Source organism: Callithrix jacchus, chromosome 5 (assembly GCF_049354715.1).
Source record: "Callithrix jacchus isolate 240 chromosome 5, calJac240_pri, whole genome shotgun sequence".
NCBI lineage: Eukaryota > Metazoa > Chordata > Mammalia > Primates > Cebidae > Callithrix > Callithrix jacchus.
Window position 1 is genome coordinate 122,002,220 of NC_133506.1, and position 975,175 is coordinate 122,977,394.

Genomic DNA, 975,175 nt, shown 5'->3' on the forward strand with positions numbered 1-975,175 from the left:
GCCTGGCCAACATGGTGAAACGCCATCTCTACTAAAAATACAAAATTTAACTGGGCGTGGTGCCATGCACCTGTAGTCCCAGCTACTTGGGAAGCTGAGGCAGGAGAATCACTGGAACCCAGGAGGCAGAGGTTGCAGTGAGTAGAGATTGTGCCACTGCACTCTGGCCTGGGTGACAGAGCAAGCATCTCAAAAAAAAAAAAAAAAACCCAAAGAATAATAGTGTACTTTCCTTCTAGTATCTACTCTCCCTCCTTTATGGCCTCTCTCCTGCTCTCCTCGTGCCCTGCTCCCTGAAATTGCACTCCGTAATAAATTAGTAGTACATAAGATTTTGCCTCAGGCTGTGCTCCCTGGAGAATCCAGGCTGAGACAGTTGGTACTTTCCACATGATTCTACCGCCTTTAAGTTAAGCCATCTGTACATCTCCCTGGTGATGGATAGAACACCGAGATCCCGGAGCTGTTAAACACCGAGCAGCAAATGCAGACCTGCTCCCTGCTCCTCTGTATGAGTGACGTCTCAAGAGTATAAAGGTGGGTCGGGCACAGTGGCTCATTCCTCTAATCTCAGCACTTTGGGAGGCTAAGGAGGGCAAATCGCTTGAGGCCAGGAGTTCCAGACCAGCCTGGCCAACAGGACAAAATCCTGTTTCTTCAAAAAGTACAAAAATTAGGAGGGCAGTGGTAATCACAGCTCACTGCAGCCTCAAACTCTTGGGCTCAAGGCATCCTCTGACTTCAGCCTCCCAAGTAGCTCAGATTACAGACACATGCCACCACACCTGGCTTATTTATTTATTTATTTTTTGAGACGGAGTTTCGCTCTTGTTACCCAGGCTGGAGTGCAATGGCGCAATTCGGCTCACCGCAACCTCCGCCTCCTGGGTTCAAGCAATTCTCCTGCCTCAGCCTCCCGAGTAGCTGAGACTACAGGCGTGTGCCACCATGCCCAGCTAATTTTTGTATTTTTAGTAGAGATGGGGTTTCACCATGTTGACCAGGATGGTCTCGATATCTTGACCTTGTGATCCACCCGCCTCAGCCTCCCAAAGTGCTGGGATTATAGGCGCGAGCTACCATGCCCGGCCAATTTTTTTATATTTAATAGAGATGGGGTTTCACCATGTTGGCCAGGCTGGTCTCGAACTCCTGGCCTCAAAGTGATCCACCCACCTTGGCCTCCAAAAGTGCTGGAATTATAGGTGTGAGTCACCATGCCTGGCCAACTTTTCTTTAATAAGTAGAAAAACACTCTAACAATAAAAAATATCCTATCATCATAAACCAGTAACATAGTTGTTTATTGTTAAATATTTTGTATTGTACATGATTATGTGTCCTTGAGGGCGCCCTTCCTGCAGTCCAGGAAGTAAGGATCTCATCGGTGAATGAAAGACCCTTTGTCTCAGTGCTGATTTTTCTTTGTGGCACCGAGCATCTATTTCCACCATTTACTTTTTGTGAGATGGAGTCTTGCTGTGTTGCCCAGGCTGGAGTGCAGTGGTCCAATCTCAGTTCACTGCAACCTCCACCTCCTGGGTTCAAGTGATTTCCCCGCCTCAGCCTCCTAAGTAGCTGGAATTACAGGTACCCGCTACCATACCAGGCTAATTTTTGTATTTTAAGCAGAGACAGGGTTTCACCATGCTGATAGTCTGGTCTCGAACTCCTGACCTCAGGTGATCCTCCCACCTCGGCCTCCCAAAGTGTTGGGATTACAGGCTTGAGCCGCCGTGCCTGGCCTATGTGCTAGACTTTTATGTGACTGGCAGCACAGTGGGTTTGCTTATACCGGCATCATCACGAACACGTGAGCAATGTCTGTGATATGACATATCCACGCTGTCACTAAGAGACAGGAGCTTTCCAGCCCCATTATAGTCTTAGAGGACTGCCATCTATGCGGTCTGTCATTAACAGAGCGTTCTTATGCAGTGTGTGACTGCACACATACCTGTTGAATTGATGATCAGTGTGTGGTAGAATCCAGGGTACGTTATTTCCCTTGGGTAGGCTGTGTTAAATGACTTGGGGCAGAGGATGGTTTGCAATCTTTAGAGATAAGCAGCCTTTCTGCTCATTAAGCAATACATTTCTCTGACCTTTTTTTCATTACATGTCCAATTTTTATTCTTTTGCCCAGAGAGTCAGGGTCACTAAAGAGCTTATTGATAGTGCAAAACAAAAACTCTCTGTATTTCCCCTCTGCCTCTCAAGGGCTTGGAGGGTGTCAGCGCCCTCAGGAGAGGCTCACCTTGACCCATCTCCTCCTTTGACAAATGAGATAGACACGGGGTCCAAGAGGTATAGGGACTTGTCCAGGGCCCACGGATAAACCAGTACAAAGCCCCTGGAGATGGTCATGGCAATTTCTCAGGAGGGATCTGAGACATGAAGGACGGAATGTGTGATGAGTTCATTGGTGTGGGTGGCTGGGTGCAGTGGCTCACACCTGTCATCCCAGCACTCTGGGAGGCTGAGGTGGGGGGATCACTTGAGGTCAGGAGTTCCAGACTAGCTTGGCCAATGTGGTGAAACCTCATCTCTACCAAAAATACAAAAATGTGCTGGGCATGGTAGTGTGTGCCTGTAATCCGAGCTACTTGGGAGGTTGAGGCAGGAGAATTGCTTGAGCCCGGGAGGCAGAGGTTGCAGTGAGCTGAGATTGCACCACTGCACTCCAGCCTGTCTCAAAAAAAAAAAAAAAAAGGGGGGGGGGCAGTATTCCAACAACCCTTAACTTGGGTGCTGGCTGCCTCAATGTAGGGGAAATATGTGGTTTCCTGGACACGGATCCAGCCTTCCTTATTTAATAGCTCTGTGACCCCTGGGTATGTCACTTAACCTCTCAGTACTCCAGCGTCACCATCTGTAAAATGAGGCGAGTCAGAATGATAATCCCCCTGCCCAGCGTTCTTACAAGGATTAAATGCACTCATCCATCCCAGGAAAATCTTCGGTACAGTTATCAGCCTGGACTCCTCACTAGTTTGCTAAAAGAGGCCAGGTTTGGGTGGCAAAAAGCAAATGGGCTTCTGATTGTCTGGGGTAGGGGATATTTAACCTGGCCCCACTTTTATGAAACAGGTTAAACGTTCCTCCAGTTCCTCCACGCCCCTCCCATCTTGCTTCTCTCCTCCCCTGAGGTCTCCTTTCTGTCTTCCTCAGAAATAAAGACAAAAAGGAGGAAAAGAGGGTGCTAAACCTGCCCATCAACACTTCATGTTTTTAAGGTTTTTGTTTGTTTGTTTGTTTTTTGAGACAGAGTCTTACTCTGTCGCCCAGGCTGGAGTGCAGTAGTGCTATCTCTGCTCACTGCAACCTCCACCTCCTGGGTTCAAGTGATTCTCCGGCCTCAGCCTCCCAAGTAGCTGGAACTAAAGGCATCCACTACCATGCCTGGCTAACTTTTGTATTTGTAGTAGAGACGGGGTTTCACCATGTTGGCCAGGCTGGTCTTTAACTTCTGACCTCAAATGATCCACCCAGCTTGATCCTCCCAAAGTGCTAGGATTACAGGTGTGAGCCACGGTGCCTCGCTTATTTTTAAGTTTTTTTTTTTTTTTTTTTTGAGGCTGTCTTGCTGTTCCCCAGGCTGAAGTGCAGTGGCATGATTCTTTACTCACTGCATCCTTGACTTCCTGGGCTCAAGTAATTCTCCCACCTCAGCCTCCTGAGTAGCTGGGACCACAGGTGTGCACCACCACATCTGCATAATTGTTTGTTTTGTAGAGACAGGGTTTTGCCAGGTTGCCCAGGCTGGCCTCAAGCTCCTGGGCTCAAGCACTCCCCCCACCTCAGGCTCCCAAAGTGCTGGAATTACAGGGGTGAGCCACCATGCCTGGCCCAAAAAAAGTTTTTTGTAACCTGGGCAACATAGCAAGACCCAGTCTCTACAAAATAAGCATTTTTTTTTTTTTTGAGATGGAGTTCCGCTCTTGTTACCCAGGCTGGAGTGCAATGGTGCGATCTTGGCTCACCGCAACCTCTGCCTCACTGCAACCTCCGCCTCCTGGGTTCAGGCAATTCTCCTGCCTCAGCCTCCTGAGTAGCTGGGATTACAGGCATGTGCCACCGTGCCCAGCTAATTTTTTGTATTTTTAGTAGAGACGGGGTTTCACCATGTTGACCAGGATGGTCTCGATCTCTTGACCTCGTGATCCACCCGCCTTGGCCTCCCAAAGTGCTGGGATTACAGGTGTGAGCCACCGTGCCCAGCCCCACAAAATAAGCATTTTAAAGCTAGCCAGCATGGTGGGTCATGCCTATAATCGCAGCTACTAAAGGGAATCCAGAATCACTTGAGCCCAGTGTCCAGGCTGCTGCAGCCGGGGTGACAGAGCAAGACCCTGTCTCCAAACAAAATATATACATTTATATATATATATATATATATATATATATATATATAAACAGATATTTATATATCATATATTTTAAAATGTATATTATATATTATATACATTTATATATTTTAAATATACATTATGTATTTTAAAATATGTATTTATGTAGGGCACGGTGGCTCACACCTGTAATCCCAACACTTTGGGAGGCCGAGGCGGGCGGATCACGAGGTCAGGAGATCCAGACCATCCTGGCCACCATGGTGAAATCCCATCTCTACTAAAAATACAAAATAATTAGCTGGAAGTAGTGGTGCACGCTACTCAGGAGGCCGAGGCAGGAGAATTGCTTGAACCCGAGAGGCAGAGATTGCAGTGAGCCAGGATCACACCACTGCACTACAGCCTGGGTAACAGTGCAAGACTCCGTCTCAAAAAATGTATTTATATATTTTATATATTATATATTTTTAAATATATATGTGATATATATACACTTTATTGTTTGGTTTTATTTTCAAAGAAGCTAATGGTACCCGGCTTCCTGGAGAGACCAGCATGGCCCTTCCAAGCCACTAGAGGGCGGCGCTGCTCACGGCCTCAGTCTGCGCTTTCTCTGCAGGAGCCTACCTGTGCCCTAAGGCAGGAGGGTGCCCTGACTCAGGAGGTCTTCGAGGCCCTTCCTCTCCTGGATCTTGTTCTACGAAGCGGGCCAGTGCTGCGCACGCTCTTTGATCTCTCCAAGGGTAGCAGGAAGCAGCTGCAACTCCCTTTCTGTGGTCACCGGTGGCCCAGTTGACCCAGGTGTTGCCAGCCGTTCAGGGCCCTGGGGCAGGCCCAGGAGCAGGAGCGTCAGCCCCGGGACCCCGGCCTGCAGGAGAGGGAGGGGACCAGCCCTGGGGGAATGTTCCTTTGTGACCCAGGAGGATAGGGCAATGGAAGCAGCCTACTTGGAGAACGGGGAGAAGAAGTAGAAGGACGGACGTTCCTCCCACAAGGTGGGCGCCATCTTCAAGACAAGAGCAGCCGAGGCCCGGTGCATCGCTCATGCCTGCAGTCCTAGCACTGTGGGCGGCCCAGGCGGGCGTATCTCTGGAGCCCAGAAGTTCGAGACCAGCCTGGTCAACATGGCAAGCCCTGACTCTACAATAAATATAAAAACTATCCAGGCGTGGTGGTGTGTACCTGTGGTACCAGCTACTCAGGAGGCTGAGGTGGGAGGATTGCTTGAGCCGAGGAGGTTGAGGCTGCAGTGAGCTGTGATGGTGCCACTGGACTCCAGCCTGGGTGACAAACAAGGCCAAGTGTGGTGGCTTACGCCTATAATCACAGCACTTTGGGAGTTTGAGGCAGATGGATCATAAGGTCAGGAGTTTGAGACCAGCCTGGCCAACATGGTGCAACCCCATCTCTACTAAATTACAAAAAATTAGCGGGACATGGTAGTGTGCACCTGTAGTCCCAGCTACTGAGGGAGGCTGAGGCAGGAGAATTGCTTAAACCCGGGAGGCGGAGGTTGCAGTGAGCTGAGATCACGCTACTGCATTCCAGCCTGGGCAACAGAGTGAGACTCCATCTCAAAAAAAAAAAAAAAAAAAAGAGAGAGAGAGAAGGAGACAAGGAATGGGGCTAGGGGAGTGGCTGAGTGGCCCTCTCCTGATCTCCTCCCAGGCAGGGACTTGGAGTGGGCATGCCTCATTGCCTTGAACTTCTCATGGACAGCAGGGAGCTCTGCCTCCACCTTCACAGACAGCACCCTGCCCACCCACCTGAGAGGGAGGCGGATACTGATGCAGGCTGTCCTGTGAGAGGGAGAGGTGCCTGGGGGTGGTCACAGCTGCAGCTGCAGCAAACTTCTAGCTCTCATCACCTCATCCTTCTCTCAAGCCAGGCCTCCGGCCCCTCAACCTCAGCCTTCCCAGATGTCCTCACTCTATTCTTTTGTTTTGTTTTTTTTGGGACAGAGTCTCTCTCTGTTGCCCAGGCTGGACTGAACTGTCACAGTCTGCTCACTGCAACCTTCGACTCCCAGGTTCAAGTGATCCTCGTGCCTCAGCCTCCGAGTAGCTGGGATTACAGGCGTGCACCACCACACCCAGCTCGTTTTTGTAATTTTTTTTTTTTAATTTTTTTATTTAAAAAAAATTTTTATCTTTTTAAAAATTTTTTCTTGATTCAAAACCACCATCAGAAGAATCATTTTTGTAATTTAAATACAGTTGAGGTTTCACTGCGTTGGTCAGGTTGGTCTCGAACTCTTAACCTCAGGTGAGCCACCTGCCTTGGCCTCCAAAGTGCTGGGATTACAAGATGAGCCACTGAACCCAGCCCTCACTCTATTCTTAAATATGAGTCCCTCTCCCAAAGCTCCAGGAGCACCCTCTTGGCCACATTCTAAGGCTCCATCCAGCCCACCCCACCACAAAGTGAGAATTCAGAGAAAGTGACTAAAACCAAGCCATGAAGAGAGCATGAGTCTGCTTCTGTGAGGTGCCTGTGAGACAGCCTCAGAATACCATTGACATGAGGAATATTCATTCTTTGGGAAATTAAGGGCTATAAAAATCTAATGGTATTTTTTTTTTTTTTTTTTTTTTGAGACAGAGTTTTGCTCTTGTTGCCGAGGCTGGAGTGCAATGGCATGATCTCGGCTCAGGCATACGCCAACATACCCGGAAAATGTTGTATTTTTAGTAGAGACAGGGTTTCTCCATGTTGGTCATGCTGGTCTCAAACTCCCAACCTCAGGTGATCCACCTGCCTCAGCCTCCCAAAGTGCTGGAATCATAGGTGTAAGCCGGAATTACAGGCATGAGCCACTGCGCCCAGCTCTAATGATATGTAAAACAACAAGAAAAGGGCTGGGCACGGTGGCTCACATCTGTAATCCCAGCACTTTGGGAGGCTGAGGCGTGTGGATCATCTGAGGTCAGGAGCTTGAGTGAGACCAGTCTGGCCAAAATGGTGAAACTACCTCTCTACTAAAAATACAAAATTAGCTGGGCGTGGTGGCGCATACCTGTAATCCCAGCTACTCAGGAGGCTGAGGCAGGAGAATCACCTGAACCCAGGAAGGGGAGGTTGCAGTGAGCCGAGATCAAGCCATTGCACTCCAGCCTGGGCAATAAGAGGGAAGCTCCATCAGAAAAAAATAAAATAAAAAGCCAAGAAATAGAGTCCTGTGGAATCCAGAGATGACTGCACTGCCCCTCTTTCTTGAGATGAGCTCAGCTTTTCCTTTAAGGAACATGTGAAATGTTTCCAGGGGACAGACTCTGGCTATGTCATTATCCACAGGGCAGCTGGCATTAGCCACGTGGTCCCAGCATGGCAGGGTCAGCAGTGGGGAGGGCTTTGGATGTCAGGAGCCATGAGGCCACAAAGTAGCCAGGACCCTAGGATTGTTGGCTACACTCTCAGAGGTGTCAAAAGACAGGTCAAGGCAGCTGAGAAAGTTGTGGAAAGTAAACAGAAAAGTCTTTCTGAAGATCGGGTGAGGAATACGGGGCGGGAAGCAGGGGCAAGAAGCTAGTTTTGCTCAAGGAGTTTGGACTGCATTTGCCTGGGAAAAATACCTGCTACTGTGTCTCTTGCTACATAAGCCAATAATCAGGGAATGAGGTCACTGCAGCCTGACCTTTTTTTTTTTTGAGACAGAGTCTCACTCTATCACCCAGGCTGGAATGCAATGGCGCGATCTCAGGTCACTGCAACCTCTGCAGTGAGGAGGGTTCACGTGATTCTCCTGTCTCAGCCTCCCGAGTAGCCGGGATTACAGGCGCCTGCCACCATGCCCAGCTAATTAGTTTTTGTATTTTTAGTAGGGATGGTGTTTCACCATCTTGGCCAGGCTGGTCTTGAGCTTCTGACCTCATAATCCACCCGCCTTCTCAAAGTGCTGAGATTACAGGCATGAGCCACTAGCACCCGCCCAGCCTGACCATGAAATGGAACATGGAAGGAAACTCAAAGGCAAAGAGGCGGGGGCACTGCTAGCTCTGGCCTTCCAGAACTTTCCCCTCAGCAGCAAGCATATTGCAAGGGCCAAATATTTCTGAAGAGCATTCCCCACCTGTTTTTCCACAGCCCACATCTTCCCCCATGCTGAGGGGCCACTGGGTTGGTGGAGTTCAGGGTGGTGTCCATTATTATAAGATCTATTATGGGCTGGGGGCAGTGGCTCACGCCTGTAATGCAAGCACTTTGGAGGCCAAGGCAGGCAGATCACCTGAGGTCGGGAGTTCCAGAGACCAGCCTGACCAACTAGGTGAAACCCCGTCTTTTAAAAAAAAAAGAAGAAGAAGAAGAAAAAGGTTCTATTATGATAATCAGAAAACACATCCTTTTCGCTGGGTGCCGTGGCTCACACCTGTAATCCCAGCACTTTGGGAGGCTTAGTGTAGGTGGATCACCTGAGGTCAGGAGTTTGAGACCAGCCTGGCCAACATGGTGAAACACTGTTTCTACTAAAAATGCAAAAATTAGCTGGGCATAGTGATGCATATTCTCAGCTACATGGGAGGCTGAGGTAGGAAAATTGCTTGAACCCAGGAGGCAGAGGCTGCAGTGAGCCAAAACTGTGCCACTGCACTTCAGCCTGGGCTACAGAGCAAGACTCTGTCTCAAAAACAAACAAATAAATAAATAAATAAAAGGAAAAAACCACATCCTAGCTGGAGGAAAATTTAAAAGCTGTAGAAAAATGTCAAGAAGAAATACAAAATGACCTGTTATCCAGCCACCCAGACAATATCACTGATCGTCTGGGTGTATCGTATTTCCTTCTGGCCTTGTTTTTCAAGGCATGCTTCAAAAATTTTTTTTCTTTGGAGGTAGAGTCTTGCTCTGTTGCTAGGCTGGAGTGCAGCGGAACAATCTCAGCTCACTGCAACCTCTGCCTTCTGGGTTCAAGTGATTCTCATGCCTCAGCCTCCCTTCTCAGGCATGTACCATCACACCCAGCTATTTTTTGTATTTTTAGTAGAGACGGAGTTTCACCATGTTGACCAGGATGGTCTCGATCTCCTGACCTCGTAATCCACCTATCTTAGCCTCCCAAAATGCTGGGATTACAGGCGTGGGCCACCTCGCCTTGCCAAAAAAAATTTTTTTCTTAAGTGAAACAGGGTCTTGGTATGTTGCCCAGGCTGGTCTCAAACTCCTGGGCTCAAGGGATCCTCCCTCCTTAGCCTCATGGGTAGCTGGGACTACAGGCACATACCACCATGTTGGGCAAAATAAATTTATTTATTATTATTATTATTTTTAGCCCAAAGTTTTACTGGTTTGTTGTCAAAGGCAAAATAAATTTTTTTAATCATGGGTGACATTAGATAGTAGAGCAGGGCAAGATGGCTCAAGCCTGTAATCCTAGCACTTTGGGAGGCCAAGGTGGCAGGTCACCTGAGCTCAGGAGTTCGAGACCGGCCTGGGCAACATGGTGAAACTGCCTTTCTACAAAGAATACAAAATTTAGCTGGATGTAGTGATGTGCACCTATAATCCCAGCTACTCAGGAGGCTGAGGCAGGACAATCACTTGAACCCAGAGAGGCAAAGGTTGTAGTGAGCCAAAATCCCGTCACTGTATTCCAGCCTGGGCAACAGAGTAAGACTGTCTCCAAAAAAAAACGATCGATAGATAGATGATAGAACCTTGACATTCAACATTGTATCGTAGCATTTTTTCCATGGGTGGTGGGAGGTGTCTTTGAGAACATTTGTCAGACACCAGCAGAAACCTACCAGGCAGGCAGTTTCTCTCCTTCACAGTGAGAAGGCGAAGGGTGCTGGCTCTCTGGTTGGAACGGAGCCTGGATCCCACCCCAGCCTGTTGCTCCTTCCAGGGTCAGTTGGAGCCGCTGGCCTCTCATGCCAAGCTTCCTCCCACGGGACCTCCTGAAGCATTCTGCAGCTTCAGTGTCAACAGCACTTTTGTCTGCTCCACTTGGGAGAGAGGGCTGGAGAGTCTGTTTTCTAGTGTGTCCCTGATGGATCCAGTCCAAGTTTGATGGCCCTGTGTACTTGCTCAGTTTCCCTAGATGGCTCTGCTCCAAGAACAGCTCAGAAGCCACGGAAACAAAAATCCCTGCGTCTGCAGCCAAAACGGACAGTCTATTTCCTGATACTCTGCGTGCACATGTGTGTGTGTGTGTGTGTGTGTGTGTGTGTGTGGCGAGGGGTGAGGCTCAACCTGCAATTTTATTTGTGATAGTGTGAAACAGTTCAGTACATAGCTCTGCCCTGGCTTCCCCTTGCATTCATGCAAATAGATGATCTGTTCCTCCCTAGCTGACATAGTTGTAAAGAATAAGTGACTGTGAATGATAGTTTTTGTAAAAGAATTCGACCATTAGCTGGACCAGGACTTTGTTGATAATAAAAATAACAGTGTCTTTTTTTGCTGTTGTTTGAGATGAAGTTTCATTCTGACATGCAGGCTGAAGTGCAATGGTGTGATCTTGGCTCGCTGCAACCTCCACCTCCCAGGTTCAAGCGATTCTCCTGTCTCAGCCTCTTGAGTATCTGGGATTACAGGCACCCAATACCATGCCCAGCTAATTTTTGTATTTTTAGTAGAGACAGGGTTTTGCCATGTTGGCCAGGCCGGTCTCAAACTCCTAACCTCAAGTGATCCACGTGCCTTGGCCTCCCAAAGTGCTGGGATTTTCTTTTTCTTTGAGATGGAGTTTCACTCTTGTTGCCAGGCTGGAGTGCAATGACTTGATTGGCTCACCGCAACCTCTGCTCCCAGGTTCAAGCAATTCTCTTGCCTCAGCCTCCCAAGTAGTTGGGATTACAGGCATGCACTACCATGCCTGGCTAATTTTGTATTTTTAGTAGAGACGGTTTCTCCATGTTTGTGAGGCTGGTCTTGAACTCCCGACCTCAGGTGATCTGCCTGCCTTGGCCTCCCAAAGTGCTGGGATTGCAGGTGTCAGCCACTGCGCCCAGCCCGAAAATACTGGTGTCTTAGTAGAGGTAAAGCCTCCCTAGTTTTGAGCTATATCAGAGGTAATCTGTTACTTGTAATGATTCAAGTGTGCACATTTGCAAGACTTATTTTTTTATTGTGATAAAACACACATAACAGAAAATGTACTATTTCAACCACTTTTAGGTGTACAGTTCTGTAGCACAAAATACATCCACATTGCTATGCAGGCCATCATCTTCATTCATCCACAGAACATTTTTTTTTTTTTTTTTTTGAGACGGAGTTTCTCTCTTGTTGCCCAGGCTGGTCTTCAGCTCCTGACTTCAGGTGATCTGCCCTCCTCAGCCTCACAAAGAGCTGGTATTACAGGCGTGAGCCACCGCGCCTGGCCTCACACCATTTTTTATCTTCCCCAGCAGAAACCCTGTACCCATCAAGCAATTTCCCATTCCTCCCAACTTTCAGCTCCTGTCAACTGTCATACTACTTTCTGGCAAATCTTTTTTATTTTTTTTTGAGACATTGTATCACTCTGTCACCCAGGCTGGAGTACTGTGGCACTACAACCTCCATCTCCTGGGTCCAAGTGATTCTCTTGGCTCAGCCTGCAAGACAGAGTTTTGCCATGTTGTCCAGGAACGAGGCTGGTCTTGAACTCCTGGCCTGAAGTGATCCCCAACCTCTGCCTCCATGTGAGGCCACCGCGCCCAGCCACTAATCTCTTTTTCTTTTGGAAAATATGACAAATTTTTAATAAAAACATGTTGTTTCTATTAGCATAAAGATAGCTCTCATGAACAAAACTTCTTGGGGTCTTCAATAATTTTTAAGTGCTTAAAGAGGTCTTGAGACTAGAAGTTTGGGAGCCAGTGGCTTAACCAGTAAGGATATGTATGATTTCACATAATCAGAGGTTCAAAGGCAGAGGCGTGGGTTCCGGGTTAAATGCAGCGGCTCAACCATGACACTGAAGACCGAGGTGCTTCCCAACTTCCCAACTATGCATTTGGCCACATTCAGCAAGTCAGCAGCATCCCTCTTTGCTGTCAAAAGATGGTTGAGCCGTTCCAGGCATCGCAGATAAGCACAAATCTAGCCAAGAAAGCGATTTCCTCCATGAGTGTCCTTGCACTTGGGGAACTCTTTCCCAGAAGCTCCCCTCCAGGATCCATTGGCCAAGCTCAGGCCACATACCCATACTCCAGTTGTGGCAGGGCTGAGAGGTCAGTCTCAGCTCTTTCAGCCTTTGGAAGAGGGCTCCTGGAGCAGAAAACAAGTTGGGGGTTGGGATAGGGCTGCCCCCCTGTGGATGGAACTCGGTCTGTCCGGCTGGTGTTGGGCACTTGGGGGAGAAAAGCAGGGAAAAGGTTAGGTAGGATGTGTGTCCTACGTTGATCTGGGTCCTAGGTACTTTGAGACAAAGTTCAGTCAACAGCAAGAACGAGGTCTAGCTTCTGCTGAGAGGTGTGCCCCCCCACAAAAAAAAGGCAATAATAAAAAAAAGAATGAGGTCCAGCTATTTTTACTGGATGGAAACTCAATACAAATTTGATATCCATTATCTAAATTTCCTTAAAACTCATCAAGTCATTGGGCGCGGTGGCTCACGCCTGTAATCCCAGCACTTTGGGAGACTGAGGCAGGTGGATTACCTGATGTCAGAAGTTTAAGACCATCCTGGCCAACATGGTGAAACCCCATCTCTACTAAAAATACAAAAACTATCTGCGGATAGTGGCGGACGCCTGTAATCTCAGCTACTTGGGAGGCTGAGGCAGGAGAATTGTTTGAACCAGGGAGGTGGAAGCTGCAGTGAGCTGAGATCATGCCACTGCACTCCAGCCTGGGTGACAGAGCAAGGCATCACCTAAAAAAAAGTTTTTTTTGTTTTGTTTTGTTTTTTTATATTTTATGTGATGTATTTTAATTGCTTCAGCACTGTTTTATTTTTATTTTGATTTTAGATGGAGTCTCCCTCTGTCCCCCAGGCTGGAGTGCAATGTCACCATCTCGGCTCACTGCAACCTCTACCTCCCAGGTTCAAGCGATTCTCCTGCCTCGGCCTCCTGAGTAGCTAGGATTTATAGGTGGCTGTTACCATGCCCAGCTAATTTTTGTATTTTTAGTAGAGACTGAGTTTTGCTATGTTGATCAGGCTGGTCTAGAACTCCTGACCTCAAGTAATTTGCTCTCCTTGGCGTCTCCAAGTGCTAGGATTACACAGGCATGAGCCACTGTGCCCAGCACAACCTTGTAATTAGAAGGTTATCTGATCATCCTCAATGGAGAGACAGGAAAGGGGCGATGAAAAGTGTGGGTAAGGCATTTTATAATTAAGGCACGAGTACCAGCACTTTGCATTTTTCTTCAATACAATAGACTTTAATGATTTAGAACAGTTTTAAGTTCACAGCAAAACTGAGAGGAAGGTACAGACACTTCCCATGTACCTATTGCCCCCATATAGGACAGACTCTCCCATTGTCAATATTCCCCACCAGAGTGGCACGTTTGTTACTGCCAGAGCCATTTGAACCAGAGCGAGTCCATCTTGAATAGGAGCTGGGTAAAATAAGGCTGAGACCTGCTGGCTGAGACCTACTGGCTGCCCTCCCAGGTTAAGATGTTCTTAGTCACAGGATGTGATAGGAGGTCAGCACAAGAGAGAGATCACAAAGACCTTGCTGATAAAAGGATGTGGTAAAGAAGCTGGCCGAAACCCACCAAAACCAAGATGGTGATGAAAGTGACCTCTGGTCATCCTCACTGTTCATTATGTGCTAATTATAATACATTAGCACGCTAAAAGACACTCCCACCAGTGCCATGACAGTTTACAAATGCCATGCAGTGTACCGTATCTGGTCTAAAAAGGGGAGGAAACTTCAGTTCCAGGAATTGCCCATTCCTTTCTGGGAAAACTCAAATAATCCACCCCTGGTTTAGCATACAATTAGGAAATGACCATAAATGTCGCCAGCCAGCAGCTCTGGGGCTGTTCTACCTATGGAGCAGCCATTTTTTTTTTTTTTTTGAGACAGTCTTGCTCTTTCATCCAGGCTGGAGTGCAGTGTCATGATCTCAGCTCACTGCAACCTCTCCCTCCCAGGTTTAAGCAGTTCTCCCTGCCTAAGCCTCCTGAGTAGCTGAGCTGGGATTACAGGCGCCCGCCACAACTCCCAGCTACATTTTTTTTTTTTTTTTGATACAGAGTCTCACTCTGACCCCAGTTTGGAGTGCAGTGTTGTGATTGTGGCTCACTGCAACCTCCACCTCCCAAGATCAAGCAATTCTCCTGCCTCAGCCTCCCAAGTAGCTGGGACTACAGGCACCTGCCACCACTCTCAGCTAATTTTATGTATTTTTAGTGGAGATGGGGTTTCGCCATGTAAGCCAGGATGGTCTGGAACTCCTGACCTCGTGATCTACCTGCCTTGGCCTCCCAAAGTTCTGGGGTTATAGGTGTGAGGCACCACACCTGGCCGGGCATAGCCATTCTTCATTCCTTTACTTTCATAATAAACTTCTTTTTGCTTTATTCTATGGATTGGCTTCGAATTCTTTCTCTCTCTTTCTTTTTCTTTTTCTTTTTTTTCTGAGATGGAGTCTTGCCCTGTCGCCCAGGCTGGAGTGCAGTGGCTTGATCTTGGCTCACTGCAGCCTCCACCTCCTGGGTTCAAGCCATTCTCCTGCCTCAGCCTCCTGAGTAGCTGGGGTTACAAGTGCCCACCATCATACCTGGCTAATTTTTGTATTTTTGGTAGAGGTGGTGTTTATCCATGATGGCCAGGCTAGTCTCGAACTCCTGACCTCAAGTGATCTGCCAGCCTCAGCCTTCCTGAGTGCTGGGATTATAGGCATGAGCCACCATGCCCAGCCAGCTTCTTTCTTGCGCAAGATCCAAGAACCATCTCTTGGGTGTAAATCAGGACCCCTTTCCAGAAACATTACCATCTATGGGCCTGCGCATCATCATCACCCAAAGCCCATCGTTTACATTAAGGTTCACTCTTGCTGTCCTACATTATGGGCTTGGACAAATGTAGCCTGACATGCACGGATCCGTGCTATAGTATCACACAGAGTAGTTTCACCCACCCCAGAATCCTGTGCTTCACCTATTCATCTGCACTTTACTTTTCATCTGCAAACGCCTGGGCCGGGCAGGCAGTTCCCTGGAATGGTGAATGGCAGAAGGGCGGGTAACACTGTTTTATGTGCTGTTTATGGACTTTGATTGGGCCTGGATTCTGGGGAAGAAACCATAACAAACCTAAGCCAGATGGATCACAGTTTTGCCCTTTGTATTATCATATTATCCTTTTCCCTTCAATGGTCTTTTCGTTTGTTTGTTTGGGTTTGAGGTGGAGTCTTGCTCTGTTGCCCAGGCTGGAGTGCAGTGGTGCGATCTCAGCTCACTGCAACCTCCACCTCTCGGGTTCAGGCAATTCTGCCTCAGCCTCCCAAGTAACTGGGACTTCAGGTGTGGGCCACTATGCCCAGCTAATTTTTTGTATTTTTAGTAGAAATGGGGTTTCACCATGTTAGCCAGGATGGTCTTGAACTCCTGACTTTGAGGCGGGCAGATCACTTGAGGTCAGGAGTTCCAGACCAGCTTGGCCAACATGGTGAAACCCCATCTCTACTAAAAATACAAAATTAGTCGGGCACAGTGGTGGGGCCTGTAGTCCCAGCTACCAGGAGGCTGAGGCAGGAGAATCGCTTGAACTCGGGTGGTGAAGGTTGAGTGAGCTGAGATTGTGCCACTGCGCTCTAGCCTGGGTAACAGACTGAGACTCCATCTCAAAAAAAAAAGTGATTTGAAAAATATAGTTTCATGATTTCCTTTTGTCACAATGACCTGTAGTGCTGTATCTAAATATCTGTCAGGATGTACTTTGTTTGATTTTACAAAATCTCTCAACAGGCAGTCATGGGCTTTCCCGACATGAATTCTCAGATTTCAATTTGAACTTGATGGCCAGGAAATGGGAACATCAGGGTGGTTATGGAGTTGTACATATTCCAAATGCAGCCCCGTCAAGTCTGTACAGTAAACTTGGTTATCTGACCTAACCTAGATAATAATACCTAGACTGGAAATACAGATTTGCTCTTATTGTTATTGCTGTTGTTTTGTAATTAAAGTTCTATTTAATAGAGATCTACTATTTAGGTCATACCTGGCTGACTCAATATTTAAAGAACTAGCAAATTTCACTTCCTCAGGCTCTCCCAGCCTGTTAGGCTGGGCATGGAGACATGAGTAATAATCGTAATTGTAATTAGGCTGGGTGAGCTGAATTTTCATCCTGCTCCCACCCCCCGAGGCGCCAAGAAACCTCCTGTCCATTTGGGTCTGCCAGCAACGGTTGTCAGTTGAGGTGGGATGCTCTGTCATGCAGCCTCAGGCAAGGAAAACGGGTAGGCTCACATGCTAGGCACAGAGCAGAGCAGGTTCATTTACAAGAAACAGGCTCAAAGCTGTGTTATTAGAAGGAATATGAATCTCCCATGCGGTCCAGACAGGAGAGAGTTTTGGAAGAAATTTGATCAAGGCAATGTATGTTTGATTTTTTTTTTTTTTTTTTGAGATGAAGTTTCACTCTTATTGCCCAGGCTGGAGTGCAATGGCACGATCTCGATTCACCGCAACCTCTGTCTTCCTGGTTCAAGTGATTCTTCTGCCTCAGACTCCCGAGTAGCTGGGATTACAGGCATGTGCCACCATGCCTGCTAATTTTTAGTAGAGATGGGGTTTCTCCATGTTGATCAGGCCTCCAGACCTCAGGTGATCTGCCCACCTCGTCCCCTCAAACTGCAGAGATTGCAGGTGTGAGCCACCTCGCTGGGCCACAAATGTTTGATTTTAAATACACTAGGACAAACCAGCTGCAGCTCCAAGTCAAACCTCTTCCTACCCTAAGACGTCCTACACATCACTGAAACCAGAGCGTACTCTCATCTCCCTGGGTAAGCCAGGAAGGATAGAGCTCCAGGAACCTAGCTGGCTCCTTTGTGAGAGCAGCAGTGACTGAGCCATCAACATGCTTTTGGGCCGGTGCAGTGGCTCATGCCTGTAATACCAGCACTTTGGAAGGCCGAGGTGGGCAGATCACCTGAGATCAGGAATTTGAGACCAGCTTGGCCAACATGGTAAAACCCCATCTCTACTAAAAATACAAAAATTAGCTGGGCATGGTGTCAGACACCTGTAATCCCAACTACTCAGGAAGCTGAGGCAGGAGAATCACTCAAACCCGGGAGTCGGAGGTTGCAGTGAACCAAGATCACACCATTGCACTCCAGCCTGGGCGACAAGAGTGAAACTGGTCTCAAAAAAAAAAAATGCTTTTGACACCAGAGACTTGTGAAATTTGCAAGACACAGAGAGGGACAAGGATGGGAACTGGAGCTCGATCATTTCTGTAGGGAAAGATGATCAATGGGGACGAGAATCCAAAGTCGAAGACGGCTTAAAGGCAAGAGAGAATGAATCTATTATTTGCCAGAAAATCCACGGTATGAGATACAATGCTCTAGACACTTTCTAAATTATCAAAAGAAAAAAATGGAATTGTATTCAGAATTCTAATAGATTTAGTAGATTGTACACCTAGCAAATGGCTGGGTTTTTGTTGGTTTGTGTTTGAGGTGTAAGGTTAGAGCAGTATCTTGAATATAATCTTAGATCCTTCTGCAGGCTTTGAAATTCAATGGCTCTTAACAAACTCAAGAAGTGCCCTAAAGAAGAGAACTTTGGGCTGGGTGCGGTGGTTCACACCTGTAATCCCAGCACTTTGAGAGGCTGAGGTGGGCAGATCACAAGGTCAGGAGTTCAAGACCAGCCTGATCAACATGGTGAAACCCCATCTCCACTAAAATACTAAAATTAGCTGGGCATGGTGGCACATGCCTATAATCCCAGCTACTCAAGAGGCAGGAGAATCACTTGGGAACCCAGGAGGCCAAGGTTGCAGTGAGCCACGATTGCGCCACTGCACTACAGCCTGGGTGACAGAGCAAGAGTCCATCTTGAAAAAAAAGAAAAAATAAAAAGAGGACTTTGCAGAATAAATAGGTAAACTGTCCAAATGGCTAATTTAGATTTTCCAACAGGGCTATTCCTCTTGTAAGTAGATTCTAGACACTGGAAGCTCTTAATTTCTTTTTCAAATGTAAAAAATAAAAATGTTATATTGGTGATGAGAGATGAATTAATGCCAACTCTCTCAACCTTTGAGAGACGAGTAATGCCAACTATGGGACTGATGCGGTCGGAGTACAGGGTGTGAGGCTCTGCTTTCAGCAAGGCAGCAGCTGGAAAAACTGTCCAACCTCTTCTCCTTGGCAAATAGGACCTTGGATTCTAGCCCAGGCCAGGAGCTTGGGAGTCAGGTCTGGGCTTGAAAGAGGGTATGATTGGTCAGCAGTTATGAGGCAATGGAACAGAGTGAAATTGATTCTCCAGTGAGGGTGGGTCAGGCCTGTGCTGTGGGTCATGATGCAAAGGCGAACTGGTGTTGAGTCTCGGGAAAGGCAAACAAGGAAGCAAGGAAAACTTTGAAACATCAGATCCAAAGCCAGGATTTGAAAGGGTGGGTTGGCAGTCCCAAATCAGCAAGAAGGGGGAGGCCTGAAGATTCCCTGGGGAAAATTTAAACAGAGAAGCACTTTTTTTTTTTTTTTTTCCCTTTTTTTGAGTTGGAGTCTCCCTCTGTTGCAATCTCTGCTCACTACAACCTCTGCCTCCCGGGTTCAGACGATTCTCCTGCCTCAGCCTTCTGAGTAGCTGAGACTACAGCTGTGGGCCACCATGCCTGGCTAATTTTTTGTATTTTTGTATTTTTAGGCTGGTCTCGAACCCCCTCACCTCATGATCCACCTGCCTCCACCTCCCAAAGTGCTGGGATTACAGGCAGAAACCACCATGCCAGGCAAGGCAAGAACTTTTATGGAGTGGAATGAATAGGACTATTGAGAAGTCCTCATCATCATGGGACTGCAGAAGGGAGGACCTGCTGTGGCCCTTGGAAAACCATAATGAATGCCCAAGAGAATGGGCAAATCTTCTGAGATATCATCCAGGGAAAGGGGGAGGGCAATGTTTATTTTTTTTTGGAGACAGAGTCTCACTCTGTCACCCAGCCTGGAGTGCAGTGGTGTGATGCAACATCTGCCTCCTGGGTTCAAGCGATTCTCCTGCCTCAACCTCCCAAGTAGCTGGGATTACAGGTGCATGCCTCCACACCGGCTAATTTTTTGTATTTTAATAGAGACAGAGTTTCACCATGTTGCCCAGGCTGGTCTAGAACCCCTGAGCTCAGGCAATTCACCCTCCTCAGTCTCCCAAAGTACTAGGATTACAGGTGTGAACCACTGCACCTGACTTTTTATTTTTTTATTTTCATGAACCATGTTGAAGTTGTTCTATGAAAATTTCTTTTTTTTTTTTGAGACAGAGCCTTGCTCTGTCACCCAGTATGGAGTGCAATTGTGCAATCTCAGCTTACTGCAACCTCCGCCTCCCAGATTCAATTGACTCTCCTGACTCAGTCTCCTGAGTAGGCTGGGATTACAGGTGCGTGCCACCACGTTTGGCTAATATTTGTATTTTTTAGTAGAGATGGGGTTTCACCATGTTGGCCAGGCTGGTCTCGAACTCTGGACCTCAAGTGATCTGCCCGCCTTGGCATCCCAAAGTGTTGGGATTACAGGCATGAGCCACCGTGTCCAGCCTGGCAATGTCTATTTGCATTCAAAGATACCCTTGTCCCCCCCACCCCCTGAATCCCTTCTTCCACTCAGCATCCTCCAACCCGACACCTTCCCAGGCAGGCATTGTCGTCTTCAGTTTCATTTGGTGCCTGCAGCTGTTCTCTGTGCAGTTGTTACCGGTGATAAAAGAAAAACTTCAGCTGAATTAAATTTAATGGAGTTTAATTGAGCAACGGCAATTTGCAAATTTGGTAGCCTCCAAATCACAGCAGATTCAGAGACTCTAGCACAGCCACGTGGTGGAAGAAGGTTTATAGACAAAGCAAGGGAAGTGACTGCAGAAACTGGAAGTGAGATACAGAACAGCTGGATTGGTTACACCTTGCTGTCTGCCTTATTTGAACCGAGTTTGAACACTCAGCATTATATGAATCGTTAAGTATGGCCGCAGGAATTGGCCAAGACTTAGCTATTGTTACAGGTGCATACTCCTAGGTTAGGTTTTCGATATTATCTACCTTTTTTTTTGGAGACGGGAGTCTCACTCTGTCGCCCAGGCTGGAGTGCAATGGTGCCATCTCGACTCACTGCAAACTCTGCCTTCCAGGTTCAAGCGATTCTCCTGCCTCAGCCTCCCGAGTGGCTGGGATCATAGGCATGTGCCACCATGCCCGGCTAAATCTGTATTTTCAGTAGATATGGGGTTTCTCCATCTTGGTCAGGCTAGTCTCAAACCCCGACCTCAGGTGATCCGCCCACCTTGGCCTCCCAAAGTGCTGGGATTACAGGATTTTTTTTGTGTTTTTGAGACAGTTTCACTCTTGTTGCCCAGGCTGAAGTGCAATGGCACGATCTCAGCTCACCACAACCTCTGCCTCCTGGGTTCAAGCGATTCTCCTGCATCAGCCTCCCTAGTAGCTGGGATTACAGGCACCCGCCACCCTGCCCAGCTAATTTTTTGTATTTTTAGTAGAGACAAGGTTTCATAATGCTGGCCAGGCTGGTCTTGAACTCCTAACCTCAGGCATTCCACCAGCTTCCCAAAATGCTGGGATTACAGGCATGAGTGACCATACCTGCCTCTTGCCTACCTATTAAGTTAGGTTGTAGTTCATCCACAAGGACTCAAACATAGAAGAGTCCTTCTCAGGGCATATTTAGTTTGCTTTAACACCAGAAAGGGGTCCCAAACGAGACCTCGAGAGAGGGTTCTTGGATCTTGCACAATAAAAAATTCAAGGAGAATCCATAAAGTAAAAGCAAGTTTATTAAGAAAGTAAAGGAGGCCAGGTGTGGTGGCTCACACCTATAATCCGAGCACTTTGGGAGGCTGAGGCGCGTGGATCATGAGGTCAGAAGATCGAGACCATCCTGGCTAATACGGTGAAATCTCGTGTTACTCGTCTCCACTAAAAATACACAAAAGGCCGGGCGTGGTGGCTCATGCCTGTAATCTCTTTGGGAGGCCGAGGCGGGCGGATCACCTGAGGTCAGGAGTTCAAGACCAGCCTGGCCAACATAGTGAAACCCTGTCTTTTCATAAACAACAACAACAACAAATAAATAAAAATAAAATAAAATAATAAAAATAAAAATATAAAAAATTAGCCAGGCCTGGTGGCACATGCCTGTAGTCTCAGCTACTTGGGAGGCTGAGGCAGGAGAAGTGCCTGAACCCGGAAGGCAGAGGTTGCAGTGAGCTGAGATTGCACCACTGCACTCCAGCCTGGGTGACAGAGGGAGACTCTGTCTCAAAAAAAAAAAAAAAAAAGAAAGAAAGAAAGAAAGAAAGTAAAAGAATAAACAACGGCTACTCCACAGGCAGATCAGCAACTTGGGCTGCTGGACTAAGGATACTTACAGTTGGTTCTCTTCCGTTGCAGAGTTTCGCCATGGCCCGGGGCCCCAAAAAGCACTTGAGGCCTGTTGTAGCGCCGAAGCATTGGATGCTCGACAAACTAACGGGTGTATTTGCACCTCGTCCATCGACAGGTCCTCACAGGCTGAGGGAATGTCTTCCCCTGATCATCTTCCTCAGGAACAGACTCAAATATGCGTTGACTGGAGATGAGGTAAAAAAGATATGTATGCAACGCTTCATCAGAATTGATGGCAAGGTTCGAGTGGACATCACATAACCTGTTGGATTGATGGATGTCATCAGCATCGAGAAGACAGGTGAGCATTTCCGCCTGGTCTATGACACCAAGGGCCGTTTTGCCGTTCATCGCATCAGAGTGGAAGAGGCAGAGTACAAGTTGTGCAAAGTGAGGAAGATTACTATGGGGACAAAGGGAATCCCACACCTGGTGACTCATGATGCTCGAACAATCCGCTATCCAGATCCTGTCATCAAGGCGAACGATACTGTGCAGATTGATTTAGGGACTGGCAAGATAGTCAACTTTATCAAATTTGACACAGGCAATATGTGTATGGTGATTGGTGGAGCCAACCTCGGTCGTATTGGTGTGATCACCAGCAAGGAAAGACATCCTGGTTCTTTTGATGTGGTGCATGTGAAGGATGCCCATGTTATCAGCTTTGCCACAAGGATTTCCAACATTTTTGTCATTGGCAGTGGCAATAAACCTTGGATTTCCCTGCCCAGGGGAAGAGGCATCCGACTTACTGTTGCTGAAGAGAGAGGCAAGAGACTGGCTACCAGACAGAGCAGTGGCTAAATTGCAGTAGCAGCATATCTTTTTTTTTTATTATTTTGCACAAATAAGCGGTAAATTCTTGTTTCCTAATGTATTTTTTTCCTTATTGTGGTTAATTGTTGGGTTTGAATTTTGCTCATGACTTTGGCACAAATAAACAGTGAGTTCTCTTTTTTTTTCCCCACAAAAAAAAAAAGGATACTTATAGTTATTTCTTGATTATCTGCTAAACAAGGGGTGGATTATTCACGAGTTTTCTGGGAAAGGGGTGGGCGAGTCTCAGAATTTAAGGATTTCTCCCTCTTTTAGGCCATATACGGTAACCTCCTGATGTTGCCATGGCATTTGCAAACTGTCATGCCGCTGCTGGGAGTGTCTTTTAACATGCCAAAGTGTTATAATTAGTGTATAATGAGCAGTGAGGACGACCAGTGGTCACTCCTGTCGCCATCTTGGTCTCGGTGGGATTTGGCCGGCTTCTTTACTGCAACCTGTTCTATCAGCAAGGTCTTTGTGACCTGGATCTTGTGCTGAACTCCTATCTTATTCCGTGACTAAGAATGCCTAACCTCCTGGGAATGCAGCCCAGTAGGTCTCAGCCTGGTTTTACCCAGCCCCTATCCCCGATTCAAGATGGAGCCACTCTGGTTCAAACACCTCTGACACAATGAATAATTATTGGGCAGTTTCTGTGGCTGGGTGCTCCCTGCTATTTATGACCCAGGAAGTGGAGGTTGCTTAAGCCCACAAGGGATGTGGGACAAAGGAACTAACCTTTGCCTGCTCTAGGTAATTGCTTTGCTGTTTTGCTTTTTTTTTTTTCTTTGAGATGGAGTTTTGCTCTTGTCACTCAGGCTGGAATGCCGTGGTGCGAACTCAGCTCACTTCAACCTCCGCTTCCCAGGTCAAGCAATTCTCCTGACTTAGCCTCTCCGCTAGGTGGAATTACAGGCGCCTACCACCATGCCCAGCTAATTTTTTGTAGAGATGGGGTTTCACCATGTTGGGCAGGCTTGTCTCGAATTCCTGACCTCGGGTGATCCACTTTTTTTTTTTTTTTTTTGAGACAAGGTCTCCCTCTGTCACCGGGTTGGAGTACAGTGGCACAATCTCAGGCTCAATGCAACCTCCTGGGTACAAACCATCCTCCCGCCTCAGCTTCCTAAGTAGCTGGGACTACAGGAGTGCACCACCATGCCTGGGTAGTTTTTGTATTTATTTTGTAGAGAGGGGTTTCACCATGTGGCCCAGGCTGGTCTTGAACTCTTGGGCTCAAACAATTCTCCCACCTCGACCTTCCAAAGTGCTGGGATTACAGGCATGAGCCACTGTGCCTGGCTCCTGGATGATTTTTTGCTGGCCTTTCTCTAAACCAAATACACACTGAATGCTAATTAGTGTGTAAAAGTAGCTGTTTCCTAAAGAGTTTCAGATCTGATCCAAAGCAACACCAAATGAGAAGGGGATGGTGGCTGCGGCCAGATCCTCGTCCGCTCAGTCATTTTCAGCTGGATCGCATCTATTACCTTCTTTTTAACCAAACATTTTGTAATACTCTCTCTGTTCTCCTGAAATAAAATTAACGGGAGGGAGGAGCCTGTGGGGGTGGGAGAGCATCAGGAAGAACAGTTAATGGATGCTGGGCTTAATACTCAGGTGCTGGGACGATGTGTGCAGTGAAACCATGGCACATGTTTACCTGTGAAACAAACCACACGTCCTGCACGTGTACCCCTGAACTTAAAACAAAAGTTGAAGATTAAAAAAAAAAAGAAAAAAGAAATTTGTTGGCCAGGCACGGTGGCTCACACCTATAAGCCCAGTACTTTGGGAGGCCGAGGCGAGTGGATCACAAGGTCAGGAGTTTGAAACCAGCATGACCAACATTGTGAAACCCCATCTCTACTAGAAATACAAAAATTAGCTGGGTGTGGTACGCACCTGTAATCCCAGCTACTCAGAAGTCTGAAGCAGGAAAATCACTTGAACCCGGGAGTTGGAGGTTGCAGTGAGGTGAGATTGCACTACTGCATTCCAGCCTGGGCGAAAGAGTGAGATTCTGTCTCAAAAAAAAAAAAAAAGAAAAGAAAAGAAATTAATATAGAAAATAACCCACCTATGCACTTAATTCAAAAAACAAACCTCCACAATACAAAGAAGAAATAAATGAAAGTTAATTTATATTAAAATAAATAGAATGCAAAATTTCAATATGGAAATGCTTGGGCATGACTGCACTAGAAGACATAGGAAGTACCCAGATGACTGTGCCTGGCTATGGACCAGCCTGGCCAACATGATGAAACCTCATCTCTACTAAAAATACAAAAATTAGCTGGGTGTGGTGGCAGGTGCCTGTAGTCCCAGCTACTCGGGAGACTGAGGCAGGAGAATTGCTTGAACCAAGCAGGCAGAGGCTGCAGTGAGCCGAGATCGCCCCACTGCACTCCAGCCTGAGCAACAAGAGTGAAACTATCCAAAAAAAAAAGAAGTTCTGGCTCACACCTGTAATCTCAGCTCTTTGGGAGGCCGAGGCGGGTGGATCATGAGGTCAAGAGATTGAGACCATCCTGGTCAACATGGTGAAACCCTGTCTCTACTAAAAATACAAAAAATTAGCTGGGCATGGTGGTGTGCGCCTGTAATCCCAACTACTCAGGAGGCTGAAGCAGGAGAATTGCCTGAACCCAGGAGGCAGAGGTTGTAGTAAGCCGAGATCTTGCCATTGCACTCCAGCCTGGGTAACAAGAGCGAAAGTCTGTCTCAAAAAAACAAAAACAAAAACAAAAACTTCATCTGGGCATGGTGGCTCACCCAACACTTTGGGAAGCTGAGGCAGGTGGATCGCTTGAGCTCAGGATTTTGAGACCACCCTGGGCAACATAATGAAAGCCTGTCTCCTGGGCAGAGGGGCAGCACCAGGACCAGGAGTACAAGGACCTGCTAACATCAAGGTCAAGCTGGAGGCTGAGATTGCCACCTGTTGCCGCCTGCTGGACAATGATGAGGACTTGAATCTTGGTGATGCCCTGGACAGCAGCAACTCCATGCAAACCATCCACTGCCGCTGGATAGTGGATGGCAAAGTGTTGTCTGAGACCAATGACACCAAAGTTCTGAGACATGAAGCCAGCAGAAGCAGGGGGCCCTTTGGGAGTAGGAGGCCAATAAAAGTTCAGAGGTAAAGAAACTCTGTCTCTACAAAAAATACAAAAATTAGCTGGGTGCAATGGCTCACGCCTATATAATCTCAGCACTTTTGGAGGCTGAGGAGGGAGGATCACCTGAGGTCAGGAGTTCGAGACTAGCCTGGCCAACATGGTGAAACCCTGTCTTTACTAAAAATACAAAAATTAGCTGGGCATGATGGCACACGCTTGTAATTCCAGCTGCTCGAGGGGCTGAGGGAGGAGAATCACTTGAACCTTGGAGGAAGAGGTTGCAATGAGCCAAGATTGTGTCACTACACTCCAGCCTGGGCAACAAAGCAAGACTTTGTCTCCAAAAAAATAAAATTAGCTGGCTGTGGTGGCACATGCCTACAGTCCCAGCTAGTCAGGAGGCTGAGGTGGGAGGATCACTTCAGCTTGGTAGCTACAGGTTGCGGTGAGCCATGATTGCACCGCTGCACTCCAACCTGGGTGACAGAGTGAGACCCTGTCTCACATAAATACACAAATAAAATAAAATAAGGCTGGGAGTGGTGGCTCACGCCTGTAATCCCAGCATTTTGAGAGGCTGAGGAGGGCGGATCACAAAGTCAAAAGTTCAAGATCAGCGTGGCCAATATGGTGAAACTCCGTCTCTACTAAAAATATAAAAAATTATCTTGGCACGATGGAGCACACTTATAGTCCCAGTTACTCTGGCGGTTGAGGCAGGAGAATCACTTGAACCCGGGAGGCGGAGGTTGCAGTGAGCTGAGATTGCACCACTGCACTCCAGCCTGGGCAACAGAGTGAGATTCCATCTCAAAAGACATAAAATAAAATGTGCTACAATACTCAATGCTTGTATGCAGAGTAGAGTTAGGTTCTAGACTGATATATTTAGTCAGAGTGCTCCAGAGAAATAGAACCAACAGGATATATTTAGAGAGACATAAAAGATTTGTTAGGGGAGCTGGCTCACTCAATATGCTATCTGCAAGCTGGAGAATCGGGAAAGCTGCTGGTGTCATTCAGTCCCGGTCCAAGGCCAAAGGTCTAAGAACCAGGGACCAGGAGCTACGATGTCCAAGGGCAGGAGAATGATGAATGTCCTAGTTCAAGAAAAGAGAGAATTCTCACTTCCTTGGCCTTTTTGTTTTATTCAGGGCCCTGCACATATTGGATAATGGCCCCCCTGCCCCCTGCCCCCCACCATGTTCATTGAAGCCAGATCTTCTTTTCTTGGTCTACTGAGTCAAATGTTAATCTCTTCCAGAGATACCCAGACTAATATTTTACAAGCCATCTGGGCATCCCTCAAGCCAGTCCAGTTGACACATAAAATTAACCATCACAACCAAGATCATTATAAACACCTACATGAGGCCCGGTGCCTTCTGCCGGTAATCCCTGCACTTTGGGAGGCCAAGGAAGGTGGATTACTTGCGACCAGGAGTTTGAGACCAGCCTGAGCAACATGGCGAAATCCCATCTCTACAAAAAAACACAAGAAAAAATTAGCCAGGTGTGGCGGTGTGTACCAGTGATCCCAACTACTTGTGAAGATTGCTGAGCACACCACTGCACTCCAACCTGGGCAACAGAGTGAGACCCTGTCAGCAGCAACAACAAAAAACCACAGCCATGATAGATAACTTTATTTATTTATTTTGAGACGGAGTTTCACTCTCGTTGCCCAGACCAGAGTGCAGTGGTGCGATTTTGGCTCACTGCAACCTCAACCTCCCGGGTTCAAGTGATTCTCCTGCCTCAGCCTCCCCAGAAGCTGGGATTACAGGTATGGGTCACCATGCCAGGCTATTTTTTTGTATTTTTAGTAGAGATGAGGTTTCTCCATGTTGGACAGGCTGGTCTTGAACTCCCAACCTCAGGTGATCCACCCACCTCAGCCTCCCAAAGTGCAGGGATTACAGGCTTGAGTCACCGTGCCAGGCCAATTTATTTATTTATTTCTGAAACAGAGTCTTGCTCTGTGGCCCAGGCTGGAGTGCAGTGCTGCAATCTCAGCTCACTGCAACCTTCATCTCCTGTGTTCAAGAGATTCTCCTGCCTCAGTCTCCTGAGTAGCTGAGACTACAGGTGCATGCCACCATGCCTGGCTAATTTTTGTATTTTTAGCAGAGACAGGGTTTTGCCATGTTGGCCAGGCTGGTCTCAAACTCCTGACTTCAAGTAATGCACCCACCTCAACCTCCCAAACTGTTGGGATTACAGGCATGAGCCACCACATCCGGCCTCCATGATAAAATTTTTGCCTCCATCAATATCCAATGTGGGCATTGGAAAGTCCTGTCCTACACCACATACTGCAGGATGTCTAGCATTCCTGGTTTCTGACCATTTAATAGTAGCATTCCCCATTGATTGTGAAAGCCAAAAATGTCCTTGCAGATTTCAAGACCCCCTTAGGGCATAGTATCACCTTCTTGGGAAATCCCTGGTCTAACTACGAAGCTCCCCAGCAAGGGGCAGGACCCATAGCTTGGGTCTTTGGAACCCTGTACCCTGTACAGAGGGATGTGTTGGGGTTTCTTTGTTCGCTGATTCTTCCCCTTCCTTTCTCCTGCTTTGACTCCTCTTCCTTTAACCCCCTGCCCACCAGTTACTCCTTCCCTGCTCTTTTTTCTTCTCCATAGAAATAATCAAGCCTCCGGCCAGGCAAGGTGGCTCATGCCTGTAATCCCAGAACTTTGGGTGGACAAGGTGGGCAGATCACAAGGTCAGGATTTCAAGATCAGCCTGGCCAATATGATGAAACCCCGTCTCTACTAAAAAATACAAAAATTAGCCAGGCGTGGTGGTGCGCACCTGTAGTCTCAGCCTCTCAGGAGGCTGAGGCGGGAGAGTCTCTGGAACCCAGGAGGTGGATGTTGCAGTGAGCCAAGATCATACCACTGCACTCCAGCCTGGGCAACAGAGTGAGACTCTGTTTCAAAAAAAAGAAAAGAAATAATCAAGCGTCAGTCCTTTTCATCTCCCTTTCCACTGTCCCTCTGAGCACCCTATGGTATGAATGTAAAAGCCCCACATTTGAGTAGAAAAACTTAAATTCTATCTATCTATCTATCTATCATCTATCTATCTATTTTAGAGATGGAGTCTCACTCTGTTACCCAGGCTAGAATGTAGTGGTATGATCTCAGCTCACTGCAACCTCTGTCTCCCAGGGTCAAGCAATTCTCCTGCCTTAGCCTCCTGAGTAGCTGGGATTACAGATGCCCACCACTACGCCCAGTTAATTTTTGTATTTTTAGTAGAGACAGGGTTTCACCATGTTGGTCAGGCTGGTGTCGAACTCCTGACCTCAGGTGATCTGCCCACCTTGGCCTGCCAAAGTGCTGGGTTACAGGCGTAAGCTACTATGCCCAGCCGAGAAAACTTAAATTTTATTTATTTTGGTTTTTTTAGAGACAGAGTCTTGCTCTGCCATCCAGGCTGGAGTGGAGTAGCGCAAACATAGCTCACCACAGCCTCTAAGCGATCCTCCTGACACAGCCTCCTGAGTATCTAGGATTACAAGCCTGCACCACCATAAGCTGCTAATTTTTTATTGTCATTGTTGCCCAGGCTAAAAAACTTGAATCTTAATCCTGACTTTTCCATTTATTAGCCGAGCTGGACATGTGCCTGTGGGTTAGAGCTGGTGCTTGATTGCATTGTGGTTGAGGCTTAACAGCCCCTGGCCCTGTGTCAAACTTGGAAATGTTCTAAGCTAGTTTCTAAGCCAGCTGTCTTCTCAGCTTCCTGAGAGTAAAATTTATATTCTGATAGTAGCCTCCGTCTCCAAGTATACGTGTTGCCACAAGAGGCGCAGAGTAGACCTTCAACAAACATGTGCTGCTTGACTCTTCATTTATAGGAGTGCCTTGTGTTAGGAGCTGTCACAAGCACCAGCTCTGAGATTGGCCGTGCCATGAGCCCACCTCTCTGGGATACAGAACTTAGTGCCTTTGGGAGAGCATGTCTGGAACTTTTTAAAAGGTCAGCCAGTGGAAAAATCACCCAATTTGCCTCTAAATCCAACTGCAAGATTAGCTAGGCTCCCAGTTACAACGTTATCTTTGGTTTCCATCTGCAATGTCTCTTTTACTACGGTCCTGTCTTGTTTGTTTTTTTTTTGACAGAGTTTTGCTCTTGTTGCCCAGGCTGGAGTGCAGTGGTGTGATCTCAGCTCACGGCATCACTTCAATCTCTGCCTCCCGGGTTCAAGCGATTCTCCTGCCTCAGCCTCCCGAGTAGCTGGGATTACAGGCGCTTGCCACCATGTCCGGCTAATTTTTTGTATTTTTAGTAGAGACGAGGTTTCACCATGCTGGCCAGGCTGGTCATGAACTCCTGACCTAAGGTGATCCACCTGCCTTGGCCTCCCAAAGGGCTGGGATTACAGGCATTAAGCCACCACACTGGCCAGGTCCTGGTTTTAATGTCTCTGCTGTAATCCTGCCTTTCTGGATCCTGATCCTGATACTTGCTTCTTGAACTGTTTCCCTTTTGCACCCCTGGTTTTGACTTCGGCCTATGTATGTATGATATATATGTATATATATGTGTGTATATATATATTTGGAAATGGGGTCTTGCTCTGTTGCCCAGGCTGGGTTTCACTGGTGTGATCATGGTTCACTGCAGCCTTAACCTCCCAGGTTCAAGTGATCCTCCCACCTTTCAGCCTCCCAAGTAGCTGGAACCATAGCCATATGCCACCATGTCCAGCTAATTTGTAGATACAGGGTCTCCCTGTGCTGCCCAGACTGGTCTTGAACTCCTGGCCTCAAGTAATCCTCCTGCCACAGCCTCCCAAAGTGTGGGGATTACAGTCATGAGCCACTGCACCTGGCCTATCTATGATCTTTGATCTAAAATTCCAGCTTCAGGCTGGGTGTGGGGACTCACGCATGTAATCCCAGCACTTTGGGAGGCCAAGGCGGGCAGATCACTTGAGGCCAAGAGTTCAAGACCAGCCTGGCCAACATGGCGAAACCTAGTATCTACTAAAAATTCAAAAATTAGCTGGGCGGGGTTCCGCATGCCAATAATACCTGCTACTTGGGAGTGTGAGCCAGGAGGTAGAGGTTGCAGTGAGCTGAGATCTCGCCATTGCACTTAAGCCTGGGAGACAGAGAGAGACTCTGTCTCAAAAAAAAGAAAAGGAGTACTGATACATGCTACAACATGGATGAACCTCAAAACATTAGGCAAAGTGGAAAGAAATCTCCAAAGACCACATATTGTATAATTCCATTTAGATGCAATGTCTGTAAAAGGCAAATCCATAGAGACAAAAAGTAGACTGGGGGCGCCAGGGGCTGGAGGAAGGATGGAGAGTGACTTTATATGGGCATAAAATGCCTTCCTGAAGTGATGAAATGTTCTAAAATTAGATTGTAGTGATGGTTGCACAACTCTTTATACTGAAGACCACTGAGTTGTGCACTTTAAATGGGCAAATCTTGCCAGACTTGGTGGCTCACGCCTGTAATCCCAGCACTTTGGGAGGCGGAGGTGGGCGGATCACCTAATATCAAGAGTTCAAGACCAGACCGACCAACATGGAGAAGCCCTGTCTCTACTAAAAGTACAAAGGGGGCCGAGATTGTGCCATTGCACTCCAGCCTGGGCAACAAGAGTGAAACTCTGTCTCAAAAAAAAAAAACCCAAACCAAACAAACAAAAACAACCCCTCATCTCATATAAAACTAATATATACACGCATCAATTAATATAACATGAGCTGTTGGTATATTTCATGTTTGACATGATATCAGCCAGGACTATGAGGGTCTTAGGTCAGGGTGGCTGACTCACCCAACCAACTCTTCGATTGTTTAAAGTGAGATCTTTTTTAAGGCTTCTATAGTCCTTTCGGGCAATCTTGCTCTTGCCTGTGCACTTAAGTTCCTCAGACACATCAGTAATATATAGGATTCAAGTTTTTGCCTCCCAGAAAGCAACTTATCTTTCTCAATGTATGCAAATAGCTCGATGACAAAGAAAGTGTGTCATCTTACACCATTCCACAGCAGAGCCCCAGACTCTACCATACAAGGAACCTGGTTCCAGAAATAGCCCTTACTGTGTTGTTTATTCACGTGTCCTCTGTTAAACAAGTGTGCTCCCTGATAACTCGGATATCTCGTTTACTATTTTTTTTTTTTTAAGCTTACAGCACTTGGTATTCCGTTAGCCTCATATCCAAGTACTCACCAGGCCTGACCCTACTTAACTACTGAGATCAAATGAGATCAGGCATGTTTACAGTGGTAGGCCACGGACTAATTTATTTTCAAATCTTAAGGTCTGGCACAACTCCAGACACATGCTTTGTGTTCGAAAACAAATTTCTTTCTTTTTTTTTTTTTGAGACAGAGTCTGGCTGTTGCCCAGGCTGGAGTGCAATGGCGCAATCTCAGCTCACCACAACCTCCGCCTCCTGGGTTCAAGCAATTCTCCTGCCTCAGCCTCCCAAGTAGCTGGAATTATAGGAACATGCCACCATGCCTGGCTAATTTTGTATTTTTAGGAGAGATAGGTTTCTCCATGTTGGTCAGGCTGGTCTCAAACTCCTGACCTCAGGAGATCTGCCCTCCTTAGCCTCCCAAAGTCCTGGATTACAAGCGTAAACCACCACACCCGGCTAAAAAGAGATTTCCTAATTGGTAAATTATTTTTATTCATATATTGCTCATGGAAATAAGCACCATGTGTCTGGATTTTTGTTTTCTTTCTTTTTCTTTTTTCTATACATCTCACAGGGTTTGTTTTCATGTCATTCTAAATTTCAATCTTCCATGGAAAAGAAAATAAACGTGTTATAGTATCACTATTGGCCAGTCATCATCATAATTGATTCATGCAAGAATCATCAATGAATGCTAAAAGGTTTGGGTGAAAGTTGGAGGATTACACACTTATTTACAGTCTCAAAGTGTTTCACACTTTCTTTCTTTCTTCTTTTTTTTTTGATGGATTTTTACTCTTGTCTTCCAGGCTGGAGTGCAATGGTGCAATCTGCTCACTGCAACTTCTGTCTCCTGGGTTCAAGCGATTCTCCCACTTCAGCCTCCTGAGTAGCTGGGGACAGGCACCAGGCTTTTTTTTTTTTTTTTTTTTGAGACAGAGTCTCACCCTGTTGCCCAGGCTGGAGTCCAATGGCGTGATCTCAGCTCACTACAATCTCCGCCTCCTGGGTTCAAGTGATTCTCCTGCCTCAGCCGCCCAAGTAGCTGAGATTATAGGCATGTGCCACCACGTCTAGCTAATTTTTTTGTATCTTAGTAGGGAGGGGGTTTCACCATGTTGGCCAGGCTGGTCTCGAACTTGTGATCTCATGATGCGCCTGCCTCAGTCTCCCAAAGTGCTGAAATTACAGGCATGAGCTACCTAACCTGGCTGCCAGGCTAATTTTGGTGTGTGTGTGTGTGTGTGTGTGTTTTAGATGAAGTTTCACTCTTGTTGCCTAGGCTGGAGTGCAGTGGTGTGATCTCAGCTCACCACAACCTCTGCCTCAAGGGTTCAAGCAATTCTTCTGTCTCAGCCTCCCGAGTAGCTGGGATTACAGGCATGCGCCACCACGTCCCACTAATTTCATATTTTTAACAGAGATAGGGCTTCTCCACGTTGGTCAGGCTGGTCTGGAACTCCTGACCTCAGGTGATCTGCCCGCCTTGGCCTCCCAAAGTGCTGGGATTACAGGCATGAGCCACCCAGACTAATTTTTGTATTTTTTCAGTAGACATGGGGTTGTTTCACCATGTTGGTCAGGCTGGTCTTGACTCCTAACCTCAGGTGATCCGCCTGCCTCATCCTCCCAAAGTGTTGGGATTATAGGCATGAGCCATGTATCCAGGTACATAATACTCATTTTACAAAGAGAAAATATTAACTTTGCCTGAAGGCAGCTGGTAGACAACGTCTTAACCAATGATCAAAATTAACATTCTGGGTAACAGGACACACTGACGTCACAGGTCTCCTGCTGTGATGCGATGAGAAGAGAACAGCGTTACTTCCGGCGTATTCCTGCCCCAAATGCACAAACGGAATCTAGTCCTGAGAAAAGCAACAGATGTTCCCAAACTGAGGGACCTTCTGCAGAACAACCGACTCCTCAAAAATGTCCTAAAATGCAATTAAAAAAAAAAAAAAATATATATATATATATATAAAAGTCAAGGCTGTGAAAGTCAGGGCCAGCCTGAGAAATCTTTCCAAGTTGAAGAGGACCAAAAAGACATGACCACAGAATGCAACAGGTGATTTGAAATTTTTTAAAAAGAACATGATTGAGGTAATTGGCAAAATCCGAAAGAAGTCTATAGGTTAGTGAATAGTATTGTATGAAGGTGAATTTTCTGATTTTAATCATCTTACTGTGGTTATGTTCCCACAAAATTCCTTGTTTAGTGTTTAGAGGCTGGATGTGGTGGCTCATGCCTATAAACCCAGTGCTTTGGGAGGCCAAGGCCAGAGTTTGAGAGCTCAGGAGTTCGAGACTAGCCAGGGCAACATAGTGAGAGTTCTTCTATGCAAAAAAGAACCCCAAAAAACAAAAAACAAAACTTATCTGGGCGTGGTTGCACCCGCCTGTACTCCCAGCTCTTGGGAGGCTGAGGTGGGAAAATTGCTGGAGCCCAGGAGATTGAGGCTGCAGTGAGCCATGATCATACCACTGCACTCAAGCCTGGGCAACAGAGCAAGACCCTATCTCAAGAAAAAAAAAGTGTTTGGAGGTAAAGGGGCGGTATGTCTGCAACTTACTCTCAAATGTTTCAGAAAAAAATATAGTGAGAATGATAAAGCAAATGTGATAAAAATATTAACATTTGGGGAATGTGGGTGAAGGTTGAATGGGAACTCCCTTCACTATTCTTCCAAGAACAGTACAATTATGCAAAAAATGTTACAAAATATTATAGTATCTTCTGCCTCTGGACACTAAAGCTATTATGAGGTGTTTTCTGTGGCACTAAGGGAATCTGGTCAGCCTGTGAAAACTGGTCGGAAGGGTTTTGAGTCAGTAGAATTCCCTACCCTTTATCTGTTCTCTCTCCTAGGCCCATCCTGGGCCTGATGACTTTGGGATGGGCCTAGGTGAATTAGATTTATGTGCAAGTCAACTTTATAAATTCCATATGTTAGAATGTACATCTGGCTACACATATTTAAAAAATTAATAGTGGGGAGGCCAGGCACGGTGGCTCATGCCTGTAATCCCAGCAGTTTGAGAGGCCGAGGCTGGCAGATCACAAGGTCAGGAATTCAAGACCAGCCTGGCCAACACGGTGAAACCCCGTCTCTACTAAAAATACAAAAAATTAGCCGGGCATGGTAGCAGGTGCCTGTAGTCCCAGCTACTTGGGAGGCTGAGGCAGGAGAATCGTTAGAACCCAGGAGGTGGAGGTTGCAGTGAACTGAGACTGTGCCACTGCACTCCAGCCTGGGCAACAGAGCAAGACACTGTCTCAAAAAAAGGCAGGGGGAGGGGAGGGGAGGGCCTAAAAGTGATAGGAGTTTAGTTTCTCACTCAAATAACAGAATTCACACGGTCATTCTAGGGCTAGTATGGAGTTCCCTAATCATCAGACTCAAGATGCCTCTAGTTTTCTTGTTTTTTGAGACAGAGTCGTGCTCTATAGCTGAGGCTGGAGTGCAGTGGTGTGATCTTGGCTCACTATAACCTCCACTTCCCAGGCTCAAGTGATCCTCCCACTTTGCCCCCCAGCAGCTGGCATTATAGGTGTGTGCCAACACACTTGGCTAATTTTTTGTATTAAAAACATTTTTTTTTAAGTAGAGATGGGGTTTCATCATGTTGGCCAGGCTGGGCTTGAACGCCTGGCCTCAAGTGATCTGCCCATCTCAGCCTCCCAAAGTGCTGGGATTATAGTCATGTGCCACCATGCCTGAGACCTCTAGTTTTTTGTTTTCTTTTTCGACATAGAGTTTCACTCTTCTTGGCCAGACTGGAGTGCAATGATATGATCTCTGCTCACTGCAACCTCCATCTCCCTAGTTCAAGTCATTCTCCTGCCTCAGCCTCCGGAGTAGCTGGGACTACAGGTGCGCAATACCATGCCGGCTAATTTTTGTATTTTTAGTAAAGACAGGGTTTCATCATGTTGGCCAGGCTGGTCTCAAACTCCTGACCTCAGGTGATCTATCTGCCTTGGCCTCCCAAAGTGCTGGCATTACAGGTATGAGCCACCACGCCAGGCCAACAGCTCTAGTTTTAATGCTCTGATGTGCTTAGCACACAGCCTCACAATCCAAGGTGGCTGCTCAAGCTTCAGTCTCTGCACATCCATATTCTACCCAGTAGGAAATAGGAAGGAGTAAAAAACAGTGCCCATAACGCTTTTTAAAGGACATTTTCTGGACAATGCACACAATAGTTTTGGTTGCAACTCTTTGTTTCAGAACAATTTCTCTTTTTTCTTTTGAGATGGAGTTTCACTCTTGTTGCCTAGGTTGGAGTACAATGGCCCCATCTCGGCTCACAGCAACCTCTGTCTCCCGGGTTCAAGTGATTCTCTCCTGCCTCAGCCTCCCGAGTAGCTGGGATGACAGGTATGTGCCACCATGTCCGGCTAATTCTGTATTTTTAGTAGAGACAGGGTTTCTCCATGTTGGTAAGGCTGGTCCTGAACTCCTGACCTCAGGTGATCCACCTACCTTGGCCTCCCAAAGTGCTGGGATTACAGACATGAGCCACCCTGCCCAGCCTGTTCCAGGACAATTTCTCACTGCAAGAGAGGCTGTGAATTGCAGTCCGGGCAGCCATGTTCCTTCTGAAAATCAAGGAGGGAGAGAATGGATATTGGGGTGTGCAACAAACCTGTGTACCAATGCAAGATGAGATGAATCAGTAAGAAAAATCTTGCAGTCATGACTGAAGTGACAGTATTGGGATCACCTGGTGACATAAAGGATATTAGATTTGGAGGTGGGTAGTCTAGGACATGTAAGCAGAGACAGGAGATGTTTTCAAATAGGAGAAGAAAATGGGAACAACCTTAGGATGCCCTGGAAGGTAGGAACGAAAGACAGGTGAGAGTTCTGGGTAAGAGCTGTAATTTAGTACGTGATTAAGACTTTAGATGAGCTGGGTGAGGTGGTTCACGCCCATAATCCAGGCACTTTAGGAGGCTGAGATGGGAGGATTGCTTGAGCCCAGGAGTTCAAGAATAGGCAGGGAAACATGGCAAAACCCTGTCTCTATAAAAAATACAAAAATCAACCAGGCATTCTGTAGTCCCAGCTACTTGGGAGGCTGAGGCAGGAGGATTGCTTGAGACTGGGAGGTGGAGGGTGCAGTAAGCTGCGATCACACCACTGCACCTCAGCCTGGGCAACAGAGTGAGACACTGTCTCATTTAAAAAAAAAAAAAAAGACTGTAGCTGAATAGGGAGAAAGGGAAGAGAAGGAAAACAAGGATAAGAGACAAGGAGGAAAGTGGCCAGGCGAGGTGACTCACTGCATGAGAACACACAGACACACAGAGGGGAACAGCACACACTGGAGCCTTTTGGAGGGTGAAGGATGGGAGGAAGGAGAGGATCGGGAAGAATAACTAGTGGCTGGGTGAGATGGCTCACACCTATAATCCCAGCACTTTGAGAGGCCAAGGTGGGCAGATAACCTGAGGTCAGGAGTTTGAGACTAGCCTGGCCAACATGGTAAAACCCTGTATATAATAAAAATTCAAAAATTTGCTGGGTATGATGGTGCACCCCTGCAGTCCCAGCTACTTGGGAGGCTAAGGCAGGAGAATCGCTTGAAGCTGGGAGGTGGAGGTTGCAGTGAGCTGAGGTCATGCCACTGCACTCCAGCCTGGCTGACAGAGGGAGACACTGTCTCAAAAAAAGAAAGAGATAAGGAGAAAAGAAACAGAGGACCCAAGGAGTAACAGGAGGCTCAAGTTCAGCCCTGCTCTGTCCTGCCTGACGGTGGCTTTTAGGTCCCTGAGACTGCGGCCTTTCACTTTCTAAGAATTCCATTGAGGACAGCTTTATTTTGTATAAAGAACCAGCAGCACTTCCAATCATCATTTGTCGTGTTGGAAACTCTCCTGACTTCACCTAAAGCCTTTAGATAACTAAACCAGCCAAGCGAACATGGTATAAGGGCCAGAAAAAAAAGTTAGGCTGTATTGAAAAGAAATCCAATTGTGTGCAGGTAGGAATGTTAGTAACGCCTGATAAATCAACCCATAGCTCTGCCGCTGTCTTCTGGGACACCAGAGTTGACTATTATGGGAAGGTTTATTGTTGTGGCTCTGATGAGGTCTGGTGAATACTGTGAAAGCTGGTCACAAAGCTCTGGAGTCAACAGATTTTTTAAAGGATTTCTTTATAAAACTGCCTTACATGCAATAAACAGTTGGCTCTTTTCTTGTGATGTGGATCATAACGGATATTTACCTTTGGTCAAGACTATGGAAGGTGAGGTTTGGTGAAAACAGTGAAAGCTGCTTACCAGGCTTTTGAGTCAATTGATTTTTTTTTTTTTTTTTTTTTTTTTGAGGCAGAGTTTCGCTCTTGTTACCCAGGCTGGAATGCAATGGCGCGATCTTGGCTCACCACAACCTCCACCTCCTGGGTTCAGGCAATTCTCCTGCCTCAGCCTCCTGAGTAGCTGGGATTACAGGCACGCGCCACCATGCCCAGCTAATTTTTTGTATTTTTAGTAGAGACGGGGTTTCACCATTTGACCAGGATGGTCTCGATCTCTTGACCTCGTGATCCACCTGCCTCGGCCTCCCAAAGTGCTGGGATTATAGGCTTGAGCCACCGCGCCCAGGCTTTTTTTTGGACAGAGTTTCACTTGTTGCCTAGGCTGCAGTGCAGCGGCGTGATCTCGGCTTACCACAACCTCCACCTCCTGGGTTCAAGTGATTCTCATGGCTCAGCCTCCTGAGTAGCTGGGATTACAAGCATGCACCACCATGCCCAGCTAATTTTTTATCTTTAGCAGAAACGGGGTTTTTCCATGTTGGTCAGGCTGGTCTCGAACTCCTGACCTCAGGTGATCCATCTGCCTTGGCCTCCTAAAGTGCTGGGATTATAGGTGTGAGCCACCTCACCCTGCCACTACTTTTCCTGATTCTCTCCTTCCTCCCACCCTTCACCCTCCAAAAGGCTCCAGTATGTGCTGTTCCCCTGTGTGTGTGTTCTCATATAGCTCCCACTAGTGTGTGACAACATGTGGTACTTGGTTTTCTGTTTGTGTTAGTTTGTTAAGCATAATGGCCTCTACCTCCATCCATGTCCCTGCAAAGGTTGTGATCTTGTTCTTTATCATGGCTGCATCTTTTATTTATTTATTTATTTTGAGATGGGGTCTCATTTTGTCACCTAGACTGGAGTGTAGTGGCATGATCTCGGCTCACTGCAACCTCCACCTCCAGGATTCAAGCGATTCTCATGCCTCAGCCTCTCAAGTAGCTAGGATTACAGGCGCATGCCACCACACCCAGCTAATTTTTGTATCTTTAGTAGAGACAGGGTTTCATCATGTTGGCCAGGCTGGTCTCCAACTCCTGACCTCAAGTGATCTGCCCTCCCAGAGAGCTGGGATTACATGCGTGAGCCACTGTGCCCGGCCATGTTTTTTTTTTTTAGGCTCCTTAAACTGCCTTGCATCCAGTAAACACTTGGTTACCTTCTTGTGAGAAGAATCATAAGGGATATTTTTGCCTTTTGGTCAGGCTTGTGGGGCAAAGAGATGAGTTAGGGTAAAATATGCACTTGAAGGCTCTGAGGTTTGCTCAAAGCACTTCATTTATAGTTAAAAAACAAAGTTGACATTAAAGCATCCTTGGGCTGGAAGGGACCCTTTTCTTTGGGTATAAATACTTTTTTTTCTTTTTCTTTTTTTTTTTTTTAGACAGAGTCTTGCTCTTTTGCCCAGGATGGAGTGCAGTGGCATGACCTTGGCTCACTGCAACTTCTGCTTCCGGTTTTTAAACTATTCTCATGCGTCAGCCTCCCACGTAGCTGGGATTACAGGTGCACACCACCAAACCCAGCTGATTTCTGTATTTTTTTTTTTTTTTTTTGAGATGGAGTTTCACTCTTGTTGCTCAGGTTGGAGTGCAATGGGGCGATTTCAGCTCACTGCAACCTCCGTCTCCCAGGTTTAAGCAATTCTCCTGTCTCAGCTTCCTATGTAGCTGGGATTACAGGTATGTGCCACCATGCCCAGCTAATTTCTGTATTTTTAGTAGAGACAGGGTTTCTCCATGTTGGTCAGGCTGTTCTTGAACTCCCGATCTCAGGTGATCCGCCCAAGTCTGCCTCCCAAAGTGCTGGGATTACAGGTGTGAGCCACTGTGCCTGGCCAATTTTGTATTTTTAGTAGACATGGATTTTTGCTATGTTGACTAGGCTGGTCTCAAACTCCTGACCTCAGGTGATCCACCCACCTCAGCCGCCCAAAGTATTGGGATTACAGGCATGAGCCACTTCACCCAGCCAATTTTTGTATTTTTAGTAGAGAGGTGGTTTCATGATGTTGGCCAGGCTGGTCTCAATCTCCTGACTTCAGGTGATCTGTCCACCTCAGCCTCCACATGAGCCACTGCGCCCAGCCAGGTACAGATGTTTCTAGAGCAGGCTGGAGAGACTGGAGTTTGCTTTGTTTATAGAAATCTGTTCTACCCCAATCACGAGAATTTCATGATTGTAGACACTTGCCTGTGCCAATAATTTCAAAATCTAAAACTGGTGGTGTTTTTGCAAGTTTTGCAAAATATCTTGCAAATCTGGCTCTGAGTCCCTTTGAATGGTTTAGGCTGAGACAGTAGGACTGAGGTCTGAGACCTGTAGTTACTCCCAGGACATGACTCCCTGAGCCCTCAAATGGTTCTTTAGGGTACAAACAGGAGACCGAGATATTCACTAAAGCAATGAGAATGTTCTAGTGTCTCTGAGTGTGGACCCGAGCACTGTGATCAAACAAACTGCTTGGCCTATTAAAAACACACTGAAAGCAACACATTTTTGTTTAGCAACATACGAGAGGGCAGGTTGCCAAGTACTTGGATATAATGTGGAATCCATAAAAATCCATCCTGCTCTTCGTCACTTTCTTCATACTGGATTAACCCTACAGCATCAGAAATGCCACAAAAGAATTACGTACTCTGTACTGGGAATTCTCCTTCTCAGCGACTTTTTGTAAAATTCACAAATCAGTTTTTAGTTTCAGTTTTCTCTTCTGTATGTAACTGGCCCATAGGTAGAGGGTGTGAGAAACCTCGTTGAATTTTTCTACTGAAGAGATACCTGCTGGAGACAAAGATTAAAGTTAAATAAACTAGAACAGAAAATGCCTAAGGGCTATTTTCTTCCTTCAAAGTGAAATTTGACTTGTAATTAAAACACACTTTGTTTTGTAGGAAGAAGGTCATTAGGGGATACTTTTTTTCTCTTTTTTCTTTTTTTTTTTTTGAGACGGAGTCTTGCTCTGGTTGGAGTGCAGTGGTGGGATTTCAGTTCACTGCATCCTCCGCTTCCTGGGTTCAAGCAATTCTCTTGCCTCAGCCTCCCAAATGGCTGGGACTATAGGCACGCACCAACACTATCAGCTAATTTTTGTATTTTTAGTAGAGATGGGGTTTCACCATATTGGTCAGGCTGGTCTTGAACTCCTGACTTCCTGATCCACCTGCCTCGGCCTCCCAAAGTACTGAGATTACAAGTGTGAGCCACTGCGCCCAGCCACTTTTTTTTTTTTTTAATCTGGTTCTTAGTCAAAATCTTCACCACTCACTCTTTTTCCTTCCCTCCCAACCCCCGCCCCTTGTTTTTTGAGACAGAGTCTTGCTCTTTCGCCCAGGCTACAGTGCAGTGGTACAATCTCTGCTCTTGGGTTCAAGCAAGTCTCTTGCCTCAGCCTCCTGAGTAGCTGAGATTACAGGCACGTGCCACCATGCCCGGCTAATTTTAAAAATATTTTTAGTAGAGACAGGGTTTCATCATATTGGCCAGGCTGGTCTCAAACTCATGACCTTGTGATCCACCTGCCTTGGCCTCCCAAAGTGCTGGGATTACAGGTGTGAGCCACCGCACCCGGCCTCTTCTTTCCTTTTTTTCTCTCTCCTAGTTGAAGATAAAAGGCAGGAAGAAAACAAGTGGGTATTTTAACATTCCATTTTAAAACTGTTGAAGTAATAAGAGGTAATCTTCGGTAGACTTACCCTATCCAAGTTGAGGTTTGAGAAGCCTGTGATCCCTCAATCCCTGGGAAGGCTATTCCCTATTCCACAGGCGAAGAAACTGCAGCAGAGAAAGGCTGAGGTCAGACAGGTCAGAGGATAGACTCAGGGTTCGCGCTTCCCTTCCAGGCAAGAGGACTCCCAGAACAACATACGTGGTCTCTAGCCCTGTCTTCAGAGGGCCGCCTTCTGTCTTCAGGCTGCCTTCTTTCTCTTCCGCGGTTCTTGAGGCCTTTGTTTCCTTCCTGCTCTGCTGACTCAGGACCCCAGGAAGCCTGGCTTCCTGTCATGGACTGTTCGAGGAAGGCCTGCAGGGCTGCAGAGTCAGCAGACGGTGCACCATGGGAGAGCATGAAGCGGCCAGAAGGCCAGGGCAGAGGCTGAGCCACGAAGGTGCCTGTGCACACAAACACACACACTCATTCACACACACACGCACGTTTGCACACACAGACATAAACACACACACCTTCACACACTCACATTCACATACACACTCATTCCCAAACGTCACACACATACACATGCACGTTCACACACACACGTTCACATACACTCACACACAGATGCAAACATGCACATTCACATTCATTCCTCACACACATACACATGCACGTTCACACACTCACACACATACACGTTCACATACAAATGTAAACGCACACACTCATACACATTCACATACATTCACTTACACTCACATTCACTCGCATTCACACCTACATTCACACATAATACATACACGTGCACACACAGATGTAAACACTCCACTCACTCCTACACACTCACATTCACATACCCATTCCCACACACATACACATGCACGTTCATATACACTCACACACAGATGTAAACATGCACACACACTCATCCAGATATATTCACACTTGCATTCACACCTACATTCACACCATACACGTTAACACACAGATATAAACACACTCATCCACACACACAGATGTATTTACACACTCATCCACACAAAAACACGTTCACATATACATGCAAACACTGAAACACTCAAGCTCTCTCACACATGCTCATACACTCACATGTACACACATACACACACACACACACCACATCTGACTAGGAGAGAGAAAGAAAAGTGGTAGATTGAAAGTGTACTGAGAAGCCAGAAGCAGCCACTTGGTACGTCTGGGGAGGCCAGAAACACTGCAAACTTCTTACTTCCTTTGAGAAAGGTTCCTGCTTTCATTAGGAAGAAGAAAAATATAGAGCAGCTTCTTTGTTAAACATATCCACTGTGTTTTAAATTTTTATTTTTAAAATTTAATTTTATTTTTTTGAAACGGAGTGTTGCTGTCGTCCAGGCTGGAGTACAGTGGCGCGATCTTGGCTCACTGCAACCTCTGCCACCCAAGTTCAAGCGATTTTCCTGCCTCAGCCTCTCGAGTAGCTGGGAATACAGCCGTGTGCCACCATGCCCATCTAGTTTTTGTATTTTTAGTAGAAACAGGGTTTCACCATCTTGGCCAGGCAGGTCTTGCACTCCTGACCTCAAATAATCCGCCTGCATCAGTCTCCCAGCGTGTTGGGATTACAGGCATGAGCCACCACGCCTGGCCTTCTTTTAGCCTTTTCTTATTGTGAAATATGACACACTACAGAAAAGTGTATGAAACAGAGATACCTCATTACTTTTTCACACAGCAAAGAGCCATGTCACAAAACATCAGGTCAAGTTTTGTGCATCATGAGCAACTCGGACCCTCACTCATGCTTCCCATCTCCATTTCGAGGCAACCACAGTTCTAAATTTTACGGCAGTTGTCTCCTTGCTAAGCATGTGTCTGTCAGTGCTGTAGTTATGTTTGTTTGCCTTTTTTTTTGAGATGGGGTCTCGATCTGTTGTCCGGGCTGGAGTGCAATGGAACGATCTCAGATCACTGCAGCCTCCACCTCCCAGGTTCAAGCAATTCTCTTGCATCAGCCTCCTAAGTAGCTGGAATTACAGGTGTGTGCCACCACAGCCCGCTAATTTTGGTATTTTTTAGTAGAGATGGGGTTTTGCCATGTTGGCCATGCTGGGCTTTAACCCCTGGCTTCAAGTGGTCTGACTGTCTAGGCCTCTCAAAGTGCTGGGATTACAGGCAGGAGCCACCACTCCTTGCCTGCTGTGGGGTAATTCATGGTATGAATGTGGAGGTTTGCTTATTCCACTGCTGAAGTACATCTGGGTCTGCCTCCAACTTTTGGCTATTACGATTCATACTGCTACAAACACTCATAGAATATTCTAATACAAATACTCATGTCTTTTGAGACAGAAGTTCACATAATTCCTGGAGTGAAATTGCTGGGTTATAGAGGATGTTCAACCTCAATAGATACTGGCAAACAGTTTTCCAAAGTGGTTATACCAATTTTTTTTTTTGAGACAGAGTCTCACTCAGTTGCTAAGGCTAGAGTGCAGTGGTGCAATCTCGGCTCATTGCAACCTCCGCCTCCCAGGTTCAAGCAATTCTCTAACCTCAGCCCCTCCAGTAGCTGGGATTATAGGCACACACCACCATGCCTGCCTATTTTTATTTTTTTATTTTTCAGATAGGTTTCTCCATGCTGGCCAGGCTGGTGTTGAACTCCTGAACTCAGGAGATCTGCCTGCCTCAGTCGTCCAAAGTTCTGGGATTACAGGTGAGACACCGCACATGGCCAGTTATACCAGTTTAAACTGACTCAGCTGTATTTCAGATTCCATTGCTCTACATCCTTACCACGTCTCTGTATTGTCAGCCTTTTAAATTTTAGCCCTTCTGCTGGGTTGTGCTGCTATCTCATGATTTTAATTTGTATTTGTTTGCTTATGAGTGAGGTTGAGCACTTTCCAACACCCTTATTGGTCATTTGTATACCTTTTCTGCTGAATTACCTGTTGATGGCATTTATCTGTTTTTTTTTCTTTATTGATATGTTAGAATCCTTTATATATTCCAGATCTAAGCCCTTTGTTATACGTGCTGTAAATATCCTTTTCCACTTGTGACATGAAGTTGTACTCTTTTAATAATGTTTTGTAGTGTACAGAATTTAATTTAAATGTAGTCAAATTAATTTTTTTCTTCTTTTTGATTATTGATTTTTGTGTCCTGTTTAATAATCCTTTCCTAGGTCACAAAGATATTTTAATATTATCTTCTAACTCTGTGGTACTCAATATGGTAGCCATTTGTGGCTATTTAAACAGAAATGAATTAAAATGAAACAAAAATTTAAAAATTCCTCAGTTGCCTGTATTAAAGCACATACCATCAAATACTTTCATTTGATCTTGGTTTGTACTGTTTGAGGAGCTGTATTGTTTTTTCTTACACATTTAAATCTACGATCCACCTGGAATTAATTTTTCTTTGTGGAGGTCAGGTTTCTTTCTTTCCTGTTTTTTGGAGACAAGATGTCACTCTGTTCCCCAGGTTGGAGTTCAGAGGCATGATCTCTGCTCACTGCAACCTCTGCTTCCCGCATTTAAGCAATACTTGTGCCTCAGCCTCCGCTGTAGCTGGGACCACAGGCATGCACCACTACGCCTGGCTAATTTTTTTGTATTTTTAGTAGAGATGGGGTTTCACCAAAAATTAGCTGGGCATGGTGGCATGCTCCTGTAATCTCAGCTATTTGGGAAGCTGAGGCATGAGAATCACTTGAACCTGGGAGGCAGAGGCTGCAGTGAGGCCAGACGGCACTACTGCACTCCAGCCTGGGCAGCAGAGTGAAACTCTGTCTCCAAAAAAACCAACAAAACAAACAAAACGAAACAAAACAAAAGACTTACCAGGGGTTTAATTTTATTGGGCCTCTCAAAGAATTAACTATGTTTTCATTTCTTTGCACTTTCTTTGTGCTTAATTTTCTAATTGCTCAACAAGAGGACTTTATTCTTTTTTTTTTTTTTTGAGACGGAGTTTCGCTGTTGTTACCCAGACTGGAGTGCAATGGCACGATCTTGGCTCAGGGCAACCTCCACCTTCTGGGTTCAAGCAATTCTCCTGCCTCAGCTTCCTGAGTAGCTGGGACTACAGGCGCACACCACCATGCTCAGCTAATTTTTGTATTTTTAGTAGAGACGGGGGTTTCACCTTGTTGACAAGGATGGTCTCGATCTCTTAACCTCGTGATCCACCCGCCTCAGCCTCCCAAAGTGCTGGGATTACGGGCGTGAGCCACCGCGCCCGGCCAAGAGGACTTTATTCTTATTTCAGTCTCTCTTATTTTCTAATATTGGCATTAAAAATGCTTTAATTAAAAACTTGCCATTGAAGTATGGCTTTAGCTGCATCTCAATTTTGAGGATGTAATATTTTTATGAACTTTCAGTTTAAAATACTTTGATTCCCATTGCGATTTTTCTTAAATCCATGAGTTATTTACAAGTAGATATATAGTTTTGGAACATGTAGATATTTCCTACTTAATTTTTAAAATTCTTTTTTTTTGGCTTCATTGCGTCACTGTCTGAGAATGTACTCTGAATGATTTACATCACTTGAAATTTGTTGGAACTTGCTATATTGCCTAGCATTTCATAAACATTCCATGTATACTTGAAAAGAATCTGGGATCTGCAGTTGTGAGTGCACTATTCTGTATCTGTCCATTTGGTTAAAGTTTGCTTACCCAGTTGCTCAGATCTATTGCTTACTAATTTTGTATATGCTTCTTTTAACAGTTACTGATAGACATAACTTCCACTATAATTGTAGATTTGTCTCCTTGCAATTCGGACCATTTTTTGCTTTATATATTTTGAAGCTATGTGTATCAGTGACACACAAACTTAGAACTGTCATATCTTCTTGGTGAATTGAGAATATTAACGTTATCCAGTGTCTTTCTTTATTTCTAGTAATGCTGTTTGCCTAAAGGCTACTTTATTTTGGTCAGTCTTTGAATGGTTTGTCTTTGAATTTTTTTTTTTTGAGACACACACACACAAAATGGAGTCTCGCTCTGTTGCCCTGGCTGGGGTGCAGTGGCACGATCTTGGCTCACTGCAACTTCTACCTCCCAGGTTCAAGGGATTCTCCTGCCTCAGCCTCTGAGTAGCTGGGATTACAGGTGCACACCACCACTCCTGGCTATTTTTTTTTTTTTTTTGTATTTTTAGTAGATATGGGGTTTCACCATGTTGGCCAGGCTGGTTTTGAACTCCTAATGCCAGGTGATCTGCCCACCTTGGCCTCCCAAAGTTTTGGGATTACAGGCTTGAGCCACCGAACTCAGTCTCAATTTTTTTAATTTTGTAAATTGTGGTAAAATATGTATAATAAAAAATATCCCGCTGGGTGCAGTGGCTCACGCTTTGGGAGGCCGAGGTGGTCGGATCATGATGTCAGGAGATGGAGACCATCCTGGTTAACATGGTGAAACCCCGTCTCTACTAAAAATGCAAAACATTAGCTGGGCTTGGTGGCATATGCCTGTAATCCTAGCTACTCGGTAGGCTGAGTCAGGAGAATCACTTGAACCTGGGAGGTGGAGGTTGCAGTGAGCTGAGATTGTGCCACTGCACTTTAGCCAGGGTGACAAAGCAAGACTCCGTCTCAAAAAAAAAGGAAAGAAAAGAAAATTTCCCATCTTAACATTTTTTAAGTATACATGTCAGTAAAGAACATTTGACCTGTTTTGCAACTGATCTCTGAACTCTTTTCATCTTGCAAACTTAAAACTATGCACATTAAATAACAACTTCCCACTCTCTCCTACTCCAGCCCTGGGGTATAAATTTATATAAATTTAATAATATAAATCTGTATAAATTTGACTACTAGAGCACCCTCTTATAAGTGGAGTCATAACGATATTTGTACTTTTGTATCTGCTTTATTTTACTAAGCTAACAGCCTCATTGTTCATCCATGTTGTAGCATGTGTCAGAATTTCCTTCCTTTTTAAGACTTAAGGTCAGATAATGGTGGCTCACACCTGTAATCGCAGCACTGTGGGAGGCTGAGGTGGAAGGATCCCTTAGGCCCAGGAGTTTGAGACCAACCTAGGCAACATAGGGAGACACCATCTCCACAAAAAAATTAAAAAAATTAGCTGGGTATGGTGGCACATGACCGTAGTCCCAGCTACTTAGGACATTGAAGTGGTAGGATTGCTTGAGCACAGTAGGTCGAGGCTGCAGTGAGCCTTGTTCCTGCCACTGTATTACAGCCTGCAAGACAGAGCGAGACCCTGTCTGAAAATAAAAATTAGTATTTTATTGTATGTATGTACCACATTTTATCCATTCATTCATCAGTGGGCACTGTGTTGCTTCCACCTTTTGGCTACTATGAATAATATTACGAATGTGACTGTACAAATATTTGAGATTCTGCTTTCAATTCTTTTGGGCATTTACCCAGAATTAGAACTACTGGATCATATGGTGATTCTATGTTTAATTTTTTTTGAGAAGTAGTCTCGCTTTGTTGCCCCGGCTGGAGTGCAATGACAAAATCTTGGCTCATGGCAACCTCCACCTTCCAGGTTCAAGTGATTTTCCTACCTCAGCCTCCCATGTAGCTGGGATTACAGGTGCCTGCCACCATGCCCAGCTAAATTTTTGGGTGTATTTTTAGTAGAGACGGGGTTTCACCATGTTGGCCAGGATGGTCTCAATCTCTCAACTTCGTCATCTGTCTGCCTGGGCCTCCCAAAGTGCTGGGTAATTTAGTTTTTTTTTTTTTTTTTAAGTAGACAGGGTTTCTCCATGTTGGTCAGGCTGGTCTCAAACTCCTGACCTCAGGTGATCCACTCGCCTCCCAAATTGCTGAGATTATAGGCATGAGCCACCATGCCTGGCCAAAATTTTCTTTTTTTTTTTTATTGCATTTTAGGTTTTAGGGTACATGTGAAGAACATGCAAGATTGTTGCATAGGTACACACATGGTAGTGTGATTTGCTGCCTTCCTCCCCCTCACCTATATCTGGTATTTATCCCCATGCAAAATTTTCAATCTTGTATCTTACCTCCTCGGGCACTGTAGCTTCCTCAGTAGTTGGGACTATAGGTACATACCACCACACCTGGTTAATTTTTTTAATTTTTAAATGTTTTTTTGCAGAGATGGGGTTTCTTTGTTACCCAGGCTGGAGTGCAGTGGCACAATCTTGGCTCACTGTAACCTTTGCCTCCCGGATTTTTTTTTTTTGCTGAAATTTCCAATCTTGTATCTTACCTCCTTGGGCACTGTGGCTTCCTGAGAGGTTGGGACTATAGGCACATGCCACCATACCTAGCTATTTTTTTTGTTTTTAAATTTTTTTTGTAGAGACAGGGACTCCCTGTGTTACCCAGGCTGATCTTGAATTCCTGGGCTCAAGTGATCCTCCTGCCTTGGTGTCCCAAAGTGCTGGGATTATAGGCGTGAGCAACTGTGCCTGGCCACGTTTTTACATGTTTAAAAAGTTGGGGGCAGGCTGTGGTGGCTTACGCCTGTAATCTCAGTACTTTGGGAGGCCCCCGTGGGTGAATCACTTGAGGTCAGGAGTTCAAGATCAGCCTGGCTAATAGGGTGAAACCCTGTCTCTACTAACAATACAAAAAATTAGCTGGGTGTGGTGGTGCATGCTTGTAATTCGTTACTTGGGAGGCTGAGGGAGGAGAATAGACTGAACCCAGGAGGCAGAAGTTGCAGTAAGCCGAGATTGTACCACTGCACTCTCTTTTTTCCCCAAAAAGTTGGGGGAAAAACCCCCAAAAGATAACAAAAGAGAGAGAGAAAGAGAAACAGAACATTACTGAACAGAGAATACGTATTGTTCTCAAGGCTTAAAATGTTTACTATGTGGCCCTTTACATAAAACGTTTGCTGATACTTGCTCAGTTGATCTGTTAAAAGCAAATGTCCTTAGGGCAAAAGGACTCCAAATGTCAGAATCACCTTCCTTTTCTGTCTACTCTTGGTAGCTTTTCACTCTTTTTACCCAGCTGTGTTCAAGCAGATGTCTTCAAAAATATGGTCTGTTTTGTTTCGCTGTCCTCAATGGCGGGATTAGCCTGCATTATCCCGTCCGCCATCACTTCTTTTCTATATCTCAAGTAGAAATGAAGTGGGCCTAAAAGTAGAAGATGAGGCGGGGCATGGTGGCTCACGCCTGTAATCCCAGCACTTTGGAAAGCTGAGGTGGGTGGATCACGAGGTCAGGAGTTTGAGAAGAGCCTGGTCAACATGGTGAAACCCCGACTCTACTAAAAATACAAAAAAAAAATTAGCTGGGTGTGGTGTTGGATGCCTGTAATCCCAGCTACTTGGGCGACTGAGGCAGGAGAATCGCTTGAACCTGGAAGGCAGAGGTTGCAGTGAGCTGAGATTGCTCTACTGCACTCCAGCCTGGGTGACAGAGCAAGACTCTGTCTCAGATAAAAAAAAGGGAAAAAAAAATTAAACGTAGAAGAGGAATGGTAGAGTCCAAGGATTTAACATTTTGTTTTATATATATATATATATTACATATATTTATATATATTATAATTTATATATAACATATATTTATATATAATATATTGATATATTTTGAGACAGAGTTTCACTTGTTTCCTAGCCTGAAGTGCAATGGTGTGATCTCAGCTCACTGCAACCTCTGCCTCCCAGGTTCATGTGATATTCCTGCCTCAGCCTCCCGAGTAGCTAGGATTACGGGTGCCTGCCATCACATCTGGCTAATTTTGTATTTTTAGTAGAGATGGGGTTCCCCCATGATGGTTAGGCTGGTCTCAAACTCCTGACCTCAGATGAGCCGCCTGCCTTGGCCTCCCGAAGTGCTGGAATTATAGGCGTGAGCTACTGCACCCAGCCAACATTTTGTTATATTTTTAAACCCATGTTATCTCCCCGTAGTATATTTTAAATGACTTGGAGCAGAAATCTTGGCTAAGCATTCAAAGTGTCTGAAATTAATAAGCAGTGAATTCTTGTTAGATTAAGTGGGAGGAAAAACAGACGACAGCCCATCAGAGAAAGGGAAGAAGAAGAGAGGAGTGAGGAGAACTTGCCTGGAATAGAGATGGAGGTGGTAGAAAGTGGAAGGAAGAAAAAGAAAAGGAAAGGTGAATATGGGGCAGAACAAAACTTAAAGAATGGGATTCAATTTACTATTTTTTTTTTTTGAGATGGAGTCTCACTCTGTTGTTCAGGCTAGAGTGCAGTGGCACAATCTAGGCTCACTGCAACCTCCGCCTCCCACGTTCAAGTGGTTCTCCTGCCTCAGCCTCCCGAGCAGCTGTGGTTATAGGTGCCTGCCACCATACCTGACTAAATTTTGTATTTTTGGTAGAGACGGTGTTTAGCCATGATGGCCAGGCTGATCTTGAACTCCTGACCTCAAGTGATCTGCCAGCCTCAGCCTCCCAAAGTGCTGGGATTACAGGTACAATTCTATTTATTTTTACCAAGGTCTTACAGTCAATGATTCTTAGAAGCCCAGTTTCTACTTTCACCAAAAAAAATAATCCAAAACAATTTAATCCTTTTCCTTTGTGTTCTTCCTTCCAACCATTCACTTATTTTTACAATTCATGGTAGAAAAGGGAATTCATTCATTCCTTTGTTCACTTACTCATTCAACAAATATTTATTAAGTACTTACAATATGTCAAGCTTTGTTCTAAGCACCGAGGACAGAGAACATTAATGAACACTAAATCCATTCATTCATGCCCTCACTGAGCTTCCATTCTAGTAGGCCACAGTAACTAAGGTACTGTAATTGAGGTGCTAGATGCTATGTGGATTAACATCCTAAAGATCTATTGGCCAGAAGTGGTGGCTCACGCCTCTAATCCCAGCACATTTGGAGGCTGAAGCGGGCAGATCACCTGAGGTCAGGAGCTCCAGACCAGCTTGGCCAATGTGGTGAAATTCTGTCTCTACTAATAATACAAAAATTAGTCAGGGGTGGTGGTGGGTGCCTGTAGTCCCAGCTAGCTGGGAGGCTGAGGCAGGAGAATCACTTGAACCCGGGAGGCGGAGGTTGCAGGGAGCCGAGGTTGCAGGGAGCCAAGGTTGCAGTGAGCTGAAATTGTGCCACTGCACTCTAGCCTAGGCGAAAAGAGTGAAACTGTCTATAAAAAAGGAAAAAAAGATCTATTGTCTTCTCAACTTAGAGTCCAATGCAGGTGTTTTTGGCCAAGCCAGTTTCTGAGTGTTCATTCAGAGTCCAATTTCTGCTCTCTGTCCATTGGCAAGAATCACATGGCCCAGCCAAATGCAAGGGCACATCCGGCAAATGTAGTTCCTAGCAGCAAACAGGAGTATTTGGTAATTAGCAAGCTGACTCTGTCACATGAGGAGAGACAGATAAGAAACTTAATAAACTGCATATGTTCAAAGGCATAAGTGCTTTGGAGAAAAAAAGTAAAGCATGAGAAGAAATATGGAATTTGTGTGTGTGTTGAAGAATACTGTAATTTTAAACAGAATGGTGAGAGGGACTTACTGGAGTGAGCAAAGCAGAGTGAACCATGCAGATCCTCAAAAAAGAATGCATTACAGCTGAAGCAGGGCAGAGCAGGGAGAGAGGTAGGAGATGAGGTCAGAGAGATGAGAAGAGGCCGACTGTGTAGGACTCTAGTTTTTCCTCTGAACGAGATGAATAGAAGCCAGAAGATTGTACTGAGAGGTGTGATGTGATTTGTTTTGCAGTTTATCAGGCCCAGTTACCTTGAGAAGAGACTGGATGTGGGCAAACGGGAGGAGATCACAGTGGACTGGACCAGAGTGGAAACGATGGAGGTGGTAAGAAGCGATCAGATCTGGATACATTTTAGAAGGATTTGCAGATGGATTGAAGGTGGAATTTGAGAGAAAGGAGGGATTGTAACCTGGCCAATTTTAAGGATGCGGTTGCCAGTGATGGAGCTGGGGAAGACCACGATGGAGCATTATTTGTGTGGGTAGCTGAAGAATTTAGTTCTTGGTCTGGGTGAAGTGGCTCATGCCTGTAATCCCAGCACTTTGGGAGGCCAAGGCAGGCAGATCACGAGGTCAGGAGTTCAAGACCAGCCTGACCAACATGGTGAAACCCATCTCTACTAAAAATATGAAAATTAGCTGGGTGTGTTGGTGGGCACCTGTAGTTCCAGTTACTCAGGGGGCTGAGGCAGGAGAATCACTTGAACCTGGAGGGAGAGGTTGCAGTGAGTCGAGATTGCCTGGGTGACAGAGCAAGACTTCATCTCAAAAAAAGAATTCAGTTCTTCACATGCTGACTTTGAGATGTCTAAAAGATATCCAAGTGGAGATGCCAAGATGTTGATAAGAGTCTGAAGCTCAGGACAAGGCTCTGGATTTGAGCTCTAGGTTGGGGACTCCTTCCTCAGGGTAAACATGGTATTTAAAACCTTGAGATTGAAACAAATGATCAGGTAGTATAGGTGAAGAAGAAAGACCCAAGAATTGAGCTTTGAGACTCTCCAAGCAGCAGAAAATGAAGGCATTGTGGCCAGGGTCAGTGGCTTACGCCTGTTATCCCAGCACTTTGGGAGTCTGAGGTGGGTGGATTACTTGAGGCCAGGAGTTTGAGATCAGCCTGGTCAACACGGTGAAATCCTGTCTCTACTAAAAATTCAAAAATTACCTGGGCATGGCGGTGCCAGCTACTTGGTAGGCTGAGACAGGAGAATCCCTTGAACCCAGGAAACAGAGGTTGCAGTGAGCCAAGATCGGGCTGCTGCACTCCAGCCTGGGCAACAGAGTGAGACTCGGTCTCAAAAAAAAAAAAAAAAAAAAAGGCCGGGTGTGGCGGCCCATGCCTGTTATCCCAGCACTTTGGGAGGCTGAGGTGGGTGGATCATGAAGTTAGGAGTTCGAGACCAGCCTGGCCAAGATGGTAAAACCCTGTCTCTACTAAAATTACAAAAAATTAGCTGCGCGTGGTGGTGGGTGCCTGTAATCCCAGCTACTCAGGAGGCTGAGACAGGAGAATTGCTTGAACTCAGGAGGTGGAGGTTGCAGTGAGCTGAGATCCAGCTCACTCCAGCCTGGGCAACACAGCAAGACTCCGTCTTAAAAAAAAAAAAAAGAAAGCCATGCCTAGTGGGGAGTAGAGGAGAAATAAGAAAAAATGAGGGAAGGAAGAGGGATGTGATGCAGAGGGATTAGTTGGGGCTGTGTGTGTTCATCAGATCAGAATCAGCATTGAGCCAAGTCAATGGCGGCCAAGGGACCTGTTTTCCCCACAGCACTGTTCCCATCTGCCTGCCTCTAGCTGTGTGTGGTCAGAGTGGACTGAAGAGACGTAAGGCAAGGCTCTCAGCATCTTGCTCCATGCTCTAGCACTCCCTTTCATCAACATGCGCATCCCTGAGAACAGTTTGGTCATGTACTCGACTAACAACTTGCTGAGTGTCTATGTAGGTGCCAGGCCCTGGTCTAGTCACTGAGGCAAATAAGCCAGACAGGGCCTGTGCCCTGATGGAGGCTATGCTCTAATAGGGGCGGGGCAGATGAGAAACAACTAACAGACAAACAAGAGAACTTGTAACACAGGTCAGGTGTTCAGAGTGACTTGCTCTGGCTAGGGGGATCACAAAGCTCTCTTCGAAGAGACCTAAATATGATGAAGGCGGGACCACCTCACACAGGAGCTTGTAGGCCATGGTTGAGAATTTGGGTTTTTTTTTTTTTTGAGACGCAGTCTTACTCTGTCGCCCAGGCTGGAGTGCAGTAGCATGATCTTGGCTCACTGCAACCTCCACCTTCCGGGTTCAAGCAATTCTTCTGCCTCAGTCTCCCAAGTAGCTGGGACTACAGGCTAATTTCTGCATTTTTAATAGAGACAGGGTTTCGCCATATTGGCCAGGCTGCTCTCTATTGACCTCATGATCCACCTGCCTCGGCCTCCCAAAGTGCTGGGATTACAGGTGTGAGCCACGGCGAATGGCCTGAGAATTTGGGTTCTGTATTCCAAGTGTGATGGAGAAGGCTTTGTTAGGTTTCAGCAGAGGAGTCTTGATCGGATTTACATTAATCAAAAGTCACAGGGCTGGTCAGGTGGAGGATGCACTGTAGGTACAGAGTAGGGGCTGGGAGAAGAGGTGGCAGGCCATCCCAGCTCAGGCAACAGGGGGTGTATTTGACAAGGCTGGGCTTGGATGCGCACACTGGACGCAGCCACACAAACTGAACACTTACTTGGATCAATGTCTATGCAAGGCCAAGAAAAGCTGCCTATCAAAGAAACGTGTTTGGGAGGCACAGTCCTTGTCCTCAGCTTATTTCCTGTTTACTTATATTAGGTTGGTGCAAAAGTCATTGTGACTTTTGCCATTACTTTTGCATTAACCTAATAGTAACCTCAGACTACACAGACAGGTGCCATGCAAACTGAACAACCACTGAGTCAGTGCATACCAGTGGCTAAATAAGTGCAAAGGCGGAATTGGAAAAGAAGCACCCGGGGTGCTCCCTGGAAAAAGTTGGAGCCTTCTTTAGATGGGCCAAGCATTCCATTTTTCCAGCAGGAGGGGCACCGCCTCCCCCTAGCCTAGTCCGTGCCTCTGGTGGCTACCAAAGCTGGGTGGTCTAAGAACCTGGCTCCAGGCTCCAGTTTCTCCACTCATTCTGAGCTGAGAAGCAGGTGACTCAGGGGAGGCTGCTCCCCAGCACGCAGCGTTCTTGGCTGGGAATGACTCATTACCTCGTTCCCTCCCTCGCGAGTGACCCGGGGCCAGTCCCTCAATGTGTCTACACCTCACTCTTCTCATCACACCGGGACAACTGCCTGGTGGAGTTTTTGGCTCCCCGGGGGCAGGGCTCCTGCCTGCCACTGTCCAGGTTCCTCCTGAGGCTGCTGATAGGGTCTGGAGGAGCCTAAAACCCTCAGGTAGACCCAAGGCCCAGGCCCTCCCCGTGCACCGAAAGAAGGTTTTAAAGCCGGTGCCTGTGCGTTCTTTTAAATGCAGAGCCGTTCAACAGCATTTTGCACCGAATACAATTAGCAAGCATTCCTGTTTTGGAGGGTTTTCTTTTGGACACCTCCTTGTTGTAAAAACTTGCTTGGGGAAAAAAAAAAAAAAAAAAGCAACTGGAGCAGGCCTCCAAAGACAGCAAATCAGGGACCTGAGGTTCTGGGAAGAACGCGGGCGGAGGGTGACAACGGATCTCAGTCGCAAGGGGGACCTGGGCGGCTGGACGCCGGGGCTCCAGGGTACAGGCGGCGACCGGGTCAGGGCCCAGGGCCAGTGCTCTCCTGCTCGCCCTGCGCAGCCGAAAGCTGGTGCGGTGTCGCAGGGAGAGGATGCCCTGCAGCAGGGGGAAGGCAGGCTAGGGGTGCTCGCCCGAGTCAGAGACCCCAGCCCGCGCCGAGGAGTCTCGCACTTTCCAACGCTGCAGGTCGAAGCCCGGAGACGCCGGGCGTCCCCACCTCCTGCCTCTCGAGCTGGAGCGGCGTCCGGGGTTCTCCCCCGGCCCCGTCGCCTTAGTTTGCCGCCGGACTGGGACCCGCCAGGTGGATCCGGACAGGCGCAACCTGCTCTCCGCCCGGGACCCTCCCCCGAGCCCAGGCGGCCTCCGCGCCCCGCCCCGCCCCGCCCCGGGCCCGCGCCCCCGATTACCTGCCCCGGAGTCACAGTCCACAGCCCGGATGCTCCGAGGCGGGATCCGCGGAGCCCGGAGCCACATTCCTAGGGGAGGGGTCTCCACCTAGAGGGTCGCGGATCACGTTACCCGCCGGGAGGAGGAGACCGCGGGAGGCTGAGTAAACCAGGGGTAAAAAGTTGCATTTGGCTCATTCTTTCTTTCTTTTTTTTAATCGTGCTTCGACGCTGGTGGACTCGGGGACACGCCGTCCTCCCAGTTCCCGGAGCCCGACGGCCCCGGGGCGCTTTCCCAGGGCCAGAGGCACCTCTCCGGCCGGCGGGTGCGGAGCTGGTCTACGGGGCCCTGAAGGCGACCCCTGTTGCCCGCGGGCTTCCTGGAAGCGGGGCCGCAGGAGCAGAAACGCTCACATCCACGCGCACAAATAAATCCGTGAGCTGCTCCGCGCCGCCAGCGGCAGGGAAACCGCGGGCTGATTCAATGCAGACGCGGGGCGTCTGCCCGGGCAGGAGCGCGGTGGGTCAAGAAGACCGGGCGTGGGGGCAGGGAGGCTGGGGCAGGAAAAAGAGAGAAAACCCCAAAGCCACGTTTCAAAACTGCGGGTGAATTTTCAATGCCGGCCGCCCGGGGGAGGGGTGGGGGCCGGGCTGCGGGCGCCGGGGCCGGCTCGCCACCCGGGGCAACTTTCCGGGAGGGAGGCGCGGCCGGAGGGGGCGGCGCCGGCGGCGGGAGGCGGGAGTCGGGGGCCGGGGGGAGTCACTTTAAAGGCTCTTTCTTACCCATAATGCTTTGTGGGGACGTTGACAAGTGGATCCAAGATGGCGTAGAAAGTAATGACAGGTAAGTCCTGACTTCCCCCTTCTCTGCTCCTGGGGCCGCTCCGCGAGCTCCCGGAGCTCTCCGGGGAGCTGACCCGACTACCCTCCGGTGTCCGGGTCCCGGGGCGCGGCGGCCCCGGGGCGGGCTGTGGGCCGGGGCGGCCCGCGGCGGGGCCTGGGAAGCGGGGCTCTTCGAGGCGAGGCCCGGACGCTGGGGCTGTTTACAGCTTCTTCCCTTACTCAGTCCCCGTCCCCTCCGCTGGGGGCCGCGGCGCCCTGGGCCCTGGCCGGGGAGGGTGCCTTGCACGCCGGGCCCGGGAGCCTGCGGGAGGTTTCTCCGGCCCGGGGCACTCTGGGAGGGGGACTCGAGCCTCCCTGCACGTTCCCCTCCTCTGGGTCGCGGCTGGGGGTGGGGAGCGTGCGGGCCTCCCACGCCCTGCTCGATGCCCCCCTCAGGGCTCGGACTTCTACCGGGTGGGGCGGAGGCCAGAGCTGGGGTCCTCGGGAAAAGTGGGTCAGGGGTGCGCTCCCTCCCTCCCCCGCGGAGGGCTTTTGGCCCGAGATTCACTTTCTTCCCCCCTTTCCCCGCCCCCTCCTCGGAAATGCTCTTTGGCCCACAAGCACATCAACAAAAATAAAGATAGGCTCTCTTTTCCTGGAGATTCCTTGAGAGTACTCCAGTACCCTTTTCAAGGGCTCAGAGACTGCAGTCTTACCTAGGGAACTTTGATTCCTCTCCCCCAAATTATTGGAGCCTTCTGCACCCTAGCCTTTGCTGAGAATCTTTCAGACAGGGCAGGAAGTCAGGCTCCTGTGATTCTTCTCGGATCAGGATCCTCAGGTTTTGTTTGCAGTTCAAAAATTGTCATTCCTTTTCCCTCACAACTTACACTTTTAAGGCAAATCATTAATATAATACAGTGTAACTTCAGAGACAGTGGATTCCTGGAGTGGGGGAAGGAGGGAGGAGTTGTCTGTCTTGCCTAGTTTGTTCTTAATTTTGCTCTTTCTTAAACGCATATTAATAAAATTTCCTCTCCATTGCTTTCTGGTTTTGAAAGTAAGGTCAGTCCGGGTTGAAAAAGATAACTATTATGTTTTTTAGTTTTAAGTGCATGGAATAATCTATTCTTTTATCTTACTGAAAGGAAATGTTATAAGGTCAAAGAAACACTCACTTGCAAAGCTACACACTGTACCATTTTTTAACTTTTTCCATTTCAAATTTAGATGCCCTTTCACTTAAGGCTGATAAAATGTTTGCTGCTGATAATGTCTGTTACTGGTGTTGTATAGACACATCTTTTCTATTTGCCTCAGGAATTGGATGAAGTAATTGATCACTAATGAACTACAGTGCTGGTGAGATGTGTAAGGTGAGACTGCAGTTAAAAGTTATTTCCTTTTTTTCCTTCTTTATTTTAATCAATCCGCAAGAGTAAGGCTGAAACTGAGTAATTTGGTGGGGCCATCTTTGTTTTCCAAATATATCACTCAGTCAAATGGGTCTGTGAGCAGGGCTAGATTTAGAAAGGAAAAATATGTTGAATGTACCAATCTTTTCAGTTGCTCTAACATACTCAAACATAGTGGTACTTACTGAGAGCCAAACGTTACTTGCAGCTATTCTTGATCAGTATCTTCACCAGGGGTAATTATAGTTTTCCTAATACAATTTTCTTGCATAACTTTAATTGGATGTCTTAATTTTATTTGTGTTTTGGTGTCTGTCACCTTCTGTACATTTAGTGCTGGTGATTGTGTATATGGATTTTGTATATTCATGATTTGTGGGACTCTTGTAAAGTACACCCTTTCCATTGGAAACAATTAGGCAGGTCAATCACTCCTGGTTTTATTTTCTGAAAAATTGAGTAGTATTTTGTCTCTTTAATAGTTATTTTGAAATAAAGATGATGGTGTTGAGATCTGTTTAGCTTATTAGGGATAAGACTAGTTTATCATTATGTTCTGATCACACATGGTATGTGAATTCAAAGTGCTTCATTTAATCTAATTGGTAATGCTTTGGATTTAAAGGATATTATTGATACGGTGTTAGTGAACAGTTTTCTCTGCTAGAGAGAGGAAGAGAAGTTTGCTACTTTTACATTTTTCACAAGCAGTTTTCTCAACCTAAAATATTTTACTAAGTTTTTTTCTTTTTTTTTTAGAAAAATGTAATTGTGGTCAGTTGATTAGTTACTGTAGTTCCCCCCCCCCACCACATCTGGGCTTCTGGATTTTGAAATCCTCTCACAAATTTTTCAGGTTTGTCACAACATCTGTTTAAGAAGAATAAACTGTGCTTTTTTTCTCTAGATTGAGGCATATCATTGACATTTTGCCTTAAAAAAATAAGGAAAGGAAGATGGATATAGATTGTTTTGTAAGTGCACATACCACATTTTCTTGTATTTGAAACTCAGCAGTGCTTATGTTTACTTCATATAATTTTTATTTTTGGCAGAGCAAATATAGATTTTTAAACTTATTTTCATTTTGCAGATGCAGGCATATTCCTGCCTTAGACCTCTCAATTTGAACTTTTTACCTTTTTTTTTTTTTTTTTTAAAACCTACAGATAACTGTGGAAAGGAGCTGGTGGTCTGCCTTTTGCCTATGGAGATGTTCATTTGTAGTCTAGAATGGACTGTTTAGAAGTAGGTAATCTTGTGTGGCTAATGTTGTTTGACCCGAATTGTGTCAAGACATTTTCCACAGTTCTCACATGTAGACTATGTGAAGTGTTAGTATTCATTTCAAAGTGAAGTTAGTGGTTGGCCACCAAACAACTTGTTACACAAAGTATTCTAAAATGGGAAATGCCATAGTATTGAAGGTTGTGGTGAGGTAGAAGTCTGTGTCTGAGCTGAATAAAGACATAGCTTTTTTAGTCTGTCCTTTTGGCTGGGAAGCTAGGACACTATTTTTAGGTAAGGCTGTAGTTTTTGAGAGTAAGTACCTTTGTGTCAGCTGGTAAACTTGATTATTGCATTTGTTAACAAATTTCCTTTTCTAATACCATAGATATTAAAATACATTGCCTTAAAGTTGGTATATATTTATAGACTGTCCAGTTTTCACTGGAAGAGGAGTGATGCCAAAACAACAGGAAAAGTCATTTTTACTTGCAAAGGGCCTCGTGTAATTAAAAGATCTACAGCATATTCATGAAAGGCTAAGAATAGTGCAGAGGGACCTACAAGTAAGTAGCCCAGATCTTATAAATGAATGTGTTCTCTGTTTAAGCAATAGGCTTGGCATTAATATTGAACGCAGATTAGTCTATAATTGTCTGTCAGACACCCTAAGATCCAAATACAGGCCCCATACGAGAAATAAGGACCTTTGCCTGTTGTTTCAAATGTACAGAAGATTTTGGGCCAAGTTTATCAACAATAGTTACCCAAGAGAGGGAAAGGAACTACTTAAAAAATTATAAGCAACTTTTTAGGTTTTATTTTCATTAACCTTAGGTGAATATATGTATAGATGTAAGCAGATGTAATTGGATTTTTAAGTAATATTTTGAAATGTTTCTAGAAGAAAAGTGATACAGTGGAGAGTATGCTGTACCATCTTACCATTCATTGCAGTTAATGAGTGCAGTCAGGGTTACTTCTGTAGCATTGGCTAGAAGCAGCATATACAACATGAAGGTTTATTGCTTTGAGGGTGGCTGGGATAATAGTTTTGAGTAATCCTGAATCTATTAGAAGTTAATATTCCTCTTTTTAAAAAGACCACTATAGATGTAACAGGAAGAATGTTACTTATATATACGTGTAATAACTATTTTGGTCAACTTCTAATTGTTTAAAAGAAATGGAAAGTATTTCATACCAGCAGTCATACCAACTTGTTTACTCTTATAAATTGTACTGGGTCAGTTTCTCCAAGTGAGAGCAGGAAGTTGTTTGGTAAAAGCAGATTGTATACATTCATCTTGTCTTTGAACAAAAAGAACTGATTCATCCTCAGGTTCTTCAAAGAATGCATGGCATCTTTTTTGACTGAACCATTCTGAAGTGTGAATGTTCGTGATTTTTGTCATTTCTGTGCCATATTTTAGGTGTTGTTGGAACATCTGAATTTGCCTTTTGGCTTTCTTCTGCAGAAATTCTCTTTGTTGTGATGAAAATGTCCTATAATGCGAACTTCCTGTTAGTAGGCAATATGTTTAACTAATATAGTTTAAAAAACTGTTTACTTTTATGAAAACTCCTGTATGCTTACGGTAAACAAGTCTGAGCAGTACTTAAGTTCGTAAAGTAAAAACGTTTTTAAAAAAAAAAGCCTCTGTTCTTCCTCTGTCTCTAGTCCTGCTCCCCTTAGCTGACTGTGGTAAACAGCTGGGTATCATTTAGCTTTTGGAAGACCTCTCTATTCTTGAGATATTCTGGCAGTGTGGAAGTAGAGTGAGAAGAAGTCAGAAAAGGCATGGTCATTGAACCAGAGTTTAGATGTTGTGCAGGGACTATTCTGTTCTTATTTTCTGTGATAAGTAGTAATGATAAACTCCTGTCAGTTTAAGATAACTTTAATTGAATTTTGAAACACAAAAACAGTTAATTTTTTGGTCAGGTTGGTAGTTTTGATTTGCTGATCTTTTAAAGAAATATGTGTGAATTGGACTCATGTAATGTTAGAGCTGGTGGGGGTTAATGGTGGTAATGAATTACCATCTGTTGAATTTTAGGATAAGCTGCACAGTATATTTTCTATTGGCTTTTTATAACTCATTATCTCCTTTAATTATTATAACAACTCACAAGACAGTTATTTCCACTTTACAAAGGAAGAAATTCAGGCTTAAGTGTGACTCAACTAACGTAACATCATGAGACCAGTAAAGTAGTGGAGCTGCTATTCTTTCTGGAAAGCCTGTGCTCTTCTTTCTCTAGCTAGTCTAAGTGACTTCTTTTCCAGATAAGGAAATTTAGGCCTGAAGAAATTAAATGAGTTGCTCAAGGTCACACAGCTCGGAAGTAGCAACATTAAACCAAGCTGCTATTTTTTTTAATCTTTGGAGGCTTATCTCAAGACTCTTGGTCCAATGCTGGTCATGCTACATTTTATTGAACTACTGTGGGCCAAAAGACTATGCTGGGAATATTAGATACAAATACTTTGGAACTGTTACCTTGGTGAATGGTGTTTTCTACTACATATTAAACAAACTTTCTTCTTTCTCTTTCAGAAATTATAAAGAGCTCTGATGGGCTATTTGGGTGACACCCAGTGCAGTGAACTGCAGGTGAGTAAGGTTTAGGAGAACTTTATTTAGAAAACAAGAATTTTATAATGTCTGAAAAAGATACAAAGAGACTTAATCTAGACTAAAATGGCCAGAAAGAATAAGGTAGGACAGGGTGAAGTGATACAGGGCTGTAGTGAAACAGTGGTAAGGTGAAGGCATAGATCCTAACGGAATTGGTTTCTTCTGGAACAGACTGAATGACGACAAACTCCAAAGAGACCGCCTGCTGCCTTGTCAGGTTAGTTTTAAAAGAGTGAGGGTAGGTTAATCTTCTACTTCTGTTCCCATGAGTAACTGCATAGGGGCTCAACTTGTCTGCATGCTGTTGGAACTTGAGAGTTCTTCAGTTTTGTGTCAACATTCTTGAGTGGCAATTACTTTGTGCTCTGATGAACTTGGTTAAGTACTCAATTGTTTTTCCTGTTATCTGCTGTTTCTGTAGTGTCATGAATGACTGTATAGATCTAAATACTGAGGACATATCAATAGAAACAAAAGGTTGAATGTTTTTTCCTAGTGGTTGTACTACCTCTATTCATACTATTAGTCTTTCAGATGATTTAACTTTTGCTGAAATGTCTGTTAATTAAAGACAACTTAGTCTTGAGTATTTATGATTTCACAGTAATTAATCTTCTTGGTCAGCTACAGTATCTTGGTCTTTCATTATTACACTTAGAAAATGGTAATATTACAGAAATAAATTAGAAGGCTTTTTAATACTGTGCTTGTGAAGCATCAAAGTTAAAATTATTATTTTTTTGAGATGGAGTTTCGTTCTTGTTACCCAGGTTGGAGTACAATGGCGTGATCTCACTGACTAGCACCCTCCACCTCCTGGGTTCAAGTGATTCTCCTGCCTCAGCTTCCCAAGTAGCTAGGATTACAGGCATCTGCCACCATGCCTAGCTAATTTTTGTATTTTTGCAGAGATGGGGTTTTATATGTTGGCCAGGCTGGTCTTGAACTCCTGACCTCACGTGATCCACTCCCCTCAGCCTCCCAAAGTGCTAGATTACAGGCGTGAGCCACTGCACCTGGCCTAAAATTATTTTTTAATGAATTTTCAATTCTTGTCTTTTGTGAGATATCTTCATCTCCAGAAAGCTTCAGCTCTGTTTTTCTTTTTTTGAGTTGGAGTTTCATTCTTGTCCAGACTGGAGTTCAATGGTGCTATCTTGGCTCATTACATCCTCCACCTTCTGGGTTCAAGTGATTCTCCTGCCTCAGACTCCCAAGTAGCTGGGACTATAGACATGTGCCACCACGCCTGGCTGATTTTGTATTTTTACTAGAGATGGGGTTTTACCATGTTGGTCAGGCTGGTCTCTAACTCCTGACCTCAAGTGATCCACCTGCCTCGGCCTCCCAAAGTTCTGGGATTACAGGTGTGAGCTACTGTAGCCAGCTAGCTAGCTTCAGCTCTTAATAAAATTACTTTCCATCCTCTCTTTTGCACTCTGGCTGTGTAAGACTTAAAAGAATATCTCCAGCTACTTTTTACTCATCTAGTTTAAGCTGGACTTTTTAACTTTGTGTTTTTTGTAGTTAAAAAAAAAATCTATCTACGTTTTGCTTTTAGTTGTTCTCAGGTCTCCTTGGCCCCTGGTTCTTTAATTTATCTGAGTCCATACTGCCTTTTAACTGATACAGCCCTCTGCTAAGTCAGCAAGTTGGCCTTGAGAATCCCAGAGACTTTAATGTGGCAATATTGTATGTATTTAGGGTTTACAGTGAAACTTGGGCTGACTACTTGCTGATTGTTAAAGTGATAAGTAAATTGTTAAAAGTAATAAATAAATGTTAAACTAATAAATACTTTTTTTTTAAGAGGAGTCTTGCTCTGTCACTCAGGCTGGAGTGCACTGGTGGGATTTAGGCTCACTGTAACCTCTGCCTCCTGGGTTCAAGCGATTCTCCTGCCTCAGTCTCCTGAGTAGCCAGGAGTTTGCCGTGTTGCTCAGGCTGGTCTCTAACTCCTGACTTTAGGCGATCTACCCACCTTGGCCTCTCTAAGTGCTGGGATTACAGGCATGAGCCACCATGCCCAGCCAGGTTCTTTGTTTCTTGAGTGTATGCTCGTTTTGCATGATTTGTCTCCTACTGGTTCATAGGGATGATCACAGGACCAATTGAGGCAGTTTGCTGGTCCTTGAAAAACTGGGATCTGGGTTAGCTACAGGTCATCATGACCAAGGAGAGTATGAAAATGCTCAGTCAAGGCCAAAGTGAGCCGTGGAAGGGAGGGGGGTCCTTTTGAGACTTGATAAGACTTGTGTCCTTGGTGGAGCTTTCTTACTTAATGTTGAATAAATTGATATTAAATAAATTGTTAAATGTTGGATTATTAATACAGTTGATTTTCTTTTTGGCATTTCATTTCAAAATATACATATTTTTATTCATTTTAAATTATGGTACATTATAGTTTGTTTTATTTAAAATTTATTAGATGATGAAACATTTACGTCTTATAGATTTTGTAATTTAAATTTATATATTGAAAGGCTGCAAAAATAATTTCATCAAGTGATGCTACAATTTGCCTAAGTCTTTTTATGTAACATATGTATACTGCTCTCTGGCTGGTTTTCAGTTAACACTTTAATCTACATCATTGTAGATACTGTTATATTTTTTCTAATGATATCTTTAGGATAACTTTTGGAGTGCAGTATTGTGTTAGAGGGTATGACTATTTTTATGGCTCCTCACATATATTGTCATACTGTTTTCAAAGGTGTTACACCAGTTTGCCTTCCTAACAGATATATGAATATACCGGTTTCACCATACGTAGGACAGAAACCCGTTTTTTCCTCAGAAGTATTTGTAAATTTAATAGTGTAAAATGGCACTTAAATTTCTTTGTTATATAGTGTTGAATTTAACTGTTTGAGCCTCTTTATGGTGAATTGTTTGTTGATACCTGTTGTTTTATTATGCAATTAACTATTGTGAGCTTTGAATGGTAAGGCTAGTATAACATGGTCAGTAAAAATTGTTCTTAAGAGAATATGGTGGAAATGGTAAATGATCTTGGGAATAGCGGTTGAAAGGGAACAGATGGATTATTTCAATATTCAGTTCAGCAAGTATTTAATGGGCATCTACTGTGAGTCACTTTGTATCACAGTGTCTTCTGAGTGGTTCTCAAGTAATTGTGGTGGTATGTGCTGGGTTGAAGCAGGACACTCTTGAGACTTGGCCATTTGTGGGTTCTGGCTTCTGTTGTCTCTCTGTGGCTGCTTGGATTGCTGAGAAGACCACCACTGTCTAGTCCATCTTTTTTTTAAAAAAATATTTATTTATTTTAAAGATGGGGTTTCACCATGATGGCCAGGCTGGTCTTGAACTCCTGACCTTAGGTGATCCACCCACCTTGGCCTCCCAAAGTGCTAGGATTACAGGTGTGAGCCACCGTGCCCAGCATAGGCCATCTTTAACTCATTCAGGGCATACCAATGTGCCATGGCATACCCTTTGAGAAGCTCTGTTCTGAGGGATACAGAGATAAACGAAACATCGTTCCATTGACAAGGAACTAATCAACTGTAGAGAGACTAGGGGCACCCTCAAATGAAAGGACTAACAGGAATTTAATAGGTGCCATTGAAGGGGGCTATACAAGGTACTTAGGAATTAAGTGGAGGGAGTGATACTGCCCCCTTGGGGATATGAGGGAACACTTCAACTGCAGAGGTGACATTTAAATCACACCACCAGGAAGCTGAGAAGCAATGGGAAGAGGGCATTCTGAAGGGAAGTCTGGGGGCTATGTCAGAAATGTGGATGTGATGAAATTGCATATCCAAGTTACCTGGGTCCGGGGTGCATAAAGGAACATAATATAAGGTGGGACTGCCAATAGGTCAGGACTGGGTTTTGGAGAGGTTTTTTTTTTTTTTTTTTTTTTAATATTTAACTTTTTGTTATTTTTATGTTTTATAGAGATGGGGGTCTTGCTGTGTTGCCCAGGCTATCTTGAACTCCTGGCCTGCAGCACTTGGCCTTCCAAAGTGCTGGGATTACAGGTCTAAGCCACTATGCTTGGCCTTGGAGGTTCTTAAATGTCATACTAAGGACCAGTATGATGGATTGTAGGGAAGAGAATTTAGAGGCAGAGACTTTAGTTGGGTTCATAGTAGCAGTTTAAGTGAGAGTGATGAGTGCCTGAATTGAATTGGTGTCCATGGCAGGAATTCAAGGGGTATTTTGGAGGCTGAATGGAGAGATGTGACTAATTAGATGGGGTAGGGTGGGAACAGTTAATTCTGTATCTCTTTTTTTTTTCCTGGAGTGCAGTAGCTCTATCTTGGCTCATGCAACCTCTGCCTCCCAGGTTCAAGTGATTTTTCTGCCCCAGCCTCTTGTTGCCCAGGCTTGTCTTGAACTCCTGAGCTCAAGCCATCAGCCCACCTTGGCCTCCCAAAGTTCTATTTATCTCTCTCTCTCTCTTTTTTTTTTTTGAGATGGAGTCTCTTTCTGTTGCCCAGGCTGGAGTGCTGTGGCACTGTCTTGGCTCACTGAAACCTCCACTTCCTGGGTTCTAGCAATTCTCCTGCCTCAGCCTCCTGAGTAGCTGGGATTACAGGCGCCCTCTACCACACCCGGCTAAGTTTTGTATTTTTAGTAGAGATGGGGTGCGGTTTACCAGGTTGGTTAGGCAGGCCTTGAACTCCTGAACTCAAGTGATCTGCCCGCCTTGGCCTCGCAAAGGGCTGAGATTATAGGCATCAGCCCCCTAAGTTCTATAACTCAAGTCAGAGATGAGGCTGTGGTTTTTATGGTTGGGTGGCTGGAAGAATGGGACATTAAGAAAAAAAAATAGGTAGGTCACGAGGGAGAATGGCTTTTAGCAGTTTAGAATAAAGACAAATTTGGTTTTCATTGTATTGAGTTTAAGGAGCTCATAGAAAGTTGGAATCAGAATTTAAATCCTACAAGGAACTTCAGAGATTTAATGGGGTAACAGCTAAGGAAGTTTAAGGCCCTGAAAAGTTAGAGGTATTTTGGAGGCTGAATGGAGAGATGTGACTAATTAGATGGGGTAGGGTGGGAACAGTTAATTCTGTATCTCTGCCTAGGCAGCAGTGCTCAATAGAAAGTGGAAAGCGGCATAGTTATGTTGGGGAGTGAGGACTTTATTTTTTATTATTTTATTTTTATTTTTTTGAGAAGGGATCTTGCTCTGTCACCCAAGCTAGAGTGTAGTAGCAGCTGGAGTACAGTGGCACGATCTCGGCTCATTGCAGACTCTGCCTTTCGGGTCCCACCTCAGCCTCCCGGGGTGGCTGGTATTACAGTGGCACACCACTATGCCCGGCTAATTTTTGTGTTTTTAGTATATGTGGAGTTTCACCATGTTGGCCAGACTGGTTATTTTTAAATTAAAAGTTTCTTTTTATGGACATTTTCAGACACACAAAAGTAGAAAGAAGAGTAATCAATCCCCATGTACCCACTGTTCAACTTCAACAGCTCTCAGTATTGTTTCCTCCCTCTACATCAATTACAGTGAAGCAAATGGTTAAACAAAAGTAATTTGTGACCTTAAATTTTGTGTATTAGCAAGTAAGGAGAGTCAAAAAGTTTAATAGGGTATGTTCTTAGGTCTTTGCATGGGGTCTAGAGTAAAGAGAAAGAGGATTAATTCTAGAATTCCTATGCTGCCTCAATTTTGTGTCTTTGGGCAAATTAATTTAAGTCTTCTGGGACTAACTAAGTCTTTTTGTTTTCCATGACAATGAAACTTGCTGCTTGTTAAAACTTATAAAATACATGTCTGGGCGCGGTGGCTTATGCCTGTGATCCCAGCACTTTGAGAGGCCTACGCAGGTGGATCACGAGGTCAAGAGTTTGAGACCAGCCTGGCTGACATGGTGAAACCCTGTCTATAAGAAAAATACAAAAATTAGCCGGACATGGTGGCTCGTCCCTAATTCCACCTACTCATGAGGCTATGGCAGGAGAATCACTTAAACCTGGGAGGTAGAGGTTGCAGTGAGCTGAGATCATGCCACTGCACTCTAGCCTGGGTAGCACAACAAGACTATGTATGTCTTGAAAAAAAATTGTAAAATACAGATGAATAAAAAACTGTAATGGCACCACCCAGAGATACCCACTTTTATTTTTGTCATAAACTTTTTTTTTTTTGAGATGGAATCTCACTTTGTGTCCCAGGCTGGAGTACAGTGGTGTGATCTCGGCTCACTGCAACCTCTGCCTCCTGAGTTCAAGCATTTCTCCTGCCTCAGCCTTCCTAGTAGCAAGTATATTACAGGGGCCTGCCACCACACGTGGCTAATTTTTTGTAATTTAGTAGAGACGGAGTTTCACCATGTTGGCCAGGCTGGTCTTGAACTCCTGACCTCAGGTGATACTCCCTTCCCCCCTTGGCCTCCCAAAGTGCTGGGATTACAGTCATGAGCCACCGTACCTGGCCTGTAATGAACTTTCAATTTTGGAATAATTTTAGATTTGCAGAAAAGTTAGAAGTGTAAGCCAGAGTTCCTGTAAACTCTTTACTGAGTTTCCCCCATTGTTAACGTCTTATGTTTCCATGGCATATTTGTCAAATCTAAGAAACCGTTGTTGGAACATTTCTATTAACTAATTTTTAGACCTTATTTGGATTTCACCAGTTTTCCCACTAATGTCCTTTCTCTGTTCCAGAATCTATCCAGACCTGCAATGAATGTAGCTGTTTTGTCTTCTTTGTCTTTTTTGGGCTGTGATATTCTCATGACAGTTTTGAGGAGTACTATTTAGGTAATAGAATGGCCTTCAATTTGGGCCTTACCTGATATTTTCTCCATGGTTAGACTGTTTCTTATCCTTCCTGATTTTCTTATCCAAAATATTCAATATTTACATGTTTTACAAAAATGAGATGACAGACTATATTATTTTATCATCTGTTTGTTTTTACTTATAGAATGGTATTATACCACATATATTATTTTTGTAACTTGCTTTTGTCACTTGAAATCTTCTCAGTAACCTTATTTTTAACACTGTGTAGAAAAGTCTGTTCTGAGTTTTAAAGTCTGATTTGAAAATAACAGCATTAGAACATAATCTGTTGGTAAATTGAAGATGGCTGTTAAAGGTCTGTGATAGTAGTGGTGGTAGTAGTAGTGTGATTCTGTGTCTACACAGATAATCTGGAAGGGAAAAGAAGAAATAAAAAGGATAGACAATGTTTTATAGTAATATAATTATCTTGGCAAGCAGTAACCTTTCTAGAAGTCAGCCTTTTAGTATAATTTGCTTGCTTTTTTTTTTTTTTTTTTTTGAGATGGAGTCTTGCTCTGTTGCCCAGGCTGGAGTGCAGTGGTGTGACCTTGACACTCACCAAGTCATTCTCCCTGCCTCAGCCTCCCAAGTAGCTGGGATTACAAGCAAGTGCCACCACGCCCGGCTAATTTTTGTAGTTTTAGTAGAGATACAGTTTCACCATGTTGGTAGGGCTGGTCTCGAACTCCTGATCTCGTGATCTGCCTGCCTCTGCCTCCCAAAGTGCTGGGATTACAGGCATGAGCCACACCTGGCCTGCTTGCGTATTAAGTATGGGGTTTTGTTTCTTCATATTTTTCTTGATTAATAAGCATGTTAAATGATTTGGAAGAGGCTCAAACTCTTCAAGAAATAATTTGGAATTCTTGAAACTAAGAAGGCTAGCTCCAGAATTGCTGGAAATCCTGAAAAATGGATCAGGAAAAATAATAGATAGAAAAAAAAAATCTCAATTTTAGCTGTTGATATAATTTTTAGAAAATTTAGTTAATCTTAGTCGCTAAAACAGATGGCAGAAGGCCCATCAGATATTTCTTGTATGTATTTAAAACATTTTATGCTATATTAAATTCCATTCTGGAATTTCAGAGAATTTACCTCTACGAAAGTGATTATTCAAAATAGACCATGGTTGATGATTTTAGTTTCTAGTTTTCTTCTCTGTAGGCTTAGTCTCTTCTAATGCTTCTTGCATACTCAGCAATTTTATGTTTTAGAGAAAAGTGCAAGTCTGGTTGAATATTAAGTACAGTACAGGGAATAAAACTACTTTGCAGAATATTTTGCCTGTATATACTATAGGACCATATAGATTCCAGTTTTGGATAAATGCAGATGAACTTAAAGGTAGTACAACATGCCTCTTTGGGACTTGACATGCTAATGAGAACTGAATTTGGAACAGGACAGTTCTTGGTATGCTTGGCATTTAGGTTATTTTAGGTCATCTTTGGGATATTTATTTATTGAATGGTTTTAGTAAATTGAATGTTTGCCATTGGGATAAAGATGGTATAAAATGGACTCTAATTTATAAGATAGTTGTATTGGGCAGAAAGGCGTTTTACACAATACATTTAATTCAAGATAATAGATGACTCAGAGGCCAAATAATTCTATAGGACGTAATGCTATTTTAGTTTTGGGAGGAGAGCATCTTAGAGAAATAGATCTTGAAGTGTTGGTTAAAATCTGGGTAGGATTTAGGTCCAGAGAGAGGCGAGGAAAGGATGTTCTGGGCAGAGGGATCGATGTTATCAGAGTCTCGGACGCCTGTGGACTTGGGGCCTGTGCTGGGGTTGTAGCTAGATTTTTGGTGGCCCGGATATCTGGTAATGAGTTTTGACATTATTTTATAGGCATTTCAAAGTGATTGTGCCATCTCTAAAGTAATACTTTTTCTCCCTAAGGAAGCATGACACAGCTTATCCTCACTGGCTCACCAGGGCCCTGCTGCTCAGTGGGGAAGAGGGGCCTGTTCTGATATGCTTTCTTCCTCTTCACTTGGGTTGTTTTTTTTTAAAATTCATTTACTTATTTTTGAGAGAGAGTCACGCTCTGTCACCCAGGTGGAGTGCGGTGGCTCGATGTCAGCTCACTGCAACCTCTGTCTCCTGGGTTCGAGCAATTCTCCTGCCTCAGCCTCCTGAGTACCTCGGATTAAAGGCGAATGCCACCACATCTGGCTAATTTTTGTATTTTTAGTGGAGACGGGTTTCACCGTGTTGATCAGGCTGGTCTCAAACTCCTGACCTCGAGATCCGCCCGCCTTGGCCTCCCAAAATGCTGGGATTACAGGCATGAGCCACTGCACCAGGTCCCACTTGGGTTATTTTAATAATGTATTGGCTGGATGTGGTAGCTCACGCCTGTAATCCTGGCACTTTGGGAGGCCAAGGCAGGTGGATCACCTGAGGTCAGGAGATTGCGACCAGCCTGACCAACATGGAGAAACTCTGTCTCTATTAAAAATACAAAATTAGCCAGGCATGGTGGCACATACCAGCTACTCGGGATGCTGAGGCAGGAGAATCTCATGAACCTGGGAGGTGGAGGTTGCGTCACTGCACTCCAGCCTGGGCAACAAGAGTGAAACTCCGTCTCAAAAAAAAAAAGGTGTCAATTTGGCTTTTCTTTATTTGGTCACAATAAATGTTTTTTTGGAGGGACAAAGTCTCACTCTGTCATCCTGGCTGGAGTTCAGTGTTGTGATCGCCACTGCAACCTCTGCCTCCCGGGTTCAAGTGATTCTTGTGTCTGGCTTCCCAAGTGGCTGGGTCTACGGCGCCCACCACCATGCCTGGCTAAATATTTGTATTTTTAATAGAGGTGGAGTTTTGCCATGTTGCCCAGGCTGGTCTTGAACTCCTGAGCTCAGGCAATCTGCCTGCCTGGGCCTCCCAAAGTGTATTTACTTTCTAGTTTCAGGTTAGTAATGGAATTTCTACAAGGAAAACAAAGTAGAAGAATTCATGGCAAATAACTAACTTAAAAAATGTCGATATACAATTTTTTTCTAGTAGTTCTTCTGATTTAAATTTTTGTTTTGTTATATAAAGAAACATGTATTTTATTATATTTGTCCTTTAAGTTTTATTGTTTATATAGTCTAATAAGTAAAGATATCTTGGGGTCTGATTAAGAACCAGTTATGGATGTTAGTAATTTCTGTCGAAGGAGATAATGATACTGTTTAACATAACTCATCACTCTTCTACAACCTTTCCAAATGCAGTCTGATTCATTCCACCGAAGTTAATTATGTGGTAGAGTTTTTTTCCTAAAAGGCAAATGTATAAGACAGAGATGGAGAAATCATCTTGAATTTAGATTGAAGAAATTTTAGTTTACTACTGTGACATCCTGCTATTTGATCAGTTTACTTTTGCTTAGTCGGTCTGTTAACAAAGGATTGGTCTTTGAGATCAAAGAAGACCATAACTACATTAACAAGAGATGCTAATTTGAGGAATACAACTGATTTTTAAAATACAAATATATTTCATGACTTGATTTCAAGGTAGTCTGGTGGTTCTTTTACTATCACAGACAGCGGTTTGGAGTGGAAAGATTGATTTCATTTTTCTTCCAGCATTTACTTTTGGTCCTGGACCAACCCAGCCATCTAGCTATGATGGAATTCTTCAAAAGTATTTTACATTTTGTGCCAAGTGAGCTCAATCATTGTTCCATTTGGAGAGGTTCTTTCTGAGACTCCATTCTTGCCTGTAAAACCTATATAGGCAGAAAGGGAGGTACATGGGTTTTCTGTTTATTCACAGCTCACTTATCCTTCTGTATCTCCTTTTTAGTTTTAAAAAATCATGTCAATTGAGACATTCATACTTTAAAAATAATTTTTATAATTTTATAAAAATTAGCATATAGTAAAATTAATGTTTGTTGGTATACAGTTTTACTAATTTAACACATATATAGCTTGTGCAGCCATCACCACAATCAGGATACAGGGTAGTGTCATCACCCTAAAAACTCCCTCTTGCTCTTCTTTTATAGTTGCTCCTTCCTGACCCATACCCACTGGCAACCACTGATCTGTTCTTAATTCCTATAGTTTTATCTTTTTGAGATTAAGATTTTGTAAATGGAATCATACAGTATGTAAGCTTTTGAGACTGGGGTCTTTTACATGGCATATTTTTGAGATTATTTCAAGTTATTGCATATATTGAACGCTTGTTCCTTTTTATTGCTGAGTAGTTTTACCTCACAAAGAGGTCTGTTTATCTGTTCACTCATTAAAGGACATTTGAGTTGTTTCCACTTTTCAGCAATTATGAATAGAGCTGTTATGAACATTTGTGTTCAGATCATTGTGTGAACATAGTTTTCATTTCTCTACAGTATCTGTCTGAGGGGCAATGGGGATTGTTGGGTCATATAATGTAGTGTGCATATTTGATTTTATAAGAAACTGCAGACCCTTTTTCCAGAGTGGTTGAATGATTTTATATTCCTACTAGCAGTATACGAGGGTTCCAATTAGTCTACATCACTTGGTGTTATCAATATTTTAAATTTAGCCATTCTAATAGGTATGTGTTGGTATCTAATCCTGGTTTTATGACATCAAACATCTTTTTATGTGCTTATGTGTTATCGTCATAGCCTCTTTGTGGAGTGTCTGTTGAAATCTTTTGCCCAGTTTTTATTTGGTTAGTTTTCTTATTGTTGAGTGTTGGGAGTTTTTTTTTTTCTTTCAGATGGAGTCTCACTCTGTCACCAGGCTGGAGTGCAGTGGTGTGATCTCGGCTCACTGCAACCTCCACCTCCCGGGTTCAAGTGATTGTCCTGCCTCAGCCTCCTGAGTAGCTGGGATTACAAGCATGTGCCGTCATGCCCAGCTAATTTTTGTATTTTTATAGAGATGGGGTTTCACCGTGTTGGCCAAGGTGGTCTCGATCTCTTGACCTCATGATCCGCCTGCCTTGGCCACCTGAAGTGCTGGGATTACAGGCATGAGCCACTGCGCCTGGCTGGGAGTTCTTTATATGTTTGTATCCGAATCCTTTTTCAAATATATGATTTGCACAAAATTTCTCTCAATCTCTAGTTTGTCTTTCAGTTCTTTTAACAGTATCTTTTATAGTACAAAAATGTTTATTTTTGATAAAGTTTGTTGATTATTTTGCTCTTTTGTCAGATTTTGCCAAGATGGATCAATTTTAGAACAAGTTTCTGTTTTATGAAAGTGGTAAAAAGTAACTTAGGGATGCGATACTCTCTGAAAGTTGACTTTTGTGGAAGGATGCAAATGTTACCATTTTATGGAAAGATGGTACCAATTAATGTACTACTTCGTTTTGGGACACATAAGACTTTTGCTTAACCAAGGAGATAATTGGCTTAGGGGTGTGTGTGTGTCTGTGTGTGTGTGTTTACATTTTTTAAAATAATCATTAACATTGTGGTTATTAACACCGACATACTTTTTGTAATGCAGAACTATGTTAACCCTGTTTCAGAATTAAAATGGTGATATTTTATTGTCACATTTGGTGCTTTTGGGAGTGCTGGAGTTTGAGTTTTTACTCCATTGGAATAGCATTAGAACCTTAGTTGCTTGTGGGCTCAGAATCTGTCATGGCTAAAAGGAGCTGTCTGACTGCCTGGATTTGAATCCTGCCTCTGTGGTTTATAGTATAACTGGGTAGTGACTTAACTCTGTGCTTCAGTTTCCTTATCTGTGAATGGGAATGATAATCATGATAACAATCTAATATCTACTTAATAGGGTCATTGTGCGGATTAAATTAGATTATGTACATATAATCTTTTTTTTTTTTTTTTGAGACAGAGTCTCGCTCTGTTGTGCAGGCTGGAGTGCAGTGGTGCAATCTGGGCTCACTGCAACCTCTGCCTCCAGAGTTCAAGCGATTCTCTTGCCTCAGCCTCCCGAGAACTGGGACAACAGGTGTGAGCCACAGCACCTGGCCATGTACATAAAACCTTTTCAATGTCTGGCACACAATGAACATTCAGTAGAAACGTGTTGTTGTTGTTGTTGTTATTGTTATTGAAGTAACTTTATACGTTGTTAAAACAAATGCTTTAGGCATATATATGTGTATTTTTTTAAACATAAACTCAAGATTTTATCATCTTCATAATAAAAGAAAAGATGACACTTAGAACTGGATCACTTGGCCCTTTCTCTTCTTATCTCCTCCCAGTTCAAAATGCTTGCATCTTTTAATAGCCAGCATTCTCTTAGATCTGCAGTTGGGCTCAATGCACTCAAGCCTTAGCACAATCTTCTTTGTAGTTTTAGCCTTTTTCTGGAAAATTGGCTTAGCTTGCCCACCATTGCCACTCTACTTCCTGTCATAACACTGCTTTCCCTGGGCATACAGAGAATCCTTGCCCTTCTTGTGTCACTTGGTGGGCTTGGTGCTTGCCACACTTCTTACAGAAAGTCTGGCACGTTTTAGGAATGTTCACCATGTTTGCGTAAGCACTATCGGCACGGAAAGCTAGGCTTATATTTTTAAGACACAGAAGAATCATATATCACACTAAGCCATTTGTCTCCCATGCTCACTTATTTTTTCTCTTTACACTTACTGTTGTTAGTAATAAATAACATGATCATTGTTATTAATAATCGCATATACACTGTTTTACAAGACAATTATCAGCTCATTTGGTACTGATCAGATTATCTATCTAAATTAAGACTGTCTTGGTTCCAACTGCCTGAAATATCAACCTAAACTGACTTAAGCTAGAAAAAAATTTCTTGGCTTACCAAACTTTGAAGTCCAGGCACCGCTAGCTAGAGCTGGATTCAGGGTCAGGTGATGTCATCAGGACTCAGTTTCTCCCTATGAATCAGCTGTGCTTTTTCCTGTATAGATTTCAGTTGCTGACACTGTAAGAAAAATGGCTGCAGTACATTCAACCCCCCTTGGCTTCTCAGAATTTAGATTCAGCTGGAAGGAGCATCAGTTTCTTTCCCAGAAGCCTCAGCAAGTCTCATAGTGTCTCATTGGCTCTTGTAGGGTCATGTGTCCTACCCTGAGCCAATCCCTGTGCTCAGGGCTGTGAGGCTCGGATTGGCCAGTTAGTGTCACATGCCATCCTGCATCCCTGCAGGAGTTAGCTCTTCAGGAACCACATGGTGTAAGAGTTGGGGAGAGGTGAATTCTCAAAGGGAAATTGTGGGCTTTTATTACCAGGAAAGGGAATGAGTATTTGGTGGCAAAACAACTAATGTTCATTGCATGGTATTAGTCTCTTTTTATAGGTCAGCAGCAGATCAGAGGAGTTAGTGGATTTGGGTTAGAGTCTTGGTTTCTGATTTCAGCTTTCTTGCCTGTGAAGTCACATCCCCCAAGTAAATGTTCCTTGTGTTTTATGTTCTTTTGATAAAAGTTTGGATAATTTTTAACAGGAAGAGAAAGAGTCAAGACGGATGTTGTGAACCTTAGCAATGGGTGAATGTGGTGTTCTTCCTACACTGGTGTGCTTAATGTGACTCAGCTTCAGTGACAGCGACTTCCATTACCTGGGCCACTCTGTTCCCATGGGAAAGATCCTTAGAAGACCCAACTTAGTATCTGCCCTTGGGTCTGGCTGTTATGTTCAGGAAGCAGGATCATGTACTATAGATACAGATATGTGGTGTGTATCTGGGAGCTGGTCTTGTTTAGAAGTCCTCCTAGATCTCTCACGGCATATTATCCATAGTTCGTTTTAGCATGGCCTGAGATGTTTTCTCATTTTGACTTTGACAGTTTTGCTTTTATGTTTGAGAAGCCACTTTAGCTTCTTCAGAAGGAGTGAGTATAGTAAGTCATGCTGTTTTCTGACAAACCCGAAAAAGCAACTGAACAGAGCATGCGTTGTATTGAGATCCACACTACAGCTAAGTGACCCTACTGTGATTCAGGTAGACCTTGGAAACTAGTTGTCAGGACTGATTAACAAAGGTAATTGGAGTAGCTCTCCACTTCAGAGGGAAGCATCTGGGTCATAAATTGAGTCATTTCCTCTCAAAGCTCCTGAAATTCATAGTTCTGTCCTTAATCTCTACTTACATATTAATGTTATTGAGATCTCCCTGGCTAATGTGTTTGGTGATTAATGTTGGTAGTGGCCTCTGTGATCATCCCTCATAGCCAGATTTAGGGTTCAGCTAGTCCTTATCAGTGACTTGCAGATATACTTATTTCTCCAATGGCTATTCTTTGCATGATCATTACCAGTGTATTGAGATGGAGAAAACAGGTGAAAATAATTCCTCTGTCAAGTAGGCAAAGTAATTACATAGAATAGTACTTTATTTTCTATACTGTATTGTATGTTGAGGTCAGTAAAGTGCTTTCAGCTTTATATAGGCTGGGTGTGGTGGCTCACGCCTGTTATCTCAGCACTTGGGAGGCCAAAGCAGGATGATCTCTTGAGGCCAAGAGTTTAAGACTAGGATAGACAATGTAGCAAGACCTGGTCTCTACAAAAAATAAAGAAAATTAGCCGGATGTGGTGGCATGCATCTGTAGTTCCAGCTTCTTGGGAGGCTGAGGCAGGAGGATCATTCTGGAATGTGAGTCTGCAGTGAGCTATGATTGCACCACTACATTCCAGCATGGGTTGCACAGCAAGACTCTGTCTCTTAAAAAAAAAAAAGCTTTATATAAAGCAAAAATAAGGAATTTTAGGGACATAATAATAGCTAATACTTACTGAGCACTTATGTCCCAGGCATTCCTTTAAGTACTTTATACATATTATTTCACTTAATCTTACAGTAACCCTAGGAGGTAGGTATTAGTTGTCTTCCCAGTTTAGAGGTGAGCAAGTTGAAATAATCCATGTTAAGCCACTTGCCGCAGGCCATGCAGCTGGAGAGTGGTGCAGCTGGTAAATTCTGAACATAGGTCCTCTGGTTCCCACTCTGTGCTCTGGATCACTGTGCTACACCCATTCCTAAGAAAGATTTTAGCTGGTACGTTATTAGCTTTGCTTTTCTTACTACTACTTTTTGTATTAGTTGTCTAGATGTGTCACTCTGTGGGGTTGGTGCTTGCCAACCCCACAGAGTGACACAGTACAGGAAGGGCAGGGATTCTCTGTACGTCTAGGGCTGGGAATTCTGTAGAGAAGATTTGCTAATTCTAGTGCCTCTGGTTATTGCTGTTATCTGGCAAGCAGTGTATACTTGTCTATATTAGTAGTTGTCAACTAGAGCTGATTTTGCCCTCTCCAGGCAGTTACTGGAGACATATTTGGTTGTTAAAAGTCAGGGGATGTGCTACTTACATCTTTTGGTAGGGACTAGGAGTACTGACTGCTAAATAACCTACAATGCACATAATGGCCCACAGCAAAAAATTACTGCACCCAAAATGTTAATAGCATTGATATTTTATATCTAGACTATATCATCAGATAGTAATTATTTTGTAATGCCACTCTTTGTCTAATGGGCAACATCGCTGTAGTAATACAGACATTATTTTTGACTTTGTTGAATAATTGATTTCACCCAAATCAATATATGTTTGTATGAAAGGCATACATACCAACTATGACTTAAATCCCCTTCAACTAAACTTGGAGTTACAGCCCCCCAAAGGAAAGCTGAGAGAGTTTAAAGGGAAACCAGGTAAAGACCAAGGACACAGTACTCTTTGTTTTTTTGGGGGGGGGTTATCTTAACACAGTTAGATTTCTTTTTTTATATTAAAAGTGTTAATTTAGGCTTGGTGCAGTGGCTTTCTCCTGTAATCCTAGCACTGGGAGGCTGAGGCAGGAGGATCACTTGAGCCCAGGAGTTTGAGACCAGCCTGGGTAACTTAGGGAGACCCTGTCTCTACAAATACATACATACATACAATTTAACTGGACATGGTGGTACATGCCTGTAGTCCCAGCTACTTGAGATACTGCTTTAGGAGGATCCCTTGAACCTGGCATGTCGAGGCTGCAGTAAACAGTGATTGTGCCAGTCCACTAGAGCCTGGGTAACAGAGTGAAACAGAAAAGTGTTAAAATAAAAATTCAAAGTGAGAAAAGTAGAGAATATTATATTGTACCACATGTATAAATCATCAGTATTGAACAAATGCTGACAAATACTGTCGAAGTCCTTTTTGAATACTTCTGATCTCATTCCTTAGCTATTTCTACAGTTTTGGTAGACCACAAAGTTCAAAAGCTGAAGGGGCTTCGACAGATGTCTGTCATCTTGCCTCCTGCCGCTCTCTGTCTGTGGGCTGCCCCCCCCACCCCCCATCTTGTACTGCAGTTTATTGGCCCCAGATGGCTACAGCACTGCTAGGAGGGGGCAGAGCCCATGTGTCATTATCAAAGCCAGGAATGCTGGTGGAAAACATGTAGGCTGGAGGCAGGCAGAAGAGACAAAGAAGTATGGTGAGGCCAGCTGGTTAAGGTGGAAGGTAGGGAAGTGCAGGAGAGAGAGAAAGTAGATGCAGGCACAAAAAGCAATCTGTAAGTTTGACAGAGATGGTCAGCAAAAGTGACTGTTGGGAGCAGTATTGTTAATGTCAGGTCAAAGGAGTTAGGTCTTCTCTGTCCAAGTTTTCTGCTCCTGCCATGAGTGATATAGCTGGGGAGAAACAATGTGTAAACTCCCACTATTTCTTACTTGGACTATTTTAGTGATCTCTTAACTAATGGCAGTGCTTGCCATTTCTTCCCCTATGGCAAGCCTGTGGTTTCTTCTACTTCTAACCAGTTCTTCATAGAGCTGGTAGGACTTATATTTGATAGATTCCTTCCTTATTTAAAAATATTTCATCATGCTGCATTGCCTATGGAATAAAACCCTAGCTTCTTGTCATGGCATTTGAGGTCATTCTTAACCTCTCTTACTCCTGTCATGTACCTTGAGTTTAAGCTGTGTATATTCTCCCCTTGGTGATTTCACTTGAACTCTTCTCTCTGAAAAACTCGCATTTGCTCTCCCTATCATCTGTGTGTTGAACTCCTTTTCACCTTTTCAGTCAGCTCATGCCTTTAGGCAGATGGAATAGGTCTTTTTTTGTAATTGTTCATTTGTGCTTTGCCTCTCTTGCTAGAATCTGAGTTTCCTGAAAGCAGTGATGACATGCCTCATCTTTGCATTCATTGCTGCTAGCACAGGGCCTGGCCCTTGAGAAATGTTTGTTGAATTGAATTAATGGACAGTTCAAACAGTTCCAACCAGTTTTTTAATTGGTGGTTTGAAAGAATCCTGCATGGTATAGATTTTGGTTTTCTGCAGTCATGGTCATAGAACTGTGAGACTGAAATTATGAAACTGAAATTTGGAGGTTTGGATGTAAAATGTTTCTGTCCGTTTGGTTAAAAAAGGGAATCCTTTATGGTTTGTTGTATACTTTGCAGTATTCACAGGCATGTTTCATTTATAAATTTGATATATTGTTGGTACAGTCCTGGTTTATGATTGACATTTTGCCTGAATCTTAGTGAAGACTTCATACAATATCAAAGAGAAGTATAGATTTTGTAGCATCAATAGCTGCTGCTTAGCTGTGACCTTGATCAAAAGGCTAGCTGAGAGTATTCAGATAGATAATTAAGCCAGCTGAGATAGGAATGGGCTAGAATTTATAATTAATAAGTTTTAAAAACCTTCTCTTGTTCTTTCTCTCTGTAGGATTTTTGTCCCTGAGTCATGGAAGACAGAAGAGCTGAAAAGTCATGTGAACAAGCATGTGAATCACTTAAGAGGCAGGACTATGAAATGGCCCTCAAGCACTGCACAGAGGCCCTTCTTTCTCTTGGCCAGTACTCCATGGCAGACTTCACAGGGCCTTGTCCATTGGAAATAGAACGCATCAAAATCGAGAGTCTTCTTTACAGAATTGCCTCATTTTTGCAACTGGTGAGTAAACACTGTCAATAAGCCAGTGCTGAACTATGTAAAATGGCCTTTTTCATTGAGTGGGGACTACACAAACAGCTAATTCTGGGTCAAAGAGATGTGAGTGAAGTGGCTGCTGATTGCTGAATATCTTTGATGGCAAGGTAACTATGCTTTTGAACCTTGTAAATTGTACTGCTGTAGGGCATTTTGGATTATGCACTCACTCAACAAGTATTTATTGAGTATATACTGTGTACTAGACAGTATTCTAGGTTCTTGTTATTTATATTGATAAAAGAGAAAGATACCTTTATGATACTTTTTCTAGTAGGGGAACAGAAAATAAACAATAGACATAAAAAATAAGCACCATAGATTGTTAAAAGGTAGTGACTGCATGAAAAAAGGAGAACAGGGCAGGGGACATTGGGAGTATTGGGGTTAGACATGGGGTTACAATTTTAAATAGAGTGGTCAGGACGGGCCTTATTGAGAAGGTGATAACTGGAGGCAAGCGGGTGAGCCATGTGTAAATCCGGAGGAAGAGCATTGCAGGCAATGAAACAGACCCAGCAGCAGAACATTGCCTGCTGTGCTTGAGGAGCAGCTAGGAGTTAGTGTGGCCTGAGTAGAGTGCTCTCGGTGGAGAGGTGGGAGGACTGGAGTCTGTGGGGCCTGCTGGCTTGTGGAAAGGACTTTGGGTTTTATTCTGTGTGAGTTGGAGAGCTATTGCAGGGCTTTGGGCAGAGGATCGGCGTGATCTAATTCAACAGGAATTGTTTGACTTTTGTGCGGAGAATAAACCGTAAAGGGATAAGCACTGATGCAAGGGAGAGTAGGTTGGAGACTATTAGAATAATCCAGGATGGAGTGGCTCAGATCACAGTGGTAGCAGTGGAGATAGTGAGAAGTAGGATTAGTAAGAAGTGGTATATACATTGAAAGTAGGAGCAATCAGATTTCCTCATGTATTGAGTGCAGGGAATGAGGAGGAGCAGTTGCAGTTACTTACCTCAATTCTTTTTGTCTGAACAATTGGAAGAATGGTGTTTCCTTCAACTGGGGTTAAAAGGCTACAGCTGGGGAGGAAGTTTCTGTGGGGGGAAGGTGGGAGTTCAGTTTTGGACATACCGAGTTTGAGATGTCATTCAGACACCCAGCTGAAGATGCTGAGTAAGATGTCTGATATGCACATGTGGACTTTGGGAGAGAGAGTCATTGAAGAGTGTGGGACAGAAGTGCTGAATGATGTCTTGACCCTGCGCAGAATCACCGAGGGAGTGAGCGTCATAGAGAAGAGGTGAGGACTGAGGGCCGAGTCTTGGGCTGCTATAGTGTCAAGAAGTTGAGGAGCAGAGCAGGAACCAGCAAAGCAACCTAAAGAGCAACCATGAGGAAAGGGGAAAGTGTGAGAGTAACGAGTCCTGGTAGCTGCCTGAAGGAAGGGAGTGTGTCCAAGTGAGAAGATGTTGAATGATGTCAGCAGCTGCCAATAAAGCCGTGAGATTGTGTCTGAGTGGGGACATGTGAATCCGTGTGGGTCCATGTGGATGCAGTGGAGGTCACTGGTGATCTCATGAGCGTGGCTTCCTCGGAGTAGTGGGTAAAAGTCTGCTTAAAAGAGGGCTTAGGAGAGAATTGGAGAAAGGAATTGAAATACATCAACATTGACAACTCTTGAGGAGTTTTGCCACGAAGAGACACCAAAGAAAAAAAAGAAAGGAAAAGCAAAAATAAAAGAAAAAGGAATGGTAGCTAGTCAGAGAGGTAAAGTCAAGGGAAATATTTTTTTAGATGGGAGAAATAACTGTATTTTTATATAGAAATGAGCCAATCAAAGGCAAAAAATTAATCACGTAGGACAAGTCGAAGAGGCTTGCTGGAGTGCTGTGCCTGAGTAGGCGGCTGAGTGGATCTGCACAGGCGTAGGTTGACTTCAGAAAGGAGCACGGGAGTATGTCTGCTAACAGGTAGAAGGAAGACAGAGTGTATGCTGGGAAGTGGGTAGACAGGGTGGTGACAGTCTGAAAATTTTCTTCTGTGGCTTCAGTTTTCTCAGTAAAGCTGTTGGCTGAGGAGGTGCTGGTGAGTTAGGGTTGGAGAAGGTGAGAAGTAGGGGTGGAAGTTCGCGGACTAGGAAGTATACTGCGATGTTTATTTGTAGAGTGCCCTGTAATCCTCAGAGAGCACATGTGTTAGCTTTGCTCTGTGAATATTAAGTTTACATTAATAATTAAACTTTGAAACAAAGCCAAGTTTCCCTTTGATAACATCTCTGATAAAAGCAGCTCTTTGAACTACTTAATTTTTTCTTGTATCTTTTATTTTGCAGAAAAACTATGTGCAAGCTGATGAAGATTGTAGACATGGTATGTTTAAAAATGGGACTCTTTTCAGTTATTTAATTGAGCAATGTTTAAGGTTTGATTTTTTTTTTTTTTTTTTTTTTTTCCCTGGCTAATTTCAAAAGTGATGATAGTATTTAAAAAACCCACCTTACTGTGGTGGCTAGTGACTGATTTGAATGATGACATTTCCGCTAAGCTGGGTGTACATGTGAATATTGCTCTTACTCATGAATGTTTAAGTTCTTACATTGATAATGTGTCCTTTTAAACTTTGTGTGAATAGTTCTAGTCCATAAGGGCCAAAGTTTAAGAAATGTAACTCACATTGAATAAAATGTTGAGCTTAGCTAGATACATTGAAAGGATAGGCCTGTCCCTCTGAAAATGCCTTTTCTTCTTGATCAGAAGATCTTCCTTAGAGAGGAGACGAGCTAGAATGCTTTTTAGTGATTTTTTTTTTTTTTCTCTCCCTCTCTCTCAGACAGAGTTTTGCTCTGTCTCCCAGGCTGGAGTTGGGTGGGGTGATCATGGTTCACTGTTATCCTTTACCTCTCAGGCTCAAGCAGTCCTCCTGCCTCAGCCTCCCAAGTAGTTGGGACTACAGGTGTGCGCTACCACACCCAGCTGATGTTTGTATTTTTTGTAGAAACGAGTTCACCATGTTGCCCAGACTGGTCTTTTACTTCTGGGCTTAAGGGATCTGCCCACCTTGGCCTCCCAAAGTGCTGGGATTACAGGTATGAGCCACCGAGCCTGGCCTCCTAGTTCAGGCAGGAAATTGAGATTAGTAAGATTCTTGCTCTTTGAGTACTTACCGGCATTCTTTTCTTTTGGTTGTTGCTGCTTACTAGAATGATTCTAGGAGTGTGTGGGAGAAGAGTTCATTGTACATTCTCACACACATTTGGTGGAATTGTTTGCAGGGCTCAGTGATTTGAATAATACAGTGTTTCCTTTATCCAGAATTTGGGGATAGTGGTGCTGAGGTATTTAGCATGAGTTAATTTTTTTTTTCTGCTTACCTGTTTGTTTCAACACTTTAAAAAGTATTAGACTGGGCACGCTGGCTCACGCCTGTAATCCCAGTATTTTGGGAGGCCAAGGCAGGTGGATTACTTGAGGTCAGGAGTTTGAAACCAGCCTGGCCAGCATGGCGAAACCTTGTCTCTACTAAAAATACAAAAATTAGCCAGGTGCGATGGTGTGTGCCTGTAGTTCCAGCTACTCGGGAGGCTGAGGCAGGAGAATCGCTTCAACCTGAGAGGCGGAGGCTGCAGTGAGCCAAGATTGCACCACTGCACTCCAACCTGGGTGAAAGAATGAGACTCTGTCTCAAAAAAAAAAAAAAAAAAGGATTAACTATGTTTGCTATAAACCTTACAAAACTATATTACATACTCTTGTGGCCATTGAACATAATTTAACCATTCATTAAAGATTCAGTGACGGCAGAGGTTGCGGTGAGCCAAGATCGTGCCATTGCACTCCAGTCTGGGTAACAACAGCAAAACTCTGTCTCAAAAAAACAAAACAAAACAAAAAAAGAGATTAAGTGATGTCTTTGTGAACCTCATTTCATGGAATTATGTGCTTTGGGAGTTGACTAGAAATTAAGAGATATCCAGTACAATTTTGCTTTAAAAAGAATTCCTGCTATCTATGGGAATTTTAAAATTACAATGAGCAAACAGTAGTAAGTCAAATAATACAGAGGAATATGAAGAAAATAATTTCTCTTTCCTCCATCTGAAGAAATTATTGTTATTCGTTTGCTGTATGAGAAAGGTCTTCTGTGCCTTTCTCCATAGTGACAAACACAGATGTTTATAATACAAAAAGAGGGTTTTCCTTTAAAAATTAAAGTTACAATGTGATCATCACCTAGCACCTTGCTTTCTTACATGTCAATATATCATAATATTGTTCTAAATTTATACACTGGCTCCAATTCCTACTTAATATTCCGTGGTGTGGATATGCTACTATTTATTCAACCATTCCCATATTGATGGGCTTTCAGGTGGTGCTGGTTTTCTGGTTTGTCATTATAAACCATCCTGTAATAAAATGTTATTTCTTATTGTTGCCCTTTTTTCTGTAGGATCGTCTTAAAAGTTGGATTTCTCGGTTAAGGAGTACATATACTGAACAATAATTTTAATAGACACTGTCAGATTACTTTCAGATGCACACACCCACAGTGATATTAGAGACTGCCCAGTCTCTGTAATCTGTCATTGAAACCTCTCAGTGTTGAAATTTTGCCAATCTTGTGTGTCAGAAATACTTCCTCTTTCTTCAGTTTTCATTGCCCTGAGTACTGGTGAAACTGATGCTGTCTTGTTATTTTGGAGATGTACAAACAAAAGTCTTAGAAAGTTCAATGACTTATGAAAAGTCATACAAAGATAAATGCTGAAGGAGCATATGGACAAATGGTGCATTATTCTTTTAATTGTTTTCCTTAGCATTTTAAAATTAGGTGCTATTTCACAACTTTTGAATCACTAAAATATAAATTTAACCAATGCCTAAGATAAAGTTGCTGTCGTGAAATGCGTATATTCTTGTGGTGTTGGTGGAGTATGGAATGGAATGCAGCTTGGTAATATATTCATACCCTTTGACCCACTAATCTCATTTCTGGGATACTATCCTAAGTAAATAATCCAAAAGAGAAAAAAACGTATGCAGAGTGGTGTTCCTTGCAGTGCTGTGTGTAAAAGTGAAAAATAGGTTAGCTTGCAGTAAGGAAGGATTTCATTAATTACATTCTACACATTCCTTGTTCCCCTTTATGTGATAAGAACTTGGAAAATGGTCAGTTTTTAATTAATGCGAAAGCAGTATATACAAAGTCCTTTATTTGAAATAGACATTTGGAAAGATTGGCAGTATTATACATGTATATTGGTAGTTGTAGAATTCTGCTGTTACATGTAATTTTTGTCTTTTTAACTTTTAGTAACATTACTTTTGTGTAAAATGAAATACTATGGTTAGACAGTCAGTAATAAAAAGCAAAATGAGAACCTCAGTCTCTATTATAGTATTTGGTAATGCTAAGATGCTTCTAGGGATTGCCATGGATAGCTCATATCTTAAGCAGCCCAGACTGTTGACTCTTATACAGTTGTAGTCCTTTTTTTTTTTTTTTTTTGAGACATCGTTTTGCACTGTCACCCAGGTCGGAGTGCAGTGGTACAATCTTGGCTCACTGCAACCTCCACCTACTGGGTTCAAGCGATTCTCCTGCCTCAGCCTCCTCAGTAGCTGGGATTACAGGCACCTGCCATTACGCCTGGCTAATTTTTGTATTTTTGTAGAGACAGGGGTTTTACCATGTTGGCCAGGCTGGTTTTGAACTCCTGACCTCAACTGATCCACCCGCCTTGGCCTTACAGTGTAGTTTTGATGTCTGTTCTGTTACTGTCAGGCTATCAGTTTGCTTTCCTTGCAACTCTCAACATGCCTCATGGCAGCTACTCTCCCTCTCTTCTCCATTTGCAGCTTCTGACCTATTGTGGGTTAGGAAAGTAGACTAGTAGTCTTCATCATGGAATTAAAAAACAGTCTTATCCTTTCCTTCTCCTTTCCCCCTTCTCTGTTCCCCCTTCTCCTTTCTCCATTCCCCCTTCCCTCTTTTTCATTCCCGTTCCCCTCCCTTCTTCTTTTGAGACTGAGTTTTGCTCTGTCACTTAGGCTGGAGTGCAGTGGTGCAATCTTGGCTCACTGCAGTCTTTCCCTCCCAGGCTCAAGCAATCCTCCTGCGTACGCCTCCTGAGTAACTGGGATTATAGGCTCCTACTACCATGCCCAGCTAACATTTCTATTTTTAGTAGAGATGAAGTTTCACCATGTTGGCCAGGCTGGTCTCGAACCCCTAACCTCAAGTGATCCGCCTGCCTCAGCCTCCCAAAGTATTGGGATTTACGGTATGAGCCACTGTGCCTGGCCCATTATTTCTTTCTTATTATGAAAAATATAAGACATACAGGAAAGTAGAGAAAATCGTATAATAAACATTCGTATTCTCAAAGCTATGATTGAACAACTAATGTTTTGCCGTATTTATTTTTTCAGAAATATTTAAGAATAATTAAAGACATCACGACATTTACCTCTAAATACTTCAGTATGCCTCTCTAAAAAATAAGACCAAGACTGCATAACCAAAGTATTGTTATTAACATAATAGAATTTATGTAATTCCCTAATAATTCCCTGATCTATCTGAAGTCCAGTCCATAATCAGATTTACCTGTTTTTCTGTCCTCAGTTTTTTTGAATGGCTGGTTTGTTTAAACCAGGAACTGACTTAAGGTTATAAAATTTTAAAGTTGGAATTCTGCTAGAATAAGAGTAAACAGACTCTGAGTTAGGACTCTAGGGCATCTTTTTAAGTTCCTGGGTTTCAGTTCCAAGTTCATTGTTGTATTCTGGATAGTGATGGTTGCCAAGCCAGCAACCACTGGATAAGTAAGGTACTTAAGTCACTTTTGATTATCTGAACATCAGTTGTATTTGGCATAACACAGAAACTTTCATGAAATAATGATTCTATTTTTGCCTTTGACATTGTCATTATATAGGAAACTTAAAATTTTTTACACTAAAAAAATGAATAAGGTAAATGGAGAAAGTAAAATTAAAAGAGAGTAATCTTATCGACTAAGAGTATTGTACCACTTGTAATATGTAGGTTAAACTTAATCATCATAAGCATCAATGGAAGTTTTTTATGAGGCTGTAAGATTTGTAAACCCTAGCTGAGAGTTTTGTTAATGTAAGAAATAATTGTTGCAAACGAAGGGGCTTGGGTCATCTGTTGATATTTATTATTGTGATACTTGGTCTGTGAAGTAAATGATTCAGTAATCGGCAACCCCTGTTAAAGAGGCTGACTGTTAGAAAAGGCAAATTGAAAGAAACACTCTCTCTGGGGGAAGAAGTGATATCTGTAACTCCCTTTCTTCTCAGAAGAATTTATTTGTTTATTTGGAGATGCCATGTCATGGTGTTACCTGGGCTGGAGTTCAGTGAGATTATAGCTCACTACAGCCTTGACATCTGTGCTCAAGTGATTAGCCTCCCAGTAGCTAGGACAAGGGAGTATGCACCAGTGTGCTTGATTCATTTTTGTTTTATATGTTTTTGGTAGAGATGGGGTTTTGCTTTGTTCTCCAGGCTGGTCTTGAGTGATCTAGGCTTCAAGGGACCCTTTTGCCTCATCCTCCCAAAGTGCTGGGATTATAGGTGTGAGCCTCTGCACCTGGCTCTCAGAAGAGTTTTAGCCTTCAGAAATTTTAATTAAATAGTTTCCATGGTAATTAAACATTTTTTTGAAAAAATATTTAGTGAATAGGATAATGTTATTTATTTAGAATTATCTCAGGGTTGGGCCCTCTGATACATTTTATTTAGTCAAATTGTATTATCATTCCAGTTTTACAGACGAGCAAACAGACTTTGTGATATTAAGTTACTTGTTTAAGAGTGCAGAGCTGGTCCAGAGTGGAACTGTGGTTTTGAACTGAAGTCCTTCTGATCTGAAAGGGCATGCTGCTTCTCTTTATCCTCAACTACTGCTTGTATATGTTTCAGCGTTTTGCAGACGTTTACATCTCCTTTAGCATAACAGACTTGGAAAACAGGCACAAAAAGAGCTGTATTAAATTGAGCCTCAGGATCACTTAAATAATTATAATATTAGTGTAGTGGACACAAGAATTTCAGTATTTAAGCTCCTGAGTTCTTCTATACAATGTGTGTGTTTTTTTAATTACCCAGGCTTTTAAAATAGGGATGCAGTTCAACAACATTCCTCCCTCCCTCTCTCCCTCGCTCCCTCTCTACTTCCTTCCCTTCTTCCCTTCTTCCCTCCTTCCCTCCTTTCCTCCTTCCTTCCTTTTGGGACGGAGTCTCACAGTCACCCAGGCTGGAGTACAATGGTGTGATCACAGCTCACCTCAACTTTGCCAACCTCCTGGGTCTCAGGTGATCCTCCCACCCTAGCTTCCCAAGTAGCTAGGACTACAGGCATGTGCCACCACAACCAGCAAATTTTTGTATTATTTATTTTTTTGTAGAAATAGTGTCTTGCCATGTTGTCCAGGCTGGTCTTGACCTACTGGGCTCAAGCAGTCTTCCTACCTCAGCCTCCCAAAGTGTTGGGATTATAGATGTGAGCCACTGCACCCAGCCTCAACAACATGTCTTGATTCATTGTTTGTTAGATCCAGTTATATTACCTGTTTTTTTTTTTTTAAATAATATATGTAAGTGCTTTATTTATTTTAAACTCTTTATTCTGAAATAATTATAGGTTTACAGGAAGTGGCAAAAATAGTACAGAGGGGTCCCATGTACCCTTCACCGAACATCTTACATAATTCTAGCTCCAAATCAAAACCACGAAGTTAACATTACTACAGGAGTGTGGGTATTCGATGCCATTTGATCATGTGTGGATTGATTTAACCACCAACACAATTAAGATCCAGAGCTGCTCCATCATTGTGAACATCTTGTGCTGCCTTTACAATTTTTTTTTTTAAACCTTCTGTTTTTGTTGTTTCTTTCTCAGGAAGTGTACTACTCCTTTACAGTCACACTCACCCACCCTTCCCTACTACCATTCCTAAACCTTGGCAACCACTAATCTGTTCTTCATCTCTCTAATGTTCCACTTTGAGAATGTTATAGAAATGGAATCATATAGCATATGACCTTTCCAATGGCTTTTTTCACTTACCACGATCCTCTTGAGATCCATTCATGCTGCTTGTTTTGTTTTTTTGAGATAGAGTCTTGCTCTGTCACCCAGGCTGGAGTGCAGTGGGGTGATCTCAGCTCACTGCACCCTCTGCCTCCTGGGTACAAGCAGTCAGCCTCCCAAGAAGCTAGGGCATGTGCCACCATGTCTGGCTAATTTTTGTATTTGTGGTAAGACGGGGTTTTGCCATGTTGATCAGGCTGATCTCAAACTCCTGGCCTCAGATGATCTTCATGCTTCAGCCTCCCAAAGTGCTGGGATTACAGGCTTGGCCTTTATTTTCATTTTAAATTCAGTTTCTGAAGTGTTAGTTCTGAGAGCATGATTACATCTAAGCAATGAGTCATTTTATTTAATTACTGACTAAAGGATTTAGTTTATATGGCAATGAAAAAAATTTTCAGGAAAGTTTTTGGAAAAAATACCTTGATTAGGTGAAGCTCTTCAATAAAACACTTCAGAAATAACTAAGGATTTGATAAAAGAAGTAACCTAGAACAGGCACAGTGGCTCACACCTGTAATCCCAGCACTTTGGGAGGCTGAGGCGAGTGGATCACCTGAGGTTAGGTGTTTAAGACTAGCCCAGCCAACATGGTAAAACCAGTCTCTGCTAAAAAATACTAAAATCAACCGAGTGTGACAGGTGACACGTGCCTGTAATCCCAGCTACTGGAGAGGCTGAAGTGAGAGAATTGCTTGAACTGGGGAGGCTGCAGTTGTAGTGAGCCGAAATCATGCCACTGCACTCCAGCTTGGGTGACAGAGTGAGACTCCATCTCAAAAAAAAAAAGGGCTGGACACAGTGGTTTACACCACCTGTAATCCCAGCACTTTGGGAGGCCAAAGCAGGTGGATCATCTGAGGTCAGGAGTTTGAGACCAACCTGACCAACACAGAGAAACCCTGTCTCTACTAAAAATACAAAATTAGCTGGGCGTGATGGCATATTCCTGTAATCCCAGTTACTCGAGAGGCTGAGGCAGGAGAATTGCTTGAACCTAGGAGGCGGAGATTGCAGTGAGCTGAGATTACCATTGCACTCCATCCTGGGAAACAAGAGTGAAACTTCGTCTCAAAAAAAGGAAAAGAAATAACCTAGTATGGTCATATTACTGAAGACAATAGAGAATAATCAGCATTTACGATAAGCTTGTTTTAAGATTACTTTCCTTATTGTAGGTAATTGTTTAAAAGCAAGGGGAATTGCATTTTAATTGTTAATCCTTGCCTTGTGATAGCCAGAGGCTGTCGAACCCCAACAAAGACAGATTTTGCAACAACAGTTGAATGGAATATTACTCCTTTAAGATTACTCAGTTTCTAGTCCAAAACATTCTAAGTAAGACATTTCAAGTGTTAGAAAATATCACAAAAAGTTGTGAATGAAAGGGGGTGGTGACTTGGATGCAGATATACAGCAAGCTGACAGAAGTCCTCCTTTGTACCTCCTAGTGAACAGAGAGGAACAATTCAGTTTGAGAACAGTTATATGCTCGCAGTAGAATCTTACACATAGTTGATGGGAAGGAGCTGTAACTTGTTTATAATTGTTCAAGATTAGATTGTTAATGACATCTCTTTTGGCAAGTTCAATTATTATAGCTGAGACAAGTTTAATAATACAATAGGCCATACGTTTTATTTTTCCCAAGCCTTTTCAGAATAATAAAGATAATAAGGAACTAGATTGGCAGCATTGCAGTTTAATTTTGTTATATGATACAGTAGCAGGAGAGGTTTTTATCTATAATTATTGACTATTTGTATGCCATAGTTTTTCACATGGGATCCTCCCATACATAAATCAACCTGTATGTAAGGGAAACAGGAAGAAAGTGTATCAGTACTGCTTCTTGTCTGAAAAAGAGATAGAAAAAAGGCGAACATAAATGTGATAAATATTAAGATATTCTTATAGCAATGTAATGGAAGAAACTTTGCAAAATGAAATTCAGCAAATACCTTGTAAAAACCAAAGATCTATGAAATGTGTTTTTAAAATATTATGTGATTTAATACTCTTTAAGTATGACATCATCATAAGAGGTTGAAATATTCTTAGACTTTTTCATTCCCCCAAACATTTTTCAGCTCTTGACAACTAGTTTCTTAATATCCTAGTTACTAAAAATGAACTAGGATATTTCCTCAGCAGTGCTCAGGACTGCTGTAAAATTTTTAGAAGGGGAAGGTAATATGTAGGGAACTCTTATACAGGAGGCTGCTAGATACTTTTATAATTAACGTAATTAATCTTTACCACAACCTTATGAAGTAGCTGCTGTCACCTCCATTTTATAGGGGAGGAAATAGGCTTAGCAGTCTAACTCATCCATACCTTAGTAGGAGTGTCATTTTTCTTCAGAATAATTTTTTTTTTTGAGACAGAGTTTCACTGTTGTCTGCCCAGGCTGGAGTGCAATGGTGTGATCTTGGCTCACTGCAATCTCTGCCTCCTGGGTTCAAGCGATTCTCCTGCCTCAGCCTCTTGAGTAGCTGGGATGACACGTGCCTGCTACCATGCCCGCTAATTTTTGTATTTTCAGTAGAGATGGGGTTTTAACATGTTGGCCAGGCTGGTCTGAACTCCTTATCTCAGGTGATCTGCCTGTCTCGGCTTCCCAAAATGCTGGGATTACAGGTGTCAACCACCATGCCTAGCAAGAGCATTTAACTTGTATTATCTCATTTAATCTTTAATGGCAAATTTATACATGTTTCTTTTTGCAGATGGCCACACTGAGGGTCAGATAAAGTAACTTGCCCAATGTCAGATTTGAATAGTTTTAGGAATAGTAAGATCTGAGGGAGATGAATACTTACCTTGGAACTAGACACTTCAGACGTTCTTAATGATATCTTATTGGAGTATTTCACTTAATTGAAACTATCTAGTGACTGTTGAGAAGTTGCGTGATCTGTAATATGGATGAATTGAAACAACAGGTTTGCCCAAACTAAAAATAATTGAATAAAACCCTGTTAAATACAGAAAGACTGCAACTTTCAATTTAGTAATCTGATTCAATAAAGGATATATGTAAAATATTTTTATTACAGTGTTATTTTTAATAGTTAATTGGAATTATTATCTTGCAAAGGAAGTGTTAAATTGATGTGTCTACTCGATAGAACATTATATAGCCAACAAAATGATAAATATAAGCACCCTGATCACATGGAAAATACTGAACATGCTGAGGGCAAAAAAAATACAAACTTAAGTTGGCATCAGTTACAGTCATATAAAAATTAGGTGAATATTGATCAGAATTGGCAAAAATGAATAAATGAAAACTTTGGTGAGATTATGATGAACTTTTTTGTAGAATGTTATTAGTTTTATAATGTTTGTGTAATAAATCAATATGAGAAGATATATTCATAACAAAAATATTAACAGATCCAGTGGACTTTAAATATATGGTATGTTATATTGTATTTAAAACATTTCCTTGGAAATAATTAAAATAATTTCTAAAATTTTTTTTTCAGCAAATTATTTTCTTGCAAAGGAAGCTAAAGTATGTATAAACTAATAATAGAACCTTGGACTTAGCAATGCAGAGGAGGATACAGATTGCTCTACTAGTTGAACCATTAGCAGTTGCTGTGAGAAATCATCTCAGATGACATGGCATAAAAATGAATATATTCCGTTTCATTAGAAATATGATCCTCATGATTGTATTAGGTTAAATCTGCAAACCATTGCAAACAATTTGGGTAGTATTTTCTGTGGCCACTAGACAATTGGATTCTTAGTAAATCTTGTTGGATTTGATAAAGACTAATTCTTAATTGCTTAGGAATATCTAGTTGAGATTTGCAGTTTCTATTCTTATTCATTTTAATGGCACCTGGTTTTATGCTACTGTAAAAAACGTTAGAACTTTATTCCGCTAAGTCTGTAATTTAAAAACCCTCATTCACCCAGAATTCATAGCTTGAACAGTATTTTCCCCTCAAGAGCTTTAGGATTGATTCTCCTTGTGATTTTGATCTCAACTGGTTGTAAGTTCGGTATGTTCATGGCCACAGGTTTTTTCTTGTCCTTAAATGCCTGTTTTGGACAGTACAGAAACACCACTGCTTCTCTCTAGTATTGAAGTAACTTTTTTAGGATATAAAATGCCATGCATGTGATAGATAGTGTGTTAATATTATAATCAAGAAAAATGTGTATTAAATGCCATGTGGTTAATGATGGCTACTCTTTCATGGCAGTGCTGGGAGAAGGACTGGCTAAGGGAGATGATGCCTTCCGGGCAGTGCTTTGCTGCATGCAGCTGAAAGGGAATCTTCAACTTGTATCCACCATTCTTGCCAAGTCACTGACAGGAGAGTTCCTGGTATGTTGATAAGCTCTAATTTTGAATGCCTGAAAACATATTTTTATTTGATTTCTTAGGTATATTGTGGGGAAAAAAGTGTATTTTTTTCTCTTAGTTCTTCCTATCAGAAAGCAAAATTCATGAGGATCTTGAGACAAGGTCTCAGTCTGTTGCCTAGGCTGAGTGAAGTGGTGTGATCACGGCTCGTTGCAGCGTTAACCTCCTGGGCTCCAGCAATCCTCTTGCCTCAGCCTTTTGAGTAGCTGGGACTACAGATGCGCACCACCATCCCTGCTAATTTTTGATTTTTTGTAGAAATGAGGTCTTACCATGTTGCCCAGGCTGGTCTTGAACTCCTGGGCTCAAGCGATCCTCTCTCCTTGGCCTTCCAAAATTCTGGGATTATAGGCATGCACCACCATGCTCGGCTAATTTTGTATTTGTAGTAGAGATGGGTTTCTCGGTGTTGGTCAGGCTGGTCTCAGACTCCCGACCTCAAGTGATCCACCCGCCTCAGCCTCCTAAAGTGCTGGGATTACAGATGTGAGCCACCGCACCTGGCCAGCATTTGATTTTTTTAAGTGACAGGATCTTGCTGTATTGTTGAGGCTGGAGTGCAGTGGCTAGTCATGGGGTGATCTTAGTGCACTACAGCTTTGAACTCTTCTGCTCAAGTGATCTTGTTTAAACCTCCTCAATAGCTAGGACAATAGGCCAGGCATGTGCCAACATGCTCAGCACTATATTTAATTTTTTGGCTTTTTCTGCTGAGATAGTTGAAAGGCTACTTTTTGAAACTTTGGAATTGTTAATCTATAGAAAGTGGAACAAAAGATATATGATCTTTTTTTTTTTAACCAATTGGTAACTTATGAAATCTGTTGATAATTTTCAAGAATCATAATGAAAAACAATGTTGATAATTTTCAAGAACCATAATAAAAAAAATACTTTGCTCTGCTGTGTAAATTCCCTATATTTTGCCTATTCTTCTGAATTGATATAGATGATACAATTATAGGACAGATTTGTGTTTTTACTGAAAATATTAAATAAATACATTTGGTTTGAAAAAAGAAGGTAGGAGGCTGGGCGCAGTGGCTCATGTCTGTAATCCCAGCACTTTGGGAGGCTGAGGCGGGTGAAACACTGGAGGTTAGAAGTTCGAGACCAGCCTGACCAACATGGAGAACAGTGTCTCTACTAAAAATACAAAATTAACCAGGCATGGTAGCAAATGCTTGTAATCCCAACTATTGAGGAGACTGAGGCAAGAGAATCGCTTGAACCCGGGAGGCAGAGTTGCAGTGAGCCGAGGTCACGCCATTTCACTCCAGCCTGGGCAACAAGAGTGAAACTCCGTCTCAAATTAAAAAAAAACAAACAAGAAGTTAGGAAAGTACTTGGTATATTGTTGAGTGTAATGTATTGGCCTATCTCAGGATAATTATTTTCTAAGGAATTATTGTGCAGTGAATTGTTTAATTATGTTTAAGTTGAGCAAGTATCTTTTGATTTTACCAGATTCAGAAATGAACTTAAAAGCTAAAATGTAGTAGCATAGAGAAATTATATAGCTATATAGTTCTAAATAGATAATAAAGGAATATATCTTTGTTATTAAGATAATTTTATCATTAAAGGGCTTTTCTGTATAAGTTTATTACAATTTTACCTGTTTTAGTAAAAAGTAACTTGCTTTTAAATCTCAAACTAGTAAAAAGTAATTTGCTTTTAAATGTCAAATGAAATTTAGATTTCAGAAAAGTATTTTCCTTCAATAGTTGTATTAAAGAGACATTTTTAAAGTGGTGTGAACAGCTTATATGAATCTTTCTGAATCATGGCTGAATTCACCATTTTGTACATATAAGCTTATTAGGGAAAAGGTTAAAAACAGTTACAGGTTATTTTCATTTTCATTATGCTATCTTGCTTTACAGTGGTACTGTTATTAAAATTTTCTTGACTTAATTTTACTTAATGTAAGGTGAATACAGTGGTTTTACTTACCAGGACAGGCACTCTGTATAGTTTTTCCTGTTAACCTTTTTAACTTTCCTCATAGATAGATGTGTTGCTTTGTTATTATGGTTAATGGTAGTAGTGATGAGGGTTGAGATAACATTTTTTAAAAAAATAAACTTCAGAAACAACAGAGGAATTGAGCTAAGTTGCCATAGTAAAGAACTAATATGCAAATTGTTTTTTCTTTTTTTTAATTCACCCTTTCAGAATGGGATGGTAACAAAGGATTTGACAAGACTAAAAACACTTCTGTCAGAAACAGAGGTAAGACCATTTCAGTGGATCTATTTGGAAGAGTTTGACTCAATCTGGCTAGTAAGCATTATGTATTAAAATTTGGAAAACCACTGTGGCATCAGTCAAGAAGGCAAGGCTGTGAAGGTGGCGTAGTGGGGCCTTCTCTTGTAACGCCCTGTAACCCAAAGTCTTGTCCTTGGAACACTGCTTCTTCACATGGCTCCTCTGTGTGCCAGGCTTCTGTCCTCTGCCTAGTGGACAGAACTGATGTCTTATTAGCTGTCTCTGAACAACAAATGGGAAGATGATTAGGGAATTTTAATTTTTGACTACTTCTGGCTACTAGAAAACGAAATGCCGTCATTAAAAATGAGATACCCCTCAAGCCTTACTTATTTATTATTTATTTGTTTAAGATGGGATCTCACTCTGTTACCTAGGTTGGAGTGCAGTGGCGTGATCCTGGCTCACTGCAGCTGAGACCTCCCTCAGCTCAGGTGATCCTCCCACCTCAGCCTCCTGAGGTGCACTCCACCACTTGGCTAAGTTTTTTATTTTTAATTTTTGGTAGAGATGGAGTTCTGCCATGTTGCCCAGGCTAGTCTCCTGGGCTCAAGTGATCTGTCTGCCTCTGTCTCTCAAAGCGCTGCAGTTACAGGCATAAGCCACCATGCCAGGCCTTCCTTTTGTATTTTTTAAAGCAACTGACAGAAGTCTGTGCCTTAAGAACTGTCTTTAAGGAATAGTTTAGGAGATGGAAATAATGTGTATCAGGGTAAATAGTGAACAAAAAAGTGCTCCAGTGAAGGACTTGGAGGACACATGGAAGGCCAGGGACAACAGTGGCATGTAAAAGGCCCCTAGCTTTGTAAGTCTCAAATTTCCTTTCTTCATATAGGCATATAAAAGTATTTTTATTTTTAGATGTCCTATTTAAAAAATAGCCATTTAATCAGCTTTTGTCCTAAGTGGAAGCCCACATAAAGTGATTAATTGGCTTATTTATTCAAGAATTGAGCACTTCCTATGTGCTAGGTACTATGCTCATTGCTGGGGTACAGCACTGAACATGGTTCTTGTCCTCTTGGAGATTAAAGTTTTAGGTAGGAGATAGACAACAGATAAATAAATTAAACAACTGTAGGTGTAATTCACAGAGAGGCAGGTGGTATGAGGGAAAAGAATAAACTCTTCTGCTGGAAAAATCGCTGGATTTGGTGGCTAGGGACTGAGATAGTGAAGAGCTGAGAGTTGAGAAGGTGCTTGTCTCATGGAGAGTGAGGTGGAGGGCATTTCAGACAGACAGAGGGGATTGCAGAGATCCTGGTGTCAACCTTGACCTCCTGTGGATTTCCTTTTCCATTGCAGATCTACATCCTATTGCATGTAAGGCCACAAATATCACTTGACTCTTTTTTTGTGACTATACTTTTGGAAGAAGTGACTTAAGTTTTTGTAATTTTTTCTCTATCTAACTAGAGTAGTAGTCTTTTTGGTTAGTGAACTGATATTATTAAAAGATAACCATTTAGGAAAAGCCAACAAATAATACTACGCTTATTTATTATTGCACATAACACTTTTAAAAATAGCAACAATTTGTTATTTAAAGATTGGGCTTAGCTGGTATTTAACTTGTAAATGCTAATGGATGAGAATAAAGACCTGGAACTAATGGCTGATTTATAAAAACAAAAACAAGTATTCTTTAGTGAACATTCTTTAGTAAAATTGAACATATCTGATTCGTAGATTGGATGCTGAATTTACAGTGCTAGCAGTGTAATCTTTGGCTGTTTTTCCTGAAGGTGTCAGTAAAGATTGATGATGATAAATGTAGCCTTTTAGTTTTGGAGTGTGAGCACATAAAGAGTGTTTAAAAAACAAACACAACACTTTGGAACCTAAAAGCCAGGACGGCTAAATACTTAGCCAGGCTGGGTGCCTTACTTTACCAGCTCTCTGCTGAGCATGTGCTGCTCCGCACATCCCCCTGAGACTGAGAGCTGCAGTGTCAGCACAGGCCCACGCGGGTCCTTACTGATCCTGACAGGCACTGACTGCTGAAATGCACCGCGTGGTGTTTTCTCCAAAAGTTATAGTGTTTTAGACTTTACTTTATGGCCATAACATTTTAATAATGTTTACTAAACATCTTTATTCCCACTATTTTTCTTGCATATTTGGTAAATTTATTTTGATAGGTTTTAAAAAGGAGATACTTTAACATTTTCATACTTGCAGTTAATTTTTAGCTTATCTATTTATATATGTTATGTAAATAAAATCTTTTTTTTTTTTGAGACGGAGTTTCCCTCTTGCTCACCGCAACCTCCGCCTCCTGGGTTCAAGCAATTCTCCTGCCTCAGCCTCCCGAGTAGCTGGGACTACCGGCGCGCACCACCATGCCCAGCTAATTTTTGTATTTTTAGTAGGGACGGGGTTTCACATTGTTGACCAGGATGGTTTTGATCTCTTGACCTCGTGATCCACCCACCTCGGCCTCCCAAAGTGCTGGGATTATAGATAGGCGTGAGCCACCGCGCACGGCCCAATATAAAATCATTTTTAAGGGCTAGTTTGTGACAGTGGTAGACCTTGCTTGGAGAATTTAAAGAGATCTTTTAATGGCTTCTTTTTTTTCAGCAGCATAGAATGCTTATAATATGAATAATTCCTCCTGATTTATTTGTTAGTCTGTGTATTCTTTTATGCAGCCCTTCATTTTACAAAAAATAATGGGTTGCCTTTAAAAACCCTTAGTAAGCTCTTGACTGATAATCAGAAGGCATTTTCCTGTGGAAACAGTATTACAGTGTTTAGTTCAAGCCCAACCTAAAAAGTACAATTTAATCAACCACATATAAATTATAGTGATAGTATTGTTTCATTTATACCCAGTTAGCATTCATGACATTCTTTCTATGGTACAAGATATTCCAAATTTCATCTTGGGGTACTGTTTCCTTCTTCTGATCCAGTTAAACATTTACTGAGCACCTGTGCTGTTCAAGGCTCTGGAAAGCAGAGATGTCATGAGAAGCAATCTGGCAGGTCAGTCAGAGATGCACATAGCTAATGTGCACACAGGGCAGCCTGCGATCAGTAAGGCTATCACAAAATACATGCAGGGAAAGGCAAAAACTCTGCAGGGAAATCAGGGGGACAGACATATGAGAACTGAGTTTAAAGGATAGGGATAGCCAAGTGTATTAGTCTCTTTTCACGCTGCTAATAAAGACCTACCTGAGACTGAGTAATTTATAAAAGAAAGAGGTAATGGGGACTCACAGTTCCATGTGGCAGGGGAAGCCTCACAATCATAGTGAAAGGTGAAAGGCACATTTCATGTGATGCCAGACGAGAAGAATGAGAGCCAAGTGAAAGGGGTTTCCCCTTACAAAACCATTAGATGTTATGAGACTTATTTACAACCATGAGAATGATATGGGGGAACCACTTCCATGTTTCAGTTATCTTCCACTGTGTCCCTCTCACAACAGAAGGGAATTATGGGAGCTCCAATTCAAGATGAGATTTGGATGGGGACACAGCCAAACCATATTACTAAGTAAAGACCCAGAGGTTACTTGATACAGGGCAAGATTGGCAAGCTGTCAGTTGGTTCAGGGATAAATGAGACAAGTGGTAATGAGGGCTTTACCTAGGACAGTGGTAGTGGAAGGAGAGACAGAGATAAGAGACATTCTAGACCTGCTTAGACAAGATTTGGAGAATAATTGGGCCTAGTGTGATGGCTCATGCCTGTAATCCCAGCAGTTTGGGAGGCCGAGGCAGGCAGATCATCTGAGATTGGGAGTTCAAAACCAGCCTGACCAATATGGAGAAACCCTGTCTCTACCAAAAATACAAAATGAGCCAGGCATGGTGGCGCATGCCTGTAATGCCAGCTACTCAGGAGGCTGAAACAGGAGAATCACTTGAACCTGGGAGGCAGAGTTTGCGGTGAGCAGAGATCATGCCATTGCACTCCAGCCTGGGCAACAAGAGCGAAACTCCATTTAAAAAAAAAAAAAGATTTGGAGACTATTCAGAGCAGGATAGAAGAGGGAGGAGGAGTTCTAGATGGCTTTAAAAAATTTCAGCTTGGTGGCTCTCTTTGGGTAAGAAGAATCCATTAACTTGTGATAAGGAACACTGAAAAAGGATCAACTTTGGGATAAAGTTGATGAATTTTGCTTTGGGCATATTGTATTTAAAGTGCTTAGGTAAATCATCTATCCATCCACCCACCCATTCATCCAACCATGTATCCATTTATCCACCCATTCACCCACCCATTCATCCAGCATTTACTGAGCACCCATTATGATGTACCAGATACTTTGAGAGGTGCAGGACTACAAAAAGGCAGTTACAGACTGCTGACAGCAAATCTGTATGTAGCTGATAATGATCCAGCATGTAAAGTGCTACAGAATAGTTTAGAAAAAGTGCTATGGGTGCTATGGTTGCCACTGTGTTGAAATTGGAGGTATACAGCTTAGGGTAAAGTTATAGCCCAAAGCGCAGATTGGGGATTTATCTGAGGATGTAGAGGGAGAGGATCCTTAGCCTTGGACTCTACTGTGGGGGAAGAGCTCATCTTAAAGTGAGTGAGGGACCTGGCAGGAAGTGCTCCCAGGCCCCAAAGTGGTAGCATGCCATTAGCTGCAAGAAAAAGGAACCTCTAGCCAAGCACGGTGGCTCACGCATGTAATCCTGGGACTTTGGGAGGCCGAGGCAGGTATATCAACTGAGGTCAGGAGTTCGAGGCCACATGGTGCAACTCTGTCTCTATTAAAAATGCAAAAATTAGCCACGCATGGTGGTGGGTGCCTATAATCCCGGCTACTCAGGAGACTGAGGCAGGAGAATCGCTTGAACCTGGTGGGCGGAGGTTGCAGTGAGCTGAGATTGCGCCACTTCACTCCAGCCTGTGTGACAAGAGCAAGACTCCATCTCAAAAAAAAAAGAAACAAAAAAAGGGAAAAGGAACCTCTGTAATCAGACATTTTCTGGGTGTTATGAAGAGGAGAGTAAAACGAATAAATGGATGGAAGGTGCTACCCCGTGAGGTTCAGGACTGAGGACTTAGACTTCTCTTCTGCTGCCAGCTAATTTCTGTGTAGGGGGTCTCTATCAGTTTCCTTAATGAGAGCCTCACAAATACATGTTTTCCATATTTAATTATAGTTTAACTTAGAAAAAGACAAAAAATCATTTGGAACATATTAATGTTATTAAAAATTTCTGAGTATTCCAACTTCACCTATGTTTTAGTGTTGAAAATGTTCAAATTTAGTTTAGTATCAATTGGTTATTTCTTCTTTAAAAAATGTCTTTCATTTGGAAAATTGCAGACAGCAACTAGTAACGCCCTCTCTGGATATCACGTGGAAGACTTAGATGAGGGTAAGTGCCAAACTCTGTGTAGCTTCTGGTAGCTGTGAATATGGGCTTTGCTGTTTTGTCAATTATTGGGAGAAAATTTACTGAGTACAATATAAGTGAAGATGTAGGAGAGAATATAAAATTTTAATTTTAAGAAGTAGGTATAGATGAAAGCAATTTTCTCCCTGGCACCTTTTCATAGAATAATGGAGTAATGGAGGTAGGTAGTAACTTCAGAGGTTATCTAGTTCATTTTCTTGCCTCCATGTAGGACTAAATTTAAACATCATTCTTAACAATCGGTAGAGAGAAGACTTCTCTTCTCTTTCTGTCCTACTCTAGTATAGTTATTACTTTTTGGAAGTTATGATCTGTAAGCTGAGTTGTTCCTGCCCTAATTAAAGTCTGTGATCTTCTATCCTCTCACCAGAGGAAAGGGAAAAGAGGAGCATTCATTGAGTGCCTGCTGAATGCTGTGTACTATGTGCAGTGGCTTTCACAAAACATGTACTGACTTCTTAGAATCCTTCTTCAGCTTTTTGACAGGTGATGAAACTGACATTAAGGTTTATTAGTTGCCCCAAAGACACACAGGTAGGAAGAGATGAAGCACAGCTTTAAACTCAACCTAGTTGAATATCTTTCTTTTCCTTTTCTGGGAGGCATAGTAACTTGTGAGGAAATAGAAAATGGCTGGAAGTTGCTTGAAACTTACTGCTGCTCAACCTCTAGAAAGCTCTAGCCTTTTTTTCTCATAATCCTTATTTTCCCTGGCTTATTTAGAAATTCTTATCCAAACAAATCAAAGCTCACTGTATTCAGAAGTAAGTAAATACTGTGTTTTTAGCTTAACTTTTTGAACTTTGTTTCAATTATAAAAAAGGATTACATTCTACAGTGACATGTGTTAGACAATTTCTGAGGAACATGGATGATAATGTGATAATGTGGAACTACTTCTCACTATGCAGTAGTGAAATTTGTTATGTAAGCTTTCCTTCCAGGATACAGTGATTTTTTCCATTCCTGAAGGAATTCCTGATAGACAAACTTCTTGTGCCTAAGAAATGACAAATATGCCAACCCACCTGCCTTGAGTTGGTAGGGAAGAGATGGCACTGGAAACCTGTCCACCAGGTGCTAGGACAGAGTCAGAGTCACCAGCTTGAGTTAACTAACTTCTGGGAAACTGCCTCTGCCTCTTTCTTTTTTTTTTTTTTTTTTTTGAGATGGGGTTTCACCATGTTGGCCAGGATGATCTTGATCTCCTGACCTCAGGCAGTCTGTCTCCTCGGCCTCCCAAAGTGCTGGGATTACAGGCATGAGCCACCGTGCCTGGCCGAAACTGCCTCCTGAGTGATTTCTACGTAGGTTTTATGTAGTTGATTGGTAGATTACTTTGTTGGTAGGGGCAACTATGTCATGTTCTTTTTTATATCATATGGGATGATGTATGTGGAGGGATTGTAGTGGTTTTTTTACATGTTAGAATATCAGAATTACTGGCTAGCCTCAAATGATAATACTATATCCTAATTACTCCTTAGGGTCTTGTAATGGTTGGCATTTCCGCCCACCACCTAGGGGAATCACGAGCAGCGAGGAATATACTTTGTGTAAAAGGTAATGTGAATTTTTTTTTAAACAATGACATGTCTTGTTGAAAGGACAGATAATTTTCCTTATCTAATAGGGTAAAATGGCTTATTTTCAATTTGAAACAGAAGTCTTAACGGTCATTATCATTAAATAATAAAAGTCAAAACCATATTGATGTGTCGTCTTTAATTCTAAACAACAGTGATCTCAATGCAGGTTGTTAAGACTGTTCAGTAGTCTTTTATTTTTTTCTTATTTATTTCTTTTTAGACGGAGTCTCACCCTGTTGCCCAGGCTGGAGGGCAATGGCACAATCTTGGCTCACTACAGCCTTACCTCCCAGGTTCAAGTGATTCTCCTGCCTCAGCCTCCTGAGTAGCTGGGACTACAGGCACGCACTACCATGCCTGGTTAATTTTTTGTATTTTTAGTAGAGACGGGCTTTCACCATGTTGGCCAGGCTGGTCTCAAATTCCTGACCGCGCGATCCGCCTGCCTTGACCTCCCAAAGTGCTGGGATTACAGACATGAGCCACCTTGCCCAGCCTCAGTAGTCTTTTATAATACCAGTTGTATTGTTATGGCTGAACTTAATTTCCCTACTTTTGTTTTTCTTTTTTTTTTTTTGAGACAGAGTCTTACTTTGTTGCCCAGATGGGAGTGCAGTGGCTTGATCACAGCTCACTGCAACCTCCACCTCCCGAGTAGCTGGGACTACGGGCATGCACCACCAAGCCTGGCTGATTTTTGTATTTTTTTGTAGAGTTGGGGTTTCACTTTGTTGCCCAGGCTGGTTTAGAACTCTGTAGCTCAAGTGATCCTCCCGCCTTGGCCTCCCAAAATGCTGGGATTACAGATGTGAGCCACCACACCTATCCATGGTCATTTGTTAATGTGAAATTTACTTAGATTGTATGGTGATTGAAGTTGACAGTACTTTATGTAAAAAGTAGAGCATAAAATAGATAAAGAAATGTTAAATTATTTTAATAACCTTTCTGAAAAATAGTCATGTAATTCTTACATAGAATTTATGAATAATTCATATTGAAGGGCTAACCTTTTACAATTTAATAATAATGTGGAAGGAATGATTAAAGTTACATTTAAAATGGTGAATTCTTTGGTTCTTTTTGTAAAACCTTATAACTGGTGGGATTTCTAGATATAAATTCTCACCACCTCTTTAGATTGCTTTTGATAGTGAAGGAAATTTGCTATATGGTTTTGATTATTGAATAGCCAGGAAACTAATGTGTAAGTATTGAAAATTCTAGTGGTGTTATGTTGTAAAAGAGATAGAACACCATCCTACAAAAAGGAAATATGAGAAGATTTGAAGTACAGATTAAGAATATAACACTTTCACTTTTTAGGGAAATAATTTAAAGCCAAAGATTTGCCCCATTAAGACATATTGAAAAGAAACATAAATAGATGATTTTAAATGTGTCTTCGGAAGTGTAAGAGAATTTAATAAATAGTATAATTTTAAGTTCAAGTACTTTGTTGTACCATCAGGAAAAGTTTTAAATATACTCATTTTTTAAATTTCTTACTTGGAAAATGGTCTGTAATATAATATCTCTTTTTGCTATTCATAGTTTTTATTTATGTTTGGTTATATTTCTAGTTTAATTTTTATTTTTTCTCAGAAGATCTTTTTATCAGTTTTTTAGTTATTTTTATTTAAAAACTGGCTTTGCCTATAATTTTGCAGGGTATTTAAAACTTTTTAAAAAATTAATGATCAGGGCTGGGTTTGGTGACTCAGACCTGTAATCACAGCACTTTGGGAGGCTGAGGTGGGTGGATCACTTGACGTCAGGGGTTCGAGACCAGCCTGGCCAACATGGTGAAACCCCATCTCTACTAAAAATACAAAAACTAGCCAGGCATTGTGGTGGGCACCTGTAATCCCAGCTACGCTGAAGGCTGAGGCAGGAGAATCACTAGAACCCGGGAGGCGGAGGTTGCAGTGAGCCAAAATTGCACCATGCCACTCCAGCCTGCGTGACAGAGCAAGACTCTGTCTCCCACACAAAAAAAATCAAGGTTGGGCACAGTGGCTCACACCTGTAATCCCAGCACTTTGGGAGGCTGAGGCAGGTGGATCACGAGGTCAAGAGATTGAGACCATCCTGGCCAACATGGTGAAACCCCATCTCTACTAAAAATACAAAAAATTTAGCTGGGCTTGGTGGCACACACCTGTGGTCTCAGCTACTCGGGAGGCTGAGGCAGAAGAATTGCTTGAATCCAGGAGTTGGAGATTACAGGGAGCTGAGATTGCACCACTGCACTCCAGCCTGGTGACAGAGCAAGACTCTGTCTCAAAAAAAAAAAAAAAAAAATCAAAGTATTTTGTTTTTATGTGTTTTTGATCACTGAATTATCAGTTGAATTTTCTCAGTTATAAACATTGAGAAATATTGTCTCTGTATCCTTTAAAATGAACATTTATAATTTATTCCCTTGAATTTAACATGACGAATAAATTACTGACTCTGTAATATAAAACTTTTATTCTAAATTTATTTAAAACTTCAAGTTAATATATTTTCAGTGAAATATAGGTAATAGTAATGTAGAAAAGAGTAAAATTACTATGTTTAAAGGTGAAAAGTAAAAGCCTTAAAATGGTAATTAATCATTTGTTAACTTTTTTCAGAATGAAATTCCCATATGTAGAAAATTTTCTTTAGGTTATTATCATTTTGGGAAGTGAGCAGCAGATTCACTTGATGTCAGTGTTGCTTTAAAAAAATTCTACTCTGGCTGGGCTTGGTGGCTCACGTCTGTAATCCCAGCACTTTGGGAGGCTGAGGCTGGTGGATCACGAGGTCAGGAGTTCAAGACCAGCCCGGCCAACATAGTGAAACCCCTTCACTACTAAAAATACAAAATTAGCTGGGCTTAGTGGTTGGTGTCTGTAATCCCAACTATTAGGGAGGCTGAGGCAGGAGAATTGCTTGAACCCGCGAGGCAGAGGTTGCAGTGAGCCGATATTGCACCACTGCACTCCAGCCTTGGCAACAGAGTGAGACTCCGTCTCAAAAAAAAAAAAAAAAAAAAATTCTAAGAGGAATTGTCTAATAGAGTCCTTATATGACCAAGGAAGCTACTTTTCAGTGTCTCTTTTGGAGGGCAGACATGAAAACCTATGCCTTAGGATCCCCTGATTCCAAAGAAAGTCAGTGAATATGGGGAGTTGATGTTTTGATTAACTGTTGTAAATGTTCTCTAAACCTCTTCTCCCTCATTTGTATAAGACAGTATGATAAATATGACCTTTCAGCACATGAAGTTTTGTTTTTCTTAATAAAGAAGTCAGAGGGCAAATGCTGGGAGTTTATTTTCAAATCGTTCAACAAAGTATATGATAAAACAGTCTTTCCTATTCTACTTAGATTTTTAGAGCAAGGAATCTGTAGGTATGGTGCCCAGTGTACTTCAGCACATTCCCAGGAAGAACTAGCAGAATGGCAGAAAAGATATGCTTCACGGCTGATAAAATTGAAACAGCAAAATGAGAATAAACAGCTCTCAGGCAGTTACATGGAAACCTTGATAGAAAAGTGGATGAATTCATTGTCTCCTGAGAAAGTGGTGAGGAAAATAAGCTACATTATTTTTTGTTTGTCTTAAACAATGAACTTGAGTCTTGACTTTATTATGTCTATTTTGGTTTATTTCCTTATCTTCTTTGCAAAGAACTTGATTCTGATAGAATGATGTTTTTAATAGCCATAGTAGACCCATTTGTTAAAAAGCAGAACTAAGTCATTTGCTTGGAAATTTGCCTGTACTGTATTAATTATCTTCATTCAGGCAGTTTTGAGTGCCGATCTGTGGTTGTGGTGAATTTTCTTCCCTCTCTTATTTTAGCTTTACTATATTTTGTTCTTATCAAAGTTACTGAAAATGAAGGTATAAAATACTTTGCTCTGTATACAGTTCCATCATCATCTTTACTGTTGACATTTATTTTTCCTGCTAAAGGATTTTGTTTGTACCCTTAGCAATAAAAATATAACATAAATTGCTGTCTATTTTCAGCTTAGTGAATGTATAGAAGGAGTAAAGGTAGAGCACAATCCTGACCTGTCAGTAACTGTCAGCACCAAAAAATCCCACCAGACGTGGACCTTTGCTCTCACCTGTAAGGTATGAATTTTGTGCTAGTTAAAGCATATAAATTTTGTTTAATTTTCTCAAAGTTTTTTTTGACCTTTGAATCTCTGTGTTAAAAGATGTTGAAAATATTTTAATCTAAGTACATTGTACTATATTGTACTAAAGTGTATTTCTGTATTTTGATCATTAAAAGTACAAATTTAAAAATACTTTTAAATGAGATCTTTGTAGATATTTAGGGTGCTTTTGTATTTATTTGGTAAAGAGGTATTTTACATATTAAAGTCTAAACTTGGGACATAGGATGGGGTTCATGGCTTATAATTACTTGAAAATTGTTTAATCTGGCAGTTCTAAGATCTTTAAACCATAACAACTTGTTTTTATATTTGATTTGATGAAGTCACGAATTCTGTGACAATGGATTTTTAATATGGGGCATTTTCTGCATTGCTTCCCATCTTAAATTATATTAGTCAAAGTTGAAGAATAAAGCACAGTAAAAAGTTTCTATGCATATGCTTAGCGAAAAGTTTTTGTCTTTTTTTGTGACATTTCTTCCGTTGTACTTTCTGTATCTGGAGATGAAAATTCTAAGAACAGTTAGCTTCAGACTTGAGCCCAATCCAGTGCTTTCCAAGGTAACTGCCCTCTTTTGAAGGCTTCCTACTTGAGGCTACATGAATGTAGAAGAGTATGGAAAGTTGGAGGTTGATGGTTATAGAGGGTGAAAACTTTTGCCACAATGAAAAACGAACATATTACAGGAAGAGAAGGGAGGCTATCAATGTAGCATAAATATATAACTTTAACAACTGATTAAAGTTATATATTTTTTCTTAAATGGCTTTTAAGCACAATTTGTGTTTTAAACATAGTATGTTAGAAACTTGGGGAAGTAAAAGTCCCTTATGGAAATATTTTCATTGAAGAACCCAATTACAATTGGATTTTTTTACCCCCTTGTACTCAATGAATTATTTTAACTTCCTTGTAGCCTGCAAGAATGCTGTATCGTGTAGCATTGCTTTATGATGCTCATCGTCCTCATTTTAGTATCATTGCAATATCTGCCGGAGATAGCACTACCCAGGTATCACAAGAAGTCCCAGAAAACTGTCAAGAATGGATAGGAGGAAAGATGGCCCAAAATGGATTAGATCATTATGTGTATAAAGTCGGGATAGCATTTAACACAGAAATATTTGGAACTTTTCGCCAAACCATAGTTTTCGACTTTGGATTGGAACCAGTACTGATGCAAAGAGTAATGATTGATGCAGCTTCTACAGAAGGTAATATTTAGACTTTTTTCCCCCTGATACGATGTATTAAAAAGCAACTTTCAAAAATATTTATGGCCCCTAAATATATTCCATGGATAGGAAGGGAATAATAATAATAAAGAAAAAATCCTGAATTAATTGACTCATTTACTGTGTAATGGCTTATAATGGTTCACACTGTGCCCTGATTTCTTCTTACAGCCACCAGGCACAGCTTGAGCTTTGAGGTTCCCCAAACTTGTATGAGCAGATGATCAGGCCTGCTTTGGTCTACCAATTTCATTTCACAGTAATATCTTTCAATATTAGTTTGGGTAGAATATCATTTTATGGTAATTGTGTTTATACCTACAGTGTTTATTTTCATGTCCTATTGACTAGTTAACTTTGCTGATGTTAGTACATTATTTCTAAAAGAAAAGTCTTCAGTAAAATAAGCCTTCATAAATCATTTTGTGCATCCACTAGTGTTAAAGAGGCCAAGGTGCCTTTAATAAAATCTGATCTTTGTTTTTGGGACAGGGTCCCTGGTTTCAACATGTAAGTGTGACATAAGGAATTATTTTGTACATTGTCAGTTTATTGCCTATATCTACATTTTATGCCAAGATTAAACAGGACAAAGAAAAGGCCTGTTAGCCCACATTTCCTTTGCTCTTAGTTGGATTTATAGGTGCTTTATTCTTTTTAACAAAAGCTAAATATTTATTTAACGAACACTTCAAAAAGCAGACTGTATGAAACTTAATTTTGTATTGCTTCTAACTATCCATACTGTGGAGGACGTTTTACTATGTGCCACAATGTCCCATTCATGAGAACCTAGAAGAATTGTTTTTCTCAGGAGCGAATACTAGGATTTTATTTGTTTTCACATAGTGTAAAGGTGAAGTTGGTCTGTCTTCCTCTTTACTTTAGCTACTAGTAAGGTCGAAACAATGATGGTGCCCAAATTTTACAATTAGGTGACATCTTTTATGTGTGCTAATATTACCCAGACTTCATTTAACCCTTATTTCCCACTGACTTTGATCCCTTTTATTTGTTTTTATTCTTTAGTATGAATTGTCATGTTTCCAGTACTCTTTGGAATCAGAATAAATTAATTTCCATAGCTAAATAGATATGGTACTTGATAAAACAAAAATAAATTATTTGGTTTATACCTGTTACCATAGTATTTGGCAAATTCTTTCTGCAGAGGGCCAGATAGTTAATATTTTAAGTATTGCAGGGCAGGTGTCTCTGTTGCAACTACTCAGCTCTGTCTGCTCTGTAATGAGAAAGCAGCCTCAACAATGCATAAACAAATGGGCGTGACTATATTCCAATAAAGCTTTATTTTTAAAAATAATGGCTGCATTTGACTTTGATGTTTTAGTTTGCCTACCCCTATACCAGTGAGTTGCTTTTTGAGACTACTAGGCAGCATCCTTTTCCAATCATAAAGAGATTCAAGTCATAAAGGGAGACCAGTATACATTTCCTATCCTCAAATATAACTGTAAAGGATGTTCTTGGCTTACATGTGGGCTGTATTTTAGAAGTCTGCTTGTAGATTAGTGGCTTACAACTTAGTCTCCTTTACCCATAGAAGTGTTGTCAAGAATTCTTACTAGTTGATAAAATATCTAATTAATAATATAAAATGTTAAATGTCTACAGTAAAATATAAAAGAATGATACTATTAAAACAGATGATAATAATTAGCGAAGGTGGTGATGAAGAGGAGTTGAGGGCACTTTCATAGGCTTGAGAAGAGTAAAGATACTTTAACTACTTCTGCCTCAGATGTGTGTTACTTTTCTAGTCAGAGAAGAATAGCAGTGGACAAAATTCAGAGTCAAATACAATAGGATTTGAGTTCTGATTTTCTACTTACTATCTGTGTGAGCCTGGGCAGAGTACTTAACTTTTCTGAGCTTCATGGGGAAACATCTGTAAAATAGGGGTAGTAGTATCTGTCATAGAGTATTGTGAGAACCTGAAACCTTGTAGGACATCTGGCTCGTAGTAGACATTTACTTAATAGTAGTTATTATGTTTATCATTAGCCTTGATTAGGATAATTTCTGGCTTATACACAAAAGGAAGAACTAGGAAAAGAGAAGAGTTGGGTTTTTTTTGGTTGTTTTGTTTTGTTTTTGTTTTTTAAAATGAGGACTTGGATTAGGGTACAGCCAGAGGAATTAAAAAGCAGAGATGAAGACATGAGCCCCTGAGGCCACGAGCCCCTGAGGCCACAGTGCCTGCAGATCTTGGCAACAACACAGTATTGGAGTTGAAAGCGAAATTTTCTGGGGGTGTGGTGGCTTATGCCTGTAATGCCAGCACTTTGGGAGGCCAACACGGGCAGATCATGAGGTCAAGAGATCAAGACCATCCTGGCCAACATGGTGAAACGCCATCTCTACTAAAAATACAAAAATTAGCTGGGCATGGTGGCATGTGACTGTAGTTCCAGCTACCCTAGGGGCTGAGGCAGGAGAATCCCTTGAACCCGGGAGGCAGAGGTTGCAGTGAGCTGAGATCGCACCACTGCACTCTAGCCTGGCTACAGAGTGAGACTCTGTCTCAAACAAACAAACAAACAAACAAAAAACACAAAAAAAAACATAGTTTTCCAAGATTACTAATGTTTTGAGCCTGGTAGCTGGAAGAAACAAAGTCTTCTTTCTGATGTTTCTAATATATCAGTTTGAAAATATTTTAAGTTTTACATTTCATTCAGATATGGTAGAGGGAATTTATACTGAGGAGGATATCCTCCTCTTTTTTAATAATACCATATCCTTTTTTAAGTGACTTGTTTGTAGTTTGATGTCTTTGCCTTTTTTCCTTTAAAGAAGAATTTTTCTTTAAGTAGTTATGCGATAGGAAATAACTGAAAAAACTTCATCCTTTTCTTGGACTAATTTGGGAACATTAAAATGATTTCACATAGTGAAATTTGTTTAAAGACAAAAATAATGAACAATATGAAATCTACAAAATGTATTTTATTATATACGATTTTGAAAGTTGGAGAAAGGAAAACTTAGGTCTAGGTTTAGGTAGGCTAGATGAACACTGGCTAACATTTTTTGGTCAATAGCATAATGACTTAGGCCAATTTTTAGCTCATTGATAATTTCGCCACCCTTAAAATGGATGTCATTGAATATCTTACCATTTTTGTTAAGTTCTTAAAATTTTTATTGCATGATTACATTTGTTTCAGTGTGATTATGTGGAGAGTCCTAACAGAATTGTAAAGAAATGAAAGCAGGATATAAGAGGTGTAATATTTGTTTCTTGCTTTTATCTTAGTACTGTTAGAGTTAGTGTTTTTGATTATTACAGGAGAGTCCTTGTCAGCAAAAAATATGTTTATGGGCAAACAGTTGGTTTATGTGAAATTACAATTTTATAATGTTCTGAGACAATAAAAATGTAAAATGGCAGTGTCCTATTTTGTATCTTTTCCTGGAATACTTGTATGGACAACATTCAGAGACATTGAGAGCAAGATAACTACTTTGTTAAATTGGTGACAATCTGACAGCCTGGCTAATTTGATCTCCAGCCTCAGCCAGTTCATCATTGGATCTTCCTTGGCCTGGAATTAGGAGAAAAGTGTCATTCCAGGTATAAGTTGGCCAAATGCAGTTGGGAATTGAATTAGGTCTGAGATCTGTCATATTTCCATATGATTTTGAAAATACAAATTATAATTTGTTTTTTGCATACACAAAGAAATTCAGTGATTCTGTGAAACTGGAATTTGGAAGTTACACTTTTTTTTTTTTTTTTTGTCTTTTCGTTTTTTTCCTTTTTGTGTAGAACAGGGTCTTGCTATATTGCCCAGGCAAGTCTTGAACTCCTGGGCTTAAGCTGTCCTCCGGCCTCTGCTTCCCTAAGAGCTGGGATTACAGGCGTGAGCCACAGTGCCCTGTGAAACTGGAATTTGGGAAATATACACACACACACAAATATATATATATATTTGTTTGTTTGTTTGTTTATTTATTTACAGAGTCTTGCTCTGTTGCCCAGGCTGGAGTGCAGTCACAGCTCACTGCAGCCTTGAACTCTTGGGCTCAAGTGATCTTCCCACCTCAGCTTCCTAAATAGCTGCGGCTGAGACTATGGGTGCACACCACCATGCCTGGCTAATTAAAAAATTTATTTTGTAGAGACAGGGTCTTGCTGTGTTGCTCAGGCTGGTCTCGAAGTCCTGGGCTCAAGCAATTCTTTTACCTCAGCCTCCCAGGGTGCCGAGTTGGTAGGCATGAGTCACCATGCCTGGCCAGTATGTTTCTTTTTTCTGGCGATTACTCCTCAGTGGGAAATACTTATTGCATCTTCCACTTGATTGGCTGTTTATTGTTTTTAAGCAAGTTTTTGTCCTTAAACAAATGCTGGAAACATATTTTTCTTCCTTAAAGTTATAAATATGGACTATGCTAGGCTATTAGCTCAGCATTTTCTAAATTGTGTTCCACTAAAATTAATAGTAACACCTAAGGTGTAGAATTCCGTGTACAAATAAGTTTAGAAATGCAGCATGCATTATTTCCCTCTTAGAGAATCACAGTGTAGCTCATTTAATCATTAGTGTCTGTCAAAGGGATATGCTCATGTGACTTAATTATGTTAGTGTGTTACTCATTGAAATTTAAAATCCAAGTTATATAGCAAATGCTTATATTTCTCTAGTTAATTGTTCAGTATTGAACTAAAAGTCCTATTTACTTTAGTTAATTCAAGTTTGAATTGGAGGAAAGTAAACATAGGTTTTGGGTTTCTTTCTTTCTTTCTTTTTTTAATTATGGTCACAATACCTAAAGCATCCAGACATTTTTTATTTGTAGACCATAAACAAATATTTTTTTCTCTAGTCATTTTGACAATCCTGAAAACTCTTTAGGAAATGAGTGACTTTAGCTTTCCTTTTTCTGTTTTTCTTTTTTTTCCCCCTTGTTGGGGAGATTCAGGTTCAGAAAAAGATATTATATACTAAGAATGTTTTTGGACTAAGGATATGCTTTTCAAAAATGTGTGGCAGAAGGCATCTGCAAAGGAAGGAAGCTAGTGAGTTATCCCCTTGTTTAGAAAACAAACTGCATTCTTATAGTTTACACCACAACTTGATTAATGGAAAATTTTTATTTGGCAAAATTGATTTGGAATTCTGTTTTGAATATCTGGAAGCAACTTGTTGAAAATGAACTCTTGTAGTTAAATATGGAAACTTGGTATCATGTATTTTTCTAGTCTGAGTCTAGCTGTCTATGTTAACATTAGCATTAAAATTTAGTTTATCTTAAAAAGTATTCCCAACTCAAAGTTGTTGGTAAGTTAAGAACATATTATATATCTACATATTATTAGGTGATCAGAGAAGTAATAGAAAAATAGGCTTAACAGATAGCTTGTCAATAAAAGATAAATGAAACGCAGTAAAAGCATGTAAAAAGCATGAGGTATTTCTTAATGCTCTTACTCTTCTGTTTTACCATTTTGTTAGCCTCTTTCAGAGACAGAAAATAGGGACAATTAATACGGGCAACCTAAGAGACTGCTTAGGTCACCTTAGAGATACCTTGCTTCTGTGGGGCAATTTGGGTGAAAGATAGGATATAGAAATGGATCACTGAAGCAGGAGTTTGAGATTACCGTGGGATTTTATTGTTACTTTGGGCAGTCAAGATTTTTAAAGCCACATACCAAAATATTTTCTAAGGAAGACTGTGGTATCTGATTTTAGAGTTGGGAAGCATTTCATCTCATTCTCTTAAGTCCCTGATAAACATAGCAGTTTTTCAAAAATTCCATATTTAACACCCATTTATTGCCTGCCTCTTACGTGTCAGCCCTTGTGCTGGGTACTGAGAACACTCAGTTCCCCACCTCCACCCTTATTTTCTTCTTATCTACCCTCCAGCTCCTGTTAAATGTATTTTTCAAGTCTGCTGTACTATGTACTTCAAGATGAAACAAACTCACCCTTTGGATGCTTTATTAGAATAGTAAATACATGGTTGAAATGCAAGCACTGCTATTCTCAGGGTCAGAAGGACAAGGGAAGTTGGGAAATGTATCTTTTGTCAGACTAGTTATTTCAACCTTGAATTCTGTTTTTGATAGCGGCAGCCCTTCAAAAGACTATTATCTTCAAAAGATTAGGTGTATTCTAATTATCTTTAACTTTTTCTTATGGATTTCTATTAAAATCCATTTATAGTTTTTGCCTAGCACATCTCAGAGTAACACAGTCCATAGTTCTGTAATTTCTGTCAGGTTTGCTTTGAGATTTATTATATTATAGGATTTGGTTAATAAGTCAGTGTTAAACCCTTCCTAAATGGTTTTATGAATATTGATCCTATCCTGCTCACTTCTCTCCCTCTCTCTCTTTTTTATTTTTTTGAGATGGAGTCTTGCTTTGTCACCCAGGCTGGAGTGCAGTCACGCAATGTTGGCTCACTGCAGCCTCCGCCTTCCGGGTTCAAGCGATTCTCCTGCCTCAGCCTCCTGAGTAGCTGGGACTACAGGCATGAACCACCACACCCGGCTAATTTTTTTTGTATTTTTAGTAGAGATAGGGTTTTGCCATGTCAACCAGGATGGTCTCAAACTTCTGACCCTAGGTGATCTGCCCTCCTCGGCCTCCCAAAGTGCTGTGATTACAGGTGTGAGCCACAGCGCCCTGCCACTTCTCATCTTTCCAGTGTTTTTCATTTAGCCTAATGTAGGCTGAAGAAAATCCATGCCAAGGATGCACTGGCTCAGGCTGCCCTGAGTGCTAAGGTGTTAGCAGGTACACATGTGCTATAAGGTGGAGATGACAAAGAGCCCCAGTAGGAGTCATGCCCAGTGTCCCCATAAGGGACCTACATCCTTCATGTATTTATAAGGTGACCTTTAAGCACTGTAAGTTAGGTGGGTCATTACATAGATTTAGTAAGTTTCTTTGTACAAGTAAGAGGAAAGGAGCCGGAAGTTTGACTCAAATTCAGGTGAAGGAGGGAAAGAGAAACGGGTTTTACATACTGTATCCTTAGTGGTAGTCACTGGCCACAGTTCATTTTTGACACCAAGTTGAAGACTTAGATCGGTAGTTTGTAGGCTTTTTGTTGCTGATGTGTGGATATTTTTTCAAAATTCTTTTTGCTCCCCTAGTTTTCCTTTCCCCTGCATTGTTTAAAGTCATTAAAAAAAATAAATGGAGTAAAATTTAGTATTAAGAATTGTTTTGAAATTACTGTGCTAAGTGCTGAAGACACTTAGCATTTAATTTTGAATTTTTATGGATACATAATAGTATACATTTATGAAGTATGTGTGATATTTTGATACAAGCACTTAAAGAATTTTGTAAAATAAAGGTGGAAATCAGGGTACTATATAGATAAAATGAGAAGAACAAGTACTATAATACTATTATTGCTTGTGGCACTTTTCCCCACAAGTCTGATACTGCTAACCCAGAGTAGAAAGGCTTTCTATATTTTGTTTGTATATTAGGTTATTCAAAAAGCTTTTTCAAAGGAAAGCTCTATCATTTTAGGTTTGTTCTTGTCTCAGCTACTTAAACATCAGTTAGGAATAACTAGTGACTTTTGAAAGTATATGAACATAATAGTAGTCTAGGCATTGTCTGAATTAATTTTATTAAAGTAAAATGTAAAATACAATTATAAAATATAATCTCCCCACCGCCAAAGAGCGGTTAGACATCTCCTTTAAAAACTACATACTAAATAGATTTTTTATTATTATGTAGAGTTTAGTTTTTATTTATTTTTAAAGAGCTGGTTATTTGGTATGTCAGTGTAATATTCTGTTTCTCTTTTTGGCTTTTGAACTAAGGACAAAAATTATATACCTCTACTATGTTGATAATAATTAGTACCTGATATTTAGTGATGGTATAATCTAGTTTAGGGGTGTTGGCATTTATAACATTTCAATATATTTTGTAGCTATGGTCTAATGAATAATAAGGCAGTTCTCAATTTCAGAGTGATTTTTTTTTTTTTTTTGAGATGGAGTCTTGCTCTTTCGCCCTCCTTATGCTCTTGGCTCACTGCAACCTCCATGTCTGAGGCTCAAGCAATTCTCCTGCCTCAACCTCCTTAGTAGCTGGGATTACAGGTGCCTGCCACCATGCCGGGCTAATTTTTATATTTTCAGTAGAGACAGGGTTGGCTATGCTGGTCTGGAACTCCTGATCTACTCACATGATCTACCCGCCTCAGCTTCCTAAAGTGCCAGGATGATGGGAGTGAGCCACCATGCCTGGCCATCAAAGTGATTTAGGAAGAAAATGTAGTTAGTGTACCTTAGGAAACTTATGCTTGTGAGGCTATTGCAAAAACAGGTCATCAATCTAGAGTATTTTTTTTTGTGATAGCTAATTTTATTATATATTTAAATTTTGTTTTAGAGACAGTGTCTTACTATGTTGTTCAGGCTAGTCTTGAACTGCTGACCTCAAGTGATCCTCCTGCCTTGACTTCCCAAAGTGCTCGGGTTACAGGTGGGAGCCATCGTGGGCAGCCGCAGTCCAGAGTATATTTTTAAAGTGTAAGTTTTTTTTTAAGATGGGGTTTCACTGTGTTGGTCAGGCTGGTCTTGAACTCCTGACCTCAGTGACCCGCCTGCCTTGGCATCCAAAGTGCTTGGATTACAGGCGTGAGCCACTACTAAAGTGCAAGTTTTTAATAAGCAGTCTATCTTTACATTTGATGATTATAATGGTATCTGTGTTGCCATTTTAGAAATAAAACTGGCATGTAAAAATGCCTTTTCGAGGAGCAAAGGTTCGAAATTATTAAGATTATTAGGATAAGCTGTTTGCCACTATTGAGACATTTATCTTTGTGAATGACTAGGCTCATGTTTATAATGTCTATGTAACATTTAAATGTTGCAGAATCTCTGAGAAAGACATGGTAATTATGCATTATGTTGTCATTTCAAAGATAGTTTAGGATAATTTGTACTTTGGAGACTGATCTTTGCCTAACTTTTAAATATTTCTTCATAAAATTTTAATCTGTGTTGTGAAACTGTCCTTCCAATTATGTTATGTCAAAATCTTGGTGTAATAAATCAGTCAAGTTACATTTTTTTTTCTTTTGGTTAAGTTTTCTTTTTATAGGTATACGTATGTTTCATTCAGTAGAAAAGTAATCTGCACTTCGTATAGAGTGAGCAAACCCCGTGCTTAGAGTTTATGTTACTATGGATTTCACCTTGTGCTGGTATTGTGCTACTTTTTTCCCCTGATAAGTCAGAACTTCAACAGTCATTTGTTTTGATATTGCACCCTACTTACAGTATAATTTAATGGAGGGTAACCTGGATTTTTTGGAAATGATATTTGAATGGCATTATATTGCATTTTAATAAGAACTTAGCAGTGTTTTACATTAATGTTTTCTAAAAGATTGTAGTAAGTTGACTTTCAGATACTGTAGTTTCATTGTGCTTTATCACATAAGAAAAGATTTAACCTTTTACAGTTTTTGATCTTCTCTTTTTATAATGGGATGGGTATTGGCAGCAGGAAGAGAAAGTAATTATCATCTGATAAAACCTGTGAAATGTTTATCATATCTTTTTCACACAGATCAGATTTCTCTTGACTGAAGAGTTAATTTCTAAATGTTAATCTGTATTTTAAAAATGTTAATAATTTCTGGCATGTCTTAGCCTGATAAAAAAGTTGTTTTTTTTAACATGATTTATGCTAATGTTATTTTGTTTTGTTTTGTTTCTCAAGACGGGGAAAATATTCTGTCAATGGGTATTTATATTGTTTTGTTTTTAAGAATTTCAGCTCTAGCATATACAGTTCTCATACCAGAATATGTAATGTCTTTAAGAATTCTAATGTTAAGAATTTTAATGTTATTTAAAATTTTTAATATGTTTTTTTATAAATTTTTTTGTTTGTTGGTTTCCATTTAGATCTCGAATATCTGATGCATGCGAAACAGCAACTAGTTACCACAGCTAAGCGTTGGGATTCTTCCTCTAAGACTATTATAGATTTTGAACCTAATGAAACTACTGATTTGGAGAAGAGCCTTCTTATCAGATACCAAATTCCCCTCTCTGCTGACCAGCTATTTACCCAGTCCGTTTTAGACAAGTCATTGACCAAGACCAACTATCAGTCACGGTTACATGACCTTCTTTATATTGAGGAGATAGCCCAGTATAAAGAAATCAGCAAGTAAGTTACTTTAGAAACACTGTAAAACAAAAAGTTTCCACTTTGGATGGTATTTTTAATCTTTGAAATGGAAGTGCGCGTAGGTGAAAACAGGAAATAAGTGGTTGTTAATAACTATTCCATCTTTAAATGAAATATGAGCTTATCCCTGTTATTTAATGCACAGTTCATTTCTATAAGACCTTACTAAACATCTATTAGGGGACGAGCTCTTTGCCACATGCCAGGAGTATAAATCTGCGGTTCCTGCTCTTAAGGATCTTTCAGTCAAGCACTGAATGAATATTTGTTGAACAAGGTATACAACAACTGAAAGAGACCACAAACTTGAAAAGTTGTTGTAAGAATGAGAGTATTTAGATTTTCAGGAAAACAGTTTGATAATAGAACCACTTTATAGCAGTTTGTCAATACCTTAACATATTTTACATTTTATCCATATGCCACAGGTTAAGACCAAGTGCTTAAATCAAAAGCTTATTTGAATTATTTTAGGAAAAATAATCTCAGAAAAGAAAGAGTGAGGGGAGATGCTAGTGAAATAGTTGTATTTGGTAGTAGCTTTCTATTAATACATTTTAGATTTAGAGACAAGCCTTAAAAATTGCACCACAATTATGAGGCCTGAATACATTTTTATAAGTTTTACTTTTAGATACAGCTGAGCCAGCATATTTTTCTTCTCCAGGATGCCTGATTGGTTCTTTGTCATTAGTATTATTAATAAATACTGAACACTCATTAAAAGTATATTCAGAAAAGGAAAGTAAAAACTTACAGATACTTTGGTTACCCTAGTTATAGATTAGTTATGATCTAAATTTTGAAAATACCTGATTTCAAATTAAATACATGTAAAATTTACAAAGTCAGATGGAGTATATTTTTCATTACTCTAAGACTTTAAATCCTGGCCCATTGGTGGTCTCTTAAAAGGCTTTTATCAGTTGTGTCTGTAGGCTGTTTTAATGACATTATTAGTTATTAAATAAGAAGGACAGTGGCTTGTATCATACATATTATTTATATTATCTTGGATTCTTTTTCCTTAGGAAAGAACACCATGATAAATCATAAATATTGGGATTAAATAGAATTTAAAAGCTTATCAGAATCCTGGAGACTATTTTTGAGTATCATAGCAGGAATTCAGAAAAAAAAAATTAACATTTATTTAATACTTTATTAAAGTTTATAAATCATTTCATTACTTAAGAATGTTCAAGTAAAGCTCAAAAAACTTGTGGATTATTATATTAAAAATAATCTCTTAAAAGTAGAAACTTGTCTGAATAGAAAAAAGGAGAATCCCTACAAAATTGTAGGGGTTAAATACTGATCAAGTGACTAAGGCTGGGTGTGGTGGCTCACACCTGTAATTGCAGCACTTTGGGAGGCTGAGGTGGGTGGATTGCTTGTGCTCAGGAGTTTGAGACCAGCCTGGGTAACACAGTGAGACCTCATCTCTACAAAAAGTAAAAAAATTAATCAGGTATGACATGTGCCAGCTACTCTGGGGCCTGAGGTGGGAGAATCACTTGAGCCCAGGAGGTCCAGACTTCAGTGAGCTTTGATCACATCACTGGCTTGGTGAGAGTGTGAGACCCTGTTTAAAAAAAAGAAAAACCAAATAGTTGAAAGTGCCCTCTAAGAGTACCTTGCAAGGGCTTTCATAGCCAGTCTGAGAGAGTCTTAAAAATATTAGCACTGATGGCAAACTAAGTTTGTGTGATCCTTTAAAAAAATTTTATTATAATTTTGAGACAGGGTCTGACTCTATCACTGAGGCTGAAATGCAGTGATGCAGTTTTGACTCACTGCAGCCTCAACCCCCCAGGCTTATTTGATCTTTAAAATGGAAGCCTACCTGGAGAGGCTGAGTGGCTGAGAATGCAGGTGTGCGTCACCACAGCCGGCTTCATTTTGTATTTTTTGTAGAGATGGGGTTTTTGCCTCGGGCTGATCTGGAACTCCTGGGCTCAAGTGATCCACCCACTTTGGCCTCCTGAGGTGCTGGGATTACAGGCATGAGTCACTGCACCTGGCCCAGTTTGTGTGCTCTATCTGAAGACTTGTTTGGCAATTTGTATCAAGGACTTTAAGTTTGAATCTTTTGGTGTGGAAATTCTATTTATGGGGAATCATAATGAAGAAATAATCAGAGTCAAAGAGTTCTGGACACATATCTTTTAAAGAGTAGTGAAGAATAAGTTAATTATGATATAGCTGCATGATTGAATGTTATATAACTTGAAATTATGTTCTTGAAGAATTTTTAATACAGTGATGACTCTCATAATATTAGGGAAGAAAATACACTAGTTATAACACCTTACTGCCATTCTAATTTTATATAGACGCCTACACACACACGTGTATGCATGTGTATAGAAACACTGGAAAGAGTTAAAGCAATATGTTCTGCTTGTTGGACTAACAGGTGATTTTTATATTGTAATAGTTTTTTCTACTTTTGAAATGTTCTATAATGACCATATTCTACTCTTATAACTAAGAAAATGTAAACAAGGAAATATAAAGAAAACTGGTATATGATCAGTGGCAACACTTGGTGGTCATGGTGTACAAAGGCCTTTAGGCATGAAAAGAAGAGATTGTGGTACGGCAGTGGTAAAATAGTGTGTAGTATTTTTATAGGAACTTCTGAGCTTTCTCTGTTTTTTAATCTTTAAAGTTATATCATAGTTATTGACTCAAATAGGGATATTTATAAACTGAATGTAAATCAGCAGGATCACGATTGGTGTATTCTGTCCACAACTACACAAGAGTTTTGAAGGATCGTCAAGATAGAAATATTAATTTATTGCGACCTGCCTAACATGTGACAAGTAGTTACTGTGCTAGAGAATTCTTGAATTTCTGTTGATACTCTCTCACCTACAGGTAACCCTGGATATGAAGGCTGGTAAATTAAACTTCTGAATGTGGCAGGCCTGTAAAAGTTAGTGAAGTACAGTGCAGAATTGGTATACATATAAAGAAACAGATCCTATATAAATAGAGTTCTCAAGAATGCATCTGTAAGCAAGACATGGATTGTGAAGAATTTTCAAAAGTCTGTGACAGTTTCATATGCTGCTTAAAAGAGTATTTTGTTTTCTCCTTCACTCTTTAAACTTAGTATTTATTTGCATTTAGTTGTTAATTCTTTAAGTATAAATAATGTAAGATATATTTTAACAAATTTAGGGGAGGTCTCTATGCAGCTTCTGAGCTGTGATCTAGTGCAGGGCTCGGTAACTTTTTCTGTAAAGGGCCAGATAGTAAATATTTCAGGCTTTGAGAATTTCATACAGGCCTGGTTGCATTTCTTCTTCTTCTTCCTTCTTCCTTCTTCCTCCTCCTTCTTCCTTCTTCCTCCTCCTCCTCCTCCTCCTTCCTCCTCCTCCTCCTCCTCCTCCTCCTCCTCCTCCTCCTCCTCCTCCTCCTCCTCCTCCCTTTGTAAAATCGGTTGTCAGTTAAGGGCTATACAAAAACAGTCTGAAGGTTGGCTTTGGCCTTTGGGCTGTGCTCTAGTGTATCTGACTAGACCATTTTGCTTGTTTGTTCAATCAATACCAGTCATCAGAACAAACCCAAGTCACCATTAGCATTGTGAAGAATGTTTTGTTGTGGTTTGAGACCCAATTTAAAGGTAGGAGACAGTGGTATACCTATATAAACTCATCTTTCTAAATGACTTGGATGTGTATTGACAGTAATAAGTGTGTTCTGAACACACTGAAGTTTGCCTCGTTGTGACATTGTGGTCAGATCTGCCACACAATTAGTAGGATATTTCCAAAGTCCATAGAATGTTTCAGTTTTCTGTGAACTTTGACAATTTAAGCAGAATATTTCTTCCTTTTTTTTTTTTTTTTTAACCTTGAAACAGAGTTTCACTCTTGTTGCCCAGGCTGGAGTGCAAGGGCACAATCTTGGCTCACTGCAACCTCCGCCTCCCAGGTTCAAGTTATTCTACTGCCTTAGCCTTCTGACTAACTGGGATTACAGGCGAGTGCCACCATGCCCAGCTAATTTTGTATTTTTAGTAGAGACAGGGTTTCACTGTGTTGGCCAGGCTGTTCTCAAACACCTGACCTCAGGTGATCTACCTGCCTCGGCCTCTCAAAGTGCTGGGATTACAGGCATGTGCTACTGCGCCTGGCCAAAGCAGAATATTTCTTATCACAAAAGTAGTATCAAGGAGCTTCATACTAGTTTCTTAAATTTTGATGATAGGGATTGCAGGAGACTGAGGCGGGAGAATCACTTGAATCCATGGATTTGAGGCTGCAGTGAGCTGTGATCGTACCACTGCACTCCAACCTGGGCTACAGAGCAAGATCCCATCAGATTATGCCTTTCACATGGTTATTTTAGCATTTCTTCCTAGAAAGTAGATTGAAAAATTGCTCTCAAGATTAGAAAATGGCTCTGAGGACAAAGTTTCTCTCTCATCTACCCTGTCCCCAACACGCAAGCACCCTCCATTGCGACTATAATAATCAATTGGCAGTTTCCCCAAAAGTCTGCTCTCTCATTCTCATATCTTGTTTTCCTTTAACCAAATACTTACTCTTTTTTTGAAACGGAGTTTCACTCTTGTTGCCCAGGCTGGAGTGCAATGGCCCCATCTCGGCTCACTGCAATCTCTGCCACCTGGGTTCAAGTGATTTTCCTGGTTTACTTCCCAAGTAGCTGGATTATAGGAGCCTACCACCACACCTGGTTCACAGGGCCATGAGGAACTAACAGGTTCTGTGATGGGCAAATGAAGGTTGGAAAGTAGATTGGAAAATGGCTCCCAAGATTAAAATACATTTTGGTTTGAGAGGCTGGATTTAATAATCTAGTTTTTTTTTGTTTTTTTTTTTAATTGAGATGGAGTCTTGCTCTGTCACCCAGGCTGGAGTGCAGTGGCGCGATCTCGGTTCACTGCAACCTCTGCCTCCCGGGTTTGAGTGATTCTTCTGCCTCAGCCTCCCGAATAGCCAGGACTACAATCGCCTGCCACCACACTTGGCTAAATTTTTTTGTATTTTTAGTAGAGACGGGGTTTCACCATGTTAGCCAGGATGTCTTGATCTCCTGACCTCGTGATCCTCTTGCCTTGGCCTCCCAAAGTGCTAGGATTATAGGTGTGAGCCACTGTGCCTGGCCCTCCTTTTTTTTTTCTTTTAAGGGATGATTTTTTTCAAAGCAGTACAGAAAGTACCGTTTTTTCTTAAGTTGTTTTAGTGTAAGATGTGGGTAGGTGGCAAAGATAATACCACATTTAATTTTGTTTAAGTTTTAGAAAATGCTTTTCTTTTGAGATTTGTTTTCTTTTATCCTCATGTTGATATGTGTTCAGTAATGATTCTACTTTGAAGTGAAATCTGTTTGATTTTAAGACATATGTTTTCAAAAGAAATGTACTTTAGCTGTAGCTATTGTGCCCATCAAACTGTCCATGCCTCATCAGGTCATTGTGGCTGGCTTCTCAGTGCTAACAGTTGGCATGTCAGGCCTAGTATGGGGTGCACATTTTATCATTAGGATGGTTGCTGTTTCATTTCTGTTGCTCTGCTTCAGTAAACTCAGGGATTGTTTTATTACTTTGATTTTTATTGTTCATGTACTTAGAAATCACATGAAATGAAAATCACTATATAGATTTGAAATTTTTAAAAAGTTACACTCAAGAGATAAATTGTTGCTAAGGTTGATAGAACCATGTTTCTCATTAGCATAGAAGTATCTTTTTAAGTCTATTGAATATCCAGTTGGCTATAATTCAGCCATTCCCTAAAAGGTTAGGAATTATGTGAACTTTAAGGTTGATTTTATTTTATTATTTTATTATTTCTTTTGAGATGGAGTCTTGCTCTTTTGCCCAGGCTGGAGTTGCAGCTCACTGCAACTTCTCTCTCCTGGGTTCAAGTGATTCTTCTGTCTCAGCCTCCTGAGTAGCTGGGACTGTAGGCACATACCACCACACCTGGAGAAATTTTGTATTTTTAGTAGAGATGGGGTTTTACCATATTGGCCAGGCTGGTCTCAAACTCCTGATCAAGTGATCCAAAGCCTCCCAAAGTACTGGGATTACAGGCTTGAGCCATCATGCCCAGCCTAAGGTTGATTTTAAAATGTGGCATGCAACAATGGAAAGATGGTTTTTCTTCTTAATAAGAAATATTTTTAATTGTAGGATATATTTTCTAGTTTAGGTATTTCTGAGTTATTAAATTTCAAAAAGTTCATATTTTAATATCTAAGATTACTAACATAATTTTAGTTTTAGCCTGTTACTCTTTTATACAAATTAATTGTTAGTAGCTATAACCTCTACCAGAAAGTCCATAATGTCTGCATCTTGAACCTGTGATGCATTTTCTGTGGGAAGAGTCTTAGGACTTTATTTCTTAGAAATTCTAGTGCCTCTTCCGCAAGAGATTGTTGCAGGGCACAACTAAATTCATAAAAAGATTTTCTTGTTGCTCTAAACTGTGAGATTAATTTCTGGTGCTTGCTAAATTGTGATCAAGTGTTTTGGGATGGCGATTCTCAAATAACATGAGTGAAATTTTGATATATGGCCTAAGGCCTGGGTGCAGTGGCTCACACCTGTAATCTTAGCACTTTGGGAGGCCCTGGTGAGCAGTCTTTTGAGCCCAGTAGTTTGAGACTAGTCTTGGCAACATTGTGAGACCCCATCTCTACAAAAAATACAAACATTAGCTGGGCGTGTTGGTGTGTGCCCGTGATTCCAGCTACTTGGGAGGTTGAGGTGGGAGGATCGCTTGAGCTCAGGAGGTCAAGGCTGCAGTGAGGCAAAATCATGCTACTGCGTTCTAGCCTGGGTGACAGTGAGACCCTGTCTCAGAAACCCACATAAACTATTAAAAAATGTATGTGCCTTAAGATAGTTGAGCAGTATATTACAGGATTTCAAGAATATGTTAGGGAATAATATAAAGTGGCTGAAGTGGGAATATGGTGCTTGGAAAAAAATCAGATTATTAAAAAACATAAAATTAATCCAATGAACAAAATTTATTGAATATTGAAGGTGCTATATTCTATGCTAGTCACTGCTGATTCTAAGGCCAGCAAAATATGTTTCCTTGTCCCCCAAAAGTTTGTAATCCAATAGGAGAGACAGACCCATGAATACAGGGTTATGATAAAACGTGATCAGCACTGCACTAGAGGAATGCACAAGGACCCCATGGGAGAGGCACTTTCCCACCTCAGTGGAGAGAAGGAGGGTAGTCAAGTCAAGGAGGGGCTCACATTTGCTTTCTAGAGCAGATGGAATGTAAGTTGAACTTTGAAAAACAGGTAAGATTTGTCAGGTTTAGAAGTGGGACAAGGCCAGGTGTGGTGGCTCACGCCTGTAATCCCAGCACTTTGGGAGGGTGAGGCAGGTGGATCATCTGAGGTTAGGAGTTCGAGACCAGCGTGACCAAGATGGTGAAACCCCGTCTCTACTAAAAAAAATATAAAAAATTAGCCAGGTGTGGTGGTGGGTGCCTGTAATCTCAGCTACTCGGGAGGCTGAGGCAGGAGAATTGCTTGAACCCAAGAGGCGGAGGTTGCAGTGAGCTGAGATGGGGCCATTGCACTCCAGCCTGGGCAACAAAAGAAAAACTCTGTCTCAAAGAAAAAAAGAAGGGGAAGCAGCCAGTTGTTTATTATAGTTGCAATGGAGGGTGCTTGTGTGGTGGGGACAGGGTAGATGAGAGAGAAACTCTTTCCTCAGAGCTATAGAAAGCTACTTATCAGATTTGCATTTTACCGAGATCCTCTGATGGGGATGTGGAAAACAGATTTGAGACAAGAAGTCATGTTAGAAGTTTATTATAGTAATCCAAGTTAAAAATGCTGAGATGCAGATGAATTAGGAAGGGGAGGAGCTAACAGGGCATAGTGAGTCTTTGATGGGTGAATGAAGGTTGGTGAGAGAGGCAGGGTCAAGGATGACTTGATTTTTGACTTGGATACCTGCATGGATGATAGTGCCATTCTCTAAGTTGTTAATATGTAATAATACATGGGAAGATTGGGTTGGGTCACACTGGGAGATCAGATAGTCAGTTTTGCATATACTGAGTTTAAAGGACATATAAACAGAAGTGTCCATTTGATAGTTGGATTTACAGCCCTGAGCTGGGAGATCTGGGAAAGGCTGACCTAGCAAGAACTTAGAGTAGAAGGAAGGCAGGTGGAGCTTATAGGGAGTAGTTGGTGCTTAGATGGGAGATGGGGAGCAGCTAGGAGAGGTAGGAAGAAAACTAGGAGAGTATTACCATATAGAAGTCAGTGGAAGAGGGAGTTCAAAAGAAGACGTAGACTGTATAGTGAAAAAACAGTTAAGAAAACTACATCATCTTAGCAAAGATAGGTGCTTTGTGAATCAAGAATTTCTTGCACTGTAAGTAATCTCTTCCCTCTGAGAAAGTTGTAATGACCCCTAAACTCTGCAGATTATATGGGTAGTAAAGGAAAGTAAAATTTTAACTTAATTTGAGAAAGCAGGAGTAAAGGAAGAGTTGCAATTTTTTTTTTTTTTTTAAAGACAGAGTCTCATGCTCTCACCCAGGCTGGAGTGCAGTGGTGCTATCTCAGGTCACTGCAACCTCCATCTCCTGGGTTCAAGCGATACTCCTGCCTCAGCCTCCTGAGTGGCACAGGCCCAGGTAATTTTTGTGTTTTTAGTAAAGACGGGGTTTCACTATGTTGGTCAGGCTGGTCTTGAACTCCTGACCTCAAGTGATCTTCCTGCCTTGGCTTCCCAAGGTGCTGGGATTACAGGTGTGAGCCCCTGAACCTGGACTCCTGTTCTTTTTAAAAGCATGTATTTCATTTAAAAAGCAAGAAGCAGGTGAACACAGATTCTATATAAACTGAGGAGTATTTTGTTTCATTGTCATTTCAAGACTTAAATGATTCCATGGAGCATATTCCATGGAGTACATTCCAAAGAGTCAAGCACAACTAGATAACATATTGTATTTCTTTAAATTACTATCCTACTCTTGTTTGGATCTAGTGAAGTATGCATAGAGAATGAGAGAAATATAATGTGATTTTTAGAAATTATGCATATCACTTGTAGATATTAAGCAAATTCTGCTGGAATTCATTTGCTCATCTTATAAAGCGACATTACTAAATATTAACTTCAATGTCTATTTACATATCTTTTTTTAGCCTTAAGTATTCTATTGTAAATAATTTTAAAATTACTAACAAAGCTCATAAACTATCATTACAAGCATAAATAGCTATTCAGATGTGTTAGTTTCATTACTTTTTATTTCTGTAATTATACAGAAGTATTTTTATAATTTTGTAAGTTTTAAATACACAAATGGACATTTAAAATTTTAATAGAGAGTTTGAATTAGAGTATTTAGCTTTTTAATATTGAAAGCAATACACATATTTCCATTAAATAAATTTATAATGTTTTTAAAGGGTTTTATTTTTCCCTTAAGGATTTATAAGACATTCTTGACATCATGTATACAAAAGAAGATCTGAAAATAAAACAATTCAGTAATATTACAAAATAGCATTTTCCATAAATGAATATATAAATTTTTAAACAATTTAACCTTTTCAGTCAAAATCCTAAAATTTTGCTACGGCTTAAATGTCCTCTCTGAAACTCACTTTGAAATTTAATTGCCATTGGGTTGTTTTAAGAGGTGGGACCATTAAGAGATTGTTCGGCCATGAAGCTCTGCTCTCATGAATGGATTAATGTTAGCATGAAAGTTGGGTTTATTATTTTGAGAAGAGTGAGCTTGGCCTGCTCTTTTTCTCTGGCTCTCACTTGCACTCCCTTGGCCTCCTGGTTTCCACCATGGGATGATGCTACATGAGGGCCCTCACTAGATGCCAGCCCTGTGGTCTTGGATTTTCCATTCTCCAGAATTATAAGAAATAAATCTTTGTTATTTATAAATTACCCAGTCTCAGGTATTTTGTTATAGCAACACAAAGCGGACTATGAAAATTGATACCAAGAAGTGGGGCTATTGCTATAACAGGTAACTGAAAATGTGGAAGCAGCTTTGGAACTTGGTGATAAATAGAGGCTGGAAGAATGTGGAGGAGTAGGCTAGAAAAAGCTTAGACCGCTATACATGGAGCATTAAAGAACTTTCTAGTAAAGGCTCAGAAGAGAGCTGTGGGGAAAGTCTGAAACTTCTTAGAGATTCCTTAAATGATCATAATCAGAATGTTGTGATCAGAAATATGGATAGTAAAGGCCATTCTGGTGATGGCAGAGAACTTGGCTGAATTGTGCCCAGCCCTAGGGCTTTATGGAAGTCAGAATTTAAGAGCAATAAACTACGATGATTGGCAGAAGTATCCAAGCATTTAAGGTGCTATGTGGCTTCTTTTGGCCACTTACAATAAAATGAGAGAAGAGAGAAATTATTTAAAGATGGAATTTATAATTAAAAGGGAAGCAGAATGGAAAGATTTGGAAAATTCTCAGCCTTGCCATGTAAAGAATAACAAAGCATGTTTGGGAGAGTATACTGAAGATGTGGCCAAGTGACCTTTGGATAGAAGGGTGCCAGATTCTATTCATTAAGACAATGAGAGAATGAAGGCATTTCCGACTTCTTCCTGGAGCTAGGACCCTGAGGGCAGGGTTTCCAGAGAGGTGTCTATGAGACCTGCCCCTATGGGGCTGCAGCATTTGTTCCTAGGGCTGCCTTGGGACTCTGCTCCCCACAGTACAGTGCTCCTTGGCAGTGGTCCTCAGCTGTCCTAGCCATGTATGGCTCAAGTGGGCCCAGGTGCAGCTTGAGATGCTGCTCTGAAGGGTGCAGGGGTAAGCCTGGTGGTGGCTATGTGATGCAGAGTGGGTGAGCTGTGGAGCCATGGCAGCCTCCGCATAGACTTCAAAGGATGTACTGGACAGCCTGAGGGCCCATGCGGAGACTTGTTGCAGGGGTGGAGCCACTGTGCAGAGCCTCTACTACGACAGTGCCTAGTGGAACCCTGGGAGTGGGCTAGATCCCGAGACCCTAGAACTGAAGGGTCAGCATTATGCAGCTCTGGCCTGGGAAAGCTACAGAGACAAGACTTTCAATCTGTGTGAGCTCCTGGGTAGAACTGTATTTTGGAAGCATGTAACTTGTTAACTTGTTCACAGGCACAACTGGAGAGGAATTTGAATCAGGACAAATTGTGCCTTGAGTTTTACCCATGTCTGATTTAGTTGAGACTCTGGATTTGGACTTTTGAGTTTATCCTGGAAAGAATTATAACTTTTAGGGGCTATTGGGATGGAATGAATGTATTGTGTAAGTGAGAAGGACATGGCGTTTGGAGGCTGTGGGGCAGAATACTGTGGTTTGAATGTCTCTTCCAAAACTAATGTTGAAACTTAATTGCCATTTGGACAGTTTTAAGAGGTGAGACTCTTAAGAGGTGATTAGGCCATGAGGACTCTACCCTCATGAGTGAATAATGTGATTATCATAGGAGTTGGCTCCTTACCGTGAGAGTGGGCTGTTAGAAGAGTGAATTCAGTCTTCTCTTGCCATTGCTTTTGCTCACAGTCTGGTGCCCTTCTGCCTTCCACCATGGGATGATGCTGCTTGAAGGCCTTCACCATATACCAGCCCCTTGTGCGTAGACTTTCTAGTCTCCAGAACTGTAAGAAATAAATCTCTGTTCTTTAGCTGTTACCCAGTCTCAGGTATTCTGTTCAGCAACACAAAACAGACTAAGACAAACCTAAGGAAAAGGAGAAAATGTTGCCATCACTTCTTACCATATTGTCTTACCTCTTACAGCACCATTTCAGAACAGCAAAGAACTGTTAATTAGTGTACATCTTTCTTTCACTTCATATTTCCCTTTTTTTTTAATTTGGAGTCAGAGTCTCACTGTTGCCCAGACTTGGAATGCAGTGGCACAATATTGGCTCACTGCAGCCTCCGCCTCCCATGTTCAAGCGATTCTCCTGCCTCAGCCTCCCTAGTAGCTGGGATTATAGGTGCCTGCCACCACGTCAGCTAATTTTTGTATGTTTAGTAGATACAGGGTTTCACCATGTTGGCCAGGCTAGTCTCGAACTCCCAACCTCAGGTGATCCGCCCACCTCAGCCTCCCATAGTGCTGGGATTAGAGGCATGAGCCACCACGTCCAGCTCCATATTTCTTGACTGTGAATAAGTGAATAAACTCCCATATAAGTTACATAAAGATACATAAATTAATCTTGATTAATTAATCTTGATTCTCAGTGCTGCCTTCACACACATACTCTTTCATACTCACGTGTACACATGGCAGTGTGAAGGGTATACCAACTGTTGTCTAATAAGATAGGCTTTAACTTTTCTTTCTATAATTACTGCATGAGACCTGCCTCCATATAGCCATGAATGAAAATTTATTTTAAATGTTATTTATTAACATTATTGAAAGAGATGTTTTATGGTTAGAATCTGTTGGTAAGATCTACTTGAAAAGCAATTGTTTTAAAGTCCATTGTGATTTTCAATGCGATTTGCTTCCTTCTGGTTCCAGGTGATTTTAAAGTCTTTGTCCCATCAGTGTGTTCAAACAGACTTTTATATTAATTGGTATATAAGATTTCATGTTACTTACAAAAATGACATTTAGTTTCATGTTAATACTCACATTTTTTTGGAATGTGCATATTCTTCAACACAACTTAGTATGTATCTTTATGTAACTTATATGGGAGTTTATTCACTTAAAAAAAAAGTTTTGTTGGCCAGGCACAGTAGCTTACATCTGCAATCCCAGCACTTCGGGAGGCTGAGGTGGGTGGATCACCTGAGGTTACGAGTTTGAGACCATCCTGGCCAACATGTCAAAACCCTGTCTCTGCTGAAAATACAAAAATTAGCTGGGCATGGTGGTGTGCACCTGAAATCCCAGCTGTGTGAGAGGTTGAGGCAGGAGAATTCCTTGAACCTGGGAGGCAAATGTTGCAGTGAGCCAAGATCGTGCCACTGTACTCCAGCTTGGGTGATAGAGTGAGACTTGTCTCAAAAATAAAAAATAAATAAATTTTGTTGTTTCCAGCTTGTTTCTTTTTTCTTTTACTATCTCCAGTAATGGCTATAAGCAATCCAGCTTGTATTACAGGCAAAAAGATATAGTTTTTAGCTCAATGAAGTGGAATTGATGTAATGCCTTAATTTTTGGTATGTGTATATGATTTACTTTCTTTCACTCTTCTAGTTTTTACATATTTTTGATGTAAAATATTCAAACTAGTTTTCTACTTCTGATTTAGGTTCAACCTTAAAGTGCAATTGCAGATTCTAGCAAGCTTCATGCTCACTGGCGTTTCTGGAGGTGCAAAGTATGCTCAGAATGGACAACTTTTTGGTCGCTTTAAGCTTACCGAAACACTTTCTGAAGATACTTTGGCTGGACGACTGGTGATGACCAAAGTCAATGCTGTTTATTTATTACCAGTCCCTAAACAGAAGTTAGTTCAGACCCAGGGAACCAAAGAAAAGGTTTATGAAGCTACTATTGAAGAAAAAACAAAGGAGTATATATTTTTAAGGCTATCTAGGGAATGCTGTGAAGAACTTAATCTTCGGCCTGACTGTGACACACAGGTATGTTTGAAGGTTGCAGTTTAACCATCATAGTCTGTAACCTCATTGTCAGCTTGTAGTCTTCCTCTGGTTTTGTTTTTCTTCTGCCATAAACAAAAGCAAAGCTGACTTTCGTAATGGGTTGAAAATTGGACCGGTAGTAACTCCCAGAGAAAAGTGATTCTTTTAAATTTAAGTAACATTTAAAATGTTCCAGTGTTATACAAGGTTGAGCTTTCTGATTAGAGTTTTAAATCAGCAATGGAAGAAAAGATGAAACTAAGCTACATCCTGGGACATCTCTCATCTGCAGTTGTATCTGTTCCTGTTCTCTATATCTTTATGAATTTTTAGGTGAATTATGTCTTCAGTCTGCCATATTTAACTGGAAGACAAATATTTTTTCCTGTTAAACATAAAATTTGGTGAATATTTATTTATTTATTTATTGTAAATTGGTAGCGTGCCATAGGGCTAATCATCTCTCATGACTAAATACTTCATATGTTCTGAATTTTTGCAAATGTATTTTCATGGGAATGGTAGTCAGGTAGCTTTTATCTAGAGATTAGGTAACTTATAAATACGTCAGTTTCTTAATATGTAAAATGATGTTAATAGTAGTATATATATATCATTGGTACTGTTAAATGAGATAATCCATAGTAAAGTACTTGTTATGGTGCCTGGTTATAAATGAACAAAGCAAATATTATTCATCATAATTATGATTAGACTTTAATTATACTTTAAAAGAATCACTAAACTTACTGTCTCAAATAGATTTCTCCCAAAGTATTCTAGCGAGCTGCCAGGATTGATGTTTGCTTTCATGCTGTTTTTTAAAAATTCGTTTTGTGTTTCAGGTTGAACTTCAGTTTCAATTAAATCGATTACCCCTCTGTGAAATGCACTATGCACTAGACAGGATCAAGGACAATGGGGTTTTGTTTCCAGATGTCAGTATGACTCCCACCATACCATGGAGTCCTAACAGGTACAAAAAGGCGATAGCTCATTAAAAGAGGTTATGTTAATATTAAATTGAATATCTGTATCAAATCACTCAAGCATACTTTTATAAGAAAGTTTGCCTATGCTGTTCAGGAGATGCTAGTTTAGAAAAGAGAGTAAAAGAACACTTAAAATGAAACATTTGAGGTTCATCATCTTTTTACTTTGTCTCAGAGTCTAAATGAATTCTATTGCTTTTCTCAACAGGCTTAATTTGATAGGATGCCAAGCAATTCAGGAATATTTCCAAATAGAAGTTGAGTGGCAAAATTAGGGCCTTTCTAAAGTGGTTCCAGTAGTTAATTTTAAATACTTTTTATTTATTTATTTATTTAGAGTTGAGATCTTGCTCTGTCACCCAGGCTGAAGCATAGTGGCATGATCATTGCTCCTTGAACTCCTGGGCTCAAGCAACTCTCCTGCCTCAGCCTCCAGGTAGCTAGGATTATAGACACATGCTACTGTGTCTGGCTGATTAAAAACATTTTTATAGGCAGGGGTCTGCTATCTTAGTCCAGGCTGGTCTTGAGATTCTGGCCTCAAGTGATCTTCCTGCCTTGGCTTCCCAAAGGGCTAGGATGTGATCCACTTCACCTGTTCTAATTTAAAATAATTTTTAAAGATAGAAGAGATATTTATAAATTAGCAAAATGGACAAAGTACAATAGAAGAAACTACTCTCAAGTTAATGGTTGTGTCTTGTTCTGCTTTAATTTTGTTAGGATGTAATTGAATCAGTTTTGCAAGAGAAAAATTCTTTACATGTAATTGAAGAAGGTACTTCCATTTTGTTATAAGCATGGATGACAGTGAGAGCTGTATGCCTGCATCTGTCATTTAACGTCTTCACTGGGTTTTTTCTTCTTAGCCCCTGCCAATACTCATTTTGCAACACCTTTTTAAAAAAAAAAAAAAAAAAATCTCAGTGGCTCTACACAATAGAAGTTTATTTATCACTGTGTCAATTCAGTCATGGTAGGGTGGCCCTTTCCATGACTGATGGAGCTTCTGGGATCTTCAGTAAGTGGTTTCCAGGAGCACCTTGGGTGTTGACATTCAGCTGGCCGACGGGAAGAGTGAGAGCACAGAGGGTCATGTGGGAAGCTTTTATGGGCCAGGCCTAGAAGTGGCATGTGTCACTTCCCCTCACATTCCATTTCTTCTGGTCCTAAAAACAGAATGACGAGAAATATCCTGATGACATAAAACCTCAGTCATTTCTCCCTTGTTTTGCTTACTCTTACTGTGCTGTCCCCTCTGTTCTTTTTACTGCCAAAATCATTGAGAGGGAGTAGTCTGTGTCTTTCCAGTATTCTTTCTTATTCACTCTGTAACTTCTGTTTTCCTCTTGTGTACTATCCTGAAAGTGATTGGTGATCCGCTAATTGTAAAAATCCAGTGACATCTCCTCAGTTCTCTTCTGATTCAGCTTCTCTTCATGCTTCCTTTTCTTTTCATTCTCAGAGCCAGTGCTTCTTTTAGATCTGGACTATTTCAGTAGCTTTCTAGTTGGCCTTCTCTCCAGCTGTCTGTGGCCCTGTTTTCTGGCTCATCCCAGATATTTCTCCCAGAGTTAGTTTTCTAAAATAATCATGTCATTTCGCTGCTTGTAAATCTCTGATGGCTTCTCCTTGATATGTAGCTAAAGGGTGAGCAGTGTAAGCCAAAGCGCCACTGCATGGCCTCTTTGACTGTGCTTTCCAGCAGTATCCTCTCAAATTTCTTTTACTTTTCTGTACTTGACACTCCTTTTGTCCCTCTAAATCCCCTTGTTTTAGCAATATTGAATTACTTCGAAGTTTGTTTAATTTGTCTTTTATTTATTTTCTTCCTTTCTGTTATTCTTTTTAAAAAGAATAATTGTTATTCTTTTAAAATTGTTTTTAATTGTGGCAAAATACATATAACATAAAATGTACCCTCTTAACCATTGTAAGTGTACAGTTGCATAGTGTTAAATATATTCACATTGTTGTACAATCTCCAGAATTTTTTCTCTTGCAAAACTGATACTATATACCCATCAAACAACTCCTCATTTCCCCCTGCCTGCAGCTTGCCCTCTCTTTAAATGATGTTCTCTCTCTTGTATAATCTTTGCCCAATGTTAGTTCACTGAAGATCTCTCTGTCCTTTAAGATTTGGTCCAGATCATATGCTCTCTTCTTCAAACAGGTGAACCTGACCCTTACATGTCAGTATTTTAACAATGCCTGACATGTGCTAGGCTCAGTTTTGTGCTTTTAAGCACAATTTCTCAGTTTGTCAATTTGTGTACATTTCTAGACTGTGTTTCTTGTTAGACTCTGGGCTTTGTACAGGGAGAGACCATGTCTTATTTTTCTTTGAATACCAACAGGATTTTACACATTAATCATATTTGGCATATTTGCGTTAATAAAAATTTCAAGTTTAAAGAAGAAAAGTTTCAATCGTGAGGCCATGCCAGTAAGCTTTTAGGCATTTTTACTTCATGTGCTCACTTCTGAAAATTATATTGTATATAATGTAGTATATTTAAATACCACTGACTTTTTTTTTTTTTTTTGAGACAGAGTCTTTCTCTGTTGTCCAGTCTGGAGTGCTATGGCGTGATTTCAGCTCACTGCAACCTCTGACTCCTGGGTTCAAGCAGTTCTTCTGCCTCAGCCTCCTGAGTTGCTGGGATTACAGGCATGCGCCACCATGCCCAGCTCATTTTTGTATTTTTAGTAGAGACAGGGATTCACCATGTTGGTCAGGTTGGTCTTGAACTCGTGACTTCGTGATCTGCCTACTTCTGCCTCCCAAAGTGCTAGGATTACAGGCATGAGCCACTGCGCTTAGTTTTAACTGCAAAAGTAAGCAAACTTTCAAGCAGGAAAAGACTTTTATACCACTGTAATTTACATAGCAATTAAAAGGTATTTGGGTCTAGGAATATACTGAGAAACCATTAGTTGTAATGATAACGGGCTGACGCCTGTAATCCTAGCACTTCGGGAGGCCGAAGTGGGAGGATTGCTTATGCTCAGGAGTTAGAGTCCAGCCTTAGCAACATAGTGAGACCTCATCTCTATAAATAAATAAATAAAAATAAAAATTACCTGGGTGTGATGCATATGCCTGTAGTCACAGCTAGGTGGGAGGCAGAGCTGGGAAGATTGCTTGAGCCCAGTAGTTTGAGGCTGCAGTGAGCCACTGTTGTGTCAGAAAATATTTTCTGGAATCATGTGGCATATAGATAGATAAATGAAGTTGAGAAATTGTTCTTAAGCATGTAGTCTATAAATTAATTATAACTGTACTGGGTCAGGGGAAGAAAGGACTTTGAATTAATTTAGCTCTGGGAATAAAATAAAGTTTAAAATAAAGATGGCTGCTGTAGTTTATTTACCATAAGCTTTTTCCAGTCAGCTGAGGAAGGAAGTGAAGAGCAAGAAGGGCTTCCTTTAGTTAAAAACAAAAACAAAAACAAATTATAATAAGTGAGGCTTTGTTTTTACTTTATTGGGTATAGAAACCCTTCTGAGGACTTCTTCCTCCATCTAGTTGATCAGAATTGGGTCTGTAGCAAAGGAGGCTGGGAGATGGAGCATTATAACTGGCTTGGCTCAACAGTAGAGGAAGGCCGAGAGAAGGCTGCTATGATTATGGTTTTAGGGTAACCATTCTACCTAATGCTACTACATACATTAGGTCTAGACTTAGCCACCACCTAAGGCAGTTTTCTCATTTATAGAAGATAGAAAATGGCTGGATACTGGTAGAATTATGAATAAATAAGCTGGTTAATGCTGAGGGACTCTGAAAAAAATGAGATTTAGTGAGTGGCAAATTTCAGAAAAAGAAATATTGGCATGATTATATGGTCAAAGTTTGTTTTCTAAGGTTTTATATTTTTTAAGGAGAATTTTGTTGGTTTGAGATTATATGTCATAATATAAGTTATTTTATATGTGTATTGTAGAGATGGGGGTCTCACTATGTTGCTCAGGGTGGTCTTGAACTCCTGGTCTCAAGTGACGCTCCCACCTTGGCCTCTCAAAGTGCTGGAATTATAGGCATGAGCCACCATGCCTGGCCAGGTTATAATTTCTTAAAAACTGAAAGTGTTAAGGTTTTAAAAAAATAACCAGTTTCTCATTTAAGTAAAATACAGCCTCACAGAGGGAATTTTCCTGTCTAAACTCTGTCCTCTATTTCAGGATTATTTTGCAGGCACTTTTATTTTAAATTTTCTAAGAGTTTCTTTACACACCCTTCCTATTTTGATTTACATCCCTATCATTTTTGCCATAGTTGTTGTGATGTATAGTATTTTAACTGTAGTTGTGAGAAAGAATGCTGTTGATTCTCCACTCAGTTTGATCTGTTTTAGCATCTGCTGTCCATTTAAATCTTCAAAACTTAGCCAAGTCATAGAAGGGATACTGGTAAGATAGATCTCATTACAGTCGCCAAATGTGCAACTGTGACAGGTGTTCTGTACTCTGACCAATATGATATGTGTATTACTTGTGTGTGTATGTGCAAAAATATTAAACATTTCATTCTCTTTGGCTTTTTATGGCAAACATTAACATCGTTGTAAAAATTCTACATAAGATCTTTGTAAAAATTAGTATCTCTTAACCAGGGACATAGAGGTTTGTTCTTTTCCTCTCATTTTAAACCTTACTAACAGATATTTTAAATAAGTAGAATTTGAAATTTAGATAGTTTTCCTTTTGCATTTCATTTGCTATGCAAAAAAACCTAATACTCCATTAATATCAGTAAAATGTTTTCTGATGCTTTTTTGTAACAGAGGGAAATTGCCTTTTTGAAACGTTGCCATTTCTACTTAAAGACCTGGCAGCAACTAGATTCAAAGTATGTGATTTCCTTAGATAAGTTACAAAAATATTTTTGTATGTAGAATAGGACAAGATAAAATTAATTTTGATTTACATGTTAAAACACTCTACCCTGACTTGGGTAACTTTCTAAAAAGTAGCTTTAGAATAAGCATTTGTTTTTAATAGATGCTATGCTATTTCAGTGGTTTTAATGATTCACTGAAATTCGGGATACTTGTATGTTGTGTTCTATTTATTAATGAGATGCATGTGTTTAAAATAAATTTTTATTTTCCATAGACAATGGGATGAACAGTTGGATCCTCGACTAAATGCAAAACAGAAAGAGGCTGTTCTGGCCATTACCACTCCACTTTCAATCCAGCTGCCGCCTGTGCTTATCATCGGACCCTATGGGACAGGCAAAACGTTCACTCTAGCTCAGGCTGTCAAACATATTCTGCAGCAGCAGGAGACTAGGTGAGAGGGTGGGAAGTGTGCTCATATTTCCCTGGTGTAGGGTACTACCTCTTTTTTTTGTTTTAAATACAAAATGAGGGCTAGCAACATAGTTTTCCTGTGGCTCTTAAACATGGAGAAAAGAAGAAAGGAAAAGCCATAAACCCAAACCCCAGAGCACTGAAATTTGAATTCTCTAAAAATGCTGTTTTTAAAATTGGCACTATAGACAGTTTTAAAATGGTTTTAAAATAGCCATCAGAACAAGTCTGCTATGGAATTGTGATATCTGTTAGAGTGGAAAAAGTTGGGTTTAAGTATGTGCATATATATTAGATGATAGATTAAAAATGATTTTGGGGAACTTCTTTTTTAGCTTAAAGAGTAGTGTAATTTCTTACAGGTATCACTGAATAATGTTAGGGATTACTGAGTAGGGTAAGGGAATTTATAATATTAAGATGGCCACTGCTTTTTTTTTTTTGGTATTATACTGCTTGAATAGTTTTGTGTTTTATCATTCTTTTTATTTGCACCATTTATTTCAGCAGGATTCTCATTTGCACCCATTCTAATAGTGCTGCTGATCTCTACATAAAGGATTATTTACATCCATATGTAGAAGCAGGCAATCCCCAGGCAAGACCTCTCAGGTATTTTTTTAAAGGCTTATTACGTATCTGTATCATACTTTATTATTCTTAAGAAAAGGTGTCTGTAAAGATTTTAGCAACTTTGGAAATATCAAAATCTTTAACTGTGCATTGGCATTTAGAGGTTGTGTCTTTTGAAGAAGCTGTTTAAATTACGGAAAAATGTAAAAATCTTTGACTGTTCATTTCTTAAACATTAAGAGAAAGACATCCTTTTTTAAGTTTTGTGTGTAAAGTGTTGTTTCAACCCGAGTAGATTTTGATATGCACCTCTAAAAGCTAGTATGATTAAATATAAATAAGATAATTTAAGTTAAATCTAATTCAGTTAAAATTCTAGCATATTTTGCATGGCAGATTAGTCATGCAGTGACAGTTCTTTATGAAAATAAAATTTTGGCTGTGATCATGCGGGTAATTTCATAGAAGCTACACGTGAGATAAAAATGAAATATTGAAATAAGTTCTGCAACTAAGTGTACTTGAACTGCTGTTTAACAACTTTCGCTACCGTCTGAGAGACAAAGTGTCAGAGAAAATTTCAGGTTGATATAGAAAGGTCCTTTGAGTATACATGGACATGAAATGTACTTAAATATAGGATGTGGGGGAATAAAATCCTTTTCTTCAGAAAACAATAAAGAATCATCAAATTGTTTATTAAACCATTTGCTTTCATTGTTATATGAATTAATGTTTAGTTTTGCCATTTTACAAACTAATATGTCATGCCCTAGGTTGTTTGAATACAGTTGTTTACAAATTAATTTCTAACTGCACTTTTGAATCATAAGTCACTAACTTTTTATTTCTACTTGAGCTCAAGCATGGAAAAATGAAATTATGTTATTTAATTCTTCAGTAATTATAACCAAAACTGTTTGAATGATTTAGAATTCCATTAAAAACAAAGAGGAAAAAGGTGGTGTGACCTGTTAATACAGGTTTTTATGCCATATTTTATTTTTACTTTGTAAGATTAAGAAGCAGTAATTATTTTAAGTAGATTCTAGTTGTATTGAATATGAAAATACTGCATATATACAATCACTGGCACTATAAATGAAAATGGTATTTATTGAAAGATACATTCATCAATAAATAGTTTGCTTCAGAATCTAATCTTTTTCAGCTCATAAGTGAAAGTTGAGTAGCTAGCATTTTTGCTATAGGTGTTCACTTTAATGATATAAGTTGTTTGTTTTGTTCACTTATGTTGTTGGTAGAGTGCACGTGTGTTATAGAGGAAGCCTGACCTTCTCAGTTATGGTGTACTTGGTTTGAAAATTGTGGAGTAAAGCCCCCTCAAATCTTGGTCATTGAATATTTGGGGCTGTAGAGCAGTTGCTGATGAACACTAAAGCCATCACTCACTAGCTTATATTTATTTATTTTTCAATGTAAAATTATTTTTTGGAGGTTATAATCCAACATGTGGTGCATCTAGATATGCAGAATAAGAAGGTATGTTCAGTAGGATACGCATATAGTTGAAACTTGCCCTCTAGCAGAAAATCTCACCTCTCTGTAAGTCTCAAAAGTGGTACAGCCCAAGATGGAAAAATATTTATAAAAATATTCTAATGTAAGTTTTATGTTATTTCATTTAGTAAATGTAATAAAATAAGAAAAAGCCTGACTTCCCCAAATATTTTCTTTATGAAGTCCTACATTTTCACCATAGTTTTTCTCTTTGGGAAAGGTGTTAACGTGCAACTGTATTTCCTCAGAGAATACATTGAATTAAGATTTATTAGCACTATTATTACATTAGCTCAGATTAATTTATAATTTTCCTAATAGACGACAAACATGGGAGGCATGTGAAATGGAATAGAGATTAGAATGACTCAGTGCTCTGGGAAGATTAGGTTTTTCTAATTGTCCCAGGATGCAGAGGAAAGAACACAAGAGGGCACTAGGTGTCTGTTCATGCCCATGAAGATGGGTGTCTTTAAGGAGGAAGCTGATGAAGAGTTTGCTGTTTTCCGGATGCAGTCTGGAACAGGCCCTGAAAAGGGCTGTAGTGTGAAAATAGTCAAAACATTTCATAGTGAAGACAGTAGTAAATGTGTTTAGATACACATATGATTAAAAGTTGTGAAATTTTGTTAGTTTCCAGGAGTAGAGCTGAACTTAAAATATTTGGAGATGGAGATTTTGGAAACCATTTTAGCTCATGTTTAGTTTCAGTTTTTCTTTCTTCACTAGAATTAGAAGATTTAAAATGGAATAGATGGGAAAATAGTTTCTTTTTATGTGTGGTTCTGAAGATCAGTATCTGGTTCTGGCCGAGTTATGGCTTTGCAGTTAGAGGTCATCTATGGAAGTGTGCATTTCTTGCTTCTGGGAAAATTGAAGGTAATTGTTGTTTTAGATTGATCTTGAGAGAAGCATATTTTTCTGTGATCAGGTCATTCTGATTCATAGTATGTTAACTAATAACAATTTTGGGTTTATTTGTTGCATATAAATTTACCATGTGAATAAAATTTCAGTGAATTAAAATTATATATTACCAGACTATCTCTTATTTTAAGAATTATAATTCATAGGGGATATGTGGATAGGTTTCCTTCTGGAAAAGATGTAAAATTTTTAATTGGTATTATATTTGAAACTGTCTTGTTACTGTCAATTCTCCAATTTAAAAAAATGTTATCTTTTAGACAGTGTCTAACTTAAATGGTGTACAAAATGAAAGTACAGAGAATATTTAAAAATCTTTTAAAAGTTGACAGTAGAATATTATACTTTCAAGAAAATTGGCCCAGTGATCAAGCATTGTGTTCTTATTAGCTTCAACTTGAGGTAGCTTTCCAAGGTAATTGTGAAAAAGTCAGCAGTGAAACTTAGAACTTCAATACCACCCCCCCCACCCTTTGAGGAAGAAGTAGGTACTTAGAGTTAGTTGATGACTGTATTAGGCCATTCTTACATTGCTATAAAGAAATACCTGAGACTGGGTCGTGGTTCTGCAGGCTTTATAGAAAGCATGATGCTGACATCTGCTCAGCTTTTAGGGAGGCCTCAGGAAGCTACAGTCATGGTGGAAACAAAGGGGGAGCAGGATGTCACATGGTGAAAGCAGGAGCAATTGAGAGTGAGTGTGCATATGGGAGGTGCCACACACTTTTAAATGACCAGATTTCAGAGCGAAAGCTTAATTATCACCAAGGGGATGGCCCAAGCCCTTCATGAGGGATCTGCCCCCAGGATTCAAACACCTCCCACTGAGCCCTACCTCCAACTTTGGGGATTACATTTCGACATTTTTAGTGGGAACAAATATCCACACTACATAAATGATTAATTTGAAAAACCACTTTTTTTGTTTTGTTTTTTTCCAATTTTACAATGAAATATTCATTGGAGTTCAGAGGTGAGGTCTTGGCTGGAGAGAGAATGTGTGAGTCACTAGGGTATTGGTTGTGATTGAAGCATGGGCATGGATGAGATTGTCAGGATAGTGGAGAGAGCAGGAGAGGAGGGCTGGAGAGTTTGAAGGGAAGCAGAGAAAGCTTGAGTCATGGAAGCTGAGGGGAGAGTCTGGGAGGGGTCAAGGGGGAGCAACAGTGGAACTCCATGCTGCCAAGTCAAGTAACTCGATGGACTTGGAAACCCCATGTGATTTCTTGATGTGGAAGTTGTTTATGTCCCTTGATTAGATAGAGGGTAAACCATGTTGAATGATGAGAGGAGTGAGTAGGAGGTTAGTAACTGGAGAGGACGTATAGATAATACTTCTGAGAAGTCTGGCTGTGAAAGAAGGGGAGAGGTTGGGCAGTGGTTGGGGGAATATGAGGATTTAAGTGAAGATTCTTTTTAAATGGGAGAAACTAGAGAGTTTTAATTTTAAAAAGCCACCTGTAAGTGAGAAGTTCAATTCAAATATCGTTTTTTTCCCCATAATGATTCAAATAATTGGCATTTGTTTTAGATTAGTATGTATGTTTATTTAAAAAATCACATGCGTACACTTTAAAATATAAAAGCTCATGTTGTATTTTAAAGTTGATAGCAAAAAAAAAAATTTTTTTTTTAATTAACCTAGCCACTGCTCACCCAATATTCCCAAGGGAATTTTTGACCTTTTTTAAAGCAGTTTCTTTTGATGCTTCCATTTTAAAAATCATAGCTATATATAATATATAAAAATACAGATTACATATATGAGTGTCTTAATTTGGTTTTGGATATTTGGTGACTTTCTATTATAGAAAGCTTCTTTTTTTCTTTTTCTGGAGACAAGAGTCTTGCTTTGTCGCCCAAGGTAGAGTGCAGTGGGCTGTTATTGGCGCACTGCAACCTCTGCTTCCTGGGTTCAAGCGATTTCCTGCCTCAGCCTCCTGAGTAGCTGGGATTACAGGCACATGCCACCATGCCCAGCTAATTTTTGTATTTTTAATAGAGACAGAGTTTCTCCATGTTGCCGAGGCTGGCCTCAAACTCTTGGTCTCAGGTGATCCACCTGCCTCAGCCTCCCAAAGTGTATAGTAGCTTCATTTTTCAGTGTTTTTATTATTATGATTCCGTAAATTATTTGCTGCTAACAAATAATATGCATATTTCCTTTCATATGCTTTTTTGTATTTGTTCTAGCATTAATAATACTTACTGCTTTTCATTTGCTTTATTTTTGTTGAAGGTCTAATCAGGTCTTTAAACTCTAAGTCACTCTGTTAATACCTGCTGAAACATGTTTCTTCATTGTCACAGCTCTTAGATAATTTGCCAATGCCATTTTTTCTCCTGGAAACTTCCCTTCTGGATTTCTCTTGGTCCTTCTTTCTGGTTGTTCTTTGTTATGCTGACACTTCTCTTTGCCATTATTTTGGAATTTCTTTTTTCTTCTTTTCTATATTAGATCCTATTTCCTGGATCTTAGGTCTTCCTCTTTCTTGATTTTCTGCCTTGTTTTGATGGTACACATCCTTTTGTACACACACTTGGTGCTTTCAACCCTCTGACAAAGTTCATAAGAGGTAATATTTTTTAACTCTTGCCTTCTGAAAATGCCTTTATTCTACTATCAGACTTAATAGTTCATCTGGGAGATGGGTAGAATTCTAGTTTTAAAATGTAGGTCATAACTGAATAGTTTTTTTTTAGTATTTGCTTACCAGTAAGTTGATATTTGGACAGGTAGGCCAGGATTAGAAATCATGAGGATTTTTTCATGATTAATTTCTACGCATCTAAAGATGTTTTTGTGTGAGCCCCTGCTTGCCTTTTGAATAAAATGATTATACGTAGCTTATGATATAGAGGTTGTCATTCATCTGCCAAGTCTAGATTGTCTATGTTGTATAAAATTTCTCCTTCACCAAATATCACTTTCCAGCATGGTCTTGAATTGAATGAAAAATGGAAAAAGGAACTCAATTTTAGTTCCAAGAATTTAAAACATATTTTGATGTGATCTTTAGCAAAAAATGATTATTACTTCAGACTTGTATTTTTCTTATATAATAACTTAGTATTTAAAGCTGTCTTTTAATAGCAATTTGCGAGATTTATTATTATCATAGAATTCTAATGTCTAAGAAAAACAAAAAGTTACTTAATAATATCAGACAGTAAAAAGAATTACTCTTTTACTTTTTAAAGTAAAAAAATTTTTTTTTTTTTTTTTTTTTTGAGACAGAGTCTCACTCTGTCACCCAGGCTGAAGTACAGTGGTGTGATCTCAGCTCACTGCAACCTTTACTTCCTGGGTTCAAGTGATTCTTGTGCCTCAGCCTCACAAGTAGCTGGGACTACAGGTGCACGCCACCATGCCAGGCTAATTTTTGTATTTTTACTAGAGATGGGGTTTTGCCATGTTGTCCAGGCTAGTCTCAGACTCCTGGCCTCGAGTGATCCACCTGCCTCATCCTTCCATATTGCTGGGATTACAGGCATGAGCCAATGTGCCTAACCAAAATATTAATAATTACTCTTTTAAAAATCTTTTTGCTTTGCTTCCAAAAATAATTTAAGATTGCTCTAGTAAAATGTGGAGAGGCTATAAAATCAAGAACCATTAACACAAAGTAAGACAAGAGCCTAGTAACAAATAGTGGCTTTGAGAAAAGGAAATTGTTATAAAAATTTTAGACTAACTGAAGGCATGCTAATTAAGCACCAGATTTTGCTCTTACTTTTTTGGAAGCTGAATAGAAATTATCCTTTTGTTCCATGTGATGACTTATTAAATAAAATACTTTGTACAATATATGCTTTTAGATGGAGTAAACAACAGATCTTTTAAGTAATTATTTTGATTGCCCATATTCATGATGTTACTTTTTGCATTTGTGCAGTATACATTGAATATTAACTGAGTGTTTAGAAATGCTGGTTTTAGTTTCAGCTTTGCTGTGGGTAAAGAGAAGTGGGGGGCTTCTGTTTGTTGGTGCCAGGCATTATGCTACATACTATACATTGTTATCTCATTTGATTTCCCCAAATCCTTGAGAAGTTGAATTATTATATTCATTTTGGAAATAAATGAAGCTTAGAGAGGGGGAGAAGACAGATTTAAATCCTGGGCATAAGCCCTTTGGGCTTTGGGTTTTCCTAACCAGGAAAGAGGAATAATAGTGATGAAAATAACAATCATCTGGTGATCTTTGTAATTTTACTGAAGGAGTAGAAGCCATCAGAAGAGAATATCCACATCATCCCTTTGATAGATCATCTGACTTGCATCTCCTAAGTAACTGCTTTCCCTCCCATTCTAAACTGTTCTTTTATTTTCTAGGGGCCAACCTCTCCACTTGTGAATGAGCTCTCATCTTTTCCTGGATGCACAGCTTCTTCTGTGCTGCATACTTTTTTCTTTGTACAGCATGCAAATATACTGTTGTGTCTTGTTTTAAAAAAAAAAACAACAAAAACCCACCTTCACCCCACCTGCATGTCTTGAAGCAAAACTTATCCAGACAGTTGTCTATATGTACTCCCTAGCTCTACCTCCTCTCTTCTCTTTCTTTCTTGAGCTCAGACTAATCAGATTTCCATTACTTTTACTCTAAAACCATCATACTGAGGTTCATCATATTCGTTTCCTTGTTGTTAAGTCCTGTGGTCAGTCTTCATTTTACTTAGCCTCTTAGCAGCATTTGACATAGTTACTCCTGTCTATTTCTATCTGAAACACTTTCTTCATTTTGCTTCCAATACCCTGTGCTCTCCTGAATTCTCCCCTATTTCTTTGGTCCTTCACAGTCCTCCTTACCCAGCTTCTGAATGTTGGAGTGCCCATCAGTCATTCTTCCTTCCACTAGTTCCTTTTTTATCTACTCTTATTCTTTCAAGGTTCAGTATTAACCCAATTATAGATATCTTGCCCCAGGCATTCTCCTGAACTCCATGTATTGCCTCGCTTCCTGGATATATCCACTTGGATACCTACTAAATATGCCCCAAATGAAACTCTCAATTCCTACCCCAAATCTGTCCCTCTCTTTCACCACCTTTGTAAATGCCACCACCATTTACCCAGTTTCCAAGGCATGGAATTATTCCTTCTCTTAAATTCCACTTAGAGTTCATCAGTAAATTCTGTTGGCATGACTCTCAAAATGCCTAGTGAATCTGACCATTTCCATCTCTCTACTGCTGGCCTAGTCCGAGCCACTGCTCTTGTCTGCATTCTTAACAGTAACCTCATAACTGGTCTCCTTGCTTCTACCCTCGGCTCCTGCCTCCATGCCGCCCAGTGTTGCATTGGAGCCAACTTGTATTGGTTTGTAAGAGCTAATCATGCGTATAACTTCCCAAGTTCATGTTCAGTGACATGCTGGCAGCTGGAAATCACCATGACAGGTTTACACCACAAAAATCAGCAAACACTATAAACCCAGATCCTCACCTTTCCTACTCCTGGAGCCAGTTGTTAAACATTTACCAGCACACCACTGTCCACCCCTACCATATATGTTCTGCCCAGAGAAACAGAGTAGTCCTTTACCAAAATAAGTCATGTCATTTCATTGCCCTGTTAGAACTCTCTGATGGCTTTTCATCAAACTCAGAGTAAACCCAAGGATTGCTCACAAACCCTGTGTGACCTGGCTCTGTGCTGGCTGGAGCATAGTGGCTACCTAATGAATCTTTGTTACATGGGTAGGTTAGAGATGGGTGGGCGGATGAGTAGATGGATGGATGAGTCATTTCCGTACCTTTTTAATGATCTATTGCATGAGGCCTATTAATATTTTTCTTTTGCAAATCTTGGAAGTACTTAAGACTTTCCGATAGTTCAAATTATAAATTTATTATTAAATTTCCAGAACCTCAGACAGAGGTCTGTTTAAGTGTAGGTATAAGAATATATTCTAAAATAAAATAAAAATAATTTGAATTCCTGTTATATAAGTGTGCAATTCACTGTTTTTTTGTTAGCATTAATAGTTAAAATATGAGTCAATGTATTTTTGTAAGAATAGTCTAGAAAAAGGTAATTCCAGAATGGGAATGTTTTGAACTTAAAAAACTGCAGTGCTTATAAATCTTAGGTTTATGTGCCATTCTGGTTGCAAGATTACTCTGAACACTTAAAAATAATTAGGTGTTTGTTTTGTGGTACTGCATGTACTTTCTATGTCTGTGTTTTTTTTTTGGTGGAGAGTCACAGTGGTTATGGTGGCAATTATACATTAAATTCTAATTCAATAGAGTGTTAATGGCTATCAGATTCATTTATTAATTTTCAGATATTACAGTCTTGATGTCAGTATTTTAATAACTAGATACTGTTAAGAAATTAGTAAATGTAAATTGGAAATATTATCTTCTTTTCCAGGGTATATTTCAGAAATCGCTGGGTAAAGACTGTCCACCCAGTTGTGCATCAGTACTGTTTGATCTCAAGCGCACATTCCACCTTTCAGATGCCCCAGAAAGAAGATATTCTTAAACATCGAGTAGTGGTTGTTACATTGAATACTTCCCAGTATCTCTGTCAGTTGGACCTTGAACCTGGTATGCTGACTCAAGACACAGATACGGTGTCTCACAAGTTTAGGACTTAGGAATTCAGTTTAGACTGGCGTTGGCAAACTACAGCATGTGGGCTAGATCTGGCTCACTGCCTGTTCTTGTAAATGAAGTTTTATTGGCTGGAACACAGTCATGCTCATTTATTTACCTATTTATTATCTATAGATGCTTTTGTGTTACAGTGGCAGAGTTGAGTTGTTGCAGCAGAGATTGATTATATGTATAGTCTACAAACTCTAAAATATGTACTGTTTGACTCTTTACTGAAAAAAAATTTGCCAACTCCTAGTTCAGGCATTTTAGTGACTGCTGTTTCATTTGTCTTCCAGTTGGTCAGATGATATTTATTACTGATCATGTGAAGAATACCAGTTTGGACAGTGCTGTTTTTTTTTTTTTTTTTTTTTAACATTTTTCCCAGTTTTTTGTGACAAAATACTTTTGTATTACATAGTGTAGAGATGATAATTATGATAGGTTTCATTATGGCATGATATTAAGATTATTATATTTGAGTACAGGAACTATGTAAAATCAAACTAGTGTTATATGAAGTACAGATGTAAGATGTCAAGAAGTTGTTCTGATAAATGTGGCAAAACTTAACCATCAAAACGCAGTATCAATCTGGGGCCAGGTGTCATGGCTCATGCCTGTAATCCTAGCACTTTGGGAGGCCGAGGTGGGCAGAACACTTGAGGCCAGGAGTTCAGTCAGACTGGGAAATCTAGTGAAACCCCATCTCTACAAAAAAGTAGAAAAATTAGCCGGGCCTCATGGCACGTGCCTATAGTCCCAGCTACTTGGGAGGCTGAGGTGGGAAGATTACTTGAGCCTGAGGAGGTTGAGGCTATAGTGAGCTGTGATCACAGCACTGCACTCCAGCCTGGGAGACAGTGATACCCTGTCTCAAAAAAAAAAAAAAAAAAAAAAAAATATATATATATATATATATATATATATATATACTCTCTACTCTTTGATTAGCAAACTAAACTCTTTACTTAGCAGAAAAGAAAATAACTATGGTCCTTCTGCCTTTGTTGCTGCTCTAGTGTGCTATCTTTTGTTTATGCTGTACTTTCTAGGGTTTTTTACACACATTCTATTAGATGAAGCTGCCCAGGCCATGGAGTGTGAAACCATTATGCCCCTAGCATTAGCAACTCAAAACACTCGGATTGTCTTGGCTGGTGATCACATGCAGGTAAGTGCCCTTTGAGTCGCTGTATTGAGAGTAACTTTTAATTATATTTTGATGTTTAATATTCAATTTCTAAAACAGCCTATGAAATTATGCTGTACATTGTAACTTCAGTACTTCAAATAGCTCTGTACTAATCGTGAAAAATATTGTTATTTCTGAAGAAAAATTACTATTCTGCTACTCTATTTTCTTCTTTGAATAGTCTGTCAATGTTATAATTTTCATGTTTATTTATTTGAACTTCTGTTCTTCATAGTATGAATATCTGATCCTTACTTTTCTTTGTGAGGTAAAATATAAATGATCATTCCTGTAAGGTCCTGGGGAATTGTAGTTCCCCAACTCCTGTCTGTTATTTGTTTACCTGAAGGAGTAATTTTTTTTTGATGTAATAGAAAACAGAGGGCTTAACTAAAAATTATAGCCTAAATCTCAAAGAGTATGATTTTATATATTTGAACATCTATATGTAGGAAAGAGAAATAGTTTTTCTATGAAGATATCTGTTTTACAGAGTTGCAGTTTGGGGCTCTTTCTTTCCTGCTGCAGTTAAGATTGGACCTATGTCATACTAGCTGTCAGGACATCAAGGAGAGAGTTAAATGTAGATGAAAAAAATTCTGTTTTCATTTCTTTGCCTAAAGTAGTTTAGTTTTGTTCTTTAGTAGTAAAAGGCACAACCAAGAGTGGCTCCTTATACTTCATAAGATCAAGAGGGTTGTTTGTTAATTATTAAAAGTGATTTTTTTTTTTTGTGGTGGGCTGTATATCCTACCAGTTCATCATTTTAAACAATTGATCAGTGTCAGTGAAGTAACTGTTTGACTGCTCCGGTGATGCAGTGGGTTGCGTCCCTGGAATTACTGAAGTGCTTTTATTATTATTATGTTGGGGAGCCCTTTGTCAGCTTATGTGTAGAAACTCTAGGTTAGTGTTGGTAAGCTGAGATGTTAGAAATTTTAGCCCAGTTCTTAGTAGTAGTAATTGCTCACAGAAAACTGACTGTGCTTGCTCCAGCATTTAGCATGTTGAAGTTTTGTATACAAGAAGTTTTAGCATAGTTGATTTTTTTGTAAGTAGTTTAAAAAATACTGTTTGTATATTCAGTTAAACTTTCTCTGTATGTTTGTCTGTTACAGCTCAGTCCTTTTGTTTACAGCGAGTTTGCCAGGGAGAGAAACCTTCACGTTTCATTACTTGACCGACTCTATGAGCATTACCCTGCTGAGTTCCCATGTAGGATTCTCCTGTGTGAGAACTACCGCTCCCATGAAGCTATCATCAAGTAGGTGTGAACTGCGCCCTCTGTGTCATACTTTCTGTGGTCTGGTGGGAGGGAACTCAAAACAGCGCTGTTACTAGGGACAGGTGATTCCCAACAAACTTATGGAGTGTCCCTAGTCTTGCAAATTATGTTTAATTTTATGTCTTTAAAAGAAAACTTCAGAAGTCAGAGTTGTAATTTTTCACAGAATAGGGTTATTTTGGGAAAAACTCTCAAATCATGTTCTTCCTCTACCCTCTCACAACAGTTAACACAGAAGACTTTTCTGACCAAAATACAGGGAATTCCTTCTCATCAACAAATAAGCATCATTTCTGTAGGGGACACCAGCTGGGTGTCCTCCAATTTAATTCTGACACCATCTACCCAGAAATGGTGTCTGATCCCACAGGTTGAGGGCTTAGAAGACTGCCCCTCTCTCAGCCCCCCAGCAGTCACAAGTCTGAGCCTTGGGAACTTCTAACGAACTGGCTTCAAGTTGAGGGTCCTACAACTCTCTCTTTGGGTCTTTGGGTTCACTTAATTTGCTGGAGTGGCTCACAGAATACGTGAAAACAGTTATTTACATGTACCAGTTTATTATTAAGGATATTTATTACAAAGGATACAGATGAAGGGCATGGTATGGGAGAAAGAGTGCAGAGCTGGCTTGCCCTCCCTCGGTGTGCCACCCTCCAGGAACTTCCACATGTTCAGCTCTAGAGTCTTTCTAACCCAGTTCTCTTGAGTTCTTACAGAAGCTTTGTGATGTCAGCATTCCTTCCCACAGAGTATAGGGTAGAACCCTCTCTGTAGTGTGTCTTAAGACCCACAATCACTCTGGGAGGACGAGGCAGGAGGTAAGACCCACAATCACTCCGGGAGGATGAGGCAGGAGGTTTGCTTGAGTTCAGGAGTTTGAGTCCAGCATGAGCAATATAGGGAAACCCCCTTTCTACCAAAAAAAGAAAAAAATTAGCTGGGCATGGTGGCACACACTTATGGTCCCAGCTACTTGAGAGGCTGAGGTGGGAGGATTGCTTGAACCTGAGAGGTTGAGGCTTCAGTGACCCATGATTACGCCTTAGCACTCCAGCCTGGGTGACATCACAGAGCAAGACCCTATTTTGAAAACAAAAATAAGAATAAAAAGATGGGGGAAGATTAGAGTCCTGCCTTGGGGCAATTGAAAGGAAGGCAGAAAAAGGTCAGAGAGTCTGTTTCTTGAGGCCTGACATACCCAAATTATAACATAAGAATGTAACAAGAGCTATGACTGTTATGAGCCAGGAACTGTTGATAAAAATAATAATTATATATACATGTTAACACCACAAGGACAATTCTGGACATAATAAATATATTGACAAACAGCATGATGGTTAGCTTATGTCTTTGGCTGTGTTGTTCAAGGAATCTGCTCTAAAGGAAGAAAGAATAGAAAGGAAGGGAGATAAAAACCATGAAGCTTATTCATAAGTTTTAAAAGATTTCTATTGGCTATAGTGTGCATCGATAAAGGTGTATATCTCAACAACTCAGTGGATTGTCACAACCGAATGCAGCATGTAACCCTAATCCAGATCAGGAGGCAGAACACGTCAGTGCTCCGAAAGCCCCTTTGTGCTCCTTTCCAGTCACTACCCTGACCAGAAAAAAAAGTTTTGTATAATTTAATAATATTGATGATGTCAGCCATGTGAAAACCGTTTTTAGGTTTCCCTGAAAGCAATTGGATAGATGTGATTATATCTCTCAAAATGTGATTCTTTATTGTTTTCAGTCATTTACTACAGTCACTGATGAATCAAGTACTAGATGTCTTCATCAGTAAAGTGGATTCATTTTACAGTTGAAGGCTTGACTGTCTTTCAGTTGTGTACATTGTTTCAACGTCTGTATGTCTAAGTGTTTGCATGTATTAGTACAATCATGGGTTTGAGAAATGTGTTATTAGGTGATTTTGTTGTGTGAACATCACAGAATGAATTTACATGAACCTAGATGGCATAGCCTACTACACATACAGGTTACATGGTATATATAGCCTATTGGCTCCTAGGTTGCAAACCTGTACAAAGTATGCTACTGTACTGAATACTGTAGGTAATTGTAAAACAATGGTAAGTATTTGTATATCTAAACATGGAAAAAGTATGGTAAAAATACAGTATTGGGATCTTATGGGACCATCATCACATATACTGTTGTTGACTAAATTGTCATTATGTGTTACATGATTGTATATGACCCATTTGAATAACAATATATATTAACCAAGGAAATACACTGTCTAGCAAAGTTCCTCATAAAGTCTCATCTTGTATTGAAACTGTCATCATTTCTTCCTGTTTTGGCTTCATACCTTACCAAAATCATTCCATTTAACAGTGTTATGCCAGGAGCCTATTCTTGTTATTTTTGGAGAAATTCTTGGCATTGTAAGTGTTAGATGATTGGATTAAAATTAATCATGGACATAAGGCAGTATTATTAAAATTGACTGATTTTTTTTTTTCCTTATGGGTGAAATTAATTTTGATGTAGATTTTCCCCCTTTTTGTCTTTTACTGCAGTTATACCTCTGAGCTTTTCTATGAGGGCAAACTGATGGCCAGTGGGAAGCAGCCAGCACACAAAGATTTCTACCCACTAACTTTCTTTACAGCACGAGGAGAAGATGTGCAAGAAAAAAATAGCACAGCTTTTTATAATAATGCAGAGGTACCTTAATTCTTTTTGAAAATTTTTAACATTTTCTCAGTCACATCATCTGGTTTTGTTGAGCATTTATTTAAAGTTTCGGGTTGACATTGTATTGCCTATTGACTTCATTTACATATAAATAGTATGTAAAGTTTATTCTTTCTTGTATAACATTGATTTGTTCAGATGAATCTCCTACGGGAAACAAAACCTTTGATTTACTTTTTGTCTTATGGTAAGACACAAAATACATGATTTCATTCAAAAGAAAAACCAACATTGTTCTCAATTAGATCATTATTGTTAGGTATCTCAAATAGACTCTGAGTAAGTTTTATAGTGCATATGCAAATGAGGTATCATTTTAAATGAATAAGACTTGAATTGCAGAATCCAGAGAGATCACACAGACCCAGACAGCAATGTTCCAATTCCATAATGTTCTCCAACTTACATAGTTCTCTTACAATTTCTGGCTTTTTAGGTTCAGAGAGAATGTGAGTAGTTTGAAGGGTGAGATCAGGCAGCAGACCTAAAAAAGAGCAAAGTCTTCAGGGGCTAACAAACCAGAAACCCTGGGGTTAAGTCCGTCAGGAGGGAGTGGAATTCTGGACTTAAGGAAGCCAGGAGGATGGCAGATCATTAGGGGCGTGGCTCTTGATCTCCAGTCTCCACTGCCCTTGAATTCTGTTTTAACCATATTATTTACAAAGAAATCGCTTTTATTATGTAGTAGGAATTCATTTTTTTTATTAATACATTGCTCACGGTCCTATAGTTAGAAGTCAGTACAAGAAAATCATTAGTACTCACTTGATAAAATCCTAGCCAAAAGCAAAGAAACTTGACATTTTGTTTAGTCCATGCCATTTAATTTTAGGAAAAGGTAAACTTTTTTTTCAATATTTGAAATATTGAAAATAACTTTAGAGGTCTCCTTTATTGTTTTTGCACTCAAGTTGGAAACCACTGGCCTAAAAAATTAGCCATGGTTATGGGTGGGAGGGATGACAGAAGCAGCAAGCAGGGCCTGAAATGGAGAAGTCTTGATGACCCTGCATTGACATCAGGGATCAGAGCTGAGCCTTAAGCCTTGATCCTGAGGCTGGATTGATGTTTGCCAGAGGCTCACTTTCTCAGCCTGGGTTACTTGTTCATTCATAGTGACCTGGTGTGTTTCTCAAGAAACCTATAAGCTACAGGATAAATAAGGTACAGGTTCATGGACTGTCAGTTTTATTCAAAAGTTTAAAAAAAAAAAAAAATATATATATATATATATTTATTCATATTAAAAGAACACAAAGACAACTTACCTTAAAGGTCATGTGACCTTTAAATATTAAGCCTGTAACTTTAGAGACATTTCAAGCCACCTTGACTTTCACCAGAGCATGGTTGTTCAGACAGTCTTCAACCCCATGAGTTACTGTAGTCAAAAATTTTGAGACACATTGCTCTAGGACTCTTTCTGCAAAGGGCAAAAAGTGACTCTGTTCACCTCAGCTGAATACCAGTGTAGGCATTTTGAGTATTTGAATATCACTGTAGGCATATTTGGATACTAGTATAAGTATGTTTGGACAGTAAGATGATTTTTAGAAGCTCTGGACTTTGCTTAATGGTATATAACTTAAAGGCAAAACTCAAATCTATTTTGTATTCTAGAACAAGCAGAGCAAGTGGCATTGGTTACATTCATAGGAGGGAAATGGTATCTTTTATAAAGATTCTGACTAATAGGAAGGCATTTGAAAATAATTTACATTCCACTGTTATGAAAATAAGATAGTCTTACATAGAGTTAAAATAAAAATGAGCTTAAAAAAAGGTTGGAATTAAAAGTAAAATTCAAGAACCACAAGTTGAAGGAATACTCATAGCGTTTGTGCTGTGCATAATTCTCCTTTGTTTGGGCAACATGTTTTTTATTTTACATATCTCGTGCTTTGTACATCATTTGAAATTGTGTCTTCTTTCACATGCTTAAAAATGGTAGCAGGAGACTGAGAAAGATCATTCTTTTTTTCTTGATTCTGAACTTATATCCCACAGTAATGAAATAGTTTCATTTTAATGCCAACGTGGAAAAAAAGTACAATTTAAATACTAAGCACCAAAGATATGATTTTTTTTTTTTTGAGACAGTCTCCCTCTGTCACCCAGGCTGCAGTGCCGTAGTGTGATCACTGCAGCCTTGACCTCTTGGGCTCAGGTGATCCTTTAGCCTCAGCCTCCTGAATAGCTGGGACTGTGGGTACACATTACCGCATCTAGATAATTTTTAAAAAATTTTTGTAAAGATGAGGCCTTACTGTGTTGCCCAAGCTAGTCTTGAATTCCTGGGCTAAAGTGATTCTCTCACCTTGGCTTCCTAAAATGCTGGGATTAGAGGTGTGAGTAACCACACTGGGCCAAGATACAGTTCTTAACCTTCAAAAATTCATTTGGAAGGGAGGAGCTATGGATAATAACTGTAAGATGGTGTGATCTGAGAGGTAGATAGAGTTGTACAGATATACAAAATGAATCCATTGGGCTTGGTGGGGACTGAGGCATAGAGGAGAACATGGTTTTTGCCTCATATGTTTTGAGAATCTATAGTTAATTATATTTATAATTGTTATGTCTCCCTAACAGGTTGACCTTTTTATCATTTTTAAATATCCCTCCTTGGCCGGGTATGGTGACTCACACCTGTAATCCCAGCACTTCGGAGGTGGAGGTGGATATATTGCTTGTGCTTAGAAGTGCAAGACCAGTCTAGGCAACGTGGTGAAACCCTATCTGTACAAAAAACACAAAAGAATTAGCTGGGAGTGGTGGCAGGTGCCTTTAGTACTAGCTATTCAGGAGGCTGAGGTGGGAGGATGGCTTGAGCCAGGGAGGTGGAGGTTGCAGTGAGCTGAGATTGCACCACTGCACTGCAGCCTGGGTGACAGAGCTAGACCCTGTCTCAACAAAATAAGATAAATAAATATCCCTCCTTATGTGTAGTACAATTTTTTGTTTTAAAGTTGATTTGTCTGACATTAGTATAACCATTTCAGCTTGTTTCTATGATATATCTTTTTAAAAATTATTTTACTTTCATCTTATTTACATGTTTGAATCTAAAGTGCATGTCCTGTAGACAGCATATTATTGGATCTTGACTTTTAAAAAAAGTCTGAAAATCTCTGCCTTTTTGTTTGTTTTGTTTTTGAGATAGGTTCTTGCTCTGTCACCTAGACTGGAATGCAGTGACACAATTATGGCTCACTGCAGCCTTGACCTTCCTGGGTTCAGGTGATCTTCCGACCTCAGCCTCCTGAGTAGCTGGGACTACAGATGCACACCACCATGCCCAGCTAATTTTTGTATTTTTTGTAGAGATAGGGTTTTGCCATGTTGCCCAGGCTGGTCTTGAACTCCTGGGCTCAAGTGATCCACCTCCCTCAGCCTCTGACAGTTCTGGAATTACAGGTGTGAGCCACTGCACCTAGCCATCTTTGCTGTTTGATTGGGGTTTTTAATCCATTCACATTTAATGTTATTATTAATATGGCTGGATTTACCTTAGCCTTTTTTTTCCTATGTCTCATGTAGTTTTTGATTTCCTGTGTTTCTTTTATTGCCTTCTTTTGTATTAAGTGCATATTTTCTAGTGTCACATTTTAATTCCTTTCATTATTCTTTCTTCATTTTTTTAGACAGAGTCTCACTCTGTTGCCTAGGCTGGAGTGCAGTGGTGTGTTCTTGGCTTACCGCAACCTTCGCCTCCCAGGCTCAAGTGATTCTTGTGCCTCAGCCTCCTGAGTAGCTGGGATTACAAGTGCCTGCCACCACGCCTGGCTAATTTTTATATTTTTAGTAGAGACGGGGTTTCACCATGTTGGCCAGGCTGGTCTCAAACTCCTCCTTCAAGTGATCCACCCACGTCAGTCTCTCAAAGTGCTGGGATTACAGGTGTGAGGCACCACACCTGGCCATTTCCTTTAATTATTTTTTAATTATATTTTTCGAGTTATTTTCGTAGTGATTTCTTTAGGGCTTACAATATACATCTTAATTTATCAGAATCGACTTCAAATTTATACCAACTTAATTCCAATGAGATATAGAAGTTATATTCCGACATAGCTCTATACCCCCTTCTTTTTTGTGCTTTTATAGTATATATAATATACCTATATATAGCAAACTCAATACTCTATTTTTATAATTATTACTTTATGCACTTTTTAAAAAACAATTCTGAGAGAAGGGTGACAAGTACATGTTTATGGAGTTTGCTGTATTAACCTTCTTATATATACTGATTCTTTTTGTGCTTTTGAGTTGCCATTTGGTGTCATTTTTTACCTATCATCTTTGTGCTGTTATTGTCAGATATATTACATTGTTATATGTTATAACCTGACAATACAATTATATACATATGAGTTTATGCAATTGCTTTTTAAATCAGTTAAGAGGAGAAAGGAGAAGAAATACATTATTATACTGTCCTCTATAATTACTGCCCACATAATTACCTTTACCAGTATACTTTATTTGTGTGGATTTGAATTATTGTCTGGTATCACTTGCTTTCACCCTGAAGAACTTCCTTTTAGTATTTCTGGTAAGGGGAGTCTGCAAGTAAGGAATTCTCTTAGGTTTTGTTTCACCTGGGCATGTCTTTATTTTGCCCTCATTTTTGAAAAGTAGAATATAAGATTATTGTTGAATTTTTTTCTTTTAGCAAATTGAAATATGTTTTCCCACTGCTTTCTGACCTCCATTATTTCTGGTGAGAAATCTTTTAGTCTTACTGGAATTTCTTTGTAAGCGATGAGTTGTTTGCTGTTTTCAAGTTTTATTTTTGTCTTTGATTTTAGTTTTGACTGTGGTCTGGGTGTGGATCTCCTTGTGTTTATCTTACTCAAAGTTGGTGAGCTTAATTGGTGTTCCATACTTCTTTGAGGCTCTGTTCTTTTTTCTGCATTACTTTTTGTCTCTGTTCTTCAGATTGCATAACCACTGTGTATCTTCACATTTGCTAGTTCATGCTTCTGTTGGTTCAAATCTACAGTTGACTCCTGGCAATACTTTTTCATTTCAGTTTTCACTTTTCCACTTCCTGGGGCATAAATTGCTCCATGGCGTGATCCAGGTGCCTTGGGTCTCTTGGCAGAGGCAGAATGTTGCCAGTTTGTGAGCCTTCCTTTCACCCTCTCCGAGGCAGAACTTACAGAGCAGTTGTTGGGGAAGGACATGGAACTGCTCCTCACTGTCTGTCCCAACCTGCATCTGTCCTGTGGAGCAGGAGCTCTGTGTATGCTGTATGTCTGTATGTAATTCATGCTGCCCTCAGGTGCTTCTATCCAGCTGGTGCCACTACCAAATGTGGGTCTTCTCCCAACACACACTAGGGGAGGTTGGGATCTGCTGATGTTCATTGGCTGTTGAATCTATCCAGCATATGTCTTCTGTATCAGAAAGCTGGAGAACATGGAAACTGTCAATGGGCTGCCAAGGCCATACAGAGCTATGTAGGAAAGAGGGACCGCACTGCCATCCGCTGTCCTACTCCCTATGTAGCAGGAGATGGGGGTTGGGGAACAGGCACCATCTGACTACTGCCAACTGCTTATCATAGGCCTTCTGCAGCACAAATCTGTGAAAAAATGAAATCTGCCAATGTTTACCAGCTGCCCAAAGCACCTGGAATAGGTGGGAGCTAGGGAGATGGGAATTGTCCCTTGGCTGTTGAAACAGTTTGTAAGACAGAGCTGTGGGGGAATGAGGCAGTCCCTAGCTTGTAGGCCTCTATATCTTCCACTGTTCTTAGTGAGTTTTTATAGGTTTTGTTGAATAGATAGATGCTTCTTGATTTCTTCTAATCTCTTTAGAGATTTGTCTTTAGAGACTTTGAGTGATTGTCTTTGCTAATTTTGACCGGCTTAAAAGACGTCTGTCTGGGAGAGATGTTTCCCAAAATGACTCATATCATCATTCTAAGTCTGTTTTTTGACTACACAACAGGAGGATAAAGTGCAGAATTGGTTGTATGTTGCTTAGTGGTGGGAACTCTGTTTGTGGGGTGGGAGGGGGAATCAGAGGTGTCTCCCAACTCATCTATCCTTACATCTAACCGCTGGGTAAAGATAAATTTTTCTTATTCCTTACTATAGTAGATCAGTATGTCTGCTCTGTTTCCTGATAGTGAGGATGCCATGTCTTTAATCTAGTTTGCTCTTCACATTCCTTGGGTAGTCTGTGTGTTTGATGCACTTGCTGCTGTGTCATAATAACAACAGGATGACTATAGTCCCTTCCTCTGTAGTTCGTTGAATTTGTATCTGGACATGGGAACTGCTTCCTAGTCAATAACCTTCAAGTTCTTCAAAAGATGAAAATTGTCAATTTTTATTAAATATATTTAATATTATAAATTAAAATAGATATTGTTAGTAATAAAGAAATGATGTACTAAAAGACATTTTAAAAGATGTCTCCTTCCTCTGTATGCCCCTAGACTCTTGACTAGACCCTCTATTGTGCTTGCCTTATATTTTTTATTGCAACTCTCTTTTCTAAATAAACTGTAAGCTCTTCTTAGTAAGTAGCAGGCAAGGAATATGTTTTATTAAGTTTTATATCTTCTCCACTGTGCCAAACATTGAAACTGTTTGATCGGTTCATTGAATTAAAATAGAACAGACTATCCTAAAAACCCTATCGTATGCCAATAAATGGGATCTCAAAAATTCAGTTGCATAAACTGTGGCATTGCTTTATTATTGCAAGGTTAATGAAATGGCCTGGCTGGACTTGTACCACTAGCAGGCCTTGAATTCTGAAAGTCTGTTTCTCTGATCCAAATGTGGCCTAGTCCCAAATGTGGTTTGGTGTCAGTTGATGGCTGTTAGCTGGAATGCTTGGTTATATCAGTGAAGAAGGGGACAAAGTTAGACCTTGTACTGCTGGTACTTGGTGATGTCACTGATGAGAGGAAGCTTCTTGTTGGTTGGTTTCATTGGCCTGATCTGGAGAGAGTGGACTGAGGATTACTGGGGCTATGAGGACTTGCTTTCCCTAGTATCATGGCCACTCCCTGTCTTTTTCCCATGCAGGAACTTGAGCTTGTGCCTCCCTACACAGGAACTTGGGGGCCAATAGCATTATCTCTGATTTTCTTGTTTCCACTGGTTTTATTATTGGGAAATTTTACTGTTTAAAATGTAAATGAAAAATTTACATTGTCACTCTGTTCACATCAGCAAAGCATTACTCCCATTTAGAGCTAGTTTTTTTAAATGGCATCTGCTAAAATGGGATCCTTTATAATCTGTTTCAGTGACCATATTATTTTCTCCAAACATTGGTGATAACTTTAATATGTGTGTGTGTGTTTGTTTAAAGGTGTTTGAAGTGGTGGAACGCGTAGAAGAGTTAAGAAGGAAGTGGCCAGTAGCGTGGGGGAAGTTAGATGATGGCAGTATTGGTGTGGTGACTCCATATGCTGATCAAGTGTTTAGAATACGGGCTGAACTTCGTAAAAAGAGATTGTCTGATGTTAATGTAGAAAGGGTGCTAAATGTTCAAGGTAAGTATTAATTGAAATGAATTAAGTCATTCAAATGCTGAAATCTAAAGTGTGTTCACATTGGATTTTTAATGCTCAAAATCTCTTTTCTGAAGAAGCAATTATGTGCTCACTTCATATCAAGTTCTTTAATGCCAAGTTTAGCAATTAAAGGTTGAACTCATTTACATGTTTATTAAATTTTTATATCCAAACAAAAGAAGTATTGACAAATATACCTTTTCTGTGACCATAATTGTATAAATGCCACATAGTATGTGTATGCTGTGAATTACAGTCATAATAGCATATAACACATTCTGCTGTTATACTGTATCTGAGGATGAATTTCTTCATAAAGATCTTTAAAGACTTTTATAAGTTTATAGTTAACAGCAACTCTTTTAAATTATCTTCATGTAATTAATTGCTAGAAAATTTGTGCTTTTAAATATATGAAGCAACACTAATATGTCAACTCTAAATGAAGCCTAATCCAATGTTAGGTTTTAGGATGATACCAGTAGTAAGAGTAGTACACAGCGGTCAGATCGTGGGGCAAAAAGTAGTTCCACTGTACCATGGGTTGTCCAGATTATACAGAATTTAGGTGAGCATTTCAGAAAGAACATTAGGAGCAAATTAGAAAGCACTCAGAGGAGACATAGGGTAGTGAATGGTCTAGAAACTGCCATGAGTCAGGAATGGTTGAGAAAACTAGAATTGTTTGACCTAGAGAAGAGAAGACTAAGGACTGACATCCACACTATTGAGAGTTGTCATAGGGTAAGAAAATAGATACGTTACTATATAAAGCATGTCAGAGAAAATATAATACACCTAGACTTTCTGTAGACTTCCTTATGAAAGCAGCTGTGCCTGCCCTCATTGGCCAGAGACTAGATGACTGCTTCAGCAAAGGGTCCTTGTATTGGGCAGAACCTGGGATTAGATAGTCTTTAAGGTTGGTTCCAGCAGTATCATTAAAAACATTTTTTATGGTGGTAAAAGATATATAACGTAAAATTTACCATTTTAACAATTTTTATGAACGTAAGTTCTGTGGCATTAAAGTCATTTGCATTATTGTGCAACAGTCATCACCATTCATCTCCAGAACTTTATCTTTCCAAGCTGAAACTCTCTACGCATTAAATGACCCATTCCTCCTTCTCTCCTGGCAGTTACCCTTCTATATTCTTTCTCTATGAATTTGACTATTCTAGCTACCTCATATAGATGGAATTATCTAGTATTTGTCCTTGTATGACTGGTTTCTTTCACTTAGCATAATGCCTTCAAGGTTTGTTCATGTTGTAGGATGTCTCAGAATTTCATGCCATTAGGAGGCTGAATAATCTATTGAATGTATATGCCATATACGTTAATCCATTCCTCTGTCCGGGATACTTAACTGGTGTTGCTTCCACCTTTTGGCTATTGTGAATAATGCTGCTGTAAACAAGGATATACCAGTATCTGTTTGAGTGGCTCCTTTCAGTTCTTTTGAATATGTACGTAAGCATGGAATTACTGGATCGTATGGTAATTCTATGTTTAATTTTTTGAAGAACTGCCACATTGTTTTCCACAGCAGCTGTACTATTGTACATTCTCACCAGCAGTGCATAAGGGTTTCAGTTTCGCCACATCTTCACCAGTGTTTGTTATTTGCAAATTACATTTTAAAAAATGCAATGCTTTTATTTTATCAGTGGTTCAGAATGACAATCTTAAGTCTTTTCTTAAAAATTTTCTTTGTAGGAAAGCAGTTCAGAGTTTTGTTTCTTAGCACAGTACGTACAAGACATACTTGTAAACATAAACAGACACCAATTAAAAAGAAAGAGCAACTTCTGGAAGATTCCACAGAGGACTTAGATTATGGTTTTTTATCTAACTACAAGCTTCTCAATACTGCCATCACAAGAGCACAATCCCTGGTTGCTGTGGTGGGTGATCCCATTGCTCTGTGCTCTATTGGAAGATGCAGGTAATTATGTGTTACTGATTGAGACACTAAAGGGGAAATGTGACATGATTTGTATACCTATATGTACATTCGTATGACCTTCTGGATAATTAAAATCAGGTTTTTTATAGCCTGATATCCAAAGGGAACACAAAAGCATATTACTTTGGATCTATTCATTGTATGCATAATTGTGTATTCATTGAGCCATTATCCAAGAGATATTTCCTGAGTGCCTTCTAGCTTCTAAGCACTCTTCTAGCTGCAGAAGATATATCTGTGAACAAAACAGACAAAGATCTCTGCCCTTGTGGGGCTTACATTTTATTGGTGGGGCTTTTTACTGATGAGGAGAGGAAGATTATAATAAACTAAATAGGAATATTATATAGTAGTTTACATGGTAAGTTGAATGGAAAAGAAATAAAACATTAAGGAGAATTAGGAGTGATGGGGATGGGACAGACTCGCTTGTGATTGTAAATAGCGTGGTGAGAGCAGACCTCACTGAGAAGCTGACTTTGGAAATGAGGGAGTAAGGTATGAAGCTATCTGGGGTAAAAGTGCTCGAGGAAGAAGCAACAACTAGAGCAAGGATCCTGAGCTGGTTTCATGTGTGTATATGTCTTTGACAGATATTAACTTTTGTATCCCTTAGTGCCTCACTTTCCCCCCTTCATTGTAATAATTTTTGATGAATTTCCATCTGTAGTCTTGCTCTCTTAAGGTTTCTCAATGTAGATAATTCTTTGTATCTGGTTAATCCAGAAGATCTTAACATTAAGGGGGTTAGAAGTAGTCATTACTTGTCTTTCAATAGCATCATTAGTATTCATTAGACTTTAGTTTTAAGGAACAATTTCTACTAAATATGGTTAAAATATCAACCTACAGACAAAAATCTTTATACACTTGTGACTCATACCAGTTAATCGGAATTTTAACTGTACGAAGCCAGTAATAGAAGATTTGGCCTTCTGAGTATTGAATAACTGTGTTACCATTAAAAAAAAAAGTACTTGAACAGATATTTATAATATCCTTTTGTGAAAAAGAAAGAAATACACTAGGGATTACTTAAAATTTTATAAGTATGCTAGTACCTGTCATAGGAAGTTCAGAATAGTAAAAAGCGATGTAGGTAGTCCTGAATCTGCCTTGGGTAATTATTTCTTTTTGATATGTTAGAATTAAAGTAGACAAAACTATTAGGACATGGCACTCTTTAAATCAGGTTTTTTTTCTTGCAATATAGATAATGACAGCATTTTATTATCTATTTTTGTGTTCTAGCAGGAAGAAAAATGCTATGAGAAGGGAGACTATTTGGATCTGTAAGAATAAATTCATGTATTAGAATGTAAGATTCCTCAAAAAGTTAATATCCTTTATAGAGGAAAGCTATCATCAAAGGAATCAAGTAGAGTTTTAATTTGTGAAAAGAATGTTTTTAAAAAACAAAGCTTGGAGGGTCTGTGGCTTATTTATCTATTAACAATTCTGTTGTACCATCTTTAATTTCATACTTTAAAAATATATTACCATGCATTTGTAGTCACTAATGACAAAAAAATTGGAGGGGGGAGAATGTCTTTTTGTTTGATTTTTTGAGATGGCATTTTCTTCTTGTTGCCCAGGCTGGAGTGCAATGGCACGATCTCGGCTCACTGTAACCTCTGCCTCCTGAGTTCAAGTGATTCTCCTACCTCAGCCTCCCTAGTAGCTGGACTTACAGGCATGTGCCACCATGCCTAGCTAATTTTTTTTTTTTTTGTATTTTTAGTAGAGATGGGATTTCTCCATGTTGGCCAGGCTGGTTTCGAACTCCCAACCTCAAGTGATCCGCCCGCCTCATACTCCCAAAGTGTTGGGATTACAGGAGTGAGCCACCACACCCAGCCAAGAATATCTTAATTCTAAGTTACAAATAAATAGAAGAACCAAGTATATCAAGGAGTCTACTAACTTGGCTTCTATCCTAAGAATTTACTTTAGTTACTTTACTAGTCATTGAAAGTATACTTGGTTAGAATGTTGCTTGTGGTATTTTTACCATTTTTGCTTATATTTATTATTTGGTAAGTAAGACAGCACATACAATTTGATTAGAATGTAATATATTAAAGCACATATATAGATTGGGACATGTTGAAAACAGCTAGAAACTATTAGGGGAATAAATGGATGTAAGAATAGTGTTCCGGCCAGGCACAGTGGCCCACACCTGTAATCCCAGCACTCTGGGAGGCCCACATGGGCAGATTGCTTGAGCTCAGGAGTTTGAGACCAGTCTGGGCAACATGGGAAAACATTATCCCTACAAAAATTACAAAATTTAACTGGGTATGGTGACATGTGCCTATGGTGGCAGCTACTGAGGAGGCTAAGGTGGGAGGATCATTTGAGCCCAGGAGGTCGAGGCTATAGTTATCACGCCTCTGCCCTCCAGCCTGGGTAACAGAGCAAGACCCTGTCTCAAAGAAAATTAAAAAAAGAATAGTGTTAAGCCACATTAGTTTTGGGCTCTCCTTAAAAATAACTCCAAATATATTTACCAACCTGAATATTTTTAAAGAAACCATTATACCTTTCTTATAGAGTCATATTATACTGTGAATTGCATGAGATCAGCATTTTTTGTCCACTCTCTGACAGAAATCATTATTTTCTTAGAGCAAATGGGTGAATAATTCTTCCTGACACCATGCTCTCAGAATTATCCAGGGCTAATTTTTAACTTCAAAGCTGAGTCTACTGTTGCTTGTTTCGTACTGCTCAGCTGGGAAGTGAGTGTCAGGGAATACACATTAATTGATAAGCTAAGCAGAATATTTTCAGGGAAGCAAATATATTGTGTTACGTGAAAAAAAACCGTAAATTCCATAGTTAAATGGCAGAGTTGATTATCTGCTTTATTTGTCCGGTTTAATTATGGCTATAGCCCAAGAATTGATAGTTGGGACATATGGATATTTAAGCTTTAATCTCACTAATTTAATTATATGTTAATTTAATCTCACAATACAAGTAATAAACTCAGAGGACATAACATGATTCTTGGGTCCTGGAAATAGAAGAGTGAGTTCTTCATAGTTTGAGTTCTTTAGTACTCTTCTCCTGCTTTTTTCATTGAATATTTTCACAAAAACTAATATATTCCCAAATATCAGTCAAGTTTTTAAGGAATACGTACTGTGTATATTATACCAGTTCAGAAGCCAGTCAGTTGTATATTCTTTTTTGTTATGTTTTTAAACAGATTTTTTTCTGTTAATTCGAAATGGATATAGTGAAGATCCTCCCTCTCTCTCTCTCTCTCTCGCCAAGCTAGCAAGTATTAATAGAGTGGCTGCTGTTTATTGACAGCTTTCTTTGTGCCAGGTGCTGGTTTATGTGCTTTGCACACATAAACCATCCTCCCAACATCCCTGTAATATGGGTATTTTATTTGCATTTTAAATGGGCAGCCTGATTCAGAGAGTTTCAGTTGCCCAGGGTCACATAGCTATTATGTGGTTCACTCAAACAGATGTCAGATTGACTTCAAAACCCACGTTCTTCTCTCTGGTTATGCTGCCTTTCCCAGAAATGATGGATATGCTCAGATAAATCTGCATGGAATGGCAGGAGGCTAAGAGGAGAGTGATAACATTTCCTCAAACCCAGGCGTTTGGAGGTCTTCTCTTGAGCTGAGTTTCTTCATTAGCACATTTTATTTACTCTGTGAAATATAAACATATTTCATGTATGTGTAGGGGTGTATGTATATGTGTACACACACACACACTGTGACCTAAGGGTACCAAGTGATTTTTTTAGTGTTTTATCAGTGATCCTAGAAGTAAGGTTAACAGAAAGAAAACCAAACTTTGTGTTGTTCAGGCAGTGATTAAAAATAAGATTACATCCTTTGAAATGCCTAAGATTATATTACAGCATAATACACACTTGGGTTTTTAAACCAATAGTACTAAAAAAATGGTTGGCAGGATATTATGTTAACATTTTAGGGAGGGGCTGAGAATTGATGAAGCCTTTAGATAACCATAGTGGTGAATTATTGTCCTTATTCTAACATGATCTTTCGGTTATATTCAGAAATGATTCATAATTTTATATATTGTACTTTGGTAAGATATTGGGGAGTTCAAGGGCCAACGTAAAGAGAAAAAAGGAAAAATTTTAGCTTTAAAACTAAGAATTTTTGAAGGAAAGAAGCATTTCCCTGAAAGTTTAGAGGTGAGACACAAATGTCTTTTCAATAATAAGGAATGATAATAATAGTAGGGCTGGTGCCCGCTTTGCACATGAGGAAACTGAGGTGTAAAGACAGGTTATGTAATCTGCAGGAGTTCACACAGCTACTGAATGACAGAGTCAAGATTTCAGGCTAGTTCTAGAATCCATATGCTTTACCATTTTGCTATATCAATGTGCCAAAAAAAAAAAGGAGTCAGATACAACATGCAAATTTCAGGTCACTTTTGGAACCAGTTTAACTTGATTAACTTCTATTAAGTACTTAATGTTACTTCTAAATTGATATACTTTAACTCGAAGGCTACTTCTTTGAAATCCCTGGAATCTTCTTGTAAGCAGACTGTCTCTAGCTTTTTGTGAAGTATGAGGTTGTTTGAAGATTCTGCTTAACTCAATGTTACTTCAAATTCTATTCATTGCAGTCAAGGTCAGTGAGGTGATACAGGAATAGGGTATGGAATTTTTAAAGGTAGCTTAAAAATAGAGTAAGTTCTAGCATTTTGGCTATGTAAGCTGGAAATGAAAAATGTAATAAGAAATTGATATTAAAAATTGAGCTAAAGGCTGGGTGCAGTAGCTCATGCCCATGATCTTAATACTTTGAGAGGCCAAGGGGGGAGGATTACTTGAGGCCAGGAGTTTGAAACCAGCCCTGGCATCATAGCGAGACCCCATCTCTACTAAAAAAAAATTTTTTAAATTAGCCAGGTGTGGTGGCACACACCTTTAGTCCCAGCTACTCTGAAGGCTGAGGTGGGAGGCTTTAGCCAAGGAGTTCAAGGTTACAGTGAGCTAAGACCGTGCCACTGCCCTCCTGCACTTTAGTCTGAGTGACAGAGCATGACCCTGTCTCCAAACAAAACAAAAAACTGAACTAGACAGAGTAAAAGTCAGTCCATTCTTCTTGGTGTTTTGCTTTATTTTGAAGTCCAACACAAACATGAAATGCCACTCTATGAAACTGATACTTTATCAATTAGACTAAAAAGAACTTTCTTTTGAATATAGTATGTAGTAGAATTGTATTGATAAATATTCATGCAGTTGAATATTGTGGCTGTTCTTATTAAAGGGTGGGAAAGTTGATGGATTTTAGATCCTGAGTGCTATATAAGATAGTTCTTTCTTATATTTTCTCATGTTATGATGAGAAAAAAAGCATAATTCCTCAGTGGGATTCTTAAAAATAAAGGACAGCTTTTCAGTATGCATTTCTTGGCAACACACATTTCTAGCAACTGTGTGATGTCCTGTTAGTCTTAGTCTTCTGGTCAGGAGTACGTATTTAATGTTTCATTTTTACTTTTTCTGTTGTTTAGGTCTAAAATTTTTTCTGAATTAATTTCTTTATTTTTTGTTTATTCCATTTAAATTTTTTTACATTTTCTTATTAAATTTTTTTTTTAAACAGCTTTATGGGTACAAGTGGTTTTTGGTTACGTGGATAAGTTTTATAGTAATCAAGTCTGGGCTTTTAGTGTTCCCCTCACCTGAATAGTGTAGATTGTACCCAACAGATAGTCTTTCATTCCTTACCCCCTCACACCCTCCTGCCTTCTGAATCTCCAGTATCTCGATTCATTCCTTAAACTCATCTTCAAGAAACTAGAAAAGATGGATAGAAGGCATATGTAAGAGAAGCATAGTTTGAAATTAAACTCTGCAAAGTTTTATGAATATATTAATAACCCAATTCCCATTCATGTACTAACTTTTATAATATAAACCTTTTCATTTATGCTTCTTTAAGCCAACTTGATTACCTGCTGTCCACGTGGACACAAGAATACCAACTTGGGAAGAAACCATATCACATATCTTTTATAGCATAATAAAACATTATTTGAACCTCTCTTTTAAACATAGGTATGCATATTTATAAGTCATTTAAAATGTAAAAACTTTTTATGTTGTCTTTTGTAATATGTATTTAATAATTTTAATATTTAGAAATCAATTTTCCAACCTAGGAACAACAGCATACAAATGCAACAAGTTTTGAATGTATTTTTCTCCTTTAGTACTTACTAATTTGATTATGAAATGAAAACATTAAAATTAGCATTTCAACTTCCTATATTTTTCATAATTCATTTAACACATAATAGTATAAGTTGTGCTTGTGACAATCTGTTAATTAAGAGAAAAATACGGGATAGCTGGTTATTTCTTAAGAATCCTCATAAGGATTATCTACCTTGTGGCTCAAATTTATGTACTGAGTTGGCTTTTCTCAGTCATCTAACACTGGGCTACTTTGGCCTTATAATTCAAATGCACTCACACACACACTCACACACACACACACACACACACACACACACACACAGAAAGACATACATGTGTGTATATGTGTGTGTGTGTATATATATACATGTATATGTATGTATGTATATGTATATAAATTATAATGATATTCATTATATTGAACTATATATATAGTGTATATATAGTATATATATATATACATATATATATGTAGTGAGTATGCCTAGAGTACATATTTTCTTTGAAATGAGTTGGCATCAGTTTGGAAATCTTCCGTGGGTAATAAAAAACATCATTTTGAATTAGCGTGGATAGGTGAGCATTGACTATATTACTTGCATTGATGAACCAAAATTAATGGAGAGCCTGTTTTATATGTACTATAATATAAGGTATGACTATACTTTCAAAATCAAACTTCTGGAGTTTTGTGATCTGGTAGAAAGATTGTATCTCAATCATAGTCAGATGACTGTTGGGTTTAAGGATTTGGGGTTGGGGCAGAATATGAAATTATCTTTACTTACATTCAGTGATCTCATCCATTGAATTGTAAACTTATCTTCTAATTCCTTTCTGTAGGAAATTTTGGGAACGGTTTATTGCCCTGTGTCATGAAAACAATAGCCTACATGGAATCACTTTCGAACAGATCAAGGCTCAGTTAGAGGCTTTAGAACTAAAGAAGACATACGTGTTGAATCCACTGGCACCTGAATTTATCCCCCGGGCTCTAAGACTGCAGCATTCAGGAAGTACCAACAGACAGCAGCAATCACCACCCAAGGTAAAGCCTCTGTTAATGAAATTGAAGAGGTTAAAGGGAGAAAACAGCGCAGAAGTGCCAAAGGTTTATTGGGCTGCAAGTTACTTTAAGTGTTGGAATTGAAGGTTACATTTGGCGGCAAGCGGTTTCTGCAAGGAACTTGTTTAGTTTGGACATGTAAGTGAAAATACAGTATGGTGTTTAGCCATGCTTAATGTTATAATCATTCTCAAACAATTTTTAATACCCGATAACTCCTGGTATCATTTATATAAAATAACCTTCTAATCGCCTCTACTGATAGAGTTGTTTTAGTGAGATGTGAATAAAACAAAGAAGTTTAAAAAAAGTACCACAGTTATTAAAACATGTCCTAATATTCTTTATAAGGAATAACATTATAACAATATTTATGTACCGAAAATCATTCTGAACCTTTACTGCTGACCGATTCATTTGAAGTGGTATTTGACTGAGTAAAAAAATTTGACTGACTTCTTGAAGATGACTTCAATTGATTTTGACCCATTTTTCTTGTAGAGAAGCATTCCAGTCAGAGGGAGTGAAGCAGGGGTGTCAAGGCCATTTCCACTTTTGAACTATAGTTATTTTGAACAGAGACAGCTGGCTTGTTTGCTAGGGTACCTGAAAAAAATGCTTGCAGTTACCATCTAGAAAAGAAAGTTCTGAGATTGGCATGTTTAGTATTTGTTCCAGGTGTTTTTGTTTTATATTTATAATCATCAGCATACTAAAGTTACCAATAAGAATTAAAAGAGTATGTCAGTTTTGAGCTTCCTTTAAAACATTAAAATTTTTTTTTTTTGAAAAAGGGTCTCTGTCACCCAGGCTGGAGTGCAGTAGCAATCTGCGATCACTGCAACCTCCACCTCCTGGGCTCATGCACTCTTCCTGCCTCAGCCTCCTGAGTAGCTGGGACTACAGGCAAGCGCCACCATGTCCAGCTAATTTTTTTTTTAAATGCGTTTTTTAGTAAGACGGGGTTTCACCATGTTAACCTGGCTGGTCTCAAACTCTTGACTTCAAGTGATCTGCCTGCCTTGGCTTCCCAAAATGCTGGGATTACAGGCTTGAGCCACTGCGCCTGGTCTGCTACATTATTATTTTGTGTATAAGCTACGAAACACTGTATGTTTTATATAAACTAAGTAAATTTACTGTTCTATTGCTTCTTGCTAAATCAAAATACAAAATACAGTGACTGGAGGATTGTATCCAATATTGAACCATGTAGAATACTCTATTATACTTACAGATATGCCACTATCTTTTTACTGCATAGGCCCCAATTTGGTTTTTATTTAGTATACTACACAGCACCCATAGTGCTGATATATATTGTCTGGTGTGCTTCCAGCTTTACAGTATAGGATTACCCTAGATTATGATTACTCTTTTTATTAGTTTCCTGTTGCTACTATAGTGAATAAGCACAAACATAGTAATTTAACACAACGGATTGCCTGGCAATTTTATGAGTCAGATGTCTGGATTGTCTTGGTTGATTTCTTCGCTCTGGGCTTCTCAAGGCCGACTTTCTGGGCTCTTATCCGGAAGCTCTGGAAGGAATCTCCTTCCAAGATCAGGCAGGTTGTTGGTTGAATCCAGTTCCCTGTGGTTATAGGACTAATGTCCTTGTTTCCTTGGTGACTGTCAGCTAGGAATCATTCTTAACTTCTAGAGGCTTCGTACCAGTTCTCAACTGTGTCCCCTACATCTCAGAGCCAGTAATGGTGCATTGAATCCTCCTTTCCCTGGGAATCTCTCTTACTTCCTCTTCCGCTGTGTCTCCCTTACTCCAACCATTGGGCTCACCCAGCTGATCCAGGATAATCTCCCTATTTTAAATCTGTAACTTTAATTAATATTCACAGAGTCCCATTTGCCACATAAAATATTATTCACAGGAGCCAGGGATTAGGATATGGGCCTCTTTGCAGAGGCCATTCTGCCTGCCACACTCTGACTAAATTGCTGTGTTTCCTCCACATGCTAAGCAGTTGTCCCTGCTTGTTGAGTCATTAGCAAATTAGTGATTGATCAGGAGGATAAGAAATCTAAATGGTTTGTCACCCTTTTGGAACTGCCTTATCTGCTGTCTGTCATTGGCTCTCCTTTCTTCTTTCAGTGTGTGTGCTACTGGCTGCTCTTGTCTCTTCTAATCGCTCCTGCTTCTCATCTACTTCTGCCATTTGATGTTTGCCTTTTTCCCTTTTTTTCTGTATGCTTTTCTTATCACTTCTCTATTCCTCAGAAGATTTTTCTTCATATAGCTGGTGCCAATCACTGTGAACCTTCTTTCTCTTGAGGTTAATGGACCGAGTATGATTTTTGGGGGGGGGGGGTCTTTTTCTGATTTTATGAGACTTTTTTTTTCATGACTTTCTGACTTTAGCTATCCTTCCTCACTCATAACCAATTGACCTTAAACCTTCAGTGTTCACTGCTGATCTGAATATTTGCTCTTTCTAACAGTTAGATAAGTAGCTAAGTCAAACATCATTATAATTTTGCTTTGGTCAGGAATGAATTTTTCTTCCTGCTGTAGACATAATCGTGTCTTTAGTTTTCAGATGTAATTTACAAATTTACAAGTTTTGTGTGTCTAAGGGTAAGTTGCATAATGTGCTACTTTTCCTCAGTTGGCTTGATATGTGTTATAGCCATGGGAAGAGAGGATTTTTTTTTTTAATCCAGAAATTCAGAAACCTTGTCTCTTCAAATATTGTTTCTGCCCAAATATCATCATTTTTAATGGTAGGCTAAATACACTATTATGTGAATTTGCTATTGCTTATTTAATAAATCCTTCACTGATGGGCATGTAGATTATTAACATTTATGACACACATAAACCATGCTCTCTGTGCCCAAATTCATGATTATTTCATTTGGATAAATTTCTGGAATTGCAATTACTGGGTTAACGTATGTACATTTTTGATGCTGTTGATATGTATTGCCCAATTGCTGTCTAACAATGAACTGGATTCTCTCACAAGCAAATGATGACCGGGCCCCTTTTTCTGTTTTTTGTTTTTTTGAAGTAAATGTACTTTAATATATCATGAATTATACTCAAAATATTATAAATCTCAAGCCATATTTACATTCTTTTTACTGCTCTAAAGGTTCTCATCCTCAAGAATTGAAGATTAACATTTTTCCTTTGAAAAACAACTTCTTGTGATTTGTTACAAAATGTGTAGAGAAACTGCAATTCTATTCCTGCCAAGGAATAGAATTTTAAGTCATGTTGATTGCATATTTCATTTTAATGAAAAATGTTTTTAAAAAAAGAATTTTAGATACCCTTAATTTGAAACTGAGAAAACTTTAGGCCCAGCAATATTATTTGAGATGGCTGTAATCTATGTTTAAAAAGAAAATTGGCTCAAAGAAGTCTAATGGTTATTAATTATAGACTCACAATTTTTAGATTTTAATTATTGATGTATATAATTTACATATGGTTAGGAAAATGGTTATTGTTTTCTAATATTAAACATGTTTAAATTGTCATACATTTGTGTTTTTCTTTAAAGGGGAGAGGTCTTCATCATACCCAGAATGATCACTTCCAGAATGATGGAATTGGTAAGTGGAAAATTACCCTATGAAAACTTGCTTTTCTGATGTAAGATATTTTTCCCAAATTTCATCACAAGAAAGAGGAAGGTGGGGAGATGGTTTCTCTCTCTCTCTCTCTTTCTCTCTCTCTCTCTCTCTCTCTCTCTCTGATACACACACACACACACACACACACACACACTTTGGAACCTCTCTTAATTCTTGAACACTTAGGGTTTTATCAGTGCATTGATATGTTATTTCTGAAAAGGGGGGATTTTGTAGCTATTCATGTACATACCCAGAGGTTTTGAGGAAAAACATTTAAGCCTTTTATGCAACATAAGTTTTCAGAAAATATTTATGTCCTACAAATGTCAGGTCCTAAAAGTTTCAAGATAAAACATTTACTTAAATGATTTTAATTATTGCATAGTTATGCTTTTAAAATAATAATTGCTTAACTTTCATATGGTATGTGGTTCTGTAAAATTGCAAGTCAAAACTTTATTCTGAACAGTTGTACACTTTTTTAGAAGACTGTTTACTAGGAGTGTGTGCATAGCTTACTCTCTTGGAAGACACATCCTGAGTTCCTCAGAAAACATTTAAAATTATGCTAGTTTATAAAAGGAATACTTTGTATAACTCATGTTAATTTTAGGGAGCACTATAAAATGGTTGTTTTTTTGTAATATGCTTTACTTTTCCACACTGATGATTCTTTGATGATAAGATATCTTAGGCAAACCTGGGAAATATATTTTGCTGTTGAATAATTTATTTTTTTAGATGACTATGTACAGCTATTGAGTGCATCCTTTTTCTGTTTATTTTTCAGTTCAACCCAATCCTTCTGTACTTATTGGCAATCCTATTAGAGCATATACTCCTCCACCCCCTCTTGGACCTCATCCAAATTTGGGAAAATCTCCAAGCCCTGTTCAAAGAATAGATCCTCACACTGGGACAAGTATTCTCTATGTACCTGCTGTCTATGGAGGGAATGTAGTTATGTCGGTGCCTTTACCTGTAAGTGGACATTTGAAATACTTTCTATTGAATCAAATAAAATAGAGTTCACTAAACTGGTGCTAATCCCAAATAGTATTCGACTAATGTCTTTTTTTAAAAAAACCTTTTGATGCCCATAATCTTTTTTTTTTTTTTTTTTTTTTTTGAGACAGAGTTTCGCTCTTGTTACGCAGGCTGGAGTGGAGTGCAGTGGCGCGATCTCGGCTCACTGCAGCCTCCACCTTCTGGGTTCAGGCAATTCTCCTGCCTCAGCCTCCTGAGTAGCTGGGATTACAGGCACACGCCACCATGCCCAGCTAATTTTTTGTGTTTTTAGTAGAGACGGGGTTTCACCATGTTGACCAGGATGGTCTCGATCTGATGACCTCGTGATCCACCCACCTCGGCCTCCCAAAGTGCTGGGATTACAGGCTTGAGCCACCGCACCCGGCCACCCATAATCTTTTTTTAAAGCAACTGTTAACCTCTCACTTTTAAATTTGAAATAACCAAAGAAATGTGAATTGTTGCTTACAGTTTGTTATTAGGTTGCTAGTGACTATGAAGAAGTTATATTTCGATTTAGAAACCTTTGTAATAATTTTTGTTTTGTTTTGTTTTTTTGAGATGGAGTTTTGCTCTTGTTGCCCAGGCTAGAGTGCAGTGGCACAATCTTGGCTCACTGCAGCCTCCATTCCCTGGGTTCAAGTGATTCTGCTGCCTTAGCCTCCCAAGTAGCTGGGATTGCAGGAACGCACTGCCACACCTGGCTAATGTTTTGTATTTAGTAGAGACAGGGTTTCACTGTGTTGATCAGGCTGGTCTCAAACTCCTGACCTCAGGTGATCTGCCTATCTTGGCCTCCCAAAGTGGTGGGATTACAGGTGTGAGCCACTGCACCTGGCCACCTTTGTAATCTTTTAAAATATTTTATTGAGGAAAATTGGGCAAAAGTTAACAGAGCTAATGAATTGGTCTCTTATTTTGTAAAGTGATGTTTTCATTTTATCTTTTAATTTTTATATAAGTCAAAAACTGTTCCCAAGAAATTCAATTGATTGGAGGAGGCAGAGAGGCTTGGATTAGTCTAGTTCACTGGACCTAAATTGAGCTGAGAAATTCCACATCTTATGAAATCTTCACTACTTCTTAAAAACATTACTGAATCCTTTGTAAGACTACGGATTTTTAGAGAACGTCCATCTTGTATGTAAACTCATTTTCACTTTTTTTAAAATTTTTGAATATTTTATTATTTGCTGACATGCGTATTTCCAATTCAGGAGTTTTAGCCTAGGAAATAATTTCTTTCATTTAAGGCAAGCACTGTAATTTCAGGCTGAGGTGATCATTGCCAAAGGTTTCTGGCAGCCTTGCCCACACTCTAGAATGGGAAAATGCTTAGCAGCAAACATTTCTCAGCCATATTGGTCAGGATAGTTCACAATCATGACAGCCAAGAAGAATGACTGTAAATGAGAAATATGTAATTCATGCCCACTCTCCATAGACTTAAGACTTTAGATTTTAGCAGAGTTATTTCTTCCCAGACAGCCTGGCAACATTATACATCATCTGCTTTAAATACTAAGTCCCTTAGGATTTATACTTCACTTTACTAGGTCAAAGAGCCTTCTATTGTGTAAGATTTCTGAGAGTCTGTATTTAACAGTTATAATAAAATAATAGAAGCAGTAGCTCAGATGTCACTGTATTTATTCCTTTTATGTTAATATGCAGAGATTATATATCTAGACGTACTTAAACAAGTTTTCTGTTTTTGTGTTTTAAAGTTGAGTTGAATTAAAAAGCACAGATTAGGCTGGATGCGGTGACTCAGGTGTGTAATCTTAGCACTTTGGGAGGCCGAGGCAGGTGGATCACTTGAGGTCAGGAGTTTGAAACCAACCTGGCCAACATGGTGAAACCCTGTCTCTACTAAAAATACAAAAAAATTAGCCAGCCACTAATGGTGGTGGGTGCCTGTAATCCCAGCTACTCAGGAGGCTGAGTAGCTTGAGGAGGCAGGAGAATCGCTTGAACTTGGGAGGCAGAGGTTGCAGTGAGCTGAGGTTGTGCCACTGCACTCCAGCTTGGGTGACAGGGCAAGACTCCATCTCAGGAGAAAAAAAAAAAAAGCATGGATGAAAGTAATGACGCATTTGAATTTTACCTATAATAAATGAACATTAAATGATGTATTTACTCATTTTTAGTTGAAATACCAATTTTTTAAGTACAGACTCTTTAGGCTAAGTTCTTTTTTAGCTTTCCCTCCTATTCTCCTATTCAGTCTATTAAACTATATATCACAATTACGACTTTAAAAGATAATTTTTATGGTAATCTGACATGTATATATTCATATATGTATATGGGGAAATGAATAAATAATATAAAATGATTTATTGCCTCAAGGAATAATTACCAATTTTAAGCCATCAGTTTCCTCCTAATCTGAAAAATGATCTATTTTCCATTACATACAAAAGATTCAGGGAGCCGTTTTTTAGCCTGTTAAAATACAATTGTTACTACTAGCATCAACTTTGTAGTTATTTGTTTTGGGAAAATTAACATCTGTGTGTGTGTGCGCGCGCTTTTTCCTAATCAACAGCACTCTAGCAGTTTGCCTTCCAAAATATACTTAATGCATATAATTTATTTTTTTAATAACCTAGGTACCATGGACAGGATACCAGGGTAGGTTTGCAGTTGATCCTCGAATTATTACCCATCAGGCAGCAATGGCCTATAACATGAACCTGTTACAGACACATGGACGAGGATCTCCTATTCCTTACGGCCTTGGACATCACCCACCTGTCAGCATAGGCCAGCCACAAAATCAGCATCAGGAGAAGGATCAGCATGAGCAAAATCGAAATGGTGAGTTGTACTTTGCTGTTCTCCTGTTCCTAAACTGATGACATGTAAAGTTTTGGCCACATGGCAACTTCTTTAACAGTATGATTGTTAACTTTTTCATGGATTATAGACCTTTTCGAGAGAGAATAAACTATGAATCCTCTCTCCAGAAGATAGATTATGTATACAGATACAAAATTGAGATGTAACTTCAGAGGGTCCTTTAGCTTAAACTCTACCACTTATGATTGGTGTCACTGAGTTCCTGAAAAGAATACTAAATTTGAATTATTTAGAGTACTCTAAAATGGTAGTTATTTAAAATTGAGATGGAAGGTCCTCTCCTGTTAAATGTTTTTGTTAATTTGAAATATTTTTGTGGTATACTAAGCATTAATGTTATTGTGAGATTATTGATATAAAGATTTTTTTTTTTTTTTTTTACAAATCTGCTAGAATTAGAAGGAAAAATTATCTACTGTATTTTTTTTTTCAAGTTTATTGAGGTATGGGTTATATACAGTAAAATTCACCCTTTTAAAAAGTACATTGATGAGTTTTAACAAATATGCAGAGTTGTTAACTTCCACCAAAATCAAGATACATGACATTTATATATTTTCAAAAAGTTTCCCATTGCAATCCCATCCTCTGACCCCTAGCGCTGAGCAACCACTGATCTGACTTTTGCCCCATACTCTCTAGTATGTCATATAAATGAAATTCTATAATATATAATTTTTTGTGTCCAGTTTTGTTCACTTAGCTTGATGGTTTTGATATTCACCCAGATTATATATATCATATAATGTTTGTTTGTTCCTTTTTACTGTTACTGCTCAGTTGTATGGATGTACTGCAATATGTTAATTCATTGTCAGTTAATATACATGTTAGCTGTATCTAATTTTGGGACCTTATGAATAGGGCTGCTATAAACATACGTGTGACCATATGTATTTTTTCCCTTGGGTAAACACTGAGGAGTGAGATTTCTGGGCATATTATAAATATAAAATGTAACTTTATAAGAAATTGCCATATTATTTTCAAAAGTGGCTAAACCATTTTTTATTTCTACTAGTAATGTAGGAGATTTCCAGTTGTTCCATGTTCTCATTTGCACTTAGTATCGTTAGTCTTTTTAATTTTACTTGTTAGTGGATGTCTAATCATATCTCATTCTGGTATTAATTTACATTTTTGTATGTCCCTAATAATGAGTGATGTTGAGTATCTTTTTTATTGTGCTTATTTGCCATGTGTGTATCTATTTATGTCTCTGCCCACCTTTTTATTGGGTTGTCTTAAGTTATGAGAGTTCTTTATAGATTCTGGATACTAATCTTTAATGAGATATGTATTTAGAAAATACTTTCTCCCAGTTTATGGCTTTCCTTTTTTTTTCTTTTTTTCTTCTAAAGACAGGGTCTTGCTTTGTTGCCCAATCTGACCTTAAATTCCTGGACTCAAGTGATCCTCTCACCTCAGCCTTCTGAGTATCTGGAACTACAGGCATGTGCCACTGTGTCTAGCTTTCATTTTCTTAACAGTAGCTTTCCAAGAGCAGCAACTTTTATTTTTGTTGAAGTCCATTTTATCCATTTTTTCTTTTGTGGGTCATGTTCTAGGTATTGCATCTGAAAAAGAAAATATCTAATCCAAGATCTTCTTTTATGTTTTCTTCTAGAAGTGTTATAGTTTTTAGGTCTTACGTTAGGTCTATTTTGAGTTAAATTTTGTATATAGTGTAAGAGTAAGGACTAAGATTATTGTTACTTTGTTTTGGTTTTACATATATATGTGCAGTGATTCCAGTACTATTTTTTGAAAACTCTGTCCTTCCCTCATTGAACTGCCTTGGAACCTTTGTTGAAAATCAGTTGATCCTATATATGGACTCTATACTTTTTATTGATGCATATGTTTATGTTATACCAAATATGCTGTCTTGATTATTATAGCTTTGTAAAAGTCTTTAAATTGGGGAGTGTAAATCCTCCAACTTAATTATTTTTACAAATTTTCTATTCTAGGTCTTTTGCATTTCTTTTTTTTTTTTTTTTTGTTAATCAATGAGAGCTTGTTATGTTGCTCAGGTTGGCCTTGAACTCATAGCCTCGCCTCCTCAAGCGCCAGGACAACTGGCCAGAGCCATCGCGGCTCCCTCTTTTGCATTTCTATATATCTGTATTTTAGAATCAGCTTGTCAATTCCTACAAAAAAGCCTTCTGGGATTTGGATTGGCATTGTGTTTGATTGTTAGGTTACTTTGTGAGGAATTAACATCTTAATGATACCGATTCTTCTGATCTTTGAACAGGGTATATATCTCTCCATTTTTTTTCTGTTAGGTCTTTACTTTTTTTCCAGCATTAAAAAAAGTTTTCAGGCTGAGTGTGGTGGCTCATGCCTGTAATCCCAGCATTTTGGGAGGCAGAGGTGGGGGAATCACCTGAGGTCAGGAGTTCAAGACCAGTCTTGGCCAACATAGAGGAATCCTGTCTTTACTAAAAATATAAAAATGAGCCAGGTATGGTGGCACATGCCTGTAATTCCAGCTACTGGGAGGCTGAGGCAGAAGAGTTGCTTGAACCCCGGAGATGGAGGTTGCAGTGTGCTGAGATCACGCCACTGTACTCCAGCCTGGACAACAGAGAAAGACTCTATCTCAAAAACAAACAAAGAAACAAACAAAAAAAGGGTTTTCAGTATACAGCCGTCGCACATATTTTGTTAAAGTGAAAGCTTAAGTGGTTATAAGTAATTTATAGTTTTCTTTTTCAGTAATACATTCCACAAGTTCCAGTACATTGTATTTGCAATTTCATTTAGTTCAGTATACTTCCTCATTTCTCTTGAAATTAGACCTATGGGTTTTTTAGAAAGGTATTTTAGTTGTTTATTATTGGTGATTTTCTAGAAATTTTTCTGTTATTGATTTCTACTTTAATTCCATTGTAGTAAGATAACATTTTGTATGACTTGAATGCTTTTGAATGAGATTTGTTTCACAGCCCAGAATATGGTTTATTTTTGTAAATGTTCTCTGTGTACTTGGGAAGAATAGATTGCTCTGTAAATGTTAATCAGGGGCTGGGCATGGTGGCTCATGCCTGTAATCCTAGCACTTTGGTAGGCTGAGGTAGGCAGATCACCTGAGGTCAGGAATTCAACACCACCATGGCCAACATGGTAAAACCCCATCTCTACCAAAAATACAAGATTAGCCAAGTGTAGTGGTGCACACCTGTAATCCCAGCTACTTGGAAGACCGAGGCAGAAGAATTGCTTGAACCTGGGAGGTAGAGATTGCAGTGAGCCGAGATCTGCCATTGCACTCCAGCCTGGGCAACAAGAGTGAAATTCCTACTGAAAAAACAAAAAAAAATATTAATAAGGTCAAATTGGTTGGTAGAGTTGTTCAGGTCTACTGTATTCTTGCTGATTTTCTGGCTGCTCTTTCTATCAATTACTGAGGAGGGGTATTGATATCTTGCAATCTAATTGGTATTTGTCTAATTTGCAATTTTCAGGTTTAAGTTCTATCAGTTCTTGATGAATTTTGTAGTTCTGTTATTAGATGATAAATGTTTAGGATTGTGTACTTTTGATTAATTAACTCATTTATTGTTATGAAATGACCTTCTTTGTCCCTAGAATTATACTCTAGTTTGAGATCTACTTTGTGTAATATCAGTGTAGCCACTTTAGCTTTCTTTTATCAGGTGATAGCATGGGTGTGTGTGTGTGTGTGTGTGTGTGTGTGTATGTATGTGTGTGTGTATATATATATATATATATATATATATGATAAAATAAATATGTGTGTCTATATATGTATTACCTTAAAATAAATTGTGTGTGTGTGTGTATATACATACACATACATACATATATATATATAATGCCAGTAATTCCATCTACTTGGGAGGTTGAGGCAAGAGAGTTGCTTGAACCTGGGAGATGGAGGTTGCAATGAGCTGAGATCATGCCACTGTACTCCAGCCTGGACAACAGAGCAAGACTCTGTCTAAAAAAAAAAAAAAAAAAAAAAAATGTTTTCAGTACACAGCCTTTGCACATATTTCATTAAAGTGAAAGCTTAAATGAATATAAGTAATTTATAATTTTCTTTTTCAGTAATACATTCCATATACACACACACATACATTTATTTTACCTTTTACTTTTAATCTATTTTTGTCTTTATATTTAAAGTTTATTTTAGATAATGTATAGGTGGCTCTTGATTTTTTTAATCTAATGTGACAATCTCTGCCTTTTATTTGGGGTGTTTAGACCATTTACATCTAATGTGATTGTTGATATAGTTAAGTTTGATTCTGTCATCTTGCTATTTGTTTTCAATTGTCTGTTGATGTTTTCCCCTTTCTCCTTTTTTCCACTCTCTTCTGGATTGGTAGAGTATTTTTTTAATGATTTTTTTTTAATCTCCATTGGATTATTAGAGACAACTCTTTGTTTTATTATATTGCTAGTTGCTTTAGGGTTTATAGTGTAAATCTTTAACCTGTTGCAGACTACTTTCCAATTTATATTTTACCACTTCATTTCCAGTAAAGGAAGCTTAACGTATGCTATTTTTTCTCTCCTGGTCTATATGCTATTGTTATTATCATGTATTTTACTTTTGCATATGTTATAAACCCCAAAACATTATTGTTATTTTTGTTTAAACAGCCAAGTAAAAGAGTTTTAAATTATAAAAAAAAAAATTTATGTATTTACCCATGTGTAGTAATTTTTCCTTTTTTTTTTTTTGAGATGGAGTCTTGCTTTATTGCCCAGGGTAGAGTGCAGTGTTGCAATCTCAGCCCACTGCAACCCCTGCCTCCTGGGTTCAAGCCATTTTCCTGCCTCAGCCTCCCAAGTAGCTGGGACTACAGGTGTGCACTGTCACACATGGCTAATTTTTTGTATTTTTAGTAGAGATGGGGTTTCAGCATGTTAGCCAGGATGGTCTTGATCTCCTGACCCCATCATGGCTTACCTCAGTCTCCCAAAGTGCTGGGATTACAGGAGTGAGCCACCACGCCTGGCCCTGAAGGACTTCTTTAAAACATTTCTTGTCTGGGCGTGGTGCCTCATGCCTGTAATCCTAGCACTTTGGGAGGCTGAGGTGGGCGGATTGCCTGAGATCAGGAGTTCAAGACCAGCCTGGGCAACATGGTGAAACCCTGTCTCTACTAAAATACAAAAATTAGCTGGCAAGACGGCATGTGCCTGTAGTCCCAGCTACTTGGGAGGCTGAGAAAGAAGAATTGCTTGAACCCAGGAGGTAGACGTTGCAGTGAGCCAACATTTCTTATAGTGCGGGTTTGCTGTTGATGAGTTCTTTCAGCTTTTGTATGCCTGAAAATGTCTTTATTTCACTTTCATTTTTAAAAGATATTTTCGTAGGGGACAGAATTCTTGGTTGGCAGTTTTTATCATTTCGTGCTTTAATAATGTTCTACCATTTTCTCACTTCTGTTTTTTCCAGTGAGAAATATGATGCCCTCTTTATTCTTGTTTTCTGTATATAACATGTCTTTTTCTCCCTAGTTGCTTTATAGATTTTCTTTTTATACTGGTTTTATCAGTTTGATTATGATATATGCCTTGATGTAGTTTTCTTCCTGTTTCTTGTGTTTGAGGTTTGCTGAGTTTCTCAGATCTTTGAGTTTATAGTTTTTATCAAGTTTGTAAATTTTAAACTTTTATGTCTTTTCAGATATTTTTTTCTGTCTCACCCCTACCACTCTTCTTCAGAGATTCTAATTTCCCATATATTAGAATGCTTAAATTTTGCACAGTTTATGGGTGCACCTTTTTTTTAAAAATTCTTTTTTCTCTTTATGTTTTGTTTTGGGTAGTTTCTATTCCTGTGCCTTCAAATTTGCCAGGTTTTTCTGTAGTGTCTATTCTGCTGGTAATTCCATTCATAGTATTTTTCATCTCAGACACTATAGTTTTCATTTCTTGAAGTTTAATGGTAAGGCAATTCTGGCATGATAATTTATTTTACAGTGTTGCAGTGGCATTCCTAAAAGAATGTTTTTGAACAAGAACCTAAATCAAGAATTCCTATCTCAGACACTATAGTTTTTTTTCTTTCTTTTTTGTTTTCCCCTGAGGATATACCAAGTAATGACACTATAGTTTTCGTATCTTGAAGTTTAATGGTAAGGTAATTCTGGCGTGCTAATTCATTTTACAAAGTTCCAGTGGCATTCCTAAAAGAATGTTTTTGAACAAGAACCTAAATCAAGGATTCCTTCAAGGAACTTAAACTGTCTGGTAGTTAGTTCTTTTGTAGATTAAAAGCCTTTCCTATATATGAATTGTCTATTATAACTGTGCTTTTTATAAACCTTAATTTTGCTTCCTCTACTATTTATCATCCCCTTACATTTAGTTTGATATCTATTACTTTTAAAGTCTAACTACATTCCTTTCTGAATATCTTTATTATTTTTAGATTCCTTTACTAAATTGGATTGAGACATTATTTAAATTTTCACTTAATTGCATTTATAAGTGACCAAAGCATTGAGCCTTTATAAACAGGCAAGAATGCCAAGGCCTTTAATACATCTAGTTTAAGCGAATGAGGCTGTGATTCCTGGAGACTGGGTAGTTTCCTTTGGGATTATTTGATGCTTTAAGGTTATTCCCGTATTGGGCTTTGTCTTGTCAATGAAGTTTGCTTCATTTGTAAGTTTTCTTTCTTGTAGAGAAACTATAACTCTGAAAATATAAAAACAAAACCCAAGTAGTGATGTACTGATAATAATGGATGAAAAGTGTTTAAAGTATTCTGCTTCTTTCTCTAATATTGGATAATCATTGGAAATGTCATATCCACTGGAGAAAACTTTAAAAGGATTAAAAAAATTTTTTTTTTAGGTAAAAGTGATATAAATAATTCCGGACCTGAAATTAATAAGATTCGAACACCAGAGAAAAAGCCAACAGAACCAAAACAGGTATGCTGGTTACATTTTGTGAATGCATTGTCCTAGTGGATTTAGTCTGATTGCTCATCTTGGAATCTCGGTGTTTTAAAGAAAAATACCTCCCTTTTTACACTTATCCTTTATGTTTATTGTTTCACAGGGATGTGGTGGGCCACATTGCCTGCTCTTTCTTTGTCTTCTTTGGCTGTGATGTTTCATATATCGGTATACTTTTCTCAAATTCTGTTACTCAGTGGGAAAGTTGAATTTAGAGGTTTTCTATGATAAGGTAGTAAATGAAGACAGAACTACAAGTGTGTCAATAGAAGAGTTGTTACAGTGAAGAAGAAAAACTTCCTCAGGTCCCTCATCTTGTTCTCTCATCACACCCACTAAGTCCTTAACTCTTTATCTGTCCATTCATCTACTTTCTCTGCTTCTGTGCTTATAAACCACTTAGAGAAAATCAAGTCGTTGATTGAATTAGTGCTACTGGAAGTTCTTGTTTCTAATCTGAATGGAACCCTCGGGGTAATACATATATACACACACACACACAAATATTTATTTTAAGTTGGGATTTCCCAGAGTTCTGTCCTTGTCCCACTTGTCTTTGCATTCTGTGGTTTCTTACTATAAACCAGTCCAATCCATGATTTTAGTATCTACTTCATGATATCGACTTCCAAATCTGTATCTCTCTCTAACTTCAGCCTAGCTTTAAGCAGCTATTCTCTATATTCAGTTACATATATCACATAAGCACCTCTTACTCACAGCTTCTGTATCTGGAAGGTTTCAGTACCCACAGGAGGGGCTGCTGTACAAATGAGGCAGCCGAGGGAACTGCCCTGATGGATAAGTGGGCGCTGTAGTGAAAGTACAGGTGATATGTTTTTGGGAAGTGGTGCAGAGAGAGAACCAGTGACATGTCAGGATGGTGCACCTGCACCAGTGGCACATATAGTAAGAGGCAGATTAGGATGAAACCAATCGCACGAGTCTTAGATGCTGTCAGAGCAACTTAGCCAAGATAGCTGTGTCTCTCATGTCCTTGTTTTAAAATTTCTGTTAGGATTCTTCTCTATTAGAGAACTAGGCAATCTGAAGACATGTTTTGTTTTCTCTCCCACCCTGGTGCTTTGTTTTGGAGCCCAGGAAAAATAAAAAAAGAAGTAATTCTGGCCCTTTTGACTCAGCACCTCAGTATTAAGAGGAAAATGATAGAGGAGAATCTAATTCTGATAGTAGCAGATGCAGGCTTATTCAGCCCTAACAGTCCTCTGCCTTGCTTCGGGAGCCAATTGTAGTATCATAGAGCAGCAGTCCTGATCTAAATTCTGTGACACAGACCTAGCTTCCTTTCTATGTTAAAGTCAGAAGTGATAGAGACAATTAAGATAGCAACTTATTTACAAAAAACCTGGACATCTAATCATGACCTCCCTCATGTGACCAAAGTAAGCATATCAACAGTATCGTCTGGAAAAAAGTATATCCCAGGTGAATATAATTTTAGTCAATGAAAAGATGGAGATTTATTGAGGCAATGTTTGTTTATGAAGAACCATAATCAGGTTCTGAGACATCTGAAGAGCAGGCATTGCATACTTGGGATAGAATTGTCATGCTTCTCACTTCTTTTTCTAGATGATTTATATATACTCAGTAATCTTAAGGGCTTAAAATTGGTCAAATTTAATGGGAGTCCATTTGAGCTAGGTGATTAGAGATAAGGATGCACTTGGCAAACAATCTGCATCGCAACCATTTGTTGCAACAGGTTGGTCACCAAGTGCACCCCAGCTGCAGTTCAGGAGCAAGCTACTTGTTTTGTTTTTGGGAGTGGTCAGTTCTTGTCTAATTTGAGAGCCTTGGGTTAGGCAAGTGCTCTGCAGTCCTGAGTCACTAGCTCATCAGTGAAACTTGTGAGGAGACTGATTGGCCAAACTTATTTACATCCAAAGCGGTGCATTTTACTTTTCACATTGTCATCACTTATGATGAAACTTACATTTCAGAAGGATGACAACACTCCCTAGCTTGAAAACCTTTTGTAGTTACCACAGTTTATGGAATTAAAAACAATTACTCGGTATTGAATAAGTCAGGGTCTTGTGTGATTGGGCTCTTGTAGTTTTCTCTGATGTTGAGAAGGGAAAACTAATATACACACAAGTGAAGTTATAGCTCTGCGTACACAGAACTTCCCGTGCTCTCCAAATCTGCCAGACTTTTCCTTTCTTCAACCTTTGCATAAACTGTTACCTTTACCTAGAATGTCCTTCCCTCCTTGGAATATTCCAGCTCTTTTTGTAAGATTCTACTCAAATGTCATAGCCTCTGTGAAACCTTTAATTTTCTCAGGCACTACAGTTGCATCCTCTTATTGTACCTCTAGTGAGATGTTTACATATTGTTACCTTCTACTGGACTCTAGGCCAGGGGTCAGCAACCTTTTTCTGTAAAAAGCCGGATAGTAAATCTTAGCCTTGGGGACCACATGGTCTCTATTGCAGCTGCTCTGCTCTGTCAGTGCACAAGCAGCTACAGATAATACGTAAACAGATGAGTGTGGCTGTGTTCCAAGAAAACCTTATTTACAAAATCCTGGTGAACTGGAAATGGCATTGGGGTGGGGGCATGGTATACAGACCCCTGCACGAGGCTCTTGATGGGTAGGCTGAGTCTTATTGTTGCCTGTTTAATTTTCAACACCAGGCACAGTGTACTTGGTTGGCCACAATAAATGTTTGTTAAAGCAAGAATGTCAATGTGTAATGAAAAAGTTGACAACCAAACTAGTTATATACAAAGGTGATATAGCACTTTTTCATTTCAAAGTTGTTTAAATTGAGATACATCTTTTTATTAACATGTAGATCTTCTTGAGGAAATAGATTAGATGTATAAAAACAATAAAATCAGGCTGGGCACAGTGGCTCATGCCTGTAATCCCAGCACTTTGGGAGGCCAAGGCAGGGCCAAGGCGGGGGGGGAATCACCTGAAGTCAGGAGTTCGAGACCAGCCTGGCCAACATGGCGAAACCCCATCTCAACAAAAAATACAAAAATTAGCTGAGCATGGTGGTGAGTATCTTTAATCCCAGCCACTTGGGACGCTGAGGCAGGAGAATTGCTTCAGTCCAGGAGGCAGAGATTGCAGTGAGCCGAGATGGTGCCACTGTATTCCAGCCTGGGAGACAGCAAGACTGTCTCAAAACAAAACAAAAACATAAAATCAGAAGGAAAACACATTTTAATGATTTATATCAGAAGGAAATAAATGGCCATCTTTCTAAGGAAGAAAGTGTGAAGTTAAAAATAATGCTTTGAAAGGAATTAGAATAGATATTCTAGTAAAATGGCAGTATCTTTTTTTATGACTCACATTTAATATGCTGTTTTTTCCTGTCATTTTAAATTAAAAACATTTTTCCTTTATTTGATTGTGAGAAAGTATATGATTGAGTGCCCAGCTTTCCTGCTAGAAGATATCAATGTATCATATCCTTTAGATGCGGTAGGGTTGGGGAAAGGTGGAGAGCTACTGAACTCAAATTTTCTGCAGTTTAAAAAGGCTTCTTCTTTTTTTCTAGGTTGATTTGGAATCAAATCCACAGAACAGAAGTCCTGAATCACGTCCTAGTGTTGTTTATCCCAGTACCAAATTTCCTCGCAAAGATAATCTCAACCCAAGACACATAAATCTTCCTCTTCCTGCCCCCCATGCACAGTATGCAATCCCTAATCGCCATTTTCATCCCCTTCCGCAGCTACCAAGACCACCCTTTCCAATTCCACAGCAGCACACCTTGTTAAATCAGCAGCAGAATAATTTGCCTGAACAACCAAATCAAATACCACCTCAGCCAAATCAGGTAGTCCAGCAGCAAAGTCAGTTGAATCAGCAGCCTCAGCAGCCGCCTCCTCAGCTTTCTCCTGCATATCAGGCAGGACCCAGCAATGCTTTTTTTAATAATGCAGTTGCTCATCGGCCACAGTCTCCTCCTGCAGAGGCTGTGATTCCAGAGCAGCAGCCCCCTCCCATGCTGCAAGAAGGCCACAGTCCTCTGAAAGCCATTGCACAGCCTGGCCCCATTCTTCCTTCGCATCTGAATAGCTTCATTGATGAGAATCCCCCAGGATTACCTTTGGGGGAGGCTTTAGGTAAGTTCTCCAATTATGGCCAGTTGTGAAAATTCAGAGCTTACTTACTAAAATGACATAGACTGTACAATATCAGTTTGGGTTAGGATTGAATCATTTCTTCAAATAATGCTGGCACAAAACCCCCCATTTAGTGTGATAATCAGAATCTAGTTCTAAATGCTGTATGACAGTAAGTATCCAGTGGATGTCAGCATCATCATTATGTAAGTGAGGAAGAGTTGTCATCAATTGTCACCGTAACTCTGATTTCTGGCAAATTTGGAAAACATTTACTTTCTACCGAAACCAAATTGTAGCTATTGCTTTGTCTTTGTGGAGAAAGTATGTTTGTAAAACTTTTAAAAAATAACTTGAAACCCCAAATTCATAAAAAGAAATTCACAAATATTTTTGCAGATCGTATACATGGGAGTGTGGCTCTGGAAACATTAAGGCAGCAGCAGGCACGGTTACAGCAGTGGAGTGAGCACCATGCCTTCCTCAGTCAGGGCAGTGTTCCATTCTCGCACCACCACCATCCCCACCTCCAGCATCTTCCTCAGCCCCCCCTGGGATTACATCAGCCGCCAGTGAGGGCAGACTGGAAGGTCACCAGCAGTGCCGAAGATGAAGTGGAAACCACATACTCAAGGTATTCCAGCCGACTAAAAATAGCTTCTGGAATGTGACCCCCTCACTGTTTTCTTTTTTGAATGTAGTCCTTTTAGCTTCAAGTTGGAATATTGCCTCAGAGAAATTGGATGCTGGCCTTACAGCATATGCTACAAAGTTCTCTTGATTGACTCTAAAATACAGAAAACTCATTTAGAAGTAACTCTTTTACAAATGTAGGCATGGATGATCTACTGTGGGTTGTAAATTAACTTGTTCCCTTGCTTTGTGTTTTCTTCTGCAAGAGAAACATACTGTCACTGTGAGTGGGTTTTTTTTATTTGGTAGTAATGCTTGCAGAGAATGAATAAAGACAGGAGTAAATTCGTGGTTAAAAGCTAAAAATTGTTAATTATTTTTCTGGTGGCACAGAATTCTACCTTCCCATAATTCCAGTTACATCTGAGTATTCGGTCCTGACTCTAAGCTTGTTTTTATGGCCAGTGTCACATGAATGCTATGAAGTGTTTCCAGATCCCTTCTGAATAACCATCATTGTGACCTTTTATAACTTGTAGCTGTCAAAGACATGTAGAGACAAGGACAGATGTTTTTAATGCGGTGGAACCAGAAAGAAATTAGGTAATTGAGCATATTCAATGCCTTCACCTCGGCATCTGTTGAGTGTTAGTGCTTACATCTGAGATGAATTAATGTCAGTTCTAGTTGTTAGTGTACTATGATGTTTGTTGAAAATACACATGTAGTTGACTAAGCTTTCCTTAGTGTGATGGAGCCTTTTGTTTTCTCCTCGTATTTTGTTTTCATGTAGGTTTCAAGACTTAATCAGAGAACTGTCTCATCGTGATCAAAGTGAAACACGGGAACTAGCTGAAATGCCACCACCTCAATCAAGACTTTTGCAATATAGACAAGTACAGACTAGAAGCCCACCAGCAGTCCCGTCTCCCCCATCCAGTACAGACCACAGTAGCCACTTTTCTAACTTTAATGATAACAGCAGAGACATTGAAGTAGCCAGCAACCCAGCATTTCCACAGCGCCTCCCTCCCCAGATATTCAGCTCGCCTTTCTCGTTGCCATCTGAACACCTTGCCCCCCCTCCCTTGAAATACCTGGCACCTGATGGAGCGTGGACTTTTGCTAACTTGCAACAGAATCACCTAATGGGGCCAGGTTTTCCCTATGGCCTACCTCCATTGCCTCACAGGCCACCGCAGAACCCTTTTGTACAAATACAGAATCATCAACATGCTATTGGTCAAGAGCCATTTCACCCATTGTCATCTCGAACAGTATCTTCTTCTTCGCTCCCTAGCTTAGAAGAGGTAAATGTCTTCTTACTTTCCTTTTGGGATTAGTTGATTGTGGAAAATATCAGTGTTTATTGATTTGATAATAGGAATGCACAGATCTTATTGAATTTAATAGTGTATTAAAGATCATCATTTCTTGGGAATTATTTTAATTGCCACCCTCCTATTGCTATTTCAGAGTTTGTAAAATGGGCACTATTGTTGAAACATGAAGCTCCTTGGAAGTCTTTTATTGCTGTTTAAAGAATATTGAACATCTAAGGACTCTATTTATTCAAGCAGCTTTGTCTTTTTTAATCTGAGGAAGTAGCTTTTAGTGATTCATCTTTTTACTTTAGTTTACATGCGTTAATTATAAATTTGTTAATTAGAGCTTTCCAAAGATGCTGGCTTTTCAGCCGGCACCAGTTCCAAGTGTTGTGCTCCTTCTCCTGTCGCTCAGCCTAGTACTTTGTTAGAGACACAGTGGTACTCTGATTCCCAAATAGCAGAATCTGCAGATTTTTAACATAAAAGTGATTCTGCTAAACTAAGCATTTCAAAGTAAACTCAATTTTATTTTAAAACACTTAGATATTTCTAAAGAGCATCTTTATGGACTTTTATTGATATGAAAAACTTAGTAATTCCAGGTCATAAAACTCCCGAAGCAGCACCATGTGGTGTAGTCTATAAAAATATCTAGCTGATCCCATTAAATTTGCAGTGATTAAAGATAAGCATCTGTAGCTGGTTGTAGTCATATCAGTCAGAGACATCTTAAATCAGAATGAACATTTCTAATTTTAATATATGAAAAATATTTTTTTGATACTGGCTTCATTTTGGCAGTTTCAGAATGATTTCTAAAGGCCATTAGAAATAATTGATGCACATTTTACAAGTTATCTGTAATAGATGCTAATTAAAAGTCAAGTTTCATAGGGAAAGCTGTATATCTTATTTGTAGGGTTTTAGAGGCACTCTGTTCAAATTGTCTCAGTATTCATTGATTGGCTCATTCTGTATAGCTGTCATTAAAACAGCTTAATGCAATTTTAGTCTCTTTAAGTGAGAAGCATAATAAAGATGAATTGGTATCTGCATATATGTATTGTGAGGATCTAGAATTTTTTTAAAAATTTGACACACATCCGACAGTCTTTCAGATTATAATGAACAGTAGTTTTACAACTGAGTAGTAGTATAATTTTCAGTTAAGTGATGTTTTATCTATTTATAATAAAATTTATATAATATAAAATACCATTTTAGCCATTTTAAATGGTTTTCTTAGCACCATTTTTGGAAGCATACAATTTGGTAGATTTTAGTATATTCACAATGTTTTACAGTCATCACTGCTGTCTAATTCCAGAACATTTCATCACCCATAAAAGAAACCATAACTGTTAAGCAGTTATACCCCAATTTCCCTACTGTCAGTGCCTAGCAACCACTAATCTACTTTCTGTGTCCGTGGAGACATTTCATAAAAATGGAATGATATATTATGTGGCCTTTTATATCTGGCTTTTGAAATGCAACCACACTGTAACCTAGGAGTAGAGTTCTTAGGTGATGTGGTAACTCTATGTTTAACTTTTTGAGGAACTGCAAACTGTTCTCTGTACCATTTTATATTCCCACAGCAAAGTATGAAGATTCCAATTTCTCTATATACTCGCTTTTAAAAAAAATTATAACCATCCTAATGGGTGCGTAGTAGGATCTCATTATAGTGTTTTTTTGTTTGTTTATTTGTTTTTTGAGACGGAGTCTCTCTCTGTTGCCCAGGCTGGAATACAGTGATGATGAACTTGGCTCACTGCAACCTCTGCCTTCCAGGTTCAAGCAATTCTCTTGCTTCAGCCTCCCAAGTATCTGGGACTATAGGCACCCACCACCACACCCGGCTAATATATATATATTTTTTGTATTTTTAGTAGAGATATGGTTTCACTATATTGGCCAGGCTGGTCTCGGACTCCTGACTTCATTGATCTGCCTGCGTTAGCCTCCCAAAGTGCTGGGGATTACAGGCATGAACCACCGAGCGCCCGGCCCTCACTGTAGTTTTGATTTACATTTCCCTAATTACTGATGATGTTGACATCTTTTCATGTGCTTCTTGGTCATTTGTATCTTTTTTGGACAAATGTCTATTCATATGTTTCAGCTATTTAAAAATGATTTGTTTGTTCCTTAGTTATAAGAGTTTTTAAATATATTCTGGTTCAGACTCCTAATCTCATATATGATTTGCAGTTATTTCTCTCACTCTATGGGTTGTCTTTTCACTTTCTTGATAGTGTCCTTTGATGCTGAAGTACAATTCATCTGTTTTTTCTTTGTCTGCTTATGCTTTTGGTGTCATATCTAAGAAACCATGGCCTAATCCAGGATCACAAAGATTTACTTTTACATTTCCTTCTAAGAGTTTTATAGGTTTGCCTTTTACACTTGGTTCTTAGTTCATTGGTCCATTTTGAGTTAATTTTTGTATATTGTGAGGTGGGTATCAAATTCATTCTTTTGCATGTGGCCATACAGTTTTCTCAGCACCATTTTTGGAAAGACTCTTCTTTCTCCCACTGAATAATCTTGGCAACATTGTCAAAAATTAGTTGACTGTAGATGCTGGGTTTATTTCTGGATTCTCCGTTGTATCCCATTTATCTGTGTCTGTCTTTATGCCAGTACCACACTATATTGTACACTAGTATTGTAGTAAGTTTTGGAATTGGAAGTATGAGTCCTTATATTTCATTCTTTGGGAAGATTGTTTTGGCTGTTCTGAGTTCCTTAATTTTTTATGTGAGGGTTAGCATCAGCTTGCCAATTTCTGCAAAAAAGGCCAGCTGACATTTTAAAAAAGAATTGCTTTAAATCTGTGGATGAATTTGGGGAGTATTGCCACCCTAACAATATTAAGTCTTCACATACCTGAACATGGGACATTTTTCTATTTATTCAGGTCTCTTAAAATTTCTTTCAACAGTATTTTGTAATTTTCCAAGTATAAGTCTTGCACTTCTTTTGTTCAGTTTATTCCTAAGCATTTTATTATTTTTCATGCTGCCATAAATGGAATTGTTTTCTTAAGTTCATTTTTGGATTGTTCATTGCTAGTGTTTAAAAACATGGTGGTATATTGATTGTATATCTGCAACCTTGCTGAACTCTATTAACGCTAGTAGATTTTTTTGTAGATATCTTAGGCTTTTTTATATAGAAGATAATTCATTTACAAATAAAGGTAGTTTTGTTCTTCCTTTCTAGTTTTATTCTTCCTTTCCAATCTGGATGCCTTTTATTTCTTTTTTTTGCTTAATTCTTGATTGTTTTTCTGGTTGCTGCAAGCTTCTACTTAGGTTTCTAGGTTCCTAAAAAGTGGATTATGACAGCTTTTGCCATTTTTTTTTTTTCTGTTTTTATGGAGGGATGGATGTTGGGAGTTTCTCATTCTGCCATTTTTGCTGATACCACTTTTGATTTTATTTAACCTGACAAATGAGTTCATAATATGAGGGGGAACTGTGTGCCAAAGTTTTTACAGGTTTTATGAATTTTGTACTTTACTAAATAATGCTTCATATTGAATAATCTACTTTAGTCATTGATCTTTTTAAATTGGCCTTAATTTTGGAATCAAGGTTTTCGAACCTTGGTGCTCTTAATGTCTGTCTAAATTAGTATCTGTCTAAATATCTAACATATATTTCTGTTAGAGCTGTGCGTGTGTGAATAAGTACCTTTCATTGTCAGTGGGTTCTTAAAGTTACTTTTGCAAAAGCTTTTGGTCAGTTTTATTTTGATGCATGAGATTCACAAAAGAGTGATTCACTTACAACACTGAAATACTTATTTGACAAAGATAATATTTTTAGCACATTGCAGATTTTCACATTTTCAGTGTATTAGGGTAACTTTATTCTGTTCAAAATGCTTTTGCATGAATCGTCTCACAGACAGAATGATTGATGTACTTGCTGTTTATTTCCAACCTTTTAAAATAATGTATTTAATGTTAACAACAGAGAAAAATATCTTTTTCCCTCCTACTATGGATTCTCTTATTGCCAGAAAACTTAATAGATTAGTCTGGTGGGTTGATATCTGGATGTTAGTGTAACAGTTCACTTAAATGGAGATGGTTGGTTACGTTATGTTTTACTTGTTTTTTCTTTTTATAGTAATTTTGATTTTCTTGTGACAGTGAAATACATAGCCAGCACAGAAAATGTAGAAGTTAGAGAAATTATTTATAATTTTACTATACAAAGATAGCTACTATACCATTTACTACCTACCTGTATCACCACTGAATAGGATCTTGGTCCCATTCTGTAACATTTTTTGCTACTTTAAATTTTTAGACTATTCTCATGTAAATAATTAAGGCTTAACTCCATGGATTTTCCTCCCCCACCTCAACTGCAGCAAAAGCCATGGCCCTTGGCTACTTGGCTAAGGCTGGGTGCTGTGGTCTGGCAGGACTGCCTGCATCCTTTCACACTTCAGTTCTTTTTTTTTTTTTTTGAGACGGAGTTTCGCTCTTGTTACCCAGGCTGGAGTGCAATGGCGCGATCTCGGCTCACTGCAACCTCTGCCTCCTGGGTTCAAGCAATTCTCCTGCCTCAGCCTCCTGAGCAGCTGGGATTACAGGCACGCGCCACCATGCCCAGCTAATTTTTTTTTGTATTTTTAGTAGAGACGGGGTTTCACCATGTTGACCAGGATGGTCTTGATCTCTTGACCTCGTGATCCACCCGCCTCAGCCTCAGAAAGTGCTGGATTACAGGCGTGAGCCACCGTGCTGGGCTCACACTTTGGTTCTTTATAGATGTGATGGGATGAGAAGGATAACAAAGGGAAAGTGCCATCCTTTCCTGAGCCAGGCAGTAGACCATCCCTGATTGGCACTAGATTGAAAATTGCTCCAATTTTATTTTATTTTATTTATTTTTTATTGCGTTTTAGGTTTTGGGATACATGTGCAGAACATATAAGATAGTTGCATGGCAGTGTGTTTTGCTGCCTTCCGCCCCCTCACCCACATTTGACATTTCTCCCCATGCTATCCCTCCCCAGCTTCCCCTCCACCGCTGTCCCTCCCCTATTCCCCCGAATAGACCCCAGTGTGTAGTACTCCCTTCCCTGTGTCCATGTGTTCTCATTGTTCATCACCTGCCTATGAGTGAGAACATGCAGTATTTCACTTTCTGTTCTTGTGTCAGTTTGCTGAGAATGATGTTCTCCAGATTTATCCATGTTCCTACAAAGGACATGAACTCATCATTTTTGATTGCTGCGTAATATTCCGTGGCGTTTATGTGCCACATTTTCCCAGACCAATCTATCATCGATGGGCATTTGGGTTAGTTCCAGGTCTTTGCTATTGTAAACAGGGCTGCAATGAACATTCATGTGCATGTGTCCTTATAGTAGAACGATTTACAGTCCTTTGGATATATACCCAGTAATGGGATTGCTGGGTCAAATGGAATTTCTATTTCTAGGTCCTTGAGGACTCTCCACACTGTCTTTCACAATGGTTGAACTAATTTACACTCCCACAAGCAGTGTAAAAGTGTTCCTATTTCTCCACATCCTTTCCAGCATCTCCGGATTTTTTAATGATCGCCATTCTAACTGGCGTGAGATGGTATCTCAATGTGGTTTTGATTTGCATCTCTCTAATGACCAGTGATGATGAGCATTTTTTCATATGTTTATTGGCCTCATGTATGTCTTCTTTTGTAAAGTGTCTGTTCATATCCTTTGCCCATTTTTGGATGGGCTTGTTCGTTTTTTTCTTGTAAATCTGTTTGAGTTCTTTGTAAATTCTGGATATCAGCCCTTTGTCAGATGGGTAAACTGCAAAAATTTTTTCCCGTTTTGTTGGTTGCCGATTCACTCTAGTGACTGTTTCTTTTGCTGTGCAGAAACTGTGGAGTTTGGTTAGGTCCCATTTGTCTATTTTGGCTTTTGTTGCCAATGCTTTTGGTGTTTTGGTCATGAAGTCCTTGCCTACTCCTATGTCGTGAATGGTTTTGCCTAGATTTTCTTCTAGGGTTTTTATGGTGCCAGGTCTTATGTTTAAATCTTTAATCCATCTGGAGTTAATTTTAGTGTAAGGTGTCAGGAAGGGGTCCAGTTTCTGCTTTCTGCACATGGCTAGCCAGTTTTCCCAACACCACTTATTAAACAGGAAATCCTTTCCCCATTGCTTGTTTTTGTCAGGTTTATCAAAGATTGTATGGTTGTAGATATGCTGTGTTGCCTCCGATGCCTCTGTTCTGTTCCATTGGTCTAGATCTCTGTTTTGGTACCAGTACCATGCTGTCTTGATTACTGTAGCCTTGTAGTATAGTTTGAAGTCCTGTAGTGTGATGCCTCCCGCTGTGTTCTTTTTGCTTAGAATTGACTTGGCTGTGTGGGCTCTCTTTTGGTTTCATATGAAGTTCAAAGTGGTTTTTTCCAGTTCTGTGAAGAAAGTCAATGGTAGCTTGATGGGGATAGTGTAGAGTTTGTAAATTACTTTGGGCAGTATAGCCATTTTCATGATGTTGATTCTTCCTAACCATGAACATGGAATGTTTCTCTATCTGTTTGTGTCCTCTCTTATTTCGTTGAGCAGTGGTTTGTAGTTTTCCTTGACGAGGTCCCTTAGGTTCCTCGTAAGTTGTATTCCTAGGTATTTTATTCTCTTTGTAGTAATTGTGAATGGCAGTTCGTTCTTGCTTTGGCTTTCTTTCAGTCTGTTATTGGTGTATAGGAATGCTTGTGATTTTTGCACATTGATTTTATATCCTGAGACTTTGCTGAAGTTGCTTATCAGTTTCAGGAGTTTTTGGGCTGAGACGATGGGGTCTTCTAGAGATACTATCATGTCGTCTGTGAATAGAGACACTTTGGCTTCCTCCTTTCCTATTTGAATACCCTTTATTTCTTTTTCTTGCCTGATTGCTCTGGCTAGAACTTCCAGTACTATATTGAATAGAAGTGGCGAGAGAGGGCATCCTTGTCTAGTGCCAGATTTCAAAGGGAATGCTCCCAGTTTTTGCCCATTCAGTATGATATTGGCTGTTGGTTTGTCTTTAATAGCTTTTATTATTTTGAGATACATTCCATCAATAACGAGTTTATTGAGGGTTTTTAGCATAAAGGGCTGTTGAATTTTGTCAAAGGCCTTCTCTGCGTCAATTGAGATAATCATGTGGTTTTTGTTTTTGGTTCTGTTTATGTGGTGAATTACGTTTATAGATTTGCGTATGTTGAACCAGCCTTGCATCCCCGGGATGAATCCTACTTGATCATGACGGATAAGCTTTTTGATGTGCTATTGCAATCGGCTTGCCAATATTTTATTGAAGATTTTTGCATCTATGTTCATCATGGATATTGGCCTGAAGTTTTCTTTTCTTGTTGAGTCTCTGCCGGGTTTTGGTATCAGGATGATGTTGGTCTCATAAAATCAATTGGGAAGGATTCCCTCTTTTTGGATTATTTGGAATAGTTTCAGAAGGAATGGTAACAGTTCCTCTTTGTGTGTCTGGTAGAATTCGGCTGTGAACCCATCTGGACCTGGGCTTTTTTTCGTGTGGTAGGCTCTTAATTGCTGCCTCGACTTCAGACCTTGTTACTGGTCTATTCATAGTTTCAGCTTCCTCCTGGTTTAGGCTTGGGAGGACACAGGTGTCCAGGAATTTATCCATTTCTTCCAGGTTTACTAGTTTATGTGCATAGAGTTGTTTGTAATATTCTCTGATGATGGTTTGGATTTCTGTGGAATCTGTGGTGATTTCCCCTTTATCGTTTTTTATTGTGTCTATTTGGTTGTTCTCTCTTTTCTTTTTTATCAGTCTGGCTAGTGGTCTGTCTATTTTGTTGATCTTTTCAAAAAATCAGCTCTTGGATTTATTGATTTTTGAAGGGTTTTTTGTGTCTCTATCTCCTTCAGTTCTGCTCGAATCTTAGTTATTTCTTGTCTTCTGCTAGGTTTTGAGTTTTTTTGATCTTGCTCCTCTAGCTCTTTCAATTTTGATGATAGGGTGTCAATTTTGGATCTCTCCACTATTCTCATATGGGCACTTATTGCTATATATTTTCCTCTAGATACTGCCATAAATGTGTCCCAGAGATTCTGGTATGTTGTGTCTTCGTTCTCATTGGTTTCGAAGAACTTCTTTATTTCTGCCTTCATTTCATTGTTTATCCCATCAACATTCAAGAGCCAGTTGTTCAGTTTCCATGAAGCTGTGCGGTTCTGAGTTAGTTTCTGTATTCTGAGTTCTAACTTGATTGCACTATGGTCTGAGAGACTGTTTGTTATGATTTCAGTTGTTTTGCATTTGCTGAGGAGTGCTTTACTTCCGATTATGTGGTCAATTTTTGAGTAGGTGTGATGTGGTGCTGAGAAGAATGTATTTTCTGTGGATTTGGGGTGGAGAGTTCTGTAAATGTCTATCAGGTTTGCTTGTTCCAGGTCTGAGTTCAAGCCCTGGGTATCCTTGTTAATTTTCTGTCTGGTTGACCTGTCTAATATTGACAGTGGAGTGTTAAAGTCTCCCACTATTATTGTGTGGGAGTCTAAGTCTCTTTGTAAGTCATTGAGAACTTGCCTTATATATCTGGGTGCTCCTGTATTGGGTCCATATATATTTAGGATCGTTAGCTCTTCTTGTTGTTTCAATCCTTTTACCATTATGTAAGGACCTTGTTTGTCTCTTTTGATCTTTGTTGCTTTAAAGTCTATTTTATCAGAGACGAGAATTGCAACTCCTGCTTTTTTTTGCTCTCCATTTTGCTTGGTAAATCTTCCTCCATCCCTTTATTTTGAGCCTTTGTGTATCCTTGCCTGTGAGATGGGTTTCCTGGATACAGCACACTGATGGGTTTTGGCTTTTTATCCAATTTGCCAGTCTGTGTCTTTTGATTGGTGCATTTAGTCCATTTACATTTAGGGTTAATATTGTTTTTTTTTTTTTTTTTTTTTTTTTCCGCATGCCTAATTCTTTTTTAATTTTATTTTATTTTATTTTATTTTATTTTTTTTTAGGGAAAAAGAGAAAAAGAAGGGGAAAAAAAGAAAAAGAGGAGAAAAGGAATATTACTTCATTCCTAAAATGGGTTTCAATAATGGCCGATCAATATTTTGGGTGTTTAAAGTGGTTAATGCATATTTTATGTGTTTAAAATGGAGACCTCTATTGTATTTATTTGTTCTGGCTCTGAGTTCAAATCCTGGATATCGTTATCAATTTGTTGTCTCGTTGAATCTAAATCTCACTATGTGTCTTATGTATCTGGGTGTTAAGATCTCTTATTGTTACATTAATCCTTTTACCCTTGTATCCTTATAGCTTTGAAATCTATTTTGTCAAATGTGAAAATTGCAACTCTTGCTTTTTATTTATTTATTTTTGCTCTCCATTTGGTTGATACGTTTTTTTTTTTTTTCCAACCCTTTATTTTGAGTCTATGTATATCTTTGGATATACCGTTGGATTTTGTCTGTATCTTTTGATTGGGAGATTTGGTTGATTTAACTTTAGGGTTACTGCCATTTGATATTAACTGGCTATTTTGTCCTTTTGTTGATAAAAATTCTTCTTTATGTTAATGCTCTTTACTTTTTGGTGTATTTTTAGAAAGGATCATACTGGTTGTTCCTTTCTGTGTATAATGCTTCTTTTAGAAGTTCTTGTAAAGCAGGCCTGGTGGTAATAAAATCTCTGAGTACTTGCTTGTTCCTAAAAAATTTTATTTTTCCTTCAAATGTAAAGCTTAAATTGGCAGGATATGAAATTCTGGGCTGAAAGTTTTGTTCTTTAAGTATATTGAATATTGGCCCCCACTCTCTTCTAGCTTGTAGGGTTTCCGTTGAGAGATCTGCTGTAAGCCTAATAGGCTTACCTTTATGGGTAACTTGATCTTTCTCTCTGGCTGCCCTTAATATTTTCTCCTTCGTTTCGATCTTGGTGAATCTAACGATTATGTGCCTTGGGGTTGGTCTTCTTGAGGAATATCTTTGTGGTGTTCTCTGTATTGCCTGGGGTTGAATAGTGTCCTGCTTTGCTAAATTAGGAAAATTTTCCTGGATAATGTCCTGGAGAGTATTTTCCAGCTTGACTTCATTCTCTCCATCACATTCAGGTACACCAATCAAGCGTATATTAGGTCTTTTCACATAGTCCCATATTGCTTGGAGACTTTGCTCATTCCTTTTTATCCTTTTTTCTCTATTCTTGTCTTGTCGTTTTGTTTCATTAAGTTGGTCTTCAACCTCTAATACCCTTTCTTCTGCTTGATCCATTCGGCTGTTTAAGCTTGTACATATTTCACTCAGTTCTCGTGTTGTATTTTTCAACTCCATAAGTTCATTTGTATTCCTCTCTATATTGTCTATTCAACATTTCATCGAACCTTTTTTCCAAGTTCTTAGTTTCTTTACATTGGGTTAGAACAAGTTCCTTTAACTCCCAGAAGTTTCTTATCATCCACCTTTTAAAGCCTACTTCAGATAATGGAACACAGTCCTTTTCCATCAGGGCTTGTTCCGTTACTGATGAGTCCTTTTCCATCAGGGCTTGTTCGGTTGCTGATGAGTCCTTTTCCATCAGGGCTTGTTCCGTTGCTGATGGGTTCTGATTTTGAGTATATTCGGCCTTCTTAGGCTGTTTTTTTCCCTTCATTATAGATGAACCGCCTTTCTAATTAGTTTTCTGAGTCGACGTCCGACTTACTGATTCCCAGTGCTGGGATCCGAGCCACCCACTGTGGCAGCCTAAATAGCAGCGATAAGACTGATGGTGCTCTTCTGCCCGGGAATCTCTGGTCTGGCTTCCCTCTTGAGTCCGCAACAAGCGGCTCTGACTTCCCGGAGCTCCAAACTCTGGTCAGTAGGGGAAGCAGTCCCGTTGGCTCTGCGTGAAGAGCTGCTGCGCCGAGACGCTGGCAAAACCGCTGCGGCGGCCACAAGAGTCGCGCTGGCGACCCGTGGGGCTCCTCCACTGGGAATCGGCTAATCGGTGAGTGACGAAAATTCGTCTAAAGATGTGGCGTCGTCTCGTTCTCTGAGCTTTCACTGGGAGCTACAATCCTGAGCTGTTAGTGGTCGGCCATCTTGAATCGATCAGGGTTAATATTGTTATGTGTGAATTTGGTACTGCCATTTTGATGCTAGCTGGCTGTTTTGCCCATTAGTTGATGCAGATTCTTCATTGTGTTGATGCTCCTTAGCATTTGGTATGTTTTTGGAATGGCTGGTGCTGGTTGTTCTTTCTATGTGTAGTGCCTCTTTGAGGAGCTCTTGTAAAGCAGGCCTGGTGGTGACAAAATCTCTGAGTACTTGCTTGTTCGCAAAGAATTTTATTTTTCCTTCACTTATGAAGCTCAGTTTGGCTGGATATGAAATTCTGGGTTGAAAGTTCTTTTCTTTAAGGCTGTTGAATATTGGCCCCCACTCTCTTTTGGCTTGTAGGGTTTCTGCCAAGAGATCTGCTGTGAGTCTGATGGGTTTCCCTTAGTGGGTAATCCAACCTTTCTCTCTGGCTGCCCTTAGCATTTTCTCCTTCATTTCAACCCTGGTGAATCTGACGATTATGTGCCTTGGGGTTGCTCTTCTTGCAGAGTATCTTTGTGGTGGTCTCTGTATATCCTGGACTTGGATATTGGCCTGCCTTGCTAGGTTGGGGAAATTTTCCTGGATAATATCCTGAAGAGTATTTTCCAGCTTGGATTCATTGTCTTCATCACATTCTGGTACACCTATCAAATGTAGATTAGGTCTCTTCACATAGTCCCACATTTCTTGGAGACTTTGTTCATTCCTTTTTGTGCTTTTTGTCTAATCTTGGCTTCTTGTTTTATTTCACTGAGTTGGTCTTCGACTTCTGATATGCTTTCTTCTGCTTGGTATATTCGGCTGTTGAAACTTGTGCATGCTTCGCAAAGTTCTCGTGTTGTGTTTTTCAGCTCCTTCAATTCATTCATATTCCTCTCTAAGTTGTCCATTCCTGTTATCATTTCCTCAAATTTTTTTCAAGGTTCTTAGTTTCTTTGCATTGATTTAGAACATGTTCTTTTAGCCCACAGAAGTTTCTCATTACCCACCTTCTGAAGTCTGATTCCGTTGTTTCATCACACTCATTCTCCGTCCAGCTTTGTTCCCTTGCTGGTGAGGAGTTTTGGTCCTTTATAGGAGGCGAGGTGTTCTGGTTTTGGGTGTTTTCCTCCTTTTTGCGTGGCTTTCTTCCCATCTTTGTGGATTTATCCACCTGTTGTCTGAGTAATTGCTGATTTTTCGATTGGGTCTCTGAGTGGAGGCCCAGATTGTTGATGAAGTATTTCTGTTTCTTAGTTTTCCTTCTAACAGTCTGGCCCCTCTGCTATAAGACTGCTGAGGTCCACTCCAGGCCCTGCTTCCCTGGGGTACACCTGTAGCAGCTGTGGAACAGTGAGGGATGCTACCAGTTTCTTCTTCTGCTATCTTTGTCCCAGAATGATGCCCACCAAATGTCAGTATGATCAGTTCTTTTTGAGGTGACTCTTTGGGTATACGGGGGTCAGGATGCTGCTTGAGGAGGCGGTCTGTACTTTATAGGAGCTCAAGTGCTGAGCTGTGAGCTCCGTTGTTCATTCAGGGCTGCTAGGCAAGTACGTTTAAGTTTGCTGCAGCAGAACTCATAAAACCCCTTTTTTTCCCTCAGGTGCTCTGTCTCGGGGAGTTAGGGCTTTATTTATGAGTATCCATTGCACTGTCCTGCCCAGCTAGGAGGCAGTTTAGTCACTATTTGCCTGCTGAGGCTCTGCCCTGCTGCCGTGGGCTCCACCCTGTTGCCGTGGGCTCCGCCCTGCTGCCGTGTTGGCGGAGTCTCTCTGTTATGGCGGGTTGCCTTGGCAACGGCAGGCTATGTCAGCAATGGGAGAGTACCTCAGTAGGGGTGGAATGTCTCAGTAATGGCGGACGCCCCACCCCCACCGAGCTGCACCGTCCTGGGTTCAGCTGTGCCCGCTGTGAAACTCTCAACCCTGTTTCGAATCGCCGTTTTGTTTGTCCCTGTGGGGGTGGGACCTGTTGAGCCTGATCACCTGGCTCCCTGCCTCAGAGCCCTTTTGTTTTTTTTAAGTTGAACGGTTGACTCTCTCCCAAGTGTTTCAGTTGCCTGCTGAAAGTGCACTGGGATCTGTGTGTTTTCCCGTGCAGCAACCCACTGCGCCAGCTCACAGTTCGCTTCCGGGGAATCTCCTGGCCTGGCTCACTGTCCAAGTCCCGTTTAATCAGATGAATATGCTAATCTGCCCTCCCAAATCTCAAATTGCCAGTTTAACAGGGCACCCAGACCAGTGCGTTTTGTGCGGCGTGCCGCTGTGTTGAGGCACAAGCCGAAACGGCCGCATCAGCTGTGACAGCTGTGCTGGCGTCCTGTGTCTCTCCTACACCTGGGAGTTTCCCCGTTCTGTGGGCAACAAAGATTCGTCTGGAAATGCGGCGTGAACTCACCCTCTGTGTCTTCACTGACAGCTGCAATCCTGAGTTGCTTCTATAGTGCCATCTTCCCCTGCTCCCCCGGGTTCTAAACTCTCCAATTTGATTCTAAATCCCAGCAAAGCTTGGGATTAGGGATTACGTTTTCCCCAGACATTTAGCCTATTGTCTTCCTGTCTTTTTGAAATTACTACGTTCTCACTAAGTAGATGTCACTTTCTTATCAAATCTAAATTCTTTGCAATAGCACTATATTGTACTTGCTCTGAGGGGTGGGGGTAGTGAAAAATGAAATGCAGAGAGAAACATTGACCTGTGAGCTTCCAAAGTTTCAGTTTCTAGTAATTTTGGCATGATTAAGGATTTTTCAAAGGCAAGTTTTATCTGTGTGGGATTTTTCACTTTGCATGATAATGTAATAATCTAACCTCTGAGTGAGGTTCATTTCTTCAGTACATATTGTGATCTATTTCTGGACTTTGTGTTTGTGTTTGTTGTTTTTGGTTATGTATATGTTTCTGTACTAGAATTACACTGTTCTACGTTTTGAGATTTTGTGGTGTTCTAACCCGTTTTTGTGTTTGTGTTTGTTGTTTTTGGTTATGTATATGTTTCTGTACTAGAATTACACTGTTCTACGTTTTGAGATTTTGTGGTGTTCTAACCCGTAGTGTAAAGTCTCCCGAATTATTTTTTTCCTTCTAGTTTCTATATAAGGTAGATGGGGGAAGAGGGTCATTCTGTAGTTTTTCTACTAAAAGAAATTTAGAATAACTTTATGAACTCTTTTCTTCTCCTCTGCCCCACCTCTACACACTCTTATTGGCTTTTTATTTTATTTTATTTTAATTTTTTTTTTAAAGAGACAGGGTTTCACCATGTTAGTCAGGCTGGTCTCGAACTCCAAGCTGCAGATGATTGCCTGCCTTGGCCTCCCAAAGTGCTGGGATTACAGGTGTGAGCCACTGTGCCCGGCCCTCTTGGCTTTTTATTTGAATTACATTAAACCTGTAGCTTAAATTGAGGGAAATTTTATCTTTACAAATACTTTTAAACTTCTCATTTAAGAAAGGTTACAGTCTTTAATGTTTTAATTTATTTCCTTCTTTCCTCCCTTTTTCTCTATTCTTTCTCTCTCTCTTATTTGAATGTTCGTGTTCAAAAATCTGTAGCATCTTCATTTAAATCTTGAATATTTCCGATACTCTTAAGAGTCATTTGTTTTTCTTTTCTTTTCTTTTCTTCTTTTTTTTTTTTTTAAATTAATGGGACTTTTTTTTTTTCCTGTTATACTTTTCAGTCATTTTATCTTTGGGGACAGATTCTCAAAATGATTATGTAGCAATGCTGATACTGGTGCCAAGGAAAGCTTTTGCCATTTAAGATGTGCTTCACTAGGGAGTAGCTTGATTAAAAGTGCTCATAAGGAGTAAATAGAAAATCCTTTTTCAAAGTGCCTCTGTAAAAATCTTAGAATTGGCTTATGAAGTGGCTCATTTTTGTGTTGCAGTGGCGATATTGTAATGGCTGATAAAAAGGGAATGCTAGTAAGTCACTTATTTTGATCAGCTTTCAGTGAATCGACATTTACTTACATCGTCGTAGAGATGACATACATAATTCCATGATGTGTCTGCTTTGAACTATTTCTTGTTCTATGTGTTGGCTTTTCAACAAAGACACTTTGAGCCATCTATTTATTTTCATATTTTTCTTTCAAACAACTCTAGTTTTGAAGTTAGTTGATAATTCTGATTTCAATATATTGTTGTCTAATCATCTTGCCTCCTGCAAGTCCTCTTTTATAGAGGAAAGTATTGTATAAATGTATGTTGAAGAGTATAATCTTGGTTGATTATTGCCTATTCTCGCTTTAGAAGTAGATGGTGATAGCTATGACTTGTGTTGGATAACCAGGTAGAAATATTGCTGCCTTCTCTGACCTACCTTCTCAGAGAGATCATTAATATGATCTCTCTAATAAACCATCTAATGCAAATAACAGACAGTGATCAACTAATCAATAAATTAGACCTCTATTCATGCTTAAATTATCAAAGCTAATCATTTAAATGAGGTGTTCCATTTTAATTAAAGTTTCTGGCACCATTGATAATGAGACTTAGAATTTCCAGTAGAGTATTTAGCTCTTACTTGGTGATTAGTTTTGATAGCATAATTATAAATAGGGCCCTTATTAATTAAGTTGCTGACCTTTCCCCAGTTATTTATTTATATACACACAGGTGAAATGGCTTGCTAACTCATATATTAGAGGTATATCTTATAAGACAGTGGTAAGCAAATTAGGAGTTTTTACTTAAACTAAAACTAACAGTAAAAATTTATACATGAGTTTTGTAGTTTAGTTTTTTACTTTGACTTAATGTATTGAATGGGTTTTGAAATGTTAGCATTACATTTTAATATTTGGAAAGAAATATTAGCAGAATTTGAAAATCATGGTTATATGTGTAGTACCATAATGATTTCACAGTTCAACATGAAGCATATTTATAAACACACAATTATATATGGAGTTGATACTGAACCCAGAATCTCTGTAAGAATCTCTTTGGCAGGGTGAACGAGCCTTTAAGCTATGTTAAGGAAATTATTTAAGACCCAAGGACTCTAAAATTAAACCTGAGAATCAGTCATTGATAGGGTTGCCGTCTGAAAGTAAATGAACAATCTGATTGGCTGGAGATGTATGTAGAAAGAATACTCACTTCCTGAAACAGAACTGGGCAAAAGCAATAGGAAACAAACAACAAAAAAAAAATCAAGAAATAAGAAAAGAAAATAAGATATAAGAATAGAAATAAGAATAAATAAGAAATGAGAAAAGAAAGGAAGGAAAGTTTGTTTAAACAGCCTAGGGGCCCACAAAACTAAAGTGTTGATGGCGATATAAAGGGAGTTCTCTGTCAGAAATATTTTTCTTTTGCAGGCTACAGATTTTTTCTAAAATTTTGGTTTGGTGGCCTTTGTCTTTCAACTTACTGTATAGGAAATTCCCTATGGCAGAGAAAAAAAGAGGACATTTTAAACTTGTTGCCCAGAATACATTTTATTGCAGTCAAGTTAGCGTGTTCTATAGTTTTCTGAATTTAAATCACATAAATAGGCTTGGATTTGTCATCACACTTGGAATATTTTAGCAAGTCTTATCAAATTGTTGGTGGTTGTTAAAAATGGTAGATGATGTTTGGACATTTTTGTTTTTATTTTTTGAGATGGAGTCTCACTCTGTCTGGAGTCCAGTGGTGCAATCTTGATTCACTGTCACCTCTGCCTCCTAGGTTTAAGCAATTCTCCTGTGTCCGCCTCCCAAGTAGCTGGGATAACAGGTGCCCACCACCATGCCTGGCTAGTTTTTGTATTTTTTTTTAGTAGAGACAGGGTTTTGCCACATTGGCCAGGCTGGTATTGAATTCCTGACCTCATGTGATTCGCCCGCCTCAACCTCCCAAAGGGCTGGGATTACAGGTGTGAGCCACTGTACATGGCTTTGTTTGGACATTTTAAATAAAAAGTTAAAATATATTCTCATTGGCAAAGACTTTTATTTATTTAAGACTTTAAAGTAAGTCTTGGAACTTTGGAACTAGTCAGGGCCTTAAAGATCATTTAACTCCCCCCTTTTAAAAGGAAACTGAGGCACAAAGATAATAAAGGATTTATAACTTAAGCAGTTATTAGCTGCAGGGAGTGGAGACTCCTAACAGTCCCATGCAGTTTCTGAAGCATCTTCCATGAGTAAGCTTTATTCTTGGAAAATGAGAAATGATTGCAATTACACAGAACTAGATGTGGGGGGAAAAGCAAGATTATGTTCTTGTGAACAAAGAATTAAATCTTCAGTTGTGTAAAATTTGCCTTTTCTTTTTTCTGGGTGGTGGGGATTCATTTTAGAATTCTTGATTTCTTGAAATCTATCCAGTTGCAGCTGCTAAATGTTCAACTGATCAAATGATTAATTTAGAGATCTCAAATATAAAAAATATACTTAATTTCTCCAAATTCTTTAAAACAAAAATTCTCCAGCATTATATTTTTTCTGAAAGCTGTAAAATTTATTTAGTTTTAATAATTATGAATCTTCAGAGAAAATGCAGATAGTTTTATGGGTTGAAGAGTAAACTTTTACTGTAAACTATTTTATTTCCTATCCACACCAACAATTTTCTCATTGTAAGAGCTGTTGTGCTCTATAATTGTTAACTTCACTGTTTCGTATTCAAGAAGAGTAAACAAAAGATAGATAGATTCAAGGTAGTTCCAAATGTCACAGCAGTGACCTGACATTTTTCTCTGAGTTGTAATATTGTATTCGTTCTAGTATCCCTTCTGTGACCTTGTGTGTGCTTGTAGGAAAATAATATTGCTTGGTGAGAAAATACTATTTGTAAATTATAAGTGCCCTTGCCTCTGAGATGCTTCAAATGGTATTTTTATTATTATTATTATTATTATTTAGACCCAAATTGATTTTGGTGCACTGTGTTGCAAAGTCACATTTATTTCAGTATATGGGCAAACCTTGTTTTATTGTACTTTGCTTTATTGTATTTCACAGATACTATATATTTTTTTACAAATTGAAGGTTTATGGTAATCCCGTGTTAAGTGCCATTTTTTTCCAACAGCACATGCTCACTTTGTGCCTCTGTATCACATTTTGACAATTTTCACATTATTTTAAGCTTTTTCACTATTTCTTTATCTGTTGTGATCAATGATCTTTGATGTTGCTATTGTAATTGTTCTTGAGCAATCAGTGTTATGTGTATTGTGACTGCTCCATTGACTTGCTGTTCTCCATCACTCAGTCTCCCTATTCCCTAACACACAACAGTATTGAAGTTAGGCCCGTTAACACCCCTACCATGGCCTCTATTTAAGTTAAAGGACAAATTGCATGTCTCTTGCTTGAAATAAAAAACTAGAAATGCTTAAGCTTAGTGAGAATGGCAAGTCAAAAGCTGAGATTGGCCGAAAGCTAGGCCTCTTATGCCAGTTAGCCAAGCTGGGAATGCAAAGGAAAAGTTCTTGAGGGAAATTAAAAGTGCTACTTCAGTTACTATACTGATGATAAGAAGGTAATGCAACAGCCTTATTGCTGATGTGGAGAAAGTTTGAGTGGTCTGGATAGAAGATCAAACCAGCCACAGCCACAACATTCCCTTAAGCCAAAGCCTAGTTCAGAGCAAGGCCCTCACTCTCTTCAATTCTGTGAGGGCTGAGATAGATGAAGCTGCAGAAGAAAAGTTGAAAGCTAGCAGAGGTTGGTGCATGAGGTTTAAGGAAAAAAGCAATCTTCATAACGTAAAAGTGCCAGGTAAAACAGCAAGCGCTGATACAGAAGCTACAACAGTTATCCAGAAGATCTAGCTAAGATCATCGATGAAGATGGCTACACCAAACAACAGATTTTCTTTGTAGACAAAACACCCTTTTATTGGAAGAAGATGCCTAGGACTTTATTAGGTAGAGGAGAAGAAGTCAATACCTGGCTTCAAAGCTTCCAGGAACAGGCTGACTCTTGTTAGGAACTAATGCAGCTGGTTAAGTGTCTTTAAGTTGAAGCCAGTGCTTGTTTCCCATTCCAAAAATCCTAGGGCTTTGAAGAGTGATGCTGAATCTATGCTGTCTGTGCTTGATAAATAGAACAGTAAAGCCTGGATGACAGCATATCCATTTACAGCATGGTTTACTAATGTTTTAAGCCCACTATTGAGATTTACTGCTTTGCTGAGGGGGTGGGGGACAGGGAGGATTTTTTTTAAAAAGATTCCTTTCAAAATATTACTGCTCATTGACAATGCATTTGGTCACCCAAGGATTCTGATGGAGCTGTAGAAGGAGATAAATATTGTTTTCATGCCTGCTAACACATCCATTCTGCAGCCCATGGATAAAGAAGTAACTTCAAGTCTTATTATCTTAGAAATACATTTCATAAGGCTATAGTGATTCCTCTGATGGATCTGGGCCAAGTAAATTAAAAACCTTCTGGAAAGGATTCACTATTCTAGATGCCATTAGTGTTTCTCTGGCTAAAAAATATAAGAACAAAAATACATACTGTATTGCTAAAAAATGCTTTATTGTTATGATTCTTGGGAAGAGGTCAAAATGTTAATAATAATAACAGGAATTTGGAAGAAGTTGATTCCATCACCATGGATGACTGAGGGGTTCAAGGCTTCAGTAAAGGAAGTAACTTGCAGATGTGGTGGAAATAGCAAGAGAACTAGAATTAAAAGTAGAGCCTGAAGATAGGACTAACTTGCTGTGATCTTACGATTAAACATGGATAGATGAGGAATTTCTTCCCTTTTTTTTTTTGAGAATAGTCTTACCCAGGGTGGAGTGCAGTGGTGCAATTATGACTCAACTGCAGCCTTGACCTCCTGGACCCCAGCAATCCTCCCACCTCAGCTTCCTGAGTAGCTGGGACTATAGGCACACACCACACCCGGCTAATTTTTTTGTTTTTCTGTTTTGTGTGTGCGTGTGTGTGTGTACGCACATGTGTGCATGTGCATGTGCATGTGTGTGTGTTTGTTTGGGTCTCACTATGTTATCCAGGCTTGACTTGAACTCCTGGGCTCAAGTGATCCTCTCGCCTTGGCCTCGCAAAGTTTTGGGATTACAGGCGTGAACCACTGAGCCCAGTGAAGAGTGTCTTGTGATGGATGAGCAAAGAAGTGGTTTTTTGAGATGGACTCTACTCCTGGGAAGATGTTGTGAACATTGTCGAAATCACAATAAAGGATTTAGAATATTCCATAAACTTAGTTGATAAAATACTGTCAAGGTTTAAGAAGACTGACTCCCATTTTGAAAGAAGTTCTATGAATAAAATGCCATCAGACAACTTTGCGCGCTACAAGGAAATCTTTTGGGAAAGAAAGAGTCAGCTGATGAAGGAAACTTTATTGTTACCTTATTTATAAAATTACCACAGCCATCCCAACCTTCAGCAACCACCACCCTGGTCAGCCAGCAGCCATCAACATCAAGGCAAGACCCTCCACCAACAAAAAGATTATGACTTCTCGAAAGTTCATGTAAGTGTTAGCATTTTTTAGCAATGCAGTATATGTTTTTTGTTCTTAATTTTTTTAGCCAAAGAATCACAAGCATTACATTATTTTAAAATTAGGTATATACATTAAAAAAAAATGTCTTAAGGAGACAGTGTCTCACTATGTTTCACAGGCTGGAGTGCAGTGGCTATTCATGTGTGCACTCATTGCTCACTTAAGCCTCAAACTCATGGGCTCAAGTGATCCTTCCTCTTCAGCCTCCCAAGTAGCTGGGCCAACAGGTGTGTGTCATGGTGCCTGCCTTTATACATTTTTTTAAACATATAATGCTATTGCATTCTTAATAGATTGTGGTATAGTAAATCTCCTTAAACTGATGAGCAACTTCAGCAAAGTCTCAGGATACAAAATCAATGTGTAGAAATCACAAGCATTTCTATACACCAATAACAGACTGAAAGAGAGCCAAATCAAGAACGAACTTCCATTCACCATTGCTACAAAGAGAATAAAATACCTAGGAATACAACTAACAAAGGATGTAAAGGACCTCTTCAAGGAGAACTACAAACCACTGCTCAAGGAAATACGAGAGGACACAAACAGATGGAAAAACATTCCATGCTCATGGTTAAGAATAATCAATATTGTGAAAATGGCCATACTGCCCAAAGTAATTTATAGATTCAACACTATATCCCCATCAAGCTACCTATGGCCCTCTTCACAGAACTGGAAAAAACCTTAAACTTTATATGGAACCAAAAGAGAGCCCGCATAGCCAAGACAATTCTAAGCAAAAAGAACAAAGCTAGAGGCATCATGTTACCTGACTTCACACTATACTACACGGCTACAGTAATCAAAACAGCATGGTACTGGTACCAAGACAGAGATGCAGACCAATGGAACAGAACAGAGGCCTCAGAGGCAACACCACACATCTACAACCATCTGATGTTTGACAAACCTGAGAAAAACAAGCAATGGGGAAAAGATTCCCTGTTTAATGAATGGTGGTGGGAAAACTGGCTAGCCATGTGCAGAAAGCAGAAACTGGACCCCTTCCTGACACCTTACACTAAAATTAACTCCAGATTATGATCGAAACATAAGACCTAACACCATAAAAACCCTAGAAGAAAACCCAGGCAAAACCATTCAGGACATAGGCATAGGCAAGGACTTCATGACTAAAACACCAAAAGCATTGGCAACAAAAGGCAAAATAGACAAATGGGATCTAATTAAACTCCAGAGCTTCTGCACAGCAAAGGAAACAATTAGTAGAGTGAACCGGCAACCAACAGAATAGGAAAAAATTTTTGCAATCTACTCATCTGAGAAAGAGCTAATATCCAGAATCTACAAAGAACTAAAACAGATTTATAAGAAAAAAAAAAAAACATTCAAAAGTGAGCAAAGGATATGAACAGACACTTTACAAAAGAAGACTTATATGAGGCCAAAAAACACATGAAAAAATGCTCGTTATCACTGGTCATTAGAGAAATGCAAATCAAAACCACATTGAGATACCATCTCACGCCAGTTAGAATGGTGATCATTAAAAAATCTGGAGACAACAGATGCTGGAGAGGATGTGGAAAAATAGGAACACTTTTACATTGTTGGTGGGAGTGTAAATTAGTTCAACTATTGTGGAAGACAGTGTGACGATTCCTCAAGGATCTAGAAATAGAAATTCCATTTGACCCAGCAATCCCATTACTGGGTATATATCCAGAGGATTATAAATTGTTCTATTACAAAGACACATGCACACATATGTTCATTGTGGCACTGGAACCAACCCAAATGCCCATCAATGATAGACTGGACAAGGAAAATGTGGCACATATACACCATGGAATACTATGCAGCCATAAAAAACGATGAGTTTGTGTCGTTTGTAGGGACATGGATGAATCTGGAAACCATCATTCTCAGCAAACTGACACAAGAACAGAAAATCAAACACCTCATGTTCTCATTTATTGGCAGGTGTTGAACAATGAGAGCATATGGTCACAGGGAGGGGAGCATCACACACTGGGATCTGTTGAGGGGGAATAGGGGAGGGACAACGGGGGAATGGGGAGGTTGGGGAGGGATAACATGGGGAGAAATGCCAGATATAGGTGACAGGGAGGTGGAGACAGCAAACCACATTACCATGTAGGTACCTATGCAACAATCCTGCATGTTCTGTACATGTACCCTAGAACTTACTTAAAGTGCAATAAAATATATATATTTTAAAAAATAATAATTTTTATATGAACTGGAAAAGCAAAAAGTTAATGTGATTTACATTATTGCAGTAGTTTGGAACCTGCAGTATTTCTTTTTTTTTTGAGAGTGGGTCTCCCTCTGTCACCCAGGCTGGAGTGCAGTGGTACGATCTCAGCTCACTGCAGCTTCCACCTTCCAGGCTCAAGCGATCCTCCTACCTCAGTCCCCCAAGTAACTGGGATACAGGCACATGCTGCCATGCTGAGCTAATTTTTGTATTTTTTGGTGGAGACAGGGTTTTCCTGTGTTACCCAGCTGGTCTCAAACTCTTGAACTTAAGTAATCTGCTCACTTCAGGTTCCCAAAGTGCTGGGACTACAGGCTGTTTCCAACTTTTATCTTAGGTTAGGTGGAGTATGTGTACAGGTTTGTTATATGGGTAAATGTCATGTTGTGGGAGTTTGACCTATATCTTTCTTTTAAGGGAAACAACAAAACCTAGAAATAAATGTACTAGAATTTTGGGAACTAAGATAAATTTTTGCTTCTGTCATTATGATTGAATTTTATAAGGCTAAAATGATATTAAAATTACTTTTAAAATTATATGAAAATAAAAAGTTTTTAAACTTTTAAAAATAATATAAAATAAATAGTGAAGGATGTCATAGTTATCTAGGCAAGAGGTGATTGTGGCTTGGACTGTAGGGTAGCAGTGGAAATGGTTAGAAACAAATTCAGGATCTGCTTTGCAGGTAGAACCTACAGGAATTCTTGATGTATAGGATATGATTTGAAATGAAGTAAGATTTAAAATTGAGTTCCTCAGTCCTATTAGGCTCATTTTGATTGACCGGGAGCTCTTGTGGCAAGGTGCTTCCTTATTAACCAGTACAGACACAGAACATTCCCATCGTCATAGGAAATGGGGTTTGGACAGCATTGCTTTAGAGAAGGACTCATATCTTTCAACTGTGTGAAATTGTTTATTATTATTCATTTTTCATTGATAATTTTCTAGCATTATTTTTCTCCGTGTCTCACTTTCTGAAACTGATTCTCCAAATCTTTATTTCCTGTCATAGTTTGGTACCTTTATATTTTTTCTTACTTTCAGGAAGATTTCCTTGATTTTATCTATAAACTCTTCTATTGAATTTAATATTTGAGCCCTCTGGTTTTAAACTCAAAAGAGTTCTTTTTTCTGAACTTTTCCTGTTTTTATAACATCTTGTTTTCCAAATGCAGTGCCTTTTCTGAGAACACCAATTAGAGGGTTTGTTATTGTTTTGTTTTTGATTTTTAATAAGAACTAAAACAATGTTCTAAAATATTTTAAAACATCACTATTGTTTCTTTCTGGGCCTCCTTTTTTTCTTTGAGATGGAGTCTTGTTCTTTCGTCAGGCTGGAGTGCAGTGGTGTGATCTTGGTTCACTGCAACCTCTACCTCCATGGTTCAAGCAATTCTCCTGCCTCAGCCTCCCAAGTAGCTGGGACTACAGGTGCGCCACCACACCCAACTAATTTTTGTATTTTTAGTAGAGACTGGGTTTCACCATGTTGGCCAGGCTGGTCTTGACCTCTTGACCTCATGATCCACCCCCCTCAGTCTCCCTAAGTGCTAGGATTATAGGTATGACCCAACGCGCCTGGCCTGGTCCTCCCTTTTTTCAGCTTATTTATGTAGGACCATCTTTTATACTGGAGACCTTTTTTAAAAGTCCGGTAATTTTTGATTATCTTTTTTTTTTTTTTTTTTTTGAGACAGAGTTTCGTTCTGTCGCCCAGGCTGGAGTGCAGTGGCGTGATGTCAGCTCACTGCAACCTCTGCCTCCCAGGTTCGAGCAAACCTCCTGCCTCAGTCTCCTGATTAGCTGGGAATGCAGTAGCCCACCACCACACCTGGCTAATTTTTGTATTTTTAGTAGAGACGGGGTTTTACCATATTGGCCAGGCTGGTCTCAAACTCCTGACCTCAGGTGATCCACGCACCTAGGGCTTCCAAAGTGCTGGGATTACAGGTGTGAGCCATCATGCCCAGCCGCTTAATTATTTTTCACTAACAAGCAACTTGGGAGTTTTGTGTATAACACAGGATGTATTGGTAGGCTGGTAGGCTTTTTGCTGGGGCTTTTTAGTGCTTGAATCCGTGTGGAGCCATTTGTTTCTCCTGGATTTTTGCTTGTCTGTCTTCTTATCTTTTTGTCTGTATTGTAGGTACCTGGCTGCCTGTGTCCCACTGTGGTTGTGGGGAGGAGTATAATATGAGTCCAGCTGTTGCCTGTATAGACTTTCATTTAGCTCCCCCTAATTTTATCTTTTCATCTTCCTTTCATTTTATAATAGTTGGCCATTTCTGAGGCCCAAGCCTCTGGGGAATTCTGCTAGGTGAATTGTTTCCCTTCTCGGGAAACAATTGCATTCTTCCACAGACACCATTCCCCACCCAGTCTCCATGTATTCCAAAAATCTGCCTGCTATTGATGGCCAGTCTTATGGTCTTGATTGTTGTATATCTTTTCTATTTATTTATTGTTATTTTAGTGGAGTTGGGCCAGTTGTCACCATTAACTGGGAATCATGCTTTTAAAAAATCTTTTTATAATTTATCAAGTACTTTTCAATATATTACGTCACATGAATCCACAGATGTGACTGTTGTAAGCTAGTTTATCCATCACACATTATCTGAATTGTTAATAAATTGATGGTTTTTAATCTTGTAGTGATATTCCTCTCTCCATTCTAGTTTCTTTTTCTCAAGGGAACTGTATCTGTCTACCAAACTGTAGCATATTGCTTTAAAAGAGAAAATGGTAATTGTGGGAAGAGCTAAACTGAAATAAGTTAGTAGATCCTAAATGTTCTATAATCAGGGATTTCTCCCTCAAATCTTGGGGAAATTAAATGGATTAGTTTTAAGTAAATGAAGAAAAAAACGCAGCTTATTAAATCTGATGTTATAAGAGTTTTCATAACATGGAAAGATACCTATATATGATATTTCAGTGAAAAATTACCAGGCAGTATGTAGTGTCTCATTTTAAATGATATATTTAAAGATGTACATAATATCCAGTTTCCTACTGTAGTGATGTTGTTGATCACTATGTTTCAGTGATCAGATGATGTCATTCAGATCCATTGATTTTAAACATTCCCAGCAACCTTTTAGATTTTTAGCAGCTGTTGGTGGTGGTTGCTTAGGTTTATTATTTCGTTAGAGATGACAGAATGATGATTTAAAACTTCTTTGAATTTGTTTTATATTTATTTTACAAAGGAGAACTTTTCCTTATTGAATATTTAATTACTACATAAAATACAGTCTTTATAAAAAGGGCAGGATAAATGTTTAATCCTTGCCCTTTATTAGTCAATTTTCAGAATATTGAATTGAGGCCTTAGCAGGCCTCTGGATGACCATTGAGGCTTTTTACCCCTTCCCTTTTCACTTTAATATTATTATTCAGTATCATTGTGTATTTGAGTTTTTACTTTATTGTAGTCATTATACATTTTGACACCTTGTTCCCTATCTTTGACCAGTGGAAGCTTCTTCATTAGAAATATTAGAAATGTTTTACATTGAATGAAAATGGAAATATAGTCTGTCCTAATTTGCGTGATGCAGCTCAAGCAATGTCAGTGGGAAATTTATAGCTTATATTAGAATTTAAATGTATAGCTTTTATTAGAATTTAATAAAAGCTTATATTTGAAAAGAGGTAAGATGTCAGATCAGTAATTGAAACTTTTACCCCAAGAAATTAGAAAAGGAAGAGCAAAATAAATTCAAATCAAGCAGAGGGAAGGGAATTTCAAAGATGAGAACACAATTTAATACAATTCACAACAGAAAAGCAATAAAGGAAAATCAGTGAAACCCAGTTCGTTTTTCAGAAAGATCAGTAAAATTGACATACCTTTAGCAAGATTGACAAAGACAAAAAGAGGACACAGGCTACCTATGTTAGGAAGGAGACTGGGTCACTACAGACCCAGTAGGCATTGAAAGGACGGTAATAAGGGAGCACTCCAAACAACTCTGTGCATATACATTCAACAGCATAGATAAAATGAACCACTTTCTTGGATGCCACAGACTACAAAACCTCACCAAAGATGAAATAGATGGCATATGGATAGTCTTATAACTGTTAAGAAATTGAATTTGTAATTAAAACCTTCTAAAAAAGACATCTCTAGGCCCAAATGGTTTTAGCATGGAATTCCTCCAAAAATATAAAGAAGAAAAACCACCAACTTACACAAGTTTTTCAAGAGAATAGGACAGATTTTTATTGTATACGGCCAACATTACTGTGATACCAAAACTAGATAAAGACAGTACAAAAAAGAGAAAATCACAGATCCATTTTCACGAATATCAATGTAAGCATCCTCAGCAAAACATTAGTCATTTGAATTTAGCAATACAAGGAAAGAATAATTTACTATGACCATGGGGGACTTATTCCCAGAATGCAAGGCCAGTGTGGTATTTGAAAATAAATTAATGTAACATAGCTTACTAACAACCTAAAGAGAAAAATCACACAATTGTATCAATAGACATAGAAAAAAAACTACATGCACTTGACAAAATGCACTATCCACTCATGATGAAACTCTTGGTAAACTAGAAGTGGAAAGGAACTTCTTGACCTTGTTAAAGGGCATCTATAATAATCCTGCAGCTACCATCATACTTAATGGTGAGAGACTTAATTCTTCTAAGATTAGGAACAAGGCAAGATGCTTGCTCTCTGCACTCCTCTTCAACATTCTGCCGGAAGTCTTAGCCAGTGCAATAAGGCAAGGAAATAAATGGCATAGGGACTGGGAAGGAAGAAATGAAGCTGTCTCTGTTTGCAGATGACATGATTGTCAATGTAGAAAAAGCCCAAGGAATCTCCCAAAAAACAAACAGTAAAAATCCTGTAACTAATGTGAATTTAGCAAGGTCACAGGATATAAGGTCAACACACACACAAAAAATCAATCTTATAATATAATCTTCAGTATATCTAATTTAGAAGCATTAAAAAATTTTCAAGTTTCTGTTTTGCTTTTCTGACATAAAAGATTAATTATATTTATAACAATTTGAAATTGAATTTCATATTTTATCAACACATTTATTTCTGTCAATAGCTGTTTAGAAGCTGCTATAGATAGTTTATATAGTACTTTCCCCAGAGTCTGCTGTGTGTCAACTGAGTGATTATTTTGGATTTCAGTTTGGAAGATACAAATGATATACATCTTCTATAAAGTTTAATTGAATATTGTCTCTTATTATCAGTCTTCCATTTCTTTCTGAGTTTTAGTTTTCTTCTTTTAAGCTTTGTGGTTCATATGTCTATTCATTGTAAAAAGGTTTTTTTTATAATACTGGTTTGTGTATGTTCGTTATTTAATGAAAAGCAGCTTATAAAGTTACCACCTGAAATTCATGAGAGTATATTTAGTATTCTGTATCACCAGGAGACTTAGTTATCATAACCTGCTCTTTCTGAGTCCATACCCAACGCTGGTTCTGCACTTTAGTATTCACCTATGAAAACTTTAGAATGTGATCCCCTGAAGATTGTTACTGGGCTAAACACGCAGGGGATAGTCTTGAAAAGAATGACTGCATTTCAATTTTAAGAGCTAATTGTCTTCATTACAAACCTTGATTAAAAAAAAAAGAGATACTCTGCACAAGCCATTATGATCAAGGTTTGTCTAGGCATAGAGCACCTAATGCAGTTGAGAAAGGCTGGTTATTCTACTCACTGTCTTTAATGCCTTAGAAAGAGACACTTCAAATGTGCTGATTACGTTCCTAGTTGACACTAAATTAATTTGGATGGTTAATATTCTCAAAAACAAAAATCATAATGATTTGACCATTGAAAATAATTGCCTTTAAAGCAGAGTAAAATTAAAGATGAATTGAGATTTTTTTTTTTTTTTTTTTTGAGACGGAGTTTCGCTCTTGTTACCCAGGCTGGAGTGCAATGGTGCAATCTCGGCTCACCGCTACCTCCGCCTCCTGGGTTCAGGCAATTCTTCTGCCTCAGCCTCCCGAGTAGCTGGGATTACAGGCGTGCACCACAACGCCCAGCTAATTTTTTTTGTATTTTTAGTAGAGACGGGGTTTTACCATGTTGACCAGGATGGTCTCGATCTCTTGACCTCATGATCCACCCGCCTCGGCCTCCCAAAGTGCTGGGATTACAGGCTTGAGCCACCGTGCCCGGCTGAATTGAGATATTATGCTTAGAAACAGAACTATACAATTGTATGAAAAAGAAATTAACTAGATGGCATTAGTACCTCTTACCTTCCTCCATTCAATAGCTAAGACTTTGAAAATGCAGAAACAACCTGGACACTCAAAACTTCATAGTGAGAGAATTGCTTCTCCTCCCCACTTTCCTGCCTCTTGGCTCAAGGGCAGCCAATCTAGGCCCATTTTCTTCCCTAGTTTACATCCTAGTGTTTCCATCTACTTTGACTTAATACTCTCAGTGCTTACACCCACAATTTCCACAATTAATTTGCTTGATAATGTCTGCTTGTGCTATTTTATGTTTCCAGAAGCCATCCTGCTACTGCTTTGCTAATTGGTCTCTCTGCCTTCTTTTTAATCCACCTTCCAGTTCCTGATTTCCAATTATTGCTAACAACAATGGTAAAAGAATGATTTCTGAGAGTCATAATTGACCACAGCCTGAATAGCAAATTTATTGTTTGCTATCCAAGAAAAGAAAAGAGGAAAAAGAAAGGGGCAATAAAAATCCAATCCCTTCTTTGTCTCTTTTGATTTTTGTTGGTTTAAAGTCCATTTTATCGTAGACTAGGATTGCCACCCCTGGTTTTTTTTTGCTCTCCATTTGCTTAGTAAATCTTCTTCTATCCCTTTATTTTGAGTCTCTGTGTGTCTTTGCATGTGACATGGTCTCCTGAATACAGCACACCCATGGTTCTTGGCTTTTTATCCAATTTGCCAGTCTGTTTCTTTGGATTGGGGCATTTAGTCCATTTATAATTAATATTAATATTGTTATATGTGAATTTGATCCTGCCATTTTTTTACTGGTTGGTTGTTTTGCTCTTTGGTTGACATAATTTCTTCATTGTGTCATTGGTCTTTACCATTTGGTTCTTTTTTGCAGTTGCTGGTCCTGATTTTTCTTTTCTGTATTTAGTGCTTCTTTCAGGAGCTCTTGTAGGGCAGGTCTGGTAGGAAATCAACAAGGAAATCTAGGATTTGAACGCAGATGTGGACCAAGCGAACTTAATAGGCATTTACAGAACTCTCAACCCCAAATCCACAGAATATACATTCTTCTCAGCACCACATTGCACTTGGTCTAAAATCGACCACATAATTGCAAGTAAATCACTCCTCAGCAAATGCAAAAGAACGGAAAATCATTAACATTCTCAGACCACAGTGCAAATCAAATTAGAACACAGGATTAAGAAACTAACTCAAAACTGCACAACTTCATGGAAAATGAACAACTGGATAAACAGTGAAATGAATGTTGACTGGATAAACAATGAAATGAAGGCAGAAATAAAGATGTTCTTTGAAACCAACGAGAACGAACACACAACATACCGGAATCTCTGGGGCACATTTAAAGCAGAGTCTAGAGGGAAATTCATAGCAATAAATACCCACATGAGGAGTAAGGAAAGGTCTAAAATCAACACCTTATCATCAAAATTGGAAGAGTTAGAGGAGCAAGATAAAAAAAAAACTCAAAACCCAGCAGAAGACAAGAAATAACTAAGATCACAGCAGAACTGAAGGAGATAGAGACACAAAAAAACCCTTCCAAAAAATCAACAAATCCAGGAGCTAGTTTTTTGAAAAGATCAACAAAATAGGTAGACCACTAGCCAGACTAATAAAAAAGAAAAGACAGAAGAATCAAATAGATGCAATAAAAAATGATAAAGGGGACATCACCACCAATTCCACAGAAATACAAACTACCATCAGAAATTACTACAAACAACTCTATGCACACAAACCAGTAAATCTGAAAGAAATGGATAAATTCCTGGACACTTGCACTCTCCCAAGACTAAACCAGGAAGAAGTTGAAACCCTGAATAGACCAATAACAAGGGCTGAAGTTGAGGTAGGAATTAATAGCCTACCAACTAAAAAAAGCCCAGGTCAAGAGGGGTTTATAGCCGAATTCTACCAGATGTACAAAGAGGAGCTGGTACCATTCCTTCTGAAGCTATTCCAAACAATACAAAAAGAGGGAATTCTATTTGCAGACAGCATGATTGTATATTTACAAGACCCCATCATCTCAGCCCAAAGTCTTCTGAAACTGATAAACAACTTCAGCAAAGTCTCAGGATACAAAATCAATGTGCAGAAATCACAAGCATTTCTATACACCAATAAAGACATAGACCAATGGAACAGAACAGAGGCCTTAGAGGCAACACCACACGTCTGTAGTCATCTGATCTTTGACAAACCTGAGAAAAACAAGCAATGGGGAAAGGATTCCCTGTTTAATAAATGATGTTGAGAAAACTGGCTAGCAATGGGCAGAAAGCAGAAACTGGACCCTTTCCTGACACCTTACACTAAAATTAACTCCAGATGGATTAAAGATCTAAACATAAGACCTAACACCATAAAAATCCTAGAAGAAAACCTAGGCAAAACCATTCAGGACATAGGCGTAGGCAAGGACTTCATGGTGGCAAAAGCCAAAATAGACAAATGGGATCTAATTAAACTCCACGCTTCTGTACAGCAAAGGAAACAATCATTAGAGTGAACTAGCAATCAACAGAATGGGAAAAAATTTTTGCAATTTACCCATCTGACAAAGGGCTAATATCCAGAATCTACAAAGAACTAAAACAGATTTATAAGAAACAAACCCATTCAAAAGTGGGCAAAGGATATGAACAGACCCTTTACAAAAGAAGACATATATGAAGCCAACAAACATATGGAAAAATGCTCATCATCACTGGTCATTAGAGAAATGCAGATCAAAACTACATTGAGATACCATCTCATACCAGTTAGAATGGTGATCATTAAAAAATCTGGAGACAACAGATGCTGGAGAGGATGTGGAGAAATAGGAACACTTTTACACTGTTGGTGGGAGTGCAAATTAGTTCAACCATTGTGGAAGACAGTGTGGCGATTCCTCAAGGACCTAGAAATAGAAATTCCATTTGCCAGCAATCCCATTACTGGGTATATACCCTCAGAATTATAAATTGTTCTATTATAAAGACACATGCACATGTATGTTCATTGCGGCACTGTTTACAATAGCAAAGACCTGGAACCAACCCAAATGTCCATCAACGATAGACTGGCTAAAGAAAATGTGGCACATATACACCATGGAATACTACGCAGCCATAAAAAAACAATGAGTTTGTGTCCTTCATAGGGACATGGATGAATCTGGAAACCATCATTCTCAGCAAACTGATATAAGAACAGAAAACCAAACTGCATATTCTCACTCATAGGCAGGTGTTGAACAATTAGAACACATGGACACAGGGAGGGGAGCATCACACACTGCATTCAGTTGAGGGGGCTAGAGGAGGGATAGCAGGGGGTGGAGAGGGTGGGGAGGGATAACATGGGGAGAAATACCACATACAGGTGATGGGGGGATGAAGGCAGCAAACCACCTTGCCGTGTATGTAGCTATGCAACAATCCTGCATGATCTGTACATGTACCCCAGAACCTAAAGTATAATAAAAAAATATAAAATTAAAAAAAAAAATCCAATCCCATTCTGTCATTTGAGACTGAACGTGGAATCTTATCTTTATATATTACATTAAAATAATTATATAGCAATGAACCCTTCCTGTGCACCAAGAACTGTTGTAAATGCCATGCATACTTATTTAATTCTCCCAACAATCCCAGGATGTGGGGATTATGGGTAATTCATGTTAAAAAGAAGTTAAATCAATTGCTCAACGTGACACTGCCAATAAAAGTCAGAGCTTGAAGTCTAATCCAGATGGTCTGGCCTTAGGTGGAGGCTGATACCTAACCACTGCTCTGTAGTGCCTTGCCATTAGAACTGACTATGACTATTGACCACAAGAGTCTGGCAAGAACAAATTAAACCGCACTTCGGTAACTATAAAAAAATCTTGAAATGGCTCCCACATAGATCTTGTTGAAAGAGTTAAAGGAATTTGGGTTGTGCAAATGGAGTTTAGGGAGGAGAAAATATACTGGGTAAATTAATTGGGTTTCAGACATTTACAAGATTTTTTGAATACATGAATAAGTATTTTGTATTATTTAAAGTTTGAGTGGAGTCCAGTCAGGAGGATTTATGTTGGATGGGAGGAATCAGATCTTGCCATAAGGTTTAAAGAAAAATAAATTGTGATGTTATGAAGGCCAGGGCCCAAGAGATAAGTCTAGAATAGATGATTCTGCTCAAGAAGGCCAGGACTCAATTGACTATACTTCACCCATTTAATTTTGAGCAGATTTGCTCTTTCATGCTTTTTCTTAATCTGCTGTTATCTAAAGTATCAATAGGATTTTAGAACCAAAAACAACTACTTCAGTTCCCGTATTCTATAGATAAGAAAACAGAATTGGAAATCAGACATGTATTGTCAGGACTATGCAGTGAGGAACAGAACTGAGTTTTGAGCCCAGGTGTTCCGACATTATGTCAAGAGCCTAGCCTGCCCCCTCCCCGCCTCTTTTTCTTTTTGGTTGGAAGTAGGGTGGAGGGAGGGTTTCACAGTCACAGATTATTCTGGAGAATTTCTACTTTACGTAGTGAGATTGCTATGGAGTAAAAAGAAAGGACTATGGCACAGGTGCATGGATTTATGAAATGCTCTTTTTCTTTGTGTAGTATGAGCCCAGAGGACCTGGTCGGCCCTTGTACCAAAGAAGAATCTCATCTAGCTCAGTTCAACCTTGTTCTGAAGAAGTAAGCACTCCTCAAGACAGTCTGGCTCAGTGTAAAGAGCTTCAGGACCACAGTAACCAATCTTCTTTCAACTTTTCATCCCCGGAGTCCTGGGTAAACAGCACCTCATCTACTCCCTATCAGAACATTCCGTGCAATGGATCCAGCAGGACAGCTCAGCCCAGAGAGTTGATAGGTAAGATAGAGTGGGTGGGTAAAACTAATCTCTACTCCTCAGTTCCCAGATATCTGTGGAGTTTTTCTTCTACACCCCCTACCCCCAATTTTCATTATCATCACTGAACAGTATTTAATAATGCCAATATCTCATAGGTGTGCAACTTAGGACTGTATTGATTCCATATATATATATAATTTTTTTTTTTTGAGACAGTATTTCACTCTTGTTGCCTAGGCTGGAGTACAATGGCATGGTCTCAGCTCACTGCAACCTCTATCTCCTGGGTTCAAGCTATTCTCTTGCCTCAGCCTCCTAAGTAGCGGGGATTACAGACATGCACACCCAAGCCTGGGTAATGTAGAGACCGGGTTTCACCATGTTGGCCAGGCTGGTTTCGAACTCCTGACCTCAGGTGATCTACCCGCCTTGGCTTCCCAAAGTGCTGGGATCATAGGTGAGAGCCACTGTACCAGGCCGATAATTTTAAGTCTGGAAGGTTAGTAGATCTATTCGTATATAGAAACTGATCATTTTGACCTGTGATTAAATGAAAGAAGAAATGGGGCTTAAAACATGTCTCTGAATAGATAGACTCACCTTTGCTTGGGAAAAGTTTGTTTTCTACTTTTTGGTTTTTTCCTTTAGGGGAGCGGGTGAGAGTTGCTTAGATTAATATGTTTTCAAGGATTCATTGTCAGTAAAATGTTGATAATTTGCTATATAACAGAGTCTGGCTACGAGAGAGACTAGTAAAGTCTAACATTTTGAGGAATCCTGTGTTTATTCCTTATATTCTGATAAACTGTGGAAGTCCATGGCTAAAAAGCAAAAAGGCATAGAAAGGGATAGGAATGGGTAAGACACTCTAAACTTGTACTATATGTTGGAAAGTCTAGAGTCTGCCTCTTTAGCCTTAAAGACGAATGCACTTTTATCTTTCCTCTGTTCCCTTTTTTATAGTGAATGTAAAGAAACTAATTATACTGCTTGAATTCTCTGATTCCTTCTCTTTGTATGCTGTAGACATGATCTTTGTGAACAAGTCTGAGATCTTCATGTGGTGAATTTTTGCCCAGTAGCATCAACTTTTGTATTTGGAACTAATTTTGTTCATCTTTAATATGTGAATCTGTTGTTTCCGTAACTGGCCCATTTTTGAATATGTGCCACGCAAGCATATTTTTAGAACAATAGACGTGGTAGGGCAAAAAAAAAAAAAAATTTAAAAGCTTTTGCTTTGATTTGCTGGCAAATGACATTGTCATTATAATCTTTAGACATTCTTTAGTATCTGTTATGAGTAAGCTGCTGTATTTTGCCCCGGGTTGCTTTGTCTTTTTGTTGTTGTTTTTGAGACAGGGTCTCACTTTGTCACCCAGACTGGAGTGCAGTAGTGCAGTCTCAGCTCACTGCAACCTTTGCACCCCAAGCTCAAATGATCCTCCTGCCTCAGCCTCCGAAGTAGCTGGAACTATAGGCACGTGCCACTATGCCTGGCTAATTTTGGTGTTTATTTTTGTAGAGATAGGGTTGCGCCATGTTTCCCAGGCTGGTCTCAAACTTCTGTACTCAGGCAATCTGCCCACCTCAGCTTCCCAAAGTGCTGGGATTACAGGCATGAGCCACTGTGCCTGGCTGCTTTGTCAGTTTTTGTTTGTTTTTTTGAGACGAAATCTCACTCTGTCACCCTGGCTGGAGTGCACTGGTGTGATCCTGGCTCACTGCAACCTCTGCCTTCCAGGTTCAAGCGATTCTCCTGCCTCTCAGCTTCCTGAGTAGCTGAGATTACAGGCCCCCACCACCATGTTCAGCTAATTTTTATATTTTTAATAGAGACGGGGTTTCACCATGTTGTCCAGGCTGACCTCAAGTGATCCACCTACCTTGGCCTCCCCCAGTTCTGGGATTACAGGCGTGAGCCTGCTTGGTCACTTGTAAGGTCTAGTATAGATATACTCACTCACGTTATCATATTTGAATTTCCTGGCAAACATCTACATTACAAATCAGTGATGGTAATTTGTTACTTTTTTGGTTGTTTTATTATAATTTATTTTTAAGATAACATCATTTCTGTTTCTTTTTCTTTTTTTAACCTAAGTTTTAGGATAGCTTTTGGCCAAAATCAATAAAAAGCTGACCCAAGCTGATGAGGTAGAAAGTTCCTGAGTAAATGCTCATGTCATTTATAGTATCTCTTCTGCAAATATAAAGTCATTATTTTCTTCATTGCTTGGAGACATGCTGTAGTATTTTTTAGTTGAAAGTATCACTTAGTTAAGTATTGAAAAATTAATTCAAAATCATGAGTGTCCTGAAGCACAACCTCTTATCAATTTTTTATTTTTAGAGAATTGTAGTAGTAGTAACAGATATAAAACAATTACGTGAGAAACTTCTTACTGAAGCTAGAGATTCATTTCTAGAGCTTGAAGAAAACTTTATATTATATTGATTTGAAATTTTAAAAAGATCATTGTGTTTGATATGGATATCAATTTACAGTTAAACTGTAAGCCTGAAATAGAAACCCCATCTTTGGCCTTTTTAAATGTTGAATTTCTCATTTTGGCACTGAATACACTGTAAGCTGTTAGTAAATGCTATTGAAGAAAAAAGATAATGAAACTAGATTCTGTGCAATTAAGGGGGTGACCCAGTTGCACTGCGCGGGGTGGGGATAGCTCCTCCAACACAGGTGTGTTTAGTTTCTGTTCACTTACCTAGTGACAAGACATACTTTAGCAGACCTTTTCTTTTAATGCATGAGATGAAAATTTTAGATTAGATAGAGATGTGTATTTTGAAAAATATTAGTTGTAAGACTAGTGAAATTCATAGTTTCAGAGAATGTTTTCTCTTATTGGGAATATATACATGATTAATTAAAGCAGTCTTGTATTTGTGGTTAGATAAGGACATAGGCATTAGGTTAAACTGTCTCTAAGCTATTATTTTCTAAGTATTTATTTATATAAAAGCATTTAAAACTAGGCCGGGTGCGGTGGCTCATGCCTATAATCCCAGCATTTTGGGAGGCCAACACGAGCAGATCACCTGAGGTCGGCAGCTTGAGACCAACTTGGCCAACCTGGTGAAATGCTGTCTCTACCAACAATACAAAAAATTAGCTGGGCGTGGTGATACACACCTTTAATCCCAGCTACTTGGGAGCCTGAGGTAGGAGAATCAATTTAAGCTTAGTGTGATGGGTGGGGTTTCTGTACCTATAGGAAACTGAGAAAGAACAAAAATGGAGAGATTGTTATCAGTGTCTTCTTTGCTCTCCTAGTCTTTCCCCGTCTGTTTAATTTTTCAGGACTCATCCCAGGTTTCATTTTCCCTGTGAAAATTCCCTCCTGGCTCTCTCAGAACTCCCTTAGGACCTATCAGCATTCACTGTCCCACCTCCATTGTTATTTAGCCGTGCTGTGGGTTTGTATATTATTTCCACAATCAAATACAAGTTTATGAAGGGCGGCTCTAACCAACTGCGTACTTTCATAGGTCTAGCACAGCAGTGAGTACGTTGTAAGTGCTCAATAAACATTTATTGCATTGAGATGGCACTTTAAGGTTTTGGATGGGTAAATGGGCAAATTCCAGATAAGAGAAGCAACCTGTGCAAAAGCAGGAAAAGTGAACTGATCATGACTTCCCAGCCTTTTCAATTAAATAGAAAGTCTGTGAGAAGATTCAGAATTTATTTGAAAAGAGGTAGAGGAGGAAAATAAAGGACGAAGACCTCAAAGAGCAAAGAATGCAATTTATTACAGAGCCACAGAAAACGTAAACAATACTGATACAGGAATAGAAACACAAATCAGTGGAACAGGAAGACTAGAAAGCCCAGATACCGACTTCAGTGCACAAAAGAATTTAGTAATAATAAGAGTATGATCTGAATAGACAGGATGTTATTCAGTGAATGATTAATTGTGTAACCAAGGAACAAGTAAATGAACAGTCATATCTTTACCTTATGCTGGATAACAAAATAAATTACAGATAGATAACATTTTAATTTAACAAGAAACCCTAAAAGGTTCACAAAAAGATGTAAATATGTATCTGACTTCACATAGGATCTAGTTCATGGATTTACTTAATAAAATCTGAAACATTTGTTGACAAAGTGAAAGCATTATAAATAAAATTAAAAGGGAAATCACGAAACAGGTAAAAATATTTGCAACATATGAGAAAAGAATAATATTCTTCACATGTAAAAAGTGCTTACAAAATAATAGGAAAAAACAGTAGAATAGTATGTCCACTAGAATAATGGACAAAGATAGCCTGCAAATAGGTAATAAACAGGAAAAACTGTCCATACACACCAACTATCAAGAAAATGCAGATTGTAACCACAGCAAGATCATGATGTACTTAATAAAATAGGCTAACTTTTAAACAGTAATAATCCCAGTATTCTGATAGGGTAAGGCCATGGGCAAACATGGCTGGCTGAGTACACATGGGCGGCATCTTCCCGCAGAGCGGTTTGGCCACAGTTGTCAGAAGCTTTGTACACCTAGGGATTTATCCTGAGGAAGTAACCATGAAGTACGTGAATTTGTACGGCTTGTACATCCTGCTGTACACCTAGGCATTTACCCTGAGGAAGCAGCCATGACTATTGAGAAATATTTACCTGGAGCATCTCGGTCTATAGAAGAGAAAAATTGGCGATAATGAACATTTCTAAATATGAGACATTACCTAAGTAAGTTATGAAATAATCTAAATCAAGGACTTAGGGAAAAATAAAACAACAACTTAAGACTTGTCTCTGGTATTGGGAAGTATGAATTGTCCTCAGTGAATTTGTATTATGTTTGTAATCCAGTACAATGTTATATAAATTTTTTGAAGATTGAAAAGAAAAGCAATTATCTGAAAGCAAGCTATGGTTTAGTGAGCAATAAAATTGGTTAGGAAGGATGGATTCAAATTTTAAGGGACCTTGAAAGGCAGATTATAGGAAATGTGAAATCATTTACAGCCCCCACACCCACACCTTACTCTATGTTACTCAGTATATAATACAAGGAAGGGCAGCATTTTAAACAAATGGAATCCCATGGTACTATTACTTAGCTCAGTAATAAAAGCTGTTTGGACCAGGAGTCTGGATATGCAGCTTCTTTTTGTTTAAGAGAGAACATGTGCCTGTTTACAAACTATGAGCGATTACTAGGATAAATATCAAAGTCTGCAGTTACACAAACTAGTTTTTTATTTCTCAGCAAGCCTTCAGATTTGAACGTTAGTTTTTATATGTTAGCTATTAATTACACTTCTCATCGCTGTTTTACGTGTCTATAGGATAGAGATGTTTGGTTGGATGTGTTGTGATTTCAGCATTCTGTGGCAGACGGTGTCTGTCCTTGTGGCTGTACTGCCAGAGTTCCTGGAGATCAAAGCCAGTTCTGACACAATGAGTGAATGAGGTGCATGAACATTGCTGGGCTCACCCTTAAATCACTGTCACTTTCTATGGTTTTAGCTCCACCCAAGACTGTCAAACCCTCTGAGGATCAACTGAAGTCGGAGAACCTCGAGGTGTCCAGTTCTTTCAACTACAGTGTGCTGCAGCATCTCGGCCAGTTCCCACCCCTCATGCCCAACAAGCAGATCGCGGAGTCGGCCAATAGCAGTAGCCCCCAGAGCTCTGCAGGGGGCAAGCCTGCCATGTCCTATGCCAGTGCTCTGCGGGCCCCTCCAAAGCCCAGGCCCCCTCCTGAGCAGGCCAAGAAGAGTAGCGACCCTCTGTCTCTCTTCCAGGAACTGAGCCTGGGGAGCTCATCCGGCAGCAATGGCTTTTACTCATATTTTAAATAATCACTTTTTTTTCCCTCAAGGGAGAATGTTTTAATTTCTGTTTTTATCACTAGAATAAAGGTAGTTGGACTTCATCTATAGATGCACAGTTCCCTTTGTTTTAATATTAAGTATGTTCTCACTTAATTGCTTTGCTGCTAGACTTACAACTAATTTTTTAAGTATATTCCATTATTTTGCATTTTCGATGTGTCAAAACTTTGACAGCTTTTATGTAGAATAAAAAAAAAATTTTAATTTGTGTATTGTTACATGTTTGCATCAAGCTAGCAGCCAAGAGGTTAATTGTGCAACTATAAAAAAAAAGAAAAAAAAATTTTGTCTAAAATATATTTAAAAAGAAAAAAAATTGTAAGTAGCATTTACATTTATTCAATAATATTACCATATGCTGGGTTTCTGTACCAGAAATGGCCAGTTGATGTACAAATGTATGTTATTTTTGCTTAAATTCATTTAAAATTTTTTAAAATAAAGGGGCAGCATCTTCTAAATACTTTAAGTTTTATCAGCCTTTTTTTTTTTTTTTTGTGACATGATGCTGCATTCTAAAACTTTTATAGTTTTAGACTATGTATGATGTGCTGTTGTAATCTCCATCCACCATAGGATAGAGTTAAAGGCATTCTTTGCAGGCATATTTCGTATGCCACTGTTTTTTGAAATGTGAAAAAAAACATTGGCATACTTAGTTATTTTTGGACAAGCTACACTTCAAGCTTGTTTTTAATGTTAATTTGATAGTGTGTGTGTTTTTTTTTTTAAACAAATCAAGAAGCTGAAAAATTTTTAGGATTGTTGGTGCTTAGTAGACTTGATAACTATTTTAAAAATGCGTGAATTTAGTAAAATTCTTTTTTCTCACTATGCATGTGTAAATGTTTGTAACCTGGCTTCCCTCTTCTCCAGTGGTATAAAGAATTGTGCCGCTTCAAGGTTTGGGTCTTTATTCCTCCAGTAAAAATTTTGGTACCTTATTTGCTGTTTACATTAAAATGTGACATTATATGTGGCAATTCAAATATTTTGCTAGCTGCCTTGTTTGAGGAACACCATTAAAGAAGAAATATGTTTGTCAAAAATGTATCAAAATTCAGCAAAATCTGGGGCAGAAAACTACCCCTGTTTTTCATGTCTTTCGATTCTTCTAAAATACCCCTATTGAACTTGTATACAATATAAAATTTAAATAGCCATCTTAAATATTCTACTGTCTAAAATGGTTTTGAATGAATTTTGGTAAAATCCAAAGGAGAATGTTTACCCTCTTGAAACTGAAGGTCTTGTCACACATTTAAAGCAATATATGTCCTTATCATTTTCCTGATCTAGTAATACTACTTTTATATTTCAGAGATACCTTGAAACTACAATATAAACTTAAAAAAAAATTAAGATGAGGCTGGGGAACCTTTCAAATGAATGCAGTCTTCCTGATGATCCCTTCAAAAACAGGTTTTTGAAAGACCACATTTAATAGTCTATCCCGTAATCAGAGTACATTTTTAAAACCAGGATGAAAAGTGGCAAGGATAAAGAAAAACTACTGACATTTCTTCAGTGACTGGCGTTTAGTTTATGTTGGCCAGCTACAACCCCTTTTCATCCTCAGACAGCATGGGATAAAAGAGTGCCTTTGGTTAATGGTTAGCAAGCTCCAGGATGAACACCGTGTGCCTCTTTTATTCAGCTCTACTTTTCTGCAAAGAGTGCAGTTTATTTGTGTGTGGCTTTGCATTACAGGCTGTGGGTCTCTGTGTAAGGTGGCAGACAGACCTGTAAGCTGCAGACGTGTTAATGGTTACCATAAATCACAGTTGGAAAACTGAGCCAGCAAGTTACAGCACCATGCTTTCTCTGTATGATGTCAGATCACCACATTGAGCAATGTCAGATTTTACTCCACATACTTTAGTAAGGAAGAAAAGAAAAAGTTTTGCCACGTAGCTATGTACTTTTAAGTCTATGACAAAACCCAAGATGTAGTCCGAATGAAAATTAGATCTCTTTGATTTGAGGATGTTAGGGAAAATAATTTTCTCATCAGTGATTATCCAAGCTCCCAGCCCCCAACATACAGGACTACAGTGCAAGCTAGATAAATGTTCAAAAGCATTCTTACAATATGAAGACAGAACTGTCAAGTCAGGGCTTTCAGGTAACCCCTTGTCATGAGGTAATTGCTTAATTTTCTGTTTTCTATACTTGAATCTTTAAAAAGCAGTTTTTTAATTATTTATATTTATATTTAGTTAAGGGTCATGGGGGTCACATGTGGACCCCATCACCTTATATAAATATGTTGATGGTGGAAGCTTTGGAAAAGGAAGCTATTAAGTTGTCATGACATATTTGTTCTAAGCAGTTATTTCTAAAAACTAAAAATAGTAGCTACTTACTGGCTCACCACTCTGCTGTGAGTATATGAGCGCTCCTCATACCCTTATTGTTTGCATAGCCAGTTAAGGATTCAAATGTTGCTTCCTTCTGACGCTTGTCTTAGATTCTGCATCAATTGCTTATTTTGACTTCCAACAAGCTTACTCTTCCTCAGCATTACGAATGCCATCTTTCTAACCGTGCTTTAAAGAACCTGCTCTTTACGCATAGTATCTTGTAGCATTTTGAGCAAGTCTTCTGTAAGAGTCATTGCAAGTTTCCATCAAAATGAGGCATGGCATCTGAGTACAGTTGATATTCTTTGGGTATTACTTGAGTAGTAGTAGCAAGTACCCATACATCAGATTTATGAAACATAATTTATATACTAGGTTCAACCCTTCCATATACATATATATGTACAGTATATGTATATATGTACATAAAATTTTTTTCCAGAAAACTTGATGATAGCTCTCAGATAAAACCAAGAATTACCAGCTTCCATTTTCTTCAGATTTTTTTCTAAGTGAGGTGAATTGTTCACGTCTTTTTACATCTTTGTCCTTTGTATCACTCTGAAGTTTTTTTTTTCTTTCCAGAATGTTTTGTTTCATTTTTTAATTTTAGTGCTACCTGAGATTTTCCTTTTTTTTTTTTTTTAAACTTAAAGACATTATTTTGGATGATAGAGTTTGTAAAGTAGAGCATTGATGCTGAAAAATTTCTTTTCATGATCTAAAAATATTTTGTTATGATTTGAAGAACCCCAATCCATGTAGCATGGATATTTTCTGGTGTGTTTTTAAAGGGGATTTTGGTTGTCATTTGGGCGTATGTTTTGCCAAATTGTTACAGCAGAACTTTGTTTTTGATTAATCGGTAGTTAATTATTGACCATTTAAACTAACATCACCTTAATTTTTCTTTCCTCACACAGATAGGCTTTCTATCCAGGTCATTTTTTTTTTTACACGTGAAATAACAAACTGCTTTGTGTAGATTTTTTTTTAATCATCCGTTTTTAGAGTAAGTTTAGGTTGGATGTAAACATCAACTGGTCTTTTCAGTTCAGAGAACTGCAGAATAAGTAAAATAAGCAGAATTCTCACTGAATAAGCATTACCTAATTAAACATAGCAATTTCCAAGACCTATTTGTGAAAATACTCTCCTTTTTAAGGAAGCATTGGAGTTGCTGAGAAAGCTAACTGAATTTCCTAAGTTTGGGATAATTAATATATAGTATTGTGTTGCTCTCGTGTAGTTGATTTTATGTGTTTAATATTTTTCATCTCGAGCAAAGCTGCAGACATAATAGATATATCCCTAGCCCCCTTAGCTACAGTGAGCCACCTTGGTTAAGAGTCAGAGTGTGAAGAACAATTTGAAGATAAATTTTAGTATTTTAATCATTGTTATTAAGAAAACTAGACTTACTGAAATATCATTTGAAAACAGACACCTACTGTAGCATTGTTTTATAGTGGAATTGTTTGTAAAAAGGGAATCCCAGAAACAATCTATAAAAATACAAGATTAAAACTTTAAATGTATTGAAGGATACAAATTGGTGCTTTCAATGTTATGTAGGCTAGCCATCGTTTTCCCTCCAGCTCCTCAATGGTAGTAATTTATGATTTACTAGACATTATTTCTTGCTCACCATCCCCTTAACATATTGAAAATCCTTAATTTCTACTGCCACGCTATATATTTTCCTGAATCACAAGGTAAATGTCCTAATGGATCTGTCTCTGCTCTTTGCCATCTGATCTACATTCAAACCGTCTAGAAATTAGAATAGGTAATATTCTAACTATGAATTCTTGTTCAAAGTATCACATAGTGGTGTTAATCACTTATAAAGATACCATCTTGAAAGAGTAAGTGGCATGTTAGTGTTGAAAGTGCTCATTATGATACGCGCCTCGCATTTCCCATCTGCTTGAGGCTGGACATTTATTGGCTGAGACTTTAAAGCTGCTGAATTCACCCTTGCTGCTTTCATACCTGTTTCATTAGTAATGGCAAGACCATTGTTGCAAGGAGTGAATCTCACTAAACACATTCTGCTATTACTTTAGACTCTGAGATTCAAGAGATTTAAAAACAATTTTAATGTAACATTTAATATTTTGAACTAATTGATAGTGTCTACTTTGGAGTGGACTTTAAGGAAAGAGTCACCAGAGTTTCTAAAAGTTTTTTGGAGGGAGATACCTAATAGAAGAATCTAGACTTAGAAATGTAAACTGTGGTGAAATCCCAAACCCAGTTCTGCGTGGTAGTCTAAAGCGTCTAAAACTGGAGTGTTAAGAAAACCCAGAGACATTCATATAGTTTCAGTAATCAAAGTATTAGACCAGACTTTATTTGCAATTTGTTCAACAGAGAGATTTTATTTTGATACAGATATTAAGCATAAAGCATAGTAAGTTTTATATAATTCTATGAGTTCATTAAACAATACATTTTCATTATGTTCGTGGGGAGTCTTTTTAACTGTTTCTACCTCATATATGAGGTCTCTTCTGTATTTTACTTTGCATACTAGCATGTGATTGCCTGCCTTAGAACTATGTAGAGGAGGGGAAATCATTATTACCTTTTAAGGAATTTTTGATGTTATGAAGTAAGTGTTTTCATTAATACTTTTTTAATGTTTGAGAAGTAAAGGGGAAAGGGTGGCAAATTACATAGGTCGCAATACAGAGTAGAAGTCACATAGTATTATCTATTTACAAATCTGTCCTGTTTTAAGATTTTAGAATTGTGAACAGGATGGAGCAGTGGTTCTCAAACTTCAGCCAGTATCAGAATTGCCTCGAGGTCTTGTTAAAATTCAGATAGCTGGACCTACCCCCAGCATTTCTGATTTTGGGCTGGAGCCTGATAATCTACATCTCCAACAAGTTTCCAGACGGTGCTGATGCTGCCAGCCCAGGCACCACATTTTGAAAATCACTGGTCTGATTCTCACAGTGAAAGTCTCAGAGACCTTCAGAGTCCGAACATCTTTTCAACCATGCATTGATTTTCTCAGTGTAAAAAACTGATCTCTGGAGACATTGTTATAAATCTGGTGCCATGAGTGGAACAGTCATGGAGAAAGGTCTCCATGGAGCAACAGGACCTTTGGTTTGGCTGCCACCCCTCCTCATTCTCACCCCTGCTGGGGTCTCTGCTGCTCTTCCACAGTAAGGTGAAGGAGCTCTTTGGTTTCTAGGGTGAGTTTGGTTTTGTGTACGCTGCTGCCCTGGCTTCGGTCTGGAAGCTGTGCATTTGTTTGGTGTGGTTAGAGTCTATCTTGATCCATATGCATGGAAATGAGAATCCTGGAAAGAAGCCATCAGAATGCCACGAGAATGCAACCTTGCATTGATCGAGGCACTAAGTGCAGGAGCCCCTGCCCTAAGATGGCAGTGGCACAGAGCATCGAAAACAACAGATAATCCCCAGATAATGTTTCTATTTTTGTGGTTGTTTTTTTTTGGCGGGGGAGGGGTCATGAGGGCAAAGGATTTGTTTTTCCAATTATGTGTTTCTCAGGTTAACAAAGTTATTTTGGATCCTCTGCCGTGCCAGCAGGTGTTAGAGAGAGCCTGAAGTGTTACATATGGCAGAAAATAAATGTCTCTGATTACTTTGCTACCTTTAAAAAAATCTATATGTGTTTGCAAAACAGCCTAGGGGGATCTATCACCTACACAGCATGAATTATTCGTAAGTCATAGGTGCACATGTATGAGCAAGTTATTTTTGAGAAAGAAACTGCCTATAATATAAACCTGTCAGGCCTTTGGGTATATTTTAATTTGTGTGTTGTTGCTGTTTTAATATTCACTCTGTACTGCATCTTGTGGCGGGTATTGGGCTCTGCTTCTGGTTTTTAGTTTGGCATTGAATTTACTGAGATACTAGGAAGACGAAAAAATCTATTTTTAAGGTAATAGAATACAGAATGACTTAGGTATAAAAGTACACGTGAAGACCATCATAGAATGCACAGCTTTGGAGTTCTTAAGACACAGTCTTTCTTACTGAAAAGGCTCGCTAACCTTTGGAGAGGATTGTTTCTATTTTCCGCACAATTTCCTTTATGCAGTCCCAACTTATAGGGGAGCTTTGGTTTATTTACACTTTGCTTTGCACGATAACCTTGTATGTGAAGACCTCTTTATATCTTTCAGTAGGTCAGAGGGCTCCTTGTCCTGGTTGAAGTCCCAACGTGTCAGTTACAGTTGAGAAAATGTTTCTCAGCCTCCCCCTATACAGAGGAAGGGTCCTGGATTTTCATAAATCCAGACCATACCTGCTTCCTATAAATCCATGTATATGACATTGTACTGTACCTGATTTCTGTGCCAGTCATATGACCTGATTCTTTAAACCCCATGAAGGTACTGGCTATATGTAGTAGTTGTATCCTAGGTAACTATGGTGACTAAAATACTTCTAAATTACAAAGATAATGAGTTTTGCATTTTATTAAAGGGTCCTGTTATTAGTGACACAGGATTTTTTTTTAATGCTTCATACATATAGTTCTTATCTAAACCTGTTCAGCTAACTTCAAAGATCAGTTAGTTAGCAAATTCATACTGGGTCTGTTTTGGGAAGTCTTCCTGAGGGAAGCTGAACAAAACTGAGGTGGTCAGTTTTATCTTTCAAAGTACCAGTTATATAGCCATCTAAATAAGCATAATTTATGGCAAAATTGAAACAATTATTTTTCTTTGCAGTAAATGATACCTCATCTAAGAGGCTCTAATACCTAAAGAGTTTATCCTTAAAAGTAAAAGTGAATTTGTACCATAAAATAACCCCAAAGCCACTCTCTGGGGTTTTTATTTTCTTCTTTGTCCTTTTCTTTTCCAACTTAGTTTTGGAATTACGTTAGCAACTTTGGTTCCATAAAACAAGTTTTCAACTTGGTCTACAGTTCTACAGTGTGGTCATTGTCTCAGCGAAGTTCTTTTGTTTTAAAAGATTCATGGTAACACAAAATGTATTTTACTGCTACAACTAAAATGTATTTATAATAAAATGCCTTTTTAATAATTTGGAGATTTGTTTATTATGTGTGAACTATGATTCTCTGTTTCCTTTTGCTCTTAAGATCAAAGGTCTGACTGAAGTGACACACAGCACTTTGATTTTATTCCTAATATTAAATGGTAAAATGAATGTAACTGAGAACTCAATGTGAATTTGTAAAGTTGTACCTCTGCTTTCCAGAAATTTGTGACTTGGCTTAAATCCCCAGACTTAAGCAGTAACACTCTTGAGACTTAAAAGTGTTACCTGAAAGTTTAAAGATCTCCAGTGGTCAGTGAGAAAATGAGCCCTTTTCAAATAGTCATTCAACATATACCTTATGAATTTAAAAAAATTATCATGAATTACTCTTAAGTCACTTAGTTGTTAATGTGGCCCAGAATTTATGTGAGAACTCATAAACCTAGTTTACAGCAATATATTATGTAGATATAATCATGCACTTCACAGTAATGCCTGACAAACATTAATTCAACCACCAAAAAAAAAAAAGTGCTGGTTGGGCAGAAAATTGCCTTGAGTCAAGGTCTTGTTTTTCTTGGGGGAAATAATTCTTTGCATCTGCCATGAGGTGATTTTGAGAAGCATTAGCAGGTCACAGAAGGCTTTGTGTGCCCTGGCTATTTTATTTTTAACATCCTATTAATGTGGTACCATAAATCTACTTGAATATACTGTGCTTCGAGTTTGTAAATGTTAAGTAGATGGGACAGTCAACCTTTCCTAAGGACAGTGTACTATTTGTACTCTTCTAGTGAATCCATTTTAAACCAGGTATCTTACTTTGAGTTGAATTGATTTGATATGACATTAATCTGATCTGGACTTTAGAAAGAAAAACTTCTTTCCATATCAATCAAATGGATCTGGGGGACTCCTTGAGCTGCTCTCTGCTCTAGATGAAATAACCCAAGGCCCCACTTTCACTGGGAAAATGCAGATGTGACTGTCTCAGGTGTTAGCCCTGTGCCATATTGATGCCCTATGAAGGATTTTTTCTGAGAATGGTATTAGTATGAAAGTTAGTGTGAAAAATTTAAAACAATCACTTCCTTTCATCTAAACTGCAAGCACAAAGAGTGAAAGCTGGTTAGCAGAAGCAGTGCTGACATGGAGAGCCCTGTGCACCTGACTTGGTTAAAGTGAAACATCCAGGATTCTGTGGTTAGCTCTCAACAGCCAAAGAGCACTTAGTCTGAAATTGACTGCTGCTTGAGTTACATTGTATTGTCCTAACAAATCAGTTCCCTAATCGGTGGAAATCCTCTTAAGATTTGAAGAGCCCTGTGTTGATTGCATTGCCTCACTTACACTTCATGCTACAACTGCAGCCAGTTCCCTTTCTGAAATAGATCAGATTGTCCCACTCTTACTGAAAACCCATCAGTAGCTCTCCATCACATCCTACATTCCTTAGCTAGACATCAAGACACCCAAGGCTTGTTCCGGAGCATAGTACACACCAGCCTATAGCAGATCGATCAGCATCACTTCCTGAACAAGCCCTTGCCTCTGGCCGCTGGATTTTGTTTGGAGCATGCCCTTCAGCTCTCAGACTCCCATTCCCTAGGGATACTTCAGAGTTAAGACTCAATTTCACCTCTCACACTACCCAGCTGGAATTAGCCCCTTTGTCTCTGTGCTTGCAATTAAGCTTTATGCCTCCTTTATCACCATTTTTGTATTATAGTTGGGAGTCTATGAGCTTTTGGGAAGCAGAGATCACGTCCTCAGACCTCTAAGCCACCTGCAGCAGCTCTGTGCCTGACATGGCAGGCCTTTGATGAACGCTGCTGAACTGGATCTGGGGGTTTGATGGAGAGAAGAGCTTAAAGATGCTCTCCCCTCCCTTTGACATTCTTTGCCCTCACAGTGTGGCCTTATGACAGCACTTGGCGGGAAAGTGACGGCCTGGGATGAAGGAGGAGTAAACTGTCCTGTCCGGTGATGTCTCTGCCGAGCAGTGGCAAAGCATTAGCATTCATGAATTTGAGTATTTTGTCTTGCCTGGTGTCACTGTTAGAACCCTTCACTTGACAGCTTCACCATGGTTATGTCATTTTTGATGGATGCTGCCTACTTTCACACATTCCAGTCTAGGCACATACCTGCCATGCAGCGTTCTGAGAATGTGATGAAATTCCCCCTTTGTCTGAAGCTCTGGTTGATTTGGAATCCACAGAGGAAGGTAATTAAATTGAATAAAAGATACAGCTTGCAAAGCCTATAGTATTATCACACTCTTTGCTCATTAAAACTGCTGCTCTGCAAATTGATTGGAACCTCTGTTTCAGGAAGTTGCGCTGCAATTCCTTAAGTACAAAGTGGTGCTGGCTAGGGGATCCGGAGGAGCCAGTGAAGGACTCTGAAGGTAGGCACGGCCAGGTGGACACTCAGCTCACGTGCTCTGCTCCCTTGCACACAGAGCCATGGGAGAATGGAGTTTTGGTATTGTTTGCTCCCAAATTGAACAGAAACACTGATGACAAGCTGTCTGGATGTAGGAGTGCAGTGCCTGAAAGTTTTGGAGACTTTGCAAAGGAAACTCGGAAATGTTCCAATTAGTCTTCTGAGTTTTGTTTCCTTTATAGGCAAAAGATATACACAGGAGCCTAAAAGGAAACTAAAGGGCCGGGCGCAGAGGCTCACACCTGTAATCCCAGCACTTTGGGAGGCTGAGGCGGCCAGATCACGAGGTCAAGAGATCAAGACTATCCTGGCCAACACAGTGAAACCCCACCTCTACTAAATACAAAAAGTTAACTGGGCATAGTGGCATGCACCTGTAATCTCAGCTACTCGGGAGGCTGAGACAGGTGAATCACTTGAACCCAGGAGGCGGAGGTTGTAGTGAGCAGAGATGGTGCCACTACACTCCAGCCTGGCAACAGAGCAAGACTTAGTCTCCAAAAAAAATGGGGGGAAAGTCTGGAAGTCAGAAGAGCCTGTGGCCTTGTCTTTGTGCTTGGTCCCCAAACCCACCTGCTGGTTAAGCCTTTCATCTGTTTAGAATTCAGGGATGTGCATGATTTTCCAAAGCTAAATGGAAGTGGGTGCTCTAGGTTGCTTTTCTTAGACAAAGTTTTCCACATTCAATCTTCTTAGCTTTAGAACCAGGTGTAAAGCAAGTTGTATAACCTGGGACAAAATTAACAGAAGAGTATTGAGAGATGGGTGAGTAAATAGGCTTCATCTTGATGGATCAAATCTCAGGGTGGCTGCTGAGGATCACGGGTAATTCCTGCTGGGCTGATTCGGCTAATAGAGTAGATCAACTTTTCTGGAAAAAAATAAATTGTAATCTAGTGTAATTATATTTTTAGAAATCTGGTTGTTTTTTTTTTTTTCTTACCTCTGTTGCCCAGGCTGGAGTGCAGTGGTTCGATCTTGGCTTACTGCAACTTCTGCTTCCTGGGTTCAATCAATTCTTCTGCATCAGCCTCCTGAGTAGCTGAGACTACAGGCACTTGCCCCCACACCCGGCTAATTTTTTGTGTTTTACTAGAGATGTGGGTTCACCGTGTTGCCCAGCTGGTCTCGAACTCCTGAGCTCAAGCAATGCGCCCGCCTGGGCCTCCCAAAGTGCTGGGATTACAGACAGGAGCCATGACACCCGGCCTGAAATCTCTCTGTTCTTAAATGCTGTCACTGTGTTTTAGCTCAGAAAATCATCTCATCTCAGAGATGTGCAGCTGTGGGCTCTGCTGTAGCAAATACAGCTAGCTCAGTCACATTGATCTGACTCAAGCCAAGCTCAGGGAGAAGCCACTCTGGCTGCCAACACCTGAGGTCAGAGACCTGGATTTCGAATGAGCTCTTTTGCACTCTTTTCTTGTGTCTAGAGGTCTTCTTACAGTGTGGATTCCTCCCCTCCCCTACCCTTTTTGTTTTTGAGACAGGGTGTCACTTTGTTGCCCAGGCTAGAGTTTAATGGTGCAATTATACTTCACTGCAGCCTCCGCCTCCCGGGCTCAAGCAATCTTTTCAGCTCAGCCTCCTGAGTGGCTGGGACCACAGGCGTGCACCACCAGGCCTGGCTATTTATTTATTTACTTTGGTAGATGCGGGGCCCTGCTATGTTACCCGGGCTACCTTGAACTCCTGGGCTCAAGTGATCCTCTTGCCTCAGCCTCCCAAAATGCTAGGATGACAGGTGGGAGCCACCACACCCGGCCCCGATTCTTTTTTGTCGCATAATTGCATGCGTTCCTCCTTCACATTCACTTGATGACTAGTTCCCGAGCTTATTCAATGCACTCGCATGTCCTGAGGGCACTGTGTGCTGCTGTGCAGAGGGTTTGGCAAAAGGATTGTGGGGAGGGGGTGATTCTAGCTGGTAGGACGATTCTGCAGAAAACACAGGCCTTACTGTCAAAGAATTCGTAATCAGCAAGGCGTGTGGCCCAATGAGCTCTACTACAATGAGGTTAAGTGCTAGAAATAGGAACAACGGTTTCAAAGAGGAGAGAAGCATGAATTTTGCCCTGAGGAGTTGGAGAACATCTCACCTCATAATGTCTGAGCTGGGCCCTGCAGAGTAGGTAGGTGTTCAGTAGGGTAGAGAGGGCCAGGCCACATGCCCCTTCTATGCTTCCAAGGAGCCCTCCCTGTTGATGAAAAGAGTCAAACTCTGTAAAATATTTGAAGAGATTTATTTTGAGCCAAATATGAGACACCATGGCCCATGAGACAGCTCTCAGGAGCTCCTGAGAACATGTACCCAAGGTTGTCAGGTATAGCTTGGCTTCATACATTTTAGGGAGGCATGAGCCTTATGTTAGAACCTAAATATATAAGGCAGATTGACATTTTACTTTTATACATTTATTTAGCAAATACACATTTATAACTTTCTTGTAAAAGCAATTCGTTAGGGAAATTATGTTCTGAAGAACACAAACATTTGACATGAGAATTTATGGAAGACAGAGACAGTCTGATATCTGAATCAGACATTGTGTCGGTTGGACAATATGAGCAAACACTGTGATTCATAAAAACAACAGGAGTATATTTGCTTCTGCACCATTTTATCTGAGCCAGACATGCGTGGGCCTGAATTTTTACGGAGACCGGCACATAACAAAAATCCTAACCCATGAGCCACATGCAAGTTGAAACGTATGGAGAGACATGGCTGAAGAAACTTTGTTTTAAGGTCTCCTTAGAAGAAAGTTACAGCAGCTGGGCCTGGTGGCTCACACCTGTAATCCCAGCACTTTGGGAGGCCTAGGCGGGCAGATCAAGACCAGCCTGACCAACACGGAGAAACCTCATCTCTACTAAAAATACAAAATCAGTCGGGTGTGGTGGTGCGTGCCTGTAGTCCCAGCTACATGTGAGGCTGAGGCAGAACGCAGGAGGTGGAGGTTGCAGTGAGCCGAGATCATGCCATTGCACTCCAGCCTGGGCAACAAGAGCAAAACTCTGTCTCAACAAAAAAGGATGGATCAGTGCCCTCATCAATTTCAATAGCCGATTCTGCTGATTGGCAGCCATTTTGCTCTTTATCTTACTCACAAACCCATGTTATTTCCCTTGAAGCAATGTATGGCGTTCTTTCCTTGTGTCCTTCTCCCTCCTTCCCTCCTTCCCTTTCTTCCTTTCTGTCTCTTTAGTTACCTGCTCTGGAGGATGGCCATGGATAAGTCATCCAGCCTCTGTCCACCACAATTGCTCCTGTCATGAGGGTGCCAGGAGCCCTGCGATTCTAGGCCAGGGGGGCCTCGGGTGAGGGGCAGAGCTGGGACTGCACACATTTCACAGGTTCCACTTCTGGTCTTGAGATGTCTTGAGTATCTGAAGGTGAACAGGAGCTTCTCTCAACCAGATTTCACTTGACCTCCGTCAGAGGCAAATTTCACTGCTATGCACCCTGCAGAACCACAGTTCCATGGTGTTCCTGGACTCTGCACCTCCACTGAGAGGTCAGCCTGGACTTGGGAATCTGGCTTGTGATCACTTCTCTTGGCTTCAGTCACCCACCCTGCCTGACCACTCTGGCCTCCTTGGCTCCTCATTTGTCTCGGTTCTCTGTCTGCTTCCGCTGATGCCACGCAGACCCTGGCTGTTTGTCTCCGTTTGCTCATTTCCCCTCCCCACTAAATGGAGAGGGTTATACATGGTCACCTCTCTACCTCTTAGATGCTTCTAAGTAAATGGTATCCCTTTTTTACTGACCTTGTGTGTGCATGTGTGTGCGTGCGCGCGTGTTTGAGACGGAGTTTTGTTCTGTCACCCAGGTTTGAGTGCAATGGTGTGATCTCAGCTCACTGCAACCTCTGCTTCCCAGGTTCAAGTGATTCTCCTGCCTCAGCCTCCCAAGTAGCTGGGATTACAGGCACCTGCCACCGCACTCAGCTAAATATTGTATTTTTAGTAGAGATGGGGTTTGACTGAGTTGGTAGGCTGGTCTCGAACTCCTGACCTCAAGAGATCCACCCACCTTAGCCTCCTAAAATGCTGGGATTACAGGGGTGACCCACCTCACCCGGCCCCTCATTTGTGTTTTGAAACATGTCCTTGGTCTCCCTAAGACCCTCTATTTGAAACACACCATCAATTTGCCTCTGATTGTGTCTGCTGGGCCAGGACAGGTGGGAAGTGGTTTCGATGTTTAAGTCAGTGACCTGTGAATCTGTTTTTTGAGCTCCTCGTGCCAGAGCTAGACACCCTCAGGTGTGGTCTGGCAGACAAATTCCCTGTCCTCCATGTCTCTATGTGGCCACCATGAATGCCTTGTGGGGAGACTAAACCCTCAATGACAAAAATTCTCGTCAGAAGCAAAGTCAAAAGAACAGAAAGTATCGCTGCTTGTAATGGCAATGACCTTAATTAATTTTCTCCACTGTTCAGGATCAATGCCTTGTGTGGAGATTAATTTATGGCCTCAGTGGTTGCAATGGAGTGAGACTGAGAAATGAAGGCTTGGGGAGGCCAGGAGCAGCTGCGTCCCGGCCTGAGTAACAGTCATTGGTTGATAGATATGTTCCACATCATAGGTTTATTAATACCTTGTCTCCACTTCGAACCATTTCTGAAAGTGGGGACGGTAGAAATTAGAAATGGATTTGTAAATAAAATATTTGGTCAAAATGGAAGAAGTCACACTGGGAGGTTCCGGAAATACTGCGATGACTGTGATTAAAATCTGTCTTCACCGGCACAACCAGAAAAAAAATAGAGGTACACAGAGATGCTTGAAATTTTCAATTTAAGGAGGGGCTAAGAGCCAAGCCACTGGAGCGGGTCCTACCAAGTGCTGGCCAGAGAGAAAGGGAGCCATCTCTTGGTTCTCCCAGGAACTGAGGCAGAGGCCAAGTGAGCATTGGTGAGGGCGCTCATCAGATAGGTGGGAAGCCAGCATGTTTTGCCATTACTTTCTTTTTTCTTTCCTTTTTTTTTTGAGATAGAGTCTCATTCTGTCACCCAGTCTCGAGTGCAGTGGTGCAGTCTTGGCTCACTGCAATCTCTGCCTCTCAGGTTCAAGCGATTCTCCTGCCTCAGCCTCCCAAGTAGCTGGGATTACAGGTGCCCACCACCACGCCTGGCCAACTTTTTGTTTTGCTTTGTGTTTTTAGTAGAGACAGGGTTTCACCATGTTGGCCAGGCTGGTCTTGAACTCCTGACCTCAAGTGATCCACCTGCCTCTGCCTCCCAAAGTGCTGGGATTACAGGCCTGAGCCACCTGCACCTGGCCAGTTTTTGCCTTTACTTTCAATGGTAAAAACTGCAATTATGTTTGCACCTACCTAATAGTTTTCTTTTTTTCTTTTTTTGATGCCCTGCCCAGCAAGATAGTTTCGATATTGTGTTAATTGTGGAGATTTGCATTAATTTTAATTTTAAAAAATCTCACTCAGTATATTTAAAACATCCAAAAGTAGAGACCGAAGCAGAGCGTGAACCTGTGTTGACAGCAGCAATAAGGCAACCCAGCATCCATCAGTGCACGAGTGGTTAAACAAAATATGGGAATATGTAGAGTGGGATATTGCTGAGCCTGAAAATGGATGGAAGTTCTGATACCTGGTCCAGTGTGAATGAACCTTAAAGGCATTAGCCGTCAAGGGAAATGAGCCAGTCACAAAAGGACCAATCCTCCATGATTTCACTGATCCGAGGTACCAGAGGAGTCAAAACCCCCAGAGACAGAAAGTGGAAAGGAGAGGACGTGGTTAGTGCTTGTGAGTTTCAGTTTGGGATGACGAGGAGTTCTGGAGAGGCCCAGTGGTCAGAGTGACACAACAATGTGAGTGTATTCAATGCTACTGAACTCTATGCTTCAACATGATTAAGGTGGTAATTTTACGATATGTGTATTTTACCACAGTTCTTAAAAAATCACACTGAAGTATGGATCTTGATGTCTTAGCTGCTGGTGCTGCCTTTGTTACCTTCTTTGCCTCAGGGAAGATGATGGATGTAAAAACGCTGAGAAAGCCTGGGCAACATGGCGAGGCCCCATCTCTACAAAAAATACAGAAATTAGCTGGGCATGGTGGCGCACACCTGTGGTCCCAGTTACTCGGGAGGCCCAGACAGGAGGATTGCTTGGGCCCAGGAGGTCGAGGCTGCATTAAGCTGAGATCGCACCACTGCACTCCAGCTTGGGCGGCAAGTAAGACTCTGTCTCTAAAACCAACCAACCAAACAAAACACGCTGAGAAAATGCAAGTGTGACGGAACATCAAGGTGTGCTGGATGTTAAAGTCACCCAGTTCTGGGAGGCTGAGACGGGTGGGTCACCTGAAATCAGGAGTTTGAGACCAGCCTGGCCAACATGGCAAAACCCCATCTCTATTCAAAGTAGAAAAATTAGCTGGGTGTGGTGGCGTGCGCCTGTAGTCCCAGCTACTCAGCAGGCAGAGGCAGGAGAATTACTTGAACCTAGGAGGTGGAGGTTGCAGTGAGTTGAGATGGTGTCACTGCACTCCAGCCTGGGCGACAAGAGCAGGACTCTGTCTCAAAAAAAAAAAAGTCACACAGTTCCAAGCAAGGAGTGAGGAGCAGTGGGTTTCTGAGGCCAACCACAGGCTTCAGGGCAGATGGCACTGTGGACTTTGAAGTGAGGCCTTTAGTCCCTGGCAAAGCTGACCATTGTCCCCTCTAGACATCCGTCCTGGCAGGGAGCATTTGGGTGGGGACTAAGACATTTCCCGCATCGATTTGGTTGACTCTCTTTTGTTCTGCTGTGTGGCTTCTTTCTGGGGCAGAGGCCGGGATGTGTGGCTCTCCGGCGGCCAGCCTCCAACCCTTTGGTTTGCATCACAGTTCCGGCTGTGCTGAAGTATATCTTGAAAGAGTTAAAACCCTGGGAAGCCAAATGTATTCTGTTTGGTGGGTATTCCATTCAAATATGTTTTGGGGGGACTGACACGTAGGCACCCATGGGAAAGTAGAAAATGCATGCTAAGACCAGCGCGGCGGCTCACGCCTGTCATCCCAACACTCTGGGAGGCTGAGGCGGGTGGATCACCCGAGGTCAGGGATTCAAGGCCATCCTGACCAACGTAGTGAAACCCCGTCTCTACTAAAAATACAAAAATTAGCCAGGTGTGGTGGTGGGCAGCTGTAATCCCAGTCACTCAGGAGGCTGAGGCAGGAGCATTGCTTGAACTTGGGAGGCGGAGGTTGTGGTGAGCCGAGATCACACCACTGCACTCCAGCCTGGGTGACAGAGCAAGACTCTGTCTAAAAAAAAAAAAGACAGAAAATGCACGTTAGTTGCATTCTGCTAACAGTAAAAATAGTAATAAAGCAATAATATTGGAGCCAGGCATGGTGGCTCACACCTGTAATCCCAGCTACTCTAGAGGCTGAGGCAGGAGGACCACTGGAGCCCAGAAGTTTAAGGCCAGCCTGGGCAGCATAGCAAGACTCTGATCTGTTGAAAAAAAAAAAAAAAAAAGAAAGAAAAAGAAAAGCAGGCTGGGTGTGGCAGCGCATGCCTCTAATCCCAGCACTGTGGGAGGCCGAGGCTAGTGGATTGCTTGAGCCCAGGAGTTAGAGACCAGCCTGGACAACATGTTGAAACCCTATCTCAACAAAAAATGAAAACAAATTAGCTGGGTGTGGTGGCACACGCCTGCAGTCCTGGCTACTTGGGAGGCTGAGGCAGGAGGATCACTTGAGCCCAGGAACTCAAGTCTGCAGTGAGCTGTGATTGTGCCACTGTACTCCAGCCTGGGCAATGTACTCCACGGTGAGACGCTGTCTTAAAAAAGAAAAAAAAACCCGATCATATCAACCTCCAAAATGGTTATCCATGGGAGGCAGTCATCTCTCTTCCTTCTTACTCATAAATTGTGCCCCAGCTCCCTGGCTGGCCGGGACTGTCATCTTCTGATTCTCCTTTACTGGGAGCCGTTTGTTTCCTGGCTGGATCTCTGCATCTTCGGGTGAGTCTCCTCTAACATTGCTCCTCGCCCAGCCCACACCCTTAAGGTACTGAAGGCAAGTTGAAAGAATGAACAAGTATCTTTCCCCTTAGCTTTCAGATGGGACCAGTAAGGGGTTAATACATGGGCAGATGTTTGTACAGACAGTTTTCCTCCAGAAGAGGGATAAACACACATTTTTCATACAGGGTCAATATTTTCAGCATTGAGGACAGAAGGTATCTCTGTTGAAGCTACTCAAAGCTGCTCTTGTGATGAGAGCAGCCACAGAATGGGCGTGGCTGGGTTTGAATCAAACTTTATTTACAGACATTGAGATGTGAATTTTGTATCATCTTCATGTGTCATGAGATATTTTTCTTCTTTTGATCTTTAAATTATTTTATTTTTATTTTTTGTAAAGATGGGGTCTTGCTATGTTGCCCAGGGTAGTCTTGAACTCCTGGCCTCAAACAATTCTCTTGCCTCAGCCTTCCAAAGTATCGAGATTACAGGTATGAGCCATGATGCCAGTCCCTTGATTGTTTTTTTTTTTTTTTGAGATGGAGTCTCACTCTGTCACCCAGGCTGGAGTGCAGTGGCATTATCTTGGCTCACTGCAATCTCTGCCTCCCAGGTTCAAGCAATTCTGTCTCAGCCTCCCGAGTAGCTGGGATTACAGGCACTCGCCACCATGCCCAGCTAATTTTTGTATTTTTAGTAGAGATGGGGTTTCACCATGTTGGCCAGGCTGATCTTGAACTCCTGACCTCGTGATTCACCTGCCTCAGTCTCCCAAGGTGTTGGGATTACAGGCGTGAGCCACCGAGCCAGGCCTTTTTTTTTTTTTTTAAACAATTTACAACTGTAAAAACTACTTTTTACGTGTGGGCCATACAGCAAGAGAGGGCAGGCCAGGTGTGGCCCACGGGCCATAGTTTGCCAAACCCTGCCCTAGAAGTATGAACTCCAGCAAGATCTCCAGTGTTCAAGGCAAGGATCCCAGCTGCCGCTCACATCTGAACTCCACTTTGGAAAGCTGGACAAGTATTGTGGGGTTTTGGAAGGCAGAAGAGTGCAAATCATGGCTCTCCATGTGGCCCTTAGTGTCTAACTGCTAAGCCCTGATTCCTGATGTTCTTCACAACAAAAACCTGGCATCAGAAATCAGACACGGGCTGGCTGCTTCAGCGCTGCGTCGGCACCAGGTGCGTCCATGGCAGGCTCTAGAAATAACCCCTCCTATTTTTAACACCCTTGCTTCATCAGAGGGTTTCTAGTTTCTCCCGAAAACAACCCCAGGGCCTGGAGATATGAGTTGGAATTCAGAGCCTCTAAGCCACGTGTGTGGCCCTCTTGTCCCCACAAAAGTCCTCAGCATACCCAGGTGACCTGCTTTCCCTTCTCATTTGGGGTCAGGGGGCCCCTGGGATGTGGCTGAGAATCCAAGTGATTTCAATGCGAGGCGCAAGGAAAACATGAGTTTTCTGAGAGCTTTTTATTTCTAGCCACAGTCAGATTCTACCCAGTTAAAAATGCTTCCCAGGGCTCCTGGAAGCCAAGGAGGGGACGTTCGGCTCATCAGAGAGGATGTGTTTTATCACTGAGTAGGAGAGGCTGGTCCTCATTTTATCGTGAGTAGAAAGGCTGGCTATTTACATGGAGCACCCAGAACTGGCAAACACAGGTTGTCCCTGCGACGTTCATAAAGGACAACTGGAGGCAAATAATCAGAGGCTGGTACAGTGGGGACACCTCTAAGCTCCAGGGGACACTGGGTCCCTGCAAACACCTGTCCACCTGCTGGTCCTGCCTTCCCCGACTGTGGTCAGGTTGGGACTCAGGTCCTTTTGCTCTATTCCCAGGGGCGCCTGCGGCAGCCCAGGGGAGCTCAGAGAGAGGAAGCAGCCCGTGACTGTCACGGGTTGGGGGTGGGGGTGCAAATGGGAGCAGGGTGGAGCTAAAATTATTCCGGCCTCCTCTCTGGAAGGTTCCAGGCTGAGACCCAGCTTCCTGGGGAAGAAGCCTGAGGGTCACCGGGGCTGCAGGAAGTCTAGTGCTCAGGCTCAGCATCCATGCAGGACTCCCAGGGGTTCCGGGGCATTCGAGGCAGGGAGAATAGCAGGAGGGCGACACCGCCAAGGAAGAGGAGGACAAAGGCGGCACAGGAGCAGGCGAAGGACCAGGAGTAATAGTACTCAATCCAGACGGTGTCCTCACTGTCAATCATGCGCTTCACTGACTGCCTCATGACCTCCACTGAGACGAGGATGCAGAGACCTGGGGGCAGAACCAGAGACGCTCAGGGACCAAAGGGCCCCTGCCTTGCCCCCAGCCCCACCCTAGCCTGTGTACTTGGAGGAGGCAGTGATCTTGCCTCAGGGGAAAAGCCACCTCAAGGCAGTTTCTAGCTGGGAACCTGCAGAAGGATCCATTTGTCCACCCACCACCCAATCCTGCATCCCTCAGAAGGGTGACCACATGGCCAGGTGTGGCGGCTCATGCCTGTAATCCCAGCACTTTGGGAGGCTGAGACGGGAGGATCGCTTGAGGCCAGGAGCTTGAGACCAGCCTGGGCAACATAGTGATGAGACCTCTGTCTCTATAAAAAATTAAAATAAAAAATTAGCCAAGAGTGGTGCTGCACATCTGTAGTCCCAGCTACTTGGGAGGCTGGGGTGGGAGGAACCCTTGAACCCAGGAGTTTGAGGCTGCAGTGAGCTGTGATTGCGCCACTGCACTCCAGCCTGGAGAACAGAGTGAGACTTTCTTCCTCATCCCTCAAGAAAAAGTAAGAAAGGCAACCACATTTCTTTCCTTCTTTTGTCCATCATTCTCTGGGGGGTTTCTTTGGGGCCTTGAGGGCTGTGGGGAGGAATGGACAAACCGCCCAGCTCTCTCTCCCTCTAACCCACCTGGAGTCACTGAGGGCCTGGCAGGTTTGCCCCTGGTTGGGGATGGAGCCTGCGGAATGCCCCCTACCCAAATCCCGCGGTAGGCATGAGAGTGGAGCAGAGAGTCCCCCATGACATGGTCCTCCAGCCCTGCGTTTGGGCAGGGTCCCCAGTCTACCTGCAAAGGCGTAGAACATGGACGCAGGCCGCAGCAGGTAGTCCCTCTTATTCTGGAGGGACAGGAGGACACAGAGGCTGCCTAGGATGATGAAGCCAAGGCTGAAGATGGCGATGGCGGCCGCCGAGATGCTGTACTCTGCGAACACAAGGGACATGCAGCATGCGGCCTCAGCCTGGGAGCTCTCGTCGTGGCTGGTTAGGGACAACGCCTGCACCACAGTTCCCATTTCACACGTGGGAAAGCTGACAGCCCGGGGGACCGAGTCCTGCCCTAAGGCCCACGCAGAGCCAGGCTGCCCCAGGGCTTCTTTCACCCCTGTCTTTCCAGAGCACCAGGCTGCAAGGTCCGCAACGGGGCAGGGGCGAGAGGCAGGTGGCCGGAGACCTTTCTAGAGCAGAAATTGTCCTCCGATCAACAGGGAGGAGGCAATGGGACAGTGGGGGGTCTGTCTTGGGGTTAAGGAGCAAAGGATGACAGAGTGGCTTGTCATCCAGCCTGGTGCACGTGAGGCTCTGCCAGTGTGCGTGGCAGTGTGTGAATGTGTGCATGTGTCTGTGTGGCAGTGTGTGTGTCTGTGTGTGGTTAGTGTGTCTGTATATTAGTGTATGTGCCACATGTGTGAGATCTGTCAGAATGTGTATCTGTGTATGTTAGTGTGTGCCTGTGTTGGTGTATGTGTGTGTTATATGTCTCTGTGTATGCTAGTATCTGGGTCTGTGTCAGTACGATGGTGTGTGTCACCCGGTGTGTCATGTGTGTCTGCATGTGCTCGTGTTACATGTTTCTGTGCATGGTAGTGTGTCCGTGTGTCATTACCTGTGTGTCATTGTGTCTTGTGTCATTGTGTGTGTCATTTTGTGTGTGTTATTGCCTGTGTATCACTGCATGTCATATGTAATTGTGTGTCATTATATGTGTCTCTGTATCTGTGTCTTGTGTGTGTAATCGTGTGTGTCAGTGTGTCTGTGTCTTATGTGTGTATCATTGTATGTGTGTGTCTTATGTGTGTATCATTGTGTGTCACTGTGTGTCTGTGTGTGTCTTGTATGTGTGTCATTCTGTCTTGTGTGTATGTCATTGTGTTTCTGTGTGTCACTCAATGCTTGTGTGTCATTGTGTGTGTACATGTGTGTCAGTGTGTATGTCATTGTATGTGTGTATCTGTGTGTGTGTGTATCAGTGTGTGTGAATGTGTGTCTGCCCACGCACACTGTGTGCAGCTATCTGGGTGCGGGCAGGCTCTGGTCTGTACTCCCGACAGTGGGTGTGCGCCTGAGCTCTGTTGATTTTGAAAAGCTCCCAGAGCCCACCATGGCCTCCTGCTACTCGGGGAGGGATTTCTAGGTGAGGGAGGGACTCAGACTGTCCCTGCATACCCTGTCACATTCTATCAAGAGCCACTGTGGGGCTTCTGAGCCCTCATTCCACACCTACAGCTCCCGCCACAACAGCTGCCCCTGGGTCGGAGCCCACCAGGAAGTGCTGCTTCCACAGACGCTCCCTGGCCCAGAGGAGAGGAAAGGCCAGGCTGCTTCTCATCAGGCGTGAGGAAGTCAGCGCATTCACCCCAATGACTTTCGGGCTCTGTGGTGCACGACATAGAAGTTCCCTCTTGTCACCTCTGCCCCCTTTCCACCCAGGCTCACCCTTCTGAGTGGTGAATTCGAAGATCTCCGAGCTCTCGCCGGGGTTAAAATGCCTGAAGTAGGAACAGTTCTTCTCTGCAAAGGAGGAGACAGCCTGTGAGTTGAGAGGACGGGCCCACAGCAAGGACTGAGGCCTGGCAGAGAGCGCAGCGTCATTCTGCTGGGCACGCAGGGGCTCTGGCCGGCTCCCTGCTCCCCAAATCCCTAATCTGGGCCGAAACATCTGTCTTTGACCCGTAGACAACATCTCAGTGGGTTAGTGAGGTTGCCTAGAAGGCTGGGAGGTCTTCAGGGAGCTGAGGCTGGATGAACCCGCAGGGCAGATGGCATGTGGGTTCTGCACCCCATTAGGCAGATGGGGTAACTGAGGCCCAGGTTCAAGCCATTTTTCAGGGTGTTCAGGATGTATAATCAACAAAGAACCAATCAGCAGTCTCCATTGGGGCTGACTCTGCCCCCCCAGGGGACACTGGGCAATGCCTGGGGACATGCTGGTGTTGAGAGGGGTACACCTGGCATCTGGTTGGTAGAGGCCACAGACTCTCCCGAAATCGTACCACACACAGGACAGGCCCTCCCAGCATGGAATTATCCAGGCCACAGTGTCAACAGTGCCAAGACTGAGAATGCCTGCATCAACCCCACATCTGGTATTGTGTTTCTCAGCAGAATCCAGGCATGCCCTGATTCACTGGGGGGAGCTGGGGTGCAGTGCTGTTCAGAAGCTTTCTGGGAGATTCTGATGCAGCCAGGATAGGAACCCCTGCTCCAGGCTTCTTAAAGTGCCCTGCAAAGGTCCTTTTCTGAGTGGCCATTGGATGGCCTGATGCAGATGGAAGCCTGGTGAGGGCCGAATGTGACCATCAGTGGTTTCACTGGGCCCTGGGTCTCTGTGAGACGGCCCAGATGAGACCCACCTGATCATTGTCATAAAAGCTGAGGAAGTCTGTGGGCAGTAGGAACACAAATCTGAATTTGGCAAGGGAGAAGGGAAAGGCTCAGCACAAGGACATTCATGCTGATTTAAAATACAATTTCACTTCCATTTTTCTCTTTCAGCCTCTCTCTCATAGCTAGGTATACTATAAAATCAAAGCACAGGCCAGGCGCCGTGGCTCACGCCTGTAATCTCAGCACTTTGCGAGGCCGAAGAGGGAAGATCGCTTGAGTCTAGGGGTTTGAGACCAGCCTGACCAACATGATGAAACCCCGTCTCTACTAAAAGCACAACAATTAGCCAGCTTTGGTGGCAGGTGCCTGTAATCCCAGCTACCTGGAGGCTGAGGCAGGAGAATTGCTTCAACCTGGGAGGCAGAGGTTGCAGTGAGCTGAGATCCTGTCTCTGCGCTCTAGCCTGGGTGACCAAGTGAGAGTCAGTCTAAAAAACAAAAAAAGGCACAGCCTTATTTCTTCCTAAACAGAATTTATCTTCTTTTCTTTTGATTTAGGAAGTGGATGAATGGGTTATTTTATATTATGTTTTCTTCAAAAACTAAATTAGTTTGCTTTTTATTTGTGGAGGCGCTCAAATAGAAAAACATCTCTTCCTCTAGTTTAGATGGTGTCTAGTTTGTCAATTCATTTCTTCACTTCCGGGCCTCATTTAGATGCTCACAAGGCAGTTGATGCCTAGTTCTTTCTAGAAATGCACCTGCAGTGCTACCAAGGCTTTTTTTTGGGGATGAAGGCTTTATTTAATCTGACCTAAATCATCTTGCTCCTGAAGCCTGTGGTCCCATACCATTCCCCTCCTTCCCACAAAAGTCAGGGCTGCTGCCTCTCATGAGGTTGAGGAAGGAAATGACCCCTGGAGATGGGATCTGGTTTAGCAGCAATAAACGTTCCTGGCATAAACAGCCCTCTCTGCGCTCTTCTATATTTAAATCACTTTCCTTTTGAACCGGTTACCTGGGGTGTCTGACTGCTGGTGGTGATGTCAGAATTGGTGCTCTGCTATTCTCTCTCGGCATCCGGTGCTATTTTAAAGCATGCTGCAGCCCTCTTCTATTTGTTAGATTATTAGCTATAGATCCCTTGAGTCACTGCTTCAAAATGGCCCGTGCTATGTCATAAGTCTCCATGTGTCTCCCTCTGGACAAAGAAACATTTCTGTTTCATTCTTTAGGGGCCAATTTCAGTTGTCACAATTGACTGAATTCAAGTGTATTTCACGCTCAGCTGCCTCCCCGACTGCTAGAAAGCCGTCAGTTAAAATCCTTCCCAGCGGAGGGCCTGAGATGAGGGCCATGGAGTGCCTCGCCGGGGCACAGCTGTTCACACCTGCTGGGTAGCTGAGGTGGCTCTTGCACAGGTAGCATTTGGCTTGCCGAATCCTCACCAGATAAACGCCAGGCTCCATCTGGCTGCTGGCTGCTTGGATAGAAACGATCTTAACTCAGACACAGGAGTAGGCTCCGTGTCTGCAGGAGCCAGGCTGTGAGTTTTTGAGGGGATGCTTTCTTTCAGTGGCCCAGGTACAAGGTTCCCCCTCCCTCTTTTCCATTAAGTGTCCTCAAATGGGGGTAGGGGGCTCCCAGTGGGTAGGATTCCTTCTCAGGGCCTCAAGAAGCCTAAGCATCACTTTTGAGTGGCTGAACTGGGGGCCTGAGGATGGATGGGCTGACCCTGTCCCCTCTCTTGGGCTTAGCACATGAAAAAGGCCAGTGTCTCCTGCCCTGAACCTGGGAGAAGCATCCACTCCTGGGCTATGTGGCCACCCATTGGAGACCGTAAACCCTTTCATGGTCTGTGATGGCCCCTGTAGGGGTGGGGACACATCAGACCCAGGCCTCATTCAGGACAAATCAGGCCAGGCATCTGCCCATGTCATTCAAGAGGGTGCAGGGTCCTGTTCAGATGAACAGGCCCTCCTATGAGCCCCTTCCCTTCCTGCCTTGTCCCTGGGTCCAGGTGGATACTATTTGGGAAACTGAGCATCCAGGGCAACTTAAAGAGGAAGTACATCCGAGGTGGACCCATCCTAGTCAGGGGTCAAGAGGAGAGGGACAGTGACGGTCCTGTGCAGACCCTGAGCCTTCCCGCCTCTGCCTCTGGCATGTCCCTCCCTGCCTGCCTGCCCTGGCTTTCATCACACTTGCACAAAGCTCAGGGATTGCAGCTTTGCTTCTGACTAAGTCAGCAGAGGTTCCAAAGCCAGGATGATGATCTGGGTGTTGGGAACTCTGAGGCTGTGCCATTCTCCTTTGTCTCTGCAAATGTTTTATGCTGAGGTCAATGTTGTTATTTCCATAAGACTCAGTGGTCTAAAAATATTAAATGGGGTATTTCTTAAAAATATGGTGAACTCAGCTCTCAGGCTTGACTGGGGGATGGAATAGTCTGGCTAGCCAAGTGTTCTGGTTGAGGGTGTTAGTGAATGCGCAGAGCCGTGTCTAGTGTGCCAGTTTCAAAGAATTAGAGCAGAAGCCACATTTAGCTCCAAGCTGAGCTTGAGTTAATAGGGATCTTTTGGTGATAGTTGGAACAGCTGGTAGGATTAGGGGATGCCCTGGGTTATCACTGAGAATGTATCAGTTCATGGAGACTTTAATATGTTCAAAGATACTTTGTGGATTTGTCCAGATCCAAGGGACTGGTACTCCAGGGATGCAAGGAAGCCTCTGGCTGGCATTGATGCCAGTGTGGTTTTTAGCCTTTGGGTAAAAGAAGTTCTCTCCACTCCTGACAGTGGCTTCTCTGGGCTGTGTCTCCTCCCACATCTCTGATTGAGGAATTTTATAAAATGGGCTGGAGAAATCTCCAACACCTGACCCTGGATCTTCAGAGCACTGCTCTTCTGTGGGGGAAGCTGGCTTTGGCCTAGGCCTCCGGCATGGACTCCTGTGGGTGGTGAGGGGAGCTGATGAAATTCCTGGGGTCAGTAGTATCATGCTCTTCCATGCAGTCCCAATTCCTGCACTGAGAGAAGATGGACCACTAAGAAAAATAGGGCACTAGGTGAAGTGCGCCTTGGGGCTGCCTGCCTCCTTGACCTAAAGAGACAGAGCCTGAAAGAAGCAACCCTTCACCCAGCCCAAGGGTGGGGGATGGCCTCTCTGTGGGTTCATTTGGACTTTCAGAACACATAGTGTCTCCTGACAATGGCAGAGGCCCCTACTATCCTCATTCTGGAGGCATTGTAATTGATTTTACATGTTGATTGTGTACATGGAAGTCCTTCTAAGACTCTTTGGGGGACGGTAGAAAAATTAGACAATGCTTTCCCACTGAGCCTCCAACATTCTAAGGCTAAATGGGACCTTGAGAAGTCACCACTGCGCCAGCTCCTGGCCCAGCTGCCCTCAAACAAATCAGGTCAAAAGCTGGACTCTGTGTTCGCTTGGGTCAGAGCTTTTAGGAGCTGTGTTTATATGCACAATAGAGGGTGTGGGAAGGAAGTGGAGAGAAAGGAGACTGGATTCAAGGCTTGGGTGGCGAACTTCTACTTGTTAGCTAGTTAGCCTGGAAAAGGCCATGCTCAGCCTTAGTGTTCCTACCTGCAGAATAAGAACCACCTGTAGAATGAGAACCTACTCACTGGGTTGTTGTAAAGTAGTTGATGTATTGACTGAAAAGTTGAATGTTAGGGGTAAATGTCTGAGTGTGAGTCCTGGCTGCTCTGCTCATTACCTGTGTGACCTTGGTCAGATATCTCAACCTCCCAGTGCTTCATTTTCTTGATCTGGAAGATTGGGATGATGGTAATAGTATGGACTTCATGGAGGTTTTTGTGAGGATTAGATGAGCTAATATATGTATGTCATCTCATCACCTTCTGGCCTCCATAGATTTGGGGGAAATTGGCTGTTCATCTTGTTAAAGATTCCTTGTGTGTGATGAGTTGCTTCTTTCTCTTTTTTTAAGATTCTCTGTCTCTGTCTTTTAACAGTTTGGTTATGATGGTCTAATGTGGATCCCTTAGAGTTTATTCTACCTGAAGTTCATTGAGCTTCATAAATTTGTAGAGTTTTAATGTTTTTCATCCAATCTGGGAAGCATATGGACATTATTTTTCACATACCTTTTTGCCCCATTCTCTTTCCCTCTCCTTCTGGCACTCCCTTTATGCACTTGATGGTGTCCCACAAGTGTCTGAGGCTCTCATCACTTTATTTTTTTTTCTGTCTGTTCCCCAGACTGGCTAATCTCAACTGACTTATCTTCAAGGTCACTGATTCTTTTCCTGCTCAGATATGCTATTGAGCCCCTCTAGTAAATCTTTCATTTCAGTTATTGTACTTTTCAACTCCAGAATTTTTATTTGGCTCTTTAAAAATAATTTCTGTCTCTTTATTGATAGTTTCTATTTCATGATACATCATTTTCATCTTTCTTTTGATTTTTTTTTCAAAGTTCTTTGGACATATTTACAATAGCTGATTTAAAGTCTTTGTCTAATAAGCCCAATATCTGGCTTCCTTAGGGATCTATTAATTTATCTCTGCCCCATATATGAGCCATATCGGTTTGGCTCTTTGCATGTCTTGTATTATTTATGTATATATTTATTTATTTAGAGACAGAGTCTTGCTCTGTCACCCAGACTGGAGTGCAGTGCCATGATCACAGCTCACTGTAGTCTCTGACTCCTGAGATCAAACAATTTCCTCACCTAAGCCTTGGGAATAGCTAGAATTACAGGCACATGCCACCATTTCTGGCTATTTTGTGGGGTTTTTCGTTTTTTGTTTTTTTTTTTAGTAGAGACAGGGTCTCACTATATTGCTCAGGTTGATCTCAAACCCCTGGCCTCAAGCAATCCTCTTACCTCGGCCTCCGAAAGTGCTGGGATTACAGGAGTGAGCCAGCATACCCAGCCAGTAGTTTTTAAACAATATAATGTGACAACTCTGGAAATCGGTTGTTCCCCCTTCTTGAGGATTTGTTCCTGTTGTTTGTTTAGTGACTTTTTTGAAGTCTGTGTTGTCTTCTGTGACCACTTAAATCCCTGTTCAATTACCTTAGTGACAGGTTAGAAATTTCCTAAAATGCTTATAAACAATACCTCTCCCAGTCTTTACTGAGGGGCTCTGTTCATATGACTCTCACACTCAGCTAAGCCACCCACATCTCTGCCTTAGCCTTCACTTTCTGTTTGAACAGAGCCTCAAGATAAGGCAGAGGTGAGTGCTTAGGGCCTTCTCAAGTCTTTCCCAAGCATGCACATAGCACTGTTTATGCACATGGCCTCCTAGATTCCCAGGAATATGTTGAAGCTTTTCAAAGCAACCTATGGACATCTCAGTCTCCAGTTTTTTGATTGGCCCGTTGTTTTGCCCAACAATTATCTCCTGCCTCAGGCAACCATGATGTTAAGCAATCATCTCTAATAATTGACTATTTGCCCTCATGAGCTCAGAGTCAGATCAAAAAGAAACAGCTTCTTAAGCGAGGATTTTCAGGGAATCACCAGACAGGTCAAATAATGACAATTCTCTGGGAATGGGCCTTTGATCCAACCCCATTCTCTCCCCTCCAGAGGCTAGTGGGATGATGGTTTTCACTGATTGTCGAATGTTGGTTTGCAAGGTCACTACAGAGCTGGAAAAGGGAAAAAGAATAGGGCAAGTTAAAACACCACAGAACTCACTGGTCCTGAGATTCACCCATTTTTCTTGCTGGATTGCTGCAAGACTTTGATTAATTTTCACAGTTCTCAAAAGGCTAATTCTGACAATTTCTGCCAGCACTCTCATTGCTTTTATGTAGAAGAAGATTTTTGGAGGTTCTTTCTCCATAATTTTTTTTCCCAATGTCATTAGAGGTTAATACATGTAAAGCATTTACAACAATATCTGGCACATAGGGTTACATGTACGTGCCATTATTACTGTTGTTAATTGAGAAGCCACATATGAACTCACTTCCTCCCTCTAGAGAAGAGTGGTCCCAGGGAACACAAGAAGGGCAGATAGGGAAAGAGAAAGATGTCCATTTGCACAGAAAAGAGAGGGAAAAAGGCAGGAACATACTTTGGAAGATTACTGGGGGAAAGGTAGTGCTCCGTGTCACAAGCGTGGGAGGTATGGTTCATGGCTGGTTAGGCTAAGAAGTCAAAGAGGTAGATCCTGGTCAGGCTCAAGCTCAAGCAATGCCTGTTGGCTCCAGTGACTAGCATTGGTTCCAGTGACTAGCATTGGTTCCAGTGACTGCGATTGGTCCAGTCACCTCTCACCAGCATGCTGCCCCCCTGTGATTGGTCCAGTCATCTCTCACCAGCCTGTTGGCCCCCTATGATTGGTCCACTCACCTCTAACTAGCCTGTTGGTCCCTTGTGATTGGTCCAATCGCCTCTTGCCAGCCTGTTGCCCCCTGTGATTGGTCCACTAACGTCTCCCCAGCCTGTCACCCCCTGTGATTGGTCCAGTCACCTCTCACCAGCCTGTCTCTTCCTTGTGTGGACTCTGTTCACTGCCCAGCCCTCTTCTCTGACTTTAAAAGTCAGATGGTTCCAGAGATGGGTGAACAGGACTGTAACAGCACGTCCCCATGTGTGGTCCCTGTAGAAGCTACCTCGCCCTGCCCTGCCCTGCCCCACCCAGGGGAGTAGGCTGGAGGCTGTGCCTGTTTATGGGTGTGCTTCGCAGTGGTCAAGGGACATGGGCATCCCAGCTATGCAATACCCTGCCAGCACATGCTCACACCTGTCACCCTCAAGCACTGGGACTTGGTGTTTCTACAACAGCTGGGTACTTACGAGTCTTCTGGGCACCCAGTTGGGGTAAGCAAGGGAGGGGATCTCTGGAGCAAGCAGGAGGGAAGGAAGAGGGAGCAGAGACATGGGAGGATGGGGTCTGGGCTCTCTGACCCACAAACAGACTGCAAGATCTTTGGGGACTCAGCCTTAGTGTCCTTGAAGGACAGGTTTCAAGGAACATCCAGTCTGATAAAAGACGGAATAATCCTGAAAGCCAGGTGGGACATCACACTGACATCACCCTGCTCCACTGCCACCATGGATGGGTGTCCCTCAGCCTGGGAAGGGATCTTATGTTGTTGAGAGTCAGTCCCATATTTTATAGAGGAAGAAGCTGAGGCTGAGTTGAGCTTTGTCCTCCCTGGAGAGTCATTTGGAGCGTGGTAGGCAATGGTGATGATTCCTGGCCGCCTGGTCTCCATGTAGCCCTCTTTCCTCTAAAGAAGTGCTGTATTTGCTAAGAATCCAGAGGCCTCTGCATTTGCAGAATAGAGGTTAGCCACACAAATACCAGGTACTCCTGAAAAAGAGCTTACCTTCGACATGTGGTTTGGTCACATGGTAGGAAATTGAGGAATATGCTTAAATGACAGGATGAGGAAAATGCTTTGACATGGTCTTTTAAAATGCTGATAGGGTCTGAGCTAAGAGAGGAGGCACAGAGGACTGAAGTCCTGACAAAAGTGGGGGTGGAGGCTGGGCACGGCGGCTCATGCCTAATCCCAGCACTGTGGGAGGCCGAGGTGGGCGGATTGCTTGCAGTCAGGAGTTCAAGACCAGCCTGGCCAACATGGCAAAACCCCGTCTCTACTAAAAATACAAAAGTTAGATGGGTATGGTGGCGCATGCCTGCAATCCCAGCTACTGGGGAAGCTGAGGCAGGAGACTAGCTTGATCCCAGGAGGCAGAAGTTGCAGTGAGCCGAGATTGCACCATCGTACTCCAGCACAGGGAACAGAGTGCAACTCTGTCTCAAGAAAAGGTAGGGGGCAGGCGGCTCACCCACAGCCATGTCCTGCTTCATAGACATTCAACCTGTGCAGCTGCCCTAGGCCCAGGGCCCTCAAGGGTCCATGCTTGGTTTCATGCCTCGCTGTCACTGCCTTGAAATCCTCGGTAATTTGGAGCAGGGAACCCTGCACTTTCATTCAGCACAGGACCCTGCAAATTCACCTGTCCAGTCTACTCTCCTGCCTTAAGTCCAGGAACGAACCTGCCAGCCTGATAGGTTCCACGAGTCTGAGCACACAGAGCCACTCAGCCTGTCTTGGCAGGGAGGGAGTGATCAGGTGGGGCCCAGAAGCCCCCGGGCTGGTAGAGCCACAGTCCCTTTCTTGAGCCTGCTCAGATGTCTGCTCTGGACAAAAAGCCCCAAGGTCCAGCCAGACAGAAATAGCTGGGACAAACGCCCTCGTCTTACAACCCAGCTCCGGCCACCAGCACAGCACATGCGAGTCGGATCTTCTTCCCTGGGCAGAAAGGGCTGGGCGGCTGCCCTGTTCTAGGCAGAGAAACCTGCCTTGCTTCGTGTGGGTAACTTTGTTGGGGAAAGATGGGAAAGGGCAGGAAGTGGGGATTGGGAGGGATGCTGGGTACATTACCCCCGGGCAGGGTGATGGGCCCGCACATCTTGCTGTCGTCCATGGGGATGCGCTTGGTACAGATCCGCCAGAGGCCGAAGTGGGCCGCCTCGCAGGTGGTGTTGTGGTGCTCCAGGTGGGGGCTCAGCACAGCCCAGTGGTCGGTTACCACGGCTGTTGTGGCCAGCACGATGCCCGCCAGGATGCAGAAGAGGGTCACACGGACCTTCAGCGTTTTGGTCTGGGACATGGTGGTCGCCGAGGCGTGGGTGCCCTGGGCAGGGTCCGGCGGCTGTGTCTCCTAGGGCAGGTGACAGCCGAGCTGGGGGGTGGCAGTGGCTGTCAAGCTGGGAGTGGCCACTAAGTTTAGTGTGGCCTGGCTGAGCCAGAGTGGGCTGGGCTTGGGGCTGAGGGACGCTGGACATGCTGAGCAGCTGTCCAGACGAATCAGGGGCCTGAGGGAGGCTGCTATTAATGACCGTCTCCAGGCGTGGCACCGAGGACAGCTTCTGCTCAGGTTTCAGGGGTTTCTTCCTTTGGGAGCCAGAAGTACCCTGGTAGGGGGGCAAGGAGAGAAGGCTCTGGGTGGTGGATTGAGGCCTCTGTGGAGTAGCAGCTCAAGGTGTCTGAGTTGGGAGGGGGTGGGCAGCAGGGGCTGGGGGTGGGGACCTGCCTGCTCTGGGCTGCTGGGAAAGGGCATCCCAGGGCAGGGGAGGAGACCAGAGCTGCAGGCTGCCTGGCTCTCCCGGGCTCCCACAGGGCAAGTCTGTCACCAGCAGGGCAGTGAGTAGGTCCTCATCCTGGGATCTGGGGAGACTAGGACTGTTTAGGGACATCCCAGGGAACCCGTCCAGGGCCTCTGGAGTCCACCTCTTGGGGAGTGTTTTAGCCACAAAATCCATGGCCTCCCCCAAACCGTGGGAAGATTATTGGTGTTTCCCAGGCCTGGCCTTTCCCGACTCTGACCCCTTCATGAGAACATCACTTCCTTCTCAATTCTCTTTCCATACCCGGAACTGGGTCCAGAGCAAAGCTGCATTTGGGGTCAGTGTCTGTACTGCCCACAGAGTGTCCTCCGAAACCAAGAGAGAATGGCCTGAAGAGGACAAGGAATCTCGTTGGACTTGGTCGTTCTGTTTTCAGGGTACTGTGTTTGGTTTTGCCTCTATTAACAGCAGGTGATAATGATTTTTATTTAATTTGAACACACTTATTTAATTTGCAAAATAAGGGTGTGAGTAAAAAAGAACAAATAGGTTGATTTACGGGGGATAATTAGGAGGCTCGTGAGTGCTTAGATATGGCAGAGAACACAGAAAGCCTGGAACTGAGCGCCCTCCCAGGGTCCTGTGTGCCTGGCTGCCCTGCAGGGATCCCCAAGGCTCTGGCCCCTACATCCCTCCAGGTTGTGCCAGGTTGTGCCATCTCTTCTTTCTCAGCTTACCGGGTAGCCCTTTTTGGGTCTAGCCGAGAGGCTGATGCATGACCAGGAATAGCTTCCTAAGCTGGGTGGGGCCTTGAGCTTCAAAATCCTGGCCTCAGATTGACACGGTTTACAGAGACTCTCCCCATGTGGACAGAAACGTTCCAGCCTCCAGCCTTGGAATCACAGAAAGTTCACGATGATGATAATAGTAGCAACGGCTCGTCTTCAGCGAGGGCTTCCTGTCGACTAGGCGCTCTGCTAAGCCTTCCTCCAGCATCACAGTTATTCTCCACACCAATCCACAAGGGAGCTACGACTCTTACTGCATTTCACAGATAAGGACACAGAAGCTCAGAGACATGATGCCACTTTTCCAAGATCACACAGCAGGAAAATGAGGAAGCCAGGTTTCAGAACCCAGAACCCAAAGTCTTAACCCATGGTTTGAACTGGGAAGAAGCTTCAAGATCTATTGTGACAGATTAGGAATCTGCAGCCCAGAGAGGAGATGTGGCAAGCCAGGGTGAACAGCCCCAGGGATGAGCGGAACCCTCATGTCTCCAGCCACTGGCATGTGGTTATGGCAGTTCCACCCAAACTTTCATATTTTAAAAATCAGTTTCGCGTCCAGATTACGATCTCCCGAAAACTTCTCTCCCCACTGCTCTCATCTCTGCCCGCTTCCTCCCTGCCCCCCACCTCTCTGTTCCCAGTGGGCGCTAATCCATCACAACTGACTGATGGCTGACTGGCTGTTGACACCTGCCACCGCCCCTGCCTCAGCTCGTGGAGGAGCTGCCTGTCTCCAGGTGGGTGGACTGTCTCCATGGGGAACTCCCAGGAGCTGGGACATGGCCACAGCCTCTCAGCCCTCTCACACTGCTTGTGGGGTCCCAGCTTCAGGACCCTGGTACCTGAGGACCTCAGGGGGTGCTGGACAGCTTGAGCAGAACTACTGAGTGCCAGGCACCCCAGCAAAGCAGTAGTCAGGGAGCCAAAAAAAGGTTCCAGTGTTTTAAGACAAAATATCTAGAAAGAAGCTATTTAATTTTAGCATTACAAGTAAATACAGTGTCATTTGGAGAATAAAAGTGTCTTTTGAATTTCCTGGTGTGGTGGTGGCGGGGTGGGGGGTGCCCTAAGCTCTTCCGTGCCAAGAGCCTCTGAGGCTCTTGAAAAGCAGCCTGAGGGGGCTCAGCCCATGGGGTGCACCAGCGCCAGCCATGGAGACATTGCAGGCCCATCAGAGACGCCAAGCCTTGGCAGGGGCAGCCACTGACAACCTCTGCTGCTCTTTCCCTCGGTGGGGGACAGGTTCGTGCTCCATGCAGGGGTCCAGAGTCCTCCACCCCAGTGCAGTGAAAGCATGAAAGATTGATGGCCTCTTCCTTTTGAAGTCATCTTTGTGTAAATCGCACCACGAGGCCGGCAGCTGCAGCTGCTGCAGGCAAGTCCACGTTCTCTTCCCTGTTTACTGAAAGCTCCTTCAAAGACGCCTTTTCTGCTCACAGAGGCATTGCCGGGCTGCCTGCCTGGTCCCCCAAGGGCCTGGCAGGGCCAGGAAGGGACTTCAGTAGTCACAGGCATTTGCTGGGAGTTGAGCAGGGCAACATCCATGTCCTCACCCTTTCCAGGGCAACAGGAAGGGGCGCATCTCATGGGGCAGCATGTGAGAGGGAGACCAAGCTAGCAGGTGATGGAGCCAGCCAGCCCCAAGCAAATCCCTGCACTGCTTGTCTGCAGCTGTGCAGCGTCCAGCAAGCCATTAGTGTTTCTAAACCACCCTTTGTGAAATGAGGGCCACGGTCCGGGCTGTGGAGTGGGTGGAGGGACTGGAGGAAGTGCCTTGGACCCGTTTAGCCACGGTAGGCGCCATGGGCTGAATCGTGTTTTCCCCAAGTTCATATGTTGAAGCCCTAACCCCTAGTGCGATGGTGTTTAGAGATGGGGTCTTCGGGAGGTAATTAAATGAGCTCAGAGGGCGGGATCCTTGTGATGGTAGTAGTGGCTGTATTAGTCTGTTCTCACACTGTTAATAAAGACATGCCTGAGACTGATAATTTATAAAGGAAAGAGGTTTAATGGACCCACAGTTCCACATGGCTGGAGAGGCCTCACAATCATGGCAGAAGGTGAAGAAGGAGCAAAGGGCACGTCTTACATGGCGCCAGGCAAGACAGCATGTGCAGGGAACTTCCCTTCATAAGACCATCAGATCTTGTGAAATTTATTCACTATCATAAGAACAGCAGAGGAAAGACTAACCCATTGTTCAGTTACCTCCCACTGGGTCTCTCCCAAAACATAGAATTATTACAATTCAAGGTGAGATTTCGGTGGGAACGCAGAGCCGAACCAACCCAGGGTCCTTGTAAGAGGAGACCAGAGTTCTGCCCTCATGCATTTAATAGAGTATTGAGTACTTGATTCAGCAAAGGACGTAATGGTGTTAAATCAATCACCCTGGACACCTGGCACTATAGTGTTGTGGGACATTTGGGGGGCTCCTTCCCTGTTCTGTTCTCCAGAAGTTGATACTTGCTTGCACTCCTGAGAATTTTTTTTTTTTTTGAAATTGCTTTTGTCACCCAGGCTGGAGTGCAATGGCGCGATCTCAGCTCACTGCAACTTCTGCCTCCCGGGTTCAAGCAATTCTTCTGCCTCAGCCTCCCCAGTAGCTGGGATTATAGGCATGTGCCCACACCCGGATAATTTTTGTATTTATAGTAGAGATGGGGTTTCACCATGTTGGCCAGGCTGGTCTCGAACTTTTGACCTCAAGTGATCCACCTTGGCCTCCCAAAGTGCTGTGATTACAGGTGTGAGCCACTACACCTGGCCTAAAGATTTTCATATTCCTTTTCACGAGGATCTGAATTATATCATTAATATTATTTCTTTAGGGGAAGGTCAAAATGAAAAGTGGCAATTTAAAGAAAAAGGTGAAGCAGGCCGGGCGAGGTGGCTCACAGCCCTCCTCCAACCCTCCCGCCCCCTCTTTCCCTTACAGGGACCCTGTTCCTCTATCTGGGCCCGCCCACATAATCCAGGATAATCCGAGCATTTGAGGTTCTTAATTTAATCATGCCCTCCAAGTCCTTTTTGTCATGTAAGGCCACATATTCACAGGTTCCAGGGATTAGGATGTGGACATCTCAGGGGTCACCATTCTGCCTCCCACAGGCACCAATTTACAAATCACTTGATTTTCTCTGATGTTACTATGTGGCTGAACTGCAGAGATGGAGAAAATCTGAAAGGTAAGATTGGAAGAGGGTTGGGGATCTTCTAGGAGACAAATGGTAGAAAGAGAAGAGCCCAAGGGAACTGAGGTGTTGGCAAAGGCCTCGCCATGGTCTAGACTGTTAGGATGGCCCTGAAACCAGGAAGCATTGAGACTGGGAGAAGACGGCAGGGTCAAGACCTGGAGGCTTGGCGAGGTTGCACAACAGGCGTCATGGTGCAGAGGGCGTGGAGGAATTGGGAGCATTGGAAACTGTGACCAGAGAGGAGAGTGATGGCCCTGAAGATTACATTGGGACAGTTAGGGGTAATGACAAGGTCAAGGTTGGAGATAAAGGTCAATGGAGGCGAGAGGCCTGGAGAGCTGTGCAGTCAGGGAGCCAGAGTGGTTGGCCCCGTGGACATCAATGTGCTGTGATGGTGGCAGCACTTGGGGTACAGAGTAAGGCTTTAACCAAGGTCTTTGATGAAAGTGAGGGAGTGGCCAGGAAGGAGTTGGGGAGACAATGGTGATGAGAAAGGGCTCAGGATGGTCTAGGGTCCTGGCCAAGAACCTAAGGTCTTGGCCAACAGCCAGTATCAACCACCAGACGTGAGTTAAAGGGGTACCTCCAGATGATTCCAATCCCCAGCCTTGGAGTCTTCCAGCTGAGGCCACAGGTAGTGAAGCAGAGAAAAATCATCCTGGCCCTGTCTTGTTCAAGCAGAGACAAGAGTCTTTGAGTATATTGAATGGTTGTTTAATACCACTATGTTTTGAGGTAGTTTGTTACACAGCCCTACTGACTGATACACTAGGCAGCTGGAGGGAATTCTATTTTGGGATGTAGAGAATGGCTAAATGTATGGTTGGGTGGGATGAAGCAGGCTCAGCCTTTGGCAAGGAGAGCAGTGTAAAGCTGCTGGCTGTGGCAGATTAGTCTTTTGGGGGATGAAGGAGGGGGGCTGTTTGGTGCATTGTAGCGGCATCCTCAGCTTCTGCCCAATAGATGTCAGCAGCACCCCCTTTCGAGTTATGAAAACCAAAAATATCTCCACGTATTAGTAAACTCCCCTTGGGATGCAAAATTGCCCCTACTTGAAAACCACTGGGCTAGCAATATCTCCCTTTCATGGTTATGAAAATTCTCAAAAAATTATTGTCTTCCTTCCTTCTATCCCCCTCCTTCCCTCTTGGGGGCTGATCCTTTTCTATAATGATCAAATGTATGCATTTTTCTGCCGGCATCTTGATCGTGGATATAATGATCAAGTTGAATGAGATTATTCCTCAAGTACCTGCCACTTCTGTTGAGGATGATATTCAATAATTCTGTGGTTCTTGTTTGGGTCTAGGCACAAGCTCAAGACTGTTCCTCCAACCTGGGTTGAAGGTAGTATGGACCCATGTTACAGATGGGGCATCTGAAGCAGAGAAGAGGTCAGACATCATGTTGGAGCTGAAGGAGGGGCTCGGGACACACAGGTTGATGCAGTCCCAGGCAAAGCTGTCATTTTAAAGTGGGCATGCCCAAAAGAGTTTGGTGGGGGGAGGCCAAGGAGGGAGTTAGCGAACAAAAGATAGAGATCGGGGGCTGACACTGACCAGCTCTTCCCCAAGCTGTTTTCCCCAGGACTAGACTACATTTCCCACCTTCCCTTGCTCCTAGACATGGCCACATGATTGAGTTCTGGCCAATGGTATGTGGACACAGGGTGAAATCACAACTTCCTGGTCCATTAAAATCACTCACAAGGGTCTCCACCCACAAGATCATCTATTCTCTCTTCCCTCCAACTGCCAACTGGACATTAATGCCCAGGGCAACTTAAGAAACACATGTTGAAGATGGCAGAGACTCCATGGGCCTCTGAATCTCTGGATGACTGGGTGGAGCCTAGCACACACCCCCGCACAGCTGAGTGGACTTTATAGGAGTGAGAAATGAACTTCTAGTCTAGATGCCTGGGGTTGTTGTTTATGCAGTCGGCTTATTCTAAGTAACACCAGTGCCAGGGTAAAATGGGGCTACTGGGTTGGAGGAGTGGGGACTTTCAGCAGCATTTTTTTTTTTTTTTGAGACAGGGTCTTACTCTGTTGCTTGAGCTGGAGAGCAGTGGCGGATCTCAGCTCACTGCAACCTCTGCCTCCCGGCAGAGTGATTCTTCTGCCTCAGCCTCTCAAGTAGCTGGGACTACAGGCGTGAGCTACCACACCTGGCTAATTTTTGTACTTTTAGTAGAGACAGGGTTTCACCATGTTGGCCAGGCTGAGCTCAAACTCCTGACCTCAAGTCATCCACCCACCTTGGTCTCCCAAAGTGCTGGGATTACAGGCATGAGTCGCAGTGCCCAGCTCTCAGCAGCATTTGTTTTACATTTATTTTTTATTTCAATAGGTTTTGGGGAACAGGTAGTGTTTGGTGACATGAATAAGTTCTTCAGCGGTTTCTGAGATTTTGCCACACCCATCATTTAATCAGCAGCATTTTGATTAGGGAACTAGAATAATTATTTCTGTGTCAGCTCTTGTGGCTCTCACTCTGTGTGTTAATGGAGGCAGGGTTTTATTTGAACTAAACATGTGACTACATGACCATGGGAGGCGGCACCAAGTCACTCAGTGCAGACTGGCCCAGGAGTACACCCGGGATGGCTGAGAAGCTTGTGCTGAGCCAATTACCTAGGGGCTAAGAATAAATAGGAGTTGCAGAAGTTCTGGCTCAGGGTGCGGACTCTGGGCAGGGTGGAATGACTGCTCGGAGCTTGGCAGTGGGTCAGCTGGTGAGGCGGGGTAAAGGCCTGAGCTCCCCTGGCTCCAGGGCTTGGTGGCTCAGCACATCAGTTTCCCCAGGTGCTTGTCTCAGATAAGAGGAAACAAGGTTAAGGCTGGTGTGGTGGCTCACGTCTGTAATCCCAGCACTTTGGAAGGCAGAGGTGGGTGGATCACAAGGTCAGGAGTTCGAGATCAGCCTGGCCAACATGGAGAAACCCCATCTTTTCTAAAAATACAAAATTAGCTAGGTGGGGTGGTGTGCGCCTGTAATCCCAGCTACGTATGAGGCTGAGGCAGGAGAATCACTTGAACCTGGGAGGTGGAGGTTGCAGTGAGCTGAGATCACGCCATTGCACTCCAGACTGGGCAACAAGAGCCAGACTTTGTCTCAAAAAAAAAAAAAAAAAAAAGAAGGTTAAAAGCTGGGGCAGAAGGCCGAGCACGGTGACTCACGCCTGTAATCCCAGCACTTTGGGAGGCCAAGGCGGGTGGATCACCTGAGGTTGGGAGTTTGAGACCAGCCTGATCAACATGTAGAAACCCCGTCTCTACTAAAAATACAGAATTAGCCAGGCATTGTGGCAAATGCTTGTAATCCCAGCTACTCAGGAGGCTGAGGCAGGAGAATCGCTTGAACCCAGGAGGCGGAGATTGTGGTGAGCCAAGACTGTGCCATTGCACTCCAGCACGGGCAACAGGAGTGAAACTCTGTCTTAAACAACAACAACAAAAATAAGCTAGGACAGAAAGTTCAGAAAAGCCAACAGAGGTTTCTGCAGCCCCAAGGCAGGGATATAGGGATGCTGGGCCCTCATCCTTTCCGCTCCATGCTTTTCGCTGGGACCCGGGCAGGAAAGCTTTTCATGAGACCAAAGTTCTCTTGAAGGAGGCGCAAGAGTTTGGTGTCTCTTGGTTCCAGGAGGAGCAGGGAAGCCTGTGGCTCTTAGCAAGAAAACTCAAGCTCAAAGTCCGAAGGAAAAGGCCAAGTGTAATTGGATTCAAAGGTCTCCTGGGCTGCAGCTTTGGCAGAACCAGGAGAGGGCGCTGCGTATCCCTCCTTGTGCCTCCAAGGAGGGGAAGGTCGAGGTCCAGTCTGTGCTCACTTTCGAGGGTGAAACTGGCTGGCTGCGGTGGTTGTTGGCTGGGGCCTGTGCAGTTTGTTGGCCATAGCCCAGGCTGGCGGGGTTCCCCTGGCCGCTCTCAGTTCCTTACCTTACTCCTCCCTGTGGCCTGGGACAGAGGCGGTTGGATGCCCTGCCTGGGACTGTCCAGTGACAGCGGAGGAAGCCCATTTGGCCTCTGGCCTGAGCCGCATCCTCCCTTCTGTCTTTGCCATCCATGAATCTCACATTTTAGTTCTAGGGATGCTCTACTTCTTCATCATTTCAGCATCCAGGGGTGGGGAGAGGAGGCTGGCTAGTGGCAACCTGGGGGGCAACTTTAGGGTCTTGGTGGCTGTGGCTCTGTCCAGCCGGCCTCCCAACTGCAGGACAGGCCTGGCTCTCTTGGCTGCCCAGGGGCCCACACCCCACCCAGGAGAGCCCGTGTATCTTCTGGCTCATAGGTGAAAAGCCTTGATGGCATCACCCGGAAGTCTGAAACCAGCCATTGGTACTGGGGATGTGGCCAGTGACCCAGATTGAAGCCAGAAAAACCAGCCTTGGCCAGAGTCTGGTCTCCTGGCCCCTGGCCTCCTTCTTTTCTTGTGGGGGTCCACCCCAGACCCAGGGACATATATTATCCCAAATGCCCACAAAGACTTTTGGGGGGGTTCTGCCCCCACCTCCCCATATCAAGAAGAGAACATTTTAAAAATGTTTTTATTTAATTAAAAAAAAGACAGAACTAATAACCCAAAACCAGTAGTAGGGAGTCACAGGTGCTTAACTGGCGAAACACACAGGTTAGGGGCAAGGGGGTGGGGCAGGGCGGGACGAGGGCGAGAAGGCGGGCACAGGCCACCACATCCCCCCGGGCGGGCGTCAGGTCTGAGATGCAGCGGGAGGGCCAGGAAGGGGTGGCCCAGGGCCCAGGGTCCCCGGAGACCCAGCCGGCCTCGGGGAGAAGGCTGAGAAGGCCCGGGTGTCTGAGGTGTTTTGCTCCCGGCTCGTCCCCTTCTTCCTACTCTGTCTTGGTCCCTAGAGTGGGTGCTGTATGCTCTGCCTGGGACTGGGCAAGAGGTAGGATTCATTGGAACACAGCTTTCTCCATGGAATGATAAGAAACTTCTGGGGCGGCGGGAGGGGCGGTGGCAGATGGAGGGGAAACAGAACAGCGTGGCTACCTTGCTTTTGGAAATCACAGAAGAAAGTCTTGGGTCCTTGCTGGATGGCAGGTCTGGGGAGGGCATTTCCCGCCTTCAGCCTGGTGGGACAGGGTCATGGCAGTGGAGGTGGTGGGGTGTGGGGATGGGGCTAGCCTAGAGCAGGTGCAGACCTTGAGCTCTGTTGCTTTTAGCGTCCACTGCTGTGTGCATTTGGACATGCCACCAGACGATGCCAACCCCGACGGGAGTGAGGGCTCCTGAGCATGGCACTCAGGGCCCTGACCAGCCCCATTTCAGCTCCCTGGCACATGGCACAGTCCGCTGGGGCCCCTATGGGCAGATGCATCCTTTCCTGGGGGCAAAGAAGGATGAGACAGACGATGACATCATCACCAGGCTAAACGGACCTGGGTCTGAACCCCAGGGGGCCGAGTCCACCCACGGGCTCCGTGAGCAGGTAGCTGAGGTAAGGATGGGCTCGTGACTTCCCAGCACAACAGCTACTAGGACTACAGGCGACTGTCCAGGGTGGATCAAGGAGTCTCAAAAAGTAAGAAATGATTTCTCTTTAGAAAGCACATGTTTTGTATAAAAGAGGGTTAAGTTCCATGTTCTGGAGAGTTCTTCTTCCAAGCCTGCACACGCGTCCGCGCTCTTTGCTTGCTTCAGGAGGGGGAAGAAAAAAATGGGTGGAAAAACTGGAAAACACAGAACCCACATCCTCAGCTCTGAACAAAGTGCTGAGATCTCCCCTCTGTAGGGAGGAAGAGGAACCCAGCTCGGCCCATTTATCCAAACTTCCTCCACTCCGTCCTGTTAGGTGGTGACGGAATAAATTACAATAATAGGAGTTGTGGGCGAGTTGCTGCTACTTTTTAAGATGAAGAAATGAATGTATGTTGCTCTCCCGGCATTGATTTGCAGGAAGTCAGGATTCGTAACCACCTAGGAAATGGATTTTTGTTCTCTAGGTTTTTGTTTTTGGTCACTCTTCACCCTCATGTCTCCCTTTCTTGCACAGAAGTTCAGGCTCCTGTTGCCAAATGGCAGTAAGAGTCGGGGGTGTCTGTCCACCTTTCCCCTGGGACCCACGATGCTCAGGGTACAGAGCTGCTTCTTGGGGCTGTGACAAGGGCAGAGCAAGAGGCCCCATGGCCACCTTTCTTTTCCCTGACCGATGGAACCCTCCAGACTCTGAAATCCAGTCAGTGGGTCTGTCCTGCCCATTCTGAGGTGGAAACTTCCAGAAGCAGAGAGGAGAGCCAGCAACAGCCCTGGCCTTTACCTGGGCCTCCTCCGCAGGCCAGGGGAAGCCGGCCCCGGGACAGCGCAAAGGCTGAAGCACCAGTTGGCTGCAGAGCTGTCTTCAGGATCACAGGCCACCGCCAGGGTCACGCAGAGAGGGAGAGATGGAGAGGAAGGGAGCGAGCTTCGGCGGTCTCATTTCTGGCTCAACGACACAGGAATCTCAGGTTCAGAAGCAGCTAACCAGAGCCCAGAGACCCCTTGGCATCCGGCAGAGCCTTCTGGTGACCCGGTGCCCAGGCACGGAGGGAAGGCCCTGAAATCCGGTTTTTCTGGCAAGATTCGTTTCCAAGAGGAGATAATGGCTCAATTTTGTCTTCCCGAGTTGGTCAAGGCTATGCAGCCTCAGGAAAGCTCTGGGGCTTCCTGGGAGATTTCAGAGACCCTGGGGCATCAAAACACCCTTTTTGGGGGAGGGGTACAAAGTCAGCCTTCAGCTTCTCCTGCAGCCCCGAGTCCGGTCTCCCAGCACAACCTTTGTGCGAAGCCAGCCCAGGCCACCTCTGGAGACCAGGGAGGCTGTGTTTGGCTTTAGTTCATTGTTCGTCGTCTTGAGGATCACATGCCATCCTGTGGGACAAAAAGAGCCGTCTGGGAAGAGGCCGGAGCTGAGAGAAGGGGCAGGTGGTTCACACGGGGGTCGTCCGTCGGTTCAGCATGCTGACGTGGAAACCTTCCTTCAGGTCCTGCTGGAAGAAGTCGTGAACCTGCAGGAAGCTGGCCTCCTGGTCGGGGCTGTAGCTGGCCGCGGTGGTCACCTTGAGGGGCTCCCTGGACAGCGTGTACATGGACAGCTCCCCCATGGGGATGGCCCCTGCGATCTTCAGGCCCATGGGCGACACATCCCTGGAGGGCGAGGCCTCGGTGGACCTGGAGCTGGACCTCGAGCGCCGTCGCCGGTACCTGTAGCTTGGCATCCTGGCATAAGGAGAAGAGGAAGACGCCTTAAGGAACTCCCGTTTGGTCTTAAACCTCAACTCTTTATTTTTCTCAATGTAAATGTTTACAGCCAGGACGCCCACGGTCTCAGCCACAATGAAAGACAGAGCTCCAAAGTAAAAAGACCAGCCGTAGTTATAATGGTTCTTTTTGTCTTCATCCCGCTTGTCACCCGGGTCCCCTGTGTTGCTGGAGATGTAGACGATGATGCCGATGATGTTACTGAGGCCTGAGAGAAACAGGGAGTGGGGGGCGGGGCCAGGGAGGGAGAGAGGCAGAGGTTAGACCCACAACCGGATGGGCAGGGCAGGGAACAGGTGGCCACTCCCCTCTCTGATGAGTATCTGTTTATTCTGGTTGATAATTTTTCTTTTCAGTCATTACTTTTGAATGAGTAATAGAGTACAAAGTTCAAATGAGGTATACAATAAACTCTTAGCCCCCAGTTCTCCTCTTGAAGGCAGCTACTGTTATCTTCTTTCATATGTCCTTCCAGAAAAAAATCTCTAACACACACACACACATACACACACACACACACACACACACACACACTCCTATTTTTTTTTTTGCACAATACTCTGGCTGCTTGTTTTCTCACTTAACAGTACGTCTAAGCGACGGCTCCGAATCCGGCCATGGAAAGCTGGTCCTGACTTTCTAACTACATGCGGCACCCCATATGGGGGTGACCCACCTGACCAGGCAAGATCAAGTCACCCTTCTTAAGGGCGCAATCCAGTGGCATTTGGTGATTTCACAACGCTGTGCAAGCATCCAAAGTGTTTCTGTCACCCCAACAGGAAGCCCTGTTCGGCAGCTGTTCCTCATTCTCACCAAAGTCAGCTGTCCCCTGTCAGCTAGTCAGTGGCAGAGTGAGGTCACAGTTAGTGCTGGGGCCCTGAAGGTGGTGCTGTGGATCACGAACATCCCTCTTGGCCCAGCCACACCTTCCTTTTGGGGTGACAAAAATGTTTTGGACGTTTGCACAACGTTGTGAAAGCACCAAGTGCCACTGGATTGTGCCCTTCAAGAGAGTTACTTTTATCTTGCATGAATTTCACTTCCTGAACACCAGGACTTTACAAGTCACTTGAGTGTGCCGCGAAGTTACATCTGCATTCCCCCAAGGAGGCACACTCCCCGGCAGCAGGGACCATGCAAAACAGGCACTCCCGTGTCCCCAGCCTCTAGCCCAGCACCAGCACGGGCAGGTGGGCTGGCGGCTCACCTGCGGCCACAAAGAGGATGCCGGCGCTGAGGACGATGTTGTTCTTGCGGCTGTAGATCCTGCCAGCGCCGATGCACAGGCCCCCCAGCAGAAGCAGGATGGTGCTGAGGATGGGGAAGACGCTGGATGCTCGTACAATGCCTGGCCGGGGAAGTGGGGCACAAAGCAGAAGACAGTGAGATCGGCTGCCCTTCTGGGCATGACTGCATATCTCTCCCAGGAAACTTGCAGCTCCAGGCCCTTCCCTGGGATTTGAGATTCCCATCGGGACCTAGAGACTCAAGGTGGGCCAGGGCCTGGGGCCGGCTTGGGGCCATTAGATCAGATGCAAGTGGGGGCTCGGGGCCACTGGATCACATGCAAGCAGGCCTGCACTTCACCCTGGAGTCACATCTGTCTACCTCTTGCTTAGTCTCTCCCTGGAAGTGGGCACCAGGGAGGCCACAGTAACAGCCGTGAAAGCACCAAACCGCATCACATTTCTGTGACACTGCAAAGCCAGCTAGGCCCTTGCATGAACGAGGTCTCTGTGAAGCCCCTGGAAGGCTGGGGAGCACAAGGGTCTACAAACAGGGGGCCCTGGTCAGTGGTTGAGGGCACAGACATCAGCATTAGGTGGGTCTGGGCACGGGTCCCGCTGTGACATGCTGTCTGTGCACCTTGGTCAATCACTTTCACTCTCCAAAACTCAGCTTCCCATCTGTGGCAATCTGTGGCATGAGGTTCCTCATGCACCAATGTCCTATGTAAGGTGCATAGCACTGGGCCTGGCCATTCTGTACCTTCATCATCATCATCATCATCATCATCCCCAAGGTGACAGACAAGGGTGTGGGACCTCACGACTGGCCTGAAGTCGCAGGGGCAGTGTGGCTGGGCCGAGAGGGATGCTCGTGACCCACAGTGTCCACAGAGCCACCTCTGTAGCCCTGACATCAGGGCTTTGCCACTGACTAACCTCTCTCTGCCACCGACCAGCTGACTGGGGACAGCTGACTTTGTGACAACCTCAGTGCCGTTTTATAACTTGGGGATAGTTACACCTAACTGTAGGGAGTTGAATTGTGGCCTCCCTCGAATATATCTACATCCTAACCTTTAGGACCTGTGAATTGATCTTATTTAGAAAAAGGGTCTTGGCTGGGCGCAGTGGCTCACGCCTGTAATCCCAGCACTTTGGGAGGCTGAGGCAGGCGGACCACCTGAGGTCAAGAGATCCAGATCAGCCTGCGCAATATGGTAAAACTCTGTCTATACTAAAAATACAAAAGAAATTTAGCCAGGCGTGGTGGCGCTCCCCTGTAATCCCAGCTACTCGGGAGGCTGAGGCAGGAGAATTGCTTGAACCTGGGAGGCAGAGGTTGTAGCGAGCCAAGATCGTGCCATTGCACTCCAGCCTGGGTGACAAGAGCGAGATTTTGTCTCAAAAAAAAAAAAAAAAAGAAAGAAAAAGAAAAAGAAAAAGGGTCTTGCAGATGTGACTCAGTTAAGAATCTTAAGCTGAGATCATCTGGGATGAATCTGGTGGGCCCTAGATCCAATGACGAGCATCCTTATAAGAACCTGATAGGAAGAGAAGACACAGGGAGAAGGGCTGTGAAGACAGAGGCAGAGACCTGATGGTGCTGCCATGAGCCAAGGGAAGCTGGAAGAGGAAGGGTCCTCCCCCAGAGCCTTCAGAGAAAGCAGGGTCCCCAACACCTTGATTCTGGGCTTCTGGCTTCCACACCATGACGGTGAATTTCTGTTGCAAGTCACGCAGTTTGTGATCATTTGTTACAGCGGCCCTGGGAAGTGAACATGCCCCACTGGAGGGTCACTGTGAGAAAATGTCAAGCACCCAGTAGGGGCTTAGGGTACCCCTCTATCAGCATCAGGGGTGGGAGGAAGGTCAGAGGGAGGGAAGGGAGACTTGGGAAAGGGAAGCGCAGAGCTCGGCCTTTCCCGAGCACCTGCTGTCTTCCAGCCCCTAGGCTGGGCTGCGTAGACCCTTGGTGGCCCCTGCAGGGGACAGTGAGTTGGGCCGCACTGGCAGGCGCCACCCTCCCCAGCCAGCTGAGCTGGTGTTAGGGCTGTCAGCCTCTGAAGGCAGGGTTTGTCTCCTTTTTTGTGAACGCATCAGTGTGTGCTCCTGCTTTACAGAGCGGGGATTGTCTGGGGCATTAAAGGCAGTTCTTCTCTTCGGTGCCTCCTCCTCTCTGATTCATTCTGGCAGGAGTGGGCTCTGGGATGAAGTTTCCTGTGTGTTTCTGAAATGTGCCTCTGAGCTGTGCTGGCCAGAAAAGCTGGGGTCAGTCATCCCCTTCCCCTCAGCCCCCACAATGCCCTCCCTCATTCTGCAGACAGGTCAGAGGAGTCCAAGAGAAGGAAATCCATCAGCGCTTTGGGAGGCTGAGGTGAATGGTTCACCTGAGGTCAGGAGTTCGAGACCAGACTAGTCAACATTGTGAAACCCCTTATCTCCTAAAAATAGAAACATTAGCTGGGTATAGTGGTGGGCACCTGTAGTCCCAACTACTTGGGAGGCTGAGGCATGATTACCGCTTGAACCTGCAAGGTAGAGGTTGCAATGAGCCAAGACTGGGCCACTGCACTCCAGCCTAGGCAACAGAGTGAGAATACATCTTAAATTAAAAAAAAAAAAGGCCCAGTCCAGTTGCTCTGAGATCACTGGATGCCCAGGCTTGGCTCAGTGCCATCCATCCTGCTCAGGTAAGACACACAAGCACCAATCCCTTGCCACATGGACTCATTCCTGAGCTGTGGATGTGCAATGCCAGCTGGGATTGCCAAAGACAGTGGTGAAGGCCAGGCACAGCACAGGTGGCTAAGGGGTGGAGGGATGAGTGAAGCTGAAGTCCAGCCCATGCCCTGCTGGCCATATCAAGCCCTGACAGAGGGTCTGCATCCGCCAGGAGACAAGACACTTCCTTCTAACTCACCCCCGGGCACACTGTGGACTCCCAGCAGCCCCGACACCAGCACCCCGCAGCCTGGCACAGAAGTTAGCCACCTAACTGGGAATGCAGACCTGAAGAGGGACACCAGGTCCAGGGCAAGGCGGGCAGAAACCCCTGGGACCAGCAGGGCCTGTGGACGAGAAGGCAGGCAGGCAGTGCGGGGGGTGACCCTTTCAAATCTTGGGCTGTGAATCTGCAAATCAGCAGGGACACTGTAAGAGCTCAGAGGCCTTCAGGGGGTTCTGTAACAAACAGCACAAGCCTGGCTTCTCTGTAAGGCTCCAGAATGCATGGCTGGGGCTGAGTTCCTTCCTGAATTGTCAAAGGCTGGGTGCGAGCAGCATAGCCTTGGGTCTGCAGGGTTGGTGCTCTGCACCCGCCTGAATCAGGTCTCCTGCAGGCAGCCCTACCATGGAAGCTTCTGTTGTCTTCTCCAAAACACCCATTCTCCACCAGAGGGCAGGCCCTATTTTCGTTGCTGTTGTACTCCACGAGTCTAATACAGTGATTGGCACGTAGTAGGCCCACAGTAACATTTTTTTTAAGAGATGGGGTCTTGCTCTGTCATGCAGGCTGGAGTGTGGTGGCATGATTGTGGCTCACTGCAGCCTCAACTTCTTCGTCTCGTCATCCTCCCACCTCGGCCTCCTGAGTAGCTGGGACTGGAGGCATGTGCTATCATGTCTGGCTCATTTATTTTTATTTTTTGTAGAGACAAGGTCTCACTATGTTGACCAGGCTGGAACTCCTGGCCTCAAGTGATCTTCCTGCCTTGGCTTCCTAAAGTGCTGGGATTACAGGAGTGAACCACTGCGCTTGGCCATAATAACTTGTTAAATGAATGAATAAACAAATTCTCACGAACCCTCATTTCTTGCAAACATCAGCCTCTAGGGACCTCCCTCCTGTGCTTCTACATATTTTGGGGAGCCAAAGTCTGGACAGAGACCAGAAGATGAAATATTAGAAATCAGGGTGGCACTGGAAACACATGCCAGGGGCCTGTGGTGACCATGACCTTGGCCTGTCTCTGAAAGTGGCTCAGCCCCTCTGGTTCCCAGCTCGCAGGCACCTGCACTCTGGAGATAAAAGATGATCAAAGACACATGCTGAGCTTGGTTTTAGGGCCAGATATCCCTGTTTCTGCAGCCACTGAGTAGAAATACACCTCCCTGTTGGGAAGTCAGTTCAGCCCCACCCCGCCCTGGCTTCTGCCAGCAGCTGAGACCACAGGCCCAAAAGCCGTCAAGCTGTCTCTTCCACGTGCATCTCTGCGCTTGTTAATGAACCTGGCTGCTTTCCCCACAGCGTCCGCTTAAGGAGAACATGGCCTTCCCCAATGAGCTCTAATTGCGGTCGTGCTGTCACCTTCATTTTATCTGGGAAAATCACTCTGCAGCCCTCCCCGCCTCAAGCCCTCCCCAGAGGACCTGCAACGACTCACTCGTTTTTGTTTTTTATTCCTCTTCCAGACCCTCACTCCACCGTTACCCATCCTGCCCTGAGCCCCAGGAAGCTGACTGTGTGGACTGAATCCTTGGGCTCCTGCCTCTGGCCTTTGGACAAGGGTGTCGGTGAGGGAGTTCTGCTGGGCTGCGGGTGAAGGGGCGGCATTCATTCCTTCCCGATGGCCACAGCTCCTCCGCCACAGGCAGGAGGAATCCCCCACGCCTGCCCCCTCACCTGACCAGCCTGAGGAGCGTTAGGGCTCCCAGCTGTTGCTGGCCCCGGGAGCTCGCCAGCCCTGGTGGATTTCCCTTCACCTCACCCACACATTTGTAAATGTTCTTCTGTAAACATCCTTCATTCACCCTGTTTGAGTGCAGCATCTGCTTCCTGCTGGGAGATCGGGAAGCCACGTGGGCTGACCTCGGGGCTACTGCATCTTGAGGCCAATCCAGAAAGAGACCCAAAAGCTCGGGGGCCATGACTGGGACAGAGACAGGTGAGTAAAGAACAGCCAGCGCCAATGCCCACAACCTCAGGGGAGCTCCAGTGGGAAATGGAGACGGACGGTTGGTTTCTACAACGCGTGCTTCTTTATAGTCCCAGGATTGGGCCATGGGCACATCTACCCCCAGAATTTTAAGAACCAGCTGATTGCCCTGGATTGGGCAGAGAAGGGCAGATTCTGAGTTAGGGTTGATTATCTGTTTTGCTTTTCTTTTTTTTTTTTTTGAGATGGAGTCTTGCTCTGTCGCCAGGCTGGAATGCAAGACACAATCTCGGCTCACTGCAACCTCTGCCTCCCGGTTCAAATAATTCTCCTGCCTCAGCCTCCCAAGTGGCTGGGACTACAGGTGCCCGTCATCACACCCAGCTGATTTTTGTATTTTTAGTAGAGGTGGGGTTTCGCCATATTGGCCAGGCTGGTCTGGAACTTTTGACCTCAAATGATCCACCCACCTCGGTCTCCCAAAGTGCTGGGAGATTACAGGTGTAAGCCACCATGCCCAGCCAGGGTTGACTTTCAATTGAGCCATCCCAGCTAGGCTGAGCACCAAGGGCCTCTGGAGATGGTTGTGCATGCATGCACTGTATAACTGGAGGGATATTCATACATAATTTATGGATGTGACATCCCTTGAGTTGTGCAGTGTGCAACCTGCACAACTATCTCTGGTGGCCCTGTGGGAATCTCATTTGCTTGGTTCAGTGTGGGCCCCCAGTAAGCAGACCAGAGCACAGGCAGGAGGAGGAAGAGGCGAGGGAGGAAGGACGGGAGGCAGAGCTGTGGCCAAATCATTTCACGTTCTGGGCCTGGTCGCAGCAGCCTGACACTGCCCCAGGCTCCATGGGAACCGTGTGCTGTTCTATTTCACCAGATGACTCAGAATCAAAATCTTTTCTCTTAGAAAAAAAGATCCATAAGCAGGTGCAGAGTGAACTGTGCTCTCTCTGAGGGTGCTGGTATCAATTCTCTATCAGCAAGGCTGGGCCCGAGCCCCAGGGGTGCTGCTGTGAGCTGCTCTTTGTGTGTCTTTGCTAACGTAGAGGGGAAAATGACTCTGAAACGCTGCTATCTTTCCATTTCCAGGCTCCTCCCTGGCTGCCCACGGATGAGAGCTGGACTCAGTGTGGGGGCTGGGTTTGTTATTTGGGGCTGAGCTTGTGCTGTGACTTCTGGGCTTCAGTCTGGGGACCCCACGCAGCCACTGGACCCAGGAGCTGGTGGGGTCTCCCAGGCAGCCCATGGACACAGGTGTTGCTGCAAAGACCTCAGGACCGTGCATCAGAGGCTGCCCCCAGCACCTTCCTCACCTTCTCCCCTGGGTCTCCCAGCGCCCAATGAGGCCGTCTCGGTGTGTGACTATATCTGAGTTTTCAAGACTGGAATGGAAGAGAGTGTGCAGGCCCCAGTGTGCTTGGGGTGCCACACCCCTCAGGGATGCCCACCCTGGGCAGAGCCTGTATCTTTTTTCTTTTTTGAGATGGAGTCTCTCTTTGTCACCCAGGCTGGATGGAGTGCAGTGGCGCAATCGTTGCTCACTGCAACCTCCATCTCCCGGGTTCAAGCAATTCTCTGCCTCAGCCTCCCAAGCAGCTGGGATTACGGGTGCTTGCCACCTCGCCTGGCTATTTTGTATTTTTAATAGAGATGGGGTTTCACCATCTTGGCCAGGCTGGTTTTGAACTCCTGACCTCATGATCCACCCGCCTCGGCCTCCCAAAGTGCTGGGATTATAGGTGTGAGCCACCATGCTCAGTAACAGAGCCTATATCTTTAATCTCCCTTGCCCCAGCTCCAGCTCCAGCCTACCAGTAACTCCGAAGCCTGCCACACCTAGTGCCTCTCTGCTCAGGCCTCAGTCTCCCCAGAGCACAGGCCTCTCAGCCAAATAACCCCATTGAGATACCCAGCATGTCATGGCAGTGATGAGCAAAACTCCATCCTCCAAACACTAAAGTCTGAATAAGGAAGAGAGTGAGCGGACCATCCCGAGAAAATCACCCTGTCCACACTCAGTGTCTCTCTTTCCACCAGCTGCCTTCCCCCACCCTCCCCACTCCCCACAGAAGGTAAGTGCAGGCCTCCTGACACTCACGGAGGAGGTACTCCGAGCTGTCGTGGTCGTAGTCATTGTCCTCTGGGAAGTGATTGATCCGGAAGCAGTGCCCTTTATAGATCCCTGGAAGGAACAAGAGGAAAGGAACACTGTCAGTGCTGCGTGGGTTCACTTGCCCATTTGCTCCAGACATGGCTGCTGAGTATGTGAGCCTCTGTGCAGGCCCTGGGAACAGACTGCAAACTGTGAGAATCAAGGCAGGCTCCAGTGCCCCAGCCTGGCGGAGGCACGGGAGAAACACACACAGTGACCACACAGGGAGAGATGTGCCCCAAAAGGGACCCTAGTTATGGTCCAAGGGTGGATGCGCATGAGAGTAATGGGACACAGCACGCATCACCATTGAGACAAGAGGTGCCAGGCGAGTTGCCCTGGGCAAGCAGGAGTTCGGATCCCTCTACCCAAGGGACTCTTAGATACATCTTGAAAAAACCAAAAACAAAGAATTTGTCCACTGTGATTGAGGCACAGGGGGCTTTCCAGCAGAGGAGTAAGACATGCGAAGGCAAGGGCGGCATCTGTCTGTGTCTTTCCCTCTCTTAAACCATAGCTACGGATGGGTGCAGTGGCTCACACCTGTAATCCCACCAGTTTGGGAGGCTAAGGAGGGTGGATCACTGGAGCCCAGGAGTTTGAGACCAGCCTGACCAACATGGTGAAACCTCTTTTCTACTGAAAGTACAATAATTAGCTGAATGTGGTGGGGGGCACTTGTAATCCCAGCTACTTGGGAGGCTGAGGTGGGAGGATCACTTGAGCCTGGGAGGTGGAGGTTGCAGTGAACTGAGATCACACCACTGCACTCCAGCCTGGGCAACAGAGTCAGACCCTGTCTCAAACACACTCAAAAAACCACAGTTATGGTGACTCCTTCCTGGGGCACACAGTTTGCAGATTCCACTCCCCTCACTCAATGTGATTGAAGGAAGGGAAGATGGAGGAAGAGAAACTTCCAGAAGGGCTGAGACCATCTCCTGCTTGGTTTCTTCCTCCCTGCTCTGAGAAATGGCTCTCATGGGGTCGGGGGCCGGACCCCCTAGGTAGCTTAGCAATTCAGGACAGGCCACTCCTCCCTTCAAGAATCTTCCACCCTGCTCTCCTAGTCCTCTGCCTCCCTGAAATCTGAGAATGCCCACCACAGAACTGGACATTGGTTGCCAGGGGCACAGGGTGTTGCTGCATCGTCCCCTCCGTGCCCCTTCCCCCGGCTCAGCCTTCCACTCCTGCAGCCCGGGAGTCACAAGCTCATCTTGACACCCGAGTGTCCCGTGTTGGGGCTGTTTCCTTTTCTGCAGCGGATGCAAGCCTGTTTCCCCACCCCCTGGCCTTGGTCAGTCAGGAGCACAGTCCTGGTGGCAGGGTCCAGGTGCACACCCAACTCTCAGTGCTTCCAAGCAGGAGAGGCCCCTGGTCAGCTGGGAGCACGCTGCCCTTCCACTTGGTCACCACGTTGCTGGTTACCAGCTGCCGCCCCCAAGCTCTTTCCTCCATTGGGTCCCTTCAGCTACCTCCAAGGAGCTGGGGTGCAGAGTGACCACCCAGCTTCCTGAAGGTCTCTGGGCCCCAGGCGCCAGAGGTGGGGGTGGGATGGTGGGGAGGCAGAGGGAGGGTCTCAGAGATGATGCTGGGAGTGTCCTCTGCATGGGATCCAGCATGAACGACGTAGTTATCAACCTCCCCGTTCTCATCTGGAGAATGGGCAGAGCCACAGCCATTATCTCTTGGGGCTCTTAGGAGAATTACACCATGTGGTACTTGAAAGGCACTTAGGGTGATTCTTGGCCCATGGTGGTGACTCAGAGTGTGGGGGGGTCGCTGCTGTTGGATCTAGCAATCACCCACTCACACTCCTTCATGAGTGGCTGAATCGGTGGAGAACCATGAGGGTTTGTGAGCAAGAGGGAGGAACACCAAGACAGGCTGGCCTCAGGGTGGTGGGGGCGGGGTGGGGGCTCAGAGGCCAGAGTTGGCCAGTCACACCTGCCTCCCACTCCTGGCTCTCACACAGCAGGCTCAGAATGTTCCTGGAGACCTGGAGTAGGCATTTTCCCAGCCGTGGGTGGGTGAGACCAAGCTCTTCGCCCGTCCTCCCCTCCCCGCCCCCAACACTTATTTTGGGCTACTTCATGGGTCTACGCAAAATTACCAGTCACGTATGCATGTTGGGACAAGTGACAATAAGAGGTTGAAAAAGAAAAAGGAGTCTCTCTTTCCGGATTTGCTCTGCGGCAGAAGGCTGCCAAGTCCACTCTGTGTCTTTCAGACCCTCCATGTACACACCCTTCCACGTATACACACGTGGGGTTCCGCCCATCTTTAAAAATTTACACTTGTCTTGAAATAACTGTAGAATCGCATGCCATTGTTAGAAATAATACTGGAACCATCCACGTCGCCTTTATACTCAGCTTCTCCCCATGACAACATCGTGCAAAACTAGTCCAATATCACCAGCAGGACACTGACATTGACACGGCCAGGATACAGAACACTTGTCACTGCCAGGAGCCCCCATGCTGCCCTCAAGTAGCTGCACCCATGCCCCCCTGCCCATCCCCTCCCTGCCCTGAGGCAGCCAGGAATATGTTCTCCATGTCAATAGTTTTGTCACTTTGGAGACGCTCCTACAAGCTTTGGGGACCGGCTGTTCTCACTCGGCATTACTGCCTCGGGATGCATTCGAGCTCTCGTGCGGATCGATGGTTTGCTCCGTGTCATTCCTGAGTGGAATTCTGCGTCATGGACACGGCATTGTTTGTTTCATCATTCACCCACCGAGGGACACCTGTTGTTTCCAGCGATTACTAACGAGGCGGTGGAGAAGGGCATGCGATGTCTTCGGCCCCGGGGAGCAAAAATGAGATTGTTCTCTGCCCCTAGAGCCAGGAATCTGGAATATTTCCCCTAAACATCCTCTCTAGGTCAAACACCTTCAGTCATTTCTTTTTTATGCTGGAGACCTTTCTTAAAAGTCTGGTAATCCTTCATTGTCTTTTTTTTTGAGACAGAGTTTCGCTCTGTTGCCCAGGCTGGAGTACAGTGGTGCCATCTCGGCTGACTGCAACCTCTGCCTCCCAGGTTCAAGGGATTCTCCTGCCTCAGCCTCCCAAGTAACTGGGATTACAGGCTCGAATCACCACGCCTAGATAATTTTTGTATTTTTAGTAGAGACGGGCTTTCACTATGTGGATCAGGCTGGTCTCAAACTCCTGACCTCAAGCAATCCACCCACCTTGGCCTCCCAAAGTTCTGGGATTACAGGTGTGAGCCACTGTGCCCGGCTGCCATTTCTTTACTGACGGTTTGGAGAGCCTTCATCTCCCTGGTTGCCTCCTCTGGGCTTGCTCCCAACTCTCAGTGCCTGGACACACAGCTCTACCACCAAACCCAACGTCCAGGCTGGGTCTGAGCAGCCCAAACCACCTTGGCACTTTCTCCTCCTCTTCTCTGGACCCCATGCTTCTGTTAATTTGACCGGGTATCACCGTTGATTCGGTCTCCTAGGATTTTTTCACAAAAGCTGCCTTGCCTCCCCGGAACCTGTTTTTGTGGAGTAGCATGTTTGGCACTAAGGACTTCACATTTATCCCTGTCAAATTCAATTTTGTTAGCGGTGGCCTAAGGCATTTAATAGGGAGAAAATTAATGACTGATGCAAGACATAACAGAGAAAGCCATTTTCTTTTTCTTTTCTTTTCTTTCTTTCTTTTTTTTTTTTTTGAGACAGAGTCTCGCCGTGTCCCCCAGGCTAGGGCTGAAGTGCAATGTCATGATCTCAGCTCACTTCAACCTTTGCCTCCCAGGTTCAAGTGATTCTCCTGCTTCAGCCTCCTGAGTAGCTGAGATTTTACAGGCGCCAGCCACCACGCCCAGCTAATTTTTGTATTTTTAGTAGAGATGGGGTTTCACCATGTTGGCCAGGCTGGTCTCAAACTCCTGATCTCAGGCAATCCATCTGCCTTGGCCTCCCAAAGTGCTGGGATTACAGGTGTAAGCCACCACGCCCGGCTGAGAAAGCCGTTTTCAATCCACTTCACACGTGTTCACTCTTCACAAATGGGCACTTGCTGTGCTATCTATTAAGTGATAGGTGGCTAACTGTGAGCTCCTGACTGGCTGGGCTGCTGGAATGCTGAGGTGGTGAGGTGGACACAGGGTGGCTGGGCTGTGCTCCCAGAAACACTGTGGTCTTTGCCTTCCCGAGGGCCAGGAGACCACTCTCGTGAGACTTTGTTAGCCACTCAGCCTCAGGCAAGTTACTTCATCTAGAAAACTAGGAACTGGGCCAGAGGAATTGGGCTTGAAGATTCTATGACGATTTTGTGAAGAACAGGCACAGTGGTGTGTACACACGTGCATATCCCTTCATTTGCAGATATCATGGGCCACTTTCATTACAAGTATATTTCTTTTCTTTTCTTTTCTTTTTTTTTTTTTTTTTTTGAGATGAGTCTTGCTCTGTCTCCCAGGCTGGAGTGCAATGGCACGGTCTTGGCTCACTGCAACCTCTGCCTACTGGGTTCAAGCAATTCTCCTGCCTCAGCCTGCCAAGTAGCTGGGATTACAGGTGTGCACCACCATGCCTGGCTGATTGCTGTATTTTTAGTAGAGACAGGTTTTCATCTTGTTTGCCAGGCGGGTCTCGAATTCCTGACCTCAGGTGATCCACCCGCCTCAGCCTCCCAAAGTGCTGCATTTACAGGCATGAGCCATCGTGCCCGGCCTCATTAAAAGTATATTTCTATGGGCACAGGAAACATCTGGAAAGAAATATCCCAAAATGTGTCCAGTGTTTTATTTCTGAGTGATAATGAGTGAAATAAATTTTTCTTCTTTACATTCCTCTGAGTTTTCTGACTTTTCTACAGTATCTGAAAATGAACCAATAAAAGCAAGAAAAGAGACCAGATTCTTTGATTCCGAGTGAAAACGAGATGGTGGGTCTGAAATGACAGCAGATGCACTTGGACATGGGATCTGGGAGCAAGGTGTGAACCCCAGGGGCCGGAGGGTGTGTGGGTGGCATTTCAGCCTCTCCCTCCATGACCTTTGTGAAGGTCATGCCCTGGGGTCATGTCCCCAAGTACAGTTGAATGACCAACCCCCAGGACCCAATGCGTTCCAGGGACATAGGAACGGTGGAAGAGTCCTGGCAAACGGGGTGAGCCAGTCACCCTATGAGCCACGTCAGAGACACTAAGCCTTCATATGGGCCACCTGAGGCCATTGTCATTAAGGAAATCCTGGAGAAAAGCATGTCAGAGGGCGACTGGCTAATGGCAATCATTCATGCAATCCTTTCTCATTTGCAATGCGGATTCAAAAGCATGCCCTCATTTGATCCTCACAAACATTCACCGCTGCCACAGGCACCTACTGAGAGTGTATGGTCACCCTCTGTCCGTCACGTACTCCAGCCACACGGGGCTGCCTAGACCAGCTCTGTGCAGGGGGAATCTGCTGACACCTCAATTCAGCTGCACCAATTACTTCTTGCTTTCTGCCCAAGGCACTGAGTAAGTAAGTGGCCTGCGGAAACTGCTTTGCACTCTGGCACCAGTGACTGGAAGTTTGAGGGATTACACCTGGGTGAAACCTTTGAGCAGGTGGAGGATGGGATGGGAGCTGGTGGATAAAGGTCCCCAAACGCTGTCCCTTGGTGGGCAGTTCTAAAGTCTGTTCTACACTGCTTCTGAAGGGGTGGGTCCCAGCAGGACCAAGCCAGGTGATCACCACCAGCTCAGGACGCCCTTGCACTGGCTCTCCCCTCCCCCATGCCAGGTCCTTAGGATGGCCACCTAAGATACACCCCTGCACGCCAGCCCTGAGCTCAGGCCACGGTGAAGGCCGGGTGTGCTGCATGCAACAGCCCATTTCATCTCTGCAATCATGCTCCTTTGAAGATGAAGGAAACAGGCTTAGAGATGTCGAAAGACCTGCTTCCACAAGTCTCACTGCAGAACGATTAGGCATTCTACTCTGTGCTGTAAAACTAAGCAGTTTTACATGTAGTCTTCTCTGCTACATTTGACAGAGAGGAAAGGGAGGCTCAGGGGACCCCTGGCCCCTGCACATGGCACCCTGGAATCCAGCCTCCTGACTCCTTGTCCAGTGCCCGTCTCACATCGCCTTGAAGTAGCCTTTCCAAGAATCCTCTATAGATGGGGCTGGGGCTCTACAGGTGGTGAGGCCCAGCTGATCTTTCTCCCCAAGACAGAACACGAAGCAAAACCAAATAGCCACCAGGTTAGCTTCGAGGAAACCTCTGTCAGGTGATGAAGGGCGAGTTATTAGGAGTCTCCAGGCCCCCGGGAAAGAAGGCAGCCTCGGATTGGCTGGGGCTGTTTGGAGCCAGGGAGAAGGCGGCCCAGCAGCACAAGGCCCCTTTAGGATCTAGGAGGGGACAAATGTGGATAACAAGGACAGAGAAGGAAAGACGGCAAGTAGAAGGTGATACTGAGCGGGACCCTTCCTGTTCACTCATGCGTCACTCATTCATCCTCAACAGACTTGTACTGTTTGCTCATCACTCAATCATTCACTGCTCAACAGTACTGTCATTATTTACTCATTTCATTCATTCATTCATTCCTCAACAGCATTTTACAGAGCCTATAGCACTGTTCTAGGCGCTGGGGCTGCCAGTCTGAGTAAGACAGCATCCTGGCCCTCGTGGAGACCTTATTCTGGTGGAGCAGGGCACAGGGGCTGTTGACACAAGAAGACAAAATAAATGCATATCAGCATCATTTCAAGTGGCACCATGTGCGAAGGCAGGGGCAGGGATCTGAGGTTGTTCAGCTATGGACTCTTGTCCTAAAATTGTGGTGGAACTCAAAGCTGAGGTGATGAAGGTGTGGCGTCCACTTCTGGGAACACACACCCCTGTGGGGGCTGCTCAGAACATCCCCCATCATCCCCACTGTCTCCATGCAACACTAGAAGAGGAGAGGGAAAGAAGCCCAGCCTCAGTCCAGGGGCCAGAAAGGAACACCTACGGAGGCCACACAGACCAGAGAAGGCGGGCAGGGAGAAGACCACACCTGGGCCAAGCATCCCAGCAACTTTGGTTGAATTATCTTAGGAACTGCAAAAATAATCAAACAACATTTATTGTTCTAGAGAGCTATCAACGCGAACTTTACTACCATTTAAAGTGGCCATCGCCCGGCTACTCCACATTGGAGAGATCTCCCTGGACTGCACACTGTGAAAGGGGGTAGCTGCACGTGGGTCACAACCCTGGTCCAAGGGTCAAATGGACCATGTCTGTGTCTCAGAGAGGGGCACACTGCAGGAGCTCACAGCATGCCTGTCCCCCGTCCTCCTGCCAATCATCTGCCGTCACTGCCTCTCCTCGGAGTTCTCCCAGGGCTGCTCTGAGCCTGGCCCCCTCCCACACTGCCCCATTTCCATGGGAAGGAAGGGCACAGCCTAGAAAGACTGGAGGGCTGAATGTTCCCGGGAGGATACAGACCATCCTGGAAATGACCTGGGACTTCATGGAGGAGGTGGGGAACTGAGGAATAGCAGGACTTTAGCTGGGTTGATAGGTGATGGGGGTGTGAAGGAGCTCCGTCCTCATAAGAATGACAGCAAATAGTCACTGTACTTAGTGTCTATGATGTACCAGGCACTATTTTGAACACCTGACATTTATTAACTTACTTGATCTTCATGCTAACCCTATAGGGTAGACAGGCTTACTAACACCCTTTGCTACTAAGCCCCCTAATTGGGATCTGAACCCAGGCTACCTTGGTTCAGAGTCTGTGCCTCTATACCAGGGAGGCAGAAGAACACAGAATGTTCTCAGAGCTTCAAGAAGCTCTGTGTGGCTTCAGCATGATGGGGAAGCATGTGTCCCCAACACTCCTTAGACTTAGACTCTGGGGCTGAGGGTGTTGGATGATGCTTCAGGCTGCATTAATCCTTCACTAACAGACAGAGATGCTGGAGCATGGGAGATGGCAATCCAGGGCCCCACACCACTGGGACAGTGGGTAGTCAGGAAGGGTAGCATGGGCACAAAGGCAGAGCTTGGCTGGGGCGGAAGGCTAGGATTTTTGAGAAGGGCTGATGTGTGCGTAGAAGGTACCACCATGTCTGATGCAAACAAAGGGACAGTTGGGGCAAAGGTGTGAAGGTTCCCAAGGCACAGCTGTCCTGGCGTGGTTGGGTAGCAGTGTTGTGGGGAGTGGAGGCAGAAGGAGCTGGGATGGGGGTGGGGTCTGGCATGGTGGGCAGAGGACATGGGACTTTATTGTACAGTCTCCACGGTGGGGATGCTGTAGTCTGAATATTTGTGTCCCCCAAACCCCAAAATTCATATGCCAAAGTCCTGACCCTGAAGCGATGGTGTAAGAAGATGAAGCCTTTCAGAGGTGATTAGTGGAGCCCTCATGAATGTGATTAGAGTCCTTTTAAAAGAGACTCTGGAGAGCTTGTTTGTCCCTTCTACTATGTAAGAACACAGCAAGAAGGCACCATCTCTAAACCAGGAAGCGGCCCTTGCCAGACACCAAATCTGCTGGCACCTTGATCTTGGACTTCCCAGCCTCCAGAACCATGAGAAATAAATTTCTGTTGTAAGCCACCCAATTTCTAGTATTTTGCTATATATATATATATATATATATATAAACTGTATTTTGTAGTTTGTTAGTAGCTGGAATGGATTAAGGGATGGGGTGACTTCAGGTTGGAAGGCCCTAGGAGGTACCATTCTTAAAGAAAACTGCACGGGACAGGAGCAGCAAGGACATGTAAAACCAAGAAACGCAGCCCAGCACAATGGCAAACAATGCTCTTGGGTTGGGGAGACCCTGGCTCCTGTCCTTGGACGTGTTTCAGATGAGGGACTGGAGGCCAGGATGGAAGTGACTTGGCTAAGATCATTCCAGCACAGAGAGGCAGGGTGTATTAGTTTGCTGGGGTTACTTTAACGAAGTACCACACACTGGGAGATTTCATGAAAGACATGTATTGCTTCCCAGTTCTGGAGGCTTGAAGTCCAAGATCAAGGTGCTGATAGGGTTGGTTGCTCCTGAGGGCTGTGAGGGAGAAAGCTCTTCCATAACTCGACCTTGCTTCTGGGGTTTGTTGGTGATCTCTCCAACAAACAGAAGGCATCAGCTCCATCTCTGCCTTCTGTCCACATCACGTGCTCTGTGTGTGTGTGTGTGTGTGTGTGTGTGTCCAAAGTTCCCCTTTTCATAAGGGCAGCAGTCACAGTGGATTAGGGCCCACTCTAAAGGCCTCATTTTTTTTTTCTTTTTGAGACAGAGTCTCACTCTGTCACCCAGGATGGAGTGCAGTGGCGAGATCTCAGCCCATTGCAACTTCTGCCTCCAGGGTTCAAGCGATTCTCCTGCCTTAGCTTCCGAGTAGCTGGGATTAAAGGCATGTGTCACCACACCTGGCTGTTTTGCTATTTTTAGTAGAGATGGGATTTTACCATGTTGGCCAGGCTGGTCTTGAACTCCTGACCTCAAGTGATCCACCCACCTTGGCCTCCCAAAGTGCTGGGATTACAGGCATGAGCCATCACACCTAGCCTCAACAGGGTTCATTTGAACTTGATTACCTCTGTAAAGAGCCGTCTTCAAATCAGGTTACACTCTGAGGTACTGGGGTTAGGACTTCAAAATAAGAATTTTCAGTGGGGACAGGGTGGGTGCAATTTAACCCATAACCCAGGGTTCGGAGCAGGTGCATTGGTCAGGCTGCCAGCCAGTGCTCCAAGCTGCTGCTGACAAACTCAAGGCTCCTTGATTCTCCCAGCGCTCAGCTCTTTGCCCAGCACTGGCCCCTGCTCCCCATAATTCTCCCTCAGAGGGCCCCCTTGTAATTCCTCCACTTCCATGCTGAGTGCCAAAGAAACCCCCTAATAACTGTGATTTCCTAATTGGCACACTCTGTTCTCCTACAGGCTGGCCTCTCTCCAGCTTCAGGTGAGCCAGGCTGTTGGGAAACCTCTCTGTGGGTTCCTGTAGTGAAAACTCCAGGCATGGAGAAGCAGTCTGGGCTGGGTCAGGCTTTCTCAGGGAGCCCTAGCTTTCTGGCCTGCTAGCGGCTCTCCATGAGACCCTGGTAAAACACTATGATCTTCAGTTCCTTCATCAAACTTACATTTGTTGAGTACCTGCTGTGTGCTAGATGCTGGGGACTCAGATATAGCAGAGTGTCTGCTTGCTAGAACCTGTTTCCTCTTCTTACTCTGCGCATGGCTATGCTGAATTTCCCAGCTTCCCTTGCCATTAGAGGTGGTCTGTGACCCAGTTGTCCAATGAAATGTGAGCTGAAGTGATGTAAGCCATTCCCAGACAAGGTTCAAGAGCAGTGGGGGTGCCCCTTCATCTCCACTCCCTCCGAACCTGCCATGGGATGAGAGAAGCCTGGGTCCCTGAATCACTCTGTGGAACACAGATGTCTGTTGAAAGGGCCACCGGTTTGGATGGTTACATGAACAGGAAATGAACTCCTACTATGTTTAAGGCATTATAATTTGGGCATATTTCTGTTAGCGCGATAATCAGTAATACAAGAGGAGAACAAGACAGACACAGTCTCTGCCCTTCTGAAGCTTTCTGGTTCCATAGGCATTCAGTGAAGACTAAGGCAAAGGTTTAGAAGGAATCCAGTTTCCAACAGCACATCCCTGAGGAGGCTGGCCCAGGCTGCAGAGTAGAGGACAGGGAATCACTGCTCATCCGGAAAATGCGGGAAATATTTTTACAAACTTTTGTATTTGAAGTAAGACCCAGTGAGACCCATGTTGGTCAAGGCACCTTGACAAGGCTAACTCGTGATGATATCGTGAGTGTGAGTATACGGTTTCAAGGCCTCATTCCTCGGAGATGTCTTTAGACCAGCCTCTGTTCCAATTAGAGTTAAGAGAGGGGTTAAAAATAATAAATTATTGCCATTCAGAGTCTGGAAGTTTCTTTGGGCAAATGAGGACGACTATCACTGGCACCTGCTAAAAGATTCACACACAGGCTCATTTCTTCTTTGATGGTTTAGAGTCATTGAGGTGCCTTGGGGTCCCTCTAGAATCTGGGTGTTTTTTAATTTTGAGACAGTCTTGCTCTGTTGCCCAGGCTAGAGTGCAGTGGCACGATCTCAGCTCACTGCAACCTCTGCCTCCTGGGGTCAAGTGATTCTCATGCCTCAGCCTTGAGACCAAGTCTTTCTCTGTTGCTGGTAACTGGGATTACAGGTGTCCACCACCACGAATGGCTGATTTTTGTATTTTTAGTAGAGACGGGGTTTTACCACATTGGTCAGGCTGAACTCCTGACTTCCAGTGATCCACCTGCCTTGACTTCCCAAAGTGCTGGGATTACAGGAGTGAGCCACCGCATCCAGCCTCATTTCTTCTTTGATAGCTTAGAGTCACTGAGGTGCCTCGTGGTCCCTCTAGAATCTGTTTGGGGTTTTTCTTTTGAGGTGGACCAGGTTCACCCACTCAATCCTTTGCCCATTCTTCCTTTTAATTTGGTATTTATCTACTGACACCCGGCCCTGTGGATCCTGCCTGAGAGAACTCATGACCTAGCTGGGGAGATGAGTGAACGCATTACCTAGAACAACAGAGCCAGTGACACTGTAAGAGAAGGAGCAGGCTCATGGAATTTCAAACAATAAGGGTCAAGTACTGAATGGGGTGTCTAGGAAGCTTGGGGAGGGGCTGGGGTTCACACAGAGTAAGCACTACTTGGCATATGGCGGCCCAGGTGAGGCAAAGCCCAGAGGCATGTTGGAGTGAGCTTCTGGAAGGTACCTTGCCTGGGGAGGTTACGGGGACAGCACAAAGGCTGAGTAAGCAGGTGGGGCTGCAGTCCTGGAGGGGGCTGGAAGCATCCTGTAAGGAGACTGGATTTCATGCCATCAGCCAAGGTGCCCCGTGAGCCTTCCTGAAGCTGGAAAACTCATGACTCATGCCCGGACCTCTAGACCCTCCAGGCTCTGAATGTTTGTCATTCTGTCCCCAGCCTGGCTGCTATCATTTGGCCTTGTAGGGCTTTCAGATCCCACCCTGGCCTCTTTTAGCCCCAGAGGAGCCGGCTGCCTGGACATGGCAGCCTCGGCTCACCCAAGAGGAACAAGCTCTCTCCTCATCAATACCCCTGGTGGTGGGGTGCCTTGTGAAAAGGACACATTTCAATACTGGCCTCAGGCTGCCAGAGGCTCCTGGGCAGGGAGGGTGTTGATGGGATGGTGTCAGGCCCCTTGGCCTCTGCCAGCCCCTCGCCTCTGCCAGTCACAAGGAGAGAGCCATCCTGAGGAGTGCCGGCCGTGAGCTGCACTGTTTCAGACCCAATGGAAGATAATGGTTTCCACAGTGACTCGGGCCCATTGTCCCTCTTGTTGGCTCTTGTCTGTAGAACCAGGCAGTGGGGCAGTAGCCCTGTCCCCAAGACCCCGCCTGTCTCTAGCAGTCCAGGTGAACTACAAGGTCCAAAAGGGCGTTTCCCTTCAGTGGGGCAGCCTGGAATGGGGCCAGTGGAGGATCTGGGAGAGAAGTCACCTTTGTGATCAACAGAAGGGAGACGGCACTGGACCCTGGTACAAAATCCACTCAGGGACCAAGGTCTGTCTGCAGCCCATTCTGGTTCCCTTAGGAAGCAGGATTCTTGGAGAGAATCCATTTCTCCCTCCAAACTCTCTCTGTGAACCGGGGACCTGGAGATAAAGCTAGTCGGTAAGTGGAGGCATTTCTCTGGGTCCTTTAGGCTTATATCTCTTTGGGCAGCTGTGCGGTGCTTCAGAGGGGCAGAGGTGGGGAGAGGGAGTGGGCCGTCTGCCTTGCACCACACCCATGCTGTGGCTCCGATGGTCCTCAGGGGTGTACCCCGGGGGAGCCTTCTCTTTTTCGTTTTTTTTTGAGACCAAGTCTTGCTCTGCTGCCAGGATGGAGTTCAGTGGCACAATCTCAGCTCACTGCAACCTCTGCCTCCTGGGTTCAAGCGATTCTCCTGCCTCAGCTTCCTGAGTAGCTGGGACTACAGACGCCTGCCACTACACCCAGCTAATTTTTGTATTTTTAGTAGAGACAGGGTTTCACCATGGTGGCCAGGATGGTCTTGATCTGTTGACCTTGTGATCTGCCTGCCTTGGCCTCCCAAAGTGCTGGGATTATAGGTGTGAGTCACCACGTCCCACTGGAGCCTCTTTCTCTGGAAATGAGTCCCTCACACAGAACTTCCCCTAGTGGCCCCATGACATGGCCCTGCCCCCAGCCAAGGCTACTGGGCAGACCTATGGCCCAAGCTGGACCAATCAGAGCTTCTCTTGGAAGTGTGGATTTTGTTTCAGAGACAGAGGAGACCCATGGACCCAGGGACTTCTGGGAGTTTTTAAAGGGGTGTTCTCAAGTGGTCCAGGATGCCAGCTCTGGAGGCTCCTGCCTCTTTCCTTTCTTGATCTTGACTGTGAAGCACTCCCTCCCAGGACCATCAGGACCCCTCCACACCCTTCTGATAAAGTCCTCTTTGAGGCGTGGCACGGTGGCTCACACCTGTAATCCCAGCACTTTGGGAGGCTGAAGTGGGTGGATTGCTTGAGCCTATGAGGTTGAGACCAGCTTGGGCAATATGACAAGACCTCCTCTCTCCTAAAAATACACAAATTAGCTGGGCATGCTGGTAAGCGCCTATAGTCCCAGCTAGTTGGGAAGCTGAGGTGGGAGAATCAACAGCCTGGGAAGCTGAGGCTGCAGTGAGCTTAGATCGTACCACTGCACTCCAGCTTGGGTGACAGGAGTGAGACCCTGTCTTTAAAAAAAAAAGTCCTCTTTGGGGATCAAGTCAGAGAACTTGGTTTCTGTGCTTGCAACTGGGAGAGCCCTAACCCCTAACCAACTGTACCTTCACCGGGAGAAGGAGATTCCAACCTGCTTTTCCAGGGCTCTAAAGCTCAGGCTCTACACCATGCCTTGGGGCTGGTGTGCAATGATTTCTAAGACATGAAAATAAGCATGGGTTCCCTAGAGACCACAGGGCTCCAGGGAAAGGAAGGACGCTGTATCAGGGGATGAGGATGCCGAACACCAGCCCCATGCTGCGTGGAAGCTTGTGACCTGTGTACTACAGCCTTTCGAGGTCTAGTCACCTGAAGAGCTGAGGGGGTCCTCAGAAAACACTGTTGGGCTACTCAGCCAACCTTTCAGCATCTGTGTGTCCTCCCTATGGATATGGAGACATTTACAGGCTTCACGAACTTGCCAGAAGGAAGACCATTTGTGGCCAGCAGAGAGGACTCCCCATAGATGATGGTTTCTCTTCCATTTTAGTTTTTTTTTTTTTTTTTTTTGGGAGAAAGGCAGGAAGGGAGGGAAGGAGGACGGTAGGGAGGAAGGAAGGGATGAAGGAAGGAAGGAAGAGAAGAAGGGGGGAGGGAGGGAGGGAGGGAAGGAGGGAGGGAGGGAAGGGAAGGAAGGAAATAAAGCAATGAGAGAGACATTGCCAACCTGGATCTAGAGGTTTACAAGTTGATTTCTTTTTTTGAGAGAAGGAAAGAAAGAAGAAAAAATATATATATATAATAAGTAAAGGAGAGGAAGAAAGAGGAAGAGAAAGAGGGAGAGTAAATGGAAATATTGCTTTAGTCTGAAAAAAATTGGGTATTAATAATGGCCAATCAATGTTTCATTTAAACTTATGAGTAGGTGTGATGTGGTATTGACAAGAATGTATATTTTGTGTATTTGAAGTGGGGAGCTCTATAAATATTTATTAAGTTTACTTGCTCCGGATCTGAGTTCGAGTCCTTGATATCCTTATTCATTTTCTGTCTCATTGAGTCTAAGTCTTTATGTATCTGGGTGTTAGGATCGTTAGCTCTTGTTGTTGCATTGATCCTTTTACCACTGTATCTTTGCTGCTTTAAAATCTATTTTATCTGATATGAGATTTGCAACTCCTGCTTTTTATTTATTTATTATTTATTTTTGGTCTCCATTTGGTTGGTAAATCTTTCTCCATCCCTTTACTTTGAGTCTTTGTGTATCCTTGCATGTGAAACAGGTCTGGATGTAACATGCCGTTGGGTTTTGGCTGTGTCTTTTGATTGGGGGATTTAGTCGATTTAAATTTAGGGTTACTGCTATTTGATGTTGACTGGCTGTTTCATCCATTCGTTGGTGTAAATTCTTCTTTATGTTGGTGCTCTTTACTTTTTGGTATATTTTTAGAAAGGCTAATACTGGTTGTTTCTTTCTGTGTGTAATGCTTCTTTCAGAAGCTCTTGTTAAGCAGGCCTGGTGGTAACAAAATCTCTGAGTTCTTGCTTGTTCATAAAAGATTTTATTTTTCCTTCAGTTGTGAAGTTTAGTTTGGCTGGATATGAAATTCTGGGCTGAAGGTTCTGTTCTTTGAGGATGTTGAATATTGGCCCCCACTCTCTTCTGGCTTGTAGAGTTTCTGCTGAGAGATCTGCTGTAAGTCTGATAGGCTTGCCTTTGTGGGTAACCTGACCTTTCTCTCTGGCTGCCCTTAGTATTTTCTCCTTCGTTTCAACCCTGGTGAATCTAACGATTATGTGCCTTGGGGTTGCTCTTCTTGAGGAATATCTTTGTGGTGTTCTCTGTATTACCTGGGGTTGAATATTGACCTGCTTTGCTAGTTTAGGAAAATTTTCCTGAATAATATCCTGAAGGGTATTTTCCAGCTTGGATTCATTCTCTCCGTCGCATTCAGGTACACCTATCAAATGTAAATTTGGTCTTTTCACATAGTCCCACATTTCTTGGAGGCTTTGTTCATTCCTTTTTATCCTTTTTTCTCTAATCTTTTCTTCACGTTTTATTTCATTAAGTTGGACTTTGACCTCTGATATCCCTTCTTCTGCTTGAACAATTCGAGTGTTTAAACCTGTGCATACTTCTCGGAGTTCCTGTATTGTATTCTTCAGTTCCATTAATTCACTCATACTCCTCTCTAAGTTGTCTATTCTCAATAGGATTTCATCAAACCTTTTTTCAAAGTTCCTAGTTTCTTTACGTTGGGCTACAACATGTTCTTTTAACTCACCGAAATTTGTTATTATCCATTCCTTGAAGAGTACTTCTGTCGTTGGGATGTGCTCGTTCTCCATCAAGCCTTGTTCCATTGTCGATGTGGAACTGTGATCATCTTTAGAGGGAGAGGCGGTCTGACTTTGAGTATTCTGAGCTTTTTTACGCTGGTTTCTTCCTGTCATCATAAATTTATCCTCCTGTCGTCTTTGAATTTACCAACTTTCAGATTAGGTCTCTTGAGGGGGCGTCCAGGTTGTTAGTTCCCAGGGCCAGAGCAGCAGCGTTAAAACTGATGGTGCTTTTCTTCCCAGGATTCTCCTGTCGGGCTTCCTTCTTGTGTCCGTAGTAGGCGACTCTGCCTTCCCAGGGCTCTAAACCTCGGTCAGAAGGGGAACCGGTCCCGTTTACTCAGCCGCTGCGCTGGGCTCTGGTGCTGTGCTGGGGGCCCGTGCGGGTCCTCCAAACCTGTTTGCTCTGAGAGCTGCCACGCAGAGGTGCCGGCGGAACCACTGTCCCGGCCACGAGAGTCATGCTGGCGACCCATGTGTTTCCTCCACTGGGGATCGTCTGCTCCGTGAGCGACCAGAATTTGTCTGAAAGTGTGGCATTCTCTAGTTCTCCACGCCTTCACTGAGAGCTGCAATCCTGGGGTGTTAGCAATCGGCCATCTTGGATCTCTCTCCCATTTTAGTTTTTAAAAAGGCCAGACACAGTGGCTCACACCTGTAATACCAGCACTTTGGGAGGCCAATGCAGGTGTATCACCTGAGGTCAGGGGTTTGAGATCAGCCTGGCCAACATGGTGAAACCCTGTCTCTACAAAAAATACAAAAATTAGCTGGGCATGGTGGCAGGTGAGTGTAATCCTGGCTACTTGGGAGGAAGAGGCAGGAGAATCACTTGAATCTGGGAGGTGGAGGTTGCAGCGAGCTGAGATCGTGGCACTATGCTGTAGCCTGAACAACAGAGCAAGACTCCATCTCAAAAAAAAAAAAAAAAAAAGTCAACCTCCTTGCTGGTAGTCAATGAACCAAGCCTTTGGAAGGCTTCTCCTGCATCAGAGCCACCACTGCATGAAATGCCTGCCAAGAGGACCCTGGAGACAGCTTTTGGGCTCCTCGAGGCCCTGCTCCTGCCCCTCTAACCCCTCATGCCCCTTGGTGGCAGGAGGTGGGAGTCTGGCTACACCCTATTGGCATCCCTCATCTGGCTCAGCAAGTTCTTCAAGAACCCACTGCACCAGCCTCACGCCTCCTCCAACACTTTGCTTCAGAGGATTTTCCAGGCTTCCTGCCGAGATTCATAATTGAACAGAGCCGGAGCGATTTCCTCAACCAATTGCTTGTTTTCTCTCCTAACACAGGGAAATGGGTATTCAGTTATTGTCTCTGTGATTTTTCTCCTTGCATCTACTTGATAACTGCTGCTTGGAAAAAAGCTCAATACCAAGGGTTGGGTTTTCTTCTTCTTTCTTTCTTTATTTCTTTTTTAATGAGGAACAACTATGGAGCTGTAAGGGAGGAAACGGCTCTCTGCAGATTCCAGCTTTTCCATTGGTTTGCCTCTGCAGAGCTCTCGGAAGTTATGCTCCAATAACCTGAGTTTTAATGGAAGGGGCTGGGTGAGGGAGGAAGCATCATAGTAGAGAATCATAAACTCCGAGAAGGGACCCTTGGGATCATCCACTTCACCCCATTCGCTTCTCATATTAAGAACCTGCTGCCTGGAAAGGTGAAGGGTCATTTCCATGGTGACAAGTTGATTGGTGGCACAGCCAAGCTTTGAATGTTGGTCACTTGACTTCAAGTTCAGAGCTCTTTTGCCGCCTGTCCACTACCTGCTCTAGTGCAAGGTTATCAACCAGGGGTGATTTTGCCTCCCAGGAGACATTTGACAAAGGCTGGAGACAGTTGTGATTGTCACAACTTGGGGTGGGGCAGGGCCAGGTGTTACTGGCAACTAGTGGCCAAAGATGCTGCTAAACATTCTATAATGCACAGGATGACTCCCTACCCTGTCCCATTAAATAATGATTTAGCCCCAAATGTCAATAGTGCAGTGGTTGCTAATGAATAAATGTCCTGCACAGAACTGAGTCTTTCCCTTTCCAGCCCATGGCAGACATTGCTTATCAATCACAGTACTTTTGTCCCCTGATCACATTCTGAATCCGCAACACAATGCTCCATTCAGGAGCTACTAGTTGAGATGATACCTACTGATCATCCCTTGGCTGGATAACATAGAGATGATACGTTCTCAAATCATTCTACTTGGATATGAGTTCTGGCTTTGTTACCACCTACAGCTGTATGATCTGGGGTCCTAATTCACCTCTATGTGCCTCATTTTCCCATCTGTGAAATGGGGATCACAAACAGGGATAAACTGAGGGTTATGTGGGGAATTAAACAAGTGAATGCAGTTTTATTTATTTATTTTTGAGATGGAGTTTCGCTCATCACCCAGGCTGGAGTGCAGTGGCGCAATCTCGGCTCACTGCAACCTCCACCTCCTGGGTTCAAGCAATTCTCCTGCCTCAGCCTCCTGAGTAGCTGGGATTACAGGCACGCGCCACCATGCCCAGCTAATTTTTGTGTTTTTTTAGTAGAGACGGGTTTTCACCACATTGGCCAGGATGGTCTCGATATCCTGACCTTGTGATCCGTCCACCTCGGCCTCCCAAAGTGCTGGGATTACAGGCGTGAGCCACCACGCCCGGCCAGTAATGCAGTTTTTAAATGTCACTGTGCCTGTCACATGGTTTGTGCTTAAAACATGTATGCTGATGTTATAATCGGCCCTGTTCTAATAACAAAGAGGCAGCTGGTCTCATTGTTGGAAGTCAGCAGGCCAGGTTTGTCCCCGTCAGGACTGACACAGACTCTTCCTTGTCCTCATATGCCCATAATACTGTGGCTTCTAAAATAATCAAAGCTTCTTTGACTCTTAGAAGGCCCAGCAAAGTAACCCTGTTTTACCCTGAGCCTCATGACTAATGGGCTAATAAGTGTTGGCTTTGGTTGAAAACTATATTCTCTGCAAAGCATGTGCTAAGCTTTTTCCATTTTCTCATTAAGCTTCAAAATAACTTATGAAGAGGGAGCTCCTATACACCCATTTTACAGATGACAAAGCCAAGGATCAGGGAGGGTATGTAACTTGTCCAAGGTAGCACAGCCCGAAGTAGCCAAGCCCAAATTCTCTCACCTGCTCCTGTCTGATCCTATAACTAGTGTCGTCACTGCTATGATTCCCTGCCTCCCTATTCTATTTGAGAATGGAGAGAGAGAGAGAGAGAGAAAGAGAAGATGAGAGGTGGAGAGGGCCAGTGTCTGGGAGGGCACACACCTGCCAGGTCACCTGTGCTTTCTGGCAGCCAGGCCAGGATGAGGGAGCACACATGCATTTCTGAAGGACCTCCAGGGCTGAGAACACTTCTTCCAGGGCAGCCAGATACTAAGTTCAAACCCAGTATTTAAGAACCCTCTCACTACCTCCCTGATATGGTTTGGCTGTGTCCCCACCCAAATCTCTTCCTGAGTTGTAGCTCTATAATCCCCATGTGTCATGAGCAGGACCTGGTGGGAGGTAATGGAATCACAGGGGTGGGTTTTTCACATGCTGTTCTCTTGATAGTGGATAAGTCTAATGTGATCTGTGGTTTAAAGAGGGCAGTTCCCCTCCACATGCTCTCTTGCCTGCTGCCATGTAAGACGTTCCTTTGTTTCTCCTTCACCTTCTGCTATGATTGTGAGAAGGGCAGGTGCCCCTTCTCCTGGCTCCAGGCTCCTGAAATCCCAGGCACAGATCACTTAGCCTCAGCTTCTTCCTGGAGTTTTGGAGCTAAGGCTTGAGGCTTTTGCTTGTATTAATAAGAAAAAAGTAAATAAAACATAAAATCAGCTTCCCTCCTTCCACAGGCACAGGAGAGCCCATACATGGGGCTTGGTAGGCTGGGACACAGTGAGAACAGGCTGGATGGGAAGGAGACTGAGAAAACCCTGGGAACACAGTGGAACAATTGTCATCATGAGTCAAGCAGGCCATTTATAGGGAGGATAAAAGTTAATGGGAAGCTACTATACTCCAGCTCTCCACCATTAGGCAAGAGAAATGCTGTAAATGACACAAGGAAGGAGAGGAGAGTCCCAAATACAGCGTGATTCTGCTTACAGAGAGAGCCTGGGGAAGGCCGGGTGGAAGCCAGGTGGAAGTGGGGAGCCACATTCATCACCTGATTAGGAGGGCAATCGAGGTTTGGACATCACTAATTTCATCTAAATGCTCTGGGTGGCTTCTTCATCTATTACCCACCATCCCCATGCCAGGGACGAGCTGAAAGCCAGTTGGGGAGGAGGCACAGGCTCTCTCTCTAATTTATCTAAATAAAACCCTTCCCTTGGGAGGCTGTGCACTCAGACAGCCCAGACAAAGAGCCTCATCTATTCTAATAGATCTCAGTTGCTCTGGCTTCTTGCCAGTTTATATGGTTTGACCCTGTGTCCCCACCCAAATCTCATCTCAGATTGTAATCCCCACTTGTCAATGGAGGGACCTGTAATCCCCACGTGTTGATGGAGAGACCTGCAATCCCCGTGTGTCAAGGGAGGGAGGTGATTGGATCACTGGGCAGTTCCCCCATGCTGTTCTCACGATAGTGAGTGAGTTCTCACGAGATCTGATGGTTTTATAAGTGCCTGGAAGTTCCCCCTTTGCTCGCTGTCTCCTGCTGTGTTGTGAAGAAGGTGCCTGCTTTCCCTTTGCCTTCTGCCCTGATTGTAAGGTTCCTGAGGCCTCCCCAGCCATGTGGAACTGTGAGTTAATAAGCCTCTTTCCTTGTGAATTACCCGGTCGCAGGCATTTCTTTATACCAGTGCAAAACCGGACTAATACACCAGTCTTCTGAGATGGATAAGGAACATAGGAGCGAAGTCTGTGGAGTGGGTGCCCTGGGGTCAGGCAGCTATTCCCATGCTAACCACCACAATGACCACCACCACCAACACCACCACCAACTCTACTGCCCACTGATAAAGTAATAGCAGCTAGTACTTGTTGAGGTCATCACTGTTCTGTGCACTCTATGTTCTAACTCATTCAGTCCTCACTGCAACCCTCTCATGCAGGTGCTGCCATTGGCAGCCACTTCATTTTACAGATGAAGAAACTGAGGTCCTGAGAGGTTCAGTACATTGCCCAGGGTTGCCCATCTAGTGCAGGGCTGGGACTAGAACCTAAGCTGTCATCCATCAGAGTCTGAGTGCCTAAACCACTCTGCTCCACCACCTCTCGAACTGTATATGAAGAAATACAAGCAGGTGCCAGCTGGCAATTCAGGGGCTGAGGGAGGCCCAACCCACATGGTGGGATGTTCTGTGAGCTTCTGGACCATCTCAGGTGCATCTCCCCTTTGCCGGCTTCTGTCCTATGCTGGGCACCCATGCTCCAGATGACTGGGGTGTCTCTTTGGAAAGGGGCTCATATACGAAGGCAGGGCAGGGGTGAGGAAGCAGGGCGTGCAGATTGTTCCCAAATGAAACAGACTTGGAAACTGAGCAAGAGGCAGGGAATGAATGGGCAGCCCCAGAGTGCGCCCGAGGCCCTGGGTGAGCTCAGCCAGGCACTGACAAGGAGCTGCCTGCAGGAGATTAAAATGAGAGCTTCTTGGAAGGGGCAGCACCTGCCTTGATAACTTCTGAGTGGACGAAGGGAACAGCCCAAGACAGAAGATGGTTGGAAACAGAGTGAATCGTGAATGGTGAATAACCCTGCACAGCTCAGGGTTATTGGAGAACGGGGCCAGTGAAAGGACTCAGGGTCAGCAGGAACCAGTCATGATGGCTGCCATGCCCAAACTCTATCCTGCAGGAGGTGAAATCAGTGATGGTGCTGTGGCCAAAGTCTTCTGTCACCAGATTGTCCTGGCAGGAGGTTTTCTGGGAAGCAGCAACAGGGATACCATTAAAAAGGAAGAATCAAGCAAACCCAAACTAGGGAGGGCAATGTGGATGGAGAAGAGGGTGGATTTGAGGCATCAAGGAGGCGGAATTCCAGGATTGGCTGATGGATGAAATACAGGCAGGGTGAGCAAGAAGGAAGAGGCAAGCCGCTCTCCAGTGAGGACCCCCAGAGACCCCCTTCTAGGAAGCCCTGGGAAGCCCTCTTCTTTGCGTTCTCATAATGCTCTGTGCACATCCCTATCATTGTAACCTCCTGCATTATTTTAAATTGTGTCTCCCCCTGAGCCAGGGGTCTGGGTCTGAGACTTACTTGTCTTTCAACTAAAGCCTTTTGTTTAGTCTCTGCTCAATTTATAGCAGTTGAATTGCACTAATAAAATGGGCTCACACCCATAAGCCCAGCACTTTGGGAGGCCGAGGCAGGCAGATCATCTGAGGTCAGGAGTTTGAGACCAGCCTGGCCAACATGGTGAAAACCTGTCTCTACCAAAAAATACAAAAATTAGCCAGGCATGGTGGCGTGCATCTGTAGTCTCAGCTACCTGGGAAGCTGAGGTGGGAGAATTGCTTGAACCTGGGAGGCGGAGGTTGCAGTAAAAAAGAATTACACTGATGTTCTTTCTCCAAAGAGGGCTCTGAGGGACTCGGGACCTAGGAGGCCAGGGGAGGCACTTGTTCCCTGGCTCCATGTCTGTGTGCAAAAGGCAGAAAAAAAAAAAATCCGCTCTGCCCTCTGCCCTCTTCCCCAGTAGTGAGTGAGATACCCAGGAATGCCACCAGAATGCCCAACCATGGAGCAGAGAGGCATTGGCAGGGCATGCAGTGCCCCTGTCCACAAGATGCCTCTGGAATGAGCTGCTTGTCATCAGCCCTCCTAAGTCAACGAGTCACTCCTGGAAACATGGCCTGATTGTAACGTGATAAATATTAATGTCCTGGAGGCGAATCCAATGGGCCACACTCAAAAGCACGGTTTGCGATTCAGTGGGACCAGATGTCAGACTGGTTTCATGTCACCCAGTTCCTAAACCAAAATAATCACCCCTTCACAAATAGGTTGAATTGATGGCAAGAAGGACAAATGGGAAACCCTGGAGGTCTGTATAGATCCCATTTTAAACACATCACACACACCGTCCTCAATTCCAACAGTCCTGATATTTCAGAAGAACTGCCGGCCAGGCCCGAGAAGATGCTGGCAAACCCAGGCATGGACTTGTGAGGGTCCCTAACCCTGCAAGGTTCCACTCTGCCCTTCCGATGCCTCCTTTTTGCTTAGTTGGGGCTGAAGAGCCTGACATTCCTTGGGCTCCATGAGCGGCTGCTGTGTGGTCGCAAAGCTTTCATTATTCAACAAGCCATTATTCCTCCCAGTCGAAGTCGGGATCCAGACATCAGAATGGCACATGGCACATCCTTCAGTTCTCCGGCAGAAACCCCCGCTCAATGGACAGAAGCCGGAGACACCCATTTCCAGAGGTGCAAATAACAGCCGGAAAATGCAGCGTGTCACAGTGCCATGACCTGCGCAGTGGCGTGAGGGCGCCATGGCCACCTCCACGGAGGCCTGAATATTCTATATCTAATGACTCTGAGTTATGAGCCTTTCACTATTAGAGACCAGATTGAACTTGATTTGAAATTGGCCCTGGGGAAAACTTGTTAAAGAAAAAAAAAAGATCTGAGATGGATCTTTCTCTGCAAGATCTTTCTTTGCAAGGTACTTTGCAAAGCGGCTCTCTCCAGCTGCATCCCACGGCCCTGGATTTCCGGATATTCAAGGGGGCAAATGGCTCCAGCCCTCCTCATACCAATGCCCTGATTCTCCCCTTCCCCACCCTGCCCTCGTCCTGGGAAGACCTCTCACTTCCTCACCCTCTACTACCACAGACCTCTGAGAAGGTATGGAGGAGGTGCTGAGCACTCACTTTGTACAGATGCAATGACACTGATGTTGCTGCTACATCAGTGAATCCTCCTGAAAATCCAGGAGGCAGGGACTGCTATTCCCACTTCACAAAGGAGGAAATGGAGGCCCTGAGAGATGACCAACTGGAGAGAGCCAGGGTTTGAACATCATTGTATCTGGTTCCACAGGGCATGCTTTCTACTCGTACGACACCCAGCTCACAGGCTCTGTGGTCTTCAGGACGAGGCCCTGGGGGGGCCAGTGTGGCATTCTGGCTGACAGCAGCACGGGCTGCTTGCTTAATCTCTCTATGCCATGCCTTCTTCTCTGAGCAGCCAGCATAATGATGAGACCCAGCTCCCAGGGCTAGGGCAAGGCAAACACACGGGTCCTGACACACACAGTGTGCTGAGGCGCCTTCTCCGTGCATATCTGCCAGTAGCGGAAGGGCCCTTTTTTTTTTTTTTTGAGATAGGGTCTCACTCTGTCACCTGGGCTGGACTGCAGTGGTGTGATCATAGCTCACTGCAGCCTCAAATTCCTAGGATCAAGCAATCCTCCCATCTCAGCCTCCTGAGTAGCTAATACTATAGGCATGCTCCACCACACCCAGATCATTTTGTATTTTTAGTAGAGATGGGGTTTCACCATGTTGCCCAGGCTGGTCTTGAACTTGTGGCCTAAAGTAATCCTCTCACCTCAGCCTCCCAAAGTGCTGGGATTATAAGCGTGAGGCACCACAACCGGTCTCTTTAGAAAAAATGTTTTTTTCATTGTGTATATTTGAGGTTTACAATGTGATGTTATGAAATATATAGAGAGACGGACAGTACAGTAGTTACTACCAGGGAGCAAGTGAAAGTATCTACCACCCCACATGGTTACTTTTTAAGTGCTTTTGTCCTTGGATGAGCCCCCTTATGTGTGCAAGAACAGTTGTGAGGGTGCCCTGGTGACCTGGTGATGGGGTAGATTGTGAGCTGTCCAAGCCAGGCCCCAGCTGGGGGGTGAAGAAGCCTTCTGCCCCCAGATGTGTGATCTCTCTTCTGGTAAGACGAAGCCCTTCTTTGGGTGTGGCTGTAGGGAGTGGCCTAGGAGGCAGGAGCAAAGCCTCTTCCAGGGCCAGGGATGACACAGCCCTGTGACCCAGTGGCCTGGCCTGCCTAGCCACTCAGAGCCTTGTCTCCAGCTGAGCCCTAATTCATAGGACCACTGCCAGCACTTATTAATAAATGATGGAAGACCTCTCAGCAAATGCCCAGCACTGAAATGTTGCCGTGAGGCCCTTGCCACAGGCCTCAGGCCCACACGAGTCACAGCCAGGCAGCCTTGGAGTCCCTGGGGTGGGGACTGGGGTGGCTGAGCCCCAGTGGGTGCCAGCTGAACGCCAAGGTGCTGCCCTGAGGGTTCTCTCAGCCTGTCCCAACCCAGCGGATAAGCCAGGCCAGCTGCTGTAGACACAGAGCAGGTTGGGTGCAAGATGGGCGCTCCCTCTGGGAAACCCACGCAGGGGGGCCCCATCTTCCTGAGAAGTCCCACATGGTGAAGGTTCTATCTGGGGTTTTTATGTATGGCCCAAACGAGGGCAGATCCAGATTCTGTTGGGCCCTGACGTTTGTGTGAGTGAAGTCTGTGTGAGCAGACAGGTCCTCTTAAAGAAAATAACACACAATGACAGGTACAAAATGATACTCAGGAAGAGCCTGCAATGCTTTGGTGTCTGGGTAGTCCAGCTTTGGGCTCATTGGGTCAGAGTTCCCAGCTCCAGGACTAAGAAACTGGTGCAAACGCAACAACCTCTCCTGGTCTTCTCAGGAGGCCTCCGCCAGGCCAGGGGCTTTGGACCAGGCTCTGGGGAGCCATGGGATACCTTGAAGGGGCCCATGTGGGCGGCTCCCACCTGACCCTACCCCATCCTGCCATGGTGGGGCTGCTTCCAGCTGTCTTCTGACATAACCCCCTCTCCCTGAGAAAGGTGGGTGTGCTGGTGGGTAATACCAGGCTTGTTTTATGCTGCTGGGAGACCTTTCTTATTTGATGGATCCTGTGTGCCTGGGAGAACCAGTGCTAGGTTGAATGAATGAACGAATGAATGGTGAATGAATGGCAGGTGGGGACAGGACTCAAATAAACTTTTCTTAGCTCAACTCTTCACAACTTCCCACACAGAGATTCTTGGATTGAGCCAACGTGGGGTCCCCACCCCTATCCCCCCGTCTATGGGACCTGTTCATTCATGTAGCAAACATTTACTGAGGGCGCTGACTTGGCAGAGCAACCTGTTACCCCACGACATGACACGACACATGCAGCCAAAATCTGGGCACAAACCCAGCGTTCCAGGAGTCCAGAGAAGGGAGGTGTCACTGCCAACTGGACATAAGTAAGGCTTTGTGGGGAAGGTTACCTTTGAGTGAGTCTTGAGGGAGGGACAGAGTAAGTTGGGTGGGCAGGCAGCTGGCCTTGGGGAGGGTCCTGTCCAGCAGGCATAGTGGTAAGTGAGGCAGGAGTGTAGACCAGACAGTGAAATTTCAAGCTGGGACTCTCCTTCGAAGTGGAGAAGAGAGCTCGGCCTGCGGCTCCTCCCTTCACACCTCTGGCTTCTGTCCACTTCAACATCAGGGGCAGGTGATACCCTGAAATATACAAGGCTTCTGGGCCTCGGCTGGAGAGACGCCTTCCTGGTTGGTCACATACCCGAGAATCATAAACACATGGTTGGGAGTTGTCAGCTCTTATTCAGGATTAGTATCTGGGGGCTGAATCCTGTCTGGACGGGGTCCCATCAGGATAGGGGGATGGAAACACATCCTCGAGGGCCCGTATCCTTACCCATGTGACTAGGGAGGCACTGCCTGCCTACTGAAGACCCAATGGGAGAACAGACTCAAACAGCTAAATGGACCAACGTGGTGACCACCCAGGAGCAAAGCCATCTGCCACCGACTGGCGCAGCTCCCTGCCCCACTGCTTTGCTCAGCTCTAGGAGGGGAGGGGGACCCTCCTCTTATGGGATGTGGCTTCCGGAAAGAGGAGAAACATCCTTCACACAGTACAGGAAGGAGAGAGCTTTCGGAAGTGTTTTCTGTTTGTTTGTTTGCGGCTCTCAATTCATCTTCATCTTCCACCAGGCAAAGCTGCTGTGATTCTTACCATTTGGGAGGAGGGGAAGGGGCAGTGGAAACGGTGAGATAGGTGGGCCCTGCCAAGATCAAGCTGGAGCCCGGGGAGGCCTTCCAGCTCTAGGACCAGGTGCCTTCCACCTGTACCACCCACCTGTGTTTTTCTCTGTGCTGGAGATTTGCTTGCAAAAGGGAGGTAGGAAGCAGCCATTCACTGAGCTCCTAGCAACTGCCAGTGCTTAGTGGTTTAACTCATCTAACCTTCATACCAGCCCTTAGAGTCTGGTATTAATGTACCCCTTTTAAAAATAAGGACACTTCGATTTAAAGAGTGCAGAAGAAAATTCCCTAAGATCAACCTGCCACCCTTAGTGTGGGACAGAACCAGAACTCAAAGTCAGGTTCATCTGACTGGAAATCATCCTTTGCACCAAAGCCCCTTCCATCTGTGGTAGGCAGAGTCCTAGGATGGCCTGCAAGATACCCACCCCCTGCTGTGCACCCTGTATAACACCTTCCCCTTGAGTGTTGGGAGAACCTATGAATACGATCATCCAATTATGTAATATAAGATGTAATCCGCTGTGGCAGATCGGAGGCGAAGAAGTCAGAGATGTTCCTGCTGGCCTGGGAGAAAGCAAATAGCCATGCAGTGAGCTGCTGAGGGGACCATGTGGTAAGGACTGCAGGCGGCCCTCCAGGAGCTGAGAAGTCCTGGCTGATGGCTAGCAAGAGAATGGCAGCCTTTGCTCATAACCACAACCGGGTGAATTCTGCCAACAACCAGTGAGCATGCAAGAGGTCCCCAAGCTAGGAAAGGAAAGCCGCTTGCCCACTATCTTGACTGCATCCTTGGAGACCTAAGCAGTGGATGGGGCTAAGTGTGTCCAGACTCCCAGTGCACAGAGACTGGGAGATAATAAATCTATGTCATTTTCAGCCACTATGTTTTGGCAACCTGTTAAGAAGCACAGAGAAAATGGATGTATTTCTCACCCGAACTCATTCATTTTGCCTTCAAGACCCCAGTCCAGCCTTGAAAACAGTCACTGACCCAGAAAGAAGTAAAAAATTTCCATGACGCTTTGACAACAGTGTTTCACCTGAGACTCAGTTTCCTCCACTGTCAACAGAGAGAGGAACAGTGCCTATGTCGGGAGCTTGGTGGGAGGTCCAGGGAGGTGACACGTACATGTTCTTAGCCTACAGAGTGAGTTCTCAACACACCGTTGCTAACAAAATTACCTTTATTTGAGGCTACCCCCTCTTGAAGAGCAGCACGGGAAACACTTCAGAAGCATGGTTAATTTGGCAGTTATTCGCAAGGCTGAATGCATCTCCTTCTATTGATTTTCTGGGGCCGCCATGACAATGTATCACAAAATTGGTGGCTTAAAACCATAGAGGTTTATTCTTGAATGGTTCTGGGGGCCAGAAGGCCAATCTCAAGGCGTCAGTGGGGCCATGCTCTTTCTGAAGGATCTAGGGAAGGACCTGCCCCATGCCTTTCTCTTAGCTCCTGATGGGCATTCCCCGGCTTGTAGCTGCATTGCTGCAATCTCTGCCTCCATCTTCCGTGGCCTTCTCCCTCTGTGTCTGCCTCTTCTCCTGTTTTCATAAGGACCCAGTCTATTGAAAGAGGGTCTAGTCTAATGGAGTACAATCTCATCTTAACTTGATAACGTCCAGAAAGACTCTATTTCCAAACAAGGTCGCATTCACGGGTCCCCGGGGTTAGGGCTTCAGTGTATCTTTTTAGGGGACACAGTTCCATCCATAATTCTCCCTGAGGCGAAAGATGTTGGGAATAAAAAGTTCTTAGTAGTTTCTGTTTCTTTTCTCATCTAACTCCCTTGCCTTTTTTTTTTTTGGAGACAGAGTCTTGCTCTGTTGCCCAGGCTGGAGTATGGTGGCGCGATCTCAGCTCACTGCAACCTCCACCTCCCAGGTTCAAGCAATCCTCCTGCCTCAGCCTCCTGAGTAGCTGGGATTACAGGCGCCCACCATACTCAGCTAATTTTTATATTTTTAGTGGAGAAGGGGGTTTCAACATGTTGGTCTCAAACTCCTGTTCTTCTGATCCACCCACCTTGGCCTCCCAAAGTGCTGGGATTACAGGCGTGAGCCACCGTGCCCAGCCCCCCCCTTTTTTTTTTTAAAAAACAAACTTGTGTTCATCTTCCTACACGGGCTCACATGACTTGCCATCTAGAAACTTCCCTGACCACATCCCTTGCCTCTGAGGACATTCCCCTTCCCACTCTGTGTTACTGCCACTCCCCAGACTTGCACTTAATGCATTCCACACAGAATTGTAACAGATGGCCACCCTCTGTCTCCCTTCTCCCACTGGACACTGATTTCTTTGAGAAATGGGACAGGATTCTACTTTTCACCTGAGTGCTCCATAAAATGTTTGCTGGATGAATGAAGAATGAATAGGAGAGTGCATACGTGCATTCAGGAAGGAAGACGTGCACCTCTGTATATTCCTCTGCCTGGGGAACTCTTACACATTCTGCAAGACAAGAGTAATGTTGCCTCCTCTGGGAATCCCCCCAGGACTTTCCTGGGCTGATAGAGGCCAAGCCTCCCTGGAATTGAGTGAACTAAGACAAATATTCTAACATCACAAGCCTCACTCTGACATTCCTTTTCTTTCTTGCTTTTTGTTTGCCTCTCTTGGACAACAGAATCATTACTGAATGGCTGTCTGTTTAATTCTCTGCTGTGAAGAAGACTTTCCCTATCACTTTGAATGCTGCTTGATAAGTAGCAGACACTCAACAAATATTTGCTGAATGAATGAATGAATCTGTGAGTGCCCAGGACTCAGCCTGGGGTTTAGTTTTCAAATCCTCAATGAGCATTTTCTGTATTTGAATAGAGACTAAGAAAATGCAGATAGGGAGTTGGAAATAGATGAGGCAGGATGAGGGTGGGTGGTGGGAGCCCCCCAGGGCAGGGCACCAGGCAGTATTTCCCGATCACAGCTGCCCAGGCTGGGAAGGGATAGTCTCAGAGAAGCAAAGCCATTGTTTGCCCTTGGGCCAGACCTTCCTCACCCAAAACATATCCGTCCCCGGGCACCCTTTGGTCTGGTCTCGTTGAGCTCATGTGCTTGGCTCAGGGGGGCGTTTCCCCAAGGATGAGGTCGAGGCGAGCAGGAGGTCACCAAGCTTGTTGTCAGCACAGACTCCCAGCCTGGTAACCCCGGGGACCCTGGGGCGGGCTCAGGCTTGAGTTCAAGTCAAACTCTGCCTCTGCTGCCTCACCTTCTGGGTGAAGAACCCAGGGTGATAGAACCCACATTCCTGTGGAGTTATGAAGATTCCATGAGAGACAGCGCAAGCAGATGGTGAGGCAGTAACAAGGGGGAGGTCATGTCATCCTGAACAGCTCCGAGTCTCAGAATCTGCAGATGGAGGAAGATCTCTTTCCTCCAGGAGGTCAAACCCTTCCCAAGAGGCTGGGTGCAAAAATAATTGCTGGCCGAATTAATGAACTAGGCCCTAGAATGCAGCACAGGGCCAGGCACACACATACCCGACTAGTATTTGCAGGATCGCCTAAGACTGAAGAAAACACAGGCCAGCAGTTGGGGATGAGTGGGGGCAGGTGCGGGCTGGGGGCAGGCCCCCTGGCAGTCTTTGTCATCCCAGATCCATATTGTTTGTTTTTGTTTTGAGACAGGGTCTTGCTCTGTTGCCCAGAGCTGGAGTGGAGTGGTGGCTCACTGCAGCCTCGAACTCTTGGGCTCAGGCAATCCTCCTATCTCAGCCTCCCATGTAGTTATGGCTAAAGGTGTGTACCACCATGTCCAGCTAATTATTATTATTTTTTTTAGAAATGGGGTCTCACTATGTTGCCCAGCCTGGTGTTGAATTCCTGGCCTCTAGAGATCCTCCTGCCTTGTCTTCCCAAAGTGCTGGAATTACAGGTTCAAGCCACTGCAACTGGCTATTATTTTTAATTTTTATTGAAGAAAATCTACAGAGAGAATAATCCTAAGAGTGCAGCTCAGTAAACATGTGTCTACATCGTTCACACACCTTGCACCCTCCCAGACAACAGCCCACAAAGGCAGCCGCTCTGCTGAGCTCTACTGCCTTGCCTTAGTTTTGCCTGCGTTTGAACAGGAAATGAATGGAAGCACACAGTATGATCAGCCTGTTTTTCTATCTGCTTTGTGCGAGCTGGGAGTCACCATGTGAATGCCAACAACCTGAACCTGGGTGTGAAAGTGTGCTAGCAGGTGCCAGGCCTTGCAAAACATGGGTTCCAGGGCTTTGAAGTGCATGGTTAATGTATTCTTAAAGGAGCTGTCTCCAGCAGAACGATTTTCACCTTCTTTGCAGAGAGTGCCCCATCTGAAGAGCCACCCTCAGTCTGACAGCAGAATCCTTTCTCTCTAGGCAGCATGAGTCAGACCTGGGGCCCAGCGTCGTGCGTAGTTCTGGTCACGACGCTGTGCCCACCTCCTTTGAGAAGTCTGCTGTGGCAGCCTGGCCCACAGCCAGCATCTGGCAACCTCGGGGATGCACTCGAGGAGTGGGTCCTACTCTCTCTTCCCATCCAACCTCCCCCTCCAGCCTTGGTAGCCTGTACTATGGCTCCAGATTCCTGGGGTCACCGTGGGTTACTTAGGATATTCACAGGACACGGAGTCACCCCACAACCTTGCCTTTTCCCCAATGTGCAGCCGACACACGACTGTTTTTAGCAAGGGGTCGGGAAAGAGCTCTTCAGGGGCTTCGGGGCTCGAGACCTGGGTGCAGGTGCTGTGGGTGTCACAGGCTGGTGAGTCTCCCACAAGGGGAGTGTCATCCATGCTGGAAGTGAACTCTGCAAAGTGCCTGCGCGGAGGAGATTTTCAGTGTCATAGTTACCGCTGTTACCAACTGGGAGGAGGTATAGCCAAATGAACAGAATGGAACCCAAAGCCAGGCAGCCTGGGGTTCACTTCCCCGTGCCTCAGTTTCTGCATCTGTACTGTGGAAGTAGTGCTGGCACCTGCTTCACAGGCTGGCTGAGGACTAAGCAAGTCAATCCATATAAAGCACACAGGGCAATCCCTGGCACCTCACAGGAACCACAGAAGAGTTTGCTCTCCCAGTCAGGTATGGTGGCTCATGCCTGTAAATCCAGCTGCTTGGGAGGTTGAGGCAGGAGGATCACTTGAGCCCAGGAGTTTGAAGCCAGTCTGGGCAACAGAACAAGATCTTGTCTCTATTTAAAAAATAAAAATTAGATGGGCATGGTGGTGCATGCCTGCAGTCCCAGCTACTTAAGAGGTTGAGGTGGGAGAATTGCTTGAGCCCAGGAATTCAAGGCTGCAGTGAGCTATGATCCCACCACTGCACTCCAGCCTGGGTGACAGAGTGAGACCCTATTTCTAAAAAAAATTTTTTTTTCTGAGAGTTAGCTTTCTTTCTGCAATAATACACCTGAAACCTGATTAACTCATAGTTGATTAAGAACTTAATTAGTATGAAATTATAGCTGTGACAAAGATAAATTGAGATGACATATGGAAAGTTCTAGAGCTGATACATAATATGCTTGGTGCACAGCGAGGGCTCAGTAGGCATTTGTTCTTATTTTTTAAACTATTCATAATTTTGGACTCTAAACAGAGGAGTGAGCAGGAGATTGTCAAATGGATAAGCAGCTAGGGCAGAGGGGACCTTGCAGGGCTAGCCTGAGGACCTTCCTACTCTCGGGCAGCTCAATAGCCCATTGGTGACAAGCAGGGGGGTCTCCTATGGTTCTCTCAGCCCCAGCACCTCCCACCCCGTCCCAGTGCTTTGCACAAAGGCTTAGGCATGTCAAGCCACAAACAATCTGGAGAAAGCAACTAGGTTTCAAAACAAAACAAAAAAGCAGGTAAATTTCCTTCCCTTTCCTCCAGAGATGGGTAGACCAAAGAAGGACCCCCCCAAAAAAAATCACTTCCAAGAATATGAAGGGCTACTAAGGACCGAAGATGATTGCTTCGTTTTCAGCTACAGGAAAGACTGAGAAGAAAGTTACAGACATGACTAATTGGAGGTAGGAATTTTGATTAGAACTAAGGAATCATTTTCTAGTCCAAGTACTGGGAAGCTCAGCTGGAGGATGCAGCTGGGCTTGACCTCACCATCTCCTCCCATACTGATTCCCTCACACTTCTGCCTTAACAGAAACTCTTGCTAAAAACTAAGGTAACATTCTGAGCACCTGGCAACAAAGACCCAAGGGGAAGCTGGTATCTCTGCATTGATGGACATTTGAAGGGTCAACTAAATCACTGCCACAAAGATTGAGGGATGGTTTCAGGGGCAGGACAAGTCACAGTGGAAACTGCCTTCCCTCCAGTATTCACCATGCAAAGATTTTGCTAAAGAATTTACACAAGGCTGGGTGCAGTGGCTCACACCTGTAATCCCAGCACTTTGGGAGGCTGAGGCGGTCTCAAAAAAAAAAGAAAGAAAAGAAAAAGAAAAAGAATTTACACAAAGGGAATTGGCAATGGAAAATTTTTCAAGACAGAAGAATCTTTATTTTAAAGAGTTTGAAGATTTTTGGTGCAATGAAGCCTGCTTAAGCTTGCCACAGGGCAATTTCCTAGGGGGGCTAAAAAAAAAAAAAAAGCAACCATCTAATGTTCAAATTTCATTGGATTCACATTTTAAGAAACCTTGAGCCGTCTGACTCAGGCAGAAAAATTCTCCCTGTGGGGGCCTCTCCCGACACAGCTTTCCTATTAAGTGCTTAGGTTTACATATGTGATAAAGGTTTGTAAGAGCATAGATCTGGGTCTGATTTCCTTCTCACTTACTTTTCATGGTCAGTTTTGGCACTTTTATTGTAGGAGATGGATTTCTAGAGATGGAAGCCCAATGTGGATATTGTGCCTACAGGAAATAAAGATTCAATTGTGGTTGGCTCGCAAAGGCTTTGATCCAGGAATCAATTGGGTTATAAGTCGGAAGTGGCCAGTAATAAAATGCTGGCAAGAAGCCACTGGGCGTGGTGCCTGGAGTGCGTTCCTGGATGTATTTAAGAATAAAGAGAACAAACACCAGCAGTGCTGAATTTGCATACACACCTGTTCATCTGTCTGAGACTGGGCTTCGTATGCTATTTTTTTCTTTCTTTTTCTTAACAAGCAATGGTTTTGGATCTCTCTTCTTTCTTTCTTTCTTTCTTTCTTTCTTTCTTTCTTTCTTTCTTTCTTTCTTTCTTTCTTTCTCTCTTTCTTTTTTTGGGGGGGGATGGAGTCTCCCTCTGTCACCCCAGCTGGAGTGCAATGGTGCGATCTCGGCTCACTGCAACCTCCGCCTCCCAGGTTCAAGCGATTCTCCTGCCTCAGCCTCCCGAGTAGCTGGGACTACAGGCATGCGCCACCATGCCTGGATAATTTTTGTATTTTTAGTAGAGATGGAGTTTCACCATGTTGGCCAGGCTGGTCTTGAACTCCTGACCTCAGGTAATCCACCTGCCCCGGCCTCCAGAGTGCTGGGATTACAGGTGTGAGCCCCCATACCTGGCTGGTATGCTTTTCATCTAAATATCAGGTTTTTATTTTTTCCTGTCTGCATCATAGAAATTTGAAAAAAGATAGAAGGAGATCAAATAAGTCACTGCTCATTCCCATGACCATCAGTTTAACATTTTGGTGAATATTTTTTCCCAGCTTAATAAAGCAGCCACTGGCACAGTCACATCTATTTCGTACCCAAGGATCTTCAAAGGTTCCACATCTGTGGGTTTTTGGCTCACTCAATTTGCTATTTAATAGAATTCTCTTCATGTTTAATAACCCTCCTAATAGTCACAGAGTTAAAATAATACATTTTTATCTAGGAAATGCTTCAAGAACTTTCAAAAGACTGCCTTGAACAGGAAGCAGGAGAGGGCTTGTGTGCTTTACAAAGATGGCAGACTCAAAGGGAAAAGGGGGAGAATTAATTAGAAATACAAAGAAGAAAGAATGGAGAGAAAGAGGGAAGGCGGGGAGGGAAGAAGGCACTGGAGAATGGGGAAAGTGGGTTTGGGTTGGAACTTCTCTCCATCCCTTCATCCCTCCATCCTTCCAACTCCACAGAAACCTGGGGGCAGGTGGGGCAGGGAGGATTCAGGGATAGAAAGAAGATGAAGGCAGGGAGGAGGAAGAATGGGGAGGAGAGAGAAGGAATGGAAGATGCAGGGAGGGAAGAAGGAGGAAAAAAGAACAAAGAGGAAGGAGGCAGGGAGGATGGAGGGAAGGAAAGAGGGAGAATAGAGGAAAGCTGGAAGAGGAAGTTGGAGGGAGGAGTGTGGAGGTTAGAGGGAGCGATGGAGGTGGGAAGGATGGAGGGATGGAGAGATGTTGGAGGGAGGAAGGACAGAGGAAGGACAGAGGGAGGAAGGACAGATGAAGGAGGGAGGAAAGACAGAGGGAGGAAGGAGGGAAGGACAGGTATTATTTGCCAATTTGACAGCCGAAAAAGGGAAAATGGGGAAAAGGGACCCTCGAGTTGGCCAGGTAGGTGTGCTGACCTTAAGAAGGAGCATTGAGACACATCAGAAACTGCCAGGGCCAGGAAAGGGGGGCTGGCTGGAGAGAGGGTGAGGAGCAGGCCTGCAGCCAGCGGGGCACTCCCTCAGAGACTGAACCTCAAGGCCACAGGCCACAGGTGGCCACGAAGGTAGAAGACGGGAGATCCTCCAAATGGTTAAGCAAGTGAGAACTCTCTGCCCACCAGGCATCTGGCCTTGACTCACACTCAGGAATCCACCGGCAGAAAGACAAGCAAAGCCATTTTTCATGCAAGAGGAGTTGGACATCAGGAAAAATCAGAGCCCCTTTGTATGACATGCCAAACTGCTGAAGCGAGAAAATGTCTCGGGCGAAGGCTCAGATGCGAGGCAGGGACAGTGTGCTCGCCCTGGGGAACCTGGGCCGTCAATGTGCACTTGTTATCAGGCTTTTCAGAGCTGAGGGCCGGAAGCAATCTCAGGGCATCCCTCCCCCACTGCAAGTTAATGATGAGCTGGTGACACGGCCTTGGCCGGACTGTCCGGCCCCTGGAAGGGAGCCTGGGTGTCCTGAAATGTCCTCAGGGAGTCTTTGGGGATCTGTGTCCTTTTCCTTGCCTGCGCTTTGGTGTGTCGGGGAGGGGTGAAGTGGGCAGGAGGAGTCCTGGGAATTAAGAACCAAAGCCCCGCTTCCTCCAAGACCCATCTCCACTCTGGGTCCCCTTCCCTGTCCCCATGTGCCATGTATTTTTTGGGTTAGCAGATGAGAAGAACTACCATGCACTGAACACACGTTTTGCCAGCTCTAAAGCAAGCACTTAGATACTTTATCGTGACTCCTGCCAGACACCGTGCAGAGCAGGTATTGCTAAAACCCCATTTTGCAGAGAAAGCAACTGAGGCTCAAAGCAGGTGCAATGACTGGCTTAAAGCCCCACAGCTAGTAGGAGGCAAAGCCTGGATTCAAACTCCGACTCACTCTGGGGTCTGGGCCCTTTACCACTATGGCCTATCTCCTCTCCAAGATGCCGAGCATAAGAGTTTATTTCAAGTCTATGGTCAGACAGATGTATGGGGAGCCATGTGCTTATTTTTTATCTGATTCTCTTGACAAGCCTATGGGACAGGCCTCCTTAGGGCGCCCGGGAGGAGCCCCTGGCATCTAGGACGTGTTCTGCTGCCCTCTCCACATCATGCCCTGTGTGCTCTCCTTCCTGCTGCTGGTAACCCAGTGTTGCCAGAACCAGAGAGTAAGTACCCTGGGGGTTTCTGTGCCCATGATGCCCAGCCCAAAGCCAGGCCCTCAGCAGGTCCTCCACAAACACTTGAGGATGATGGAGTTTTAAGTAACTCTGCTCTCCAAGGAAGCCCCCGGCCCTGCAGGTGCATTTGGTAGCTCTCAGAGAAAACAAGAGAGAGGTGGGGTCTGCTTCCACACTCAGCTCTGCTCCCCACCCCATGCAAACATATTTAATTGTTCTGATCATCTGATGAGATGGCAGAGGGGAGGTCTACCATTATATCCCCACTGTATGGACCAGAAGATAACAGAGGCCCAGAGGGGCTAAGGAACCTGCCCAAGGTCACAGAGCGAACACAAGGCCAAACAGGATTCAATTGCAGGTCTCATTGATACGCTGCCCCCAACCCACTGTCCTATTTACCATCATACAGACAGTTCAGTTGTCATCTTCGACTCCCTTCTGCACAGGAAGCTCCTGGAGAGTCAGACAGTGGGGTGGGGCTGGATCCACGGGCTTTGGGGATCAGGAAAAGAGCCTGACTTTATCACAGAGGGATGTGGTCTCACGGGAGGGTACTGAGCTGGGGAACGATGTGATCTGGTTGATACTTTTACAAGAGCTTTCTGGCTGTGTGTGGAGACCAGGGAGAGTGACCAGTCAGGACTCTACAGCAGCATCCAGGCAAGATATGACAGAGGCAGGAGTGCGCTGAGATGGAGAGAGAGGGAGGGAAGGCAGGCGGTGGCTGTGTGCTGGAGGTGGAGCCCACGTCTAGGGAGGGCGTAAGGACCCGGAGGGGTGTCTCGGGGAAAGAGGCTTCTGTCTCTGCTGGGTGCGGAGCAGGCTCTCAGCATTTGCTGGATGGATGAACTGGCGACTGAGTGGGCTGGAGAGGGAGGGGGCAGTGTTGTCCAAAGTGAGACCACAGTGGCCGGCGGGCACAGCTGATGTGTGAGGTTTGCCACCAGCAGGCTCCTCCTTGCCAAGGTGTCAGAGGGAAAAGACACCATGGCCAAGTGTTTCCAGGAAAATGAGCCTGAAGTCACTGTGTCCTGTGTGGTGCCTCTGTGGGGACACGGCCACCATGATTCTCAGCACTTTTCCAAATATTCTCAGCTGGGATATTCACAGAACCCTGGGGGCAGGGTCGGGTAGGGAGGACTCAGGGATAGAAAGAAGATGAAGGCAGGGAGGAGGAGGAGGATGGGGAGGAGAAAGCAGGAATGGAAGATACAGGGAGGGAGGGAGGAGGAAGAAAGAATAGAGGAAGGAGGGAGGGAGGATGGAGGGAAGGAAAGGAGGATGCAGGATGATAGAGGAAAGCTGGGAGAGGAAGTTGGAGGGAGGAGGGTGGAGGGAGGAGGGAGGGGAGGATGAAGGGAGGAAAGACATAGGGAGGAGGGAAGGGAGGACAGGTATTATTTGCCAATTTGACAGCCGAGCAAACTGAGGCTCTAGGAGGTTGAGGGACAAGCTGAAGACTGTCCAGATGGCTAGTGGCGGAGTCAGGAGCAGGCCGCAGTCCCCTGACTCCAATCCTGAAGGTTTTTACTCCGGTCCCTTGTCCTCCTTTACCCTGGCCCTCACCCTGAGACACTGGGGAGTTCACAGCTACAGCCTTGTGCCTGAGGCAGCGGGGCTCTGGGCAGGTGTCGGTCAGTGACAGTGGAATGGTCAGTGACAGTGGGATGCGCAGGTCAGCCTCAACCTCATGAGTGCTGTCTCTGCTTCTGAGCACCAATCTGGGCACTCAGTTCCCACCCCTGAGGCTACTGGAAGTTCCCCAGTTCCTCTCTGCCTCCCTGGGGCCAGGCTGGGGCACTTGGCAAAGTCACTGTGCCAGAAAACGTGATGTTGGGAACACACCCCTGGGTGGCTGCCACCCCCAGCCAGGGCACAGCCTGCATATCAGGCCCTCTTTCGGCTCCCAACTGAGAGCCTCAGCCTCTGATTCTGCAGTTCACATGAGCCTTTCAGAGCCACCCTGCCTGAGAGGTGAGGAGATCACACTGTGGCCTCCACTGGGGAGGCTCAGCTTACTCCATTCCTGAACTCCAGAGGGCTGGCTAGCTGACCTGGGGCAGCTTACAAAGTCTGGGCAACTTATGTCTCCTGGGAAAAATTCCAAGAGTCAAGAAACATGAAAATAGAATGTGATGCTATGTTTTGAACATCTACAAGGTACCAGGCACGAGAAGGTCTTTTCCATGTTTTTCTCATATAACTTCACCACAACCCCAGAGTTGATTCTATGATGCCCCTAACTTAGCAATGAAGGAACTGGACTTCAGAGAGGTTAGGTAATTTGTCTGAAGACACACAGCTGACAAGTTTCGGAGTCTGGACTCAAACCTGGGGCCACGTGGCTTCAGTGCTGGCTGGCTGATGCCGCTGCTTCCATGTGGACTAATGTAGGGGAGGAGAGGGGGAGCTGGAAGAAAGATCCAGCCTCCCTGTGTCCCTGGGGCCAGGAGGTGACAGATGCTAGTGGCAGGTGAGCCAGGGAGACTGATGATTTTTGGTCATTTGGTTTTTCCCGGGCTCTGTCCGGAGCTGAGCTTGAGTCAAGAAACTGCCCTCTGCCTTGCCTCATTCTCTTTCAGAAATGGGGTGATGGCGGTAGAAGGAGAGGCAATTAAATAGCATTTCCTAACACCTCCACCTCTGTGGGCTTGCTGTGGTAGCAGGGAGCAGAGTTGGATGTAGTGACAGCGGAGAGCTTGCTCTGGGTCTGTAGTCCTCAGAGGTATGGCATGGGGGTGGGGTGGAGGAAGGGCGTGGAGGCGCAAGGGCAGCTCCAGTTAAAATCCAAAGCCCTTATAAGCCCACACACCATGAAGCCATCTACTGCTGCAGCTTCCACGTGGACTAATCGGGGAGGAAAGGGTTTGATTCAAGTCCAGGTCCAGACAGAGCCTGGGGAAGGCCTGCAGAGAGCCCGGAGTCTGTGGGGGCGGAAGTGTCTGCTTTGTAAAAACCGGGGTGCTTCACAGGAAGGGTCCCCTGTGCATGGTGGAGGTTGGCAGCTCAGTTGTCATTGTCTCCATCTCACCAGCTAACACCCAGGAGCCTCGAGGAACGCAGACAGCAGGGACTGCTCTGATTCCACCCAGAGGAATCCTAACGATCACTCCGTGCGGGGCATCCAGGGGTACGTGCTGGGCACCTTCGCATTCACTGCCTCATTATCCGTCATTTTCCAGATGTCAACAAGAACTCAGAGAGGTTACCTAACCTGCCCAAAGCTACACAGCTGCCTGGAAACTGGTGGTTTGAACTCTAGGGGTCCAACCCCAAAGCTTGACCTCTTTCCCCTCCCCCAGGCTGCCTTTTCAACAGAGTCCATTTTAATAGAATGCCCCTTGAAAGAGGGGGATCATTTCTTCTAGGCCTCTGTATCAGGAAGAGCTGGGCTCCTATTATGAAATACTCCCCTTTTATTGTATGTCCCCTGTGAACACATATCTGGCCATGCTCCTTTCTTTGTCCTGGTCCCCAGGAAGCTCAGAGACAAAGCTGTGGCCTGCCTTGGCCCCCAGCTGGCCTCTGCAGCCGGTCCTGTGGACATTAGCCGGATGCAGCCATCATCTCATTTTCCAACTTGATTTTCCCATCCCCCCGGTCCCTCATCTTTTAATTTATCTTGTTCCTTTCTTTCTTTTATGGTTGGAGGAAGAAGTGAACAAACAGTAAAGTCATGGGATGTCATTTTTGCAGCTTTGAAAAATTTTTCATAGGAAGAAGTTGATATGCTAGAAAAAAAGTCCTTTGTCTGGTACCATGCCCTGCCTTGCAGTGCAGGAAAGAGGGTCTCATGCAGTACTTCCCGGGGTATCCTGGGGTATCACAGGGATGCAGAACAAGAATTGGGGGGTGAGGCGGGGTGTTGGAGGCAGATCTACGCGGGCCCTCCCTGGGGGTTAGAACCAGTTTGTTCCCTTTTTGAAGCTGTTTCCCAGGAGAGCAAGCCCATGAGACCGCTGGGGAGGGCATCCTTGTTGAGGGGAGGCTGTCATGGAGGGCAGCGCCACCTCTCTGCGAGTGCGCGCAGGTGAACCTCAATGGAGGCCAGAGGCACAGAGGCCATGGGAGTGAGTTTCCATCGGTGTTCTGTGACTATTGCTGCCCCATGCTACGGTGGCTGTGTGTTGCTCCACCTTTGCCCAGGTGTGCACCCAAGGGGAGGTTACGCTGGGACAGAGCCCCAGCCAGGCAGCCCCATGGCCACTTTCTGCTCCTGAGCCATGTGACCTTGGGTAAGTCACTCTGCCTCACCCATCTTGAGCTTCCTGGGCTTGCACAGCCTAAGAACTGGGAAGCATCAGTGGTTGGCAGCCCCAGGGTGGACATCTGCTGGGCATTGTGGGCAGGGTAAGCATTATTATGAATAAAGGAGGGGCTGGCCCCTAAGGGGATGCCAGGTCATCCCATTAATATGATCACTTCCCCCACTTGGGTTCCATGTGCTTCTTCTCTCTTTTCTTTTGAGATGGAGTCTCACTCTCTTGCCCAGGCTGGAGTGCAGTGGCACCATCTCAGCTCACTGCAACCTCTGCTTCCCAGGTTCAAGCAATTCTCCTGTCTCAGCCTCTTGAGTAGCTGGGACTATAGGTACACACCACAATGCCCATCTAACTTTTGTATTTTTAGTAGAGAAGGGGTTTCACCATGTCGGTCAGGCTGGTCTCAAACTCCTGACCCTAGGTGATCCACCTGCCTAGACCTCCCAAAATGCTGAGATTATAGGTGTGTACCACCATGCCTGGCCTTTTTTTTCTTTGAGACAGTCTTGCTCTGTTACCCATGCTGGAGTGCAGTGGTGGGATCTCAGCTCACTGCAAATTCTGCCTTCTAAGTTCAAGTGATTCTCCTGTCTCAGCCTCCTGAGTAGCTGGGATTACAGGCATGCACCACCACGGCTGGCTAATTTTTGTATTTTTAGTAGAACATGGGATTTCACCAAGTTGGCCAGGCAGATCTCGAACTCCTGTCCTCAGATGATCTGCCCACCTCGGCCTCCCAAAGTGTTGGGATTGCAGGTTTGAGACATCACGCCTGGCCCCATGTGCTTTCTCAAAGGGAAGAGAAGTGACTGGAATTCCAGTTACCAGGAATCGTGCCTGCCCCCTCTGCCCTCTGTCCCTGCAACCCTAAACAATGCTTCCCCTAGACTGGAGAGATTCTCCACAGGGGCAATTTTGTCCTTCAGGGACATGTGGCAAAGTCTGAGCCCATTTTTGGTCATCACAGCTGGAGAAGGAGGAGCGCTACTGGTTCCACTGTAGGGAGGCCAGGGGTGCTGCTAAATGCTTTTGGTACACAGGACAGCTCCTGTAGCAGAGAATGATCCTGCCCCAGAGTCAGTAGTGCTACCGCTGGGAAACCCTGCCCTGCTCTGAGCCGCAGATGAGGCTGAGCCCATAACCGTTGGGGCTCCTGAGTTCTGCCCTACGGAACTGTCCAGCACTACTTCCTACTTCCGGCTGTGAGGTATCAGGTAGTAGTGTCAGGATCTGGCACCCCCATGGGCATGCCTTCGGCTTTCTTTCCCACAACTGCTCCTTCTTCCATCTTTCCCTACTTGGCCATGGTGCCATCGCCTGGCCAGCTGCTGTGGCCCCAAATCTGGAAGGTCACCCTTCATTCTTCATCCCCTTTTCTGGGCCATCCCTCCACTTCTCCCACCTCTGCTGCTGCCACATGGCCCCAGGTCTCCAGCCTGCCACAATCTCCAGACGAGTCACCTGGTAGCCTCCCCTGTCTTCTGGTATCTCCATCTCCAAATGGAGCTGGAAGGTCTGCTAAAAACATAGACAGGCCGGGCACAGTGGCTCATGCCTGTAATCCCACCACTTTGGAAGGCCAGGGTGGGTGGATCATGAGGTCAGGAGATCAAGACCATCCTGGCTAACATGGTGAACCCCATCTTCACTAAAAATACAAAAAATTAGCCAGGCATGGTGGTGTGTGCCTGTAGTCCCAGTGGCTGGAGAATGGCCTGAACCTGGGAAGCAGAGGTTGCAGTGAGCCGAGATCACACCACTGCACTGTAGCCTGGGCGACAGAGTGAGACTCTGTCTCAAAAAAAATCCCCAAAACCAAAAAACAAAAACATAGACCAGACCACTGTACTTCCTTGTCCCAAGTTCTTCAATGGCACTGATCTCATATGAAATAAAGCAGGCTTCTGACCCTGACCTCGGAGCCTCCCCAGGGCCACTCCCTGGCCTCCTCCTCACTCCCTCTCCTGCATCCTCATCAGGTTCCCTCCTGCTCGGGGCCTCGGCTTGCCCTTTCCTCTTCCTAGAAGGTTTTCCCTTCAGGTCCTTTTTGTGGATCAGGTTTTGGCTTACACATGGCCTTCCCTGACAGCTTCCCATCTCCTAATCAGCCAATAGCAGCCCCTCCAGCCACTCCCCACACACCCCCTACTCTGTTTTCACCATAACACACCTCAGCACCTAGAAGTGTCAACTGCCTCATACATAGGAATATCCATTCCTGAAGAGCAGGGACCTGTCTGTCCTGTCTGTGGCTGTGACCCTGAACCCTGCATGTCTGATATAGACCAGGTGTTCAGTGAGCCTATGCTGAACGAATGAAGGAGGGACAGTGGCATGCCCAGCAGGTGGGTGACTTATAGCCTGTGTATGTGTCTTAGCAGCAAAAGGGTGGAGAGCCACTGAACTAAGTAGCCGCCAAGGCCGTTCTGGCTGGAAATCCCCTCCTCTGGCAATGACCCTCCATGAGGCCACACCGACCCACCTTCAACCTAAAAGCTATGGGCAGAGGCTCTCTGGGGCATGTGTGACACAAAGTGAGAAGTGGAAGGAGTATTCCAGATCAGCCGGGCCCCAGTTTTCAGATGAGGAGACAGAGGCCCACCAGCCCCTTCCCCGTGCATTGCTGCTCCAGTTTGGCTGTGGCCCCCTCGCCTCTGACACTCAGGGTGTGGTGACCCAAGGCCCCTTCCTACTCAGCACTTCTGTTACTATGTCCTGGAAATCCTGAGTCTGGGCTGTCTGTGGAGACTGACACAGGGGGTTTATTTGAAAGATCTGATTTTCCTATTGAGATTTTTTTAAAGTCTCTGACACGGGGTTCCTCCAAAGCTGGCTCTGTAGTGGAGCCATTAAGTCAATCTGCAGGCTGGGGTCCACTTAGACCACCAGCTTCTCCTCACTAAATCAGCTGGCTCCAGTTAAAAGGAGCTAGTGTTTCCTTATTAGAAGAGAGAAAGGATTAAAGAACAGAAGAAGGTAGAGAAGAGACAGAGAGTGGAGCATTAGGGGAAGGCAGACCTGAGACGGGACCCTCAGGGCCCCTTCCTGAATGATTAAAGAGTAAGCAACAGTTGTAAAGCAGAGACAGGAGAGAACATATCTGTGATGGACTCATGCTTGTGTGTCCCCAAAATTTATATGTTGAAGACCTAATCCTCCATGTATACAATGGTATTTGGAGACAGGGCCACTGGGAAGAAATTAGATATAGATGAGTTCGTGAGGGACATGGTCAGATCAATGCCCTTATAAGGACGGACCAAAAAGCTGGTGCCCTCTCCTCCTCCATGTGAGCATTTTGAGAGGATGACGTGGCCCCAATGTCAGCAGTGCTAAGGTTGGGAAACCCTGCCCTGGTGTGAGGGCGGCTGATGTTAAACCCACAGCCCTTGGTGCTCCTGAGTCATGCCTTAGGGAACTTGTGTGAAGAAGCCGGCTACCTAAGCCAAGAAGAGGCACCTTCATCTTTGACTTCCCAGCCTCCAGAACTGTGAAGAGTTCACACCTGTGGTCTAAACCATCCAGTCTATCATATTTTATGATGTCAGCCTGAGATGACTGTAACAACCCTCTACCCGCCCCTTCCCAAATCTGCACGGTTCCAGTAAAGGATTTCCCCTGACCAGTGTACCAAGAAGAGCTCCTAAGTTCCACCTTGGCCATGGTCCGGACAATAGAAGGCAATACTCAGGAGCTGTATACATCTTAAACCTCATTTTCTACACCTAGGACAGTAGATAATTAATATCTACGTTGAGGTGCTGTGGGCAGTTACATGCACGAGTTAGAGTCCTGCATGAAGCTCTTCATAGTGATGGCGGTGACGATTACCCAAGGGCAAAGGGGGTCCAGGGTGAGGATTCTAGCTGGCAGCACTTGGTGCATCAGGGAAGAGCCTGCTCTGGCACTGTCACCTACCTGGGCCTCGCTGGACAAGCTGCCTCTGGGTTATTTCAAGAGAAAATGAGAGTAAACACAGATAGGAAAAGTATCAAGCCCAGCGCCAGGCCTGGAGTCGGTGGAGAAAGGCCGTTTGGATCAAACCTCTCTGAATGGTCCTGTGTTGGGAGTGTGGTTTAAGACAGAGCCATGCAGGCCGGGCTTTGTGGTGGCTCACACCTGTAATCTCAGCACTTTGGTAGGCCGAGGCGGGTGGATCACCTGAGGTCGGGAGTTGGAGACCAAACTGACCGACATGGAGAAACCTCATCTCTACTAAAAATACAAAATTAGCTGGGTGTGGTGGTGCATGCCTGTAATCCCAGCTATTCAGGAGGCTGAGGCAAGAGAATTGCTTGAACCCAGGAGGTGGAGGTTGCAGTGAGCCGAGATAGCACCATTGCACTCCAGCCTGGGCAACAAGAGCAAAAGTCCGCCTGAAAAAAAAAACACAAAAAACAGAGCCATATAGCTGACCCACCAGGAAGGAGTTTCAGGAAACTCTTTGGAAAGAGTGAGCCTCCCACCTGCGGGCAATGGGCAGGGCTCGGGGCAGCTGGGCCCTCTCAGGAGACATCCATGGCTGTCTTTTTGCTCCCCTCCCCAGGGTGTGGGGCTACTGTTTCCTCTTCCTCAGTGTGCCATGGTGGGAAGAAAGGCTGGGTACACTGGTGTGCAAGATCCTGCGGTGAGGCTGGTGAACGTGACTGGGTTAAAGAACTCCTCCGCGCTCAGGTTCCAGAACCTTCTCCATATCTTCCCCCACTATTGCACAGCACAGAGCTGGCACAAAGCAGGCATGGGGGCCATCCCTGGCCTCAAGGCTGCTATATTAAGGCCCTGGCAGAGCTGTGGGCATGCTGGAGGCAGCTTCTCCTTTCTTGATGAGAGGTTGGGGGAGGGGCAAGGCTAAGACTGCCGGACCCTGGAGCTGTCTTTGGGTGGAGAGCTTTCGATGGCAGCAGGGGATCTGAGTGGCTCTAGTGGGTTCTCTAGAGTTGGTGTGGGAGGCAAGGCCTTGGTAAGTGGCACAAGCTGCTGTCGTCTAAGCCCAGAGTCTCTTCTTCCCTTCCATGTCCCCAGAAGTCTTCAGTCTCTGGCAATAGTACCTGCTCTGTGATGTTTGCTTACATTCTATACCCACGGAATTCCAAAATGCATGAGATTGAACAAATGTTGGCTGATGATGCCTTTGGAAAACCTTGAAAAAAGGTTTGCTACCCCTTTCCTATGTCCCGAGGCTTGGCTGGGTCTCACCAAAGATACAAAGAATGAGGTGAGTGTCTCAGAAGGAGGGCAGCAGATGACTGACTGCAGTGACTAGTCCAGCACCCAGGGGGCAGATGACTGACTGCAGTGACTAGTCCAGCACCCAGGGGAAGGCGAGAAAAAAGAGAAAGAGGCAGAGACAGTGACTGAGAGACTGAGAAACAGAGATTGTGAGAGAGACATAGACATAGGGAAAGACTGAAAGAGAAAGAGGAAAAGAGGAGAGAAAAGGACAGGAGAGGAGAGGAAGGGAAGGGAGGAGGAAGGGGAAGGGAGGAGAGGAGGGAGAAGAGGGAGAGCAGGAGGGAAAGGGAGGGATGGAGGAAGAGGGGGAGAGGAGAAGTGAAGGGAGGAAGGGAGAAGAGAGAAGAGGAGGACAAAAAGAGGAAAGGAAAAATAAAGGAAGGGAAGAGAAAAGGAGACGAGAAAATGTGTGTTATGCAATTTGTGTATCTGTTGTGCTCACTTCTAATGCCTTCATGCTGCCACCAGCCCAACCTCAGAGCTGGGCTCCACTGGGTAGTCAAGTACTTGGTTCTATTTTTAATGGCAACCCAGAAGCTGTTTGAGAAAAGGCAGGACGATCTGGTGAGAAGAGCTTTGTAGTGAGATAAAGGCTCCAATCTGGCCCAGCTGCCTCCTACCTGGGCACCTCTGGGCAAGTCCCTGAACCTCTCTACACCTCCCTTGCTCATCTGCAGACAGGGGTGAAGACAGTGCCCTCCCAGGGCTGTCATGGGCAGGCCACATGGTAATGTGCACAAGGCTCTGCACACTTGAGCATTTTGACATTTTCCAGCAGAGGGACAGGTAGAAGGGAGAGACCTTGATTTGAGGGGTAGAAAGAGGCTAAGACAAGGCCAGCCCTCGTGAAGCTGGGAGCAGCAGTCTTTTGCACACAGCCCTGCCAGAAAGCACGGATGCCTTAAGTACCCAAAGGGCTGGGCTTCCTGGCCCAGCAACATTATTTATCATTATTTATAAGACACGAACGTGAAACGGAATCTGTCATTTGCCAGTTGCCAGCAAAGCCTTCAGAGTTCTGCCATTACACTCGGAGTCTTATTAGTTGTCTGCTGCAGCATTTCTTCAGTTTCAGCCCAGAGGTTTGATTTTTTTTCTTTATCTTCTGTTCATTTTGCTCTGGAGGTAATGCTTTAAGATACTTTTCTAAAGAACAGGTGGAAATAATGCATTTTATACATGAAAGCCAACATGGAGGTAACTCTCCCTCCACGTCCCCGGAAAGTGGCCTAGGGTTAAGGTGCGTCCCAGGCCTCAGCTCTGGCTACTTGCTGTCAGGTGGAGGCATTGTAGGAGGTGAGGTGTCAGGTGGTAGATAGCTGCTGGTCTAGGGATGTGCTTTTTATGAGACAAGCTGGCAGTTCCCACCCAGGTTGAGGGACAGTCACAATGATTCTAGCCAATGAATCTTGAACCCACTCTCCCAGCCCTGGGTCCCACGAGGATGTTCTGGACCTCAGAAACCCTGAGCTTTGGGGAATCACACAGGCAGCCCAGTTCTTTCAGCGAGGTCCCCCAGATGGCTCCCTGTGCTACTGGAGCCAGCTGCCCAGATCAGCTCTGGGCTGTCTTGTTGAACACCAAAGTGCAAATGGCTGGAGGCAGCTGGCAAGATGCTAAGTGCAGCATTAATCCTAATTAGGATGAGGAATTAATAAAGGAAGCCAGGCTTGCCGGCGCAGAGGAGTTAGTTTCAGAATTTCCACTGGGAAGCTGGAAGGCCCTGGGTCCACGCATACCTTTGGGTCATGCCAGTGGCATGACTTATGACTTACTGTGCCAGGCAGATGGCACCCAATGGAACTTGCTTGTGAGGTAGAGTATGGAGCATTGCAGTCCCTGCTCTGTAGCCAACTCAGGTGCTGTGGCAGGTAGTGACGTGGGTACATTCTCCAGAGCAGAGGAGTAGGTGTTCATGATCAGAGCAATTGAACACCAAAAAATGATGTTTTTCAAAAGAAAAGACGAGGGTGTGATCGTGAGCCCACTGGCTCTTTTGTGTGTTTCTCTAACTACTGATTGCACATTTCTGTTACCTGAAGATGCCACTCAGCCCTGGCATTATGCTCCAAATTGCAAAGGGCACACAGCCTTTTTTGGGAGTGGGGGTGGGAGACAGAGGTGGGCAGGATTCCCGATGAGATGAGAACAAGCATGGTCTGGAGGGGGAAAGGGGGCCAAGTTGACTTCACTCAGCAGACCCAGCTTCACAAAGCCTCTTTTCAGAGGACTTCAAATGCGGCCAGAAAAGGGCTATGGTTTTAAGAGCTCCCTGCTAACCTCTACCAAGAAACAACCGCGGCTGAATTCTGTGCAGGGGCTGGAACTGCAGTAAGGAAGGCTAGGTATGTGGGAGAACTTCCCGAATAACTGAGGGGCGGAGCTCACACTAGGGGAAAGGTTACAGAAAAAGAAAGAGGGAATTCTGTCCAAGGGGTTTTTGAAAAATCAAAGGAAAGCCCCCACCAGCTCCCTCCACCCGGTCCCTGATCTGAGAGCGACGCTTAAGCAGCAGACCTGTGCCCAACCTGGCTGCGACCAGGCAGCCCCTCCCCAGCCACCTGTTCAAGTTCCGCAGCCGGGCAGAAGGGCGCCCGGAAGGCACCGAAGCTGAGCGCATTTTGGCGTTGGAGGCATCCAGGCCCCTCCCCAGGAGGGAGCTGTCCCCATAGTCCCGGGGCGAAATCCTGGCCCCTAGAGGCATTCCAACCTCTTGACACCCACTACGCGGCCTCCAGTCGCATCTGGGGGTCACAGCGCGCAGCTCGGATGAAACGACCACGCCCCTCCCAGGCTGCTGACAGTCCGCGGATCGCCCCTGCACATCCCAGTTTCCTACTGAGGTCTCCTGCAGCCTTCCTGCTGAGGGTCCGTGACCGAGGTCGCTGTCTCCACTGGGGGAGACTCGGGGTCACTCCCCTCGCTGCCCCAGCGCACAGCGAGAAGCTGGCCAGTGGCTCTGTGTAAGACGAGGCGGGCATCGGGCTGGGGCTACCCAGCTACCCTAGATCCGCTCGGCACCCAGCCCCCATCCCCGTCCCGACCGCGCCCCCCCTAACCGCGCCCCCGCCCCTACTTCTGCCCTCACCCCTCAGCCGGAGCCGGGAACGAGCACCCAGCGGCCCCGAGGTGCCCCACCCCTGGCCGGCCCCGCCCCAGGGTGGCCAGTTCCCATAGCAATCGCACAGACACCGGTTGCCCAGCAACCCCTCCCCCTCCCGTTGGCTCCCCCAACCCCAGCCTCCTCCCGCCCCCTCGTCAGCCTCCACCTCCCCCAGGGGTGCCAGCGCAGCCCCTGGGGATAGCTGGGGTCCTGGGGTACGCGCGCACGCGTGAGTTTCGGTGTGTTTCATTGTGTCTGTGGGCGAGGGGGTGTGCGTATGCGCGTGGAGAGTTTGTGGGGTCGGTGTGCTGGAGAGGACCCAGCTGGGAGGGACGGGAGCTGATGCACAGCTGGCCGCGAGGGAACCCACCCGCCCGCTCAGGCTCCTTTGTGTCTCGCGCGGAGCCAGCGCCGCGCCCACCCCCTCCCCGGCCCACGCCCCGGGCAGTGTGTGCGCGTGTGTGCGAGCGCGCGCGCGCGCGCGTGTGTGTGTGGCGGCGAGGGGTCGGGGCCGGCCGTACCTTCGATGCAGCACACCCGCCACAGCCCCGAGTGGGTGAGGTCGCCGCGGGCGCGGCGGGGCGGGGGCCCGTCGTCCATGGTCAGGTTGGTGCCGTTGCAGATGTGTGCGCTGGAGTAGAGCCAGTAGTCGGTGCCGATGGCGATGGCCATGAGCGAGAAGGCGGCGAAGGCTCCGGCCGTGGTCAGCAGCATCTGCAGCCCGCGGTCGCATCGCACCATGGTGGGCGCCTCATAGTCCGCCGCCCGCCGGCCCGGCCCGCCCGCCCTCCTCCCTCCGCGCGCCTCTCCGGGGGCGCCGGGGTTGGGGGGCCGAGGGCCGGGGGGCGGCGCCGCGCTGCGCGCTCCGACCCCGCGCCCCGGGCGTGCCTGCGCTCCGGCCGCGCTGGGGCTCAAACTCCGAGGCGCGGCGGCGAGTGCGGGCTGCGCGGGCCGCCTGGCGGGCTGGCGGCGGCGGCCAGGGGCTCCTCCCTCTGGGCCCGCCCTCCCCACTCGGCCCGCGCCTCCGCCCCGCGCCCTCCTCGCCTCCCCCGCCGCCGCCGCCGCCGCCGCCGCCGCGCTCCAGGCCCGCGCCCCGCTCCTCTCGGCGCCGCCCCTCGCTCCTCGGGCCCCCGCCCGGCTGTGCGCTCTTCTGCGCTCCCCTCTCCCCAGCCCGGATTTTCTCCCCCTCGCCTCCCCCTTTCCCCGCGCCCGCGCGCGCTCTCTCTTCCTCTCCCATGGTTCATTCACATTATTGGAGCGAAGGAAGCCGAGGGAAGGGTTCCCCAGGAGGACCGAAGGGAAAGTGCGTTTCCAGCCACCTCTCTTACCCGCTCAGGACACCTGGCCTCCCCTCCGACGGCCCTGAGGATTAATTTGTGGAGGAGGGCGTGGGTGGGTGTGCCCCTCCTTTCCCCTCTGTGTCTGTTCACCTGGTGATAAAAGGTGAGTGCGGGAGTGCGTGTTCAGGTCAGAATTCCCGAAACCCTAGATGTGGGTCACGCCGCCAGACCTCGCAAGGCACCCGGGCCCAGTGCAGGTGGTTCCTGCTCCTCTAGATCCCCCTGCAGGGCCTGGAAGGACCCTGACTTGAGGTTGAGGGAGAAAGGCGATGTCAGCGAGAGGTCCTTTGGGGAGAACACATGGTCCCTGCTTTCCAGAGTGGTGGCAAGGCTGAGATTGAAGATGGGGCACTCCTGTGTGCTCCCATTTACCGGAATACCCCAGGACTCCAGAGGTCTGTTACTGCTGGAGTCCAGGACCACTCCAGTTTGTTAGATTCCAACACTGCAGCCTCCAGCCTTTTCCCTCTATCTCCCAGCCCCTTCGCAATACCTTTACTTCGTTTTGCCTTTTGCTGTACTCGAGCTTAACTGGCTTTCCCTTCCCTGGCCTTTATTGCCAGCCCCTGCCCCAAGCCCTGCTGGCTTCACTTGCTGCCGCTGTGATCCCATCCTGAACACACCCCCTTCTCCTGGGAGCCGGCCTGGGCTCCTCCTCCTTGAAGACTCAACTCCAAACCCCGCCCTCCAGGAGGTTCTCACAGCCCATCATGAGGAAGTGCAGCGCCCCTTGACCTCGCATGTCCAGATGGTCCTGTTGTTGGCACCCCTGGCCGCACTGGACCCCAGAATATGCAAAAAGATGTAGGGAGTGCTGCTATTCTTGCAAGATGAAGCTTAACTTTCTTTGTGGCACCTTCCCTGGTCCCCACTCTTCACAGTACCCAGTGTTGGAATCACCGTTCTCTGTTCCATGAGATTGTGAGCCTTTCCTGTGACTGGCATATATGGTAAGGGCTTAGCAAATGTTTGCTGAGTGAGAAGTGTTTCTTTCCCCCTGGAAAATTATAGTCTGATCGGGAGGATTAGATCATAGAAATATAGGGGAAAAGCCTCACGAGGTGATAGAGCCTGAGGACCAGGCTGGCTGCATTGATGATTGTTTGTTGGCTCCTTCTGCCCTTGGGGTGTCTATTCTGCTTTCTAAGTCACAACGGACAAGGGTCATCACTTCTAATTTACTTTAACCCACCTGCCACCTGGTCTGGGGTTCTGCACCCAGCAGGTGCTCATTGTATGTCTGAGTGGACCAGAAGGTGTGAGATGGTTTGCTCTGACCCAGGACAGGGCTACCCACGTACAACCCTAACAGCCACTAGGCTAAGTCTAGGTTCAGTCCTCAGAAACTGCAGAAAAATTAATACCAAGTTCTTCTCTTCTTCTCCTTCTCCTCCTCCTTTTCCTCCTCCTCTTCTTCTTTCTTCTTCTTCTTCTTCTTCTTCTTCTTCTTCTTCTTCTTCTTCTTCTTCTTCTTCTTCTTCCTCTTCTTCTTCTTCCTCTTCTAACAAATCATTGTTTCAAATTAAATCGTAAGTGGAAGCCCAATGTAAACAAACCAGTTACACCAGTTAGACCTGTAGGTAAGGATTGGCATGGCTCTGGTTGAACGAGGGACCCAGGGCACGGGTGCTCACCCACACACATCATGCACTGCAGCCCCCAAAGCACCTTTCTGGACCCTGGGTTCCACAAAGCATGCTGTGAAAACCCATATCCTGAGCCAGCCACTAAGTTACTCAGGAACGTCCCCTCTACCCCATCCCCCTTGCAGCCTTCCTTAGAGACTTTGGGATAAACGAATGTGAGTTACATGAACCTGATCTGCAGGGGTGGAGAGCAGCAGTTTCTCCCAGTCACCTATTAGATGGGGGAGATGACACTTAGGAGGTGGGACCCTCCTCCAAGCAGAGTCCTCACGTTCATCCCTTGGGAGACAAAACCTAAATCTTCCTTGATCAGAACCTTGGTAGACCAGCTCTCACTTCTCCACTTGCAGAAAATTGTACAGGAGAGTTGAGAACACACTGGACCAGAGCCAAGACAGTCACCTTTGCATGCTGGCTCCAAGACTAACTTGCAAGTTAATCAGGACCGGCCAAAACCACCTGGGAAAAGGATACCTCTCTAGTCCAACTTTCAGAGTGGTTTCAAGGGTTGGCGGGGTGTGGTGGCTCCTGCCTGTAATCCTGGCACTTTGGGAGGCCGAGGCAGGGGGATCACTTGAGGTCAAGTGTTCGAGACCAGCCTGGCCAACATGGTGAAACCCTGTCTCTACTAAAAATACAAAGAAAAAAAAAAATTAGCCAGTGGTAGTAGGTGCCTGTAATTCCAGCTACTTGGGAGGCCGAGGCTGGAAAATTGCTTGTACTCAGGAGGCGGAGGCTGCAGTGAGCTGAGGTTGCACCACTGCACTCCAGCCTGGGTGACAGAGTGAGACTCTGTCACACACACAAAAAAAGAGTTGTTTCAAGGGTCAAAAAAGCCACCTTGCATGTCATGTACAGGCAGCGGCTGTTTGTGGGCTGGGCAGTACAGGCCGGCTTTTCTGCCTTTCTTTGGAGACAAGTGAGCCCAACACTGTGTAGGAAGCATATATTATATGTACTTAAAAATGTTTTTCTTTTTCTTTTTTTTTCTTGAGACGGAGTTTCACTCTGTCACCCAGGCTAGAGTGCATGATTTCGGCTCACTGAAACCTCCACCTCTTGGGTTCAAGCAATCCTCCTGCCTCAGCCTCCCGAGTAGCCAGGACAGGTGTGTGCCACCATGCCAGCCTAACGTTTGTATTTTTGGTAGAGACGGGGGTTTCACCAGGTTGGCCAGGCTGGTTTCAAACTCCTGGCCTCAAGTGATCTACCCACCTCAGCCTCCCAAAGTGTTGAAATTACAGGCGTGAGCCACTGCGCCTGGCCTACAGTCACTGCTAATTCTCACTATCACCCCCTGACAACACCAGGCAAATCTGAGGTGCAAAGACAGTGAGTAACTTGCTCCAGGTCTCACACCTGGAGGGTGGGATCACATCTTAGCTCACATCTCAGTGACTTCAAGGCCAGAGTTTTTTAAGGATGCTAAACAGCCTCTTTGCCATTGTTAAGTACTGCTCAGCTGTGTCGTCATTGTTACCTGTTAATTTAGGGGGACCCCAGTGGGAGCTTGGCAGTTTGCCTTTCTGTCTTCGGACACCCATGGGCTGCCATGCTTGGTCCTGCGATTATGAGGGTGTGGACTGTAGAGTCGCATAAGGACTTGACCGCCAGCACAGGGAGCTGGCACAAACCCAGGACTGACTGAGACCATTCATCATGCTTGGGCGAGCACAATTTAAATCTGGAAATTTCTGCTCAGCCAGATTAGAGAACTCTAAATGACAGTATTTAACTGCTGCCTGAGGACCCTGGAGTTTCTCCCATGTGACACTTCCAGAAATGAGGGAGGGATGTGTTCTTCTCTGGCCTAGGAGGAGGTCTTGGACTGGTCTTGTTCCGGAGACACTTGGCATCCTCCCCCTCCACGAACTCCCCCGCCCCGTATAAATATAAATGTTACTGCTGGGGGTGTGAACAAGTAAACATGTGTATTATTACCTCCCTTGCCAGTTGAGAAGGTGGCAGTATTTGCCAGTCACTTGGACCAGTCCTCCCAAACTGTCTTTTTCTTTCCTCCTTACTGAATCATTTAGGTAATTATCTCAATTCTTCACTTTACTTTGGCTGTGAAGACAGAGCCTTAATGAGCCCAGCACCCTGGGCAATCTCAGCTCCAGGGCGAGGCATCTGGGCAGCGGCTGTGGGAGGGGAAGGCAGAGTTAGGACACTCACATTGCATAACCTGCACGTCCAAGCGGCTGAGCCCTCTGCGTCTGCAGTCCCGGCGAGAAGTCAGGAGAGGCCCTCCACCAGCCAGGGGAACGCAGTCCCTCTCTGCAGCAGCTCCAACAGCCTTGAGCAAAACCTTTGTTTTCCCCCTTTGTCCTCCAGAAATAATGACCTTTGTGTGTCAACTTTTGTAGTTGACAGACCTAAAGCAGATGGCTCTGGTGATTTCAGAAGGCTTAGTGAGGGGATTTGAGGAGCCTGGGTGAGATCTCAGGCGAATTGACACAAAGAATGATTTCCCGTTTCTATAGCCAAGGCTTGGGGATGAGGCCCAGAAGATTCTGGGGCTTGGCTCGGTGTGGAGGCTTATCTGGAAATCCATCCAGCCTGCTCAGCCTCCAAGAAGAATGCCTGGAGATCCGGGTCCTGACAGCCTCCCCTCCGTCAGATTATGCACGCTGCAAGGATGACTTTCTTCTTTTTTTCTTTTTTTTTTTTTTGCTTCAGTATTTCAGTAGGCTCCTTTGAGGGAGATCAGAAAATGCTACATGGCTTTATGTATTCAAGTTTATTCCATTTCATTTGCTTATCACGGATATCCCATTCAAGGTGATGGAAGCTGAATGCACAGCATTTTTTTTTCCAGCTCAGCGGCGATGAAATGGTGACATGCTCACCATCTCCATGCCAGACCAGGACCTAGAAGTGCAGAGAGAAGGGAAATAGCATTTCATGAGTGTCCTCTGGGTGCCAGTGATTGCGTCCCTCACTTCAGTTATCCATCACAATAACAAGTTATCCATCACAAAGGGACACTTTCATCCCCTTTGTGTAGGTGATGAACTTGCAGCTACACAGAAAGCAAGTGACTGAGCCGGGATTTGAACCCAGCTCTGCCTGGAGCACAGCTGGGCTCCGTCGGCTGCTACATTGCACCCCACTCCCTGAAGGGCACAGAGGCCACTGTGCCCACTCTGCTTCCTCCCACGGTCCTCCTCACACATTTATCCAGGTGAAATCAAGTTCAAATGATGATCAAAGTCACATGAGAGGCTGGGCACAGTGGCTCGTGTCTGTAATCCCAGCCGAATGGGAGGCTGGGGGGGTGTGGATCACTAGAGGTCAGGAGTTCAAGACCAGCCTGGCCAACATGGTGAAACCCCATATCTACTAAAAATACAAAAAAAAAAAAAAAAAAAATCACTGGGTGTGGAGGAGGGATGCCTGTAATCCCAGCTACTCAGGAGGCTGAGGTGGGAGAATCGCTTGAACCCAGGAGGCAGAGGTTGCAGTCAGGCAAGATCATGCCACTGCACTCCAGCCCTAAAAAAAAATAATAATAATAAAAATCACCTGAGGGTGGAGAGGTTAGGATACAGCCGTGCTTTTTAAGGCGTTGGCAGTGGGGCTAGAGTTTGGAGTTTGGAGAAGGCTCCCATTTCCTGGGTAGGTGGGAGTGAGCTGGACTGATGGCAAGTGCTGGAAGCTACCAGCCTTGGGAGCTCATCCTCCTCTTCCTCCCAGCTCTTACCCCAGCACCTGCCCTGATGCTGGCCAGAGTTGGGGGCAGAGAGCCAGCTTCTGATCCAGGTACCCAGTGTCCTGTCTGAGATGCCTCTGGCTTCTGGCTGCTACCCTCTCCTGGGCATTTTCCATTTACTGTGATGGCAGGAAAACCCAGTACCATTAAACGGCAAACAACACAGTGAACTGTGAGTGAAGTCCGTGTGGGCTTATCCAGACCTGTGTGTTTGCAAACCGGATCCCAGTATGGATTGTGCCCTGCAGGTGGTCTCCCCTGCCAGAATCTGTTCTAGAACCAGCCGGTTGATGAGCATATTGATATGAACAGCCTGGCTTGGCCAAAGCTTCCGGCCCAGCACGCTTGAGCGTCGGCTGGTTATTCTGAGAACATTCTTTTCAAAACACTCTACAGGACAAACAGGCCGAGAGGTTCCTTTGTCCACAGCTGGCCTCTGAAACTGAGCTGGCTCTCAAAGGGTTGAGAAGAACCCCAAGAAAGAGATTGTCTACACTCAGAGGCTGAAGCGTTTGAAAACGGGGGTGTGGGAGGGGGTGGGGAGGATGGTCAGTGACAGCACATTCTTCAGCAAACATATCATTTGTGCTTTTACCAAAGCAGATCTTTTAATTCCTAAAATATAACAGGCTGGTGCAGGGGCTGGAAGAAGAGGGCGCGTTTTATGTACTCTGCTAAGTGCTTGTTTGCTGAATGAAAGGTTTGGTTCAGCGAAGGTCTCAGTACCTTTGCCTTCAGAACCACACCTACCTTTTCATCTCCAGCCTCCCTGGCTCTCAGCTGGCTGCTGGGGGTTCGGGGGTGGGTTGCTCTTGGCCCTCCTGGAGCTGCGCTTGGTACTGGGTGGGAGAGCTTGCTCTAGACTGCAGACATCCTTCTGGATTGCAGCTGTCAACTGACTACCTGCCCTCTGCCTCCTATGTCCGTGATTCCTGCTTGTCATTGAAGAGCTGCTGGGTCTTTGTTGCTTTTCTCTCCAAGGCCTTTTGATGAGGTAGAAAGGAAAGGTCATCAGATTCAGGCTAACCTGGGTTTCTACTTCCGCTTTGTCATTTACAGCTATGTGACCTAGGACTAGTGGCTGAACCTCTCTGGGCCCCAATAAGAGAGGAAACCAAACACTGGCCTCACCGGGTTGGTTAATGTGCAGATTTGATGAGCCCAGGAAAAACATAAACCCCAAATGCTAACAGCTGAGGTTTATGGAGCACTTTGTCTGTACCATGCTCTATTCGACGTGCTTTGCCAGACATTATTTGATTTTTTCCAAAACTTTTTGAGATCGTTACTGTTATTGATTTCATTTTACCAAAGAGGTTATGAAGGCTTGGTGAAGGTAAATTGCTTGCCAAGAGTTGCCCGATTTTAAGCCTCAGTGGTCTGTATACAGAACCTGTGCTTATAATTTTGATTTACATGCTTACTAAATAAATAGTAACTTTTATTATCTTGCTCATTAATACTCTCTGACAACGAAGCTGAAGCTACTGCTTATCCTCATCTGCCAACAACCACCGACGTCACTGGACTCAGACACCCTTTGTAATACAGACCCATTGATTTATCCAATCCAGAAATACTGTTTTGTTTCGTTTTCTTTAGCAGAGCCCTCCCTATTGGTTCCTATTATCCTGTTGGAACCTATGTGGGTCTTCTCGGGGATTAAGACATTATTGAAATCATTGCTGGCTGAGCATGGTGACTCACAGCCGTAATTCCAACACTTTGGGAGGCCAAGGTGGGTGGATCACCTGAGGTCCAGAGTTTAGACCACCCTGGCCAACTCATTGAAACCCCATCTCTGCTAAAAATACAAAAAGTTAGCTCGGTGTGACGGGCACCTGTAATCCCAGCTATTTGGGAGGCTAAGGCAGGAGAATCACTTGAACCCAGGAGGCAGGGGAGCTGAGATTGTGCCATTGCACTCCAGTATGGACAACAAGAGTGAAACTCCATCTGAAAAAAAAAAAAAGGAAAGAAATCATTGTTGGCAGTTGCCAAAATTCTCTTCAAATTCTTGTCTTGTCCAGAAAGTGGTGGCAATGTGTGGTATAGGAAAAGGGATACAGCAGGCAGCTCAGCTCTTCCAGGCTCACCCTTCCCAGTAATGTGTTGGCAGAATGGCACCTGCTTTGGTAGAGCTGCCATGAGATTTGAAGAAGACATTGGTGCCCAGCTGACCCAGGCAAGGTGGCCTGACATCAGCAGATGTCACCAGGAGATGTACATAACATAAAGTAAGAAATCGTATTCACTTATGAATGAGCAAATCTCCCGGGGCTTTGGGGCCTCTTCAAGTGGTCTGCAGGATCACCAGAGTTTCTGCCCAGGAGCACTTGCTCCCTGCATGATTGTGGTGGGCCCCAGGGCTTCTCTATGCCACCCTGGCCCACCCAGGGCAGTGCCAAGCAGAGTGAGTTTTCAGAAACTTGCATCTGGCTCCACTCGCGGCTGAATCTGATAACAGACCGTTTCCAGATAAACAAAGGATTTCTAGAAAAGTGGTTTTCTAGAAGAGGTATTTTAAATGCTGTAGATCTTTAAAAACTCAAGGAGAAATACTCTTTTTTTTTTTGAGACAGAGTCTCACTCTGTTGCCCAGGCTGGAGTGCAGTGGCATAATCTTGGCTCTCCTCAACTTTTCCCTCCTGGGTTCGAGCGATTCTCCTGCCTCAGCCTCATGAGTAGCTGGGATTACAGGTACCCACCACCTCATCTGACTAATTTTTGTATTTTTAGTAGAGACGGGGTTTCATCATGTTGGTCAGGCTGGTCTTGAACTCATGAGCTCAGGTGATCTGCCCGCCTTAGTCTCCCAAAGTGCTGGGATTACAGGTGTGAGCCACCTCACCCAGCCTTAGAGAGACAGTCTTTGACTGATGCTGTATCTGTTGGGAGTGTCCTCACCTGGGGAGTGGTATGGCCCATGACTGAATTGTCCTCTTGCAGCCTTGGTACCCAGAGGTGAGGCCTGAGGCTGTTCTGCAGGTAAGGGAGGCAACAGTTCCGCAGGTGCCAGTTCTGTGCATGGCTAGAAGCAGCTGCCTGACCGGCTGCCTTCCTGGGCTTCTCTGCGTACTCAACACCAGCAGTCTCTTGTCCCAGAAGATGGGTTTGTGATGGAAGATGATTAATAGCAGCTTGACTTTGTTAAACAGTTACATGTGCTGGGTACCTTAGGACAAGAAAAATATTGTTATCCTCATTTTAGAGATGATGCAACTGAGGCTTTGGGAAGGCAAATAACTTATTCCAGGTCACAGCAAGTAAGTAAAAGAGCAAGGACTTCAATCTATGACTGCCTGTGTCCAGGGGTCATAGTCTCCCCATAGCTGAATAGTTTTCAACCCCAGATGCCCTTGACAATGACTTGGGAGATTTTAGAAGTAGATGCCCCACTCTCAGGTATTCTGACCTTGCTGGAGTGGGGCTGATGATTGATATTTTTTGAAGCTCCCCAGTGATTGCTAATGGGCAGCCCAGGCAAAATCAAGGGCACAAAGCCATGATACCTTTGGACCCAAGATCTCCTGGAAAGCGTCTGATTTTCACCAGAATTCATCTTTGGCAGATACACCCTGGCTGATACTCTGTGGTAACTAACAAGGAATGTGGGGCTGGGGGTTCCTGGATCTCCTTGGCTGGCTGTGCCGCAGGTGAGTGCAGAAGACAGTGGTGAAGCTGGTGTGACCTGGGAGATTCCACAAGTTCTTGTTGCAGCCTCCAGCCCTGCTGCCCAGGTGACTCCCTCTGCCCCCCATGTGGGTTGCACTGTCCCTGAAGGTGGGAAGTGCCCATCAGGGAGAGGGAGGAAGGCCTCTGACTCTGTCTTCAGAAGCCTTCCTGGGAGGGGAGAGCTTGGGGATGCGGGGGCCAAGCCAGCATCCTCTCCTTCATCAATCTGCCCCACTGGGAATTGTTGCAGAAGAAGACTCTTAGAGGCTGCTGTGGAGAACTGGTCACCACCCAGGTGGTTTACCAGGAGAGTTGGGGAGCTTTGCCATCAGGCCAGAAGATTTGAAGGGTGAGAGTGAGAGAGGCTGGTGGGGGTGCTTGTGAGGTCCTGTATCCTGGCTGCTCTCTTGGGATGCCCCAGCCCCATCCCTTGGAGCATCGCAGAGCCGGGGAGCCCAGACCGGAGGCTGCCAGCCTGTGGCTCCTCCTCCCTCTTCCTCGGCCAATTCCCAGCAAACCACCCGCTGTACTTGCCAACGGAGCCAGATGCTGCTTTGGGGAAAATACCTTCTGGAGTTTGTTGTCTGAGCCCTCCCAGCTGACACCCACGGTGGAGGAGACGTGTCAGGATAAATGGAAAATCTCTTCATAAATATTTGAAAAAAGGCAAAAAGGAAAAGAAAAAAAGAATACCCCCCCAACTTCCAGCATTTGGGAGCATCTTCCTGATTGCAGTGCCAGATGGAGGAAGCAGGTCGTTAGCGTTCATCAATTTGTAGCGCTATCCCAGCAAGAGGGCGTCTCCGTGGCTGCAGCCAGGAGCCCCGTGCTCGACTCCTGGGGCTGCAGGCACCAAGGGGCATCTTGGCTTTCTCTGTGTGCCCAGAGGAGGGGAGAGGCCTGCTGGAGCCTCTCATGGGAGCCTCGGGGCAATCGCAGATGCCCAGCTGGTGGGGGTGGGGTGGGGAGGGCGACCTGCCCTTTATCCATAATGCATAATTGTGTCTTTAAAACCAGCTGCCTTGGGACTTGATTACAAGTGGAGCACAGGACCACTTAGCTTTAGGAGAGCCCCTAGGAGACGAGTGAAGAGGCCCTGGGGGGTTGAGGTGCTAAGTAAGTGGATAGTGCTTGTGCCCACACAATGTGGGGAGAGCAGCACATCCCAGCAGGAAGGCCCAGGGGATGGGGACCCAACTCCCAGAGAGGGGCTCAGCTAGGGGGGACTGGGCACTTTCAAGCTGAGACAGCAAAGTCAGGAATCCCAAGCCCCCTGTGGGAAAGGGCCCTTCTCAGGTCTGGTCATCAAAGAAACTCACCACCCAGGGAGAGCACTTGGCCTTGTTTGTGGCAGCCCGAGGTCCAGCCCCATTTCCAGCCATGTGCCTCTCTGTGTGTCCCTGGGGCTGGAGCTGCTGCTGTCAGTCCCAGGGGAGCCTGGCCTTTGAGCTCCTTGGACACTTTCCCACTTATCCCCCTGCTATGCCACTTGCCTCCTTCTGGGGCCTGGTCCTGGTCTTGGATCCGGGCAGACAGACTCTTCATACTGGAGGGGAGGATGGTCAGTGGGCCAGGGCCTGGGGTGGGGTAGGGTCTCTAGGAGACAAAACCCTGGGAAAACCTTCATAGATAGTGAGAAGTCGGGTTCCTAAGTCTAAGTGTTGATGCCTGTGGTTAGCTTGGAACGGCAGACGTGTTCTGAGACCTTCGAAGGGTCCCATGTATCCCTCAAAGGTCCCCTCTGCTCTGAACCTCTCTGCCTGGATCGTGGGGCACACAGACAAACCTCCTGCTTCTTAGCAGCAAATCCCCTATAGTTTCCAGAGGGGGAGGCCTTCAGTGCAGGATGGCTTGAGCCCAGGAGTTCAAGGCTGCAGTGAGCTGAGATTGTGCCACTGCACTCCAGCCTGGGTGATGGAGCAAGATCCTGTCTCTGAAAAAAAAAAAAAAAGGAGGTCTGCCTGTGACCTAAGGTGTGTGTGGCAGGATGGGAGGTCACAGCAACCCTGACCAAGGTATTTCCAGCAGCATTTGTTGACCTGCCTCCCAATCCACATTGGAAATGTCCGTTGCTTCTGGAGGAAGGTCCACTGGCTGGGCAGGATGCCTGAGAGGGGTGCAGGCCTGCAGTTGCACTGCACTGCCTGGCTCAGCAATGGTATTTATTTCTCTGTCTCTGCCTTAGCAGGAAGAGGCACAGGAATGGCTTCAACCTCTAGGCTGGATTGCTGTTCACCTTTGGAATGTTAAGTCTGCTTTTAACTATGACTCAACTTCTCTCCAGTTTTTTCACTGTGAGTCACTTCTACCTGACATGCTGTGTTCTGGACACATCCCCAAATGACCATCTTAGAGAAATTGGCGGTGAATACAAACAGCCCCCAAAGAAGGCTGGTTGGAAAGCCAGGGCTTTGCTCTCTGACCGGGGGTTTGAGTTACAGTTGGTTCCCCAATCAACCAGAAATTGCAGCGTACTCACTCACTCATTTTCTCAGTTGGTGGATGAAGTGGGTTAAATTGTGACCCTCCTCCCCCCACCAAAAAAAAGATTCCTGGGTCCTAACACCCAGAACCTGCAAATGTGGCCTTATTTGGAAAAAGTGCTTTTGCAGATGTAAGCAAGTTAAGGAGGCTGAGATGAGATCATCCTGAATTAGGACAGGCCCTCGGTCCAGTGACAAGTGTCCTTAGCAGAGAAGGGAGAAGACACACAGAGGAGAAGGCAGAGACTGGAGCAAGGCACCGACAAGCCCAGCAGCACCACAGACTCCAGCAGCTCCCAAACCAAGGAGAGTCTCAGAACAGGTTCTCCCTGGAGCTTCCACAGTGAACCAACCCGTCTGCAGCTGGATTTCAGCCTTCTGACTCCCAGAGCTGTGAGAAAATACGTATCTTTTGTTTTTAAGCCATCCAGTAATTTGTGACTGCAACCCTAGGAAATGAATATAGTGGACATCCAAGGGCCTTCAGGGGCTGGGCACTGTGAGCGCTGCTCAGAATGGAGCAAGGGGCTGGGCACTGTGAGCACTGCGGCTCATGCCTGTAGTCCCAGCACTTTGGGTGGCTGAGGTGAAAGAATGGCTTGAGCCCAGGAGTTCAAGGCTGTTTTGAGCTGAGATTGTGCCACTGCACTGCAGCCTGGGTGATGGAGCAAGACCCTGTCTCAAAAAAAAAAAAAAAAAGAAAGAAAAAGATGTAGCAGTGAACTGTGCAGATGTGATCCAAGCCCTCATGGAACCTCCCACCCAGAGTGGGAGACAGACTCGAAAGGGGAATTGCATTAAGAGGAATTGCATGACGAGGGTTCTGAGCAGGAGGCAGCTGCCACAGAGACTGTTTCCTCCTTCCTCACCCACTTCTTCTCCATCTCAGTACAGCACCACCATTGGCTTGTGGCTCAGGCCACAAACCGCAGCCAACCAACCACCAGATTCTGCCAGTGTTATGTCCGAGACGCATTTCCACCCTGTCCACTTCTGCCTGTCCTGCTACTGCCTCCTGGCCAGGCCTCCCGTTCTCTCCTCTGGATGCCTGGAAAACCTTCCTCCAGTGATGCGCTCCTCCTTGTTCACGATTGCCACCTACATTCTCTCCAGTGCATTCTCTCCTTGGCAGCCAGAGGATCTGTGCAAATGTCAATGACTTCACTCGTCTGCTGAAAAGCATGTCAGACCATCTTCCCGTGCACTGAGGGTCAAATACAAACACACCTGCCCTGCCCTGTGTGATCTGTTCCTTCCCTGAAGCTCCACCTTGAGCTCAGATTCCCTTTTCCCTGAAAGGCTGCCACACTGGCCACTGTCCCTTCCTCCAACCCACCAAGCTCTTTCCCAGCTCAAAGCAGCCACAGCATGGCTTGCTCTCTCTCTAGAGAGTTCTTCTCTCTCTCAGGGCTCAATTCTTGGTTTCAAGTTCAATCAAGTTCAGTCTCAAGTTCAATCTCAACTGAAACATCGCCTTCTCAGAGAGGCTGTTCCAGACCAGTCATCTGGATGGCGCGCTCCTTTCTTCATAGCCCTTATAATCAACATCAGGATTTGCGAGTCAGTGTGTTTAAGTCTGTCTTTCCTATACCTGGCAAACTCCAGGAGGGACCCAGGTCTGTTTTGTTCAGTTCTGAAACTCCACTACCTAACGCATAGGGCCTGGCATACAGAAATGCTCAATAAATATCTGTTGACTGAAAAAATCAGTGAATAATATTTTCTGAGCTATCTGGTGGGGAGAGGAGTAAAGAAGAACCAACACGTGTGTGGTAAACGCCTGAGCTCCTGAGATCCTGCAAGTTTGGTATCTCATCACAGCGACTTGGCAATATAATTACTTTGTTTTTCTCTCTCCTCCAAATGCCTTGTTTTTAAAGTTGGGTGTTTTCCCCCGACTTCTGTTGAGTAAATGTGTGTATTAACCCTGAGGCAGCAGAAAAGGAAGGGTTTGCAGGCTTAGTGAAAGCATGCTGCAAAAGACAGACCCCAAGAAGGAAAAAGTTCCCGTCAAATAGAACATCTGAGGGAAGTTAAAACGCACTTGCAGAAATAAATTGGTTGCTGTAGCAACAGCTCTAGTTCTCCCCAAGAATAAAAACACAGAAAGAGGAAGGGAGAGGGGGATGTCAGCTAACTCTGGTTTAGGCTTAAGAGGAGGTGCTGTCCAAATAGAATTATGGGACAATATTGTGAATTGTGTCACGTTACCAGCATAAAATGACGTTGTGCATGCTTGCCTCGATCTGGCAATGGACTCTCTTACTGGGCTTGAGTCATCATTTCCGTTGTCTTCCTGGCTGGCTCCTGTGGGCGGCGGAGTATGTGACGCCTGCCAGACAATGCCTCCTGTCACTCTCAAAGTGGTACACCAGCTCCTGCGTTAAAGTGCTCCCGGAAACCTGCACTTTAGGGAGACCACGTGGTGTGTCCTTCTGTAATGAGTAATTGACATCTAACAGACCCTCCTTGCAAATTCAGATTTTTACCTATATATGGTTTTCTAGAGTGGAATCCACCCACATGTGCTAGGAGAGTTCACCGAAGGTACCAGAGTGGGGAGTGAACTGGCAGGGGCGATTCTCGATTATGCGTTTGGGGTTCGTGAGGAAAGGCAGCCCACTCACGGGGGAGAAGCACAGACAGAGGACGCCGGGTGCGGTACGGGGCTGGGGAGGGTCCTGTGCAGGCACATGCCTGGAGAGATTTTCCATGAAATGCAGTGGTCATGGTAAGGAAGCAGCCTGGCCTCAGCGGGTTTTCTCTGAGCAGATGATTTCCAGCGGTGATTCCAAAGAAGCACTTTTAGGCGGTTCAATACCTACTTACAGGAGAGGCAAAAGGGTGCCAAGAATTGGTGGTCCATGAAGTTTTTAGGTCCATCTCACTCACTCATCTTTGCTCATCATGAATTCTTACTGTGGTTGGCAGAATAGTGGCCCCCCAAGGATGCCTACTTCCTTATCCCTGGAATCTGTGGGTATGTTATGTTAAGTGATAAAGGGGAATTGAGGTTGTAGGTGGAATGAAGGTAGCTAATCAGCTGACTTTAAGATAAGGAGATTATCCTGGTTTGGCCTAAATGGAATCACAAGGGGCCTTTGAAAGTGGAAGAAAGAGGCAGAAGAGGAGGTTGGAGTGATGCCATGTAGGATGCACACACCCCATCATGGCTGGCTCTGAAGGCGGAAGGAGCCACGAACCGTGGCATGCAGGCAGCCTGTAAAAGCTGGAAAGGGCAAGGAAACTGAGTTTCCCGAGAGTCTCCAGAAAGGAACGCAGCCGTGCCAGGGCTGGACTTCAGCCCTGCCAGACTTGCACTCCTGATTCTACACCTGTTAGATGTGTGTTGTAAGCCACTGCCTTTGTGGTCATTTGTGGCAGCCCTGAGGCACTGATTTATCCTCTAAGTGCCAGGCCCTGCATCAGGTTATGGGAAGTCAAAGTTAAATGAGGTGTGGTTTCCACCCTCACCAGGCTCTCAGTCCTGAGAGAGGGCAGTTGGCAAATCAGCAACGCAGGTGTGGGGTGCTCTAGGTGGCTGTGGCGAGGGCAGAGGGCTATGCTTAGGGAAGGCTTCCCAGAGCCGACTTTTGAAGAATGGACTTGAAGGGTTATCCAGTGAAAGAGGGCTGCACAGCGGGGCCACTGGCAGGTTTCAGGGGCTGGAAATGCAGCAGCTGCAACAAGCAGCCCATGCAGTAGCCCGCCCAAGAGCTGAGCTGAGCAACTGGAATCTCACCCCAAGAGCTATAGGGGAGCATCCGGAGGGTTTCGAGCAGGGGACTGACATGTTTTGATCAACCTGACCGCAGATATCAGCCAGAAGCAGAGCATGTTAAAAATAGAGCCACGTGGATCAAAATAAAGGCTTGTGGGGGGCCGTGCTGAGAGGGCAGAACCTGTCCAGGGCAGAGCGTGGTAGGCAGCACCGCAGACCTTTCTCGATAGGGTTCTACCTTCCCTCCGCTCTTCCCCATCCGAGTCTGGATTGCTTAGGTATTGCTCGACCTGCTGCAGAGAAGTCGGTAGGACTCGCAGACCGGCCCTCTTCCCCTCACCTCCCTTGGCACTTTTCTCTTCCTGGTGGGCAAGGGCACCCAGGGAAAAAGGCAGATGAAGAACGAAATTGTGGTCACAGGCAGGATGCTGGGCCTGTCATTCTTCCGTAAGTTAAATATAAGCTGTAAAAATTGATTCTTTAAGGAATAATTTCCATTATTTTCTGATATAAAAAAGCAGGGACAAATGCTGTGATAAATTACAGAGCCAGAATGAAGAGAGGCATCACATTAATTTCATGAGCTTGCTGAAAAAGCCATCCCCGTGGAATCAGGGGCTGCCTTGAGCCATGGCAGGCTGCAGTCAGCTTTGTGTGGCACTTGACGCTCCCCCACCCAGGCTGGGGGCCACCCTGGGCAGGGAGCCCTTCCCTGGTGGGCCGAGGCGTGGGCTGCCTGCAGGGTGTGGGGGAGGGCAGCAGGAACAACAGGTCAGGTGCCCTGTGCTGCCTGGGGGCTTGGCTGGGCCCTCGGGATGGCTGTGGCATCATGACTGGACTTGCATGACAGCCAGTTGAGTGAGTTGGGCTGATTGGGCAGGTGGGAGGTCAGCAGAGGACCAGAATTTGGGTTTGGGAAGGTCGAGGTCAAGTTCAGACACTCAGCTAAACCTCCTGTCCTCAGCCCAAGTGAGGGACCCTCTCCTGAAAACACATACATTCTTGGCTTTGTAGCCAAGCAAGGCAGGTGGTCTTCGAGCAGGAGCCCAAGTTTATTCCTCCCGTAACTGAGCTCGGGGATCCACCCCTACTTCTGTCCTAGTCCTCAAGAGCAAGCCCCTACCATCCTCTCTAGCTCTGCTCAGCAGGTCCTGCCTTGCCACTTCTTTTCCAGTTTTTGGGGGGTTCCTGAGTGAACGTGATGGCACTAACATTTTGTTTAATGCTCCGAGATACTATATTACCTGCTCTGTAAGCATTATCTCAAGTAATCCCCTCAACAGCCCCACTTTGTTCCCATTCTACAGATGTAAAGAGGGTGTAAGCTCAAGGGCGTAAGCCATTTCCCCCCACTAACTTGTAGTGCATGGCAGAGTCAGGATTCAAACCTGGGTCTCAGGGCAGTCGAGCTGGTCTCTCCTCTCTGTGGCCTTGGTCCATCTCAGCCTCTTCTCCATGTTTCTCAAGAGTCCTTGTTAAAAGTCCTGGGGTGGGATTGCTTGAGCCAAGAGGGGAGACTTCTGGTTTGGCATGGCCACTTTCAGGAGCAGTGTTTCCCAGCTGCCTTCAGAGCTGGATCATCTCCCCACCAGAGCAGCTTCACACGCCAAACTGAACAGCAAAATGAGGATGAAAAGACTGGCGCTTCTCCTGGTTCCTGGGTCCCTGCCTTTCCCCAGTCATTCTCTCCTGTCTCATCTGGCACATACCTGTCTCACCTGCACCCTCTACTACCAGGCCCAGAAAATACACATTTTCCTTCTCCAGAAGCCCGGTTCCTTCATGCAGCCCCACCACAAATGCTGATCAAGCATTTGCCGTTTGCTGGGCGCTGAGCTAAAGATACAGTCAAAGGCCTAAATCTGCCTCCCGGAAGTTCCAAGCAAACAGGTGATGGATCTGCATGGCGAGTGTGCAGGGGCCAAAGGATTCCAGAGAATCGGGGTTCTTTCCCTGGTCTTCGGAGGCAGGGGACACTTCTTGGAGAAGGGAATATTTACAGAAACTCCCAAAATGCTAAAAACAGCATAGAAAAGCTCTTGGGCCAGGGCAGGGCACGTGCAGCCGCCTGCTGGCAGGAGGCTGGAAGGAGTAATGGTGTGGCATCTTTTCTTGAAAGCCAGGGCGGGCTTTTCATTGAAGGAGTTTCAAAGCAACGGGAGTGAACCTCCTTTCAGAAAGATGCAGCCAGCGCCAGCGTGGAGCGCAGATCAGAGGGCTGCAGAGATCTTCAGGCAAGAGAAGGTGCTGGCTTGGGCAAAGGTAGGGGCAGGGGGCCAGAGAGAATTAGGGAGAGATTTGCACTTATTCAAAGATGGCTTTGGGAATTTTTATCAGATGGAAATTTCCAGGAAAACTAAACTAAAAAGGAAGCAGCAGAGAGAAAGCAGCCATTTGCTTCCCATACCCTTTCCCGATTCCCCTGGTTCTCAGAACTTGCCAGCCGTGTGTGTCTCCAGGGCCAGTCTTGAGCTGTCACAGACGCATCCCTCAGAACAGAGCCAGCAACACCTCACCGACACTTGTGTGATTCATGATCCCGGGAATGGGCGCTTGTGGGGGAAGCTGTCTTGGCCTCTGCAGCCGCTGGCGTCTAATTGATTTAATACATCAGCTAAGGAACTGCTGTTTCCTGAAAGAAACTTAAAATTGCATTGACTCTACAGCTGCAGTTGAGAAGGACTTCACTCCAACGGCCTGACAGCCGGATCGGCCCGATCCCAGGTGGCACTGGGATCGCAGGGACTGGCGCCGGGGTGAATAACTGTGCCTTTGATCTGGCATCTTCTGCTTCTCCCGGTGGGGAGGCATGAACACGGGAGAAATCAGGGAGCTGTGTTGGAGGCTCTTTAATGGGGGCGACAATGGCCACTTGTAAGAAAACAGGTTTCCCCTCCACCCCCTACCCAGCCCCCTACCCGGCAGGGTGAGGATAATGAATGTTCTATGAACAACGCTCATCTGAAGGGAACTAATTGATTCCAATTTTCATTTTACTGGATCCCATAATTCTTTATTATGCCTTCCTTTACGACTTAGAAGGCTTTGGTGCTGAGCTGCTGTGTAACAGGAGGGTTGTGTAATCCACACGATAATCATTTATTCACCAGCAGGACAAATGTGCCTTGTGTCATTAAGAGGATGCACAGCTCTCACCACCCATCGCCCTTCTTTTCCCATCTGAAACAGGTGTGTCCATCTCAGAGCTGCAGGAAAACTCATCTTCCCCTCTGAGAAGGAAGGGAATGGGAGGCCTCCAGGGAATTTCAGAGATGAATCTGAAATCTCAGCCTCCTCTCCTCGGACGTTCTAAGACAAATGGAAGGTTTCTGGGAAAATCGTTCTTTGAGATGGATCCCTGGTGGCAGGTGGCTTGAGACAAAATTCATTTAAGGAGAAGACACAGCTCCATCTCCACACAGGCGGGTGTTCACCTCCCCAAAGCTAGCCGGGCAAAGCTCCAGAAGGCCAGGTTACTCGGCAGGTTCTGAAAGACAGGTCATTGCTGTTCTGTCCTCACTGCAAAACCCACAAAACTCAGCTCCTCCCTGCAGCTGACTTCACAGCTTCCCGAAGGCATGGCCTCATTCACTCACTCATTCACCCTCTTACTCCACACACGTTTGTCAAGTCCCTGCAGCGCATCAGGCACTGGGAATATAGAGATGAATAACACGCGTGGCCCTGTTGTCAAGGAACCGACTTTCTGGTAAGGGAGGAAGAAGAAAGCAAGCAAATAAAAGAGCCACAGAGCTGGGTGCAAGCAGGGAAAGAAGCAGTTACAGAGGAGGGCGGATGAGCTGGGGTCTGGGAAGGCCTCCCAGAGCTGGGGAGCCGTTAGGTCATTCAGGCAGTGCAGGCTGGAGAATGCAAAGACTAGTAACCAGAAAACGACTTTAGGAAACGGTTAGCAGCTTATATGACTGACGTGGGAAGTTTAAGAAGAGGCATGGCTGAGGTTTGGCGAGCTAAGTCACAAGGGCTGTGCCTGCCTCACTGAGCAGTTTAGGTTTTGTTCTGAAGGCAGCGAGGAGCCTGGGCCAGGACGAGTTTTGTTGTTTTTTTTTTTGTTTTGTTTTTGTTTTTGAAACAGAGTCTCCCTCTGTCACCTAGGCTGGAGTGTAATGGCATGATCTTGGCTCACTGCAACCTCCACCTCCCAGGCTTGAGCAATTTTTGTGCCTCCGCCTCTCCAGTAGCTGGGATTACAGGAACTCGCCATGGCATCTGGCTAATTTTTGTATTTTTTGTAGAGATGGGGTTTTGCCATGTTGGCCATGACTGATCTTGAACTCCTGGCCTCAACTAATTCCCCTGCTTCAGCCTCCCAAAGTGTTGCAATTACAGTTGTAAACCCCTGTGTCCAGCCCGTTTTTAAGCCAAAAAGAAACACTATCCAACGTGCAATGTATGCATTTTAGAAAGATCCCTCTGGCTGCATGGGGAGAAGCTTCGGAAGGGAAGATTGGATAGGGGTGCATGGGAGCCTGACCTATGATAGAGTCGGTCTTTGTGGCAAGGAGGGGAGGAGGGGAGACACCAAGGAGAAGAATCTCCAGGACTCCATGAGTTATGGAACGTGGAGGGTGAGAAAGAACACAGGGCTGAATTTCACCCCTGAGATCCCAGCTTGGGATTCCCTGGACGATGTTATTTCAGGAACGCTTTCAGCTGTAAGAGAAACTTAACAGGTATAAGCAATAAAGGCGTTTAATTATTTTCACCTATTGAGAAGTCTGGCGGTGAACCTGTTAGGCTAGCTTAACATCGCAATAGTGTCTGTCATTAAAGACCCAGGATCTTTATTTTTTCTGCTCTTCTACCTTTTTTTTTTTTGAGACGGAGTTTTGCTCTCATCGCCCAGACTAGAGTGCAGTGGTGCAATCTCGGCTCACTACAACCTCTGCCTCCTGGATTCAAGGGATTCTCCTACCTCAGCTTCCCCAGTAGCTGGGATTACAGGTGCTCACCACCACATCTGCCTAATTTGTTTTTGTATTTTTAGTAGGGACAGGGTTTCACCATGTTGGCCAGGCTGGTTTCGAACTTCTGACCTCAGGTGATCTCCCCACCTTGGCCTCCCAAAGTGCTGGGATTACAGGCATGAGCCACCATGCCCAGGCTCTCCTACCACCCTTAATGCACTGGCTTTTTACCCCATGGTTGCAAGATGGCTGCTGCAGCGCTGGACATTTCATGGCATTCAAGGCAAGAAGAAGGGGAAAGAGGTGGTCACAGCCACCCGTCTGTTACCTTTCATCAAGAAAACAAAAACTTTGGTCATCTTTAGCTACAAGGAGACTGGGAAGGTGAGTTTTTAACTTTTAACTTTTCTAGCACCTAGAGTGAAGGCAAGTAAGGAAGAAAGGGATTGGGCATGGGTTGCTGAGTCAGCAGTGTCACCAACCAAGATGGAAAAGCTCAGAAGAAAAGCCAGCATAGCCCTGTGCCCTGGGGTCTGTGGGATGTGGGAGATAAGCAGCCTCTACCCTCGAGGGTTATGGCGCCACAGGTGAGAAATGGGGAAGCTTGGGACACTGTGTCAGATCATTCAGCCGGCGGGGGAGGCGCTGGGAGGAGGTGGAGGGCGGCAGGAAGAGAGAAGTCCAAGCATTCCTCGCCTTGCCTGTCTTCAGTGGATGCGTTCACCCTAGGCTCTGTTCCCTCTGTCCCTCCAGTCGAGAGCTGATGGCTTCTCCCTGCTATTGCTCATGCCTGGGCTGCCTTACCATGGGAGTTTGGCTTCTCAGCTCTCCACCCACCGCACTGCCCATGTCATCAATTCCCTAGATTAGATTCTATTTGTTTCAAATACTCAGAAGAGCTTTCGTTTCCCTGCTTGGATTCTAACTGCTACACCTGTCTTTGAAGAGGCTGGGTGGGGGGGTGGGTGGAGGTTTAAAGGAGTCTGTTTCCTGAAATAATGGTCACAGGAGGTCCCAATAAAGAAATAGAAAGAGAGGGCAGTGGACGGGTGCTGGATGGGAGAAGCCGAGCTGAAAGCAGGAGAGGGAAGAGGGAAGACTGCTTCCCTGCTTCCTGAGGTTGGCAGGGACAGGAAGCCTGGCTGGAAGGGATCCACAGTTGGAAACTTCAGTAGATGGGAGAGCAGGGGGATCCTGGATGCCGGCAGGCTGCTTCCAGCCTGGGTTGGAACCTGTAGTCGTCTGATGTCCTGGAGCAGGTGGGGATGGAGGTGGGGAATGGCCACTGTTTACACACAGAGCAAATTCAAGATGTGGAAACGGCCCAGCGTGCTTAGTGCAAAGAACGTCGTAACAGTACAGGATGCCTGCATTTGCATGCTCTGCTTAGTGACCTACAGTTTTGCTTCTGGTGATCTGTTAATGTATAACGACAAGGCTCAAGTCGGGGAGGTCAGTTTCATCCACCTGGAGATGCTCTGTTATGCAGCAATAACAAGCAACCCCCAAATCTTAGGGTTTTAATACCGTGAAAATCTATTTCTCACTCAGGCTACACTATAATTCTACATGGGGGCTCCATGGCTCTCAGTCACCCAGGTACCTATCTGGTCACATGTGTCCCTGCATTCTGCAGCTCTGGGGAGGAAACATGGCATGCTGTGTGCTAACTCTTAACATTTCCACCCAGGACAACTGTCATTTCTGCTCATGTTGCATTGGCCAAAGCAAGGCACATGTTCACCCGTAACTTCATTGCCCAGAGAGAGGAGACATGGAATCTTTGGAAAGAGACCTGGTGAATGCCTCCCGACAGAGGTGGTCTGGTACTGCTGCCCATCTACACCACTGCTGCCGCCGCTTGGAGAGGAAAGTCACTCACACTCTAGTAATAATTAGAATACCCACACTGTGGTGGGAGCTCTGCCTGTGTTCGCTGTGATGAAAGCTCCAGGAAGGCAGGTGTCTCTATTTGGATCCTGACAGAGCTCAGGCACTTAGAAGAGCAACCAACACATACTGACGTCCAACAAATATTGGAGGGAAGAATCAGTAACTCCTCAAATCTCACCACAACCTTGGCGCAGGAGGTATTGCAAGTATCTCCATTTTTCAAAGGAAGAAGCTTAGGTTTAGAAAAGTAAATTGCCCAGAGCTGACCATTTTTTTTTCTCAATAATTTTTATTTTTGGCTGTTTTGAAGCCCTTTTATTTTCAGTTTCAATTCCCTTTAATAATACTTTTTATTATACTTTAAATTCTGGGGTACATGTGCAGATGGTGCAGGATTGTTACTAGGTATACACGTGCCGTGGTGGTGGTTTGCTGTATCCAATCCATCCCCTTGTCACCTACATTAGGTATTTCTCTTCATGTTATCCCTCCCCAATCCTCCCACCCCCTGCTATCCTTCCTCTGGCCCTCCTACCCCCCAATAGGCCCTGGTGTATGATGTTCCCCTCCCTGTGTCAGTGTGTTCTCATTGTTCAACACCCACTTATGAGTGAGAACATGTGGTTTTTTGGTTTTCTGTTTTGTGTCAGGTTGCTGAGGATGACGGTTTCCGGCTTCATCCAGGTCCCCGCAAAGGACATAAACTCATCATTTTTCGTGGCTGCATAGTATTCCATGGTGTATATGTGCCACATTTTCTTTATCCAGTCTATCATTGATGGGCATTTGGGTTGGTTCCAGGTCTTTGCTATTGTAAACAGTGCTGCAATGAACATAAATGTGCATGTGTCTTTATAATAGAATGATTTATAATCCTTTGGGTATATACCCAGTAATGGGATTGCTGGGTCAAATGGTATTTCTATTTCTAGATCCTTGAGGAATCGCCACACTGTCTTCCACAATGGTGGAACTAGTTTACACTCCCAGTAACAGTGTAAAAGCGTTCCCGTTTCTCCCCATCCTCTCCAGCATAGCTGAACATTTGACTCAGAAGTCACTGGATTCCACATAGACCTGGTCCGAGCTCTCGTCCTCTCTTTTACCTGTGCTTCTCTCCAAGATGCTGCTGCCCCCTGCATCAGTCTGCCGTGGGGACACCTTGTCACCTCTGGGAGGCAGGAGAGTGGCTCTAGTTTATGTCACTGGGCAGACAAGGCTCGATGGCTATGCACTTTCCGCTGGGGAATGTTACTGCACTCTCCTTCCACAGGCTGATGGATGGTGGGTGTTCTGTTCTCTCAAATCCCCTGCACATGCTTTGGGTCATGTGGCAGGTCCACTCCTGCCCTGCAAATGTCAGAGCATCTGTGACAACCTGGGACAGAGGGGACGGACCTCAGCATGCACAGGGTCACTCATCCCATTCTTTTTCTGGAAATGTCATCTGTGGAGGATGTTACCTGACCATCCCCACTCAATTGGCATCTATCAGACCTACTGTGTGCCAGATGCTGTCTTTGGTGCTGGCCTTGACCTTTGAGTAACTCACAGTGAAGTGGAGTCCTTCAAGAAGGAGATTTTGTTTTGTTTTGTTTTGAAGATGAAGGAAAGTCCCAGATCATGGACAGTGACAATGGGAACAGCCAGCACCTCAAAGCTCTCAGTGGCACCAGGCATAGTTGTCTTAAGTATGTTCATCCTCGTTGGTAGAATCAGAGCTGTGTTTCTGGACCTCCGTCAAACCACCCAGGGTGGTGGGCTTCTTTTGGCTTTGCCCCAGGGGTATCTGTTCCCCTTTCTGTGGGCAGTGGCACCTGATCTCCCCCGAAGGTCCTCCTGTCCCCTGGGTGCAGCCTGAGGGGGCTGTTGACCCAGGCTCCCTTCCCTCTGCTGACCAAGGTTAATGCAAAGATATGGATCCCTCCTGGCACTGGGTCCCTAGAGAAGATGCCCAGTGGTACCCACCACCCTGATCTTGGACCCCTCTCTGTTTCTGTCCCATTTTCTCTGCTTCTGTGAGCTCTCCTCTGCCCACCTCCATCATACAAAGATCTTTTTCTATGCAGCTTAGGTAGAGTTGCCAGTCTACTGCATGCAACCGAAATAGCCTAACTGACCTACCCAGGGTTCATAATTCCAGAGCTGGAGAGCAACTTAAGGGCCATGTGGTCCAACCCTTTAATCCTGTCGCTGAACAAATTGAGGCCCAAGAGTAAATTGACGTCTGGAGAGGGGACGCAATGGCAGGCAGCCGCTGAGAACTCTCTGTGAGTCAGCCATTCTACTGAGCCTCCCAGACAGGTCAACAATCCAACAGGAGCGTTGGCATTCCCATCTGTGAGACGAGAAGGTGCTGGGCAACTTTCTCAGACCCACCCAGACTAGAAGTAGCAGGATCAGTGTCTGGACCCAGGCACTCTGGTTCCAGATCTGAGCTGACCCCACATCCAGGCGCGCTCTCCTTCCTGTGGCTTGCCTGGGGGCAGATAGACATGAGGAGACTGGAACCCCAGGGCTCCTGGGTCCTGAGCAGGCTCTGCCCACTGCCCTCCATCAAGTACATGGCCAACAGGTTCCTGTCAGACTCTTTAAATATTTCTTTCCTTCCTTTTTTCTCTGGGTCTGGCAGGGTCCTCGCTTTTCAGTTTTGGAGTCGGTTTCTTGAAAGCCTCTTGGGGACTAAGGAATTCAAGCAACAGGTGTGTGTTGCAGGGTTTCCTTTGCAACCACGATCAAGGGGTCTTGTCTGTGACCAGCAAGGGCCAGGCCTGGGAGCCCAGAGAGCTGTGCCTCTCAGAGCCATAAAAAGATAATTCGGAAGGCTTAGCCAAAGCAATGGCCCTGATGTCCCCCCGGGGGTCGCACCACACCCCCCAACTTGTGCTTCCCCAGCTGACTTGTTCCCTCCCTAGGGTGTGTCACTGGGGTGAGTCTTACTGGGCAGAGAAGGCTCAGTGGCAACCACCTTGCCCTCACCAAATCCTGCACGTCCACTAAGGAGGCCTTGACTGGGCTTCTCACAGCCCCCTCGCCCCAGAGGGACACCCCGCCCTCCGTGCTCACTCCCTTTCTGTTCCCTGACAACTTCAGCTGGGCAGTCCTCACTCAAATGCCAAGAGGTGCTCTCCTCTTCTCTTCGGCATTTCCAGAAGGAGAGGGAGTGGCCTCAGCCTTGAGTCGGGGGCTCCTGTGGGGTTCCCAGCCCCGCTAGTTCTCATTAGCAGTGAGACCAGAGCCCCCTCCCCCCTTTACCCCAGCAGCTAGCAGCCCTCACCAGAGCAAGCCCTCATCTTTCTCAGGAACAGCAGGGCAGCCTTGCACTGCTGCAGGGGACAGGAAGGAAGCTCCCTCGGTCAGCAGGGAGAGGAATGAACCGCAGGATTTCACATCTAGGAGCCTTTTGTTGTTTTCTGTGTCCCTGCTAATCTGCATGGCTTGTTCCATGCCTTCCAAGACAGAGGGGCAGAGCCAAGCGGCTTGTGCTCTGAGCTTCTCCCTCTCCCGAGGGTGGGAGGAGGGCTTTCTGGTCATCTCCCCACATGCTCTTCCACCCCTCTGAGATCTAGAGAGAGATGATGGCAGGTGTAGGGGGAGGCATGATAGTACACAAGGCAGGTCTCACCTGTGTTAGTGCTGAGCAGGGCAGACCGGCTTTAAACAGGCAATGATGGGGTGGAGCAGTATATTAGTCTGTTCTCTTGTTGCTAATAAAGACATACTGATACTGGGTAATTTCTAAAGAAAAAGAGGTTTAGGCTGGGTGCAGTGGCTCATGCCTATATTCCCAGCACTTTGGGAGGCCGAGGTGGGCAGATCACAAGGTCAGGAGTTTGAGACCAGCCTGACCAACATGGTGAAACCTCATCTCTACTAAAAATACAAAAATTAGCTGGGTGTGGTGGTGGGTGCCTGTAATCCCAGCTACTCAGGAGGCTGAGGCAGGAGAAGCACTTGAACCCGGGAGGTGAAGGTTGCAGTGAGCCGAGATTGTGCCGCTGTACTTCAGCCTGGGTGACAGAGTGAGATTCCATCTCAAAAAAAGAGGTTTAATGGACTCACAGTTCCACATGGTTGGGGAGACCTACAATCATGGCAGAAGATGAAGGAAGAGCAAAGGAATGTCTTACATGATGGCAAGGAAGAGGGCTTGTGCAGGGCAAGTCACACTTATAAAACCACCAGCTCTTGGGAGACTTATTCACTACCATGAGAACAGTATGGGGGGGAAAACTGCCCCTATTATTCCATTATCTCCAGCTGGCCCCACCCTTGACAACTGGGGATTATTATAATTCAAGGTGAGATCTGGCTGGGGACACGGAGTCAAACCATATCCGGCAGTGAGCATCCTCACGGACCAGAGCAGGCAGTGGGGAGGATCTGGAACCCAGGGCAATCATCCCTTGGTGGGAGTCAGGGGAACTTTGAGGCTGACGTTTAGGGGGATCCCTGCAATTTAGCAGGCCCAGGTAGGTGGGGCAGAGAAAGAACAATCCAGGAAGAGAACATGGGTCACCTGATAAACCCAGCAAAGATGTGAACACTAAAACTGGACTTCAAGAGGAAGAGGGTACGAAAGTTTAAATCAACAATCAAGTGGACACCTGCTATGCTCTTGGTGTTGGGAGGGACGGAGCCAAGGGCTGGCCAGGCTGGGAAGGGCTTTTTGCAATTTTATGCTGTGAGCAATGGGAGCCATTTATATATTTAAGCACATTTTCACCTGGAATGTATCATTCTGGGGCCCCATGTGGAGCTGGGATTGATGGGGCAAGGCTGGAGGCAGGGAGGCACTATCTGGAGGCTGTTGTCATAACTCGAAGGAGACAGGGACATGGTTTGAGCTAAGGCAGTGGCAAGAAAATGGAGAGAAACAAGTGGATTGGCAAGATGTTTAGGAAGTAGAATCAGTAAGTGACAGGGGGAGAGGGGCAAGTTTTAACAGAAAGTTGCCTTCTGTGAGGTCCATCTTGCCTTTGTGCCAGGAGCACCTGGGTGGGTCTGGGTGATGCAAGTCTGACCTAATGAAAGTTGCCTTTAGTGGTCAATAAAGGCCCCCAGTTCCCTGGGCTCTGCAGCCAAGGTACCCTCAGCACCCACCCCTCACTGGCTCACAGGGCCCACAGCCCTCCAGTGAGGTCCTCATGCTCCCCCTCCAATGTCCTTTCCCGAAGCTGAGCCTCACAGGGTCTGGGAAACAGAAGGCCACAGCTGGAAGCTGAGTCCAGTGTCCCTCGGGAATGTCCTTGGTCCTGTGTTTTCCCTGGGGGTAACTCAATGCAGCAGGAACGACTCGCCTGTGATAAAACCATGGATGTGACGATGAGATACCATCTCACACCCATTAGGATGGCCACTATAGAAATCAACAGACAGTAACATGGTTGGTGAGGATGTGGAGGAATTGGAACCCTGTGCACTGTGGGTGGGAATGCAATGACGCAGCCACTGTGGAACACACTATAGCAGTTCCTCCAAAATGAAACATAGAATGACCATGGGATCCAGCAGTCTCGCTTCTATATACCCAAGAGATCTGAAAGGAAGGACTTGAGCAGGTAGGTATTTGTATGCCCAAGTTCATAGCAGTATTATTCATGAGAGCCAACAGGTGGAAGCAACCCCAGTGTCCACTGATGAATAAATGGGTGAACGAATTGTGTGTATCTTGCACTGTTCTTACACTGCTAATAAAGACATGCCTGAGACTAGGTAACTGATAGAGGAAAGAGGTTTAATTGACTCACAGTTCTTCAGGGCGGGGGAGGCCTCTGGAAACTTACAATCATGGTGGAAGGGGAAGCAAATATGTCCTTCTTCACATGGCAGCAGCAAGGAGAAGTGCTGAGCAAAGGGAAAAAAGCCCCTTGTAAAACCATCAGATCTTGTGAGCACTCACTCACTAGCATGAGAACAGCATGAGGGTAACTGCCCCCATGATTAAATTACCACTCACCGGGTCCCTCCCACGACATGTGGGGATTATGGGAACTACAAGTCAAGATGAGATTTAGGTGAGGACACAGCTAAACCGTATCACTGTGGTATACATATACAATGCAATATTAAACTGCTCTAAAAAAAGCGTGAAATTCTGACACATGGCATAACATGATGACCCTTGACATTATGCTAAGTGAAATAAGCCAAATGCAAAAGGATAACTATTGTGTGGTGATTCCATTTATATGATAGAATAGTCAAATTCATAGAGACAAAAGTAGAATGGTGGTTGCCAGGACTGGGAGGAGAGGATGCGGAGTTATTATTTGCAGGCGTAGAGTTTCAGTTTTACAAGATGAAGAGAGTTTCTGGAGGTGGACGGTGGCGATGGTCTTGAAACAACGTGGATGTACTTAGTGGCATAGAACTGGACACCTAATAGTGGTTAAGACGGTCAACTTTATGTGATTTTACCACATTTTTTAAAGTGTAAAAAAAGATCATGGGAGGAAAACAAGTGCAGTCTCCTGGTTTTGATAATGTATGACCAGTATAGATGTTACCATGTGGGGAAGCTGGATAAAAGGTACATGGGACCTCTCTGTACTGTTTTTGCTACATAACTTCTTGTGAGTCTATAATTACTTCAAAATAAAAAGGTGCTAGGTGTGGTGGATCATGCCTATAATTCCGGATACTTGGGAGGCTGAAACAGGAGGATTGTTTGGAGTTTAAGACCAGCCTGAGCAACATAGCAAAACTCTGTCTCTAAAACAATAAAAATAAAATTAGCTGGGCATGGTGGTGCATGCCTATAGTCCTAGCTGCTTGGGAAGCCGAGGTGGGAGATTGCTTGGAGCCCAGGAGTTTGAGGCTGAAGTGAGCTATGTGACACCACTATGCTCCAGCTTGAATGATGCAGTGAGACCCCCCCATCTCTAAAAAAATTTTTTTAAATGGTGAGAAAAACTGTAGAAAGGCGAAGAGTGACAATCTCCCCTTCCTCCCCATCCTACCTTCTGGCTCATTCCTGCCCCATGGACACTCCAGGAAAACACTTCAGTTTCTTATTTATCCTTCCAGAATTAATTTTTGTGTATATAAGTAAATGCAAATAGAGATGATGGTCTTCCTCTACTTTTCATACAAAATAGTATATTAATACACTATTCTTCCCTCTGCTTTTATTTTGCTTAACAATAAATCTTCCATTTCAATATACAGAGAGCTTCCTGGTTATATTTAAATATACATACAATTCTATGGTCTGAGTATACTGTAATTGATTTAACCAGTGCCCTTTGGATGGACATCTAGAATACTTTGTGAAATGGTTTGGCTGTGTCCCCACCCAAATCTTATCTTAAATAGCAATAATCCCCACGTGTCGTGGGAGGAACCTGGTGGGAGGTAATTGAACCATGGGGGCAGGTTTTTCCCATGCTGTATGATAGTAAATAAATTTTCCCATTTCCCATGATAGTAAATAAGTCTCACGAGATCTGTGGTTTTATGAAAGGGCAATCCCCCTGCACATGCTCTCTTGCCTGCCACCATGCAAGATATGCTTTGCTCCTCCTTCACCTTCCGCCATGATTGTGAGGCCTCCCCAGCCATGTGGAACTGTGAGTCCCTTAAACTTCTTTTTCTTTGTAAATTACTCAGTCTGGGGTATGTTTTTATTAGGAGCATGAGAGCACACTTTGCTGTTCCAAACAGCCTTGCCATGGCTAACCTTGCACAGATGTCATTCCTTACCTGCCCAGAAGTATGGGATCACTGGCTCTTCTGCTCACTCATCCTACAATTGCAGGGTGATCCTCGGGAAGGCTGCCTGCTGCTGCAGCCCAGCTCTGCTACCCACGAGCGGTGTGACCCTGGGCAAGGTCTTTCACCTCTCTGGGCTCCCATTTCTTCATCCAAATGTGGGAACTGATGCAGGACCTGCCTCCTAAGATTGCTGAGATAAGAAATGTCATGAGTGTCAGTGGTCAGCATGGTGTGACACCATTTGTTGCAGTCAGTGTCGGCTCTATAGCAGGTACTGAAGAGACAAATCTGCCGATATTCAAAGGAAATCTTTAAGAGCCTGCTCCACCATCCTAGAAGCCACTTGTCCAGTCATCTAATAAAATACCAATGGGGAGGGAAGAGAGGCAGCCCTTTGGCAGGAGGCCCACCTGTTGCCAGCCTCTGCCCCACCGACCCTGTGGAGGTTGCCCCTCACCAAGGGTCTGCTGGAAACCTCCTGATGTCAAAGGTGGGTCCCATTGTCCCAGCACCGGTTAGAAAATAAGGCGAGTACAATCAAAGCTGCCTCGGCCCAGGACATCCAGGTCTGCCCTGGAGGGAGGAAATTGGCTTTCCCTCTGCTGCCTACTGTCGTAGGACCTGAGACCCACAGCTGTTTCAGGGAATATTCTGGTCTCTGCCAAGCAGAAGTCTGGCCCAGTGTGAGATTGTTAGGATGGACTAGGCAGATCCTAGCTCACAGGCAGTGTGGCCTTGGGCAGGTCACTTTACCTCTGTGATCCTCAGGGCCCTCATCTGTAAGATGAAGATTTTACCACCTGGTTCCAGAACTTTCCATGCATCATCTCAATGCATCCTCAAAACGAGCCTGGAAGACAGGCATCTTCAGCAAACTTCATTTTGCAGTTGAGAAAAGTGACGTTAAGGCAGTCCTATGGCTGCTACACAGCCATGCAGAAAATCCAGCCCAGAACTGTCTGGGTCCAGAACGTCTCTGTCCCATCATAGACGTTCAAGTGGAAAGCCTTTCAACTAACACAAGCGTGCATTCATCATGAAAGCGAGTCCACTTGGCCCGCAGGAGAGAGAAGTCCCCATGCCACTGTGCTCAGGATTGCCTGCCATCTCCGAAGGTGCCAGTTTCAAGCAGGCAGAGCCCCTACCCAACCCCAGTCTGGCTGGGAGGAAGCTGAGGCAAAACACATTAGCATCTTCTTATCTGCTAATTAATTTTGTGAAAAATCATTTATTTATTTTTACCCAAGAGCAATTGGGGCTATGGGAATGTGATGACATGTTTTACATGAAAAGGAAAATGTCTCTCAGGGAGAGGTTTAAATCATCTCCCACGAGTCTCAAAGTCCAGGAGGGTGACGAGGGAAGAGAACAGGACTCCCAGCCATTATTTCAGTGACAAAGCCTCGGAAATATGGACAAGAGTCAGAATGGGGTCTTGCACTCCAGCATTCTTGAAAAAGATGCTCACAGCCCAGGATGGTGTCTGTGAAGGGTCATGAGACTGGGGTGGAATTAAAGGCCATTCTAACTGGACGTGGTGGTCCATGGCTATAATCCAAGCACTTTGAGAGGCCAAGGTGAGCAGATTGCTTGAACCAAGGAGTTTGAGACCAGTCTGGGCAACATGGTAAAACCTGACTCTACCAAAAATTTCAAAACATTAGCTGGGTATGATGGCCTGCACCTATAGTTCTAGCTACTGGGGAGGCTGAGGTGGGAAGATTGCTTGAGCCCAAGAGGAAGAGGCTGCAGTGAGTCATGATTGTGGCACTGCACTCCAGCCTGGTGTGTGACAGTCTGGTGACAGAGCTGTAGACCCTGTCTCAAAAAAGGAAATAAAATAAAAATTTTAAAGGCCATTCTCTACCTCCATGCCCTTGCTAGTGCTGTTTTCACTGCCTGGAATATTCTTCCCACTTCGACTGCCTTAAAAACGCCTATCAATCTCCCAAACGTCAACTTAAGCAGCACTTCCTCTGGGAGAGTTTTTGGGCCCTCAGGATTGGCAGGCAGCCCTCCCTCCAATGCTTCATTAGCCTCTTTATAATCCACCATTGCACCTGTGACTAGGTTAAGCATCTCAGTGGTTTCTAGGTTTGTCTCAGGAATGAGTATCCTGGGTGCTCCATAAATGTTGGTTGAAGAAAGGATGAATGGTGTGAAGCTATGGCTGCAGGCTGAGCTGATGAGGGAAGGCTTCCTGGAGGAGGGGGCATTGAGCTTTGTATCAGGGATTATGGACAAGGTCAGGTAGTGGGGAGAGTGTCCCTTAGCACATGGCACTGGCTGGCTCACTCACCTGGGGTCTTCCCTACCACACTGTAACTTTCCTGAAGGTAGGAGTGAAGTCACATTTGATATTGTGTCCCAGTGTTAGCACTGTGTCTGGCCCAGCATGAAATACTTGCTGAAAGCATGAATGAAAACATCAAGTATAACCAACAGACACTAGCCCAGAAACTGGCCAACCTAACGATTGTGGCTATCACATCACTAGAATTCTGGTCACAACCTTTCACTCTCTGTGCGATGCTGGTCAAACCTTTTCCCTCTCTGAGCCTTAGTGTCCTCATCTGTTGATTGAAAGTGTCAGGCAAAGTGTGGTCTCTAGGATTCCTTCTGTTTGTCGTCTTGGAGATGGCCCTTTCTATGTTTGGAGAGCTTCCCATATTATGAATTTTTCTCCTCCACCCCCAGGTAGAAACCAGAACTCACTTTCCCAGCCTCCTTTGATGCTATGGTACTGTCATGTGATCTGAACACCACCAATCAGATGCACAGGCATGAGCCACCCAGGGGCAGGGCAGTATTAGGCAACAAAGAGACTCTGCTTGTGTGTTGTCCTTTAGTGGAGAGGGACAGCAGTGGTGGAGTCCTGGTGACACCCATACAGGGTACACCTGTGGTGGGAGCTGAGGTGCCTGTGTGGGTGGCAGGAACCTCTCTACTGGAAGCTACTGGTGGAACGTGCTGCCTCTTCCAAGCCTGATTACCAGACCTCCTGCGCAATCTGTGATTTACATACTGGCCCTTAAAAAATTTCTACTTCAGCTGAGACCAGCTAGAGTGGGCCCTGCTGCTTGCACCTAAGAACTGTGATAAATGCACCATCCAACTTGATGACTCATCATTCCAAATAGGATCCGGTGGTCTAAACTAGGTTTTAATTTGATTTGATTTTTTGAGACAGGGTCTCACTTTGTCACTGAGGCTGGAGTGCGGTGGCGCAAACATGGCTCACTGCAGCCTCCACCTCCCTGATATGCAGCTTAATACCCCCTCCTCCAGGAAGCCTCCAGGCTCAAGAGATCCTCTGAGTAGCTCAGACTACAGGTGCATGCCACCATGCCAAGCTAATTTTTATTTTTTATTTTTGTAGAGACGGGGTCTCACTGTGTTGCTCAGGCTCCTGGGCCCAAGCAGCCCTCCCACCTGGACCTCCCAAAGAGATGGATTATAGGTATGAGCCACTGTGCCCAACCCTAAGACTAGGTTTTTAGTTGAAGATAGAGAGGCTATTCCACAGTACTGATTTATAGGTCTGTTATCCAGCTTTCTTTACCTTTTAGTGCATTTCCTAGTCATTTTCTTTTCTTTTCTTTTTTTTTTTTGAGACAGAGTTTCACTCTTGTTACCCAGGCTGGAGTGCAATGGCGCAATCTCGGCTCACTGCAACCTCCGCCACCATGCCCAGCTAATTTTTTGTATTTTTAGTAGAGACGGGGTTTCACCATGTTGACCAGGATGGTCTCGATCTCTTGACCTCGTGATCCACCTGCCTCGGCCTCCCAAAGTGCTGGGATTACAGGCGTGAGCCACTGTGCCCGGCCCCTAGTCATTTTCAAAAGCTTGGCAAGCTGTGCTTTTGAGAGATCTCACCACTTCAAATCACTAATTTGGAGAAAATGTCTGACCGTGCTGCTGACCTTCACTTCTCAGTAAGGACCGGGCTGATGCTATTTAGTTTTCTGCCAGGTAGATTCTGAATTTGGTGTCACATAGGAAGAGAGGCAAACATGCATTACCTGTCTGCACACAGACTTCAGAGCTGCAGCGCTGGACAGTGGGGCTGAAAGCAAAGCCTTTAGAGTTTGACAACCCTGAGTTTGAATCCCAGCTTGAGCACACACAAGCTGTGTGGCTATAGCTATGTAACTTAAGCTCCCAGAGTCTCAGTTTCCACTTCTGCAGAGTGAGGACAGTAAGGCCTACTTTGACAGTTGTTGTGAGGAGTAAATGAAATAACGTTTGTATAGTAAGATAACACTGTAGATGTGTTCTCCAGAATCCATCTTCTATTCCTGTATAAAATTCACCCCAGAACTTGGTAGCTTAAAAGAGCACTCGTTTATTTGCTCATAATTCAGCAATTGGACAGGGCTCCACGGAGCTAGGTCAACTCTGCTTCACGGGGTGTTGGCTGACACTGGCTCTTCAGCTGAGATGGCTTGAAGAGCTGAGGGCTGGCTCCCTCCTTCCTCTCTCTCTCCTCTTGATCTTTTGGCCCCCGGGGTTCCTCTCTTCCTACGGTGTCTGCTTGGACTCTACAAGGCAGCTCCAGGCAACAACAGAGTGAAAAATGGAAGTTAGAAAAGCAACTCCTGTAACTTGCACAAGTTCTATAGGTCACTTTTGAGGTAGGAGGCAGGACTGAACTCCAGAAGCAGGGCTTGGGCTCCAGACCAGATTGAGTCTGGCTGATACAGGGAGGAGGCAAGAGCATCTGAAACTGACTTTGCTCTATAAAGTAGCGAAGTAAAGACCCCAGCATCCTGTAAGACTATGAATATGAAAAAGATATTAAGGAAAATAAAACAAATGAGAAGCTAGTTACTCATCCTTAAAAAATTTTGTCTTTTATCTTTACATTTTATTTATTTGTTTATTATTTTTTGAGACAAGGGCGAGCTCAGATAAGAGAGAGCTCTGTCGCCCAGGCTGGAGTGCAGTGGTGTGATCTTGGCTCACTGCAACCTTCGCCTCCCGGGTTCAAGCGATTCTCCTGCCTCAGCCTCTAAAGTAGTGGGACTACAGGTGTGTGCCACCACTCCTGGCAAATTTTTATATATATATATATATATTTTTTTAAATTTTTTATTGCATTTTAGGTTTTGGGGTACATGTGCAGAACATGCAAGACAGTTGCACAGATACACACATGGCAGTGTGTTTTGCTTCCTTTCTCAGCTTCACCCACATTTGGCATTTCTCCCCAGGCTATCCCTCCCCAGCTCCCCCTCCGCTGGCCCTCCCCTTTTCCCTCCAGTAGACCCCAGTGTTTAGTACTCCCCTCCCTGTGTCCATGTGTTCTCATTTTTCATCACCTGCCTATGAGTGAGAATATGCGGTATTTCATTTTCTGTTCTGTGTCAGTTTGCTGAGAATGATGTTCTCCAGATTCATCCATGTCCCTACAAATGACACGAACTCATCATTTCTGATTGCTGCATAATATTCCATGGTGTATATGTGCCACATTTTCCCAATCCAGTCTATCATCAATGGGCATTTGGGTTGATTCCAGGTCTTTGCTATTGTAAACAGTGCTGCAATGAACATTCGTGTGCATGTGTCCTTATAGTAGAACGATTTATAGTCCTTTGGATATATACCCAGTAATGGGATTGCTGGGTCAAATGGAATTTTTATATTTTTAATAGAAACGGGGTTTCCCAGTGTTGGCCATGCTGGTCTCCTGACCTCAAATGATCCTTCCACCTTGGCCTTCCAAAGTGCTGGGGTTACAGGCGTGAACCACCGCACCCAGCCTTATTTTAATTATTGAATTGGTAAATTCAACATTCCCATGGTGGACAGTTGAAAGGTACAAGCATGTATAGATGGGAAGTCCTGTTCCTCCTGGTCCCAGCCACCCGCTTATCCTCTCTAGACCAGCTAGAGTTGCTCAATTTCTAGGTATCCTTTCAGAGAATGAGTCTCTAAAAACAAGGAAATATATTTTTTCTCCTTTTTTACAAAAATAACAACATGCTGTAACTTATATCCTCTATCTTGCTTTTAAAAACCTTATCAACGTGTCGTGGAGATGATCCCATTTCTGTATGTAAGATCTTTCTTATCCCCCATTTATAGGTATATATTTTTTCATTTTGTAGCTGAATCACAATTTATTCAACAAGTCCCTATTGATTGGTTGCTTCTCAACTTTAACACAAATAGCACCTCAATAGTAATCTCACATATGTGCCATTTCACACGTGTACCACTGTGGTATGGCACTTGGGATTGTGATTGATATTGTCAAATTGATCTATATGAGGTTCTACTATTTAATGCCTCCATCATCAGTGCATGACAGGACCTGTCTCCTCTCACCCCTTCCAACATTGAGTATTATCAGATTATAATAAACTTGCCCCTCTTGTAGGTAAAACATGGTATCTTAAGATAGTTAACATCTTTTCATTTACTTCAAAGCTGTTAATATTTCTTTTCCAGTGAACTTTCTGATTGTAGTCTTTGCCTAGTTTTCTGCTGGCTTGTAGACTGTTTTCTTATTGATGGGAAGGAGTTCTATATACAACTGGGAATTTGCGCAAATAACTTTGAATCCTTCCTGGCTCCCAAATTATGAAATCTGGAAACCACAGAGGATTTACTTTTGAGATTGGTTTTCCGCTCCCCTCCATGCTTCATTGCTAGTGTTGTCCTCCCAATGGTAGGACATCAAATTAACCAAACAGATAGCATAGTCAGTGGAACTGAGTCATCGCGAGGGCTTCTAAACATCACAGAGGAAAGGAACACATCAATGTGCTGTCCCCCAGATCTGGAGCTAGGACACCTCAGTTTTTGCTGGATGTGTATCTAGGAATGCTCAGCTTGGGGTTGGCATGATTGGTAATGACTTTTCTCCCCCATGGGCTCTGTCCTTGTCTACACAGCAAAGCTGTAACATTCACATGCTTTACCCACCTTTGCTAAGTCTATTTTCTTGTCTCAATCCACCTGGAGGTTGGTTGACTGCTGCAATGGGGAAAGATTAAGAAGTAGATGATGAGAGCTGAAATGAAAATAGTGATATGCTGGGCATTGCTGGGTTTAGAATGTATTAGCTCATATATGCCTCTTAGCAATCCTATTATTCCTGGTTTTCAGACATGAAAACTGAGGAACAGAGAGATCACATGTCTTGCACAAGGTCCTACAGTTGGTATGTAGAGAAACCAGGGTCCAACCTTGGGAAGTCTGGCTCCAGAGTTCTCTGTTTTACCCTATGATTCACCTTATCTGCAGCCTGCTGAATATTTTTGTCTTCTGTCCCCAGGAGGGAGAATGGCTATTTCAGCAATGGCAAATAGGGTTCATCATGTATGCAGACTCTGATTGCTTTGTGGTGGCTGCCTGGAGCACTGGGTTGAAAAAGACCCAGGCTCTGTAGGAGGTGGTTGATTAATCATGTCTGCCATTCAGAACAAAGACGTAGCAGTAGGTGTACCTCATCTTTGCTGTCACTGGACTATTCCACTGAAGTCTTTAGGTCCTGGATTATCCAATTAGCCCTACCTTTCCTGGCAGTGTGATCTCCCTCTGCCTTAATATCAGCCCTCAGTCCTCAGGGTTCTTCTCTTTGATATCCACACTCATCGCCTTTGCTTCTCTGTGCTCCCTAAAACACGGACTCTCCTCCCATAGCCCAACTGCGCTTGGTCCTACCTCCAGTGTGAGACTCCTCATGGTCGCCCCCAACATCACTCATCTTGGAATGAGTGCTGTGATGTGTGAGTCAGCTTTAATTAACTAATCTGAGATGTGGCTCGAGACCATCATAGTGCCTGAAGGTAGGAGCAGGTGGGAGGAAATTCATCCTTAGTTTCTGTTTCCCCCAGAGTCTAGCACAGAGGCTGGTGCAATTTAGATACTCACCAAATGTCTAGAAAATAGATAAATGAAAGAATAAATGGATGGCATTCTTTTGATGTTTCACATTTGTAACTCACTCTTTGGTAGCAGGGATGGCGTCAATACAGCACCACTGTGATGGACGATAATTCCTTTAAATCTGCAGGGACAGAAACTGAGCTAATAAATCATCTTTCACGGGGTGGTTATGGAGAAATCTGAATGAGATAGAGAATAATAAATGCTTATAGCAGGAACTCAGTAAATATTTGAATGTTACCAATAGTAACAATAGCAATAATAATGCCACATATTGATTTAACCATTGTAACTGTACAGAAGCTATTCATTTTATGCTTTTTCATACTATTTATTCAATGCTTCTCTTTCACTGTCAATGTTAATATATAATTTATATCGGTTAGTTTTGGCTGTGTAACAAACAACCCAAAAACGTAGTGGCTTAAAGCAATGATGATTTATACACTTCAAATGGGTAAACTTTATGGTATGTAATTGAGGTCTCAAAAGATATTTAGAAAATAGCAACAAAGAGATTTTACTTTTTCTTAACAAATTGGTCAAGATTTTTAAATTTTAATTTGTTTTTAAAAAGTAATGTTCCCTGGACCCCTTGGGTTTCTGGAGGCCCTTTGAAGATCTGCAGGTAATCAAACTATTTTCATAATAATACTAAGATGTTTTTTGTCCTTTCTACTCTCATTTTTTCCTTAGCAGACAATGGAGCTTTCCACAGGCTCCATGACATGTCATTTTGCAACATATTGATGCAGAAGCAGATAGGAGAATCCAGCATCTTTCATTAAGCTAGATCTTAAAGAGATGCAAAAATGTAAATCCACACCATTCTTCACACTATTTTTCATTTTGTAGATGACATGTTACCTTATTTATGTTAGCATTTAAGGTGTTTATTGTCATGATTCTAAATGAATTAATATTCTTGAAATCTCTGTGCTTTAATTTCTAAAATGACTAGTACCCACACCATCCCCTTTGTGTCTCTGTGCCCCCTAAAACACAGCCACATGTTGATAGAAATAACCAACGTAAACAAAAGCTGTTAGAGATCCTCAGTATTTTTTGAGTGTAAAACAGCAATGAGACCAAAAGGTTTGAGAAATGCTTCTGCACAGCAGTGTGACAATGTGATCCGAAGCCTTGAAAATGAAACTTTTCTTTAATCCAGCACTTCCATTTAAAAATAATTTGTCCTAAGGAAATAATCAGAGGTAGATCTTAAGATATTTTTGTAAGGATAGTCATCACAATCTTATTTAAAATAGCAAAATATAAAAACAGTGTCAATGTCCATCCATAGGGGTTGTTCCAATGAACAACAATGAAATAAAATACATATGGCTAACAAAAATACTACCAAATAGTATTTCATTGGAACAAAAGTGTTCACAACTCATTAAGTTAAAAAAAAAAGTAGAATACAATTTAGTCTATAGAGTGTGATCCTATTCCCTTTTTGTTTAATTTAATGAATGTGGGAGACTAGAATATGCCTCGCAAAATATGCAAGACTGTTGAATTGAGGGCAATTAAGAAGAATCAAGGCTGGGTGCGGTGGCTCAAGCCTGTAATCCCAGCACTTTGGGAGGCCGAGGCAGGTGGATCACGAGGTCAACAGATCGAGACCATCCTGGTCAACATGGTGAAACCCATCTCTACTAAAAATACAAAAATTAGCTGGGCACGGTGGCGCATGCCTGTAATCCCAGCTACTCAGGAGACTTAGGCAGGAGAATTGCCTGAACCCAGGAGGCGGAGGTTGTGGTGAGCCAAGATCGCGCCATTGAACTCCAGCCTGGGTAACAAGAGCAAAACTCCATCTCAAAAAAAAAAAAAAAAAAAGAAGAAGAAGAAGAATCAAATACAGGACAGTTCTCCATCCTCCTTCTATTGCCTGAAAGCAGGACATAGATTGCAAAGACAAATATCTTGCCTCCCTCTCTACCAGACAGAACAAAGGTTAATCATGAAAGACAGCTTTAGACGACACCACAGGCATTTATATTAACAAGCTTTAGAAACTAGCTTTTATCTGCCATTTATTTGTCTCTCCGCCCCCTCAAGTTGCTGCCCATAGAGACTTGAAGTCCTTTTCCTTTGTTTTGTCACTTCTCTAAAGATTTACTGTTCTAGGCAACCTACAGGATGGGAGAACATTTTTGCACTCTACCCATCTGACAAAGGGCTAATATCCAGACTCTACAAAGAACTTAAACAAATTTACAAGAAAAATACAAACAACCCCATCAAAAAGGATATGAATAGACATTTCTCAAAAGGCGATATTTATGCAGCCAAAAAGCATGAAAAAAAGCTCATTATCACTGATCATTAGAGAAATGCAAATCAAAACCACAATGAGATACCATCTCACGCCAGTTAGAATGGTGATCATTAAGAAGTAAGGAAACAACAGATGCGGGAGAGGATGTGGAGAAATTGGAACGCTTTTACACTGTTGGTGGGAGTGTAAATTAGTTCAACCATTGTGGAAGACAGTGTGGCGATTCCTCAAGGACCTAGAAATAGAAATTCCATTTGGCCCAGCAATCCCATTACTGGGTATATATTCAAAGGATTATAAAATGTCCTATTATAAAGACACACGCACACGTATGTTTAGTGCAGCACTGTTCACAATAGCAAAGACTTGGAACCAACCCAAATGCCCATCAATGATAGACTGGATGAAGAAAATGTGGCACATATACACTGTGGAATACTATATAGCCATAAGAAAGGATGGGTTCATGTCCTTTGTGGGGACATAGGTGAAGCTGGAAACCATCATTCTCAGCAACCAACACAAGAACAGAAAATCAAAGACTGCATGTTCTCACTCATAAGTGGGAGTTGAACAATGAGAGCATATGGACACAGGGAGGGGAACATCACACACAAGGGCCTGTTGGGGCATGGAGTTCAAGGGGAGGGATAGCATTAGGAGAAATACCTAATGTAGATGATGGGTTGATGGGTGTAGCAAACCACCATGGCACATGTCTACCTATATAACAAATGTGCACATCCTGCACATGTATCCCAGAACTTAAAGTATGATAATAAAAAAAGATTTATCTTCTTTGTGGAAGATTCTATAGAAGTTAGAATTCAAGATATTTAGAAAATAGCAACAAAGTGTTCTCTTTAAGAACTACTCATTCTCTGGTTGTCTCCCAGGCATATATGAAATATACATGTTAAAAACTTCTGTTTGCCTTTCTCCTGTTAATCTGACCTTTGTAAGAGGGGTCCTTTCTAACTAAGAACCTATTGGAGGTTCTTATTACTCTCTATGCAATATTGTGCAATATTGTACATGAATATCTATGCAATATTGTGAAATATATATTTGGTCTTTCCCCTCATTCCCTGATATACAGCTCCAAAACCCTTTGGAATCTCGAGTGATAAGACTGTCTTTTGTATGAGAACGAATGACTGGTGGCCAGGAGTTCCCTAGGTAGCTTCAGGATGGGGGTTGGTTACTGGAAAGACTAAAGTATGATTAGGAGGTTGGAACTTTTAGCCTTACCCCCCGACCTCTTGGGAGGGGAGAGGAACTGAAGGTTAAGTTGATCATCGTTTGCCAATGATGTAATCAGTCATGTCTTTGTAATGAAGCCTCAATAAAAATCCCAAAGGAAAGGGTTAAGAGAGCTTCCAGATAGCTTAACACAATGGAGGTTCTTGGAGGGTGGCATGCCCAAAGAAGGCATGGGGGCTCTGCACTCTTCGCCCCTGCACCTTGCCCTATGCATCTCTTCCATCTGACCATTCATCTGTATCTTTCGATATGTCCTTTATCACGAATGGGTAGATGTAAGTCAAGTGTTTCTCTGAGTTCTGTGCGCCACTGTAGCAAATTGATTGAACCCAAGAGGGGGTTTTGGGAACCCCAACTTATAGCAGGTTGGTCAGAAGTATAGGCGACAACCTATTATTTGTGACTGGCATCTGAGGTGGGGGGTAATCTTGTGGGACTGAGCCCTCAACCTATGGGATCATACACTATCTCCAGGTAGACATGGTCAGAATTGAGTAAAATGAGAAGACACTCAGTTAGAGTCTGCTGGAGAATTGCTTGGTATGTGGAGAAATGACCCCCATGTAGCAAGTGTCAGAAGTGTTGTATTGAGTAGTATATTAGTCCATTTTCATTCTGCTGATAAAGGCATACTTGAAACTGCAAAGAAAAAGAGGTTTAACGGACTTACAGTTCCACATGGCTGGGGAGGCCTCACAGTCATGGTGGAAAGCAAGGAGGAATAAGTCATGTCTTACATAGATGGCAGCAGGCAAAGAGAGAGAGGGCTTGTGCAGGGAAATGCTTGTTTTTAAAGCCATCAGATCTCACGAGACTCATTCACCATTATGAGAACAATTCAGGAAAGAACTGCCCCCATAATTTAATCACCTCCCACCAGGTTCCTTCCACAACATGGGAATTGTGGGAGTTACAATTCAAGATGAGATTTTGGGTGGGGACACAGCCCAACCCTATCAGATAGAAGTGGTTTTTCCAATATCTCAGAATACAAGAGAAAAAAGAGTTTGTTGCTTTTTTCTTATCAGAATCTACACATAGTAGGTATCTTCATATGCATAAAACAAAGAATACTGAATGTTAAGAGCAGTAGTATGTATCTTCAAAACATTATATAAAATAGGTATCACTTTATTAACTGAAAAACTGGGCAAAAAACATTATTAAAAATTAAAAATCAATGATGATTTCTTTAGCCCACAGTTTTGTGAGTTGGCAATTTAGACTGGGCTCATCTAAGCGGTTCTTCTGTTTGGAGCCGACTTAGCCAATCTTGGCTGAGCTCACCCATGTGTCTGTACTCAGCTACCAGTCAGCTTGGTGGTGCTGCCTCTGGAAGTCAGCTGGCTGCTGGCTGTGGTGCTAGGGGTAACATGCGTCATCACCATCACCCAGCAGGCTGGTCTGGACTCCTTCATATGATGGCTCAGGGTTCCCAGAGCAGCAGGAGGGGAAGGTGCTGGGACTCTTGATGTTTATGATTAGCAATTGCATGTCAGTTTCATGGTATTCCATTGGCCAATGAGAGACAAGCCCAGCCCAGATTCAAGAGGTGGTGAAATCGATGACATCATCTCTTACTGGGAGGATCTGCAAAATATCCTGGTGCTTTATGCAACCCACTGTATAATAATACCAAAGACTTATTTATGTGACAGACATTTAGCTTATGCCAAGCACTGTGTTAGGTGCCTGGTCTTTGCTCCCAGTGGGGGAGAGGGATGCACATCTTGCTAGGATACAATTTCATGCATTTAGAATGCCAAGCACACAGTAGCTGCCCAGGGGGATATTTGTGGAAGAAGAGATGGAGCTTGCACAACCCCATGCTCCTCCTACCAACCCTACTAATAAGCTTTGTTATTCTTCCCCTGTCATGATATGTCACACTGCCTCAGCAAATCGTTCAGACGCAAATTCACATGAAAGCAAAGAAAGGTTTCTTCTAAGATGAACAGACAATATGCTGAGTTGTCATGGGGTGCGGTCTGATCCAGTACCAGCAAACTGCTGGCTGCTCCACTTTACATGGGAGAGGGAAAGAAGCGAAGAGCTATTCATTTAGGAGAAAATCATTACTCTGGATTTAGACACAAGCAGACAAGCATATGAAAAGAATACATTTCTTTGATGTTTCCACTGACACCCAGTCTTGACGCTCAAGAAGACAGCCTTGCTAGGTTGAGCTTCACAAACAAGCTTCAGAGAGAAGACCAGCAGGAGAGGAGGCTGAGGAAGGGATGTGTGTGTGTGTATATGTGTGTGTGTGAGAGAGAGCATGCTTCAAATCTTTTCATCTCTGAGAACAGAACACAGAATGCCTGTGAAGATTTTGGTTTACTTTAGATTTTTATTTATTAAAAACAAATCAATGACTTAGTCCCAGGAGCCTTCCTCCTCCAGGGAGAAGGTGGTGCTCGGAGCAGAACTTGCATCTGCTGTCTGCATCCCTCTCCCTGCCCTGCCCCTTCAGAGGCAGGCACTCATCAAAGCAGGACCACGAAATCATGGCCACAAGTGTACCATCTGGAAATGGGCCTCTCCCTCCCAGTGAAGAGCTCACAGCATCTCATGAAATACAAAAAGAGTAAAGCCTAGGGATGCTCCTGCCTTGTCCCGACCCTCTCCTGCCCTGAGAATGCAGAACAGCTTGGGTTTCTTGCAAGTCAGAGTGGAAGAGGCTGGTCAGGGGGAACAAAGGGATGAGGGCTCTTTCATCTTCTGGGCCCGTGAAGTGCCGTGGGTGGAACTGTGCACGGTGGTTAAAAAGCATAGGCTTGACCGGGCATAGAGGCTCCCACCTGTAATCCCAGCACTTTGGGAGGCCGAGGCAGGTGGATCATGAGGTCAGAAGTTTAAGGCCTTCCTGGATAACACGGTGAAATCCCGTCTCTATTAAAAATACAAAAATTCACCGGGTATGGTGGCACGCACCTGTAGTCCCAGCTACTCAGGAGGCTGAGGCAGGAGAATTGCTTGAACCCAGGAGGTAGAGGTTGCAGTGAGCCGAGATCGTTTAGGGTATAATAATTTCTCAATAAGCAGTTGCCATAGTGCCATGGAACATTGGCATGTGTGAGAGTTTAGAGAGGCACCTCAATAGTCAGGTATGCAAGAACCATCTTAGGCCAGGCACGGTGGCTCATGCCTGTAATCCCAACACCTTGGGAGGCCAAGGCGGGAAGATCACTTGAGGTCAGGAGTTCGAGACCAGCCTAGGCAACATGGTGAAACCCCATCTTTACTAAAAATACAAAAATTAGCTGAGCATAGTGGTATGCACTTGTAATCGCAGCTACTCAGGAGGCTGAGGCAGAATGGCTTGAACCTGGGAGGCAGAGGTTGCAGTGAGCCAAGATCCTGCCGTTGCACTCCAGCCTGGGTGACAGAGTGAGAATCCATCTTAAAGAAAGAAAATAACCATCTTAGCTTTGGGTTTTCTACCCTAGACATGCATACCCCCTGCCAAACTCACCCGCAACCCCAGAGGCTAGAGGTTTCCAACTCCAAGGCCAGAATGAGTGTGGAAATGGTGGGTCATTCTGTGTTACCTTTTAGCAATGCAGAGCTTTCTGGAGCAGAAAGTTACTCTCTTGGGTGGTAGTGAGTGTCCTGTCCCTGGGGATATTCAAGCAGAGGTTGAGTGACCACTTGGCAAGAATGTGTAGGAGATTCGATATGGTGAGGGTTTAGATGCCACCTTTCCATCTTTGAGAGTCTCTGGCTCCATAACTAGGTAAGCAATGCTCAGTGTTTAGATCACCGTCTCAGAATTAATTCATGGGTTAACTTGCCCTTCCACATCCTCATCTGAGTCTCCACTCTCCGAAACTGTTCCCACAGAGAGTTCCCCACATCTGTCCTTCCCACATGAGCAATAAGGACCTGAAGATGTCCACCCTGATGATGGGTTTGGAGAAGCACCACTCCTTGTTTATTTTGTTTTTACATTACAACTCATACTAGTTTTCCTCTATGGAAAACTATTTTCAACAGTGGTTAGGATCTAGAGTAATATTAGCCCCACGGTTGGTCCAGACACATTGAAGGCTAACCCTAGTTGTGTGGGGTGGACAGAGACCCTAAGAATCTCATATGGGGCCACTTCTACTGAAAGATGTTTTCTAAGCTCTGAACTTGCCAACGAATACTCAGATCACAGTCTGTTGGAAAGCAGGGGCTGTCTGTGGATAGAGATAGGCACATGCTTCAAGTCAATGTCAGGGATTTGGTGCCTCAATGGCCCAATTAATGTCCCTCTTCCCCAAAGCCATAAGGAGAACCCGGGAGGCAGAGGTTGCAGTGAGCTGAGAGTGTGCTACTGCACTCCAGCCTGGGCCACAGAGCAAGACTCTGTCTCAAAAAGCAAAAACAAAAAAAAAAAAAAAAAAAAAAGAAGAAGAAGAAGAAGAAGGGGCAGGGATGCATTTCACCTGGGACACCTGGGAGAGTGTATTATACAGATGAGTGGATCTGAGTCAGAATTCTTTAGGTTGTAAGTGACAGATGCACTCAGTCAAGCTGAAGCCAAACGGGATGTATTGTGTTTGTTGGATGAGTTGAAGAACTGGCTGTGGGAAGTGCAGGGATGTAGCTGGAACCTCGGGGATAGCTGCATCTTTGCAAAGACCCAAATGCCACCAGGACCATTTCTGTCCCTGAGCACTGCTGCTCCGTCAGTGGCTTCCTTCTACATTGTCAGCCAGTCTGTGTTGCTGGAGGGAAGCACAAGCACAGCCTTTGCACGTGTCCCATTGTGACTTCTCCAGCCAGGCACCCACTGTGCTCCTGAGCAAACTGCTCTGTGCCAGCCCAGTGGGCACTCCCTAGCATCCCTTCTAATCATTCTCATTCTGGCCCAGAGGTTCTCTCAGAGCCCAGTCTCTTTTTTTCTGATCTTGTGTTCCCCTCCCTTCTCCTCTCCACCACTCCTGCCCACCCAGGCCTCCAGCAAGACTGAGCAGTGCTTTGGCAGTCTACTGGGGCAGACGATTGGAAATGCAAGAGCTATATCCTCCCTAGAAAGGTATCATTCAAACCCTTGTCAGTGAGACCCTTGGTACCATCAGATCGTGGGTGGTGGGGTTCACTGCGCTGGCCTCCCAAGCCAAGCAAAGTCTTCAAAACTATCTTGAGGAAATGCTAACACCCTAGCAGGAAGGAACAGGAGCAAGAAGGTCCCAATTCTCCTCCTCAGCTGGACCTGGTCTCTGGGTTGGCCTGGGGCTCAAGGAGCAGGAGCCATAACAAAGCTTTAGGGGTTGGAATAAAGGGATAGCTTAAAAACAAACATGCAAACATAGCCACAGCAGCAATAAAACCAGTGCCCCAGAAATAAGGATGAGGCTGGGTGGCAAGAAGGCAAAAGACAGGCAAAGGCAAAGGGTCCCAACTAGAGAGAGCAGGATGGGAAGGGCCCCACCAGGAGGGCAAAACAAGGTGGAGTGGCCACTGGCAGGGGTCACACGGCGGAGCCAGGGAAGCTCTGCAAGGGTTGAGGAAAGCCCGTAGCAGGTGCCTGCAGCCTGACCACAGGGATGCAGCAGCCTGTAGGCAAGGGTCCAAGGTGGATCAGAGAGGCCCACTGGAGGATCGCTCCATCTTGCCCACTGCATGGGCCCCTGTAAGTGCTCTCAGCTGAAAGACTCTCAAGAGATTCTGCTCATTGTTTAAGAATCACTAGGCTCAAAGTGAGCCCTTGTTCTGACTGACAGTTTCTTTCCATGATACCCTGTACCTTTGGCTTGCTATGCTCTATTAGCCAATGTAATAATAATAATAATAAAGAAGGAGCGAAAGTTCTCTTTTTCCTCTTGGGACCAGCTTTCTTTGGGTCTTCGTGGGTCCCATCTCCTTTAAAATTCCCTGACTGTGGGGTCCCCACTGACCTTTCCCCTTTGGAACCACCCCGGGTGCTTATGCCCAGAATCATCTATTTGACACCGATCATATCCATGTTAGGGGTACTTGTTTCTTGTGAGTTTCTATTGTTGATTTTGTGCCCTTTTGGGCTCCTGAAGGAAGCTGTAAGCTTTGTAGACTGCCTTACGTCTCTTTCACGTTCCCTGTGCTGTCCGCACATCATCGGAAAAGGGGTTGGAGTCAGCAGCCCAGTGTGGAGAGAATGTCATCTGAGGGAGGAAGGTGGGTGTGTTCACGTGTCTGCCAGTGGTCAAGGTAATGTAGTGTAGAGGCCTCCCAGCTAAAGCCAGGCTCACGACTACTCCCATCACCAAGTGCTATAGTCACGGAACTCTTAGTGTTCGGCTAGACATATGGCCACCATGAATAAAGACTACATTTCCTAGCCGCTCTTTATAGCAAAGTGAGACTCACATGACTAAATCTTACCCTAAAGCATGTAAGAGAATTTGTATAGGTAATTTTCAGGAATTGTCCTTAAATAGAAGGCATCGTTTTCTTTTCCCTTTTCCCTTTTCCCCCTAACTGGAATGTAGATGTGATGCCTGGAGCTCCAGCAGCCACTTTGGATCACAGATGATTGTGGGAATGGAATCCCCTTGTGGCACAACAACAAGGTAGAAAGCCTGGGTCCCTGATGCCGTGAGAGCCACACAAACCATACCTCCACGTTTCTTGGATATGAGAGAGAATTAAGAATTTTATCTTGTGAAGCTACTATTATTTGGGACTTTTGGTAGCCAAATCTAATCCTATGGTATATCCATGGGTGCCTCTGGGCCTTTCTATCCCTAGTACCATTCCCACTTCTTCCTGTTTCCAGCAGTGTGACACCCCTGTAACATGAATTTAGTGGCTTCCAATGGTTCTCCATCACCCAAAGAATAGGGCTGCCCAAAGCACCAGAGTCTTGCAGCAGCTCATTAGTGATGAGGGCCGTTTACCTCTCCGGCTTTGCCTTCCACCTCCCCGCCTTGTTCTGATCACACAAAACAATTGGTGGCTCCCGAAGCGGGGCAAGCTCACTTAGGTCTCTGACCTTTCTCTGCTGCCTGGAGTGTCGTAGGTACCTTGCCTGCCTGGCCAAATGCCTGCTCACTCTTTAAGGCTCCGCCCCAGCATTCCCTCCTCTGTAGCCCACTCAAGTAGGTCTGACAACTCCCACCTGGGTCTCCAGTAACCATATAATAGCATCTAACACCCAGAGCTGCCCCTTCACCCTCTGGCCTGGCTTGTGAGCTCATTAAAGGCAGGGGCTGCAGCTTATTTCTCATTGCCCGCAGCTGAGCAGCACCCGGTGGACTCAGGTGCCTTTGGTTGCTAGCAGGATGCTGATTCCCCAGCACCTGCAGAAGTGAATGGTATTGATCCTGGAATGCTGCCTGCTAGCTGCTCCTGCAGAGTCCTGAGCATGCATCTCCTCTCCCAGAGGTGGGCCTGAGGGTGGGCAGAGCAGGGCTCAGGACAGGCGTTTGTGTGTGGTAGAACCCATGACCTGTAGGGCGCGTCTTCAAGATGGCAGAGTAAAGCTAGGACCAAAAACTTCTAAAGAAGACTTAGGGGGAGGGGGGTGGTGTGTGCGTGTGTGCATGCATGTGTGCACATGCATGTGTCTGTGTGTGCCCGTGTGTAAGCATGTACGTATGCATGCACCTGTGTGTGTGTGCATGCATGTGCTCGAGAATGCGTGTGCATGTGCATGTGTCGGGGTAGGTATGGGTGAGGCTATGGGCTTGTGTATATGTCTTTCTGGAGAGGAGAGTGGGGTGTGTGTTGGTGAGGAGATTGGCAGAGACCCTTTGGGCCTTTCCGCATACATGAGCTGCAGGCACACGTGTGAATGCTTGTGGGAGGGGTAGGAGTGTAAGATGTCAGAGTTGCAGTCGCGTGTGGACTTCTGTGGGTGGGACGAGGGATGCATGCCTTCTGTGCGTGAGGTGGAGGGATCAGGAGGAATGATTGTGCACGTGTGTGTGTGTGTGTGTGAGAGAGAGAGAGAGAGAGAGGCAGAGGAAGGCGGGAGGGGCTGGAATTAGAAAGGAGCAGAGAGAATGCAGGTGAGAATAGCAGCTGTGTGACAGTGTGGCTCAGGACCTGCGCGGGGTCTGTAAGTGCTTTCTTAAAGTGAACACACTTGTTTCCAGGCTGCTTGTACACCAAGGGCACATCTCCTGCTGCTTCCTGGCCAGGAGGCCAAGTCTGGGCTGGACACCCTGGCAAGAAGGAGGGCTACATGCTGCTCCAGAGCTGATTTCCCCAGCAGCTCCTGCTTCTGCAGAGCTTCCAGCAGGCAGAGGCTCCCTCTTCTGGGCTGGCAAAGCCAGTGGGGCTCCCCTGGGACAAGAGAAGCTCTCATCCCGTCCCTCTCCCTGGTGGGCCCCTCCCTTCCTGTCCCTGCCCCAGGGTTTCATCCAATCCCTGAACAGCAGTGAAATAAGGGACCAGCTGCTGCATCAGCGAGACCCAGAACTTCTTAGAAACAGCGCATCTCTCCTCCTTCCGAGACCCCAAAGCAGAATCTCTGAGTGGAGTCCAGCTGTCCCCTCAACCAGCTTTCTGTGTGATTCTGACACATTCTAAGGTTTGCAAAGCACCGTCCTGGACGGCCTAACAGAAGCATCATGTGTCATGCATTCACACTTTTCCATGCACCTGGATGTATCGACCACCTGATATCTGCCAGGCCCTGGTTTAGGCACTGTGGATATGTCAGTGATCAGAGCAGACAAAAATCCCTCCCCTCGTGAGCTTCTGTCCTAGTGAGGGAGACCCACAACAAAGAACACCAGAATGCAAAGAGCACCATGTGTTAGCAGGTAGAGGGAAATAGGCCGGGGAGAGGAGTAGGGGGTGCCTGGCTGGAGCTGCAATTTTCAATTGTCCAGCAAGGGAAGGCCTAGCCAAGGAGTTCAGAAAAGATGGAAGGGGATGACAGGGGCATCCAGGCAGATATTGATCAGAATAGAGTTTCAGGTCCAGGCGAAGTGACCCACACCTATAATCCCAGCACTTTGGGAGGCTGAGGTAAGTGGATCACTTGATCCCGGAAGTTTGAGACCAACCTAGTGAGACCCCATCTCTACAAAAACACAGGGCAACATAGTGAGACCCCGTCTCTACCAAAAAAATACAGAAATTAGCCAGACATAGTGGTGCGTGCCTGTAGCCTCAGCTACTTTAGGAAGCTGAGGTGGGAGGATTGCTTGAACCTGGAGGTTGAGGCTGCAGTGAGCTGTGATCTCGCCACTACATTCCAGCCTGGATGATAAGAGATTCTGAGAAGAAGAAGGAGGAGGAGGAGGAGGGGGGGGAGGGGGAGGGGGAGGAGGAGGAGGGGGAGGGGGAGGAGGAGGAGGAGGAGGGGGAGGGGAGGGGGGGCAGGAAAGTTGTGGACAGCATGCTGGACGATTGGTGGAGGGGGAAGTGAGAGGTGAGGCCAGGAGAGCACCGAGCCTCTAGTGCAGACCCAAGACTTTGGCCCTGACCTTCTCTTTGCCTCACTTGGAGACAGCCGGGAGCTGAGCCCACTGATGCTGTAAGGCCACCGTAATCCAGAGGGTGAGATGGGAGCCGTGAAGGGCTCAGGGCAGAGGTAAGAAGTGGTGAAACCTGGATTTCCCGATCCCTCTGGCTGCTCAAGGATCACGTCAATAATTCCAGTGAGAGTTGTCTATGGCTTGGACAGGGATGATAGCCATAAAGTGGGTAAAAAAGGATCAGACCGTAGGTGTTTTTTAAACATTTACTTTAACTGTGGTATAATACACAGGACATAAAATTTACCATCTTAACTGTCTATTTATTTGAAACGGAGTCACGCTCTCTCTCCCAGGCTGGAGTGCAGTGGCACGATCTCGGCTCACTGCAACCTCTGCATCCCAGGTTCAAGTGATTCTCCTGCCTCAGCCTCCCGAGTAGCAGGGATTACAGGCATGCGCCAACATGCCCAGCTAAGTTTTGTATTTTTGGTAGAGACAGGGTTTCACCATGATGGCCAGGCTGGTCTCAAACTCCTGACCTCAAGTGATCTGCCTGTCTCAGCCTCCCAAAGTGTTGAGATTACAGGTGTGAGCCACTGTACCCAGCCCCATCTTAACCATTTTTCAGTGTAGAGTTGAGTAGCCTTACATACATTCACAGTATTGTACAACTACCACTAGCTCCCTTCCACAGAACTCCTCAACCTGCAAAACTGAACCCCCATCTTCCTTAAACACTCACTCCCCATTCTCCACTCCCTGCTCCCCCAGCTCCTGGAAACCCCTCTTCTTCTTTCTGTCTGCATGAGTTTGACTGTTTTAAGTCCTTCATATAAGGGAAATTGTACAGTGTTTTTCCTTTTCTGCCTGGCTTATTTTACCTAGTCTAGTGTCTTCAAGCCACGTCCATGTGTGTCATGTGTCAGAACTGCCTTCCTTTTTAAGGCTGAACAATATTCCATTGTGTGGCTAAACAACATTCTGTTTATCCACTCATCTATCAATGGATGTGGATTCTGGATGTATTTTGAAGGGACAGGCAAGGGGATTGGTTTGGGAGAAGGTGGGAAGAAGCAAAGAGCTGAAAAAGATCCTAAGGCATTTGCTCAGGGCAATGAAGAACAGCACAGTCATTAAGAGAGTTAGGGAGACCGAGGGGGAGTGGCCCTTGGGCAGAGTCAGAAGTTCAGTTCCAGAAGTTAAATGAGTGTTGTTTATTAGCTCTTCTGGTGAAGTCACCCAGCCAGCTGGGGTTTGGAGCTTAGAGAGGGGTCTCGGTGGAGATGTATGCCCGGGATATGTCAGTGTAGACGTGTACGTGGTGTGTAAACCATGAGATCAGATGGACTCCCCAAGGAGCAAGTACAGAGGAGAGAAAAGGTCTAAGAACTGAGCCCTTCGTGTTTAGTGTGCAAGAGACAAGGAGGAGTCAGGGAAGCAGCTGGGCAGTGAGTGTCTGGGAGGGATGTATCCTGAAGGACAGATGAAGGTTGTGCTTCAGGGAGGAGTTAATCAACTGTATCTGATGGCAGATAGGTCAAAAAAAACCATCCTGGCCAGGCACAATGGTTCATGCCTGTAATACCAGTACTTTGGGAGGCTGAGGTTTGTGGATCGCTTGAATCCAGAAGTTCGAGAGCAGCCTGGGCAACCTGGGGAAACCCCACATCTATTAAAAATAAAAAAATCGGCCAGGGATGGTGGTGGCACACATGTAGTCCCAGCTACCTAGTAGGCTGAATTAGGAGGATTGCTTGAGTCCAAGAGGTCAAGGGTGCAGTGAATGTGATTGCGCCACTGCACTCCAGCCTGGGTGACAGAGTGAGACCCTGTCTCTCTCTCTCACACACACACACAAAAATCCCCAAAACCAAAAACCATCCTGAGGGCTGGCATGGAATTTAGCAATGTGGGGACCATTGGTGATGCCAATGATCGTAGTTTTGGTGCAGCTGTTGAGGCAAAATTCTGATGGATGGGTTAAAAACAGGATGTGGGGGATTAGGCAGCCAATAGGAAACTGGGTGGTAGCCAGAGGGTTTGAGGGGCCAGGAAAGCTTTTGTTCTGCTCTGTCCCTTTTTGAGATGAGAGACAAACCATGCAAGAAATGTCTAGCAGAGGGAAACCCAGTGATGCCGGGAAGAAGGAGGGTGGCTGGGGCCGAGGCCTTGAGTGGAGGCCTGGGATGCAGGAAACAGGAGGGGGACATGGACAGGCTATCCTCAGGAGGATATCGACAGGAGGGACGATGGCACAGGTGGCTCAGATGTCAGCAGAGAGGTGGCTGCTTCCATTTCCTCGGTGAAGGAACGCGAAGATCAATCTGCTGAGCTGGAGAAGATATTGGGGACTTGAGGCCAGAAAAGAAAAGTCCAAGCTAGTGACCAGGTGGCCAGGGGCTGAACAGACTCAGACGTAGAGCCTGACTGCCAGCAGCACTGAGGACCCACTGATGACCCCGGCTATAACCGTGAGGTGGTTCAAGTTCAGCAGGGCTGGAGGTGTGGCGGGTGAGGGTGCAGAGGTCAGAGCCTGGGCGCAGGGGAGGGGGTGCAGTCTGGACCACTGTGTACAAACTGCCCAAGAGCCTCACAGAACTGGGGTGAGAAACTGGAGCTCTTTGCTCCCAGATCTGAGTTCTTTTTCGGAGACCCCATGAAGCTGCCTCACTAAAGCTTTGGGATAGTCAAACCCACCATTCACCACCTGGTGTCCACAGATGGGCGTGAGGCACATAGAACAGTTTGAGCATCCTTGGTGCCCTTTGCCCTGTGACACCCCAGGTGCAAGCCTCTAGATTCTGGGACCTCATGGCTTAGCATGAGAATGGAGAGGGCTGTCTCGGCTTCAGCAAGGCCTGGCGCACACTGTTTGCACGTTAGTGTAATCCGTATCTGTTGAATGAATAATGAATGCACTGATTTTTGGCCTCAAAATTTCCATGTAATGGTTTTCAACCTTTTGTATTTATAGCAGTTTTGAATAATTACATTTTGGGGGATTTAATATTAAATTCCCAGCCCGGCACAGTGGCTCACAGCTGTAATCCTAGCACTTTGGGAGGCCGAGGTGGGTAGATTACCTGAGGTCAGGAGTTTGAGACCAGCCTGGCCAACATGGTGAAACCTGGTCTCTACTAAAAATACAAAAATTAGCTGGGCATGTTAGCGTGTGCCTCTAATTCCAGCTACTCTGGAGGCTGAGGCAGGAGAATCACTTGAACCAGGGAGGCGGAGGTTATAGTGAGCCAAGATTATACCTCTGCACTCCAGCCTGGGAGACAGAGCGAGACTCCATCTAGAAAAAAAAAAAAAAATTAAATTCCCACCTGAAGAAATTAAAAATGTGAAACTAAATACCTGAGTGCTATTTACAACGTAGTCCCCAGTGATGTATAGGTGTCTCCCAATGTCACTAAAAGTTTCCCCAATTATTGTCATTAATTTTTGTCACCCCCCAATGCTGTGATAGATGTCTACCTGGCAGGGTGTGCTGGCTCACACCTGTAATCCCAGCACTCTGGGAGGCCAAGGTAGGTGGATCATGAGGTGAGGAGTTTGAGACCAGTCTGACCAACATGGTGAAACCCCATCTCTACTAAAAATACAAAAATTAACCAGACATGGTGAAAGGTGCCTGTAATCCCAGCTACTCTGGAGGCTGAGGCAGGAGAATTGCTTGTACCTGGGAGGCGGAGGTTGCAGTGATATCTGAGATCATGCCACTGCAGTCCAGCCTGGGTGACAGAGTGAGACTCAGTCTCAAAAAAAAAAAGAAAGAAAGAAAGAAAGAAATCTACCCCTCCCCTCCTCTCTCATTCTTCTACATTAACCCCTTTCTTAGGGGTCAGGATCTAAAAGTCAACATCTAAGGAAAAAAAGGCAGTTTGATGAGACTTACCCTTGACTATAATTGAACGTGTCTGATAAGCACAAAATTCTTGTTTTGCACATGCAAACCTCTGCCCTGAGATGCATACTCAGTATGCTCTGTAATGTGTGGCACGCAATTAAATATTATTATGCAAAGTAAGAGTTATAGTATTTTTGACAGAGTGAAAGGGCAAAGGGTTGGAATCCACTTAAATTCTCAAATCAGGCAATCCCCTTGTAAATTTACAAGGCAAAGGTCTTATATATCTGAGCAAACTCATCATTCCTCTGTCCCTGCCGACTTGACCTGAGACCGGCTCACCTCAATTATCTGCTTAGTCTGGGCAGAGGCGGTCGAGGGGAGATGAACACCTAACCCCAGGTCATTGGAGGGAACCTCTTTAGGTTGCATGAATCCAAAACAATTGCTTCATCAAAAATTCTGAAGCCACAAACCCCGAGTTGAAAAAAGAGATGATCACTTATGCTCAAACATCGATGACTGCTGATGGGGTGTGGAGCTCAGCCCCCATGTCTCTGCCTTGTAGGTGCTATTTGCATGAATAATCTAAAGCAGAGGACACTCCCAGGTGGTGGACCACAGACCCCAAAGGGACAGTGACCAGCTGTTAGAGTCTCAGAGTCCATGTGGACAAGCTGCCCCCATAGACAGATCACACCCCTGCATCTCAAATGTGCACAGATTACGATTTTTACAGTTGGGTAGAAGCTATTGTGATGAATACACTATACATTTATTCCACAGTACAATGAAATCCAGAGTAACTTTTTTTTTTTTTTTTTTTCGGAGATGGAGTCTCACTCTATTGCTAGGCTGGAGTGCAGTGGCATGATCTCGGCTCGCTGCAACCTTTTCCTCCTGGGTTCAAGTAATACTCCTGCCTCAGCCTCCCGAGTAGCTAGGACTGCAGGTGTGCACCACCATGCCCAGCTAATTTTTGTATTTTTAGTAGAGACAGGGTTTCACCGTGTTACCCAGGCTGGTGTCAATCTCCTGAACTTGTGATCTGCCCGCCTCAGCCTCCCAAAGTTCTGGGGTTACAGGAATGAGCCACCGCACCCAGCCAATCCAGAGTAACTCTTAGTGGGTTTTGTGTGTACTCAAGCAGCACCCACTAAACATATGATCGCTTGGATGTGGGCCTTGTAAGAATGAGGTCTACACCTTCTAAGTTCAGAAAGTTCAAAAGCTCTGGCCAGACGTTGTGGCAAAGCATCTCTTAACCAGATCTTTCACTTTCCTTCCACCAAGAAGTCAACACCACTGTCCCTTTAGGGTCTGTGATTCCAGCTGAGAACTTCGGCAGGCAGAAGAGCAAATGGAGCCAGGGAGATGTGGAAATCCCGTGATCCAGGCTGCCAACATGCTGATTTCCACTGTCTCCCTTGGAGGGGCACCAGGGAAGGTGGGAAGGAACCACTCTTGGTCTGGAGGGTGTCCCCATGCTCAGAAAAGCAACCTGGCTTTCTTCAGTCTTGGGAATCCCAGCTTGAGCTTCCAATTTCTTACATTGTGTCTGCTCTTCCTGATCTTATTTCCAATCAGGTTTTATAAGCAGATCCTTAGGTTTTGGAAATGTGTAGTCTGGGCCAAGTCTGGGCCAAAAATGGCAATTGGCAAGTGACTGATTAGAGACATCTGGCACTGGCAGTGTGTTGGTGAATTACATTTGCATGCTATGAAATCCCATCCTGGTCCTGGCCACTGTCTGGGCATCCGCCCCAGCCTTCATCCAGCTCAAGTCCCCACGTGGATCAGAAAAAGACCTGTTTCTTCAGACTGATGAGGAATTAGGCCATGAGATGAATTCTGGAGAACAATTGCACACATTAACTTCTCTGAAAATTCTACTTTGGGAAATTATACTTGTATAATCACTTCTCCATTATTTCCCCCTTGACTACTAAATCGTAATGCACAAACTTGGTAAGAAGTACTCAGAGTCATAGGTATAATTCAGCTTTCAAAGGATGAAACAGAGTTGTATTAAGGGAGGATTTTGGCTGAGTATGGTGGATCATGCCTGTAGTCTCAGCACTTTGGGAGGCCGAGGCAGGTGGACCACTTGAGGTCAGGAGTTCAAGATTGGCCTGGCCAACATAGTGAAACCCCATCTCTACCAAAAAATACGAAAATTAGCCAGGCATGGTGGCACATGCCTGTAGTCCCGGCTACTTGGGAGACTGAAGTGGGAAAATTGCTTGAACCCAGAAAGTGGAGGTTGTAGTGAGCCAAGATCATGCCACTGCACTCCAGCCCAGGCTACCAAAACCCTGTTTCCAAAAAAAAAAAAAAAAGAAAGAAAGAAAAGAAATGGCTGGGCACTGTGGCTCATGCTTGTAATCCCAGCACTTTAGGAGGCCAAGGCAGGCAGATCACTTGAAGTCAGGAGTTCAAGACCAGCCTGACCAATACGGTGAAACCCCATCCCTACTAAAAATACACAAATTAGCCAGGCATGGTAGCATGCACCTGTAATCCCAGCTACTCGGATGGCTACAGGAGAATTGCTTGAATCTAGGAGGCAGAAGTTGCAGAGAGCAGAGATGATACCATTGCACTCTAGCCTGGGCAACAGAGAGACTCTGTCTCAAAAAAAAAAAAAAGGATTTGATTGCACTTAATGGATGACACTGTCTCCCCAGGTACAGAGAAAGTGCGCTAGAGTGGGAATGAGGAGACCTCGTCTGTTCAGGTTCACCATTTCTTGTGTGATCCTTTAATACTCAATTAACCTCTCTGGGCCCAAGGGAGAGGGGGTGGGAGTTGGTTCCAGGTCACCAGGGCCACTTTCTAGTCTTCCTTGTCAATTCCATGCCTGGAGAAGAAAACATGCATAGTCATAAGTTTCTGGAGTCCCCAGGGCATTGCACCCCAGAACTTCAGGGGGCCGGGAGCATGACCTTGAATAATATCAATCTCCCAATGAGATTATTCTCCTCACTGTCTTTTGTTCCACTTAATTAAGGCCAGCCTCAGTCCTGCTTCTTTATCTCTCACACTGCAGCCACACTTTCTGATCTCTCCCTTGTAACAAACACAGAGCCAGGCCTCAGGTCCAGAGGAAATTGAACCATGTGATTTGGAGTTGCATGGATTTGTCTTATGGCTATCTTCTCTTCTGCTTTTTTGGTGCATGATATTAAATTTCCATTTACTATGGGAGGTGGCAAAATATTTTTCTTTTAAATGAAATGTATTTTTGCAAACAAGTCGATTTATAGGAAAAAGGTTAATATTAAGATCATAAGCAGTACCTAGATGTTGCAGAAAAATATGGCATGTGCAGGCATACACGGATCTATGTGAAATTTAGAGATTTTAATTGATTTATTTAGGGGCTATTTACCTATTTATGGCTTAAGAACACTCATCGTACTGCCTCCGAATTGCAGAGGGTTATAGAAGGAATTGTATCTCTCTTGTATCTGTGGATGCTGACTATACCCGAGTTTTGGGTTTCTGCCGGCTCAATCCATGCAATTGCTGGATCTGGACACCAGAGGGGGCTTCTCCCTTTGCGTCTGAGAAGGCGACCTTGACCGTGGCTCCATGTCACGTTTCACATTCATATGAATTACGTCACCATTTTTCGAAGTTAATCACAACCTTTATTGTTCATAGAGTCCATAAATGTCCCCTGCCATTCAAGTCTCAACCCAAATGTCACGTCTTCAGAGAGTCTCTTCCACCTGATTCTACAGTATCTTCATCATCGCACTCCACCTGCCATGGTGGGCGTGTGTTCCTGTGGTTCTTGCGTTTCCATCCCATCCCCACACCAGAGAGTAAGTTCCTCTAGGGCCGGGGCTCTGCCTAGAACAGCCTCTCCGGCATACAATAAGCACTCAATAAATATCACTCAATGGCGGAGTGAGTGACCCTTCAATGAAGACTCACTTGCAGGCAGCAGGCTAATTGTGCCAGGACGAGAATGAGGTCAGACAAATCTTCTTACTAAGTTTGTATTAGAGGATTTTGACCAGGCCTGATGGCTCATGCCTGTCATCCCAGCACTTTGGGAGGCTGCTGAGGAGGGCAGAACACTTGAGGTCAGGAGTTCAAGACCAGCCTGGCCAACATAGTGAAACCCCATCTCTATCAAAAAATACAAAAATTAGCCAGGCATGATGGCATGTGCCTGTAGTCCCAGCTACTTGGGACGCTAAAGTAGGAAAATCACTTGAACCCGGGAAGTGGAGGTTTCAGTGAGCTGAGACTGTGCCACTGCACTCTAGCCTGGGCAACCAAGAGCCTGGCTCAAAAAAAAAAAAAAAAAAAAAAAAGAAAGAAAGAAAAGAAAAGAAAATGGCTGGGTGCAGTGGCTCACGCCTGCAATCCCAGCACTTTGGGAGGTCAAGACCTTTCCTTGGGGAGCTGTCACTCATTCATCCAGGACTGGGCTCAAGTGTCATTTCCTCAGGGAAGCCTTCCCTGACCACAGACCCCACTGGTCAGTAACCCCCTTAGGTTTCCCTGTTCCAAATTGTATTTATTTACTTAATGTCTAGCTTTCCCATTATTTGTTGACTGATAACATGCTGCTGGGAAATATCTCAATGTTGACGTGGTTTGGCTTTTAGCCATGGACAGGCTCCAGGGCACCAAGATGGGCTGCATCAGAACAGCAGGGGAGTTTGCTCTGCCCCAGAATAGGTCAGAACCTGCCAGAGCCCGCATCTGTGCACTGAGGGTTTCCATGCCAACCAGCTGGGCCCTGGTGAGGGGGACTTGCTTCCCTAAATGGCCCCCCAAGTCAATGACAGAGGTGCCTCTGTGAAGTAGGGAAACTTGTTTTAAAGTCATGGCTGGTGAATTCATAGACCTGGATCTTTACTGTTTAGAAATTCATTCTCAAAGGCAGAAAGGCTATAGGAAGTCAGCGGCACATTCTCAGATCCAGCGGCAAGAGCTGGAAAATGGGAATGCTGCCAGCGGTAACTCTTGCCCCCAGCAAGTCCTCTCCTGCAGCCCCAGACAAGGGGGGCTCAAACCCTGTGCCCGGGACCTATCCCCTCCTGGCCTCAACTTCTGTCATGGAGAGACAGACACCCTTTCTCATTCTTAAATTGTACTGGCACTAAGGGAAATTTTTGGAGGCGATTGCTAGATTCTCCACATTTTTCTTCTTCTTAGCTAGAGATGGTGAAATTTCGTAATGATCTACAATGTTCTCTGGCTACAGCCGTGGCTTTGTACATGTTTGTAGCTTAATTATCAGCCAGAGCCTCCTGATGGCAAGGTCCTCCCAGAGGGACACACCTGCTCTGCATTCAGAAGCTTGGCATTTGGGGTGTCACTCTGTGTGTGTTGCAGCTATCTTTTTTTTGTTTTTCCTAAAAATTTTCTGTCCAGGTAAGTGTGTCTGAACTGCAGTAGGTTTTTGGTGCTGCTTCTTTATAAAAAAAAAAATCTATTTACTTTTAATTATCTTTGGTTAATTTTAATCATCTTTGGGGCTTGTCGTAGTCCACTGAGGCTGCTATAATACAGTACTGTGGTCTGGGTGGTTTCTCAACAACAGATATTGTTTCTCACAGTTCTGGAGGCTGGAACTCTGAGATCAGGGTTCCCGCATGGTCTGGGGCTGCTGAGGGCCCTCTTTTGGGCTGTAGATGGCTGGCTTCTCTTTGTATTCCCACATGATGGAAAGAGGGTGAGGAATCTCTGTGGGGTCGATTTAATGAGGGCAGTAACCCCTTTCATGACCTAATTGCCTCCTAAAGGCTCCATCTTCTAACACCATCACACCGGGGGTTAGGATTTCAACACAGGAATATTGCAGGGATATTAACATTCAGTCCATTGCAGTCTCCTCCCCCAGAGGAAATACCCTTCTCTCAGAGAGCATGTGCCAATGGCTGCAACCAAGCCTTCCAGGTGTGGGTCCATGCCGGCTGACTTTCTGCCCTCCCACTGTCCTCCCTGCTGCCCCCGGGAGCTGGGCTGAGATTGTCCTGGGGGTGATTCCCCCTCTCCCCAGACTCCCTAGAGTGTGCCCCCTGAGCCTGGCCTTGAATGCTGCCATTGCCCCCCCTCTGCCTTTTGAGGACACCAGAATCAGTGGGCAGGGCTTCTGTGTTCTGAGGGCAGAGGCAGGCTACGCTGCTTCATGCCATCCCTGCCCTCTGCCCCACACCTGCCAGCTCCAGAACCTCTCCTGACTCCCCTCCACCGCCCATCCACCCATGGCCTCTGCTTAGTCTCTGCTCTTGCCCATTTTTTGAGTCAAAGAATCCTGCTGCCTTCTGGATTTCCTTGTCAGCTTCCCATTCTGCAGCCTGAAAGCTCTGCTATGGAGGCTTTGTGACTCCACCCAAATCTCATCTTGAATTGTAATCATCCCCATAATCCTCAGGTGTCAAGGGAGAGACAAGGTGGAGGTAATTGAATCATGGGGGCAGTTCCCCCATGCTGTTCTCGTGGTAGTGAGTGAGTTCTCACGAGATCTGATGGTTTTATAAGGAGCACTCCCCACTTCCTCAGCATTTCGCCTTCCTGCCGCCTTGTGGGGAAGATGTCTTGCTTCCCCTTCCCCTTCCCCTTCCCCTTCCCCTTCCCCTTCCCCTTCCCCTTCCCCTTCCCCTCCCCCTCCCCCTCCCCCTCCCCCTCCCCCTCCCCCTCCCCCTCCCCCTCCCCCTCCCCCTCCCCCTCCCCCTCCCCCTCCCCCTCCCCCTCCCCCTCCCCCTCCTCCTTCTAACATGATTTTAAGTTTCCTGAGGCCTCCCAAGCCATGCTGAACTGTGAGTTTATACACCTCTTTCCTTCTTTATAAATTACCCAGCCTGGGGTAGTCCTTTAGAGCAGTATGAAAACAGACTAATATACCCGCCCTGCTCCAACCCCATCTCCATCTTCATCTCAAGTTCCAAGTCTCCAGCGTCGTGCTTCTTAAGAATTTGCCGATTGTGTAAACTGTTGGTCCTTGGCTTGGTCTGTGATGAAAGAAACTCCTCTGTTGAGACACAGACCTTTCAAGAAATGTGAAGGTACTAGCTGACAGTTGCTTTATTCTTACTCTGTGCTGGGCGCTGGCTAAGAGCCTTATAAGGGTGTCTTCCTTGAGTCCTCGTGCAGCTCATTAAGTTGAATCTTATTATCCTTTTGTTAAGTGAGGAAGGAGAGAGATGAGGTGAGTAGCTGGACCCTAGAGCTAGCACATGGCAGAATCTTGAAACAAGTGCAGTCCTCTCTGACTTCAGAGCTTCCAGAATTAACTGAGATGTTGTGCTGTGTCCTGAGAGCTGACCTTCCCCACATGGCTTCGGTCGTGTTTGGATGGGTCTGCTTTGAGATTCACTATGCTATGCTATATTACCATACACAAGGAGGTGCAGGGTTGACAAATAAAGCAGAGGGTGGGTCACTATCTTCTCATTCTCGTGTGGGGAGAGAATTAGCAGGGCCTGGCCTTGCGGGGGGCTGCCCTCCAGCCCCCTGGTCCCACCTGGGCTCCTGGGTAGCCCCAGTTCCACTCCCAGCCCAGCCTCTCTCCCTACTCCTCCACCATCTGCACTGCCACCTGGCAGATGCAGAAATGAAGCTGGCTTGCCTGACCTCTGCCTGAAGTGTCTTTTGGCTCCCCATTGCCTTTTGGACGAGGTTCACAGTCCTTTGCCTAGAGTTCAAGGGTCATTTGTCTCTGGTCCCAACATGTCTCTGGTCTTTAAGCTCCAGGCTCAGTGAACTTTGCATTCCCAAACATACCAAGTTTCCCTAAACATGTGTGGCATGGCATAGAGTGTCTTCTCCCACCTGGGAAACTCCCAATCATCATTTCCCTTTGCAATGAGTCCCATGGGTCCTGCTGGTCACTCCCTCCTTTGGTCCACTATGAGTCTCAGTACTTACCTCCATTGTGGCACTTGAATGGTAGTGATGCGTCATTGTGGATTCTGATGGGGATGAGAGTGTTAGGCTGTGTAGGAGAATGTCCTTTGCAGGAAGCACACACTAAATTCAAGGATGACGGGCCACCAAGCTGGCAACTTACTAGCCTAGAACCACAGTTCCCGAGCTGTGTTCTGAGATGCCCCAGGGTGCTGCAGTAAACTCTCAGGACTTGCAACTTCTCTGTAAGTTTGTTTCTATGAGATAGTTTTAAATTTAAATGTTTGATGGAAACATAGCAACATCTACCAGATTACCACTACTAAGCCTCCCTGAGAATGGCCTCTCCAAAACCTGGCAAAGTAGTGGCCATTCTCAAGCCATTTAATCAGGGCAGACTGCGTAGAGGAGAACGTGTGATGTGATTGTTTCATGCCCTTGGAGCAGAGGGAACGCACAGGGGCCAGAAGAATAATAACGTGAATATTCATGACATCCAGATTTGAGTGGAAAATGATGATGAAAGAGTGGCCCTGGAGGAGGGCAGGCAGATGCTGCATGTGGATGTTATTGCTGAAAACGATCCCCATGACCCTCCGCTGGGGCCTGGGTGCTTCCACACAGCAGAGTGTGTGCAGCTCCAGGGTGGAGTGAGGACCGAGGCACAGAAACCTAACTATCGATGCTCCTTGTCTTACTATGGGGTTGTGTCCCAATAAACCCATTGTAAGTTAAAAATATCATGTCAAAAATACATTTTTGTTATATATGTATTTTGTGGGTTTTTTTTTTGAGACACAGTCATGCTCTGGTCACCCAGGCTGGAGGTCAGTGGTGCAATCCCTGCTCACTGCAATGTTTGCCTCCAGGTTCAAGTGATTCTTCTGCTTCAGCCTCCCAAGTAGCTGGGACTACAGGTGTGCGCCATCATGCCCTGCTAATTTTTGTATTTTTAGTAGAGATGGGGTTTCACCATGCTGGCCAGACTGGTCTCGAACTCCTGACCTCAGGTGATCCACCTGCCTCAGCCTCCCAAAGTGCTGGGATTACAGGTGTGAGCTACCACACCTGGCTTATTTATGTATTCTTTTAATACATTTTAAATTAGAGACAGGGTCTCACTATGTTGCCCAGGCTGGTCTTGAATTCCTGAACTCAAGTGATCCTCCTGCCTCAGCCTCCCAAAGTGCTGGGATTATAGACGTGAGCCACCGCATCCTGCTGACAATGCATTTAATACACCTAATCTGCTGAATATCGTTGTTTAGCCTAAGCTACCTTCAACATGCTCAGAGCACTCACATTAGCCTACAGATGGGCAACATCCTCTAATACGAAGCCTGTTAGGATGAAGGGCTGAGTATCTCATGTGAGAGAGTTGCACTGTGCATTCCTACGGGGGAAAAGATCAAAATCCAAAATTCCAAGTATGGTTTTGACTGAATGTGTATCACTTTCACAGCAGCATCATAAGGCAGAGAAATCACAAGTGAACCATCACAAATCGGGGCCGTTTGTACATGATAAATAGAACTGTTGGGTGCTTTTGGCCCAGGGGGAGTGTTGTGAAAATGTTTCTGAGGCCCCGAGGGTGCCATTTACCATAGAAAACTGGAAGCCTCTCCTTTAGAAGAAAGTTCTTTGTTCTGGACTTGCAACATTTCTGTAAGTTTGTTTCTATAAGATTGTTTCAAAATTAAATTGGAAGCACTGGAGGCTGATTTCTAGTCCTTTTGGAGGTACTCTGTAGACAGAAGTTTCTCCTGCCTTCCAGGGCAGCCACCATTGCAAAGCATGGTGTTGGATGGCTGGGGCTAGGGATCCAGGCTCCTCACCGGCCACCTTCTTATATATAGAAATGGTTCTTCTCCATTTCCATGAGCAGATGGCAGTTATCCAAAAGAAAATGTGCGCTACACAATGTCCAAACTGTCTCAGGAATCTGCTTGTCCTATTCTGTTCCAGAGAAATACATTAAAGAAGAGAAAAATAATGAATTGGCCATAAGAGGGCAGAATTGTTAGCTTTTTTCCTGGTTAAATTGGGCAAGCATATGAATTTGGGGGGAAAAAATGACTCTTCGAGGGTATAAGTTGGTAAAGGGGTAAATGTAAAGTATTGACTTTCAGCTCCCAAAACCAAACCAATTTTCCAGGCACAGGCTGGTGAAGATAGGTTAGCACTGCTGACCTACAGAGCACCTGCGCATTTGAGATGACAGGTTTAGGTCATTTTCTTAACGAGCGAAACGAGCAAATACGTGATGCCCACATCAAGAAAAATAAGCTCCCTGGCCTTTGGTGCCGGAGTTTTGAATCCATTCTGGAAATCGTATTTTAAAGAGATGTTGCAATCTGGCGGTTCTACAGAGGGCGGTGACCCAGGATGACAAAACCTCCCAGAAGCACAGCACCTACAGGCGGGAACAGAGGGAGGGGATGTGGCTGGCCACCCAGTTAGGACAGGGAACTACTCTCAGCCACTAAGCTGAAAATCAGGGTCTATTAGTTGTGGTTCCTAAGGGCAGAGCAAAATCAAAATCAGTAGATTGAAGTGACTTGAGGCAGACAGCATTGCATGCAGGAAAGGTCAGCTGCTTGGAGCTGTCTGATTCCAGAACTGCTTCTGCACAGAAAAGTCAACATGACATTGGGGATATCAAGCACAGGCTGCCTGAGATGCTGGAACAGGGTGGCATCTGTGATATCCGTGCAGGTTGAGTTGCCACCATTAAAGGCTGGGGAGCACCACCTCCTTGGCCTCCCCTTCTTCACCACCTCCTCACCCTCCTTTCTCCAGGGACCCCATGAATGTCCCAGGTCCCTTCAGAGACCCATGTGAAAAACACTGAATCCCAGTCCCACCACTCATTAGCTGAGTAATCTTGGACAAGTGACCTCTTTAATCCTGTGAGATGGGGACCAGTGATTTATGTGTTTAGGTGCCGTCATGTTCACAAAGGCCTCACTGCATGAGCTGCCCAACCTTAGCCCTCATCAGCAGAGCCGGGCTGCAGAACTGTAACCCAGCCTGAGTCCTTTGCTCGCTCCTTGGCCAGAAGAAGGGGAGAGGGCTCCTCAGGCCGGCAAAAACTAGAGGTGTTCCCTATGGCAGGTTCCTGTAGCCGCCCGCAATTCCTCTCAACTTAGGCTCACCTGCAGGCAACCAGGTGACGTCATCAGCACTTATGTAATCATAGTGATAATATGTTGCAGGTTGGATTCTCCAGAAAGCAGGCAAGGACAAACAGCTGGGAGGGGATTGGGGATGTCCTAGAGCCAGGCACTTGGGAAAGGAAGGGTGGGAGGGGCGATGGGCAGGGGAAGGAGCCCAGCCTCAGAGCAGACCCCACTCCTCGGCTGCTGGAGGCAAACCGGCCCTTCAGAGTTGCCCTGAGTCACCTGAGATCGCCAGGCCTTTGTTTCCAGCCCACTGATCCCTGTAGGTGGGCCGCGCCGCGCAGGGCAGGGCATGACCAAGGACGAGGCAGTGCTCTGCAAGGAGGCAGCTCCTGGGATAGGGGCTGATGGCGGAGGATCACCTAAGGACAGGCCTCCCAGCAGCCAGAGTGCCACAGCCATGGCAGCAGGGACATCCAGGTGGGCTCACAGTGTCCACCACATGGTGATCACGGGAGTCACTGGGGGCATCATCACAGCTTCTTTGCTCACTGGGCACCTTTTTGAGGACAAAGGGGCAAGGCCTGGGCTTGACTGCTGTCTCCACACCCAGCTCCAGCCCAGAGTGTGGCTTCTGGGAAGACCCTTTATGGCTGTATCCCCAGTGATATCCCTAATGGGCACCTGTCACATGCATCCTTTGCATAATGTGTGATGTTTATAGCCTGACACAGGCAGGCATCATGTGGAGATGGAGGCTCAGAGAGGGGGACTGATCCGCCTGTCAGAGTAAGAAGCAGGTTGCTGCCAGGACAGGCCCTGTATGCTGTAGGACACAGGCTCCAGCAATCACGTGCAGCCTGGCTGGAGTGATGCTCAGCTCTGTATTGCGGCAGCCCCTTCCCAGGCCTCTCACCTCCGCCATGACCTTGTGTCCTCATGCCAACTTGCCGGGAAGCTGGCCTCTGTGGGCACCTCACCCTTCCTCCACCCCCACTGTTCTGCTCTCCCTTGAGGGACCCTGGCCCAAACCTGGCCCTGGGCACAGGCCACACTGAGCAGGGAGATATGGAGCTCCCTGGAACAGGGTGGCCTTCAAAAGCCATGGTGCCATGGGTGGGCACTTTGAGGCGAAGTGTCTCTAGAGAGACAGAGGAAGAGGTTGGGGAGAGGAACATTTGAAGCAGCAAGTCAAAGGGCAAAGGTCACAGGTTGCTCAAACCCAGGCGTTCATATCCTCAAGCCCAGTGACCAACAGGCGTGTTCCATGACCTCTTTTGGACTCAGCTTGCTAATCAGTCCAATGGAACAACAGCATTTCCTTCATTAGGTTGTAAATCGAGTTCCATATATAAAGGGTCTGGAGCTTAGATGCTGAAGAAATCTCGGCTCCCACGATTTTATCATTTCCCAAGGAAACGACAAGGTTCTGGGAGTTCGCTTGAGGCCTCTTTCCTCTGCAGTGTCTTGGAGAGAAGGAAGGAGGAAGGACTCCAGGAGCAGGAGCGGAGACAGCCCTGTGTTTAGTGGGGAACAAAAACACCCGGAAAGCTCCAGATTGAGCTACTGTATGGGAATAATTACGGCTGCTATTTTTGTGCATTTGTTTAATAACGTTAATTTGCCGACAGCCTGATATTATAACATCCTCTCCCACACAGAGGTGGCTTGAGTTCTCTATTCGCCAGAATACATTTGCATTTTTTTCTGTGGGGTTTGGGGCTCAGGAGCTGGTGACTCACGGCTGACGGGGGCATCCAGGAAAGGCCCCTCTCCACGTGGGAGCAGAAGTGGGGGCGTCAGCTCCTGGCAATATCGCCCTGTGCCAAGGCAAACTTGAAACCCTCCCAGCCTCCCTGGGAATAGCCTCCAGCCTGGGAATAGCCTCTCCAAAACCTGGCAAAGAAGTCGTCACTCTTGAGACATTTAATCAGGGCAGACTTCTTAGAGGAGAGGTCTTGATGTGGTTGTTTCATGGCCTTGGAGCAGAAGAAAAACACAGGTGTCAGAAAGGATAAGGAGGACACTGATTTTCACGACTTAGAGATTTGTGAAAAATGAAGATGAGAGTGGCATCTGGGGATGGGGAGCTGGTAGAATGTTACTGGTGGATGTTGTTGCTGGAAATTCTCCCATGTCCATGCACTGGCATCTGGGTGTGTCTGTAGGGCAGGTGTGTGCAGCCACAGAGTGGAATGAAGACCAAGGCACAGAAACTCGAGAGCGATTGAAGTGAGGTTTCTCTGAGCAGCAATACTCCAGCTCATGGAAGAAAGAATGGTGTTAGAACATCACCTCTGCAGCCATTAACACAGTAATGAACCACCTGGGCCATGACTATCAATGACTGCTCACTTCTCAGAGGAAAGACTGCCATGGCCAGGCGTGGTGGCTCACGCCTGTAATCTCAGCACTTTGGGAGGCCGAGGTGGGAGGATCACTTGAGGTCAGGAGTTCAAGACCAGCCTGTCCAACATGGTGAAACCCCACCTCTACTAAAAATATAAAAATTAGCTGGGTGTTGTGGTGGACATCTGTAATCCCAGCTACTTGGGAGGCTGAGGCAGGAGAATTGCTTGAACCCAGGAGGTGGAAGTTGCAGCGAGCCAAGATGGCACCTCTGCACTCCAACTGGGATGACAGAGTGAGATTCTGTCTCAAAAAAAAAAAAAAAAAAAAAAAAAGCCAGATGGCCAGATGTCACATGCCCTTCTGCAGGAGTTTCACTGTCAACAGGTCAGACCAGCACCCAATCAAATTTCTATATCTGTCTACCCGTTCACAGGAAATGGAATAGAAGAAAACATTCACCAATGCCAGGGGGATACAGTCAGAACATTCCAGGCTATGTGATACTCTATGGGCCAACTGATAGTGGATAAGGAGGAGAACGTCATGGGTAAGAAGAGATGGAAAAGCAATTGTGAGGCAAGGATATTTGATGGGTCTGGATAAACCATAAAGTACCCACACATATGCATACTTAAGATCACAGGAAAATCTGAACTGGACATTTGATGACATTTGGAAATTATTAATATTTTAAGTGTATTATTGGCACTGTGATTTTAAAAGAATCCTTATTTTTTGCTGATGTGGGAAATCATTGCAGAAGAAGTGAATGATGTTTGAGATTTGCTTCTGAAGAATCTGGGGTCAGGCTGGGCGCGGTGGCTCATGCCTGTAATCCCAGCACTTTGGGAGGCTGAAGCGGGTGGATCACAAGGTCAGTAGATAGAGATCATCCTGACCAACATGGTGAAACCCCGTCTCTACAAAAATACAAAAAATTGGCTGGGTGTGGTGGCATGTGCCTGTAGTTCCAGCTACTCAGCAGGCTGAGGCAGGGGATCGCTTGAACCCAGGAGGCGGAGATTGCAGTGAGCCAAGATTGTGCCACTGCACTCCAGCCTGGTGACAGAGCAAGAGACTGTCTCAAGAAAAAAAAAAAAGAATCAGGTCAGACATGTGTCGGTCTTCAGGGGAGCTGAGTGATGGGTACCAGGGAGTTGATTGTACCATCTCCTTCCAGCCAGGTACTAATCAGGCCCGACCCTGCTTCACTTCTGAGACCAGGTGTTTTGAGGGGAGTATGGCACTAGGATTGCTGGGAATGTAGGATGAAATCCTCCAGACTGACAAAAGGGAGAAAGCTAGGGAAGCCTAAGTGACTTACAGTTGGGGACAGTCTTCCGCTCAGGGGATATTTGGAGATTGTGGTTGCCACAAACAGAGGATACAGCATCCTGTGAGTAGGGGCTAGATATGCTGCTGAACTTCCTGCCATGCAAAGGTTGGCACCCACAACAAAGAACGTTCTGGCTGAAAATGTCAATAGTGTTGAGATTGAGGAATTCTGGGCTGTTTTAGTGAGGATGGGGGACATGGACGATGAACTGGAGCATCTGTGCCGAAGAACAATGAGAGTATGTTGGATTACATTAAGTGCACACATAGCCTGTGATGCATTACATCTACCCCTTGGTGTAGCCCCCAAATGTGGTTGCCAGGTCTGTAAAGGGAGACAGGCAGCTGTATTTTCAGCAGTGCTGTTTGGTGCATGTGCTGTGGGGGAGCTGGAAGCAACCCTACCTAAGAGAGCTGGAGGAATTGGGGTCAGATCCTAAACATGAGTCATGTCAGACCCTGCCTTCCAAATCCTGGATATTACTGGGATTTTCACTGGCGTGTAGGCAAAAAGTAAAGGCTGTGGGGTACTTGGCAGCAGTTAGAAGCAAGGAGCTATATGTTCATGGAGAAAAGCAGAACATTGTAAAAGCAGTGCTGGATGAAAAAGCGGGAAAGAGAGATGCACGTATAATGCAGTGCCCTTTATTTAAATTAAAATATACATGCCAGAAAACAATATCAATTTAAGCAGTGCATAGAAACAAGAAAGATACATATTAAACATGTCTGCATGGTTGCTCATGGGGCAGAGGGGAAAGGGAAAAAATAAATAAATGAATAAAAAATCAAGAGCCAGGACTTATGTTGACCAGTAATGGCTGTGCATCATGAACTGGGGAAAGTAGCTAACTCAGATTCTGCACTGGGATTCAAAGCAAATAAAGAAAATGAAATCACACTGGATAAACACTCCAGGACAGAAGCTGTTACATAGTAGGTGCTCAAGAAATAGTAGCAATAACCAAAATCATATATTAGTACTAATTTATTAATAGGATCACAGGATAAATTATCGGGAAAACTTCATTTTTTTTCATCTTTTTCTTCCCCCAATCCAGGCAAGAAAGCCCACCATAGAGTTTCTAAGTACCCACTGAGGAAGGATATGCAGTTTCCTCCCAAGGGGTTGGCACACTGGAAGGAGTTCTTAGAGGAGGTCAGGAAGAGCAGTCAGCCCATAGGGACAGTCCCCACACCTGGGAAGGAAATGAGTGAGGAGGTGCAATTGATGGGTTCCTAGAGCAGCAGAGACCAGAGTCCTTGGCAGGGCTGAGGGGTGGCAGGATGGTGTTCCCAAGGACATGGGGAACCCTGGCACCTACAATGCTGGACTTTGGATTTCCATCCTGGCAGCTGCTGCCCTCTCCTCCCCATTGGATTTCCATGCAACCCTGGGGAACAGTGAATTTCTCACCACCTAGGTGAACAGAGGCTCAGACAGATTTAATTTGATTTAGCAAAACAAGGTGACACTTCTTGCATCTAAGTAAAATTCATTCTTGCTACACCTTTTTTTTCCTTACACCCCACACAGCCATCAACACAGGAGCTCACACTTAGGGTGCTTCAAGAAACAGCTTGAACAAATGGAAATTCTCTTACTCCTCTCCAGCTGATGGGCTTCAGAATCTTGCGGGGGCGGCGGGGGGGGGGGTGGATCTCACCTCCCATGGCACACCCACTGGCCATTTGCTCCATGGTGCCCTGGGAGTTGGCCAGGAAAGTAGAATCTGGAGGCCAGAGTCTGACATGAGCTTGGCTCCAGGATCTGAGCCCAGTTCCTCCAGCACTTGCCTTGGGGTCACAATGGTGGGATGCACCAGAGGACCCCTCAGCACACACTCCAGACATGCGCCATCGCCAAACATGGGTCATGAGTCTTTTTCCAGTGGTTAGAGAACAAGAGTGTGGTGAGGTTCCACCACTGGCTGACCACAGGAAAATCCAGAGGTTTTCTGGAGCCATTTCCAACACTGGTTGGCATCATGAGTAGAGATGGGAGAGGAGGATTCAGGATTAATGTGTAGAGGCTTCCAGGGAACAATGCATCACCGTTGTTTGCACTTAGACCTTTCCTTCCCCCATTTCTCTTTGGATGTGAACCTGGGTTATTTCTGTGATTATAGAAGAGGATACATTTACTGTGCTGAACATTTAGGACCGTAAGTGCCAAGCTCTTGGGGGTACACTTGAAGCACGACTTGCAGAGCAGAGCAATGCAAATATTACCAGCTGTGCAGTCACAAATGAGTCCCCAAACTTCTTTTAGGTCTCAGTATTCTTCTATGTATAGGGTTGAAAGGGTTATATGAGATAATGCTTGCAAAATACCTATTATGTGCCAAGGACTCTGACAAGGACTTTAGATGCATGTTGTTTGTGATGACCTGCTGGGGTTGAAGCTGAAGTTGTAACTAAATCGATGTTTGCAAAAGACTGTCTGGGTTGAAAATGGTGAATCCATTCTTGGGTGAATCCCAAGCCTATGGATTGATTTTGTAGGATGCTCTCCAGGCTTGATGATTTAGGACACTGAGAATTGCTGTGGATTGAATAGCTGCTGCTCACCTTATGTGGTTTATTTAATTTAGTCTCTTCACCATTTTGTTAATGAAAATAACTTAATCCAAGGAGGTCTTTTCAGTTTACATGATTTTCACACAGATTGTTGTATCTGCAATAGGGTGGGAAGTGTATGAGTGTGGGTGGATTTAAAGTAAAAATTGACCCAAGTTAGTCTGTTGGGAATGTTGTGATACATGGTTCCTTTACTGCCTAATCAGAAACCTCTAAAGCCCTCAAGTCTTCTTCTTTTTTTATAACTGCTGAGCACAAAATGAATTATTCAAAGACCAGTGATGTAGATTGACCTGAACTCGTTAGAGCCCGAGACCATGAGATCATTTCTGAGGATTTATCAGCCCTGCTTGCAGCCCAGAGTCCATCCTTGGCCCTGATAATGGGCTGGAGAATGCGTTGGCTCCAGAATGCTGACCTCTAACATCCTCTTTCCCTGGGCAGGCTCTACCTGCATACCAGTGAATACCAGCTCCTTGGGGAAAGGGTTCAGGAGCAGAGAGACTGTATAAGCCCATGGATTTGGCATCTTGCCCCAGGCACAGCCTTGTCGGAGGAGCTGAGGCCTGTGTAGGCTAGGACAGAGCAAGGCGGGTACTTGGGGCTTCCACCTCCTCAGGGGCCCACCCAGGACCATTCTCCCTTCTTCTCCTGCATTTTGTTTGGGATGCCACTACTCCCCAGTCAGATTCAGAAGGTCGCCTTATCCCCAGCTACAGTGATAAATTCCAGTAGATCTAAGCCAGTGGTTCTCAACCCTGGTTTCACATTAGAACCATCTGGAGAGCTTTAACAAAATTCAGAGATCGGGAACTAAACCCCAAGAGCCTAGAGCATGTCACGACCTTGACATCACCTGGAAGCTTGTTAGAGAAACAGACCCTCAGGGCCCACCCCAGAGTAATGTCAGAATCTCCAGGCTGAGAGAATAACTAACTTAACTGGTCCAAGCTAATCATGGTGCAGCAGACTGTTTTTCAAAGGTGGTTGCTACCACAGATCCCATCTCTCATGCGTTCCTCTGACACTCCTCACATCTGAGATAGGGGGATCTATGTTCTCTTCCCTATAAAGCTGTGTGGTCTGTGGATTATGATGGAAATGACGTTAGGTAACTTCAGAGGTTGCTTCCAGAAAGGCAATGAAGCTTCTCACTCTTAAAAGCAAGCTGTCACCCTGCGAGGAAGACCAGGCCTTAAGAGACTATGCATAGGCATTCTAGTGACAACCTTAGCTGAAGTCCCAGTGGACACCAGTTGCCAGACCAATAAGCAGGGAAGCCTTTGCAATGAAAGCTACTGTCTGATTGTAACTGCCTGGGAGATCCCGAGTGAGAACCGCCTTGCTGAGCCCAGCCAGCCTCTAAAGCTGTCAGAAATAATCATGATATGATTGTTGCTGCCTTAAGCTACTAAGTTTTGGGGTAATTACTTATGTATTAATAGACAACTGGCACACATGGCCACCCTGTTCCCCTTGCCAGATGGTGGTTTAGGAATGGGCATGTGACTTGGTTTTGGCCAACGAGACATGACATGAAGTCTGCTGGGGTTGCTACTGGGAAAGTTATCTTCATTCCTCAGAAAAACACAGAGAAAAAGACCACTGTTCTCTTCCCTCTGATGCTGTTGGGTCTCAATAGAATGCTTGGAATCACTGTTGCCATCTTGCTACCAACTCGAGGACAAAGGTGGCAGAGTTCTGCCTTCCTCCTTCTCTCCTGTCTCCCCACTGCTACTGCTTGCTGTGTGCACTCCATTATGGAGAAATCTTAGTCTTCCTTGGGGTACCCCAAGATTCTGATCTCTTAGCTAAATTCCACATTCTTTTTTCTTAATTTTAGTTTTTTGAGGTGAAGTCTCACTCTGTCACTCAGGCTGGAGGGCAATGGCATGCTCTCGGCTCACTGCAACCTCCACCTCCCAGGTTCAAGCAATTCTCCTGCCTCAGCCTCCCAAGTAGCTGGGATTACAGATGTGCACCACCATGCCCAGCTAATTTTTGTATTTTTAAGTAGAGACTGGGTTTTACTATGTTGGTCAGGCTGGTCTCAAACCCCTGACCTTGTGATCTGCCCTCCTCAGCCTCCCAAAGTTTTGGGATTACAGGACTGAGCCACCACACCCAGCTAAATTCCACATTTTTTGGGGGTGTTGTCTGGGTGCCTCCATTAGGAGGCAGGGGCAGGGGCAGGGAGGAATCTGAATTTGGTTGCACTTAGCTTGTAAAAGTTACCACCTCTAGAGTTGGGGATAGTGTCTGGGGACAGAGCCTGATGAGGTGATTGTATCTATACTCCCCCATTATAGGAATGAAAAGACAGAAATCTTGAGGGCTACTGGTAACACACAGAGGGTGCAGCAGCATCTATTGAGAACTCAGTCCTCTGAATCAGCAGGGCAGAGATCCCATGCATGCAAATCTTCAATGGCAGGGCCACCCAGGCAGAAAAATCTTAGCCCCACAGTGAGAAGACAGGGAGTCCCAGCTTCACACACCAGAAAGCAGAGGCAGGCCCAGAAGGATATGACATGTCCAAGGTCACAGAGCAGAGGTCCAGGAGCCTGGTTCAGGGCTGTGAGACTCCAGAGACCTCAGCTCTGCCAGTACCAAGGACATGAGGCCCCAGCACCTGTCTCGGGAGATGTGGATGCCCGAGGGGCACCTGTCTGGTTCATATCAGCTCATCTGCATGCCTGGAACCTAAAAAGCAAAGGCAGTCCTGGTGGGGGCTCTGGCTGGCTCCAGCTTACCACCCTCCACCCCCCGTGGTGGTGACCACTGAGCCCTGTCTCTTCTATGGCACCTGGAGCAGCTGCTGCTGCCATGGGTGAACCCACACTCACAGTGCTAGCCAGGCCCCAGGCACAGGTGCATTCGGCAGAATCCACTCACCCATTCACTTGTGCAGCCACTCCCTACACAGAGTGCTGTGTTCCAAAGGCGGGTTAACTTCCGAGTGTCGCATGAGCATATGAGAGTGGTTCCCTGCATTGGGGAGAAAGTCAAGACATGGGGAGCTGCCAGTGGGTCCTGGTACCCAAAACCCAGGCAGCTGGGGAAGGAACAGAGTCCAGGCACCAACTGCTCAGGCCTTAGGTGGAATGAGGCTCCCCTGGCCTCCGCTGTCCTTTCTCCACTTACCATGGTTGGTTTTATGTGTCAGTGTGGCTGGGCCACAGTGCTGCCCAGATATTTGGCCAAACATTTTTCTAACTGTCCCGTGAAGGTGTGTCTTGGACGACACTAACATTTAAATTGGTGGACACTGAGTAAAGCAGTTACCTTTGCTAATAGAACAAAGGCTGACCTCCCCTGAGGATCTGCCCACATCTGTCCTCAAAAAAAAAAAAAAATTTATCACTAGAAAAAAATACACAAAAAGAGCCGATTTTTGTGTTTCTTTTCTCTCTCTTTAACTCTTACATGCACTCCAGTGACAGAGCAAGACTTATCTCAAAAAAAAAAAAAAAAATAGTGAGTTCTGGGGGGGGGGGGTGGTAACCAATGTCAGATTGTTCCCTCTTAATGGCTGGTTACCCCAAGTCCTTTTATTCCATAATTCATGACACTTGGGTTTATTAGTCTACCCTTCCCATCTTTTTCCCCCCCACACTGCTTGAGGAAACAAAAGATCAGAATGCGTATTGGAGAAGAGACCCTAATTTATGATTTCTGAGTTGTTTGAACATGTTCATGTTTGGTAAAAATCCTGATTGAGGAGAGGCTGCAACTAGGTCCTGATTCTGAGATGAATCTGTAGACAGAAAGGAAATTGTGATGGTGGTGTAATGATTGACACATTCATCCACCCCAGTGAGGGGAAAAACGGCCCAGAACCTGTTCCTAAGATTCGCATAAACCACATCTTCCCAGGGTAAGGGCTCCTTCATTCAGCAGCTCAGCATCAGGTCAGTAAAGACCAAACCTAGTGATGTCTGAGTCTACAGCCAGCTTGTACTTAGGAGTGGATTCCATTTTTTCCAGGTACACAAAAAACCAGCCTGGCAGTGACAGAGAAAGAGTATTGTAGAGAGACAAAAGTGCAATTAGGTGCTAATTACATTGACGAAAATTGGAGTAGAGCTTACCTAAATGATTGTCCAATTTGGAAATGCTATCTGACTGTCTCCAAGCACAAAACTGATTACCTTACTTTGTTGGGGGAAGAACATGGTTTTGGTAGTATTCTGTAAACAGTAACGGAAGAGTACAACCATCATTGCGAGGGTGCCAGTGGAGAGGGAGGGGGCTTCGCAGCTATCAGTTTATAGGCCAGCACTGAAAAGTCACATACAAAAGCAACAGGGAGCCTCCCACATGAGGCTGAATCATTGGAGTTGTGGGTGGGTGGGAGTGGAGTGGGCTTGGAACCCATTTAGGCCAAGCCCCTCAGGGCTGAATTGGGACCAGAATTGGCTTATCTTTACCCTCTCCCATGTTGCCAGACAAATGGAAGAATCCAGCAACAGAATAGCTGTCTTTCCTAAATTCATTTGTGGAATGACCCCCACCCCCATTAACTCAGAATATGGCTGTATTTGGAGATGGGCCCTTTAAAGACGTTATTACATGAAAATTAACCACCAATTAATTGGGGATGGGCTCGAATCCAATCTGACTGGTGTCCTTATCAGAAGAGGGAATTTGAGGCCGGGCACGGTGGTGCAAGCCTGTAATTCCAGCACTTTGGGAGGCTGAGGTGAGTGGATCACAAGGTCAAGGGATCGAGACCATCCTGGCCAACATGGTGAAAACCTGTCTCCACTAAAAATATAAAAATTAGCAGGGCGGGGTGGCGCGTGCCTGTAATCCCAGCTACTAGGGAGGCTGAGGCAGGAGAATTCCCTGTACCCAGGAGGCGGAGGTTACGTTGAGCCAAGATCGCGCCATTGCACTCCAGCCTGGGTAATAAGAGTGAAACTCCATCTCAAAAAAAAAAAAAAAAGAATTTGGACACACTGAGGGACACCAGGGACATGGGCACACAGACCATATGAGGACACAGCAAGAAATTAGCTGTCTGCAAGCCAAGGACAACGGCCTAAGAAGAAGCCAGTTCTGCCAACACCTTGATCTTGGACGTTGGTCCCCAGAACTGTGAGAAAATTGAATGTGTGCTATTTAAGCCCCCCAGTCTGTGATAGTTCATTACAGCAGCCCGGCTGCCTAGCACAACACCCCTCCAAGCCTGCACGAACCAATGTGCAGCATTCTGGACCACGCGCTGGGGCCCCTGTGTCGCCGCCGTGGCTTTGTGTTCTCAGAACCTAATGGTGTCTTAAAGAGGGCGAGAGGAGAGCTGGCACAGCAGCGACACACAGCACTGTTTTGCTACTCAAAATCTCAAAACCTAAACTGTCTAAGCTGAGCCGACACTCGGAGAGCCGAGGGGCGTGGGCGTGGCTTGCAGTAGCTTCTGTGGACTTCATGGAAGGTATTGAAACCCCCCAGCTCTGATTTCCCACCAGGAGAATGGGTGTCACACTGCCTGGTCTTCTGGAAAAATCTAATTTGCCCACGTCTGTCCCACACCCAGGAAGCAGACACTCTATATTAGGAATAAATTGGCCACCCCCTAGTGTTCACAGGCAGCCTTCGGAGAGCAGCTGGATTATCTCAAGTCTGCCTTTGTTTGAACTCAAAATGCACCAGCTGTCATCAAATCCAGCTCCAACTCCCAGGCAGCCTCTTCGAAGGCTACTTTCCTCTTAGGTGGTTTAGACGCTGTCTATAAGATTCCACTGTAGGACTTTGGTCCAGAAATACTGCGCTTGTAAGGGGACAGCATCCCCAAGGCCAGAAACAGTGTCTGGTGATAGGAACTCAGACCAGCCCAATTCTAAAATTCTCATTGTCAGAACCAGTTATTTGGGTTAAGGCATAAAAGGTTCCTGTAAAATGTCATCAAAGGGCCATACATATTAGGATGTCTTCAGCCATTAACACCTCTTTGTGACTTCATCAGTGTGGCCCCAGAGCCACTCTTAGTCCCTTAGGGCCAGGACCCAGGGCAGCTGAGTTCTGGTGGGAGGAAAGATTCACAGCCTGTGTCAGGGAGGGGAGAGGGAGAGCACAGACAGGTGTGTTGTGTGGAGGGACTCGGACGAGAAAGGAGTTCAGAAGGAACACTGCCAGCTTGATGTGTCTAAGCCAGCCAAACCTCCATATCAGAGTCACCTTTCGGCCAGACGGTGCAGATCTTGAATGTGACGGCCAAGTCATTTGGCAAGTGCGTGAGTCCAGCTGCATCTGTGTAAGGAACTTGGCATCTCAGAGCTGGCCCTGGGCTAGGGCTGTGAAGTTGAGGGTGCAGGAAGAATATACAAAGGGAACATCAGCCTCTCCTGGGCTTGCAGGGAGCAGTTGGCTTCCTGGAGCCACAGCTGTGATTGGCACTCACATGGGTGGGGCTTCTTCCATGTTCCCAGCCAATCAGCTTGCCTGCAAACTCCAGACTCCCACAACCACGCTGGGGGGGCAGTTAGAGCCCTTCTGGAGAAGCAGGGAGAGGACTGGGGTCAAGTGACAACAGCTAAGTGTGGGTGGCCTGGGCCTGTCAACCACAGGCCTGGGGCTCAGGGGTCACCTGGAGAGAACAGCTGGGTTGCCTGGCCACCCACAGTCCAGGGATGGGGGGTGGCCAAGGCTCAGCAGGGCGAAGAGGACATCTGGTCATAGTCGGGGCACTTGAGCAAGGCAGGGTAGTTGCTGTTCATCTGCAGGGAGGCCTCGCTGGAGATCTCGGAGGGGCTGCGGCCCCTGACCCAGGCATCTGGGTGTAGGAACTGGCCCGAGTAATCGGAGCAGTTGCTCAGCCGAGGGCGGTAGAAACCGGGGTGGGGCCTGTACATGTCCTCCGCGGTGTACCGCTTCATAAACAGGTACACAGACATCACCCCGGCGCTCTAGAGGGGGAAGACAGCGGAGGACGGCTCACTGCTGGGGTCTGCACAGGACACGGCTTGAGTGGGGCGGGAAGTGGATGTGGGGACAGGGGCAGGGCCCTGGGGCCATTCCGGCTGGAGGAGACCCAGGAAGGTAAGACAGTGACACGTTCTGGGATGAAGAAAAGAAGTAGGGTGGGTGGTCCAGGGCCCAAAATGCTTGTGGAATGTCCCCTCTCCCCACTGTCCCCTGCTCAGTGGGCCAGTGCCCAGCCCCAGCCCCAGCCCCAGCCGCAGCCCCAGCCCCAGCCTGTCCCTGCTCGGGGATGATAGGGTTTACCTCCGTTAAAAGGAAGGAGATGGCGGCGAAGGCAAACGACCACCCATACTTGTAGTTGAAGTAGGTCTCTGCATCCTTGGTCCTGTTGAGCATCTCGTCATTGATGCTGGAAATGTAGAGCACCAGGCCCACCACGAGAGAAAGGCCTGGTTGGGCAGGTGGGGAGGGCACACTCAGCCCAGAGGTGGCACCCACCTCCCCTTGCAATTCGGGAGCAAAGTCGCCCACCTGGATGACAGTGCTGACATCGGAGCTGAAGGGAGAGCAGATGCTTGCCTCCTGAGTACCCTGTTTTGGCCAGCACCTTCTAGACAGCAGATAATTTCAGGTAAGCTCCTGTATAGCTGCCTTCCTAAGCCATGAGCTAAGCCCAGTGGTTCTCACTCTGCTGTGCATACCCGTCACACAGGCCTGAGCCCCAGCTCTGGACATTCTGACACACCTGGCCTGGGATGGGGCCCTGGCCCTGTATTTTTTTCTTTTCTTTTTTTTTTTTGAGGTGGAGTTTCACTCTTGTCACTCAGACTGGAGTGCAATGGTGCAATCTTGGCTCAACCTCTGCCTCCCGGGTTCAAGTGATTCTCCTGCCTCAGCTGGGATTATAGGTGCCTGCCACCACACCCAGCTAATTTTGTGTGTTTAATAGAGATGGGATTTCACCATGTTGGCCAGGCTGGTCTCGAACTCCTAACCTCAAGTGATCTGCCTGCCTCGGCCTCCCGAAGTGCTGGGATTACAGGTGTGCACCACTGTACCTGGCACTGAATTTTCTTAAGAGGGCTGTGAACCACTGAGCTAGGAAGTGGTTTTTATAGAACAGAAGATTAAAATAGGTCCCCTAGGCAGAGATAGCCAAGGTGGTAGGTGGTACCTATCATTGTGGAGTTCCCTTATGTGGCTTGTGGTCTGTGCAACCCACCTGACCACAAGATGTGGCCTGGCTGAGATCTCTAGGTAGGGGAGGTAAAGATAGTTTGTCCAGATTCTGGCAAGCCTTAAATTGGGAGGCCAGAGGGCACCAACCGCCTACTGCCATCATGCAAATGACTGCCTCAGGCATCAGTTCTATCAATTAGTAGCTGTAATTCAATCAAAACATAATTAATTACTCTGTTTTGAGCTGTTCAGGTTCAATTCCACTCACATTATTTTATGAAACTAGGGCATCTGGAAGGATGAATGCTAAAGGAAAATCGATGTGACTGAAACCTTCCAGGTACTTAACTTGCGTTTGAATCACTGCTGCCCTAAATGAACCCCTTTATTGTTAGCGTTGAAATTATTTCATGTGGCCCATCTCAGTCCTAGATTTCTGATCCCTAGCCTACTGCTGAAAAACCTCGTGTGTCTCAAAGCTACTGTTTACAGCCTTGGCTATCGTGAAGTTCACAAAAGGAAAAACAGAAAGCTTCACTACACTGGGTTTGTACCTCTTGGGCTATGTGGAAATATCACCATGCAAAGATTGGGCTGATGACATTGCTGGTGCTCAATAAATATGTGTTGGGTTGATGCATGGGAGGGTGGAGGGATGGATGATGGGTTGGTAGGTAGACTGAAAAATGGATGGAAAGAAGAATGGGCAGGTGGGTGGCTAGAAGGAGAAAGAGTGGTTCTAGGGCACCTGACTTTCTGACTGCTACCTGTCTCCAAAGCTATATTGACAAGAAAATATTGGGAAAAGGATCCTAAAATTACTTAGGAGTCAGGTGGTAATCAGAATGCCTGGTATCCAACAGCTGTTTTTCCTTCCATCTCCCGTCCACCCACCCATCCATCCATCCACCCACCCATTATTCAAGCCATTCACCCATCCATTTTCCATCCAAGCGTCTTCTCCCCAGGATGCCCCCTAATCAGTCAGTCAGTCAGTCCAGGGCACCTAAAATACATGCCCCAAGAGCCACTCCTTTGGCCAGAGTCATTCTCTCCAAAAGAAAAGGTCTCTATGAAAATGCGCAGGTCACCTTGAAAAGGAGAAAGAGTCTACCTTGGTTTCCCGTGTTCTTTCCCCTTCTACACACCGGCCGTGAGTAATCTCATCCATGTCCATGGCTTCCCCTCCCACTCTCTACGCTGATAACTTTCCAACCTCTATCTTTGGTCCAACTCACTCCCGTGAGCCCTAGACGCCGACCTCTGGCAGCCTTCCAGAGACTCCTCCCGGATGTCATAAGGACACCTCAAACTCAGCATTTCCCACACTAAATTTATGATCTGCCCAAATCTCCTTCTCCTGTGATCCTTGAATCAAGGATGGGATATGCCATCTACCCAGTGCTCAAGCCAGAAACTGGCACTCACCTTGACTCTTCCCTGGAAGCCTCATCCTAGTTCTGTTGAGTTTACGTCTTAAGTGTCACTCAAACCCTTTCATTTCTGTCTTCTCCACTATTAACCCCCTGTTTGGGCCATCACCTCTACCATTGGAATAGCTTCTTGCCTAGTGTCCCTGCCTCCTGTCTTTCTTCCCTCCCTCCCTCCCTCCCTTCCCCAGCACAGTCATTCTAAAATCCAAAGCCGGTCGTGTCATCCCTTGGCTCAAAATCCATCTAAGTCTTCTCATAAAATCCCAAATCCATTAGATGACCTTGGATGCCTTTCCCAGTCTCTCTTTTCACCACACTTTTCCTTGCACCTGCCATGATGAGCAATGATTACTCAGTTCCCCCAATCCTTCCTCCTCCCTCTTCCCTCCAGGTCCCTTTTCCACCCCCAGCCTCACTTCTTTGCCTAATTCCTACTCATCTTTTAGCTCGCCTCCTCCTGGTCTCCAATGACCAACCTTTGCCCTGAGTGTCAGCCACTGCTCTTGGCCTCCATCGCTGACCTTGCTGGCCACTATTCATAGTGCTACTCACACTGGCTTTCTATCTCCCATCTAGTGTTTGTATCTCCCATTATGCTGTCCTTTGTGGGCAGTGATGCCAGCAGCCAGAATAAGGCCTGGTAGGTAGAGATCATGAATGAGTGAATAAAAAGAAAAAAGAATGAAGTACAACTTGGCATCAGTCTAGGAAGACAAGTCCATGCTGAAGTGGTCTAGGAGGGCTTATGGTGTGGGTTGTGACTGGCAAGGGAAGGACAGAGCAGGAGTCTTCTGAGGACAGCTGGGGGATGGGGAAGGTGAAGGAGCCATCATTCCAAAGGCAGATTGTGTTTAATATTCATGCACAAATATGAAGACATAGCCCCTTCAAAAATAGGAGCACTCAAGATGATGGGAATTAAAAAGTCCTTATGTGTGGAGTGAGGAAGGAACCCGGGGTTCCAATCTCAGGTTTGCCCGAGGGGAGCCTGTGCCTTCACCCTTCCTGTGGAGCCTCTGTTGCTCTTCCAAAAGGTAATAATGAGCCGGGGGTCCTCAAATGTTTCCTCCGGCTCTGACTCAATTCTGTCTGGGTGACTGACAGCCTGTCCTAATTACAGGACTTCCCAATGCAGAGCTGTTTGGGAGTTAAATAGCTAAAGTTCAGGGTGGCTGGGTGCAGTGGCTCATGCCTGTAATCCCAGCACTTTGGGAGGCCAAGGCAGTCAGGTCGCTTGAGCTCAGGAGTTCGAGATCAACCTGGCCAACATGGCAAAACCTCATCTTTACTAAAAATACAAAAATCAGCCAGATGTGTGGTAGGCACCTGTAGAAGGCCGAGGCAGGAGAAGTACTTGAACCTGGGAGGCAGAGGTTGCAGTAAGCCAAGATGCCACCGCTGTACTCCAGCATGGACGCAAGAAAAGAAAACCCAACTTACCCGAGAGGATAAAGAAGATTCCAGAGACAAAGGCCAGTATCGTCCGATGGGGACGGATGTGTCCAATGTTGCTCAGGATGAACCCAATGAACATGAAGAAGAGGCTGACCAGAGGGAACGGTGTGGCTGAGCGGATCATCTCTAACGGGGCAAAAGGGCAGCCTGTCAGCCTCCAGGCCTGACTCATTCCTCCTCATCCCAAGCTGAGTGTTCCTGGGACTGTTTACCAACAGGTCTTCAAAGCCCCACCCCTGCAGGGGTTCCCCAGGCTCCACCCCATTTGGTGGCCTGGGGCCCTCTCATTACTAGCAGGACTTTTGTCTGTGAGGTGGGCCTGGAAGGTCTGACTTCAAGTGCCAGCATCTTCAGGGCCTCTGTCATTTCCTCCAGGCATAAGCTACTATCCTCCTGGGGGTCCACACTGCCAATATAGAGTCCACACCACCTGCCAATGTGGCAGCTGTGGAAGGGCCAGGTTATTCCATTTTACTCCCTTTTCCAGGCAGATTCACCATTTCCTTGGGCAAGGGGTTGTTCTGAATGGAGCAGGGGACAGTTAGAGCCTCTGTTTCTTTCAACTTGTAACTACCTGGGGAGTCTAGTCTTTGTCCCTGGTTCCTGAGAGATAACCTCTAAATTCTTGGAATTTTCCAAGGATGGGAGTGTCTTTGTTATTCAAGGTGGGTCTCAACCACACCTGAGTTTATGCTAACCAAGTGACTCAGGATGGGGACTAGAAACACCAACTGTGGGATTAGAGGACTGGGGTTTTGAGCCAGGTGATATCAGCTGGCCTCTAGGGAATGTAAGGGGCTGCGAGTGAGTTCAATGACATGTAATTAATCATGCCTATGTAATGAAGCCCAGTACAAACTCTGGACAGCAAAGATCAGTTGAGCTCATCAGTTGATGAACACATCAGTGTGTGAAGATAGTGACACATCCTGATTCCATGGGGAGAGGACTCTGAAGCTCCGCATTCAGGACCCTCCCAGACCTTGCCCTATATGTCTCTTCATCTGGCTCATCCTGATTGTATCCTTTGTAATGAAATTGCAATGGTAATTATAGCACCTTCCTGAGTTCTGTGAGTCATTTTAGCAAGTTATTGAACCTGACAGAGTCATGGGAGCTCCCACATTTGGAGCTAATTGGTCAGAAGTACAGGAGGTCAGGGACCTCTGAACTTGCAGCTGGCATCTGAAGTAAGGGTAGTCTTACTGAGGACTGAGACCTTAAACCTCTGGAGTCTGTTAACTCCAGGTGATTAGTATCAGAATTGCATTGCAATATTGCAGCTCATACTGGGGCAGAACCAACTCTGTTGAGGTCAAGGCCATGAAGTCAGACTTCCTGGGGTCCAGAGATTCAGCTCCCTGATTAATGCCTGGGGCAGTAGACTGGGAGACTCCAGCAGCAATCTTTTTTCACTACTGGAAAATTAAGCTCTAATGAACTCAGGTCAGCACACTCAGCTGAGTCTCAGGGCATTTCTCTTGAGAAATATGCTGGCATCCTGATTTTTCCCTCTACCCTGCTCCTCTCTGTCTAGCCAGTGGCCCAGGTTGCAAGACTAAAGGCACTTACTTAGAACATTGACCGTAGACTCGGATGTCAGCTGGGTGTTCATGGGCATCACATATTCTATGGTGAAGCAACGCCCCCGCTCTTCACCTGTGGAGACAAGAATCACATTTCCAGGCCTTTCTTGATCATGGATTTGAAGTTAGTCCATTCAAATGGTATTTCCAAGTGTTTCTAGGATCTTTGACCTGCTATGTCTTTGCACCTGAGCTGGATCCAAACCCTAAAGGGGTCCTGTCCCTGGCTCATGGCCCACAGCAGGGGTGGAGGCATGTCCTGATGTGACAACCTTCCTAGAGAAGCACCTCTGTGAGGATGGACCCAAGCACTGAGAGTCTTGTGAAAAGAGGTTGGCATTGCAAACTCTCCATGCTGGATGAACATCTGGTGCCATCTCATTGTGTTTGGCCACATGGGGCTGATGATGGTGCATAGCTGACTTAGATTCTCCAGTGTGGGAGTCATGGAGCAGAACTCCAGATGCCTTGTCAACCACCCTGGGAACCAGATCCTAGTGACTTCAAACTCTGCTTCAGACTGAAGCACAGACCAATGTCACACAGTCTGGAGCAGAAGTCAGAGTTGGGTGTGATTCCCATGGCTGACTCAACTCCTTCAGGTGTCTTCCCTGCTAAATACTGGTGGGAACCAATGCCCGTTCCACCCCCAAAAGCTGTGCTATCAAGCTGGGAGGGAAAAGCCTGGGAAAGCCAAATCACATCTCTTTCCAATGCACACATAAGTTACAGGGTCCTGACCACACTGTGGCCAGCCCAGGCTTGCGGCTGGTCTTGTATGACTTGGAGATGCTCTTCTTGTGCAGGCTGGTCTTGGGCCGTGATAAAGGATAGGATTCTTGAAGAGATAACTTGAAAAGTTACAGGGAATTCCTAGTGAGTAAAAAGGGAGACCCAGGAAGTGGGGTCAAAATCTCTAAGATGCTGCAGAGCTGGAGGGACCTGCTCATGTGTTTCCTTTGTGCCATTTTATGGAGGGAATAACAGAGAAACTGCCAAGTATTTTCTATTCTATAAACTAGTGGATGCCAAGGTAGCTGAGTTAAGGAGACTTAACCTCCTCGGATCTTCATTTCTGCATTTGCAAAGTGGAAATAGTAAGTCCTGTCTTGCAGTATTGTTGGGGGGATTAAATGGGATCGACAGTTCAATGAGCTAAGGCATGGAAGAGCATTTGAGATCTGTGCAAAGGCATTCTCATCCAGCCCTGTGAGCAAAGTGTGGGGAAAGCATAGTTACATTCATCTTTCAGGAGGGAATACCTGGGAGATAAAAAAAACTGGCTCAAATGGACATCCAGAATCAGGACTTGAGTTTGGAATGGGGTCTCGGTCATTTCAGGGAGCACCACCTGGCATATATGGGCATCATCCATGGTGAACTGTCTCCTCCCAGCATCTCTGGGCCATCATTCCCAGGGAGGGACCTCTTGGGGCAGGTGATGTCAGGGGGCAGGGCTGTCCCCAACCCTTGGCACCCTTACCTGCAAGGAAGCAGACCCGCCAGAGGCCCGAGTGCAGGGACATCTTGATCTCGGTGCTCTGGTTCTGGGGCACAATCACGCCCTCCTCCAGGTACAGCCAGTAGTCGGTGCTGACCGCGATACCCAGGAGGCCCAGGCCACAGACAGCAAAGACGCTGCTCAGCAGGGTCAGGGCCTTCCTCCCACAGGTACTCATCTTCCTGGACTGTTGCTGGGTGGCCAGCCGCCACGGTTCCACCAGCACGGAGTGGGCTCTGGGGCCAGGGAGAGTAGGTGAGCAGGTGGCAGTGCCCACGGCTGTGAGAAGACCAAGATGAGGAAACAGTAATTAAAGTCAACCCCCCACCTGGCTCAATGAATGGGTAAAGACCACCAGGCAACCTTCTGGGACACAAGGTCATCACGAAAGAGGTGCAACCCTCTTCCTCACCCTGCAGCAATTCAGAGCTTTCTTAGCACTCCCATTGTAGAACCCCCTTGTCTTCTCTGGGAGTCCCCTTGCTGGGTACTGCCATTCATTCATTCATTCATTCATTCAACTCATTGTGCCAGACATGGGAGATACAAAAATGAACATGACACTCTCCTTGCCATTGAAGGGTTCCCCATCTAGAAGAACAAAGGTACCCCCAAAGCAACTAAATGCAGCCCACTGAGGACTCTGGTAGAGACCTGCCCAGGAAGTAGAGAGAAAGGATGGAGGAGAGAACTCTGCTGGGTGAGCTTCTCTGTGTTGAAAAGGATTCTGAGGCTCAAATACCCTCTGAAAGAAGCCAGCTCCAGACAGGGAACTGTCAGCAGCCTTGGGAAGGAGCAGAGGAGCAGGGAAGACTTCTTGGAGGAAGGGGTCTTCCTCATGTGACTTGAATCAGTTGCAGAACTGGGTCAACACAAGAAGCCACACCACGGTCCCAGTGTGACAGCCTCCTCAATCCACCTAATCAGAAATGGGCTGACTCTTGCCTGCCCAGCACACACTATTTGCAGGGGCCAGCTCTGAACGAGAAGAGAAGCTAAGTGTCTATGCAAGGTCAACCACAAGCCCCACCTGCTGATATCTGCCAGGGTCAGGCACTGGACTTGGAGCTAGAAAACAGTGGAGAGCAAGGCAGATGGATGCCAGCCCCCATGGAGCCCATAGCTAGCTTCAGGGCTTCTATGCTCTGGCTGCAATCTAGAAGCCCCCTAGGGAGTGTCTAAAAAAAAATCCATGATTCCCACTCTCACTCCAAGAGATTCTGATACAATTGGACTCAAGTGGGGCCTGGAACAATTGGTCTTTGCTGCTCAAAGGATAGTTCATGGACCAGCCACATGGGCATCACCAGAGAGCTGGTTAGAAAAATAGACACTCTGTCCTCTCTGACTCTCTAAATTGAAATCTGCATTTTAACAGGATCCAGGTGAGTTGTCCGCCTACTAAAATCTGAGAAGTGCTGTGCCAAGCAAACAGGTGATGGCATTGTAATGTAGCAACTGCTATGGGAAAAGCGCAGGATGTGACAAAGGCCAAGAAGGGGTAATCCAGTGAGGCTGGAGGGAGGAGGCAGAGCCATCTCTAGAAGTGGATGGGGAGTTGGGCAACTCAGAAAGCTGGTATCACCCAAGCCAGCCATGGCTGCAAGTTTGCTCCCTATTAGCATCTTTCAATGGCCCCTTGCCATATGGCAAAGTCAGAACTTTCGAAATGGGATGTTAGTGATGTTAAGGAAAGAAGCACAATGGTGCTTTGGTGCAGTTCATCAATATCAGGGCTCCAGTGGTGTCCTAGGGCCCTACCCCAGGGATGGTATCATGTCCCAGTTGAGATCCAAGGCACAGGTGGATATTGAGACAGCTGAAAAGGGACAGAAGCCAGATTTGTCTGCAGAGTCTGAGTTGGCTATAGGAGAGGGGGAAGAGATTAGTCTGTTTTTGAGAAGGGGTCGGGAGCTGTGCAATGCCATAGTGCTGACCCTGCCCTTCCCAGAAGTTGATCATGGGAAAAGTTGATTGATCTACAATCCACACATTGGCTTCCTGGAGGCATGTGTGTCTGTGTCCATGTCTGCAAGGCTGGAGAGCACAGGGCTTTAAGCCACTGTGATCCTTCCTGTGTCGGCTTTGATAAAGGAGGGAGAAATGAAACACCAAACAGCCCTCTCCACCCAGCCAAGTCATTCTCCATGCAAGAGGGTGGGCAGTGGAGCAGGACAGCTTGTATCTAGTAAAGCACCTATAAACCCTGTGCTTGCAGTTGTGGAAGAGGTGACAGAATCAGAGGTGTGGCCACCTGCAGAGTTCTTGAGCTGGAAAGATGGGAAACTACAGCATCCCGTTCTGACTGAGGGTGGGGAGGTGTCACAACAGGCAGAACCCAGGTCCTGAGGAAGAGGAGCCAACTCCTAGCAGAGGCCCAGGGCAAGGCTGCTGCTGATTGGTGGAAAGCAATAGTGACATCGTAATGATGGTACTTTTATATTAATACTAGTAGTTAGCCACACGCTGTCACTTACACTTGAAACTCACACAGCCCCAACATCTGCCAAAGGAAGTGGAATTGAAACCCCAAGGATGGTTAGCAGGGGTAAGGGGAGGAGTGGAACACAAAGTCATATGGCTCCCAACGGTGAACAGAGCCTTGAGCTTACTCTCAGCCCTTCCATAAAGCTCCATGTAAAGCTGGGAGATTAACCTCTGTGCTATAGTTTGGATACGGAGGTTGGTTTGTCCCCACCAAAGCTTATGTTGAAATTTGATCCTCAATGTGGCAGTGTTGGGAGGTGGGCCTGGTGGGAGGTGCCTGGGGTCATGGGATGCCTCAGGAATGGCTTGGTGCTGTTCTCAGGGTGGTGAGTTCTCACTCTCGAAGACTGGATGAGTTTGAAGGGTTGCATTAGTTCCCTCAAGGCTAAGTTGTTATAAAGCCTCGAATTTCCTCCATTTGCTTCTTGCCCTTCTCTGCTGTGTTGTGATGCCACACAAAAGGCCTTACCAAGGGCCAGGGGTATGCCCTTGAATGTCTCAGCCTGCAGAACCAAGAGCTAAATAAACCCCTTTTCTGGGGTAATGGATACAGCAAACCACCATGACACATGTATACCTATGTAACAAACCTGTACATTCTACACATGTACCCAGAACTTAAACTATGATACATTTAAAATAAAAAATAAACCTCTTTTCTTTATAAATTATCCAATCTCAGGTATTCTCTTCTAGCAACACAGAACAAACTAGGACACTCTCTGAAGCCTGTTTTTCTCCTGGATAACGCAGAGGAAGAGACTAATAATGAAAGCGAATCGTCATTGTTAGGCACCCTGTTAAGCACTTTACTCCTTATTTTAATCCCAACTGCTCTATTACCATCCCCATTTTACAAGTGAGCAGACTGAGGTGCAGAGAGGTTAAGAAACGTGCACAAGAGCACTCAGCTGGCAAGTGGTGGTGCCTGCATTTGAAACTTACCTTGCCCCACTCCCAAGCCCTTTCTCAAGGCTTGAATTCTCAAACTCCCAACCCCATCAGTTTATCCAGTGGGTTCCATGGAGCAGTATTTCCATGGAATATTCTAGAAAAAGTGACTCTGGTTAAAAAGAAAAAACCCAGCTTGTGAAGCACTGCACATAGCCCTTAAAGAACCACATTGCACATTATGGTAAAGGCTTGAAAAGCCTGTTTAGCTTTGCTTATTTCAGTATTTTCCAAACTTGAGGAAAAAAAAATGACATCATGTTCTACAAAACCCACTTTGGGAACCATACCCCGTGCCAGGAAGAATAACAAGACCTGCCTTGCTCACTCCACAAAATTGCTGGGGTGATTAAACACGACAGCAGATATGACTGCTTAGAAAAAACTCTAAAGCATGATCCTGGCATAAGGTATTCTTACTAAGCGACAATGGACTAAACCCTTTGCATCTTGCCGAGAGGATGGATCAGAGCTTCCGAAGCACGACTGCTGTTGCCTGGTCGAAGCTGAGCAGCCAATCTTAATGTTAAGCTTGGCAGGGAGATGAAAAAGATTCACGTCTTGGAGATTTGGAAAGATGAAAGTGGAGAGGAGATTGGATCTTAATCTACAAAAGCAAGAAATAAGAGGCTGAAAGTGACCTTGCCTGCCAAACTCTATAGCAGCAGATCCTAAAGCCTGGTCTACCTAGGAAGACCAAACAGTTTCATCTATTTCCAGAGTATGTGATAAATTTATGGAATGCCACCTGGGGTGAAAAACAGCAATGTTGTTCATTACAAAACTATATCTATGCTTCTATTATGTAATCCTATTTATAAATAAATAACATCATCGACTGAGTATGGGTTAGCTCCCAGGTGCTGTGCAAAGCCCTTCATGTACAGGGTCTCTTTGGGACCTCATGATAACCTCATGAGTAGGTGGGATTAGTCCCATTCTGCGGATGGAGAAACTAAGGGTTAAACATATGGAGTAGCCTACAGGAAAACACAGGTGAGAAGTAGACTGGTTTTAAACCAGGTCTAACTCCAAAGTCTATGCTTGGACTACATCATCTCCCTACTGAAGAAATATGGGTTCAAAGTAGGTCACTCAGGCAATCTAGAAATGTATGAGACATGGTATTCAGAAATATTTCTTTGGAAGTGGCCAAGTGTCACATAAAGGCTTCTTGTTTGAAACTACAGGGCATATTGTTGGAAGTCATCCAGGCATTCTGGTAGCTTCTTGGAGGTACACAATAACCCAGGATTTCTAATTCTGAAACCCACCTTGTGGGGTGGCAGGACCAGTATTTCCCTCAAGCCACACACAGGAAATCAAGATCCAGAGGGAAGTACCTGAGATTACCCAGCCAGTTACTTGGAAAGATAAAACTGTGCACCAGAAATATTTTAGATGCTGACCCAATGCTTTTTTCTGTGTGTGGTACAGAAAATAACACAGAAAATGAAAGTTACCTGCACTTCCCCACTCTGAAAACACCATCATTATTAACGTCTTAGTTCACTGTCTTTTAAAAAATTCTTTTCTCCTATGTAGTTGTGCCTGTGCATACATATTCTCCCACCCAGTGTCTTCAGCAGGGACAGGAGTGCCCTTGAAGACACCCTCGTCTGGACAGAATTCCTAGGCCCTTGTCCCAGCCTCTGCTTTTACATGGTTCCTTCTCTATCGTATGAATCTCATGTTCATTGGATTTTCTTTATAGGAGAGGAGCCATTTTTTATAAGTTGCTACCACAAGAGAAAATGTTTACACGATAATAGTAAATGAATGAAGTTGAATGCAACACCACACATTTAACTTAAACCGAACTGTATATGAAATTCACAGACTGTAAAGAACCCAAAATGTTGATGATGGCTGTTTCCAGGTAATTAGGTTATACATTTTTAAAAAAATATTTCTCTGTGCTCAATAAAGCTTCTCAAAGAACATGTATTGTTTCCAGAATCAGAGAAGAAAATTAAATAAAAGTTATCAATCTCCAATCACTGCCCTTGTAAACAAAAGTGCAGGTCTCCAGCTAAACTCCTGAGCTAGAGATGCCAACATGCAGTCTCATCTTTTGAAGACTGGCGCCTAGAAGCAGGCAGCCTTCTTGAGCTTTTTAAGATGACTGCCCAGGCACCATTACCTCTAAGTATTAGCTTGTTAATTATCAGGAATGAACAGTCACTAATTATTATCCATGACTAGCAATTATAGAGAAATGTCTTGTGGAGATGAAATCATTAATGGCATAGTCCCCTGCTCGAGCTAATAATAAAAGAACTTGCAGTAAAGTGCTTAGGTGCCCAGAGGTAGGTGAGGTGACTGGAGCAAGTGAGAGACCAGCTATCAACTGCTGGGAGGAGGGATGAGAAAACTCACAGTGCTTGGATAAAGGGGCTAGTGTGTAGGGCTTCCTGAGAAGACTTTGCAGCCAGTGATAGGAGCTGCTCCTGGGAGCTTTTCCAGTGGCTCAGTGTCAGCGTGGCCAGTGTCCAGCAGGATGGGCTGGTGACCACAGGAAAACCCCTCGTGCTTCCCTTGCCCTGCTTGCTTCCCACCATGCTGATCCCCATTATCTTCTTTGGTTGTGAAAAAATGACACAAAATATTTGACACTCTTCCTATTTAGAAGTGGGGGCCCTGTCTCCTGTCCTTGAGGCTAGGCAGCATTGTGACTGCTTTAGCAAATAAAGGACGTAGAAGTGATGCTATGTGACTTTCTTTTTTTCTTTTTGAGATAGAGTCTCACCCTGCTGCCCAGGCTAGAGGTGCAGTGGCGTGATCTCCACTCACTGCAAACTCTGCCTCCCAGGTTCAAGCAATTTCCTTCCTTAGCCTCCTGAGCAGCTGAGATTACAGGTGTCTACCACTACACCCAGCAAATTTTTGTATTTTTAAGTAGAGATGGAGTTTCATTATGTCAGCCAGGCTGGTCTTGAACTCCTGATCTTGGCCTCCCAAAGTGCTGGGATTACAGGTGTGAGCCACCATGCCTGGCGCTACGTGACTTCTGCGGCTGGGTCATAAGAAGACCTGGCTCTCTCTGGAGCTTCCTCAGGAAAAGCCAGCCTTGTGTAAGAAACCTGACACCCTGGGACCACCATGCTTTAGAACAGGGTTTCTCTACCTCAGCCCTATGGACATTTGTGGCTGAATACTTCTTTGTTGCTGGGGGCTGTCCTGTGCATTGCAGGATGTTTTATAGCATCCTTAGCCTCTATCCAGATGTTAGTAGCACTCTAGTTGTGACAGACAAAGTGTCCCTTTGAGGGGAAAACCACCACTGGTTGAGAACCACTTGTTTAGAGGGTATGTGCAGGTGCTCTGCTTGCCAGCCCAATTACGCTGCCAGCCATGGGATTGGGCCACCTTGGATGGATATCCAGCCCAGTTGAGCCTTCAGATAACTGCAGCCCCAGCCGACATCTGACTGCACCTGCATGAGAAACTCCATGTAAAACTGCCTAGTTAAGCACTTCCCAAATTCCACACCCACAACATTATAAGTGCAATAAAACAGTTGTTTTTATACCATTATGTTTCAAGGTAATTTGATATACAACAGAAGTTGCCAAAATAACTTATTTACTCACTTATTTAGCTCCTTCTCATTACCTAGAATGTGATATAAATTTCAGGCATGGCCTTGTCCAGAATGTGATAGTGAGGGAGGATCTGAGGGTCATAGTGTAGTCCCTGGAATTTACAGCTACCTGGGGGAGTGAATGGCACATGGAAGTAGGCAAATCTGAGACTTAATGCTGGCTCTCCATGTACCATCCTGGGCCAGTCACATGGCCACTCTGAACCTCAGTCTCTTTATCTGTAAAACAGGAGTAACTTCATATGAGTTATTGTGAAGACTTATGAAAGTCTTATTAAGTAAGTCTGGGCTAACTTTGTGCCATCTCAGTACAAGGCTGAAATTAGAAAGTAGCACAACGTGGCCAGGTGAGGTGGCTCACACCTCCTGTAATCCCAGCACTTTGGGAGGCTGAGGCAGGGAAATCACTTGAGGTCAGGAGTCCGAGACCAGCCTGGCCAACACGGTGAAACCCCATTTCTACTAAAAATGCAAAAATTAGCTAGGTGGCACATGGCACATGCCTATAATTTCAGCTACTAGGGAGGCTGAGGCAAGAGAATCACTTGAACCAAGAAGGTGGAGGTTGCAGTGAGCTAAGATCACACCACTGCACTCCAGCCTGGGAGACAGAGAGAGACACCATCTAAAAAACAAACAAAAAAAAAACTTAGGAATAAATAAATTATGGTTCTGTCTTTCAGGAACCATGCAAAAACCAAAAAACCAAAGCCATAAAAACCCTAGAAGAAAATATAGCCAATACCATTCAGGACACAGGTATGGACAAAGATTTTATGAAATCATCAAAAGCAATTGCAACAAAAGAAAAAAATTGACAGATGAGACCTAATTAAACTAAAGAGCTTCTGCACAGCAAAAGAAACTATGATCAGAGTGAACAGACTGACTACACAATGGGAGAAAGTTTTTGCAATCTACCCATCTGACAAAGGTCTAATATCCAGAATTTACAAGGAAGTTAAAAAAATTTACAAGAAAAAACAATCCCATAAAAAAGCAGGCAAAGGACATGAACAGACACTTCGCAAAAGAAGACATTTACATGGCCAACAAACATGAGAAAAGCTCAACATCACAGATCACTAGAGAAATACAAATCAAAACCACAATGAGGTATCATATTATGTCAGAATGGCGATTATTAAAAAGTCAAGAAACAACAGATGTTGGCAAGGCTGTGTAGAAATAGGAATGCTTTTACCCTGTTGGTGGGAATGTAAATTAGTTCAACAATTGTGGAAGACAGTGTATAACTATTCCTCAAGGATCTACAACCAGAAATACCATTTGATCCAACAATCCCATTACTGGGTATACACCCAAAGGATTATAAATCATTCTATTATAAAGACACATGGACACATATGTTTACTGCAGCACTATTCACAAAAGCAAAGATATGGAATCAACCCAAATGCCCATCAATGATAGACTAGATAAAGAAAATGTGGTACATATACACCATGGAATACTATGTAGCCATAAAAAGGAATTAGAGCATGTCCTTTGTGGGGACATGGGTGAAGCTGGAAGCCATTATCCTCAGCAAACTAACACAGGAACAGAAAACCAAATACTGCATATTCTCACTCTTAAGTCAGAGCTGAACAATGAGAACACATGGACACAGGGTGGGGAACAACACACCAGGGCCTGTGGGGGTTCAGAGGGAGGGAGAACATCGAGACAAATAGCTAATGCATGCAGGGCTTAATATCTATGTTATGGGTTGATAGGTGCAGCAAACAGCCATGACACACGTTTACCTATGTAACCTGCAAACTTTGCACATGTATACCTGAACTTAAAATAAAATTTAAAAATAAAATAAAATAAAATGGAAGGTAAGGTGTGGTGGAGTGCTATAATGCCAGTGCTTTGGGAGGCTGAAGCAAGAAGATTGCTTGAGCCCAGGAGTTTGAGGTTATGCTATGATGGTACCATGATTGCACCACTACACTCCAGCCTGGGCAACAGAGCAAGACCCGGTCAAAAATAATAAAACAAAGGGACCATGCTGCACATACCCTCCATAGTGGGGCCTAGTTTTATTTTACTTAATAGCATTGATTTTTTCTGCACTGTTTTTAGTAGCTAGAGAATATATATGGTCTCTGATTGCAGAGAACTGATGTAGCCATTTCCCTACTCCAGAACTTTTAGGTTGTTTCCAAAATTTTCTCTATTGTAATCAACAATAAACAACCATACTTATAGTTAAATATCTGCAGGCATCTGCAAGAATTTTCTCAGGATAAATTCTGCAGGTGGAATTCAGTGGAATTTCTGGATTAAACAATATGAATTGTTTCAGCATTCTTAGAAACTTCGTCAGACTTGATTTGAAAGATTTCAAAAGCATTTCTGCTCCTGATGCCTGAAGTACAACAGATGTCCCACTACATGGACACAGAGAAGTTGAAACAACCCCATATCAGAAGAGTCACTATTTCTACTGAGAATTTGGAACTTGGGCTCTGCTCGGCTGATTGATTGCTATGTCTACATGATTTGCTAGACTGAGACTTCTATGCTATTGACGACACTCCAGAAAATTCCAGGACCTCCTATGTAAAGGAAAAAGTCTTATATCAGGGATTGGAAACTTTCTGGGGTGCATCATCACCACCTGTGCAACACTGTAAACACATGGATGCCCAAATCAAAACCAGCTGAAAAGAAACATAAGAAATAACACCAGTGTTGAGATAAAAGGCTGTACACAAAAATAACATTAAAAAATAAACAGCTCCACACAAGCAGCCGATTGGAAAATGTAATGCATGAAATAAGTCATATTTATGTAGTAACAGAATGCTAAACCATTGAAAATAAACTTAATAAGTTATATGCCAGTGCTACATAAATAAAGCCTTAAAACTACTGTTGAACACCCAAGGCATAGTGGCTCATGCCTGTAATCTCAACACTTGGGAGGCTGAGGCAGGAGAATTGCTTGAGCTCAGGATTTCAAGACTAGCTTGGGCAACATAGTGAGACCTCGCCTTAAAAATACATATTGATGAACATAAAACAAGACTGATATAAAAAAATTACATTTAAAAATAGGAACGCAAAGTTATGGAAATTTCACTCTTCTTTAATAATTTAGTACAATGAGTTTGGTTTAGAAGATGACACATGGTTCTGGGGTTAGTCTAAGGGATGCCTTTTAGAATAACCAGGAGTTTCTTTTAAAGATAAATATAAATGAGTGGGAACTACCAGCTATTTATGCCTGTTGTGCAGCTCCAAAAATTAAAACAGTTTGATGCTGATGAAAAAATCAATCAATCAATGGAAATATAAAGAGTTCAGACTTCCATTTCAGGCTAGAACGAAGTAGCTTATATAGCATTGGACCAACTTTCTTGCTGAAAATAACTGAAACAGGTGGATACAATCTCTTTGAAGACATTCGAGAGCAATCAAGGAAACCAATATTTTAGAGGTCAATAACTAAAGATAAAGGAAATGCATTGAGATAAACCTTACATTTTGTACAACGTTGGCACTTGAAGTATGTGCCAGTTCACACAGAATGTGAATCTGAGAGGCAGAAGAAAAGGTGCAGATAGTACAGCAATCTTATGATGCTATGGACTCAACATTGGAGTTTAGAGCTTTCCAGGGAGGACCAGTCTGGTAAATAGCTCAATCTTTCAAATGGGGTGCTGGGAAGGCTCCTGCTGTAGGTGAGTAAGTAACAGATCAGCCTTCACAAAGATTAAAACCCATCTTCAAATCAGGTCAATTCATGACTGAATATAGGCAATCTTCTATTTAACAGATTGCCAGAAGCAAAAGTGAATTCTACCGTGGGGAGGATGACAATGCCAAAAACTTCTATCGAGTTCCACACAGATGTCTAGCATTCAATGAAAACTTACCAGACATATCAAGAGGCTGGACTAAGACTAAAAATGAAACATCAGACACAGGAATGACGAATGCCAGAACATAACATAAAAACACCTTTAATATGTTTAAAGAAAGCAATCGTCCACTTAGAATTTCCCATCCACTAAAAATATCCCTCAACATTGAAGGCAACATAGAAATATTTTCAGACAAAAATGGAGAAAAGTTGTCATCAGCAGACTTGAATCAAAAGAATTATTAAATAGATTCTTCAGGCAGAATAATCCAGCACTGAAGCATAGAAATGCAGAAGAGAAGAGCAATGAAAAGAGCAATTATGTGGATAAATCTCAATGAACAGTGAGTGTAGGCTGGGGGTAGTGGCTTACACCTGTAATCCCAGCACTTTGGAGCTGAGACCAGATCACCTGAGTTCAGGAGTTTGAGATCAGCCTGGCCAACATGGTGAAACCCATCTCTACTAAAAATACAAAAAAACTTAGCTGGGTGTGGTGATGCACACCGGTAATTTCAGCTACTCGAAGGCTGAGGCAGGAGAATTGCTTGAACCCAGGAGGCAGAGGTTGCGGTGAGCCAAGATCACCCCACTGAACTCAAGCCAGGGTGAAAGAGCAAGACCCCATCTCAAAAACACACAAAAAAACAGTGAGTGTAAAAAGGAATGATAATACTATCCTGTGGGTTTAAACGATGTGTAAAATTACTCTGAAGTTAATATGTCTTTTGTTCTCTAATTTTAAGATGTTCTCTTTGTTGAATTGAATGATGATAGACACATAAATTATCAAAACTTGTTGGGTAAAGCCAAGTTAGCTTAGGAGAAAAAATTATAACCTTAAGAGCATATATTAGGGGAAAATAAAGGTTAGAAGTAAACTAACCACCTATCCCAAGAAAGTAGAAAAAGAATGCAAATAAACCCCACTATAGGAGAAAGGAAATAATAAGACAGCAGAAATTAATGGATAAAAAACAAACATATGATTTACCAGTAGAAATGGTAAACCCCTTCCAAGAGAGAGAGGCGCGCGCGCGCGCGCGCGCACACACACACACACACACACACACACACACTATGCAGGCAGATGAGGTAGTAAGACATAGCACTCTCACATACTCTTGGTAGGAGTGAGTGTACAGATCTATTTGGTGACATCCACCAAAATTAAACATGTAATTATTCCATGACCTAGTGATTCCATAGCTAGGAATGTACTCTATGGCTATATTGACAAAACTATGCCAAGATGCATGTGGAAGCATATCTCTGGTGCTTCAATGACAAATGCTGAGGAGGGGGGCAGGTGATGCCAGTTACATAAATTAGGATTCAACCTATAATAGAATATTCTGTAACTATTACATATGAGGAAGTTCCATGTGCTCAGTGGGGAAAGTGTAGTATTCTTGGGTAAAAAAGTAATCATATATACTACATAAGCATTTTATATATTATATATGTTTACATTCTCACATATACATGTGTGCATGTGTGTGTGCACACAATACACATACATACACACAGAGAGAGAGAGAGAGAGCGATCTCTAAGGCAGCTTGGAAGTGACAGTTTGGATTCATAGCTAGGTGTGAATAGCCCCCAAGCCCAGACTCTATTCACTTCTTCCCAGCACCTGTAACTATAAAGAGATGGAGACAAGATTTCTTTTCCATTTAATCCATAAATTTAAAAAATTCTGCCCTTTTTTTTTTTTTTTAACAACATAGAGATGAGTTATTGAGCAAATATTTCTGCTTCTTGGAGCTTTCTGCTCCTGTGACTAATGACTCAAATCACTCCCAAGCACCCCATCAGCCATGCCCTGCAGGTACAACCCGACTGTCTGCCATGCCAAGCCTCTATTTGGCCATGGGCCACACCAGGGAGCCCAGCAGCAGAAGAGACACACCAGCCCAAAGACCAGCCCCGGGATGCAGGGAGCCACCAACCAACTCCCACCACACCAGAAACTGATATTTATTTTGCAGCATTTGTGGAAACCAAAACACCCTTTAGAAAAGGCAGGATTGCATGCTTTCTTCTTCCTTTAGATTCCACTTAAACATAGTGGCAATGGAGGGTGCAAACTACATAATTCAGTGACATGAAGTCTTAACTGCTGGCAATTAGGAGCCTGCTCAGGCCACTACCTCTGCCACTCACACCTCCGGCAGCTCTAGCTGAGCACCCAGGGCTCACTGCCCCCGCGGCTACCAGGTGCAATAAGAGCCAGCAAGAAATGGAAAACAACTTGGTACCCTGTGTGTTAATGTGTGTAGACAGAAACAACGTTCAGACTTGATCTAATTCTAGTGACAGTGGTCATCTATCAGACCCAGGCTTCAGAAGCCTGCAAGGAAGCCAGGCCAGGGCTTTTTCCCACTCCCTGGCCTCCCTCCCTCATGTATGTCTGCACCCCTATTCCAGCAGGATGACATTTATTGGACCAGGACCATGTGCCAGACACTGTTCTAGCAATTTATGCATATGAATTCACACAATCTCCCAACAACGCTTTACGGTAGGCACTGTGATTAAAACAGGGAGAACAATGGCATCTTCTTTAAAGAGTTATGAGGTAACACATGGAACAAGCTTAAAATAGAGACCCCAGCCTGGTGCATGGTAAGTGCACATAGGTATTCTTTTAAGAAGTAATTTGTCACATTAACCTTTTAATTAATTATTCGGGTTCTCTTCATTTCTTCCTGTGCATGTGAGTTACCACTTGATGTCATTTCCTTGCTTCAATACAGCCGGGTTCCTCCTTCCCCCACCGCCTTTGTGCTGTTATTGGCAAATATAATTCTACATGTGATAAGTCCAACAATTCAATTATATACATATTGTTTTATACAATGGCTTTTCATATTTGTCAAGAGAAGAAATATGCAATTATACTTCTTTTGTGTGTGTGCATGTGTACAATATACCAAATGCTTATGTAGTATATAGGATTACTTTTTTTATGATGCAGTCTTCTCTGTTGCCCAGGCTGGAGTGCAATGGTGCAATCTTGGCTCACCGCAACCTCTGCCTCCTGGCTTCAAGCAATTCTCTGCCTCAGCCCTCCAAGTAGCTGGAATTCCAGGCACCCGCCTCCATGCCTGGCTAATTTTTGTATTTTTAGTAGAGATGGGGTTTCATCATCTTGGCTAGGCTGGTCTTGAACTCCTGACCTCGTGATCCACCTGCCTCAGCTTCCCAAAGTGCTAGTATTACAGGCGTGAACCACCATGCCCAGAGTATTACTTTTTACCCAATTATCTACATCAGGGTTGTCTGATCTGGCTTCCCTGCGCCACATTGGAAGAAGAATTGTCTTGTGCCACACATAAAATACGCTAACACTAATGATAGCTGATGAGATTAAAAAAAAAAAAATCACAAAAAAGCCTTATAATGTTTTAAGAAAGTTTATGAATCTGTGTTGGGCTGCATTCAAAGCCATCCTGGGCCACATGCAGCCAGTGGGCCATGAGTTGGACAAGCTTGATCTACATAATTATCTTTACTGGTGCTGTTTTTTATGGGAATTCAACTTAATGTCTGATGTCACCTGCTTTCAGCCTGAATAACTTTTAGCATTTTTTTTTGTCAAGGGGCTCTTCTAGCAATAAGTTCTCTCAGTTTTTGCTTATCTTGGGTATTTTAGTTCCATCTTCACTTTTGGAGGATAGTTTCGTTGGTATAAAATTTTTGGCTGACAGTATTTATTTCTTCTTCCAGCACTTTAAATAGATGGACCCACTGCCTTCTTGACTCCAGTGTGTTTGATGATAAGTCAGCTCTTACTCTTATGGAGGAGTTCCCTTGTGTGTGATAAATCACATTTCTCTCTGTGCTTTCAAGATTTTATCTTTGTCTTTTGACATCTTAACTATGATGTGTCTGGGTGTGGCATTGTCCCCACTTTACAGATAAGGGGGTTGGGACACAGAATGGTAAAGCTATTTGCCCAAGGTCACCCAGCTAGAAAGTGAGGGAGCTGGGATTTGAACCCAGCAATGTAGCCCCCTTATCTGGTATACTAAACTGTCTCCCATTCACCTCTCAGCCTAGTTCTCGTGGGGGCTGCATAGGTAAACTTGGGCAAAACACTCACTTCTGAAAAACAGAGATTCCTGAATGGCAAATGGAATCTCTGATGTGATTTATCTCAACATTATTAGCTTCTTGCTTAACATAAGTGAGCTAAAGGATTCAAGTCCTTTTCTCCTGGGCCTTTACATCAGGCAGGTGGATGGAGGAACCAATCTATTTTCCTTATAAGATAGTGATTATGGAGGAGGTGTAGGAGAAGGAAGAAGGGAGGAGGGAGTGGGTGGGGAAGAAGAGAAGAGGGGAAGGGGGAGGAGGAGGAGGAAGGAGAGGGGAGAAAGCAACCGAGTATTTCTTGCTGGACACTGAGTTATTCTTGATCTGCCCAGCTCTCTCCATGATTAGAGCTAGTATTTCTGTTTCAAGAGAAAATTTATTTTTCTGCTGATTCTTCCTTTTGGGGTGAAGGGAGGAAGGAGGGATTGGAGAAGCCTGGGGAGGGAAGCCAATCTGCCTTTAAAGAAGCTCCCTAGAAAGCACTTGGAGCCAGCCTCAGTGGTGTGCAGAAGACACGCTGCTCAAGAGAAACACTGCCCTGCCCGAGGAAGATTCTCACAAGACAGCTGAATACAGCCCTGCCAGGTTATGAAGCACTGTGATGCGCTTCTATAAATACCTCCTCCCAGCATCGTTTTCCTGCCTCCAGCACATTTTACTGTAAACCAGGATTCTACTGATATGTAGGACACGTACCCAAACCTCTCTTTCCCTCCACCACCCTCTATCCCTTTCTCCCTCACGAGCCCTGACTCAAACACAGGAACCAGACAGGTTGCCGGGGGTCCAGACATGACACCCGTAAGTCCTGAGTTATAGCCCCCCAGACGTGAGTACAGGAAGAAAAATGATTGACCAGCCACTTCAGGTTGAGGATCTTGAAGGAGAGAAAACACTTTACGATGGATGATGTATTTCTTGGAGGAGTCAGTTCTCAGCTTGGTGTTTTTACCTCACCCATCTTTGCCTCAGTGACTTCAGATGAAATGGCATTTGAGCCCACCTGAGAGCCCCATTGCCTGGGTTGGAGCATGTCCCTATGAGTGAGGAAGCCCAGGGTCACATGGGAGCCACAGCAAGCGCCATTGCTTCTCATGGCCCTAGAAGGTGGTCCTTGGAGGGTCCAGTTGCTGTCATCATAAAGTTGTGCCTTGGCAGATGTCTGGTGACTCTTGAGAGATGAATTCAAGGTACTCACAATGTTTTTTTTGTTTTGTTTAGTTTTTTTGAGATAGAGTCCCACTCTGTCACCCAGGCTAAAGTACAGTGGTGTGATCTAGGCTCAATGCAACCTCTGCCTTCTGGGTTCAAGTGGTTCTCCTGCCTCAGTCTCCCAAGTAGCTGGGCCTGCAGGTATATACCCGGCTACTTTTTGTATTTTTAGTAGAGATGGGGCTTCACTGTGTTAGCCAGGATGGTCTCGATCTCCTGACCTCGTGATCCACCCACCTTGGCCTCCTAAAGTGCTGGGATTACAGGTGTGAGCCACCGGACCCAGCCTCACAGTGTTCTTTAAAGAGAGGCTACTATTTCCTGACTGGATGGCAGAATAAAAAGCCTGGGGAAGGACCCTACTGCCAGGATGAAGGGGGAGATTTCATTCTTCACAGGGCCCCTGGGAAACAGTTGGTGAGAAGGTCAGGGAGGCAGGGGGCTGCAGCTTGCCCTGTTTCTCAGCCAGCAATGAGCCGCTGGGCATGAGAGAGCACTGGTCTGGAAAAAGCAGCACAAGGCAGGACAGGCGTTAACCTCAGTCTGGCTCACGCCACCACTCCTGCTTGCTGCTCAGCTGGAGATCCCACTGAGCACATGCGTAGGTGCTGAAGAGGGCATGGAGGGTGGGGGAGCCCCTAGTACTGCCAGTTGTGGAGCCGGGGCCATTGGGAAGCTCACTTAGCCTCTCAGAGTCTCAATAATACAGGAACGGCCATCTCTCTGCAGAGCTGCTATGAGGAGGTAAGCCATGGCCTGTCATCGGATGGCCATCTTCACTACTGGATCCAAAAAGGAGGCAAGGCTGACCACCAGGGTTGACTGAGCCCAGGCTGGAAAATACTGGGCCTCAGAAGATGGCGTTCATGGGTTTGGACCAATGGGTGGGGAAGCTTGTGTGCACCTCAGTCTAAAACCAGCCTTGTTCACTGACTCTAGGTGAAGGAGGCAGAGATTTGGGGTGGGCCGGGGAAGTGCAGGGTGCTGCAAGGCCAGAAAGCCCAGAACCTCCTAGAAGCTGCTAGACAGGAAAATGTCTGCTTTCGAAGAAGTCAGGTAAGGAACTGAGAGGTTTTTGAAAAGGTATGGCGTGCCCATGACCTCTCCCAGGAGCCCACGCCCAGACAGGATTGGATAGGACCAACCCCAAACCCATGTATCAGTGTCCTTAATCCCTGCTGCCCATCAGGTCACCTGGGGGGATTTACAATAATCCCAATGCTGAGTTGCTTCCGAGACCAACTCTATGTGACCTTCTGGGTGTGGAGTATTGTGGGCTGGGACCAAACTAGTATTTTTCAAAACTCTCAGGTGATTCTAACGTGCAGCCAAAGCTAAGAGCCACTAGCCAACGCGGGGTCCCTCGTGGGCCTGTAGATACGCAGACCACACACTCCTGATTTGATTTTGGTTTCCTCTGCACTAGAGCTGAGCTGCCCAATGTGGCAGCACTGGAAAGGTGGTAAGTCCAAAGTGAGAATGCATTATGAAAACACACCCCAGGTTTCTAAGATGTAGTATGAATAAAGAATGTAAACTATCTCCATGATTTCAAAAATGTGGATTACATGTTGAAATGGCATATTGGGCTAAATCAAATATATTATTAACATTAACTTAAACTGTGTCTACACTTTTTAAAGTGGCTATAAAAAACTTTCAGTTCCATCATGTGGCTTGTATTATATTTCTATTGGACAGTGCTCGTGTACGGATCAGCCAGTTTAAAAACGTTCTCAGGCCAGGCAAGGTGGCTGGTGCCTATAATCCCAGCGCTTTGGGAGACCATGGTGGGAGGATTGCTTGAGGTCTGGAGTTCAAGACCAGCCTGAGTAATATAGTGAGATCTCATCTCTACAAAAAATTAGTCCATGCAATTGTAGTCCCAGCTACTTGGAGGCTAGGTAGGAGGATCCCTTGAGACCATGGGAAGGCAGAGGCTATAGCGTCACTGCACTCCAGCCTGGGTGACAGAGTGAGATCTTATCTCAAAAAAAAAAAAAAGGAAAGAGAAAATTTAAAAATTGAAATAAAATGTGTTCTCTATAGTTATTCTATTGATAAGTTTATCTGTTTTTGATTATTTTCTTTAAAATTTCACTTCATGATTCCACTTATATAACATTCTTGCAATTACAAAAACAAATAGAGATCACATTAGTGGTTGTTAGGGTCAGGAACAGAGAGGGGAGAGAGGAAGAGGCCAGTGTGGCTATAAAAGGGCAACACAAGGCTGGCTGTGAGGACTCAGACCTGTAATCCCAGCACTTTGGGAGGCTGAGGCAGGTGGATCATCTGAGGTCAGGGGGTTGAGACTAGCCAGGCCAACATGGTGAAACCCTGTCTCTACTAAAAATATAAAAAAGTAGTCAGGCATGGTGGCACACACCTGTAATCCCAGCTATTCAGGAGGCTGAGACAGGAGAACACACCTGTAATCCCAGCTATTCAGGAGGCTGAGACAGGAGAATCACTTGAACCTGGGAGGTAGAGGTTGCAGTAAGCCAAGATCACACCACTGCACTCCAGCTTAGGTGACAGAGTGACACTCCATCTCAAAAATAAAAAAGAAAAAGAAAAAAAGGGCAACAAAAGGGATCCTCATTATGACAGAAATATTTTATATTCTTGACTATATTAATGTCAGCATCCTGGTTACCAGGATACCCTAAACAGTATCCTCTTGTACTATAAATTTGCAAGATGTTGCCATTGGGTGGAACTGGGTAAAAATTACATTGAGTCTCTTGGCATATTTACTACAATTCCAAGTGAATCTACAATATCTCTACATCGAAAGTTTAATGATTTAAAATTTTTCACCTCTGAAACAATAACTTCCATTCTTTGCTGGCATTTTCATTTCTCTTGGTTCCAGTGATTCTACCTCTGGGAATTGCTACTAAAGAAATACATATGTAAGTACAAAATACACAAAGATGTTGATTCACTGTTGTTGATAATAGCGCAATGCTCAAAGCGACCAACATGCCTTTCTGCAAAGAAAGGTTATAGGAACTATGGTTTATCCACTCAAGGGACTATTACATAGTCATTGATGGAAAATGTGGCAAGGTCATTTAACATGACACAACGAAAAAATGGTGAGATACAAAGCATCAATAGTTTGCTAATTCCTAGAAAAAGAATCTTTTAAAATGTGGGATGATGGATATAAAAATATTAATAATAATTGGCTTTGATAACAGGATTATGGATGAATGTATTTATTCTTTCTACTTCAGTTTCTTTTCCCCGATTTTGTTTAATACATATTCATGGTCAGGCAAGGTGGCTCATGCCTGTGATCCCAGCACTTTGGGAGGCCGAGGAGGGTGGATCACCTGAGGCCAGGAGTTCAAGACCAGCCTGACCAACATGGTGAAACCCCATCTCCACCAGAAGAACAAAAATTAGCCAGGCATGGTGGCGCATGCCTGTAGTCCCTGCTACTTGGTAGGCTGAGGCAGGAGAATCACTTGAAATTTGGAGGCAGAGGTTGCAGTGAACTGGGATCATGCCACTGCACTCCAGCCTGGGCAACAAGGTGAGACTCTTTCTCAAAAAAAACAAAAAAAACAAAACTGCACAACTTTTTAATGTAATGACATAATGATCATTCCTCTTTTTAAAATTAAGGTGCTTCCTGGAGCTGTCTTCCTGGAGCTAACGGGCAATGCCGGGCCAGGGAAGAGGGCAGGTAGCTGACTCGCCCCCGCTGGCTGAACACAGTGGTGCGACCTGGAGTCCTTATGAGCCTGAAGGCACAGCCAGAACAGAGCTCCTGGGCTTAGGGACAATTAAGGGCAGATTTAGGGTTCCCATTCCTGCTGCAAAGGCGCTCAGAGAATCACTGCCTGACAAGAGAGTAGAAAAAAAAGAATCGGAAACATTATAGCCTATATGAACTCTGACAAGACACTCGAGCTTTCTGAGTCTCATTCAGTAAAGATATTAAACGGTGGCAATAACATGATCCCTGCATTGGGAAGTGCTTGAGGGATGAAATGGGAATACAGCCACCTAGGAGACAGGCTTTATTTTGCTAGGCAATGCCAATTGTTCTACCACCTGCAGTATGTAAGAATTCTCATGGCTTCATATCCTCAGCAACATTTGATATTGTCACAATTCTTAATCACAGTGAGAATAAAATGATACTTGCATTTCTATGATTGTCAGTGATATAGAGTATCTTTCTATGTTTGATCATTTTTCTCTTCCCTTTTCTGTGAAACACCTGTTCATGTCTTTTTCCCATTTTTTTTTCTATTGGGTTCTCATCTTCCTTCTTATTCATGTATAGGAGTTCTTGAGGTATTCTGGATATTAATATTTTGCCATATGTATGTGCTGAAATGTTCTGCACACTCTGCAGCTTTTCTTTTCACATTTTAATGGTAACATTTGAGATGTTCTTATATTTAAATTTAAATTTAATGTATTGTACTATTATTGATTTACATATGTTGATCTTGTATCTAGCAACTTTGCTGCATAAGGTTTGTTTGGATTTTCTAAGAGGATGAGCATATAGTCTGTGAATGTTGACAGTTTCGTAGTTTTTCTTTGTTTTTTCTTGTCTTGGTGCACTGTCTAGGGGCTCTATGACATAGAAGCGATGATAGTGATATTCTTGTCTAACTTGAAATAGAATGAGTCTAACATTTTACTATTATATATGATATTTGTTGAAAATACAGTTTATCAAGGTAAGGAAGTTCTCTGATAGTTTGCTGAGAGGTTTTGTTTTCGTTTGTTTTATAATTATATTGATTTTTACCATATGTTTTTCTGCATTTATTGAAATAATGTGTTTATTTCCCACTTTTATCAATGAAGTAAATTCTAGTTAACAGATTTTGTAATGTTAAACCACCCTTGCATTACTGGGACATAACTTGCATTTGTTGCCTTACATATGTATTCTGAAATACAATTGGTTTACTATTCGTGTTTATATGAATATGTAAGGTTGATCTATAATTTTCCTACTGCTCTGTTTAGTTTCATCATCAAAATTAGAGTTGAACCACAATGATATACCATTACACACATACTCAAATGGCTAAAATGAAAAAGATTGGCAATACTAGATATTGGTGAAGATTTGGAGAAACTGCAGCTTTTGTATGTTGCTGGTAGGAATGCAAAATCACACAGCTGCTTTGGAAAGCAGTTTTGCAGCTTTTTATAAAGTTAAACATCCTCTGGCCACACAACCAGAAATTTCACTCATAGATGAGACTCCTAGAAAAATGAAAACTTATGGTTGCCTAAAGACTTACACCTGAGCACAACTTGATTTATATAGTCCCAAACTAGAAACAGCCCCAATGTCCAAAACTGGTGAAAAGATAAACAAATTGTGTTATGTAGCATGCTACTCAACAATACAAAGGAATAAAGTACTCATGTATATAACTACATGGGTGATATCTTAAAAGCATTATGCTAAGTGAAAGAGTCCAGACACAGCTGGGCATGCTTGCTCCCACCTGTAATCCCAGCATTTCGGAAGGTCAAGGTGAGAAGATTGCTTGAACCCAGGAGTTTGAGACAAGCCTGGGCAAGATGGTGAGAAGGAAGGAGGGAATGAGGGAAGGAGGGAAGGGAAGAAGAGAAAAGGGGGAGGGAAGGGATAGGGCAAGGGAAGGGGAAGGGAAGAAGGGAAGGGAAGGGAAGAAGGGAAGAGAAGGGGGAGAGGAAGGGAGAGGGGAAGGGAAGGGAGAGGGGAAGGGAAGGGAGAGGAGAAGGGAAGGGAGGGGGAAGGGAAGGGAGAGGGGAAGGGAAGGGAGAGGGGAAGGGAAGGGAGAGGGGAAGGGAAGGGAGAGGGGAAGGGAAGGGAGAGGGGAAGAGAAGGGAGAGGGGAAGGGAAGGGAGAAGGGAAGGGAAGGGAGAGGGGAAGGGAAGGGAGAAGGGAAGGGAAGGGAGAAGGGAAGGGAAGGGAGAGGGGAAGGGAAGGGAGAAGGGAAGAGAAGGGAGAGGGGAATAGAAGGGAGAGGGGAAGGGAAGGGGGAAGGGAAGGAAAGGGAGAGGGGAAGGGAAGGGAGAGGGGAAGGGAAGGGGGAAAGGAAGGGAAGGGAAGGGAGAAGGGAAGGGGGAAAGGAAGGGAAAGGAAGGGAGAAGGGAAGGGAAGGGGGGAAGGGAGAGGGGAAGGGAAGGGGGAAAGGAGGTGGGCAGGTAGGAAAGAAAGAGTTCAGACCCAAAAGACTACATATTGTATGATTTCCTTTATATGAACTTGTAGAAAAGCAAAAACTATAGAAAGAGAAAGCAGATCAGTGGAGGGCAGGGCTTTGGCTGCAAAGAGGCACAAGATAATTTTTTGAGGTGATAGAAATGTTCTATATTGTCATGATTACACATTTATCAAACTGTATAATAATACCTACAAGTGATCAATTTCATTATATATGAATTATACCTTTTAAAAAAGTTATATTCGCTTTCTAAATAAGTTTGTATAAAACAGCAATTTTCACTTTCTCAAAGGTTTGGTAAAATTTGCCAAGAAAACTATGTGGGCCTGTGTCTTTTTGTGGGTGTATTTTAGTTCTGCTTCAGTTTTGTATTAGGATTCTCCAGAGAGACAGAAATAGGAGATGATATACACATATATGAGAGGGGATTTACTACAGGAATTTGGAGACTGAGAAGTGCCACAACAGGTTGCCTGCAAGCTGTGGACTCAGGGATACCAGCACTGTGGCTCAGACCAACTCTGTAAGCCGCAGAACCAGAGAAGACCATGGTGCAAATCTCATTCCAAGGCCAAAGGCCTGAGAACCTGGGAAGGGAAGGGAGAGGGGAAGGGAAGAGAGAGGGTAAGAGAAGGGAGAGGGGAAGGGAAGGGAGGGGGCTGCTGGTGCAAGTCTTGGAGTCCAAAGACCAGAAAGCCTGAAGTTCTGATGTCCAAGGGCAGAAGAAACATGGTGTACCCCCTCCAGGGGAAAGAGAGCAAATTTGCCTGTCCCTGCCTTTTTGTTCTATCCAGGCCCCAGCTGATTAGATGGTGCCCATCCACACTGAAAGTGAATCTTTCCTACTCAATCCAACTCACATGCCAATCTCCTGCCAAAATGCCCTCATGGCACACCCAATGCCATGCATTATCAGCTATCCACATGTCCCTGAATCCACTAGGATTGAGACCTAAAATTAACCATTATAAATTGTGTTAATGGCTACAAATCTATTCAGGTTTTCTATTTCTTCTTGAGTGACTTCCCCGAAAGTCGCCCATATTTGCATAAACTCTTTCATGATATTCTCTTACGTGTTAAATAATGATCGTCCCATATATCATTTTGGTCTTTTTCTTATACTCAATATTGTTTGTGTATTCTCTTTTTCCCTTTCTGATATTTCCACAGTTTGGGCAATTTTATTCAGCTCTTAAAAACAACCAGCTCCAGATTTTGTTGTTCATCTTTATTTCATTGTTGCTGATGAGAAATCTGCTCTGTTATTTTAATATGGTTTCTACTCCTTTTATGTCCTCGTTGTTTTAAACACATTGGATTTATTTTATGGACTTTTCCACACCATTCTACAACCATGTTTTTGAAGTGCTAATTTCCCCATTTGCTGTCTATACTAAGTTGCCTTAAGGTAAACCATACCCTCATGTGTTCTGTAATTTTTATTGTGAGCTCATCTTCAGCAAGGCTTCCCTCATACCAACTCCATGGGAATCTTATGTACTCTGGGTCTTCAAAGAGTCTCTGGGTTTTGGATTTGATTCAGCTGGGTGATCTGGAGTTCCATCAATCCAGGATCTGATTTACATTAAATTCTTAGCTCAGGATTTCTCTCCCTTGGGGGTGTTAGAAACTTGGATTCTGTAACTGTGGGCTGCTCATTATTCGGTCTTTGTTTTTTGGAAGAGACCCCTTCCACCTTCCTAGAGAATCTGGGCAGAGCTCAATGTCCTGGCAGTTTCTTGGGCTGGTAGTTGGCAAATTTTTAGCCTCCCCTTCATGGAGAGGGAGTCTCAGTGCCAACTTTTGGCCTTTCCAGGGCCCAAGACCACACTTTACAATCCATGGGTGGGCATTAAAACTCCAGACTTGCGCTATGATGGCACATATCTGGACCCAGTCCTCCCAGTTCTCCTTGGTATTAATTCACACGCTCAAGGCTTGGAGTTTGAGTTCCCTGGGGATTTCCTCCTCTCTTATAAATCAACAATGTATTTTAAAACCTTCTGAAGTGCTGACAGTTAGTACTCCATTGCCAAAACTAGAAGTCTCAAATTCAGTACATATTTTTCATCCCTCTCCCTTTCTAGGTGAGTATTGGAAAACTCTAACACCCTGACCCTGCATTATGGATGTAGGGAGGGGAGGGAAAGCTGCCTCTTTCTATTCTTCTGCATTTCTCAATGTGCTGCAATGAGCACAGATTATTTTTCCAACTGCATTGTGTGTGTATATATGCGTTTGCATATGTGTATATATGTGAGCCTTAATTTTAAAAATCAACAAAAGATAACCTATATATGAAGGCAAAATATATCTTAAACCAGAGCATTTCATGGAAGAGGGAGGCCAACAGTGAATTTCCTCCCCTCTCCCTGGGATGGCTTTCTCTGTTTCTTCCTGGGGCACAAGCCAGCCTGCCCCAGGCTTTTGCAGTGTTCTATTTTTGTTTCATTATTTAACTGTGCCCCATATACACTGCTAAGTGGAGTGCTTAGTTCCATCATTTAATGGACAACTGACCTCTCTCTGCAAATGCCCACGTCACATGGAGCTCAGCAGGCTATTAATGGGGTCCTGAGACCCCCTTTCCCAGTCCACTTCAGTCTGAGGCCAAAAGAGCAGGGATGGGGACAAGTGTTTCAAGGGAAGACACAGAAGGGTTGCAGAATGGAGGGCAGGAAGACAGGCTGGGTAGAGTCCACTTGCAGCCTGCTTTTGGGAGCTTAGGGGCTGGCTGGCTACAGGGGCTTTCTCCCCTCTCCTGACCCCTTCATGATCCCCTGAACTTGGCTTCTGGCTGGACTGACTGGGAGCTATACTGGGACCCACCTCCTGGAGGACTAGGGGGAGTTAATTCTTCTTCCCCTTCTTCCCTATTTAATTTCTACACCTTCACAGTGATCTAAACTATATCTTTTGACCACTTGACCCCGCAAAGATCACATACCCAAGCGCTTGGAAAGGCAATGGCGGAATCGCCAGGCAAGAGGGAGAAAGGACATGTGTGCTCCTCCACTGCCTGACCTTGACCCTGGGATTCAGTGTTTTACCCAATGCTTTTCTATGGGATCCTGACCTCCGTGGCTCCTTCTCTCAAGCCTAGGAAGACGACATTACAGGTAGCGTGATCCGTCTCACCCGTGAGAACACAGAGGCTGAGAGGGGTGTCCTGCTCAGGGAGGCTAGGGCAGGACCAGAACTTTGTGCCTCCTGGAGTGCAGTCCCCCACCTCTGTTCAGCCATTCAACCCACAGAGTCAGGGACGTTCCCTGGGCAGATGCCAGAACACAGCCTGAGGCCACTCAGCCAGGAAGTGTAACCGCCAGATTCAGGGCTGGGCACCCTGAGTGAGGGGCTGCCGGCCACCACCCTACTACTAGATCTGCCCTCCTGGGGTGGGAACGCTGTTGCCTTCTGCATTCCTGCTCTGCCTCCCTGGGCTGGCTCCATCTGGTCTGCTGGCTGCCTCCTCCTCTGTCCCTCCTTCCCCAGTGTGGCTCCCCCTACCCCTGCTCCCAACCCTGGCGCCTCAGAGGATGAGTGCTCCTCACCCTCCCCACAACAATGCATCCATCAGGATGGAGACAGCCGTTCCCATCCTTTCCATCCCGAGGGAAGAGGGGGTGGAGGAAATCGATCACGGGGAATGATGTCTCTGTATTCTGCCTCCCCAGGTTTATTTCCCTCTGCAGAGGCAGGCAGGGGAAATGTTGGCTGCAATTTCGACATGAATTGATCTCGAAGCGAGGTGAACCCAGCGGTACTCCCTTAATGGGCAGCCATTGCCTGCCGGCTGTGGGTCTGACAACCAGCACTCAAATCAATGCACACAGTGAAGGTCCATTCATCTGATCGGACCCCAGAAGGCACAAAGTTCAGGTCCTGCCCTGGCCTCCCTGGGCAGGACACCCCTCTCAGTATCTGTGGCACCCATAATGTCATCTTTGTAGGCTTAATTGAAGGAGGCACGGAGGTCACAGCCCCATAGGAAAACATTGAGTAAAACACTATTAATCCCAAGGTCAAGGTCAAGGTCAGACCTTCTGGCTTCTTGCATCCAACACTGGGACCTGCTCAGCAGGGTCTGAACATGGATCACCAGCTGGACTAGGGGCTGGGGGAGAAGGTCCAAGGAGGGTACCAGGGCCACTACCAGGTTCTTAAATTTATCTCCACTGTCAAGGTAAAATCTCCTGCCCAACTGGGACCCAAATGCCTTCAAAGCTGAGCAGAAATCCAAGTGGTGCACATGGTACTATCAGCCAGTAACACTTTAGTTTGAATCTGTAGAGCCTGGTCCTCAGTGAGGATAGTCCCAGCATTGTTTCAGGAATGTGGTAGGGGGTTTGAGGTGACCATGTGCAGGGCCCAGCCCACACCTGGGACTGTCCCTACTGCTGATTAAGCTGGGTTCTGGCCTTGCCCCTGCAGCCCCCGTGTGACAGTGTGACATACAATGGTGTGCTCTCCCTGGAACCCCAGTCACCTATGGAGTCATCTGTCCTCTCACCTGGAAATGCTTCCTTGGTATTCCCAGGTGAGACAACATTGGAGATCATACTTTCTTGCAGAAGGGCTAAGACCACGAAACATGGCAGTGTATGTGGAGGTGGGCACAGTGCCTGGCACATGGCCGCTGCTCCTCTGTCAAGCTTCTGGAAGTTTCCTGTGGGGTTGGAATGAAGGGAGAACACAGGGACACCCAGAAATGGAACAGTGTCCCTTAGGAAGAATTCAGAGGGGGCAGCACCCAGTTACAGAGGGTACAGAGGGCTGAGTGAGGCCCAGGCAGCACCACGTTTCTGGCACAGAGCTTGGAGCTCAGGCCACAGAGGCAGAGATGCCAAGACCAGCCCCCACCCTGAGAGAGCCAAGTCCCTGGGTTGCTGACTCCCTCGGCCTGAGCCCTTTTCTTTGTGCCCTGGTGGTGGGGAAGCAACCAGTATTCCCTGAGGAAGGAAGCTGGGAGGTTGGAAGGACCAACCTACTGCTCATTCACACCTGGAGCTCCTTCCCAACAGGTTACAAAAACTGAGCTTTGGGTTCAAATCCCAGCCCCACCACTCACCAGTTTCGTGACCTTAGGTAAGTCACTCCCTGCCCCCATATCTTCATTTCTGCATCTATAAAGGGAGGATCCAAAGAGAAACCCCTTTCATGGAGTTGTATGCAGATCGAATGCACCCAGCACATGGCAGCCCTTGGGTTGGGTGTGCTCTGACTCTGGTTCTGCTGTGGTTCTACCAACACACACCTGCGCTGGGACTAGGGGTGGGCACGGGAGACTCCCTGGGGAGATATCTGCATCTGATGTGGTTTGGCTCTGTGTCCCCAACCAAATGGATTGTAATCCCCACGTGTTGTGGGAGGGTCCCAGTGGGGGGTAATTGAATCATGGGGTGAGTCTTTCCCATGCTGTTCTCGTGATAGTGAATACATCTCACGAGATCTGATGGTTTTGTAAAGAGAGTTACCCTGGACATGCCCTCTCTCTTGCCTGCAGCCATGTAAGACTTCCATTTGCTCTTCCTTCATCTTCCACCAGATTGTGCGGCCTCCTCAGACACGTGGAACTGTGAGTCCAGTAAACTTCTTTCCTTCATAAATTACCCGGTCTTGGGTACATCTTTATTAGCAGCATGAGAATGGACTAATACAGCCTCTGAAGCTGCAATTCACAACTGCCACAAATACTCTCATCTGCTGAAACCAGAAAGGGCTCCATACCCCACCCATAACTTCCATAGCTGAGAAGAGCTTTTCTTGGAACAAAGGCCCAGTTCTTGACCTGGGACTTCAGCAGCAATTAGCCTCCACTCCACAACCCAACTTGGTCCTCCTGGGGACTCTCTTAGGTCCCTCCTCACAGTCCCAGATTCAAGAACAGAGGCTCTGACAGGTCTGAGATTAGAGGGACAGCTCAGGATATAACTGGCCTGAGGACATGCAGATAGTGAGAGGTGGCTATAGGCTATGATCTGGCCTCTGAGACCACAGAGACCCCAGGCGTTATGTTTAGTGGGGTCTGGCTGTGGGGGCTGGGTTGTTGGGTTCAGATCCAGGAAGATCAAAACCCCTGCTACTGGTAGTCTCAGGTGGAGCTGGAGTTGAAGGTGTGTGGGAGCAACCAGGTTGTCCCAACATGGAAGGTGAGAAAAAAAGACATTTTCCATGCACAGAGCAAATCCCACCCTTCTCCAGGAAACAACACTTCTTCTGGGAAGCCAGTGGGGGCCTACCTGATCCTGTCACTCACAGCCCACCCAGGCCAGGAGTCTGGGCTCCATCAGAGACATGCCTTGTGTCCTGGAAGGGGAGGGGGAGCTGTCCTTGGTGCTGTGCATCTGCTGGCAACAGCGCACCTGGCACACCCTTCCTGCAGAGCAAGGTAACACTGGCTCAGTCATCCTTGCCTCTGGGATGAAGAAGTGCAAGGGAGAGCTGCCCACCAGAGAACAGACACCTCTTTTGAGACCAAGTGAGGTTTACATAGCAATCCCCTTCTCCTAGTGCCCTGACTCGGGGGAGGGAGGCGAGGGACATCTCGACGTATCACTCTAGGGGAAAGGTGATATGGTTTGCCTGTGTCTCCACCCACATTTCATCTTGAATTGCAGCTCCCAGAATCCCTGTGTGTCATGGGAGGAACCTGGTGGGAGGTAATTAAATCATGGGAGTGGGTTTTTCCCACTCTGCTCTCGTGATATTAAGTCTCACGAAATCCGATGGTTTCATAAAGGGCAGTTCCCCTGCACACTGTCTCTCGCCTGCCACCATGTGAGATGTGACTTTGCTCCTCCTTTCCCTTCCGCCATGATTGTGAGGGCTCCCCAGCCATGTGGAACTGTGAGTCCATTAATCCTCCTTTTCTTTATCAATTATCCAGTTGCAAGTATTTCTTCACAGCAGTATGAAAACGGACTAATACAGAAGGTGTTGCTTTCTGGCACATCAATACTTACTGCCCCTGAGTGGGGCCTCTGGAGGGGAAGTGTGTCCAGGTACAGAAGTACAAGGGACACTCTGGGAGACAGAGGAGTGCCAGGTACACAGACAGGAGCCAAGAACAGAACAGAACTTCTTCTAGCCTCAAGCCTCTGACTTCAGCTTCACATGAGCCACAAAGGGAACAGGTTGGTGGCTAAGTGCACAGTCTCTGAGCTCAAACTCTGGCTCCATCCCCAAGCAGGTGTGTGGCTTTTGACAAGTTTGCTCCACTGCTTGTAGCCTCCACATGTGTATCTGAAAATGTGGGTAACCACACTTCCGAAGGTTTTCAGGAAAATTGTACATTTTGGTGAGGATGTGGAGAAATTGGAACCCTCATGCTTTGCAGGCAGGAGTGTAAAATGATGCAACCACTGCGGGAGCACCACAGTAAGTTGCATGCGGAGTTGCCAGATGATCTGGCAACCCCACTCCTAGGGATATACCCGAGAGAATTGAAAGCAGGTGTTCAAATATTTGTACATGAATGTTCATCACAGCATTATTCATAAGCCCAAAGGTGGAAATAATGCAAATTTCCATTCATGTGGTGGCATGCATCAGTAGTGCTTCATTTCATTTTATGGCTAGATAATATTCCATTTCATGAATGGATAAACCGTGGTCCATCCATAAAATGGAACATTATCCATCCATAAAATGGAATGAAGCACTGATGCCTGCTGCAACATGAATGAATCTTGAAAAAATTATGTCGAGCAAAAGAGGCCAAACACAGGAGGCCACATGTTGTATGATTATAATTCCATGTATATGATGTGTCCATAAAAGGCAAATCTAGAGGGGCAGAAAGCAGATTGGAGGTTGCCAGGGACTTGGGAAAAGAGGGAAGGGAGCGACTGCTTGATGGGTGATGGAAATCAGAGAGTGCTGAGGGGTGCACAACATTTGAATGTATTAAATACCACTGAATCACACTTTAAAATGGTGACAGCAGTAGATTTTATGTTATGTGTATTGTGCCACAAAAAAACCCCTGAAGACTGCATCTATTTATGTCAAAGAATATGATTCACCACAATTTTAAAAACGCATACCCAAAGTATATGCATATAAGCAATTACGAGGGGCAGGGAGGTTGCTGGGGGAGGATATTAAAGGAGACAAAAAGCAAAGTGCTTGGCATAGAATGAGGCACAAAGTAACAGCTCAATAAACACCAGCCTCCCTCAGCTACTCCTCATGTTAGAAGACGTGCCTCTGTTGGCCACACCCTTTCACTCATCACCTGGTCTCAGAGCCCCAAGAGGCCGGAGGTTAGGTCCTTAAGATCCTGCAACTGCACACTGTGGGTCAAGTGACTCACTGCCTCCTAGAGTGGATGGAGACAAGACCCCAGTGATGGGACTTGCCTTGAAGGTCTTAGTAACTGACTTCCATGGAGGTCTGTGACTAGCACTGAGGGACCTAAGGTTCTTGGGCCAAGGCAGATCCCCAAAGGGCAAAGGAGACCCTGGACATCGATTGCAGTGACCATGGCATCAATGCTATTCAACAAGCAGGTAGTAAATATCCCTTTGGTGAGCTCCTGGTCTAGTGGAGTAACTGGGAAGACACAGAGGTTGGCAGTGAAGGGGCACAAGTTGGCTGATGGAGGCATGCTGGGGATGCCACAGGAGCGCAGACAAGGACCACTAATTGGGGAACATCTGGGAAAGCTTCCTGGAAAAGCTGATTTTGAGTTAGTCCATTTCATCACCTGGTTCCTGTATGGAAAAGTTTTTTAAATTTTACTTTAAGTTCTGGGATACATGTGCAGAATGTGCAGGTTTGCTACAAAGGTGTATATGTGCCATGGTGGTTTGCTGTACCTATCAATCCATTATCTAGGTTTTAAGCCCCACATGCATTAGGTATTTGTCCTAATGCTCTCCTTCCCTTGCCCACCACCCCCTGACAGACCCTGGTGTGTGATGTTCCCCTCCCTGTGTCCGTGTCTTCTCATTGTTCAACTCCCACTTATGAGTGAGAACAAGTGGTGTTTGGTTTTCTGTTCTTGTGTCAGTTTGCTGAGAATGATGGTTTCCAGCTTCATCCATGTCCCTGAAAAGGACATGAACTCATTCTTTTTTATGGCTACATAGTAGTATTCCATGGGTATATATGTGCCACATTTTCTTTATCTAGTCTATCGCTGATGTGCATTTGAGTTCGTTCCAAGTCTTTGCTATTGTAAATAGTGCTGCAATAAACATATATGTGCATGTATGTTTAGGAGAATAGTTTTTGTTTTAAATGAAGAGAAGAGAATTTTGGAAAAGTCAGACCCTATGTTAGACATTTTGGTTACATCTGCCTTTCACAAATTCCAAGGATTTGGAAAGCCCATGAGGCTCCTGAATTCAAATCCTATGAGCTTGGTGACTTTGGATGAGTTATTTAACCTCTCTGTGCCTCAGTTTCTTCACCTATAAAATGTCTTTAATGATAGTGACCTCATAGACATTCAGTAGAGCACTCAGTATGGGAAATCCAAAGTGGGAACGGGTTATATCCATTCTGTTGCAGACAGTGGCTTTGGGGCTGAGATCATGGACACCGCGGTCTATAAGGACCCGTTAACTTCACTCTTCCCCAGCCACAAACTTCAGCTGCGCCTCATTCAGACAATAAGGAGAGGGTATGATGGACTCCATGCCCACGTCACCAGGAAGAAAAGTGAGTGGTTGTCAATATATTGAAGACCTCTTACATGACATCTGTCTTCTCCTTTATAATTTTATTGTCATGTCAACCTTGTAGAGTAGCTGCTCTCATCCTCATTTTAGAATTAAGGAAACTGAGGCTCAAAGAGGTGCAATTACTCGCATAAAGCCACAGGGAGCAGTTGAGCTCTAAATCCCATGTTCCCTCTGTCCACTGCATGGTGTGGATGGCAGGGCCCAGGACTAGTGATTAACAGCCTGGGTTTGAATTCCCAAGCTAACGCTTACAGCAGAACTGGATGCCTGATCTGAAAACACACTTGACGATAAGGTGTATCTCATAAGGATTAGAAAACAGGATGCTTACAAAAGACTTTGTGCATGATAAGCACCCAATGAGTGTTGGCTCCTAGAATTACTCTATTATCCTGCTACCTCTTTTTATCAGAGAACTACCAGAGGCCCATGCTCCTGCAGGCATCTGACTCCGGAAGGGACAGCACAGATCTGCTGCCTGGTTCATGACCAGACCCTGGAGAATATGGACAACCTCCCAGTCCAGGCTCTCTTCCCCGAGTCAAGGTCCTTTTTCTTCCCAGCTGTGTTCCCTGTGCCAAACTGCACAAATTCCAGGTGAAGCTTGTACTCTTTTCCTTGAGAGCACCCAGTATGAGAGCAATTCTAACACTGGCTTATTCCAGAGGTTCTTGGCTCCCCCGACCCAGGACCAAGCTGACAGCTGGCTTCTTTCCAGATAGGAGCAGCACCCTCTACCCGACTTCCATCACTATGCCAGTTGCCTTTGACTTGATAGCGGGCTGTCTCCACCCACAAAGGGCTCATGGGAGCCCCAGCTCCCAAAGCAGCACTGCCCCCTTGAAGCATCCTTGCTCCACTGTGTCCAGGCAGCCTGGGCTTGAACGCTGGGGAAGATGGGAAACTCCCCATCAGCCAACCCCATGTGAGCAGAAGTTTGCCCAAGACTGCACCACATCTACCTCCTGGTAAGGTATTTTCCTACCAATTCAGATTTATGCTCTGGAATTACAGAGATAGGTGTCATTTCCCAAACATTCTGCCAGAAACAGAACTTACTTCAATAACTGGAAAATAGAAACCAAAAGCAATAAGGGTCAATGAAGCATGAGTAGCTCCTGCCCAAATTGTAGCTCTTGAAATGTCCTGCCCCCCTTTGCCCTCCAAGCTTTTCCTCTCCCTTTTTTCTTGCCTTTACTTCGTTAGGTGCTGGACTCCAGAGTGGCACAGAGAAAGCCTGCCCCCATTAGTATCAGAAGAACCTAGATTCAAATCCTGGCTTTGCAGCTTATCAACCATGGGAAGGTAGGCAAGCTACTGAGCCTTAGTTTTATTATCTGTAAAATGGGAATAATAATACCCTCAACCAAGATTATGGTAGGCGATTTTACTGAATAGTGCAATACATGTCAAGTACAAGCTAGATGCTCCCAAAGTGGTGGTCACTATCTTTCAGAAATGTTCTAATACATCAGTCTGTTTCTAGTTGCTGGCATGCAGGACTGAAGACATTGCTCTAGAAAATTATTCAGTCAACTTGTAGAGCATCTGTCCCACTTGCCTATTGGCCTGTTTGCCTCCCACAGTCCCTGATCTTTCTCTAAGAACTGACCCCTCTAACCTAGGAGTGGCCCCTATAGGCACATCCCCTGGTTCCAGCTGCTTGGCCAAAGGTGAACACCTGACCTAGCCAGCTCCATTAGACACTTCCTCTTAGGAAGTGTCTGGATCTTTTTAAGGTCCAACAGGCTGCCTGGGTCTCTTGTGGCCCTAGGTCTGCAGAGGAAACTAGGTCTGGAGGCCCTGGGGTTACAGAGGCTGCAAGAACTGTGGGTTCTGCTTTTCTTTAACTCCCGATTCCAGGTTCTCATGAAATCGGAGGAGAGGCCCATCCTTAGCTTCCAGTACACACCTGAGCCCTCTAATCAACTCCACTTTTCTGCTTGAGCTACTCTGAGCAAAAGGAGCCTACAGGCTTGACTCCTAAGAGACCTGGGTTCAAATCTCAGCACTGCCACTTATTAAGTGAGGAACTTGTGGCTCAATCTCTCTGAACCTCGAGCTTCTCATCTGTAAATTTCCTTTATCTGCAACAATCACAAACCCTCCCAACAGTGCTCTCATTATCTCTCCTACCGTGGAGAAGGCTGAACAAGAGCCAGCAGGGAACTTGAAGTTCTGGGGAAGTGGGTGGCACAGGCCAAATAGAAACCCTCCCAGGCCAGGATGCAACCCTCTCACTACATTGCTTTGCCTGCTAGAGGCGGATAAGCCACTCCCCCTCCCTGGAATCACTTTTATATTTCACAGGCCTCCTCTGTAGACCCCCAGCTCAGCCCATTCGGCAGTGAAGGTAGGGGCATGGTGGGCGGTGGGCAGGGAGAGCAGGGAGTTGAAGGCCCCCTAAACCACACCAGGAAAGTGGCACTCTCTTCCGGCTTTTGCTGTTTGGAAGATACTCTGATTTCTTGCTTGGCTCCAAAGATCCATCTGCTCTGTGGTGGCTGTGTCCAGCTTGATTTTCTTTCTTTCTTTTTCTTGAGTGGGAGTCTCACACTGTCCCCCGGGCTGGAGTGCAATGGCGAGTTCTTGATTCACTGCAACCTCTGCCTCCCTGTTCAAGCTATTCTCCTGCCTCAGCCTCCTAAGTAGCTAAGATTGCAGGCACATACCACTACACTTGGCTAATTTTTTTGTATTTTTAGCAGAAACGGGGTTTCACTATGCTGGCCATACTGGTTTCAAACTCCTGACCTTGTGATCCACCCACCTTGGCCTCCCAAAGTGCTGGGATTACAGGTGTGAGCCACCGCGCCCAGCCACCAGCTTGAGTTTTAAAGAATCACAGCCCCCTGAACTCTGAAGCTGGAGGACTTGCAGAGGTTCTGGACTGGAAACCCTCTAAGGGAGGGAGTTTCATTCCATTAAGCACATCTGACCCCTGGCACAGAGCAGGTGTTGCAGATATAGGTTGTAGAGAAGACAAATCCTCTCCCATCCTGTCCTTTTACAGAGGGGGAGCAGAGTCCCAGAGGAATGTGCGGACTTCCCTAAGCTCATGCATGGTGAGAGTCACTGGGCCTCAAATCCTGGTCTCCTGTTGCTCATCCCAAAGCCAGGGTTCCTCCTGCAGCAGCCCCCTGAGAAGATTCCTGGGCAGGAGGCATCCCTGCTGTCCTGCATGGCTCTCCTTGCCTAGGGCAGTGGGAGACAGCTGGGTAGGATGCTCCTTTGGGCAGGTACAAAAAGGGCCACCACCTGCTAGGCATTATTTTCAGGTGAGTGGAAGGAGCCAATTCCAGCTGTGGGCGTTTGGGGACGTTCTCCTGGATGGGGCTGGGAAAGGAAAATAAGTCTTGGGGCCCCCAAATCACTAAGCTACAGGGAAAAGTCAAGTTGGGAACTGCTTGAGGCAAACCTGCCTCCCATTCTGTTCAGTGTCATCCCTGTGCTCACTGAGATAGAAGCATATCTGGTTGCCTCTTTTGGAAAGGCTAATCAGAAACTCAAAAGAATACAACCATTTGTCTCTCATCTACCTGTGACCTGGAAGCCCCCTCCCTGCTTCAAGTTGTCCTGCCTTTCTGGACAGAACCAAGGTACATCTTACATGTTTTGATTGGTGTCTCATGTCTCCCTGAAATGTATAAAACCAAGCTGTGCCTCAGCCACCTTGTCCTCATGGCATCAGGACCTCCCGAGGCTGCATCAGCCACACACATCCTCAACCTTGGCAAAATAAACTTCCTAAATTAACGGAGACCTCTCTCACATATTTGAGGTTCGCAAGGCCTGCCCAGCAAAGTCACATGGCCATAACATCCCATCATCATCAGAAGCCACAGGCCCTGGAGGACAGGCCACCTCTGAGAGCCACTTGCTCAGGGATCAAACAGGGCATATGCACAAAGACACACCGGCAAACACACACACCTCCCGAGGGAACCTCGCACATGGCGACACACCGTGTGCCCGACAGTCCCAGGAAACTTCCTTCCTGGGTCTCGCTGTCACTGCAGTCCATCCCCAAGGGAGACACCCACACACAGGAGGAGCAGAGGGGTTCGACGATGAGAGTTATCAGGGAGGTGTCTGCGGATACCAGCAGCTGCTTCCCTGTTTTCAACTCTGGGGTATTTTTAAAATCCACATTTCCAGTAAAGAACCTGCCTCTGACATGTGCCTCTGGAACAATGTGAACCTGCCAGATGGGTGAATTGAGGCTCTCTGGATTAAAGTCTTAGGGGTTTTGGAGCTGCAGAATCTTGCTAACAGAGCCTGTGCTGGCTTCCCCAGCTCAACCCCATGATCCTTCACTTGGGTTGAGGCTTAGTTTCCTGGGGAAGCCAGGACAGCATCATCAGAGGGAACCCAGCAGGCTGGCCCTGAAGACCCTGGGAGACCCTGACTCTGAAAGGGCCGGCCCTCCTCCTTAGCTCTGGGCGAGGGAGCGCCTGACTTCCCCTGACCTCCTGGCTTTGACCTCAGCAGATTGCTGCAGCTCGGTGAACAGATGCCCAAGTCCAGGGCACATGCCCGTGGTTGGGTGGATTGGGAGGGGCTGCCTGCCCTCTGGCTTCTCGCTGGTGCACATGCACTGAGAAGGGGAACAAAGGGGCACCGAGGACAGCAATCCCAACAAAAGCCCTACAAAGTGGGGATCACCAGTGCCCAGAGAAAACCGAGGCTCAGAGAGAGTCCGTGACTCGTCTAAGGCCACACGGCTAGTAAGAGACTGCGCTTAGATTTGAACTCAGTTCTGTGTGGCTCAGAAGTTCACATTTTAGTGTGATGGTGGAGAGTGGGGAGCCCACCCCCACGCTCCAACAGTGCTGCCCGAATTCCTTAACCCTTCTGGGTCTTGCTTTTCTCAATTGAGCGACCAAGTAAAGGAACAACACTTACCTGATAGGACTTCAGTGCTCATGCAGGGAATAGCCTGGAATGGCATTTGCACCTAGCAGGTAGTGAGTGCTCACTGACCTTCCCTTTTTAATCACGGAGAAAGCTCACAGGCCTCTGTGACGGGGGGAGCCCATCAGAGCCCACCCAGCTGCTCCCACACTGCCCACCCCCAGACTCACTGACCCCCTCCATGTTCCTCTGCTTTCTCTTCCCGCAGCTGTTTGGAAGCTCTTTCCCAGCCCCCGCCTCTCGCGCTCTCCCCACCTTCCCGTCTCTGATTAATGTCACCTGCTCAGTGAGGCCCTTCCTGGGACTCCTTTTGAAAAATGGCAACCCTGCCTCACCTGTGTTCTCTAACCCCTGATCCTGCTTGGTCTTTCTAGCATCTTCGCCACACAGCTGCCTCTATTTTCTACTCGTACAGCATATGAATTTTGCCCTGTGGAATGCTTACTCCTAAGAAACAGGATTGATTTTTGTCTTTCTTTCTAGCTGTATCCCCAGCGGTTCTCCACAGCAGGCCACTTTGCCTCCCAGGGGATTTTCGGCAATCTCTGGTGACATTTTTGGTTGTCAGAATGAGTGGGGGTGGCTGAGCATAGTGGCTCATGCCTAAAGTGAACCCAGCACTTTAGGAGGCTGAGGCACGTGGATCATTTGAGGCCAGGAGGTCGAGACCAGACTGACCAACATGGGGAAACCCCATCTCTACTAAAAATATAAAAATTAGCCAAGCGTGGTGGCCCATGCCTGTAATCCCAGCTACTCAGAAGGCTGCAGCAGGAGGTTCACTTGAACCTGGGAAGCGGAGGTTGCAGTGAGACTCCATCTCAAAAAAAAAAAAAAGAGTAAGTGGGGGCCTGGAATGCTACTGGTATCTCATGGATAGAGACCAGCCATGTTACAGAGCATCCTACACCGCCCAGGACAGCCTCTCCTGAACCAAACAAAAGAACAAGTTAGCCCCAAATGCCAATCATACTACAGTTGATTACTTAGTATAAGTAACTAATATATATAGCATACAAGTAACTAATGTATGTATGTATGTATATATAGTATAAATAACTAATCTAAGTAACATACCCTAACAGCAGCCAGCACATGCATAGCAGGTGCTCAACAAATGCTCATTCTGGAAGAATGAGGAGCTGCTATCATCATTGTTGTCATCATTATTATTAAGAACAGATGTGGTTGAGAATCATTCTTAAGAATGGTTGTTCCTTGGGTGCTCATGGCCAATAGGTCATACTGGTGACTTAAAACAGCTTGCTTTTGGTCCAGGCTCTGCCCTCAGGAGCATCCAGAAAAGGCTGCAAACTGCTCATTGCTGAGGCTTCACCAGCCAGGACCAGTCCACGTCATTGAGCCCCCTGAGTACCCTGGTGATACAAGCCTGCTCCTCCCCTCAAGGAGCCTGGCAGGGACCCTCAGTCCTCACCCCCTTCATCACCCCTTCTACTTGCCCCCCACACTAGAAAACTCAGGACCTTGTCCTAGCTGAGCAAGGAATCACCTCCACCAGCCTTTTCAGGGTGATCGCAGTCAAACCCTGCTCCCCCAGGCCTCTCTCAGCCCAGGAGACTAGTGGGTCTGAGTGAATGATGCCATTTTTGCTTCTTTCAAGAAAGGGCAAGAGGAGTGACGGGAATTTTCAGGGAGGCACAGCCAGGCAGGGGATATTCTGTCATTTTGCTGACCTAACAAATTACCATTGACAATTTTAAACAACGAGCTTGACCAGGCCAACCTCTCCTAATGCAGAGGGCACCGTCCATAGAACACACGAAACACCACGTGGCGTGTTCTGAGAGGAGGGTAGAGCAGCATGAAGAGAAAGGAGGCTTTTGCACCAGAGCCTATTTCACCTCTAACAGACTGCCAGAGCCCAACCCAGCCGCAGGCCTGCCACCCACCCTGTATTCACACTGACAATTCCCACTTGAGATTCAGAACTTTCCCTGCCTGAAGCCTGCCCCTTCCCCCTTCCCCCTGGTCCCAAGCCTCTCTTTCTCCCTGGGGCCTTCTTGAGCTCAGCAGCTGGGCCTGTCTCTGCAGAACTGTGAGGCTGGCAAAGTACAATCTTCTTTCTCCTACATTCCCCGAGCTTCTCTTTCCCTCCTCTCTGTTCTGCCTTCTCTTTGTCTCCTCTCCAAGGTCCGGAAAGCTTCTAAAAATGTGATTGGTGCTAAGGTTTAGCAACTGACATAAGACTATGAACCACAGGAATGAATCTCTAATGGTGGGATATTAGGCATCAGATGGCTAGGTTCCGGGTAACATGATGATACTTGGTGGGCAGGGGCTTTCCTGGTGCCCCTGAAGTCACCAGTAGCTGGTCCCAATTCTGCCAGGGAGTAGCACTGGCCCAAAACTCAGAATAAGATGACAGAGCAGACACATGCCAAGTGTCAAAGAGCCGGGAGGCTGGGTGGGGCAGTCCCAGGACACCAATGGCTGGGGGCAGAAGCTGGGGACAGAAGCGCCAGCTGCCCGCGGAGACAGGGCTTGCTGGAGACTGGATTACATCCTCTATCCTCACTTTTTGGGAATCCAAACTCAATCTGTGAGCTAACCTGCTACTAAAATTCACACCATTTCCCCCACCTCTAAGGATGGCATGAGGGAGCCTAGCTACACAGCCTATTCCCTGAAGGCCAATGTCAGAGAGTCAGGCTGGGGGCTGGGGAAAGCAGAAGCCACAACACCAGCCCCAAACCACCTCCAGTAAAATGGACACTGTCATTGGTGACCTTACTTGATTTTCAAAACACCCCGCCAGACCCATCTTACAGATGAGGAAGCTGAGCCTCCAAGCATTCTGTAAGTTGGCCAGTGTCACACAGTCAGGGACCTAGCTGGGTTGGGAGTCCACATTTTCCACAACAATCTAAGGCCAGTATCTTCCAAACAAGTGTGAACAATTCAGCCAGTCTCCCCCTGCACCAAGTCACGGAGACCCAGCTTACAAGCCTGAGGATGGCTGAGCTCCCACAAGCCTGCTGTTGGCTTGTGGGGTCTGGGGTGCAGCCAGCCAGGATGCTGGGGTTCTCACATCACCAACAGTCCCAGACACGGCAGGGCCACCTCTCTATCTCCCGTTGAACTGGACTGCCCAGCCCCTCAGCACATCCACTGCCTTCAGCATGACAAGAGGGAGGAGGTTTGGGGGTGGGGAGGTCTCAGGCAGAAGCACAGATTTCACCCTGCTAGGGATCCTGGGGACCTGGCCCTGAGATGGGTGTCCCCTAGCTACCTCCAGGGGCTACATTAGCAGAGAAGTGAGCAGAGCTAGGGCTTCTCGGGCAGGCAGGAGACTTCAGCATGAGGGGCTGGCCAGAGGGTCTGCAGAGAGGTGCCACCAACCTGCCACTGAGAATGCCTGTGGTCCTGAGATACCCTGAAACCAGGACATCACAGCCAGTCCAAGTCCCACACCAATGGCCAGGCAACCCTGGCTGTTCATTGATCAGGCCCCAGGGTTTGTGGAGATGAGGGGAATGGGTGTGAGGTGGCTGGGAGGGGAAGCCCCATCTTTCATTCCCCAGGACGGATGTGGAGCAGAAGCCATCCTCGGTGACAGCTTGTATGTGACATCTGTCAAATTGAGACAGCTTCCTCTTGGGGATCCTGTCCTGGGTTCTGCTCTAACCCAGTCACTGATAATCCAGTGAAAAGTGGGTGAATCCCCTTCCTTTCTGGGAACAAGGGCTTCCTCAATCACCGGTGTGCCTGGCAAGTGCCGGGGGTAGACCCCAGGGCAGCCTTGGAAGAGCTAGACAGAAGACAAGCTTCTTTCCTCCCCAGCCAGGCTCCTGGAATTATTTCTCAAATCATTTTCAGTCCTAGGAAGTGATAATTTGATTTCACTTTAACATTTTTAACAACCTGCATCTTCATCCACTGCCAAATTAGGATGAGAGCAAAGAGATGGGGTAATCACAGTAAGGAGCTTTGGAGTGGTGGGAAATCCGAATCTGGGGTGTGCCTGTGGGGTGGACAACTCACACTCAGCACCTGCTGCGGGTCCCCATCACACCACCCTGATCACCCCCACCTCTGCTCAGTGGCTCCTGGCAGGGACACCTCCTCAGGAGAAGGAAGTCCCGGGTCCCACAAGCTGGAGAAATGAGGCCACTCTGCCTGTTGTGATGAGCGGGGAGTTGGACCCGCGGAGGCCGACAGCCCAGCGCAACAGGTGATGGTGGGCTTATTCCTTCCTGCATTATCCGGTTAATTCTGCCAGCCCCGCTCAAGTCCGTCGTGAAAAGTCTGCCCTCAGCTTTAGCGTGGGTAAACTGCCGAGAAGCGACTGCAAAGAGGGGGCGTCATCATCTCCCCCGACACATCCTTGGGACAGAGTGATGGACAGACAGACGCACACGCGCCCACAACCGCCCGCGCTACCCACCACCCTGCCCTTCCAGGATGCGCGATCGCGGGGTCTCTCCGGCCCCGACCCCTGGCTGGGCGGTGCTGGGGGTGCAGCCCGGCGCCGCGGCCCAGCACCGGAGGGAGACCGCCCCCAGGGACCCCCAGGATGGAGGAGCTGGTCTCTCCCGGTGTTCCCGGCTCTTACCTCGCTGGAGCGGCCGCGATCCCCTACCCGGGTCCAGTGTCCCTCGCCGGCTGGGTGTGCGGGGCGGGAGGTACCGCGCTAGGTTGCCCCGGACGCCCGTCCCGTCCGGTCAGCCCGAACCGCTCCGCGCCAGTGACCGTGGCCGCCTCCGCCGCCGCAGCTCGAGCCCCGGACCCCGAGAGGGAAGGGCGGGCCGGGGGCGGGGCCGGGGGCGGGGCCTCCCCACCCCTGCACTGCCAGCTGCCGGCGGGGTTTGGGCCCCGGAGGATGAGGTCTTCCAGTCCCGGAAGTGAGCACCTCTGGGGGAAGCACCATCGTGGGGGTGGCAGGTGAAGAGTTGGGGGCTGGCGTGGGAGAGGAGAGGCTTTCAGAGGCCGCATCGGGCTGGGAGGCCCTGCCTGGAGTCAGACCTTCAAATTCCAGCTGCTGGGGCTGCTGCCTCTGCTGTTGCTGCTGCTTTTAAATAAGGATGATAATGATGATGATGACGATAACAGAACAACAATGCCAGCAAGTATTTATTGAGCACTTACTAGTGTAAGCGTTCAATGACCTGTATTGTCATTTAATTCTCGCACAAATCCCAATTTACAGATGTGAAGACTGAGGCACAGGGTGATTAAGTGAGGAGTCTGAGGACAAGCAGCTGGAAAACGGCAGAGCCAGGATTGCAGCTCACGCCTCTCTAGCTGCAAAATCCGAGCCTTCAAAGCCCCACTATGCTTTTGTACTGTGTGGCCTTACGCAATGCGTTTGCCCCACTAAACTGTAAAGTGGAAATGTACGTCCAGTAAAAGGTGACAACCAACATGTAAATATTTCTTCCTTCTTTGGCTTCTAATTTCTTCTTTAGTCACTGGGTCCTGGGCACCCAGTAGGTGCCCCAGAGATGTTTGTTAATCTGTGACTGATTTGAAAGTGGCAGCTGGAACCAGTGTAGTCAGCAGGTTGGATGGCGAACCCAAGGGCGAACTCGTCCTGGCTTGTGCAGCCACGCATCTTTACTGCTTTGAAACGGCCTGGCCGCTATCTTTGTCCGGCACACTTGTGCAGACACTCACAGACCAGCAGCTTCCCTCGAAGGCCTGTAACGTCCTTGCAGACCATGAGGGGTCAAAGATGTGGAGTGTGGAAATATTTGGGGGCAAATATAATGAGACATCAGCAGCGAACATATTTGTTTAAAACTGTAGGGCAGAAACCCTTATGGAAGCGTCTATGTTGTTGAGGTCTTTGTGGAGGACTTTGTCACATGTGAATGCGGCCATGTGGAGCAGGGACAACTGAAGGTTTATGGAAAGGATACACCAGGTGTCTATTCACAGTATTTTAAGCCTATGCAGTTTCCAGCTCTTTCTCCCTTTTCCCACCTACCCCAAGAGTGTTCTTCTTTATCCCCCAGAACACCCGATGGAAAAGCCTCACCCTATATGACAAGTGACCACATCTCCCACCGGATTGAGTGTCCCCATATCTCAAATTCTCAACCCCTATTATCCTCAGACTCTTCCAAATGTGCTAGTTCCTTCTGCATGGATTGCCCTATACCCCACTTGGAAAGCTCCTATACATCCTTCAAGACCTTATTCAGTTTGCTCCCTTTGACCCAGGAATGGATTTCTTCTTCGTCTCTGGGCCCAGGAGCCTCTTGCACAGCTCTCACCAGTATGGCAATGATGAATTTTTACTGTCAATCTCCCTAACTCTGCTAGGACCCTTTAAAAGGAGAAGGTCTGACGCATAGTAGGCACATAGTATTTGCTTAGCGAATGACTGGAAGTTGGACACATGTCCCCAAGATTAAAGCTGCCAAGGAGAAAACCACCAAACAAAACCTCAGAGGGAGTTGGATCAATGAAATGGAAAGATGAAAACAGGGAGATCGCCCAGGAGATGTGCCTTTCTTGAGGTCTGCTGTTCATATTCCCGGCAAAGGCCAGAGAGGCTGGCCTGGGATCCATGCCCTGTGGGTCACCTCTTCAGGCCGTTGCCATGTCCTCCAGCCACTGAAGAGTATGTGTATAGAGTAGGGGGGAGCAGACTGCCTGGTGTCAGAAAAGGGATTGGTGGGAGAGGGGATGTTCTCCCTTGCGAGCTAATTGAGGAATCCCAGAATGTCCACTTGCTCCCTAGATATGCCCCCTTTTTGATCTGTGTGAGCCTATTCTCTGGATCATCTTGCAATTCTTATGAAGAAATAACAGATCAATTGCCTGCAGAAGACATCCTTTAAAAGGGAAGCTAGTGTCCAAGGGTGCCCACAGCCTCCTCCCCAGTCATTCTGCCTAAGGCAAGTGGGGAAGTCCCTACAACATGTGTGGTTGAAAGAACAGCAATTTGGATCTGATGGAATGAGGTCTTCAATCTGACTCTGCCCCTAACTGGCTGTGTGACCTTGGACAAGTTACTTAACCTCTTTTTTTCACTTGTCTATAACCAAAGCTGGCTTCATGGGTCTGAACACCCTGCTCTTAGGAAGGTTCTGTGCCTGGTTTGATGATCTGATTTTGCCATCTCAAAATTTTTAATCGGTTTTCAACAAGGGGTACATCTTAATTGTTTCACCAGACCCACAAAATTGTGTCTCTGGTGTCGGTGATAACACCAACCTCACTGGGTTATGACAGTGAGATTGCATTTGCACAAGGTCTGACACACAGGGAGCTCTCAGCAAAAGTTAATTTCCCTCCCTCTGATCTGACTGTAAATGATAAATAGAAATTCACCAGGTAGACAGAGGGCTGGGAAGGGAGTTTCAGGCAAAGGGGTCATCCTGGGCAAAGACCTGAGAATGTCAAATTTTATTTAGGGAAAGGGAATGGTCTAAGATAGGGTTGGCATGGGAAACGGGGGAGAAAAAACCGAAGAGACAACTGGAGCCAGAGTGGGTGAGGCCTTCCAGTTATTTCAAGGAGCTTGGCCCCCAGGTCCTCAGGTCTGTGATCGGGGACCCTGGGAAGTGAAAGTGGGTGAGCAGTGCCAATAACTGTGTCCCACAGTGGGGCTGCGGACTGGTTCAGATAATGAGACAGGCAGTGGGCGACGTGGGTGGGAGCCCTGCTTGGAGGCTGCCAATACGGTGTGTTTGAAACGCTCACTGTAGACATAATGGGAAAATGCTGTAGGTGTAAAAGCCAACAGCTGTGCTCGGGGACTTGGGGACTCCGGGCCTGATGAATAATGGAGCGGCCCTTCCTCCTCAGGTCTCTTTATCTATCCTTTTAATAATTCATGAATTTCCCATTGGTTGGGGAGTTTCATAAAACCTCAGCTTTCTCTCTGAATTCTGGGCCAATCTGAACAAATCTGATGGCTTCATGCACTAGGTTTTAATGAGAAACACGCATACTTGTGCACATTCTTTGCAGAAGGTGCCTGTGTAGATGACAAGGAAAAGTCCCAGTTATGTCTGGGAGGAGGAAATGTCTTCCAGCCAGGCAGCCTCTTTCTGGTCCCTTGGGGGTGGAGGTGGTGACATGTGTCATTTCCAGGTGGAAGCTTTCAGAGTCACAGAGTGCTTTGCCATGCTCTTCTCCCTGCCTGTGGGATTGTGGAGACAGGTGTCAAGATGGGACTCTGTCATTCTGAACTCCCATGTGATGACAAGGAGTAGAGATTCCTTACTGACCTCTGGCAGCCACATAGCATGAGCTGTGTGTACCTGCTGGTATACACGGACAGGTTTATTTAAGCAAATGAATGTTGCTTCTAGTGTGGAGCAGAAATGGAATCCCAAACTCCAGGTCTAAGTGGTCATCAACACTGATGAGGAACGATCAATGCCAGACCAATCAATACCAGACCCATCAAGGCACCTTCAATCATGGTGGGGAAGGAGAATACCGGAGCTTCTCCGCAGATCCACGTCAAGTTGACATGGGTAGTAGTATCTGAAGATGGGTGGGGTGTGTGTGTGTGTGCATGTCAGGAGGTTGGGGGAGAGGGAAGAGGGCCCCATGAAGTTGGGAGGGGGTGTAGGCAGAAAAACCTGGTCAAGGCCAGAGCAAGAGGAACCAAGCTCACTGTGGAGCTTCCCTGATGGAGGATTGACTAATAATAATCGTATTAATCCCCACTACAGCTAATATCAATTACATGCCACACACTCTGCTAAGCGCTTACCATGTGTTAAGACTTTTAGTTTTCACAACAATCCTCTGAGCTAGGACAATTGCTAGCCCCTATTTCCAGATAAGGATACGGAGGAATAAAGAGGTAATTTGCCCTGCATATGGTCAAATCTAGTGCTCAAAGGAGAATGGCACATTGAGGCTCCATCCACAGCAGCATCACTCATGCCGTGAGCGGGCACAACAGCCGGAATCTTTAGGCCAGCTGTCAAGGCTCAAGCATGCAAGAGCTGGTCTCAGCATGGGACCCAGGGAGCTGTGTCAGAGCCAGGTAGTCTGAAAGGCTGGGCAAACAGGGAAGGTGGAGGTGCCAGTCGCTGGCAAGGATGCGCAAGGAATACTGTGCTTCAGAAAGCAAGAGGCAGATGGATTGTCCATTCTGCTTCATGCAGGAGGCTGGGTCACTAAATCGCACTTCCTGTCCCACCTGGTTGGTGGGGACCTAGAAGGTGGGGCTGTGCTTTTGGGTGCGCTAAACCTCCAGGTGAGATTGTTCACTCGCCTGCTCCTCCTTACTCATGGACTTGGTCCTGTGTTTCTCTCTTTCTCCTAGACTTGACTTTGTGGGTGGGGATGGGGTGGAGCCTGCAGGGACATTGGCCCTACCTCTCCCTGCCCCCCTCTCACTCAGCCCTCTCCACATCCCTCCTTTTTCCACCACCTCTCAGTTCAGTCTGAGCTATTCCCCACAGCCCTCCCAGCTAGCATCCCTCTCCTCTCCAGAGCCCACTAAGGGCCTTATCAAGGCTCAAATGTGGCTTCCTAAGAACCACATTTGTTCCTCATTGAGAGTGCGCAGTCTCCTGTTCTGGATGCATCAGAGTGTGAAGCCTGGGAGAGTTCATTCACACAGCCAGCCGCGTCCCTGCCGGATCACCGAGCAGCCGCTCGGATTCCCACTGGCTGTTCTCCCAGCTGCCCTCCTGGCTCCCCTAAGACCAGCTGTTCATCCTCTGCTTTCATCATTTGTCCCCTTAGTAACTGGATGATTGCTTATAAAACAGTTCCAAGGACAGGGCGCCCATCAACAAAATGAAGACTACTCTCCATTTTGACTGCTGAGAAAGTAACAGGGTGGTAAAGGAAATGACACTGAATAAAAGCGCCAGATGGAGCAGAATACATCAGGAAAGGGGAGAAAAGAAACCTTGGTGGGGAAGGTCCGAAGGCGACCCTGGAAACTGCGCGTAAATGGGTCAGCACCTGGACAGCTCCCCGCAGGGCTAAGGCACCAGGTGGTTCAGGAAGAAGCTTTGTAAGAGATGATTACAGCCTTAGAAGACCCAGACTTTTCCTTACTGAACCCCATAAAACTCTAGTGACTCGTGCCCATGGGCCTCAGGGAGATACAAATCTCATCTGATCTGTTCATCTGTGCTGATGTCAGCACGGATTCACATGGGCTATGGTGTTACTCTTGCGCAGTTCCTTAGAGAACTTCTGGACGCTCAGCCCATGAGAAGTGGCTGCGGTGGCCGTCGGCTCAGCAGGTTTCTGGATGGTTCCAAGGGAAGGGAGGTCAAGTGGCTGCCGCCTTCCGCAGGGCACACTGCACAGGGCAGACATCAGTGGCATGGTGAGGGGAGGGCCCCCAAAACAAAGCCAAGGGCCCTGGAGGGTAGGGACAGGGATAGGAGTGAGGAGAAAAGGAGGCCAGGAAATGAGAGCATTTCCATGTATTTCAGAACAAAGAAAGCAGGACCAGGCTCATGCCACCTCCCCAATTTCCTGGCTCCTGGGATGACAGAAAATAACAGCTTAAATAGCCATTTCCTAGCTTTGAAGTTAATGGCGGGGGGCGGGGGGAAGCTTTGAAAGAGTGGTTTTCTAGGCAGGCAGCATCTGGGAAGGAAGCAGTGTATGCCATTGAGGTGCCAGCTAGCAGGGATGGGGGCCGGAAGTGTCCCCTCCAGCCATGATGGTGTCTTCCAGCCACAGGTCTCAAGGGCCAGCTGCCATCCCAGGCTGGGTCAAACCCCACCTTCAGTCAGTGAGTAAGGCTTGAGAAAAGGGTGATTCTATGGGTACTTTCTGTGCGGCCATCTGCAGTTTGGACCAAAAGCATTGCAATTGTTCCTATTCCTCTTCTAGGAATCTAATTATCAATATTAATCTCATTGCAACCTCTGCTTCCTGGGTTCAAGCAATCCTCCTTCCTCAGCCTCCCAAGTAGCTGGGACTATAGGTGCATGCCACCACACCCAGCTAATTTTTAAATATATTTAAGTAGAAACAGGTTTTTACCATGTTGCCCAGGCTGGTCTCGAACTCTTGAGCTCAGGCAATCCACCTGCCTCGGCCTCCCGAAATGCTGGGGTTACAGGCCACCATGCCCGGCCAAAATTAACCTTTTAAATTGAACAACTCAGTGGCATTTAGTACATTCACAGTGTGGTGCAACTACGTCTCTATCTGGTTCCAAAACACTTTATCCCAAAAGGAAAATCATGCTCCTTAAGCAGTTATTGCCCATTCTTCCCTGGCAACCACCAATTTGCTTTCTGTGTCTATGGGAGTTCATTATTCTGAATATTTCATGTAAGGAGGATGGCTTCATACATAACCCTTTGTATCTGGCTTCTTTCACTTAGCATAAGTTTCTGAGGTTCATTCACATTGTAGCATGCATCAGTACCTCATTCCTTTTTTAATGATTGATTAATATTCCTGTGTGTGTGTGTGTGTGTGTGTGTGTGTGTCTGTCACAATTTGTTTACCCATTCGTCCACTGATGAACGTTTGAGTTGTTCCACCTTTTAGCTATTGTGAATAGTGTTGCTGTGAAATTGGTGCACGTACACTTGTTTGAACACCCGTTTGTACTTCTCTTGGGGATATATGTTGAAGGCTGTTGACCATAGTGACTGCATCCTGACAGACATGTGTGAAGGTTCCAATGTCTTCACATTCTCACCAACACTTGTTATTTTCCTTGGTTGGTTGTTTTTTGGGATTCTGGCCATCCTAGTGGGTGTGGAGCCTATGACATTGGTTTTGTGCAAGCAGCCTGAGGAAATGGCAAGGGATGGTGAGCTCTGAGGTAGGGAATGGCCATTGCTGAAATCCAAGCAATGTTGCTTTGTCACAGGCTCCAGCTGTCTGCAACCATGAGTGTGTGCCTTCGAGTCAGCAAGCAACAGTCCCAGGGAAGGCTCACCAAGGATTAGGAGCATGTGCCTTGGAACCAGCAAAAATATGTAGGTTTCATCTGAGCTTGGTTCTAGGAAGGGAGACCCTCTCTAAGCATGGCAAATAGGCCTCTCAGAAAAGGACCTGCTCCGGTTATCTGGAAACCTCTAGCTTCTGGAAGCCTCAATGAAGGTTGACATATTGTTCAGCCATCACTTGTGAAGATCAGAGATTCTGTTCCCACAGAGGGATAGAAAAGATTCCCAGCTCCTCAACCACCACCATCTACTGGGAAGTGCCTAAAGTTTCCTGTCAGTTGGTTTTACAGGAGAAAGTTTAGCACAGGCTGCGTTCCTGACCTTGTTCAAGACGATGACTTATGAATGGCCCCTGGGTTGAGAGGACAAGGCTGCTTGTGGCAGGAGGGATGGGTTTGGGAGCTTTGGTCACAGGGACGCAGTGCCTCTGCCTACTTGGAACTCAATGATGGAACAGTCCCAGGGGAGGCTCACCAAGGATTAGGGGCAGGTGCCTTGGAGTCAGCTGGGTCTCAAGTTGAATCCATCTTTGCCACTATAGCCAAAGACCGTTGGTAAGTTACTTGATCCCTGTAAGTTTTGGACTTATCATTTGAAAAGCTGACATAATGCTTCTAATACCCACCTTGAGAGGCTGTTGAGAGAATGAAGGAGACGCTATATTCAAAGCGTGCAGCACAAGGCCTGGCCCGAAGAAGCAAATGATTACTGCTACCATTCAGGTTTTAATGCATGTTCAATTCTGAATCCTTGCGGGGAGGGTCATATTTCTAGATCATTCACAATCGTCTGCTGAACTACCAGGCTCCTTCCTGGAAGCAGGTATTGACAGTGCACGATCACAGGAGAGGCGGGAAGGAATAGATAAGGAAGAACATTTTCTGGGCACTGTTGATGTACCTGGTAATGAGTCACCTGGGCACGCCAAGGCCCCTCTGTAGCCCCCCAGGGGGAAGAAGGTGGGTGCCACCCTACCCAAAAAGGGAAGGTGGGGGATACTAGCTTAGGTCTCTCCTGGTCAGGTGTCTACTGTGAGTCTGTGGGCATTGCTCAGTGCCAGCCCCTGTGGCCATAGTCAAAGGTCCTGGCCTGGGTCCGGCCCCTTCCAGGTCTTCCCTAAACCTCTTGAGTGCTGGACTCTGCAGTGGGGTCAAGCAGTTCTTCCACTGATAGCTCAAGACAACCTCAGAGGAGCAGGAGATATGACCTCTAACTCCTGCCTTTATTCCCATGGGTAGGGGAGGGGTGGAGAACCCCAGCTTTCCCCATGGGATGGCAGTGGCAGCCCCAGGGATGAAGGACAAAACTTAGTGCCTCGGTCTCATCATGGTTTCTCAACCTCAGGACTCTTTTTTTGTTTTGAGACACGATCTCACTCTGACACTCAGGCTAGAGTGCAGCGATACAATCTTCGCTCACTGCGGCCTTGACCTCCTGGGCTCAGGTGATCCTCCCACCTCAGCCTCTTGAGTAGCTGAGACTACAGGCATGCACCACTATACCAGCTAATCTTTATGTATTTTTAGTAGAGGTGAGGTTTCATCAAAGCTGGTCTCAAGCTCCCGGCCTCAAGCAATCTGCCTGCCTCAGCCTCTCAAAGTGCTGGGATTATAGGCATGAGTCACCGTGCCCAGCCCAACCTTAAACTATGGATGTATCATTGGTGGGGGGGTGGCTCTGCCCTGTTCACTGCAGGATGTTTAGCAGCAGCTCTGGCCCCTGCCCCTCTACATGCCAGTAATACACCTTTCCTACTGTGACAACCAAAAATATCTCCAGATGTTGCCAAAGGTTGGTAAATTGCCAAAATTACCACTGGTTGAAAACCACTGGGCTAGATGTTAACTGAGACTTTTCCACCCACACATCTATCTGCTGGCTTCAAAGCAGGTGGGGGTGGGGGTATGGCCCTACTGATATGGGAAAAAACTCCCCTGGATCTGAATCCTGGTGAATTTCCCTACTAGTGACAGACACAGGCCCCTGCCCCTTTTTTAGTTAAGAGGAAACCGTCTCACTCCAGCAAGTCCTCATTTTCCACCAAGGACACTATGGTCTGGTGTCACATGAGGACTGAGCCTTGCTCCTCTTACCATGCTTCCGGTAAAACAGCAGGTTAGTCCCTACCATACTCATGGAGTGGCCCTGTCCCTCCAGGCCTCACTTTCCTTACAAAGACCCCACAGTTACTAGCAATGGCCATCCCCAGAGAGATGCCTATGGAACTCCTAAATGGCCTCTGAGAGAATGGGCTAGAGGAGGTCATCTCACCCTGCATCCATGTTGGGCAGATCACTCATCTTTTCTTTGTTGTTCCAGTGAGCATATTAAAGATCAGAGAAATTAAATGCACTCACAGAGAGTCAATCAGTGAGTTTAAGACTAAACTGGAATTAATTCATTCAACACACCTAGCATGTCCTGGTGGGTGGGGATGACCCAGCTACAATCTCCCCACTGCAGATGCAGGTGTTCCTGAACTGTACCCCCGCTTGGTTCTCCGGGGGCATGGCTGTCATTTTGGGGGTTGGGAGACTTGGATGGTCTCCCATGGAGACACCAGTCCCTGCATGTCATAGCAGGGATTCTAGAAACAACCTTGGGGAAAAAGGAAAATATTTCTCCCCCTTCTTGAGGGGTCCTTCACAGCCCCATTTTGTCCATTCCCATAGGTGGCCTCCTGCCTGTCCTGTGACTCAGTCTCTTTAGGCCTCAAGATTAGAAAGCCATTAACTGGGCCGGGTGCAGTGGCTCACACCTGTAATCCCTGAACTTTGGGAGGCCAAGGCGGGTGGGTCACCTGAGGTCAGGAGTTCGAGACCACCCTGGCCAACATGATGAGACACCCCATCTCTACTAGAAATACAAAAAATTATCTGGGTATGGGGACACATGCCTGTAGTCCCAGCTACTCAGGAGGCTGAGGCAGGAGAATCACTTGAACCTGGGAGGCGGAGGTTTCAGTGAGCCGAGATCGTGCCACTGCACTCCAGCCTCCAGCCTGGGCAACAAGAGCAAAAACTTTGTCTCAAAAAAAAAAAAAAAAAGGAAAGCCATTGAGTGTCCAGGTGAGCTTTAACCCAGAAGCACACCTGGGCCTGAAGGATGAGATTAGAGCTATTTGCTCCCCTGGGGACATTTGCCTAATGTCCACAGACACTGTGGGAGGAATTATCACTGGCATCTAGTGGGTAGAGGCCAGGGATGCTGTTAAATATTCTCTAAGGCACAGGACAGCCTCCCACAATAAAGAACACTGCAGCCCCAAATGTCAACAGTGTCAACCTTGAGAGGCCCTGACATAGATACAATATCAGAGTCATAAGCTTAGAGCAGGGGACGGGCATCTCCTAAAAGGTAAGGTGAGGGGAGGTGGCTCTTAAGGTCAGGGCTCTTACCAGAAGCAGTGAGGCCACTTGCCAGGTGACCCCACAGCTGCTTTGGGTGGTCCTGGCTCATGGCCATGACCCTGGCAGAGTTAATGGCTCTCTCTGCACTTTTGCACCTGTCCTGGTTTGGACAGTTAGTTATATGGTCACCCTACTGACAGGTGAGGACAGCATCCACTCCCTGTGTGGGCTAAAGCTCATGGACGAGGGGACAGTGTTCTGCTCTTTTGGAACTGCAGCAAAACCTGGGGACACCAGGCTTTGAGTACCAGGTACCTTGAGGAAGGCATTGGAACCTTCACAGGCACAGAAATCACGTGGGGCCATTGGAACCAACTCCCCAAACAATTACTCAGCATTTTGTTTAGTTTAATAAAATTTTCCCAGCATCTCCCCTCTGGCCTTTCATCTTCCCTCCATGGTTATTGGGTTTTGTTCTGTTTTGCTTTGCTATAAACTGTTCCTGCCACAGCAGCGGTTTTTTATCCAGTGTCCCCTGGGTAAAGCTCTCTGGAGAAAACACACAGAGTGATGCCATCTCCTATTTGAGAAGCCCTTGGGAGGTCTTTGAGGTCGAGCTGATCTCCCTTGGGCCTGCCCCAACCCAGTTAATTCCCACAGGACTTTTGGAGGCCAAGAATAGGTCCTCAGAGTCCTCACTTGTGTCTCATTGTGTCTCCCATGCTCTGCCTAAACCAGCCACTGGCAAGGAGAATGAAATTTTCACAATGAGCTTACTACACCTAGGGGCATCCATGCTCTGGGGCCCTGGAGGACCCAGGGAGGGCATGGATACCCCAAATCAGCCCTGAACTGGAGTTCTATTAGGAAACATTTAGGCTCTTTCCAATGACCTGTGAAGTAGATACAGCAGTTAAAGCATCCACTGCCCCAGCCCTTCTCAGAGGGGACCTCCCTTTGTTCATCTCTTTAATGACAGGGTGGGCACAGTGGCCCTGTTTTGCATCAAACAGCCTACTCCTCTCTTCCATGGATGAATGGACCAGACATGGGACCCTGACCCCTGGACAGTCAAGCCAGCCAACTTGTCAGTGACTGATGACATAGCTGGACACACACATGCACCAGGCCATAGAAGTCCCTCCCTCAGGGCAAAAGTACCAAGTGAGACCCACTCACCAAGGGACACTGTTGTGAAAAGCATGAGCAGAGGCTGAGGAGGGGCCAGAAGATGTTGTGGTTGGTTGACATTTTGAGAAAATGGGCAGGCTGGGGAGGGAGAAACACACTGGGAGGTCAGAGGTTATATCCTGTGTGCTTCCATTTATATCACGCTCCTCAAATGACAAAATTACAGTGATGGGGAACAGAGCTGTGGTTGCCAAGAGCTATTGTGGGGGGTGAGGCATGATGACAAAGGGGTGGCATAGGTGAATTTCTTTCTGGATGGAAAAGTTCTGGATCTTGATTATGGTGGTGGTTTCATGAATCCATACGTATAATTTCATAGGCACATACACACACACACACACACACACACACACACACACACAATAAGTGTATGATGAATGGAAACCTGGTAAAATCCAAATAAGGCCTATAGTTTAGTTAAAAGTATTCTAAGCCAGTCTCTATTTTAAAAAATGCTAAAAAATTAGCCAGGCATGGTGGTGCTCTCCTGTAATCCTAGCTACTCCAGAGACTAAGGCAGGAGAATTGCTTGAACCTGGGAGGCAGAGGTTTCAATGAGCAATGATCACACCACTGCACTCCAGCCTGGTAGGTGACAGGGTGAGACTCCATCTCAAAAACAAACAAACAAACAAAACTGTCCTACTGTGTCCCTTTTTTGGTTTTAATAATGAACTATTATTATGTAAGGTGTTATCACTGAAGAAGCTGGGTAATGGGTACAGGGGAACTCTATTATTTTGGCAAATTCTTTTGAGTTTTAACTTATTCCAAAATAATAAGTTGCAAAGAGAGAAAGAAGCTGAGGAGCTTACATGAGTGAGAGAAAAAATTCAGCTCTCAGAACTGCCTTGGCTCTAGAGATTTCCAATGCCAGCCCTGGGTGGTGCCATCTGTGTTTGTTGCCACCCAAAGAGCTGGAGCAAAACAAACATCTTGTACCTAAGTCTTTGTGTGCATTTTTGGTTATTTCCTTAGAAGAAAAAGACCCCGCAACACAGAATTGCTGTGTGTAAGCACATTTTAAAGACTCTTGTTACTTAGTGCCAAATTGCCCTCTAAAAAAGATTGTACCAATTTATACTCCCCCCACAGGGCATGAGAGGGCTGACTTTCCCAACTCTTGCCAAACTGGGATTTAATCTTTAGAGAAAGCATATTTTCTGCCATGTTAACAGATAAAAACATGGTATTTTATTGTTCTTTTTCCTACAGAAATTCTAATTCTTCTCTCGGACCAAGTTGGACTAGGTAATTGGTTACTCACCTGGAGACCCAGGGTGTTTCTTGGTCAGTCACCTTCATGAAGTTGTATTTTAATATGCCCCAAACTTGATGGAGATCGCTAAACACAGGCTTTGGGAAACTTGATAGTGCATTTATTGTTTCAATGAAACTCCAAAATGTTGTTGAGGACATCTCTGATATTGCTTGGTGTCTCTTTGAGGTAATAAGATCACACTCAAGAAGTGTCTTTTGGATTCAGTGCTAGGAAAGGCTTCTTTCCCAGCGGAACACAGATGCTTCCTCTTTTCCAGTAATGACAACCGTGTGAGTGACCACGGTTCCCACTTTTTTTTGGCTGTTAGAAAATGCAAAGCCAAGTCTGAGAATCAGCAACAGCAATTTTGTTGACTCTTGTGGAAAAGGGATGTGTTGTAGTTTGTTTAATGTTGCTGTAACAGAATAGCTGAGTCTCGGGGATTTATAAAGAAAAGAGGTTTCTTTAGTTTATGGTTCTGCAGGCTGAGATGTTCAAGGCCGTGGCTCTGGTTTCAATGAGGGCTTTTGTGCTGCGTCACAACATGGCAGAACGTCAAAGGGGAAGCAGACACCTGAAGAGGGGCATCCTGGCTTCCGAACAGCCCACTCAGGAGGGAGCTAATCTGTTCCTGAGAGAACTCGCTCATTATTTTGAGAAGGTCACCAAGTCATTCATGAGGGATCTGCCCCATGACCCAAACATCTTCCACTGGCTCCCTCTTCACTGCTGCCACACTGGAGATCCAATTTCAACATGAGTTTTGGTGTGGACAAAGAAACTACATCCAGTCCACAGCATTCTGCCCCTAGCCCCATGAAACTCATGTCCTTTTCACATGAAAAATACAATCAGCACATCCCAATAGTCCCCAACATCTTACCTTATTTCAGCATCAACTTCAGAGTCCAAAGTTTCATCTGAGACTTAAGGCAACCTTCTTCCAGCTATGAGCCTGTAAAATAAAAAACAAGCTATTTACCTCTGAGACACAACAGTGAAGCAGACATTTGGTAAATATTCCCATACCAAAAGAGACAAATAGGCCAAAGGAAAAGAGTAACAGGCCCCACACAAATCTGAAAGCCAGCAGGGAAGACATTAGATCTTAAAGCTCCAGAATAATCTGCTTTGACTCCACATCCCACATCCTGGGTGTGCTGGTTCCAGGGCTGGGCTCAAAAAGGCCTCAGGCCATTATGTCTAGTGTGCCCTTATGTCTTATGTCTTTTTTGGGTCAGCCCATGTGGCTACTCCCATGGGTTGCAGTTGGGTGCCTGTGGTTTTGCCAGATGGATGTTGTCTGCTGCCAATGGCTCTATAGTTCTGGGGTCCCAATGGTGGCCCTGCTCCACACTAGGCATTGCCTCAGTGAGAACTCTCTGTGGTGGCTCCACCCTGTGGCAGGTTTCTTCCTGGGCTCCCAGGCAGTTTGATTGATATATCTGTGGAATCTAGGTGGAAGCCACCACACTTCTACCACTCTTGTACTCTGCACACCTGGCCTGTAGAACTAGTACCAAGTAGACATGGATGCCCCATCCCTGTGCCACTTTGTGACACTGCTCCCTGCTCAAGCAGCCCCAGGTTCAACTCGTGCCTCCACTCCAAAGAGCCTAAGTGGTAATCAGTGGTGTCGTCAACATTTCCATCTGACACCTCATTATTGTGGCCTTTACTGTCCACGTTTCTATTGGTATTCTGGACACAAACACTTAACCAGTATCTAAGAAGTTCTAGCTCATCTTCTAAGCCCTCACCAGAACTGCCCTTAATGCTCCGTTCCAAACGACACAGTCTCTTTACTCCTGCTCCTTCAAACTCTTCTAACCTCTGCTCATTACCCTGTTGCAAAAGCCACTTCCACATTTTCAGGCATCTTTATATCATCACCCCACTCTTGGTACCAATTTTCTCTCTTTATCCATTTTGTGTTGCTGTAACAGAACACTTGACACTGAGTAGTTTCTAAAGAAGCAATTTGGCTTCCTATTCTGGTGGCTGGAAAGTTCAAGATTGGGCATATGTATCTGGTGAGGGAATCGGACTGGTTCAACTCACAGCAGAAAGCAAAAGGGAGCTGGCATGTGCCAAGAGATCACCTGGTAAGAGAAGAAGCAAGAAAGCAAAATCAAGGAAGTCAGACTCAGACTCTTTTTAACAACTCACTCTTTGGGTGAGAACTCATTCACTCTTAATGCAGGACATTAACCTATTCATGAGAAACCCACCCCCATAACCCATACACCTCCCATAGGCCCCACTTCCTGACACTGCCACACTGGAGATCAAATTTCATCATGAGTTTTGGTGGGGACAAACACACCACATACAAATCATAGCAAGATGTTTGTGTTGACCTTGGTCCTGGCATGCTCTTATTTTATTATTCACTTGGAGTCTTTTACTTGCAAGCCTCTTCAAAACCTGTAGAAAGAGGCAAAAGCCAAAAACACTCTTGACTATGAGCTCTTTTAGCCATTGAACTGCTGGTGCATAGTTTAATGCTCACATAAATATTTGTTGACTGAATGAAGGCACTTGATAACAAACCAGCTAAGAACAGCATGACATTGAAAAGAAACACTAGTTACTACTTAATCTGAGAGCAAGAAAATGTCACCATTGGAAACAAGGTTTTGTCTGGGTGTGGTGGCTCATCCCTGTAATCCCAGTGCTTTGAGAGGTCGAGGCAGGCGGATCACTTGAAGTCACGGGTTTGAGACTAGCCTGGCCAACATGGTGAAACCCTGACTCTACCAGAAAAAGACAAAAATTAGCCAAGTGTGGTGGTACATGCCTGTAGTCCCAGCTACTTGGAAGGCTGGAGCAGGAGGATTGTTTAAACCCAGGAGCTGAAGGCTTTCGTGAGCAGGGATTGCATCATTGCACTCCAGCCTGGGTGACAGAATGAGACTTTATCTCAAAAAAAAAAAAAAAAAAAAAAGTAGAAGAAGAGAAAAGAAAAAAGAAAACAGGGTTTCAAGAAGAAAAACAGGAAATAAGAAGTAAGTACCAAGTGTCTAGGCCGGGCGTGGTGGCTCACGCCTGTAATCCCAGCACTTTGGGAGGCCGAGGCAGGTGGATCACGAGGTCAAGAGATCGAGACCATCCTGGTCAATATGGTGAAACCCCGTCTCTACTAAAAATACAAAAACTTAGCTGGGCATGGTGGCACGTGCCTGTAATCCCAGCTACTCAGGAGGCTGAGGCAGGAGAACTGCCTGAACCCAGGAGGCAGAGGTAGCGGTGAGCCGAGATCGCACCATTGCACTCCAGCCTGGGTAACAAGAGCAAAACTCCGTCTCAAAAAAAAAGAGTCTAAAAAATGTTCTTATTGTATTTCCAGGAATCCAGTAAGATATGATCCAAAATGCATTCAAAATTTTAGGAACAAAGTGATCAACACTGAGTTTTCAAAATAATTAAAAAACTGGGAACAACTAAAATTCCAACAATAGGGGGATTAATAAGAAAATGTCAATTTTATTTCCAAAACAGTGAATGCCTGCTACACTTGCTTTGTAGTTAAGTAATTAATCAAATTCCACATAAACCAATGAAATACAAGTGCAAAGAATAGAGTTATTTCAATGAACACAAAACAGAATGTTTAAGAAAAAGAATAATGAGTTTTTAAAAATAGCTACAGAGACAGTTGTGGGCAAGGCAACTATAAAAGACTAAGAAATATTGCAAAAATCTGAGTGGACCTTGCATTCAGCTTTCTTTGTGACTACCTTACTTCTCTTCAAATTAACCCGAATTGGAAACTCAAGATAAGCATTATGGGTATAGTTAATGCAAGAAAGAAGTTCCCTGCTCAGAGAGAAGTCCCCATCCTTAATGAATGGTCATGCAGTTATAGGCTTTTAAGTTATCAAAAAATGTTTAAAGGATGTGTGTGTCAACATCTGTGATTCTAGCTTTCAGTGACCAATGTCAAGGCCCAGTGGAGTTTGATAAGAAGGGTTTGAGGTAGATATTGTGTTGCTGTGTCCCCACCCAAATCTCAAAGTGTAGCTCCCATAATTCCCACGTGTTGTGAGAGGGACCCAGTGGGAAATAATTGAGTCATGGGAACAGTTTCCCCCATACTGTTCTTGTAGTAGTGAATAAGGTCCCATGAGATCTGATGGTTTTATCAAGGTACCCCTTTTGCTTGGTTCTCATTCTCTCTTGCTTGCCACCATGTTAAGACATGCCTTTCACCTTCTGTCATGATTGTGAGGCCTCCCTAGCTACATGGAACAGAGTCCATGAAACCTCTTTTTCTTTATAAATTACCCAGCCTCAGGTATGTCTTTTTCAGCAGTGTGAAAATGGACTAATACAGTGGTACAATCATGAAAAGATAACAAGATGATGAATAATAATTAAATAAAGTTAGCAAGTAATCAAGAAGTCTAACTATCTCGGGAGGGTGGAATTTTCTTTTCCTCATCTGTATTAGCTACAAGAAGCAGGTGTAATTTTTGTAAATTTTCCAGAAGCCCAAAAGCATTCCCACAGTATTCTGACCTAACCAAGCTCAACCTTTTCTCCCTGACCTGCCCATCGCCAAAGAAATCAGTTACTTCACTGTGACAAGTTCTCTACCCACTGGATGGCGCTTGTCTTGGGTTGTTTTTGACTCCTGGGGTAGGGGGAGGTGGGGTCTCAATGTGGGGCTGTTCTGCAATGGGAGGAGGAGCCTTGGGGCCAACCAGCCATTCCTGCCTTCTTCCTCCTTCCTCCCGGGCCTCTCCAGACAAGTCAGGCAGGTGAGGGAGGCTGCAGAGGCACCTGCTGTGTTCTGAGAACTGTGATGCTATTTTTCTCTCTCCTCCCACACCCAGACAGCTCAAAAAAAAAAAAAAAAGTCAAGAGAAGGAGGGTGAAGGTGGGAGAAAGGCTTCCGGAAACAGTTACAGGAGGGCATCAAGTCTCAGAAGCATCAGTCAGCCAAGAGCAAGAAACATCTCCCTTGGTAATGAGATGGGCTTTGAAAGCCCAGGAGAAGATCCCCAGCAGGGTCTGGCCCTGAAGCTCCCCACCCATTGCTACATCTGACCCCTCTCAGAATGAGGCGAGGAACATCAGCGACTCGGTGTCCAGCCGGACTGTGCTGCTTAAGAGTTGTGAATGTGGAACTGGCTAATGACTTTGGGCCTCAGTTTCCCCTCTGTGAGATGTGAACAATGACCTCCATCCCATGGAGGTACCATGAGGATGAAATGAAATGGGTGTGTTCAGAGGACAAGTTAAGCACTGGTGCATGCCAGCCCTGCCCCTCCTGCCTGCATGCTGCTGTCTGCTTGCTTGGGACCTCTCCTTCCCAGCCTTTCAGTCGGACCTCAGCCTCCCCGCCTCCTCCCCCAGGAAGGCATCTGGCGTGCTCACTTCTCTGCTCTTTCGGTTGGCTCCATTTGTCTGGTGTTGCTCCCCTAGGTGTTGTTATTTAAGCTCCTGGACTTCCCTTTCTTCCTCCTATCTGTGGGCAGGGGACATCACTGTGAGCTTTAAATAAATGCACGTAAAGAACTTAGAAGAGCGACTGGTACGTCTCTGGAATCAATTAGTGTGTGTGCCCCTGTGTGCACGTGCGTGCGCATCTGTGTGCATGTATGTGTGTGTCTGTGTACGTGTGTGTGCATCTGTGTGTGTGTGTGTTCATGCATGTGTGCACACAGTTCCTAAGCTCCTTTTACAGCCCCCTTTATACTTTGGGTTTGTGCCACTTCTACCTGTCTGTTGAGTCCCTGAGCCCACCACTAGCTCTTTTATTTCTCTAGAGCCATTTTCCATGTTCTCCTTTCATGCCTAGAATAGGCCTCTTTGCAATGTATTTATTGAATTAGCTTTGTTAAAAAAAGAATCTTGGGAAGACATCCAGTTCTGCTTTCTTAGAGCCAAAAGCACTTCTCGCCCACTCTCTGCAGGCAATGCCCTGCTCTCTATGATGTGCGCTCTCAGGATGGGGACAGAGCGTGAAAATAGATGGCCTTGGCCTTTGCCCGTGTGCATTAGCATTTTAGCTGAACCATAATTTCATCCCCAGGGCACACAATAAGCCAGGGGCAAGGGGGAAGCTCAGCGAGTTAAATAATCACTCAAGAGTAACCATAGGCACAGCTGTCGTCTCTAAATTCTGGGCTAAAGGACAGAGGTTGAGAACTGGTGTTTCCCAGGCTGAAACTCATCATGAGTTTGAGAGATGATCTTTAATTGATCTTTATCCGTATATCTTACCTTATTCATTAGTGTATGAACACCTTCAGGGCAGAGGCCATAGCCTAGTAAGGGTTTCTGGAACACCTTGTTAGGCTCAGAGCGGTCTTGGGATCCACTCACTGACTCAGTCATTCAACAAACATTTTGAGCTCCTATTATGTGCCAGGCTCTGCTCTAGGTGCTGGGATGTAGCAGCAAACAGGATGGGCAAGCCGGCTCCTCTTACAGCTTCTATTCTCATGGGAAAGGGCATGTGCGTGCACACACACACACACACACACAGAGAGAGAGAGAGAGAGAGAGAGAGAGAGAGAGAGAGAGAGAGAGAGAGAGAGAGAAAGAGAGAGAGAGAGAGAGAGTGAGAGAGAGAGAGAGGAAGCAGTTAGTGCCTCTCCAAGCTCACTCTACCAACCTTTGAATCCTTGGGCTCAGAGCTGGGCATGTGAGGATGAAAGGCCATGGGGAAGGCTGGGTACTGGGAGCCACAGAGGGCTTTCAACAGGCAAGAACCTTGCTCAGGCAAGGTTCCGATGGCTGCTTTGCGGAGAGGCCCATGTGGGATCCGGAAGGACAAAGAGGAAGAACAGGGGAGAGGGAAAGAAGGGGAACTCAGAGTCTCCTTTAGAATCAGGTTTTTAGTGGCAGCAGCACTGACACCTGGGTGGGAGGGTGCCTTGCTGGGGGCTGGGGGTGTCCTGTGCATTGCAGGGTGTTTAGCAGCACTCCTGGCACCTACCCACTCGATGCCAATAAGACTTCCTTCTAGTTATGATAACCAAAATGGTCTCCAGACATTGCCATGTGCCCCGTGGGGGCCTGCATGGCCCCTGATCAAGAACCCTGATTTAGAGTAGACCCAACAGTACCTGCTCACGAACTTGATGGGCAGGGTGGGCATGCGAAGGGAAGGCTAGTACTGGACAGAAGGACTCATTTTTGTTTTTCCTTTTGAGATGGAGTCTCACTTTGTCACCCAGGCTGGAGTGCACTGGCATGATCTCGGCTCACTGAAACCTCCGCCTCCTGGGTTCAAGCAATTCTCCTGCCTCAGCCTCCTGAGTAGCTGAGACTACAAGCACATGCCACTACGCCCAGCTAATTTTTTGAATTTTAGTAGCGATGGGGTTTCAGGCAACCAGGCTGGTTGCGAACTCCTGAGCTCAGGCAATCCACCCACCTCAGCCTCCTAAAGCACTGGGATTACAGGCGGGAGCCACCACACCCAGCCAGAAAGACTCGTTTTTTAGCATCCACTTTGGGCGACACACAACGCCCCTGGAAGGACAATTGCCCACTACCTGGTGCCCAGGTTGTCCCTGCTGCCTCTGTGGGGCCAGGAGGACCAGCCATATTGGATCCTGGCTGTGCCTGAGACCTCCCTACAGCAGTAAACTTGGGTGGGGCGACTCAGTCCCTTGGGTCACCAGCTGCCTGTGAGGATACTGCTTGGTGACCAACTCTGCTCCATTCTGCATTGTAGCAAAAATGAAATAAAATAAAACAGCACACTGGTGGAAGCGGAGGGCATGCTCAACAGTCACGGTAAGCTACTCTGCTGGGCAACGTGAGGAATAGCCACAGCTACACACATACGTGAGGTCAACCAGCCTGGAGTGAAGGTCAGGGCCAGCACCAGGGGTACAGAGACCACACTGCTCTGAAGACCTGAAAATTGCCCTTTGCTTTTCTTCAACATAGCTCTCCCTGCCAACTGTTGCATGGGCAGCTGAAAGAGCCTTCATCTCCAGGAGGCTGAGCGTGACCACAGCATCTTAGGGAGGGAACATCCACCGAGAGGACACTGGCACTCCCGTGGCTGGGAGCAAGGCCTACAGGGAAGAGAACACCGGGAGGCATGTGTGGATGCAGAGTGTGCTGGGAGGGGCAGGCCGGACTGGGTGGCTGCAGGATTAGGGGACTTTGGGAGGGAGTGTGGCAGCAGTGGGTTGAAGCCATGAGCATGAGGGGAGAGCATTCCCCAAAAGGAGGTGAGAAAATCAGCAAAGATAGACTTTGCCAAGGTTGGATCTTGGCTTTGGTGTTTGCTATTTTTAAGAGACAAGGTCTTCTGTCACCCAGGCTAGAGTGCACTGGTGCAATTGTAGCTCACTGCAGCCTCGACCTCCTAGCCTCAAGTGATCCTCCCCCACTTGGCCTCCCAAAGTGCTGGGATTATAGGTGTCAGCCGCTGTGCCCAGCCTGTTTTAACTCTTTTTGAGGCCAATTCCCTCCATTGCGTTGTAGAGTGCTGGGTATTTTTGAATGTTCCACATTTGAACATTTTCCCCAATTTTTCACCCATGAATAAATGCAGAACGAGGCGGCTGACACTAAAAGTGGGGACAGTCCTGAAGCTGTATCCACAGTGTGGCCAACAGGATGTGTGAAAATGACCTATTTCTGGAGAAAAAGTCTCAAGATTTGAGCGGAATTCATTCTGGAATTGTTCCTTCCAGTGGAAGGGGACCATCCATCCTTGGATGATGTCATCAGCTGCCGGGCATCCCCTGCAGTTTGAGGCACAAGACTGTAAGCTCCATGCAGGCAGGGGCCATGCCAGCCTCTTCTTCCCTAGGGCCTGACACAACTCCTGGCCCTAAGCAGGTGCTCTGTGAAAAGTGCACGGATGAATGAATGCGTGACCTGCCAGAACTCCATCCCGGTCACTGTCTGGGCTTTGATGCAAAGCAAGACATATTCAAAGAAAGAAAATGCGACCTTAAAATGGAGGGTCATGCCTGAAAAACAGGTGACAAAATGAAAGTGTTCTGTGGAGTGTGTCTGAAGCCAAATGCTATTTGTTGAACACTGGAGGAAAAATTATTGCAATACCGCAAAGGGATGTAAATAAGGCCAAGTACACAGAGGAATGATCATTATCTTTATTCATACACACTTGCTTCCAAACTACAATTAATGTATCTAACAAAGCGTATCATGCAAACGGAGATTAGAGGTTATACAAACTGAAAAAAGCAATGCAGTAGTTTATACATCCATCTCCTCTGCTATATAACCAAATTGTGTTTGACAGCTGAATGGCCTCTACGTTTTGTCAGTACGTGCTTATACGGAAGGAAACACCTCAACCTCCGTCTCTTCCTCCAGACAAAACTGGGGTCTTATGTGATGTTTTTCAATTAATTATTTAAACATGGTATGTCCTTCACACACAAAAATCATGTAGCAAAAGCAATGACTTCAAATGCTTCTGTTTATAAAAGATACTCTCAAAGACCCTAACGGAAGGGATGTGAGGTTAATTTTGAGAAAACCTTTAGACTCAAAATAGTAACTGCCTTCATGAATGATTTTGAATATTCTGGTAAACCAACCAATGCTTCCAGAAAAGAATTCCATTCTTCCAGGAAGAATATCAACAAGTCTGCAGTCACAGGAATGGATACCCCTAAAGATGAGCAGAGGTGACGAAGACACAGTTGTTTAACTGGAAAATGCAAAGCCGCCTTTTATCTTATTTTAGAAATAAGGAACCTTATAAAGTGGACTTCATACCTACTTTTTGAACAGTGGAGTTCGGTCTACTCACATAAGCGGTTAACTATGAAACAGACATCAATAGGCTTGTGTGCTGCTGCCTCTTCTATCTTGGGAGACTGAAGTATTTCTGAGGTGCCCAGTGGGCAAAATCCTTACAGAGCATCTCTGAATCTTCACCCACTGTGAAAGACCTGGGGACCTGGGGGTGGGGACAGAGCTGAGGAAGCATCCACCTCCTGCCAAAAGGTGGCCACAGAGCCTCTCAGCACAAGGAAAGGGGTCCCAGATACCCCTGGAAATCCTATTCCAGGGCTGCCTCTGGATGGGGGACACTAAAGCTGTCTTTCCTGTGGTTTGGAAGTTTCTAGACCTTAAGCAGTTGTCCCCAGTGTCTATTAAAAACTCACAGAGCATCAGTCTGCTAACGAGTTCCCCCTGAACTTGTAGTCATTCCCATGTGGACTCCATACCCGAGGAGCATGGGGGGAATCTGGCAGTGGGGGAGCAGGTCGGGCATGCTCCAACTGACCCAGGCCGAGTCTTCCTACAAGCTCCAGGGGATTGGACTCTTAGGAAATCATCAGTGGCTTTATTCTAAAAACTCATCTTTAAAGAAGAATTGAGTTACTAAAATTCTCCATTAAAAAAGTACAAATAGCCCAGTATATTCAGTTGCTCTACTGGAATTAACAAATAATTTCTTCCTTTAGGTTAAAAAAAAGTCTTTGGAATCTGTGGGCTTTTGTGTAGGGTCCCTGTAAGGCTGTTGGATGGCTGAGTGTGACCTTCGCGGTCATTAACTGTCACCTGATCACATAGAGGAGAGGCACAGGGGTCAGAACCATTCACGCTGTTGACCTTTCCGGAGAATCGCTGACACTACAGAATTAACACAATTGCAGTTGACCCCATTTTTAGAGGACAGCCTTCATCCATGTGTACCTCAGGTAACCTTCCCAGTTTTCTGGATCTTCTAACAGCAGAAACGGACAGCATTCCCTAGATCTGCTGCATCAGCCTGAATGGGAGGAGACAGGAATGTTGACTACCTAGTGTATTTCACAACCTGTAGCCCACGCAGCTCAAGGAAAATGACTTTTAAAAAATATTTCCACCAGGTGCTGTGGGTCACCTGGGCCGGGAGTGTTCGCTTACACCTGTAATCCCAGCACTTTGGGAGGCTGAGGCGGGTGGATCATGAGGTCAGGAGATTGAGACTATTCTGGCCAACATGGTGAAACCCCATCTCTACTAAAAACACAAAAATTAGCTGGACATGGTGGCAGGCACCTGTAGTCCCAGCTACCCGGGAGGCTGAGGCAGAAGAATCGCCTGAACCTGGGAGGCAGAGGTTGCGGTGACCCGAGATTGCACCACTTTCACTCCAGACAAAGTGAAACTCTGTCTCGAAAAAACCAAACAATTAAAAAAATTTTTGCAACACACTTCTTGTCAAATTGGTGTGTGGCTGCTAAAAACAGAGCACCCTTGTCCTTCTTGGTGACTGTCATGATCACATCCTTTGGGTCCCTGGCTCAGTGTCTGTTTTGTGATTATGATTGTCTGGTGTGCCCAGTGGGGGAACAGGCGCTCCTACCCTTGTTGGCTTATAAAGGAACAGGAAATGGTGTGATGTGTACACACAAGAAATAGACTTCATAAGACCAAAGTGAGAAAATGACTGTCAAATGGCATCACCTTTCTGAGGCTTTTAAAAACACAAGACTGTCACTTTTTCTCTTTTCAGTACTGAGAAAACACATCCCAGAAAAAAAAAAAAAAAAAAAATCCCCTCTGAAATGTCTCCTGCTAAGTGGAACCAGGTGGATGCGGTGCTGTTTTTAAGACTTCTCCATTCATCCTCAGCTGCCATGATTCTTGGCAAGGAAGCCAGAGAGGAAACGGGCAGGAATCTACCCGCCTCTGGGGCACACTGGATGGTCTGGATCTACCCAGAAACTTATGAGCTACTTCAAGGTGGGGAGGGGAAAGGGGCTTCTGGCAGCGGGTGGGGATGTTGTTAGCATTTGGGGGGTGTTTTCTGAGGAGGAACAGACTGTGTCCCTGGCAAAACACTCTCTTGAGGGCCAGCAAATGGAAACTTCCATCTGCACTAGCCACCTCCGATGGGAAGCCGCTGACAATGGCACCCCTTCCTCTCCCTCTCACTGCAAGGTATATTTCTGGATGCACCCAAACGCTGTTCTTCTCCGGCTCCTTCCTGACTGCAGCCCCTGCCTCCCTCTCCCTTCTCAGCAAGTCTGTGGTGGGGACTCTCTGGAAGTCTGCCATCACACTCGCCTAAGGACTTGGGCTTAGAGAGGTGCTCAACAACCGTTTGCTGGGTTGTATTAATCTTGGTCTTTCATAATCTTTCCACCAAGCACCTCCAGCCAGGCTTCCAGAGCTCTTGACCCCATGGTTTTCTGTCCAAATTCTGAATAAGAAGGCCTAATATGTGGCATCAGAAAGGGCAGACGGGGGCTCTGCATGGACCCACCAGGCCTCGGGATGAAAGAGGAGGAGGAGTGCTGCTGAAGCAATCATTTTGGCTCCTGTGGTTTTCGATCTGCCTTTTGAATTCATTTTTGCCTGGATGCGGCCCCCCCATTAACCCAGAGGGCAGCCCCCGGCAGCACACTCCAGTGACTTCCTTTCAAACCCGACACCTGGTGACCTTCATCGAAACACCAAGAGATGGGCTGCCAGCGCATGACCTGCAGCCTCGGAGGGAAATTCTGCCACCGAGGAGTGGCCACCTTCCAAGGGAAGACAACGCAGAGCCATTTGAATGGCCTGGTGTGGTCACAGCTCCATGGGTGCTTTGGGGATGTAGATGGTGCTCAACTCTGCCGGGCTGTCTAGACCTCCACAGGCCCTGGCAATCAGACAGTGCTCAGGAGCAGGCACTTCCCAAAAGGTCCCCCAGGACCCTCCTTCGTGGCTGCATCAGCTCCACAGCACGCCCCTGCCGCTGTCTCACTTCACACGATGCCCACGATGGGGGCAGTGCCATAGAATTTCATAAACTGATCCTGGGGTGAGTCACTGCTCACAGATGTCTAATGACAGTCTTCCCACAGTCACTGTCTTCGGCTGCTGAGATCTGTAGAGCTCTAACCATTATCCACATTCAACACTCAGCAATGGATATACAGGCTCCACAGGGCAACCCTGCACTGGATCCTGATTCTTACTGTTTCCCCCTGAGGCATTTGTGCTGGGGTCTTCTGTCCCTCAGGCAGTGTGCTGGGCACCCCCATCGGGGCATTTTCTTTGAAAACTTTGCCACATGGTCTGAGAGATCATCAGCCAGCTGAGACAGTCGATGTGTTTCCGAGAGAAACAAACTTGTGGGTGTTGGCTTTTGCAGGGGAAAGCCTAAGCCTAAGCCTGCTGCTTGCTTAAAACAGGCAGGCTGTGGCCAGGTGCGGCGGCTCACATCTGTAATCTCAGCACTTTGGGAGGCCGAGGCAGGTGGATCAAAAGGTCAGGAGATCGAGACCGTCCTGGCCAACATGGTGAAACCCTGTCTCTACTAAAATACAAAGAAAAAAAATTAGCCAGCATGGTGGTGCATGCCTGTAGTCCCAGCTACTTGGGAGGCTGAGGCAGGGGAATTGCTTGAATTCAGGAGGTGGCAGTTGCAGTGAGCTGAGAACGCATCACTGCACTCCATCCTGGTGACAGAGTGAGACTCCGTCTCAAAAAAATAAATCCCACCCCCCAAAAAACAACAAAAAGAACCAGGCAGGCCATTTGCAGTGCTGAACAAAAGGTCCCTAACCCCATGTGTTCCTCCGTGGGACCTTTCTCCTCTCTGGGGGCCTCATGGGGGTCTGTCCTGCAGCTGCTCCATTCTGGAGCAGGGGACCAGCCCTTTTGTCTCCTAGGCTCTTTTTACAAACCAATCTCTTTCCCCTCAGATGGAAGGAGGCGCAGCTGGTCAGGACATGAACCCAGACTGTTTACTGACCCGCAGGGCTGCAGGGACGGGGAGCCAGGCCCCCCTGGAGTCTTGATGTCTATGGAGCATAAAAGATGGCAGAAGCAATGGCCCTTTTCCGCCGGGCTCATTCCCTACACTGTCTCTCCTACTCAGGAGTTTCCAGGTCTCACCACAAAGACAGTTTCATGGTTGTGTGTTCTGTGAATTTCAGGCAAACAGCCAGAGGGGTAAAACAAGGTGAGCTTAGCTGGGAGATGCTTCTGGGAGGAAACAGAGCATCTCTCTACAAGGACCAACAGCTACTTTCATTCTGTTTCTGTTTGTAATAGAACCTGGCTCCTCAGAGGACCTTGCGGTAGGCGGGGGCGGGGTGTCTCACCAAAGCAGCATGCTCCTCCCAAGGCTGGAAAGGCCAATGCCAGCAATGGCTGGAAGAAAGTCCACAGCCTCTGAAGAGCAGGCGCTGGTGCCTGCAGGGCACGGCTGTGTTGGTCTCATGAAGGCTGTGAGTGCTTGGGCAAATGGCAGGTCATTGCAGAGGCAACAAGACAGACAACGTGCTTCCTACGTGTCCAGTACACACAGCAAGAGGGGGTCTCCCCAACCCTCCCCGCTACCTGGAGTTAGCAACAGTCACAGGCTGAAGGGAAGAACAAAACACACACACACACACACACACACACACACACACGAACACACAAACGTCAGCCCAGGTGCTGCAGCAATGCCACATGTGCTCCAGCGTACTAGGCAGACCGGAATCAGACACTTCCTGCTGTTCCCAAGAGGAAGAGTGGTGGAGGAACCAGGACGAGAGGTGGCATTAAGAAACTAAGAGGGAGTGTCAGCTCAAAAATAGTCCCCACCAATAAAACTTTTGTTTGCAGGTACAATCAAATATACATATATATACACACACATACACACACGCACACACAGTTAGTAAGAGACTAATTTATCATGTAAAGTAGCCATTCATTTTTGAAATTTGATCCACATTTAAAAATTAATCTATCTGATACAGTGCCAATGGGCAGAGAGGGAAAGCACAGAAGCTAGCGATTCAGCTAAAACTTAATTAGAAAAGAGGATTAGAAACAAGAACCTGCACAAATAGAGCACAATTGTCTTATAAAATTATTATAATACTCTCTTTATACTTGATACGATTATATCAATAATATAGATTCACTTGTTATTAAGGTTTATTATAAACATGCAAAATTCATTGCATGATGCATTTGCAAAACATATTAAAATCCTTCTAGCAATAAAACATCTTTGAGCTGTTAGGCATCCAAGGTTTCCTGATTCTACAGCTCCAGGCGTGTCATTCAACATGAACTGGAAATGGGAACCCAAACCGTATCATTTTTGTCCCTAAGTGGACATCAAGGGCTGGAGAAGGGAGGAAAACTAATCAGAAGGGGTTGACGCTAGAGTCAACACTTCGATTAAGTTACTGTACATCGTACTTTCATAAACGACACTGCGGCCTACTAAATAAATAAGTACAAAAGGGGAGAGGGCGTACACTTCAGCTTCTTGAGGAGGTTAACAAGGTAGGTAGCAAAATATTGGTGTGTGGGGGGGGTGGGTGTTGGCGAACAACACTCGTGAGTAGTGGCATGATTACTGATGGCACCCTGGATTGAAGAATAATCTCCCAGAGATTAAAATGAACGTACATACACACTGGCTTATCCTTGATCTGACATGATTTCACATGCTTGTTCAGCAAAGTCCTTAGACGATTTGGCCTCTTACAAAGAATGAAAGTTATCAAGACAGTTATCAACCAAGGAGGGCACCAGATGACAGATTCACCCAACACTCATCTGAGGTGTTTGTTTTTTTTAAACTGGTCACTGCCGGACTATGCTTGGGTTAGGAATTGTCAGTGTTTGGGAACAGCGATTAGGTTCATCCCAGCCTTTCAGATTCTAGGGGCTGTTTCCATGGAGGCAGAGAACGGAAGCAGTGGATATTCTGAAGCCTCCCCCACCCCCAGTCCCTCCTTGCTCTCACCCTCTTGGCTTCCTGTTCTTTGATTCCAAAGATGTCTTGGGTGGAGAGGTCTCCAGCCTCCGGGGCTGGGGCAGGTTCCCTTCAACATCTCTGGTGGGGGATTCCGACAGTGAAAAATCCACAGATGGAGGGTATGGAAAGTATATCAAATTGTACCCAAAATGGGGCAAGAGTCCATTTGCTTTCTAGGAAGGGTTAACCTAGAGCCAGATGTAACTTCTACAGAATTAAAGTGGACACTGTGCATGACGTACCATCTCCACTAAGATAATGTTCTTGGTTGTAAGAGAGAGACCCTGAACAGTTGATCACATTTGGACTAATAACCCTACAATTTTCAGGCCTCTACATGGAATCAGACACAAGGCCATGGCCTTAAAATTTTAGGGTTAAAGATAACTTCCCGCTGCTTGGAGTCTGGGGGCTGGGGAGGTGTTTGTTCTAGCTGGTGAGTTTCATACTGCGCTCTGTAAGATGGGGTGCACAAACTGGGGGTTGACATACGAGAACCCTTCAAAATCAGACTGGTCTATGTTAGCAATAACCAGCTGATCGGGCGGTGTTAAGACAGGCTGTCCTCGTGTGAAGAACTTGTCAAAGTTTTCTGCTCCTTTGCCGCACTGCGGAGAAAAGACAAAAAGAAGGAAAGGTTAGTCATCGGGACAGAATGCAGGAGTGGCTTTCCGAGAGCCCTCTCTGGGGAGGAGCACGGCCCCGGGAAACTCAGGGCTGGTCAGGCAGGAGGAATCCTGGAGGACTTGCAGGCCTACTGGATTCAAAAGCCAGGCAGAGCAGACTACGATGAGTTATCCAACTCTAAGTCTCTAAATACCCCGAACAGAAACCCTGGGTGGGAATGCATGGTTGGCAATGAGGCAGCAACAAGGGGACAGCCCCTGTCCCTTCACAACCACCTCACTGAGCAAGCGGAGCTGAGAGCACGGATGCCACACGAGTGGGGCTGTCAGTCAGCTGGGGCTGCAGGCAGTTACCCCTGGACCAAGCGAGGGGGTGAGTTATTGCCCCATCTGGTTCTTTGCTGCAATATTCGTAATGAAGTAAAAACGGTATTATTCTTGCCCTCCAACTGGGCTGCTCTAGAAACCCCAGCCCCAAAATTAGGCTTCAAGCAATATGAGGTAGGCATGGCGGCAAGGCTGGGAGATTTGCACCTGGCCAGCTAGGATTTAGCACAGCTAGACAGAGCTGGCCAGAGGGCAGGTGGGCGAGTGGAGCTCATTTGCAGGGTGGTCTCAGGCTGGAGGAGGTTTACATGGTGCCCTGGGGAAGCAGGGAGAGGCCTGCTGTCTGTCTCGGCTATTCCTCTCCTCCCGGGTCCACGGGGCGCTCCGTGCACGTCGAGGCTGCAGTCAGAACTGCCGCACTGGAGTCTCTGAGACACACAGCTGCTTAGACAGCACAGCTTGGTAGCCTGACTCCAAAAGCGGGGAAGGGGTGTTCTCTTCACTTTGTCAGCCACCCAGAAGAGTTGTGACATGTTGAAGTCCCCAGTATCCCAGCGTGACTCTGAAACAGGGAGAACTGGGAGCTTCACTGAGATCCTAAGAGTGATTTTCAAGATGTTGCAAATTATTTCCCTTGGACCTGCTGCTGGCACCACAAGACCAACATGAATTAATTCTGAGCTAGCACACATTTCAAACGAACCAGTCATCCTTGGGTCTTTAACAGGGAATAGCTCTGGATTCACTGTGAAGGCGGGGGGCCACCCAGTTTGCTCATCTGTAACTCCGGGAGAATAATCACACCTCCTGCCCAAGGCTGTCGTGAAGGAGAAATGTATGGGGTTTTGCACAGAACCCAGCCGAGCCGAGAGGCCAGTACATGCTACTAGAGTTTTTATAAGGCAGTCAAGTCTCATGGGGTGTGCTTTCTCAGCTCCTTTTTCACACTTTTTCTAGGAGGTCTGCTTGAGAACCTACTTTGTTTTTTTTTTGAGATGGAGTCTCACTCCGCCACCCAGACTGGAGTGCAATGGTGTTATCTCGGCTCACTGCAACTTCTACCTCCTGGGTTCAAGTGATTCTCCTGCCTCGGCCTTCAGAGTAGCTGGGATTACAGGCGCTCACTGCCACACCTGGCTAAGTTTTTTGCATTCTTGGTAGTGATCCGTCTGCCTTGGCCTCCCAAAGTGCTGGGATGACAGGCCAGTGCTCCCTGCCAGAATCTACTTTGATTATCCTTTTCCCACCTAATTTTCATCAAATAAAACCTGCTCCCAAGTACCTGCTGAGGTGGAAAGCATGTCATAAATTCAAAGTAAGGTGTTTATAACAAATGACTTTCTTGTCTGGACTTTTTTTTTTTTGAGACAGAGTCTGACTCTGTCACCCAGAGTGGTATGCAGTGGTGTGAGCACAGCTCACTGCAGCCTCAATCACCTGAGCTCAATCGTTCCTCCCATCTGAGTCTCCTGGGTAGCTGGGACTGCAGGTGCACACCCCCACACCTGGCTATTTTTTGCATTTTTTGTATTGACAGGATTTCACCATGTTACTCAGGCTGGTCTCGAACTCCTGGGCTCCAGCAATCTGCTGGCCTTGGCCTCCCAAAGTGCTGGGATTACAGGTGTTAGCCACCATGCCTGGCCTTCTGGCTTATTTCCATTTTAATAAGCAACCATCTACTCTTCACCCAAGGAGAGCTCACATCACAATGAATGGTAAGTGTGTGGGGGACGTGTGTGGTGGGGCAGAGGGGACGAGAGGTAGGGAGTTGTCTGTGGGTTTTCAAGTTACTCTGTGGAGCCACATAGACTACAAGGCTTACTGTCACATTGGTCCTGCCTTCCACATGTGGGACAGCAAGGCTTCCACTCTCACAACCCACATTTCCATGGTGTATTTCCTTGGAAAAGCACAAAGCACCACAAAGTCAAGGTCAGCAGAGGCAGAATCTGCAATTCATATCATCCTACGTGCACAGGCCACTTGCAAACACTGAGAAAGGCTCTTTGAAAACTAAATAGGGGCACGCTGTTTCTTCCTAGGAATTAGGAGTCTGTACTTAATTCATCAGTTAAACAGAAACCAACTTTCCTTGGAACACCACATTCAGAGGCTGCTGGGATGACAACAGCCAAAGACAGAGTCCTCCTCTGGATATACCAGTAGTTCTCAACCAGCGATGATTCTGCCCCAGGGAACCCATTTTTGGTTGTCAGGACTTGGGCAGGGCAAGCCTGGCATCTAGGGGGTAGAGGCCAGGGATGCCACGGAACACCCTCCAAGGTCCAGGACACCGCCCCCACCCCAAAGATGATTGGCTCGAAATGTCAACAGTACCTGATGTTGAGAAATTCTGGGGTATACCAAGACTATCGTGAGGCTGAGTAGGTCCTAAGATCAGTGTGAGGGCAGACATGAAGCCAGACTAGGGAATTAGGCAGGAGCAGCCGCATGCAAGAGCAGGGAATGGAGAAGCATCAGAAGTGCCAGGGAGAAAGCATCTGGAGCAAGTGACAGCTCCATGGAGTTGGCTGTGGGAACATCTTTGTGGAATCTGATTAATCAATACTCATTGCCTGGAAGAATTCAAGTGAATCTACAATCAGGGCTCTCAGAGGCTGGGATGTGTGCTCCCTTAATAAGAGATATCTGTGCTTCTCTTGATACTCACTGACCATGCAAAGATGAGCAAGAAGGAATTTTTGGAAAAATATGATAAAGGGATGCGAGTCCCTAAAAGGACAAGCAAAGCAAGCCAAGGGAAAATGTCCTCTTCCCTTTTCGCAGAACACATTGGTGTTCTGGGTGTCTATCTAACTGTCCTGCTCTAAATGTATCGTTGTGTTCTGTGAAAAGAGTGCACAGGTCTGACATTTTCCTTTGAGTACTGTCTTTATGGCATTCACGAATCATCATCCAATGGGGCATTTCCACAAGCCATGGCTTTACTGCCAAAGAAAAATAACAAGCAAACTACAAGGAGAGTTCCCAAGCTCTAAAATGGGTACGACAGAAACCTTCTCACTGAGAAGCCTGGAGAGGCAGGCTTGAGGGCATCCAATCCAAGGCTGGTGTCCAGAGAAGGGTCACTCCTGAGGGCACCCACTGCTTGTTAAGCTAAGTACTGTGATAACACGGGGCAAAAATCCCTTCCTGGTTAAGGCCTCGTTCTCCACCTTGCTGAGGACTGCAGAGCTAAGCGGGAAGTTACGGAGCCTGGATCATCCCAGTTGCTGCCCTGCCATCACACTGAGTGCTGCTGTGCGGCTTCTGGTCTCAATACTGCTTACTGCTGGAAACACCCTCCTCTCCTTTCTCACTGTAAATCTCTTTGGAATTTTCCCTGAACTCAAAGAGGGAGAAATCACACTTTTAACAAATGGAAGCTTTTCTTAAATTGGTTTCACTTAGGTGGAGAGACAGGAGGCTGGCCCAGACTGAGGGCAAAGAGTAAAAACTGAACCGCTGAAGTTCAGGCACATCAACCACGGGGCAGAAATGAGCCATGGGTGTATCTCAGCAAGCAACGGGGAAGAAAGCCCAGAAGGGCTGCAGGCTGACCTGAGAGTCAGATCCACTCCAGACATTGAGAAGGACTTTTATTCTCAGGGAGCTCGAACCAATAATAAGTTTCCTTCCCCCACCAAGAGGCAGGGGGCAGCACAGCTGTTTCTACCCCAGATTTGGCGTGGTGAGAAATATTTCCTTTTCCACCATAGAAGGTCTGCCAGTGCATTATAAATCAACCTTCCACAGCTCTTAGCAGAAGTAGGCCTGGAAGTAGACGATCTACTGTAAGTCAAATTGGAGAAGATCTTGAACTACTTGTTTTCCAAGATGTTGATGTGGAAAACTGCATCTGACCTCATCACCACCAGCACTGCCACTACCACCTACTGAAAAAGATAATGAAAACCAGAGATTTTTGGATCCTTGGATAAAGGAAAAGCAGTAGATTCAAGAAGCTACTACATTCCTAATGTGGAAGCGATTCTTCCTACTATCTATGATCTAACCTTACTCATCACCATGACCTTCATGGGCAACGGCCTCGGGCACCATCTTGGAGCTGAGCAGGAAGCAAGAGGAGGCAGAGAGGCTGAAGGGTGAGGGGGCACCTAGCATGACTGCATGAATGCCAAGTGAATGAGTGAAAGGTGACTGCAGCCAGCCTCCTGACACTCCTCAGGGATGAGGCAGGCAGGTAATCACCACGGCCACTGGAAGGGCAGCCTCCACAGCAGTGTGTGACAACAGGGAGGTGTTGTAGTCCATGGCCTCAGAGCCCTAGGACATGGCAGCTAAAAGTAACATTTACACCTTGTGAGCAAAACTGGGCTGGGTATACACCGTCTCCACCTCCAAAGGTCTCCCAGACCTTTTGCCAACTGAGGCTTCTGCCTTCTGGGATGTGACGTATCACATGATGGATGTGGGACAGAGATAAAGGGGAAGAGGGCACGGGGGGTGGCCAGACCCAACCGGTTGGCGTGTGAGCCCAGACGAGTTCCTCTGGAAATCCCTGAGACCAAGTGATATCAACACCCAAGGGAAAGTGGGGACACAGAGGGGAGAAGGATATGGCTGGAGATCAGGAGCCCCAGTGTATAGCTTTGGGAAACTCAATGCATCTCTCTGTGAAGGTAAGACGGGGATGTGGCCATCCACCTTCCCAGGCTGTTGTGAGGATCCAGGGACCTAGTGGGTATGAGGCCCTTCCTCAGTGAGAAGCTGGGACAGACATAAGGGACACGCTGTGAAGTAAGTGCCGACATGTAAAAGGCATGTGATTGCTATCTGAGGGATGAATGAACGTTATGAATAAGCTACCTCCCTCTTTCCGATCTCTGGACTCAGGAATTAACTGTTTTGTCATTTTTGATATTCTTACCCATGTGGTCAAACTGACAACGAATACAGTGAACCCAAGAGAAATCAGGCCTGATAAAGAATGTTACATGGCATGGAATGACGTGGACTCTGGAACTGCAGTGTGCCCCCACTGAAGCCTCACGTGGCAGACACGCTGCTTACAGCCCCTTTCCTTCTGTGATGGGGAGTGCAGGAGACTGAGGTGCAATGCAGGAGTTGGCTTCGTGGCTGATTCTTACCTATGAGAGGCCACTGAGCATGAGCAATACACGTGCTGGTCTCACCCCTGCCCTTTACCCCGGTGTCTGTCATGCAGAATCCAACCCCATGGGCACAGCTATGGGAATTATGTGAAATATGAGTAGCTCAAAACACTGCTGTTAAAAAGCAAAACCAAGCAAAACCCAGAGGAGGAGGAAGGATGCAGAACAAATGAAAGGGACATTGCAAGATTATGGAGAGAGAAAACCTAACAAGGTGGGAGCCAGCCCTCATGATGACCAAACACAGGAGGACGTGCTTCATCATAGGGGCACCCTTGTAGTTCAAGTCCCAGTGCTGGGGTGCAGTGGGGCACGTTAGCAACCATATTGCCACCATCTGCACAACTCTCCCACTTGTGGTTGCATGTCATCGTCATTTAAGTTAAATGACTAACAGTGGAAATGGGCTGGTATGTTTCACCTGGGCTTCCTGGGAGGTAGCGTCCATACTAAGGAGCCATCCAGCAAAGGGGTCTGGCCATTGGTCTGCCCTTTCTCTGGAGATGAGCATGCTCAGGGAACGGGCTTCGTGCATGACCAACACAGGCGGGGGCACACAGTTAGGGGTCATAAAGTGGGGTTAGTTTGCTCATGTCAGTCACCCACAGTTCTGGAAGCGTGCTCACCGAAGACCTGGAGGCCCACTGAAGCCAGTGCATTTTGGTACACACAGTCTGGAGAATAAGAACGGACAAAGGAGAGGATTTGGAGAACAGTCAGTTCCTGGCTTTGGAAATCCAGAATTGGGAATGGACAGGTAAAGAATGCCATAAACCCATGTGAGCTGATGCGGAAACGCCTCCTGGATACATTGCTATGTGAAAGACGCAAGGTGTGTAACATGGCACAACCTCATCTGTGTATGTTTACACACGCAGAAACTTTCTGGGAGGTTACAGAAAAGATCATGAAGAGTAGGGTCAGCAGTTGGGGCGATATCTTTTCACTGGTGCCCTTTTCTACCATTTAGCTGTTCATTTTACCATATAGAGAAAGTATGTTAATAATAAATTTTTTTTAAAGGGGCTGGGACCCCCTTCACCTCCTGCCAACTTCATAGTGTCTTTGGTTTCTCTGACAAAATCAAACAGTACTCATCTCACCTACGGCACTGCAGTATTATCTCAGAAAGGGAAAACTGTTCTGGAGGAGGGCTGATTCCACTGATGAGTTTGCTGACAGACACAGGCCATAAGCCACACAGTAAACGAGTGGGTTCCTGTAGGTGTGAGAGCCATGTGTGTATGCAGGTGAAGGTTCTGGTTTATCATGGGCTGTAATCTATGGAATAAAAACATGTACTCCACTTGATCTTTATGTTAATGGTCAGATTTAGAGGCTTTAAAGCTCCTTTTCCAAGAAAAGTTGTAATGGCCGTCATTGTTGGAAACCTTCACTGCCAATTCATACAATGTGAAGTACGGGGGTATTTACACCATCACTCATCATCGAAGCTCCCCGAGGCTTGCAATATTCTTCCCATTTTTCTTTTAAGCAGAAAAGTATTTGCTTAAATACTTTTGAAGATCATTAAGAGAGTAATGATCAAGGAACAGGAAAAACGGCTTTCCTCTCATTAGCCAAGTAAAAGATGCTGACTTGGATGAGTTTAGAGGCTTCAATCCAACCTAGACACAGCATGATGTGACTTACTATAGTCTCCAAAGGCTGGTTAGTGTTTGTATGTTGTCGACAAACCTTCCCATTGTGAGATCTCTATTTTGAATGGCATCATTGTTGCTGGCCCAACAGGCCAAGAGAATGAAGCTGCCTGCCATCCTAGAGAACTGATGAGACGCGGCTCAGGCTGCCAGTGGTATCTGATCAGTGACACAGCCATGCCAAGGACTCTCCCTCCTCCTTTCATCTGAAGATCTGCTGCACTATACACCTAGCTTGCTGGAGTAATTACTATAAGAAAATAGTACCAGGAGATGTCCTTATGTTCAGGAAATACACATGGAATTCTCTAGATGTAAAGAAGCATTAAATCTGCAACTTACTCTCAAATGGTTCAGAAAAAAAATAAGTATATATTAAGGTTGGTGCAAAAGTAATGGCAAAAAGTAATTAAAACTAATGGCAGAAACCACAATTACTTTGCTTCAACCTAATATGTGTCTGTGTATGTGTGTGTCTGTACCTATGCAGAGAGATCGGCCTCTAATCCCAGCACTTTGGGAGGCCAAGGCGGGCGATCACTAGAGGTCAGAGTTTAAGACCAGCCCGGCCAACATGGGAAAACTCCATCTCTACTAAAAATTAAAAAAAATTAGCCAGGTGTGGTGGCAGGCGTCTGTAATCCCAGCTACTCAGGAGGCTGAAGGAGGAGAATTGCTTTAACCTGGGCGGCGGAGGTTGCAGTGAGCCGAGATCGTGCTATTGTACTCCAGCCTGGGCGACAGAGCAAAACTCTGCCTCCAAAAAAAAAAAAAAAAAAAAAGATAGCATGAACATGCTAAAATGTTAACATTTAGGGAATCTGGGTAAAGGAATGCAGAAATTCTTTAAATTACTTTCCCGGCCCTGCCCTTCTGCAAATCTAAAATGGAAAATTATTTCAGAATAAAAATAAAAATAAAAATTAAAAAAGGATCCCTCCACCAGCTTCAATAGTTAAATGATTATCAAGCTCTCTAAACAACTTAACAGCACTGTGAAATGAAGGACTTTGTGGCTGACTGGGAAAAGGAGCCTCGATTGTGTTCTTGGTCTACGGACGTCCTCAATGTTCTTATTCTCTTTGGCTCTTGCTGTGGGTCACTGGATGAAATGTCCCGAAATTTCCTTTTTTTCTGTCTTTAATTTTTAAATAAAATACTTACAGTAACTCCACAAAAAGTGGCCACCCATGAAAGGTCTATTTCAATGTGCTCTGCCAGCCCACTCTGGGATATGTTTCCTGTGTTAACATTACAGATGAATTTCTCCCTCCCTCATCACCATTCAAGTACAGCGAATGATTCTGGCTTGCCTATGAACCAGATATTCTGCTCCTCAGTGCCAATGGCTAGAACTAAAAAAAGAAAAATCAATTAACTTTATGCTCCTGGTATTTGTATAAACTGTGACCGATCACAGGCGGGAGGAGTAGAAATTTGAAGGCTGTTCTTGGCCATCTCATTCACATTAATTATAAATTCGAATAAAAGCCTACAAAATTCAAAGTGATGGTGGATCAGAATCCTGGAGCTTTTATTTTCCTGGGAAAGCAGAAAGCACTTGCCTTCCCTCAGTGAGCCTTCTGGTTGCTGGGCCAAGCTGCTGGCTGCACACTCCTTCCCACGCTGCCTCCTTGCTCACCTGACGCTGGGAGGCAGGTGAACACTTACTGCTCCCTAAGTCACTGAAGATTACCCTTTCCGGAGGCAACATCTGTTTTAAACTTAAAATTTCTTCTTATGTAGACTAACATTATAAGCCTTTTTTTTTTTGAGACGAAGTTTTATTCTTGTAGCACAGGCTGGAGTGCAATGACACAATCTTGGCTCACTGCAACCTCTGCCTCCTGGGTTCAAGCGATTCTCCTGCCTCAGCCTCCTGAATAGCTGAGATTACAGGCGTCCGCCACTATGCCCAGCTAATTTTTGTATTTTTAGTAAAGATGGGGTTTCACCATGTTGGCCAGGTTGGTCTTGAACTCCTGACCTCAGGAGATCCACCTGCCTCGGCCTCCCAAAGTGCTGGGATTACAGGCATGAGGCACCACGCCTGGCCTACGAGCCTCTTTTTGATGACTTGGGTTTGCTGTTGAGAACATCAGGTTGAGCTGATGGCTCTCACTGAGCTGACGGTCCTTGTGCCTCGGAAGCAGAGAATGCTCCGGATTGTGCTTCCTTAAAGAGATCCCTGAAACCAGCTTGCTTTGTGCTTTGCTCCTAAAGAGGAAGAACTAGGTATTGGCTGCTCGTGTCCAGGGAGCACAGCACCACTGTCCGTGGTTATCTTTGCTTTAGTTTTTACAAAAAAACCCCTGTGAAGTGATTGTTCTATCTTCCAGAAAATCATCGTCTTCGTGGTGGCACATGGTGGCTTTTTAGGGACAGACATAGCTCTGTCCAGGACTGAACTCTCCCACTGTTGACTGCTACAGGCCAGGTTCTTCCCTCATGTCTGAGCCTCCAAACTTTCTACTGTCAGGGGAGATGATCATCACCATGGGAGACGGCCATCGCTAAGGTAGATGGCCACTGCCCCACACAACAGATGCTGGTCACTCTCCTCTTTCTGTTCTCCTTTATGTGTCACCTTACACAGAATCCAGCCCGTGGCCACACTGCAGATCCTGACCTTCATGTCACCATGAGATGGAAAGTACTGTGCTAACCTCCTGACGGATCACGGCACTGTGAGACACTTTTTGTGGTGGGATCGCTCATTTTGCATGGCGCTGTGGTCTAAGGGTTAACTCTAGTAAAGTCACTCTGGCAGTCAGGAAGAGGATTAGAAGATGGCACACTAGAGGAATGCTGATTCCACTGGATAAGCTCTGTGGCTGTCCAGCAATGGAATACCCCTACCCTCTTTCTGGGAGACTCTTTCATTGAAGGTTCAAAAAGTTTAAAAATTCATAAAACAAAGATGATAGACTCCTGGTCCTACAAGCTCAATCTGACCTGTAGAAGCAGTCTGCAAATAATTGTGAGAACCTGAAGTCCTGCTACTGGTATTTCATAAGCAAAGGTTTAATTCCACGGGAGCCAGGAGTGGTACCACACGTGAGCACAGCTACCTGTCCTCAGTCCTGCAAGTCTCAGGGAAATAGATTCACCAGCACTTGCTAAAGAAGCATCAGGCCGACTTTACCAAGATGGAAAAGATTGGTCATCCAGGGTTATAAGAACTGCTCAGAGGTGGGAGCGCTCAGAAATGGGCTCAGGGTGAGAGACTCTGGCTGCATTACCTGATTGTTCTCCCAGCAGCACTATTTAGGCTTGCATTGCTCGTCTCTCTTTGAAATAACAAAATGACCACCTGTCAGAGAATGCTCAGTTCTGTAAACACATTTGCCTTTTCAGTTAGCTCTGGATCAGGGAACCACAGTGCACTTTTCACCAAGGAAGACGGAAAACCACATCCCAGAATAACTTTTCTATGCAGCTCGTTCTCTCCTGCTATTTGTGTTAACCACGGCGTACCGTGCAGCTTTGACTTCGGTTGCTGTTTGCTCTTCTAAATGTCCTCTCCAACCACTGGAATGGCTCTCGGCATGGTGCCTCTGCTCCAGCGCGTCACTACCGAACAGAGCGCAGTCCTCAGGGACCACTGGAGGCGGGGGTGCGTGCCCTTCCATGACATGCTGCCATGAGCGTCCCCCAGCCGCCTGGCCCAGTGCAAGGACTAGAGCAAACAGCTCTCAAGAGGCACATCGCTGCCCTTCCAGGAACCAGAACTAACAGCTTCACTTGGCTGCCTGGCTCAGTGCAGGGAATAGAGCAAACAGCTCTCAAGAGGCACAGCCCTTCCAGGAACCAGAACTTGCCCCATTTATCTCTCTGCCCTTGAAGCTCTCTGCTTTTGGACCCAGTGTCTGTGGGTTCCCGGTAGCCATGTGCTTCTAAATCAGAAGAGCCCCCTAAAATCAATGAACAGGACTTGCTAAAGAAAAGGTGGGGGGTGGCAGATACTTAAGGGCCTTATTTGAAATGATGATTCAGGAGGAAGTCAACTGACATGATTAATGTTACCCCTGCGGACCCATTCCCTGTCCATCTGTGTTCTTTCTGGCTCCTTCCTCTTTTGTGCACAGGTTTTCCAGGAGAACACGGGCTTCTGCCTGAGAAATCTCTCTGGGAAGAGATGCAATCTCTCCCTTCCTTCTGCCCAGAGCTCTCACCAAGCAGGACTTTTTGCCTGAAAGTTCCAGTTTTAACGCCTGGGTCCACAATTTCTGCCTCCATTTGTGAGTTCAGGGGCTATTTCTTCACAGCCAGGTGCAATTCATTCTTCCTTAATTTTAACCAGCCCTCAGTTAAACAAAACAAAACAAAAACAGTAGCGCTCCAGGAATGAAATATAAATGAACACTGCTTCTAACTCAGCTGCCGGCCATGGGTACCACTTTGTTCCAGTGATTTCCGTGGACCGCAGGGAACAATTTACATTCCCGCCTGCCAGAACCAAGTCTCCCTCTTTTCTTCCCTATATCCGGGTGTAGGGCCAAGTATCCACAAAACCTGGGAGACCATGCAAATAAACACCTTCTTCTGCCATAATGAGGTGGGAATAAATAGAAGAAGACATGTGTTATGGTTGGTTTTGCTGCAACTCATCTCTTTCTGGAAACTGACTGACAAGTAATTGGATTTTGCTCAACCCTCAAGGCAGGGTCAGGAGCATCTCTCCGTTGCTCCTATAAAGAAACTAAGCTGTGTTCAAGATGCTATTGCATAACCTTCATAATTCAAGATGACAAATAAATATTAAAGGCAAAAGAGGAAAAAAAAATCCCTAACAGAATTTTCTACTGAGGCCACTTGCAGCACCACTTATCACTCTCCCCACCCCCCAAAACCTTCAAACCAGGTTATGTATGTTGAGGGGCAGGAGCCCATGAGAGCCCCCTAAAATCAGTGCACAGGGCTGGCTAAAGAAAAGGTGGGGCAGCAGATACATAAGGGCTTTATTTGAAATGATGATTCAGGAGGAAGTCAACCGACCTGATTAATTTTAGGTTTTTTTCAGTGTGTGCTAAAAATAGCTTAGAAAAATAAAATCCAGTGGGCTCACCAACAGCAGTTTTACTCTTGGGGTAGAGGACACAGAGGCACACGTAGTGAGGAAGTTGCTGCTCTAAGAATGAGGCTGTGTGTACCCAGTCAGTAACTCTGCCACCCCAGGCGGGTCCCCTGGCCTGCTCATGGGGCACCTGTCAAAGTAGATAGATTTGAGCAAAACCAACAAGCAATGCTTCTGAAACTGACTGTGGAATAAAGTGGCTTTCTGGAATCTCTGGGGAGGGGCTGCTACCCGATGCCAAGACAGAGGCAGAGTGGGAAGGCACAGGACACCTTTGGGGGCTCTGCAAAGTGGCAGGTGTGAGTGACGAGGCTGACATCTTAAGGCTCTGTTTACCTCTAGAGATATAAATATTATGAAAGGCACTTGCTGGTCTCATTCAATAATCAGAGCCTGTAGCCTCAGTGTCAGGGCAGTTGCTGAGATGCAGCGATGATGCAGTGGGTGAGGACACCGACTCGTCCTGGTTCTACCACCTATCAGCTGTGTGTCCTCTGGCAAGTTAGCCTCTCCGTGCCTGTTTTCTCCTCTGCAAACTGGGGAGCATAGTACCCATCTCACAGGGCTGTTGGGATGATTAAATAGATTAATATTTGTAAGGCACTGAGAACAGGGCCGGGCACAGTGTTTAAATAAATAAATAAATAAATAAATAAGGAATCAGGGAGAATCTGAAAAAAGCCAGCAACGTCAGGATTGGTGGCTGTCACTCAGTCCCTGCAGTGGTGGCAGTGGAGGATGTGGAAGCGGTGTCCAGGCCCTGTCTAGGAGCTAGCTAGGATGGGGTTGTGGTTCAGCGCCCCCATCAGTGCCAGGCAAATCCAGGAAAGCTGGAGACAGACATGAAGCCTGAGTCCAGCAGAGGATGGAGGGCTATGAATACAGCCCTGCTGGGTGTGAGTTTACAAAGTCCAGACCCAAAGCAGAGCTGGCCTCACTCCCTAATCATGAGGGCGTGCTCTGCAGCTGCCCAGCTGGAGGACGGGGTGTACACAGGGTTCCCTTCCCTGCCTTATTGGTTCTTACTCTGTGAAGGCAGCAGGGATCCTGGCTGCTGAGGCCATAGGACTGAGGATGAGGCTGAAACCTGGCCGGTTTCCTCAACCTGTAGAAGCCAGAGGTCATCGGCCTCCTCTCTCCAAGAAAAGAGATGAGGGGGATACTTCCAGAATTTGGGGAAATGGGGTTCTGAAAACAGGCCACTTTTCTAGACTCACCACTTTGGGCTTGAACGGTGGCTGGATCTCCCTGTTCTCCAGTTTCTCCCAGTCGATCCTCCGGAAGAAGGCATGTTCTCTCACGTCCCTCTCACCCTCGGGCCCGCAGCCCAGCCGCTTGGCTGGGTGTTTGGTCATCAGCTAGGAAAAGGAGAAAAAGGGAACAGTGGCTCACAAGAGCTTCCCAGAGACAGCGCCTTCCCTTTGCCTAGCGCTGCCTACAGCTCTAACTTTGTGGACTCCCGGACAGCATCTCAGAGAGCTGACCGAGACACTCAGTGGCTTGCACAGAGTGAAGCCAACTCACAAAAATGACATTGGCAAGCATAGCCCTTCCTATGGTGGTTTTCAAGATGAGGGAAAAGGAAAGCAATCTGAACCCATGGCCAAATGGAAGAAGAAGAATTTAAACAGATGTCTCATACATTATCTGTTTTGGAACCATCATGCTATACATATATTTGGTTTAAAAAAAAAAGGCATGCAATTACTAAAAACTGCATGTGCTGAAAGCATCACAGTCTAGCATCACACAGGATGCTATAATAAGCATCATATGGGGCCGGGCGCGGTGTCTCACACCTGTAATCCCAGCACTTTGGGAGGCTGAGACCAGCGGATCACAAGGTTAAGAGTTCGAGACCAGCCTGCAGCATGGTGAAACCCGTCTCTACTAAAACTACAAAAAATTAGCCAGGCCTTGTGGCACATGTGAGTCCCAACTACTTGGGAGGCTGAGGCAGGAGAATCGCTTGAACTTGGGAGGTGGAGGTTGCAGTGAGCTGAGATTGCGCCACTGCACTCCAGCCTGGGAAATAAAGCAAGACTCTGTCTCAAAAAACCAAACCAAAACAAAACAAAACAAATAAACACCAAAAAGCATATGTCTATGTATTTTCTGGGCTAAAATATTATCAATCAAAGACTCATAGGTTAGAAAAATAAATGCTATAACAAGGAAGGTGACTAGTTAATTTCAACTTGCCTATTTTAAGACACAGAGACAAACACAGACTGTGAGCTCTTTGAAGACAGAAGCCAGCTCCTCCCGACCTCAGTATCTCTTCCAAGTGCCTTGCTCTTGGATGACATGTGGCAAATGCCTCCCAAATGGTCACACTCACCAGATAATGTTAAGGGCATATTGTACTCCATCTTACTAAGCCTGAAAATAACATTGTGACCCAACTCTTGACCATTCAAAACGAGACAAGTCATGATCAGCAATTCTGTTCCTAGAGCAGTTTCTCAACCATGGTGTGTGCATATCCTCACCAAAACACATGCCCCAGAAGGTTCACAGCAGTTCTATTTGCAACGACCTCAGACCATAGCAGAAACAATCCAAATATCCACCAGAAGTAGAATGGAGAAGGAAACGATGGCGTTCACACAGTGGAACACGACACAGCAATACAAAAGGAGGAACTATAACCGCACACAGCAATGCAGACAGAATCCTCAATCATGACACTGAGAGAAAGCAGCCAGGCCAGGAGCAACAATGCAAGGTTAGGTCTGTGCAGAGCTGGAAACGGGCAAGACCAATCCATGCTGTCTGAAGTTGGGAGGCAGGTTATCTTGCGGCAGAGCACTGACTGTAGCTGGGACAGGAGGGGGCTTCCAGGATGTTGGAAACATGGTTTCTTGAGCTGGGTGCATTTACATGGGTGGATGCGTCTGATGATGATTCATTTATCAGGGTATTGATGATGTGTGCCCATTTCTGTATGTATGCTATAGCCATAAAAAGTGTGGTGAACAAAGAACTAACTGAGTCACACCAAGTGAGACAGGAGATGAGAGCACACTCTTTCTAAGGGCCTGTGATGACATCTGGCAGTCCCCACCACAATTTTACGAAATGGATTAGAATTAAAAGTGCAGCAGTCACTAGGTAACTGGGCCAGAGTCTCAGGAAGTACTGGGATTCCAATCCATTCTCCCAGCCTTCACTTTCCCCACTGTGCCCTGTGTGACACCAAGCCCCCACCCTCGATGGCCAAAATGCAGTGGTGTGGGTTTGTGGTATTTCTGCCATCTCTCTTAGAAGTGTGGGGCAAGTATTTCTCCTACCAAAGCTCTTAGTCCATGATCACAAAAGGTATCCAAATCGACTTACTCCTTTGCAGATGGAAACTGCCTCCTTGGACAAGGATTTTGGATAGGAAACGTTGTGCTCCATGATAGACTGAAACAGTTCGTCTTCATCTTCACCATCAAATGGAGGCTGTTCCAGAAAAAGGAAAGATGGGGAAGTATTTAGGCAGAGTAATTCATTAACATGTGCCTGAAGAGTCAATTCAGCACCAAGGAACAGACCAGGGTTCTCGGCCCACCGCAGGCTGTACAGCTAGCTCAGTCAACTGGAGCGTTTATTTGATTGTCTTTAATGAGGTTGATGGTTTTGTGTTTTTCATTTCTTTCCCTCTGTCTTGTTAATTATCTTGCCCTAGGCAACCCAAACAATCTTTAGGGAAAGTGTTTTTGAGTAATGCTTTTAACGATTTGCAAATAAACTATGATTAATCCATTAATCTTGTAATTATGTGCTAAAAATCTAATTATGATCAGTTAGGTTACAGGCGGCTTTGTATGCAGAAGATGGCCATGGCCCACAGAAAATGTTAACACTTTCACCTGGGGTGAAGGGGTCTTCAGAACATGGCCTAAGAGGATGACCCCAGTAATTCAAACAAGAAGCTGCTTTGTGGGGTGTGTGTGTTTGGGGTGGGGGGTGCTTTGAACCTGCACAGTGGCAGTGATGGGACCTTAGCTTCCACTGGACTCCTCCCCTCGTCCTCTCTGACTGGGTTTACAGCTACCAGGCTGAGAGAAAAAGGCACGGCGGCCCTGTGGGAGCTCATGGCTTTAGAGTCAGGTCAATCTGGATGAGAATTCTAGCTCTACTAACTTCCTAGCTGGGTGTCCACAGGCAAATGACTTAGTTCTTTAATACATAGTTCTCCAACTTGCAAGATGGGGTTTCTGAGAGTAAAGTGCCTTGTATTTTGTGTTGTACCTGATAAGTGCCCAGTGAAAGCAACTGAGTGATTCTATTATTTAAGGCAGAGCAGCTCTCTTGGGAAGGACTTCGAGAACCTTCCAGGAAGAAAGGCCGAGTTCACGCTGCCCTTTGAACTTTTCCCTCCAGCGTGTCTGTAGTCCTGAGGGATGCATCACTTCCCTGTCATTCTGGCGGGATGGCACAGAGGAAAGGGTTCACGGGAAATTTAATAATGCTCCCCTTTGCCTCTGTAACCTTGAGCTTAGCATAAGAAAGGCAGAGCAGGGGCCAACCTTGTGCAGAATCCTCCTGTGTAATCTCGAGATGTTCCTTTCTCATGGAAAGAGTCAGTCACTCTGGCTGCCACCGGCATTGAACTGAATCATGAATCAGATAACTGTGCAGTGGTCAGCAGGATGCCCCTTCTTATCAAACATGTTCTCCCAAGTCAGAGACAGAAGCTGAGCCAAGCAGATCCCTCCCTCAACCGCCACCCACAAATCACCTCAACCTGTTCCTCCAACACCTGAGACCCGACCTCAGTCCCCTGCCCAGTCCTGAACAGGAGCCATGTGCCCTGAAGGAAAGATGCCAAGTCTATAAAGAACCCCACCTTGGGACCAGGTATGGGAGGACAGAGTTGGGTGTCTGGTACTACTTAACATTTTTTTGGTCTGGAACTACAATAAGTACCTGGTGTAAGGGAGGTTTAATTTGGTGGAAGCTGCAGGTGGGTGAAGAGAGCTAAAATGAGCCTGCCTGACCCAGAGCAGGGCAGGGGCAGCTGGCCACAGTGACTTCCACCAGCAGGAGCAACATAGAGCCTGGGAGGCACCCAGGGCAGCTTGGGGGGGCACCCACCAGGGAGTGCAGGCTCCGGACAGCCACCTGTGTCAGCAGAGGGACGTGTTGCTTCTGTTTGTAGGGGGCAGAGCAGGCAGGCAGTGGTGGGGGAGGGCTGTGACGGAGCTACAGTGCAGGTTGGCCCTGTGTCCACCCCATCATGTTCCCTGCTCAACAGGGAAATTCTTAAATTTCTCATTTTCCCTAATCAGTGATCCATAAACCTGGCTGAGTTTTGGTAAAGGAGATTTTGATAACTCCAACAAATGTGGTGGCTGGGTGCAGTGGCTCGTGCCTGTAATCCCAGCACTTTAGGAAGCCAAGGTGGGTGGATCACCTGGTCAGGAGTTCAAGACCAGCCTGGAGAACATGGCAAAACTTCATCTCTACCAAAAACATAAAAATTAGCCAGGCATAGTGCCTATAGTCCCAGGCATGTGCCTATAGTCCCAGCTCCTTGGGGGCTGAGGCACAAGAATAGCTTGAACCCAGGAGGCAGAGATTACAGCGAGTTGAGATTATGCCACTGCACTCTAGCTTGGGAGACAGAACAAGACCTTGCTTCAAAAACAAAAATATGGTGTGCTTTCTGCTCAGTGCTGTGGCCTGCACCCTGCAAGGGCTCAAGGCTGCTGAACTGGCTGTGTGCATGTTGTCTGCAATGCAAATGTGCCCTGGTGGAGAGTGGGGCAGAGGCTCTGCTTATAGGTCACTGATTGGCACCTCACCATGTGGCCCGAGAGGACCTCTGGTCAGGGCCCAACACATACTTTCCAAGTCTCAGTGCAAAATGAAAATGGGAGTCCCTCATTTAAAGGTTATTAAGAATTTTGGCCAGGCACGGTGGCTCATGCCTGTAATCCCAGCACTTTGGGAGGCCGAGGTAGGTAGACCATGAGGTCAGGAGATTGAGACCATCCTGACCAACATAGTGAAACCCCGTCTCTACTAGCTGTGTGTGGTGGCAGGTGTCTGTAATCCAAGCTACTTGGGAGGCTGAGGCAGAAGAATCGCTTGAACCCGGGAGGTAGATGTTGCAGTGAGCCGAGATGGCGCCATTGCACTCCAGCCTGGCTATAGAGCAAGACCCCATCTCAAAAAAAAAAAAAAAAAAGAATTTCAAGGTTTCAAGGTGGTGAGAACAGAGCACCAAACCAAACCAAATGTGCAGGGCTCTTCTGGGCTTGGGTCCTGTGTGACCATGTAGGCTGTGTGTCCCTGAAGCCAGCTACATGGGGTGCACCTTATTGAGCAGTGACAAAGGTGCTGGCGAGATTCAACCAGCCTCTCTGCAGGTGCTTGAGTCTCAGCTGCAGGAACGCACGCGGTGGGGGCCAAGTCACAGACAACACAAACCAAAGGCCTAAGGGAAACGTTCTCTAAGGAGCACAGGTGAAGCTTCCCTAGGAAATGGTCTCAAGTAGGGCAGTGAGAAGTTTCTTCTCATTTGAAGATCAGGCCATCGCAGCTGCAGCCATCCCACCTCCAAATGTGGAAGGCCAGGAATTGTTTGGGGAACATTCTGTGCAGGGCACTGGCCTGATGCACCTTCTTCATTGTCTCCTGGCATGGGAACCTGCTTGCCAGGTGAGCTGTTGCCACATATGCTAATTTCTGAAGGGGAATGGCTGCATCAGGGATTCGATTCTATAGATCAAAGGAGGACTTTTACCATAAAGTCTTCTCTGGGCCCCACTGAAGGCAGGATATCTGGACACTGGCACTCCCCCGAGAGTATTCCTTAGACCATTAATCCTTCAGCATCTTTTCCTGGGTCCAAGTTTGCATCCTACACCCCTCTCTGGCAATTTGCTTTAACATTTAAATTCTAAAGGCCCTGAGAAGTCCTGCAGTGAACAAAGCTGTTTAACTCAATGTGAATTATTAGTCCAGGGCTGGAAGGATCCTCAGAGGCCTCTGAGGCTTGCCTGGTGGAATAAGACGCCTAAGCTGTAACAAAGCCACAAGACCAAATGCCCCTGCAACAGAGCCTGTGCATTCCAGCCTTGGTGTGGCCCCAAGGATTAGGGACTCTCTGTCACCACATCCCAGGGACTTTAATGAGGGCAAGGGTGTTGGGGTACATTCTAGAAGGCTGATTCAGAGCCTACACATCATGCAGTGGTGAGTTCTGAAAATGAAGAGCGGGGCAGCCCCAGGAGGCTGAGAAGTTTCAAGTCATCTCATGGACAGCCACTGGCCTCTGGGCTAGAGACCTGGCATGCTTTTCCAGCTCTGATTAACTGATGGGAATTAGGCTGGCTCCCTTCCCAGCTGCTACCCAATGCAGCTTCTGTGTTGCTTCCCCAAATTCCTGCTGTTGAAGGTGGCATGAATGTGAAGAAGGTAACACAGGGCTATTCCTGGGTGTAGGGAAGAAGGGTAGTTACATGCCTCCTCCCAGTTTTCGAATACCATCAAATCAAATGCATTCTTTTTCCTAGTCTGTTTCCTCTGTTGCAAAGATACTATTTTTTTAAATTGTGATAAAATATAAAATATATAACACAAAATTTACCATCTTAATCACTTTAAAGTGCACTGCACTGTGGCATTAAGTACGTTCATGTTGTTCTGTAACCAACACCACCAGCCATCTCCAAAACTTTCTTATCTTCCCCACTGAAACTCCACCCATGAAACAGACTCCCCATTCTCCTGTCCCCCCAGCCCCTGGCAGCCACATTCTACTTTCTGTCTCTAAGACTTGACTACCCTAAGTATCTCATATAAGTGGGACGATACAATACATGTCCCTGTGACTGGCTTACTTCAAGATGTAGACTGTTGGTATCTTAACCATGCCTTCAGGGATCAGTGAGGATAGTATAGGTCCTGCTGTGGAAACGAACCGAGACCATCACCAAAACATAAGACAACATGTGGCTAGGCACGGTGGCTCACGCCTGTAATCCCAGCACTCTGGGGGGCTGAGGCGGATGAATCACGAAGTCAGGAGTTCAAGACCAGGCTGCCCAACATGGTGAAACCTCATCTCTACTAAAAATACAAAAATTAGAGGGGTGTGGTGGTGCACACCTGTAATTCCAGCTACTCAAGAGGGTGAACACAGGAGAATCACTTGAACCCGAAGATGGAGGCTGCAGTGAGCTGAGACTATGTCACTGCACTCCAGCCTGGGTGACAGAGCGAGACTCTGTCTTAAAAAAAAAAAAAAAAAAAAAAAAGACAACACGTTTCACTTCCTGCTTATGCTGCCTGTACATTGGGGGTCAGAAAGGCCTCTGATGGTTGCCCTTGGGGACCCGCCCGGATGGAGCAGCCACTGTCACAGTCTTGCTGCAGCAAAGGCTGGAGAAACAGCTCTGCAGTGTCTTGTACCTGCGCTTCCACCCCACCCTAGAGCATCTCCCCCCATCTCATTGGCGGGTGCTCCCTGCCACCCCACAAATACATGAGAAAGGAAGTACAATCCTACCATGCCAGGAAGGAGAAAGACTAGAAGTACCTGGTGAATAGCAGAAATGACAAGCACATTCAGGAAAGCTTGCTGGAGTCTGCTTTATATTTTTATATTTTTATTTTTTTTTTGAGATGGATTCTCACTCTGCTTGTTCAGGCTGGAGTGCAGTGGTGCAATCTCAGCTCACTGCAACCTTTGCCTCCTGGGTTCAAATGATTCTCCTGCCTCAGCTTCCTGAGTGGCTGGCATTACAGGTGTACACACCACACTTGGCTAAATTTTTTGTATTTTTAGTAGAGACAGAGTTTCACCATGTTGGCCAGACTGATCTTGAACTCTTGACCTCAAGTGATCCGCTCACCTTGGCCTGCCAAAGTGCTGAGATTACAGGTGTGAGCTATCACACCCAGCCTGGAGCCCTATTTTAAATGAAAATTATGTAATATTGTGGGGAGGGGAGGTCTACAAAAAAAGCACTCCCATTCCCTTCACCTGGACACAAAAATTGTTTTTATTTTTATGAGGGTTCTTATGCTTTCTTATATTATTGTCTAATTATAATGCATAATTTGGAGTTTTTGTTTGAAATATATTTTCTTCTTAGCTGTCAGTGTTCCCTTGAGCTGAATGCCACTGGCCACTGAGGTGATGCGTCATCAGGACAGATCCCCCGGTCCATGGCACATTTACAATTGCTTCCAGCATGTACCCGAATAACTAATGCTACGATAGACATCTGTGCACATTTTTTCTTCTCTGAATTACATCCCCATAATAACAGCCCATGTGTGGCATCCTGTAGCCTAAATGTGTGTGAACACATTTACGGCTTTTGTTAAGTCTCTCCAGGCTTACATATCCCTGGAGCATCTGACAGAAAGTGAGTGGCTGGGATTACAGGTGCTTGCCACCACGCCTGGCTAATTTTTTGTATTTTTAGTAGAGACTGGGTTTCACCATGTTAACCAGGTTGGTCTTGAACTCCTGACCTCAAGCAAGTGACAGGTAATCACTCACCCTCAGGCCCTGGTATTCAAGGCAAGGCAATGGTGAAAAGTTATTAATTCTATTCCTTTTCCTTTCCAGCACTGCCAGCCACTCAGCCTGGGGACTGTGGGGGTAACGTGTCACTCAGGTGCTTTATGGCTTTTAATGTCTACAAATCTGGACTCAATATTCCAAGCTAAGCTACCTGTTGAAGTCTTGGATTTGTGTAAACATTTTCTGAATGGGTTATATCCCTCCTGCTCTGTTCCTTCCCACTTTAACAATATGCAATTTGTGAGTTTTTTTTTTTGAGATAGAGTCTCCCTGTGTCACTCAGGCTAGAGTACAGTAGTGTGATCTCAGCTCACTGCAACCTCCACCTCCTGGGTTCAAATGATTTCTCCTGCGTCACCCTCCCGAGTAGCTGGCATTACAGGTGCCTGCCACCACGTCCGGCTAATTTTTTGTATTTTTAGTACAGATAGGGTTTCATTATGTTGGTCAGGCTGGTCTTGAATACCTGACCTCATGATCCGCCTGCCTCGGCCTCCCGAAGTGCTGGGATTACAGAAGAAGTGCTGCGCGTGGCTGTAACTTGTGAGTTTTAAACTGACACATGAGAAGTGATGGTTCATATTTTGCAATCCCAGGTGGGAGCCACCTCACAGCACTGGTGCGATCTCAGGTAGGAAGTGGTCACTGAGGCCATGCTCATTTGCAAATCACTAAAACCTGGACTCGGGGACTGGGCATGCTCCCACGGACTATTCAGGCCAAAGTTCTGAGATGAAGGGGCGATTACTGATTCAGCAGGAGTCAAGTCAAAGCATAAATAACCCAGGCAGAAAAGGGCATAAGGAGAGGGCTGGTCCCTTTATGATGATCACTGAGAACACTTCGAGGCGTAATGTGCTCATTAGAGTGCTTCGTAGACACTATTTATGCCCCAATAGTGATGGTATTTGTCAAGCAGTCCAGAAACTGAATAAAGACTCAGGCTGTTTATTCTTAACTGCCCCCTTGGCTGCTGACAATAAATAAAGCAAATGAGAAGAAAATGGCAATAAACTATTTTTTTCCTGCTCATCTTCAGCCCTCTGTGATTAAAGAGGACAAACTTAGACCAAAACCCCGGCAACAACTTTATCATTAATCAGACTTTTCAATAACAACATCTATTCCCTTTGCTGGGTCTCTGGGATTCCTGAAGCTGGAGGGGCTGTGGATAAAACTGGTAGAGCCTTCATTACCCTTTCTGAGCAGAGTCACAGCCTAGGAATACTTTAAATTTGCTTTGAGGAGTCAGAGACCTCTTGTAAAGCGCCCTCGGAAACAGATCCTGGCTTCGTTTCCACCCAGCCCCTTTTGCTTGTTAGCATATGCAAATGTGACTCTTAATGAAAGCAGGGTTTGTTTTCTGGACTCAAGGACTAAACATTCAAGTGGGATCAAGAGGTGGACTCGGCCTTTTGTGCCTTCATGAACAGCAGGGTTCCTAGGGGGCCTGTAATTCAGAGCTGAATTTTACTGTCAAAATTTTAAAGAGGGGGAAATTAATTTGAGCAGGCAACTGTGTTTCCCCTCCTGTTGACTCACTGATGGTGACTGTGTACGAACTGCCTTTCTGTGTTTATACATGGAGGTATTTGGCCTAGGAGGAATGCTTTGATGGGGTGGGGGTGGGGGGGAACTAAATAAATAATAAATAAACCACTCTTTTGATGTCAATCAAGTCTTAAAGCCACTGAGAAATAATAATGAAAATAATGATCTAAAGCTTTATATCTTTCAGTGCCTACAAGACTATTTCAATATTGAGGAAATATAATGAAAGACACATAAAGGAGAGATCATCCACAGCCTCCCATCCTAAAGGCAAAGTCCCTGGTCTGGAGATGACCTTCAGGTTTGCAGTGTTATAATAGGTAGCTGGTCAGACATGAGAGGGGCAGGAGGGCTCCCCCACCATCCACGAGAATGTCAGGTGACCATCAGGTGATGGTCAGGTGCCTGTTAACTGTCTCTCTAAAATAGTAATTGGTTGCAGCCAGCACCAAGGAAAGGCAGTCTCCCAGCAAACAGAAACACCTGAACCTGGTGAGCAGCAGCTTCCTGATAAGATCTCAGGAGTTGGGTGGGTGGGCTCGAGCACACATATTAAGAGGCAACATGGCGGAGTTTAACTGGTATACCACCTTCTAGGGACATCTGACTGGTAAGGCAAGAAGGCCTCAGGGAGCACATGCAGAACTCCAGTAAACACACTGCACATGTCACCCCTCCCAAGGGCTAGCAGGCCACTGCACAGGCAGACAGCCCAACCCAAGGGAAAGGTCAGGGGCAAAGAGACATAAGACCCTGGAAGAATGCCAATGTATAAAACCCCAAGTCAGAAGTCAGAGTGCACTTGATCCCTCCAGCTGCCGGCTCCACCCTCTTCCAAATGCACTTTACTTCCTTTTGTTCCTGCTCAAAGCTTTTTTTTTTTTTTTTTTTTTTTTTGAGACAGTTTTGTTCTGTTGCCCAGGCTGGAGTGCAATCTCGGCTCACTGCAACCTCTGCCTCCCAGTGATTCCTCTGCCTCAGTCTCCCAAGCAGCTGGGATTACAGGCACGTGCCACCACACCTGGCTAATTTTTGTATTTTTTTTTTTTTTTTTTAGTAGAGATGGGATTTCACCACGTTGGCTAGGCAACCTCATGGGGATGTGCCACTGCTAGCAACAGCACCCAGAGCCTCTTCCTCTCTGACCTCAGGCCTCCTACTCCCTCCCTTCACCTCTGCTCTAGCCCCCCGGCAGCTTCCATTTCTTAAACATGGCTGCACACTCTCCGACCTTAGGGCCTTCACACTGGCTGCTCCCTCTGTCTGGAATACTCTTTCCTCAGATATGCACACAGACATCCCCATACATCCTTTAGGTCTTAACCTTATCTTCTACGTGAGGCCCTCTCTGGCCATCCTAGCTAAAATTTCAACCGCCTCCAACACTGCCTTCTTTCCTGCTTTATGACTTTCTTCCTAGCTTATCTCTGCTGTGTTATATATTTTCCTTATGTAACCTGTCTGCTATCTCTCCTCCTCTAAGCTGTAAGCTTCATGAAGGATAAGGCTTTTCGTCTGTTTTGTTCACCCTTATGGCCATGCACATCATAAGTATTCAATGAATAAATACGTGGTGAGTGAATGAATAAGTGAGTCAATGGACATAACACGTGGGAAGGGAAGACTTTTTTCCCTAGAAACGAAGATGTCTTTGGGGATAGCTCTGCTGCAGAGCATGAATGGCTCTTTCCACTGTTTCTTACTGAGGCTTCTGGCTATGGAGAATCACAGATCTTGGCACTAGCACAAGCGTGCTGGGAATTATAAAAAGATGCCCAGGATCATGTTTAGTAGAAGGCAGAGATGTGCTGGGTGATTACCAAGCCTGCTTCCCCTGCTGAGCTCCCAGATATGCTATACTTCCTGCTTCTTTGTGTCCTAGTGGGGCCAAGTGGCCGGTGAAACCTAGGCAGAAGTGATACTTCTGGGCTTGGCTCCTAAGGCATCCTACGTGACTGTCCTCACGCTCTTGGCTGAAAGGAGGAGGAATGAGCGGAGAAATCTGAGGCCCTAAAAGATGGTAGGGCCAATGGATGCAAGAAACCTGGGTCCTTGAATGACCCTGGGTGTTAATGCCCTACCCTACATAGGACTTTGCCAAGGATGTAACCCCTGTGGGGGTGGGGCACTGACCCACAGAGTCATTTAAGGACTCAGGTTTCTCGAATCCATCAGCCCCACCATCTTTCTTTCTTTTTGTTTTTTGAGACAGAGTCTTGCTCTATTGCCTAGGCTGGAGTGCAATGGTATGATCTCGGCTCACTGCAACATTTTGCCTCCTGGGTTCTAACAATTCTCCTGCCTCAGCCTCCCAAGTAGCTGGGATTATAGGCATGTGCCACCACACTCAGTTAATTTTTATATTTTTAGTAGAGACTGGATTTCACCATGTTGGCCAGGCTGGTCTCGAACTCCAGACCTCAGGTGATCCGCCTGCCTCAGCCTCCCAAAGTGCTGGGATTACAGGCATGAGCCGCCATGCCCGGCCCAGCCCCACCACCTTTTAGGGCCTCAGATTTCTCCACTAATTCCTCCTAATTTCACCAAGAGCATGAGGACAGTCATGTAGGATGTCTTGGGGCCAGGCCTAGAGTTGGCAGCTAGTATGACTCATCCTGATGACACAGATATTAAGACCTTTATATTAGAAAGTGCCATGTTAGGCAATAAGGCACATGGTTATCTGGTACATGTCACAACCTAAGAGAAAACTAATTTACCTTCCTTAACTGGAAGTTCAGTCTCACTGGACTTCTGTGAAAATTACAATGAATTGCCAAAGGTGAGATAGGCGGAGATGGGGAGAAACTATAAAAACACTTCTTCAAGGTAACTGTCTTCTTCCTTAAATAATACTACTAATTACACACATGGGCAGCAGCTGGACAATCTTTGGAGACAAACTGGCAAGAAACCATAACCCAACCCCAATTTTACGATACTGAAAACTCAGAGGCCACTGCTGTCATCAACATGCACATTTCTTTTTTCTTTTTTGAGACTGTCTTTCTGTCGCCCAGGCTGGAGTGCAATGGCAGGGTCTCAGCTCACTGCAGCCTCTACCTCTTGGGTTTGAGCAATTCTTGTGCCTCAGTGGCCCAAGTAGCGTCGTTTACAGATGTGCATCACCATGCCTGGCTAATGTTTGTATTTTTTAGTAGTGATGGGGTTTCGTCATGTTGGCCAGGCTGGTTTCAAACTCCTGACCTCAGGTGATCCGCCCGCCTCAGCTTCCGAAAGTGCTGTGATGACAGCTGTGAGCCACCACGCCTGGCCAACATGCACATTTCATCATGTGAAACTGACATTGTCTACACTCCAGGTTGTAGCTTTCAATTTGGAGTTTCTATGAAATAATTTCTGTGCATAAGGAACATAAGCCACTTTGAAGGAGGAGTTTCTCCCTCTTTTGCCTGGGTCAGGGAAGTCACGCCAACACCAGCCACACTAAAATATCAGGGCCTGCTCTCAAGGCCCAACCAGTGCTGAAATATTCACATAACACAGCAATAAACAAACATGAAAATGTGGCAAAACATTACCTGCCCGGCAAGCATTTCATACAACAGGACACCATAGGCCCACCAGTCCACCGATTTTCCATATGGCTGATAAGCGATTATCTGTGTGAAAACAAACACATCAATTACATTTAGTGGTACATCCAATAGCCCCTATCAGAACAGGTAAGTCAAGCAAGTCAGCATTTATTCACTCAGGTCATGCCGATGAGGTGATAAGATCTGTCTTTGATGTTACACCAAGGGAAGAGGACCCACCCTTCAAGTCAGACACACTGAGACTATCACCCTGTGATTCACTGCCTACCGCTGGTTTGGGGACTCCTGTTCTGAATCCACCTGGAGATGCCACAGCACTATCTGAAGGTAAGTTTAATTATCCTAACTAGTGGAAAATATGTGGACACTGAAGTGGACATAATTTTTAGAAAAAGCCAGAGGCCGGGTTCAGTAACTCACACCTCTCATCCCAGCAACTTAGAAGGCTGAGGCAGGAAGACTGCTTGAGCCCAGGAGTTTGAAACCAGCGTGGACAACACAGTAAGATCTTGTCTCTATTTTTTTTTTTAATTTTAATAATAAAATAAAAAAATAAGAAAAAGACAGAGGTCATTCAGAGTTAAGAATCTGACACATAAGATGATCAAACTATATTAACAGGGCTTTAGTAAGAGTATAATAGTAAGCATGATGATAAGGAAAAATTCTAGTTTTCTTCTGTTGCACATAGAAGTGCAATGATATGCAGTCTCTTGAACAATGGAAGTTTTCAAATATTTTTTAAAAGATGTAAAATGTCATAAGCAAATATAATATATGGAGCTGACTACAACAGAGACTGAGAAAAGTGAAACGGCTGAGAAAAGTTAAGATACCATCTGGATGTTAGATGCTATTGAGGGCTTGCCACTCATTTTGTTAGGCGGCATAATGGTATGTTGACTAGTTAGAAAAGTGTGTATTTTAGTTGAGTGTGGTGGTGTGAGTCTGGAGTCCCAGTTACTCGGGAGACTGAAGGGAGGGTGGCTTGAGCCCAGGAGTTTGAGGCTAGCCTGGGCAACATAGCAAGACCCTGTTACTCTTAAAAAGTAAGATTAAAACATTTTTTTAAGTGTGCTTATCAGTTAGAAATGAGTATATTTGTGGGTGAAATATATAAGAGAGAAAGTATTTATGGGTGAACTGACATGATACCTTAAATTAAAAAAAAAACAATAAATGAGGTGGGAGGAAAACAGATGAAATGAGTTGGCAAATGCAGGAAGTTGTTGAAACTGGGTGATGGGTCCACAGGCAGCTTATTCTATGCTTCCTTCTGCCTTTGTGGCTATCAGAAGTATTGGAATAATTTTATAACCTCCCTTCGTGGGAGGGAGGAATATGGATTTGCATTTCTAAGTATGGCAGGGCTTATTAAAACACTGGCTTCATTACCTCTCAGGTACACTGTGTACCTGCTGCACGCAATTCCCAAACCCATGGATCACATGCCAGGATTCAAGGTCAAGACACACTAACAGGTACTCAGCACAATCATTCTGCCACTCCACTCACAATTTTTACTTTGAAATGTTCTAGGATTATTTTTTAATGGCCCAGAATGTCTAATTAAATGTCCTGGGACATAAAACTTTCTGCATGTCCGCCCAGTTTCACTTCTTTAATGTATTACTAATATTTTTGCATGCAGAATGAGAACCACAAGCATCAACAGTGTGCCTAAGTGTGGGCAGCAACAAGGGTAAACAAGGTCGGGTTTGGCACCTTTGTAGCTCGTTTCCTTGACAAGAAAATGGTAAACACAGGAAGCTACAAGGAGTCTCTAATTGCTTTTCCATCTTTGTTCTCTTCTGCTACATTCCTTTCTGAAAACTTGGAAAATACACACATTAAAAAACCCCAACAAATGAGGCTCCAGTCTATTTTTTAGTAGAGATGGGGTTTCAGCATGTTGGCCAGGCTGGTCTCAAACTTCTGACCTCAGATGATCTGCCCGCTTCAGCGTCCCAAGTGCTGGGATTACAGGCATGAGCCACTGTGCCCAATCTTTTCTAGTTCTTTTATAGTTTTACTTCTTACATCTAGTACTTTATTCAACTTAAACATTATTTTGGAATGTGACATAGGAAAACTTAGAATGTTCTCCACTATGTTAATGTCTTATCCCAGCATAATTTAATGAATAATTCATCCTTTCTTAACCTGTTTGAAAAAATCACTTTTATCACATACGAAATCATCAGCTCAGACCTCTTCGTTTTTCAAGGTAATACACCCACAGAGTCATCCATTTAGCAAGGACGCCTTTCCTGGGTTCAGAAAGAAAGTTGCTTTTCTTGTTTCACCTTTCCATAGGATTGGATCTTCTCTTTTATAGCACTTACTGGAATTGCAACGAAACAGTTATTTGTCTAAAGGTCCAACTCTGATGGAGTAAAAATTTCCTGAAGGTAGAATCAGCGTTCACCCTGAAAGCCCTAGCACCTAGTAAAATGCCTGATACAGAAACCAAGTTCCAGAAAACATTACTGAGTAGTTAGCAGATATGAAGCATATAAGGGGTGCTTAGTAGACTCTGTCTCCTTTGATTTGCCAATAACCGTATTAGGTAGATACTACAAGTATCTATTTTACAGATGAAAAAAACTGAAGTCAAGGAAGATTAAGGAACCTGTTTGAGGTTTGCCCAGTTAGTAAGGGGCAGAGCAAGAGTTTAAACTGGGGACTTCTTGCTTTAGAATCTGTTTTTGTTTTTTTTTTGAGACACAGTCTTGCCCTGTCATCAGGCACCAGGCTGGAGTGCAGTGGTGCAATCTCGGTTCACTGCAGCCTTTGCCTCCCGAGTTTAAGTGATTCTCCTGCCTCAGCTTCCTGAGTAGCTGGGATTACAGGCACCCACCACCGCACCACATCCAGATAAATGTTTGTATTTTTAGTGGAGACGGGGTTTGATCATGTTGACCAGGCTGGTCTCAAACTCCTGACCTCAGGTGATCTGCCCGCCTCAGCCTCCCTAAGTGTGGGATTATGGGTGTGAACCACCACGCTCGGCCAATAAACACCTTCTTCAAGTGTTTCACCCTGGGTTCTCTGTCCTAGAATTTAGTAAGCAGTTTAAGTTTAGGTTAATCTTCCCAGACACATGCCTCTTCATCTTCATCTAAGCCAGCCCAGTCTTTGGCAAGGAACTCCTCAAACTCATGGTCTTCCACTAAGAGACCATAGTCTACTGGCTGCATTTTCTCTGACATTGAGACCCTCCACGCCCAGTACCTCCCAGATCAGTAGGAAAGCTGGAACACTCACTCTTCCTCAACAGAGCTGTCCCCATTGCTACTGCCACCATAGCAGACACTACCACAGAGCTAGCAACATTTAAACATATACTTCTACCTGGACCAGAAAGAAGGTGCTATGTTAATTTTAGGACTACCTTTAAGTCTTTGTAGGGTCAGTCAGGTGGTGCTGCTGGAGTCATCTAAATGCTGGCTGGGAGTCAGCTAAATGCTGGCTGATCTAGGCTAGTGCCATTGTAATCACTAGGCAATTCTGTTTCTGTTTTGTTTTTTCGAAGTTAGAACAGAAAACAGAGCACTGCTATACCACATAAACCCAGATTGACTATATAATTTCCCAATTGCCTAGATTAAAAAATTGTGAAAAACTTAAAATTAGTGTCTGAACAAATGTTTACAAGGAAGCTTCCCTACTCCAGCATTCTACTTTTAAACATCTTATTACCTCCTATGAGAGACACTGCCATAGTGTTTAGTGACTATTTGTTTAATGAATGATGAATAAATAAATGGATAAGTGAATGGATGCATCAATGAACAAATGAACTTGCACATACTTGGATCTGTTTCTTGTCTTTCCATCTGTCTCTCTAGTGGCATTCTCTATTTCCTGCATCTAAACGGCAGAAGCTGTGCCAACTAGAAATGTATAAATCTAAGAGGAACTATAAAGTACTCCCAAGAATGGAAGGATTCCACCCATGGGAAACTCTGCTTATCTAGAAAAACCTGAAGGGTAATTAAATGAGTGAATGTAAATGGATTTTGTTTAAAAACTGTAGGGCGGTATGCAAACATTAAGCACTACTAAAATCTTGACCAAATGATAAGTCTCTTCCATTTATTGTAGTGGGAAATCTTCAATTAGTCAAACTAGAAAATATGATTTTTAAATAGTCTTGAATCAAAGGATTAACGAGCCCCATGATTTTCTTTGAAAATCATCACAAGTCCCAATGTCTTGGTTTAGGGCTGTTCTCTAAAATAATTTTCTAAGAAAATGTGACAAGGTTCCACAAACATAATTATTGTCTTACACACCTTGTCCCTATGAATAGAGTCTTTGTAGAGCTGCAAATTACAAAATTAAAGAAAAACACACTCTGTGATGCTAGGTGGGAAATGTGGCTTTTCCCAAAGAAAATTTGCAAGGGAGAAAAAGCTGTGCAGCAGCCCACATTGTTTTCAAGATGCTTCCAAGGGAGGTAGAATGCTAAAGGAGAAATCCATAGGAAAAACATTAACATATTTTTAACTCAGTGGCTAGCTATTGATGTACTTCTCTAACAATTCAATCCAAAGCAAAGTATTCAACACAGGAAAATTAAGATGATTCATATCTGCTATTTGAAAATGTTATTTATTTATTTATTTCAGAGACAGGGTCTTGCTCTGTTGTCCAGGCTGGAGTGCAGTGGTGCGACTGCAGCTCACTGCAGCCTCAACTCCTGGGCTCAAGCAATCCTCCCACCCAGCCTAAGTAGCTGGGACCACAGGCATGCACAACCACACCCAGCTAATTTAAAAAAAATTTTTTGAGGGTTTTGCTTTGTTGCATAGGCTGGTCCCTAACTCCTGGGTTGAAGTGGTCCTCCTGCCTCAGCCTCCCAAAATGTTGGGATTACAGGTATGGGCCTCCATGCCCGGCCTGGAAATGCCTATTTTAACTGAAATGAGTTGTCCCTTCCACAGTCCTTCAGTCTAAAAGATCAAGAGCTGATTTATACACTGGATACTCATTTCAAACTAACACCCTTAAGCAAAGGAAAAAAATCCATTACAACTGCTCGGCTAACTCCTGAAAGCCACTGCTTACCTCCCGATCTGGTTTGTGTCCATAGACCATATCATGTCCCCACCCAAATCTCATCTCGAATTGCAATCCCCACATGCTGGGGGAAGGGCCTGGAGGGAGGTGATTGGATCATCCGGGTGGATTTCCCCTTGCTGTTCTCCATGATAGCGAGTGAATTCTCACAAGATCTGATGGTTTAAAAGTGCTTGGCACTCCCCACCTTGTTCTCTCTCTCCCCTGCTCTGCCATGGTGAGAAGGCCTTCTGCTATGATTGTAAGTTTCCTGAGACCCCCTAGTGATGCTTCTTGTTAAACAACTTTTCTTCAGAAATTACCCAATCTCTGGTAGTTCTTTTTTTTTTTTTTGAGACAGCATCTCGCTCTGTTGCCCAGGCTGGAGTGGAGTGGCACAATCTCGGCTCACTGCAACCTCTGCCTCCAGGTTCAAGTAATTCTCTGCCTTAACCTCCCAAGTAGCTGGGATCAGGTGCCTGCCACCATGCCTGGCTAATTTTTTATATTTTTAGTAGAGACAGTATTTTGCCATCTTAGCCAGGCTGGTCTTGAACTCCCAACTTTGTGATCCACCCACCTCAACCTTCCAAAGTGCTGGGATTACAGGCATGAGCCACTGTATCTGGCCCCTCAGGTAGTTCTTTATAGCAGTGTAAAAATGGACTAATTGACGTGGGAGATAATTTTACTTCAATTCCAGTGGTGTAAAACCTAGGTTAATGGCAAAGATAAACCTACCCCAGAAAGCAAACTTAAAAATGAATAGGGGACAGGTGCAGTGGCTCATGCCTGTAATCCCAGCACCTTGGGAGGCCAAGGAAAGAGGATCACTTGAGGCCAGGAGTTGGAGACCAGCTTGGGCAACATAGCAACACCCCAGTCTCTACCAAAAAAAAAAAAAAAAAAGAATTAAGGAGAAAAAACTGGCCAGACATGGTGGCTCATGCTTGTAATCCTAGCACCATGAGAGGCCAAGGCAGGTGGATCACTTGAGGTCAGGAGTTTGGGACCAGCCTGGCCAACATGGTGAAACTCTGTCTCTACTGAAAACAAAATTTAGCTGGATCTGGTAGCATACACTATTTTTAGAAGAGATCGAAGAGGCTGAGGCAGGAGAATGGGAGTCAAAGTTTGCAGTGAGTTGCGATTCTGCTGCTGTACTCCAGACTGGGGAACAGAATGAGACTCTAACTCAAAAAAAAAAAAAATGTCAGTGGGAAGAGTCTAAATAGGCTATTGTATTGCTATATCAGAGAATAAATTAGAATCCAAGGAGCAAACCCTCAGCATCAGACAGTACTTCCCAAACAGCCCATGTACTTCCCTACATTTCCCAGTCTCCCCTGCTTTGGAGCCACGTGACTAGTTCTAGCCAATGCATACTGAGAGGAAGCAATGTTGCCCCTTTTGAGTTGAGGCCATTAAAAACCCACTTGCCTCCTGCCGCTGTGATTCTAGGGGCCACCTGTTCCACATGGCTTAGCTGCAAGATGGAGGAGGGTTGCCTGATTTGCATCAGACTGTGTGTGAGCAGTGAGTAAATACTGTGTTAAGCCACTGAAATTTCAGGGATTGCTGTGGCAGCTAGAGTTGTCCATTCTAAAAACTTCTTCCTTCATGTAAGCAAATCACACAATCTCAGCTTTTCTACAAATCCTGTCCTGACCAAGTAGAAGGTCAATATAAATTATTTTTGGGTGGGTAAAAGTCCACTTGCTGGGCACCTACTGCAGGTTGTACACACTACACACAATTTCTTGTGTAATCTGATGAAGCAGATTGTTATTACAGTCAGTTTTCATTCCGTATCAGCAGTAATTTCATGGAAACTGTGATTTTAAGCAAAACAACACACAGTGGGTCCTCAGATAAGGTCTTTTCCTTATAATGTTGATGAGGGAAAAAAACTGGTTTTGTTATACATCATTTCACTTGAAGCCACAGTTTCCAAAACCCTATTGATAATGTTAAGTGAGGACATACTGTATTTCTTTTTTATTTTGAGATGGAATCTCACTCTGCTGACCAGGCTGGAGTGCAATGGCATGATCTCAGCTCGCTGCAACCTCCGCCTCCCAGGTTCAAGCAATTCTTCTGTCTCAGCTTCCCAAGTAGCTGGGATTACAGCCGCCTGCCACCACACCTGGCTAATTTTTTTTTTTTTTTCCCCGTAAAGACGGGGTTTCACCATGCTGGCCAGGCTGGTCTTGAACTCCCAACCTCAGATGACCCGCCAGCCTCGGCCTCCCAAAGTGCTGAGATTGCAGGCATGAGCCACTGCACCCGGCCCTGTATTCCCATTTTATAGGAAGAAAACAGGTTCCGGAAGTTTAAGAGACTTGCTGAAAGCCAATCAACATGTGGAACTGAACACTGACACATTTATTTTAAAGATACAATTTTATGCCTTTCAAATACATTGCTACTGGGATTAATAAAATATTAATCAAAGGGCCCTGAGGATTAGAGAGATATGTTGGAAAGCATTACTTCAATTGTTTTAAAGTAACTATATTTCAAAGGCACCTGAATAAAATTGGCTCTCATAACTTTGTTAGACATTGTTTAACTTTGTGAGAGCCAGTCCCCACCATCTGTATATGTTACTTAGTGTTTCACTAAGTTTGTTTTTAACAGAGGCAGGGCTGAAAGCAACAGTGTGGCTTTGTGTATCAGGTGAAGGATCAGTGAGGGCTGAACAAGGGGGATTATACTTTGCTTCCTATCCTATATTCTACAAATATCTGAGCAGTCTTGCCAACCACCTCTCTCTGCTTGGGTGGTGGAAACTGATGTCCGAATTTGGAAAGCCTTCCATAGGCAAAGGTGTGGGAGCCCTGTTTCTGGGCAGAAAAATTCATGAATCCTAAAGGCCACGGCTGCCTGATGGTTTTGCTTTAAATTCTACAACAAGTTGGCTCCCAGCTGGCTCTTCATTTTCTATTTCCATGGCATAAAATTCCCATGACTCCTTCTGATAGCACGCTCTCCTTGCTCCAAGGCTTACCAAAAGCAGAATGCCAAGTGCTAAGGCTCGTTTTTCCTGCGACAGCACTCATCAGCCGCATAGGGCCCGCCTGCTCTGCTGCCGGGCCAAGATTAGAGTCACTCTGAATACTGCAGTGCCTTCAATTGTAACAACAGAATGGGACTTAGAACTTAGAGCATTTCTTCCCAGAGAAACATGTCACCTTTGGCTTGCATACCAGATAACATGGGAGGTCCTGACGGTCTGAGTTACAGGCATAGGCACAACCTCACCACGGCAAATTCAGTTTGGAATAAAGCATATCTTTCCCTCAAAAAGCAGCTGCAGTTAACAAATGCCTCCAGTTAACCAAAGCCTCACTGTAAAAGGGAAAAGAGTGTTAGAGAGCCCCACTGGAAGGTAAACATTCAGATGCACATGACTTAGGATGTTGGCTATAGCGTTCCTTTTCAGCTACCTAGAGCCACTATCCAATACAGTAGCCACTGGCCACTTGCGGTTTCTGAGCAGATGAAACGTAGGGCTAGTCCAAACTGAGATGCACTGTAGGTGTAAAATCCACATCATATTTTGAAGGCTTAGTATAAAAAATACAATGGCCAGGAGCGGTGGCTCACACCTATAATCCCAGCATTGCACTTTGGGAGGCCGAGGTGGGCAGATCACCTCGGTGAGGAGTTTGAGACCAGCCTGGCCAACATGGCGAAACCTCATCTCTACTAAAAATACAAAAATTAGCAGGGCATGGTGGTGCACGCCTGTAGTCCTAGCTACTCAGGAGCCTGAGGCAGGAGAATTGCTTGAACCCAGGAAGGTGAGGTTGCAGTGAGCTGAGATTGTGCCACTACACTCCAGCCTGGGCGACAAAGAGAGACTCCATCTCAAAAAAAAACTCAAATAGCTCATTATTATTATTATTTTTTGAGACATTGTCTTGCTCTGTCACCCAGGCTGGAATGCAGTGATGCAATCTTGGCTTACTGTAACCTCTGCCTTCTGGGTTCAAGCCATTCTCCCACCTCAGTCTCCTGAGTAGCTGGGATTACAGGTACCCATCATTATACCTGCCTAATTTTTGTATTTTTGTAGAGATGGCGTTTCCCATGTTGGCCAGGATGGTTTTAATCTCCTGATCTCAGGTGATCTGCCTGCCTCAGCCTCTCAAAGTAATGAGATTATAGGCATAAGCCACCATGCCTGGCCTGTATTAAATGTTTTTATTAATCAATAAGTTAACTTCATCTGTTTCCAACTTGGTAAAAACGTGGCTGCTAAATATAGTTTCCGCTTGTATTGTCCTTCTGTTGAACAGTGCTGGCTGAGACCCTATGAATTCTACCAGCTCCTATGACCCACTCTGGTTCTCTCTCTCTCTTGGTCTAGGGAGCCAGCTTTGGGCTGAGGACCAGGCTCAGAGACCACAGAATGAATGAGGAGACTCTCTTGAGTCTGTCCCCTCTGGGGACAAGAGCAGGTATCTCTGGTGCTTGTGGGCCAATGCGGGCTTGCAGCCAAGCCCAGGGCTGCCTGATATCCTGAAGCCTCAGGCAAGGGGCTGAGATGACAATTTGGTTTCCTATAATGAAGAAACTCACAAAAGAAGAGGCAGAGTTGGCAAGAAGGGCTAGAGCTGGCAGATTTCCCCGCTGCAGAGAAGAGGTTTATCTTTGGCTCCAAGGACAGACCCCAACAGGGCCACTGTCATTCAATTTTACTGCTATTTGTCATTAAGATCATTATTATTATACTTACAAGAGCCAACTGCTTGGGGGAATGTCAGGATGTTACAAATGCCTGACTGTCTTGTACAAGTGAGATATGAATGAGCTTTCTTCCAGCCCGGGCACAGGACCAGGGCATGAAAGGGACCGGGGTAACTTCTTGTCTTGTACCAGGCCAAGGGCCTGAAGCAGCTGGATGGATGTCACTCCAAGGCCACTCGGCCTTCCACTCTCTACCAGGGCTTCACACCCAAATGCCTCCCAGAGAGGATAGGACTCTAGGAGCCTTATAACTTCTGAAAGCTCCAGCCTGGGAGAGCCTGAGGAAGACACGGGAAGGTTTCAGATGATATTGGCAATATTAAAAGTAGCTGTAACCAACATGACCACCATAGGCATGTCCCAGGAGCCAGGGTTTTCAGCTCCGAAGCTCATCTAATCCTTGTAAGGCCCATTGCAAAGACAAGGAAATAAGGCACAGAGAGGTAGAGTAGCTTGCCCAGCGTTACACAGCTTGCAAGCAGCAACGCGTGGATCAGAACCCTGGCCTTCGGCTTTGGCATCCATACTTCTGACCCTTTTTTTATACTGAAGGCCTCGATCCAGTGTGGTTCCCTAGACAGCTACAGTGGGTACTCGCCCAGTTTACATGACTCCTGCTGAAAAGGGGCCCAAATGCTCAACACGATCAAAGCAGTCAAGATGCCTCCTTCACTCAGGAACTCTTGGCTTGGAAGGCTTTTGCTTGAAGGACCCCATGGACCTATAATGTATGCGTATGAACATTCACTCTCCGGTTCTTGGCTGCACTTGAACTGGGATTCTACTCTTCATCTTTGTTCCGTACCTACTCACCAAAGCCCTAGAGCCCACTCTTACATAAAAGGCCTGGCCACAAAAGCCTCTTCCCAAGCTGTCATTACAAAGTAACAGTGGCCTCTATGCATAAAACACACATGAGTCCTTTTACTGTCTCGGGGAAACAAAGAATGTCCTTTCCGTTTTTCAAAAATCAAAACCATTTTGATGGAAGAATTACAGTTGTTTTGAAAACCATCATACATTCCCAAGGATAGAACGCAGGACACAAGAGACACTCTTTACAGAATGGTCAAAAACACGTCTGACACATCCAGACAGCACCATTTGGAAGGAAAGAAGACAGGCCTGAAGGTGTTTTGGGTGTTCTGATCTGACAGCTGGGATCTTGAGTTTGATAACTGTTTTCTCCACTTGTTTCTGTGGGGCCCACAAGTCCTGAAACCTTTGTCATGTTCTACTGAGACTGTCTGCCCCAACTCAACCCAGACTTCCCCTGGTTGGGGCTGGGCAATCCACCTCTGTACCAGCACCAGAACCTCAGGCATGGGGCAGACACAAGGTGGTGCTGGAGAACAAAGGGATCTGATCCGAGACCACTCCACAGACACTGCCTGTCTCTAAAGTGCAAAAGCAAAAGGGCTGTTAGAATTGCTGGATTGCTAAGTCTGGAGCGGTGATTTAGAAAAGTGTTTTCAGGCCAGGAGTGGTGGTTCATGCCTGTCATCCCAGCATTTTGAGAGGCCGAGGCAACAGAATCACTTGAGGTTAGGAGTTCGAGACCAGCCTGACCAACATGGTAAAACTCTGTCTCTACTAAAAGTACAAAAATCAACTGGACATGGTGGCACATGCCTGTGATCCCAGCTGCTTGGGAGGCTCAAGCAGGAGAATCACTTGAACCCAGGAGGTGGAAGTTGCTGTGAGCTGAGATGGCACCACTGCACTCCAGCCTGGGCAACAAAGTAAGACTCTGTCTAAAAACAATAAAAAAGGTGTTTTCAAGGTTCTGAAGAAGATCATGAGGCTCATAGTGTCACAGCGGCTTGCTGAGGTCATGGGACTAGTTAGCAGCACCATCAGGAAGAGAGAGGCCTCAGGTCTCCTGACTGTGTCCGCTTTCTAAAGCATCAGAACTGAGACTGGAGTGTGATAAGCAGAAAGCCCCACAGCAGGGGAGAAGTGAGATACCCCAACTCTCAGTTGAGACACTTCCTAATCAAACTCCTTTCCAATGGAATAGCCAAGCTCAGAATACAAGCGGGAAGCATAATGTGGTGAGAGAGCTCCGAACCCATCTGCTGGAGGCCAGGAGTGTGTGACTTTGGGCAAACTGGTTAGCCTCTCTGAGCTTCCATGTCCTCAGCTGTGATCTTAGAATTTCAGCTCCCACCTGGCAAGTGGGTGGTGGGGATTAAATGGCATTATGTGTATTAAAATGTGCTTATAGCAGGTGAGTTGAATATACATAACTCCATACTGCCTAACATCAGAAATAAGAACTGGCACATCCAAACAGCACCATTTGGAAATAAGTGAAATAAGCAGGTGGGTGAAAGTTATTCAAGGCAGTAAACTAAACTTGACTCAGAGGGGGACAGAGAAAACATTTTGGTATGACAGGTAACACTAAAAATATATATTAAACACTCTAAAATGATTGTTGGCACCTGGAATTTCCTAAGCGACAATAAACCTTCCATTCATTCTTTCAGCAAATATTAACCTACTGTGTATCAGACATAGCAAATCAGAAGCCAGTCAGGTACAGAAGTGAATCAAACAGATTTTAAAAAACCTCCCCTCGGGCAGTGAAATTGATTTTTACTGGAGCAGCAAAATTTTAGGCTTCTTTCTCATGATATTAGAACCCTCCGCCCTCTCCTTTGCTCATTCCCACTGACTATGGCTGACTGTATATTTCTGTGGGTTGAGCACTCTGCTAGGTATCACAGATTACTAATGTAACAGGGAAAACAGACAAATACGCTAAGATACGATATCCAAGATCAAGGATCTTACTATATCACATGGGAAATGACTGTAATATTTGAAATCCTTGGGCAAAATGCATTATATAAAAATAAAGAAAATGGCCAGGCACAGTGGCTTACGTTTGTAATCCCAGCACTTTGGGAGGCAGAGGTGGGCAAATTACTTGAGTTCAGAAGTTCAAGACCAGCCTGGCCAACATGGTGAAACCCCTTCTCTACAAAAATGCAAAAATTACCTGGGCGAAGTGATGCATGCCTGTAATTCCAGCTGCTCAGGAGGTTGAGGCATGAGAATTGCTCAGGAGGTTGAAGCACGAGAACCCAGGAGGTGGAAGTTGCAATGAGCCAAGATCGCACCACTGCACTCCAGCCTGGGCGACAGAGTGAGACTCCATCTCGACAACCACCACCACCAAATAAATTAAATAAAGAAAATTGCCACGAGATTAAAAACAGAGTCTAGAGTCCAAACTAAGTATATTCTACTTAGACAAAAATTGTGGCTCTATGTAGAATTAGAGAAAACAGAAAATGACTTCTCTAATGGTAATTATACCAATGAAAGTGCTTTATAATCTATTCATAGTAGCCACCTTTTACTTCCCTGTAAGAATGGGAAGCAAACAGCAGAACAGCCTAAGTACTCCTCACATAAAAGGCCAGAAAAAGATGAAATGGTACAAGGCAGCGTTTGCAATTGTTTACACTGGCTTCAAACTGCAGTAAATTCCTTTTGTACATGTTGGATCGATTTGCTAATATTTTGTTGAGGACTTTTGCATCTATGTTCACGAGAGGTATCAGTCTGTAGTTTTCTATGCTGGTATTTGTTTATCATCCTTCTAATGTCCATGGGATCTATGGTGATGTTCTCTCTTTCATTTCAGATATTAGTAACTTGTGCTCTTTTTTTAAATTTGACTTGAGACTTATCAATTTTATTGATGTTTTCAAAGAGCTTGCTTTTGGATTTGTTGATTTTCCCTGTTTTTTATTTTCTGTTTCATTGGTTTCTGTTCTAATTTTTCTTTTCTTTTGCTGACTGTGGATTTAATTTGCTCTTGTTTCTCTAGCTTCCTAAGATGGAAGCTTGGGGGATTGATTTTAGATCTTTATTTTCTAATATATGCATTTAATACTATAAATTTCTTAAGCACTGCTTTCATTGCACCCTACAACAACTGATAAGCTGTATCTGAATTTTCGTTTACTTAAAAATATTTTTAAATTTATCTTTAGATTTCTTTGACCCACATTATTTAGAAGTGTTCTTTAATCTTCAAGTATTTTGGAATTTTCTAGCTATCTTTCTGTTATTGATTTTTAGTTTAGGTCTATTGTGGTTTGAGAGAAGACACTGCATGGTTTCTATCATTTTCAGTTTGTTAAGGTGTGGTTTATGGCACAGAATGTAGTCTATATTAGTGAATGCTCTATGTGAGCTTGTGAAGAATGGATGTTCATTCTGCTGTTGTGGATAAAGTAGTCTGCAGGACAGTACTGCTGAGTTCAACTCTGTCCCGACTGATTCATCTACTTGTACCTGCAGCATTTGGCCACATGTATTTCAATGCTCTGCTGTTAGGTGCACCCAGTAACAACTGCTAAGCTTTCTTGGAGACTGATCCCTTTATCATTATGTAATGCCTTTCTTTATCCATGATAACTTTCCTTGCCCTGAGGTCTGCTCTATCTGCAATTAATATAGTGATTCCTACCTTCTTTTGATTAGTATTAGCATGGTATATCTTCTATACCCATTTACTTTTAATCTATACGTGTCTATACTTAGAGTAGATTTCTTGTATAGAGTTAAGTCTTACTTTTGATCTAGTCTGGCAATCTTTTAATTGCTGCATTTAGACCATTGATTTTGAACGTGATTTGTGATATAACTGGATTAACTGCTCCCATATTTGTTAGTGTTTTCTATTTGCTGTCCTTGTCCACTGGGTTTTATTTCCCATTCTTTTCCTGCCTCTTGTGGGTTTAGCTGAGCATTTTATATGATTCCATTGTTTCTTTTCTTATCAGCTACTGCCTTTTTTCATTTTCTTAGTGGTTGCCCTAGAATATGTAATATATATTTACAATGAACCCAAGTCTACTTTAAAATAACACTGTAACATTTCATGCACAGTGAAAGTAGCTTATAATAACAAAATAATCCTAATTCTTCCCTCTTCTCCTTCTGTCACTCCTCTCATTCATTTCACTTATAGGTAGGACACACACACACTAGAATACGTTGTTGCTATTATTTTGAAAAAACTCATGTTACATCAAGAATACTGAAAATAAAAGTACTTTAATTTATTCCTGCTCTGATGCTCTTCCTTGTTTGTTAGTTTTTATTTCATAAATGTACCTTTGCGATCCAGCTAGGTATGGAAGGGAATAAGGAAAATATGGAACCCAAAGGCCTGCATCGAGAGCACCAAGACTAGAGGACCCTGAGAGTGAATGGGGTAGAGGGTGCTCTCCTGAGCTACAGAAGGAATGGTCTGGTGGTTAAGACAGATATCAGTCAAATTTATTAGAGTTGTCCACAGTCAGCAATGATAATTTTCTCACTGGTCTTGCCAATCTTGGACCCACCGTGCTCCATGGCCTCCCTGGTACTCTCTTCACTGTGCCAATGACCACATGCATGCCATTCTGCCTCTCAACCACTCAGTCTTGGCAGTGCAGATGAGAAACTGGGAATCATTTGCATTGGGTCTAACATTTGCCATGGACAAGGTGCCAGGACCCATATGCTTCAGGATGAAGTGCTCGCCATCACATTTCTTCCCATAGATCAAATTACTTTCTTGACACCAGGACTATTATAATGTGTGAGGTGATCACTCTGCTACATAAACCCTGGAATAATTCTGTGAAAGCAAAGAGCCCTTGGAACCAAATCATTTCTCTCCAGTGCTCAGAGCACAAAAGTTTTCTGCTGCTTTTGGAATGCAGTCTGCAAACAGCTTGAAAGAGATACAGCCTCAGGCTCAAGGACAGAGCAGGGCTGGCCACAGCGGGCGCAGCGGGCAATGGGTGGCGGTGGCATCTGCGAAGCCTGCCCTTTCTTGCTCCATGTAGATCCAGGTTTCTGACTTATATGACTTTCCTTCTCTCTAAAGAACTTCTTGTAACATTTCTTGCCGGACAGGTCTGCTGGCAACACATTTCCTTTGTTTTTGTCTGAGAAGGTATTTCTCCTTCACTTTTGAAGGACAATTTTGCAGGGTACACAAGCCTAGGCTGGTTTTTTCTTCTCTCTCTCCCAAAACTTTAAATATTTCACTCTACTATCTTTCCCCTTCTATAGGCAAGGTGTTTTTTCCCCCTGGTCTGGGCTTCCCTCAAAATTCTTTGGTTTTCTGCAGTTTGAATACAACATGCCTAGTTTTTGTTTTGTTTTGTTTGAGCATTTGTCCTACTTTGTGTTACTGGAGCTTCCTGGATCTGTGATTTGGTGTCCGACATTAATTCAGGGGATGTTCTCTGTCATGACTGCTGCAAACATTCCTTCTTTCTCTCCCCCTTCTCCTTCTGGTGTTCCCAGGGCATATGTTGTATCTGGTGTAGCTGAGCCACAGTTCTTGCATAGTCTGTTCCATGTTTTTTTTTCAGTCTTTGCTTTTCCATTTTGGAAACTTCTAGGGTCATATCCTCAAGCTCAGCGATTCTGTCCTCAGCTGTGTCCAGTCTACCGAGGAGCCCATCAAAGGCATTCTTCACTTCTGCCCCAGTACTTCCGATCTCTACCATCTCTTTTTCTTGGAATTTCTCTCTGATTACTCTGCCCATCTGTTCTTACATGCTGTCTGCTTTCTTCCATTAAAGCCCTTAGCAAATTAATCATAGTTTAAAAAAATTCCTGGTTATGGCAAGGTGTGGTGGCTCAACCTGTAATCCCAGTACTTCGGGAGCCTGAGCCAGGTGAATCACTTGAAGTCAGGAGCTCAAGACCAGCCTGGCCCACATGGTGAAACCCTGTCTCTACTAAAAATACAAAGAAAAATTAGCTGGGCATGGTGGCTCATGCCTGTAATCCCAGCTACTCAGGAGGCTGAGGCAGGAGACTTGCTTGAACCCAGGAGGTGGAGGTTGCAGTGAGCCGAGATTGTGCCACTGGACTCCAGCCTGGGTGACAGAACAAGACTCCATCCAAAACGATAAATAAATTCTTGGATATTCCAATATCCTTGCCACATCTGAGTCTGTGTCTGTTGCTTGTTTCATCTCTTCACACTGCTTTTCTGCCGTTTAGTGTGCTGTCATTGTTCTCTTGGTGGCCGGACGTGGCACACGGGTGAGAGAATCTGTGGTACATGAGCCTTTAGTGACGTGGTGATGAGGTGTGGAGAGGGGAAGTGTTGTACGGGGTGATGATGAGGTCTCTGTCTTGTGGGGAGCCTGTGCCTGTGGCTTGTGACCTTCACAAATGCTTCTCGTTCTCCCTCCTCCTTCTCTTAGGTGGGAGAGGATGGCTGGAAGGGACTGAAATAGGGTATGTCCCTTCTTCTAGGTAGAGCGTCTCCTGAGGGATGCCCTTGTTAAGAAGAATGGGATGCTCTGGCATATTGCACAATGCTTATTACTTTTCTCCTCTCCCTGCCAGAAGCATGAGGCAGTTTTTCTTCAGAATTTACCGTGAGGACCTAGTAGAGCTTCTTGAGGGAAAACTCAAAAAAGCGTGGGGTCCTCATGATGGATTCTCACACTTGTCCACACTTGGCCTCCAGCAATTTGCCAATTATGGATCAGGGTTTTGCACCCTGTGCAAATTTCTGTATCTGCCTATCTGTCTTTCTAATTTTGGAGACAGTGGCTTGGCCTGTTACCTCACTTTTCTGAAGACTCTAGGGAGGTGAGAATTCTACCACTGAGCCATCATGCTGGTGCACTGGCCAGGAAATGAACCCTGGTCTCCCGTGTGGGAGGCGCCAATGGCTCTAGGAAAACTTGTTGATTTTTCAGTCTAGCTTTTCACTTGTTAGGATGGAATGATGACGTCTAAGCTCCTCACATGCTGGACTGGAAACCACGAGTCTGTACTTTTTCTTTGCAGAAAAGAATTGTACAATATTAGCCTGCAAGTTACCTGGAAACAATTCAAGGCTGGGCAAGACAGCCCTGGGTGCTCAGCCAACACAAAGAATTGGAAAGGTGTTTGACAAAAAGAACCATCTTCAGTCAGATAAGCCATAAGAAAAGACAAACACTTCACAGTGGTATCTTGCTGGCAAATAATGTCAGGCCGTGGGGTTCAGCGGTCTCCTGGGCTTTGGGCCAGGAAGCCAGGAGTGTGAAGTGGCCCCAGGACACCTGAATCATGTGTGATGAGGCAGTTATTAGGGAGGTGTGACTGCACTAACCTTCTGAAGGAGCCATAAATAAAATTCTGAATAAAGTACTGGGCTTTTGATCTGGCAGAAAGGCATTCCCCCCACTGCAACCCCATGCAGCGCTTCTGCAAGTCTGGAATGTGTACCGGGACCGTGGGGTGTGAGTTTCTGTGATCCTCAGAGGAGGCAATGACAGTACTGGGTCGTGTGGTGAGAAAGCAGCACCGTTTCAAGTCTTCATGGAATGCTTCCAAGTAAGCTCCAGATTGGGATCAATCTCTTTTTAGCTCTTCTGTAGAGCTAGCTGATCCTGGCAGAAGCCGAGAAGGTGACAGTAGAACCACTGGGGCTAGAAAAACATCATCTAATTGATTTGGGTCACCTGACCTCTCCAGCACAATGCCCAACTAACTTCTGTAATTTCTTGTTACGTCAATCAAAGAAATCAGACACCTCTATAGATCCTCTCTTTTCCCAGCCTGAAGTTCTCAGGAAGCTCCTTAATGGTGAGCTGCACTGAGAATGTAATACTGACTATAAATCAAATGTGAATCAAAGCCTCCCCTGAGCACAGTCTTTAAGCCAGCACTGTGCTAGGTGGTACCCTCCTTTACCCCTGGAGACGTCGAGGCATAGCAAGCTCAAGTGAGGTGACCACAGTCACACACACAGTGGAGAGGTGGCAGATGGGGCCGGGACTCAACCGGCTCTTGCTTTCCCGCTGCTCATGGTGCCCGCTCTGTGTAAGCAGGAGCTGGGAATGGGGCAAAGACATCTGAGATATTCCCCCCGCCCTCTGGGGCCTTTATTTATTTCTCCTTCCTGTTTTGCTTGATAGGAGTGAGAATGATGTTGATTGTATGAATACATACACTTACATATATATATGAAAAAATATATGAATATATACAATATGCCTTGCTTTATAACATAATATACTTGGCCCTAACCCACAACTTCCTATTGATGTAGGATGAGGCCATCTCTAACATGTGGGGTGAGGGAGTCGGGACAAGAATAACTAAGACTCATATACTTTTTATCTAAATATGAGTATTACAAATCAAGCTAACAGACTGTTAAAAATACAGTATGCTGTCTCTTGCCCCTTGACACATGTACCTTCCTGTAGGTTGGCTTGAGCTGCCCCTATAAGACAGCACACAGACTGGGTGGCTTAAACAACAGAACTTTCTCTTGGGTCTGGAGGCTGGAAATCCAGGATTAAGGTGCCGGCAGGTGGGCTTCTGGTGAGGCCTTGCTGGGTGCCGTGCAGGCTGCCTCCCTCTCACTGTGTCCTGACGTGGCTTTTGTTTCATGTGTGCACACTCCTGTGGCCTCTTCCTCTCCTCATAAGAACACCAATCCTAGCAGATCAGGGCCCCACCTTCATGAGTTCACTCTCCCCTCATTACCTCCTTCCAGGCCTTATCTCTACAGAACAGTCACACTGGGAGTTAGGGCATCAGCACATGGATTTCTGGGGGGTGGGGGAGGGTAAGCGGGGGATGCAGTTTAGGCCTTAACATTTCCCAAGACCTGGAAAGCCAAGTTTGACTTAAGAATTCATGGACCCAGGCCAGGCAAAGTGGCTCATACTTGTAATCCCAGCAGTTTGGGAGGCTGAGGCGGGCGGATCACTCCTGAGGTGGCTGAGGTCAGGAGTTCGGGACTAGCCTGACCAATATGGTAAAACCCTGTCTCTACTAAAAATACAAAAATTAGCTGGGTGTGGTGGCGTGCACCTGTAATCCCAGCTACTCGGGAGGCTGAGGCAGAATTGTTTGAACCCGGGAGGCAGAGGTTGCAGTGGGCCGAGATCACGTCACTACACTCTATCCTGGGCAACAGAGTGAGACTCTGTCTCAAAAAAAAAAAAAAAAAAAAAAGAATTCATGGACCCCTGAGATTCCACTCCAGTATGTGGAGGCCTAAGGATATAACACTGACATGGCTCACCCCTCTTCTCTTCCCAGGTCCTCGCCATCATGGCACCCCAACCTGCAGGTCTAAGCTACATCCCACTGCCCCCTGCAAATAGCCGCCCACTGACTTCTCCACCGGGTGCAGGAGTGCATATGCCAGCAGGGTGGTGTTCACAGGAAGGACGGATCTTGGGAAGACGCCCTGGAAGGGAATTCCAGGTTCTGAGTACCCAGGTTTTTGTCTAAAAGGGGTCAGAATGCAGAATCTGAGTGGGCATTCGCTCTGTAGACTCGAACCCTATAAGGAGAGCCCAGAATGGGGACGGGGGTGGGGGGGCAAAGGAGAGCCCACAAAGGCAGGGCTTCACAAACTGTAGCCTGTGGGCCAAATCCCGTCTTTGTACAGCCTGCGAGCTAAGCATGCTTTTTACATTTTTAAGTGTAAAATGAAAATCATAAGAAAGAATATATTCGCCTTTTGGCAAGAACAGTTGCTCAATTTTGCCTCTTGGCAAAAAGCTAAAATTTAGATTTAGGAAAAGCCTATTTTCTGTCTAGTCCCTGGCAGGGAAAGTTTGCTCATCTCTGGTCTACAACACAGGACAGGAGAGGGACCCTCTGCCTGGTCCTCACTGTCCTTGACCTACAGAATGTGGTAGAGTAACACAGGTAAGTTCCAGGTATAGATGTAAGCAGCCCGTGGCTTCTGTTTTTTTGCCCATTTAATAGCCAGCACCACGTCAAGAAGCTCAGTGACAAGTGGCTGCATGGACGGAAGGACCAGGTAGAGGAGAACCCGTGTGGCCTTGGCCAACAGCTGGAAGGTACCTTAGGTCCTCCAGCCCCAGCAGAGCCCTGGTAGGGATGGCCCTGCGGCAGCAAGGAGTCTGTCCACCTGCCAGGTCCTGATGGAGGCCCCGACTCCAAGAATCACAGCATTAACTTTACTTATTTATTTGGTGACAGAGTTTCCCTGTTGCCTAGGCTGGAGAGCAGTGGCGTGATCTCAACTCACCTCAGCCTCTGCCTTCCAGGTTCAAGTGACTCTCGTGCTTCAGCCTCCTGAGTAGCTGGGACTACAGGTGCCTGCCACAACACCCAGCTAACTTTGTATTTTTAGTAGAGATAGGGTTTTGCCATGTTGGCCAGGCTGGCCTCGAACTCCTGGCCTCAAGTGATGCTCCTGCCTTGGCCTCCCAAAGTGCTGAGATTACAGGCATGAGCCACCGCACCTGGCCCAGCATGATTATTGTTGTAAGCCATTATGTTCTGGGGTGATTACGTATCAATAAATGCTTCAAACAATGGCCAAATAATGGACAAGGCTTTCTGGAGTGCTCCCTCTAAGTCATCATGGCCAGACTCACTGAGCCCTCACAGGTGGGCTTTGAGGAAGATGCTATGATTATATCTTCTTATACAGATGTCACCCTAAGTTCTTAAAATAGCAGAACTGTAGCCAGAGTTTATAACACGGTTTGGATCTGTGTCCCCGCCTACATTTGATGTTGAAATATAATCCCCAGTGCTGGAGGGGGGCCCGGTGGCAGGTGACTGGAGCATGGGAGCAGTTTCTCATGAATGGTTTAGCACTGTCTCCCAGTGTTAATCTCGTGACAGAGTTCTCACGAGATCTGGTTGTTTGGAAGTGTGTAGCACCCCGCTTCTGTCCCTCTTGCCCTTGCTCTGGCTCTGGAAGATGTGCCTGCTTCCCCTTTGCCTTCCTCCGTGATTGTGAGTTTCCTGAGGCCTCCCCAGCCGTGCTTCCTGTACAGCCTGCAGAACCGTGAACCAATTCAACACCTTTTCTTTTTAAATTACCCAGTCTCAGGTATTTCTGTACCGCAATGCAAGAAGGAACTAACACAGTTTATCATACAATGAGGAAGAAGAAGCCACCAGAAATCCAACAGGAAGTCTTCCCTTCAGGGGTAGATATTAAGACCATGTTAGGCTGAAACACAGCAGAACGGAACCAATCCAGAGTCAAATGCATTGTTGCTGGCCTTGCAGCCTCTCTCCAAGTGGTTCCCAGGCTCAATCAGCAGCAGCCCTCGTCCCTGGTCTCCCCTCTGAGGGTGGCAGGGGGGTAGCAGGTGCTGGAGAGGAGCTGGGCAGGAGTCCCAGCTCGGGACCCACCTGTGGGACCCTGCCCATCTCAGGCCTCCTCTGGGCTCAGCAGAAGAGCTGTGCAAAATGTTAATTGTGCATCAGAACAAAATAACTGCTTGTACAGTAAAGGAACACAGTGTGAGTTAGGAATAACTGTTGTGTCTGTAGGAGCTTTATTAGCTGGATTAAAAGACTTTCCAGAGCCAGGAAGTCTCAGTCTAGTGGATCTCTACAGACGGGATTTGGAGACAGGGCAGTAAGTGACACACTGAGATGGCAACTGGTTGCACATGGCATTGGAGTGCCAGCCTGTGCTCTGAGGCTGGCGGGCCAGCATTCTGCCCCTGCCATGTGCCATCTGCGAAGGTCCCTTCTCCTCTCCAAGTCTCCTTTACCATGTTTGTAAAGCCTGAATACTACTACTTACCTCAGATGACTACTGTAAGAATTAAATGTGATAACAGGCCTAAGTGCATGGTGCAGAGCAAGAAATGAACAAATGTTAGTCATCTCTCACGATACCCACCTTCATCCTGCTCATCGCCTGGGCAACGTTACAAAGAAAGGGGTGAAGTAAAGCTCAGAAATCTGACCCACTTTTACAGAATTTAAACAAATCCCTAAATAAAGGGCCAATCAGTGCCTGCTGCCAAATCTCAGGAGTGAAGTCTAACAAGCATCATCCGGGCCCTGAAAACTGGTAACGGGCTTGTGAGAGCAGCTCACTGGCGCACGTGGAGTGACATGTTCTCTGGGTAGCATCGGAACCGATATCCGCAGGCCTTTCCTCCCAGGGTAACAGTCACCGCAGGGAAAAGCTGCTCAGCCCTGTGTTCAAAGCCCTTGAACTGGGAAGGTGGGGAAAATGAACAAATCTCTGTCCCTCAGTTTCACCAACTAGTAATTAGAACTGACTTAGAATTAAACAAAAACAAGTGCTCAGCCCCGGTCTAGGATGTAGCAGCATTCGCGAAGCAGCAGCAAATCCACCAGGAGCTGGTTATTTCTGGAGGAAGAATTGGAAGTCGGGGTGCTCAGAAGAAAGGAGGGGCCACATTTGTTTCACAGACCACAATATTACAGAAGGTACCCAGTGCTCCAGAGAAGAGGCTAAACTGATTAAACTCCAAGGCCAGGAGAATTATGAGACAGTTAAACAGCTACAGGCAGACAATGCAATATATGAGACAATAAAACCAACATAATTCCTAAAAAAGACCTGAGAATTGCACAACTTGAAGACCCCGAAGGAAAGCCTGGCTTTGGCTCTTTAAATATTTCTTTGAGGGAGAGCAGCATCTTCATTTTCTCTTATAACACTGGAGTCATTGGACCATGACCTTCCATAGAGAGAAATTAGCCTTCGATAGAAAGAAAGCTGTCCTTTGGTTTATCATTCTCTTTCTTTCATCAAGTGCTTTTCTTGGCTCCCACCTGTGCTGGGCTGGTGTGGGGCCTGTGGTTCAGAAGCAGCTGATTGCACAGGAGCCATTGTTGGTGCTGACTGGCTTTTCTCTCTCTCTGTATCTCACTCTCCCTCTTTCTTCTAGGTGGCAAATGCTAATTTACTGCCTGACTACCCAGCTGTGTGTATACCACGAGTTATTTTCTCTTTGAATTTTTAGATATGCTTATTATTTTCTATCCCTCTCTACAATCCTTTCCCCAGAGGCCAGGAGAAGTCTCTGGGGGCAGCTGGACCTGGGTTGATATCCCGTTGACCTTCAGACACTCAGGTCTCCCAACCTGCTGGCTCTCTTCAGCCGATGACATGAAGGGGTGTGGCCCTTCTGTGCCCTGTGTCATCCACCATGAGCCCCACACCTGTGATGGCCTTAGAAATCACCCTTCCAATCACCTTGCCAAAGAGCTCCACCCCTCTCAGTCTCCAGGGTTTCATTTCTGTCCTCCTGCGGTGTCCCCATGGCAGATTCCTAGGTGGCCACATCTAGGAGTGCAGCATGCAGGCACTCATGCCAAGTACACACTGAGTGGTAGGCACTGCTCCACACCCTGGTGTGGGGGAACAGCAGCCAACACCAGATGAAATCCTGCCCTTGGTGGAGCCTGGTGGGATAGACTGAAGAATCCATCCAGGAGTACATCCTTGTCCCTCCAAGGGGAACAAGTGCCATAAAAAACAGCAGAGACAGGGTCAGTGGTGCTCGGTGGGACTAGAGGTTTGCAGGTTTAAATAGGGTCACCAGGGCAGGGGGCCTCCCCAGGGTGATCTCTGAGCTGATACCTGGGGTGGGACAGGCTGGGTGGAGGGCTGAGAATAGTCACGGCCTGAGGATGGAGAGGTCTGGTAAACTGGAGAGTGGAAAGGGAGCTAGTGCAGCAGGTTAGCGAGATCAGGAAGGGTGGAGGGCAGGGAGGGAATGGGGGGCCCAGGTGCTAAAGGATCCTGGGGCTCTTGTGAAGGCTTTAGTTTCTTCAAGGTGCCTAATTCAGAGCCCTGTGCACAGGGCCTGCACCCCCAACTCCCATTCATTCCTCCCCCTGCCCCCCAGATCTTACTGTCAGTCTCTATACTCTTTGGGACCCTAGCCCCTCAATTATGCTCTGACAGATCCTTGACTCCCTTTCCGCCTCACTCACTGGTTCCCAGTACCTTCAGGGGCACTTCCAGGAGGCTCAGCTGTTCCGGGAGGACACCCCCAGCCGGGAGCACTCCTTGTTCTCCCCACACCAGGCCTGCTGAGTCTTGCTGGAGAGTTACCACCGATGCACGCCCTGCCCCACGCTTTCCCAGCTCTGGGGTCTCTGCTCTCTCATCGCACTGTGGACCTTCTCCCAAACCAATCCCCACCTGCAGGGCTGCAGCCGCCCTTCCTGGTGTTACCTTCTGAAGATGTAGACCAGCCAGGGAGGGTATTTCAGGCTTTCCTGCCACCGTGAGGTCTACTGTGCCCCTCACCTTCCTCCTGAAGCTGAGGGGGAAAGGGCATCCTTGCTACTCATAGCCCATTCCTTCTCTCTCCCTCCCCGCCCTCCCCCCCCACCCTCCAGCATTTTCCCGTTGGCTTAGAAACAGACTCAAGTTTCTGCAACATAAATGATGCTTCCTTCAGTCTGCCTTCCTGGGAGTGACTGACCACTTTCTTTCCTTCCATTTACCATAGATGTCCTCAAACAGAGGGTCCTCCTGCTGAGCTGCTGACGCTCACGCTCACCCCATGCCGTTGTCACTATTGACACTGCTCTCTCAGGGATCAGCTCCCTGTGGCTAGATCTTCTCCCCACCCCACCCCTGTTGCAGGACCTCCTCGGTCCCTGGCCACCCTGACTTCATGAACACTTGCCTCCCCGGGGTCCAAGAATGAGACAAGGCTGTCTAGTGCTTGCACCTGTCTGGACATCCCTTAGTCTTTTTTCCTTCCATCTTTAATATCCGCCCCCACCCCCAAATATTAATAGGACTTGTGACCTCAAGAAGAGAGGTCACAGTCGAGAGCCCATTGGCTGAATTTCACCTGTATACATGTGTTAAATATACGTTGGGGCCAACTTGAAACAGTTGGGTGTATTTTACAGAAAAATGCAGGTATCTGGCTGCTGTCACAGGCTTCCCTAGGCTGGCATTCTTGTAGGGATGGAACACAGAAGCTGTGACCCCAGGATGGCTCTCCAGCTCTCTGGATCTGTGTAGCCCCCAATCCTCCCAGGAGTGTGCCCATCTGCTGATGGGCAGCTGGATGCAGGGCAGGCAACCATGTCTGCAGCTTCTGCCCTGGAAAATTCAGCCATGTTGGAGGCACCATCTGTTACTGCTGAGAATACTGCCCTGTCCACCTCTCGAAATCCACAGCCCTCCTGGGTTGCAGTCGCTGATTTCCAACTGCCTCCAGCCCCAGCTCTCCTCGGGCTCCTCTTTCTGGCCAGCACCCCCAGGCCTGGAACAGCACCTGGCACTTGGGGGACACCCTGAACATGCCGAGATTGATGCCCATGTGTGGGGGAGGAGCTTGTGTGTGGCTGGATCACCTTTGGTTTCTAAGGGACTCCCTTGGGGTCAACAGCAGAAAGCAATTATGCACCACCGACTGCCTCTCTGATCATGACTCAGGCCCCTGATTCGAGCTGAGATGAGTTAGTGGCCAAGAAAATGGCCCAGACTGAGGGCTCCCTTTCACCTGCTTGTGCTCCCATCTCTCTGGAGACAGTGCCACTGGTAAAAAGAATGTGTGGGCTCAGGGGTCAGAATGTCTTGGATCCGAATCTCACCTTTGCCTTTTGCAAGGCAAGTCACTGAATCTTCTGCTCATGCATAAAATGTGGCAAGTCAGAATTGCTTGGGGCGGGGGTGGGAAGTAGTGCAGAGCAGACAGTCAGTGCATCACGGGTAATGTCCTTAGTGCGCGGTCTAACGTAGTCCCCGCCATAGCAATGCTGTGAGGAAGACTCTACATGGCACATTTGAAAAAGCTTCACTTCAGGGCCAGGCACAGTGGCTCAGGTCTGTAATTCTAGCACTATGGAGAACCAAGGCAGGAGGATTGCCTGAGCCCAAAAGTTTGAGACCAGCCTGAGCAACATAGCGAGACCCCTGTCTCTACAAAAAAATTTAAAAATTAGCAGGCGTGGCGGCACATGCTTGTAGTCCCAGTTCCTCGGGCCCAGGAGACTGAGACTGCTGAGAGCTATGATTTCCACTGTGCTCCAGCCTGCATGACAGAATGAAACTTGGTCTTTAAAAAATTAAAATTAGGCTGGACGCAGTGGCTCATGCCTATAATCCCAGCACTTTGGGAGGCCGAGGCGTGTGGATCACGAGGTCAAGAGATCGAGACCATCCTGGTCAACAAGGTGAAACCCCGTCTCTACTAAAAATACAAAAATTAGCTGGGCACGGTGGTGCACGCCTATAGTCCCAGCTACTCGGGAGGCTGAGGCAGGAGAATTGCTTGAACCCAGAAGGTGGAGGTTGTGGTGAGCCGAGATCATGCCATTGCACTCCAGTCTGGGTAATAACAGCGAAAGTCTGTCTCAAAAAAAAAAAAATTAAAATTAATAGAACAAAATTATATAAAATAAATAAAATAAAAAGCTTTGCTCCCACTGCAGCAGGGGGTTCTCGGGACACAGGCCAGAAGCAGACACTCTTCCTGCCACTGCTCTTTCTTCCAGGAGAGTGTGCAATGCTCATGCCTGGAGTCTGATTCTTGCCTGCTGGGAGCTACTTGACCTGTGCTGGGATCTCACACGCCCAAAATACTCACTTTCAGAGACAGATTAAATCCAAATGAAGCCTTTGCTTGGCCTGCCCAAGGACTCTCACTGACCCCAAAGAATTCTTTCTATGTCAAAGCAAAGAGGACCCTGTGTCAGCTTTCGGAATTATTCTCTGACGAGTGCCCCTGCTGTGGGTGTGCATTTCAACTTCAAACTCTCAGCCGTTAGTGATATTCTCCGCCTCAGCTTGGCTTTGCTGGCTAAGGAGATGCTACAGTATTAATCGATTTCAAGGTTTTTGAACAAATGGCCATAAATACTTAAGCCTCCGCTCTGCCTATTAAGGAAAATGTCATGTAAGATAATGACTTTGTCTCTGCCTGACAGGAGTATTTGTACAGAAGACAGGATTATTTTAACCTCTCTGCACATTTGGAAACCTTGAATCTATCTGGTCTTTCTCTATACTGCAAGTAGTCGTGTGGCCAAATATGCCAAATTACTGAATACTTACGAGAAAAAAATGCCAGCGAAAGCTGAAACAGGCCAGGCATATAGGTGGTGGGACACACCTGCAGTACCAGCTGCCCAGGGACTGAGGCGGAGGATCCCCCGAGCCCAGGAGGTTGAGGCTGCAGTGAGCTATGGCACTCCAGTCTAGGCAGCAGAGTGAGACTCTGTCTCAAAAAAAAAAAAAAAAAGGCTGGGTGTGGTAGCTCACACCCATGATGCCAGCACTTTGAGAGGCAGAAGTGGGTGGATCGTCTGTGATCAGGAGTTCAAGACCAGCCTGGCCAACATGGTGAAACCCCATCTCTACTAAATACAAAAATTAGTTGGGCTTGTGGTAGGTGCCTGTAATCCCAGCTACTTGGGAGGTTGAAGCAGGAGAATCGCTTGAACCTGGAAGGCGGAGGTTGCAGTGAGCTGAGATTGTGCCACTGCACTCCAGCCTGGGCAGTAGAGCAAGACTCTATTTCAAAAGAAAAAAAAAGCCAACAAAAAAGGTAAAACAACCTAATGTGATTATTGATTTTCCAAAACAGCAGTGGCTGATGGTTTCAATGAAAGCCAACTGGAATCCACACATAGATTTTTGTTTCTGCTGGTCAGTATGAATGTCAATTCTTATCAACTAAAAGCACACGGAGGGCAAGGGCCATCTGAGGTATTTCTGTATCCCTCGTGGCACCATGCTTGTGCACAGTAGGCATGCAGAGTGCTGTCTGGACATGTAAATTGCTCAAAGTTTTGAGCAGTTTAGTGTAGTGAGCAGTGCAAAGGTTTGGAGGTGACCTGAGCTTGGGATGGAAGACTAACTCTGGCCTATCTCAGTAACGTGGCCTGAGACACATTACTTATCGCCTGTGTCATCTCATCTGAAACACAGGCCTGATGCTACCTCCCTATGGGGCTTGTCATGAGGATTAAATGAGAGAAAGTTTATATTATTTATCTATTTTTTTTTTAGAAGGTGTCTCTCTCTGTCACCCAGGGTGGAGTGCAGTGGCACAATCTCAGCTCACTGCAACCTCTGCCTCACAGATTCAAGTGATTCTCCTGCCTCAGCCTCCTGAGCAGCTGGGATTATAGGTGCCCACCACCACGCCTGGCTAATTTTTGTATTTTTTAGTAGAGACGGGGTTTCACCACATTGGCCAGGCTGGTCTCAAACTCCCACCTCAAATGATCCACCTGCCTTGGCCTCCCAGAGCACTGGGATTATAGGAGTAAGCCACCACACCCACAGCCAAAAGAAAGTTTATCATGTGCCTGGCACATGGTAGACAATAGGTGGCGGTCACTTCCTTTATTATTGCTTGTACAGTAAATGTAAGGAAGGAGATGAAGGTTTCAGATGTGAAAGTATCTAGAGTGACAGCAGGGTTTTCTCTGCATACAAAGAGGCCCAGAGTTACCAACACATGCCAGAAGTTTGTTTTGGTGTCCCTGTTGAAGATGGTGAGGAGGTTCTCCAACACATGGTAAGTGTGACAGACTGACTAAGTCCCCTCTCCCCACAGATGTCCACAGCCTCATCCCTGGAACCTGTGAATATATTACCTTTATGCAGTAGAAAGGATTTTGCTGATGTAAGTTAAGGATCTTGGGCTAGGGAGATGATCCTGGATGATCCAAGTAGGCCCCAAATAATGCCAAAGATTCCTGTGTGAGAAGGCGGAGGCTGGAGAATTATAGTCGGAAAAGACAGAGCGATGGGAAGATGCTACGTTGCATGGAGGAGGGAAAGAAGGCACCATGAGCCAAGGAATGCAGGCGGCCTCTAGATGCTGGAAAAGTCATGGATGGCAACAGGTTCTCCCCCAAAGCTTCCAGAAGAAACCAGCCCTGCCCACAGTTTGACTCTAGCCCAGTGAGACTGATTCTAGACTTCTGATCTCCAGAAGCACAAGATAATAAATCTGAGTTATTTTCAACTGCTGAGTCTGTGGTTATCTGTTACAGTGGCAACGGGAACTTGTACTGCGAATGATACCAAACCACAGCAACGAGAAAAAGACACTCAAATGGACAGACCTGAAATACACAGAAAACTTCATCTCTGCTGGACACTGTCGTTCCCGGTGTCATTAGATAGCTGGGATATTACTGACCACCAGGAGCTATTTGTCAGAACAGGAGAGACCTGGTCTTAATAGAGATGAGGTTCAATGCTACCTTTATTCCTAAAAATGCTGCCATTCCCCGTCGCTATGCTTTCATAGCATCTCCTGAATTGTTAAATGAAGCTGAATGGCTCATGATCACAGCCTGCTTAATACCTGTCATCTGGTAACAGGCTTCTGAATAAATACTACATCAAAAGGTTCTAATTCTCGCAGTACCCTGTCTATTCTTCATACTTGAAAAATAAGACTATTTAATTTCACCTCATGTCTGGAGGTGCTAGCGAGTGAGTTCTTTTTGGGGGAAAATCCCAATAAGTTATGCATCAAGATAACCTATTACCTCTGGCCATGCGATTCAGAATTTAAATTTCTGAATGAAATTCTACGTTTCTGTCTTGAAACATCATAAAAGGGTCTCCACGAGGGAATAAAAATCAGCTTCCCCTTTGGAATAATGACTGCAGAGGGTCTACTAGATGCAAAATGTTGTATTAGGCCCTTTAGTCCACACAGCAATTCTATGAGGAGGAGATTATCCCTAATGTGCTGCTAAAGAAACGGGATTCAGAGACATTGAGTAACTCACCTGAGTTCCCAGAGCCTGTAAATAACACATTCCAGATTGAAGGTCACACTAGTCTGACTTCTGAGCTTGTGGGTGCCTTTTTCACTATGCCTACTGTCTCTGAGATAAAGGCATGGGGTAATATGTTGAATAAATGTGGGACCGGCTGCCCACAGCTCATCTGAGGGCTCCATGAAGAGCTTAAGCCAGCCCAGCTTTGAATCCACTGGTCTCCGCCATGCTGCGGTTCAGATGGGAAAGACACTGTGGCATCCACAGGACTGTGTGTGGATGGAAAGTTGGCTCTGCAGGGACTACAGTGATAGCCCCATCTATCACTGGCATGCAGGTTGTTTCATAAAACAGGGGAAAAAAATCCTCAGTAAGTGTTATAACAAAAACAGAGCAGCACGGCCGCTGCTGTAAAGATACAAGTCATGGAACCATTTTGCTTAGAACCACACAGACACATTCTTCCTAGACCAGAAAACATGCGGTTTAGATAGTCATCACTCCAATGTTGCTAAAATGCCATCACTGCAACCACCTTCTCGCCCCGCTTTTCCAGGCAGAGTATTTTTTCACAATCAATTCCCTCTACTCAGCAGTGTTTCTGAAATGATTTTGATCATGACCAACTAAGAAACACATTTTATCACAACTAAGAAACACATTTTATCACATGACTGCCTCACATGGAGCAAACCACCGTTCCAGGAACCAAGACATGGCCCCTTACAATGTCCAATGAGCTCTCCTACCTCCTCTTTCTGTTTTGTCCTGTTTAGTCCATTCAGTGGTCCTGACCATGCACTGACTTCATTCACCAGTGACCCCATATCCCCGTGAGAGGGCCGTGTTTATGGTTTGCGAGTTCGGGTCTAGAAAATGAGTGCTGGGGTTCCTACCTCCGGGGCGATATAATCTGGAGTCCCACAGAAGGTCCTGGTCGTGACTCCATCCATCATGTGTTCCTTGCACATCCCAAAGTCAGCAATTTTGATATGTCCTTCTGAATCCAACATGACGTTATCTAACTTCAGGTCCCTGCAAGGAACCAGGTTAACATCAGAGTCCTTCCCACAACATAACACGGTGTGCTTTGGAGCTGGTGAAACAGAAGGTTATTTGACTGCCTGTCAGCTCAGTGGCAATATTCACTATATGTCCCTGGAGAGCAGCATCAGGAGTTACTGTGTGTTGATATCTTCAGTGCCTAATATTGTGCCTGGGCTAGGGCATGTGCTTACATGCATACTGATTGAAGGACTAAATGACTGGACGAGTGATGCCCAATCTTGCCTGTGCCTGTGAATCTAGAGATTCCAACTGAGCACATTTGGGGAAGTCCCAATCATTTCATTTATTCATGTCCCACACAGGGGATCTGACACAAAACCAGGTTTGTAAAATCACAGGTTTAGAACCACCTCACTGGCTCACACACATGTCCCTTCCACTGCCTTGTGCCCTATATCATTTTAATTATGCCTCAATTAATACTGGAAGACACTCTTCCTTCTTTCAGCACAGCTAATAACAGGAAGAATTTTTTTTTTCCAGACCAAGTCTCGCTCTGTCACCTGGGCTGGAGTGCAGTGGAGCAATCTCGGCTAGCTGCAACCTCTGCCTCCCGGGTTCAAATGATTCTCCTGCCTTAGCCTCCTGAGTAGCTGGGATGACAGGTGTGCACCACCACACCTGGCTAATTTTTGTATTTTTGATAGAGATGGGGTTTCACCATGTTGGTCAGGCTGATCTCAAACTTCTGACCTCGTGATCCACCCACCTTGGCCTCCCAAAGTGCTGGGATTACAGGCGTGAGCCATCGTGTCCGGCCCATAATAGGAAGAATTTAATGCAATAGTTTTTTTCCTTGCCTCTCTTCGGTTCCCTGTGTTCTTCTTCGGCTGAATATCTATAACAGAAATTCCATTTCCATTGTTCCCTGACCTCCATTCCAAATAAAAGGCAGTGGAAGGAGCTGTCATTGGAGAGAAAAATGTATTTTCTTGCGGGAAAAGTAGAAACAAGATATAAAATCTTTGAAGTCTAGAAATCAGAAGGTGGATGTGATTGGCCTGCAGGCTGAGGAGGAAAATGGGTCCCAGCAGGTCTCTGTTCCTCCTGGGGGGGGATTTCAACTCTGTGTCTTGAGTCACCATCCCAGAATGACATGCCCACAGAGGCTCAGCTAACCTCTCTGCTGAGCTGCTGGTAGGAGGGCTTCAATACACACCTATAAATGATTCCTCTTTTATGAAGGAAGAACAATCCAATGGAAATCTCTGCTGCATAGAATCTGCAAAAGAAAACATGCTTCAGGTTTCTTACTTGCTTCTTTAGATGACTGTATACTTTTCATCCTCAAGTTCAAGCATCAAAGAGAGAAAAGAATGTCAGACCCAGAGGCTTTCAGAGACCAGCATCACTTGCACATGTTCTTCCAACCCCGGGTCCTCCCTCCATCACTTCGTCCTCCAGCTCATCCATGAATGAGACAGCTCATAAAGCCAATGAGGCTGGCTTCTTATTCTTGTGTGGGGAAGGTGGACAAGTAGCTTATTCCCTGCAGAGTAATTTCTAATACAATCATTTAAAGAATGGATACCAGTTAGATTATTCTATGTCAGGAGTATGGCAGAGTAGAGAAAATTTCCATTTTCCTATTCACTGACAGAATACACTGGTGTTTGAAAATATAATATAATTACGCCCTGGAAGGCAAAGGATAGTGGGTGATCAATGCTTTAGCTCGTTTTTCCACTCCTTCCAAGTGTTGGAATAAATGAGACACATTGTGATTCATTCTGCGTTTACTCTTTTAAATAATTCATAATAAAAAGCAGTAACTATCATCCCTTCAAAATTGTTAATAGGTTAATAGCTGAAACTCAGATTAAAAGGGGGTGAAGATTTTAAAATCTGCATAGCATTTAGGAGTCTTTGAAGTCCAAGAAGCCACAAGACTGTGCCTGTGCAAATACCACATGCAGGAGGCTTAAAATAAGCACACATGTCTACATGAGCAGAGGAAAAAAATCTCTAATGATTAAGATCAAACCCTTAAAGAGGGGTCACCTCTGAAGGCTGGAAGAGTGCAGGGAGGGGGAGAAGGAAAGGATGGGATTACTACAATCTTTGCATTATTTTTTATGCTTTTCTAAACTTTTCTGCCACATAAATAATATAATGAAAGGATATTGGACGAGTCACCTTTATGTTACTTCCTAACATAGGGTGACTTTTTGCTATCTGCTCTTTATAGACCTGTGTGATCAAGCTTTATTTTGTAATCTGAGTATTTTAAGGCTTTATAACTACAACATAAGAGAGAAGGACAGGCATTTCTGAAAACTGAAAAAAAAACAATAAGGGCAGAAAAATCCCCCTTTGGCATTCTTAAAGCCTGCAACCAAAGATTTCCCTATTCTGCCTTCAGTTAATCTTCCCAGGGGTGTATAATCCCTCACAGGCCAAAAATTCTTCCAATGGATCTTTTAGATGGCACAGCAGCCAGATCCTATTAACAGTTACTGACTTCATTAATTGGGGTGCACGCCCATGAGGCTTCCTCACTGGGGAACTAAACTCGCCCTTCGTTTAGGCTTGCTCAGCTGGTACTTCCTGAGACTTCCTGGCCCCTGAGAGGTGAGATGTTTCTGGCACCAAAGTCCCAGCTCCACCCCTCGACCCCACCAGATGAACCTGTCATCTTCACCGGGAGCCCACGTCTTCCACCTGTGCCGCTGTCTCCCACATCCCATCATGCAAGGTGCCTTCCAATGAAACATTCTTAACTGAGCTCATGAATCTCCCCCCAAACCATCTCCTCCTTGGTGGCTGACCCCACCCAAACCTAAAATGGGGTCTCACTTGAAGGGGTTTCTCTCTTCTCTCCCCTGCAGTCACCAAGTTCTGCTTTTCTTCCTCCAGGATGTTTTTCAAAGACACTTATTCCTCTTTGACTCCAAGGTCAAGCCCTAACTACAGCTCCATTCCTTCTCATCTATAAAGAATCTCACCAGCCCCTGCACCAGCTTCTACATTCCCATTCATGCTTCCTTCTTCCCTCAGCCAGAGGGCGCTGCAAAAACTTAATCTGATGGTGCCTTCCTTCTTCCCTCCTCCACAGCCAGGCTCCTTACCAGGGTCTTCATCTAGAGCCCTACCTACCACGTTCCACACCCCCCAGTCCCCCAAATAATCTCACACTATCTCCCACACCTGCTGAGCTGCAAGGCTGCTCCCTGGACTTGCTTCAGCATCTGTTCAAATCTATTCTTGGAAGGCTCTTCCCTCACCTCTGGGCTGGGCATTTCCTGGGGATACACTTCCGTCTTTCCCTGACTTTAGGGGCTTGCATGGTATCCTGTGCCTGTCTCTAAAGTTACAGCAACACACTATTAATTGTTAGGTGACTTCTCCAACTCCAGGTTGGGAGTGTAAACTCCCACCAGAAAGGGAGTACCTTGTTCCTTTCACACCCCCAGTGCCTGGTGCAGAGCAGGTGTGTGATAACCATTAGTTGAAGAAGAATGACTCCGTCAATGAGGGTGGGCCTGGGTGATGAGGAATACGCCAGCATCTCCAGTTTATTGGAAATAGAATAAACTGCTCCTTAGGAACCATCTTAGATGGATCCTACCCATATATCTGCCCCGCCCTCAGGAGGTTATAGCACTCAACCTACAACTGGGCAGAATCCTACTTTCTCATTTCACCCAGCAGAAGTTCCCAGTTGAAGATGGGCATGGTGGCTCACTCATGCCTGTAATCCCAGCATTTTGGGAGGCCGAGGTGGGCAGAGAGCTTGAGCTCAGGAGTTTGGGACCAGCCTTGGCAAGATGGTGAAACCCTATTTCTACCAAAAAAAAAAAAAAAAAAAACCCAAGAAAATTAACCAGGCATGGTGGTGCACACCTGTAGTCCCAGCTACTCAAGAGGTGGAGGTAAGAGAATCACCTGAGCCCAGGAGGCAAAGGATGCAGTGAGCCGAGATTGCGCCACTGCACTCCAGCTTGGGTGAACAGTGAGACCCTCTCTCCAAAAAAAGGAAAGAAAAGAAAGGAAGTTTCCAGTTGGTAGAACTTGGCTACTCAAATAAGGGACTTAAAAAATAATACTTACACTGCTTGTGGTTCCTTAAATTTTCCTACTTGCTGAATGTGGTACATGAGGTCCCCGCCGTTGACGTATTCCATGACGAAGTACAGCCGGTCCTGCAGACCAAGGTTCAACACGTGAGCAGGGCTCCTCCCCAGCCCAGCCAACCAGCCAAGTGGTTTCCTTCACTCTTCACAGGCTCTGTTTTGCTTTCTCATTAGTAAAATGGGGACTGCATGGGCAGATGTACTCAGTTTAAAGCTCTTCAACATTTTTTTCCAAAGAAAGAATAAGTAATAAACCCTATTGCATGAGGGCCTTGGGAGGTATCAAGTCATTACGTAACCCTGAAATAAAGGCTCTTCATCAACATGTCTGTGCCTTCCGGTTACATATGCTGTCTATTATAGTAATGGCCTCGAACATTCTTCCCTATTTTCCTACACATATAATAAATTTCTAAGTTAGGGATGGTGTGAGGAATCCACGTTAGCCAATTATTTCATTTTAACTAGTGTTTCTCGATGGCCCAAATGTTTAAAGGCTGGTTTGCAGTGTCTGGGAGGTGTGCCATACTAATGTAGTATTGTGTTTAAATGGACAATCCTGAAAGCGCATCTCTTAGGCTTAGGAATTACACATGCTCAATGATATTTACTGGACATGGGACAGGGGACTCTAAATGGAGAGGCTAATCAAATGTTCTTTTGCATCTGTAATATACCCAAACACTGTTTTTCTATTTTCTCTGTCACTGGTATGCTAAGTGTTGGCCCCATGATGGGCATGTATCTGAGACCCAAATAAATCTACACATTTATGAGGACATTAAGCTGCAACAGACAGGGAGACGGAGGGGGTTAACAGTGAAATAATGACCTCTGCTCTCTGCTAGAAATCATCCCCATTTCACAGAGGCTATTAAACATTAAAGTGCTGCACAGGGAGGAAAAAAAATGATGAAGCTGGTGCTAACAGCCAGGAAGCAGCCCTGGGAGCCTTCGGCTCCAGCTTTCCTGTTATGAACTTTAATTTCATCTTCATTTCTTTCTTTTGTAGCTTTCCAGAGCTTAATCAGGGTAACCAGGGTTACAGGCTCTGGGCTGGGATTCAGAGCTGTGGTTGACTTTCCCGAGCATGCTGCTCTCATCTCCCTGGCATGACTTGATTTGGAGTCAGTGGGAGAGGTGGGAGCAGGAAGCTCAGGGCGCCGCCAGCGCTAGGCTGACACACAGTGGCCAGTGCCTGACTCCGCGGTCACTGCTGCACACCCAGAGGCTCCCTGTGGCTGCAAAGCCATTTTGAGATCCTAAAACCCACAAGCACTGAGAGGCACCTCCTAAGAGTTTTCAGAGAGAGGTATACAGCAGAAAGCTGATCTCTTCATCCATGGGCAGCTGAAAACAGTAATAACCACATCAATTATAGCTACTGATTATGGAGTCATATTTAAAATGGACAGCCTCCAAGGAGTGGAAGGACTGGCTTTGGCAAAACATCTCACTATGGTGCTATCTAAATGTCTATATTTCTTGTAGGCCACTCGCAAGCTCTGCAACTGACTGATTAGTGCTTTGGAATGTTCTTTTTTGTCCTCTATTTAGTGTTGCTTTGTGACAGGGCTCAACAAACATTTTCCATAAAGGGCCAGACAGTACGTATTCATATGTTAGGCCTTGAGTGTCTCTTGCAATGACTTAGCTCTGCCTTCCTGGTGCAAAAGCAGCTGTGGCTGATAGGTAGAGGAAGGAATGTGGCGATGTCCCAAAAACACTCTTTATGGATGCTGAAATTCGAATGTCACCTTATGTTCACGTGTCACGATGTATTACTTTTTGGATTTATTTTCCACGACCTTTCCTACACTCACGGGCCATAGAGAACAGGCCACAGTTTGCCAATCCCTGTTGCGTGGCACTGAACAAGAACATACTCTTTTACAAAATCAAGTCTCCTTATGTTCCAATGACAATTTGGCAGCTGAACTTGTGATCTTAAAAAGACATGACTGTGAGTTGGTTTTTTGCCTTTGTATCCCCAATGCTCAGCACAGTACCAGACATGAAGAAAACCTTTCATAGAAATGTTTGCTGAATTAAGGCCAGGCGCAGTGGCTCACACCTGTAATCCCAGCACTTTGGGAGGATAGCGTAGGGGGGATCATTTGAGCTCAGGAGTTCAAGACCAGCCTGGCAACAAGGTGAAACCCTGTCTCTACTAAAAATACAAAAATTAGCTGGGCATGGTGGCACACATCTGTGGTCCCAACTAGTTGGTAGGCTGAAGCTGGATGATCACCTGAGCCTGGGAAGTTGAGACTGCAGTGGGACGTGACTGTGCCCCTGAGCTCTAGCCAGGGCAAGACAGCAAGATCCTGTCTCAAAAAAAAAGAAAGAAATGTTTGGCCGGGCGCGGTGGCTCACTTTGGGAGGCTGAGGTGGGTGGATCACCTGAGGTCAGGAGTTCAAGACCATCCTGGTCAAAATGGTGAAACCCCATCTCTACTCAAAATACAAAAATTAGCCAGGCATGGTGGTACATGCCTGTACTCTCAGCTGCTCAGGAGGCTGAGGCAGGAGAATCCCTTGAACCCGGGAGGCAGAAGTTACAGTGAGCCAAGATGCCCATGCGACAGAGTGAGACTTCATCTCAAAAAAAAAAAAGAAATGTTTGCTGAAATAAATGGCATGAATGCCAAGCAGAGGACCTTACAGAGAAGGCACACCCCCAATCTACCAGTGAGAGAGGTCGGAGGTTGTCCCCAGTCACCTCTGCTTGACATTGCATCACACCTTTCTCCAAAGGAACAAGGATGCTAAGAAGCTCTGGGCTCAGGTGTACCCCTGAGAGCTGGATACTACATTGCATAAAAACACCCCAGGTCCTTACCACTGTCTGGAAGCAGGAGTGCAGCTGTGTCAAGAACGGGGGTTTGTCTAGCAGGGCCAAGACTCTCTTTTCCACCATGGTGCACTCCACGTCATCATCCTGAATGACCACGTCCTTCTTCAGGATTTTGATTGCGTACAGTTCTTCTGTTCCCTTCCTGTCAGCAAGCATCACCTGAGAACACATGAAGAACAACCTGAACACTTTAAAGCACATCTCCTGGGGGCGGAGGGAAGGAGCCAGGCCAGATGATGGCTCAGTGACAGTCTGTGCACGTTCGTCAATGTGAGATACAAAAATATTAAACTCTATGTGCAAATTTGGACATTCTACACATCACTACAAATTCAATCCATGCAGCATTTACATAACTTCAATGCCATCGAGATTCGTAAGTGGCCACACTGCCACATGATGACACTATTTTGGCTGCTAAAATGAATACTCAACATTCAGTATCAGGATTAGTTTGGAATTATTCACATTTTTCAGGAGTATCCTTAGAGTAAAAGCTGACTGACATTTATAATCTCACAAGTCAAGAACCTAGGCTTGAAATCAATTCCTGGGTCTAATATGAGCTGTGGGGCCACAGAACCCAAATGGAGATATACAGGCAGATTGCAGAAGATTGCATGCCAGTATCTCTGAATGATTATATTTGCTTGCTACAAGTTAACATTTAATTTTTAGTTGTGAAAACTCTTCATCAACCAGCATTTCTGAGCATCCCCTCTGTTCTGAACACTGAGAAATAGTAACACGGAGTGAACCGACTATAGCTTTTTGAATGAAGTTGTTTTTAATGAAGTAGAAACCACCTGAGGACTGTGCACTCTGATCTGAGAGATCAAACAGATGCCTCTTTATCAACTAAGATGAACCCTAATGTCAGAGGCATTCGAACCAGAGTGACTCCATCTTGAATAAGGGATGGGAAAAATAAGGTGGAGCCTTGCCAGGAGGTCAGGCATTTTTCGTCACAGGACGAGATGGGAGGTCAGCAGGATGGGTATCATAACATACAGGTCAGAAAGACCCTGATGATAAAACAGGATGCAGTAAAGAAGCCAGCCAAAAGCACCAAATCCAAGATGGCGATGGAAGTGGCCTTTGACTACCCTCATTGCTCATTATATGCTAATTATCATACATTAGCATGCTAAAAGACACTCTGTGCACCCCGACAGTTTAAAAATGCCATGGCAATATCCGGAAGTTACCTTATATAGTCTAAAAGATGGATGAACCCTTAGTTCTGGAAATTGCCGGCTCCTTTCCCAGAAAACTCATGAATAATACATCCCTTGTTTAGCATATGATCAAGAAATACCTCTAAGTATGCTCAGTCAAGCAGCCCATGCTGCTGCTCTGCCTGTGGAGCAGCCGTTCTTTTGTTTCTTTACTTCCCTAATAAACTTGCTTTCACTTTATTCTGTGGACTCACTGTGAATTCTTTCTTGTTTTAGGTCCAAGAACCCTCTCTTGGGGTCTGGATCAGGACCCTTTCTGGAAACATTAAAGTTAAGGAAACGGTTACCTATGGGTTGAGGGTTCAGCCCAGCTGGCATGGCAAATTTTGAAATTCCTCCAGCTGCAAGATGAACCACTCTTGCTAAGCTCCCTAACAGTAAGAACTCTGAGGCCCCTCCTAACTCTGATTTACAACTCAGACCACTATGACTCAGACTGGACTGAAGACTGGTCTTACAAACATTCTTTTTGGTGAAGCAACTGTAGGCCTTAAACCAGATTCAGCAGCTTGCAGAGCCAGCTCACAAACTGCTTTTGTGTCCTGTGGTTTACCTTTTGATGTAAAGAGCCGAATTCCACCTTAAAAAAATTTTTTTTTTAGATGGAGTCTCCCTCTCTTGCCCAGGCTGGAGTGCAGTGGCACGATCTCAGCTCACTGCAACCTCCACCTCCCAGGTTTCAGTGATTCTCCTGCCTCAGCCTCCAGAGTAGCTGGGACTATAGGCACACACCACCATAACCAGCTAATATTTGTATTTTTAACAGAGATGGAGTTTCACCATTTTGGCCAAGTTGGTCTCAAATCCTAATGTCAAGGGATCCACCTGCCGTGGCCTCCGAAAGTGCAGGGATTACAAGCATGAGCCACTATGCCTAGCCAAATTCCACCTCATTTTAATGCTAAGTCCCCACCCAAAGTGAACACAAGATGCATGTTGCATGTACGTTCATCCCCTGTGCCTGTGCTCAGCTTCCCTCAGCAGTTTCTTCCCAAACCTGTTGAATATGGATGACTCTATTGTGTAACACGGATCCTGTGAGGCATAAAACCCAATCTACCCTTTCTCTCTTCAAAGACAGGGCAACTTCATTTCACACCACAGACTTTCTTTTTTGGGTTTGCAAACTGGTATCACCAATAAACCTCTCCTATCTATCATTTAGCCATCCTGGTGGCATTTTGAATAACTGTACAAATCACAGAGACCTAATGTGTTATTCAGGAAACCTCAGGGAGAGCAAAATTGATTCGAGATTCTCTGCAGAAGCCCCTCCAATTTGCAGATGAACATCTTCTTACCTTTCCAAAACTCCCCTTCCCCAGCACCATGAGGAAATTGAAGTCGGTGAGTTTCACTCGGTCAAGGTTGTTGGAAGGTTGTTTCCTGTCTTCAGAGGGACTGATGACTTTGTTGCCAGCAGGGCCAAGCTTGGCTTTCTAAATAACAAGCACAAATGGGAAAAGTATGGGTCATTTTTCTGGGGAAAGAGTGACAGAAACCACAGCACTGTAACTAAGTGTAATGTTTGCTTGGAGGTGGGATGGCATGAAAAAAGGAAATAGGGTGAGGACTGAATATCTGTTCAGATATCAGTGGCTACACTCGATCTGCCGGGAAAGTCTGCAGAGTAGCAGAAAATTGCTCTATCAAGAGACAACTCGGCATAGTTAACTTAGAACTGACACGTGGGGATTCGCGTACGGCTGGTTGGTTGTAATTCTAGCATGTACAAGTTGACTTGGGAAAAACAGTGCTTCGGGTCCATTAACATAACAAAGGAAATAAACTACATACTGATGCTTTTCGTATTTGTAGATTTTACAATTTAAAATTAATCTGCATGAAGGAAACTTGTACCCACACCAAAAGGGAGGAAAATGTTCTCTGGAGAGGAATGCTTAAATGGCAAGCCATGGGGATGATTTATTGCTATTTTGAAATGTGCAGTAAGAACAGGGGTTGGTGTTTTTCCTTTTTTTTTCTTTAAATCAAGACTTAAACTCACAAAAAGAAATGGTGATGTGCGTGAGAAGGGAAAGGTGCCCTTTGTGCCTGGTGGGCAAGCTACCAAAGGGGTTTTCATAAGCCCTGGAGGGAACCCTGCCCTCATGACTCTCACCAGGCCCTCAGAGTCCATGTCAAAGGCAAAAGGTAAAAGGGCTCTGGAGAAAAGGGAAGGCAAGTAAGAACCCACAGGGATGTCTCACTGTCACCGAAGGAGCATTGGAGAAGCCTGGAGTGGGCTGAGTCTCCCAGCACAAGACTCTGAATTCTGAATATCTGCCTGATGGGGAGGAGCTGGTTGTAGGAAGCATCAGCTGCTGATAGGTCCAGAACCCTGACTGGGCCTCCACAGCCACAGCACTGAGCCCGAAGGCAATGACTCTTGCCTTGGATACATTCTTTTTCTTTTTTTTTTTTTTATTTTTTGAGAAAGAGTCTCACTCTGTCGCCCAGGCTGGCGTGCAGTGGTGCAATCTTGGCTCACTGCAACTTCCGTTTCCCAGGTTCAAGCGACTCTCCTGCCTCAGCCTCCTGAGTAGCTGAGATTATAGGCTCAAGCCACCATGCCCAGCTAATTTTTGTATTTTTAGTAGAGATGGGGTTGCACCATGTTGGTCAGGCTGGTCTCGAACTCCTGACCTTGTCATCTGCCTGCCTTGGCCTCCCAATTTGCTGGGATTACAGGAGTGAGCCACTGCGCCTGGCCACCTTGGATACATTCTTAAAGAGAGGGTGCAGCACCTCCCTCTCCAGCGCAGCGGATCTGAGCTCCAGAGCCCTTGCTATGAACTCACTGAAGTCAACACCTTTGTGGTTACCAAGATGATGGTGAAGGAGGTAAGGAAGGCACTCAAGGGGCTTTACTATGGATCAGAGGCAGAGAAGGCTTACAAGAAGTCACCCATTGTCCCTCTTTGAGCACCACCATGCCTTCATCCCACAAATACTGACTGAGCCCCCTTGCGCTCTCTAGGGGAGCCTCTGCATCTACAGGAGGAGCCTCTGCTGATATAAGAATTCAGCAGGACTGGTTTCACAAGATACAGGTCACAAAGACCCCCTCATAAAACAGTATCTGCTAAAGAAGCCAGCCAACCTCCGCCAAACCCAACATGGCAATGAAAGCAATCTCTGGTCTCCTCACTGCTCATTGTATGCTAATTAAATACACTAGCACGCTACAGGAAACTCTCACCAGTGCCAAGACAGTTTACAAATGCCATGGCAACATCTGGAAGTTAGCCTTATGGTGTGAAAGGGGAATCCTCAGTTCTGGGACTTCTCTGCCCCTTTCCCAGAAAACTCATGAGTAATCCACCCCTTGTTTAGCATTCGATCACGAAATAACCATAAAAACAGCCAACCAGCAGCCTTCAGGGCTGCTCTGCCTAAGAAGCAGCCACCCTCTTATTCCTTTACTTTCTTAAAAAACTTGCTCTCACTTTAGTCTGTAGGTTTGCTCTTAAATTCCCTCCTGCACAAAGCCAAGAAGCCACATGGCCTGTTAGGCTGAACCCCAGTTTTGGGGCTCACCCTGTGACACTGCCAGCTGTGACTGGATTCCCAACCCTAACAGTGCTCGGCACAGGACATGCACTCAGCTTTCTGGCTGAACACATACAGAAATGAAGCTCAAATGTGCTCATCAGATGCTGTGCTGTTGAGCGATACTTTTCTCTTATAAGAATAACTTGCTTGTGGACGGGCGTGGTGGCTCACACCTCTAATCCCAGCACTTCCAGAGCCTGAGGCAGGTGGATCACGAGCTCAGGAGATCAACACCATCCTGGCCAACGTGGCGAAACCCCGTCTCTACTAAAAATATATAAATTAGCTGGGGGTGGTAGTGTGTCCCTATAATCCCACCTACTTAGGAGGCTGAGGCAGAAAAGAATCGCTTGAACCAGGGAGTCGGAAGGTGCAGTAAGCCATGATCATGCCACTGCACTACAGCCTGGAAACAGAGTGAGACTCCATCTCAAGAAAAAAAAAAAGAACTCGCTTGTACAGGAACCAAGTCTCAGGACTGGCCTACATGCTGAGATGAATTCAGTTGGCCCCATTTGACCAGAGACATTGAAACATGAGGGAGAGATGGCCCTGACATTTTTGCTTCCATACTGAAAGTGTGAAACACGGTTGAGCTCTACCTCTGTTGGCAGCGTGTGGTGGAAACACCTGTAAACCTGGGGCCACTAGAAGGCCCGTAAAGATAAAACATGAACTGCAATGCTACACACACTGGCCTGTCCCCTTTGGCAGGGCTGGCCCAGCCCTCTACACACTGGCCCCAGCAATGATTCTAGGTCGATACACTTCCGAGGCTGTGTCTAAATTTAATTTTTAAAATTTTTTTGAGATGGAGTTTCACTCTTGTCGCCCAGGCTGGAATGCAGTGGTGTGATCTTGGCTCCCTGTAACCTCCTCCTCCTGGTTCAAGTGATTCTCTTGCCTCAGCTTCCTGAGCAGCTGGGATTATCAGCACCTGCCACCACATCCAGCTAATTTTTTCATATTTTTAGTAGATACGGGGTTTCACCATGTTGGCCAGGCTAGCTTTGAACTCATGATCTACCTGCCTCGGCCTCCCAAAGTGCTGGGATTACAGGCATGAGCCACTGTGCCTGACTGGCTGTGTCTAAATGTAAAAGAATAGACAGGAAGTGCAAATTTGGGATGAGAATCCTGACTATGCCACTCTATTCTGCACTTATGACTTAGAATAAGAACAAAGTAATCAGAAAGAGGCACAGATGAATTGTATTTTCTCAGGATTCACAAGAACATCTGAAAACACCCAAACGCAACTGACTGATTGATCTGAGGTGCTTGAAAACCATGTTCACCTGGGTAAAGTTGCTATTCATACCACTAACAAATACCCAGCTTCCATCTGTAGCACGTGGTTCTACCCAGGTATGCCTGACTCCTGTGACATTCCAAGGCAGTCATTCCTCCTTTCTCCTTTGACACTCAACCACCACAGTGAGGGGATATGAGCTGACGCAGTGAGGAGCCTCCAGATAGGCAGGGGGCTTTTTACACGCACTGCCATCTACCACCTCACCTGCAGACATAACCTAACGCCGGTCTTGTGAGTTTTACACTATGATCTTAGTATGGTTATTAGGATAGGACATCGCCCACAGTCAGGCTCAAGGCTGACACAAGCATTTTTACATTCAAGTACTTCTGAACTCGGCTGGAATATGACCTTGGCCTTGGGTCTCAAATCAATCACCAGGTTTGGGAGGAACATCCACAAAGGAGGCACCTGCTCCCACAAGGTGGAGCTGGGCAGAGGAAACCACGGGCTTTCGGCTCTGCCTGGGCAGATTCTTTCCAGCAGGAAGCAGAGCTGAGTTTCTAAAGCAGAGCTGAGTTTCTGGTAGAGCGGGCAGCTGGTTGGGAAGGAGACAGGTCGGTATGTGGGGTCCAGAGCAGGCTGACACATTCATGTCAGGGAGCTGGCTTCTCAGTGACCTGGCCCAGAGGGCAGAATGGATTTCTCCCCAGCCCAAGCCAGCCCTGAGATCAGAGCAGACCCAGCATCTTAATGCCCCTGCTCCCGTCAAGAGCAGCGTTTCTCTTGTTTCCACCACAGAGCACACTTCCTGAGCTGTCTCCATGCTGCCACCTGCAGGCCTTGCTGACAAAGAACACAGAGCAATCTCCATCGCCAAGTTTTTGAAAGCAGCTCTTTGATGGTAGGAAACTCCAGGGAATGACACTCTCAGGGGTCTGGGCCTGGCTTTGAGCAAGTCCCACTTTCAATCAGGGTCTAATCAATGCTGGGGTTGGAGGAGCAGCTATGTCACTGGGGGCGGGGGATGCCTGAGGGCAGGGGGACAGGAACCACATAGGACTTCCAGGTGGGCAGGGGCGCTAGGGCTGAGGAACAGATGCTGGGTGGGGCTTGACCTCCAGACCTCCAGTCAGTGCCTCCCTGGCCTGCCATTTCTCCTCCACCCCCTAGCCTGGCTGGCCTCTCCCACCCCTTCAGGTCCCAGCTTAACTGCTATTTCTTCAAGGAAACTGAGACAGAAAAAATACAGGGTGGTAGCAGGAGAATAGAAAATCCCAGGCAGCAGTTTCACGGAACTAGCAAAAAAAAAAAAAAAAAAAAATTGAAATAACTGCATAAGCTGGGGGCCCAGAAGACCCTAAAAATCAGGATATGGGTCAAGCTGGCTAAGACCAACTGGACCCAACGTGGTGCTGGATTTGACCTAGTGTCACCTGGGACCTCACTGTCTCCTCATTAGCATCCTCAGTCCTATACCCACCAGTGCCATGACTAGTCCAGGAAGACTGATATCTGGTGTAAAAATTGGTGGCACCACATTTCTGAGAAATCTCCACCTTTATCTGGGAATCTTCAGGACTATTACTCCCCTTAAAGAAACCCACAAAGGTAGCAGGCCCAAAGTTCCCCGCACGCAGCTCTCTCTGGAGTATGCCTGCCTTTCCCTTTCTTGAGTGTGTACTTTTGCTTTGCAATAAATCTCCATATTTTCAGTATTTAATGACTCATCCTTGAATTCCTTCCCATGGCAGTATCAAGAGCCTGGCCAACAGCTGAGGTCAAGGTCGCACTAGCGTTTGGGGACCTGCCCTAGCTCACCGGCAGGCTACAGCTAAAATGACAGTGGGAGCCAGGCACGGTGGCTCACGCCTGCAATCCCAGCACTTTGGGAGGCCAAGGCAGGCAGATCACTTGAGGTCAGGAGATCGAGACCAGCCCGGCCAACATGGTGAAACCCTGTCTCTACCAAAAAATATAAAAATTAGCTGGCATGTTGGTGGGTGTCTGTAGTCCCACCTACTTGGGAGGTTGAGGTGGGAGAATCGCTTAAACCCGGGAGGCGAAGGTTGCAGTGAGCGGAGACCGAACCAGTGCTCTCCAGAGTGGGTGACAGAGTGAGACCCCGTCTCAGGAAAAAAAAAAAAAAAAAAAAAAAGGACAGGGGTGCTGTCCTGCATTCACTGGCTTCCCACATGACAGAGGAGGCGGCTGAGGGCTTTGACGGCTGAGGAGGAGACTTGCTCTGCTCTGTCTCTCACCTTACTTCCCATCATGCCCTCAGCCTTGGTCCCAGCCACACCAGCCTGCCGCAAGCTCCCAGCTGCGTCCTACCTTGGGACACCAGCCCTGACCATCCCTCTTCTGCTGTTCAGTCACCCTCCAGAGTGGTCTTCCTAAACCCTGACACTCCTTCCTTCTCCCCATTAGTGTTCTTCCTGGAACCTGCTGCCACCTGACTATGAGTCTAAGAGGGCAGGGGCCCTGCTGTTCTGTTCACCCTTGAAATCGAGCTCAAGCATCTCCTCTTGGTTTCTCTGAAATTTCCAACCTGTGGCCAACAGGGTCCACCCACATCCTCTGAACTTTCCATTCTGCACACCTGTGAACACCTGAGGGTTCCATTCAGGCTGCTCCTGCAGAGGAGGCCCAAGGTGCCTTTCAACCAACCACTGCCCTCCACCAGCCATAAAAAGAAAGCCTGTTCCAGAATGTTCCCCTGGCTCAGAGGAGGACTGAGCTCCAGCTGCCCACAGTGGTCATCAGCTTGAGAATACACCCTTGGCTGGCTCCCTTCTCTGGCTCCCACCTCTCCCCCTGACCCACAGTGGTCATCAGCTTGAGAATACACCCTTGGCTGGCTCCCTTCACTGGCTCCCAACTCTCCCCCCTACCCACAGTGGTCATCAGCTTGAGAATACACCCTTGGCTGGCTCCCTTCACTGGCTCCCAACTCTCCTCCCCACCCACATCTCCTGGGATCCCTTCTGGAATGAATTATCAAAACCCTGGTGCCGCGTCAGCTTCTGGGGAACCTGACACACACATTTCTTCTTCTTGGATTTTTTTTTTTTTTTTTTTTTTTTTTTTGACAGGGGCTTGCTCTGTCACCCAGGCTGGAGTGCAGTGGCATGACCATGGCTCACTGCAACCTCAACCTCCTGGGCTCAAGTGATCCTCCCACCTCAGCCTCCTGAGTAGCTGGGACTACAGGCATACATTACCACATCCAGCTAATTTTTGTTTCCTTTTTTTTTTTGATAGACATGGGGTTTCACCATGTTGCCCAGGCTGGTCTCAAACTTCTGAGCTCAAGTGATCTGCTCACCTCCGCCTCCCAAAGTGCTGGGATTACAGATGTGAGCCACCACACCCAGCCTCTTCTTGGATTTATTGATCTGTCTTCCTCACTAGCCTGTGAGATTCTAGGAAGTGAGGACCAAGTCTTGCTCAAGTTTTTATCTTGTGACCAAGCACTGTATCAGGCACATAAATTCAGAACTCAGAGTTCTCTCTCTCATTCATTCACATTTGTGCTCTTTGTGCTAAGACTGACAGAATTGACAGAGGCCAACTTGCAGCCACCACTGGTTGGCCAGATGACAAACATAAAAAAGGCAGCAGACGGCGTCAGGTGAGCTGCTGAGAGAAGCAGCCCTGACTCTGCATTTGCAGCTTCATACACAGTCTGAGCTCTTTCTCTCAAGCAATCACTGTTCATGCTGGGACAGCCGCAGAGAAGTGCCGGGAGGCTCTCCTCCCTTCAGGGTGGTTGGCCACACGATGACCCTCCCCAGAGCCGCATGAGACCAATCAGCCAGGCCAGCAAGCTGAAAACAGGCCCTTGGAAGGGTTTCTCTGAAGGGCTGTTCCTCTGCTGAGAAGTCTGGCTTGCCCAAGATCCAGCTGGGATCTCTGGCTCAAGAGCAACTGTGAGCCCCGAGCTGACCATTTCTTTCTCCGAACTGGATTCCCAGCAGAATTAAGAGACCTGCCCTTCCTGGCTTGCATATTGTTGACATAACTCTAGTTGTCATGACTGTAATTCAGACTTCACCAGGAGTGCAAATAAAAGCAATATATGTCTAGGGATAAAGCTGCGGCCAACAGCCTAACTGCGGAGATTTCAGGAAACCTGGGGAAGGAGAATAAGCGTGCTGGCATCCTTCACTCCAGCAATGCAAACACCGCCTGACACAGCAGATGCCCTGCTGGGGGCATGAGCCAATGGGAAATTCTGACTGCAGAGGTGGAAAAGCAGAAAAGCAGAATGTCTCCTTAAGATGAATGCTCAGAACAGAGCATCCACTGGGCTGCTGACCTAAAGCAGGTATTCTCATTAGAAACGCTACCGCTGATGTGTCCCAAATCTTGAGTCCACCTCACTCATTTCCAAGTTAGGTAAAGAAAGCGGTGGGGGACCAGGCTCTGAGCAGCAGTCAACAGGCTGGAGTACTGCATCCTCCTGTGAAACTGTTTCCACCCCTGACCCTAGAGGAATCTCCTTTCAGCTCTGACGATGTTTGTCTAGTTCTTTAGAGAGCAATAGAGAGCGGCCCCTGAGAGGGGAGGGTTTGCATCTGCCTGTATCAGGCATTGCTGGGATGAGCTCCTCCACCATGCTACGCCTCTGGCCCTCCGTTTGTAGGATGGGATGGTCCTAATGGTGTTCCTCTCACCAAACTCCTGGGAGGAGCAAATGTGAGAATGTTAGGGATGGCACCTGATACCCAGTGACTGCTCAATGCCTGGTGCCTCTTATTTGTTCCCATTTACCTTTGTTTTCTCAAGAGGGCCCAGCGGCATCCTGGCACAAAGCTGTGACTCAGGACACATCTGTTGTTACACTCATGGGTCTCTCTGTGAGACTTCAGCATATTCACCCACTTATCCCACAAACATCTGTGTCTGTGACATGCCCCAGACATGGTGCAAGGGGCTGATGAAACCAAGGCCACTAAGAAGTAGCCTCTCGTGGCTGGGCACGGTGGCTCATGCCTGTAATCCCAACACTTTGGAGGCTGAGGCAGGTGGATCACCTGAGGTTGGGAGTTCGAGACCAGTTTGACATGGAGAAATCCCATCTCTACTAAAAATACAAAAAAGTTAGCTGGGTGTGGTGGTGGGCGCCTGCAATCCCAGCTACTCAGGAGGCTGAGGAAGGAGAATTGCTTGAACCTAGGAGGCAGAGGATGCGGTGAGTGGAGATTGTGTCATTGCACTCCAGCCTGGGCAACAAGAGTGAAACTCCATCTCAAAAAAAAAAGAAAAAAAAAAAAAAGGAGCCTCTCCTCTGAAGAACGTGTCGTCCAAAGGTCACTGGAGTCTGTGTCATCCCTTCCCAAAGCGTGGTCCTCGGACCAGCAGCGTCAGCTAGAGGCTTGGCAGCATTGCAGACTCTTGGACCTCTCCCCAGACCTACCAAGTCCGAATGTGCATTTTAAACAAAATCTTTGGGTGGCTCTTGCGCACATTTAAGGTTGAGAAATGCTGATCTAAGACAGTTGGGCCATTTCTCCAAGTTCCAACATTCCTCTCTGAGTCACTGCTCTCTGAGACCCTTTCCACCTTCGACAATCTTCAATTACCATATAAAACCCATGGGCAACTCTGGAAAGAACCCTGAACTTGGATTCCAAAGAGCTCAGATCAAATTTAAATCTTACCCATTTTTGCTGTGTGACTCCAGACAGATGACACTGCCACTCTGAGCCCCAGGCTCCTTATCTATAATATAATAGTAAGAAGACTGTGCCCCTGGGCTATGCTGGACTATCTCCCTGGACTGCAGGACTGTGTCCCTGGGCTATGCTGGACTATCTCCCTGGACTGCACTAAAAGGGAAATAAGGTATCTTTTGCAAAAGCACCCTAGTGTAGCACCTCACACTTTATTCCCTCTGCCCTCGTTGTTGTTTTTTGTTTTTGTTTTTGAGATGGAGTCTCGCTCTGTTGCCCAGGCTGGAGTACAGTAGCATGATCTTGGCTCACTGCAACCTCCACCTCTCAGGTCAAGAGATTCTCCTGCCCCAGCCTCGCAAGTAGCTGGGACTACAGGCGCACACCACCATGCCTGGCTAATTTTTTGTATTTTTAGTAGAGATGAGGTTTCACCACATTGGCTAGGCTGGTCCCGAACTCCCGACCTCAAGCAATCCACCTGTTTCAGCCTCCCAAAGTGCTGGGATTACTGGAGTGAGCCCACATGCCCGGCCTCACTCTGCTCTTCTTTGCTTTGACCCAGAAAGGAGACAAAGTGCAGGAGACTACACTGTCCTTCAAGCTCCTGGCATGCACCTGCTCTGTGAGTGTAGTTTGAAGGCCTCCGGTATTCAAGAAGCAGCTGCATGCGGCCTGGGCTAAGCCTCTGTGGGCTAACTCACAGACCAGAAAACATGTGGCCTGCAGAGATGTGTGAAGTTACAAATGGGCTTTGCATGAGCTCATGACCTGCTGTGAGGTTAAGGCACATCAACCTCCTGCTGTGAGAGGGGCAGGAGAGGCAAAGAGTCTTGGTTCTGGCTGTCTACCCAGATTTCCAGAAAGCCTACTGAAGCCCTCTAAGGGGCTGGGTTAATATTGCTGTAGGAAAAGACCCTGACTTAATAAAATGGCACAAACAAATTTTTAAAAGGAAATAAAAGTGGGAACAACAACATATAATGTTGTAAATAGAATAAAGTGACATTAAATGCAGAAGCTGTAGCATGCTCTTTTTTTTTTTTTTTCCAAAATGAGACTAAAGCACATCACAGTTTATTGGCTATGATTCAACAATTCAGAATCCAGCATTTTTAGATTCCTCAAAAAATGGCACATTCATATTTGGTGAAGTTTGGCATGGTGACGCCACTTGGCTGTGAGACCAGGCCGTGTTCCCTCCTCATCTGAAAATGTACTGATGACCTACATGTGTCTCACTTTATAATACAGATACATTCTTGAAAAGTCACAATAGTTTGAAGCTGTTAACAATTCAAAGGGTTCCTGCAGTGGCATTCTGTAAAGCAAACCACACAAAATGGATCTGAATACAGCAAACCCAAATTCGCCCATGGGGGTTATGGTGCATGTGTAAACACACCTGTGTCTGAAGCTGTTCGTGTGTAATGTGAGACACTCTCTACATTTAGCTCCCTATTGGTGGGGTTTTCAAATTAAAATTGAGAGGTGGTTGAGACAAATGACTTACATTATATATCTATGAGGGACTGCATGGCTGGAGACGTTCACTTTCTAGTAGGTTAAAAGTCTGCAGCTGCTGAGCTGTGACAGTCTGACCCACCGTACCAGCAATTTCAAAGGGTTTAACTTAATACCACAGATACTCCGCTATGTTTGAATTTTATATGATGAATATATACTCTGTGAAGAAACCAACCACAAAGGTAGAAACTTCTGACCTCTAGTACAATAGCCTGCAGCCCAGAAATTCTTACAAGGGGTGCTGATTTGTCTCCAGTATGAACACGAGTCCAGAGATTCCATCTACAGTTAAGCATCAGGATCTGACACATAACTCCAAGCCTCCTGGTGGGTCCATCTTATAATCACAGAGCTTCTGGGCAGCCCTCTGAATTTGAATATGGTTTAATGTCTAATTGTCAGAGGTGTTTGATCCAGAGCAACTCCATCTTTAACAGGGGCTGGGTAAAATAAGGCTGAGACCTGCTGGGCTGCATTCCCAGGAGGTCAACAGGACTGTTCTCAGAAGGTATAGGCCATAAAGACCCTGCTGATAAAACAGGATGCAGCAATGAAGCCGGCCAAAACTTGCCAAAATCAAGATGGCGAGGAAAACGACCTCTGGCCTCGCTGCTCATTATATGCTAAGTATATTAGATTAGCATGCTAACAGACACTCTCACCAGTGCCATGACAGTGTATAAATGCCATGGCAGCATCCAGCAGTCACCCCATATAGTCTAAAAAGGGAAGGAACCCTCAGTTCTGGGAATCGCCTGCCCCTTTCCCAGAAAACTCATGAATAATCCACACCTTTTGAAGCCTATGATCAAGAAATAACCATAAAAATAGCCAACCAGCAGCCCGTGGGGGTTGCTCTGCCAATGGAGTAGCCATTCTTTTACTCCTTTACTTTCTTAGTAAACTTGCTTTCACTTTACTCTGTGGACTTCCCCCAAACTCTTTCTTGCATGAAATCTAAGAACCTTCTCCTGGGGTCTGGATTGGGACTCCTGTCCAGTAATGTAACTACGTTCCACTTGAAATGTGTTCATTCTCACCTGTTTTGTAAATATGTCTTCAAAAACACATAATCTCCTAGCATTCTTGAAAATATGGCTTTGATTAATATACTTATCAAAGACAGTTGCAATGTGTGGAGGGACGAACCTCATAACAGGTTCCTTCTACTTCTAAGATTCCAAGGACAGACATGTCACCAATGACCAACCACAGGGACAAATGAATAATCGCAGATTTCTCCTACAATTTTTTGTACAATGATGAAAATCCTCTGTATTCACAGTTAATCTGAACGACATTGGCAAAACTAGACCAATGGTGATTCAGCGCTATTCCACATAACAGTGCATGGTTAACAGAAAGAGCCATGCAATATATAACCAAGGATGTCCGGCACCACACTTCTAAGGGAATGCATTTACCTGCACCCCCTGCAACATCAGTTAAGAGAGATCAAGTGTTTTGGAAGCAGAAAGCCACAAAGGAACTGAGGGTTTTCATGGTTTTGTTAATGGAATATGGCCGGTGTATTTCTAACAAGCACCAAGTCACAATATCTATTACCTTCTACTCAGTAACTGGGCAACAGGTTAAAATGATGGTACTTAATGGGCATTATAGCTTCCTTGGTAGCACAGCTGGAGTAAATAAAATGCACTCTGTTCTCTGGCTCATATTTCATCTTCTGGGACATGCCACCTTGCACAGCTGCCTGAGGGCCTTTGCACTTCGGCACTTCCTCTGATCCAGATAGGCACAGGACTCCTTTTTTTTTTTTGAGATGGAGTCTCACTGTCGCTCAGGCTGGAGTTCAGTGGCACGATTCTGGCTCACTGCAACTTTCACCCCCCAGGTTCAAGCGATTCTCCTGCCTCAGCCTCCCAAGTAGCTGAAATGACAGGCACATGCCACCAAGCCCAGCTAATTTTTTGTATTTTTAGTAGAGACAGGGTTTTACCATGTCAGCCAGGATGGTCTTGATCTCCTGACCTCGTGATATGCCCAGGTTGACCTCCCAAAGTGCTGGGATTATAGGCGTGAGCTATTGCGCCTGGCCCTCCCTTCTTTCTGTGCTCAAAGGATGTTTTAACGCGAAGGCTCCCTACTCCTTCTGACAGTGTCCCTGCACCACTTCCTGTGGTGTATACTCCCTCTCTCTCTTCCCATTACCGATTCTATTTGTCTCTACTTGTTACCTTTCTCTGGCCACTGGGATGAGCATGGACAACTCGTCTGTTTTGGTCACTGGCACATCTCTAGTGCGTAGGATGGTGTCTGGGGCATGGTGGTCCTCAAATATTTGCAGAGGAAATGATTAGAGTATATGGGGGAAGGCAGCTTTTCATATAACATTTTTAAGAGGCAGAATTGTTGCTTTAAAATAATTTCTACAGCAATGCTGCCTCTTGTTATAAAAGTATACCTCCCCATTTGAGAAAATTTAACAGGCATGGATAAGTCATAAAAAAAGAGAAGAAAACTTAGAACATCTATATTTTTAAATTTTTATTTATTTATTTTTTATTTAGTAGGGACGGGGTTTCACCATGTTGGCCAGGCTGGTCTCAAACTCCTGACCTCAGGTGATCTGCCTGCCTTGGCCTCCCAAAGTGCTAGGATTATAGACACAAGTCACCACACCTAGCCTATTTATTTTTGAGACAGAGTCTTGCTCTGTCGCCCAGGCTGGAGTGCAGTGTGCAATCTTGGCTCACTGCAACTTCCATTTCCCAGGTTCAAGCAACTCTCCTGTCTCAGCCTCCTCAGTAGCTGGGATTATAGGCTCAAGCCACCATGCCCAGCTAATTTTTGTATTTTCAGTAGAGATGGGGTTTCCCCATGCTGACCAGGCTGGTCTTGAAGTCCTGACCTCCAGTGATCCTCATGCCTCGGCCTCCCAAAGTGCTAGGATTACAGGTGTGAGCCACCATACCTGGCCTAAAACATCTATAATTTTATACTCACTTTGGCAGCACATGTACTAAAATATCTATAATTTTATCACCCAGAGGTAACCATTAATAACATTCTGGTGGACATTCTCCTATTCCTTTCTTTTCATGATTTTCTATGTGATACACACAGAATCAGATTGTGTGTCACCTGCTTCTCCCCTTTGCTTATTGTGAACTTCTGGTTATAAGCACTCTTCTGCCACAGGATTTGAGTACCGCATCATATGCACTACATGGCTCTACTGTAGTTGATGTAACCATCCCCTTATTGTTGGACACCTAGGTTGTTCCCAGTTCTGTTTTCGGTAACATGAAGATGAACAATTTTGCAGTCCAAATCTGTGTGCATCCTTGAAGTCCCCAGGATAGATTCCTGGATGTGGAATTGCTGGAGATTTCCAGCAATTTCACAATAAAATGAAATATTAATTACTTGTGTGTGACCTTTTCGGGGAGATAATAAACAAGTACCCTTGTACCCAAGTGCACAAGGACAGACATTTTCACCTCACCATGAAAAGTCAAAGGGAAAAGGAGGAAGCCCAGAGTCAAGGCAGCCTAATTCCTGGAGGCAGGCTCTTGGTTTTAGATTGTGTGTCTAAATTCACAGTTGGAATTTCTAACAGTACTTCCTTCTCAGATTTGGCTGTGTCCATGTGTTTTATGTTCAGATGCCAAAACAAAAATACATCTTTACTTCTGCAATATGGGAAGTGGTCTTAGAAGGTGCTGTGGTTTGAATGTCTCCCTCAAACTCACATGTTGAAATCCTAAGCCTGAAGGTGACGGTATTAGGAGGTAGGGCCTTTGGAAAGTGACTAGGTCATGAGGGTGGAGCCTTCATGAATGGGATTAGTGCCCTTATAAAAGAGGCATCAGAGGCTGGGTGTGATCCCAGGCTCATGCCTCTAATCCCAGCACTTTCGAAAGGCTGAGGCAGAAAGATAGCTTGAGGCCAGGAGTTTGAGAAGAGCCTAGTCAACATAGTGAAACCCCCATCTCTTCAAACAATAATTTTTAAAAATTAGCCAGGCATGGTGGTGTGTACCTGTAGCGGTGGCTACTCGGGAGGTTGAGGCGGGAGGATTGCTTGAGCCCAGGAATTTGAGGCTGACTGTGCCACTGCACTCCAGCCTGGGTGCCAGCCTAAGACTGTCTCTAAGTTTAAAAAATCTTTAATAAAAAGAGGCCTGAGGGGCTCCTCATCCCTTCCACCACGTGTGGACAAAGCCAGAAGATGCCATGTGTGAACCAGAAGGTGAGCCTTCACCCGACACCTCACCTGCTTTGATCTTAGACTTCCCAGCATCAAGAACTAAGAGAAATAAACATATGCGGTTTGTAAGCCACACAGATTATGGTATTTTGCTATAGCAGCCTGAGTGGCCTAAGGCGGAAGGGGAACTAATTTGTATGGAGAGCTTAACAGTGATCCTTAGGTAAGCCAGTCCCCGAAGCTGCCCCACTTCCTTCTGACTACATTTTTCTAGTTGTACAATTCGATCTGCAACTGCAACCTGGAAATAAGGGCCTGGGTGATTCCTCCCACAAAACTGGGTCCACAACTGCCACTTGGAGTTTTCTCCCGGAGGCTGGAGTCACAGGTGACCGGCCAATCACAGGCGTGCGTCATTCCCTCTCCTGGCAAATACAGCGAGTGCCTCAGAACCACAGACTGTCAGCCACAGAAGCGTCTCTGGGGATTCTGACCTGCCTGAGATGCAGATGAAGATGCTGAGGTCTAGAGAGCTAACTCAACTACAGCCCCTGTACCACTTCGTGGCAGTGCTGGGGAAGAAGAGGACATGGCTGTTCTCTACAGAGGCCCTGAAACTGGATGGGGCATCATCCTGCAGTTCCCCTGCACTAAGGGTTGCTCCAGCTGGGCTGTAATCGTCTACTAACAGCAGGAAGATGACAGAGCTTTTAGATTTCAAAAGAAACTTGGAGATACTCTCATCAAGGCTACCCATGCTACAGATGAGGAGAAGGAGCCCAGGGGGAAACTGTGATATGTCTAAATCAGTTTTCCATCCTGGGCTCTGAATCCAGAACTCTGGTCTTTGAATTTAGTGCCCTTCCTCCTACATTGAGGGTAAGCAAACTTTTTCTGTAAAGGTCCAGGGGGTAAATATTTGTGGCTTTGTGGGCCGAATACTGTCTCTGTCGTAACTCTCCAACTCTGCCACCGTAGCTCGAAAGCTACAAAAGTAGGTAAAGGAGGGAAGCTGTGTTCCGATAAAACTTGATGGAGAAAACAGGCAGCAGCTGGGGTCTGGCCTGTGGCCTGCAGTTCGACGACCCCTACCCTGTATCATCCAAGTTCTCAAATCATTCATCCTCATTTGCAGTTAGAGTTCAATAAAATGTCTGTATCTCCTTAACTAACCTATCAGAACAGTGACAATTAAGCATCTCAAGAGCACTAGAATTAAATCACTGTCCAGGCTCTCCCACAATGCTTGCTATGGGGGCCGGCACAGGAAAAGGAAATCTGGCAGCCAAACAGTGGTGGTGAATGAAGTATGTATTCAGCAGAGCAAAATTGAAGGGCAACACATTCCATTGTTTTCTTAATGAGAAATATCTTCATGGACACACCCAATTTGGCTGTTGCCACAGGTAAATTCGCAGGCAGCGAGAGGGCCTCCGTTGTCATGGCAACTGGGCCATACTTCAAGGAGAAACGTGGGATCCCGTGATGTGTTGGCACCTTGCCAGATGTGGAAACTGCAAAGTGCCTGGTTCTTTTCATGCGGAATCCTAGTCACCTCTAGTATCCCGGTGTGTGGTTTTCTTTACAGCCAACCCACTTTTTTTCTGTTTCCCAGATTTGGCTGTTGATAATCGACACACCAGTTAGGCTGGCTAATCTTGATGGTGCACCTCTTGTCTCATCTGCTAAACACCTCCTGGAAAGGCGGTTTGCCCTTGTACTGTGTTCTCCCCAACTGCTAAAATTCCAGGCTTACAGGAGGATTCTCCACCAATGAGCTTAAGTTTTTCCATCTGCAAAAAATGTTGTTTTTCTCCCACCAGGGAGCTAGCTGATGGCACACTTGCATCTGATGCCTGGCTTAGAGGAAGGCCCAGGGTGCACTGATACAGCCAAGACATAGCTTTGAGAACTTTGGGCACTTACTAATTTTTGGAAACCTATTCCTTTTCCTGCTAGGAATGCTCCCCTTTGGAATTAACACCATGATGGCTTTATGGGTTGGCTGTGGCAGGGGGAAGAGTCACATGAACTCACAAACGTCATCAGAGTAAGTGGTTTTTCAGACTGTCAGCAATATAGCTTAGACATAGGGAATTCTCTGCTGCTAATAAAAAGCCAAGGAGATAGAAAATGGGCTGGGGCCCTGTGCCAGCAAGAATAATAGACTGAAGGAGCCATCCATCTCTTGAGAAACGTTTGACTTCTTTGCAGCACACTTAAGATCTTCTAAAACCAAGGAGCTATTGGGAGCACAGGGTGGTGATCTCATCGTCATGTCCGCTAAAATGTAAAGGCATCCAGGCAAAAGTTCATTGTTATTTGTTGTGTGCAGCAGTCATGGAATCTTTCATTTGCACATCTTTACTGCCCTCTTGTGGTTTCTGAAGCAACTGCTTTTTGGCTGAGATTTTTGAGCAGAAATAACCTAAGGTTCACTAGTCTGCCTTACAGAGGTGAAGTCCTAATAAATGCTGCAAGATGGCACAAACAACACAAAACTGTATCTATGCAGATGCAAAAAACTGTTTCCTTTATAGTAGATGACCTGAACCACTACTGTATGTGCTGGGACTTTGCAAAATGCCAATGAAACTATAGAGTGCCAACTTTTGATGTCCGATTGGGTTTTAGTATCTCTGGGTGCTCTATTTGTAGAAAACAAAGATCCAAACAGCTGTAGACCTTTCTGCGTTTCCTGAATCTTTCCAAACCCTTGACCGGGCGCAGACTCTGAAAGCCACAGATCCAAGAAAAGGCCTGGGGGGGAAGGGAGGCAGTGAGAGCTGCAGGGGGCCCTAGAGTGGACTGAGAGCCACTGTGTTTATCTTAGAAACAAAGAATGACCTGAAAAATAGTGAGAAGTCACGACAGTTACATGAGGGCAGAGTTCAATGAAAAAAGCTGCTTCTGAGAAAATCCAATTGGAGCTCAGCGAGCACAGAACAGCAGCTCCAGAAGTCAATAAAAAAACAGTAACAAAACACACCCAAGTGATAACTGGCAATAAAGTCCAGTTCTCCAAGGAAGAAAGTTCCAGAGCCTTCCCTCCATGACTCTGCAGCTGCTGCGGGAAAGGAAAACAGGATGACTGGGCATCCTCACAGAGAAAAAAAATCCTATCCCTGAATTGCTGGATACGCTGCTTAGCTACTCAACAGAAATTTCTATAAAATGTCTCTGATGGGAGCAAGCATTTTGAAAGCAGGGCCGACTGTCATTAAATTTAGCACAGTATTTCCATAATCATTGATTTCATCCTACCCTCACTGAGCCTTTTTAATCCAGACCAGTTTTTAAAAACGAGGGGCCTAATTATAGCTCAATGGGACACCTGCTTCCAAGGCTGGCGGCAGCTGCACTGTTCTGGGCTGTTCTCAGAGTCCTCTGTGTCCAGCAGCTCACGGGGAACCTGGGGAGCACTCAGAAGGCTGATGAGTGTGGGATCTGGAGTCTGCCAGCAGTGCTCTGAAACAGCAGTAAAGGTACTGCTCACTCCTCTGAGGCTTCGGTTTCTTCATCTGTAAAATGGGTCAACACTCCCTTCTTCATCCTGTAGGCTTAGGAGCTGCCCATCCTGTGGTGGTGAGGGCGTGATCAGAGCTCGGGGCCGGTGACTGCTGCCATTCTGACCAGTCTTGCCAGAGTAATCACCTGCTGCCAAGTGGCAGCGTCAGAAGACGAATTCCCATTCCAGGAAGGGGGAAGAGATGAGGCAGTGGCAGAGTGAGACCTCTCCTAAAAAGAGAGGGGCTTTCCAGCTGCCTCCAGGGGACTTGCACAGGACCAATGGCGGGCACAGGCCTGAGGACACAAGGGTGGCTGAGGTCAGGGGCCTTTTTTCTTTACACATGGTATTTGTACCTTAGTACTCTGGCTCCACGAGGTCTGGCAGCTGGGGGGCTATGGGAAGTTGAGGTATGGACTCACAAGGTGGCATTCTCCCTGAGGGAAGCCGCGGGGGGGCGGGGGGACATGGCTGGGATACAAGTGGTCTGAAAGCAGAGAGCCTTGCACTGGAGAGGAAAGGTGTGTGATCGGATCACTTCACCACCACGCGAGATACTCCTGACATCTCCCAGCTGTGACTGGTGGGCTTCGGAAGTGGACAGAGGTCTTATGTCAATGGGCCAGGGAAGAGCCAGGAAGTCTAAATTAATACAATTATTGTGACTCTAAGGGTATCCACAGGCTGCTGGGGCCTGGGGAATGTGAGTCACGAAAGGAATACCCTTAGTAAGAGCTGAGACCATAGTCCTGTCCTGCCTGCCTCCACCCAAGCCATCACCTCTGTGCAGACCTGGCTGTCCACCCATGACCACTGGTGAGTCATGGACAGAGCCCTCCCTGCCTGGTTCTTCGCAGCCTGTCAACAGAGAGAACCAGTGCCTGGGGCCAGCCTCGGACTGAGTGTTGACAAATCTATTTTCAGAAAAAGCCACAAGGTAAAGATTAGCTCATGACCAAGCCAAGGAAGCCACTTTGAAGAGAGGTGTGAGCAAACAGTGGCACGCTATTATCGCTGCCTGGGTCAGGGTGAATTTCCAACATGCGGGTGACATTTTCTTTCTCAGGTAGAGTAACCTTTCTTGTCCTCATAACAAAACCATGCAGGAAACATCAGAAATGAGCACCAACACAAAGCATGTCAGAAAAGAGGCTGTGGACTTGACACTTCTCGTCCCTGTTCTTACATGAATTCAGGATGGCTTTGCCTTACTGCTGCAGGTGGGAGTGGGGTGGAATACGGGGGAACGTTCCTACATGATGGGTTATTTGTAAACCTAGTGTACCACTGGGGTCTCCCAACCTCCGGCCCGGGAGTGGTTTAGAAAGCACAATGAGGCCAGGCGTGTGGACTCATGCCTGTAATCCCAGCACTTTTGGAGGCTGAGGTGGGCGGATCTCGGGGTCAGGAGTTCAAGACCAGCCTAGCCAATATGGTGAAATCCCAGCTTTACTTAAAAAAAAAAAAAAAAGTGTGTGTGTGCTTGTGTATGTGTGTGTATATACATATATATATATATATATATATATATATATATATATATATATATATATAAATTAGCCAGGCATGGTGGTGTGTGCCTCTAGTCCCAGCTACTCTGGAGGCTGAGGCAAGAGAAGTGCTTGAACCTGGAAGGCAGAGGTTGCAATGAGCCAAGATCATGTCACTGCACTCCAGCCTGGGCGACGGAGCAGACCATCTCAAAAAAAAGCACCACAAAGGGTTCACTTTAACTTCGAAATGGCTTCTTGGAAACCAGCAATGCACAGTGACACCTCCATTAGGGAGAGCTCTGTAACTCCTAATTCCTGCGGTGGAGGGTAGAGAAAAGGCTGAGTAATGACTGCAGCCAAGACAAACCTAGCCAGGCGCTGTTCTAGCACCTTCCATACTTACTCATTTCATCATCCCAACATCCCTAGAAGGTTGGTACTTTTAACATTTCCATTTTAGAATTGGAGAAACTGAGGCAAGAGGGATGAGCTGAGTGACCCCAGGCTATACAGCTATGAAGTGGTGGAGCTGGGATTCAAACCCTTGAACCCAGGTAGTGTGGCACTTCCTTATCATACCCTGCTGCCTTCTTGGAATGACGAGGTGAGAGCCATGTTGCCCAGCAGGTGGGAGAAGAGGGACAGTCCTCAAGGAGAAGGGGACAGCGGCAGCCCCTCATTAGAGCTAGGAGGAGCCAGGTGGGAACCCAGGGAGGTGAAAGCATCACCTTAACCCTTTCCTCTTATTTTTCTCCCCTCTCATTAGTTCCCTTTCTGGCCACATCTGAGTTTTACAGCAGCACCCAGCTTTCCTAGGTGTTGGGAAACTAAGCCCTGTGATTCATATGTTTCTTTGAAATAAAGTGTTTAACATAATAACAAGGACATAAACACAGTGCTCAGGTACATCAGGCCACACAGGTGAAAGAGGTTTGGGTCCTCATCAGGGTCCCAGGACCCAGGTAGGAGTTCCTTCCATCAGAGTGGAGGTGTTCCTCTGAAGTAGCAGAGGGTGCAATGAGAGGGATTTACTTAGTTGTTGTTGTGTTTTTTGAGATGGAGTCTTGCTCTGTCATCCAGGCTGGGGTGCAGTGGCACAATCTCGCCTCATTGCCACTTCCGCCTCCTGGGTTCAAGCAATTCTCCCATCTCAGCCTCCCAAGTAGCTGGGACTATAGGCGCGAAACACTATGCCAGCTATTTTTGTATTTTTAGTAGTCATGGGGTTTCACCATACTGGGCAGGCTGGTCTCGAAATCCTGACCTCATGATCCACCCCCTGCCGGTCTCTCAGTGTTGAGATTACAGGTGTGAGCCACTGCGTCCAGCCTACTTGTTTTGTTTTTTTGAGAAGGAGCCTCACTCTGTCACCAGGCTGGAGGGCAGTGGCATGATCTCGGCTCAATGCCACCTCCACCTCCTGGGTTCAAGCGATTCTCCTTTCTCAACCTCCCAAGCAGCTGGGACCACAGGTGCACGCCACCACACCCAGCTAATTTTTGTATTTTTAGTAGAGACTGGGTTTTGCCATATTGGCCAGGCTGATCTCAAACTCCTGACCTCGTGATCCACCTGCTTTGGCCTCCCAAAGTGCTGGGATTACAGGCATGAGCCACCAAGCCCAGCTTATTTGGTTTTTAAACAGGAACTGTTTCCAACTCCTGGAGTGATCAAGAGGTGCCTCTCTCCTCTGAGAATGCTGAAGGGTTTTCCTCCAGTGGAAGGAGTTGCCCAGTGGCTCACTGTGTTCAGGGGTGGCAGACCTCTGGAGATGTTTATCCAAAGTCAGCACCCTGCACTGCATCATGGGACAGGATTTTCAACACAGGCAAGGCAGGGCACAGTAACTGTTCCATAACAACAGAAGCCTTGAAAGGCAGTTTTCACACACAGTATTCGCCACACTCTGCAAGACTTATGAAACATCAAGGAATATTTTTTTTTCTTTCTCATTCCCAGTTTCTCTCAGTCACAAATCTCCCATGGTTCCACTAACAGACACATCTGCAGGGTTAGATACAAGTTCTAGAGATGAGAAACTAAAAACATTATTAGATGCTTTCTGTAGGATGGTGTTTTTAAGAGAGCATTATATGTTGATTCTAGCTTGGGGTGGAGGAATGGGGTCTATCCCCTTGCAAATCCTTCACCCGAGCATTTGAGGGCTTAAATTTTCCAGTTTGTCCCAATACGAACATGAATGCGCTGCAACAATCTTGGGCTGATTTTAATTACTAACACAGGCAATATGCTGAGAGCACAGCTGGTGCGTGGCCCTAACCAGCTTTCCAGAAGAGAGTGGCGCTAACAGAAACGACGATAATAGACCAGGCTTTTAAAATCATTTACATGCAAGTTGCAAAATTCCCCTCCATAGTCTGGGGCTAGAATGGCTGAATAGGTTGCAACGATTAAGTGAGTTGGGGAAAAATAATTAAAAATGAGCAAAATTAAAACAGAGGGAGAATTATTAAGCCAGGCATTAAGAATATCAGAACAATTAGAGGATTTCAGCCTATGATATATTACACTACATCGTCCATATGCACACACTCATGTAGTGTAAATACACCATACTGATTGCATGCTAATGCAGATGTATCCCTATAAACCTGAAAATGAGTCTTAACTCATATGTGATTGAAAGATATCCATTAACAGAAAGAAAGGAAAATGAGCTGTCTATTTAAAGATGCACTCTTTCTGTTCGTTTGATGCTTTCAACACAGACTTGAACTTATCTATTATCACTGTGAGGAGGTTTTGATATTTGCTTGGTAAAATTTTATTACTTATATTTGAGATGGAGTCTCCTTGCTCTTGTCACCCAGGCTGGAGTGCAGTAGCACTATGTCGGCTCACTGCAACTTCTGCCTCTCAGGTTCAAGTGGTTTTCCTACCTCAGCCTCCCAAGTAGCTGGGATTACAGGCACCTGCCATCATGCCTGGCTAATTTTTGTATTTTTTTGTAGAGACAGGGTTTCACCACATTGTCCAGGCTGATCTCAAACTCCTGACCTCAGGTGATCCGCCCGCCTTGGCCCCCAAAAGTGCTGGGATTACAGGTGTGAGCCACCATGCCTGGCCAGTAAAAATTTAACCTAATCTGAAGAGGAGGGGAGACTGGTCTATTCTCTGGGTGATTAAGACATGGTGTTTTTCCTCATGGGAGGGCCATGGCCACTTGGAAGGGAGCACATGGACTAAGCCACAAGTAGGTGTGAAATTCAAGCTACCAGACCACACAGTGCATCCTTAAGAGTGGAGAGCATGATTGCAGGCAGAGGCTCAGGAGCCACATAAACCGAGGGAAGGTTTTTGTGGAAGGAAAATGGACGAGGAGAGAGTGCAGGAAGAACTACCTTTAAGAAGCGGACATGACAGCCCTGTAAAAGACCGGAGAAGGAGAAAAACTGCTAGGTTAGTAGGAGAAATAGTACACACAGGAAATGCTATGCACAGGAAATGCTACGCACAGGAAATGCTACACACAGGAAATGCTATGCACAGGAAATGCTACGCACAATTAGCAGTGCAAGAAAACGAGACTGAGTGCAACACAGCACAGGTTCCATTTTTGATGCAGCAGGCACAGGGTCCAGGTGATGACCCCAAGACACAGCACCGGGGTCAGGAGAGGAGGTACGGCGAACCTTTCAGTGTGCTCTGCTCCAGAGGGGCCCCAGGTGTGGGTCTCACTTGACCCTTGGAGGGGTAGGAGGTAACTCTTTCTTGCTGGAAGAGTGAAAGGCCTAGAATCATGCTTTATGTGGACAGGACCCTTGTCTCTTCCTTGTGGCATTGATGTGTGTGAACGTGGTCTCACTCCCATCAAAGAGCTCCACCACATTCATGGCTCGTTTTGCTATTGGCCAGTTCACATGATGGGATCATGGAGTATTTGGATAATCCACCTGTTTGAGGTAACACATAGCTAGGTGCCCAATACTTTTATATACAGATTGACATTTTTCAGTGAGTTATGATGAAACCAACCCCGCTTACCATGAAAACTATAATAACAAGATTTGATTTTTTCTTGATGATTCAGAAGGCTCTTCAGTATCTTGAAGTGCCCAAGATGACTGGTGAGAGATAAGCTGGCAGGACAGGGAGATAACCAAGCTCTGGCTGACTGAATGCCACACAACCAGGGTCTGCTTTGTTTTCACTTTCAACTTCTGCCTAAAAAGAAAAAAAAAAACCCTATCTCGGCTGGAAAACTTTCCTTTCTCAAATACTAATGTGAGAAAAATCAGTTGAAATCATCTCAAAGAGGCCAGGTGTGGTGGGTGGGTCACACCTGTAATCCCAGCACTGTTGGGAGACTGAGGCGGGTGTATCACCTGAGGCCAGGAGTTCGAGACCAGCCTGACCAACATGGGAAAACCCCGTCTCTACTAAAAATACAAAATTAGCCAGATGTGGTGACACATGCCTGTAGTCCCAGCTACTTGGCAGGCTGAGGCAGGAGAATTTGCTTGAACCCGGGAGGCGGAGGTTGCAGTGAGCCATGATCGAGTTACTGCACTCCAGCCGGTGCAACAAGAGTGAGGCTCCCTCAAAAAAAAAAAAAAAAATCATCTCAAGAGAGATTTCTCTACATGGAGTCATGGGGAGTAATCCCCCAACTTCACACATAGCGGGAGGTAGCTTCTGGCAGAGAATTTGACAAGGATCAGATTTCTGAACACAAATCCCACAGCCTGAATGGGTCTTCACAGCCCTGAACCTACACGGAGGAAATCAGAGGCAAATGTAGGCTTTGTCTACTAAAACGAGAAACTGGTCAAACCATGAGTTTTGCATCTCTTTTACCAGGTACACGTTATCTTCTATTCCATTTTATCATTATGGGCCTTTAAAAATCAGTAATCACAAATCCATTTATGGTTGTTCCCAAACTAGGCCATTTCGTTCCAACTCCAAAAGGTCTATTTTAGGATGGCGATCTTAATCCACATCGAGATTAAAGAGAACTAACAATAGCAACAAAGACATTTTTGCTGCAATCTTGGTGTTGGACAGAACCTTGGAGGACATTTACTCTGGCATTTCCCCTGCATCTTTCTCGTAGGGTTGCCTGATCTTTGCTTGGGTGTCTACAGGTTTAGGGTCCCCTGAATTGAGTAGCTGGGATGCCCTGAGAAGTACATGGCATGACTTTAGGAGGTTCCTACGTCCAGCTGTCATCTGCAATGTCACCTGCTTTTACAGGGAGACAAAAACATTTAGCAGAGATGCCTTGATACAAATGCCATGTGGCTTCACAGCCTTCCACAGCCAATGGGCAGTTATTCTTAGACTCAAACAGTCCTAGAAGAACTTCAAGGCTGCTTCACACTTGGACATGACAGACTGTTGCAAATCCCCTTCTGGAAAAGAAAAAAAAAATCAAAGGAAAGGCTGAAGTGACCCAGTTCAGATACGCATAGCACCTTCTGCTCTACACATCTGCAAGAGCTCCCAGGGAATCCTTCCTGGACCACACACCTGGACGCTGGGGAGGGAGATGAGGAAGCAAAACCCCTCTGCTCAAGATGAAAGTGGCGAACGGCAGGAAGCCGCACGAGTGCCAAATGTTAACCGCTTGGTTTTCAATTAAGTGCTGAGGACATGAGAGCTATTGAGTTCCCTGAATTCCTGACCAGGGACATCTATGACCCCACTTGGTTGGGCTGATGAACTGGGAAGTGCCACCATCATGTGTACATCAAGGCAATGGTCCTAATGGGCAAGGAGATCTCATCCACAAAAACCAACTAAAACCAAAATACACCATGAGCTCCTCAGCCATATGTTCCTGGACCCCATTTGGGGAGCTGCCATTTTTCATTCTCTGAGGACTCTGTGGCCCTATTTGCCTGTAAAAGCCATGTTACATCAGGTAAGCCATAATCTTTTCAGCATCGAGGCTTAATCAGCATCTCAAGAGCTGGAGATTCTGCTACATGGGCAAAGAACTGAACTGTGGCCTGGGTCAGATTCCCACTGATCTAGGTTAGCTACCATCTAGGAGAGAGGGTGTAGGCTTCCCTTCACTATAAGGGTCAGGAGTCATTTCCAGAACATGGAGATGAGGTACAAAGTCTCATATCCCTTACTACTACTCAACAATGTTCCCAAGAGCAAGGTTCTGTATCTAGCCCCAGGGACAGTGCTAGACACAGAGTAGATGCAGCATCCACCAGCTAGAAATGTCCAGAATTACTGATTTCTGGAGTCACAAAATGTATGGGAAAGAAACTGGTCCATCTTCAAGAACAATCAGATTAGTCACACCCACGAGTTTGACTCAACCACTAGACGAAGAAAGGGAGGTTCTCGTGGCTCTAAAGTGTCCTCTCCCCTGAAGCCCTCCAACCAGCCTCGTAAAGATGCTGGCTCAGACATCCTCCTCTGGGCTGTCAAAAAAAGCACAGGTGAAGGGTGGAGTCCTCACGGGTCTGATGTTTAGACTTCAAGGCATTCAGAGGAGGGCCTGAGGTGCTTACTCTGGAATCAGGGAGGTGACACATCTTACGGGTGTGTCTGGCAAGTGAGTAGTCAGTCATTAGACTGCACAGTCAGGGCAATTTTAAGAGGCGGGAGAATCATGTAAAGGGACACACAGGATTTGAAAAGCCTGGGACTGAGGAAAGTGGAGGAGAAGGGAGGGTCTTTCCAAGGAGCACAAGCAAGGGCTGAGATGCATGAATGAGCATGATGGAGGTGTGGAGGGGAGTCAGTAAAGGGGGTGTCATAGGGAGGCGGGAACGGGAAGGTACAGGATGAGACAGAAGCATCAACCTACACAGGAGGCCTGGGTCCTGCACCAACCAGCTTTGAGCACATCCTTTTGCTTTTGTTTTCTGATCAGCAAACGCGATCTGAAACCTCTCTTCCAGTCTGAATACCCTATTACTCCATTAACTCAGAGGTCACAAACTTTTTCTGTAAAGGACCAGAGGGCACACATGTAGGCTTTGAAGTGTATAGTCTCTTTTGCAGGGACTCAACTCTGCTGTGGTAGCAAAAGAGCAACCGTAGACAAGACAGGAATGAATGAATGTGGTTGTGTTAATAAAACTCTTGGGCACCAGATTTTGAATTTCATCCAAATTTTCATGTCTCATAAATATGATCCTTCTTTTTGTCAACCATTTAAAAATACCAAAACCACTCTCAGTTCATGGGCTGTATATACAAGCAGGTGGCTGGGTGTGGGTCATAGTTCACTGATCCCTATACTACTTAATATGGATCCTGGGGGTGATGAAGTCCATCCTTGCTGTCTTCACCACCACAGGAGACTGAATTTGTTTTCTCATCAGTCAATAGGTTTCATCTTTTTGACCAGCATTTCTGAAGCTTCAGTGGGCACAGGAATCACCTGGGGACCTTGTTAAAATAATATTCTGACTGGGTCAGAGGCTGGGCTGGGCTCTGACACTCAGCATTTTAAAATTATTATTATACTTTAAGTTCTGAGATACATGTGCAGAATGTTCAGGTTTGTTACATAGGTATACACGTGCCATGGCGATTTGCTGCCCCCATCAACCCATCATCTACATTAGGTATTTCTCCTAATGCTATCCCTCCCCTATCTCCCCATCCCGTTATCCCTCCCCTAGTTCCCACCCACCCCCACAAAAGGCCTGGGTGTGTGATGTTCCCCTTCCTGTGTCCATATGTTCTCATTGTTCAATTCCTACTGATGAGTGAACATGCAGTGTTTGGTTTTCTATTCCTGTGTTAGTTTACTGAGAATGATGGTTTCCAGCTTCATCCACGTCCCTGCAAAGGACATGAACTCATTCTTTTTTACGGCTGCATAGTGTTCCATGGTATATATGTGCCACATTTTCTTTATCCATAGTCTATCACTGATGAGCATTTGGGTTGGTTCCGAGTCTTTGCTATTGTGAACTGTGCTGCAATAAACATACGTGTGCGTGTGTCTTTATACCCTCGCATTTTTAATCGGCTCCCATACTTGGAGGTGCAAGATCCAGAGCTCAGGCTGCTCACCACTTCCTCTTTCTGAATACTCAGGGAGTTCAGGACCCTTGCGACTTACTGCTCCAGGGACCTACAATCTTAATTCTCTGTAGGACATGTTTTTTGGGGAAAACGACAAACAAATAGCATTATGTTTCATGTAACCCTTATTCTAGGTTTCTTAATTTTATTTTAGGGGGCTTTAATTTCCTCTTCAGTGCTTGAGATAGAGCCATAAAGACCTGTGCCAATGCTTAGCTGCCATGTTCATGCTTGTGCTAGTGGACATGTCTCTGTCTTCCCGCCTTCCAGTTCCTGTAAATGGAGGGTGGCACCCTTGATACCTGCTCATCCCCTGTGGGTACCAGGGCCTGCGTACATTTGCACAGCTGCTTCTGACATTTCATATCAGGCTTGCCCAATATTAACTAACATTTCTTCAACCAGCAACATCCACCCACAAGGCCGTCACTGTGAACTACAAGACACAGGGCTTTTATGCTGCTTCAGGCATTCATTAGACAGACAACTAGAATGCACAGTCTTTTTTGGTTTCCCAACAAAATTATTTCCTTGAGATAAATTAAACTGAAAACATGCTGCCAACACTCTAATATAAATATATGTACCCTCCCTTACATACGCATCAAATTCTGTGCCGTTGCTTTCAGAGGCTGTCTGGCTTCCTCTGGGTTTGCTCAGCTGAACGGCAGGTTAACCTCTGTTGACAGTGATCTAATGAGTGAAAATGATTACTACTAACCAGTCTCCTCTATCAGTTTAAGACTTTGCTTCTAAGACAAAGCTGAAGTACAAACATTAAAATATCTCTTTCAACTGCTGTGCATTTTATGGATTTTTTTCCCCTAACATCATGCAGTTAAGAAAGTAATTAAGTATGCTATTTAGGAACAAAAAAGCAGAGAGCAATTGGAGCACACAGATTTTTTGTTTTGTGTCTAAAAGGTCATCTGGTTTCCATAGTAACCGTGGCAGGGCTGATCAGATCAACACATTTATCTGAGGGTCTCTAGTGAACTGTGTCTTGTGGGTTTTCCCCCTGCTATCTGGAAAAGAACAATCTGAATTAGCTAAAGTCTTCAAAGACAATGGAGGCTTTGGGAAAATCTAATTTTGATCAAAGTAAAGAGAAAACTGCTTGCTTGCTCTTTCCGCATATAACCTAGCAACCGAGTCTCATCTTTGTTGATTTAAGTACCTTAATTATAGTTTAATTGGATCATATTAATTTGTTAATTAGTAAGAAGGATAATCTCAAAATGCTTCCTTTGAATTAGAAAAAACAGACACACATTTGATTTTCTCAGACTGTCTGAATCCAGGGTGATGCTTCCTGTAGTATCTGGACTTCTAATCCTCACAAAACAGACATTCATGATCGCCAGTTTTCCTTCGGTTTAGAACTTCGCATAGTTCTGAATGGTCACAAATACAAGAACCGTGAAGACACACACGTATTTCTCTGCATGAGACTGAAGTCATCCCAGAGATGGACTGGGTAGCCTGTCTGCTGAAAACGTCATCAAGGTGGCAGAATTCGAGTTCAGCTTCAGGTTCTAAGAAGCTATAAATGTTGGAATAACCAATCCACTGGTCTGTTGTCAGAAACAAGTCCTTGATAACAATTTCCAGTGCTCAAAATGGGGTACTAAGAATGCTCTTCTTACCTCTTGATAACACCTCATTTGCCCAAATAAGTAACTTTTCATCAATATAAGTCAAAATCAAATTTGGGCAGATAATGTCTATTTCATATGATTAGCAAACATTTATTGGGCACTTACTCTACACCAGGTACTAGTCTAAGCAACTTACATAACGGAACTGAGTGAATCCTCACAGCAGTCCTATGCAGCAGGCTCTTTTATCATCTCCACTTCATAAATAAGGAAACCCAAGCTCAGAGAGTCTAAGGAATATATCCAAGGTCAGCAGTCTACCACTTCCAGTGGGAAAGCTGGGATATGAAGCTATGGCCAACTATTTTAAAGTGAATATTCCTTCTAGAAAAATACCATGCTCAAACACTGCATAATCTGCCCCAGCTGATACAACTGGGATGTAAAAGGGGCAGTATTTGAACCTAGGAGTCTGGGTCCAAAACTGAGGCTTCTAACCACTATGCAATACCACTTCTCAAATGAAAGTAACATACCATCCCCAGCACAGAAACTGCCTGTAGCATCTAACCCTCACACAGCGGGCGTCTGCCATGATTCCCGCTGCTTTCATCACTGCCTCATCGGCGTCTCACCTCCTGCTCCCCAGGAACCGACAGGATAGGAACCGGTCCTCAAAACTGCACTTCACGAGCAGCTACCATTCTTCACACTGGGCTATACATTTCCTCCTTTATAAGAACCTTGAGTATTTCCTTTTAGAGAGCTCATCCAAGCTTCAAGGGACACTGCAATTTAAATAAATTCATCTTGTTTTCTTGGGCTCTGATACTCAAAAGAGTAATATGTGATATATTATCCATTAGCTTTCTAACAGGACACCATTTCTCATTCTACTGTGACAGGAGAAATATCCCATTGCAGACAAAGCCCTAGGTGTGCTGCCACGTCACTGTCTTCGTTCTGCTACAGATGTCTTTGGCTTAATATTAGATGTTTAGCTTGCTCTGGAATAGAGCAGTGGTGGGCAGCAGAAGTTACGGTTACAGTAGGAAGAGGAAAAGGCTAAGGTGCTTTTAGCTACTTATTTTGCTCTATTTTTAAAATGATGAACGAAAGAATAAATGATGAAAACAATAAAGAGCCCGAATGACTGAGCAGAACCAAATGGTGCAGGCTCAGTAAAGGAAAGCTGCTTGACTTTTTTATATTAGAGTCTCCAGTAACTGTTAACAGCACGTGGAGCACAGAAGCAACCCCACAGGTAGAAATGAGTTCATTTAAAGTCCATTCCCAGCTAAAAGCCATCAAAATGCAAATTAAAAGTAGTCATTGGGATACTGGAGCAAAACAAGCAAATGTATGTTTCGTTTTGTGAAATCTGAAGTGTGGAGAAGGGAGCCAGGTTCATCATGGGGTTATTTGCCCTTCTGGCTTCATTTGTCTTGAGGTTGCAGGATTGGGGAAGAAGGTGTTGGACAAAGTAAACAGCCCTAGAGAAGAGGGGCCAGGCCTTAGGGGGAAGACTCTACACAGGAGGAAAGGGGGCCGGGGAAAGGAAGGAATAGAACTCTGAGGATAGGAAGTGGCTGGATCCAAGACAGGCCTAGAAATTGGTCCCAGAACTCCCTTCCCCTCACCTTTCTTCTTCCCCTGCCTCTCAGCCTATTTTCTTGATTCTAGGGCAACTCCAAGGCTCCGAGGTAGACGGAGCCCAAATAGGCTCAGGTAAAGAATCAACTGACGTATAAATATGAAACAAAAATGCTAAGCTTACTAAAAGCCATGGAAATGAAATGCAAATGACAGTAAGAACTTCTGGAACTGTTTTAAAAGACCGAAAGATGTGGCTTCTTTCCCCTCATTGGAAACGTGAATGTAGCATGTAACCCCTTGGGTACAGCTCAAGATGTGAACAGTTCAGATCCCAGATTTGTAAAAGATAAAGGGCAGCATTACATCAACAGAAGGACTGGGGTCCATGTGAATGCGATCAGTAGTAAATCAGCTGTGACGTTTCTGTTGTTAACTTCTCTAATGAATTATTCCCTTCAACAATCATTATTATACTTGTGTTGATTCTTGGTGTGGTTTACATCAAATCATCTTCCTTTTTTTTATTTTTTTGAGACAGAGTCTTGCTCTGTCGCCCAGGCTGGAATGCAATGGTGCAATCTTGGCTCACTGCAACCTCTGCCTCCTGGGTTCAAGTGCTTCTCCTTCCTCAGCCTCCTGAGTAGCTGGGATTACAGGTGCCCACCACCATGGCTGGCTAATTTTTAATATTTTTAGTAGAGATGGGGTTTCACCAACTTGGCCAGGCTGGTCTTGAACTCCTGACCTCGTGATCCGCCCGTCTCAGCCTCCCAAAGTGCTGGGATTACAGGCATGAGCCACTGTGCCCAGCCAAATCATCTTTCATATGTGCTCACTTTGGAGTTTGTAATCAGGATCCAACATTCAACCACTGAATGGAGAAGTATCAGTGCAAGCTGACTTCTCACTGTGGTATTACATTTACTTCGCTGACAACTAACATCCTATCAAATCAGGACATTAGTTCTATTTATAACTAATGGAATAATAGAACTAGTTGTCCTGATCTGTTACTTCCATTTACAGTTAAGGATGCCAATGCACAGAGAGGTCATGTAGTAAATTAGTGACAAAACTAAGATTTGATTCCAGAGCCTATGGGCTAAGCCAGAAGTTGGCAAACTCTGGCCCTTGGGCCAAATCTGGTCTGCCACCACCTGTTTTTGTAAGTAATGTACTACTGGAATACACCAACACTCATTTGTTTATGTATTTGTGGCTTCTTCTGAGCTGCAACGGCAGAGTTGAGTGTTACACCAGACACTGCATGGCCTAGAAAGCCTAAATTATTTATTATCTGACTATTTTCAGAAAAAGTTTGCTGAGCAGAGCTAACTCATCCTCTGCACCACCTCTAATGCAAGGTGGACCTTTTCCCAACTCTGGCCATGAGCCTCATCACAGGGAGCCGAGACCAAGAAGTGAGGGGGAGGAACAGGAATCTGAGTTGTCCTCGGTAGTGCCTGGAGATTCAGGGGAATCACAGCCAGCACAGGGGATATGATAAGCTCCCTGCTTTGTTCTGAAAGATTTTTTTTGCAGCAGGAACCACAGGTACAGGACGTAACTTCACAGAAAGCAGGAACCGTCTGCTTAGCCTGCTGCTGGCACCTTACCTTTTTAACAAATGGAAAAATGTATCATTTATGTTTGTGAATCACGGACCAAGTGTACTTTACTTGAGACAAACATGGAACAGGCCCACAGACACACTGGCCATGAACATCGCAATCGAGGTTCTGGTGTGTTTTGTCTTGTAGAAGGATGAACTGCTCTGGGAAGCAGGATCTGTACGAGCGAGGAAGGCTGTCTCCAGCCACCCTGGAATTTTTCTTGGCTCCTAAGAGCTCCACTCAGGGATCATTCTGTTTGCCAAGATTCCAGAACCAACCATTTAAATTGAAAAAACTTTCCACCTAATGATCGAATGAATACTAATGCGGTGGCAGAGTTGTGAATGCTCATTTGATTTCCCTTTCATCCAGCCGAATGACTTGATTTCTGAAGAAGGATTTAAAAACTGCATGGAGGGAACCCTTTTTAGAAAACAGAGCTGGACATGGGGAGGGTTAAGGACAGACTGGATACTGTGTGATGCCACTGAGCGATGCCTGTTCCCAACAGGACAAACCCTCATGTGTGTTTCAACCAATAGAGATTCATCATTGAACTTAACAAAAAAATCTTACTCAGCTGAATCGAACTGTTACTGGAGGGTGGCAAAGTATCTATTAAAGAGTGTGTAGGGAAGAAAAGACACATGTTGGAAAGCAAGTTAGCATGACAGTTATTTGGTGAGAAAGGACTCAGAGAGGGGAGCCTAGAGACAGTGGGAGGCGCTCGTGCTAGAGGCTGAGAGGGAGGACATGGTATGTGGGTTCAAAGAGGTTCCTCACACTGCACCTAAGGCCAGCTGGCACCCTGTTTGCAAAGCCTGGCTGCCACCCAGAACTGCTCAAATGTGGATGCCAGCCTTTCTGCCCCGGTGCCTCCCTTCCCAGTAACTTGGCACTGGGAAAGTCTTGCACCTCTCACATTTATAGACCTCAACTAAACACCATTACATGATTGAACCTCTCCCTAAAATCGGCTCTGAATATGCATTCACAACGATGCATGGCACATGTCGTAAAATTCTCGGCATCTTTTTGACACCATCTTCTAGTGGCTTTCCGCCCAGTCTCTCACAGTTGTGTTTTTCTAAGTGCTCTAAGCAAATGAGCTAATGTAATTCGAGTAAAATCTAGGAAATATAAGCTGAAATGTATTTAAAGAAAAAGCTAGAATGCAGTTCATGCAGATATTCCAAGCACAGACCTCAGTAGGGTGAAGAGCGGAGCCTCCGCCCCATGCACCTCTGCTGATGCCACCTCTCCCCTTGATGCTGCACAGCCTTGGGCTGGCACTCCTGCAAAGCCCACAGCCCTCCCAGGAGGATGAACAATCACTGGCAACACCCCCGCAGCCTCTGACCAGCCTCCCAAGAGAAATGCTTCCTTTGCCCAGGCCCTGGGGCCTGTATTTTGTTTGTTTATTTAGAACTCTGACCTTTATAAAAAGCTGAACTCACTGCCCAGAAAAACAGGAAGTTTACTCACCAGGAAGCCGTAACAATGAAGCAGAAAGAGGGGGTCAATATTTCTCTACCAGCAAAGCTAAGTCTCAGACAGGACTGCGAGGAACCCCATGCTGACGCCCATGCCGTTCCTCCCTCGAATGCATTCTTTCTGTGCAAGCGGCCCCTGACCTAGTGACTGCTTGCTATCAACACCATGGCATGACATTTAGTAAGGAAGGTTCCTTCTAGTTCCTCAGGTTCCTTCCTCCCTGAGACAGCTCCGTAATGCTGGCACTCAGTTCTGAAACTCTCTCTAGAAGGATCCACTGTCACAGAAGTGGTGTGACATCAGAGATGGGGCTCAAGAAGGTGGCCCTGTGCAGTACCCCAGGTCTGCATCCTGAGCTGCAGGGTAGGGGTGGAAACAGATAATGAAGCAGGGGAAGAAATACAAACTGACAAAGAGCTACACCTGGCACAGACATTGGACCCTGCCCGAAACCCTGACTCATCTCTGTGCTTGAATTCCTTTAAATCTTATAAGGCCTCTTTGAAAAGAATCTCATTCTTTTCTCTATTGATAGATAGATAGACAGACAAATAGTAGATACATACATATATACATACATATATTTATACATATTGTAATATAGATAATGGTACAAATAATTTTTAAAATTACATTTTCTCTCCTGTATTTTTGAAGAGCAGAGATTACAAGCTGGTTCTTACTGGTTGAATTCTACTGGTCTCTAAAGCGATAGATGTATATTTGACCTACACAGAGTTCTAAGTTTATTGTTTGTTTTCCTGAGACAGGGTCTCACTCTGTTGCCCAGGCTGGAGTGCAGTGGCATGACCTTGGCTCACTACCACCTCTGCCTCCTGGGATCAAGTGATTCTCGTCCCTCAGTCACTGAGTAGCTGGGATTACAGGTGCACGCCACCACACCCTGTTAGTTTTTGTATTTTTTTGTAGAGACTAGGTTTCATCATGTTGCCTAGGCTGGTTTCAAACTCGCCAACTTAACCAGTCTGCCTGCCTCAGCCTCCCAAAGTGCTGGGACTACGGGTGTGAGCTACCACATCTAGACAGTTCTAATTTTTTTTTTTTTTTGAGACAGAGTCTTTCTCTGTAGTCCAGGCTGAAGTGCAATGGCACGAACTCGGCTCACTGCAACTTCCACATCTCCAGGTTAAGCGACTCTTGTGCCTCAGCTTCTGGAGTAGCTGGGACTACAAGCACATGCCACCAAACCTGGTTAATTTTTGTATTTTTAGGAGAGATCAGGTTTCGACATGCTGGCCAGTCTTGAACTTCTGACCTCAAGTGATATGCCTGCCTCAGCCTCCCAAAGTGCTGGGATTACAGGCGTGAGTCACTGCACCTGGCCTGGTTCTAAGTTTTAACATTAGAACTCTGCCAACATTAAGAGAAATCAGAAAAAACCTGGAATTCTGGCTTCTCTTGAAGAAGGAAGATCTGGCAACACAGGGCCTGGATGTGCATGTGGGAAACATCGTTTGGGGTGAGGTAGCAGCAGCAGCCACCTTCAGACAGGGCTCAAGCTGGGAACACCCCAGTCTCCACCACTCCCTATTGCCTCAACCCTGAGGCCTGCTGTTCATTACCATTTATTGAGATTATCTGTGACTCATTTCACTCATTTGTGCTCCCAAGGACATCTAACCAAACAGCCCCTGCCATTTAGTATTTGCCACCAACATCAACTTTAACCAAACATCAGTTTAACAAAGTAATTTGAACAACTGCATGTTTTACATCCTTTGAGATTCATTTTCTCTGGATAAGAACTGTATGTTTCTTTTGCAGGAGGCATGAAGAAGGTTTATTTCCTCTCCCCCACCCACTGCCACTCTTCCCTACCCCCATATCTATATGTTTCTTGGAGAACAACAGGAGGAGGAAAACAAGAGCATCAGCATGCCATCGGTGTCAACATTTCAGTAACAGTTCAGCATCGATACACGTGTGTGTGCGTGCATGTGTACTGCTCTAAAGTGGGGGAAATTCCAGGAATTCTAACTAGGCTGAAGAATAGAAACATTCAAAAAGGAATTAACCAGTTACAGACTGAAAAGGCGACTATAGGAATCCCTCAAACAGCCAAAATGAAGGGTTATGAGAGAAATAGAAAAATATCAAGTTGTGACTTTAAAACATAAGGCAGGTGCTTAGAGAAAAAAAACTGTTTACCAAAAGCTGAGATGCCTGGTAAACAAAGGGGAGAAGTGAGAGAGAGAAGAAAAAGAGAAGTAAGGAGCAGAGGAGGAGATGAAAAGACCAGTGAACCCGTGACAGAGTTGAACACCAATACGCAGAGGAAGAGGAAGAGGAGGAGGAGGAGGCCTCTGCTAAACATCGGAGCTAAGCAAAAAGGGATGGAAGACAAAGGCATATTTGTTTAAGCTGGTCTTTCAGAACAAAATTAGGAACCTTGTACTTTCCGTAGAAAAAAAAAAAAATCTCAGATGACAGTCTGATTCCACACAAATGAGCTCCCAAGGAGAGGCCAAAATGAATTCCTCCTTTCCAGAAGAGCACAAGTCCTCCTTTGTGAGAACAATCCCGCCCTCTGAACTCTGCTTCTCTCCCCAGTGATGTGCCTTGATTTCTTATGTAGAAATCAAGCATGCTTTCATTTCTGGGACAGTTCCAGTTTCCATTTCTAAGTGATAAGAGACATAAAATGTCAATGGCTTGCAAAGGAAAGGGAACACGCAACATTTATGTTTCTCAATAAAGAAAAAGATCAGGAACATTTAGATTAATTTTTGCCTTTCAAAAATGTGACCGCAACATCTCGGCCCTTCCTGAAGTCGGGCTTTAGAAAGGAATGGTGTTTCCAGGCGTTTTGTTATCCTCACCTCGAATTTCTGCCTGAGCTCCACATTTCCTTCTTCGTCCCCTTCCGGAATGGGTACATTGTAGTACTCACCTTCTTCTTGGTTAAGCAACTTGTACCTTCCAAAGACAGGAGAAAAAGGGTTACGACTGTAAGCTTAGCAAGTCTTCTGCAGCCTCTAGTCAAGCTGTTTTGTGAAATGCATGCTATGGAGAGACTACAGCCAGATAAGTAGACATTTTTTCCTTTTTTCTGAGACAGAGTCTCACTCTGTCACCCAGGCTAGAGTGCACTGGTGTGATCTGGGCTCACTGCAACCTCTGCCTCCCGGATTTAAGAGATTCTCCTGTCTCAGCCTCCCAAGTAGCTGGGATTACAGGTGCATACCATCACACCTGGCTAATCTTTGTATTTTTAGTAGAGACAGGGTTTCGCCATGTTGGCCAGGATGGTCTCGAACTGGCTGGTCTCAAACTCCTGACCTCGTGATCTGCCCTCCTTGGCCTCCCAAAGTGTTGGGTTTATAGACATGAGCCACCATACCCAGCCTGGCCATAAGTAGACGTTTAACTGACTTTTTCTTTATTTTCTTTCTTTCTTTATTTTTTGAGACAGGATAGCTCTGTTGCCCAGGCTGGAGTGCAATGGTGCAGCCTCCTGGGCTCAAGTGATCCTCACACCTCAGCCTCCTGAGTAGCTGAGACTACAGGTGCATACCACCACACCCGGCCAATTTTTGTATTTTTTGTAGAGATGGGGTTTTTCCATGTTGCCCAGGCTGGTCTCAAACTTTTGGACTCAGCAATCCACCTGCCTCAGCCTCCTGAAGTGCTGGCGTTATAGGTGTAAGGCACCATGTCCTGTCTCAACTGACATTTTAGGGACTTAAGCCTAACTGTCTAAATGGTCTGATGCTTTGAGACATATTCAACCTAAATGGCTTCCATACCAGCCACTGGCTGGCATCTTCATTAGCTCCGAAACTCCAAAGGAAAGGGATCCCATGAAGTCATTCCTTGTTGTTCGATCCCAGTCCCAGATTTCTACAGACAGTCGCCGGTCTTTGTCTGAAGGTTTCAATTTGCTGCAAGACACACACACACACACGCAAACACCAGGTTATCTTGCTTGTGGTTTTATTGGGAGATAACACATGTACGTGACTTGAGACTGAGATAGAGAATTAGTATATTTAATTCTCTTACTGGTCCAGTAAAATACCAAACCTTATGCTGGCAACCAAAGCTCTACAGGAGGAGTTAATAAACTATGACCCATGGGCCAAATCTGGCCCAGTCTATTTCTATAAATAAAGATTTATTAGAATGCAGCCATGGCTATTTGTTTCCATATTGTCTATGGCTGCTTTGGCACTAGAAAGTTAGAGTTACAGAGGTGCAACAGAGACCGTATGACTCACAAAGCCTCAAATATATACTCTCTGGTCCTTCACAGAGCAGAACTTGCTGGTCCCTCTAGAATAGAGAGCTACCTTTCTGGCTGTCCACAGAAAAACTGCCTCCTGTTACTAGTCTACAAAGAGGACCTCTTGCTTTTGCTCAGCTGCCCTCAGTCCTCCTGACTTATTTATTTCCTTCTTCCCCTTCTACCGTCTCTACCTCTGAAACCCGGGCAGCCCTCCCAGGCTGACTTTAAATGTCACATTTTCCAGGAATTCTCTCTTTGAAGGCAAGAATGATCTTCCCGTTTCAGTGGCAATAACACTTTCTATGTCGCTCACTCATTCTGTGATCTAAAAATTATTTAAATTCTCGCCTTATGCCCTCCCCTAACTCTCAAAAGAACCTAAATCCATCAAGAGGTGGACATACCTGATACATTTATCCAGATTAGATAATAATAATTTGAGGCCTGAATTATGCAACTCTTGGTATCATAATTACCATCTATCCAACAGGTACTAATAGCTACCTCCCTAATGGCAGCCTGAGGAGATCTTAGGACTGAAGACATGTTTAAAGACATTTATAAGCAGCCTACTTCATCATCTCAAATAATGAGGTGGGCAACTGCATGGCGTATGGGAACGAAATTTTATCAAGGAGAGGGACCACTTACAAGGTAAAGGACTCATTCCACTGGGGATTTAGCGTGGAGCGGATGGTTTTGGTTTTTTGTTTGCTTTCGTTCTTGGGATCAGGAATGAGTTTCAGCTTCACATAAGGATCTGAAAGCCCGTTTGGGTCCATAGGGATTAGATTTTTTGCGTCTCGTACTGTGAAGAGAGAAGGAAGAAAAGATTACAAAAAGAGAACAAACCTATATTGCCCAGTGTCCTGTGTCAATACCAAGCTGAATAAAAGAGACGTCAGGATGGCGTTTAGGGAGAGAAAAGGTGGAAACAAAAGCCTCTAATGCTCGGCTTGAGAAAAGGTACCCGCTGCCATCACTGGCAGAGATAACGGGCATCATGTGGGCCCTTGTGGGCGCGTCTGGAGACTCAGCACCAGCCTCGACTGGCAGCATCAGCAACACTCAGATTATCTATTAGAAATGCAGAAACCCAGGTCCCACCCCAAACCTGACCAAGAAGAATCCACAATTTAACAAGATTCCCAGGTGACCTGTGCAGCTTCCCAGGAGTATGGTGCACCCTCCCTACACGGAAGCAGCCAGTCCGACCTAGTCTCTGGCGCTCACATGGAGCTGAGCTCTGGGAAGGTGTTACCCCATTTTGTGGGTAACGACCAATGGTTTCCAACCCTGGCTGTACATTGAAATCACATGGGGGTTGGGGAATGGGGGTGTTAAAAATTCTAAACCCCACAATTAAACTATAATTTCCAGGGAATGTGGCTCAAATATTGGTTTTTATTTGTTTGTTTTTGAGACAAAGTCTCGCTCTGTCGCCCAGGCTGGAGCACAGTGGTATGATCTTGGCTCATTGTAACCTCCGCCTCTTGGGTTCAAGTGATTCTCCTGCCTCAGCTTCCCGAGTAGCTGGGATTACAGGCCACCATACCGGGCTAATTTTTGTATTTTCAGTAGAGACAGGGTTTTACCATGTTGGTCAGGGTGGTCTTGAACTCCTGACCTTGTGATCCACCCGCCTTGGCCTCCCAAAGTGCTGGGATTACAGTCGTGAGCCACCCAGCCTGGCCAAGTATTTGTTTTTAAAAGCTCCTTGGGTGATTCTATTGGGCAGCAGGGGCAAGCTATACACAGCTATAATTCAGAATTGCTACGAGGTGCTGGTCCATGGACCCGCAGCATCTACATCACGTGGGAGCTCATTAGACACGCAGAACCGTGAGCCCTATCCTTGGACTTAATAACTCTGAATCCTCACTTTAACAAGACCTCCAGGTGCTTTCAATGCAATCCTAGTTTGAAAAACCTGATATGGGAATCAAAAATAATTAGAAAGAAAGGCCATTTCACCCAGAGGAAGGCAGGTCTGAGATTCAATGGCTGGCAGAGGCTCACAACAGTGAGAAGCTGTCTAAAGCCACTGCACATCAATGTAAAAGGTAATTTATCCACTGCTATGATGAATAGACAAAGCCTTCAGCCTCCTACCCCAAATGCCTTCCTCGTTATCTTCCAATGGCATCTTCCCCAGTAAGGCAGAATTATCAGATCCCTAACTGGTCAGACACCATCAGCACGCGTATAACTGGGACCAGGCTCCCCAGTCCAGTGGTTCCCACAGTGTGGTCCCTGGAACTGGTCCAGCGGAACTGGCATCACCTTCTGAATCAGAACTCTGGGGTGGAGTCCAATGAGCTATATTTACCAAGCCTCCAGGTGATTCTGATGTCCATAAAAGTCCAGAACCATGGATCTAGGCAAATAGCATAGTTTATCAGCATAGTTTGATTGTTAAACTAAGAATTAGAGAGGAATTTAGAAGCAAGCACTGGAGTTGGCAGTGGGCAGGGCTAGATGGGAAGGGGGCGGGGCAGGGGAGAACCCTAAAGATGTTGGGTCTTTGGACAAACATGTGGGAGGTACAGCCCTAGGATCAGAAGTCAGAAATAGGCACTGCCTTTACTAGTCTGTGGACCTACTGTGTGCTGTCTCCTGCCAGCCAACAGCCTTATGTCTTCCTTACCTGGCAACCTTACAGAGGTGGGTAACAGATGGGACTAAATTCAAATAGTCAGAGAAGGGGAGGGGACTGGCTCAGGTCTGCTAGCCACAGAGAAGCTGAACATATGTCTATCACACCCCACTGGTGCCTTCCAAGTATGTCTTCTCCTAAGAAAGTATCTGACCTCATTCATCTCGGGGAGCACATAAATAAAACAAACAGGCATGATCCCCGTGGCTCAGCAGGTGTCTCACCAGGTAACCCTGAGCACAGGGAAGCTGAGTCTCTGAGCCTCTGTTTCTTCATCTAGAAAAATGAAGAGGGGCATAATTCCAGTGGTACAGACTGTTGGGAAAATCAAAGAAAATAATGTTTATAAAAAACCTTACATTGTTGGGGTCTTAGAAAATGGAAAAAAAAAAAATCCATGATGTGAGTGCTCACTACAGCCCGGAAACAGCGTTTCAGACTTGTGTCCACTCTTATCATTCTGAAATCCAGAGGGTTGGAGGCCCCCAGGGAACCTGGGCACTCAAGAATTCACCAAGCTCCTGTGAAAGGTTTTAATCCAATGCAGAAGGTCTTGCCCCTAAAACATCAACCCTAAGTATCACAAAAGATGAAAAATGTGAGCATAAAAATGGAGCTCTCTCATGAGGAGTGGAAAGAGGCCAATGGTCTATCTCTGATTAAACACCAGAATGAGAATCAGCTGCTTTTTAAAGGTAGAAAATGCCCCAGAATGTCTAACACTGGAGGCTGCAGAAGGTCACATACAGGATAAGCCAATGAAGACCCTTATCAAGGCCACCAAGAGCTCCTGGGTTGCAGAATTATTGTGGGCATCTGCTTTTAAGTCTTCAATTTATATTCCTGACAACACACATACATACACACACACAATCATGGAAGTATGATCTCTTCTGAATGGTGATGAGTTAAAATCTTGATGGGATTTAAAGCTGTGAGCTTCCTACTGAGATACTATCATTTAAGTAGAAAATAAAAAGAGTTATCAATTCCAAATGTCATTGAGGCGGACAGTGGGTCCAAATTTCAATTTCTTATCGCAGCAGAGAACAGCCTGTGTGATGTGTGACTCATGGCATGCCAGGACACCTTAATCAGGATTATGAGCAACTAACTTGGGGGTCCCATCTGCTCGGAGTGTGGGATCTGGGGCAAGGCTGCCTGCATTTGAATTCTGGCTCTGCCACTCTGTAGTTGTGGGCAAGTTATTTTATCTCCCAAGTTTCCTCATCTCAAAACTTGTATCTCCTTCGTCAGGATTATGTAGGCTCATACATATTAAGTGCTTAGAACAGTGATTGGCACATGGTGAGAGCATGATAGTGATGATCCTAATTGTTCTTAATACAAGTCACTGGTGGAGAAGAAAATCAACAAGGCTTAGATGTCCAGAAACTGCATCGACAGCATCTGCAAATGCCGAGGAGAACAGTACAATGTGGCAATCTGCGAACAGGGCCTGCAACTGCATGGTTTCAAGAATGTCTTAGGCTAAGAGGCAATGCTAGGGGCATTACTCACAGGAATAGTTGTAAGGAAGCTGGAAGAGGAGAAGCTAGGAAAGAGAAAATAAGAGGGAAATTGAAGTGGGGAAGTAGACGAGAACAAGGGCTGGAGACAGAAGAGAGAAACAAGGGAAATATGCAATCAAGATGTGGAGTCAAATCCCAACACTTTGGGAGGCCAAGGCAGGCGGATCACATGAAGTCAGGTGTTCGAGACCGGCCTGGCCAACATGGTGAAACTTTGTTTCTACCAAAAATACAAAAAGTACCTGTAATCCTAGATACTCAGGAGGCTAGGGCAAGAAAATCACTTGAACCCAGGAGGCAGAGGCTGCAGTGAGTCGAGATTGTGCCACTGCACTCCAGCCTGGATGACACAGTGAGACTCCATATCTCCCACCCCCAACCCCAAAAAAGATGTGGAGTCAGAGGGTGGGGATGCTGCTCCAGGATAGGTGGGCAGGGATTCCCAACCTCAGCTACCCACTGGAAACACCTGTGATGTTTTAGTCAAACACTGATGCCTGTGCCCCAGCCTCAGAGAGTAAGAGCTACTTGATCTGGGTTGAAGCCCAGGCATCAGGATCTTTAAGCTCCCCAGATGAGTCTCAGGTGAAGCCAGGGCCAGGCACTGTTCTCTGCACCCAGCAATGGCCCTCCAAGTGTGCTCCCTAGAGACCTCAGCTATTACTAGCATTTTTCTTTAAATTGGCTCACTTTTTAATATCCATCATTAAAAAATGAAATGTATCACTCTAGGAAACAGAAAACCAAGATTGTCTGCCATAAGTGGAAGGAAACCATAAAAGTAAACACAACGAAAATTGATGTTATTCATTTCTAGCTGGATCCAGTTGCCTGGGAACTTCTCTCTTTGCTACGAAGGGGAAATTAACAAGTGATAGAGTGTTAAGGATATTCTGGCTGCAGAAGTCTATCTTTGCTGTTACAACTGAGATTGAAAGAAAATCGAGAACAACTAACTCATCACGTAATTTAATGTTTGTTTTTTTAATATCAGTACAGAACCTTCAGAAATCACCTCAAGTGCTACCAAAAGTCACACCCACCAGTGGCCCCATCCCACACCTGGGAAGCACATCCCACACTCGGGAAGCACAATTGTCAGGAATGCCAATTCTTATTAAGGAAGTGAAATATTCCACAGCCTAAGAGCAGTAGCGGGTCCAAGTAGAACAGACGCGGCACCGGTCCCACAGCTCATTTCTTGTCTTTTACTTTCTGCAAGAACCAAATTGTTTTGACTCACAAAATTAAGATAATGAAAAAAAAAATCACATTACTTTGATACACACACTACTGAAAATGATATATATATATATTAAAAGATCTACTGTGCCAACTCGAGTTCCAAAAGATAGGCAGTCTCTAAACCCAACAGTATAGACACAACACACTTCCCTTGCTCATTCCATTGCAGAGGCACTGAGGGCCCAAAGTCCTGGCAGGGGACGTGGGAAGAACACTTTTTTATCACATCTCATTAGCAGTTCCGCAGCCTTTATGAGGAGGAGACATCTGCTGAGGAAATACATCTGTGCCATGGTACTGGCCATTTCAGAATAGAAAGTCTGTTCTGTAATTCCAGAACTTTAATAGAAATATAGAATACTAATTATATTCCCATTTTTTTGGCTTCAGATGGCTGCTCTGAAATTATCAGCTGTCAAGCCTGGCACTGAGAAAAACCAGCCTGGGTTAGAAGGTTATATAATTTCCTGGTCATGTAACCTATCATTTCTGGATAAAGCCCATTCAAATGAGATTATGAAGACCGAGAAACACCTACCCAGTGATTCGTGATGCAGGCAGTGCGGGAGCCCAGGATGTGAGAGTTTTAGAGTTTTAAGTCAAGGGGCTATAAGGCATCTGGGCTGTCTCATCAGCTCAAAGGTCTGGGCAGCCCTAACCGGATTGGAGAATCTAAGCCACACGTGCACCAGGATAGATGGCACAGTGTGGGCTTGGCAATGAAGCCAGTGATTTTGCCTAGAGCCTGCTTCATGAAAAGTGAAGATGGGGACCCAGGCAAGAAGAGAGGCAGGAGTGACTGCCATGCTTTCTCTGGGAGAGGCAAGGTACGCTCACAAAGGCTTATAGTCAGCTGAGTGAAGAATGTGCGTCTGATGCTGCACAGGAGAAAGTCAGGCCGTCTCTGCTTGAATGGGTGCTGCAGGTGCTAGGTGACTTCTCAGGGGTAGCATCACTTAGGGGCTAAGAGCATGGGCAGCGAGAGTCAAATCTCTGCCCTGCCACTTATTAGCTGTATGGCTTTGGATAAATCACCCAACTTCGCAATGTGTTCATCTGTAAAACAGGGACAGTCACAGTGCTTATCCCATAGGGTTGTTGTGAAACTAAGTGAATTGACAGACGCAAAGCCTTGAGAAGAGAACCCAGGACAAAGGAAGCGTCCTCTATTTGCTCTTATTACTAAGAGTACTGTTAAAGAAGCGTTTGCTATCTTTACCGTCATTGCCATCACCACCACTACCCCCACCATCATTCAGTTCTGAGCCCAGAAGCAGGGCTGTTTCCTCAGGGTAACAGACCCCACTAAGCTACAGTGAAACAGTCAGCTCCTAGATGTTCCAAAACAGTTTTCAATTAAAAAACAAAAACAAAAACAAAACTCAATGCAATCCTTGATCCATTCAGAGAACGGTCCAGATGCTTTCCTTGTTTTTTGAGATGGAGTCTCACTCTGCTGCCCAGGCTAAAGTGCAGTGGCACGATCTCAGCTCACTGCAACCTTTGCCTCCTGGGTTCAAGTGATTCTCCTGAGTCAGTCTCCCAAGTAGCTGGGACTACAGACACATGCCACCAAGCCTGGCTAATTTTTGTATTTTTAGTAGAGACGGGGTTTCACCATGTTGGTCAAGCTGGTCTCAAACTCTTGACCTCAAGTGATCCACCCACCTCAGCCTCAAAAAGTGCTGGGATTACAGGCCTGAGCCACTGCACCTAGCCCTTCCAGGTGGTTTCTTAATCCAGAGAATATATGTAGCATAAATGATGGGGTGGAATGATAAACACCCGTGACTCACCACCTCGAATAAAAGCTAGATTGGTGGCAACCCTGCTGAGTCTACCCAGTGTGTGACCCTTTCCCACCTCCCCAACCCACACTGTGGATTTTTAATCTCACTCTGAGGGCACTCTGGCTGGGCAATGGGTCAACGTGAGGTCACGCAGAGTTCTGAAGGATTCATCCAAGGCACATATACCAAAAGCTTTGTTGACGACACAGCTGTATCCCTGTTGCCTGCAGACAAGACTTGTCAGCACTGACCCACAGTGACCCCGCCCATCAAAGGGTTCATATCTATATGGAGACACTGTTTCTTGATGCACAAAAGTCAAGTGTCTCCAGATTTAAGGACAACATGGCCCTTCCAATGATCTGTTTTGCTTTAGGAAATAATTCTCTTTTTATTGTTTTTCTCCCCCTTCTAAGAGCACCCATGTTCCCAGTTTCTACTTAAACAACAACAGCAAGAACAAAGGCTCAAAACAGAATTACTGCAAAAGTCAGGATTGTTCCGTGTGTGGTGACCCAGTGAAACCTCCCACCTCCACCCCTGACTGATAGCAAAAGCAAGAGTAAACAAAATTCTCAAATCCTACTCCACACCAGGCATGAGCAAAAATATTCTCTGACACTGCAGGAAAAAAAAAAAAAGAAAAACAAAGTCTTCTTTGTTTGAAGTTACCAACAGCCAAAGAAATGTGAATGCACAATGGTGATGGAAGAGCCGGTAAGTGCTGGAAACATGCGAGACTTAGTGTTTGTGGTTGAAAGAACTTGATGTCTTTCAACATCAGGCCACGGAGTGAGGGATGCTTCCCAGACCCATGAGCCTTGTCTTTGAGGAATAAAAAGTGGCTTCAAACCCAGAGAATTCATTATTTTGATAATTATTAGATATCCAGAATGTTCTCTCAAAGGACTTTAGATCCATAAATTAATTTCGTGTAAAAAGATGCTATGATCAAGCCCATCTGCAGATAGGGCCTGCAGGCAGAGAGAGGTGAAATCCCCTGTTCACTACACAAAGCTAATGAGTAGCCAAGCTGGGGCAAGCTTGTGATTGTGCAAAACTCAACGGTTTGCTTGCTGCTGTACAGAAATGACTAGAACAAGACAAAGCCCCAGAGAAGAGGTGGGGAAGTCAGCCTCAGCTAGGAGGGGATGGAGGGAAATGAGGAGGAGAGGAAGAGACCAGACTCCGCTGGATGGATGATGGGTGGCCAAAGAGCACAGAGGGAAAAGTGAGCACACACCTTGCAGTGCTGGATTGTGCCCTGAGTGTGCATACAGGGGTGACGGCAAGGCAGGCAAAGCCTCACTGCTATGGCTGTGCTTTGGTGCCTTGGACTTAGAGAAGGGGTTTACAGGTGCTGCACCTGATTTAAAGGTGTGAGTGTACTAGCTTCAGGGATGCAATTCTAAAACCAATAAGCCTCTTAGCACATTGGGGTGTTCCAGTCACTACAGCTGGAATGTGCTGACATCTGCCTAAGCAACAGGTCGGTGACTGAATCAATTAAGACCACAACGTACCCAGTGACCACATGCCCAGGGAGAACCCAGCAACCATGCCACCCAAGAGGAAACGGCGCTTTGTGGGTCCTCTCTCTCTCTGCTGCAGTCACCAATTCTGGGACAAACGGCACATGGACAGCATAGAGGAAAAAGAAGATTGCAGTGGGTGTGAAAGTGAGCCGGGAAATGTAGAGATTTTAAGGCCACAAAACAAATATTGAAACCAAAGAAAAATGACACTCCACCAAATAGCATAAATACATCTAAAAACAGTGTGTTCATTTCCCTACAGTAGTGTTCCCAATGGCAGTGGTGTGCATACCATGAGAGGCCTGTTGGGGACTGAGACTGTCCTTTTTTTTTTTTTTTTTTTTTCCAGTCAACAAGGTCTGTTTAGCCCTATGCAGAAAGAAACAAGAAAATAAGTGAAGTGGGGAAAGGGTGTGGCTTCTTAAAAATGTCTGGTCCCTGCCGGATGAATGCCTGTTGGCTGAAGTAGGGTTCTTTGCCACTACGTGGAGTACGCTGAAGCTCATACTGCCTCAGTTGAGTCCCAGGACTTAACTAACTTTGGCCGGCCTTCTGCTCGAGGGATGACGTCAACAGTAATCTTAGCAATAGGTATCCTCAGTTTCCTGGGGCTGCTGGAACAAAGTATCACAAACTTCCTGGCTAAGACAGCAGAAATGTATTTTCTCACAGTTCTGAAGGCCTGGAGGCCAGGAGTCCAACATCCACAACACCAGGCCCCAAATCAGGGGCTCCGCAGGGCCATGTTCCTTCTGGAGGCTCCAGAGGAAAATCTGCTCCAGGCCTCTTCCAGCTTCTGGTGGCGGCCAGCATGGCTTGGCTTGTGGCCACATCACCTTCTCCTCTGTGCCTGTAATTTCTCTCTACGCTTCTCTAAGGATACACATGTGATCACGTTAGGGCCCACCCAGATCATCCAGAGTAATTTCCCCACCTCAAGATGCTTCACTTTATCATGTTTGCAAAGACCCTTTTTCCAAATTAAGGTCACATTTACAGATTCCAGGGATTAAGATCTGATGTCTTTGAGTGGTTGTTACTCATCCTACTATAAGTACTACTAAGGAATTTTCTTCTCGGGGTGATGAAATGTTTTGAGTTAGATGGTGGTGGTGGTTGCACCATCTTGTGAATACACTGGAAACCACTACGATGTACATTTTTAAAGGGTGAATTTCATGACCTGTGAGTTATGTCTGAATTAAAAAAGAAAGAGGCTTTACTGACAGGTTTCCATGTACTTCACCACACCCACTCACTTAACATGACTCAGACACGTTTTCCAGATGACAAAACCAAGGCAGAGCGATGTTGACAAACCTGCTCAAGACTGGGGATTTAGTAAGGGAGCGAGTCAGGAGTGCAATGAGTTCCCGCCTCAGGGGCCTGAGCGTGGACCCCACAGGGTGACCTCTGCATTCAGGTTCACCTGTGGAATAGGAGAGAGCAAACTTTTTCTGAAAAGAGCCAGATCATCAGTCATTTAGGCTTTGCAGGTCCTGAAGTCTGTACTGCCACTATGCAGGTCTATTGAGGAGTGAAAGTAGGCACAGATAATATGTTAACAAATGAACACAGCTCTGTTCCAATAAAACTTTATTTAAAAAATGGGCCAGAGATGGTGGCTCACGCCTGTAATTCCAGCACTTTGGGAGGCCAAGGCGCCTGAGCTCAGGAGTTTGAGACAAGCCTAGGCAATACAGTGAAACTCCATCTCTACTAAAATATAAAAAAATAGCTGGGCATAGCAGCATGAACCTATAGTCCCAGCTACTTGGGAGGCTGAGAGAGGAGAATTGCTTCAACCCAAGAGGTGGAGGTTTCAGTGAACTGAGATCATGCCACTGCACTCCAGCCTCGGGGACAGAGGGAGACTCCGTCTCAAAAAAATAAAAAATAAAATAGGCTGTGGGCCAGATTTGTTGGTCCATAGTTAGCTGACCCCCGGCATAGAACAAACCCCACCCCACCAACACAGTAAGTTGTTTGAGGAGAAAGTGACATAAAAGAGGAAGCTCTCCTTCTCTTAAGCTCCTTCTGCTTTGATCAGCCTCTGAACGTGGACCTTGTCCTAGAGCCAGGAAGAGGTCCTGGGCTGGGGGTGGGGAGAGAGGGTGTGTCTCCCAAGAGGAACTAGAATCCATCTTCTCCAGTCTTAGCAGAATCTGCAGAAGCCGACATCTCTCACGTGCACCTTATGCTTGCAGCTTCTCTCTTGGCTTTTTTGGTGCAGGAGTTGGCACTCCTGGACAAACCTGACTCACAGCCTCCTCTTCAGGGTGTCTGATCTGGCAGTGACCTGTTGCAATTGGCCAGCCCCACCTTGTTCAGGCTTCCCTGCCCATTTCCACACCTCAGCTCCACCCAGGAGCAAGTGCAAACAGTGAGCACAGTAAGCCATCCACAGGGCCATTCTTTAATTATGCAACGGCTGCCTCGGAAATAGGGATTTTAAAGGAATGTGTGTGCAGCAGCGCTGGGCCACAAGCAAGCTGACCTGTCAGGGGCCAGCCTGCCATGGGAGAGGCCCCTCTGCTTCCCCGTTATTCTAGCTGCATTTTTCCAGAGCTCAGGGCTGGTCCTGCTGAGAAAGTTACCCTCCTAACAGCTTGGTTACTCAGTCCAGGAGCATCTCAAGTGGCCGATGGGCTGGATCAGATAGAAAAAGGGAAAAAAACTCTCACCCTTCCCAGCTCAGCTGCACCACAGAGCTCTCAAGTTTCCTCCGGCTCACATTTTCCCGGTCACGTTACTGGGAAGGACACGCTGTTCTCAGGGTTTGTTTGTGTCTCCACTTTGGGCCTCTTCTGACGATGCTGTGAGGGAGAGCTTGGGTCTAAGAAGCTGCCAGTTCCCTCGCGTTGCCACAAGTCGGTTCTGCGCTGGGAGCCAGAACTCCGCGGCAAATGTTGATTGGGAAACTGGTGGAGTGACAGATTGCTTCCGGAACAGGATTTACCGAGCACCCTTCCCACGTGATGTTCTGGGGGCGGTCAAGCTGTCCAGCAATAAGGCAACGTTGTGGGTTTAGGGGCTCTGCCTTGGAGCCTCTGAAACAATGCAGGTACGCAGGCCCTGGCTAGGGTAGGGTGCGGTACAGGTACAGCCGGGGCAGCTGGTGTGGAACCCCGCGGAGGAACCAGACCTGGCAACATGAGGGATTATCACGTGGACACAGAAGGCCATTTTAGGAGAAGGGGCCCAGGCAGGTTCTGGCTGCCACTGGACAGGGGGCTGGGAACTGTAGCTCCCAAGTGACATTCCTGATGCACACAGGCTTTAACTTCTGGTAATAGGCACCTCCTAAAACACTCTGGGCTGGACATTCTCCATTCCCTTTAAGCCATGCATCCCTTTAATACAACACAGCAGTTTTGTTTTGAGACAGAGTTTCACTCCTGTTGCCCAGGCTGGAGTGCAATGCCTCAATCTCGACTCACTGCAACTTCTGCCTCCCTTGTTCAAGTGATTCTCCTGCCTCAGTCTCTGGAGTAGCTGGGACTACAGGTGTGTGCTACCATGCCCAGCTAATTCTTTGTATTTTTGGTAGAGACAGGGTTTCTCCATGTTGGTCAGGGTGGTCTTGAACTCCCGACCTCAGGTGATCTGCCTGCCTCAGCCTCCCAAAGTGCTGGGATTACAGGCGTGAGCCACCACACCTGGCCTACACTGTGGTTTTTATGACATTCTAGGGCATTCATGGGCCCTGGATAGAGAACCTCTGCTGTATGCCTACAGAGGCTGGTTCTGCAGAGACCGAGGGATCCTCCTCTCCCCATGCACTTTCAGAACCAATGCAGCTCCTAAGTCATACCAGCATCTGCTAGGGGAGTGTGGGCCACAGTACAGAGCATCACCAACATTCAGATAGACCTGTTCAGGTAAATGGTAGGAAACAGGCTCCATGTGGGGAACCTCAAAGATACTGTAACCAAGTGCAAAGGGACAGCAGCATTCCTTTGGGTCATTCCTGCTTTGGCTGAGGATGGGAAGAGCTCTGTGCTATTGTCTGAATGTCTGTGCCTCTTGCACCCAATTCATATTTGAAATTCTAACCCCCAAGGCAATGGCATTAAGAGGAGGGGCCTTTGGGAGGTGATTAAGCCAGGAGGGCAGAACCTCCATGAATAGGATCAGTGCCCTTATAAGAGATGCCCGAGGGAGCTGGTTTGCCCTTCTACCGTGTGAGGATGTGGGGCTATCAGGAAAAGGGCCCTCTCTAGCCACTGAGTCTTTTTGTGCCCTGATCTTGCAGTCTCCAGCCTCCAAGTGCACTTCTGTTGTTTATGAGTCTCCCAGTTAAAGGTATATTATCAGATCAGCCAAAAGAGACTAAGGCGGTTTGGGAGCTGGGAGAAGTCCTGGCAACAGAGAGCAAGTGCTCGCTGGAATCTGTCTTTGGATAAGAGGCTTCATGTGATTGGTCCAGGATGGTCGTGGCATCTCTCCCCACTGGTGTGGGCATGAGTTCCCATGGGTGGGGGTGTACTGGAGTCAGGCCCTCCAAGGCATAAGGGGGTAACTGATGTCACAAGCAGGAACAATGAAGAGTCAACAGGACAAGTGAGAGTTGATCATGGGTGGCAGCCCAGGCACTGCCACTCATCAGACTGCTTCACTAGAATCATTTGGCCACAAGCAACAAAATATCATTCTTCTCCCATTGACAAGTTAGAACTGAGAGATTTTCTATCACAGCTAGAGTGGCACTTGGTTACAGTATCTTTGAGGTTCCCCACATAGAAAATGGGCCACTCATCTGTTTCCTACCATTTACTTGAACAGGTCTATCTGAATGTTGGTGATGCTCCGTACTGTGGCCCGCACTCCCCTAGCAGATGCTGGTATGACTTAGGAACTGCATTGGTTCGGACGGGTTGGTTCTATATGTTAAATATTTAACTGCATGCAACTTATCACACTTAGTATTTATATAACCCAAAAGATGCACTCCACACCAACAAGGCTAGTCTCTTCAAGTTATTGTGGACCCACACTGCCTAGCACAGCACCGTGAAATGCACTGAGTAACTGCTGAACATGTGAATCTCTGTGCCCACTTTGCCCCGTGCTTCTGAGTCCATGCTGCTCCATCGCTGAGCACAATCCTCCATGCATCTCAGTGCTGGCAGCCCTTAGTTTGGCACAACACCCACTTCCTCTGCCCTTCCACTCTCCTGCCAGCCTAGCTCAGCCCAGATGTTCCATGTCTACAGACTGGGAGCACCTTGAGGGCAGGGGCCACACCCCCTCCTACCTGAGGTATCTCTCCCCCAGGGCCTCACTCCATCCCTCCCCCAGGTATCTTTCCCCCAGGGGAACACGGGACAGACAAGATAAAATCTGTGCTCAATGAATTCTTGCTGAATGATCGGAATGCAGACAGGAAAACTTGCAAACTTCTCAGCTCTGGATTGCAGTACATAAAGCGTCCATTTGGAGGGACTCTTGGACAAGGAAAAACCACCCAGGCCTTTTCAAGGGCAAAGCAAGCCAGGCCAAAAGGAGTTGCACACTTTTTTGAAAATGTTAACTGCTTTGAAGAAAGAATCTCTGCACCTACAAAGACAAAAAAGCATTGGATATGTCTCCAGTTTCAGGAAAAATGGGTCAGAAAGGGCCTTTTGCTCTTGGGAAATAATGATTGTGTGGAACTTTTCTAGATTTCAGGAAATAAAATGCACAGGTGTCACCAACCACAATGAACCATTTTGACGGGGTAATTACAGACTGAGAGTCTGTGTACACACTGGGTCTGGGTGCTGTCTAGTTCACTGCATTTGTTCTCTTTAGGCTGTATCAAGTCTTCCGACACCGTCTGTGTTAATGAATGCTGCGGAATTTCTATGTGATCTCTTTCATGTTTAGAAATAATGACCCCTAAGCTTTGTGATATTTGTTTCCTTATTACCAGAGACAAAGGCCAGAAAGATGAGATATACGAAAAATATACCTGCTCAGACATCGTCTCCCAGCTTCATACAGCCCCATCCGCAAACCAGGACTGAGGGACATGAATCAGGGCCCTATTTGGAACCTATTTAGTGAATATTCTAGGATTCTATTTTGCTGGTAAGGCTGGCTGCTTGGTAATAAGAGAGAATTTCTGTCCCAGTAAATTCAGGGGCCATTCACATACCAGAAAGCACGGGTCAGCAACTTCTCAACTAAAGTTCTGCTGAAACAAACCTTACATAAGAGAATTTGGAGAACTGTGGTATAAGATGAGAAACAGCAATGTTTACTCCTCATTAAAAGATCATAAATATTTCATTACTTTCCCTTTCACAATCAGTGGATCATAAAATTTTATGTTTAAGTTCTGTAACTCTGATGTTTCAAAAGAAAATGAAACCTCATTGTGAGAGAAATATTTCTTAGGTTATGAGAGATTGAAATGATTCTGCATAAACAACGTAGGAAGATATTTATTTTAAGAAAATTTTTTCTTATAGGAGTAATAAGTATACCCATGATACAAGAAATTTAAAGACATAAAAGTATAAATAAGAAAACTGAAACAACTATACTTCTGTATGGGAGAACTAACATTGGCACATTAGCATATTTACTGCCAGTGTCTTGGCATCTATCTACTTTGAAATATTTATTTTTATGGAATTCACATCACACTAGGAATAGTTTTAGATCCTGGCTTTATAACAAAGTATGCTTTGAAAACATTTTAAATGTCTAACGTCTCATTTTATGGCTAATCAGAATTTATTTAATCAATTCCCTGTTTGGGGCATCTACAGAGTTTATCATTTTTCACCTTTACAAATAACAGAGCAGGCCGGGCATGATGGGTCACGCCTGTAATCCCAGCACTTTGGGAGGCTGAGGTGGGTGGATCATGAGGTCAAGAGATCGAGACCATCCTGGTCAACATGGTGAAACCCCATCTCTACTAAAAATACAAAAAAAAAAAAAAAAAAAAAAATAGCTGGACATGGTGGTGTGCGCCTGTAATCCCAGCTACTCAGGAGGCTGAGGCAGGAGAATTGCCTGAACCCAGGAGGCGGAGGTTGCAGTGAGCTGAGATCGCGCCATTGCACTCCAGCCTGGGTAACAAGAGCGAAACTCCATCTCAAAAAAAAAAACAAATAACAGAGCAACTGATCATCTTCATGCATCAATCTTCACTGCAATTTCTGTTACTTTTTCTTGTTCTCTTTATGCTATGCAAGTCTGATAATATGCTGTGTGTTTAAGAATGCCAAATAATTTCTGATGCAAAGAAGAATAAGGATACATTCTTGGAAGTAGATTAGCAGATGGAAAAGTATTCAAGATTCTTGGCATACACTGCCAAATTACTCCTCTAAAAGTTTACCAAAATCCTACCAAAACCGTACCAAGATGTGGCGAGAAAAGAATAACACTGTAATTTTGACTTTCTTACTTTTGAGGTTAATTTTGTTTTCATGGTTATTTGCCCATTTGTATTTATTTTTGTCTGACTTACTCCTTATTCAAGTTTTCTGGAAGGTACTAACAAGTTTTCTTACTGTATCAGAAGAGTTGTTGAGATATAAATCATAAGAGCCCTTTGTCATAGTCGCTGCAAACTGTGTTACATTGTCACCATTCATTCTTCTAGAAACAGAGAAGCTTATTTTGCAGCTAAATCTGTCAAACATTTCCTTTTATTTCTTCCATTTATTTTAGGCTTATAAAAACCTTGCCCTTTTTGCTATTAACATTCCCCTAAATTTTAACTATGTTCTTTTTTATATTTAACTTTTAAGACCATTTGAAATTTATTTTGATGTATAGTATGAAGATCTAATTTGTTTTCCTCCAAATGTTTAGACAACTTCTCAACATTATTAGTGGAAAAAGCTCTATCTTTCCCATTTATTTTTATGGAATTCACATCACACTAGGAATAGTTTTAGATCCTGGCTTTATAACAAAGTATGCTTTGAAAACATTTTAAATGTCTAACGTCTCATTTTATGGCTAATCAGAATTTATTTAATCAATTCCCTGTTTGGGGCATCTACAGAGTTTATCATTTTTCACCTTTACAAATAACAGAGCAGGCCGGGCATGATGGGTCACGCCTGTAATCCCAGCACTTTGGGAGGCTGAGGTGGGTGGATCATGAGGTCAAGAGATCGAGACCATCCTGGTGGCTTCTGTTTGTTAATATCAGGCTCTGTTTTCGGGGCTATGTATTTTATCTTCTTCAAGTTTCTGCTAATTTGTGCAACAAGCTTAGACTTTAAATTCTTCTAGATTTCCAACACATTTTAGTGGTACAAGCCCCTGAGGCAGCTTTCTCCATCCAGGTGCATAGAGTTTCCTGAGTCAGGGCAATTCTACTTCCACGGACTTCTTTCATCTCATAAATCCCTGCCCATCCTTTTTCTCCGTGTATATGGGTCATTTTACTTTAGGTGTAGGTCTCATTAATAGGATATCGCTGAATTTTGGCAAAACACCCCAGGTGAAAACGGTGGGCAGTTTAACCAGTTACCTTATCCTCCATACTCATACCCACAAGTATGTACCTGGTAAGGTGCTCAGCACCGTGGACATATTAACTACCTTCCATAATAACGCTACTCAGTATCCACATTTTATAGATGTGGAAGCTGAGGCTTGGAGAGATTAAGTAGTACCTGGGACAAAGTCACCCAGCTAGTGAGGGGAGGGGCTGAAAACACAGGCAGCCCAATCCCAGTGTGTTCTTAAACTCCCCACCCACCCACTTCTTGGCTGCCGTGTGGGGCTTCACTTGTTATCACCCCTCTGTCTCCTAGTTACCTGCTTTGTTTTCAGTCTTTTACTATACTCTATTTTCTTGGCATCTATTTTTTCTAGAATTTCTTAACATTATTTTTATTTTTATTTACTTCTGAGATGTCTCATTCTGCCACCCAGGCTGGAGTGTAGTAGTGCGATCATGACTCACTGCACCCCAAGAGATCCTCCTACCTCAGCCTCCAGAGTAGCTGGGACTACAGTCGCACGCCGTCAGGCCCATCATTTCTATAGTTTTTTGTTTTTTCGGGGGTAGAGATGCGGGTTTCACCATGTGCAGGCTTGTCTTGAACTCCTGGGTTCAAGCAATCCTCCCACCTCAGCTTCCCAAAGTGTTGGAATTATAGTTGTGAGCCACAGTGCCTGGCCAAAATCTTTAAAATGCCATTTAAATTCTACTGCTAACTATCTCAAGATTTACCCCCAAAGGTTTTTTTATCCAATCATCAAAGGAAAGAATGAGATAGCATCTTCTGACCCCCCTCCCTGAGGATGCGCATGCTCTGTTCTTACTCCCTGTGGCCTCTTTATCTGGAGGTTGGGATCTCTAATGCTTGTTATAATTTTTACATGAGTTGTATTTTTGATAGCTGTTTTCCACATTAACAGGTACAACTGATTTTAATGCTTACTGCTTATCCTTATATGACTTCCCCATCCCTGAATTCTTAATTTTACTTCATCTAGCAGTCCTCTTTAGCTCGCCTTGAAATAATTTTCAAGGAAGTGTGGGTGATGTATATTCTGAGCTCTTGCATCTCTGAGAATATGCCACGTGACTGGCAACTTGGCTGGGTGAGAAATTTGGGGCCAATTTACTTTTTTCTTTCAAACTCTGTAAGTGATGTTTTCTTTTCTCTTAACATTTAGCAGTGCATATGATTAGAAGTCTACTGACAACCTGGTTTTTGTTCTCCTCTAAGTCACCTATATATTCTGAAGCAAAGGTATTTGTTTTCTTTCTTTGTAATTAAAGTTTTCCAGAATCTTTTTTTTGAGACAGATTCTCAGTCTCACTCTGTCACCCTGGCTGGAGTGCAGTGGTGTGATCTCAGCTCACTACAACCTTTGCTTCCTGGGTTCAAGCAATTCTCATGCCTCAGCCTCCGGAGTAGCTGGGACTACAGGAACCCACCACCACGCCCAGCTAATTTTTTTGTATTTTTGGCAGAGATGGGTTTTGCCATGTTGCCCAGGCTGGTCTTGAACTCCTGACCTTGGGTGATCTGCCCACTTCTGCCTCCCAAAGTGCTGCCATTACAGGTGTGAGCCACCATGCCTGGCCCAGAATGTTTCTAAATGCAGACTTCAGTTAATTTTGCAGGAACAGAGTACATTTCTTTTCATTTGAAAGCTCCATAAATTTGGTCCTATCGTATTGAATTAGTGCTTCATTTTCATTTTTTTGTTCTTTTATTCTTGGGACAAAACTATTATTCTCAATTTATAACCTGTTCTCAGGCTTCCATTTTCTTTATTCTCTCTTTCATCACCATCATTTTGTCCTTTTGCCTACATTCTAGAAGAGCTTCCAGGATTCTTGCACAGCACTGATTCGATTTTCTGACATGCCCATTCTGTTCTTTGTTGCCCCACAAAGATTTTAATTATGTACTGTAAATTCCTTATTGGAAACCGGCATTTCTTATCTACCTCCTTTCACCTTTCCTGTTTCTTTATATAGCCTACTATCATTTTTAAAAATCTCATTCTACTTGCTTTTCCCTCTCAACCTGTTTGTTCAAATGGCTTTATGCTCTTGTTTTACAGAGTGTGCATTCTAGCACTTTTTTTTTTAAAAAAAAGAGAGATAGGGTATCACTATGTCACTCAGGCTGGAGTGCAGAGATGAGATAATAGCTCACTACAGCCTTGAACTCCCAGGCTCCACTATCCCACTGCCTCAGCCTCCTGAGTAGCTAGGACTACAGGCGCATGCTACCAGGCCTAGCTAATTTTTAAATTTTTTTGTAGAGGCAGAACTTGCTATGTTGCGCAGGCTGGTCTCAAACTCCTAGCCTCAAGAAATCCTTTTGCCTTGTCTGCCCAGAGTGCTGGGGTTACAGATGTAAGCCACTGTGCCCAGCCTCCTGCATCCTATTAAAATTTCTATGGAGTTTCCTCAAATACACTTCTGTAATTTCTTTTCCTTCAATAATCTATATTCAAATATATTCTCCATGATACTATCCCTTTCACTTTATCCTCCATGTTTTAGAAATGGGCCCCATATTTTGGGTGTGTTCTCTTTCTTCACTCATCCTCAAAGACAAATATATCCAGATATGGAATTTGCCCAAAGATGCTGTTTGTATTCATTGGCTCTATCCACTGACTACTTGGACACTACAGAACTTGCTTCCCTCTGAACTAATCTGGCACTCAAATTGATGTTCATGGTTCTTAGTCCAATTGTGAGTATGCTTTTACTGGAGCCAGGTAGGATTATATCCAATTCACAGTGCTTGATAATTACACATCCCGAATCTGTGAAGTTTGTTTAAAGTTAGAATCCCCTGAAGTTCTTCTCACCTCCACACCTGTGCCCACTGTCCTTCACTTGCAAAGACTCCTAACCCTCAGGCCATAACCACCAAGAACAGTCCTTTTCTTTTTCCTTTGGAAGTTACAGTCGATTTGCAGACTGTATGGGAAGACGAGAGAAGACAGCATTTTGGTCCTCTGAAATAAGAGAACCTCCATAGCAAAAGAACGCCTCCCAGGTTTTCTGGCTGGTTGAAAACCCCATTTATTTGAGCAAAAGAGGCAGCCTGACAAATCTTCCTGCTTCCTCTCAGGTGTGCAGGACTCTGCGTTTTCATGCATCCAGTAAGGCCAGACCACTGGCAATTGTTTCTTAACACAGGACCCTGGGCTAATGGACAACAGAAATTCTCCAAGGTGGCAGTAAGTGGGTTGCCAGTCTGTTGCTTCCCGAATCTTCTTAACATTTCAGAGGGACATGAGAGAGACTGCATTTCAGAGGTTACCAGCTGGTTACCTCAATTCAATCCAGAAACCCAGGGATATCTGGATTTCTTAAGTAGCTCTTGGAGTTCCACTGTTTCTAGAAAGTCTGGTTAACTGGAAGAGGAATAAATTACTCTTGGCCACTCTCAGTTCAAATCTAAGCTGCTTACCAGCAGTTCTCACGGCAGACACTGCCATCTTTGCTTTCACGCTGTCACCCTGTCACCATGTGGTGGCTTTTGAATGTGCTTCCTTGATATGGTTTGGCTGTGTCCCCACCCAAATCTCATCTTGAATTGTAGTTCCCATAATCCCCATGTGTGGTGGGAGGGACCTGGTGGGAGGTAATCGAATCATGGGGGCAGTTACCTCCATGCTGTTCTTGTGATAGTGAGTGAATTCTCATGAGATCTTTTGGTTTTATAAAGGGCTTTCCCCCGCTTCACTCTGCACTTCCCCTTGCTGCTGCCATGTGAAGATTCTGCCATGACCGTAAGTTTCCTGAGGCCTCCCCAATCATGCTGAACTCTGAGTCAATTAAAACTTTTTCTTTTATAAATTGCCCAGTATCAGGTATGACTTTATTAGCAGTGTAAGAACAAATGAATACATGCCTCCAGTGTGGGCTGTTTTTGAAAGGCCAAGGCTGTGTCTGTTTAACTCAATTCTACATCATCCTGGTAGTTATTTCACCTCCTAGATCCCTAACCTACAACTGAACTAAACAGTCAGACACTCCAAATGGGATTTAAAGGGTGGCAGAGGTGGGACAAGGAACTGTGAGGGGAACTTCAGCTTGCCCTGTCCTGCTACTCACTTTCTTGGGCAATCTTTAGTGGGTCATATACTCAGTCTAGAAAGCAAGGGGCTGGACAGGGAAATCTCTAAGATTCTTTCTACTGTGACATAAGCTGCCTCCTAATCCACTGTCATAGCATGTGTTTATGCCTTTGTTTTCATGGTATCACCAGAGTCTATGTTTTTAGTCTGGGTACTATGCAGTTAAAGGTCCTTCATATAGCCTTTTATCCTGGAAATAATTTCTAAATTTCTATGGTGTGGGGGGACTCAAAGGATGCCTTGGAGAGGCATGGAGAGTTATGACCACTCTTTCTCCTAGAAGATAGATACAAAATTCTACATATCGTTTTGGAGAATTCACTGACTGCCCCCTGGAGCTGGAGTGAGGTTGAGGGTACATCCATGGGTCTGAAGCTCAGATTCTGCTCTAAGATAAACACCACACCTCTATTAATTCCAGCTATTTCATACCCACCATCACCTGACAGACAAAGAATCAGATTTCGGGGAAGGCATTTCTGCAAAGAATTAAGATACAGGAATACTTACATAGCTCTTTATATAACATCTGTTGATATTTGGAGCCATAATGAGTGACTCCCCCTTCCTCAGGTAGTAGGAAATGAGGAAAGCAAGATCCTTCTTTGGAAATCAAGAAACTACTGGATTCATCCATACAAGATCAGAGCAGAGGTCCTCAAAGTCCCCTGAAGGTGACAGGCTTCTAAGGGTTGCTAGGCTTATAGGACCAGCCTGTGTCCAGTGAGAAAGCAGAGGCTCCAAGCAAACCTCAGCAGTGCCTACAATGCAGGTCCAAGGAGGGGCATCTAAGCCTTTGACTTCAAGTGCTTCCAGCTCTGGCGGCACAGCGGCCGGCCTCTAACCTGAGATGAATGTTAAACCGTAGTCTGCTGCCATCCAACATTTATCCTCCCCTCGTTAGAATTCTGTGTTTACTAGGCAGCATTCTGAGTCCCTTGAGGTTTGTCCGTAGGGAGAGAAGGCGCTGCCCGGAAGCAGATTTCTGCTAATGTAGTCTATGTGACAAATCAATGAAGTGGGTTCATTATACCTTGCCTGGTATCTTCTCGACACTGAGAGATTGTGCTAATCAAGTCACATGGTCAGTTTTATTTCTCTCTGTAAATTAATAAACTGGAATCCCAATGAACTGCCCAGTTAGGACTACATTGGAATTGTCCTCTAGGGGCCTGGTCATCCCAAGAGTGAACCTGGGGGCCTTCAACAGGGAAGGCCAAAATGAGCTACATGCCACTCCTCTGCCTTTAGATGCTAATACCTTTCCTAGTGTGTGTGCTGTTCTGGATAAAGAAGAATTCTAGTTTTAATAATTTCCCTCTAATACCAATCCAAATATATAGACACTTTTATGTTTTTAAGTAAATCTAATGTAGTGCAAGGCTAGGAGCAAAAATTCCCAAAGCTGCAGGTCTCAAATGTTAGGTGCATAAGAACCACCTTGGAGAACTCACTAACAATTGAATTTACTTGCAGGCTCTGCTCTTGCTCTTAGAGAATCTGACTCGGGAAGCCTGGGGTGAGGTAACACCCTACCCTACCCCGGGTAGACCAGCAGCGCACTTTGAGAAAGCCAGCATGGAAGAGTGAGTGGTTAGCAGGTCTACTCAGCTGACTTTAATGAGCCATGGAAGGTACTGGGCCCCAAGACCCCCTCTTGCTACTCCTACACTCAGCCTCAAGCCCAACAATGTTCCCTCTCAGGGAATCTCCACTGTGCAGGGTGGTAGATGGTTTTGAATGAACACTCACGCAGGTGACTCATCAGTATGTACCAAAAAAGCTTTTGGTCATGTTCTCATGGAAACTCCCAGGGCACAGATACAAACATTCTGCCTAGATTCCAGTTCTGGCTCCACCTTGTCACCTGGCAAGTTCCTGAAACCCTCTATGTCTCCATTTAAATGGAGATAAGAGTTTCATGCAACAGGAACTGTAAGGATTAAACAAGATTATACAAGTAAAACCCTTGGCATAGTGCTTGGCTCAAAATAAGTTCTTAATAACTCTTACTTTTTGTTCCTATCAGTATCATCCAGAAAAAAGCTCCAGTGTTAGATGGACACTCCTGAGCACAAGCTGGGTCCCAGGCACCATTAGTTTGGGGATTCTGCAGTGAGTAAGACCCATAGAGACCTTGGGCTCATGGAACCAACACTTCAGTGGGGATACAATGTTCTGATTTCAGGGTTGGCATCTAAAACTGCAATGAGCAGCCGGGCATGGTGCCTCACGGCTGTAATCCCAGCACTTTTGGGAGGCCGAGGTGGGCAGATCACAAGGTCAAGAGATGGAGACCATCCTGGCCAACATGGTGAAACCCCACCTCTACTTAAAATATAATGATTAGCCGAGTATGGTGGCTCATGTCTGTAATCCCAGGGGTTGCAGTGAGCGTAGATTGTGCCGCTGCACTCCAGCCTGGGTGACAGAGGGAGACTCTGACTCAAAAAAAAAAACAAAAAAAACAAAAAAAGAAAACCTGCAGTGACCCGGCACAGTGGCTCACACCTGTGATCCCATCACATTGGTAGACTGAGGTGGGAAGACTGCTTGAGGCCAGGAGTTTGAGAAGAGCCTGGGTAATGTGGTCAGACCCTATCTGAACAAAAACTTTAAAAATTAGCCAGCTGTGGTGCCATGGCCCTGTAGTCCCTGCAACAGAGGCTGAGGCAGAAGAATCGCTTGAGCCCAGGAGCTCACAGCTACAGTGAGTTGTAACAACAGCACTGCCCTCCAGCCTGAGTGGCAGAGCAAGACACTACCTCAAAAAACAAACAAAATCCAAAAACCAAAGAAATAATAAACTGGGATGAATCTCTCTTCATGGTGAGATGATTAATCTCTCTTCTTTGATGATGTCAAAGCTAAGAGATTTTCACCTGGCAAAACCTCTTATCATCTCAATCACAGTTTTAAAAAAACACCCTATCTGGACATTCTCATTACCTTTAGTTTCTCTCTGTCTTGACCCGTGAATCTCTCTTTCTTGATCACTCCTGGTACCAAACTAAATGCACAGCCTCACAAACCCTGGGAGCAGGGAATGATGGGGTGGGTTTGGGATGCAGCCCCTGGGCTCAGGGCGGGCACAGCAGCTCCAGGCCACAGGATTTTGTGATCTTTTGGCCTTGGGCTTCACCAAACCACCAATCCCAGGGCATCAAAACACTCCAAAGACAGTTGGGCACAAGGGCTCACACCTATAATCCCAGCACTTTGGGAGCCCGAGGTGGATCACTTGAGGCTAGGAGTCTGAGACCAGCCTGGCCAACATGGTGAAACCCCATCTCTAGTAAAATTATAAAAATTGGCAGGGCATGGTGGCAGACGCCTGTAGTCCCAGCTACTCAGGAGGCTGAGGCAGGAGAATCACTTGAACCTGGAAGGTGGAGGTTCCAGTGAGCTGAGATCATGCCACTAACTCCAGCCTGGGTGACAGAGTGAGACCATGTCTCAAAAAAAAAAAAAAATAAAAAATAAACAAACCAAACAACAACAACAACAAAAAACACTCCAAAGAGAAAGTACTGCCACAACCCGGCGATCAGTGTCGTTTGCTAAAAGGAGAAAGGGAGGGGCGGGGAAGGTGTCACTATTCAGTGCTGCCTGGCACGAGAGAATTGCTCCATTTGTATTTCTGGCGGCATAATTAATATTCCTCATCCTCCCTCCCCCTACAAAGCCGATGTAACGAGACAAAACACAATGAGAGCTAGTTCAATTGGCCAGCCTGCCTCCAGAAGTCATTCCCTTTACATGAAGACATGTGAAGCCTTAGGAACTGGTGAGGGCAGCGGATGGCCCCTCCGGCCCCTCCCTCGTCTGCCTCCTTGGTCTGATTATTTCCTCTTCATCTGAGCTTAAAATAGACTAAGCGGAACTGAAATAACCCAGGAGATTAAATTAAATTAAGTCAGGCCTGGATCCCAGGCAGCTGTTAATAAAATTATAAGCATTCACATCAGTGTGGCAGAAAAAGACAAAAATATTTATTGGTTCCTTCCAACCCGTCGCCTGAAGTAGCTGAACCCTAAGAGACGAAGTCCAGTGACACCAACCTTCTTCCTATCACCTTTATCCGAGGGACAAGGTGCATCAACCTTAGAGGCTGGAGAGGAGCAGGAGTCTGTTCCTGTTGGTGCCTGAGGGAGCCTCATCTTTCAGTGGGCTCTGCTCGGCTTCCTTGCCCAGGATGCCCTGGCTGAGTATGAGGCACAATTCCTGGTAAGGAGGCAACTGTCTACTGGCAAGGGCGTCCTGCCTCCATCCACTGGCAGAAGAGGGATCCATCATCCCATCCAGAACTGTTCCCAACACCTGCAGAATTGGCAACTTTCCCATATACTTGTTCCCCACAAATGGGCTCAGAGCTGATCCTCTGAGGGACGTACTTATCAGGAGCTACTGGGAGTTCATGAGCAGAGACCATCAGTATCTGTCTCTGAAACACAATGGTCTTTGGAGAGAGAGACGAGTAAACTTTATTCCTTCCAGCCTTGCTGTTATACCATTGCTGTCTTTAATGTGAGAGTATAAAGCTGAAGATCAGCATTAATTACAGTTACGATGTCAGGCCTAAGAGATTTTTACCTGGAAAAATCTCTTATCTCAACCACAATCAAAAATCAGATCAAAACCAAACCAAACAAGCACCTGGACACATTCTCTTCAGCTTTGGGATCTCTCTGTGGGCCAGACTACCACAATACCTCAGACTACCGCAAGGCAACCGCGTGCACCAACACTACGGAGAGGCTAACCTGATACAGAAAAGAAGTGACTGGGGGCTGAATATCTTGCATGTTAAACTTTTCATTCTGTGAAAAAACTAAGATGACCCCCAAACCACTGATGTCCCAAGCTGCTTGTGTACTGCTGAGCCAAGGCACTAAAGCAATCACGGAATCGGCAAAACTGTCAGTAGAAAGAGAAATTAAACAGGAAGACAGCCAATGCCGCAGAACCCACAAGTCAAGGCTGATGCACGGGTGAGGATCCCAATCCCCATGGGGCCTTACAAGGTGGGCATGTGCCATCTAAGTGCTTTAGTTCAGGTGGAAGCGGGAGGGGACCTGATATTCTGGTTATCGTCCACATGGTTTACAAACCAAGCAGGAGACACGTCATTTTTATGACCTGGAAGGGCCTTGCGGTGATGATTTAGGGATAAATGTACCTTGTTTTTCTTTTCCCTTACTGAAGGAAAGCCAGGTTGCCTGGCTCTTCTTGGGACAGAGGCTGAGAACCTGGAGGCACCGTTAGCACGCTGCCAACTACCTCTGTTTATTCTCGCAGTAGGAATTCCTCATGAAAGAAAAGCTCCAGGGGTGACGGGTGAGGGTGTGCCAAGGCAGCAACTCGGCCTGCAGAAAAAGCTGCCATAGGGGGTGGTTGTTTTAGGCCAATGGTTGAAAATGCAGGAGGGCCTTGTCCAGTTCCTACGCCCGCATCAAACAGCTCCACCTCCCCGAGCCACTTGTTCCACCATCTCCCTGTGAGCCCATTCAAAGGACTCTGCTTCCTGTGGGTACCACCATCACTCAGCCTCTCCCACATCAACACCATTTACACTTGGCACCTGTTGTGCTGTTCTCCAGCTTTTAAATAAGAAGGGTGATTAACGCATTGGGTGGCTGAATTGGACAAATGTCACTCAAATCAAATTTTTTTCTTTATCCTTGGCTATTTTTGGAGACTGGCCAGGCCAGGAGCACATTGATATGTTCAAAAGGAACTTATGAGTCACATCCAACTTTTGTACATAAGCTCACCCGCTGTCTGTCTTAGGTAATTTTACAGATGTGCAAAATGGTTGAAGGAAAGGAGCATCAAAGCAGAAAGCAGGAGGCTGGCAGCATCCCTCCTCCTGGACCCGCCCACTTCCTGCCCAACCCTGGCGCACGTTTCATGGCAGTGTTGCCTTACCTATGATTCTGTCTGATTGTCACTACTTCTTGTTCCTGAAAGTGTCTCCCACCTCTCACCCCCACCCCATATCTGCCCTCTAGTCACAGTCCATTGACCCAAGGTGGCAGGTGACCCAGACTGAGCCGATGAATCCCTTCCCCAGGACTTTTGGATTTGTGCCTGACACAGCAGAAGACATGAAACTGTAAGAGGTGAAGCTGTAGAACTGTCTAGGGCCATGTCTGCCGCAATGCAAGGACAGTCTAACGTGTTGTGAAAGAGAAACAAATGAAGGCCGTATGTAGAAAGAAGAGGTGAGATACAGAAAGAGAGCCTCTGGTTCTCAGTGTTCTCATGGCCCCGAGGCATTTTCACCCTTGTGTTTCATGACACTCTAGATTTCTTTTGCTAATTCCCTTTTCTACCTGAGTGGGCTGGTTTCATCTTTTTTTTGAGACAGAGTTTTGCTCTGTCGCCCAGGCTGGAGTGCAGTGGCACGATCTCAGCTCACTCAACCTCCACTTCCCAGGTTCAAGCAGCTCTCCTGCCTCAGCTTCCCAAGTGCCTGGGATTACAGGTGCCTGCCACTCCACCCGGCTAATTGTTTTGTATTTTTGGTAGAAACGGGTTTCACCATATTGGCCAGGCTGGTTTTGAATTCCTGATCTCAAGTGATCTGCCTGCCTCAGCCTCCCAAAGTGCTAGGATTACAGGCATAAGCCCCCGCGCCCAGCCGGTTTTATCCTTTATAACCCCAAAGACCCTACATAGTAGCCACATTCCCTGAGCCTTCATTTTTACGCATGCAAAATGAAGGGGCTGGACCATGAGACAGAGGGGCACTGGGCGGGAGCACCCCCTAACATGGAGATAAAGGAAAATCTTGACTTCCTTCAAGGAAAATTCCAGGCACCTAGGTAGCCCCGAGAAGTAAATGAGCAGCTTGACAAGGAAGAAGGTAATAGAAACTTAAAACAGCAACAAGGAAGTCAGGAGATGTTTTGTTTCCTGTAGAAAATAAAGATAACATCTTCACACACACCCTTGAATTGTCTATCAGAAAACTGGCCCTCCACCAAACAGGTTGAGCAACACACAGCCCTCAGCCAGGGGAGGGGGGAGCAGGGGAGTGGGGGAGCGGGGGACAGAGTGGGGGACAGAGTGAGGGACAGCACGCTGACTGCTGTTGTTTGTTCTACATTCTTCCATCTCCCTTCAATGCTTCTTTACCCCAAAGCCAGAGCTAACACCATTTTTTTTTTTTGCTGATACCAAATCCTTAGACAAAGCTTCGCCTCCTTAACTAGTCACAAATCAGAACATCTTTGAATCCACCTATGACTGTGGCGCACTGCCTCCCCAGCTTTGGGATGTACCACCTGTTTGGGTCAAACCAATGTGAGGCCCCCATGTATATTGACTGATGACTTTGACTGTAACTTCTGCCTTCCTGCCTTTATTTAAATGCCTACCTGTGAGCTATCTGCCAGTTGAAGTCTGTCAGCACAAGCTGCTTGATTCTCCTTGCTTGGCAAGAAGTGCCTCAGTTTCTCCCGCTGTTAACCCAACATCAGCGTTCGGCTTTGTTGTACTGGGTGTGTGGACCCCAGCACAGTCTGATAACAATCACATTAGTGACTTCTTTTTTTGTGTGACAGAGTCTCACTATGCTACGCAGTTGGAGTGCTGTGGTGCCATCTTGGCTCACCACAGCCTCAAAATCCTGGGCTCAGGTGATTCTCCCACATCAGCCTCCTGAATAGTTGGGACCACAGTGCATGTGTGCCACCACACCTGGCTAATTTTTATTTTTAATAATTATCTTTATTTATTTTTACTTTTTATAGAGACAAGGTCTTGCTCTGTTGCCCAGGATGGTTTTGAACTTGCAACCTCAGGGGATCTTCTGCTTTTGCCTCTCAAAGTAGTGGGACTACAGGTGTGAGACCCTACACCCAGCTTACACCTGTGACTTTCAAACTCTGCTCCTCAGAGTCTCCTCACGGGTGGTGGAGGGGGGGGAGAGAGAGGGGGGAGGAGGAGGAGGGGGAGGAGGGGGAGGGGGAGGAGGGGGGGAGGAGGAGGAGGAGGAGGGGGGGAGGGGGAGGAGGGTGAATACCCTATTTTCTCCCCTTCAGAGTAACTCTGGTGAAATGCCATTTGAATATCATTCAACAAGATGTGATGTTCAAAACTTGTTTGAAAATTACTGGACCAGAAGCCTCACCCAGTGGCAGAGTCCCTGGACTCTTCAATCTACCATCAGCTCCTCAGGAAGGGGCATACTTACTGGCACCACTGATTAGCTTTTGCTCTCTGAAATGGCTCTCACAGCAACAAAATGCCAGAGCTGAAGGGGACATAAGGGTTTCTGTAGTTCAAGTGCCTTAATTTGAATTTGCAGATGAGAAAAGGGAAACAAAGACAGGTTAACTGAAGAGGTCAAGATTCACAGCCAGTTAAAACCTTTTAAGGTTAATATCCTCAGCTTAATATGCAACTCTGCTACTCCTACAGGTCTTCCAATTTTGAAAGTGATTTCACAGTGTGTTCCTGTGTCTTGGCTGGTAGGCATGCTGAAGGAGAAACAAATGAGGGTTGGGGTTAGATTTTCTTTGTTGTGGTTGCTGGAGCTCCACTGTGGTTACAGCTACACCATGAACGTGCCAGGACTGAAAGAGTTAAAATTTGTCAATAAAGTGACACTTCAGTCCACTGAACTACATAACTTAACACAACTGGAACAAAACTCTATTAATAGAGTAACAACCCCTAATACTTATTCAACATTAATTAGTGCTATAGTTGGGGGTCAAATCCAGTCTACCTGACTTCAAAGCCAATGGCATATGATATGGTTTGGCTGTGTCCCCACCCAAATCTCACCTTGAATTGTAATTCCCATAATCCACACATGTTGTAGGAAGGACTTGGTGAAGGGAACTGAATCATGGGAGCAGTTTCCCCCATCCTGTTCTCATGGTAATAAGTTAGTTATAATGAGATGTGATGGTTTTTTAAGGGGCTTCCCCCTTCACTAGGCTCTCATTCTTCTCCTTCCTGCCACCACGTGAAGACGTGTTTGCTTCTTTTTCTGCCATGACTGTAAGTTTCCTGAGGCCTCCCTGGCCCTGCAGAACTGTGAGTCAATTAAACCTCTTTCCTCTATAAATTATTATTTCTTCATAGCAGTTTGAGAATAGACTAATAGTGTCCTCTAAATGCAAGCCTGTTGTATTCTTTTTTTTTTTTTTTGAGACAGAGTCTTACTCTGTCACCAGGCGCCAGGGTGGAGTGCAACGGCGCGATCTCAGCTCACTGCAACCTCCGCCTTCCAGGTTCAAGCAATTCTCCTGCCTCAGCCTCCCGAGTAGCTGGGACTATAGGTGTGCGCCACCACACCCAGCTAATTTTTGTATTTTTTAGTAGAGATGGGGTTTCACCATGTTGGCCAGGATGGTCTCGATCTCTTGACCTTGGGATCCACCCGCCTAAGCCTCCCAAAGCGCTGGGATTACAGGCATGAACCACTGCGTGAGCCACTGAGCCGGATGGCCTGCTGTGTTATTTATGGAGTGTTCATCATTTAAAGTTTGCTGGGATTTTTTTTTTTTGTTTTTCAAATATGTACTAACAATCTTTGGAAACCAGAAGTTCTGAGGATAAAGAGTCCCTGCCATACTGGGTGGGGAGGGACTGAAACAGACTTCAGGGTCTTTCAGAAATATTGGGTTTTAGTAAAGAGTAAGGGGGCTGCTGGTACAATTTCTAATATTCACTGCACATACTATCTCATCTGGGCAAGTATTTACCTGTGAGACTTCTTCCATGAGTAGTCACCTGTGTAACCTGTAAGATGACAGCAGCAATATATCCCAGAGAAATGTGTCTCTCCTGAGCTGCACCCCCATTCCCAGCAGAGTGACTTAACAAAGGGAAACGGAGGTCAGTGCAGCATTTCCCGGAACAAAAGCCACCTCCCAGCTGGGTGTTCAGTGAGGAAGGCATCTCTTCTGATTACACTCCCTACCTCCAGTGAGTCTACGCTGATGAAACAACACTTCCTTCATGTCACCTTCCCCAAACTCACCACCCCCACTGAGAAAACTTTTATAGGAAGTTTGCCTTGCTTCTATTCTCTCTTCATTATTCTAGGAAAAAATGTCTGCTTTGGTTTGAAAAGGGACCCTGACTGTCTTTAATTAACCATAAACCTTGCATTAATTAAAAAGGAAAATGCATGTAAAGGGCAGCTACCATTCTTCTCAGTATAAAAAGTCCCCAGTGGGGATGCTGTGTGCAGAGCTTCCAGTGGGTGGTCATGGCCCCCTATTCAAATGGGGATATTTTGGAACCAGCTCAGGAGTTAACTTATCTCATATTTTCTCAGGCTGCCTGAATCTTTCCAATTGGATATGCCTAGAAGCTGAAATGCACACGGTCTGATGTTTCTCTGCACCATTTTGATGCCGTTAATCAGAGTGTGTATATATACATTAATTGGGAGATTCCTTCACCAAACATCTGAAAACATTTTTTTTTTTTTTTGCTAAGATATCAGAGCAGCTTATTGTTGAAAAGGACCGTAGGACATCTCCTGCCTATTCTAGCTTCCAACTGGGCCACCCCTACCTGCCGTTGAAGGTGATATGGATCAAGAGAGGAAAAAAAACTCTGCATTTATTTTAGGACATTTCCATTGGTGAACCCAACCATTCCCAAACACTTCAAGTTTTCCACCCTTTTGGTTGGGAACCAGGTATCAAAAGGAGCACTGATCTGTTATTTATTTCGTCTTCCATCCTGTTCCTTCAAGATCTCTCTTCCATTCCCCAAGCATTAGAAGAAAGTTTCAATGGAAGTGATTGAAAAGACTTCATTTGCAAGCTTCTAAGAGATTTCTCACTTGGCTAACACATTTACTTTCTAGAAGAAGACAAAGTTCCTTGCAAATAATTTCATAGCAATTAATCTTGTGCTTAAATGATAATCCTATAATTAGAAGCAATTAAAATCCTGCACAAGAATGACCTGCTCAGTCAATGTCAATGTGTCTGTATGCTAATGGGGTAATCTTGAAAGAGGCCCCAGAAATAATTTGCTTCTCCTCTTCCAGGGATGCAGGCGTTCAAAGCCTATCTTTAAGAAGGCTTGCTCCTGGCAGGAGTCACTGAAGTCAAAGAAGATGGATGACTGATGACCCTGTGAAGAATCTGGGGGCTTGGGGTATCTTAAGCAGAAGAAAGAAAAACTATGTCACCATGAGCATGGATACCAGGGTGCTTTACAACAAAGACAAATGCTGCACGAAGGAAATGACACTGGCAACTCTTTGCCCTTTGCTCCAATCTTGCTGCCTCCCACGCACATCTAGTGACTAAGCACCCAGTGTGGAAAGCTCTGTCGGAATCGTCGCACAGAGAACCACGCATGAATAACAATCTGTAGGATGGTATGCTGCAAGTCTGTACATATTTGACATTAAGCTGAGCCACAGATCAGTTAGAAAGAGGTACCACAGTCAGGATGTAAATAATGACGTGTCTCTATGAGAGGTTGCAACTTTTTTCTTAGCTGATAGATGTTTCTCTAAAGGATCCTAGAAGTCACATAGCTTGATCCAAATGTAGGGCTAAAATGGGAAGAGTCACTTTGATTTGGGGTACAGAAAAAGCCTGAGTAAATTTTTATGCTGTGTTTATTTTGTACTTCCATCACCATCATCATTGGCTCAACAGACACACAATTAGTACAAATATGAGGCACTGGGCTGGGTACGGGAGGTAAGACACTATCTCTGATCTCAAACGACTTATGATATAGTGGAAGGAGATCAACATGTAAATAAACTCAGAGGTAAAATCTCATAATACATGCTATAGAGGGCATGGAGAGAAAGTGGTCGGTTTCAAGCAGGGCATAAAATGTGAGGAGAGGCTTCCTAAGGGTAACTGGAGCTGAATGTTAAAAAATTGTTCTTGAGGGAGCAGGGAAAATGGCAGAAGCAAAGGTAAGGAGGAAGGAAATACTGGGGGCTACTGCCTGCCACACTGGGGAAGCCATGTGCGGCATGGAACACTGAGTGCAAATGGGCAGGGGGTAGTGGTAAACACTACTAAAGGTACTGGTTGCAGAACGGGTCATGTGGACATTCAGGAATGTCCCATCAAGGAAGAAAATAGAGTAGATTAGTCCACTGAAAAAATGCCAGCCATGAACCAAAAGCATATGCATTTGAATGGGGTAATATGGATAATGTACAGTCATTCTTCTGGTACAAGCACACTGCTATAAGTTTTGGTGAAGAGGCACTTTCCTGTTTTCTTGTGCCAAGAATGTGCCTGGCTGTTAAGCACCAGTGAACTCAAGGCAGGTGACTGCTAGAGATGATTTCTCTGCAGACTGTGAGGATGAGAGAGAGCAGGATGAGTCTCCAATGGGGAAGAACTGGGGCCAGTAAGAAAAAGCCAGAAGGATGCCGAGAAAGGGCTGGTCTAGTCACATGCCCACCCAACTCACACACTGTCAAAACCTGTCCTAAAGCAGCTAGTTTCCATCCTTCCGCCCATTTTAATTCATTTTCCAGCACAGAAGTCTTCAGCCAGATTTCCTGCTGCCATTTTTATTTCCAGCCATTATGGAAACCCTGGAAAATGGAGGCTCTGGGGAAGTGATGACAGACCCTCACCCACAGTGGTGCCAAAGAACAGTAATCACAGGGGCTGCGGACACAGAGTAGCCTCCACTATTAATTGCAGGATAGAAATGTGAAATTGCGAGCACTTGAAGCAACAGTGTGGGCTGTGTCTGCACTCAAGGGAAACTGCCGTGAGTCATCACAGGATCTTCCCTCAGCTAGAGCTAAAGGTCAGCTGCTTGAAACAGTGGGAAGGGCAGGTGTAGGAGCTGGATGCAGCTGGGCAGGCTGCTGGAGCTCTCCAAGCCTCAGTTTTCTCAGGTAGAAAATGATGATGATGATAACAGCATTGTTCTCAAAAGGTGGTTGTGATGAAATACTATATAGGGAAGCATCCAATCAGGGCCTGGCACCTGAAAAGTGTTCAATCAGTGTCAGTTTCTCTTCTCACAGGATCTGTGCATTAAGATATACTAGGAGCATCTCTGGTTTGCTCTTCATGTCCCCTTTCTAGGCAGCTGCTACTGCAGTGACTGGCTGGATCTCCTTAGCCTCACCATTTGCAAGAGGCCAGGCATGGAGATGAGGGTCCCCTGGCCAGATGCTGCAACCACTTCCTGAGCTAAAGGGACCCACCAGTCTTCTCTGCAAGAACACTGAACCCCCCACTCAGTCTTCCTTCTCTACCTACAAAAGAGAGGACCCATGCAAGTGCCTCTCCCCAGGGAAAATGAATGCAACAATACCTACCACTTTCAGAATCAGCTGATGTTAGGGGATTCATGAAACTTCTACAAAGCCATGGAGATAAAGTGTGCTTTGTCATGAAGAGAAGTTACCCCTCTTATTACAGAGATGGGATGATCTTGAAAGAGGCCCCAGAAATAATTTGCTTCTCCTCTTCCAGGGATGCAGGCGTTCAAAGCCTATCTTTAAGAAGGCCTACTCCTAGAGTTACCCCTTAAAGAGCTACCCCTCTTATTACGAACTTTTCTCTACCAGTATTTCTCATCTGTGTGAGCATCATAAAGCTTGTTGGGTTTTTAAGAGATGGAAGCATGCAGGAAATAGAAGCTGGTGTCTTTAAAGTAGACAGGTAAGCCCCAGAGCAGGGAGAGTGGAATCCAAGGGAGGGGAGATGCAGAATGCGAGCGGCCCACTCAGCCATTCTCCAACTCCTTGATGTTTATTTATATCATAAGTAACAGTTTTGCCAATATTGTGCCCACAGCTACTCCTTTTTTTGGAGAGGGGGTTTTGCTCTGTCACCTATGCTGGGGTGCAGTGGTGTAATCATAGCTCCCTGTAACCTTGAACTCCTGGGCTCAAGTGATCATTCTGCCTCAGCCTCCTGAGTAGCTGGGACTACAGATGCACACCACCACATCTGGCTAATTTAGTTTTTTCTTTTTGTATAGTGGGGTATTTCCATGTTGCCCAGACTGTTCTCAAACTCCCGGGCTCAAGAGATCCTCTCGCCTCAGCTTCCTGAGTAGCTGGGACTACAGGCATGAGCCACCATGCCCAGCCTATTTCTTACACATATGTACACATACCTATATATGACTCCTTTAGCTGTTTAATTCAAGTTGTTTTTCTTTTCTGCCTGAGGCTATTTGGAAAATGGGGAAAATACACAATGTCCTGGGGACATAGACCACTAGCGCAGGCAGACCCTGCCCATCCATGTGAGCGTAGAGACCCCAGAACCTGCCTGTGGCAGTCTGGCTGGCTGTGTCATGGCAAGTCCCATGCAGCCACCCCTGGTGGCTCTAAGGAAATGGTCAGTGACTCACCTGTTGAACAGGGGCCAGAGGCCAGGTGAGTGCTCTTCATGAACCAGGCTTTAGGGCCCAGCCTCACTGCAGAGCCACATGGAAACACAGGATGGAGGCAGAATAACTCTTTGGTCTGCCATCTGCAGAAGGAAAAGCATTGGTGGCCATGGACAGAGGCATGGGAGGTCACTAGAGTAGGAAGATGGAGGTAGGGAAGCTGAACTGCTGAGGTGCTCTGATCGCTGTTTCGGCGAGGGCTTCCTCCTAGCCAAGAGTGGCCTCTACAGAGTACATTCAAGTACTGGATCAACAAACAAAGCTCCAGACATAGCTATCATTGGCCAAGTTTTTGGGAGTGAAGTTGAAAGAACAGTGGAGTGAACACCTCTAACACTTTCTAGAGTCACTATGAACATTCCACCACAGGTGCTCCTGCCTGCACACACCCTTGCTTCTTGCCCCCAACCCCTGCCTGGTCCTCCAGCATTTTCAGATGCCTGTTTTTTTTTTTTTTTTGCTTTTACTGAACCATTTGAAAGTAAGTTGCACACCTCAGGAAAAATGACCCCTAAAACATTTCAGCACTCCCCTCCATAATCACATGTCCATTACCATCTGGAAATTTCACACTGGTACAAAAACATTCTCTAAAAAACAATCCAGATTCAAATGCCTCCACTGTCCCCGAAATGTTCTTTACAGCTCTTTTTGTTTTCTTGGATCCAGGATTCAATCAAGTGTCACAGACTGCATTTGGTAATCATGTCTCCTTACTCTCTTTTAATCAAGAATGGTGGGCCAGGCTCGGTGGCTCATGCCTGTCATCCCAGGGCTTTGGGAGGTTGAGGCAGGTGGATCACCTCAAGTCAGGAGTTCTAGACACGCCTGGCCAACAGGGTGGAACCTTGTCTCTACCACAAAACAAAAAGCAGCCAGGCATGGTGGTGCATCCCTATAATCCCAACTACTTGAGGGGCTGAGGCAGGAGTGAGACTCCATTTCAAAAATAAAAATAAAAAGTAAAACAAAATAATTAAGGCTACAACCATTGGGTGGGAGGTTGCAGGTCATCAAGTACAACACCCAGTTTCCTTATTAATTACAAACAACAACCATAACAACAACAACAATACCTTTGCAGTAGGGGGATCTGCTGAGAACACCAAACCAGGTGGTCAAATGCAGCATCACCAACAGTGGACACTCTGGATGCCCCTGAGGATAACCAGCTTCTTGCTAACACCCTCTCCATCCCAACCCAAAGGAGCAGATACAACTGCCGCATCACCATATACGTTTCAGATCTGGATCCAAATCCCATAACCAAGATTTATTCAACATAAATGACTTTAACTAATACCTCTTCCTTTAAATAAGCAGCTTGGTGCATCTCCGTGCTGGAAGCCCCCAACAAGTTCTTATATTCCACAGCCTGCCTGCCACTGCAAAAGGTACCTGTGCAAAGCTTTTAGGCAAGGATGGGCCACCTGCTGCATCTTCTCACCCAGCCATGACAGAAAGGGTCTCCGCTCACTGGGAATCTAAGGGTGAAGTCTAGAGCTCAGATTAGGAGACTGATGCTCTCTCTGTTCTTGTTGAAAACATAGCCACGTGGAACTTAAAATCTTCCTGTTTTGAAAAGAAATATTTAACTCAGAGCCTGTGTGCATGGCTCTTAAGGATAGCGCAACTGGTAAACTGATGATTGCAACCCTAATACTTTGAAAATGGAACAAAACTAACTTCCCTCCAACTCTCTCCAACTCTCACTTGAAATTCCTGACATCCTGGATGGTGCTGAGCTTCCTGAACACATTCTGCATCTTTGCCTGGAATGTCCTTTCCTTCCTTCCCTGTCCTCCTGGCTCCACTGCCACTTCCGACACGAAGTTGTCACCTGCAGCCTCCCCAGGGCCACGGAGGCTACCCTTCCCCCAAACTCCCACTGCACTTCAAAAAACCTGGTATGCCGCCCGGAAACTCTTTTTCATGCTTTAACACCCCCCACCCTCCAAAGACCACACAGTTCGTGATGAGGTCCAGGTCTTAATCAACTTAGCATCCCTGGGGCCAGGAAGAGAGCAGGACACGAGCTCAATAATGTATGATCAATGGGGGAAGCAAAAAACGACCAATTATCATACAAAGCTGAGGCTTGTTTCCTCTATGCCGTAGCAAATATACCATGATAAGCTGGAAGAACACACAGAGGGAATATTATTGTTCTAACCACAAGAACATGAGAGTGAGTCTCCGTATCTGCAGTGGTGAGACAGGTATCAAATCGCGTAAGGTCCTAGACGGTAGGTAGGAGTCTCTTTGCAGTAAGAGCTGAGAGGAAGTCTTCCCCTCCCCGACCAGAACTCAGTTAAACTCAATCTCCACACCAAGTTAACAACCTCAAATCGTGGAGAAAATTAGACACTTCTTCAGAATAATCTATTTGTGGGAGGAATACACTCCTGAAACAGTTGTAAAGTACCCGATATTTTTCCCACTTACTTACAAGTTTAATTTGAAAATTGGTTCCCATGAGGGATTTCCTTTTTTTACTCCTATAAACCAAATTTACAAAACACACAACAGTGTAGAAAACCTATTACAATCTCCTATCAGAAGGAAAAAAATGACACCATTCTGATAACATCAGCACCACTGCCCAAAGGCAAAAAATAAAAATACACCACAAAAGCAGAGCACTTTCCCATAAATACCCGACCAAGCTAGAAAGAAAACTCATCTGATTGCAAAGGGGGGTTTCCATCCCAAAGCAGAGCTCCTGTTTCGATGTTACTTTGGGAATTATTTTCAATCTGAGCGATTCTACACAGGTAAGACACCGTTTGAACTAACCTAGCAATTAACACAGCTGCTCAGGGTTTAGGTTGAAATGCATTCTCCAAGAAATTTCTCACATTTGGACCATAAACCCTGCTTGTGATGCCTTTTGGTTTATATTTGTGCTCTCATTAAAGCCAGGCTAATTCCCACAGCCCTCTGACTTTCTCAGTCAGAGCTCTCTTCCCTCTCTGCCTCTCAAATATCTACAGTATTCAGTTGGCTGCTTTTCCACAGGGTCCTTCCCTCCCTATCCCCTTCCCACCCTTGGCACCTCCCAAGGGTGTGCTATTTTGTCACCACATACTTGGCACTTAATTATACTTGGACGTGGGTTGTTCTTTATTCTCTTCATATGTTACTCTTTTCTTCCCTGGTTTTAAGTCCCACATTTGGATTTTCCATGACCTCAAGGAACCCTGTGGGGTGCTGACTGTGGGTTCAGCAAATATTTATGGATTTATTGTTTGTTCAAAAGGAGACTCCAATTAACAAGAGAGACTTGGAACATTCATAGCCTGTGCACTAAAAGCAAGGGTGTGGAAGCCTGGCCTGGGCCACAGTCCCAGCCCCATCACTTTCCACCCTGTAACTTGGAGCGATTTCCTTCCTTAATCTCAGCTCCTTTGCTCATCTCAAAAAGGAAGATAATAATAGTATGTACTTCATGGGATTGTTTGGGGAGTCAAGGAAGCAATGAATATAATGCTGAGCACAAAGGTCCCGTCCTATGAACAATAAGTACACGGTAAGCACTCAATAGACAGTAGCAATTGGTATGAAGACATTTCTCAAGACAAACTCATGCCTGAACTATTTGGCTGAGAAAAGGTGCAGGCAGGTAATGGGGGTGGGGATGCCACCCATCACTGACGAGTGCTGCCCCAAGGGGGCCTTGCTTGGCACCACAGCTGGGACTACCTGCACATGTCACCATGCCCAGATAATTTTGTGTATGTTTAGTAGAGATGGGGTTTTACCATGTTGCCTAGGCTGGTCTCAAACTCCTGACCTCAAGTGATCTGCCCACCACAACCTCCCAAAGTGCTGGGATTACAGGTATTAGCCCTGCGCCCGGATGTAAGTACCTACAGTTCATAAATTTATCAGGTACTATAGTTATACAAGGACATTACATCGGGGGTTGCTGGGTGAGGGGTGTGCAAGAACTCTGTACTACATGTGCAGCTTTTCCGAAAATCTTAAATTACTTTAAGAATTTTAAAGATATAATTACTAATTAGTTATTTCCTTGAGCCTGACTTTCTATAATTAAGTCTGGATTCCCTTCACACACACAACTGTACTTTAAAAATAGGTTTCAATTCATATGGATACTGTCATTAAAATATCTTCTCTCTGCGTCTGCCATTTAAATATTTAGCCATCCAATTTACCATCTGTGTGACTCTGGGTGAGTCACTTCATTTCATTGTATCTCCATTTCTTCCTCTATAAAGTAAGGATAATAAAGTCAACTTCTTCACATATTTGAATAAAAGTTAGTATGTAACTTTAACTTTTATTTGGATAAACGCTAGTACTTAGAAACTGGTCCTGTGGAGGAAGACCCTTAACAGCTGTGAGCTGCTGCTATTATTTGCTGTGGTTCTGAATTTGTATCTTAAGACTGGATCCCCAATGTGATAGGAATAAGAGGCAGAGCCTTTGGGGAAGTCATCCTTTTGGGAGGCAGGGGAATCTCTTGAACCCAGAAGGTGGAGGTTGCTGTGAGCCAAGATCGTGTCACTGAACTCCAGCCTGGGTGACAGAGTGAGATGCTGTCTAAAAAAAAAAAGAGAGATGACAGGAAGCATGTTTGCTCCTAGCACCATGTGGGAACACAGCCTGCCTTCCTTCTGCCATGTGAGGACACAGTAAGAAATGCCATCTATGAAGCAGAGACAGAGCCTTCACCAGACAATGAGTCTGCTGGGGCCTCGATCTTGAACTTCCCAGAATCCAGAATTGTGATACATAAATTCCTATTATGTATAAGTTACCCAGTCTAAGGTATTTTGTGACAGCAGCCTGAATGGAATAACACATAATTATTATTATTACCATTGCTGAATTCACATTCCTAGAGTGGAGCTGTAGCTCCACAAAAATTTTTAAACTAATTCTCAAGGGACTTGGCCTGGATAGGTGCCATAAGTAATACTGGCTGGCTTTCATATGTCGATGTCCAACTCAGGGAAATGTATTGCTCCTTAAGCTGATTCTACAATTGTGAGTCAAGTGCAACTCTTGGCCATGGTAGAGGAATTAGCCTGATGTAAGCTCTAGCACAATGAGGACTGACCTTTCTCTTCCACCTGCGCACCTGTGCCACCTCAGCCAGGGCATCTGTGCCTCTCTGTGCAGTTTTAGATCTGCAAGCCTCTTATAAGAGAGACTGAAAGGTTCAGGCAGTGCCTTATGGTTGCTGCTTTTATTACAGAGGAAGGCATGCAGCATGTCCGGCATGCACAGTGTGTGTTTTGCTTTATCTAGAAACACAAAGAATGCCAGCTAAACATTTCAATGCTCCGTCCAGGTGTTCTTGCCTTACAGCGAGCCACAAGGTAACCACATGGAAACCCATAATTAAACTCTGAATATTCACCTGTGATGTCTACTCTATTGCCAACAGCAGTAGCTTAGGAAATAAAGGAAAAGGTAAGAAAAGCATAGAAATGTTTAGCCCATAGACATTCTACTTTATGCTCCTTGATCCCTCACCACCTAAGGAGACTAGGTTTGTTTGTTGTTGTTGTTGTTGTTGTTGTTTTGAGATGGAGTCTCACTCAGCTGCCCAGGCTGAAGTGCAGTGGTGCAATCTCGGCTTACTGCAACCCCGTCCCCTGTGTTCAAGTGACTCTCCTGCCTCAGCCTCCTGAATAGCTGGGACTGAAAGTGCACGCCACCACGCCCAGCTAGTTTTTATATTTTCAATAGAGACAGGGTTTCACCATGTTGGCTAGGATGGTCTCGATTTCCTGACCTTGTGATCCGCCTGCCTCGGCCTCCCAAAGTTCTGGGCTTGCAGGTGTGAGCCACCGTGCCTGGCCGGAGACTAGGTTTTATGGTAATTTCTCCCTCGACTGCATCATACTCCCCCATACACAGTTTTGACAATGTGGAAGCCTTAGTAGAAAAGAGAAACAAGAGCAAGGCTGCGATGTCACAGAGGGGTCTCATGGCCCTCAAGGAACAGCATCTTCCTCTGGGCAGAGAGCATCGGTGTCCCGTCAGAGGGCTCCTGGATGTCAGTGGAGACAAAGGCAGAGCGGATTCCAAGGACAACATCAGCCCATTACAAAGCAATATAAACGCAGGTGAGAGCCACAGCCCCAAATGAAAAATGGCGCAACAGAGATAGTCTTGAGGAAATAAAAGAATTTCTCCAAAGCTACAAAAAGTCAGAAGGGACTCTGTGTCTATGATAGGGATTTCACTCCCAATTCCATTTTGACCATCAGCCACAGGTGGTTTCAAGGTTATCCAAAGGGAAACTGTTACCCTCTCCTAGCGATACCTTGGAATCCTTTGGTGTTCTCTGAGCTCTAACCCGAGGGGACAGTCCTGGTTAGAACATTTGCTTATTTTTCAAAGGAAAAATGTGAGGATGTTTCCAAAAATAAGTCTTTCTTTGGAACCCACTGCCTTCCTCTTTGTTTCTTAAACAGATCCTCCAAGCCCTTCTTCTATGATATTTTCTGTCATCTACAAACAGAATAGATTATGTTCATGATAGCTTCAAATTCCTAGATACAAATGGAAGATACCTTTGCTGATCAAATGAAAATGAATGCCCTTGTCAACAAGAGTAATAGATATACTTGGTCCCTCAGGGGCCCCCAGGTACAGGGAACTAGGCGGATGCCTGTGAGTTGAACCATACGCTAACATAGAGGGGGTCATGGTACAGAGAATGCAAGTCATCTTGAGGACATGGAATGCATCCTAGGCCAATAAGACTCCAGGATAACTTGACTGACTGTGCCGATTAACCGAAAGTGGATTTGGTGGGAAAACCAAAGGAAAAGCCGCGCTGTGGCAGAGCCCACCCAGAAACCAACCAGAGGAGGGAGTCACCAGGCATGTGGATAGGGAATTTCCGTCCCGTACTAGGCTGTCTGTAGGAGGTGTGGTAATTACAAGCACAGTAACTGGAGTCCAATGCCTCAGTTCCTATTCCAGCTCCTCACTAACTCTAACACTAGGAGTTACTGGTCTCTCTGTGCCTCAGTTGACCTTTCTGGAAGATGAGCCTAATGCCCCGCTAGGTGTCAGGTCTAAACTATTAATCGATGTTAAGTTCCTAGCACCATACCTAACATAGAGGAAGCAAAAGCACTCATCGGCTGTTGCTGTTGCTGAGGTGGATTTATCGGGCCATCACAGGCCAATGCTACCGAACACCTGGATCATCCATCCATCTGCCTCCCCTTGCCCTAGTTCCATCCCCTCCAACGGCATTTTGATTAATTGGCTCCCCTGACCTGCTGTTGCTGGGAGGAAAGTACACAGGCCATGCTGTCAGAACAGTCCAATCCACACAGGGGTTGTGACTTTGTGTGACATTGAGTATTTGGGGATTCAGGTGTGCAGACCCATCTCCTGGGAGGTGTATTGAGGTGAGGGTTTGGAGGGCTGCAGGGCTCCCAGACAGTGATGGTTCCACCAGGCCAACTGCCTCTCCAGAGGCCCCAGGGCATCCAGCCCAGCCCCCACCCTGCCTTAATATCAGTGTGACCTTCATCCAAATGCCTGTCCACAGTGCTGCTCCCGGATGAGCAAGCCTCACCTGTGACATGGAGCTTTTCATCCGCAACCTCAGCCTTTAGGTAAATCCGCCCCCTCTTCTCCGTGTGATCCATTCCGCAGAGGCTGGGGACATTGATGACACACTGCTTGTGAACGTTCATGTCGCAGGCTGTGTGAATCAAGAAAGCAGAGGGTAAGCTGGGCATATGGGCTCCAACCACCACTCCTCAGTGTTTTTGTGCATGAGCAGAAGTGAAAACGAGTTACCCTCAACTTGATACTTTGCTATCATGTTTTCGGTGACATAAAGAACTGTTAGCAGATGTCCTATACAGCACAGACTTCATGTAAGTGACAATATCCTTAAAATACCCATACCACATTTGTTCAGTCTTCACTGAAGCAAAATATCCCGGCTTGGCCTTCTGTGATTGTTTCAAATATTTAACAGTATACAAAATTCACACAGGTGAATGTGTACAAAGCTCAGCTTAGTTAATATTTTATATACACAGTCAAAATGATATAAAAATTTTAAACATAGGATTTTTTTTTTTCTTGAGACAGGGTCTCCTTTTGTCACTCTGGTGTAACATAATCCTAGCTCACTGCAGCCTTGAACTCCTGGGCTCAAGCAGTCCTCCCACCTGAGCCTCCCAAAGCACTGGGACTACAGATATGAGCCACTGCACCCAATTTCAACATAGGATGCTTTTTGCTAGTGAATTCTTTATGCCTTTCTGGGCTTACCACTGAGAAAGAGTGAAAATCTGAGGACTGAATACAGAAAATTCATTAAATTTTCCTTTCCTCAGCTGACCTTGTATTTTCAACAAGTTTTAAGTACATTCCCTGTGCTTCCCCCTCCCAAGGACCTTGTATTTGATATTTTAAACCTGTCTTCAAATATTTAAATATTATTCCAAGTAAAACAAATACATGCCTAGTGTGATAAGCCATTCCTTACAGCTGACATTATGTGGGTGAGACAGGGGGAGGATAAAAAAAGATCAGTATTATTGCAACAAACCAAAGAAGCCCTGAAAAGAACCCTGTGCACCGGAAACAAACAGAAGACTTGGTGTAGGTGTTCCAGCTCTATCGTCCTGGTACCTTTAGACATCCAGAAGGAGGGATGGCCAGTGGAATCATCACAATTCCTGGCCAGGAAGCGAATAAGATTATTCCGCATTCATCAGGGTGGGGCTTTCTGATCCACTTCATTTTGAGTGTTTAACCCGACAAAGTAAATTGCACAAAGCATAATGAATAATGTATATTGCTCCGATTAAACACTGACAGCTGAATAATGGACATACTGAAGAAAGGACAATTAGCTAATTCACAAATGTGGATTATATTAGGCTTCTATTTCCAAGGCTAACTGTTCAAAATTGTGCACCTCGAATTTAGCCAACATAAAGGCTCTTGAAAAGCTGTGTTGTGAATATCACTTGCCTTAACCAAGTCATACCTTTAAGTGTCTGGGTAAAATTTGCAATTTGAAGGACGGGAATGCTGGAGCTTCTGGAAAGCACACGGGAAACAGGGAGGATGGGGGAGGTAAAAGTGCACCCAGCCGTGTTCCAGTCTCGGCTGTCTATCTTGGGAAGCTCATTTGCTCTAATTTCATTTCCAAATCTACAAAATGAGAGGTCGGCCCACCCAGGTCATTAATGCTGACTCCCTGCCAGGCCCTGCCCCATCCCAAGAGGAACTCCATCTAGGACTGCAATCATACAACGTGGAAGGGCACAGAAAGAGGCTTTCTCGCTACAGAAGTTAAGGACAGTAGGGGTTGCAGTTCTGGAGCTCATCTGCTTGTTTTCCTCCTCTCTCCAGGGAGGAGCACAGGCGGCAGCCACAGAAGCCTTGAGGCTCCCAAGAAAAAGAGTTTAAAACAAAACAAAACAAAAAAGCATTGGTCTGGGTCAGCGGTTTTCAAAATTTTTTAGTAATGGAAACCATTCTGCAAACAAAATCTAAGCAGAATCTAATTTTGTAAACCAGATGAGTGTTATTTTATTAGCATAAACTCAGCTAACGAACACAAATTTGTGCCAGTTATGTTTTATAAAGACATTCAAGGATCGCCAAGAAAGCCCTCTGATACAAACACAACTTTGAGACCAGTTGTTAGGGATGCAAGTTGATGTCTCAGACCAGTCTCCACATCTCATTAATTTTTGCATGTTGTTGAAGTGGCACAGCATCCAAAAATCCTGATTCATACAAAAAACTATGTACAAACAGGAATAGGGTTTAACAACATGCTTGCCGATCCCAGCCGGCTCTTCAGTGAAGTGGATGCTGTAGGAGAAACCTGACTGCAAGTTCTGTCCCAGGAGTGAAGGCTGAGAACGTAACACATTCAAGTATTTATTTTGTTCCCAGTTTTAAAGTAGTGAAGATATATTTACAAAGGCATGTAAGTTGTAAGTCCTTGCGGAATCCCTGAAAACCATGCCTTTGGAATCCTAGGGTTTCCTGAAGCAAGCAAACATTGCATTTGGTTGTTATGCTGTACAACTCTGTAAGGTAAAGAATCTCTGTGTCCTGAGAAACTCTCCATCTACTCTATAATGCCCATTTATGTTCTTTTTTTAAAATAGTTTGCTCCATGTAAAATACAAATATCACCTTCTGGCTGTCATAATAGTCACTAGCAAATGGCAATAGGCTGAAATTTCCATAATGCTTCCTGCTCTGTTAGAAAAACAGGCTGGGCACTTAACTTTCCCCTTCCTAAAAGTATCGACTTGTATTTAAACAAACATAGCCTGAGGAATCTCATACTTTAAGAATGATCAAAGCAAAGAGTTGCTTTTCTTTCCTCCTGGTAGTTGATGGAGATACACACAGAACAAACAATAACAGAAAAGGGCTGGTGTCTTGCTTGTCAATGGTCCTATGTCTTGAGCTGGGCTGATATACATTTGATATGTCCATAAACACGCAGGGTGAAGTTTAAAATAAGATGCTATCCTGGTTTTTATGTTCATTTTGGTTGCAGTTTTAAGGAAAGCCTACTGGATTTTTCCTCAGTCCACCCACTAATTAAAGACACAGGAAGATAATGACTACTGTTGCTCGGCTTATTTTGAAGCCTAACCAAATGTGGAATCTGGAGGTGGGACTCTTCTTTGGGGTTTGACTAGGCTACATTTTATAGTGATTGAAAATTTCTGCCACTAAAATAATAATAATAAAAAGGGGACAGCAAGAGTGCTTTTTTGGGGTTCATACTGAGGCAGTCAAGTAGTTTAATAAATTGGAACTTCGACAGTGAAAGATTCTACACTTTGTCAGTCTGGTGTATATCTGAACTAATTCTCTCTGTTGAAGAGCTGGTGTTGAAAAGTTACTGAGGCTTCCTTGTTCAGCAAACCCTGAGCATGAGCTACAGAGCCTCGCTATGAACTGGGAAAGAAAACTTACTTACTGTCACATTTCATCCCTTGATGGATAAGTCCATATAGCAGTGACCCACAGTGATCGCAGAAGGTGGGGCTTCCATAAGTGTGGATTTTGAACTTGTGCTTGCTCCTGGGGTCCTGGGGGGGAGAAGAAGCACAGTGCTCATTCCAGTCATGAAAGGACCGTGTTTTTAGATTAAGACAAGCTCAGGTCCCACCACTCCCCAGCCCCACGTCAAGGTTTGATAACACCAGACTGCATCATTCTCTGGAGTCACACAATAGGTGGTGGTGACTTTGCCGCATGTTTTTGTTTTTTGGGTTTTTTGAGGTGAGTCTTGCTCTGTTGCCCAGGCTGGAGTGCAGTGGCATGATCTCAGCTCATTGCAACCTCTGCCTCCCGGGTTCAAGTGATTCTCCTGATTCAGCCTCCTGAGTAGCTGGGATTACAGGCACTGCCACCAAGCTCGGCTAATTTGTGTATTTTTAGTAGAGATGGTGTTTCACCATGTCGAGCAGGTTAGACTCAAACTGCTGACCTCAGGTGATCCACTGGCCTCAGCTTCCCAAAATGCTGGAATGACAGGTGTGAGCCACAGCACCTAGCCCATATCATGTTTTAATATAACAAATACTTATGTTTCCTCTCCTTATGTGGTGAAATTTGCACAGACCGCGGTTTCCACCAAAGCTATTACTTCTGGAGCTATAGTCATCAAAGCCCCTGGGGGGAAGCACAGTATTTTAAACAGCTTGGCATCCCTGTCTCCCCAGTGCCTAACACAGGCACCAGTAGACAAAATTGGTGTGGTTGTGAAGCTGAACAGAACAACCCTAAATGGATCATTCAGGAGATCTCCTCTCAGACAGGGTAGCCAGAAATACAATACACTGTGAACCCGGGTCTACATCCAAATGGACAGGTACATTTTCCTGCTTCTGTACCATCTCCAAAGTATTTTATGCTTTTGTACAGGGAAACTCAGCATGGTCAAATGAAAACTGCAAAGGCACTGACATTACACCTCCCCATAGCCCACTGCAATTTCATTTCCTTCTCTAGCATACCACCCAGAGCACGGAAGGTGCGACTAGACATCTTTTTTTTCTTTAGATTTTAAGCTTTTGTTCCTTAATTCACAGACAGATTATGGATAGGGAAGCAAAATCATATACAGAAGACCATTGTGGTTAAAGAGCGTAGACTCTGGAGTCACAGCCAGAGTTCAGGTTCCAGCTCTGCTACTTCCCAGAGGCATGGCCTTGGACGAATGATTTATCTTTTCCGCCTCATCTGTAAGCTGAGACATTGACAGCATCTGTCTTGTGTGGTTATTATAAATAAGGACAAAATGAATCGGTCTCTGTAAAATGCTTAGAGGAGTGCCTATCACAGGGTAGGTAGGTACGCAGGTAGTGCAGAAAAGTGCCTCTGCTTCTGGGGCTTCTGTTTGTTTATTATTTGAGATGGAGTCTTGCTCTGTCACCCAAGCTGGAGTGTAATGGCGTGATCTCGGCTCACTGTAACTCCCACCTCCCGGATTCAAGCCGTTCTCCTGCCTCAATCTCCCGAGTAGCTGGGATTATAGGCGCCTGCTACCACTCCTGGCTAATTTTTTTTTGTATTTTTAGTAGAGACGAGGTTTCACCATGTTACTCAGGCTGGTCTTGAACTCCTGACCTCAGGTCATTTGCCTGCCTTGGCCTCCCAAAGTGCTGAGATTACAGGTGTGAGCCACCACACCTGCCCTCCTCTGTTTATTAATTGATAAAAGTAGGCCAGGTTCGGTGGCTCATGCCTGTAATCTCCGCACTTTGGCAGGCCGAGAGAGTGAGATGCTATCTCAAAATAAATAAACAAAGGCCCCAGAAGCAGAGGCGCTTGTCTGCACTGTCTGAATGGTGCCTGCCTACCCTGTGATACGGCACTCTTCTAAGCACTTTACAAGTTTTTCCTCTTGAATTACTCTTTGTGGCCTGAGCAGCTATAAAGGCAGGGTATCCATCCACTGATTGAAGCAAGACCTTAGAAGGGGTCTAGGGAAGGGCAGGAGATCTGGAGGTCTACTGCAGACACGCTACACTTGAACTATCCTTTCACCCAGGCTTTTCAAATGCAAAGCGGCACGAAGTACAATATTCTTGGCTGCTGACTTTCTGAGGGCCTCCGTGGTGGTGATTTAGGGGAATTCCAAAGGTCATTCTAACTATAAGATAATTCACATGTTGGTTGACTATGGAACCTAAAGCCTACGCCACATATATGTCAAAGACTTGTTATAACTACTCTTTAAAGACATAGATTTGAGAATCTGAAATATTTCAATCATAGAAGTATAAAGAATAGTAAACCACTCGTGTATGCAGCACCCAGTGTTTATACAAGTGAGGATTCCCCCTACTTTTCACTGCGTAATTATCCTTGTTTTAAAAGATGTTAATGACCTTCCCCAAATCATATGACTAATGGACATCAGATGTCAGATTTTTTTATATGAAACGCTTCACCCATTTGCACACCACCCTTGCACGGGAACAACGCAAATCTCTGTATCTCTCCAAGCTTTATGTTTGTTTGTGCTGCTTAAGAGAGCACAGACCTACAATGTGACCAACACTGGATTCCCATCCCAAGAGCTTTTGGAAATCTACCCAGAATAAGGATCTGGCTCTTAACATCTTTACAACAAATATTTACATTTGCAACACAATTTCTTTTTTTGAAAACAAGCCCACCACCTGTTTTTGTAAATAAAATTTTATTGAAACACAGGCATGTTCCTTTCTTTACATATTTTCTTTGGCTACAATGGCAGAGTTGAGTAATTGTGACAGAGACTGTGTGGGCTACAAAATCTAAAATATTTACTATCTGGCCCTTTTAGGAAAAGTTTGCCAAGCCTTGCTTTAGGACAGAAGTTTTCAAAGTGTGGTTCCTCTGCACAGCATCACATCACCAGGAACTTGTTAGAAAGGCACAGTATTGGCCTTGGCAAGGGCTCATGCCTGTAATCCCAGCACTTTGGGAGGCCAAGGTGGGCAGACCACAAGATCAGGAGATTGAGACCATCCTGGCCAACACAATGAAACCCCTGCATGGTGGCAGGCACCTGTAATCCCAGCTACTCGGGAGGCTGAGGAAGAAGAATCACTTGAACCTGGGAAGTGGAGGTTACAGTGAGCCAAGGTCGTGCCATGTACTCCAGCCTAGGCAACAGAGTGAGACTCTGTCCCCCTCCCACCAAAACAAAATCCAGCCTAGGCAACAGAGACTCTGTCCCCTGCCAACAACGACAAAAAATCCAGCCTAGGCAACAGAGTGAGTCTCTGTTCCCCCACCCACCCCGCAAAAACAAGGCATAGTATTTAGTCCTTTCCCAGACCAACCGAATCAGAAACTCCAGGGGTGGGGCCTCACAGCCTGCACTGGAGCAGATCCTGCCAGCGATCCTCGATCCTCCTGTTGGAGGACACACTAAAGGCTGGGAAACTACTACTTCACAAGGTCGTTCAACAAATATTTAGGAAATGTGTCACAGGTGCTAGGTCAGTACCTAGCACCTCTGTGTGAGGATGATTAATGATATTATTGAGGCAGTTCAGTAGTTTGCCTCCCAAATGTCTCTCTCAGGGTGTGAACAATCACCATCTTCCTTGACAGCTTATTTCTTCTAGAAAGCAGTAGTTGTGTTTATGGTCTGAAGAATGTATGCCCTTAGACTTCCACCTTTAGGGAAGCCCACCAACTTTCCCAGGATCCCAGGACATCAGGCAGAACATTTAGGGAGCAGGCTCGTGCCAGCTCCAATTAAAAGTACCTGTGTTGACAAGAAAGGTTGTGTCCTACATTGTGGAGGGCACAGAAGATGCCAGGGGAAAATGAAACAACCTGTTTTCCCTGCAGAAATGAGGCATTAACAAATGGCACTAAATAAATAAAAAATGGCAGATCACACACAGCCCTCTGGAGCCAGGCGGCCCCAGGGTGCATGTCGTACCAGTTGGTTGTCACATAGATCTCCACTGATGTGGCACACAGGGAACTCACTTTTCAGGAAAACTTAAGGCTTACTCATGCAACAGCCGTATGGCGCCTTCCGGCTCTCACCCTTTGGAGGTGTAGGAAAAGAGGAAACCATTGCTTCCACCTCCTGCCTAACTCTGGAGAACCAGCAAGTCTTGGAGTTGTCACACCCCAAAATTACGAGGGGCCAAAGATCCTGCCTATGAATTACAACAGTAACAGTAGTAATAATATCAGCAGCTGTTTGTTGATGAGCAAGTGTGCACAGGCGCTTTACCATAACTGAGATCTTTGTTTAGAAAGAGTCTCTTATGAGAAGAGCACTTAGCAGGATTGTGGAGACCTGTGTTCTGACCCCAGTCCCGGCACAAACTCTTACCTTGGAAAAGTCACATCATTTATTTATAAAGCAGAAATAAAATCAATATGCCTGTGTCATGGGCAAGGGGTGACACCCAACTTAGGGAATATAAGAGAAAGGCTTTGCAACCCGAAAATCCCTAGACAAATACAAGCAATTATTATTATAATTATCATTATTATTACATTATCCTTAGGAACAAACTTCAGGGTGCCCAGGATTTCCCCAAAATATGTTAGTGACTTGGCCCTGGATGGGGAGGAACAGGACACCTGATCACCCTCAGGCTTCATAGGTGGTCAGAGTGAAGTCCAAGCTGGCAGAAGGCAAGGGACTTCCTCCTGGGCCCGGCCTTCCCGTCTTCTGCACCCCATGCCTGGACTTTCAAACCAGTCCTCTTGGCAAACGCCCTGAGTGGTGTGTCGTGAAACCATCTGTTAACCCAAACCACCTCTTGCACTGCCTCAACCATGTGGATGATGCCATTTCTTGCACTGCAGCAATGGGATGCAGGAGCATGGAAACTCTTTTACAGTCTAATTAATCTCACCTAGTCTGACAAAAGAAACCACAGTCTTAGCGACCGAGCTGTGAGTCATGAAGGTCTGCAGAGAGCAACTCGACCTAAAAACTCCCCAGGCTTGCTGTGTTTCTATCAAAAGCCTCTAAATAGTAATGCATTTTACTTATTTGGGCCCCGATTTCCTCCTCTGGAACCTAAACGTATTCGGTGGGATCAGCATTTTTAAGATGTCAGGTGGTGCCTAAGCTGCTGAGGATGGGGGCAGGAGAAGGCAGCAGGGGGAGACCGCTACTAAAATTAAAGATGAAAACAACTGGACTAGATCATCTCTTTAATTCTTTTTTTTTTTAAAGCTACTTAATTTGAAATGATTTAAGACTCCCAAGAATTTGCAAAAAATAGTACAGGCTGTTCCTGCATACTCTTCATCCAGCTTCCCCAGTGATAACATCTTACACAACCACCGCACATTTGCAGAACCAGGACAATGTTACAATACCATTAACTAAGCTACCGACTTCAGGGTTTCATCAGATTTTATATGCATAATTCCAGTGCAAGAGCATTTACTGTACCACACATGCATTAAATATACTGTTCACTGACTGTGGAATACAGTAATTGGTGGTGAAATACCACTAACTCAAGTAGAACAGCATCAAAGGAACATCTGTTACTTCTTCATTAAATAGATAACCCACTGGATCTCATCCTAAGGAGTTGTGGGAGGATGAGTCTAAAGATTCATCTGAAAAGCAGAATTAGGATGCTTTTCTCTAAGTAAAGGAAATACACCGCTGTTTCCAAACCGTTCTGACCTGGTTTTCAAAACAAAGTCATTTCAAGGCACAAGCTAAATGAGAGCTCAGGCAAAGTGTGGCGCCAGCTCGGGCTGTGAGGGATTGAAAGGTGGGTAAGGCTTGGGGCTTCCAGGTGATGCCTGTGACCTGGATGGACAAGGTGAACACCATAACACCAGGGCACAAGCTGCCCCCACTGGCCCACGAGTAGGTCTACCGAGAGCTGCCAAATTCATCGAATTCATCATGCAAATGAGCAGAGCAGCCTCAGGATCCTTTCCTACATCTATAAACCTCTACATGCAATCTTTATTTTTTTTCAAATAAGACTTTTTATTTTATTATTTTATTTTTAAAAATAAAGATGGGCTTTCACCATGATAACCAGGCTGGTTCTGAACTCCTGACCTCAGGTGATCCACCTACCTTGGCCTCCCAAAGTGCTAGGATTACAGGCGTGAGCCACCACGCCCAGCCACAAATAAGACATTTTATTTGCCACTATTATAAGTCTGAACTTTAAACAGATTCTTGGACTGGTGGTTCATATGCATCAGCTCGTTCAACTTTAGCACCTGTCTCATCCCCAGTGGCTTTTCGGGAACTACTGCCTTCACCATGAAGCTCCATGAGTTTTCCCAATTCAAACTTGGGCTTCTTCAGCATTTTTACTTTTCTAACGAAGACATGATGGAGAGGATAAACAGACTGGCAAGCCTGTTCTATGTCTTTCCCAATGCTGTCTGGGAGCAGTTTACTGACCACTTCTTTCAAGTCATTTGTCTGCACCTCTCGGGTCATGATTTCCATCATCTTCTTCCGGATTTGGCGGACCTGTTGGTGCTGAGCATAAGAGGTCTTCTGTATCTGATTGTTGCGTTTTTTAGTAAAACCAACACAGAACAGATGAAGCAAGTAACCAACGGTAGTCTTGACATCAACATGAGCTTCAATCATTGTCTGCCATTTTTTGACCGTGGAGCACATTTTGTCACAGGTAAGATCCACGCCATGGAAGTCAGTCAGGCAGTTTTTGCCCTGAACATCTTCAGTAATCAGCTTGAATTTCCTAAATGCAACTTCATCATTCTGCAAATCAGCAAGACTAACTTCAAACACTCGACCCTTGAGGCCATCAGATGCAATTTTGGTTCCTTGGGTCCTGGTGACTAATGTCTTTCCAATATTTCTTATATTGAACATAGCAGGTGCTTTCACATCATACCAATCTTTCTTAGAAAATGGATCAACCACTTTCTTCTTGGCTCCCTTTTTGCCGCCTTTCATAAGGTGCTTGTTCTTGCCGACCGCCATGGTGCTGCTCAGAGAGCCAAAAAGCTACATGCGATCTTTCTCTCTCTCTGGAGAGTCCCAGGTGGCGCCCTGGCATCTCTCATCTGTGTTTTTATTTCAGCTGCTGCCTAAGCATGCCAGGCCTCCACCTGCTGAAACACCTGAAAAGTCAGTATCAAAGTCTCCTTCCTCCTCCAGGAAGTCTCCCCAGATGCCAATACCAGATACAATTTCTCTCTGTCTGACCTTCCAGAACATTTCGCTTCTGTCTTTCGCATGTCACTTAACACATTCTGCCACTTAGGATAATTATGATTCTTTCTACCTCCCCTTTAATTTTTCATCATTTATCTCTCACCTCCCACGCATGGAGGACTGACATGACAGTCTAACAGAGAGGAAAGAGAGGTCCTAAAGCATGGTACCAAACTGAGAATTAACATTATGTATTAGCTTTATCTCTGAGCTTCCTGGAATCCAAGGCAAAAAGGGGAAAGAGACATTAATAGGTTCCTCTCGAACTACAAAACTACCTGAATGTAGAAGTCTGTCTTTGTATCCTCTGAAATCATTTTATCTCCTACATGGTAGACCTTTAGTAAATATGTACGAAAGCAACTACTAAATCCTTTACAAAAAGCAACTACTAAATCCTTTACAAAGCACATTTTCTCACTGTGCACCAAAGGGTTGTAGATAGAGTCATCCCGCAGATAAGTCATAGCAAATGTGGCTACACTTAGGGCAACGAAGAAATGTCTGGTGCACACCAAGTCTTCACTATTACCAGCTTAATAACATTTTCCTTTTTAGTGAAATATATGTTAATCTTCCTTTTTCCTTCTCCAGGAACTGACAGCCTCTCATTAAGTGGAGTGTGAAACCTGCTGTCATATGTCACAAGCCTGACATTATATTATAATGAAAGAGGGAAAAATACAGCTTAGACACTTGTCATATATGTGGTTGGGAGAAAAAAATGAACGTTTTGAGCTAATCACTTTTCATAGGCACAAATAAAGTCTAACCCACAAATCTAAATCTAGACTACTTAGGGGGGAAAAAAAAGACAAGTGAAAAATTCAAATTCTATTGAAAGCATCCACTGGCCAGTTTCTCATTTCTTTGTTTTATAATATAGAGACTTAATTAGTCTTCCTTGGAAACATTTCTCAACATTTCTACAAAGATTTTTCAAAATCTCTCTATATCACCATCATCATTATCACTATCATTTGCAATTTGTTAAAATAAACACATGGATCTACACTGCGCAGAATTTGATGCTGAAGTGGCTTCACATTTCCTAGATGCATTCCTGTTGTGTCTATAACCATCTGAAAGGCATATTCTAGGTAAGTTTGCAAACACAGTAGTCGAGGCTGGAGACTCATCTAGCTGTGTGCAGCGTGAAATCCCTGGAGGAGTTAATGCTCCCTTCACACCAAGAGGCAGGCAACTAGAGATGTTTTTTGATGAGGATGTTCATATTTGAATTGATATCACTGCACATGTGCTTTTAAAGCAATGAGGAAAATAATGGCAGGGTTTTGGCTAGAGGTCAGCCTGGCTTGAATTTTCCACCATATGTGAATGCCTCCAAAACGCCCCATAGGTTTCTCTTGAAGGACCAAACTGTCTGTCATTGAGAGCTGGGGGTTCAGGCTTTAAGGGTTTCTTAAAAAAACTGTTTTTAACCAACAGAAGTTCTGCAGTATGACTTCCTCCAGGAGCCGGAACAGTGTGGCTCCGTGAAGCTGCTCCCCTCTAAGTACCAAGGAAGATTCTCTGCTGTCACCATCTGATATGTTCTTATGAATCATGCTTGTATAAGCCAAGCTTAGGTCTAAATGTCACCCACATGCTGACTATATGAGAAACACTCAAAACACTGCTCCAAAAGCAAATCTAGCATCGTTACTGCAATCTTAAATTTCTTAAGAAATTTAAGGAATTAGAAAGCAGTTTTTTTTTTTTAACTCTATGATATAACAAAACCTATTTAAAAAATTTTTGGTTAACATGAGAGTATTACCAAAACCAGGTCATATGATCAGGCTGATTGCATGTAACCTGGGGACCACCGTAATTATTATGTTGTGTATCATGTACTCAGCAAGGCTGCCACGCCCCTCTAAGGCTGCTGGATCTGCCTGGCTCACTCTCCATTCGACTTAGGTTCACACTTGGCCTCTGACCATACTGGTCTTTCTGGATGTTTCCTTTTCTAAGAAAGAGTGAAAGAAATGCCACTTTTGGTGATGCTAATTTTTGATCTGCAGTGTAACACTTCAGTTCACTCTGATGAACAACACTCATCTATACAGTCGGATGAACTTGTCAAACAAGGTTTTGCTAGGATTCTTATGAGTCCTTTGCCCAGCTATGCAAGACACTGTAATCATTCAACGAGAAGCAATAAATTCTTTAAAAAATTCTAGATACAGCTCTATCAGCAAGGCAATGGCTAAATAAACTGTAATATATTTATACTATGGAATACTCCATGACAGTTAATCAAATGAGCTAGATCTTTCTTTAACATCATGGACAAATCTCTAGGATATATTATCTAATGAAAACAGCAAGCCATAAAACAAGACATAAAATATAACGGTTTTTTGTAAAAAAATAACAAACAAAAAAAACAGAAACAAACACTTTGGGAGCATTGTTTGAGCTCAGGAGTTTAAGACTAGCTGAGGCAACATAGCGAGACCTCATCTCTACTTTAAAAAAAATCAGCCAGGAGTGGTGGTCTATGCATTTAGTCCCAGCTACTCCGGAGGCTGAAGTGGGAGAATTGCTTGAGCCAAGGAGGTGAAGGTTGCAGTAAGCCCTGATCACACCACTGCACTTCAGCCTACACGACAGAGCAAGATTCTGTCTCAAAAAAACAAAACAAAAAAAAACGCCCCCCTCCTCCAAACAGTAATACGGCTTTTTTCTAAGTTGATAAATAAGCAAATGTCTCTGGAAGAATGTGGGGACAGACTAGATTCAGAGATGAAAATAAAAGGAGACTTTTAACCTTATCCGAAAAGACTCAAGTTAAAAAATACATCCATACATTATCTATGTAATCCAAATTATATGAAGTCCAGCTGAATGCACTGGTTATATTCTGGCTGCTTCATGAGATGCCACTGGAGAGACAGCCCAGCACGCTGGAAGAACAGGGGTGCATTCACCTTATCTCACTACAAAGGGGCTTTGTTTGCAGCTTCTCTACCAGTCTGCAGAAGAAAGTGTCTATGTGAAGGCACTATGAAGATATGTAACGCCACAAGCCATCAGTACAACTTCACTCTTCATGAACAGCTATTATTATGACCATCTTCCTATTTCATAAGATGTTACGTTGTTAACATCTCAACACATTGTTTTATGTCCAGTTTTTGCTCCATCCTCAATCAACTTGAAACAGATTTTTATTTTTAACTTTGGGGGTACACAGTAGGCATATATATTTACGGGGTACATGTCATGTTTTGATACAGGCATGCAATGTGAAATAAGCATATCATGAAGAATGGGGGGTATCCATCCCCTCAAGCATTTATCCGTTGATTACAATCCAATTGTGCTCCTTAACTTACTTTAAAATGCACAGTTATTACTGATTATAGTCACCCTGCACAACTTTTAAATTTCAAAAACCTTTGATGGTTTAATATGGAATTCTGATATTAAAAAAAGATAGTCCCAGCTATTTGGGAGGCTGAGGCAGGAAGATTACTTGAGCCCAGGTGTTTGAGGCTGTAATGTGCCACAATCATGCCTGCAATAGCCACTGCACTTCAGCCTGGGCAACATAGTGAGACCCTGTCTCTAAAGTAGCAGTAATACAAATAAGATGTTTAAAATGTACAAGTATTCAAATAACAAAGCCTAAAACATAACTCATTTAAAAACAAGGTTATTTCCTAGGTACCTGTCAGTTTCTTCATTTGCCTCAAAAATTATTTATTGTGTACCTACTATGTTCCAGGTGGTATGCCCAACATGATGAAGACTCCAGGTGTGACTCAGGTCCTATCTAACTTGGAAGAAACTAGGTTATACTGTTAACAAATCACTTCTCTAACTTTGAGTGGCTTCCCACAACAGAATTTCCTCTCTCATTCTTCACTTAGAGACTCTAGCAGCCACTATCTAGGATATATGCAGTCTCATGGCAGAGGAAAAAGAGAAATGGCAGAGTACTCAATGGCTCATAGATCTCCTGTTTGGAAATGGTGTCATTATTTCCATTTGCATGTCACTGGCCAAAGCAAGGCACATGGCCAATCTGGAAGTCTACAGAGCACCGTGCAATATCCTCCCCAGAAAGGGACAGCAAATATTTCAAGTAATACAATCACAATGGCCTTCAGAAAGCCTAGTATCTATTGCCATTTTATATTATTGGGTTAGGACTTCAAACTTTGGAAGCTTGTAGGTTTGAACTCAACTGAAAATAGTTTCAAGTTGGTAATACCCAATGAAACCATTCACCTCGTAGACATAATTTTAGCTTAGCAACAAAGCAGAGTACCAAACAACCTCAAAAATCTCACTGGCCTAGGTTTATTTCTCACTCACGCGCCTGTCTACTTATTCCAGGACCAAAGGATGAAGGAACAACTGCTATTTGGGACACATCATTTTCATGGCAAAGGAAAGGAGAAGCAGAGGTGAAACTGAACGTCAGTCTGTTAGTGCTTCTTGGAAGAAGCTATACTTCAGCCCCTGACTGACCCCAGGTAGGGGATGCTCTGCATCCAGGGAGGGACTACAAACCACATAGCACTGGGTAGGATCTATGGTCATCAGAGAGGTAAGGAAACAAATAGTGGGGGGACAATAACACAATATTCCACAGATATTCCTGCATGTCTTTCTCTACCCTATCTACTTAGTATTTAAGTACATAGTTACACTATATACTTAAGTCATGTTTTCATTCCAGTTTTTGTTTCAAGGATAAATCATTATTTTTCTTTCTCCTATTGTCATACTGATTCCTCTAAGGAAAAAGTCATTCAAATATTATATTTCTTTGCCCATTCAACTGGGGGTACTGACCACTTCAACTAGCTTTGGTAACTCTAAGAATGATAATCTTTTCAGGAATAGCTTACAGCTTTAAAAATGCTATCTAAAATTTTTTCTATTTTGAAATGGTTTGAGACTCACAAGTTGTAAAAACAGTGTGGAGAGTTCCTATGGACCCTCCACGTAGCTTACGCCAACAGCATTATGCATAACCGTAGCACATGATCAAAACCCAGAAGTGGACACTGGCATGATGCAATTAACAGACTTTCTATGGATTTCACATGTGCTCATTGTAGAGAAGGATATGTGCTTGTAGTTCTGTGAAACTTTATCACATTCATATTCATGATACGGAACTTCTCCATCTCCACAAAGAAGCTCCCATGTGCCACCCCCTTATAGTCATACCCTCACTACCCCTAACCCCCAACGACCACTGATCTATGCTCTATTTAAGTTTGATACCATTTTTTAGCACCAAATAATGTTTATGCTAATTACACACTTGGTTAACTCCAATACTATAGTTGGAAAGGAACATCAAATAGGAATACAAGAAGCATCTTGATTATGCAAAGTTATACATTTCCTACAAGAATTCAGGGCCCAGTATGTAGGACTATCTGAGAACAAATCAGAGATAAACAAAAACATACTTATTCAAGAGTCTGCAAGAGCCCATCATTTTCACTTAATTTAGTAAAAACGGGATCAGGTCATTGCGTGAGGTACCCTGTCTGCTATTCTATGATGACGTGGGTCAAATTTTGAAGCCTACTCTTTGTAGTAAGGAGATTATATGCCTGGGATTCTGCACTCATTTTTGTCATGAACTTGGAAAAGTATAATATTATTTGCAAGAAGTCCGATTTTTTTTTTTTTGAGATAGAGTCTCACTCTGTCCGCCCAGGCTGGAGTGCAGTGGCACGATCTCGACTCATGCCACCTCCATCTCCCGGGTTCAAGCAAATCTCCTGCCTCAGTCCAGAGTAGCTGGGATTATAGGTGCCCACGACCATGCTTGGCTAACTTTTGTATTTTTAGTAAAGATGGGGTTTCACCATGTTGGCCAGGCTGGTCTTGACCTCCTGACCTCGTGATCCATCTGTATTGGCCTCCCAAAGTGCTGGGATTACAGGCGTGAGCCACGGCGCCCTGCAAGAAGGCCAATTTTTATGCCTCACTATAACGCTGTATGATTCTCTAGCAGCTGCTGTTTGTTCAGCTGATTAAACACACAGAGGAGGCAGAGATGAAACTCTGTCTGTTTCTTGATTGCAAAGTCCAAACAGGCAGGACTCTCTCTTTAGGTACCTCTGACCTTCATCCGGACTATTCACTACACCCAATAGCCAGGTCCCAAGCAGCAACCCCATCCTACCCATGTGAAGAGAAATTTTATTTCTTGATGTTCAATGATCTTTTTGGTTATAACCTCATTTTAAAAAACAAAATGTGCAGTTTACGGTAAAATATTACTCTAGTAATGTGTTAATAATTTTCTATTGTTTAGGTCACAGGTTCTTTTAAGCAGGTAAAATCATACTCGTTGTAACAAAATTAGAAAAGGTAGTTAAGTAGAAAGAAGCATACATACATTAACATATTTATAGATTTCATTCAAGAAAGATAAAAGAGGAAGAGAAAGAGGGGCTGGTCTGTAGCTTTTTTTTTTTTAAATCTTAACAGTTTATGTTAAACATTTTTCCATGTCACTAAATATAAAGCAGTGTCACATCTTACTGTATGGTATTTCATCACACACTCATACTACAATTGATTAAATCAATCCCCAATTCCTAAACATTCAGGTGATTTTGTGTTTCGCTGTTATGAATACACTACCCTGAGCATCTATAAGCACACACTGTGCAAGTGTCTTATCAGTTCCCCAGGATAAAAGCCAGAAGTGGAAATCTTGAGCCAAAGAGGTGAACATAAAATATTAAATGCAAAAGCTATCCATCCAAAGGCAGAGGTCTGCTTTTGATCAAGCTGCTGTGGTTGTGCTGGACACTTGCTGAGCCTTCTGGGTAAGCTTGCCAGTAACCCGTTTTATATCTTAGCTCAAAAGTGATACGTCAACTCTTGGCTTTTCTCAGTTTCTGTTAGGCTTGGGCATTTGGCCATGCATGAGTTAGGTGCCCCCACAACCCCCATCTGCTCAGTGAACGCTCAAACCTCTCCACAAATTGATGATCGAGGTTTTCTTCTCTCCAATTGCCGCAAGCCACTCCCTCCTCAAAGATGTACTTGATCTATTGATACCTCTTCATTCCTTTTTTAAAACCAAGAATTAAGAAACTGTGAAGGTTCAATTTTTGTGGGGGGCGGAGAGTGAATTTCCAACCATTCGTTAGTTAAGGATGGCTAGTAGGAAGCCATAAAGCAGAAGAAACTGACAGATGAAACACTCATATACACTCGCACGTATTTCTAGACTGCTACTGGCCTCTTTAGCACTGAGTTTTACATTGATCCACTGGATTTGGTTTTATAGCTGTTACTGGATAAAAGACACTTCCACCTTGGTCTTCACTTGTGAAAAGCACATCACAAGCATAGTCGTGTTGTCCGTTAGCACCTGCCCTTCTGTGTCTCACTTTGCACTTCCCAGCATCTCTGCATTTGTTTGCGTGCTGGTGGTCGAGGAGCTTGCAAAAGTATCACATGGATATGAACCTTCCTCCTTCTCTCCCTCCTTTTCTTTAAACAATAAAAGGCAACATTAATGCACTTTCCCCTGTGATGTTAAATGCATCCTGAGCAGTGCCTCCCAGAACTCAACCTGAAGAATAATGACAAAAATAGGACTCGTTGATACACGCCCTTCCCCCGCCCAACCCCAGGACAACATCAGATACTTCTAATCCTTCATCTTAACTCACTGGCATGGTTTGCTTAGCTATTGAAAATTTTTGAAGTTTGCCCTTAGGGTGGCAGAAACCTATTGTGCACATTTGAAATTCATCTTTCTGGGTTTTTTTCTCCTAAACAAAACAAATATCTAAAAAACATATCTCTGCAAATATGCTAATATTTCTATATGTAGCAGACAGTTGTGTTAAAATAAAGGCATCAATTCAGCATTGTTGGCCACAACAAATGTCTAGTCTTTAAGCTTACTTCTCCCCTCTGCAGAGGGAGGTTATGACATGGTGACTGGAATAAAGGGAGGGTAGGGGGAGGGATGTGGCATTTAAATGCATTTCTATGATCACCTCTAGTGGGAATGCTCTTTTTGAGAATACAGAAATACTCTAACAGTGTTCCAAAAATTATTTTTTTCCTATGAACCACTTTAAACTTAGAAAAAATTCAACATTTAAAAGAAAAAACGGCTGGGCGCGGTGGCTCATTTCTGTAATCCCAGGACTTTGGGAGGCTGAGGTTGGATAGATTACTTGAGTCCAGGAGTTTGAGACCAGCCTGGCCAAGATGGCAAAACCCTGTCTCTATTGAAAATACAAAAACTAGCCCTAGGGCATGGTGGTGTGCACCTGTGGGCCCAGCTACTCGGGAGGCTGAGATGGGAAGATCACTTGAGCCAGGGAGGCAGAGGTTCCAGTAAGTCCAGATTGCGCCACTGCACTCCAGCCTGGGTGACAGAGTGAGAGTCTGTCTCCAAAAAAAAAAAAAAAAGAAAAAGAAAAAGAAAAAAGGAAATATAACCAAACCAAATGGCAGCCTTTGGGCCCTTACAACCAGCCTAAAGGTAGTCCCAGACCCTTTTTGCTTCACCTGTATGCAGAGGGTATGGAAACATATTTCCAGTTTACCTGGTTATCCATCTTTCCTAATAGGATGCTGCCAGAGGTGGGGGAAGGAGGAGAAATGAGCGTGCATCAATGTGAAGAGTCCACCTGAATTTTCAAAGAGCTTTCATTATTCCCTTTCATCTTGTGATACGACCATGGAGAGTGAAAGGACAGTCTTCAGTTTAAGGATAAAGAGATCCAAGTTCAGGAAAGGACAGGATTTAATTAGAATCCACAGCTAGTAAGTGGTAAAATCAGGACTTCGACCTGCGCCTCTAACTCACTCAATTAATGGACCTGACCCTGTGCTAGATGCTGAATCAATGGCATGTCCTAGTAACATATTGGGCAATAAGGCTTCTTCTGGTATCAGAATAAACAGTGATACATAGTATAGATTCCTAAACTTTATTCTCCAAGTAGCTCAAATAGACATGGAGCAGAAGGCTATTTTCCCCTGAGAACAGGAAAAAAGGTAAAATGTAAAGCAGCAGCCTATCATGATATGGAAATAAGCGATAATGGTATCATCTATCTTTTAGAGCTCTAGATTTCTATTCCTATTACTGCAAATGTGTCCAACTGGAGTAGAAAGACAGATACCCTTTAATTCCACTAGAGGGGAATAGAATGACATCAAGAGATACAAGTCAATAGAGTTTTTAAGTTTGTCACCAGCAGAGTAGAGAGGAACCCTGCTGTCATTGCACTTCTGATGAATTTGTATTTTACAGTGTTCATAGCCCTCTCCTTTAAGAAGTCTATGCCAAAGATGTTAAATCAGGCTGAAATTTTTACTCAGTTTCTATGATACATGTAATTCAAACATTCTGCTCTTTCTGGAAAGTGATTTTTCTATTATTCTTTGCTAAGCACATAGCATTTGACAGCCAAACGAATGTAATATCACAAATAACTTAACTGGCATCCATAAGTGGAAATGTTCTATACAAACAGAAGCTTCAACAGCAAAGTAACTTGTGATATAAAACACCATGAGAGACTTTTTCATGATCTATAGAAACATGAAGGGTTTGTTCATCAGAAAATTCATGATCCAGCCCAATGCTGTCCAACAGAATCTTCTGCAATGAGGAAAAGTATTTTGTCCACACTGTTCAATATAGTAACCTTTAGCTTTCTATGACTACTGAGCCCTTGAAATGTGGTGACGTCTACTGAACTTTTGAAATTTCTAATTCATTAAAATTTTTTTCTAATAATGCAGTTATTTGCAAATAATTCTTTTTATTTATTTATTTGAGATGAAGTCTTGCTCTGTCACCTAGGCACAGTCTTGGCTCACTGCAACCTCTGCCTCCTGGGTTGAAGAGATTTGAGATTCTCCTGCCTCAGTCTCCAGAGTAACTGGGTTACAGGCAAGTACCACCAAGCCTGGCTAATTGTTTGTATTTTTAGCAGAGATGGGGTTTCACCATGTTGGCCAGGCTGGTCTCCAACTCTTGACCTCAAGCAATCCACTTCCTTTGGCCTCCCAAAGTGCTGGGATTACAGGAGTGAGCCACCATGCCTGGCCAAATAATTCATTTAAATAGTCACAAGAGACTAGAGGCTACTGTGTTGGAGAATGCAAATTTAGAACTTCCCCCCCAGTGACCCCTGAGTTCTTCAAGTCTGTGATCCTTTTCTCCCTACTCCTTCCCCAAAGTACTATAATAATAGAACCAGACAGAGAGAAAGTTTCAGACTCTGGAGATAACTGGCCAAGATGACCTGGCAATCTCTCCTGAACTGGCCCTTTCATGGTAACCCCACTTTATCGGACTAAGCCAGGCCTCACAGCCCCACATCCAGCCTCCTGGTGGCTTCCTTCCCCATCTCACACTCTACACAAGTCACATAACTCTTCAGGATTCACTGACTGGCATGCATCACTCCCTTGCTCAAAAACCTCTAGTCGCTCCCCAGTGCCTATTTAGTCTGGCTACCTCTTGGTCCGGTGTAATTGTTCAATCTCTTTTCCCACCACAGGACTCCCTGTGAACTTGAAGACATTCTACAAGCTTGCCTCGGTGTCTTTTGGCACAGCCCCCTGCTCTCCACCCTGATTGGGAAAGTCTCTCTCTTCCCTCTCCCACCTCTTCTCAGCATAGGTTTTAAACACGTCATTGCCTCAGGGCCTTTGCACTTGCTGTCCCTCAGCCTGGAGCCAGGCACCCCTGCTCTTCGGGAGGCTGCCTCACTTGTCATTCAGGGCTCAGCTCACCTGTGCCCGCCTCCCACGCCCCCAGGTTTTCCTTGATTCTCTTGGGTTAAAGGAGCCCTCTAGAGCTTTTGTTCTGTTATATTAATTTATTTCTTATTTAGCTTTATATTTCTTATTCCATTTTTGTTTAAATTCAACTTGTTCTTTAAAATGTAAATTCCACAAGTAGAGGGGGCCTGAGCTGCCTTGCTCATGGTTGAGCTTCTAGCACCCAAAAGCGGGCTGTTGCATCAAGCAGGCTCTTCATGAACATCTGTCAAATGAATGAATCCTGCATTCTCTCCCAAGGCAGGACACACTCTTGGAGATCAGAGGCTGCACTGCATACCTCCTGGGAGCTCAATACATGTTTGCTGAAGATCATGACAACGGCGACATTTAACCCAAGCTGCAGCTTTCCACCCATTACCTTGTGGGTGACACACCATTACATAAAGTTACTTTGCAAATCAGGCTTCCAAGGTTTCTAAAATGTATTACCTGCTGATGTATACCTGTCTCTTTACAAGCCTACCTCAAGTTTAGGGAAAAAAAAATCTGGCTGAGGTCAGTAATTAATCAAGTGATACTTACATTGTTATCCACTGAGGTAAATTCTAGACCTTTTGTCTGATTTGATTTGTGAATTTTTATTGCTATAAGTGATAACAGAAGTGTTTTGGTGCAAAGAAGGAGCGCTTCAACTTTTTTTTTACCAAAGATATGGGGTGTGGTGAGGCTTTACCACCAGTGGAAGATAGGGAAGAAAAACTGTCCTAATGTCTATCCTCCAGGAAATGAGAGAAAAGACTAAATAAGCCCCAGAGCCTACATTCAACTCTCACAAATCAACAGTTTCCTGGGAAGAGTCGGTACAGTTTGGCTCTGTGTCCCCACCCAAATCTCACGTTGAATTGTACTCCCATAATTCCCAGGTGTCATGGGAGGGATGGGTGGGAGATGACTGAATTTTGGGGGAGGTTCCCCCATACTGTTGTTGTAGTAGTGAATAAGTCTCACGAGATTTAATGATTTTCTCATCTCTCTAGCCGCAACCATGTAAAAAGTACCTTTCACCTTCTGCCATGATTGTGAGGCCTCCCCAGCTGTGTGGAACTGTGAGTCCATTAAACCTACTTTTCTTCCCAGTCTTGAGTATGTCTTTATCAGCAGTATGAAAACAGACTAATACAAGTCAGTTCCCCTGTTTATTGAGTGAATCACCCAACAAGTGTGATATCTACTTTTCCAGGGGATGTCAGTTTTCCACATTAAAATGAGAACCATGGTCCTAAGAAAAGAACCACCATGGGTCAATTGTCTTATTACCACTAATTATTAAGTCTTTGTTATATGATCACTGTGTTCTTGAGCACAGATTAAAAGAAGTGAGCCATCTGGGGCTTCTGATCTGCCCTGCTGGGCTAAAATTTTGATTGTAATTGGCTTTCCTTTGTTATGGTTAATCTCATTTCTCAGGTTACAGACAGAGAAGGCCACTGTTTGCACACAAAATTAACTATGAACAACTCAGTATTTATGAGGAGTCTGCAGGAAGGCTGCTAGCTATTATGATTGTTAGTCAACCTATTTTACTTTTGAGATATAGGGTCTCTCTCTAGCACCCAGGCTAAAGTTCAGTGGTGTGATTACAACTCTATAATTTTTTTTTTTTGAGACGAAGTCTCACTCTGTTGTCAGGCTAGAGTGCAGTGATGCAATCTCGGCTCAATGCAACCTCCACCTCCCAGGTTCAAGTGATTCTCCTGCCTTAGCCTCCTGAGTAGCTGGGCTTACAGGCATGCATGCCACCATATCCTGGTAATTTTTGTATTTTCAGTAGAGATGGGGTTTCAACATGTAGGCCAGAATGGTCTTGATCTCCTGACCTCGTGATACGCCCACCTTGGCCTCCCAAAGTGCTGGGATTACAGGCATGAGCCACCATACCCCACCACAACTCTCTATAACCTTGAACTCCTGGGCTCAAGCAATCCTCCTGCCTCAGCCTCCTGAATAGCTAGAACTATAGGCATGCACTGCCATGGCTGTTTGTTTGTTTTGTTGTTGTTTTAAATACAAATGAAGTTTCATTATGTTGCCTGGGCTGATCTTGAACTCCTGGCCTCAAGCAATCCTCCTGCCTTGGCCTCCCAAATTGCTGGGATTATAGGCAAGAGCCACTGCAGCCAGATTCAACTTATTTTTAAGACCCTTTTCTTCTTGCCAACTCTCTGAATTCAGCTGCAAAACCCTGCTATGACTTAACACAGCAAATGCGTCTGAGGATCAGATTATTTTGACATATGCAAATACATTGCTTCAGATGAGCTCTTCCTGATCACATCTAAGACGTACGCATCTAGAGGAGGTACTATTTCTTGCTTTTGCTTGCCATTCTTGGAGATTCCTGTGACATTTTCAAAGAAAACACCAGATCAGCGACAGGAATCTGTCCTGAAAAGTGCATCTACTCCATGAAAGAAGCAGATATTTTTAATGCTTCCTCTCAACTCCCACTACAAGAACCACAGACTTCGCAAGGAAATCTGGTTCTAATGAAGATATGAAGATTTCTACTTCCTAAATGCAGCAAATAATCCTCTGGCTGAACACTAAGTGGTCAAAACAGGTGGTATGATTGAATTGATTATCACAGGTTCCACAAGAGTAAACTTAAAGCAAAGTATGTTTTTAAACACAAAGAATATGAAGAAATGGGGTTTCCAGATTCTTGGAGAAGAAATAATCACATTTTAAAATGCTTCAATGGATAAAATCATGATTTTGATTAGCTTCTAGTGAAACTATTTAAAGACACACTTGAATTCCAAGAATTACAGTGTTGACAAGTAAATGCCATTTAATGAAAATCAAACGTCCAGCCCTTCTCTAGGGTTGGCTCCGTTGAGTCCCTGAAGCCCCAAGGTTTCATTGACTGGGACAGCTCATTTAATCCAGAATCTTGAGAACAAAAGAGAGCCTCTCATCTTGATGAACATCAAGGTCAACCAGATGCTTCTCTACAGAACTTTCAGTTCCTTTTTAGGTAGACTGTTAGGAGTTAATATATTTTTCGGAGCAGATGCATAAGCTAGAACTAAGTCATTGAAAGTGCCTAGCTAAACTTGTGCTGATGAATGGATAAAGACTTATTTTTACCCCATTGCTAGAGGACAACTTCATCATGGAACTTCAGAGCTGAGTTATTTTCAGATGTTCCATGATAAAATGTACTCTAAGACTCAAGACTATTTTGTTAGCTGCACGATAGATCTATTTCCCCTTACAAAACATGCACAGAATTATTAGGAAAGATGTCTGGCTGAAACTTTGGCCCTCCAGGTACAGTCAATGTATACTTTCTGTGGACTGCCCATAGTGAGCCATCTGGATGGGATGCAAACCACCCACTTTGACTTCTTAGAATCACTCAGTTTTCGGCCAGGTGCAGTGGCTCATGCCTGTAATCCCAGCACTTTGGGGAGGTCGAGGCAGGTAGATCAGGAGTTGGAGACCAGCCTGGCCAATATGATGAAACCCCATCTCTATAAAAATACAAAAATTAGCCGGGTGTGGCGTCAGGCACCTGTAGTCTCATCTACTCAGGAGACTGAGGCAGGAGAATCACTTGAACCTGGGAGGTGGAGGTTGCAGTGAGCTGAGATTGTATCACTGTACTCCAGCCTGGGCAACAGAGTGACACTGTCTCAAAAAAAAAAAAAAAAAATCACTCAGCTTTCATTTCCTGGGCCTGAATTCCCTGCCAGTAGCAGACACTGCTAGACCTCTGACCAAAAGCCATTCCTTCTTTTTTTTTCCTTATGAATAGATTTCTGAGCTTTGTTGCAATTGACATGTTTAGCTAACAAAATACATCTCCCTGATTCTCTTGCAGCTATAGGTAACCACAGGCTATAGCTCTGGCCAGTCAGGTCTCAAAGCAAGTCTGCTAGACACTTTTGGAAAAGTTGCCTTTTCCTGTTGTAGATGCTTCCCTCCCACTTGTTACTTCTCTTTTTCTTCTGCCTACCTGGAGATGAAATCGCCATTTACTGACCAGGGGCAATCCTACTCCCTTTTTGGAAATGGAGGTTTTTGGTGACTGTCGTAAAGAAGGAAACAGATTTTTTCATGATCTCAGGGAAATAGGAACCGGCTAACAAGGCTGTTCAATGAAGGGCTGAGCAGCTTTGTGGATTTTATCTATTTCACGACGTTTTCACTGAGTTGGAAGTGGCATGGATGATTTCTTTGATTAGTATTTACATGACACAGCTCCTTGAGAAAGGGCTGCTACTTGAAAGCTGCATGACCCATTCTGTATGGAGCATGTGCTTATGGATCTATGTTATCAATGACCCCACTGTGTCTATTTAAGGGAACATGTGATGCTGTGGCTGACTTCAAATTTTTTTAATTACCCCACAAAAACCTGTTTTTGTAAATGTTTTGGGCTGTTCTTAAGTAACAACTACCAAATCTAGTCTCCTTCATGACTTTATAACCTCATCAAGGAATTAAGAAAGCAAAGAAAGGTAAAAAACTCACTGGACATGACACAGGCAGCTTCACTCTCACCTTCCTCCTTTACTTCCCTTCCTTTCGGAGGTTTAAAGGGAAGATAATACACTTCTTATCTGCTTAATGAGGTTTTTCCTTGAGACACAGAGTCGGGGAGAGAGGAGATCAGTTTCCACATGGTTGAGCTCTGCCAAAAGCTGTGGCTTTGTGGAACTGGCACAGTGTTGCCATCCCTCAAAGGCTTTTAGTTCATGGATGAAGATAATGATATTCATTTAAGGGGCATATTATGCCCCTTCTGTTGCCTATACAAACCAGCCTTAATGGATATTTTTATAAAACTTCCCATGGGGAAAATAGGCCATGTGAAAGAGCCAGGCATCCAACTGTCACTTCCTTCCAGAGGAAAAAAACCAACAGGCTTGCTTAGATGCAGTCGGCTGTTGCTCTCGTGGTTAGGAGCTCCTAATGCTTTCATCTACACATTTGGCTTGAGGGCATCCCCTAACCTTCAGTCACTTGGAGCACCTACTAGAGTCACAGACCAATTTTAAATAATTTACCTAGATGACAGGAGAGAGAGCGATTCCAATTTGTTTCCTTTTGGAAACAGCTCTGATGCCAGTAATCTAAAAGCCGAGGAGAGAGACTCAGTTGAGCCATCTCAGTAAAGAACCACTATTTCTGCCATTTCGCAAAACTCGTTTCCCAGTCCCAGCTCCTCTAGCTAACTTGGATTGCCAGAAAAAAACTGCCAAGACTATGAGATTTAAAAAAATCTATAAAGTCCTACATTCTCAGTTCTTGAGGGAAGAGTACATAATATTTGAGCTAATTGTGCCCAGTGAGATCAAGTTTACTTACATGGGTTCCTCCTCCTTACCCATTTCCTAGGGAAAGTCTCAAGATTCTAAAAGTTGACAGGATTATGATAATCAATGTGTAGGTGAATAAATGAGTGGGTGAATGGAAGGAAGGGAAGAAGGGAGGGAGGGAGGCAAGGAGGGAGGGAGAGAGGGAGGGAGGGAAATTTATACCTGAGGATATGGGGACACAGTTGCCTTAGCTCTAATTCTCCACAGATTCTCAGCAAAGGTCTGTGTTCCTAGCCTAACCTTGCAGAATGTAGGCATGTAGTACAGAATTTGAACATTTCCCAGAATATGAAATTGCTTGAGTCACACAGCCCTTCACAAAATTCATGAGTGAGTTCTTAAATACTGTAATCCCTTGTTACTACGACCTCTACTACTCATCTCTGGGAGCCACAGAGTTATTTGATGCCCCAGAGCTTTCTCAAAACTGTACCTGGTACTAAAGTTTTTTAAAATCATAATTCTAAAATTGTGATGTTTTTGAAAAATCATTATAATGGGCCCAAAAACAGTTCATTTTTTCCTACTAAATGAAATACTTATAATACTTTGTGTAGAGACTATAGACAGAGTAAAGTCTGTACATATACACTTAGAAAAAAATGAGAGTGAATGAAGAAATGAATGACTATGTTTAACAAAGGCAATCTTGACACCTCCAGGACAACGCTCTTTCAATAGCGTACCAAAACAATGAAGTTACCCTTGACTTAAAAATTAACAGGGCACCATGCTGGGGCACCTAAACTTTCACAACACAGTGTGTTTCTAGCACTTGAAAGGTTGAGACAGTAGCCTGCGGCCTCTTGGCCTGACAAAAATCTCAGTATTGGTTCAAAACAATGAGAACTGCTCTCTCATTGCAACATAAGAAGTTCCTGGTTCCTATTCTACTAGATAGTCATAAAAGTGCTTCATTTCCGAAAAGTTCATGTTCTTTATGAGAACTTTACAAAAGGAAGGCCTGGTGGTCATCAAACAGTTCTATGGAGTGCTGACCCAGGTTTAATACAGTTTTCAGAAAGGGAGGGTAAACGATGTGCCCACTTGTGGCCACCACCAGTGGCTGCCTTGCGGTTTTTCCCCGTATTTGGATCTGGGTTTGGTAGCTGGAGGCAGATCTATCTGCCTCTGCTGCCAGCCCATGAATAATTTACTCAAATGGATGGAACACCCATTAGGGACAAGCCTTGGCCTGTTTCCCCTGGTTCATCACCAAATTTGCTCTGTTTTCATCTCAATGGCCCTGTAGTACTGCCCCTTTGATATCCATGAAGCTGGTATGTGTCAGATAACATACGAGACATCTGGTGGTAGAGAGACCAAGGTCCTTCTGAAGAATAAAGTAAGGCTTCAAACCAACCAATGAGCCAGGATGGGAAAAAGCTCCTAAATGAGATTACAAACATGAAGAAAACAGTCCATACCTCTGTAGGTCAAAAGACATGAAACTGACCAGATATTCCATTTTTAAAACCCAGTCCATCATACTGTCCCCATCAGGCTCTGAGATGAAACAGCTCCCTGAACATCTGCCTCTTTTGATCTTGGGCTTCCCACATTTTTCATTAGTAAAAGACTGAGAAGGACATATTATAATGCATTTTGTGTCACTTTTCCAGAGGTTGGATTTTATAAATGTTCTGTGTTAATCAGAATTATAAAAGAGAAACTTATTTATTTTTAACAACATCAGCTGTTCAGCCCAATGCCCCCTTTATACCCAAGCTTCAGCTGAGCCACAGGAAAGCTGGAACTCCTGCTCCCACCAAGAGACTGACCATGGCCGCATTCTTGAGAGCAGCTCCCTGGCCCCAGCCCCACCCCTCCTCTTTGCCTCCTCACTGCCTAACCTTCTGGCCACTCTGCTCTTTCTCTCCCACTTGGATTCCTCTGGAACAAAGGCTTATGGCACTTAACACAGTGGAAGTTTATTAATTAACACTGTGACGATGGCTCAAAGCAAATCTGTCTCATCACAGTGCAGACTCCACTGAGTGGTTTCCACCATCTTATAAACGGGCTCTGGTAGCCTATGCACACAGCTCCAACCTCAGTCCCCATGGCTCTTGGAGACGGATGGGACCTGCCCTTGTGCCTTATTCACTCTGTGTGCCCCCATGACCTAGCATGGTGCCTGGGCAAAGCAGACATTCCACAGACATCTGCAACATGAATGGAATCAATAAACCATCAAGTAAGCGAATCGCAAAGCCACAAAGAGCCTTCATCATTGCACCTCACTCATCATCTATGTGAGGAAAGATGTGCTCAAAGACATTCAATACCCAGTGTCATGGCGGAGCCAGAAGCCAAGTCTTATGGGTGAACGGACAATGTCATTTCTATAACTGAGGTGGGAATGGGGACATGGACCCCTAGAGCCACTGAAATGTGCTAGGCTAATTCCACAGGATATGTTGATTTCTACCTATTTTTACCATTTACTTCACTCTTCCTAGAACTACCATTCATGGACATTTGGCAAGGAGTGATTTGCTAGGGTCCAGCCAGACTTTCTGATTGGGCCTTAGGAAGGGACACCAATGATAAAAAGATGTCTGTCTGTTTTGCACTCTGAAACTAGGCTTCAGAGTAGTGAAGAATAACTTACTGCATAAAACCTCACCTGGTGAAATGGCTGAGCAAGGCACTGAGCAAGTTAGACCACTTAGCTCTGGGTCTAGAGAAAAGCACTGAATGTTCAAATCCAAGCAGTTTCGAGGGATCCCAGAGATGCTCCTCCTGTCCTGACAGCAAGGGAGCTGGGGGGTATTCCTTGAAGCCGCTTGGATTTGAACATTCAACATTTCAGTGAAATCCCTTCCCTTATGTTCAATGCCAGCAGAACATAAGGAAAGGGATTTCACTGAAACCCTGATCAGGCCCAAGGTGGTGACTGCTGACAGAATGCCCTTGTCACTGCGCAGGGATGTGCTGGTTTCAACAGTTACGATCCATGAGTTGTCTTTATGGTGCAGGCACCTCTGGCAAGGCTTTGTTTCACTCTCCCAGAGCACACGCAGGCCTGGAAGGACCAACGCTACAGTGGCAGGTGATCAAAACGGAGAGGTAAATTACTCATTTTCTCTCAGGCTTGAAGGATACACAGTTTTCTGCCTGTGAATGAGTTGTTTCAAAACTCACTTGCAAGGCTGTAGTTCTAAAGCAGGGTGTTTAGGACCCTAGATACAGAGCTACAAACAAGGTTCACTTCCCAGACCAGACTCCTCAATCCCCAAGTGCTATCTTCAGAGCCCTACATAATACAATACCATTACAGCACAGAATGCTGGTCACCCATCCCAGTGTCCACTGCCCTCCCTGCTTCTTAAGACAACCCTCCTTTGAGCTGGGGTCACTGAGGCCTGAAACAGAAGAAAATATTTTTCCCCCACTTCGCAGCTAAACATGGTCACTGAATAAATGAGATGTTATTAGAAGTGTTATGTGGAAGCTTCCTGAAAAGCTGCTTTAAGGGAGGTCACTCAGCTGTTAGAGGCGTCCTGGTTGCCCTTTTACATCTCTGTAGCATGCGACACAAACATGAGGGCTGGAGTTACAGCAGCCATTCGGGGTCAGAGGGACTGTGCATGGAAGCCCTGGGTTTGGATGGGGCAACAGAGACACAGAAGCCTGGTTCCTGATGACTGTGGAGCTGGTCTGACGCCCTGGCGCGCCCCCTCCCTACTCCTTTCACATGAGGGAGAAACAAACTTTCTCATTCAGTCTGCTGTTATTTGGAATGTTTGTACGGTTTACAGCTGCATGCAATTCTTAACTGATACGCCATTACAATGTCTCTAAGGGAAAATGGGATAGTGCAATACATCTATCCCTAAACCCTTTTTGGCAGTAAGCACACAAAGAATCAGAATTTGTGCACACCTCTAAAAGAGCTTTTGAAAACACATAACAAGAGGACCTGACATTTGTGGAACACTTCCTGTTTGACACGGTATTTGCCAGCCACCACAATGTCACGAGGCTATGAACTGCTGGCCCCCTTTTACAGATGAGGAAATTGAGGTTCTAGTTTCAGAAGCTCTCCCAAATTTAACTCTTTAAGTGGCTGAGGAGTTACATATCTGGCATGAGATAAACACAGATATGGTAACAGGTAGGAAACGGTAACATTTTTAAGAATTCACCAACAAATTCAGCAAATTGCAATTACATGAGAAACCAGAATGAACAGAAAGCAACTTCACAGAATTAAAGGAGGTAATTGATGCAAAAGTACCTCACGTGTGATAGATGTCTCAAAACATTTTTAAAGTCCTTCCAGAAACACACAAACATATGCTCCTAAATCTGTGAGATGTCATTTGTTATCTTGTTTGATAGGTAGCATACATGGAAATCTACAATCATTAAAAATGCACCTGGAAAATGGAGTGGCCAGGTTTGTGTGTCCCATCCTCCCATCCCCTTGCCCCTCCAAATTCATGTCCAGCTGGAACCTGAGAATGTGACTTTATTTGGAAATAGGGTCTCTGCAGGTGCAATTTCATCAAATTAAGATGAGGTCCGCTGGGCACGGTGGCTCACACCTATAATCCCAGCACTTTTGGAGGCCAAGGCAGACAGATTACTTGAAGCCAGGAGTTTGAGACAGGCCTGGCCATCATGGTGAAACCTCCCTCTACTAAAAATACAAAAATCAGCTGGGTATGGTGGTGCACATCTATAGTCCCAGCTACTCATGAGGCTGAAGAATTGAGGCTGAATCAGGGAGGCGAAGATTGCAGTGAGCAGAGATCGCATCACCGAACTCCAGCTTGGGTGATGGAGCAAGACTCTGCCTCAAAAAAAGAAAAAAGATGAGGTCATACTGGATTAAGGTGGGACCTAAATCCAATGACTGGTGTCTTTACAAGAAGGAAATACACACACACACACACACACACGTACTCAGAGAGGAGACAGCCATGTGAATTGGAGGCAGAGATTGGAGTGATACAGCAGCAAGCTGGGGAATGCAGGGATTGCTGGGAACCCCCAGAAGGCAGGAAGAGGCAAGGAAGGTTTCCTCCCTAGAGCCTCGTTCAGAGCACTGCCTGGAGACACCTCAATGGGTGTCTCTTGGGCTTCTAGCCTCAGAATTGTGAGGGAATAAATTTCCATTGTTTTAAGAAAACGAGTTTGGCAATTGGCTGCAGCAGCTTTAGAAAACTAGTGGAGTTTGGAAACAGATTTAAAGTAGCAAAGAGCACTGACTAATAAAGGTATTTATAATACTGAGATCTACTTCTGTGCATCTAAAAAAATAACCATCTCTCTTGTGTAGACTGCTATGCATTTAACCTCTAAGTTTTGTTCCTCCAGAAACCACTGCTGGGCTGTCCTTGACTCAACTCTTCACAGAGCCTACATCAGGCTCTAGGATTCCGGCGGAGAACTCTAATTGGCGGTCAAGGCTTGGCTGCATCTGTTGATGATGTACTAGTTATTGAGGTAAGAAAAGTCAGCTGCTCTATGTCAAGTACACCGAGGAACAGCTGCTAATTAGATCTGGGGATAAGATTTGATTTTACCCTGGAAATATAAGCAATCTCCGTACACAACTGCAACTTGTGTATTTTTGCCTAATTCTAAACTTAATGTTCTAGTCTCTGAAATTAACATAATCAAGTTTAGTATACTTATGTTGAGAATATCAAATGAATAAACATGACTTTATACATACTCCATAGTTTGACAAATCTGTGATGGAGAAACCCAATTATGATAATTTAAAAACAGAAAAGACAATTTTCTTCAACTGCTTGTAAGAGAAAAAAGGTTTTCTTCCCCTGGAAAAAGTTACAATACCACAAATGAGATACTTATCTCTTAAATTTCCATACAACTTAGCTAAAGACAAAAAAAAAAAACAAAAAACCCTCCAACTGAATCAGTGAAATATTCCCAATTGCACATATGAAGCTCTAATTTATACAGCATGAAAAATTCACAAATATCAGTTATCTCCACTAACTCCGTATTCTCCCCGTAGGCTTAGCACCTATCCTAATAGGCATTAAAAGGATTCAGGATTCTGTGTGTGTGCTCTGTTTATATATTATCAATGTCAGGTTTCTCCCACTACCAGAAATGAGACCCCTAAAATTAGGTTATGTGGAACTATAAGTCAAGCAAACTGTTCATAATATCCCTTCACTCTTGTTGTCAGGCTGGAGTGCAATGGCATGGTCTCGGCTCATTACAACCTCCACCTCCTGTGTTCAAGTGATTCCCCAGCCTCAGCTTCCCAAGTAGCTGGGATTACAGGTGTCTGGCACCATGCCCAGGCTAATTTTTGTATTTTTGGTAGAGACAGGGTTTCACCACGTTGGCCAGGCTGGTTTGGAACTCCTGACCTCAGGTGACCTGCCCACCTTGGCCTCTCAAAGTGCTGAGATTACAGGTGTGAGCTACCATGCCCAGCTTCCATTCATTTTTTTTACTCACAAAATGAGATATATATATATTTTAAAGTGTTTTTCCCATCAGTAGAAAGATAAATAATTCAATTAAAAAATGAGCCAAGGATTTGAATACACACTCTCCAAAGAAGATATATAATGATCAATAAACACATAAGCTGCTCAAGGTCATTAGCCATAGGGAAATGCAAATCAAAACCACAATGAGATATCACTTCACACCCACCAGGATGGCTAGAATCAATAAGATATGTGACTATGAATTTTGGCAAGGATGTGGAGAAATCAGAACCCTCACCCATTACTGGAGGAGCTATAAAATGGTGTAACCACTTCAGAAAACTGTCAGTTCTTCAAAATGCTAAACAAAGAGTTACCATATGACCCTGTAATTCTACTCCTATGTATAGACCCCAGAAAACAGAAAACGTGTCCACATGAGACCTGTAATGTTCATGGCAGAATTATTCACAATAGCCAAAATGTGGATGCAACCTAAATGTCCATCCACTGATGAATGTATAACCAAAACGTAGTACATTCATACAATGGAATATTATTAGGCCATTGAAACAATGAAGCATTGCTACATGCTAAAACATGGATGAACCCTGAAAATACAATAAAAGAAGCCAGTTACAAAAGCCCACTTACTGTATTCCATTCATATGAAGTGTCCAGAATGGACAAATCCATAGAGATAAAAGGTAGATCAGTAGTTGCCAAGGGTTGCGATAATGGGGAAAACAGGAATGACTGCTAATAAGCATAGAGTTTCTTTTAGAGGTGATGAAGATCTATATACTAAAATTAGATTATAGTAGCGTTTGTACAACTCTCTGCATACACTAAAAATCACTGAGCTGCACACTAATTGGGTAAAGTTGATGGTACATGAATTATATATCTATAAATCTGTAACAAAAATAAAGCAATACTGGGATATAATAAGAAATATTAATTTGGTCTTCTCCCCCAGTTCCTGGCCCAGAGATTCTAAAATCTTTGTAATTCCTGAGCTACAGGGATATTACAAGACTTTTTTGTTCTAATATGTGGTCTTTGACCCCAGTTTCTGAAACAGAGCTAAACCCTTAGAATTTCCTGGGTGATGGGAGTGTCTTTTGTTCTCATGGGGTGACTCTGGGTGGGTTCCTGGATCGGGGCTGGTCACCGGAAAGACCAAGCCATGACTAGAAGCTTGAAACTTTCAGACCTACCGCCCCTGCCAGCCTCCATGAAGGGGTGAGGGGCTGGAGACTGAGTGAATCATCCGTCATTCCTGTGTGACATAGCCTCCACAAAAGTCTCTGAACTCCAGGGTTCAGAAAGCTTCTGGCTGATGGTGTGTTGGGGAGGGATGGAGGCTCTGTGTCCCTCCTCACATTCCTTGCCCTGGGCATCTATCTCCTCCACCTGGCTGTGCATTTGTATCCTTTGTAATATCCTTGATATTAAACTGGTAAATGTCAGTAACGTGCTTTCCTGAATTCTGTGAGCTGTCCTAGCAAATGAGAGAACCCCAAAGGGGGGTGAACTTGTAGCTAAATTGGACAGCAGTTATGGGTAACCTATACTTGTGAGTAGCGTCTAAAGCAGAGGGCACTTGTGGAACTGAACCCTTAGGCTGTGGGACCGACCTGATGCTATCTCCAGGTAGATAATGCCAGAATTACATTGAACTATAGGACACCCAGTTGGTGTCTGTTGAAGAACTGCTTTGTGTGTGGGTGGGGGGCAAAATCTCCCTACATCTTGGTGACTAGAAGTGCTTTATGTGAGAGTACAGTAGGAGAAAACATGTTGTTAGTTTGGTTTTCCTGCAATACAAATTCTTGTTTACATTGACAGTAAAAAATAAATAAATAAAGCCTTGCCAAAACCAATGTCATGGTAGCCCCTATGATCGATCATTCCTTTTATCTCAATTAGGTGGTATTTCTTTTTCCTTTCCCTTCCTCTTTCTTTCCTCTTCCCTTTGACTCTCGGGGTTTCTGGTCAAATCATTCAGACAATTTGACACATTTTCACAGAACTGGCCAGCAGCCTGACGAAATCAATAAGATGTATTTGTATGACGGGCAACTTGCCTACACATTGTAGTAAAGAGCGGTGGAAAGTTAAGGCAGAACCACAGGATTGATCAATGATTGGTCACAGTTCCATTGTTTTAATTGTCCAGGATGGAGCTGGTCTCTCCTGTTTGCTCATTAGATACTGCTTCATATAGACACACACATTGTACTTTTCAGCACCTTTATGCTCATTCATTCATTCATTTACCAGTGGCCTCACATGCCAACTAGCAGCAAAGTAGTAGCCTCATCACCTATGTTTGAAAAGCCAATGGCTACACTGCAGTTCAATGGAATGGTTTTAAAGCCATCTATCTTAAAGAGAAAGATTTGTGAAGAAAGAAAAACATCTCAGAAACACTCAACACTCCTCTGTGTTAAAAAAAAAAAATAGGTGAATCATGTAAGTCAGATTTATTAATTCTCTTTTAAAATGCTGAGGTCATCAAAATGATTAGTTTGAGGAGGCATTGGGGAGTTAAGGGCTTAGGCTTATGAGACAGAAACAGGAATTCTAGATCCTGTATGAAATCTTCATCCACACAAACTGCATGGCCTCCTCCGCCCTGTGTTCTCACCTGTTAAGGGGGAGAGGTGGATTGATTGTGCTGCCTAAACCTGGCTGATTTCCAGGATCACATGGGAAGCTTTTAATGTTTTTAAAAGTCTTTTCATTATGGAAAATTTCAAATACATGCAAAGGGCAGAGAGAACAATGAATCCCTAAGTACCCACTGCCAGCTAACACAACAATCAACTCTTGGCCTATTTCTTTTCAGGGAGAATGGCCCTGTACTCCCTCCCAACCCTTCTGGAGACCTTTAAGAGAACAGATTCCTGGGCGTCTCATTCATCAGGTTCATAATGAAACTGGAGGGTTTTTGTTTGTTTTCTTCCTAGAGAGTCAGGTTTGGTAGTCTTTGGTCTGGAGGACCCCTGCATTCCTTTTCAGCAACAAATTTCTATTACAGAGGGTATACCAAGCAACAATGCCATTAAGTCCAGTTCGTGAAAAAACAGAAATGAATTTAATGTGGAGCATACATAATTTATAGCATATTAGGCCACTGATGGAGATGATATTAAAATATAAGTACGGACTTAGACCCTCAAGAAAGAACAAACTCTGCTTAATGCAGGCTTTGGAGACTCACCTGGAAACCCAGAGTGAGCCGTGCCACCCACCACTACAAAGTGATGATTAGGTAAGTGGGAAACACTGGGCAATACCCAGGCTCCAAAAGCAAAAGTCAATGGTGTGCTTCAATGCATTCTAAGACCAGCTGACGGAAGCCAGCCTCTGGATGCAATCATCACCACCACCAAAACCCTAATGTATGTCGCCTGCTCAGAAAGTTCCAAATCCGTAAAAACTGTCTTTGACAATTTTTTCTTAACGTAAAAGAGACTTCAGTGACCATGTAGCTACCCAAACAGATATTCCATTGCCTCGTTTTAGAATACCTTTAACTTCTTTCTACTGAAGGGTATGTGCCATCAAAATGATGTCTACTAAATTAAACACACAAGCAGAGGTGAGACCTGGTTGATCCTACAGGCCTCTCAAACAAACCCTGTCAGTTAGAGTCAGACTTCATGTGCCGCTCCCACAGCCCCACCGCACCCTACCAAATATTGGACTGCTTGTGAGAAGCTAACAAACAGAAGGTAGAATCTAGAAACAGCAGCAAAAGCTCTGAGCATAAGCACTCAGGAGTCCCATGAACTGGCTAAGGAACCAGATGTTGCTACGTGAAAATTAACTTTCTTAGTTTGATGTATGTTCTTTGGGATCAATATCAAGACATTCTGGAGGAGAAAATGAGGTGGCGTTTTCCAAACTGGACCCCAACAATAACTTTAAAAACTAACCCAGGAGTTTGAGATCAGCCTGGACAACACGATGAAACGTCACTTCTACTAAAAATAGAAAAATTAATTTGGCATGGCGGCATATGCCTGTAATCCCAGCTACTCAGGAAGCTGAAGCAGGAGACACTCTTGAACCTGGAAGGCAGAGATTGCAATGAGCCAAGATCATGCTACTGCACTCCAGCCTGGGCAACAGAGCAAGACGCTATCTCAAATAAGCAAATAAATAAAATAAACTTTGAGAAAGATCTGAGAGAAACACCTTATGAAGGTCAAGTGTGCAGTCCAGCAGACATGACTTTCAAATAAATATTCATATAAAAAATTAAGTATGTTTATCTTTAAATATGCACGACTCAGATTTTCATTTAACTGAGGGGATGATGTGGAGAATCCATGCTTCTTCCCCTCAAAAGGAAAAGCTTTTAAAAGACAGTTCATGGCTTGCTTGCAACAGTTCTCCACTTAACGTATTATATGTCCAATTTTTTCCCACAAAACTATGTAAATCGAGAAAGAAAGAGAATCATTTAGTGGTTTGGCAAAAGTAGAATTAATGAATGGTGTTTTGAGCATATTTTCCTCTTATGGTAATAAACGCTTAATATTTTAATTTAAAAGTCAGCCAAGAGAACCTGCATCTTTTAATTTTTATTGGTTAAAATAATCTGCAAAATCTTAATATTCTAGGAAACATAACTCTTAGAAATATAAAGTCTATTTATAAAAGCGTTTTAAAATTTAAAAGCAACTGCATTACAAAATAAGAAAATAAAAAAATTTCCCAGAACTCCACCACAACTCCATCGCTGGGTCATTTTAATGTATTTTCTTTCAGTAATTTTACTGAAAAATTTTACTGAAAAAAAAAAAACCTGTTTTTTTTTTTTTACTCTTACGCTTACAGTAAATATAACTTTAAAATATTAGTAACTGAATTTTTATTTTTCTAATTTTTAAATTAAAAACCTGTTTTTTTTACTCTTACGCTTACAGTAAATATAACTTTAAAATATTAGTAACTGAATTTTTATTTTTCTAATTTTTAAATTACCTCAAAAATAAGTCATAATCTGCACAATCTTACTCTTTCATTATGTTAACACTGAAATGAACATATTCATACATATTCATTTTTGTATTTTTTAGAAGGGATTTCTAGAAATAGAATAGCCACAAAAATGTTTCAGAGCTCTTGATATATATGGCCACTGATTTCCAAAAGTAGGATCAATTTATGATATAATCTGAAACATAGAAAAATATTACTTTCCCTGCAATTGATACTCGTTTTTAAAATGTTTTGCTAATTAAATACGTGAGAAATAGTACAGTACTTTATTTTTCTAATTTTAATACCTTTGTTAAAGAACCAGAATATCTTCCATTTGTCCACTTGGTAATGATATTCCCTCTACTGTCAGCTCTCTTTTAGAATTCTTTTGCCAGTTTATCTACTGGGGTCCTTATACATTCGTATGAGTTCTTTTAGACTTCTTTAATGTTATTGTCTCCCAGTATTTCTTTGGTTTAACTTTATTTTTTTGAGATGGAGTCTTGCTCTGTCACCAGGCTGGAGTACAGTGGCATGATCTCAGCTGACTGCAATCTCCGCCTCTGGGTTCAAGATACTCTCCTGCTTCAGCCTCCCAAGTAGCTAGGATTACAGGTGCACACCACCACAGCCAGCTAATTTTTGAATTTTTGTAGAGACGAGTTTTCACCATATTGGCCAGGCTGGTCTCAAACTCTTGACCTCAGGTCATCCACTGGCCTTGGCCTCCCAAAGTGCTGGGATTATAGGTGTAAGCCACTGTACCCAGTCTGATTTAATTTTGTTATATGTAAGCCTTTCATCTTTCATTGCTAAATAATGAATTTATTATTTTCACGCATGGCATAAAATGAGTGTCTAAATTCCCTATTCTCCCAAATTATTGATGAACTGAGTCCATTAAACTCATCAATATTCAATAAAGACCATTTATTGAATAATTGTTCACTCCCCCTTAATAAGTAGCAGTTTAAAGAACAATTAAATTCAGCAGCATGTTTTTTCAACTAAGGTAAATACCTACTTGGAAAAATCTAGTAGCACAGAAGGAAGAAATCAGAACCCTGTCACTAATTTATCTCATAAACTGATGATTACACTTACCTGTGTGTGTATATCTGTGGCTATGTGAATATGCACGCATCCAGAGGTAAGTATTTACATGTGTTAAAGAGAAGCAAATATTTTTTAGAGCAAATAAGAGCTGGGCAAGAGCTCTTACCACTGGAAAATCAGACCATCATCTGGATCTGATTAATATAATTAAAACATACTGTTAATGAGACAGAGAAACACACAGCTATCTGGTTCAGTATCTTCAATGTTTTAATTCACATTATTTATCTTAGACATTTAGCTTAATATTTTAAAATTTTCTTTGTTCCTGTTTGCCTTAATTTCTTTCTTACACTAAGGGGGACTGTATCATTTTAATATTGGTTGATTCTACAGATATTTGTAGTGATATTTAATATTTGTTCATTTGACAGATATTTCAGTGTCTACTGTCTACCAGGTACAGCTATAAATGCAGGTGAGTTGAGGGGAAACAAGCCCAGCAAGGACCCCATCCTTACTGAACTTTCATTCTAGTGGTGACCCTCCCAATGTTATACCTAAACATGACGGTGTAACAGACTGTGCAATGGCATGGACTATGGAAAATCAAGGAGTTCTGAAGACCAAATGCAGCAGCTGGGTGTAACTATGCTAGAGAGGGAGGCACTGGCCACAGGAGGGTAGCTTTCCTGACCACCTGACTTCACAGTGATGTCTCTCTTATTCCACATCCTCCCCACAGGCATCACTGCCCTCGCTGTATCTCTTCCACATGCATCCACACATTGGCTCTGTGATATCAGCCTCTACCCAGGACCTACAGCAGTGCTGGACATCTGTCAAATGAATCAATGAGTCTCTGAAAGAGGCTGATGAACTGTAGACATTGAGCCTTTGTGGATTCTGCTCTTAAAATGCAATTTAGCTATATTGCCAACCCCATCTCTGAAAAACCCACATTTACTCAAGTGGCCTCTGGGGACATACTGTTCCACTAATAACCATCTCAGCAGTGAGATGTCCATTGATGGAACACTCAATGTACTTGGGGGTGACCAAGGGCTCAACATCTCATCAATAAAGGGGGATATTCAATGGGGACAAAAGGATGACACAAAGGCTCCCGATGAGGTAGTAGAATTCTAAAAAAGGACCTTGAATTTTTTAAGGGTTTATGGGTGCAGGGAGGAAAGGTATCAGAAGCAAGAACTTAGGCTGGGTGTGGTGGCTCACACCTGTAATCCCAGCACTTTGGGAGGCCAAGAAGGATCACTAGAGCCCAGGAGTTCAAGATCAACCCAGGCAACGTAAGAAGACTGTCTCTGCAAAAATATTAGTAATTATCTGGGTGTGGAGGAGCATGTCTAGAGGTTGAGGGGGGAGGAATGCTTAAGCCCAGAAGGTCAAAGGCTCACTGTACTCCAGCCTGGGCAACAGACTAAGACCCTGTCTTTAAAAAAAAAAAAAAAAAAAAAAAGGCAGCAAAAGCTTCATTCCCCCACCACATTGGCTAAGAGTACGGAACCCTGATATCTTGCAAGGACTGACTATAAACAGGGTCACAGCAGCAATCGATCAGCATGACTCAGTGGGGTCTTCACTGCCCTCAAAGCTTCAGAATGATGGGACTGTATTTGATCAGTGGCTCCCTGCCTGCCAGGAAGGGTCCTGTGTCTCTCCAAAAGGCTCATGTAACAGGCCATTCCAGGGGATTCATTAGAGCCTTTCAGAACATGAAGATGAACGAAAAAGGAACATGTTGAATGTGGCTCTGACAATGAGAAAATATTCTTTGATGCTTCCTTCCCACCATTAAGCATTAATAGATGGGCCTCTACAAGTGCCCAGAGTGAAAAGGGAACACAAAAGCTAAGTTCTAAAAGGATACATTGGACCAGGTTTTCACAACATAATGTCAACCTGATACTAATAGTACATAGTAGCTACTAACAGTAATTAGTGACTGTTGAGGCTGGTAAGTATGTTCATTCATTATTTTTTATATACAGTTTTGAGAAACAATTCACATACCATACAATTCATCTAAAGTGTACAGTTCAATGGTTTTTAATACAGTTGTGCCACCATTATCACAATTTAATTTGTCATCTGAAAAAGAAACCTCAAAGTCATTAGCAGTTCCTCCTCAATCCCCTTCAAATGCTCCCCATCCCCAGCCCTAGGTAACCACTAACCTACTTTCTTTCTATAGAGACGTTCTTATTCTGGATGTTTCATATAAATGGAATCATACAATATGTGACTTTGTGCGTCTTGCTTCTTTTACGGAGCAAGATGTCTGCAAGGAGCATCTATGTTGCAGCATGTGTCAGTATTTCATTCCTTTTTGCTGCCGAATCATCTTCAATTCAATATTCATTCAATTGCATGAATATATCATGTTTAGCCATTCAGCAGCTGGCTACTATGAATGATGCTGCTATGACCCTTCTTGTATTAATTTTTGTAAGAACGTATGCTTTCATTCTCTTGGGGATACAGCTAGCAGAGGAATTGTTGGGTCATATGGCAACTTTAACTTTTTGAGTGACTCCAAATTCTCTTCCAAAGGAGCTGTACCAATGTACATTCCAGAAATTAGGAGGGTTTCCATTTTCCCACATCCTCATTGCCACTTACTATTGGCCAGGCGCAGTGGCTTACACCTGTAATCCCAGCACTCTGGGAGTCCAAGGTGGGTGGATCACAAGGTCAGGAGTTCAAGACCATTCTGGCCAACATGGTGAAACCCGTCTCTACTAAAAATACAAAAATTAGCTGGGTGTGGCAGCACGCCCCTGTAAGCCCAGCTACTTGGGGAGGCTGAGGCAGGAGAATTGCTTGAATTCAGGAGGCGGAGGTTACAGTGAGCCGAGATTGCGCCACTGCACTCCAGCTTGGGCAACAGAGCGAGACTCTGTCTCAAAAAAAAACAGAAAAAAAACCACTTACTGTTATCTGTCTTTTTTGATCATGGCCATCCCAGTGAGTGTGAAGAATCTCATTGTGATTTTGATCATTAACTCTTTTATGAGACATACGACGTCTTCCCACCAACATGGAAGACATGTTCCTATGAGAAAAGCTTTGGAGTCCCACAGGTCTCCGGGGTTCACTTACGAGTTTAGTGACTGGAGGGAATTCTAAATTACTTGGTCCTCAGTTGTGAAATGGTGATAACGCCTTTCTCCCTGTGATTAAGTTTCTAGAGTAGGGCTTAGAATGCAGTAGGCATTTAATAAATGGCTGTCCTTGTTAACTGCAATACATTGACCCTGTGCTTGGAATAAAACAATGCAGAGCCTGTGCCCTTCGTGTACATACGTGTGTACATGAAACCCCGTGTACACATGAAAATTCCACTATGACGTGACAAATGCTCTAATGTGGAATTACTCACAAGGAGCCTCGGGGTCATGGAGGAAGGGAGGCTCATGTCTTCCAGGGAAGTCAGGGACAGCTCTAGAGTAGCTGACAGACACAAAAAGTCTCTCTCTATCATCCTAGTTTAACCATCTCCATGTTTCTGCCAAGAAACAACTTACCATCCTACCGCAGGCAACACACCCCTAAGTCCAGTCTCTTGGTTGCTCAAGGTTTACTAAATCCTAGAAGTGCAATCAGAATTGTAAAAATGTTATATTACTTTCCACATTTTATGTTTCAAGCTGATTCTAGGTTGTCACTCCCTCAAAGAACACACAAGATAAATTTGGACTTTCTTTTAAAGAAGTGGGCCTAGGCATTTGGCTAAATCAAGTCATACTCAAAATTAAGACTAATCTTTTTGCAGCATTACTTCTGAGAAGCAGATGCTATTGGCATGTCTTCAGAGAATCCTAATTAAGTAGTGTGGTTGTAGACTGGTACTTTGTCCTCAGCATATGCTGCCAAAATGAATTCAGCAAACCATGTCTTTATTCAGCAGCCAGACAGAAAGAGTTTCCTGCAGCACTTGGTTTCTACCTAGCAAGGGAACAAGAGAAAACCCTGGCTGCCGCAAACATCCTCTATTCCACTGCTTTCCTCTTACAAAAAAAAAAACACATGGTGAAACAAAGTAACTGTGCATGGCCTTCGGAAATCAAGTTTTCTTTTAGAAACTGACTCCCACAATATCTACTAATCTGGGATTTGCATAAAGGTGTAAGAAAGGGCTTCTTATGCCAGGAAGCCTCCCTGTCTCCTAGGCCACTTTCTTTTTCTCATGGATGTCACCAAAGCTTACCCAAAGCAAGTTCTTATTTAGAACTTTTATGTGTTTCGTTTTTCTTTTAACACATTCTGGGAAATCCTGTCAGCAGGAGTGGCTCATTACAGCAAAATTCTGTTCCATAGGCGATCATCAAGGAGAGGCAGGCTACTGCTGGGAACTGGTGGAGAGGAAGGCCTCAGTGGGGAGAGGAGGAAGGTGGAAACAAGCCAAATGTCCACTGATGAACGAATCAGCGAAGGGCGGTATATCTTAAAAATGAATACAACTCTGACACATGTGACTCCATGAATGAACCTGAGGACTCTATACTAAGTGAAATAATATGCCAGTCACAAAATGACAAATACTGAATGATTCTGCCTATGTGAGGTGTCTGGAGCAGTCAAATTCAGAGAGACAGAGGTAGAAGGGCAGTTACCAGGGGCTCGAGGGGAGGGAAAATGAGGAGCTGGTGTTTAATGAGTACAGAGCTTCATTCAGGGAGAACAAGAAAGTTCTGGAGCTGGATGGTGATGGGTGCGTGACATTATGAATGTGCTAAACGTTACTGAACTGTACATTTAACAGCTCAAGTGGTAACTTTTATGCTACGGATATTTCACCACAATAAAAACTTTTATGCTATGGCTATTTCACCACAATAAAAACATCTATTTGAAAGAGAAAAAAGGATAGAAGGGAACTTCACCTCTCTCCCTGTCTATCAAAGCCCACAGCAGAGGCACCTTGAGTGCTCACCTGGCTGTTCGTTTTAAGATCTAAAGAGTGCTCTATTTAGACAAACGTTTGTGTATAAAACGGACCTGTTTCGAAAATTCTTTGCTTCTCAACAACCACAAGAAACACAAATGAGATTTATGTTTAAGGCCAACTGTTGTGCTTTGTCTTAAAAATAGAACGATTCATATGAGGTGTCTGTGACAACAGTGTTCTTTGCTCCTTTTACCCTCAAGGAGCTGATGCGTTCAGGGAAGGGCTGAGGGCCAGAATTCCAAGGAAGCACAGCAGAGAGACAGAAAGAAACACCGGCCCTGGGCCTCCAGGGATCCACTTATGGCATCACAGAAAACACCTTCTGGAGAGAGTTTCTGGTTATTTCTCAAGAATCCAGGGCAGGAAGGAGGAGGACTCTGGATGGTAGTATTGTCGGGCTTTCTCCTTAGTTCAGCTAAAAACCAGGCTCTTGTCACACGACCCTGAAAGATCAGGCTCGCAGACACTCTGAAGGGCGAGAGGTTTTGGGTGAAAAGGAGAAAAGGGAAAGAGGGACTCTTAGCAAAGTGAGGGTCCTGCTAGTAGGATTCCTGCCTCACAGACTGAATCCCCAGTTACCACCCCAGAACAGGGGAGGCCAGGCTCTGCCCCACTGCAAACAACACGAAATCCCACGGTTCCACCCCAGAGTGCACTCCTCCCAAGCCAGGTGGGAGGTTCTCGGGGACCTCTTTATACTTGGCTGTCTCAGTAGCATCACAGCTAGAACCTCCAAGGTCACCCTTGAAACCTGAGCACTCCACCCCTGCTATATATTCGGATCTGCATAATATTTTCTTTCACTCTGCAGTGGCTATACCACAACATTCTTTTAATACATATTTTAAAAGAAGAAATTATTTGAAGCTTAAAATTTTTATTTTTCCAATTTCCTACAAAGATCTTGAACATCCGATGGGAATGAAAGTCTTCCCCCTTTCCACCATGCACTGAAGAAGATACTGATCACCCCACGGATGGGGATGTGGGGGGCGTAATATCACTGGGGTGAAGTGGAGCAGAGCCCGGCTCTGAGCAGCCCAGCGGCGAAGGCGGGGCAGGGGGCAAATGAAAGACGCATCCAATTGAACCTTACATGACTGAATTACAGTTCTGGCTCTTCCTGCCCTGTTCTTGCTTGCTTTTTGAATCTTGCGTTTTATTGGGCTCCACGGAACCACAATAAACAGCAAAGGTACAAAGTGGTAAAAATGCCAGAAGGTCCCCATCAAGAAGTATAATAACACATACCAAGCCCTGGGAGATGAATGGCAGGCACCACACCCACCCGCTAGTTACAGAGACTTAGGGAGCAAACGCATGTGAAGGAAGCGTTGCTGACGATGTGTGAGCTGCCTCCATGCACAGCTGTGCAAATGGGATCCCCGGGACCGAAAGCAGAGCCTGAGGCAACCCATCATCCATCCCTACAGGATGAGCCAGCTCGCTTTCTAGCACTTTTGATTTTCCAACTGCGAAAAATGGGCCTGCTGAATTTGCAAGGCTCTATGCTATATGCCTTTGCAGTCAACACAACACGGACTCAGTGGTAACAGATTGCACCGTTTTATGCGTGTTTGCAATGATACTGTAGTGGGTGGAATTGCATCCCTTGAAAACACATGGCCAAGTCCTAACCCTGGTATCTGTGATTGTGACTTTATTTGAAAATAGAGTTTTTGCAAATGTACCTAAGTTGAGGATCTTGAGATATGATGAACTAGAATACAGGATGAGCCGTAAACTCAATGACTGATGTACTTGTGAAAGGAAAGTGAGGGAAGGCCAGGTGCAGTGGGTCACACCTGTAATCCTAGCACTTTGGGAGGCCAAGGTGGGAGGCTCACTTGAGCCCTGGAGTTTGAGGATACAGTGAGCTACAATTACACCTCTGTACTCTAGCCTGGACAACAGAGAGAGATCCAACTGTAACTATAAAGAAAAAAAAAGGACTGGATGTGGTGGCTCATGCCTGTAATGCCAGCACTTTGGGAGGCCAAGGCAGGTGGATTGCTTGAGGTCAGGAGTTCAAGACCAGCCTGACCAACAGAGTGAAACCCCGTGTCTACTAAAAATACAAAATTAGCCAGGAGTGGTGGTAGGCGCCTGTAGTCCCAGATACTCGGGAGGCTGAGGCAGGAGAATTGCTTGAACCTGGGAGGTGGAGGTTGCCGTGGGCCAAAATTGTGCCACTGCACTCCAGTCTAGGCAACAAAGTGAGAATCCATCTCAAAAAAAAAAAAAAAAAAAAAGAGGGAGATTTGAACACTGGAGCAATGCGGAAAGAGGGCCATGTGAAGATAGTCACAGCCACTAGAATACCTCATCTTTAAAGCAAAAATTGGTGAAGACTGCTGAACACCAGCAGAAGCTAGGAAGATGTCATGGGATGGAAGGAGCCACTTTGTTTTCTGCTAGCCTCTTGATTTTGGCCTTCTGGCCTCTAGAACTGTGAGAGACTACATGGCTATTGTTTTTTAACCACCAAACTGTGGCAATTTGTTATGGCAGCCCTAGAAAACTAACACAGATATTAATTAATTCCCTCAGTGAGAGTATATACAAAGGTTTCTATCTTAGTCCTTAACTGAGGAATGTGGATCAGTGAGACATCGGCAGTTGTGTGGCCAACCTGATCTATGCAGTTTTGCACCAGAGAACAAGATGCTCTGGGCCCCTCTGGTAGAGAAGAGCTGGGTTCCATTTCCATTCATAATTTATTTTCCCCAGAAACTTTAAAGTCATTTTCTTTGATTTGGGGAATTTAACTGTAAATGTGCCAAAAAAACAAAAACAAAAAAACCTCACACATTGCACATGAAGATGATTTTCCTGTGAATTCCCGCAAGTGTCAGGCAATAACACGCTAAGAAGCACGTCTTTCCTAGAGTGCCCGAGTTTGCCCTTCATTGAAGTCATCATTGAGACCATCATGGTGAATAAATAAAGAGACGCTGGAAACTGTTTGCCAATCTAAAAATAAAGAGGCCATCTGGACAAGTAATCTACAGCTTTGTTCGTTCTGTTGAGCATCATCAAGCAGGGGCTGAGAGCTGGTAAATTTAGGCTCTAAAACTTCCTGCCGTCCTTAGACCATCCCACCAAACCAGCATATGCCAGGAAGAGCTGTCATCACTGACACTGGGCAACACGATCAGATTTGGGCTTTGGGGACCCTGGATCTTCTTCCAACAGGGTCCTTGGATCTCCCTGTGAAATAATCCAGTGGAAGAGCCATGGTTGGGGAAAAAAAGAAAGGTTTAGAATCCTCCATTTGTACCAGACCTTCAACCGATGTAGGATAAATTTACTTTTTTTTTTTTTTTTTTTTGAGACAGAGTTTCACTCTTGTTGCCCAGGCTAGAGTGCAATGGCATGATCTCGGCTCACTGCAACCTCTACCTCCCTGATTCAAGCTCAAGCAATTCTCCTGCCTCAGCCTCCTGAGTAGCTGGGATGACAGGCATGCGCCATTAAGCCCAGGTAATTTTGTATTTTTTTAGTAGCGACGAGGTTTCTCCATGTTAGTCAGGCTGGTCTTGAACATCTGACCTCAGGTGATCCACCTGCCTCGGCCTCCCAAAGTGCTGGGATTACAGGCAGGAGCCACCATGCCCAGGTGATAGATTTACTCTTAACACCAGTTATGTCTGCCTGAACCTTTGCCCTCCAAATACTGGGAGACTCTGATAGGGTCTCCCACTCAGGCAGAACACTGGAATACTTCTAGAAGCAGGGCTTTCCTTTTTGCATTCTGCTAGAGAGAAAAACAAAATGCATGAAAAACATCTTCCTATAGGTGACAAAGAATTTACTCTTTGTCCCCAAGTAGTCATTCTCGTCTTCTTTTAAGACTGCTACATGGGAGGAAACAGTGACTTCTCTCTTTCCTTAGCTGCTAGATTCGTATCTCTTTATTACAGCAGCTTAGCTTTTACCCTGACTCAACCTCAGAATCAGACATTTAAACTCGAAATAAATGCTTCTTTATTTAATAAAATGAATTGGTGTTCTTTGGTCATGAACAATTTAGACAATAAATCACATAATTCAACTGCATTAGTTTGCATCTGCACAACAAAAGGATTGGAGTAGTTTAAACAAGTCACTGACTAGCAGCCTAGAAGGCATCTTCAGGAGAACCGTTTGTGCTCAGTCTTGCCTGAGTATGATTTACTACGCCACTCAGAGCAAGTCATCTTATCTCCTTTTCTTTGCATGGATGAAGTCTGTGATTCCTTGGACTCACCAGCAAAGAACAAAAACAAAGGAGGAAGATTTACATGAAATTAATTTATATAGTCTTTGGAAATATACCAGGCTTATGTCCTTCCTTCTTTTTTTTTTTTATTTTTTGAGGAGGTGGGTGTTCAAATCAACTTTCCTTTGATGAAATGATGGTTTGGCCAATGGTAACTTTTTTTTTTTGAGACGTATCACCCAGACTGGAGCTCAGTGGTGCAATTTTGGCTCATGACAAATTCTGCCTCCCGGGTTCAAGTGATTCACCTGCCTCAGCCTCCGGAGTAGCTGGGACTACAGGTGAGTACCACCATGCCCAGCTAATTTTTGTATTTTTAGTAGAGTCAGGGTTTTGCCATGTTAGCCAGGCTGGTCTCAAACTCCTGACCTCAGGTGATCTGCCCGCCTTGGCTTCCCAAATTACTGGGATTATAGGCATGAGCCACCATGCCCTTCTGGTAACTTTTAAAATGTCTTTATTTAGAAAAATTAAGATTTATTCCGATGTTGATCCCATCCATTAAAATACTGCTTCCTAGGCCATAAAACCTGGACCAGACACTCTTGGGCCTCATGTTCTAAGACCGCTGGGTACACAAAGATCATCTCAGAGCAAAGGCAAGTGGTTTCAGCAACAATTTAAAAAACAGGTTTGCCAGGATGACTGCTCTCTCAACACGGTTATGTTTACGTTTTTATAAAAGGAACTTCTCTGCACAGGAGTCGGCCACGGTGCAGCAGTAAGACGACCTGGGAGACAGCTCTGGACACAGACTTCCAGGGCAACTCCACTAGGCTGTCGACAGCAATGGAGCTTCAACTCATTTCCTGGAGCAGCAAACCAACTTTTCCTTCCAACCTTACATGAAAAAAGTAAATCTTCATGGCCTATAATTAAACCACCAAAGTGGGGCACTTTTACTGGGAAGGAACTATTTAGGAAGTACCAGAACAATGAATGAAAACTATCTTAAAAGAGGAACTTGATTTTAGGATGCTTTTAAATGGTTGAGGGAATGATTTTTTTTTTTTTTTTTTCTGTTCTAACAGTTTCTTTGCAAGTATTAACAAGCTACAAATATGGCCAGGTACAGTGGCTCACACCTATAATCCCAGCACTTTGGGAGACCAAGGTGGGAGGATCATTTGAGCCGAGGAGTTCAAGACCAGCCTTGACAACACAGCAAGACCTCATCTCTACTAAAATTGAAAAAAAACATTAGCTAGGCATGGTGGCGCATGCCTGTAGTCCTACGTACCTGTGGGGCTGAGACAGGAGAATTGCTTGAGCCTGGAAAGTCAAGGCTACAGTGAGCCCTGATCGTGCTGCTACACTGCAGCCTGGGGAACAGGGTAAGACCCTGTCTTAAAATAAATAAATATACAAGTTGTAAATAGTAATAACAAGAACAATAAAAGCTTACATATATTGAACATTTACTATTCCAAGTCACAGTCTGAGCATTTTATATGCCTTGTTTCTTTTAATTCTCACAAAATCTCTGAAATCACCAGATGTCACAGATGTGAAAAATGTGGTACAGGAGGCTGAGTCACTTGTCTGAGGTTACAGAGCTGTAAGTGGCAGACCTGGGATTTGAACCCAGGCCATAAGCAAGCAGAGCCCATGTGCTCCCCCAGTGATGTTCAGCTGAGGAGGATGGTAAGCTGCAGTGATGGATTCTTGGGCTGTCCACACTCCTGTTCAGAAGGGAGGTCTCGTTTCAGAACCAGCATCCTCTTTTTTCTTTTCGAGACAACTACACATTATGCTAAAAATTGTGGGATATACACCGGAAGTCACAGAGATCAGCCCAACTTTCACCCTGCAATTCCAGGTCTTAGATTTTAGACATTCACAAATATCCATGCACAAGAAGGGTCACTTCAAGGTTGCTCCCTATGGTAAAAAATGGAAAGCAGCCACATATTCAACAAAAAAAAGGGTCTTTTACAATCTTCAAGATAACAATGGAATACTACGCAGCCATCAAAGCTGACACTGTAGGAATCTATACATTAACCTAGGAAGACTTCTGAGGTGTTTACTGGGTGAAAAAACCTACAATCTAAAAGAAGTGTTTTATGATCACTGCTGTTATAAGAGATGACATTCATATAGTCACATATGTATGAGAAAACATTTAAGGGTATATGTCAGGGTGTTATATGTCAGCCATTATCTCTTGGTGGACAGAATTATGCTTTTTGGTGGGCTTCTAATGATATGGATTGCTTCCAGTTTGGGAGGATGGGAGCTAATCACCCATGAGCTAGTGTCAAGAAGCTAGTCTAAGTCTTTTATGGGTCATAAGAACTTAAGATACCATGACCTGCAAGTGGGCAGACTTCACGTTCATCTGGGGCTTAGGCAATGGTGTCAGCAACTTGTTACTAAAGTCTCAAACAAGTGAGCATGGAGAGCCATCAAGAAGAATGGCATGTCCCTAAAGGTGATGCTTTAAAAAGGCAAAGCAAGGCGGGGCGCAGTGGCTCACGCCTGTAATCCTAGCACTTTGGGAGGCAAGACGGGTGGATTGCCCAAGCTCAGGAGTTCAAGATCAGCCTGGGTAACATGGTGATCATCCTGTCTCTACAAAAGTACAAAAAATCAGCAGGGCCTGGTGGTGGGTACCTGTAATCCCGGCTACACAGGAGGCTGAGGCATGGGAATTGCTTGGACCTGGGAAGCGGAAGTTGCAGTGAGCTGAGATCTGCCACTACACTCCAGCCTGGGTAACAAAGCAAAACTCTGTAAAAAAAAAAAAATAGGCAAAGCAAAGCAAAACAAAACCAAACCTCAGAAAGGGGGGGGGAAACTCTCATTTAATGATATCTGCATTACCGGAACTGTAATGATTCATTAGTTTAACACACCACCAAGTTGTCTCAGGAGCAAATGAATAGACCCTTTTACGGATGCTTCTCTTAAAGGTTGAATGCTCTTCCCTATTTCTCATTTTTCTTTCATCAAAATATTCTGTGAAAATGTCACATCCCAGCAGAAGATAATTTGCAACTTATATCAACAAAGAATTAGTATCCAGAATACGTAAAGAATTTCTATCAATCAGTGAGTAAAGAATCACCTCTCCTCTTCAAGCCCCAAAACTGGAAGGAGGGAGAAGGTGCTAGAGACATAAACAAACAGTTCACAGAAGAAGCAACACTGATGGCTGATCACCATATGAAAAGGTGTTTAACCTTCCCTGCAATCACAGAGAGGCAAATGCCTATTTCACTCCAGTCAGAAGGAAACTTTTTGGTCAACCTGATAAAAGCTTTCACTGGTAAGAATTGGAGGAAGTACAGTCCTCTAATACTGCTGGTGGAACGCAAGCTGCCAAAGGCAGTTAAAGGTACAAATGACTGGCAGTTCCCCTTCTAGGTGTACCCCAGACCTAGGGGAATTCTCACACAGGAAAATCTCACAAGGAGAGCACAAGAAGGGGATGGATAGGTAGGTAAGTAGATAGATACAGATATAGATATATAGATATATATGTATATTGATCTGCTTAAAAGAGCATAGGCCAGGCACGGTGGCTCATGCCTGTAATCCCAGCACCTTGGGAGTTCGAGGCAGATGGATCACGAGGTCAGGAGTTTGAGACAAGCCTGGTCAATGCGATAAAACCCTGTCTCTACTGAAAATACAAAAATTAACTGGGAGTGGTGCGTGTGTGCCTGTAATCCCAGGTACTCAGGAGGCTGAGGCAGAAGAATTGCTAGAACCCGGGTGGAGCTGAGATTGTGCCACTGCACTCCAGCCTGGGTGACAGAGTGAGACTCCATCTCAAAAAAATAAATAAATAAAATTTTAAAAATAAATAAAATAGCATAAATGTGGAAGCAATATAGTGTCCTCCATTAGGAAAATGAACAAATTATTGTCATTATATAACAAGTAAAATGAATGAACTAAATCTACATAAATCAGCATAGATATATCTCAAGTCTATAATGTTGGACAGAAAGCAAGTTACAAACAGATGTGCAGAGTGTAATACAGTTTATATAAAATTTGAAACAATACAAAGTGATGCTAGATTATAAGCTAGACAGACTTGCACATGTTGAAAAAGTGTACAATAACAATGCACATCAACCTCGGGATACCTTGGGAGGAAGAGGGAAGGATATAAGGGATGACAGGCCCCCAAAAATAACTTAAATAGAATTGGGCCCAAGAAAACATAGAGTTAGAAATAAATTTTCATAGAACTGTAGGAAAACAGGAAGAGATCAGTTATATGAATGGCGTTACTTAGTGACGCCAGGAAACGTATCATGTTCAACATCCATACTCCAGACCTGTATTTTGTTCATATTCTATCCCAGGAGGACAGAAATTGCTACATTTCTGTGTAGATACTAACCACTGCCCAGACTCACAGAGACCGTTCATAATGGCACTATAGGAGCAACACAGTGGCAATAAATGTTAAAAATAGGCCCTTCATTGCTGGCATGGTGGCTCACACCTGTAATCCCAGGACTTTGGGAGGCTGATGTGGGCAGATCACGAGCTCAAGACTATCTTGGCCAACATAGTAAAACCCCGTCTCTACTAAAAATATAAAAATTAGCTGGGCATGGTGGCACGCACCTGTAGTCCCAGCTACTTGGGAGGCTGAGGCAGGAGAATCACTTGAACCTGGAAGGCAGAGGTTGAAGTGAGCTGAGATAGCGCCACCACACTCCAGCCCAGGTAACAGTGTGAGACTCGATCTCAAAAAAAAAAATGGCCCTTGACCATGGGCCTTTGCTCCACAGCCTCACCTTCGTCTATGAAGCCATCTAGAGTTCTAATGGCCCTCAGGCCCACAACAGGGTCTCCTTTATGTGTCTAGACTGAGTCTGATATGCTATGGATATTCACCCAGCGTTAACTGGTGATGGTGGGTGATGACCATGAAGAAAATCAGGCTCCACTGGAGGATATACAGCTTCAGACAGCAGCAAAACATTGAGTCACCTAGGGAGTAAGCTGTGGAAGGAGCTTAGTGAAAAGTTATTTTGAGCTCAAAGCAGTGTTCTGTTTCTCAGCATCAATAAAGCCCCAACTTCCCATTAAGGGTCTGACTTCAGGCTGGCGAAGGCATGTGTGACTTTTCTTACACTAACTCCTAAAGGGACCAATTACTGGGCCAAGGTTGAAAGGATGGAGAAGCTCTTTCTTCTGATAAAAGGAGAGAGAATTTTGCCTGCTCTGTGTCTTTTGCAGTGGCCACTGGCTGAGCTCCACTCTCAGCACATCAGTTGAAGAGATTATTAAGAGAAAGTCACGCCACTTCTGCTCATTACCTGAACACCTGGAATAAGGTTTTTCAGTTAATAGTCCATCCTGTGTTTTGAGGGCCCACTGTATACTGAGTCCTGGACTGACGGATATCATAAGTTAGGTAAAGGAAAGAAAGCCACTTTCGCAACATAACTGGGGGGGGGGGCTTAGGGCTTCTTGGTTCAGATCTCCAGGGGCTACCTCAAGGTCTCATCTCTACTGGTTCAGATCAACAGGGTTATGGTGCCATAGCAATGGCAACCACAGTGATGACAATGACAACCGCAGATATATGTCCCTTTGCCATTCCAGGCACTGCCAAGACTCTTTATATCAATTCATTGAATATACTAACTCATGGTCAACAACCAGTGTCACCCAGAAAGGTAAACTCCCCATTTATCTGGATTCACAGATAAATAAACAGGTTTATTTATCTGAACAGGTTTGTTAATCCTCAGACATCATCCATCTGAGGGCAAGAAAGTTGATAGTGAGAGCCTGGAGTGACTGCATTCAGATTCAAGGATAGGTACTGAGTTCCTGCTGTCCTGCACCCTGCCAGCTGCTTTCCCATATTCTCCCACATGCTTCTTGTGACCCAGACAGGCAGACACCATCACCTTCATTTTACTCAAGACAGGAACCAAGGCTGGAAGACATTCAATAGCACCCTCCAGGTTCCAGTCTCAAGAACAGGGAACTGGATTTCAAACTTAAGCTGCTGGCTCCCTGCTCCGTGGCTCCCCTCTCTCCACATTGCTGGTGCAGCGGGGAATGTGGAATTGTGTCCTTGGGTGGAAAACCCACTTGGTGGTCAGCTGAGACATCTATGAGGCCAGCTACCGTGGGTTAAGTAGTGGTCCCAACTCTTCATACCCAGTAACTGGGAATGTGACCTTATTTGTGCTGCAGAAACTAGAAAGAAATTATTTAGGCAATTAGCAAGGGTAAGAGAGTCCTCAGCAAGGTTTCCCTTTTAACAGAAAGTAGCCCCAAATTATTTCTTTTCTAGCAGAACAGCAAGTAAAATCGAGCTACAGACATAGATGAGCAAGCTAGATGCTTGCACGGGTGAATGCCGGCAGCTCTGCCGATAGGAAAAAGTTACCTGGAGGCCAGGCATGTCTGACATGGAGGCTCCATCTTCCCTTTTCTTTGTCAACCAGGTGGGCAGTAAAGAAGCAGGCAACATGGTGCTGGCCAGGTTGAAGACCCACCTGCTTGATAAAAGATTAGGGTGCAGGGGCCAGCTTCTCCCTACATTATGTAAATGGCACACCTGTCTGATCAATCTTTTGGGCCCTATGTAAATCGGACACCACCTCTTTGTGCTCATCTATAAAACCCCAAGCATTTCCCCATGGAACTGGAAGATGTACTCAGGAGCTCCTCTCTCTCTGCAGGAGAGAGAGCTTTTCTCTTTGTCTCACCTATTAAACTCCTGCTCTTAAACTCCCTGGTGTGTCCATGTCCTTGATTTCTTGGCATAAGGCAACGACCCTCAGGTACTAACGCAGAATAATGACACTTCATTTAGAAGCAAGGTTTCTGCAGGTGTAGTTAAATAAAGACCTTGAGACGAGATCATCTTGGATTTAGGGTAGACCTCAAGTCGAATGACTGGTGTCCTTAAAAAGATGAGGGGCATTTGACAGAGACAAAGGGAAGAAGGCTATGTGAAGACAGCTGCTGAGAATGGAGTAATGCAGTCACGAGGCAAGGAATCATGGAAGCCAGCAGGAGTGGGAAGAGGCCAGGAAGGATCTTCCCCTGAGACTCCGGAGGGAATGTGGCCCTCTTGACATGTTGATTTGGGACTTCTGGACTACTGAACTGTCATACAATCAATTTCTGTTGTTTTAAAACCACCAGATTGTGATAATTTCCTACAGAAGCCCTAAGCTAAGCCACCAACCTTTACCTCACAGAAGCCAAGCCAGGATGATGTGGGGGAAGGAAGAACGCAGAGGACAGACAGAACTCGAAACTCATGTCCAGACATGATGTTTCTTCCTTTCTGCCCACCCAATAGACTTGCACTGTGAACTCTAACCGAAATCAATCCAGGAATCTCACGGCACGAAATGCCAGCACTCTTCAGACACATGTTACCAGCATCTTAGAATATTCTTACCTATTCGAGAGTTTAGGCTGTGGGACTTATTTTTAGGATACTTACTGCACAATGTTAGAACTGCAGTGAAGATCATTTATTTTAGTGAGACTATGACAGCTTCAGGCTTTCTTCCCCCTTCCCTTTTAAAAAGGCAAATCCATCTTTAAAAAAAGAAAAATACTTATCATTCGTAATCCCACTACTATAACATAATTATTTCTCATTTTCAAACAGTATTTCTCCATTCAAATAATTAATTTTCCTCTGCTCCTAACTAAGCAAAGCGCTACTTCTTTTTTGGTTCACTTACCTAAACATTAACCCAGGAGTTGTTTGGTTTCCATCAAAGATATGTGAGACCAGCACTATAATTCTTCAGGAATATTTCCCTACAGGAAACCAGCCATCAACTGTGACTTCCCTCAGGACGTCACTTTGATTCTCACAGGAATAAATTCATTTTGCAAAGCACTTAACACTTGATTGTCCATTCTTAACCCCTGCATTTCAGAATTTTTATGAGTCTCTGAATGGTGAAAGACTAGCTCAGGATTAGATGTCTAGAGCTATTAAAAAGAGGACAATGAGATACAACAGAAAATAATCAAATTCTAAAACAAAGCCTATGAGACTCCCCCCTGTGCCAAATCTGTCATTTAATATGTAACTTCTCTAACCTAGAGGTCATATACCTGGGAACCTCAACTATCTTTAGCAAGCCTCAGAACCAAGCAATGTTTTTTGAGTGAAAACAACAAATAATGCTAGCAACTATTTACATAGTGCTTCCTGGACCCTTTGAAATGTTCTCACACACGAATTCACCTAATCCTCACAGCGACTGTGCAGTAGATGCTATTTCCCCCCATTTCACAGAGGAGGGAACTGAAGAACAGAGAGGGCAAATAACACATCCTAGTATGCACAGGACATCAATGGCAGAGCTGCGATTCCACCAGACTCTTTGGCCCCCAAGTCCGTGCTGCTGACTTCCTAGGTCATACAGAGCTCACACTCAGCTGAGGGTGAAATGCAGGGCTCCTCGGGCTTTAGAGAGTTTTAATCAGCCTATCAATCAGAAACAGCAAGGTAGAGTTGGTAAAGGCGCTACCAACTTTTAAGATAGGCTACATGAAGGTACAGCCCACATCCTGGTGGCTACTAGGAGAATAGAAAGCTATACAAACTACTGGCTGAGAACCCTGTATTAGTCTGTTCTCATGCTGCTAATGAAGACATACCCCAAGACTGGGTAATTTATAAGGGAAAGAGGTTTAATGGACTCACAGTTCCTCATGGTTGGGGAGGCCTCACAATCATGGTGGAAGGTGAATGAGAAGCAAAGTCACATCTTACGTGGCACAGGGAAGAGAGCTTATGCTTATAAACTCCCATTTATAAAACGATCAGATCTCATGAGACTTATCCACTGTCACGAGAACAGTATGAGGAAAACTGCCTCCATGAATGTTTTCTCCACCTGGCTCCGCCCTTGACACACGGGGATTATGACAATTCGACATGAGATTTGGGTGGGGGCACACCAAACCGTATCAAATCCCAAATCCAAAAATCTGAATGTAAAACACATCTGGTTCCAAGCATTTTGGATAAGCCTATTCCATCTGCAACATAGAAAGAAGTCCTTGAATTGGGGGGAGTTAATAGAGAAACCAAGTGTCCCTCTTAGCCAAGAATGCCTACAGCCATTTCCACAGGAGGAGGGGAAAGAGCAATTACTATATACGAAGCAAATGCTGGGCATGGTGCATACAAGACCTAGGTAGAGAGGCTGCCATGACCAAGATGGTATTCAAAATATTTAACAACGCCACGGCCCGGGCTGACCAACCAGGATCCTCTGCGACTCTGCAGGTGGGGTTCCGTTCACAAACTAGCAGGGTTATCCTGGGGCAAATGGCTAAATGTCTTTCCTATTATCCCCATCCCGTAGAAGATGAAACAGTCCCAGAGAAGTTAAAATGCCCAGAGAGACACAGCAAAAGGGCAGTGTCAGGGTTTCCACGTTTTATTATAGGATGTTGCCCGTATTTATCAAGAAAATGTTCTTAGCTCATCCTGAGAACGCAGACCAGTGTTTAAAAACTTCAGAAAGATTCCCTCTTAGACATGGTTCAAGTTAAAAATAAAGTTGGAAGAGGAATATTTTGTGATAAGTGAAAATCATATGAACTTCACATTTCAGTGTCCATAAATCCAGCTTTCTGGAGCACAGCCAGCCTCATTTGTGCATATATTGTCCATGGCAGCTTTTACATCCCAAGAGCAGAATTGAGTGGTTGCAACAAAGACCATATGCGCCTGCAAAGCCAAAAATATTTACTCTCTGGCCGTTGGCTGAAAAAGTTTGCTTACCACTGATCCAGAACATTTACTTAGGAGAATCACTCTGTTGCTGATGATAAAAAATAAACAACACACTAATGTACTCATAAAACAATTTATAAACAACACAGTCGTTATAATCACTGCTAAATCCTAACAAGCGGCTCTGTGCCAAGCATGGTTTGACCCCTGATGGGTAACCTTCCTCTCATGAGACTGTGAGACTCTTTCCACTTGTGTTATCTCTATTATTTCTAGAAACATGGGATAAAACATGGGGGAAAAAATCTCATCTTAAACCTACATCCTCTCTATGCATTGTACAATTCCATTGGTAGACAGCTCAAAAAACAGGCAAAAATTAATCCAGGCTGTTAGAAGCAATGACAGAGGTTACCTTCGTGAGCAGTGCAGTAAACAGAAGAGAAGCAAGAAGGATGCAGGGTGGCATGACATTCTGTTTCCTGATCTGGGTGCAAATCTGGGCATGTTTTGCTCTAAGTGTGTTCAGTTGGCTAAAACCCATTTTACTGCACATTTACAATTTTGTACTTTTTATGAAGTATGCATGTTTAAATGTTAGTAAAGTTTCCATTAAAACATGGGCAACTTTCTTACGTTTAGCAACAGGAAAGCTGATGTGCTTGTCCTTGGATTGCTGAGATGCTGAGAACTCATGGAAGCCTGGAGGCGGAGCTCCAACATGGCTCAGTGTCTTCTGTGAGGAGGAGAGCCAAAAGGGGCAGCCTGTTCCCATCCCAGCCAGCCCCCAAGGCCAGCCCTCCCAGCTTTGCAGAGCACTGCAAAGTCCCAGGGTCTCTGATATCTGAGTCAGGAATGCTGCAGCAGATTGGCCTGCAGAAAGCGACCTCTTGACTCCCTAAGAATGTGGAGCTAGGGGAGTAATCCTGGTCACTCATGCTAATAAGGAAATGGAAACTTTGGCTTAAATAACAGGCCACTGGTACTCTACAAGTAAAGTATCAGCTGCAGGCAGCTTGCACTGTGAAAGTCTCATTGGAGTTATAAAGGTGAAAAGTTAAATTACTCAATAAAACATCTTGCTTCTGAGCTTTATAACTTTATTTTCCCTCCATTCCTTTCATCTATTTATAGAGAACTCCCTGTGCATGAGAAACCCTGACAGATGCCAAGACAGCTCCCCTGATCTTGACGATCTCCAGCACAGAGAAAGAGAGCGAGCCAAAGAGAGAAACTGACACCTGTACCAGGTCTTGAAGGACAGCGAGAAAGTACCAGATGAAGGAAGGAGGGAAGTCCAACCGCCCCGATTTTTTTAACCTACGGTATATAATTCCTCTCTCTGCCTCCTTCAATCCACTGTCCTCGCAATCAAATCTGATCACATAAAAATGCAAATACCATCACTCACTCCCTAAACCATCTCCCTGGCCCTGCCTGTGCCTTCCAGGCTTAGCTCCCAGGTTTCAGTTCCAGTCACAAAGACTACTTTCAAGATCCCAGCAAGATGCTGCAGTGACTGCTTGATGCTGGGAATCAGACTACTGGGGTTCAAATCCCACCACCCGACCAGCCACGAGAGCCCAGGGATGCCCACTGGCCTCGAGAAGCCTCAGTTTCCACATGTGTGCAGTGCGAATGGTGAAAGCACCTTCCCTGCAGTGTCATATAAGGATGTGATGAGGTAATCATGCCTCAGGAAGGCCATCCTTGACCCTGATCAGCCTCTTTCCCACCACTTCATGTCTCTTGTCACAAGGGTTAATTATGTAATTATGGCTGTGATGACTAGTTTGATGTCTGTCTTCTTTACTAGTCTGTCTGATGGCAGGCAAAGCCACTTCTCTTGCATTCTGCTGTGTGCCAGCACCAAAGTGGGGGCTATACTTAATAGGGAATGCACAGGTGCACCTGCTCCAGGCAGAAAGCAGCAGCCCCCTCAGACACAGAGAACCCTGACAGGCCACGGTTCACACAGAAGTGCATGTAGCCTCTTGCGAGTGCAGAGGTGAGAAGCAATGGTGGGCCCGGAAAGGATGCCCAGAGTCAGTTCACAGAGGCCTGCCCAGCGAGCTACACAGGGAGCTACCAGAAGGTTGAAACATGGAAACATGACCCACAGTGCAAGGGGGCCAAAGGACAGCTGGGAGGAGGGATAAGACCCGAGACAGGTGGCCAGTTAGGACACTATCATGACAGTCACAGATCTGGATGAAGAGGACAGGAACCACAGGCCCAGGATGCACTGTCTTCTACACTCAGTAGTACACCATTCTATTTCATTCTACTTCTTTAGAATGCCTTGGCAGGGGGGCAGGTTTGCTATTTTCTTTCTTATTTACACACCACTCAGAGGAAGGGACAGTCTGTGCAAACCAAACCAGCCCCAGGTATATTCGCAGCCTTACACATTTTCTTCTTGCTGACCAGATGGTTTTAAGGCTTGCTGGGACCACCACGCCCAGAAGGTGCACTTCCTGAACCACCATCATTTTCGGGCAGTGAATATAAACAGAAAGACTCGCTCATGCTGCATTCCCCTTCCCCTTTATCTTTCACTAAGAACTTGAGGCTCCCTGGAGATGGAGGGAGGGTTTCCAAGGACAAACGCAGGTGGACATGACCATGTACAGAAGCCTGAGCCAACCTGCTGGGCCCTACCTATGCAGGTGAGGTGTCTTTCCAGAGTGCTGGCCTAAGTGGATGCCCCAACCCTGGGACAAGATGAAAGGCAAATGTCAAAGGGAGACAATGAGGGTTTTTTTGTTTTGTTTTGTTTTGTTTTGTTTTGTTTTGGAGACAGGGTTTCACCATATTGGTCAGGCTGGTCTCAAACCCCTGGCCTTGCGATCTACCCATCTCGGCCTCCCAAGGTGCTAGGATTATAGGTGTGAGCCACCGTGCCTGACCTGTTTTACTTTTTTAATTCAGTCTCTTGCTAGCTGGCTCAGGAAGGGAAACACAGCTTCTGGAGCTGGCATTTCAAAGGGGGTTGAGGAGGAGCTGCTAGAGAAAGGTTAAAGAAAGAGCTCACAGGGTAGAGGGGGCGCATGACACAAAGCCTGCACTCCGGCTGGTCCATGGCACGGAGCAGGTGTGCGGCAGCTTCTGAGGGGGAGTCAGGGTGATGGGGGTCGGAAGCTAAGTGCACAGGATTGAAAACAATGACTCATGCGGCATCTGGAAATGGGCTAGGAACAGCCTTACCCCCCGCCCTGTCCTCACCCAGTGTCACTCTCTGATCTGAGGATAAATGTGGTGGGGCCTCTGACTAAGGTGAAGCGTAAGCTCATGCTGTGGACCTCTCCTTTAGCTCTAAATACATGAACACAATAAAAAAGAAAAGAAGAAAATGTATTTTTTAAAAGATGTAGTTCACTCCCACACAAACCACACAACTCCCTGGGCTAGAAACAGAGTAGATCCCCAAGCTGTAACCAGGGCCGAAGTGCAGGCTGGCTGAGCTCGAGGTCTGGAACGGGCCAGGGGCTTACCCCTTCCAGCATCTGCAGAAAAAGAGACTAAAGGTGGCCTGAGTCAGGAGAGCCAGAAGTCAGCGTGGCAACCTGGCTACTGTGAAGGACTCATCTCAAGGGATTCCCTTGCCCAGGCCTCAGTCCACATCCCACATTGCTCAGAATCACCATCTGCTTATTCTTCTCTGGAAAGGGAGCTTGCACCTCTCAGGCCAAAACCAGGAGTGGACGTCAGAGTGGAAATTCGGCCTTGACCAGTGTGAGCGAGGGATGCAAAGATCCCCCCTCTCCGGACTCTCGCAGAAGACCAGGTGTCTCTTCTGGGTGCTCCCTAGCCCACAAGCCTATTTATTCCACCATCTTTTAACTCCTTTGACCAAACACCACTGTGATCAAAAGTGCATCACAGGGCCAGGCACAGTGGCTCGCGCCTGTAATCCCAGCACTCTGGGAGGCGGAGGCAGGAAGATCATTTGAGCCCGGAAGTTCAAGACCAGCCTGGGCAACATGGCCAAATCCCATCTCTACCAAAAATACAAAAATTATCTGGGTGTGGTGGTACCTATCTGTAGTGCCAGCAACTTGGGAGACTGAGGCAGGAGGATCACCTGAGCCCAGGAGGCAGAGGCTGCAGTAAGCCAAGATCGCACCACTGTACTCCAGCCTGGGTGAAGGAGCAAGACTCCCTTTAAAAAAAAAAAAAAAAAAAAGTACATCACCATTTTCCATGGAGAAAATAAGGGTTTGAGAACAGAAATGAGAGGCAGTTAACACATAAATCCTCCCTAAGCCCTTTCTAAATGAAAAGAACTTCGTGAATGCTCCTCACCCAGGAGACAGGAACGGGCTACAGCTGCTGACCATGTGTGTCCTCCCCTCTGAAGTCTGAACCCACTAATTTATATATGACTAGCTGAGCCATCAGATAAAGTGAAATTTCAAGCCCGGTCAAGTCATACATGACCATCAAATTTCTCTTGTCCTGCAAACAGCAGAAATAAAATTTCAGCATGAAAAATGTCCTCAAGAACCTTGCAAAAATCAATAGGAAGCAAATTACATGCTGCAGTAAAGAGCCACTGGCTCTGGCACTTTAAAAGACATTTATTTCAAATTATAGACTGCTCCAGAATTATCAAGCTCTTCCTTCATCTTAATGGTCTCTATAGTGTGGGCTTAACTCTGTCTCATGCTTTAAATTAATTTCAAGAGGCCAACACCCAAGCTTCTTCATGCTTTGTCAGTCACCATGGAAGCTGGTGCTATCACTGTGGAATAAATCTCCTTTTCCTTCATCTTCCTATGCACATAGCCTTTCGTAGAGATACAGCAACCGTGCACAGAAAATCTGGTATCCTTATATTTAAAACGCTGTGTTGTAATCAACTGTTTTATGACATAGTCTTCATAGCCTCCATTTCAAATTTATTTTGCTTTTATTCCAGTTGTTAGATGCATATTTGTTTCTAAGTTTTATGTACTAATACTAACACTACAAATATCATCTGGCCTGGCACAGTGGCTCACGCCGATAATCCCAGCATTTTGGGAGGCCAAGGTGGACGAATCATGACGTCAAAAGACTAAAACCACCCCGGCCAACATGGTGAAACCCATCTCTACTAAAAGTCCAAAAATTAGGCAGGTGTGGTGGCATGCGCCTGTAGTCCCAACTACGTGGGAGGCTGAGGCAGGAGAATCACTTGAACCCAGGAGATGGAGGTTGCAGTGAGCGGAGATCACACCACTGCACTCCAGCCTGGGTGACAGAGTGAGACTCCATCTCAAAAAAAAAAAAGTAGTATCATCTAACATGGGTGCTGGTTTACTCCATCCAGACACTGCCCTTAGATGTTACTCCAGAGGGGTAACAAGATGGCGACCGAGACGGTGGAGCTCCATAAGCTGAAGCTTGCTGAACTAAAGCAAGGATGTCTTGCTCGTGCTTTGGAGACCAAGGGAATAAAGCAAGATCTTATCCACAGACTCCAGGCATATCTTGAAGAACATGCTGAAGAGGAGGCAAATGAAGAAGATGTACTGGGAGATGAAACAGAGGAAGAAGAAACAAAGCCTATAGAGCTCCCTGTCAGAAGAAGAACCCCCTGAAAAAACTGTTGATGTGGCAGCAGAGAAGAAAGTGGTAAAAATTACATCTGAAATACCACAGACTGACAGAATGCAGAAGAGGGCCGAACGATTCAATGTACCTGTGAGCTTGGAGAGTAAGAAAGCTGCTCGGGCAGCTAGGTTTGGGATTTCTTCCGTTCCAACAAAAGGTCTGTCGTCTGATAACAAACCTATGGTTAACTTGGATAAGCTGAAGGAAGGAGCTCAAAGATTTGGTTTGAATGTCTCTTCAATCTCCAGAAAGTCTGAAGATGATGAGAAACTGAAAAAGAGGAAGGAACGATTTGGGATTGTCACAAGTTCAGCTGGAAGTGGAACCACAGAGGATACAGAGGCAAAGAAGAGGAAAAGAGCAAAGCGCTTTGGGATTGCCTGATGAAAAGTTTGTTACTTTCTGTTCTCCAGTGTTCTCCATTTCTCTGATTCTTCTTGGTCGCATATATACCTAAATGCACAGTCATGTGCCTACGTCCTGCCTCGCAATGGGGAGCATGTACCCCAGGTACATCCGTGAACTGCAGCAGCAGTTTGACTTATTGCTGTTTCAGCTTTAAGGTTGTTGTGTTTGTTTTCGATTATGTTGCTTGTTAATAAAAAAAAAAAAGATGTTACTCCATTCAGTCTTCGCAGCAACGCATAAGGTGGTTAACAGGCCATGTTTACGACTTGTCCCTTTATGTGCAGTTTTGCTTTCCAGTTTCAATTACTTGTGGTCAAACTCGGTCTGAATATATTAAAAGGAAAATTCCAGAAATAAACAATTCATAAGTTTTATTTTATTTTTTCTGAGACAGAGTTTTGCTCTTGTTGCTCAGGCTGGAGTGCAGTGATGTGATCTCGGCTCACTGCAACCTCTGCCTCCTGGGTTCAAGTGATTCTCCTGCCTCAGCCTTCCAAGTAGCTGGGATTACAGGCATGCGCCACCACGCCTGGCTAAGTTTTGTATTTTTAGTACAGACAGGGTTTCCCTATATTGGCCAGACTGGTCTCCTGACCTCAGGTGATCCGCCCACCTAGGCCTCCCAAAGTGCTGGGATTACAGGTGTGAGCTACCGTACCTGGCCAAACTAATTTATTTGTTAGAGATGGGGGTCTCACTGTGTTACCCAGGCTGGTCTCAAACTCTTTGGTTTCAAGTGATCCTCCCACCTCAAGCCTCCCAAGTAGCTGGGAATACAGGCATGTGCTCCTGTGCCCAGCGAGGTCATTGTTTTAGGTGTTTATTTACAGGTTGTATTTCATCTTTTGAAAATGTGGAATATTTTTATGAGTTCAGTATATATTCTGGTGGGTAAATGTGGCACTTCAAAATGAAAAATCATACTTAGGAAGCTAGATGTAGCTTGTTAAAAACAACAGCATAAAGTCAAAGAATAATGTTACACTTTGTTATAAATGATTGTCAACATTGTTATAACAACCTTTTCCCTGAATTTTGGGTGATCTTTCATTTTTCATTCTTTTTGATACTGTTAGAACTTCCTGTAATGAGCCTGCAGTATCTTTATAATTAGAAAATAGACACTTTTCCAGCTGAGTCTAAAAAAGATGGTTGCATTTAGGTACTCCTTTTCTCTTTTGTATTATACTTGATATTAATGACCCATGTATTCCTGATTTCAGCAGAAAAGGAACAGATAACAAGTTTTGGGGGTGTAATTCAGTCGTGGAGATTGTAAAATCGGCCTCTATCTGCTGCTCATAATGCTGTAGGCAGGCAAGCTGGAATCACTCAGAAGAAAAACTCCTTTATGTTCCGTTTTCACTCTTACAATGAAAAAGCATTTCAGGAGTGTGGGCTTAGCTGCTCACCACAAGGCCCTTTTATCCACTGACAACTGTTGAACTCACCTTGAGAGAGGAGCTGCTTTCTATTTTGTTTTGTCCATAATTTTATTATTTCCCAGAGTTTATCTTATAAGCTCAACCCACGAACCAAGCATTTCTATGTAAAATGTCATGAGAGGAGGGATTCATTAAAAAATTCCTGTGTAGACAGAACGCAGCTCTTACAAACTCACAAAAACAAACACGTACTTTGAAAAGTTCACAAGCCGGCAGTTCTTGGAATCCTTTCAGAAACGGTGGCGGGGCGGGGGATGTAGCTCTCCAGAATTGGCAGTAAGGGCCTCCCCAACTCCCATATCACTGTTTTGTATTTTTTATTGAAATTTACTCAAAAGGGGAGAGATAATCATCTCATACTACAGCAAAAACTAGTTATAAAGTATATAACATTTTAAAGTACTTTAGTCAAAAAAGTCTCAGGGCCAGGTGTGGTGGCTCATAACCTAGCACTTTAGGAAGCCAAGGTAGGAGGATCGCTTCAGTCCAGAAGTTTGAGACCAGTCTGGGCAACATGGCAAGATCCCATCTCTGTAAAAGAATCAAAAAGTTATCCAGTCCCAGGTGGGACTACAGGCACACAGGATGGGTGGGAGGATCTTTTAAGCCCAGGAGATTAAGGCTGCAGTGAGCTGTGATTACACCACTGTACTCCAGCCTGGGTGACAGAGAGAGACTCTGTCTCAAAAAAACAAAGTCTCAGGAAGATCTCAGCGGTTAAGAGGTTAACGTTTCTGGAAAGGTGGTTCATCTTGGATATTTTCTGTTACTGATATTGTCTTTTTTTTTTTTTTTTTTTCATTTTTCCTTCCTGAAATGGAGTCTTGCTCTGTAGCCCAAGATGGAGTGTAATGGTGCAATCTTGGCTCATTGCAACCTCTGCCTCCCGGGTTCAAGCTATTCTCCTGCCTCAGCCTCCTGAGTAGCTGGGATTACAGGTGTACACCACCACAGCCAGCTAATTTTTGTATTTTTAGTAAAGATAGGGTTTTGCCATGTTGGCTAGGCTGGTCCTGAACTCCTGATGTCAGGTGATCTGCCCATCTCGGTCTTCCAAAGTTCTGGGATTACAGGCGTAAACCACTGTGCCCAGCCTGATATTCTTTACAGCCTCTCAAAGTACAATACTCATTCTGGAAACTACAAATTCAATCAAAGCTTAATCTATCAGCATCTAGAGATATTCGGCACTTACCTTGCCTAGGATCACAGACACCACAGCCCCTGAATCCCACCTCTGTCAGTTAAGTGAACAGACAGCATCCAATTATAAGGAGTGGCCTATCAGACAGAATTACGTGCAGTGGCACATCAGATGGAACGTCAACGTAATATAACCACACACACAGAACGTTCCCTGCACCATCACAGAACGCAGACTAATAGTTACGTGGCTTTCCATGGCATCCAACAGGCTTTTCATTTCAACAGCAAAACACTCAGTGGCAAGATCTACCACCCCTTTTTCTACCCCCTCCATGCTCACTCCTGCTTCAAAGTGGTCTTTTCTGTGTCCTACAGACTCAGAATTCGTGAAAGGTTTTATTTGCAAGGGCATATGACTACTGTCAAACAAAAGTTTTTAAACCACTTGCCTAGATTGATAGTTTGTTTTCTGAGAAAAGCAATTTCTACATCATTCATTGAGGAAGGTTGTCCAATCAAATTTAAGTTTATTGAAACATAAATTTTTTTCACTCTTTCAGTTAAGTACATAGTCTTTTTTCCTGACCAATTAATTTCACTAAAGCCTCCACCAAATTAACTTCTCCTTCCATGAAGGAGAATGCTGCAAATTTTAATGATGATAAGAGTTAAAATGCATAAGCAGTGTCAAACTTATTCCTAATGTGGCATGTTGTAATTTGTGAAAAGGCAAATCACGAAATTTAAACATATATCGACAAGAATTACTTTTGAAATATGGGTTAAAAACCAATAATTTCCTGAACCAGCATCTCTCCTGTATATTCAACCATCTAACGTGGTCAGTCGTTAACATGAAACATAGAAATAAGTACACGAGTTGTAATAAGATGAATGGGAAAGGACTACACATTACGATTTTTCCAGAATTCCTCCATTCCATTGGTTATTTTTTCACTGAAGTTTTGTTGTTTTCACATCTTCATGTCTACAGGCATTCAGAACGAAATTTAAGAAGTATATGTAAACATGACTAGAACCCCTCTGGAATATCTGCTTTATACAAACAGATTTTTGACCCGGCAGTTACAATTTGCAAACAGTGCTCACAGATACTATCTTGCCTTATCTTCACAGCAACCTTAGAGGTGGGCGGATATGATTTCCATATGTAGCTTTAATATTATTTTGGGGGAAGGTACCCAGGGCGAATGGCTGAGTGACATGCCGCAGGTCAGGACTAGAAGCTGTAACTAGAACCCAGGACACTTGGCTTTGGGCCCAGAGAACAGCCCACCAGATTATGCTGCCAATCTGCTAATGGAAATTTCATTCCCACAATTTGGGTTGAGAAGTTTACAGCTATTTAAATACACAGCTCCAGACGAGCACAGTTATATCAAGACATTACATACAATTTTAATAGGAAAACTGCCAAAACTAGTAAGGCATGGCAGAAAAGCCCGAAAAAGAGCTAAAGCAGAGTCTTTCACACCCTGAGAAAGTGATTTAGCAATATCACGATCTCACTCTCTACTCACTGGCACCTTCTCCTCCTCTCACCCATGCTTCGCAGGCATCAGAAACACTATCAACATGCTGCACAGTAGCTTGGGTGTTTGAAGGCATTGCTTTTAAAAAATTTTTTAGAAATTTTAAAGTGTTTTATTTTTTCTATTGATACATCATGGTTGTATACATTGAAGGCATTACTAAAATAAGCACTTTTTATTAGATTTAACATACATTTTTTTGTATGCACAAGTCATAACATGCCACCTGATGGATTCTCACAACATAATCTCACCCGTGTATCCACAAACCCATCCATCATCAGAATGGAAGGAGAGCCCCAGAAGTCCCCTTGTGCCTGTTCCAGTCACTCTTCTCCCAGCCAGATGTGGTTATCTTGACTCCTAGGCACTACAGGTAAGTATTGCTTCTTTTTGAGCTTTATATACAGAAAACATAACTCTGCGCCTGGGTTCTTTCTCTCAGTGTTACGCTGGCAAGAATCACACTTTTGTTGCACATAATAGGCGTTTCATTTGGGGCTGCACAGTCCTCCATGATAGGATTATACAAAAAATCCATTCCACATGTGAGGAACATCTGAGTTGTTTCCAGATTAAGGCAGTTATGAGTAATACTCCTGTCAACATTTGAGGCATGACTTTTGGTGTACACATGCACGTTTCTTTTGGGCATCCACTCAGGAGAAGAACTGCTGTGTGATGGGAGTGTGTATTCAGCTTTAGTCAATATTGACAGTTTTCTAAAGTGGTTATAGCAATTTGTATACCAGTAGCATGTCCTTGCCAACACTTAGTACTGTGGTCTTTTCTATTTTATTCTATGACTGCTGGTTTAAAACACCCACTGCAGTTTTAATTTGCATTCCCCTGATGGGCTAGGTTGAACACTTTATGTTGACTGTCCATTTTTATACCCTCTTTCGTGAATTTTACAGATCTCCTCCCCATTCTTCTACTGGATTGTCTGTCTCTTTCTTAGCGATCTGTAGGAGGAGTTTTTTTTGGCTTTTGTTTTTTTTTTTTTGAGACGGCATTTTGCTTTTCTTGCCCAGGCTACAGTAAAATGGTGCAGTCTTGGCTCACCTCAACCTCCACCTCCTGGGTTCAAGCGATTCTCCTGTCTCAGCCTCCCAAGTCGCTGGGACTACAGGTGCCCGCCACCATGCTCAGCTAATCTTTGTAGTTTTAGTAGAGACAGGGTTTCGCCAGGTTAGCCAGGCTGGTCTCGAACTGCTGACCTCAGGCAATCCACCTGCCTTGGCCTCCCAAAGTGCTGGGATTACAGGTGTGAGCCACCATGCCTGAACTTTTTTTTTATTTTTTAAATTCAGGACAAAAGCCCTTTAATAGGTATAAGTTTAGCAAATATCTTCCTGAAATATCAGTCTTTCATTCTTTAATGTTTTAATAAACAAAAATGCCTAATTTAAATTATAATCTAATATATTAATCTTTTCCTTTATGGTTGGTGCTATTTACATCCTGTTTAAGAAATTACTGTGTACCCCAACTTCACAAACGTGTTCTCCATCTGTCATTTTCCAGAACATTTATTGCTTTACAATTAGGCCTACTATTTATCTGTAATCGTTTTCTGTGTAGGGTGTTACCTGTGGTTAAGATTTTTTAAATGTAGATATCCCATTGACTAGCCTCATTTATTTAAAAAACTACTGCTTGACAATTGAAGGCTTAGCTTTAAGATTAAAAAGGTACCCAGACAAAAATTCCAAAGGCCTTAAATTTTCAGTCTTTGATTTACCTACGTATCCTTGCCTAACTCTGTTAGGAACACGGAAGCGTAAGCCCGAAGATGAAAGGCTTTGTTCTCAATTTCATCACTTCATTGACTCCCACAAAATTATCCTTTTTCCTGACTGGTAAAAGCTGTAGAAAATGGAACATGAGGAAATGATTTGTAAATCATCTCAAAATGAAATGATTATAATGTCATTTTATGCCACAAGGAACTGTTTATGTACTTCTCAAATCCCATTTTAAAAATTTCATTTTAAAAACATCCCTACTTCATTAGCTCCACACCAGCTATACCAATGAGCTTTCCATGGCAACACCAGTGAGTACACTGAAGACAGCCGGTTTCTGTAGTGCCAGCCTTCCTGGCCTCCAATACCCTGCTGAACAACAAGCACATGACCCAGCACCAGGACTCAAGCTTCCTAAACTAGGAATTCCTACTCACCAGCACCCAACAGTAGCTCCCAGAACAAGCTGATGAAAAATGTAGACTCTGCTAGTCTACTTTTTTGGTTTTTTTTTTTTTTTTTTTTTTTGAGATAGAGTCTTGCTCTGTTGCCCAGGCTGGAGTGCAGTGGTGCTATCTCAGCTCACTGAACCTCTGCCTTCAAGCAATTCTCATACCTCAGCCTTCCAAGCAGCTGGGATTACAGGTATGTGTCACCATGCCTGGCTACTTTTTGTAATTTTACTAGAGACGGGGTTTCATTGTGTTGGCCAGGCTGGTCTCAAACTCCTAACCTCAAGTGATCTGCCTACCTTGGCCTCCTAAAGTTCTGGGATTACAGGCATGAGTCACCACGCCAGGCCTCTGCTGGTCTACTATTTAAGAATAGTCCAATGTATTAACATTTTCCTTGATGCTTAGTGCTTTTTATAATCTGTTTAAGAAGTTTTCCAGGAAACACATACAAATATTGCACTATCTCTTTTCCCCATCCACTGGCTCACAAAGATCTTGGTTGTATCACAGTCATGGCATGAACTCAGGTTTTTTTATTTCTTCCCATCTGATTTTCACTTATAGGAATTTTTCAAATACTTCTTAAACCTAATATGGATATTTTCCTAAACACAGAGTACCTTGGCATCAAACTTCTCAAGTGTCTGGCTCCAGGTGGACCTGGAATTTTCAGCCTCTCTGTGGTGTTAGCAGGGCTTTTTTATTTCCATGAAACCTTGAGGTAACAGAGGGGAGAGAGGAGAGAGCAAACAGTGACATCTCAGACGGGGAAAGGGGAGAAATGGTGAAAACTGAGACCAAAAAACTAAAAACTGCTGGGTCCATTTTCTTTCCCACTGGGAATTCCGGCAATAGCATCTAGGGCTGGTGCAAGGCATGGCCTGGGAGACAGACCTGCCTGTGTCCTGGCAGGATCTCCTGCTTAAGGGGCTCTGCCCACTTCATTAACAGCCATGGTTTAGCAACAACCTGCCAGCAGGGGTCAGTCTCGGTGGCCACACAGAAGCCAGGAGGCCCTCTCCAGCTACAAAGCCATGCTCTGGAACATTCCAGAAGTTGTTCGGTGCCACTGCACAACACCCTGCTTGTCTTATCTCATCACCTCAGCGCCTGTTTCCTATTTTTTCAAGATTACATTTCACACTTAGAGGAATTAATTGCCTTATATTCCTGTGGCTGTTTTCCATACTGAGCTAAATAATGACACCAAGTTTCCCATAATGTATAAAACCTCCTTTTCCCTTGATTTTTCTTATGGTAGCATAAAGGTCAACCTTTTCCATATTTTAAAATTAAGGAAAGGATGCATTCTTACTGGCAGCGGAAAATGTCCAAACATTACATAATGTGACAATTATATTTTCTAATATTCCCATTGAGGATTTCATTTTCTATGTTATAAATTTCCTTTTTCTCTCTAAATTACAAAACATCCTTTCCTTAAGCATCTTCCCCCAAACATCCCCTCTCAAAGTCCCTGGGAGGCTGGCAAGGGACCCATGGCCAATACTGCCTAACCCTGAGCTGTCCTTGGACTTACTCAGAGGCTGTGTCCTGAACACTGAACAGTAGGGGCACCTGCATTGAGACCAGGAAAGCAAATCGGATGTCAAAAAGGAACAGAATGAAGAATGTATTTCTACTTTAAATTTGAGGGTGGCTCTTTTTTAAGACACACTGCTGAATTAACAAACAGTCTGGTCTAATAAATGATTATATTTCATGCTGGTAGGTTATGACTTTACTTACTAGGTTATCTTTTCCTGAAAAAAATAAAATAAAATAAAATTCCCCATTGATCTAAGGCCCATGAAATACAACACACAGGAGGGCACAAGTTCTCATTATCCAAAGCGGGGAAAGCCTTTGCAAAAAACCAGTTCTTCACAATGCCTGTCTTCCAACAAGTCTGTCTTACTGTTATTTTAAAGTGTGCTCAACTAAAAGTATATTCTCTGTTTCTTTCTTCCTGAAACATATAAACTATTTCTAAAGCAAATGGCATCCATCTTCTTTCCACTTCTGCACTGATCAAACCTCAAAAGAAATAAAGTAAAGGAAGGTTGAGACCAGCAACAGGACCCATCTGCCCCTTCCCTGGGACTGGGCAGGGTCACACTGAAAGAAGGAATCCAGGCAGCATCAACAGATCTGAAAGAGGCCATAGAAGTAGTGTGTTCAACAGTGTATCTTAGCCCAAGGCTACTGAGAGGGGGTCCAGGAAGACAAGGTACCCAAGGATTCTGGATGTCCCACCTATGCTTCCTACCCCTTGCAGCTACAATGATCCAACTAAAATTTAAATCTCCAACATCTTCAGGGCCAGTCACAAACAGCTGGCAGGTGCCACCCCAGCTCTTACATTTTAGCACTTAATTCTAATAGGCCAGATAACCTCATTGCAGGCAAGACACTTGAGGACTAGGGTTGTGGTAGGCAACTTTGATATCCCAGGGTAGTCAACAGACTCAAAAAGAGCATTAAAATGAATATACATAGTGGGTAGATCAATGGGCTACAGGCAAGGCCTTTATAGAAAATGGTAAACAGGTTCCGAGTGTGTCTATGTCTTGCCAAGTCATCTACCAAGACAGGAGAGCACACAGGGATTTGGACCAGAGAGAGGATTTGGACCTGTGCATTCCATTAGTACAAATCATTTAGCATCAGCTCTCTCCAGACTTCAACATGCACAGATGTTGGAAGAAATACCACCGCTGGGCAGAAAAAGGGACCTCCTATGCCGAAAAGAGGCCACGCATCCAGAAACTGCTACTGATTCGTAGTCCTGGCTTCCTGCTAGAGCAGCTTCATTTTATACAGAAAGTCCCAAGTTCTAATTGTGGAGCTACAATTCACATTTTGCTTTAAGGCTTTTATAGCCAGAGCTGGGATTAAAATTCAGTAAGAGGCTAGGTGGGTTAGAAAACAGATACCCCGCTGGGGATTGCTGGTTGAGAAAGGGAAAGGTCAAGAAATGTAAATGGAGAAGGTACAATGCAAATCGAACTTCACAGCAGCTCTCCCTCACGCTCTGCGTGCCCTTGGGGGCTGTAAGAGCTGGGCGGGGGAAGACAAGAATCCCAAAGCTGCAGTGCTCCAGGAAGGGATGCGGGCTGGGTGGGAATCACTTCCGGGGTACCCATTCTGACCCCAAGTTGCACAAGCAGCACTCTACGAGAGGAATTACTTAGTCCCATTTCACGGATAGGAAACCAAGGCTTAATGGGTAGGGAACTGCCAAAAGTCACACCAGTAATTAGTGTTGGGACAAGAAAGAGAACCAGAGCATTTCTATCCTAAAGCCTCCTTTTTCTTTCCTGAAGTACTGGTCTTTTAAAAAGAGTAGTCCTACTGTGGAGAAAAACCGCCAAAGAACTTTAATGATATTCAAATCTAATGTACTAAAACCCACAAAGTCATGGGCTTTCTTTCAATCACCGAATTATCTAAAGTGATTCAACAGTGCTTGGCACATAGCAGGTACCTGAGAAACATCAGCTGAATAACGTCCTTAATGTGGCACTGTGGACAAAAGCCAAGCATTCCTCTTTCCTCCAGCAGCACTGCCCAACAGAAACATGATGGGAGCTGTTGGTAATTTACAGTTTTCTAGTAGTCTCATTAAAAAATTAAAAAGAGGCTGGGTGTGGTGGCCATGCCTATAATCCCAGCACTCTGGGATGTTGAGGAAGGCGGACCACCTGAGGTCAGGAGTTCGAGACCAGCCTGACCAACAAGGTAAAATCTCATCTCTACTGAAAATACTAAAATTAGCCAGGTGTGGTGATGGGTCCCTGTAATCCCAGCTACTTGAGAGGCTGAGGCAGGAGAATTGCTTGAACCCGGCAGGCAGAGGCTGCATTGAGCCGAGATGGTGCCACTGCACACCAGTCTGGGCAACAGAGCAAGACTCTGTCAAAAAAAAAAAATTGAAAAAAAAAAAAAAATTGAAAAGAAACAAGTTCAACAATTTTAAAATGTTTTATATAATCCAACATATATAATCATTTCTATATATAACTGATATAAGAAATTATTAGATATTTTACGCTCTTTAGTTTATACTAAGTCTGAAATCCAATGTGCATCTGCACAGAGAGTACAAACATCTCCATTTGGACCAGCTGCATTTCAATTGTTCAACAGCCTCATAGAGCCTATAGCTCCTGGGGTGAACCATACAGTTCAGCACAGTCTGGATTACTCAGACACCAAGTCAACAGGAGAAAAAGAATGATATTTTTATGGCCCTGCCCACCTTGTCACATCAAGGATCAAACTCAGAGAAAACTGAAATCTTAAAAGAGCACAGGACTTGGAAGCAACCAAGATGCCCTTGAACAGGTGAATGGATAAAGCAGGTTACACCCAGATGATGGAATATTATTTAGCACTAAAAAGAAATAAGCTATCAAGCCAAGAAAAGGCCTGAAGGAGACTAAAGTGCGTATTATGAAGTGAAATAAGACAACTGAACAGGCTACATACTGCAGGACTTCAACGATATGACATTCCAGAAAAGGCAAAACTGTGGAGGCAACAGAAGGAACAGCGGCTGATGGGAGGGAGGGAAGAACAGGTGGAGCACAGAGGATTTTTAGGGCAGTGAAGATCCTCTGCATGACACTATAATGGTAAATATGGGCCATGACACATTTGTCGAAATCCATAGACTATACACCACCAAGGTTGAACCGTAATGTAGACTATAGACTTTTGTTAATAATATTGCATCAGTTGGAAGAAAAGTATCGCACTAATTAACACAAGATGTGAATAAATGGGGAAACTGTTGAGAGAAGGGGCAGGTATCAGGGAACACTGTACTTCCCACTCCATTTTCCTAGAACCCTAAAACAATGGCTCTAAAAATATGTTTTTTTTATAAAAGTAAAAGCAAATAGGATGAAATAGCTAAAAATACAAAAATTTGCTGGGTGTGGTGGCGGGCACTTGTAATCCCAGCTACTCGGGAGGCTGAGGCAAAAGAATCACTTGAGAGACGGAGGTTGCAGTGAGCCGAGATTGTACCACTGCACTCCAGCCTGGGTGACAGAGTGAGACTCTGTTGGAAAAAAAGAAAACCAAAAACAAAAAACTTAGCTATTATTTTCACATACACTGGAATATCAGAAAACTCCAGCTGGTAGGACGGACCACAAAGAAGACTCACGGAACCTAGAAAAATGTCTGTGTCCTTGTCAGTTGAGTTTCCCCTGAGGTGTCCTCCAGGGTGCCTGAGACGTACTTCCCTAACTTCTGTTTTCCTCCTACAGCTCTGAGAAAGAAGGGACAGCACTGGGGTTCCCATGCTGGCCAAAATCCTTTAGACTTCACCAGCCTTTACAGGATGAGACTCATCTGCATCAGGGCAGAGAGCTCCTCCAGATGCCTCTATTCTTTGGTTATGTTTTACAATTATTGTGGTGTGATATATATATATATATACACACACACACACACACACACACACACACACACACATACATACATATATATATATATAAATTGACCACTGTAACCATTTTTAAGTGTACAGTTATATGGCATTAAGTATATTCACATTGTTCTGCAAACATCACCACCATCCAACTCAGCAACTTTCATCTTTCCCAACTGAAAGTCCAAACCCATTAACATCCCTCCTTCCCTGTAGCCTCTAGCAACCATCATTCTATTTTCCATGATCTCTGACTATTCTAAATGCCTCATACACTCGTTGAGCATTTGTCCTTCTGTGAATGGCTTTTTCATTCAGCACAAAGTCTTCAGGGTTCATCCACACTGCAGCAGGTGTCAGCGTTTCTTTCTTCTTGAAGACGGAACGTTCTGTCATAGGTAGTTACCGCATTTTGTTGATCCATTTATCTGTTTAATAGGCACTTGGGTTGCTTCCACCTCTTCTCTATTGTGAAGGTTGCTGCCGCTATGAACACGGGAGTACAAGCATCTCTTCGAGACCCTCTTCTGGGTCTATACCCACAAGTGTAATTGCCGAATCATATACCTTATTTCTAGGAGAGGAAATTATCCTTGGGTGCGGACATGACACACACCGAATGACAACACAAAGTCAAAGGATTCAGACTAGAAACATACATTCTCAGGGGCACGATGAAGGAATGCGGCTAGCCCGGCTTCAAGGGTAACAAACATGCGGCCTCCGTCTGCCCGTTCACTGGGCAGAGTCACATAGAGCTACACTCTAGTTCACGCACGGACAAGGAAGTTGTTATGTATGCCTTATAACAGGCTAATGAATTCTGTACTCATAATCTTAAACTCCAGCTCCATCAGTGAACATGAGATCTTTCATTAATTTTGACTGAATTTAAAAGCATGTGAAAACGATGATTTCTGTGCATCTACCCTGTTACCACTTTATCAGATTAATCTCATCAGTGTAATTTAACAGACTTCAGAATCATTTAAAATGTTATGTTTTGTGGAAAACAGTAGCTCTGCTTCTCCACAGGCCCACCTCCTCAGGCAGTCAAGTCGCTAGTACTTCAGACCCCAGTGGGCTGCAGCTGAATTCATATTCAAATGGGAAAGCTTCCAGGGAGGAACTGGAGACAGGAAATGAGCAGGAAGGAAGACAGCGCTGACTTGGGAAGACAGCCGACAACTTTTTGGACCACTGGCTGGTTGGTTTCCCAAAGGCAAGGGTGGACAGACCCTCCAACGTCACAGAGCACCCTCAGTCAGGCTTGCCCAGCAGAATTACCTCCAGGGCTTTAGAAAACCTCTAATGTCCAAGAGGATGAAACTGCCAGAGGTGGGGCCGGTAATAGTTTTAGGCCCCTCAGGTGATTTGAACATACAACCTGATTTTAGAAAACAGCTGGGAGGAAATAGACTTTTAAATGGCATCCTAGGGCTTACAAAATGTTTGGTACATTATCTCTTTTGAGTCTCTCAACAATTCAGTGTGATTAGATGGAGGCTGCCCTGACTCCTATCTTACAGATGAGAAAGAGAGATTCCAGGAGATGGAGCCTAGAGCTGGTGGTGTTCTTCCCCCTACACCTCACTGCTTCACAACTCGGAATAACTCCGGATCAAAAACCAGAAATTCCCCTCTGAATAACACACTGATGATGGGCTCAAAACACAATCTTTTGTGCTTTCCTGACCCCTACCAGCAATACTTACAGAACGTTCCTCATGTTTCATAGAAATGGCTTCGATTTCAGTTTGTACTTTATAGTTTTAATTGCATTCTCGTTTGCTCCTATTCTTGATTTCCTTCAGGCCCCAGCTGAGGCTCTCCCTGATAATTTCTTCATATTTTTTTTTTATTCCTGATTTAACCACACCGCTGTTCTCCTCAGCACGTGAAGTGCAACTGCCCTCCTCAAGTCTCTGGAGGTTTGCCTCCCTCCACCAAGCACACCCCCATCAGCTCTCCAATGTGCAGGAATCGATCACCATTTATTCAAAAGAACACATCCTCAATTCTGAGGAATGGCCAACAACCCAAATTAAACCTTCAACTCCAAACCTGGGCCAGAGGTCATTTGGCTCTGAGGCCCACGGCCCACCCACCTGTGTGCTCCAGGCTCCTGGGGGCCAGATCACAGCTCAGTGCTTATTAAAAGGGGAAGGTGACACTTGAAAACGCCATAAATAGCGAATTCCAAAATCCATCTGCCCCCGCAGCCAGCTCCTTAGATCTGAATCCATTTGGCTTTTCACATGAGAGACTAGGGCCCAGTTACCACAGTCCACATACAAGGAAAATTATCTTGGTTAACATTCAGATTCCACTTGGAAGCTGTTGACTTGAAATAATTCTGGGGTTTTGACTGGCTTGATCATTTAATAAATTAATTCTGAAAGGATTTTTAAAAGTTAGACCCTAGAAGGACTTAATGAAGACTTAAAAATCTATCATTCACAATTTTTTTTTTAAGTTTACATCATTGGATAGTTTCTGTCACTCACTGGCTGTGTGTCTTTGTATGAGTAACTCAAGCCTCTCTGAGACTTAGTTCCCTAAACTATAAGATGAGGGTGCTGAAGGGCTTCTGAGGTCTGTCCTTGCATTAATAGTCTCTGATTGAAGGACTCCTTTTGCTCAAAACTTTCCCAGTCCAGTACAAGAGCTGTCACAACAGTTCCACCTGAGCCCAGAGGGACACCAGGCCTGTTCAAATATGCAGGGATGGCAGGCAGTGTTCTCAGTTCTTACCAGCACTATTTCTGCCTTGTCTACACTGGACCATCCATTTTGCCTTTAGTAGAGCAGCATCAGATGTTAATTGAGAAGCACACCCGACCTGAGGGTCATCGTTCTGAGCTGCACACAGATTACCCTTCAGATCCACAGCCAGACCTCCTTGCAGGCCTTCACCGTCAGCCACTTTTGCTGCCACCATCCCAGTTGTGGGTATCATCATCTTGGACTAAAACAACTACAATTGACAACCACCACTCTTCTCACATTCTCTCTTTTCCACTTAGTCTGTCCTCCTTTCCCCTTACTCCCAACTCCTCCTAGGTGGCCGTCAGGGACACCTTTATGATTATCCCACTCCCAGCCTCAAATCTTACATCTTCCCTTTGCAGCTGGATGAGAACCACATTCCTCACTGCACAGGGCCCTGTCTGCCTCTGTCCAGCTCACCTGCCTCAGCCTGCACTAGGTCCCCCTTTGTCCCGGGTGCTCTAGACCTTCGGCCAAGCTCCCTTCTCCCTGGCAAACTCCCCTCTCCTCTCTCTAGACCCATCTCACACATCCCCTGAGTCTCCACTAAGGGTCCCATTCCAGCAAAGCCCTTCTCTCCTGTTCCCTACCAGTACTCCTTGTTTTTCACCTACATAGCATCTACTGTGACGTTAAACGAATAATCTATTTGTTGGCATACATGTTGACTGTCAGTCTCTTCAACATAGCCCCAGAAGGGGAAGTGTCTGTTTATGCTTCAGTATCTACACAGTGTCTAGCATGTAGCCATAAATAACTATCGGGTGTGTGCATGAACCACCAACCAAACTGCCCGCCAGGAGCCTGGGCCTCAAGCCTAGTAGTGCAGGGCCCGCTCTGCCACGTTTCACGAGCATTCCTGAATGTACAGCTGTTCCTGTACTGGCTAGATCTATAAAGATCTATAATGTTCAGCATTTGGGAATAGTGGACAGTATTCAGAAACATCACAAGGCTCCCTAGATGTCGGCAAATGAGTGCATTCGCTGGCAGGTGTCTGGACTGCTTGGGAAAGGTGTCCTCTGCCGGTGCAGAACTGGGGCCTGGGAGAGGATACTAGGGTGGGAACTTCTATCCAGAGGCACCTATTCTGTTTATGAATTCAAAACACTGCTCTCTGGCTAACACCCCCTCACAGGCCTGTAGAAAAACTGTCCAGATGGATTTTTACCACTCAAAAGAAAACAGGGAAAAAAGTACTGGCAAAAGATTCTAGATTTTGAAAGTATGGAGAGAAAAGCAGTACTGATAGTACTGCTGAAGAAAACCTTTGTGGGCTCTACCATAAAGCACCCCAGAAGAAGTATTTATTTGCGTTTGTTAATATTCTTCAGAAATGTACCAATCCCCCGATATAAAACACGAACCAGATTTTGGTACCTGTTACATGAGAGAGCAGTTGCACCACTGATTATATTGAATATATTCATTTGAAAATCCTAATGAGTAATCCTTTTTCTTGAGACATTTTAAGACTTGCATAATCCATTAGACTGTGTACATAATTTTTTTTTTTTTGCACAGGTTTCACACCCATTCAAAGGGTAACTGTGGGATCATGAGTGATATGTCTAAGAAATGTCAAGCAGGAAATCTACTGTAACTAGAGTGCATGAATAAAATATATTACTAACAATTTTAGAATCATAATTTGTATCAAGTTGTCTGTCTCTGTGCAACTTGCTTCACAGAGAGAAGTCTCTGAATAATTCATTATGTCCTTCCCCAAGGCCCTTAAAAAAATCAGAAACACTGTAGATAATATTCTCTCCCTTAAATGAGAAAAATCACGTAAATTATCCAGTTAGATGGCCCTTCTGGATCCTACCTATCATTCCATTTCCAACCAGTGGAAGAAATTCCCTCCCTCAGTGCAAGGGGAAGGTGGTCTCTGAATCCAGAGGCTCCCAACTTCATAAAACCATCTAATCCAACTATCAACAGCTCCAAACTGCTGGCAAATTTGTTCCTCCATTGACCCAAACTGGTTTCCTTATCCCCTATCCTGATACTGTGGGGTTCTTCCCTGGGGAGTATCAGGTAGTGTATTAGTCCATTTTTGTGCTGTTATAAGGACATACCTGAGACTGGCTAATTTATAAAGGAAACAGATTTAATTGACTCACAGTTCCCCAGGCCTGGGAGGCCTCAGAAAACCTACAATCATAGTGGAAGGGGAAACAAATATGTCCTTCGTCACAAAGCAACAAGAGAGAGAAGAATGAGAGCTGAGCAAAGGGGGAAGCCCCTTATAAAACCGTCAGATCTCTGAGAACTCACTATCACAAGAACAGCGTGGGGAAAAAAAAAGCCACACCCCCCTTATGATTCAGTTATCTCTACCTGGTCCTGCTCTTAACACAATTCAAGGTGAGATTTGGGTGGGGAAACAGAACCAAACCATAGCAGATAGCATACCCTCTCCACATTCAACCACCTTTCAAATGTCTCATGAAAGTTTTGAGATCTTCAAACTTTCTCTTCTTTTGGTTAAATATTTCCATTTCTGTAGCTCTAGGAATCAACTTTTTCAATAACTTCTTTAAATAAATATTTAGTAAATAATGTATTATGTACTAAAATGGAATCACATGGCTGTTGTCACCTAATGCCCACAGACTATTGTCTTGACCGGAAAAAAAAAAGGAAGAAGGAAGGAAGGAAGGAAGGAAGGAAGGAAGGAAGGAAGGAAGGAGGGAGGGAGGGAGGGAGGGAGGGAGGGAGGGAGGGAGGGAGGGAGGGAGGGAGGGAGGAAGGAAGGAAGGAAGGAAGGAAGGATTATTCTCAGAGCACAGGAGGTTAACTCATTTGTTTTAAATGGCTCCAGGTACAAATGCATATTTTAGTAAATCTTTTCAGTGATAACGCTAAAACCTTGAATTTTTCAAGTGCGTTTCAGTGAAAGGCCCAAATGTGTTCAAAATGGAAAACATCCAGGTAGTAAACAGAAACTCAATGCCCAAAGGTGCAGCTCAGTCAAAAAGAGCCCCAGTCCCAGGGAGGAGGCCCGATGGCTGCTGGCTCACCCAGCCAGAGCTCAGCTGGATGGATGAATGGCTTCTTTTTCACAGAACATCTTTCTTTAAGGAAAAAAAAAGTAGAAGAAAATTTGAAAAAATGTAAGGCTCTATATTTAACGCTAAGAACAAAAAAATAATTAGTAGCATTCCTTGCCAAGGTGTGACACATAAAATAACTTTATGACTTCTGGGATTCCACACATGTTTAATCTTAAATAGCATCTGGAAGGGAAAGCCCTCACCTAAGGACAGTCTAAAATTGCTATGGAAACTACTGTTTGTCAACTGTGGTAGTTCATAATAGAAGTGTTGGTAATAAAAAAAAAATTTTTTTAACACACAAGCCAAAGACTTTTTGTCCCTGTAACTCAAATGAGAATCTCGATGGAGTCGCTTTCTGAAAGGACAACCTAGGCTAGAAGTGCCTGGAAATTTCTTGGATGAAGTTAGAAACTAGGATTTCTATAAGATATACTTCCAAGGAGAGACAGTTGTAAAGAGCATCTATTCCATTGGTGGGGAAGCAGCAATCGTGCTTCTCTGTTCAAAGGTGCCTAAGTGAAGGGTGTGGCACAAAGTTAGTTAAGTAAGGAAGAACGAGTATCCTCCATAAAGATTCTGCAATATGGTGGAAAAGAATGTTCTTGGTGGTGAGGGATCTGTAGGTGGCAACTTCCATAAAAGAAGCCAAGTGTCTGTCATGGCCAAGAAGTCTGGTTGCATGGCACTCCCTCCATCTGCCACACTCACCAGTCCAGAAAGAAGAACAGCCCTTCCTTAGCAAGCATTGTATTTTAAATACTGTGTTGACTGCACAGAAAGATATGATCCCTGCCTTCAAAGAATTTACAACCTACTTCAGGTGACGTCCTGGAATCACAAGTACTACGGGATGGTGTCAACACAGTACTATAAGGGTTCAGGGGCAACAGATAATCCCGACTGGCTGCTCCATTCCTGGGGCAAAGGAGAGGCCTCCTCTTCAGCACAACTACAGCTTGGGAAGCCAAGAGGAAGGAAAAGGCTGCTAATGGGACAGTGGGTGTCACAACCAAACTCCCTCCACATCCATAGATTGGCTTTGTTAGTGCACCTAATAACCACCAAAAAAAGTCCTTTAAAATAACAGGTCATCTTACCTTTGGAGAGTGAGTAGGATTTCAAAAGGTAGAGATGGGCATAGCAATACTGGGGAGAAGAGTTCTAGGTAATAGAAATGACGTGAGTAGAGTCATGGGAATGTTCTCTTCCAGCCCGAACTTTGAAACACAGGACCCAGTGGGAACAAGAAACGTGTCACAGCATGATTGGTAACGGAGGCTCCAAAAATCTCTGGGCCAAGGAAGTCTTCTGCAAGCTTTCTGACACACAACCTGGGCTCCATGGCTCCACTGGAGTAAGTTCACACTTGACCCAAATCTGAACAAGCCCAAGGCTGTTTTTGAGAAATGACTGTTTTTCTCTTTTTTTTTTTTTTACTGCTTTTTTAATGCATACTTTAGCAGATGTTTTCTAACATCATCCTTTTTTTTTTTTTTAATAGAGATGGGGTCACGCAATGTTGCCCAAGCTGGCCTGGAGCAATTCTCCTGACTTGGCCTCCCAAAGTGTTGGGATGACAGGCGTGAGCCATGGTACCTGGCCAGAGAAAAGTCTTAACTCTGCCCTGGCAGGCTCGCTTCTGAACACAGGTGTCTTCACTCTCCTCTTCATGCCAACATCTGGTGCACAGATCTCTATGTACAGGCCCTGGACTTCTCACTGCCATCACCTTAATTAATAACCTCATGCCATACCCCCGCTTCTGAACCACTCTAGTTGTACATTAGCCTGTCTTAATTCTATCCCACGGGCCAAGGCTCAACCCTGTACTTTCAAGGAGACTCTTGAAAGATCATCCTGGCCACACACTTCATCTTCTGAACAATGAGATGGCATCAGCTTCCCTCTACTCCTTAAACACTGAAGAGAGACCATGTCTTACACTTCTTGGTTCTCCTCACAAGCCCTGACACAGTACCTGAAAAATGAAAGGATCCACTCCCAAGATGCTTCGCTCATGTAGATGTCTGCAGCGAGACTCAGTTCCTCACCAGCAGCTCCTTCAAAGGCTGCTTGAGTGTCCTCACGGCATGGTTGCTGGGCTTCCCCAGAGCCAGTGATCCAAGAAAAAGAGCAGTGAGGAAACTATGATGCCTTTTAGAGCTATTCTCAGAAGTCACACACTGTCGCTGCTACTATATTCCATCTATTAGAAGCAAGTCGCTATATCTAGTCCACACCTAAGAAGATAAGAATTAAGCTCTTTACCCCTTGGAGAGAGGAATACTAAAGATTTTGTGAAAATATTCCAAAATGTCAGTAGGAGAGCTCAGGGAACACACGATAAAAAAAGATGCTGTAAAATAAACATCAATTGTTTTAAGCCACTGTGCTTTGAGGTAATTTACTATATACCAATACAAAATTGATATAACCACCCATGTAACTCATAAGTCATACAGGCTTTAGAAGAAAAGAAGTCATTTAATAAGAGCTATGCTTGGTAACAAAAGACATTTTCATAAAACACACATAGCTCCCCACTCTTACATGCTCAACAGAATAGAGCATTGCAAGCTCCTTGCAGGAAAGATGAATATGTCGCTTCCCTCTGTACCCACATTGAACCATGGAGGAGGCAGTGAATGAACAGGCCTCTAATGCTGGGAGGCAACTTTAATCAGGGGTGTGCTTCTTTGCCCGCACTGGAGAAATCTTTCCCATATCTATTCCCAGAGCTCTCCTTCCCTCTCTCCTTTCTCTCTCTCTTTTTTCTCCCTTTCTCTTCCTTCCTTTCCTTCCTTCTCTTCTTTGCCTCCCTCCGTTCCTCCCTTTCTTTCTTTCTTTCTTTCTTGTTTTTGAGACAGAGTCTTGCTGTTGCCCAAGCTGGAGTGCAGTGACATGATCACGGCTCACTGCAGCTTCTGCCTCCCGAGTTCAAGCCATTCTCCTGCCTCAGCCTCCCAAGTAAGTGGGACTACAGGCATGGGCCACTACACCTGGCTAATTTTTTTATTTTTAGCAGAGACAGGGTTTCACCATGTTGGCCAGGCTGGTCTTGAACTCCTGACCTCAAGTGATCCACCCACCTTGGCCTCTCAAAGTGTTAGGATTGTAGATGTGGGCCACCGCACCCGGCCCCAGATCCTTCTTTAACATGCCATGGAACTTTCAATTGTCAAGAGACTGGACAGTTTGTGCAGAAACTCAGCATGTTCTCCCCAAGAACCTACACCCAGGAACATCGCAAAGGGAAGCCTTTGTGAGAGAATGCTGGCTCAGAACCAGACGAACATCTAACTGGTTTTAGTCCTCGAATCTCATTTTCCATCATGGCTCTTTACCCAAGGGAAAAGAGTAAAACTCTGCACATGTCAGAAAAGCATGTCTGCTGATTTGTGACACACTGGGAAACAGATGAAATACAACAGACCAGGGATTCTCTCAAGTTGTTCCAAATCGAGATGCAAGTACCCAGGGGTCTTAAGAGTCTAGAGAGAAACATGCAGGGAATTTCAGCGGAATTTCTTAACTGGAGAAGGAGGTAGTGGTGTGTGAGGAGTGGTGGCTCATGTTTCCATAAACTTCATTCCTTTTAGATTTCTTAATCCCCTTCACTTCTTGTCTGGGCCCAGGATGAATTCTGTCTGTGCCATCACAATTAAGAAACATGTCCCGCTGACCATTAAGAAGGGACGAATAAAAACAGCAACAAAGGAGGCAATTAAGGATTTCTTTCTTGCTTTAAGAAATAAAATTTCCAGAATGGAAAATGGGTGTCTTTTTTGCTTCTCTCTCTCATCAGCAAGTGACTTGTGTTCCTACCAAATACTTTAAATAATTTGAATTAGAACCACCACCAAAGGAGGTCCGAAAGGAATTCACGTAACTGCAATATCTATTTGTGTGGTATCTGTGGTTTCTGCTCCCTTTAAAGTGCTGACTAAAAGAAGGTGGCTACAACACAGGCAAATGCATTGTCATTCCTGTCCTCTAAGACTTTAATCTCTTTAGAGGGGCCTAGGCCACAAGTGATTTTTATCATTACACAGCAGAAGGGAGCAACCTGCTGATACACACCAGACCCTGGCTGGTTCCCTTCAACCCTATTATCAGCCATAGAAGCAAATTAACATTTCCTCACTGGGAAGAAGTTGACAGCCCCAGCTCTGAATGAAGGACTGAGTGTGCATCCCAGCTCCAGCCACACCCCAAATTTAAAACCCTGAGCACCTGAATCTATCTCTCTAAGCGTCAGTTTCTACATCCATAAAACGAGGTAATAATGGCACCTGCATGGATTTCCTGTAGCTATTGTTAAAAAAAAAAAAAAAAAGCCATAAACTTGGTAGCTTAAAATTACAGAAAGTGGCTCAGCATGGTGGCTCGTGCCTGTAATCCCAGCACTCTGGGAGGGCAAGGCAGGCAGGTCGCTGGAGACCAGGGGTTTGCGACCAGCCTGGCAACGTGGCGAAATCCCGTCTCTACCAAAAAATACAAAAATTAGGCCAGGCACGGTGGCTCAAGCCTGTAATCCCAGCATTTTGGGAGGCCGAGGCAGGTGGATCATGAGGTCAAGAGATTGAGACCATCCTGGTCAACATGGTGAAACCCCGTCTCTACTAAAAATACAAAAGATTAGCTGGGCATAGTGGTGCGTGCCTGTAATTCCAGCTACTCAGGAGGCTGAGGCAGGAGAATTGCCTGAACCCAGGAGGCAGAGGTTGCGGTGAGGTGAGATCGCACCATTGCACTCCAGCCTGGGTAACAAGAGCGAAACTCTGTCTCAAAAAAAAATAATACAAAAATTAGCTGGGTGTGGTGGTGCACCTGCAGTGCCAGCTACTCAGGAGGCCAAGGCAGGAGAACTGCTCGATCCCAGGAGGCAGAGTCTGAAGTGAGCTGTGATTGCACCATGCACTCCAGCCTGGGCAACAGAGAGAGACTCTGCTTCCAAAAAAATTACCAAAATGCATTCTCCTGTAGGTGCTGGGAGGGAATCCAGCTCTTGCCTCCTCAGCACCGCTCCAATCTCAGCCTCGCCTTTTAGAAAGACCTTGGGATGGCATTTAGGGCCCATGCAGATAGTCCGGGATAGGGTCACCACATCACCTATCTTAATGGGTTGTTGGAAAGATTAAGTGAGAACATACCTGTGTGGGTCACACAGCTTGGGGCCTGGTAGGCAACTTGCTAAGTCTCATTTGTTAGAGGACTTGTCCCTTAGGCATGTGTGTTGAACTCTGCTCACAGCACATCCCTCCAGCATTATAAATCATGTTCTGGGGGGAGGGATGTGGCAGGAGCTGACTCTCTGCCCCTCTCCTGCCAAGAGGAAGGAAGAGCCAAGGAGCAGTGCCCTCATGGGCACCAGCTGACTCGGTCCTGTGAGGTTTGGTGGCGTTTGCCACCATCTCAATACATTTTTTGGTCTTTATTTTCACAGCTAAGGAGAAGTGTAAGTAGCTGTAGCTTTTGCTTTATAATGTTCTTCCACTATCGACTTCAAGGAAGCCTCCCTGAACAAGAATCAGCAAAAAGCTTCCTCAGGCTGTAGCCCCACTATTACAGCTACATTTGGCTTGGTTTCTCCAATCAGAAAAAAACTAAAACCCTTTAAATATTTCCACATTTAAAAAGTAACTTGGGATCTATGTACAGGCCTAAGAGAAAAGAGTGCAGCAGCATGTTTTGCAAACCTTTAAGCAGACATGTCATGAATGTCTTCCAGTGTTGCTAGTCAAAATTATCTAACAGATGTCTGCATAGTTTTCTTATGGTAGATGCATCAATGTATCAGAATAAAATGCCATTAGATGGTTTCTTTGCCTGCAAATAATTATTTACCCAAGTAAATATTTGAGTTGAACCGATGGTATTAAGGGTTCATTATTTCATACTTCAATGAGGAAATCATCCTATTTTTTTAAGGCATCTGGAAAATGTGTCCACATCCTTCTGTCAATATTTGAAGCTGTCAAAATGACTCTTGATCCTCAAGTAACTTTCGATGAAGTTAACAATGAATAGTCAAGGAATTTACCCAGGGTGGGTAAGATTAATCGTAGTACCTACTAAGTGAAAATGCAGACATTTATAAACAATTCTCAGGACAGAGTAAAGACTGGTGAAACTAGCACTCAACTTACTGATTCACTAATAACTTGATTCAATGTACATTCATTGAACAATGATTATCAGTCTGGTGCCTCCTAGATGCCAGGAGATGACTCTCACAAGACTCCTATCCCCTTAAGTGGAAGAAGATAGACAAATTATCCAGTTAAAAGTAACAGGAGCTGGGATTGGGACTGAGATTGGTGTGTGTGTCATCCACAAAAGGGCAGAGGGGGAGACCACAGCTGACTTCACTGAGTGATTCAAAGAAGGCAAGACTTGTCGTCGTTTTGAAAGAGAAATAATTGCTTGAAGGATAAGAAAAGTGGAGGGGAGTGTGTTCAAGTTTCAGTGTGAGCCGAAGTAGAGAGATGTAACATAAACAGGTGTATTTGGAGACATAAACATGACATCTAAGTGAGAAATGAAGGCAGACAGGTAGGTAAGGGCAAGATCGCAAAGGTAAACTGGTGAAACTCCACACTACTGCAGACAATAGGCAAGACATAACAAGGAGCTCACCTTAGTCAGTAGAAGTAGGAATACAGAGGAGGGGACAGATATGGGGGATGCTACCAGGGCTTAAAGCCATATTTTGCCAAGTATTTGATGCTAGGCAAAATAAGGGGCAATGCAAATAAACGGTTGTAAGGTTCTTACACCATACGTGATGTGGTATAATATTGTTGGAAAGTAGACCAATTGATTAAAGATTTATATTACAAGCCCTAGAGCAACCACTAATTTAAAAAAAAAAAAATGAAGAGGTAAAACTAACACTGTGGGTTGTACTGTGTTCCTCGAAACAACATCTCAAAGTCCTAACTCCAGGTCTATGTGAATGCGACATTATTTGGAAATAAGGTATTTGCAAATGTAATCAAGTAAGATGAGGCCAATATTGGATTAGGGTAGCTCCTAAAACCAATGACTGTTATTTCTGTAAGGAAAGAAAGATCTGGAAATGGCACACACAGAGGGAAGATGGCCATTGAAGACAGAGGCAGAAATGGGAATGATACAGCTACAAGCCAATGAACATCGAAGATTACCAGCAAGTAACACAAGGCAGGAAAACACAAGGAAATCTTCTTGCCTAGAGCCTTCAGAGGAAGCATGACCCTACCAAGGCCTTAATTTTGGACTTCTAGCCTTCAGAATTGTGTATAAATAATTTCTGCTTTTTTAAGACACTCTATGTTAATCTGTTATGGTAGCCTTAGAAACTAATACAGTTAATCATATAGAAACCAATACAGCCAAACATAATGATAAAATGAAGTAATTAAAAATACTCCATTATCCCAACAGAAGGAAAAAGGGAAGAAGAGGACGAACTGAATACAAACAGAAAGATGACAGTGGTCATTAAATATACATTATAGTCTCATGTAAATTAATGATAATTCCATTACATATAAATGGTGTAAAGACTGCAATTAAATGGCAAAGAGTGTCATAGTAGATAAAAAAGAATCAGACTACATACCGATACTGTCTACATGAAACTTGTTTTAGACTTAAAGACATGAATATATGAAAAGTACAAGGATAAAAAAATGAAATATCATGTTAACAGTAATCTAAGAGAGCTAGACTGGCCAGATTAATGTCAGACAGTAAATTTCAGAGCAAAATTAACAAGTCTCAGTAAGATTCATTCTCATACAAAATCTAATTTACTTTTTTTCCTTAAGTAAAAATGAATATGGTAAATTACTTTCCAATCACATCACACACCTCATATTTTTCCCCAACATTCATTAAACATTTGGATTTTGCAGGACACATTCTGCACTAAGTACAATTTCTATAATGATCAGATTTTTTTTAATGTTTTTCTCTTTTGTATTTGTGGTGGCAAAGTTTTGCTTGACATTTTCCCTTGAAGGAAGTAAACACAGCTCACCATAAATACTGACACTGACAGAGCCTCAGATGGTTAAGCCTTTTTTTCTCATTAATTCTCCCGGTATTGTAGCTCTAGCAATCTAGCCCTAGACAAAAATACTGGTAGCTCGCACTCAGGAATGCATGATGTGATGTAGGATAAAAAATCACATTCTTACTACAAGGAAACAAACATTTTTAAATGTAAAGTCATAGAGCGTGTAGATAAATTCTCTGTTTTAAACTCCTGCAGCATTGACAAGTAGAAATAACATTTTTGAAAGCTCAGAGAAATATCTCCCAACATTTGCTGAAGCCTAGAGAAAAAGTCTGGCAATCAATAAACATTTGATTGACTTAAATAATGTAACCTTGGGCAAGTTACTTACCATTTCATCATCTGTAAAATATAGAAAATATTTACTTTTAAAACATGATATTGGTGGCTGGGTGCAGTGGCTCATGCCTGTAATCCCAGTACTTTGGGAGGCTGAGGTGGGTGAATTGCGTGAGCTTAGGAATTCGAGATCAGCCTGGCCAACATTGTGAAACCTTGTCTCTACTAAAAATACAAAAATTAGCTGGACATAGTGGTGCATGCCTATATTCCCAGCTACCTGGGAGGCTGAGACAGGAGAATGGCTTGAACCTGGGAGGCAGAGGTTGCAGTGAGCTGAGATCATGCCACAATACTCCAGCCTGGGTGACAAAGCAACACTCAATCTCAAAAAAGAAAAATTTGGTAATTCTTTCTTTGAATAAAGAAGACTAAAAGTACTGTAACAAGGTTTCATATAACTCTCATTGTAAGGGAGTATCCTCATCTTCTGGAAAACTGAGTATTTTCTTTGTATGTATTAAGGCTTGTTTTTAGTCTTTTCTTTTTTAAACCAGCATGTGTACAAATATTTCTAACATGCATTTTAAATCCCTTGTTTTCTTAAACAGAGTATGTCAATACACTTTATCATTTTCTCAATGATCACAGTGATGACCTAGAATACCAGTGTTTATACTGTTTTGGTTCACAGCAATGGGTTCATGAACCACATGGAGGTCTTGCTCCTCAACTAAGGGGCCTTGAGAAGTCTTTTGTTATTGCTGTTGTTGAGATCGACTGTCACCCAGGCTAGAGTGCAGTGGCCTGATCTTGGCTCACTGCAGTCTCCACCTCCTGGGTTCCAGCAATTCTCCTGCTTCAGCTCCGCCCCCCACACCCAGTAGCTGGGACTACAGGCACGCACCACCACACCTGGCTAATATTTGTGTGTATATATATTTTTTGTAGAGTCAGGGTTTCACCATGTCATTTTTTTTGTAGAGTCAGGGTTTCACCATCACCTGACCTCAAGTGATCTACCTGCCTCAGCCTCCTAGAGTGCTGGGATTACAGGCATGAGCCATAGCGCCCAGCCTAGCAATCTTGTTTCTATACAGTAACAGGGCCTTCTGAAGTTCAGTCCTGCTCTCACTGAGTCTACTGTTTTACGACCCTCCCATTTTCTGCTTCTGACCTTTGATGTCAGAAAGCTAGCAAACCTGGCTTGTTTCAGAAATTTTGGGTGTGGCCTTTTCTATGGTGTAGGGTACATGGACTTCATGGGGCCTCTTATGATTGCTGAGTGTCTAACACTGTTACACTCTGTCTTCAGCATAGCACTATATTGCTTCATATTTCTGCATTGTAAAATGTGCCTGATAATAATCAGCTTGTTTCTCCCGTTTGCTGAAAGATTTATGCACAGTCAATGGAGCTTAGCATATTTATATAAAATATAAGTCTGGGAGGGTTTCCTTATAGTTCAAATATATTAATTGAATGTTCCACAGAATGCCAGTGTTTCAAGCAACATACCAGTAGACAAGCTGGAACTCACTGATTTCATTTCATTAGTCAAAAGCCAGAACTCACGGTAACTTGTATTTTAGTATCTTACAGTTTCTCATTATATAAATAATAAAATGACTGCGGTTTTGGTGAGAAGGAAGAGGGAAGAGCCACATGGTATTCAAAGAATGCCAAGAAACCAAGAAACACTGCATTCTTGTGAACATTCGATTAATATACTTGAGCTATATGGAAACGCTCCCAGACTTCTATTTTATATAAATACACTAAGCTCCATTCACTTTGCAGAAGTCTGTCAACATATGGAAGAAACAAGCTGATTATCAGGCAAAATATATAATGCAAAGTGCTAAATCAGGCACACTGCATTAAACATTATACTGGCTATAAACAAGGGTAGAAATTATGGAAGTGCATAGCTTTGGAAATTGAGTGAAAATAACAGCATAATTCAACTTTAATTGGATGCCTATAGATGAAACAATAATTGACTCTTTTAACTGTAACTCCAAGATATTTTACAGTAATTTACTTGAAAAATACCTCCTTGACTCATCAAATCCTATCTTTAAAATGTTACCCTCATTCCAAGAAAATCACATGCATACACTAGAATGAAATGACTTGTCAAATATAGTTTGAATCCAGTAAAACAACAAAAAAAAAAGCATTAATCTGTACTTGATCATTTAATAGCATAATTTTCCAAATGAAACACACACAAAACAATATGCATTTGTTGAGTCTCCTTAATGGCTCCCACTTGACTTTCCAGCCTTCATGTATTCTGCAGGCCTTTGCAGAGGAATCTCTCCTGACTCTCGGTCTCTGAGGAATTCTCACACTTCCTGACACCATGCCTCTACTCAGGGTGCTCTGCCCTCCCCAATGGGGACTATCGCGTCTCCTCACCCAAGACTTATTGGAACATCTTTCCAGGTCCATCATAACTGCTCTATTTCCCAAGAAGCCTTCTTGGGGCAGAAATAATCCCTCCCTGCTCTCACCCCCATGGTACTCAGCACCTGGTACTCTCATGTCCGACTTCTATGCTCTGGGATTTCTTGTAGCACACATGGCTTACGAACTGCCTGTTTCCTGACCACATACAGGAAGCTCTTAAGGCCAAGTAGCACCACTGTATGTCCACAGAAACTAGCATGAAGACTGTGTATATGCAAATTAACTGCAAACCACATCGTGAAAATCCTAATAAAGAAATGAAAAGATCATATTTTAAACACCATCTAATGCAGAACAATTTCTTAGGGCCTCTCTGTAATAATTTTAAAGTTAAGGGGAAAATGCTTGGCTTAGTCCACTCCGTATAAACTCCTTAAATATTAACTCACAATTTTTAAAGCATGAAATGACTTTTCCCCTGTGGCTTTATATAGAAGCGTAATAATTGCAACATGAGCTTAAGGCCTCTGTAAATGCCTGATACTAAACCCCACTGTGAGATTCCATGTGGTGGCTTGTTATCAGTCTTACCTAGAACAAATGTGGTCAGCCAATAATTGACTGTGGGTCTCAAAAACATTTTAGGGGCACATACAAGCTTAGGGCCTTGACATTTAAGTGAATACCGAGAGGTCTGCACTGACAGAAAAATCTCAGGAGACTCAAAAGAGCTTTAAACAATGCAGCTGTACATTTTTATAGGGCACATGATCTGAAACCTCCAAAATAGATATGTCCATTTATATGAAGGCATGTCATTTTACTAATTTTTGGCATAAGCTGTCGCCTCAAAAAGTCTTTGTGGTTTCCTTGTGTATGGCAGGCACATGGTGTCAGATGCACTTCCAAAGTGCCATGAGGCGTGGATGGGACATCAGCCCCGCTTTGCGCGTGCAATTCCTACCTGCAGAACAGCAGCTGCATCTGCTGCCCCTGGCATCTGCTGCCCCTGGATCAGCCTCTACGCGGAAAATGGGAATTATTTTTTCTTCCACATTCAAGACCGGCAGAGTAAACTAGCTCTGAATCCCAGCCAACTGTTCCTTGTTGCAGAAATCAATATAAGCAACAAGGGAAAAAAGAGCAATAAAGGGACTAAGCCTCCAAAATCTTGCATTTTCTCTTGGCTCTGCAAAGGTCTCCTCATTTCTTTCAAGAACACCAGAGGCAGGAGTTTGAGGTGGGGGCTGCAGGAACAGGTACAAGACCTTCTTACTGAACTATAATCTGCAGCTAACTCTTGGTCAATCTCTGCAATGGAGGGACCACACACAACATATTAAAATCTAGTTTAAAAAAAAAAAACCCTCATGTTCACATGGCTGTTCAAACTTTCCTACTAGAGCTCGTTCTTACAAGAATGAGATGGATTCATTTGAAAGTGTAAATTTTACCCTCCCCTGCAGCTGGAATGTTCTCTACACAGCCCTGAGATGGCCTGAGAATACCAGTGGAAACAGCTAGTAACAGCCACTTCCTACCGCTGCAGGGCTTCCACCAAATACTTGTACATACTTGTCTTATTTTCCGCAGTGTGGGAGAGCATAGGTGCGGCCATTTTCTCAGCTGAGAAATGGAAGGCTCAGGGAGTACACAGAGAAAAACATACAAGGGAAGACATCCAGGAAGTGCCAGATCTCGAGGTCAAACCACGATTGTAATAACTACCCTCGACTGCCGCTGTTGTAAGCCACCACATTCAATATTTTAATAGATAAAGAAGTGAGGGACTCACACAAGTGACCGACACAGAACCAGGGGTTTCACACAAGGTCTCACAGAGCCTACAGCCCAAGTTCTGTCTCTGCCTAGGAACCCTCTGCAAAATTCCAGTGTTCTGCCTTCAGGCCCAGCTGGCCTTCCAGTAGACCACAGAGTACCCACAAAGTGCAGCAGGGCCCTGCTGGGAGACCCCACTCCACTTCAAGTGCTGCCGCTTTTTTTTTTTTTTTTTTTTTGGTGGGGGGATGAAGTCTCACTCTGTCAAACCAGGCTGGAGTACAGTGTCGCGATCCTGGCTCACTGCAATCTCCACCTCCTGGGTTGAAGAGATTAGAGATTCTCCTGCCTCAGACTCCTGAATAGCTGGGATGACAGGCATGTGCCACCACGCCTAGCTAATTTTTGTGTTTTTTTTTTTTTTTAGTAGAGACAGGGTTTCACTATGTTGGTCAGGCTGGTATTGAACTCCTGATCTCATGATCCACCCGCCTCAGCCTCCCAAAGTGTTGGGATTACAGACGTGAGCCACTGCACCTGGCCAGAGTGCTGCTTCTAACTGCAGCCCCCGCATGGCAGCCCGCCACCCAACTGACTGCTCTGGGCTATTTATGAGACAGTCCCTGCTCTTGCGAGACATCCCTCTTTGGATTATTCATCCTCTCCTCACCCGCCAAGCAGCAAAACCAGCACACGCTGTCCCCCAGCGCCAAACCCCACTCCAGGGTTTGCAGGCAGCTGCCTCCCTCTCCACCCGCTCTTCTAGAGACAGTCAGGGCTCCTGACTCTGGGCTGGGCTCTGTGCTGAATGTTACCCTTTGTCTCAGAACCCTGGGCTGGCTCTGACGGCTGGAAAGCCTGAACAACAATGATGAATCAGAGTATTTATTTTTGAGGTTTTCTCCAAGCTGCCTCTTCATCAGCTCTTAAATAGCAGCATTCAAGCTGCCACAGACACTTCCCGAAGTTTGCTGGCCTAGGGTTCCCAATGGGGAAAACATCACCTCCCTGGCAACAAACGCAACAGCTTCCTAACACCCCTTCTGCAGGAGAGGCATCAACTGCATCTCTTACAAGACGGGTGGCCTACATGTTTAAATTGATTTTCAAAATTATTTTCGAATCCCTCGGGTTGTGTGAGCAATGGTGGATTTCTATTTCTAAGTGCGGTGACCTTTTCTAAAACTGTTTTATGCTTTTCACTCTTCTGTGAGTGGTGCCACCTAGGACTGCATGTTACATTCATTTGGTCTGTCCACGTGAGCTGTTTAAACCAGTACAAGGAAACTCATCCCTTCAAAACTGAATTAAAGAAGCATCCATCTCTCTGGGCACAACGAGCCTTTCTGATGTAAAACTCTCATCCAAAAGTTAGCCATTCTTATTAAGATTGAAAGCTGAAATTAAATGAGTTTACTAAAATAATTAGCCTTGCAAAGGGGAAACATCAGAATAACTCACAAATTAATAATGTATTCTTTCTCGCTGTGCTATTTGACGGCTCATCATATCAGAGAGACATTCTCCACCTAAAGCATTTATTTACACACACATGATTCAGCCTGACGTTTAAGAGTGCAAAGGAGTTTTAAAAAAGGCAGTCAGGTAAAAACAAGAGTGAAAATCTGAGGACACCACACAGAAATACAACGATGTCTACACATGAGACTCAGTCTCCAGTAAAAAAATGTTTTTAGTACATCTGCCTGTGAACAGATGAACTTTGGTAAGTGTTGAGATCAGAAGGGAGTGGACTGTTCTTTTCATCACAGTTCAGAAGATAAAAGGAGAAGTACAAACTGCTGATAAAACTCTGGCAGCGTAACTTAATATGCCTATGCCTGCGATGAGGGCCTCAGAGAACCAGGGCCCAGGAGATGGCGTGTGGTCAGCAGAAATGGCCATACTGTTCTCCCTGGGATGGCCCTCCTAGGTCCTCTGGGACATCACACCACCAGGTAATTTGCTAACTGGAATGCTTTCAGGCTAAATGCAGAATTCTGTTCTGCTACGGTACTCATTCCAATCTGTGAAGGTTATCCTCAAGTCCCAAATGCCACTCACGCCCATAACTGGACCAGGACAGTATTGCCAACAAGGAATGAGGCTGAAAAATAAAAATGGCTCCCATTGACTGACTGCTGGACCTGCCACCAGATGCTTTAGGTCTACTCATTACTTAATCCTCACAAGGCTACCCCATGGTAGTATCCTATTTTGCAGAAGAGAAAACTAAGGTTCAGAGAGGTTAAGTAACTCTGAAAGATACACAGCTTTAAGTGACAGAGCTGGAGTTTGAAAGCCACATACTTTACCCTGTCACACATCTCCAGAAGGGGTCAGCTCTGGGCCCTCACTACTTCCAAAATAAACTCTTCAGTAACATCAAGAAAAAGAAAAGCGGCCAGGCATGGTGGCTTATACCTGTAATTCTACTAGCACTTTGCAAGGCCAAGGTGGGGAGATTGCCTGAGCTCAGGAGACCAGCTTAGGCAACATGGTAAAACCCTGTCTCTACTAAGAATACAAAAAATTAGCTGGGCAGGGTGGTGCGCGCCTGTAATCCCAGCCACTTGGGAGGCTTAGGCACAAGAATCCCTTGAACCCAGGAGGCAGAGGTTGCAGTGAGCCAAGATTATGCCAATACACTCCTGGCTGGGGGACAAAGCAAGACTCCATCTCAAGAAAAAAAAAGCAAAAGTAAAGGGGCACCATGCAGAGGCCCCTGGATACAAAAGCAATCTCTTACTCAAAAGAGATATAAAATGTCTAGGAGCCTAAGAAATGGGGAAGTAAAAAATACTTCTATTTTGTTTGTGGATACTTTTGTATTTTTCTTCTGTAAAGATGAGATGGGAAGATGACAGGTCTTAAACACACACTAAAGAAAGTTCCGCCGGGCATGGTGCTTATGCCTGTAATCCCAGCACTTTGGGAAGTCAAGGCGTGCGGATCACAAAGTCAGGAGTTTGAGACCAGCCTGACCAACATGGTGAAACCCTGTCTCTACTTAAAAAAAAAAAAAAAAGTTCCATCAGATTTGTGGGTCTCATGACTTTTGTTATGATGTACAGACCACGTGTCACTCGGATCACAGAGAAATCGGTCTATACAAAATCTTCCCAAGAATGTTAATATTTAAGTGGTGCCCCACATGTATAACCTAAGGAATCCCAACTACAGTCTCAATCAAATCACAAAGAGCACTTTGCTTTTAACCACTCAGTTGTGGTTCGTAACACCACTTTCTAAAAGCCATCCTTAGGTCCTCTAAAAGCCAACCTTAACCATAAGGTTAGAGTTTATTTTCAAAGTTTTGTACTTTCTCAGTGATTCTTATCTGCACACTTACCCTTTACATCTGCGGCCCCAAATAATTCTCACCATAAGTTCCAGTAATCATCGACTTTGGTGAACCTGGCTTTGGTGATTACTATTTTGTCAAAAAGGAAAAAAAGGACTGAAATACTGTGGTTTTCCTCCACTTCTGATCTTGGGCAGGCAAGAATCCTCAATTCCTGGATGCAGGCTGAATTACTACAAATAAAACCAGCTTCAGGAGCACAGTGGGGGCTTCCCCGAGAGTAAAATTCATAAGGAAGAACTGGATCCCAGAGAGTGAATTACTGAAACAGATTCTGAAAATTAACTGGGGTGATCTACACAAAGAATGCTCAGCTCTATGCATTGGACACAGTGGAGAGGATTTTACAGGTCGGCTCCATGACAGCAAGCCCGTCATTTACCTCTATCTATCAAGCACTCATCTCAGGGCCTGGACCCACACTGTGCTCAATCTGATGAGTGCAGGAAGACAGAAGGACAGGCATGTGGCTGAATCTGTCCCAGGAATCCACAGGAATCTGTCACATGATCCACTGCAGAAAACTGGAATTCCCATGAGGGAAAAGCAGTTGGAACCTGTCTCGTGAGGTCTCCTTCCTAATAACACTGATAATAATAGTGATAACCATCACCATTTGTAGCTGCTACTGCTGCCACTGGTGAAGATGGCATCAACCACAGCATCCTCCCTTCTGCAGCTCAGAGGGGTTAAGCAAGAAGCCCAAGGCCACATGGCCAGGAAGGGAAGAGCCCAAGATTCAACCCTGGTCTTTCGACTCCAGAGTTAACTATGTGTATCTGATATTTCGGATATTTCATTTTCATGATCCTTCTTTTCCCAGACTGCATAATTTATGTTGTAACCTCATTAAGGCTTTTCCATGTAGGTTTTATTTTTCTAATCTTGTGTGTTTTCTGCAGCTTTTCTCTGAATGACAGATTAGTGGAGGATCTATCCACAAGTCAGACAACTGCATTCAGATGGTCTAAACTGGACAGGGTACACCAGGAAAGTTCTAGTCACATAGACAAATAGCTCATGTTTCTTACGCATCATTTTCCTATCAGGGCTTCTCAATGTTATTTGAAACTGTGATCAGAAATATACAGAGAAGACTGCAAAATATGTCCAAGAAATGTCAGAATTGGAAAGGCAGAGCATGTGCCAAAAAAAAAAAAAAGGTAATTAGTCCAAAACCAGGTAAGAAACAGAAACTAAGAGTACGTAAATATCAGTGGACAGAAGCCAAGAGCTCTCCAAAGTCAGGTGAATAATTAATAACCAGGGGAATAAGGAGGGGAAAGAAAAGAAATGCTGTCCATTCTGTATGTTCCAGGCACGACTCTGTTTTGATATAAGTTTCCACTTTTATTTCAAAGGAAGGCATTTTAGTGAAAAGGAAACTGAATCAGGAAACTGGAGGTCTGGCTTGGACCTGCGTGGGCCCCTCATTAAAAAGAGGAGAATGGACTAGAAGGCTCTGTGGACTGTTTTTCTCATTGTGAGAACAGAGACAGTGACCATGTAGTAAGGAGATCCCACCAGGTTTAAGAGGGGAAGGACAGATCCAACAGGGACTTGACACCAACCACCAAGAAAAGGTGTCAGGCTCTGGTGGTCTGCAGAACCCCTCGAGAGCTGTGTTTTGTGCCCCTACTCTGGTGAAAAAGCCAACCCCAAGGAAGCTGGGTCAGCTCAGCGCTGATGGGGACACTCATCCCATCAGGTAGAGGCCTGTTTGGCAGCAGGGGTGGGGGAATTTGAGTCCAAGATGGAGCAGGTTAAAGAAGCCTCACTGCGTGTTTGTGTTTTATTAGCTATCCCACAAGACATCAATACATTTCTTTTTCTGCCATATGTTGGCTTGAGGTAAGAGCCCCTAACCTGATGGAAACACAGATCAACAGATGGCTTATTCATACTCAAGAAGTTCTTAAGGAAGCCTCATCCTTGGTGACTTTTCCCATCTGGCAACATGTGATGCATAAGAAGCAGTGTAGATGGGCAGTGAAGGGTGATTAAAAGTGTGAATTCACAAATCACACTGCAGGTTCAGGTCCTGCCTGCTGCTGGGTAAGCCCGGGAGGAGTTACTAAACCTCCCTAAGCTGTTTCTTTAGCTACCAAGCAAAATGCTAACAGCACAACCTCAGAGAGTTTGGGGATCATTTGAGGAATAATTCACATGAAGTGCTGAGGACAGCAGCTTTGTAGGTGACACAGACAGGGTAAATGCTAACTATTATTATTACTTATGGTGGTGGTGGTGTAAGTAAATAATTATCATGAAGTATTCTTTATACTCTAGCCCCATTGAAATGGAAATATACTCCAATCAGAATTCTTTGGATTAATAAAATTAGCACATGACACTACACAGCCTAAGTCTATCCCAGGCAATTCCCCTCATGTCACTGTCAGTAAGGAATAATACAGGAGAGGGTCAAATTACCATGAGCCCTTAAGAGGGTCACTTGTCCATTTCCCTCATGTTAAAAGTTTATTACTCAAATACACTGAGCCCCAGCAACATTCAGAAAGATCAACTTGTGATTTCTAATACCCAGAATACAAAACCCAAGAGGAAGTCAGACAATTAGGGATCAGAAGCGACCTTCATCAGATATGAAATACCAGCAGAATACACAGAAGACAACGGAATCTCCCTCATGCCTCCGAGACCCCAATTCCGCCTGCTAGTGAGAACGATAATAACTGACCCAGTTCCCAGCCAAGGGGAATATGATGCAGATACGAAATCCTGGCTGCAACACAAAATTGTGGTCAGCTCCACTTGGGAAGAAAGTGGTCAAGGTCACTGTAATCAAAAGTAATCATTTTCTAATTTTTTTGAGGGGGGGATGGCAGTTCCAGAAAAGGTCATGATCTTCATATTGCCTCTAAATGACAGAAGCACATAGGCTAAAAGTTGGAAGCTCTAATTCCACTTCTCCAGAAGGCAGGGCTCAATAAACACTGTGGCCTCAGAGAATGAACAAAAGGACGGGCTGACGTGCTGCAGAGTCCGACAACCTCTAGACAACTTGTTTAAACGCCTGAGAAGCCGGCTTGTCTGTTCTGCCGTTTCCAACAGCCTCTATGGGGGAACACATTCCTCTGCAGCAGCAGAAAGAAGCCTGAGCAACTAAAAGCTGCTCCTCCGAGTCAACAGCAGCCTTGCAGGAAACCTGCAGAAGGAACAGGGTCTGCCCGGCCAGGGTGGGTGGCAGTCTGGACTGTCTCCTCTGGATCTCGACCAGCTGCTTAAGACCAACCCACTGGGTATCAAATCAAAGCCATAGATGGGAAAGACGAAAGGGCAAGATGAGTCTGTGAACCAGGAGAGAGAGGCAGAAGGCTGACCCTACCACATTTCTCATTTGCCTAGCCAAATTCAGCATTCGTTATAAACCAAACAGCTGACAAACAGACTAGCAGCCTTGGGTGTGATTTGTTTCAAGATACATGGCCTTAATAATTATTCTGATGCAAACCAGGGGGGATCAGGACAGGCTAATACTGAGCTCCAAAAAGGGAAGCAGTAAAACAGGGGATGTGGCCAGTGCCCTGCTGCCTTCAGAGGACAGACAGAGGCCTGTCTCATCTGAATTAATAGTGAGCCCAGGAGCAGAGGAAACATTCCTTCTTTTAGGCAATCCAAATACAGTTACATTGGTTAAGAGAAGTGATGGGGGAAAAATAGTGAATTCATAAAATTTATTTTTAAAAAAAGAGCCTATGGCTTTTGTGCTGTTTTAGGGCATCGCTCTAAGTATCACTTGGTGAGAGGAGAAGAAGTGTAGGACTCAAAAAGGTAGTATCTAAGAGACACATCACAAGGAGCTCTGCTGTTTGAAGTCTCCTCTTCCTTAAAATCCACTTCCAAAGGGCTGAAGTGTTGCTGACTGCCTAAGGTTACAATTGCCTTCCAGTACTTTCCAGCCGTGGATTCCCCTTCACTGAAAGAAGGGAAGCAAACAGTTCCGTTTTGTGCTAAGAAAGCACTGTTCTGCTCCCCAGGATGCCGTGTGTGCACACCAAGTCCACCGACAGCAGCAGTTCAGCTGCTGGGAATCAACCCAGCCTCACAACACCCTGAAAAAAAGACCTTGCGTGCCTCCCATGTTCAGGAGTGGCAACTTGTTCATGGTCACAGCAATTGAAAGCAAGGCCAGGTCAGCAGCAGGGATGAGAGAAGGAGTTCCAATGAGTCCTTGCAGTAGGGTTTTACCCCACGCAAAGAGGGAAGGAGATGCGGTTGCAGTTAAAATTTCAAGGATGGGCTGGGTGCAGTGGCTGACGCCTGTAATCCCAGCATTTTGGGAGGCCGAGGCAGGTGGCTCATCTGAGGCTGGGAGTTCAAGACCAGCCTGGCCATGAACCCCATCTCTATGAAAAATACAAGTTAGTTGGACATGGTGGTGCACTACAGAAGGTAGACGCACAAGAATTCTTCGAGCCCAGGAGGCGGAGGTTGCAGTGAGCTGAGATCGCACCACTGTACTCCAGCCAGGGTGACAGAGCAAGACTCTGTCTCAAAAATAAATAAATAAATAAATAAAATTCAAGGATGAATAAATGCTTATGAAAAAGTACAAGTCAGTGTAGGGGGTAAAAAAAAAACTATCACCAAAAAGATAATGAATTGTCATGTGATTTTTTTAAAGCTGTCAATTGGCTTCTTAATTTCCTCTGAGCGAAGATAATTTTCTCTTCCTTGGGAGAGACTCAAGGGACTTAAGGTGTTTTTTGTTTGTTTGTTTTGTTTTGTTTTGTTTTGTTTTGTTTTAAACCAGAAGTGAGTCACTTGGGAGTAAGAAAATCTATCCCTGAAGGCAAAGCCATCTGCAATTTTCCCTCTTGGAAATTCACCCTGATCTGCTCAGAAGTGGAACATGGTGCTCTGTCAGTGAAGGCGCTGAATAATGCAGGAGCAAATCCACAGAGGGCTGGGAGAGGCGGGCTGCTCAGCTCCTGGGCCCAGAAGACGCACACTGCTCCTCTCTGGGGAAATCAAATTGCACCCATGGAAATATGGGCTCCAAACTGTGCAGTCTGGGGAAGGAAAACAGCACGAAGGTAAGTTTGAGAAGAAAGTCTGCTCTTCAAGTCCTGGTTGCTGCCCAGGGACTTGCAGATATCCACAGTGCCTGGCACCCATCAGGTCCATTTGACACCCTGAAGACCGAGACCGGCCAATAATGATACGACTCGGGTATGTAAAGGAATGGGTGAGAGAGAGGCTTATTTAACCCCTGAAGAGAGACAGTGGTGACAGGAGGCCACCAAAAGGTGATTTGTAAAAATGATGGTCAGGCTGCTGCACCTGAAACAGGGCATGCTATAAACTAAACATGACTCCAGGGAGCCAAAAACCCAGGGGTTTTTCTGCCTCCCAGTGACAGCCACAAAGCAAAGCAATTGCCTACGCCGCAGGTGAAAATAACTCAGCCTCTCAGCCCAGATTTCACATTAGGGTTACTGGCAAAGTTCTGGCAAAGCATGGATGCCACCAGCTCCCACCCCAGAGATGTGGATTTAATGGACCTGGAACCTGCCCAGGTGCCATGCTTCATCTGAAAGCTCCTCGGAGGATTCTATGGTTCAGGTGGGACTAAGAACCACGGATCTGAGGAGTACCTGGAAGAAACGATGGCTCCAAGGCTGCAGAACTCTATGTGGATGGGCTCCTTCTGCCCTCCAGCTGTCTCTGGCTGTGCAGAAGAACACGCAGGGGCCCTGCTGGGGCCTCTGCCCATTTAATAGAAGACTTTCCTGAAGCCCTGCGCTCAGGTGTTTCCTGTGTGAACAGGAACCCGCAGAGACTCCTACTGGAGCAAAGAATGTTACTGAAAAGCTCCTAATTGCCATCAAAAATCTAAGTAATCAATAGAGCAACTAAAAGTGTTGTGAGGAGGACATAATGTGGGCCCTTGTGTCCCAAAAATCTAAGTAATCAATGGAGGAACTAGAAGTATTGTCAGGAGGCACAGGCGAAGGAGGGTGCTGGCTGTTTAATCCATACCAGCAGCAAGGCAGGGCACAAACAGATGATTTTTCTCGATCTCTACTACTTGCCCCAATATGACCACCTCCAAAACTCAGGAAAGGAATATTCCCATTTTAGGCAGAATGATGGCAGAGGCACTGCACAGACACCTGCAAAAGAAATCCCTGGATTCTCTTGCGCAGCTTCCACTGAAAGAATGCCTTCAAGTAGGTCAGTGAGCCACCGTTTTCCCTCAGGAAACATGCAGTTGATCCCTCTAATGGCAACAAAAAATACAAAGGTTTGGGAGCCGACACCTCCCTCACTTCTTTGGAGCAGAGGGCAGAGGACAGAGAATTCTGGGAAACATTCATTTTCTTCCTCGTAGAAACTGAGAATCAAGCTGAGGGCTGAAAAGAGGCAACAAATTGCAAAGCTCCTGTGCAGCTTTTGATATCCAGCCATCTCTATTGCTGAAAAGAAATAGGTGTTATTTGATGATATTTTCTTTCTGCCCAAGTATTTTTCAGTTTCCCTGTTTTGGGAGAACATTATGAACTGAGAGTATGCTGACAGGTCAGGTGAGGTTTATTTTTCTGACATCCATGTATGCATATTTTAGTGAGACTCCGTGTTTCAGGGGTCTCTGGGTTTCAATAAAATATATTCATGTGTTTATTCCTCCTTCCATCGCTCAAACCAAAGGATCATCTCAATGGGAATGAATGTACGTGGCTTATATCGCCACCATGACTATTCAAAATCTTTGTTGAACTTCAAGACCATAAGGATTCTAGCTAGGATATGCTATGCAGCTGCCAAAGAAAACTGAACTTGGGGCAGAAGCCATATATCATTCATTTTCCAAGAACTGTGAAGGGTGCATTCAATGGACAATCCAAAGCTAACGTGGTTCATAGAGGCAAAAGGAGTCCTACATCCTCCCTGACTCAGTTTTCCTTACTGCATGTCACAGATCTGGGCTGACAGTTAAAGAAACAAGGAGGAACAAGGAAAAGTATCTGGAGTCAGCCGAAACGTCAAGTGTATTTGATTAGCCTGCCCAACAGGCAGTATAATCAGCAGCTTATTCTGAGGCTTAAGAAGAGAATTTTGACTCTGATTTAGCCAGCTAAGCTATGAGCCACAGTACTCAGGGACTCAGCACAAGGACTCATAAAAATGAGCAACAGCCCTAAAGCACTTACATAAGGACATTTTCACAATGATCTTCGTTTTGCTGCTCAAAATATGTAAGAGACTAGCCTTGGAACAAATATAAAGAAACAAAAATGTTCCAAAATCTCATTTTACCTGTGGAGAAAAATGCAGACTATGAGATTTTCTAATTCCACCCATGGGCCACCCCCTCCCAGGTGACCCCAGGAAGAGGTCATTGGATAATATTAATTCCACCCACAGGTGACGGGCAGGAAGCTTGATGGCCCATGATCTTGATAGCCCATACCAGTGGCTTCATAAGGCACGAGCTCCTTTCATCAATGAGAAACAAGGCTCTGCAAGGTCACAGGGCCCTGCAGTGCTGGAGTTAAGATGCAGACTTAACTCTTCAAACTCAAAAGCTCACCAGGTCAGCTGCTGGTAGAAATGAGCAGTTAGTCTTATTCATAACATGTCTTATAACTTGGAAATGGCTGGACAAAATAGGGATGGAGGAAAACCTGCTATTACCATAACATGTGTGTCACAGAATGCTACTGTCATCTTATACAATTTGTGAATGTTTATAAACATGTTTTTAGCTTAACACTTGAACTCAAACTTTCGCAAAGACCTTAACTACAAGGATATCAATAGTAATCAAAGATGAATAATTTAAGTTCAAACTCGACTGAAAACCAGAGAGAGGCTTAAAAACAATAAAACGACAAGAAAAAGAAACTGTCTTTTCCATTAAGGCAGGAACCATTTGACTCCAATATATCAAAACCCAAACCGGAGAACAATTTTGTGGGGCTTATGTATCATTTGTTCTTGATTTTGAACTTCAAAGTCTACCATTTATCCCCCCTCTAACATTTAAAAATCATCTGTAGCCCCCAAGTCTTAAACAACCAGCCAAAGTAAACTCACAAGCACCCAATCAAAATATACAAACTAAAACACCGTTTTATAACTTCCAACTACCATTTTAAACTATCTTCCCTTCCAGTCTTACGTGCCATATTAGTTTTTCATTGCTGCTGTAACAAAATACCACAAACTTGGTGACTTAAAGCAACACAAATTTATTATCTCACAGTTCTGGGGTCAGACTTCCAAAATCAGTCTTAGAAAGCTACAATGGAGGTGCTAGCAAGGGTTCTGGGCGCCTCTGTTTCTTTGCTTTTTCCAGTTTCAAGAGGCCACCTGTATTCCTTGGTCATGGCCTCTTCCACCATGTTCAAAGTGCAACCCTTCAAACTCTGCGTCTGCATCCTTTTGTGAGTTCATCCCTCACTCTTATAAGGACCTTTGTGATTACACTGGGCCGACCCAGATAATCCAGGATAATCTCTCACGAGACCCTCAACTTAACCACCTCTGCATTATACTCTTTTCCATGTAAGAAACACCCTCACACGTTCTGGATATTAGGACGTGAATATCTTTTTGGGAGGAAAGGCACATCATCCTATCTACTATATGTACATACCTATTTATTCCATGGTTGCAATCACACACCTGCACCAATTTCTGCATTTATTTTATTTTATTTTTTGAGACGCAGTTTCGCTGTCACCCAGGCTGGAGTGTAGTGTTGCGATTTCAGCTCACTATAACCTCTGCTTCCCAGATTCAAGCAATTCTCCTGCCTCAGCCTCTCAAGTAGCTGAGCTTACAGGCACCTGCCACCACACCCATCTAATTTTTGTATTTTTCATAGAGACAGGGTTTCACCATGTTAGCCAGGCTGGTCTCAAACTCCTGACCGATCCTTCTGCCTTGGCCTCCCCAGATGCTGGGATTACAGGTATGAGCCACCCTGCCCGGCCTGTATCATCATGCTTTTAATGGAATAATGTATTAAACATTTTCCATACTTCCATACAGTCACCAAGATTGTTGTTTTTAAACCAAATCAAGTCTCACCCAGTTGAAAAGATCATTATGAATATATGTTAAGTGGGTGGAAAGTTAAATACAATAAACAGGCTCTTCTTTTAAAATGTCTTTGTAATATTTTACAAGAAAGTGACTTTAGTCATTAAAAAGTAGAAAGGAAAATAAACAGCAGTATGGCTATATGCTGACCCATGAGGCCTGAGCAATTACTTCCATCCTAATACCAGAGCTGACGGGAGGAGCTTGGAGCAGACAAAGGTCTGAGGCATTTCTCATGGGAAGCAGGCAGAGCGGATCAGTGCCTCATTCTACACAAAACACAATCAGATTGTCTTTCAGCAGAACAGAAATAATCACCCTATTGTCTAACCCATGAATGACCTGCAGAGCCACGAAACATTAATAATAAAGGCAAAAGTAGCAACTGGCTCCCTCATTTGTATGTTCTATAATCTGCAATTTGTTGCCTTATAAACGTTAAGGATTATGACCTGTGGATCCAAACTACATTGGTCATCAGTGCCGACAGCCAAGCACCAGGATTACTTGACCTCCTATTTTACCTATTTTATAAAAACACAGAAAAACAAGAATGCAAAGCACAGTAGGAAAATCTTAAAAGGAACTGGGGTGGTTTGGGGGTGTGTAGGTAGAGAGGTGGAGAGTATAGCTGAATGGCTTCTATTCAGTTGTATTATATAAAATAGGGGTCAGCTAACTTTACCTCTAAAGAGCCTGTTAGTCAGTATTTTTAGTCTCTGTCTCAATTATTCAACTGTCTGTGGCAGGGCCGGGCAACTGTACACAAGACACACACAAACTAATGGACATGGCTGTGTTCCAATATAACAAAACAAGCCTTGGGCAAGATGTGGCCTGATAAGCTACAGTCTGCAACCCCTGGTATAAGAGACCAAAGTATCCCCAAACTGCTTCTTCACCATCTCTAAACTAATTTACCTCCCTGCTCATCTTTAACAAGTCTTGGCACTTCTTAGGAGTCCCACAGACACAGGGGTGAATATCATTACTGGCCCCAAATCTTCATCCCTGGCTGTAGTATCCATATCTTTTTTTTAATATGACTTTGGAAGAATTCCTTGTCTCTTTTGAGCTTTGTTGGTTTAGAGTCTGTTTTATCAGAGACGGGAATTGCAACCCCTGCTTTTGTTTGCTTTCCATTTGCTTGGCAAATCTTCCTCCATCCATTTATTTTGAGCCTATGTGTGTCTCTGCACATGAAATGGGTCTCCTGAATACAGCACACCGATGGGTCTTGCCTCTTTATCCAATTTGCCAGTCTGTGTCTTTTAACTGGGGCATTTAGCCCATTTACATTTAAGGTGAATTCCTCCCCTAAAGGTACAGCATATTTCGCTGCTTCCTAATTTTGAGCTTAGCCATGTGACTCACTTTGGCAAACATAATGAGACAGAAGTAACAACATGCCCCTACCAAGCCCAGAATGAAGCAGACTGAGTGTTTCTGCCCATCCTCCTGAGTTTGCCTTGCCCCCTTAGCCCTGAGAAGAGCAAACCCAGGCTTGCTAACCCTGGTCAGAGTCAGAGGAGAGATACATGGAGCACCGTCCATTCACAGCCTCACAATGAGAGGCTGAAGTGCCTACCTGAGCACAGGTGAAATCAGCCAACCCTCATGTCACATGCAGATTAGATCTGCAACTGGTAATATGATTGTTGTTGTAAAGCCACCAACTTCTGGGGTGAATTGTTAGGTGACCACAGCAAATTAATAAATCCATTAATCATGAACCAAACCGTTTCTTTATTTCAAAGTCACTCAGTCATCTTCATGGAAAACCATCTCCTATGAAGTAATTCTCAGATAGATATATAGATATAGATATAGATTCACACATACACATATTTCAGCTATATACTTAATCACTAATAAATGTTCTAAGATTTACTGATAGTTACATGTAGCTGCTTTTATCCACTGATCAAAACAGATTTCTGTGGAGCAGTATACAATTAGCATACACAACTTCCAAAAGTTTTCCATCACAGCAGTATGTCATTTTTTAGACCATTTCTTTAAACACATGGTTTATCATTATTAGAAAGGCAATGTGGAACCATGATGACTCTTATTGTTTATTTATAGGAAGTATTACTAGCAAAGGAATTAAATAAAATATTGTTTATTAAATAATTATGTACATAGAATATTCCCAGACGTTTTCTGAATTACAAACAGTAAAAGACTTTTGGAAGGCCGGGCACAGTAGCTCACGCCTGTAATCTCAGCACTTTGTGAGGCTGAGGTGGGTGGATCACAAGGTCAGGAGTTCAAGACCAGCCTGAATAACATGGTGAAATCCTGTCTCTATTAAATATACAAAAATTAGCTGGCTGTGGGAGTGCACACCTGAAACACCAGCTACTTAGGAGGCTGAGGCAGGAGAATTGCTTGAACCCAGGAGGCGGAGGTTGCAGTGAGCCAAGATTGCGCCATGGCATGCCAGCCTGGGTGACAGAGTGAGACTGCATCATAAACAAACAAACAAACAAACTTTTAGAAGACAGGAAAAAGAGTGTGGAGTGGCCCTGACATGTTTCTGTTTAATTCACGAAGACTGGAGTTTATTTTCCACTTTGATCTCACACTTCTGATATTACTGAATCATGACTTTCATCAACACTTCTATCAAAGAAACAAATGCCAGTCTCTCAGGATGAAACCACACTTGTCCAAACTCTGGTCAGGGTCATGTTAGACCCACGCCTTTCCAGTACACTCCAACTACTTACATCCATCCGAAGCAGGTCCATGTGCCCTGGCAATCTTCCACCCTTCACTAACCACCATATCACACGTGCCAGTGCGAATCTCTCTCTTTCCACAAAACACATGTATGACTGGGCACTGGATTTCAAGTGGTTCTTTTCCAAAAATGTGTCTCTAAGTGGATGGTCCAAAATATGAAAAGCATTTTCCAATGCCAACCTTCCAGAGCCTATTTCAGTCATGACATATAGGAAGTATATTAATATCATATTAATAAGTTCATAAATATTTACAACTTTCAAATATTAGTCACAAAAAAAGATGATGCTGATGGCGAGCATCTTGAGACTGTAAGCTGGAGAAAACTCATGCAGTGGCAGGCATCTGACGGCCTAACTCATGCCATCAGAGTGAGTTAGTGCTGATCTGGTTTACACTCATTTCTGCTCCACATGGTCTCCCATCCTCCAGTGGCTGCAGAAGTTCTGCATGAATAAGCAGGAGTGGATATGTGAGCCTCTCAGTACCTCAGCTTAGAACTCCCATGATGTCACTTGTGCTGCATTCTACTGGTCAAAGGAAGCCGCGAAGCCACTCAACTCATAGGAGTAGAGAAATAACTAATGCCTGACTGAAAGCAGAGCAAAGACATGTTATAAGAGAACATGTAACCAGGATGAGAGGATCTGTGGCTATTCTTTGCAATATATTTCATAGACCTAGCAGTCACATATTCTATTGTTTCTACATAAAAAGGGCATTGTGGTTTGATGACTTAGTCTCCTTGCATAAAGGGAAGTGGGGAAGTGATCTTGGATAAAGGAAGATAGACCCGGACAGACACCTGTCACAGGCTTCTCCTCACCTGGGGCAATAGGCAAGGGTAACTTTCAAACCAGTGGCTCTGTAACCTAAGCTCTGTGAGCAGGGAGATTTGTCTGTATAGTTCACTGTTGGATACCCAGGGCACAGAAGAGAACCTGGCCCATAAAAGGCAAGCAGTGAAGATCTGTGAAATGAGAAGAATAGATATCTCCTAGGTGTTCTGACTGAAAAATTACAGATGAGCTCTGCAGTGGAAGATGAGAAAGGGATGCTGACATCCGAGACAGTACTAACTGTACGTAGGGGTCATCTCAAGTCAACTGTTTGTAAGTCAGGGACTACCCGTATTTAAAATTAGAACAGAGAAATGATGTGCTAAGACCTTCCCACATCAGCCTCCCAAAACAACAGTAGCAGTTTCTTGTGACTCAAAACCAAATGAAAGCATATTCCTGTATCATTCCAATGGGACAAAAATGCTCTTTGGTAACTTTGAAGGAATCTGAATAGCAAGCAACAAATTAGCAAAACACACAGTCTTCCACTGAACAATGGATCTTACAGAGTATCAGGAACTGAAAATCACAGACAAACAATAAGTTTTGGGAATAAAGTGCAGTAAATGGTTTTGTTGGACGTTGGATGTTGAATGTTGGAGCCAGCAGACCCCAGCAGTTGTCTGGTTTCCCATTCTCCTCCACCCACACACACCTCAGAAACTGAGACCTAGGACTTGCAGAGCTTGTCTGATGTCACCCAGCTAGGCAGGAGCAGAGATGGGATAAAAATTCAGGAGTTCAGACTCAGCTCTAAGCTCTTTCCACTACACCCTGCTGACAGTTTTCAGCCTTACTTGCAGCATAAACAAGCTTTTGAATACAAGCAACTATAAATAGTAATTAGTCAGAGTCTTGTATTAGATATGTTGACATCATCGGAAGGCAATTCTGTTCATTACAAGCCCCTCTGATGCTTGCTCTGAAAGTCACTGCCTTCTTCATGTCCAGCAGGCACCACCCTGAACCTGCCTTAGGTCCAAAGTGCATCCTTCCAGCATCTTCCAGCAATCTGAGCTTCATTACAATGCCCCAATTCCTGCAAGAGCTCACCAAATACTCAGGTGCATTTGCTTTTCTCAGCCATATTCTCAGGGAAGGGAGCACGATTTTTCTAATTCTTTTGCACATTCTCACAGTGCTGAGCAAAGATCTGACACACACATTTTGGTTAAACATAAGCTAATATTTATTGAATGATTACTATGTGCTGGGAAAAGAGCTAGGCATTTTACATGTATTATTTTATCAAATTCATCCCAAAACTCAAAGTAAGTAGGATTTTTTGTCCTCTGCCCACAGACAAACTGTGGTCTGGAGAGTTAAAGTGCCCTGCTCAAGGTCATACAACTAATAAAGATGGCACCGAGAGTCAATCCAAGTGCTATCTGACTCCAAATTTGTGCTTTTTAATTCCTGTTTTTTCACCAATAACGATGTGCCTGAATTTAGGGGAGGAACTGGGGGAATGCATATGGGAAAGTATTCCAGGTGATTCAGATGTGCAGCTAAATTTGGGGGGTCAGTGCCCCACACTCTGAAATCTTACTCGGATTGACTGATCTTGCTTTTTTTTCTCTGCAGCTAGAATGACAGGGTGACCAGAACCTGACCCAAGCCCACCTTTCCCAGGTGACTCAGGCCACACACACTTCAGAGAGTACTGTCTTCACTCCTGTATATGAACTTTAATCCTTTCCACCCAAATCCTCTGTGGCTATCTCTGGATACTGTTGAAAACCACAGGGCACCAAATCTTTATTCCAGGATCAGTAACAGAATTCACGATGACACAGAAGGTCTATCAAGCAAGTCCTGATGGCACAACCCAGGAAGGGAGCAGAAAACAAGGCCCCATCGTATTCATAATGGGTTTCATTGTGAATGATGCCCTCTCTTTTGGGGGCCTGGCTTTTTAAATGGGCCACCCACACATTCCACACGTCAGCCAATGACAGACCCAGCTAGAAAGTCTCACACTATTTTCCCAAAGTTCAGAATAGACATTATGGTTTTCACTGCTATGCACATAAACGAGGCGTCTTAACCTTCCTATCTGCAAGCATGCTTCTAGTTTGTCTTGGGAGCTAGTTCCTCCCTTTTAACAAAGGATACCTCGGGGTTTAACATGAACCCACTGTACAGGAAGAATTCGGGCTCTTTATTACCCAACCGTATGACACCTGGCACTGGACTGAGCCTGTCTGGGAGATCACAAACAGGAGCTTCCACTTCTATCCCATGTTTCACTTTGCTCAAGGTGCTCCTGCTTCAATTACTGTCCCCTCTTCCCCCTGCCTCTTCTCTCCTTTTGGCCCTGCCAACTGACAGGAGTTCCTTTCTGCCTAGTATAACTGAGATAAACCCATAAAGATACTACTAAATACTAAAAGGAAACAAACAGAAACTGAAAGAAGTGGAAAAAAAAGAAGTGGACATTATAAAGCACAGGTGTTCTCATCCTACTATAGTCAGGTTCCACTGGCTTTGCCTAGGTCACCTGCCATTGGGGAGTCTACCAGCTCTCCCCAGGGGCAGGTTCCTCCCACAGGGCTCCTGGTCCACATCCACCTGCAGGACCTGTCCATTGCCCAGGAGCTCCCTTCTGTACATGCTGAGGGATGTATGCTCCAAACGTAGAGAAAGACCCCTGTCTCCATCACGCAGAATAGAAGCCAAAATATGGCTAAGATGGAAATGAGAGATTGAACAGTAGCTAAGGGGAACCACAGATTGAAAAAAGAATTCTCTCAGAGCTAAATTTAAGTTCGTTCCTCAATTCTTTCCTTCACTCAAGTATTCTGTTGTTTCAAAGAGCAGTCTGTATTTGGAAGACTTAACACGAGAAACTAGGGGTCCCTATTTCCCAAGCCAGTGTTCTTGCCTTTCAAAGAGTCAAGAAATACAACCATTCTTGAGCCTATTTTCTCTCCTCACACATATGGTATACATCCATATACCCAAGAGGCATTTATCTTCTACAAGATATCTGAATTCGTCTGAGACTGCTCTTCTTTTTCTTGAAAACAGTCCTAATGCACAAAGTCCTTCTTTTCAATATACACTCTAACTTCGGACAAAGAATCCAGCTCCAGACAGATGACTCGATTCATCACTGCATAAGTGGGTATTTACTTTTAGTTGTCCTAATTAGCCAAAAAGGGGGAGAAGTCACATTTTATTCTTTCTTAGAGAAAAGATAAACCTTTTTTTTTTTTTGTCATTTGTACCATCTTCTGGGATCTTGGAGATAGTACCTATTAGAAAAAGTTAAGTGTGAAAAGCAATTGAGAATTAAAGAAAGAAAAAAAATCTCTGTGGCCTTGCACAACCATTACCTGTACACAGGAGTTTGCCTCTGGATGCTGAAATCATATTTTAAAATGATAAAAATGAGACCTCTTTTATGGTCACTATGCTTTATCCTATAGATCCCCATCACTATAATATGCCACCTATTACCATCTTTGGACTTCTGCACTATATAAAAACATGAGTTAGCAGTTGCCAAATACTTTCTTTCACTGTCTGTGAATATACTTGCAAGAGAAACTGCAGACTGCTGCAGAAATCTGGTAAATGTCAAACATTTTTAGTACTTTTCTTTTTAAGGGGGCAATTTCCAAATCAAAATTGTTGAAGCTGCTATTTGGTTTGTACTGAGTGGACAGATGCCCAGAGTCCTGAGGCTGCTGCAAGCCACACTGTACATGAAACATCTCCTACATGAAGGCCCCCTGCCTTCTCATGTGCCAATGATGTTCTGGCATGGAGACTTTTAAATCAATGTATTTTTAAAAAACATTCCATAGCAGGCTTTTTTCTTTTTTTTTGAGATGGAGTCTTGCTCCATCATCTAGGCTGGAGTACAGTGGCACAATCTTGGCTCACTGCAACCTCTGCCTCCCAGGTAACAATTCTCCTGCCTCAGCCTCCCGAGTAGCTGGGACTACACGTGTGTGCCACCACACCTGGCTAATTTTGTATTTTTAGTAGAGATGGGGTTTCACCATGTTGGCAAGGCTAGTCTCGAACTCTTGACCTTGAGATTCACCTGCGTCAACCTCCCAAAGTGCTGGGATTACAAGCATGAGCCACTGCACCCAGCCAGCAGGCTAATTTTAAAAAGCAATAAAGTCTGGCATGACAGACCTCAGAGAATTTCATCGTCTCTAAAATAGCAGTGGCAAGTGGTACTGGAATTATTTTACTTTTCCTGATAAGTTTAAGAAGAAATCTTTTGGGTTTTAAAAGTCAAAAATCAGCAGTCCCATTGGAATGAGAATGAAGAATATGCAGTTAGAAAAATATGGCCAAGTGTTTCTTCAGTCCAAGGAGAAAGTATAATTATAAATAATAAATCTGGATACCTGAAATTTGGCAGAAAAATGGTTGCCAACTGCATTGGCTTTGATAAGCTGAATTCACCATGCCTTTTGACAGCAAGACAAATACAGACAGACTTCTGCATTCAGAGTTACTCTGTTCTTTAGGTGGCTCACACCTGTGATCCCAGCGCTCTGGCGGGCTGAGGCAGAAGGATTGCTTGAGGCCAGGAGTTTTGAGACCAGCCTGAGCAATAGAGCAAGAACTTGTCTCTACTAAAAAATTTAAAAATTGCCAGGGTGGGGTGGCACATGAGTGAAGCTACAGTGAGCTAGGATCAGATCACTAAATTTCAGCCAAAACAAACAAACAAATAAACAAAAACCAGTTATCCTAGTCTTCCAATAGCTTAGGAATTCAAAAGCCACCTTATCCAATTTCTTATTTTATTTATTTATTTATTTATTTGTTTGTTTGTTTGTTTGTTTGTTTGAGACAGAGTCTCACTGTGTCGCCCAGGCTGGAGTGCAGTGGCGCGATCTTGGCTCACTGCAACCTCCGCCTCCCAGGTTCAAGCGATTCTCCTGCCTCAGCCTCCCAAGTAGCTGAGACTACAGGTGCGTGCCACTACACCTGGATAATTTTTTAAATTTTTAGTAGAGATGGGATTTCACAGTGTTAGCCAGGATGGTCTCAATCTCCTGACCTCATGATCCATCTGCCTCGGCCTCCCAAAGTGCTGGGATGACAGCTGCGAACCACAGTACCCAACCACCTTATTTTAACAGTAAAGTATATGAGCTCTGGGAATTACCAGGAATCTTACATGGTAAGGAGAACTGCACTCAACTATATCCAAGGCAATCTTGGCTCCAGAAACACAGCCTACGGCTGTGGTTCTCAAACACAGGCATCACCTAGAGAGCTTGGCAAATGCAGAATGCCAGGCCCCAGCCCCTGCATTGCTGCTTCAGAAGATCTGTGGTGCATGAGTATCTGCTAATGAGCTCCCAGGTGATACTGACGCCGTAGGTGTAGGATGTCACTTTGAGAACCGCTAGCAGAGGTAATGTTGATGGGAGTGGGGACTGGACTAATTAGTGCTTACCAAGCACCAGGCACTTTAAGATCCTTTATCATCATCCATCCCATTTAATTCCTAGTATAACTTGTGGAAGAATCACCAATTGAAAGGTGAAGAAACTGAGGGCCAGGAAGGTTATGATGTTTGCTGATGAGTGGGAAGGCAAGACACAGTCCCAGAGCAGCAAGAGTCCACTCTGCTTTCCAACTGCTCCACCCCCATCTTAGACCCGGGTCAAAGAAACCACATACATCATAAAGTGCCCTGCATTAATATTTGACTGGACCATCTTATAAGCTACCAACTTGCTAATAAAAACATTCTAACTGGAGGCCTCCAAGCACTCAGACACAATATGCACAGCCATTTTTCATCCCAGGAGCCAATTTCCATCTCTAAACTGTTGTTGGAAATTTACAACAATCCCTGTAACTTTTGGCTTGCTCCTTTCCTGGACTCATTCAACTATCTTCCAATTCTCCTTTCTCAATGAGCCAACCCTAATGGAGCACAAAACAACGGCCCGCCCCAACCCAGGATGTAACTCACCATCTGCAATAGAAATGGCACAAGCCGACTGCCTCTACTTTTCGAGGTTCTATGACTGAAATCCCTGATGTTTGTGTGGTGTTTATGGGTATTGGGGTGAAATGTCTTTAATCTCCAAACACAGATTTCTGTGCTTTGTAGTGTCATCATAGCACAACATTTAATATTAAGGCTATGTGTTGATGATAATGACCTGCGGTAACTCTCCATATCAGGGAGTCCCTTCCACGGTATTAACAAAGCAACTCCAAGATCTGTTTCCATGACAACAGCAGCCTCACACAGGAAAGAGAATGAGGAGAGTACAAAAAGGCTTTTTAGAAACTGTTACCAAATGCACACCCCGTTTAGGAGACTAAAAATTTTCTGGGCATTAGATTTAGGGTTAAAAAATCTTTTCTTTTTTGAATGTATTCTCTAATGATGTGACTATTTTTAAATGTCTAATAGGGACTGATTCAGAACACTATAAATACCATCCATCTGCCAAATTTCAGGAGGTCTAAAATTAGGTTACCAGGTTCATCAATTTCCCTAAGAAGATTTTCGTAAAAATAGAACTAACCTTTCTGGTAGCATGAACAGAAAAACAGATAGTTCAAATGCTGTGGTAAATAAACTATACTTACTTAAAAGCTAAAAAACTATTAGGCGACTCCAAAAAACCCTATTTTTTCCTGAATAAAGTTAAGATGGAGAATACCTTATGAAACAGGAGTTTCTTAGGAGGCCCTTCAATTTACAAAGCCACAGACTGAAAGCACCTCCCAGCAGTATGTGGTGTAAGCAAATCACATACTACCAACCAATACAAGAGAAGGATACATCACATTTTCCTTTCTGATGTTCTCAAGATCAGCCCATGCTTATGTTTGCTTCTCTCTCGTGGATGAGGTGGAAATTAAATGAAACACCCAACAATACCCGTGGCCTTCTCCTTGCCTAATATTTTTTTTCTGCCATTATTATTCCTTCATTGACCATCAAAGATGACAGGGACATCTTACTAAAAATAACCTGGAACAACAGCCAGCGTTGAGAACTTTTTTTTCCCTCTCAGCTACCGGGAGGTAAGGTTCTTTCACCTACATGTGCACCAAGTTATTTTTAAAACTTGCTTTGTTCTTCTCTGGTTATTCTATTTCAACAAGCAGAAGGGAACCTGGAGCCATACTCACATCCACCCTCAGCATCCTTGCTGTTAGATGGTCCACTTTATGGTCATCCACACAGACACAGCGTGGACTCTTCACGCAGAAACTGAAATGCAGAAACTGCTTTGCAAAAACAGCTTGACGAGTAATTTTCAACTTTGTCACAAGCATGGAAGTTGCACATCTCAACTAGACAGTACTTGCACAAAGAACTCAGTGTTACTCTTTTTTTCTCATGAACTATCCATCATGCTAAGAGGCCACAACAGATTGGCTCAGAAAAACCTGTGAGAGTGATTTTGGCACAAAACAATAATTAAAACAGAAATTCTGTCTAACGTCAATGTTAAGCAGAATCTCTCTGATCTCTATTAATTTACTTGCTAATTCAATAAATATTTGTTGAGAGCGAGCTACATGGCAGAGTCTAGGTAAGCACTGAGGACAGGTAAAAAGGGATGAAAGATAGGTTTTGCCCTCAAGGGGCCACAGTGTATGGGCAGAGACAGAGAACAATTACAACAAGTGGTATGAAGTCTTCAAATAGGTACTCAGGAGGTGGAAGAGAAGCAACTGAATTGGGAGCAGGGCGGGGAAGAGAGGAGTCCATGAGGGACAGGCAAGAGTCAGGAAAATCTCCTGAGATGTCAACTCTGATTCTTGAAGGAAGAGTACGTACTAGCCAGGTGGCACAGGAGGAGCTGAGGTATTCCAGAGAGAAAACCCAACACCCATCCTAGCCTTGTGTCAAACTCCAGCCCAGGGAAACCATCACTGCTGCTTCAGCCCAGGTAAGAACTCGCATTCCCTGTTAGCGCCCTCGGCCTCCCTGTTCTGCAGCCCTTGTTCTGTGGCTGGAAACATCTAATCATTGGAGGTTGTTCTCAGGGTTGTACAAAACGCTGTCCCCTGATAACTCCTGGTCAGTGGTCTGGGTCAGCATGTGGAGTTGGTGAGTCTGCCCTCCTCCTAGAAAGGCAGCTCTTACATCAAGTCCTGCAAAAACTTCTTCTTCTTTCTTCTTCTTTTTTTTTGGAGACAGGCTCTCTCTGTCACTCAGGCTAGAGTGCAGTGGTACAATCTCAGCTCCTTGCAACCTCTGCCTCCCAGATTCAAACAATTCTCCTGCCTCAGCCTCCCGAGTAGCTGGGATTACAGGCACCCGCCCTCACGCCTAATTTTTGTATTTTTAGTGGCTGGTCTTGAACTCCTGACTTTAAGTAATCTGCCCACCTTGGTTTTCCAAAGTGCTGGGATTACAGAGGTGAGCCACCACACCCGGACTTATTCTTTTTTCCACACTGAACATTTCTGGCTCATTTTCTGGGTCTCTATGCTGTGGCTTACCTGATCCCCTATCCTCCCAAGTGCCCCTGGTCATGCCTGTTTCTCGATACCTCCTTTAATATCAGCTGCCTGTGCTGCACAGTGTCCTGCAGATGAAGCCAGCTACCCCTGGAAAAGCTCCGCCTCCCTCAGCATTGGGGATGCTCTGCCGTTTCTGCAGACAACCCAAGCTGCTTTAATGACTGACTACTAAGTTAACTAATACACCTGCTTTGCTTCAATCAATCCCAATATATACTTTCAGGAGCTATTATATAATAAGAATATTATGACTGAATAAACACAAGTATTGAATCTCAAAATATTTTATGATTACAACAAAATGCTCCTAAAAAAACAAACAACTTAGGAGTAGTACAATTACCAAACAGAAAGAACCAACAAAGTGCTTCAAGAGCAAAGAAAAGGGCTGTTTACGAAACAGCAACAATAAAAAACTCATTGCTGGGCATAGTGACTCACACCTGTAATCCCAGCACTCTGCAAGGCCACGGTGGGTGCACTGCTCGAGCCCAGGAGTTCAAGACCAGCCTGGGCAACATAGTGAGGCCCCATCTCTACTAAAAACATAAAAAAATCAGCTGAGCATAGTGATGCACTCCTGCAGTCCCAGCTACTTGGGAGCCTGAGCGGGGAGGATCATCTGAGCACAGAGTCAAGGCTGCAAGGAGCTGTGACTGTATCACTGCACTCAAGTCTGGGCAAAAGGAGTGAGACTCTACCCCCGAGCACCCCCCACCCCAAAAAAAAACTCACCCAAGACTTCCTCATCCCTGTCTCCTTTTTCTGTCATCAACACATCAAGAAACTCAGTTAATTTCACCATATCTCAAAACCCGTCATGACATCATGCAATAGAATCCTTCCTGTACTAGAGAAGGCATAACAGCAATAGCAGCACTGAAAAGGACTTACACGTACACACATGCACGCAGACATGGTGAGGCAATCCTCAGCAACTTTACGACAGAGTTCACTGTTAGTTACCTGTCTAATATTCATTATCTTCTTTATCACAAAACAAAGTTAACTGTGTTCAGGTAGAAACATGCTCAACAAAAGCAAACAAAACCCTCCAAATAAACCAGAAACCTAACATTTTCCAAATGGGAGTGGCTACATGATAGGGTTCTGGCCAAGAAGATGCTGGAATGGAATTGTTTCTGGAGGAGTTCTTTGAACGGGAACAACCTTAACAAGCATCTGTGATTTGAGTTCACCTTTGGCTCACCTCCTGCTTGGAGCATGGGTAGGATGCCAACAAAGCAGGCATCTCGCACCTACTAGGTTAACAAAGATGAGGATGAAAGAATGAAGTCTACAAGACCAAGACAGCCAAACTAAAGGCTGGAGGAGGCCAGGGTCCTCACAGAATCGTGGAGCTGCTGTATCAGCTTTGGACTGCCCTGTTCCAGACATTTTGTTAAATGAGGAGAGTGAGCCTCCTATTCAGTTCAAGCCGCTGCTTAGTTTGAGTCCCAGGATGACACACTTCACATGAAGCAGTCTAGATATCTGCAACAGACAGCTTTATCACCACACGGTTGGGCGAAGGCGAGTCCTCAGATGGGTGAATATGTTTCATTCACATAGCATTCTGGGCGGTGACAGCGCTTTGTCATATTTCAAGAGAGTTACATGGACGAGACTACAGAAGGGTGAGAGTACAGTAGCCCTTTTATCTTCAGGGCCTACGTTCTAAGAAACCCCAGTAAATGCCTCAAACCGTAGCAATACCAAACCCTACATATACTATGTTTTTCCTAAATATACATACCCATATTAAAGTTTAATTTATAAATCATGCACAGTAAGAGATTAAAAACAGTAACTAACAATAACATAGAACGATTATACTAATATACTGTAATAAGACTTATCTGAATGTGGTCTCTCAAAATATCTTGTTGTACTATAATAAAGGTAACTGAAACCACAGGTAAGTGGGGACTACTGTACTTTAAATGGAATCGTAGGACTGTTCAAAATTGTATTGTTCTAAGAAGATTAAATCCAAAAAGAAAATCACTTTAAAAATCCATTAAATGATTTCAATCTTTTAGGTTCCCTTCTACTTCTTGTTCCCCCACACAAACGCTGCTGTAGTGATAATCATAGCAATAACTCTATATTAAGCTTTTACACCTAGCATCATATAAGCATTTTTCTGTCTTTATAAGCATCATACTTAAAGGCTGCACGTATTTTATCACACTGATGTATCAATTTACTTAACTACTCACCAAGAATGTTAGTAGAAAAAACTGATGACTGCAGAGAACAATCTAAGAGAGGAGACTGATCCCAATCAAGATACAGCCATAATATTCAAGGTTAGGATTCTATTAGATACAGATTATTCTCAAGGTTTTAAATTCAACATTTATTTCACTTATCCAAAATGGGTAACATTCAGAATCTGGTGGTTCATTAAGAATTCTAGTTAAATAAGATTGATTGTATGCATGTTATTTTAAAACTAACTTTATAGGCCACACATTCTATACATTAAGATTATGAAGAACACCCTTTCATTTGGAAGATGTCCAGTCACATAGTAGGTCTCAGACTCCACTGGCATGACAGGTTTATTACTATACACTATGGCATCACAGTAGAAAGAAGCCTCTACTGATCTTAGGACGTATCCCTTTAGTTTTACTGTTAGAAGGAAACAAGAAACCCTGTAAGATCCTTCATCTCCCTTGTGAAATGAATATGCATTCACTCATCCAGCCAGCAAATATTTACTGAGCACTACCATGTACCAGGCACTATTTTAGGTTAGACAGAAGAGGAAGATAATGTCCTGCTATTGTGATGCTTTCAGGTTGGTGGAAAGATATGCGATAATCACATAACAAATAAATCGTATGGATTTAGATGATGACAGGAGCTATGAAGTGCATAAAGACACAGTAAAAGAAAGTAACGAGGGGGATCAGACGTGGTGGCTCATGCCTATAATCCCAGCACTTTGGAAGGCTGAGGCAGGCAGATCATCTAAGGCCAGGAGTTCAAGAACAGCCTGGCTAACATGGTGAAACCATGTCTCTACTAGAAATACAAAAATTAGCCGTGTGTGGTAGTGCACACCTATAATCCCAGCTACTCAAGAGGCTGAGGCAGGAGAATTGCTTGAACTCGGGAGGTGGAGGTTGCACCACTGCACTCCAGTGATCTAAAAAGGCTCTCTAAGGACGCATTATCTCAGCAGAGTCCCAAATGGTGAAAATGAGCATTGTGAAGATCAGTTCTATGAAGAGGACCTACCCAGTGCAGCAGCCCTGGGGTGCAAATGAGCTTGGGACGTTCTGGTCAGCAAGGTGTGCAAGAGCCAGATCACAATCATGAAAATACACATATATATATCTATTCTTTTTTTGGTGGGGGGAGAGACAGGGTCTCACTCTGTCATCCAGACTGGTACACAGTGGTGCAATCTTGGCTCACTGCAACATCCGCCTCCCAGCTTCAAGCGATTCTCCTGCCTCAGCCTCCCAAGTAGCTTGAGATTACAGGCACCCGCCACCAAGCTTGGCTAATTTTATATTTTTTGTAGAGACGGGATTTCACCATGTTGGCCAGACTGGGTATATGTATTTTTCATTCCAGTGGTAAAGAGGAGGGCACTGAATGGTTAAGATGGAGTGACACAATCATTTGATCTACCTGATATTAACACAAGCAAAACACCAGACTGGCTACTGTGGAGGGTAAACTGTAGGGGATGGGAATGTAAACCAGGAGCCAAGCTAGGAAGCTATTTGGCAAACAGTGAATTTCTTCAGTGGCTCTTGTGCGGGACTCTCTCATTGTCTGGCTGCCAGATGGACAGAAGCTCACTATGTGACAGCCAGGCGCAGTGGCTCACACCTGCAATCCCAGCACTCTGGGAGGCTGAGGAGCGTAGATCACCTGAGGTCAGGAGTTCAAGACCACCATGGACAACATGGTAAAACCCTGTCTCTACTAAAAAACACAAAAATAAGCCAAGTGTGGAGGTGTGAGCCTGCAGTCCGAGCTACTTGGGAGGCTGAGGCAGGAGAATTTCTTGAGCCTGGAAGGCAGAGGTTGCAGTGAGCCAAGATCACATCACTGCACTCCAGCCTGGGTGACAGAACAAGACTCTATCTCAAAAAAAGGGAAGTTCACAGTGTGAGAGCATGACCTGACCTGAGCACACATGTCCAAACTGACAGTGAGCAGCAAATCCACAAGACCAAGTCCATTTAATACCAGGCATGTGATTCCTTCTTAAATGCTCAGCCTACCATTTTTCTCCCACATCTAGTTTTACACATTAAGTTATTCCCAGTTACCAATTCTTAATAAGGCGGGGGGGGACAATGATTACGATGAATTACCTAAATCCTGTGCATCATTCAAACTTAGCAAATGCGAAAGAGAGCAGCCCTGCCTTTCTAATTTTAAGACCTGCTGTACGAACTCCCCTTCATTTTCAAGCTTCCTTGGTCTTTTGTGATTAATTTAGTAACTGGAGAACAACCTGTTTAAGAACAAATGAGTCACAATACAAGCTTAATATCTAGAAACCTAAAATCACCCTCCTCCAGAAAGAATATCATTTTTGAGTATGAAATTCTTATGTTTTAAACAGTGATACCCCATGTTCATTCTACAAAGCTTCCTGCCTTGAAAAAGAGATGAGGAGGAACAGGCTTGGGAGTCAAAAGTACAGAGAGCTAGCAACAGGCATATTGCTTTATGGAAGGCATTGGTCACAGGCATGTTTTATGGCGTGAAAAAAAAACCTCACCCATTGTAAAGCAGTTACAATCTGTGTGCTTACATTATTTAGGAGGCAGGGGCAGGCAGATCACTTGAGCCTCAGAGTTGGAGACCAGCCTGGGCGACATGGTGAAATCCTATCTCTACAAAAAAATAAAAAATTAGCTGGGCGTGGTGGTGTGTGCCTGTTGTCCCAGCTACTAGGGAAGCTGAGATAGGAGAATTACCTGAGCTCAGGACGGTCAAAGCTGCAGTGAGTCATGATAGGGTCATTGTACTCCAGTCTGGGCGACAGAGTGAGACCTCATCTCAAAAAAATAATAAGTAAAATACATTCTTTCCTATAGCAATCTCATAACAATTTCTCATGAACAGTAATAGCAACCTCTAAGATTTCTGAACAGAGTCTATATCCTGGCAAAAGCAGGCTATGCAAAGGCAGAAATATACCCAGAAAGGCAACAATCAAACGAGAAAGAAATCAAAGGCTATTGACTCCTTAACTCTTGGCTCTCTCCATCATTTCTCCCTTTTGAATTGTGATTGGTTATAAACCTCTCTACATGATCAGCAATCACTTCAAGGATGATTTCCCTAAAATATGCAGGTAACAAAACAAGTATTCCCTCTCAACAGGTTTTTTTACCTATCAACACTTAACCGAAAAAAGCTCACCAGGTTAAGAGACTCTGGTCACACGGCACAGTTCAGTGGGCATCTTGCATAATTCTGTTAGGCTTAAACTTCAAGCACTGAAGAGTCCCTCAACATAAAAAACCTTTCCCCAACCCCAAAAACTAAATTCTCTTTCTAAAGATGGTAACGTACAATCAGGAAATGGCTCGTATTGATTCTGAGAGAATCTCATGAAACTTTTCACAGATGTTCCACTCCCAGGAGTGTCTAAGGGAGAGACTGCAGGCAAGGGTTCTTAGTTCTGTTTCTTCTTGGGCCAGTAAAGTCCCTTCTACATCCCTCTTCTCTGCTTATCACTAGAGACAGAAACTAAAAACCATGGCTTCAGGTTGCTAAAAGTCTAAAACAAAACAAAACAGAACCACCTCCACAACAAAATAAGGCGGGCTGGACAAGCTTGATTCAAACCAAGGAAATCATTTTCATTTTCTTTGGGATCAAACACCTTATTTTTTTTTTCATTCATTTGCTCTTTCAACAAACATTAACGATCACCTACTAAAAGTCAGAGATCATACTAGGCATTGTGGATACGGAGATGAGTAAGATTTAGAGGAAAGAATTATAAGCCAAACAAGTCTCCCTGTGGCAAATGGTTACACTAATGGCCCCAGTGACTCATGCCCCAGGTTCCACACCCTTCTGTGAGAGTTAATTTTATGTGCCGACTTGACTGGGCCCCGGGTGCCCCGACATTTGCTAATATATTATTCCGGGTGTTTACACAATGGTGTTTTTGTAAGATACTAACGTTTAGATCTCGAGGTAGAGCAAAGCACATTGCCCTCCCAAATGCAAACGGGTCTAATCCAATCTGTTGTTGAAGGCCTGAGTGGAACAAAAAGGATGCCTCTCCTCCAAGTTACAGAGAATTTTTCCTGCCTGAAGGCCTTCAGATTTTATCACCAGCTTTTCCTTGCTCTTGAACTCAATCTAAGACAGCTCTGAAGTAAGAGCTGATGTCTAAAGCTTGCCTGACTTTGGGCTTGGACTGGAACTTACATCATCAGCTCTTCTGCCTCTCAGACCTTCAGAATCAGACTGGTACTATCCCACTGGCTCTCCCAGGTCTCTAGCTTGCCAACTCACCCTGCAAACCTCAGGACTTGTCAGCCTCCATAAGTGCATGAGTCAATTCCTTATATTAAATCTCTTTATACTCAGACAGACACCTACATTGGTACTTTTTCTCTGGAGAACCCTGATTCATAAACCTTCACAATGACTCTGGGCTTTGACCAATGAAACAATGGGAAACACAATGCCAGGGTAAGCTTGTTAAGAGGGTATACTGAGATGTGCCTTCTTGGAAAACTGCCACCCTTGTAAAAAACCTGCACTACCCTCCCAGGTGAATGTGGGGCTGCAGACCTGAAGATTCCCTGGCCAGCAGCCACAGCCAACAGCCAGTGAGGCCACTGTGAGTGACTCTGTACCAACCTTGGAAAACATTAAGCAAGAGAGTGTATAATCACATTTTTTTTTTTTTCCCAAAAACAACAACAACAACAACAACAACAACAACAACTGGAGTACCACGGGGTGGCAATATGAAAGACAGCCTAGAGGAGAAACAGTCCAGGGTCAGTAAGCCCAACTCACAGCACACAACAAGGCCTTTACAAAGACAGTGGCTATGGAGACGGAGAGGAAAGACAGTTGAAAATGGGTCTCGTAGACAAAAAGGAAAAAAAAAGATGGAGACAACCAAGCAAATCCCGAGCTTCTGGTTTGGGATCCTGCATGGAGAGGACAGAAGCAGACAGTGTTACACCACGATTGACCAGGGTGACAGGAGTCAGCATTGGCTTGCAGGGCAGAACAGACGCATGGAAAACAGGCCAGAGTGCTGGAATGCTGAGGACAGTGGCGTGCATGGGCGGCATGATGTCTCCACCATGAGGAGCAGAGCACTCCGTCCACACAGAGATGATCACCAGGAAACCTTCACCCAATCAGGACCATGCCCATGCCCTGCACCAACATTATCATCATGGTGTGACGTTCCTCTTAGAACCTGACTTTTCCCCTTGGTTTATCATTCTCAAAACAAATAAGTTTTGGAATGTGCTGGATTATAAAAATAAGTAGAACAGGTTGAATTAGTAACAAAATAATGAGAACTGTGCATCTCACTCTTGCTAGTACAAGCCTCTACCTTTGAGGGTGCTGGACCCCAGCTTCCAGTGCAACATAACAGAAGTGACTATGGGGAGGGGGTGGTTCTCACTTGCTGTTTCTCTCTTAGCCACCATTAGAGGCTGACACAGAATTCTGAGTAAGTGGGTTCATTTGATTGTTATGATTGGTTTTGGTCCGTGATACCTTTGTAAATCAATAAGTAACATGTTATAATGACAGCCAGAACATGCACAGTAAACCTTCCTTCTTTTCTTCAATCCTGGGAAACATACTTCTCTGTCCACAGGCCCTTCCTAAATCTCCTGCTGGAAATGTATTAAGCAGCAAAAACAGAAAACAAAGCTAAGGTACCAGCTAACTGAATGTGACTCAGCTTAGAAGTTTGGAAGTTCAGCTTCTAAAAAACATGACTCATTAGAAACCAGGAAAAAGTCCCAGCATGAGCCAAAAAGCTCTCTGGTCTGGCTTTCAGCTTAGGGTGTAGACACCTGAAATGGATGTTTCCAGAAACCCAACATCCTGAAAAGTCCCACTCTGCACCCTCTTCAGGGGACCCAAACCAAGTCTCCAAATGGCTACCAGCTAGCTCCCACTGGCCCCATCTGCCCTATTTCCTACTGTCTTTGCTAGTTCACATTGCTGGTGTCTCCTGTGAGTGTTTTTTACTGTTACTATCTCAGAACTGTATGATTCCAAATTTCTTTTAGCATTTTAAGATTTCTCAGAGTCACAGTGACCCCAGACTCTACCCACAAAAACAGAGCCTTCGCTGACAGAAAACCTGCCCCTGCATTAGCTTTGCAGTTCAATCATGTGGTACGGTGGGAAAGGAACAGGTCTGGAAGTTGAGAGATCCAGTTCAGAGCTCCGCTTACTACTGCATTCGGGAGCATCACTTAAGTACCCATGAGACTCCATTTTCACATCTGTACAATGGGAATAATAATGTACACCTGGTGCATTTATGTATGTTCTCCACTGACGTGACTATTTGAGTAGTAATATTTATTCCTATACATGACTTCCTGCTAAGGATAAGTTGTTCGAAGACAAGTGTCATGTTTTTTAACCTTTGCCTCCCATAATACCTCACACACAATAAATGCTCATGAAACATTTAATGATGACGTACAATGAATAAATGCAAGAAAAAAACACTGGACACATAAAAGACACTAAATACATGGTCAGAGAATATCATAAATATATCATGTCTTGTGCCATGGATCTTTCAACTCTGAGCTTCTGAGAATCTGCACGCCTACAGCAGGCTCTCCAGACACTGTTTCTCATAATAGTCTTGGGGACAGGTAACGTGGCTGTTTATACATCGTGAAATGTCTGATATGATTGAGTCACTTGGATGGATCAGGAAAAATAAACAAGGAATCCATCACACCAAGTGCTGATCCCAACCAGTCCAAAACTATTGCCTCATCCACTACTTTTTAAACTAAATTCCAAATAGTGAAGACAACTGTTTGAAACAGCTGCTGGGAGAAATAGAAAGACCCATCAGTTGTGTCCCCACCACCCCCAGCATCACCATAATGATGATGCTGATGAAACAGCCACTCTTGGGTATTAGGGGAGTTCAGTAAAAGTCTCATGCATAGCTGGAAATATTCAAGTAATTCAAAACTGAATAAATAAAACTGGTGATCAATTTAGGTTATCAGACCTTCACTGACTCATTCTCTTTGGTTCAAGAAACATTTTTTGAATATCTAACCTGTGCAGGGCCCTGTATCAGGCACTCAGTTTTCAAAGAGAAAACACACAGGACCCACTTACAAATAATTCACTATGTAAATATGATCATTAAGTAATATGACATTTATTTTTAAAGAAATAGGATCTTGCTATGTTGCCTAGGCCAGATCCCAAATAAATAAGACATATATATATTTTTTGAGACAGAGTCTCACTCTGTCACCCAGACTGGAGTATAGTGGTATGATCTAGCCTCACTGCAACCTCCACCTCCTGGGTTTGAGCAATTCTCCTGCCTCAGCCTCCCGAGTAACTGTGACTACAGGCGTGCACCACCACATCCGGCTAATTTTTGTACTTTTAGTAGAGATGAGGTTTCACCATGTTGGCCAGGCTGGTCTCAAACTCCTGACCTCAGGTGATCCATATGACTCACCCTCCCAAAATGCTGGGATTACAGGCATGAGCCACCGTGCCTGTCCCCTGAGTAAATAATTTGTTATAAAACAAACATGCACTGGGTAAAGCTGCTCATGTCTGTCTCCCCAGCTACTCAGGAGGCTGAGGCAGAGGATTGCTTGAGCCTGGAAGTTCAAGTCTAGACTGGGCAACATAGCAAGTCTCATCTCTAAAATGTGAAAATAAATTTTTTAAAAGCATATTAACAAAAAGTGCCCCAGACAGGCTATACAATGATGCAAACACACTCTCTATGGTTAATACACAAAGGTCTCTTCCCAGAATTGATGTCAGAGATGTCTTGTACGTTTCACAACAAAATCACTCTAATTTATCATCTCACTTCCTTTTTTGACTAAAAGCAATTCTACCCACCTCAAAGGGCTCCCTTATTCTGACTGGGCTCCACTGGCCTTTTGTCTGCCTCCCCAGTCTCATCACCCTCTCCAAGGCTGACAACTCGGCAAGGGTGAAGATTTTGAAAAAGATGTGCTACTGGCCATCTAGGCCACTCAAAAGTGGGGCTTCAAAGATGGGAGGTAGCAACTACAACCTAGGGATTCAGCTGAAAAGCCCCTTGAAAATAGCATTTTCTTCGTAATGACAGTGCACATTTCTTCCCAGTTCATCAGGTACAGACCACGGAGCAAATACCCATCCCTCTCTCTTCCCCCTGGCAGAACTTGGTGGGTCAAGAGAACGGCCATGCCACTGTCCAGCTGTCTCCTTTTGCTCATCAGAACTGCAGATGAGGATGGAAGTCTAGGAGGCTATTTTTAACTCCCAGCTAAATTAATTTGGTCCACGTGCAGCAGGAGTCCCTTCCCTTGTAGGAAATACTTCTGTTACTGTGAATCTGGTACATAAAATAATCCACCCACTGAAGAGCAGAATTAGCACTGGAGTTTTTTTGTTGGATTTGTTTCCCCAAAATAACTTCTTTTTAAGGTTTCCTGTGGGACCACAGCAAGTGAGGAAGGGTACCTGCGGGCAAGTGCCGAGGGTGGTTTCAGAACTTGGCTTGGGCTTCCTCCAAGGCTCATGGGAGTAGGGGGGTCCCGATAGGACATGCAGAACATGACACGCTTCTCTCCTTGCACTCTGATGACAGGTCCACTTGCAAATATGTCACCTGAGTGTAGGCACTGCTGGATGGCAGCATAGGCAAGAGATGTAACTCCCATGGGCCAACTCAAGCAATATGAAAACACTGGTCGACTTATTTTTAAAAGAAAATTGCGAAAAGAATTGAAATACATCTTGAAATGTCACCATCTTCAGGAAGCTCTTCCTTCATTCTCGCATTGGATGCAGGCTGGCTCTCTCCCTGCTAAACTCGGCAGCATTTTTATTTCTTCCCCACTTACGGCACCTACCCTGTGCAATCTTTTTTTATGAGACCGAGTTTCACTCTTGCTGCCCAGGCTGCAGTGCAATGACACAATATTGGCTCACTGCAACCCATCTCCCAGGTTCAAGCAATTCTCCTGCCTCAGCCTCCCGAGTAGCTGGGATTACAGGCGTGTACTACCATGCCTGGCTAATTTTTTATTTTTAGTAGAGACGGGGTTTCACCATGTTGATCAGGCTCACTGGTCTCAGACTCCTGACCTCGGGTGATACACCCGCCTCAGTCTCCCAAAGTGCTGAGATTACAGGCATGAGCCATCATGCCTGGCCTACCCTGTGTAATCTTACAATGTAACTCTGCCTGATTGGTTTATCCTTGCAATTAGAGGATAATCCCTGCACTGCGAGGGCAGGAACTCTCTTTATTTTTGTAACCGTCACAGTGTAGGACTGTCAATCAATATTTAATGACAGATGGACGAGAATGAAACTTGGGGCTGAAGGCAAATTTAAAGATCGCTAATTCAACCCCTCGGCTCACTGCAACCTCCACCTCCCAGGTTTAAGCAAGTGTCTGCCTCAGCCTCCCCAATAGCTAGGATTACAGGTGCACACCACCATGTCTAGCTAATTCTTTGTATTTTTTTTTTAGTAGAGATGGGATTTCACCATCTTGGCCAGACTGGTCTTGAACTCCTAACCTCATGGTCTACTGGCCTCAGCCTCCCAAAGTGCAGGGATTACAGGTGTGAGCCACCGCACCTGGTCCTCCAGGACTCTCTTTACCATATACTCTGCTGAATTTTAAATGCAACTTTTTAGCCCTATACCTCATGCAAATCTAACTTTACTGTGTCAATTCAGGAATATAAAAATGTTTTGGGGGGTAGAACCGGCTTTGCTCACAAAATCATCTTTTTCTACATTAAATGTTTAAAAGTACACTTTGAAAAAATAGAATATTCACTATGAAATTTATTTCTAGGTTTATTTTAAATGCATTAAGTTCTATTATAAGTGAATCTTTGAATTTGAATTTTAAACATTTTAGCAGTGTTTTTTTTTTGTTTGTTTGATCACTTTCTAACACATAGAAAAGGACTGGAAAATAGAATTCTCAAGATTGTAGTAAAGAAAAGAAAACAATTTTGCTTTCTAGACATATAGTCCTCCATAGAGTCCAGGCTCACAAGGGATATCTCTTTTCATTTGTAGCAATTTGTGCAACAGGTTCCATTTTTAGCTTTAAGAGTTTACAGTCCATGCTCTCGGCTTCTTCAAATAGATGAGTATTACGATCTCCATCAACTTGAAGATGTACCCAGGTCTGAAACAAGCCTCCCTATCTTTCAACAAGTTAATCACTTTATTCGTTTTGTCCCCTTCCAAACATTTCAGTAGGCTTCAGGGAACCCGTGATGTCACCAGTAAACATGGTGGTTCTGTCCCAGGTGAGGGGTAGCAATCACCAGGGAAGTCACCTGAATTCTGTTCACCAGGATGGTTCAAACATATAAAGTGCAAAACACTGTGCGAACAGTTTCTCCCCAGAGAAACCAGGGTCACCGGTAAAAATGCTCAAGATAAAAACATAATGGCTCCAAAAAAATGCAAGGAATGCTTACTACCTCCAGATGCTTGAAGCCTTTTAAGGAATCCGTCTCCCACTCTCTCCCCCGCCACCCTGCACTTTCTCAAATGTCCATATATCCAGTGCACAGAATAAACATTCTAAAGATTATGTGTAAATAGTTGTTTTGCATGTGTGTTATTTTACGGTCATCACATAAGAACAGCTTCTCTTCCTACAGCTTTGGACTAGAAAGCTGGGGGGTGCGGGGGCAGCGGGAATAGTACATTGTGGCCCTAAAGGCAGAACTGAGATTGGTCTGATTCTCTCAAAGTGCTGCTTTGCAGCGCTTTCTCACTGAAGACACACAGAGAAAACAAAGAATTTTAAAAAGGACTGAATGTGCTAATAAACATAAACACACAAATACATATCCATACATCTATGCACAGATGCATGAGGGGAAGTCCCCAGACCCTGTTCTTCCTCTTCATAGCAGGGTGGGCTTCACAAATGGACACAACCCAAGATGAATGGAAACTGTTCTAAGAGCAAGATGATGCTGGTGAGCCAAGGTTTTTCTTGTTTTTGTTATTTTTGGTTTTTCTTTTTTGAGATGGAGTCTCGCTCTGTTGCCCAGGCTGGAGTACAATGGCAGGATCTCAGCTCACTGCAACCTCCCCCTCCGGGTCTAAGCAATTCTCCTGCCTCAGCCTCATGGGTAGCTGGGATTACAGGTTCCTACCACCATACCTGGCTAATTTTTTCTTTCTTTTTTTTTTTTTTTTTTTTTGTATTTTTAGTAGAGACGGGGTTTCACCATGTTAGCGAGGCTGGTCTCAATCCCCTGACCTCATGATCCACCCACCTTGGCATCCCAAAGTGCTGGGATTACAGACGTGAGCCACTGTGCTCAGCAGAGCTAAGGTTTTAAGAAGTGAGAGGAAGATGTCTGAGAAGAGCCAGCCCTGCAGACCCCACACCACTAGCCCTTCCCGAATCTGCCTCGCCTTATCATGGCCAGAGAAGGGAAGAGAAGCTCACGGAAGCAAGCGATCAATGGCCGCCAAAGAAGCATGGGCACTTGCTGCCCTTCAGCAGAGCAAAGCCACACTCACTACTCCCACTGCCCCCAAAAGCAAGGCCCTACCCTCCTTCTACCTGTCCATGCCTGAGTCTGCATCTTAATTTGGTAGAGAGGGTGAAGAAGACATTCTAAACACAGAGCACTTTTGTCTTATTTTATGTTGTCTTATGAAACTTCAGATGCAGGACTAGAGTACTGGGCAGAGCTCCAAGCTGCATTCTGGGGCCACACACCTGGAAACGCAAATCCTGCACCAACTCAAAGTGCCTTCCCAACACTAGGTAAGAAGAGAGCTGCTCATTCTGTGAGTCATATATACTGCAGCATCCAAGTCTGAGCCCTGGCTACAAACAGAGGCAGCACCAGGGAACGAGCTCACTGCTAACATTAGGTTAAGTTTTCTGCTTTCGTTTCTCCTCTACTCAGCGTGTATGGGGACGCACTTAAAGTTTAGGAAATGTTCAGCTTTTTGCTCTAGATTTGCTGGTACAGAATGCAATCTCATCCAGAAGGGGCAGAGGATCCTTGAGAAATTGGCCTGAGGATCTCCACAGAGGATCCTTCTGCTGAACATAGGAACCTCTTCTCCGCCAAGATTCCCTGCACCAATGCATACTCTCAGCTACGACTGCTCCTTCAGTCTTAAAGAGCATCTCTGTTCAAAAGAACTTTGTAATGTCTTCCCAACTGGCTACTGTAACTGGGTACTTCTATTTCTCAGTACTTTTCCCATCCTTTCATCTTGAAGATGGCAGAGCAGGTACAGTATTTGAGGATTTCATAAGGACTGTAACTTATTTTTCCTTGTCTGTGAACGTGTTAGAGTCTGCCAAGCTCAGTTAAGGTATTATTAAGCAGCACATGCACAGGACATCTTAACCATTCTCTGTGGTATGAAAAAAAAAATCTTAATTAAAATTTTTTAAGTTTTACTCTTAAATTCCGAAACCTGACATTCTTTTTACTGGTCTTTCTCGTGCCTGCTAGCAGGCATTTTTTTATTTGATCGATGTCTAAAACACTGAAAAGGACTGGAGAATAAGATAATTCTCAAGATGGTAAAATTAGCCTGCTAGTTTTCTAAACACCTGACCAGAATTTTCAACAAATGCACCAAGGGATAGCTGTCAATGTGCTCCACTGGAAGCGCAACCCAGCCAAGCCACCAACGTCTCGTTCATCTTCATGGCCAACTGCCTTGAAAGAATCAACCACAGGCGCATTGGATACTCAAAACCACAACATGTGACAGCACCCCAGATGAGCACCCCAGACCACTTTTGCCTTCGTTGCCTCCTCATCAACAAAATAAGGTTAACCCAGATAACTCCTTAACACCCCTTCTGGCTCAATACTTCTGGAATTGGCAGAAAAATGGTATTGAGAAAAGGATAAAGTCAGAAAATCCTAGCATCTCAGCTCAGTTCTATCTTGTGAAACCTTCATGATTTTCCAGCTACCTCCCTGGTGCAGGACAGTTTGGCCATCTTGTGTCTTCATAAGATTTGCTTGCAGATTTGCACAGTAAGTAAAATCATTCTGCATGCAGCCAGTCAATGCATCTCAGGCCTTGGCTACAGAAAGTCCTAGTCATAGGTCTCCTGCTGCAAAGACCAAAAAGCAAATTGCCTCCTTGGAAGAGACTGAATGCGTGGTCTGTTACGAACCAGACAGGCAGGACCGCACTGAATGTCTACTATATCTCTTTCTTTTTCACATTAAAATAAAATTCATCTCATCATCTTCACTTTCAAGGATATCAAATGTAAGACTCAGCAGCTATAGAAAGGCAACACAAGATGAGTAGGAGTGGGACATGGCTGGACATCAACTTGCAGGTATGTTTCCGTTACATTTTGCATGCAGGATATTTTCTAAAGCTTTTTACCTGGCTCCAGACCCTATGACTAGGATAACCCCATAATAATCAGCCAAATAGGATAAAAATTCTAAGCATGAAAGGAGTTACCAAAAATAATTAATAGGCATCAGTTGACCCATGGTGGGCATAAACCAAGACTTTCCCATGTAAATAAGAGTGTCCTTTACAAACTATATGTTACCTACTTATGAGCAATAGCAACAATGTTGAGAATTCATAACAAACACAGGGATATGATCACAGTGTTGGCCTATAGCCCCTTTAGGAAATCATTCAATCAACACCACACTCCCCTAGTTTTTTTCCCACTTTTCTGGCTGCCCCTTCTTGGTTTCCCTACTCTGATCTTCCTCTCCCATGCAACATGTTGGAGTTCCTTAAAGCTCTCTCCTGGGACCTAATCCCTTCTCTCCCCACTCTATAACCTCTCATCAAAATGATCCACATCCAAGGCCTTAAGAAAAATCACAAGAATCTTTAACCTCAGGACATACCCCACTTCTGACTGCCACACCTGCATCCACACTCAACTGACGCCCAGTGTCAGACATCTACCGCTGAATGTGTCTACTAATGGTCTGTGTCCCCAAAAATTCATATGCTAAAACTTAACTGCCAATGTGATCGTATTAAGAGGTGGGCCCTTTAAGAGGTGATTCAACCGTGAGGTGGAGCCTTCTTAAATGGTATCACCTCCCTTATAAAAGATGTACAAGGGAACGGTTCATCCCCTTTTCCCCTTTTAGCCCTTGTGCCATGTAAGTACACAACAAAAAGGTACCATCCGGGAAGCAGAGCCCAGCTTGCTCCAGATACAGAACCTGCTGGCACCTTGATCTTGGATTTCCCAGCCTTTGGAACTATGAAAAAAAAATGTCCTATTAATTATAAATTACTCAGTCTACAGTATTTTGTGTTAGCAACTGGCACAGACTAAGAAGATGATGAAAGTAAAACCCCCTGATCTGCCCCAATCTCACTCTCCCAAATACACGCTCTCCCTCCAGAGTCCCCATGACTTTAACATACCTCTGTTACGTGTTTATGCCAGAAGCCATTTCCCTGATGCAACAACAACCAAGAACTGCAGATCTGGCTCCTAAATATATCTTCAGTGAGTTGACTCTGTCCATCCCCACATCTACACCAATCCCCCATCACATCGCCCAGAGGGGAGCTATCTCTACACAGTATTCTCCAGCCTTTGCTATTTCCCCGTCTCCACCAGTACACCAAGCGCACTTCCCGCCCAATCCATTTCTTACAAGGCAACCAGAGTAACCTTTTTAAGAAGCAAATCAGACCACATCATTTTTAGGTTAAAACCTTTCCTGAGCCCCCAATGCTCCCAAGAGTGTGCCCCAAATCCTAAGCCCAGATAACCCCAACTCCCAGCTTTCTGTTTGTTATGGATCAAACTCCTTCCCACATCTTGGCATTCTCATTTGCTCCTCGCCTTTGTCTGAAATAGCCTTTTCTAGGGAGGGCCTTCACATCCATGCTTCCTTCCCAAGAATGGGAAGGAAGGATATGAAGCCTGCCCATCCTTCCTTCCCATTCTTGATGGGGTAGAAATGGGAGGAGAAAGAAAAGAGGAAAGAATTAAAAATGGGAAGATGAAGGTGAGAATGATGAGCATGGAAGTGAAAGGCTATGATGTGAGGTTTTAGACAACTCCAAACAAGTGCAATGGGACTTGACTTTTTTAAAAAGTTAGTACTTTATATTCTAGCTACTTCTTATCTCCAAAGAGCCCCAAAGGAAGACAATATTCCAGAAGAGACATATGGAAAGTGGCGGGGGTGGAGGATGGGGGAATGATACTAGTTTTGTTTGTAGGCAGGCAAGTCACTCAACATTCATGGACTTGGGCTTCCTTGTCCATGAAGTCATAAAACAAGATGACACCTGAGTTTCCTCTGGGTCCTGTGTCCTGCAGGCCTTTGTGGAACCCGTGGTAGCTCAGAGCCCAAAACAGGCACTCTCTCTTGCCTCCAGGAGCATCCTAACCCCATCGTGGCACCTTCCTGTGCACTGGGCATCAAACAGTAACTTCTTTCTTGCCTGTGTTACAACAAAGCATATCTGAATCCCTCAGAGCCCACTCCAAAAATGTCATCTTCCACAGAGGGAAAATTGAGTCCTGCCTGCACTGAGAAAGCTGCTTTGAAATCTAAGTTTCCTGATGGGAACAAGCATTAAAGATGGGAATTGCTTGAAGCACAACCTGAGTGATTAAACTGACCAGGCAAAGCAATTCAGAACAGAAATGTCTACTCTTCTAAGCTTGCCTACTTTTTTATTCAGTTAAAATATTACTTTCCATATAACAGCTCAAGTTTCTGTCCACCCAACATATTTTAGACGGTATTTTCTGTGACTCCTCTGTGGATCCCATTTTTAAGTACACAGGAGATGCAACAGAGACTGTCAGAATAAGGACACAAAGAGAGGAAATTGTGTGTTCACATATGGGCAACTTCAGAGATCACTGTTCAGTGAAACGGATGCTAAATTATTGCAATCAGCAGCAGCGCTGATAATATACACCAAAAAGGCAGCAATAATCTCATGGAGTAAACCAGGAGCAGTTTGTTACACTGGCCGAAAGCAATGAAGCTTCTATTGGTTTATTTCAGCCTAGAAGTAAACTAAAGGATAGCCAGGCCTGCTAGCTCACACCTGTAATCCCAGAACTTTGGGAAGCCAAGATGGGCAGACCACTTGAGGTTAGGAGTTCAAGAACAGCCTGCCAACATGATGAAACCCCATCTCTACTAAAAATACAAAAATTAGCTGAGCGTGGTGGTGCATGCCTGTAGTCCCAGCTGCTAAGGAGGCGGAGGCAGGAGAATTGCTTGAACCTGAAAGGTGGAGGTTGCAGTGAGCTGAAATCATGCCACTGTACTCCAGCGTGGGCAATGTAGTGGGGTGGGAACGGATGGGAGGGGAGGGGAGGGAGGGAGGGAGGGAGGGAGGAAGGAAGGAAGGAAGGAAGGAAGGAAGGAAGGAAGGAAGGAAGGAAGGAAGGAAGGAAGGAAGGAGAGAAATAAAGAAACTGAAGGGTGATAAACGTGCGTTGTAAAATTTGTCAACAACTGCATTGTGTTTGTGAAAGCTATGATGATAAATTTGGTGGATTTGGTCAATGCAGCTGCCCAGAGTGGGACAGTACATGCTAACAAGACACTCTCCTCCACGAATTTCTCTGAGAAGTCGTCTGAGGCTCAAAAGGGCTACAAATCGGTTCATTAGTATAAGCCAAAGTTCTATGAAACTAGTCAAGTCTTCCCATTACCAGCATGTGCCAAAACAACAGTTGCACAGGCGTTAAAAAAATTAAAGCTCAGAAATCCACATTGACATCAAATCACGATTTCCGGACTACTTACATCAGTGTCGGGTCCCTTATCCGCACCCGGACAGGAAAAAGTAACAAATTCATGGCACCTCTTGTGGACCACAAAACAGCAAACTGGTAGAGAGAAAAGAAAACTAAAATTAGAATAGACATGATTTAACATATGAACTTTGTTTTCCAAACAGGGATACTTGCTGTTAGAAGTCAATTTAATTTCACTACAGATGGAAGCTTATAAACAGCGATCAGAAGGCATTTCATTTGAGAATCAGCAACATTTGGTATTGATTAGACTCATCGACAACAGGTGCCCAAGATACCAGCACTGACAGGGCCACATAAACTGTGGCTCTTACTCTCTGAAGTTAAGGGAGAGGAGAGTCAGACTCACAAAGGAGAAACCAGGAATCAAAATTTAAAATACTCTGCACCATCCTAGCCAGTTCACTCCTATAATCCCAGCAGTACAGGAGGCCGAGGCAGGTGGATCACCTGAGGTTAGGAGCTCGAGAGCAGCCTGGCCAACATGGTAAAACCCTATCTCTACTAAAAATACAAAAAAAAAAAAATTAGCTGGACATGGTGATGGACGCCTGTAATCACCTACTCAGGAGGGTGAGGCAGGAGAAATCACTTGACCCCAGGAGGTGGAGGCTGCAGTGAGCCAAGATCCATGCCACTGCAATCCAGCCTGGGGTGACAAGAGGGAAACTCCCTCTCAAAAAATAAAATACTTTGCACTATCCTATGACAACACACTAACATGCACATATAAACGTATGTAAATGTTATATTCTGTAGGTGAAATAAAATCTAAAGAGAATAACTGATTATAAATAATATGGATATCCCTAAATGTGAGTTGCAGGAATTCCTCAGCAGAATTCTGACCTTAATAAACTAATTAAGACACAAATGCAATCTACAGAAAACAGACCAGACCTTTTTGAAATTAAAAAAAAAAAAACTTCAGGAAAAACCCTAAGACCTTCGTGTATCGGCCTTTTTGCTACAGATACTGTCACCAGTTGGAAAAGTTCCTGCAAATTCAGCAAAATCCACTACAAAGTATTTTCAAAGCTTAACATGGTTTTGATAAATAGTCCTGAGGATGAATCAATATAATAATTGTTTTAGAAAGTAATCCCCTAAGAGGTTATTTTTGTTGTTGTTTTGTTTGTTTAAGACAGGGTTTCACTTTGTCACCTAGGCTGGAATGCAGTAGGGTGATCTTGGCTCACGGCAGCCTCAACCTCCTGGGTTCAAGCAATTCCCCTGCCTCAGGCCCCCAGTTTGCTAGGAATACAGGCGAGTTCCACCACACCCTGCTAATTTTTACATTTTTGTAGAGACAGGGTTTCACCATGTTGCCCAGGCTAGTCTCGAACTCCCGAGCTCAAGCAATCTGCCCATCTCAGCCTCCCAAAGTGCAGGGATTATAGGCATGAGCAACTGCGTATGGCCCCCTAAGAGGTTTTTATTGATGGTAATAATATAGGGGATGCAAAAAAGAAATGACCTAGTTAGTTTCTCCTTGAAAGCTCAAAGTCTGGCTCCAAAAAGGTATCATCTACTACTCTATTATTTGCTGAATAATAACAAGTTAAAAAACAGTATATCCTCAGAAATACCAGGTCAGTCATGTTTTTTCTGCATGCTATGGTTTGATTGTGTGTCAGCTCCAAAACCCATGTTGAAATTTAGTTGACACAGTGGCAGTTTTGGGAGATGGGACCCCTGAGAGGTAACCGGGTCATGGGGGTTTTGCCCTCAGGGTTGGAATTAATGTCATTATAAAAGGGTGAGGAGAGTCCCCCTTCAGTCTCTTTGCCCTTCTGCCTTCTGCCACTTGAGGACAAGGTCTTCCTTCCCCTGGAACGTGCAGCAAAAAGGCCCTTGCCTAATGCTGGCACCTGGACTTCCCAGCCTCCAGGAGTACGAGAAAACACATTTCTGTTCTTTATAAATTACCTAGTCTCAGGTATTCTGTTACAGCAGCAAAAATGAACTAAGACACCGCACAAGGAAGGTTAGAACTTCCCAACTTTGTGGCTCATAGGCTATTTTCTCCTCTCACCCATGATAGTGCAGTTCCCTGCCCATATGGCAGGAGATACAGAAGACCACAGAGGCTGAGTCATTTCCGTAGGTGGAAGAGGGTGGCAGGATGGCTCAGAACTGAAATCCCAAGTGGAGCCAAGAGTACTGAGAGGAGCTTGAGTAGCCAGTCAGAAATTCAGAATAGCCTTGGAAGTCACTGAAAGGTTCTGAACCAAGAGTAACAGAGACAAAAAGCAATGCTTTAGAAGTGCAAATGGTGGCAATAGGAAGAATTTAATAGAATAGATTGAGGCCTATAATGCCCAGGTAGAAGCCTCTGGCATAGTCTAGATATGAAAGTAATTACCCATCATTATGCAGGCTGCTAAGAAATGGAAGTAACAAGGGCCAGGGAAATTACAGAAGAATGATGAGACTTGCTAACTGACCACACAGCACCATTTACTGAGCATCCTACCGTGTGCCAGGTTGCTGCTGTTGTGCTGGGTCCCTTCACATGCATTCCAAATTGAATCCTCATAACAATACTCCTTAATATACTGTAATCTCTCTCTCTCTCTGTCTCTCTCTCTCTCTTTTACCCTGTGACAGAGTCTTGCTCTGTCACCCAGAACTGGAGTGCAATGGTGCGATCTCGGCTCACTGCAACCTAGACCTCCCGGTTTCAAGCAATTCTCCTGCCTCAGCCTCCTAAATAGCTGGGATTACAGGCACGTACCACCACACCTGGGTAATTTTTGTATTTTTAGTAGACACGGGTTTCACCATGTTGGCCAGGCTGCTCTTGAACTCCTGACTAAGTGATCCACCTGCCTGAGTCTCCCAAAGTGTGGGAGATTACATTAATTAATCCCAAAGATTACAGGTTTGAGATACTGCACCTGGTCTGCCATATATATATATAAAATGGATAGGAAAATGGTGCCCAGACCCCTCGCATCCAGCTGTACAACAGAAATGGGAGAATGGGAGACAGGAATGGGAGGCAGGGAGGACAGACAAATGGATAGAGGAATGAACCAACAAACAAATGAATCTCTTTCCCAAGGTAATTCACCATTGATGGAGCCAGGATTCATACTAAGCATTGCTTGACACCACGACCCCCTCTCCTTTCACCATGTCATATCCACTGGCAGGATTTCCAGAGCAGAAACGGAATAGAGCTGATACCAAAATTGTTTACATGGGTAACAGGAAAATGAGTACATGACAAAGTAGACACACACACAAATATACCTACAAAGATATACCCGTACACACCTATGTAAAATCCCAGAGGATAAAGACATGGGTATATTAGAGAAATAGAATCATAGATAATTCTTTTTAAAGAGTTTTCTTTTAAGATAATTATAATATAATGTGATTGTAAAAATACACATTTTAAAGGTACTCATGATGCCATGTTACTGTAAAAATACAGTTTTCAAAAAGGAAATGGATGCCTGGCCTTGAGCAGACAAAGAGCCAGTTATACAAACAGGAACCACCCACAGAAAGGTGACGGTTGGAGATCTCTTAAAGCGAGCATCCCTTTAGAGGGGGAGGTGCCCTGAGTGAGGGATCCTGCTGGCTGCGGAGCACACTAGCCACACCTGTCAGCCGGCCATGCACAGTCAGGGGCAGGAGGAGGTAAGTGTGAAGTGGAGAAAAGAGCCCTCTTGGCTGCCCCGGCAGCACAGAAACACTCAAAGGGCAGTGCTTAGCTCCTACAAGCCCTGAGAGGAGTGGCCTTCCCACTGTGTTTCTGCTAAAAGCATCTTGATTGCAAAACTCTCCAAGGATGGATAATAAAGCCACACTGTGATGGTGCAAATTAATCTGATCTGCTCTCTCTTCCCAGGCACAGACTCATCTTTCATCCACTGGAATTAGGAAGATAAATTACCACAGGAAAAAGGTTACAGGAGCATTATTTCCTCATCGTGGTTTATTACAGATCCAGTGTTTTGGGAGGAAACTAAGCATTCTCGTTCCCTATTTAATCGTTCAAACATTTGGGCCTTTCATCTCTTTTTAAAAAAAACACCTCCACATTCAGATGAACACTGTTAAGAAAACTCACACTTGTCAAATCCCATGGAAGAATAGTTTGCTTTTTGTATCTGTTCTGTCTACAATTTACAGGTCAATGCAATTATTTATCTCCAGCTGGAAGTATTTCTACTGCAAACCTCAAAAAACCTCTTAAGTCAAAGTGTCTCCTAAAAAGACCCAGGCCCTCATTATCCAGCATAATTTGCAAAGGCAACAAAAAGCCTTACCTGTCCCAAAATAATTCCCTCCCAACCTGCCTTAACTACCCCCTCCCACCTTTCTTACATGAAAGCTTCCCATCTTAAGGACTGAATTCACCCTATAAAAGGCAAACAGAAGGGCCATGTGTTTGAGACAGTCACTCATAGATTTGTTATCTGGGGATTAAAGACCCCTCTAAGCCTATTCAAAGACTCAAAATTCAGAATGGATGATCTCCAATGAAAGAAGAAACAGAATGTGCCCAATTCTGGGTTACTAAGTAGAGAAAGCCCAGATGCCCCCTCTCCTCCCCAATACCCCCACCTGCAGTGAGGGTAACAGGGAAGAGGAGCTTGGAGGTTGGCTGATGCGGGCTGGATGCAGCATGTGCCTGGGAAAGACTGCCCCAGAAAACTGAGCAACAGCCAGAGGTTCCAAAAATCACAGATGGCTGGCCTTGACCTTTGGGTTCAAGTTCCAAACTAAGTTGGGTAATGCATATTTTGTAAGATAATCTAATGAAGACATTTGAGAAGTCTTGCTAGTGTTGTTGAAAGAGGAAAAGACTGACTCAGTAAAAACAAAAGGATGCACTGGGTTTACCTAGAGATGGACAATATAGGCTTTCCCCCGGCTAAAAATCAGGAGCTGTAGTTTTTGGTCTTTTTTCTATATTTGGAACTCTAAAGGAATTCATCTCACCATGGTATGTGAAGCAAAGGAAATTGGAGAAAAGGGGTAATAAGTGGTACCTGTTACATAGCAAATCTTCAACAAACATCTGCCTGACCCTGGCGGGAAGGAAGACAACTTACAGACAGCCACTCAACTGGAAGGAAGTGAAGATGTGTCATGGATTCTACCTGACGACTGTCCTGAGGCCACTCTTGGACCTTCAACAAGTCTTTGCTTGAGCAAGCATACGCTATCCAAAAAAAAAAAAACAAAAAAAAAAACTCACTCAAAGATGGAGCCTTATCTTCAAAGACTATGGGTCGCCTCTGGTTGTATAACCCAATGAGAGGTTTTTAAACAGGAAGCTATCCTACAGCTTCCAGTCACAAAGTAAATCTTCATTCAATTATTTTCTAAGCACAAAATCACTTTTCTCTAATCCTCTATGTGATATGCATATGCTTACCAGCAGTGATGGATGACACATGAAATGCACAAATCACACTGAGCTAATGACGTGGTGGGACAAAAAAATTAAATAAAGACCACAGACTTGGCCAAATAACGGATCTTGACATTACCTGCCTTCAAAACTGAGAACGCCCAAAACAGCGATCCGTATTGCTTACTAATCTTGCTTATGGAAGTAAACTAGATGGAAATTAAGGAGAGCTTTCACCACTTGCCGAAAGTATATTTCAGAAACAGAGTAAGTAACAGGCACCTATGTTTAGCTCCATATGGCCAGGCGCGGTGACTCATGCCTGTAATCGCAGCACTTTGGGAGGCTGAGGTGGACAGATTACTTGAAATCAGAAGTTAGAGACCACCCTGGCCAATATGGTGAAAACCCGTCTCTACTGAAAATACAAAAATTAGCCAGGCTCAGTGGCCTGTGCCTATAATCCCAGCTACTTGGGAGGCTGAGGCAGGAGACTCGCTTGAATCTGCGAGACAGAGGTTGCAGTGAGCCGAGATCACACTACTGGACTCCAGTCCAGCCTGGGTGATAGAGCAAGACTCCCTCTCAAAAAAAAATCATAAAAATTTTGGGAAAAACAGAGGTGTATTTTGACACTGCCATGTTGATGAGTACAGTGATTCTCAATTGTGCTCATGAGCTTAAAGAGAACAAAAACCAGCCAAGGGTATGCTGAAGCCAAACACTCAGTGTGAGGGAAACAGCACTCCCTCTGATGCCGCTCCCCCCATTAATCTGAGTAATTTAGCAACAAGGAGTCTTGGCCCATTAGCTGCACACAGGGACCTGAGAGTGCCTTGTTTCTGTGTCAAAAGTCATCCTGTGGATGGATGAGCTGGAGCTCTCAACCCTGGACAATGTTTCCTAGAGTGATCTCGAGCAAATGGTCCAGAGACTTTTTCCAAACTCCGTTCATGAAGAGAGGTTTACAGGAAAAAAAAAAAAAAAAAAATGACAAACTGATGTCACAGATACAGGAATCAGCTGCAGTACAGTGCTGCCTAGCCATCAAGGCAAATTCCTCCAGAGACATGCAACCAACATGAATCACACACACACACCAGCCATGGTTCCAAGCTGAGGGAAAATTCCAGTTCAAAGTAATCCATCACTACTTCATACCCATTAAAATGGCTATTAGTTAAAAAAGAAAAAAATGGGGCCAGGCACAATGGCTTATGCCTATAATCCCAGCACTTTGGGAAGCTGAGATGGGCAGGTCACTTGAAGTCAGGAGTTTGAGACCAGCCTGGTCAACATGGAGAAACCCTGTCTCTACTAAAAATACAAAAATTAGCCAGGCATGGTAGCACACACCTATAATCCCAGCTACTCGGGAGGCTGAGGCAGGAGAATCGCTTGAACCAGGGAGGCAGAGGTTGCAGTGAGCTGAGACAGGCGCCACTGCACTCCAGCCTGGGCGACAGAGCAAGACTCCATCTCAAAAAAAATAAAAAGAAAAAAGTAAAGAAAATAATGGATCAAATGACAAGTGCTGGCAAGGGTACACAGAAACTGGAGCCCATGTCCACTGCTGCTGGGAATGTGAAATGTTATAGTCGCTGAGGAATCAGTTTGTTGGTTCTTCCCAAAATTAAACATAAAATTACCATATGACCCAGCAATTCCACTTCTAGACATAGACTCAAAAGAATCAAAAGCAAGGACCCAAACAGGTATCTGCACACCAGTGTCCACTGCAGCATTATTCATGATAGACAGGCAATAAGAAACAACCCAAATATCCATCAATGAAGAATAAACAAAATGTGGTATACACATACAATGAAATATTACTCAACCTTAAAAAATGAAACTCTGACCTATGTTACATCATCCATGACCCTTGAGAGTGTTATGCTAAGTGAAATAAGCCAGGCGCAAAAGGGCAAATATTGTATGGTTCCACTTACATGAGGTACCTAGGATAGGCAAATGTATGGAGACACAAATTAGAATAGAGGTGATCAGTTATGGGCAAGGGGGAGAATAGGGAGTTAGTGATTAACAGGTACAGAGTTTTTGTGAAATGATAAAAGTGAGTTCTGGAAATGGATGGTAGTGATGGTCGCATAACACTGATTGTACTTAATGCCACTGACCTGTACATTTAAAATGATTAAAATGGTAAATCTTATACATAACCTACAATAAAAAATTTTAAAGTAATCAACCCAGAGCAATATTTATGAAACTATAAATAACAGGCATAGGAAGAGGCAGTAAGAGCCTTATGTTAGACTTTTTACGATTACTTACGTTCACACTTGAGTTCATTATGACAACAAGAGTGAGCTCAGGCGCGGTGGCTTACACCTGTAACCCCAGCACTCTGGGAGGCCAAGGTGGTAGACCATGAGGTCAGGAGTCTGAGACCAGTCTGGCCAACATAGTTAAACCCCATCTCTACTAAAAAATACAAAAAATTAGCCAGGTGTGGTAGTGTAGACCTGTAATCCCAGCTACTCAGGAGGCTAAGGCAGGGGAATCCTGTGAACCCAGGAGGAAGAGGTCGCAGTGAGCCAGGATCATGCCATTGCATTACAGTGTGAGCGACAGTGTGAGACTCTGTCCCAAAAAAAGAAAAGAAAGAAAGACGAAAGAAAAAGAGAAAGAGAGAAAGAAAGATAAAAAAAAAAAAAAAAAAGAAAAAAGAAGGGGAGGGGAGGGGAGAGAAAAGCAAAGAAGGAAAAAGAAAGGAGTATTTGGGCCATGTGTGGTGGCTCACATCCCTAATCCCAGCACTTTGGGAGGCCAAGACGGACAGATCACTTGAGGTCAAGAGTTTGAGACCAGTCTGGCCAACATGGCAAAATCCTCCCTGTTTCTACTAAAATTACAAAACTTAGCTGGGTGTGGTGGTGCATGCCTGTAATCCCAGCTACTTGGGCGGCTGAGGCAGGAGGATGGCCTGAACCTGGGAGGTGGAGGGTGCAGTGAGCTGAGATCACACCACTGTCACTCCAGCCTGGGTGACAGTGAGACCCTGTCTCAACAAAAAAAAAAAAAGAAAGAAAGAAAGAAAGAAAAAAAAAGGGAAGGAAGAAGAGAGCGAGAGAGAAAAGGAAAGGAAAATAAAGATAAGAAAGTAAGAAAGGAAGTATTTGCTTCCATTCTCCAAAATTCTAAATACAATCAGTGCTGACATAGAGTAGAGAAGAAGGGGTGGGGGAGAATTCAGACTTCAGAGCAAAGGACTCACATCCTCTTTGAGGACTAGAGATGTGTTCCTTGCACACTCCCTGCTGGCTTGAGCATATAATTGTCAATAATGATGGTGAAAGCCAGGCCCCTCAGGCTGCAGGCTTGACCTTTCCTGCCAAACTACTGAGACATTTTGTCATTTAATCTAGATGTAAAATGGGACCATCCCTATGTACACCTAACATGGATTGCTATATTTATATATATGTATATGCACTGCTCAGGGTCATTTTCCATTTCTCCTTTAAAAAATAATTTCATTTCCTTTCACCCTCAAGTCCACATCATTTCAAATTCAGGTCACAGTCATGTAAAATGGAACACAGGCATAGAAATTCCCTATTATCCAAAATTAATGAAGAAAAGCTGTTATGCAACAAACTCTGAATTCTGGAAAGAGCCTACTAAATATAATAGTTAGACTTTGTATAGAATAGAAGACTGGTAGCTGAGCTTCCTTGAGTTCTTTTTTTAAATACATAAATGGTTGCCATCATGTGCGATGGTTTTAATTAAACTTTGCTTAGCTGGAAGGAATTAATGAAAGGCAATGTCACAGTAGAATATGCCTTCCAACGAAATGAAAATCTCTAAGGCAAGTCAACTGCTTTCAGCTTTGTAGGGAAAGTAATGAAAAAGTCAGCTTATATTATATCTGTGTGTTAAAAGAAAATTATTGTTTTCAGATTTGTAACGATGAGAAGTCTCCTGGGATACATGGTAAAAGTTGTATGAAAGCAAACCAAATAAACACGCTCTATCACATATTTATAAAGAATGTCATTCTTCAGACAGCACATTATTCTGCCTTTAAGCAACTGTGCACATGCTCCCAACGAACTCTTTCAAAAATCCCAGTATTCCCAATTCTAAGCAGGCAAGCCTCTTAGCTCCCCGTTCTTTAGAAGATTCATCTTATAATTCTTTTCTTGCCTTCTTTTTCTCTAATTTCAGCAAAGACTAATGAGCATCTTATGTGCATTCTTCCCTGGTTGGACCTGATATATACTTTGAAGACAGGGCTATAAGACTGAATGTGGGGTGTGAAGGAAAGATGAGTTCACAATGGCTCCCAGCTTCCGGCCAGAGCAACTGAGTAAATGGTGTTACCATTCCACAACTTAAAGGTGAGCCTTATGATGAAACTGCAGTACAGAAGACTCAGGAGAAATAAAGAAACCAGCAAGACTATCATCTTCAAACTTCTCAGTCACATGAACCATTAAACATCCTTTAAAAACGCCGTTTTCTTCATTTATACACCATATAATTTAATACACTTGAATCCACAAAGTCACATCATACATGCTTTTATTGCTCACGCCAGTTTGAATAAGTTTTCTGTCCTTTGCACAGAAAGAATTCTAAATACTAAGGGAGAACTGGCAGGGTGCAGAAAATGAACGGAGAAGACCAAGGGCCACGTAAGAATTAAGCTGGACTTGGGGACTTGCAACCTGAATATTACACAAGCTGAAAGAGAAGAAACTACTCTTCATTTTGTTTAAACAGGGGTTTTATGCACTGGTCTGGACAACATTTTTGGGTAAGACCTCAAAAGCACACACAACAAAAGCAGAAATAGACAAATGGGATTACATCAAGCTAAGAAGCTTCTGTGCAGCAAAGAAAACGAAGTGAAGAAATAACCTACAGAATTGGAAAAACTATTCTCAAATGCTTCATTCAACAATTTTTAAATGGGCAAAAGATCTGAATAGACACTTCTCAAAAGACGACAAAGAAATGGCCAACAGGTAGAAGGGAAAATGTTCACCATCACTTAATATGGAGGAAATGGAAATGAAAATCACGTTAATGTCTCACCACAGTTAAAATGGCTAGTATCAAAAGGACAGAAAAGCACAGGTGCTGGTTAGGTTGCAGAGAAAGGGGAATGCTGGTGGGAATGTGAAGTCGTAGAGCCACTACAGAAAGCACTATGGACGTTCTCAAAACAACTCAACAGGGAGCTACCACATGATCCACCAATCCCACTGCTGCGTATGTATTGGAAAGAAAGGAAATCAGTCTGTCCAAGAGACATCTGTAACCCTGTGTTTGCTGCAGCACCGTTCACGACAGCCCAGATACAGAATCAACCTAAATGCCCATCAACAGATGAATGGATAAAGAAGATATAGTATGTCTACAAAATGGAGTATTATTCAGCCATAAAAAATGAAATCCTATCATTTGCAGCAACATGAATGGAACTGGAGGTCATTATGTTACGTGACAGCAGCCAGGCACAGGAAGACAAACATCATATGCTCTCACTCGTATGTGGGACCTAAAAAAGTGGATCTCACAGAGGTGAAGAGCAGAATGGTGGCTGCTTCCACCAGAGGCTGGAAAGAAAAAGGAGGAGAAAGGGATGAAGACCAGTTAGTTAACAGGTACAAAAATGCAGCGAGGTAGAAAGAATAAGTTCTAGTAATTCGGAGTACAGCAGGGAAATTACAGTTAATAACTTACTGTATATTTCAAAATAGCTAGAAGATTTATAATGTTCCCAATGCAAAAGATAAATGTTTGAGATGATGTATATTCCAGTTGCTCTGATTTTATCACTACACATTGTTTGTAGATATATAATAGTTGTACATATTTTGGGGTGCACCTGATATTTTGATGCCTGTGCATATGCTTCTAATGAACTCTTTGGATGGTATTTTGAAACCTGTATCAAAATATCAGCTGTACCCCCAAAATATGTACAACTATTATATATCAATAAAAAATAGTGAAACAATAAACAGGAGTTTCCATTTGAGGCAAGTTAAGTATAATATGCTGCTAAGTCACCTAGATAGACGTGTCAGGCAAGCAGGTGGAAGTTCAAGGTGAGAGGCCAAAAGACAACAGAGGACCGTAGACCAAGCTCTCAGAGGTGTCCACATGGGGAGGCAGAACAGCAAGGCAAGCCCTGGAAGCAACCAGATTTTGTGGTTGATGGTGGCAAGGACGAGGCTGGGTGAGGCATGGGAAGAGAGTCAGGAGAGAGCAGGGGGCTAGACATGATTGAGGGAAGAAAAATCTCAAGAAAAGTCAGGCAATCACCAGTATAAAGAGCTAAGGAGAAAAGATGAGAATGGTGATGGGATGCGATCATTAGTCACCCACGATGGCCCAGAAGCCACACACTTAGAAGAATGCAGATGATGACACTGACACATTTGCCAACAGATACACAGTCTCCCTTCTTTTACTTATTTCAACTTATTTCCATATTCAACCCAGAACTGCAATGAAATAGATTTTTTTTTTTTTGATATTGACTAAGAATATACATTAATAAAATCTTGAGTACCTATAGTATGAAAGGGTATCTGCTTTATGGAACCAAACAAAACCTCTTAAAGTATATGAAAAATCATGCAAAAATGTTTAAAGAGCAACCCAAAAGTTTGCTTTTTAAAGCTCAGATCAAGCAGTGTTTGGGTTCTGAGTTCAGAGTCATCTGATTAACCCAACTTTCCTTTAATCTCATAAGGGCATAAAGCCTTCATCACTCTGCAATACGAGCTTCATGTCTGCACACCCAAAATCCAGTGTGCATGTCAGGTTTCCTCATTTTGACCCTAAAAAATAATTATTGCAACATGTTCTATGTGAGGGTTTATCATGACTGTAATATCAAACTTCTCTCTGCAGTATTTTTAAGGCTCTTATTCTTCAGTATGGAATTACTTAACCTGGGGTTTGAGAGAGAGTGGCAAGCAGTTGAGGAGGCTGGACTGGGCATTAGGACTGTATGTTCTGCCTTCTCTCTCTTGCCTTCAGTCCTAGGCCTCCTCCAGTCTAGCGGAACAGGACTTGTTTCTCCGGCTTCAACGTCACTCAGGTCCATGCACGTGTAGTCTGCCCACAGTATGGACATCTGACACTGCAGTCTCTTTCTTCAGCAAAATGTGCATCACTTTAAGTTTCACAGCAACCCAAATCTCTCAAATGGCAGGCAAAACAAAGTGTGGCTCCAGAATTCTGAAAGGATGGAAGGTAGTCAAAAACACTCAGAAATCAGGCTTCAATTCCCAGTTAACGCAAATGAAGAATGAGCTCTCACGCCATGGATGAAACCTCTCCACTTCACTAAGGGCATAAGCACTTAGCACATTAGGACAGTCCTGTTTCTTGGTAGAGTTGTTGAAATGCTACACAGGATCTAAATGTCTGAGAAAATATCCTGAAGAAGCAATGTACCTTTCAGGGTCTTTTTTCTTTCTTCTTTCTTCTAGAGCCAAATCTCATCTGGAATTGTAGCTCTCATAATTCCTATGTGTTGTCGGAGGAGCCCGGTGGAAGATAATTAAATCATGGGGGTGCTTTGCCCCATACTGTTCTCATGGTAGTAAATAAGTCTCATGAGATCTGATGGTTTTATAAGGGGTTTCCCCTTTTGCTTAGTTCTCAGTCTCTCTCTTGCCTGCTGCCATGTAAGATGTGCCTTTCGCCTTCCACCATGATTATGAGGCCTCCCCAGCCACGCAAAACTGTGAGTCCATTAAACTTCCTTTCTTTATAAATCATCCAGTTTTGAGGGTATCTTAGCAGCATAAAAACAAACTAATACAAACTATCCCCACAAAATTCGTGTTGATGTCCTAACTTGTAGTACCTCAGAACGTGATCTTATTAGGAAAAAGGCCTGTTGCAGATATAATTAGTTAAGATGGGGTCATACTGGCATAAGGTAAGGCCTCTAATCCAATATGACTGGCATCCTTACAAAAAAGGGAAATTTGGACATGAACACACCCTGGGAGAGCTTACGGGAAAATGGAGGAAGAGACTGAGGTGACCCTTCTACAAACCAAGGAATGCCAAAGACCGCCGGGAAACCAAGAGAAGCCAGGGCGAGTCATGGAACAAATTCTCTCTTGCAGCTCTCAGAAGGAACCCACCCTACCAGCACCAAGCCTCCAGAATTGAGGCAACACACTTCCGACACTTAAGCTGCCCAGTTTGTGGTAATTTGTTATGACAGCCCTAACAAACTAATAAATGCACCAAGGTGGTTTTTAGAAAGCAAATGATTCAAAAATGAAAATTAAGTACTATGAACAAGAGCAAGTAGTTAGGGATTCAGGACATTCTTCCCCAACATCTTCACAGGACAGCACGTCTGTTGTCTGTTAAAAATACTGAGGACAAAGCAGCAACGAGCTATTACCAAACCAATGAATTAGGGTCCTGTGAACACTTCCGTGGGGAAAAAGAAGGGCACACAAAGATTACAGGTGAGTATAAGTGAAATAGTTATTTAAACCTAAATCACAATTAGAAAACAGAAGTTGCCACATTCAAAATCATCTGGGGCATTAAAGTCTCATTTGCTCATGATTACAAATGAGTTTAATACAGTCAGAACTCTTAGGAGGTTAAATATATTAGTTTAATCCAAGGTCCAATTTAAAATCACTGCCTTTGTGTATGTGTGTTCTGCCTAACACACCAGCCAGTACCTGCTGCTGTAACCACACAATGACCACATACAACTGATGCTTGCCGGTTGTTGAAAGCACTTTCTTGGTCTTTAGTGGTGAGATAAGAATGTGGGTTCCCACACAAATAATGTACAACCAGCCAGAAAATGAACACTTGGAATCTTGAGGGGACCTCATACTCAGTGAAGTAACCCGTGGCATTCCCCTTTATGAAGAACATTACTAATTTAAAAGGTGGTAAATATCACTGAGAGGCAGAATGAACTGCAGAAAGAACCCACTGAAATGGCTTTAAAGCTGTGATCCCTGGAGGGTTCTGGGTGGGCGCTCGGAGGGTGAGGAGTAATGTAACGATTCCTCCTCGCCTCTGTCCTTCTCTCTTTGGGTTCTAAGCTACAGTTTTACTTTGAAGTCAACGATTTCATGGCCTAAGTTTCATGAGGAGCCATCATCCTTAGCACATATTTGTTTATTAAACAAGTCTGCTGATTGCAAACTCAAGGGCAAGGCCTTCCAAAACCCACATCTATCCTTATGGTCTTTGCAGTTACATGGTGTACACCCGATTCACTTTTTTTTTTTTTTAAAGACAGAGTCTCACTCCGTTGCCTAGGCTGGAGTGTAATGGCACAATCTCAACTCACCGCAACCTCCACACCCCTGGGTTTAAGCGATTCTCCTGCCTCAGCTTTCCGAGTAGCTGGCATTACAAGCGTGTGCCACCATGCCCAGCTAATTTCTGTATTTTTAGCAGAGATGGGGTTTCACCATGTTGATCAGGCTGGTCTTGAACTCCTGACCTCATGGCCTGCCTGCCTCAGCTCCCCAAAGTGCTGGGATTGCAGGTGTGAGCTCTGTGCCTGGACCCAATCCACTTTCAAAATAGAGTTGTATGTTAGTCCATCGGTCACTCCTTCTACAGACACACGCAAAGTTCCTAGTCCAAGGCCAGAAAGCCTGGCAGGCCTGGGAGGACTATGTGAAGCCCAGTCCTTTCAGGCATCTGCCTAGAAGAGATGGTGGAGACCTCGAATATGATTTCAAAAAAGATGGTGTGGGGAGAACCAGAATTCCAGTACTGGAGGGGTAATGACAGGAGTCAGCCAAACCATAGAGACAGGCCGAGGAGAGAGGCGAGCAGGAGCCCCGACATCCAACAGGGGGAATGTTTCAGGAAGGAAGAAGTTTTCAATAGGTTACTCTTACATGGAATCAGGAAGGAGCTGACTGGGGCAAGTCTATGAGGTCTGGGACTGAAGAGTCATTGTCATACACAGGGGTTGGCAGGAATGTAGGCAAGAAAGAAACGAACAGTGGGAAGGGAGCACTGGTTCACTTACATTCTCCAACAAATACTTACCGAGCAATAGCTATATCCCAGATACAGTGCTGGGCCCTGGGGATTATAAAGATCAAGTGCACTCAGGGCCCTCCCAGAGCTTTGAGTCTGGTTTGGAAAAGAGTCACTAAGAGAGCATTTCAGCTGTGAGAACCCGGGGAGGAACCCTCAGCCCAGCCTTGAGTTCAGGGAAAACCTGTGGCAGCAATGACGCTGGTGCTGAGAATGAAAAAGGACAACAGGTTCAGAGACTACCCACCAAGACGGGCAGCCACCTGGCAGTGTTCTGCAGTAACACTTATGTAAAATTATGGAAAGAGGCTTGGGCCACCGCATGCAAACTATGAAGATGGAGTGGGTCAAAGGAATAGCAGGCACTGTGGGGAAGGAATGCAATTCATACTGACCAAGAACATGTTACCTTCGGCCATGGTTCACGGAAGGCAAGTATGAAGCTGTTCAAAATATTTTACTAAACATTCTCATTGCAGGATTCAGTACTTTTTTTTTTTTTGTAAGCCATGTAATTACAAAGCTCCTGTGGGTGAGGGCAAAGTGTTTCATATTTAACGTTCTGGTTTGGCTTTGATTTCAATCAACGGTGGAACGAGCATAGAGCAGTCTCAGAAGTGAAAGGAGATGCCTGAGTTTGGTTAGAAAGGCAGGGCATGGTCTAAGTAAACACGGTACCATGTTGCTTCTGAAATCAGAGCCACCATAACGCAATGGCAATTTTTAATTCTTAGCAATAAATACACGCAGAAACTTTCCATAAATAAAATGCTTTCATTTTCTCATGATTACATTGAGCTTTTGTGACAAAGCCTGTTCACATTATTATGTAAATTTTTACCCACATAGCATTTCCCTCTGCTTATCTTGGGGAACAATTCAAAAAAGAAGCCAAATATACTAATTACCTCGCTTTTATCAAGTATGTTGGGACCTAATAAAGCATCAGGAACGTGGAACACCACATAATTACAAAGGAGTGGGGCCAGGAGCTTCCAAAAAGGAAATCTGAAGGCGTCCAAGGGATTCTAATGTCCATGGGTAACAGTGGAGAGCAACTGGGGAAAGATACAAGACAAAGGAACCGGAAAGATTTCATCCAAATAAGGACATGAAGGCACAGAAGCACCTGAACATTTCAAAAACTAAAGAAGAACTATCTTACAAAAAATATATATTACATTTCCAAACTGCCTGTCAGAAAATATGAGGCAAAATGAATTTAAAAATAAGTATGATGAACTGTTACTCAGACTTTTAAAAAAAAAAAAAAAAAAAATTTTTTTTTTTTTTTTTGAGACGGAGTTTCGCTCTTGTTACCCAGGCTGGAGTGCAATGGCGCAATCTCTGCTCACCGCAACCTCTGCCTCCTGGGTTCAAGCAATTCTCCCGCCTCAGCCTCCTGAGTAGCTGGGATTGCAGGCACGTGCCACCAAGCCCAGCTAATTTTTTGTATTTTTAGTGGAGACGGGATTTCACCATATTGACCAGGATGGTCTCGATCTCTTGACCTCATGATCCACCCGCCTTGGCCTCCCAAAGTGCTGGGATTACAGGCGTGAGCCACTGTGCCCGACCAAAAATTTTTTTTTTTAACTTTTAAGTTCAAGGGTTCCTGTGCAGGTTATATGGGTAAACTTGTGTCATGGGGGTTTACTGTACAGATTGTTTCATCACCCAGACATTAAGGCAAGTTCCTATGACTTACCTTTCTTGATCCTCTCCCTCTTCTCACCCCCCGCCTTCCAATAGGCCCCACTGTGTGTTGTTTCCCTCTACGTGTCTGTGTGTTCTCACTGGTTAGCTCTCACTTGTGTTAGAATATGCAGTATTTGGTTTTCTGTTCCTGTGTTAGTTTGCTAAGGACAATGGCCTCCAGTTCCATCCACTTTCTGCAAAGGACATGATCTCATTCCTTTTCTTGGATGCAGGGTATTCCATAGTGTATATGTACCACATTTTCTTTCTCCAGTCTATCACTGATGGGCATTTAGGTTGATTCCATAACTTTGCTATTGTGAATAGTGTTACAATGAACATATGTGTGCATGTGTCTTTATAACAGAGTAATTTATATTCCTTTCGGTATATACCTAGTAATGGGATTGCTGGGTCGAATGGTAGTTCTGCCTCTATATCTTTAAGGAATGGCTACACTGTCTTCCACAATGGTTGAACTGATTTATATTTCCACCAAAAGTGTAAAAGTATTCCTTTTTCTCCCCAACCTCACCAGCATCTCTTTTTTTGACTTTTTAGTAATGCCATTCTGAATGGTATGAGACGGTATTTTGTTGTTTGATTTGCATCTCTCTAATGATCAGTGATGTTGAGTGTTTTTTCATGACTGTTAGCTGTATGTATGTCTTCTTTTGAAAAGTGCATTTTCATGTCTTTGCCCACGTTTTTGTGGGATTGGTTTTTTCCTTGTAAAGTTGCTTAAGTTCCTTATAGATGCTGAATATTAGACCTTTGTCAGATGCATAGTTTGCAAAAATTTTCTCCCATTGCGCAGGCCGTTTGCTTACTCAGTTGATAGCTTCTTTTGCTGTGCAGAAGCTGTTAAGTTTAATTAGATCCCATTTGTCAATTTGTGCTTTTGTTGCCACTGCTTTTGGCGTCTTCATCATGAAATCTTTGCCTGTGCCCATGTCGTCAATGCTGTTGCCTAGGTTATCTCCCAGGGTTTTTATAGTAAACCAAAATGGTTTTTACTCTACACCTAATCTAAAAGTTAGATTTAACCATGATCATGATGTAGGGCTATTGAATGATTTAAAAATACTACAAGTTGTTGTTGCATGAGAAAAAGTCTACAAGGACACAGATCAGCCTGTCTTAAGAAACTAAAAATCTAACTTTAAAGAGATGTTCATAACAATGCTATTGCAATGCAAGATCCTAAAGTGTTTTATGTATTATCATTTTTTAAAAAGTTGAAAATAGGCTGGGCACAGTGGCTGATGCCTGTAATCCTAACACTTTGTGGGGCAGAGGTGGGTGGATCACCCCAGGTTAGGAGTTCAAGAGCAGCCCAGCCAAAATGGTAAAACCCAGTCTCTACTAAAAATAAAAAAATCAGCTGGAAGTGGTGGAGCATGCCTGTAGTCGCAGCTACTTGGGAGGCTGAGGCACAAGAATCACTTGACCGTAGAAGTTGCAGTGAGGTGAGATTGTACCACTACACTGCAGCCTGGGTGACTGAGTGAGACACTATCTCAAAAAAAAAAAAAGTTGAGTATAGTAGATATAGAGGATTCAGTTTGTTTTGTTCTATTGTAAGTTTATCAGGTATTTATTTACTACAATTCCACAACTCATGTTGTTGAGTGCTAAGCCACAAACTCTACAAAAAAATTAGAAAACACAACCCAGAAATGCTGGAGAACAATGCCCGAGACATACAAATAACCAGAAAACAAAACAAAAACTATGATAACATCTGTCATGTACTCAGCAACTTTCGCTTTTGCATACCCTTAATTCTACATATAGAAATTAAAGAAAATGAAGAGATATTGCGCAAAGATATGTAGAACAAAAAGATGTTTACGACAGCATTATTTACATCAAAAAATTGGAAACGCACTAAGAGTTCAACAATTGAAATGTAAGGCACCAGATGTCCATTTAATAATATGCAGCCATTAAAACTACGTTGCAGGCCAGGCACAGTGGCTCACACCTGTAATCCTAGCACTTTGGAAGGCCAAAGAAGCCAGATTGCTTGAGCTCAAAAGTTTGAGGTCAGCTGGGGCAACACAATGAAACCCTGTCTCTACCAAAAATAGCCGGGGGTGGTGACACATACCTGTGGTCCCAGCTACTTTGGGGAGGACTGCTTGAGGTGAGAAGACTGCTTGACCCTAGGAGTCGGAGGCTGTAATGAGCCAAGACAGCATCACTGCACTCCAGCCTGGGTGATGGAGTAAGACCCCCACCTCAAAAAACAAACAAACAAAAAAAAACACAGCCAGGTGCAGTGACTCACGCATGTAATTCCAGCACTTTGGGAGGCCAAGTCAGGTAGATCATCCGAGGCCAGGAGTTCGAGACCAGCCTGGCCAACATGGTGAAACCCCACATCTACTAAAAAATTAGCTGGGCATGGTGGCACATGCCTGCAATCCCATCTACTTGGGAGGCTGAGGCATGAGAATCGCTTGAAACTGAGGGGTGGAAGTTGCAGTGATCTTGAACTCACCATGGCACTCCAGCCTAGGCAATAAAGTAAGACTCTGTCTCAAAAAAAAAAAAAGCCCCACAAAATAATGTTGTAAAAGAATATTTATTGAAGATAGATCACTAAAAATAGAATATCAATTTTTAAAGCATATGCATAAGAGCCTACATCAAAGCGTAACAGCACTCAGTTGTATTTTGTGGGGTGAGAGAATTGTCACAGTATTATTTCAAAAAGTCAAAACTGACACTCAAACAAATATAAAAAGATGTTGATGACCGTTCAACTCATTAATGAGGTGAGAAAGGAAAATAAACCTCAGGACCCCAAAGCCACTAAACCAAAGGGAAAAGTCAAGCTGGGACCTGCATCAGGCAAACCTGCCCCCCACTTTACTCCTAAATAAGATAGCTACAAAGATGAAGAAGCCTCATATCTCCTCCACAATTGCCCACTAGGAAATTCCTTGTGAGCCCCAAGATCTTAAACCTAAAACAGTTCTGTTGAGTTTTGCCCCAACAATGTAAATTGACAGCTTATCTTCACAGGTATGGAACAAAGGATAGAATTTAAAGTCATCCTTCTGTTCACCTGAGACAAAGGCATGTCTGATTATTTCCTCTGCCCTATTTGATCTTACATGAAAATGAAGATTCATGGAACCAGAGGAATGCATAAGTGACTATACTGCTACTCACTCTTATACGTGAACAGCTGAGGAAGGACTCAAAAGCATGGAACCCTCTGTCTCTTATCTACCCACATCTCTTAAAATTTCTTCCTCTTTCCCCTTTCAATATTGAAGCCCTCGAAATCACGTTTGGCAAAAGGCACAGACCTGTCTCCTTAACCTTGGCAAAATAAACTTCTATATTGATTGAACCTGTCTTAGGTACTTTTTAGTTTACAGAGGGAACCACTAAATTGGTAAAGCAAAGTCAAACAAGAATTAGGGTCCACCAATAAATACATCTGAAAGAAGTTTGCTCAGTTAGAGAATGGGGAGTAATTGCTAATGGGTTTCTTTCTGGGGCAATGAGAATGTTCTAAAATGGACTATGCCGATAGTTACACAACTCTGAAATTACTAGAAAACACTTAAGTATATACTTTAAATGGGTGAGTTGTACATTATGTGAATTATATTACAGAGTTGTGGGTGGTTTTTTTGTTTGTTTTTTTTGAGACAGAGTCTCACTGTCGCCCAGGCTGGAGTATAACTGCACAATTTCGGCTCACTGCAACCTCTACCTCCTGAGTTCAAGCGATTCTCCTGCCTTAGCCTCCCGAGTAGCTGGGATTACAGGTGCCCACCACCACGCCTAGCTAATTTTTGTATTTTTAGTAGAGACAGAGTTTCACCATGTTGGCCAGGCTAGTCTCAAACTCCTGACCTCAGGTGATCCACCCACCTCAGCCTCCCAAAGTGCTAGGATTACAGGTGTGAGCCACCGCGCCTGGCTGCAAAGCTGTTATTTTTTAAAAGCTGAAAACAAAGCCAGCTATGACACCCTAAACAAATAACCCTTGGGTAGACTCGTTAATCAATGCCCCTGGCTAACATTTGAAGAACTACATGCTGTTGTTATCTTTATGCCTTATTTCCAAATTTTAAATAATTTTTCTTAACATTAACATGATATTTTTATTCCTTTTGATATTTCTGCAGGTTTTGGTTTTGTGCTAAATGTTCTGGTCTGAACATGGATCTTTGAAATGGTTGTACCCATGGGTATTTCTGTCCCCCAGGTGGTTTCTGATGGGCCAAAGTTTAGCACAAAGCTCCTCACTCTGGTAGGATAGGTGGGACAGTACCCTGTGTCCTCATCTTCACACCCCTATTCTTCAGCTGCATGACCCTGGGTATGTGAAGCTCACAATCTCAACTGTCTCCAACTCTAAAATGGAAATTTGTACCGCCACCATTGCAGGATTGTTAAGGGCAGACATGATGATGAACGAGGAGCTTCAGCCTAGCCCTGAGACACAGTAGGCAACAAGTAATTCCTCTTCTCTTTTTCCAGATTGGGGGGAAAAGCAAATTTATAAAAAGTGTAAGTCATTTAATAGAACTCCAAAATTGCTGGCAATTTGCAACAAGACTGAGAAAAAGGAAATGTGGAATATTTTTAACTGAAGAAAATGTTAGGAGAATCCAACTAACAAGAAAGTCAATGATTAGAAGAACAGGCAGCCACGCCTGAGTCTCAGGGAGTCTGTGCAGGCCAGCTAGAGGAGAAGCTTCCTCTTTATTTACCAGAAGAGAGAAAACACAAAGGAATCCAGCGGCCACTTCTAGACTGAGAGGTAATGGCAGAGAACCAGAGTTTGTCCCTCTCATCACCTCCTTCCCAGCCTCCCAGTTCTATCCAAAGGCCAGGTGCTGGCAAGATTATACCAGGCAGGGCCTTGGCTGGCATTCTCTTGGGGCCCCTCGTAGCCTCTCTCTGAGCCCAAGTTCTCCCATAAATCGGGAAGCGCAGATTGACCAGACAATGGCAGGAGGTACCGTGGAGCAGAGAGGCAACATTCAGTAATAAAGATTATTCAAAAACCCCCATACCTAGCTTCAAAACTACAGAAATGCAGAGTGAGAAAGAGATTGTTGAAGACTGAGGCATTTTTACACACACACATTAACGAGGTGCCATAGCTGCCAAAAGAACTACTGGGAGAAGAGACTGCATTACCAGAGGTATATTATCTAGGATGAAGGAGGTGAGAGTTCCATGCAACAAATCTTTATTTACTCCTCCTAAGACACGGTTCAGGGTTCCAAGCCCTCAATATTGTGGTTGCAGTCTCTCTCTGGCTTAAGTTCTCCAACGACAAGAGAATAAAACTGGAAACCACTTCCTAAGAGGAGTGGGGGGGATCCACCTGAAAGAGAAGACAGCTTACAACTTAGCTGTCTGCAAATACTTGAAGACCTGATATTTGCAAGAAGGATTAGCCTTGTTCTGTGTGTCCCAGAAGGATGGAAATCCTATAGAAACAAAGTGTGGAGGTTACAGGGTATTAGATTTCAGCTCACTTTCAAAGAGAAAGACGTAAGGTGTGCTTGGAAAAGGAGGAGAGGGGATTGAGTGGTCACCAGAGCTGTTTCTGCCTCAGATCCTGTGTGACTGCTCCCTGTGAATAATGAGGAAAGCATCCACATACTCTACGTGACCCAGATTATGCACAACACACAAACTTTTTTCTACATCCACCCTCAATCCCAAAACTACCAAATCTCGCCACACTGAGAAAAAGCCTTAGATGTTGTTAATCATTACTTTAACTTGAGGAAATGGGCTTCTGGTATAATGAAACACATCTAAAGGACTCTTCAGAAGAAGAAAAGACAGTGCTTTATTTCAGTGCTGCAATACATGCAGCATATTTTACAGCTGAAGGTGGAACATGGGTCTTGACGCAGCAAACTTGGTCCTTTCCCATCGGATTCATTACAATGATTAAGCTCATGCTGGAGCCCTAAGCTGCCACCTACCCTCAGCCGTTTTGCAACAGTGTAGCTTAAAAGTCTCCTTTTCCAATTTGCATAACAACAATAGCCTTCCAGCTAGACTGACTCCTCTTCCCAGCAAATGTATACAGCTACAACATTGTCTGGGCCTGAGGTGGGAGAGCTTCTTAGCCAGCAGCCCAGGGGCCCCATCAATTTTTAAAGCTCTCGTGGGTGCATGCACATACACAAGAAAACAGAGACAGTGTCCCTGGAGAGTTCTGATCATGTCAATAGCACCATCGGTGTTCGGGGTTCCTCCTCATCTGGGTGTGTTGCTGCAGAAGAATAAGTTAAACTGTATAATATTAAGTCACTTGAACTTGATAGGTCCCATGAGAAAATAAGAATCAACGATAAGAGTAATAGTCTTCATAATACAGATGGTATTTGCTAAGGAGTGTTTTACTTACAATTATGTGGTCAATTTTAGAATAAGTATGATGTGGTGCTGAGAAGAATGTATATTCTGTGGATTTGGGGTAGAGAGTTCTGTAGATGTCCATTATGTCCGCTTGGTCCAGATCTGAGTTCAAGTCCTGGATATCCTTGTTAATTTTCTGTCCTGTTGATCTGTCTAATATTGACAGTGAGGTTAAAGTCTCCCACTATTACTGTGTGGGAGTCTAAGTCTCTTTCTAGGTCTCTAAGAACTTGCTTTATGAACCTGGGTGCTCCTGTATTGGGTGTATATATACTTAGGATAATTACATATTCTTGTTGCGTTGATCCTTTACCATTATGTAATGCCCTTCTTTGTCTCTTTGGATATTTGTTGGTTTAAAGTCTGTTTTAACAATGCTGGTGGTATTAACAATCCTCTTCATAAGTGATTTTATTACAGATGGCAATCAGTGATGTGGCCAGCAGTAGTAAATTGCAAAGTCACACAGTTAATGTGTGAGGCTGAGCTTGAATCCTGACGGTTTGGCCTGAGCTTTTACCAAACAGTAGCTGCTAGACACTGTACTCTTTAATAGCAGCTCCTGTAGTGATTCTTTGTGATGGTGCCACAGTTATCATGAAGCTCTAATTTTCTCTACCATCATACTTGAGCAACAGTAGAATGTGAAGCGCCATTCTGAGGGACTCTGGTAACTGAGGGTCTAGGCTGTAAGGTGCCCCCTTCCTAAAGGGAGGCTGTTACAGGGGAAGGGCTAGAGTCCAGGTGTGAAGACAGTGTGTGAAATGGGCACAGTGACTCCAGCTGAGGGGAGGAGATGGGTAGCAGGGTATTTTATGTGAGCAAGCCAGGGTAGGTCCATGCAATCCACATGCATGTGAAGGGCTAAGCAAGGTACTGGGGAAGGACAAAGGTTGAGGCCAATCCCAGAGATTGGGAATTCTGGCCAAGGGCAGAGGGAGCAGGAACAAGCACCAGAGCTACAAAGACCCAAAGGCTAGGTCAAAGGAGTGAGCTACAAACAGAGACAGCCCACTGCACAGTCAGGTAAAAAGATCCGACATTGGAGCAGGAGAGGAAGAAGTGGGGGAGTTGGGGAGGAGAGGTGGCTATGGGGCATGGGGCAATTCCTCTGTAGTGGCAGGTCCTGTGGTGGTTATTTTTGGTGGTGCTACAGTTACGATGTGCTCTAAATTTCTCTACCCTGCTCTGACCTCTGCAATATGAAAGAAGAGGACAACAAGCCATGCTTAAGGGCTCTGACTCCAGCCTGGCAGAGAACAAAGGCTGCCTCATTTACCTCCACAAATTAGGCAAGTTCAGATGGGGGCAGAAAAAACTATGGTCTCTTGCAAAAGCACTGATTTCTCTGACAATGGAAAAATGATCTGTAGTCATCTCCCATGGAACTTGTGATTCTCCTGCTACTTTACGTTTAGGATCCTGACAGAATCCCAAAAGTCCTTTTCCAAAACTTCCTTTGCAGGAAGGTGGCTCAGCGGAGGAGGGCATCTGTGGGCTAAGGGCAGTGAAGAGATGTTACGTCTTGTTAATTTGAAGATATTCACTCCAAGTGACTTCACATCAACTCTGCTGACTCTTCACTTTTTTTTGGCAAGTGAGTATTAAACCCAGGAAGAAAATATGAGGTCAAGTTTATCGAAATACCTGATAATGGATTTCCATTCCCTTGACAAAAACAGAGAAAACTGGAGAAATGCTAATAGGATTCATAGGCCGTAAGTTATGACTAAGACAATTTCCACCATTGCCATCAATGAGCAAACCCAAGGAGATCTGCGCAGAGGCAGTGGGCTGTGAGCAGACAGGACATCCTTCTCCTGGTGACCACAGCCCCCGGAACCAGAAGACAAAGGTCAAGTCGTCTAGAAGATACCATCCCCTCTTCTTGGTCTCTATGGATTTGCCTCACTGATTATAGTAAAACTTTGGCTGGGTGTGGTAGTCCACGCCTATAATCCCAGCACTTTCGGAGACCATGGGAGAGGACCATTTGAGGCCATGAGTTCAAGACCAACCTGGGCAACATAGCGAGACTTCATCTTTGCAGAAATTTTAAAAATTAGCCAGGTACAGTAGTGCATGCCTGTAATCCTAGTTACTCAGAAGGCTAAGGCAGGAAAGGATTCCTTGAGCCCAGGAGTTCCAGGCTGCAAAGATCTATGATGGAGCTCCTGCATTCCTGCCTGGGCAATACAGCGAGACCATGTCTCTAAATAAATAAATAAACTTGATCCAACTGATTGGTCAAATTTTGACTCTTCTGTTGCCAAATATTGTAGAGTAGTTGAATATGCATTTTCCTGGCCCCCAACCACGTGGTTCACAGTGACCCTGAAGGCAAGTCACTTCTCACAGCCAAGTAGAACTTCACTGCAACTTGTCATGAAACCGGGCAGGTATGGGATGGAGAAAAGCAGCACAATAATAAAGGTATCCCTCTGTGAATTTGAGAAATCAGATTCATTTCTAACTCTTCAGCCCATTTTTAAAAAGTAACTTTACCCGTTGCTTTTATACCCCAGATGCAAAAAGAAAAAAAAAAATAGAAAATAGACCATTCAATTTTCCAAAATTAGACTCATTCATTTGAAAATGTGTTTTATATTTGCTCTCTGCTAAAATTATGGGGTGTGGGGGTGAAAAGTTCAGTTCTGTTCAGTGATGACCATTTTTCTCTGTGACTATACTATCTATAACACATTGTGGCAACTCAATTCCACTCAGTATACCTTCAGAGGGCACCTGTTCTGTGCCAGACACGCCTCTATGAGATGAATAACCTGGGGGAGTGCACAAGCAAATTAGCAGGCAGTCGCAAGGCACATCAAACAATGATAAACGCTCTCTTCAAAGTGCAAGTTGCCAGTTGCAGTTACAATCTATTGCATTGCCAGAGAACACAGTGCAAAGCATATTTGATACACCAGAGTATCCAATCTTTCTTTGCGATGTATCACTTACTTAATGCCACCAACATAAAATAAACTTTGCTTTGATGAATGCTATTTATTTATATAAACAGAATTGAGGAAATGTGTTATTAGGTCATCAAAGGATAAATTAACCTGAAGTTTCAGAAATTAGAGAATGTCCTAAATGAAGCTGAAGCTCTTGTATATATTCTTATGCTCTGCAACTTGCAGAGCACCTTGTAGAAGTGCAACTGAAGAAAGAAAAACAACAACAACAACAACAACAGTTCCCCAGTTCCCAAATACAGCCCAAAAATAAGGAAAGGCTTAGTAAAGGGCATGTTTCAGCAGGGCACGGTGGATCACGCCTGTAATCCCAGCACTTTGGGAGCCCATGGCAGGTGGATCACGAGGTCAGGAGTTAGAGATCAACCTGGCCAATATGGTGAAACCCTGTCTTTACTAAAAATACAAAAATTAGCCAGGGGTGGTGGTGCGTGCCAGTAATCCCAGCTACTCGGGAGGGTGAGGCAGGAGAATTGCTCGAACCCAGGAGGCGGAGGTTGCAGAGAGCCAAGATAGCACCACTGCACTCCAGCCTGGGCAACAGAGCAAGATTCCATCTCAACAAAAAGAAAATAAAAGGGCATGTTTCTTTTCTCACTTGAAATAGAACCTACAGGGCTATCTAATTAAACACTGTTAGTTGGAGGTACTAGTTGTCTCATCAGCCTACAAGGCAGGAAGCTGACTTGAAGATCACTTTTTACGTTTAATTCACTCTGTTTCGTCTTGTACTCAAGTGGTTAAACATTTGTTTCAGAGTTGCATCTCATTGCCTCTGCTCATCCCCCTAATAATTAAATCCTAGAATGTCAAGTCCTTCAAGACTCTCTCAAAAGGGCAATTCTTGGTATTGAAATGAAGAGCTCACTGTGCCCTTTAAGTCTGAACTCCATCCACAAGTGGGGAATTATCAAGTCTGAACAAATCAGGTCCCTAAACCCAGATGAGGCCGAGTAGCTCTAACTGCCCTTCTTTCTCTGCACTGTAAAAATGCAAATTGGGGCCAGGCAAATTCATGCCTGTAATCCCGGCACTTTGGGAGGCCGAGGCAGGTGATCACCTGAGGTCGGGAATTCAAGACCACCCTGGCCAACAGGGTGAAACCCCATCTCTACTAAAAATACAAAAATTAGATGAAATTGGTGGCAGGCACATCTATAATCCCAGCTACTCGGGAGCCTGTGGCAAGAGAATCTCTTGAACCTGGTCAGGGCAGAGGTTGCAGTGAGCTGAGATCGTGCCACTTCACTCTAGCCTGGGCCAGAGAGTAAAACTCCATCTCAAATGAAATATGTCAGGGAAATGAATCTCCTTTGCGGCATGTGGCCCTGAGGTTTTATTTCTGCGACCTCTTCCTCAGACATGCAGCCAAGCAATGTTGTTATTTTCCCATCACACACACACACAAATAGTGAATGGACATAGCATGCCACAACAGACACATATTGAGGGTAATTAGCACTTAGAAGGGTTAACTTTCCAAATCATACGCTAACCCAACAGTTTCCTTTGCAGTGCTCTAAGTTTGTGGATACTCCCTGGATCCTGATGGCTTTTGTTTCCTCTAAAACTCTGGCCATTGGCCCTGGGTACTTCTGATTTACTTCCAAAATTTCTCTCTTTCCTAAAAAATCACAGATACTTCCACTTAGGGACTGGGAGACTTAACCCAATTGACTAGGTTTGCATTTCTGGAAGGAAAAAAAAACACCTCAACTCAAAGCTTAAGTATTTGTAGACAGCTTTTTGTCCTACTTGCAAATGATTCCTCAATAATACAAGTGACAGAATTAGGCAATGTGCTAGGGAGGTAGATAATTTAATGTAAAATATTCTTTAAAAGGGATCACATGCTAGTAACTTCCAATTTACAAAATCAACTATGAACCCACAAAAATGACACAGATAGTAATGAACTGCTCAAATAGCTAGAAAAATGGACTTTTTTAAAAAAAAGACTACTTTCACCAAAGTGCTATATTGTGATTGTCAAGTGATTGAGGGATGTTTGTTTTCAATATTATTTATTTCTATCTTATTTCCTCCAATGAGCAGATATGTCACTAAAAGTTTTTTCTTAAGAAATACAGTGCCCCTCATATTTACTCCTCCACTAAACAAATCATCACTCAGGCTACAGAGCGCCAAAAAAGAACGGCAGGAATGCGTTCCAAGGAAGCCTTTGTAAAATGAGAGCTAGGCACCTTTCTCTTTAGCATATGTGCGGATCACAACTAAACGACAGGTCTTGCAGGGGGCGAGGAGGATGCTCCAGTGTTCCTGAGATGACGAGAGATCAGAATGTGGTCCCCACAGAAAGGGGAAGGAAATTGTGGCCATGGGGCCTCGCTTGCATTTCGAGGGAATACAGCATCTGTAGGGGAAGGGGAACTACGTGGAGCCTGGCAGAGGCTTTAAATGCCATTCTCAGAGCCCGTGGCTTTCTTGGCTCAGATTAGAAAGTCTGTAGTTGAAAGTGGTGGCCCAGAAGGGAATCAGGCTGAGCTACTTCCCTTCAACATTTCTGCTAGGAAGAGAGCGTTCAAAGTAGAACCTTCAGGGGAAATAGAGAAGACTGCAAAATAGAGAGGAATGGTAGGTAATTTCTGGAGGTGAGAGGAAGTGGTGAATGGGAATCTGGGTTTTTCTTGCATGCCAGCCACAACTTCTGTTTCTCTTCAGTTTCATTCACATTAGCTCCCGCCCCTCCCACTTTCCCACCCTCCACCTTCCTTCACAAGTCCTTCATGTCTGCGCTCTTGCCCTAATGCGGCCATAGTTAACTGGTTTCAGACCACACCTTCCATTAGGTGACCTCAGACAATCCTAGGCATTTACTCTGGGTCTGCTTCCTATGGAAAAGCATACAAATATGTTGGGAACAAGAGGCAGGAACAGCAGGGTGCATGCTTCTCAGCCAGATATGATCTGTCAGTTATAATAAGTTTCAATCTTAGGAAAAACATGAATTATGATTTGCCAGGAAAACAAATGCATCTGCAGGAACCAGTGAGTCAGCTGACTGCAAACTGCTGCACAAAGATAACAAATGCGTGCCTCCCACAGCCAGCCCACACAAACGGGGACAGATTCCTCAGCAGCAGAGAGGCCCCGTGATGCTGCAAGGGTGTGTGTCTTGATTCAGGCAAGTTCATTTCAAAACAGAGTTTTCATCTGTATATCTTTTTAAATAGGTAACTACACAGTGCAGACCCAGATAAAAGAAAAAGTCATTCTATAGTTTTCATTTCTTTAATCCAAAATATTAAATGGAAAATATGTGCTTTTCGATAAATGTAGCTTTATCATTTCAGAGACATTGTATCTTCACCTTGTATTTTAGTTGAGCAGAGGAAATAAAGAACCATCAAAATGACACCCCACAGCTCCTGGAAACAGTTAATGAGGAGTTCCTAAACTAAGAGTCATTTCTGTCAAACACATTTTCAGGGGAGTGGAATTATCAGCAAAGAAGGATAACTTGTTAGTCATATAAATGCTCCTGAGAGCAAAGAAAAGTTTTTTGTTATTTTTTTTTTCCATTTTTGTTTTTGTTTAAGTACAACCAAGGTCAGGTGCAGTGGTTCATATCTATAATCCCAGCATTTTGGGAGGCCGAGGTGGGGGGATCACTTGAGCTCAGGGGTTCAAGACAAGACTAGCAAGATAGTTAGACCTCATCTCTACAAAAAATTAAAAAATTAGTCGGGCTTACTAGCATGCACCTGCGGTCCCAGCTACTCAAGAGGTTGAAGCAGGAGGATCACTTGAGCCCAGGAGTTCAAGGCTGTGATGAGCCAAGATGGTGCCACTGCACTCCAGCCTGGACAACAGAGCGAGACTGTCTCAAAAGCAAACAAAAATGTAGACACAAAATTTCATTCTAATTTTTAAAAGCACCAGAGCAGGTACTATTCGTTATAAGGCTATTTTTCTGCAAAAGAATGTGTTTGCCCAGCTGAACTGTTATTCAAGCATTTTGCTCACAATGAAAACTAAGACATTATTTAGTCAAAAGCCATCATTTACAGATGAGGAAACTGAGGCAATTTACCTTAAACCAGACAGTTATAGCACACCGGGTATAGTAACTTTTGAGATTAGCCACATGACATCTGGCTTTGCAGTGTGAAACAAGAACACAGCTGACATCACCCCATTCACACACTTTGGAATTCCTGAGATTTAACTGCTCATAGTATTGAATTGTTCCATGCCACAGCCTAAATGAGATTCTCTATGCCACTATACAAACCAAAAATCTGTGTACACCACCTCCTGCTCATGGGGCAAGATGCATGGTCATCCCTCTCTAAGATGCTCAGAGGAAGAGGAAAATATGGTGTTGAGCAACAGAGAGCCATTTCTGTCCTGTGGGTTTGCAAGGCAACGAAGCCATCAGCAAACCTCTCTCTTCATTGTAGGGTCAGTTTGAATATTAGCATCGTTTAGCTTTAATTTTCAAATTTTCATGCTACAAGGAAAAGTGAATCATTCCATAGTCTCAAATGCCAAATTTAAACTAAGGGTATGAGCAAGTCTTTTTTTTTTTTTTTTTTAATGAAGGAAGAGGTCACAATTCGAATCTGCACGTGGACTTCCCTTCTTTGACCCCAGAGTGAAGGAATTCGCACGTCAAAGGCTTTTTACTGATAATGTTAGCACCACTGTTATTTCCACCTCTTTAGAAGGTGAGCCAGCCTGGGCCAAAGAGTAAAACTCTATCTCAAATGAATTATGTCAGGTGAATCTCCTTCAAGGCATATGACCCTGAGGTTTCATTTCTGTGGCCTCTTCCTAGGACGTGCCATCAAGCCATGTTGTTATTTTCCCATTACAAAAAAAGAGAAGTGGAAATAAGTCAACTTCATTAAAAGCCAAAGTTTCAAGTTTTTGTGTGTTACACCAAAAATTTAATAAAAAATGATGTTTAGATTTTATGTGGAATATTTACCATTTCTCAACAGCACAGACTCCATCTTTGGTTATTTTCAAATGTTCAGAGTGGCCAAATTATGTTAAACGATATTTTGCCAAGAAGTTTGTCCCGTTTCGAGGTAAGGAGAAGACAACATGCAGGAAGAGGATGTCATTTGTTGTTCAATGGAAACCACTTTACAGAATAACTCAGACCCCCACCTCAACTCTACAAGCAAGGACCCAGAAAGGGCTTCCCAAAGCCCATGGCTTGTGAGCGGTACAGGTGACCTCCAACACCGGGCTCCCTGGGTCTGGCTTCAAGCTCTTCCAGCTGGGATACCTGAGACCAAGCTCTACCTCTCCCTGCTCGGTTCCCGTTGGATGCTTCCTCCACCCACACACAAATTCTTTCCACATGTGCAGTTCACTTTCCAAAATTTCATTCACTGACTACAGAATAAAGATGCAGGTGTCTAGAGTGAGAAGATCCAGATCCAACCTCGTGCTTCGACATATTTCAGTGACTTCTTAAAATTCTCAGTACTGGGCTCTGCACGCAGCAGCTACATAACAAACGAGCTGCTGCTGCACTTGGATATAAAATGCTTGATTCTCTGTTTCTTCTCAACCTAATGAAACTAAGAATGATTTCTTATGCCAGAGAACTATATAGGCCTACCGAAGAAAAACTTTGGACTTATTGCTGAGATTACATTAGGCTATATAAACTGAGTTATCCATGTGAAGATACAAAAAATGCCTTTAAAAAAAAAAAAGTCAAATCTTACACAATAAGAAAGAAAGTACATGGAAATAAACAACTCCAAAAAGCATGCCCTCAGTAAATTTCCTTGCTTGGGTGGAAAGAGGTCATGGAATAGAGCTGTTTTTTGTCTCCTAGAATTAAAGCTACCTTTGTTCATGATCAATACCACTTTTCTCTCTATGCAGAGCTCCTGTTAGAATTAAAACATATTAGGCCAGGCACAGTGGCTCACACCTGTAATCTCAACACTCAGAGGGGCCAAGGTGGGAGGACTGCTCAAGTTCAGAAGTTCGAAACCAGCTTGGGCAACACAGCAAGACCTCATCTCTACTTAAAAACAATAAATAAATAATCAATTTTTTTTTAACTAGACAGGCATGGTGGCACATGCCTTTAGTCCCAGCTACTCAGGAGGAGGATCTCTTGAGCTTGAGGCTGCTATGAGCCATGATCACACCACTGCACTCCAGTCTGGGCAAGAGTGAGATCTCCCTCAAAAATTAAAAAATAATTACAACATATCACTTGCCAGATTTCTTCCAGATATAACACTACAATAGGTCAAATTTAAGAATTACCCAGTGATAACAATTTCTTAGGGAAGTCTTGAAATAAAATTCTCTTTCCCACAAAACAAATCTCGTTTACAAAACAGCTCATAGGACTAAAATTCTGGATAGACATAAAAGAAGAATTGAAGGATTAATCCTTCATGTTCTGCAAATGTTAAGTTGTGGTTATTAAGGCTATAGGTTGGCCTATTCAAGAGTTTAGTCATCCATTTATGTACTTAAGTTACTGGTTATGTTATTGGTGAAGAAACAAACTATGTTTCTGCCAAGAAACAAAAACCACCAATCTATATTTATTTTTTAAAAAAGCACAAAATTGTAAAACTCTACAAAATAATAACACAGAGGAAAATCTAGATGACCTATATCTTTTTAGATACATCACCAAAGGCCAAAGGAGCAATCCATGAAAAAATAATTGGCAAGCTGCATTTCCTTACAATCAAAAACTTCTGCTCTGCAAAATACATTGTTAGAAAAATCAGAAGATATTACAGGCTGGGATTAAATATTGCAAAATATAAATCTGATAAAGGACTATTATCCAAAATATACAAAAGACTCTTAAAATTCAGTAATAGAAAAACAAATAGCCCAATTAAAAATGGGCAAAAGACCTGATGAGATCTCTCACCAAACAAGACGTACAGATAGCGAATATGCACATGAAAACATGCTCAATATCATATGTTACTAGGGATCTCCAAATTAAAGCAACAGTGAGATACCAGTACACACCTATTAAAATGGCCAAAGTTCAAAACACTGACAACACCAAATGCTGACAAGGATGTAGAGCAACTGGACCTCTCATTTATTGCTGGAGGGCATGCAAAAATGGTACAGCCGCTTTGGCAGACAGTTTCTTAAAAAACAAAACATGTTCTTTCCATATGACCCCACAATTGCACTGGGTCATATATCTACCCAAATGAGTTTAAAACATGTCACCATGGAAACCTCCACATGGATGTTTATGGCAATCTTCTCCATAACTGCCCAAACTTGAAAGCAACCCAGATGCCCTTCAGTTGGTGAATGGATAAACAGTGGTACATTCAGATGATGGAATCTTATTTAGCACTAAACAAAAATGAGCTATCCAGCCATGAAAAGACATAGAAAAAACGTAAATGCCTATTACTAAGTGAAAGAAGCCAATCTGAAAAGGTTACATCCTGCATGATCCCAAACACATGACATCTTGAAAAAGGCAAAACCATGGAGACAATAGAAGGATGAATGGGTGCTAAGGGTTGGAGGGAAAATGGATGAGTAAGTGGAGCACTGAAGATCTTTAGGGCAGTGAAAATATGCCCTGTATGATAGTAGAATGGTGGATATATATCATAATACATTTGTCAGAACCCACAGAAGATACACCAAGAGTGAACCCTTATGTAAACTGTGGACTTTGGGTGATAATCATGTCAATGCAGGTTCATCATTTGTAATGAATGGACCACTCTGGTGACGGATGATGACAGCAGGGAGGCTGTGCAGGGATAGAGAAATGAGGTACATAGGAAATCTCTGTATCTCCTGCTCAGTTTTGCTGGGAATGTAAAACTGCTAAAAAAAATAAAAATAAGTAAAGTCTGTTTTTGTTTTTTGAGACAGAGCCTCACTCTGTCGCCAGTCTAGCATGCAGTGACATGGTCTCGACTCACGACAACCTTCACTTCCCAAATTCAAGCGATTCTCCTTCCTCAGCCTCCGGAGCAGCTGAGACTACAGGTATGCACCACCACACCCAGCTAATTTTTTGTATTTTTAGTAGAGATGGGTTTTCACCATGTTGGCCAGGATAGTCTCGATCTCCTAACCTCATGATCCACCCGCCTCACCGTCCCAAAGTGCTGGGATTACAGGCATGAGCCGTAGTGCCTGGCCAACACAGATTCTTAAGGCTAAGAATTTAACCATATAAAATCAAATTCCTGGGTAGTTGCAAGTTTGCTCAGTGAACTTGTGTAGTTCAAGTGACTTAATTGGCCACTACATCTTTTTTTATGGGTTCAGAGAAAAGTCAGCAGAAACTGCCCACATAGGGGGTGATAGGCATGGCAGCAGATTCTGGTGCACATGCTGCCTGTCTCCTGGTGATGGAGAGAAGACAATGGAGACCTAAGAGGGCACATAGATTTGAAGAGCCCCAAGGCTGGCACAGGAGAGTAAACAGCTCCAGCCAGCACTGCTCCAGGCCCAGTGAGGCAACCTCTCTGGAGTCTGAAGGCTTAAATTTGATTTTACGGAAATAATTTATTATGATTGCCAGTCAGTGACTCAAACGTGTGTGTGTATACGTGTGCGTGTGCATGTGTGCATCTTTGTAATTCTTCCTCCACATCCTTCAGCTATTTTCTAAGCTACACCAACAGTAAACTTCTGGGCTACTTTTAGTAAGAGATTCTTTTTTTTCTGGAGAAGGACATTTCATTCCTCTTAGCTATGACATATTCAACATTTTTATAGAAATCAAAAACTGTAGGTGGGAGGTAGGAGTGTGCGTGTTTTTGTAAACTGCCGCTAAAGAAGCTGCCGCCATTGGTGGGGAAGACCTGTATCATGGCTTAGAGAAGAAGTATCCTAAAATGGACACGGGCACTATTTATGTGCTTCAGAAGATGGTTGGTGTCTTTTATCTATTTTGAGAAATAAACAAATTTATATAATGAAAACGTTCACAGAAACTAGAGGTAAGGTTGCAAAAATAAGTAAGTACCTTGCTTTCTTATATAATAAGACATTCAAGTATTAGAAAACTGGAACTGCTACACAGGAAGTCATTATTACATTAAGGCAAACTTTAGCTCTTAGATGCCTTTTTTCTTCCCTTATTAAGCACAACCATCAGTGAGTAAGTGGGCCCATCAGCTGCTGTCTGGAATGAAGAATGCTATGTTGCTTTCCAGCCTCACATTTCCCCTTTGTGTACTACAAGATAGGGACTGTTTCGTGAGAAACATAAAACAGTGAGGAAGAAGTTGTTATTGACAAACCGAGTTTGGCCTCGTGTACTGATCTCAGAAACCACAGTGTCAGCCAGCTTCCATTCAGTGAAAGGATTTGTCTGTCCATCTTGAGTTCAAACAGAGGGAAGCAGGCATGATGTTTAGAATATATCACACACCCTCTGCCCACAACCAAGGTCTCATCTTAGAAGAGATGAAAATAGAGAGTCAAAAAAGGAACAACTAAACATTGCTCATGGAAACAGGAAACACCTCAGTGACATCCCACAGAAGCACGCTCCACAGTTAGGAACTCCAGTCTCCTCATTATACACCCATTATCTCGGATGTCAATTATTTCACACTCCAGTTGCCAGTTAACTCATGGGCCACCGTGAAACCCACAGAATACTTCTGTGCCCAGAAGATTCTCAAGTATCTGCTACCATAATATAAACCTAAGGGCCCAGTGAATACTGTTTTTCTATTACAAGTTGATCTCTGGATACATTTCCCCAGAAAATGTTACATCATTTTGCCACTACCTACCTACCTAGCATGCGAGCTCTCTGAGCTTCAATTGCTGCATTACAAAATGAGCACAGAATTAGGAGATGATTAGGGGAATTATCTTAGCACTGGAATTTGAGGTCATTTCCTCCTTTTTGAATACTGGGAAACAAAGGGTATTTGAAATTGTTCGCCACAGCTCCGGTGACATGGGCACTCCACTGTAGAACATCTCACTATTGCCAATAATTACAGACCTGTGCTTAAATGTCTCAGTGACTTCTGATGGTTGAGACTGATCAAAACAAGTCTGGAAGAAGTCTGGTTAGAAGAGTATTATTTTACATACAGATAATGTGTTAGCAACTTGAGTATTAAATTTGGCACATGAACTTTTAAAAGTATTGCGATTGGGTTGTGATTTTTTCTTTTTCTTTTTCTGTTTTTGAGATAGGGTCTCACTTTGTCACCTGTGTCACCCAGCCTGGAGTGCAGTCATGCAACCATGGGTCACTGCAGCCTCGAACTCCTGGGCTCCAGCAATCCTCCTCCCTCAGTCCTCCAAGAAGCTGGAACTACAGGAATGTGCTATCATACCCGGCTAATCTTTGCATTTTTTTTTGTAGAGATAGGGTTTTGCCTTGTCACCCAGGCTGGTCTCCAATTGCTGGGCTCAAGTGATCTACCTGCTTCAACCTCCCAAAGTGCTGGGGTTACAGGTGTGAGCCACCAATGCCCATCTGGGATATGTTTTTCTAAGGAAGAAACAGACATAACAAGACAATCTCAGAGAAGGCGCCTCCACATACTGATGTTTTATGAACCTGTGTCTGTGACCAACCTCTGGGGTAGGAGCTGGGACACCTGAAGTCTTCGGTCCCTGCTTTGCTATAATACTCTTCTAACCAGACTTCTTCCAGACTTGTTTTGATCAGTCTCAACAAGGATATGTCACTGGGACATTTACGCACAGGTCTGTAATTATTAGCAATAGTGAGATGTTCTACAGTGGAGTGCCCGTCCGTGTCCCTAGAGTTGTGGTGAACAATTTCAAATATCCTTCATTTTCCATCTCCTTCCTGTTGAATACCAGGGATACAGTTCTGCTTCCACAGCAAAGGAGACACTCAAGCTGGTGGTCTGCCCCATCAGCTGGCAGGTTAGCACAAAACCCAGCAATATTCAAAGGTGCAATTCAGCTGGTTCTCCAAACAGGAGGGCAAGATAAGGTTTTATCCCACTAAAACTTAATGTGAAGCAGTGACTGGCTATAGAGTGATTTTAGTTCTTCTCCCTGTCTTCATTGCTGCAATTCAGGAAGAATAAAAATACACAGGCCGGGTGCAGTGGCTCACGCCTGTAGTCCCAGCACTTTGGGAGGCCAAGGCGGACGGATCACAAGGTCAAGAGATCAAAACCATTCTGGCCAACATGGTGAAATCCCGTCTCTACTAAGAATACAAAAATTAGCTGGGCATGGTGGCATGCACCTGTACTCCCAGCTACTCAGGAGGCTGAGGCAAGAGAATCGCTTGAACCCGGGAGGTGGAGGTTGCAGTGAGAAGAGATGGTGCCACTGCACCCAAGCCTGGCAACAGAGAAAGACTCCATCTCAAAAAAATAAAAAATAAAAAAAGCATAAAATGCCAAAACAAAAAAAAAAGTGAGAAAAAGGGGTAAGGATGAAAGCGGTGCACTTAGAAGGAGTGGCATGCCTTATTATCAACTCTGGATATTAAGTATGTCTTTTTTCCCCCTCTATCAAATACAAACCCTTTCACATACTTTTGAGTTTTTAAACTAGGTAAAATCTCAAGGAGCTATTTTTTTAAAAATACATTATATAGTAAGAACCATGATTTCAGCCATATGAATCAAAAAAATATATATACACACACACAGCCCACATACAACATTCAACTCTGCTAGGGACTTCTAAGTCCACAGGCAATAATCTTCATAGATTTCATATGTAGAATTTAATACTTTGCATGATTATTGAAGTTACAAACGTCCAATCTCTTAGAACTACTCAGAAAAAACAATGTAACTCTGTGGGCCTCCTATTTCAAAAACATTGTGGAAAACGAGGAGAAAGCAAAGGTTAATTTTGTTTAAAAAAAAAAAAGAAAGAAAGAAAGAAAAGAAAAAAAAAATCAACTCTGTAAGAAAGGCTTGCATCCAGTGAGCAGGATGGCAAACTGCTTTCATGAATGATTCATCCTTAGAGACTGTGGATGGATTCCTCAAGGCCTGCTGATGTGGCCCTTCCTGTATATGTACCATGGAACCCTGACAAACACCAGCTGGGAGGCCACACACCTTCTCATTCAGAAGTACTAAAAAATAAAAATAAAAAGGTCAGGACGCAGGTAGAAAGTGACATTTATGCACTGAATGAAAACGAGCAACAATGCCCCAAATAGTTTCTTACTTAAAAGCACCCCCGATTAAGTCAGATCTATAAATACAGAAAAGATAAAGAGCAAAGCCTCCCAGGCTACAACCGTGTGTCACTCTTTGCTGTTTAATAACAACAAGGAAGAACTGGACATAGAGGTTAGCACCACAATCAAGCGGAATATCATTTTTCTGGCACCTTTAGAGTGCATGGTGTTCCCCTGGAAGAACTTTGCAGAAAATCAAAACTTGCCCTGCACCTACAAAACTTTAAAAATAATTCTAACCATTAGTATTTCTGAGGGATTTGTACTATATACTTTCTCACCTTCTTCAACGCGGGCAGGGCACTAATCTGATCTTTCAGTGAGTATTCATCATGTGTTTTGTGTTTTGTTTTGTTGCTGGTTTTGTTGCTGTTGTTCTGGCATCCAGGCTGGAGCGCAGTGGCATGCTCATGGCTCACTGCAGCCTCAACTTTCCAGGTTCAATTGATCCTCCTGCCTTAGCCTCCTGAGTAGCTGGCACTACAGGTGGGTGCCATTGCCCCCAGCCAATTTTTGTATTTTTTGTAGAGATGGGGTTTTGCCAGGTTGCCTGGGCTGGTCTTGAATTCCTGGGCTCAAGCAATCTGCCCACCTCAGTCACCCGAAGTGCTGAAATTACAGGCGTGAGCCAGTGTGCTCAACCATTATCCTGTTTTTTGCTTACAATACCTGGGGTGTGCTCCTTAGTGCTTCTCTAACAGTTGGATTGGCTTTTCTCATTATGTAAGTGCCCACAGAAAACAGTGGGAAAGCTTTGGAGACAAGCGAACCTGGGTTCAAATCCCAACTCCACTACTTCATAGCAGGGTAAACTTAAGTTACCTTACCTCCCTCAGTCTCTATTTTCCTATCTGTAAAATGGGGATAACATATACCATGTCAAGTGGTTGGCACACAGTCAGCATTTAACAAATGTTACTTCTCTTCTTCTCCCTCTTCCCTTTGCTTTCTCCAATGACGTACTGGGAAAGTCGGTAACCAAATGTGTAAGGAATATTACGATATGATAATTCTCTGAAGATTCTGAAAGGGGCTAGGCACGGTGGCTCATGCCTGTAATCCCAGCACTTTGGGAGGCCGAGCAGGCAGATGGTTTGAGGTCAGGAGTTCAAGACCAACCTGGCCAACATGGCGAAACCCCGTCTCTACTAAAAATATGAAAATTAGCTGAGCATGGTGGCAAGTGCCTATAGTTTCAGCTACTCAGGAAGCTGAGGCAGGATTGCTTCAGCCTGGGGGGTGGAGGCTGTAGTGAGCTGAGAGCACACCACTGCACTCCAGCCTGGGTGACAGGAGAAAAACCCATCTCAAAAAAAAAAAAAAAAGGAGAACCTGAAAGGGTCTTCAAGCCACTTAGCAGTATTACGTATTCCACTGGGTGTATTATGACCCCTGTTTCCAGTGCTCCATTTTTGTTTAACTCCAGAATCTAGGCTGTGTTCCAGAAAGTTGTAGACTTTTTTGTACCTTACTTCAAGCTTTTAGATAAACTTTATTCCAACAGCCTAAATAGAAAGCAGATTAATTGACATAGCAACTATAAGATCTTGACAAAAGAAGGAACCCTTCACTGGCTGATTCTGCAAAACAGGCTTTCTTTCATGTTCCAATAAAATCTCAACTTTTAAAAATTGAAATCAGTAGACCCTCATCCATTAAGTGGGTTAGAGCTCTCACTCACGCTGCCTGGTTTTGAAAACTGCTACTTTCACAACATGATTTGTGAAGGTCATACTTCTTATGTCAGGTTGCTTGCTCCAAACCAATTTGACTGGTGAGAGATGATCCAGATTCTGATATACAGAAAGAGCCCATGAGGACATCTGGCTTCGTTCCTCCACTCTGTAAGGACTGAGGTCTGCAGGAGTGCAGCGGGTGACCCCAACAGCACACTCAGCTAGTGATCATGGCTGTATCAGTCCATTCTCACCTTATACCTGAGACTGGGTAATTTATAAAAGAAAGAAGTTTACTTGACTCATAGTTCCATAGGGCTGGGGAGGCCTCAGTGGTGGAAGAGGAAGCAAACATGTGACAGCAAGGAGAAGTGCAGAGCGAAGGGAGAGAAAAGCCCCTTATAAAACCATCAGATCTCACGAGAGCGCACTATCACAAGAACAGCAATGGAGGTAACCACCCCCATGATTCAATTACCTTCCACCAGGTCCCTCCCATGTGGGGATTATGGGAACTACAGTTTAAGATGAGATTTGGGTGGAGACACAGCCAACCCATCTCAATGGCTAACCTCTCCAGAGAGCTCACAGTGAGCCAGATGCTGTGCTCTATGTGCATCTCACATTGTCAACAGCCCTCTGAGGTTGCGCCATTATCATCGCCCCAAGAGAGGGATGCACAAGGGCTCAACAAAATAGAAGAACTGAGCAGTCTAGGTCTCCCAGGCTCCATGATCACCTGCTACACGAAGAAACCCCATACATCTCTTCACCCCAAACACCAAGGTAGCTCGTACCTTCAGTAGAGGTACAAACCTGCTATTCTCCTGACCCCCACAGGCCCAAAATACTCAGTTAAGAACTTGAAAGTTCTCTTAGACAATACCCAAAATACTGGTGAGAATATAGGCCAAGAAAGAGACTCCAATTCTTATTGAAATGTTAATCACTCTGGCATGATCAGTGCAGGCAAAAAAGTTTCCATCCTAGTCATGCCAGGTACCCTCCCATAGCCACACAGCTGGGCCTACAACAGAAGAGGTTTACATGAACTTCTCATTCACTATTCACACATTCATTTATCGATGAAGACACAAGCCACTGGTCTGAGGCACACCTAGCATCACCAAGTCAGCCTGAATTACTGAAATGACTCCCATCAGCTATCCCCACTCTGTGCTTTCCTTGCAGCATGGAAAGCTGTTCCTCCATGCTAGTTCATGCTCCTTAGCAAAACAGCTGCAGGCAGGACAGAAATATGGTATGGCCCAGGGCTCAAGCTTATATCATTCCATGGACACAGTCTGGGAAGCCAGTAGGTGCAGAGGATTTTTTGGCCTTTGTCTTTTCTGCCATCCATTCCTTTTGCTTGCCTCGCAATCAGCCCCCAAATAATCTCCAACAGCAGAGAAAGGAGCTGGAAGCAGCACAGAACCTGTGGCTGGAAGCCAGCACAGTGGACGACAATTTTAAAGTCTAAATGTTCAAGACTTCCAGGGATCCATCATCCCCAAACCCACTGCTGAGAACACCTGGGCATCACACCTGGGCAGGATCTTTGACTGTCCCAAACCCTTGGTTTGGGGCAATGGTCTTTTATAGAGCCTTGGATGGGAAGGAAACTTAGAACAGGCCACTTATGGTTCTTGAACTCGGGTTTGACAAGATGAAATTTACAATGAGCAGCAGTGGGTACCTGGTATTAAAAAGTGAACAAAAACAACTCAGAAGTACAGTAAGTTTATTCATTTCCCAAGGCTGCTCCAGCAAAGTACCACAAACTGGGTAACATAGAACAGTAATCTATTCTCAGAATTGCTCCTGGAGGACAAATGTCTAGAATCAAAGCATTGGCAGAACTGGTTCCTTCTGGAGGCTCTGAAAGAGAATCTGTTCCTCATCACTCTCACCTAGTTGGTGGCTCCTGGCAATTCTTGGCACTCCTCAGCTTGTAGATGCATCTTCCAATCTCTGCCTCCAGAATCTTGTGGTTTTCTGTGTGTGTGTGTGTGTGTGTGTGTGTGTGTGTGTGTGTGTCTGTCTCCTCCTGGACTTCTTATGAGGACAAAAGCCAGTGGATTTAGCATCTAACCCTAATCTACTACAACCTCATCTTAACTATTTACCTCTGCAGAGACCCTATTTCCAAATAAGGTGATAATGTGAGGTTCTGGGTGAGCATGAATTTTGAGGGGACACTGTTCAACTCAGTACAGAGAGAAGTCAGAAAAGAGAGAGCAAATAAATGAGTGTAGTTAGGCCTATTGCATAGGCCTGTATGAATTTCTCACTCCCTTCTCAGATGTTCATTTACAGATGAAGAAAAGAGCAGAAGGCAGGCAGGCACTTATGTTTCTTCCCACCCCTGTGTTCCTAGAAATTAAATGGAAAGAAAACCCCACACAGGTGAGATCCCAGTTAATCAAAATGCCACTGCAGGGCTTTTTCTCTAAGTCCTCTAAGTTGATGGAAAAGTTTGACTCAACAAGATTCCTAACACCTTTAAAAGTTGACCAGTGTTTACAGAATCAAAGAGATGAATATAATCCTTAGGAATTTGGAATGATAAATTATCATAAGGTCTATGGATTCACTGATGCTTCTGCATTTAATGTCATTTTCCTGGCAGCTCCTGTTCAAACTGCTTCAGGGAAACCTTTTCTTCTCATAGCGTCGACATAAATGCCGCCCTGTATATGTGAGCACTCAGCACTCCTGGCAATTTCATGGCGTCTCTGAGGCAATAAGAGGCCCCTTATTTTCTCAAGCACATTTGTGAAGTGTGTGGGGAGCTGACTAAAATTAATGAATTTTTCTTGCCAACGAGAACTAGGCTCCATATTCGGTCATGTATTGCCAAATACATGGTGTGAATGAAAGTCAGTTGGTGGGGAGAATAAGAACATTTCAAAGGAGCACAAGTTGAATACAAGCAGTCCCTGACTCAATTATGTAGATTTAAAGATATTCCTCACCTGGGAAAAATAAATCCAGACCACAGGGCTGCATCAACCACAGAGCCCTCCATCCCCAGTTTCACTCAGCCCTCTGCATCCCCTCAACTCCCACCTTCCCTCCACTGCTGCCTGGGTCCACCAACTGCCGGCCCTTCCAGCCTGTGCTCAGGCACCTGCCCTCATTTGGCCCACCCCAGGGCCCACAACTGCATGGTGAATAAAGAAGAAAGAAAGAAATCCCCAGAAGCAGCTTCTCTGCCCTGGGGCTGGCAACCTTCCAAACCTCAAACCTAGTGATATGGTTTGGTTGTGTCCCCACCCAAATCTCACCTTGAATTGTACCTACCATAATTCCCACATGTTGTGGGAGGGATCTGGTGGGAGATAATTGAATCATGGTGGGCTGTTCTCATGGTAGTGAAGAAGTCTCATGAGAGCTTATGGTTTTATAAAGAGAAATCCATTATGCTTGGCTCCCATGTGAGATGTCCCTTTCACCCTCCACCATGATTGTGAGGCCTCCCCAGACACGTGGAAATGTAAGTCCATTAAGCCTCTTTCTTTTATAAATTGCCCATTGTCCAGCTATGTCTTTATCAGCAGCTTGAAAACAGACTAATACACCTACCCAGACCCTGCCTTCTCGAAACCTAAATACCCAAATCTGGGTATTTTTCCTTTTTCTACTAAAAAAGAACAGAATGGTTTATCATTCATCCCAAAGTCCACGACGTTTGCCTCCATGGTCTTTGCTGTTATCTGGCATTTTGGCAGCCCCAGGTGCAGCCTGCATTTATCTACAACTGACGCATCATGCCCCTGGAACTGTCAACCCCAAAATGCTTTCCCCAGGAAGTCCACAGGGCCTTTGTACCATGTGCAAGGCTGCCATGTGCAAGTGACTGCCCAGAGTGGGCAATGGACTTGGTTTGGCTAGCAGACTGTAATTGATGCTAAATACAAGTAACTGTATAATTTTGAGTCATTTCAGATTAATTCTGCTACAATCACAACATAAAACTAGGGCATGAGGAAGAATTGTTTTCAGAAAGAAGCCAGACATAAATAAAGTCTCCATAAGCACTGGGTTCACATCCAATTCTGACAGTTTACCATGATAACGACTGACGTTATCAACAAATTAATTTAGCCCAAACACAGAGATCATATCCCACAGCTTTAAAAGCCTGGATGCCCCTGCTATTGGACCTGAAAAATCCCAAGGCATTTTGACTTGCATGTAAGCTAAATGGTCACATTTAAAACCTCAAAAAATATGTACCTGTTTACATGAGGGAGAGAAAAGTTGAGTAAAACCCAATTTTGGTCGGAACAACCCAGAAGAGTTCCAGGAAGCCCTACTCTGATTTTCTCCCAAGGGATGCCCAGCTCCTAAACCAATTCGATCTACAGCAGACAAGAGCAATGCAAAAAGCAACATGCAGGGCAGCTGAAGATCACAGTGGCTGGGTGCGGTGGCTCACACCTGTAATCCCAACACTTCGGCAGGTTGAGGCAAGTGGATTGCCTAAGGTCAGGAGTTCAAGATCAGCCTGGCCAACACAGCAAAACCCGTCTCTACTGAAAACACAAAAAATTAGTCAGCCGTGGTAGCAGGCACCTATAATCCCAGCTACTTGGGAGGCTGAGGCAGGAGAATTGCTTGAACTGGAAGGGGGAGGTTGCAGTGAGCCAAGATCGAGCCATTGCACTCCAGCCTGGGTGAGCAAGACTCTGTCAAAAAAAAAAAATCACAGGACCAAAGGAAAGTGGACCGTGGATCCATATAAGGGCAGATGGGTCCTGGTTCCCAGTCTTTTCCTGAGATTCCCACAAGTCTCCAATGCCTGCCTTACCCCAGAGCCTCTGTTCCAAGTCATGATATCCATCTTCAGTGGGTTCAAGCTTGGGATATTTCCACATCCGTGACCACCTCACCAGTGGGAAATAAGGGGAATGAGGGCTGCCCTTTCCATTTCCTAAGCCACTGCGGGGAAAAATATTCTTGACCTTCCAGACAGGATTCCTAAATGCCACCAGCTGTACAAACGTGGCAAATGTGACATGCTGCAAGCTCAGTGGGGGTTCAAATAGGCACTTGCGGTTTAAGACACCAGCCCTTATAAACCTCATTATTTCTAGTTATGTTTTGTGACCCAAGCAGTCACTGTGGACAGGAAGTTCTGGAACCCACTGGTGGGGTTCTTGGGTGTTGTTTTCATCACAGGTGCACAGACCCCATTCCTGAAAGCTGCAATGAAACAGGAACAAGCAGAGCTGGGTCCTATCAGGCAACAAAAAACATTCCTTGAGGTTCTTGGAATGCAAAACGTTTCAAGAAGAAAAAACCCTAAGATAAATTTGGGCAGAACCTTCTTCCTGCCACACACAGCTACACCTCTCCCTCCTCACCATGCGTCTTCCCTTGTTCCGTCTTCCTGTTAAGCCTCATGAAAACAGATGATCCTTTCCCAAAGGGACCAAATAGAAGGTTCTGGAAGCACCTGTGCTGCACCTGGATTCTGGGGCTCTCCATTCCTATTTGAGGCCTGGCTCCTTAGCAAATGCTATACCAGCTGGGAAGAAAAGATGAAGACTTCAATGAGGTCATCCCAGGCACCCAAATAATGAGAAAGGCAGGGGTGCAGACAGTTCTCTGGAGAAAATGAAGCCACCGGTAGCATTTTCAATGAATCAAATTGGAGGGTCACCTGATGCCTCGGTTTGCTGGGTCAGCTTGGATGCACCCTGCTGCATGGAGAGACCATACACAGCTTCATATAAATGAGGGAGGCGCACTGCAGAATGAAATGTCTGCTGGAGGCTGTGGCAGAGGAAGCCCTAATCTGATTTACTTCCCGGCAGTGTCCTGCTTTCAATACAATTTTCTGGACAGTTAGATTGAGACAAAATCAATATGGGATTTGGTAGGAGCAAAAGAAAGATATTTCTGTCCCCTGGCCTTTGCCTTATTAGAGATTACCCTAGAGTCAGCCAAACTGTACAGGAAACCCAAGGTTCATCCTACAACTTTGCTTCGGAGCCTTTGACTTTGGAGCTGTGGCTGGCAGAGCAGTGCCGTGGAGAGGAAGGCAGACCTATGGATCCTTCCGTGCCCCGGCCCCACCCCTTCATCTCTCGCCCCACTCCCCGTGCTCCACCAACCCATCAGGGGGCTTCCTTATCCAGGCTCCTGCCAGAAAAGCAAATACAAACATGATCAAAGTACAACTACTCCATCAAAACACCTGGTCAACCGTCAGACATTGACTACAACATGAAAATTAAAATCCCTCCTCTCCTGTGGACATATTCAAATTAGATGAAATGGACGCTCACATCATTCTGTGAAATAGCAAAATTTCATTCATATATGGCCAGCAAGTTACCAAAAAAAAAAAAAAAGGCCCAAAATGTGAAAATAATCAAAAAGCATCTTCCACTGAACTTGCCTTAAGTAAAAAATAAACTCTAACTCTGTATTTTTAAGTTTTGAAATTAAAGAATGGGCTCCTTCTATTATATTCAATTATTAGAATATCCACATATAGATCAAATTTTTTTAAAAGGCGGAGTTTAAGTATTCAGAGGATTTAATATGTGGCTTCATCAGACCAACATGGATACTTTGTTCCCTTCTAAGATTAATACCAGTGTCTAATTTCCTAAATTTCATCATTTTAAATTAAGGTATCACTTGGTTAGTGAATAGAAGAATCAAAGAAAGAAGCACAGAGATCCACAGAACATATTTACTTCATAATTTCTTCCAGATCATTGGAAACACACCAACTCTTTCTTTTCTTTCAGTGGCTGAACAATCTCAGACAACAGAAAGACACAGTGAAACTCTCAGAGCAGGTCATGTGACTTTCAGCAAAATTCTAGAACTTCACTCAGCAGGAAACCCCTGCGTCAGTTCCAAACAGTGCTGTTTTCATCAAAAATTTAAAACCTAAATGTTTTACTAGTTGCATCAGCGTTTTAAAAAAAAATAGTTCAGCACAGCTTATTAAGACAAATATACTAGAGTACAGGGGCCCACGCCTGTATAACAGAAATATCAGAACAGCATCAGCTGGTACCACCTTTTGCAGTAATTGCCTTATATGAAAGCAGATGCCTACCCATTCCCAAAACTGTCCCTGCAAAGACTGTTAAGTGTGTACTGAAAGTCATCCTGGAAATGATAACTAATCCACAAGAGAAAAAGTACACCTGCGCTGAGGCCTTCCTCCAACAGCAAGCAGTTTCCTCTCCTGCCTCCGTGTTTCTGGGATTTCTCTCTCCACCTGAAGCCACCTCACTGTGGAGGCCTTCGGTGAACTGCGCACCCTCTGATCACACACCTGTGGTACATGGTCGTACTCAGGTACCACAGACGGGGACCCACCTTCATTCATCAGACTCTGTGTGGAAGGCTTTCTAGCTGGTTTTACTTAGCACCCAGTACCACCTCTCCACAGTACCACTGTCTCTACTTCCAGACAAGGAAACTGTGACTAAGAGGAACTTTGTCCCTCTTCCACCAAGCTGTTCCAATTCTTGCAGACTGGCTGAGGCAACCCTGCTGTCCTGTGCGCCTAGCTCAGCTGGCCCCTGACTAGCATCTCTCTCCATCACAGGAGGTCTTTGAGGGCCCAGCATGATTCCCAGCATGAAACAGGAACTCCACTCAGTAAGTGGTGATTGTGTGAGTTAAGGATTTTGTCAAAGGTCACCCAGTTAATATGGAATAAAAATGTAATTCCAAAGCCTCCACTCCTTCCAGTGACATTCTGTCATGGTTATAAACAATGCTTTACAAAGAAAAAAAAAAACACTCCCACTCCCCAAGGCGTGTTTCCTTGAAAATGAACATGAAGCAAAATAAAAAATCACTTCTTCAAAGTAATCAATAAACAAGTACACCACAGGCTGCCCCCAAACTGAAGCTCCTGGCAAACAGACAGAAACCATAATGCCTACACCTGAGGACGTTCAGTGAGAATCCAACCACGATGGGAAACTTCCCTCCTTCTCCCACTCATCTCCCCCTTACACAGGTGCTGCACCCGAAAACAACCACAGCAATAACCTCAACCCCAGAAGTCAGCCCCCGGTCCTGGTCTGTGCAGTCCCTCTGACTTGAACACTGGATGTTCAGCTCATAGAGGGAGCAGCCTCGGACGCAGGGGTCTTTTCTCCAGGCTAAACTGTACATGACTCACAGATAAGGACATTTTGTTTGCATTTATTTGCTGCTGTGCTAGGGACACTGAAGAGGAACTATCTGAGGAGAGGAAAAAAAGGCTGAGGATGTGCTGCTAGTTGCGGAAGAGGGTCAACTGAAAGAATATAAATAAGGGCAGTGTTACACTTATTTGCTACTTTATGTATGCACACTTTTTTCTTTTTTTTAAGGCAACATATCAAAAAAATTCCTCAATCTCTTTACCTATCCATTATCTTTAAAGCTCATACCTTCTTTTGCTTTTCCTTTTTTTTTTTTCTTTTTGAGATAGGGTCTTGCTGTGTTGCCCAGGCTGGAATGCAGTGGTGCTATCACGGCTCATTGCCATTTCCATCTTCTGGGCTCAAGCAATCCTCCCAGCTCAGCCTCCCAAGTAGCTAGGACTACAGGCACGTGCCACCACACTCGGCTATTTTTTTAGTTCACTTTTTGTACAGACAGGGTCTCACTATGTTGCTCAGGCTGGTCTGGAACTTCTGGGCTCAAGCAATGCTCCCACCTCAGTCTTCCCAAGTGCTAGGATTACAGCCATGAGCCACCATACCTGGCCACCTTTTTTTTTTTTTTTTTTTTTTTTTAAGTTTATTGTTTTTCAAAGCTGGACTCACTCTCTTCAAAATACTATAAATCCTACACAAAAAGTTGAGCAAGACTGACAGATTTAGTAAGTTTAAAAAGCTTTTAGATTTTGTTTTGCCAGAATCTCACTTATGCCTGTCCACAGAGGCATTATCTGATACCATTAGACGCACTTATCTAAAGCACATTTTGAAGGGTAAAACTGGATGGGTATTTTCATTGATTGCTTAAAGGGACATGTGATGTTGCTGAATTTTTGTTTGGTTTGGTGTAAATCAAATCATATGTCAGGAGTCGGGGAAAGATACGGTGAATTCTTTTGAAAGGGCAGATTTTCCTTATAACATGAATTGTTTGTTTCTAATGTATTTTAATCACTAAACTTGGATTGTTGTGTGACTTTATTTTATTGTATACTATTAGGGTAGGCACAGTCCATACACAGGTTTCTAAAGATTAAAAACCTTTAGAGGATGGGAGTTTCTTGCAACGTGCCACCCTCAATACATAAAGCAATTTAATGGCACTGAGCCTAACAGGGCTCAAAGAGCCTAATGCAGCTGAAACAACACACACATTTCCATCAGGTGTCTCAATTTCCAAAACCAACTTTCAGCTTTCCCCAAGCTCCAAAGCAGCAAAATTCATAATTTCTTTTAACAGATCCTGTTTTTGCAGTACCGTGTTTATTAGGACAGACTGCAATTGTGACAAAAATGACTAATGAGCCACATTATCCTAAGGTTTAGAAGTACAAAGTCCACACTATTATATCAACAAAGCAGAGTAACAGCATGATATCAACTTGTTAGGGGGAAAAAGGGGGGTACAAAATAAACAGAACACAAAGGCCATCTTTCACCACGATTTCATTCTAAAGAACCTAAGCTTTCTAGTGTCATTTCAAGCATTTAATTCCATTCAATTCATTCCATTTTGAGTGCTCAAAGATACCAAGGTGAGTAAGACAGCCTTGCCTGATGGTACCCACTGCCCAGCAGAGGCAGAACAATAACCAAATACCTACACGACACCAAGGGTCCACATAGGATGCTCTGGAAAGGAGGCACAGGAGTCCTTAGGGCTGCCCAGAGTACCCAAATGCCGTCTTAATCAAGCCCTCCAGTAAAGAGAGAGAGAGAAAGGGCGTCTCAGAAGGAGGGGAGCCCAGAGGTGAGGCGGTGGCTGCATGGTCCCAGGTGAAACTGGAATGAGAGGAGGTGGGGACAGAGGACAAAGGGCCAGGGGACCCTAGAAGGCTGTTGGAAACCACCTTTAATGACAGACTCACAGAAGTTCAAAGGAGCTTAGAGATAGTCACACTGAGTCAGGTTTCCACATTCGGCAGCACAGTCTAGGTCAAGATCTCTAAATTCAGTTCTTTACAAATGCGTGTCATCTATGCCACCACTCTGCTCTTTTAACAACTCACCCCCCCAGTTAAGCTGTGCTTTAACAACAAAAGGCCATCCCACATTTTACTATTCAAACTATTGAACTGATGGTCCAAGGCAGCTACTCAAAAAGCACACAGACCCCGAGCCTTTGGGAGTGAGGAAGGTGTTTCCTGAAGATACCAGCTACACAAGAGGACTCCCTGAGCCAAGGAATAAAAACCATGAGTCTCCAGCTCAGACCTCATGTGGCCTCCCCCACCAGCCAAAGCTGCATGCAAGAGGCTAAGAGAAGAGCTACTCAGAGGGCAACAAACTGGGACTGCCACAATCGCTCCCTTCTTTCAACACCCAAGGCCTCTCTTACTGTCACAATCCCATACACATCTCAGGGTGTGACACTTCCCTGTCTACACATGACTGACATTTTTAAGTTCCTGCCAAAACATTTTCAGAAAGCTAGCCCTCCCCATACAGAGAGCACTTATGCTTGGAGTGACTTCGCAGTCTGTCTTTTGATGGCTTGATGTCGAAGGGTTTCTGGAACTATGTTAAACTACTTCTTACACTGAAAGGGAGTCAAGAGTGAATTTCTCCAGCTGTGAAAAAGGATTTGAACACACAAGTGCACTGTCTTTAGAAGTCGCTGGGTGACAAAAAGCAAAACAAGCTAGAAGTTTCCATCCTCAGAATTCAGAGCAAAAAAATAACCGCACCTGCCCCGCTCCAAGGCACACATACCCTGACCAAATCCTCTATTCGTCTGGGCTTTCTCTTTGCTTTGTAGGTTGAGGGGATCACTAGGGACCAAGATCCTCTTCCACTGCAGTCCAGGAGCACACCTCAGTTCCATAGGTTCCCTGGGTCCTCAGCTTCCTGAGGTTGAGTCATAGGTGAGGCTGAACAGGGCACTGCTGCCTTGGAGGGGTTTAAGTGTGCAGACCCCTCTAGTTACAAGCAGCAACAAGTCACCAAAATGTACAAGCCCACCTGGTGCTCAGCAGAGGCAGTATTCATAGCCCTTGACCAGTCTAGTTGGGGCTCTGTCTAAATTTAGCCACATCAAAAATGCAGCCGCGTATGAAAAACAAGCCCATTTACACAGAAGTAGGCTGAGTATCCTTCAGGGTCTGGGCAGGAGACACTGAAAATGCCTGGCATATATTTTGAGCAAGACTGATTAGGAATAAGAAAACTGTTTCCATCCTGCAGAAGGTGAATGGGGATGCTGAATCTTACGGCCCATGTCCCACAGCCAGGCTGGCCACACCAAGGACAACTGTCTCCACAGCTCCTGAGGTCTTCTAGAGAAGTGTGAACATGAGTGAGTGAGTGAGTGAGTGAGTGAGTAAGAGATTGTGTGTGGGGGGGGTATAAAGAGGTGTGACCATGGTGATTGAGAGACTGTGTGTGTGGGGGGGGGTGGCTATGTGTGATGTGTATTGGGAAAGGAGTCCATCATTTCATAAAACTAGAAAGCAGCACCTTCCCCAGAGCCAACATTTCAAATTACAGAAAAGATCAGGATTCTAAAAGCCCACCTTACCTCCTAATTCAAAGAGTGAGCCAGGCCCTTTGGCTGGGATCACGCCTGTAATCCCAGCACTTTGGAAGGCCGAGATGCATGGATCACTTGAGCTCAGGAGTTTGAAACCAGCCTGGGCAACATAGTGAAACCCCATCTCTACAGGAAATACAAAAATTAGCCAGGCGTAGTGGCATACACTTGTAGTCCCACCTATCTGGGAGGCTGAGGTGGGAGGATGGCTTGAACCCAGGAGGCAGAGGTTGCAGTGAGCCGAGATCGTGCCATTGCACTCCAGCCTGGGCAATAGAGCCAGAACCAGATGCTGTCTCAAAATAAAAAATAAAAATAAAAAAGTGAACCTAACCCTAATATAGACAGATTAAAACACCACCAAGGACACCACCACAAAGAGCAGCACTTCTGCCTCCTGCATCCCTGCATCCTCTGTCAAGATCACGGGAGTAGACAGGACACTTCTGTACTGTCACAGCCCAGCACACACGGCGAGGCCTGGAGAGCTGGTGTAGCCAGCTTGAGCATCACCTGCGGTTCCCCAGCCACATATAAGGCCACGAGATTAGCATTTCTTCACAGTAACTATTCTAGTCCTCTGAGAAGTCAGATTTAATTACATCTTCTCCTCCCTCCCAGGGTGGTTTCAATTAGGCCTGTGCCCTAAGAACCGGGGTTCCTCCTTATTGCTCATCAGGAAGCCTTCTACTCCAAGGTAATTCTTCTTAATGGCCTCTGGACTCCAATATGTGGATTCTCCAGGGTCAGGATCAACCTGGATCAGCTGTTCCCCGCCAGCCTTGATGTGTGAATGCTGGATGCCATTTGGAGTGTGACAGAGCTCTTGTTTTTACTCCCAACTGCTTGCCGTCCTCCATGGGTTTCCCATCTGGAAGCACTTCTGGATCAGTGAAGACTCCATTAAACCACAGGGAGCTCCCGCTGAAGGTAACCAGAGGGACAGTGACACAGGCTTCATTCAGAAGTCCCACCCTAGGAGGGACAGCTAAGGGGCAGAGCATTTGACAGCAGAAGCCCCACCCTGGGTCAATGTCAAGGACATAGCATCCAAAGGTGACATCTGGATGACAAATTCGGGGCAGGTACACATTGCTACAAACTCCAGTGCCTAAGAGAGAGAGAGAGAGAGTGTGTGTGTGTGTGGCGGGGAGTGGTGTGTTCTGATGTTCTGAGTAGCGGGGAAAGGTGTTCAAGGACTCTATAAACTGAGTGGGATTTTCTAAAATGCTAAGAAAAGAAACAAGTAGGGAAGGAAATTATATTTTGCCCTTACAAGTTTTATTGTCTCCACAGGTGCAAACAAGGGCTTCAGAGGTGGGAATACCTTTTGACAAATAATTCACAATCACAACTGCTAAAATTAAACTCCTACACAGGCAAACAAGAGGAAAATTCTCCCCTCAATTACTGCCAACACACTTCTCCAAATCCACTGAACCTCAGCCTCAAAGACAAGCCTTGTGAAACTCCTACCCTAATTCAAGGAAACTGCAAACCTGATAACATCCAGGAGAAGGGATGTTCCCTGGAAGGTCCTAAGAAGGAGGGCTCTGAGTCCTGATCCCTCATTCCCAAAGCAGCCTAGCTCTGAGAATTGCTCCAAGGAACCATCTGACAAGAGGTCTCTGAGAATCCACACCCCCCCATCCATTATAGATGCACCCCTAAGAAATAAAAGGCTGCCAATTAAACTATGACAGACCATCATGTAAGACACCTCTGGATTCCAGAACGTTGAACTGTGAAAGCACACACATCTGGAATTCTATGAGAGATGGTGGCAAGCCCGTTTTTCTCTATTCAAAGTGTCCTGACTACAGGAACCAGACCCTGTTCAACTCTTTATCCAGAACCTAAAGAGCCAGGTCAGCAGCCAGGGATCCGTCAGCAAATATATCTGTGATAACTTGGATGGTCTGACATCTCGCCCCTTTGAACCCATGAATATTTACTAAGCTTTGTGCTAACATCGGTACTAGGAACTGGCATTTGAGTCACAATTATCTGGTCAGGTTTTATCTTTATCATCCCCCACTTGTAGAATGGGAAACACACTCAGAAAGACTCAACAGCCTTCTGAGGTCTCAACTCAAGTCTGCCTGGGTCCAAAACCATCATTAGATTTCCTAACGGCCTGCATCTCTGGGTTAAGTCTGTGCTCAAATGAAGTGGGTACCTATTCACACACTTCTCCTCCTCCCCTGGTATCTTGCCAGCCTAATTCACGGCCTCTGGCAAGCAGAGAATATTCTTTTTCATTAGGTGTGGGTGGTCAGGAATTTAATATTAGCTAAACTTCTCTCCCCCTGCCCTTTCCCTCCATCCTCTGTGGTCTTTACCGCTCTCATTAAATGGGCCACACATGTCACAGTGAGAACTACCATTCAGTAGCAAGTCAGTTACCAAGGGCCCATCCCATTTCAGGACAGACAGCACAGCAGGCTCTGTGTGGACTCAGTTTGATACAGTCCAACATGCCACAATGTCACTTATCATAACAGGCATTAACTTGCAGTGAAGAAAAGGGTATAATGTGTTGAGTGGGTTATTGAGTCAAGTTCATTCTTCCATAAACTCTCAGGGGCACACTCGACAGCCAGAGCAAACGAGCTTCCTGTTTAATATGCATGGACATCTAAGAAGCCTTGCTTTATTTCTTAGCCTCCAGGTTCCAAGGCTAGATTTCTTTCTAGAAGTAACTAATGCCAACAACCTCATCATAGCTTCCCCCTAAGTTACTTCCCATTCATGATTTTCTAGCCTCCAGTCAGAATGCAGCTGGTGAGGGACCGGCCCCTTCATCACTATAACATTGAACAGACAGGCATAGAAACATTTCAGAAAGAGCAGTCCCTGTATCAAAAACCAGAACCAGAAGGTCTTGGTTACAGACCCTAATGGACCACTTGCAACAACGGGGCAAGTGTCTGAACATCTCTGAGCCTTAGCTGTGTGTCTATAAAGTAAGGTTTCTACTAACCAATAGGAGTCCATGCAATCACATGAGATATGACGTTTGTAGCTGCACAAAAGTGGCTCCACAAATGTCAGCTGATCACCACAGAGACGAGTCACCATGGGTCCAGGTCAACAATGGCAGTGTTTGTTCTCACCTTTTGGGACCCATAGTTACTGGCTCTTATACAAACAGGGACCCAGGAATTGCTCATAACCCCTCAATTCCAGAAGTTACAAAAGAGAAAAGTGAGTACATGTATGTAAGAAAAGGCAAAAATGGATATGAAACACAAAAATCTGATAAATCACTAAGTACTTATATGTGCAATGGGTTGGGGTTCAATGGTAAATAAAAAAACAGACCCTGGTCTCGCTAAGCTTGCAGGCTAACGGGAGAGGTGAATATGAATTCGTTATAAAACAAAATTCTGCATTTCAGCTAGGATGGAGGCTACGAAGCAAAAGGATGGGTGACAGGAGAGGGGGGGAGGCAAGGTCATAGCACCTAGAGAATAACGGGGGTAATGAGGACAGGGCAGCTGATGATACCAGGCCTTGCAGGCCAGCTTAAGGATTGTGGACTTCCTCGAAGAAATGAGAAGCCTCTAAATGATTCCAGACAGGAAGCACGAGGTGTGGCTGCGAAGGTTAAAGATCACTCTGTGAAGCAGAAAAGGGATTGAAGGAGAGGGGACAACAGGAATGGGAGGCCAGGCGAGGAACTGGCGGATGGGTTTCCGAAGAGATACTAAGATCGTGATGTTACAGGTGGGTGCAGTGGCACACGCCTGTAATCTCAGCACTTTCAGAGGCCCAGTCAGGCAGATCACTTGCAGTCAGGAGTTCAAGACCAGCCTGAACAATGTGGTAAAACCCTGTGTCTACTAAATTAAAAAAAAAAAAAAATAGCCAGGTATGGTGGTGGGCACCTGTAGTTCCAGCTACTCCGGAGACTGAGGCAGGAGAATCACTTGAATCCAGGAGGCAGAGGTCACAGTGAGCTAAGATCGTGCCACTGCACTCCAGCCTAGGCAACAGAGTGAGACTCCGCTTCAAAAAATAAAGAGAGACTCACATCATGAAAAACTATGCTATATAAAAAAAAAATTCCTTGGCAGAGTTAGGAACCTAAAGCCAAATTGTCTGGAACCTGGGCACAGTCCTGTGTGACATTTCCATCTGTCCACCCATCCATCATCCACCCACATTTATCAGTGGAGGGAAATGCTGTAGTATAAACATCTCTGGGACTATCACCCAGAGAAGACACCATTAGCATCTATTATGGTATAAATATACAATACATCACAGCTTTCAGATGGTCTAAGAGGAAAAATCATTTCAGTGTAAATTACATGTTCCCTGTCTTCACCTGAAAAGAATTTTTTTTTTTTTTTTTTTTTTTAGAACAAAAACAACACGAAAACTGGCTACAGTCGAAAACACAGCACAGAAGCAATCTGTGCCTCCTTTAGAACGGGGCTCACAGGTGTTGCTTCCACTCAAAAGAGATGCACAGAAGTCCCCAGCACGCCCAGAAACCACCTGAAGAGGGGAAGCGGCTCTGAGAGGAGAGTCGTACGAAGCGTACGAAAATAAACATTTTCAAGGGTTTTCAAATACATGAGCAAACAGATGGGGCTTCAGTTCATTTTTAGAAACAGAAGCAGACTTTGAAGTGAAAGGGGAAGTAGGTTTCCCCCTCAGGGATCCATGCTCTCCCTCCACTAAGGAAAGAGGAGGCAGCTAGAACTGTGAGCTTAAGGGCACCCCAATCTTTTCTTTTTTTTTTTTGAAACAGGGCCTTGTTCTGTCATCCAAGCTGGAATGCAGTAGTGTGATCACAGCTCACTGCAACCTCGAACTCCTGGCCTCAAGCCATCTTTCTGCCTCAGCCTCCTGAGGAGCTTGGCACCACAGGTATGTACCATCATGCCTGCATACCTGGCTAATTTACTCTTTTTTAAAAATAGAGTTAGGCTTTGTCTCCCATGCTAGAGTACAGTGACACAATTTGGGCTCACTGCAACCTCCACCTCCCAGGTTCAAGCAATTCTTGTGCCTCAGCTTCTTTGAGTAGCTGGGATGACAGGTGCCTGACACCATGCCCAGCTAATTTTTTGTATTTTTAGTAGAGACAGGGTTTTACCATGTTGGCCAGGCTGGTCTTGAACTCTTAAGCTCTGCCCACCTTGGCCTTCCAAAGTGCTGGGATTACAGGCATGAGCCACCATGCCCAGCCCTGGCTAATTTACTTTTTGTAGAAGTAGGGTCTTACTGTATTGCCAGGGCTGGTCTCAAATTCCTGGGCTCAAGTAATCCTCCCACCTCAGCCTCCCAAGTGCTGGGATTCCAAGCATGAGTCATCACACCCAACTCATCTTTTAAACACTGCTGTCTGGAAAAGCGTCCCTCACTAGCCCACCTTCGATCTGTGGGTTGTCCAGGCCTCAAAAAAGCCCCCTCAACCACCAGTCCCATTAGGTAACACCCTGCCTGGTTATACTATGCACTTGCGGTGTCTTATAGTTCTGCCTGTCACTAATTGCCACTGTGGTTCTATCCGTATTTGGAGATTTCCTGAAAACCCATCTCCCTGCTACACTCTAAGCTCTGAAGGGGCAGGGGCCTCTTCTCTTCAGTCTACCATAGGACTGGCAGGAGCTGGAGACATGTGTGCTGACTTCCTGAATAACCCAATTCATTCAAAGTAATTATGTTTATAAAATACAGAGAGAAAAACAAATGAAGATAGGCTGTAAGTTAGGCACCGCCTTTGGCTACAGAGGATCAGTTCTTTCTTTCCATCCTGTAGCTTTAGGGGACTGGTGGAGGTGGCGGCTCTTGAAACCATGGGGCCTGAACTCACTTTTGGCTGTTTTTATTCACCCTGTCAGTCACTTGAGTTTAATCAATTCAATGTGGTCACAACCACTGAGAAGTCAATGACTTGTATCTAGGATTTTAGAACTTGGTGCTTCTGGCATTTCACAGGAAATAAATAAAAGCTTACAGTAAGCAATCTTCTTAACACATCTTGGGAGGGGGAAAAAAATCCCAAGACTCTTAATTCAAAGCACTCAACTTCTTCCTGGGAGTGACTTAGGAAATCCATCAGCGGAGGAGGCAGTTGCACTCATTATGGGATTTCCAGGGCATGTGGGCACAAAGACAAAAAAGAGCCTTGTTTTACTTTTCAAAATATGGCAATGCTGATTCCCTTTCTCTGCCTATGCTATCCAGGTCCTTAAGGTCAAATGCACAAAAGATTTTCTCGGCAAGTGATGAAGAATAGTGCTTCTTGCCAAAAAGAACATCAGCCAAATACTATAGTATCCTTTGGCAAATGCACCATGACCTATAGTATCCTTTGGCAAAATGCAGACAAGCAGAGACTCCAGGTGTCCTAATCTCCAATTGTGGTCTTCCAGAAACTGCCAACAGGAAGGATCTTACACTGTAAAGCACAGAGAACAAGGAGCCCCATAAGAGCTGCAAAGCTATCTGAGAGAGACGTATTTTGGAACAGGACAGCCCAGCCCATGCCATTTATGGAAACGGTAGAGCAACACAACTTTTTTTCACCTATAAAATGTGGGTAACAGGCCGGGCATTGGCTCATGCCTGTAATCCCAGCACTTTAGGAGGCAGAGGTGGGTGAATCACGAGGTCAGGAGTTTGAGACCAGCCTGGCCAACGTGGTGAAACTCCGTCTCTATTAAAAAATACAAAAAATAGCCAGGTGTGGTGGCACATGCCTGTAGTCCCAGCTACTTGGGAGGCTGAGGCAGAAGAATTGCTTGAACCTGGGAGGCGGAGGTTGCAGTGAGCCAAGATTGTGCCACTGCACTCTAGCCTGGGTGACAGAGCAAGACTCTGCCTCAAAAAAACAAAACAAAACAAAAAAAACAAAGTGGGTAACAGTAGTATCTAATGTATTACAGGCTGTTGGGAGGGTTGAATGAAATTAAACAAGACACAGAATATAAGTGCTCAGTACAATGTCTTATGCACTGAGGTCTTCAAAGAACGTTAATGCTGACAATAATGAGGACAGGCCATTATTCCTACCTCTGCTGGGAGGGGATGTTTCATTCTCTGATCTCCCCTCAATCACTGATATGGTTTGACTGTGTCCCCACCCAAATGTCATCTTGAATTGTAGTTCCCATAATCCCCACATGTCGTGGGAGGGACCAGGTGGAGATAACTAAATCATAGTTTCCTCCGTCCTGTCCTCATTATAGTGTTAGTCCTCACCAGATCTGATGGTTTTACAAGGGGCTTCCCCCTTTGCTGGGCACTTATTCATTCTCCTTCCTGCTGGCCTGTAAAGAAGGACATGTTTGCTTCCCCTTCCTCCATGATTGTGAGTTTCCTGAGGCCTCCCCAGGCATGCAGAAGCATGAGTCAACTAAAACTCTTTCCTTTATGAAGTACCCGGTCTCAGGCAGTATCTTTGCAGCAACATGAGAACAGACTAATACAATCATCTCCTCTTCTCAGTCTGTTTTAAATGAAATAACTGGTTCTTAAGAATGATATTCCATGAATGTTCAAAGTCAACTCAACAGAGTTCTCAAACAACTTGTTTTTCCCTAAAGCAAGCCATTATTTGAGTTTTTTATGGCCAGGAAAAAGCCAGTTGGATGTTCACAGGCTTGGGTTCATGATCTCACAGCACTCAACTCATTTCACAAAGACATGACATCACCAACTGGAAACATGAGAGCTACCCATGGTAGGAGACACTGAAACACCGGGAATCACCCTTAACCTACTGAGCTGCTTTGCTGATAGAGGAACTAAAAGAATACAATTCCTCAGGACTGTAACTGCCACGCAAGCATGAGGTCCTGAGGTCACCAGATCCTCGAATCCTGCAGGCCTTTCTCAACCACAGTCACACAAGATGAGGGGTAGAGAGAAGGGGGACCCGTTCAGAACAGAGACCCCTCAGCTCTTCTGCTGCCGGAGCCCTGTTCTTTCAGGACACTGTTCCCCATCCTCTTTGAGGGTTTGGGAGTTTCTCTTTTCCACACACCTCGCAATCTCCAATGGGCTATATAAAGGGCAGAGTAGCACCTAGTCCAGAATCCTTGCATATACTTGCAAAATCACTTATTTACTGCTGGTATGTCAAATATGAAGAGAACCTGTTAAAAGGTATTTTTAGATATAAGTCAGTTCTTAGAAATGATGTGCAGAAAACTAAGCAGAAGCAGAGAGGGAGATGAGTTCACTTATATGGGTTTGAACTGTCTAAGAAAATATCCAACTCATTTTGGCTAATCTCCAATTTGAAGCCAGAAAAAAAAAAAAAAGGAAAACTTGAAACAACTACCCAGTTCCTTCTGGGATTAGCAGCATCCTGACTCAGGTTATTCTCGGGTTTTCTGTTCCTAAATTGTGTCTGCTCAAGGGACCGCCAAGCTAGCAGGCAGATCCTCTGGCCCCGGGACTCTGCTCCAACCAAAAGACACCATTATCAGTCAGCGGGAAAAAGCAAATCCTTTGCAAACTATTTCCAAACTTCCTGGGAGACGTGACCTCTTTGAAGTAAAAGCTTTTTAAAACTCCCTGAATTACTTTCTCCCAATACTTAGAAGCAGTATGAATAAAAAACTTATCATTTGAAAACAAACACACACACACACTGGGAGCTTCCTAAGGTTGGAGAAGTATCGACATTTATACAAGTCACAAGCAGTATTTATGACAATGGAGAAAATCTATTTACAGGCCTGTGGCTGCCCCTGGAGCCAGATTTCTCCAACTGCACACACCTCGCCACCACTGTTGGCCAAACAGGTCCTCTCCTCCTGCTCAGCAGCGCCTTTCTCCTCTGTGTTCATCACGCTGCCAACTCCCCACCTGGTGTCCCACATGTATTACCACCTCCATTTGTATTTCTAATTTCCTGGCCCTCTATTAGTTCTTGTCATAAAGCTTTTAAATTCTCAACTCCTGGCTTCGTTTGCTCTGCTGCCTCTTCCAAGCACCACTCCATCTTCTTCCTATCATCTCCCATCATGATTCCCATATCCCATAAACTCTGGTTTCTCAATCATCCCACAGCTGAACGGCTCTAGCATGTTTAATAATATTCAAGTCTAATCAGTGGTACATTATGTTAGCCTCAATTTTCACTCAATTCTCATTGTATCTGACTTATAAGACATCTTTAAAAAAAAAAATTCCTTCCTTGGTTTCCATGACAACACAGTCTCTCCATTTGCCTCTTAATTCTCCAGTTATTCACTGTCTGTGTCTTTCTTGGATTTCTCATTGTGCTCCCACCAATCCACAGAAGTATTCTCCAAGGCACAGCATTGAGCTCCATTTGCACTGATCCTCCCTTTATCAAGCCCTGAGTTCACTCCATTGGCAAGATCCTTTCTTCTCAGACTTTCATCAGCCACCTCTCTGTGACTGATTCCCAAATCTAGAGTTGTCCTCACTCCCAGAACTGGTTTCACATCTATGAGTCTGATTTTCAATACAATGAATACTCAGAGTAATATAAGTACTGGCAGTCAGCGGGTACTTACCACATGCCAGGCACTGTTCTAACCATTTCACACATGCTCTTTCAATACTTGTCACCACCTTATGAGGTAGGTGCTATTTTCACCCTCATAAATGGGGCAAGACAGAGAGACATTCATGTGGTCAAGGTTGCAAAGGTAGTAACTGGTAGAACCCAGGTTTGACTCAGGTGATTGGAGTCCAGAATCCAAACTTCAGGGATCCAAACTGCCTCTCCTGTTTTGAAGAACGCTAATGACTTCCTCCTCCTACGTCATCCATCTCAGCTTCCACATGACTTTCATTTAACATCAATGCCATCCATTCTCTTGATTTTCAAGCACTGAAGACTTGGAATTATTTTTCTTCACTCTTTTTCTTTACCATCCAATTATTGAATAAATCCTGGTAACTTTTCTCCATAATGCCTGGGACCCCCCCACTTTTCCCCTGCCAGCCATCATCAGTTTCCATCCATTTCATCATGGATCAACTCAGAAGCTATAGTGGTTTCCTCTCACCCATGATGACAAAGCTACCTCCCTTATCTTATAATTCGGCCTCTCCAATCCTAACCTCACCACTAGGTTCAACAGAGCGTGGGTCCTTCACAATGGTCATGTCAAACACGCCATCTCATTCATTCTTAGCTCTATGCCTGCATCCACTTAACTCATGCCATCCTCTCTGAGAAGCTCTCTTCACTGTTTTTGTCTTTAAGATACAGCTTAAGATCACCACCCCACTGAAAAGTCCTCCATACTTGCTTATCAGAACCACCCCACAGACTTTGTGCCTCAGGTGCCTTGTTTTAAACACATCTTTCCACATTTCTTTCTGCCAGTGCCTTAGGATCTCTCTCCAATTTTATATAACATTTTTCCTCCCCACCAAATCTGCAGACACCTCTTCTTTGGTACTCCTCCTCCTCTCCCTCCTCTCTCCCAGAGTCTAGTCCAGGGCTAAGTAAAAGGCTACCTGCTTGTTTTGTTTTGAGATGGAGTCTTACTCTGTTGCCCAGGCTTGAGTGCAGTGGCATGATCCCAGCTCACTGCTACCTCCACGCCCCCCCCACAACCTGGGTTCAAGTGATTCTCCTGCCTCAGCCTCCCCAAATATCTGGAATTAGAGGCTCCTGCCACTGTGCCCAGCTAATTTTTGTATTTTTAGTAGAGATAGGGTTTCGCCATCTTGGCCAGGCTGATCTTAAACTCCTAACTTCATGATCCACCCACCTTGGCCTCCCAAAGTACTGGGATTACAGGCATGAGCCACCACACCCAGCCAAGGTTATCTGTTTTTATGCAACATAGTTACCTCTCGTAGGTGGCATCTGTGATCCCGTGAGCGCGTCTCACAATTGCCAACAAGAACGCAGCACACAAGCACTATCACACCCACGTGACAAAACACAGGCTGCGTGGTACTACAGCCTTATTGCCACAACATTTTGAGCTTTTTGACAACATAAACTACACTGAAAAAGAAGTCAGACCAAGGAAAGAAAAGTCTCACATTGTGCTGGTTAGTTCGTGTGGCAAGATACAGTGACAGCACCTTAACGGGGCGGAGGGGGGGGATTAGGAAGGCACCAGACAGAGAGGGCCAGCACTAGCCCCTAGCAAAAGCTTCTATCACATTCTGAATTCAAGCACATTAGACCCCACGGTAAAAGCCTGGCCTTTGAATTTATTTATTTCATTCACACATCAAAGGTTACTCACAAGAATACAAACAGCTAAGTAGAAATAAAGGTGAAAATCAGCATTAGAGAAAATGTCGATGAAACCAGAGTCAAGTTTGAGAGACAAGACTAATGTAGATATTCAAGCCAGGATTTCGGGAGTGGTCACAGCTTTGTGAATGTTAACGGGATAGTTACTGTGTTCTAGGAAGGCTCTCAGCCCTTGACATAATTATTGTACTTCATCTTCACAATAACCCCATGAGGTAGGTGGTAATTACTGTAACTGACGAATTGTTATTATGACTATTGGGTGCTATCTTTCTAACCAGGGCACAGAGAAGTTAAGCAAGCTGTCTGGGTCATGCAGCTAACAAGCCAAGGAACCAAAGTTTGAACCTGGGCAATCTGACTCCAAGGCCACGTCTAGGAAGAAAGGCATGCCTAGGAATGAAGCAGCAGCCACAAATCTGGCTCCACGCTCCCAGATCAGCATAGCAAAGGAGGAAACCGTCAAAATGCCAGTGTCGACTACAGAAACGGGGAGTTTACTAAAACAACTCCAGCAGCAGTGGCTGGAATGAGTCAAGCATCCTCCTGTTGCTGACCTCTCCCTGTTCACCCAAGGACAGGATCTATAAGCTCAGATCAGTCCATTATCCAGGTTTCACAAATCATCATTGAAAGCCATAGTTTTCCTTTCATTCAGATCCCTCTCAGCACTGTAAGGCCCATGATGTCTTCACAAGGTCTACAAACACTGCATTTGATAAACCACATTGTAAAGTCTAGTCATGACAGGCTGTCTCCCATTCACACTCCCACCCCACCCTTGATGGTATTAAACTGCCAGCCCCAACAAGAGATGGGGAGGTCAGCACCAGAAAGCCACTGCTTAGGGGATAAATCACAGCCCAATCCTGCCTTCTCTCCCGGTTAAACTGCTCCAAACCTCAAGGCTCAAGCAGAAATAGGACCCATTTCCCCCAGAGCTCCTGCTGGCACCTGACAAGCCCAGGGTGAAAGGAAGAGGCCCAAGAAGAATGTGGCAGGAGAGAAAGAGCTTGGGCTGAGGGAAGCTGGAAGTCACGGTCCATCCTCGCTCTCCTGCTCCTGGCTCAGGAGATTCACCTGCGTGCACCCTACCTGCTCCATCCACAAACTGAGGAAGCCTGACCAGGGCAAGGCCTATTGATGAGGGAGACAGAGGGTGCTCAGGGAAACTCAGTTAATCACCAGGTGCCCAGGCCTTCCCGCTGGAGGTTTAAGTGAGATGTTTCAGAAACTCCTGAGGTGGGCTGGGCGCAGTGGTTCACGCCTGTAATCCCAGCACTTTGGGAGGCCAAGACAGCTAGATCATTTGAGCTCAGGGACTCGAGACCACTGTGAGCAACATGGTGAAACGCAGTCTCTACTAAAATACAAAAAATGGGCAGGGCGTGGTGATAGGCACCTATAGTCCCAGATACTTGGGAGGCTGAGGCAGGAGAACTGCTTGAACCCGAGAGGCAGAGGCTGGAGTGACCCGAGAGAGCACCACTGCACTCCGGCCTGGGCAACAAAGTCAGACTCTGTCTCTATTGGGGGGTGGGGGAACTCCTCGGGTAAACTTCTGGGCTGGAGGAACTCAAGATCCGTCCCTGCTTCTTTAGCTCCTTGTGCTTAAAACAAGCAAACACGCATCTTCATTTGGTGTTTCAGAGAAAGGAGAGCAAAAGAGGAAGGGGGAGGGACCCACGATAACTCAATAGGGAGAGAGGCTGCTCTTAACTATGTTTATAGGAAACTTCAGTGGAGGTAATTTCATTTCAAGATGCCTCCAGGGCCGCTGCTGCGGGAAGCTCTGGGCCCTGGGGTTTCCTCCACCCTACTGGGAATACATACACTGATTTATACACGGCCTTCTGAAAGCATCCCAGTTGTTAGAACACTTAATCTCTAGAGTTTTTCTTGCTTAAAAAAAAAAAAAAAAAAAAAAAAAAAAAAAGGCAGTGATGAGATATCCAAATTAGGAGGCAGGGATTCTTAATTCCACTGGCTACCTCCTGCTTTACCTCCTTCCCCCTGGCTAATTGCACACATCAGAGCCTTGTTTTGGACGCTTCGCCTTCAGTAGCCCACACCTTACAAAGAGCCTGGCTTGACAAGCTGCCCTCTCACCTACTAAAAGGTCTTAGGTTGGTGCAAAAGTAATTGCGGTTTATGCCATTTAAAAAAGTAGCAAAAACCACAATTACGTTTGCTCCAACCAAACACATAATAGCGCAAAGGTGGGGGTTGGAGGGCTTTATCAGTACTGATGGGTTCTGTGCTTAGAAACAAAATCAGACCTGCTCAGTGCACTGGTGCTATCACTTATTCAACCAACAAACATCAACTACAGACCTACTACATGCAAAACACCAAAGAAACTCACATGAATAACGCTCACTCCCTGGCATCAAGACTCCTAAGATCTCAAGAAGTGACAAGGCCTAGGTTCTCAAACTGGCCAAATACAGCAACTCAGAAAAGCCGTATGACCTCCCTAAGTCTTAGTTTTCTCATATATTTAAAGCAAATGAAAATCAGACCCCTGAAAATATTATTGGAAAATTAATAACCACAGGGAAGATTCTCCCTGAGGGTCTCTCCTGAAGCTTTGTCTGATCAAACATCAAAAAAGTGTCTGCGGAGGGAGAGAGTGCTTAGGGGAAGTAAAGGTGTGGGAATGATCTGTAGTCATGGTAACAAGAAACCACCAGTTTAACTAATCAATGACATCTCAGAACCGGTACACAGGCTTCTGACATCCCTATGCGTTTGTCAATAGGCTGATCAACAACACGTTCATCCAAGGACCTTGCTGATGGCCACTCACTCCCACCTCTCAAAACCTGACCAGCCCCAAACTTCATGCTTCCCAAAATCCTATACAAGATCAGCTCCCAGCTTTGCCGAGGAAAACAGTCAGTGAAGCAGAGCTCTGTTTCTTACTTGCATGAGTAATAAATTTACCTTGTTGCAAATTTTTAGCAATGCTCTCTTTCTTGAATATGAGTCATTTAAAAACATTCTTCCCTGCTCTTCAGGGCATGTTTCAGCCTAAGGATGAAAAAGGGGAATGGTCTTGAAGGTGCTTTGGAAAAGCTGATTTGAAATGAAAAAAGAATTAGGATGGTGGGGGGCGATTATTACTGGTTTTCCATGGGAAAGGTCCTCAGGTTTACTCAGTGCCAATTTGGCCTTGTTTCAGACATAATCCTGCTAGACTGAATGACTGGCTTTCGGTGACGATTAAAAGCTGCAAACAATATGGGGGAGAGGGGCAAAGCTGGCAACCAGGGCTGAGCTACTAATGTGTCCAACTCAGAAATCAATTCCATTTAGTGCTAAACTATTAGTTTCAGAAGGAATTTAAGAGCAATACAATGAAGGGGAAGGGCATGTGTGTCACTGATGAGGATGGACATTGCTACAGTGCAGAGGTGAAGCCCCAGCTACCCAGAGTCGAGCTTTCTCAGCCGACCTCTGGAGAGCTGAGACTAAACTTCTGCAGTATTTCTGATGCAATCAACTTTACTCTGACCAACCTGAATCATGAACCACAGGAAGCAATGCAACTCAAATTGTTTCCCTGCAGACAAATGAAAACATGAGGGCACCTTTCCTGAAGAAACGTGCTTGTTCCATCAAAAAACATATGAAAAGATTGGAACCACCAAAGAAAAGAAAAAAGCAACAAGATGAATTCATTTCCATGACTATTGTCCAGCACAGCTGCACTGAACTCATTTACATCGCTATTAAGTGGCCCTAATAAATATGAATATTGCACAACATAAAGCACATAAAAGGTCCCCGTTTGAAATATCTAAAAGTATTGAAAACAATAAACCCAGTAGCCCAAGGAACTTCAAATACATTGTTATTCTTCCCATCAGAAGGACAGTAAATTAGTGGACAATTATGAGAAGAAAGTAAGCATTCTGAAAGCTAGTCATTAGTGGTACACAAACAGGAATAAATTTTCCAGTGTGAACAATAAGGGCCGGCTGTGATTTTATTACAAACCAGAGGCCCAAACCACACTTTCAGAAAGCAGTTTCACCCCGTGGAGTTAACATTCCACTTTTCCTTGGGTCCTGTAATTTCCTTGGAAAGCCCTCTGCCAGTCAGCAAGTGGGACTTTTCCTCTCTGCATGGAAGGTAAGGATCAATGGGAGGAACTGAAGTAATCAGCAATCATCAAGCTACAGTGCTGGGAGCCCTGGCCTAAAATAGCTGTCTTCAACTCTGTGTCCAATCGCCGGCCACTTCCTAGTGCCCCAGAAAGTCTTCTAAAGGACACCTTTCTCCTCATCTATGTGGACAAAGGCAAAGGAGGAATGGCAGAGACGTGCAAATTCACCTTGTCCTGCAAGTTCTCTGCCCCGTGGATGAAAATCAAGCTCTCCTGGAGGTAGATCTGGAAGGGTTTCAATCTGGAACCCCCTTACAGCTCAATGCACCACAGGGCTGGCTCCCTGAGGACTTGCATCAGACCCCTGTGACTCAGATTTAGGCTTCAACCCTCAGAGACAGACCACTCCTTAAGAAGAGGGTAGGGACAGGCAGGGCGTAGTGGCTGATGCCTCTAATCCCAGCATTTTGGAAGGTTGAGGTGAGCAGATCACCTGAGGTTGGGATTTCAAGACCAGCCTGACTGACAAGGAGAAGCTCCGTCTCTACTAAAAATACAAAATTGGCTGAGCGTGATGGTGCATGCCTGTAATCCCAGCTACTCAGGAGGCTGAGGCAGGAGAATTGCTTGAGCCTGGGAGGCAGAGATTGTGGTGAGCTGAGATCATGCCATTGCACTCCAACCTGGGCAACAAGAGCAGAACTCTGTCTCACACACAAAGAAATAGGGTAGGGTCACACAAGCTGCCTCAGATGGCTTACAATGAACCCAAGCACAGGTTTTGACTACAGGGAGACCTCTGTCACACCTCCAGTCCCTGGGCCATGACTCCAGATACTGGCTCTTCCAGAGCCATGGCCATGGGACCAGAAGCATGGCAGAGGCCTCCCTGTAGTCAGCTGGGGGCTGAGGCTGCAAAAGCTGACGATGCTGGGTGGGCACCACACTCTTCCCCTGTATTCTGTGTTGCCCCAGAGCCTATAGGCTCTGGGGACTTGAAATGAAAGGCAGGAGATTGTTCTCTCTCTGCATGAATCCGTTCAAAATCTGAAGAGGAACCCTTGATGGAAAAAGGAGGATGAGGGTTGGCCAGTTCCCAGTAGAGCAGGAAAGAGCTCATCAGGGGCTGTGCAGACAAAGAAAAGGGAACTTCCATCCAGAACCACCCAACATATATGTATATCTGTAATTTTATCTGACAAATAAAGAGTGTGTAGCTCAGGAATCCCTGAAGGATGCAGAGAACAGCAGCATTCTATCACAGACCAAAGAGATGCTGGTCACAAGCATAAGTATATGCTTATATTCCATGACCCCCCAGTTTGCTAAGAATAAAGATTTCACTTCAGTAAAAGATCTTACAGCAATCAGAAAACTACATAAACCACCACTCCTAACATCCCTATAGTGACTCCTTCCTATCCACCACATTAATTCTGTTTATCAATGCATACTCCTATGAAGATGAACCCTACCTTTGTCTAAATTTTGCAGGGAGGTACAGGCAGGATTGGGGGCAGGGAAGATAGGGTAGGGAGGAGAGAAGGAACCAGGCAGGTGGTAGCTTCCCTCTACGAAAACCATCAGCAGTTGGACCTCAGTTTTCTCATTTGAAAAAAAAAAAAAGGGGGGGAAAATAAGCCAAGATGGCCGATCGCTAACATCTTGGGATTGCAGCTCCCAGTGAAACCTCAGAGAACGAGAGGACGCCACACTTTCAGACAAATTTTGGTCGCTCACAGAGCAGAAGATTCCCAGTGGAGGAGCTCCACGGGTCGCCAGCGCGACTCTTACGGCTGGCGCAGCAGTTTCGTTGGCACCTCGACAGGGCAGCTCTCGGTGCAGAGTAAACGGGACTGGTTCCCCTTCTGACTGAGGTCTGGAGCTCCGGGAAGGCAGAGTCGCCTATTACGAACTCGGGAAGGCATAGTTGCCTATTACGGATCAAGAAGGAAGCCAGACTGGAGATTCCCAGGCAGAAAAGCACCATCAGTCTTAACGCCACTGTTTTGGCTGGCGCAGTGGGTTGCTCATATTTCGGCCCTGGGAATTAACAACGTGGACGTCCACTCAGAGACCCAATTTGAAAGTTGGTAATTACAAAGACGACAGGTGGATAAATTTACAATGATGGGAAGAAACCAGCGTAAAAAGGCTGAGAATACTCAAAATCAGAACGCCTCTCCCTCCAAAGAGGATCACAGTTCCTCGTCAACAAGGGAACAAGACTTGATGGAGAACGAGCTCATCCCAGTAACAGAATCAGGCTTCAGAAGATGGATAATAAGAAACTTCTGTGAGTTAAAAGAACATGTTGTAGCCCAATGTAAAGAAACTAAGAACTTTGAAAAAAGGTTTGATGAAATCCTAATGAGAATAGACAACTTAGAGAGGAATATAAGTGGATTAATGAAACTGAAGAATACAATACAGGAACTCCAAGAAGTATGCACAGGTTTAAATGCTCAAATTGTTCAAGCAGAAGAAAGGATAACAGAGGTCGAAGTCCAACTTAATGAAATAAAACGAGAAGACAAGATTAGAGAAAAAAGGATAAAAAGGAATGAGCAAAGTCTCCAAGAAATGTGGGACTATGTGAAAAGACCAAATTTACGTTTGATAGGTGTATCTGAATGTGACGGAGAGAATGAATCGAAGCTGGAAAATATTCTTCAGGATATTATTCAGGAAAATTTTCCTAAACTAGCAAAGCAGGACAATATTCAACCCCAGGTAATACAGAGAACACCACAAAGATATTCCTCAAGAAGAGCAACCCCAAGGCACATAATCGTTAGATTTACCAGGGTTGAAATGAAGGAGAAATTACTAAGGGCAGCCAGAGAGAAAGGTCAGGTTACCCACAAAGGGGAGCCTATCAGACTTACAGCAGATCTCTCAGCAGAAACTCTACAAGCCACAAGAGAGTGGGGGCCAATATTCAACATCCTTAAAGAGCAGAACTTTCAGCCCAGAATTTCATATCCAGCCAAACTAAGCTTCACAACTGAAGAAAAAATAAAATCTTTTATGAACAAGCAAGTACTCAGAGATTTTATTACCACCAGGCCTGCTTTACAAGAGCTTCTGAAAGAAGCATTACACATAGAAAGAAACAACCAGTATTAGCCTTTCTAAAAATATACCAAAAAGTAAAGAGCATCAACATAAAGAAGAATTTACATCAACCAATGGATAAAACAGCCAGTTAACATCAAATGGCAGTAATCCTAAATTTAAGTCAACTAAATCCCCCAAGCAAAAGATATAGCCAAAACCCAATGGTATGCTACATCCAGACCCATTTCACATGCAAGGATACACAAAGACTCAAAACAAAGGGATGGAGAAAGATTTCCCAACCAAATGGAGAGCAAAAATAAATAAATAAAAAGCAGGAGTTGCAATTCTCATATCTGCTAAAATAGATTTTAAAGCAACAAAGATATAGTGGTAAAAGGATCAATGCAACAATAAGAGCCAATGATCCTAACACCCAGATACATAGAGACTTAGACTCAATGAGACAGAAAATTAATAAGGATATCCAGGACTCAAACTCAGATCCAGAACGAGTAAACTCAATAAATATTTATAGAGCTCTCCACTTTAAATACACAAAATATACATTCTTGTCAATACCACATCACACCTACTCATAGGTTTAAATGAAACATTGATTGGCCATTATTAATATCCATTTTTTTTTTTTAGAATAAAGCAACATTTACGTTCTCTCTCCCTCTTTTTCTTTCTCTTTCTTCCTCTCCTTTACTCCTTTTTTTTTTCTTTCCTTTTCTCAACAACAACAACAACAAAAATGGACTAGATGCAACTATCAGTAAATCTCTTCCCAGGACTGACATTCCATGCAAGGTACATGCAACCCCTCACTACTAACCAGTTGTTAAATGATAATCACACATCAAACCACAGTAAAGCAGAAAACTCTTACTTCCTATGGTTGTAAGTTTATAGACCGGGGTTCTGTTTCTAAAAATTCATTTCAAACATTAAATTATATCAAAACCCACCATAAAAAAAAGTAAAACCCCATATGTGCATTCAGACACATTTGTCACATTCATGAAATCCAATGGCATTAAAGCTAAGTTGTCAATCTTCATTTTGGAGGATGTTTCTACTATGTGGAGCTTGACTACTGAGGCAGCTTAAACACAAGTCTTATAAAATTTGGAGAAAAGCACATTTATTTAACACTTACTTATGAAGCTCCTACTAGATACCAAGCATGATGTCAAATTTTAGCTGAACAAAACCAGACACAGTCCATACTCTCAAGAAGTCTGGATCTGGTGGAAGAGCCAGAAAAACTATCGCAGAAAGAAATCTCCTGGTAACAGAAAAGGTGTTCTTTATCACCCCCAAAGATCTTCCAACTACATTTAAAGATTAGACAATTTACCTGTAACTTTTACCTATGACTTCCATGTATGTTGATGGCTTTTAGGTATATGCTTAAGAATGAGTTTACATTTACAGTGACTTCTTCAATTATCCTTTACTCCCTATGTCATCAAAATTAAATACCTGTAGCAGTCAAGGAGTAGAACCCTCTCTTTCAAGATGTTCCGGCCGGGCTTAGTGGCTTATACCTGTAATCCCAGCACTTTGGGAGGGCGAGGCAGGTGGATCACTTGAGGTCGGGAGTTCAAGACCAGTCTGGGCAACATGGCGAAACCCCATCTCTACTAAAAATATAAAAATTAGCCACACATGGTGGCACATGCTTGTAGTCCCAGCTACTTGGGAGGCTGAGGCAGGAAAATCACTCGAACCCAGGAGGCAGAGGTTGCAGTGAGCCAAGATCGTGCCACTGCACTCCAGTCTAGACAACATAGCCAGATTCTCAAAAAAAAAAAAAAAAAAAAAAAAGTTCTTGAGCTTAACTTTTCTGGACTCTCTTTTTTAACTTTTTTGAAATGTCTTGTACAGTTTCCTTTGAATTCTGATGTGATGCCAACTGGTTTCATTCCCCCGAAGTGATCAAATAAATCATCTTTGGTTCACGCCACCTTCCTTTGACATCTCATCTCACCTGTTCATTAGTCTCTTGAAGACATCTCAATGTTGGTGCTGGAATCACTGCTTCCTGCAAAGGCCTATGGATTTGACCTTCTCTTATCGCACATCCCTGCCATTAAATCAATCTATCAGGTTTCTTTATCCCTGTTGACTCTGGCACAGCAGTGCCTGCAACCTTCATACAACATCAGCCACAGAGAATGGAATCAAAGTGAATCACATGAGTCAGGCAATTACTGTGGGAAGAAGGCTTATTTGCGATGAGAAAAATCATACAAGTAAGAGGCTATCAGTCAAACCTTTATAGATGAGGGTCTCATATATACCTTAAGTCTTTGCCCAGTACCAGCACATCAGAAGTCAGGAGGAGGAATCACAGAGTCTACAAAAACAAGTTACATGGGATGCATTTTTGCCTCACTTTGTTCTTGCTTGGAGCACATCAGATTAAACATTAATTTTCATATCCTAGGACCATCAAGATGCATCCTAGGTTCACAGGTGAAACATCTGACTCATTTCTTTTAATTTATGACAATGAACTGATCTTTTCATTCATTCCTCTGTAAGCACCTGCCATATTGAAATTGCAACCAATCTACACTTGACGTTATTGACTACCCATTCTCAGAACCTCTTTCTTACCTGCTTTGAGATGTGAAACCGAATCCCAAATGCACACCTTCAATCCTGACAGCACATCAGCTCTACAAAGCCCTTGCCTACATGACGATCTTCAGTTAATAGGTACAAAACAAAGCCAGCATCTTAAAAAGGCTTTGGCTACAAATAAACAGAAAACCTAACTCAAAATGGCTTAAACCAGGGGTGAGCAAACTTTTTCTCTAAAGGACCAGATAGCAAATATTTTAGGCTTTGTGAACCATACAGTCTCCCTTTCATAACTACTCAATTCCACCATTCCAATGTAAAAGCAGCCATAGATAATATCACATTGCCACATGCCAATACAATAAAACTTTGCAAAAACAAATGAGGTCGGGCATAATGGCTCATGCCTGCACTTTGGGAGGCCAAGGCTGGTGGATTGCCTGAGCTTAGGAGTTCAAAACCAGCCTGGGCAACATGGCAAAACCTCATCTCTACAAAAAATACAAAAATTAGCCAGACATGGTGGCACGCACCTGTAGTCCCAGCTACGCAGGAGGCTGAGGTGAAAGGATGGCTTGAGCCTGGGAGGCGGAGGTTACAGTGAGCCAAGATTGCACCACTATGCTCCAGCCTGGAAGACAAAGTGAGACCTTATCTCTTAAAAGACAAAAATTTTTTTTGCAAAGTGGCTGGTGGCTCATGGACCATAGTTTGCCAACCCATGACTTAAAGGTTAATAATCTTACAAAATAAGGTCTGAGGCAGGAAAACCCCAGGGTTGGTTGATTTAGCCACTCGATCATCTACAAAGGTCCTGTTTCCTTCTGCCAGCTCTCCTCACGGTCACAAGATGGCTGCCACCGCTCCAAGAGATATGTGCACGCATGGCAACAACCAGCAGCAGCTGAAACAACTTCTGTGTGTCCCTTTTTAGGGTCAAGAAACCTCTATCAGAGGCTACCTGCTCACTAACAGGAATCACATGCCCACCCTTGAAGGCTATTCCCAAGACTGTCTCAAAGCAATCAGGATTTATCCAAGTTACATGGGCAAGGGTTGGCCACTTGAACAAAATGGGGTTCTTGCAGCACAGGAAGACGAATGGCTCTGGAGTAGACAGTACTCGAGCCAGCAGACGGTGCTACAACAATCTTCCTCCTCAAACCACCTCCCCTCTGCAACCACCCAAATCTTTTAACTTTTCACGTATTCCTTTCTGTCTTCCCATCCGTTTGCTCTGCCTCCATGGGCCACTGACACTACCTGCCATCTTGCTCCTGTATAATCACTTTGCACAACACACGCGGCCTAACCTTTATGGTAAAACACCACTTGCAAGTTGTCACTCACTAGCGTCTCTCCTCAAAAACTTACAAAAGCTCCTACAGTTGATGAAAACCCATTTCTCTGTCTGGTAGAAGAGTGTGACCTCTTGCCAACCTTTCCCTCTCCACCCTACGCCAGCACTCCCCGCTCTAGCTGGACTGTCTGATCCTTGTTCCCTGAATATCCTGGCTCAGGTTCACCTCTATCCTAGACTTTCACTCTTGCTTCCTTCCTCACCTGAAATGCCCTCCCTATGTTCCTCCAAACAACCACATTTGTCTCATTTTCTGACGGTGATAGGCATAGAAAAAGCAATCCAGCATAGACTAAGGAGGCCTGGGTGACTCCCAGTCAGCTCAGCCACTTCCTGCTGCACTTTCCCTTGCCCAGACTGGGACTCACTGTGCTCATCCAGGAAGCCTGGTCACAGTGGGTAACTCACGGGAACACAACAAAGACGAAATATGTGTGGCGACACCACACCTGGCACTGGACCATTTCCTTCCTCTTCCTAAAGGGCACCACTCTAAGAATCCTTTTAACACCATTCCTGCTTCCACAATTTAATGCTGTTTACACTGGGGTTACCATGTCACAGATACCTTAGAGCTCTTGAAAGGGTAAGATATATGCAAACAAAAAATATGCAAACCAAATCTCTGGGTTTCAAAAAAAAGACACAAAACCTTCTTTTCTAAGCTCCCTAAAATCGCTTTCCATGCAACACTGTTTAGTCTCAGAAGCAAGTAAACAGGCCACAGGAACACCATTATTTTTCTCTTCCTACAAGGTATTATGAATATACCTTCAAACGTGGTTTTTCCATGACACTGCCACCTAACACATTTGACAATGAAAACAAAAGGCCTCAAACAACAGGTTGATATGCAACTGAGATTTTCTCCACACAATAAGCAATAAATAACAATACTCCTATCACAGCACCCTGGGAAGGCCTGGCCTCGGTGGGCAGGACAGAAAAAACCAAACCACACATAGAAGAAAGTGAGGACGATAAACCTGAGCAGTGCGGTAACATCTATCAGAAGGCTCGGTGGCGGTGACCTCGGTGCAAGGCGTCTGTGGATGCAGGTGGAGGTGGGAGAAGAATGGTTTCACAGGGATAGGACTTGTCTGAATCAATGAGGAAAAGAAAAGAACCTAGCAGCAGTCAGTGATTCTGAAAACTTTGGCTATGTGGACTCAAAAACTATGCAGCATCTGGGAGCAACAGGACCAGCGATTTCTTGAATGTTCAACTGCGAGCCACGTTTTACTAGACTCCCCTATAGAGAAATAGTGTAGGAAGCAGGGCATGATGGATCATGCCTATAACCCCAACACACTGGGAGGCCAAGGAAGGAGGATCGCTTGAGCCCAGGAGTTTGCCTGGTCAACCCAGTAAAACCCATCTGTAATAAAAATAAAAAAATAAAATTAGCCAGGCATGGTGGTGCAGCACTGTGGGAGGCTGAGGGTGGAGAACCGCTTGAGCCCAGGAGGTTGGGGCTTCAGTGAGCCCAGACTGCACCACTGCACTCCAGACCGGGTGTTACAGCAAGACCCTGACACAAAAAAAGGTAGGGGGAAGGGCAGGGACAACAGCATAGAAACCTACCACTGTATTCTTTACATTGTGGATGGAAACATTAAGGCAAATTCAGAATATTTATGGATCTTCATACATTGATTTTTTTCCAGATTTGGAATACCCCTTTCCCTACTTTCCCTATCAGTAACTTACTTCAAATATAAATATAACTTTTTTTTGAGACAGGGTCTTGCTCTGCTGCCCCAGCTAGAGTGCAGGGGTGCCATCTCAGTTCACTGCAACCTCCACCTCCTGGGTTCAAGTGATTCTCATGCCTTAGCCTCCCAAGTAGCTGGGATTACAGATGCATGCCACTAAGCCTGGCTGATTTTTGTATTTTCAGTAGAGACAGGGTTTCAACATGTTGGCTGGGCTGGTCCTGAGCTCCTGACCTCAAGTGATCCACCAGTTTCAGCTTCTCAAAGGGCTGGGATTACAGGCGTGAGCCACTATGCCCAGCCTCAAGTAATATTTTTAAAAATATGTTAGTTTCCAGGAAAATGGGAGTTCATATTACATAGCCATCAAAGAAAATCATGATCATGTGTAATATCCAGGACCCTTGCTGTTCCCTCTCTCCAGACAGATATTCAAACTGCGAAGTGCAAGCTGAGACACAGCCCTTGACTAAGGAAAGAAATGATGCTTGTCCCAAAGAAACAGAATGGGAAAGAACAGTCCTCCTCCAGAGCCTCCCTCTAGGAGTTTGTAGCCCTCTACACTTCTGCTAAGACAGCATTATCATAATGCTACAAAGTGCCAAAGAGAATTGTTTGAATAAACATGGTTTTTATGCTCTTAAAAGACTTGAACACAAGCACTTGATTCTATTAGCATAAGTACACTGCAGCTAGCGAAGAAATTACAGTGGAATGGGGCCGCATACTACTGTCTGAAAACTGACATCTCCGGCACTTAAAAGATTGAATTCTTAAACACATTCTGCTCCAGAGAAGCACTCCCAGACTAATTAGAGTTATCCATGCAAAGTTCTAGAACTATAAGTGTGCTTTAAATGTTTTTTACTGCATGATATGACTGTGTTTCTCAACTGGGGGAGGCCACTCAACTAAACCTTAATTACTATTGCAGATTCCCTGGGAAGAAAAACAGTATGCATTAAAAGCCTCAGTAACAGCCAACTTTAAAGCACAGACAGTGACCAGGACTGTCAGATGATTTCCCTGGAGGACTTTCTTCTGAGTCAGGTAATTATTGTATGTAAATGATACTTCTAAAGAGTAAGTAGTGGACTTCGTTCTTAGTCATATCATTGCAAACTATTGTCAGTAAATCCCTTGATAGATAAAAATGAAAATTTGAGTCCAACCTCTCTGAATTATCAAATATCAAACCTGTAAAATCCAAATAAGCCAAGATTTCCAAATATGGTACCATAAACACGTTAAGCACAACTTTCTGCTACGGTGCCTAAAAGGTTGCATCAGACAAGAAACTGGGCATAAAACAAAGCACTACCAGCTTGATGACACTAGGGGCAAAATCCTCGCTGCACTCTGGCGAGACTCTCTCAGCATTATGAGTAAAATCAAATTCTGCTATCAATCCCCAGTGCTTTTGCTAACAGAATCCAGAGTTCTAACAGTATCTCCTTCTCTGCAGTAATACTTTTTCATGAGGTGAGAGCATTATCTACCTGTAGTTACTGAATGAATCTACGATTGCTTAAAAATAATCCAACCTGTGTTAAAAATAGACTGTCATGGTATATAAAAAAAGGTTTGACACGGGCTCTCTAATGTCCTATATTGCATGATGATGGTGGAAAGGTAGGACTGGCTGCAGTGTGAGATTCTTTACTTCAATATTATTGCACAGAGCCCTAAAGCGAATGAAAATCATCACTGCCTTTCTGGGCATTTAGAACATTTCAAAACCAACACGTCTTCAGGGCATTCCTTGATCCTTCTAGATATGACATGTACTCATCCAATAACATGCAACCAGTATTTGTTGAGTGCTTACGCTATGCTCTAGGTGCTAGGGATTCAGTTTAATGAATAAAAGAAAATCCCTGCTTCACGTTCTAATTCATGGCACATCAAAGAATCATGAACTGAACTCTTGAAACAGAACTACAAATGTATAATGAAAAAGTGAAGTGGGTGTTATGGGCTGAACCTCACCCCCCCAAAAGCCATGTTCCTCTCCCCTTCAAATCACTCATGTGTTGAAGTCCCAATCCCCAGTATCTCAGAATGGGATTTCCTTATTTGGAAATAGGGCCTTTTAGAAAGGTAATAGGATTGTATGAGGTCATTAAGGTGGGCCTTAATCTAGTATGACTGGGGTCCTTATGAGAAGAGATTATGACACAGACAAGGACAGAGAGAAACTCATGTAAAGATACAAGAAGAAGATGGCATCCAGGAGTCAAGGAGAGAAGCTCCAGACAAAACCCACCCACTGCTAACACCTTCATCTGAAACATCTAGCCACCAGAATTGTGAAAAAATTAAATTCTCCCGTTTAAGCTACCCAGTCTTTGGTACCTTGTTACAGCAGCCCCAGCAAACTAAACAGTGGGTGAAAAGGAAAAGGCACAGAAAGAGTAATTTCAAGGCCGGACATGGTGGCTCACATCTGTAATTCCAGCACTTTGGGAGGCCAAGGCAGATGGATCACTTGAGGCCAGGAGCTGGAGATGGGCCTGGCCAACATGTGAAACCCCATCTCTACTAAAAATGCAAAACTTAGCTAGAAGTGGTGGTGCACGCCTGTAGTCCCAGTTACTTGGGAGGTGGAGGCAGGAGAATTGCTTGAACCCAGGAGGCGGAGGTTGCAGTGAGCCGAAATGGTGCCAGCCTAGCAACAGAGCAAGACTTAATTTCAAAAAATCAAAAATAAAATTAGCCAGGAGTGGGTGGTAGGTGCCGGTAGTCCCAGCTACTCGGGAGGCTGAGACAGGAGAATCGCTTGAACCTGGGAGATGGAGGCTGCAGTGAGCTGAGATGCTGCCATTATACTCTAGCCTGAGTAACAGAGTAAGACTCTGTCTGAAAAAAAAAAAAAAAAAAAAATATATATATATATATATATATATATATATATATATATATATATATTCAGAGCTATCTTTCCCTGTAAAGCTGAAAATCACTCAATAGAGCTACAAAAAAGAGGCGGTGGCTGAGTTTTGACATATTTAGACAAACTGACAATAGAGATAAGTGGCCAAAGGGAAAAGGGACTGCCCCTTCCTTCCTGAAGGGCACACACCTGAAACTGGCCCCTAGAGCAGCTCTCCTTTCCATGAGAAGAGCCCGTGTACTGCTGCGACAAACACCAAAATCTTTTTACTCCCTCTCAAAATTACTCAACCAAGAAATTCGATTTCACTTCTCTTCCCCCTGAGGAAAATAGGAGACAGCGGTGTGCGTGTGCCCAAGTGGAGTAGTCATCACACGAGCATTTTCGGCTCAGTGTGCAAGGATGCTTGGACTCTGTCACCAGTCACCCACCCATTCAGAACCTAGGAAGACAGGTTTCCCATTACAGCATAAAAATTATGCATGATCAAAAAGCTAGTAGAAATTCCAATCCTTCCTTTCTTCAGGGTTAATTTCTCTCTTTATGTGAAGGGGATTTTGAAATTCCAGAAAGGAGAGGAATGCAGAGCACAATGACATCACTGAATTCCAAAACTTCAGGCCAAAAGAGACCACCTGACTGTCTTCTTAGTCCAAAACTGGTCTCAAAATGATAAAAATAGCCAGTCAAAATCCTCCAAATGTCTTTTCTTCCCTGTGACTACGAATGCTCCATGCTCCTCAACCTAGAATGGGCTAGATCCCAATAAAACCACCGTAAATCGAAAGTAGTGTAACGCATTTATACACCTAACATCACATCATAGCATGGCCTATCTTAACCATGCACAGAACACTTACATTAGCCTACATCTGGGCAAAATCATCTAACGCAAAACCTATGTGATAATAACATGTGAAGTACTTGTGTATTTTACTGAACGCTGTGCCGAAAAGTGAAAGAACGGTTGTTCAGGTACTTGAAGTACGATTGCTACTGAATTTATATTGCTTTTACACCGTTGCAAAGTCAAAAAATCTTCAGCTGAACCATGCTAGGTTGGAACCATCCATATAATTAGTTCTGGCTCTTCCTCATAGCCGAGACAAAGCTGATGCTTTACCATCTCTAAGAACGTATCCCCAGAAAGGGGATTGTTTACCCCTTCAACAAACATTGATTGAGGACCTGTTATGTTTACTATATATCACTGTGGCTCATTAAGTGCTGGGCACAAGATGTCAATAAATGAAGACATAAATGGATGGATCTATGCCTTGAAGACTTTCCCAACCACGCCCCACGACATCAGTCTCCAAGACTGTATTTAAACTTGTAAGTTTAGCGAAGTAGGCAGTTTAACACATGAGGCTTAATATAATCTGATGATTCCAAAGGCACCTCAAGATTGTGTTGTGCTGTTTTCCTCATGCAGTGTGTTAGGTGCCTGTAACAGAATTCTGGTTAGTAAAATTTTGAACAAAAAAAAAAATTCACATCAAATGACTCCCTACAGATAGATACAATATGGGCATTGTGATGTGTACATTTGTACTTGACCAGGGCACAATTTATAATATACTAAAAAAAAACTTTAACAATTATAAAATGAGTATTTTTTGCACACTTAGTAACAACTACTTGTTTTAAACTCTTATTTCATTTTTGGTGACAAAATTATATTTGACCATAATTAAAGAACATGTATTTAAGATGTATTAAGACATTAAGAACATGTTTCTTAATATTTAAGAAACATAGTTACCCCAGACATGCTACATTAAATGAACAAAGGAAAGAAATGTACATCTATTGAAGGACACTGAGATTTTTCAAACCCATTCTTTTGAAAGACCTTTTAATCCACTTTCCTGCAAATCAATTTAAACCTTTAAAAAGTCTCTATTCAGTATGCTTGGAGAAAGAGGTGAAATCAGTGTTGAGCATATGACTGCCTAACAACCATTCTGTGCTGATCATTGAACTGGTATTTTTATTTGATTATCCTATCATAATAACTGAGTCCATATATATGCAAGATGTGGAGGATCCATCTAATCAACTGCAGAAAGAAAAACACTCCACTTAAAAAAAGGTTGAAACTTGGGAGGCCGAGGCGGGTGGATCATGAGGTCAAGAGATCAAGACCATCCTGGCCAACATGGTGAAACCCCGTCTCCACTAAAAATACAAAAAAATTAGCTGGGCGTGGTGGCGCGTGCCTGTAATCCCAGCTACTTGGGAGGCTGAGGAAGGAGAATTGCTTGAACCCGGGAGGCAGAGGTTGCAGTGAGCCGAGGTGGCGCCACTGCACTCCAACTTGGCACCTGGTGATGGAGTGAGACTCTGTCTCAAAAAAATAAATAAATAAAATTTTTAAAAAGGGTTGAAACAAATGACAAATGGAAATGGCTAAATTACTGTACCTTTCTGACACAACCTTAAATCTTAGTTTTGCCATATATTATTTGGTCCTTCTGAATTCAGTAGTTGAAGTAAAAACAAGTTTCTATATTCAAACATATCTAAGAATGTCAATGTAAAATGTGTGCACACAGACATTTAATACACACATACATATGCAGGCACACACAAGAAGGCAGTGTTCTCATAGTCTTTAGATCTCCTTAACCCACAGACATCTGCAATCCATTTCCATCTTTTCCAGCAAGAACTGTCCTTCCTTCACACCTGCATGGCCTTCCAAATGAGGGACACAGCTTCAACAGAAGACAGTCAAACCCAAGCACATTGAAAAATTTATGTGTGCTGAGTGATCTGCACTGCCCATGAAGAGGTCCACACTCAAACATGGCTAATTCGGGGAAAATAAAACACGTACACACTGTACAATGTTGCTGTGCAGATTCGTGGTTTGTATTCCTAGCATGGGAGTTACCATAGAAATAAAAGAGATAAAGCCAGGTGTGGTGGCTCAAGCCTGTAATCCCAGCACTTTGGGAGGCCGAGGTGGGTGGATCACGAGGTCAAGAGATCGAGACCATCCTGGTCAACATGGTGAAACTCCGTCTCTACGAAAAATACAAAAAAAAAAAAAATTAGCTGGGCATGGTGGTGCGTGCCTGTAATCCCAGCTACTCAGGAGGCTGACGCAAGAGAATTGCCTGAACCCAGGAGGTGGAGGTTGCAGTGAGCCGAGATCGCGCCATTGCACTCCAGCCTGGGCAACAAGAGCGAAACTCTGTCTCAAAAAAGAAAAGAAAAGAAAAGAGATAAGTAGTTGTTTTTTTTTTTTTTTAAAAGAAAAATCCGAGTTGCATGCATCCTAGATACTGTGAACCAAAGAATGGCCTGAGCAATTCTAGTATTCCTTTTTTTTTTTTTTTTTGCCATGAAGAGAATGATATTTAAATTGGATTTCAATAGAGGAATATCTATTTCTATCAGGAAAAGTCAGGTGTTTCACCTTCCATTGCCCTGAGAGGCAGCCAAGCAAAAACCAAACACAAGCCTGGGCAACGGGCAACAGGTAGCTGTCGCTTTGCAGTGACACTGGAGGTAAAGGGACCCTCCTTACCTGGGGTGGTGTGCAACTGAGAAAACAGACAGCAGGAGCTCTCTGCAGATGCAGGTGATGAGCGTTTGCTCAACCGAAAACCTGAGCTCAGGGAAATTCCAGAGAGAGATTGCAAGTCTCTACAAGTAGAAATGGCCTGAATCAATCCTTGCAGCCTAGGAATGGATGGGCCACAGAGGCAACACAGGGCAGGAATCATGGAAGAAGAGAATCCAGGCAAAGACAAGTTCCTCTGCTCCTCCTGCCTAGGGATTTTATCAGTTCTTTAGGGACCAAAGTTCACACTAGCCCAACAGTTCTGTGGTATTAGGGCACCTGTGTCTGTAATTACACTTAAGTTGAACAATACAGTAAACTGCAGTAAACTATGCTGTGGATTTAACAATTTTCACTTAATCTTTTTATTATCTTAAAAAAAAAAAAAAAGGCCAGGCTGGGTACAGTGGCTCACACTTGTAATTCCAGCACTTTGGGAGGCCAAGGTAAACCAATCACTTTGCTCAGGAGTTTGAGACCAGCCTGGCCAACACGGCGAAACCCTGTCTCTACCAAAAAATGCAACAATTAACTGGGCATGGTGGTGGGCACCTGTAGCTCCAGCTACTCTGGAGGTTGAGGCAGGAGAATCACTTGAACCCAGGAGACAGAGGTTGCAGTGAGCCAACATCATGCCACTGCACTCCAACCTGGGTGACAGAGCAAGACCCTTTTTCTCTTCTTTTGAAATAAAGGCCAGAGTTCCAGAATCTTTTCCAATACTGTGACAGGTGGACAGAGTAGATACTAGACAGACAATCCATGGTGAGATTTCTGGCACCCGAGATGGGCAGTCCACACACAGGAACAGCGTGCCTCCAGCAACAGGAGGAAGCAGGAGGTTACTCAGGCTTCAGAGTCAGGCTGCTAAGGATCAAGTCCCAGCACCTCCTTTTTCTTGTAATGTGGCTTGTTCAACTTCTTTGATATTTCTAAACTAGGGATAACAACAGCACCTACTCGAGACTGTTGGGTGGACTGAATGAACTATTCTATATAAAATGCCCAGCACATAAGCATTCATTAGCTGTTATAATTAAGGTCAGTCTTTGGAAAAGCTTAGGGGACTCTGGGCAGGCCACTGCATGGTGGCAGATGATCCAGCTGTGCCTGGGAGCGGCAGTCCCCGGCTGCTGGCCACATGGATGCTCCCCACTCCCCTAGCCACCTCTGCCTGTGTACACTTCTGCCACTGCTGCTGCCTCTGATTCCCTCTCCCCATTCCAGCCCATCAGGCGCACACACGTGGAGCTGCACTAATGCCATTCTGCTGCAGCTTTCTGCATGGCCCACATCCACCTTTTCCTGGGTGTCCACTCTCAGGCAGTCAGGACAGTGGTTACCCATCCTGCAGGGGTCCAGGATCTGTCACCTGTGTGAAAGTCACCAGCAGCAGCTAGCCTATCAGCCACCTCAGTAGAAGCAGGTGACAAGAGTGCAGGCTTTTTCATGATGGGAAACTTTGGAATTAGTTACAGACGATTAAGAGAAACCCATAACTAGGGAGGGGTCTTACTCCTTCATTCATCCATTTGACCAACAGTTACAAAATGCCCACTATGTGCCAGTCTATAACCAGAACTCCCAAGAAGCCACCTAGAGGATGGGAATGCATGTGGGCTGACAGTGTGAGTGGCAGCAGCCTCCTGCCCAGGTTTCTTTAAGCCTTTCAAGGACTGACCTTAATTACAACAACAGCTGATGAGTGTGCTTAAGTGCCAGGCATTTTATACAGATGGATTCATTCAATCCACCCAACAAGCTTGGGCAGGCCACTGTTGTTATCCCCATTTCACAGATGAGGAAGCAGATAGCAAAAAAAGGCACCCAGGCAAAGTCCCTATTGCCCAACCTACCCAGAAACCAACAGACTCCAGGGCACTTAAGAGCTGGGTAGGGCTAGAAAGCTTACCACTTTTTTTCTTTGAAGTTGAACACTTTTCTTTGAACGCTTTCTCTAACATCGATTTAAGGATCTCTTTGATCTTTGTGGAAACAAAAAAAGAGTGCTTTACGACTGTTCCTAGAAACCTGGCCATTGGTTTTAAGGCCACTGGCCTCTGCCTACCGTGTTCCTGAATGAATAGCTGACGACTTCCAGGGCTACCTTTGGGCCAAAAGTTAATAATTTATAGATGAGCAGGTGTAGGTAAACCACTACTTTGCAGCAAGCTTCTAATCCCTCACTGATCACTTTGAAAATTACAAAGGACATTTCACTTCAGGTGTGAGCCAGTTCAGAATCAACCTCATGCTAATTTGATATAAGCTGTTCACTGAGGGAAAAGGCCCAAAGGAGGTTCAAACTTATTTTCTAAATGAACATCGTACCAAAATTAAAATTCAATGACAGCATCTTTTAGCTCAATCATGGTTGAATATAAAATACTGCTGAATTTAAAGTCAGCAGAGATTATCTAGACTTTACTATGAAATATAGATAAGCTGCTCTTTTTTTTAAAGTTTATTTAAATTACTGATTATAAAAGTAATCCAAGTTTCCATATTTGAAAATATGGAAAATGTGGAAGAGTATAAAGAAAAAAGAAACTACCCATTATATGAGCACCAAGAGATAAATGTTAACAGGTTGGTACCCCTTTTTCCAGTTGTTTTCTCTGGGTACATTTAAGTATATTTTCACTGTGGTCTATTTATACACATTCATACCTTGCCACTCTTAACATAATGCTGCTAACTGATCTTTGAAAACAATTTCTAGTGGCTTCATAGTATGTCTTACTATCAAGTAAGCCTCCTGGTATACAGTATATGCAGGAAGACCATCATGTATTAAACCATCCCCTGACTTTTTCTATTTCCTCTAGTACAGAACACCCAGTGTTCACGGACTATAACACCTGCTTGAATCACATTGTCACACACAAACAGAAACCAAGCAGAGTTAGTAGTAAAAGTCCTAAAAGACAGATCCACTGCCAAGCTGGTCATATTATATAAGACGTGCAAAAACATCCTTGGTTATATGCATGTGAAACAAAGTATGACAGTGTGTAATAAGAAATATGTATTTGGCCTCTGGTTGCATTCATCTGTTCTTGCATTGCTATAAATAAATACCTGAGACTAGGTAATTTATAAAGAAAAGAGGTTTAATTGCCTTGCAGTTTCACAGGCTGTACAGAAAGCATGGCAACATCTGGGGAGGCCTCAGGGAACTTACAATCATGGTGGAAGGCAAAGGGGGAAAGAGGTGTTTTACACGGCAGGAGCAGGAGAGGGGATGAGGAGGTGCTGCACACTTTTAAATGAACAGATCTTGTGAGAACTCACTCATAGCACCAAGGTGATGGCGCTAAATCATTCATAAAGGATCCACACCCACGATTCAATCACCTCTCACCAGGCCCCACCTCCAACACTGAGGATCACAATTCCACATGAGATTTGGGTGGGGATGCAAATCCAAACCATATCACTGGTATATATTTGGCTTCTGATGTAGAGCTCCTGAAACCCTTACAAATAGATAGGGACACTATGGGCATCTTTTTTTCTCACTCTGTGAGTGCCAATAGATGCAATCTCACTCTGTTGCCCAGGCTAGAGTTCGGTGGTACAATTTCAGCTCACTGCAACCTCTGCCTCCTGGTTCAAGTGATTCTCATGCCTCAGCCTCCTGAGTAGCTGGGACTACAGGCGCCTGCTACCATGCTCAGCTAATTTTTATAATTTTAGCAGAGATGGGGTATCACCATGCTGGCCAGGCTGATCTTGAACTCCTGACCTCAAGTGATCTGCCTGCCTTGGCCTCTCAAAGTGCAGGGATTACAGGCGTGAGCCACCACACGCTCAGCCCTAATATTTAATCTTTGACCCCAGTTCCTAACAGAGAGCTCATAAGAGCTCTGTAATTTCCTGGGTGGCAAGAGTGTCTGATACAGAGCTGCAAAATCTTCTGCAATCTGTTGGGTAATGGGGCCATCTTTTGTTCTAACAAGGAGACTCTTGGTGGGTTCCTCAATAGTCTGACGATGCATGTGTGGCTGGTTGTCAGAAAAATCATCTGATTAGAGGTTGAAACTCTCAAACTCCAATCTCTGACCTCTGGGAGGGGAGAGAGGCTGAGAGTTGAATTGATCACCAATGGTCAATGATGTAATCCATCATGTCTACATAATGGAGAGGCTCCTAGTTGCTGAGGTTCCTGGAGGCTGGCACACCTGGAAAGGGCATGGACACTCTACCCCCCTGCCTATATGCCCTATTCTGTGCAGCTCTTCCTTCTGGCTGTTCATCTGTATCCCTTCAAATATCCTTTATGATAGATCAGCAAATGTAAGTATTTGTTCAAGTTCTGTGAGCTGCTCTAACGTATTAATTGAGCCTGAGAAGGGGTGATAGGAAGCCAAAGTTAGAGCAAGTCAGTTGGGAGCGTAGGTCACAATCTGGGGATTTAGGATGGCATCTGAGATGGGAGGCAACAGTCTCTTGGGACTGAGCACTTAACCTGTGGGATCTGACACTATCACCAGGTGGGCAGCGTCAGAACTGAACTGAACTGCACAGCTGGTGTCTGCTGGAGAACTGCTTGGTGTGTGTTGGGTAGGCGGGTGGGGGGGGGGATCCCCACATATCTGGTGTCTGAAGTGTTGTGTTGCGTGGTGCATAAATGTTGGAAGAGCACTTGGTCTCTTCCTATCTCTGATGGTTGGTATTTGCTAGGGAACAGATTGGTTGCTAGTGTGGAAAAATCCTCACATGTTTTGGTGACCAGAGACCAAGTGCTCTGTATTAGAATAGAAAAAAACACTTTGGTTTTTTCCTATCTCTTACAGACCAGAGGAAAGGGAAGGGTGGTGTATCTTCATGAAACTACTAACCCAAATCCAGAACACATCCACCTCACTATTAAAGTAAGTCAAAAATGCTTGGGAAGTTCACAAGGACACCAGAAAGCAGGTGGCACATAGCTCAGATACAAATCCCTGCACATGCCTGTGGGGCTAATGGGTCCCTGCAGCTCCTAGTGGGGACTCTCCCATTTTCCAAGGGCAAATGTTTGCAAACTTGGGACTCAGGACAAATACTCAGGGTTATTTCCCTTGAAGTGACACACTCACTTCATTCATTTTAAAGAACATGTCTGACAAACGCTCAACTCTGAATAACTGATTTGTCAGTTGCTCTTGTAAGTAAAAGTGCAAAAGTAAATAAACAGAAATTTAAAAACAGGCCAGGTGCAGCAGCTCACGCTTATAATCCCAGCACTTCAGGAGAACAAGGTGGGTAGACAGCTTGAGCTAAGGAGTTCAAAACCAGCCTGTCCAACATCTCTCCCAAAATTATAATAATCAACTGAGTGTGGTATGTGTGCCTGTGGTCCCAGCTACTTGGGAGGCTTAGGTGGGAGGATCACCTGAGCTTGAGAAGTCAAGGCTACAGTGAGCAGTGATCACGTCACTGCACTCCAACCTGGGTGATGGAGTGAGATCCAGTCTTAAGTCAATTAATTAATTGATTAAGTAAAAGTGATGCTCCATGAGAATAGTGGCTAGTTCCATTCATTACTCAGAAGAAAATGACTTTTTTTCCTTAAAAATAATGATATCTCAGTGTGTAGCAGAGGCACTTTATCTATACTTCTCCTTTTATTACAAAGAATACAAAAAAAGTAAGGGTTTTTGATATTCTCAAAAAAAAAAATACCAGAAAGCAGGTGGCCCATTGCTCAGACAAGAATCCCTGCAGAACAGTCAAGGTTTAATAACATTAATACTGTTTACTGCTTCATCAAGGCCACTCTCAAATGAAACTGACTTTTTTTTCCTTGATTTCTACAAATGGCGGGAGGGGAAGATCAGGACAGCCACTAGTGGTGAGAGGGTAGACCCTTTCGCCTCCTTCTGTTTCCCAGTCTCCACCTCCTCCTTCCCCACCCCTCCAGATGGGAAGGAGGGTGAAAAAAGAGGAAAAAAAAGAAAAAAATACCAAAGAGCTGGAAAGATGGCTCCCTTTACAGTTCCCAGCAACCCTGCTATCCATAAGCCTTGAAAGAGTTGCAAATGAATGTCATCACTACCGACTAAAGCCAGGCACTGGGTTATGCCCCCATTTGCACGCCCCAGCTCCCTCCTGGAAATACCTCTGCCAACTAATAATTTACTGCCTTTGTTTCTGTAATCCCCCTCCTCTGCCTGTTCTTGCTCATGCTGCATATGAATTAGCAAATCAATGAAGTAAGGTCGGATGTCCAGCAAACGGACAATGGCATAATTTTGCCTAATTTTCCCCCTTTTAGCATTGTAAGCCTATAAAAGCGGGAGAGAAGCTGCTTCTTGGGGAGCTCAGTGAATGAGGCTGTAGCCCCCCACAGCTCCTGGCCAAATAAAAAGCCACTTCCTTCCTCAGTTTGGTGTTCAAGAGGTTTGTTTCTTGCCGCTCCTGCTTCAGTGGCTGTGTAGCCACTGCCTTAACTCACACCGAGACACAAGCAGTTTCATCCACCTCTGCTTTTGCATCATTAGGGCAACTGTCAACAGTGAAAACGACAAAGGCATCTAAGTACTACCATGGAAAGTGGTTTGACCTCAGAGACCCTCCGGTCTTATAGACCCTCTGGCAGTCCACAGAACGTGCCTTGAGAATGGAAAACGAAAACTTCAGGATAGGTTTTCACAGTTTTGTTTTGGTTGTTTTAACAACAATAAGTACATAGATAAACTTAAAACATCTTAGTGTGTCTAAAAGACGAAAGCTTGCTCTTTTTTTTAAAAGACTTAAGAATTTGCAAGCATGACTGAGCACAGTGTCTCATACCTGTAATCCCAGCACTTTGGGAGGATCCTTTGAGCCCAGGTTGAAGACCAGCCTGGACAACATAGAGAGAACCCATCTCTACAAAAAAAAAGAGCCGGGTATTGGTGCTACAGGGACACACCTATAGTCCCAACTACTTGGGAGGCTGAGGTGGGAGGATCACTTGAGCCCAGGAGGGTGAGGCTGCAGTGAGACACCACTGTACCACTGTACTTCAGCCTGGGCAACAGAGCAAGACCCTGTCTCAAAAACAAACAAAAAAGAATCAACAAAGAATATACAATTATCAAACACAGAAAATGCTAAGTCTGTGCACAGATCAACTCACTCTGGCTCAGTGAGAGAGTAAGGGCATCTCTAAGGCAAAGCAAAAGCAAACTGCTGTCCAAAGTCCTGTCTGAAAAAATAGTTTATTGGTCAAGTTCAAAAGTTCAACTACCTGGCCAGGCACAGTGGCTCATGCTGGAATCCCAGCACTTTGGGAGGCCGTGATCATGCCATTGCACTCCAGCCTGGGTGACAGAGTAAGACTCTGTCTCAAAAGGCAGATGGATCGCCTGAGGTCAGGTGTTCAAGACCAGTCTGGCCAACATGGTGAAACCCTGTATCTACTAAAAATACAAAAATAAAAATACTATCTCTATTACAAATACAAAATATAATACAAAAATACCAAATAAAAAATACAAAAATTAGCCAGGTGTGGTGATGCATGCCTGTGATCCCAGCTAATTGAGAGGCTGGGACAGGAAAGTCGCTTGAACTGGAGAGGCAGAGGTTGCAGTGAGTTGAGATTGTGCCACTGCACTCCAGCTGGGGTAACAGAGACTCCATCTCAAAAAAAAAAAAAAAAAAAAGTTCAACTATCTAATTATGTCAATGAACTGGAAGGAAATTTAGATAACTGCTCTCAGAAACCAAGAATAACAATATTTTTTAAGCTGAGGTATAGTTTTCTTACGTTGGAGTATTTAGCAGTTTCAGCCACTGCAAATGATCCTTCAGACCAGGAAAACTGATGACTTAGTCTGGTTTTTAGTAACAAGCAACACAGACCAGCCACATCTGAGTTTGCATTTGTGAGTTCATTCATGGGAAGTATTTTTTGCAATGCTCGCAGTATTCATCATGTACATATAGTCTACATATAAACAGGAAAAAGCATCCCCAAATAATGATGAAAATACAAATTAAAAAATCATTAATCAAAAAAAATTTCTCTTGGTATCATCTATAAAATTAAAGAGAGATTCCCAAGGTAGAAATCCATTAATATATTTGCTATAAACTTTCGTGAAAGGGATGGGGGAGATGTTGAACCAGTCCTCACCTTCACTCCAAGCCTGGCATAGCATCTGGCACTAGGAGGCCAATAGCTGGTACTTGTTTGTTGAACAAGGGAATGAATACACAAATGAATGAGTGAACAAAGCAGATGATGAGAGACCAGTAGGATCTACCAACTAAGTCTGATTTCTATGTGGTGCTCTCAGAATATCGAAGACTTCTGATTTTATCTATCTAAATACAAGCCTATTCTCAAATACGGAGTTTTAAAATATTGATCATTTCTAATATTCCCAATCCATCTGAGAGAGTGACAAGATATACTCTATAGAGCTATCAGGTATACTAACTCAAGCAACAGGCATTGGCTTTCCTAAGTGTTTCCCTCCCTAGAAAAATAATCTATCATAAATGCGAATTCATCAATGGAACAGAACATGGTACACAGGAGTCCAAGACAAAGGAGTGTCACCTGCCTTGTATGCAAAAATAGAGTAGGCACAGGTTAAGCATGGTACCCCCTAAGGACTCGTGGCAGCATCCAAGACTTCCAACAAGTGAACTTGAGGAGAAAGGGACCACAAACCCCTAAGCCTTATTCACGCCCTGCCTCCAACCCATCCCACCCTGGTATGTTGTGTCTTTCATGAGTGAACATCACAATGCTTCCGATACTCCCTCCAGCTTTTACTTATAAGAGGTAACTCCAAAACTTACCAAAAAATTAAGGTTTTCTGATAACTGACAACCACTATTTCAATCAAAAGTGCTATACTTCTCACACATCAAACCAACTAATGAGCAGCAAATTAACTGCTTGTTCTTGACCTTCTCTTTTTCTGCTCTTATTACTAAAAAGGTAAAATGAAATGAAGACTTGTGCTGAAAATGCATTCAGTAAGACTATAACCAATTCATTTAAAAGCTAGATAAATCAAAAAAGGCAAAATGAGGTAACAGAAGACACACATGGACATTCCCAGTTAGACAAGCACACACAAACATATACATGATGCTTTAATGCCCACGTTGGATTTCTGTCATTGATTCAAATAACTAGTTGACACAGATTAAATGTATTCCCCCATTTTTACAAACTAGTTTTCAAAGTTCAAGTTATAATACTAAAATATTTGACAACCCGGAGACTAAAGTAATGCCCTAAAATGCAGTGCTCTGAATAAATTATATCGTTACAAAGGTACTAATTAATTAATAATCAATGGAATATAGTCAACTCAATCTCATAGCCAAAAGGTCTTTTTAAACACTGGATAATTGGTCTGAAATTCTTTTCCTTCCAAATATGTTTCTTTTTTCATAATTTCAGTTTATCTACAAATAACATGCCATGAACCTATAGTTGCCTTTGACAACATATTTTGATTACAGCATAGTTTCCAGTAAATCTTTACATTGTATACCATCCATCCACCCAAAAGAGGTACAGAAAGTGAATTAGTGTCAACGCCAATTTTTATGATATGTAATTGAGCATAACCTCTTTGGAGGATGGGTGGTTCCAACTACCAATTACATAAATGCTCAAATCCTCACCCAACCTATTTCCAAAAGATGAATTTCAGCTTTTAAAGAAACAATGATTTTAAACTGCTTATCCATTATTTCTAAGAAACACACATAAAAATGTATACCTATGTTAAAGCCAGACTTTCAGTGGTGCTTGCAATGTTCAAGAATAAACATCATAAATCTTGGCAAGTTAGAAAACTGTAAAATTCAGTTAATGAACCATAAAATACAACACTTTTTTTAACTAATATGCTAATTAAACTGTAAAGAAAAGGAACTCTTAACAAAAAAATGTAAAGCATTCTTCAGAGTAGCAGAATCACATGAACTTCAAATGTGCATATACAAACTATATTTTCAGTCTAGCACAATTCCTGGGAAATGTTTAGGTCCAAATAAATAATGCATAGATGGTACATTAGCCCATTCTCACACTGCTATAAAGAAATACCTGTGATTGGGTAATTTATTTAAAAAAAAAAAAAAGAGAGAGAGAGAGAGAGGTTTAACTGGCTCATGGTTCTGCAGGCTGTCCAGGAAGCATAGTGGCTTTCGCTTGGCTTCTAGGGAGGTCTCAGAAAATTTATCATCATGGCAGAAAGCAAAGCCAGATCAAACTTTCTTGCAAGCACAAGTGCTGTGGTGGGGGGAGATTCTATACACATTTAAACCACCAGTTCCTCGAAAACTCATTATCATCGTAACAGCACCAAGGTGATGCTGCTAAACCATTCACGAAGGATCTGCCCCCATGATCCAATCACCTCCCACCTGGCCCCACCTCCAACACTGAGGATTATAGTTCCACATGAGATTTGGGTGGGGCACAGATCCAAACCTTTTAAGATGGATAAAACAAATGGAAAAAAAAAAAAAAAGATGGCTAAAGAGTACAATTCTTAAATTTAACTCCTACTTCAACAAGATGTCCACTGGACAAGCAATGTATTAGTTGCTCTGAATCTATGCAATTGTGTAAAAATATTAAAACCGAGGCTGTCATTTTAAAGCAACAAAGACTGTCTAGAGATCACATGGGAAAGACCTTTAGAAGTGCAATCGTTTTCTTAAAATTAGATTTCCTGGAAAGGAATTTTCCTCTACAGATCAAGAAGTTGCCAGCAATTCACAGTCCCTTAGAAGCAGACATGAGCTCTTTTCTCCAGGCAAGGTAAAACCCTGCTCTGAGCTGACATCCCTCTCTCATCTGGTAGACAGTGCAAGGCATGGCAAATGGGTGGAAAAGAATGAAAGTAGATGGCCCTGTAATTTTACCTACCTGGAATCAGGTTCTAACCACCCAAACCCATTAGCCCAACTGAGCCAACGCATTCTTTAAATTATAAGTTCTGATCACCATCCAACTTCAGCACAAAGGATTCCTATCTACCGGTATCTTTTCTATGACATTTTTAAAAACCTGGAAAAGCTACAATGCTTCATGAAGCTGCCTGGGCAGAGTTTTCTGCCCTGCCATACACTCCTGGCAAAGGGGGCTGAGAATTTTGCAGGCATGATATAGAAAGTGATAATTAGCCACCTGGGAATCAGTTTTATTTTGGATTCCAAACAGACCCTTAGGTGGTCCAGATAAGCCTTTTGTTCATGGAATGTCGTCAGCATCTGTAAAATGGGGATCTTTTTATAAAAAACTTTGAAAGCATCCAACAAAACTTTCTTTTTAGAGCAAGTCACCATAGTAAAGTGACTAAACCCACAAAGAAGCCACATTTCTAATTCAAAGCTGCTTCCTCCCACCCTATTCCTTAATGGGAGACCTGTAGTTAAAATGAGCAAGAAATCAATGTACTGAAACCCAGAGGCAAATTTCTGTTATCCCGTTTTCCTAGACATCTGTAGCAGGGGATTTGGAGTATGTTTGGAAACTGGCAATCATTCTAATGGGCTGCTGCCAGCTCCCATCACTCAACCCACTAACTTGATGATGACAGAGCAAACTGGGGCAGGCATTCAAATCTGACAGCTGGCTGGAGAGAAGGGAAGGAAGCCACATTTTTTTAATGAAAAGATGAAAATAATGTATTCCATTTTCCTCCACACCAACCATAATAATTGTCCACAGGAAGCCCCTGAAACCCACTAATAGGAACACAGCCAAAAGAAATTTGGCAGAGTGCAGCAAAGCATATTCTCCTACCAAAATGCTTGACTTTTTCAAGTTTAAAGAAAAAATTACCAATGACGAGCCCAGACAGCCATCTGCCAAGAACCTTCCATCTTCTCCATTCAGGCATTTGTACCTACTGGGAAGGATTACTTTTACATGTGAAGGAACAGGGATTGAATTATTGGATTATAAACCCTTAGAGAAATATGCTTCATCTATCAGGAACTTCTAAATTTACATTTTAAGGCCAACTAAATCTTTAAATGTCTACTCAAACTGTGAAATTCAAATAGCGATTACACAAGAGCTGGGTTTTTCTCCCTATTATTAATGAATACGCAGCAAGAGAAAACGGATGCTGGAAGATCTAGTGGTACCACTAAATATAGGTAGATGTTTTTCATGTGAAGCAAGGGCTGGACCTGATCCAGAAAGCATCAGAGGGGAAGGAACAGCCTGTGGGTCAAGGAAAGCAGAGAGATATCGCTGGTTTGAGTCCCAGTTCAACACCACTTTGCCAAAGCACCATTTCAAGAAAATGAGAAGTGAACAGAAAACTCTGGGTTTAAGTAATGACACCTTAGGGACAGCAGGTTCACCATCTGTGAAATCCCCTATGGCCTTCAAGAAGCTTCATTCCCACACTGCCTTGCATGTGGAGTGCACGTGGTGTTGGCACCTTGGGGAAGGGAATGGAGACCAGCCCATGGACAATAGCTGTGCCCTGCCTTCTCTCCTAATGGGAGAGACAGGGGCAGGCTGAAATCCAAGGAAGAGTGGTTTCAATCCCATCAACAAGGCCTACCACTATCTTGGCATGGTGGCTCATGCTATAATCCCAGCACTTTGGGAGGCTGAGGTGAACGGATCACTTGAGGTCAGGAGCTTGAGATCTACCTGGCCAACATGCTGAAACCCCATCTACTAAAAATACAAAAATTAGCAGGGTGTGGTGGTGGGTGCCTATAATCTCAGCTACTCGGGAGGTGAGGCAGGAGAATGGCTTGAACCCAGAACATGAAGGTTTCCATGAGTCAAGACCGTGCCCCTGCACTACAGAGTGAGACACTGCCTTTTTAAAAAAGGCCTACAACTCCCTTTCCAGCAGCCAGCATGGCAGTGTGTGGAACAGAGATCAGGGAGCTAAGACAGAGGATTCAGGATGAAAAACAAGTTTGGTGTTTGCCTTGCAGTCTTGCTTCTTCGTATTTGGGTAGTTGCTAAGAAGACAAACAGGTTCCAGCAATTCTCAAACGTTGCTGCTGACTAAGGGACTAAGGGACAAACTTGATGCTAACTTCCTATGGTTTGTAAACAGTAATCTGCCAAAAATAAGTAAGTAAAAGAACAAGAACTAAAGACATGAACACTAAGAATAGTACCCAACCACCCTTGGCACTTTGGGCAGCGTGATGCTGCAATGTGTTATCATAGGAAGCTTTCCCTTCCACTGCCCCCTGAAAGAGTCAAGAATAGGAAGCAGCTACTTGGCCAGGTTATTTGAAAGCTGACGTTTCTAGAAACAGGGGATATTTCCCATAATGCCTTTTCCAGAAAGACAAAGTGAAAACTACCAACAAGCATTTCCTGGGCTTCTCCTGGCACAAGGGCCTGCTCAGGATACTGTCATGTAAATTAATATTTGTCACTCTCTTTCCAGGCACCCAGGAATTGCAGTCCTCTGTGCCACAGAGACTGGGGAGCTAGGGCTGAGGATTCAGGGTGGAATAGCAAGTCTGGTGCTTGCCTGCAGGACAGCCAGCTGACTGCTGAAGCTGATTGCTCCAACATGATGAAGCGTATGTAGCTAGGGAAAAACTGTAGCCAGCCTTAAATCATAGCGTAAGCAAAGGGCTCTTCCCTAGACTATGTCTCATTTGCCATTTGAATAACCAAAAATCAACAACCTGAGCAATAAATAAAATAAAGGAATTTGTTGGATCCACTGAAAAGTTATACTTATTCAGATTTATTATGCCCCATTTCCCCATGCATTATATTTAAACCTCTGATTTTTTTTGTAAAAATAACATCATTATTGAAAACTAATGTTATGCTGCAAAGCTCTATGACTTGAATTGTTCATAAATGGATTTATGGCTTACTGCTGAGTTTCCTGAAAGATTATACTGTATGCATTTTCCTTCAGTTTCACCAAGACCATTAATAAAGATATCCCTATATCAACATTTGCCCTCCTGCAGGGAGCTAGGTATTTACACCTGAAAAAACTTTCACTTAAATTGCTTTAATAGGTTTTAAGTAAAACACTACTCCCAGTGATTTATTTTTCCCTTTGATTGGCCAAGGATTTGAATTATAGCTCACAGGGTAAATTCATAAATAATCATGCTAGCACCTCATTTAGGAGAATAATACAGTAGGAGCTGCAGGTTTCTATCTGCCCACTATTGAAGCCTCCTAAACAGTATAGAGTTGTGTAGGTGTGTATGAAATAATAATTACCCAATATAGGCATCTCTTTCTCACCCCTAAATCAGGGTCAGGAATGAACATCTCCTTTGCAAGCTAAATTGGAAAGCAGATGTGTTTCAAAGGATAATCGGAGCTTCTTAGTTTTTAAAACATGTAATATTTTAAACCACATTGCAACAATCTCAGTATGTCCACAGCGTAAGATTCCTCAGCATAAGCCACCAATAAGAATGGAAGGGACACTATCATTTAAGACACTGGACTGAAAAAAAAAAAAAACATACAGTACAGTATAACACTGTTAAAATAACAATGTCGCATACTCAATGACAGCTCAAAATCTTGAGAATAAAGAAACCAATCAATCCATAAATGCAACTAAAAGGACCACCATGTGCAGAAAAGAAACCAAAACCACTGTTCTTGCTGAAGGTGGAACCAAGACAGGCTCCAGTATTTAGGAGCTTGCTCTATCCAACTCTGTCTACTGTCCCTATTTTTCCCTTATAATTAAATTTTTCATCTTCATTAAAAAAAAAAAAGAACTTCACAAAGCTTTCAGCCCATCCCTTCCAGTGTCTTCTAGAACATGGTTCTATTAATGATTCCTTCTTTACCCTAAATCTTCAACTTCTCCTTCAATACCAGGAAATAAATCAGTGTTCTGGTAAGGAGTGACGTCTTCACAGGTTATGAGACAGACACTGGGCTCTCTTACTGCCTGTGTCACTCAGAGCCACCTGACATCCTTGTACCTCAGTTTCTCATTCATAACACTGGGAACAGTAATTGTCCCAACATCTCAGAGTGGTTGGATGGATTCGATGCACTCATTGACACAGAGCTGTTGGATGTAGCTGATACGGAGCAAGTCCTCCAAAATGGCAGCTGCTTTAACAACCTCTTCCCTTGCCATATAATGTAACATGCTCAAGTCTCTCACATTCTTTAAAAAAAAAAAAAAATACTTTCTTGACTTCTTTTTGACGTTTCCCTTTTTCCTTCTGAGTTTCCTGAAGGAGTCCTCCATAGTCACTCTATGGCCATCATAAACATTTACCTGAAATTAGCTTCCCACAACCACCAAGCTTCTAAAACTGCCTGGGCAAAAGTCCTAAGGATCTTCACACCACCCTCCATGCTGCCAACCTATTCAGTCTCTGTGTCTTGACACTGCCAAGAGACTCCATCTTTACATTCTGGAACTTCTTTTGCTATGTCTGAAGTTGCTGACCACTCTCTCATTCTGGAACCTTTCTACTTTCCCAGCCCCTGAGACACGACCCCTCTTAGTCCATCCCTAATTCTCACTCTGTGGCTCCTTGGTGGGCTGCTCCTCTCTCTGCCCTCCAACACAGGGGATGAGTCTGCTCTCATCGTTTTAACCACTGCATACATCCAATAAGAACTAGGAGTACATCTCTATCTGAATCTGTCAAATTTGACTCACAAACCCAAGGCAAACTGGGCGTCACCATTTGTATCTTCTACGGACACATCAAACCCAAGAAGTCCAAAATGGAACTGATCCTGTCCACCCTCAGCTTCTATTCTTACATTCCTAATTTCAGATCACAGAACCGCTACCAGAAATCTGGGGTTATCTTCAATGTTCCCTCTGTCTCATCACCCACACACTTAACAGCAAATGGTTACAAATTCTTTGAAGTACTTGGCAGGTTTTCTCCCTTCTCCTCATCCTTACTACCACTGCCCTAGTTCATTCCTTATCTTGCTTGAACTTTCACAAAAACCTCTTACCTAATCTCTCTGCCTCTGCCTCCACATCGCCCTCAGAGTGGTCTGCACAGACCACAGAGCTGTCCACATCACTGAATGTTTCATGGGCTTTCCGTCAATGAGTGAGTAAAAACCACGTTCTCTGACATACATCCAGCCAACTTCTTTGGCCTCATCTTCTGCCTATCATCTCCCTGAATGTCATGTCCACAAAGCACTGTGGTTTCCTATGCAAGTTTTCCCTTTTTTCAAGTGGGTCCAGCCATAGGCACTCCACTCACAGCCCCCGAATTAGCAGGTGAACTCCTACCATCTTCTAAATTCAGCTCTGGCTTTACCTGCAAAAAGCCTTCTTTATCCCACATCGCAAGCCAACCTGGTTAGTGCTTCCTTTCCCCATCTCTCACCCGGGCTCCTATGGCAACCCATGGCCACCTCCCTTTGCCGCTTCATTTGCCCATTCCTACAAAACATGGCTACCTCTCATCAGTTCCTCGAGGGTGGGAACTCTGTCCTGATTATCTTCATGTTCTCAACTGCCACATAGGACTCAACTAATATGAACCGAACTGAGAATATCCGTACTAAATTATGAGCAAAAAGAAACACCTCACTTAAATACTTAAAAGGAACAATGTCTGGAGAGTCTCGTACAACCGATACTCTGAGACAGGTATCAATATAGACATATATGGTGTCCTCATGCTCCCTTGGGGAATACAGCAGCAAACACAGATAAATCACTAATCACAATACTTTAAAATTTATTTATAACCATAAGGAAAAGCTTGATATAATAAACAATAGATTGTCTTCATGCCCATTAGGATGGCTACTGGTTTTTTGTTTGTTTTTTGAGACGGAGTTTTCGCTCTTGTTACCCAGGCTGGAGTGCAATAGTGCAATCTCGGCTCACCACAACCTCCGCCTTCTGGGTTCAAGCAATTCTCCTGAGGATGGCTACCGCTTTTAAAAGGTGTTGGCAATGATGTAGAGAAATTGGAACCTTTGTGCACCGCTGGTTAGTAAAATGGTGTAACCACAATGGAAAATTGTGTAGAAGCCCCTCAAAAAATTAAATAGAACCATCATGTGATCCAGCAATCTCAATTCTGGTTATTTATCCTAAAGAACTGAAAGCAGGGTCTCAGAGATAGTTGCACGTCCATGTTCACAGCAGCACTACTCAAGAGTAGCCAAGAGAAGAAAGCAACAAGGAGTCATTTGATAGGCAGAGAGTTTTAGTTTTGTAAGATGAAAAGTTCTGGGGGTCTGTTTCAAAAGGTGAATATAGTTAGCCCAGGCACAGTGGCTCATGCCTATAATCCCAGCACTTTGGGAGGCTGAGATGGGCGGATCACTTGAGGTCAGGAGTTTGAGACCAGCCTGGCCAACATGGCAAAACCCCATCTCTACTAAAAATACCAAAGTTAGCTGAGCATGGTAGTGCGTGCCTGTAGTCCCAGCTACTCAAGTGGCTGAGGCATGAGAATTGCCTGAACCCATGAGGTGGAGGTTGCAGTGAGCCAAGATTGTGCCACTGCACTCCAGCCTGGGTGACGGAGCTAGACTCCATCTCAAACAACAGCAACAACAACAGTGAATACACAACACTACTACCAAACCATATGCTTACAAGTGGTTAAAATCATAATTTTATTCATTGACAGATTTTTAAAAATGACGAAGATCTCTAACACAAAAATCTGAAATCTGAAATGCTCCAAAATTTGAGACTTTTTAAGTACCAACATGATGCTCAAAGGAAATGCTCACTAGAGCATTTCAGATTTCAGATTTTTGAATTAGGGATGCTCAACCTGGAAGAATTATGCAAATATTCCAAAATCTGAAAAAATCCCCAATCAGAAACATTTCTGGTCCCAAGCATTTCAGATAAGGGATACTCAATGTATATATCTATACAATGTTATATTATTCAGCCATAGAAAGGAAAGAAACCTTGTCACATGCTACAACATGTGGGTGATCCTGGAGGACATTACACTAACTTGTGAAACAAGCAGATCACAAAAAGATAAATACTGTATAATTCCATTTATGAGATAGTTGTAGTAGTCAAATTCATAGACACAAAGTAGAATCATAACTGCCAAAGGCTAGGGGGAAAAGGAAACTAAGAGTTGCTGTTTGAGAGGCAAACTGTTTCAGGTTTACAAAATGAAAAACTTCCGGAGGTCTGTTTCAAAAGGTGAATCCACTTAACACTACCAAACCTATGGTTACAAGTGGTTAGGACTATAATTCTTCTGTCAGACGTCTTTTACCACAATTTTCCATGCAGATTAACAACTGTTGATTGAAATTTTGAAGAATTTAAAAGGAATATCCAAAATTTCATTTACTGCTTTAAAAAAAAAAAAATGCTGTTCAGGCCAAGCACGGTGGCTGATGCCTGTAATCCCAGCACTTTTGAGAGGCCAAGGCAGGTGGATCAAGAGATCAAGAGATTGAGATCAACCTGGCCAACATAGTGAAGTTCCGTCTCCACTAAAAATACAAAAAACAGCTGGGCATGGTGGTGCGCACCTGTAGTCCCAGCTACTCAGAATGCTGAGGCAGGAGAATCTCTTGAACCCAGGAGACAGAGGTTGCAGGGAGCCAGGATCATGCCACTGCACTCCAGCAAGCAACCTGGCAACAGAGCAAGACTCTGTCTCAAGAAAAAAAAAATGCTGTCAGCCAGGTAATCCCAGCACTCTGGGAGGCCAACGTGGGCAGACCCCTTGACATCAGGACTTCAAGACCAGGCAATGTAGCGAAACCCCATCTTCTACCAAAAATATGAACATTAGCTGGTCGTGGTGTCCCAGCTACTGGGAAGACTCATATGGGAGGATCGACTGAGCCCAGGAGGCCGAGGGTGCAGTGAGCCATGATCCCACCACTTCACTCCAGCCTGTGAGTCAGAGCTAAGCACTGTCTCAAAAAAGAAAAAGAAAGAAAAGAAAATGCTAACAAGTGATGCATTGATACCCACAGCATCATTCATCTGTGCTTTCCACAGCCAACCGCCCATATATTTCTTCTCTAAATTGGATCTTCATCTACATGAGAAAATGCAGAACCAGTAAACACAAAAATTGAGCATTAAATAAAGTCTCTGGAAAATGAAGTTGGATTTTTAAAGTAAACATCATAATTCTGTCTGCCCAGTGCAGACAGAAATCTCTGGAAGCTTTTAGCAGCAGCAGGATCCTAATTGCATAACCTTGTTTCAAATGAGTGAGAAATTATGCTATAATTTTACTTATCAAAAGAACATATGAGTAGCGTGACGCCATCCACCTCCCCATCATCCATCTGCCTTTCTCGTTCATTAATTACATATGCTTCCGATTCCTTCTTTCTGATTACCCTGAATACTAACACTTACCCTCCAAATGGGGCGTATTCTCTCTCTGTCTTGCTTCCAAATTGTCTGATTAAACCACACTACTCCCAGCTTCTAATCCTCAGTAACTCAGGGAGCTTTCCTTCCCATCTTACCGTCCACACCAAAATGCCTTCCTCACTCCAAGCATCACTTAGTTCTTATCCACTTATATTTTTCAGCTAATCTTCCAAAGTAGCCCAACATCTAGACGTTTAAAGCCATTGTGAGCCGCTAGTCACTTCAAACGTGTGGTTGGGTTTTGAGTCTATTACTGTACAACCACCACCTTGTTTCTTCAGTTCCCCTCTAGGGGTATAAATCGTGTCTGCATGTGGCAGATAGAAACTCTGGGCTGGAATCTTCATGGTTTTAAGTGTTACTCTGATTTTAGTCTATTTCATTTCCTTCCAGGTCTCAGAGATATTGAGCTTGGACTCTGACCATGGGTTCTGGAGTCCATCCAATTCCTAGCCTTGCCCATTCCTGGCTCTGTAATTTCAAGGAAATTCCCTAAACACTCTGAGTTTCAATTGTATCATCAATAAAATGAAGGCAATGCTAGCACTTGCCACGTACATTGACGTAGGGATTAATCATGGAAATAAAGAGAGCTGAGGTCCACGTCCTGGTACAGAGACTCAAAAAATGTCAGTGATAATAGATGCCAGCTCCCTTGGGGAAGGAAATGTAATGGCTGTAATTCTTTGGAGTTTAGACAATGTCACAGAACTTCATCCTGAGGAGCTCGCTGACTCAGCAGAGGCCATGATCAAAGTCACAAACAGAGAGTTGGACTACAGTAGTGCCATTAAGATGCAGGCATCAGCACTGTATCCTAAATAACAGTACTATTAAGAGGAAACCCCCTTGAATGGCTTACACGCCCCCCCCATGACATATTACAGACAACACATCTTGGTGTTACCACAAATCCCTAGCGTACCTTGATGCATTAAGGTCTTCTGTATAATAAGTCAGATGACTAGTGCTGAACTTAGCTGAGTTGGGAAAAAACAAAAAAGAGCAATGACAAACCATGTGTGACCTACGCACCCAGCATCTCTCAGAAAGATATTTGCTCCTTAAGTCAAGTGCAAGATCTTGGAAAGTAGCTAAAAAAGAGTAATAGAAACCTTTTTTTAAGATGTATCTTTTCTTCCTTAAAGTCCTACATCAAAATGACATGTCCATGTCCATCATCTATCAAATAAATTCCCTTAAAATTATAAATCCATCATGGTCTGGACTGTGGGGCAAAAGGCACTCACACCACAGAGGTAAGAACATAAACTTTCACTAGGTTTTTAGGAGGTAACCTGGCAACTAACATCGAAAACCCTAAAAAAAAAAAAAAGGTCTGCTTTGTTTGACCTAATGATTGCTTTTACCAGTTTTTACTGCAATAATTAGATACTCATGTAACTATGTAGAAAAATATTCATGCCAGCATTACCTATAATAATGAAAAATGAAAAACAACAATAGAGGGTCAATTAAAGATTAAATGAATGACAGGGGTGGGCGCTGTGGCTCCAGCCTGTAATTCCAGCACTTTGGGAGGCCAGCAGATCAACTGAGGTTAGGAATTCGAGACCAGCCTGGACAACATGGTGAAACCCCATCTCTGCTTAAAATACAAAAATTAGCCAGGCCTAGTAGCAAGTACCTGTAATCCCAGCTACTCAGGAGGTGGAGGCATGAGAATCACTGGAACCCAGAAGGCAGAGGTGGCAGTGAGAAGAGATTGAGCTACTGCACTCCAGCCTAGGCAACAGAGTAAGACTCTGTCTCAAAAAAACAAAGAACAAAAAGAATGAATGACGAAACATACATAAGGCAAATTATTATATAGCCATTTAAAAGCTAAATTCTTGAAAAATAGGATAAGAAAATGAGAAAATCCATGTGATACATTAAGTGTAAAAAGCAGGATAAAAGTATGTAAAAACTGCATTATCAAATCCATGTCTAAAGGTACAGGGGAGAGAAAGACTGTAAAGATATGGGATTGTGGATGATTTATTCTCTTCTTCAAATTGGTTCCAAAGAACATATATGACTTTTACACGTGAAGGCAAAGGAAAATGATTTTTAGAAAAATTTTGCCTAGTGCTCACTAGCAGTTTCTACCACACTCCTTCCCACAACTCTAATTTTTACACACACACAAAATACTCTGTTTTCCAAAACTTCCTTCGTAAACTGACTCTAAACTAACTCCTTGATTTGCAACTGAACCTGAAGAACTCAGATGGAAATTATTTTCATTTCATTCAACAAGTAGCATGTCACCCACCCAAAGACTGAGTAGATGAGTGAAGAACTATACTTAGCAACCGTATCCTTAGGTTTAAATTTAACAGTTACAATATTCAATTTAAAAAAAGTTAAAACCCATATTGAAATAATGCTAAAAATAGTCATGCTGCCTGTGCCAATTATTTTCCCCAGTGGGTGACTTTCCAGGTTAAACACGAATGTTGGTGGAAATCCTTCCCATAATTAAGGAAAGAGTGAAAAAGAAGAAACCTCCAACATCTAATTTCCTGTACAGAAAACAAGATCTCTGATAAAATGTAGCCCCTGGAAACCCCAAAGTCTTCCCTCAAGGACTACAAGGATCTCTCTCCACTGTCACCTCCTAGAATGTTGAAGGATTTCTCAATGCCTATCCTTGAAGAATCCCATTCAGTGTGCCCACAGCAAAACTGCTGTTAAAAAAAATAATCGGCTGAAATATGGATTAAAATAATGATTTTCCTTGATGTATGAGCATATTAGCAGCAAATAAAACACAACATAGATCAGTGGTAGGAACTGTTCCTTGTACTTAGTTAACAGGACTTTTTAAAAATTTATTTATTATACTTTAAGTTCTGGGTTACATGTGCAGATCGTGCAGGTTTGTTACATTGGTATACACATGCCATGGTGGTGGTTTGCTGTATCCATAGCCCCGTCATCTACGTTAGGTATTTCTCCTAATGCTGTCCCTCCCCAATCCCCCACTCCCTGTTATTTCTCCCCAAGCCTCCTGCAGAGACTCATGTGCTACCTGCCCTCTACACACACCCAGGCTCTGGGGTTTTGCACTCAAGTCAGTCAGTGTCAGGAATCTACTGGCAGTCCTGTCCTTCCGAGCTGTTCTACATGTTCTAGCACATGTAAGGGGAGTGTTTCGGTTGCATGCACTTCCTCTACTAAACTGAGACGGCTGCAAATCCAATGTGTGTGTGTGTCTGGGAGAAGCATGCCAATGAGGTAATGAAGGCGAGTCCCAGGGACACAGATGGGGTCTGCAACCCAGATGAACAAAATAACCAGAAGCTGGGGCTGCCCTCAGATGCGTCTTCCCGTTCTCCTTGCCTTCTGTTCATCTTCTCCAATGTAAAGTCACCTGTTAGAACACTGAACTAACCAGAGCGGTTACTCTTACCGAACTAAAAGGGAGGTTAAAAAAAAGGGCAAAGCCAATGCCCAGATTTGCTCAGCTTCCCCTTCCCCACCACTTCCCGTGATACCCTGTGCTCTGAAACCCACTGGCTTATGTTTAAAATCACTTCCATTTCACACAAGCTGTTGTCATTCCCTCCCCAAACTAATATTCAATATTTGTTTCCCATCATTTCCCCTCTATTTTAACCAACAAAATGCCTAACAGGCCTGCAAGTGCCTTTCTCTCTCGGGTCTAGATGTGTGCCGTTTGCATGCTTCCCGAGTGTTGTAAAGAGAATGCTCTCCCCAGAGCACCTCAGAGGTGGCCTTTCAGCTTCAAGGATGCATTTTTAAATTGAGCAAAAACCCTCCATTATATTGGAGAAAAAAAGTTGAAGTTCTGACTACTTAGAATGGCCTGTACTTCCTTTTATTTAGGGATGTATAGAATTGTTAAGCATAATCACAACATAAAGTTATTATTAAAATGCAAAAGCTGGATTCTGTTGTTGATCCAAGTCACTGAGATTTCACTGGCAATTTACGCAGCAGGGAGGGTTAGGCTGACTCAACACTTCACTGGTCTACGCGGCCCCTCTGCACATGAATAAACCTACTAGTAAATGCAAGCAAAATTAAAGGCGCTTTTTCAATGACAGCCCCTGAGACGCTAAGGAAATAATAAGTGTGGTTATTACAAAAACCACAGAGGAATCATAAAAGCCAAACCTCCAAATATGGTAAAGGGGAATGAGTTTTTCCAGGAGATAGCTCTTTTTTGAAAGACTGTATCTTTTCCCTTTTGTTCAAGTTTTAGACCCAAACACTGTAAACTGGTGTCTATGCAAGTGGCTCAGCACAGGTGTTACCTTCCCAAAGAAACCATTTCTAATTGTTCCCATTGTTTTGGAAAGTAACTTTTCCCACTGTGTACTCCCCAAGCATGCGGTCCTCAGTAACCATGCTTTCTAATAGTGTATCTTACTCCTAAGGCTGAAATATTTAGGGGTGGAGTGCCTACTTTCAGCTGATTTAGCACAAGAGGAGGCTGTATCTGGGCATGCGTATGGGCACACAGGGGAGGGAGATAGATGGTAGAGGGGTGTGCGAGTGCTTAACAGCTGCTGCATCCAGACAGAGGAATACCCAAGCGTTCACCGCTCTGTACTTTCAACTTTTCTGTTGGAAAGTTTCCAAAAGAAAATAATTTAGAAGTGAAAAAAAAAAAAAAAAAAAACAGCAGGGGCTCAATCAATGATTGTCCCATAAAGTAAAAACTGCTGTTTTTTGGTTTTGGTTTTGGCTACCAAATGACCATCTAGTGGTTGAGTAAGAGGACTATGGAAACTTCTCATCCAATAAGTGTTAAAGCTCCCACCGCTAGGCGCTACGGTAGGTGCAGCAGATGCAGTGAAGAACCCACCTTCGTCCTGACCCTCCCGACCCTTAGCCAATGCGGAGCAAATGACAGCACTGGGAATGCCATGGGCACTTGGATGGGAGGTGAGGAGGAGCTGTGTAAGGAAGGAGGAGAAGAACATCCATCTTTTCTTTTCTTTTCTTTTCTGAGATGGGAGTTTTGCTCTTGTTGCCCAGGCTGGAGTGCAACGGCACGATCTCAGTTCATCGCAACCTCCGCCTCCTGGGTTCAAGCAATTCTCCTGGCTCAGCTTCCCGAGTAGCTGAGATTACAGGCATGCACCACAACACCCGACTAATTTTTCTTTTTGTATTTTTAGTAGAGACGGGGTTTCTCCATGTTGGTCAGGCTGGTCTCCAACTCCTGACCTCAGGTGATCAGCCCACTTTGGCCTCGCGAAGTGCTGGGATCACAGGTGTGAGCCACCGTACCCAGCCACATCCATCTTTTCTTGGAGAAGGAGGAAGGAGGAACCAAGGGGCACTCAAAGCGCTCATCATAACCAATAAATATTTGTGTAATAAACGAACAAAGGTATGTGCAAGTTGAATGGTGCCTTGAAGCACTTGGCTGAATCTGTCCACATGTGTGGACAGGATGAAACAACCCAGGCAAAAACAGCAGGGACGATGACCTTCCCCCCACCTGCTGCTCTCAAAGCTCCATTTCAGGACTCGCACCACGCAGGGGACTGATGGAGAGGCTATTGGAGTAGACAGTGAGAAACACCAGGAGGTCCTTATGACGACTTTTGATTCCCAGCCCAGTGGCTTGCTGAAGCTAAGTCTATGTGATCTGTCAAAAATGGAAAATCCCTCTTTACCTCAGTGGGGGACTGCACCAGAAGTCTTCAGGAGGGTCTGATCTCTTCTCTGCAGTTCTTTGGGGTTGCTGAGTTTCTCTGCTACAGACTTAGTTCCTTCGCTTCAAGTGCCGATGACCCCGACACTGACTCCTGGCTTGATTGGATGGGTCAGTCTGCACCACCCTCCTTCTCCAAGGCTGTGGTGGTGGAGGTGTTTGATCTGTGGCTGCTCACCCCAAAGGGAATTCTCTCCCAATGGCTTTGCAAATTAGGCTTCAAGTTGTAGACAGTGGAGAGGCCCATGAAGTCCCCATGAGGCTTCTTTTGTGTACCCCATGGGGGTCATGTAATTAAGAAGTGACTAAGGTATAGTCTTTTGGAGACCAATGGTGGGATTCATCACCAAGAGGGTCATCACAGGGGAACTCTGAAATCAAAGTTCACAGCATTTTCTCTCCATTTTCCAGAAAACTACTGCAGATGCTATTGACAGCTTAGAGAGAGAAACACATCTGTGGAAATGGTTGGGCCTTTCTCTTTAAAATAAAATGCAGTGTTCCTTAAGAAAAAATAAGCTGAGTGACAGCCCACCATACACACTTCATTTCTTTCCTCCTATTTGGCTTTTTGTTAGCTCAGGACTATATTTTTCCTCTGAATATTATTTCCCATAATGTTGGCTATTGCAGCCAAAGAAGAATGAGAAATGCAAAACCACACAAGATTCATTTACTTAATGATTCTAAGCATCACAGAATATAGGAAAATATGTAAACTGCAAAATGGTCCACTCTTCTTGATTTTTTGTTTTGAGACGGAGTTGTTGCCCAGGCTGGAGTGCGATGGTTTCATCTCGGGTTACTGCAACCTCCACCTTCCAGGTTCAAGCAAGTCTCCTGCCTCAGTCTCCTAAGTAGCTGGGATTACAGGCGTGTGTCACCACACCTGGCTAATTTTGCAATTTTGGTAGAGATGCGGTTTTACCATGTTGGTCAGGCTGGTCTCAAACTCCTGATCTCAGGTGATCCACCTGCCTTGGCCACCCAAAGCACTGGGATTACAGGTGTGAGCCACCGCACTCGGCCTCTTCATGATTTAATGTTGTTCCAAGCAACTTATTTTCATATGAATTATTTACAAGTGGATAAACTGTTATTCATGTGCATTTCACATGGGCAAAGCCCTTCTATGTCTTTCTTAAAAAGAACATTAAGGCTATGTGTAAGAATGAAACGTTAGGGTCAATGATTTTTCTCAACCAACATCAAACAGTAGACGGACTGATCAGTATGGTTCACAAAAGGTGATGCTCCTCAGCCAGTCTCTAAAAGAAGCAGTCAAGCGTTTCAAATGGCACCAGAACACCACAGAGCATGATGGGTATGCCAGACTCACTCGCTGCCAACCCTCCTGGCCCAGGACAACAGTGGCAGCAATGATGATGATAATGAAAGGTGATGTTGAAGATGGTGCTGGCCATCATGGGAGGACCCAGTAGGGACCAGATACTACCAGCATATTTTTCAATACAGTCTCTCCATTCCTTACAGTAACCCTGCAAAGGTGTCCTCTGCAGGGGAGGCTACTGAGGCAGAGGCCACTCCAATCACAGAACTAGAGACACCTACCCCTAAGAGGCTAGCAGGGGTCAGCCTGAACCCCGAGCGCTGTTCCTTCTATCCACTGAGCTGCAGGAGAGGTTCTGAGGCCTGCCTCCAGGAGGCCCAAGTGAGTCATGCTCCTCTTTTCTCTCCCCTTCAAGGCCAGCCTTTCTATATTAAAGTGAAATTCAACTACACAGATATTTACCCTAAGCACTTTCTTGGTGTGGGCTATTCTGAAGGGCGTTACAGGAAGATATAAGGAAAAGGAAAGCCACATTTTTCTCTGATTAGCCTCATGGCTACAAGCTGCATGGGAGGGTGCCATGCCATTTTATTAGACAGGTGCATACCTGATGCTGTTCCTTAAATAAAATCACGATGTTCCCACCGAGGGTTTAAGTGAGGCTTCCACCATCAATGCCCATTGTGGGAATTCACTATTTCCCACACCTTTTCCTTTTTCCTTCCACATCTATATGTGGTTCTTTTTCAGTGAGGTCTTCAAATTAAACAAAAAATGAGGTCACCCTTCCCATGGAAGCAACGTAGTACAATTTGCCAGACACGGCTCTGCGGACCAATGACTTCTGATAACGCTCTCTCCAACTCAGATCCAGACAAGTCCCCTCTCTCCACTACCTCGAGTCTTTGTGTATAGGGGAGGCACCTGCCCCACAGTGCAGATGTGCAGGCAAACCTCAGGGGCCTGTGAATCCCCTAAACTTGCATGCACTTGTTTGGTAAATACATCATGTATACATTTTTTTCTGGGGAGAAGGCCATAGCTTTCTCCAAATTCTCCAAGAGAACTGTGGCCAATAAGAGCTAAGTATCAGCTGGGCACAGTGGCTCACACCTGTAATCCCAGCACTTTGAGAGGCCAAGGCGGGTGGATCACTTGAGGTCAAGAGTTTGAGACCAGCCTGATCAACATGGTCAAACCCCGTCTCTACTGAAAATACAAAATTAGCCAAATGTTGTGGTGCACACCTGTAATCCCTGCTACTTGGGAGGCTGAAGCAAGAGAATCACTTGAACATGGGAAGCAGACATTGCAGTGAGCCGAGATTGTGCCACTGCACTCCAGCCTAGGCAACAAGAGCATAACTCCATTTCAAAAAAAGGTACTGATGGACTCTGTTGTCTCTATCTTCAAAATTCCTTGATTCTACAAAGCAATGAAGGCATGTCTATGATGCCACAGAAAGCTAAAGACGTCATCCCTGCCCCTCCCACCCAAATAGCCTTGTTATGTCATGATGCTTCCAGGCTCAGGGATCTCTGCTTACTCTGCCCATTCCTGGTTCTATCTATGGTTTCTCCCCCTTCCTCAAGACGTAGGTTTTCTGCTCTGCTATCTTAAAGCTGAAAGAGCTATTTCAAAAAGAGATACTCCATACCAGCAAAAGAGATGGCCAAGGTGGGGGATAAAGGTCTAGCCATCTTGAATAGGAGCAGTTGGGAAAGGAGCCAGGGACAGCACAGTTAAGCCTGGGCACTGTGAAAAGAAATGTCCCATTCCAAGGTGATGTGGGTGGGAATCTGGGAAGTCTAAAGCACGGGCTTGGAGGGCTCCAATTGCTGTGTCAAGTAGCCGCCTCTGGCTTCCAGTCCACCTCTGCCCTACCCCTGGGGCTCCTTTTCAACAAGCTGCTGTAACTGCTGTGGAGAACCCCTGGGGAGCAGATAGGAATTCAGCTGGAGCCCCACAGTTTAGAGGGAACCAGAGGACTTTTGGGAGATGCAGAGGATGATTACAAACTAAGAAGTGGCAAAGCACGTGATAGCCCAGCCTGTGGCGGCTTCTATTTTTCTCCACTAAAAGCCACTTTCCAAATAACCCCTCCCCTCTTACCCCTGTAGGAATGGCAAGATGAAAGGCCCCTTTTACTGAGCCATCAGGAGCCTCTACAAAAAGGAAATGGCTTCACTAACTCCAGAAAAGAGGAGCTCTCCCAGGACACTTTGCCAAGAGTTCCTCAGCTGCCTCTCCTAGTTTTCCTTTGCCCTGGGGATGGCCAGGTGTTAGATGTGATCTGACCCTGTGACAGACAGAACCTGCCTCACCAGGTAGTGCATCCAGAAATCTCACCTTCTCTGCACATGCTGCTGCTAGACTATTATTCGTAGCTCAAAACAAGCCATCCACCTGCAGCCTAGCATTTCACTTGCAGTTACCCTCTAGCCTTACCCAGTGAAAAGGAAAATTAATCCAGGAATGTTTTCCTGTTGTACTACAACTTGATGTCAGTCATCCCCATGGCTCCCAACACTGTTCATCAAGCAGGAAGTACCTGCCCACATGCAAATGTCAAGCCCCATTAAACATGCAGGAAGTAACCTTTACTCTCTTAATCAGGCGCCTTGTATTGAAACAAGGGAGAAACTTTCAAACACAAGTCTGAAGACCATTGACCTGTACATTTTCACCAATTCTTCCACGGAAGGGCTGCACAAAGCGCTTATTATCACACCAGTATTTCATAAGCCGTGTCATGATGTAGTAAGGTCAAAAGTAGAGATAAGTAGGAGGAAGTAATGAAGGAACATTCTTGCTTTCAAGCCTTACATTAAAACAAGAAAAACTGCCTTTTATAGATTAAAAGTTTAATTATTAGTGGAAGAGCAACTTAATGTAATGTGTGTAGGGCACCCAGGAGTACCCATCAACATTTGAATAATAGTGCCCTTCCCATCTGTTTGAATTATTTTTTATTTTATTATTATTTTTCTTTTTTTGGAGACAGAGTCTCGCTCTGTCACCCAGGCTGGAGGGCAATGATGTCATCTCAGCTCATTGCAACCTCCGCCTCCTGGGTTCAAGCTATTCTCCTGCCTCAGCCTCTGGAGTGGCTGGGATTATAGGTGCACACTGCAAAGCCTGGCTAATTTTTTGCATTTTTAGTAGAGATGGAATTTCACCATGTTAGCCAGGATGGTCTCGAACTCCTGACCTCAGGCAATCCATCTGCCTCAGCCTCCCAAAGTGCTGGGATTACGGGTGTGAGCCACCACACCCAGCCTGTTTGAATTTTTCTATCAAGTTATTTTTTTATTCTGTAGAGGCAGTGTCTCTCTACATTAAGCAGGCAGAGTCTCCCTATGTTGGCCAGGCTGGTCTAAAACTCCTGGGCTCAAATGATCCTCTGGCTGCAGCATCCCAAAGTGCTGGGATTCCATGTGTGAGCCACCATACCAGGCCTATTTTTAATTTTTAAAATTGTGTGTTGTATAAAAAAAAATTAGAAGTGTATCAACGACACCAGAGAGAGAGGCTAGAACCATGGGCTTTATATTAGAAATATTTTGGCTGGAGGAGAAGGGCAATGCCATGTAAAATAACACGACCAAAATCATGCCACATCTATGTGGGGATGATTTAGAACTGACTAATCCCAGGCTACCAATTGAGGCTCTTGATTCCCACGAAAGTGACAAAAAGTCAACTGCCTTCAAATTCCCTGTACTTCACATAGAAAACCATCAGAGCAATTTAAATACTTGATTCAATACACTCTTTCCCACTCAACTCTAGGTTGACGGGCTGAGAGGACAGAAAGAGGCAAATGTTCCAGTAAGTAATGCGAGACAAGGGAAGGAAGGAACTGAGCCCCACACAGTGCCAGCCAGGGACAGTCCTGGTCCACGCCTGCTGTCCAAGCCCACAATGTATCACACAACCACCCAACCCAGTCCTGGATAAAGCAAAACTGCTACATAATTCAGAAAGATCCACTACTGTGCAAGAAGAAGCTTTTAAAGTCAAAGAAGAGAAAGGCAGAGATCTCAAAACCCCCGTTCAGGAGTTTACTGACGCATTCTAGTAACTAAAATAGTCACTGAAGATGTTAGAAGAACCAGAGAAGGGAATCATTTTCAAATGCAAATATTTAAAGAAATGTATTTGTATAAGTTGGAATGGTTCTAAGAGAGAATAAAAATTTGGAAAACAGGATATGAAAATAGAAGAAAATGTTTTATTCAGAAAAGCAGCAAATCTTCAAAAGTTAGAGAGATAATTTTTATCCACAGCTTTCCATATTTGTAATTCAGTTAGGAAATGTAAAAGAAAATCCCTGTTTTTAATGAGTTTCCAAAACCCTGTTGCAAGACAAATCGCTATTCCATAAAATAGGTTTACCACTGAAAAGTGATATAATTGGAGATTTTATTCCTCATCAAGCCTTCAAGGTCAAGGAAAACTATAATCAGGACCAACAGTACATCAAAAGGTCACACTCTCCTATAGCTGTCATCATCACAGCAGAAAATTATACTCTTGGCCCTAAAGTGCGAGCAGATGTTTGTTCATTCATATTTAATACATATTCACTGACCATTCCATGTGTCAAGCATATATTCATTACATATATGAAATGCCAAAGAGTGCTAGGTATCCCATTAAATACACAAACAATTCATAAACAATAGGAAAGCGCAATGGAATCCTAGCACACCTAAATATATTTTAACTACGCTCTTAATGGCTTCACCAAAAACAATTCTTTTTTTTTTTGAGACAGAGTCTTGCTCTTTGGCCCAGGCTGGAGTGCAGTGGCACAATCTTGGCTCACTACAACCTCTGCCTCCCAGGTTCAAGCAACTCTCCTGCATCAGCCTCCCAAGTATCTGGGATTACAGGCATGTGCTACCACGCTCGGCTAATTTTTGTATTTTTAGTAGAGATGGGGTTTCACCATGTTGGCCTGGCTGGTTTCGAACTTCTGACCTCAACTGATCCACCCACTTCGGCCTCCCGGACAATTTTCTTAGAGTTTAACAGGATTTTCCATGATGATTTGAGTGAATCTGGTTCTTTTAAAAGTACTCCAAAAAAGTTGAAACTATCACAATTTATCTTAATAAACTATTTGTAGTAACTACAAATAGGCATCATTCTACTGACATAGAATAACTCTCATAACCTTTGTTAAACAGAAACAGATGGTTTTATCATGACTTCCGAGGGTTGTGACAATGATCAGGACAATGTTTCTCTCACAAAGAAAAGCACTTTATAAGACATACCACATTTTGCCTTATTGAATTAGCCCAAAAAAAAGTTTTTCCCCCATAACTTTATGCTTTATGCAGGTAAAAACACAGGCAAACAGGAAGTCTATAAACTGCTGATGACATTGAAATTAGTACCATGCCTTTGGAAAGCAACTTGGAAATATTCGTCACTTACAAATGCTACCCTTAATATATAACTAGAGGAACGATCCAAGATGGCCGATCACTAACATCTCGGGATTGCAGCTCCCAGTGAAAGCTCAACGAGAGGACGCCACACTTTCAGACAAATTTTGGTCGCTCACGGAGCAGAAGATTCCCAGTGGAGGAGCTCCACGGGTCGCCAGCACGACTCTTGTGGCTGGCGCAGCAGTTTCGTCGGCACCTCGGCACGGCAGCTCTCAGTGTAGAGTAAACGGGACTGGTTCCCTTCTGACCGAGGTTTGGAGGAGCCACACGGGTCACCAGTGCGACTCTTGTGGCCGGCACAGCGGTTGTGCCGGCACCTCGGTGCGGCAGCTCTTGGTGCCGAGTAAACGAGACTGGTTCCCCTTCTGACCCAGGTTTGGAGCTCCAGGAAGGCAGAGTTGCCTATTACGGACTGAAGAAGGAAGCCAGACTGGAGATTCCCGGGCAGGAAAACACCATCAGTCTTAACGCCGCTGTTTTGGCCGGCGCAGTGGGTTGCTCATATTTCAGCCCTGGGAATTAACAATTTGGACGTCCACTCAGAGACCTAATTTGAAAGTTGGTAATTACAAAGACGACAGGTGGATAAATTTACAATGATGGGAAGAAACCAGAGTAAAAAGGCTGAGAATACTCAAAATCAGAATGCCTCTCCCCCTAAAGAGGATCACAGTTCCTCATCAACAAGGGAACAAGGCTCGATGGAGAACAAGCACATACCATTAACAGAATCAGGCTTCAGAAGATGGATAATAAGAAACTTCTGTGAGTTAAAAGAACATGTTGTAGCCCAACGTAAAGAAACTAAGAACTTTGAAAAAAGGTTTGACGAAATCCTAATGAGAATAGACAACTTAGAGAGGAATATAAGTGAATTAATGGAACTGAAGAACACAATACGGGAACTCTGAGAAGTATGCACAGGTTTAAACACTCAAATTGTTCAAGCAGAAGAAAGGATATCAGAGGTCAAAGTCCAACTTAATGAAATAAAATGAGAAGACAAGATTAGAGAAAAAAGGATAAAAAGGAATGAGCAAAGTCTCCAAGAAATGTGGGACTATGTGAAAAGACCAAATTTACGTTTGATAGGTGTACCTGAATGCAACAGAGAGAATGAATCCAAGCTGGAAAATACCCTTCAGGAAAATTTTCCTAAACTAGCAAAGCAGGACAATATTCAACCCCAGGTAATACAGAGCACACCACAAAGATATTCCTCAAGAAGAGCAACCCCAAGGCACATAATCATTAGATTCACCAGGGTTGAAATGAAGGAGAAATTACTAAGGGCAGCCAGAAAGAAAGGTCAGGTTACCCACAAAGGGGAGCCTATCAGACTTACAGCAGATCTCTCAGCAGAAACTCTACAAGCCAGAAGAGAGTGGCGGGCCAATATTCAACATCCTTAAAGAACAGAACTTTCAGCCCAGAATTTCATATCCAGCCAAACTAAGTTTCACAACTGAAGGAAAAATAAAATCTTTTATGAACAAGCAAGTACTCAGAGATTGTATTATCACCAGGCCTGCTTTACAAGAGCTTCTGAAAGAAGCATTACACTTAGAAAGAAACAACCAGTATTAGCCTTTCTAAAAATATACCAAAAAGTAAAGAGCATCAACATAAAGAAGAATTTACATCAACCAATGGATAAAACAGCCAGTTAACATCAAATGGCAGTAATCCTAAATTTAAGTCAACTAAATCCCCCAATCAAAAGATACAGCCAAAACCCAATGGTATGCTACATCCAGACCCATTTCACATGCAAGGATACACAAAGACTCAAAACAAAGGGATGGAGAAAGATTTCCCAACCAAATGGAGAGCAAAAATAAATTAATTAATTAAAAGCAGGAGTTGCAATTCTCGTATCTGATAAAATAGATTTTAAAGCAACAAAGATACAGTGGTAAAAGGATCAATGCAACAATACGAGCCAATGATCCAACACCCAGATACATAGAGACTTAGACTCAATGAGACAGAAAATTAATAAGGATATCAAGGACTCGAACTCAGATCCAGAACAAGTAAACTTAATAAATATTTATAGAGCTCTCCACTTTAAATACACAAAATATACATTCTTGTCAATAACACATCACACCTACTCATAGGTTTAAATGAAACATTGATTGGCCATTATTAATACCCATTTTTTTTTAGAATAAAGCAACATTTCCCTTCTCTCCCACTCTTTTTCTTCCTCTCTTTCACTCCTTTTTTTTCTTTCCTTCTCTCAAAAAAAAAAAAAAAAAAGAAAGAAAGAACTAGAAAAAAAAAAAAACGCCAGATACACAAAGGTATTCATTACAGGTCATTCACAATAGCAGTAAATTAGAATATATGTCATATAGGAAAGAAACATGAGTTGCAAAAATTTTGAAAATTACATAACTACTCTTTAAATTAGAATATAATGTTCAATGAAGAGAACAAGACACCCACAAAAAAATATGTACACTGTTATATATAATGTGTAAATAAAATAAAGAAAATACACCATCATAACGCAAATAGGGGTGGGATTATTATATGTTAGGGGTGAATTACCACAGTATTTCTTAGGCTTGGCACTACTGGCATTTTGGGCTGGATCACTATTGTTGGTAGGGGTGGGGGTGCGGTGGGGGTGGGGGTCTGTCCAGTACAGACAGGATGGTGAGCAGCATCTCTATCCTCTACCCACTAGATGCCAGTAGCAACCCTCCCACTCCAGTATAACAATAAAAAATGTCTCCAGACACTGTCAAATGTCTTCTGGGAAGCAAAATCATCCCTGATTGAGAACTAGTATGTTTAAGTTACTTTTTTTCTCTCCTATTTTTTCGGTTTTATTATTTCATATATATTTTTCAAAATAAAAATAAATGGCAGCGGGTACAGTGGTACATGCCTGTAATCCCCTAGCACTTTGGGAAGTTGAAGCAGGCAGATCACTTGAGGTCAGGAGTTCGAGACCAGCCTGGCTGTCATGGTGAAACCCCATCTCTACTTAAAAATACAAAAATTAGCCAGGCGATTCCCGGCTTCCAGTCACGCTGAGCAGCGGCCTCTGCCTTGGAGATTCTCAGTGCTGCAGATCATGTCCTTAAGGGGCAGTCTCTCGCGTCTCCTCCAGACGCGAGTGCATTCCATCCTGAAGAAATCCATCCACTCCGTGGCTGTCATAGGAGCCCCGTTCTCACAAGGGCAGAAAAGAAAAGGAGTGGAGCATGGTCCCACTGCCATAAGAGAAGCTGGCCTGATGAAAAGGCTCTCCAGTTTGGGCTGCCACCTAAAAGACTTTGGAGATTTGAGTTTTACTGCAGTTCCCAAAGATGATCTCTACAACAACGTAATAGTGAATCCATGCTCAGTGGGTCTTGCCAACCAGGAACTGGCTGAGGTGGTTAGTAGAGCTGTGTCAGATGGCTACAGCTGTGTCACATTGGGAGGAGACCACAGCCTGGCAATCGGTACCATTAGTGGTCATGCCCGACACTGCCCAGACTTTTGCATTATCTGGGTTGATGCCCAAGCTGACATCAACACACCCCTTACCACTTCATCAGGAAATCTCCATGGACAGCCAGTTTCATTTCTCCTCAGAGAACTACAGGACAAGATACCACAACTCCCAGGATTTTCTTGGATCAAACCTTGTATCTCTTCCCCAAGTATTGTGTATATTGGTCTAAGAGACGTGGATCCTCCTGAACATTTTATTTTAAAGAACTATGATATCCAGTAATTTTCCATGAGAGATATTGATCAACTCAGTATCCAGAAGGTCATGGAAAAAACATTTGATCTGCTGATTGGCAAGAGACAAAGACCAATCCATCTGAGTTTTGATATTGATGCATTTGACCCTACATTGGCTCCAGCCCCAGGAACTCTTGTGGTAGGAGGACTAACCTATCGAGAAGGCATGTATATTGCTGAGGAAATACACAATACAGGGTTGTTGTCGGCACTGGATCTTGTTGAAGTCAATCCTCAGTTAGCCACCTCAGAGAAAGAGGCAAAGACTACAGCTAACCTGGCAGTGGATGTGATTGCTTCAAGTTTTGGTCAGACAAGGGAAGGAGGGCACATTGTCTATGACCAATACTCCCAGTTCACCAGATGAATCGGAAAATCAAGCACGTGTGAGAATTTAGGAGACACTGTGCACTGACATATTTCACAATGGGCATTCCAGAATTATGAGGCATTTGAGGGGACAGATACTAAATGGTTGTCTGGTCAATACTGCCTTAATGAGAATATCTGCATATTCTCACAACTGTAAAGTTTCCCCTCTATTTTGGTGACCAATACTACTATAAATATATTTGTTTTTTTTGTAGTTCACAGGGTATTAATATGCTACAGTACTATGTAAATTTAAAGAAGTCATAAACAGCATTTATTACCTTGGTATATCAAAAAAAAAAAATAGCCAGGCGTGGTGGCACATGCCTGTAGTCCCAGTTGCTCCGGAGGCTGAGGCACAAGCATTGCTCGAGACTGGGAGGCGAAGGTTGCAGCGAGCTGAGATTGCACCACTGTTGTCCAGCCGGGGCAACAGAGTGAGACTCAGTCTAAATAAATAAATAAATGGCAAGAGCAGAAGCCAATATTTAATGGCTATCTCTTTACTCAAAACTGAAAGCCCTTTAGTGCACTGCCCCCCAGTAGAGATCACAAGACTAATGGGTCTCTCTCGACTACAATATGGCTCAGCCCTATGGTCGCCCTGAAGGCCAAGGCCTGGCAAAATACCAGGTTTTCTCCACAGAAGCAGCTCCCCCAGGATAACCTTCCTTGCCGTGCCCTGCTCCACCCCTGCAAAGTTAATCCACATCGAAAAGTTTTCCATAATGGAGGTAAACAGAGGAAGAGATCGCCATCTCTCTCACAACATTTAGTATTTTGCTGCCATGCTTTTGGAGCACCTTAGTCTTCACTGAGAAACATCCAATGCCATCATTGCATTACCAGCCCGCATTTGAAATGGAGCTTCGAATCGTTTCCTAATTACTACAGAGCTCTACAAACAAGAGTGAAATCGTATTTTGACTAGCCACAGTCTGTTGCTTTGGAAACAATAGGTCAGAGAGAAATCACAGAATGTCTAAAAAGTGATGGTAAAACAAGCTAAACTATTTCTTAGAATCCAGGAAGCAGAGCAGTAAAATTGAAAACCTGTAAGACAGTGAGGACTGTGTATTAAATCTATTTCGCTGCTCCATGCTGCGTAAGTACATTCATTGGCAAATCTCTTTGACTGCTTGTAGAATAGAGGAAGATGTAGAATGAAATCAAAACTGGACTCAAGCTACCTTTGCAGCCTGACTGTCCTCCAATCCTTCTCCTCCTCTCAAATGTAAACTTCATGACCCTCCTTCTCACGCTGATGCCTAGTGGTCTTTTCTACCTGGATGCCGAGGGGCTTGTCATCCTGAACCTTCCACTAGGTGGATTCACTCCTTCCACAGGTCACCCATACAAACAAACCCTCTTTGCTTCCCAAGGGAACTCCTTGAACTCCAACCTAGAAAAACTGACTCACACCTGGCCTAAAGCCATCTTGACAATGCTCCATGAGTTTCCCTTTCAAATTCAGAACTTTTTTCCTGTCTGGTCTGGGAGAAGAGAACACCTGGCCAGATACGGTGGCTCACACTTTTAATCCCACCACTTTGGGAGGCCAAGGCAGGAGGATTGCTTGAGGCCAGGAGTTTGAGACCAGCCCAGCCAACATAGTGAGACCCCATCCCTACAAAAAATACAAAACTTAGCAGGGCCTGGTGGCTTGCATCTGTAATTCTTGTATTCTAGAGGCTGAAGCAGGAGGATCACTTGAACCCAGTAGTTCAAGGCTGCAATGAGCTATGATGGTGCCACCGTATTCCAGCCTGAGTAACGGAAACAGACTGTCTCCAAAAAAAAAAAAGAAAAATACCTTAGATTCTTTCTCAGGAACAAATGTAAATCTTATACCAGATTGTATTTTTGCCCATTTGGTTTTGTTTTTTATTTTGAGTGCAATTCACAGAAGATCTAGCATCACTTCACTGGTTAAAGTATTGAGATTAAGGCCAAGTAACTCAACACACCAAAACATGCTGCTACCCAGTTCTACAATTGCTTTTCTGAATTTAGGTAATTATAACTAAATGAAAAATGTGTTATAAAACAATAAAAACATTATTAGACTTAAGTTATTCATGAGAACTGTTTATTATTCTGTTACTGTATGCAAAAATCATAATTAACATATTTATGCAATAATTCAAAAATATAGTAGTATTTAGCATTAAGTGAGAAGTACTGATTATGCTGGTACTTAAAATGTACTGGAAATAGCAAGATAAATAAGTGGGATATTTAATAATAAGCATTTTATACGCATTTACTAAGTGCCAGGTTTATTCCAAGCCTTTTAATAAACTTTTCTAATCCTCACCAGAACCCCATGAGGTATATGTTATTTTATTCATTTTTAAAAAGAGGAAATTATTAGAAACCTGAGAAGATAACATCACTTACTCCCTGACTAAAACTACAGAAATTCCATTTACACATCCAAACATATATATGTATGGGCAGACAACCAAGTTGCATACTTTTAAGTGTTTCTCATAATGTTAAACACTTAAAAAAAAAAACCCTATGAAGCAGCCCACACGAATGCTTTCTTATTTTTGCTGTATGTGCTTCTCAGATTGCTCACTGGGGGCAATGTCAAAACACTTCTTAAACTGAATCTCGTCTTAGTAGTCAGCTCAATTTCAGAGTAAAATTAATTTACAATTGAGGCATTTATTCCCTTAAAAAACTAAACCTATAATTTTAGCATCCTGTGACTAGTAATTTTAATGGGACAGAGCTGAGTGTCACAATCCCTTTTAGAAAAATCAAGGCTATTTTTTTAGCTTTATACTTCAATAACCCTAACTAAAGATTACTTTTAATAACAGTAATTAGGAAGACCTCAAAAATTAACTCAAAATGGACCATAGACCTAAGTGTAGTTGCTAACACTGTAAAATTCTTGAAACACAGGAACAAATATCCATGACCCTAGGTTTGGCAATGGTTTCTTGGATAGGACACCAACAGCATAAGTGACCAACCCCCACCCCCACAAAAAAAGAGAAACTGGTCTTCCTCAAAATTAAAGTTAACTTTAACCAATAAAATGCTGCTAAGTCTTTCATGAATGACACCAACAACAATACAATATAAAAACAGACAAAAAATGTAGCCTGATACAAAATTCATATTTGTTCCTTACAGAACTACAATTAGTAATGCTTCAAAGGGTATCTCTAAAAGACAACTCACAGAATAGGAGAAAATATCTGCAAATCCTGTATCTGATAAAGGGACTCTGGTTTATAATACATAAATAACTCTTCCAACTCAATAAAGACAACCCAATTAAACAACAGGCAAAGAATCTGGAGAGACATTTCTCCAAAACACATATGGCCAATAAGCACATGAAAAGATGTTCAGCACCGTTAGTCTTACCAGGCTGACAAAATAAAAAGGATAAACAATAAATGGTGGCAAAGATGTGGAGAAATATGAATGCTACTATATTGCTGGTAGGATTGTAAAACGGGGCCACTTATTTGAAAAACAGCTCGGCAATTCCTCAAAATGTTAACCCACAGAATTCACGTATGATCCAGCTATTTCAGTCCTAGGTATATACCCAAGAGGGAAGAATGTACACATCCACACAAAAACTCATACACAACTGAATGTTCACAGCAGCACTATTCATAATAAAGTATAAACAACTCAACTGTCTACCAAATGATGAATAAAAGGATTAATCAATAAAAATGTTGAAGTACCGATTCATTCTGCAATATAAATGAACCTTAAAAATGTTATGCTAAGTGAAATAAGCCAAACACAAAAAGCCACATATTATATTATTATTATTATATTTTTGAGACGGACTCTCGCTCTGCCACCCAGGCTGGAGTGCAGTGGTGCAGTCTTGGCTCACTGCAAGCTCTGCGTCCTGGGTTCAAGCAATTCTCTTGCCTCAGTCTCCCAAGTAGCTAGGATTACAGGCATACACCAAACCTGGCTAATTTTTGTGTTTTTAGTAAAGATGAGGTTTCACCATGTTGTCCAGGCTGCTCTTGAACTTCTGGCCTCAGTGATCTGCCCACCTTGGCCTCCCAAAGTGCCAGAATTACAGGCATGAGCCACCACACCCAGCCTGTATAATTACATTTATATGAAGTGTCCAAATTTGGCAAATTCAAAAAGACAGAAAGTAGATTCATGTTTGTTAGGGGCTAGAGAGAGGAGAAACAGTCAGTGACTGCTACAGGGTTTGGGACTGGAGTGACAAAAATATTCCAAAGTAGATAGTACTCACAGTCATTCAATTCTGTGAATATGCTAAAACCCACCAAAATGGTGAATTTTATGATACATGAATCATACCTCCATACATCCCTATTTTTTAAATGGTATATGTGATAGAGAAAAAAAATCAGAAGAACATTTTTTTGAGACAGGGTCTTGCTCTGTGGTCCAGGCTGGAGTGCAGTGGCACAATCTCAACTCACTGCCTTCCAGTTCAAGCGATTTTCCTGCCTCAGCATCTTGAGTAGCTGAGGCTACAGGTGCACACCACCACAGCCAGCTAATTTTTGTATTTTTAGTAGATACAGGATTTTGCCATGTTGCCTAGTCTGGTCTTGAACTCCTGGCCTCATGTGATCTGCCTTCCTCGGCCTCCCAAAGTTCAGGAGTTACAGATATAAACCACCATGCCCTGCCTAGAAGAACCTACAGATTAATATGTTGGGTACAATTTAGTGTGCCCATCAATGATTCTTAACTTTCCCTTTTATGCTTCTACAGTAAACCATGATGATCAGTAATGACAGTAATAAGCCGCAGGCTGGGCACAGGAGCTCATGCCTAATCCCAGCACTCTGGGAGGTTGAAGTGGGGGAGGGATCACTTGAGGCCAGGAGTTCAAGCCCAGCCTAGGCAATGTAGCAAGAATTTGTATCTATTAAAAAAATTGTTTTAATTAGCAGCCTGCAGCCTGGGAGACAAAGTGAGATCCTGTCTCAAAACATATATATGCATTATAAATATTAACATATACATAAATGTTACATATTATATAAGCAGCTGTGTACCTAGGCTCAGCCCCTGATAGACCTGGAACAAGTAAATTCCAGTTTCTTGGTTTTCTGAGGCGGCCAACAGAGTAAGGGGATTGACAATGCTCTAAAATCCTGAGGATTTGGGGTCAGGCACTGACTTACTCCCAGTACCATGGGAGGCCGAGGCAGGCAGATCACCTGAGGTCAACAGTTCAAGACCAACCTGGCCAACATGGTGAAACCCCATCTCTACTACAAATAAAAAATTAGCCAGGCTTGGTGGCACACACCTGTAATTCCACCTACTTGGGAGGCTGAGGCAGGAAAATCACTTGAACTGGGGAGGTGGAGGTTGGCAGTGAGCCAAGATGGTGCCACTGCACTCCAGCCTGGGCAACAAGAGTAAAACTTGATCTTAAAAACAATAAATAATAAAATAAAATCCAGAGGCTTTGGGATTTTGCAGGGGATTGAACTCAAGCTCTGAGCTGGTTTGGTGCCAGAGTGTCCAGCATCTTCTCTGCCTCAGTTATGCAGGGCTTCTCCGCCACTTGAAACAAGCAGAGAAGAGGCCTTGACTTGCCCTTCCAGGGCGTGTGCTCAAAGTCCACAGAATAAGGAGCTGTGCAAAAGCTACAACCTGGAGTAAGGACTTACAAGGGGACCCCCATCCACCCTCAGCCTCTCTCCCAGATGCCTAGGACAGCTCCCCAGACCTGCAGATCTTGAACTGGTATGTGAAGTTCAGTGCTCCAGCCCTTGGGCTGGGAGGGATGGGAACTGGAGCGGGGGTCCTCACCCAGCAGACCTTTTTTTTTTTTTTTTAGACATTTTCTTGCTCTGTCACCAGACTGGAGTGCAGTGGCATGATCTTGGCTCACTGCAGCCTCTGCTTCCAAGGTTCGAGTGATTTTCCTGCCTCAGCCTCCCAAGTAGCTGGGATTACAGGCACCCACCACCATGCCCAGTTAATTTTTATATATTCAGTAGAAATGGGGTTTTACTATGTTATCCAGGCTGGTCTTGAACTCCTGACCTTGGGTGATCTGCATGCCTCAGTCTCCTGAAGTGCTGGGATTACAGGCGTGAGCCACCATGCCCTGCCAGACCACCAGTTATTTTACTACTGCCTTCCCTTGCCTGTGCCAGCCTCACCCATTAACAGTTAGCTTGTCTCTGAACCTCTCCTACTGTGCCAGGGGGCTTCTCAAACATGACTGGGTATCAGTCAGGGAAGGGCTGGTTAAACACAGATTCCTTGGCCTCAGCCCTGGAGATTCTGATGCAGCAAGCTTCAGGAGGGCCCAGAAAACCTAGGAAATGGTGTTTCCATCAGGCTGAAGCTGCCTGCTGAGGGACTGCACGCCGAGGAGAGTTGGTATATAGCTCTGTACTCAGCACACAGAAGGAAGTCAATAAATACATACTGACTAAACAATGGAGTCTTTGCTGAGATTGTAAATCATGTTTTACAAGTGCCCAGCACTTTAGTATCCATGACCTCAGTTGATCTTCACAGATCAACATGTTAGCAAGCAGGTAGCAGTATCTCCCTTCACAGCTGTCTGAGGGACCCAGGCTCATGAGGATTAAGCCTCAAGCCAGGTCCATATGGCTCCTATGGACAGGACTGGCCAGGAGCTGTGAAATGGAGTGTTTATGAGCCTCTGAATCTTTTTTATCTCTTCATTGCATCTCTTTTCCCCCAAATTAGCATTTCCCTTATAGATGACCTGAAACGTAAAACAAGCCCAAAGGAAACAACTATTTTAAATATGGCAGAAAAGACACACCTTCCTCAGGAACTGCCCGGCTCCCACCCTGAGCTTTGGTGACACAGGACCTATGAAAGGAACCTGAGGCTTACAAAGAACATTTGGAATACAATATGCGTAGGATGCTTTCCCAGAGACTTAAACTGACTTCACCAAGGAGGCACCAGCTACCAGGACAAAATTCAGAGGTAAGGGGATTAGCTAGAAGCACCATCGACTCCATTTCCAACCAAGCAGAACAAGAATGAACCATCCACTGTTCAGCTCATGTCTTTACCTGGCTTTATTCAGCAAGTCCAGTGCAAAAGCTGCCTGTTGTACAAAGCCAGTACTCTCTTCTGAGACCAGGGTGTTTCTGGGTGACAGGCAATAAATATTCATTAACCAGGGGAAGGAACTTCCTTTTCCTCAATTGCTTACACTGATTTCAGTTTTTTCAGTTTCAACCACGTTCATTCTCAAGATCTCCCTCAACGCTTAATCCTCCCAGAACTTGGGTTCATCTGAAATCCTCACCAGAGCATACAGGTAAAACTATAAATGCTTCCATTAAACTATTTATTACCCCCTCAAGGCTGCTTACCATGCAGAAGGATAAAGATTCAATAGAATAATGAATGCAACTCAGGCTGGGTGTGGTGGCTCCTGTCTGTAATCCCAGCACTTTGAGAGGCCAAGGGAGGCAGACTGCTTGAGGCCAGGAGTTCAAGACCAACCTGGGCAACATGGTAAAAACCCCACCTCTACTAAAAATACAAAAAAATTTAGCCAGACATGGTGTTACGTGCCTGCGGTCCCAGCTACTCGAGAGACTGAGGTATGAGAATTGCTTGAACCCAGAAAGCAGAGTCACCTTGTTGCAGTGAGACAAGATCAACCCACTGTTCTCCAGCCTATGCAACAGAGCAAGACGCTGTCTCAAAGGAAAAAAAAATTTCAACTAACTCAGCAGCCTTCACTTAGCAGACACTCAGTCAAGTGGCAGTTGTAATTAAGTCATCACAACCCTTCCCTGAAGCTCCCCACAGATGAAGAAGCCTGCTCCCTTTAACAGTGTCAAACAAGACTTGATTGTTTATTTGCTTAATTAATTCAGGGGGCTGAGGTGCAGAGGGGACTGGAGGATGAGGGGGGAAAATCAGATAGCAAATCTCTGCTACGCTGGGCTGATGCCATGGTAAGGCCAGCACGAGGCTCTGTAAGCAGCAGAGGAGTCTGGGGCGACACCCATGTGACACAGATAGCAACAAAACCAGAAACAGATAATGCAGGCTCTCAACCAACTGACTCTTAGGAGGAGGAACACCGCAGTGCTCCCTGACTGGGAACTGGCATCACAGACAGCAGTCCAGGCCACTTTGCATACAGAAGAGCTGGCGAAGTGAGGACACATGGGTTGAGGGATCGGGGTTGGGGACGGGGGAAGAGCTGGAGGTGCTGGTTGAGGGGGTAGTGAAGGAAGGATTCATGGGAAAGCTCCCAGGCAGGACGGACAGACTCTGGATACAGGCCCTGCCCAGGCAGCACAGGGGTCCTGCAGGGCCCTCCCTCCCTGGCCCATCCTCCTTTGCAGAGCCCTCCCTGGCTCATCCCATTCCACGGGAGCACTGCCGCCCCAACATGAGATCCAGGACATGCACCCCAAATCCCCCAGTGCAGCAGCAGGGCTCCTTATTAATTCTAAGCGTTTCTGGAGTGATAAGTAGGTGCTAAACACCTGGGGACCATTTAAAGTGGCTTCTCACCTACATCCAAGCCATTAGTATTGAAGATGTTACAAACGCAGAGGTAATCTACCCAATTTCAGGATGAAAACAGGAGGCAGCTTTCCTACAAGAGTTAACTAGTTTAACTTCTCTGTGATTGTCTCTATATAAATTCCTGAATGACAAAAGCAATACCAAAATTAACCAACTTTCTACATTTAGGAAGCCATTAGAATTATTTGTTGGTTGACTTGATAACTGGCCATTGGAAGAAAAAATGTGCGGTGGCTCACACCTGTCATCCCAGCACTCTGAAAGGCCGAAGCAGGTGGATCATGAGGTCAGGAGATCGAGACCACCCTGGCCAACATGGTAAAACCCTGTCTCTACTAAAAATACAAAAATCAATTGGGTGTGGTGGTGTGTGCCTATAATCCCAGTTACTAGGAAGGCTGAGGTGGGAGAATTTGCTTGAACCCAGGAGGTGGAGACTGCAGTGAGCCGAGATCACACCACTGCACTCCAGCCTGGCAACAGAGTGAGACTCTGTCACACAAAAAAAGAAAGAGAGAAAGAGAGAGAGAGAGAGAGAGAGAGAGAGAGAGAGAGAGAGAGAGAGAGAGAGAGAGAGGAAAAGAAAAGAAAATGCAGGGAAGCAGAAAGAGAAAAACATAATTAAATCACCCAACTCCTACAACTTGAATCAGTATCATGAATATTTTGGTATATTCATACAGGCCCTTTAAACAAAGTGTGTGGCTATTGCCACAGGGGCAGTAATGCATGACAATGAAAGTACATGGGCTTTTGGGGGACACTTAGAGGCTGTGTGACTCTGGACAAGTCACTTACCCTCTCTGAGCCACAAGTCTCTCATCAGAAAATACAGATAATACTAGTTTAAACACACAGGTTTAGGGTGAGGATTAAATGAGATGATAATACATTCCAAGTGTCCATCACACAGTGATTATTCAGTAAATATTAGTTGTATTATGATATTTTTTACAATGTGTTAACATGCTTGTCATTTACCCATAAATCAAACCTCTTTTCATGACAGCAAAGACACTCCTACATTTTCATGGTTAATTGTTAGGTATATTTGTTGTGCATGTGGGCCATAAATCAGTCTCTCTCCCTTTGCTGCCCTCTTTTTTGAGAGAGTCTTGCTCTGTCACTCAGGCTGGAGTGCAGTGGTGCAATCTTGGCTTACTGCAACCTCCACCTCCTAGGTTCCAGCAATTCTCCTGCTTCAGCCTCTCAAATAGCTGGGATTGTAGGTGCACACCACGACATTTGCCTAATTTTTATGTTTTAGTAGAAGCAGGGTTTCACCATGTTGGGCAGGCTGGTCTCAAAATCCTGACCTCAAGTGATCTGCCTGCCTCAGCTTCCCAAAGTACTGGGATTATAGGCATGAGCAACTGTGCATGGCCTATTGCCCTTTAGATTGCTGCCAGTTTTTCCCTCTAAGAGATGGCACTGTGATGAGCATATCGACCCATTCATCCTGGCTCCCCATCAATTCATTTCTTTAGGAAACTTCCCAGAAAAAAACTGCTGAAGAAGAATATACTTCCATAGTTATATGGGATTTGGCTTTTTTAAAAATGAGCAGCATTTAAGGATTTCAGGATGTCTCAATAACAAAGAATACACATAACATAAAGTCACAAAAATTCAGCCAAGAATAAAAGTTTCTTAAATTTTGCATGAGATTATCACTTCTCAGGAAAGTGTTTGTGGATGTATCACTGCTTACATTTTTTTAAAAAACTAGTGATTCACCAGTGCCACCCAAATATCTATGAATTCAAAACTGAAACGTTCTCTTAATAAGCAAACTCGGCCGGGCGCAGTGGCTCACGCCTATAATCCCAGCACTTTGGGAGTCTGAGACAGGTAGATCATGAGGTCAAGAGATCAAGACCATCCTGGTCAACATGGTGAAACCCCGTCTCTACTAAAAATACAAAAATTAGCTGGGCATGGTGGTGCACGCCTGTAGTCCCAGCTACTTGGGAGGCTGAGGCAGGAGAATTGCCTGAACCCAGGAGACAGGGTTTGTGGTAAGCTGAGATCGCACCATTGCACTCCAGCCTAGGTAACAAGAGTGAAACTCCGTCTCAAAAATAAATAAATAAATAAATAAATAAATAAATAAAGCAAATCAGAGTGGGTGTCTCCAATTGCATATGCAATACATACACAACTTTTAGGTGATTTCATTCAGAGTTCTAATTCTGCAACTGCCAAGAAGCTATAATCTCATGCATCCAAGTTGCTGGATTAAAATAGTGTTTCTCCAAGACTGGTTCACAGACCACCTGTGTCAATGCAGATTCCTGGGTCTAGACCTCCTGAGTCAGAATCTGAGATGCAGAAGACACATTTTTAAATGAAGTCCCCAAGAGACTCATATACATGGTAAAATACAGCAAGTACTATCTTCAAATCACCCATAAACAATTACAAATATCCCACGCAACTCCCATCCCTGAAGTTTCTATCCACATTTTAAATCTTTTCAACTTCAGACCCTGGATACAGCTTCTCATTTTTCTACATTTGTTTAGATACCGAGTGCTTAAATTCTTCAGTTCAATTTAACAAAAAGTATGAGATGCCTATAATATGCCACGCATAATGTTAGGGAGTTTCAGAAGGTTTGCCTTGTGCCCAAAGAACCACTTTGAGAGAGAAAATCCACGGACTGGATTTTAGACAATATTGCCAGGTGACAAAGGGTTGGGTCATTTGATGGCACCCTGCCTGCTCTAATGTATCACCTTGGCCTTTAAAAAGCAACATATATATCACAGATAAAATAGTTACAGTGTTGCTTCATGCCAGGCCCTATTCTAAGAATTTTACATCTGGTAATTTACTTTATTCTTATGACCATCCAATGTGGCTAGTGTTGTCATGCTCTTATTATCCCCATGTCATTATCCTTATCTTACAGATAAAGAAACTGGGAGTTAAATAATTTGCCTGAATCACAAAGTTAGAAGTGGCAGAGCTGAGATTTAAACTCAGGCAGTCCAGGTCCAGAGCCGTGCTTTCACCACCAAGAGTAGACTGTCTCTCTCCAGTTCAAAATTCACCCCCAGTTTCCACTGAGAAAGATCATTTTGAAAGGGTTTTATGTAGATCTGAACTTCAGAATGGCCGTTTCACAAACATACAAAAAAGGGTGAAAGGCTCTCAATGCAGAACAGGCTCTCACGCAGAACAGGACAATTCTCTCTTCATTCTGCACTTCTCTCAACCTCATTAGTGACTACAGGGTAGGGTCAGGTAGTTTAGAATCATGAGGTGAGAATTCTGGCTGCATTGCTGATGCTAAGTGACTAACTCTAGATTCAACTCTTCGTGAGTTTAAAATGGGATCTTTTTGTCAAAGATGGGGGAACTTGGAAAGAACAACTACAAAAATACATGCATCATATCTTAGTTGCTTCTTGCATGCTATAACCATATATCATCACAAATTTGTGCTCCTTTGTTGGAAATAAACAGGATGTGATTTGTTTCTGAGATTCACTAAGGAGAAATGCTAGAGAAATATACCCTCTTATTTACCAGTCTGTGCCTGTATTTAGCCTATCTGTATAATACAGCACCTATGAGATTACACTCTGGGTTTGAACCCCAGCTCTGCTGCTTACTCTCTGCCCTCAGGCAACTTAACTTCTCTAGGAAACAATATCCTCCTCTAAAAAAGTAGAAAAATTGGCCGGGCAGTGGTGGATGGCTTGAGTCTGGGAGTTCAAGACTAGCCTAGGCAACACAGCAAGACTCCATCTCTACAAAAAATAAAACATTAGCCAGGCATGGTGGCACGTACTTGTAGTCCCAGCTACTCAGGAAGCTGAGGTGGAAGGATCGCTTGAGCCTGAGAGTTCCAGGCTGCAGCGACCTGTGATCACACCAAGGCACAAATCTTGGGTGACAGTGAGACCCTGTCTCAAAAAAGCAAAACAAAACAAAAATAGTACGAAATCTATAGAGCCACTGTGAAGATTAAAGAATCACACACAGTGCTGACCTCATGTATTGCACCTGGCAATGCTAACTGTTAACCACTGTTCACCATCCCTGTCATTAAAGCTTGTCAAAACAGCCAGCCATAGTGGTATGAACCTATATTCCCAGCTACCCAGGAGGCTGAGGCAGGAGAATCGCTTGAACCTGGGAGGCGGAGGTTGTAGTGAGCCAAGATTGTGCCACTGCAGTCCAGGCTGGGTGACAGAGCGAAACTCCTCTCCAAAAAAAAAAAAAAAAAAGCTTAGCAAGATAGTTTTATTCATTGCTTCATTCAATAAACTAATTATGTCCCTGGCACTGTGGAGGCTGAGGGGATGTGAAAGGACCGTATTTACTGTCAGGAAGGCTTCCATCAAGTACAGGAGACAAGTAGGGCGACCATATGTTGGAGAAGGGGAGGAAGGACACTAGGAGGTGGTAGTGGCTCAGCAGAGGCAGAGGAACGCCTGGGACAAGAATGCAGCCAACTCAGAGGCGGGTGGAGAAGCCCAGCACTCAGTGGGCCATCACTCCATCCAGCCCCTCTGTTCTCCCAGAAAAGAGTAGACAGAGCCGGATCCAACAGTGAAAAGAGGCAGGTGGATTGCTTATTGCTCAGCAAAGCCACAAATTTTACTGGACTATTTGGGATAGAGATGGAAAATAATTGGAGATGAAATAAGTACCTCAAGGCCTCCAAGCTCGGTGGCTCACGCCTATAATCCCAGCACTTTGAGTGGTGGAGGTGGGCAGATCATAAGGCCAGGAGTTCCAGACTATTCTGGCCATCATGGTGAAACTTGTTTCTGCTAAAAATACAAAAATTAGCCAGGCATGGTGGCACACGCCTATAATCCCAGCTAGTTGGGAGGCTGAGGCAGGAGAATTGCTTGAACCTGGGAGGCGGAGGTTACAGTGAGCCAAGATCATGCCACTGCAGTCAAGCCTGGAGACAGAGCAAGACCCCGTCTAAAAAAAAAAAATTCAAGTTTATTAATCTTTCATCCCAGCACCAATTGCTTTAATCTGATCAACATCTAGCTGAAGTCAGCCTCAGGGAATTAATTTTAACAAGAGAACAGGAAGAGGAGAAATCACCTTACAGTCTCTGATACCCTCTCAAAGGTCCCTCCTCCCCCAGGTACCTCTCTTGCTGTTTTATGACGGAATTTTGGAACCAGAGAGCAATCTTCATGTGATCCTCCATGGGAGTACTGGGTTATCTTGAACCTCATTAGGTTGGGGTAGTCACCAGAGCTCATAAAACAGGCAAAACCTTGGAGGCTCTGCAATAGCATCACCTGTGATGAAACTCCAACACTTTACAGGATTAACCTGGTCCTTCCCTGAGGCAGAGTTTCTGATCAACACAAGCTGAATTACAAGGTGTATTATATGAATTATGAATAACACACAGCTCTGGCCTAATGCCTACAAGCCACCCTTTCACGACTACTTGGGACGAAGATGCCAGAAAAGGACCAATGGAATATTCTAGAATGAGATGTTTGCAACGAGAGTTTAGGGAATCATGGAGTCAATCCCCCTCACAATCTACTAATTAGGAAACTAAAACCTAGAGAGGTTGGGATGTCTCCTGGGTCAGATGACTTGGGCCAAGCCTCAGCAAGACTCAGACCTCTACATAGCCCCTTTACTCTAAAAACCAGCTAAGCCAAGAGGCTCAACAGGAATTGCAGTACAAATGTAGAAAACTTAATTTTTGAAATTGTGTCCATGTTTATCTCTCCATAGGAAGCACCTTTTCTGTCTTTATATTATGAATGAGAAACATAAAATACACAGGCTAAGGGGCCAGGAGTGGTGGCTTATGCCTGTAATCCCAGCACTTTGGGAGGTTGGGGTGGCCAGATCACTTGGGCTCAGGAGTTCAAGACCAGCCTGGACAACATAGCAAATTCCCGTCTCTACAATAAAAAAAATTAGCTGTACTCCCAGCTAGGAGACTGAGGTGAGAGTATTGCTTGAGCCTGGGAGGTGAAGGTTGCTGTGAGCCGAGATCATACCACTGCACTCCAGCCTGGGTGAGAGACCTTGTTTCAAAAAAATAAAAAATACAAACACACACACACACACACACACACACACACACACACACATATAAACACATATACACATATATATGGGCTAAGAGATTTGCTTCAGACCAAAGGTCACTGAAATTGTCGACAATTGACCCTACACTCTAAAATGCCCAATTACCTACAGTAATTTAACTTAAAATGCACAGAATTCTATACAAGGTAAGAATCACCAACATTACACAACCTTCAGTCTCTTAAACAGACGTTCAGGCAGAAATGCCCCTGAATGGCCAGTTGGGATGCCATGGTTGGAACTGTGAGTTCACAGTACTGACCAATCTGGACAATTTGCCAGGTACCTTTCAGAATAGTACGGTGACACCATGTTACTCATTCATGTTACTTGCTAAGAAGGCACAGGTTACTGCACCTGTAGGTTATTTTATAAACACAGGAAATTCATTGCAACTGATACCTCTTAAGTGCTTTTTTAGGATTAGCATGCAGCAGTTTATTGAGCAGCTATTTTTCAGAGGGCCTTTCACCTGTTTCACTCTAGGTTTGTGAGTGTAATCTCATAAATTGGTATCCATTTAGCAAATGAGGGGACATCAAGTTGAACACTGGCAACTTGCCCAATTTCATAAAGCCAGCAAAAGCACAGTTCAGATTCAGACCTGGTCTTACAAGGCCGGGAACTAGTAGTTTTGACTACAGCAGGACTGCTTGTATTTAACCTAAGTAGACATTTAACCAGGAGAGAAAAATAGACCTGATGAGACCATTTTACCCCATTTACTATCAAGACCATCTTTTTGGATGCAGCAGTGTAACAGGCTCCAAAGGGCTCAAGAGATCATTTAGAAAGGTACAGAAATAGCAGAGTTCCAAATTTCTAAGACTCTACATTTTTAATTCCTTTATAACTACTATTTTAGGTAGAGCAGTGGCTTTTCCTAGATACCTCTGTCACCTCTGTATTTCTATTTAACAGTCTCTGGCTTCCAAACCATCATTTTTCACCTGTCCTCCCAGCTTTCACTAAGTCTTTTATCCGCAGGTGTGACCAGGGGCTTTTTCTTAGCTCAGGTTCCAAGCGGAGGAATTCTTGGCCAAAGGCCCGGGCACTTGTGCTGAAGGTCTGAACAGCCGGTTTCTTTGTGAGTCCTGACATCAACTTCCACAAAGCACATTTTTTGTTTCCAGTGAAGAAATCAGATTTTGTGAACCATGGTCCTGTTGAAAACTGATCAAACTCCTAAACTGCAAATTGAGGCCAGTTATAAATGCCTTGCTTCTGGCACCCTGAAAGCAGTATTTTCAAAAGATTTTACTTTCATCTTGACAGCATAATTATCTGGAAGCAGAAAGGAGAGGGGAAGAGGGCAACCTGAAAAGATCACTTTGATGTGAAAATTATTGCGACATGGAGGCCAACGTGGAGTAAACACCACCCCCCACACCCCCTCTCAATGCATGTCATAATTTAGATGATTTAATTTAGAATTCTGCTCACTATGAAGTGCTGTTTTTAAAGGCTGATTCTGGAATTTTTGTGAGTGTGTTTTGTTTCTAACTTAAATAATATCAAGTCAATGATAATTTCTTCAATCCACCAGAGATACACATAAGATTTACTGGAGTAAAATGTCCCATCCTTTTCAAGGAATTCAGCCAACAGAGCAAGCCAGCTCCTCATAGCTCATGTGCTGTAGCTCAGTCTACCCACTAGGCAGCTGATCAGTGAGTTACTTCTCATTCTCCTTTCCTTTCTCTTCTAGTTCTGCTACCTCACCCCTTCCAACTCATTACTATTATTTAACTATGACAAACTTCCTACAACCAATTCATCTGCTCAATGCAGCTAATAGGTCAGTTAAGATCTCTTCCTGGATTGTTGCATCTCTGTAGAAAACTGCCCCATCACCTTCTAACCTTCAGCACCAGGCCCTGAAAATAAGACCACAAAGGCAATTGATTTTTAAGAAGTTAGTCAGGTGCATGTCCCTATGAAAAAGCCTCGCTGGAAAACAGCACAATTAAGAAAAGCCTCAGAAAACAGTGTACTGAAGTTTCGCTTTAAAGTACACTTTCTACCTATGCACAATCTATTTTTGTGCTTATTAAAGACCTTGAAAGATTTCTGGATTTTTTTTCCTTTAAGTGCTATAAGTTGCATCATGAATAAAACACATAAGATGCCTGTGTTGACATCTAAGAGGTTACCCATGTGATTGTTATCCTTAAGGCTATATACACTTTAAATAGCAGAAAGAGCTTTTTATAGCTGGTCACATTATGACAACCTGTGGGGATGGTTTCAGTGGCAGAATTTTAGTTGTCAGAAGCTTGAGAATAAAGCAAACTTCAAAAGTACAAAGCATATCGGTGATGAGATGAACACTTAATACAAATGTCTCCATTCACTTTTCTCAGACTACTCAGGAAAGACAACAGTTTGCCTATTTCAAATGTCTTCTGCATAGAAACAAAATGAGTGCTGCATTGCTGTCAATGCTCAGTTCATAACAACAAAGAAAAACCATGGCTCAGATAACGTTAATTGGTGCATAATAAATCATTTATATTAGGCTTTGGCATGCGTTTTATACTTCTGCTTAAATAAGAAAGTATACGACCATCGGGGAATATTAAACATTCATAAGTCTGTTTTCTCAGTGGATATACACTCAGTAAGATCAATTTTCTGTCAAGGAGAATCATCTTCATTTTAAGAAATATTCACTGAGCGTTTAGGATTACATAGGACTTATTCTAGGTAGCGAACAGTATACAAAGAGTTAATCTATTTGGAAGAAGTCGATGTAGCAGCCTACAAGGAACTATTGGATAAGGGCAGAGTAAAATCATCAGTAAAGAGAAGCCATTTAGTGGTCAAGAGCACAAAGCCTGAGTCAAACAGATCCCAGACAGGCAGTTTCCTCTGAAATGGGATTAAATGAGATCATGCACCTAAAGGGCTTAGTCCAGGGCTTGGGTCATACTCACACCCTTTCCTCCTTTTCCTCCTCCTCCTGCTTAGGCTGTAGGAAGCCAGCAAGACTGATAGATACACTTCCCTCTCCTCCCTACTGTAGGACACATTTAATGCCAAGACTCATTATTACAACTGTCTTGCTCAACAGATACCAGAAAGCCAACAAAATGCTGAACTGGGGGCTTTCCAGAAAATCTGCCCTAATTCGAGTTAATCCTCCTCCCAAAGCCGCAAGAAAACTCCACTTCTAAAGGCGAGAGTCTATTCTGGGAACATCAAGGTGCAAAGACAAACACTGCTTTTACAATGTGAAGTCCCCTTTCCTTTGCTCCTAACGTTTGGGCTGCAATGTGTCTTTTCAAAGATTCGTACAGATAGACCTTTGGGGACTTTTTAAACACATACGATGGAAACTACTGCTTTTCAAAAACCTGGTACAACAGTATGTAAGTGGGAAAATATTCTAAAGCATTCACTGAGCCACTCAGGTAGAAGAAAAACCAAATCAAAATTGGTGTAAAATTATATGGGGTTATGAAGGAAACCATCATGGGATAGAAAAGTAGAAATGAGAGAGAAAACAGAAAAATCACTGGCTGGGTGAATAATACACTGATGTGTGCCTGAGGAGCCCCATCAGCAGCCATGGAGACCTGGAAACCCTCAAACCAGGGGAAATCCATACATTGTAAGTCGCCTGGTCAGCCGCCAGGCGTCCATCACACCCTCCCTGCTCCCAAATGCCCCCTACTTCAACCACATGGACTTTTGCTACTTTTTCTGGTAGAGCTGGCATCTTCTATTCTCCACATCTCTGTTCTTCATTACCATTCCCTCTCCTGCAAGGCCTTCTCCATACAGGGCTACTTGTTTAATGTACATCCATTCTTTCAGATCAAACTCAAAATGTTACTTGATCAAATTCAAATGTCCTTGATTCCTATGTTTTGGCATGAAACCACTTTGGTTTTATGCCTCTGTAGGCATTTATTTTGTATAGTTTTTTTTTATTGTCAGTGATTCCCTTGGTAATCCTATGAATGAATAAATGAATTGATTGATTGATTGATTGATTGATTGACTGATTGAGATGGGGTCTGACTGTTGGTCAGGCTGGAGTGCAGTGTCTATTCACAGATGAGATCCTACTACTGATCAGCATAGGAGTCTTGAGGCTCCAGTTCTGACCCAGGCGGGTTTCACACCTCCCTCAGGCAACCTGGTGGTCCCCCACTCCTGGGAGGTGACCATATTGATACCAAACTTAATGCAGACACCCAACTGGCACAGTGTACTACAGCTCAGAGCTCCTGAGCTCAAGTGATCCTCCTGCCTCAGCCTCCTGAGTAGCTGGGACTACAGGTGCACACCACTGCCTTTGGCTATAATCTCCTTTAAAAAGCCCATTCTTAGTTTGTCCATTTCTATATCCATCCCTGCACAATGCAGAGCACATGAAAGATGCCCCTTAATTGTCTGTGAAATTAAATTGGTTTTATTGGAACAGTGCTCTTAATGAATTTACTTGTAACAAATACTATGAATTCACTAAATAATAGATAATTTGCCTCATTAAGAAATCATGACTTATTACTTATGGAAAGTAAGGAGCTGCCTTTGCATTCAGATAGCTAGTTTGTTTTACTGAGTATGAAGGACAGCAATCCCCCATGGCCCATGCCAATGCTTCACTTTGGTGAGACTTTCTGGTCTCACACTAAGAAAGTCAGTAACTGTTTCCTCTAAGATTCCTTCCATGCAACTGTAATGGGAGAAGACTACCCTGTGTAAATAAACTTACAGTAAAATAACAAAAGGTTTGACTGACTAAAACAACAAAATACACAAAGACAGTCATGCAATGTTTACTACACACCTGGGCTAGCTGGTTCTCAATTTTGCAATGTCTTTTTATCAAAATGTACATACCTGTGAAAGCAAAAAAGGATGGATTTTAGCGTGAGTTAAAGGATGTACATTTGCTTGGGATGGTTGGGCACTTTAAAACTTTCTCCAACAGGTAAAATTTCTAAGATCTCTAGGATGCTATTACGACACATTTGAGGTGCCTAAAAGTCTGCAAGACAGCCAGGCGCGGTGGCTCGCACCTGGAATCTCAACACTTTGGGAGGCTGAGGTGGGCGGATCACCTGAGGCTGGGAGTCTGAGACCAGTCTGACCAACACGGCAAAATCCCATCTCTACTCAAATACGGAATTTAGCCTAATGTAGTGGCACATGCCTGTAATCCCAACCACTAGGGTGGCTGAGGCATAAGAATTGCTTGAAACTGGGAGGCAGAGATTGCAGTGAGCCAAGATTGCACCACTGCACTCCAGCCTGGGCAACAAATTGAGACAGTCTCAAAAATTTTAAAAATTAAAAAAAAAAAAAACACCTGCAAAGCACCTCACTAGTTGAGGGAAGAGAGAACAAATACACTTCCCCATCAGGTAAGAGTCAACAGACTTCACCTGTTATCTCCTGTGTACTAGGCTCATGAGACACAAAGGTGAGACTTGGTCTCTGCCTTAAGGAGCTCAGGATCCAGTGAAGGCATCCAACAACCACAGGCAGTTATAATACAGATCTATAACAGAAATACCAGAAATCATGGGACAACTGAGCAGGGGACAGATGATGACACCCAGCCTGGAGAGCCAAGAGGCATCAGGAAGACTGAAAGAGTGGGACAGTCTGCTCAAAGGAAGCAGCACTAAAAGCTAAAGAGGTGAGAAAGAGCTCAACCCAGCCAGGGGTAGGGAGTCATGCCTGTAATCCCTGCACTTTGGGAGGCCAAGCAGGTGGATTACCTGAGGTTGGAAGTTCGAGACCAGTCTGGCCAACATAATGAAACCCTATCTCTACTAAAAATACAAAAAATTACCCTGGTGTGGTGGCGCACACCTGTAATTCCAGCTACTCAGGAGGCTGAAGCAGGAGAATTGCTTGAACCTGGGAGGCAGAGGTTGCAATGAGACATGATCACACAACTGCACGCCAGCCTGGGCAACAAGACCAAAACTCCATCTCAAAAAAAAAGAGCTCAACCCCTTCTAGAATATGCAAGTGGCTTAATAGAGCAGGAGGTGAAAATTGTCAGGAGATGATGCCATGGCCTCTACAGCCAGGCTGTGGGAAAACAGACTCCCTCTCGCATTGTTCTCTGTAAACCATACTCCATGGGGCTTTGTGGAAACTGAGCCAAGGCCCACTCAGAACAGTGCCTGATGCAGAAAACGTGTTCAGAAAATATTAACCACAAACAATTTTATTATCTTTATTAGGACGAATACATCTGATTTACATGATTTCCTAATGTAAAGCTAAAGTAAATATATAAACATTTAACAAACAGTGACCACCTTCCGTAAGAGATAACTATTGGAAAACCAGAACAAGAAAGACTGGGTAGTGTCCATGTTGTTGAAGGAAAATAAAATCCAAGGTATGGACCGGGTGTGATGGCTCAGGCTTGTAATCCTAGCACTTTGGGAGGCTGAGGCGGGTAGATCACTGAGGTCAGGAGTTCAAGACCAGTCTGGCTAACATGGTGAAACCCCATCTCTGCTAAAATACAAAACTTAGCCAGGCATAGTGGTGGATGCCTGTAATCACAGCTACTCGGGAGGCTGAGGCAGGAGAATTGCTTGAACCCAGGAAGCGGAGGTTGCAGTGAGCCAAGGTCACACCACTGCACTCCAGCCTGGGCACAGTTAAGACTCTGTCTCAAAATACATAAACAAATAAAATAATAAATAAATAAATAAGAATCCAATGTGTACATCTCTTGAAAGACTTACAAAGGAGAGAGATCAACTGTTCTGGTACCTGCAGTGTCAAGATCCGATAAGGATGATTCATAACGAATGACTTGCTGATATTTGGTTTTGTTGTTATCTATTACCCACATACCCAAGGACAAGTTCTTTCAGATACAGTTTTCCTTGGAAACATCCTTCCTATCTACTGCCCTGAAACCAGCTCAGGAGCATTCAAGGCTGCTCACCTTGTAAATAACCTCCAATGAAAACAATATCATCACAGATCACTGAGAGCTTGTTGAAGCCTAACTTTGTCTCTTTCCCCACTTTTTTTTTTTTTTTGAGATGGAGTCTCACTCTATTGCTCAGGCTGGACCACAATGGCGCAATCTCAGCTTACTGCAATCTCCACCTCCCGGGTTCAAGTGATTCTCCTGCCTCAGCCTCATGAGTAGCTGGGATTACAGACACACATGGCCACACCTGGCTAATGTTTGTATTTTTAGTAGAGATGGGGTTTCACTGTGTTGCCCAGACTGGTCTCAAGCTCCTGACGTTGTAATTCACCAACCTCACCTTTCCAAAGTGCTGGAATTACAGGTGTGAGCCACCGTGCCTTGCTCCCACCTTTCTATTTTTAATCACCTACCCCAAACAAAAAGAAGAGCAATACATAAAACCAGATAAAGGTAATACTCTTAAGTTCCTTCAGCCAAAAGAAATGAAAACACGACTACAAACTCATTCCCTAAACTTCCCTCACTTCAAGACTTTCTCTAAGCACCACTTTGGAATGGATCACTCACCACTCAATTGCTTCTGAACCCTCGGTTCAATGTAGCACTGGAAGAGCCAAGAACCTATATTATCCAGGTCAGATGACAAGAGTGGGTTTTAAGACTTTCCATAAAGACCTATGTAGAAGAGATACTGAAAATAGGAACCACTTATCCCTTAAATCTGACTCCTGCCTGAAGCTCCTGAAGCACCTTAAATCAAAGAGCTTGTCCTTCCTCATTAGTTTCCCTGCTCCCAGCTGCCACAAGCAACATTTAAGGGCCCTTCTTCTACCCTAGGGTTTCTTCCAATCCATGGCCTCCCCCACCACAACTTCCAGGCGAGGACTTTCCCAGACCAGGCCATGCCTGCTAAACACTCGAGAAAACGGGGTATTTTTCTTTTCTTTTTTGTTTTTTAAGACGGAGTCTCGCAGTGTCACCTGGTCTGGAATGCAGTGCGATCTCGGCTCATTGCAACCTCTACTTCCCAGGTTCACACAATTCTCCTGCCTCAGCCTCCAGAGCAGCTGGGATTACAGGCGCACACCACCACATCAGCTATTTTTTTGTATTTTTAGTTGAGACAGGGTTTCACTACGTTGGCCAGACTGGTCTCAAACTCCTGACTTCGTGATCCATCCACCTTGGCCTCTCAAAGTGCTGGAATTATAGGCGCAAGCCACCGTGCCCAGCCAATAGTGGGTATTCTTCTTGTGAAGTAGCTAAGACATATGGAGGACTGATACTCTCCAGGCCTTCCCCTTGTCACCCCCAAGTACTAAAAGGGGGTTCCAATCAGGTAAGGGTGGCCTGGCTTGGATCAATACCCACTCTGACCCCCTCAGCCAGTGTGAAAGGGTCCCAAGGTTTCGCCAAACTTTTCTGCTGTGGAAGCTCTTCCCTCCAACTTTAAAAAAAGAAGTAAAATACAGTTAGGGTCTTGGTAACCAAGTTCGGCGATGTTTAAGTGGAAAAGTTATTGTGAAAGAATGGTTTTTATGAAACTTCCGACAGATACGAATATTCCCAATTCTTCATATAAATTATCTTCTCACAAATCTAATTGTCTTCAAAGATGTCCTGACCATCACTGCTAGAATTTTGGCCTTGAGAATATTAAATTTAAGGAGTGATGAAAACAGAGCTAAATAAAACACATTCAAACAACGGGCAGTTTAGTAGGAGTTAAATAGAGGCTACAAGAAATAATCACTTATTCCAGTTCTCCAAAAGAATAATTGCAACAAGCTTGCTTGAGGTGCTTGGAGCTTTTGTGCAAGTTTATGCCTACTATAAATATTTCTATAATCCTTTTCTGTTCCCAACATACTTGAGAGAAACCTAAAAACATCTCTGAAATATTTTTGGTGCTGGCATAAATTGTTATTAATATTTGGGACACAATTTACTGAGTTATTTGTCAATGTCCTTCAACTTACCCTCTGGATAATCTCTGAAGATTATCCAGAAGGTAAGTTCAGTATTTATTTCCACTAAATAAAACCACCAAGTTGTCTCTTTAGATGATGACAAGCTCAAGACGTTGTTAAAGCCCTCCGGAGTTTCAGGCCCACATGGGCAGAGTGGGATTCTTCTATAAACGAGATGAGGCCTTAATCTAGGCAATGCTACATCTTCTGAGAGGCTTATGTCATTACATGATGTGACATATTCCTGAGGAGGCAGGGGAAACAGTTTTCAGTGTATCAAATCCAGTTCAGAATAAATTAAGAAACTGTAATAATTGTTTTCAAGAAACCAGCAGCAGATTCCAAAACCATTTATAAGTTTATCATTTATGTTGAGTGTAGGTTTTCAAACAAGTAAAGTGACACGTGTCTGGGGGCCATTAGTAATGAAAGTTGGTGCCACTCAAGAATTTATTGAGAAGCCGTTTATCGAGGGCTATCTTGGAATTAATACCACCTAAATTCACACTTAATTTACTTGGCTCTTCCCAGATTTGCTCTGGGAATGACAAATTGATAGAAAAATAAAATTTTGCACAGCTTTATTTTCAAACAACTTTATTTTGGTTTTAACGTGACCTCAGCTAAAATGAAAAAGCAATCAGCCCAGGCAATGCGAGAACAACAAGGACGATGTCAAAAGTAATTATTAAGGCAAATTTTAAGCTTATTTCATTATTCACCAGGAGGAAACACTTCCTTCACAGAACTTTTTTTTAAAGGTACTCTCACCCTAATATCCTGTTAAATTTCTTTCCAACTCCTCAAAGTAACACAATGTATGTAACTATAGAAATCAAGCAGAAGAACATGCTTGTTTAATGTGGAGACACTTCTCTTTGTGGGAGTGGGGCCATCTGAAACATAATCATTCAGTGAATCAGCCGTGAAGAGACCTTGAAATCATTTCAGCAGAGCAAATGTGCCAAAATCACTCTAGGGGTAAGGAAATGAAATTTTAAAAGGACAAGAAAAAAGGTACTGGCGCATGTTTTGCAGGCTGACCACTGAATGAATGAAAAACCTTGCAGTTCCACACGTTATTAAATTTGCTGCTACACTGTATAGAGCAAGGCAGTGATGTTTCTTCTCAGTATTATGTTAGCCTTAGGCTTGAATCATTAAGGAAGGAAATGGGTAGACTGTAATAGATTACCATCTATTAATTCACACATGTATTCATTACCATGTGCAAAGTACCTTCTGGGTACTAGAAGGACAAAACATGAACAAATCTGATATCTGGCTTCAAAGAACTTACACATTATGCAGCCATTAAAAGCATCAATTAAATGATCAGTTAAGTTTATCAACTACCCAAGAATGACACTGGTTATTCAATTACAATAGAAGAGTTCTTCTGCCCTCCTGGGAATAACTATTTAAATTCAGTCCTCAAAGAAGGTAAGAATCTTGTCCAGAGAAAACCTCAGTGCATCAAATCCCAACCCAAAACTAATAAACTTTTTGAGCTTAAAAAAAAAAAAAAATGTGCTGGGTGTGCATGTGTATCAATTAAAATAGACTATGACACAAACAAGTACTTCTTACTAAGAATTTCCTTTTCAAATTCTCGAGAGATCTAATTGTAAAATTATAAAATATTAATTTTAGAGAAAAGACAATTCTATTACACTCATCATATAATTCTAATTAATATAATTACATTCTATAATTTGTTACTCTTTTCTCTGCTTCCAACTTCACCAGATAGAACTGGCTTACCAAGCCACTAATCTCCAATCACTCTGTTGTCCATCTGCACTTTCAAGGTACCATTTAGAATCTGAATCAGGTTTCTCTTCCAAACTAGTATAATACAGTCTGTATTCCCCATGACACAGCATCCAATGGGTCTTGTAATAACATAACTGTAATGGTTACTGCTGAGTTTAAAATGAGGAAACTGAGGCCAGAACAATCAGATGCCAATTTATTTATCTCCCAGGCAAGGTTCTGTGGTCCTAAGGAAAGGCGGCCAGAGAAGTCGTGCTTGATTTCTCAGGGCAGGGCGTTTTATGGGGGTTAGAGGGGGCCTGGCCTAGGATGCATGGGGTGGGCTGCCATTGGGTAAGGCTTAGTGGGATTTCTTCAATTTTTGCAGGTTCAGCTGTATACTTTAGTGCTGAGAGTGCAGTTTAGTGCTGAGGTTCAGATGCACAACTTGGTGCTGAGAGTGCATAGCCTAGTGCTGAATATAGACCTGGGGGCAGAATGCAGAAGTGGGCGAGGGGAGCCCACATGGAGGAGCCAGATGCTGAGTAATGTCTTCTGCCTGATAAACTGTTATCAGGCATAGAGAGGGGTGGGTGTTGTTCATCCGGCTCTTAGCAAGGCTATCGGCCTTACAATAACTTAAATAACATTGCTTACTTTACTAGTTATTTATGATAATCATCATCTACCATACACACACCATGAACCATACGTAGATTACCTCTCACTTAAGAAGCACAAACTCCTATAAGAAAGATAGTGTTATTTCTAATTTATAAATGAGAAAACTCTGCCAGGAAAAGTTAAGTGATTTGTCCAAAAGTCACAGCTAATAACTAGTAGGGTCAGTATTCAACCCTGTTCTAATTCCAAAGCCCCTATAGTTATATCACCTTCCCTAACAGAATTAGGAGCAGATATTTTCTATAATAATCATCATAATGCATTCTAGGTCTAAATATAAAATTGCATTATTGTAATACATTGGGATTTGTTTATGCCTCTGCTGCCTCTACTGTCAGGAGAGACGCAATTATTCTTAATAACTCAAAACTGGCTTTGCATCTACAGCCCATAGCATTAAACAGTGTAACAGTGGCCAGGTGTGGTGGTGCAGGCCTGTAACCCCAGCACTTTGGGAGGCCAAGGCAAGTGGATCACGAGGTCAAGAGATTGAGACCGTCCTGGTCAACACAGTGAAATCCAATCTCTACTAAAAATACAAAAATTAGCTGGGCGTAATGGCACACACCTGTAGTCCCAGCTTGGGAAGGAAAATCGCTTGAACCCAGGAGGCAGAGGTTGCAGTGAGCCGAGATCGTGCCGTTGCACTCCAGCCTGAGCAATACAGTGAGACTCCATCTCAAAAGAAAAAAAAGTGTAATAGTAATAAATGCAGAAAGCCAGATGCAAAAGCCAAGAGTGACTCAGACCACAGCTGCCTCTGGTGCCCTCCCCTCCCACCCAGCTTCAGCACTCTCTCTCTCTCTCTCTCTCTCTCTCTCTCTCTCCTTCCACCAGTTCCTGTACCCCTGACTCAAACTGGCACTCAGGAACCATGAAGCACACTTGAGAGAACTGTTGGCCTGGGACCTTCATTTCCCAGCAACCTTGCCTCATCAAACTATCTTTGCAAAAGACAAGATTTCTGGACCCCAAAGAATTCATTATGGCTGGGCATGGTGGTGACTCATGCTTATAATCCCAGCACTTTGGGAGGCTGAGGCAAGTGGATCACTTGAGCCCAAGAGTTCAAAATGGGCAACATGACAAAACTCCATCTCTAACGAAAGTTTAAAAAAAAAAATCTGTAAATAGCTGGGCATGGTGGGGCGCCTGTAGTCCCAAGTACTAAGGAAGCTAAGGTGGGAGAATCACCTGAGCCCAGGAGGTCAAGGCTACAGTGAGCTGAAACTGCACCACTCCAGTAGCACTCAAGGCTGGGCAACTGGAGTAAGACCCTGCTTATTCAAAAAAAAAAAATCATCTTAAGAGTTATGTTTATCACCACAGCAATCATTTCTGGCTGATTTTCAAGTCTTACTCATTTTTAGATATCCATCTATATGGTGTTTTGTTATGCAAATAATGTTGGTGCCTTTTTAAAAAGTAAAAGATATAGAAAATCAGAAAAATGTCTTTTATCATCTCATCCTTTACACCATCACTGCTCAGGTATTTTAAAAACTGAATTTTTTTAAAAAATCACTGCTGGACGTGGTGGCTCACACCTTTTATCCTAGCATTTTGGGAGGCCAAGGCGGGTGGATCACCTGAGGTCAGGAGTTCAAGACCAGCCTGGCCAACTTGGTGCAACCCGGTCTCTACTAAAAGTATAAAAATTAGCTGGGTGTGGTGGCACATGCCTGCAATCCCAGCTACTCAGGTGGCTGAGGCAGGAGAATTGCTTGAATCCAAGAGGTGTAGGTTGCAGTGAGCCGAGATCACACCACTGCACTCCAGCCTGTGCCACAAAAGCAAAACTCTGTCTCAAAAAAAAAAAAAAAAATCACTAATCATACTGTGAATATAATTTACTATATTTCCTATAAGTGGGAAGGTATATTTTCAAGAGGATTTTTCCATATTTATCCTAAGCAATGATTTGAAGAGATACTAATACTATTACTTGAATATACAGTACCAGTCATCACTGAATCATTTCCCCCAAAGCTGGACATAAAGGATGTTTCCACTGTTTTCACTGTTATCAATGAACCAGCAATGGGTAGGTTTATTGTGCAAGAATTTTCCTCCATATTTAAGATTACTTCCTTAGGGCTGATTCTCAGAAGCAGAGTTGCTGGGTCAGAGGATAAACTGACTCTCAAAAGTCGAAATAATGACAGCAGAATGACCATGGGGATGACAAAATTATTTCAGACATTTAAAAAACAACTCACAATGACATAACACCCACACATGCACCCACCACTAGACTGAAAATTTTTTTTTTCATTGTACTTTAGGTTCTGGGGTACATGTGCAGATTATGCAGGATTGTTCCATAGGTACATACATGGCAATGTGGTTTGCTGCCTCCATCCTCACTGCCCGCCCCCCGTCACCTACATCTGGCATTTCTCCCCATGTTATCACTCCCTGACCTCCCCACCCCTTGCTGTCCCTCCCTTGGCCCCCTCAACAGACCCCAGTGTGTGATGCTCCCCTCCCTGTGTCCATATGTTCTCATTGTTCAACACCCGCCTATGAGTTAGAACATGTGGTGTTTGATTTTCTGTTCTTGTGTCAATTTGCTGAGAATGATGATTTCCAGATTCATCCATGTCCCTACAAAGGACAGAAACTCATCATTTTTTATGGCTGCATAGTATTCCATGGTGTATATGTGCCACATTTTCCTTGTCCATAGACTGAAATTTAATGGTGGAAACAGAAGCAAATGCAGAAATACCTCAGGAGTTCCATCACAACTGCACAAGCAGGTGTAATACCTAACTCTGAAAAGCCTAGACATGTACAGGTTAAATCTCCAGGCAAGAAGAGGAAGGAGCTTCACCACCTCCCTTCCATTAGCACTTCCCTGAGTTTTCATCAGCACATACAGCAGGGTTTAAAAGGATCTGGGTTGGCTGCCAGTTTAAGACTGAATGAAAATGATCTCAGTTTTAATGAAGCCCTTTCTGCATATATAAACTGAAAAGGGGAAAAAAAGTGTTCAATGAGAAAATCTGACCTCTAGGAATTTGGAGATTATTGTGGTTAGCAAATGCCATGAAATGTGCTTATTTCAAAATTCAGTTTTTTAGAAAATACCACATACCAAAGATCATTTCCATATTCACTGTTTCTGCCCCCTTGAGCAACTAGAGCTCATCATGGGATGGCAATATGTAAGCATGTACAGGAAAGCAAACATCTTGTTGCTAGCATGCTGAAAACAAGCAGAAAATAATCACCAATAACAGTAAAAATTATGTTCTCCCCTGAATGCACTAGAAGATGCAAAGAAATATCACAAAAAGGCAAAAGCATAAATGAAAATTAAATTTGTTTGCTCATCCTTTTTCAGAGGAAAAAAAAGTACTTTATTTATTTATGTGCAAGGCAATATCATCTTTTAATAGCTATAGGACACATTACTATTATCCTGCTGCTTCTCGGCTAGAGAAATAGGATTAATGGCCTAAGAGGGAAGAGCTTAAACTGATTAGTCAAGTGGGCAGTCCGAGGGCAAATATGCCAGGAAAGGGGGCAGTCCTGTTTTCTGTGAGCCAATGTCCTGCAGAAGAAAAAACCCGGGTGAACCACAGTTGGTCTAGAACCTTAGACGGCAACTTACATGAGGAAGGTTTTAAATCTTCCATTTTCAAAATATACTCCAAATGGCAGAGAACAGACTTAGATTGACTCCCAACATAGCTAAGATCCTACAAAGCAGTTTCAGAATGGCCACCATTCATCCATTGACACCATCAACAGTAATGATGAAGCAACTCCCATATTCAGCATTGTGTATGCAGAGGTGAAGACCCAGAGCAGAATATTTATATTTATACCAGACAGAATAATTAAATATTATTTACTAATTAAATACAATATTTAATATTAAATCATGATTAAGTAAATAATATTTAATTATTCTGTCTGGTAAAAACCCTAAATGCACGTGACTCATAACAAAAATAATTCTCTCTTAAGCTTCAGTCCTGGTGTGCTGGGTTGGAATTACGTTAGCAATCACTACACCACCTCCTTCATTTTGCAAAAGAAAACACTGGACTCTAGAGATGCACACACTAACTCAAGGACGCAATTCAGGAAGAGGCCATGTTCGCGTCTGCAATCCCAGTCACAAGCTCCCTCCATAAAACAGATGACACAAACGTATTTGAAGCAATCTGATGCCTGAAACTTAAAATTTCAAGATAAACTACAGGACGTGTTTGATGGTGATCCTTGCTAGCAAAGTAGTACAAAACCTGTCTCTGACATTCTAACACAGGACAAAGGAAGCAATTCTAGAAGCCGAGAAAGCAGCATCGGTTAAAAAAAAAAAAAGTTCCACTGACTGAGCCTGCTTTGAGAGGTGAAGCAAGATCCCAGCATCTGTTTCCAGCCCACCAGGGCACTAAAACTCAGAGCAAGCCACAAGAAATTCACACCATCTTAATTCCTTCATTTCCAAATTATTTTCCACGCTCTGTTTCTACTGGGGGAATTCCTCAGTGCTTTCAAAACAGAAGTCAGAAGGGAAAGCAAACTCCTTTTCTGAATCAAATGACCTGATTATACCTCCTGTCTAAAGGATACCTATCTCATAAAATTAGGCAGACAGCCCAAATAGAAGGTTACCAAAGCAATCAGAGAAATAAAAGATTAGGATCAAAGTGAGCCATTGAAAATGGTTAAGCTTCACCAAAATGTGCAGAAAGATCTGTTTGTGCTGTACTTAAAGGAAAGGATTTCAAATATTCAATCTAGGGCCTACCCCTTTAACCAGCAGACTTTATTAGTTTAATGCAAATCATAGCCACCCAGTTGTTTAGTAGATCCCTGGAGAGCATGGCATAAAAAGAAACTATCTTCAGTGCAACCAGGTACTTTTGCACTGAACAATTAACAATAACTCTTGACAGACTAAAATGTCTAACAGGGTATTAAAAACAGATACTGAAGAAATATAAATGGCTGAATAAAATTATTTCATCTCAGAAAAATTAAGAGCACCCTTCACATACCATTCTTCACCACTTCCCTCCTCCCCAAACCCTAAAATAATACAACCCGAAAAACACCACAAACTCAAGATGCTCTTTTCTTTCCTGATATTTTTTCCCTTTCATCTGCTCTACAGCTATCCAGCAGAAGGTCCCCGCCTTGGTAGAATTATCACTGAGCCCTGCAGCAGAGAACTTCTGGGCTGTCTGCAGAGCCCAAGCACTGCTCTTGATAGTTCATCTCATGGTCACAGGCCTCCAAGCCTCAGGAAGACACTGATGAGTTCCCTCAAAAGAAAGGGTAGAAATAACTAGAAATAAAGGACATAGGGTACTGTTCAGACCCTGTGGCTTGCTCTGAGTTTTGCAGCCCTCCTGGACTATATCCAGAATCTTGAAACAGCTTCCAGACTCTGAGATCTCACGCCAGCCCTCTAAGGCCACATTTATTCCCCAGCCCCCATTCCCGTGAGCAGAGTTCATTGGACACAGGTCGGGCCGACCAAATTCTTTCTCAGGAATTTAAACAGAGACTCGTGTCCATTCACAATTGGACTTGAAGGCAGGTATATTCAGGACCTGACATTGCCATTTTAGACCCTAAGAGCAGAGAAGCACAGTTGAGTCCCAGGGGTCTCGGGGTAAAAGAGCAGCACCTTGGCTCCTGGCACCGCCGCAGTCCTTGAAGCCGGGCAGCATTTCCTTTCCTTCTCCCCGTAAACCACTCTGTGAATCCTTATATAAATTCTACTTGTATGGCTTACACTGGTTTGAGTAGGCATTATTTGTAACCAATAAGATAGAGTCATATGTTTAATCATTTAAAAGCTAATATTTAATGATTTATAACCCCAGGAGAATAGCTTATAGCCCACATTTATTTAGTGGTATGTACTAAAATACATTTGTTTCCAATGTCAAAATCTATTTTTTATGTCTCCCAATAGCCCTTTCTAAACACAGCCACGTGCGTAGGTAGAGGTTCAATAAGTATTAGTAGTCACTCTCCCTGGCCTAAGGGATGAGCTCTAAAATCTAAAAACCTTGGGTGAAAGATTTTACTTTCAGATCTTCAAATTGAGGAAAGAGACTCACAGACTAAAACACATACCACGGGAACTGACACAATGCCAGGAACACGTGCTCAGGACTCGAAAACGGGAGTACCAAAACCGGGCTGGAGTTTAGGTAACAGACAAGCACTAGCCATGGCCGTCCCTGCTCTGTGAGTTGGCATGCACCCACGGTCTGAAGAGGGAAGTAAAATCAGAACAGTGCTGACACTGTATGGTCTTACCAGCCAGGAAATTTGGCTATACTCATTCAAGCATCTACCCATTCCACATTCACTGCATCCCCACCCCACCAAGTACCAGGCTCAGCACCACACGAAGGGGAATACTGGGTGAATACGACAGACCCCGTCCACTCAGTTTCTTCCATCAAACATTCAGACTTTAATAAGAGAGAGGAGACTGGTACACAGACAATTACAATGTACTGCAGTCCATGATAAAATGAGAAGTGTGGCAGATCGCAGGGATGAAAAGGAAGAAAACTGTGAGTTCCACACATCGAAAGGAAGGGAGGGAACCCGAGTCAACTAAACATACCTCTGGCCTAGGCACTTACATACTAATGCTCGTGAATGCTAGGAATCAAAAAACTGGTCCCAGGCTAGTCACAGTGTCTCAGGTCTGTAATTCCAGCAGTTTGGGAAGCCGAGGTGAGCGTGTTGCTTGAGCCCAGGTGTTCAAGCCAAACCCCATCTCCACGAAGAAAAAAAAAAAAATTAGCCAGGCATCATTGTGTGCACCTGCAGTCCCAGCTACTTGGGAGGCTGAGGTGGGAGGATCGCTTGAGCCTGGGAGGTCAAGGCTGCAGTGAGCCATGATGGTGCCACTGCACTGCAGCCTGAGTGACAGAGTGAGACCCTGTCTCAAAAAAATTTTCTAAAACTAGCCCTAAACACAAATGAACAGAATTCCAAAGATGGAAAGTAATAAAATTTTATATTTTTATTTCATTCTTCTGTTTTCTTTAGGAAAGGAAAAAAGAAATGGTCTCACCTGTAATCAACCCCTCCCTGTCTCCTATGGGTCCAAGAACACCCACTTGAAAGACCCCAGCTCCCTGTGTGGGTGAGCCCTGGGCTGCACTAACCAGTCAGATGGCTCTGACTGGTCACACCTTTCCCGAGTCCTTGCTCTCAGAACTGCCTGTTAACCACTCAGCATCCACGCTCATTTCCCAACACATGAGACGCCTGTTTCCAAAGGAAAAAAGAAAAAAAAAAAAAAAAAGGCACTGTTACCACCAATTTATCCCCTTATTTGTAACCAGGCTGAGCTGTAAGCAGACCCCTGCCAGGACCTGAAAGGCCATCGCTCTGAGGACGCTGGCCCGAGCTTTAGTTACGGTATCTTTTTTCACTGCCCATGAGGTGCTCAGCTGCCCCCTCTCTCCTTTCCCCACACATGCCAGCTCCTAGGCCATCCTCCATACATTCTCAGTTAAATGCTATACTAAAAGTTCTCAGGAAGTCCCTGTAATTTTGGAAACCTGTAATTTCTAACCATATAGTTATATTGCTGCCGACTAAAGCTGAGAGTAATTTTACAACTCCATTATCCACATGTGGATGACTCATTTGTTAGATTTTTTTTTTTTTTAACCTCTGTAACTAAATAACCTGATAGGGCCATGTGATAAGGGAATGGTGGCCTAAAAACCCTAAGTTTCCAATTCCAGCAGCCATGGCTCAATTTTCATGTTTCACACACAGAAGACATTGACGAAGGCCCTAAAAATAAGAGACGCTGGAGGCAGCCAAAGAGATACCTAACACTCAATCAAAGCCACCCAAGTGAGGAGAGCAGTTTTTGGGAGCCAGGCCAAATGCTGTTCTATTGGAGGAATGAATTTCGTGTTTGTGCACAGTCAGCAGCCCAGAGGAGGTGTGAGAATATAGGACCTGAATACCTAAAGGCCCCGGAAAACCCTGTCTCTCCTGCCAGAGTCCACCACATGGGCAAACCCTCCACACCCAAACTGTTCATAATGGATGACTTATTTCTTCCATGCAACAGGCCCGAAGGCAAATGAAAAGCCAGAAGGAGAGAGGAAACAAGGATGTGACAGCTTCTTTGCAAACCTCTACTGCAGAACAGCTCGACACTCACCAAGATGGGTCTATGCAGCAGGGGCTGGTTTAGTTTTAGCTACTGGTTTTCCATCCCTTTCCTAAGACATCTGCAACCTTGCAAGTGCAGGGGGTAGGAGGGTAGTCAGGCAGCGTGTTCAACCTCAGAGGAGAGCAGAAGAAACCCAGCAGGAATTTTAATTTCTCTTATAAAACAAAAATCTCAAGACAAAAACTTTATTGCCAAACTTTATACATGAAGGCAAAAACAAATTATTTGCTTTATACGTGCTGCCACAGGTATGAAATATCTTATTAGATGATTGTCCACTTACCATTAGACTGACTCTCAAATTATGTACATGAGAAGGGCAAACTGTTCACTTGATGGATGCAGCACCCTCAGCTGCTCACATTGTGTTCAGGGTCTGGTGCATTTTGAACACTTCATAAGAGAAATTACTGATGCTCTTAAGAACAAATTTGCCTTCTAGGACAGAAGGGTTTTATGAAAAAATCCTCAACCAAACCCTTGATACATTCTTAAATGCTACACTAAAAGTGCTCAAGTCATCTTTATTTTGCAGACCTGTAATTTTTAACTGTATAGCTGTGCTGCTGCTGACTAAAGCCAAGAGTAATGTTACAACTCCATCATCCACATTGGATGACTTATTTGTGAGATTGGCCTAACTTCCAGCTGCCCTCCCCTCTGCTGTTCAATCTGCTTGTGGATAATGTTCCAACCGCTTGCTCTAAGAGGCTGAAAGTATGCAAACCCATCTTAACACAGAGGCAAAATGAGATAGTGATGTTGACTATGTTTTGAATGCATTTCTCCAAGACAAATATGAGTTTTGGATTTATGCACAGTCTGGAGCAATTGGCACAATTTCACTTTATTAGCATAAATTTTAATGCAGTGTTTTCAACCTCTTAAATAAGTTTGCCTCAAAGTATGCTCCACGAACCCTTAAGGGTCCTCATAACCAAACCACTTTAATGAAAACACTGAGCCACTATTTGCCTTTTTCCTTGTGTTGACATTTGCACTGATAGTGCAAGAGCAACAGTGGTGTGACAGCAGGAACCTTTGTATGAGTCAAGGTGACAGTGCCAAGGGGTACTAACTGGCACTATATTCTTCCCACCATGAAATCCCAGGGTTTTTTTTTTTTTTCTTGTTTTTTTTATGCCAGTTTCACTTAAGAATGTCTTGATGAAGCATTAACAATTACTGATTCTAGGCCAGGTGCAGTGGCTCACACCTGTAATCCTAGCACTTCGGGAAGCAGAGGCAGGTGGATCACGAGGCCAGGAGTTGGAGACCAGCCTAGCCAACATGGTGAAACCCCATCTCTACTAAAAATACAGAAATTACCTGGGCATGCTGGCAGGTGCCTTGCAGATATGTGGGAAGCCAGGGCAGGAGAATAACTTGAACCCAGGAGGTGGAGGTTGCAGTGAGCCAAGATGGGGCCAGCCACTGCACTCCATCCTGGGCACAGAGTAAGACTGTCTCATAAAAACCCCAAAAATTATTGATTCTGTATCAATATTCTAACACATTAAAGCATCCTCTGTAGGGATGAGGTCTGTCCTGAGCTAAGCAGCCAGTCTCTCCATGAAGCACCACTTTTACTTGAAAGAACAATTTCAATATGGTTATTTAGAGTTGGATATTTGGCAGATACTTTTCTGAAATACAATTAAGTGAGTCTGTTGCTTCACTTAAGTAACTTACAGAATTTATTGCCAATGATAAATGTGAGCTTCCAAGTAAAAAATAAAATTTTAGAAAACGTGCATCAACCATCAGCTTGACAGCCTCCTAATACTTAAAGGCTGTTCGATGAGATTGATGGTGATACTAACAATTGTGCTTTTTTTTTTTTTATGTTGTATAATGAAATGTGTCAACATTTAGGAGACCTGCAGAACTCAGTGAAATAGTGTTTTCCAAACTAAAGAATGAGGTCACACCAGCACATAAAAGAGCCATTCAACACATAAGATGGACCAATATGAAACACAGACATGGTTCCATTCTATACCTTGCAACCAACCTTGGAGAAACTATTACTTACCAACTACCACTATCAAAAATATCAAAGAATTTCTCCAGTTACCTGAAAAAGCTATTAAAGTACTCCTTTCTTTTTTCAATTATGTATCTATGTTAGACATATACTTCAGTCAAAACATATCACAACAGATTGAAGCAGAAGCAGCTGAGAGTCCAACTGTGTTTTATTTAAGTCAGACAGAAGAGGGATGTAAAACACCACTCTTCCTACTAAATTTTTTTTTGTTTGGGAAAATATCGCCCTTTTTCATAAAATTATGTAGTTTATGTAATTGTATAAAAGGATTACTATTACTATTTTAAATCAATTAATACATCTTTTAAATCTCTCATTTTAAATTTCTAATATGATCAATATCAGTAAATAAAATCTATATAAACAAAAGCTCTTTCAAGTCCCCAATAATTTTTTTTTTTCTTTTTGAGAGGGAGTCTCGCTCTGTCACTCAGGCTGGAGTGCATGGCATGATCTCAGCTCACTGCAACCTCTGCCTCCCAGGTTCAAGTGATTCTCCTGCCTCAGCCTCCTGAGTAGCTCATATTACAGGCGAGAGCCACCACGCCCAGCTAATTTTTTGTATTTTTAGTAGAGACAGGGTTTCATCATATTGGCCAGACTGGTCTCGAACTCCTGACCTCAAGCAATCCGCCCACCTCAGCCACTCAAAGTACTGGGGTTACAGGCATGAGTCACTGTGCCAAAAGCCATCCTGAGAGCTAAAAGTTTGAGAACCAGTGACTTAATTTATATTTAAAAATTCAACATGTTCAACTCTATGTAATATTTCCAAATAAAAACAAACATCTGGTATCATAGGACATAAGCACTATTTCTAATAAGCTTGGCTTTTAAAAAAATATACTGTGTTGTTATGCCCAGAGATCCTCTCTTAAGGTCTGGTAGTTTTCATACTAAAATCCACCCAACAGCCAAGCACAGTGCCACACACCAATAATCCCAACCACTCAGGAGGCTGAAGCAAGAGGCTTGAGCCCGAGTGTTCAAGTCCAACCCGAGCACTAGAACAAGACTGTGTCTTTTTTTTAATTTAAAAAAGATAACTCAACCCAACAGTTTATCTTTTACTGGCATTCAGTCTCACTCAGAATGTAGTTACTAAGCACCTTCTAGCAGATGCTAGAAATATCAGCAACTCTGCCCTCGTGGACATTATGTTCCAGTGGTGGTCATCCAACATCTACTTATGTATTCATTCCATAAAATTAACTAACCATCTATTATATGCCAGGCACTGTGCTTGGTCTTCTCAGAATCAAATTGTTGATATGCTTAACTGCATTTTTTATTAGGACTATGAATTTCATTTTCAAGTATTTTCAAAATTTTTGCTCATTTCCAAATTTCCCTGAAGTTCAGAGGGATTTCTTCATCCTCAATCTGAAGTCTATTGCTTTTATATATTTTTCCTGCCTGCAATTTTATGATAAAATAACTCAAGTTTTAAGGTAAGAGAAATACATCAATAATCAGAAGGACTGTGATACACTCAGCCACCTCCTGACACTGACTTTCTCATTTCTGTGATTAAAAAAAAAGGGAAAACAGTACCTGACCCTGAGCTCTGGGAAAGCCAGCTTCCAGCACTTCGGGAAGGGACTGCATCCCTCAAGGAGGCTTAAGGGAAGTGAAAGCTGCCCCTACCGTCAGGATAACCCAGGACAGCCCGGATTTCCTTATAAAACTAATTAGGCAAGTGATGGCATATATAAACACTACTCTGAAAGTCATTAAAGCAAGATTCCAGAGGAAACTGAAAGATAATTGTCCATTAGTTACACAGGCTGAACATAAATGACTGCTTCAGAAATTCGACTTCCTAACAAGGTTTTCTAATTCAATCACAATTTAGATACACACACACACACACACAAGTAGCTAGAAAACTGGTGTTGGAGGTAATGATGGTAACATAGAAATAAATCTCAAATGTGTGAATTGATAACAATTCTGTAATCCTGTGTAGTTCGCTACTTCCAAAGCAAGACAGGGTAGAAGAGTTCGTAAGAAAATCCAGCAATGGCAGGGAGGGGAGGGGGCATTTAGTTTACAGAAGAAATAGGAAACAAATGAGAAAAATAAAAGGAAATAAAAGGGGTAATCCCTGATTCCGGGTACATGCAGGCACATTACATAAAACAAGCTTGATCATACTGCAATATGTGTACTCATTTTTTCAGTAAAAATCTAAATGTGCAATGTGAGATATAAAGTAAGTTATGAGGTATGGTGGTACATGTCTGTAACCCCAGCTACTTGGGAGACTGAGGCAGGAGAACCACTTGAACCCGAGAGGCAGAGCTTGTAGTGGGCCGAGATTGCACAAGTGCACTCCAGCCTAGGCAACAGAGTAGGACTTCGTCTCAGAATAAATAAAGTATAGTTTTTACTTCTGCCAACAAACAGGGCTTGTCAATACCTGTGACAAATGGAATGCTCTGGAGTCAAACAGGCTTGATTCAGATCACAGTTTTGCCACTTACTAGCTACCGTTTACTTACATTTCTAAGCTGCAGTTTCCTCATCTCTAAAACAGGGATGCCAACACTAACTTCACAAGGATGATTATGTAACTTAGCCGGCACAGAGATAAGCTAATAACAGCTAACCTTTTATTTTTTTATTTTGGGGGTGAGGGGGGGAAGAGATGAGTTTCGCCATGTTGGCCAGCCTGGTCTCAAACTCCTGAGCTCAAGCTATCTGCCCACCTCAACCTCCGACAGTGCTGGGTTTACAGGTGTGAGCCACTGCACCTGACACAGCTAGCTGTTTCTATTAGAAAAGCTAAACAGTGTACTCAAGAAACATAAAAATAAAGCCAAGAAATAGTACATGTGCAATCACTGCTAAAGGAATTAAGAGATTGGGTGATCTTAGGTGGTCAAAAAGCATTTCCTGAAAAAATGGCTCTTAGGAGCACTTCAAACTCCCTTTTAAAATGCCAAATAGGACATTTCCATTCATCAATATTGTTCTTGCGCTTTACGAGCCTGTGACAATTATTTATTGAATGGTCACTGTGATGAAACATACTTAGTCAGTGGTTCTTAATTTTTCCTGAGTCATGGCCCCCCTGCAAAGCCTAATGAAAAATATGGAAGGAACCTCTCCCCAGAAAATGCTGCTGACAATTTTTTCTTCTCTACATTAGGGAGGGATGGAGCCCAAGAAACCCACACATGAGCCCTCACTGAAAACATACAATGGTAGGCATTATGGTGCTATCGATTTTAAAATAAAGCCCAAGGTCACCTGGTTCAGCCTCATAACTCGGATGATTAAGATACAAACAAGCACCAAGTTTCTCTTCCATCACGCCTTACCTCAGCAAATGGATCACCATCCAGCCTATTGCACAAGCTCAGAACCTAGAAGTCAGCCTGGATACTCCCTGTCCTTCAATCCCCTCCATATCTAATCTTCCACTAAATCAGGTCCATTTTTCAATATGGCCTCTCATGTCCACCACCTCCTCTGTCCCAGTTGCCATCACTTTCAGGGATGACTGTTCAGCAGCACCTAACTGGTATAGTCTCGCTCACTCCAGTCCCCCTCCAATCTTGTCTCTACACAGCAGACCAAATGATGTATCAAAACCACCTTCCCCTACCCCATACTCACTTATACTCCGTCAATAGCTTTCCATGACAACCAGCCAAACAAGGGAAACTTTCTGTTTGAAAGAAGTTAGGCCGCATTCAGTGATGGATAACAAAGAGTGATATGGCCCCAGAATAGACAAGAGGGGGAAAAAAGTGATACAGAAAAAGCTAAAAATGGCAGAGAGGAAATGGATTAATTAAAAAAAAATCATCAACAGCCCCCTATGTATATTCCCAGTAACTTAGGAAATCAAGTACTAGTAGCAACTTAGCACTTAAGTTACTTAAACTTATATGCTTAAAATAACATATGACCTATGTCCAGTATGGTATATGAAACAACCATCTCGCTCCTCCCTAATTTTGAAATTAAAAGTACAAAAAAAAATTATTCAGGTTCTCAACATCCAAAATTATCTACTTTTAACATCTTGGCATATTTGCATCTTTCTTAAAAAAAGAAATAGAGAATTTATGCAGAGTAGAAAGACAAATGTAAAAATAAATCAACTCAAATGCCAACACACAGAAATAATATCATTAACACTAAGCAAAAACCATTCTAGTCGTCTTTCTATGAACATGGAGGGAAGACAAGTAATTTTATGAAAATGGGAACATATTCCAGGTGCTATTTTCATTTCTGATATAATTTAAATTTTCTTGACTCTAGCAAAATAAAATTAATGAAATTTCAGATTAAGAGATGGTGAAAGTATTAAAAAGCTGAAGTAATTTTTTTGAACAGTACTTCCAGGTTAGGCAGAATCAGTTGAATCTACTTTCAAAGATGGGGACACCAGCAAGTTTATATCTTCTCTTCGTTTTCCTCTCTCTGCCTCCAGACTTTGGCTCAGTTACACTGTTTTTATAGTTTCTAGGTTTATAACTTTCACTTTCTGTCCTGTCCCTGTAATTCCCTGGCTTGGCATTAGTTCTATCTACATTCAGAGAGGTTCAGATGCTCACCCTGCCTCCCAAAGTTATCTCCATCTCTAAAGTATTTATTATGATTCAGCGTTTTTTTTTTTCTAAGACAGAGTCTCACGATCTCGGTGAGCCAAGATCGTGCCCAGGCTGGAGTGCATGGCGTGACCTTGGCTCACTGCAACCTCTGCCTCCCAGGTTCAAGCAGTTCTCCTGCCTCAGCCACCTTAGTAGTTAGGACTACAGGCATGAGCCACCATGCCTGGCTAATTTTTTGTATTTTGCTGTTGTTGTTAGTAGAGATGGGGTTTCACTGTGTTAGCCAGGATAGTCTTGATCTCCTGACCTCATGATCCACCCGCCTCAGCCTCCAAAAAGTGCTAGGATTACAGGCATGAGCCACCACCATACCCAGCCATGATTCAGATTTTAGTTGCATAGAGTTCAACACTCCCTCAAAAGTAGGGACCACAACTGACCTAGTCACTGGTGCATTTTTGGCGTCTGTGCACAGCAGGTGCTCCAGAAAGATTTGCAGAATGGCTGAATTTATAAATGCAGAACAGTGTCAAGATAGCTTATAACCTATCAAACCATATATATCTACAACCCATATAGGATAATATAAAATCTTGAATTCTTTGTGTAAGATCTATAAGAAAATAATTCACTAGAAATCATTATCACGTGCCACTGCATTCCAGCCTGGACAACAGAGGGAGACTCTGTCAAAGAACAAAGGAATGAAGGAATGAAAGAATGAAAGAATCTTTATCACAATCTTATAAGCCTTTCTTGGTAAACTACAAAGGTATAAGGATATATAAATGTTTAGGGTAACATGCAAAACACATGTCTATTCACATAAATGAAAGAGAAATGGTATTCTAATGATAATCACAGTAAAAGTTCAATTTCAAATTCTAAGCTGCTATCGCACTGTGCTAGGATCATATCTGCATGGTCGAGCACCTAGTTAATTATTTGTGACTGATTACCATTTATGAAACATCTCCTTAAAAGAGTCCCTTTCTTTGAGTACTCCTTGCTCAAAACTGTAGGATTGTTTAGGAAGTGCTTTTTACCTTTTAGGAAACTTCTTTCGAGGTGAGATATTCAGATTTGACATGCACATGCAATGCAAGGCACGGCTCCCTACCATGCAAGAATTACATGCACCCAGATTTCAGAACAACATGCCTCACTTGATTTTGTATCTCCAGAAAGATATCTCACAGCAAACACAAAGATTTTTTAAAACTACTTAATATTCCTCAGAATTTACACCTTAGAGATTAAGCGCAGGGGAAAAAAATGTTGCCATGCTCTGATAGAACGAAACTGAAGAGCTTAATATTCACTGACTGCTGCCCAGAAAGCAGTACTACAAGCAGTGAAGAAATTATGAGGCTTGTCATGTCCCAACATCTGTATTTTAAGACACAGAGGTCTGTGACCATCAAAAAATTATGATTCAGCAATGTATCCTGAAATGTGTGGTTTTCTAAGACTTACCCAAGAAAGAAATTTTAAAAAGACAAAAAAAAAAAAAAAAAAAAAAAAAGACTTACCTACTCCCAAAAAGAAAGAAAAGAAGGGTGAAAAAGAATAAGACCCATGCAAGTGACTTTGCAGATCTATAATAATGAATCTGTTACGTTTGCAGGAATAAATAATATAAGGACTCAAATGGCCCCACACTTCTCTGATTCCCACAGGACTCTCCTTGGGCTGACTCCTGGCACTGGTCACTTTTAACAATAACTCACTGCCAAGTTCCTCCTTGGGCCCACAGGACTTCAACTGGCTACCTTACCTTCTGAACTGCCAAATGATTTTAGCAAAATTTATTGCTTCTGGCTAACGATATTTACAGTTGCTGTATTGAAGGTGAATATGAATGACTTCTAAATACAGATTGTCTCAGGTATTCAAATTCTCAGAAGCACTGCTCACTTAGAACACAACAGCACCCTACTGTGACATTTTCCTTGGCTCTACATTAAGCATTTTAAATACACCAATATGTAAGCTCTAATTTGTCCTTTGAATGTGGTTTAGGCTCTCTCACCCTAAAACAAAAAATGTCAAGCAGTCATGATCACACTTACGCCAAATTAATTTTCTGGGGAAAAAAGAAAACACTGTTTGCAGAGCAGAAGCACTACTAAGTCCTTACGGACCCGGTCTGCTCTGAGAACTTCGTGAACATTCAAAACTTAAAACCAAACTGGGGCCATATTCTGACAATAAAAACAAGCAAGCAAAAAACACAACAAACAAACAAACAAAAAAACCACCCTGCCAGCTCTGATGCCAGGATTCCGCAGTCCCTTGTTGAGGGCTAGTTCATCCAGCCAAAACCTCGTTCCTTTGGTAACTGATTTCCATTACTGAGATTATCTTCAAGCAAATGACCATTGCTTTGGACTAATCAATGGTCTGAAACAAACATTTTATGGTATGCGCATGTTTGTAAAGCTTAAGTGTCCTTTTTATCTGTTCCCCCAAAGAGTTTAAAACAATACATAAATGAGATGAAGACATGTTTAACACAGAACTAATCCACACCATTTTAACTCCAAAATGGTCCTTACTGTTTGTTAAGCCAGGAAGAGCACAGCAAATGGTAAGGCTTACACGTTTAGCTCATGTAATAGGAATTACACTGTAGACCTTTCACTTTCACCTCCATTATGTAATTTTATAAAAGCCATTTGAAAATCTGATGAAGCCTGCATTCATATTTAATTGGCAGATTGCAAGGCAGGTTCTTAATATTAAGGGGTTTTTTGGTTGCCATTTCCATAAAAACATTCTGGTTCTTTGTGGTGGCCTTCAGAGGCAAGCTGCCACTGTTCAGCAACTGGAAGAAACCAGATAGGGTTTGGGGTTAACACAGAAAAAGGAAACAGCGTCTATTTAAAGGTCTTTGGAGGAGAAGGCAGGGAGTCAAGGAACAGCCACAGATTCTGCAGCATACTGTTTTTTAAATGTATGCCAAAACAGCTGTTACATTTCTTTCTAAGTTCCCCACAAGCAGTAATGAGAAAAAACAATATTAAGGAGCTAAGATGAACAGAATAAAAACTAAACTGGCTTTACCAGAGCAGCTTTTTCAATAACTCTAGGAAAACTGTAGGAGTCACATAAGAAAAACTTTTAGCATAAACTAAAATTAAACGTAAGTTAGCTTCAGAGTGGTTACAAAAAATTAAACATTATTTGTGTTAAGGAGAGGGATCTTGATCCAAGTGGAAGCATAAGAAATGTGGGATTATTGGAAAGAATTCATCTCCCTGTTGAGCCACTGTTTTCAGAAGGCCTAATTTAAAAAGAAAGATTAAGTATTTCGGCAAATAAAGAACAGAATCTCAATGCTAGCCCACTGAGGCCGGATATAGGAAGACTATGCCGGGCTGGAAACTTTGTAACACTCTGGAAGATTATAACTCCTGACATAACAGTGTTGCAAGTCAGCTTCCAAAACCAGCCATCCTCTATCTCTCAGTTGATACTGTAACAGTTACCCTTTCATTTAAGCACCATCTCTCACATTCCTTCTGATAGTGCAAGAGCTCTCAGAATCAAAATGATCATCCATTCCTTAACCTATTCAGTTTCTCCCCTCAATATAGACCCATGGACTCTTCGATACGTAAATGTCTAAGGAATGACATCAGGAGAGACTAAGGCCTGTGTGGGCCCAAGTATGTTCTTGTCATTTTCTTCTATTACTTCAAGATCAGGAAACACACTTCCAAATGGAGTTATCCCATAGCCTGTTGAATTTTGTTGTTCTCTACAAAAATCACTTGCCATAAACAGTTTTGGTCAGAGTCTCTGAGACACCACTGTACAAAACTCCTGCCAGGAAGAACCAATTAAAATTGCAAAAACATCTTTGTTGGTTATACTACATTCCACAAAATGTGTTTTTTTTTCACCCCCTTCTCCCACTGGAGGCTCCTCAAAGCCCAGATACAGCTGCAGAATCTTGGTTCATTTGTGTTTTAAATTTAAGTCTGTAAGACAGTTTTGAATAACAGCCTGGAAACCCCATATGTTTAAAATGAGTGGGGGGAATGTTATGTCCTTACCATACCAAATTTGCTTTACTGAAGAGTTGCGTAATGAAAATAATCCCGGAAGTCAGAAAAACTAATACAACAAAAAGGTACAGCCCTAACAGATGCTCCTGTGCCAGCCTTTCCTCATCCCTCTCTCTCAACAATAATTTAGTCAAGCAGCATTAGGTGCTTATGCTAATATTCAGAGCATGGTTCAGAGCCAAAGAGGGGTTTTGCACAGTAAGTCAAGAGAGGCCATTCTGAAAATTGGACTGAAGTCTTCAGTCTAGGGCCAGGCAGAAATGAGTAGTGACAAGCTTGGTCAGTGACCAAAGAAAGCCAATGTTTTCTGGTTACTGCAGCTGAGACATGGCAGCCTCAAGCATGGTATAAAATCCAAATGTTCCCTGAATAAAGAAAGATGAAATGTGAAGCCAGGTTATAAACAATACCCAAGAGATTTTCAAAATGCCTTAGGAAATCAATCATTCAGGAAGAACTGCTAGAGGAATTCACAGGGTTAAAACTACCTTTCCCAGCACAATAAATCATTACTCAATTGAAAATTAAGACAAAACAAAAAAATTTTTTCAGGTTTAAACACACACACACACACACACTCCTCCACACTGCTTACACATTTTAGCAATAAGCTTTTTAAAAACTGGCTTCTTGACTTACAGAAAGACACAAAGTGATTAATCATTATGATCTAAAGCTTCGGCATTTAAGATTACAAGAATTCCATGAAGTCAAGCTCATTTAACATTCAAAGAGAAATCAAAAAGCCAGCATTAAGTTTTCCAGTACTTCCCCTTAAAAAAAAAAAAAAGAAGGCATCGAGGTATATCATGAAAAGTTAAAAAGTTAGGTTTTGCTATTAGCTCAACCACATTTAAAACTTAGATCCAGGCTGGATGCAGTGGCTCACGCCTGTAATCCCAGAATGTTAGGAGGCCGAGGCAGGTGGATTGCTTGAGACCAGGAGTTTGAGACAAGCCTAAGAAACATGGCAAAACCTTCTCTCTAAAAATAAAAAATACAAAATACAAAAACTAGCTGGCCATGGTGGTACCCACCGGTAGTTCCAGCTACTGAAGAGGCTGAGGCACAAGGACTACATGAGCCTGGAAGGTCGAGGCTGCAGTGAGCCATGATAATGCCACTGTACTCCAGCCTGCACGACAGAGTGAGCCTGTCTCAAAACAAAATGTTAGATCTACCACAAGCAACACTCAACTCTTAGAAACTTGGTTTCCCCACTTGTAAAATGAAGGAAAATCTTTACTTGCTGAGGTCTGAGACAAGGTGAGGTCACTGTCCTTAGGGGATCACCAACGATTTCTACTCTTTTGCCATCCCCTAACCTTGCATCCTCTCCTCACCCTCAGACATCTGAGTCTCCCTGCAAACTCCCTGCCTGACCCCTTCCCATCTTCCTCCCAGGACTCTGAGTTTGACTCTGTGGAAAAAGTAAAAATGATCTATTTTATTAAAAAGATTTCTAAAACAATAAAGAAGGCATGTCCGGCCAGGTGCGGTGGCTCATGCCCATAACCCCAGCACTTTGGGAGGCCGAGGCAGCCGGATCACCTGAGGTCAGGAGTTCAAGACCAGCCTGGTCAGCATGGTGAAACCCCATCTCTACTAAAAATACAAAAAATTAGCCAGACATGGTGGCAGGCACCTGTAATCCCAGCTACTCAAGAGACTGAGGCAGGAAAATCGCTTGAGCCTGGGAGGTGGAGGTTGCAGTGAGCAGAGATCAAACCATTGCACTCCAGCCTGGGCAACAAAAGCGAAACTCCATCTCAACAGCAGCAGCAACAACAACAAAAAGGCAGGTCTATCAGCAGCAGAGTCAATTCTAAAATGAAGGACAATAAATGACAAAATCTCTGATCACATTCAAGGGTTCAAATGGGATCTTGCACTTTCACAGAATCCATGCTTAGTACCCAGGCTAAGCATGGATCAGAGCTTGAAAAACATGGGAAATAGAAAAAAGCAGCTTTCAGAGCAGAGCTACAGGGTTCTAGCACATGGTCCCCAGCAGAAAGGTAAATAAATTGCATGATGGAGATCATGCTGGTCTAGACAAGGCCTGCTCGTGTGTCTGGCTCCATCCTACACTATAGGCTCTGCTTCTGGACAACAGTGGGGCTGTCCCCTCCTTTCTACTCTCAGATGTAGAGTCCTTCCTATCTACTATGATGTTTAAAAAAAAAATACAAGCATTGTGACTCACACCTGTAATCCCAAAACTTTGGGAGGCCAAGGTGGCTGGATCACCTGAGGTCAGAAGTTTAAGACCAGCCTGACCAACATAGGAAAAACCTTGTCTCTACTAAAACTACAAAATTAGCTGGGTGTGGTGGTGCATGCCTGTAATCCCATCTACTCAGAAGGCTGAGGCAGGAGAATCACCTGAACCCAGGAGGCAGAGGTTGCAGTGAGCCTCTGAGATCGCACCACTGTACTCCAGCCTGGGCAACAAGAATGAAAGTCCATCTCAAACCCACAAAAACACACACACACACTCTCTCTCTCTCTCTCTCTCTCTCTCTCTCTCTCTCTCTCTCTCTCTCTCTCTCTCTCTCTCTCTCACTTATCTGCAGGGGTTCAGGAGGTGGCAAATTAACCAGAGAAGGGTAAAAAATCACAACATCTATGAATGCCAAATGTTTAATAATTTAAAATATAGAGGGTACTTTTAAATTACCCCCCACCAAAAAAAACAAGCCAAGAGGAGAGGGGAAGAAAGAGCAAAGGACAGTGAATAGCCAAAACCTCTAAGAAGAAATACGAATGGCCAATTTGAGTTTGCATCTTGGAGTTTTTCTTCTGGAAACATTCCTTCTTCCTTGAACTCCATCTCATCCCCTGGAAGAGAATCCTTGAGATGCCTCCCATTCAACCAAATCTTGGCTTAAACATGACGTCCTTACAGAAGCCCCATCTCTTGCAGGTTGGGTTAGGAACCAGCAATATTTGTCTGCACGTCAAGCATACTTCAACTGGCAGCACCTACCAATTGTTCAATTGACTCTTCCACTAGACTGTAAACACAGTGACAGAAGTTATCATATACTTCAATCTTGTTTGATATTATGTCCCATACATCTAAAAAACGATATGGCATCTAGTACTTGATAAATTCATTCAACAAATATCAAGCACTCCCTGTATTTCAGGTACTATTAATGAAAGTGGGGGAAAAAACCCACAAGTTATCCATAATAAAAATGGATGAAATTCAAACAATGATGAGATATAATTGTTTAGCTTAACAGGCAATTTATCTTTAAAGATAACATATGGTACCTGGGAAGATAAAATGAAAACTCACCCTCATACACGCCGGTGGAAGAGGGCTCGGTTGAAATGAAATTTAGTAACTATTCTCAGGATAATGTGATAAATCAAGAGTCTTAAAAAGGTTGACACCATGTAGCCTAGTCATCTCACCCCTAGGAATTTATCCTAAGTAGTTATCTATAAAGGAAAAACCTGATAGACAAGGTATTCATCATAGTATTCCTCACATTAGTGAAAATTAGAACAATGATAGTGTCTAAAATGAATAAAATGGTGAAAGATATTCTATAAAATGGAATATTAACACACATTTTCAAAAATATGTAATGATGGGGGAAACAATACCAATATATTCTCTTAAATTGTAATAACGTATACATAACATACAATTTAACATTTTAACCATTTTTAAGCACACAGTTCTACAGCATTAGGTACACTCACACCACTCTGCAACCATCATCATCATCCATCTGCAGAATGTTTCCTTCCCAAATTGGAACTACCATTAAAAAGTAACTTCCCACTGGGTGTAGTGGCCCTCACCTGTTAGCCCAGCACTCTGAAAGGCCAAGGTGGGAGGAATGCTTGAGGCTAAGAGTTTGAGAACAGCCTGGGCAACACATAATGACACCTCATCTCCACTGGAAAAAAAAAAAAAAAAAAAAAAAAAGCCAGGCATTGTGGTGCATGTCTTGCAGTCTCAGCTACTAAGGAGGCTGAGATGGAAGGACTTGTTGAGCAAGGAGATGAAGGCTGTAGTGAGCTATGATCAGACAACTGCTGTCCAGCCTGGGTGACAGTGTGAGACCCTTCCTCAAAAAATTAAAAACAAAAACTAACTTCCTATTTCCCCCTATACCCAGCCTACTACCATTCTACTTTCTGTCTTCATGAATTTGAGAAGCAAAAGAAAAAATAAACTATAAAAATAAGAGCTTTAACAAGAAAGAGATAATGTGTAGTTTATATTGTCTTGGAGAAAGTTTCCATTAAGAAAAGTCTATAGGAATGCATTTAGCAACTAAGGTTATGCTACCAACACAGCTGTCAGAAGTTTCCTTCCCAGAAACGAAGATAACACAGATGGGGCAAAGACCACAACACTCCTAAGATATTCCCATTCTGCCCTGTACGTTCCAACGCTTCTCCAGGTAGCTCCGCTTCGCCTATCCCCACCTCTTAAGATTAAGTTGTATGGTTGGCTCTACACAATGACTATGAGTGGAAGTGTTTTTGAGCTAAAGCAATGAAAAGCCCATGAGCAATCCTCCAGTCTCTCTTCCCTAGCTCCTGAAAGATCTGGCCTTAGGTTCTAGATACTAAGATCCTACTAGCCTGTGTGGAGGAGTGTCCCTGTACTGACTCTCAATGAATATGAACCAGCAAGGAAGAAGCAGACCTCTGAAGTGTTAAGCCACTGAGATTTGGAGATTAATGTGTTGCTACAGAATAGAACTTTGCTGATCACAATTAACACAACAAACATATAAAGCTACTAAATACCTAAAGTAGCATTAACTAGATGGGAGAGCATGGTAACCATATCAGAGTCTTCAGAAGATAAAAGAGATGAGCGGTACAAAGGGTTCTGTTTATATGTAAGCACAGAAGAGGAAAAAAAGATGCAGAGAGTCTGAGGGGACAGGAAGCATGAGATACAGTCTTTCAACCCAAACCACCAAGACGAGGCCATCAGAAAACACAGCTACTTAGACAGCCACGGCCCTAAGCTCCCTTCCCCCCAATAACCTGAGTCCAAAGAGCAGGGAGATAAGATTCCGAATTATTCTTTCTGACATCCCATCTTGACACATCATCCCAAAAGCACTAAATAAAACTTATCTTCAGGGCTAGCAGCATCATCTTAAACATACTCCCTTGTTAATTTATGGAGCTGCTCCAGAGATTAAAAGTATAGAGCAATTACTAATGCAGATCAAAGTCTTACTAAAAGAGGACAGAAGTAAATAATATATCCAAGACCAGAAACAGTGACCATACTAGCAGGCATGTACCTTATTCATCCCTACTGGGATCCCCACAGGGACAGAACCCATAAATCTCATGCCTATCAGCTTCACTCGCACTCACAGATGAGTACAAAATTGTTTTTCCTGTTGCTATTTTAAAGTCCATCTTAACTAATTTATAAAAATTTGTAATCTAGTTATTGTCAGTGTACACTATTTTCCAAATATCTCTTTCCTACAATCATCCTGAGACCCTCTTAATATTTGAAAATGGAGTCGAGTCTTTAATGGAATATTTTAGCTTAATAAAATCTCTCTCAAGCACCAACAAATGCTTGCCTACTGATCCGCTTTATCTCTTCTGATAGCATGAATAGATATTACGGCTGTATGATTCTAAAAATTAATAATAAATCCTTTTACAGATACAGATAAATGTCCTGGATAAGTAAATAAAGGAAAGAGAGCAACAGCTGGGTTTGGTACCTCCCTGAGTCACACATCAGTATTATCTCCAGGGGCCAGGCTCGGTGGCTCACAGCCTGCAATCCCAGCACTTCGGGAGGCAGAGGCGGGTGGATCACCTGAGGTCAGGATTTTGAGACCAGCCTAGCCAACATGGCAAAACCCCATCTCTACTAAAAACACAAAAAGTTAGCTGGGCGGGGTGGAGGGTGCCTGTGACCCCAGCTACTTGGGAGGCTGCGGCAGGAGAATCTCTTGAACCTTGGGGGTTGCAGTGAGCCAAGATTACACCACTACACTCCAGCCTGGGTGACAAGAGTGAAACTCTTGTCTTTAAAAAAAAAAAAAAAAAAAAAATCCAGGAAAACGGCTTATCTTCCTAGTTGTTTCCATCTGTATTAGTACCCAACAGACCAGCAGAGGGAAGGGGCTGAGTAAGACCAGCTCAGTGAGGACTAGGTATTGAATGCATGGAAATAAAAGAACAAAGAAAATCCAATTTTATCAGTTTCTTTCTAAAGACAGATGACATGATTAACACCATTTTCATCCCGGTTGGCTGCAAAAAGACCAACATTTCAATCAAAGACAATGTATGGGAAAACAGAACTATCCTGATAGATGATGGGGTGTGTTTGACTGAGCAAGCCCTGGTAACTCTCCAGGGAATTACTGCTCAGATAGCTGCAGTGGTATTTCCTTGACTCTACCCATTACAATGAAGCTCCAGCCTCCACAGGCCAGCAGAACAGCTCCCGTCTTGAAACCTCTTCCTACCTATGGCTTAAAATTCTCTCCTCTCTTGGCTTTCCTAAAACCACAGCTCCTGGTTTTGTTCCTGCCTCTCTGGGCAACCCGTGCCCTCTCTTGTTCATTCTCATCTCCATAGATGACTAAACTAAACTGATTGCATCAGCTCTCTCATCTTTCCTGTCTGTGCCTTCCTCCCGGCACTCAAATCCTTGCCATTCATTCAACTTAACTTGTAAGCAGATGACTCTCCAGTCCTGGTTGCGTCTCTCAGCTCAAGCACCTAAATCCAGTTGCCTTCCCAGCACCCCAGTCCCTGCACTATACACCTGGAGACCTCTAAGGCACTTCTCATTCAATAGGTCTAAAACCACATGGTCTCCCCTGAAACTACATGGTCTTCCTCTAGCATGCTACATAATAGTGAATGGGCATCACAGTCCTCTGACCTTTGATACCCTCCCCTCTCCTCCACATCCAATTCATGTCCAGTTGATCTCTCCTCCTAAATAGGATCCTGGATTTGCAGACCTTTCTCCTCCACTACAGCTCTGATTTCTGGAACCAAGATTCTCATCAGAATGAGGAAAGACCTCCCAACAGGCTGCCCATCCACTCTTGCCCACTTATAGGTAGTTCTTCACATAACAGCAGGCTTGATTCTCCTATACAAGAAGATGTTAATCAGGCCACCTCCTCGCTTAAAGCCCTTTCAAAGATTCCCATGGTTCTTGGGCTAAAGGACTGAATTTTTAACATGGACTAAGACCTGCAGGGTGGCTCCTGCCTCCTTCTCCAGCCTCTTCTCACCCATAGTACTCTTCATTCAAAGCACTCCAGCAAATTAGATCAGCCTTCAGATCTTTTTTTGAGATGGAGTCTGGCTCTGTCACCCAGGCTGGAGTTCAGTAGCACCATCTCAGCTCACTGCAACCTCCGCCTCCCAGATCCAAGTGATTCCCCTGCCTAATCCTTCTGAGTAGCTGAAATTACAGGAATGCACCACCATGCCTGGCTAACTTTCGTATTTTTAGTAGAGACGGGCTTGTCTCGAACACCTGACCTCAAGTGATCCTCCCACCTCAGCCTCCCAAAGTGCTAGGATTACAGGCATGAGCCACTGCGCCTGGCCTATGCCTTCAGTTTCTAGAACACACAACGCTCCCCTTTTAGGGCCCTTCCATTTGCTGGCCACTTTACCTAGAAAGCTTTTCCTTTCATTTTCAATTGGTTACATCCTTTTATCCTTTAGAGTTCATTCAAATATTATTTCCAGCTGGGTGTGGCAGCTCATGCCTGTAATCCCAACACTTTGGGAAGCCAAGGTAGGAGGATCATTGCCTGAGGCCAGGAGTTCAAGACCAGCCTGCATAACATAGTGAGACCCCCATCTCCAGTAAGAAAAAAAATTATCTTTTAATAGCCAGGCACAGGGGAATGTGCCTGTTAATACCCAGCTACTTGGGAGGCTGAGACAGGAGGACTGAGCCCAGGAGATTGAGACTGCAGTGAGCTACGATCACCACTGCACTCTTACCTCGGCAACAGAGGGGATGGTGTTATCTTCTCAGGTGAGATGTTCCTGATCCTTCAGACTAAGTTAGGTTCCAGTTATACAATGCCAAAATCCCGGGGCTCTTTACTTCGTAACTCCAGATGCAGTCTTTGGATTATTGGATTAGTGGCTGGGTCCATCACTAGAGGGACTCCAGCAGACGTAGTTCAGCTTTGCTCACTTGTATCTCCAGTAACAGACACTGTGGCTGGCAAATATGGCAATGAATCCTTAGGGAGAAAATCTGTTCAATAGTCACCTGAAATTTTAGACCTCGTTTTGTGAAATAATTCTCCTCCAAACTTGTCATATTAACACTCAAATAAAAGCTATCTGATGATTACAAATTTCAAAAAGATGAGAAATAGAGATGAGAGCAAAAAGGATAGATTGAAGTAAAGAAATGTGTCATGTGGAAGAAGGAGACACAGGACATGACATTTACAGAGGTGATGTCAGATGGCTGGAGGTTATGTGAGCACATGATGGAAACATCCAGAAATTGTATTTTTGAGACAGTCTTGCTGTGTCACCCAGGCTGGAGTATAGGGGTATGATCTTGGCTCACTGCAACCTCCACCCGGGTTCCAGTGATTCTCATGCCTCAGCCTCCCCAGTAGCTGGGATTACAAGCACACCATTATACTCAGCTATTTCTGTACTTTTAGTAGAAATGGAATTTCACCATGTTAGCCAGGTTGGTCTCAAACTCCTGGCCCCAGGTAATCCACCTGCTTTGGCCTCCCAAAGTGCTGGGATTGCAGGCATAAGCCACTGCGCCTGGCCCATCCAGGAATATTTTTATTTACGTAGTTATTAAGAGACAGGGTCTCACTTGGTCACTCAGGCAGGAGGGCAGTGGTATGATCATAGCTCACTATAGCCTTAAACTCCAGGGCTCAAGTAATTCTTCCCCCGCACCTTGGCATCCTGAGTAGCTAAAACACCATGATGTCTGGTGATTTTTACACGAATCCATTATCAAAAGTAAAACAAAGATAAGGTTTGATATCACTTTCAGTACATCTCCCCTGGATCAAACTCTATCAAGAATTTTCAAAGACTGATGAATAAGCAGCCCATCTGAGTAAATTCCAAAATATGAACTGGATTGAAACATCAGATACAGAAATCACATACTGCCAATGCTAAGACAAGCTGAGTTTGTACCCAGACTATACCCTACTTTGGCTACATTCAACATAATTGATCTCAGCAGCTCAAAAGGATGAACAGACTAGGCATGTGAGAGGCACATGATTACTGAGTTTTCTGAGCTCCTAACAGCTTTCATCCTTAGGTAGGGATGCAGAAAAGAGGAAGCTCCTCAAAAGTAAAGTGGTATAGTTGAATTAATCTTTGATTATATGTAAACTCATGTTCATGCATCTTTGAAACCTCCTCAATCTTATGTTTGCCAGACTCAGCCACACTTGTTTTATATCATCATATACCACGAGGATATAAGACAGGAAATTAAAGAGCATGCTCTTACAGACAGATTTTTACAATTTATTATGGGTGAGTGAGGGAAGAGGGCAGGGAAGACAACATTTGCTTTTAAAAATATGCCAAACCCATGGAGGAATTACCTTCAAAAATCTTTTTTTATGAAATGTCACAAAAATCCATGTGCTGAGAAAAACAAAATGAACCAATATGAAGATCTACATTCAAACAGTAACCCAGTCATGTAGTTGTGTGATTTGGGCAACACTTAACCTGAACTGCATCCAGAAAATAATCTGTCTCATTTGGTGAAGATTAAATGAGAAAAAAAAAAAACTACATAAAGTGCCTAACAATGGGCCTACACAAATGGGGTTCCCGACAAATGTGAGGTCCTCCAATTATTCCTAGTAACTAGCATGGTACCTGCTAACTAATTATTAGCTGTGTGAATGGATGGTAGCCAGTCATAGATGGAGATCTTGGAGACTTCACATCAACCATAAAACCTAAAATTTCACACAAAAGGCCAGTTTTAAAAGGGGGAAAGGTGGCGAGGGATGAGACAGGAATGAAAATCGTTTTAAAGGTCAAATCTGCAAAAATAGGATTTGTATATGCAAAGCATGCAGTCTTATAAACTAAAAAGTAATCCTAGGGCTCTCTAGCTAGCTCAAAGGATTGTGAATGAGCTTTCAATAAATCACAACTACCCACCCCTTAGGGTTTTTTCTCCCTTCTCTGCACCCAGTTCTCAAGAGGTTTTCAGGAACATTTGCCTCCCAACTTGCTGTTTCCAACATGACTTTCTCTCCTGTGGATTTATGAATAGGATGCTCTACTCTTACTACCATCAAGCATTGCTGAGGTGAGGACCCCACTATTTTACCCTTCTTTATGGTTCCTTTAAGATCAAACACAAAAGTCTACTCCTGGTATTTTGTTATTTCCTGTCCAGATTTTTTTTAAGTGGGGCGGGGGGTGCCAGAGTGAAGACTTGTGTCACAGAGCTCTGTAATAGACCACAACATCAATAAGTGACTCAAATACCAAATCTGAACTGCAAGGAGCTCCCATAAATAGTAATAAACATCAGCATGGGCCCAACAAAAGTTAGAAAAATTTAGTATTTTACATGCTGCTAATAAAGAAAAATAACATCAAGGATAAAAAGGATTGTTGGTTCCCCCCCACCACCCCATTCTAAACCAACTCAATTCTGGCCTAAAGCCAATACACAATGACCAATAGTTTGTTTTGCATGAAATGTTCAATATTTCAATGTATAACATTTTTAGGAAACATTTTTACTGGCATAGTTGCTTGTTTTTCTGAGATGCTGTGCATCTAGGGAAGAATTAAAAGAAGTGGGGGAAATATGTTATATAAACACTTACTAGAAGGGTGATTCAGAGCTTGCAAGGATTTTTCTTTATTCTCACAGTAGATCTGTAGCTAGGAAGGGGCTCGAAAAGGAAAGAGCCTAGGAAGTACAAATTTTTGTCTCCTATGTCAATTCCAATCAACCAATATGTAATGGCCACTGAAGCCCTAAATTTGAGAACAATTCTGAAGCTGAATGAAGACCGTAACTAATGAGTGTTATCCACCATAGTTTCTGGCAAGAATGTCATACATTTGCTATCCTGCTACAGTCCAATTCCCTCATTTACACACACGAGGACAAACGCCTATACTGGAGCCAAATCAAGATTACCTAATTTCCAGTCTACTGCTCTTTTATCACATTGAAAGTCTCTTGAATTTTTTTTTATACATTGACTTATACATGTTGACTTATTTTCGAGATGGAGTCCCACTCTATTGCCCATGCTAGAGTGCAGTGGCACTATCCCAGCTCACTGCAACCTCCGCCTCCTGGGTTCAAGCAATTCTCTTGCCTCAGCCTCCCCAGTAGTTGGATTACAGGCACACAAACCACCATGCCTAGCTAATTTTTTGTGTGTGTGTGGGGCGATATATTTTTAGAAGAGATGGGGTTTCACCATGTTGGCCAGGCTGATCTTGAACTCCTGACCTCAGATTATCCGATCCACCTGCCTCAGCTTCCTGTACTGCTGAGATTACACAGGCATGAGCCACTGCACCCAGCCTATATTTCTTTATTAAAACACCCTTTAATATTTTGTGCATCTAACTCATATTTATCTAGTTGTAAACTCCCTGATAAGAGAGAAGAGACTAATTTTTATGAAAATGCCCCTTCTCCCTATCAATGTTTGTGTAAAGTTCTATACACAGCAGGTTCAAGGGTTGTTGACCATCTGCTGCTCCAAACAGGAACATACCCAATTCACCTCTTACTCTCTTTGCCCCCAGATATTCTACTGCACAAAAATAACTAAAACCCAGTTTTGATCTTGTGTTGGAAATTGAAAGACCAGGAAAAAAAAAAAAAGACCCTATGTACAGTCATGTGGTACATGAAGTTTAGACAAGTAAATGGCTGTAACAATTTGATTAGCAATTTTTTTTTTTTTTTTTTTTTTGGAGACAGAGTCTTGCTCTGTTGCCTAGGCTGGAATGAGGCAGTGGCAGATCTCAGGTCACTGCAATCTCCATCTCTCTGGTTCAAGCCATTCTGTCTCAGCCTTGCAAGTTGCCAAAATTACAGGCATGCGCCACCATGCCTGGGTTCAAGCCATTCTCTCTCAGCCTTCTAAGTAGCTAGGATTACAGGCATGCACCACCATGCCCAGCTTATTTTTGTGGTTTTTACCATGTTGGCCAGGCTGGTTTCAAGCTCCTGGCCTCAAGTGATCCACCCACCTCGGCCTCCTAAGCTGGGATTACAGGCATGAGCCACCATGCCTGGCTGATTACCAATTCTTTCTGCCACCCCCAGAAGACACACCTATACACACTTCTTGCCCACAGAAGTAGTTGGTAAAAACTTAGTATGCATAGAGGTGCAATGAACATATTAAATACATTTAGAGATACCTTTGACAATTCAATTTTCCACAAGTAGCATGAAGTAGATGTCTCTGTGTTGCATTTTAGATACAGCAAAATTTAACATAAACCATTTAATTATATTAACTGCTCTCAATTTCGATCACCTTGATAGAAAACATTCCACTAATGTTCTCTCCACAACAATAAACATATAATTAACAAGCATGTGAAGTTATAAAAGCAACTTAAAAGCTAAATAACTCAGACTGACCTGAGTATGATCATTTGAACCACTGCAGCAGGCTGTCAATTTGCAGAAAATACAAAGGAATGTGATAACGTGAGCTAGGAGCATGCGATTAGCAAAATTCTGACTGTGGAAAACTCTACAGATCAAGAGAAGTCAGGTACTCCCCCAGATAAATTATAAGGAAAAGGAGAATTTGGAGGAGGAAGTGATCATTTGAGATTTAAGGACATTTCCAATTATTTTTAAATATGCAAGATCAAACTATAGTGTCTAAGGATAATCAATTGGGTGACAAAACTTAAAAACATGAGGAAGCCATGAATCTTAAAGTCACAATAGTAATTACTTTGGTGGGAGGAATGAGGCACATGCAGGACAGGTCAATTTCCACTACCTTAGGCAGTGGTTACAGGAATTTTGGCCTATAATTCATTAAACTATGCATTTGTTTTGTGTGGTTTTCTATATCCGTGTTTTATTTTACAATGAAATTCAGGTTTAAAAAATATGATTCAATGTTACTCCCCAAGAATACTCCAAAGCTAGGCAGGTGTAGTGGCTCATGCCAACAATCCCACCATTTTGGGAGGCTGAGACTAAAGGATTGCTTGAGGTCAGGGGTTGGAGACCAACCTGGACAAGATGGCAAGACCCCATCTCTAAAAAAAAAAAAAAAAATTAGCTGGGCATGGTGAGAACTGCCTGTACTCCTAGCTACTTGGGAGGCTAAGGTGGGTGGATTACTTGAGGCCAGGAGTTGGAGGCTGCAGTGAGCTAGGATTGTACCACTGCACTCTAGCCTGGGTGACAGAGTGAGATTCCATCTCTTTAACATACTAAATAGTGCAGATTAGGGAATAATTTCATGACCACACAAAATTCTACAGGACAGTATTAGTCTACAGGAAGATAGTTTTCCAGATCTGTGAGGCTCGAATTCCTATTTCATCTCTCCTAAGAGACCAGGCAATGATGTAAGATCTTTGGCCTTCCATTCCTATTAACTATGCTTGTAAATGAGATTACTGCCAATGAGAAGCAATGCACCCAGCAACCACCCTGAAAAGGCTGACCTCACCCAGAGTGACATTACTCCAAAGCAACTAAAAGTTTAAAAAGTTTAGACCAAATAAACCTATTTCTTCTAAAGATTTCAGAAGAATACCAATGAGAAAGAACTCCAGTTAGAGCCAAGGATTGTTTGATCACTTCAGAATGAAATGTGGTTGGCATGAGTCTGAATTCATGGAACAAATACAAATCCCCTCAATGCTTCATTCTGGGAACTATCAAAGATTTTTTTCAAGAAAAGTAAGCTAACACACCTGTAATCCCAACACTTTGAGAGGCTGAGGTGGGTGGATCACCTGAGGTCAGGAGTTAGACATCAGCCTGGCCAAAGTGACAAAACCCTGTCTCTACTAAAAATACAAAAATTGGCCAAGCACAGTGCCATATGCCTGTAATCCCAGCTACTTGGGAGGCTGAGGCAGGGGAATCACTTGAACCCAGGAGGCAGAGGTTATACTGAGCAGAAATCATGCCATTACACTCCAGCCTGGACAACAGAGTAAGACTCCATCTTAAAAAAAGAGAAAAAAAGCTAAATCATTTGAAAACGGAGGCAGTACCATCCATATAGCAGGCACAAAAGAGCAATAGTGACATGGAAACTGTCTTTGGCACTTAAGTTCTATCAAATCAGCAGTGGTCATTTCTGTCCATCCTAAGAATATCTTCAGAACAACTATCTTCAGTTTCTCGTTCCGAATATGGTTCAAAGACTCAAAGCAATAAAGGTTGACCAAGAGACCCCCCAGGGAAATTTACTAAAAAGAAAAAAATGAACCATTGTTTCATACTAACCTCAAAAGCAACTCAGAAATCTATCATGTGAAGGAAAATTTTCCAAGGAATATTTACAAGACTTTTATGTTGTGCTTGGATTAACCTAGAAAATAAACATTGCAAAAAGCATACATAAATGTCCATGTTTAATAAGTTATCATCAGATTTGTTATTTTGTATATTTCATTTGTTTATTTTCTGTATCTTTATTTCCAAGATCAGAACCTCAAAACAACACTGAAACTATCAAAAATGAAGCTCTGACTTCCGTATTTGGCTTGTATCACTCAGAAATAATTTCAATTTTGAAGATAGAGTTACATAAACTACAGAATGCAAAACTACCATATAATAAACTCTACAACTACATTTAGTCAAGTTTTAAATCTCGTTTAGGGAGACACTAAAAATATGTACATTTGTAGATAAGTGAGTAATTTATTTGTATGTGTGTATTTTAGGTAATATATAAAAGGCAAAATCAGCTCTGGTATGAAAACAATGTAAGATTTTTGCAGACTAAGTAACACCAGAGCTGTATCGCCTGTTGCCAGAGAATCAGAGTTAAAATTAGAGAGAAAAAATATATAATTTCATGAAGGGTCATCTTCCTTGCCCATGAATTCTCATCCAATACAAATCAAAAGTCTGAAGCATTTTTAATATTCTTTAATACAAATTCTTTATTATTTACTATTTTTAACACAAGTATCTTTAATATTCTTTAATAGAAGTTCTATACTAGACTGTTCACCTATAAATTATAAAAGCTAAGCATACAATCCTTATTTACTTGGTAAAACTCCTAGGCTTTAGATGTATATTTGTCTCTCAAAGACACTGCCATTTTTCAAAGAAAAGAAAAGGAATCTAGTGTTGGCTTTGTTTGCAGATTCCTTCATTTTTTTTTTTTTTTTTAAATAGAGTATTGGATAGGCACTTGTATTCACTAGGAATGGCACTTGAGAGTCAAGACTACAGAGTACAATTACAAAGGTTCATAGCACAGTGTCACCCTATAGGAGGCAGGGGCTGGAGATTTAAGTGGCCACACTCTGGGGTTTTAGTTTACAGCAAGTCACTTAACTCTTATAGCCAGTTCTACAGGCATAAATTCAAGAACCTGGACTAGACAGCATCTACGGTCCTTTCTTACTCTAAAATTCTAAGAACATGGCTTTTCCTGACCCTATAACAAGAGGATTCACCAAGGTCAACAAAGGTCAGTACTTAAATGTACATGAATTCAGAGCCAGGAGCAGTGGCTCACACCTGTAATCCCAACATTTTGGGAGGCCAAGGGAGTGTAGATCACTTGCAGTCAGGTGTTCAAGACCAGCCTGGCCAACAAGACTAAACCTTGTCTCTACTGAAAATACAAAAAAATTAGTCAGGTGTGGCGGCAAGCACCTGTAATCCCAGCTACTTGGGAGGCTGAGGCAGGAGAGTCGCTTGAACCCAGTAGGCAGAGGTTGCAGTGAGCCAAGATTGCACCACTGCACTCCAGCCTGAGTGACAGAGCAAGACTCTGTTTCAAAAAAAAAAAAAAAAAAAAAAAAAGTATATGAATTGAGGTTACTGCATGATTACCACATATGAATATATAATTTTAGTAATATTAAAACCCATTGTTCTGTAAGAGATGCCCAGTTCCTTCTTAATGACCAAAAGTTTTGCCCATCTGACACAAAATCTATTCTACATTTAAAAAAAAAATTTTCATTCTAAGAAAAAGTCTCAGGCTATCAAGACAAAACACATAGAATATAAAATATAACTTGACAAAAAGGAACACATGGGAAATACAACAAAAGCCAAAGTTAATAATGTGCTTCATAATTTTGAGATAAAACTTGGACCTTTAATAATTCTTCACCAATGGGCAAGTCAGCCAAAAAATCTTGGGCACAAATAATACTATCAAAATTAAAATCACAAATGCATTATATTTTCCAGAGTTTAAACAAAACATATAACATCTAGAAAAGCATTAACAACATACTTCAATTGTCATATTACTCACAAAATTAAACTATAAAATCCAGAGCCTCTCAATTATCCTTCTACAATGTTTCTTTAGATAGATGGTAGACCCCCCCAAACAGACCACCAAGGCCAACCTTTTTTGAGGATGGAAGGGACAGGGCCTCACTCTATCACCCAGGCTAATGTACAGTGGCACAATCTTGGCTCACTCCAGCTTCTACCACTGGGCTCAGGCAATCCTCCCACTTCCAAACTAGCTGAGACTACAGGTTAACAAAAATTAGACTAGTTAATTTTCATATTTGTTTGTAGAGACAGGTTTTTTCCATGTTACTGAGGCTGGTCTAAAACTCCTGAATTCAAGCAATCTGCCCACCTAGGCTTCCCAAAGTCCTGGGATTACAGGCGTGACTCACTGCGCCCAGCCACCATGGCAAGTTTTTTTGTTTGTTTGTTCGTTTGTTTGAGATGGAGTCTCGCTCTGTCAACCAGGCTGGAGTGCAGTGGTGCAATCTCAACTCATTGCAACCTCCATCTCCTGGGCTCAAGCAATTCTCCTGCCTCAGCCTCCGAAGTAACTGGGATTACAGGCACCCACCACCTTGCCTGGCTAATGTATGTATTTTTAGTGGAGATGAGGTTTCAGCATATTGGCCAGGCTGGTCTCAAACTTCCGACCTCAAATGATCTGCCCACCTCAGCCTCCCAAAGTGCTGGGATTACAGGCATGAGTCACTGCACCCAATCCACCATGACAAGTCTTAAGCATACCAACTATTCCTGCTCCAGCCCAATAACTCGGCTTTATAAAATACAATTTGAAAGTTAATTTGCATCACATAGACATCAACCCAGCTCAGTACCAGCATGTGCTATGGTGCCTAGCTGTGCAAAATAAGTAAAAAAGAGAAAAAAAGGATAATGGTACCTATCAGTCGTTATCCCTAAACTTGAATTAGCACCTAAAAATTAAATAAAAATCAATGCTGCATGTTTCTCAACTGTTAATTAATGATCATTTCAACGTTAAAGTCATATATCTGTGATACAAACAAAATTAAGCCTCATTTTTAAATTAAAACAGAAAAATTCTAGAGAAGTTTTCCATATTAATGTACTATTCAGATTAAAGAAACTAATGTAAAACTGAAGCAACAAAAATCACTTTAGTATTAAACAAATTTGGCACATGATATAATTAGGTTTACTAAGAAGAAAAACTTCAGAAGTACTGTTAGGCAAATGATTTATAATATGATCATCTTATTTTGTAACCTACCTATTACATTTTAAGCCATCCATGTACAACTCTTCACAACTATAACAGCATTAAGAAAAACATCTTCATATTTAGAAGTCATGTTTGAAGCCATTTTCTACATTGTAAATAAACTTAAGAATCAAGTTTAAATGTTTTAAATTTTTTTAAAATGAGTCATCTCCCATTTTCACAATTTAGGATAGTTCATTCACTGAGAATGTATAGTTTCATGCATTAATTCAACAAAATGAGGGAAATGATTTAAGCTAGTTTACAGCCATTTAACTTCAATACAAATCTGAATGAAAGCTAATGGAAGCCTTTACAAGTGTGAGCCAAGCTTTCTAAACCAGTGAGAGTTTTCTTCTAATTACCACAAACACCACCACAAATCACACTTTATTAGAAATCTAAGGGAAGGAAAAAATGAAGAGTTAAGAAAAAAAGATAGGCTACTTATCTGTACAGCTTCAGCAACTAAAAAACTACTGCAATGGAAACTCAGACATTCACTAAATCTGCCTGATTTCCAATTACAGCTCCCCAATTCACCAGCCACACATGAGGGCAACCTACTTAGCTTCTCTCTGTTCCAGCATCCTTTGCATCCATGGGGTGGTGGTATATGGTAAGTTCGCATTAGCATGGTAGCAGTATCACGTACACTTGTATTTCTCAAATCTGAAGCCCAGATGAAAATTTATCTTACACTCCAAACTAGGGTACCAGTACACTGCATCAGTACACTTCCTTTCCTTACCAAGGTTTCTGACCACAGTGAAAACACATCAGCCCAAAGTTAGCCCATGGAGAAGGGAGCAATAAACTACTGATCATGAACTAGAAATTCTGACTGCATAAATCAGTAGACAGTTTCCAAAATAGAGAGTGTTGCCGATGTTTAATATGTGAATGTTTTAATTCTTCATTTTTCTCTTTTTTTTTTTTGAGCCAGAGTTTCTCTCTTGTTACCCAGGCTGGAGTGCATAGGCGGGTTCTCGGCTCACCACAACCTCCGCCTCCTGGGTTCAAGCAATTCTCCTGCCTCAGCCTCCCAAGTAGCTGGGACTACAGGCGCGCGCCACCATGCCCAGCTAATTTTTACATTTTTAGTAGAGACGGGGTTTCACCTTGTTGACCAGGATGGTCTCGAACTCTTGACCTTGTGATCCACCTGCCTTGGCCTCCCAAAGTGCTGGGATTACAAGCGTGAGCCACCACGCCCAGCTCATTTTTCTCTTAATAATATGTATATCTAGTATATACAAGTATCTCAAGTATCTCATCTCCATTCATAATTTCCATACAGTAAGACCCCTGGACTCCCAACATGATGCTATCTATAATCAATATTGCCAACTTCCTTAAAGTAGAGAGATCAGTAGAAAGACACGTCGAAGTAGCACAAGCTTTAAACCAGAGGTGTCCAATCTTTTGGCTTCCCTGGGACACATGGGAAGAATTATCTTGGGCCACACACAAAATACACTAACGATAGCTGATAAGCTGGAAAAAAAAAAAAGCCTCATAATATTTTCAGAAAGTTTACAAGTTTGTGTTGTGCCACATTCAAAGCCATCCTGGGCTGCATGTGGCCTACCAGTTGGACAAGCTTGTTTTAAACTCAAGAGGTGATTTTCCAAGCTTCATTACAATGTATCTTCCACATATAGATACAGTAATCTCTGTATTTGTAACTTTGTTCAGAAAATGACAGGACATAAAAACAGAAAGATACAAGAGGAAACAATGTATTTAATAAAGAATCAGTATGTGGTAAAGCATAGAGTAGCTCCTTACATATTTCTCCAATCTTCTCTTCCATTTGGGGGGCAGTGGGGGCCACATCTCAAATAGAATGGCTTCTCCCGGTCTACTGCCCACTGAACATGAGTCGCTCTCTTACACATGCCATTCCCTTACAACAGCTTACTCCATTTTCCTAGTAAAAGGAAACTCTAGCAACCTACAAAGCCCAAAACAAGAGTCATCTCCTAATGAGCTCAAAAAGTATCTCCTTCCTTCCCACATGCTTCAAAAACTGTTTTTTCATTCAGACCAAGATGTAATATAATGTATGTGACAGATGTGCTGTTTACAATGCATTGTTTTCATATATGTCTTCTGCCCCATGCCCTGCAAAATCTGGCAGGACACAGACCGAACAGAGGTCCATGCATCAGACCATAACCTCCCACTACAGGCAGGAAACACACTAAAGTGCTACCGATTAGAAAAAGATGCTTCTGGCTGGGCGTGCTGGCCCATGCCTGTAACCCCAGCACCTTGGGAAGCCGAGGCAAGTGGATCACCTGAGGTCAGGAGTTTGAGACAAGCCTGGCCAACATGGGAAAACCCCGTTTCTACTAAGAAAACAAAAATTAGCCAGGCGTCGTGGCACATGCCTGTAATTCTCACTATTCAGGAGGCTGAGGCAGGAGAATTGCTTGAACCTGGGAGATGGAGGCTGCAGTGAATCGAGATGGTGCCATTGCACTCCAGCCTGGGCAACAGAGCGAGACTGCATCTCAAAATAAAAGCTTCATTCTTCAATACCTCGACATTTGATTAATGGTTTCATTTAGGTGTGACAGAACTTCAAGAAAAGGAGAATTGTGAGATGCAGCAGAACACACGGTTTCATGGCATGGCATCTGGACTCATACAGCCTGGCTCTGAATCCCAGCACCACCATTTTCCAACCATGTGACTGTGGACAAGTTACTGAACCTCCCAGTGCCTCAGTGCCTGTTTCCTCATCTGTAAAATGAGAATCACAATCTGCCTATCTCTTCAGAATTGTTGTGAGGATCAAATGAGTTAAAAGTGCTTAGAACAGTGTGTACAGTAAGTGCTATATGGGTACTGGTGTAGTGTTTCAAGTATAAGAAAACCTCTATGTCATAAACTTCCTGCACAACCACACACAAGCTAGTACATATATCACTACAGAGTAAAATTCTATCCTAGACATTAACTCATAACTATCAGTTTTCCTGATGGTAAAACCATGAGTTAATCTCTACAATAGAATTTTACTCTCAATTCAATTGTTAACTGGACCCTCGTTGACCCATCCCTCAAACTTGAGGAGTTTTGTCCAAGTCAGGGCTAAACTTATTTATAAGCACAACTTCATGTCTCATATTTATACCCTTATGGTTTATTTCCTACCTACCTACTGGAGTTACCCTGGACAGGAGAGATGGATCTACTATTTCTCAAAATACCAAGAATAAAAATGTACAGATATTGGAAGGAGAAACAGCAAGTGAAGGCATTAAAGATGAATTGCTCTTATGCTAATCTTACTTTATGGACTTGCTCTTAAATAATTCTAATCTTGTGCTGGCAATTAATCAAATCATTCCCTTCCATTCTTGATAGAAATCTATTTCCAGAAACCATTTTCCATTCTGTATAATTTAATAAAGAGTTTTTTTTTTTAACGCAGTAACAGCAATTTCTACTAGACACAGCCAACACTGAAATGGCCATGTCTTAAGTCTAGCGTGAGATTTCACAGCTTGGGTGGAAAACAAGACCTGAAACAAAGGGTCTGCCACGGAAATTCTGACAGACTGATGAGGACAGTGAAACATTAATTTTATGTCACCAAGAAATGTTTCGTAATGGCATCATTCTTTCCTCTGCTAATATAAATCCGGGCTTCACTCATACCAAAAGTTTCCACTTGGCTCTGAAGAATGTTTTCTGCAGAACCATTAGAATCTGAACCCATGACACACCCACCAGCCTGGTTAAGTTCTTCAGCTCTGTTTCTAAGATGGGGATAACATCCTGTTATCATGGCTTTTGGAATGAAAACATATAAAATGTGAAAGCTAGATGTTTGACATAATGTAGCATTGAATACATATTTCTTTCCTTTCAATTGAATAAAATGTTGAAAGTGATTATAATCACTGTTATAACCTGCGATGATAAACAGAATCACAACTGTTTCACTCCAGAGCTGCCACTGCCATTCCTGTACATTTATTTGCATATTAAAGCACAGAAACCTTTCAAGTCCCAAAAATTTTAAAATAACAGAAACAATGAAGTTGGGCTACTACTCCCTCTGGAGCATGACAATTGAGCTTCAGTTATTAGCAGACTCCAAGTAAAATAGAACATTTAGATAACTGTACCAAACAAGTACTAAAAGCTGGTTTTACTTTCTCACCCTGTACCCAAGGTATTTTCCCCCTCCTGCTAGGGCCCATAATACACTCTTGTCTTATTTGTGCAATAAGATTTATTCTTCATGCTTGGATACTCTTCTAAAGATAGAAAGACACATTTAGGGGTTTATTTCTACAGTATTAATGTATTAAATTAACATGTAATGGCTAAACCTATTATACATAAAGGTAGAATTTTCCGCTCCCTCTTTTGAATAAGTATGCTTAGCTTCAATAATTACTTTTTTTTTTTAATGATCCTAAGTTCTTAGTTGGCATAACTTTGGATTATAAACTTGCTTTAAAAAAATATATGAAGACAGTGGCCAGGCAGAGGTCACTATGATCTTTCTGGTTATGGACACACACCCAACAATATTTACATAGTGTCTTTTGAGTGCCAGCTACCATGTTAAACACTGGAGACAGACAAAAAAGAAATATGACTCAGTGCTTGCACTCAAAACTGGCAAAGGAAGCAGAAGTAGCGAGTGATACAGGGTGAAGGTCCCATGATAGGAGGGGTGGGGCGTCGGGGCTCATACTTGTAATCCCAGCACTTTGGGAGGCCAAGGCAGGCAGATAACTTGAGGTCAGGAGTTCGAGACTAACCTAACCAACATGGCAACACCTCGTCTGTACTAAAAATACAAATATTAGCTGGGTGTCGTGGTATGTGCCTGGAATCCCAGCTACTCAGGAGGCTGAGGCATGAGAATTGCTTGAGCCCAGGAGGCAGAGGTTGCCGTGAGTCAAGACTGCACCACTGCACTCCAGCCTGGGTGACAAAGTGAGCATCTATCTCCAAAAAAAATAAAGGTCCGATGATAGGAAGAACATGCAGAAATGCAGAACAGCAGGACGATCAGGAAAGACCATAGCTAAACCTTGGACTAAGGCTTAACAGATGAAACAGGCATTATCAGGGCAAAGGGGGTTGAGGAAAGAACTGAAGCAAGCAAGCACTTTCTGGGAAACTGCAACTTACTCATAATGACCCAGGGATGGGAAGAAGGGAAGCATTGTAGGTAAGCGAAGAGATTTTAAGAGTCTCTCAATGTCCTGCTAAGGAGTTGGACTTATCCTGATAGGGCGGCTGTGAAACTAATGCTATTTGGAAACTGAATACTCTGATTCTGCATGAAGAAAACTGAGCAAGTAAGGGGCTAATGTGTCTAAAAACTTAAATTTGAATATCATTGAGGAGAGTGAAATACTCGGAGGGCAGGAAACCACTAAAAAATTTAAAGAAAAGGAAACTCTGGTTGGGCATGGTAGCTCATGCCTGTAATCCCAGCACTTTGAGAGGCTAATGCAGGAAAATCACCTGAGGTCAGGAGTTCGAGACCAGCCTAGCTAATATGGTGAAATCCTGTCTCTACTAAAAATATGAAAATTAGCTGGGTATGGTGGCATGCACCTGCAATTATAGCTATTCAGGAAGCTGAGGAAGAGGTTGCAGTGAGCCAAGGTTACACCACTGCACCCCATTCTGGGTGACAAGAGCAAGATTCCATCTCAAAAAAAATAGAGTAATAGAAAGAAAAGGAAACTCAAACATCAGATTTATCTGCAAAATTAAACATTTATTCGGCTTTTACTGCCTATGAGGATAAATAGCCACTCCATATGCTATAGCCCCAGCTTCTGGTGGCGGGAGTAGGACTGATGTGTGAATAAGTTAACGAAACACTTTCACTTACCGTATAAAGTAAAGGAGTAGCAATTCAGAAAATCATTAACCAGAAATCATTTCATAACAAGTATATAGCACCAACTGAGATCACCCAACACTAGTTTAATCTAAGCAGTCCACTTCTAAGTATTGATGCATTTTTTATGGCGGAAAAACACTGTTGGAAAGAAAAATCAGTTTTGTTTTGTTTGGTTGGTTTTGTTTTTTGAGACAGGGTCTCACTCTGTCAGCCAGGCTCAAGTACAGTGGCTCAATCACACCTCACTGCAGCCTTGACCTCCCAGGCTCACGTGATCCTCCCACCTCAGCTTCCCATGTAGCTGAGACCATAAGCACTGAACCACCATGCCCAGCTACATTTTGTATTTATTTTATTTTATTTATTTATTTTTGGTAGCAATGAGTTTTTGCCACGTTGCCCGAGCCCGTCTTAAATTCCTGGGCTCAAGCAATTTGTCTGCCTCAACCTTCCAAAGTGCTGGGATGACAGGCAGGAACCCCCACATGCAACCACAGAAAGGCAGTTCTCACTGTCTATCTCTACCACTTTGCTCTGTATTTCAGACCTTTATTGACCATTTCATCTTTGAGACTGAGATAATGCACTGACCTGAAATGAATGCAAAACCTCTAGGTTTCAAATTACACTCCGTCTTCCATGGATTCTATCGCCTTGGAACTAAACCTCCAAGAATTCATCTATAATTAATGTAACTTACAATTTGGGGATGGGTAACCAAGCAAAAATGAGGTACCAAGGGCCAAACCCCTCTTGAAGACAGAATCATGGAAAACCCTGGCATTAACTTTGAAGACCAGTGGGCAGCCAGAAGCCAAACAGGGCAAACAGTGGTCAGTGCAGTACACAGGGAGGACAGACCCCCTGCTCAAGTTGGCCAACCTCAGGATTCCACCCAAGTTGACATCAGTCTCCTATCTCCTGACACTTGGTGTCCATAAAACTCGGCTCTCAGAACACCCTGGCAGATGAGGACAACTGTGCATCCCTTTTCTGAAAGGCCAGCGACTCAACTGCTACTGCCCTTTCTGTTTAAAGGCTACCTTCCTTAAGTCAGTCTTGTTTTCTGGAATCCCTCAGCTCAAAAAGCCAAGAGGAGACTCCTGTTTTTTTCTTCCCACAAACACCAACTTTCATTCTTATAGAAGGAACAGAAACCACCACCCTGCTCAGACGAGCCAATAGAAATATATTCCCTGAAAGAGGCCTTCAAAACAAAATATCAAAGGGGAAGAGAAGCTGATTTCTTAACCCTTAACACTGCAAAATGCAGAGCTTCAGTTGGATTCACAGGTAAAGTACAATAAGTGATGTGTGTTCTTAGCAGGGAAATGACTCAAGATTCAAAACCACTTCTTAGTGGCATCATTCAAAGCACAAAAATGTGAATTCTTTCCCAGCAAACCCCTCAAAAATCCAGTGGTGATCATTCAGGGACAACAGGCTCCTCTTGGTCATGATTATTGGCAGAGCTTAATTCTCATGCTGTCTCTTGAGGGTATCTTCACCAAAGAGCCTGGGTTTATATTACATTTTAATTTGTGATATTAAAAGACAAAGAAGAGCAAACAAAAACAAAACCAAAGACCTTCCAGACATGAAACCTTTCCAGACAGGGAAAACAAGTGGAGTTTAGGCAGATGTAACAAACTACGTAACTGTATGGCATTTGAAATAAGCAGGTCACATTTTGAGAGGCTGTTTCTACCACTGTAATTAGAGAAGTGCATGGGTGTTGCTCCGCCTAAGGAGGGGGAAAAAAATCGAGTTGGCTCTTTCCCTTTTCCAATACTGAAAGCAGTAAGTAACACTGTTTCAGCTCCATCGCCCCAGACAGAGGAAGAGCGGATTTGAACACAAATCCATACGGTGAATCGCTCTGTTCTATAATGACTGACTTTGGAAGTAGCCAGTGCAAGACAGATGCTACCGACTGGAAACAGACCTTCCAGACATGAAACTCAACTTCATTAATGTCCAGACCACACAAATTTACTTCCCTTTCTTCTTCTTTCTCTGAGGAAGAAAAAAAAAAGTGGGCAAAGACTAGATCTCTGCTAGTCATATAGAGAAGAAATGAGTGCTAGGAGTATATCAAGCAAAAACTATTCAGCCCAAAATCAGAAGCCAACTCCAAGTCAGGTAAAAAGGGTCGCTTCAGAGCTTCAGAGGAACATGCTTGTCTTTATCTCTAAGGACCGTAAGAAAAGTATTTCCCACTTGGAAATCTACTACACACTCGTCTTTTCTCCTCCCCAACAGGATGGCCCTTGGTTTCATTGTTTCAGGCAGCAAATTCTGACAATGGCATCCCGTGTTACTTGCTCTGGTAATATAAGTTTTCAGGGTTGTACACCTATCTGGCAACATAAAGAAGAATGGCATAGAGTCCATGAAGGGAAAGTGGGAATAAGCCAATAAATCTCTCTCTGGGAAAAGGTCCTTCCCTTCCCCAAGATACAAAATAAATGAAAGTAGAAATAGGAAATACCCTTAGTGCTTCACGTATTTGTAAAATGCCCTTCTCTAAATGGCATAAACTACAAACCCAGTTTTAAGGACTAAAACTCACTTATTTCTTTCATCTTCAAGTACCTACTCATTATTTACTAAGTAAAATGATGCCAATATTTTGGATCTAAAGCTGTATTACTTACTGCATGAATATGTGAGTCATTGGGAGCATATGCACCCCTCGAGTTTAAAAAAAGGAAAGAAAAACTATGCTTGCTGTAGATGTTTTACCCACTAACCGAAGCCACATACTACATACTAGTAGACAGAAAGCACTGCCTCATCTGGTTAAAATACTCTGATCTATGAGGAATACAAAAAGCAGTTTCAAAGTCCAGCTGTCATTTCCAGAGGGTGTGTTACCAAAGGTATGGCTGAGAATGAGTTATTCTCCTGCAGAAGAATGATGCTCTATCAAACAAAACCAAGGGAAAAACGAAGTGAGAGAGCGTTAAAGGAAACTTACACACTCCACAATGGCAGGTGTTAGTAGAAAGGTTAATTTTGAAGTAAGAGCCAAAACAGAAAATGCTGGGTAACTACATTTGTGGGATGAAAAGCATCATCTTGAAGTAACATATCCTTCCTAATTAAGTTACAACAAACAATAAAATATAACGGACTAGCATATGCCTACTAGAAGTCAAATACAGACGAGAGACTAAACAAAATATAACAAGCAGACAGCATGTTACAAATAAACGTATACTATTTGAAAAGGTTTCTGTGAATTATAATTTGTAAATACACTGGGGTAATTCATTATCTAAAGAGGATCTGAGGTTAAATCCTTCACCAAAGTAAAAAACTATACAGAAAGCACATAGTCACTTCTCTAATTTGTTTAGTTTGTAATCCAGAGTTTCAAATATTAGATAAAGTGAGGCAATTCACCGAACACAGATGGCTAAAAGACATTAAAAAATAAAAATGTTCAAGCCCACCCATAATGCAGAAGATGGAAATTTAAAAGAGGGGCCCCTTTTCACCTACCAGATTGGTTAAAAAAAAAAAAAAAAAAGTAAAAGACGTGTATTATCCAGTATCTTCACTGGTAAAAATGAAGGGGAAGTCTCATTAATACAAAAAAAAAAAAAACTATTTTGAAGAGCAATTTAGCAGCACCCATTAAAATTTAAGATGCACACATATACATTTCTATCTATTGTAGAAACACCTATCCTAGTGTCCAAAAATGCTCTTGACAAAGGTATTTGTACTAGTAAGAACTGAGTAACAATTAAAATGCCCCTCAATAGAGGAATGGGTGAACAAATTGGATGCCTCCACACATGTAGCCAATAAACAGAGTAAGGCAGAACAGATGCTTTGACATCCACTGTATGTCAGTAAGTAAGGAAGGACATCCACTGTATGCTGCTGAACGGGGAAAAAAGCACACTGCAGAGTGGTATAAAATTTTGATCTCCTTCTAAAAACTAAGTATGTGTGAGTGCACTTCTTATTTTATACAGTTTAAAATTTTTATGGGTTTCACATTTCTAATTTAGGTAAAAGGGAGTTATGCTGCATTGAGACTTTAATCTGCTAATCCACTAAAAGTTCAAGAGGTGCTCTTTGGGGGGAACCATGCCGAACCCCTGGTAGCCGAGTAATATGGCTACTCTAAGATTTCCACAACAAAATCTGCTCAGATGAGCAGGTCTAAGAGGAACCAACCTTATTCTAATCAACCTTATTTTTTATTTATGCAGAAAATGATAAAAGTTTTAGAACAAGATAACCACTTTCTCCCGGACAAGTAGTACTGAGAAGATTCAGTACAAAAATTTTCTTACAGATTTACATAAGTCCCCACCCAAACCAAAAATATCACCAAACATCACAGATGTCAATCACACTGGCCCAGAACCTTACATCTTTAAACTCCCTAAAGTCATGTTCCAGGCTAGACTCAAATCTCAAAGTTCAGGCCCAGAACTCTGAGAACTAGAAAGAGCTATATTTTCCTTTCATCTTTTGTAGAGGCTGGTATAACACATCTTTGTCTTTATTCTCTTTTTAAAAGGAATATCCCTTGATTTTCTAATGTAATTCCAAAAATGATATACTCAGTAGGGGTTTTAAGCACATCTTGGAGAAGGGAAGGTAGACTATTAAATGAATAATTATGCCATGAAATAGTCTCAACTAAAATATGTCTAGAAAATGTATACAAGAAACAAGTGCACAAATTTGAAGAAGCCTTTAAAAGGTAACCAACTTACTAGCACAATCTCAAAGTTGTAAGAAAGTACACAGTGCCTTTCTGTCTAATGCATTTAGTATTAAACAGTGTTAGGATCATATTTTCCAGGCTAGAATGTACTTTCCACTTGCCCTAATAATAAATCTATGACCAGATCAAAAATGGAACCAGAACTAAACAAGCACAATATAGACAATGAGTAGAGAGCCAGAAAAGTTAGCTAACGAGCCTGTGATGCCTTCACAAATTATAAAGTGGGTTTCTTTAAAACGGAAAAGTAAAAACAAATAGAATGGAGAGTACAAAAAGTTAGATATTTGACGTGTATGAAATGCAATTACAGATCAGAGGGGGAAGTAAATGGATTTCCTTCTGTATGCGATATTTGGTATCATACGGGTGGTCAGGTATGTAAGCTGAAGGAAAAGCATGCCACATAGTCATACCATGGAAATCAGTCATCCTCAAATCATCAACATAACTTTAAAACATGCAAACTTTGTTCTGGATGACAACTGGTAATCTAAACAAAACAAACCGTTACTAGAATGAAATATGGCCTAAAATTAGTTGCAGTGAGTCCAACCCATCACATAAGTAAAAGCAACGAAGAATATAAAAACAAAGAGGAAGAACAAGGAAGAAAAGCCACTTGAATACAAAGTGATTCCATTTTTTTCTCAACACCCACACAAAGACAGCAGCTTCTGACAAGAATGTTCTCAGCAAAAAATAAAATTACAGGAAGGCTTTTTTTCCCCCAATGAGAAAAAGCAGCTCTATATGCAGATTAGTAGGCCCAAATTATTTTTTTAAGGCCCAAATTTACAGCCCCCTCATATTTCAAAAATATTATCTAAATAACATTTTTTTTTTAATTGGAAAGAAAAGAAGACTGGAAATACTGTTCTTGTTTGGAATGCTTATTTCAAGTTGTGCTTGAAAATAAAATCATAAGGGGCAGCTTACCTTGGCACTGGAAGCCTTGTTTCCCAAACCCCCTGAAAAACAAAAACGAGAACAAAATATCTTAACATATTTTGTGTTGGATAGCATGTTTTAAACAAGTTATGTGACCAAGTATTCCACTGCTAAAGGTCTGTATGTGAAACGTAATTATTTAATAGGAAAAAATACCTAAATATCTAGTCAGATTACTGTGTAAATTCAACCTTGGGGGGAAAACTATCTTGCCTGTAAAGGATCACTGAACAATTTCAATGTATCAAGCTTCTTTCCAATTTTTTATACTAAGTTATTGATACTAAAACTTCAAGACAAGAACATGACTGAATATTCAGAGTTGTTGGCTACAATACAATGTTCAAGTAACAAAAGAGTTTATGGTTAAAATTTAAAAAGGAAATAGCTTAATTTTGTTCCTGAAGATCAAATGAAAATTGCTTTTTTCTCTCTAAAGACAACCAAGTGGCTTACTTATTATGCATTTGTTTAAAATACTACACATCCAGAAATTGCCAAACGGCATCGCTTTTAACATTTAATTTTGGCTTAAGGAACCAGATCTTAGAAAATATCACCCTACTGTTTGAATTTGAGATTACCATGATCTAATTTCTACTGAAAACTAACAGCATTCAAAGCACATGCAGAGACTGTTTTGTTCTTGTAAATTACTTTAGAGAATTTACTCTGTAAGCAGAGAACCCCGACATGGACATGCAATTGCCAACTAGTGTTCCATTAGAATGAACTGCATCAAAATTTCCTCAGAAGGTTGAAAGTCATAATCTCTTGCTTCGAATAGAATTTTAAGTGTACAAAGTACTTCACATACTTTTAAAATTAACTTAGTCATCTCCCCACCAAAAACCACAGCTAACTCTAAACATTTAGCTTAAAACTATCAGTGATTCAATATTGAAATGAACTTGAAAGTCAAGGACCCCATAGAAGCAATAATGAAAGCAAACTGAAAAAGACAATCCCCGAGGATGTTTTCCTGGGACTTCCAACTGGTTTACAAAGAAATGAAGAGTGCTGCAGGGATACTCAGGGAGGCCTTTCTTTTCCACTTCACAATACTGCTGTGACCTGAGCACCTATTCAGCTCACCAGGGGCTGATCCTTCAAGGAAAACTAATAGCTGAAAGACATTAGCTAGCCTAGGTACGCTGCAAGTCCCGTGTCCAACTCTCCCACTTCCTGCAAAAGTCACCAGCAGTCTGTTCCCTTTTAATGGACTCTCACAGCTGACCACCTCCTCTTAATCAAATGCAAGATTCTCTTTGCCTTGATGCTCTGAAATTTTTATTTTAAATAGCCTTATCTACGATTACCTACTCCTTTCAGCACAATCGCTTCATATGCTGACTAGACAGTGGAAATCACTCATAGAGGTGGTTGTGCTTTTATGAAAAGTGTACTTTGGAGCAGATGTCTAAAAAGAAAAGGAAAAATTAAACACCATATTAGCACCACGATCATGGGACTTGCCCTTTGGGATGTTTTTCCCCAGATTTGATGGATTCAGACAGAGCCATCCACACTATGTTCACCCTAGTGGCCCAAGATACCTGTGCCACACAGCTGGCTGGTGGCAAGATTCACTCCGTGGCTGTCACCCTGTGCAGCTCCCTACAGCCTAGAAGGGGAGGGAGCTTAGAAGCCCTTGCCATAGCTCTGTCTTGTCGGTAACTTTTCCTACATCACAAAGAAGAGGTAGAAGAGTCAGGACATCGGGCAACCTAAGAGAAAAACCAAACTACTGGTATGTCTTATCTACAGGACCTAGAGCTCCTTTAGTTCTAGCTTTCTAAACTTTTGTGGGGAGATGGGGATCTGGGAAGAATGGTCACAGACCTTTTGAGAAATCAGATAAAAGCTGTAATTCTCTCACCAGGAAAGAAAAAGATTCACAAACACAATTTCACCCAGTTCCACAGGGTTCAGAAACCCCTAAAGCCCTTCTACCTATGGGTTCTCCATAAGCCCTCAGCATGGCCCACTCGAGTTAAGAATGCCTGCATTCATTGGAAGTTACTCGATCTCTGACACCTCTGGCCCTGACATTATATTTCTTAAGAGCTCTGTCCTCGTCCACAGGGCTACAGGTCTAATCTCGTGTTGACAGGGTCTGTTTTATTTTTTTGAGACAGAGTCTTGCTCTGTCTCACCCAGGCTGGAGTACAGTGGCCCGATCTCAGCTCACTGCAGCCTCCGATTCCCGGGTTCAAGCAATTCTCCCGCCTCAGCCTCCGGAGTAGCTGAGATTACAGGCGTGTGCCACCACGCCCAGATAATTTTGTATTTTTAGTAAAGATGGGGTTTCGTCATGCTAGCCAACCTGGTCTCGAACTACTGACCTCAGATGATCCGCCCACTTCTGCCTCCCAACGTGATGGGATTACAGGCGTGAGCCACCGCGCCTGGACAACAGGGTGTATTTTAAATGAGTTCCTCTGCCCTTCTGCCATTTGCCTGCTAGAACTTCCCCTCCCCCACTGCAAGCTTTCAACAGTTTGTTCTCTCTCTGCTCACTTAGAAAAGTCAAAGTCTCTCCGTGCCCAGTAGATGCAGCCTACAGTAGGCAGGGGCCCAAGATTCCAGCGCAGTCCAGCCCTATTGGAAGCACAAACACACCCCCTCCCCCGAACGCGCCCAGCCTGGCTCGCCAGCAACTTGGACCGCACGCGGCGCGATCGCTGCCGCTCCCCCATTACTCCCGGGCGCGTTTCTCCAGGAACCTCTGCCCCTTTTGGCCTGTCCCCCTCCCCTGTCTCCTGGGCTCCCATCCCTGCAAGCGGCCGCTCTGCTGGGTGCGTGCGAGTGGGCGAGCATGGGGAGGTGGTGAGGGACGCGGCCCGGGGAGCGATCCCCGCCGCCAGCGCAGGGGGCCAGCCTCCGTCCCGCGCCAGGGGGTGTGTGGCGGGGTGGCGACGTCCCAGGAGTCCTGCCCGCGGGTGTCAGGGCCAGGCGCGCGTGTCACTCCGGGCGAGAGTTCGGACTCTCGCCGGCTCCAAGTTCTCGGAGTGAGCCAGCCCCGGAGCAGACGCGCCCGAGCGCCCGGGGCCGGGACCCGGAGGCGGGGAGCAGCGGGCAGGGGCGCCCGGCCGGGCACCTACCAGATGAAGTCGGTGCAGTGGCTGCAGAAGGTGGGCTGCTTGAAGAAGCGCGCGATGAATTTGTGGTCCTTCACCTCGTGCACGTTCTTCTGCCTCAGCGCCCCTTTGCGGGCGAAGCGGTTGGCCACGTCCTGAGACGCCGTGGAGTCGTTGGCCGGGAAAACGTCAGCCATGGTCCCCCCAACCACCTCTTGCCTCCGCCGGGGAGCAGCGGCCGGGGAGGGCCGGGGGGGGGCGGGGGCGGCGGGGGAGGGGCGCGGGCCCGGGGCGACCCTGGGTGGGGGGCGCGGGCCGGGGGCCGAGGTCGCGGCGGCGAGGGGGCGCGGCGGGGACCGGGGAGAGTCGGGCCGGTGCGGCGCGGAGAGGGAGTGGGAGCCGGAGCAGGAGCCGGAGCCAGAGCCGGAGCCGGAGCCGCTGGCTCGCTCGCTGGCCCCACGCTCACTGACAGCCCGGCGCCCGGCGCTCGCGCTTCCTACTCGCGGCGGTAGAGGCGGCCCGGAGCGGCACCGCCCACCGCGCATGCCCCGAGTGCGAGGCCGCGCGGGCGAGAGTGGCGGGGGCGCGCGAGGGGGGAGTGCGCCGCGCGGGCCGGGTCGAGTGGGGAGGAGGCTGCAAGCGCCTCGCGGCGCTGGGAAGACTGGGCAGAGGAAGCGGCGGCGGCCCGGGGAGGGATGGCCCGAGGTGGGGATGCGGGGGAGGAGGCCGGGAGTGGCGGGTCCGCGCTCCTCCGCCGCCTTTCTCTTTCCTCCTCGTCCTCCCCTTCCTGCGCCCGGCTCTCCTCCCTCTTGCCCTCCTCCGCCTCTGCTCGCCTCCTCTTCTTCCGCTCCTGCCGCCCGGCC

At 44.2% G+C, this 975,175-nt stretch overlaps 5 protein-coding genes, 2 long non-coding RNA genes and 7 pseudogenes across 30 annotated transcripts; 5 read left to right on the plus strand and 9 right to left on the minus strand.

The window, feature by feature from the left end:
* The first annotated feature begins 21,868 nt into the window (after positions 1-21,868).
* LOC100413427 (small ribosomal subunit protein eS4-like) lies at positions 21,869-22,736 on the plus strand (annotated as a pseudogene).
* A 4,223-nt stretch (positions 22,737-26,959) lies between these two features.
* On the minus strand, positions 26,960-57,772 carry LOC144582699 (uncharacterized). 5 transcript variants are annotated; one of them, XR_013535963.1, is made up of 7 exons: positions 57,380-57,772; positions 56,618-57,151; positions 42,209-42,369; positions 42,036-42,114; positions 40,979-41,121; positions 36,508-36,623; positions 26,960-27,309 (listed from the first exon to the last, which is right to left on the minus strand). It is a non-coding gene; the product is annotated as an uncharacterized LOC144582699 (long non-coding RNA). The 5 variants fall into 5 exon arrangements; XR_013535966.1 differs by having other exon boundaries at positions 40,979-41,124; XR_013535964.1 differs by lacking the exon at positions 26,960-27,309 and adding an exon at positions 32,487-33,954.
* On the plus strand, positions 56,633-232,465 carry HELZ (helicase with zinc finger). Of its 12 annotated transcripts, none has more exons than XM_078374466.1 (34): positions 56,633-56,771; positions 58,739-58,794; positions 62,622-62,678; positions 62,874-62,919; positions 81,127-81,354; positions 83,669-83,705; positions 94,689-94,813; positions 97,031-97,087; positions 102,424-102,475; positions 104,002-104,077; positions 107,464-107,662; positions 108,113-108,220; positions 109,188-109,485; positions 119,438-119,705; positions 132,997-133,330; positions 134,176-134,306; positions 139,444-139,623; positions 140,151-140,255; positions 149,047-149,225; positions 150,332-150,450; positions 151,590-151,735; positions 154,291-154,438; positions 161,810-161,993; positions 163,737-163,965; positions 171,055-171,259; positions 174,805-174,856; positions 175,671-175,861; positions 178,525-178,732; positions 185,624-185,703; positions 189,273-189,843; positions 190,243-190,477; positions 191,270-191,786; positions 225,450-225,702; positions 231,197-232,465. In XM_078374466.1, exons 5-34 carry the CDS (start codon positions 81,145-81,147, stop codon positions 231,529-231,531), a joined length of 5,832 nt encoding a protein of 1,943 aa, XP_078230592.1. In that variant the 5' UTR covers positions 56,633-56,771; positions 58,739-58,794; positions 62,622-62,678; positions 62,874-62,919; positions 81,127-81,144; the 3' UTR covers positions 231,532-232,465. The 12 variants fall into 12 exon arrangements, with proteins under 12 accessions (XP_078230592.1, XP_035157470.1, XP_078230594.1 ...); XM_035301580.3 differs by lacking the exon at positions 56,633-56,771 and adding an exon at positions 57,392-57,440; XM_035301584.3 differs by lacking the exon at positions 56,633-56,771 and adding an exon at positions 57,392-57,440 and having other exon boundaries at positions 140,154-140,255.
* Positions 75,501-76,138, minus strand: LOC144582698 (large ribosomal subunit protein eL42-like; annotated as a pseudogene).
* Positions 232,466-250,832: 18,367 nt separating the features above from the next.
* On the minus strand, positions 250,833-263,701 carry CACNG1 (calcium voltage-gated channel auxiliary subunit gamma 1). The gene is made up of 4 exons (XM_002748641.5): positions 263,368-263,701; positions 254,071-254,145; positions 252,422-252,559; positions 250,833-251,629 (listed from the first exon to the last, which is right to left on the minus strand). Exons 1-4 carry the CDS (start codon positions 263,594-263,596, stop codon positions 251,403-251,405), a joined length of 669 nt encoding a protein of 222 aa, XP_002748687.1. The 5' UTR covers positions 263,597-263,701; the 3' UTR covers positions 250,833-251,402.
* Positions 263,702-272,576: 8,875 nt separating this feature from the next.
* On the minus strand, positions 272,577-333,856 carry CACNG4 (calcium voltage-gated channel auxiliary subunit gamma 4). Its single transcript, XM_035301586.3, has 4 exons — positions 333,439-333,856; positions 283,518-283,601; positions 276,512-276,652; positions 272,577-275,509 (listed from the first exon to the last, which is right to left on the minus strand). The coding sequence occupies exons 1-4, from the start codon at positions 333,656-333,658 to the stop codon at positions 274,971-274,973; spliced, it is 984 nt and encodes a 327-aa protein (XP_035157477.1). The 5' UTR covers positions 333,659-333,856; the 3' UTR covers positions 272,577-274,970.
* LOC144582824 (uncharacterized) lies at positions 273,912-274,910 on the minus strand (annotated as a pseudogene).
* Positions 280,944-285,045, plus strand: LOC128932172 (uncharacterized). Its single transcript, XR_008481660.2, has 3 exons — positions 280,944-281,045; positions 281,298-281,416; positions 282,509-285,045. It is a non-coding gene; the product is annotated as an uncharacterized LOC128932172 (long non-coding RNA).
* A 70,181-nt stretch (positions 333,857-404,037) lies between the features above and the next one.
* CACNG5 (calcium voltage-gated channel auxiliary subunit gamma 5) lies at positions 404,038-461,860 on the minus strand. 4 transcript variants are annotated; one of them, XM_035301591.3, is made up of 7 exons: positions 461,691-461,860; positions 420,053-420,349; positions 418,556-418,642; positions 416,969-417,109; positions 413,220-413,365; positions 408,888-408,980; positions 404,038-405,529 (listed from the first exon to the last, which is right to left on the minus strand). In XM_035301591.3, the coding sequence occupies exons 2-7, from the start codon at positions 420,246-420,248 to the stop codon at positions 405,524-405,526; spliced, it is 669 nt and encodes a 222-aa protein (XP_035157482.1). In that variant the 5' UTR covers positions 420,249-420,349; positions 461,691-461,860; the 3' UTR covers positions 404,038-405,523. The 4 variants fall into 4 exon arrangements, with proteins under 4 accessions (XP_035157482.1, XP_078230598.1, XP_035157479.1 ...); XM_078374472.1 differs by having other exon boundaries at positions 404,038-408,980; XM_035301588.3 differs by having other exon boundaries at positions 404,038-412,900.
* A 22,010-nt stretch (positions 461,861-483,870) lies between these two features.
* On the minus strand, positions 483,871-974,782 carry PRKCA (protein kinase C alpha). Of its 4 annotated transcripts, none has more exons than XM_078374473.1 (17): positions 974,337-974,782; positions 971,221-971,252; positions 778,515-778,597; positions 644,007-644,118; positions 640,605-640,733; positions 597,961-598,117; positions 596,831-596,965; positions 595,904-596,000; positions 558,850-558,987; positions 556,296-556,469; positions 553,431-553,522; positions 550,540-550,602; positions 549,209-549,347; positions 517,947-518,027; positions 506,661-506,768; positions 504,539-504,679; positions 483,871-491,100 (listed from the first exon to the last, which is right to left on the minus strand). In XM_078374473.1, exons 1-17 carry the CDS (start codon positions 974,507-974,509, stop codon positions 490,936-490,938), a joined length of 2,019 nt encoding a protein of 672 aa, XP_078230599.1. In that variant the 5' UTR covers positions 974,510-974,782; the 3' UTR covers positions 483,871-490,935. The 4 variants fall into 4 exon arrangements, with proteins under 4 accessions (XP_078230599.1, XP_078230602.1, XP_078230601.1 ...); XM_078374474.1 differs by lacking the exon at positions 483,871-491,100 and adding an exon at positions 497,129-497,257; XM_078374476.1 differs by lacking the exons at positions 971,221-971,252; positions 974,337-974,782 and adding an exon at positions 880,558-880,752.
* On the minus strand, positions 520,928-521,311 carry LOC128932174 (26S proteasome complex subunit SEM1 pseudogene; annotated as a pseudogene).
* Positions 649,997-651,026, minus strand: LOC108591845 (small ribosomal subunit protein eS1 pseudogene; annotated as a pseudogene). Its single transcript, XR_013535968.1, has one exon. The product of XR_013535968.1 is annotated as a small ribosomal subunit protein eS1 pseudogene (transcript).
* Positions 704,153-705,295, plus strand: LOC100415107 (SAP domain-containing ribonucleoprotein pseudogene; annotated as a pseudogene). The gene has a single exon (XR_013535969.1). The product of XR_013535969.1 is annotated as an SAP domain-containing ribonucleoprotein pseudogene (transcript).
* Positions 895,963-897,170, plus strand: LOC100415473 (arginase-2, mitochondrial pseudogene; annotated as a pseudogene).
* Positions 974,783-975,175: the final 393 nt, after the last annotated feature.

Excerpts from the sequence above, each read along its gene's own strand:
- CACNG4 (XM_035301586.3), bottom strand. The coding sequence starts at position 333,658 with ATGGTGCGATGCGACCGCGGGCTGCAGATGCTGCTGACCACGGCCGGA. Across the intron at positions 283,602-333,438 it reads GCGGGTGTGCTGCATCGAAG|GGATCTATAAAGGGCACTGC; the intron begins GTACGGCCGGCC and ends TGTTCCTTCCAG. Across the intron at positions 275,510-276,511 it reads CATCCTCTTTGTGGCCGCAG|GCCTCAGTAACATCATCGGC; the intron begins GTGAGCCGCCAG and ends TGTTTCTCTCAG.
- CACNG5 (XM_035301588.3), bottom strand. The coding sequence starts at position 420,248 with ATGAGTACCTGTGGGAGGAAGGCCCTGACCCTGCTGAGCAGCGTCTTT. Across the intron at positions 417,110-418,555 it reads GTCTACGGTCAATGTTCTAA|AGATGATCCGCTCAGCCACA; the intron begins GTAAGTGCCTTT and ends TTGCCCCGTTAG. Across the intron at positions 412,901-413,219 it reads TCTCCTTCCTTTTAACGGAG|AGCGCCGGGGTGATGTCTGT; the intron begins GTAAACCCTATC and ends TTCCCCCTCTAG.
- CACNG1 (XM_002748641.5), bottom strand. The coding sequence starts at position 263,596 with ATGTCCCAGACCAAAACGCTGAAGGTCCGTGTGACCCTCTTCTGCATC. Across the intron at positions 254,146-263,367 it reads GCCCATCACCCTGCCCGGGG|AGAAGAACTGTTCCTACTTC; the intron begins GTAATGTACCCA and ends CCTCCTTTGCAG. Across the intron at positions 252,560-254,070 it reads CGAATTCACCACTCAGAAGG|AGTACAGCATCTCGGCGGCC; the intron begins GTGAGCCTGGGT and ends TTGTGTTCGCAG.
- PRKCA (XM_078374473.1), bottom strand. The coding sequence starts at position 974,509 with ATGGCTGACGTTTTCCCGGCCAACGACTCCACGGCGTCTCAGGACGTG. Across the intron at positions 596,966-597,960 it reads TGGAATGAGTCCTTTACCTT|CAAATTGAAACCTTCAGACA; the intron begins GTAAGTGGTCCC and ends TGTGTCTTGCAG. Across the intron at positions 596,001-596,830 it reads AAGATGCCAGCCAGTGGCTG|GTACAAGTTGCTTAACCAAG; the intron begins GTATGGAAGCCA and ends TGTCTTTGGAAG.
- HELZ (XM_078374466.1), top strand. The coding sequence starts at position 81,145 with ATGGAAGACAGAAGAGCTGAAAAGTCATGTGAACAAGCATGTGAATCA. Across the intron at positions 107,663-108,112 it reads CATTGTCTCCTGAGAAAGTG|CTTAGTGAATGTATAGAAGG; the intron begins GTGAGGAAAATA and ends GTCTATTTTCAG. Across the intron at positions 225,703-231,196 it reads TCAGCCCAGAGAGTTGATAG|CTCCACCCAAGACTGTCAAA; the intron begins GTAAGATAGAGT and ends CTATGGTTTTAG.